The 1097209-nt window shown below is 47.4% G+C and overlaps 25 protein-coding genes and 5 long non-coding RNA genes across 61 annotated transcripts; 16 read left to right on the top strand and 14 right to left on the bottom strand.

Moving 5' to 3' along the window:
- Positions 1–3309: 3309 nt before the first annotated feature.
- Positions 3310–4368, bottom strand: GPX1 (glutathione peroxidase 1). Its single transcript, XM_080606559.1, has 2 exons — positions 4069–4368; positions 3310–3960 (listed from the first exon to the last, which is right to left on the bottom strand). Exons 1-2 carry the CDS (start codon positions 4288–4290, stop codon positions 3595–3597), a joined length of 588 nt encoding a protein of 195 aa, XP_080462685.1. The 5' UTR covers positions 4291–4368; the 3' UTR covers positions 3310–3594.
- A 3270-nt stretch (positions 4369–7638) lies between these two features.
- RHOA (ras homolog family member A) lies at positions 7639–34499 on the bottom strand. The gene is made up of 5 exons (XM_080606560.1): positions 34318–34499; positions 15832–15989; positions 12973–13093; positions 9873–10003; positions 7639–8890 (listed from the first exon to the last, which is right to left on the bottom strand). The coding sequence occupies exons 2-5, from the start codon at positions 15985–15987 to the stop codon at positions 8717–8719; spliced, it is 582 nt and encodes a 193-aa protein (XP_080462686.1). The 5' UTR covers positions 15988–15989; positions 34318–34499; the 3' UTR covers positions 7639–8716.
- A 158-nt stretch (positions 34500–34657) lies between these two features.
- On the top strand, positions 34658–43912 carry LOC308200587. Of its 2 annotated transcripts, XR_013955708.1 has the most exons (3): positions 34658–35282; positions 39445–40346; positions 43438–43912. It is a non-coding gene; the product is annotated as an uncharacterized lncRNA (long non-coding RNA). The 2 variants fall into 2 exon arrangements; XR_013955709.1 differs by having other exon boundaries at positions 39445–43912.
- A 3697-nt stretch (positions 43913–47609) lies between these two features.
- On the top strand, positions 47610–75831 carry TEX264 (testis expressed 264, ER-phagy receptor). Of its 6 annotated transcripts, none has more exons than XM_080606539.1 (6): positions 47610–47690; positions 48203–48274; positions 49247–49530; positions 52651–52872; positions 70534–70705; positions 75008–75831. In XM_080606539.1, exons 3-6 carry the CDS (start codon positions 49252–49254, stop codon positions 75319–75321), a joined length of 987 nt encoding a protein of 328 aa, XP_080462665.1. In that variant the 5' UTR covers positions 47610–47690; positions 48203–48274; positions 49247–49251; the 3' UTR covers positions 75322–75831. The 6 variants fall into 6 exon arrangements, with proteins under 6 accessions (XP_080462665.1, XP_080462667.1, XP_080462668.1 ...); XM_080606541.1 differs by having other exon boundaries at positions 47625–47690; positions 48203–48426; XM_080606542.1 differs by having other exon boundaries at positions 47644–47690; positions 48203–48378.
- A 624-nt stretch (positions 75832–76455) lies between these two features.
- GRM2 (glutamate metabotropic receptor 2) lies at positions 76456–87697 on the top strand. Its single transcript, XM_080606535.1, has 6 exons — positions 76456–77759; positions 80362–80974; positions 83363–84200; positions 84990–86053; positions 86376–86550; positions 86855–87697. The coding sequence occupies exons 2-6, from the start codon at positions 80477–80479 to the stop codon at positions 86926–86928; spliced, it is 2649 nt and encodes an 882-aa protein (XP_080462661.1). The 5' UTR covers positions 76456–77759; positions 80362–80476; the 3' UTR covers positions 86929–87697.
- Positions 81005–82382, bottom strand: LOC308200767 (uncharacterized protein; the record flags this gene model as incomplete). The annotated part of the gene is made up of 2 exons (XM_080607067.1): positions 81005–81856; positions 82167–82382. The coding sequence occupies 2 exons, from the start codon at positions 82380–82382 to the stop codon at positions 81404–81406; spliced, it is 669 nt and encodes a 222-aa protein (XP_080463193.1). The 3' UTR covers positions 81005–81403.
- Positions 87698–87843: 146 nt separating the features above from the next.
- RRP9 (ribosomal RNA processing 9, U3 small nucleolar RNA binding protein) lies at positions 87844–91310 on the bottom strand. Its single transcript, XM_080606536.1, has 15 exons — positions 91171–91310; positions 90951–91033; positions 90759–90886; positions 90597–90679; positions 90457–90498; positions 90251–90377; positions 89863–89987; positions 89492–89584; positions 89170–89270; positions 88929–89063; positions 88676–88738; positions 88454–88599; positions 88267–88346; positions 88108–88181; positions 87844–88003 (listed from the first exon to the last, which is right to left on the bottom strand). Exons 1-15 carry the CDS (start codon positions 91228–91230, stop codon positions 87868–87870), a joined length of 1476 nt encoding a protein of 491 aa, XP_080462662.1. The 5' UTR covers positions 91231–91310; the 3' UTR covers positions 87844–87867.
- A 118-nt stretch (positions 91311–91428) lies between these two features.
- On the top strand, positions 91429–101194 carry LOC308200588. The gene is made up of 3 exons (XR_013955710.1): positions 91429–93906; positions 94194–95726; positions 95878–101194. It is a non-coding gene; the product is annotated as an uncharacterized lncRNA (long non-coding RNA).
- A 37214-nt stretch (positions 101195–138408) lies between these two features.
- On the top strand, positions 138409–195656 carry POC1A (POC1 centriolar protein A). 3 transcript variants are annotated; one of them, XM_080606453.1, is made up of 11 exons: positions 138409–138566; positions 139223–139307; positions 141310–141481; positions 144081–144260; positions 145544–145651; positions 146759–146874; positions 153156–153289; positions 163037–163105; positions 165679–165777; positions 183030–183167; positions 195373–195656. In XM_080606453.1, the coding sequence occupies exons 1-11, from the start codon at positions 138549–138551 to the stop codon at positions 195469–195471; spliced, it is 1218 nt and encodes a 405-aa protein (XP_080462579.1). In that variant the 5' UTR covers positions 138409–138548; the 3' UTR covers positions 195472–195656. The 3 variants fall into 3 exon arrangements, with proteins under 3 accessions (XP_080462579.1, XP_080462580.1, XP_080462578.1); XM_080606452.1 differs by lacking the exon at positions 138409–138566 and adding an exon at positions 139015–139038; XM_080606454.1 differs by lacking the exons at positions 138409–138566; positions 183030–183167 and adding an exon at positions 138848–139038.
- Positions 195657–240885: 45229 nt separating this feature from the next.
- DUSP7 (dual specificity phosphatase 7) lies at positions 240886–248760 on the top strand. Its single transcript, XM_080606451.1, has 3 exons — positions 240886–241522; positions 243597–244025; positions 246412–248760. The coding sequence occupies exons 1-3, from the start codon at positions 241111–241113 to the stop codon at positions 246717–246719; spliced, it is 1149 nt and encodes a 382-aa protein (XP_080462577.1). The 5' UTR covers positions 240886–241110; the 3' UTR covers positions 246720–248760.
- A 3574-nt stretch (positions 248761–252334) lies between these two features.
- LOC308200551 (uncharacterized protein) lies at positions 252335–545373 on the top strand. Its single transcript, XM_080606455.1, has 25 exons — positions 252335–253089; positions 275606–275797; positions 276962–284604; positions 294358–294899; positions 295338–295481; positions 298704–298825; positions 300220–300347; positions 304171–304259; positions 310905–311065; positions 347737–347843; positions 349170–349302; positions 349423–354029; positions 354306–354558; positions 372746–372908; positions 422959–424911; positions 514864–515024; positions 517683–517945; positions 518797–519013; positions 520182–520368; positions 527065–527211; positions 530405–530795; positions 531329–531505; positions 535073–535147; positions 536284–539277; positions 540363–545373. The coding sequence occupies exons 8-11, from the start codon at positions 304214–304216 to the stop codon at positions 349273–349275; spliced, it is 420 nt and encodes a 139-aa protein (XP_080462581.1). The 5' UTR covers positions 252335–253089; positions 275606–275797; positions 276962–284604; positions 294358–294899; positions 295338–295481; positions 298704–298825; positions 300220–300347; positions 304171–304213; the 3' UTR covers positions 349276–349302; positions 349423–354029; positions 354306–354558; positions 372746–372908; positions 422959–424911; positions 514864–515024; positions 517683–517945; positions 518797–519013; positions 520182–520368; positions 527065–527211; positions 530405–530795; positions 531329–531505; positions 535073–535147; positions 536284–539277; positions 540363–545373.
- Positions 545374–552686: 7313 nt separating this feature from the next.
- Positions 552687–554771, top strand: RPL29 (ribosomal protein L29). Its single transcript, XM_080606457.1, has 4 exons — positions 552687–552795; positions 552922–552966; positions 553280–553344; positions 554578–554771. The coding sequence occupies exons 2-4, from the start codon at positions 552930–552932 to the stop codon at positions 554689–554691; spliced, it is 216 nt and encodes a 71-aa protein (XP_080462583.1). The 5' UTR covers positions 552687–552795; positions 552922–552929; the 3' UTR covers positions 554692–554771.
- A 6381-nt stretch (positions 554772–561152) lies between these two features.
- Positions 561153–568861, bottom strand: TNNC1 (troponin C1, slow skeletal and cardiac type). The gene is made up of 6 exons (XM_080606456.1): positions 566634–568861; positions 563464–563494; positions 563147–563293; positions 562137–562251; positions 561896–562032; positions 561153–561328 (listed from the first exon to the last, which is right to left on the bottom strand). Exons 1-6 carry the CDS (start codon positions 566655–566657, stop codon positions 561297–561299), a joined length of 486 nt encoding a protein of 161 aa, XP_080462582.1. The 5' UTR covers positions 566658–568861; the 3' UTR covers positions 561153–561296.
- Positions 568862–569647: 786 nt separating this feature from the next.
- NISCH (nischarin) lies at positions 569648–598920 on the top strand. Of its 4 annotated transcripts, XM_080606437.1 has the most exons (22): positions 569649–569849; positions 574662–574745; positions 575036–575218; positions 578539–578587; positions 580194–580357; positions 581347–581442; positions 583108–583203; positions 583767–583919; positions 584740–584808; positions 585197–585382; positions 585584–585712; positions 586158–586271; positions 587094–587202; positions 589857–589978; positions 590882–590937; positions 591426–592739; positions 593152–593326; positions 594543–594696; positions 595258–595386; positions 596274–596435; positions 596950–597057; positions 597527–598920. In XM_080606437.1, exons 1-22 carry the CDS (start codon positions 569766–569768, stop codon positions 598153–598155), a joined length of 4365 nt encoding a protein of 1454 aa, XP_080462563.1. In that variant the 5' UTR covers positions 569649–569765; the 3' UTR covers positions 598156–598920. The 4 variants fall into 4 exon arrangements, 2 of the variants coding, with proteins under 2 accessions (XP_080462563.1, XP_080462564.1); XR_013955679.1 differs by lacking the exon at positions 596950–597057 and having other exon boundaries at positions 587094–587210; XM_080606438.1 differs by lacking the exon at positions 596950–597057 and having other exon boundaries at positions 569651–569849.
- Positions 598921–606388: 7468 nt separating this feature from the next.
- Positions 606389–664032, top strand: STAB1 (stabilin 1). Its single transcript, XM_080606425.1, is given in 70 exon segments — positions 606389–606454; positions 606609–606744; positions 611764–611900; positions 613130–613245; positions 614482–614567; positions 615650–615719; positions 616630–616725; positions 617027–617143; positions 617943–618139; positions 618342–618472; positions 620049–620176; positions 620811–620902; positions 621982–622104; positions 624244–624390; positions 626652–626714; positions 627588–627701; positions 628106–628156; positions 629514–629594; positions 629894–630052; positions 630944–631006; positions 632415–632516; positions 633547–633633; positions 634069–634180; positions 634747–634930; positions 635195–635288; positions 636107–636265; positions 637147–637242; positions 637633–637728; positions 638363–638410; positions 639279–639409; positions 639746–639857; positions 640085–640162; positions 640521–640622; positions 641176–641283; positions 641816–641947; positions 642100–642228; positions 643035–643091; positions 643874–643960; positions 645042–645237; positions 645620–645715; positions 646791–646836; positions 648094–648173; positions 649133–649258; positions 649944–650017; positions 650364–650438; positions 651024–651143; positions 652055–652102; positions 652221–652304; positions 653213–653359; positions 653524–653560; positions 653563–653660; positions 654700–654759; positions 654865–655041; positions 655553–655639; positions 656083–656229; positions 656399–656464; positions 657035–657257; positions 657891–658040; positions 658766–658870; positions 659303–659410; positions 659611–659804; positions 660420–660564; positions 660880–661013; positions 661638–661803; positions 662009–662115; positions 662350–662469; positions 662569–662721; positions 662837–662956; positions 663127–663273; positions 663761–664032. Coding segments are annotated over 69 exon segments (7791 nt in total). The 5' UTR covers positions 606389–606454; positions 606609–606663; the 3' UTR covers positions 663950–664032.
- Positions 664033–664273: 241 nt separating this feature from the next.
- On the bottom strand, positions 664274–692251 carry NT5DC2 (5'-nucleotidase domain containing 2). Its single transcript, XM_080606447.1, has 14 exons — positions 691896–692251; positions 685549–685733; positions 684683–684757; positions 682692–682747; positions 680844–680937; positions 677472–677600; positions 672780–672840; positions 672029–672131; positions 671440–671541; positions 669633–669714; positions 665798–665884; positions 665236–665376; positions 664931–664995; positions 664274–664620 (listed from the first exon to the last, which is right to left on the bottom strand). Exons 1-14 carry the CDS (start codon positions 692152–692154, stop codon positions 664359–664361), a joined length of 1701 nt encoding a protein of 566 aa, XP_080462573.1. The 5' UTR covers positions 692155–692251; the 3' UTR covers positions 664274–664358.
- A 143-nt stretch (positions 692252–692394) lies between these two features.
- On the top strand, positions 692395–694244 carry UQCC5 (ubiquinol-cytochrome c reductase complex assembly factor 5). Its single transcript, XM_080606450.1, has 3 exons — positions 692395–692529; positions 692636–692788; positions 693890–694244. The coding sequence occupies exons 2-3, from the start codon at positions 692638–692640 to the stop codon at positions 693955–693957; spliced, it is 219 nt and encodes a 72-aa protein (XP_080462576.1). The 5' UTR covers positions 692395–692529; positions 692636–692637; the 3' UTR covers positions 693958–694244.
- A 5333-nt stretch (positions 694245–699577) lies between these two features.
- Positions 699578–763496, bottom strand: PBRM1 (polybromo 1). Of its 11 annotated transcripts, XM_080606435.1 has the most exons (31): positions 761412–761453; positions 760194–760349; positions 759276–759373; positions 758719–758866; positions 756088–756225; positions 755260–755376; positions 754646–754714; positions 753791–753889; positions 753076–753161; positions 750343–750441; positions 748876–748967; positions 743148–743364; positions 735323–735464; positions 734504–734601; positions 732454–732730; positions 730286–730391; positions 728435–729077; positions 725674–725885; positions 722344–722529; positions 721485–721642; positions 720638–720904; positions 719162–719307; positions 718693–718850; positions 717837–718020; positions 716406–716616; positions 712236–712437; positions 708184–708342; positions 704198–704353; positions 701866–701936; positions 700421–700637; positions 699578–700071 (listed from the first exon to the last, which is right to left on the bottom strand). In XM_080606435.1, the coding sequence occupies exons 1-31, from the start codon at positions 761448–761450 to the stop codon at positions 699899–699901; spliced, it is 5124 nt and encodes a 1707-aa protein (XP_080462561.1). In that variant the 5' UTR covers positions 761451–761453; the 3' UTR covers positions 699578–699898. The 11 variants fall into 11 exon arrangements, with proteins under 11 accessions (XP_080462561.1, XP_080462560.1, XP_080462557.1 ...); XM_080606434.1 differs by lacking the exons at positions 708184–708342; positions 761412–761453 and adding an exon at positions 763361–763496; XM_080606431.1 differs by lacking the exons at positions 708184–708342; positions 761412–761453 and adding an exon at positions 763361–763496 and having other exon boundaries at positions 760194–760346.
- A 14-nt stretch (positions 763497–763510) lies between these two features.
- On the top strand, positions 763511–772066 carry GNL3 (G protein nucleolar 3). Its single transcript, XM_080606446.1, has 15 exons — positions 763511–763625; positions 763867–763925; positions 764149–764286; positions 764959–765072; positions 765243–765326; positions 765837–765972; positions 766885–766988; positions 767315–767450; positions 767993–768080; positions 768470–768653; positions 769326–769468; positions 770096–770232; positions 770818–771017; positions 771274–771352; positions 771436–772066. Exons 1-15 carry the CDS (start codon positions 763613–763615, stop codon positions 771522–771524), a joined length of 1704 nt encoding a protein of 567 aa, XP_080462572.1. The 5' UTR covers positions 763511–763612; the 3' UTR covers positions 771525–772066.
- Positions 772067–773018: 952 nt separating this feature from the next.
- On the bottom strand, positions 773019–778875 carry GLT8D1 (glycosyltransferase 8 domain containing 1). Its single transcript, XM_080606448.1, has 9 exons — positions 778735–778875; positions 778539–778637; positions 777256–777472; positions 776475–776592; positions 775848–775932; positions 775504–775616; positions 774799–774965; positions 774502–774614; positions 773019–773845 (listed from the first exon to the last, which is right to left on the bottom strand). The coding sequence occupies exons 1-9, from the start codon at positions 778748–778750 to the stop codon at positions 773655–773657; spliced, it is 1119 nt and encodes a 372-aa protein (XP_080462574.1). The 5' UTR covers positions 778751–778875; the 3' UTR covers positions 773019–773654.
- SPCS1 (signal peptidase complex subunit 1) lies at positions 778862–781275 on the top strand. Its single transcript, XM_080606449.1, has 4 exons — positions 778862–779037; positions 779555–779614; positions 779883–779969; positions 781082–781275. The coding sequence occupies exons 1-4, from the start codon at positions 779002–779004 to the stop codon at positions 781193–781195; spliced, it is 297 nt and encodes a 98-aa protein (XP_080462575.1). The 5' UTR covers positions 778862–779001; the 3' UTR covers positions 781196–781275.
- NEK4 (NIMA related kinase 4) lies at positions 780521–798420 on the bottom strand. 4 transcript variants are annotated; one of them, XM_080606445.1, is made up of 16 exons: positions 798117–798420; positions 795536–795802; positions 794428–794625; positions 793685–793792; positions 792873–793027; positions 792042–792183; positions 790626–791045; positions 789357–789410; positions 789011–789154; positions 788083–788223; positions 787627–787693; positions 787133–787239; positions 785705–785793; positions 784836–785041; positions 783476–783609; positions 780521–782816 (listed from the first exon to the last, which is right to left on the bottom strand). In XM_080606445.1, exons 2-16 carry the CDS (start codon positions 795647–795649, stop codon positions 782724–782726), a joined length of 2172 nt encoding a protein of 723 aa, XP_080462571.1. In that variant the 5' UTR covers positions 795650–795802; positions 798117–798420; the 3' UTR covers positions 780521–782723. The 4 variants fall into 4 exon arrangements, with proteins under 4 accessions (XP_080462571.1, XP_080462568.1, XP_080462569.1 ...); XM_080606442.1 differs by having other exon boundaries at positions 798206–798411; XM_080606443.1 differs by having other exon boundaries at positions 798242–798411.
- A 2228-nt stretch (positions 798421–800648) lies between these two features.
- Positions 800649–824541, top strand: LOC308200538 (inter-alpha-trypsin inhibitor heavy chain H3-like). The gene is made up of 21 exons (XM_080606439.1): positions 800649–800780; positions 804505–804528; positions 805698–805864; positions 806917–807021; positions 807381–807543; positions 808475–808585; positions 809229–809354; positions 809803–809919; positions 810675–810843; positions 811158–811283; positions 811519–811700; positions 812627–812812; positions 813218–813357; positions 813710–813864; positions 816453–816479; positions 817409–817450; positions 818756–818869; positions 819445–819649; positions 821936–822108; positions 823851–823962; positions 824052–824541. Exons 1-21 carry the CDS (start codon positions 800691–800693, stop codon positions 824179–824181), a joined length of 2664 nt encoding a protein of 887 aa, XP_080462565.1. The 5' UTR covers positions 800649–800690; the 3' UTR covers positions 824182–824541.
- LOC308200547 lies at positions 818523–825428 on the bottom strand. Its single transcript, XR_013955681.1, has 3 exons — positions 825312–825428; positions 821312–821371; positions 818523–818599 (listed from the first exon to the last, which is right to left on the bottom strand). It is a non-coding gene; the product is annotated as an uncharacterized lncRNA (long non-coding RNA).
- A 2180-nt stretch (positions 825429–827608) lies between these two features.
- Positions 827609–846670, bottom strand: ITIH4 (inter-alpha-trypsin inhibitor heavy chain 4). Of its 2 annotated transcripts, XM_080606440.1 has the most exons (22): positions 846531–846670; positions 844453–844613; positions 843969–844073; positions 843191–843353; positions 842977–843087; positions 842764–842892; positions 841132–841248; positions 840381–840549; positions 839337–839453; positions 837708–837889; positions 836595–836777; positions 835819–835958; positions 835061–835215; positions 834517–834549; positions 833618–833647; positions 832936–832989; positions 832619–832657; positions 832041–832136; positions 831120–831294; positions 829632–829786; positions 828634–828736; positions 827609–828054 (listed from the first exon to the last, which is right to left on the bottom strand). In XM_080606440.1, the coding sequence occupies exons 1-22, from the start codon at positions 846603–846605 to the stop codon at positions 827979–827981; spliced, it is 2568 nt and encodes an 855-aa protein (XP_080462566.1). In that variant the 5' UTR covers positions 846606–846670; the 3' UTR covers positions 827609–827978. The 2 variants fall into 2 exon arrangements, with proteins under 2 accessions (XP_080462566.1, XP_080462567.1); XM_080606441.1 differs by lacking the exon at positions 832619–832657.
- A 3637-nt stretch (positions 846671–850307) lies between these two features.
- On the top strand, positions 850308–853496 carry LOC308200531 (uncharacterized protein). Its single transcript, XM_080606422.1, has 2 exons — positions 850308–852297; positions 852340–853496. The coding sequence occupies exons 1-2, from the start codon at positions 852208–852210 to the stop codon at positions 852937–852939; spliced, it is 690 nt and encodes a 229-aa protein (XP_080462548.1). The 5' UTR covers positions 850308–852207; the 3' UTR covers positions 852940–853496.
- Positions 853101–893259, bottom strand: LOC308200532 (musculoskeletal embryonic nuclear protein 1). Of its 2 annotated transcripts, XM_080606424.1 has the most exons (11): positions 892983–893259; positions 878847–878895; positions 876921–877016; positions 873289–873410; positions 867796–867908; positions 866768–866845; positions 865718–865867; positions 864685–864795; positions 855480–855495; positions 854323–854439; positions 853101–853554 (listed from the first exon to the last, which is right to left on the bottom strand). In XM_080606424.1, exons 1-11 carry the CDS (start codon positions 893155–893157, stop codon positions 853448–853450), a joined length of 1134 nt encoding a protein of 377 aa, XP_080462550.1. In that variant the 5' UTR covers positions 893158–893259; the 3' UTR covers positions 853101–853447. The 2 variants fall into 2 exon arrangements, with proteins under 2 accessions (XP_080462550.1, XP_080462549.1); XM_080606423.1 differs by lacking the exons at positions 855480–855495; positions 864685–864795; positions 865718–865867; ... (4 more) ...; positions 878847–878895; positions 892983–893259 and adding an exon at positions 857273–857563 and having other exon boundaries at positions 854323–854443.
- Positions 893260–893348: 89 nt separating this feature from the next.
- LOC308200534 lies at positions 893349–900940 on the top strand. Of its 2 annotated transcripts, none has more exons than XR_013955676.1 (2): positions 893349–894155; positions 900636–900940. It is a non-coding gene; the product is annotated as an uncharacterized lncRNA (long non-coding RNA). The 2 variants fall into 2 exon arrangements; XR_013955677.1 differs by having other exon boundaries at positions 893372–894155; positions 900633–900940.
- SFMBT1 (Scm like with four mbt domains 1) lies at positions 898781–981699 on the bottom strand. 5 transcript variants are annotated; one of them, XM_080606421.1, is made up of 22 exons: positions 933364–933500; positions 932259–932415; positions 926220–926314; positions 921476–921716; positions 921024–921112; positions 919844–920090; positions 918241–918338; positions 917031–917132; positions 915714–915864; positions 913939–914021; positions 912344–912470; positions 911522–911635; positions 910425–910467; positions 908984–909048; positions 907396–907535; positions 904556–904665; positions 902672–902847; positions 901750–901928; positions 901523–901558; positions 901313–901414; positions 900687–900815; positions 898781–899820 (listed from the first exon to the last, which is right to left on the bottom strand). In XM_080606421.1, the coding sequence occupies exons 2-22, from the start codon at positions 932284–932286 to the stop codon at positions 899680–899682; spliced, it is 2496 nt and encodes an 831-aa protein (XP_080462547.1). In that variant the 5' UTR covers positions 932287–932415; positions 933364–933500; the 3' UTR covers positions 898781–899679. The 5 variants fall into 5 exon arrangements, with proteins under 5 accessions (XP_080462547.1, XP_080462543.1, XP_080462544.1 ...); XM_080606417.1 differs by lacking the exon at positions 933364–933500 and adding an exon at positions 981617–981699 and having other exon boundaries at positions 901313–901558; XM_080606418.1 differs by lacking the exon at positions 933364–933500 and adding an exon at positions 972909–973062 and having other exon boundaries at positions 901313–901558.
- Positions 981700–988021: 6322 nt separating this feature from the next.
- On the bottom strand, positions 988022–1017892 carry LOC308200533. The gene is made up of 4 exons (XR_013955675.1): positions 1010979–1017892; positions 1008279–1009067; positions 1006842–1006902; positions 988022–1000373 (listed from the first exon to the last, which is right to left on the bottom strand). It is a non-coding gene; the product is annotated as an uncharacterized lncRNA (long non-coding RNA).
- Positions 1017893–1097209: the final 79317 nt, after the last annotated feature.

Raw genomic sequence — 1097209 nt, 5'->3', positions numbered from 1 at the left:
GAAGCTTTGTGTTTATGGAGCATGGGCTTGAGCAGTGGGAAAAGCGGGGAGGATTCAGGTGATGATTCAGAAACTTAAAAACCTGCCTTAAAATGAAATGCCAAGGAAATCCCTTCTCCTCGCAGAGAAGGCAGCAGGGCCGATGTGAATATCTGCACGGAGGAGTGTCTCCTGGCACGGTGCCTCCCGCAGCACAGTGGTGTGGGCAGCTCTGCAGGTGGGCTCTGCCTCTCCTCAGCCAGGTCTGGCTGTGCTGCACCCACCGGGGGGAAGCTGTTGGTTTTGTGACAGCTGTGAAAGCCTGTTCAGTTAATATTGAAGAAGATGAGAATTTCCTCCTTCCAGCAAGAGCAGATTTCTGTTACTTCTGTTTTTCTCAAAGGGCAGTGCCCCTTTGGTTTTTCAGGAACCCAATACACCCTGTTAGGACAAGGCTGGGTGTGTTTTTAGAATGAGTCAGCTATTCTGAGGTAATGCTTACATGGCTGACCTCACTCTGCTAATGAATTACCTACTCCTAATACAAAGCATGGTAAAGAAAACAGTCTCATTCATAGCTTTCTGATTCAGAACTGGAAATGACATTATTGCAGTTTCACAGTAGATATGGGGGCTATGTCTTCTTTTGTCTCTTTTGAGTGCTTTCTTTTCATCCATTTAGCTTCCTGTCCTTACTTGTCTCCAGCTGAAAGCTAAACGGCTGTTCAACTGCCAGAGAGGTACCAACAGGAACAAAAACTGTTCTTTTCAAGCACCACCCAGTTTGAGCTCAGCATTTCCTACCTGCCTTGCTATGGCAGTGATCACAATCAGTCTGTCTTAAAGTTCCTGTATGCTCATCCGGAGGAGAAAGGAATTATAAATAGCTGGGAACTTTTAACAGGCAGGGAAAGGTCTTATGCTCCACTTGATGGCATTTCTGTTGTATAAACACTTCAGACCACCACAGTTCCTCAATCATGGTTTCAGCACATGCCTTCGGGCTCCGTGTGCACAGCATTAGGAAACCCAGGAGAGGGAGATAGGAGCAGGAAGGGAAAATTTTCTTTGCAGCTAGTTAACACTTCTGACAGGTTCATAACCAAACTTGTTAAAAGGTTTAAAGAAGTTGATGGCAGCTATCAACAGCTTAGAAAGGGGGCGAGGGGGATCATGAGGTGTGTGGGGAGGAGGGCAAAACATTCTCTAGAAAGGTGGGAAGGATGGGACTGATAAGTAGAGGAATGAAAAACCTGGGTGAATGCTAACAGAGGAAGTAGCTGTTTGCAGATAAGTGTTGAAGTAGAAAGGTGTAGGAGTGTAGATATGAGACAGATATGGAAAGGGCAATGTCTTCAGGCCACGGGAAGTACGCTACAGTGGTATTTATTCTAAGGTGTCCTACTGAGTCAGTCTGTTTCTCTCTTAAATTACAGAAATAGAACTGGACTGAGAGCTCCCTTTTGGCAGGGCTGCCCTGGGACCAGCAGCAGGTGTTACAGTCTGCTCTGCTGTGAGGCTCAGCAAGGGCCGCAGGCTGGTACGGAGATGGCAGAGCACATGAGGTGTCCCTGCAAACGCTCCTGTTCAAACGTCTTCAATCTGGTGAGCCAAGATGAAGGAAATGCCACAGTTCATGTTGAATACGATTTTAAAATACAGCGCACTGAGTAGCAGTTCCTGCTGCCTGTGAGCTGCTGTACTCTCAGCGTATTTCAACATCCTGTGTTAATTAGGGAAGTAGATTTACTGCAAAATTAATACACCAAATCAAGCAGCTTCAGCCCCAAAGCTGAAATAGTTACTGAAAACATCCTGTTTTTCCACAAAGCTGTACTGGAAGTTAAGAAATAGCCCAGTGAGGATTGTGCAATCTGAGTTCAAATCTTGATTACTCACAGGCAGAAGTAAGCAGGGTGGAGCTGGCTGTAGGTTTTGCTGTAATGCGTCAAGCCCAGCACTAGTCAACCCAGCAAGGGCCTTGAATGTACTTGCACTAACAAAGCAGGCAGTAAATTAAGGAGGTAAGAAGCTATGGACAGGAGAATAATTAAAAAAAAAAGCCAAAGTTTAATTATTTAAACAGTGTGTAAATGATAAAGCTTAAAAGTGTTGTGCCTTCCCTTCAAAAGCTTGAGTTTCTAGCTCAAGAAGAGGTTTGTACCTCTCAGTTCAGCACCAGGTTTATACCCAGTGCTACAAGGCCTTGTGAGGAGTAACTTGTACTGAAAACGTGCTCACAGAGATGTTTAAGGAGTGAAAATTTACCTGCAGAAGGACCTGTGCGACTGCCCAATACGATGGCAGATAGAATTTGGCACAGGTTCATAGTTTCCAGGAGAAAACCAATGCTAATTTCAGCCATTCAGCAGCATGTTGTAAATCCTGCATCACTGCTCAGGAACAACACATCAGGATTGTCACAACTATGTGAAATATGTCAGCTTGGTGCCCGTCAGGAGTCAAAAACATGTCAGGAAAGGAATAAAAACAAGAAGAAAACATTGCCTGAACCCTGGCTCTCCCATACGTTGCATGTTGCATTCAATTCTTTGCCCAAAGGTCAGCAATGACAATCTGAGGTAAAACAGTTTCTACAGGAGAAGCAGTCTGATATTCTCCACTGGAAATGAAAGAACCAGTCCTCTGTGTAATTCCCAGCATTGCAACGTGATGTGGGCCGAATGCCGGACTGGGCAAATGTGCAGAAAACCCAACACGTGTTGGACTACCTCCAACACAAAATGTGACAGCCACAGGAGATAGCTGGGCTGAAAGGAGGCAGAGGTGCTGTGGATGCTGCTGTGGTTCTGACTGTCCCCAGGGCTTCTGCTGGTGCAGGACAAATAATAAGACAGGCCTTGGGCAAAGGCTGCTCCTCCCCGTGACCCTTGCCAGTGTGGACACAGCAAGCAGTACAAACCGCTCGGTTGCTCATCTGCCTTAACATTTATTAACCTGTCACGGACTGTTACTGGTATCTGTGCTGAGGGTCAGCCAATCTAAATTCATTCCTTGGCCGTCTGCCTCCACGCCTCTCCTAAGCAAGCCTCAAGGTCCACTAAGCTGTTTTGCAAGGTATCTGTTCTGTGCCAGGCTCCTGTTCTGCCACCCTTGTTTTGCACAGGGTGAGATACGACACTGATTCAGAGTTTGCAAAAATCGCAAACTGTTTCCCCATCCTGCTGGGCTGTGTTTTTGTTCAAATTGTGCCTGCATGGTTTGAGTCAGGCCTGCAAGCACCAACAGGACCTGACAAGTGTGTAACGCAGCAGCCATGTTTTGCCCAACTCACCCAGATTTACCAAGCAGTAGCCTTAAAGAAAGCACTTTTTTGTTTGTTTGTTTTGTTTTGTTTTTATTCAGAGAATCACAGTAAGCCACTGAGACTCACAGGCTGCTTTCCCTAGCATACTTTTCCAAACATTCACATGCAACTTTTAAAACATCAAGTACACTTCAAGGATTTGGAAGATGCACCATCACAAGCAAAACTTGCAAGGACATTGGAATTTCTGTCAGGGTAACAGCCCCTTCCTAGCAAAGCAGGCACGAGCTGAGGGAGCTGAACAGGCAGCAGGGCCGGCAGGGCAGCAGATCCTGAAGAGCTCCGCTTTATTCAAGAGCATCCTTCGGGACTTTCTGAAGCAGCAGCTCGATGTCATCCTGGATCTTGATGGTTTCGAAGTGCCGGCTGTAGCGCTTGAAGGGCACGCCGTCGGGAGCGATGAGGAACTTCTCGAAGTTCCAGGAGATGTCGTTGCGGCGCACGGGGGACCAGATGATGTACTGCGGGTTGGTCATCAGCGCGGAGGGGTCGTCGTGCGGGAAGGGCAGTGCCTCCTTCAGGAAGGTGAAGAGCGGGTGCGCGTCCTTCCCGTTCACCTCGCACTTCTCGAACATGGTGAAGTTGGGCTTGTACCCCTTGCCCGGACGCACGTGCTCCAGCGAGAGCAGGATCTCCTCGTTGGTGGCATTCTCCTAAGGAGACGGAGCCCCCCCCGCACCCGCAGCGTCAGGCTCCATCCAGGCCCCGCGGCCCCAGCTCCCCGCCCCCCGCCCCGCTCCCGGCCCCCCCCCCCCCGGTACCTGGTGCCCGAACTGGTTGCAGGGGAAGCCGAGGACGAGCAGCCCGCGGGGCCCGAAGCGCCGCTGCAGCTCGCTGAGCTGCAGGAAGTCGCGGGTGGTGGTGCCTCAGAGCGACGCCACGTTCACCACCAGCAGCACCTTGCCCCGCAGCGAGCCGAGCCACAGCGGCTCCGCCGCGCCCAGCGGCCGCGCCGAGATCCCCTCCAGCCCCTCGGCCGCCATGGCTCCTCACTGACCGACAGCCCGACCGCCGGCCCCCCGCCCCGACCGCCGGCCCCGCGGCCCGCCCCGCCCCGCCCCGCCCCGCCAGGCGGCCCCGGCCCTCCCGGAGCGCGGCGGGGCGCGGCCCGGGGCCTCGTGGCTGCCGGAGACCCGCGGGGCGCTGCGGAGCCCCCCCGGGCAGCCCTGCCGCGGAGCCGCCGCCTTCGGGGCACCGAGCTGCCGGGCGGAGGCCGAGAGGGCCCCCGGGTCCAGGCCTCGGGCCCCTTTTGCAATTTTTGTGCGTCTTTAAGGCGAGCGATTCCTCCGCTCGCTTCAGCGGTTGCTTTTTCTCATCCCTGTCTTTTCCATGTATTTTCTCGGCCTGGTTTAGGCAGATGTGAACCACGCGGCAGCAGCTGTGCTTTTCAAGGATTTGTGCTGGTCCTGGGTGGGCTCCGTGGCCGTGGCCTGTACCCCCTGCAAGCTGTGTGGCCCGACTGCTCCTCTGTGGGTGTTTGTGCTGAAATCTTGCCCTCACGCAGATTAATGTTTATGTTGTAGGTCCTTGTTCCACGTAACGGGTTCAAACGTGGTGTCAGGGAACAGAGAGGGTGGGCCCGGTGGCTCGGTCCCTGTGATGAGCTGCCCCTGGAGTCCCTGAGATGGATTACCAGGGACCACGGGGCAGCACAGCTTGGCAAGGACCAGAAGCAGGGATGTTGGCTTCCACAGCGCTCCCGAGGGAAAGATGGGAACCCCTGCCCAGGATGGGCATCTCCCTCCCATGGTCGGCTCCGGTCGGTGCTCCCATCCTGAGCTCTTCATTCACAGGAGCTTCAAGGGCAGACGGCTGCTTATCAGCATGGCCCTGAGCCAGGGCAGCCTGGGCCCTGAGCACCGGGGGAGCTTGCTATTTTCTCACTGCCTTTCATGCCAGGTTATTAGGGACTCATCCCAAAATGCCAGCTGTCACTAGCTGCCACCACATGACGTTGCATCTCTGATCCAGGTTCCCAGGTTCCTCAGGGTTTTGCTTTCGGTTACTCTTGGCATCTGCCCCAGTGGCTGGGAACTGAAGTAGTTCCCGGCTGCAGGGAATTTTCGGGACTTGCATGATTATCCTGCACCTTCAGGGACTTGTGGTCTTTGCAGTGTGCTGCAGCACTGATAGCAGAAGCCGTGACAACTGTTCTGAGATCAGGAAGTCCTGAGATCAGATCAGCCAGAAAACGTCTGATGGGGTGAGCAGAGACACATGACCCATGTTTTTGAGCAAATTGACAGTTACAGCCTACGCAAGATTCATTGTCCTCCTCTTGGACACAGCAAGCCACCGTGGCTTGAAGAAGAGGAATTTCTCTTCAGGGTTTGTTGCTTGCTCAGACTGGCACCTTCACTCCTTAGTCTGGACTTGGGGATTTCATCTGGAGTAGGGACATTATTTCTGGGGCCCTGCTTTTCTAAAGGGCTTTCCCTTCCTTCATGGGCATATTTTAAGGAAACTAACCAGGTAATTTGAACTTCCTTTTTGGCCCTGAGCTAAGCCCTGTGCCTAGGCACATGCTGTGGAGCCAGCTGAACTTGGATCCAGAGAAGTGACAGGAGCTCTTTGGGGACAGGATGGGCTCCAGGGACCCCTTTTGAGATGTCTGACACATTATAACTCTCCTACCAAGTCAGAAAGCAGATTAGTGCTGTTTAACAGCAACAACAGTGAGTAATCACATAGGCCACGAAAAACCTTCCTGCCTCCTACTTCTGCCTTCGCCTTGCTCTTGGTACGGGACTCCCTCCCCATGCCAGGAGCTCCTTGCTCAGGCAGGGGTTGGCACTTCACCCTCAGCTTTTCCCCCATGGCTACGCTGCCCCTTTCAGACCTCCTTGCCTGGCTCGGAGCAGCAAGCTTTCCTTCCCTAATTCTGTTTTGGCCATCCATGTCCTCGGTTCACCTGGAGCAAAGGCAGCTGACAGAGGTGACAGATTTGATTTGAACCCGAAGGCCAGGATGCCAGCCCTCAAAAGCAGGAAGGTTGAGGGCTGATAAATTCACACCCTGCAGCCGTGAGCACGTTTCTGCTCCAATGCCAGTGGTCCAGGGCACAAGGAAAGGAGCGAGAAGTGCAGGCCATGAATGGGAGGCACCGACTGACCAACACATCTCAACTCGGAGAAAGGCAGACAAGGCCTGGCAACCTAAGAGCAGCTGGCAGACAAGACAGAAGCGAGATGAGGGGACAGTTCTGGAGGCAGGAGCTTAGATTAAGATCAGGATAACAAATTAATCACTTCTGGGTGGAAGTGCATCAGCAGATGCATAACTCATGAGCTGAAGGGCATGCAGATCTTACTCAAAACCCCTGCAGCTAAAGAGCTGCTTCGTAACTGTGACCACTGTGTACTGCAACCCATCGACTCTGCAAGACTGGAAAAAAAAACATTTTTTTCTCAACTGACTTTAAAAACAAAACAAACAAAAAACAATTACAACAACAACAACAAATAAAAAGAAACACCCCCAAAAAAGGAACTGCACAGGAATGAGTAAGCTTAACAGCAGAGAATGAAATCCCCGCAGGCGACCCAGCGGCTGGGGACTTCCTGCTTTGTTCAGCTGCGCAACCCCAGAGCAGGCGAGGAAGGGGCACCACGGGAGGAAGAGGGGAAGGGTGGGGCAGGTGCCACCGCTGGGGTGTCCGTGCCTGCAGAGGGACAAGGACCGCAGACACAGGGCACTCCCAAGACCTCAGGTTAGGTCCACTTTTTTGCTGCAGGAAAACGAATCAGGAACATTGTCCAAAATAGTGTTATCATGGTTTCCCCCCCACCTTCCCCCAGCAGTCCCCGCACTGTTGCAGCGTATAAATGGCAGGTTACAGGGCACACGCAGTGCCACGCACATCACACGCCTGCCACAGCGCAGCACTTGGGCTCTGAGTGCAGATCAGCACTCGGCGTACCATCACCTGCCTCTACAGCAACAGCTGCCTTCGTGTCCCTTGTTCCTACATGACCCCCCCTCCCACCCCCCGCTAGTCTATTGCTGTGCTCAAGACCAAATTCAACTCAACTGATGGAGACCTTCATCTGGTTTGAACATCTCAAGAAGCTTCCAGGGAGCATTTGGCTAGACTCCTGGGGAAGCTCTGCCACACACCAAAGGAGCCAGGCAGGGTGAGGGTTTGCACCTCTGGTCTCCGCTGTGCTTGGAACCACTGTAGGCAGCACATGGGCATCACTTACCAAGAAAAAAACATTAAAGCACTTGCAACTGCTCAGTGAATCCTATCACAGCTGCATCAAAAATCATATTTCTGGTTCACGTTGTCAGACACTGGGCCAAAAACACAGTGAGGAATACAGACACCAGGATACAGGGAGCTTAGAAAACTGCCTTTATTCTATTAGTTGTTGGAAAAATGAAAATACAGAAAGAGTTTAGTTGGCTGCAGAACAGCAAGAAGTTCACAGGTTAGGAGTCTGATCACTACATGGTAACCAAACTTACACAAAAAGTTTCATTTTTTTAGTTTTGAAACTGGGTCCAGCAATGAACTTAAGGCAACTGAACAGTTCAGAAGCTTTGAGTGTGAGCAGGCTGTCTTTTCTCTATGGCATGTCACGGAAAAAACTCCTCCTGGGTATGCAGACCACTCAAATGGGTCAGACTCTTACAAATGAACAGGGGAAGAGGATCAGCTGCTTTCCATCTTACTTTATTTTTTCAAATACAGTTTCTTAAAAAACCCAGAACACCTTAATGCAGAGGTTACAAGTAACAGTATTAGGAAATCCAATTATACAAAAAATACTACATCTAAGCTGGGGTAAATAGATTTATTTTTGGTAACATACATTTAAACTGGCACTAATTACACAGTAACTAAAAGGTAACTAACATGAAACCACAGAACCCTCACTTGTCCTTAGCTGAATGGGACTTGGTCATTTCAGAGTGATCACATTTTTAAACTAATGTTTTAAATCACTGAGCCATGAAAATCAGATCTTCCTAAATGTGATAGCACTGAAGCTACACTTGATTCCACATACAGCCATGTAACTGTTGTACTCAATTAGAATAGGACGTTAGTTATAAAGTAGTTACAGACCAATCCTCTGTGTTGACAGCTTTTTCTCTTTCTAGAGAGAAGACAGAAGATAGAGAATTGTCTTCAGTTAGCGCCTGACATATCCTGTGAGTGCAGAAAAGGTTGGTTAGAGGAATGTTGAGGTTAACCTTGGGTGCACAGATGAATTTGATGCAGATTGTTATAAAAATCATGGTTGGCTTCTAAATACTGGTAGCAAGATGACTCGATTTTTAAATCTCTTAAGTAAATTATAGATAATGAAAAAGGCCAGTAATCATACACTAAGATTAATAAACAGCACTTCAAAATTACTCAAGTGCAGGGTGCTGCTTTGGCCATCTTCCTCTGGCCACACTTTATAAGAGAAGGCACCCAGACTTTTTCTTGCCACGCCGGGCTTGCAAAGCAGCTCTAGTGGCCATTTCAAAAACCTCCCTCACACCGTCTTTGGTCTTTGCCGAACACTCCATATACCCAAATGCACCAATGCGGTTTGCCATATCTCTTCCTTCTTCAGGTTTGACAGGCTCCTGCAACAACACAGAAGCAATTGGTGAAAAGTCCAAAGCCACACTGAACGTCCCCAGTCTATTCTTTCCCGCCCAGCTTCCCAACAAACACGAAGATATTTCTAGATTAAATACACACAATTAGTCAGTCGATTAATAGCTAGTCCCCCCTCTGAGATTAATACTTTAAAAATAATAAAGGCAGATTTAAAATAAGATTTGCTTATATTCTCAAGATGCTGCATATAATTCTCAGCCTGGATTACAGACTGCGTGCATACTAGCACATCACACCAGTGCTTGAGGACGTGATAAATTTTCTAATGCCTCTGAGCTTAAAAAGCACAAGTCTGCTTATTTAAAACTAAACATTTATGCATCTTTTTGCCATAATTGTAACAAAAGCCTATGAAGAAACCCTAAAATTGATGCCTCAGTCTGTCTAAAAAGAAATATGATGCAACAGGAGCAAAAATTCCAGGGCTGAGCAGAGTACCTACAGGCCTACACCCAACCTGGGAGCTTCAGACACTATCTGAAAATAAAACCACGTAATGTGCTCAGGAGTGAGCTACAGCATCTGTGATTAATTCCTTCAAAACAGGTACCAATTAAACTGTTTCTTTATACAACCTGAAAAATAAAGATTAACTGAAGCACACATGCATTGGTTGTACTGACTCTCTGAATCAAGTCATTTCTACCTCACAAATCCAGCTCTCCAGCATGGAGCAGCTGACTGTTAGTAACCCAACAGCTCCTAAGAAGGCAGTTTTCATTGCTTGGTATGAAAAAATAATCTTTTTTTTTTTTTTTTTAAATCACCAATTGAAAAACAAACACTCAGTTACAGGTAATGAATACTTTCTGGTTCCTGTCACAAATAAGCGTTCATTGTGCAGCCCATAGGAAGCTGGCAGCAAGCTGCTGATGCCCATTTACTGTTCTGGGTACAAACGACACACACTTCATTTATTGTTAAGACACTCAGAAAGGAACCTGCCTGCTTCATTTTGGCCAGCTCTCGTCTTGTGTGCTCGTCATTCCTCAGGTCCTTCTTGTTTCCTACCAAGATGATAGGCACGTTGGGGCAGAAATGCTTCACCTCTGGGGTCCACTTTTCTGGGATGTTTTCTGAAAAAATGAATACAAGTGTGACTGTAACTAAAACCCAGTTCTGGGGCTAGTTTTCCTTTAAAGCTTCTATCTGCTGATTGATTTTAACTTACTAAAACACAGCAATACAGTTTTCTATTTTTAATGTAGGGTGCAAACAGACTTGTTCTAGTATCACCAGAAAGTCAAGCCTATCTATGGTTCATTTTAAGGCTGAAGGATACCTAACATTTTGGTTTCTCTATCTCTCTCACTAACTACCTGACAAGGGTGAGCATAAGGTATTTCAAAGAACATACTGTAGAATTCTGAAGTAAGGAGTTATGGAATATTGTGCTTCAAGAGAAACATTTTATCTCCAGAAGCTAAAGATGGGCACAACCCCGAAGCATAATTTTTTACAGCAATTCTTCCTTTCAAAAAGCAAGATCAAACCATCGCTCCAAACTCTCCCATTTGCTGTACCAGAAACATCACTCTACAGACTAATTACAGATGCACAGAAACAAAGACTGTGCACAAGTCATTTGTAGATTTACCATTTCTCCTTACCTGCAGCAAATGAATTTATGCTCACATACAAACAACTTTTGTCTCCTACAACTTTCCTTCATGACTTTTATTTTAACAGACCTGCAAATAGAAGACTGGAGGGTGGTTTGCAAAGGAAAACCTTGACAAATTCTATAATAGCAAGAAGCGTTGAGCAGTCCAAAACATTAGGCTTTGCTTTTAGAAGCTCTCAGACACCTGAGATTCAGCAGGGGATATATTATACCTGCAGGTTACACAACTCCTTTTTAACTTCATGAAATGCCATTCAGCGTTTGAAGAGACTACACTATTACCGCATCGTTTTCTTGCCCGAAAAAACAACTTAGACAAGCATTTTGAAGCTAGTTTTTGCACTTCAGCCAAAACAGCAAGCAGTTGTGCACCTGGAGTGCTCCCCTCTAGGTGTTTCACAACTGAAGTGCTGCCTGGCAGTTCACTGCTCCCAGTGCACAGGCACTCCGCTACTGGTGAGCAGGGAGGACAGGAAAGGAAGAGTAGCTGAGATCAGACTTGGCTTAATGAAACCACTCGCTAGAGCTCAGCAAGCCACCCTGTTTTCAGGGCAGGCAGGCAGCCCTCCAGCTGCCGGGGGTAGCACACGCAGTGGGAGCGAACACGGACCAAACCCTGGCCTTAACAGCCACACCAAGCACGACTACAGCTCCACTGTCAACCCAGCCTTGAATTGTTTTAGAGAGAGACCAAGACCATGAAAGATGTCTTTAAACACGGAATCAGGTGGAAGCGATCAAGAGAGCAATCAGGACTTTCCAGATGTCAAGCTGGCACTGATTTTCCTAAGAAGGCATTCTTTCACACCTACCTGTTCAGTGGCTGCTACCTTTCAGAGGCAAGGCAACAAATCAGACTGAACAGCCATCAGGCATTATCCCAGTCAGACTGTAATGCCACTGGGACATCTTAAGAAATATTTTATTTGCTTATGTGCTCAAGCCTTCCGTAAATTGTGGCAGGAACGGTATTTTTCAGCCATAATATACTGAGGATGTTCAGGACTAATCCTTCCATTAACTGCACTGTGTTTCACGCCTCCTTTCTGTCTCATTCTTGCTTCTTCCCAAGACAACTCTGGGAGGAAGAGTTTATCCATAAGATAGATCAGAAATGTACGAAAGATGCACCTCTAAGGACAGCTTGCAGTGATCAGGATTGCCCTGGGATAGAAAACTCTGAAGGATTCAACAGTTTAATACATTTGGGAGAGAATCTGTATGCCATTTATGAGCGCCGTTTGAAATAATTTGCCACCTTTCATTAATACACAAAGCAGACAGGTTTCTCAGTTTTACTGGTTTGGAACTGCCTCCTCACCCAACGTACGGGCGTAATTTTGACCAGTGACAAACAAGTGAAAGTCAGTCGCTGTACAGAAGGGTCTTGCCAAAGCACATCTGGTCAGTCTTTCTCTGAAGATCAACCTTACCATTATCTGCATTCTAGCAAGACACCTCACAAACAGACACTAATGGACAAATCCCACTGGTGAGTGAATTTTTACAGAAATTCACTTATTTAAGAAAGTGCTACCACAAAGCACGTGGTTAGGAGACTACACTGGATGGAGTAATTACCATTTTAATGGGACAGAAATCAAAGTTCCAGAGTTTTTTTGTTGAACCTTAGAAATAGGAGCATCTCTACTTCCTTCTCCTTACCCTCTTCAAAAACATCTTTTTAAGATCAAACACATAGATTCCCATGCGTCAGTTTTATAAACCAATCAGTGAGCATTTTAGTCTTGGACTCCACACAGAAGTGCCCACCTACTAAACAAACAGAGGTCTGAAATGTGTTTCTGGAGCTCAGAAATCTTATATCAAGCAGCTCTTTTCTCCATCACAAGCAGATGCCAGCCAAGGGAAAGCAGACTAGAGTGTAAATCTACAGCCTCTGTGATCATTTCCACTAGTGAGACAGCCACTCCCTTAGGTGCCAACCCCTCTCCAGGATGGTTCTAGTCCACGTTTCTTCCCCACCAAGCCAAGAAAGAAAATCTAGTATATTTGGAACCTAACAATTTGCAGTGTTTGAAACCGATCTCTCTTTTGAATATAAATGAAAAAGAAAAAAAGAAAAGACGGGTAAGGAATGAAAACACAAGCTTTCTCATTTATGTACACAGTTACTCCATTTTCCTGGATATAGTGTGATCTCGAGTGTTTAAGAACCTGTAATTTTCAAGGAGAAATAAAAAAATATTTAAAAAATCAAAATGCCACTCAGTGTTGTTGATGAATACAGGTTCCTTTAAGGCCTTAATTTCTGAAAACCATACACTGAAACCAGTATGAATTTTGAAGTTAGCGATGTTCTCAATCATTACAGCATGTGAAAATATATTTTACAGAATGATTTCCCAGGGCAATACAGCAACAGAGCAGCAGTTCTCACTCAATTATTGATATACTTACCTAAACTATCAGGACTATCAATTGAAAAACACATAAGTATAACATCGGTATCTGGATAAGAAAGTGGTCTAAGTCGATCATAGTCTTCTTGTCCTGCTGTATCCCACAAAGCCAACTCAACCTGCAGAAGAAAGACAAAGGCAGTTAGCCAGATCATCAGGGAAGGTTTGATTTATAAGCTAGTAATCCAAGCAAAGTGGATAAAGTTTTTCAGTCAACACCACTCAAAAGGAGGGGAACATAAGACAAAATGCTTTGACAAGAGAACTATGAGAAACTTCCCATTTTGTAGCTCCAAAAATCAACTTATTGTAGCCTTTTTCCTTTATTTTTTTTTAAATATTCATGCCTACTGTCAGTTCTCTGAAAGGATGTAAAAGCTACCAACAGAACACCAAGACAGAGGAATTAAAGGGAATCAGCTGCAAAGGGCTGAGAATCTGTTTGATAAGCATTCCAGAAATAGCAGTTTTCAATGGAAGAGGACTAAGCATATGCTATTTAGGATTATTCATGTTTTCAATTGGTTTACAGCTGGAACCTGTAGTGACTAAGAAATGTCAAGGTAATACTTATTTGTGCACAAATTTGTTAAAACTCCATCACAGCAGAAATTTAAACATGTAATTTGCTTCAAAATAAAAGTGATTTCTATGTCAAGTTTCTTGTTACTAAGAACTGAAGTTGGCTAACATTCTCAATATTTATACTTGTGGTAGAACTAGAGGAGAACACCCCAACAGGATTGTTTAAAAGTTTAGAAGATATAGCCAATATTTAAACAAGGAAATTTACTCTTGCTTGAGATTCTCTGATCTGTCTGTAACAGAGTGGGTCCCTTCTTGTTTAAGCTCTTATGTTAGAAAAACTCCAGAAAAAAGTCCACAGCAGCTCAGGCAAAGGCAGACGGACAGAACTGGAACTGAAATGGGAACGTGAATGGGCAATGTACGTGTCTGGTTGTATTTTGAAGATACAAAGCCTTATTTGCATACTTGTAAGGAAATTTCTGAATGAAATATAGCAGATTACTCCTTAGAGTAATCTCTGCATTCACATCTGCCAATGTGAATTTTGTAGCAAATGTTCATACTTTTTACAGAGACATCTGCTGCGGGTTCCCTCACACGACATTTGTATCAGCCCCTTTGCACCAGCCAAAGAAACACATCCTGCAGCACCACTACGAGTCTTCACGTGGCTTCTGAATGTTTCTGGTAGTGCTTTTCTAAGAAGACAGTAGGCAAGCTACTCTCAAACAGGACAGTCCTAAGCAGTACGCTCTTACAAACTTTTGTAATCAAGTTTTCAGACGAAGTGCTTGGATAAAATATGTCTTCTAGTTATGAAAAATTCAGCTGACATTTCCACAACAGAAAATGCACTGCTCAAGCAGCTCATGCAATTTTTATCTAGGTACTGGCTGCATAGAGCCAACAGGGCATGGCTCTCTGTTCAAACCATTTAGAGATGCAGAGATTCAGGCAGAAAGGAATGAGGCAATTTAACTAGGTGATAAGAGATAGAAATGCATATCATACATATTTTAAACAATAGTCCTCAGAGTACAAGAAACTGTAGAAATTGTAATTCGGCAGGAAAACATGTTCTTACATTAGCTTAAAAGGATTTTTTTTAACCTGCTCTTTTCAGACTTGGATAGCATAAACTGTAATGCCATGATTAATTGGACTGTGACAGTAGGAAATCAATTTTAAAATAAAGCACAAAAATGGCTCAAAAAGTTTTTGCTCAAATCAGAATCGAAAATGAGCATATGAATCTGTCACTGCATCTGAACTAGAACTGACTGAAAGATTTTCTGACTGTGCCTGAACCTACAGCAAAAATACATGTCAGAGTGAGACGAGGAAGCTCGGCACCACCAGCACCACGACCTGCCACATGCTCAACATGAGGACCCGTGGCATGGAGGTGAGCTGCATGGTAACAAAACAAGACTAATGCCATGCCTGCCTAAGTGGTTTTGAAAATAGTTGGGCTTTCAAGGTACAAAGTTGCTGCTTCACATGCTTCCAGAGTACCCTTGAAAGTGACAGTTTTACACATCACACACTCCCCTTGTGTGACGCAAATGCAAAGGCAAGCTATTTGGCTTTCAGACAGCAACTTTCAGATGGCTGATTCTTGGATCAGGGATTTGGCACGTTTGTTTGTTTGGCAAACAGAAGGACTCAGAGGTCACATAGATTAAAAACCAATTTTCAAAATATTTAAAATGAGATGTTATAACATTTCATTTACAAAAGAACAAACTGAAAACGAAGCTCAGTGAGCTGCATGCTCAGTACACTTGGCTGCTAAGAACTGCATTCCTTCAGACAAGTGGAACAAATGATGAAGATGTACAACTACAAAAATGAAATCCCTTTGAAGCGTGCCAGTCATCTGTTCTAAAGAGGATTCTGCATGTTGCCAGGAGCAGGTATGAAAAAAGACTTACTCCAGGGACTTGTTTTTGTCATCACGATACCAGGTCCCAATCAAAACAGGGACTCTGCTATGCAATTCCAAAGGCCCAGCGTCCTCAGCATGTAGGCACATCTTTGGAATATCCACTCCCATATACTGCAATGTTTTCCTTGGTAGAACTGTATGGTTTTTAGAGTCTCTAATTGTAAAAGGTTAGAAATATGTTGTTAAACAGACATTGGATATGTGCAGGTTCTGGACAGGTCAGTATTTTTGTCCACAGGAACATGCTAAATATTTTAAAATAAATTTACATCTTGAGTACTAAGCATGCATACTGACCACTTACTAAAGAATTGTGGCGATCTCCATGCTATTCTGAATAAATGCAAGTTCATTTTGACTATTACAAGAGAGTACACATACCTGTTTTCCATCCACTTCAATATCTGCTACATAATTTTCAAAGACGGTGGGAACATACACTTCAGGGAACTGGTCTTTGCTAAATACAATCAGCAGACAGGTCTTTCCACAGGCACCATCACCCACTATAACCAGCTTTTTTCGAATGGCTGCCATGGCTGAAAAAGAAGACAACAACTTATTAATTCTTCCATTACAGCTTTTAACTGAGATGCTAATAATTAACAACCATTAAGTTTCTAATCAATAAGAGCTTTTAAATTGCATCTATCTGCCCAGTAGAGGGAAATATATCTGGAATCATGAGAGTTCAAATTCCCATCCTTTTAAGAAAAATATTCTCCAGGATGTGTCAACACACTGGTAAGCCACTAGGCTTAAAAGCAATAGAAGGGAGGGAGATCAGTATGTTTTAGCATTTCTTTGCCTATTCCGTTATTTAAGACAGGAACCTCCACTGAAAGTAAGTGAGCGAGCAATACTCCCCACGAACACATTCTGGAAAGTGTCTTTTAGATGATCCAGTAAGAGACGCTTCAGCTCAAGGGCAGTAACATTTTCTCATCACGCTGAGTTGTCCTAACTGTAAAGTGCCAGCAGCTTTCTGTGAGTCACTTGGACTGGGGAGCTCTCTGCTGCCACGTCAGAGCACTTGCGGAAGGACCTCAAGGTAACCAGCTTGTTCCTCAAATTACAACCACCACGCTGCAAAGCGTTCTGGAAGTACACAGCTCAGTCCTCAACCCGCTTTGCTGGGCATCGCCGTTACCGGGTCACTGGAGCCTGCCACCAGCAAGGGCTGCGGCGGCTAACGGCTCGGGGGACGCAGGGGGAGACGTGCCAGCAGTGCTCCTCGCAGCTCTCGGCGGCAGTACGAGACCGCGCTGGTGTTGGTGACACAGAAGGCAGCGCGAACAGTGAGCTGACAAAGTTTGTTAATGATACAACATCGCTCCAGGCAGTTCACTGTAAAGACACTTCTAATGATGTACACAGAGAAAAATTGTCCCAACTTTGAGAGCACAAAACAAGGGGCCCTGAGCTGCCTATGACGTTGCATAGGCAAAATCTTGGGTCAAGTATCAAGTTCCTGGAAACATCAGGAACTGCTCTGGTAGCACTCAAAAGAACTAAATGAAATTTAGTTGGGGCTGCCCCAACCCTGGCAGTGCCCGAGGCCAGGCTGGATGGGGCTTTGGATAGCCCAGGCTGGCAGGAGGGGTCCCTGCCTGTGGCAGGGGGCTAGAATTAGATGATCCTTAAAGGTCCCTTCCAACCCAAACTATTCTATTGCTCCGTGAAATGGCAGGAACCGCTAGGAAAGCAACAGAGCAACTCTGGTCTTCGGTCTCAAAAGCTGGAAAAGGTTCAAACAAAAGCTAGAGTCAGGGTGAGACTGAAAATGATGGCATTGGATTTGGCAAACATCTACAAAGTCACAGGTGGCCCAAGCAGCACGGAGAGGGATTCACTGTTCATCCCCACTTCCCATAAATGCAGAGGGGGACACAAAGACAGTAAAAAAGGGTTCAACCCACTGGAAGGCAGCAGTTGAGTGACCAGAGGAACTCCAGCAAGAAGATGCTGTGGACGTAAGAAATCTACGCAGACCTAAAGGAGACCAGGCAGGTATGTGGGAGAAACTTCCTGTACAGGTTAAAGAATGCAGAAACCACACCTGGCTAAGAAAATCCCCACAGCAGAAAGTATTTTGAGGCTGAGACAGTACTTCATAGCACTATACATGTACTTGCTTTTTTTTTTTTTTTTTTCTCTCTGGACACTCTCCAACAGTTTCACGTCCTTTTTGTACTGTGGTGCCCAGAACTGCACACAGTGCTCGAGGTGAGGCCGCACAGCGCAGAGCAGAGCGGGACAATCCCTTCCCTCGACCGACTGGCAGTGCTGTGCTTGGTGCACCCCAGGGTACGGCTGGCCCCCCTGGCTGCCAGGGCACGCTGCTGGCTCACGTTCAGCTTGCTGTCAACCACAACCCCCCAGATCCCTCTCTGCGGGGCTGCTCCCCAGCGTCTCATCGCCCAGTCTGTACGTGTAGCCAGGGTTGCCCCGTCCCAGGTGCAGGACCCAGCACTTGCTCTTGTTAAACTTCATGTGGTTGGTGATCGCCCAGCTCTCTCTGCAAGGCCTTTCCACCCTCAGCCGAGTCCACAACTCCTCCAAGTCTGGTGTTGTCGGCAAATTTGCTCAAAACACCTCCTAGTCCTACATCCAAATCGTTTATAAAAACATTGAAGAGGACTGGCCCTAAAATGGAGCCTTGGGGAATCCCACCGGTGATGGTCCACCAGCCTGATGTGGTCCCATTCACCACAACCCTTTGAGCCCTGCCTGTCAGCCAACTGCTCACCCATCGTGTGATGTTTTTGTTTCGCTGTATGCTGGACATTTTGTCCAGTAGGATCCTATGGGAAACCGTGTCAAAAGCTTCACTGAAGCTTCATGAGTGAATTCATTTAACGAAGCTTCACGACAATGGAGCAAACAGCAAAGCCATCGTAATATTGACCACCACCCCAGAGGGAACACCCTTGTGAGTTAACTTTTGCCATGACAATCCCAGTACGAAGCTCTGAAGGTGACTTGGTGCTGCTGGCGAGGGAGGAGGGCTTGAGGAAGCACATGAGAGAAGAGCACAGCAAAAATGTTTTCTCCTTTCCACCTCTTCTCTTGCCTTAAGAAATTAAGGCAGTGAAAAGGTAAAACTAACCACCTAAAAGCAACCTCTAGTACGATGTGGCTAAGAAGCAGTGGCTATTACAGAGATCTGTATTTCTCTGTGTGCAAGCTGAGAAGGACCATTTCAGCCATCAAGCAGCAAGGGCTCAAGGACTTCTAAAGCACAGCTTCATCGGACACAACTGCTCAAGTAATCCAAATCTATCTCTAAAATGGGCTTCATTCACCTTGTGAATACATACGTACACACATTTACCTTAGGGGCTTCGGGTTATTTTTTTACATTTGTGGAAGGTTTAAAATGATCCACACTTCAAAAAAAAATATCTTTCAGTGGTTTTAAATGTTTTTGAATACTTTTTAGCAATGGTAATATTTGATTTTACAGAACTGGAGATCACCTGTTCTCTCTACCAAGTCAACTGACTACTTAAAAGTCCTATCTGCTGTCAGCTGTGCAATATGCCCTTCAAAACTGCAAGGCTGAGTCCTACAAAACCTCTGAAGCTATCTGCTCCACTACATTCACTATGAGAAAACTTCCCCTAATGCCTATCCTCAGCCTTCGTAGTGTAATATAAGCCCATTACTGTTTATCCTATTTGACATGGGCATGGCCTTTATGAGGAAAGGCTGAGGGAGCTGGGTCTCTCTAGCTTGGAGAAGAGGAGGCTGAGGGGTGACCTTATTAATGTTTATAAATGCATAAAGGTGAGTGTCAGGAGGATGGAGCCAGGCTCTTCTCTGTGACACCCAACGATAGGACAAGGGGCAGTGGGTGCAAGCTGGAACATAGGAGGTTCCGCTTAAATGAAACAAAACTTTTTTACAGTGAGGTGACAGAGCACTGGAACAGGCTGCCCAGGGGGTTGTGGAGTCTCCTTCCTTGAAGACATTCAAAGCCTGCATGGATGCCATCCTGTGTGATGTGATTTACGTGTTCCCGCTCCGGCAGGGGGATTGGACTAGGTGATTTTTCAAGGTCCCTTCCAGTCCCTCACATTCTGTGATTCTGTGTGATAGCACAACAGCCCATTCCCTTTCCCTAGTATATTTGAGAATATGCAACTTTATTTAATCTTCTCTTCAGGCAAAATCATTTCAGTTTATTCAAGACTCCTTTGAAGTCATACTTTCTAAACTTTCGTGTGGATCCCTTCTGGACACAGTCCATTGACACACATTTACCAGAGCATGAAGGCCAAAAAACAGTACTTCACCTAGGGCTCTACCAACGTTAACTAGAGCTGAGGGATTACTTTGGTGATCTTCCAGGCTACACTGTTGTTTACACATCACAATGGATGTCTGTGTCTTTCCCCCCTTCCCAAAGACAACACCGCTGATACATGCAGCTTCCAACTCACGCTAAGTCCCAGATCTTTTCCATTAGCACTGCTACGTGGTAAGTCACCCTGCAGTCACAGCTCCGTAGTCTCAAGTCATGCTTTTATTTATCCTTCCTGATTAATGGTTTATTCCATCTCCAAGTTCTAGTCCCATCTTCCATCTGAACTACAGACTTCCTCAGATGCAAGTTTCATCATCACGATCCCCAGATAAGCATCTAGACCACTGAAGAAACCGTAATGAAGCCGAAGTTGGTGGGTGGCAGAACAGGATAACCTGCTCCTCTTCAGGGATTTCTGCTTCCCCCTTCTGTACTCATGGCTGGGGTCCTGCCCCCTTCTCACTGGCATTACCTGCCATAGGCAGCTGACCTTCTTGGCCTCGCCTATGGACAGCCTTCTTTTTCTGTGGGGTATCACGTCAGCTCTTAACTTCCTCTAAATACTTATGTCACTCCGGATTTTTTCTAAGCGTTCCTTGTCATTTGAATCTCACTTTATATTTTGGCCTTCTGGGTTTTTTCTTCACATACATATGCCTAAGGTCTACAAGAAAACTGCAATTCAGTAAAAAAAAAAAAAACAATGCAAAACCAAAGCAAACAAAAACCACTTTGAAATTTGCAGATTCTTAGGAGTATCTTTTTCATCAGAAAAGCTCATCATGAAAACTCTTCCTGCCAGAGCCTTTCCTGAGGTCTGCGGGCATTATTTGCACGCAGTGTGGAAGGCCACCCTCCCACACGAGCTGCCATTCAGCTACTTCCTTCCAGCTGCTCAGGATCCACCCCAGGAGGACCCCCCCTGCTCACAGACTCTCTGTGCAGGACTGTCACCAGCGTATCTCACACTCACTGAGCAGTCTCACTCATTTAATCCATTGGATATTTGGGTAATTACGACCCCCTTATCACCAACTTCTGTAGGGTCCAGCTACATGCTCAGAAGGAGCCTCAAGCACCTTAGCGTATCTTGGTGGCCTACGGTGCCCTCATCTTTTTTACTTTAGCTTCACCTTCCAGAGACTTACAGCAGAAGAATTTCCTCAGCGTAACGCCCTGGGAACAAAAGCGTTGTATAAAATTAAATTAAGGGATGTAAAGATCACCATTTATATCCTTGCCTCCAAAGCCCTAGGAGTTGCCTCTGGTTTGCTTAGTCCGCTCCTGGCATTATCTCTAGCGTTCCTGCACACGCCGCACAGGCTGAGGCGAGTTTGTGTACGGACCTCAACAAATTTTCAGAAGCACTGGGTAGATAAATACGCCCCAGGATGTCACATCTGATCACCAGACACCACCATCAGCCTCGGAAGGAAGTCACCAAACATCACAACCACTTGTTTCTTCCCAACGTTACAGCTTTGCGGTACTTGAAGTTTCTGCTCTACTGGGGAGGTTGAACTGCTGCTGCCAGAACAATATACTTCACTTTTGTTCAACACACGGACGTTCAAAGGCGGAAGGAACACTGTTGTTGAGCTTGCACCAACCTTCTTCCTACAAGAGCTTCATCATCGTGTCTGTATTACTGAAAGCCTCTACGTGTCTGACAGTTGTTCTAGGGATGCTGCTTGTCCAGAAAAAAACATTTTTGCTCTCCAGTGTCAGTAGATATCTGGCCGTAACAACAGTATACCACAATTCATGAAAAATTGAGACAGCTATTTTCTACTTCATCACTCCTCTATTTGCATTAGCATATTCACAGTAATAATTTCTTAATTTGGAAGAATAACTTGAGTTTATTATTTTAAGTTAAAATAAATACATTACTATTCGGCGGGTAGCTAAAAGGGACTGTCAGCTCTGGCAAATACTCAGAAGAACATCCTTATAGTATAACTGAGAAAAACCTGACTGCTTACAGTGCAGCTACATCTTAGTGGTACGCGTCACAAGGACAACACTAACAGCGTTCACTGCAGCTGGGTCTTTCTGCTACATTTTGACATTCTCTAGTTTTTGTAGTCAAGTATTCCGAAGCCTGAAAATACATCAGTTTGAACCAGCAGTATGGTTTGACAGAAATCAACAGGTATTTTTCTAGCCTGAAATGTTTTAAGATGTACTCAAGTTACATGCAAGTTAATTTTTGCTGCAGTACAGCCTGTGACCAGCACGCACTTACATTCAGAGGTAAAAAGCGGTGTCTAAAGTTCAGAAGAGGACGCTACACATAGACCAAGCCCAAGCCACCAGAATCTCACTATAACTGAACACAAGTGTTACACATTCATCCTTTTACACAATGCATAGAGCAGGGAGAGAGCAGTAAATCCAGAAAGCTGCAGGAACAACATTGCTGGAGATTCTCACAGAGCAATCAGCAAGAAATATTCAATCCCAAGTAGTGCAATAGAACAGCTGCAGTCATCTTCTAGGGGCATCCGTGCCATCTTCTGTAGCAAGACACCAGATCTGCAATTTTTCCACCTGGTAAATGAAGCAGCCCTCCCACCCCTGCATTTATAGGGTTCTTAAAACCAGCTGGTCTGCTAGACTCAAAGTGGAAACTCTCACAACATGACACAAGTGACTCATTTGAATGGAAGAGATGCAGTGATGACATTTCCTCAAACCTAGGCCAGTGCCTTCCACAGGTATTACAAGAGCTTCAGACGGTTTGCTCAATCCCCCTACCATCACAGGAGGTTACGACACAAGGAGCTCCTGTTTGTTGAGAGCTGCCACACTAATGCCCTTGTTGCATGAGGCTATTTCTAAGTGCAGCACCGCTCGGGGAGAGGCGCGCGGCATAAAGCCCTGCTTGTTAGGAGGATCCAGGGAGTGCTCCAGAAGGATGAGAAATGGGGAAAGTCATTTTTTTCAGGTTTTAAATGTGCTCCCCCCAAAGCATTATTGTTTACTGCAGTGGAATTTGCCTTTTTCTTCAGCACGCTACTTATTTCTCCAAGGGACAACGTTTCCAGAGCCTCCTCTCCTGCATACCCCAAGGCCACAAAAGGGCGTGTGAGGACCGTGCACGCTGTTGACATTCTGCGGATGGATAAGCTGGTAACAAACACGCTAGGTTTGCCTCTCTAGCTCTGGCCCTCAACCTTGCAGAAAGTAACACGGTGCAAGAAACAGCCCTTTAACACTGTGTACGTGTCCCGACTAGACAATTTCAATGATCAATCAACTGCTGCCAACTTTATATTGCCCACTACGTGCTATAGGCAGACCCACGGTGGTGTGCAGTTTTGTCCAGAAGCTGGTCTGTTACTGCTTATGTTACCAAGAGCCCAGCAGAAGCAGCTCAACAGTACCACTCACTATGTTTCTGATGCCAGGAGGGCAAACACCCTTTAAATTCTTTTATACCTAATCTTGCTGAAGTCCTCAAAACGAAGGTGTTGGAAAGCGTGGGTCTTAAAATCTTGTAACCAGCTTTTTTCTGCACTTAAGTTTTTTTTTTTTTTAAAGTGCTTTTGCAAGCACTTACTCAGTTCACTACCAAGAGAATTATAGGCCCCAACTCTTCCCACTGACTTCATTCCCCCTTCACTCGGTCAGCACTGACCTGGGCCAGGAGGAGGAACAGGCCCAAGGCTGAGGGACTGGGGTCCGACCCTACACAAGCTTCCCCACCCCGAGCAGCCAAGCCCTGCCCTCTACCTATCCCAGGGGAGGACTGCCTCTGGGCCAGAGTGTGGATTTACCTTTACAATACACTCACTTTTGCTCAAATACCAGGGGAGGGAGGAAGGAGCTTCTGCAAGGACTCCAGAGAGGAAGAGGACATGGATGAGCAAGCTTTTCCCACAGTTTTCTTCTGGCCATTTAGCAATGTCTGGCACCGAAACTGAGAACGACCTGCGTCTCAGAGCAGCTACAAACAGAAAGGAGGCCAGGCCAAAAGCAAACAGGCCTGCCTGTAGGGCAGCTGTACACTGACAGTTAAAGAACGAGAACTGAACATGGAGCATCTGGGTGGGGGAAACGGTATGAAGAGCATGATCAGAGAACGAGGAGGAAGAAGGGAAAAAGGCCAGGATGAGGATGGCAACCAAATTCACCCTCCTTTAGCAGAAGCCAGGATCCGCAAATCCCTGTGCTTTTAACCGCCACCAGAAGGCAAGCATCTCACCTTCCTCCTCCTTTCAAGTCCCAATGGAAAACGTCAGTGACTACATGCTCTGTAGTGTTCTTCCCCACTATGTTTTTCATCAATGCAAGCACATAAACACGTGTTAGAAACATTGTGGAGGTTACTACTGAAATGCTGTTCGTGCTAACTTAAATCAGGTCCTCTGGGCACACGTAAGCCTGTGTGTACTCCCTATGCTGTGTTTTCACACAGCCCAGACAGGACGGGCCATGTGTTTAACTGGTGATAGCCGCGAAGCAAAGGAAACAGTGACCTCAATTCACCTCTCCCAGAAGTTGCAAAATGGGTAGCAAATGGCCTTAGGACTGCATTAAGAGTATGGGAAAAAAAAAACAAAGCGATTCAATCGCAGAGAAGACTTAGATCCAACCCCTGCTTCTGCTGCAGGCTTCCTAAGAGATCCCAAAGAACTACATACACCAAAACGTGCTGCCAGCGACCACTGATTTATTGCCTTTATTTCCAAAGGCATTCAGAATAGAACTCATCTGTACTACACTGAAAGCAAAAATGAAAAAACTCCATGCTTAAATCGATAGCACTCGTTTGACACCACATACAACCTGAAATGAAGACTTGCTGGGGTACCAGTAGCTCTTCCGTTCCGTGACACTGGAATGCAATCACTAAATCCATGAATGCAGCTGCTGCTGTAAAGTGATAGGCAACACAGCTTACTTCTGTCATTAAAGTATGCTTAATTCTGTGCAAATTTGCCTGTGGACATCGACATTCATAAAATAAGCCACGCTATTTCCTGTATTGCTAACAAGGCTTTTGGGAAACAACCCTATTCTTTAGAGCACCTAGAACAAAGTGCTTTGTTTGACAGCACTGCGGAACAGACCTATTTCTAACTACCGTGCTACATGGGAACAGTTGGTAAGAAAAGATATCTACTGGTGGTGTTCTTCTTATGGGTTTTTTTGAGGGTTACATTTCAAATTTAACACTCAAAAAGGTCCCAAAGCTGGCAAAGCACACGGCAGGCTACTGACACTGCACGTTACAAATAATCCATGGTGGAAGAAAATTTTTCTATTATATGAATGAAGTACAATTGAAAAAGTCACACAGGTCAGCGTAGCACCCAACAGGGTGAAAATACTGGGCACAGGCCCTTGGACAGGCGGCGCAGAGCGCTCGGCTTTCTGCTAGCAGTTTATTCGGACTGGGTATTAACCATGCTCAAGCCTGGTAAGTTTTACTAGTTTGGGGAAAGTGCTTTGCAAACACAGCTGGACGCTTCTGCAGCCAGCTTTACACTGGGAGCCATACAGCTGTGCTACAAGCCCAGCTAGTAAACCTCACCAGCTCCCAGCTAACTGCAAACCACCAGCTCAAGCCTCCTCGCACCGCGGCACCAGAACTGGGAGCAGGGTCAGCTCAGCTGCAGGAGGTCTTAAATGTATTGGTTTTGTGCCAGCCCCAGGGAACCCCTAATGACCGGTGTGTTTTATACGGAGTAATGAAGAGCTATCCAGAAGTACAGAACTGGAATTTGATAGGCACGGGCGCACAACGCATTTCAGCTGAGCACAAGGCAGATTGTTTATGCTGCCTTTATGGCAGCTGTGACGGGACAGGAGGTGACTCGTCCAGCACCAAGCTGCCCGTACAAAGTTTTTGCGGAAGTCCAAATCGGCAGTCACTACTAGATCAGTGTCGTGTATCACATGGACATGGTACGCCTAACCTGAGGCATCACGTGAAGTCTCAAAGCTGGATTCATCATATCAAATGACAGTCTTTGCCCTTGCTTTCCTCTTCAGGATAAATCTTGTATGACAACATGCAGCTCATCTCACTCCTAGATGAGAAAATTGCTTTTGATTCTGGTAAGTTTTCTTGATTTCTGGCCACCACGGGAAAGAGCAAAACATTTTTTGCTTTGCTCTCCTTCCCTGAGCAGCCCACCCACCTGCTGGCGCTTTACAGGAGCAAAGCCTCAGCACGATCACACACACACACCTTTCACTAAGATGCCCAAGCCACGACCTGGGTGACCCTCTGTGCTCCAGCACTGCAGTTCCAGCACCAGCCAGGGACCAACCCACAGCAAAACTTACACTTCCCACACCTGGGGACTCGCGGGCCACCCTTTACTATAGGGCTTTGCACACAGAATTGAGCACATTAGCTTGGGCCTCGTCTGCCCAGCAAGGACAATAAATTAGCAGTGGATGTCTACAGAAAAGCAGCGGAGGAAAAGGAACAAGAAGCTTCCTCACACAGGCTCCCCAGACTCCAGACATTTTCAGCTCAGGAGCTTCCTAGGCCAGACGCAGTTCCCGCGGGTTTGGTAACCTCCAACTGATTTCTCTTCATCAGCTTGTCCAGACTGCCTTTGAACCTGTGTAAACTTTCAGTGCTCACAACATCCTGTCAGAGGGAGTTCCCGCAGCTTAATTACACATTGTGTGTAAAGCCACTTCCTTCGGAGTCAAAGCTGTCCCTATCAGTTTCTTTCACTGTCCCCTAGCTCCTAACCAGGAGAAGAGCCAACAGCTTACCTAACTCACCCTTTCCGCAGGTCATGCAGCAGGCCTTCCAGAACACAGCCTTGCAGCACAGGTTGTTTTAACCCCCCCCCCCACCGCCCCATGCCTTGGCCAGCAGCAACCAACCTTGCAGCTGCCCCTTGTGCAAGGAGCGCCGGCATGGCCGAGGCGTCACGGCTGAGCGCAGGGGCTGGGGGGGCTCCTGCACAGCTGGCACACAGCTGGCAGCCCGAGACGTACCTGAGGGCTGCAGCACACGGAGCACAGACAAACTGCAGCTTGGTCATTCCCCAGCACACGTTTCGCTCCTTGAATCAACTCGATTTTAGCTCAGGGGTAACAAATCCACCGCTGCGATTCTTGCTCCAGCAGTGAGCTGTTTTCTGCACTAGGGGTAAGGCTTTACTTGTGACTTCCTCATTTACCTGTCCTCTGCTGATTTCTTCATGCTGTTATTTTGCGTTTCTTCCAGGTGGCCGGCGAGAAATCCAGCCCACGAGCTCACTTCCTCACGAGCTCACTAGACACAGGTACGCTGCATTTTAAAGCTGCCCTCCTTCTCCTAAATTTAATACGAAGCACATTGATTTTGTAGCAGTTTCGTTTCTTACTGAAAGTGATGTGCAATTACTGTCAAGTGCTAACCAGAAGGCTGAGATGGACACTTAGGAACCAAACCGAAGCAATTAACACTAATTGTTTCTATTACCCTCAGCCTAGGCTGAGTGACATTGCCTTAATTCTTTCCTGAACGCTTTGTTACTTATTCCATCATTGTACCTGGGATTGATGTCTTAGTCTGATGGGATTACAATCATTAAGGCTGTCCTACTTCTCCTTATTATTATTACATACTAGCATTCTTCCAAGCTCCTTCCACTGCTGCAGCATTTAAAGAGTTTTCTGGAAAAAAAACACATCTAAATAAACCACACTGTTCTCAGGCCAAAGAGCTTCAGATTTGAGGGGTACACAAAACAGAGGCGTAGGTCACCAACTCCAGCCAGTTTCAGCGTGCAGTGATGTTCAAACTTTTCTTATTTACAGAGATTACGAAGACACCTGGCTACAGGGAATTTCCCTGTGTATTGATCAGTAACTGGTGAAGGACAGGACAAAGAAAAGCACCTCTCGCACCGCTGACCACCAGCGGAACCTGTACAGCTCAATGTTCCTAAATGACCTGAAAAAAGCAGGAAAAAGACAACATTTACTGATAATGCCAAGATGCTCAGGCAATAAGGCAAGGGCTTACAGTGATGAACTGCAGGACCTTAAAAGACTCCGCCTGAGCAATAAAACGCTGGATGAAACTTGAACACTGCAAAACCAGTTCCTACTTCCTATAGGATTTGAGGGACTCTGAGTCGACCACTGCTATTCCGGGTACATCAGTAATTCCTTTAAAATATAAGCCCAACACTCTGAAGAGTTAAAAATAATAATAATAAATAAAAAGCCAGTATCCAGAAATAGGAAAGAGTGAACAAAGCAGCAATAACTAAGCCAACATGTGAACCCAGGAGGGCACCTTCTGCCCGTGTGCAGCTCTGATCTGCCCCACACCACGGCTGCCCAGAACTGGGAACACTTCGGAGCACGGCAGCACGGGCAGTTACACCACTGAACAGCTTCCACGTGAACAAAGGAGACAGAACTGGAAAAGGGACAACCTGGAAGAGGCTCACGATGAGGAAGGAGGAAGAGAACGACTTGCAGGTGTTTCTCAAAGATAAGTGAGGACAGCCAGGGCCCAGGTCTTCGGTCTCCAGGAAGTGCAGAAGGTAATGCCGGGTAAGCCAGCTTCAAAGCGAAGGACAGCAGACCTTCCAGCAAGACTTTGCTATTTCTAACACTTTTTAGATCTGTAACTTTTCAGATCCGTAATTTCTTAGTCATAGGTTTCTCCTCGACCTCCAATTTCCCCCCAGCTAGGCATTTTCCATGTCTTTGAGCTTGTTTTTTATTTTTTACTTTCGGTTTCTACATTTCTCCTGTCCCAGCAGTATGGCTGTCCTGCATTGCTTTTTAAATGCAAACAAAACAAGATGCTTTCATTTCCTTTCCAAACCGGGATATTTATTTCTCTTTCAGCACGTGACTGGGGAAAAATATCACAAAAGGAGTTTCCCAAAACATATTTTTTAGCCTGCTTAAACCAAAAACATTAAAAGCTAGAAGTGCAATACGTGCAAGCAGAACTCTCCACTGGCACTGTGCATCCTGTTTTCCAAGCACCAAACCCAGCGAGGTCCTTCTGGACCTGTTCGCTCTGCTCTTGACTGTCTGCAAAGCTCTCCTCCCTTTTTCTACAGGGTTATGGGATTAACACCACTTCAGAACCCAGGGAAGAAAGCTAACTCCATCATTTCGTCTCTGCCACAACGAGTCGATGACATGACACCCTTCCACCCACACCCGAGGCAGGAGGTAAAGCAGAGACTACTGGGGCAGAAAGCAGAACTTTTTCTTCAAGATCTGTGCCTCCATTGCTGTCCTTCCAACTCTCGTTTAATATTCTTGTTACTTTGCCCCCATGGACTTGTTCTTCATTATATGCAAGCATGACAACTTACGAGAGCACTTCTCTTATGCAATACCAAGTCCCAAGATTACTTTGCACAAAATGAGATTAGGGCTTAATATTGAGGTAATTATAGCAGGTCCGTGGATTTCCAGTCATGTGTGAGATCTGCAAAACGCTTTGCATTTGTGCCAGCTTTTTTTCTTGGTGTCCCCCCTGCCCAGACACCTCCCTTGTGTCCAGCGGGAAGCAGGATGGCCCAAAAGCAGCCCAGCAGGTCCTGCTCAGGTCAGATCGCTGCCTTCAGGCACCAGCCGCTGCCCTGCACCACGGCAGAAGCACAAACAGACAAGGAAACCAACTCCCCCTCTCCCAGACAACCACCTTTTCGCACTCACGGTTGATGCTCTCACCTGTCCTCTTCTTCCTCCTCTGCTCCTACCACAAGCTGACTGCTGAGACTGCGCTGGTTCAGGCCAAACGCCCACCTCCTCCAGCACCCTGCCTGACACCCACCTGCCTCTGACATGACTGAGGGAGAAGAAGAACAAGCAAATGCATTGACACCTCCCTGAGTTTATTTTCCTAGTTTCCAGCTTGGGTATTCTTAGTCAGCTTGTTAATCTTTGTGCGCGGCAGCCCATTTGATCGCGTTTTCTCCTGTGATTTCATCTGTTTGATTTTGAAGTCACATAAATCATCGCCATTCAGAGCGCTTTGTAGCGCTGAGTTCTGTGGTCTCTATGCAGACTGCAAGAGGCACCGCGGGTTTTGATCTAGACCAGAACGCACTCAGTCACGTCTTTCCAAGCTGAAGAGTCCAAATCTCCTTAAGCATCCCCTGTATGGAATCCATGCATTATCCCTGCTCATCCTCGTCAGCCTCTTCTTTGCTTTTCCTGTTGTACTGAATCCCCAAGTCCATTTTCCTTCCCAGTAATCAGGGTATCTGTGGGCTATGACCCGAGAGCCATGATGCTATCCTGCTTTCTTCTTTACACCTTTTCCCAGGGCTCCTCACATGCACTCATCTGATCACTGCTGAACATTCAACCTGCAGCATTTCCAAAGCATTATGATAAGCTCTTCCTCCTAAATGGCAATAATTACCTCTCACCCCATGAAATCAAGATTTTTTTCTAAACTTTGCATCTATCTGGAATGAATTTAATTTGACATTTTACTACCTTTACTTCAGCATCAGAAGGACTACAAGCAGTTCTTCCTAGTCAGCTTTCGTCTTTCCTCCCCTTACTACCCAACACCCATCTCACCTTCAGATCTCACCAGGCCGTTTGAGAGCACACTGAACAAAACAGGCGTAACTCCACAGATCCCTGTTCTTCTCTTGCCCCACGCTTCCCTTCTCTGTGCTTGCCAAGTCATTCCAAAACTTTGGGAGGCTTAAGCAGCACCATTTCCTTTGCAAAAGCCACGCTGATTTTATCCACTCTTAAGTTGTTAGCCCAACTCTTTACTTTTTTTTTTATTTTAAAAATAGGCCTTGAACTCTACGATATCCTGCTGAACTATTTTTAAGAACTGATACCATGTAGGCCATCTCCTATTTCTCTGGCTTCGAGGTATGAAGTGAGAAGTCAAACACCGTAATTAATAATATAGACATTTCATCCCCAAGTTCCTTCGGAACCCCTTGGGCAAGCACCATCTGCTCTTGGCATTTTGTAACTACACTTATGATTTTTTCTGAAATACTCTTTGCTGACTGATCTTCCAGTGAGTCCTTATCCCCATAAAGAGAATTTCTGGCATAGGAACCTCTTTGGACTCCTCCACAGTAAACAGGAATGCACATAAATCATGTAACTTTCTTCTGATGGCTTCATCATCAAATACTTCTTTCACTTCATCATCATCTACTGACCCTCCAGACTCCAGCAACCTTCTTACATGCTTGGAAAATAATTTATCATTTAATTTTGGTAGCAGTTTGATGTTACTGAAAGTCTCTTATATTTTTCATTTGACTTGAATGTGACAGTTCATGTTCTTATTTACTTTCTGGGTCAACTTCAGAACTTGAACTTTCTGAGGGCTGTATTCTTTTTTCGAACAGTTTCTTTATCCCAAACTGCATTCTCATCTGTCGACATTCCACACTGTAATTTAAAATCTTCCCAGCAACATTTTCAATTTCAAGAGCAGAAGCCTAGTTCTGCTGTGGTTTACATGGAAGCCAGCCTTTCCAACAGCTTTTGGACTGAAGTTCAAAAAATGAACCGATTCTCTTTGTCAGTACCAAGCTATTGAGATCCTACCCCCCGACAGCCTTCTCATCTCACACAACTTCAGCAGTGCAGATGGAAGGTGGAGAACAAAGAGCCCTCATGTGTAAAATGTAAGAAAAATGAAACGTTAGCAAAGAATGCAAACAGAGATAACTGGTACTTGGGAGAGTTGCTGGTTCTTCCAAACCACTGACACATGCAAACGCAACCTTCCTTAAAAGCTGAGGAGGAGGAATCTCTCTGGTTGTACAGACCCACGCGAGGACCTGCTCCACAGTGTGACAGTTCCATCAGCCAGTACACTGTCAGGTAAAAGACTTATGGCCACAAAGCACTGCTATTTTACTGAGCAAGGAGGCTGAATTCGCTGTTTCTGATTAAAAACAACAAAAAATAATCAATCAAAAACCAACTGTTGGAGTTTGAGGGAAGAAAGGCCTCGCATTTGCTGTAGGTGCACAGCCCAATTTTATTAGAGGCACCAGGTACGCTAGTGACGCTATTCACTCACTCCTTCTTCACGAAGGCTGGTCAGAGGAAGAGAGCGAACCCCGCTCCGACTGGTTTAATTAGGAGATCCACTTAGGAAGGACTGGCTACTAGTAGTGCGCGTGCAAGAGTGGACAGCAAACACCTCCATCAAAAGTTGCTTTATGGATATTTTAGTTATTTCACTCTCTCAAATGCCCTTTTCAAGTGAAAATGTGGATAGGAAAAGGAGAGAAGAGCGGACGGATGGATCAGAGCTCCTCTACCAACTCCACTTACGCTTTTGGCATCTTTCACCCACAGCTCAGAACGAGGTGAGAACAGAGATCAAGGTCAGAAGGCACCTGGACACCTGGCAGTGGTGTACACGGCTCACACAGCAAAGCAACAGTAACTTGATCAGCGACTGGAAGCGGTTCTGGGATACTCGGGCTTCTCGAGACGATCACAGAGGTAACACACAGCTTACTGTGTTCGGCTACCTCGCGCTCTGTACTGTGCTCAGCGCTGCAGGAGGGCAGCCACGCCACCACCCCAGGATTTCCATTCCGCATTAAGGCGTGTGCATTTGCATAGCCACATCCCTGGAACCTAAGTCAAGCTGTCATTACGTGCATTTACTTCGCACAGCAATGCTCTCTGTTACGAGTTTTTACCAATATTACCTCTGTAGCAGCACAGACTCACCGCACGGAACAACTTAAGATTAGAAGGGCATGCTGACTAGCCTTTCCTGACAAGGTAACTTCCTCGAGCTCACTGGTTTAACTTTTCCTCCACATTAGTTAAACTTGAAGGCAAGTCCTGAGAGAACAGAGTGACACACAGCAGTTTAAGTGGATACGTAATAACACACAAACCAGTCCAGGCATTAGCGTAAAATGTAAGGGGTAGGGTCTGAGGGGAGACTTGGAAAGAACCTCGATAATATCACAGCAGCAGAGACTGAAATACTACAGATGCTACTCAGAGATCAACAAGACCAGGAAGGTACAACGGCCTGGTGAGAGCGTGGTGTTCGAGGCAGGAACTTGTAGAGCTGAGCAGACCACGCAAGCTGTGTAAAGAAGAGCCACGGGGCTTGGGGCAACGTAAATATGTTGAAAAGTAAAAAAAAATAAGAAGAGGATCAAGATAAGAGGTAAGTAAAAAGCAGTGAAAACAAGAGTTACCATGAAAAAGTGAAGGAAGAAGCTGGTAATTCCTAACACACCCCACAACACCCCCCCCAAAATCAAACTGTTTCTACTCGGAATTTGCTTATCTGAAGAACCATCTCTAGTCCTACATCCTGGTGGCAATTAAGACCATTTAGGATGTTTTTGCTGTCGATCCCTGGCTCGGAGAAGCGCCTGCCTCTGGCGCTCAGGCCCCGTGGCAGCCAGCCAGGGCGCGCGCCTGGAGAACCGTGAGGGCGGCGCGAGCGAGGGCTGCGCGGCTCCACGGCCGCTTCCTCTCGCACGCTGGTTACGTCTCCAGGAATCACGTCCCGAAAAGAGCGTTCCAGCAGCGAACGACGCAGATCACCTGTTAAAACTTAGTCACGTTGAGCGTTTATGCCGGACGCGCTTCGGGGCGTCCTGTTGAAGCACTTACAAGGAAACACGACTGATGGCAGATTTTTGCCTTTCGGAGCGCGCGGAACAGGAACGGCAGCGCCGTGGGGCCGGGGACCCCGGCGAGACCCCGACAGGGCGGGAGGAGGGGGGCGCTTTCACAGACGGCACTTTCAGGCAGGGATAAAGTTCAGCTTTCGCTCTTAAAAAACTCCCCCAGCAGAACAACAACAACAACAACAAAAAAAACAAAAAAGCGCGTGCGGCACCCGACCCTTTGCGCCGCGGATCGCTCCGCGGACAACTCAGCTAATTTGTCGGGCTTCTCAGATACAAAGGGGGGCGGAACTCGGCTCCCCGGGCGGCGGCCGCGCTGAGGAGAGGCCCCCGCGGCCCGGACGCTTCCGAGCGGCCGCCGCCCGCGCTCCCCTCCCCCCCTCCCCCCCCCCCCCCCGGCTCCTCCCGCGCTCCGCCGCCCGCCCCGCCCTCCGCGCGCTGCCGGTGACGTCACCACAACAGGCTGCCACTCAGCCGCGCCGCCCCACGCCCCGCCGCCCGCTCGCGTCGCGCCCCGGCCCCGCGGCTCCCCCGTTCCCCCCCCCCCCCCCCCCCAAAAACCGGCAGCCGCCCCGCGGAGAGGCCCCCCCCCGAGGCGCGGCCGGGCCCGGCAGGCTGCCCCGGGAAAGCCCGGCTCCGCTCCCACCCCGCCCTGCCCTGCCCTCCCCTCCCCCGCCGCCCGGACCGGCCCCGTTACCGACCCCGGAAACTTGGCGGCGCTCCGCCGGGCGGCCTCCCCCCCTCGGCGGGCGCGGCGACGGGAAACCCGGCCGGGCCGGGGCAGGGGGGGGGAGGGGAGCAGGGTGTGGGCCGGCTACCCCCCGCCCGCCGCCGGCCTCGCGGAGCTCCCGGCCGGGCCCCGCCCGGGAGCCGCGGCCGCGCCGCCGAAGGGGAGAACCGGCCGTGAGCCCCCCCCCCAGCCCCGCGCGGCCGTGAGCCCCGTGCCGGTACCTGCGGCCTTCCCCTGGGTCCGGCTCCCGCCGCTTCCTGCTCCACAGGCCCGAGCTCGAGCGGCGGCGAACGGAAACGGGCGGGGCGGGGGCGTGCGCGCTCACCGGCCCGGCGCGACGCGGCGCGGCGCTGCGCTCCTCGCTCGGCCCCGCCCGGCCCGGCCCGGCTCGCGCGCGCCCGTGCGCGCTCCCGCCTGCGCGGCAGCCAATGGCAGCGGCCGGCCGCGGGGGCCGCCGGGAAGGGGCGCTATAAAAGCCCGGGTGCTATTTACGCCGTGCAGGGCGGGCGGTGGTGGGTAGTGTGGGTGGTGGGTAGTGTGTGTGCTGGGTTATGCTGCGCTGGGTTATGCTGCGCTGCTGCTTCTCTGAGGGGGGCCCGGAGCCTAAGCCTTCGCCTTCTTCCTCCGCTGTTGTTGGGCCGCTGGAGGAGTTCGGCCCTGAGGGTGGTTCTGCGATAGCTGCTGCTGGGCCAGGCAGGGGCGCCGTGGCCTCTGTAGGAGGCTTGGGAGGGTAGGGGCGCTCTGCTCCCCTGGGGTCTCACCGTGTGATGTGAAGCAAGTGATGGATCCGTGCCCCCTTTGTGTTCGGGGGGAGGCTGCTCTGCTCTGCTCTCTGTCCTGCTGTGTCTGTCTGGGCTTCTTCAGCTGGGCCAGGTCCTGCTGAGGGGACCCGTGCCCCAGCTGGCAGGTGGGTGGGGGCAGCTCGGGGCAGCCATCAGCCCCTGACACCTCCGAGCTCTCTGTGGTGGTGGCAGGGTGGTCTGCTGGTCTCCTGCTGGTGTCTGGAGAGAGCTTCCTGCATCCAGGCTCCCTGGTCCTCTTAATTTGTGGTCCTCTTAATTTGTGCCTAATTCTCATTCCTTCTTCCTCTGGCTGAGTTTCCCTGTCAGCTAACTTTGACTGGCCTTTCTGTGGACCGCTGCCTGGTGTCTGTCGGTGAAGGAACTGCTTGAACCTCCTCCAGTAGGTGAGGCTCTGGGACTAGCGCTTTCAGGGAATTGAAAGCTGATTGTTTTTTTTTGTTTGTTTGTTTTTTTAACAAGTTGAGCAGTAGTTAACATTTGATACAGTGACAACTTGTTCTAAGGCATACGGCTTGTTGCTGGTGCTTGACTGACAGTGACTGCGTGGGGCCCCGGGATGGTTTGTTCACTAGGGTGCCTGGTACACAGCTACCTCTGGCAGCACAGGTATAGCGAGACTGAAATCCATTTGTCTGAAGTCTGTAGGGAAATTATGTATGTGGTTTGGACACCACCTTAGTGGGGCTCAAACAGCAACCCCTATGTCACGTCCTTTCTGTCACTTCTTTTATTCTTTCCCTCTGATCGAGGACCTTGTGGTGTACTGCTTTTTTCCTGGTCCAGCAGGAAGTTTGGCCTTTGTTCTGGGCCTGGTTTACAAAATGCTGCCAGGTGCTTTGACTGCAGTACATGTGTTCTCCTTTGCGTACAGCTGTATCACTTTGCCCAAGGCAGAGCTCTTTGGATTTGGTTGGGTCTGTGGCTCCAGGTCAGGTTTTCACTGTTAAAGTGGGCTTGTGCTAATCGAAGTGCTTCAGGAGCTTGATAAAGGCAGAGCTGCCTCCTCCCTCAGATTGGTGAATAGCTTTTAATGGATTGAGAGCTCTGCTTTTAATGGAGATGATAGCCAACAAGCCCTGCTACTGGCTATGAGGATCCTTAGCCTAACTCCCTCTCTGTAAACCATGCCTTTTCAATGCGTCCATAGTGCTGTCTTGCTATGTTCTCTTTTGTGTTTTGCGCATCCATGTCGTGACAGGCATGGTTTAAAACAAACGTCTGCGTTCTGACTTTTACATTATGGGCAGGATGCTGCTAGTTGTCAGCTTCAAGGACAAGAAGGTAGCAGAGAGCTGCAGCTCTTTCCACGTGACATGTGCAGACTTCCTGTGCAGACTTTGCTCATAAGTCCAAACTTTTTCCTTTTCCAATTTATTTTTGCCAATATAAGAGTTCATACGGGGGAAAAAGGTTTCTTAGCTGACATCCAGGAACAGCTGATACATCTCAGAATATCTTTTGCAGAACATTTTTGCAATCAATTCCACTTATTGTAGTCAGGCAATCTCACAAGTGTGTTTACAGCTACCAGAAACAACAGCAACAAAAATTGAGTGGAAGTAACAGAAAGCAGTAGCTGATCAGGGTTTTTCTTTGAGAACATAGTAGGGATTGTTTTCAATCAAGTTACAGTCACTTGGTTGGAGAGCAAACAATTTTTGTGCTGGGAAAGTGAGGACTTCTAAAATCACGTTTGTAGAAACACAGAATGGCTTGGGTTGGAAGGGACCTTAAAGATCAACCAGTTTTGACCCCCCAGCTATGGGCAGGGATGCCACCCACTAGATCAGGTTGCTCAGGGCCCTTTCCAGCCTGGCCTCAAACACCTCCAAGGATGGGACATCCACAGCTTCTCTGGGCAGCCTGTGCCAGTGCCTCATCACCCTCTGAGTGAAGAATTTCCTCCTAACCTCTAATCTAAATCTCCCCTCTTCTAGTTTAAAGCCATTCCCCCTCATCCTGTCATCTGAATGAGAAAAAAGTCTCTCTCCATCTCTTTTATAAGCCCCCTTGAAGTACTGAAAAGCTGCAATGAGGTCACCCCAGAGCCTTCTCTTCAGGCTGAACAAACCCAGCTCTTTCAGCCTTTCTTCACAGGAGAGCTGATCCAGCCTCTGATCAACTTTGTGGCCCTTCTCTGGACCCGCTCTAACAGCCCCACATCCTTCTTGTGCTGGGGGCCTCAGACCTGGATGCAGCACTCCCAAGTGGGGCCTCCCGAGGGCTGAGCAGAGGGGGACAATCACCTCCCTCCCCTGCTGGCCCCTCCTTTTGATGCAGCCCAGGCTGTAGCTGGCCTTCTGGGCTCCACTTGGGCACAGAGCCATTGACCAACGCTCGCTGGGTGCAGCCTTCAAGCCAATACCTCACCTACTGAATGGTCTGTCCGTTAAGTCCGTATCTCTCTGGTTTGGAGATCAGGATGCCGTGTGGGAGCATGTCAAAGGCCTTTACAGAAGTCCAAGTAGATATTGTTCAGCAAAAGTCCTTTCATAATGTACCCTGCTCAAATATTTTCTGTTAGCTAATTGTGTTGTAGTTTGCTTTTGTAGGTTGTTTTTAGATATCCTTCCCAGCTCCCAAACATGCTTACCAATATAACAACACTGTCATAGCATATTATTGCTTTAGAACTACTTAAACTTAGAAGTGTGAAGGTCGTGTGTGGTTTTATATATATATAAACATATAAATGCAACAACTTTTCCACACTGTTCTGGATGTTCAGCTCATCTGAAAGTCAAAAACCCATCTGAACCCAGGCTGCTCAGATTCATAAAGAATGAAAGTTAGCAGGTCAAGCCACTCCAAACATTTTAAGTGCCCTCCCAGTTTCCTCATACGTGGCCTAGTTAAGCAAATGGGAACTCTCCCAGTGGTGCCAGTATAAAAAAAAAAAAAAGGAAAAGAAGCTGAGTCAAACCAAGAGGTGATCTATTTCTTCCATGTAAGACCTTCTTCTTTCTCTCTCCCAATACGTGCAGCATTTAGGCCAAGTGCAGGCTTTAACAAATTTGGTTTGTGTACCTGTCCCACAGATACAGAAGCCAGAAGGCCAAGTCACTTGTCTGAAGTCCTAAAAGAAGCAGCCACTTCAAAGGCCAGTCCTTTAGCATCCTCCTTCCTGATGACTGACTGCAGCAATTAACCTGCTTGTGCCTCTCTGCAGGTGTGCAGCTTGCAATGGATCTGCAGCATGGTGTGGGGCAGTACTGCTGTCACAGCAGCCCTAGCGATAGGGAGAGCTCCAGTGCAGGGGATTTTCACAGAACAGGGAACTGCCCTTCCCTAGGGAGAGGAGCATCGAAACCCTCTGGTTTGCAGGGGAGAGGAGGTGGCAGAAGCTCCAAAAGGTTGCTAGCCCCTGGTCAAACATAGGGCTTTCAGACAGGTGTGGAGAAATGAAACCCGTGAGCTCAGTGCAGTTGGTGTGACATGGGCAGGTTTGTGTGGGGCATTGGTGCCTCACTATTTCCTGGCCCAGGGAGCAGCCAGCTCCATGGCAGGAGTGCAGGAGGAGGAAGCAGCTCTGTATTCCCACCGTGACAAGCCCTGGTGCAGAAGCCATCAAGGTGCTGAGGAATGCAGGCTGCCCAAGAACAGCAGACCCAGCAAGACTCCTGCATACCCAGATGCAGCAAGTCCTCTTGCAAATCCTACAGTGAAGCAACCAGAAAGAAATCTTGGTGTTCTGTATTCCCTGTTAGGTGGGATCCTCCTGGCTTCTTCACGTGAAGGTGATTTATCACTTGAACCTGAAGGTTTATCTTGCATCTGTACCAGGGAATGTTTATCCAGAAGTCCATACCTCCTGGAGACCCCTGACTGGTGCTAGGGCATGACAGTTTCTACCAGCAGTGAGTTTTACAAGCTTGATCCTTGTTCTTGGCATGAACCACCTTCCTTTCTCCGGCAAGCAGGGCACAAGCAGCTCCAGATGCAGCGCGGAAGCCCTTTCCTATATTTCCCTATCATATTCTTTTTGTTGCAAGTCATTTATTTTTCCACACAGTCCTTTTAGCTCATGCCTCACTTGAAAGCTGCTTTGAATTTCAATTCACAATTATTCAGCTTTTTTCACACCTACATAGCACCTTTGCTTTAAGCCCGTACATGATGTTCTGCTGTCTTTAAGTGCACAGTAGCTGCTAGGGCAAGAAAATGCAGTAGAAGTGGGCAAGTTTACCTTGTGGTATGTGTGAAGAGAATTAATTGAATTAAAAACTCTATCAGAAAAAATATACAGTTTGACTAGCAGGCAACAAGTAAGACCAGTGAAATTCAGTTTATGTTCAAAGACCAAATTTATACAGAACTTTGAGTTTTTAAGTGGAGCAGGACAGACAAAAAGCAGGTAGAGGTGTTTAGTGGGATCCAGCAATAATGCCGCTGTACAGAAATCTAGTGTTTTCAAAGCATCAGAATATAGGATATAAAGAGAATAGAAGATTTCCATGTTACAGAAAGGTATTTAAAATCAACTTTTTGTGCAATTTAGAAAAAGGTAATCTGACTGTTCTTTTCCTTTTTTTTTTTTTCTTTTAGAAACATATGAAAGAGCTCTAATGAGCTCTACTGTGAGAAAGTGCACCCTGCAAAAGCCACATCCCTGAAGGACCAGAGCAGGACGCCTGGCATGTGCTGGGACATCAGGAAGGGAAAGGGCATGCTGACCATGCCCTGCTGCTGGCTGCGAGGCTCGCACAAATTAAACGGGTGAGAATTGAAGCCTCAGCTGCACTCAGTGCACCAGGCTGGGGATTCCTGGGTGTCTGTGTACCCCAGGGAAACTGTCCTGGAGACCTTCCTGTGTGCAAAAATGAGAGAGAATGCATAATATTCTCTGCTCCAAGTGAAGCTGGGACAGATTCTAAGCTGCTTTTGGTGCTGTCTGACAGAGGAGGGAGCTGTTAGCTCACCAGTGACCTGGCTGAGCAAGCAGATGCCCTTCTGGCCACCGGCTTAGCTCCTGGGCAGCCCACAGAGGGAAGACGTCAAATCAGACCTGCAGGAGGTGGATGCTGTCCTGGATGCACCTAAATGTCTTGCTTCAAGTGCCTGTCCGGTGTGGTTTGTGCGTCTGTACAGGGAAAATCCCCAATAACTGGTCTGCAGGGTCAATGGGAGCAGGGGGCCCGTGAAGCTGGTTGGAAGAGGAACATTTGGCAGCAGGGTCTTGAACTCTGTTGTGAGAGAAAAGCTGAGCTAGACTGGCCTGAGGTTTACTCAGGCCAACACAGACTGGTTTGAAGTGGGATCCCGATCTGACTTGATCTGCCTTTTTTCCTAGTACAACTCATCGGCAGCCTTCCTGCGCCAGCCAGCAGCAGTGGTACAAAGCATGGCTTAATTATAACCCTGAAAGAAAAAGGATTTCTGTATGAGATGTTGCTCCATGGCTGCTGGTGGCAGAGCTCCGCACGAGCCGAGTCGTGCTGGTTTGGCAGGTAGGTGTGGTGGTGATGTGCACGCGTGGCTGGGCAGCGGGGCTCTGAGTCAGAAGCTCCTGGTGACGTTGCTAAATTCAGTTTACCACAGAGGTCTTTTTCTACTTTACACTGGAGCTGCTTTGATGCAGCCTTTCTACATTCAGAAATATGGCTCAGACCCAGTGCTTGTGAGTCACAGGTATTCACTTGTTAGGCCTTGGCAAAAGGCAAGTAAGAAAAAGTGCTGTCCATGTTACATGTCTGTGGTCTGGTTTCCACCATGCTCATCTTCTGGTAGCAGTTAGGTGACAACAATTAAACATCAAGGCAGCCTGTCTTCCTAGCCATGATATAGTGCTTTATTTCTCCCTCTGTGGGGATAGTCTGGATGTCAGATGACTTCTAGCTACGTAACCTGGGCCCCAGAAGGCAAAGGCAGGGACTGAGAGAATGAAGAACTGCCCACTGTAGGAGAAAATCAGGTCTGAGACCATCTAAGGAACCTGAAAGTGCACAGGTCCGTGGGACCTGATGAGACACATCTTCAAGTCCTGAGGGAACTGGCGGATGTAGTTGCTAAGCCTCTCTCCATCACATTTAAGAAGCTATGGCAGTCTGGTGAAGTTCCCAGTGACTGGAAGAAGGGGAACAATCCCCATTTTAAAAAGGGAGAAAAGGAAGGCCCAGGGAACTACAGGCCAGTCAGTCTCACCTCTGTGCCCGGCAAGGTCATGGAGCAGATCCTCCTGGAAACTCTGCTGAGGTCCATGGAAAATAAGGAGGCGACTGGTGACAGCCAACAGGGCTTCACTAAGGGCAGATCGTGCCTGAAAAATCCGGTGGCCTTCTACGATGGGGTTACGGCATTCACAGATAAGGGAAGAGCAGCTGATGTGGCCGACCTGGTCTTGTACAAAGCATTTGACACTGTCCCCCATGATATCCTTGTCTCTGAACTGGAGAGACGTGGATTGGATGGATGGACCAGTCAGCAGATAAGGAACCGTCCGGATGGTTGCACTCAGAGAGTTGCAGTCAACGGCTCAATGTCCAGGTGGAAACCAGTGACAGAATTCCTCAGGGGCTGGAATTGGGAGCGGCAGTACTTAACACCTTGGCTGGCAGTATGTACGGTGAAATTGAGTGCACCCTCAGCGAGTTTGCCAATGACACCCAGCTGTGTGGTGTGGTCAGCACACTGGAGGGAAGGGATGCCATCCAGAAGGATCGGGATAGGCTCAAGAGGTGGGCCTGGGTGAAACTCGTGAGGTTCAGCAAGGCCAAGTGCAAGGTCCTGCACCTGGGCTGGGGTAGTGCTGAGCACAAACACAGGCTGGGTGACAAGATAGAGAGCAGCATGGAGAGAAGGACCTGGGGGTGCTGGTTGATGAGAAGCTCAACATGAGCCAGCAAGGTACGCTTGCAGCCCAGAAAGCCAGCCCTGTCCTGGGCTGCACCAAAATCACCATGGCCAGCAGGGCGAGGGAGGGGATTCTCCCCCTTCTGCTCTTGTGAGACCCCACCTGGAGCCCTGCTGGGGCCCCCAGCATAAGAAGGACTGGGACGTATTAGAGCGAGTCCAGAGGAGGGCCACGAGGATAATCAGAGGGCTGGAGCACCTCTCCTACAAAGAAAGGCTGAGATAGCTGGGGATGTTCAGCCTGGAGAATGGAAAGCCCTGGGGAGACCTGACAGTGGCCTTCCAGTGCCTAAAGGAGGCTACAGGAAAGCTGGGGAGGCCCTCTTTGTCAGGGAGTGTAGTGACAGGATAAGGGGTAATGGCTTCCAACTAAAAGAGGAGAGATTTAGATGAGACATTAGAAATAAATTCTTTACTGTGAAGGTGGTGAGGCACTGGCATGGGCTGCCCAGAGAAGTTGCGGCTGCCCCATCCCTGGCAGTGCCCAAGGCCAGGCTGGATGGGGCTGGGGGCAGCCTGGGCTGGTGGGAGGGGTCCCTGCCCATGGTCCCTTCCAACCCAAGCCATTCTACGACTTCATCTGAAATTCTAGTGAGACCCTGAACAGAGAATCTGGGAGCACGCGCTTTGTTGTGGTTCTGATTCTGGTTTGTTGCTTTGCACCCAATGAGGACAGATTATTACTTGGCTAAGGCTAAGTGAGGAAGTAATACCAAATGCCATACGAACCGATCTCTTTTCTCAGCTCCTGTCAGTGTTCCAAATCCTGTTCAACTTTCCCCAGGGTACTGGTTCCAGAGATCAGCAGTCTTGCCTTCACCTTTGTAGGTGCACCAGCACCAGGTTCTGAGGTGGTTTGAGTTAATGATAAATTTTGTATGCCTTGTACAGCAGTGACTGATTCACATCAGCTCACTTGATGACTTATTCCAGGGAAATACCACTTCAATTTGCCAGCACTCTGTCCCTGACACAATAAAATGCTTGTGAATTCAAAGCTTTTGGAACTCAGAATGGAATTTTCCTCTAAAATTGTGCACATTGAAATATGGGAATCGTACAGAGAGAATTGCTAGACTATTCGATATGAGAAGAGTTTAAAACTAATCACTCAGACCAAACAGAAAACTTTACTTCAGGCAACTCAGTTCAGACTAATGTATAGTTGCATAAAAAGTTCCCTGAGAAAAATTAAGGCATAAATTTGGCATTTTATCACTCAATTCCATGCTGAGTTTCCTAGAAAAATGTTTCAGTAACTAAGCAGAGGACTGTATCTATCTAGAAAAATACCTTTTTCAGTTAAAGACTTAATGCAATCCTTTTATGTTCTGTTTTTAAAAAAAATACATTTTTATGGACAAGCAGCAGAAGATGCAAGAGCAAATACTGCAAAGACATAAGACTTCCTCTCTTGTATAGGGGGAGAAAAGGTTTTGTAGCTAAATGGGAAAAAGCCTTGCTTCTAGCTTTCTGAGTTTTGGAACAAGTCTCTGTGGGATGTGTGTCACTGGGCCTCCCCAGCCTCTGCACAGTGTTGCATTTCTTCACAAAAATAGGTCTGGTACTGGAGTAAATGGATAAAAATGTGGGAGAAGTACTTGGGGTGGGGGGGTGCAAACTGGATGCCACCCTTCTGGTGAATGGCTCTTGGTTAACTGCTGCCACCAGGCACCTCTGTCATTTCAGCATGTAGCAAGCCTATGTCCCAGGGTTGAAGACCCCGTGCAGTAATACTCAGCAGTGTCCTCAAGGCTCACATCGGTCGTTTGTAGGTACGGTGTCTCTAGAGTTGTCCCCAGAGGTGGAGAGCCATCCCTTCACAGCCACCGAGTAATCTGCCATCTCCCCTCCGAACTCCTGGATGTGAGCACCTCCCTGCAGCCCCTGCCCAGGAGCAGCTCTGACCTGAGCAAGGCAGAGCCCACCCAAATTTAACTCTGAGATTTTTCAGGAAAGCTTGAGAGAGTCCCTGGGGATTTTCAGTTTTCTGTTCTATGCCACAAATTCAGCTTTAGACTGACCCCTGAGGGGCAGGAAGGACCAGTGAAATCTCAGAATGGCGTCATAAAACTTCCAAAGTCTTGAGAAACTGTTTTACCTGCAAATGCCAAGGCAAAGCACTGTGCAACTTTGAGCCAAAATAAAACTATTTGGAAATTCACCTCGACTCAATTTCTGACTTTGCAGATGAGAGTGGCAGTTTCTGAATGATATCCTGGTCAGAAAATCTGACAACTGTCAGCAGAAAATGTGCATCAGCAGTTTACGTACTTTCTGCCAGATTGGTCCCTTATGCCTGGGCTTTTTGGCACTCAAGTGTCACAAAATACTCATGACAACATGTTACACATTCGTCCTCCACTGCTTCTCTTGTCTTTTCTCTGGGCTGGATCTCAGTCCTTGCCCTTTTCCAGCTTTCCCTATTGAGACTGCAGCAAACCCCAGCAATTCTGAGCAATCATTCACACCGCAGGTATTTTTTTTTTCTTCTAAGAGTCACCAAAATGGGTGGAATTCTTTCCATCTTCCTTAGATATTTGAGCCTGAGTTAGTTGTCCAGATTCCTAGTGTAGGAAAGACAGAGACAAAACTGAGGCATGGTTTACCTTAGCCTAAAAAATGTTTGTCTGGAGATGCCTCTGACTGAACAGGAATCAATACAGCTGCACCGTAACCTACACCCATGTTCTACCTAAAACTCTGATTCCAGTCCCAGCTCACGTAGACCACGTTCGGGAGGCTGCTGTCTGGCTCCAAGAAGAGGGACTCACGGCCTCTCTGGGCAACCTGGGCCGCTGCTCCGTCCCCCACACGGTACACCAGCACGTGCTGACGTTCAGAGAGAACCTCCTGTGGTCCGGTTTGTGCCCGCTGCCGCTCGCCCTGTCCCTGGGCATCACTGCCAAGAGCCTGGCTCCATCCTCCCCGCAGCCTCCCCTCGGGTGGTTCCAGACGTGCATGGAGTGTCCACAACAGCACAAACCCTGAGGTGGTAGGAAAAGAAAAGGAGATAAAAGGGTGTGAATAATCAGGAATTCTTAATGTCCACTTGGAAGAGTTCTCACTCCTCAGGTTCATAGCAGAACCCTGCGGATGTTCTTTAGCCAGAAGAGGCTCCTGAATTATTTTTTTCAGGAGAGTTTTTTGCCAGGAGGGAGATGAAAATCTTAAAACAAAAATGTCTGTCAGCCTTAAGTTTGGAATTGCTATTGTAGTGTAATTCTTCACACAGCTGATAGAGAGCTTTTTAAAAGCACTATTTACATGTTTGTAGTAAAAACAGGACCACAACCTGCTTGTAAGAGCTTCATTCTCAAGTTTTGAAGTTAGCAGTTAAGGTTGGGACAGATGTACCTGTTCGTTGTTCCTTCTTCAATCGCTCTTGTAAGGCTGGACAAGAAAAGCTGACAGAAAGGAGAAAGTTCGTGCTTTCCGTCTTCTGTCTAGATGGAAAATGGAGGAATACTCTGGGTAACATATCTCAGGTTTTCAGAAAGAAAAAAATCTAAACCTAAATTTCACGTACAAGAAAGTGGGTTAAAAAAAAAAGAGGCAGAAGAGCCTAGTTTGTATACTTGTATTCATTTGTAGCTCAAAGACAATATACGATTGTACTCCGGGTGAAGAAGGAAGTACACAATTGCTACTGAGATGTTGAAAGTTGAAGGCATGCCACAGGAGGAGAAATTTAGAGAATATTTCAATGCAAATGGCCCTACAAAATACATTTTCACAAGGAAAAGGTGCGCATAAACCCGTTCTTCATGTGCCTGTGCGATACAGGACACAGTAGGAGGCACAAACATTGAGAGTGCAGGCAAAGGGAGCTGCTGCTCTCTGGACTGAGCACAAACACCTGCTGGAAGCATCGTTCCCACCTGCAGGGGAGCAGGTAGTAGCCCCCAGTAGCCACCAGCCCCCAGTAGCCACCAGGGGAGATATAACATCTACAAGAAAGAGAAGAAAACTCTGTCATGATTTGTTAAGTAAAACATCTTAGTTTCTCAGCAAGTAGCTGGCAGTCAGAGGTGCGATATCCTAATCCAATGTTTAGTGCATCGACAGCAAAAGGAGGAGCTCATAGGCTAGAACCTGCAACAGGTTTTCTTCGATAACTTCCTGCAAGTTTGCTTCTAGCATCCATGGAAATTCCCTGTGATAGAAGTCACGATTAAGACCAAGGGCCTAGCAAAACACGTGGAGTAATCTGTCTAATTCTAGGCATTCCCATTCCAAAATATTTAGTCGAAATGGAGTGGGTGTAGAGAAAGGGAATGGGGACTGATTTGTATGAATTCTTTTTTCCTTTTATTTATCCCAGCAAAATGAAAGCCACAAGGAGGTGTTTCCCCTTAAAGTATTTTAAATAATTAAACTCACCAGAGAATGAAGTAAGTATAAACGTGAGAAAAGGTTTATTTTTGAACTAATACATTGGTTTGAAATAAAAGTGGGTTGGGAACATCCTACTGACCCCCATCTGACTGAAGGATTTGTAAAAGCTATTTTCAGGAGCGAGGAGCCTGGTTATGTGAAGGTTATCAAATGGTAAATTTATTGAGAAATCTTAGGGTGCCATGCATCGGACCAAAAAGGACTGGTCTCTGAACTGACGATTCCTCCTGGTCTTGCTGCTGAAAGTTTCTGCTGCTCCAGATGCTGTACAGGCCTTGCTTTGGTGAGTGGATCCTACCCTGTCCAGGTTCATGGGGATCTGAACACTGCAGCGGTTTGGTTGCAAATCTTGGAAGTCTGGGGGCAGCCGGGTCGTGTTAGGGACAGTGACACCGCGTCATTGGGTTGCGCAGCCTGCTCTGAGGAACATTGCTTTGGGGCTCAGGAAGAGCCTCGGGTTCAGCCTCTGCAGGCAGCCTCCCCCCTGCTGGGTGAGTGTTTTCCATGCTTCCACACTGCCTTCCTTGCAGCCATTCTCGTCTGAAGGGACCAAGTGCTGGTCTCTGTTTATCGGTGCTAATGTGGAGCTGCTGTGTTGCAGGAGGCCAGGAAGGAGTTCAGATGGAGTCCTGCTGGTTTTGTAGCGGTGGAAATTCCCTGGAGCTGCAACTTGTCCTGACCTCTTGCCTGCCCCTCCAGGGTGGGTTTTTCCATGCTGTTAGTCAGAGCTGTTTTTCACCACGTCCCCAAGGCAGTAAGCATCCTTTCCGTGTACGTTTGCTTACATTGCGTCCCAAGTGCACTCCACCAGGCTCAGCTCACCTTCCCCAGCAGAGAAAGAAACAACAGAGGGGCAGGACAGCTGCTCATCCATGCTTGAACTTGATCCAACCACACAAGGGCTTGATGATCCTGAAGGCCTTTTCCAGCCTAAACGATTCTGTGACCCCGATGGGATACAGATGGGAGGGTGGGGGCAGGGGATGGGGAGTCCTGCAGGGAGGGCAGGGTGGGAAAGCCAGGGTCTGGGCCACAGCTGGGCCTGGGGCAGGTGGGGCAGGAGTCCTCCAGCAGAGGCTGTAAGGGCCGCGCTAAGGCTGTGTGGGGTGTTTGGGGCACGGTGACTGCCCCGTAGGGCATCGTGGCTGGCTGCTGCTGCTGGGGTGGAGCCAGGGCCCCTCCATGCGACGGTGAAGGTGAATCACAGGTTCACAGAACGTCCTGCATTGGAAGGGAGCCACCAGGTCACCGAGGCCAGCTCCTGGCTCCACACAGGACCACCAAAACTCAGACCCGATGGCTGAGCGCGCTGTCTGAACGCTCCTCGAACTGGCAGCTCGGGGCCGCGCCCGCTGCCCTGGGGGGCCTGCCCCAGTGCCCGAGCACCCCCGGGAGCTCAGCCTTCCCCTCAGGCCCCAGCCCCACGCCACCCCCCGGCTCCCGTCCCCTGAGCGCGGCGCCCAGCGCCTGCCCCTTGCCGGAAGCCCCTCCCCGGGCGCGGGGCGGGGCCGGGCGGGCCGCAGCGGGGTGCTCGCCCGGCCGAGGTGGGTGCCGGGGGGGCGGCGGCCGCCCGGGGGCCGCCCGGGGCCGGCGGCGAGCTCCGCTGCGGCGCTTCCCGGTGCGGGGCGGGGGCCGGCTCGGGGAGGCCGGGCCCGTGGCGGCGGGCCGAGCCGAGCCGAGCCGAGCCGGGCCGGGCCGGGCCGGGCCGGGCCGAGCCGAGCGGAACCGGCCCCGCTCCGCTCCCTCCGGGGCGGCGGCGCGGAGCTGCCCGCGGGCGGCGGAGGCGCGGCGGCCTCGCGGCCGGGAGGGTCGCCGGGCGGCCCGGGCGATCGCGGAGCTGGGCCGGGCCCGGGCCGTGCCCCCTCGGAGCTGCCCCGTGCCCGGCCCCCGGCCCCCGGCCCCGGGGGATGAGGCGCTCGCCGGGGCTCCCTTCGCCCTGCCCGGGCCCGGAGCACCGTGGCCCCGGTGTGAGGGGACTTTGTGCCGGCAAAGATGGTTGCTGGGGCTCTCCCGAGCGTGGAGGAAGTGCTGACATTTATTTTTTCCTGTTTTGCAGAGGCGTGGGTCCTGCAGCCGCGGGGGGACGAGGCCGTGCGCTGCCGCTGGGCTCAGCACCCCCGTGCCCCAGGTGAGCGGGGTCGGGGCGCGAGCCCCATTTCCCCGGGGCCGTGCGTGCCCCTTACCAGGATGTGGCTTTTCGTGCCTGGTAAAGCTGAGCCCACGGTGACAGAGGTGAAAAACTTGTTTTGGACCGAGCGTGTTTATCGGGCAGAGCTCAAGGTGAATTGTTTGTTTGCGGTCTAGGTTTCAAGCGTAGCTCCTGTTAGCAGTCCCCGAGGACCGTCGCGCACGGCCCTTGTCACCAGCGCTGGGTTTCGAGGGAGAACAAAGTACAAACAGCTCCCGCTTGCTGGGCCCGATCGCAGCTCCCAGTTGTGCTGTGGGTCGGACCTAGCGGGAGCTGCCCCCCCGGCTGCTGTGCCACGCAGGCAGCGCGAGGAAAAAAAGATGCCAAACAAAATGGGAAGCCTTGGCTAGGGTTTTAAAAACTTTTAGATTGGAAAAAAGCCATCCCAAGTGTTGGGGATGCTTCTCTAGCTGGGTCTTGTTCTCCTCCTGAGCCTCCCTGTACACCTGGATCCCAGCACATGGGGCTGAGCCCTGAACCAGCTCCTTGCTCAGCCCCTCGAAGGCCTGGGCTCGAGGTTTTTTGTCAGTGGGGCTGCCTTGGCCAAGATGTAGGGTCCGGTGTGTGTAAGTAATAAATTACTTGATTAAGGACCCATAATCTTTAGCACAGCGTTGTATGTCTGCTTGTGGTCTGTGCAGTGACAGGGGCTCGCTGGATTGCTTGCGATCTCCCTTGGGTGCGAGGCTGGAGGCGAGCAGCTTCGCTGGTTCCTGGGCAATGGGGCCGGCGCCTCTCTGTCCCCACCCCTATAAACACAGAAATCCCAGGAGGCACCAAGGCAATATAATTGGTGTCTGGTGACCAAGCTGGAGCAGGTGAGCACGACGTGGGATCTTTCTGCTGAATGCTTTGTCCAAGCGCAAGCTTAACTCCTGCGCTCTTTCCTCTCTTCTCGCCGCTGTCGTGCAGGACCTATGAAGCACCAAGTGTCCATCATGTCCGACTGGGTGCTCCTCGGGCTGATCGGGGTGCTGGTCGTGCTGCTGCTGCTGACCGTCTTCGGCTTCGCTGTCTACTCGGGGCTCTTCACAGAGGTGGTGGTGAGCGCCGGCTCGCCGCCCATCGGCAGCATCACGCTGGCCTACAAGTTCAGAGTGGGTCCCTATGGCGAATCGGGGCAGCTCTTCACAGATGGCTGCAGCATCTCATCGAAGCTCTGCTCCATCGGCGTCTACTATGACAACCCGCACACGGTAAGGTCTGCCTGCACGGGTCTGCAGCTCGGGTACCTCCGTGGCGCCGCCTCGGGCACTTGCAGCTCACCCTCCTTCGGTGAGCACTGGGGCTCGTGAGGTCTCCAGGTCTGCGAGGGGCGATCTGTGCATAAACGCATCTGAAGGCGGGTGGTGTCTTGGATACCCCTCGCCGGAAGGCATTGGGCGAGCAAAACAAAGCTCTGGTGGCTCCTGCTGAACAAGTTGTACCCCTGCTTTGGTTACGGAGCAGAGCCCAGTGCCCACAGTCCCATGGCGATGTGTTCCCCGATGGACCTGCCAGCAGGCAGTGCAGCCAAGGCTCCTTCTTCTCCGTGGCTCCAGGCAGGTGGTCTCTTCGCCTTGCTGTGTCCCCATCCATGCTCCTCCTCCTGTTTCTGCCGTTCCCTGGTGTTTCCAAGCTCCCCGTAGTCGTTTCATCCCTCGACAGTTGTTACCGAAACCTCAGCAGGCGAGTGCTGAGGGCTCCTGGCTGATGAAACGGGGGCTCCACAGCCTGCCTCAGGTGGGGAGGCGAGCAGCAGGCGTGTGCCGACTGATGGCTACTGGCCAGAGCTCAGTGCTCTGGAGACACAGAGAGCGACAGTGGCAAATGCAAGCGCGTTGTAACTTGCTGGGGGACGAGTGGCCTGGCTGCCGGCTCTGGGTGGCACCGGGGCCTCCAGATAGCAGCGTGCAGGCACCTGCCTCTGTGGACAGCCCGGCTCTCCAGTAATTCTGCAGTAGATGGTGTGACCCTGGAAGAATGCTGCAAGGGAGGAGTGCCAGGAGGGGCCTGTGGCCCTGCACATGTGTTTGGGCGCGTGCGCTGGGGCTCGGAGGGGGCACAGTGGTTGGGCCAAGAGCTCTGGCTCCGTGCTGCTGCGCTACGGGGTGTTGGAGCGCCTGGCCCTGCTTTAGGAGCCCTCCTGGGCTGGGTAATGCCTGCCTCTGCTTTCTTGCAAAGTGGTGCTCCCAAAGGTTGGACCTGCTTAGAAGGAGCTTGTCCATGAAAATGTAGCTTGGAGGGGCCTTGTCTTGGCAGGCGGAGCAGCTGCAGCTGTTGGAAGGGTGCAGAGCTGTGCTCAGCACTGTCCCACTCCAGGGACATGGTGTAGATGCATCTGTTCCTGCCCTGCACATGGTGTCTCCTCCCAGGAGAGATGCTCTGGTGCCTTCAGCATCTTTGTGGCCCTTCCTTGGGCTCTCTCCCACCTGTCCGTGGTTCTCTCACCCTGGGGAGCCCAGAACTGGACCCAGCTCTCCAGGTGTGGCCTCACCAGTGCTGAGCAGAGAGGAGGGATCACCTTGATGTGCTGGCAACGCTCCTAACGCAGCCCAGGACACCGCTGGCCACCTTTGCCATCAGGGCACAAGGCTGGCTCATGCTCACATCGGTGTCCACCAGGCCCCCCCAGGTCCTTTCCTGCTGGGTCGCCTCCCAGCTGGCTGCTCCCCAGCACGTGCTGGGGCCTAGGGTTGCTCCTCCAGCCCCTGTCTCCAGCCTGCCCAGGTCCCCCTGGATGGCAGCAGCACCCTCCTGGCCTTGCTGGTGGTGACCTGGCACCAAAAGCAGCCCCGAGGGCAGGAGGCAGCAGAGGTGCCCTGTGAGTCCCACAGCATCCCTGGCTGTGCGCAGGCCAGTGCCCCCCTGGGTGTCCACGTGGTGGCTTCAAATGCTGCAGAACCCCTGCCAGCACTGATTTATGCGTCTTAATGGACGAGATTAATATTAATATCCCTATTTTTTTCCATTTTTATTCAATATTTAGCAGCCCAAAGGGCTTCTCCCACCTCTGGCAGGGACAAAAATAGCTCCTCAGCAGGGCCTGGATGTGGCGGGCAGGCAGGGCAGGCGGCTGCTCCGCTCCAGCCACGCACTTCTGAAGCTCGGGGTGCGTGCTGAGGCCTCTCGCCTGCCGGGGCTTGATGCCCTGCCCTGCCCAAATGCTTGATGGACAAGGCTGAGGGGCTCCCTGGTGCAGGAGGGGCTTTGCTCCCACCATTCAGTGTCTGCGGGTGAGGCAGCTGAACATTTGCCGTTGACCACGTTCCTATCTCCTCATGGGTACCACCCCTAGCCTCATCTCTTGTCCAGCTCAGCAGAGCAAAAGTTGCTGTTCTGTGGGGTTGACTCTCCTCGATTCAGCTGGGTCTTCCCCCGGGGATCCTTTTCCCTGGGCTTCCACTCCCTTTGGGGCAAATCGCACCCTCTCCTGCCCCAGCACCGCGGTGCTCAGCAGAGCCCGTCTGCAGCTCTCTCTTGCAGCACACGAGGGCAAGAGCGAGCTGTCTCGCCCGCAGACGGATGCTGCTGCTCCTGGCGGTCTGTTCTCTTCCTTCATCTTTGCTCACGTTTCCTCTCTGGACCTTCAGCGCGGGTGGAGTTGGAGGCACGGCTGGGGAGCCTCCTCTGGGAACTGAGACCCTTGTGGGGACGGAGCGGGGACATGGTGATGCTCTGCCCTCGCTGTTACCCTCCCTCTGCCTCTGTCGCCCCGCGAGAGCCTCGCGATGCAGGTTCCCACAGCGGGTCTGTCTGTCTCGCTGCTGCTTTCAGGCATCCTGGTGGGTCCCGGTGAGTTCTGCCACCTTCCACAGCGTGAGTTTGGAGGTGTTAGTCCTCCAGCCCTCCCTGGCCGAAGGCAGCCAGGCATCGGCCACTCCTGGTTGCTGGCCACCACGCCTGCTGTCCATCCAGCCGGCTGGAGAGCTTCAGGGGGCAATTGCCAGGCTCCCCCAGTTCCCAGCATGTTCCTGCAGCGTGCCACAGCTAAACGTGCACCTGAGCGATGGGGCTTTAAGAGCTAGAAATGGAAGCCCCTACCTGGGTGAGCTTTGCCGTGGAGGTGGCGGGAGCTCCCTGCCGTGGTTTCCCTGCCCCTAAAGCAGGGCACTGTACGGAGGGGGCACCGTGGGGGCGGTCAGGAGAGACTCGTTCTGCACGGAGCAGCCAGCACGTGGCCGTGCTCCTGTCCTGGAGAGCACAGACGGTGTGGGGCGGCATCGGTCGTGGTTAGGAGTGGGCACCTGCTTGCTGGGCAGCCTGGCCGCTGGGAGGCTTGGCCAGTGTTCAGCTGCTCTCTGCTCCTGATGCCCCCACCTGTCCCCCTTGACCAGGTCTCTCCGGAGAAGTGTCGCTTTGCTATCGGCCGAATCCTGAGCGAAGGAGATGCGAAGCCGACGGAGGAGCAGATCCGGCAGTTCCAGAAGTACGGCTTCAAGATCTTCTCTTTCCCCACTCCCAGCCACGTGGTCATGGCGAGCTTCCCGTTCACCACGCCGCTGTCCATTCATCTCGCCGTCAACCGCGTCCACCCAGCCCTCGACACCTACATCAAGGTAAGCAGCGGCGGCGTGAAGAGCCTCGCAGGCGTGCGGTGGATGCTCAGAAACTCCTCCTGCCAGCAGCTGATGGGGCTGCTCTGAACTGTCATCTGCTGCTGGCCTTCCCTCGGGCAATGCCGTTAAGATCTCCTTTTGCCACCTGGCAGGTTGTTCCCCGGTGGAGATGTCCTCCTTGTCTGTTCTGCCCTCGTGTGTTTAGGAGAAGCAAATTCTCCTCTGCTGATCTGCTGCTCTTCTTCGGAGCACGGAGATAAGCCTGGTTTTCCGTGTGAAGTTCTGGCTTGTTGCTAGGGCCTGGCAGTCCGTGCCCCTTCAGTGCCATGTGTTATGCCATGAAACTTCTCTCTTTAAGCTGCCAGCCTTGCCTGTATGGTGGCTGTCTTCTGGGGGGAGAAGTTAACAGCTCTCTGGCCCGTGGACTCACAAGGCGTGTTTCCGAGCAGACCGCTGAAATCGGAGGCCGTTGGCCCTGAGGGCAGGTGGCTGCCCTGGGTGCCACCACCTCTGGCACCTCGCCGTGCTGCAGAGCCCATCTCTGCGGGAACCCTCCCAGCTCCCGGAGCAGGCAGCTGGCCTCCTGCCTTGGGTCCTTCCGAAGCCACCTCTGCTGGCTTGCTCGTGCTGCCAGAGCAGCCGCAGCAATCTGGAGCCCATCGTCGGAGCGCGGGTCGGACGCCTGCGGGTCGAGGCTCCCTAGGGAGCGGGGAGGGTCCTGGCTGGCCAGCCGGGGGGGAGAGGGGCCCCATCCTTCCTCGCGGGGCAGGGTGCTGGGGAGGGGACGGTGTTCAGCCCGCGGCTTATCCGGCTGCCGAGTTCCGCCGCTTGCGTTGGTTCGTGTCGAAGCGCACTATTTATAAACTTGCTTTTCCTGGCGAAACTCCCAGCCCTGTGGGGGAACCGTGCGAATCTCCCAGCCTGTGCCGTGCTGCGGGAGCGCTGCCTGGGTGCCGGCCCCCGGGCTGCAGCGGACCGGGGTCTGCCCAGGAGGTGCCCGAACCCCAGCCGTGGGTGCAACCGCTGCCGGCCCTGCCCCAGAAGGTGCGTGCCATTGGAGGTGGGGTTGTTATGGCCGAAAAGGGTCCTTCTGGGAGCGCCTGGCAGCTTCTAAGGAGAACACCCGCTTTTGAAATAAAATAATCACTTGGAATCCTATGCAGCATCCAGAGCAGTGCTCAAAAAGGAGGGGATGCGTCCTGATCTCTGTCTTTCCCTCCGTACAGGGCAGGCAAAGTGCTCCGATCGTGGGCGAGCATACCTCTGTCACTGACGCTGACCCGTGCTGGGTTTGCAGGAGATGTTCAGCTGTGCAGGGAGCAGAGCTTTGGTCAGCCCTGGCGAGTTTTGGGGTGCGCCCAGAGGAACCCAAAACCCGGCACTGTGGTGCTGGCGTTGTACCGCGCTGCCTGGCCAGGACCTGTTTCTCCTGTAAAATCCTGCTCCCGCACCTCCCCGTCTGCGGACGGGGAAGGAGAAGAAGAGGAGGGGGGGGAAACTTTCATGGAAACGGGCGACCTGTGCCCAATTTGTGGTGGGAATGGGGGTTGCCACGGAGACGGCTGCTCCAAATAGCATCCTCCATCCCACCCCCGGCTGCCCGCTTCCCTCGAGCAACCCCAGACGGCAGCGAGACGGAGCTGCCTTTACTTATTTATTTATTTTGTGCCGTGCCTGCTTGCTTCTGTTGCTGAGAGATGGGGGTCGGGCATGTGGCGCGGGGTCCCCCCGTCCCTGGCAGGGGAGGGGGTGTGAAGGGGAACAGGGTGACAGGGCTGGGGCACGGCGGGAGTGGGAGCTGGTTCAAGGGGAGTCAGCGGGAGGAGGTGTGGGACGGCAGGGGAAGGGTGCAAAGAGGGCTCTGGGGTGGCTCAGAAAGGGGGAAGGGGTTGGAAAGGGATTTGTGGTGCTGTGCTGGGGTAAGGGTGCCGGGTTTTGCCAGGCCAGGGCCTGGGGATCTCGGGAGAGGGCCGGTGAGCGGCGTTGCTGCCCAGGGGGCTGGCTGGCAGCGCCTCGCTGCCAGGAGCTGCGTTCGGAGAAGCCCCAGAGACCTCGCTGGCTTGTTTTGCAAGTGCAGGTTATTTAAGGGATAGGCTGGGCTTGTTTAGCGGCCCTCCCGAGTGCTGTTTTCCAAACAGCTCCTGCCAAAGCCTCTCCCTGCTGCCAGCAGGTCTGCGCGGCGCTGTGCGGGGCGGTGTGCCCGCACCGCCTGGCTGGGGGGCAGAGCTGGCGCCTGGCTCCCTGCTTGGCTTCGCCACGTCGCTGCCTCCCCCCCTGCTTCCCAGCAGCCTGCAGCTGGCCCAGCCTGGCTGCCTGCATGTGCCCCGAGCCAGCCTCGGCCCCCCCAGCACAGCAGCAGCACGCCGGGGTCCCTGCCCTGTCCTGGGGCAGGTGGCTGTGGCTGCTCCCAGGTACCCCTGGCAGCTTGGGGACAGCGCTGGGGAGCCCCCGCGGAGTCGTTCCCCGGGGTGACCGTCCTTAGTGGCTCAGAGAGCTGGTTATTAAACTGTGACATCCTGCCATTTCCAGCAGCGGTTATTCTGGCTCGGGTTTAATTAGCTCTCTGCGGCAGGCTCCGGGCACGTGCGCCGCTCCGGCGAGCCCTGCGCGGCGGGCGGGCTGGCGTCGCCCGTCCCCAGAGCTCCGCAGGCAGCCGGAGAGGCAGTGCGTCGCATCCCCGGCTGTCCTCTGGGGCTTGCAGCCCGCAGGGCCGCCCCCCCCCCAGACAGCTGGGACCCCCTGCAGGGTGGGAGCTGGCCTCTTTTCACGGGATTTTTGGGTGGGAGACTTGGGCTCGTGGCTGGTGGAGGCTGTGCGCTCTCCAGCAGAGGAGGAGAGCGTGCGGGTGGGGAGCAGTGAAGGAGAAGTGCCGTCACCATCCCGGCTGTTCCCCTGGTGCTAGCAGCGCCGCAGCACAAGCTGGCAGAGACCCTGTAGGACCACAGAGCTCCTGCCCCATCCACAGGGCACCACAGGGTGCTCCCTAGTCCCCATGCCACATATTGCTCTTGCTGCTGGAAAGCCTCGGCTCTTCTTTGTGGTATAAATGTGCCTTGCTCCTGCTCCTGGTCAGGGAAAATCATCATTCCTTTACCTGCCAGCTTGAAGCGCCTATTAGCTGAGCTTTGTTCCCCTTGCCGGCTGTGATAGTTCAGGATGAAGTCACTTCTTGCCTTCCACTTTGATAAAGTGACTGCAGAGAGCTTGTAAAGTCCATCACTGACATATTTTCCAATCTCTTCGTAATTCTCAAGTCCCTTTTTTGACGTGTTTCCAGCTTAGGAACCTCTCTGAAATGTCGCTAGCAGAAGTGGATGCTTTGTTTCAGCCACGGTCTCGTTGCTGTAGGATGCTGCTCCGTGCTGGTGGCTTGCATGGCACATCCCCTGCTAGCTGCCCGCCTGCTGTCCCTCCGCAGCGAGCTGCATCACGTCCCAGCCAGAGCGGTGCCATTTCCGCACCTCCTGGGCACAGCGCTGTTTGCTGCTGGCTCTTGGTGGAAACCTCTCCTCCGTCACTCCTCGTTGGCCCCAGGCTCGCTCTGAGCCAGCTGATAGTATCGTAGAATATCCCGAGGGACCCGCAAGGGTCATCGAGTCCAACTCCAGGCTCCCCACAGGACCACCCAAAAATCAAACCCTATGTGTGAGAGCGTTGTCCAACGCTTCTTGAACTCCGGCAGGCTCGGGGCCGTGCCCGCTTCCCTAGGCAGCCTGCTCCGGTGCGCGCCCGTCCTCTTGGTGGTCCTTTTCCTAACAGGCAGCCTGACCCTCCCCTGGCACAGCTCCGTGCCGTTACCTTCAGAGGTGTGCCGTGGTCGTTCCGTGCCCCTGTAGCTGCTTGTTGAGAATGGGAAATGGCACCAAGTCTCCGAGTGCAAGCGACCAGCACCGGTGCTAGTTCATCCATCTGCCAGGTTCGTGGTCCCCACCAAAAATAGGTCGTGGTTGCCAACAGGGTCCGTCAGTAGTAGCCATATGTTGTCTGTGCCGCTCCCAGGGGCCTTCTGGTGGCCCGGTCCCTTCCTTCGCCCTGGCTGGATCCTTGCCTCTCAGGCTGCGGTTGCCCAGGCTGGCTCCTCTGCCCCGGGAGCGCTAGCACCACGCCGCCTTCTGTCCCCGCCCACCAGGGATCACCCTGCGTGTGCAGGGCGCTCGTCCACCAGGAATATTATCTGGGCTTATGCGGGCCCTACCTTTTATCTTCCCGTGGAGTAGAAGACACTTCATCGGCATTGTTGTGGTTTAACCCGGCTGGCAGCTAAACACCACACAGCCGTTCGCTCACCCTCCCCCCTCCCTCTCTGGGATGGGGGAGAGAAACAGGAAAGTGAAGCCGGTGAGTTGAGATAAAGACAGTTTATTAAGACAGGAATATAATAATAACAATAATAATAATAGTGATAATGATAATAGTATTAATAATAATAATGTGTAAGAAAACAAGTGATGCACAATGCAATTGCTCACCACCTGCTGACCGATGCCCAGCCTATCCCCGAGCAGCCGGCCCCCCACCCCGGCCAGCCACCCCTATATATTGTTTAGCATGACGCCAGATGGTATGGAATACCCCTTTGGCCAGTTTGGGTCAGCTGTCCTGGGTCGGTCCCCTCCCAGCTCCTGCTGCACCCCCAGCCTGCTCGCTGGCAGGACAGAGCGAGAAGCCGAAAAGTCCTTGGCCTGGTGTAAACACTGCTCTGCAACAATTAAAACATCAGCACGTTATCAGCGCTCTTCTCATCCTAATCCAAAACATAGCACCCTACCAGCTACTAGGAGGAAAAATTAACTCTGTCCTAACTGGAACCAGGACAGGCATCCTCTGGCTGCACCGCCCAGCTTTGTCCCTGCTCCATTGCAGAAATGCTCACCGAGCACCGCTGCTGGCTCAGCAGCGCCGCTGAGGGCTCCTCTCACGGGTGACTGCAGGGTCCCTCTCCCAGTACAACTGGCCCCAGCACCCCGAATGGTCCCTGAAGGCATCTCTGTCTGCAGGGGACCAGGAGCCTTCGTGGGGTCCTTTCTGCAGACAGGTCCTGGTGCTAGGAGGTCGCGTGGCTACGCGCGCACCTCGTGCTTCTCCTTTTGCTTCCCTTACCCCCATTGCTACAGCTTCTGTCGTTGTTCAGGTCTGTCAGAGTCACGTTTCTCCTGGCTGTTATTATAAATGATCGTCTTTAGAGATGCTTTCCCATCCCAGACCTCAGCCACAGCCTTGCTGCTTTTTGGCAGCGCCTTTGGTCTCCTTTGAGCTTGGGCAGCCCCAAGCTGGAGGCGAGGCCCTTTGCTGAGCCGAGACCACTCGGAGTTGCGTGTCTGTCTCTCCAGGGAGGATGAGGAGCAGGCCTGGCTTCACGAGAGAGTGGTTTCTTTTTTTATTTTTTTTTAATTCTGTGTTTTGACCTCGTCACTGTGATCCAGCCTTGGGTGGAGAATCGAAGGTGAGCTGTGTCCTTACATCCCGGTCTTCGCCCTGCTGGTGGCAGCCAGCAGCAGGGCTGGCAAAGGTGGGAAAGAGACAGGACCCTCTTCTCCTGCGTCCTGCCCACATTTCCTTCTTGGAAATAAAACCCATCTGAGATGCTGCTGTCGCAGAAAAGGCTGCGATGTAAGCGGATGAGATTTTGGCTTATTTTAGGGGAAGACAATTTAAGGACAGGTCGAGGGTAAGGGACAAGCTGCAGGTCTTCCCACCCATCCTCTCCCCCTCGGCCCGCTCTCAGCGGCAGGCACTGGGGGTGCCGTGTGTGGGTGTAGCTCATCCTGGGGTTTTGCTCCTGTGTGCTGCTGGCAGCCGGGGCTGGGCACGGCGCTGCTGCAGCCCCAAGCCCTGTGTGGGCTCCCGCTGCCCTGCCCACGGGTCCCAGTGCCCATTTCCTCGCCTGCTGACAGCTGGCTTCTTGTGGCCGCTCGCCGAGGCTCGCTGATAGCTGGCACCCCCCAGCTGCGTGTCAGATCACATCACTTCATGCGTTCGCAGCGGCTTCTATTTATTAAATATTTTTAGCAACACAGCCTCCCCGAGAAGTTTTCATCCTGCGAGCACGAGCGGTGCTGAGGTGGGCAGCAGGGAGAAGGAAGCCTGAGCTGCGGCGCACACTGGGAGCTAAGTTGAGTGAGAGGGCTCCTCTGGGGGGCGGCTTCTCTGGGGTGCTGCCTCCCTAATCCTTACCCTCCGTGTCCTCCCCTGGCACCCAAGAGCTCTGTGCTGGTGTGCCTGCAGCCTCCCATGCCTGAGCCGTGCTGCCCACCGCAGGAGAGCCTGAGGACCTGGCTCTGGTCTTTCTGCGGGTGGAGAACTGGGGGGCCGTGCTGTGTCAGCTCAGGTAGAGAGCCCTGGGCACCTCTCGACCCATCCCGGGGTCAGCTCCGCACACGGAGAGGTTCTGCATTTAACCTGTTTCTGCAGAGCGCTGTGCTCCTCCTGCGTGCCTAATGGAACATATGGGAAGCTGGGGCTCTGCGTCACGTCTCCTGCCATTCACAGCGGGCTTCCCAACTTTCTCGCTCGTCTGGGAGAAATTTGGCAGCCCCAGGCCACCATTCATCTGCTGGCAGTTTGCCTGTCGTCCTGACAGGCGGGTGGCTGACCCGTGGCCGAGCGCTGGATGCAGGCCTCCTCAGAGGCTGGGGCAGGCCTTGTGCAGGCACCTCCGCCTCGCCGGTGTCTGCTCGCCAGTCCTCTGCTTCACTCCTGCTGCCTGGGGGCAGATATAAAACCACAGCTCTGATGGCATCTCTGCTTTGAGCAGGAAAGAGGTTTTCTGGCCAGCTTCAAAGTCCCTGCCTCCGCGGTTTGTCTCGTGTGAAATCACCATTTTTTTTCCTGACTTCTTGTTGACTCAGAGCAAGCATCGACCCTAGATACAGCTTCATTCACATCCCGGCTGGGGAAGCAGCTTGTGTGGGGCATGTGCTGCCGGCAGCCAGGGCCATCCCTGTCCTGCCTCGTCCTGTGCTGTGGAAGAGCAGCCACCACCCCTGGGGCTGATGCCACAGCATTGGGATGAGGATGCTGATGGCCTGGGCTTGGCGCTCTTGTGGCCTTGACGGCATGAAATTCCCTTTCCTGGGAGGTGCCAGGCTGTTCCTGGCTGAGAAGGAGCTGGTCTCCCCAACCTTGGAGAGACCGTGGCCGGGGAGGAAGAAGGGAGCTTCGTGGCCACTGGTGCGTAGGAGCACCACGGGTGCTTTCCCGTGGCATCCACCCTTTTGATCCGATTGCCGTCCCTGTTCCTCTCCGAGGAGCCTTTCCAAAGGCAGCTCCTGGAAGGAGAGCAACCTGCAAGGGCCTGCCCTCCCATGCACACGAAGCACGTGGACGTCACCGATGCCCCACAGCCTGAAGTCTGCCGCGGTGCTGCTCGGCAGCTGGTGGTACTCTGGGTGGGCATTTTCATCCCCCAGCATCTTCCCCGAAGGGAGCAGAAGTTGCCTTGCTCTCCCAGCAGCTTCGCAAACCTCAGACCTGCAGCCTTGTAAAGGCTTACCCAGCCTTGCAAAACTGTCACAGAGATGTATCTGCTCAGGCACAAAGATCTGCTCCCCCATTGCCTTTGCAGCAAGGATTAATGATCATGGAGAAAGGCGGGGATGTCTCACACGGCTGTCCAAGGGAGAGAGAGAGCAGAAATGGCTTGCCTTGGGCAAAGAGGGAAAGTAAAATACTACAGTGCTTTTCTGTCAGATCTCTTTATCGACTCTATCCGTATGCATGTTCTCCCCTGAATGTATTTATAGAGCATCCCAGAGGATGCAGTCAGCTCAAAAGACTTCCTTGTCAGGCGTTTGAGGTGGCTCCAGCTCTCTTGGGCAGCAACACAGTCCCAAACCTTTGGGCCTTACCTCCTTGCCAGCTCGTCAATTAATTCAGAGCTGAGATGGCTCTGCCTCGCTGCAATTATTTTAGCAGAGGCCTAATGAGTTTTTCCTGGGCTGGTTCTTCTCCGTACCCCTCTGAGCCAGTCTTTGCCAGATGTGCTGGCCTCGAGAAACAGTGAAATGAACCTGAACAAACGTGAAACCGCTTCTTAGAAATCCTGCTCCTTCCCAGCAAGGCAGGCTGGCCCACTTTCCGTGGCTGTGAAGCTCCCGCTTTGAAACCTGCAGAGCCGCGAGATAACAGACTTGAAAGCAACGGCATTTTTATGGCCAGAAAAGGTACGGCTGCACTATGACTAACTTGTGCTTTTTGGATTCCGGTTAGGTATAAAACGGTAGGAGAAAGCCGGCAGCGTGCCTTTGCAGTGAGCTGGAGCGCAGGCGGCTCTCGAGGCTGCGGGGCTGCAGGGCTGGGGGGTGGCCGGGTCGGGAGGAAGCCGCAGCAGGGGGCCTTGCTCCTTGGGTCCTGCTGCCATGCCCCAGGTGATGCTGCCTCCGGGCTTGGGGCTGCATCGTCGCCCCCTCCTCGTGGTGGTGCCCGGCGGTGGGGTCACGGGTAGGCACCTGGAGGCTCGCTCCCTCGTGCGATGCAGGGTTGCTGGCAGCCGCTGCAGGTGCTTGCTCCTGCAGGGGGTCCCACCACCAAATGTCCCTCGGGGTTGCTTCTTTCGGCAGGGCTGTGTCCAGCCCTGGGGCAGGACGAGGGCTTCTCCACGGGCTTCCCGTGCCTGCTGCCGTGGGGCTGCAGTGCTGCTTGCAGCCTGCCTGAGAAGGAAGGTCAGGGATCACAGGCTTTTGGAGCGTGCTAGGCAGCCCCCAGTGCCAGGACTCCTTTTGTCCTGTTGCTTTTCCAGCACGTGGCAGCTTGTTGCAGCCCCTGCTGGAGCCCAACCAGGAGAGCCTGGGGTCTTTGACAGAATCGAGTGTCCGGCGTCTCTCCTCTTTGCCCATGCATGGGAACAGGATGGCTTTCTCCTGCTGCCAGGCCGCAGCGGGCAGAAGAGGTGGCAGCACCCCACAGACTGGCTCGGGGCACTGTCGCCCTCCCTGTGTTGTCCTCTCACCACCTCTTCTGACACATCCGACTTTGGTGAGCAGTGTGGGGAGCCTGTGAGCAGGCAAGCACCTTACAAGTGTCACCTTGGGCAGTGCCATGGCAGTGTCCTGCCTTTGCACCCCAACCCATCCAGCGTTTGCATTTCCTGGGCGCTTTGGTGCGTTGGTGAGCGTGGGGAGGTGGGGGTTCGTGCCAGCCTCGGTCAGGTGCATTTCTGCTGGGTTTGTTGGAGCTGTGCACTTCCTTAGGGGGGTGCCCTAGGTACAGCTTTTGGGACTGAGGAGACCATGGATTGGGCTCCTGTGGCCACTTTCTCCAAAACTTACCTCTGAGAAAGCAGCAAAAAACTGAGCTCGGTCTCTTGGGCTGTGAGCAGAGGGGGAGCAGAGAAGGGTCTCACAGGCTCCCAGGACTGATTTTTCGGCAGATCGTACGCTTGTTGTCAGGTACTCGCTCCGTCCTGTGTTACCAGCTTGTCTTCTGCTAGGGTGAGGAATGACAGTGACCACCGGGGGACAAAGGAGGGGACAGAGCCGAGTGCAGCAGGGGGAGCAGTCGGGCAACCGAGCTCGTCCCCGAGCTGGCTGCTCACTGCTGCGGTCGCTTGTGGACGGGGCACGTGCCTGCGTCACCGGCCTCCTGAAAACTGCTGCCCCCTCCTTCCTGTGCACCGTCAGCCAGAGGATCTCCTAGCGTACTCAGAGGTGGTACTGTCCATTCCCGCAGTCTCTGGAGTGGATCCCAAGGCAGAAGTGGTGCTTGGTGTTGCCAGAAGGCCAGGGGGAGGCATTTAAGGCGGCTGGGAGGGAGGTCAGACGTGGTGCACAGGCCATGGGCTTCCAGGTGAAACCCACCCATTGGGTGCCAAGGCTTCCAGGTGAAACCCAAACCGAGGTCCCCGTGCAGTTGGGGAGCACGTGAGAGTGGTCCTGCCCGCAGCCATGTGCAGGCTCGGCGTGTTTGCCCGTGGGCTCTGTTCCAGCTGTGCTGAGCAGGGAGGCACCGCAGGAGCTGCGGGCTCACTCCCGTGGCGGACGCTTGTCGCTTTCTCCCTGGCCGGGTACTCTCAGCTGAGATTTATTTCTGCCAGGAGCTGATGGCAGCTTCCTCACACGCTGAAAGGTGGATATCCATCATCTGCTCTGGCCAGCTGCTCTGCTGCTCGTGCCACGCAGATTCACAGTTTGGGGTGAGATCCGTCTGGTGGTATGATAGCCAGGCTGTGAGCTAGGAGAAGCTTAGCGAGAGGTCAGTGTTGGAGACGGATTTTTTTCTGGTATTTCTCTGCTGGCCAGCTCGGGAGGTGAGCCTGTGTGGCTGCAGGAACTGCCCGCTGCATCCCTGCTGCTTTGTATCGCGCCCATAGGAGCTCTGGAGAGCTGCAGGAAGGGAGCAGGCTCTTGGAAGGGCAAAGTCAGACTGGGCTCTGTCCTTGCCTCATCGCTCCCGTTTCATCTGATTGATCTGCACAGTCAAAGCCGTGATCCTGAGCTGGCAGAGGAGAAGCATCCAGACTGCAGGGGCCGCCAAAGCAGCTGCTGCCCTCCCTCCCTGCTGCCTGTGGCTGCTGAAAAACCTGGCTTTGGGGACGTGGGGCATGTGAGCCTGCTCCCCCCTGCCTGCTCACAGACCCCAGCTCCACAGCGCTCCAGACCACGGTTATGGACCCGGCTGGCCGAGGAGGAGGAGGTGGAGGAGGAAAAGCAGGGCCGCAGTGGGGAGGCAGGCACCCACCCTCCTCCCCTCCCCTCCAACTCCAGGCAGCGGGGTGGAAGGGCTGTCAGCTCACCCAGATGCCAAAATAGTGCTGTATCTGTGGTTATTTATTTCATTATCACCTCTGGGCGTGGCAGAGGCAAGAGACTGGAGTCACCATCCTGTCCCAGGTCGGAATTTCCCCCGGTGGCTGCCAGCTGAGCTGTCCAGGCTGGGGTGCCCGTGTTCCGCACCCACCCTAGGCTGCGCGGAGCAGACCCAGCCCATCAGCACGGCTGTTGCTGCGTTGCCTCCCCTGGTGTCTCCTGCACTCTGCCTCTGCCTGGGCTTCCAGCACCTGCCTCCCCTGTCTTTGTGCATTTTGCTCTCGGCCAGCGGCACTGCCTGCGTTGGGGATGTCCTGGGGGGAACCATGAACACGGTGGGCAGCTCTGGGGCTGTTAGCCAAGCTCTCCAGCACGAGTCCTTGCTGCACTGGAGCTTGTCAGGGTCACCAGCTCTTTGCTGTTGGCCTCTCTGGACTGTCAGCTTTTTGGGAAGAGGTGCAAGATCTTGGATGCAGCTCCTGGCTCTGAACGCAGCTCTCCTGGAGCCTGCAGGGAAATGTCTCTCTCTTTTGTTTACAGAGGCTGATAAAAATCCAGAAAGGAGCTTGTCCTGAGTGCTGGCTTGCTGTTAAAACACCAGTCCTAAAAAAGGAGACATCTGTTGCTGGGGCAAGGGCAGGAGCAGTTGGAGCAGTGGCCATGGGTGAACGTCCTGCTGCCGAGAGCCTGCGGGCGGTTCCTGGCACCCACGTGCAGCTCGTGCACGGAGCAGGAGCTGGAGCAGCCTTTCTCCACTGCTGTCTGCACCCGCCTGATAACACAGGGGAGCCTCCAGCCTGGGAGATGCACCTTCCACCATCCGATTTGCCACGACGCTGTGCTGGGGATGGGTTGGTGGACATCGTGATCACCTTCCTGCTCAGCAAGCCAGGCCAGAAACTGCTCGATCTTCTTCTTCGGTGGCATCCCTTGCCTTCTAAATGAGGCGGCTGGGAAGGCCCCATCAGGGGGGAGGGAAGGACTTGTTTCACTCACCATGGCATGTCTGGGAGGCAGGCAGCCTGCCTTCGGGCTCTGCTCTGCACTGCCAGTGTCTGGGCCTCTGCAGGTTCAGCAAGGTGAAGTCCCTAACCTCCTAAACTTTCTCTTTCTCGACGTTCTCCTCTGTGAAGGGGTGTCGTGAGGCTGACTTCAGCTCGTCGGGGAATATCTTCCATAAAGCCTTGGAGCGGGGGGTGTTGCAGAAGGTGAAGGTTGTTCCAGGAGGTGGGAGAGGACAGGAGGTTATTTATTCCATTGTGCCGCTTCCTTCACGGGGGCATGAACATGGCACGTGTCCTGAGTGTGACCAACAAGCTGTGGAAAAGCAGCTGGAGATACTCGCCTCTTCCAGAGAGCTTGTGGAGCTGAGGAGGAAGGGGCTGAGGTTCAGAGGGGACGGCGCAGGCCTCGGCTCCAGAGATGGAGCCCTCCCGTGGCTGTGGGCACCAGCCAGGCATGGCCAGGAGCTTGTGCTTCTGTAACATCTCTGGGGCCTTGGTTTTTTTCCCCACAAGGGTTTCACCAGAGGACCTGTCAGCATATGGACATGAGCAAGAGGGTTGGAAATGGCAGACTGGGGACTGTTCCTGCTGTGGAAGGAAGGGCAAACACGCAAGGGAGTGGCGGCCCAGGAGATGGAGTCAGGAATCCGCGGGGGTCGGGGCCACGACAGGAATATCCACGTGAGTTGGGAGCCCTCAAGGCTCTCAGCTGTGAGTTGGCTGGGGCCGATCTCTCACCACAAGAAACAAGCTGCTGTTAGGTGTCTCGCAGCCGGTGTGTCGCTGTGCCCTGGGGTCTCTTCTCCCCGGGAGCGGCCTAACGAAGACCCGTGGTTCAGAGGGGCTCTTTGCACCGCGTGGTGCCCCCCGTAGCGGACTCCCTGGCTGAGGGATGTGTGTGAGACATCTCAGGTGGTGAGTCCTTTCCTGACGAGGCAGTGGAACGCCCTGCCTTGACAAGAGGCAGATAAATTGCCACAGCTGCTGCTCCTGGCCGCCTCGCCAAGGCAACAGAGCAGGCAAAGCGATTTAGCACTGCTCCAGTCATCCGTGATGGCAGAGATCATCGCGTTGACCTCTCCTTCGGCTTTGTGATTAATGCTGAAAAAGCATCCTCTGAGGGCTGGGAGGCGAGCGCTGGCCCCTGGGGAGCCGCGCTCCGAAGCAGAGGCAGCCCTGCAGCTGTGGTCCTCGCCTCCCGTGGTCTCACCCCCCTCACACACGGCTGGCGGGCTGCACAGGGCGATGAAGGTAATGGGAAGAGGAATCCAGGGCGGGTTCGTCAAGTGAAGAGAGGTTATGTGGGCTTACACAGATTTCTTGTCATATAATGAAAACGCAGGATTTGATCTTTCAAGTGGTTAAAGCCAAAGTCCCACGTGAAAGTGATGGAGGAGAAGGGGCAGGTAGGAAGGGATGCGGGCCAGGCAGCTGGGGTTTGTGGTTAGAGGAGTGTGAGAGCAGGAGAGAGAGCTCCAAGGAGAGACGGTTCCAAGGGTTTCACTCACCCGTCACGAGTACAACAGCAAGACAGAATTTGGTGGCATTGAGTTTTAAGGAGTCGTTGAAAAAAAAAAATTTCTAATGCAAAGTTTGCTTCACTTCTGAAACTCTCTGCTCAGGGCTAATTGCTACCAAATAACCATGACACTAGGATGACCCAAACCTCATGAATTATGTGTGTCATAATCCTTCTCCTCCTTCTGTGGGTGAGGTTCCCATGGTTGGGGGCACAGAAATATGTCCCTGGAAGCACAGGGACGGGCACACGGAGCGTGCCAGGGTAGGCTGCAGCCGTGTCTCCGCAAGTGGAGGGTGCTGCTGGCTGTGCTGCGGGGTTTCTCCCGCAGGTGCTGCAGGAGCTGTGAGGAGGAGTCTGCAGATCTGGAGGAGAGAAGGGTCACGATCACTGCACCCATCCTGCAGAGGAGTGCTCGTGGATCCGTGGCAGCTTCCAGCGGTGACCGGCATCCCTGGGAGGCCCTGTGCGCTGGCTCCGTACCCACAAACCCACACGGGATCAATTCAGTGCCTCGCAGCTTGGCCACGCTGACAGCAGCCACTTCCCAGTTCCTCGGGCCAGGAGCCGCCAGTGTTTGGGCCCCAGGAGGCGCCGGGCGGGCGAGGTGTAAATTACATGGCGGGCTGCCTCTGCCGAGGTGAAAATGAAAAATTCTCCCATTGCTCGAGCCGGGAGTTTCGCAGCTCCCACGGTCCAAATGCTCTTCCCATCACCGCTGCGGAGAGGCGCGGGGGCTGGTTGTCGCCTGCCTGTCCCAGAACCGGGAGGGCATCGTTTTTCCTGCTGATGGAAATGGCTTTTCTTGGTCGCAATGTCACCTGTTTCTGCAGCACCTCACAGCCTGAAGAACTTGCAAGGGGAGAGAGGAAAGCAGAGCCGTACCCACACTGGGACGGGGCTGGCGATATCCCAGCAAGGAGCAATGTTCTGGTGAGGAGCAACGTCACAGGATCACAGAGTGGTTAAGGTTGGAAGGGACCCCCGGAGGCCACCTGGTGCCCTGCTCCAGCAGGGCCACCCAGCGCACGCTGCCCAGGACCACGTTCGGGAGGCTGCTGTCTGGCTCCAAGAAGAGGGACTCACGGCCTCTCTGGGCAACCTGGGCCGCTGCTCCGTCCCCCACACGGTACACCAGCACGTGCTGACGTTCAGAGAGAACCTCCTGTGGTCCGGTTTGTGCCCGCTGCCGCTCGCCCTGTCGCTGGGCATTACTGCCAAGAGCCTGGCTCCATCCTCCCGGCACCCTCCCCTGCGGTGATTTGGGACACGGACGAGATCCCCCAGGAGATGTCCTGTCGAGGAGCGCTGCCCACGGCCCCTGCGCTGCGGGCCGGGCCCCGTGGTGCTGGGAGCTGCGTGGTCCCGGTGGCAGAGCCCGCCGGCACTTTCTAGCACTCGCGGTCTAAGATAAGCCGGGATGACACACCGCGCGTGGAGCGTGTGAGGAGAGGAGGAGGATGTGGCACACAGCACGCCGTCCCTGCCGCGCTAGCTGGTGGCTCGGTTTCAGCGTGCTGAGCTCGAGGTCTAATTTTAGTGGCTGATTTTAGGGCCCTTCAGCTCCAGGCGGTTTTGCTGTTTCTGTACATCCCTGGGCCCCGGCCCGGCAGGGCAGGTACCCCAGGGGGCAGAGGCGAGCGGGATGGTGCTGGAGCAGCTCAGGCGAGCACTGCGGCTCCCCTACCAGCCTGGTGCCCAGCCTGGGGATTTGTTGTCCCTGTGCCCAGCCCGTGGCCTGTCTGTTGAGCTGACAGCCCTCTTGTCCGCTCTGCTTGTCTCACTGGCTGCCTTTTGCATCAGCTGCAAGAGGAATGTCAGCCGGCAGAGCCGATGCCTTCACGGCTGCTGGGGAGAGGCAGGTTTGTGCCACAAACAAACCCGCAGTGCCCAGCGTCCTCCCCTGGGGGTTGCTTGGCCCAGGGGCTGGTGAGCAGCTCCTCACCACGGCCCGGGATGGGACAGGAACCCGTCCCACCCTGGGCGCTGCGGTGGGAAGGGTGAGCTTACAGACAGCGCTGCGTGACCTTGAGGAGAGGCCAGTCCCCTGCTCTGCCCTACTTGCTCCGGTCCTGCTGTCCTCGCCAGAAGCCTGCCCCGATGCTGTGAGTGTCTCGCTGTTCGCATCTTGCTGAGCTCCTCCACCCATGCAAGAACGGATTTGATCTGGCTCGAGGGCTCTGCCGTGCAGATTCCACATCCACCTTGCTGCTCCATCTGTTGGCTTCGCCGCAGTCAGCTGAGGGGCTTCCTTCTCGCCTCCAAAGTGTGTTATTGCCTGTTGAGCTTCTGCGTTGTTTTGCCATGTAGTTGAGTCTTTACTAACCCGCTGCCTGCTCACGCCTTCACCTTTGGACTCGGAGTGCTGGCTGCCGCCTTGCTTCTCCTCTGGGACGTTTGTTGAGGGCGGCCATGCACCCCCAGGCCCTGCGAGGGGCTGGGATGCTCTGGGAAGCAGTGCAGCAGCAGGGGCTGGCAGCGCTACTCTGGATCACAACTTGATTTGCAAAGGCATAAATTAGGCAGCTGGGAAAGCAGTGAGCTCATCCCCACCCGCGCACGGTGGCGGGGGCAGAGTGCTGGCGATGTCCCCTGGCTGGTGGCTGGCCCCAGATCTCCGCAGCATGATGTAGGTGCCGGGGCCTGGCCCTAGGAGATGGGAAGCTGACTGTCCCCGTGGCACCCTCGTTCTCACTCCATCCTGCAAGCCCGGGCTGCCGCAGGTCACGCAGAGTGGATGGCTCTGTGGATGTCCCCGCAGGTCACGCAGCACGGATGGCTCTGTGGATGTCCCCGCTGCTCAGTGTGTTGCTCTCCTCATTTCCACCCCATGCGGTGCTGGTACAGGCATCGTGCAGCCCCCGTGCTGGTGCTGCCGTCCCTCCGAGGCACTGCACCGATGGCCTCCGGGTCCTGCTCCGCTGCCACCCAACACGGGCGGTGATCTCCGTTCGCTTCAGCATTGTCCCACTGATGTGGTTCCCTGCCATTGCTTTTGGCTGCAGGGCACCGGCGTCCTCCTCTCCTCAGGCAGCCTGGCAGCCCTGCCCTAGCACTGCAGAGCATCCTCACCTCTCTCCCGGACCTCTCACAAGCAGCTGTGCGCCAGGATTGCTGCGCTTCAAGTGCGTGGCAGGGACAGTGGTGCTTGAAGGGCATCCCTGCTCTTGCTGTGCAACTGGGAGGGCAGTGACAGCAGCCTAGGTGAACTGTAGGGAAAGGCTGTGCACCAGATCCCAAAGCGTGCTTTGGGAAGTCAGCTTGGGATGTCCTGATGCCTGCCCACTGCCCTGAGGCTTTAGGTCTGTTGGAAAATGAATTCAGGGAAAGTCTCCTTGCTCTGAGTTCTTTTGAATTGTTCCTGTCTGCATTAAGGGGGGCGGGGGGCAGCTGGATGCATCCAAAAAACCTGTGAATCTTGGAGATATCCGTCTCGGGTATGTGTTGCAGTTACCTAAAATAGCACAACAAGCTGAAGTTGGGCTTGTGGTTGGTGGAGCAAGGGGCAGAGAGGCAGGGAGGATTCTTGCCTGGCTTGTTGCTTAAAAAGCAGGAGTGAGATGAGCCGCCCCTGCTCCGCTGCTAAAAACAGCCTGGCTTGCTTTTATTTAACCCGGTGTTGGTCTGCCTGTGTTTGCGTTTCACCTGCCTGCAAGCGGGAGCTCTGGGCTCGGGGGGCGGGATGCCAGCCCACGCTGCTGGCGTCGGTAGCGCATCCTCCTCCTGGGGGCACAGTGAAATGGGGGTTCCGCGGCACTCCGCAGGGCCCCTGGCTCCCGAAATAAAGGTCCTGGGTGTCCTGAGGAGGGGAAAGGCAGAGAAAAAGAGCAAATATGAAAGGGATGCTCTCGCTTCTCACCCAGCGTGAGGCAGCCTGCCCTCTGCCACAGGGCAGCATGGAGCCTGGCAGGAGGCTGGGTTGCAGGGAGGGTGAGGCAGAGGAGGAGGGAGGCTGAAATGCCACGGCTTTGTCTCCAACTCCCCCTGCCCTCATGCTCCTGAAAGGAGCTGCTTGAGCTGACGGTTCTGGATTATATTAATTAGCAGAGAAGCGCTCCGCCTGCTGTAGGTCCGTGCCGAGAGGCGGGGATGGGATGTGGCAGGGGACGGGATGTGGCAGGGTCTGCCCGAGGCAGCTGCGGGCGCCCCAAAACCCCCCGATACGCTTGCCCCCTGGGCCTGTGCCCTAGCCCCACTTCAGCCTGCGGCGGTGGGTCTGGGGCAAGCCAGATTGCCGCCGCTGCCAAAACCACCTCGAAGCCCTGGGGGGGCCGTGGGGGGCAGCGAGAGCCCTGGCTCCTGCCCGTTGTGGAGGTCGGGCCCAAAGGGAGTTCGCTGAGACTGGGGTTGGGCTGGGTGAGCCGAGTCTGATGCCCGGGCTGCCTCTGTCTTTCAGGAGAGGAAGCTGTGCGCCCACCCCCGGCTCGAGATCTACAAGGAAGACCGCATCTATTTTGTGTGTCCCCTTGCCCGCCAAGGAGACTTCTACGTGCCCGAGATGAAGGAGCTGGAGAGGAAGAGCAGGGCAGTGGCAGCTGAGGCCGAAGACGCGCAGACGGACATCACAGGTACCGTGGCTCGTGTCTTCCTGCGGCTGGCAGCAGCCCGCCTGAGGCGGGGGTCCCAGCGCCCCGATGCTCTCGTGGAGCAGGAGGAAGCAGGGGCTGCGCCGCGTCCTCCCAGTGCCTGCCCAGGGCTCGGCAAACCTCTTCCCGTCACCTGGACCGACGTGGCAGAGCTTGACCTAACCCTGGGGGGGCACGCCGTGCCTTGGGGAGCACGCGGTCCCGCCCGTGGCAGGGGTCAGAGCTGCTCTCGGCGCGGCCGCAGGGCCGGCGCCAGTCCGCAGTTGTGAAAGCAGAGCTGGGTACCGAAGCTTTTGGTTGCAGCTGGGCTTGTTTTTCTCCTTGTCACATACATCTTTCTTGAGCTCATCTTCATCTGTTACATGTTGGGATTGTGAAGAACTTAAATACCAGGTTTCTGTAGCTGGTGGCGGAGTTGCCCGCTAGCATCTGCTTGGAGAGATCTGTTGGAGCCTGAGTGTATTTATACAGGAAGGGACCACAATCGCTGTAGGCGCGGAACAGCAGTGCTATAGTAACCCGAAATGCTAGCTGCCGCGGTCGGCCCACGTGCTCACATGGCTGCGAGATGCGGAGCCGTGCGATGGCTGCGGCAGGCGGGCGGGGAGGGCTCCTGCCCTCGGCGGGCTCCGCTGGGCCCCCACGCGTGCCTAACGGGCATGAAAAAAACATGACCGTGTGCGGCGGCCGGAGCACGCCTCGCTACCTCGGGGGCGGTTTGGTAATTTTTTTTACACGTCTTTGGTTTTGGATCACTTTAATTCTTAATCGCGTTCGCCGTAAAAGCAAGCCTGGGAATTGCTTTCCGAGAGCTCTGTCCATTTAGCACTGAAATTAAGAGCCTAATTGGAGCGGCTTCGCAGCGCTTCGAGTCCTGGTATTTTCAGGGCACTCGCCCTGCTCTCCGCCGTTCTATCCGCGGTGTGGCTGCGGTGACTGCTCTGCGTGACAGCCCAGCTTTGCCACGTCCCCAAACGTGCCACGTCTTCCCGGCACCTGCCCGCAGCCCTGTGCCAGGCTGGCTGTATGGTGGGGTCACGGCTGCACGTGTGACGACGCGTGTCCCGCTGCACAGCGCAGTGCTGAGCCCTTGGCTTGCTCCCTAGCCAGCACTGAGCCCACAGGTGCTCCTCGGGGTTTGCAGCCCCCTTGCCGCACACCCTCGGCAGAACTGATGCGTCCAAAAGCTCCTTGAGGTGTGCGGCTCCTGCGATCGCCCTTTCTTCACGTTTGGGCTCATCCTGCAAAGTGCTGGGTGCCTCTGGCTTGGGGCAAAAGCAGTGACTGTTAACGCACGTGGCGAATGAGCCAGGCAGCGTGGCCGCCTCTGCAGCAGCTCTGTCCCTTCTTTGCCATCATCAGGGTCATCGGAAAGACGGGGAGCATTTTTTGATGGCAGCTGATGGCTCTCCAGGGGCCAGTGTCAATCACGATTAGTTGTTTTCTACTTAATTATTTTCTGAGGCTTTAGCGCCAGGGTTGTGCTCAATGGCGTGCTCTCCAGCACGGCCCTGCCACGGCGTGTGGACGGGAAGGCAAACAAGAGCAGCCCCTTGCCAGGGGCCTCCTGGCACAGGCACCGGCAGTTTCGAAGCACGTGGCCTTGGCCGGGGTCTCAGGGCTGCTTCTCGTGGCCCGAGCCCGGCCAGCAGCCCGCTCTGGAGGGGAATTCCTCCAGCCTGGGCCGTGCGTGCTGGTCCCAAAGCGGAGGTAGCCTCACCTGCACGATGCCCCGCACCCCAGGGGATGCTGTCCCTGCTGGGGACCATGCTCAGCCCAGAGATCCGTCCGAGGAAGCCGTGGACTGAGGCCGCCTGCCCCTTCCCTACCAGTGACGGTTCCTGTTCTTGCCCCGCGCGCCGGGGCTGGCCCCATCCTGTGCAGAGGAGAACACGGCTGCTGAAACGGGCGGGTGTGCCAGCTGAGGCAACTCAAACATGATCAGAAGTGACAGAGCGGGGAAAAAAGTGCCTGGCTGAAGGGAAGCGTGGCTATTTATTGTAGCCCTCAGAGCGGGGCTGGGACGAGGCTGCTGGGGGCAAGGGCAGATGTCTTCTGTGGTGCCGGCTCGTAGCAGAGTGCCGGCAGCTGTAGGTCGCCTTTATCCATCTTCAGCATCCCGAGCCAGTGCCTGTCTCCTCTGGTACGGTGTGGTGTCTGCGTGTACACAACAGCTCCCGGCCAAAACTGCCCCCCTTGGTGCGGGATGGGCATTGTGCAGCCAGGGGAGGGCGTGGAAGGACTGGGTGCCCCCTGCTTTATGAGGGACGTGGGGTGGGCACAAACAATGCGGCTGGAGCCCTGGTGCCACGGTGCCACTGTGCCTTGCCATGGGCCATGGTGGGAGTGCGTCTGGGCGACCCCAGGTCACTGATGTTATGCCAGGTCTTTAGCCAGATTTGATTTTTTATTTTTTTTTTGAGGTAGAGACCTGCAGAAGCCTTGGTTGGCCCCAGGAGCTCTCAGGCTTCACACAGAAAGAGAAGGGAGCTGCTGCTGTGCCGTATCCTGTGAGGATGGGAGCCCAGCCACCGGGCTGCACGTCCCACCCGGCCCCGTGGCTTCACCCGTTTCCTTCACATCCAGTCCCTAGTCCCAAGAGCCTGTGGTGGGCCCTGCACGCCTTCCTCTTGGTCGACCCCAGTGTGCCCCAGCTGCCAGTGATGCCAACGGGAGCCCCTGCTGCAACGAGGTCCCTGGTCTCCCTCAAAGGCCACCCCTTGCTGTCGGTGCTCAGCGCCCCCCTCCCCAGCCGCCGCGGCTGCTCGTCGCATCCCAGAGCGTGGCAGGCTCTGGGGAGCAGGTTTGTCCCGTGGGAGCTGGGGCTGCCGCTGCCTTCTTTCTCCTGCACCCTTTTCCTTCCCAGAGGCTCCCCGCTGACCCCGTGCCTGGCCAGGGGTGTCCCGCTGAGCACCTCCCCAGGATCCTGCCGAACACCTCTTGTAACTCAAAGGAAATGCAGTTCTTGTGCTTAGACACTCCAGGAGGTGTTGGCATAGGCACTGCATGGGGACGACGCTCCTTCCGCCCCTCGGGCAGGCATCACCGCGCTGGGCTGTTAATAATCACCAGTAAATATTGCCTATAACTGATGTAAAACAGGAGGCCAGGCGTTCCACGTTTTAGGCCTCAGTTATCCCCAGTTTTCACCGAAAAGGATCGCTTCTCCGCATAAAGCGGGCACCCGCATGGCTCCTCTGCGGGGTGGCACCGCGCAATGTCCCTATGCAGTCCCCCCTGCTCCCCGTCCTGCTGCTGGCACCGGGCACCCTGGCGGCTCGGGAAGATGGGGACAGGTCCTGCCCTGGGCTGGGTGACCTCTGTGCCGAGTGGCGAGGTCCCCGTGCCCTCACTGGTGCCGTTCTGCTGCCCGCTGCTGAGAGGCAGGAGGGCGAAGATGGAGAGGGGAAGCAGGGGGCAGCGGAGGCAGCACCAGCCGCTGGAGGGATGGGCTGCTGCTGCTGGCCAGCGCTCGCCGCTGTTGTCATAATTAACAACGTGAATCCGTGATGTCATAATTAACAATGATTAATGTTTTACAGGACGGCTTTGTCTCCCAGCTGGTTGCTCTGGCAACAGCACTCAGCTGCCGGTCTCAATCTGACACCCTTGTCTCGTTGTCAACTCTTTAATTGTGTTGTTGGCCGAGCTAATGAGATGGTGACATGGGAAGAGCTGGTGGAACGGGGCGCGTGGGTGCCTGCTCCCAGTCCCCAGGCTCCCCCCAATCCTGCTCGTGGCCACCCCAGGCCACCCCCTGAGGTGAAGGCTCCGGGTGCCCAGGGCGCAGCACCTCCACCCCTCCGCTTCCATGGGGCACGCGGGGCAGGCTGGCTCACCCAGCGGCAAGAAGAACCCGGGGCAAGAAGGGCGGACGCGTACTACAGTGCCCAGGGCAGGCAGCAGGGAGGCACGTGGCCACCTCCTCCCAGCCCTGCCCCTGCTGCACTGTCCCCGTGCGACCAGGTGGCCTCCCTGGGTTTGCCAGCTCTGGGGATGCATGTGGGGCTGGCACACAGCTGGGCTTGTCTTCACAAGCTGGTTTGTGCTTTGCTGTCAGGGAGCTGCTTGAGTCCGGCCGTAAGGAAGCGGCCGCCACTGTCCCATCGCGGGGTGTGTGCGCTTGCCTGGGCCCTGTGGCTTTTTGGCAAACCACAAGACCACAAGCTGTGGCCTGGCACTGTGCTGGGGACTCCGAGTTCCTGGTGGCTTCAGAGGCTGTGGCACCCAACCGTCCTCTGCTCCCCGGAGCATTCACGCCCTCCCCTTCTCTCTCCGTTCCAGGGGCTGACACCATGAGCGAGGCCAGCTCCATCAGCATCGAGGCCACAACTGACAGCAGAGACACCTCGGTGGCCACCTCGGTCCTGCTGCCCTTCCCAGCTGGCCGGGGCCGGGAGGAGGCCGACAACCGCAGTGAGCACAGCTACAGCGAGTCCGGAGCCAGCGGCTCCTCCTTCGAGGAGCTGGACCTGGAGGGCGCTGGGGACGGGGAGGGTGCTCTGGGGCTGCTGCCCGTCACGGCCTACACAGAAAGCCAGGAGGTCTCAGACAAGTGGACCAAGGAGCCCATTGCTGCCGAGCGAGGAGAAGAGTAAAGCAGAGGCCTGGGCCCCCCCCGCCTTTGTGGGGGGACCCGAGCCAGCTGGCCACCTCTCCCGCCTCCTTCCTCTCCAGCCATGAGATTCCAGTCGCTGAGCCCTCCTGGGACCGTAGCCCTCGTGGGACGGGGGTGTGAGTGGGTCAGGGGCTGCTGGCTTGGTGGTTCCCCTGCGGCGCTTGGGTGCGCGGGGTAGGTGCGGGCCGGGGCAGCGAAATGTGTTTGCTGTTCGTGTGTCTCTAGGTGCATTGCAAGTTCTTCGCAGGCATCTCCAGGGGGGGACTGCGCAGGTCCCTCCCCTTCTCTGCTGGTGCCCCTCTCACCCACGGCTTCTCTCTGCCACGCAGATGTGTGTTCTCTAGCACGAAAGAGCAATGAGTAGGGTTGGTTGGTTTTGTTCCCCTCTTCTCTTTCCCTTGCTGAAAATGGAAATGTCCAGTATAAAACTGTCCTGGACCTGCCACGGGTGCTTCTGGGGCCTATAATAAAGTGGATGCTTTTCCTCTGTGCTGGCCAGTGGCTTTCCTGACTGCCTCGCACCGCCGTGCTGTCCCTGCCGGGCAGGGGGCTGCCCCCAGCTGTCCTACACCCCTGCGCCAGGCAGCATGGGGATGCTCCGAGCTCTGGCAATACCCCACGGCCCCACTGATCACCTGCACTCCCTGTCCTGGCTGCGGGGACCGTCCCTGTTGCTGCCAGCTGCGCCCCGAGCAGGGAAGCCCAGAGGCCACGTGGAGCTGGGCCGGGTCCATGGGGAGGGAAGTGGTGGCTGGGAGGGCTGGGGCATGGCCAAGCTGCGTCTCCTCCTGGCTCCGTCGTCCCTACACGCCGCTCTCTGTTAGCCACACGCTCTCACCTGCATCGTGCCCCTTCCTGTCCAGCAGGACCTGGGTGCACGCAGCACCCCCAGGCACGCCGCTGCCAGCCATGGGGTGCCCCTGGGCATGCAGCCCGGTGCCAGGGCTACAGGGCATGGGGCAGGGGGCCTGGCTGTCCCCCCGTGCAGAGACGTGTCCTCCCTGGCTTCAAAAGGTCACGATTAGTCCTCAGCCAGTGATTGACGTGAGATTGTTCATAAATATTTTGTGCTCTGAGTGATAAAATATTAAACTCCTCCAGCCCACATGGAAAAATATTGCTCTTCCCGGTGTTTATCTTTGTTGCCGGTTATTACAAAACAGCCAAGCCCCCTGAAATATTTATGCCTGGCTGAGTCTCCGTGGGGGCTGGAGCCAAACAGCAGAGCCTAACACCACTTGTCCCCTAACCCCAGCGAAGATGGGGGCCGGGGAGGCTGAGCCATCTCCCCCTGCTGCCAGAAATGCCAGAGCAGCAGCAGCTGGGAGGTGCCAGAGGGGATGTACCCCTGGCGGGGACGTGGCTGGTGCTGGGTGCTGGCACTGCATGAGCCTCGTGCCAGGCCCCGTGTGCCAAGGCTGGGTTGTGGAAGCTCTGCTGAGGGGCAGCACCCCTTGGCATATCTCCACCCCCCCCAGCTCTCTGCCCCGCCACGGCCGCTGGTGTCGGGGTCCTCCTGGCCGAGGCACTGTCCTGCCGCTGGTGCCCTGCTCCATCCGTGCATGCGGTGCTGGAAGGAGCCAGGTCTTGATGCCGCAGGAGACCTGAGGGACGGCCTTGCTGTGGAGGTGCCAGGTTGTGCCCTCTGTTCCTGGTTATCCTCCTGGATCAGGACTGCTGGGGCTGGGGGACGGCATGGGGCTGACCTTGCTGCAATGCAGCACAGCAGCGGGCAGTGGGGGAGCTGAGGCATGGGGCGGTGAGTGGGTGGCTTGGGGCAGTGCGGGGACTGTCAGCGCCCCAGCAGCCACCCCAAGCCTGTTCCTGTGTCACCCCCATCACCCTCATCCTGGCCCTGGGTCTCAGGGCTCTCCGGGACAGCGGGGTTCCCAGCGCGGGACTGATGGGGACGCGGCACAGCAGGACGCTGGGTGGCTGAACAGGTCCGGGAAGAATTTGGGCAAATGGTGGAGGCTGGCGGGGAGCTGAAACCCTACATGAAGACCCCGGAGCTCTCTGCACCCCGGCTCGGAGGAGGCCGCCCAGGGAGCGTCTCCCAGAGCTGAGGGCTGGGGAGCGTGGGGCCACAACGGGGCAACGGCGGGGCCTCCCCAGGGCACCCGGCGGTGGCTGCGGGGCCGAGGCGGGGGTCGGGACCCCCTGCTCGGGCCGGGGGCGGGCGGGGGGCGCAGGGGCCGAGCTGCGGCGCTGCCCGCTCTGCCCGCCTCTGTGCCCCGCGGGGCGCCGCTGCCCGGGGCCGGGCCGGGGCGGGGGCCGGGGGCGGAGCGGCTCCGCCGGGATGGGGCTGGCGGAGTGTCAGAGACGGCGGCGGGAGGCGGGCGGCAGCCGCAGCTCCGGAGACGGCCGCGGCACCGGCACCGGCTCCCGGCTCCTCCCGGCTCAGCCCGCCGGGCCCAGGTAAGAGCCGCGGACCCCGCGCCCGCTCCCGGCCCATCCCCGTGGCCTCGGGCAGCGCCGTGACCCGGCGGAGCCCCCCTGCCCTCTCCCCCCCGAAAAGCGATGCCCGGGCACCCCCCGGAGCCGTCGGGGCCGCGGCACCGCGGTCCGTGCCCGCAGCCGGCAGCGCCGTGCCGGTGCCGGGGCTCCCGGGGCGGCGGGAGGGGAGCAGAGCCGGGGCACCGGCACCGCGCCGGGGGGCTCCGGGAGCTTCGCTGAGAGCCCCGGGGAAAGCCCCGGGGAAAGCCCCGGGGGCTCCGTGCCCAGCCGGGGCATGCCCGCGGCCCCCAGCGGAGGGACAGCTGCGGCAGGTGCGGGGTCAGCCCCCGCTCGCCCCCCGCTCGCCCCACACCGCTGTGGGACCCTGCGCGCCCCTCGGGCCCTGCTCTGGCTCTGCCAGGTGGAGGCGGCCAGCCTCCGGCACGCTTTGGGACACCCGGCTGCATGGGGAAAGCTGGGGACGCCACGTCCTCGCCCGAGCACGGGGCATGGGGCAGGGGCGCCGTTACCTCCTGAAGCTGTGCCCTTCTTCTTGCAAGTCCTCCCCACGCTCCCAGCTCCCCACCGCTCCCCCCGGCTGGACAAGGGGAGCCAAGTGGCTGCGGTGGTGGGGAGTAAGCACCCGGGCCCCATGGGGCCAGCGGGGGACCCCGAGGGCGGCGGGGATGCAGGTGCTTCCAGGCCACATCAGCCAGCTCCCAGTGGGGCACACACACACGTGTGCACTCATACATACGCCTTCCGAAGCGGCCACACAGCACGCGTGTGCTGCAGCGTCTGACCTTTGCACGCGCACACACGGCGTGCTCACCCCTATGGACGTGCGCACTGCACGGGCCTGTTACCAGCACGATGCTGGCATGAGCACGCTCACAGCACTGTGAGGCAAATGCACGGCACCCCTGCACGGGTGTGCACGCATCGTGCCCCACACGGCTGTGCAAGCCTGTGTGCAGCGTGTGCCCGTGCAGCCGCGCGCGCCTTGCCGCAGCGTGTCCCCCGGCCTGCACACCCACAATTGCACACCTGCCCGCGGGACAGCCCCGTGCAGTGGCCGTGCCGCTGGGTGCAGGGCTGCAAAGCTGCGCGCACACGTGCACGCCATCTTGGGCCGGACACGCATCCTCTCCGGGGGGCGAGGCAGGGGCAGGGGTCCCCCCTCGCTGTCCCGAGGGGGCTGTGTGCCGGACCAGCCACCCCATGCCCCCGTTACCCCTGTCCCTGCGTGTGTGGGAGTCAGGGAGCTCTTGGGGAGGGGGGACAGGACAGACTGCACATCGTAAACACTGCTAATTGCTGATGATTTCGGGAGGGTAGGCTGCAAGCAGCTGGGAGCTGGCAGGAGCCTTCCCACTGCACTACGGCCGTCGGGATGGACGTGGCTCTGCCCTGCCAGGTGCTTCACAGCACCCAGATGTGAAGCATCCAGGTGTTCCCAAGGGGCTGTCCCTCCCCCAGCACAATGTCAGCCCAACGGAGCAGCTCCAGGGAGGGCCACGGACATCACCAGCTCCCTGACGGAGCTCACTGTGCTTGGGGAGCATCCTTTCAGGAGAGCTGAAGGTGCCCTTCCTCTGATGGCTCTCACCAGGTGCCCCAGAAGAGCCGGAGCCACCTGGGGTCCAGGGCTGCTGGGGTGGGGGTGTCCCTTCTTTCACAGCCCCCAAAAGCCCGGCCCTGCGGGATTCCAGCAGCCGACTTTAAATAGGAAACAAATCCCTTGCATGGTTTGGGAAGAGACAACTCATCTCTGAGGGGACCTCATTTACTGCCAAAAAAAGGCCTGTCTGTTGCAAAAGACTTTGATTCCCCAGCTCCTCCGTGGTTTATGCAGAAGGAGCCAGCAAACCTGCCTCTTACTTTTACTGAAATCTCTGAATTTAGTGTACGGGGAAGGAAGGGGCGGTGGTGAGAGAACAGCGTTGAGCTCTGCAGGCTGGAGCCAGCCCCGTGCCTCCGCCCTGCGCTTTGTGCTTGGTGCCCAGTGGGGATGGGGCTCAGGGGGGCTCGGGGGGGCTGGATGTCCCCCAGGCCCCTTGCATGTGGGACAGAGCAGCTGTCCCCAGCTGGGCAGCTGGCGCTGGGGTCTGGGGGCTCTGCTCAGAGCCAGCGTTGGGTCTGCCTCTGTCCCTGCCCTGGATGATGCCCCTGCCCCTGGGCAACGTCCCTGGATCCTTTCCCAAAGCTCTCCCCTGCCGGGCTGTGCTGCGTGGAGCTGCTGCAGGAGCTGGCTCCCTGCCTCCCTGCACGTGCCAACTCATCCTGGGGAGCTGGGCAGCCGGATCGGCCCCTGCGTGTCTGCCTGCATCTGTGTCACTCGCTGGTGTCCTGCAAGTCCTGGGTCACTGCTGGAGCTGTCACATCTGCTCAGCTCTCCCTTCCGTGGGCTGCGAGGGGCTCCCTCCTGGGGGGAACCTGGGCTGGTGGGGCATCTTGGGGCCAGGGACACGAGATGATACTGCCCAAGTGTCTGGCTCGGCTGCCTCGAGTGTCCCCTCTCAGCTTGGGCACTGCGTGGGGGGATGATCTCGGCTCACTCCATGGCACCCCTTTGCTTTTCCAGGCACCAAGGGCTCCGCCGGGGCAGCACAACCCCCTGCCATCACCACGCTGTGCCATCCCTGCACCCGATGGCTGGGGTCCGTCTGCCACCCCCTTGACGCCTGGCACCGGGTGACATGGGGCACATGGGTCCCCAGCTGGTGCCATCGCACCCCATGGCGGTCCCCTTTGCTGCCTGGTTCTGGCTGATGCGTCTGGCCTCCTGCCTGGCTGCCGTGCATGGCCCCACCAGCAAGAAGGAGATCAGCACCGAGGGGGACCTGGTCATAGGGGGGCTCTTCCCCATCCACGAGAAAGGAGTGGGCAGCGAAGACTGTGGCAAAATCAACGAGCACCGGGGCATCCAGCGCCTCGAGGCCATGCTCTTTGCACTGGACGAGATCAACAAGGACCCGAGCATCCTGCCAGGAGTGAGGCTGGGCGCCCACATCCTCGACACCTGCTCCAAGGACACCTACGCCCTCGAGCAGTCACTCGACTTTGTCCGTGCGTCCCTGACCAGGGTGGATGGCTCCGAGCACATCTGTCCTGACGGCTCCTACGCTGTGCATGATGATGTGCCCATGGCCATCACCGGCGTCATTGGGGGCTCCTACAGCGACGTTTCCATCCAGGTACCCCGTGAAAAATGGGTCTGGGCTGTGGGTAGGAGTGGCAGGAGGGCACGACCCGGCTGCAGAGCTGCCCAACCTCACCGGCCGGAGACCTCCTGGAGCCAGGGAGCCCAGAGCCCATCCCACCCCTGGGCTTGGCGCCTGTTTCCCTGCTGGGCTCTGCCAGGGGGGCCTATATCTGCTAAGGAAAGCCTCCATCTCCACCTGCATGGGGCTAGGGTGGGTGCAGGCACTCCCTCGTACGCCAGCCCTGTCACATCCCTGGCAGCGGCAGGGGAGCTTCAGCTCCTCAGGTGGGAGCCCCTTCTCTGTGGTGGTCCCAGCCCAGCCCGGCCGCCGTGCAGGGGTCTGCATCCATGCTGGTGGCTGTCCCTCCACGGGGACAGTGCTTTATTTGCCCCAGGCTCCGCAGCAGCATGCGGGGGCTTCTCAGCCCAGGATGACCTCAATGAGCAGGTCCACATCCTTGGCACAGCCGCTGGCCGCCATCCCCTGCGCCCGGCGGCGCGCGTGCTCCCGCCAGCGGGCCTGGATAGTGCGGGCAGCCTCCTGGCAGCGCTTGTACTTGGCCCGGGCTGCCCATGCCCGCACCTGAGCCTGCAGCAGGACGCTGGCCCGCTCCATCCTCATGTAGTCCACCAGCACCTGCAGGCGCTGCCGCTCCTGCTGCTGGCTGGCCACCTTCTGCCACCAGGCCTGGATGCGCCGGGCGCTGGTGTCTGCCACCAGCAGCGCCCGCCGCACCAGCTGCCCACGCCACCAGGCCTGGATGGCCACAGCTGCGGCGGTGCGAGGCTCCACCTGCAGGGACAGGGCACCGGCGGCCTCAGTGACGGCACCCGGGATGGGCGAGGATGTGGCTCTGTGGCCCAGGATGGGCAATCAGGATTGAATGGGACTTGGGGCATGTCTCTCCAGCTGACACTTGGGAGGGGAACGTGTGGGTAATTGGAAAAGGCCCCCAGAGCCATGGGGTTGGTCTTGGGAAAGCCGCAAGGTCCTGGGAGGGGGTGTCCCTGGGTCCCTGCTGCTGGGGATGGGGACCTGGACAGAGATGGGTCACTCCCGGGGGGGAGGGTGGCACAGGATCAGGCAATGTCTGGATGTCCCAGCCCCCCTTCACAAGCACAGCCTGGAGTGGGGGTGTTTGGGCACCCTGTCCCCGCACGGGGCTGCCCCGAAGCCAGCTCACCTGTAGTGCCATGGGTCCTGGCCCCAGCAGGGTGGGCACGCAGTTGGGTGCAGGATGCCTGCGGGGGGACCTTCTGATGTCAGAATGGCCACAGTGTCCCTGGGCAGGGGGCAGGGGGACTCCATTCCGGTGCACGGGGGTGCTGGACAGTGCCAGGCCCCCCGTGTCCCTGCGGCCATAGCACAGCGCTGCCACGCTCCGGGGTCTTCTTGCCATTAGGGCGATTTGCCACTAAAAACGTTTGTCCACGTTAATTAAGCAGCATCTCCTGCAAGGGAAGCAGAGCCGTGTGTGGCTCCCCCCCCCCACTGCTGCAGGAGAGCTGGGGCTTTTAACGGCCTCATTAGCAGGACTCTCGCTCCTTTGAAGATAACGAGGGGAAGGAAGCGGCTGCAGCAGGCGATTGTGGGTGCTGGTCCCTTGGGGCTTGGGGGCGATGGCACCCCCCCCCCCCCCCCAGCCCCCCTCCCACCCCCCGGCCCCCTCCCCTGTGGATGCCGTCCTTGTGCTGCAGGCGCCAACTTTGTCCTGCCGGACGAGCAGCACTCAGGTCGCCCGCGGTGGAGTTTCTGCTTTTGTCATGAATCCATTTCCTCCCTGCCCTGAATCTCAGAGGGGAGCACATGAAATATTAAAGTAATAATAATAAAAAATAATAATAAGTGAGCGGAGGCTGCAAGCAGTGGGAACACACAGGGATCGCTGAGGGAGAAACCTCTGCGAGAAAACGACCCCAGGTCCCTGTGCCAGGCACCAAGAGCTGGCCACAGCTAGGCTCATCCACCCCGCAACCCATGGAGACCCTGGCCATGCCTGGTACCTCCCTGCCACCTTCTCCATCCTGCCCTCAGCAGGGCCAGGCTGTGCTGGGCAGTGGGCACAAGTTGCTGCCCAGGGAATAGCAGAGGAGAAGGTGTGCATTACGCCCCAGCCCTGGGATGGCCACACAAGGCTGGGGGTCTGGGTGACCCGTGGTATGGGCACGTCTGTCCTGCCTGCTGCCAGCTGATTGCCTCCTTCCCACTCCTTCCCAGCCTCCAGGGATTGCCTGTCAACCGCTTGCTTTTGTCTAGGAGCTGTGGGTACAGCCGGCTGTGGCCACCCACCACCCACGGTGCCAGGTCAGGGGCTCCCAGGGGCAGTCCTTTTTGGGACCACGTCCCCACTTGCCATGCTCCCCTCTCTCCTCCATGCAGGTCGCCAACCTGCTGCGGCTCTTCCAGATCCCGCAGATCAGCTATGCCTCCACCAGTGCCAAGCTGAGCGACAAGTCCCGCTACGACTACTTTGCCCGCACCGTTCCACCTGACTTCTACCAAGCCAAAGCCATGTCAGAGATCCTCCGCTTTTTCAACTGGACCTATGTCTCCACCGTGGCCTCAGAGGGTGACTACGGTGAGACGGGCATTGAGGCCTTCGAGCAAGAAGCTCGCATGCGCAACATCTGCATCGCCACCTCGGAGAAGGTGGGACGCTCCATGAACAAGAAGACCTATGACGGTGTGGTCCGGGCACTGCTGCAGAAGCCCAACGCCAGAGTGGTTGTGCTCTTCACCCGGAGCGAGGACGCTCGGGAGCTGCTGGCAGCTGCCCACAGAGCCAACGTCTCCTTCATGTGGGTGGCCAGCGATGGGTGGGGAGCCCTGGAGAGTGTGGTGGCAGGGAGCGAAGCGGTGGCAGAGGGAGCGATCACCATCGAGCTGGCAGCATACCCCATCCAGGAGTTTGCTGCCTACTTCCTCAACCTCCACCCCTACAACAACAGCCGGAATCCCTGGTTTCGGGAGTTTTGGGAGCAAAAGTTCAAGTGCAGCTTCCACACTCCGGACTGTAGCCGGTACTCCCTAAAGACGGGCAAGTTTGAGCCGGAGTCCAAGATCACCTTTGTGGTCAACGCGGTCTATGCTATGGCTCACTCGCTTCACAACATGCACCAGGCGCTGTGCCCCAACACCACCAAGCTCTGCGACTCCATGAAGCCCGTCAACGGCAAGAGGTTCTACAAGGACTTTATGCTCAACGTTAACTTTGATGGTGAGTCCGGAGGTGGAAACGGGGCTTGGCTGCACAGCTGGATAGGTGGAGGGGCAGGGAAGAGCAAGCAGTCGCAATCGTACACTAACCCTCCAACTTCTGTGGCCTGCCTGCACCTGGGAGCCCCCGTGCCGTGGGCTGTGGTTGTCCAGGATGCTAACAGCTCCACTGCTGCCCTTTGTAGGCAACCCAGGCCTTCTGTCCCCATGTGCAGCAGAGCTGGCAACCAACTCCATTCTGCTAGGGCTGTGTGCGACCAGCTACAGCAGGGCCCTCCAAGTACATGTGTCCTCGGAGACCTCAGTTGAGCTCTGTGCTTTTTCACATTTCAGTGACTAAGCTGGAGGAAGGGAGGCCCTTGATCAGGAGCCCACAGATCTGGGGGTGAATCAGAAACATCTCCTCTGTGGCGGGCTGAGCCTGGCTACCCATGTACCAGTCAGAGCCATGGAGGTTTAGGAGGGCAGCAACCTTGCACTGCAGTGCAGAGCCCTCTCCCCTCCCTGCCCCTACCCTCACTTTGCCCTGCAGCACTGGCCAGAGGCTTCCAAGTGTGGAGAGATCATTCTCCACCATTGCTTTCAGGATCCCAAAGCTCCACAGGCAGCAGTTACTGCTGCATTATGGGCATGAAGGCATGGGGCGGGTTGGAAATTGGCTCTTGGCTGTGGTTGGGCTGTGCCTCTTCAATACACCCCTGCCTACATGCTGGGATTGAGCATGCTCCTGCCCCATGGAGTGACCAAGCAGTGGTCTCCAAGCACTGACCATCTCCCTTTCTCCTCCCAGCTCCGTTCAGGCCAACAGACACTGAGAGCGTTGTTCGATTTGACCGCTACGGCGATGGGATCGGACGCTACAATATCTTCAACTACCACCACAGAGACGGGCGGTATCGGTACCAGAAGGTGGGCTACTGGGCAGAGGGGCTCATCCTCAACACCAGCCTCATCCCCTGGGCAGAGACAGCCGTCCCCGTGTCCCAGTGCAGTGACCCCTGCAAGAAGAATGAGATAAAGAGCATGCAGCCCGGGGACATATGCTGCTGGATCTGCATCCCCTGCCAGCCCTATGAGTACCTGCTGGATGAGTTCACCTGCATGGACTGCGGTCTCGGTTACTGGCCCAACGAGACCCTGAACGGCTGCTATGAGTTGCCCCAAGAGTATATCCGCTGGGGAGATGTCTGGGCCATTGGTCCCGTCACTATCTCTTGCTTGGGTTTTATCTCCACTCTGTTTGTTTTTGGAGTCTTCATAAAGAACAACGACACCCCTATTGTGAAGGCCTCTGGGCGGGAACTTTGCTATATTCTCCTGACCGGCGTCCTCATGTGCTACAGCATGACTTTCATCTTCATCGCCAAGCCTTCCACCGAGGTGTGCACGCTGCGGCGCCTGGGGCTGGGCACATCCTTTGCCGTCTGTTATTCGGCCCTCTTGACCAAGACGAATCGCATTGCCAGGATCTTCAGCGGGGTGAAGGAAGGGGTCCAGCGCCCCCGGTTCATAAGCCCTACGTCACAGGTGGTCATCTGCATGGCCCTCATCTCCTGCCAGCTGATCATTGTCATCATCTGGCTGCTGGTGGAGACACCCGGCACAGGCAAGGAGACCGAGCCTGACAAGAGGTACATTGTCACCCTCAAGTGCAACAACCGTGACTCTAACATGCTCATTTCGCTCACCTACAACGTCCTCTTGATTGTTCTGTGCACGGTCTATGCTTTCAAGACCAGGAAATGCCCTGAAAACTTCAATGAGGCCAAGTTCATCGGGTTCACCATGTACACGACCTGCATCATCTGGCTGGCCTTCCTGCCCATCTTTTACGTGACCTCTAGTGATTATCGAGTAAGAGCCTGAGTTTTGGGGGCTCCAGCAGGGCCCATGTGGAGCAGTCCTCATGATTTGGGCCCCACAGGGCTGGGAGAGTCTGGAGAAGGGCTGATGAGGGCCCCCCGTGCGTGCTGCTTCCTGGGCCCAGAGGTCGCAGCGAGGTTGGCTGCACACAGGGTCTTCTGGAGAGGGTCAGCATCCCTGGGGGAGTGGGTGCTGTGGTGAGGGGTGCCCGAAGCAACTCGCTTTGCAGGGTGGCGTGTCCCCATGGGGGCAGGAGCCCCTCAGCAGGACACTGCTACACCCCTGACGCCCACCCCTCCGCTACCGCCTCCAGGTGCAGACCACAACCATGTGCGTCTCAGTGAGCCTCAGTGGCACCGTGGTCCTCGGCTGCCTCTTCACGCCCAAGCTCCACATCATCCTCTTCCAGCCGCAGAAGAACGTGGCCAGCCACCGCGTGGGCACCGCACGGTTCAGCGTCGTGGCTGCCGGCTCCAGCCAGTCCCACGGTGAGCACTGCCGGGCTGCAGGGGGGCAGGGGGGCACTCCGGGGAACCTGGGCCGGGGGAGGTAGGGGTGCTGCAGTGCCCACGGATCACCTGCCCTGTCACCAGCCCTCCTCTCCCTCACCACAAATGGCTGTGAGCCCCAGAGCTGCCCCCTGGGGGCACAGCACCATCCCATGGGAACACGGCCACCCCAGGGTGGGTGGGGGGCAGCTCCCAGGCACCCGTCATTGCCACGCTGGGATGCTCTTGGGTGGGTACCACCTCTGGACCCCACCACACGCCTGACTCCTGCCTTCCTGGCCAGGCTCGGCCTCGCAGTACGTGCCCACAGTGTGCAACGGCCGCGAGACGGCGGACTCCACGACATCGTCCTTGTGAAGGTGGGGGGAAGCCGAGTCCCCATCTGTCTGCACCTCGTCCTGGGGGAGCAGTAGCAGCCCCGGTGCTGAAGGCTGGCAGCAGCCAGGAGAGCAAAGCCCCTGCCCTGGCACAAGTCTGCACTGCGCCTCGCTACGCAGTGCCCGTCCCTCACGCCCGTCCCCTGCGCCGAGCCCTGCTGTGAGCCCCAGCTCCCTTGTGCCGAGCCCTGCCACAAGTCACGCTTTGTCTGCCTCCAGCTGTGCTGCACCTTACCCTTCCTCCACACACAGCCACATCCCAGAGCACGCTGCCCTCGCCCACCCTGCTTTCCCCTTTGCGCTCTCCCCTTTCATGCCCCCCTCACGCTGAGCCATGCCCCTTGCCACGCAGAACCCACCCTGAGCAGAGGGGACTGCGCGCTTGGCACAGTTTTACGTTTCCTCCTTGTTTTCACCCTGGGGTTTGCAGGGATCTGGCTGCTGGCACCCACCCTGGGTTACCCACCCAAGCAAAGCCAGAGCCCCCCTCCAAGCTCCAGTTGTGGGCAGGGGCTGGAGCCCCACAGCAGAGGGACAGGAGCACCCCACAGATGTCTGCTTCATGCCTCGGGGCTGCTGCAGAGCCCAGGAGCAAGTGGGGTGGGGCTCAGACCGAGGGTGGTGAAGGGGGCCCCGGTACTCAAGTCCAACCCCTTTTTAAGAGTAGATTCTTTTCTGTGACCAAGATTGTGCTTTTTTTTTTTTGATAATTTATGTAAATAAAGTGGGTTTTTGTTGTTTGTTTTAAACGCACTCTTACAGCGCCCAGGTCTGGCTGTGCCAGGCAGAGGGGCATGGGGGCACCTGCACGGGCAGGGCACAGCCTTGGGGGCTCCCACTGCAGCCCCAGCAGCCCAACCACCCCAGGGAGCAGCACTACAGACAAAGGCTTTAATGAGCAGCACTATCAACAAAGGCTTTAATGAGCAAGCTCCTGCAGCTCCCGGGGCCAGGCCCTGTCAGCTGCCACAGAGCTGGGGGCTCCAGCCCTACCCTTCAGGGGGATGATGCAGATGCTGTTCTTGGCTTCTTTGACTCTCCACCACCGGCCCAGCCTGCAGATGACACAGGTATCACCCTGCACCTCTCCTGCTCCAGCTGGGGGCTGGGAGGGGGGAGCAGGGTCCAAGTTTTGGAAGATGGTGCATGGTGATAGTACCGGTGCTCCTGCCCAACGCCAGCCACCAGGAAGTCTCCTGCTGCTGAAAACTTCAGGCTGTTGATGAAACCAACCTAGAGGTAACAGCATAGGCATCAGCACCATGGTACTGCAGTCAGCCCACGACTCCTACCACTGGGGGACTTATCCCCCCCATACCAGGGGAATGTCACAGAGAGGCTCCAGCTTCCGAAATCCCTCGCCGCACTTCCACAGCTTCACACTGCCACTGTGTGAACCTGGAACAGAGATGAAATGCATGCATCCTGACACCAGGAAGGGTGCAGGGACCCCCTCAGCCCCCCATCCCTCCTGAAGCAAGCCCGGGGCTCCCAGCACCAGGCACCTGTAGCCACAAGGTCACTGTTGCGAAGAGCAGCCACTGCCGACACCCAGTAGGGCTGCTCCAGGTCATGGTCGCCCTGTGTCCCATGCGACTGCCTCACCAGCGCCAGAGGCTTCTTCTTTGCCAGTCCCCACAGGGCGACAGAGCTGCAGGGAGCAGGAATGAGGCATGTGGGGGCACAGCCCTGCCCGCCCCTACACACACTCCCAGCCCTGTATTCACCCATCATCGGCGCCTGACACCATGTGCTCCTCATTGATGAGCTGGATGCAGTCAATAGAGCCCCTACAAAAAAACAAAAACAAACCAGTGATCATGAGCATGCTTTGAGGTTTTATGTATGAAAGAGAGACCCAGGCACACAGAGCCCAGCAATGCCCCCAGACCACTTGCAGGCTCCCAGTGATGCTGAGCACATCCAGAGGAATTGCTGAAGCCACCAGCACAAGCCCCCCGCCTCCTACCCCAGACCTACTGATGCCCATAGAAGATGAGTTGCGACTCCTCTGGGATCTTCCAGACCCGCACAGTGCCGTCCCGTCCCCCTGAGGTCACACAGCACTCCCGGCTGAGGCTGTCCAGCCCTGTGATGACGTCCTGGTGCCCAAAGCTGGTGGGGAACAGGATGAGCTGTAGGGGCCACAGCCCTACATCCCTACCCTTCCTCCCTCACACGGGGGCAACAGGGTGACATCCATGTCCCAGAGGGGCCTTACAGGGTCTCCACATAAGCATTCTCCGCCGCGTTCCAGACCTTGACAGAGCGGTCATGGGAGGCACTGTACAGCTGGTGCGTGCCCTTTTGGAAGGACAGGCCCTGCGGAGGGACAGATGGACACACAGACACACTGCTGGGTACCTACCACCTGCCCAGCTGTCCCCAAGGGTGCCGGCAGAACTGGCTGTGCCTCGCAAGGGACACCCCACGGGTTCCAGGCCCCCACATCCCTAGGCTCAGCATGAGGAAGCAGCACCCCTTGCCTGCCCAGTGGCAGGAGCCTTCCTCCCCATCCTACCGCAGCCAACAGCCCCACTCACCGACACGGCATCACGATGGCCAGTGAACGTATGAAGGCGCTTGCAGGTGGCTGCCTCCCAGACCAGGATCAGCTTGTTCCTGTCTCCTGTAGCCTGGCAGAAAGCAAGGGATGCCCCAAAACCTGCCCGACCATACCCACAGCTCCCACCCCGTGTATTTGGGTGGGCCCAGGGACCTGCTCTTGATACCGGTGGGGACAAAGGCTGATTCAACCCTGCAACATTCAGCTCAGTAGAAGGAACTGCCCTCCAGCACCCTGAGAAGGGATGTCCCCCAACCCAGAGGCTCAGTAGCACACAGGGACAGGGCCAAGCAGCACTGGGGACAGCATGTGGCCCCATGTGGCAGCACCATCCTCCCATCACTGTACCAGGTACTTGCCGTCTGACGAGATAGCCATGCAGAGGACATGGGCTGTGTGCCCCATGTGCTGCCCTTCTGTGCCTTTCTTCCCCCCGGGCATCACGTATAGCCTCTTCCCACTCTCCACCTCCCCTGTGGGAACAGGCAGTGCCATCCATCACCCCCAGGAGTGGGAACGAGACACAGAAAGCCCAGAGCAACACAACCAGCTCAGCAGCTGAGCCCTGAAACCAGCAGCCAAGCCCCGAAACCAGCAGCCCTGTGCTTTGCAGAGTTCCCTGTCCCCCAGGGAAGGCGCCTCCAGGCAGGGCAGAGCCGAACCACCTCTACCCGTGGCCCTGCTGCTGCAGGGTGGCAGCCAGCCACAGCCCCCGAGAACAAGCAGAACCACTTGCATTTGATGATGGAGCCATCCTTGGCAGCTGAAAAGATGAACTTGTCATCAGGAGAGATGACCAGGCAGGTGATGGGCTGCTGGTGCCCCCGCAACACTCGGATGCTCAGCGGGTCTGGAGGCTGCACCTGGTGGGAGCACAGCCGTGAGCGAGGCCAGCCCCAGCCGAGGCCCGGGGACACCCCCTGCCACCCACAGCACACTCACCTCCTTGGCCACCAGGCGCTGCAGCCGGCCCTTCTGCTCGAGCTAGGGGGGGACCGCAGGGGGCTCAGGGACCGCTCCCTGGCCGCCCCCTCGCCCCCCGGGGACGGGCCCGGAGCCGGGCCGGCGCCCCCCCGGCTCACCACGTCCTCCTTCAGGCGCTCGCCGACAGGGTCCCCGAGGAAGGCGGCGTCCTCCTCTTCCTCCTCCTCCGCCCGCTCCTCCTCTGCACCGGGTGCGCAGCGTCAGCCCCGGGCTGCGCCCGCCCGGCCCCGCCGCCTCCCGGCCCCGCCGCCCGCGCTCACCGTGCCGCCGGAGCTGCTCCAGGTACAGCTTGGCCAAGCGCAGCTTCTTCTCCTGCGGCGTCTCCTCCACCTCCTCTTCCTCCTCCTCCCGCCGCCGCCGCCGCTGCTGCTGCCGCCCCGCCGCCGGGCTGCGGGACACGCGTCAGCGCCGGCCCGGCCCGCCCGGCAGCCCCGGGAGCCCCGGGCCCTCACCTCTCCGCCTCCGAGTCGCTGGACACCTCCTCGTCGCGGGGACGGGCGGGCGCCGGACGCGGCTTCCCCCCGGTGCCTGGGCCCTGCGGGACGCAACGGCACCGGCACCGTCAGCGGCGCTAGGGACCGGGACCGGGACCGGGACCGGGACCGGGACCGGGACCCGGGACCCGGGACCCGGGACCCGGGACCCGGGACCGGGCTCCGGGACCGCACTCACCGCCGCCCGCCGCCGCCGCCCCGCCGCGGCCCCGCGCGCCTTCCTGCCCGCCGCCGCCATGCTGCCGCTGCACGTGCGCTGTGCGCCGCCCCGCCCCGCCCCGCCCCGCCCCGCCCGGCAGGGGGCGGTGCCGCCGGGCGAGGAAATGGCGGCGGGGCCGCCGTGGGGCCGTGCGGGGCGGCGCCCGGCCGGGGCGAGTTATGCCGTGGGGATTAAAGGGATAGCTGTACGCCAGCTGCCTCACGGGGAAGCGGCGGGTGGCGGCCGTCCTGGCCGCGGTGACCGCCAAGTGGCTGAGTTTAAAGCCCGTGGGGACGGGAGGAAGGCGGGCGGCAGGGCTGCAGCCCCGGGCCTGAGGGTGCTCAGGGAGCTGGGTGGCGAGCTGCCCTGGGAACCTCCTCCTGAAGACACAGCTCAGAGCTACCGGTGCCGGTCGCTTCCAAGCGCCACATCCTAAGAGCACAGAACAGGCAGTTCCCAAAGCCCGCGGCTCAAGCAAGCAGGGCAGGAGGGTGCCTTGGCTGAGCAGGTGAAGCCAGGGATAGAAGGATGGGGGCTTGCTTAACCGCATTAATGATTTCTAAATAAAACAATCGCTATTATTAAAGCCGGGAGTTGAAGAATGGAGGCTTGCGTAATCGCATTAAAAATAGATGTTGCTGAGTGTCTTTGCTTACTACTGTGCAAATTAACCGAAACAAGGAGTCTCGGGGCCCCTCACAGAGGATGTTTCCTGACAAAAATGGGGAACCTGTCTCAAAAACCAGCTGAGACCGACCTTGCGGTTTGGATAAGAGCCAAGGAGCAGCCAAGTCTGTACAAAGGCAGGGGGTCAGCTACTGGTGATGAAGAAGAGTTATCAGCCTTCATCTCCACGACCCCTCGATGACCACCACCAGAAGGCACTGTGCAGGCACAGATGGGAGGAGTTTATGGAAATGACTTTTGGAGCTAATTTTAATACAAAGTGGGGATAGGTTGTGCATATGTATGGCCGTATTGGGAAACATCACGCATATGTAACTCCTTACTGCATATAACCAAGGCAAGTTGCTGCGTTAGGGCGCGCATGCCTTTGGGAGTTATTCCACATGCGCCCGGCGCTGAAATAAACCACATACCTGCTTTATAACTCATTTGCTTTGAGTTGTAGAGTTCTGCCATGAGTCACAGGGATCTTCTTCTAGGGCCTAGGTGGGAAAAGAAATTGTATGGCCACAAAAAGTGAGGTTGGGTGACATGGGAGGACTACACTGGTGCTGCTTCCCTTTGTAGGGAAAAAGTCATGCAGAGAAAGCTCAGTTAGAGTTGAAGCTGGCCACTACTGTGGGGAACAATAGAAGAGGCTTCCTAAATATGTCAACAGCAAAAGGAGGAGCAGAAATAACATTGGTCCATCACTTGGTGAGGATGATCAGCTTTTGTAGATAAAGCAGAGACGTTTAGTGCCTTCTTTGCCACTGTCTTCAGCACCAATGAGCACCAATGGGCTTTGGGACCCCAGCTGCCCTGAGCTGGAGGACCATGGCTGCCTGTCCTCACCTCGACAGTTGTATGTGGTTTCGGGCACCACAACACAAGAAAGACATAAAACTCTTAGAGAACATCCAAAGGAGGACAGTGAAGATGGTGAAGGGTCTGGAGAGCAAAATGCACAAGGAATGATTGAGGTCCCTGGGTTTTGCTCAGCTCAGAGTAGAGCAGGCTGAGGGGAGGCCTCATGGCGGCCTGCAGCTCCCTCATGAGGGGAGCGGAGGGGCAGGCGCTGAGCTCTGCTCTCTGGGGACAGCGACAGGACCCGAGGGGACGGCATGGAGCTGGGACAGGGGAGGGTCAGGCTGGGGGTTAGGGAAAGGTTCTGCACCCAGAGGGTGGTTGACACTGGGACAGGCTCCCCAGGAAAGCGGACACAGCACCGAGCCTGTCAGAGCTCACAAAGTGTTTGGACAGTACTCTCAGCCACCGTGTCTGGTGTTCTAGGTGGTCCTGGCAGGAGACAGGAGCTGGAATCAACTCGACGCTGCTCTGACTCCACTCTGGCATGCCCCCTTCCTGACAGTGAAACTTCCACCCGAGCCTCCCGCTGCACCAGGGCTCAGCACGAGGGAGTTGGGACGTGCACCATGGCTTAGTGCAGGGCATGGGGACATGCACCATGGCTCGGTGCAGGGCATGGGGACGTGCACCACGACTCAGTGCAGGGGTCGAGGCCATGTCTCCCAGCCCCACCAAGGCAGCCCTGGGGCACGGCAGCGACCGGCTACTGCCCAGCCCTCTCCAGGCCTGTGGGGCTCTGACCTTGGCTGGCTGCTGGGTGCCCACCCACACGCTCCCTCGCTGCCCTCCTCAGCAGGACCGGGGCAGAAAATATGGTGAAACGCTCGTGGCTGAGAGAAGGCCGGGCAGATGGCGAGCTGCTTGCTGCCACGGGCAAAAGAGACTCGGCTCGGTGAAGAGCGATGGAATTTGTGGCCACGTGAGAACGGCACAGTGAGAACTACAAGCACAAACTGCAAGCACCTTGCTGCGTAAGCACACACCAGGGCCCAGGGAGCGTCTCCGGATCCGGGAGCAGGGCCTCTGGGGCGGGTCCCGTCCCAACGGACACAACGGACCTGGTTCCGTGCAGCTGCGACTGCTTGGAGTGCTTTCGGGTGCTCCAGGTGCGAAGCAAAGGCACAAACCGCGGGCACCTTGCCACAGAAACCCAGCGCAGGAGCCAGGGCTGAGGAGCAGGTGGGTCAGCGCTGCCAGGGCTGCGCAGCGGGGCCGGCCCCAAGGGGCCTGGTTCGGCAGTGGGGCTGGGGGCAGCCCCGGGCAGGGGGACCTCCCTCCAGTGCAGGGGATGGCGTCTGCAGGCCCCTGGGGACAGGACCCCCGCGGGGCTCTGGGGCCGCCCGCCCGAGGGCAAGAGGAGGGGGCCTGGGTGGGGGCCTGGGGCTGGCGGCAGCGGTGGCACTCTGTGGCATCCCTACCCCGCGACAGGAGCGGGAGCCACATTCACTCCTGAGCACTCCCTGCAGGATGTCGGGGATCCCCCCCTGCTCCCCGCGAGCGGCCTGGCTGGAGGAGGCTGGGGCCTCCCCGGCCTCCAGGCCCCGGCCGCAGCCCTATGAGGAGAGTGAGGTGCAGCCACTGCAGGCGCCCTCTGGCTCAGGCGTGGGCCCTTCTGCCTCGGCCGCGCCGCGGCAGGAGGAAGAGGACGCCCTGAGCTTCATCCGCGCTTGCTGCAGCCGCAGACCCAAGGTACCGCTCGCCCTTTGTGCTGCGGCTGCTGGCCTCCTCCGGGCAGCCCCTGCCCCGGCTGTGCCCGCAGGGAGACTGCTGGGCTCCCCTGACCCGCTCGCTTGTCTCTCCCCTCCGCGGCTCAGCGAGAGGCACAGAAGCTGAGGTTTCTGGCCTCCGTCTGCGACGCCTGCAAAGCCGCCGTCGCGGACCACACCACCTGGGACGCGGTGTATTTCTGCCAGCTGGAGGTGGCGCAGAGCATCAAGGTGAGGGGACGCCCTGCCCCGCGGGGAGCACCCTCTGGCTGGGTGCTGGGCACGGCCCTTCCCGCTGCAGGGCTGCGGGGGCCGCCGGGGAGCCCCAGGAGCCGGGAGGTGGCTCTGGTGGGGGCGCTGGGATGGGGCAGCCCTGCAGGCCAGCCCCTGTAGCCGCTCGCTGGCCGGGGGACACTGCCCTGTGCCCTCGCGCTGTGCCCTCCAGGCGCTGCTGCAGGAGGAGCCCACCGATCGCCTGGACACGGCAGTGCGGCAGAAAGCCATGCTCGCCATCGCCGCCATGAGGTACCTGGGCCAGCGCGGGCTTGGCCGCCACGGTGGCCCCGGTCCCGGCCAGGGGCCCCGAGTGGGGCACAGGGTGCCGCACAGGGGGCGTTCCACACCTCTCCCCTCCTCCCCTTGCAGCAGAGCGGGGCTGCTGCCGCAGGACAGGACGAACGGCCTCCTGCGCGCCTGCCTCTGCAGCGTCTTCCACCTCCCTGGCCACGAGGACACGAGAGACACGGACACGTCTCTCTACTTCAAGGTATGCACGGGCTGGGCGCTTGGGACACCACTGCTCCCTGTTCGGGTGCCCCAACCCCTGTCCTCCTTGCAGACCGTGGAAGCCCTGGACAGCCTGCTGCAGGTGCTGGTGGGCAGCGCCGGCGCCTCCGGCCTCCTGGAGCTGCAGAACATCTTGAAGGTCTGGCTTTGGCAAAGGCTGGGCTTCACGCACGCGGTCAGTTCTGTGCCGCAACGCCTGGTGCAGGCAGGGGTCCCCAAGGCGGGGGCTGGCCCACAGCTGGCCCTTGCGAGGCTGGAGGGATGTCTGGGGAGCAACGGGAAGGGAGCGGGGGCTTCAGCAGGACAGGGGCACGGCCACCCGCCTGGCCACCGCAGCAGGGGGACAGCTGGAAGGACCAGTGCCCCGTGCTGCGGGCACACCAGCAGCTTTTCTCTCCCCAGCTCCTGCTGCCCTTCACCCAGCGGCAGCTGGAGGCCGTGGAGGAGAGGGCCATGGCGCGGATCGCCAGGCTGGCCGCCTTCATCAACACCTGCTCCTTGCCCCAGGTAGGGAGCCCCTGGTGCAGGCAGCCCCGGCGCCCCCGTCCTCGCTCCGCGGCCGTGGCTCTCCCCATCTCCAGGCTTGCGCAGAGCCGGGGCTGGGGCTGGGGCCCCGCCGCCCCGCTCAGCCGCGGTCCCGCGCTGCCTCTCTCCCCAGGTCAGCTCCTGCTTTGCAGGAGCCACAGTGGTGAGGCATCACCACCCCGAGAAGCACCGCTTCTCCATGCTGGGGAGGCTGGTGGGGAGCCTCTTCCTGTGCTGCACTTCCAAGAACGAGGGGACCAGGCACGAGGCAGCGGAGGCTGTGCGCCACCTCTACATCTTCATCGGGCAGCAAAGAAGTGAGAGGAGCCGCGTCGGGCTGGGTCCCTCCAGACACGGGCACGCCGGCACAGCCAGGCCAGCACCAGGCCGCCTGCGCCCCTCTCCTCAGCAGGAGAGACCCGACCGAGCGAGCCCGGCTGCCTTTCCGCGGGCTGACGAGCCGTTCCCCCTGCCCTGAGCGCGAGAGCCCGGGCCCTCCCTGGAAGCGCTGCCCCCAGCTCTGCTCTGGCATGCCCCCTTCCTGCCAGGGAGGCTTGTGCCCGAGCCCCCGGCTGCCACTGCCAGGTCCCCAGGCCCCCCCGCTGACACTGTGTCCGCTTTTCTCCAGGAACAAGGCTCTGGGACCAGGATGCCGAGCCGCCGCAGCTCCGGGAGCGCTGGCGAGCTCGGCTGTCCTTACGGCTCTCAGAAGACGGCAACACCAGCAGAATCTTCATGGTGAGAAGCGCCAGCCCTGAGCCCCGGAGGAGACCCCGGCCCTGCGACGTCAGGAAGAGGACCGGCGCTGTCCCCGACAAAGCCCGGTCCCCACGGGGCCCGCACGCGGCCGCACCCCAGCCGTCGCCCGGCCCAGCCCCTGCTCCCAGCTCTCCTGGGGCGCTGGGAGCAGCAGGGCTGAGCGGGGCCATCGCAGCCCTCGGGGTGACTGACGTCTTGTCCTTCCTCCCACAGATGTTTATGAAGTACCTGCAGCCCTCTGAACGGTTGGGCGTCTTCCTCGCCGCCGTCGAGAGCATGAGAGCCCCGAGCCTCTACAGCACCAAGCTGGCTGCCCACATGGTGGACGTGCTGGCGGCAGAGACCGACTTCCATTCGGGACAGGTGGGTACCCGCCAGCGGCCCGGCCACGGCTCCAGCCCTCGGGGCTCTGTTCCTGCTCTGGTGCCGGCCCCGTCTCACCCGTGTCCCACCTCCAGGTGCTGAACATCGTGTGGGCCATCTACAGAACCCTGCCGTCCGTCAGAGCCGCGCTGGCCCTTCAGAGCCTGGACAGGGCCCTGCTGGCGCTGGCCAGCAAGCACCCCAGGGAGACGGTTGCCAGCCTGCTGCAGTGCTCGCCGACCTGCACCAGGTACGGGGCCCAGCGCGTCTCATCCACCCCCCCCCACCACCACCAGCGAGGACAGCAGCCGGGCCGGGGGAGGCCCTGCTGACAGCCCGGGGGTCCCGCAGCGTCGCCGTCACCATGTGGAGGGCGATGGTGTCTGAGCCCCCAGCCACAGAGAGGGTGCTGCGGGAGCTGCTCCGCGTCCTCATGAACCAGTCTGGGTGCAAGACATCCACCTCCATCAAGGACCACCCGCGCATCCTGGCCCTGGCCGTGAGTTCCTCGCTTGCCCATCTCCGATGGACAGGGGCCCCGCTCCCCTCCCCTGACCCCTCCCAGCCTTATCCGCACCCTGGGGCACCCGGGCGCGCCCACGGGGCCAGCCTGGGGGTCTCCACCCTCCTCTGTCCCTCCCTGCCCACGCCTCTGGGTGCTTTCTGCAGGCAGCAAGGCCCCTCCACGAGATCCTCCTGCTGCCCAGCTGCCTGGAGGAGGCGAAGGCCATCTTCCCCCAGCTCTTCCTGGCCCTCCTCGTCCAAGCGTCCTTCACCACGGAGCTGACGCTGCAGGAGGTGCAGGTCTTCCGCAAGAAGCACCGGCAGGACCTGCTCACTCCCATCAGGTGCCACATCCCCGTCCCCTGCTGCTCAGAGGAACCCAGGGCTGGGGCTCCCGGCGTGACCCGGGCCCTTCTCTGCCCGCAGGTCCACGGTGCAGTCCCTGAAAGCGCTGCTCCGCAGCGTGGGCCTGGGGAGCCAGGTGCTGGCCATCGAGGCGCAGGGCGGCTGGGCCGCGCTTCTCAGCGCCGAGAGCCACCTCTGGGGCGTGCAGGTGGTGGCCAGGTGAGAGCCCCTTGTCGGCACCATCCCCTTCCTGGGGCGGGGTCCCTGGGTCTTGGAGAAAGTGCTGCCACAGCATGGGTGCCCGTGGCCGCTGGGGTGGTGGCGAGAGCGGTGCAAAGCCAGGAGAGCTGTGCCCGCCCGGCTCGGGGCTGACGGCGCCTGCTTGCCGTTTTCCCTGCCAGGGAAATGAAGGAGTTGCCCGGAAGCCTGCGCGCCACCATCATCCGCCTGCTGGCCGAGCTGCTCAGCACGGAGGACTCCTCCTGGGAGCTGGTGGCCATGGTCTTCCTCAGCGAGGTGAGCAGGGGCAGCAGGAGCAGCGAGCGTGGGGCTGCGGGGGCTCGGCGCAAGCCCTGCTGCCCTGCCCTGGCATCCTTGCCCCAAGAGGAGGGGCGGATCCAGCACCACCCACCACGGCTTTTTCAGATGCTGGAGTGCACAGACCTCGGCAACGAGCTGGACTGCGTCGTGAGCCTCTTTGCCACCTACCTGCGGAGCCAGTGCCTGGGCATGCAGAGCCTGGTGCTCAGGGCGATCCTGGGGCTCACCCAGAGGCCGGACACGGTGAGCAGGGGCAGCCGGCAACACCACGAGTGCAGCGGCTTGGGCTGGGCTGGCCCCGGGCTGTCGTGGCTCGGCACCTTTCCAGGCAGCGGGGAAGGGGCGGCAGGGGGCCGGCGCTGTGCGTCCATCCCCGCGCCTCCGGCTCTCTTTCTTTGGGGCTGTGCCGGGCAGCCCTGCCTGCCAGCACCACGCTGTCCCATGGGGAGAAGCCAGCGGGACGGGACGGCTGGGATCAGAGAGTGTTTTCGCCCAGGGGGCAGTCCTTGCTTTACCCAAAGGAAGGTGTTTTTTTCACACAGGCAAGGCAAACACTCGTCCTGCTGCCGAGCATCACAGAGCAGCTGCAGGGTGCAGACAGCGACACCCGCACTGTCGCTCTGCCCGTGCTCAGCACCATGCTGCGGCTCCTGGAGGGGAGGACGCTCAGCCTCACGGCTCTGGAGCTGGCCGGCAAGCTCCCATCACTCTTTGACGACGTAAGGCTGCGTCCCCATGCCTGCGTCCCTGTGACACCCCACTGTGGGCTCTCCCTGCCCGGTTCCCAGCCCTGGGCGCTGCGTGCCCTTGGGCAGACTTTCGGCAGGCCACAGCTTGCTCACTTTTGGGGGCCGTCCTCAAGGTGTGCCCTCTGCCTCTTGGCTCGGAGACTTTGCCCCCGCTTTGTCGGTCGTGCTGGCCCTGCTTGCGGAGGGCTTGGAGCCACCGGGACTGATGTCCCCCTCTCCTCCTCCCCAGGAGTCAAGCGCAGTGCGGGTTCTCTCTATTCGCCTCCTCCTCGACACGCTGGGCTTTGTGGAGGGCAGCGAAAAGAAGAAGATGCAGAAGGAGGTGTGCAGGAGCCTTGTCCCGCTGTCCTTCCACCTGCACGACCAGGACGAGAGCGTGGCCGAGGTGGGCGTTTTGCTCCTCTGGGGAGGGCGACGCTGACTGCCTCGGGGGCCCCCGAGCACCAGGGGTGCTGCAGCTGCTGGCAGCGTCAGTCTCCACTGAGGCACCCTCCCTGCGGAGGGGCTGCGGGGGGGGGGCAGGGTCTTCTGCCCAGGCTCTGGTGCCATCTCAGCTGTTCTGCAGGCCTCCCGCGAAGCCCTCCTTGGTGTCGCGCGGTTCCTGCGCTGGAGGCAGCTGGCGCACCTGGCCGAGACGGTGCAGACGTGTAAGATCGGCGAGTGCCTGGTACGCGCAGTTCTGCACCCGGGGACGGGGACGGGGACGGGGCCAGGGACGGGGCCGCCCTGCGCTGACCCCGCGCCCTTCCCTCTCCAGCTGGCCAGGAGGAGGAGCGGAGCAGAGGAGTACCTGGGCCAGAGCCTGCCCTACCTGCAGAGCCTGCAGGAGCCCCTGCGGCGGGAGGCTGTGAGGTTCATTGGTGAGCCGCGAGCCTGGGGCCCCCCGTCCCTGTGCCTTCGTGCTGCGCCCCGGGGAGCAGCCGGGGGCGCTGACAGGCCGTGTGTCCCCAGGGCTCGTGGGGAGGCACCTGGTGGATCAGCGCGAGAACAAGAGCCAGTACATCTGCGAAGGTGAGCCAGGGAGGGGGATCGCAGGGCAGCCGCCAGGTGACGCGCCTGTCCCCTGCTCCCTCCTGGCTGGGCGGAGAGCTGGGGGCGACGTCTGCGGGGGGCCGGGCGCTCTGCGGGTACAGGGCCGTCAGCTCGCCTCTCCTTCTCTGTTCTCTCAGTCCTTCACGGCTTGAGGCAAGACCCCTGCGAGTCGGTCTCTTCGCTGGCACTTCAGACACTGCTGATCCTGCAAGCAGCAAGGCCACGCTCGCGGTTCAGCTTTCGGCAGCTGTGCTCCAGGCTGCAGAAGGCGTGGAGGAGGCGACGCTCTTCCCCAGCAGGCAGCTGAGCGTGCTGGAAAGCTCCCGGCATCTCCTCCTGCCTGCGGCGCAGCCCCGCTCCCCGGGCACACTCCCTCCACTTCTCCGTCCTTCTACGTGCTGGTGGCACGCCCGAACCAGCTCACGAACCCCATGAACAACAGGGCTTCAGCCGTCGCCTCTCCAGCAGCGAGCCTGGTCTAAGACCCCCGCTCAGACCTGAGACCCCCGCTTAGGCCTGGGACACTGCCAGGGATGGGACAGCCGCAGCTCCGCTGGGCCACCCGCCCCAGGGCCGCACCGCCCTCAGCGCGGAAAGTGTCCTCCTCCTTGCCATAAGAGCTGGCCATCAGCATCCTCATCTACACGACGGCTGTGCCTCCCCAGCCCCAGGGGCACTGTGCAGCCCTCCCTGGAGCGGAGCTCTCCGCACACGCCCCACGCCTGGTGGCCTCGCTGCTTTTCCCTCTCTCTGTCCTTTCGCACGGTCTTTCCCTTTTTTTCTTTTTTTTTCTTCTTTTTCTTCCTTTTTTTCTTTTTTAATTTTTTTTCTTTTTTTTTTCTTTGTTTTCTTCCTTTTTATTTTTTCCCCGCTCCCTTTTCCCTTTAATTAAATCATCCTTATCTCAAACCTCGAGCTCTTTGTGTCATATTTTCTCCCCCTTCCTCTTTGAGGAGGGGGAGTGAGAGAGCGGCCGTGGTGGAACTCGGCTGCCCGCCTGAGGAAAACCACCACAGTGTGACAGCAGGGGCGTGCTGGAGTGCTGCCTTTCTCCATTTCACCATGTTCCCGGAGGAAGGATCTGCCCCCTCTGACTCTGGCCAGCAGCGAGCGTCCTTTTGGGATGCTGCCAGGCTGCACGACGACAGCCAGGCGCTGTAGCACCTCTCACTTAAGGGAGATAGCACTTCAGGGCTAAGAGCACCTTTTGTGGATCCAAAACCTTTTTATCACCTTTTCTTTGCACCTGAAAAGCATACAGGTATGGCACCAAGGCTCCTCTTTACAGACCACAGCCTTGTCCTTAAGCACCCAGCTTTCAGGACATTTTCAGGGCAAGAGAGCCTATACTTGGGATCCAAAGCCAACTTTTTATCACCTACACCCTCTGTTTTTGGACCCAGGCTCTCATTTTTAGGGCCCAAAGCATTCTTTTTAGGCCTCAGCGTCACATACTAGGGCAGAAAGCCTCTTCCTTGGGCTCCAAAGCCTTGTTTGAAAGGATAAACCCTCCTTTTTACTGGCTTTTTCTTGCTTACAGCCACACTCATATGGACCAGGCTGCCATTTTTAGGGTACAATGCCCTAGTTTTAGGGTCCACACTTTCATTGGAAGGTGCAAAGCGGCCTTTTAGATGGCGAGGCCTTATCTGAGAGGAACAGCCCTTCTTTTCAAATTCCCAAATCCTCATGTTAGGAGCCGAGGCCTGAATTTTAGGGTCCAAAGCCTTCTTTGAAGGTCAGAACTCCTATTTGGAGGCAACAAATCATCACTTCAGGATCCAGACCCTGAGCTGCAGAGTCCAAAGGCCCAGGTTTCAGCTCCAAAGCCTGACTTGAAGACACAAGACACGCCCTCTCCTCCTCCTCACTGCCCCTTGCCTCCTCCCTTCCCAATATTTTAACAGTCCAAAACCTCATTATTAGGCCCCCATGCTTCCTTATTAGGCTCCAAGGCCTTATTTTCAGGGTCCAGAACCTGCACTTGGTATCCAAAGTCGTCTTCTGATTGCCTTAACCCTCTCTTTTCAGGACCAGGGGGCACCTTTTAAGTGACCAAGTTCTTTTGGTCAGGGCCTTGACACCTGCTTCTGGATATAATGCAAGACCCTAAAATTCAGGCCTCGTCTCCTAGCATGAGGATTTGGGAATTTGAAAGAAGGGATGATCTCAGATAAGGCCTTGCCATCTAAGAAGGCCGCTTTGCACCTTACAATGAAAGTGTGGACCCTAACAATAATTCATTGTACCCTAAAAATGGCATCCTGGTCTGTAAGAGGGTGTTTGTAAGGAAGAAAAAGCCAGTAAAAACGAGGAATTATCCTTTCTATCAAGGCTTTGGAGCCCAAAGAAGAGGCTTTCTGCCCTAATATGTGACACTGTGGCCTAAAAAGAATGCTTTGGACCCTAAATATGAGAGCCTGGGTCCAAAAACGGAGGGTGTAGGTGATAAAAAGATGTTGCAGAGGCTTTTCCACTCCCAAGTGTATGCTCAGATCCCAAGTGTATGCTTTTCAGGTGCAAAGAAAAGGCGATAAAAAGGTTTTGGATCCACAAAAGATGCTCTTAGCCCTGAAGTGAAGGGGTTAAAGGGGGAAAATGAGACATTTGGCCCTAAAAATGAGGCTTTGATTCCTCAGAAAGGGTCTTTTCTGTGTGCCCGGAGCATCCCAAAGGCCCTGCTGGCAGCTGGTCACAGGTTTGCTGGCTCAGATGGGGCCTCGTGGGGCTGAAGAGCTGCTGGGGGAAACTGCTCTCGGCCGCTCTGCTTCAGAAGAGCTGGCCTCTGGAGGGAACCCACTTCGAGACTCTGTCCCCAGTGCTACAGCGCCTGGCTGTCGTCGTGCAGCCTGGCAGCATCCCAAAAGGACGCTCGCTGCTGGCCAGAGTCAGAGGGGGCAGATCCTTCCTCCGGGCACATGGTGGGCATTTGCCAAACCCTGCTGGCAACCTCCAGCCCCAAATGCCCTCGGCACACAGAGCTGGGGCTGTGCTGGGAAGGCAGGCAGCGATGAGCCCGCCCAAGGACAGGGACACCCCAGCACTATTTGGGTCTGTAGGGGCCAGGCTCAGCCTGGTTTGGTGCTTCAGTCACAAGCTGGGTGCTGATGTCAGTCGGGAAGGGGCTGTGTCAGGGATGGTGCCCTGTCAGTGTCCCAGGCCGGGCTGGACGGAGTTGCAAGCCCCCTGGGGCCGGGGCAGCTGTCCCTGCCTGCGGCAGGGGGTGGCCAGGTGCCCTCTGAGGGTCCCTTCCAAGCCGGCAGTGCCGGGGGCAGCGACGGCACAGCAGCGCTCTCCCCAGCACCCCGTCTGCACACGCTTGCTCTGCTTGCCCTGCGCCCCGAGCGCTGATGCCACGCAGCCCCAGCCCCATGCATGCAGCCCCTGTGCCAGCAGGGCGCGGCCATGAGGTCACAGCGCCGCGCTGTGACGCTGTGCCAGGCCACGGGCACCTCTCTGCGCCGGCCCCAACGGGCGGCACTCACGCGGCGGTGGCAGCATGGGGCGGATGTGGGGGGCTGCGGCCCCCACCCGCCTCCTCCTCCTCCTCCTCGTGCTGGCAGGCCTGTGTGCCCGGGATGCCTGGGCTATGCCAAGGCGAGCGCTGGCAGCAGGTGGGTGCCAGCGCCGGGGGCAGCGGCAGGGCCGTAGCCGGGCGAGTCGCCGGAGGGGCTGGGGGCTGAAGCCTGGGCTGAGCTCCCCCGGGGCCCCTGTGAGCCGAGCCACGCGCCGCGCTGCCCCGGGTCCGGCCTTCCCCTACGTTTGTCCGCCTGGCCCTCGAGGGGTGCTGCGCGTGGCCTTCAGCCTGCGTCCTGAAAGCTGGCGGGGGCCGGCCGGGAGGTCCCTGAGCCCCGCCGCAGCCTCAGGAGTCTCGCCCCGTGCCTGGGTCCCGCACCATGCCCCGGCCCCTCCGTCACTGCAGGGTGCTCAGGGGCACAGCGGGCAACGGGAATGTGTCTTCTCTCTGGTTGCTTCCAGGTGACGATGCGCGCGGCAGCGCTTACCCAGCTCCTCAGCTGGATCCTGGAGTGGAGCTTCAGGGGCATCCCAGCGGTAAGTTGTCACCGTCCCTTGCCTCGAAAGAAGCAGCATTTGCTTTGTGATCACTGGTCCACGTGCGACTGGAGATCCCCTGAAGGCCTTCCGAGGGGTTGTCCGCTCACTGGGGGGGCTTCCCGAGGGCAGAACTGGTTGCAGCACGCAGTGGAAGCCCTCCTCACCTGTCCTGGACCCCGTTTGTGCCCGCAGGCCGTGCTGTTCCAGCTGCCCTGTGGAATCCTGCTCCTGAGACTGGGTGGCAACCCACAGGTACGTCGGTGTCGATCTTCATTTCCTTGGGGTTTGTTAGTGGCTTTCTGCGCTAGCTGAGCAGTGCTGCAGCCTCTCCCTGGCCAGTGGGCTCTTCTCCACAAGAAGCGGGGATGATTGTTTTTCCCCCATGCTTTAGCGTGGGCTTCCCGTGCGTCTGTTAGGAATGTCCTGGTAAGGAAGCACCGGCAGGCCTCTGTGCATTTGTCCGCCCGGCCCCGGAGGGGTGCCGCACGTGGCCTGCAGGCAGAGTTTTGAAAGCTGCCGGCACCAGCCAGGAGGTCCCCAGGCCCTGCTGCAGCCTCGGGAATCTTGCCCTGCTCCTGGGCCCTGCGCCGTGCCCCGGCCCCTCCGTCACTGCAGGGCACTGGGGAAGAAGGAGGTCACAGCGCGCAGTGGGAACGTTTTTGCTCTGTGCCCGTAGGTGATGGCTACGTGACGTCCGAGCATGGTCCTGTCCCCGTGCCCCAAGGCGATCCCACAAGTAAGTCACTGGGAGGAGTGAGCATTTACCGCTTTGGTTGCTGCCCGCGTGAAATGGACCTTCAGCCTTCCTTGGCCTCAGACATGCAGGAGAGCAGAGAGGGAAGGGGTCAGGCCCGGTGACACGCCTGGGGCGCTTTGCCTTGCCAGGCTGTCTTTGCCAGCCGCTCCGCCCCCGTGCTGCAGAGCCAGCGGGCACGTTGGGGTTGAGTTTAGAGCCTGGGGTGAGCTCTGGGGAGGCCCTTCTCTGGGCAGCTGCACGCATGGTTAGTTTTGTCCCAGCACGGTGGCACTGCAGGCCCCTGGTGACTGTTTGCAAGAGGCTCTGGGGCGGGAGGGAGAGCCGAGGGCCATGCAGCAGTCCCCTGTTGGAACTGCATTCACTGCTGTGCGATGGGAAGAAGCATCCTGCCCCGTTTGGTGGGAGCTGCTCTGCTCTGTGTTTGTTTGCAGGCGTGGCTGTAGGCGATGGCTATCCAGCTTCCCCGCTGGGTCCCGGCGCCGAGCTGCAGGGAGGTCACACGGGTAGGGCCTTTTAGTTGCGTTGAGAGCTGCCGGCTCCAAGCCCAAACGTCAGCCCGGTGTCTCTGGTGTGCTCACTCTGCACCTTCGGAGCCTGCTTTTCAGTGCTTTATTCACAGGGAATTTAATGTCCTCCTTTCTGCTTAGGCCCTCGAAGAGCGATGCGTCAAGCTAAAAGAGGCAAAAGTTCCCAGAGGACCTCGGAAATCCTGAAGGAAATCCTGAAGGAACTGGAGGGAGCACAGGGTGGGTGTGTTGCACGTGGAAGCCTGAGGGGCTGGGTACAGCCCCGGACACGCCGTAGCCTGCACGGCAGGAAGGCCCCAGTCGGAGCCTCGCGGTGATCTCCCAGGGTGATCGGTTGGTTGGACTAGCGACTAGGAGCACCCCCAAAAGCCTAGGCTTTGTTGCAAAGCCACCTGTGTGCATGTTGAGAAGCATCGCCTCCTGAAGATAGCCCGTTCCTGCTGAGGAACGGTCGCTCCCCATCCAACTGTGCCGCTTTCTTTCTAAAGGGGCGGACGGAGAGGCTGTGAAGCAGGAGGCGTTTCCGAGGGGAAACACGCTGCCAGGCTCTGAGGGAGCGACAGAGGCAGCGCAAGCGACCGTCCCGCCAGGTAACTGCCGTCCGCTGGCACGGTTAGCACAGAGCAGGTGCTGCCAAAGGAGCCTGGAACCGCTCTGGAGGAGGGCTGTGGTCTCTGGCGTGCGGAGCTCAGCGCCAGCAGTGTGCCAGACAGAGATGCTCGCGGGCCTCCGTGCCTGTGGTTAGGGATTGCCTGCCTCCCACCGCAGCCAGTTCCCAGGGGCTTCGGCACTTTTCCCTTGGGGGAAAGAGGCATCTGAAGCGTCTTCAGCAGGTGACTGACGGGGCCCGTGACCCTTAATGGAGCGTACCTCCCGCAGCACCTGAGTCCCGCAGCTTGCCAAAGTCCCCAGGGGCCCAAAGCAGCACCGCAGCACCGAGTGGGACCCCTCCTGCGACCTGCGGCCCAGGGGGCTGCACGGACTCGCAGATGGGGCACGGGCCCAGAGGGAGCCTCTCCGTCCTTCTGCATCCTCTGTGCCTAAGCCGCGCTGAGGCTTTCCCTTTCTCTGATTCTTGGCAGTGCTCTCGGAGCCCGGAGAAGCCCGCCACACCGGGGTGTTTCAGTTTTTTCGAGAGAATCCAGGTACTGAGCAGGCCGTAAGCGGGAGCCGCGTGCTGGGAGCTGGGAGCATGGCGGCGGTGCCTTCTGCTGAAAGCAAGGCAGCTTCTTCACTGAGAGGCTGGCAGCGGGAGAGCAGACATCTCGGCACTGCCAGAGCTCCCGCAGGCTGCCCAGCAGCGCAAGCACGCGCTAAGGCCCCGAGCTGTTCCTCCAGGTGCGGCTGGCGAGAGGACCGCGAGTGCCTCGGACGGTGCCGCCGTGCGCAAGCACTGCCTTGTGAGCACGGCGGCAATCTTGGGCTCCCTGCTCTTCGTCATGCTTCTGTGCTGCGGGGTCATCCGGCTGCGCAGGAGAAGACAGCAGTGAGTGGCCGTCTCTTGCCCCAGCTCCCCGTCGGCCGGCTGCCGCTGGCCTTGCAGCACCGCCGGTGAGGTGCTGCGGCGCGGCCGCCGGGTGCTGCCCAGCCTCCTCTCTCCGCAGGCGCCTCTCCGCAGCCTCGGAAGCCCGGGCACCGAGACGGGCCCAGCGCCAGCGGCCGCCACCCGTGCCCGGACGAGTACAGCGCACCCGCCCGCCCCCGGCCAGCTGGCTGCAGCGCGACCAGCCCAGCGCCCTCCAGCCCCCGCAGCCGCCATGGACACCACCCCCCCGTCCCCCACCACCCCCCCCGTCCCCCACCACCCCCCCGTCCCCCACCACCGTCCCGGCCCTCCTACGAGGGCTGGGGGCGGCCCCCCCGGCGTGCGGGGCAGCGGGGGGGTGAGGACTGGCAGCCGTCCGGCAGCTTTGCCGAGCGGCATGCCTTCTCAGAATAAAGCTCTGCACCCGAGTCGCCAGTGTCCGGGCCGTGCTTCGCCTCGCGCTAACTGCCCAGAGCAGCGAGAAGCTACAAGCAACCTGCGGACACCTTTCCGCCCGCTCCAGCCTCTTCTGCCGCCTGCCCCGAGCTCTGCGGGGGAACGGGCTCAGTCCCGAATGCTCCTTCCCGGCCGCTCTCTTGCCCTGCTCCAGCATGCGGTCCCTCCCATGCCATTGCAGGCCTTCCCAAAGTGGTCCTGCGTGGGCTGCCCACGGGCTGCAGGACTTGCAGAGCTGCTGCAGCATGGGTCCGTGCCATGGGGTCCATCCTTCAGGAGCACACTGCTGCAGCGGGGGTCCCGCACAGGTGGCAGCTCCTGCCCTCCTGCTACCAAACCCTTGCCATGAAAGATGAATACAAGGGCGGCCAGGGCGTCAAGGTGACATCAAAGACACCTCCTGCGTCGCCCTCGTTGATGGGCTGTAGGTGGAGAAGCTGCAGCAAAGCGGGACCCATGGCCTCACCGGCTCCAAGGCCGGACCCCATAGCTCTGCTCTTCAGACCGATGACATCTTCCCCATTCCCAGTCCAGAAAAAGTCCCGAGGTGCGGACTCTGCGAGACCAGGAAAGGGGAGGCACCGCGATAAACAGGCTTTTCCCAGTGCTGGCGGCCTTGGGGACACCAGAAAATTCCAGACAGGAGCTGGGGCTCTCTTCCGAGCAGCTGCGAACGAGGCTGTCCCTTTTCAGATCCGCTTCCTTACCCAGCGGCAGAACAGAGGCAGAACCTCTTCCGCGAGGTTTTCTGCTTCTTTCGCACTGTTTGGCTGGCTGTTCTTTGTCTCCTTGTCCTGGCCAGCCTGTTGTCCGGCGCCCCGTGGGCTGGTGACACAGCTCTCTGTCTCCTCAGGCTTTTCCTTAGAGCATCAACAAGTCCTGAGCCCTGCTGGTTGGATGGGTACGTTCAGCCCTGCAGCGAGGTCTGCCACACAGGGAAATTTCTGAGCAGCAGCCCCCAAACTAGGTGCTGGATCCCCAGTCACAGAAAAAGGGTATAGCTTTTCCTATCTTTCGAGCTTTGTCTCCCTTATGCGGGGGTCTTGGTCCAGGCTCGCTGCTGGAGAGGCGACGGCTGAAGCCCTGTTGTTCATGGGGTTCGTGAGCTGGTCCGGGCGTGCCACCAGCACGTAGAAGGACGGAGAAGAGCCCAGGGCCCTGCTGTGCCCCGCAGCGCTGCTTCAAAGGTGGTGTCCTTGCTGATGTTCCAGCTGTGCGGCTGCAGGATCTCCTCCAGCCCCAGCTCTCACTTCCCGCAGAGCTCCAGGGGCCTGAGCAGCGCTACGGGCAAGTCCCAGCTGGTGTTCTGGGGGCAGGTTCTGGCATGGCTGGGCAGCGTGATGTGGAAAGCCCTGTCTGCCATTCTTCTTCTGCCCTGCTCGGCAGCCAGGCCCTGGATGGCTGGCAGCTGGGAGGCTTCTGCCCAGCTGGGAAATTCCTTCCTATAGAGTGCCTGCAGCTTCGCACCTCACCCCCCTGAAAAAAAAAAAAAATAAAAAAATAAAATTTAATCCCAAAGCCCTGATACTTCACAACCTGGTTTGCCTGGAGCCATGCTTGGATAACAAGGCTAGCACCTTGGCGACGTACTCAGCGCCATCGTGTCTGGAAAACTTCCCTATCCACCAAGCCCGCCAAGCACTGCGCAGCCACCTCTGCCACAAGCACCTTGTTTCTCACACACACCTCTCCACGTATGTGGACGTCCATAAATAAAGGAGTGCGGAGCTACACTACATCTCTTGCATGTATTTTGGGGTAAAAGTCTCACGGCAACTGCCAGTTGTAGGAGGCTCACTTACCTGGGCCTGAAAGAGGTCAGTGCTCCAGCAGTGTTTCCAGGACCTGTGGTCTGTCCCCACCACCAGGCTCTCCTCCATCCGTTGCGTGTGGCCAGTACCAATGCGCCTCCGCTGGCTGCACTGCGCTGTGGAGGGTGCCTTCAGAATGAGCCTTTGTACCCCAAACTGAGGGTTTGGGTCCCAAAGAGGAGGCTCTGGGCACTAAAAAAGAGGCTTTGGGCTCTCAGGATGAGCCTTTGGACCCTGAAATTCAGGCCTCGTCTCCTAGCATGAGGATTTGGGAATTTGAAAGCAGGGGTGTTCCCCTCTAATAGGGCCTGACCGTCTGAGAAGGCCGCTTTGCACCTTCCAATGAAAGTGTGGACCCTAAAACTAGGGCATTGTGCCCTAAAAATGGCAGCCTGGTCTGTAAGAGTGTGGCTGTAAGCAAGAAAAAGCCAGTAAAAAGGAGGGTTTATCCTTTCAAACAAGGCTTTGGAGCCCAAGGAAGAGGCTTTCTGCTCTATTATGTATTATACTCCACATGAGTGTTGCTGTAAGCAAGAAAAAGCTAGCTTTGGATCCAGAAGCGGGTGTGAGGGCCCTGAGAAAAAGCACTTGGTGACTTAAAAGAAGCACCCTGGTCCTGAAAACCGAGGATTTAGGCAATCAGAAGAAGGGTTTGGATCCCAAGTGGAGGTTCTGGAGCCTGAAAATAGGGGATTGGAGCCTAAGAAGAACACAGTGGGTCCTAATAATGACGCTTGTACCGGTGAAAGACCCGAGGATGGTCAGGGGTAAAGGGTGAGGGCAGTGAAGGGGAGCTTGTACCTCCAAGTCAGGCTTTGGAGCTGAAACCTGGGCCTTTGGACTCTGCAGCTCAGGGTCTGGATCCTGAAGTGATGTTTTATTCCTTCCAGATGGGTGTTTGGACTCGAAAAAGAAGGCTTTGGACCCTAAAATTCAGGCCTCGTCTCCTAGCATGAGGATTTGGGAATTTGAAAGCAGGGGTGTTCCCCTCTAATAGGGCCTCACCGTCTGAGAAGGCCGCTTTGCACCTTCCAATGAAAGTGTGGACCCTAAAACTAGGGCATTGTGCCCTAAAAATGGCAGCCTGGTCCATATGAGTGTGGCTGTAAGCAAGAAAAAGCCAGTAAAAAGGAGGGTTTATCCTTTCAAACAAGGCTTTGGAGCCCAAGGAAGAGGCTTTCTGCCCTAATATGTGACGCTGAGGCCTAAAAAGAATGCTTTGGACCCTAAAAAGGAGAGCCTGGGTCCAAAAGCGGAGGGTGTAGGCGATAAAAAGACGGTTGCATCTCCGCTGGCTGCACTGCACTGTGGAGGGCGCCTTGTCAAAACCGAGGTGTCCTGTGTGGCCTGGTCACAGACAGGCGCTGCAGCAGGCTGTCGCTGTGACAGGGCAGCATGGCCCACCTTCCTCTGGATCCCAAAGTGATGATTTGTTGCCTCCAACTTGGGGTTTGGACCTGCAAAGAAGGCTTTGGACCCTAAAATTCAGGCCTCGGCTCCTAACATGAGGATTTGGGAATTTGCAAAGAAGGGCTGTTCCTCTCAGATAAGGCCTCGCCATCTAAAAGGCCGCTTTGCACCTTCCAATGAAAGTGTGGACCCTAAAACTAGGGCATTGTGCCCTAAAAATGGCAGCCTGGTCCATATGAGTGTGGCTGTAAGCAAGAAAAAGCCAGTAAAAAGGAGGGTTTATCCTTTCAAACAAGGCTTTGGAGCCCAAGGAAGAGGCTTTCTGCCCTAATATGTGACGCTGAGGCCTGAAAAGAATGCTTTGGACCCTAAAAAGGAGAGCCTGGGTCCAAAAGCGGAGGGTGTAGGCGATAAAAAGACGGTTGCATCTCCGCTGGCTGCACTGCACTGTGGAGGGCGCCTTGTCAAAACCGAGGTGTCCTGTGTGGCCTGGTCACAGACAGGCGCTGCAGCAGGCTGTCGCTGTGACAGGGCAGCATGGCCCACCTTCCTCTGGATCCCAAAGTGATGATTTGTTGCCTCCAACTTGGGGTTTGGACCTGCAAAGAAGGCTTTGGACCCTAAAATTCAGGCCTCGGCTCCTAACATGAGGATTTGGGAATTTGAAAAGAAGAGCTGTTCCTCTCAGATAAGGCCTCGCCATCTAAAAGGCCGCTTTGCACCTTCCAATGAAAGTGTGGACCCTAAAACTAGGGCATTGTGCCCTAAAAATGGCAGCCTGGTCCATATGAGTGTGGCTGTAAGCAAGAAAAAGCCAGTAAAAAGGAGGGTTTATCCTTTCAAACAAGGCTTTGGAGCCCAAGGAAGAGGCTTTCTGCCCTAATATGTGACGCTGAGGCCTGAAAAGAATGCTTTGGACCCTAAAAAGGAGAGCCTGGGTCCAAAAGCGGAGGGTGTAGGCGATAAAAAGACGGTTGCATCTCCGCTGGCTGCACTGCACTGTGGAGGGCGCCTTGTCAAAACCGAGGTGTCCTGTGTGGCCTGGTCACAGACAGGCGCTGCAGCAGGCTGTCGCTGTGACAGGGCAGCATGGCCCACCTTCCTCTGGATCCCAAAGTGATGATTTGTTGCCTCCAACTTGGGGTTTGGACCTGCAAAGAAGGCTTTGGACCCTAAAATTCAGGCCTCGGCTCCTAACATGAGGATTTGGGAATTTGAAAAGAAGGGCTGTTCCTCTCAGATAAGGCCTCGCCATCTAAAAGGCCGCTTTGCACCTTCCAATGAAAGTGTGGACCCTAAAACTAGGGCATTGTGCCCTAAAAATGGCAGCCTGGTCCATATGAGTGTGGCTGTAAGCAAGAAAAAGCCAGTAAAAAGGAGGGTTTATCCTTTCAAACAAGGCTTTGGAGCCCAAGGAAGAGGCTTTCTGCCCTAATATGTGACGCTGAGGCCTAAAAAGAATGCTTTGGACCCTAAAAAGGAGAGTCTGGGTCCAAAAGCGGAGGGTGTAGGCGATAAAAAGACGGTTGCATCTCCGCTGGCTGCACTGCACTGTGGAGGGCGCCTTGTCAAAACCGAGGTGTCCTGTGTGGCCTGGTCACAGACAGGCGCTGCAGCAGGCTGTCGCTGTGACAGGGCAGCATGGCCCACCTTCCTCTGGATCCCAAAGTGATGATTTGTTGCCTCCAACTTGGGGTTTGGACCTGCAAAGAAGGCTTTGGACCCTAAAATTCAGGCCTCGGCTCCTAACATGAGGATTTGGGAATTTGCAAAGAAGGGCTGTTCCTCTCAGATAAGGCCTCGCCATCTAAAAGGCCGCTTTGCACCTTCCAATGAAAGTGTGGACCCTAAAACTAGGGCATTGTGCCCTAAAAATGGCAGCCTGGTCCATATGAGTGTGGCTGTAAGCAAGAAAAAGCCAGTAAAAAGGAGGGTTTTTCCTTTCAAACAAGGCTTTGGAGCCCAAGGAAGAGGCTTTCTGCCCTAATATGTGACGCTGAGGCCTGAAAAGAATGCTTTGGACCCTAAAAAGGAGAGCCTGGGTCCAAAAGCGGAGGGTGTAGGCGATAAAAAGACGGTTGCATCTCCGCTGGCTGCACTGCACTGTGGAGGGCGCCTTGTCAAAACCGAGGTGTCCTGTGTGGCCTGGTCACAGACAGGCGCTGCAGCAGGCTGTCGCTGTGACAGGGCAGCATGGCCCACCTTCCTCTGGATCCCAAAGTGATGATTTGTTGCCTCCAACTTGGGGTTTGGACCTGCAAAGAAGGCTTTGGACCCTAAAATTCAGGCCTCGGCTCCTAACATGAGGATTTGGGAATTTGAAAAGAAGGGCTGTTCCTCTCAGATAAGGCCTCGCCATCTAAAAGGCCGCTTTGCACCTTCCAATGAAAGTGTGGACCCTAAAACTAGGGCATTGTGCCCTAAAAATGGCAGCCTGGTCCATATGAGTGTGGCTGTAAGCAAGAAAAAGCCAGTAAAAAGGAGGGTTTATCCTTTCAAACAAGGCTTTGGAGCCCAAGGAAGAGGCTTTCTGCCCTAGTATGTGACGCTGAGGCCTAAAAAGAATGCTTTGGACCCTAAAAAGGAGAGCCTGGGTCCAAAAGCGGAGGGTGTAGGCGATAAAAAGACGGTTGCATCTCCGCTGGCTGCACTGCACTGTGGAGGGCGCCTTGTCAAAACCGAGGTGTCCTGTGTGGCCTGGTCACAGACAGGCGCTGCAGCAGGCTGTCGCTGTGACAGGGCAGCATGGCCCACCTTCCTCTGGATCCCAAAGTGATGATTTGTTGCCTCCAAATTGGGGTTTGGACCTGCAAAGAAGGCTTTGGACCCTAAAATTCAGGCCTCGGCTCCTAACATGAGGATTTGGGAATTTGCAAAGAAGGGCTGTTCCTCTCAGATAAGGCCTCGCCATCTAAAAGGCCGCTTTGCACCTTCCAATGAAAGTGTGGACCCTAAAACTAGGGCATTGTGCCCTAAAAATGGCAGCCTGGTCCATATGAGTGTGGCTGTAAGCAAGAAAAAGCCAGTAAAAAGGAGGGTTTATCCTTTCAAACAAGGCTTTGGAGCCCAAGGAAGAGGCTTTCTGCCCTAATATGTGACGCTGAGGCCTAAAAAGAATGCTTTGGACTTTAAAATGAGAGCCTGGGTCCAAAAGCGGAGGGTGTAGGCGATAAAAAGACGGTTGCATCTCCGCTGGCTGCACTGCACTGTGGAGGGCGCCTTGTCAAAACCGAGGTGTCCTGTGTGGCCTGGTCACAGACAGGCGCTGCAGCAGGCTGTCGCTGTGACAGGGCAGCATGGCCCACCTTCCTCTGGATCCCAAAGTGATGATTTGTTGCCTCCAACTTGGGGTTTGGACCTGCAAAGAAGGCTTTGGACCCTAAAATTCAGGCCTCGGCTCCTAACATGAGGATTTGGGAATTTGAAAAGAAGGGCTGTTCCTCTCAGATAAGGCCTCGCCATCTAAAAGGCCGCTTTGCACCTTCCAATGAAAGTGTGGACCCTAAAACTAGGGCATTGTGCCCTAAAAATGGCAGCCTGGTCCATATGAGTGTGGCTGTAAGCAAGAAAAAGCCAGTAAAAAGGAGGGTTTATCCTTTCAAACAAGGCTTTGGAGCCCAAGGAAGAGGCTTTCTGCCCTAATATGTGACGCTGAGGCCTGAAAAGAATGCTTTGGACCCTAAAAATGAGAGCCTGGGTCCAAAAGCGGAGGGTGTAGGCGATAAAAAGACGGTTGCATCTCCGCTGGCTGCACTGCACTGTGGAGGGCGCCTTGTCAAAACCGAGGTGTCCTGTGTGGCCTGGTCACAGACAGGCGCTGCAGCAGGCTGTCGCTGTGACAGGGCAGCATGGCCCACCTTCCTCTGGATCCCAAAGTGATGATTTGTTGCCTCCAACTTGGGGTTTGGACCTGCAAAGAAGGCTTTGGACCCTAAAATTCAGGCCTCGGCTCCTAACATGAGGATTTGGGAATTTGAAAAGAAGGGCTGTTCCTCTCAGATAAGGCCTCGCCATCTAAAAGGCCGCTTTGCACCTTCCAATGAAAGTGTGGACCCTAAAACTAGGGCATTGTGCCCTAAAAATGGCAGCCTGGTCCATATGAGTGTGGCTGTAAGCAAGAAAAAGCCAGTAAAAAGGAGGGTTTATCCTTTCAAACAAGGCTTTGGAGCCCAAGGAAGAGGCTTTCTGCCCTAATATGTGACGCTGAGGCCTAAAAAGAATGCTTTGGACCCTAAAAAGGAGAGCCTGGGTCCAAAAGCGGAGGGTGTAGGCGATAAAAAGACGGTTGCATCTCCGCTGGCTGCACTGCACTGTGGAGGGCGCCTTGTCAAAACCGAGGTGTCCTGTGTGGCCTGGTCACAGACAGGCGCTGCAGCAGGCTGTCGCTGTGACAGGGCAGCATGGCCCACCTTCCTCTGGATCCCAAAGTGATGATTTGTTGCCTCCAACTTGGGGTTTGGACCTGCAAAGAAGGCTTTGGACCCTAAAATTCAGGCCTCGGCTCCTAACATGAGGATTTGGGAATTTGCAAAGAAGGGCTGTTCCTCTCAGATAAGGCCTCGCCATCTAAAAGGCCGCTTTGCACCTTCCAATGAAAGTGTGGACCCTAAAACTAGGGCATTGTGCCCTAAAAATGGCAGCCTGGTCCATATGAGTGTGGCTGTAAGCAAGAAAAAGCCAGTAAAAAGGAGGGTTTATCCTTTCAAACAAGGCTTTGGAGCCCAAGGAAGAGGCTTTCTGCCCTAATATGTGACGCTGAGGCCTAAAAAGAATGCTTTGGACCCTAAAAAGGAGAGCCTGGGTCCAAAAGCGGAGGGTGTAGGCGATAAAAAGACGGTTGCATCTCCGCTGGCTGCACTGCACTGTGGAGGGCGCCTTGTCAAAACCGAGGTGTCCTGTGTGGCCTGGTCACAGACAGGCGCTGCAGCAGGCTGTCGCTGTGACAGGGCAGCATGGCCCACCTTCCTCTGGATCCCAAAGTGATGATTTGTTGCCTCCAACTTGGGGTTTGGACCTGCAAAGAAGGCTTTGGACCCTAAAATTCAGGCCTCGGCTCCTAACATGAGGATTTGGGAATTTGAAAAGAAGGGCTGTTCCTCTCAGATAAGGCCTCGCCATCTAAAAGGCCGCTTTGCACCTTCCAATGAAAGTGTGGACCCTAAAACTAGGGCATTGTGCCCTAAAAATGGCAGCCTGGTCCATATGAGTGTGGCTGTAAGCAAGAAAAAGCCAGTAAAAAGGAGGGTTTATCCTTTCAAACAAGGCTTTGGAGCCCAAGGAAGAGGCTTTCTGCCCTAATATGTGACGCTGAGGCCTGAAAAGAATGCTTTGGACCCTAAAAAGGAGAGCCTGGGTCCAAAAGCGGAGGGTGTAGGCGATAAAAAGACGGTTGCATCTCCGCTGGCTGCACTGCACTGTGGAGGGCGCCTTGTCAAAACCGAGGTGTCCTGTGTGGCCTGGTCACAGACAGGCGCTGCAGCAGGCTGTCGCTGTGACAGGGCAGCATGGCCCACCTTCCTCTGGATCCCAAAGTGATGATTTGTTGCCTCCAAATTGGGGTTTGGACCTGCAAAGAAGGCTTTGGACCCTAAAATTCAGGCCTCGGCTCCTAACATGAGGATTTGGGAATTTGAAAAGAAGGGCTGTTCCTCTCAGATAAGGCCTCGCCATCTAAAAGGCCGCTTTGCACCTTCCAATGAAAGTGTGGACCCTAAAACTAGGGCATTGTGCCCTAAAAATGGCAGCCTGGTCCATATGAGTGTGGCTGTAAGCAAGAAAAAGCCAGTAAAAAGGAGGGTTTATCCTTTCAAACAAGGCTTTGGAGCCCAAGGAAGAGGCTTTCTGCCCTAATATGTGACGCTGAGGCCTAAAAAGAATGCTTTGGACCCTAAAAAGGAGAGCCTGGGTCCAAAAGCGGAGGGTGTAGGCGATAAAAAGACGGTTGCATCTCCGCTGGCTGCACTGCACTGTGGAGGGCGCCTTGTCAAAACCGAGGTGTCCTGTGTGGCCTGGTCACAGACAGGCGCTGCAGCAGGCTGTCGCTGTGACAGGGCAGCATGGCCCACCTTCCTCTGGATCCCAAAGTGATGATTTGTTGCCTCCAACTTGGGGTTTGGACCTGCAAAGAAGGCTTTGGACCCTAAAATTCAGGCCTCGGCTCCTAACATGAGGATTTGGGAATTTGAAAAGAAGGGCTGTTCCTCTCAGATAAGGCCTCGCCATCTAAAAGGCCGCTTTGCACCTTCCAATGAAAGTGTGGACCCTAAAACTAGGGCATTGTGCCCTAAAAATGGCAGCCTGGTCCATATGAGTGTGGCTGTAAGCAAGAAAAAGCCAGTAAAAAGGAGGGTTTATCCTTTCAAACAAGGCTTTGGAGCCCAAGGAAGAGGCTTTCTGCCCTAATATGTGACGCTGAGGCCTGAAAAGAATGCTTTGGACCCTAAAAAGGAGAGCCTGGGTCCAAAAGCGGAGGGTGTAGGCGATAAAAAGACGGTTGCATCTCCGCTGGCTGCACTGCACTGTGGAGGGCGCCTTGTCAAAACCGAGGTGTCCTGTGTGGCCTGGTCACAGACAGGCGCTGCAGCAGGCTGTCGCTGTGACAGGGCAGCATGGCCCACCTTCCTCTGGATCCCAAAGTGATGATTTGTTGCCTCCAACTTGGGGTTTGGACCTGCAAAGAAGGCTTTGGACCCTAAAATTCAGGCCTCGGCTCCTAACATGAGGATTTGGGAATTTGCAAAGAAGGGCTGTTCCTCTCAGATAAGGCCTCGCCATCTAAAAGGCCGCTTTGCACCTTCCAATGAAAGTGTGGACCCTAAAACTAGGGCATTGTGCCCTAAAAATGGCAGCCTGGTCCATATGAGTGTGGCTGTAAGCAAGAAAAAGCCAGTAAAAAGGAGGGTTTATCCTTTCAAACAAGGCTTTGGAGCCCAAGGAAGAGGCTTTCTGCCCTAGTATGTGACGCTGAGGCCTGAAAAGAATGCTTTGGACCCTAAAAATGAGAGCCTGGGTCCAAAAGCGGAGGGTGTAGGCAATAAAAAGACGGTTGCATCTCCGCTGGCTGCACTGCACTGTGGAGGGCGCCTTGTCAAAACCGAGGTGTCCTGTGTGGCCTGGTCACAGACAGGCGCTGCAGCAGGCTGTCGCTGTGACAGGGCAGCATGGCCCACCTTCCTCTGGATCCCAAAGTGATGATTTGTTGCCTCCAACTTGGGGTTTGGACCTGCAAAGAAGGCTTTGGACCCTAAAATTCAGGCCTCGGCTCCTAACATGAGGATTTGGGAATTTGAAAAGAAGGGCTGTTCCTCTCAGATAAGGCCTCGCCATCTAAAAGGCCGCTTTGCACCTTCCAATGAAAGTGTGGACCCTAAAACTAGGGCATTGTGCCCTAAAAATGGCAGCCTGGTCCATATGAGTGTGGCTGTAAGCAAGAAAAAGCCAGTAAAAAGGAGGGTTTATCCTTTCAAACAAGGCTTTGGAGCCCAAGGAAGAGGCTTTCTGCCCTAATATGTGACGCTGAGGCCTAAAAAGAATGCTTTGGACCCTAAAAAGGAGAGCCTGGGTCCAAAAGCGGAGGGTGTAGGCGATAAAAAGACGGTTGCATCTCCGCTGGCTGCACTGCACTGTGGAGGGCGCCTTGTCAAAACCGAGGTGTCCTGTGTGGCCTGGTCACAGACAGGCGCTGCAGCAGGCTGTCGCTGTGACAGGGCAGCATGGCCCACCTTCCTCTGGATCCCAAAGTGATGATTTGTTGCCTCCAACTTGGGGTTTGGACCTGCAAAGAAGGCTTTGGACCCTAAAATTCAGGCCTCGGCTCCTAACATGAGGATTTGGGAATTTGAAAAGAAGGGCTGTTCCTCTCAGATAAGGCCTCGCCATCTAAAAGGCCGCTTTGCACCTTCCAATGAAAGTGTGGACCCTAAAACTAGGGCATTGTGCCCTAAAAATGGCAGCCTGGTCCATATGAGTGTGGCTGTAAGCAAGAAAAAGCCAGTAAAAAGGAGGGTTTATCCTTTCAAACAAGGCTTTGGAGCCCAAGGAAGAGGCTTTCTGCCCTAGTATGTGACGCTGAGGCCTAAAAAGAATGCTTTGGACCCTAAAAAGGAGAGCCTGGGTCCAAAAGCGGAGGGTGTAGGCGATAAAAAGACGGTTGCATCTCCGCTGGCTGCACTGCACTGTGGAGGGCGCCTTGTCAAAACCGAGGTGTCCTGTGTGGCCTGGTCACAGACAGGCGCTGCAGCAGGCTGTCGCTGTGACAGGGCAGCATGGCCCACCTTCCTCTGGATCCCAAAGTGATGATTTGTTGCCTCCAACTTGGGGTTTGGACCTGCAAAGAAGGCTTTGGACCCTAAAATTCAGGCCTCGGCTCCTAACATGAGGATTTGGGAATTTGCAAAGAAGGGCTGTTCCTCTCAGATAAGGCCTCGCCATCTAAAAGGCCGCTTTGCACCTTCCAATGAAAGTGTGGACCCTAAAACTAGGGCATTGTGCCCTAAAAATGGCAGCCTGGTCCATATGAGTGTGGCTGTAAGCAAGAAAAAGCCAGTAAAAAGGAGGGTTTATCCTTTCAAACAAGGCTTTGGAGCCCAAGGAAGAGGCTTTCTGCCCTAATATGTGACGCTGAGGCCTAAAAAGAATGCTTTGGACTTTAAAATGAGAGCCTGGGTCCAAAAGCGGAGGGTGTAGGCGATAAAAAGACGGTTGCATCTCCGCTGGCTGCACTGCACTGTGGAGGGCGCCTTGTCAAAACCGAGGTGTCCTGTGTGGCCTGGTCACAGACAGGCGCTGCAGCAGGCTGTCGCTGTGACAGGGCAGCATGGCCCACCTTCCTCTGGATCCCAAAGTGATGATTTGTTGCCTCCAACTTGGGGTTTGGACCTGCAAAGAAGGCTTTGGACCCTAAAATTCAGGCCTCGGCTCCTAACATGAGGATTTGGGAATTTGAAAAGAAGGGCTGTTCCTCTCAGATAAGGCCTCGCCATCTAAAAGGCCGCTTTGCACCTTCCAATGAAAGTGTGGACCCTAAAACTAGGGCATTGTGCCCTAAAAATGGCAGCCTGGTCCATATGAGTGTGGCTGTAAGCAAGAAAAAGCCAGTAAAAAGGAGGGTTTATCCTTTCAAACAAGGCTTTGGAGCCCAAGGAAGAGGCTTTCTGCCCTAATATGTGACGCTGAGGCCTGAAAAGAATGCTTTGGACCCTAAAAATGAGAGCCTGGGTCCAAAAGCGGAGGGTGTAGGCGATAAAAAGACGGTTGCATCTCCGCTGGCTGCACTGCACTGTGGAGGGCGCCTTGTCAAAACCGAGGTGTCCTGTGTGGCCTGGTCACAGACAGGCGCTGCAGCAGGCTGTCGCTGTGACAGGGCAGCATGGCCCACCTTCCTCTGGATCCCAAAGTGATGATTTGTTGCCTCCAACTTGGGGTTTGGACCTGCAAAGAAGGCTTTGGACCCTAAAATTCAGGCCTCGGCTCCTAACATGAGGATTTGGGAATTTGAAAAGAAGGGCTGTTCCTCTCAGATAAGGCCTCGCCATCTAAAAGGCCGCTTTGCACCTTCCAATGAAAGTGTGGACCCTAAAACTAGGGCATTGTGCCCTAAAAATGGCAGCCTGGTCCATATGAGTGTGGCTGTAAGCAAGAAAAAGCCAGTAAAAAGGAGGGTTTATCCTTTCAAACAAGGCTTTGGAGCCCAAGGAAGAGGCTTTCTGCCCTAATATGTGACGCTGAGGCCTAAAAAGAATGCTTTGGACCCTAAAAAGGAGAGCCTGGGTCCAAAAGCGGAGGGTGTAGGCGATAAAAAGACGGTTGCATCTCCGCTGGCTGCACTGCACTGTGGAGGGCGCCTTGTCAAAACCGAGGTGTCCTGTGTGGCCTGGTCACAGACAGGCGCTGCAGCAGGCTGTCGCTGTGACAGGGCAGCATGGCCCACCTTCCTCTGGATCCCAAAGTGATGATTTGTTGCCTCCAACTTGGGGTTTGGACCTGCAAAGAAGGCTTTGGACCCTAAAATTCAGGCCTCGGCTCCTAACATGAGGATTTGGGAATTTGCAAAGAAGGGCTGTTCCTCTCAGATAAGGCCTCGCCATCTAAAAGGCCGCTTTGCACCTTCCAATGAAAGTGTGGACCCTAAAACTAGGGCATTGTGCCCTAAAAATGGCAGCCTGGTCCATATGAGTGTGGCTGTAAGCAAGAAAAAGCCAGTAAAAAGGAGGGTTTATCCTTTCAAACAAGGCTTTGGAGCCCAAGGAAGAGGCTTTCTGCCCTAATATGTGACGCTGAGGCCTAAAAAGAATGCTTTGGACCCTAAAAAGGAGAGCCTGGGTCCAAAAGCGGAGGGTGTAGGCGATAAAAAGACGGTTGCATCTCCGCTGGCTGCACTGCACTGTGGAGGGCGCCTTGTCAAAACCGAGGTGTCCTGTGTGGCCTGGTCACAGACAGGCGCTGCAGCAGGCTGTCGCTGTGACAGGGCAGCATGGCCCACCTTCCTCTGGATCCCAAAGTGATGATTTGTTGCCTCCAACTTGGGGTTTGGACCTGCAAAGAAGGCTTTGGACCCTAAAATTCAGGCCTCGGCTCCTAACATGAGGATTTGGGAATTTGAAAAGAAGGGCTGTTCCTCTCAGATAAGGCCTCGCCATCTAAAAGGCCGCTTTGCACCTTCCAATGAAAGTGTGGACCCTAAAACTAGGGCATTGTGCCCTAAAAATGGCAGCCTGGTCCATATGAGTGTGGCTGTAAGCAAGAAAAAGCCAGTAAAAAGGAGGGTTTATCCTTTCAAACAAGGCTTTGGAGCCCAAGGAAGAGGCTTTCTGCCCTAATATGTGACGCTGAGGCCTGAAAAGAATGCTTTGGACCCTAAAAAGGAGAGCCTGGGTCCAAAAGCGGAGGGTGTAGGCGATAAAAAGACGGTTGCATCTCCGCTGGCTGCACTGCACTGTGGAGGGCGCCTTGTCAAAACCGAGGTGTCCTGTGTGGCCTGGTCACAGACAGGCGCTGCAGCAGGCTGTCGCTGTGACAGGGCAGCATGGCCCACCTTCCTCTGGATCCCAAAGTGATGATTTGTTGCCTCCAAATTGGGGTTTGGACCTGCAAAGAAGGCTTTGGACCCTAAAATTCAGGCCTCGGCTCCTAACATGAGGATTTGGGAATTTGAAAAGAAGGGCTGTTCCTCTCAGATAAGGCCTCGCCATCTAAAAGGCCGCTTTGCACCTTCCAATGAAAGTGTGGACCCTAAAACTAGGGCATTGTGCCCTAAAAATGGCAGCCTGGTCCATATGAGTGTGGCTGTAAGCAAGAAAAAGCCAGTAAAAAGGAGGGTTTATCCTTTCAAACAAGGCTTTGGAGCCCAAGGAAGAGGCTTTCTGCCCTAATATGTGACGCTGAGGCCTAAAAAGAATGCTTTGGACCCTAAAAAGGAGAGCCTGGGTCCAAAAGCGGAGGGTGTAGGCGATAAAAAGACGGTTGCATCTCCGCTGGCTGCACTGCACTGTGGAGGGCGCCTTGTCAAAACCGAGGTGTCCTGTGTGGCCTGGTCACAGACAGGCGCTGCAGCAGGCTGTCGCTGTGACAGGGCAGCATGGCCCACCTTCCTCTGGATCCCAAAGTGATGATTTGTTGCCTCCAACTTGGGGTTTGGACCTGCAAAGAAGGCTTTGGACCCTAAAATTCAGGCCTCGGCTCCTAACATGAGGATTTGGGAATTTGAAAAGAAGGGCTGTTCCTCTCAGATAAGGCCTCGCCATCTAAAAGGCCGCTTTGCACCTTCCAATGAAAGTGTGGACCCTAAAACTAGGGCATTGTGCCCTAAAAATGGCAGCCTGGTCCATATGAGTGTGGCTGTAAGCAAGAAAAAGCCAGTAAAAAGGAGGGTTTATCCTTTCAAACAAGGCTTTGGAGCCCAAGGAAGAGGCTTTCTGCCCTAATATGTGACGCTGAGGCCTGAAAAGAATGCTTTGGACCCTAAAAAGGAGAGCCTGGGTCCAAAAGCGGAGGGTGTAGGCGATAAAAAGACGGTTGCATCTCCGCTGGCTGCACTGCACTGTGGAGGGCGCCTTGTCAAAACCGAGGTGTCCTGTGTGGCCTGGTCACAGACAGGCGCTGCAGCAGGCTGTCGCTGTGACAGGGCAGCATGGCCCACCTTCCTCTGGATCCCAAAGTGATGATTTGTTGCCTCCAACTTGGGGTTTGGACCTGCAAAGAAGGCTTTGGACCCTAAAATTCAGGCCTCGGCTCCTAACATGAGGATTTGGGAATTTGCAAAGAAGGGCTGTTCCTCTCAGATAAGGCCTCGCCATCTAAAAGGCCGCTTTGCACCTTCCAATGAAAGTGTGGACCCTAAAACTAGGGCATTGTGCCCTAAAAATGGCAGCCTGGTCCATATGAGTGTGGCTGTAAGCAAGAAAAAGCCAGTAAAAAGGAGGGTTTATCCTTTCAAACAAGGCTTTGGAGCCCAAGGAAGAGGCTTTCTGCCCTAGTATGTGACGCTGAGGCCTGAAAAGAATGCTTTGGACCCTAAAAATGAGAGCCTGGGTCCAAAAGCGGAGGGTGTAGGCAATAAAAAGACGGTTGCATCTCCGCTGGCTGCACTGCACTGTGGAGGGCGCCTTGTCAAAACCGAGGTGTCCTGTGTGGCCTGGTCACAGACAGGCGCTGCAGCAGGCTGTCGCTGTGACAGGGCAGCATGGCCCACCTTCCTCTGGATCCCAAAGTGATGATTTGTTGCCTCCAACTTGGGGTTTGGACCTGCAAAGAAGGCTTTGGACCCTAAAATTCAGGCCTCGGCTCCTAACATGAGGATTTGGGAATTTGAAAAGAAGGGCTGTTCCTCTCAGATAAGGCCTCGCCATCTAAAAGGCCGCTTTGCACCTTCCAATGAAAGTGTGGACCCTAAAACTAGGGCATTGTGCCCTAAAAATGGCAGCCTGGTCCATATGAGTGTGGCTGTAAGCAAGAAAAAGCCAGTAAAAAGGAGGGTTTATCCTTTCAAACAAGGCTTTGGAGCCCAAGGAAGAGGCTTTCTGCCCTAATATGTGACGCTGAGGCCTAAAAAGAATGCTTTGGACCCTAAAAAGGAGAGCCTGGGTCCAAAAGCGGAGGGTGTAGGCGATAAAAAGACGGTTGCATCTCCGCTGGCTGCACTGCACTGTGGAGGGCGCCTTGTCAAAACCGAGGTGTCCTGTGTGGCCTGGTCACAGACAGGCGCTGCAGCAGGCTGTCGCTGTGACAGGGCAGCATGGCCCACCTTCCTCTGGATCCCAAAGTGATGATTTGTTGCCTCCAACTTGGGGTTTGGACCTGCAAAGAAGGCTTTGGACCCTAAAATTCAGGCCTCGGCTCCTAACATGAGGATTTGGGAATTTGAAAAGAAGGGCTGTTCCTCTCAGATAAGGCCTCGCCATCTAAAAGGCCGCTTTGCACCTTCCAATGAAAGTGTGGACCCTAAAACTAGGGCATTGTGCCCTAAAAATGGCAGCCTGGTCCATATGAGTGTGGCTGTAAGCAAGAAAAAGCCAGTAAAAAGGAGGGTTTATCCTTTCAAACAAGGCTTTGGAGCCCAAGGAAGAGGCTTTCTGCCCTAATATGTGACGCTGAGGCCTAAAAAGAATGCTTTGGACCCTAAAAAGGAGAGCCTGGGTCCAAAAGCGGAGGGTGTAGGCGATAAAAAGACGGTTGCATCTCCGCTGGCTGCACTGCACTGTGGAGGGCGCCTTGTCAAAACCGAGGTGTCCTGTGTGGCCTGGTCACAGACAGGCGCTGCAGCAGGCTGTCGCTGTGACAGGGCAGCATGGCCCACCTTCCTCTGGATCCCAAAGTGATGATTTGTTGCCTCCAACTTGGGGTTTGGACCTGCAAAGAAGGCTTTGGACCCTAAAATTCAGGCCTCGGCTCCTAACATGAGGATTTGGGAATTTGAAAAGAAGGGCTGTTCCTCTCAGATAAGGCCTCGCCATCTAAAAGGCCGCTTTGCACCTTCCAATGAAAGTGTGGACCCTAAAACTAGGGCATTGTGCCCTAAAAATGGCAGCCTGGTCCATATGAGTGTGGCTGTAAGCAAGAAAAAGCCAGTAAAAAGGAGGGTTTATCCTTTCAAACAAGGCTTTGGAGCCCAAGGAAGAGGCTTTCTGCCCTAATATGTGACGCTGAGGCCTGAAAAGAATGCTTTGGACCCTAAAAAGGAGAGCCTGGGTCCAAAAGCGGAGGGTGTAGGCGATAAAAAGACGGTTGCATCTCCGCTGGCTGCACTGCACTGTGGAGGGCGCCTTGTCAAAACCGAGGTGTCCTGTGTGGCCTGGTCACAGACAGGCGCTGCAGCAGGCTGTCGCTGTGACAGGGCAGCATGGCCCACCTTCCTCTGGATCCCAAAGTGATGATTTGTTGCCTCCAACTTGGGGTTTGGACCTGCAAAGAAGGCTTTGGACCCTAAAATTCAGGCCTCGGCTCCTAACATGAGGATTTGGGAATTTGAAAAGAAGGGCTGTTCCTCTCAGATAAGGCCTCGCCATCTAAAAGGCCGCTTTGCACCTTCCAATGAAAGTGTGGACCCTAAAACTAGGGCATTGTGCCCTAAAAATGGCAGCCTGGTCCATATGAGTGTGGCTGTAAGCAAGAAAAAGCCAGTAAAAAGGAGGGTTTACCCTTTCAAACAAGGCTTTGGAGCCCAAGGAAGAGGCTTTCTGCCCTAATATGTGACGCTGAGGCCTAAAAAGAATGCTTTGGACCCTAAAAAGGAGAGCCTGGGTCCAAAAGCGGAGGGTGTAGGCGATAAAAAGACGGTTGCATCTCCGCTGGCTGCACTGCACTGTGGAGGGCGCCTTGTCAAAACCGAGGTGTCCTGTGTGGCCTGGTCACAGACAGGCGCTGCAGCAGGCTGTCGCTGTGACAGGGCAGCATGGCCCACCTTCCTCTGGATCCCAAAGTGATGATTTGTTGCCTCCAACTTGGGGTTTGGACCTGCAAAGAAGGCTTTGGACCCTAAAATTCAGGCCTCGGCTCCTAACATGAGGATTTGGGAATTTGCAAAGAAGGGCTGTTCCTCTCAGATAAGGCCTCGCCATCTAAAAGGCCGCTTTGCACCTTCCAATGAAAGTGTGGACCCTAAAACTAGGGCATTGTGCCCTAAAAATGGCAGCCTGGTCCATATGAGTGTGGCTGTAAGCAAGAAAAAGCCAGTAAAAAGGAGGGTTTATCCTTTCAAACAAGGCTTTGGAGCCCAAGGAAGAGGCTTTCTGCCCTAATATGTGACGCTGAGGCCTAAAAAGAATGCTTTGGACCCTAAAAAGGAGAGCCTGGGTCCAAAAGCGGAGGGTGTAGGCGATAAAAAGACGGTTGCATCTCCGCTGGCTGCACTGCACTGTGGAGGGCGCCTTGTCAAAACCGAGGTGTCCTGTGTGGCCTGGTCACAGACAGGCGCTGCAGCAGGCTGTCGCTGTGACAGGGCAGCATGGCCCACCTTCCTCTGGATCCCAAAGTGATGATTTGTTGCCTCCAACTTGGGGTTTGGACCTGCAAAGAAGGCTTTGGACCCTAAAATTCAGGCCTCGGCTCCTAACATGAGGATTTGGGAATTTGCAAAGAAGGGCTGTTCCTCTCAGATAAGGCCTCGCCATCTAAAAGGCCGCTTTGCACCTTCCAATGAAAGTGTGGACCCTAAAACTAGGGCATTGTGCCCTAAAAATGGCAGCCTGGTCCATATGAGTGTGGCTGTAAGCAAGAAAAAGCCAGTAAAAAGGAGGGTTTATCCTTTCAAACAAGGCTTTGGAGCCCAAGGAAGAGGCTTTCTGCCCTAATATGTGACGCTGAGGCCTGAAAAGAATGCTTTGGACCCTAAAAATGAGAGCCTGGGTCCAAAAGCGGAGGGTGTAGGCGATAAAAAGACGGTTGCATCTCCGCTGGCTGCACTGCACTGTGGAGGGCGCCTTGTCAAAACCGAGGTGTCCTGTGTGGCCTGGTCACAGACAGGCGCTGCAGCAGGCTGTCGCTGTGACAGGGCAGCATGGCCCACCTTCCTCTGGATCCCAAAGTGATGATTTGTTGCCTCCAACTTGGGGTTTGGACCTGCAAAGAAGGCTTTGGACCCTAAAATTCAGGCCTCGGCTCCTAACATGAGGATTTGGGAATTTGAAAAGAAGGGCTGTTCCTCTCAGATAAGGCCTCGCCATCTAAAAGGCCGCTTTGCACCTTCCAATGAAAGTGTGGACCCTAAAACTAGGGCATTGTGCCCTAAAAATGGCAGCCTGGTCCATATGAGTGTGGCTGTAAGCAAGAAAAAGCCAGTAAAAAGGAGGGTTTATCCTTTCAAACAAGGCTTTGGAGCCCAAGGAAGAGGCTTTCTGCCCTAATATGTGACGCTGAGGCCTAAAAAGAATGCTTTGGACCCTAAAAATGAGAGCCTGGGTCCAAAAGCGGAGGGTGTAGGCGATAAAAAGACGGTTGCATCTCCGCTGGCTGCACTGCACTGTGGAGGGCGCCTTGTCAAAACCGAGGTGTCCTGTGTGGCCTGGTCACAGACAGGCGCTGCAGCAGGCTGTCGCTGTGACAGGGCAGCATGGCCCACCTTCCTCTGGATCCCAAAGTGATGATTTGTTGCCTCCAACTTGGGGTTTGGACCTGCAAAGAAGGCTTTGGACCCTAAAATTCAGGCCTCGGCTCCTAACATGAGGATTTGGGAATTTGAAAAGAAGGGCTGTTCCTCTCAGATAAGGCCTCGCCATCTAAAAGGCCGCTTTGCACCTTCCAATGAAAGTGTGGACCCTAAAACTAGGGCATTGTGCCCTAAAAATGGCAGCCTGGTCCATATGAGTGTGGCTGTAAGTAAGAAAAAGCCAGTAAAAAGGAGGGTTTATCCTTTCAAACAAGGCTTTGGAGCCCAAGGAAGAGGCTTTCTGCCCTAATATGTGACGCTGAGGCCTGAAAAGAATGCTTTGGACCCTAAAAAGGAGAGCCTGGGTCCAAAAGCGGAGGGTGTAGGCGATAAAAAGACGGTTGCATCTCCGCTGGCTGCACTGCACTGTGGAGGGCGCCTTGTCAAAACCGAGGTGTCCTGTGTGGCCTGGTCACAGACAGGCGCTGCAGCAGGCTGTCGCTGTGACAGGGCAGCATGGCCCACCTTCCTCTGGATCCCAAAGTGATGATTTGTTGCCTCCAACTTGGGGTTTGGACCTGCAAAGAAGGCTTTGGACCCTAAAATTCAGGCCTCGGCTCCTAACATGAGGATTTGGGAATTTGAAAAGAAGGGCTGTTCCTCTCAGATAAGGCCTCGCCATCTAAAAGGCCGCTTTGCACCTTCCAATGAAAGTGTGGACCCTAAAACTAGGGCATTGTGCCCTAAAAATGGCAGCCTGGTCCATATGAGTGTGGCTGTAAGCAAGAAAAAGCCAGTAAAAAGGAGGGTTTATCCTTTCAAACAAGGCTTTGGAGCCCAAGGAAGAGGCTTTCTGCCCTAATATGTGACGCTGAGGCCTGAAAAGAATGCTTTGGACCCTAAAAAGGAGAGCCTGGGTCCAAAAGCGGAGGGTGTAGGCGATAAAAAGACGGTTGCATCTCCGCTGGCTGCACTGCACTGTGGAGGGCGCCTTGTCAAAACCGAGGTGTCCTGTGTGGCCTGGTCACAGACAGGCGCTGCAGCAGGCTGTCGCTGTGACAGGGCAGCATGGCCCACCTTCCTCTGGATCCCAAAGTGATGATTTGTTGCCTCCAACTTGGGGTTTGGACCTGCAAAGAAGGCTTTGGACCCTAAAATTCAGGCCTCGGCTCCTAACATGAGGATTTGGGAATTTGAAAAGAAGGGCTGTTCCTCTCAGATAAGGCCTCGCCATCTAAAAGGCCGCTTTGCACCTTCCAATGAAAGTGTGGACCCTAAAACTAGGGCATTGTGCCCTAAAAATGGCAGCCTGGTCCATATGAGTGTGGCTGTAAGCAAGAAAAAGCCAGTAAAAAGGAGGGTTTATCCTTTCAAACAAGGCTTTGGAGCCCAAGGAAGAGGCTTTCTGCCCTAATATGTGACGCTGAGGCCTAAAAAGAATGCTTTGGACCCTAAAAATGAGAGCCTGGGTCCAAAAGCGGAGGGTGTAGGCGATAAAAAGACGGTTGCATCTCCGCTGGCTGCACTGCACTGTGGAGGGCGCCTTGTCAAAACCGAGGTGTCCTGTGTGGCCTGGTCACAGACAGGCGCTGCAGCAGGCTGTCGCTGTGACAGGGCAGCATGGCCCACCTTCCTCTGGATCCCAAAGTGATGATTTGTTGCCTCCAACTTGGGGTTTGGACCTGCAAAGAAGGCTTTGGACCCTAAAATTCAGGCCTCGGCTCCTAACATGAGGATTTGGGAATTTGAAAAGAAGGGCTGTTCCTCTCAGATAAGGCCTCGCCATCTAAAAGGCCGCTTTGCACCTTCCAATGAAAGTGTGGACCCTAAAACTAGGGCATTGTGCCCTAAAAATGGCAGCCTGGTCCATATGAGTGTGGCTGTAAGCAAGAAAAAGCCAGTAAAAAGGAGGGTTTATCCTTTCAAACAAGGCTTTGGAGCCCAAGGAAGAGGCTTTCTGCCCTAATATGTGACGCTGAGGCCTAAAAAGAATGCTTTGGACCCTAAAAATGAGAGCCTGGGTCCAAAAACGGAGGGTGTAGGCGATAAAAAGACGGTTGCATCTCCGCTGGCTGCACTGCACTGTGGAGGGCGCCTTGTCAAAACCGAGGTGTCCTGTGTGGCCTGGTCACAGACAGGCGCTGCAGCAGGCTGTCGCTGTGACAGGGCAGCATGGCCCACCTTCCTCTGGATCCCAAAGTGATGATTTGTTGCCTCCAACTTGGGGTTTGGACCTGCAAAGAAGGCTTTGGACCCTAAAATTCAGGCCTCGGCTCCTAACATGAGGATTTGGGAATTTGAAAAGAAGGGCTGTTCCTCTCAGATAAGGCCTCGCCATCTAAAAGGCCGCTTTGCACCTTCCAATGAAAGTGTGGACCCTAAAACTAGGGCATTGTGCCCTAAAAATGGCAGCCTGGTCCATATGAGTGTGGCTGTAAGCAAGAAAAAGCCAGTAAAAAGGAGGGTTTATCCTTTCAAACAAGGCTTTGGAGCCCAAGGAAGAGGCTTTCTGCCCTAATATGTGACGCTGAGGCCTGAAAAGAATGCTTTGGACCCTAAAAAGGAGAGCCTGGGTCCAAAAGCGGAGGGTGTAGGCGATAAAAAGACGGTTGCATCTCCGCTGGCTGCACTGCACTGTGGAGGGCGCCTTGTCAAAACCGAGGTGTCCTGTGTGGCCTGGTCACAGACAGGCGCTGCAGCAGGCTGTCGCTGTGACAGGGCAGCATGGCCCACCTTCCTCTGGATCCCAAAGTGATGATTTGTTGCCTCCAACTTGGGGTTTGGACCTGCAAAGAAGGCTTTGGACCCTAAAATTCAGGCCTCGGCTCCTAACATGAGGATTTGGGAATTTGAAAAGAAGGGCTGTTCCTCTCAGATAAGGCCTCGCCATCTAAAAGGCCGCTTTGCACCTTCCAATGAAAGTGTGGACCCTAAAACTAGGGCATTGTGCCCTAAAAATGGCAGCCTGGTCCATATGAGTGTGGCTGTAAGCAAGAAAAAGCCAGTAAAAAGGAGGGTTTATCCTTTCAAACAAGGCTTTGGAGCCCAAGGAAGAGGCTTTCTGCCCTAATATGTGACGCTGAGGCCTGAAAAGAATGCTTTGGACCCTAAAAAGGAGAGCCTGGGTCCAAAAGCGGAGGGTGTAGGCGATAAAAAGACGGTTGCATCTCCGCTGGCTGCACTGCACTGTGGAGGGCGCATTGTCAAAACCGAGGTGTCCTGTGTGGCCTGGTCACAGACAGGCGCTGCAGCAGGCTGTCGCTGTGACAGGGCAGCATGGCCCACCTTCCTCTGGATCCCAAAGTGATGATTTGTTGCCTCCAAATTGGGGTTTGGACCTGCAAAGAAGGCTTTGGACCCTAAAATTCAGGCCTCGGCTCCTAACATGAGGATTTGGGAATTTGAAAAGAAGGGCTGTTCCTCTCAGATAAGGCCTCGCCATCTAAAAGGCCGCTTTGCACCTTCCAATGAAAGTGTGGACCCTAAAACTAGGGCATTGTGCCCTAAAAATGGCAGCCTGGTCCATATGAGTGTGGCTGTAAGCAAGAAAAAGCCAGTAAAAAGGAGGGTTTATCCTTTCAAACAAGGCTTTGGAGCCCAAGGAAGAGGCTTTCTGCCCTAATATGTGACGCTGAGGCCTGAAAAGAATGCTTTGGACCCTAAAAATGAGAGCCTGGGTCCAAAAGCGGAGGGTGTAGGCGATAAAAAGACGGTTGCATCTCCGCTGGCTGCACTGCACTGTGGAGGGCGCCTTGTCAAAACCGAGGTGTCCTGTGTGGCCTGGTCACAGACAGGCGCTGCAGCAGGCTGTCGCTGTGACAGGGCAGCATGGCCCACCTTCCTCTGGATCCCAAAGTGATGATTTGTTGCCTCCAACTTGGGGTTTGGACCTGCAAAGAAGGCTTTGGACCCTAAAATTCAGGCCTCGGCTCCTAACATGAGGATTTGGGAATTTGAAAAGAAGGGCTGTTCCTCTCAGATAAGGCCTCGCCATCTAAAAGGCCGCTTTGCACCTTCCAATGAAAGTGTGGACCCTAAAACTAGGGCATTGTGCCCTAAAAATGGCAGCCTGGTCCATATGAGTGTGGCTGTAAGCAAGAAAAAGCCAGTAAAAAGGAGGGTTTATCCTTTCAAACAAGGCTTTGGAGCCCAAGGAAGAGGCTTTCTGCCCTAATATGTGACGCTGAGGCCTAAAAAGAATGCTTTGGACCCTAAAAAGGAGAGCCTGGGTCCAAAAGCGGAGGGTGTAGGCGATAAAAAGACGGTTGCATCTCCGCTGGCTGCACTGCACTGTGGAGGGCGCCTTGTCAAAACCGAGGTGTCCTGTGTGGCCTGGTCACAGACAGGCGCTGCAGCAGGCTGTCGCTGTGACAGGGCAGCATGGCCCACCTTCCTCTGGATCCCAAAGTGATGATTTGTTGCCTCCAACTTGGGGTTTGGACCTGCAAAGAAGGCTTTGGACCCTAAAATTCAGGCCTCGGCTCCTAACATGAGGATTTGGGAATTTGAAAAGAAGGGCTGTTCCTCTCAGATAAGGCCTCGCCATCTAAAAGGCCGCTTTGCACCTTCCAATGAAAGTGTGGACCCTAAAACTAGGGCATTGTGCCCTAAAAATGGCAGCCTGGTCCATATGAGTGTGGCTGTAAGCAAGAAAAAGCCAGTAAAAAGGAGGGTTTATCCTTTCAAACAAGGCTTTGGAGCCCAAGGAAGAGGCTTTCTGCCCTAATATGTGACGCTGAGGCCTGAAAAGAATGCTTTGGACCCTAAAAAGGAGAGCCTGGGTCCAAAAGCGGAGGGTGTAGGCGATAAAAAGACGGTTGCATCTCCGCTGGCTGCACTGCACTGTGGAGGGCGCCTTGTCAAAACCGAGGTGTCCTGTGTGGCCTGGTCACAGACAGGCGCTGCAGCAGGCTGTCGCTGTGACAGGGCAGCATGGCCCACCTTCCTCTGGATCCCAAAGTGATGATTTGTTGCCTCCAACTTGGGGTTTGGACCTGCAAAGAAGGCTTTGGACCCTAAAATTCAGGCCTCGGCTCCTAACATGAGGATTTGGGAATTTGAAAAGAAGGGCTGTTCCTCTCAGATAAGGCCTCGCCATCTAAAAGGCCGCTTTGCACCTTCCAATGAAAGTGTGGACCCTAAAACTAGGGCATTGTGCCCTAAAAATGGCAGCCTGGTCCATATGAGTGTGGCTGTAAGCAAGAAAAAGCCAGTAAAAAGGAGGGTTTATCCTTTCAAACAAGGCTTTGGAGCCCAAGGAAGAGGCTTTCTGCCCTAATATGTGACGCTGAGGCCTGAAAAGAATGCTTTGGACCCTAAAAATGAGAGCCTGGGTCCAAAAGCGGAGGGTGTAGGCGATAAAAAGACGGTTGCATCTCCGCTGGCTGCACTGCACTGTGGAGGGCGCCTTGTCAAAACCGAGGTGTCCTGTGTGGCCTGGTCACAGACAGGCGCTGCAGCAGGCTGTCGCTGTGACAGGGCAGCATGGCCCACCTTCCTCTGGATCCCAAAGTGATGATTTGTTGCCTCCAACTTGGGGTTTGGACCTGCAAAGAAGGCTTTGGACCCTAAAATTCAGGCCTCGGCTCCTAACATGAGGATTTGGGAATTTGAAAAGAAGGGCTGTTCCTCTCAGATAAGGCCTCGCCATCTAAAAGGCCGCTTTGCACCTTCCAATGAAAGTGTGGACCCTAAAACTAGGGCATTGTGCCCTAAAAATGGCAGCCTGGTCCATATGAGTGTGGCTGTAAGCAAGAAAAAGCCAGTAAAAAGGAGGGTTTATCCTTTCAAACAAGGCTTTGGAGCCCAAGGAAGAGGCTTTCTGCCCTAATATGTGACGCTGAGGCCTGAAAAGAATGCTTTGGACCCTAAAAATGAGAGCCTGGGTCCAAAAGCGGAGGGTGTAGGCGATAAAAAGACGGTTGCATCTCCGCTGGCTGCACTGCACTGTGGAGGGCGCCTTGTCAAAACCGAGGTGTCCTGTGTGGCCTGGTCACAGACAGGCGCTGCAGCAGGCTGTCGCTGTGACAGGGCAGCATGGCCCACCTTCCTCTGGATCCCAAAGTGATGATTTGTTGCCTCCAACTTGGGGTTTGGACCTGCAAAGAAGGCTTTGGACCCTAAAATTCAGGCCTCGGCTCCTAACATGAGGATTTGGGAATTTGAAAAGAAGGGCTGTTCCTCTCAGATAAGGCCTCGCCATCTAAAAGGCCGCTTTGCACCTTCCAATGAAAGTGTGGACCCTAAAACTAGGGCATTGTGCCCTAAAAATGGCAGCCTGGTCCATATGAGTGTGGCTGTAAGCAAGAAAAAGCCAGTAAAAAGGAGGGTTTATCCTTTCAAACAAGGCTTTGGAGCCCAAGGAAGAGGCTTTCTGCCCTAATATGTGACGCTGAGGCCTGAAAAGAATGCTTTGGACCCTAAAAAGGAGAGCCTGGGTCCAAAAGCGGAGGGTGTAGGCGATAAAAAGACGGTTGCATCTCCGCTGGCTGCACTGCACTGTGGAGGGCGCCTTGTCAAAACCGAGGTGTCCTGTGTGGCCTGGTCACAGACAGGCGCTGCAGCAGGCTGTCGCTGTGACAGGGCAGCATGGCCCACCTTCCTCTGGATCCCAAAGTGATGATTTGTTGCCTCCAACTTGGGGTTTGGACCTGCAAAGAAGGCTTTGGACCCTAAAATTCAGGCCTCGGCTCCTAACATGAGGATTTGGGAATTTGCAAAGAAGGGCTGTTCCTCTCAGATAAGGCCTCGCCATCTAAAAGGCCGCTTTGCACCTTCCAATGAAAGTGTGGACCCTAAAACTAGGGCATTGTGCCCTAAAAATGGCAGCCTGGTCCATATGAGTGTGGCTGTAAGCAAGAAAAAGCCAGTAAAAAGGAGGGTTTATCCTTTCAAACAAGGCTTTGGAGCCCAAGGAAGAGGCTTTCTGCCCTAATATGTGACGCTGAGGCCTGAAAAGAATGCTTTGGACCCTAAAAAGGAGAGCCTGGGTCCAAAAGCGGAGGGTGTAGGCGATAAAAAGACGGTTGCATCTCCGCTGGCTGCACTGCACTGTGGAGGGCGCCTTGTCAAAACCGAGGTGTCCTGTGTGGCCTGGTCACAGACAGGCGCTGCAGCAGGCTGTCGCTGTGACAGGGCAGCATGGCCCACCTTCCTCTGGATCCCAAAGTGATGATTTGTTGCCTCCAACTTGGGGTTTGGACCTGCAAAGAAGGCTTTGGACCCTAAAATTCAGGCCTCGGCTCCTAACATGAGGATTTGGGAATTTGCAAAGAAGGGCTGTTCCTCTCAGATAAGGCCTCGCCATCTAAAAGGCCGCTTTGCACCTTCCAATGAAAGTGTGGACCCTAAAACTAGGGCATTGTGCCCTAAAAATGGCAGCCTGGTCCATATGAGTGTGGCTGTAAGCAAGAAAAAGCCAGTAAAAAGGAGGGTTTATCCTTTCAAACAAGGCTTTGGAGCCCAAGGAAGAGGCTTTCTGCCCTAATATGTGACGCTGAGGCCTGAAAAGAATGCTTTGGACCCTAAAAATGAGAGCCTGGGTCCAAAAGCGGAGGGTGTAGGCGATAAAAAGACGGTTGCATCTCCGCTGGCTGCACTGCACTGTGGAGGGCGCCTTGTCAAAACCGAGGTGTCCTGTGTGGCCTGGTCACAGACAGGCGCTGCAGCAGGCTGTCGCTGTGACAGGGCAGCATGGCCCACCTTCCTCTGGATCCCAAAGTGATGATTTGTTGCCTCCAACTTGGGGTTTGGACCTGCAAAGAAGGCTTTGGACCCTAAAATTCAGGCCTCGGCTCCTAACATGAGGATTTGGGAATTTGCAAAGAAGGGCTGTTCCTCTCAGATAAGGCCTCGCCATCTAAAAGGCCGCTTTGCACCTTCCAATGAAAGTGTGGACCCTAAAACTAGGGCATTGTGCCCTAAAAATGGCAGCCTGGTCCATATGAGTGTGGCTGTAAGCAAGAAAAAGCCAGTAAAAAGGAGGGTTTATCCTTTCAAACAAGGCTTTGGAGCCCAAGGAAGAGGCTTTCTGCCCTAATATGTGACGCTGAGGCCTAAAAAGAATGCTTTGGGCCCTAAAAATGAGAGCCTGGGTCCAAAAACGGAGGGTGTAGGCGATAAAAAGTTGGCTTTGGATCCCAAGTATAGGCTCTCTTGCCCTGAAATATCCTGAAAGCTTTGTGCTTAAGGACAAGGCTGTGGTCTATAAAGAGGAGCCTTGGTGCCATACCTGTATGCTTTTCAGGTGCAAAGAAAAGGTGATAAAAAGGTTTTGGATCCACAAAAGATGCTCTTAGCCCTGAAGTGAAGGGGTTACAGGCTGAAAATGAGACATTTGGCCCTAAAAATTAGACTTTGATTCCTCAGAAAGGGTCTTTTCTGTGTGCCCGGAGCATCCCAAAGGCCCTGCTGGCAGCTGGTCACAGGTTTGCTGGCTCAGATGGGGCCTCGTGGGGCTGAAGAGCTGCTGGGGGAAACTGCTCTCAGCCGCTCTGGTTCAGAAGAGCTGGCCTCTGGAGGGAACCCACTTCGAGACTCTGTCCCCAGTGCTACAGCGCCTGGCTGTCGTCGTGCAGCCTGGCAGCATCCCAAAAGGACGCTCGCTGCTGGCCAGAGTCAGAGGGGGCAGATCCTTCCTCCGGGCACATGGTGAAATGGAGAAAGGCAGCACTCCAGCATGCCCCTGCTGTCACACTGTGGTGGTTTTCCTCAGGCGGGCAGCCGAGTTCCACCACGGCCGCTTTCTCACTCCCCCTCCTCAAAGAGGAAGGGGGAGAAAATATGACACAAAGAGCTCGAGGTTTGAGATAAGGATGATTTAATTAAAGGGAAAAGGGAGAGGGGAAAAAAAAGAAGAAGGAAAAGGAAAAGGAAAAGGAAAAGGAAAAGGAAAAGGAAAAGGAAAAGGAAAAGGAAAAGGAAAAGGAAAAGGAAAAGGAAAAGAAAAAGAAAAAGAAAAAGAAAAAGAAAAAGAAAAAGAAAAAGAAAAAGAAAAAGAAAAGAAAAAGAAAAAGAAAAAGAAAAAGAAAAAGAAAAAGAAAAAGAAAAAGAAAAGAAAAAGAAAAAGAAAAAGAAAAAGAAAAAGAAAAAGAAAAAGAAAAAGAAGGAAAAGAAAAAGAAAAAGAAGAAAAAGGAAAAGGAAAAGGAAAAGGAAAAGGAAAAGGAAAAGGAAAAGGAAAAGGAAAAGGAAAAGGAAAAGGAAAAGGAAAAGGAAAAGGAAAAGGAAAAGGAAAAGGAAAAGGAAAAGGAAGAAATGAAAAGGAAAAGAAAAAAAGAAAAAGAAAAAGAAAAAGGAAAAGAAAAAGGAAAAGGGAAAGGAAAAGGAAAATGAAAAGGAAAAAGGAAAACACCCTCCTTTGTCTGAATCCAAAAGTGATGGTTTGCTCCCTCCAGATGGGTGTTTGGACCCACAAAGGAGGCTTTGGATCCTAAAATTCAGGCCTCGGCTCCTAACATGAGGATTTGGGTATTTGAAAAGAAGGGCTGTTCCTCTCAAATAAGGCCTCGCCATCTAAAAAGTCCGCTTTTCACCTTACAATAAAATTTTGGACCCTAACAATAATTCATTGTGCCCTAAAAATGGCAGTGTGTTACATAAGAGTGAAGGTGTAGGGAAGAAAAAGCCATCTTTGGATCCAGTAGCAGGTGTCAGGGCACTTACTAAAAGCACTTGGTCACTTAAAAGGTGCCCCGTGGCTTTGAAAATGGTGGCTTTAGGCAATCAGAAGAATACTTTGGATGCAAAGTGGAGGTTCTGGACTCTAAAAAGAACCCATCGGGTCCTAATAATGAGGCTTTGGACCATTAAAAACTCCTGTATGGAGGAGGCAAGGGGCAGGGAGGAGGAGGAGGGGGCGTATTGGTCAATTAAAAGTTGACCTGGCCTGAAAACTCAGGGTTTGTGCAATTAAAATTAGATTTTCAAGTGGAGGTTCAGGACTTTGGAAATAAGGCTTTAGATCCTAAAGAGGAAACATTGGGTCCTAATATAGAGGCTTTGGATCCATAACTTGGGGTGATGGAGTGTGGTTGAGAGGAAAAACCCTCTTTTTTAGTGCCCAAAATCTCATTTTAGGAGCCAAGGTGTGAGTTACAGTTCTGAATGTCTCTTTGAACAGCCCCAACCCAACTTCTGGAGGTCCCAAAGGCTCATTTTTCTGGCCCAGTTCTTTTTAGAGCTGAAAGGCACATTCTAGATGCCAATGCCTGAATTTTTGAGCCCAAAATGTCTTTTAACACCCAAATACCCATTTTGAGGAATCATAGCTTCATTTTAGAATGTAGCTCTTGAGCTGAAGTTCAAAGCCCGACTTGTAAGGTTTAATGCCTCATTTTAAAGTCCAGATCATAATTTCATGGGCACAATATCGTCTTTCAATAGGCCTTTTTTTCCATCTCTGAAGTATACCAGTAGTGCCCAAAGGCTCGTTTTTCATATCCCAAAGTATCATTTTATGGCAGCTCTGCTGGACCTGACAGGACAGGGACATGAGAACACTTAGCCTGACCCTCTTCTGTGAGCAGTAGTCTTATTCCCATACGCTGCTAGAAAGTGCCACCCTTTCCCCTGTCAGCACCAGCCATTCCTGCATCACCTAAGTTTCTTGCTTAGCCTGCAATTCATTCCTCTATTGATCTCCATCTTTTTTTTTTTCCTTTTTTTCTTTTTTCTTTTTTAATTGAAAAGTTAACCTATTCTGCTAAATCAATGCTTCTTTCGCCCAGTTGTGGGAGTCTTAATATGGGAGTCTCAGTAAAGAAGCCTTACCCCCCCCCCAATTAAACAAACAAAACAGAACAAAACAACAACAAAGAAACAGCTTTAAGTCATATGGCCCCTAAGCAAGAAGTGCTCCTCATTTATGAATGAAGCAGAAGTGATGAAGTGGAACAGGCACATTGTCAACACTGCCGGCCTGGATGGTCAGGAGGAAGGACTGTCACATTTGACAGGCTAAAAATGAGCCTGTAAAATACTTCAAAGAGAATTATGTGCAGTTTTGCCTCTCCTGGACTGCAGCACAACGTTAAGCAAACATCTCGTGGTGCCGTGCCGTGCTGGAGAGGTACCCGGAGCCCGTCCGGGGCTTGCAGCAGGCTCCTGTGGCTGGGTGCTTGTTTGCCAGTGCCACCGCCGGAGCTGCCGGGCGGCCTTTGGGGCTTTTTCTGTTGAAGCGTAGGGTGTAAGTGCGAGTGTGCAGCAGGACCAGGGGAGGGTGTACGTGAACTCAGAAACACGAAACTGGAGGAAACGCCGGGGCAGGATGGGGACTCGCCGCCCTCCCGGCCGCCCGGCGGCGCTCGTCCCGGAGCCTTTCCGCCGGCGGCGCCGTTGCTACGGGGCGCGGGAGGCGCCGAAAGCGAACGGCGAGGGGCGGACGGGCGGGCGGCATGGCGGCGGCCGGGCCGGTGAGGGGCCGGGGCCCCGCTGCTGCTCGGGGGGTCGGGGTCCGGCCGGAGGCGTCCTGCTGGCGGGCGGGGACAGTCCCGAGGGCCGCGCCGGGCTGGGGCTGCGAGTGCGGGAGGAGGCCCGGGGCTGGGTTCAGGGGGGATTTCTGGGCTTTGGGGGCGGGAGGGCTGAGCGCTGCGGCTTGGCGAGGCCTGGAGCGGGGGGCTGGGGCGGGGGGGGGCAGCGCTGGGTGCCGGGGGAGCCTAACGTTTGGCCTTCCTGTGCAAAGATGGGGCTCTTGCCTACAGCTGGACTGAGATGAGCAGCTGTTAGAGCAAAGCTGCGCTTGGTGACTTGCTCCGGTGTTACTTCAGTGTGACTGATGTTCCAGGGCCAGCTTTGGGGTGTCTGCGTGAGAAGCAGTGGGAAGCATGCTGCAGAAATGCACAGATGGTTTACACAAGTCAGCTAAGATCAGGAGGGGTTATCAGCGTGGGTAATTTTTCCTTTCAAAAACTTCTTGATGTGTGTGAAACGCATGTTTTGCATAATGTTCATACCTCTAGCAGGCTTTCATGGAGTGAATATGGAGCTTGGTTAGCTTGTCATGGAAATAAAATTATTTTGTTGTGTGAAGATGGTTCATCTATTGTGTCCGAACATTATTGTCTTCTAGGAAGATCCGTCCCTAGAGAGGCACTTCAAAGGCCACAGAGATGCTGTCACTAGCGTGGACTTCAGCCTCAATAAGAAACAACTGGGTAAATAAGCTCTGTATTTTGATGGCCCAGTAATGATAGAGTTTCTCTCCTTTAGCTGTGTGAGGAGAGCCCTGGAGGTCCTGAGCATTAAAATAACTTAGTTTTGTGATGAAAAGATTTGTGGGGGTTTTAGGATGAGTATTTACATGTGCCTTTAAAAATTCTGTTGTTGAACCATAGCGGTGACAAATTGTGTGCGTCCTACTAGAGCTTTAGGGTCATCTACTGTTGCCTACCGTTGTGCAGGTACTTTGTTTTACAATGCAGTGAACATAAAATAAAACCTTATTTTTTTTTCCCTGCACAAGTATCTTTCCTCCTCTTTTATTTCTCCTATTTAGACACTTGCCTGTGTTCATGCCAAGACTTGTGTCCTAGCTGCTATTCAGTAACTCACTGTGTATGCTTTCAGTAAGAACTGATAGGGGTTTTGGCTCTTGATGAAGCTGTTGGTCCATCTGTGAGAACAGTGCTTTGACTCACTGAGAAGGTATGTCAGAAATGATTACTTGAGACAATGTACCTGGTAGGCAGTGGGCACAGCGGACATGAATTAATAGAAATGCAGCAATCAGTTAGGTAGCCGTGGGCTGCTTGTAATAATTCTGTTCTGGACCTTGCAACCTACAGAGCACTTGGGAGGTTGCAAGAAAATGAAAATTACTCAAACCCATCTTGGACCATCCTTCTGCTGTTCTCCCTTCCCCTCTCTGATTCTATTTGCCTTTCCCTAAAACTTTATCTAGTCAGTGCAGATCTTTGTTTATTAAGGATGCTCTGAATGTAACTTAGTGTTGCTTTTCACCATCTTTCCAGAAGTAGTGCTTGAGCCTTTGCCTCCTCCAACTAGACTGTGAAAGAGTTACTCTTGATATTTTTTAGTAAATGAGATCAGGTAAGAAAGGGAAGAAATTCTAAGAATTTTTCTTTTTTAGATACTGTTGGGTCAGTCATGTATACTTGACTGTTGAGAGATTCTCCTACCTCCCTCCCTTTGCTGCCCCAAACCTAAAGGACTAGGTCTTTTTATTCCATTAGATTGTTTGCCCAATCTGGTTAGGATAGTTATTGCTAACAAGTCCCAAGGAGTATCCTACTAAAATGCTTTATTGAGATGTCAGAGCATTATTTGCCTTATATTTTTGATATCAGTCTTGGAAAAGATGTGTTATTTCAACTTAATATTTTTGCCAGACAATGACTTAGTAAAACCATGATTAAAGTTTTAATCTGTTGACACTACACCATATGCTCAATCTACTTTTACACAATTGTCCCTCCTTAAACCTTAGTATCCCTAAGAAAAGGTTTTGCCTGAATCTTTATGAGTTCAACTGTTGTTTTTGTAAGGTTTTTTGTTTCCCTTTAAGGGACATGATTCTGTATGAAATAGGCATGTATTAATCCTGAATCAATGGCAGGAAAAGGCTGTCTTGTTGTTGTTGTTGTTGGAATGACTGTGAAGTGAAAGGACATTTCCAGCAAAAGCTATTTGTTATTTGCCTTAATGCTAATGACCTGGAATCTTCTTGTAATTATGTTACATCCATATCAGAACCTGCCATCAAACTGATCTTTTTTTCTAGGAATATCTTGAGATCTCCCTGCAGATATGTCCTACTTGGGAAGAGAGATGCAGCTTGGGTTTGTTGGCAGGCTAAGACATATACTCTGTACTAGCCTGTGGAAAACCTACGAAGTTTTCTATTATTTAGGCATTAAACTGATTTGAAGGGCTATTTTTACTGTCATGGTATCTGAGATTTGCCATCTAATATTTTTTCTCTTTGCTAAGTCAATGCTGGCATGTGTTTGTAAGCCAATGCATGACTTTGTATGAATTGCTAATGAAATACAGAGTATGCAATACATCAGTGAAATTTAAAGGACAGCGTGCTTGAGACTGTTGGAAGCTGTGATGGTGAACTGTGTGTGAAAGGTGGTTTCATTGTAACTGGAGGAGAATTAATGCAAATCATTTTTTCTTTTCTTTTCAATTCAGCAAGTGGCTCGATGGACTCGTGTCTGATGATCTGGAGTATGAGACCTCAGATGAGAGCCTATCGCTTTGTGGGCCATAAAGATGCGGTGATGTGTGTTCAGTTTTCCCCTTCTGGCCACCTAGTAGCTTCAGGATCCAGAGACAAAACAGTGCGTTTATGGGTTCCTAGTGTGTAAGTATTTCTTACCACCATGTCTCTTTTTAAGTTTAACTATGGTTTAGGGTTTTTCCCTGCTTCTTGAGAGCAATTTTTCAGCTCTGGGCCTTAAGAAAGAACCATTTTATGGAGCAGCTTGGACAGAGGAGAGGTATTTCAGTCTTGAAATGGCATTGGAAATGAAACTGAAGTCCCTTACAAAGCTTAAAATCAGTATTACTTTCCTATGTTAATATAACAAGTCATTAATGTTACCCATCAGTGGTGAGCTGTTGGATTTTTTTTTCTTCCCCCCACCTGTCTGTCTCTTCTAGCAAATTGATCCTTTGCTTCTCTGCCAGTGTTAAGCAAGAAGCTTAGACACAAGCTGTGGTCTGGTGATGGAGATACCTGTTCTGTGAGGAGGGTGAAGGTTACTAGCTTGCTAACTAGCTCCCTGAGTAGCTTCAAGTTTGCGGTCTTAAATCCAGGGCAGTAATTCTGCTGATCTCTTTTCCTAATTACACCAAAATTTTTGAATTCAATTATTTCATGATCAGCGTGGCCAAGACAGCTACCTGCCACTTCATTTCCCACAAAGGCCTTCTCTGTTCTCAAACAACAGATCCATGAGGGCACCTTTCCCAGTTGGCTCAGTCAGGACTTGGACAGGAAATTATCTTCAGCATGCTTTAGGAAATTTCCCAGACTCGCTTGTTGCAGCACTATGATAGTCCCACTTCATGTCTGGGAAGTTGAAATCTCCCGTAAGGACAATTAGCGCAAACTTGTTAAATTTCTCAGAAACTAACATATAAATAGAAAGGACTGGGATGTAATGGGAAAAGTGAACTTCAGCGATGTTATCTCAGTTGTTTAAGGGATGTGATCTCTGTAGTCTAAACTTTATCTGTGGTTGTCGTGTCAGAAATGGGACAGCATGGAAAGGAAACTATTGTTACACCAGTTGTGAAATACCTTCGTACATGGTAGCTCTGATCTGTGCTTTTTTGGTGTTCTTTGTCAATTTACCTTCTTTAGACACAACTAAAACAAGAGGCATCCAGGTTGAGTCAGGTTTGTAACTGTGAGGGTCATTAAAGGGCAAGGAAAAGCTCTACCGTGGCCTATTTGTGGGTCAGGAGCTTCTTTCTAAAGAATTGGAAACCTTGTAGTCCCTTTCAAGGGTGATAAATTATTGAGTTAATGCTACCCTGCTGTATTGATTTCTGTTTGGGATTTGTTTTTTTGTTAAGTCATGTTGACAGAATTTTACAATTTCACGTTTTTGCTATGAGATTTTATCAGATCTGGGGATGTTTTGTGGTTTTAGACAAAACGAAAACTTTATTAAGAAGTAACCATTACTGTTCTTTGCCTCCTGGTAAATAAGGATCAAATAAAACTTGAGAGCTCTGACTTTTCTGAAGAGGGAGGGAATATTTCTGGAAGGCATATAGGATTTTTACTTTCTGCCTTTTTGGCTTCAGTAGTGCCATGGAACTCAGCATATAGCAACAGAATGCAGTTTTCCAGAAGCCACAGTACAAAGCTAGGCTATTAGATACCAAAGGAAAAGAGAATAAAATATGTCTTTCCATCCTCTTCTGTTTGTGAATATTGCACTCTTGGTAGCACAGTATACATTGTGCAGACACGGGACTCTTGGTCCAAAATATTCCTATTGGATCTCAAATATGTTGTACTCCGCCTTGCGTTTATTTGCCAGAAAAATACCTCTTTCATTTATTTGGAAACTGGAGGAAGACGAATTAGTGATACCTTGTCTTTTCTCCAGCCTGACTGCGTTAATAGTAGCATTACTCGGTGTTGTACAATGTCAGGCATTCTGCATTTACTCATATTGTTTCTCCTGTGATGCTACATCCGGAGCTGTCAGCTGGAGCATGGGCCACTGCAGAAACAGATGTGAGGTGGTTGCCTTCTTGGCACTGTCTGCGTGAACTGCGAAGGCACCTTTCTTTTCATCTGCATTGCAGTGAGGGAGTTAGTACAGAATCTCAGCCTCTTCTTCTATGTGATGTTTCTGTAAATGTTGTTTTAAATAGTTGCACAAATTAACAGCATTCTTGCCCCTTTCTAGGCCACCTAAGTTGTTTCAAGTTGGATTGGGTTCCAGTATTGAGGTAGAAAACTGGTTTTAGCTTTGTATTCTTTTCAACTCATGAATTTGTCTGGGGTTGGTCAATGATTTCTCCCTAATGTCAACCTATGCAGTTCCCATAGAAATCATAGAAAGGATTCTGTGATCCTAATGGATTGGAAGGGACCTTATAGACCACCTAATTCCATCCCCCCTGCCATGAGCAGGGATGCCACCCACTAGATCAGGTTGCCCAGGGCCTCGTCCAGCCTGGTCTTGAACACCTCCAGGGAAGGGGCATCCACAGCTTCTCTGGGCAGCCTGTGCCGGTGCCTCACCACCCTCTGAGTGAAGAATTTCCTCCTGACATCTAATCTAAATCTCCCCTCTTTTAGTTGAAAACCATTCCCCCTTGTCCTGAAATAATGGTTAATAGCGCTGCATAGCCATGCAGAAGCTTCATGTTCTCAGGTATGCAATGTCTTTGCTGTCATGTTGTGCCATTTTAAAGTGTCCTTTCCTTCTGTGTAGCAAAGGAGAATCTACCGTGTTCAGGGCTCATACAGCAACTGTGAGAAGTGTTCATTTCTCCAGCGATGGCCAGTCCTTGGTTACGGCTTCTGATGACAAAACAGTCAAAGTGTGGACAGTTCACAGGCAGAAGTTTCTATTCTCACTTAGTCAGCACATAAACTGGGTTCGCTGTGCCAGGTAAGTGGCTTTCTGGGAAATAGTGATGGCCATTTATCCTTCAGGGTAGAGATTGAGCATCGTGGTCTTGTGTAACTATTTAGGATGATTCAAATTTGTCCAGTGACTGAAATAAATTGGTAACATGCAGAGAAAAATTGGTAACGTGCAGAAAAATGCCTTAGATAGCAGTTGTGTACCCATTTTTTATTTCTGTAATAATCTTTGTCAAGCAGAGGCTTTATTGCTTAGTTCCATGTTTTACTTCTACCTGCCTTTTGCATCTTGAAGTTGCCAAAGAAGGCAAAATGAGAGATTATAATTGTTACTGCAGTTTAGTTACTTATAGGCTTGTCATGCCTCTATTCAGAAATGATCACGCATGCTCCTTCCATCATTTGGTTAAGGAGAACATTCCAAGTACATAAAGATAATCATCTACAAGCATTTTAATGTGTCAGGTTATTCATTGTAGATATTCACGAGGATCAGCTAATGGTATCTTCATATTTCCTGTAAATAGCAAGCAAGTACATAAAATGCTGAAAGGGTTGCCATTGTAAATACATTATTTCCTTATAACTGTCTCAAAAATTCAGTTTTCCACGATCCATCTCTTCAGAACAACAGAGTTTTTCTCTGGGATATATGTATTTAGGATAAAGCCAATGTCCCTAAAGGTGATTCTTGCATTAGAGTTCATGAAAGTGATAGTGACAGTGACTGACAGAATTAGAGATGCCCACAGTACAGTAGAAGGAATATTTTTCTGGTGTATGTGATGTTCTCCAGTTAGAAACTCAAGGCCTGATCCTGTAATATTTATGCCTCTGAAAGAGGTACATTGATCTTGGTTCTCTTGTAATGAAATTTTTAGATGAATGATGTACGTTCACCTGAGGCATTAGAATGATGAAGCTTCTCCTCTAAGAGCTGCTCCAATGGGAGTAATCACATTGCTGTTAATACTTGTGGCAAATATAGGAATTGTTTTGAATCAGGGTAAAGAAACAACTTCAGATACTCTTTAATTAAAACAGGTAGGACAGGAGATCTTAAGTCAGACTGAAGACTTTCCTAAGGATTATTTTATGCGCTTATGGAATTAGGGACGGCTTGAGGAATTATGGGTTGCCTTTTTCCTCAACCTGTCACAACTGTCTTTTTAGTCTCATTGATGTCTGTGTGACTTCTCAAAGAGTCAGGTGTGTTTATGGATGTGCCCTGACAGCTGGCCAAATCCAGTTGACCCTGTGTACCTTTTGCGTGGGGACACTTCTTAATTGCTGTTACTCTTTTCCTAGGTTCTCTCCAGATGGACGCTTGATTGTATCAGCCAGTGATGATAAAACTGTCAAACTGTGGGATAAAACCAGCAGAGAATGTATACATTCCTTCTGTGAGCATGGCGGGTAAGTAACTGCCAGGGCACGAGGACCAGCCCTGTAGTGATGGCTCAAGTGGGGTGTGTGGTGACTGTACACCTGTTTTTGTCACTGCGGTCAGAGATCCTTGTCCTGGCAATCATTTCCACCTCCTAAAAAATGATTAGCACCTGTTTCAAAAGCAGCAAGCAGCAGACGAGGTGCAAAAAGCTTCCAGAATTGCTTTGATCTTGTTATACATTGTCCAGGTTGGAACATGAAGGGTTATGTTTCAATAACTGTCCAGTATGTCAGGCCTTAAATAATAAGAACAGAGAAACTTATTTTTGAAGCTACTTAAATTATTGGTTTCTTCCAGACTTGTCAAGTGTTTTGTTGTTTGTTTTTTTTAATTGTATTCTGAGTTGAAGAAGTAAATTAAAGTAAAAGTATGCTGGCAAATTGGTACTTCTGTGCTTTGTTTCATCCTCAGAATGCCAAAGAGTTGCTCAAAAAAATCCTGTTCTATTCAGTTGTGGAATCAGGGATTTTTTTTTTCATATAAAACGTTGAGCTGCAGCAGAAGTTAATTTGTCCAGAAATACAAAATGAGTCTTTAGAGTACTGAGGTGGGACTATGCCTAGCTTCTTGCTGTATTGAAAATTCAAGTACAAAGTAATAAACAATTATATTAAGACAAATTCAGGCAGCATGATAAGTTAAGTAAGCAAAGTAGTAAATTCAGTAAGTTGTATCTCAAAATTAGTTAAGAATAATAAGGGGCTGGGGGGGGGGGGGCGGATCTGTGTTCCATTCTTGTATATGCCAATCTAGAAATCCTGTTAAGTTATACAGACCTTTACACTTTAAAATATTCCACAATTGAATCCATCAAATTTCCAGAGGCTTCTATCTACAGCTCCTACACACAGCTGTAATGCAAAACTTTGAAGACAGGTATGCTTAGATATGATCCTGCAGTCTGCTTGGGGTTATAAGCAAGGTCTTGAGAGAAGTTTGCCAGTATGAATTTTTACATTTTCTCCTTTCCTTAATGTTCAGTGCATCATGATATAGTTTCCCTTCTTGAAAATACCTTTCTGATCTTCAGCAAGAATTAAATATAAACAGCTGGATTTAACTGCAATTTACAGGTTTGTGAATCATGTGGATTTTCATCCCAGTGGTACATGCATTGCTGCAGCTGGTACAGATAACACAGTGAAGGTGTGGGATGTTAGGATGAATAGACTTCTTCAACATTATCAAGGCAAGTTAAGATCTTTGAAAAATCTGACCATTCCATGTTTTAATATGGATTGCTCTGAAGCCCCAGGACTCTCTCTCCATTACCTGCTGTTTTTCCAGAAGGGCATTGGCTTAGGCCTACCCAGGGAAGCCTTTCTTCACCAAACCTCATGCTTTGCTTTGTATTAGCTCCAAGACTGATTCTTGCAGATTGATGAGAGACGCTTCTGTTCTGATTTTTCCTTTTCTGCCCACCATCAAAAAAAAAAAAGGGCAAAAAAGCCCCAGCACTGAAATTGTATCATATTGCAGGTGTGCATAGGTGTTATTTGCAATTCCGCTTGGCTTTTATTTACTGTTCTTGAGGAAATAATGTGCAGTAGAAAGAATGTGGCCTTTGCCATCAAGTAGGTCTGTGAGAGAAATCCAATGCATTCCAGCAAAGCAAAAAGTTAAGTTTTTCATGAGAAAATTATGGAAATTTAACAGAGGAAGGAAAATGAAAATCAATAAATTGCAGTTCTAGACCATGATATATGCTTACAGTTCCTTCTCCAGTATCTCCTTTGGTTTTCATCTTCCAGAATTGTTTTGGACCTTGTTACACCTTTTCCAGGCTAGTTTGTCCTTGGACTAGCTTTATATTTAAGAGTCTAGTTTTTGTTGTTGTTTTTTAATCCTTACTTTCAAAATGGCATCTCCTCCTATTGCCTGTTGTTGTCAAACTGATTAGTGCTGCCATTTGGTACAATTGAGTAGGGAAAAAGGTCCTTTCCGATTCCTGCAAGCTCAGCAATCCATACATTTTGAAGCACTGTCTTCAGTACAAATAGTGCATCAAACTTAATTTTGTTAGCTTTTGTGAAGACCACTTCAGGCATGCTAGTCAAGCAGATCGAAAATATGGGACTGGAGCTCAGTATTCTGTTCTTTCTGCAATCCACGCCAGATAGCATCAGTTCCTGCTGCTACAGCCTCACAGGTGAATGCCAGGCAGAAAAGGCAAAATAGTAAAATATTTTTGCAGTTGATTTCTGCTAACTTCAGAAATTAAAAGGCAAAAATTGAACTTTAAATTAAAACAGTTGGACCTCCTGACTTTATTTAACTAATTGTTTTTCAAAGTGCTTTTGTGTATGTATCCCTTTACACACAGGTCAATGAAAGAATTTGCATAGTCTTTCAATGAAAGTTCCTTAGTTTCCATTAAAATCGAAAGGCAGAGAAAGTGTTACGGTGGTTTAAGGAGCAGGGCGCTCCTTCTTGTGTTCCTTCAGTGACCTGTACAAGACAGCCTCTTCTTGTACATAAGAGTAATGGGAGTTGCTCATCTCAGAGCAAACAGACTGTTTGCAGAGAAGTCATTAACGTTGTGAAAGTCCTCTGGATTCCATGAAAAAGTACCTAAAAGCTTTGCAAAAACAGGTTGGTGAGGATTAGGAACAGTCTGCAAATTTTGGAATCCTTTAGTAATTCTGCCCTGTATAGTGGGCTGTTCTTTGCACACGGATGGAAACACCATCACCATTATGATTGTCTAATCAAACCATTAAGCACTGATGGTGACACCACCATCATTGAAACAGTTCTCTTCTTGGGTTAAAAAAAAAAATGCAGGCACAGGAATAAGGAATATGATTGTATCCTGGCTTCTAAACTGAAGGTTGTCCTCTCAAGTGTGTTGTCCCTGTGGAGTCAGGTCAAATGGGTGTTGAAATCTTTCAACTTTAAATCTGCTTCAGTTTCTTGAACTCTCATATAACATTATTTTTATTTATTCAGTTATTCTGATGTACAATCGCTTCTGGTTCCGATAATTCACAAATGTAGCGGACGTAAAGCCTTTTGAGGACTGTTATTTCAAATCATTGTAATTGTACCTTGTACCGGCCACATACCAGCAATGAATCAGTGAGGTGGATTGATAATTGGCTGGATGGCAGAGCTCAGAGGGTTGTGCTCAGTGGTGCGGAGTCTGGTTGGAGGCCTGTAGCTAGCAGTGTCCCCCAGGGGTCAGCACTGGCTCCAGTGCTATTCAACTTATGCACCAATGACCTGGGCAATGGACAGAGTGCACCCTCAGCAAGTTTGCTGACGACACGAAGCTGGGAGGAGTGGCTGATACCCCAGAAAGCTGTGCTGCCATTCAGAGGGACTTCGACAGGCTGCAGGGTTGGGCCGAGAGGAACCTCATGAAGTTCAATAAGGGCAAGTGCAGGGTCCTGCGCCTAGGGAGGAATAACCCCAAGCACCAGTACAGGCTGGGGGCTGCCCTGCTGGAGAGCAGCTCTGCAGGGAGGGACCTGGGAGTCCTGGTGGACAGCAGGCTGACCGTGAGCCAGCAACGTGGCCTTGTGGCCAAGAAGACCAGCGGGATCCTAGCCTGCATCAGGAGGAGTGTGAACAGCAGGTCGAGGGAGGTGATCCTCCCCCTCTGCTCAGCCCTGGTGAGGCCCCACCTGGAGCATTGTGTGCAGTTCTGGGCTCCCCAGGACAAGAGGGACACAGAACTACTGGAGCGAGGCCAGAGGAGGGCTACGAAGATGATGAGAGGATTGGAGCAGGTGTCTTACCAGGACAGGCTGAGAGAGCTGGGCCTGTTTAGCATGGAGAAGAGGAGACTGAGGGGAGACCTCATCCGTGTGTATCAATATCTGAGGGGAGGGTGTCAAGACGTTGGAGCCAGTCTCTTTTCAGTTGTGCCCAGTGAAAGGACGAGAGGCAACAGGCACAAACTGAAGCACAGGAGGTTCCAGCTGAATATGAGAGGGCACTTCTTTACTGGGAGGGTGACAGTGCGCTGGAACAGGGTGCCCAGGCAGGCTGTGGAGTCTCCTTCTCTGGAGATCTTCAAAACCCGCCTGGATGCCATCCTGCGCAACGTGCTCAGGGTGACCCTGCTCGGCAGGGAGGTTGGACTAGATGATCTTTGGAGGTCCCTTCCAAACCTCGGCCATTCTGTGATTCTGTGAATGCTGAAGTGTGATTCTTCGTGTAGTAAGTATTGTTAACTTGTGACCTTTATCAATACTTGGAAGTGCCTTTCTGAAGTCTTGCTGCTAAAATAGGTGCCATGTTTAAATACTCGAATAGTGTCAGACTGTCCTTCAACCTACTTTATCAGCTTTTCAGCAGTGGCAAGATCTGCAGCGCATGTTTCCGGCCACAGTATAACTTGGCTCAGTAACGACCTCTTCTTGCTTTCCACTTACTGCTATTAAATTGTCCAAGTCTAATGTGGTTTAGGTTTGATTGCCAGGTTTATTTCTGTCTTGGAGTTGTATATTTCCCCTATATCCCACCCTTTCTGAATAGGATTTTAGTCTGACACTTGCTATTGAAGCGATCTTTTCCTGTTGTGTTATTTTTAACAGCTACTGTGTAAGTCCTAATCATGTACTAAATTTTGAGCTAGAAATAGTCATAGAAGCTGAAGAAATCTAAGACGGCAGTGGTAGTTGTATGCAGTTGCTTCATGCACTTGCGGCTTCAAACTGATGCATTTGTAACATAGAATGGAGATGTGTTTGTAGACTGCTCTGTAAGGGTTTATGCACATGCCTGTTGGCTGAATCTGATTTAGTTTTGTGGCTGAGTCCCACTAGAGGGCATCTCTTGCCTCTGTATGGGCTCGCGCTGCCTTATTTCAAGGGAATCCATTTTAAAGATTAAATTGCTTTGAGGAATTAGTAGATAAGTAGCCCTGCCACAGGCTCTTACCTGTTAAAGCTTGGTTGTTTTCTAAAACCGATGTGTCTTCTAGCTATGTTGCTCCTGTTGCCAGAGCTTGTTCCAACTGTAACATTTGTAAAGGAAAGTTGGAAGTAGAATGCAAACTGTAAAACTTCTTGTATGGTATGTCTTTTACCAAAGTAAAGAATCTCTGTTCCCATTTACTGTATAGGAGAGTAGGTGGATGCTTTATTTGCTCCTCTAGTTGGTGCTAACTATTTTTGTACAGCAAAAAAACCCCTAATTAAAATGGTCAGTATTTATTCCCTAAAGACTTTTCTTCCTGTGCAAGTGAGATGCCCTGCACACAACTTTGCAGGTCTGTGGAAGCAGCTTTAACCTGCTTTGTCATTGCTGTTTCAAAAGAGCAATTGACCTGTGTCTATACTTCAGACAGAGCTGGGCGATGGGCATCAGTCTCTGGGACCGTGGCTGTCTCAAGTACATGCTTTTTTTTTTTATTTTTTTTCTGCCTTCTGATTACTGAGGTGTCACTACTTCTGTGCAGTCAGTGTCTGTATTGCAAGGCTCAAGACAGTTATGTTCAGTCACTCAGTAGGTTGGCATGACTCAATTTTCAGTAGCTAACCTGTGAAGGTAACACCTGAGCCCAATAGCAGTCCCTTACCTGGCCATTGTTTTTCTAGGGTTTGGCTGGTGGAAGGGTAGGCTTGTGGCAGTGGGAGACGCTTCCCCGTACTGCACCTGGTCTATCGGTGAAATAAATGAAATAAAGTGAAGTTGTAGGATGTTTTGGCAAGTTTCTGGGGGAGGTGTTGTGAATGCTTTTGTGAGAGGTATGAGCTGGTTTGGCGGAAGGAAGATGAAATTTTCTCTGAGCTTATGGCAGCCAAGAACTGCTTGGGCATAGAAGCTGCGACTGCTGACATGGCCACAGCCTGTGTGAGTTCTTGCCATTGTGAAAAGCTTTCTTGGCAAAGCCAGAAATACTTAATTCACTGTCTGGAGCTTAGAGGATGTATCTTTATCTTAATCAGTTTCTGGTGTGATTCCTTTTAGGACTTGCTTTAGTTGACAAAATATGAACTTGCCTGCATCTGAATATAGACAGTAAAGGGCTGAGGAATATTATAAATTACTCAGAATAAAAATTTCAAAGGAGTGTGTTTAGTGCTCTTTAAGGATAAAAAACTCCACATGTACTTTTTCTCCTATAATATATAAGGGTGGGAGGGAGACCTACCTGTTTGATACAGGCAATATTCACCTACAGGAATAACTGTTTAGAAGTTACCTGCGTTGAGTTAAGGTTTTTTGTTTTGTTTTCTGTGGGGTGTTGTTGTTGTTTGTGTTTTTTTTTTTAATTGTCTGGGTCAAGAGGAGATACTTCCTAAGAACTTGAGCTGAAGTATCTAGTGTTTGAGAGCTTAAAAAGTAGATATGTTCTATGCGGGGGAAAAAGAATAGTTGGTGCTAATGTCTTTAAAACTGTATTTTGGTTGAGTATTTTTAGCAGGCAGTTTGGATATGAAAAGTATACCTGACTTAAGAGAATATAAGTTTAGTCTGGGGCTTGTCGAGGGAGGCTGTATTAGTAGTAGTAGATTCAAGATGGAACATTTGGAGGGCGTTCAGTATAATTAAGAACAAATGGATAGTTAAAATGCTCTTGAAGCATAGCTTTACTATTCTATAATGTCACGTAAGCTATGCGTATGTGAAGTACTGTGTGTTCTTACAGATAAATAAGCACAATAGCTTATTTTGTGAAAGGTGTGTTGTTTTTTTGGGGGGGGGGAAGTCCTACATTTGGTAGATGTTTAATGTTCTAGTGAATATAAAAGTGTAGTTTGACTTTTTTCCTAGAGCATTTTCTTTAGCTCCCTTCAAAATAACTCTTAGACTTTGTGCAAGAAGGATCACTTCATTGGAAGTTCATGCTTTAACAGTTTGTCTACTCATTTTTGTTATTTAATTATAATTTTTTTTTGGTAAGGGAATTGGATGGCTGAAGAAATAATGTTTCTAGTGGACCATTTTCAAGTTGCTGGTTCTTCTTTCCTAGTTCCTCTTAAACCGAGTCTTAGAGTCAGTTAGTAAACTTAAAAGAAAAAGAAGAAAAACGAAACAAAACCTATGCAATACCAATTTTGAGTTTTTCTTTCATAGTAATTTCAGTCTTCTCCTTAATGTACTAGCTTATAGATTTTATTTTATTTTTTATTAATTACTTGGGAGCAAGAACAGCAGCTCCCCTGTAGTAAAATATGCCAACATCCAGCTCTGTCCCAAAATCATATAGTTCACTTGTGCACGTAGTTACATTTTAGGGCTACACTTGAAGCTTTTGTAGTCTTAACTCTTTTAGAATAATTGGAAAGCTTCCTTTTTCATTTCGGTAAAGTTATACCTATCTTTACAAGAATTTGAATGCTGCCCTTGTTCTCCAGTGCTTTGAAGATTTTTGTGGAATGTTTCCCCCATGATAATTTTCCTGTTAAACTTTGTAACAGAAAATCGGAATGTGTCTGTACTTTATTTTATTCTTTTGCCTTGGGCTTATGTAAACTGGTCTCGGTGATTCTTTGTGTACATTTTTTCTATCCTTAGTGCACAGTGCTGTGGTAAACAGTCTTTCCTTTCACCCCTCTGGAAATTACCTGGTTACTGCTTCCAATGATTCAACTCTTAAAATTCTGGACTTGCTGGAAGGAAGACTTCTGTATACTCTCCATGGTCACCAGGTGAGGAAAAGCCTTTCATACAGTGACATACAAACCCACAGCGTACTGGGCAAATCTGTGCTCGAGCCTTAGATTTCACTCTTTGTATCCAAAAATCTTTTGAAAAATTCCTTGCTTATTAAAATAATAACAATGATAATAACGAAAACCTTTGAGGTCAGTGTTTTGGAGGGAGGGCATACAGGGAGGAAAGGAGATAAGGCAGGAGTGGAGAGGATAAGGAAACGAGGCAGACAGGGAGCTTCAACGCTGGGGATGCAAGCCTAAGACTGAAGGGACACATCAGTGCTGTGCTCCAGACTCTAACCCTGTCCTGCAGTCTCTGTACTGCAGCTCAGACTGTCTCCCTCTCTAAAGAGGTGCAAATAGCACTTGGCCTTCTGACCTGTTGTGAACGTCAATGCTGTTTGTCTGATAGGACACTTGCAAACAGTAGTGGTAAAATGGAGGAGATGCATTTTGGGATGTTATTTGGGCACACATTTCCATTTTGTTAGTTGACTGAATTAAATAATTGAAGGTGATAAATGCTGCTGTCTGGGTAAGTTTAACTGATTGGCCTATTAGTATTATGCTGCTGGATGTGTTGCTTGTAAGGTTTATTATATGAATGCTTGGAGCTCTCTTTTAAAATGTTAAATGGAAATAAATAAATTAATTTCATTGCCCACATTGAGTGGGGCTCAAAGTCATGAAAAAGCAAACCTGTTTTAAAGATTCCCTTTCTAAAGGGACAAAGAACAGACATTCCTAATCTACTTGTCCCCCAGTTATTATTGAGGCTGTTTTGAGCCATCAGTACTAGCTGGGGAAAATCACAGCCTGAAGCTGTTGGAGGCGTGGTTCTGGTCAATAATGGCATCTGTGTAAGCTGCAAAATTGATAATTCTGGCTTCTTGTGGCTTTATGTTTAGTGATTGCATTGTCTGATATCTAAAAAAAGGTTGAAGTTGTTCTGCAACTTCTCTCTTATAGTGTATTAGTAAACTTCTCTTATTTTTCATGATTTTAATGAGTAAATGTAACAGTCTCATGCTTAAAGCTCTGCTTCAAGACAGGATCTGATAAAACTGACCAAAGGGTTTAAATGCTGAAAAGAATGAGACAAAGATACGAAGAAAAGATAATAAATACTGAGTATCCCAACACATAAACCTCATCTGCATAAAACTTTCTTATTTTGAAAACTAGACTGGGTGGATCAGATAGGCAAGGCTTTTACCTGTTGTCCTAATCTCATTTTCATATTTGTCCCTTGCATTAATTGGTTATGCAAGTGCTTAGGAAGTAGCTTTCTGGAAAAGGGTAAGTCTGGAGGGACAGTGGATCTTGATACCTTTAATTCTTCTCTTAGAAAGTGATGTGGCTGGTTATTGTTTGGTTAGAGGCTGAACCTGCTTTCCATTCCTTCCTCCCTTCTAAACTTCTCACAGAGTGCAGTTACATAAAAAAATAGCTTTGAGTATCTGAAATCGATTTTGGTGATGGAAGTGTTCAGAATTAGGCAGTAGAAAGTCCCTTTAGACTGATGCTCTACTAAACTCAGCACTTCTGCAAAATAACTGTTTATTGAGTTGTCTGTTGAGATGTAGGGTCAAAGCTCCTTCGTTATTATTCCCCACCCCACACTGTTTCCTATCAGTGAGATAACCAGGAGAGAGTGACAGATGTTACCAAGCTGGCACTGGAAACGCTGTGACAGCAGCCCAGCTGAAGGGTTGTTGCCGTTTTAGGATTATATCTCTGTTAGTCTGGAAACGAGTAGAATTATAAAAGTGGCTGGCAGTGCTTTCTGGTCTTCTTTCAGGGTATTACATTAAGGTGAGATGGGTATAGAACCAGTCCTGGCATTGCCCTGGGCTGGCATTCACTCTGCTGATATGTGCTGTATTGTTGTGGGGTTTTTAGTGCCTGATTTGACAGATACATCTTTTCCACTTAAAGCTTTTGATAAACTTTGCTTTGTTCACAGTAACCAACCCGCAGGGACAACATGCAGTGCTTTCATCAGAAGCTACTGGGGTAGATTCCTGTGCTGGCTGCTTCTCTAGCCTGCTTCTCTGATGTATAAATGGGGGCTATGGGATACTCAGGGATTTTTCCTCCAGTCTCACTGTGATTTCTGCCAGTATCTGAAAGTGGCAAAAAATGAAGTGGGGGTGGATTTTTTTGGTCACTAAGTAGATTTGCCTTTTTAAGCGAGGGTTGTGGGTTAGTCACCAAATGAACAGCCTGTTCTGAAGACATTCTTGAGTTGTGACTTTGTGTGGGTGACTGTGTTGGTCCTTAGTTCTTATTCTGACAGCTGACTGCTGTTATGTTGTTCTGGGAAGGCTGCATGCAAGCGGACACTTGAAGAAAAAAGTCTTAAGGTTCTTTAGACATACTTTGACGCAACTGCTGGAGCGCCAGGATTTTGTTACCAGCTGATTAGCTGTAGTTTACATAGGGAGGATTGCCAAGTTTACATTGCTGTCTTTTAAAATTGTAATGGAGCTGGCCGTGTTGTAGCAGAAGGATCATTAGAGATGGGAGCTTGCAGCTTGGAGTTGACATCTTGCAGCTGTGGAATATCATTCTGTACTGTGCTGCATATTTGAATTCTGGAGTGCTTCGGGCTGTGAAGTACTGTTGCCTAAGCCCATACAGATGAGACATCAGGTTGGTATGTAAGTCCACCTCTGGTACTGAATCATCGTGGAGGAACAGAATGTTTTGGGGCTTGTAAGTCACCTCTGGATAGTTGCTGGAAAAGAGCAAGTATGTATACGGTGCTGTCTGCCTTTTGGGATGGTTTGATTGGAGCATTTCCAGACAACTTCTGTAGTGGAATGGATGGAAGTTCTTGGTAAATATTTAGAAAACATCTGTATGGTTATATTTATAAATAGGAAGCCAGAAAATGCAAAGTTACAGTTCTCCAAGCAACCTCAACTTGGACTATGAAGTAGCTGCATTCTACCTACCTGGGTGGCATAAGTGCTCTCTGCTTTGCTGGTTAACTTAAGGGCAAGATCTGAGCAGGTGTGCAGGAAACGAATGTGCTCCTTTAGCCTCTGCTGCCAGCTCTTCCAAGGTGGCATTAAGCATCCATGCAGGCCTAGCCATCTCTGGAGGGTGTGAGGACATCTCACGGCGGCCTAGAAGTGGATCAGCAAAGGGAGAGAAGGGCGTGTTAGAATATGCAGTTGGCTTTAGGTTAGCATTTCAGGTATTAAAAGGAAATGGGGGTTCTGTTCTTCTCTTGTGTGTGTTATTTGTTGTTTTTTGTTTTTGTGTTTTTTTTTTAACTGAAGCTTTCAGGAATAGAAAAGCTACTGGAGATGCAATTACAAGGTGCCAGTATGGTGGGGAAGTAGGACTGTTTTTCCCTGTGCTAAGCTGTAGCACGCCTAACTTGTGGTGGAGGAAGGCTCTTATTGCCATTACCACCTCCATCCTTTATGCTTTTCTCCTTAATTCTCTTTCCCTCTCCCTTTCTGTCCTTTGTGCTGTCACCATCATTGTGCAGTTTCCAGGAATCCACCTTTCTGTAGTTAAACTTTTTTTTTTCCCCTCTTGTTCTTAGCCTGTGGAATGCAGATTCTTTCCATGCCCCCTATCTTTTGCCACCCTGTACACACTTGGGGACAACACTCAGCTCTGCTCTGCACCTCCTGATTTGCCAGTATATAATACCATCTCCTCTCTCCATGTTGTCTTTGGGATATCCATGCTGTTTGTAAGGGACAACAAGCATCCCTGGCTTTTATAACTTTTTTCTCCATTTTTTTTCCCTAGCTTATCTCTTTAAGATTTGGATTTTCCTGTCTGATGCTTCTTCTGCAGGATATGTATTGCATCCTGTACCAGACTGTGAAACATCTGTGTTAGTTGTCACCTTTTATTACCTTCACTGCCCCTTATGCTTCCTCCTGGCTCTGCCTTCCTACCTGAATTCAGCTTTCTTCTCCAGACCCATCTTTCACCATTTCTGTGGAACTTCATAGCTGGGTGTTCCTTGCTGCAAGCAAGTTTATCACTGAACATGAGGTTTTTGCTCAGTGCTCTCTCCTTACTAGAAGGCCTGTTAATTTGAATCAGCCTTCAGTGAACTCCCTTCACTGATCTCTGCTGATGACACCAATAAGATGGTCAACATGTCATCTCAGACCATCTGTGCTGTTTGATGCTCAAATGCATTTGTCTGTTTTCTCACTCACTCTTGGTGTTTTCGTAGTTGTCCTGATCACTTTTTCCATCTCTTGCTCCTCTACCCATTGTCCTTTGCAGGTCCATCTGTTTGCCATCTTTCTCCTGTGCTATGGAGCTGTTGAAAGCAATGTGAGCAGTGGCAATGACTGCCCTGTTTATTTTTCATTCCTTGAACTGATTATCTCATGCCTGGGATTCCAGCATGCATGTTGCTGCCTCTGATCTGCTCCTCAGACCTCATCACCATTCACATCTCCTTTTTCTTCATTGCATTAGTTCATTTGTTCCAAGAGAGTTTGAATGAATGTATTGGATGGTATATTCCCTCTTTTCCCTGTGGGCAGCAGGAGAAGCAGCTCTCTTTGAATTAAATTACTCACTTCCCCCAGTTATGCCTTGTACCTGCTCTTGGCATCTCCCTTAATCTATCTGGCTCTTGTCTGGTATGTATTATTTTCTCCCAGATTAAAAAAAAAATAATAAGATTAAATAATTCTGCCAGCATTGTTGACCCCACTTGTCTCTCCAACTACCTCTCTGCTATTCCTTTCATCTTGAAGAACGTGCATCATTAAACTTCTTTCCTCTGGTTTAATCCTGGGCCAGTTCCAGCCTGGCTCTTTTTCCGTCTGTTACTCTAAAGCCAAAATCTTAGCTCTGTTCATAGCTGAAGCTCAGAAGTCTGTTCTCTCTTGACTTAAATTGGTAGCGTTGGCCCTGCTGTTCTTGAAGTCACGTGTCCCCTTTCCTTTACTGGTTCTACTGGGGAGGAAAAGCTTTCAAGAGGGCTTTCTCTGTGATTGTGTGCTAGCTTTGGATAGATGGTACCCATTTACCTGTGATCTGCATGTAGGTATGACTCTGCTCCAGGCTTATTTCCATTTCTCCAAACCAAACTCCTGGCCTCTTTCTTCAGTATTTCTTTAGAGTGATCTGTTTTTTAGCTTCACCTTTTGAAAGATTATGTTTTCAGGGATGCTCATCCTGGTGTGTCTTGTCATGCTTTCGTCAATGGTTGCAGATGCTACCATCATCCTGCCAGTCATTCAGTGCTGTAATCTGTGTCCTGCCTTCGGATACCATCCCTTTAGACAATGCAGGCAGACTACGTTAAAGCCATTCAGAATAATTCTGAGTATCTTTTCTTAAAGCTGCATTTTGTTTTGCATAAGCTGATCAAGATGGATTGCTAGAGCAATAAATGATGTGATCATTAGCCTCGATCTGTAGGAAATGGGAGAACACAAAGGTGGGGAAAGGGAAAGTAGTTGCTGTCTCTTGGGGGTAGCCTGCACATTAATTAGATTGTGTAAGACACTGTGCCTCCCCTTTCATACCGATGTAGGCAGCTAAACGTAGGATGGCACCTGGAGTTTCAGCTACCATGCTATGGCTGTGTCATCTTGCCCAAATCTTGTTCATTGGGATCTTGGCTGCAAAGGACTAGGTTTGATCCCGTTATCATTCCTTTTGTATGGCTTTCTCTTCTTTTCTCTTTCTTTTTTTTTTACCATGTAAGTATGTGTGTTTCCAGGTTTCTCTGCTGCATCCGTTGTGTGAGCTGTTTGTTCCTTTCAGGGCTCCCTGGGGTTTGTCTCTACCCTGCCTGGTGCTGCTCCCTTACCGGAGGAGATGAGTTGAATATTGATTAGTGGTGATGTTCTTCCCACTCAACAATTCCAGTGAATGACTTTTTGCTCTTTGTACTTTTCCTCAGGCTTCCTTCAGTTCTCTCCCAGTATCACCAAAACCTATTATTTCAAACTCTGAGGTGCACAAAAACCTGACAGTCTTCATGTTGTTGGTGTGCTGAGGACTAAATAGAAATGTTTTCTACTGCTGCCTTGGTATCTTGGTATCAGTAACGGGAGCTCCTGAACCCTTAGGGCATTATGAGAAGGTTGCACCTCACATGTTCCAGCTCCATGGGAAATAAGCCTCAAATTCTTCCTACAACTTGGCTAGAAGAATATGCAACTGCTGCTTTTTGCCACTTTTAATGCAGACAGTAAGTTTAAAGGAAAAAAACATCTGAAGGAGGCTTTAAATTCTTCAGTCTCCAACCACGTACCTGTTGTCCAGGACTACATCACAAATATGTTGTATCTCCACCATGCTTACCTGGAATGAATGCAAGCTAGGCTATGCCTAATCACTGGCTTTTTTTTTTTTTTTTTTTTTTACTATGCGTGACTTTTTCACGTTTGTTTAAAAGGTCAATTTAAAAGAGTATTTAACAGTTTAAATATTTGGCAAATTATTATTTGTATGTTGCTACAGCAAACCTGTTATATCTGGGGGGATTGCTGTAAGTACATGTATCAAAAAGACTTTTCACGTAATTTATGTCAGCAAATCTGGAGAGGGTGTTGTGTCTATCGACTTGTTTGTTCCTCTTATGTCAACTTATAAAGGCACATTCAGCCTTTGATATCAGTTTCTATTTTGGGAGGAATGTGTTCTGCTCTAGTTCCTTTTTTCTTTTTTTTTCCCCCCTTCAGAATGGCATGACTTTGGAGTCAGTTCAGTGCCTGTTTTGATGTGATTTTTGTTGTGTGAAATTTTGACTAAATACACTGAAATAGGTAGACTGATTAAAAAACAATTCACAAATACACTACTGTTCTCCAGTGTTCTACACTTTGTCCTGTTCCTGAATGTTTTGTCTTAAGCAAAGCCTTGAATGGTTTCTTGCCCTCCCAACCTTTACTGGATTATTAGTTAGAGCTCAACTTCTTTATTTCCAGGAGCCAATTCTTTAAAATACAGCATCTGATACCCTGACAGTGCACTAACAGCATAAATTGTTCCCTTCTGTTACATTTCCCACTTGATTCAAAAAACTTTATCTTTGAGCAGTATTCACCCCTGTGCAGTTCTCTGACTATGTACTTGTTCTGCTTACTTGTCTCTTGTTTTTTCAATTCCTTTAGAGAATCTGCATTCCTGGTGTTGTCAGAGAGCTGAATGGTTGGAGGAAGTGGGTGGGAGAAGGCACCATAAGCATGTTTTGTCTCGGCTGAGTGACGGCAGTCTCTCTGGTTGGAAATATCTGCAGTATTTAATGCTGTGTTGGTTGAACAAGCTTAGTTACACCAATGCTTGTGCGTGCACTTCGAAATCGCTGCTACAAGATCAATTCTGGCAAGATGTCTCCAGAACGAGATCTTCCTAATGGAAGGCTTCAGAAACCTTTTGAAATTACTTCAGGTGAAATGACAATATAGAATTACCTTAGTGGCTTTTTAAGGAGGCTAAAACTCTTCACACTAGGCATGAACACATTGAGACACAGTATTGCTGGCATAATCTTGTGCCAGCACATTTGAAAGCACAGTGGACTGTAGGATGGATGTTGCAATGACAGTTGTGCATTTGTCCTGAATGTAATCATTATGTATTTGTCAAGCTTCAGGATTTATAGTGATGCATTTGTTCTTCTTAGTATTTTTTTAAGTAAAGAATAAAGGGAAACCAAAAATAGCTGGATCTGGGATTCCTGTGCAATGCCCTTTGGGAAGACATGAACTCTTATTAGAACGGTCCATCCTTGTAACTTGATGTAGAGTGAGGAGAAGCTTAGAACAGTCTGCAAGACAGTGGGTTTAGCAGTTGACATAAAACCTCCTGTCTGGATCCTTGCCTGTTTATTCTAACCAGAATAGTTTGTCTGTGGTGCCTGTGCTCAAACAAACTTATCGATTTCCCAGCTCTGTTTAGCTGCGTGTCAGAAGATGCCTGCCTCATCCTTCCTGTGTGCTTCCTCCCTCATGCTTGCTTAAAGGTTGAAAATATATTAAAATGAATGCATGGTGTGAGATGCATGCTTTTGCTCAAGTAGTGCTTTAGCAGTCAGTACCACTTAAAGTCTCTCAGAAATGACTTTATTTTTTTTTAAGTGCAAGGCTTCTTCAAAATGCCAGTGCCTGTGCTGTATGACAGTGATCCTGGATGCATTCATTCTCGCATCTGTTCTCTAAAACTATTAGGAGAAAAGCTGTTTTAAGCCAGCCTTCTATATTTCACTTAACAACATGACAACTATCATAAGCCTGCATAGATCATAGCTTGTAGCTTAAAAATGGCAAACAACTGTGTGTAAGGAGTGCCCGCCTGCTTCTTGCATTCTCCAGTGGTGCTGCAGGTACCTGTTCGTGCTGCTGCGCTGCTCTGTCTGCCGCTCTTCTGCCACCTATTCTTCTTTCCAGTGCTCCTCAGAAAACTCTGCCTTTTTCTTCCTCCTGTGCTGAGAACCATGATCTTGTGCTTTGTGGATTCTTGACAACCAAGTCTCCAAGAAGAAGAATTGGATTCTGCTGTGAGTCTTGTGCATTCAGTTATTCTGCTTGAACGGATTCCTTGATTTGAAATGCTTCTAACCTTGGCCAAATTAATCACTGCAAATTGATTGGTTTGGTTGATTGCTGGTCAGGCATGTTGTGAAATTACATCGTAGTGGAATGACAAAAGCTTTAACTCTGTCTTCTGTAGTGAGTAGCTTGCATGGAATAGCCTATAAATACATAGGGAGAGCATGTGATGACTAAAAACAAAAAACTAACAAAGAAGAGGAAAACATCCCTTTCCTTCGTGATAGAACTGATTGTCTTTCATCTCTTGCATCTCATCCCACCTATTGATCAGTCGTGTTTTATGCTGTCCCTTAGTGGCAGCTGTATATGCTTCAAAGACAGGCTGTTGGGAAAGCGTGCAGAGAAAAGATGTGATTTTTCCAAGGCAATTCTATTGCACACAGTGGTCTGTGAAATATGTTGTCTTGTGCTGTCAGTGTCTTGAAGATTTTCGGTAGTTCTTGAAGTTCTAGTCCCTGGAGCTATATGATTATGCGGAAATCTTGGTTTGGTGGGTTTTTCATTCATGTTTCTAATATTCATGGTGTGAAGAGGGGCTTGGAAAACAAGCTCTGAAGGCTTGGCAATTTGAGGAGTGGTGACTCCATCTTCCAGGCTCCAACTTCTTCTAAAAAACCTTGTGTTTTTATGAGGAATGGCTTATGTTTTGTGAATGCTCAGAATTGTCAGTAGCTGGAGTATTTTTCTTCTCATAGTCTTATCAGTGCACCATTTGATGCAGAGCTGTGCGTGTCTTTGTGTATGTAAACCTCCTTTTCTACTTTGAACTTTTCCTTCAGGTGTCTGTGCTTAACAAAACTCAGTTTCACTAATTCTTAAAAGATGAACAGGAGCTTTAGGAGATGCTAATTCTAAAGGGAAGAGGATGACTGAGGGGGAACAAGGCAAAGGCTGAAGCTGTAAAACTTGGCTTGTTCCTCACTCTGTCTCAGTGCTATGGGTATTGAAGAGTGAGTATCTTAAACTACAGGCAAAAATGTGGGAAACAATAAGTGCCAGCAAGCTTAGCACATTAATTGTGGGCTGTTTACCTGACAGAGAAGAGTAGTTGAAACTTGGTCTTTAGACTGCTGATATTAAAAGAGAAATGCTTTGTAAAGGTATAGTAAATGGAGCTTGTAACACTTTGTTGTTGCTTTTTCCCACTTTTTTTAAACACTTCTTTTAAACTTATTCACAGGGTCCAGCCACCTGTGTAGCGTTTTCAAGAGCGGGAGACTTCTTTGCCTCTGGAGGTTCTGATGAACAGGTATGTAACTGTTTTTATTTGATAGTTTTGTGCCCTGTTACTGTTTTTTAGGCATCTTACTGCTTTCAAAGAGAGGAAAAATGATATTTAGAAGAGAAAAAGAAAGTGAAAAATATTGAGCACTGAGTTTTCTATCTGAGGAAATGAGGTGATGCTTCCCTGAATGCTCTCCCAGAGCCCATTGATCTACAGGGCAGGGGGTTGTATTTCACGTTCCTCAGGGTTCTCCTTCTCCCTTAAATCTGTCCTTTCAGTTTTATTTCAGAGGCTGTGGCTAAGCCATCTCCCCAGACGGCTTTGAGTCTGATTGGACATGAACATAGGCTGCAAGTCTTTCTGGTGGTGGGAGGAGCTGGTGCAAAGCTGCATGGCTTTCTGAGTCAGAGCTGGACTTTTCTCTGAGCTTCATTTGTACTCTAGGATTGTCTAGGTGTATCATGCTGCTGGTAAAGTGCTTTTGTGGACATAGCAGTTATCTCTTCCTTTTGCTTCTGCTTTTGAATTGTAATCCCGATTCACATTTGTTTAAAAGCTGCTGGATTTTCTGTTCCCTGGGAGAAAGCAAAAACGTATCCAATACATCCAGACCATGCTGAAATGAGTTGCATTTTTTTTACATATGTTTTCAGCATACTGTCAAGGAAGAAACAAAACCAGTCCTAGGCCTGTAGTTCATGACAGTTACATGATCTACTGCATTTTAACTCCATTTTATGCTAGGTTAGGTGGCATAGCTTACCATCCTGTCTCTTTAATAACACCTTTCTTTTTTTAAAAAAGATTTTAAACAGGCTATCTCAAGAGAGACATTTCTAGGTTTTTTTCTTTTCCCTATAAAATTACATGGGGTTTATTAAGGTTTGCTCTTGAAATGCTTATCTAACACAAGGAATAAGTATGCGTTTTCTGCTGTTGTTTCTTTCTCCCAAAAGAGCCCTAGTATGATGTTGGGAGTTGCAGTTACGTTGCAATTCATTGTTATTTATTTTCTGTAGAAAACTTCTTAGAAATCCTATTTTTGTTCTTGATTTCTGGGCATAGCCAAGAATCTTTTGTTTATTTTTATCTTGAGAGGATGTGTTAGCCTATACTTTTCTACTGTGTAAATTCCTTTAGACTTTTTTTTTCTTTTTTTAATCAAGTCCTGTTTATCTTTCATTTGGTTGGGATTTCTTTAAACAGAGTAATGGCCATTGCAAATTAGGTTCATTCTTTCTCCTCAAAGCATCTCCTTGTATTGTTAATTGAGAGACTAAATGGCAATGCTTCCCCAGAAGCTGTTTTGTAAAGGTATATTTATGGCATGTGTTCATATTACTGACATTTTTGGCAATCAGTACCATCATAGCTCAAGGTTGTGTATTGCTGAGTGCATGTATTGGGAATGTTGGCTTTCCTGGACCTAGCTTTCGTGAAGGAATTGCCTCTTTCCTCTCAGGTTTACATGTGAAAATGTAGGCAATGCTTCCTTTTGTGCATGGAGAAAGAACTTTCACGTATATATATGTATTAAAAACAGCATTAGTCTTTGTGTATAAGATTTTTCTCTGGAATAGATCTCATCAAACACTAGCTTTCTGGATCCAGGAGAAATATGAGAACTAATGACAATAATCAAGAATATCTCTAGAGGTCAGAGAGAAAATGTCTAAATTCCTTCATAAACAACATGTAGCCCATCTGAAAAGGCATGTTTACTGAATAGAGTAGAATAGTTCAGTTGGAAGGGACCTTCAAAGTTCATCTAGTCCAGCAAGCTGACCACTTCAGTTCACTGACCTGTGAAGCTGTCAAGAGATGGTTTGTCCAATAACAGCATCGTATCTTCCTTTTACGCAGTGGAATGGCCTTACTGGTTCACTGTGCAAGTACAAAAAAGTCTTTTTACACTTCACAGAAGGTGGGAATGAAACCTTGCAAGTGAAGCATAAACACTGATGTTTCTGTTAACCAAAATGACCTGATCAGATTCATAGATGTCTTTCAGACTTCTGAAATAGTTGATCAGTGCTCTTAAACTTTTTCGACTTACAGAGTGTCATTGTTAAGGATTTTACTCCATAGATTTGCTCTTGATATGTTGAAGTGTTTGGTTTTTTTTTTTGTGTTAGAAGCCCAGTTGTAACTCCTCATCTCTTCTGAAATAAATACTGTGTTATGAAGAAAAGGTGCCTTTAAGCCGGACTTAATTTTGGTATTTAGCTGACAAACCAGCTCAAGATCTCTAACGTTAATCTCAAAGTACTAATCTTTCCTTTTCATCAAGATGTTGCTTTGAAGTTATCTAGGTAGCTCTGGTTTCATGATGTTCCTGACTCAGGGAATGTTGGAAGGACTCAGGGAATGTTGGAAGAGATCACTTTCCCACTGAGAATTAAGTTATAGTACAGCTCTATTCAGTAGCATGTTTACAAATAGCAGCTCTTTAACGTGATTGATGGCAAAGCTGTCTTAGGTAAGCCTGGTGCGTAGCTGCCTTTTCTTCTCTGACAAGTTGACACAATTGACCTCTAAGCTAACGCGGGTGAAAAGTTTTAATAGACGCAACTTAGCCACTTGCCTTTCTTCTGCAGGTGATGGTATGGAAGACTAATTTTGATGCAGCAGACTATGGTGAAGTGCTGAAAACACAGAAGTCTGGCTCTAGTGTGGATGGGACCTACCACAGTCTGGTAGGTCAGCATGCAGAAATTCCATAAGGTTCCTTTCTGGAGCATTTCCTACAACTTGAAAACCATGTGACTTGATTTCGGGTGTTTGAACTACAGAGCTGTCTTTTTCCTTGATATTAATTTGAGTTGTAGGATATCTGTTATTTACCAGTTTGGTGTTGTTTCTGGTTTATTTAGCTATACTTACCTCGTAGGAATATTACGTATATAGAGAAATGAATTTAGTGCATACATACGCATTTTTATTAGCAGACTATATTTAGGAATGTGTGGTAGGCTTGGACAACGTTATACCCCTCCATCTCTCCTCGCCCCCCAACCCCCCAAAAAAATAAAAATAAAAAACACAGATGTAACAGGTGAAAGCAGAAAGAAAGAAAGCTGAAAATAGATGTTCAGAATATCTTTTCATTGACAGCTAACAAAGACGAAAGAAATCTCTGTGGAGAGACTTAATGCACAGGAGAAATAGGTGACACGTTGTATTAGAGCTTTGCTCCTGACTGTTTGGAGACATCAGTTCACATCCGTTCCCTGAACCACATGTGAAGAGACATTTGAGTTCTGACTGTACCTAATGGATGAATTAATCAGCTGAAAAATTCAGAATGATGCTCTGATCTAAGTGTAGCATTGATGTTAGACATCTTGTTAGATATCTATTACAAGATTAACCCTTTGAAGTTGCTGCCAGCACAAGTTCTGATTTTTGCACGTTGTGAAATGCATTCAAAACACACTTGAGTTTTTGTATTGTCTTAAAAATCTTTGGATTTTTTGGTATGTTCAAGTATTACCGCAGGATTCTGAAATATGTTATTACTGTGACAATTTTAGTACGTCTGGTTCAACATGGGCTGGAAGCTTAAAAGTGGGTTGTGAATCAGTAGGTTTATGCATATGTGGTATGCCTTAATTGAAAGGTAAGCTTCTAACAGTCATCTCTTGCTCTGTGGCAGTATCTGTAATCTTATCAATTTAGATACCCTTTACTGGGCTACTAAACTATGTTCTCTCTTAAATATGATAATGTTTTTACCGGATAAAACCTCAATCCGTTGCTGGAGGTGTTGGAATAGCCATAGTATTTTGACAAACAAGGTTTGTGTGTAACTTGCTATATAGCTCTAAACCTGATGCTTTATGATGTTGTGCTTTCTCAAGAGAAGCAATAAAAATTGGAGGATGCTGGTGCTAGGTGGGAAGGACAGAAAGATCAGGATCAGTCATGGAAGGAGATGGAAAGTCCACAGTAATCCTGTCTAGCTTTGGATAAGACTGATATCTATCTTTTTGTCTTCTCCTGTGTCCTAACTCTAAAGTTATGCAGGCTATGAAACTAACAGTCCAATGACCTCTTTGTTTATTAGCTCATTGAACTGGACTAACTTTGAACTCTGTCAGTTTTAATTTAAGATACTTTGTGTAATATAATTCTGTGTTAAAGTGTAGAAGAGAAAGCCCTTATGGAAGAAATGCTTTTTCAGTTCGTGATATTAAAAGTAGTCACATAAACAGTGTAGATGAGGTGTCCTCTAACATGAGGAGATGGTAAGTTTACCCCCATTTGTACTGCTGTTATTACCAGTGCATATTATCCAGTAGTAATTTAAGGCAGGGAGTAGGAAATGCCTGATCTCTTCTAAAGCTTAGTCATTGGTATAGAACCTCTCAGCAGATGATATGATATGTATTGAAAGTAGCTGTTGAACTAGACCATAGAGCAGTGACTCACCACCTTGAATGTTGGTCCCTCCAACAAAACCGTTTCCCTGTGAGAAGAGGGTTTACCTGCCAAAACCTCTGATGGATGCTGATGGGACCCCTTGTGTGCTACCGACAGGTGAGTCCATGCCACGTGGTGGTAGTTGACCAGGGTTTTCTCTACTTGCTCTCTGTGCCCATGGGAAGCAGGGCACTGCAAATTCTTTGAGGGTTTGGACCAGGTGCTGTGTTTTTACAGAGGGCAAAGTGAATCCATGCTGAATCACATGCAAGAGATGTACTTTGATCTGGGGACCTAAATTACTTCAGAGGAGTGAGCCACCCAAATGAGCCCTTTGGCTTGGGCATGCAGTGTGGGAGCAGCTGTTCCCAGTGGTAGTACTGGAATATAAAAGATGTGGGAAAGTTACCGTGTTATGGGCAACTTCTGTAAGTTCAAACTGAGAGTGGTAGTCAGTGGGATTCTTCCTTCCTATTTACTGCTTGGCCAAATGTGGTGTTACCTTTCAGTCTGGACAGCATAAATGAGGCTCCCAGTAGACCTGCTGGGTTAGCTATAAGCATCTATAGGGACTTTTAAATTAAACCTTTGACAGACTCCAGCGGTAAAACTGTCCTGGTTAAAAAGCAGGGTGGAGGTGGCAGCAGTGGAGAGCTCTGGTGACTGAAACCAATCGTCTGTTGATGCAGTTCAACAGCGTGGTCTCCTCTGTGCGGGTGTTTCTGCCTTGCATGAAGTGGTTGGGAGCGTTGTTCTGCTTTGAAAGTGTGGTGCTGCTTTGAGCTGCTATAAAGGAGTGAAGTTCCTATGCTCGTCTCATGTTGCACTGTGGTCCGTGATGCCAAAGTAGTGAAATTTTTGGTGGTGTTGGCTGTATTGTTACCAGAGCAATCGCAACGTGCAGAAGTAGAGCACCTGGTCTCTGCTAATGAATGGCTCACTGTGCTCGATGAGAATGGAAATGCAAAATATGACTTGTGCTCAGTGCTCTTGAATTTTGGGTTAAGAATGCAGTGCTCGAATGTTAACACAGTTGTGATTGCTAAAGTTAGAGGAAGAGTAAACAATGTAGTCTGAGAGCTTGTTTTGAATATCATAAGTTAAGTTTAAATTTCAGATTGATATAAATGTTCTTAGCTATTAAAAAAGAAGCTAATCTCTCTGAAAATAGCTTGGCTTATTATTTTGAGGAATGTAAGTGTAACCTGAACATGGAAATTTTGACTGTAAGAAATTGTCCACTCACGGCAGCCTAATTCTTTTCTTTCAAGTGAAGGTCTTTGAGTTTTCTTTTAGAAATATGTTATGCTGGGCTGTTTTTGAAGAGTACTGCTACAACTTAGTGCAAGACTTGTATTTCCCTATATATTCAGCTTTAAAAGTGCTTCCTTTCTATTTTGAGCCAAATGCTGCCTTTTTAAGTTATGAAGTAATTATTTTGATGCATTTTGTGTAGCTGAGGTCAGTATTATTTCTCCCACTTCTCTCCCATCAAAAAGACTTAAAACAGCAACCTGTAGTTTTTAATTTCATAGTGAGGTCATCCTTTCCTTCGATGGAAAGGGAAACTGCTTTATTCTCTACTGCTGTGTTAGTGTACTGACACTAGTATTCTAGTATCCTCCTTCTGGAATAAGCCTGAGATTTTGCAGATGTTCTTTTAAATGTGGTTACGTGCCAAAAGCATGTAGGTTGTTATTCATTTTCTGTACCCCTAAAATATATGAACATTGTTCTTGACACATCTGAGTCTGTTTTCACCTTTTACTTAAGGCAAAGAGAATATTTTTCAAAGGAGAGCTTATGCTTTCTTGTATGGTGTAACTTTTTTTTTCCTTAAGTATTGTGAAAGCATGAATACTAAGCAAAACAGCGGCTATGTAAAAACATAGTTTTGTATTCAGTTTCTTGCAGGGAGAGTCAGACTAACATGCAAGCACTAAGAAAGAATAACTGAATGCAGATACAAAAACTAGTCCATCATTGAGATGGATAGGGAGAAAAAAAGAATCCTAAACAACCTGTGGGATAAAAGAGGCATGAAAAATCCTGTCAGGGTGGGTGAGCTTGAAAACAAACTTGCTCTAAAACAATCTTCATTTCAATATGCAGGTGGAGACTGAAGCCTTTAGAAGATGCTAGTTTCTCAGGCAGTTGGTTAAGGTTCATTATGAATCAGGGTATTGGGCTTGTTCGTAGCAATAGGTGTGACTTCAAAGTTGCTCTGCCCACCTGCTTGTGTTTTCTGTAAATATATGAGGCTTGGGAGATGCAGCTTGCTTTGAAAGTAAAAATACTCTGTGCAAGGGCTATTGCAAATGAAAGAAGGCCATGATGGGCAGGAATTATAGTTATGGCTGTGGTGTAAAAGAATAAAAACTAGAATGTGATATAAAGAACACTAAAGCTGTCAGAGGTAAATTGTAAATATATGTTAGTTTAGATGTGAGAGATTCTGTGTGTTAGATCAGAGTTACGATATCTCTGGAATGCTTGCTTACAAGTTATAAACTAATAATTGCTGCTACAAAGTGTTGCCTAGCTGCCTTGAAAACCTACGTTAAGGGTAAGCACTCTTGATGAGCTCTGCATGAAGCTCATGGGAGGAAATGAAGTCTTACAGTCCCATGTCTTGATTTACGTGTTTGCTTTGAGCTGGAATCTGAGTACAAGTAAATTTATGTTTTAATCCAGAGTATTGAGCAGTGAGGACCTCAAGGAAAGTCAGAATAAGAGGCATAGATTTTTGCCTGTAGTTTCATATATGTGGGCTCTTGTGATTGTCCTGGGGTCACTAACTCTGAGCATAAGGGTCTGTCTGTATGAAGAATTGTGTAGGATCAGATCAAAGGAGTCTAAAATCGAAAAGATTTTATTATTTACTTAATCCTACTATTTGCTCTTTTTGGAGAGGGTAGATCATATGTTTTATTTCGGGTTTTTGGTGGTGGTGTTTTTTTTCCCCTCAGATACAAGGAAAGCTTCGTACAAAGCTTTGCACACGCAGTTACAGCCAACATGAGTATACATTAACACTTGTTTCATTATGTGACAGATTTGCTGCTATTGTTTGACTAATTCCAAGAAGACTATGTATGGTAAAGTGTTACGAACAAATGCTGAACAGTTGATGTCACATGGGCACTTAGAAAGTGCTTGGGTATTTATCTAAATTTGTACACTCACTGAAATTGATGGATAAAGAAATTGTATGAGCTAAGTTGGTAAACATTGTTTTTAATGTGATGTTGTGGAAAATAGGAAACAGTCGTCGATGGAGAGATTCTTTATTTGATCTTAAATATAATTATAAACATGCCTTCTATGATTCTGTGTTGTAAGTCCTTGTGCCAAGCACTACAAGGCAAAGAGGGACTGCTGAGGAGACTTTCCACCTCAGCCTCTGACCCTTTTGCCATTGCATCAAACTTTTTGAGGAAAAATACTCCAACAGTTGTTCAGGTTGTAGTACCTCAGAGGCAAAGCAGTCTTCAGTGGGGCACGGAGGACTTCCGACGTCCAGAAGGCAGTCTGCGGGTGCTGTGTGTGGCTGGGGAGAGGGGTAACTGGTGTGGCAGAACGTAGGCTTACAGGTGGTGGTGGGAGGTGTTTCTCTTGCCACCTCGATTGTGAGTTCTGCAGCCATAAAACCTAAATATATGCTGTACGTGGATGCAATGTTAGTTTTCCTGAGAAAAGTTGTACGTGTGAAAGCTTTCTGGTTTGGAGGTAAACTGTAGGATAAGGTCAAATGACAAAGCCAGCAAGTCTCTTAGCTACTCTTGCTGAGAAAACACAGCTTAGTTCTCAGCTCCCAGCATGATGCTGAGAACTGCCCACGGGAGTAGTCCTTTGTAGTCCTTTGCTAGGACAGTTTGGGAGACCAAAGCCATGTGGGCAGAGAGGCAAGGTTGTCCTCTGTCACTCTTCTGCCAGGAAATCTTTTTGTTTGTTTGTTTGTTTTGTTTTGTTTTGTTTTTTAAAAAAAAAAGCTCGTGCTCTAAATATACTTAGCTCATTAGAAGATAAATGGTGCTCTATTGCAGAGTTACCAAATTCAAAAATTCAAAGTCTAATGACATAGCAGACTTAGCAAAGATTGGGAAGAGCAGTGCTTCAGCAGAAAGGACTTCTAAACAAAAGATAAGTAGCCCATGGCTCTTCAAATATGCCTTTTGGTTAAGATGATAGACATTTAGCCCTTTTTCTACACTTCTGGGTTTAAACTTCTTTTTTTCCATGAGGCATTGGATTATGCTTACTTCCTCAATGTATATTTTTCCAAAACAGATAAGAGACTAATTCCTTGTTGTAGTCCATGAGACTTTGTACAGAGACGGTCATTTCAGTGTGCCTCTCCTGTCTTTTGACTGGAAAGTCTTTCCTGAACAAACTAGAGCCTGAATAATTATCAACTACAATTCACTTCAGCCTGAAGAAAGAGGAGATGTGCCCTTATTTTGCTAACTACACAGACTTTCATGTATCTTCAATATTGTTTATACTCTCTGGGAGGTAGTTTTTTGTTTGACAAGATATTGCTACAAAAGCCTGAGATCTGACAGTGGTGGTAAGTCATAAATCTTCTTAAAGAAAAATGTGTGAAAACAATGATCTGATCATTGATCATCAGTCAGCTCTCTGAGGCCTACAGCTGAACTTCCTAACCCATCTCCACCTCTCATTTGCTTGTTCCCTTCTGCATTTGGTGACCTTGGTTGCCTTTGGTGCTCAGCCCCTGGTCTCCATGCTGACTGCAGCAGTTCGGTCCGTCAGCCAGTCGTTCGTTGTGTAAATAAATTCCTCCTGAATTACTCAGGGGCCAGATGTGCTTTTTCTTTTTTTGACCTTTTGGCTTCCAAATCAGTAACTATCTCTAATTTTGGCATCCTTTAATACTTACAAATACTTCTGTACATTTATTTATTTATTTGCTGTGAAATTCCCTCCTGGGAAGGCACAGCTGGAGCTCTGTGCAATTGCATGTTTCTGTTTGCATCTCCTCCACCTCGTTCTATTTATTTCCTTATTCTTATGAATTGTAAGAGAGGAAACCTATCTTCAATAGCAGGGGATCATCCTTCAGATTAAATGTGGTCTGTAAATTGATTTTTTTTGTTTTATTTTTCCCGATCTGCTTGTCACCTTGTTTCTCCCTGGATGTTTTTCTACTCCAGGGAGCTTTAGCCTGGTATATTGTTGTCTTCCTCTTGGAATACGTAGATAGATTATTTACTTAAAAGAACAACAGTGATGAGTTCTCAAGATAAGTTTCCACTGCTTTCTACACTGCTCTGCTGTCCATGCAGAAGCTTGATAGGGAAGGGCAGGAGTCTTACTACAACTAATCCCAGGGTATTAAGGAGCTCTTCCCTGCATCCTTCACAAGTGGTGCAGTTGCAGATGATTGCTCATAGCTGACTAGTTTTCGCTCTTCCTTCACTTTTTGTTGAAGGGAGCCTGCTCATGGAAGCCTGTTGCAATCTGCGACTTTCTCACATTTTTGTGAGTAGACAGAGGCTCAATAGGAACAGAGGAAAAGGTTTCTCGTTTTCTCGTTTTTACACACCGTTCTTTCTGGTGTGGACAAAGATGGTCTCTACTGTGGCCTGTCCTGAAGAGGCTGTACTTGCCCTAGAGTTTTGTTAGCAGATATGAAGAGGCTTTCTGGAATTTAGGATGGAATAATTAAGCTTTTTTGAACGGGTGATGCTCAACTGGCTAGCCTAACATTGCTCCTGGATAATAATGTCAGCAAAAATCTCAATGCCAAAGTAATAGTTCTCGGTTGAATCAAGCCACTGTAGGAACTACTGGGAAGAACTTTAACCCCTCGGCTTCAGTTTTGAAAAGACTTGATCCAAATGAGCTATAGAGTCCAACTCTAATTCATCAAAGATTAACATCTAGCAGCAGTACCAGGTTTGTTCATAGGAGGAGGCCTGAATTTACCCGAGCAGAGCTGGATAGCTGCATTGGTTTACTGTGCTCTTTTTGGAGCCTCACTGCTTATCTCTGATTTTCTGCATATTAAGTTGACTGTGAAGTTGCATCAGAGTAAAATAAGTTCTCTCACTCGTCTATATCACTGTCTACTTCACGAGCAGGTAACAGCAGAGCTTCTTCACAGAAAGTATTCCAGGAAGCCTCTGTTAATTGTTAGCCCTCTCATACTCTGTTTCAGTTTGCTGCCGCTGTGTGAAGCTTTTTCTTCTCAAGCTGGAGGGTTTTGCCTTTATGTTGCTCTTTTCCCCTCGAAACACTTGTGTTTGCTTTTCCCTTCATCTGGTCAATGTAAACAGGGAATGGTGTGCAGGAAAACAAATCATGTTCTTCTCCATTTTTGTGTTTTAACATTGTTTATATGTTACTTCAAGGTGTTCATCAGAGTTCTTTCATCTTGTCTTGAGGAAGGTCTTGGTTAAGAAGAAAAAGCAAGGTATTAGCACCCTCAGATTGGTTTTCCAAGAGGATCTGAATGATGGCAACAACCTGCAACAGTTCTGCCCAACAGTGGATGGGAGCAGCCATGCTGCTACAGCTGTTACCCTTAGTGTTCTGGTTTAACAAGACTTTTCACAGAAATAAGATCAAATTATATTTTTTCTTGTCTTGCAGTGAATAGATTTGTTCTTTAAAACTCCTGAACAATAAGGCACGTCCTGACATGTCATTATTGGTCAGAATAAAAATTGCCTTTTTAGTTCAGCACCATCTCAGGTTAATTAATGTAAATTCACCCACTTAGGTTGCTGCAGTATGTGGCTTATTTTAATGTTTGAGTCATAATTCAAAGCAAAGAGACAGAGTCAAGATTTATGTATTTTTCCAAGCTGCTGTTCTGTGTCAGCTTAGAGAGATGGATGAAGATGGCTCAAGCTTTAAACGTTTATATGACCTCAGACTTCTCTGCTAAAATCCGAACTTCAAGCAACTGAAGTACCAAATGGACATGTTGGTTTTATATGTGTGTATATATATAATATATAGGGGAGGAGGTATGTTTCTGTATGTGTACACACACATATATATACACGTAACAGGCAAATTTATACATATGTGACATAGGCATGGTAATACGTTGTGCAACATATACATACATACCTCATTAGAAAGGAGAAACTACTGCAGAAGAGCATGAGCTGGAAGCTGTTGCTCACACTTCATGAGAACACTATGTGTGTTCTGCATTTGGCCTTGGAGCCTGTTGCCTTTGATGTAAAAATACCTGTAGCCAGATAACCTAAGGCAGGGGATAAACACTTTGCTTCAGTATTTAGCAGTGTTTTTTTTGGGGAGCTTTTCCCAAAACAATCTTAAAAAGAGCCAGAGAACAATAACTCAGTTTTGGGTGAAAGTTCTTCCCAATGTTTCTCCTGTTTATATTTGGGTCCTGTAGTTTCTTGAATGAAATGAAGAATACGTAGCTCAGAAAACACGAGCCTGATCTCAGATGGCACGTGGAGCAGCGGTGCTCAGCACAGACCTCCTGCAGTGCATGGACAGCGCATAGCTTCGATGCTTTTGGCAAATTGGCATGGATGCTTGTTACTGGAAGTTACCTCAAAGGACATAATACTGGTGTTTTGCTTGTTTTAAAAGCGATGCTTACAGAATTTAGAAGTAAGTGTAGTGGACCAACAGACAGTGAACTAGAAGAGTGAGGCGATGAAAACAGGGGAAGGGAGGGAACAGCTTTTCCCTTCAAGTGAGCCTTCTGGCAGGCTGGAGGAGGGAGAGAACCACCACTTGGACAGAGATTGACAAATACTATCGCTTCCAGAGGCAGAATGCAGGATTTGCAAACAAATGTAAATGTCAGTCCAAGGGCAGACTTCAATACAAGGATAGTCTAGGTTTGTGTATCTGACTACTGTAACTGGCCATTAGTTGTAACCCATGTTCTTTTTCCTTCTTGGCACCATAGTTAGCAGAGCTGGACGGTAAGAAGCTGCTTCACTTAAAATATACAAACCTTACACCATCTGTCTGTCTCTGCAAGAGGTCTGATTAGGCAGACGAGTACAAGAGTGCCTTGGGATCTAACGAGGTAAAGATGTTTCTTGGGGTTTGTCACAGGTTTAATATTTATTGGCCTATGGAAAAACGTGGTCGTTACAGTAGGTGTGCCAAGTTTTAATGTTTTCACTTGGTATTTTTACTAACACCAGTGGGGAGAAGGGTCCTGTCTACATCATTTTTGGCCTTAAAAATGCACCAAAAAATAAAAGGGAAGTAATGTACTTTTCACTTCCCTTCTTTTTATTCCCTCCCTTCCTCCTTCCCTCCCTCGTCCCCTTCTGTTCTCAAAACTGAGTGCTGAGACAAGAGGTGAGCAAGAGTGGCCTGTGATCCTATGAGTTGTTTGACAAAACTGATTTAATTTGTATCCTAGCTGTTATTCTATGCTGTTCTGGAGCATAGAGGTAGAGTAGTGCTAGTCTCCAAGAATGCAATTGCACCAGAAATTTCAGTGCTACATTGAAAAGGGATGCTTTTCCAGTCTAGAAAACGTCTGTGCTCAGAGAACTGTTTTCAATCAACGGTATTTTATACCTAGCAGGGAGAAATGAGATTGCCTCTCAGTTTTTAATGAGTTCTCCAATCTAGGGTAGCGTACTCCATCTGACCTTCCTGGAAACTTGAAGCTAATATGTTTCCACTGGATGTCACTGTTGCTCTGTGGGAATACATTTAAAATAACACTTCACCTGTGGGTGAAAATCAGTCCTTAAAATAGAAGACTTTAATGGTACTTCTTTCTCATTTGGATTAGCAGAATTGGAGTCCAGATAAACAGTATGCACCACTTTTTTTTTCCTGATTCTCTGCTGCTTCTTGGGGATTTTTTTCAGCCAAAACGTAAGAATTTAATTGCACTTAGTCAATAACAGATTGAATGGATGTATTGCTTAAAGGCAATGCCATCTTCCAAGATATTTAAAAATTAATTCTTGGTAACATCATACTCTGTTTAAAAACAAAACAGTAGATACACTGTAGAAGTTGATTTAAAGGACTAGAGGTAAAGCTGAACCCATTCCTTCCCTCCACTCAGTTACTCCCTTCCAGTGGAGAGAAGAGGGGGTATTTTCTAAATATCACCATTTAGAAAGCAAAGTGGCATTTTTAAAATCGTCTACTGCAGTTTTACTACTGATGCACATGGATTCTGTAGTTAGTACGTCCCCTACACCCCAATCAGCATTACAATAACTGGCTACAATGCTGTGTAGCCAGAACGATTTTCATGAAAGGTTCAGCAAGAGATGACTGGAATGAAGGCTGATTAATTTTCCCTTTCCCCCAAGTAGTTGCACTGTGCTGTCTTTAAGTGGTTGCTATAAATAAATCACTTCTGTTTTCCCTTTGTCACTGAGAGCTGTATTGTATTCTGAAACTGCTTATCCATTCTTCCTTAATGTTCAGCTGCTTCTTGCTATGCCCCCAGTGCTTAATAAGCAGATGTTGTAATAAGATATTTAATGGCAGATACATTTGTTCGGTTGCACTGAATAAAATGCACACTTGACCTCGGACTAAAATAGGTAAAACCTCTGTGGCAGTGTCACTGTTTCTGGGGCCTGTCTGCAGCACTCAGGTGGCACTTCACCTTGCATGTGAGGCGGATGGGAGCACAAGTGTCTGTGCAATGATGTGATGCTTGTCAGCACTGAGACTGTTGTGAAGACAGTGCATATTTCAGGGCTCTTTCTGTATTTTTTGCAACTCTTTTTCACAGAATGGTTAAGGTTGGAATGGACCTCCAGAGATCATCTAGTCGAATGCCCCTGCCAAGCAGGATCACCTAGAGCACGTTGCACAGGATGGCATCCAGGCGGGTTTTGAATATCTCCAGCAACGGAGACTCCACAGCCTCTCTGAGCAACCTGTTCGTGTTCTGTCACCCTTCCAGTGAAGAAGTTCTTCCTCATATGGCAATGAAACCTGTGGTTCAATTTATACCCCTTACCCTATCACTGGCCACCACTGAGAAGAGTTTGGCCCCATCCTCTTTACATTGTCCCCTCAGGTGTCTATAGAGGTTGATAAGATCCCCTCTCAGTCTCCTCTTCTCTAGGCTAAACAGGCCCAACTCACTTAGTCTTTCCCCATAAGGCAGATGCTCCAATCCCTTAATCATATTTGTGGCTCTGCACTGGATCCTCTCTAGAAGTTTTATGTTCCTCTTGTCCTGGGGAGCCCAGAACTGCACACAGTGCTCCAGGTGGGGCCTCACCAGGGCTGAGCAGAGGGGGAGGATCACCTCCCTCGACCTGCTGTTCACACTCCTCCTGATGCAGGCTAGGATCCCGCTGGTCTTCTTGGCCACAAGGCCACGTTGCTGGCTCACGGTCAGCCTGCTGTCCACCAGGACTCCCAGGTCCCTCTCTGCAGAGCTGCTCTCCAGCAGGGCAGCCCCCAGCCTGTACTGGTGCTTGGGGTTATTCCTCCCTAGGCGCAGGACCCTGCACTTGCCGTTGTTGAACCTCATGAGGTTCCTCTCCAGCCTGTTGACGTCCCTCCAAATGGCTGCGCAGGCCTCTTGCATGTCAGCCGCTCCACCAAGCTTTGTATTGTCCACAAACTTGCTGAGGGTGCACTCTGTCCCTTCATCCAGGTCATTGATGAATAAGCTGAATAGCACTGGAGCCAGTGCTGACCCCTGGGAGACAATGCTAGCTACAGGCCTCCAACTAGACGTGGCACTGTTGAGCACAATCCTCTGAGCTCTGCCATCCAGCCAGTTCTCAATCCACACCATTGTCCATGCATGGATCCCACACTTCCGGAGCTTGCCCAGGAGGATGTTATGGGAGACAGTGTTGAAAGCCTTGCTGAAGTCAAGGTAGACAACATCCACTGCTCTCCCCTCATCCGTCCAGCCAGTCATCTCATTGTAGAAAGCTATCAGGTTGGTTAAACACAACTTCCCCTTGATGAATCCATGTTGACTGCTCCTGATCGCCTTCTTTTCCTCCACATGCTTAGAGATGGCCTCAAGGATGAGCTGCTCCTTCATCTTTCCAGGAATGGAGGTGAGGCTGACTGGCCTGTAGTTTTATGGGTCTTCCTTCTTGCAGTTCTTGAAGACAATGACATGACATTGACTTTCTTCCAGTCCTCAGGCACCTCTCCTGTTCTCCAAGACCTTTTGAAGATGATGGAGAATGGCTTAGCAATAACTCACGCCAGCTCCCTCAGCACCCTTGGGTGCATCCTATCAGGGCCCATAGATCTGTGGGTGTCTGGCTTGCCTAAATAACCTCTAACCCAATCCTCTTCAACCAGGGGAAAGTCATCCTCTCTCCAGGCTTTCTGTCTTGTTTCCAGGTTCGGTAGTGCGTGGGGGCTAGCCTTAGCAGTGAAGACTGAAGCAAAGAAGGCATTCAGTGACTGCGCTGTCTCTCTATCTGCCGTCACCAAGGCACCCACCTCGTTTAACAGTGCACCCACATTTTCCTCAGTCTTCCTTTTGCTGCTGATGTATTTGAAGAAGCCCTTCTTGTTGTCCTTGATGTCTCTTGCTAAATTTAATTTTAACCGGGCCTTGGCCTTCCTCATTACATCCCTGCATTCTCTGACAGTGTTCCTATATTCCACCCAAGTGGTCTGTCCCTTCTTCCACATCATTTTTAAAGCTGGTTTGAATTTAAATCAATAGTGGCTGGCTCGCCGCAGGGTTTAGATCCCTATTAAGTTTAGGGGAGCTGTACTTTGTTATGCGAAGGGTTCTTTGTCCATTTTTGTGGTCAGTAATAGGGTTGATTTAATCCTTTTTTATCAAATTGAAAGTAGTTTTAGTCTGGAGGCACTTAAGTTTTTCCTCACCTGGGTGCAAAATTCCCTTTGAATATAAGTATTCCCTTCAAATTATATATATTACTTACACATCTATATATGTTGTTATTATATATTATCTATATATGTTGTTGTTATCTATATTTGTGGTTGTTATTAAAATGTGAGGGCAGGGTTTTGAAAGACCACACAATGATGCTCACCACTGTCAAATTTGGAGGCTGTACATGCAGTTCTACAGAGGCAGCGTCATTGTCTTACTGCAGCTCCAACCAGTGCTGCTGCTGTATTTGACCTATCACAGAAGTGAAGGTGGTGTTTATGGGAAATAACATGTTGCTCTAAGCATTGCACGGTCTCTTTAGTTTTTGTTGTTTTTTTTTTTATGAAGAAGAATTTGTTTTAGTTCTTATAAATGTTTGGCAACTTTCTGAAATTAATATCAAACTAAATTCTGGAGGTCCGCTTGGTTTTAGGATACGTAAACACCTCAGCATCTGCTCTGTGAAGTCCCAGTTGTGCTGCTTATGCAGGAAAAGCTTTTGTTCACTTAAAGGAAAAGGTAATTTAGCATGGAAATTTGGAAAGGATTAAAAAACAGCCTTTCTTCTCAAAGTCATGGTAGGAAGACTGCACAATATCGCTGTTCCCCCTGGTTCACAAGGTTTCTGTTACGCTTTGGGTAGTGTTGCTACAAGTACATATTTGTGTTTAGGCTCTTAAAAAGGTGAATTGAAATTAGTCTAGTGACTTGTATGGAGTCTGATCCAGATGGATGCAAATGCTCTGGTTTCACCCGTGAAAGGGAAAGTGCAGCGCCTTTGAGTTGAGAGGAGGCAGCGTGTGCAGCATCCACCTTGGCCTGGCTGGCCATCCGCCCATCCTGTGCTATTGTCCTTCTGCTGCTCTGTATGGTGTGGGCTGCATTTAAGGCTTGTGGTGTTTTCATATGTGGCTAGCTGAGGGTTTGCAGGCGTTTGTAATGAGATCACCTTGCCCTGGATGTGCCCGTGGTGGGCAGATTCTTAACCTTTGTTGAGTAGTGTATACAGGACCCTTCTTTGAGAGGCCTGCTTGGCCAGCTTCCAGATTTCGGTTGCAGCTTCGTGCCTTTCAAGCGGGTGGGATGAGTAAGAGGCTGGAGCAAGCTGCTTTCAGTTTCTCTGCCTGACTCCTTGTGGGCAGCAATTCAACGTGGTGTCTGTAGGTGTGGATGTTGGATACTTGATTCTTGCACCTGCTGTGGCAGGGTAGGATGTTAGAACTGAGTATTCAAAGACCTTCGTCAGTTAAAAGACTCCTTTTTGGGAGTCGCTGTCTATGACCCATTGACATAGCTTTGTTTTGTTTTTTTGTCATTGGCTGAATGCATCCCTAATTTAGGGGCATGCACAGGCTCGAAACTTCACTGCTGAAGATGCTACCTACAAGTTATCTTCTTGATCACGAAGGTCTGTAAGCTTTCAAGCAGCTGTAGTGTTTGAAATGGGGCAGTACGCCATACCGTCACACATTTTACATGTAGATTCTGTTTTGGAGGAGTGTTGCCGCCATTGAGTGCCTTCAGAAACCCATGCAAGCTTCATGGAGGTGGCTTGCTGGGCTTTTCCCAGTGGTGGTGCGTAGCCTGTGAGCTGATCTGCAGAACGTGGTGTATGTGACACAGAGCTGCTGCTGCTCCTGGCTTCACCTTGACCTGATGAGGACCACTTGTCCCTTACAGCCTAACGTGTGGGAACATCTGTGCAATACCACCCTTGCAAATATGCCATGCTCTTAAAGTCTCCGTACTGCATACTGTAGCAAAGAGAATATCAACTGAGTTCAACCCAGCAGATTTTTATGAAAAGCTGTCTGACATATGCTTTAAAGCTAGAGAAGAAAATATGTTGTTACAGTCATTTTTCTGCTTCTGTGAGTCAGCTTGTTCTAATGGGTTTTGAAGTGGATGGCTCATCATCATTTGGGCTTTTTAAGTGCGGGTTGCATGTAGTGTTAGCTTGCTGAAATTTCTGCTGTGCCATGATTGGCTGGCCTAAAGTTATACCATCAAAACATAATGGCCAGTCTTAGCATAACAAGAAAACATGCTATTTAGTGCTAATTCACTGTTGATCAACTGCATTTTCTTGTTTTGCTCTTAAATTTACACAGCAAATAGCAGCCTTGTGAAGCTGGCTTTATCTTGTATGTGCAAAAGCGTGTTTTAGTCAATCAAATTAGTTCATCGGTGACCAACACGTGGCTCTGGGGCAACCTGCAGCACACAAGTAGTTCGAGTGTGGCTCCTGTGCCAGGGCTGCGCAGTGTGACCTGTGCTGGCCAAGAGCTGTGGCTAATCCGAATTGCTGCAAGCAATCTGTGTCCTGTTGCACAGGGAGCATGTTCTGCCTGAACTTCCCTTCCCAACCAGTCTTAAGGGAAAAGACAGTGAGCTGCCTGCTTTTTCATGGAGAACCATGGTCCTGTAGACCCTCCATACATTTTTATCTAAGAATAATCTTACTGCATTAAGCAGTTTAAAGTTATGTGAGATGGTCTAAGGTCTTGTTGCATCAAATGTAGAGATAAATAGTTAAATAGAGTGCTAATCAGAAATGCCTTCATAGCAGAGAAGAGACGAAGGTACTCCTAGAGCCCGTTTTTCAGTCCGTCAGAATTCCTTGCTTTTTGTTGATTTGCAAGCTCCAGCCATTTACGTGAGCAGTAAGTTGGTAAGTTCCGTCCGTGGGATGCAACTGCACCAGGCACTGGGCCATGGTGAACTACGTTTTGAGTGCCGCAATCTTGGCTTTAGATTCAAGTCATGTCTGTTAGTGTAAATTAGGAAATATAAGTCTGCAATTGCTTAATCAGTTGGCTAACTTGTTTAGATAAACTCAACTTCTACTGGTGATAATGAAGTAAGTAATGCAAGTAGTATTTGTTCTAGAAGGAAGATAGCATTTTGAAAGGAAAGAAGAATAAGTTCTCTAGTAAAGATCTATATGTGTTTTAAAAATTTATTTGGAATTAAATATTCAGGCTTGCATAACTAAAACAATTGAAATTGAAACTTCAAAGTAACCTTGTTCTTAACCTCATTGAGGAGGGAGAACCAGTTCAAGATGTAAATAAAATTATAAGCATTAAATCAAAACTGTGTGTTGTAATGCATATTGGATCATTTTGGTGAAATTAATTACGGTATTGCATCCTTGCCTTCCTGCAGCTAACAAAGATGGAGAGAGCCTTTTACAGTGTGGTACACTAAACCTTTTTCTTCTTACACTGTTGGGGTGAAATAACTTTGACTCCTATCAGAGTAGCTTGCTTCATGCTGTAATTTGGAGGTAATACTTCACATGGCTCCAGTAAGTCTCCGTTTACCTGTACGGTCTATGTCTGTGGAGCACATGAACGTGCCAAAGCTCTTTGCATATACAAATCTCAAACCTAGCAGGATTGTTCCAAGATTGTTGTCTAAGCTTTGCCTTTCCTCATGAAGGCTTTAAAAAAAAATAACAACAACAACATACACACCCCTCCAGACTGTGGAGACGGATGATTCCGCAGCAGCTTTTCCTTTTTTAACTGTGTCAAGAACAAACAGTTGCATTTCTCTCTTGCCCTTTTAATAGCATAGACTGTCTCCCAACATAAATTGTTCTTTACCACTCATAAAACAGAAATCCTTCTCCAGCTGTTTGCATTGCAATAGCAGATTGTCTGTTTATTTTTCTAGCTATCAGAAATGGATTGTGGTGTTCACCTTAAGAAAACTAAAACTCAGGATTCTGGTAGCAACCACGAGCAGCAACAGGACAGCAGTCTTGCAACTACCTTGGAACATATCATGGGACAGCTGGATGTTCTGACTCAGGTATGGTTTGCTGTTTGGTTTTGTAATGAAAAGGGGAATATTTTGCAATAGCTTCATAGAATAAGTGTGGCTAGTCCAAAATCTCTGCTTTTTAGCAGTGTAATGATAAATCTATTTTTATCTGCTTATCAGTTTGACACTATCCGTTCCCTCCCATCAGCTTCCAACTCAGGCCCTGCTCTTCCCCTCATTCCTTTGTACTGCAGTGTAGCAGAGAGCTAATTGAGCTAGCTGTAGTACCTTATCCTATTAGCCAAGGTTTATCCAAGGTAATGCCTGAAGGCGTGGCTAAAATAGCAGGCAGTAGGACTCTGTCTTGGTGAGTAATCAGCCTCTTGTCCTTCCCCTGTTACATTGCAGTCTATAGGCAGACTGTTCAGATCCTTTTCCTTTCCCTCACCCAACATTCACCTACGCAGTCCAATTTCTACAGTGTTCTCCTCCCGTCTACGCATCTGGGCCCTTCTGTGCCCCTCTCACAAACATGCCTCTCACCCACAAGTAACAAACAACTAATCCCTTGCAGAAGCATTAACATACAGTTCTTCTACGGAGACCCTAAGTAATGCTTGAACAGCACCAACTGGTAATGGTGATCCATCACAGCATATGTTTGTTTAATAAGAATTTGAGAATAGAGCTGTATTTTTGGTTGTTTTTATTTGTTTGTTTGTTTAACCAAATCGTTCTTCATTGCTCGTGTTAGGAAATGTTTATTTCTGAGCTAGGACTGAATTTCATTGTGTATTTTTAAGGGATGTGAGAAGCAGGGAGAAGGCATGGGATAGTAAACACCGGTGATATGTAGATGACACCACGGTGGTTATAAGGAAAAAATCTGTGTGGGAGGGCTTTTCTGTGAGTTTGAGTGTTGTTTCTAGGGAAGAACAAGCAGATCTTGAACACTGTGTATTGAACACACTGATTACTGGTTTGAGTTAGCTCTCTTCTCTCGAGAGAAGTATGTTATCAAAAAAAAAAAGTGTAAGATGACGGACTGGAGAGCTCAACAGGGGTTTGAAGTAGGGTTGACTTAGGGATATAAAGCATTCCAGGACTCCAGACAGTCTAAAATAGTATAGAGTGAAAACCACAAGATATTTAAAATTCATCTGGCAGAAATGCAAGAAAGCACTTTTCTGTAGTCTTTAGAACTTTAGAATCCTAAGAACACTAGAGGGGAAAAAAAAAAAATCTTCTATGACGTTAGACCCGCATGTTTGTTATTAAAATGCAACCAAGTGTATACACAAAATATTTTATTATTGTTTTTGTCTCCTTAGTAAGTTTGGAATGTGATCTTTATCTTTCATTACATAAATCAGATTCACAGTTCTGATGATGGATGTGTAATGGCTCCTTTTCAACTTCATAGGTGTTTAGAGGAGGCAAATATTGCAGTAAACAGTATATGTGGGATTTAAACTAGATACAAGCAGTGCAAACATCTCTAGAAGGTATTGTGTAACCGTTAAAAAAAAAATCCAAACATTGTTTTAAACCTAGAAAAAAGAGAGAAACTGAGATCACTGGGGGAGGAATAAATTAGTAGGTTTTAGAATAAATTTGGAAATAGGCCTGAAACTATAGTTTAAAAAAAAACACACTGCCTTGAGTAACTGCTTTCAGCAACCTTTTACCTGTAGCTTTTCGCTGTCTGTACAGTACTTATTTTCGCATTGGTTCTAGTTTTTGTATGTTGTAGTTTATATTAATACCATGCATGTGTACAAGTAGATGTACCTGATGTGTTGTTGAAATGGTTTTGCAATGCTTCATTTTCATTTTAGTATTTAGAAGTGAAACAAGTTAACACAAAACTATCAAGCTTGTGCAAATGAACATGAAAGAATTCTTTATCCCTGTACTAGGAGATGAGATTCTTGAAAGGGGGGATGCAGGCAGTTAGCAGGGCAAAGAAATGGAAGGTAACTGGAGGGTACCTGCTGGTGTAGCTGAACTTCGTTTTTTCCCTTGTGGGCACACCATGCTGATGGGTTATAACACAGAAGGGAGCACAGGTCCAGCACGGCACCATTACTACCTCTTCCATGCCATCAGATGTTGACCAGGTGGACTAACAGCAATCTGATTGCTAGCTCTGGTCTGAGTGAGACGGAAACGGAAGCTGGTGATACCTGTCTGGTTATCTTTCCTAGCCATTTCTGCCAAAGCATAACTGGGTGCTGCTTCCTGCAGATCCAAGCTAATGTTGGGTGTTTCTTATACAAGAACTTGGGAATTGCAGACTTATTTCAATGAAAGAAGGACACCACTACTTCTTAAAAAAAATGCTTTCATAAATATGCGACTAAAAGCTTTCATGAATAAATAACATAATACAGGCATCAGCATTTTTCCCTTCTTCAAGAAGGGCTGAGACTATCAGTAGTCTCCTGGTGCTCTGTTAAAAATCATTGTTACGTAATTCCTGTGTATTGCTTGCTTAAAGAGAACTCTAATGGCATAAGCAGGACCATATTTTTTATGTTGTTTTCTTAGCTATGGAGAAGGGACAGACACACCATTTCCAGAAGCTGTCTACAGGTTTTCCAGGAATTTCTAATTTGTTAGCTCGGTGGGAGCTTGGGTATATTTCTAATGTACCACCTCGAGTTCTTGCACTCTCTGTGCTCACCGTAGTTTCCAACACTGTGTTAACATAATGTGGAGACATAATATGGAAGAAACTTAAGGTTCTGATAAACTACTCTGGGAAACAGATTAATTTTATATTTGCATTATCGTTTTTCTAACACTTCCTTAGCTATCATCTCAAGGTTTACCATGCTAACCTGGGTATAATGTAAAAAGTGGGAAGGAGAAAAAATGCTGTGTTTTTTTCAAAATTTTCTGCTGAAAGATGTGATAGGAAGAAATCAGCTGGACCCTGTCATCTCTACCCAGTGCACAGCTTTGTACTGAGCTGCGCGCTTGAAGCTGCATTGTCTGCTGCTCACCAACTACCAACACCTTCCCTCTGTTGACAATAGATTTCTAGATGAAGTGGAGTGTCGTGTACTTGGATACAGCAGAATCGTTTTTATTCTATTAAGAGGTCTCTTCCTGCCAGACACCAATTGAAAGTAGAAATGCTGAGGCTGTAGAGGCATTATGTCCTGTGCAGCGGGATGCACTTGAGCAGACTTGCTCCTTCAGTTGGCACTTCTGATACAACTTTCTCTAGTAAGAACTAAAGAAACTAGTGGCTGTTGCGTACCATGTCTAGCAGTAAATGTTATAGCTAATAGATATGTCCCCCTTAGATTTATGAAGCTTTCTTTTTACGTTGTGAACTTCATGCTGTGATTTTACTCTTAAGGGCTTTGACAGCCTTCTTTAAAAACAGGTCTTTGATTCGATGAAGCTTTCCTCTTCTCCTCACCACAACTCTGTCAGGTCTTTTTGTGGTTTAAGTAAGAAAGCAGTCTAATGTAACCTGACAGCATCTTCGTACTTTTTTCTAAACATGGTTTGTAGCCATATTTCACATGTAAATAAAGCAATCTTTGCCTTTTTCAGGTGAGTAGCACATGCTCAGTAATTTTGCTGGATTAAGGATAACTTATCCTTAATGTTCTGGAGTAGAAAAATGATTTTTGGCTGAAACTAAAATGGAGTAGGTATTATGAGCAGGTATTATTTGCTGTGCTATCTAAAATGTATTTCCTGCATTTGCAGCTGAACTGCTGTGATGAAAGATGATCATCTGTGAGTTAAGCATCTTAGCTGCAGTGGAAGATTTGTATTCTCAATTGTTATCATAAAGAGTTTGTATAGTCTTGCCCTCACTCCAGACACCTGCAGTTGCTCCATTCACCCTGATAATCCCTAGCACAGGTGTGCAGTGAGCACTGAGGAAAAAGCCACTGTTCTTAACATGGGAAGAAGGAAGGTGTCTGTTCCACGTGAAGTGTTTCAAGCTCTTCATCTGAGAGAGTTGTGGACATTGTGTTTGGGACATGGTGTACTGGTGGACTTAGTAGTAGTGTTAGGTTGATGGCTGGACTTGGTGATCTTAAGGGCCTTTTCCAACCTAAATGGTTCTATGTATGAGGTTACCATAAAAGTTCGTAAATAGCTGTGGTAATCCACCCACAGGAAACAGTTTCAAATCCATCCCCAAGCTAATCTGGTATTGAAGCTGGGAGAAAACAACGCAGTGAAATGTGAAGAGTTACTAAATCTGAAAGGTAATCCAAGCCAGAACCGAAGGACAGTTTAGCTCCAGTGAGATTAAAGGATTATCTCACGTCTTCCAGAAGAGATTGCAGAGGTGGGGAGAAAAATATTTTGTAAAAAATTTGTTTAGTACCAAAAAAAAGGACTTGGAGGAGAAATGGGATGCTTTTTAAATAAAACTCAAAATGTGTGTGCAGTGTTTGTAATGCAAATGAGTAAATCAAGTTTACTTCGTACATTTGGGGATATGGTCTTCAAAACGTGTTGGTAAGGAATAAACAGCCCCTTTCTTCTCTGAGATGTTGAATGTAGATGTCCTGGTTTTGGCTAGGATAGAGTTAATTTTCCTCCTAGTAGCTGGTAGGGTGCTGTGTTTGGGATTTGGGATGAGAATAATGTTGATATCACACTGATGTTTTAATTGTTGCAGAGTGGTGCTTACACTAAGCCAGGGACTTTTCAGCTTCTCGCTCTGTCCTGCCAGCGGGCAGGCTGGGGGTGCAGCGGGAGCTGGGAGGGGACCGACCCAGGACAGCTGACCCAAACTGGCCAAAGGGGTATTCCATACCATCTGACGTCATGCTAAACAATATATAGGGGTGGCTGGCCGGGGTGGGGGGCCGGCTGCTCGGGGATAGGCTGGGCATCGGTCAGCGGGTGGTGAGCAATTGCATTGTGCATCACTTGTTTTGTACACATTATTATTATTATTTATTTATTTATTTATTATTTTCTTTTCTGTCCTAATAAACTGTCTTTATCTCAACCCACAGGCTTTCATTTTTTTCTGATTCTCTGCCCCATCCCAGAGAGGGAGGGGGGAGGGTAAGCAAATGGCTGTGTGGTGCTTAGCTGCCGGCTGGGTTAAACCACAACAGTAGATTAAACAATGGGTTTAATAAAATAAATCCGTACATGACTTCAAGCAGTTATAAGTAAATTAATATTTTTTTTATTAATTTATTTGTGGATCACAAGGGCTGCTACCTGTGCCTTGCACAAATGTCTTGGTTTGTATGTTGCTTTCACTGCCTGAACACCCACTGGCTATGAGAAGTCCCAACAAATAGGGACAACAATCAGTTTTTATTCCAAAAGAAATTGTTTGAAATCCAAGTGATCTTTAAAAATAAAAAGCAAGCATTCCAATCCGAATAATCTGTGAAATGCCAGATGAGCTTGGTTTTTAAATCTTAATTTAAGGGGCATAGAGATTATTTCTTATGATGCAGAACCGTCTTTTGGAGACGCAGTAGCTTTGATGATCTCTTACTCAAAATAAATGAAGTACCCTGTTTCTTGCCAGTCCTTATATAGTATCATCCAAGTTCTGAAATTCACTTCCAAAATACGCTTGTTACAGAAATCTCTAAGGATTTTTCTGCTTTCTAAGACTGCCTAAATTAAACACACTCCCAGTGATACTGCTGTATTAGCATGACACTGCCCAGAGGCCAGGTTCTCAAAAATGCTGATTGTCTCCCTGGAGGTGCAGCAGACCTTTACCTTCTCTTAGCCTTCAACAGGCAGGAACACTCGACATCTCCAATGATTTGCATTTTTACAAGCAGACCTTGAAGAAGTATCCTTTGATATGCTTAATATAAGTTGCTGGTTATCTACTGGGTACCAGCAGTTGAGTTAATTCAGCTAAGTGATTAACATCCTTTCAGAGTTAAATTGGGTGGCAGGGAAAGTATATAGGATGTCTTTGAAGCACACCCTCATCCTTGTCGCTGGGGAGACCTCTAAGCCTTTTGGATTTGCTAAGCATGGTACAGCACTTTTGTAGTACCTACTTGGATATTTCATCATAGCTCATCTTAACTCGCTGTATTTTCATACTGTATGGGGAAACATGAAGTCTCCTGACTCCTTTGGCTGGTTGGCTCCCCGAGGTCTGGGAGCTGTGCACCAGGGAGGCTGCCCATAGCTGAGCAGGCGGTGCAGCCCTTCCCTCCCCAAAACTTGCAGCATCCAATGCAAGTGCCATCAGTTTAGCTTTGGCTGATCAGCCATTGAGCCTGAAGCAACAGTGCTGAAACATCTCAGTAAAAGGACTGTAAGTTGAAGGGCCCAGTTGCAGATGACACGCATGCCTTGAGTCCCTGCATTGCACAGAGGACATTGGCAGAGCTTGTGACTCCTCATCTTGGGAGTCTAGGCTTGATTTAATAAAAAGGATATCCATTTTTCTATATTCCAGGGGCCATTTGATCACTGTGGTATTTCAGTAGTGGTATCTTGTCTACTTTGCTGCTTGGTCTGGCCAAGTGGATGAGACTAGAATTTTCAGGTACTATGTATGTGGGTTTTTTTCTGAGAGAAAGGTTTGAATGAGCACTGTAAGCAGCAACACTCGTGTTGCTATACTGGGCCTGTTGCATGGCCGTCAAAGCCACTTCTGCAATCTAGTTAAAGGACTTCAGAAAATGGAGTGTACTGGGAGGTGGAAGGAGCACAGGTTTAGAAAACCCCATCTGGTTTGCTTCTGGGACTTTGTAACCCATGGTTGTACAGCAACTCTGACCAGTATGGCCCTGGCTAGCCGCGCTGGGGCGAAGTGTTTTGTAGTGCCAGATAGAAAAGTTTGTGGAATTGAAGCATGTTACAAAGTAAGTGTGAAAATTTATGAAGATGCATTAAGGAAATATTGATGGGGGGAAGACTAAATGACTGAATGAAACAGTTTCATTCTGAAATAATGTGCTATCCTTAAATCATGCTGCTGTGAAATACTTTATGCAAACAGACTTTGTGAGAATTTACTTCAGAGTTTGCATTCAAAACAAGGAAGGAGGTAAGAAGCTACAGAACTTACTTAAAATGTCCTTGGGGTAGGAGATCTTGTTTTAGTTTGAATGGAAAAAGTGCTGTCTTGTATTTATTTATTCATTTTTAATGTGAAATTATTTCTAAAGGAATGTTAATAGTGCACTTGATCTCTGAGATGAAGACTTTGACCAGTAGCGTAAGGCAAGTCCTGGCATTCAGAGAGCACTGTGTGTGTTTGCTATGTAAAGTGTTACTGTCAGTGAAGGCTTTGTGTTCTTGTACTTTCAGATATGAGATTTTCTCCCTTGGTTAGTTTAAACCACCACTTCTTGATGAAAATGATTCAGAGGTACTGAATGTTCTGATCCCATCTCAAAACTGTGTTAAGCTAAGATTTGTGCCTGAAGAGTGCTGCTGGCTAATAGCAGGGGTCTCCTTTGAGTTTCCCTAGGTGCAGTTGCTGAGGTGGAAGGGAGACTGACAGCAAGTCATGGCAAAGCTTTGTATGGCAGGAGGAAAGGGCGCTGCCCACTGGACGGGTCTGCACCTGAACCTCGGTGTGACTTCTGAACACGTTCTCCCATGAGCCTCAATTTTTACGTTAAAGTCTGGTATTTTAAGCTGTTGTTTGTGGAAGGAGACTTTTTTTTTTTTTCCTGTGGCTGCCTGAGTAGAAAGTGTTCACCTGGTAGTTAGTTTGCTCATTGGATTAATTTAGAGAAAGTATAGATAGGTACCTCTGAACCCACTCATCGGCACTTGCCAAGGAGGGACTTTGTTGGCCCCTTGGATGCCTGAGCAGCTTTTTTTTTATGACGGAATGTCCTGTTCTGAATGTCCTAGCTTTAGCTGCCAACATGGTGAATAAATGCAGCTCCTTACAGCATCCTGACGGGAGTGCTGGTATGGATAAGCAGCATAAAGCCTCTTCCACTTTGATTGACGCTTGCCATACACTTAGAAGTTCAGGGCACTGTATTATCCCTCTAACATCATTATAAGATGGTACACAGAAGAGAATTAAATAATGATGTAATCCTAATACAGAGATGTGGTCATTCCAATGTCTTTGTGCTTTGTGGATAGAAATCCCTATTTTTCCATTTGTTATTAGATTGATAGATTTTTTCCATTGTAACATTTTTGCATTTACTGACCTTTTGCAGGAAGATGTTTTTTTTTTTTAATAAACTGGAAAGAAAATGCTGTCTTTGTAGATTAACATGTCATATGGGAAGAAAAATCCGAAGAGGCAGAGCTAATGCTCTTTCTTGGGCTATTTGATACATTACACGTTAGTGCCCTGCAGAACAGTTTTTAGCACATGCTTTAGTGAAACCGTTAACATTAGGGATGGAGCAAATTTTAGCAACCTTTTTATTGAAGTAAGGCTAGGAAACTACCTCTCAGAGAAGGCAGATCAGTGGAGAAAGGGGTTTTATGTTATGAAATGGTTAATGATGACAGGACCAGAAGAAGCTCAACTGTAACATTTAGCCTCTACATCTGCAAGGCACACCTGCTTTGCAGTCCTTGTGTATGCCTGTGTTCCTTGTGTTGTTACCTATCTGAGTAACATTGTGCAAATCAATGTTTTTGGGGGTCCTGCGATTACCAGTAATGAACTGGAGCGGTGTTGTGTCCACTCTGCTGTTATTCAGTCAAAGCTGGTGAGAATCTGGCATACTTGAAAATCCTGTGTGCTGCTTGTGGACATCCCTTGGCTGGCTGGGCATGGGATTATCCATTCCCATGCTCTTGGCCACTTCACCCCCAGCTCCACACTAAGTACTTGGTTTTAGTTAATGGCCTGTTAAATTAATTAGTTAATCTGGCTAGCTTGATCTCTCTCCTGGTTACCCACATGGAGTTAGTTCTGTCATTGCTCTCCTAGTCTGACCCTGGGGGTCACCTGAGGAGTGTGAATGTCCTCAGCTCTGGACTCTGCTTTTCAGGTTTCCTCTGGCAGTTGTTGAGCTGGTTTCTGTTGGGATTCAATTAGCACCAGGCTCTGCTTATCAAAAAGAGTCCTCAAAAGATGCTGGGTGGATTACCCCAGGGCTCTGCAAAAACCTCCACCTTGGGGCTAACAGTGATTAAACTGTCCCTACTGCATGGTCAGGCAAGGAAACGTTTAACAGGACTTAAAGAAAAGATGCTGATGAAAACTGAAAGTGTATGTAGGTCTGGCATTTGGATTGGCATCACGGATCTCTAGTATTACTGGGTTGAGGGAGTAAAAATAACGTTGAGGGAATGGCATGGGGAGTTTGTCATGATGTAAGCAAATGTGACTGCTGGATCCCTCAGATTAGGGAGGATGGAGCTGAATATTCACCAGAACTTAAAAGTAAGTAGGATGCAATATATATATACATATATATTTTTATTGTTATTTTTTTTAACATAGTTTCTCATGAACATTTCCTGGTATGCAGTGAAGAAAAGTAATCGGCTTCTGACACCATGGGAAGCCGGGATCCTACCACAGGGAAACAGAATGAGCACAAACCTGCATAAGGTGAACCCTCACTGAGTCTGCCTGGTGGCATGTGCCTCCTTGGGGTAGTTGTTGGTTCATTACCTTCTTGAAAAGTAATAGCAAAATCACGTAGCAGTTTGATTTGTGTACCAACAAGGAGTTGCCTTATGAATGGCAACATGGAAGCTTTGTAAAACTCTGTCAGTTGGGAATAAAGTAGCTTTTTGTATGTGTGTAAACTACTATATAATAGTAATAACATTTTTGCACTTTCCCTTACCTTACTAGGACATCAGGTGCCCTGTGTATTTTGGGCATCATGTATTTCAAACCTGAATGGACTGTGCTCTGAAGTTCTTTGGACTTACTGGATTTCATTTCTGACTTCTCCTTTTCCACTTGTAGTTTCCAAAAAATGCTCACTACAAGTTTATTGAAATGGAAATTGCATACAAGTATAAGCAGAAAGCATATTTCTTGCAGCTTTTTCTCACATTCAACATTTTCTGAAATCCACTTTATCTGTGCTTTGTTTCACCGTCCTGCATGTAGCAGTGGCTGCAAGTAACCTGGGCCTTTGCTTCTTGCAGGGTTGTGTGACCAGGATCTGATTCACCTGATTACATCCCTTTTTAAAGGAAATTGAATGCAATGCTACCCCCCACATTTTGAATGAACACTGAGTCTTGAGTCACTTGTTCTTTTCTAAATGGAAAAGCCAGGATCCCTGCTGCTTTTCTTTCTCTGTCTGGTTGTTTGCAGGCTGAGATCTTTGCTGTAAACCCCTGCAGACATTCAGCCTGCTGTGTTCTTCCCTGAGCCGCTGTGCTCCTGACATCTGTAAGGCAGCCCCTAGGTAGTAGCCATGGCTAGGTTCAAATCAGATAAAATCCTCTCTCCTTTGAACAGACAGGAGAGCTCCTGCTAGCTGTGGGATGGTACCTGGTGCCTCCCCAAGTTTTCTTCGGGCTCTCTGTATACAGCAGCTCTTGCACCTCAAAGAGGTAGAAATAGAGGAGAATAAAACTAAATGATGCTAATGCCATAGGCCAGGGGAATATCTGAGCAATGCAGGGTTTGTTCCTTTGGGCAGAGCTTGTTATGGTTGTAGCAAGTCTGGGTTACACAGCAGGAGTTGACTCCTCCTGTTCTTGGGGCACACCTGTGGGGCGGCAGTGGTGAGAGGTGGCTGGGGACATGGGACACAGGGAGAGGGCTGCAAACACTTCAGAAGGGATAGACGGGAAAGGAAGGGAGGGGGTGTTGCCCTCTACATTAGGGAAGGAATTGATTTTGAAGATTTGCCTTTGAGAAACAGGCATGTAAAGGCTGAGAGCTTATGGGTGAGAGTTAAAGACTGCACCAATAAAGGACAGCTTGTCCTTTACTGGGGGGTCTACTGCAGGCCACCTGATCAAGGGGATGGAGAAGCACTCTTTACTGGTGTAGATAATGATAGGACAAGGGGGAATGGTTTTAAACTAAAAGAGGGGAGATTTAGATGAGAGGTTAGGAGGAAATTTTTCACTTGGAGGATGGTGAGGCACTGGCACAGGCTGCCCAGAGAAGCTGTGGATGCCCCATCTCTGGAGGTGTTCAAGACAAGGTTAGGTGAGGCCCTGGGCAACCTGATCTAGTGGGTGGCGTCCCTGCCCATGGCAGTGGGGTTGGAACTGGGTGATTTTTGAGGTTCCTTCCAACACAGGCCATTCTGTGATTCTGCCTCTTTACAGGTCAGTGGTGTGTGAGTAGAAAGAAGCTTTGAGCTGTGTTTGGGGGTCGGGGGGGAAGGCAGTGGGGAAATGTGTTCCGGCAAATCCTATGGTGCAGAACCCGTCCTGACTGTTAACACGTGGTGTTGTGATGTGTCTGAGGGAAACCGTTTTGCAGTAGTGCTTGACGTTGTGTTTTCACCATGACTGTGTTTTCTCCTTACTCTCCCCACCATTCTTCTCATTCCCCAAATCATTTTGCAGGAGATTTTTCGTGGTCACTCAAGTGACCTTAGCCAAGCTGCTTCCTTTCTTTGTGCTTTAGTTTCCCCAGCTGTAAAAATGAGGATAAAGAGACCTGCTTTCCTTTGTCAAGCACTTAGTGATGTGTTTATGAAATGTGCTATTAAAAGACTTTCTATGTATAACTTCTATACAAATAGCAGTTGTCCAAGTTTATTTGAATTACTTTATTAAAGTCTGAGGTTCTGGACATCCTTTTGTTTTTGAAAGAGGATGTTATTTATGCAGCAAAAATGCTCAGAATATGAATCTATTGATTGCTGATAAGTTTATGGGTATTAAAGCATTAAATATAATCACTGCCTGTTATCAGCCATTCTGGTGTCTTTGGAAGCTGCAAGTGGTTTGCATAGGTAGGTCCCCTGATTACCTCGGAGCGATCAATAAAAGGTTTTCAGCAGAGGCTTTTAATACCACGTGGTTAAAATGTTCTTCCTGTGTATCCTGTCCATGATGACTTCAGCTCTAGGAGAAAGCTATAACAATCCCTTTGTGAAGTAACTGGATTACACAAATACTCGGGCATCATGTTGAGGTAGATACTGCCATTTTGGTTTTTAACTCCTTTCTGTCACCTGACTGTGCTGCCTTACACTGGGAGGGTTTTCTTGCTTGATCCTGGAGTTACAGTCATGAAATCTCTCAAAATACTCCATTTGAATTTAGGATTTCATTACCCACCGACAGTACAGTGGCATACATAGCTTGTCTTTGTGAGTGGCTGAGCAGCAGCTTTCCTTTTGTTTTGCAGACAGTTTCCATCCTGGAGCAGAGACTGACACTTACAGAGGACAAGCTGAAGGAGTGCCTAGAGAACCAGCAGAAAATCATTCAGAACAAAGCGAACTGATTTTGTGAGAAAGGAGCAGAGATGGAGGCTCTTGGAGGTTTGCAGTGGTTTGTGTTCTTAACAGACTGTGTGTGACTTTAATGATTTTGAGAGCAGTCAATTTTTAATTGATATGTACAGTTATTGTATCTGTAAATACAAAACTTTGTTACTTTACTAGAATAAAAGGAGGAAAATATTTGTAAGAGTGGATGATGATTGTGATTTCTTGTGTTTTCCAGATACTGTAACAACCAGCTAGAAAGGCTGCATCTGTTCTGCCTTAGCTGCTGCTGAGTTAACCTTAAAATGTTTAAGCATCCTAGAGTTGTCAAATGTCTGGCCCAGGCCGTTCGGCTTGTTGCTGGCTATATGTCGCAAGAGCTCCCAGGATATCCTGGCCAGTGGGAGTTCACCTCTGTTCTCAAGTCAGAGCAAGCATGTGATATCCTAGTGCAACTCCCACCTGTCGAAGGGTCTGTCCGACCAAACCCCAAATGGTGCCTGGCAAATCTGACAAAGTGGATCAGATCCTGGATTTGTGCAGAGGCTTTTCCAGTGGAAGGATTTAACCTGCTCCCTCATGCAGTGTGTGAAAAATGGTTTGCTGAGCTGAGGCTGGAGGAAAGGTCCTAGCTCTACTAGATCAGATTGCAGAGTGGATTGCCAAGCAGCTTTTGCTTTTTATTTGTCCACTTCTTAAATTAAAGGCAGGGAGAGAAAAGGCAACCAAATAGCAGCATGCTTGCTGCGGTCATAAACCTTCCCTCTTCTCACACTGGACTCTCTTGAATTTTCAGTCATTTTGCAGATGTTTTCGCAGTCGAATAGCTCATCACTCACACCTATGCTGTCACCGTTCTCCTCGCATCACACCTCTAAGACTCTTTCAAGGCTTTAGCAGGTGTTCAATATGTAGCTGCACAAGAATTTGGACTTCTGGGAGATCCTGTTCTCCAACACCTCTTCTGCTAACATGTACTGGAGATCTCCTTTCTTGTAATAAACTATTACGTACATTCCTGAAGAAATGAGCTGTGGGAACTTGAGCATTTCAGGGTTAATGAAACCCTCCTCCTTTACCGTCTTTCTGACCTCTTAAAAGAGGGAATTTGCCTCAACGCCTGCCCTTGGCTGTCACAGCAGGCTCCAGTGCTTCCAAAGCCCCCATCTCCAGATGTGCCATGGGCATTTCAGATGCTTGCTGGAGGCCTGGCTGGCATTCTTGTTTCACACAGGGCTTAGCAGATCTTAAGGCCAGACCCTTTTGTTTTTTGTTGTTTTTTTTTTTGCACCTGTTCCTGTTGCAGGCTGTGTCTGCCTGTACTGCATCTGAACGGTGTTAATCTTCTTGTCCCATCTGGATGAAGCTGTTTGCATTCCCTTGTCATCGCTGGGAAGCTTCTGGTCTCCTTCCATTCTGGTACTTTCCACATCTCTAAGAACCCCTTGTTGGCATCATCACAATATTTCACTCTTTTTCATTTGCAGGAAGATGAGGGCTTTCTCATTTCCATGCTTATTGGGTGGATTATAAATCTGAGTTTCTCTCTGCTCCACCACAGACTGTTTGTTTTCTGTCTCTAAGCTCCCACTCTGATAAATTATTATTTTCTCTTAGATTACGCTAATGGAATCAATTCAGTGAAATTCTTCCATGCTCCTGCTATAAGCTTTCAGAGGCTTTCTGTTCAGAGACTGACATTTTCATTGAAATGAACTGATGTCGTGACAGGATGGGTGGGAAGGAGAGGATTCAAAAGTGCACAGGGCCAGTTTTCTGCTAGAAGAAGGCCGTTCTGCCACTGAAGCAGTGACAAAAATGAGTTGTAAGAGTCTACTTTATCAGCCTGATCCCCAGAGTTGTGGGCTGACTTGTGGGGGTGGGGAGGGGAGAAGAAAACTTAAGCTGTTCCAAGTCATCAGTTTTCAAGCTTCACTTCTTTTCCTTTTAATTTGTAATCTCTAATGTCTTAGAGACCACAGAAGCAATTTGCCATTCTCCCTAAAATACTATATACAATACAAATGACTTGGGCACATTTGATAAAGATGCTTTTTCCTTTCAGATGTTCTGAGTGAATCCATTTGAAAGATAATTGTGCTTGTAAAATAGAAGATGCTCAGGTGCTGAAGGGCAAGCTAATGAGATGCAGTGAAGGTTGCTTTTCTGTACTCAACTTCATAAAAGCACTCATTTGATCAATGCAATCTATTCTTGTGAAAGTAACCCACAGTGGGTGGCCATGGGGAGCTAGAAGAAGAGGGAATCTAACAAACCTAATGTGATTTAGGTAGCAAGAGCGGTAATACGGAGGGAATTTCTTCTGACAGTTCTCTCCATCTCAATCATTTTGTTTTCCCACATCTCAGCAATGTGCTCTCTTTCCCCTCATTATAGACTCTTACCTTGAGAGGGATTTCAGGACTTAAAATGTACCAGCACTTCTAAAGAGAGGGTACTGCTTGAGAAGCAAGCAAAGTGCAGAAAGCACAACACTTTAAATTATAATTCTCACCCTTTAACATTGAGCAATAACCTCAAAAATGTCTGAGGAGCCGTCATGTCCTTATCTTCCATGCTCAACTCCATCCATGTTTCTCATGCACTGAGGACAGGATAGCATCCAGAGTGGAGGCTTGAATCTACCTTTGGTTTTACACTCATGATTTTTGACTTGGGAACATCTACAGCAGCTGATTTGGGAAGCTGATCACGCGGGGAGCAGTGGATCAGCTGAGCAAGGAGGAGCACGTATGTATCTGGTCCAACATCACTTCTACACAATGCAGGGATATGACTTACCTTGAAAACTGCTTGTGGTGAGCTCTGCATGAGGAGGCTATAAAGAGTTAAAGATTTTGTTTTGGATCTCCAAGGCACACTGGAAGCCAAGTTCTTAAAAAAGTAGTTTAATTTGTTGCCATTATATTTGCCAGATGTATGACCTCACTCAACTTTTAGCAACGGTTCTTTGTGCCCAGAATGGCCCCCTGGGGAAGCAGGCTGTGCCTGAAGGCTGCTGCAAATGGCTTTTTGGCTGCTACGAGCATGGAGCATGTTAAACATAACCGTGATATGCGAAAAAGTAAGAATCCTCAAGCACTGCCCACTTTCCTTCCTGTCTGGGAGCTGGAATTGGACAGATACTGCAGTTTAGTTCATAACTGAATAAGCAAAAGCAGCAGAGCGCTGTGGTATTGGCTCTTCTGGCTAGGAAGTGAGATGGCCAGGAGAATCCTCTGCCTGCATAACAGTACACGTGTCTGCCAACTAACTAGAAAATAAAATCCATCTATGATCAAAGTAGCCAGGCTTAAACTAGCCAGCCTCTTGGTATGGATCACTTATCATCTAATGTCTTTAAAGATCTACTCTTGAGCAAAATGTTTCCTGAAACACAAGTGGCTAGGAGGGGAGGAAAACGAATCATTTGCAAAGGTTTGCTGCTTGTGACGTGAAAGTGGAGCTACTTCTCATCCCTTGCTTTTAGAAATGGTTCATCTCCCAGTACAGTGCAAGTTCTCAAATTGTGCAACCTGATCAGTGGTAGTTTCAGGAAGGAAATGTGATGGGAAAGAATGTTCACCTATTGATGCTCATCTGTGTACTTAACCTGGATTTAGCCAGCTTTTGGAAGTTTTACGTGTGTCTCTGGGAAATCTGGGATCTTTGTCCAGCTCTGCAAGAGAACCACCATTGCAGGCAAACATCATTCTTCAATCCCCTGTTCTTCTTGGTGGAGATAAACATAAATTACTTCCTCTTTTAAGATGCAGGTTCTGTGGATGAAGAGCTAAAGATTTGTTTGTAGTGTGTCAGGAAGAGAGAGGTCAGCTCGCTCCCAGAGCACATCTCTCTTGCATCCTTTACCTTCTCTCTCTTCTTGTAGCACAACAGCTGGCACTGCTGGGGGTGCATGCTGACCATCTTTCTGTTGTCTAGGGTGCGTGATGCTGTCACCGAGGGCTTCAGGGCAAGGCTGCAGCCCCCTTCTTACTGAACAAGAATGAGGTACTATCGCCCCAGTGCTTTTTTTCCATGTTCTCCCTCCTGGAAGCCAGCTACCTGCCAAAGGGCTTATCCCACACCAGCATCCATCAAAATGACCTGGTTTTAGGGGAAAAAAATCAAAACAAGTGCTTGAAGTTAAGTGGGGTCATTTCTGAGCAAAGACCAGGGGTGCATGCTGGAAGAGGAAGCTGTGGGATGATTTCAGGTGGGGTCTGAGCACCAAGAACAACTGGGGATGTTCTGGCAGAGGGTATTTCATTGCCTGTTTAGCAGCAGCTGAGACAGACTGGGTGACCACTATTTGAGACCATTAATTTGCCATCTGTGCGGAAGTCTTTCCCCACTGACGACCTTTAGGTTTTTATCCTCACTCCAGCCTTTCCCCCTCAATAACCCAATACAGCTGGAAACCCACTGCTGTGTTGTCACCAAACAGGCTAAATGGGCACGGTGACCCAGTGCCAAAAACCTGTCACATCTATTTTTCACCATTTCTGCTCTCTGCAGGCATCTTCTACGCAGCCAGTAACTTGCTGCTGTCCTCCGGACACCCGTCAAGCCGAGGATATGGTTATGTTCTGTGTGCTGTGACGCTTTTAGACAGCCATAGGGATGGTTTTGCAACAGATGCCCAAAAAGTAGTAGTACAAAAGCCAATACCACTTACTCTGAGAGCTTGCTGCTGTGCAGCGTGTGCGGTTGGTGGCAGCTGCTTTCAGCTGATGACTGAAAGGGTTAAGCTGAGCAGTTGCCTGGATGGAGCTCTTGAATTGCTTCACTTCCCTTTATCCACTCCCTCTGTGAGTATTTATGTAGCAGCTGTCTGGGAGCTGTTCCACCCAGACTTCCCCTCGTGTGGGCCTACAAAAACACACTGTTTTGGGCAAAGTTTCCATTGTCACCTTTACACAGCCCAGCTGAAAGTCAGAGCCAGCCTTTGGTGCTTGAAATACGCAAATCCTCTGAATGGAGGAGAAACTTCCCTGCTCAGCTGAAACAGGCAGATCTTACAGGCCCTCTCAGATTCTGAGGGTGCTGAGCACTATAAGGTCCTCCAAGGAGGAGAAACTCCTTGTGACGTGCTAAGGGCTGGGGGGTGGTCGTTGCTTCTCCTCTTCTGTGAATCCACTCTGCCATGTGTAGATGCTTGGTCCGTGCAATGAGAAGGCTGCCTCAGGGGTTAGCAGTCGGATGGTTTTCATCCTATGAAAGCCTAGAAATATCCTTTTTCCTTCCGTCTTCTCTGAAAGACTGTGGTTGCTTCAGAGGACATTGTTGCTTTTGTTCTGGGACAATAGATACATCTTTCTGTTTCAGTGTCCTCTGATGCAGGCCTGTGGCTGGGGAAGGCTCTTGCTGCACGTTGGGCTCACCAGGTAAGAGCTTTCTCCAGGAGTCAGGGACTAACGTTGCTCTGGTCTCTTGTGAGCAGACAGTGCAGCCAAGATAGGGGTGACAGTGCCATTGTGCAAGCTCTGAATGCTGTTTCCATATACTAATAGTGGCTCAGGCGGAAGCGTGTGACATCTCACCACCTAAGAATCGGTGGCCCAGGAGCAGCATCCAGTGCTCAGCTCCCCTGCAGCCAGCGGGAGGGGAGCTGTGGTGCAGTCCCCGGCCAAGGCTCGCGGTCTGATGCAGCAGGAGAAGCAGCGTGGCAGCCTCTTGGGCTTCCCGCAGAGGAAACTCTGCAGAGCCTGCGGGTCCACTGGCTCCTGCTGTGGTTGAAAGTTTCATCTGGCTTACTCACAGATCCTTGGATAGATGTGGGGAAAGAGAGGGCAGGCTTTGGTTTTGCAGCTGTACATCAGTTTCACTTCTGTGGCATTTCATCCCTCTTGCATCTGCCGGTGGTGGTGGTGACAGAGTTTAAGAAACCAATCCCCAAGGCAGCTTCAAATACATCTAATGCGGTAAGGTCAAGAGGGTGATTGGATTTGGATTCTGCTTTTGAGGTCTTAGGGAAAGGCTGCATTTAACTTGGAGAAGCTTTGCAGAGCTCCTCCTCCGTTTACTGTCTCTGTTTCTGGGGCTTTTCACATTGGCTGCAGACGAAATCCCTGTCAGGGTGATGTTTTCTAATACAGAGGTGGAGCAAGGCAAGGGGCTGGGGTGGAGATGGCAGCATCGTGCTCTCAAACTGTTCTCCCCAGGTATCTCCCTGGTTGTGGTGCACAGCAGTGGTGGCACAGCTGGAGAGCAGCTGGCTAAAATAAAACTATAGGGAGTGGGGGCTGTACGGGTACAAAAGCTCTTGAAATGGGCCCCAGCGGCAGACTAAGATCCCACGTGTGTGGTGGAGAGGCTGGATTTGGGAGAGCTCCAGCTGCACTTGTAATGGAGCCGATCTTTTCAGTCCCAAGCCCAGGGAGAGCAGTACAACACGGTGAGAAAACGCTGTGGGTGCTGCCACAGCTGGTTGTGCCTCTCCCTAGCAGAAACCCCACGGGGGACCTCTCAGCTCCATATTAAGCCTTGTTGTCCACACACATGGCCCCCTCCCCACCCCACTGACTTTCTGTGTTAAGAGACAAACGCGCTTAGGGTGTTTGAGTGTCTCAGTCTGGTTCCTGGGAAGCGTTTTCCTGTGAGAAATGTGGGCTACAAGCCTGCAGGCCTGTAGAACAAGACCCCTCAAGGTGACCTACTGGAATATGGCTACACCTGCGTGCTAAGTTGATTAAGAAATATCTTTAATGCTACTTCATCTTCTGCTTAAAGATCAATGCGTGCCTGCTGGTTTGGTTTTTTTTTTTTTTTTTTTTGTAGATCCTGTTGGTTTCCTAAGGGAGAGGTTATTTGACTTGTGTCTTTACATGATGTATTTCTTTCCTTTGCTCTATTATTTATGAAATCAATAGACCTTAAAAAGGAACATTTGCTGCAAAGTGTCTGGAGCAAGGTGTGCTTAATGAGAATGTGAAAACATGCCTGCTGGCCTGGCCTTTCCCATCAGTCAAGCATCTGTGCCAGAGAGGAGCTCACCTGAGCACAAAGGAGCGGTTTGTCCATGAGCTCAGTGCCTGGACAGCAACCCAGGTGATGGGGGCAGAAGCAGAAATTCCTGCCTGAGTGCCTGCAGGGCATGCAGGGAAGCAGCGGCAGGAATAGGCTGGGCCGTGGGATTGGTCTTCTGAATTTGGCAGCCCAGGTGGGAGAGGGGAGGCATGATCCAGACAAGGTGCTACTGAGGATGCTGGAAATTCTTGAGATGCCTTTCACCAGTGCTGTGCTGGCGGCATTGAGCACACTCGTTTTGCTCTGAAGAACTTGTGGTGGTCCATAGGGCTGCTTCATCTGATTTTTGGAGGTCCAACCTTGTACAGTACCCTGCACAAAATGGAACAAAGCTCATCTATGCCATGACTGTCCAGGCTGTAATTTCCTAATACACCTGCAACAGCCCATTTTTTTGCCTGGTGGGATGCCATAGGTCCCTTTAACTTTAGGGTCCCAAGCCCCAAGCTGGCCGTCAGCTTTCCCAGCCATGGCTTTACCTCAGCTGTTGCAGCTGCACTGCTGTGAGCTGGAGAAGGGGTCTGAAACTTCGGCTTGGCTTGGGCACGGTCACAAGCTGGTGTTGGCAAGAGCCAGGTGTTAACCATGCTCTGCTGACTCCAGGCATTAACAGCCCAGCACTGACACTTTTTTTTTTTTTTTAAAAAAAAGGAACCAAAACCACCAGAAGAAACAGCTTCTGAGCCAGGCAGTGTATCTAGCGTGTTCCTTCAATACCTGTTCAGGATGCAGATAGAGGCATCTTCTGCAGGACCAGGAGGAGCCTGGGGATGAACTTGCCCCATATTTCTACCAGGTAGTAAATTGAGGAATCTGGGCACCGAGTAATAAACCACTCCAACTTGAAATGTAGAAGAGAAGTAATGAGGGTGGAGTGGGGAGCAGCACCTGGGGGAAACCCCAGCTCTGTGCTACTCCCCACTGCGGGATTTCTCCCTGATAGCATCTCCAGACAGAGCTGCAGAGCTCTGTGCCAACAACCCCTCCAGCACCCACGTACCCAGGAACGATTGCCTGGTTGCAGTTATCTCCATCACCTCCGCAGCGCTGCAAAAGGCAGCAAAGGTCGATGCTGGCTAATTCAGAGATGACTTGATGTTCCCATGCTGCGGGTAAGGATTCGGCCACAGCAGCCAGCTCTGCAGGGCTCTGGTGTGTGGCCAGCTCTTTTGCCACCTCTGAAAATTTGTTGCCTCAGTTAACTGCCTGCTTTGCCTACGCTACTGCTAACCTTGCTGCCTGCTTGTTAACAAATGCAGCAATGTTTAAGGTAGTGAAATGCTTGATGGAAGGCTTGAGGTTGGTGCTGAATCAATCCCTGTGCTGGGAATGGATCCACTTGCTTTATTTCAAGAAATGAAGTGAGCAGGTCTCTGGCTCTGCTCCCTTTTTCTCACCCGTCAGGTGGCGATACTTGATTTCGCTGCGGCTGGTGGGTTTCCCTGTGCTCCCTGCCCTTTGCTCTGAGCAAACTTGTCTCAGAGGTTACATTCTTCACTACAATTACCCTGCCTCATTACTAGGCTTCCTTTGTTGCCAGGTCTCAGAGGAGAAGCAAAGATTAAAGAGAGCAGAGATGATTATATTTAATAGCGATGAAAATTGGCACAGTGGTTGGGGGCTGTTTCCCTTCCCTCGCTTCCACCTCTTGAAGTTTGGAGGCAGCTTGAAATCACATGCAACCATCTCACCCAGCTCCACCACTGGGAGGAGAGAGCCAGTGGCAAGTTTTCCCTGTGTTTGTGTTATCTGGACTTTCCATCCTGGCCCCAGTGCTCAGGAAAGTAGCTTCCCCCCCTGCTCTTTTTAAATAAAAAGCTCCTTTGCTCCTTTCTGCAAGCGAATGCTGCCCTGGCCATGGAGTGTTGAGCTGGCTGTAAGAGGCTTGCCTGCCTTTTAGGTGCAAACACCTCGCTAATTTGCAATGATGGGAAATTTGCAGCAGGAAGCTAAATGAACGTCAGCTAAAGCTGTCTTTCCTTAACTCACTGTGGCATTGCACAGGCTTGCTCAGAGCTGACCCTCACCCTGCCGCAAGCTGCTCTGGTCCCGTCCGAGGCTCTGGGGGAGGCATTGCAGCTCCAGTGCTGCTGCTGCTGCTCGGACTATGCTGGGAAAAGATTGCTGGAGGAGGAAAGCTGCTTCTCAGCCTGCCTTCATTTTGAAAGGTGCTGCTTACCCCCTGGACTTTGAGCAAGGGTGTCTGTATATCTAACAGCCTCCCTCTTTTTTTCCCTCCCAACCTATCTTGGGTTTAATAGGAAGTGTCACCTTATGTCTTTAGACCATCCCAGCCGTGACACCACCGTACCTTTGACTACCTGGCTGTCACCGAGGATCGACACCCAGTAGAGGACTGTGACTATGGTGCTACCGATGGAGCCAGCGCATCTGACTTCAGTGGGGTAAGTGGCAAGGCCACAGGTGTAGTGAGGCCATAAAGCCTGGGTAAGCCCATGCTGTGGCCTTGTCAGACATCTCTTTAAAAGTGTAAGTAAGATTCTTATCCCAGTATTTAATGTCCCATCCCATCCTTAAGCTAAGCTGTCATTTGCCCGTGGAGACAAATGCTAGGACTCAGTCCTCTCCTTTTCTTTCCAGCAAGGCTCCATCAAAAGGCATTGCTGACCTCCCTCACCATCTGTCACACCAGCGAGGAGAGGATGGAGTTGAAGGATCCCTGAACAAGCAGGTAAGAGTGAGACAGCCCTTGACAGAGGGGGCCGGTTGACCATCAGACTTTCATCACCGGACCGCAACAGTTGCATGCCCTGAGCATGTTCATCTCCTAACAGAAAAAAAAAAAAAAATCAGTGGGGTGGGGAAGCGTAGATGGGTGCAGAGAGAAAGACTTATTATGGAGCTAATAACCCCCAGGGGGATTCTGCAAGGGAGAGGCACAAACAGCAAGTGCTGTGTGTCCCCAGAGCTGATTACTGAGCAAAACATAAAAAGGGCACACTGCTGTAGCTTCCCCCATGGGAAAGCATCCCATGGCAGCTGAAAGCTATCCTGGCTTTCCACAAGGCATGAGGTGCCATGGGGTTTTCGTGAGCTGTGGTTTTAGCTGATGGAGAGCTGTAGCCTGCACAGCTCCAGGCTCCTCTGCTCAACTCTGGCTCTTGGGACCATGCAGGACCTGTACTGGGTTCCAGACCCACCAGACTGCAGCACTGGCCGAAGATGATGGACAAAGGGTGCTCCTGGTCCTTCCAGCTCCTTTACGCTGCAGGATGGAGTCTGAGAGTCGTGTACCCAAGAGAAAGGATCTTGCTGGTCTAAGTTTATATACAACCTAGAGCAGGAGAGTTTTCTGATTTGAAGGTGTGAGCTAGGGCTGTGACGTGCGCTGTAGGAGCACGTCACAGCTGTCTGTAGGAGTTGTTGTCTGAGCCAGCCTGCAGAGAAGCTTTTGGTGGCTTTGCAGTCTTTCATGACTCCCTGCACACGTGTTGAGGATGAGCAGCACGGGTGGGCACTCACGATGAGTGGTCTGGTCTTTAGTATTTACAAAATGAAATCATCTTCCTCTCTCTTTCACTCCTTTTTCAGGCACTGCATTAATATGTGCCCTGCATAGGCCACACCTTTTCCTAGGATCTCTTTCCCACCAACACTCCTTGTTTCATCCAGTGAGAAACTGTATGTGGTTTAACTATTTAACAAAGGTTACTTTTTATTTTATTTCTTGCTCTTGCTCATTTTCAGGCTGTATGGAAATTGGTCTTAAAAAAGTTTACATCGATTCTTCTGAAGTCGATTCCTTGGCACTCTGAGCATGAGTGCTATAATCCGTCTATGTCTATCTGCATTGGTTTAGCTAATAAATCAGCTGAAATCCCTGAGGTTCATTGAAACTAGCCCCTGTATCTAAATGAAACGGGTTTTTTTTGCAAGGGATTTAACTCATCCCTGTTGCACAGAGCCTGCAGTGAAGTTCTGGCTAGGGTCTCTCTAGCTGTTGAGCTAAAGGACTTCAATGCCTTTTTCCCTATGAGCCTTTTCTTTCCTTGAATTTGCATCTTGGCTGGACGTAAAGCTACTTCATGTCCCTGCAGGATAAATTGCACGTTGTCCCTGCAGTTGATAGTGTTCAGATGGGTCCTGGCACATTTTAAGCAACATGTGGTCTGGTGGTGGTGCTGAGCAAAGTGGGAGAGAAGTGTGCCGTTCCCAGGAGGCTCTGTATTTAATTTTGTGGTCTTTTTGCCTATCCTTAGCAGAGACGAATTCAATCAGCCAGCATAGCCCATTGATGAGCTACCATGTCACAGAGTGATGACGTGCTCAAAAGCTCACCACCCTTTCGTGCGACAACCAGGTTAAGTCAAAAAAACAATTTTGGGAAACAGTAGGGCTTGTCCACAGGGCTTGGTTTTGGTTTGCCTCTATGTACTGGGCTGTGGCCTCTGCTGAGAAGCAAGCCTGGCTAAATCATGTTTCTCATCACACCCTTTTGTGTGCGTTTGTGGACTTGCAGGCTCTGCGGCTGGACCTGACAAAGCATGGCTGGAGGGAAGACCACCTACTGCCTTTTTGTGCTGATGCGTGGGTCTCACCAGTGAGCCAGCCTACCCCAAAAAGTCTTCGATGGTGCTGAAACCAGTCCTTCAGCTGGGGATCCTTCACAGAGCTCCCCATGACCCTGCTGGTAGGTGTCTCAGCATCACATAGCATCACACAGGCGGTGTGCCATGTAATCGCGGCATTGTGCAAACGTCTTGGAGGTCTTTGCTGGGGCTCTGTGAGGTGGGAGTGGTAATACCCAAACCACTCCTCATGGACAGGGATCCTGACTTTCTGGAAGGTACAGTGACTTGCTTAAGACCATGTAACCCAGCTCTGTCTGCATGCAGTCACACTACAGCCTCCAGCTTGGATGCACAGACCCACAGTTTCTTTAAGTTGGCTGGCATCGGTGCTGCTGGCACTGGCAGTGCAGCATGACCAGACCATCTGGCTGTTCTGCCACAATCTCAGCTGACTTTTGCAGCCAGCGTTAAGCTCTGCTACAATATCTGAACTGGTGAAAGGCTGAGCCAAGATCGGCACCTGTGTTCTTATTCCATTTCGCCAGGCCATCCCATACTATCCTTATTATAATTGCCTTCTGGAAGACACCATGGCGTTTGGGCAATGGATGGAGACGTGGTGCTTCAGGGAGAGTTTGGTTTGGGTCTGGACTCCCTGTCTTGAGCTGGGGCTGGTGAGCTGAGTCCTGAAGATCCAGGTCATTTCCTCCTACGGGTAGGGATAATATTTCTATCAATGTGTTGGTGTAAAAGTCAAAACCGAGTGAGCAGGACCTGCTGAGCAAAGGTAATTCTGAAAGACCTGCGAGTGTCCGAAAGCTACAAAGTAGTCCATGCTGTGGATGTGGGTGATGTTCTCCTCTCTTCTGTCCAAGAGGTGGAAATGGTGGTCAAGATTGGGGTTGCTGAGAGTGAGCTGTTCTTGGAGGCTGTAGAACAACATCCTGTAGGCTCACAGTCTTGCTCACAAAATTGCTTAAGTTTTGGTACGGGTTGCTTGAATGCAGGCAAGCTCAGGTCCCAGCACTGAGGAGGTACCAGTGAGCAGGAGCAGGGCACTGTGTGAAGGCTGCTGGACACAGCCAAAGGCATTTTTGCCTTCCTCCACCCTTCCTTCCTTCAGAAAGGGAAAGTAGACAGGCTTTTGCTACATCAGACCAAAAAGGATCAAAGCCTTGTGGAAATGGTCCCGATCCTGATCTATTATAAACCCCAGTGGGGTTGTTTCTGCCTTTATATTGTGCATTAGCAGTGGCGGAAGGAGAAGAACCAAATGAGAAGCTGGTGTTTGGTAAACAATTGGTGTGGTTTCCCCTCGTGCTGCGCAGTGTTTTAAAGGAGAACCATTTGCTGTTGCTAAACAGTGCACAAACATGCATTTTTTTAGATCCGCTGGTGACTGGAGCTCTGCTGCATAGTGAGTTGCCTAACGCCCAGTGGGGAAATCACCTTTCAGACCCAACGCAGATAGCATACGCTGATGAGATAGCCACGTGCTTGTGACGGGATCTGCGCTGGTTAGTTGTGTTACGCCTCCAGCCCTGAGTTGCACAAAGGGGATTGCTCAGGCAGTTTTATTTCCTCCTCGAAGATGCTTGGGGTGACACCCTCTCTTTCGCCATGTCTTGGGGTAGCTCAGGGCATGAGGAGAGTCCCATGCAATAGGTGGGAGAAGGACCAAGAGGTCTGACTGGCCACTGGGGAGCAGGAGGATTTAGGAGGTGCACTGAATGGCGAGTCTACAAAAATCGTATGTGCTCAACACTTTCCATGATTTTGACTTGCTAACAGGTAAGTGTTTGCTCGCCCACCGTAGGGAAGAACTAGTTTGCTAAAACAGCCCCGGGACTATGAACTCCAAATCAAAGGCAGATGATGTTGGTCAAGCATTGTGCATATGTATCTGCCCTTCATTGTGCAGCACAGCTGTGGTTCCTGTCTTGAATGCAGTGCTCGGGGGTCAGTGGGGCTCTGCAAACACTGACTGCGTGGAGGGATGGCTCTTCCACGTGCTGTGGCTGTGGGGCGGCAGGAGCACCCAGCGCTGAGCAGGGACAGGGCTCTGGTACCTTCAGATCAGGCCACTGTGCTGATTGTGGAGGCAGATAGAGCTGCATGGGAGGCATCAGCGGGAGGTGGTTATACTTTCCCTTATCTAAATGCTCTCTCTTATCTAAATGTCCTCAATTGTGTCTTCTGCAACAAAAGGTTCAGGGTTTGAGTAGAAATGAGTTTACTGTTGAGGTATGAATGAGTTAGCAGCAGATGTCTGGCTGTGAAGAAGAGCTTGCAATTGCTGGTCTTTGGTGCATGATGATTGTGGAAAGCCTCTGGGCCTGACAGTTTCAACGATTCACTTCCCTGGACCCTGTGCTACCAGCCTCCATACTGCCCAGGAGTATGCGCGTTCACAGTGGGGAGCAGAACATGGCAGGAAGAATATGGTGAACAACGGGACAGGAGTGTGGCCCTTCAGCTTTGCCCTGGTTTTCTGGAAGTGATCTTCTGCAGTGTTAGGAGACGCTCAACTGGCCTAAGCTCTCAGTGACAGGAGCCTGGTTTCGCTGCAATGAGCCTGTCCTCTCCAGCTGCCTTGGTCCAGGACAGATGTCTGGTTTGCTGAAAGCCCATATAATATTTCTGTATAAACTCATTTTGAGTGGCGTGTTTCAGAGCCCTAAAGGTTTCTGTCATTGAATATTATGACACAGCTGGATAAAATCTTTTCTCAGCTCCCTGGGTGCAGGAGCACTGTGCATGGTCATGCAAGCTCCATCAGGAACCGAGGTGGTCAGAAAGAAATATTGCCTGATAGGTGCTTGAGGAACTTGGTTAAAGACAATGGTATCCTGAGAGACCAGGTTCAAGCTGCTGCTTTCATGCTGAGCATGTGAGATGAGAGCAGTGGACAGCAGGAGTTTCTCCTGACCACCTCAGCTGGGTCCATGAGGTTCAATCTTTCCATGCTCATATTGTGTTCTGGCAGTAAGATCCTCACACTTTGCTGTTATTGATCATCCAGTAGTGCCCAGGAGCACTGTTGGATCAATGAAAAAAATGACAGCTCTCAGAAATGTGTCATACCCATTGCAGGTGTTAAATGAAATACCCATCCATCAGGAAGGTGCCTGAGGAAGTGTTAAAAGTTCAGGTTATGCACAAAAATTTCCCTCTTCCTGGACCCAGATGGGTTGTGGGCAGTGCCAGGGCACGTAGCCCACTGGGCAAAGGAGAGCTAGTAATGTGGTGGAAATAGTTACACTATTGCTTGTCCTGATTAGTTTTCTTTCCTAATTTCCCCCACATTTTGACATGTGTGGACAGAAGAGCACTGTGAAACTTTGCTGTACAAAGTGCCTTCATTTTCCAGATGACTATAGATCTGATTGAAATGCGAGTAAGTGAGGTATAATATGCACAATCAGAAGTCAGAAAATTGACATTTGGGAATAAAAATCAAAGAATATTTTTAATGACAGAGAGAAAATGACTTGTCTTTTTTTGAAATTATGTCTTTCTTATTGGTTGTTCTTAGCCTTCCAAAAATCCCAAATGCTTTTGTTGTTGTTGAAGCCTAACAGAAGGCTTCCCATTGGAAAGCACTGGGGAAAATTTTTATTTGCAAAGGTGGAAATTGAGGATGCATTTTTTCAGTGGGAAGCTTCTCAGTTCGTATGTTGTTGAAGCCCATGAAGATAAGGGACAATAAATACTGAATGATAAAGCCATTGGACATCAGAACTCACTTCTAAATCGTCAGGAAGGAGAAGGATCTTTAAACCATGCACCCTGGCTTGGCGAAGCCGTTGCTGTGACGTTACCAGCTTCGGCAACACCATCTGCGCGCTTCCGCTCCAGCCTTGGGTGACGAAAGGGCACACTGCTTCAGTGGTGCTCCCTTCCAAGGGATGTGGCCCTACACCATGATCACTGCGGGCTGCTGTGACCCTGGGGTTGGCAAGGAAGCTGAAGAGGATTCAGCCAGGGGCTCTCTGCTAGCACATCAACAGGCTGTGAGGCCAGTCAAACGCGCTTGCTGCAGAGCAGCATTTTGGGTGCTGGGGCTTGTCTTCTCCCATGGGCTCCTCTGACACGTTCCCTTGTGTAGGAGGTGATCTTTGTTAGCTGTGGGCCCGGTACACGGGCTGCTGGCAGGAGGGAGGAGTTCTGAGGTCCTGTGGGACCCTGGCTTTAGCAGTTCGTCACCAGCTCCTTCCCATCAAAGGCATCTTGTGGATTTCTGGGAAGGATGCAGGAAGAACTTGATACCACTCGCAAGTCTGTGGCATCACTCCCAGCATCAGCAAGATAAAAGCAAGGCACGGACCCCAGTGATTACAGCCTGCCCGCCAGGATTTCTTTCTGCCCTGATATGAACTGATGGAGCTGTTAACCAGGGAGTGAGTTTCAGGTAGACAAGCAAATAGTTGCCTTCCTGTCACACGCAGGCTGTCTGTTTAGACTGTACAGGAACTGCAAAAATCGTCACTGGAATTTTTCTACATTAGTTATGGTTTGTCTGAAGTCTGGGGCCTCAGCTCCTTCAGGAGCCCAGTGAATAGCGGATCGCTAAAGGTTGCATAGAGCTGTTAGGATTAATACTTGCTGAGAGCTTTAGTAGACCCTGCAAAGGAAGGTGCCCTTTTGAAAGGACAGCGGGTGGCTGGGCCTCCCACTGGGTGCGTCTCCAGGAAGAGGGAAGGGCCCTGGCCTGGAGTCAGAGGTCTGGCGCTGGGGACAAGCGCAATGAAGAGGTTGTGTCCCCTGCTGGGATTTGAGATGTGACCATGCACCCCTGCACAGCTCTGAAATGTCAGCGGTGAATAATTCACGAGCTGTGTCAGACGTGACATGCCCACTTGTCACTTGGTCCCCCCCATTTCCACTGCTTGTCTCTTACCTTTCCTGGTGTCTCTCTCAGCCTGGTTCTTCTCTTTCCACACATGGTCCCCTCTGTGGTTGCTGCTCTCTCCCCCTCCCCAGTTTTCCACACCTGCTCTGTAGCCTTTTTCCTGCCAGCATGCTGGTCTCTTAGTTTTGGGTTTGTTTTTTTTTCCCAGTGGAACTGATCCCTGAATCAGTGCTCTTCTTGTGAACTTCCTTATCCTCATTCAATGTTCCTTTCATCCTCGTTGCTTTCTTCCCTTCCCTCTATGTGAAAGAAAGACGCTCAGGTTTTGCTTTATCACTTGCTTAAGCCCCAAGACAGGAGAGCTGGTCCTGATGTGATCCTGTGACACACGGAGCGTACGCAAACGGAGGGACAAAAGTATTCATTGCCAGAGTAACCAGGGAAATGGAGAACGCCTGCATGACTCAAGCCCTTTTGGTGGCGGTCCCAAAGGACTCTGTACAGGAAAAAAATCTCCTCTGGTTTAGTAGAGATTTTTCCTTCCTGTTTGAGGCTGGGCTGTGCTGTAGGAGCGTGCCCTCGTGTGCTGGGGGGAATTCTTGCCCCAGGGCATTGGGTCCTCAGTGCAGGGAGAAGGAACCTTGTGCCCATCACAGCCTCAAAGAGAGGGACTAAGCAGCTTGGCACGTGGCGTAGGGAAGGTATCGAGCAGGATGTAATCACGGTTGCTTTTGATGTTGGAAAGGAGGATAATCCATCGCTGTCTGACTTTTCAAGGACAGATGTTGTTTTCTGCTTTGGGGCCTTGGAGGAAGAGGGTGAAGATCCAGGAGGAGCTCTGCCAGCGAGAGCTGGTCCCCAGGCTCTGCCAGCAGCCCCCACTGGGGTTCATCTCTGCAGGGATGGCCCCAGCTCTCTGCTCAGCCCCAGCCACTGCTGCGGGGTTCGGGTGTCCCGAGGCATCCCACACCTCAGCACCTCTCTGCTGACCACAGCCGGTCCTTTACTTTGTGTCTTCTTCTCTCTGGGTGTGTGATTAGTGAATGAGATCGTTTCCCAGGAAATCTCTTTCAGGTAAGCCAGCCCTCTGCAGCGCAGTATTTGTTTTGCAGGATTGATGCATCGTGTGCTTTTCTTTCTTGCTAATTCAAGCAAACGCATACAAATAATGCTGCTTTTATATGCCCAGGCCCAGGCCACACTCAAAGCCTCTTCTTGCCATGACTCACTCATGGGCAAGCCCTGGAGAAAGTAGATGTGGTAATTCAGTTGCAGCTCCCATCTTTTTCTCACAGCCCTGTGGTCAACAGGCTTTGTCAGATGGGCTCTGGTGAGGAGCAAGTTCCTCTGAGCAGGAAGCTTGCATCAGCCGAGTGCCTGCTGCTACCCCTCCTGTCCTGCTCCAGCCCTGCCGGAGGGGTGCTGCCCTTCTGGGGAGGAGCTGAGGGGGCTCGTTCCCATTGCTGGGTCTCTGTGGAGGAGTCTGTTAAAAACAAGTGCCTTTGTGCATCATAGCTTTTTTCTTTTTTTTTTTCTTTTTTCTTTTTTTTTTCTTGATGTCTTGAAGCTTGGTACAGCTTTCTGTGAGGGTAAATTTTGTTGGCTGAAAATTTTTGTAGCTTAAAAAATGTTCATTTTTCTGTTACCCTCTTTCCTGTTTTGTCCCGTCTTTCCTTTCTGTATCCTCCTTTTTATAGTTAAAACCTCAAAATAAAGAAAAATCCATATTTTAGGAAAAAATACAGAAGACTGAAGAGTGGAATCCAATTTGATGAATAAATAATCCCAGGCTCAGAAAAGCCTCAGTTATTTTATTTTATTTTTTCAAAGCAGCTGGTGGACTACTAGCTTGATTTGCTGCTATAAATATCGGTCAGGTTCTTTCAACTCTTCTGAAGGCAAATGAGAAGCAGTTGCCAGGTTTGCTTGGTATTGCGTGTCTTGGATGATGAAAGGGCCAAAGCAACTGGAAGACCTGTAATTGCGAGCGGGGTGCTCAGCCGTGTGGTCTGGGAGCCCGAGCTGCTGGGTGCAGCAGCGAGGCATGTGCTTGATGTGGGATCTACCTTCACCACGCTTTCTACCTGCCAAACCCCAGCCTGGGAGATAAATAACTCTGGCTGGCTCCATCACGGGATGTTAAAAGCACTCCTGCCCAGACAGAGAAATCAACCTCAGTGAGGTGGCGCCGGGCGCACCTCCAGGCCAGCTCCTGCCAGGGCTGAGGGGCCTGGAGCCCCGGCGCTCGCAGTGCTGCCGTGCCTTTCTGTGCTTCCAGGGGCGGGCTGTGGGACCATGCCTGCTGCCTCTGGGGGCCAAAGCCTTGCCTTTGGGCTTCTCTCCAGCCCTGCCCGGCACAAGGTTTGAGCACAGGCCAGACAGAAGAGATAAGCACGGCCTTCATGGGTCCGACTGGAAGCATCTCAGCACATCGTCCTGCTTCCAATAGCGACTCTGAGGGATGCCATGGGGTTAGGAGAAGAACCCGGGCATGCGTAGACCTGTCCTTCCCCTGCATGCAGCCCTTAGCAAGCTGTGATTTAAGCCGCACTTCCCAAACTAGATGGTTCCTGATCCTTCACTGGCCGACTGGCTGGACAAAGCCTTGAAGGAACCAAGTGCTTGAGAATAGTTTTGTGAACAAGAAACATCCGGGGACATTTGTCACTTAACTTACCCTAGGGACGCTAATGACTTCCCGGTGGAGCCAATTAAGTAGGTGCATTGATAATGACACAGTTAGAGCTGCATTGCTACCGAGAGAAACACCAAGTGGTCACTGAACCTCCTGGGGTACGCGCCATTGGTACCGTGCCAGGGCTCAGACGGCTGTGAAATCTTCTCGTCCCCCATCTGAGAGGGTTTTGCTGTTGATTGTTTGTTTAATTTTTATTTTAGTGACTTGACCAAGGGGGTCCTCCTGCAGCACTGCCCAGGGTGCCCGGCACTGCTTCCCATGTGTGTCCAGCCGTGCCACAGCGGGCCCCCGGAGCATCGCGGCTCTCCCATGGCAGCAGCACGTGTGCAGTGCGATGCAGGCAGGTTGCAGCTGCTTCCCTGTGTGCGCAGCCAGGAAAGGAGTTTTCTGAGGTAAGAGCACAAACAACTAGCAGAGCAGCGTTTTGGCTCAGGAAAAGCAGATTTTCCAGTGGCTAGGGATGCGTTTTGTGCCGTGCTAGAAGTGCTAATGATGATGGTTTCAGTAAGATTGGACCTTGGGATCTTGTTTTGCTCTGCCAAGATGTCTTACAAACTTGTCTTAGGAGCTAAATTTAAAGGGTGATCGTCCAGAAAGGGCTACAGAGCAGGTCTCTGAAGTCTCTGCCTGTCCTATGGGCATTAACATTGTTGGTATGTTTTCTTAGTATTGGTTGTAAGGGTTACTGTGGGATCCAGTCTCAGCCTGGAGTCTGCTCCTGGGATGGCTGTTTTTCAAGGGCAGAACGCGAGCAGCCAGGCTGTAGGCAGAGCTCATGCACAGCCCTTGAATTTGAGCTCCTGAGAGCAAGAGCTGGGCAGGACTATGCTTTGCCTGGGCCAGTGATGAAGATGAAGCCATGCTCGTTCATTTGCTGTGGTCAGCCCAGAGCTGCTCTGTTAGCTCTCAGCAGGGTTATTAGCATCCTTCAAGCTGACTTTGAGGAAGAAGGAAAGGTTTATTTGCTCTGCAAATCCTGGTCCATGCAGCTCTCCCTCCATCACTCTTTCGCTGCGTCTTTGCTTGGGCAAGCAAGGTGCCACCTTCTTTTGTGGTAGACCTAAGGATCCTTGGACCAAAGGACCCTGTTCCCTCCGTGCAGGTACCAGGGGCTACATGGCTTGGCAAATGACACCCTTGCAACATCCTGATGTCTCCTGCTCTGGAGCATGTGTTGCAGTCCAAAGGCATCCATTTGGTATCTCTGGAAGCCTCTTCTAAGCGAGGCTGTGATGGGACTGCTGCTTGTAGTTGTAGTTGATGGCAGGTCCAACTTGATCGACCGATGTGGTCCAACTTGACTCTCCCTGGATAATTCAGGAAGGGATTTGGAAGCATACTTTCTACTTAATACCTAAATCATACAAAAGACTGGTGGGATTTAGGTGCTATGTGACTTTTGGAGGACTGAGCATCTGAGCTGTCCTGAAGTGGGAGGGGGGACACCGAGGGGACATTGCTGCTTTCTGAGGGCACCAAACGCATCTCAGCGAGGTTTCTTTGGTCTTTCCCCACTCAGTAACATCAAAGGAGGCTGCTGGTGGAAACAAGTAAAGACCTCATCGTGGGAGAGTGGCGGGAGCCCTGGCCAAGGGAAACTTGCCTGCTTGGCTCCTATCGGGCTGGCAGAGCCGGCTCGTCCCAGCGCGAAGTGTGCAGCTGTGCTAACCTGTACCTGGGCAGCATAATTACAGGAGGAGGATGGGACTGATGGCTTACAGAGAGAGCTAGAAATTAGGGCATGCAGTGGTGGGGTATCACTGCTCAAGGGAGGTTTCAGGGAAGGATTCGTGAGTGGGGGAAAAAAAAAAAAAGGGTCAAGGGTACTGGCTAATGCCACAGAGGTTTGTAGCCTGCATGTGCATTTTTGGGTCGTGCACCAACTTGCCCAGCCTGTGAAATGCCGGGGGCAGCTGCAGCATCTTCCTTGCTGCAGGTTCAGAGCATCCTCTTGGCTCAGCTGAGCCTGGCTGGCTCTCAGCAGTCTGCCACCCAAGCATGAAATTCCTTCTCTGGAAGTGTAATATTCATGCAGGAGACACATTTATTAGGAGGCCGTCTGCTCCCCGCTTTGGCATGAGAGTTGGTGCTGTTACCTCTGGAATTTGGTTGAAAATCATTTGGTATTTAGGCGTGTTTGGTTTGCAGGAGCTTGGAGGCTCCTTAAAGAACATCTCTAAAGCATGTTTTACTACACACAACCTTCATGGTACATGTTTTCTCTCCATAGGTCCAGGACATGTGAGGAGACCTTCTTCCAAAGCTGGCCTTCCCTGGCCAGCCGAATAAATACAGCCAGCCAGCCACAAATGGCCACGTTCACAAGTATCTCCTCCCTTGTTGGCAGAGCATCTGCAAACAGATCGCAATTATCTTGGACTTGGTCATGATGGAAAGTCGCTCAGTGGAAGTTTATTCACAAGTTGCACTTTCTCCTGTGTTTGGAAGTCAAATGACCAACTTGCAGCTTTGCTGCGGTCAGTGACGTGGCTTTGGTCCCCAGCCTGAAGGAATGCCACTTGTCTCTTTTAGCTGGAGATGGGGAGGAGAGAAGCTAAATCTAACACTGGAGAATCATATTCCCACGTGATGAGTTTCAGCTGCTACTGAAACCCAGTGGCATGAATGTGAACACAAAGAGGTACACTACTTATTTTTAAATCGCTTCTTGAATATTTCCACCACCAATACGGTTCCAGTGCTAATATACCATCTTCAAGTATCAATAAGTTTTGGCAACTTTTCTAGAGCACGAGGAGCCAGGACCTCTGCAATCCAGCTTTCTTTTTTTCCTGCATCTTTTCAATAAGTTTCCCCCTTCTGCTATGGAAATAAGAAAGTAGAGCATGAAGATGCTAAAAAGACTAAAATGTCTTGCTCATTCTGTCGTTTAGAAATGAAACACTTAGTTTCTTCCTTTTTTGTAAATGTTTTCCGATGATTTCAACTTTTTTTTTTTAATTTGTCACTGAAATAAAGAAAAGGAAAAAAGGGGGAGGAGTAATGAAAAGGCCAAATGTTTCGTTTTCCAGCTAATTTGTTAAGAGGTTTGTAAAGAATGAAGTGCCTTATGCTGATTTCTGGAATAAGGAAGAGAAATTCCACTTTTTTGTATGTGTTCCATTGTCCCTTTTGAAATAATTCATCCCACCTTAATTAAAACATTCAATCTGGAAACTAGGGAGGATGGTGAGTGCAGATGGGCACTTTTGCAGGAGGGATACTGAATGGATAAAACATTTCTGAAGGGCCCCATGCAGATGTAGGGCCGTAAGGTAAAGCAATGCGCGGACTTTCTTTGGGGGCAAAGAACTGCTTCTGCTCAGCAGCCAGTAAAACCACAGAAGGAGTTGCTGGGGTGGACGAGGAGGTCTGTAGCATCCTCTGTTCCCAGGGCTCGCACCCTGGGTCCCACCGTCCCCCAGGAGAGTCCTTCCCCTCTGCCTGGGTGTTTTGCTGGGTGCCAAAGGGACTGGAGAACCCCTCTGGAAGATGTTCATCACTAATGTCACCTCTCTCTCATTTAAAGGAAGGCTTCTGCATCCACATGCAGGTCTCTGGGCTGTGCAAGTCTCCACTGTGGGACCTTGACCCCGGATGGCAGCTTTGCTGAGCCCACCAGCTCCTGGGTATCTGTGGTGCAGGCACGAGGATGCTCCCAAGCCAAGCTCAACAAGAGAGCGTGCAGAACAGCAGAGGGGATGAGCCGGGTGAGTCCTTCCTGCCTTTCCCAGGTGTTGTCCCACCAGTGTCATCCAGCTCTGTGTTGCTTTACTGGGAGCAAAGGATGCTCAGGCATCCCTACGGAAACACCACTGCCCTTCGGGCTGCAGATATTCAGCCCCGTTTGGCTTCCAGCAGGGAACAAACTCTGCTCAGCTGCCTGTCGGTGCTCAGCCTCTCTGGTCCTTGCATCCCGCTGCATGCCCCGGTGTCAGGTGCTCCCCAGGAGGCCAGCTGAGCAGAGGCAGCATTTGCTGGTACCTTCAGAAGCCAGTTTTGTAGCAGAAGACTACTATTGTGTCTGCCTTCCTCAGCTGATGTCAGGGAGAAGGCACGTCGGGAGGGGATGACTTCACAGAGCTGCTCTGGGAATCGGCCACCCCCTCCCTGCAGCGAGGGCTGCTGGAAGGGAGCCCAGGCCAAGCGCTGCCAATTGTGTCTTCATCTTCGTACCCCGTTACAGGCAGTGTTTCCAAACACTGAGGCAATGCTGTTCAGGCAGCAGCCAGCCAGCTCTGTTGTTAACACAGCTTTTGGTTGCTGCTGAAGACCCAAGAGCCTCACGGTGCTGTTTGGATGGAAGGCTGCAGCGATGGCTTGGATGGTCCCATAGGAGTGGAAGAGGTGTCTGCCGGAACACCAAAAATGCTTTAAAATGTTCTGTTCACACTGGGAAGGAGGAGAAATGCAAAACAGATGGTTCTTGTAAGCTGTCTCGCATACACCAAAGGATGAAGGCAATTAATTAATTAATTTCACTAGCCCCATCAGATCAATGTGGCTGACAGGGCTGCAGAGGGCAGCTGCCTCCCTTGCTTTGATCCAAACTGTCCTGATCATCATGCCAGCCATCTGGAAACCCAGGGTCATGCTGGCATCCTGCAGTGCCTGAGATGAGAGATGGCTCCTCCTTGAAGTCAGGATCAGTAATCTGTGAAAATAAAATAATAATCATAGAATCATTAAGGTTGGAAAAGACCTCCAGGATCATCTGGTCCAGCCATCACCCTACTACCAATGTCACCCACTAAACCATGTCCCCAAGCACCACGTCCAACCTTTCCTTAAACACCCCCAGGGACGGTGACTCCACCACCTCCCTGGGCAACCCATCCCAATGCCTGACCGCTCTTTCTGAGAAGAAATGTCTCCTCATCTCCAACCTGAACCTCCCCTGGCACAACTTGAGGCCATTCCCTCTAGTCCTGTCACTAGTTACCTGTGAGAAGAGGCCGACCCCCAGCTCCCCACACCTTCCTTTCAGGTAGCGGTAGAGAGCAATGAGGTCTGCCCTGAGCCTCCTCTTCTCCAGACTAAACACTCCCAGTGCCCTCAGCCGCTCCCCATAGGACTTGTGTCCCAGGCCCTTCACCAGCTTCGTAGCCCTTCTCTGGACACGCTCCAGGGCCTCGATGTCCTTCTTGTAGCGAGGGGCCCAAAGCTGAACACAGCACTCGAGGTGTGGCCTCACCAGAGCAGAGCACGGGGACGATCACCTCCCTGGTGTGCTGACTGCACTATTCCTGACACAAACCAGGATGCCGTTGGCCTTCTTGGCCCCCTGGGCACACTGCCGCCTCATGTCCAGGTGAGCATCAGTCAGCACCCCCAGATCCTTTTCCTCTGCACAGCTTTCCAGCCACTCTGCCCCCAGCCTGTAGCACTGCTTGGGGTTGTTGTGGCCAAAGTGCAGGGCCCAGCACTCAGCTGTGTTGAACCTCATCCCATTGCCCTCTGCCCATCGACCCATCCTGTCCAGGTCCCTCTGCGGGGCCTTCCCACCCTCTGGCAGATCAACACTTCCCCCCAACCTGGTGTCATCTGCAAACTTACTGAGGGTGCACTCGATTCCCTCATCCAAGTCATCAATAAAGATATTAAAGAGGATGGGCCCCAACACCGACCCCTGGGGAACACCACTGGTGACCGGTCACCAGCTGGATTTCACTCTGTTCACCACCACTCTCTGGGCCCAGCTGTGCAGCCAGTTTTTAATGCCAGTAATTACTGCATGCTTTTCTATGCCCTGGTGACCACAGGATGTGAAGGACAGGACTAAGCCATTAGGAGAGGTGTCAGCTCCACTGCTTCTGCCCTGCCAAGGGACATGTCCCTGAGCTGGCTTCTCCACCCAGTGACGAGCGTTGGCAAATGCTCACCGGGTGTTAAGGCAGGAGACAGTGCAGTGGTAGCATCTGGGGGCCCCGGGGTGCTCCTGGGACCTGTTGCTTCTTGCTGTGTAATGCAACATTGACATACCTGCGTGCAAATTTCCCTGTAGCCTGGGACTTGGATGGAAATGGATTGGATCATTACATCGTGCTGCTGAAGAGTTATTCGAAGAAGGGAGATGGAAAATAATCAGGTGGGTGAAATGAAGTCTGGGCTATGCCCAGAGTATCTGCCTGCCTTGAAACTATGCTGCAGTTTGCTGAGACTCTTGGACTTTGGAAAGGCCTGGAAAAGAGAAAGTTCGCTTAAACCCTCTGGACTTGTACTTTCTCCTGGGCACCCTGGACTGAGATCCCAAGGAATCGGGAAGGAAGCTGCACAGGAGAAAATCCCTTTTAGTCCAAAAGGAGGCACAGGGTGAGGTTGCACGTGCAGGCAGCTGAGGAGGCTGCCCACAGCTGGGTTTCTGTGTTGCCTTCTGAGGACACAGGATAACTCCTGAGAGCTGGAACTGGTAATGCAGCAGCATCTCTTTTGGTGGTGAAGACTGCAGAGCAGCAGGCTAGTTGCAGGGGGGATTTCACACCAGAGCTTTATCCCACAGTTCCTCAAGAGCACAAACCTGCAGTGGCATGAGGGGAGGGATAAGATACAGGTCTTCAGTTTCCCTTTGGAGATGTTTGCACACCTGGAGCAACTCCAAGGCTTCGGTCCAGTGTCAGCCCCACACCACGCTGCGTTGGTGTAGGGGATGCTGGGGCACCCAGGTTTTGGCTGACGGAAACATCCAGCTGGCTGATGCTGTGAAGTTTCGGGAATGATTTCGACCAGCACAGGCTTTGGGGTAGCTGTGGGGGGACAAGCTGTGGTACCTCGATGGGTGAAGGACCCGAGCTCGTGAGCACATTTCCTTCAGTGCTGCCTGTTCGTTCTGTGCACCTTGTTAGTGAGTCTCAGCATCCTACCTAGGAGACGGACGGACAGACAAACTCGATGTTGGCGCACTGTTAGCCAGGCTTCAGCCTGATGCAGTTATGCTCATCCATGAGAAGCTCACCAGGACCAGGAGACCGAGAGACAGTCTCCCACGAAAGACACCGACAACAGCCAGTGTCTGGTTGCTTGGCGTTGCTGAAGTATCATTGATTTTTACCTTCTCCTCTCCGTAACCATGACACCAACACAGCAGCATGTCTGTGCTGGGGCAGAGGGAAGGGGAGCTGGCAGGGTGAGGCTGGATGGAGCAGCTTTCAGTGCAATGAAACGCTGTAAGCAACTTGTTTTCCTCCTGTTTCACTACAGATTGCCTTCCACAGCTGCGTAATGAGATGTCAGAGCAGCGTGTTCCCCTTGTCTCTGCGCTCCTGTTTGCGCAGGACCAGGCTGGGCTACAAATCCCCATCCCCTGTGTTCGGTTTGGTGGCCCTGTCCCTCTGTGCGAGAGCAGGCATTTGGAGGAGCAAATCGTCGCCTCCAAGCAAGGATTACCTCCTAGCCTCTCCAGGCGACATTTGGCAAAGCCTAGTAGCACCTCCTCAGGCCACAACATCTGCTGTCCTTAGCTTGTCAGCTCCAAAATGTGTGTTGGCTTCATCACATGCTTAACACCACTGACTGTGGGATGTGCCCAAATATTAAGTAACCTGCTGAGCTGGGGTCTAGCTCAGGCTGATGGGATTAGGACCATTTCTTTCCGTGTGGGTCACTGAGCATGTTGGGAGGGATAATTGTATGAGATGCTGCTTTCTGTGACCTGTGGGAGGGGGAGCCGATAACCAAGAGAGGATTTGTTTGAAGTAAGGCAAAATACAAGTCTACAGCGATGTCTCACTGGACCTGAAGACATCTGAAGTATTTTGGAGAGGACCAAAACTGATGCCAGGTGCTTGCCTATCACTGTCAGAAACGGAGGGAATATTTGGGAGTTGGAAGCCCGACTCCAGAGCTAGATCTCAGATGCCTCCCTCTCAGGCAGGGCTCAGCACTGGGGAAGGTGCTGGGCAGCCCTGTGGGGTGAGCGGCACGGTGGGTTTGGCAGCTCCCAGCAGATCACTTTAAATCCAGCCCTGCTTGCCCTTCGTGTCTGATTTTAACAGCATGACCGAATCCTTGCCAGCAGGGAAGCTGTGTTTGACTGGGGAGGTAATAAGCTGATTCGAACACAAGAGCTGATAGTTTCAAGTAACTAAAACTTAACCTCAGCATATAAAGAGTTATTGTCCTGCCACAGCAGTCCTCTGTCCGGGAGAGCACAGCTGCAGGGGAAATAAATGCTCCTCTTCTTTTTCTTTACCCTTTCTTTCTTTTCCTTTTTTTGTCTTCTTTCTCTCTTTCATTCTCTCTCTCTTCTCTGTTTGTTTAAAAAAGGGGACCTCATATAGGTTTGCTGGCGTTGGCCAGTGGTAGGACGTGGGTGCTGAGCTTTGAGGGAGCTGTGGTACGGGGCACTGCAGGGCAAACTCCCTTTAATCCTGGGAATTACATCCCAAGCAAATCCATTGATGGGTGTGGATTTATTTGAGATCCAGGTCAAATCCTGGCCCCATTGAAGTTAAATGAGAGCTTTAGCCGCTGGTTGCAGAGGGATCAGGGCTGGGAGTTGAGCACATCTGCCCTGCCAACCTCTGCATCCCCTTCCCCATGGGGTGACAGGTTTGTGCAGCAGTTAGGATGTCTGCACGTACCCCAGCTGAGCTTTCCCTCTCTGTCTCAAGATCAGCCACAGCTTCGCTCCTTTTCAAACCGCCATGAAACCTCACCGAGCAGCAACTCCTGCTGATCCTTCAGCTCCTTCTCGAGACCATCTCCTGACACAGAAATGGCTTGTTGCCACATGCAGCCAGCATGAATGCCAGCTTCCACCAGCAGCTGTTTGGGACATCGAAGCATCTGAGGACACCTTTCCATCTTGGAAAAGCACTGCCATCACCAGCATCACACCGGGGCTGCCATGGAGCTGGGAAAAGCGCTTCCAGGCAGGTTGTCCTTCCTCGGTGTGTTATCAATGGGGTATGGGTGTGTGTGTGTGTATATATATATATTATATATTATATATATTATATGTATTATATATATATAAACATATATATATGTATAAAAATCCAAAAGGAAAAACCCAAAGCCCAAACTGGTGTAACTAGGAGCAGACTCCATGCTTTCCCCAGTGATGCAATGTAATGATATAAAAAAGTAAGTGTTTGAAATCTTGTTTTAAAAGCTCTTGTTCCTGGCCAAAGCTGATGAAGAAGCACTACTGGCAGCGTTATGGTGAGGAACACATGATGATGCTCCAGCCCTGCAGGTTCTGCTGGTCCCCAGGTGCTGGGAGCTGCAGGCTCCTTCCCAGGCACTTCCAATGCACCCTGCAGGCTGCGTTGCTGTCATGTAGCTGTGTTGCTTTTCAGGCAGTTTAGACAGTTTTTATGAAGGTAAGAAGATTTTTCTTTTGATTTTTTTTTAAAAGAACTTACTATTTTCTTGAATTCCTCACCCATGCACGTCAGTGGGGTCTCAGACCAGCTGGTTTTGGACGCACTCGGAAATCCCCGCAGGGCTTGTTTTCTGGCAGGGCTGGGATGCTCTTCCTGCTGGTAGCTAGCCTACCATGAGAACGTTTCTTTTTATTTAGTCGCATTTATTTATTTGTCCAAACACACAGCAGCCCAAGCATGTATTTGTGTATGTGTGCTCAAATGTCTTCCAAAAGCCACTCCTACCACCCCTGCAAAATAGTTTGAGGATGATACAAGAACGATAAATATCTGGCCAAGGGGAATGTTTTGGAGTGAATGAACGGGAGTTGTGAATGGAGACGGCTGTGGCAGCACGGCACTGTGGTGGCACTGATTTCACCCAGCATGGGACTGGGGGAGCAGAAGCAATGCCCGGGCATTCCAGGGGAGAGGCAAAGTCCAGGAGTGCCCAGTGAGGAAAGTCCCTCGCTCAAGCAAGACACTTCATGCCCCATTCAAGCTTCTGTTCTGGCCTGGATTGAAGTCTGGGTTTGTGCTTAATTCTTCATCCTGAAATCCACGCTTAACTCAACATGGGCTTGGAAAGGGGAAGCAGGGATTTGAAATCCATGGCAGGAATTAGCTGTGCTGTTCATAAAGGCTTTCAGCTTAATCATGGAATATTTTTTCTAATTCATAAGAAATTCTAGTACATGGGACTAAAATAATGTCACTTTATCATTAATACCCAGGGAAAGCCTCAGGGACTGTGTCCCTGTTAAAAGATGGTTTACATTTTAGTAAAATACTGCCTGTATAGGTATGTTTCTGGACATGTTTCTTTTTTTTTTTTTTCCTTCGGTCTTGGGAGCTAGTAAAGGGTTTTTATTTATTTATTTATTTTAGTTTTTTCAAGTATCTTCGCTACAAGCTATTCAAACTTCTCCAAGGGAATGTTTTTGCCATTACTACTGAGTAGCTGCTTTTTACAAGGATTAGAAAAAATGAAAGTTGAAATTAAATCCAGGAATAATCAAATCCAGTTTTGAAATCAATTCAAAACCCACACTTTTTTGACAAAATGTCTCTTGGAAACAACATGATGAATGGTCATCAACTCTTCAGATTCCCAGCTCAGCTCCAAATTATTTGCTGTTTGGGCAAGATAACGCACGCAGCTGACCTGGGTGCTGAGTTCCCATCAGCCAAGGGGTCCTGGCAGTGGAAGGGTTGCGTTTCAGACCAATATTGGGTTCTCAGGCAGAGGTACTGCATGATGGGGTAACGTCCTGGGGGGTGTCAGTACGTCCCCTGGTGCCTCCTCCGTTGCTGTTAGCACACCCATCTCACCCATGCTACAGGAGGGGATGCCAGACTCCGAGTCCAGGGGTTTCTCCTCCTGACACTCCTCCCACAGGCACGGGACACCCAAAGCCACAAACTGCTCTGCATCCCCCGAGTCATTTTCTCTGCTTTATGGGCCTCCTCCTCCTTGGTCTGTCTTGGAATATTTGGGGTTTTGCTCAAAAATATTGCAGTGATGGGAAATGGTTTTGACAGACAGGAGATCCAGCCTTTTTTCACTGCATGCCCTCAGCGCTAAGGCAGCTAGAGTTAGAAGACCCGAATATTTTCCAGATGACGCGCTCCTCATCTGCTGCTGCCGTGGGTGCTGGAGAGATGCAGGAGAACTTGCCTAACAGCTGGTGGCAAACTGTTCTGCAGGCAGTGCCGTGAACCTGCTGCTTGTTCTTCTTGCCCAGGGCAGTGGAACAGTCTCCAGGCTTGGCGGAGGTTTTGTGTTTCAGATTCTCAGGCCCATGCATGACCCGCACTGCAAACAGCCCAGCTTGCTGGCTGACAGCATGGGGCTCCACGGACCACTCCATGGACTCTCTCCTGGCCCCCGTCTCTTTAGCACATCCGCATCTCCTCTCAGGACTGCTGATGTCCCAGGACCCCACCACTCTTTGACCTGAATCTCCAGCTCTCCTGGGCTCCTTTCTTCTCTCTGCTGCCCATAATTAGGGAAATCTCAGACAATGGACCCATGTAGGAGTGGGAATGGTAGTTATTGTGGCTCAGGCTGGCTGGCGAAGACTGCCACAAAGGCCTCCACAAGGACAAGGAATTTCTCTACATGCACCTTGATCCCAGGATGGAGTTTTTCCCACGTTGGATGGAAATAGCCTGATGTGGGAATGTGCTCTTTGCACTGAAGGGGTTAAAAGCCTGCTCCCTCCTCCTAGGCTGACCCTGGAAAATACCTCTCAGCCAGGGACTAAATGCAGGACAGAAAGTAAGGCTCCTAGGATACAAGGATACAAATAACACAACTTGTTCCACAAGCAGTGGAAACCAGCAAAGCCGGGTTTCCTATGGTTGGTGTCATGGGGCAGAGTTTCGGGGAGGGCTCTCACTGGCTGATAGAAGCTAAACATCGCAGGGCAGCAGTGGGGTTTCTTCCTTCTTGCCAGCCACCAAACTTCACAAAATGTAAGTTCCTGTAATAACTGGGAGCCCCTGCTCAGTGTGGGGACAAGGCTGGGTTCCAAATTAAACCCAGCAAGGACGTGCTTGTTGATTTGTTCCTCTTCAGGATCTGGTGGAGGCTCCTTTGCAACGCACTGGTGAAGAGGAGGATGACAAGGAGGAGGAGGAGGAGGGGGCTGCTGTGTCATCTCCCCGAGGGTGGCAGTGGGGCCACCAGTGTCCCTTTGCTCCCAGCAGCCAGCGATGGGGAGCAGCTCAGCCTGAATTCACTCTGCTACAAGTGATGGGGGGGTCCATTCCTGTCCCCCCTGCCTGGGAAGGACTCGGCATGGATCGGTCCCCCCCTGCTCTCCTGAGCCAAGACAGCTGGGATGCTTGTGGCTCTGGTGTTCTTCTTGACCACTTGCCCCGTGTTTTCAGGGGTGAGAGGAGTCACGGTGGCTAGGGGGCTATTTTGTGTGCCTGGCAGACGTGAGCTGGGCACTTTGTGGGAGGCCCGAAGGAGGATGGCCCAGGCTGAGATGACTGCTTACTGCGAATGCAACCAGATGTTACTGATGTGCTTTGCGAGATTAATGGGAAGGGAGGAGAGGGTCTTGGTGTAACGAGAACGAAGCTGGCAGATGACTGCGCCATCTATGCTCAACCTTGTCTAAGCCTATTTATATAAATCATGTGAAACTCAAATTAGAATTTTATCCATCTGCTCTGCTGCAAGTTGCTCTTCCACTGGTAAAGCAAGCCAAGAAAACGTTCTTAACTCTGTAAGATCTGCCTCTAGCGTGAGAAAGGTTCATATCCACGGCCCAGAGCCAGTGGAGAGGCTGCACCTTGCCATGGGCTTCGGGACATGAGCAGAAGAGCTCCAGGAAGAAGCAGGGGCTGCCCTCAGGGCTGCAGCATTACTTGGCTTCCAAGGCTCCCCACCATGTGCAAGAGGATATGGGTCACTCACCTGTCTCGTGTCTGACATAACCATGGGTGAAAGCGTTGGGCAAATCCCTCTTTGCCTGGCTGCCAGTCTGAAAGCCGGTGCCCAAACACCACGTGTTAACACAACGAAGGTAGGGAAGTGCCCCCTGTTGTCTCTTTGCATCTTCCCGTGTTTCCTGCTTGTAGCATCTGCCTCTCACTGGATTGTTCAGCCTTTCCTTCTCGGGGAGGCTCTTACACAGTCACTTGCTTTAGAGATGGCCAGCGCTGCGCTTGGGGTGACCGTGGGCCCAGGGGACGTGGCACCACCGGCAGCCGTGGCCGCAGCTCTGCCTCACGCACGGCCGCTAACCGTGCCGGTCAGCCGGGCACACGCTGCTTGTGCAAGCGTCCTGTTGGATCCTGGCCACGAGTCAAAGTTCTTGCGAAACATCAGCAGCTCGTGGCCTAAAACCCAGCTGTGGGCACAGGGAGCGGCGAGGGGAGGACACTGGGATGGAGGCCGTGCAAGGGCGCAGGAGAGCGATGCCTGAGCGGGGAGGAAGCCAAGTGAGTCAGCGAGACAGATGCCGGGCCTGCTCTCAGCCCGGTGATTTCTAGGAAGCACATCTGTCTGCACACACGGGTGGTCGCTGATGAAAAAGGTGACTCACCAAGCGATCTTCTGACCCCTCTGCCTGGCTTTCTTGACGTGTGCTGCTTTTCCCATAATTGAAAACAAAAAACATCTCCCCCACCCCAAATTGAGGATTTCAGCAAACAGTTTGGGGGTAAACTGGTGAAGATGACATGGCAGAGGAACAGTTGGTCAAGTCTGTGAGAGATGGAGCCAGATCTAAATGAGGCCCAGCCTCACTGGTACAGAGCAGAAGAAAGGCAGCACATGTGTCTGCGCAGTTGGATTTCTGCATGCTCTGTTAGATTGCCTTAACATCACGTGTATCTCTTTCCTTTTTCTTTTCTTTTTAGCAAAACAGGAGTGGAAGCTCACCAAAAGTGTCTTCAGGCAGAAGTGGAGAAGGTCTACGAGGTGATGAACCCTGTGGCCCCTTGGGCTTGGCTGGCAGGTGGAGGCAGACGCATCTGGACGAGATGCTCCGTTTGCAACCAAGAGGCAGTGGCCACCTCCAGCAGATCTCCCTGTAGCTGGACGTGGTGTCCACATCAAAATTCATCTCAGTGAAAGGCCTTTTCCCAGGCGTCCTCCATGCTGTGGCCAGGTGTTTGGTACCCACAGAAAGTCCAAGACCTTGAAGCCCAAGACCTGCAAGAGGGAGGATGCTGCTGGTGTCTGTCTGGAGATGCTGCACGCCTTCCAGACGGGCCTCTGTGTGTCATGAGCAGGATGCCTGAGTGCCTCCTCTGAAGGCCTAGACCACCTTGTTTGTGCAGAAAAGCCACTTGCTTCTAGTGGTTCCTCCTGGCCTCTTGCTGCAAGCACCAAGGGGCTTTGCAACCACCTTTTTTGGTGGTTGCCTTCACATCTTAATGAAAAAGTAAACAGGGCTGGGAAAGGCTGGGGAAGGATGTGATGCTCCCCTGCACTTGCAAAAATCCCATATGTACAGCAGCAAAAGTGATGCTGCAACACTGCAGCCATCAGCGCTCCTGGCAGGGCCACCCTCCGGTGCTGCCATCCGCACGGCTGCTGACATAACTCCCAGCACCTCTCCTCACTCAGCCCTGAGATTGCAGGCAAGGTCTGTTCTGGACCCTTCTGCAGCTGCTTCAGCTTTGGTTGGGCCTGGGTCCTGCTCGGGAGCTGAGGAGGTCTCCCTGGCCTGCTGCAGGCATCGAAGCCCCCTTGCTGCTCTCCCAGAGCAGCCACTGTGATGGCCGTGTGGCTGGATCAGAACTTTATGCTGGATGTGGCCCCCACTAAAAGTCAGCATTTGCCAGCAAATGACATATGTTTCTTCTTTCAGTTTTATTGCATCAGAGTCAGTCTCCCTAGTCTGCATTTTAGATCAGAGACTCCAGAATCTTTAGCACAGGGGAAAGAGCTACAGATAGTAAAAAAATTTAAAAAAAAAATAAAAGGGGGGAAAAAGGGTCCTGGAGATGCAGTTTTGTCCTCCTGCCTGTTACAGTGTTGCTGGCTGCCTTGGGCTAGCACCACAGTTTGCTTTCAGCTGCAGCTTCTGCCCTGTGAAGGCTGGAGTGGAAGTTTAGGAGAAGTGAAGTGGCCAGGCTGTGCTGGGACAGCAGCGGCTGTTGGTGGAGCCACCAGGGGAACGGCTCCGGAATGGAGAGGCTGAGGACTGTGCCTGAGCTTCCATGTCTGCATCCACGGAAAACAGGTAAGAAATGCTCCTGGCTTGGTCGCCCACTTCCAAGCCCATTCTCAAAGCCAAGAATGTGAGTAAAAAAAGGATTAAACTGTTTTTAAGAGCTTTAATCACGTAAAATGGAGATAGTCAAAGTGTTTGTGTGAGGAGATGTCTTAAATGCCCTTTGCAAGCCTGGCGTGGCCACGCACCAGTATGTGTTTCTCTCCAAAAGGGCCGAGATTAATTTTATTTAGAGGGGCAGAAACAGAGGATTATAAAACTGGAATGTTCTGTGATGCAAAACTGCTGCTAGATTCATTTTTTTTATTCATTTTTTATAAACAGGCTTTTAATTCAAGTTGTCTCAGTCTTGTTTCTCCCCCAGCCTCTCCTGTGCAATGCTAGCCCGTTTGTGTCTGGGCTACTGGCAGCATGTGTTTCAAGTTCTAGCCAAGCATGTATTAAAATAAAACTGCAATCTGCTGAAAAACAGGTTTTAAGATGGAAACAAATAATTAGAAACACGCAAATTAGTGTATGTCTGACAATAGGTTGAGCTCTGTACAAATTTAAACAAAGCTGGTAATCACAGGATGCAAGTGATTAAACCAGAGGCAGTGGCGAAATGTCGGCTCTAGCAGGTCAGGTGAAAAAGGTGTTGGGAAGGAGCAAACCTGGGCGGGTTTTTCAAGGGCTGTGCACCCAGAATTGAGATAAAACAGTAGCATTTTGGGGCCTTTGTGTAAGACAATGCATTTAAAGACCGGGTGCCACAGAGGTGCTTGGTCAAGGTGCTCGCTTGAACACTTCGAGTGATGGGACATCCACAACTTCTCTGGGCAGTGGTGGGGCACCACGAAGCTACGCTGGTGGGGACGATGTGGAAGTGCTCTCTGTGGTTTCCTTCCTTTGGCAGCAGCTGCTTTTACACCTCCAGCCTCAGGTGGTGCGGGCACCCCAGCCCTGCCAGCGACCCCTGGCTGGGTAGCGGCCAGTGGGTCCCCTGGGTGGCTTTCCAGCAGTGACTGGGAGCAAACCGGTTAAAAATTCTGTGATTGCTGAAATTACAGCGTGCCTGTTTCTCTTTGTGCGCGTGTGTGTAAGCAAGCAAGGCACAATAACAGCATAGATTGTTCTTCTGCACCCATTGTTATGGAAATTGCCTTAGAGACAGTTGCTCTGCCGTACATTTTTAGAAGTGCCAGCAGGAAAAGCACTCGGAGGGGAGGAAAAGCACCCAAGGCAGTGCCAGCACTGCCCCTTCTTCAGATGCTCGGTGGGGATTTGAGCTATGGGTGGTTTTTTGCCCATTTGGGCAGAGGGAAGGAGCCTCTGAAGGAAAATCCCCATCTGTGTCAGCCTCCAAAGGAGCCTTTTGGGCTGCGTGTCTCAGCCTCTGCTGCTCATCCGCAGTTTGGGCAAGGGATCGCGTGTCCCATGCTCGTGCCTGAAGTTTACAGGAGTCCTTCCCTCTGCCAGCAGTGCTTCACTACTGCAAATGGCCCCATTTTAGTCAAAATTAGGTTTTTCCTACTGCTAGATGCCACTTTATCTCAAAAAAAAAAAAATCTCAAGAAAAATTCACCATTGGATCGGTGTGCTGAAGTGCTGTCCCCCTGTGAGCTGATCCAATGCACCTTGTTCACCATCATGTCTGAAACAAGGCTTCTAATGCTCCCAAACCTCCCGGTTTCCAAAACACCACAGGTGCTGGTGAAGGCGCTTTGGAAGGGGTATGTGTCCGTGAAATCTTTGTGCTTCCCTCGCACTGGTGTTTTGCAAAAGGCAGAAAATGACGATGCACTGGAGCCGCCGAGTCGGCTGTGACCACTGAGCACCAGAACGCTGTAGGGGCTGGCAGGGCTTGCAGACACCCTCTCCTTCTTCCCAGCCAGCTCCAGTTTCCTGGTCTGAAACAAATGGTCCTTTGGGTTCTTCTGCCACACCAGCCTGTCCCTGCTTTGAGAATGAGCTTTCATCTGAAAGGATGGTGGTTGGGCCAGCGAGGAGTGTTGCATGGTGAGGGTTAGGGCTGTTCACCCCCTATTTGCATTAAAATGCCCAGGCCCACGTCAGTTTTGACCCAACAAATCATCTTTTGTCTCAGTTTCAATGTTTTTTTCTCTTTCAGGAGAAGAAAGGAGGCAGGAGGTCTGGGCCAGGGGAGAGCGGTTCTGGAGAGGGGCTCAGCTGTGTCCCCTCCCAAGCACCCCCAGCCTTATGGCTGTTCCTCCTGCTGCATCCCAGAGCGCTCAAGGGCTGGTGGTGATGGTGAGGTGGTGGCAGAGGCTGGGAAGGGACCTCGTCATCAGAACGTGGACCCTGGGAGCCACGAGCTGGTGGCAAGATGCCAGTGAGCAGCCTGGTCCACGTTGGCTCCATGGGTCCCTAGCTGCTCCTCTGCAGCCCCCAGGCACTGTCTGGGGCTGCACATGCCCACGGTGGGGTCAGGAGGACCTCGCCATCCTCCTGTGGCTCTTGCAAGTAGGCCGATTTGTAATACCTGCAGGCTCTTCACCGTGCTTCGTGAAGGACCGTGGTGTCATGTTCTGTGGATGTGCTCAGAGCTGCTGAGCATCTGACCTTTGTGCTAGCAAATTCTCTAGCTTTGTAGCCACTACAGCTGAAAAGATACTTCTCGGTGAACTTGGGAAACTCTTTATCCAAAGGGTCCCTCGTGTTGCTAACCCCAAAGGCTCCGCTCTCAGCAGTCAGAAGCATGAGGTTAACACAACCCTCCAACCGTTTCTTCTGAAACAGAAAATATTGGAGGGGTGGGGAAGGGTAACTCTTTGTATTTTAGACTCTGAGCCTTTAAGTTTCTTTTACTGTCTTTATCTGCTGCTATTGCAATGTTTGGAAGCCCTGGGGTGGTTTTTTTTGTTTGTTTGTTGTTGTTGTTGTTGCTTGGTTGGTTGGTTGGTTTTAATGTGAAAGCAGAGATTTTGGGGGCAGGTAGCTGAAGCTTGGCCACAGGGGCTGACAGCCCCGGGCTGTGCCTGTCTGCAGATGTCGGATGCCTTGTTTGGATGCCTGGCTGCTTTACAGACAGATAGCAGAGAAGGACACTTTAATCTTTATCCCGAGCTTAAAAATAAATAAATTTTTTTAAAAAAAAATGTAGAATGGAGAAAAATATACAAAGTAGGCCATGACAACAGAGTTTGCGATCATCTGAGATCTGCTCCTAATTAACAGCAGTTCCCATCCCAGAAATCATACCATTCAGCAAAAGTTAATCATCTTTGCTCATACATACAATGCGCTTCAAGAGGGAATGAGTCACCCTCATTGAAATGTCTGATGTTATGAAATCCAGTGTGACTGATGTAATAGACCCAGCTAAGCTCCCCGGATTGGCTGGGAGCACCAGCAGCAGCACTCAACCCGTGTGTAAGTTGACTTCATTGAGTTTTGCGTGTTTGTACCCGGGCTGGGTTTAGCCTTTAGATCCTAAACCAAACTCTCAGGGAACGGCCCAAGAAGCAGCTGGGTGGACTCGTGCCCAGCAAAGGGGTGCCAGAGGGCAGGCGGGGTGGCAGCACCGAGCCTGGTGGTCCTTGCCCCCTGGCATGGAGCTGCCCGTTGCCACCTCTGGGAACAGAAGCACTCAAATCCCATCACTCTACATGTCTAAGCATTCACAGGCCCAGGGATTTATTCTCCATTTCTTGGTTCAAAGAGGAATGTACGTTGAATTCAGAGCTACGATCCTGCCTTGATATCAGCTGTTCCTCCTTAAATTAAATATTATTACCTGCAAACATTTCCTTTACGCACTGGGAGCTGTTTGCTTGGTGTACTTTGTGTAAATGTCACCATATGAATTACTGAAAGTAATTTAAATATTTAAAGTCATATACTGCAAGTCTAATTTTATTCTGAAATACTGAGCCAGACTTGCAGCTGATGCAGCCGATAACAGCTCAGTCTGGCACCCTTGCTTCCTGTCCCAGTTCTTTAAATTAACGATTTGCATTTCCAACACCTTTCACCCAACAAGTCTGGGCTCTGAGATTTTTTTTTGTTTCAGTGCGATGTCACTTTGCCAATAGCTTTTACTTGACATGAATGCCCGTGATTTCCAATGAAATAACGTTTCCCCCTGAGAAATGCCACCACCCAGGCCAAAGCTTTCCCTAGCTTTCCCAAGAAAAGTTCTGGCCACTTGGAAGCCCCAGCTCCTGGCAGCAGCCCACCCTGAGGAGCTGCGCTCCCACCAGGGCTCATTTCCGCATCCTTGTGCCCACCCGGCCTGCGGGGCTTTCTGCTCACACCTGCAAATGCCATCTTGGATGGTCTCCTAACATGAGGCCCACGGTGCCTTCTAGTTGCGCTGCAGGCACCTCCTCGGAGCACTTGTCTTGCCTGGTGACCTCCCTGCCCCTCGCCGTCCAGAGATGTCTTGCTTCCACTGTAAAGCCGGTGACACATTCCCCAGGGTGTATTTGCTTAAAAGTTGCCTGGTCACCTCTTTCTCTGCCTGCTGTTGCCTCACTGTTCAAATCAGGAGTGAGGAAACGGTGACACGCAGGCACAACACGGCTGTGTGTCCCCAGGCCGTGCCCCCCCCCCCCCGGTCAGCACAGTGCGTGGGCAGGGTGGAGGCGAGACCTGGCATCTCCTCCAGAAGGAGGGCCCACTGTGCCGTCACGTCTGGTCACCTGCTCTGCAGGGCAAGGTGTGCCCCCTTTCAAAACTGGGTTGTGTCTCGGTGCACACTTCAGTTTACGATATTACTGGCTGTAAAAGCGAGTCAGGGGTAAGCTGGAGGTCCACTGTGTAATTCTCAGATGGGAACGTGTATCTTAAAGCCCATCTTTTCCTCCTGGGTCCATCCCTTGGTCTAATAAATGATGTGAGCTCTCACTTCCCGCAGGCTCTGTGCGTGTCCCTGGGATGTTCCAGATATAGCAGCTGCATGTGAAAACTGGGCCACAGGGGGCATTTCCCCCAAATCCCCTTTGGCCACCACAGCCGGCCTCCAAGCTGTGCCAGAGCAAGGCCCAGGCCCTCAATAACCCTCCAGAGATGCTGTCAGCGGGCACAATAATGCACACGGTCTCTTGGGCAAGATGCAACAAGTGCCTTCAACAATGACTGCTTATGCATTGTTTCCTCCTGCCAATGCCACCAAGTGCCTTGTCTGCTTTGCTTGCTGGAGGAATGGTCTGGACTGACGCTCCAGCAAAGCTTCCAGGCTGTCATGAAATAGAAAAATCGCTCAATGCTGCAACAAGGGGCTTGGAGAAAATATGGGGAAATAGTGGACACTTCTTTGCAGCAAGTGAGTGATGAGGCCAGGCAGAGGAGGAGCGGGAGCTGCAGCCAGAACACCTTTGCTGGGGCTCAGCAGCTGCGTAGGCGCAGCAAGGTGGGTCCTCAGCAGCCAGAGGACAGGTCTGCTCCAGAGCATGCTCGTGTGTCCTTCCTGGAGGTCTGGCTGTTGTCCTGGTCAAGAGAGGCTGTTACGTGCTTGACTTCCCCATAGGGGATGTTACCTCCATCCAGCTCCAGAATGCGGAGATGCAGGTTTAGGACCTACTAACGTCACCCCTCTGCTCCACTCTCGTGAGACCCCACCTGGAGCCCTGTGTTCTGCTCTGGCGCCCCCAGCATCAGAAGGACGTAGAGCTACTGGAGCAAGTCCAGAGGAGGCCACGAATATGAACAAGGGACTGGAGCACCTCTCCTGTGAAGACAGGCTGAGGGAAGTGGGGCTGTTCAGCCTGGAGAAGAGAAGGCTCCAGGGACACTTTACAGTCACCTTCCAGTGCCAAAAGGGGCCTACAGGAAAGCCCAGGAGGGACTCTTTGCCAGGGGTATAGTGATAGGACAAGGGTAATGGCTTTAAACTAAAAGAGGGTAGGTTCAGATTAGATATTACAAAATAAATTATTTACTCTGAGGGCCGTGAGGCCCTGGCCCAGGCTGCCCAGAGGAGCTGTGGCTGCCCCATCCCTGGCAGTGCCCAAGGCCAGGCTGGATGGGGCTGGGGGCAGCCTGGGCTGGTGGGAGGGGTCCCTGCCCATGGCAGGGGGTTGGAGTTAGATGGGCTTTAAGGTCCCTCCCGACCCAAACCATTTCATGATTCTATGGGCAGGGGTCGGGGAGCCAAGCTGGGGAAGCAGAGCTGAGACCCCAAGCCCATTTTAAGAAGTGCCCAGTGGGTGGTGGAGCTGCTTTCGCAATTGGTTCTGGTAAAAAGCCTGCACCAGGAAGCTCACACTTAGCCTCCTTGAAAAAGAAATATTTCTCTGCAGGAAATTGCTTCTTGTGACTAGCCTGGCTGACTGGGAGAAACAGCCAAGGAACTGACGTGTGTGGAGGGCGGGCCGCCGAGGATGCTGAGCCTGTGGAGCTGGGAGGCTCTGGATGTGCAGACGGGTGAGAGCGGAGGCACGTGGGGAACAAACACCAAAGGGCCCTGCTGTCACTGCCCTGCTTGCTCTTCTCTGCCTTCCTGTTCTCTAAGGATGAGCTTCTATTTTGGCATATAAATGAGAAATGATTAGAAATGGGGCATGTAGGTATATAGGTATACCTGCATAGGGATATGTAGCTATAGGTATATATCCTCCACAAGGGAGGTTGTCGTAAGGGTGGTGGTGTGTGGCTTTCGCACCTGTTCATTTAAAGCCTGCTGATAAAAAGGGTATATAATCGGAAATCTTCTCCAGTTTTCTCCCTGCCAGGAGCCTGGAGCCTGGGAAGCAGAGGGAGGGAAGCAGGCAAGCCGTCGTTGCTGTTATCCCAGTTTGGTTGGATCAGAGGTTGCCCTGATGGCTGGAGGAGCCTGTGGGGACTCATCTCCTGTTTGTCCCTTTCTGTCCTGGATTTTACAGAAAGTGTGGGGACCTCCCAAGCTGTCATCGAAGCAGCTCTCCCAGCCAAAGCAGTGTGAGAAGTACTGGGCTGATATTTCTGGATAAATTAGGTTTTGGCTCTGCAGATTGGATTTGTTTTTTTTGCACCCAGGTGGAAGCAAACCCTTTGCTGTAAAAATGCAGATGGTTCCTCAAACTCTGAAGATGGAGCCAGGCTATTCTTGGGTGCCCAGTGAAAGGGTGGGAGGCAATGGGCACAAACTGAAGCACGGCATGTAATGGTTAAACGTAAGGAAACACTTTTTCACTGTGAGGGTGGTCGACCACTGCATCAGGTTGCCCAGAGAGGGCGTGGAGTCTCCATTCTTGGAGATATTGGGAACCCAACTGGGATGGTCCTGCTCCAGCAGACCTCGCTGCGATGCTCTCCAGAGGGACCTCCAGCCTTAGCCCTTCTGGGCTTCTGCAACCACTAAGAGCTGATCACAGAAAACAGAAAAACAGAGTTCTTGGAGCCTTGATTTTTGCTGCAAAGAGAAGATAACGTCCACCACAGCCTGCAACACTCTGCAGACACAGCTTTGCTCCTCCATGGTTGCCACAGAGCTTCTGGATCTACCTGGAGACATCTGCGTGGTGGAAAGGTGGGAACCAGCCTCAGGGGAAGCCTCCTACCCTGAGCCTCCTTCAGAAGGCCGGAACCTGGACGTGGATTTTCGTTGCAGCTCTTGAGGGGTTTCCTCAACCTTGGCGGTGCTCTCCAGGTCTGACGAGAGGCAAAGATGATGTCAGAAGAGTCAGGTGGGAGGCAGGAACAGAGGCCCATGGAGATTGAGGCTAATCTGGAAGAAGGAGGAACACAAGTGGAGGCCGGGCACTGCGAAGGCGCTGTGAGGCCGCACATGCCTCCTTTTACATTTGGCTGTGTGGATTCTCCTGCAGGGACGTACCAGAGAACCATTGTGCAGTCTTTGGCCCAGAATCCACAGACACCGCGACATGAAAATCTCCAACTCTAGAGCAAAAGTGCCTTCCAGAGAGGGACAAGCGATGCTGTCCCATCTCGTAGAGCAAAAATGGCAGCACCCAGCAACTCATCAGCCTGAGCTCCCCGCATCCCGGCCCAGCGTCTCCACTGGTGACTACACACGAGCAACACCACCCTGACCCTGCTGGACACAAGGCAGCTTCCCGCCGGCAGAATGCACTTCCCAGGGCTCAGCATCCACGCAGGATGGAGCCCACCGGAGAAGCAGGGCGGTGTGAGGAAGGGGAAATCTGCTCCCACCCCCAGGAGCTGCCTGCAGGTTCACGGCCGTTGCTGCACAGGGAGGGCTCGCTGCAGAAAGCGTCGCAGCGCGTAGATCCTCCCACTGATCGCTTGTGGGTGAAGTGCTTCACCAGGCCAAAGTCATCTGACATTTTTCTTGCGGGCGGCTGAAGCTAATGAATCCAGATTAGGCAGTGCGGAGGCTGGGGAGCTAGATTTCTGCTGAATATATATGAAGACAAATGTAAATTCTAAATTTCTAGGGAGTATTTTTACCCTGGCTCAGCGTTAGTGTTGATAAAAATAGTCACAAATTAGTGCAGGAGTAGAAAGTAAATTTGGGTTTTTTATTTTATTTATTTATTTGTTTAATTTTACTGTTAAAGCCGTGCATCTATTTCTCTACCAGGAGTTAACCTCTTACATGCAATAATGAAATATTGTGTAAACAATGAACAACTGCCCTTCCCTGACAGATTTACTCCTACTTCAATTAAGTGATTAGTGAAGAGAACTGAAGTTAAATTATATATATAAGTATATATAAAGTGATTCAATCCCAGAAATTCAGCACTGCAAGGAGGATGCTAAGGATGGTAGCATCAAACCAGCCCTCCTGCTTGTTTCCCTAGCAGCTAAATGTGCTTGCAAAGGTGACAGGGAGGGAGGCACTAACTCTGCTGTACAGGTGGGAAAACCTACTAACTGTGCTGTTACCTCTTGTCCTGCCGTGACTCTTGGTCTTTGTTTCTGCAACATAAAACAAAGATCCAGGTGGAAAATAGACGCCAAAACACAGCCCTGGGTAGAAAAAAGACATCAAAACACAGTCCCCGGGCTCAGGAGGTGAGAGGCGGTGGCAAAGGGAGTGAGGAACCGGAGGTGGCGGCTGCCTCAGCATCGCAGGGGAGCAGAGAATGGATGAGGACAAAAGCACCCCGAACCCAAGATGTGGCTGTGGCCACGGTGGGCTGGAAGGAGGGGGGAGTCCTCCCAGACTGGGACAAGGAGCAGAAGGATGCGTGCACACCTTTGTGTCAGGCACCCGCAGCCAGCTGAGGTGCGGCACGGAGAAGGGAGCCATCCGCTTGCTACTGCACAGCGTTGTCCTTGTCCCCAAGCGCTTGGGACCCTTCAGAGCTGAGCCGAAAGCTGCTCGTTTCTGGGCACCGACCTTTGCTGGCACCAAAGCCACGTGCACGGCAAGACCAAACGCCACCGAAAGCCCCGAGGCGGCCCCCGGCCCCAGCTGCGTGCGTCCTCTCTGCCTCTTCTGCTCTCCGCAGGAAACCAGATGTGGGTGCCTGCTCCTTTGCAGGGCACCGAGGAGCGCAGAGCTCTCGGCAGAGCTTCCTCTGCAGGGGAGATGCGCCGGGAGGCGGCGGGGGGACGGCACGCAGGGACCCGCCGCCGGTGCACGGTGATGACTCGGTTTCATCTCGCTTTTGGCTTCGCTGCATTTTGGAGCAGCTGACTCAAGAGGGCAGCAAGCCGACAGGCTGGCACAGCCTCCAGCTGCCAGCCCTGCCCGCCCCTGACCCCGCCACGGGCCTGTCCCCCCGCGGGGCTGTGTTCACCATAACCCCACCGTAACCCACGCTCCTGCCACAGGAGGTGGGAGAAGCCGGGGGGGCTCTATTGCCCCCTCCCGATGTCCCCCGGCTCCTGGCTGGGCAGGCAGGGATGCCACGCTGCTGCTGGGCGACGTTCTCCGGCCCTCACCTTCACTGGCGAGAAATCTGGTCTTGCCTCTGCAGGTGATGCGCCTGGAACCTGTCCTGCTCGGAGGTTTACGTGTTCGCTAACGTGACCACAGGACGGAGGTGAAGCGCATCCCTGCTCACAGCGGTTACTGCTGCCTCCCAAAGGGGAGCCCAGGAGCCCCCCTAAAATTCCTGGCACTGAGCGTACCCCCAGCAGGCTGAGCATGCTCAGTACACCAAGGGCTTTAGACCCAGATGTGCCTTCTTTGCACAGCCCACTGCTGTTCCACTTAGGAATCGAAGGTACTTTGAGAAATGTTCTGAAAGGTCAGCTATTTTCACAGTGGCTTGCATAAGAACCTCAACATCCTTTGCTGCAAGAGTGGCATTAGTAACTTCCTACAGCAACGCTGAATCACAATAGCTTCCCACAGCAACCAGCAGTAAAAATAAACTGGGCAAGGGGAAGTGGACAGCTTCAGCTGTTCCGCTTTCTCAGGCACACACTTGAGTCACAGAGAAGCAATGTAGAAGCAGACGTTTATTTTGCTGATAGCAATGAAATCCACGAACGGCTCTGAGCATGGTCCTGCTGAAAGCACAGGGTTTTGTAACGGGATGCTCGACGTGCTCGAAGTTCAGCATGTTCCCAAGTGCTGCGCTGGTTCTGCATTCCCATTAGGGTCCCTGCTTAACAACCAGGCTAAAAGGAGACAGGCTGGGGCTGTGTGCTTTATACAATCCAGCATGTATTTTTTTGCCTAGGCACACAGCGTCATTCGAACAGCAGCTTTAAAGCCTGTTACAACTCAGACTGCGTACGTGTGTTTGTGTGCGCGTGTGCAGGGAAGGGGGGTGTTACAGAACGACATCTTTCCCGTTACACAAGACACATCCCGGGCCTTGACTTTCAGCCGGCTGGGAAAAACCCCGCAGACACCCAGCCGGGTCCCTGAGCCTGGGAGTCTGCTGCTGGGGCAGACCCAGGCCCTTCCCTCTGTGGCAGTATTTTCTGGGAGGGCGTAGAGCGAGGGGCTACAGTGAGAAGAAGCTGTTGCCACGAAGGAACGGCTCGTCCGTCTTGGGCTGGGAGCGGCTGATGCCCGCGGGGATTTGGGGAGCGCAGGCCTGCAGGATTCCGCGGGGGTGGGGTGGGGTGGGGTGGGGTGGGGGGGGGGGGGGGGGGGGGGGGGGGGGGGGGGGGGGGGGGGGGCCTGGACCCGCCGCCGCCTCCCCCGGGTCCCGCCGCCGAGGCCCGCGGGACCCCGCGCCCCTTCCCGCGCTCGGCGGCCCCGCCCCTGCCCATATATGGCCGCCCGCCTCCCTCCCGCCGCGCCCTCATTGGCTCCGGCGGACGGCGGGGGCGTGGCGGCGCGGGAGGGGGCGCGGCCTGTCGGGCGCGCCATGGCGGGGCGTGGCGCGCCGAGCTGTGCCGCGCCGCCCCCCGGCCCGCCCCCCGGCCCGCCCCCGCGGCACGACCCGGCGGGCCGGCGGAGAGCCCCGCTTTAAGGGAGGCCGCCGGGATGGGGCGCGCCGCCTAGGGCAGAGCGGGGCCGCCGTGCTCCGGGCCGCAGGCAGCGCGCAGCGCACGGCCGGGCCGAGCCCAGCCCAGCCCAGGGAGCCGCGGCGGGGGTGGCCGCTGGGGGCCGGGCCCTCGCTCGCTCGCTGGCCGCCCGCCCGCCCGCCGCCGCCGCCGAGCCCCATGAAAACGCAGGTCTGGGGGAGCTCCCCGCGGGCGCCCATGGCTGCGGCGATGCCGTGCAAGAGCGCGGAGTGGCTGCAGGAGGAGCTGGAGTCGGGAGGCGGCCGGTCGCTGCTGCTGCTCGACTGCCGCCCCCACGAGCTGTTCGAGAGCTCGCACATCGAGACCGCCATCAACCTGGCCATCCCCGGGCTGATGCTGCGCCGCCTGAAGAAGGGCAACCTGCCCATCCGCTCCATCATCCCCAACCACGAGGACAAGGAGCGCTTCGTCAAGCGCTGCAAGGCCGACACCGTGCTGCTCTACGACGAGGCCACCGCCGACTGGCAGGACGGCGGCGCCGCCACCTCCGTGCTGGGGCTGCTGCTCCAGAAGCTGCGCGACGACGGCTGCAAAGCCTATTACCTGAAAGGTGAGCTGCCCCCCGCCCCGGAGCCCCGGCCGGCCCTGCTCCCGCACCCCCCCCCCCCCGCGCCGCCGGGTGCAGCGATCCCCCCCGGCTTTAATCCCCGGAACAAAATGGTGGGAGGCTGCCAGCGCCCCGCTGCCTTCTCCCCCCCCGGCAGCGGCGGCAGCCTTCGTGCCCGGCGGGGGCAGCCCCCTGCGTTCCCCGCAGCCTCCCCTGCCCCGACCCCAGCAGCCCCCGGCTGGGTCGCTGCAGCCCCCGCGGCGCCCCACGCCTCTCCCCTTCAGAAAGGGCCTCCCTCCCTTGTGTTTCCCTTCCCAAAAAAAAAGCCGCCCGCACCCCCCATTCACTTTCCTTGGAAACAGCAGCCTGTCTGGGAGGGGGCTGCCCCCCCCCCTCCCGTAGGATGATGCAGGAGCTGGGTGGGGGGGACCCTGCGTACCCCCCCCCCCCCCCGCACATGCCCTTTCCTGCGGTTTTGGGGTATCTGGGGACCGTTTCGGAACATCCCGGCGGGCCTCCGTGTGGGGCTGAGCGGAGCCCGCAGCCCGGCTGCCGGCCCCTTCCCGGGCTGCCGGTGCGGTCGCTGGGTGGCGGCGTTGGGGCAGGAATAGCAGCGGAGGCGAGGCGGCCCTGCGGGGGAGGGGTGCGAAAGCTGCCACTTGCAGCCCTTTAAAAACGCTGCTGCTTCTTAATAGACCCTTTTATGGGAGCCGGGGGAGCCCCTGGTATGGGCCTGGGGAGGCAGGGAGATAGGCAGGTATGTGGGGACGAGCCCCCAGAGCGCACTGCCTGCACCAGCCTCCTCGGAAAGCGACGTGGAGGGGGGGACCCAGGCCCCGAGCACAGGGACTGGCCCTCTTCCCCGTGCCCCCCTTCCCTCTGCTCCCTGCCGGTGCTGGTGGGCGAAGCCCCCAGCCCATCCTGGCTTCGAGCTTCCCAACGAGCCCTGCTGCTCCTCCGCTTTGACTTCGTGTTTGTCTCCCCGTCGTCCTCCTCCTGGAGAGGAGGGAGCAGCTTTGAAGTTGCTCTGAGCTGTCCCTAACGGGCGGGGGGCTGGGGGTGAGCCCCTTTCTCTGCCTCTTTCCGGGAGCCTTGGTGGGAAATGTTTCCAATTAAAATTCCAAAATGGCTCCTCGGCGCTGTCTGGCTGCGCGGGAGGGAGGAGGAGGAGGAGGACAAGCCTTTTTTCATGAATGGATGTGGCAGGAGCTATCTGTCCTGCTCGGTGACCCCGCCACAACCACCGAACCCACTAACAAAGTTTCCAGGAGGCCTTTCTAATTAAACCATTTGTCAGTGTCAGATACTGATGGCTGGATGCTGGTTTAATGTTGCCTGGAAGGAGGCAGATTGGTGGGGTTTTTGCTGCTCTCTCTGCCTTCCTTCCCAAGATGTCGAGCTGAGGAGCTGGAGGGGAGTGAGTACTTAGGGTACATGAGGGGTCCCATCCCTCCTCAAGCCAGCTTTGGTCTGGGTGAAGAACGAGCCTGTGGAGCTGCCCTGTCACAAAGCACGTTCGCAGTGATAAATTAGGTGTGAGAATGGCTCTTTGGCAAAACTTATGGCCTTTTTCCCTGCTAGAAGGTGAATTATTTTATGGGGTTTTAGTGCCTGAGCTGGGCCTTTGCTTGTTGTTCTTGGTTTATCTCTTCAGACATGGATACTTTTGTGCTTTTCTGCCTAGGTGGCATAATAGCTCTTGCCTAAACTGCCCCAGCCCCGTGTGCCAAGAAGCTAAATGAGGCGAGATTGTCTCTTGCCATTTATTTTATTTTTGGATGTTTGTTTCTTTTGATGCAGTTGAGATTTGGCCTGTATTTATTAAACTTAGTAAGGAACTTTCTTTGCTTGGGACCCGTTTGCCCAGTAACAGGCTGCTGGGGAAGGCAAAGGAGCAGGGAGATGGCTTTCTCGGGTTGCTTTTCGGGTAGTTGGAGGCATAGCAGCCAATTGCTGGCAGAGACTAAGTAAATAACGTGTGTGTGTGTGTTCAGATAGGAGGATGTCCCATGTTGAAGGCTAAAACATCTTTCTCTCTCTGCCCCTCTCCTTCCCTTTCTCCGTTCCCCCTTCCCAGGTGGATTTAACAAGTTTCAGACTGAGTATTCGGAGCACTGTGAGACGAACCTTGACAGCTCCTCACCCAACAACTCTCCCCCAGCGTCTGTCCTTGGCCTGGGAGGGCTGCGGATAAGCTCTGACTGCTCAGATGGTGAATCCGACAGAGAACCCAGCAGTGCCACGGAGTCGGACGGGAGTCCCATCCCCAACAATCAGCCTGCCTTTCCAGTCCAGATCCTACCTTACCTGTACCTGGGCTGCGCCAAAGATTCAACCAACTTGGATGTCCTAGGCAAATATGGCATTAAGTACATCCTGAATGTGACTCCCAACCTGCCAAACATGTTTGAGCACGATGGAGAGTTCAAGTACAAGCAGATCCCCATCTCAGATCACTGGAGCCAGAACCTCTCGCAGTTCTTTCCCGAGGCCATTGCTTTTATTGGTAGGTAGTTGGCAGAATTTTTTTTTGTAGTCACTGTTCGGGAATGTGGCAAACAGCTTCCCAGGGCTGTCGCTGGTCTCTGGCCTCACCTCTTGGGGCTGTGGCATCGGTGTTAGCTGAGCAGCCAGGCAGTACGCTGCAGAGGCTGGGTTTGGGGAGTCCTCCCCTTCTGAAACTGGGCCCTCACACAGCACCTCAGCCACGTTACCTGCAAGTGGTGACAGAAACACCGGCCCTGCTGCCTCGTGCCCTTGTATGGGGATTTGCAGCGGTGTGAGATGGCTGAGCCAAGGTGGTGGGGAGCTCTGGGTGCCTGCTCTGACGGGAGGGGTGGGCGCCAGTGGGGGCCGCGTTAACGTGACTGGTGCCAGAGATTCCTTAGCCCTGAGCGTGGTTAAAACTCTGGGGGGTTGTTTTCCTCAGGGGATTTGCTAGTCTAGTTGTGATCCTGCTGTAAGTCTCCCTAGCATAACTAACTCCTTGTATGGGTACTTCTCCTAAGGTAAGTGTCAACACAATGAGTTAGTGATTATAATTACACTGCAGAGCTCAGCTGGAAAAACTGCTGTGCAGACAGCCCCCGAGACGGCTTGGGCTGGTCATGGAGGGGAGTGCAGGGGCAGATGCCCTCTCTGAGGCTAGCATTAACTTGGAAAATTGCTTCATTTTCTGGTGGAAGCATCTGTCGGGCTGAATAGAGATGTACGCTTCCCCTGTGAGCTGCATTGTCTGTTGGTGACAGTCAGCCTGATCCATTCTGATTTGCGGAGTGAATGGCACAGGTAGTCGTTAATACTGTAACTATTAAAAGCTCCATGGCTTTGTATCTGGTTGAAGATGCATTGATGTTGGCAAGGGTGACGGGGACCTTTGCCTTCAGTCTGAAGGCTCTGCTGACAGATTTGGTGTTACTTTGATGTCCCCGGTGTTGTATCCCGCTGCATGCGCTCACTGGCCATGCTGTAAGGGCTGAAGTGGGGCAGAGCAGTGCCTGATAACTTGATTCTGGTCAGGACGTGCTGCTGCGGTGAGGCAGCAGGGACCTGTCTGCACCTCCTGCACGGAGCGTGCTGCTAAACCTCATGAGTGAGATAGGGGGGTCCCTGCTGGGGCCTGTCCACTCTGGTCAGGAGGTGTCCCTGTGAATGCTGTGCTTGTGCTTTCCATTTAATGGCAGGAAATGGAGGATTACCTCACTCTAGAACCAAACACCAAGAAATGCAGTGCAGTACCCCGTCAGATGAAAGGCAGAAGTGTGAGGGGGAATGTTGAATGGGGAGAGACTGGGGGGAGGGCTGGGTGATCGCCCATTGCACTGGAAGCTCTTGCCTGGTTTTGGAGGCTGGGACAGAAAACCTGTTGTGGATCTGGTCTAGATTTTGCTTTGCCTGCATCTTCTTTGCCCATTGCCATGTTGGGGGTGTCGGTATGTCTCTCACTAGTGTGGCTTTATCCGAGGACCCTCTTTCTCCTGCCACCTTCTCCCTCCCCACCAAGCTCTCAGCCAAACGATGGCCCGCAAGTAGGGCTGCCCAGAAGTAAGCAGAGCCGTGTACTTGCGTGCGTTCAGCGCGCTCAGCAGCGTGTCCCTCTTTCAGCACCAAGATGTCAATTCATAAAGGGATCACGCTGTTCTGGCCGTGCGGGAGACGATGAGTGTGTGTGTGTGCTTCTCAATCAGTGGCCAGGAAGGGGAAATTTCATTGCTGTTCTCTCGCAATTTTTTGGTGCAGCCTGCATTCCTGCTCCCTGCTACCATTCATTCTGAGAGTCTCCTCCAACACAAGTGTTTGTTTGTAGTAAAGTGTACTTCTTTCGATCCTGAAGAACAATTTCACAATAGGGGAAGTTCGTGCACTTCAGACTCTGTTTAAATTGGCTTTGACTGCATTCGGATAACTTTCTAGTGGAAGGATTAGAACAGCAAAGGAGAATTGCTTGTGTGGCGTCGGGCTGTACCTTTGTGTCCTGGACAGCCTGGATCTAGCTGGTGTGGAGGTGGCTGTGCTGTGCCCAGCATCTCGCTGGAGCTGTTGTCTCCAGCCTGGCCTGCCTTCGGAGGGTACTGAAGGTCCTTGGGGAAGGGATGTGCTGCCTGCTGCCAGGATTGATTTGTGCTTCTCAAGCATCTGAGATACATGGCCTTGCCGAGCTGAATGGGGCTGTGCAGCATTGCTGCATGGTGGGAATCTCTTGGGAGCACGCTGGGGAGGGCCGTGGTGTCAAAGGGATGTGAGCTGGTGTCACTGGGAGCAGGGGATCCAGTTCTGGCAGTCGTCCTGGTCCTGTGAGCCTGCAGCTGCCACCTGGCCCTGCTCCAAAGCCGTGTGTTTTTGGTGCGGAATAATAGACCCCCCCCCCCCCCTTTCCCCTTGTCTTGTTTCAGATGAGGCCCGTTCCAAGAAGTGTGGGATCCTTGTTCACTGCCTCGCTGGCATCAGCCGGTCCGTAACGGTCACGGTCGCCTACTTGATGCAAAAACTCAACTTGTCCCTGAACGATGCCTATGACTTTGTGAAAAGGAAAAAATCCAACATCTCCCCAAACTTTAACTTCATGGGCCAGCTACTGGACTTTGAGAGAACTCTGGGACTCAACAGTCCGTGCGACAACCGCTCGCCCAGCGAACAGCTCTACTTCACCACCCCCACCAACCACAACCTGTTTCAGCTCAACACCCTGGAGTCCACATGAAGGGGACGCCGTCTGGTTGGGAACTCAAGCATCGAATCGCTTCTCTTGAGCATTTCAACTCTTACAAAAAATATCTGTCTTGCCAGGCAGCTCTGAAAGGACTAGCTTCTCTGGGCAGAGGTGCCCGATTGCTGCTTTAAGAAGGCTAATGCCATTCAGTAGTATCCTGATCAAAGTGGTTTGAAGAGGTAGCCTTTTTACAGGGGGTTATTTAATACGGGCGATGTTACAGTGTTTTGAACACAGCTGTTACCGGCAATAACCGCTTTCCTGGGTGCATTGGGACTGTCAGATCATGCACACGTGCGAAGAGCTACCAGGGGTTAGCTTGCTGTGGAAAGTGAGGAGATTATGCACTTGGAAACCTTGAACAAAAGGTGTTAGGCCAAGACTGTTTTAAAACCCAAGTTTACTTTTTTTGATTTTAAAAAAAAGGAAAGGTAGATCTTACTCGAGCTTTGGGTTCAAACTCTTTTTAAATATGTAAGTTCCTGACTGTTTGTACAGACAAGGTTGCAAAACCAGTATTTTATTCTGTTTCTTGTTTGATCATTTATTATTTTTTTAATCAAATGTTTATATTGACCAAATGCATTTTGCACACTATGTGAAGCCTTGGTATGTCCTGGCATATTACTGGGTACTCCAGAGAGAGATACATGCTGCTGCTGTTGTTGTTAGCATCTGGTAGGAAGCTTTGTTATGTGTGAAGGCCAGTTGGGCTTAAACGCAACCCCTTCACCACTCCTGCACTCACAATCACAAACTCTGCACTGATTCAGCCAAGGTGACTAAGCCGCAAGCTTTTTTTTAATGCCACCCCTGCCAAAAACAGTTTGCTGTTGCCAGTGGTAAAACTCTTGTAGCCTCTAGAGTTGGTAGAAGCATGTCTGAGCCCAGCTTCATTCTCTGCTGCCTGTTGACTGACTTAATGTCATCCAGCTGGCCTGAAATCATTCCAGCTTCCCAAGTAAAGAAAGGAGTCGTGATGTTGGCATTCCTCGTGCACACTCGAGTCTTTCCCACATGTGCGTGTGGGGGGTGGGGGAACGTGGCAAGAGCCTGGAGCAGAGTGAGGGTTGCATGGCAGGATGGGACTGAATCATCACGTGTGGAGCGTCCAGGGGAATGGAGAGATGTGGAAACGATGACAAGAGTGTTGTAACAGAGAATTTATATATATATATATATTAACTGGCAAATTCTGAGATGATTGGAGCTTTCAACAGAGGTTCTGATTTTTTTTTCTTCCTCTTTCGAATAACTTTATACCGTGCCTTCTATTCTGAGAAGACTTGTTTATATTTCTGGCTAGTGTTTGGCAAACACCTTATACTGGGCCGGGAGGGGGAGGAAGTGGTAATTTCTGGGAGGAGGGCAGAACGGATTTGGATTTTTTTTTTATTGGCTGCAATGTAGTCCCTCCTTTCTCCCCCCTCCCTGGCCACTTTAACTCATGTAACTGAAAAAAGCCACGGATTTTTCTAAATATCCAGTTTTTGTACTTTTTTCAAGAAAAAGAAAAAATAAAAAAAAAGTCTCCATCTGGAGGAATGTTTGACGCTGTCACATCCTGAAACTGTTCTTTTTGTTAAAGATGTTACCAGAATGTTGGAATGAGCTTTTCTTGTTTTCTGGATGTTTTTTGTTTGTTTGTTGGGTTTTGTTTGCAACAATGTTGGGATCATGGGTCATTGGAAGGGAGAATGGGTGTAAGTACGGTTGTGAGTGAGCAAATTGAGAATATCCTAATTGCATCTTACCTCATGGAGGAATTTACTTTTTCAGGGATTTTTTGACAGTGCATCTGTATTGCATTACAGCTAAACTGGTTTGTAAAGGCTTCCTGTGCTGTTAGCGGTCTTTCTTCTTTAAAGGAAAAAAAAGATGCATCTTCTGATTAGTACAAATGAGAGCTTGTTAGTGAGGAATGGTTCTGCTTTCTGAGTTATGAAGGAAAACTAGTGACCCTATATATACTGATCCAATATTGGGACTTTGTTTATATTGCAAATAAATATTATTTTTTCTTTAAAAATGATGTTTGTGTCAGATGCTTGTCTAGCCTCTGCCCATATAAGGGCATGCTGTTCTCTTATCCATTTTTTTATGGTCGATTAGTATTCTTCTGTGACCACGAAGAGCATTTGCTGGGCAGTGTTCAAGTGTGGTGTTTGGTTTCGTGCGCAATTTAATTTTTAAGACCTGTGGTAAAATGGAGAGGGGGAAGTATGAGGGCAAGGAGAGGGATGGGGTATTGGATAAACCAGGGAACAAAGAACAGCTTGAGAAAGGGACCGGCTTTGGCCCCAGCCATTCCTCTGTGCCAAAAATAAATAGATAAACTAAAGACACTTTTGTTTGCTGTTTAAGTGTGGCCTGTGAAGGCACAGCAAAGCCTTGCCCACAACTGTTGTGATAGCAGATTTTCTTTTGGTAGGAAAGCAAGAAGTTGTGGCCTTGTGGGCAGCTGCCTGGTGACTTCTGGGTCTCACAGCTCTGTTGGCAGCTGGGCAGGACTGAGCTGGCCCTGCCAGCGTTCAGGGCACTTGCTTTTTCCTGGGTGCTGGTGCAACCGTACTGTTATAAGGACAGCTAGGAAAGGTTATCAACACCTTGCAACTCACCTGGAAACGGGCAGGCAAGCTGTGCTCTGGCTGGTGCTGGATGTGAAGCTGGATGGTGTCACCTCTCCCACCTGGGGGAGGGGTGGGGGGACAACCATCTTTTTTTTCCCCTCCAGCTTTCCTTGTTCTTATCTAAGTGGCAAGAAATTAAATTACTATCTATTCAACTCCTCAGGTTTGCATCTTTTTGTTCTCCTAATCCTAGGGCCTGAGCCCAAAAAATTGCACAAGGAGTTCAGGCTGGCAGGTGCAGGGTCCGTTGCAGAGCAGGGCAGATGGTCAAAGGCTGAAGCAGAAGCCAAAGGTGTGTGTGGGGGGGTGAGTGAAAGTTTGGTTGTTTACTTCTCCACTGCATGATGAGAATCTATATATCGATTTTAGAGGCCTGTTTGTGGCTCAACAAATGAAAAAATCTCTGTGCTATGTGGGGAAAAGAAGACCTTTAGGTTTTCTTCTGTAATTACATGGTAGAGTAGCTCTTGAGGAGGGTGTGAAGGAACACTGGAAGCTGGTTGTGCGCTGAAGAGGTGTGGAACAGCTTGTCAGGTATATGGCTATATTTGTTTCCCTCTTAATTTCCTCTTATGATTTTCTGCTAAGGTGTGGAATAGGATATTAGCAGCTAGCACTAGCTCTGTGAGCATGTTTGAGCGGTAGCTGAGCTGTGGCTGGCTGGAACAGCACAGCTGCTCTTTGCAATGGCCTTGGTAGAAGAGCTGGTGTGCAGGCAGCTCTTGCATAGCACATCATCCTGGGAGATGCAAGTCTGTTGTATCCCATCACTGCTCCACTTAAAAGCCTTGTTGCCAAAGGAAGGAGAAGGCTTGTCTGAAAAGCATTTGCCATCTGCAAGTGCTCTTTCCTAGGGGGCCAAAAAGAGCATTTTCCAAGCCTTCTGGCCTCAACAGCAGGGAGCAGCTAGCCTGGCTGGTCCTCAGCCATTATTGTTTTACAAATGTCTTGCACTGAGCTTCTTGGCTTTTGGGGGGTGGGGGTGGGGATCCTTAGGATCCTTAGAGAGCCAAGTCCTCTACTGTCAGAGTAATTCAGTGAGGAGACAACTGACATCAGGAAAGGGTCAAAGCTGGAGAAATCTTTACAAGAGAAAAGAGTGTGGGGTCTGTCTACACTCCCTTGCAGAGGCGGGCACGAGCGTTAGCTGAGCGTAGGAGCGCAGGCTGAGTGAGAAAGCTGGTTATGTTCAGATTGGTGGAATTTGGCAAGGAGTTGATGCTTCCCACACACAGCAGGGAGAAGCTCCTTGGTTAACCCATTGATTCAGACAAGCCAATTTTGAGATGCTCTCTGGTACTCTGCTCTACAAAACCAGGTAATCTCCTTCTCTGGTTGCTAGATCTGCTGTCTCTGGGTTGTCATGTGTGATGCCGTGAGCCCTTAGGAAATGTGAGATTTTTTTTTCCTCATGCATCACTTTGTCTTACTCCTCTCTCTCGAACAGCTACAGGGACCACAGGTTGATGCTTACAAAATTTCTCCCTCCGCTTCAAGTCAGGGAAAAAGCCTAAAGCTCTGAACTTGTGTAGTTGCCTAAAGGTTGTGCATCATATTCTAGCCTGTCTCCCTCAGTGCTGCTTGGCAGAGCTGGCTGCTCACCCCAGCCAGAGAGAGAAGGGCAAGGAAAGCAGGTACATCCTGAGTGCAAGGGTAACTGTTTGGCATCTTCTGAAACAGGAGAGGGGTCGTCTTTTTGTTATTGTGTTTTTATATATATATATTTTTTTTTTAAAAGGCAGGTTCCCCAAGCAGTGTAGCTAGGATTATCTATGGTCATAGACACTGACAGAGCATAGGCAGGGGAAGATGTGCCCCAAACAACCACAGAAGGGCTGGTGACAGCACCAGGAGCTCGGCAAGCAGGACATGAGCTTGGAGAAAGGGGATTTGGGGTTAATTGTAGTTTTCTTCTTTGTGTCTACCCTTACCCCTCACTTAGGCACTTATTTCTTGGTGTGGCATCAAATGCACTTTGAGTATGATGCAAGTCTAACTCCACATTTCTGAACTTGCCTCCTGTTATGTCACCCAGAAACGCACATGGGAAAGCAGACTCTTCCTGCCATCATCTGAATGTGGGTGCTCACATTTTCAAGGTAGCCTGGTTACTTGTGGCTTTTTTTTTAATCCTTAGTGTGATCAAATCAGGCTATTTGCGGTGTTGCAAAAGCATTTAATTAGTTCAGCTAATCACCACATCCCTGTATTTACAGCTGACTGGCACAGGCTGTGATGGTCATGCTCTGGGCTGCTCAGAAAGTGTGTGAAAGTTTTTTTTTTTTTGTTTTCCCCTGATTTCAAGCCATTTGCTCCTGTGCTTCCTCAGATCTTTCTCTTAATCATGCTTGAAGTCTGAGTGCTGGGTTCGTTAAATATAATTTGGGATAAGAGGGCAAATAGTGAAATGCCCAGAAGTAGGGATGAGTTGGATCTGCCCTCCATGCCTGTTTGTCCTTTCCTTGAGTTCCTCTCTTCAAGCTGCAAAATTCCTCTCTTGTTGCCTGTCATTTGACTTTCTTGGTGTGTGCGATGATCTTCTTGTCACTTTGGTCCATCTGTTGCCGATGGCTTTCCCTTCCCAGCCTGTAGGAGCCATCCTGTTCTGGTGGGAGGTTCCTGCCTGCTCCTCCGTGCTGCTTCTGATGGGTTGACCCTTGTGGAGAGGACACAGCTTGCCTGGAGCAAGCTTGGCCTGCTGTGGGCAGTCTGAGGATACAAACAGCTGGAAATAGTTTGCAGCACCTCTGGAGAGGCAGCAGCAGCAGTGGTTGTGGGGGGACGCTGCCCAGAGGATTCCTCAGCAAAGATGAGGCCTCCTGTTGAGGACTTTGATGGAGGCTATGACCACTGCAGGGGAGGAAGGGAGGTTATGGACCAGAAGGTGGGATTTTGCTCAGAAAAGACATTGAAGCTGATGGTCTTCTACTGGCAGCTGCTGGAAAAGCAGCGAGTCACCCAGCAGCACAGGTGAGAGACATCTGTGCTGCGTGCTGGGGGTTGGGGCACAGCCAGGAGGCTTGGGCAGGCAGGAGCTGCTGGGGGCCGCCATGCTGGGGAGGCCCAAGCACATAGAGCTTGGCCAGTGCCGTGACAAAGCAGCAAATCTCTGAGGCTGTGGTTCCTGGCCTTATGCCCGCATGGCGCCGCGGCTGGGTGTGCGATGCGGCCTCGGACCCTGTGGTGGCGCTCTCTGGGCTCGGGAAGGGGCTTTTGTTTTTTTTGCTTTTGTTGCCTCTCCTTCCCGGCCCACCCCTCCTGTCATGGCTGCCACCCGCTGCAGCCCCGGGGTGGTGGGACAAGGGCCTCTTCCTGGACTGGGAGGCCTTGGAGCATGGAGGAATTGCCTCGGTAGCCACCGTCTCCTTCTAATAATCTGGCTTTGGCTCTGCTTTCACCCCTTCCCTCTCCAAAACACCTCAGGAGCTGCACTGATACCCTTGGTGGTTTCACTGCCTCAGGTAGCACATAGGGGAACCCTGGCTGGCTGGTGGCCTGCGAAAGCCTGACAGACTTGCTGGTGGCCACTGTGGTGGCTACAAAAATACAGCTGCATCTTGCGAAGGAGGTGTGGGAGAACATGGCCGTCCAGAAGTCGTTTCTCAGGGGCTGGTGGCAGCAGAATGCCTCTGCCTGCGGGGTTGGCGGCAGCCCTTGGCACAGCCATAATAAGCCCACGATGGTGCTGGCACGAGCGGTCGGAGACGAGGAGCTGCTTCCAGTGGATCCGGGTGAGTTTGCGGCACCTGTGGGCGCATTCCTGACACCTCCACGCTCCCCTGGTTGGCTGTGTCCCAGGAGTATTGCTGGGCTGGGAGCTGGGTCAGGACGGAAGCTGTGGTTGGGCTTTGATGGCACAGTGAAGGGTTGGGGATTAATTACGGGTTGGGAATTAATCATGTGGCAGGTGCAGACAGGCTGGCTGCATAGCTCCAGACTGCTGATGCTGCTGGGCAGTGCGGGCCCCCCCCGACCTGTGTGGTGTAGACCCCCTTCTGCACATGGTGCAAGACGGGATCACCAGTGCTCCCTGCCCTTTCTGTTCTGCTGTGGCTGTTGGTGCTCACAGCTGAAACTGCACTCGTTTCGCATTATCCTTATTTGCTTCCCTGGCTTCTCCACTGCTTTTTATTGCTTCAAATAGCTGGGACTTGAGGTGTTCTCACCTGGCAGCTGTTCCTGTGAAGCTGGGGTCCTCCAGCAGGAGGCTGGAGCCCTGGCTTTCTCTTAAACGTTGGGGCCTGCTGGAAGTGGAGACCAAATGTGCTACAGAGATCAGCAGAGATGGGCAGTGCTGCTCAGCGGCACAAGGAAGCCGATAGCATGTAGGGCGTTAAACATAGCTTGTAAGGGAACCAGCTGCGAGTGGAAGAAGGGGAATCCAGACAGATTTATTTATTTTCCTACTTTCTTTCACTGGAGAAATATCTGTCTTATGTAAAGTCATTTGCTGGGTTTCTCACTGCCTTTTGGTAGCAATGAAAATCTCTGCATTCAGGCACTCTGCTCTTCTCATCTTCTATCAATGCCTCAGGAGTAGATTCTTCATAATTTGGAGTTTTGCTTTTATTATTTTTTTCTTCCTCGTCTCTTCCTCTGCAGCTCAAGTTTGGCTGGTGGTTTTGCCATGTTTTTCTTCTGAGAGGTGAGTTGTGATAAACCTTGCACAAAGCGTGAGGGACCAGACGGGTGTGTTGGTGAGGCACTGGTCACTGATACGGCATTAGTGAAAGCCCTGTGCTAGCAAGGAGCTGAGCTCTGAGGTTTGGTTGTGGATGTGACATCCTAGCAACACAGCTTTTTTTTTTTTGTATGGGAGATTTTGAATTGACGTGTGTGTGTGTGGGGTGTGACTGGGTCTGGGGTAAGAACCCTCCCTCCACCCACCCCCCTTCCTTCCCCAAATGTGGTTCTAAATTGCATCCATCATTTTATTTCCCTGTTCCAGTGATGCAGTTTGGTTCTTGCTCTAAAATGGCCTGGAGGACTGACTCCAGACTGTTTGGAGCAGGCATCAGTCTGTGCAGGATTGGACCCCCTGAAAGCCAAGGCAGGATCCTCTTGAAGGTGTTCGAAGCAGGATACTGGATGTGAGTTTGAAGGGTTTCTGGGTGCTGAGCCCAGAGAAAGCTGCCCTCTCCTCCCACAGAGCAAGGATCAGCTCTGTCTGTATCCTCTCCGCCATTCATCACCTTCCTTCTGCCCCCATCCAGGCTGTTGTCTTCAAGTGATCCTGTGCTAGAGGTCCTGTGCAGGCTCCTGCATGTCTTGGCCCTGCATCCATTTGGCAGAAAGCTGAGAGATGTTTGGGAAGGTTTTTTTTGGTTTGTTTGTTTTTTGTTTTTTTTTTTTAAGCTTCAACAAGAAGCTTCACTATTCATTCATTCCCCAAATAGCTTTCCCTCTCATTGGACAACTTCTTCCTGCTAGGACAGTCCAAGCCTGTTCTGACAGGCAGCTTATCTGCCTCACAGCTCTGACTGCTGCTTCTGTCTCTCCTTTGTGTGGGAGGTGTTTTGTCTTTCCAAACTTCTGCTGACTTCAGTGGTCGCTAGCTTGTGCCCAAACATGCACTGATAGCGCAGTTCAGTGCTGAAATTTGCCACTGATTTTTATTTATGTCCCTGCAGCATGTTTTTCTTCACAAAGGGAAGGACTTATGTGTTTTGGGGAGGGGCCAGAGGGTTGCTATTGAAAGTTAGCAAAGCAGCAGTTCTCCATTGACCCTGCCTGCCTCTGACTAGTGAGTCCTGCAGCACAACACGGTGTTGAGGGATGCCAGGCTAACGAGGGTCCAAATAAGGGGCTGAACTGTTCTGAACTGCACAAAAACTGTCTGAAAAAGCACAAAGCAACCAGTTAGTTCCTTTCCTGTGTTGCCAGCTGCTGAGGCTGGTCTAGAGAAATTCCCAGTCTAGTTTTAAATCCTGTGAAAGCGGAGAGAAGTGCATGTGTGCCCATGTAGATTTACAAATCTCATTTTTTTTATAAAACAAATCTGGTCTTGTTAGAAGCTGCTGTCTGCCAGTGTGCAGTGCCCGATACAGAATCAGTGCTACAGCTTTCAGGCAATACGATGGGAAGCAGCGGCAGCCAGGAAAGCCCCATCTTTTTGGGAGGGGCACGCTTCTCCTACAGCAGCAGTATCAGCCCAGTGCCTGCAGCCTCATCCCCGAGACCAGCCTCGCTGCGCCCGTCTCAGACAAAGAGAGAGGACAGACCCTCCCAGCAGAGATGTGTCTGTGGAGAGCACTCCTTGGTCATACATGGCGCGTGAGGAAAGCTCTTGGTGCTGCTGCCAGCCTTCGGTTACCAAGGTCAGTCGCCACCCTGAGCCTGATTAAAAGTCTCAGTGATTTAAACCGGGAACACTGAGGCTTGGTGATGGGCTGGGGCGTGGCTGCCTTACCTCAAAAATGGTGGCTGGTACAGCTAGTGGTGGTGGGCCACCAGGAGATGAAGATGCAGACAGGAACATTCTCCCTACCTCAGTGCCAAAAATCAAGCTCTGAACTCTGGCAGTCTGGAGTAATTCCCAGATGTTGCCCTCCTGAAATAACTATGGACGAAACTAGGTGATGGTTAGTTGTCCCGAACGACCAAAGCTTCTTTGAGCCTTTTCCTTGTGGAGGTGCCTTTGGTTTTGTCTTGGGAGGTCTTTGCTTTTCTTCCTGAAAGCTGAGATACTTTCTGTTGGCCATGCAGTGCCATTAAACGTCCAATGCAACTGCATGTGCAGCGGAGGCCTGGGGATGTTTGTAGGTCAGGGATGACAGATACTCGCAGGACTCATAGGTGCTATTATTTAATTGCATTCCAACAGCAGCGAAAGCAGTAGCAAGAGTAATAAACAAATTATAATCTACATTATGAAGCTGACAAATACCACCCACTCATTACCTGTCTTTAACCACTCTCATTACTAGCCAGTCTTTGTGGGAACTGATCTTGCTTCTCAGTGTCCCACTTGTTCACCTAATATCATTATCTGAGGCAATCGGCCGCTCCTTGTGAAAGAAGAGGAAGGTACTTTTCCTGGGGCTTGTTCTCTGGGTGCTGAAATCTGGGTAGCTCTGAGGTGGAGGAGTGTGGAGGACACTTCACAGAAGTGTGGTGTGTCTGGGAAGCGACGACTGAACTCCACAGGGACAATGGGGTGGGTTGTGGGTGGCAGGATGGCAAATTGTCTCTGGGGGAAAAGGCTGCGCTCTGCTCGTCTTTGTTGTATTAAGGACTAAGGTCCAGCAAAAGGATGTTAGGGAGAGGAATGTTTTTTCTCTCCCGATATACTCTAGGGTTTGGGAGGGAGCTGGGTTGCTGGGTAATGACCGTTGACTCTTGGGCTGCTCCAAGCCCAGGTGTTGCTGGAGGAAGTCCTGGTAGGGCTTCTGTGGGAACCTGTTCGGGCTCTGGAAAAACCAAGTGAGCTCCAGTATTTTCTTGGAGTGGTCTGGCGTAGCTTGGCTTCAACAGAATCGAGGGTGCTGAGCCTGAGGAGAGCAGTCTTGGTGGTGCCTGGCTGCTGCCTTCACGTTGTGTCAGGCTAAATGCTACGACGGCGTGGTGCCTGGGGTGCAGCTGTGCTTCCCTCGGTGGCACAGGCGCCCACGGCTGGGACCCTTCTTGAGGGAGGTTGTTGAGGCCAGCAAGCCGAGGAGTTGAGCGAGAGAGCAGGTAGGAAAACTCTCCATGGGTGGCAGGACGCTGGGGAGCTGGAGGTCCTGTTGTGCTCTCAGGGTTTTGAGATATCTCATGGCGGTCTCTAATGGGTAAATAATAAGCTGAAAGATGGGAAATGAAGATCGAAAGGTGAAGGGCCAGCTTTCCCGATAGGGAATTGACATTAGTCAACTGTGACAAGGGGCTGCCAAAGGTCGGAGCTGCTGAATGGGTCTGTTAATGATAAATAGGAGTAAGTGGCAGATGAAGTCTGCTGCTCGCTATTCAGAGCAGCAAAAAACAAAAGCTCTGGTGAATAGCTGTAGAAAGTCCTTGTAATTGAGAGTAGTGGGGTTGTGCAATAAGACGCTGAGAAAAGCAAAGCAATCCAGGAGGGAGAGGGAGCCATTGTAATCGGTAATTCATCGTAATTCAGTGCAGGGGGCTCAAAACAGGGTAGTGTCATGTGGGTGACAGAGCTCAGAAGTTCAATGAACTGGGCTAGAGGAACAAGGCTTGGTGCTGAGTAGTGTTTGTTTTTGTTTAAAACAAAACAAAAAAAAACACAATCAGCTCCTAGGAAAAAAAATCACCAACAGTTTAAATGCACTGTGTAGATCTGCGGGGAACAAAGTTTATGCAGGTTTGGGGGAGACTGGAGAAACTAATGCAAGGAAAATCCTCTGAGGGCTGTTAAATGCCACTACACAGCCTCTGGTTGAGAAGGTCCTGGAGCTGCAAATAGCTGGATCCTGGGAAAGCATTTGTAATGAAACATGGCTACGCTCTCACCCTGTTCTTACGTTCTTCCTTAGATGCTGCTGTCAGCTGCTGCTGGAGATGAGGCACGATGTAGCTTGATCCAGCTAGGCTTAGTGGCTCTGGTTCCTCTGCTCTTCCAAGAAGATACTGTCCTGTAATAACCAATGCCTAGTCCGCTGTGACTGCGTGTGTGTGAGGAGGTTTTATGGAGGTTGGCGATGCTGTTCCTCCTCTTCTGTCTCTCTGTTTGGAGAAGAAAGATGCTGAAGTGCGTGGCTGGAGGAGAAAACTCCTGAGGTTATTGTACCTCTGTTCTCAAAGGGATACCGCAGTAGGTGGGCGATGACCTGTAGCACACCCAAAGCAGGGAGAGGGGCTGTTCTTTAGCAGACACACTGAGCGTCTTGTTCTTTATCAGCATCAGCTGCTGAAACGGACGGTTTAGGTGACGGAAAGCCATCACCGTGGTCACTAAACCTGCCTCTCGTCTCCTCTGAGTGATGCTGGGGCAAGGCACCAGTTCCAAAAGCACTTGCTTTGTTTGATCTGCCCTCTCCCGTCACGTAAGTGCCATGCTTCTGGCTGAGAGGTGGGTGCCGTGGAAGTAGCTGGAAGGGTCAGGGCAGCTTGTCGTGCCCTCGCAGCCCCGTGTGCTGCTTTAAGCCATGCCACAGGGGGCTGAGACGCCGTGTGGGAGCGCAGGAGTGAGACGGGTCCCTAATGTTCCTGTTGCTCAAATGGGCCCACTGAGGTTCCTGATCCGTGGAGATATGTCGTAATGAGGATTAGGAGAGAGCCCTCGTTGTAATCCTCTGTTGGTGCTTCCTGCCTACATACACGAGATGTTTCCTATCATCAGGGAGTAACCTCTGTGGAAGATAGGATCAAGTTCCCAGGAACCAGGCTGCAGTAAGAGTGAAGGAAGAATGAGGAAACTGTCCTAATTTGAGGCTAATCTCATAAATACAGGGCTGGATACAGACAATAGGAAGAGAAATGCCAGGAGAGCTTTAGCATTTGGCGAGGGAATCATCTTTTGCCAGGAGTAGCCTTAATTGTAACTTGTGATGTGGTAAAGCTGCCGTTTGATCTCAGCTTCTGCAGAGGGGATGAGACAGATTCTGCTTTGTGTCTCCAGAGGAGGAGTAGCCTGAGAAAGGACGGGGAAATGTGGCTTCAAAAGCCATGTTTCGTGCACTCTTGGACTGACTGAAGCGGCAGCGCATGGATGGAGCGCTTTATTTCTCAGTCTGGATTTTGGTAAAGCACTACATGAGGAGGAGAAAAGGGCTGTTGTGACTTTTCCTGAAGCACACATGCTAACGTACCCACCGGGTATTTAGTGTTGCAAAGACATTGCTGAAAACACAGAAGACCACAAGTCTTTTAGTGGGGGGAAGAGCATTGGTGGTGTTTCTTTCTCCTACACAAACCCAGAGCTGGAGCCTGTAGCAGTCAGATTCTTGGCCTGTCCCTCCCTCTCACCTTTCATGTGGGCTGGGTGGAGTGTGCTGAAGCTGTCTGTGGCAGGGAATTCTCTCAGGAGAGCTGCTTTTCTAACCCTCTTCAGACAGCCTGTTAAAATGAGGAGGTGCCTTCTGTCTTGTCCAAATCGTGGCGCCCGGCACAGAGCCTGCGGTGCCTCTGTGTGCTTCCTTTGCTAGCAGGGTGAGCTCGTGCATGCCTGTGGGAAGTGTAATGGCCTTTACAGGGTGCGTGAGGGTCCCTACCCCCACGTACACGTGGAGCTGATGCTCCAGCATGGGCCGGCAACCATGCGAGTGACTGCAGTGCAACGAGGCAGGGACACGGGTTGCTCATCCCCACCCTGAAGGCGGTGTTGCAAGTTCCTGGAAAATGCCGTCATGTCCTTGTGGGTTTGGACTCATCTGGCTTTTTACTACCTGTCCTGCTCACAGGTGCTTGGTTGTGGTGCTGTTTTATGTGTTGCCCAGCTCTGGGTTGATCACTTCTTCCTTCAGAAGCTTTACAGGCTTTGTCTTAGACCAAGGTTGGGAAGCAAAGGTGATGCACGAACCCCCTGCTGCTGCTTAGACTTCTGTCCCTTCTAGGTGGTCCAGCGTGGGCAGGAGATCTCACCAGCCTTGTCCTAAGAAGAACGATACAGTAGTTCCCCATTCTAGGCATGTATTACGACGAGACCTTTCAGCCCATCCATGTTTTAGTTTCCCACTTCTGTTTCTGGCCCTCCCAAGATGGTTGATTTTTTGCTGAAGGACAGCAGAAGAGTCATGCCATGTGGACTTCCACTGCTTACCTAAATGGTTTTCTTTGCTGTCTTCTTGACACTGTAGCAGGTTATGTCTACTTCATTATAAACAGTACACCTATGTTATTATAAATACTGCACAGTTTGGCTCTAGCTGCTTTTTTCTTTTTCTTTTTTTCTCTTTTCTTTTTTCTCTTTTCTTTTTCTCTTTTTTCTTTTTTTTCCTCTTTTCAACGGCTGTGTTTGAGATGAACTCTGGCAGCAAGCAAGGCTGTCTCAAAGGGCATGTGCCGTGGCGTGGATGCATCAGATCCTCCTTTGTGCTAAGCGTACACTGATAAAGGCTCGCTGAGTAGCGCCTACGGGTGGTTGATGCAGCTGGATGGTGCACAGAGTGCTTGTAATTGCTTCTGCTGTCTTCTGGGATGTGCTTCCAGCAAGTCAGGACACCTGGTAACGTGCTCGTAACATCTATTAGCCTTGTAATTTTATAAGTGGAGCTTTAATCCTGCCTGGTTGCCAGTCAGGTCTGGAAACACTGACACTGGTGCTCCAGGGTCTCTGCTGAAATGCTCTGCCTGGTCTCCGGGCTTGCTGGATTTTGCTGCTCTTTGTTGTTTCCTCCTCCTCGGCAGGTGTTCCACTCCCTCGCTCAGGTCAAATCCTGCCCTTGTCTGTCAGACTTCTCCCTGAGTCCTGCTGTAACGTGGATGTTTGAACGTTGATCCTTTGCTAGCCAGGTCCCAGCGCGTGCTGTTTCCCCCTTTACAGGCAGCAGACACCCTGCAGTTGAGGAGCTGTCAGGCTAAAGGGGACAGCATTCCTGTAAAGCCCCGGTGGCACTGGGCTTTGTGCCGCTGGAGCGAGAGGTAGGCTTCCTGCGGAGAGAAGGTGGCTTGGAGAACACCTGCTTCGTGTGAGCTGCTGAGAGCTGCTCCCCTGCGGGATGCGGAGTCCCCGTGCCGCCAGCCGGCTGTGCGAAGTCCGGAGCCCAGCCGGGCAGGAGAGGGAGGGAAGGGGACGTCCATCCTGTGTGGGCTGTGAGCAGCCCCAGGGCTGAGCCACCGCCAGGAAGCTGGAAAAGAACCGAGCAGAGCTTCTAACCAGCCAGCTTTCCCCAGAACCTGGTGGGCCCAGCCTTCTTCTCCAAGGCCTGCTCTAAGCAGAGGCGTGAGGCGTCGTGCCAGGCTGCCCAGCTGGTGAAGTCCTGGCCTGCAGCCACCCATCCCCACCTGGGAAGGTGTCCCCTGGAGAAGGGCTGGCAGCAGCGTCCTGCTCTGTGGGAAGACCCAAAGAAAGAAGCTGCTGGCAGTCATCACGGAGGGGATGCAGAGCACGCAGGAGGATCTCAGGGTGGAGTTTCAGGACACAGGGCAGCCCAGCTCCCAGCTCCAGCTCTGGGGCAGCCCTGGTGAATGTTCTTGGCAGCACTGGGAGGGACTGGTGTGCTGTGAGGAGGGTGGGGAGGACGCACCGCACCAAACTCGCGCTTGTCTCTGTTCTCCTTAGGGCATTCTTCATTCATCAAACTTGTTACCGGGGCAGCTTTGGGGAAGTAACCAGTTTCCTGAAAGCAGAAGCCTTTCCTGATCGAATGCCCTGAGTGCCCAGTGCTGGGCTTGGGGTGAACTCCTGTGTTGGGCAGAGCAGGGTGCGGAAGGCAGGGATTCTTGTCATGTGCTTGGCTACCACTGGCCGTGGACAGGAATCCAAAGCACCAAACACAACCAAAGAGGTGGTTTCAATCACCTGCAGTCAGATGCTCCCGGGGAGCAGAGCAAAGCTTTAAATGGAGAACACAGGCTACTTCTAGTTCACGTGTCTTTGTCTTGCCTGGCTCTAAATGGGATTTCAGGTGTGTTTCTCCAAAATAAGCAGCAAGAACCAATTTAGGGTGAGTGCAATCGTTCTCCTTCCCCGGTCTTCACCGCCACAGTTAGCGGGGACACGATTGCAGGCAGCACCCCTGTGGCAGGGCTGTCGTGAAATAATGAGCTGGCAAGTCCAGTATCCTTATTTATATTTGGTTTTAAAAAATATCAAAATTATCACGTTTCCTGCAGACGTGGACTGAGAGGAATGGGTGGTTCTGCTTCTGGCAGGTCTTTCTGATAAAGGCCCGCTGCTTTTAGCAAGCGTCGTGGCACTCGAGTCACTGCTGGGACTCAGCGTCTCCTCTTTCGCTGCTTCCGCTGCACCTACTAGGAGACAGGTATCTTCTGTGCGAGGGGTTTTAAGGAGTCACTTAAATCTGAAAAGGAAACAGGCTATAACCCATGTGCATCTTTTTGTTCTACCTCTGTCCCTGTAGGGAATATGTACAGGAATCTGTATTTCATTAATTGAAACTGTTTCTTGCTTTGCAGGAAAAAAAAAAAGATGCAAACCATGACTGCAGAAAATGGAAGTGTAAACAAGAAACCACAAACAGTGCTTCATTTTGGAGGCATTGTTCCTTAAGAACACGAAGCCTTGTAGGCCTGGAGGATCTGTGAATCAAGTATCAATTGGTGTGATGTACTAGAAAAGGAAATGTATAACTTCTGTGTTAATGTCCAGCGAAGCTCAATGAAGCCTTGGGGAGGTGAGGAGGGTCGAAAAGGTTTCAAAGGGACACAGCGCACAGAGCTGCTGGCTGTGCGTCCAGGACTTCTCAGGAGTCCCATGGGAACGTTAGTAGTTTATTCTCAGCAGTGTTTGTGGAATGTGAGTCGGTAATTTGGAAACTCTTTGCATGACTTTCAGATTTAAAATTAAAGAGAAATGTGGCCTAGATCTTAAGCGACTGAGGAAGTTCTCCTCAATGAATACTGAGGTATCCCATAAGCAGCGCCTAGAAAACCAAATCCTGTAAGGATGTCTCCACTTGGAATACAAATTCAGTAGGCAATTTAGGTGATCTTGGACTTGGAAGTCACCGTGCCATTTGGTGACAAGAAGAAATCACTTGTGAATTATCTGTTAGCTTAAATATGCTCACCTAGAGCACATACTGCATAACTGAGCATAACGAGTGCAGTCACCACAGATGGAGTCTGCTCACGGCTAATATGTGAACTGAGAAAGGAGCTAAATCCCGTGAGCACTTGGCCCAACTTCTCCCAGCTCTACTGTCCAGTTGTAAAGGAGCAAAATGTTTAGTTAATGTCAGTATCGATGGCTTAGGAAGATCTTATCTGTATTTATTATTACTGCTCAATTTGGAAAAGAGTTCGGAAGCTTTCGGAGTGCCTTTTTGCTTTCTCTTACCTGCTTCTGTAGGGTTGCCAGCAGGTCGGAGCCAGGCAGTTATCCCCTCAGGTCAGGCAGTTTGCAGGTGGGTTGGTTGGGCAGGGATTTCGGGAGGGTCCTTGTCTTCTGTGCTGAGATGCGGAGGGGTCCCTGCCTGGCGAGGCAGCACTTCTCACCTCTGCAGCTTGGATTAGGGCAAGGGAAGAACAAACTGTCACTGTGAGCTGTTCTGGCCAACTCTCTTCTTCTGTCAACTGCCAACCCTGATTTTATGTTCAATTATTTACATGAGATCATTAGCCCTGTGCTAGTTGCTGTAGGAGGCTAACGATGTAAAACCTGTGCCAGGTTTAGACACCGTACAGGCTCCCGTGACATCAGTGGAATGATGGCACTCACTTCAGGACATAACCCAAACCGTCTGAGAGGAGTGGATGGCTTCTCTTTTTCCCAGCTCACTGTCTCAGGAAAGCCCACAAGACTGGGGAAATGAACCCAAGTTCTGGCTGGAGTGAATCCCTTCCCTGTAGGACACGTGTGCTCAGGGAGGGGGAGCTGGCAAAATCTCCCCATCCTCTGCACTTGGAGCAGTAAGGTATTTAACACTTCCATTTCACCTGTATGTTAAAACCAAGGGTATGGCTTCAGAATCGCGTTCCTGCACTGGCCTGGATCTCCCTTCTGTCTTCTCTGCCATGCATTTGAACAGGGTTTCTGAGGAATACTCCGTCGGAGGTCCACCACATGCTTTCCACAGGACCAGGCTTGGGCAAGGCAGTACAGGGAGCATCAAATCAGTTATTTGGAGAGCCTGGGCAAAACAAAATGCATCAGCCTCCGCCCTCCGGAGAGCGAAAACTCCAGATATTTCTTCTGAAGGTGCCTGGTAGTTACAAGCAGATCTCCTCCCTTCCAGTGCCAGCGGTGATGGCAGGCTGCTTGTTACTGCCCTGATGTTATTTCCGTGTCCCCGCAGCCTGGGTGGACGTGTGTATTTCTAGTTGTTCTTTTCTCATGTTCTCCTTTCTGAACTTCCCTTTAGACTGTTGACAAACTGTCTGCCTTGGTTAACGTTGGTCGCCTGGTGGCCGCGAGGTCGGGGACCGGAGGTGCCACACTCCATTCCCAAGGCTGGACGAGCTCTGGGAGTTTGGGGTCGGTGGTGCTCCCCTGCTCCGTTAGCAGACGTTGCCCTTTTGCTGCCTGCAGCCGCCTTCCCGAGGGGAAGCGTGGGCTCTGCCTCGGTGAGGTGCTGCGGGGCGGCCAAACATCCTCAGCAGATAGAGATCGTGTAATTCAGGTGGACCACTAAACTTTTAGGCAGCGATTAGGACTTAGGCAGTAACTCTGAGTCAACTAATAAATACATCTGGGTGGTGCCTGGCTGTATTTTCCGATGGCAGATCCTTCCTAGGTAGGCCTGATGTTTCTGTGTTCTCTGCTGGCCTCCCAAATGCTCTGCTTGGAAACCTGATCAAAAGCCTGTGGTGACGGTAAAGGGAGATGCCCCACTGAATTCCACGGGTTGTCTTTGCTCCTCTAAGCTTGTAGACAATCCCAGGTGGTTTCTTTGATGCCCTTCTTCCCAAGTGGATGAAGTAATTATGACTCCTGTGCAGCAGGCTAATAGTTCTGAAGACTTTAGTCAGGCTGATTAACAACCGTGCTTTAATAAAAAAAATGTTCTGGTAAATCCTTCTGAATTGCAGCCCTAATTACTCTACAGCCTGATGTGAAGCAATTGCGAAGCTAATAGGATCACCTGAATCCAGTTAATGAATCCTCTGCCACGGCTTGCTGTGACTCACACCGTGTGTAGTGTCTCCCGGTCTCCCCTGTCCTGCTCCATTCCCTAGTGAATATTTATGATGTGCGTTGCCAAAGGTAAGGGGGTGCGCACCTGAACTTTGAATAAATTGCCTTAGATGTATGTGCATCCTTCCTCTTATTATTTTGGGGGATTGTAAGGATCAAGAGCCAGGGCTTTTTGCTTTGGTCTCAAGGCGAGTTCATTCAAGAAGTCGCTGGTTGCTGTTACTGCCCTTCCAGGGCTTTTCAGCTATTTCTGCTCTTCTCAGGCTGCCAGGCTTTGCGAGAGACCTGTACAGCCCCGCTCCCTGCTTCCCCAGAAGCGTTCAGCAGGTGTGAGAGAACGGAGTTAGGAGAAACAGCTCCTTGCTAGCGCTTTAAGATTGTTTGTCCTGTATCAGGACAGGAAAAAGCATTAATCTGGAAGTCATTTGTTTTTGCTGGAATGCTTTTTCTTTCGGTTTCAACCCTTTGTGTGTAAACTTGCTTATGGTGCCTGCTGCTTTCCCCCTCAGCACCCAGTGCGTTCAAAAGGAGAAAGCCAAGACCACGTTCTTCCACCTTGACAAGGCCGTAAGCTGCTGATATGGGTTTGGGAGGCTCAGGGCTGCTCAGGAGAGTGAGAGTCTGGGTGAGCAGCAGAAACCCGATGATGCTTTTGGTTTTAAGGTACTTTTTCCTCTGACAGGTGGAGGATGTAGGCGAGGTCTGGGGCTTGCGGCCGACTGCTGTGTTAAGGGCTTGGCCTCAGTCAGGAATAAGCAAAAGGTTGTAATGAAAGTGGCTGTTCAGAACTTCCCTCCTTGTTGACTTCTGGTCCTAAATGTTCTGTTTCTTTATGAGTCTTAACCTATATAGGCTGGAGATAGACATAGGTTTATAAGATTAACTGCCTGTTTAGGCACACCGTAAAATGTACCCCTAACCATGTACCTTATGACTACCGTAATGGCAAGGAAGCCTGGCTGACAAACTCAGTGGCAGGAAGCAAAGTAAACATCCGAGGGATGTAACAAAGATGTTCAGGAAGGTAGGACGTAGCCACGGGCCAGAGGCGAGACTTGACACCGGTTACATTTCTGGTCCAGTAGCCCCAGCGCAGCCCGTCGCTAAACATCATCCAACAAAAAACATTTATCTTAACTGCTCCTGAGTTTTTCACTTTGTGTGAAAAAGCAGGGCTGGGGCTGGGGCCTGGCAGTCCCCGAACCGAAGGGGTAATTCAGCAGCGGGGAGGATGTACGCGGCAAAGCTCTCCCTCTCACACTGCTTGCGCTACTGCTGATTGCAGATACTGCAAAACTCCAGCTCCCTGTGAGGGTGTTCGTAGGGGATATTGGGCTGGGGGTGTTCAGAGGCTTAATTAAATCTCTGTCCAGGAACTCAAAGGCCTTGGTTAAGAGGAGGAAAATGCCAAATGATTCAAATATTACAGTAGAGAAAGATGAATTAATGTCGCTAGAAAGGAACTGTAAAAATATATATTTGTTTGTATGCTGGCAACAGATTCCAGGCTAGTCCATTACAGCTGAGGGGAGAGAGGTGTTTTTTTTTGTTTTTTTTTTTTAAGCAGAGGTTAAAGAAAGAAATAAGAGGCTCGGTGGCATTTGGAAAAGAGGAAGAAAACCAAGCTCAGCAAATGTGCTTGGAAATGGTAAGACACGGAGGGGGAGAGCAGCAGAGATGGTGCCGGAGGGTTTGCGTTACAGGTGCAGCAGCATCTCCGTAGTGCTCCAGCCTAGCTGGGGCCTGAACAAGCCTCTCGTGAGCCACAGGCTGAATGTGGGAGGAAAGGAGCGCAGTTTCTTGGGTTTTTAAATATTGCAGTGTTGGGCTTCTGCACCTACGGCTTTCCCCTGGAAGCTCAGGGCCTGCTCTTTGGAGGCTCCCGTCTGGTGCTACCAGGCTGTCTGCTCCGGGCTTGGCTGCACTCAGTGGGTGAGGAACGTAGGACCCGTGGCATGGATAGACGCTGGGTTTGACTGCTTGGGCTGCTTTATTTTTTTAATTTCCTTATGGAAGAACTGGGTAATGTGTTCTGGGGCTGAGATGCTGGGTGCCTTTGTGGTGACGCTGCGAGCTGGGGGAGAAGGGGAGTGCATGCGTTGTTGGGAGGCAGCTTGGGGCTTAACTCAGGGCTTTCCTCGGGGTGGGTGGGTGGGAGGGAGGACGCCACTTCTCACCCCTTGCTCACACAGCAGAGGTCGGCCGTCCTGCTGACGTTACCCTTTGTCTTGCTGATAAATACTTGCATTTTTGATATTTTGAAGCCGAGTGCAGGGAGATCAAAACTCGACCTTGTCAGCTTTTTGGGACAGTGGGAACTGGCTGCTTCCCGCACGTCGCTGTGGGGTTGCTTCATGTGGCCGCCCCGTGTTTGGGCAGCGCCTTGCTCTTCTCCTGGAGATGCTGCAGGCCCTTGGGGGCTGTCCTGCAGGATCTGGCCCCGAAAAAGCACAGCAGGGCTGTCTGCTGGGCACAAGTGGGCCCTTCGGCCAGGAGGAAGGAGTTTCTTCCCGGCTCCGCCGCAGATTTACTCCCCGGAACTTCAGCCCCTCGGCATCGATGCCTTGGTGGGGCAAGGAGGGGGTGCTGGCGGAGCAGCTCCGTGCTGCTGCTCCCGTGTGTCCTCGCCGCGCGGGGCCCTGGCACGTAGCGCTCTGCCTGGCTGGCTTGGTGGAGCTCCCTGAAGCTGGTGGGAGTTCCTAGCGTGCCCCAGAGTGGGACAAAGATTTTAAACCTTCACCCTCAGCCATGGGGCAAGTATTCAGGAGGCTTTCATCTTTGGAAAATGCTCTGGGTGCTCTGGATGAAAGAGCTATTATTTACCTATCAACAACATAATCCCCCTCCCTCCTCCAGATTGTGGGCAAGCTCCTGGGGCAAACGGCACTGTAATTAAGAACAAATATTTACTATGAAGGACTAGCTGAGGCCTGGCTGGGCAAGCAGCCACGAGCCTTGTCTGAACTTGCCTTCTGTTTGTTCCCCTTTGAAAGCAAGGAGTCAAAGTCTTTTGTCAGAGGAGTGTTTGTGAGGCACAAGATGGTGGGTTGGGCCTCTGAAGCAGCCAGGAACCGTCAGGCTGTTTGTTCCAAGCCTAGGAAATCCCCCACAAGCAGCAGTTACTTGCTCTAGAGGCACTTGGCTGCTTTTGTCAGGGATTGCTGTTTAGCAGATCCGCAAGTGAGGGTGGGTGCAGAGGTACGCCCGCATGCAGGAACTGCAGCTGGCATCACGCTGCAAGCAAGCCTTGGGAAATATTTGTTTGGGTGCTTTAAAATCACAAATTAATTTAGGCTTCATTTGCATCTACTTTCCCTTTTGATTTCTCTTGCAATTCAGGAGTTTACTTCCCGGGGCTCAAGTCCTGGTGTTTTGATGCGAGGGAACTCGGCTGCCGGAGAAAGCAAGCGCTTGCAAAACTGCTGGGGCTGTTCCACAGCTCAACCTCGCGGCCTACTCACCTGCCCTCGGCCACTCTGATCAACAGCAAGGAGGGGTGACGGGGATCTTGCTCATCTTCTGGCAAGGCCCAGCAAGCTGAAATTTAATAAATAAGTCAATTGTGAGTAATAGAAGTAATTGCAAGGATGTGGTGTGTGGTTCAACCAGCTATCACTGGTGTGGTAATGCAACAAGGCATGTGATTAGACTGGGAAATTGCTGTAGCATACCAAGATAGGCAGCACGAACAAGTAAACGTGGGAGCCATGTACGCAGACGTGCGGAGCTCACAAAAGGACCGAGCAAAGTGTCCAAGCAGCACCAGCACCAGCTCCCGGGGTGCTGAGAAAGCCGTGGAAGTAACCAGAGAGCTGCCCCGCAGCTCCCTGATGTGCGTGCCACAAAGCTCAAGGTTACAACTTATCCGAGTCTTTTAGGAATATGTGACCAACTGGGCTGATTTAAGAGCCTTTTTTTTTGGTTTGTTCCTCCTTGAGGTAGGGGTGGTTATGTACTCTCTGCGGTGCGGTAACTAAAAACGGGGCTTGTGGCTTCCTGTGCTCGTGGGCTGAGCCTACCTGCCTGGAGCTTGTGTATTTGATGGCCGCTTCCGTTTTTTTTAAATAACCTCCTTTGCTACCAGAGAGCAGCCGTCCTCTGGGGCTGTAGTCTGACTGAGCTGTCGGCTCTGGTGTGGGAGCTTGGCCGCTGCGCTGGGGCGAAGGCAGGGGGGGTCCGGGAGGGCTGGGCAGGGGAAGGCCACGCAGCAGTGGGGCAGGGAGTCACAGGGGAGTCACAAAAGAGGAAACGTGAGCTAGAGGGGCCCTGGCAGGCTTGAGGTTAGTGCTCCTTACAAAGGCAGGAACAGGCTCAGCAGGCACTTGCTGGGGCTTTATCAGCACCAACCTCCTGGTTTGGCCCAGCAGATGCGCGCGAGGAGGAAGCGGCGGCGCAGCCGCTCCAGCTTGTGCCATGACCGGGATGTTAGCGCTGGCAACCCCCCGCTACAGACACTGCTCGAGTGGAATAAAACGTGCTCGCTGGTTTTCGTGTTAAACCCACACCATCCCGTTTCGTGGAAATACTCATTTTTGGCTTCTGTGGCCTAAAGAAATGCCAGAGAAGGGATTGGGTCTCTGGTTTGGTTTGAACTGAAGAAGTCATCCACTGTGGTGTGTGCCACGCAGGTGGGCTGTAGGAGGGGAGCCTGGCTTTCAGCTCCTGATCTTTGCCAGGGAAACAGACATCTGCACTCCCTTTGCTGAGCCTGCAAGGCTTTTGCTGGATTTTGAAGGGAAGGGTGTGAGTAAAACTGCGTGGAAGATAGGCCGTGCTTTCTGTAAGCACTGAAGTTCTGGTCAGAGAAAGCACAGCTTGTTTTTTTAGGGGAGAATGATTCCCGCTGTTTCCGTTGATTTTTCCCCTTCTGCTGCTGTTTCCTTGTCACATTTGCCCTGCGGTAGGTTAAGGGCCTCCCTCATGTATTTGGGTGCTGTGCCCTGAAAAAGTGAGTTTGGCTGAAGAGCAAGCCTGCAAGAAATGCTCAGAGCTCTTGTTTGTCTTGGCCGGCGTAAGATCCTGAAGCCTACTAGGCAGGGGTTGTGCACCTGAGCAGCGGCCTCGTGTTCGACAGTGGAAACACGAGCAAGGAGCCAGGCAGTGGACGAGGGGAGCAAAGCGATGCAGAGAGAAGTGACTTCCAGGGAGCCCAAGGGCACTCGAGGCAGAGCCAAGGCCTCCTAGCTCAGACCTCTGAGCCTGGTCCTTCCTCTCTGCTCAGCACAAGTTCGATTTCATCATTCCCAAGGAGTCAAAACATCCTGGAACCGAAGAAATGGCTACGTACAGCTTAAGGGGAAAAATTCAGTGACAGAAACAAACTCCATAGCCCTTCAGGCACGTGCCTTTTAAAAAAAGGTCCTTGCTGTGCTTGTGTGGACTCTTCGGGGCACCCTGGATCACGGGCAGTCCAAGTCAGACGTGTTTAAATGCATCCCTGCCATGCATTCCAGGTAGGTGGCTACAGCCAGGGGACTTCTTGGCCCTCCTGCCTTCCTCCTGCCTTTCTGAGGGAGGGAGCTGCTGGGCAGGGCGGCGATGGCCGGCTGCGACAGCTCCCTGCGTGACTGAGAACATTCACGGCTTGAGTTTTCCTTGTTACCCTACGCCTGTGAGTTCTTGCTGGTCCTTCTTGCTGCACAGGCAGTCTGGATGCGTGCCTTGGCTCCTCGTCTGAGGAGTTGACGGGGCTGCAGAGACGGGGACTGTCTCTTGCTGTCAAAATGTCACCAAGGAGAAACAAATCTTTGCCATCCCTGCCTATTATCGCTGTTTCCTGGAGTCCTTTCCGTGTGTTTCTGCTAGTTCTCTCACTAAAAACGCGCATCCCGGGGTACGAGAGCTGCCCTGGAGCCCGTGGGTGCTGGCTGTGGGCCGGAGGCGGTGCCGCACCCCCGGCTAGGGCTGTGCAGGCACAACAGCCCCCGTGCTTCAGCCGTTCGGTGTCTTTGTTCGGGCTGTTGGAGACCCAGCCTGGGCTGGCGGAGGTGACCCTGCCCGCGGTGGAAGGGGTGGGTTTTGGGGTCCCTGCCAACCCAAACCGTTCTGTGATCTGCATCTCCTGCTGGCATCAGCCGAACCCCTCGCAGCTCGTGTGGCTGCCGAGCCTCCTGTTCTGCTGTGCTGGAGGACTCGGAAGGCGGAGCTGTGCTGTCCAGGGGTGGTTTGTCAGGTGTGCTCTGTTATTCACAGCGGTTTGGTCCCAGAGACGTCCTAGCGAGCTCCATCCTGTGCAGCAAGCAGTCGCCAGCACTGGGGAGACCACCTTTTAAAAGGGTTTGGACTTTTGTGCCAAGGATAGGTCTGTCCTTGGAACGATACGCGAGGAAGAGTGAGCTGTTCCTGCCTGAGCGGAGCCTGGAAGCAGAGGCTGGATGGCTGCACGTTGGAAATCCTGTCCTCGTGCCAGGTGTAACAAGGATCATCTGGTCAAAATGTGTCTGCCTGAGACACGGCTCTGTTTTGGACATGCTCTGAGCACAAATGGAGTTTGCTGTCTGCTGGAGGAGCCAGGTCCCCAGTTGAGCAGAGCCTAACGGAAATTGGATCTGCTCCAAAATGTCTGGATGGCATATGATATTTACTGAAATATGGCATTGCTTGTGTAAGCAACACACCCTTCTCCCTCACTCTGAAAACCATCTGGGCTTCATGTGCAAGCAGTTAAAAAACCAAGAGCAAGAGAGCATCTGATGCTGTATGGCTCCTGTGATGAGAGTCCCCGCTGTGGGTGTCCCTGCTTTTGGAGGCCTGGAAGCCTCAGCCATGCCCTGACGTCCTCTTAGCGACTGCCGGAGGGCTTTCTTCCCTCCTCCAGTGGTGGCTGTAAGCAGGGTAGGGCTGCGCAAAGAGATTGCGTAGGGTTTTAATGCCAGGATAAGAGATGAGCTCTCTTGCCTGAGCCAGGGTAAGATCATTACGCTGACAAGGCCTTCCTCTGTTTCTAGCTGGATCCGTAGCTGATGGCGGCCTTATTGGCTCTGCTGATTTTTGTACCGCCTGGAGTCAAAGCTCCTAGGAGTGAGGAAGGGGTATCTGGCATGTCCGGGCACTTGCACAAGGAAGTATTTTACCCAAAGGGAGCTGAGCACCCTTGGGAGAGGGTTACCTGGGGCGGGGTTAGGGTGTCCTCTGCTGTTTTCGAGGCTTTCCTTGTATCTTCCTCTCTTATCTGTGTGTGTACGCTCTGTGGGTTTTGTTTCTTACAGGGAGCATCATATGACAGCCCCAGCATCTGTGATCTTTCTGGCAGACCGATCCCTCTTCCTTCCTGAACCTGATAAACAGTCCAAGAAACGGCGCGTGTGTGAGTGCATAGACACCTCTGAGACCCACAGCTCGCTTCTCCAGTTCTTGGTGTGGTTTTTCTATCCTTCCGGCACAGTTTCTGGTGCCACGCTGCTTCGCCTTCCCATCTCCCCTCCCGCTGCGGTTCACCTGCTGCCACGTGCTGCGAAGCTGCAGTCGGTGCCGAGCTGCCCGTTTCTGAGACCCTCGACCTGCGCTCCCTGACCTCGCACCCTGACGGCATGGGATTTCTGAGTGGTTCGGGTTTCAGGCACCCCCGACAGAGGCCCTGCAGTGCTTTCTGCAGTCAGCCGGCTCTCTGAGCGTTGGCAGCTCCTTGCCAGAGCACGGATGCCGTGGCTCGCGGTCACGCGAGTGCCTGGTGCAGGCAGCTGCCGTTAGGAGAGCGAGGCCTGTTCCCTGCCTGAGCGGGGCACCGGCGCACAGCGGAGCTCTGTCTGAAGCTGGGCTCTGACGTGGTAGCACAAGGAGAATTGTTCCCAGGCTCCAGCTGTCTTTGGCATAATGCAGGTAAAATACAGAGGCACTAAAACGGCCTCTCGTGCTTCCAGCCTCAACAGCCTGTGCTTTTGTGGCCAAGGGATCTGGCTCCGGCTGTGTTACTGCTGTTTCAAAGTGGAAACGTGTGGTGTGCAGGCACCCATCGAGGCCCAGGGGCTGGAGGCCTGATCTTTGCACCTCTGCTCTGAGAGAGAAATCCGGTCTCATGGGCTGGGACTTCCTAAAGTCCCTTTTGGGCTGAGAGGGGTGCATTTTCCTCAGTTCCTGAGACAGTACAGCTGCTTGAGCCTCGTTCTCCTCTCTAGATCATTGCCAGGGCCCAGCTCTCAGATCCAGGCTGGACTAGCCTTGTGCTGTCTGCAGCTCTTCCAGCCGACTGCCCCTTTCTTAGAGCACAGCTGGTGCTTGAGAAGTGACGGGTGTTTGTCCCCATCTTCCAAGGTAAGAGGAAGCTTCCCGTTTCTGTATTCCCTTCCTCCATCCCTCAGAGCCTGGGAGAGAGCCAGCAGCTCAGCATCTATGGGCAGTGCTTAAACAGGTCACTCCAGTACCCAGGTACCCTTCTCTTCCCTCCACGTCTCCTTTTTGCTGCTTTGGCAGATTGCCTTGCCTGATTGACTGCATTTCGATTCACCTCTGATATTTAATCTCATCCCTGGAGAAGGATGGGCTGGAATGATGCTGGGCTGCCCTGAGGTAGGAATCAAGAGCTTTAGAGTGTTATTTCATTCAGCCCCAAAAAGTCCTCTAATAACACAGAGGACGTTTTGTGCTGTAGTGAAAGGCAGCTTTGAGAGATCACGTAATCTGCCTTTGCCTGGCCTTGTGCTGTCTCATAGGACTGGGATCAAAATACCGTCTCGGATGCTGCAGCACAATTGATTGGAGCCAGTTCAACCAATTCCATCTTTGCATTCTGGAGGAAAGCATTTCTCTCTCCTTCCCTGTCATGGTCAGGTGACATCCAGGACACTTGGTGACAAAACTGGCTGCTCTTTTTTCCAAGCTACAGAGCCTGGAATAGGAGCAGGGCACCGTGACCTTTTTTTTGCTCAAAGCGCTCGCTCCCTTTTGCTGGGAGCTTCGGTTTCCTGGGGGCATGGTGGAAGGAGGTAGCGCCTTCACCTTGGCCGTGCCCGTGCTCCCTCCTGGAGCTGAACGCAGTCCTCACGGGCCTGGTGCTTTGAAGGAAGCTGCCTGCAGCTTTATTTACATGACATGGGTGGAGATAGAATAAAAGGAAACGAAGAAGCCTATGCTAACAGCGATGGCTTTTGTTTGTAACCAACAATACTGCGAGTCTGGCCTCGCTAAAAAGCAAATGCTGAAGGGCCAGCTGCTGCCCCGCGGGCTCTGGCCGATGCTCCATGCTCCTGCCTGGGCTGCAGCGCTGGCCCCCGGCACGCCGTGCTGCGCGGGGCGGTGCTAGCCGTGGTAGGTCGGGCTCTCCAGGCGTTCTCGGAGCAAGACCCCCTCCTCTCTCCAGATGCTGAACCGTCTCTGAAGAGCTCTCGCTCTGGATAGACGTTTTTTATGTAGCTGCTTGGCCCCTGCCCAGCGGAGTCTGTGTGGCTTTATGGGAAATGATTTCGAGTTGTGCAGGAATGGTGCTGCGCGCATCTGAACGCGTGCACCCGGCGGGTTGTTCAGCTGGGGATGGAGTTGCACTGCTGACCGCAAATGTTTGTGCATACGCATTGATTGCACTTATCTGCAAAGTTATAATCCTTACTCGGCCAAAGATTCTGGTGTTAAAGTCTGCTTGTTATTCCGTGTCTGGGCTCTGCAGGGCTCTGTTAAGCCCCTTTCCACCTCCTTCCCCGCGGCACGCTGCCCTTTGGCATCCTGTGCCTTGCGCCCGTTGGAAAGCGGCTGCGGCTCTGGGCCTGGCTGCCCAGCTGCCCCCGCAGGAGGGAGGTGATTTCCTCGGGGGCTGGTGCCTGGGGCGAGGAGGGCACAGACCCTGCCCGTGGGGGTACAGAACAGGTCGTGGCTTTAGTATCGCTCCCTGAAAGGAGACCTCTGTAGGTGTACTGAGGTATATGACTTGCAGGAGAGCAAATTTTTTTTAATCCCTTTTCTTCTGAATGGACAGGAGAGAGGAAGAGCTCTGAAAACTAAAAGGTGAAGGTGGCATAAGACCAGTGAGGATGGAGGTTTGAAATCAGGTGTTTCCCATCTGCTGTGGTGCTAGGACATGGAACAGCCTTCAGTAGGAGCAGAATGAGAGATTTGAGAAGCTGAGCTGCTTGGTGGAGAGAGTTTTATCATTTATGATGAGGATTGGTTATGAGGTGGTGCTGTCTGTGCTGTCGGCGCTTTGACCTGATGTCCTGGGAAGTCCTTCAGTGGCGTGTGCGCCTGCATGGGCACCGTGCACCAGGGCAGCATCCTCCATTGCTCCGTGTTGTTGCTGTGGCCCTTGAGCCTGAAGACTGACGGTTCTGAGGTGATCACAGCTCAAAGACAGTGGAAGCCAAGGCTTCCGAACGGTCTGAGCTGGATCTTATTTCTCCTGGGAGGCCCATCTGGGAGGTAAGGGGAAAACGTGAGGGATGGGTTTGGCTGCAAGGTGGAGCAGCATGTTTATTTTATTCAGAGCTTTGCTGGCCAAGTAAGGCCCTGAGTGCTGCTGTTGCTTCTCTGTCAGCTTCTTCCACTGGAAGCTCCAGCCTACTTCTCTCCTCTGCCTTCAGTACGTAGCTGCTGCCTCAAGGCCTTTCTTTTTCCCTTCCTTTCAGACCCGCTGGGTGCACAGGACTTGTTCGCAGCTTGCTGGCGTGTGCCGGTTACAGCGTTCAGAGAGCTGGCCCGGCGCTGCCTCCTTGACACGAGCAGAGGGAAGCTGGCCTCCAGGACACAGAAGAAGTAAAGGAGAAGAGGTTTGTGTGGCAGGTGAATGCAGCCGCCGTGCCAGTGCTGGCAGCGTCAAGGTGTGTGAACACGAGGGATGGGGCTGATGGCAAGCTTCGGGCAGACGGGTCTGCTCAGCCCTGCCGCTGTGCTGCTGGTGGCCGGGCTTCTCCAAGCGCTTGGCAGACGCCCCTGCCTCGCAGCAGGACCTCTGTGAGGAAAAGTTAACCCAGTTGGAGGTCACAAAGCAAATCAGTGACGTGGTTCATGATACCATTGCAAGGTGTCATTTCTCCATCTGTGCCTGGGCAGTGCTAATTACTTACAGGGGAAAGACATATTTCAGCAGCCTTTGGCAGAACTGATATTTAAGAAATGCTTTGGAGGAGAATTGACTCTCCCCCCCTTGGTGGGAGGAGGCAGCTTCTGGCCATCACAGGCTGCTGCCTGTAAGGTGCTGCTGCCTGTAAGGTTTTGCCAAGGCTGGCCTGTCCCAGGGTGGGCACACAAGGTAAATTCAGTGAAGATTTGGGACTCCTCAGTATTTAACTTGTCTTGTGGATGGTCATGCCCAGCTTTGCAGATGTTATGGGCTAGCTTCTGAGGTGCTAAAATTCCTGTTTTCCCTGGAAACACACAATTCAGCTCTTTGCTTATGCCAGTCCTGGCTAAAATGCAAACTGTGAAGAGAAGGTATGGACTGGAATAGGCAAGCACTGGCACGGGCTGCCCACAGAGGATGTGGAGACTCCCTCCTTGGAGCTCCTCAGAATCTGCTGCGAGCAAGGGGCTCTGAGTGAGAGCAGAGAAGTTGTCCCAGGTGTAGGCACTGAAACCCAGGGTGTTTTCTTGTTCCTTACTCTAAATCTGAGTTTTGGATACTTTCTTCTCCAGTGAAGGAAGAGATGGTCTAAAAGGAAGGTCGGGTGACTGTGTAAAGCCTGTGGACCAGCCAGAGGTCCAGCATGTGCACACCAGTGTTCTGTCTTCTTGCAGGCAGTGGGAAGGGAAAGCTTCCCCTCTGTGGCTGTTGTGCCAAGAAGCATCGTGTTCTCCCCACCAGCCGTGCTCTGAAAGGGTCTCTTCCGTTCAGAAGGGGACTTAGTGCAGGGCGGTCCTACTCCACAAACCTTGTGGAAGGAGCAGAAAGAGGTCTCGTTATGTTTTCTGAATCCTTTTCAGGGGGCAAACCTCCTAGGCAAATGTTTCTGGAAAAATGATGGGGTTTTATTCTTGCTCTGCAGGATCCCCTTGCTTTGATAGAAATGAGTGAAGTGCGACGTGTCACTGTGGTGAAAGCAGTCCAGGTGGGTGCTCAGACCCAGTTCTCGTTCGCCTTCCCTGCCCTCAGGTATTGTGGTGTGGGCTTGGGGAACATCTCCATGGGTCAGGGTGTGTAGCTTGGGTTCAGATGCGTTGGCTGCACCATTTCCACCTCTTTGCAGAGCCTTGCTCCTGCCGGTGGTGCTACGCTGTCCAGGCTCTTGCGTTCTGGTGCTGCTCCAAGGCCTCAGCCTTGAGGAGAGGATGGTTTTGTTTAGTTTGCTTATATACAGAAAAAAAAGTCTGTCAAAATAGGGATTTGGAAAGGAGGGGGGAGCAGGAAGTCTTCCTGTTGGCATTATTAGAAGGGAAATGAATGTTTTATGTTCAGGGGCCCTGCTGGATGCACAGCGCTCGGGGACAGTGGTGTGGTGAAAGCCTCCTGACTTCCCGAGTGTAGGGTGCGAATTTGATCTGGAATAAGCAAGAAAGGGCTAAATATAGAAGCCGCTGGCTCCCGTCCTGCAGTGGTGGCTCTGCCCTCGCTGCAGTCCTGGAGGCAGCAAGTTCTGCCTATTGTTCCGGTCACATTCTTGTGTCCCACAATGGGGCCTCCGTGATGGAATAAAATGAAGAGAAACAGATGGGAAAACAATAACCCAAGGAATAGGCCCTGAGCTTCGCTGGCAGCTTCCAAAAAACCCATAAATCCCCAAATGCATTTGTGCTGGATTAGGGAACTGGAGCAAAGCAAGGGCCAAGTACTTGCCTTCCCGTCCCGCCTGTGCTCTTGCTGTGCAGGGAAAGCTTTCTTTGGGGGCTCTACCTTGCAACAAATCATTGCAATGGCAGTGGGAGCGCACAGCGCGCCAGCCTGCTCTTCATCCTTCTCGGGTACGAGGGAGCTGGCTGCCAGCAAAACGTGGGGAGACCCTCACAACGTGGTGCTGCAGCCTTTCCGAGTTGCTGGTAAATGCTCCGTAGAAAGGAATAACCATTGGTAGCTGTGAGCCTGGGAGGAGAGGCTGCCTGGAGCACTGAGCAGGGAGTATGATGTGCCTGAAATGTCACGTTTGGTGAACATGAAGGCACTTAAGTAATGAGAAGTCCTGACCCAGCCAAAATTTGCTTTTTGTTCATGTTTGAAGCCAGTTTGTGATGCTTTCCTCAGCAGATTGTCGTTATCTTTTGTGTCCCTTCCTCAAGTGTGTGCACTAAACCCTCTGAGCAGCACAGAGATAGGTGACTCTGGAGGTGAGTGAGAGAAGTTTGGTCCTTTCTGCAAGAACTTGCCTTTAACTTGCAAAAAGCCAGGTGCTTAGGTACTCACCTACCTGGCTGTGAATTGGCTTCGCCAGAAACTGCAGCTATTTCTTTCCGTAGTGGGTTATTTGCTGCTGTCTTTTTTAGATGAATCGGTTCCTCAGGGTAGCGGGGCGGCATTGCAGCCAGCCCAAGGGAGGAGTGAGGCTACGCTGCAGGGAGGTGAAATGAAACGAGTTCTTTCTTTGAATCAATCGTCTTGTGAAACCTCGTCCTTAGGATGTAGGGCAGGAAGAACTGCACGCGCAGAAGCCGTGCTGCTGCAGCTGTGTTGTTACAGCACTGGGGCTAAGACGCTTAGAGCCAGATAGGGATCTGTATACCAGCATTCCTCACCCTCGTTAAAATTCCACTTTTCCTCCCATTCCATTCCCCGAGCATATATTCTTTCAGTCACGATCTTCCTCGATGTGTTTGCTCTTTCCAGCCACTGTTCCATGCGAAGCAGCTGTTGCTGCTCTGAATGGACAGATATATCCCTCTGCAAGCAAAGAAATGGCGAAACAATTCATGTGCTGCTGTGGCATGGCCCAAAGCTGCTGAGCCCAACAGCCAGGCTCACATTTTGTGTAATGGGCTTTGATTAGGCTTGATGTCGCTTAGGTGAAGTGGCGTTTGCAGGATACAGATTTTCCCTGTGGCTGGTCACAGTACTAGGGGATACTGTGTGCAGACAGATGGGTGCTGTGGGACTGTAACTGTGTAGCTTATTAACTTTATTGTTCCTTGCACAGCTCTGAGTGGGAGATTGTTTTCATCGAAATAAGAGTGCTTATGCCCTTGTGTACTTTGTGTACATGAAACCACATAGGAACCACAGAGTTACTGGTAAAAAGTGAACTTAAAATCAACACAGAACACTGCGCTGTGCACAGGAAAGTGCATTGCTTCCTTTGACCAAGTGTTATGCTGCCAAACTAGTTTCATATCCTGCATCCTCTGCTGTGTTACAATGCTGTGATGCAGCTGATGTCCTCTTGTGTCACCACTGCTTCGGCTGTGTACAAGTGTACCTAACAAAGGGTATTTCAAAGGCGAGGTCTGGAAGGTGCAACTGACCCCTGCTCCAGCTCATGTGCTTGCATTGTGCCACCTTGGCTGTCCTAGGAAAAGATGGGGAACTGCTCCTGCCAGCCCTGTGATGCTACAGGATATGAATCTTCCTGTTTTGTTCTTCGGTTCTGTTTAGGGCGAGCCCTGCTTCCTGCTGAGAGCCAAACAAGGGACCAACAGAGGTAGACTCCGTGAGGGAGGTGAAATATGTCCTTCTTTCCTTGGGCTTGGAGCCACTCAACCTTTTCATGCTGTCTGAATGGGATGTGGGAGGAAGCAGGGGAGGAGGAAAGACTCCAGGCTGATTTTCTCTTCTAGGATCTGACTCCCGTTTCTGTTGTCTTGGAGGAAGAGTGGTTTACACCACCTGTCAGTGACCTTTTCTCAAATGCAAAGTAAATATTTTCTCAGCAGCCCTAACCACTGTGAAAGAAACAGTGGAAGGCGGACAGATGGCAGACCTTCAGATATCGTAGGTCCAGTACCACAGAGCCAGGGTGAGTAACAGCAGTGAAAGCAGGAGGATCAGGCCTCCGGCTTTTAGAGAGGCACACGCACAAAGTTGTTTTCCAAGACTGTGGAGGGGCTGGGACATTGGACATGAATCCAGGCCACTCTTCAGCAGGAGTGAGCTAATCTGGCTCGGAGGTGGGGGAAGGAGACAATCCTTCTGTTTGCCTTGTCTCACTTCTGAGGTGCCAGCTGAAGTCTTTTATGTGTGTAGGTGAATCACCTTGGTCAAATGCAATTACTGTTGGGGGGGGGGGGGGTAGAAAAAAAAAACAACCCCAAACCAAGCACATAGTAAGGCGTAAACAGTTGAATCCTCAGTTAATCAGCTGAATACATTGAAGAAAAATGTTTGGGCTTGAATGAAGCATTGAATTCCATTTGGGTGGGATGGCGTTCAGTAATGACACACTGCATTATTTTGTTTTGGAAACAAACCGAGGTGGTTTACTCCTTTCTTAACATCGAAGCTAATCTGTAATTTGCAATTTGAAAGTGCAGCTTGGGGGAACTGATTGCATTGCCCAGTGCCTGTTCCTTGTGCTACACACAAGCCCGTTCAAGCTTTTTGTGTTCGTAGAGGAAGGGCTGGTTGGGAGGACTGCCTTTTGGAGGCAAGTGAGCTGACTGATTTCACCAAGCTGGATGTGAGCAGAGGCACCTCCATCAGTGCCCTCGGCCCCGAGGGATGAAGCAGGTGAAGGGAGCTGTTGGGTGCCACCTCTGTTACAGGGGTGGGCTCTGGGCTAACAGGCACTGGGAGCGATGGTGTGAAAGCAGGAACCCACTGACGTGGTGATGCTTGCCTTGTGCTGCATGGAGGGTCTGACTTGCAGATAGGAGTAAAATCTCTTTTTGTGATCTTTAGATACCATTAAAACTTGATGTAGCTCAGCCCCAAGATGCCCACCCTGTTTTGGAAATCACCGTGATATCAAGTCCTCTTTCATGCAGTTTTGAAGTAGATTCTCCAGGAATGCTTTTGCTCTTGGTAGTAGCTTGGTCTGTTTTATAGCTCTGCACCATCTCAAAACCAGTTTATCCGGAAGCAGGTATTTTTCTTGGTGCAGCCCCTTAAGTCCTCATCATGCTTGTCCCTGTACAATCATGGTGCTGAGCTGGAGGCCGTCGCTTTTTGGGCAGCATAGCGGAAGCAGTGCCTTTCCCGGGACACAGAGGTGCGTGGAGGCAGGTGAGAGCTGACCCAGCTCTGCTGTGGCTGGAGCTGGAGGCTCAGGCAGCAGCCAACACCCTCCCTGCTTCCTCGCAGAGCCCAGCACTCACGGTGGTGATGCTGCTGTAGTTTCTGCTTACAGCACGGGAACAACCAAGCAGGTTGTTCCTTCAGCAGTCTTCTAGCTTCTGAAATGGAGGACAGCTAAAAGCACGCCAGGGCTTGACTTGGTCTGTTTCTAATTCACAGTATCTAAAGTGCAGCTGGCTGTAATGCTGCAGCAGGTATACCATCGATTCAGCTTTGGGAGGCAGGAACGCCACCTCCCTGTTACCAAATCACACCGTGCATCAGCGTAGGACTGCTGGCAGATTCTCTGCTGGAGAATCCATTTGTTTTCTTTTGGCAACTGGGTGACAATGTTACCTTCAATAACATATTTATGCACGTGTAATTTTAAAAAGAAAAAACAGTGCCTAGAGTGGCCAGTCCATTCTGTCCCCTTCCGTGCAGCAAACTCATCTTTTGTATGTGTGGCTGGAAAAGCAGCTGTGAACGGCTTCACCAGATACAGAGCAATGGCAAATCCAGCTCACAACGTATGTTAGCAATATGAATTGCTTACTCCTTTCTCCTGGGCTGTGTTTCCCTCACAAGAGAAATGAAAAGTGAAAAGAATTATTTAAGATGTAATAGATATTTAAAGAAATATTTCTTCCTGTAAAGTGTACGCATGGTTATCGATATCCCAAGGAAGAGCATTTTGTCTTCAGCTCCTCAATGATGGAAACTCATAATGCAGCAAATTATACCAATGTAAAAGTTAACGTACTCGTATTTAACACGGATGTTTTGCTGTTGCTATCACTATCGAAAGTGACATCCATCACAATGACAGGTACCCAAGAGGTGTGTGTGGGGGAGCCTGGCATAGTTGTGTCCAATAACCTCGATTACAGAGCTCTTCTAATGCCTTTTTACAATGGTTTTGCAGTTCTGTATTCTCTTCTTCATGTGATTTCTCTATCTGTACACTTCTCAGGATTGCCTCTTCCCTTCCACTTTCCATAATCAGCATTTATTATCCACACACGTCCCATAAAACAAGGCTACAGGTGACACAGACACTGATGCTGACCCAGATCCAGGCTCACCCCCAGCTTTTGTCTTTCTTTCCTTACCTTAAGCAATAAAGTGCTCGTTAGAGTGTTGAGGAGGCTTTGTTGGAAGGTTCAGCTTCTCCTACTGCTTGGTGCTAAAAATAAAGTCTCATTAGCTGGAACTTTGCTTGATCAGCAACAGAGCTCTTGGGGGAGCGGTACTGGGATGAGCTCAAGTTGTAAATAAATTCGAGAAAACTCCGTCCTACTTCCCCGTCAGCTCCAGGTCTACCCAGAACCTGCAAGCCAACGCACCGGCAGCGCTTTGTCTGCGGCTCTCTGCAAAGGCAGCTTCTCCACCCTTGAAGGCGATGGCAACCGTGTACCTGGTGATGGTTCTGCTCTTGTAGTTTGGGGGGTTAAGTTGAATGTTCTTGCATTGAGAAGGGGAAACCACTTGCTTTCTCAGGAGTCAGCTGATTTTGTGTTCTGTTCTCTCACTGCCGCAAAAGTTTGGCTTTTTTGGCTGGTGCTGGGAAGGTGGCAGCTGGTTTCTGCAGCTCCATCGTGCAGGAGCCAGAGCATGCCTCTCCTCTGCTGGGAGGCTCTTCTGTGTGGCAAAGGATATCTCATCTCCCATCCAAAAGGGAAATGCAGCTCATAGAATAATTACCTCTGCCAATCTGCCCCTATTTCTTAAAGTTAACACACTCATAATTAACCACAAAGCCTTTTCTTTCCCTTCATCCTCATGGTTCTCGCAGTTGTACTGCGCTGAGCAACCCAGGCACGCTTGAAATGAAGCTCTGCCTGTTTCTGTCCACCTTGAACTGAGTCTCACAAGGGCAAGGTCTCGCTCCCCCAAGCAGGGGAAGGCATGGGAGGGAGCTGGGGGCAGGCTCTGTGCCTCTCTCCGCTCGTCCTCAGGGCCCCTGGGCTGGGGGAGCCCTTGGCGAGCTGCCTGCGTGATGCTGCCTTGAGTCACAGCGCTGCTTATCCCACGGGACTTCTGCAGAGCACCATTTGTGGTTCCTTCAGGGAACTTTCTTAATTTTCGTGTGTTGGGTCTCCTCACTTTGTTTTTGTCTTCATGAATGAATCCTTTTTTTTTTATTATTATTACTGAAAAACTACTTTGAGCTACTTAGGTAGCTGGGGTGTGCTTCAGTTACAGAGGAAAATGTTGAATGCAGTGTTAGTAATGGACCGATGGTGTGATCGTCTCAGTACTGCCCTGAAACGTAATGTATAGCACCGCTACAAAAAGCTGTTGTGTGTGGATATATCCAACAGCATAAAGGGTGCAAAGGCATTTCCGAAGGCCTCTTGGTGGCTGTGGGCCTCAACATCCTCCAGAGGTGGTTGTGATCAAACTGAGCTAGGGCTTTCCAAGGAAATAAGTCTGGTTGTGGGGTTGCAGCTTGTCTTGGTAGCATTACGTGGCTGGCCGTGCAGGGCAGAGCCAAGGGCTCATGACGGCCATCCCAGGGCTGTGAAGGCTGCAGATGCTTCTGTCAAACTGCAGCTCTGAAGAGCAGGAAGCTCCCTCTTCTCCTCGCCGGGAGGCCAGGAAGCCAGCCAAGGAAGAGATGTTGGTGATCACAGACAAGGAGCAGCACAAGCCAGGGGTTGGGAGGCCAAAGGGCTGTGCTAGAGAGGGTCTGCCTTGGCCTCCATGCCAGGGAGCCCCCGGTCTGGCTCGGAGCACCGTGGCTGCAAGGCCCCTTGCTGCATGTCTGGGTGAGGGAGGATCTCTCAATGCGGAGGAAGGAAACGTGTGCGCCGGGTGGCTCCTGGGCTTCCCATGCAGTCTGCTGGGCTGTGTGACAGCAGCAGTGACTGTGTAGTTGCCATGCTTGCTCATGTAATGTCAGTAAATTCCCCCTCATCTTTCCTTGCCTCAGATATTTTTCTGAGTATGGCACGCCAACATATGCATCTAGCCTGAAACTAATGAGCCCCTGCTTCCTCCCAGGCATGCCACATGGCTATTAAATGCAGATGGTACGAGTGTTTGGGGGAGCAAGGGGGTGATGTGCTATTCTGGAAGGTCCAGAAGGCAGCAGAGAGCCCAGCTTGCCCTGAAGGTTCCCCGAGGGACTGAGGTCAGCCATCTCATGCTCCTGTCACCTTGCAAACTCAGTGCTGCTTTTTCAGAACGGAAAGGAACTGAAGTGACCTAACCCAGCTGCAGTACTGACTCACTCAAAATCCATATACATTGGCTTTGCTGATGGCTGTGGGGAATTTGCATTTTTAGGCCTTGAAAGGACCCAGGCAATGACAGATAAATCAGACAGATTTTTGATATCCCCTCTCCAGGATCTGCTGTTTGGGCTTCTGAGTCCAGGCAGGAAGAGGAGTTACTGTGCAGCCAGATGGTTTCGTTTTTTCAGGAAGATTAATTACCTAGCATCAACCAGCCTGGCCCTGGTATCCGAGAAACAAGTACTTACGGCAACAGGTGAGCTATCAGTTGTCCCCTCCTGAGCCTGCCGAAGGAATTCGATGGTCTTTTCCTCAGGTCCTTGGTGCCTAGATTTGACGTGCTGGCATATGTTAATTGTCTTAGTTCTTGAGCTGTCAGTTGAAGCTCGTATAACAGGCATGTAGGTGTATTAGGGGCAGATTGACCAAAGTTTGAATATACTTGCAGGATCCCCTTCCTCAGTAAGGAACAGCTTTGCTGACGACTTCAAGATGCCCCTTTTCCTGCCATGGAGGAAAGACGTCTGAGCCTGACAAGCATCACCCAGTAGGATGAGACTGCGGCAGGGATGTGGCTACAACAGAGGAGTGCATGAGCTTGTCTCCTGCAAGCCTCCACAGCTCTGCAGAAGCTCCCTGAACAGCCACCAGTAGTCAGTCAGTCTTCACAGTAAGAAATGTTGGGGTCAGACATGGTACAGCTCCCTGCCACGTGCCTTGTTAGGCCTTAGCGAATGGGAAATGGCATCTGGAAGGGCAGGAAACTTGGCTGTACTGAACTGATGGCACTTAAGATGACAAATGGATTTAAGACCATTCTTTCAAGCCACAGCTTGACTTGAAGTTGTCATCATAAATTAGGTGCTCCTGCAAAACTGGAGATTCGACGGGAATTGCTGTATTGGGAAGAAAGACTAAATAATGCTCCTAAAGCTTCAGAAGCAAGAGGCTAAGTGATGCCACAGCTCCCCATGTGCTTGTGCTGAAATGTGTGCCCAGTGCTGAAGCGCATGGACCTGTCCGTTCAGTTCCTCACTCATGGGCAGAGGGTTTAGCTCCTTTCCTTTGTGCAAGTCTTCTCTTGTTTCCTGTACCCATTTGTGACCTTCTTGGGAGGGTTGGAAGCCCCGGGGTTTTCCCTTGAGGGACAATTGCTCATCCTTGAATAAGATGTTTACTCTTGCCTGTAATTGCATAGGGCTTGAGCAGTGCCAAACCCTAACTGTGCTTCCTTCCCATCTCATTGCTTTCATGTAGAGACATGGGTGTGTGAATTGCTCGGGGAGGTTCAAGTTGTGGCATGATAAGCCTCATCTCTGGGCACTTTCCCAATCTGTGTTGTCAGGAGCAGGTTCTGCTCCTTGTTGCCCGTTTATTGCAATCCCCAGAGTACGTTGGGGTCTCCTGGCTTTTTTTCACTGCACTATCCAGCCCTGGGTCACGATATTTTAAGGAGCCATAAACTGGTTTTAAAACTGGAGGACAGGCATCCTTGATTCCACTTTGAAAAACTGGGGGTTTGGAGCAATGGAAGGGAAAGGACTGTGGGTCTGTTCCAGTATTTATTTTGCTTATTGGAAAACAAAAATATTTACCAGGCTGCTTTCAGAAACCAGCAATCCGTAAGCTTGGTTTTCATTAAAAAGGCATTCATTGTTTTTCCCCTGAGGATTTAGTGACATTTTTCAAAATTTTCTGTGTACAATAATTGCATTTTTTATCAAATTTAGTTCTGACTTTGTGACCACAATAAAGTTTAGGAAACTATTATTTATTATGGGTTAAAAAATATTCTGTGATTCTGGCTGCTTGGCCTGATTACTGGACCATACTGTGATTTTTCTCCCAGTTGCAAACCAACGTTGTAAATGCTGCTTTCAGACGCTGGGGGCTGTTCCCAAAATGCCTGGGAGAGCTACTGTCGCTAGCATCCATTGCTCAGCTCTTCTGCTAGGATTCTGCCAGAGAAACTTATGGACAGATGCCATGGGGGGAGAGAGGAGGTGATATTGGAACCCCCTTCTCCTTCAGGGTCTGTCGCTTGTCTCTGTCTTCCCCAGGATCCAGAAAGGGATGTGTTTGTTTATGGTGCTTTAATTTTACCTTGGCCAGAGCTTGGTGTTGGCCAGGAGTTAGGGAGTAAACTTTCCTACAACCCTTCCTTTTTTTGTGATCTCTCCTCTTGTGACATTTCAGAACCAGAAGATAAGGTGTCTTGGTGAGGACGTTAAGTCCTCCTGCAAAGCAAGCCATCACACATCCCTGCTAGCAAGTTCCAAAGGCTGTTTAGCATTTTTTCAAGAACAGGGGGAGAAAAGAGGATTTCCCCTTGAAAAATGATTCTTGGAAAATCTGTACTGTCTTTGGAGAGAGGGAGGTGACCTTTGGAGGCACCAGAGAAGATCTGATGTTTGCTGTGGCTGGTCTCCAGCTCCCTAAAAGCATGTGAACAGAGGGTCAAGGAAGTACCTAGAGGTCAGGCATCCGAAGGGATGCGCCCCGAGCGCAGGCCCATCGAAGCCACCCACGCTATTGCATCAAGATAGATGTGTGTGCATGTTGAGGGGAGGTACCTCTCCCGTGGAGGGGGCTGCTTGGCTTTTAGGCGCAGCTTGCTGCTGATGTGGGGAAGGTATGGCTGTCCTCTGGGAGCTGAACCATGGCTGTCAGGTCCCTGGTCAGCCTTCGCTCAGGTAATGCTGATGCTAGGCCACTATTTACCTGCACTAAATCGAAGCTGAGGACGGTGAGTACACAGTTCCTACCTTGTTACTGGTCAGCTGAGCCCTGCAGCATGGCCTTGTCTTTTGCCAGAGGAGCCCTCAGGTTTACTCTAAGACTAGAGAGGTTAGGTTAGGTTAACAAAATAACCCCTGTGCGGTTTTCTTTCCTTAGTCCTTTCCCAGAGGGCTGTTGCCTTTCCATTCTCCTAGTACACATGTTGGCATTTCATTCCTCTGCAGAGGTCAACCGATTGCAGCCTTGCCTTAGCAAAAAACATGGATTCATTGCTTCTTTACAGTGAGACTAGAGGGTTTTTGAAGATCATGCCGTAATTCAGCCTCAGTTATAGATTACAAGGCAGAAGTGATCAAGTGAAATCTATGATGTGTCGTACAGAAGGGAACTGTGAGCTGCTCTTAATCCTAGCAGAGGTGCAAATGACTGTGTGGGATGGAAGAACATAGAGGAAAGAGCCTAAGTGTATTTATCAGTTTCCCGTTTGGCTCCGTAAAGAATGTTTTAAGGCATGAAATTATTATTTTTTTTTAAATCCAGCTTCCTTTATCCAGCTGCCTTTTCAGTTTATGGCCTGAACTTTCATAACTAAATATGTAGATGTGTAAAACTAAATGTGTAAATAATGCATGCAGCTACTATAATTGCTTGCAAATATTGTGTACAACAAGAAGGGAAAAGTTGGGTTTGCTCTGTATTTATTGCATTTCAGTAAGCTTAGCAACTGGAAGCAGCTTGAGTCAGCTTTGCTTCATCTCTCACACCCTTAACCGAAAGCTGCATTGTTTAGGTTCCTAGTGGAACTGGTTGGGAATCTTTTGATGAGATGAGTATTTGTTAGTAAATGCTGTGTTACGTAGAGGATGACTTTTAAGGGAGAAATGTAAATTTCAGTTAAAACTTTTGTGGCCGATACAGAATTCTAGTGCTACCTCTTGTGTCCACGGACACCTGCTGTAGTACAGCCTGGGATCGGGCACTCGAGCTAAGATATGAAAGCTCCTGTCTTCAGATCCAGCCCCACAGGTCTTCAAACCTCTTTCTCTCTCAGCATTGGACTGTTGGCTCTTCTTCGATAGACATCTGGGGCTGGGTATACTCTTGAGTAATGGGAGTCCTTATCTTTTTTCCTTCAGTTTTTAAAAAGCTTTGAGTTTATGCTACGTCAAACAGTTAAACAATCAGTCCTGGAAATATATTGCAAAAGGGCAAGTATTTTTCTCTGGATGACTTTCAATTCACAACCCAGAAAGAGGGAATCCTTCCAAGAGGTTAAGCAGGAAAAATGGCATCTGCCCTAGGATTGTGAAAGTTTCTGCCTTGGAGGGGCTCTTTGAGACTCCTCTCAAAACCTACCCACTGTTGCTACTTGGAGCGAGCCAAAATACTTCTTGCCATCATTGTGTAGCTGCTTGAGGGAGCCAGGCCTGGACGACTGCATGAGGCGGCAGATCTGATCCAGCGGCTGGTAGTTGGTACCCCAAATCCCAGCACAGTTTGAAACACCAGAGAAAACCGTGTTTCGGACAGGTAGAGCGCGGTTCTGCTGGGAAGTTTGCTAACCCGTGCACAACTAGAAGCAGTAGGTTGCCTCAGTGTCTGTATCTACATTTGGTCAAGGTTTCTGCTTGACAGGAGTGAGCCTGGCTGATCTCAACAGTGAAATTGTGTCTGTTCTATTTGTAGGAGGTAAGAGCTGTACCATTTCATTTATTTATTTATTTTTGTTGAGAAATAAGTCTTTCACCTCCAAAACAGACAAGATTTCTTTTTTTTTTTTTTCCTGTTCTTATATTAACACCCACAAACCAGAAAGGCCAAGTCTCCTGCTTTTCCTGTCCCCAGTGCAATTTGTAGGGGCTGACTTTGCTTGCCCATGTCTCCAGCTTCACTTAGAGCTGTGTTCACCTAGGGCTGTGTTTGCAGAGCTCTTCATGTCTGGCTAGCAGAGCTCTGCAATTTCGATTTATGTGCAGATGGGTTGAAGTTCAGGCATAAAACCTAGGAGGGTTGATTTTGTTTTGTTTTTCCCTCGTAAGGGACACTAGGACTCCAGGCTGCCAGAATTGATTGGACTGGCTTGTATATCTTTTCTCCTGAAGCTGGCTGACAGTTTTAAACCATCTTTAAATCAAACCTTTGTGGCTAAGATTTACTGAGAGCTTTTCCCAAATTAAATGCAAAATCTCGTCCTTTCTGTGTGGAAGGCAAACTCTTGAATCTGGCTGCCTGTGCATTGACAGGAATGTGGGGCTTTCAGGTGTATATTTACAGACACATGCTGCTGAGCCCTGCAGCGGTGATAGACGCTTCCAAATGGCCCTGCTCAGAAAGGAGAGGTGTGTCTTAGTGTTGGAAGACTGATCCCGTGAGCCTCATAGATTTATGAGAGTGAGGGACCTGAAGTGGGTAAATGGGACAGGTGCCTATAAATATAATGAGCTAGTCTTGTGCTCGGAACAGCTACAATCTAGCTTTATAAATAACAGCAGCCCTTTAGGTTTCCTAGGAGGTCTGGCACTCTTACAAATGAATGTGCTGCTAGTTGTCTGAGACCAGACATCGGAAAGCTGTCCATGAGTGCTGTTGGCCCACTGTCTTTTTTCCCTGCCCCCGTTCCCTTTCTCTTTTTTTTTTTCCTTTGCTGCCTTTTTGTTACTGAAACACAAACCCTCTGTGGCCTGCAATCTCTCTGTTGCTTGCTGAAGATGAGTGATTCATCGGGTCCAACCTGATAAAATTGTGCAAGCCAGGCACCAAAGTTAATCAGACCAAAAGGAAAGAGTAGAGGGAAGGGAGAAACAAAAACAAAGAGCCCCAGAGCTAGTTCTAATTTTTGAGCCTCCCCTGGGAACTTAAAAATGCATGTATAATGTTCTCAGCCTGGGTTCTCCGTCCTCCTCCCGCCTTCATTGGGAAATCTGAGAGCAACCCAGGCGATGGGTTTTAAAGTGCAACTTCCGATGTTGCAACGCCGAAGAGCGTGATTCAACAGGCCTCCGACTGCCCTGCCACGGCTCATTCATGGCGCCTTGTTTGTTAATAGCACTGGGGAGCAGGCGGCTGCGGTTGCAACCTGCTAATCACTTCCACTCGGATTTGTTGTGTCACACCAGCAAGGATTGAGGTGAGGGGGCCGGGGAGCTGCTGACATGAATCACGCGGTGCTCTGCTGTGTAATTAGGAAGGAGCTCTGCGGTTCTCGCTGCACTGGTGAGATTTCTCAGGCCTGAAACATTAATAAAGGCTTCCACCCACTTGAACAGTGAATTAGCATCGTCCTTGCTGATCCTGAAGGAGGCTGAGCACTTGCTGGGGGCCTGGCTGTCTGGGATCAGGAAGGACTGCGGCACGGCCAGACCAGGCAAGGCTGGTGGCCAAGTCGCTGCCGTAGCCGGGAGGACAGATCCTGCAGGAGGGAGAGCGGTGAAAGGGAGCAGAGCGCCTGGGGCTGCTCTTGTGAAGGCCGTTCGTTGCTCCCTGCTGCGTGCAAGCTGGCGATAGCCCTGCTCACGTCCGCCCTGTGACTAAACGGAGATGGAGTTGCACAAGCACTTGTAATGGGGCGTGCCTCTCCCCTGCCGGCACGCTGCGATGCGCCGCAGCTTCCCGGGGTGCTTTCTGCTTCCACGTCTGTCACTGCAGAATATCTTTTTGTCGCAGCGGTTTAGGTGGCAGAGGGGTGCTGTGCAGGGCCTGCTGGCTTCAAGCCTGGCATGGCCACAGGCCCGTCGGGCCACGCGTGCTGTTGGGGACGAGCGAGGGGTGAGCACGGTCACCTTGCACACCAGTTCATTCATCCTGGGTGCTTTGGCTCCAGGAATTACACTGAGCTCTTAGCGAGCGTGAGGAAATGTGTTAAACCCTGAAACCTTCACACCACCGATGGCCTTGGTCCAGAATGAAGAGACTAATTAGTGAGCGAGAATGCTTCAAGGGATTTCCTCAAATTATCTTGTGGTTCTTTCTAGCCTCTGAGTCCACATTACAATGGAAAGGCATTTCCTTTACGCTCTCTCATTTTAGATTAATTTTAGTTTAGTTCAGTTTTCTTGTATTTGGTATTTAACAATATTATATAAAAACATCTCCACATGATTTTAATTTAGAGTTAAATTACTATGATACCGTCAGGAGAAAACCACATACCAGACCCTCAGCTGCTGTGAATCAGCAACAGTCCGCTGATCTGAGCAGGGCAGCGCCGATTTCTTCCAGCCAAGGATCTGGCCCACCCTTGTTTAAAAGGAAAACCCATTTCCTCACCCTGGTTGCTGAAACGTTGTATGTCAAGGTGGGATGTGTCTAAACCACCTACTTTTACTTTTCACCACTTGTTTCCTTTTGTTTGTGCTTTACACTGCTCTCATTCTTTGTGGGGCGATGGAACTTTTCTGTGGGAGATCATTTCACTCCAAGCTCACGAGCCTTGGCACAGCTGAGTTTTGGGAGGATGGGCTGAATGTTGCACCGAATATGAAAGATGAGATTATCTGCTGCGAAATAAGGCTTCCGGCTGCTATGTTTTAGTTCTTGCATGTAACGTTCACGCTATACAAGGCAGGGGGAGGGACGTCTCCTACTGTTATTTGTTCTTTATTTGATGCTTCCAGAAGCCAAGAGTTGGTGTGTGATTGCACTCTTCAAGTCAGAGAGCACCTGAAGAGCTGGGTACCTCTTGAGACAAATAAGAGGATATCAGGCTGGCTCCTGTGCAATTTCTCTGAAAAAATACCTTCCACGGACTAAATGAGAGTCATTTTATTTTTGTGAAAAAGCATCTGCTTTCCACAGCACGGTTGTATTTTTGTGTTGGCGCTGTCAGACTGCTTTGTTTGAACACCACAGATGACAGCTTCATTATCCACTGCATCCCTTCCTTAGGATGGGAAACACGATGGCATGTGGAAGAGGGAGCCCAGCTCTCGTTTTGATCCAGACGGTCCTGGGAGCTCTCTGGCCTGGCTCAGGGCTGGGGGCCCCAGCTGTGCCTCCCAAGGGTCCCTGTGTTTGGCAGAAATCCTGTTAAGGTTACTGGCTTCTGCTGAGGTGGCACTGCAATATTTGGACCTCAGCCACCTTCCCACGGCGAGAGGAAGAAACCCCCTTTTTAACAGGTAACAGAGGAAAAACAGTATTAGAGGTTGGGTGTAGCAGCCACCCTTCATTTACTGCAGTTGCAAGAAATTATTAACGCTCCTTTGTGGAATCAGGGAGCTGGAACAATGGTGGCCTCCACCCCAAGCGCACGTCACTGCCCAAAACAAAGGCGCAGCCCCAGCGCGCATAGGTGTGGGCAGGTTTCCTTGGCTATCGGCTTGGGAGAGCCTGGCAGGAAAGGCAGGGAGGCAACAGGGGAGAGCCCCGGGCAGAGCAGCAGTCAGGGCTTTGTGAGCTGACTGATGGAGAAAAGGGAGCGGAAACAGGAGCAAATAAACTGTGTCCAGCTCTGGGAGAGATTTTGTACCCGCTTCCTACATGAGCAGTGTTTCTGCAAAGAAATAGCTGGCACCACCGCGAGACAGAATCCACGTGGAGTCAACACAAGGCTCTGGTTATCCACTTGTCTGCAGGAAAGTCACTAAAGAAAATGAAACGAGTTGGAAAACAGAAGGCATTGGCAGGAGAACAGCATGTTACTGGAATATATTTGTTGGATAGCAGTAAATGGAGGAGCCTGCTTTGCCTGGCCCTGTGCAAATCCCACTAAGAGTTTACAAAGCAAGAAGTGATGACTGACGCAGAGCAGAGGGGCAGCAGGGGGAGAGTGAAGTGCTTTAAATCTCTCGTTTTCATTTGACTCCGTTCCAGAATGACACAGTCCACCCTAGATTAAAAATAGCTGCAGAGTGGAGGAGAGCTCTTCTTTTTTTAAGCAAACTTTAGGATCTCTTTTGGGAACATCACAGGTTTGATTCAGCCTCCGTCCGTAGCTTTTATGCCAGTCTGTAAGTGGAGTTGTACCTTCATGGGCTGCAGTAACACTGTGATGACTCGCGGCTGTGACAGAGACCTCTGTCAGCCCTCCCCTTTCTGACATGACACTGTGAGGAGGACTTAGCAGCACCCTTGTTTTTACCCAGAAGTGCTTTTTATCCAGAGGCCCCGGACAGTGAGGCCAGGAGGATCAATACTGGTTTGGGAGCCAAGGGTCGTGACCTCAATCTCCCAACATACGTTTTTGGGATGACTGTTGGGATGACAGGGGGCTGTTGTTCGCTGTGGCTTTCCGTCACTTCCTTCAATTGCCTTTGCGTCAATAGAAACACCTACCCACTGTCCTTTTTAGTCTGGTTTGTGGAAAAAATACATCCTATGTCATTGCTGCCTACCTGCAGATTTCAGTCAGACTTGGCAAAGTGGAAGAGGACTCAAAGATACTCGCTTCCAGCTTTTTTTTTTTGCTTTTTTTTTTTCCTTTATGGAAATAAGCATTAGATGGGAAACGAGACTTGATTCTTCTTCACACCAAGTTGCAGCAAAAGTGCAGGTCTTGTTAGAAAATACCCCCCCAGAAGAGGCTAAGTCCTGGGTGACCAGCGTGGGGACACTGCTGTCAGGGTACAGAGCTGCTTTGGTGCTGTGGTAGCCTTGTACAGACGTCCCTGTGGTGCCCGGTTACTGTGCAGGAGGGCTGGATAGGTTTTCTGACTCCCTTATCTCCCATCTGCTTGGGACGGGACTGCAATGCTCTCCCTCGCTCTGCGCCCTGTCGATGCGATCTCTTGCAGCGTGATCAGCGCTGGCTGCCGTGAGCTGCTGTAACCACAGGATGAACAAACCTTCGGCTCTTTGTGCGGGGAGATCTGCCTGGTTCAGCAGGGAAAGTTGGCTTGGCCGCTTCCTCCGTAGGGCTGGAAGGCAGCTAATGACTCCTTTCCTAATTGGCAGAGAGCTGATAAAAACTCAGGCTGGCACAGCACGTTGAAAGCCGTGCTGCTCAGCCTCCTCGCTGAGACAGGAGGGACAGAAAACTGGGGGGAAAACTGGAAAACAAGGCCGCAAGGGCAGGAATCCCCCTTTATGGGCTTGCAAATGAGGAAGGAGAGATTTAGCCTCAAATTTTGCTTTTGTTCAGCTGGAAGTATATTATCTTCAAATAAAATCAACTAAAAAAATCAAGTTAGGTTCAAAAAACATTGGGCGATTCTAATCCACAGACATTTAATTACCAGAAATATTTGGTCGTTTGAATAGCTCCGTATATTTTTCTGTGAATTTACTGTTTTCTGTAAAACCAAACAAGTTACCTTAGCTCTCCTGGGGGCAGATGGGACCGGTGGCGCGGCAGCTAAGGGCGAGAGGTGCCTGGCAGAAGCAGGAGGCTGCGAGCAGACGGGAATCCCTCGGCCGCTTCTCTCCAAGCACCACGAACGGCGCCGCTGTTGTCTGGAGGATTTTTGATGCTGCTGCAGACCAGACCAAAAGGCCTTTTCTAGGAGCTCAAACCCGAATAACAAGACGAATACACGTTTTTCTTGGTCTTCTCCATTATGTTGCCTCCCAACGCTACCTCTCCCCCACCTTTCAGGGTGGCTGTGTTTTTTCCCAGTGCGTGAGCAGGGAGAGGTTGACAGTTCCTTGTAAGGGGCCTCACCTGCTGCTGCTTTGCCTTGCAGGATGCCTGACTCACGCAGATCCTGCTGCTTATCTCGGGTGGGAGGCAGAGAATGTCTTCAGCAGTGAGCTAGGAGCGACCGCTTCTGCCTAGTAATGGGGCTCTTCGGGGGACAGCAGGGCACGTCCTGATGTGCAAAGCCCTCCTGTCAGAGATGGGGTCCTCTTGTGCTGGACGTTCACGGATAGAAAGAGGTTGTCCTGCATCGCAGAACGTGTCAAAGTAGACAAGGGGTTGTGTGCAGAGAAACGCTGGCGTCCTTTTGGTGGGCCATTAGGAAGCAGCAAATGGGCCCAGCAAAGTCAGTTCCACGTGCACAAAATGAGTTTCTCAAGAGCATAAATGGCCTGTGCTCATTCAGCCCTACAGATCTGGTTTTGGCACATCATTGCAGTAGCATAGCGTGCACTTCGGGGATGCAGTTGGAGGAGGCAGCTGTGCTCATCCTTGCCACAGTGGGGTTTTTGTTTCTACTTTCTGCTGGTTCAGTGGCTTCAGTTGTCTCACTGAAGCATCTCTAGTGCCAGAAACATCAGCAACAGTGGAATCAAGACTGGCTTTTCTGACAACTATTGGGTTACGTCAGCCATTGTAGTTTACTCGCTCCTGGTGCCGTTTTTTTCTCTTCACAGGTGGGTCCCTGGGATCCCCGAGTTTCTGCAGTTTGCAACAGGCCTCTCTGGTAAGCAGAGTGGAGACCGTACTTCCCAGTGCAATCCGTGCAGCGCTGATTGCTGCTGCTGTGACCTTCTGCAAGAAAGTACCCAAGCAGCTGGGTGGGTAACAGCCGGGAAGCTCCTGAAGGGAAAGTCTGGGAAGGGGGGAGTGTCCGGTGCATGCTTGTGTTTATGGGGGCTGCTCATAGAATCTGGCCCTGCAGTGAGAGTTGATGAAGATTTAGCTTCACGGGTTTCTTTTTCTTCAGGGATTAGAGGTGGGCTTCAGTCTGGATTTTTAATCCAGCTTTTCTGCTCTCCATCCTGGGGTTGAGGTTGTAGCACCTCAGCGCAGTACCTGAGGCTGGTCTTAAACTGGATGCCAGACACTTGCTGTTCTCACCAGGGCTGGGTTTTCACCTCCTTTTCTTTGGGCTAACTGCATTAAGTGGATTGAAATTGCAAGGTTTACTTGCATACCTTTTTTTTTTTCTTCTTCTTTCTGATGTTTCATCACATTTCTCTACTCAGGCAGGTTATTATGGCTGATGCAACATTTGCTGCGTGAATCTTTGGAGTGGGGAGGCTTTGCAGAGTGCTTAAGGAGGAGGAAGTGATGGGTAGGTTGCCTGGGGAGGTTGTGGTGTCTGTCCCTAGAAGCTTTTTGGGAGAGACTGGCTATATGCCTCAGCCATGTTACACAACAGTGGGACCTGTTTTAAGGCAGAATGTGAACTGCTTGTCTTTGCACCATGCCTTCACCTCTGCTTTGCAAAGAGTATTTGCTGAGTTAATTGGTAGTGACAAATGCTCATGGAATATTGCAGGTGTGTGAATAACCATCTAAGAAGTATTTGGAAGTAGTTACTCTTGGTGTTCTGGGTTTGAGCTTCCAAACAAGAGCTCCAAATAAGTGAGCAAGAAGATGACGTGCTCTCAGCTGTGGGTACCCTTTGCTGAAGGGGTGTGGGCAGCAAAGCCATGCAGAAACCGTTAGTAATCCTTGCAGGCTCTGATGTGGTCACACCAAACGAGAGGCTTTGATTTATAAGTGAATGCAGTCGCTTTACTTTCTAATATTTGGCTGGCTTTAGATACCGTCTCCTTTTTCCCGCTTCTGTTTTCTTTCAAGAAGCTAACATTTCTCATTTGTTTGGAGTATTTTAGTCACTTGAGAGGCGTGTAGGGTTCTCAGAAGCTCAGGAGCTCTTTTACTCTTCAGCAGTGTCCTTCCTCTGCATACAGACAAATGGGAGACCTGGGCTAAGAGGCTAAGGAGAGCTACTGGCATGAAAGCGAGCCTCTGAAAAAGGGTGGAGTGGCAGAAAGGCTGCATGTCTTCAAGGGATCTTTGCATTGCATGGGAACAGCTGATCCTGCTGCCTTTTCTGCAGCAGGTAATTGAATGTTTTGTGTGTGCTTTGCTTTTTCTTTGCGGCCCAGAATGTGTTTCTCTTCCTAGCTCTTAGCTCCTTCTTTCCTGTGTCTTTTGATTTGTTTTTTCTCATCCTCCTCTACTCTTCGCACACGAAGCACAGGCCAGAGGTGCCTGCTACCCCCTTTGACATCTTCACAGCATGACTGATGCTAGCCAGGCTTTGAAACAGAAGCAGCTGCAACATAGGGCCACCCCAGCAGGTCTCCTGTCCTGCTTCCGTTCCATCTCTCTGCATGCATCCGGAGGAGCCAGCCTGCTCACGGTGCCGTGGCTGTGCCTTCAGCCAGCCAGAAGTCATCTGCAGTTTGCCTCCTGTGACACTGAGTCACAGGGGAGAGGAAGGTCTTGATTCACCGTCTCATGGGAAACGCTCTGGCTCCAGGCTTCCTTTAGCGTTTCCTCGCTTAGACAGCAGTTCAGCAAAGCATTTGAATAGAGTTCATTGAACTGCTGTCTACACCTCACTGTCCCCCCTCCCAGTATGATAGAGATTTTTCTTGTGGCACCGATGGTTGTTTCCTGAAGAAGCGTTGATTATATGAAGCAGGGCTGGGTACTTTGGTGTTCCCTATTCATGAAGAATACTAAAAATACTTTGTTAAAAACATGACTCTGGTGGCAGATTATTTTTTTTTTCCTTTTCAGCTTTTGCAAGCTCTGTCAGTTCAGTAGCGGGGAAATATGCATGCATGATAAAGAAGAGGCTTTTTTTTTCCCCTACTGCCAAAAGAAATGCAACATTCTGGGGAAAGAGGAAAAGTTCTCATTGCTTTCATCAGTAAATGAAACTTAAGAAAAAGTCTCCCCTTCTTCCTCTCTCTCTTAACCATTTTGGAGGAAATTTTCCACTTAGCCACCTTTTTGGGGGCACTGGACAGCTCTGCCTTGGCCTTGGTCCAAAAGTGTCTCTGATCTGCAAAACTACCCTGGAAACATCACTAGAATAGGCTTTCCTGTGAGATTTCGGCTTCCTGCTGGGCTGACAATGCAGCCAGACTCGGTGGGATTTCCCCTGCGCCAAGGGGGACGTGGTGCGGCTGCATAGTAGGTCAACTCTAAGGCTCCTCCTGAGCAGAGGAGGAATCTGTGAAGACCCAGGTCTACTAAAATACTCAAGGTGTTCACACTTGAAGTTTTTACTAGTGGGTAATTCTTTAAATCATTCATGGGTGAAAGCAGCCTTTAGATCTGCCAATCTTATGAAAGAAACTTAATGTTTGGAGTGTTACACTGGGACAACAGAGAACTATTTTGGGAAAACAAGGCGTATAACACCAGCCGTGGCTGGGCAGTATTGCTTCACTCTCTTACTGCTTCTTTAATCCCCTGTTGGCTCACCTCTGGCAGGCAGCACAATCAGCACAATCAGAGCTACATTGGTAGCCTCTCTCAGCTGTCGGGTGCTCCGATGGTGTTAGGGGCCACTGGGTGCCTGCCACAGGCACGCGGGAAGAGGACAGTTCTGACAGACTTCTTATTTCCTCCCTTCCCAACCAAGGTGCTCAAGCTCTGTAGCTCCAGCTGAGCAGAGCTGGGCTGGGATTCGGAGCACCCGTTCATTTTCCATTGATGCCTCAAAGCTCATTTGAAGGCAGTGGTCCTGGTGTCAGTCAAGGTGATGCTGAATCCCTAAAGCCTCTCTCTAAATTCCTGGTGCCTCCTGTCTCTCTCACTGAGATCTGCTGCTTTGCAGACTTTGCTCTAACAGAATCTGCTGGGCTGGAAGGTGCAGCCTGCTGTTCAGATCACATTTACAGAGGGCTCATGCTAGACTTAAGCCCATATTACGTTTGTTCCTTTGTGATTCTTATATTTGTCTTGTACTTTGTCCGGGAATTCAGATTGTGTGTCTTGGCCTGGCTCTGTCATATATGTTTAATCCCAGTTTCTTTGCTCTCCTTCAGGGACTTGCTAGGGAACAGGAAGCAAATGGAGTGTCTTGGTGAGACGACTTGTAGGGAGAGCTGACTGCCAGCCAAAAACCCCATCCAACTACAAAAGCAGCTGTTTCAGACCAAAAAAGTTTGTAAGCAGAATTATTTTCTTAGCACCTCATCATGCTTCCTGCAGAAGCTTGGGCAGTCAGACAGGTTTTCCATCCTGGTAGGCTAGGAAACAGGGGGGGATTATTTAGACAAGATGGTGAATATTATTTGGTGATTGCATTGCAGAAAGGGCTGGCTGCGTGTGGGTGAGAGGGGAGAAGTCTGGAGGCGTGAAAAGGGGAACACTTGAGCCAAATCAATACTAGGGGTTTGGAGTCAGGTTTCTGCCTTTTTCCTGTGCCTGCTAATTCCAGGCCCCAACTAGAGCAGGTTTGCTAACTTTTACAGCTGGATCTGGAAGCTTTGTGTGTGCATGCCTCAGGCACCGCAGAAAGAAGGATTTTTTTTCTAGGCTGTGACGCACAGTCTACCTGGAGGACTGGCTTTGTCTTGGCTCCAGTGGGTCCCAGCTCTCCGAGCTGTGGTCCTGCCTGGTACCTCTTCTACACTAAGAAGTACCTGGACTTAAAGAGAGAGATTTGTTTGGGAAGTAATTAGCACAGGAAAGGAGAGAGACCTGCTCCCTGTGTCTGACGTGCAGGTCTCACCATCAGTTCTCTTATGGAAAAAAACACCTCCACATGTTGCCAGTGGACCAAAGGAAAACAGATTTGTTGAAATTATCCTAGATGGGCTGTGAAACCACACAGAAGAAATATCCATCACTTGAAAATAGCCCTGTTTTATAGACAATATAAGAGTCAGCTTCGCAACATGTTTTGCAAGAAGGTGTCGTGCTGAGGCACTTTGTTAAGGAGCGCATAGAGATGGCTCTTCTTTCTTTGGGTCTGACTGTAATGAGACACTGCTTCTGGTTTCGGTGGTGCTTAGGCTGCAGGAACTGCTGCCCAGTGACATTGTACTGGTGGTGTGGGCTACATCCTGCATAGGCAGGCTTGCTGCTGGGCCATGACATTTCAGTTCAAGACGTCAAAGAGCCAGATGTGAATTTCCCTCTGTGAGGAAAGAGAGCAATACGGATTGGTGCTGTAAACCTGACGGTCCTAGGTTTGTTCTAACAACACAATTAAATGTAGTGGGGCTGTTTCCACTTTGCTGTTTGTTCTGCCTCATCCCAGCACACCAGCCTGGAGAAGGGAAATTCCTGATCTCAGCACCTAGACATGCCCTCTTTGTCAAGGCTTATCTTGTTGATGTGGCTTGTGTTGAGGCTTCCTCCATGGTGTTGTTGTATGTGGGGTGTCAGCCTATTGCTGCTGCTACAAATGTTTCCCACTGTGGTTGTGAATGGCATAGCTGTCCTGACACGGAGACAGACTGTGCAGTTCACAGGTAGACCAGGGATCTTCTTCTCTGCCTTTTTATGCCCTTGTAAGTCCCATGGGGTTCTAATTTATGTTCTCAAAATTCTCAGGTTGCAGTTTGCTCCCAGCTGACACTATTGTGCCGCGCAACAGCCTCCAAAATATCTGCCATGGGACGAGACCTTTTGGCTGCAGGAGTCTGTCGCTGTTCAAGCATGGCCCAGATCCTTAGATAAAGGTAAATCTACCTTTATTTCTCAAACACAGAGCAGTAAGCAGCAAGTTTAGGGTCACAGATGTCAGCACAACCACATAGTGCAGAGCTGCTGGGGGTCATGTGCCCTCATCCATGCCTGCCTATGGCTCCCCTTAGGGCACGGCTACAAAACGTTTCTCTGCATCTTTGGTGGCATGCACTATCTTTTATTGCACTCCTTTTTGTATTCATAACTTTGATGAGGGCAGTAATTCCAGAGCAATGTTACAAGCAATTAGCTGCTACAAGCCTTGCTGGCTGGCCGCTTCAGGCCACTATTTCAGAATGCTTCAGAAGCAGGATGTGGGGGGTGTGGGGTGGGGGATGTTGCTTGTCCTGAGCTAAGGCTTTATTGCCACGGGGAAGCCTTAATTACAAAGCAAAGCTCGTTCTCGACTTGGTTGTATGAACTCTGGGGCCCTGTTACGCATGCAGCAGGATGCAGCATCCTTTTCTTCCTGGCCCAAACTGTTGGCTAGCATTTGCTTCATCTGCCTGCAAATGCAGGGATGAATTTCATTGGATAGCGATGCCTGAGCACGGATGAAAAACAGATGAAAGCATAGTGTGAGTCAGCAGCTAGATATACGTTCAGATAAATTTAAGCTAGAAATAAGGTACCTGGTTTTAATGGTCACTATTTAACTGTTGATGCCAATTACCAAGGGATACAGTGGTGTTTTTTTTCTGTCACTTGAAATCTCTGAAGAAATTTTGTCTATCTCAGCAAAAAGACTTGGGTTTGGGACATCAGATGAAATTCAAGAATAGTTCTATGCAGGAGACCAATCTAAGTGATCATGAACAGTTTTGCTGCCCTCTTAAAATTTGGAAATCTAAAACCAGTCATTTTAAAGGCAGTTGACATTCTTTTGAAGAGATATTGCTATCTTGTGACAATCCGTCTTCCCCTCTCATCAGCCCTGTTTTCCTAACATGTTACTGTGGGCTGGTAGGCGTGTTTTACTGCAACCAAAAACCAGTCAAGAGCTGTGTTTATTAAAGGCTTCTGTATGTCTGTGTAATGTGGAGAGGTAGTTTACCTGAAACACACAGGTAGGTGTATGAAGAGGCTTTGTGCTGAGGTCATGGCTTGCTAAGAGTTTCTTTTGGTGGCAGTACTGTCAGAAGCATCTCCTGCCATTCACTCCTGCTCCATTGCTGCTTTTTCTCTTTCTTTTCTCTCTTTCTCTTGTTTGCTTTCTCTCTCGCTCTTCTCTCTCTCTCTTTCTTTTTTTTTTTTAAATAAGGCTCCTACCACCGTCATGTGTCAGCATGTGATTTCCTTCCATCTGCAATGGCTTTCACCTTGAGAACTTTCTCACTGACTTTCATGCCTGGTTCTCACTGTAGGGCTGTCAGAATTTGTGTCTTAAGACCAGTCTGAGAGCGTGGGAGCTGGGGGATAAGCTGGCTGCTGCTGAAAGAGACACCCGTTTGGAGGTGCTTTACCAGGTGGGAGAGAATGATCACGGCCAGAGATCAACTAGGAGCTCAGCCCAGGCCCTGGGCACTGGTAACCTTGCTGCATTCACTGCCGAGGCCAGGGATAACCACCGTGCAAAGGGCGCTGATGTCTCTGGAGGAGATAGGGCAGACAGTGATCTAGTGATTGGAAGGCCAATACAACTCTTTCTAGATTTGACCTGAGATTCAGGAAATCGGTGGTGGGGAGAACACTGTTTTGAATCCTTGTGATCTTTGAAGGGCTTCAGGCTATGAAAGGAAGTCTGGGCCTCCAGAGCCATCCTGTGCCACAAACACAGCCTTACTGTAGAAGACCGTATCAAAACTGGCTTTCTACTCAAGTATTGGTTTGGATACTTAGTGTAAGAAACCACAATTAATCTAAATAGTAATTGATTTTTTTGTTTTGTTTTGTTTTTGGTGTGTGGGGGTGTCGCTAATCCTATGACCTATCTTTGATTTAGTAAATAAAAAATACTTTGGCTTGCTGGAGTTAAGGGTGATGTCAGTGTTGTAATCTAATATCGCAGCATCACAATGCTTTGGGCTTGTTGATCTTCTTAAGACCCAGGAAACTGCTCCAGGATACCAACAGGGTGATAAAGTACATCGCCACTTAACTGCATGCATCTCTGTAGGAGAATTACCTTCCTATCAGTGACATTAATCAAGAAGACTCTCTGGCCTGCCCTGAGGTGGTGGGGTCCCTGAAGCATGTGGCTTGCTGGGCAGATTATGATATGCTTCTGTTAAGCTGTGTTCTGTAAATACAAAACCTTCTCCTCCAGCCAGCCACTGCCCTGCCATCTCCTCTCCACTTCCCAAAGTCTCTTCTGCTTTAAAAGAAAGCATGGATTTCAAGGTCAAACTTACGGCTTCCTAGGTGCTGCTCTGCATGCTGTTGACTTGACCAAACTGTATTTGAAAAGTGCTGAGGATCTCCGAGATCAATGTAACAGGTGGTGAGATCAGCTAGGGCTATGACACCCTTGCAGAAAAATGGAGAAATGTTGGAGGTCAAAGGTCTGAGTAATAGGCTGACGAAGTTAGCCCCACATCTGAGTCATGGTCTTTGGGTTTGCTTTTCTGAGAAAGGGATCGTTGTGTTTTTAGAAGAGCATTAGTTTTGGTTTCTGAATATTCCCTTCGGTTTCAAAGGGAGGAAAAGTGTAAAAGAAGAACGTTTGTCTGTGTTTTCTTTCTCTGCTTGTGAAAGCGTGAGTTAAATTCACTTGTGGAGAAGCAGCCCTAATTCAGAGGGGGATAGAGTGCTTTCCCACCCTAACAAGGGATTTTGGCCTGAGGTTGGCCAATGACCTTGTCCTGGTTTTGGGTGGGGTAGAGTTAAATTTTCTTCCTAGTAGCTAATAAGGTTCTGTGTTTTGGATTTAGGATGAGAATAGTGCTGATAACACACTGATGTTTTAGTTGCTGCAGAGCAGCACTTGCACAGTCAAGGGTTTTCTGCTTGCACTGCCCTGCCAGCGAGCAGGCTGGGGCTGTGTGAACCAGCTGGGAGGGGACAGCTGGCCCCGGGTAGCCAAAAGGATGTCCCATAGCATATGGCGTCATGCTGAAGAATAAAACTGGGGGGGAGTTGGCTGGGGGGCTTCTGGTGATCAGCTGGGCATCACTTGGTGGGTGGTGAGCAGTTGCTTTGTTCATTTCTGTTTTGTTGTTGTTGTTGTTGTTTTTCTTTTTCCCTATCTTATTAAACACCCTTTATCTCAGCCCACAAATTCTGGCCTTTTTACCTTTTTTGATTCTGTCCCCCGCCCCAGCGGGGCGTGTGAGCGAGCAGCTGTGTGGATCCGAGCTGCCTGCCAGGCGAAGCCACGACGGCCCTTTAGCTCCGTGCTGCTGGCGTGGCCTTCCAAGCCCAGGCCTGGGAGCTTCCGTACAAGGGCCAGTGGAACAGTGTGGAAAAGAGATGACTTCTGGAGGAATGTGACAGATGTGCCAAGTCTGGAGACGCCTAGAGAGCGCATTGGGACTGGCTGTTCCTCTTTTACCATGCAAGAACTGGAGGGCCATGAATGAGGGCAGTGGGAGTCAGGATTCAAATAAATGAAAAAGGGGGGTTCTTGATGTACCGAGCAGTAGAGCGGGGAGAGTTTCCCCTTAAGGATGCTGTGGGTGCAAGGTGTTTACTTGTCTTCAAAGGAAGACAGTACTGGGTGTCTGAAAGAAGGGCCTCTTGGGAATTACTGAACAGACAAGCCATCTAAAGCTAAATAAATAAATCTCTTCAGCTGAAAATGATTGCTCGCTGACTAAATAATTTGGGTCTGGGGAGGGAAATACAATATATTCGCAGCCTGCTCTATCTCTTACCTAGGTACCAGCTCAGTCTCTGTCGGAGACGGTTGTGGGCCACGCAGATGACTGCTGTGGAGCTGCCTGGCTGGTCTACGAGTCTGGGGAGAGGTAAGCCTGGAGAGAATTTCGTTAAGTTTCTTAGTGCACAAAAAGAAGCATCAGCACAACTAAGGCTTTCTAGACCATCCAGAAGGCAGCTGGTCTGCTTAGAAATGTTCTCTAGGCTATTTCTAAAGTGTCTGCAGTCTCAATGATTATTTCCTTAGCACCCTCCCTGAGCACATAAGGCGTGTGCTTGCACAGGAAAGTGTACCCTGGGGCACGAGGGCTGCTGGGGAGGAGCAAGGCTGCCGTGCCCAAGAGGGAACAGATGAGGAAGGGGAGGTCTGGGTGAAGGCACCTACAGCGGGACTTTGGAAACATGGCATTTGGCAGGCTGTATTTTCTTGGACAGTTTCACCTAGCTACAAACTGACACGTGGTTGGAAGGGCTGGGTAGGAGTACATGCGCACCGTGCTGGGCCTGGGTAGGAATCAGCGGTGAAAAGGAATCTCTGAACTGGAAGGTGTTGGTGTGTCTCATTGCTCAGTTTGCTCTTGAACAAAACCAACCCAAAGTAGTGGTGCTGACTGTTTTCTCTGAATGGAAAGCCAGGCTCTCTCCTTCCCTGGTATTCACAGAATCACAGGATCATCTAGGTTGGAAGAGACCTCCAAGATCACCGAGTCCAACCTCTGACCTAACACTAACAAGTCCTCCACTAAACCATATCACAAAGCTCTAAATCTGAACGTCTTTTAAAGACCTCCAGGGATGGTGACTCAACCAGTTCAGAGTTGTATTCCCAGAGTTGTGATTTCAGAAAAGCAGTTCTAGGAATACGCGTTGCCCTGACACCTCCAAACACCTCTTTTAGGAGTTAACAGGCGTGCTTATACCCACAACTCTGGGAATTCTTCCTTTATTTTCAACTTATAAAAGGCTAGCTACAGAAAAATTTGTGCCTGGCAGAGCCTGCCTCTCCCTCTGCAGTGGCTGGAGTGTGCTTTTGCGGCCAGTTCTGCATACACGGGGAATCACGGAGCAGGTGACTTCAGCTTAACCTTCCCTCTGAGCTTGAAGAGCAAGCCAAGGCAATACAAGTGGGACCTTCTAAGAGACTGCTGCAGCTGCACAGCACTGCCCTTACACTGGCCCCACGATCTGTTTATCTTTTGCCTTCAAGGAAGTGTCAGTTAGAGGAAGCTTCCCCAAATGGTATGGCTTAGAAAACTGTATCCTCTGCTGGGAAGTGCACATGCTTCTTTCTTTATAAGCCATTTGATATATTTTTCCTCTTTCTCTCTCTTCCCCTCCTCCCCTGGCAGCAGGATCTCTGACCATTGCATGCTTTTCATTAAATCTTTCTGAATGTAAGCTTGTATGTTCTGACACAGGGTCAAAGAGTACCATTGCAGGGATAAAACGAAGCAACGGAATGGAAATCTTTTTCTGGTTTTCATTACTGGACATTTCCAGTTATTGCAGAGTGCGTTCTTGGCTGGGGCCTGAAGACTGAGTTAAAAATCACCCGGAAAGGAGCATTCCACGATGCTCCAGAAATGCTGAACTTCTCCCAGAATGCGCAGGGAGTGTATGTGCGGGGGGGGGGTGTTGTGTTTTGGCCAGTTTCCAGCCCCTCTAACACTACTGTCACTCTTATCCCACACGTCCTGCTTTTACAGGATCCATTGGAGGAGGCTGTTTAACTTCCCTTGCCTATAAGAACAACTGACACTGTTGCATTGTTGAGTTTCGTTTGTTTGGTCTCTAATGAAAGCCCCGTGCCTAGTGATGAGTGCAAATAACCGGCTGCTTACTCAGCTCTGCAGCCCTGTTACCTGAAGGTGTAACCGCGTCCTGCATCTCTGCGCCTTTGTCTCCGTGCTGCAGTGCTGCTGGCCCAGGAGGTGCCCTGTGCCGCTCCCGCAGCTGCTCTTCTCTGCCCGAGGCACAGCAGCACGTGGCGAGGAAACGGCTTCTGGCTTTGGCTGCATCTTCTGTGCACTGACTTAGACACGGGCTGCTCCGTAAGATGGAACGGCGCCCCTCTTATTTCGGAGTGTTTTCATCTCTGGTGAATACCATCAAGTTTTGTGCCTGAGGGGGATGGTGGCAAAGTCCCCCCGTAACCCCTGCGGGTGCAGAGGGGCAGCGGAGGTGTGAGACAGAGGGCTGGTCCCCAGTCACCAGGCGTGAGCGTTTGCACAGAGGTGCTCTGGGGGCACTTCTTGCGGTGTGTGGCTGTGCTGCTGGGCCAGGCTGGGGGGAAGAGGCTGCTGTGACTGCAGAGGTGAAGTGTCAGGGCCCTGAGTGCGCCTTCATTGCCCTGACAGACATGACCTGGGGCCTCTACCCACACCCCTGCCCATCGGTTCGGGGGCTCCGTTTCAGCTCTGTCCCTGACCTTCAGTTGCTCGCTGGCCTATGCTGTAGGTGTACCTGTCTCCTGCTCTGCACAGCCCTGCCTGTGCCTGGCACCATGGAATGACTTCCCAGCCTGACCTCGGACCTGCCCAGTGATTTCTGGACCATGTCTGACCCTGGTTACTGCCACTGGGCTCAGACCTGCAGCTTGACTTCCTGGCTAGACCTTGGACCTGCCTCGTCACCAAGAATTCGCCTGATGGTCTGGACTCTAGGTTGCCCCTCTGGTCCTGCAGGATGGGGCCCTGCCCTGCTGGCTATTACCCCCTCGACCCCTCATCCCCTAGGAAGCAGGTTGCCCTTGATACTCCCTGGCGTGAAGCAGGGTCCTGTTGCTCTCTGACCCTTCGAAAGTCTCTAGGGAGGAGTGGTTCTTCTGAAAGGCTCGTCTCAGTCTGAAACGCTTCATCAACACGCACAGCGAAGCAAGAGTGTGTGGCTTTGGGGATGTCCTGTCTACCCCCTGGGGAAGGTGGCACAGTGCATTGAGGCTGTGCCTGCCTTCAGCAGTGTGGCAAGTGGGTTCCCACCAACTCATTAGTTACAAAGTTCATTAGCATTCCAGGCATGGCATGTGATGTAGTTCTTAACCCATCAGGTTGGCGAGACAAACACTTCGTTCCAGTCTAAGGGAAGGATGCTTGGGGATTTGGGGTTTCGTTTCTTGATTGTGTTTTAAGCTGCTAACACTTCCAGTGTTTTCTGCTGGGATCAGCAATCTGTCCCGTACTGTGGGGTTTGCGACCTCCCAGGACCAAAAGACAAACTGCTCTTTTGCAGAATCCTTGCTAAACGGGTTCCTTGAAAAACATGAGATGTGTGTGATTGCCTGCTAGTTGGAAGCAAAGATCATGACAAATGCAGTTACAGAGAAGAAACAATAACAATCAACAACAGACAGGAGGAAATGGCTCCTCAGAGAAAAGGAGCCAGACTAAGGGAAGAAAAATGCTTGGATTAGATATGTGAGTTTTATGGGAACAGGGGAGAGAGCAGAGGTTTCCTTGTGAGAGGCACTGCCTGGTCACCCTTCTCACCCACTGTTCTGCTAGCAGCTGCACATCTCCAGAGGGGCAGGTAAATACACAGAAGGAAACACGTGGCACCTTCTGCAGGCAGTTTCCGAGATATGGAGGCAGCTTTACAGTGGGAAGCGGCCCTCTCCTCTGCCACCCTTCTGCAACTCTTCTTGTTCCTCTTGCAGGCTGATGTTCCCTGCCTGCCACGGTCCGCTTCCCCCCTGTCCTCCTGTTACCTCTGTTCAGATAAACCCTGTTGGTACCTTCCCAGGTGGTGCCTGTTGGCCAGGATGCGCCTGTATCCTCCGATCCTGGAGTTTGCTGGGATGTGGCGGGTCAGGCTGTAGGGGATGCTGCTGACAGGGGAGCGGCTACAACGCACACATACCCAGGAACACACCTAGAGCAATATATCCCACCTGTTTAATGGATACACACTTAAAAACAATAATAATCCTTGCCAATGGAGAAGGAACTGTCACGGCCTCTTGAGCTTTCCTCAGCTCTTGCTGCGTGAACTGAGACCTCGGGTGTTTTCCTGCCTGGACTGTTTGAACTGTCATCTCCTTGGGTGGGGGCAGCACTGCCTATGTGGCCATGTGGCCCTTGGTAACCTGTGAGCACTGCTGAACCACCACCACACAAAGAGCAGCCGTGCGAAATGGTCTGCAAAATGGTCCGCACGGCAAGAAACCTGTGATGTGTGTGTGTAATTCCGCGCTGTTTTGCACTAAGTCCCTCCTGCTCCCCTCTTTCCTTGAGCTTGTGTCAAGCTGATGGCAAGCAAAACCTATTTTTCCTCCTTTCCATGAGGCTTCTGTGAGTGTAGATGGTGGAGGTTGCAAGCTCTTAACTATCCTTCGGAGCTATAGACAAGATCTTCCTGCATGCACTGTGCACCTCAGAGGGCAAGGTATAAGGGACATTGTGGGAATGGCTGGGGGACGTCTGCAACCTCTTGGAGATCCCCATTTGTTACTGAAGGGTAAGGTGGGCTGGCTGTGTTGTCACTGGGACCCTCTGCTATCTTGTTTCTTCCTGAGTTGAGGCGTTTGGGTGACCCAGCAGCCCCTGCTGTGTTTGCCTGCTGCTGCCCCAGAGGAGCTTTATTGGATGTGCTACGTGCAGCTCACAAGGAATGGATTCTCATCAAAGTGGTATTCACGCCGTGTTCCTCTGAATCTTGTCTGAGTATCGTGCAGACAAATCAAGGCTGAAAAATCTTACTGCTGCAGAAAATCGAGAGAATTTTGTTTCCCCACACGTAAGAATGCTTTGTGTTGCTGGAGATTTGGGACTGGATTAAGCTGGAAGTAGGAAGCTGGGGAGATGCGAACAACTTGAATCAAAGCTGAAGAAAGTTTTCTTGTCATCCCTTGTGAAACATAACTCACTTATACAGCGAACAGGTGTTGTGTGACTCTTCATTATCGCAAAAAAAGAACGTGTTCCTACTCCTAAACTTAGCTTGCTTTTCTCTTGGACTTTGTTAAGAAATTTCTTCCTTTGGAGATCTTAAATCTTCTCTATATTATTCCTGTCACCGTTCTGCCAAGTAAAATGTGAAGTAACACAGCTCTGCTGTGATTATCAATAAGATGTTAAAAATATCCCTAGCTTATCTAAGTTTGGGCTTCTAATGTGGTGACAGCGTTGGAGCTGACCTGGTGTTAGGAAAGTATTTCCAGCTGCTCCAGTACTGCTGAGATCCTCTGTCAAGGCTCATTCCTACAGCCTGCACTGTCCGCGCTGTCATCGCAGGGGGAAAAGGTGGGTTCTTAATACACATTTACTAACACACAAATACACTACCAGGTTAAGGTGGACCGTTAAGCTCCCTGCTCTAAATGGATGTGCTAATGCATATACAGAGCTTACAAGACTCAGTATTCACTGCTGGGAAGTGCATGTGCTGCTGCTTTTTTTTTTTTTTTATATATATATATATATGAGCCATTTGATGTATGGGAAATTCTGTGGGGAAAGAATGTCCCCTCTTGTAGACAAGATGCCTGAACTCTTTTGGAGACTCTTTCAATGAACTTTTGAGATACCATTTCCCAATGTCATTCTTAGTTGCCATGAAGTTCATAGGTTTGTTTTTTTTTTTTTAAGTACATTTGATTTTTTTCTCCCAAACTAGTTGAGCTAGTTCTCATCTACTGAGCTAGTTGAGCTAGTTCTCATCTATTCTGGAACCTACTGATTCCAGTGATAGCTGCAAATGTGTCTGAGAAGTGTAAGCAGTTGCTGAAGTTTTAGTGTGAAAAGGTTTGTGGGAAGGGCTCCTCAGGTACAAAATTACATGTTTACTAAGATGAAATTTCAGCTCTACCTTTTTTTTCTCCTGTCAAAGTTTCAAAATCAGGCCACTGGCAATGAGCTGTGAGTCAGAGGTCACTGTTGTTTTAGGATTAGTACTGTAGCTTTTAACAAGTGTGGGTGTTAGATGTCCTTATAACTTAGGGAAAGGTTGTGCACCTCCTGTTATATATTTTGTATTGACACAAGATGATGATGCAGTTCTTAGAAATTCAGACTTGCCTGTCTCTTATGTAAGGGACTCTGGAGCCAAAATACCTTTTGAGGATCTAGTTGTGCCATAGATTAGGCCATTCAATTTGCCTGGCACAGCAGGAAATACAAAGCAGATCTCTCCTTACTGCTGCCTGAGAATTTTCTGACTGTCGGGATAAAATGTGGAGACTTCATTCAGCAGAGCTGAGCACATGTAAAATCTGGGACATCCTCTCCAGGGCAAGGGTCTCCATCACAAAGGGATGAGGAACCTGGGGAGGAAGTTCACCGAGCAGGTAACAGATAACATTAACAGCAGCTTATATACATTATAGCAGCAGGTAACAGATAATATTAAAGACATGGATTTGAAATGTACTGAAGTCTTGTGTACAGTATCTAAGTTACGTTTATGATAACACCTGACAAATACAAAGCCATCACTGCGTGGTGACTTACCACTTGGTTATTTCTACCTCAGCAGTGAAGACAATTTCTTCCCTCAGGATTTATTGACTTGGTTTTAAAGTTATGTAGCAGACTTCGGACAGGGCAACGCTTAAAGTTTATTTTGGGCAAATGTTCTTTTAAAAAGACTTCAGAAGCCTTCAGATGGAATGTCTTAAGTTTTCCCATGGAGAAAAACCTTAACAAGATCAATTATGTCACAGTAATCTATGTATGTTGTCAGGAGTGGTTTTGTTTCTGTAGGGTGTGTGGAACTTCAACTATCAATTTCTAATTTTTCAGGAGTCAGAGAGGTCACCCATGCTCGTTATGTTCCTCTAAGTTCCCAGCCAAATGTGCTGACAGAAGAAAGTGTTCCCAACAGTTCAAACTCTGCCGAGATCCTCTGTCAAGGCTTGTTCCTGCAGCCTGCACTGTCCACGCTATCGTCAAAGGGGGAAAAGGCGAGTTCTTAGTATGCGTTTATTAACAGGCATGCGTACTACCAAGTTAAGGTGGGCCCTAAGCTCCCTGTCACCTCTAAATCAACGTGCTAATGTGTATACAGAGCTCTCATGTGCAAGGAGTCTCCTGTTAGTTGCTAACTGAACTCAAGAATATGCATTTCTTTTAAAATAGTTAACAGCCACTCAGATTTGATCTTCATTTTTCTAGGCTGTCCTGAACCAGTACAGCAGGCGTTGGCCTCTTGAGGAAGCTCTGCTGTGAAGTAGATGTTACTCTAGGTGAATCCGTTAGCCCTGTTCCTCTTGACCGTATGGATGGGGATGTAGTTCCCTTTGAAAATCGTGGAACAACTAAAGATACACTACACTTCTTCAGTGGGAGCTTACTGTAGTAACCATCTCTTGCTTTTAGTCACATTTTTTTAATCTGTTTTGAAGCAATCCACTATTGCCATCCAGGATTATCATGAGTCAAAAAAATGTCTTAAAAATGCCACTAGCTCCATCAAAGAGGTTTTGCACGTGTCATCTACAGTAATACTAACCTCAAGCTGTCTGTCACCTGCAGCAGCTAGGAGGGACTCCCACGTTGTCCTGCCTCTCTCAACACTGGAAGGTCGGTGGGATGAGAATGTTTTCCCTACAAGGCTGATTGTGGCTTGTGCAAGAGGCAGGATTCAGATCTGTAAAGCTTTTATTTTGCAAAGGCAAATCTTACATTCCCAGTGGGTCTGGTGTTGAAAGATTGCTACTCTTACACTACACATCCTTCGATCAGCGGTGTTTACTCTTCAATATATCCACCCATTTCCCAAGTTAAAAGTAGCTGCATGTGGAATAGCATTTTAATATCTATACCAGTTTAGATGCATGCAGGAGGTGCAACTGATTGTTTCTTTGATATACTTCGTGATGAATGCTTCCTTCTATGCATAATGGTTGCATGACAATAACATGTCTGTTGGGAGGGAAGCTGGGAATTAGGAGCTCCGCTGTGACCACCAGCAGTTGTTTTCTTCCTGACTTGAATTGGCATGACCCTGTTAGTCTGACACCTGTTCTGTTCCTGAGATAAACTGTACCTGTTCCTGGGATAAACTGTAATTAAATATAGGGAGTAGGAATCCTCTTTTCTCTTTCTCCTGTGTGACCCTCAGCAAACTGTTCTGTCTCCTCTCCTGTAGTTGTGAAGTAGGCAATGGGTAGAAATAACGTGCTCCTTGAGTCAGTGTGCATGGCTTGACCTTGAGACTTCTGCGTCTTGAACTTTAGAAAGCAGCCCTTAGCTGAAAGCCTGGATCTGCTACTGAAAATAGTAAAAGGTAGCTAGCCTCAACATGATCTGCAGAAAGAATTATAGCTGTCCTCTGCAAGTTTCTTTTTTTTTTTTTTTTTGTGGGGGCAGGGGAGGGGTGGAAGTTGCCACAACTTTTTAAAGTATTGCTCTGAATTGAGGGCTCTGCTTTAAGTTGGCAGCCAAGTTTCTGAATATGGTGAAATGTTGGAGGTGTGAGAGAAAGGTGGATAAGAAAAAGCAATTTATACCCCTAGGAAACCTGGGCACGCAAAAAGTGTACCAGATATTGCAAAATGGTGCAGCTAAGAAGTGACCATTAGGCTTTTCAAAGGTGTGCTCCAGGTTACGTTTGCTGCAGCTGCAAAGTGCAGCTGAGGTTCCAGTTTCATACCTGAACGGATAGAGTCTTTTTCTTTCCAGCATTGCTGACACTGGTGCTTCGCTGCTCTCCTGCTGTGCAGCAGTAGCAGAAGGATGGAGCTGGTGGCCTGACAGGAGGTAGGTCTGCCAGCAGTGCACAGTGGAATACGGACGTTAGCTCAGTGTGTGCCCAGTTGTTCTGTAGATCCCGGCAGTGCATAGGAGGGATCGCCACTCACGTGGGGGGGGAGTATATTTGGCTTCAGCCCAGAATTTATAAGGGTGGTGGCTCATTCAGGACATTGGTGCGAATAGGCTGTGGGGCAAGCACCTTGGAGTATGGAAGAAATTCATTAGGGATACCATTAAGATTATTAACGGGATTGAAACTTCGGTCTTTAATACAAGGCAGTGCGTTCTCTGAGTTGAAAATCTGCTTCTCCTCAGAAAATGAGTGGCTGGATGATCTCCTTTCTTATCTCCAGGATATGTTGTAAACTTTTCCATTGACCTCATGGCTTCCTCAGACAGCTGTCTCAGCTTGTCCTCTGCTGGAGTGACCTATTACTTATCAGCTCATTATCTAAGGATTTACTAAGAGCTTATGCCAGAGGCCAAAGGTGAATACCCAGAAATGTAGGCATTTCTTTCATTATCCCTACCAGGTGAATCATGTGTGGCATTTGGCCTTTGAAGTAACCTGAGCATGTGAGAGGCAAGCACAGCTCATCTGTGAACTTGAGAAACAAGTGAAGTGTGTAAATGACTGTCTGCCACCATTTGCCCTAAAAAAGGGCAAATATTGGCTAAGAGCTGCTGCTTTGAGATGCTCATCTTCAACCAGAGCAAGATGTGACCAGGAAATTACATTTGTTTCTGTCTTCCTCATCAATCACTTCATGAAAAATAATTAGAATGGATTGATCCTCTAGAACGTTATCCCAAAACTTATCCCAAAGCCAAAACCCATCAGGCGTGCTTCTGCTGCTTTTCTCTTGTAAAAAAAAGTCACATCTGAGCAGGCAGTCAGTCCTTCAGACCCGAGTGTTGGCAGAAAGAGTCACTGAGATCCCAGCCAGCGTGTCCTCCTGTTTGGGACAGTCTCATTAATGCTGGGAAGCTTCTTTGGTTTTGGACATCTGGAAGCTGAGTAGAATCTTCAGTTGGTATCACTGATTGATAAGAGATTGTGAAAAAATGGGTGACATAATATGAATTTGGCAATTTTGTTGGCCTAAAAAATTCCTTTTCCAAAATCTTTGAATTTTGCAGGAAAGAAATTGAACGTGCAAAATCCCATTTATTTTTTTTTTTCCTAAGAAAGTTGATTATTTATGAAACAGAAACTGTTCTGTAGAAGTTGATCTCTCTGGAACAACAGTATTCTGTGATTCAGACCGAGATTTGCTAATAGAGCTATTGATCCTTGATTTCCCTCAACCACAAGAAATGTGTACCTGTTGAAGGGCAGTGTAGACTATTGAACTGCTCCCTTTTGGCGCTGTGCAAGTCCACAGTAGCCATTGAAATGGAAATCAGGTTCCCAAGCCTTCACCCACAAGATGAAGAGAAAGATCTTGTTTATTTGTTTGTTCTACCGTAAAGAGGAGAAAATGGACTGAAATTTTGTGGACAGAGAAAATGGGCAAAATTTCTTGATGGTTACACTTGATGCTTTTGGTTACAGAGAGGCACAAGAGATGGTGCCTCTGTTCTTTAGCAGCTTGTGGAATATTTTCCCAGTGAAGTACAACTGCGGGGGTGTGGAAAACAGGGTCAAAAAACACAAGTAGGGATGAGGCTTACTGGCAAGAAACCATTTTTCTTAGGGCTTATGAGGAAAGAGCGTCATTTGGTTATCATGACAGAGCAAAGCAGTCCTGTCTGGGCACCAGCCTTTAAAAAAAATGACACCATGTCAAAATCCCCCTGCATTCTTTTTAGGTGCTTTTGTTTTTCTTTTTGTCACGAGTTTTGGGAAACATGATGTTGTGGTTTTCGTCTCCTAAAGCTGTACTGCTGGATGTCTGCCCAACATGAGACATACGTGAGCAGGGAGACTAATTTAGTTTTTCCTCCATCATTATGGGGGTAGCTTGTTGTGCAGAGCTTGCCTCTGAAGACAGGCAGAGAGGTCTTTGTCCCTTTCCAAACTCACAGAACCACAGAACGAGGCTGGCAGGGACCTCTGGAAGTCATCTGGTCCAAGCCCCTGCTCCAGCGGGGACACCCAGAGCCGCTTGCCCCAGATCATGTCCTCGAGATCTTTGAGCTTTCAGCTTCTCCTTTTGGAAGGGCAGCTTGGAGTACAAATTGTTTAGGTCAGGACTTTTTCCCCTGTAGCTTTTATCAGAATGGCATGACTTGTGAATATTACCCTTCATATTTACTTTTCCCTCTGTTCTGAGATGCTTGATTGCCATTGTGCACTCGGAAACACCCAGCGGTCCTATTTCTGTATCCAGTCCTGAGATAAACCAGACTAGGACTGTGTGTCCAGTGAAATCATCATTACCAGATCATGGCTGCAATGTAGATGTCTTTGCCAAAGAGATACTTGCTCTGAGAACCAAATATATTTTCACTTCTGAGGCCCAAGCAGCTCTGTCACATTCAATTAATTTGATACACACAAGTGCACATATTATGAAGTTGCTTTTTGCCGTTTCTTACTGTACGCCTATGCTAGCAACCCATTTTTATTGTGATGCTGACTGTTCAAACTGAAAACTACAATTTCCACCTTTTGCCAGAGCTGGCCTTCTAAGTGATGGGAGGTATTAAAGACACAAGGTGTTGCTGCAAGGTGTCACCCTACCTCTAGCTCCAGAAACTGTTGCAAGGCGTTTCTTGATCACAAAAAAAATGCCTAGCCCTAAAACTGTACAAGAGCTTGAAGTTTGCAGATACACCCCAAGCAACCCAAAAGCATTGCTGAGTGTATCACAGGTGATGATCCACCCATAGCTAACTGTACTATTGAATTCTGTTAACAGGTTTGTGGCACCCAAAACTCAGAGTTTCGGGGGAAATTTTGATTAAACTCTGACTTCTCTGAGCTGGGGGTGTTAGCTCTGGAAAACATCCACCAGTTGGATCCTGTGTATCTTCAGAGCTTCTTTTCTTGTCCCTGGGTCGTCAGTGAGTGAATGATTTTTCTGCCTAAAGTTTAAGTAGGGAAAACCGTCAGAATTTATCAGTTTCCAAAACCAGTTCTGCTGAGCAGGACGCTCATACCGTAGTCACGCAACGATGGACTTGTACTCTTAATGCAGCTAGTGGCTGTATATTGCAAGGGGGAGGTGAACTTGGAAGGGAAAGAAAACACTTCATTTCGAGCTGAACTTCCATACCTGCCACAATACAGTTCAGTTACCTGAAAACCTGCAAGACAAAAGAGGGCAGAAGTGCAGAGTGCTGATGGCTAGGAGTACTTCAGGGAAAATTCTTCCACTGTCCTGGGAGCAGAGCAGAGGAATGGATAAAGGGTGGCTGCCCTAGATGAGGTCTTCTAGGGAAAAGTCCTTCTTGGTCTGAAATTTGGCACCTGGAGACAGGTGAGAGCTCAGTCAGCTCTTTAAGGAGGAAATTGAAAGCAGAGATAGGAACAAGCTGTGGGCAGTTTAAGTTGCTTTAATTATTCATTTAGCTTTGCACCATTTTGCATTTTATAGACCTTCTTCTTCCTTTTGATCTTCTTTGGCCTTTTTATTTTGTGGCACTGGTTTGGATGCAGTGCCTCGACCAGCCCTGCTCCCCGTGCTTGGTACTTCCCTCAACGTTGACATGCTTCTCGGGGCCTGGATTCCAACTACTCTCCAGACCCTCATCATTTTCCTGCCCGAGAGCCTTGAATCTATTACCCAGGGACGCCGCAGGGGTGGGTAGCACCGTGGGTGTTGGGGGCAGATGCCTCCTTCTGCTTCGAGCAGAGATGAGGGTCCAGCTCCTTTCCTCTCGTGGGTGGTCAAGCCCCCTGTCCTGCAGGTGAGCAGCTGGATCGGCTGCTGCCCCTTGCGGGGACTTAGGAGGGGGCTGCTGGGCTTCAGTAGGGGCAGGTTGACACCTCCTATCTGCCTCCCTCAGAGACTCCCAGGAGCCCCTCAGGCTGCCGATTTCTCGCTGCAGCCCGGCCAGCTGCTCAAGCAGTTCCTTGAGCAGGGCACACCTGCACCCACGACAGCCCTCTCTTCCCTCAGGACCCAGGGGGGCCTCCAGCTTTCGGAGCTCCCCACAGTCACCAGCCTGGACTGCCGCTTCACCCTGCAGGGCATCCACCTGGGTGCCCCCATGAGCCCAGAGCGGCCGTGTCCCCTCAGTTCGGGTTGCCCCCTCGGCCAAATAGGCGGTAGGAAGATGGAGAGCTCCGATAATGCAGTGAACTATTGCTAGGGAGTCCTCAGGACTTCCATGACTTTTTGATGACTTGCCTGATAAAAAGACTGTATTGAAATGAAGACCAGAATCATTCCAGGAGCCTTTTGAGTGCTGGGTTCAAGAAAGATGGCAGCTAATGCTTGGGAAAGAAAAGTTTTTCTAGGTTAACCTCACCTGGGTTCTTCTGCTTCCAAGGCGCATTTCTCTCTTCTTCTAAAACGTTTTACTTCGCAGTTGAGTGGGAGCAAACGGGGGGTCCCTTGCCGGCTGCGCTTGCATTCTGGTTTTCAGAGCCTTGGCACGGAGTGCTGCTGTCCCCTCAGGACAGCGGTTTGGGGACAGTGACAGCGGGTGGCTGAGGAGGTGCTGCGAGCCCGCGCAATGGCTGTGCGTAGCTTTACCAGCCCAGGAGCCAGGAAGAAGCACAGGTGCGTGGGCTGCGCGCTGCTTTTCCAAAGCCTAGGCAGACATCTTCTCTTTTTGTACTGCCAGGCACAGCGTCCAGCTTGCGGACTCAGCTGTAGATGCCAGATGTCTGTGTACTTTTGGTAAGGGAGAGTCAGGCTTCCACTGCTCCCCAGGCCCAGATACATATAAACAGGGGGAAGTTCAGGGATGCCTAAAATGCACGGGATTAGGACAATGGAGCCCTTAGCTTTGTAAATAACTACCTTTAAAGCCTTTTGAAATGCAGTGTTCCTGTCACCATTGTGTGTTTAGACTCTCTACCCTCTTTGTTTCTGCTGTGTTGCAGAGGAACATGGAAGTAGCCGTAAAGCTGTGCCTGAAAGAAAGCCTGGCAGGCTGGCCAGGTAATTGTCTGGCCTCCGTCACCTGGTGTTAGGCAGGCTCGAGGTGGGCTGAGTGCTCATCAGCTGTATGCCAGCTGATGGACCCCTCATTGCAGTGGCAGGTGACCACCCTTCCCTCTGTGATTCGGTTAGGGAAGAGTTTGGATTCAAGTCAGATGGGAGAGAGCAGCTCTGAGATGAAGTTGGAGTTGTGCTGGTTGGACGGATTTGGAGTTTCTCTGCTTTGGGAAGCTCGGTCACTGTGAGTGGGGCAGAGGAGAGAGAGCACACCTGACTTCGCAGGTACTTGGCAGGTTTCCACTATTTTTATTTTGTCTTTCTTTCTTAGAGACTGATGGACCTATAAGCATGTGAACCTATGTTCAAAGGCTGTGGCCGGGCTGGGAAGGCAGCTTTCAAGGAGAGCATTTTTAGTGAGAACCCGGGGAGGAGGAAACTTGTTTTCAATACGTGTGCATAGGCTTGAGAAGAGCGGTGGTGGGTGCTGCTGGCAGAGAGGTGGGGCAGCAGCCCGTGAGTAACTCAGGTAGCTCTTTGCTTATGGGGTGTGTGGGCCTGGGGGCTGCCTGGCACTTGGAGACACTGGGGTCAGCTGCACGAGCTGCGAGGGAGATGGGGTTTTTGAAGTGCAGGAATTGACAGCCGAGAAGACTGGTGCCATGCGGAGAAGTTTTGAGGAAGGGAAGTGAGTTACTTCTTTCCGCAGGTGGTTTCTGGTCCTCATCCCTTGTAATAGGTTGCTGGCTACAAAGAAGCCAGGATGACAGGAGGTGATAAAAGGTGGCTGCCCAGGTCAGCAGGGGAATCGCAAGCTCAGGAGTCCCAGCCTTGCAATGCTAAAATTCCGGAGTGCTGGAGCAGGGCCATGAGGCAGAGAAACACAGGGTGCTAATGGGGGCTGTTTGCAGCAGCGAGATCTGTCACACCTGTGTGAAAACCCTGCAGACCTTGAAGGTGTCTGCCAGGAAGGCTCAGCAGCATGAGAACAGTCCCCTGTCCCTGTGTTTGCTTGTTTGTGTGGCATCTCCAGCAAAGGTCGGTTCAGCTGACAGGACGGGCTCTTTCTGCCCGTGGACAGGAGGTGGGATCGAACTGCTTTTAATTGAAGCTCCTGGCTCTGATAGACTTGCTCAGCTGGCTCATTTCAGTGCTAAATTACAGCGTGTTCTGATAATATTTTGTAGACTTGAGTGTTGGTGGGTCAGTTGTGATAAAACATCCCTGAAGTGCTGGTGAGATGATTAAACTGTAGCTTGTAATTAAACTAAGACGTGTTTTCTGTAAGTAATGGATCCGCACCAGAAAGAAACAGCAGGAAAAGGGCAGGACAGGAACAGAAATGTTTCTGGTGAAGAATATAAAATGGTATTTTATGTTTTGCAGAGCATGTGGAGAACGTGGGTGGTTCAACTGAAACGTATTTAGAGTTTTGTCCCTGTCGTGGCTGAGGGAGTGAGCGATCGCTGTACCATACTGCCAGGCAGCTTGTTCCTCACAGGCACTGCTGTGTAAGAGACACATGTACAAGCCATCCTTAACGTGTCCGTTGCTGTTAAAGTGATGCATTTTGCATATTGCACGGTGTTCCGGCGTGATGCAGTTTGCGCACAAAAAGCAGGAGAGAAAACAGACACAGGGACATATGCTCTAGGCAGACAAGGTCTCCCTGCTTGTCCAATCCTTCTGCACAGTGCAAAGGCCACCCCACCGGGCGCATCCCACTTCTCCTCCTTCCCTCTATGCTCCTCAGGGCCTTTGCTGGTATCTTAAAAGCTCCTGAAGAACAGCCGCGTAGACTCCAGCAGCCCAGCACGAGATGTTTCCATCCTCCTCTGTGATGCAGCAGACATCTCTGGTGTGACTCTGAGTCAGGCTGTGTCAGTCACCTCAGGAGCACATGCAGATCTCATTTAGGCTTTTACAGAAAAGATGTGCAATTCCCTTAGCGCTTATATAGATTTTCCACAGTGTGGTATTTGGCTGCTTAGTCAGAGTTATCTTTGTGTTTTAAGAATAGATTTGACTACAGTCTCCTTGGCTGTACTGCAGAAGAAAGACTTTATTTGTCTTAGCACAGACACCTTGGTATGAGTGTCAGATGTGCCAGTGAGTATATGCTTAATTAAACAGCCTCCTTAATAGGTTTTGTTATCGTTTTAGTGTTCTGTACTTCAATCGTGTCTCTTAAAGGGCTATTTAATGAATTTCTGAGGCCATGTGATGAGTAATGTTCTTTGCCTGCTTGTTATGTAAAATTCATTAATGTTTCCCTTTGCATACATTGTTGAATTACAAATGTTATGACTTAATTAGTTTATTGCGATTTATGGGACAGCGGAGGTAGGGTTTTCGTTTTTCCCTTATTGATCTCATGCAGCACTAACCTGTTTAAAAGGAGCAAACAAACAGAAACTTGAGTCGTTTTGGTTTCCCTGCTGAGAAACACCTCCCCTTGACCCGCAGCACCTGGGGACTTTTCCATAGCTTGCTAATGTTAGTGTTTCCCCAACGAAGGAAAAAAATCTGCTAGCACTAAGCAAAGCTTCCCTTTTAAGGGATTGGCAGGACTCAGGCACCAGTGCTGCTTTGAGCGTAGAACGTCAAATATGTATTTTCTTAAAAGCAGGTCCCCGTAGTATTTCTTTCCTTCTGAGTCTAACATAAATATTTGGGGGTAATTCCTTAGCTGGTATAAATTTAAGAACTTCCATCTGCAGGCCTGAAAAAGGGGCCAGAAAAGTACCCTAGCTGTTTTTCCTATACTTCCTTGGGAGTTCAAAGTATAACGCCAGTGGGGGTAGAAAAAAGTGCCTCATGGGTAGGCGCAAGCCTTCAAAGCTGTCGCTATCTGAAGTTCCTGCTGAGGCTCACAGGGGTTAGGAAGGCTCGATATATTGCAACTATGGGACAGAAAGGGCACAACATCCCTTGCAAGTCCTACTTACTGGAATTAGCACTAATTTCCAGCAGTCTGAAGTAGCACGTTCCTGCTGTACCTTCCAGCCCAGCTGTTGATGCTTCCCAGACTTATTTTCTCAAACAGAAATTTTATTGGGTGGGGAAAACGTGCAACAGAGCAGAAGTTGTCAGGTCGGTTCTGTAGGGCGACTCCAGTTGTGGTGTGTGCTGGATGTGGTGGGTGCCCTGGTACCCGATCCGTGCACTGCCACAGCCCCTCTGGTTTGCCATCACGGAGTCTCAGCCCAGCAAGAAAGGAGCATGGCTGGACTACTGCAGGAAGCAGAGCGGAAGTGGTAATAGCTTGCTCAGGGTGCATAGGGAATCTGAGGCAGACAAACAGAACTGTCCTAGATTTTAATGGCGGAAGCATCCCTTCTTCCACTTGATTTTATTCCCTCCTTGCTCCCTCCCCAGTTTATTCATGCTCCATTTCCAGGTTTTTTCCCTTGTTACAACTGGAGGTGCTTCAGTGGTCTCTCTTTCCCTTCCTAAGTCCTTCTCTTCCTACAGCTGCCTTTATTCCTCCTTGTTCTTATTTCCTGCTCTGGAGCGCACTGAACTCCCTTGGAAATGAGCTGCTGCTGATGAAGGCTGGACTCGTTTGGAATTGCAGCCACAGAAGCCAGTCTCTCTTCCAGTGTAACGAGGTCGTGAGACGTCTTGTGGTAGTCTTTAAAGCTGACTCTGTCTTCCCCAAAGAGAGAAATGCAGGGAGAGGCTGTTGCACCACAGTTCCTCCTGCTGATGATGCAGACTGGAATTGCTTTTCCTCAAATGCTACCTGTGCTGGGTTAAGGCTCAGCTTTGTGCTGTCGTAATCCCACAGTCAAGACCACAGCAACCACACTAAGCTAGAGCAGCCCGAAGCTGGTCTCGCTGCTGTTCCCTCACTGTAACGTGTGCCTTGTGTGAATTCTCTGAGAGCGCAGATCTTTGACTTGACTCTGACCCAGTGTCTCAGCTTCAACCCAAAGTGGAACCACTTGGTCTGGGAGCAGCCAAGTTAGACTTAAACTGCAGAAACAACTGCTGAGAAGATTAACAGACCGATTTCCTTACTTTGCTGCCCTTCTTCCTCTTTTCCGTGTGGGGGGGTCAGAAGTAAATGATCTTTAAAGTCCTTTCCAACCCAAACCATTCTATGTTTTGGGCCGTAACTGTAGGTACTTCTGGAACATCTGGTTTTGCTGAAGAGAGTCGGTCTTTCTGGGAATTAGGAATGTCCATGCTGTGTCATTTTCATTTTCAGATCAGAGGGATGGATATGAAAGGAAGAAGGAATTTTCTCATGCTATAAGAATTTTTCAAGGTTTTTTTTTTTTTCAGTGTTTTCCTCCCAGGCTGGAATGAGTTTTACTCTAGAAATTTTATTTCCTGGTAATTGGGGGGGTGGGGGTGGGAAGGGAGACAGGACTGCCTGGCACGAGAAGAAAACTTAAACCTCCAGTAAGTACCTGAACCTCCTAAAACAAGGTCATTTCTGGCTGTTTCCAAAATGCCTTCCCCCTCCCAGAGTGCTGACCTGGGGGTCTGCTGAAACCGATCCATTCCCGTAGCTGGTTGAGACTTCAGTGAATCAGCCCTGTGAGAAATCTCTTCAGGAAATTCCTGCCTGACTGTACCCTGGCATCACTCTGTGACTAAGTTGGGAGCTTCCTTGGTTTCCGTGGCTGAGCAGGACAATAGGTCAAACCCTTGGTGCTGCAATCCTGCAGCCCAGCTGCGGCTCACGGCTCGAAGGACGGGGGAGAGCTGTGTGCCATCCAAAACCTCTGTTAGCCTCTGAATTCCCCAGAACGGGTGAGCTCGCTCCTATGGTGCTGGGACATGTTCCTGCTCTGGGAGAGGTGATGTAAGCATGGCGTGGCAGCGGCTTACATTGGGATTGGGAGCTGCAGGGTTTCTTCCAGGAAATCTGTGTTCGGCTTTATAACCTCCAGGAGGTAGCTGTATATTAGAAAACTTCCTCCTACCCCATGGGAAGGAGCAGTCTCTTCTGTACACTGTAAAATATATCTAAAAGTTCTTTGTGAGCCGATGGCTTGGAGTTTTCAGGGGTCTCGCTTGCTGCAGGTGGGTGTGACGAGTTTGACACGGGCCCTGAGGTGAACCTGGCGATGGAGCGGAGCTGCCTGTGTCTGCCCCTCCTTGGCTCTGGGACCCAAGGAACAGAAACTGCCGGTGTGGTTTGGTACCAGAGCACCAAGTGACCCAGGCGGTCTGTTAGGTGCACCCTTGATGCCTGGAACCGGTAGGTGCTGCTTTTGTCGTGGGCCACCTTTGCGTGTCCCGAGGCTGCGGCTCGCCCTGCGCTGCTGCCTTCGCCCTTTCACTGCTTCCTGGTTCTCAAGGCCGGCTGTGCAATGCGTAAGGAGGGGATGGCCAAGATGATGAATCCTGCTGTTAACATTCATCTAATTGCCTCCCAGTCGCCCTCCACCCAAAGGTGACTGCCTTTCAGCCTGAGCACTCCTTGCCTCAGTTGTTGGGTGTCTTTTAAGTGCAGCGAAGCTAAACTTATCTCCGCTGGCCAGTACTGGAGGAGAAGCAAAAATTTAACAGGCTTTGCTTTTATTCAGCTTCCCAGCAGCAGCACCTCCTTGAACGGAGACTCTTACCTCCTCTGCAAGGCGTTTACGCTGGCATAGCTAGATGTGTGCATGGAATGAGACAGCCCCCCCGCCCCCGAGTCTGGATGGGCCTGGATTGCAGGTCCCAAGGGTAAACAGACTTGAGGAAAATGTCATCGGTGTCACAAAACGCCTGCCCCCTTCCGAGTCTCTGCTTGTTGTACAGAGCAGTTTGAATATTGGCCGTGCAGTGTTCTGATATCCCTGTGTGTGCAAGTTGAAGCGATTAAAAAAGATTTCGCTTCTCAAAACTGAAATCTCTCTGTCTTGTAGGAGACTCGAGGTGTAGGGCTTGGGGGGGGGGGGGGGGGGGGGCACCAAAACCAACCAAAGAATACCCCGCCCCCCAAAAACCAAAACCACACCAAACACCTTGACCAAAACTCTTCCCAGACAGGAGCAGGAGGGTTTAGTGAGGCAGAGAGAGGAATGCTGGATAATCCTTTTGTAGAACTAATAAAAATTCATTTTACCACAGACTTCTCTCTTTTCTTGCATTCAAGCATCACGGCCTTCAAGCCTCGAGTTAAAATCAAGCTGTCACTGCAGATACTTCTTTTTACCTTCCTTACCTGAGCAGCTGGGAGGGAAATGTGGCACAGGAGCGGCAGAAGGGCACAAGTCTATAGAGAAATGGGTCGCTCATGCTGGAGTTGCTGCTGGCTGGTGCCACCTACACAGCGCCGGCATCCGTCTGGCACGGGAGCAGCCAAGTGTGCTCGCCCGGCCTTGCAGGTCTCCAGGTGCCAGGGACTTCTGGGTGGCATCGCGTACTGAGTGTTTCCCAGAAAGAGCGTGTCTCTGTGCAAACACGCCGAATAAACATACTCGTTCTCTCTGTCCAGCCCTGTTCTGTCAAGCGTGAGGTACAGATGCAGGATCCAGGAGCTCTTCCACGTTAATTTTTTCCACTCTTGCTGCCTCTTCTTCCCACCTGCGGCTTGAGAGAGTGCCGAGAGCCTTGGTGAGAGCCCGGTGGGGTCCGGCTGGCTCTGCGCTGCCCGCCGTGCTTGAGGTGGGGAGGAGAGCAGCCGGGAGGCAGTGCTTCACCTCAGGGCCCGGGGGAGAAGTGGTGATGCTGAGCACCGGGAATGCCCTGCCTTTGTACCTTCTTGTGCCCTGGAAGAAATGTCAAGTGTCTGAGAGATACCAACGGGGGATGGGGAACTCTCAGCTGCTGAGGGCTGTTGTTACCTTTGCTGAGGCAGAGCGTGATCCAAAACAAGCAGGCTGGCCGTAGGGGTGTGGAGTGACCAATCCTGCTCGTACCCATGCTCCACGTATCTTGTGAAAATGGGTCAAAATTGGGTCAAAACACCAGCTTTGGGAGCAGAGCTCTGGCCATCCTTTGTGGTGAAAAGGTGTTTTCCCCCTAAATGTCACTTGCCATTTACATACGGAGCGTTATTCTGTATGTCATAAGAAACTTAGGCTGTTAGAAACGTTTCTAGAAACAATTTGTGAAATGTTTTCTTCCCTTGAAACTAAGGCTATAGTTGAAATAAACTTAAGCTGTTCCTGCTTCAGTCAGAAGTCAATGGGAACCCCACTAAGTTTGTTTGCTTCTGCTCTACATCTCTTAAGAGAAAGCCTTGACTTAGGGCTCAGGTAGAAAGACAGGAAATATTTCTGCAGGGAGAATGTGAGCAGAAAAGAAAAAGTATCTGAAGTGGGATTATGGACTGATGTCCTTGTTGGGGGCTCTTGTGCAGTTTGGACCCAGATTTGAGAAATGCATCTCTCTTGGGAAACCCTAGGGTTGGTTTCCCAGGTCATAGAAGAATTGGGACCTGCCTGCAGTGGTGTAACCTGCCCTGTCCACTGCCAGGCTCGGCAGTTGTGGGCGCAGTAATGTGACCCATCCAGCCGACGTGTGGACTGGTGGCAATACAACCTGTCAATTCAGCTCTGCGTCTGGTTCAGGGAGCATTGAGGGACTTGCTTGGGTTGAAGGAAACAGAGGCGACCTTAGAGTTGTACAGTTTTTGTAACCCCCGTCTGCTGCCCTGGCTCTCACCAGGCTTCCCACCACGATGGCTTTTATCAGCTTTCCAGGTTGAAAGAAAAATAGTATGCTCGACTGCCTCTCCGTCAGCGCCGAGGCCACCGTGGAAGTGCTCTGAGGGAGGGCATTGTGCCACAGCCCTTCTCAGCTCGTGGGCTGGAGTGCTATGAGGAGTCCAGCAGCATTTTGTTTGTGAGAGAAATCCCTCTGGCATTCTGTGTTAGAGCTGGATTTACTGGAAACAGGTCCTTGATGAAAACCTTCCCTGCACAACCTTTTCCCACCTACAGGCAATGGTGACTGGCAGAGTCCGAGAGCTTTCAACAGCCAGCTCTATTGTGGATGTCTGGCAAGAAAGCTCCAGAGCTGGAGAACAAGACTTAACTCAATGCTTCTTTAACTGGGGACAACTCTGTGGGTCTGGGTAGCAGCGAATAGGTGACGACCCTGCAAGTTCCCAGTCCTGCTCGCTCATAATGGCTCCCTGGGGTCGTGTTTGCCAAGAATGTGGTGGCTGATTTTTTTGTTTTGTTTCGTTAATTAAATTTTTTTTTTTTTAACACAGCTCTAACACAAGTTTCTTGAAGTGGTCAGTAGCAAGAGCCAGGTTTGCAGACCCAGATCCTGAGTTTCTGAGGTTGGAGTGGTGGTGTGTAGTTTCTATTCAAATATTGAGGTGCTCCTTCATTATTGCTCTGGTTTCAAAATTGTTAGGATTTAGAGAGACTGTGTGTATAGAAAAGAGAATGTGGGGTTTTGTGTTTTATTAAGTCCCGTCTACTTTTGGGGAAGCATGGGGCTGTTTGGTGATATTCCCGGTTCTCGTGCCAGCTAGCACCCTTAGCACGGGTGTACACCTGCCCTCCCATTGACTCAGCCCCCTCTAAGTCCCCGAAGAAGGCTCTAGTCTCCTTTCCTTTAACTGGTGCGGTTGGCTCAGCTCTGCTGGACACTGCTTACGGACCAGACTGTGACTTTGACCCCGTCACGTTGCTCCTGTCTATACAGTCGAGTGTAGACGAACCTGAGCTTGCTGCCTGTGCAGAGATGCAGCTGAACGTGAGCCAGACACCTCCGAGCATGGAGCGGGAGCGTGAGCAGCTGCGTGCCAGGCTCTGTGCAGCTCTGCTCGCTACCTTTGGAAATGCCTTCTGCAGCTGAGGAGATGGCTGAACGTCGTGCCAGCCGCCTGGGAACCTCTTGCAGGGCGGCTTCCCTGGACGCAGCCACTTCTCTTTAAATCCCACCCACGAGCAAGGAGATGGTTGGGATTTGCAGGTATCTGGCCTAATGGAGTGCATCTGGTTCATGGGCAACATGGACTGCTCTTCCAGACAGCTTTTCAGGTGCAGCATGAGCAGTAAAACATGGTATCTCGAGAGGGCTAACCTTGCATAGGTACATAGAAGATAGTCTTGGGGTTGAAAATCTTGAAGAGAGGTTGGAAGGTGAACATAGATTTGGATCTTCACAAAAGAAAAAGCAGTTTTGTAGTGTTGTAACAGTATCTCGAAGCTAAGGAGAGAGCTCTCTGTACCCTTCTGCTTGGTTTTTGGGCAAGGAAACGGAGGCGCACGATGCACAGATATCCCGTTGAAATGGAAGGTGTGTGGTGGGCCCTGTAAAAGTGTGTGCCCTGGCTTTGATCGACTTGGTGTGAGCTGGGGCCCAGGTGGCTTACCAACGTCCAAAGCCGTGTCACGAGCTGCTTACACAAGAGGCAAGCTGGTGACAAAAAGGAAGGACTGGCCCCTAGGGCTGGCAAGGAGATCACTCAAGAAGCATTGTGGCTCAGAAAATGCCAGCTGAGACAGAACAAATTCATGGGAAAATGTTGGTTTTGATGAATTTCAGTTGCTGAAAAATATTGGATGAAAATGTTTTGAAAGCCGTTTGACCTTTTCTAAATGGCAAAGTTTCAGTGTTTTTAGGTCCAAATGCTGCTTCATTCTGATAGTTAGCATTAATTGAAGGTTAAAAAAATGTTGGAACTGAAATGAAATTCCTGAAAATGAATAGAAACAGAATGTTCTCTTCCTCTTTTCCTCCCCCAGTGTTCTTATTTCTGGGGAAATTGGGAGATTTTTATTTTTTTTTTTTACTTTTTCGTTTCTCTAAACTGGGATATTTAAAACCTCACAAATTGTTGTGGGAGGGCATCCCATCCGGCTCACTACCCACCTTCTCCAATGCAGATGCAAGTGTAAAAGTGACTTTTAAATTTTCATTTGATTTTGTGATGGAGCTACAACCATTTTTCACACATCCCAGAGGGGTCTGGAACCCTCCAGAGGGACCGCGGTGCAGCCTGTCCTCGCAGCGCTCTGCCCAGGACCATCTGTTCAGTTCCTAGCAAGTCTTGAATCTCCCCATCGGAAGGGAAGGAGCGTGAGCAGTGTGCTGTGATTCGTGGTGCAGCTAAGTGACAAACACTGCGTTTGCTAAACTGAGACACTGGGAAAGCATGAAATGATCGCTTTCAGTGTGTCATGGCAAAAAGGAGCCAATTGTGTGCACGAGCCAGGAGCCAGGACTCACATCTAAATATACAGAAAATAAGGTAAATAGGACTACACAGCAGGGGATGTCTTAAGTCTCCCCAAGCAAATACTGCTGACTGGCTGAGATGCACAGACAGCAGGAACATTATCTGGCTGAAGTGGCTGGAGCAAAAGCCTGTGCATATGCGACATTTGCCCTTCACAGTTGAGGAAAGTATCTAGGGTGCAGAGAGCATGAGGACCCTAATCTGCAATCTTCATCCTCTTTAGCCCTGCACTGGAGCAGAAATACCTCTTCCCATCTACCTTCTTAAATGGAAGGGTTAATGTAAGATCCGTCATGTAGGCATGATGGTAAATGGGTTGTTGTGCTCTCTCTCACTGGTATCCCAAGTCTGTTGCTGTGTTTCTGGCTGACATGAAATGCATTTGTTGCTCCTCCTTAGACTTGCTGCCTATGCCTCGTCCATCAGGTGATGGGGTCGTGCTGCCAGAGTGGTAATTTCTTCCACCTGTTCCTGCCAGCGTGTTACTGTCCTGCATCCCTGGTTGGGCTCTGTTGCTTTTCCTTTTGAGTGTTATGGGACAGTTTTCTTGTACCCGTTGAAGTTTTCTTAACCTTGGCTTAGTGGGAACAAGAATTTACACTTCAACCGTCCTGTTATGAAGTTGCCAACACGAAATTTGCAGAGTTCAGCTTTGCCTTCGGGGGCTGTTGAGGAAGTGAAAAAGTGCATCCCTTCTGGGTTCATTTAAGCTTGCAGAAAGGCTGTTGTAAACTCACTGCACTTCCTGATTCCAGGTTCAAAGTCATCAGCTTGTATAGTAATAGTAAAGCAAGCTTCTTAGTGCCAGGGGTGCTCCTGGAGATCCCCACGGGGATCTGGATGGCCGGGGCAGGGTAGCTCAGTGTGGAAGAGAAGGCAGGAGAGACGCGGTCTGCAGGCGGAGTTTGGGGACTGACGAGGGTTAATGAAGTGAGGTGTAATGTTCCCATAAACAGCAAATAGTGATTTGGGGTTGCTTGCAGTGTTGGGTTTTGTCCTGGTGATTGACCCGTTTCTGAGATAGGGAACATTTTGAAAACCTCTGTCAATCTGATTTGCCCAAAAAAGGGCTCCTGTAGGATAGCCAGTGACTGGACCTGTATCCTTCTCCTGTTCTCTAATAACATAGCCCTTTTTCTTTGTTTCCGTGTTGGGGTTGGCAGAAATTACAGATGTGAAGAGTCTGCCCTGTAAGTAAATAACTGAAACAAAACTCCCTCCTCCCCTTCCCCCCCCAACAACAATGCAGGCAAAGCTGTAGGATTTTTAAATTGTTTTGCCTCACTCAGGTGCTGGGAGAATGAATGGATACAAACAAAGATGGGAAAAATGGAAATACAGAATTTCTAGGAGAGATACAGAGCTAAATTCATCTTGAATGTGCCTTGAATTCAAGGCAATTATTTGAATGATTACTAACTAGTAAAGCCATTTTCTTTTAATTTACCCATTACTCCTAACAGAACACATTGGTAAGATGCTGTTCTTGAGGTACTTCTTGCATCTTAATACATCTCACAGTATCTGGTCTGCTTTCTAAAGCCTGTTTTGCAAGTATTCTTCTTTCAGATTCACAGGTCACTTGCGCCTTGGCAGCCACTCACAGTCTGAGTGCTCCTCCTGCAGAACGGTTGCTCCTGAGGCAGGTTGTAGGCGATGCTGTGTTTCACCGGTACGTTTTTGTATGCTGCAAAATCACCTGGAGCTGGGAGGAGCCTTACTCGAGTAGCCTGTGTTCCTCTGAGCAGTCCTGGTGGATGAATAGGGCTTACTGCTTGTACCAAGAACCTAGACCCCTTTCCCCTCTTTGCTGGATTTCTCTAATAGCTGACATTGTTTCATTCTAAATGTGTAAAATGGACTTCTAAAAATAATTTTTGTGGACGCCTACTACCAGAACATGGAGCTGGGCTGTGTCTGAAGAGAAAGATGGAGTTCCTTCTTTCTTTAGCGTGGCATCGTCCCTTTTAGCCTTGCAAGCCCCATGTCCAGGCTCTATTTAAAAAAATAAATGTAGTGGTGCCTGTCTTCACCAGAAATCGGGTGCCTGGCCTCCAGCTTGCATCACTGGAGCCAGCAGGCCGCACGACTCCAACTGCTCTCTGCCGCAAGTGTTGCATGACCTACTCGTACTGGTCCCAGTAAGCAAGTGGTGGCTGCGAACAGGCAGCTCGGGCAGGGCCCTGGCGTGCCCCTGGAAGGTGAGCGGCGCTGGTGCTCTTGGGGCATGTTCAGAAAACGGCCTGAGCTGGGCTGGCTGGAGGTGGTGGTGTGGCTCTCAGTCATTCTGCTGTGGGCTTCTCCAGTGCTCCGGCATCCCTGTTGATTTGGGGCATGTTTTTTTGCTCTGAATACTGGCCTGAAGAACTGGAATTCACTTTTCCTCAATTATTGTGCACAGGACCTGACTGTTATCATCAGAAAGGGACAGCAGCCCAGCTTCTGAGAAATTCAAATCTTTTGGCTTGGAAAGGACCCTTCAAATCATTTTAAAATATCTTACAGGATTTTACAACGATAGCTTTTGTGCTTTCATTTTTGGATTCAAAGAAACTCTCAGACTGAAAGATAAAAAAAAAAATCTGCTAAACTGCTCTCCCATCTATTCTTGAAGCTGCTCATCAAGTTCCATCAAAAGCACTTATCCAGTGACATTCACGTTAGTTTTTAGCTGCTGTGCTGTCTGGTCAGTAGTAGTCGGAGGTGCAAGACTGAAAAGTAGCTTTCCAGACTTTGAAGCTCCACAGGTTTTTGTGAGGGTATAGCAGAATTTGGGCTGTAACTTTAAAGGGGGGAAGTGTAAGGCCAGGCTATCACAGATCTGTAACTTAACCTGATAGTTGGCATTTACATGGTCCCTAAATATAATCAGGAAAAATAGTAGTTTTTTCAGGAACACACAACTCTTGGAACTGTTCCTTGTCTTCCCTGTCATCAGTGCCCTCTATTATTTTCTGTGGCTGTAACACTGCATATGAGATTTCCACAGCGAAGTAATATCCTCTCTTTTCTGGGACTTTGGAAGGCACCAAGGAAAGCCAAACCCTGTCCCCCTGTCGAGGTTCTCTCATTGAAGAATGATTGCTTGTGGTTTCTTCACCGCACACCTTCAAGCTTGGAAGCAAATGCAGAGAGCGGATCCTGGCCAGCGATTTCACCTGCCAGCAGTGTGCATTTCTTAGGTTTTACTGCTCGGGTGCCCAGAGCTCTCCTTGCAAGGTAGTACTGATGCAATTAATGGAAAGGGCATGTAGGTGTCCCCATAGAGAATTGCTGATCTCCTTTGCATGTAAAACTCGGCAGCTACAGTTACCCTACGCAGCTGGCCTTCTAAGGTGGCTGCCTACAAGTCCCCAGCTACACAGGCTTTGGGCAGTTATCCTCTGCCTGTTGTGAGACGCATCAGAAGTGTGACCTGTCTAACAGCACTGCTAATCATCACTAGCTTAGTACTGGCAATGCTACAAGCAGTGCTTGCCAGCAATATGGTAGCAGTTTCTGCTAGAGCAGCAGTTCTCTTGTATTAAGGGCAGCTGCCTAGCTGGGTTGCTTTGAGCAACTTTCTTTGAAATAGTGTTTCCAAACTTCAAGAAGTAAGAGGAGAAGGCTGCCTCCTGCAGCCCTGCGCTGATTCTCCTGACCACCTCGTGTCGGGACACGCAGGCTTCCAGGAGCCTTTCGGAAAATTTGTGCTGGCAAGCAGTGAGAAGTAAGCAGTATCCAGGAGTGTACCAAGTCCTCCCCACGTCTGGTGGTTGTTCTCGGGTGCTCCCGTGTGTTTGCATGAAAGGAAGCGTGGTGGTGGTTTGTCTCCTTGACTGTTTCAGGACAGCGTGAGCCACAGGCTTGCTATGTGGCTACCTGAGCACTGAAGGCAGCTCATGAACAAGTGCCTGAGAGTCCAAAAAGCCTCTTGTTCTTCCCAAGTGTGAAGTGAATATTGTATTGTGGCTCCTTAAAGCTGCCAGAACAGCCCCTGTCTGTACCGTACCTACGCCAAGCCTGTCGACAGCTGTGACTTGGGTAGGAAATGGAAGGTCACAAATGACATGACCCCAGGAGGCATCAGAGCGCTGGCAGTCCCCGTAACAGGGTTTACTGAAGTAAATCAGTATCTGTAACACCTGCGAGGAAAGGAAGTCACAAACCACAGACAAGAACAGAGCCTGAGGTTGCTAAAGCGCAGTGCCAGCTGGGTGTCCTGGTGGGGCTGGGCTGGGCTGCCGTGCATCTGCCCGTGAACCCAACACCCAGAACTGCTGCCTGTGCTGTCTGCCGGCCCTGCCGGAGGGCTCTGTGACACCTCGGTGTGCCCGAGTGTGAAGTGCACCCTGGGGAGAGGGCAGTTAGGAAGGGATGACCTGGCACAGCCATCACACCATGCCTTCTCCATTATCTGCCTTGTGCTGGGGCAAGCTGAAGGTCAGAACCGGTCACCCCATGGTTTCGCTGATGTGTGTCCTCCGTAGCCTGGGCTTGTGTGCGTAGGACACAGGAGGGAAATCCTCCTCGGGGGCCAGGCTCTCTGTCTTCCCTCCAGTCTCTTCCTTCCACTCATCATTTCCTCACCAGGATTCCCGGTGCTTTTAAAGGGGAAGGTTATCTGAGGCGTGGGTTAAGGTGCTAGAAAACGTGGCAAGTATAATTGTGCAATGGGACGCTCAGGATGTTCTCTGCCAGGTGACTTACAGCAGCAGTAAGGGCAGCCTGCCTGCCCGAGTCCTCACCAGGTCTCTGGTGGGATCTGGTGCAGCTCTCTCCTTCCTGGCTGAATTTGCAAGATAGCTTCTGTATATTTTTTGCTGGCTTCTGCCTGAAGCTGGCCATCTGTCCTTGGGATGCCTCTGTATCCCTGTGAGCTCTGGTCCTTGGGTTTGCACGCCCTGGGTTAAACCAAGGCCCAGGCTGGAGCAGTGGAGTTTTCCGAAAGGCATCTGAGGCCTGGAAGCTGCCGGGCGTTGGTGCAGCCTCTGTGCCTGGGCACCGTAGTGGCAGTGGATGAGGAGAAGAAGAAATGAAGGACGTGGAGTGAGCAAAGTTACGTATTGGTGCAACAGGCAGGTGCTGGGAAGAGTGGCGGAAAAGGTTTTTCAAATGCATCTCTTTCTTCTGTGCTCTTATCTCCCAGCCCGGCAGCAGCCTCCGCTCTGAGACACTGCCTCTTGTGTCTTGGGAACAGGCCCAAACCCTTAATGACGGCAGGCATTCCTGGCTCTCGGGGCCCTTTGTCTCTCAAGGCTATCAGCTTTCCCTGAGGAGACACATCATCACCCAGACCTGCACTCGATAAGGGCTTTTGAAGTCTCCTGTTTGATATGCGTCACGGCCTGTGTCACGCAGCACAGGGCCTGCTGGCTTTTTTCCTTTCTGTGCTGCGGTTTCACCCACCTGGTATCACAACCAGATGAAACAGGAGAAGCACATCTCTGAATAACTCGAGTTTGGGGAATGCAGTGTCCTAGAGAGAGCAGTTAGCCCCTTCAGAAGGTCTTAGCAGGAGCAAAGATGAATCTTTCCCTCCTGTGGGAGAACTGGCCTTTATTTCATTTAATCCCCTCACTGCTGGTCTCTGCTGGGGTCTGGCTGCGCCCCTCCGGAGCCGAGCTGTGCTTTCTGCTTGCACCATGGCCTCTGCTTCTTGCCTGCAGCGAGGGGCTCTCCAGGGCAGGACACTGCGTCTCTGGAGGCCCCCACAGCCCCCACGATGACAACAGTGCCGACCGCACTAAGGTACTGGCTGTTTACATTCAGGCTTTTGCTACTAATGCCTAATAGAGATTCACAAACAGAAACCAATTTGGGCTTTCAGGTGCCTTGTTACAAGTTTGTTTTTTTTTTGGGGGGGGGTCTGGTTTCTATAGCAGCTAATAATTTATCTTTTTCTCCAAAAGGCACGTGGTTCCTGCTAACGGAGTTGCTGCGCGGTACGTGCATGTGCTAGGTGAGATGACCCAGCTCAGTGACTTGTGAGTAAGGGTGTCTGAGCAGCAGGCATCCTTTGGAAAGCCTGGCGAAGCCAGGGTGCTTGCAGAGTTAGTGTCTGGCAGTGCAGGAGTTAAGTCACGCGTGGTGTTAACCAAAAGAAGCCTCACGAAGGGGTGCAGTGAGGTACCTACCCAACAGGCAAAGCAAACAAATGATGAATGGGAGTTAAAACAACACTTCAGGATATAACTAGAAGGAAACTTTTCTGAGCAGCTCTCTCTGATCTCTGATTGTCTTACTATTTCTAGATGAGGGAATCGTGAACGCGGTGAACTGTGCAAGATCAATAATTCACCTTGGATCTTGCAATTTCTGCTGTGCAAGCAAGCAGGATTTCACATGACTGCTGGGAAGTAAAAGCTAATTGAAGAACTGTTATTTAATTGGCCTAGGTTCATCTTTATCTAATAGTCAACAATCAAAAAGCGAGTCTGGAAGGAAAGGCTCTGGAGGGATGAAGTGACTTGACCAAGATTAAAATAAATTCAGGCTTGAAATTAGCCCTTGTAAGTCCCAGCAGAGGACCTTGCCCAGCTGACCAAAAAAGTCTCTCGCTTGTGTTATTGGCAGATATCCTCAGCTCGGAGCACAACAGAAATGAGCCGACAAAAAAAATAGTTTTGTAAATCTTATCGTGGTGCTTCTGTACCTACATGAGCAGCGTTGGCTTGAAGCGGGGTGAGGCAAACCAGCTGAGAGGAGATACAAGTGGTGATGCGCAGGCAAGGAGGCAAGACAGGCACATTCCAGCCAGAGCATTATGTTGGGCAAAGGTGTTGAGAACAGTCTTCTGGAGTCTTTAGCAGAAATACCAACAGATCTAGATTTCTCCACTGTCTTCCCATTTTTGGGGGAGCTCACCCTCCGAAAGACACAGTCCCTGCATGCCATGGTCCTAGGTTTAGACTTCACAGCTGCGTAAGGCACAACAGGGATGCCATCCGTGAGCAGCGTCTGAACGCTGTCGGATAGAGGCAAGGCAAAATGGACCATAAATGTCCTAACTGCAGCTGTGTGAGTGAAGTGGGGACCTGACCCGTCCCCGTTACCCCTTTTTAAGGGGTGGTATGGGCAGGGTAGGGCAGGGCCAGGAGTGCTGCTGGCAGTTCCCTCTGCCCGCTGGAAGCTTCCCTCTGCTCGTAACCAGGAGGGCTCCAGAGGCGCAGCCTGGGGAGAAGCAAGGCTTCAGCTGCCGAGGAGGAGCAGCTCAGTGCCGTGTTTTGGATCTTCTGCTTTGCCTGGAAAGCCAAGTGGTGTCTCTAGGGTCTCCAGCATGTCGAGCAGCCTAGGGCTGGTTCTTGCCTTTTGTTCTCTCCAGTGGCTTTGCAGTTGTATCCGTGTCTCCTCAAGTCTTGCGTGGTGTAAATCCTAACAGCCAGGCACTGATCTGTGTCGCCTGTGGCTTAGCTAAAGGCGCCCATGCCGTTGCCTAGGCAGCCAGAGCATCATGTGTTAGCAAAGTGTTCTTTGGGCAGAAGCAGGGCTGGCTTTTTGTCCGTGTCATGCACGGGCATCTGTGACTGATGTCCAGCATAGCCTCCTGGGGTGCATCACCGAAACCTCCCTGCTAGTGCCTGTGGTGCCTCCAGAGCAGGCATCACTTCTCCCTGCTGTTACGCTCAGGAGACCTCACTGCAGCCATTCGGGGTGAGTGTTTGCTGCACACTTCTTGGGCCAGTGGTTCCTCTGACAGGCTTTTGCCCAAGAGACAAAAATGCAGTGCCTGTTACAAATGATTGCCTTTGTCCTCTTCAGTCCACATCACTCCCCAGTCTGACATGGCCCAGTTACCGACTTGGTGCTTTCAGAGGCTGCGTTAATTTTATTTGTGACCATACAGTCCTGGAGACGCAGGCTGCCAAGTATCTGTCAATAATCAACTAGAGGATATCTTATCTTTTTTTTTTTTTCCCCCTTGGCTAAACACATTGTAAGGGCTAACACACCATGAATAATATTGTCATAAAAAAAACACATCCTCTGTAAATCTGTCCCAGCTGTTGCTAGGCTGGATTTATGACAGCAATATATAACCAAACTGTTTTCGAGAGGAGGGTTACAAAAACACTGTGCTACAAGTTGTGGGTCCAGCGAGAGGTCTGTGCTTTCTGGCCTGCGGGAGGCCGGCTGGAGATGGAGAGGTGCGGGCTGGCAGCCTGGGGAGCGGGGCTGCGTTAGCAGCGTGACCTGGGATAGCCAGCGGGCGGTGGGGTTGCGATCTCCACGTTCTGTGCGATGGCTGTTGGGAAAAGCAGTGCTTGAAGCGCCTCACTGACCTCCATTAGCTCCTCTTCGTTTTTTTCCTCTGTACCATGAGATTTAGATAAGTCGTTTGATACGGTGGCTGAGATGTTAACTCTTCCTGATAAATCTCTTATCTGCCTCTGCATTAAGGAAAGCAGAATTTCAGCTTGAATTTGGACTTCAGTTCAGCTTCCTGGCCATCTTTGTGGTGTCAGGCCTCATTTTGTTGGCTGCTGGAGCTTTTGTTTTTTGACCATTTTCCCTGTTCTCCAGATTTTTCTCATGTTGTGCGTTTAAGGGATCTGGCAAATCATGTCGGTACTTTTCCACCCTCAGAATATGTCATGAAAATAATAGTTTAAATAAATGAATAGAAATTGTCTTTGATTTGCATTCTGGTGTTTGCAACTTGAGAATCAACTTCCTTTTTTGTTTTGCTTTTTTTAAGAGATCCTCTGTGTAGCAATGAGTTGCTGGTTTTGAAAGTTGAGATTTTTATGTACTGATGTGGCTCCATTAGCAATGGCTCTGAGAAAAAGTTAATGCTGAAGGGCTCTGGTGACAGGCTGAGCATCAGAAGTTATGTCATTCAAACCGAGTTTGCATGGAGAAGTGAACGTGTCACGGGATCAGCACCGTATGCTGGGACTTGGGCTGACAAATGTTTCTTCAGATGGCTGCTGAACCTGGAGCAAGTGTCTGCAATTTCTCTCCAGAATCTTGAGCTTAGTGGAATCCAGCGTTACGGGAAGTCATCGAGGTGACTTCTGCATCCAGGCAACTCTGTTGTTACAAATAATGAGCAAGTTCAGATAAGGGTTATCAAATTGTGTGCCTCAAGTTGTAAAAAGGTATCTGCAGGCATCAGGAGAGAGCGCTCCCCAGTGCTCGCCACAGGGGTTAGTGGGCAGCCAGGCTTCCCCATGGGTTCGCTGTGGAACTGTTAGGGAAGAAAACTTCCATTCAGCATTAATAACAGCAACAGATTCCATTGCTTTCTTAAAAGCATCGTGTGTTATGGAGGTGGCCAAGAGCAGCAGCCACCTCCTGCCTGCTGCTTTCTTCTGAGCTTTCTACTCTTTGTCCTTCACTGTCTTAAAGTCTCTTGAGATGGGCTGGGCATCCCAAAAGTGCAGTTTCCACAGGCACAGCAGCCTCTTGGGTCTTGGACTGAGGCTCGTGGTTTTATGGGATAGGATTTTGCCTGCCAGAGAGCTTAGGCTGGGGTGGTATTTGACTAACAATGAAGATATATTAATACCATGCCCTGGAGAAATGACTGCTGAAATAAACCGTCAGTCAAGTGTGTGCCTTCCTGTTGTCTGAAGGGATCTGGGCAAAATCTACAGCCACCAAATAGCAGATTTATTTGCTGTGCTGTTGCAGCTGCAGTAAATCTAATGTCAGATGTAACATGCCAAAGGCAAAGCTGTTCAGGCTTGTTGCAAGAAAGGCTTTCAGCGTGATAGGAGTGCCTTCGCCAGTCCCGGGCAGGCACTGAGAGCTGCACAAACACTCAGAAATGAAAAACAACTCGGTGAGGGCAAATGGCACCAAAACACTTCATTGGGCTGGGTTGAAGGAGGGAGGGGGATTTGTTACCAGCTTTGCTGATGGTTTGCTTGCTGCTCTTGTTCTATTTTTCCTTTCCTCCAAGTGTGTTGAGTATGATATGTATGCTTTCCAAAACACTATGTTTAGGTTTGCACAGAGGTAAAGGATTTAATTTTGTTTCTGTTTCAGAACATAGGTCAAAAATGGCCATTCGTCCCTTTTCCATCTCTAGCAGCTCATTTACAGCATAATTAGCTCGAATGTGTTGCAGTGCTATCGGCCTTCACGCTTGGGCCTTCTGGGTGTATTTTCCTTGTCAGCTTGAATATGTGGATCCCCCTCTCCTCCAGCATGGGCTGCTGGATGCAGTTTTGCCATTTCATTTAAAGAGGAGGGAAAGACTTGCATCTCTCCTCATGCAGGAAAGCTACAAGCGCCATGAGATTTGAGCCTCTCAATGTCAGCTTTGTGACTTCTCTTATTACTGGCTTCATGATTCATTGGTTCTGATCAAACCAATTTCCAGCAGGAGGAGGGAAAAATGTGTGTCATGGTGATAGCGCGATAAGAGCAATGACCCTCAACCGAGAGGAGGATGAGCCGATCCTGTTGCTAAATAGATGGCTCATCCTGTTATGCAGTGTCACGCCACCAGGAACCACATCTTCAGCATATTTCTGAGAGCCTTCAGCCCTGACTCAGGAGAGGAGAAGACTTAGGTCTGTGCTCAGGCACAAGGAATTTGGGGCAGCAGACAGGTGCCTGCCAGTTTCTCAGCGCCCATACCTTGCAATTCTAGGGTCAGGGTAGCTGTCGGTAGCAGCATAGCTGTCGCGTGCCCGTTTGCCTCATGAGCCCGAGTCTTCTGAAGGCAGCCAGTGAAAGTGAATCTGAAACTGGGCTTTGCATGGATTCAGCACACGGAACTGGGCTTCAGGTGTGGAACAGCAGCAGAGCAAACTTGGTGAGGAGGGACTGCTGCCTAGGTTTGGGCTTGTGGGTTGATGTTCATGTTATGGTTAGCAGCTGCCTCCCGTGACGTTTTGGTTGCCCCCTGTCCTTGTCTGTGGTGCCTTTTTGTCACAGTGGCTCACCTGAGCTGCTTTCCGCCAGGAAAATCCTTTGCCGGAAGCTCACGTGTCCACTCAGGGTTCCACGTAGTCACTTGCCTTTCTCATCCCTCTGCACAACGCGCTATCACCAGGCATCTTATCAACATTAGCACTGCCTTGAAGACAGCTAATTCATGCGATAAGGCCTTGCTGCTTGTTTCTCAAGCTGCACCAGTACGACTTGCTCAAAAATAAGATATGGTGATCAAAAACCTGCAGGACAGTCACCTTGGATAGCGTTGTACTCTTGTAAATGGTGTACGTGACATAAATCTCTATCAGGGTGTCGTTTAACAGGGAAATAAGCCATTAGACTTCTCCCAGCAAATACTGAGTGTTTTACGTTTTTATTGTGTGGTGTTTATTATTTTAATGAATCACCAAGATTATGCAGCTGTGCTGTTTAGCAATAAAGAGAGTGACATTGCCTGGCTAAGTCCATTGGCCCTGGGTGAAGTCTCAGCGGTGATTTCTGAGCTGGAAATGCAGTCCTGCTGTTGTTATCTGCTATATAAGGGATGGAGCCTGGTGGGAAAAGCTGGCAGGTTGTCCCAAAACTAGCAGTTCTCAGAACTTTAATTTTAACTGGTTTATTTTCATGAGCGAGCCAGATCTCTCTAGTTCCACTTTAAAAACAAACGGTTTAATTAAGCAGTCTATTTCTGGTGAGATTTGTATTTAAAATGAGAGGTGTTTCTTCATCATCTTCCACTTCGCTAATGAAAAGCACAGCTACAATAAATTGTCTTGCTTGGGAGAGGTGTTTTATCTCCATAGGTTTTTGATTTGTTACGGAGAATGCCCTTAAACTGGGCTGAATTGTCCTTGTGCTGTTGATTTTTGCCACCTGCAAAATGTCTTGGATAAGGCTCAGACAAGGAGAGAGGAAAAAGCATAAAGTAAGCTTCTGAGGTGCTGCTAACCAGCGTCACCGCTAACAGGACAGCGCCTCTAATGTCTGGTTGGTTCATAGTGGCGAGCAACTCATTTAGGGACGTATTAACCCTGCACACACGTGTTTGGCATCTGCTCTCCTCTTTGCTGTGGATTTGGGGTTTTCAGCAGTGGAGCAGGTGACCTGGGGGGCGGGAGGGATATAATGTCACTTGTCTGGAGGTTTTCAAGAAGCATTCAGGGAAGGGTAAGCAGTGATATGGCTGCTCAGAAAGTATCCTCAGCTGGCTTTGTGTGTGGGGCTACTGAAGGAAGACGGGGATGACGGCTGGGGCTGTGCTGGGGAGCTCAATTCCTTCCCCTCATCAGCCTGCGAGGCTTCTGAAAGTGCCTTCCACCCGCCGCTGGGTGCTGCGAGCAGGGCGGCATACTCCTGCAGGCTGTGTTGGCTCTTCTTGGCTCCAGTTCTCTCTTCTCCCCCCTTAAAAAGGGAAGCCTGGCTCTTGGCAGCCAGTTTAGGGGCTTGTCCAGTCCTGCGCTGGCAGTCGCAGTGGCCGCAGTGCGTAAAACAAGCACACGACAATGCTCCTTCTGGGCTGTGCTCTCCTGGCCCCGGTGGCGGTGTGGCGCATGGTGTCCTCTGCTTAGCAGCTTCTGGTGGTTTTTTTTACGTGAAATTGTCGACTTGTTTTCTGAACCCCTGTAAGCTCTTGATGTCATTGGCATCTGGTGGCAGTCAGTGGATTTATAGGTTGTGCTTGAAGCCATCTGTAATGCTTCCTTTTCCCGGGCTGAGAATTCCTGGTGTTGGGTCCTGGTCTGAAAGCTTCAGTCGGACTTGTTTTCTGGCGAAGCCCGTGCTCTTGAATCTCATCACAGCCAGGTCTCCTCCTTTTCTTTTTGTGTTAGAAAAGGGTGAACTCTGCAATGTCAGCTCAGAGCTCGCTGTGTTTGAACACAGGGTATGAATTAGCAGTTCAGGAACTTTCAGATAAGGTTTTTCCACGCACAGTTATATTGCAGGTGGTTTATAAGGCAGAGCTATATTTGAGCAACTCTGTTTACTTAAATACACAATTCCTCATAAGCACAATTAATTTCAAAGGCTGCCTTATCTCACCAGTGACTGAAAGAGAGGTGTCTAGGAGGGCATTAGCACAGAAACAGATGTGAGGTAAAAGTAATAGCATTCCCCTACCTGTATCACGATGGATATATCCGCATGGTTGTCCCTGCTCTGCCCTGACATCCAGACAAAATTCTATAAAGATGCTGCTTTGTGCTGGCTTTGGGTCGTTCTTTCCTCCTCCCTGTTATTACCCCAAATCTTCACCACCTTCTCCGCAGCTCAGCAGAGGCTGCGGCCAGAACTGAGCCCCGCCGGCCCTGCTGTTGGGCAGTGAGCGCCTTCATCCCAAAACAGCAGGGAAATGCATCCGTCCATTTCTAGCTAGGGCCACGGAGTTAAATAGCAAAGTCCAAACCACACTTTGGTCTGGGAGCCTCTGCCCTAGGCCCTGTGATGAGGGATCTTCAGCTTGGGGCCCATGGCAGGCATCTGCAAGCAGGTTGTTCCCCCTTTTGCTAGGAGGGGATGCCATCGTCTCTACCAGGGAAGATGCTGGTGGTCTGTTGCATGGTCCATTATTATTATCATTGGTATTATTATTAATCGTGCTCATGGGGGAATGATGTATTTAAGTGAATGGAGCTGGTCAAATATAGCACTGAATGGTCTATTATTATTATTTATTTCTAAATGAAAAAACAGCAGATTATTTAAAAGCCCCAGTTTGGAAGTATGCATAAAAAGTACGGGAAGATTTAAGTTATTTATATTCCCAAGTTCCCTTTTCAAAAAGGACTTGGGGCTCTTGTATGCCTAATTAGTTTGCCCTTAGGGAACTAATTTCCTTGGGAAAACATAGATTTCTTGCTTCACTCTGCTGCTTCTGGGAAAGCGCACCCAGAGCTCTGGCTGGGGCCGCTCGGAGCCGGTTGTGAGCCAGGAGGACCCAGGGCTCCCTGAGCTTGGTCAGACTCCGCCCGAGGTGTCTCTTGCTTCCCAAGCAAGGAATAGGTAGCCAAAGAGTGGCCCTTTACGGTAACCTAGAAAGCCATGACTTTGCCTACACAGTCCTTGCAGGCACAAAAGAACATTTTATAATTGTTTTTCCAGATAAACAAGTGTCAAGCCTGTACTGTGAATTAGTTCTGGTGGCTTAGGCTGGCCTTCACGATCAATAGAAGAGCAGTTGTTACTTGATCGCTCAGAAGAATGCCTGGGCTGCTCCGTTGCTCACCCAGTTAAATAACACGTGGTAAGGTTTATCCTGCGTCAGGTGTCACTTCACGCCAGCCAGAGGAATAGATCTTTTGGTTGAAAAAAAAAAAAAGAAAATAATCAAAATAGCTTCCTAAATTCTAGTGGATACTAGCTGTGGTCCTGGAGCTGGAAAATGACTGTGACTGCAGACAGGATTACCTTTTTTTTTTTTTTGTGGCCAAAGATGATAGGTGATGAGATTTTAAAGCTGAATAAGGCAAACTCATAGGTCAGAGGCTACCAGGCATAAGGAAAAGGGAATAAGGCAATTCAGCTATACCTCAAGATGCTGATCAACTACAGAAGAGCTTTCCCACTACATCCCACCCTCCCCCCCCCCAAAAAAAAGTCTGTGTCCTCAGTAATGGGCACAGTAATGCCACTTTGGAGTGTATCAAGATGCTGAGGCTGAATGGGTGGCTCCAAAAAACCAAACCACCCCACACACCAACACCAAGGTGCTTGCAGCCTTCCTCTTACTTTCAGTGAAGAACAAACTGCTTGTCCACGAGCTGTGCTGTGGGCGTTTGAAGGTGGTTTGCACAAAAGGGTGAGTGAGGAAAACAAGGGCATTTGAGTAGGTTTTGCACCATGAGGCTCCCTGTGGTGTCACCTCTGCGAGCAGATCCTGGCAGTGTGTGTATTGACGCTACTGCCTTTGCACGGTGTCCTGGCTCAAATGTGAATGCTAATGATGCTGTTCTGTTTTGGTTTGTTTTTTTGAAGAAATAGAGTGTAAAATTGCCACTCTTGCAGTCCTACAAGAGCAAACCATCTTCCTTGTGCCAGGGGGTCTGCCTAGCTGAGAAAATCCTTGATGGATTATTGATGCTGATGCAAACGCTTATGTTAGCTTCAGAAGATTTGGGATTAAGATTAAACTCCAGATTGTTCAGTGCTTGCAAGAAAAAGCCCATTATCTTTACAAGTATGTTTCATACTTTTGCCAAAGGTTTGTTTTAACTCACCTGTTGACAAATCTCAAAATCCAGAAGTGTAGTCAGTCTGAGTGTATTCTGTGTACCAGCTGGAGGTAATTCCATGGTGGCCCATGTAGCATTAACGTCACTTGCCTCTGATACAGCTGGTGAACGGCCAGTTATGCAGACCAGCGTGGGTCATGTTCTGCATAATAACCCCCGATTGTCATACAGCACTTCCTACTCATGGATCTCCAAGCACTTTGCAGAAGTACACTTCTCTCTGTTTTACAGAGGGCAGAAGAAGCATGTGGACAGAAGTTACACATCACAAGTTGGCCAGTGGCAGGCTGCAGACTAGAAAACAGCTCTCCCATTTCCAGTCTGATACTCCCCAGTGCATGGCTCTGCTTCTCACGGTATGGTAGTTCATCGGCAATTACTTAGAGTGTGTAGGATAGGGAAAATTCCTAGACCAATCTGATGAAAATCCTTGATGAAAGATAAATGAATGCAGACAAGGAGGAACTCCTAGTGTATGGCATTGGAAATCAACATAACTGATATTTGAGTGAATGCCTAGACTGATTCCGTCCTGCAGCTGGTAAATGCATACTGTTTGTTATGCCTCTCTCACCTCTGGTAAGAAAACCCTGTCACTGCTAGTGACTGCTAGACCTATCGTCCAGTTAGTGACTTTTGAGGTGAATTAAACTTCACTTTTTAATTTATTATTATTATTTTTTAATCCTTTGTGGAAAACATAGGGCCAGAGAGTTTCCTGAGACTTCCCCCTGCCTCCTGGCTTGAGTACTTTGGTCCTGGCCTGCCAGAAAACCGGAGCTGTGCAGCAGACTGAACCTCCTGAGGGATGTGCCCTGCTGCGCAGTGGCCAAGCCATTGACTTGACCGGAGGCCATGCAGTGGGAAAGTGTGAAATGCTGCCAGCCTCTCTGCTGAGAGGTAAGGCAGAGCTGGCACTTCTGTGCTAAATTTGATAGCAAAGGAGAAAACAAAACCAAACAATACAAAACATGGGATGCAAAAATTTTCCTTCCAGCATTGTGGATTGTCCTAAGTTTTGGTGTAGACAGGTGAAAGAAGACAGAGGGCTGGCACAGGAAACTGAGACCTTGATTTGTTTAATCTTTTCTTCCTTAAGGCCACGAACAAATACTGGAAGCTCAGGAGAAATGAGAATTCATTTATTAGGAGCAACATTATTGCCAGCTTCTGAATGACAGTAACACTTTCAGTCAGAAGTACTTACCTGTCCGGAAGAAACAACCCTTGAGAGAGATGGGGCACAAAGGGAGAACCATCAGTTTCAATTTATAATTGCAGAGTTGAGCACAGAGGGGATAAGTGACCTGCTCCAAACCACACAGGTGACATGTCAGAGGAGGCCTGGCCCTGTTCCAGTGCCTCTACTTGCAGACTTGATGCAGCTTTCCACCTCTTCCCCTCCAGCTATGCTACTACACTGTAGTAACACGCTCTTGGAGCTGGTCCATCAGCTAGGGAGAGGCTCACAGCTTGCTGTACCAGGGCCTCTGCCAAGTGGCTCCATTAAGAATTGCTTTCATGATTACAGTGCTTATGCAAGCAGGGAGCAGGCTTTTGGGAGGATGTTTATATTGCACAGATCCTTTATCTGGGTTGGCTATCTCCTCATTACCTGCATCGAAGAATTGCCTTCCTTAGTGGCCAATAAAACTAAATTGCTAAATCCAGCTTTGTGTAACCCTATTTACCTTCTGTACCAGATTAACCTTTATCATATTTGCAATTGCATTGGGAAAGTAACATAAACAGAGATGTAGGTGGTGGAGGCAAAGGCTAGCTGGAGAGAGCCAGCAGCACCCCGCTTGCCAAGGGCCCGCAGATAAGAGGCTTGTGCCAGGCAGGGAGTTGCAGAGAAGCAGTTGTGCTGATCAGCACAATAGTCGTATGAGTCTTCCACGCCTTCGCAGCACTGACAGAAATGGCTGGGGTTTAAGGTAAACAGTGAGGAGCCCAAACACTGTAGAAATTATTGGTGGGGAAATGAGTCCTCGGGGCTGGCTGCGGCAAGCAGTTGCCCTAGGTGACTCGGCAGCTGGGTCAGCGCCAGCTCCTCCCAAGACATGCCCAAAGCATTGTCACCGTGCTGCCGCGCTCAGCCTGCGTCTGGGGCACGGCCCAGGATTTGTTGTGCTGAGGTGCTTGAAGGATCTGCTTTCTGTGAGCTACCAAAGAACCTGGAGTGGGAGGGAGGCTGGCCGTCTGATGGGGACAACCTGTCAGGGACCCGGGGGATTGGTTCTGCTGGGACAACGGGGTTGCCTGTGTTCTTCGTCGTCTGTCCCCACTACTGAGCACAGGAGGGTTTCCAAAGGTCCAAAGGAGGGGGGCTTCCTGTTTTTCTGAGAACCCGCTCCACCCAAGGGGCTCACTTGCTCACTTTGGCAGGTCTGGACAGTTGGTCAGCTTGGTCGCTGCACCGGTCCCATTTGTCTCTCTGGGAGGAAAAAATGGTTTTGCCTTGAGTATTTATCAGTGAACAAAGCAAAAACTCCGTGGACAAGTGCTCCTCTTCCCCCTCTTTGCAGAGCCTGTTCCTGTGCCACACCTTTTGCCTGATAGTATATTTAAAACAAATGCATGTATATAAAACTCTGCAATAATACAGCCTTAGAAAAATCGTCTAGGCTAGATAAGTACAAATGGATCTTGCATGCAGTTTGGGTTGGGTTATGTTGAGGACTTCCTTCTCGAAGTTCAGATGAGTTTCCTAGAAAGTGTGGCTGTACACTTTAAACTAAACAGCTGAGAAATGCACTAGTGGTTTAATTGTTGGGTAGAGACCAAAAAAAGGGGGGGGGGGGGGGGGGATGTATAAAATTCAGAAAAAAGAACTGAAGGAATATTTGTGTGGATTGGTTCACCAACACTTAATTTCATTGCAGGATGTCCATGCCTGTGGAATATTCAGTGAATTTGAGAGCACTTTGCAGTATTGGGGCAAGTGCTCGTTGCTGAGAGCTATGTTATCGCTGGGTTCACAAAGCCGGGTACAATGAAGGGGGAGCTGGAGCTTGCCTGGGTTGTGTCAGTCCTGGTTAGCTGAATGGGAATAAGTGTTTCCTGAGACTTCCATCTCCTCAGGAGGCTGTGTTAAGCTGGATCTTGTAGTTGAAATACAGCGCTTCCCTCGTCCTTTGAAAAGTGGGTCCCAAACCCTTGTTTCCAATTAGATCTGACAGGGCAGGAGGGGCTTCCCCTGGTTTTGGAAGGAGGAACAAGGGTGGCACAAAGCACCGCTCACCTTTAGGCCAAGGCTTCGGGGCCCTGCTGTCCTGAAGCAGGAAGACAAGGGAGGAGACCCCAAGAGAAATCCTGGGGTGCCAGCGTGCGCCCAGTGGGCGGCGGGGCAGAAAGTTCATCCCCTTGACTTCTGGGGAGCCAAGGTTCCCTCTGCGAGAGGGGTGTCCCAGGAGCTTCCGTTAATGAAACGTCACGGTGGTATTTGCCTTTGGGAGAAGGAACTAAAAGCTAGACAAGCAGCAGTCCTGGGGCCGGTGCCACCCAAACTGGTGGTGCTTGAAACAGGCTTGTGTTGTATCTATTTGCCGAACAAAAGCTTCCAGCTCTTCATCGTGTTAGTGGGCTATAGCAGGCCTAGTCACAAGTGCCAGTGTGTATGGGAGTTTTCAGCAGCTGTTTTTTTTTGTTTTGTTTTGTGTTGTTTGTTTTTGTTTTAAATTCATTTAGGAGAGGTTACATCACAGAAAATGCAAGCTCAGATGGAAATTTTACCATCCTGGACTTTGCAACTCTTTCAGAGCAAGCAGCAGCCAAGCAGATAATCCCATCTTCTCCTGTTTGTGACTTTGTCCTTCCTGTCCTGGCGTGAGTTTAAGCATAAGGCATTCTGGCTCCTTGCAGTTGCTGGTGGGGACAAGACGCTGGGAGGGCAGTGAAGAGCAGAAGAACACCGAGACACCTGCAGCTGTTGATTAACTAGTCTCACTTGAAAAGAAGGCCCGGAGCAATAGGGAATGGTTAATAGCTGCAGAGATTGGGTATTGGCAAGACGAGGCTTGGCTTTTGGTTTGAGTGGTGAAATCATGTATAAGTGTCAAGGCTCAGTTCTGAACCTGTGGAGGTATGGTCCAGTACCACCCTCGGCCTTTTGCAATGAAGCTGTGAAATTCTTGCTGGCTGAACGCCAGCGTGAAATAGAGCGTTTCCAGAAACAGCCCGCTTGTTGGGTGAGAGAAAGGTCCTTAAGCAAAACTGACACTTAAGTGAAAAATGTGCCAGTTTCTCTGACAACTGCCATCTTGTTTCCAGGCCCATAAGGTGCATGTCCTAGGGAATAGAGTAAAATGCAAACTGGCCACAACGTTCTGATGATTTTTTTTATTATTATTATTAGAAAAGGTTGAAATTAGGACTCTTGTGGATAAGGATAAGATTTAAAGAATTTCTTACTCCCCTTTTTGTGAAGAGGGGCTTTGTTTTTCCTCTCCCCTTCTCCCATTTTGGCACAAAGAATCAATGTAAAATTTCATTTTACTTGTAGTTTTTGAAAGTTCCTGAAAAAACAGCAATCAATTGCGAGTAAAAGGTCAGGTTTCTGTGGTTCTGTCTCCTTCCAGTGCTCTGCTTTGGGATACCGAGCCATCGCCGAGGTCTGTCCCATGCAGCTGGTGGGCCCTGTGAATGCACAGCCCCGCGTCACCTCTTCCGTCCTGCCCCTGGAGAGCAAGGGGACGTGTCTGCCTTAAGTTACGTAGGTTAATGAACAGGAGATGGAAGGACACGTGTCCCTTGGAATAAGTATCGGGAATGAGTTGTATGGTAGTGCGTTTCCTCATGTCCTGGGTGCTGCAGGCAGCTTCCAAGGCTGTGCAGGGCACCTGCAAGCTATGGAGGAGTTGATTTCGTTACGTGATTTAATCCTCTATCGTTCATCACGACTGGCCTTTTCAACTCTCAGGAGTTCCTGTTTAAATTCTTCCTCTTGCCCTAAGGATTGCCACAGCTGCACCAATATGTAGCAACCCACAAACTATAACAACTCCTCACCTTTTTGTTTTTCATCTGTGTGGGGTTGCAGAAGTGCTCGCCTCTCCCACCCTGCCTTCTGCCCTTCTGCTTGCCCCAAGTTTTCTTCTAGCGCTGTGCTCCAGCTGGCCTGTGCATTATAGGTGTGCCAGGGAATAGCTTGGTGTGGCCACGGGCCAGCAAAATGGTGCTGTCCTTTGATTTTGCTTTGTCAGAGCCATTCTTACCTCCTACATTTTTTTAATGTATGTATATACATTGTATATATACAATATCTATACAATATATATACATTGTATGTATATACATGTACATATGTATATAATGTGCATATATGTATGTGTGTACATAATTTATTTATACTTTTGTACTTCTCAGCGTGTATGGACGCAACAATCCAGCAACCCAGCACTGCCATCCCAACCCGGCATTGTGCCCTGTTGTACAGTGTAGACATGCCCTGTGTTTCTTCCTCTCTTTATCCCCCTTATCTGCTTTATCCCCCTTATCTGCGTCATCCCCACACATGCACATGGGTCAGTTTGCTGCTTGTAGTCTGTATTGGAATAGGAGCTAGGAGATGTGTGCAGCTTCAGCTGGGAGAAGCAGTTCTATAACCATGTTGCACATTTGTGCAATCACAATTGTTTTTTCTAGGCAAAGCATCATTTTCTGTTTGACAAAGCTGGTGCTCAGCTTACAGCCTGCTTTTAGCGAGGCTGCTCATGCACACGAGTTTAGGCACACAGTTAAATGTTTTGGGTACATGATTAAAAATTCTTTGAGATTAAGCCTTAGTCTAGGTGTTCTGCTTGGACCTGAACGGAAAACTCGTGTCCTCCAAAGCAGGAGCATAAAGGGTTATGCTGTAAAGATGGGAATCTGAAGCATTCCTCAACTCCAGAGATCAGAGCTGCAGAAGAAAATTGATGATGAACTTGTTTGCCTGTGTGCGCACAGTTAACTTCAATGCGAACCCTTCCCCATCTGAAGGCAAGAGTTTTCATGTCTCTTCTCTGCTCAGACTGCCCGAGAAGATGCTGGCCTGGGCCGTGGAGTTAAAGTGGCTGTCTCTTCCACGGAAACCTTCACTGAGGGTGTCTGTCATTTCAGTGAAGAGCCGTCGATAGGAGCTAATTTTGTTTCCCTTTGGCCTGGTAAGCAGCATGCTGAACTAAGAGGAGAGGTTCCTGTTGAGTGTAACAGATCAGCTAGGCTGGGTTTGCACTAACATGTTTCAGCTTTGTTCTGTTTCTTTTTTTATTTTTTTTTGACAGTTTCTCAGGGTATAAGGGCTTGAGGAAACTCAGGATAGCACAGGCTGCATGTCTGTGAGTCACTCGGTGTGCGAAATGTTTGCGCAGTCATCCCAGGACTTTCCACCCAATCTTTGAGCTGGGTTATGGAACAGAAGCAGATGAGTAAGTTGCTTATGGAGGCTGCTGTGCCTGTCTGCTGTAGACTTGTCTCCTGTTTCTCCATGATGACTGACCTGTTCATGGGGGGTCTGGAAACCCGGCCAGGCCTCTGCAGCTTGGGACCTGCTCTGAGCAGGTGTTTGGGACAGGTGAAGTTAAATGATTGCTTATTTACTAATTGCAAACATGCTGACAGGCCAGAATATATGGATGGCTGGGGAGTTATGGCAGAATTCATACAGTCTCTCATCTCTTTCTTCCTTATGCCCCTCGCCTGCTTCCTTTAGCCACAGGCTCAGTGATTTCAGGTGCATCCGGAGAGATGCAGTTTCTGGCCAGAGACTGCCACGAGTCTGAACGTTCCCCATCTGCGTGGGCCTAACTCCCCACTGGCACCTCTGTCTTGCTGCCTGCCTGCCAATAATGCATGGCTTAAATGGCATGCCACCATGTGGGAGCTTTCCTTGAGCTCATTGCACAAGGTGGTAATAAATTAATAATTGGAGATTTTATCCTTGCTTGTGCTTAATTGGTACCTCGACCCACAAGCTTCAGCTGTTGCCTGGGGCATGAGGGTTCACGAGGGGAAAGGGCTGAGTGGATCCTGCCAATGCCCTGCTGTTCCTGCCGATGGTCCTCCCAGATGGCCCACGCTGGGTGCCCTCCCAGACGGAGGGGCTGGGAGGAACTGGTGATGGCCAGCGCGTCTGCCTCGCTGTTAGAGGACCAGCAGGCAGCTAAGAGGGGCTGTGTCCGCAACGTAACGCAGCAGGACGTGAAAAATCGAGTTTGTACCATCTCTTCTAGAGCCGAGAACAGGTTGCGACACTTATTTTTAAAATTTCTTGTTGTTTTATATTTTTTCTCCCTTGTTTTTCCTTGAATACCCTCCATGCTATTGGTATCTTGACTACAGCTGGTCTATGGAGGGAAATGGGATTTGTTCTGAGCCTTCACTTCTCTCTAGCTACACTTTGCCGCTCTTTCTTCTTCTGTCTCTGCACACAGAGATTAGAATTAGAATAGTTCAGTTTGCAGGGATGGGCAAAGATCAAGTCCAACTGCCTGGACACTTGAGAGCTAACCAAAAGTTAAAATATATTACAGAGGGCATTGAACACTGGCAGTCACGGGGCATCAGACACCTTGCTAGAAAGCTTGTTCCAATGTTTGGCGACCCTCATGGTAAAGAAGTTTTTCCTAATATTTAGTCTGAGTAAGATTAAAATATAAAATATGTAAAATAAAGGTATAAAAAATACTGATTTCAGAATTGGTGACAGAATTAGGCTCTCTAGTTTGTCTCAGTTTCATACAATTACTTTTGTACAGCTGAATTGCTAACGATCCCTTATCTCAACACGTGCTCTGTGACACATGTAGGAGAAGCAGCCATTCTGCCGGTGCTCCCCTCAGCCTTGGGAGCGTGCCCTTGAGCCAGAAATGCCCTGCCTTCTCCCATCAGAGTCCCCCCGGATGATTCTGCTGCTGAACCCCGCTGCAAACTAAACAGGAGTCTCACTAGCTTGGGACAGACAGCTTCTCTGACGTGCTTCTCCATGACTTGGTGCAAACGCAAGAAGATGCCATATGATAGGAAAGAGGACGGGTACTTAGAGGTTGTTAGGAGAAGTGCTTGAATTGCTAGTGGATCATTTGCTTCTGCTGTGGCAGGTGAAATCTAAAGCGGGTCTGGGATTGCACTGTACAAGGTGTAAAGCTGGGTGCCACGGGAGGTCGGCGGTGGCACGGTGAAGTTGTCGGAGCAGTGGCTGGGCTCTGGGTGCTGCGCGGTGGCAGCAGGGAGGGGAGCAGAGGCTGGCACTTGTCCCCGCCTGCTGCTGCCCGTCTGGTGCAAGGCTCAAGCAGAAGCTGCTTCAGCTCTGTTTCCGTTTGGCAAATCCCTTGTTGCTGCAGGGTCCCGGGCTACATGTGGGCAGCGCCGTCTGTCCCGCTCCCTACTCGTGACACTGTAGGTACCACCTGCTCTGTTACAGGCTCACTGCAGGGCCGGGGAACTGTCTGGGAAGGGTCCTGGGGCAGGGGCTCTGGGGGCACTTGCCGTAAGGCTCCTGGCAGCTTTAGGGGCAGTGATGGTGGTGGCTTCCCTGGCCGCTTCTCATCTTGTGCGCGCCAGCTTACGCTGTGTTGTGGCTCCTTGGGAGGAAGGCCAAGTTGTAGAGAAAGAGGGAGTGGGCACCTGACTCAGCTGCGTGTGTGGCCCTCACTAGCCACACGTGGCTGGTTGGAACAGCGTGGGGCTTCTGCCCAGCTCCTGATACTTGCTCATTTTGAAGGTGTCTGGGCTTGGCCCCCCAGATGTACAGCCTGATGGCCATACCATTGGTGGCCTGTGTTCCACAGCAGGTTGGAAACGTTGCCCGGCGATGAAGTTAATGAGCTTATTTGTTAGAGCATGCTTTGGAGAAATTAGTGCAACTCCTTTTCCCGTCAGGCTCCAGGGCAGTGCTGTGCAGCATATCTCCGTGGCACAGAAAGACATCTTCTCCTCTGCTGGGTGGTGGTGGTGGTACTGTTGCATTGTGTTTTTTGTACAAACACCAATTACTGCTATGTCTGAACGCCTGTGACAAGTTGCTATACCAGGGTGTGGTCAGGCTCAGAGGCACGTGGACTGGTTGGTAAGTGTCACGTTCTGAATCTTTGATTGCCCCCCCTCCCCCCCATATGTTTCTTTGGCAAATAAAGGAAGAAGAGGTTGTTGCATGATTCATTAAACATAATGTTCAGCAGAAGGAAGGCAGGCGTGGACAGATGGAGGCAGGACTTCCAGTTGTTGAGGGAGCAGCTCTCTACAGCAGCCTGTAAATGAGTGAAGCTTTCTTTGAGACTGCCCGTGGGTTTTCTGTCCCAAGCAGGATCTGGAGTAGCAAAGCCCAGTGTCTTGGGAGTAGGTCTCAATTCCACCACCTTACTCCCTACCCAAAGCCTGCCCATCTCTGGTCTCCTTGTCCTTCCTGCCCATCCCCACAGCTCCCCAGGTCCCTGCAGCTGCTGCTGTCTTATCTCCACCTCTGGCTTCTGCTTTCTTGCCCAGCCCTGCTGTTGGGTGCAGCCAAGCAAGCGAGGACCCTGCGCTGGTAGGCCTGGGGTATGCAACAGCTTGAACCCTGCTCCGTGTCATCCTCACTTCTGGTTTTGGCTCCTATGACATTGCAGACCTGCCTACTGAAAAGAGAGGGGCTTCTCCTGGCTCCCAGCTCGCTTCAGAGCTACCTGAAAATCACAAGGAGGACTTGTAAGATTGTAGGAATATTTGAATGGGAAATAGATCAAAATGGTTAACTTCATCACTTAAATAACTGCCTACAGACAGGAAACTTCTCTCTGCTGACACCAAGCTGTCCATACACGAACAATGAAAACCTCCCCGGGCCAACCTGTCGATTGAGTGCAGCTCCGTGGAGCACAGCGCTGCCTGTGGAGGTCCTGCCCTTCCCTCCTGTCCGCTGTTCACTGTCCTGTAACGTGGTGGTGATGGTGTCTAGCCCTGTTTGCACCAGTCACCAAAGACCTGGTGATGAACAGTAGCCAGAAGACACGTGTGAACTCACCTTTGTGACTCCTACTGCTTCGAGCTTGTTTTTCCCCAAAGTGTGTTTTCAGCCAGTCTTAAGCTCCTTGCAGTTGTTTGTGTTTGGCAAATAACTACAGCTAAACAAATACACTGAAAATGAGGTATTTCACATGGAAATATTCAGAAAGCCAGTGCGTGGTGGTGCTCTTCCCTGTCGCTAGCTAGCGAAGGCACTCATGGGAGAGGCACAAGACCCAGTTTCCAATCCCCTCTCTATATCAAGATGCAGAAGATGGATTTAAGTTTCTTGTCCCACAGAATGGCCTTGTCAATTGACTGCAGTCCATTTTGTGAAGGGTTTTGCTGCCTTTCCACTAAGCTTCTTGTAGAGACCACTGCAGTCACCAGGGGCCAGGAGGCCTTGCGGAGTCCTTCACCCGGGACGTTTTCTCTTGCTGGCCCAAAACACAGGACATTTTAATTAATGTAAACAACTTGAAATTGAGGTGATTTGCTTCCAGCCTCTTATTTCAGTGGGGCAAAGGGGAGGATTGACTCTTTCCAGGTAGCCTGTGTAATGGTCTCTTGTTTTATAAGGAGAAAGAGACAGCACAAAGAGCATCCTATGGATGTACCTGTTCGAAGTGTCCTCAGATGGAGCAGTTTATTTAGTGAGATGCTGTTGTTTCAACTTCTTGCAAACTTCTGAAACAATTTGCTTCCAGGCCAATTAAAAGAAAAACAATACATCAGTCCCTGATCTGAAGAAGGACCGGCACATCTCAGATGTGCTGGAACAGCTGTCACTGGGCAGACAACGCCATTGCAAAACGTCCTGTTCGGCCGCATGTATTTACGCATAGATAGATGTTCCTTCCCCTCCAGTTACCTCTGTGCTACTGTTATTCCCAAACGCCTTGGAGCACAGGTAAGTTGTAATAACTACTGATACATGTGGGAAAAATTAAGGTTAATAGGTAGCTTGTTAAGAGAGCTCTGAGAAGGGCACAGAAAGGGATTTTTGTATTATGCAATGCATAAAGCTTCCCATAGGTGTGCCTAAATGCAGCTTACCAGCAGCAGAGTTACAAGGTTAACAGCTTGGTTCCTGGGTATCAGACTCTGTCAAGTCATTGAGTGGAAGAACAATATTTACAAGTCTAGCCACTGTGACTTGTTTTGGTTTTGATTGCTTTTTCTCCAGAGGTCTTTAAGACCAAGTGGAAGATCCAAACTGGCTCCGACTGAACCCCTTGATCTGGCCGTGGGTGTGCAGAAATGATCTGGAGTGGCCAGGAAGAGCCCTGCCAAGGCACGCACATCTCCCCGGCACTGTGCAGAGGGCAGTGAAGTGACCAGCTGCGCGAGGCACCTCTGCACGGCTGCGGTGCTCGGGGTGTCCCCACGGCACCTCCAGTGAGCTGGGATGGAGTCTGCAGCGTGCTCTGCGTCACAGGGTGAGAGGCTGCTCTGGGCACTTGGATTCTTGTTGTAGTTTGTGCCCTCTCATGGTTTTGTTGCCCTCTAGCTACTAGTGTCTGCAGGTCGCTAAGGCCAGTGATTTAGCTGTAATTAATAAGGTCGGTAATTTAACCGTATGTAGGTCAGTGAATGCAGTGGCAGTCAGGGACAGGGTTTGGTGACGGGACCTGGTAGGTCATGTTGATGGTTGGATTTGGATGGTCGTGGAGGTCTTCTCCAACCTACATGGTTCTGTGATTCCAAGAGCAGGATAAAGATGCAGAAGCTGTTCAAGTTGTGGCGCTGGTACTGCACTGTGAAAGCCGGGCATCCAAAATCACCTGCAATTGCTGTTCTGCACCTCTGGCTATGCTGTGCAGCTGTTCGGAAAAGGGCCCAAAGGGAAGTTTTCTTCTAAGGACTTCTGGGGTTGCTTAGTGCATTCCAGTTACATTTGCGCCAGCGTTGTGGCTGATGGAAGAAATGAGTGGAACAACCTCAGAAAGCTTCTGCAGTTCTGTTTTAGTCCTGGCAGTACTGGAACCACCAGTTACTGCCCTGGTCTTCCCCTCCGTGCTTTCAGTGCCTCCTTTGTGAGGCGACCCACACCCCTTCTGTACTGCCCGGGCTGTCCCTGTCTCGAACTGTCTGGCTGGGGGGGACGTCCTGCTGCGGCGAGAGCCCTCTGCGGCTCTCTCAAGGGTCAGCAGCTCCATCCGAGACCAGACTCCTCCAAAGGGCACAAGCTTGAAAACGGTTTAAATGCACGTGCTTGGCTTTGCACTGAGCATGTAGGGGGGCCTATAGGAAGCCTAATTAGTGATTTACCGTGATAATGTGTTGCCTTCCTATTGTGTTCTTGTAACTAAGTCTACCAAAGGCAGCACAAGCAACATATACTTGGTAAGATGTAACTGAAGGGATCAGGGTGCAGGCCTGATCCTTCCCCTCTCCTTGCCCTGCTCTAGAGAAGAAAAGGCTCTGGTACTACCGTACATCCATGTGATGGTCTTGCTGGGGACCTCATTGCACTCCAGTCTGTGGCATTGAAAACCAGAAAGGACGTACCCTGCTATCACGGTGCTGTGGCAAGAACATAGTTGTATTCATGTAGAGCTATTGCAGTCTGTTTGTAAGACATGATATAATTGAAAAGTCTGGCGCATTTCCCATGGCAAACATTGTTAATCCCCACTAGCTAGGATTAGTCACCACTTCTTACAAGCCTTGACACAAAGCTAGCAAGTTATTCAGTTAATCCGCACTTACAGGATAAATATTGCATCCTATGGGAAATTAGGCAGCGTCTTCCTCCTCCTCTATTGTATAGTGATGCATTGTGTCTCTTCCACCTGAAGGTGGAAGGGAAAAATGCAATAACGTGTTATTGATGTTAGCAGACACCTGCTATCACGATGCAGCTGGATCAGCAGGGAAATTTAGTACAAAATAGCTTGCTGAAACCAGGCAACAAATGTAAATGGCATCTTCTTACTCGTCATGGTGCTGGAGAATTTTCCTGGTACCCAACAATAAATACTCCATGCATCACAGCTGCAGCATTCTTCCAGACGTCCTTTCTTCCTTTTTACAGTGTTGTTTTTTTTTCTTCACGTGATCTCAAGCTGTATTTGCAGGTAGTGTCACTGAAGTTGGTTGGAAGATTTCCCACGAAACCGAGGTCACTGAGATGATGGTGTTTTGGTCTCTGTGAGCTTCTGCGGAGTCTGAAGTGCAGCTCCAGGTTTCCTCATGGACAGTTCCCAAAACAGCAAGATCTCATTGAGTAGCTGACCTGAGATTCCCCTTTTTGGTGGGCAAAACAGCTGGGTGGATCTGGAACTGCCAGGCCTGCAGCTGCTGGGCGATCTACCTGGGGAAGCTGGCTTAAAGCGGAGTGCCAGGGAAGCTCGGAGACTTCAGCTCATCAGCAGCCCTGCCAGGGACTTTGTCTTCCAAGGCTGCATGTTGCAAATGTTCAGTGAAACCAAGACCACAAGCAGGATAAGAGTCTGTTGGCTGGGGAGCTCTTGGTTTGTGAGGATTTCGAAAATTTTGACATGATTTGAACAAACCCTTTTTTTTCTCTCTCTTTTTTTTTTTTTTTAATGGTTACTTAAGCGTTCCCTGAGATGCTGAACAACCACCATGGTTTTGACCAACTTAAGTTACATTTTATTTTAGATCTTGGGATACATAATTACATAAATGATGGATTTTTCTTTGTAGGTTTATCACCTGCTGGAGTGAGTTGTATTGTCAGATAAGCTTAGATTTTACTCACAGTCAATGAAGTGCCTTAAGTAAGGTGCTTTTTGAAAGAGAAAACAGATGATAACAGATTTTTCTGTTTTGGCAGTCCATCTAGTCACTTTTCTACATTGCTGCGTGACTGAGTTTCCGTAAAAAAAATCTGGTTGTACATTGTTTCCCCCCGACTCCACCCCTAGAAGTGGATGGTGACCCATGTGTGACCAGCCCTGGCTCCCTAGCATCTTGCCTGAGTAGACCTGGCTACCAGGTGAAGTCTGACTTGGATGTCATAGGAAGCAGAGATTTTCATGTCTAGTGATTTTCTTTTCTTTGTCTTTTGCTTGCTTCGTTGTCTGTTTGGAAGAAGTTCATTTCTGCCCCATCAGTAGCAGGCTAAAATAGTTCTACATGTGATGCTGGAGTTGCAGCAGGTTCCATGGTAAAATTGTGTTAACACTGTGAGTACAAGAGTGTTTTAACCTCTTAATTTTTTCCTGCTGATCCTGGATGCTGTGAGGGGGGTTGTCACACTTTGTATCTGTTTGGTCACTCTCTTTCATCTGTGCTTTGGATTTTTAAATACTTTTGTGATGTTTCCATCTCTTGTCCCTGCAACATCCCATGTGCTTGGGGTGGCTGTGCGGAAAGGCATCCATCCCTGCTGGCACAGTCAGGTCCAAATGCAGTGATGTTTCTGGGCCTTCCCCAGAGTGTTCCTATGTGCCTGATAAACCGTGTTGGTAGGCGTCTTCATGAAAATACAGTGCTCAGTTCACCCTTTTAAGTTGGCACGACCCTGCTGCCCCTGAAGGCAGGAGGTTGCCGGCAGGTTGAAGTCAATCGCGAGTCAGCTGGAATGTACCAGCAGTGGTTTTCTCCCCTCCTGTCCTCGTCCAGAATTTACATTGGAAGGTCGTGTTACTGTTGTTTCCCCTTCTCTCTTCCCTGTCAGACAAGGTCATTTCTGAAGCCAATGACCAGTTAAGTTTTAATTCTGCAACCATGGAAAATTATTATTAGAGGGGACAAGCTTCCATGTCGATGATTAACTGGTACATCCGATGACTGGTTACATTTTAACAGGCTCCTTTTGCACAACTCCTTTCACCTGCAGCAAACCTGAATTTCTATGAAAATGGATTTCCCATGTGCTGTAATAGATCCAATTCTTCATTATGACGTAGCTACAACATTCAGTCCTGGCAGGAAAAATTGATGCAAAGAGGAAGGAAATAGTCCTATGATAAGAAACTCGTGGGAGCTTTCCCTTGAAGTCTCAATGCTGTCCCTGCTCCCATTCCCTTGTTGCAGCTGGGAGAGCTTGCTTCATTTTCTGTTGCCAGGACTAGGAGAAGAATTGCCCTGAGATTGTTATAGCCTCTTATAACCCTTAACTAGTGAAAGTGTCAAGGTGTATTAAAGCCAGCCCTGCTACCGCGTTGGCTCAGGTTTTGGAGTAGCTAAGAGCAAGGCCAGGTTTCCATGAGATGTAATTCTTCAAGGAGGAAAGCAAGGAGAAGTACTGCTGTGCCAGGGGGAATGAAGTTAAGGCTGGGTTGTGGCAGCATGGCCTGAATTGATCCTCCTAGTACTACATTTTGGAGATGTTTTCCTAAAAGAAAATGTTTTGAGGCTGTATATTTTTTTTTGGTGTGGAGCATGCATGCAATATTTCAAGTCTTGCCATCTGAGTGAGCTGCAGGGCATGAATGTTTCCTTCCTAATAAAGGAGAAAGATGGCTGACAAACCAAAGGGGAATACAGCAATGCAGTGAAACCTCACTGAGGGAAAAACACTGGCACTAGGAGAGCCTTTCTAGTAAGCCCATTCATTGCTTTATGTAAATATTGCATTCATCTTTCCCTCCTGGCTTCTCTTCACCGTGGCTTGAAAGGTGCATTGAGAAAACCCAAACCATCTTGCTCCCACTTGAAATGTAGCAGGCGCCGATGTGGTTAAGGCGATTCAGAGCCAGTCCTCAGCTGTCAGCTACTGGCAGAGGCACCGGTATCTGTGGAGCTCTGCCTACCTGTGTCAGCAGAGCTTCTGGCACAGAGTTGTCCCCTCTTGTTCAGAAACCCGCCGAAGGAGAGGGTTCGTGGCTGGCTGTCTCAGTGCCAGCTCTGTGCGGCTGCACCTATCCCGCTGGCGGGTGCCTCGCTGGGCTCCCCTAGCTGGGGGTCTCGGATGTGTCCGGGCTGGCGGCCGTCATCCGCACTTGCCTGTGGTGTGGTCCAGAGTCCGTGTGGTTGCACAAGGAGCAGCAGACTTTGCCTTGCTGGCAGTGTCCGTGGGGTGAGAGGCAGGGGCAGCACGCAGCCCTGTCCTCGGCATGCTTCCTCAGACTCGATTATCTTGTCTGTCCTAGATGATCCCTTCCATCTCATGTACAGCTAAGGGCAGCAATTGGCCTTTGATTTATTTATGGCACTTTCACTTTTGTTCTCTTTCCCCTATTAGCAATAAGGAATAAGTTCTGTTCTTGGCTTAATGTGGGTATCTGTGAGCAGGCTCACGCCCGTGCACTCCAAGGCTGTTTCTAAGAGCTAGCTGATAGCACTGCTATGGTGTGAACCTGATAAATCTTTAAAGAGAAAGTCAGGGCTGCACACAGAGGCCTGGCATTAGCTTCTACTGACACTGATAGGAATTGGTGGTGACCATTTCAGTGCAGTATTAAAGAAGGATATCTAAAATTCAGCTCTGCCTGAAGGGCTAATCTTGTGAAGTCCCACTGAATGGCGTCTGAGACAGGCTTGACCAGGGGAGGCATTTACATTTGTCCCACAGGGTGTATCTGCCATCCCATAAATAGCTGTGAGTCAAAGCTTTGACAGTGCAGTATGCACACCTCGTGCAGAAGGCACAGCAGGCTGGTATCTCTGCTAATGGCTGGGTGGCTGCTAATTGAGACCTGCAGCGCTGAAAGCCTCCGGCAATCATGAATCTGGTGACGTGGAGTTTTTCCTTTTTCTTTCTAATCGCTTGAATGGAAACAAGGGTTCTTGTTTAATGACTTGATCCCCATTCCCAGGCCTTGTGATGAAATCTCAGCCGCTCTGACCCAGGACCAGGGGAGGAGCCAGCGCTGGCTGACACTTTGCTCCTGCTGGAGGTGATGTCCTTGTCCTGTTGGGGACGGGCTGGGGCATGGGACCAGAATTGTTCCCTTCCTGCTGGAGTGTCATTGCCCTCATTGGCTGCTGTTCCAGTTCCGTAACTGCTTCTGAGAAGCTGTACAGGATGATACACTGGCTTTTGTGCCTGGGAAAACTGGGTGGCAAAATGCAGGATGTTGGACACAGTGAGCCAGATGCCTGTCTCTGCTAGGGCCAGCAAGACGGGGGTTCTGAGAAGAATATCTCAGAATAAACCAGCTGCTACAACTGGGAATGAAATTGGGAAGAAATGGTCCTGAAGATCTTTTTCAAGTCTGAACTGGAGGCTACAAAAGTTCGGGGAGGTGTGAATTGGTTGAACCGTCTTTGGACCGCTGTGGCTGCAGCAGCGGTGCTGTAGCAGCAGCAGCATGTGGGCATTTTCACATTTTTCACATTTTCTAACCTTGTCCTCTGTTACTCCACTGGGACGTGCTCATTCCTCCTTTCCCTGCTCCTGTCTGCCTTCTGCCTTTTCAAATACAGAACATTCATATAAAGAAATTTAAAAAAAAAAACAAAAACTTCCAGAACTGATTTTATGTGACAGATGTTACTGTCAAAGTTAGGAAGACGGCCCAAAGGCTAACTGAACTGGAGAGAAATTGAGTGTAAGCATTTTTCAGCGCAAAGTGATCTTGCGTGACCTGGAGTGTCATTTTCACAGCAGCCTCCCCTATGTCTGCAAGAGAGACGGGATTTACTGGGGGGACAGGGGGACGCCAGTGGGAGCAGCTCTAATCTGACAGTCAGGCACTTGGGCAATTTGGACTGTGCTTTTCAGTTATGGTTACTGAAGTCCCTTGATCTGTTTGTCCTGCTTGGATGAAGGAACTGCTCCTGTTAGGATTTTCCTGTTTTAGGAATCCCGTTTGCATTCTAGCAAATGTCTCCCTAAGGGAGGACTGGATGTGGTGTATTCATACGCAGTACCTTTGAGACTTATCCAGCCAGCTTAATTCCAGTATTTTACCAAGGTTATATAGAAAGCTGGCAGCCTGCAGTTCCAACCAACAGACACCCAGGAGGCTATTTCCCATACAGAATTCCCAAAATTTGCTGAGCCTCAATTGCTCCTGTTTTCTACAAAACGGAGGCGCGTTTGGTGCCAGCTGGGGAGCTTTGTAACCCGCTGCATGGCTCTGCACCTGGTTGCACCAGGAGGGGCTCGCCCAGATCTCCTCCTTTTCCTGCTGGTTTGATTGCAAAGCTGAAGCAATGTTTGTTTTTGTAGTACTAGCCCAATCTCACGTGCTTAAGCTGAAGGCTATTGGTGGGAATACCTGGGCACTGAAATTTTATGGTGGATATTTCAGTGTATGTTTGCCTGCTTCATTCCGTTGTTTTGTTATGCCTGTGCAGTTTGTAAAGGGGCAGGGGATCCCCTAAGAAGGAACATAACGTGAATGTTTATATACCTTCTAGCTTCAGCCTCAGGGAAATCCCAATTGTGTTACTGTTATTTAAGGGCAACAGTGAAGAATCAGCCTTTAAGAAAACTCAGGGAGGCATTAAGCAAACCTTCTCCAGTTTTGATAATGAAACTGCAAAGAGATAATTCATAAGCGTGAGGGACACGCTGTGTAGCCTGTGCCAGCAGTCCCCCGCTAGCGACAATGCTGGGGGGCCACGCTGGTGCCTGCGGGACCTGTGTGTCTGTGGTCTGCCCCTGCCACGAGGGCTGGTGGGGACAGGGGGAGCTCAGGAGGCTGCGATGCTGGAGGCTGCAAGGGGGCCAAAAGCATTACAAGCAAGCAGGTAATGTTTGGGGGAGAAGAGCCGATTCCAGGGAACAGGGGGTAGGAGGTGAAGGCAAGAGCAGCGAGACCTGCTGAAGAAGCCTTGTGGAGGCAGTTTTGGCAGTGTTTCTAGGAGGTGACTGATCACAAAGCTCTGATGACGGCCTTTTTCCAAGGCTTTTATGGACAATGCAGTTTAGTGTTGCAACAAAATTGGGCTCTGAAATGCTCTGTGCAGCCTCTCTGTTGGCAGCCACATCATCCCAATCAATAACATCAGTCCATCAGCCTTCCAGAAGCACTTAATGGCTCAGGCACAATCAGCCAATTTCAAAAACAGAATGTTGCAAGTTTAATAGCAATCGGTCCTGTCCCTGCTGGTGTGAACTGAACAGCTGGCATCAGTGGGCTGTGCTGGTCCGAGGGAACTCAGAGACATGATGTGAAAGTTTTCTTGCAAACCCATTTCAGGAGATGCCTCTGCTGTTCCCAAGGGACTGTCTCCATCTTGAATATAAATGCAGAGTTGACCGCTATTTAAGTTTATGAGTGACTAAATCACACAACCCAGCTCAGACCTGAGACCTCTACAGGGCCAGGGCATTGCTCCTGCTCCACAAAGCCATGAGCTTTGTTGTGCTCCAGAGTCCGTCTCCTTGTCATCACCATTTGAACCCTATTTTGAAAAACACGGTATGCCTCCTGCCTTTGAAGGTGTTCCGTACGTGAAAGTCAACTTGTGGGCACCCAAAGGCAGTGGCTTCAGACCTGAGAATTTGTCTAGAAAACGGAAACCAAAACAGTGAGGCAGTTGGAAATGGTGTAAAGAGGCAGCTTTGAAGATAGGATTTTATCTTTAAAAAGTATGCGTGGGGAGGAGAAAGCATGTGACTATGACGAACAGATATAAGGAGAAGCCTCTAGCATTTGTATTTGCAGCCCTTCCTTTTTTTTTTTTTTTTACGTCAGTATCTGTCTGGAAGGAGACAGATTAAAACAGAAACCATGCAGTTATTTGTTTATAAAATATTTTAATTGTTAGCTCAAAGGTTGGGAGAGCCCTCTCTTGGCCTTAAGCCACGTGTTTTGGGTTGGTTTTCCATTGGGGGTGGCAGGGAAGCATAATTATTTTTTTTTTCCCTCACTGAGGTGAGATCTGTTGGAGAAATTCCTCCAATATGAAACCGCCATGGGCTTGGTTCAGCTACACTGGGAAGGAGCATCTGTGGCGTACAGGCACTGGGCAGAATTCGCAGCAGGCCCTTCGCAGCGATGTCTCTGTTATGTTCAGCTGCCACGTGGGGATTTCACAATTATTGCAGAACATAACTCAGGGCGCTGAAGTGAGCCGATAAAATTATTTTATAAATCTTTCCGAATGCAAGGGACAAAAAGAAGGGCAATGCACTTGGGAGACTGACTGCTGAGCACTGAGGGCACGTGGTTTATCTCCACCGAACAAAGTTCTGCGTCAAAACCTGCATGCGTCAGCACAAAAGGCATCAGAGGTACAAGAGCCCTCGATGACTTGGCCAGCAATCTCTGTAGTCTCGGCAGTGTTTTCTTTTAACTCTCTCGTGACGGGTCCTGCTGTTGGTTCTGCAGAAATGATGTGGAGCTGAGCACAACAGTTCTGCTCTTTCAAATGGCCACTGCTGGAACTGCAGCTGCTTGCCCCGGGCTCTCTGGAAGCCAGGCCTGGTGTCCCTGCCTGCCCCGCGGCAGGGTCAGGCTGTTCTGCTGAGGGTCAGTCTTGGCGCGTGCTGGAGGGACACCCCCTTTTCCACTGGGAAGGAGGGTGGTGTACTGATAATGAATTTGAGGACATCTCCCTGTCTTCCCATCGCTGCATTGGGCAAATGAAAATACTGGATGCGTCACGTTTCTTGTCTTCTGAGAGACGTGGTGCCCTGGCTTTGTTTCCATAATGTCAGACAAGTTCTTGATTATAGCTGGTACCATGCTGAAATTTGCTGGATAACAAAGTTGTTAAAATACTGAGTTCCCTTACAGATACCTTCAAATATCAACTTAACATCTAGTACTGTAAGAGGCAGAGGAGCAGCTCTCCCAAGGGAAGCAGAATGAGATTCCTGTGCCAGTGTATGAAATACCACATTGTGCAACCCAGACCAAAGACAGTGGTGTTACTAATGCAAATCCTAAATTTCAGCGTTCGACCAGACTTCAGCCATCTCAAAGCAGACCCAGCAGCACTATGAAGGGCTTTTTGTTTTTTCACCTCCCCTTGGCAAAGCACTTATCCTGGCATTGAGGATGAGGACGCAGAGCCCCCCTGGTCAGGCTGCTGCTAGGTCTAAGCTGGTGGGAAGCCTGACTTCCAGCCGGCTCCTTGCAACAGCCAAAGGAGGTGAGACCAAGGCTCATCTCGTAAATTCCAGATGTGCAGTGGCGAAGCGGTACTAGATCCAGGAGGTGGCTGGTGCAGAGCATTTCCTCCCTCAACACTCTTCTGTTTTCCCTCAGACAGTTGTTTAAAGGTTTCCAGAACCAGAGCCTATATCCAATGGACTTTTTGTCCATGCATTTATCTTAAGTCGGTGTAAAAACCAGTTCTGCCCTTTGCTACAGCTAGTGGCACGCAGTTGCACAATCCCCTGTAGGTGAAAACACACGCTGCTGGTGAAGCTGCAGCTGTTGCTCCTTGTAGAGCAAACCACACCCCGAGACCTTGTTTATAACCCAATGGGATGGACCTCATTTGAAGACTGTTTTATGGCAACTGAAATCATAATTAGCACAGCTATCTTCGTATGTTGCGAGATAATTTCTCTTTTGGAGGGGGTGGACATTAAGGTGTATGTAAATAATCAATTAAAATGAAGGTTTCGTTACTGGCTTGCTGTCTAGCTGCTGTTTTATGGGCAAACTTGGGTAATGTAAATTCTTGCTGGGCGTAAGCTGCTGGTGCAGTGCAGTGGAGGCAGCTGTGCGGTCCCTCGAGCAAGGGCGAGAGCAAAAGTGCATGACAGCACCGCAACCTTTACAGGATTAGCTGTAATTACAGGCTGCCGTTCTTTGTCAGAGCAGGAGGAAAAATCAAATATTTCCTGTTGGGGATAAACCGGGAAGCAAGAGCTGTGCGTGTGCGCAGAGGGTGGGCCTGGTGCTGCGCATCAGAGGCCTGAGCTGAAAGGTGGCAGCGCCTGCTGCTGCTGCTCGCTGTCAGCAGGTGAAGGAGACCTGGCAGCCGTGTGCATGAGCCCAGAGCTGACAGCACGCCGTGGCTGAATTTGGAGGTTTCTGTATTTTTAGCGTCGCTGATGACAGAGATACCAACAGCAGAATGATCCCAGCTACCTTCAAGTGAGAAATTATTCACACTCTGTAAAAATAAAGCTTGATGCAAGCAGCTCTGTCTGTTCTGAAATAACTGCAGCTTGTGAACTTCTAAGTGTCCCTGTTTTCCAGTTCTTTAGAGAAGGGAAAACTTGCAGGGTTTCGCTCTTAGCTTGGATTGCCTGTTCTTGGTCAGCTCTCCTGAAAAGCATTTGGTGGGTGCGCCCCTCTTTTGCTCAGGCCTGGCACCGAAGCTGGGCATTAGGAGAATTTAAAGGCAACTCGGATCCACGTTGGTATCCCCAATACTGAAATGAATTTCTCTCTTCTCCATTTCAGCTAAATGTTGGTCCCCTTGGTAAAGAAGCCTGAAGGAGGTAGTGCCAGGCATGTGCTCCCCTCTGACCATTCCCCTGATGTGTAATCAGAGAGACAGCATGAGCTTGTGATACCAGAGCATCTTGTCCCTGCCCATCTGCTCTGGATGCTTTTTGAGGCAGAGATATCTATTTCCAGACAAGTGGCACTTGGTTTCAGTGGGAGAATCTGGATCTTTTGCAAAAGGTTTTACACAGACTTGAAATGAAGAAGGGGGAGGGAGGGTGAGTGGGGGGAAAAAAATCTATTTTAGTAATGCTTGATGTTTATAAAGTCTTATAATATTTCAACAAATGGCATGCACATGCCATACAAAGGCAGCTGTGGAAACAACCTTCAGAGAGTTGGTACTTCTTTTAATTAATTATTTGGGCAGTGTAAAAGGACACTCACACAAAAAGCCAGAAGCGCATCATTTTAGCACAGAATACTGTCACTAGCTCTCTGCACTGTTGAAAGTTCTTGGACCTGTCTAAACCCTTCTCCTTGTGGCACCTCGCTTACGCCGGGCCGCTCCCCCAGGGCTCCATCAGCGCAGCAGGACAGAGCTGCCCTGCTGCCAAACCTCTCTTTTAGACCTCCTGAAAACTGGCATCAGCCCACGGCTACACTGTGGTCGTGGAGGGCCAGGGCTGAATGAGCACAGGGCGTTGGTGTGGATGAGCTGATGGCTGCTGGCCCACAAACGCCCTGGTGTTGCTGCTCTTACGCGCCCCTATTCCCTCTTCCTCCCCGGTCCCTAAGTACAAGAGCCAAGCTTTGCTCAGAGGCCAAAGTGGTCTTTTAACAGCGTGTGGATGTGGTGGTGCGAGATGTGGATTTTAATAATGACATGCCTCTAGTCCTCACCTCAAGTCCTGAAGATTGCATATCTTCATTAAAAACCTTTGGGTTTCTAGAGCTGAGAGTCTGTAGAAATAAAGGTATCAGCTGAAAATGAAATTGCATTTTCGTGCAGGGGGAAATAGACTCTCCCGCTCACCTGATTGCTCTCTTATCCCGTGCTTGCGCCGAGCGTGGAGCTGCTCTGTGTGTGTTCATGCACAAGGCAGATGAAATGACTCAGCTCCAGGAGCTGAAGTAATGACTCAACTAAAAGCTTAAACAGCAGTTGCAAGATGGTAGAAAGCCTTGTATGTGGACTTTCCACTCTTCCAACAACTACTTACGACCTTTCATACAGTCGTATACGTGGCTTTATCAGACAAAAGCCTGAAGCAGGAATGCAGCTTGTTAACAGAATCACTTGGGTTGCTAGTGATGTTTCTTTCCTTAATTTTACAAGCTTGATCACCACTTTTTAAATGACAACATTTATTCCTAGAAGAGCTGATGGAGATGTTAGCCACATTGCTGATTTATGCTTCAGATACCATCAAGTTGTATTTGTGTTAAGGAATGAGCTGTAAGCGGGGAAGTGGAAACTGTGGCTTAAAAGGTGAATATCCTCTGGATATGTAGGCACAGGTCTGAGGTCACAGCTTAAAATTAGTGTTAACAACTCCTAGAAGTCTACAGGGGTGTGTGGTTCCCTTCCCTCCCTTTTTTTTTTTTTTTTTTGTTTTGTTTTCCTAATTAATTCAGTTAATTAAACCACTGCACGGTTGGCACTCTGTTGAGGACAGCTTGGGGACTGGCTGAGTGAGACTACATCGGGTCAGACTTGAGATGCATCTGCAGCGTGCAACTGTTCGTCATTTATTTGTCATTTGATTGACTGGATTTATTTACTGGTCTTGTTGAGTCCTTCCTCTATTATATGCTGCTCCTCAAGAGGAAGGATAATGCAAATGTACATTGTGGACTTGTTCCAAGTCATACGGACACGAGCATTTCTCAGTGAAACGCTTGTCTCATTTGGGTGGCATAGCAGAGGGTTAGGCTGTGGAAAAAAAAAATTATTTTTTTAAGATATAATCTTATAATAGCTTATAGTCCAGCTTGAGAGAGCTACTTGTTTTGGAAAATCGCAACACAAGGAGCTAAAACTTAACTAAGTTGTGTGCAGTGGAAAACAGAGCTGGATGCTGAAAGGTCCTGGGCAGGCTGTACCAGGAGTGCAGTAACATAATCCGTAACGTAAAGTACATATTATGTAAACATAACATTTACTGTAATGTAAAGGATAGCTGAGAGTTTGCGATACGTATAGAGGGAGAACATTTAGCAGCCTCTAGTATGTTTACTTTGGAGAAATTGAAAATGGATGTTGGAGAACCCGCTTCATGACTGGTGTTTAGATTAGGAAGCCAGGCAGACAAATATCGCTGTAGAAAATGCTGAAATGCCAAGACCCTCAAACATTGAGGCAATGTTTTTCCAGGAACCTACAGGACAAGGAAAACCAAACAGATACCCAGACACCTTCTTTACCTAAGAATACAGCTTTTAAGGGTCTTAGGAAAATGAAATCCAGCTATGTTGTTACCTGGGCTGTTCTGTTCCACAAAGATTCCTTTGAAATGCAGTCACTTGGTTGAAATAATATGAGTATTTTCAACATCTTCATAGACAGAAATCCATGGCCTTTCTCCTTCACCAAATCACTTCTGTCTTCTGAGCTACTTATTTCTTCAACAGCGGGTATTTTAGCGCTACTTTAGCTTCTCCTCTGTCTTTTCCACCTGTTGGCTCAATGGTATTCCTGAGCAAGTTAGTTGCACATCTGCAAGGAATTTCAGGGCTGTGATCTTTCAGTAAGGCTCTGTTACCTCTCCTGGGGCATCTACGTGGTTGGGAGAGCTTGGAGTGGGAGAGGAAATCTGAGCGCGTAGCGGGGTAATTGAGTTTCTGAAGGGCTGCTTGGAACTAGAGTCAGGCTGATGAGGAAGCAGCAATGGATGCCTGGCTCCAGACAGTCCTGTCAGCTCAAAAATGATAGTTAGGATGGCTGTTACCGCAGGAAAGGTGAAATATGTTGTCTTTTCTTTCATTGCACTGCTCAGTGAAAGCTACTGAGTGAAGCTGGGAAAGCTTGTGTACGTCCATCGTGATAATGGAGCACGAACATTGCTTTGGGTAGAGCCCTGTAATCACCTGGGAGGAAAGAATTAATAAAACATCTTAGGTATGTTCTAAGAGCATTGTAGTCTTTAAACCTCCCTGTAAATGTAAAACAACAGAAGTGGGTTTCTTCACAAACATCTTTAAAAGCCAAATTCAAATATTGTGATCAATGATTGAATGGATTGTGAAGTTGACACCAGGCAAAATATTGACTTACCTTAGCAGTGTATTAGCCCTAACCAGCCCCAGTAATGCCTGTCTTCCCATTCTGCTGTCCTGAAGCAAGTCTGCATGTCGGGGAAGACACTCCTGGCCCCGTGGCATCCTCCTGAGTGATCAACTGGTGTTCTGAGAGTGTAAATATCACAAGATTTGGAATACAATCTGGAAAGTTAAGTTAGAGCTTGTTACGCGGTCGGTGCCAACCCTGCTCAGGCATCCTGCTGGGTGGCTTCTGCCTGGTCCCTGGCTGGGCAGAGACAGGATTTCACCCAGCTTTTGGCAGGATGCTGGTGCAGGCATGGCCGGGCGCTCTGAGGCTGCACAGACGGTAATCTAGACACAGATGGAATTCAAAGGAGCCTCCAGGCAGTAACGTCGCTGCTTCTCTGATGCGGGTTAGTTGGCTAGCGTGAAAGGCAGCTCTCTGATATGACAGCAGTTAAAGCCATAGCAATAGGGTGCTCATACAAGGGGCCAAAATAATGAACGCAGGGACTGCACAGCTCAGAGAGTAACTACATGGGCTGCTTTTGGTACCGCATCGATGCGGTGATGTCACCCTGGCCTGCCAACACCACAACGTGAAGACCAGTGGCGTGTTTTCTGGGAAGTCTCACGCTGCCTGCTCTTTGGCTTGGGCTCTGCGGTCATCCTTGCTGGCTTGAGCTCTTGCTTTATATTTTTTGGGGGACAGATGCACTGGTATTGGGAAGACCCGAGAATTTGCTTAATTTAGACTTGTTCAGTTTGCTTTTTGTCTGTGTGTGGAAACTGGTCTATTCTAACCCTGTCCTGGCTAGATCTCCTTTTGAACTGATGTTCAGACACACACGAGGCCAGCTAGGGAGTATTTGCCAAACAGAAGTTGGGCAAGCCACAACGGGCTGGATTTGAGTGAGCGAAGTAAAAATGAAAATTGCAGGAATGTAATTTTGAATGTCTCAGTGAGTCACAATCTGTTTGTTAGCAACAAAACGCTGTTTGGAGATCGGCTGGGAAGAGGAGTAAGAGACAGCTCACATGGCCTTTGCTCATGCTGAGCAGCCCATCGTCCTGCTGTGGGACTCCAAAAGGCATGTGTGTTGTCAGACAGGAGGCGTGATGGCAGAGCCGTGTTCAGAAACAGGGAAGGAATCGAGTATATTGCCTGGGGCTTGCAACACCTAAGTCAGGGCACGGTTCTGCTCCATTCTCTTTTCTAGATCAGTCTGGTGCTTAAAGAGGTGGGTACACTACTGTCTAATCTGGAACAAGTTTTACTTCAATATTAACCTGAAAGTAGATAGGAAGGCAAGCCCTGTCCACATGAAGGCAGCTTTGTTGTTTAGTCTTTAATAATCATCTTATTTTAACAGAGAGGCCTAATATCTGCGTGATGATTAATTTCTGACTGTTGGATTACTGAATGTTATTCATTAAAAAAAAAAAAGGCTCAAAGTATTGCCTGCATTGTCTTGGACAGATTCTCTGTGGGGACTGCTGCATTTGCAGACCCCATTTCCCTGGCACTTTTCAGTGATGACTGTGTCAGAAATAACATTTCTAAAATATTTGCCTAGCAGAAGTGACTTGGTACTTCTGCCTCCATACTGGCCTTCTGTTCAGGGACTGTGAGAAAACAGAAGCAGGGCACAGCCCTCTCCCCGTGCCATGCATAGCCGTGTCAGCTCCGAGCACGGGCCTTCTCCATGGCCACCCGGGAATGCGGTTGTTTAATGTGTGCACAGCACTCCCGCCCATCCAAAGCATTTGCTTGGAGCGATTTTGCAAATAGTGAGGCTTCAGGGAGCGCAGAGAGTTTTCAGTGACCTAATGAGGAAGGAAGATGCTAATGCCCTAGGTTGGATCCTGTCATTTTCGCTCATGCTCAGAGTTCTGTTGACTTGGAGAAACCAGGGGCTCAGGCATGACCGGGCCACGCTGCTAATGATCCTCGTGGATGTCACATTCCTTTTTGCAGTGTGAGAATTGCAGTGAATTGCAATTGAAGTGACTTCTAGTGAATTCTTTACAAGCTGGTTCGTAGTCTCGGTTAAGCAGCGCATCCATTATTCATTGAGTTTATGACAGTCCCTGGGGGGCCTAATAAAACTCGGGCTGAATTATGGTGGGCGTCAGAGCCCCTGCCCCAACCAGGCTGTGCGGAGAAGCAAGGCAGGCGGGATGGGGAAGGGGCTGCCAGCAGAGCGCTGCGTTACAGACTTAGCCCCGTTCTCGCTCAGCAGCGCACGGTCGCGGCGCTCTGCCTGCGTTGATGCGGGGGCTGTGTGTGAGAACATGACACAAATGGAGAGCAGAAGATTGCTCTGTTCCAAATTTCCCTTTTTGTTTTTTTCTTTCTTTTTTTTTTTCCCCCTGTCCTTTCATGCCTGTGACCTAGCTTCTTTTTCTGTCGTGATTTCCAAACACGCCAGGTTGCTTTCAGGGTGAGGCAATTTAGGAAGAGGTGAGCAGAGGGGCCAGCCATGGGTGTGAGATGGGCTGGGAGCTTCTAAAGGATGGGTGCACTGGGGGCGCTGAGGCTGTCACAGGGCTGTGGCGGTGCTTGTTGCTGTTGATTTGATTTCTGTAGAGGGAGCGCTAAAGCAGACCTGCCGTGCGACTGGGCCTTTTGTAGGGTAGGTGAAAGAAAGTGTGTTTTGGGGAGAGCTGACCTGATGGACCCGGATGCACATTTTTCACATGCAGGCAGAAATCTGCTCTCCAGCTGATGCAATTGTGGATGAGCAGTGAGGAAGAAACATACACCAGCTTTACAAGGGTGTCCCTGGATCTGCTCAGTCCCTTTTGAGTGAGGCTTGGGGTGCAAGCATGGTAGGTGCCCACCCAGCCAAGCTTTCTCCTTGCTTCTACTTTAGAAACATCTAAGTTCAGCTCCTTGCTGCTTTGAGCCCATGGCTTCAAAGGTACAAATGTTCAACTCCTCTAAACTCTGTCCCGTACTTCTGATTTGGGCACCCTTCCTTAAGGAGGGCTTTTGACATATTTAACCTAAGGATGTTCTGGCTAGTGTCACCGGTAGCCAGGTCTGTACTCTGCGGCTCCTCGGGTGTCTGTGTGACACCTTTGTGTTTTACAGAGCCCTCCTGCCTTCACATCTTTCTCACGTCACTAGCTGGGAATTGCTCTTCCTGCCCTAAAAGAGCAAATGTTTGGGACTGCGGATACACTGCAGTGCCAATAAGTCACTCCCTTGGGTACTCTGGCCACTGAGGTGGGCTCGTGGGTGACGGTACCTGGCTGTTGGCATCCCGTGGTCAGCACAGGTTGAGTCAAGTTGTATGCAGCAGCCAGTGCTCTTGTGCAGGTGTTAGGGTCGGGACTTGGGGGTGGGGAGTGTGTTAACTGTAGGCTGGTGTCCTATGAATTCTTCTAGATGAAGCTGAGACTAAGAGAAGGGGCTTAGCCCCTGCCTTTTTTTAATAGGCCCTTTTCTTCTTTCAGTCTGCTGCTAATAAACTTGTGAACTAAAGACAAAGGAAAGAATAAATGACAAATGACTCCTGTGGAGCCTGCGGAAATGGGCAGAGGCAAAGCTGAGTCAACACAAGTGTTGGACTTGGGGGCTCATCTCCTGGGTGGATGGGGCGAGGGGGGACACGGGCTTTGCCTCCATTCCTGCTGAACTCATACAGAAAAGATACCTGTTTTCTTCCGTTTTAATAGCATCATAACACTGATCTAAACTGGAGCAGTGCACACCTAGAAGTTGTCTTTTCATGGAGAACTTGTTAAAATGTTTTTTTATGGAAGTCCTCCCTGCAGCTAGAAACCCTTTCAGAGTTTTTCTTTTCGAGGAGCACCGTCAGTTCCTGTACGAGCCCCTCCACAGCCTGTGCCAGCGCCAGCCTGCCTGCCTGAACGTGGCAACCAGAGGGACTGGCCAGCAGATCCCAGGGAGCATGGTGCCACCCTGATGGCTGCTCACTGCCAACCCCTGTGGAAAGTGCCAGGGTGATACAACAGCATGACTCACTCTACAGGCTGCTCCCTTTCGTTATGGAAACTGTTGCCAAAGACTGAAAATTAGGCCCATAACAAAATAAATGGGTAATTTGTGTGTGTGTATGTGTGCAAACATCAGTTAGCACACCTTTTTAATTTTTTTCTCTGTCTTGTGTTTTAGGCCTTTCGTCTTGTGAACCTTTGGGAACAAAGAAAGGATCTGAAGGACATCTGATTCCATGCCATCCAAATCTGGTAGCTGCTCACCGTTGGTGCAGATATGAAGATGTGGTGCTTGTACATCTCGGGACATCACAGCTATGCTACATACTTCAGCTGCCCGGGTAAGCAGCTTCCTTTAATCCACAAAGCCATTACACTCCAGAGTAATAAGGCAAGACACCTGCACTAACAACTCATAGGTGGCGGTGCTTCAGCAGGAAATTCTCATCAAGAGCTGCATACACAGAAAATATTTGAGGGATTTGCAGTGAAAATAGAGGGTTGCAGACTCCAGTCGGGAAGGCCAGAGGGAAGGAGGTGAGCAGAGGTCAAGGCATATGGAGAGACGCGTGCTCTTGTACCTCAGAGCATAGCAAGTGTTGTGTCAGCTCCCTAACAGCAGAGCAGCCTTTCTCTTGAAGGTCAGCCTGTTAAGAGCTGACTTTCTCAAACAGACAAAGATCTTTGCCATGAAGTAAGCCAGACTTCTGCATAAGATGTTCAATCCGTTTCAGGAAAAGAAAATGCTATTTTGAAGTGCTCTTCTGATTGGCTCTGTGTAGTACAGCATCCTGCCTTGGCCATACAACTGTAGAATGGTTTGGGTTGGACTCTGGACCTGCTCTAACAGGTCTGTGTCTGTCTTGTGCTGGGGGCCCCAGAGCACTGGTCACCATTCACTGCTGAGAATTAGGTCTGGAAAGCCTTCACCACAGCTCCCCATGCTTTTGTGTGAGGAATTGTACTAGTCACTTGTATTATATGAAATGAAAAATCTTTAAATCTTTTTCCATTTAATGTTGTGACTATCCCTTGCTAAGTGTGTGTGCATGATTCTACAAAGTATCTCCTTGCTTACAATTTCCTTATCAAAACTAGAAGGAATCAGAATTGTCTCAGGTGCAATGTATTGGACTAGGTCAGCATTACTCTCTTGCCAGGAGTTTTTCCTGGGCAAATAAAGGATCTAGCTAGCATTCATGTAGATTTCTGTTTTGTTTTGTTTTTGCAAAGCATTAGATGATTTCATAGGTGCATCATGCTTATGGTTGTCATAAGGACTGTTTGGAAGTCTTAGCTCTAAATTGTCTCAGGTAGATGGCTGAAAAAACAGATGTCTCTGTTGTTGTAGCTTTAGGATTACATCTCCACAGTTCAAAAGTCCTGTAAGAGTCTTAGGTGGAAGATGCTGGATTAGACCTCGGTGTTGACACCTTTTCTGGAGTGGTTTTGAGATGCTAGTGATACAGGCTGGGATGGCACTGATGTGCTCCATTTATTTGCCATTTGCTACGCAGCAGGAGCAGCAGGGATTTTCTTCAGAAAGTATGTTCTCCTTTCAGGTCTCTGTGTTGCTGTAGAAAATACAGAGCATCTCGTTTCAGTTTTAGAGGGAAATGAACCTAAACACGGTCCTGACTGTGCCATGGCTGCTAAGCTGATGGCCATTGTTTTTATCCTTTAAGGACACGTTCATGGCAAGCTCCAGGTCAGAGGTATTGATTGTGTCTCTCTCCCACATGTTGCCAGAACAGGGGCAAGGCATGGATCCCTCTCGTGTTGCTTACTGCTGCTGGACCAGTCCATGTCAATGGGAAAAAGTTGGCCTGTCTCTGGGCAGGGATTTGGAGAGGACACAGTAAAGATGATACTGAAGGTAACTGCAAGCTGCCAGACAGAAGCAACTCTGAAACTGCAAGCTCGTCTGCAGCCTGATGAAGTTAATAGATCCCACTCTCCACTCCATGCCTTGGAGGAAGGCACAGTCTTCATAATAGGCCAAATTCATGGACTTGTATTTGTTCCATAATTATCTCTGGAAAGAAATTTCTCACTGATTAACATATGCTCAGAAGCACTCACAATGAATAGGCCTTATAGTTTTCAGCGTACCGCAGACATTTGGTCGTATCTTCAGCTGGTGAAAACTGGCATTGCTTTGTTGCCTTTCCAAGTCATTTTACAATGAGTGAAGATTGGTCCTTCTGTTCTCCTTCACATGAAGGTCATGTAACTTTTGTGGCTTTGTGCAATATGTTCTTTCTAAAGGAAAATGAATGTATAGTTGTCTTTTATTTTGCAATGATCTTCTAAAGTACGCAGTTCAAAGATTGGGCGTGCTTGACACACTTTCCACCCATTTCTTTCAAATTAATAATCCTCTGATGCCTCTCACATGATCTGCTGGTCCTAGGAGGGTTTGAGCTTTGATGGAGGAGGGGTCTTTGAACAAGGGAGAACTGGAAAATCTGGGGAACTTCTGTTTCACAGCCTTTGATACTGTGCTGATACTCTGTCCTACTGTTAGGCTGCTTCAGTACTTCGAGTCTCAGGGTCATTTCAAAAAAGATATGGGAGGGATTCTCAGTTGGCTTTTCTGCAGTTTTTGTAGCTGTCTGGGGGGGGAATACCATAATAACTTGCCCACTAAGACTCCCAGGACCTTGCTTTCAACGGCATCTGAGGCCAGGATGCTTCAAAAGAACAGAGCAGAGAACCAGCTCCTCCTGAGAAAAGGTCTCATCCTGAAGCCTTGGTAAGAGGGCTGGCAGGCGGGCATTTTTCCATCCCTCCCTTTCCTCTCCGTGATGATTAAGAGCATCGGCTGCTACTCACTCTGAGCAAGCGTTTAAGAATTTCTCTCACAGATAGCGGAGACATGAGTTGTTCTGAAGGCCGATTGAAACTGGGGATCAGCTTCCTGCACAGTCAGGCCTTGGATCAGATCCCCCTGTATGGCAGGGAAACGTGTCGTTAGCTGGGCATGCTCCAGGCCTGCCTCCAAAGGGCCCCCAAAATGACAGCTGTCCAGGAGTCTGAAAGAACTTACAGAAACAAACTGACTTGAGAGGGTTTCAGGCACTTTAGGAGATGAGGAGGAAAAGTCCCCTTTGAGTGCTAATAGATTTTGGGCTCCAAAGCCCAGCAGAATCGGTAACAGAGGAAGAAATGAGCAGTTTGACAAGCAGCAGCAGGAGTCAGATCTGCTTCTAACATCCTTCTCGGAGTTCTGCAGTGTCTAGGGAGAGCTCGCTTTGTCAGCCCTTCCCCTAGCAGGAGCACCAGCAGAGACTTTCTGCTCTGTTTGGCCGCTAGTTTTCTCACAATTCATACGAACTCAGTATCTTGGAGGCCTTTCCTTCCAGTTCCCAGAATGTTGAAATCAAACAACTCCCACAGGCACCTGGGCACGTAACAAGACCACACATGGAGCACAGCCCTTGTGAGCTGGGAGGAAATGGCTGCAGATCCCTTCTGAGGCAGGTGCCACTTTCCTCGGTCTGATCTCCAGGAAGGATCACCTCTGAAGGGAACAGGGTGACTGCCCTGTGACACACCACGCAGCTGCCAGTGCTGTTTCACTTCGAGGCAGGCACTACCTCATCGCAAAGCTCTTGTTTGCACTTGATGCTCCCTCAGACATCCTGAGTCACTCTTTACCCACATTCACCCTGGATACATCTGTTTTCTCTGTGGTTGTGTGGTGGTTGGGAAAGTCCTCAAGTACAAAGAAAGACAAAACTGGCTTCTTCCTCAAAACTTAGCCCTGCTGTTTTTATAATGAGAAAGCAGTTTGGATGTCACATTCCTTGATAAAACACAACTGCATGTCAGTCTCAGCATTTCTCAGGTCTTGAAACACAGTGTAGTTTCGCTGTATGCTTGTGCTCGGAGTTCTCCTGGGGTGTTGAACTCCAGGGTGTTTAGGACAAATTAGATTTTTATCCAAATGAGATGTCTAGAATCAGCCTCTCAGTCCCTGCCCTGGAAACGGCTGTAGGTCTGTGTCAGCATGAGAGAACGAAATGAACGATTTTATTCTGATTTTCAGCTTTGAAAGGTGTTTGGGTGTTCAGCTCAACCCTGGCAAAAGTTCGCTGCTTCCTGCTGTCTGTGCATGCGCATGGCTCTGAAACTTGGATCGCTCGATCTTTGCCATTGGTTAGGAGCATGTGCCCAGCTAGCTGTCTGCGTCAGCTGAAATGCATTTACATTTATTTGCAGTAATTTGGTCATGAATTTTGTTTGAGCATTCAATAAGCTTTAAATACTTAAACAGTGAAACCTCTACAAAAGCACCTCTGAAGACTGAGTAAGAAAAATGTAACTGCCCGTAACAAAACCTTCCTGCTGGTAAGCATAAATCAGCGTGTTTTTAGTAGCTTTTGATGAGCATCTTAATGGGGCCTATCAGTCTGACTTCATTTAAAGTTTCAGCCATTGTTTTATTGCCTCAGTGATCACAGATGCTCTTGTGATGGAGGTAACTTCGGAAAGGCTTAGCATAATATGAGTTTGGCTGGAATTGGTGTCTCTGGACACCTCAGAGAAGAGGTGTCTCTGGCATCTGACAAGTAAAGTCAATACTGTACATCTTGCCAGGATGCACAAAGTCTAGGTCAATGTTCTGTCTTGTTTGGCTGCTCACCTATTGATCCTCCCATGCCTCCTACCTTCATTTTCTACCAGTAGGCAACAGCATTCACTCCTGTTGCACCTGATCTAGGAGGCATGGAATAAAAATTCAGACCAAGAGGAGAAACTTAAAAAAAAAACAACAACAACAAAAAAGAAAAAACACACAAACAGAAACCCCACAGCGTATGAGCTGATGGCATCAGGATATTGGGATGGTAGAAAAATTGTGCAGCTACCACCACTTTCCTCCTGGTCACATAATTCACTTTCCTCTAGCAATGGATGTAACACAGTGACTTGAGAGTTTCACCCTCATTGTTTTGCTCCTGTTTCAAAGCTAACAGTAAAGGGAAAAGGCATCTATGAACATCCTATGGCTTAGGAACTTGAGGAGGCATAAATTGAGGGCTTTAGGCACTTATCTTCCACCAGCTGTCCCGAAGGCCATTCAAGCTGTAAAGCCCATCCATCACTGTGGCTGCTGACGCCAGTGCCACCGCCAGAGGAAGATCAGTCAGGCTGGATTATCAAAGTCAAAGCCAGAGACAGTTCTTGTGGGAAGCGGTTGGGAAAGTCTCATGTCTTTGCTCCTCACTGCGCAGGAAATAAAAGAGGGATTGTGCATGAGGGTTGGGAATGCCCTGTTTCTCATTATTGAAACGTGTGGTCTTGAAAGAGAGGGAGGAGCCCCTGTACAAAAGATAAATCATGTTAATGCTGTTTGTTTTTCTGTTTTTGCTTTTCAGTGCTCTGGTCTGGGAGCAGGAGGCAAGGGGCTTTGCGCATAAGCTCTTACACTTGGCTGATAGTAAGGGTGCTGCTGTTTATTTTGCAGTGAGGCAGAGATAGGCATGGGGAAATGAGACCTGAAAACCAGACCCAAAAATGTGCAGTTAAAGGCAGATACATACACCTCTATCTCATAATAGAGTTTGACTCTGCTCCCCAGTTGCCAGCTGAGCTGCTCGCTTCAAGAGCCGTCGGGAGGCAGAGCTGTCAGACTGACTGTGCCACAGGGAATGGATGCGACTGGTGGCATCTGTCTGTGCTGGCCATGGGGAGGGAGCGGACCCGCCGGCTTAGCTCAGGGCGCAGCGGGTGTGGGAGCACCTGGAAGGCATCTTGGGGCACGTGTGTGAGCAAAAGGCCGCGGTTTGCAGCGCCCCGTGGGATGCGCTGGGGTCTGGTTCAGTCACCAGCCCAGTCCCTGGGCTAAGTTCAGATCAGAAAGAAACTCAGAAGTTTTGTGTTGTTTTTTTTTTTTTTTCTAATGGAAGCTGGGGATTTTTGGCAGGTACGTGTGTCCCACAAGCAGCTATTTCTATCTGAACATTTCAGGGCTCTTTTCTTTTTTATTTTTCTTCTTTTTTTCTGAACGGGGAACCAAGCAAAATGGTCAGGTTTTGCTAACCAAAGCACCGCTTTTCCGACACCTCTACCCCATCGCCCGAGGTGAGATTTCTTGGGGAGTTGTATGTGTGTTTCACAGGGATTTTAGGAATGAAAGCGTACCTGGAAACCAAATTCCCCTTCAGAAAAATAACAATAAGCTTTTTTTCCAGTTTTGTGAAACATTTCTCGTAAGGCAGGAAACAGCCCCTTGCCTCCTTCCCTGTGGTTAAACGAGGCTGAGCGGATGGGCAAGATGAAGATTGATGGTGAAGGGCCCCCTGTGCCCCGGGGCTCGCAGGCACTGCTGCTAAGCTGGTGAAAGCCAGAAAGCTCCCACCTACGCCTGCAGTGAACCAGGACCTGCAGCATTAGGAACATGCCCCAGCAACGGATCACTAAGGCCTGAACAAGAAGATACAGGTTTGTGCCAGGGTCCTAAATCCATCTTCAGGAGGAGTTTCACACAGGAATTCAGTGAAAGACAAGGAAATAGCATCCTTTTTGGACCTGTGGGGAGAAAGTTCAACACCATCCACCAACATGTCAATCAGCCGGTGGGTGAACTTGAAAAAAGGAATGGTACAGCTCAAAATACTGCGGCTGCAGCTTGCCCTGCGTTGTCTGGTTGTGCCAGGTTTCCCTCTAAAAGGTTGTTCAAGCTACTCTGGTAGCAGACGTTTGGGAGCAGTGACACAAGGCACAGCTGCAGGGCAGGTGATACACTCCCTCCCTCCTGTGTAATTTCTTCACTGGCTACTTTGCCCACCATCAGATTTGATTAAAATCTCTCAAACAGCATTAAAAATGGAAAGAATGTTGCTAATAATTTTCATGGCTGCTGACTACAGTAGGCATCTTGTAGTTCAACTGTTAGGTCAAGCTGTGGGGTCATCCTAACAGAAGTGCGAGATGTGTTGCGCATGGACAAGCGAGCCTGGTTCTGCTCCACAGCCATTCCACCACCCTGGTGGGTCTGCAGGAGCAGTGGGACTTGAGTGTCCCGTGGGTGGGACATCACGACACAGTGAGAGACTTCTGTAATTGCCACTGCTGGCTGTCTTGGCAGGGGGGCTGAGCACTGAGCTCTGGAAGAGGCCTCTTTAGTTAAGGGCCAGGGCACACAGGCAGCAGCGAAGGCAGTGCGATTATTTGTGGACAGACAGCTGACAACATGCTACAAGGCTGTTATTTCAGCATATTTCACTGTCATTTAAAATCAGGGTGTATATTTAATGCTAAAAGAAACTGAAAGAAGGCAACAGGATGAGGGTCTGAAATGGAATGTTGCAAGAAATCAGAAGGGCAGTTTCCAAGAGCTACGTGACTGGGTGTTGCTCCGGGTGGGAGACTGCTTGTTTTCCCATATAAGCTCTCACCTTATTCCCCACTAGTGAGACCTGTACTGACTCTAGCCAAAGCCCTCCTTCACCTTCTCTTGACTGCGACCACTAACACGTACCTGGGGGAAGTATAAGAGAGAAACCGTAGGTAACATGGTCCTTCCCTTGGCATAACCTCCAGTGCATCCACCCAACAACTGGCATCAGCATCTTGGTGAATTTTAGTGGACCTGGTAAGTGCAGTGGTTCTGGCTCTTGTGCCATGAACACTTTAATCACCTTACCACTATTCGTGTCTCTACAGACCTCTGTCACCTCCCCCTGCCATCTCTTTTCTGAGCTGAGGCATCCTCCCACATGGAGACAGAAGCTGTGCAGTATGCGGAATCACTGGTTAATCTGTTCTCTGCATACTGCCTGTGCTTTCCAAGAGAGGGTGATGAGACCCCCCACAGGAAGCATGACGTAGGCGCATCTTCTTTTAGTGGTGGCAAAGCTTCACCATCTTTTCCTCTAGCCAGCCTTTCTGTAATATTTTCAGGGATCCTGTGTGCCTTCATCCCGAGCCTTGAGCTGGCATTTTAAAAGCACGTCCTGCAGTGGCTACAGGCGAAATGATAGATGACTGTGAGAGCAGAAAGAAGCATGGTATGCTCACAAAGCAGAGAAATGCACGTGTGGGTAGACACTTCTTTGAGTTCTTATTTTGTGCTTGCCAGTGTATTATCTGTACTTGCAGAGCACGCCCAGTGTCCCTGTGGTGCACATTCATTTGGTCTGCCTTGGAAGTGACCTGACTGCAGTGAGCAAGAAAAGATGAGCAGAGCAGAGCATTTCCAAATTCTTGGTTGTATCTGAGACCTCTCTGAATTACTGGCTGTTTTACATGAATACTTTGCTAGAAAGAAAGAGGAAGCATTGGTTTGAATTGTTGATTACAGGTATTTCACAATGACCTTGGTGTTGCCTGCAAGCAGAGTCAACCATGTATCAGACACCAAGGTTAAGCAATAGCAATGCAATCTGGCCTTGGGGTTATTCCATGTACATCCCCTGCTCACTTCGTGGTTTTGAATTTCCCTAAAACAGTATTTTCATAAGCCTAAGCAGTGAAAACAAAATCTCCCTTCACTGCATTTTTATTCCTTTTTGTAGATGTTGCTGTCTCTCTGAGAAGATGAATTTGATCGTGAAATGCCATGTTCCCAGTTCTTGACTCCTCTGCTCCCTGTCTGGAGACCTCTGTCCCCTTTGTGTACGTTTGAATAGAAAACTCTTGTTGGTAGCTCAAGCAGGTGTTGTACACTATGCGTGTACGTACATGTATAGGTTCATAGTACTTGTAGATGGGACAGCTTCTTCTGCTTCACAGAGAGCAGAATTTCTGCCAGTCGATCACAGCTGCCATGGGGGCTGGATCTCCAGTTCTTGTTTTTTTTTACTATGTTTTTCTTACTAATCCAAGTACTAGGCCTCTCCTGCTCTTGGAAATTTCCACTGGCTCCACTCATATAGGACCTCAGGATTTGACTTCATCTGTTCAACCTGCTGTGCTTGTCAGGCTTACTCTATCAATTTTTATTCAATAAAAGAGTTAAGTTGGTAACTCTGGACTGCACTCAGTAGGAAGCTGAGTCCCAGCTCCGCTGGCTCTGACATGAAAATAACATGCTGCAAGGGTGAGGTTTTAAGGTCTATCACTTGGATTTATGTCTCTGTCCTCTATGGAGGTGAGCTAGTCTTTGTCAGAAAACAAAAAAGAAAAAAGGAAAGGAGTGTAAATAGAAATGCATTAATATAGGTGTCTAGACAATATCTGTAGAATTAAAATGATTGAAAACTTAGAGTGAAATGGAATTAGGGGGAGGGCAGCAGAACTCTCCTGGGCTTTATGCAAGAGGGGCTGTCCTGCTTCCGTGGAGAAGATAAGAAAGAGTTGTGAGATATTTATCTTACTGCTCTGTTTTGCTTTGTCATGGGAAGAGGGATGGTATAAAGGGAAGGCAGGGGGCAGAACAGCTTTTATGTTTGGGCATGGGCTGGGAGAAATAACATGCTGTAAATATTGCAGCTGACACAGCAGAGGCCCATTTGGCCTGGAATATAGGGCAATAAATGCAGTCAGGTGATTCAAGGGTGTTGTGCATAAGTCTGCCAGGTAGTTAGGCGAAAGCAGATCAGGAAATAATTATGGCTGATAAGGGGAGCTTGTAAGGAAGCCAGCACCTTCTGTGACCATGAAAGGCTTTAATGATTAACTATGATGGAAAAGCTAGAAGCACATTCTCCCCTTTCATAGCAGTTACGCCCAGCTGCTCTTCTGCATCATTAACTTCCGAGTGGCCTGGACATCGCTGCTGAGCATGAACCAGCTTTAATTCAGGGCAGCCTCTGGGGTATGAATGGAGAAGCTGATTGCTTCTGAGAAGGGCACTGGTTTTGGCATGCCGTGCCTGCCCAGCTCTTGTGGGTTAATTTCTGGTGCAATCCAGACCTTGTGGAAACTGGCCGAGGTTGCTGTCCCATGGGTAGGGTCTGCAAATGGCAGCAGAATATGGCCCAGGTACTTCAGGGCCTGCACACCCACTGACACCGAGTGTGGCTTTCCGGGACCTGACCTGGATCCTGTTTTCGAACATCTCCTCTTTTCTGTTTCCTTATGAAGCGATGAAAACAGCAGATGTCAATAAAAACAGCTCTTGCCAATGCAACACTGAATCGACAGTCTGTGGGTATTCCCCTGCCGCAGCATTTACAGCACAATATGGCACTAATACTTTTCCTTACTTGCACTGCAGGCTCCAGCTTCCTCGGCTTGCGCAAGAGGAGTGAGCCACCACCATCAGAACTTCCATTCCCCAGAACAGGGAACTGATCTTCTAAGCCACTTTGGCTACGTTTTCAAGGTGCTGTGAGCACAAGCTTGCACCCTGGGAGACGAAGTAACCACAGACCCTGTTAGGAGCACCTGGTGGTGCTCAGGATAAATGAGATGGGATCTGAATATTCGGGCTGTCAGCACTTGCCGGGGTTGGGCAGGGATGTGGACCACACAGCGAAGTACCGTAGGGAAAAGTACCACGTCGTACGCTTGTAGCTGTGTCTTCTGTCGGCAGCTGAGCGTAACAGCAAGGGCTGAGCTGCCCCAGTGCTTGGCAGGCACTGAACCGGCTCTCCAGCTTTTCCCCGTGTAGGGAACTGGCCCTGAACATCAAGACGGGGCGTTGCTGAATACAGATACTGGGAATGACACTGGAGCACTAGTCTGGGTCTTGAATAGTCTATCCTTTGCAATCCTACCATACAGCTGTTATTATAGCATTTGCTAATTGATTTTACTTGATTAACACTTGCTAATTAATTTCTATTAATTACCTCTCATTTAGATACCTGTATGGTTAGGCACAGCTATAAACCTCTGCACAGCACACCTCCTGAATGACAGCCCATGTGCAATTAGCAGCAATTTTCACTGCTCAGAATTGCCTCTGGCAGGACAGGGTGCTGGCGAGCCCGTGGACTCATGCAGCACGTAAAGGTGTGCAAGCAGTCCTGGGGAGTGGGGGAAGTCATGTGCTGCTGGTGTGACCGTCCCCAGGCTGCTGGCAACTCCCGCGGCAGTCTGCATTGCTGTACTTGCTGGGTAAGCTTGGCCTACATGTAGGCTCAATCATCATTTCTGAGAAAATTGCATTGTTAATACCTTGTCTGTAATCAATAGGCCATGGCCTTGATTCAGCAAGACACTTAGGAACATGGCTAATATCCATTACGCAGTCTGGTGCCTTGGTTTGTTTTTTTTGTTTTGCTTTGTTTGTTTGTATGTTTGTTTTTTAGGGGCCTGCTTTTGCATTCAAAATCATTTGTGCTAAACTGTGGCTTTTGTGCCTAAAAGGGCATCAGCTGTGGCCTGGCCAGGAGGTGCTGTGTGCTCCCGGAATGAATAGGACTTCAAAGCTGGGAGATGGTAGCACGTGGAGAACAAAAAGCTAATGCAAGCCAACAAAGGGGAGAGAGCACTACCAACCAGTGCATTTGGCCTCTTGTGGCCTCTTTGCCCACACAAAAGGTTGGTGCACAGATCACAGATTATGGAGAGGAATGTGTAAATTTGGTTAAAAGCAATTGTTCATTAGGCTTGTAGCTGAGTTTCATTTATTTTTAATTCTGTTCTGCTTGAATAGCTTTTAATCAGTTTAATACTTGTCCTCCCAATTTGCTTATTGTTGCATATTCTATTCAGTTGTGCATCTTACAAACATTCATTTCCCCTCCCGGATCTGCTGTAATGACCACTAGAAAGCTGACGAAAGGGAGGCAGAGTTAAAACCACCTTGGGAGAATTTTCTAGTGACTGCCTTGGCCTGAGCTCTGGCGAGCGGCAGGAAGACCGGTATACTCCAGCCACTGAGAAGTTTTTGAGAAATTACCTCTAAACTGTATTCAACGCAGTGGAGCAGGTGCTTAAGCAGCAGCTTTACCTCGAAGCATACAACCGGTCTCCCCCTGCTTGGCAAACCTGACACTGGGAGCTCAGTTTGTGGCACCAGTTTGCCTGCCAGGAAGCTTTGCCCTGGGCTGCCGGCAGCAGGGAGGGAGAGTCCCAGCTTCGGTCTGCGGCTGGTGGCACCTGGGATCGCTCTCTTGGCACCTGGGATCGCTCTCTCGACGTGGAGAGAAGTGGTAGGATTTGTACATCCACCAGAGGAACGCAGCAGTGGCTGGGTTCTGTTACTGCAGCACCGAGCGGAGTACCGTGGGGACTCAGGGCATCTCCCCACAAGCAGGTTGTCACGTCTGGCTGTGAGCCGCGTCCCTGCGCGAGGTGGCAGGGAGACAGAAGTGGCCCTGCGCCGTGGGGCTTGGTGAGCATCGCGCCCGGCTGCCGGATGCGCCTTCGTCCCACCACGGCGCCGGTCTCCCTGGGTACGTGACAGCCAGCGAGGACAGGCGGCAGCGGCAACTTTGCCTTGGGTTCATTGATCCTGTCCTAGTGCTCGGTGTTTATCATGACAAAAGGCTGTTTGCAAAGTCACTGCAATTAAGCTCGCTAATTGTCCTGGTTTTAGAGGAGCTGAGTCTCTGTGTGTAAGTGGGTCACAGAAGCGGTCTAGTTAGCGCCTCCCCTTGTTTAAAGCAGAGGACTCGTTGCAGGGTGAGATTCACGAGATCCTTGGTGGGGTGGCCCCACAGACCCTCACTGAACAGGGTTGGCCTACACGGACGTGGCCAGGTTGCATTCCTCTTTGAAACGGCAGAGCGAACTGATGTTAAGGAATGGATCTGGGGGCACTGGCTCGAAGTCAGTCAGGAGGTGCTCCCATACGCCTACACCACCACTGCCTGCACCTGCTGCTGAAAACCGTACGTGTCTCCGACGGATCGTTCCACCCCGCCATGGCTCATCTTCAGTGCCCTTCCCGTGTCCTTGGCCACTTGAAATAATTTCCCTTCTGCTCACAGCCCTGACCGTCACTGCTTGCTGTGCTTGTAATGACTAGAGAAAACGGGAGATCAGTGGGAGGTGGAGGTGGAGCTGTCGTGGGGTAGCTTGCTCGTGCAGCACCCCGCTGCTCCCCGCCACGCCACGCAGTGCCCGGGGTGCTCTCGGTTCCTCTTTTGCGGGACGGCTGCAAGGTGGTTTTGCATTTCCCTGGGGGAACTACACACAGGGAGTTACGGTCATGCTGCTTTCAGCTGGAGCTGCTGGCTGAGCTGAAACCAACTGATTCAGATTCTGGAGAGTGATTCAGAGTCAGGCTCTGTGAGCAGCTTCCCTCACTCTGTGTTCAGCTAAATCAAGGGGCTTTTTGGCACTGCTCTGGCTTGAGAATTAAGTTAGTGGTTTTATCTCCGTTAGTTCATCTCTTGAAGTGGTCAGAAGTGATGTGATGTGTCCTGGGAGGGATGGTTTGGTTTAAAGGTAGCCTAATTTGCTAGTGTACCCGTACCTTGTATTCAGTACACTGTCCTCCTGTAATTTCAGCAGCCTTGGGGTCATGCACCTGCTGTTGACAAGTGAGAGGTCCTTCCTCTGCTTAACATGATTCCAGAAATAAGCCTTAGTTGATGATTGAATTTAGAAGGCTGAAATCAGTCCCTCGATGCTTTTTATTTAGTCGAGTGTCCCACTGGAAGGATGAAAATGTTGAAGAGAAGTAAACCTCCGTGGGCTATGGGAGGTTAGGCCCCTGGGGTGAAGTTTGGACAATCCTGGAGGGAATAGATGTGAAGGGCTCAGAGGCTTGTGCCATAGCTGGAGACGGCTCGTATTGTCCCTGCTGAGAGCAGCGTGGGGCTGCGTGCTGGGGGACAGTGTCTTTGTCATAGCTGGCGCCAGCTGCCGGGCAATTATAACGCAAAAGTCAGAACTAGAAAAGCACCGTGGAGCCAGGAGGGCGTTTTCAGCCCTCAGAGGGGCCACTCCTGCAAAGTGTGGAGGCACCAGCCAAGATCAGGCAGGAAGGGCTAATGCTGTAGTAGAGGAAAGGCTTTGTCTTTGAGCCTGACGGCCTTCAAAGCTCTCACAGTGATGGAATTTGACTTAAAAATGGGGGAAAAGATGGTTTCCCTGCATTAATTTTTCCCCAAACTTAAGCACACCTTAGGTCTGGTTGGTTTTATTTTGTCAAGAAGCTAGGAGGGCCTGGCACAGCTGGACATGAAGTCATGTATTCTTGGCAGTTTATGAATTCTCTTGTGAATGTATGGAAAACATGTATCATTATTTCAACTCCCAGTGCTGGAAATAGTGCAAATAAATGACTGTGAGTCAGAACAAGGTGAATCAGTGCAAGTTAGCTCTACTGCCAATCGTTTAAAAGCACAGACGTGACATGGGCAATTATTTGGCTAATTAGAGCAGACCTTTGAGTGTTGAAATTCAGGGCTTTCAAAGGAGCTTAGCAGAATTAGGTGCCTAAGTCCTTCTGCCGTCAGCAGGCGGTGGGTACATCCTACCTTCCTTTCAATGCTCGCCTTAGCAGAATACACAAGGGATTTTATTCGGATGCTGAGGGAGCAGCGTTTCCAGCGGGTGCCTGGGCAGCATGCTCCTTCAGGAGGGACAGAGCGCCTCCAGACCGAGACCTGCAGCCTGAAGCAGGTCCTGCTATTGCCCTCTTCACCAGGGGGTGTGAGTCGGAAGAGGTGGCAGCTCTGTTCCAGGGCCTTTGCCAACACCGCTTGGAGAGGACATCCACGTGTGTGAGAAGTGGCACTGCCCAGCTTAAAATGCTGGGCAGGCCATTAGTCCCATGCGAGGGTTCAGACAGAATTAGGACGGCTTCCCTTTGCTCGGCTGGCATGCCAAGTTTCTCTTGTTTAGCTCGCAGTAAAGTTGCCCGACATTTCTCAAAGGCGGGCTGCATATCGGAAGTGCTCACCCAGACACTGATGTTTCCAGCACCTCTCTGCAGAACGTGCTGCTGTGTCCCTGACTGCAGCAGCCACTGCACATTTTTGCAGCCCACTGAATTTTCCCCCCGCTCCTTTCTTCCTGGGGAGAATGCATGGACTGGTGCTGTGGATGTCAGCTGGGCAAGAGTTAAATGCTGCTGTGGAGCTGTTGGCTCACCTTTGAAAGCATGGTGGGAGACGTGTACGTCTGATCTCGTAAAGGATCCTGTTTTCTTGCTGGCAGCACAGCCTGCTCCAATTAGAAAACAAGATTTGAAACAAGGCCTGGAGTCAGTCTGTCCCCTGCTGCGGCAGTGGCACTGTCACTGCTTTTGTGGTAAGTAGGGCAATTGCAGTGCCAGTCACCTCTCTGAATACAGCCTTGCAAAGACATGTGCAAAGTCATTGATTTTCTTTAGACCCAGCATGTTTTCCTTCTGTGGGATCGTGGAGCTGGCAGGACTGTCCTGCCTGCAGAGGATTTGCTTCCATTTGGGTTCTGGCCAGGCAAGACAGGAATTCTAAGTGCTTACTGCTTTATGGCTCATCTACAGCAGTGAAACTTGGTGCTTTCTCCAGCACAGAGACAGCCCAGGGGAGTTATTTGCTGGTGGTTTTTTTTTTTTTTGTTTGTTTGTTTGTTTCCTATGGGTTTACCCAGGGGAGATGAAGGAAGAATGGAGGCATCCTCACCAAACCTGTGACAGTTGTTGCTGCAGTTGTGTCTTGAGGCACTGTGGACACACGAGCACCAAAGATGGTAGTGCCACCTGGGATGCCGTAGCCTCAGCTACCAGAGTGCCTTCATGTGTTGGGCAAGGACTCAAGGTGAGGGGACTGAAATGACGTAAGGCCACGGTGGAAGTCAGCAGCATGCTTGGGAGCTCTGAACTGTTCCCAAACAGCAAGGCTTTCTGGCGTTGCGTGGTCTTGTTGTGTTGCTTCTGCCTTGGGGAACTTTCCAGGCCAGCAGTAACATCAGTGCATGTAGCAGCCCTTGATGAAGACTCTCTCTGGCAGACTTGTTAGGGCCGTATGGATGATTCTAGCAACCACAGCATCCTTTGGCAAGAAATGATACAGTGGGAAGTTGTGTTGTGAGAAAACCAACTCCAGAGGCTGCTGGAGGGGGCCAGGAGCTTGTTGTGGAGAGAGGGGAAGAACCCCAGCCTGGCCTGAGGCACAGGAGTCACTCATCAGGGTCCTGCCTCATGCAGGTACATGCAGAAGCTCATCCAACCCCTCTTCTGAAGCACAGACTCAAAAGAGTTGCTGCCATAGTTGCAGCCCCAGTCTCTCTGGCACTGTTAGTTTCCCGTTGAGAGACTGCCCAGATGTGCCATCAGATTGGTACATGGCTTACAGGTCCTGGCTTGGGAATGCGGTGGCTAGAATGGAATAAGTGACTTATTTGAAATCCCTATGCACTGCTCCATAATTAAGAACAAAAGAGAGGTTTGCTATTAATTAGCTTTCATTGACCTAATTTTGACCCTCCAAATGTTGTTGCAGTGCACTAGGTCTCTGAGAAGGCATGTCATCCTCTCTGGGGAGAGATTAATCTTCATTACTGCTTCTGTATTAGCCTGGCACTCTTCGTTAGTTTCTCATTAATGCTCTGGCAGATTGGAGCTGCCAGCTGAGGAAGTAACGTTCACAGAGAACATTATTAGGAAAATAGAGCACTTTCATATGGTACAGCAGTGGCACACTGCAGATGGGCTGGCAGCGGTGATTGTTGGTCACGGATAGCACTGGGTACGCAGCAGGCCGTGGTAAACCATGCTGCGGTTTATTCCGTTCCTTCATTCATCCAGTCCGGCTTCTCCCTGCGTTCGTCTCACCCATGGGTTGTTTCAAACCACTGGAGTTCCTGGGTCCTGCTTTGGTGAGTTCCCTCCATCCTCCGTCGCAGAACAGCCCCTGCCTCGCTCCATGGAAGGATGCAGTTCTGTTGCTGGGGACTAATTAAGACACGAGCCCAGTTTTCCTAAGTACTGTTAATCAGGACACAGCCCAGTGGTTTTTAACCCAGGATGAGAGGGGAGGAATTCAGCAGAGGCTGCTGCACAGAAATTTTTCCAAAGAATGGAGAAGGTGGAGGCCTTAAAATCAATCCCAACTGGTCTTTGTCAAAAGGAAGATGAGCACCAAGAAACTGCAGTGTTTTGCTGCTTTGTGAGCTCCCCGGGACATCTAAACGAGGAGGGGGGCTTCAGCTGGCTTCCCCCAGCACTGTGGGAGTTTTCTTTGCTGGTGTCTGTGCCACGGCCCCGATGTGAGAACAGAGCTGCCCATCAGGAGTGCTGGCTTGGTGTTTGGTGCCAGTCTCAGCCATGGGTCGGAGAGCTTCTGCCCCGAGAGGGCAACCCTCAGAGCTGTTCTGCAGGGGGCAAAATAAATCATTTCTGGTGACTAATCAGGACCCAGTGAACGAGTCAGTGGAGGAGTCAAGCGGCCAGGTCTCCTGGCACTCAGGACTGGCAGATGTGCTCCGCTCCGGACTTCAGAGAGCGGAGCATGCTGCTGGAGCCACCTGAAGTGCTGTGACAGGCGTGGAAGCTCATTATGGAGAAGTGATTCATTTCTTCACAAGTGCTGCAAATGCACTGTGCATCAGGGTTCCAGCAGTCTGTTGCAATGTAACACTGAGTTTCATTGAAAAGTTCTGGATCAAGGGATTGTCTTTTTGTTCAAAGTACAATGCAGTTGCTGAAAGAACCTGCTAAATGTAGTCTTTGAAGGCTCCAAATTTCAAAGGGAAATAAAGAGAAACAAAAGCATATTTACAAAAATATATTTTTTTTTCAGGTCTCTTGCGTATGTATTTTGAATGTTTGGGACTATTAGTAATATTGCTGGTGGAGGCTGCAGTGAATTTGTAAATGGGTTGCATTTTCAGTGGCTGGCTAGATGAGGAAACACAGGGTAGGTCTGACTCACCGCATGGCCTTGGGCTGTGAGAACCCCATCCCCTAGAGTGGACCCCACGAGAGCAACCCCCTGCTTTCTGCAGGGCCAGGCACAGCTGTGCAAGGGTAGCTGAGGCGCAGTGGAGGTGGGAGTGGGATGTATTGCCTGTGAGGAAAAGTGGATGCAACTGAACCCAGTTTCAAGCTATTTCCTCCTTTCTGGAGTGCCCCAGGGTTTTGTGGTTGCTTTGTGAGATGCAGGTGCTTGGGACATTCAGGGTGTGTAAACGCAATCTTCAGCTCTGTTGCTTGGATTCAGAGTTTCGCTGTTTGGACACATCAGCTGCTTGGTATGTTTCTAATCTCCAAGTGGATGAGGGCAGTTCTGATGATCAGGCTGGAGAGGTAAATACTCACCACTACATACTTCAATGCTACTTTGTACAAAGGCCTAAAAATGTGATTTATTTTCTCAGCAAACATTCACGCCAGGGAACATATTTGCTAGGTGGCTGGCAAAAAGCTAAAGCTGAAGGGATGCGATCCCATTCCAAGGTAACTTTGTTTGCACTTTTCCAATACACGATGGCAAATAATTTTGCGTTCTGCTCTCTCTGCCCTTGTGCGTGAACTAGGGGAGAGGAGATTCCTGCTGGCTCAAGCAGTACTTATCCTCTGCCTCAGCATTAACTGAGCGACTGGACTCATTCAGACCTGGGTTGGGAAGACAGGGCTTTTTGCTGACAGACAACGGAGCTTTTCCAGCAGTAGGATGCTGTCCAGGCCTCTGATGGGACCTTGAAACACTGCTGCAGTGCTCAGTGGGAATTTTGGGGGAACCTTTGGTCAGACAGCATGGTGCTGTGTTGTCTCCACCCTTCCCATGGTGGGGAGGCTCTGGTTTACAGAGCTTCAGCTGTGCTGTATCAACAGGGGATGTAGGCTGGTGAGAGAGGCAACGGAAAGGCAAGGCAGACAAACCACAATTTCCGAGAAATATGACAGCCATCTTTCCATGTACAAAGAGTTTTTGGATGGAAACACTGTCATTTGTGCTTAAAATAGAAATAAAGGTGGCAGTCCTACTTTTCCTGTTAAATCCTACTGCAATGGAAAAATTCTGATCATACCTACCTATTACCAGCAATTACTGTAGCATTCAGAGCCACCGATTGTCAAACACGGCCCATTTTGGTCATTGTGGGTATTCTCCCATTAAGAGAGAGCCTTCACCCTAATGGGGTAACAGTCCCAATGTTAAACATGAGAAATTAAAATCCCTTTGTTGAGATGAAAGATGTGGCTGGAAGGGGGTAGGAGTATCTGTGGTCTCAGTGTGGCCAGTGCTGGCAGAGGAGACCCTGGAACGAGGACTTGGGTGCTGCTGAGATGCTGGACCTGGGTGTGGAAAGAGCAGAGCTGCTGCAGCTGCTGAAGATGAAGAAATGCATGTCAGAAATGTCTAGACAAGGTGGAAAACTTATTACAAGTATTGGGGGAAAAAAACGAAGAGAAGCAAAGAACCAGTAGATTGCATGATTATATGCTGCCTAAGGAAGGCAGGTTGAGATCATGTAATTCTCTGGGGAAACTTTACATGAAACAATTATATGTTCAGTTAGGTGCACTCTGTTAGTTTTTTTGTTATTATTATTTAAAAAAAAAAAAGGGATGAGTGCTCAAAAAGTGTGGAGGAGGGTAGTGAAGTGCCAAGCTGAAAACCTTTTTTTATATCTCTGTATGTACCGTGTAGTGGGGGAGAAAGAACAGAGAAAAGGATGCATTTGACATGTGTCAGAGATACCAACAGCTCCAGTAACAATTTTAAGGAAATTAAAGGGAAGCATTTTAGAGCACATTTTTAAGTCTCAAAAGCACTTAAAAATATAGAATATGAGAAAACCTCAGCATGTCAGCTCCTTTCATATCCAGCATGTTAGGCTCAGAGAGCCAAGCCTACATCAGTACGGAGACAACTTTTAATTGATGTAAAGTTCATCAGGAGCCTTACCAGAGCACGGGGGAACCTCTGTGCAAAACAGCTCCTTCCAACAGGCCGAAGCTCTGAAATCCCAGAGTAGTCTGGGGATAAAGGGACAGGACTGGGGCTCCTGGATCCTGATTTATCAGCTTACTGCAGGTACAACCCCTCACGTTGTGGCTTCCTTAATCCTTCAGCTTAGCTGGACAGAGGAGTTCCCATCGTTGCGTGGGGTTTGCCTCCCCACTGCCTGTCCCTTTTGGCATACTGCTGCAGTATGGCTCTGGCCCCAGCTATGCTCTTTACCCTCACCACAAGGCAACTCGGAGGAGGTCAGGCTTCTTGCAGCTCTTATCAGCTCTTGGTGCACGTTGAGCCACCTGGAAAGCGGGGCACCACGAGGAAGCGTGTTGAGAAGCGACTGGAGCCAAGGCTTTGCAAGCACAGCTCAACTTGCTCGGTTTGGTTTCTCGTGGTCTTGCAAGGCCACGTAATGCACAGCGTGGGGTGTGCCCAGTGCTCTTCCACTGCAAATCAAACAGCGCTTGGCTGTCATCGCTTCGCTGTAACAGCACAGGGGCGGTCTTTCATCAGGACCATGTTCTCTTTCATTTCTCTCCCTCTCCCTCATTTCAGTCTCTGCCCATCTCATGGGTATTTCCATCCTTCTCGGCTGTGACACACCAAAGGTGGAAGCGGGTGTGATAAGACAGCACTGTTAACTTTTGGAGTTCCTTTGCCTTGCCTGCATAATACTGAAGATCGGGCAGCACATGTAGCCTGATGCAGAGAGGAGCCACAGGGACGGACACCAGTGTCTAAGCAGGAGAACAGGAAGAGTTGTGTAAGAAAGCAAGAGAAAAGAAGACACTAGCATGTTTTCATTTCCTCAGGAACACATCCCCAAAAAAAAACCCACACAAGAGGATGAGTCATCCACAGAGGATATTGGCCTCTCTGAGTTGCAGCTGCTAGTTTTTAATTCTATAGCTTTAATTTGCCAGACAAATAAAATAAGGAAGGAACGACTGGATAGGATGCATATCACTGTCACTGTGTAGGATTCTCCCTTTTCAAGCATGGATGCATGAGCTTGGACGTTGGATATGAGACCTTTGAGCTGAGTTGGTCATGCACAGGTGAAGTTTGTGCACGCACATCTCTAGGCTTCAGGCACAGCTTTGTCAGAGCGTATAAGATCATATCATTGGCGAAAATGGCAAAAATAAATTTTAATATCTCTCCTTTTAGAGTGCTTTGACGTTAATCAGTATCCTTCAGATGAAGCCCTACATAAAAAAATGAAGCAATACAGATCTCGGAGGAATGGCTGATACTCCAGAGGGCCATGCTGCCATCCAGAGGGACGTCAACAGGCTGGCAAATAGGCTGACAGGAACCTCCTGCAGTTCAGCCGAAGGAAATGCTGAGTCCTGAACCTGGGGAGGAGCAACCCCAGGCACTACAACAGGCTGGAGAACAACCAGCTGGAAAGCAGCTGGGAGAGGAAAGACCTTGGGGTCCGGGTGGACACCACATTGAACAGGAGCCAGCATGAACTGGAGCCTCGTGGCAAAGGCCGGCAGGGGTGAGGGCAGCAGGTGGAGGGAGATGATCCTTCCCCTCCCCTCAGCACTGGTGAGATACAGCTGGGCTCCCAGTGAAAGGGAGACATGCACGTAGTGGAATGAGTCAAAAGAATGGTCAAAATGATTATTAAGAGCTTGGATCATCTAGCATATGCAGAGGGGCTGAGAGAGCTGGACTTGTTTTGTCTAGAGACACGAAGGCTCAGGGTAGTGGGGGACTCATCAATGGGAACAAACTGAAACACCGGAAATTCCATTTAAACATCAGAAAAAGCTCACTGGGAGGGTGGTGAGACACTGGAATTGGTTGCTCTGGGAGGTTGTGGAGTCTCTGCCCTTGGAGATACACAAAACCCTACCGGATGTGATCCTGAGCAACATTCTCAATGTGACCCTGCTCTGAGCAGAACGTTTGGACTGGGTGATCTGCAGAGCACCCTTCTGAGCTCAGTGGTTCTGTGATTTTCTTCCCAGTTGTTACCGCTATGTAAATCATTGAGCTGTCAGTGAGTTCAAATGATCTGGTGAAGAACTAAAGGGATTCTGTGTTTAGCATGAAGGTCCACTGGTCTGGAGTGGATTAGCTGAGTCAGACAGCCAGTCTGTCAGCTGGATAAACGGCCCTCTGCCGCTTCCTCCGAGGTCCTCCTTTGGCACACTGAGCAATTGAAAGTCACATGCCGTAGTGCAGAGCAAACCCAGAGAGAACTTATAATCTCTAGGTCTAGGAACTGTTTTTTTTATATTAATAACAAATAGAAGAGCAAGGCTGTAGCGAGATCTTTTCCATATGTCAAGTCAGAACCTCTTCAGTTATCAAGGAGGCTCCTGTTCTCTGCCTTTGGCTGGAGTGAGCACAGAAGGTGGTTTTTCAGGGTTCGTGCCACGAGGCATAGGGAGTTGGTCGCAGACACAACACGGGACATTTGGCAAAGGTATTAATCTGCAAGTTATTAATAGCTATTAAGATATTTCATTTTAGAAGAAAGACGCGTCGGAAGAAAGGCAAAGCCAGTATTGTGAATATTCAATTTGATTATAGCTTGTTTTATTGATCTAAGAGGAATCCTGCTCGTTTTTCCAGTGACTGTTACAGCTTGGATGCTGGGATTTCAAGGTGTTACTCTATTAGCAATAGTGGGAGAATGGAACTGAAATCCTGTCACTTTTTCAGGACTCTATCAGAAGTAGTTTCAAGATGGGACCACAGCCCAGGGTTCTGAGGAAGAAGGCACAGAAGTCTTGAAGGTCAGCTGTAATCATGAAAACAGAAGTCTGGGAGATTTCCCCAGGGTACAGCATGTCAAGGGCTCTGCAAAACTAACACAAATTCGGGCTGCTTGGGGATAAACTGATACCTTAGAAAATGGACAGGAATGGAAACCACCCAGCTTCTGCCTTGGAAGGTCTCGCACTTCTTGGGCTAAGCCAGCCTCGAATGAACTGAAAGTGGCTGAGAAAAAGTTCCTTGAGCATCCGTTGTTCTAGGCTTTTACACTGTTGTGTTTCCTTTAAGGCTGTCTCTGCTTGCTTTGCTCTGTGCTGGTGACACAGGGATACCAGTGACAGGGGGTGGGTTTGGCACTTTAGCTTCTAAAAACCTCCGGCAAAGATTTGTGAAAACATGGGGATTCTCAGTAAAATACTGTGTTGTTGTTGTTGTTGTTGTTTTTTAAAGTCAAGGAAGTCTTCAACCATAAGGTAACAGAAAAGAGCTCTGCAGCAATTTGTTTTATCTTAATGTGGCAAGCAGACATACCCTCCCTGGCCTCCTCTGCTCTCCCCATGGATAAGAGGATATGGCTCTCCAGAGACTATTTAAAGGCGGAATGCAATGTACCTGTTGCCCCAACTTACTAAAGACTTCTAACTGAGATACAATACAAACTACTCACACTAATGCTCGAGAGCCAAAAACTGCCTTGTGGTTAAGACAGATTTGGCCAAGGGTCTGTGTTTGAGTCCCAGCTCTGCCAGCAGCAGTCTGTGACATTGGCAAGTACGCTTCCCTGGTATGGGAAAGTACTTTTCTGTGAATTTCCCTGTATTATACTCTTCTTCCATTAAAGCTAATCCTGTCCTTTGAATATGTTATTGCTTCAGGTTCTGCTTTGTCTCTTGTTGACCATACATATCAAATGAGGCTAGGAGCCTCTCACCCCATCTGGCTTTTCTTTTTAGGTTCAGACTTTTAGTTTCCAGCTGAAGAGGCTAAATATTCCTGGAGCTGCAGCGCTAGGAAAAGCTGGTACACTCACACTTGTGGCAACCAGCGAGTGAAAAGACGCCGGCAGGACACTGCTGTCTCACCCACCTACTGCTGTTATTTCTGGTAGCGCTAACGGTGCTGTCAGAGAAAACCAGAGCAGAAGGAAAAGAGTATTTGGTCTAGGAAGAAAATTGTGATGGTCAGAGATGAAGGAAATTGAATGACTGAAATCTGTCCTGTCAAACATCTCTGAGTCTGCTCCGTGGTCTCATCTGCAGCCCCGATGGGGTGTCAGGGAGGACCTGGGTGTTAATGAACACAGGGAGACTCAAATGTGGCAACTGCTAACCGCAGGCAACTGTGGGAGTGATGATGCCAAGATTATCACTGTAATGCCAAAAGAATCTGACTGGAGTGCTTAAAATTCAGTCACGTAAGATTGTATTTAGAGCCTGTTCTCACCTCTCTCGGTGTCTACGCAAATCCTGCTTGACTTATCATCACTTCTCAAAAGTAGGCACATTTTTGAAGTTCGGAGAATTCAGGTAGAATTCTTCCACACCCAAACCGCTGGTTATACCTGGCTGGCCCTTCCTTGTGCTGGTTTCCCATCTCACATGTGAGGATGTTGAAGATCCTCTGCCAAATCGCCTTGCAGATTGCATTGTCCCTCTCTGGCCAGGGAAGTGTGGGGAGCTGGTGGCTGGAAGTTTCTGCCAGCAGGCATGGCTGGGAAAGGGCTGCCCTGTCTGGGTTTCGCTTTGAAATATGTGCTCAGGACACCACTGATGCCAGAAAATGCTGTTCCCTTGGATGGGAATAAATCAATACACAAAAATCCCTCTCTACCAAGTAATGCTTAATGTATCATATTTATGCATTTCTGTTGGCCTCAGTGTTCTATATACAATTCCTGCATAATTTCTGTATAGGGTAGAATTGCACCAATGGTTCTTCCCTCAAAATGTTATCATGCTTCTGCAGGCGCAGGACAGCGGAAGACAGTTGATAGACCAGGCTGAAATCTGATCTGGTGATTTCATCAGCCTCATGTCAAGTTAATCCTCTGGGAACTCGATAGAACCCGTGAAGTCATGCCAAGACTTAAAGTTGGCGTGAAGCTGGAGGGATGAGTCCAGCCGCCACCTGAATCGAGTCGTGGCGCATGCGACAAGCTGGCTGCTGCTCGTGTACAGACTCCGGCTCCTGCAGTCCACCCTCAGGTAATCTGAGCAAGAGAATGAGCCCTGATACTTTGAACATTGCACGAGGAGGGGCAGTGCCCCCAGAGGCACGTGCCCCGTACACACACGTATCCGGTGGGGTGGATGGAAATGCACACAGACCGCTTTGGTCTCCTCCTGCAGTAACCTGAGGCCATTGCAGGTGCCCTCGTCCTTGCTCAGCATGTGCATCGTCACCGTGGAAGGATTGCTACGTGTTTGCGACGGGTAAAAGCTGAGTGGAAATCAGGCCTGGACCCAATCTTCCCTTGGCCTAAAGCACTGTATTTGGGAATGTCAAACCTCCCTGTCAAGTATTTTATCAGGAACAAAATGGGTGTTTTTTTTCCTGTTGATTTAGCCAGCCTAGCCCCTGGCTTTCCATAAAGGTCATGTTACAAAGGAGGCTGCAAGTTTCTGCAGCCACAACCTGCACATACCACCTGCAGACAAGCCTTTGTTCTGTCCGGGGTCGGTGGGGAATTTCTCTGTAAAATATTCAGTTTTCTGGTGGTGCTCATTGATAGGAAGTGACGTGCAAGAGCCCTGTCCTGGCATCGCTCTGCCCTTCAGATGCTGAAGTTATCTTTTAAGGGGGGTTGAGCCACATTTCATGGGGAATTATGAGAGTTTGGATTAAAAAAAAAAAAAGTAAACAAATATAACTGAACAAAAATGCAAGCAGGAGTCCCTAGCAGGTGGTTTCAGCTTCGTTTTCCAGCTGAAAATGTAAAGATCATCCTTCCGCAAAACAGGTGTTTTGGATGACTCACTGTTGTCCTACCCAGCTGGAGATGAGAAGGTATCCCAAAACCCACAGCATGTGCCCCAGCTGGCTTGGGAACAACAGCTGTGCTCCACTAAGAGCTCCTCTTCCCCTCTGCTCGTGGCTCTGTTCCTGAGCAGAGCTGGGCTGTGCCCGGAGTTCTTGGTGTGGGCTGGGGACAGGAGGAAGAAATGACGCTTGCAGCCAGCTGGTGGTACGGGCATTCTGGAAGGGGATGAAGGAGGCGATAAGGTTGGTCTCAGTGCTGCAAGAGGTCTGGCTTGTTCGTTGGCAGGGGGAATGCTGCCTTTGCCCTAACTTTGGTCTCTGCTACAGAGCCATGGGTGGGGGAGAGCTGTTGACTTGATCATATTCAGTTTCTGATGGTGGTGTGCAAGCTACTTTGGTCTGGCAAAACTCTGAGCTTCTGTGTTTCCTCTAGCGCGTGTTCAGGGTGAGAACACAACTACAGGGAAGCAAAGGAACCCGGCACCGAGCGGTTTTGTCTCTTACCTACTTCAAGTGCTCTGTCAATGTTCACGCTGAAGGCATGAGGTGGTCTCCAAGATCCCATAAAGAGGGAAGGAGATCTAAGGTTAACTAGGGCTCTTGAATGCAGGTCCTCTGAACTGCAGCTGAGTTTCCTCTCAGAAGAGCTTAGGGTGATGATTGGTGTGAGGAACAAGCCTAGGTGATGCGTGTTTCTGCTGTGACTGTCTGCTCTGCGCATTTGGTGTGGCGTTTTGTTCCTTTAATGGCCTGGGTACAGGCAGGTCTGCTTCCAGGCTGCAGCCTGCTCCTAGCTGTGCATCCCACTGGTTTTAATGGTGCTTGCTTGGCTGCTGCATCTAAATAATCAGGTAAAAGGGATGGTTAAACATCTCCAGCCTTGCTGCAGGTGTATGTATGTTGGTAGCCAGCTTCCTACAGGAATCTCCTGAAGGTGTAGAAAAGGTGGGGACTAGCCTGCAGGTCAAGGAAACACTAAAAAAATTTCCAGCAACTGGTTCTTGGCTCACGTGTAGGCGTTCATTTGCTGGGCTGCCACATGTTGCATGGTCAGAGGGATGTTGAAACTTTAAAAAACCTGCAGTGCTTGTGGACTGAACTTGAGGAGAATATGTACGCACGTGCCAAGTCAAACCTCTCTGTGTGTCTAGGGGACCTGAACTGGAGAATTCATTGCATAATTTGAATTGTTTTACAAAAATAGACGTTTCTGGGTTTGGTGTTGGGAAAGATCTCCCGTGTGAATGCACGAGAGTCCAGTGTGGTTGATCTGGAAAGGAAATGGAGTGTATAAGGTTGCCTTGAGTAGCTCTAGTGCTCTGTTTGTACCCTCTGTATTTTGAGGCAAAAGTGGGATGATATTTTAATCTCTGGTGCAAATTTGATGCTTAAAGAGTTGAATTTTTAAGTAACTGGCTAAGCTGGAAGTATTGAGACAGCGGTATAGTACAGAGATGGCAGCTGAGGATGAAGGTCAGTTTGACCCGCCTCTCTTCCCCCAAGTGAATCTTTCTGAAAAAACAGAGACTCGTAGGTCTGCAGTTCTTTAAGCCTGGCGGTTGGCCTTGCATGTCACTAGAAGAAAAGTACACTAGCTCTGTATTGGGCTATCTGCTTCATGCTGGTTTCTCATGGAGAACGAATTCATTCTAAAATTTAAAATACCAGTCTTGGTGGCTGGCCAAGGAGCTGAAACTAAGTGTTAAGTGGGGCAAATTTTTGTTGTCTTGTGTTTTTACCTCAATACTGTGTTTGGGACAAAACTGTTCAAGTTTGGATTTGGGAACAGGTTTAGTCAAAAAAATACTGAAATATCAGCCAGAATAATCTGACTTCCTGAGTCTTTTTTTTCAAAGTGCCCATTTTGCTTCTAAATTTGTGGCTTAACTGAAGCCACTCTCCCTGCTTCCACTTTGGACTGCAGCAGGAGTCCTCGGTAGCTGGACGGCAGAAGCAGCAAATGCCCCTGGGGTGCTAAGGGGGCTGTAGAGAGAAAAGACCTAGAGTTATGTGAGCAAAACTTGAATAGCTTTCTCAGACTCTAATCCAAGCAGGGACAAATCAAACTGTTCACTGATTCTGATTAGGAGGAGCTTTGAGCTCAAAGGAAATGTGAATAGAAAATCTAATTTTCCAGCTTCTGGTATGTTTCTCCCTAAGACTTCTGAAATGAGGACTAGGCCACAGGAAAGCACTAAAGCTAGCTACTTCAGTGTGTAAATTATTTATTCTGCTTACAGAAAAGCTGATTCGCTCCAGCAAGTTGCTTGTCCTATTTTTAAGTCACAGGGGCAGTCTGAACCATGTGCTGCTCTGAGTCTGGTATCAGAGCTCCCTGAGGAGCAAATGCTGCATGGCGCATGGGCCTGGTGTGACCACGGTGCCTCAGATTACACCGTGCCGTGCCGGGGAGGTGCCAGTGGTGGCATCTGTCATGGAGCGTTTCTGTGCCGTCTGCTCTGGCACCTGCATTCATTACAATAAGTGCATGCTCAGCCCGCATAAATGTTGGCCTTTAACCTCAGAGATCTGACCCAAACTCACCAGAAGCTGCTCAGTTTCCCAGGGTTTTCTGTGGGTGATAGAGCTGGCTCTCATTAACCGCAGGCTGGGACAAATGTTGGCTGAAGCCACCCTGGTGGTGAAAGCTGGATGGCCCTGTGTATCTGGGCTTTGCAAGGGTCTCTTGCTGTGCAGAGCAGTCTCTTCTGCAGCTGGGGACGCCTTGCAGGCTGTGTTGGATAGCAAACTTTTCCCATCTGAACAATTTTGTCACCCTGTGCCAGCAGTTTTTGTCAGATGGCTCTTGTTCTTGGCGCCTCTGTTGAGGAGGTTTTGGTGCAAATTGAACAAAAAGATGAAAGTCCAAGGGGTATGAATTGTTCAGTCCCATCTCCTCTTCCAGGTACCTGGGCTCCTTCCCCTGCGTTCATCTGCCTGGACTTCTGGTGGGTCCTGGAGCCATAACCCGTTCCTGGCTGAGTGCTGAATAACCAACGGAGGCATGGGGGAAGGAGTTATTTATGCAGATGCCTTTCTTCCTGCTTTTTACTGCAGTCAGTCTTGGTCTCCCGTGGCAGCTTAGGTTTAAACATCTGGTGCTGAGAGTTATGGGGAAATGTGAGTCTCCCATCCAGACAGCCAGCTTTACTGTGTTTGCATAAACGTCCATATAATGTGTTCTGTTTAAGCCCAAAATAATACCTCGAATTACTCAACGTATTTTGTTCATACACAGCCTTTTAATTGAAAGCCTTATTAGTATTATCACCCAGGTCTTCGTATCTTGATGACTGTGCTCCATCCTCGTGAGCTGGTGGCTCTCCAAGAGCTGGAGCTGCACGATCAGCAGCCACCCTGATCCAAGTGCTTGCGTTTGGCAGAGGCGCAGCCTGTTTCTAAAATTGTCTCAGAGATCCTTTTGCATGGGTTTGCGTCTCCCAGGCGGACTAGCCGGGTGGTATTTTATATGGTGTGATTGTTTGTTTAGCTAATGAAGTAGGAAAAAACAGAGAGCTGAGATCCTTGGCTCTATGCACCAGCTGTCAACAGGCAGCCCTGGGAGCAGAGGAGCGAGGACCTAGCAGCCAGGGCACTGAACTGGGGCTCCAAGGGATGGTTTTGATTCCTGACTCAACAAAGTTGTGGATGAAATGCCGAAAAGGATGCCTCAGCACAAAAAGAGGAGGGAGATGCTGGGAGCTGCATGCTTTCCCTGGTTATCTCACAGGGAGGAAGCGCCGTGATGGTGCGCGTTGGAGCCCAGCTCTTGTCTGCTGCTGCCTGCCCAGAGCGAGCGTGACCTATTTCTGCAAACATTTCCAGTGACTTCCTTCTGGAAGACCTTGCCCAGAGAAGTGTGGTTTCCCTCCCTCGTGGCTTGTGCCCTACCACGTAATTCAAGGCTGTTCCTTTAGTTTCCTTTAGTTGTTTTTATCTGTTGCTGAGGGAGCTAGTGAGAAACTCCTGCCTGGAGGAGCTCTGCTGGAGAGCAGAAAGCACAAGGAAAACAATAAAATGTCTTCCTGCATCCCCCTCTTAGTTTGCTGGTTTGACTTCAAGTGCAAGCTGCCATCATTGCCACATGGAGCAGCCACATGAAAAGCACCACTAAACAGTTCTGAGTTTCTCAACAAGAAACACAGCAGCTAAATATATTTAATCTGTGGGTATTGTTCATCTTGGCTTTAATTTCCTGTTCTCAAAAGGTTTAGGAATTTAAACCCATGAGTCATTACTGAAGCTGTTAATGCTTGGAGCCTTTTTCAGAAATGGAGATAAAGGAACTGATATTAATACCCGTTTAGCATGAATTCAGCCAGAACAGCTCTGTGAGAAGTTCACTGCCATCCCAGTGACATCACTTGGTCCCTTACCATCTTGAAAGCTGCCAAGGAGCAGGTAGGTGGATGAGATCATTCTCCCTGAGGTGAATAGGATGCTTCCCACTTAAAACTTAAAAAAAAAAAAAAAAAAAAAAAAAGTCTCTGGCAAGTTACGGGCTGCATCATCCCCATCTGGAGACTTCTAGAGCACAGTACTGTTCCTTTGTTTCTAAAAATTGCAGCATCTATTCAAGCAGTGATTTCTCAGCATGTAGTCATGAGATTTCTCTGGGGCTGGAGGTCATGCACTCGATCACAGTGAATAAAAAAGATTGGAAGAAAACTTTCCTCGGTTCAGTCTAGTTGGACCTTCAGGTTTCTGCTTGTATATTTACAGGTCCTGATACATTCTCCTAAAGTCCTGGTGGTAACAGGCTCCCAAATACCTCAGAACCAAGGTCTGGCCATGAGATGTTTCAGTGGAGGATGTGGCTTCCATTGCTTTGGAAACTGAACAGGATTTAGGATAGATCAAGTCATTCATCCTGGTTTAGCTGCAAGAACACGAGAAGCTGCCTTTGACTCTTCTAGGATTGAACTAAAGGCCAAAACAAAGTCCGGGAAAACTTCAGAAAGATTCTAACTAATGACTCGTAATCAGAAGTGAAATAAAAACTGTGTAGGGACTGGTATTTGTTTTCCTGCCAATTTGGTTTTAATTCTAGAATGTCATAGAAACAGAAGCTTCCGGATTGGAAGTGGCTTCTGGAGGTCTTCTAGCCTAATCCTCACAACAAAGTCGACTGCCTTCTTGGGAATGTTGATAGACTTGACTACACAGGAGGAAGAAGCTGCCTCCTCTTTTCTTGTTTGGGTTGCGCCTTTGGGTAGCACAGAGGCAGAGACCTACAAAGCAGCTGCAGGACCTAGGAGCTCCAGAGAGATGGGAGACACTTGGAAAGAAAAAGCTTGGTCCTCTTAGCAGGCTTGATCGAATGACTTGTGCCCTCTTGTGTGAGACTACATCTGTCTGTGTAAGTTATTTTCATTAACTTCATTAGGCAAACACAAAGCAGCAGCAACCCAGTGAAATGAGAGCAAGGAAGGGGTTGTTGCAGTAGGACTAGATTCATCAGCTGCATCCCAAGCAGTGTTGAAAAGTTTAGCTGGTCGGGCCGTGGAGGCACCTCGTCTTCCACCCGAGGTGGGCAGCAGGAGTCAGAAGCAGACAAGAGGCTGAGGGAAGGACAGAGCTCAGTGCCCCTGGGCTGCAGTTCCTGTGATGCTGAGAACTGGGGATGAGGGGTTGCAGGGGGATGCCTTCCTGCGTGTGTTTGTGCTCGGAGTTCTTGCTGTCAAACAAGCGTATGGTGGAAGGAAGGGGGGCAGCAGTGTGTTGTGGCAGCTCGGGATGCGCTCCATCAGGAATGGCTGCAGCCATTTCCCATCAGATTTCATGTCAGGTGTTGGGGGGGGAGAGCTTGCAGCAAAGAGCTTCTACCTAAGGCCCTGCAAGCCCGTTGGGGCAGTTTGGCTTTGCTCTGAACCTGCAAAGCATTCAAGCGTGCTTGTTCCCTTCCTGCTTCTGTTTTCCATCATCAGCTCAAGTCTCTGAGGCTGCGGCCCATGACTGCATCTTTTCCTTCCACAGAGCGCTCCGGAGCCCCTCCTGCTCCTGGAACAAGCTTTCACAGAGCCAGCAAGTGTCAGGCTGTGTCTGAGCCTCTGGGGCTGTCTCTCCATTTGTTTAATGATGCGCAGCAGCCTCATCTCTGACTTTGCACCCTCAGGACAATAATCCACTCCGACGTTCAGGCCAGCCAGCTATTCTTCTGAGATGAGACTGCGGCTGGTGCACTGTAGGTTGGAAGTAGTTTTAAAATTATTCTTCTGTCTTGCATTATGGCTCAAAGTGCTGTCCTGAGATCTACAGGAGACAGAAAGCTTGCATGAGCGTCCTTGCTTGTTTTTCACTGAAGTAATAGGCAGGCCTCAAAATCTGGATACCTTGGTATGATCTGCTGGGGAAGGTACCAGCTTGAAGGTTGGGAGCAGAGGACCTTTACCAAGCTCTGCTGCTTGTTTCACGGGCAGCAGCCTCAGCCAAGCACCTTTGCTTTCCTGTTCTTTCCTCCCTGTTGGCATAGCAGGAACTGTTCAGATCCCTTGTGGTAAGAGGGCATGAACACTCACAGTGCTGCTGTTCTGTAAAGCTGAATGTAGGTTCACGATGATGGTGATGGCAGCAGCATTCGTTTCTGAAAGCTTGTTAGGCAGTTTTGTGAAGCAGTAAGTGGTGAATGGCTTGCTGTGTTTGCTAAGCAATCCAGAAGCACCAGTTTCAGTAAATACCTGTGGCAAAACAGGCCACCTGGAGCAGCTCTGGAGCTTTCATGCATCCTCTGAATGCAATGTGGATAATAGAGAAAGGAAAAAAATCCTGCTTTAGGGAAGACAGACCTCAGGAGCGTGCTGGCTTCAAAATCCTTCTTTGCTCCCTGCCTGGTTCCCTGCCTTTCCTGGGACACAGCTGCGTGGTGGCTGGGTACGCAGGCCAGGTTGCCCAAGGGATGAGCAGCAGGGACCATGTTGCTGATAAGTGAAACACCTCCCAGGAAAGGAGGGATGTCCCAAGGGTGTGCTTTGGTTTTAGTGCCCCATTGAATACAGGGAAACGTTCCCCTCCTGGGATGGTATGAGGAAAACTTGTGTTTTACCCCTAACTGATTACCAGCTCTTCCTTTCTCTTCTGGATGTGGAGGTCACAGGTAGCAATTCCAGCTCGTTGTGCCTCACCTTGCATTTTATATGTAGATGAAGAGGTTGCCCAGATAGTTTGGTTCTGTGCTCGAGTCCTTACCCAGAATGAGGTCCTGCTGTGCCGTGGGCGGTCCAGGCCCAGGGCGCTGGGAGCAGGACTTGGTGGAGCAGACGGCACGCGGCCCCGCGGCGTGCTGCCCTGGGTCTGCTGTCTTCAAGCCTCTGGGGAGAGGCTTCGGTGCAAAGCGTTCTACTGGTTTGCTCAAGCCTGCGTTCAGGCAAGGGGCTCAATTCCAATGAGACAAGGTTAAAACCTGCTAAAACCAGGTGAATTGTGAGAGTGATTTTTGCGTGGTTTAGTGGGTTCCACCAAGTGGGAGCTGATTTATTTTTTTAAATGGAGGTAGGTGGGTGTTCAATACAAATGTGACCATTTTTAAGATGCTTCCTGTTGGGCACCCTTTAAAAAATGGCAAGCTAACTGATGATAAAAGTCTGGGCTGTTGTGGTCTGTACCTGCTGTACCCTTGTGAAGGAGGAGAGCCCTGAGAGCTGCAGAAGGCAGGACCGCGTTTGCGGCAGTGCCTTGGAGGGGGAAGGGCTGCAGATGCGTGGGGGTCCTTCCACTTCCATCGCACAGCATCTTCTGGAGCTTATCCATAGGCAGACTGTGCAATAACCCTTTTCAAATTCCTCCATTTGCATCGCAGTGGTAGCAGAACAAGGCAATTATCCCCGTTATAAAAATCTCCCTCTGCTCTGCCTTATTCAGGGGTGTTCAGGAAATCTGGCTCTCCACCGCTCCCCCTTTCTCCTAAAGCAGCATGTCGCATCTTTCTCTTGCCCCAGCAGATGGATTTGGGTTATTGTTTGCCCAGGGTTATTGCTGCTACCTGCTCTTTCAGCAGGAACCCCCCCCACAGACAGAGGAGAGCAAAGCCCGCGGATTCCCGAGGTCTCCATTGATGCAGAAGGCACCGAGCGGAATGTGAAAGAGATGACAAGTGCAGAGCGATCCTCCTCCTTCCCTCCCCTTCCCTCACCCTCCGATTCAAGGAGCAGGGGCTGGTTTGTGAATGAGGAGCTGAAACTCATTCAGACAGAACGAAAAACCGATAAAGGCTGCTTGCAAGCCGAAGTCAGCCACGAAAAGGTAGCGGTTCTCAGGAGGGGGCTTAATTCCAAATGATTCATCGGTGCGTGACAGATGGAAGGGACTAATAAAATATTACGGACTTGCAGAGCTTTGATCTTCCTGCTCTTTCTTTCTTTCTTTCTTTTTCCCAAGGGTGCAGGCTGTGCTGTCGAAATGAATAGGGCGGAAATCTCATTTGGAAAAGGCTACTCTGGCAGCAGGGCTTGTGGAGAGGAGGTCAGGAGTCCCGGTCCAGCAGTGTTCTTTGGTGCTTGCTGGATTTTAGCCCTGGTGCATTTCTGTAGCCTTTGTAGCACCTGCTCCCCTTCCCATTGCACCGATGGCAACCTGCTTGTAGGTCATCCGGAGCAGGGCTGGGGTGAGAACGGCCATTTTACAGCATTGCATTTCTTTCTGGAGGCTTGGGACTATGTGCAAGAAAGAGTAAAATGTATTTCTAGGTCAAACGCGTGTCTTCCTAATTTCTGTTCCAACTGCAGCAGCTCTCAGGGACCTAGCAGCCTTGAGCTGGGGCTCTCAGCAGCCACCAGCTTTGAATTTATTTTTGTCTTACTGTGACTAATCTTTAGGATGAATACATTGAAGTTTTGTCTCTGCGGCTGTGATGAAGAGCAATTTGTTTTCTTTATAGAGAAGTTGCTACTGTAAAAGCCCCAGCCCCGGGGCTTTAATGGAAAGAGCACAAGCATTGGTAGCATGCTGAGTGGCCTCCCTGATTTCAGGTTGTCTGTCTGCTGTTGTCTGTCAGTCTGGCTGTCACTGAACAAACAGAGGAAAGTTAGCAATTCACATTATTTCTGCAAAGGATTGAACTGTGATTTATACGTATGTATATGTATTTCCTTAACAAGACACGTTTGTGAGTGCCCCTCTCTTGCAAGAGCATTTCTTTGCTAAATCGTAGGGTCTGGCATCTTTCCTCAGCCTCCTGCCATCCCCATGAGCCGTATCTAAGCAGCTGTCCCCTTCCCCACCTTACCCTGCTCACCTACTCATCTCCCAGGCTTTGCAGCACCAGCTTCTGCCTTGGCCACTCCTGCCAGCCTCTGCATGCATCCTGCTGTTTGCTGCTCGTTGCCTCCTTTTGCTAGTTACCGCCTGCAGAAGTGGGTGTTCTTCCCCGGCAGTGATGGAGCTGCGCTGCCCCATGTGCGTGGGGCATGGGGCTTGGCTCTGCAGGTCTCCCTCCTCCCCAGCTGCTGGTCATCGTCCTTGTCCCATCTCGTGTTCAGCTTTTGGTGTGTCTTCTGTAGTGCAGTGCAAGAGGGCTATTTCCCTTCTTTGAAGAAACACATAATGCTTCCATATGTATTTATTTAATGGAAATATAGGTGGCTCTTGTCTCCTCGCTGAGGTTTATTGATCTGGAGCTATAGAAGAAATAGCCTGAGTCTGGTAGTGGAAATGGGAGTCGTCTGGAAATGATGTGAGCACTGTTGCATTCATATAAAGATTGTCAGAAGCTTGCAGAAATGTGGCACAAGAAAGAGGTAAGGGTGAGGGATTTGTTTAATGTCAGCAGCTCAGGACCTCCCCTGGGCCTGTCTGCTCCACACACAGCGTTTCACTTGTTTGGCCATGAATTCATTAAGCTCCTCACCTGGTCCCGTAGGCATTCAGTCACCATAGCTGGGGGGCCTCTGGATTAGGGTGCAGCAGCAAAGCTGCAAATACGCAGCTATGGGGTAATTTTGGGCTGCATCACAGATCCTACGTGTCTGGCTTTGTTTTAGCAGAAAGCCCATGGTTCCTGCGTGTTTATCACGTGAGTGGTTTTTCAAGCTGGTTATTCCCTTGCTGAGCAGCAGGGAGGGGAAGACTGACTGCCAAAAGCTGGTACAGAAGTGATGGCTGTGACCCTCAATGGAAGCGGGTGGGGAGCTGGGTAGGGAGATGCCTGCGGGAGTCAGGACTGGTTGGCCTTCTGTCTTTGTGGTGCTTAATGCCTAGAAAAATGGAAAACTGCAATTAAAAAAAATGGCTCTTCTGTCCTTTAAATTTAAAAGCAAACTAGGGAGGGGAAGGAGGGCTGGCAGAGACATCAGTGCAGATTGAATGCTTAAACTAAGACTTTTTTTTTTTAGCTTGGTTTGCCAAAAACTCTTAAGACTTTTTTCACTGGTCTTGGACAGGAGAACATTGCAAAATACCACGTTCTCCTCAGATGATAACATTGTTTCCTGCCCTACTCTAACACCAGCTATGCAGTCCTTTTGCCTCAATTCCTGGGACTGCTTTACTCAGATGTTTGCCTTCTCCACTGGGCTGGACTCTGACACTTCCTACTGGTTTGGGGGATTGGCTGAAACCACTCCAAGCCTGGAGACAACACAGCCCAAATGCTTGCTTGCTGCTCTGGAGCTAAATCTGTATTCCCAGCTGATACTCCTCACAATATCCCACCCGTTCACCTCCAGAGAGCCAGCTGACAGATAATAATCCAGCCAACTGGATTTACAATCGCCACATGGAAGCAGCAAGATAAGCCATATCCTTCAGTTATTCCCCCGAAAGCATTACTGGGCGCTGGAGTTCAGCTTGTCACAGATAATGAGGTTACTTCTGCAGACAGATTGGCTTTGACTACCATAAATTGGTGTTGGTTTCTGTACGCCATTCAGAGACCACCAGCCTGAGAAAGGCAGTTGGCCGTGTTCAGAGCAGATGTACTTGCTCGGAGACCTGTGGTGCCCATCTGACGGGTGGGGTGAGCAGCTATCTGCTAGTGAGCAGCCATCTGAGCAGCCAACGTGCACCTGCTAGACCTACAGGATCCAAAATCCGTCAGGCAAGTTGGGCCTTGGTTTCGCATCAAAACAAAGCCCATGGCAGACCAAAGCACGGTGAGCCTCCCTGGGCTTGCAGTGGTGACCCTAGTGCCCAGCTGGCTATCTTCACCGGGTGGTGGTGTGGAGCCTGCGTGGGGTCTCCTAGTCCTGTCCACTTGGACAGCTTCTTGTCGGTGGTTTCAGGCTGAAGTGGCCTGTGAAGGGAAGAAGATGAAGGACAAGCGTCCTTCACAAGATGCCCTCACAGCAGGATGGGTGCATTCCCCTCTCCCAGCCCCACAACTCCTCTCACAAAGGAGAACTGAACTTCACAGGACCAAGCTGAGGGCCCATCCTGCCCACTCTGCTGTGTCCTGCAGCCTGCAGGCTGAGGCTGGGGGAGCGCTCTCCTTGCAGGTTTCTGTCATATGGTGCACATCAGCCTGGTATGCTGTTTACTGGCTCGTCTGCTCCAAAAATGTTACACAGGGGGAAAGCTCTTGGCCAGGCTGATGTTGAACTTTCCAGACTCTGTTCCATTGGGGTTTTGTTGCTTGTAACTGTTAGCATGTTGGGTTTTTTTGTGTGTGTGTGTTTTTTTCCTTAAATCCAGGCCTCTGCAGCCTTAATTTGCTGACTGGGAATGTAAGCTTGCTTGATACATGACAGTTTTGATGGGGAAATGTAAGCAATGGATGTGGTGACTAGGGATGCTCAGGAAAAGTATTTTCTGTCTGTGGAAAATTTTAAGAGTTGATATCTGTGTCTTGTTTTGAGATTGTATCCAGGTTCAGGAAAAACTTCCTCCAAAAACCACCCAACAACAACCAAACAAGAAATCTCAGCTCCTTTCCCCCGTCTTCACTTTAAATAAAAACCTAAACTCTATTTATACCCCTTCATTTAAACACAGATTTTATAAATACCCCAAAGTATTCCTGGTGACTCATTTCAGAAATGTCAAAACAAGCATTTTGGAACTTTTTTTTGTGAATGTTTAAGAAAAGTGTTTTGGTACATTTGTTGGATGATGGTTTTGTATAAAAATAGGAGGTTTCCTCACCTGTCTGTCTGGTAGATCTGCAGCAGGTTCTGGGGACAGCTGAGTGCAGGGGCCACAACAGCCCACATGGTGGCCGTGAGGCTTGTGGTGGCCACAGGGCTCCCAGGAGGTGGTGGAGAAGGGGACTGAAAGCCTTGTCTGTAGCCTAGACCTTGGTCTGGGCTCAGAGGAATGAACTTGCTCTGAAGTTACTGCTGCAGAAACACCTCCCATCCTTTCTGCACCTACCCAAACCTAGCAGCAACCATCCCCAGCGGTAGGTGTCTCACCAGCCTCGCGTGGGGCAGCGCTGGGTGCCACCCGGCCCTGTGCTGGTTGGGGCTCCTGCCTGTAATTTACCCAAGGAAATGGAGATAACGGCAGGCTTGTGAGAAACACGAGTCAGTTTGGGTCGAAAGGGAAGACTATTAGAGGTGACTTGTCTGGGCAGGTGTTCACCCTGGGCTGTGCAGTAGGCCTGCGGTGTAGCCACATTCACTGCCTCTAATTTTAGGCACCCAACCCAAGCTCAGTGGATCCTCCAGCCTGCGTTCATCAACTGCAGTCATACTCAGCTTGCAGCCCTACAGCTCAGGGGGCATACAGAAGGACTGCAGACCCCTGGCAGTCCCTGCCACGGTGAGAGCTGCCTTCTCGTGGTTCAGAGGGGGATCCCTCACCATAAATGTTGAGATTCGCTGGCAATGTGTGCGGTGAGCCACTGTGAAATAATGGCACTCAGGATGGTCTGGAGGTTGTTTTCCAAAAAGATGAAGTGGGACCTTTGTTTTAAGGGGACCCAGTCCCATGGGCTTGCATACCTGAGCTCAAATAAAACAGAAGGTGCAGTCCTTAGCCAGCCTATAGCTACTGAGGGCTTATTGCCTAACACCACCCTTCATATCTTATCTCTTTTTCTGCCACTTTTTCCTTTCTTGCCTTGAACAAGTGCTCTGGAGTAGGACTGCGGGGTTGGCCCCCCAGGAAGCGGGGGGCACTGTTGGTTGGTGTGTGTGGTGCCTGTCTCGGTATTCTCCTGGAGAAGCTGGCAGCCCCTGGCTTGGACAGATACACACTGCTGGGTTAAAAACTGGCTGGATGGCCAGGCCCAGAGAGTGGTGGTGAAATCCAGCTGGTGACCAGTCATGAGTGGTGCTCCCCAGGGGTCGGTGTTGGGGCCCATCCTCTTTAATATCTTTATTGATGACTTGGATGAGGGAATCGAGTGCATCCTCAGTAAGTTTACAGATGATACCAGGCTGGGGGAAGCGTTGATCTGCCAGAGGGTGGGAAGGCCCTGCAGAGGGACCTGGACAGGATGGGTCGATGAGCAGAGGGCAATGGGATGAGGTTCAACAAGGCCAAGTGCTGGGTCCCGCACTTTGGCCACAACAACCCCACACAGCGCTACAGGCTGGGGGCAGAGTGGCTGGAAAGCTGTGCAGAGGAAAAGGATCTGGGGGTGCTGTTTGATGCTCACCTGAACACAAGCCAGCAGCGTGCCCAGGTAGTCAAAAAGGCCAACGGCATCCTGGTTTGTGTCAGGAATAGTGCAGCCAGCAGGGCCAGGGAGGTGATCGTCCCCGTGCTCTGCTCTGGTGAGGCTGCACCTCGAGTGCTGTGTTCAGCTTTGGGCCCCTCACTACAAGGACATCGAGGCCCTGGAGCGTGTCCAGAGAAGGGCTACGAAGCTGGTGAAGGGCCTGGGACACAAGTCCTGTGAGAAGCAGTTGAGGGCACTGGGGGTGTTTAGTCTGGAGAAGAGGAGGCTCAGGGGAGACCTCATTGCACTCTGCAACTACCTAAAAGGAAGCTGTGGGGAGCTGGGGGTCGGCCTCTTCTCACAGGTAACTAGTGATAGGACTAGAGGGAATGGCCTCAAGTTGTGCCAGGGGAGGTTCAGGTTGGAGATGAGGAGACATTTCTTCTCAGAAAGAGCGGTCAGGCATTGGGACGGGTTGCCCAGGGAGGTGGTGGAGTCACCGTCCCTGGGGGTGTTCAAGGAAAGGTTGGACGTGGTGCTTGGGGACATGGTTTAGTGGGTGACATTGGTAGTAGGGTGATGGCTGGACCAGATGATCCTGGAGGTCTTTTCCAACATGAATCATTCTATGATTCTTCAAGAGTGGAGGCAGTCACCCTTGGGTAGCAGGATGCTCCAGAGGTGTGCAGTAGTCAGCTGAAGAGGGAGAAGCTGATGCCAGCTGGTGTACAGCATGTATGATGCTTTGTACTTCAATCCTTATGTGCTTACATACAAATATTCAGATATATACAATATTTGGTTGGGTGGAAAGGTTGTCACTCTTTTTCTATCTTTACACCTAGAGAATAGGCTGATCCCATACATAGTTACATACATAGTTGTAACTGAAAACCTAAAAATACACAAATGAAGATGCAACATGCTGACTTTTTTTTTTTTAACCACCTCTTTCATAGAAGATCATGAGAGTAATTACAGGATGGCTGAGCCATCCTGCTTGGTTTTTATCATGGACCAAAATAATTTTGAGAGCCAATGTGAGGTGTCCATAGAAAACTATTTCCTGCAATCAGCTACTGTATCCCATATTTTTGGCTGAGTTCAGGAGCCTGTTATGTGGTGTTGGTCTCTCTCACCTTTTAATCATGGCTGTAAAATGTGAAAGTGCAAAATTAGACTTGTTTCAGAATAATTGGCTGTGATTAAATAGCTGCTTCCTATCGGTAGAAGGTAACTGTGGTCATTACACTCTCTGGGGCTGCTTCTGCCTTGTGATGAGGGCCAGGTCCCCATCCCCTCCTTAAAAAGTATCAAATTGAGGGCTTTTGATTTTTATATCAGCCCTCATACTGGAATCTGGTCCATCCCCAGGGGTGGTCAGCAACGGCACTGACACTCTTCAGAGCCAGTATCAGGAGAAGCTGTAGCATGTATTAAAATCTCTGCTCTAACCCTACCACCACCACCACAGAAAGGACAAGCTTTATTTGCCACAGTGAGCTGCTGTCAGAGTGGATTAATTAAAGTTTCAACAGTGTTTGGAAATATTTATAGCATTAACCTGATCCCTATACCACTCTGTAAATAGCTGTTATTTCTTTATGTCAGGCTGCATATGGGCCATTGTGGTGACACAGCCAAAGGGGCTTTTGATGCTTTATTCCCATTAGAAATTGGGCGCACGCATTCCCTAGGTGCTTCTGAAAGCTTCTGCCATCAGATCATTAGCAGTACAGCAGTACGAGGGGAGACGGGGAGAAGTTGCCTTTCATGGTATCAGCCCCTCTGTTTCTCAGAGAAGCTGGATGAGAGGAAGCAAAGCGCCATGCCGTCTGGTCAGGAGGTGCTGAGCTTTCATCGCTGTTCGCTTTCTTCCAGCATCTTTAGGACCACTCACCTGTTCCCAAGAGAAAGCTCCTGGATGAGGCAAAAACCTTTTCCTTTGCATTTTGACCTTGCTCCACGTGAGGTGGAGGAAATTGAGTTATGTATGGAGCTCATGCTGAAAGCGAGTAGCAGAGAAGTTGTTTTGCTGAGACTAAAACCAAGGGAGAAGCTGGGACATGGGAGGGAGAGAAACAGTAGTGATGTGTGTTTGAGAGCTCTACCTGGGCAGCGTCAGCATGGAGCTGTGCCAAGGTCCTGGAGGAGCACAGCCCCATAGCTAGGTGTTTGTTGGCTGTATCTTTGCGAAAATGGTCCATTGGCCTTTCGTTTCTTTAGATGACAGCAATTTGCAGCTTGCGTACAGGGTGCTGGATGCTGGCAGGGTGGAATGTAACCCTGACGTTGTTGGAAGAGTAGAAAAAGGAAAGAGAAGCTTGGCAGCAGGGTCGGAGCTGTTTGCTTAACCCAGCCCTGTGGTGTAATGTGGGGGTCCACAGTTTGGTAAAAGGTCCCCAAGGTGATGAAAACTGAAAACTCCAAGAGTAACCGTTAGGTATGGAAGGTGCTATTGCATGCTTTTGTTTGTTTGCATTTGCAGTTTAAAATGCATGCAAAGACACAGCCGGGTGCTGTGTCTCCTGGATGGAGGACTGGAGAGGTTCCCATGCTGCTGAACAAACCCTGTGGCTGACTTGGAGCACCCACACCTTGTCCTGCCCACCCCTCTGCTGCAGGCTCCTGCTTCCCCTTTGGGACCAGGCCGAGGTGGGGGGCTCAGTGAGCTGGTGGGTTCTCTGCATGGGAGCAGCTGCTGCAGGGGCAGCGCTTGTAGGAACCTGGGTGAACACGGATGAGCTCTGACACACATGAGGTATCATAGGAGGACTAAAAGCTGCCAAAGGTCAATCACTTTGCTGTGTTCCACTTTGTTTGTCCCTATGCCTTGCTGGCAAAGAGGAGACCCATCCTGTTCACACAGTACTCTCCCAGTGCCTCCCAGTACTGCTTAGAGCACCCCTAGCACCCTCCCAGAGTGTCCAGTACTGCTGAGACCACCCCAGTACTGACCAGGGGTTCCCAGTACCCTCCCAGAATAGCCATGTAGGCAGTGACAAAGCACTTGGCTGAACTGAGATGGGAGAAAACCCTCTGGCACCCAGCTGAACTCAAGGAATTTGTCAATAAGCTCCCACCTGCCTTGGAGAGCAGATTAGGAGCATCTGCTGAGAACCCTGGTTATGCCTTTTCACTGCCAAATATTCTGTAGCTGTCAGTTTTGCACAGGTTTGTCATCGCAGACTCAGAGTCCGTGTGCTGATCCTGCTACAAATGAGTAGATGTGAAGGACACAGTCACATTCCTGTGCCTCATGATGGGCATCTCTATGAGTCCAGTTTAGCTTTAGCAACTGAGATTAAATCCAGTGGATTAAGTGGAAGGAGGCACTGGAACTTTGAAGTCCCATATTTCTGCCTGATGGCTGAGCAAGCTGTGATCTGGGCTGGGGTGATTTTGCTTGGGCATCTCTGTATAAGAGGAAACCACCACTGTGTTTGGGTTTAAAAAGCTCTTAACTTGTCCTGGTGGAAAGCAGGCAGGCAAGCTACCTGCTCGGGCTGCTCTCCTCAGATGAGCCAAGACGCAGCCTCAGGAGCTGTGGTTCTGAGTCTGCTGTTCTCTGCCCCCCCGAGAAAGAGGCTTTCAGCTTCAGTAAGATCAAATAATGCAAAACCACACATGACAATGCAGGGACTGTCTTGTTTTTTTCTCGGGTATGAACATTTCTTTCTGCATCTTTTTTCCTTCCCTACCTTCCTTCTTCTAACTCCAGTCTTCCTAAAATCTATCAAATAGCTCCTGGATGGCACATTTCTGAGCGTGATTCTTACCTTTCTTGTACAGGATTTTCTTCCAGGCTTTGTGAAGTACTCTTTGTTAGCATGAAATGCAGAAGAGCCAGATGGTTTGGATGGAGTCCAGTTACCTAAGAAACGTAGCGCCAGGACCCTATCAGAAGCTGTTTCCTCTAAAGATCACACTTGACCTGCCTTGTTCTAATAACCGGCTTAGAGTCAACATCCAGCTGTCAATACCTATTTTTCCCCCATAATTAATCTACAAGGTTCAGCCTGGAATCAATATAAATGACCTCATGGCTCTTTTATTTTTTCCCTTTCAAATAATGTTTCTCCACATGACTCTTCCTTCAGAGGGGTGTTGAATTGTGTAAGCTCTCCCCCCCCCCCCCCCAGTAAATCTGTAGTGGAAATTGTGGTGGTTTTTCTCTCTCCCTGGTGTGAAGTGTCTGGGTTGTCTGTGCACCTGGGAAAGCTGGAGATGCTCTGATATTTTCCCGGTGGCCTCAGAGCTCCTGTAGCTCCTACAGTTGTTCTGCCTGTTGGGGACAGGTGGGGATAAGGTGTGTGCAGCTGTGCACACGTACTCTGGTGTTCGCCTGAGCTGACTTGGTTGTGACATTTGTGCTTAGGTTCAAATGCTTTCCGTTTTCTCTGGCTTCCAGGTTGAAGCATTCTGCATTTTGAACTAGAATTTTTTATTTAGAAAATGATCCCTTAAAATCAAATATAAAGTGGGAAACAAACAAAGGAAAATTAGGACATCAGTCCCCATCGCAGAGAAGGACAGCAGAGGGACAAGGAAACACGTGCTGGTGACCCCAGGTGGCAGGTAGAAATGTATCCCAGAGAGGCAGTACCCGTCAGCATCCCTCAGATGTGGAGGATGTGATTTAGCAACTGCTTAGCATCATGCTCTGAGTGGCTGTTGATTTTTTGGTACTGAGATAAGAGCTGCCTTTTCTTTCTGAACAAGGCTCTGGTTGTGAGCTGCAAGGCTCAGTGAGAATCTGGCCCCCTTGACTTCTGCAGTGTGGCCTGATGGCCGGCAGGGCTGGATCTCACGGGTCTCTGTCGATGCCTTACCTCTAAGACATCCTTCTGTCTTCAGAGCTCTTCATTATTTTTTTGTCCGTGATTGCTCTTGCATAATCGTTCCACTAAAGTAGCGTATCAAAATAATGGAGTGAAATTGGACGCTCCCTCAGCAGATGTAAAATTTATTGTCTGCTCGTGCCTTTGTGCTGAAGTTAGGATCTTGGGTTTTAAAAGTCCTCCTTCTCCTGGCTATGTGGGAGTTTCCCCTAAAGATGTGGAATGTTTACTGCATACCAAAGGCAAGACATTATGCAGACACGAGGCTCCTAACACCTACAATTTCTAAACTGCATGTGGCCTGTGTGGATTTCCTTGTGCTGAATTCACATGGAAACACAAACACATGTGGCATTTTTGTTGCTTTTCTAGGAAATCACTGAGCACAGCCCTGCAAAATAATACTTCCTACTGTTAGCTCCACTATATGTGGGGGAAGGTGCTGCCTTTGTGTCCCAGGCTGCGGGAGCTGCATGCCAAGGCTCGTGAGTCACTCACCCTGAGTGTCTGGCTTTCCAGGAAGGCAAATCCCAATTTTAGAACCTATCAGAGACCGAAGAGCGCCGTGGGGAAATAATAAGGGAAAGGTCATCGAACGTTATCAGAACTGGAGGTTTCCAGTGGGGATAATGCCAGGAAATGTGTGATTAGAAATAGGAGAAGCTGTGTTGTGTCAAGACAGCTGGAATAAAGCCAGCAGGATATGAAATGGTTTCAGCCTGCTAAGGGTGAAGCAAGCTGGCAAGGCGTGAGTAGAGGAGATTGGGGAAAAAACGTGAGAAATTAGTAGCTGGTGTCTTGCTGCGTGTCTGATAGCACTGTACAGCTATCAGCTGCCCGGCCACCTCCTGGGAGATGCCAAGGGGAAGGGCATCTCTCTTGCCTCGGCGGCTGCCAGCTGAATCTTAGCAGGCGTTGACGTTCCTCAGAGCTCCCTGCTCCGCAGTCGCGGTCCCTTGCCACGCAGCCCATGGGGGAGAGGAGCACAAGTGAAGGGCAGGACGGGCACCACAGGTTGCTGAGGGAGAGCTTCCCTCTGCACTGGTGCCACCAGCCTGCTGCCTGTCCTCCTCCTTCCCGCTGACAGCCAGTGTGGCTGGAAAAATACCGCTTCTCGGGGAAAGCAGAAGTCACTTGGTGTATGTAGCAAGAACAAGAATGCTTCACCTCAGTGTCCTACCCTCCTGCTGATGTATCCTCAGCTGTTTTGTTTGATTACTTGCATGATTCTTTCTTTGGATATATTGAGCAAAATGTGTGCTACCAGCAGCTGCAGGGCTCCACCCCAGGGATGGCTCCATTTCAGCAGTGAAATCACACTGGAATGTGCATCTCATCCAACCGTTAACCCCACTTAACCTGAAAAAAGTTGCTCTCTAAGTTTGTCTTGTGTGAGAACAATTTATTAGCCTGGTTTTCGCTAACAGAGGGACCTGTGTGTTCTGTTCATGTCCCTGGTGATGCACCTCAGCTGTTAGAAGGAGAGCTAGAAGACTTAGCCATATTATGTTCATATTGGTTTGGGGGAGAAGACAGCAAAGTGGAAGAGAGAGCCAAGTTATTTAACAGAAAGTTCACTTCTGAAAAGCTAGTTGAAGATAAAACACTTTCTAAGATTGACCTCTTGGTCATGCAAGTAGTCCAGTGTCTTTCATGGCCTTTTCTGTGCCTTGCAAGTTTATCAGAGCTCTTCCATTTGGGCCTCTTTTCTCTTGCTGTGCCCTAAGCCTCCTTCATTTAAACATTCTATTTAACTCAACTATTGTGCCTCGTTTAGGTGGCCTCTGGTGTTGCATGCGTAGAAACACTTTCTTGCAAGAAACCTTAAAAAGTCTGGCTCCTACTCAAACCCCGAGCAAGTGTCTGCAGAGTTGTTATCTCCGACGGCATTGCAAGTGTCACCCAAAGTGACCTCAGTGTGTTGGCTACTCGTACTGCAAGACTGTGGTAATATTTCTTATTGTGAAATATTTCTTATTGTGGCGCTGGCTATGTGTGAGAAGTTGGTGTTTGGTTCGTGATAGCCCTAAAAAGCTCCTGGCAGGGAACTGCATCCTCCAAGTCCCGCTGGGAAGCAAATGCAATGTCACCAGACGTGTCCCAAGGCTTGGGCACAGCTGCATGTGATAACGCAGGGTATTTGGGCATGAGTATTCTGCCGGTAGTGAAGTGGTACGAGTTACCAGGTGTGCTTGCTCCACAGTGGTATTGCCAGGGCAGGACATGGGTGCTCCCAAGAGGCCCACTGGTTGTTTCAGTCCAGGTTATCACCTCTCTTGTGGTTCCGTTCTACACTTTGGTCTCCTTCTTTCTAAAAGGACTGAAAACTACATCGCTGGTTCAGCACATTACTGATTTTAAACAGTAAATGAAGAGTTTTTCAGCAGGTGGCTCTTTTCCTGCAGCTGGTTTGTCTTGAGCTGTCTTTTCTGTCACCCGCAGTAGTGGCGCTGCTGACAGCTCTGGGACGTATCAGGACAACTTTAAGTCCTTTCTAGTGAATGACTTCAGAAATTATCATTGTTCCTGAAAGGAGGTTTTGGTGAGGCGGGGGTCAGCCTCCCAGGTAATTAGTGACAGGACAAGAGGGAATGGCCTCAAGTTGCACCAGGGGAAGTTCGTGTTGGAAATTAGGAGAAATTTCTTCTCAGAATGGTCAGGCATTGGGACGGGTTGCCCAGGGGGGTGGTGGAGTCACCGTCCCTGGAGGTGTTCAAGGAAAGGTTGGACGTGGTGCTTGGGGACATGGTTTGGGTGATAGTGGTAGTAGGGTGATGGTTGGCCCAGATGATCTTTGAGGTCTTTTCCAACCTTAATGATTCTGTGATTCTTTTGCTCATTGTATTTGTTGTTTTCTTTTCCTGAAATAATTTTTCTGGAAACTCTTATTAGCTCTTAGTCAAGTTGCTGCAGCTTTCATTCAGTGGTTGTTTGATTTGGGAAGGGGCTTGAGACAAAGCCAAGGAACACCAAGCTTCTTGATATGTCCAAAAGCAGTTGATAGTCTCCAAAAAGACATAAGGAATGTTGGTGACATGCTAAATTTTCAGTTTTCTAAAAAGTAAGAAAATTGGGAAGATCCTAATGAAATATTAACTAATGATGGTTCTGCCTGACAAGCATTTGCACCGTGAGGCTGTTATTTGGTCTGTAATTACATCCTCAACACACCACAAATTCCCCTGCAGGCAGAGCAGGAACCTAGTAAGTTTTCAAGCAGTAGAAAGATTCCAGCCAATTCCATAACTCCCCTTGGTGATAGTGGAAAGCCTGGCTCTCAGAATTGGGGTTTCTGAGGATTTCTGGAAAGGAATATTAAATACCTGGCTTTCAGGGACCCATGGCTTTATCTGCTAGCAAAGATGAAATATCAGTAGCTGTTTTTAGTAGTTTAGTTGATACAAGCACCTGTGAAGGTTTATTGGACGTGGAATGTGGCTTGTACGTGGCTGGAGGTAAATGGTGTGTAATCAGGAGTGGGCTGTCACGGCCGGAGCCTGCAAGTCAGTAACAGCCCGCGCTGTGCTGTGCTGACCCAGCGAGCTCAGCAAGCCTGGGCTGCATCCGTGCTCTCACCGTGCACCCAGCTGCTGCCGATGGAGACAGCCACGGTGCCACTGCCTTGGTACCAGCTGCAGCGGAGCCTGCTCAAAGTCCGGGGTGCCAGTATGGGTGCTTGAGTGTTGGATGAGCACCTCTGCTGCCTCTCTGAGCTGTTCAGCTAAAGGCGTTCCCGGGAACATCAGCCACCGTGGATGCGTGCTTCAGGAAGAGAGACTTAGTGCTAGCGTCAGACTGGAGCAAAGGAGCAGCAAATCCTGGCTTGCAGCGTGGCCCAGCCCCAGGCAACGCAGCACCGTAAGGCTGCCTCTGAAGCTGTTTACCAAACCTGTGAAGTGTAATTTAAAGTCCTTCCAATGTTTCCAGGTGCACAATATGAAGTGTGAATTACATCGCCAGGTACTGTTGTCTCTCATACAGGTTTCTTGGGGCACATTGGCTTAGGTTTCTGAGAAACGCCTTGCTTTGTGCAGCATGGGAGGATAGGAGGGGAGCAGTGAAAAATCCTGAAACAGGGCCTTGAACTGGTGGCGTAAGTTTTTCCACTGAGCTGCTAACTTTTGTTAGCAGACTAGACTGATGGGTACTAAACAGGGTAAATAGTCTGACCAAAATGCTGTGGGAATCAGACACTTCAACACCAGAAAGCCAACATTTATTAAAATACGCCATCTGATGAGGTGACAGCTACAAGTTATTCCCAGGGAAATCCATTTAATTAGTTGGAAGGAGTTGGGATGTTTGATCTTCCAAAAGAGAGACTTCGAGGGCTGGTAAATATGAATTCAGGAGAGAAATTTTGCGAGGTATTCACAACGCCGCCTTCTCATTCAAACTGGTAAAAATCATCACAGCCTTCAACTCTCTTGCTCCTCCGTGAACATGATGAATGCTCATTCCAGCAAGTGCTTCAGGTTCATGTTTCATCTGCAGTCAGCCCATTTTTTCCTATGCAGCTTCTTTTGTTGCCAGAAAACTCAGGCAACCTGAAATCGGGTCAAGTCTATCACAGATCAGTGGAGAAGGTGCACATCAGATGTTCACAGTAAGCTGGTAAAACCATGACCGTGATCTCTGTGCTGTGTGGTTTCAGGAAAGGAGGGCTCCCTCTTCCACTAATGGTGCTGTTGGTTTTGGAGATTCATTATCCCAGCTGCAGCTGGTGTTTGGTTCCTTGTGGATGCAGTGCATTTGACACTTTTTTTCCAAATTCTTCTCTTTTCTGTGCACAATTCTTCTCTATGCGTATTGCCAGAGCAGCCAGCCGTAGTTCTGTGTTGCAGACAGTGTTCTGCATTTTGTGAAAGCAGGGGGTTGATCCGCAGGAGGATACTTCCAGCTCAAAGGATGTATGCAATTTCCACGTTCACGTAAATGTACAAATGTGTCACAAAAATTGTTCCCAAGAAGCCTGGGGCAAGGATTGTACTTGGAAAGGTTCTGCCATTCGTAAGCGACTGTCTTTTGGCCATTTCTCCTGCCTTCCTGCAGTGCCTTAATGAGCATGATACAGAAATGTCTACTCCTTTACCTTGCATAATTAGAATTTGGATTCAAATTCACTGTTTCTTTTGTTAATTCAACCTTTGAAGAGGGTAAACTCTCCCACTACCTGCTTCGTGGGTACAGGATAATGGATTTTATTGTGATTGGGTCATAACAAAAACAAAACAAAAACCATCACTGTAGTATATCTAGAACACTGTTATATGCAGAGGCTGTGGCATGAGTGGGCAGAGGTTTGAGACAATTTTGAGGTAGACAGTGCCTTCCCAGTCTGCCTGTCAGCAAGTGATGTGAAATGTCCCTGCTTTCCTCTTCCTTACAAAACTCCAGCCCTTCACCCACCTCTTCCTGATGTTAAATATTCCTCCTTTGGTTGGAAAGTATCTCTGTAAGGATTTCTAGGAGGAAGGAGTGGAACAGCTAATAACAGTGTTAAACCTGACCTTCTGTGTATGCTTTCCCTGAAGTGGTGCATAAATTAACATTCTGGCAATAATACTGAGCCTGTTTAATTTTCTGTTTGACTAGAAACATTGAGAAAATGTCATGGTATTTGATTTCATCTTTGTCTATTTTTGCTCCTGCTGAATGAAGCTTATTGGGCTCTTGAGACCCAAGCGCATGCAGCGCGGCTGGGAGCAGGCTGGGTATAAAGGGGCACTGTCCCTCAGGCATGCGCTCCGCAGCCACGCAGGAAGTAGTTGGTTTTATATTTGAAGGCTGGCTGAGGTTCCCTGATGGCTGTTAATCCACTGGTTTGACTTCGTCCTGAGCCAGACCCAGTGCAACCTCAGAAGTCTTGGGGTTTCTGTTTGCTTCGCATAAGCATTCAAAAATGTGTGGGAAGGGGAGCCTGTGCACCAGGCTGAGCGTGCAGGAGCAGGACAGGTTGAAGGAGGGGCTACAGCAGCTAGGTATTTCTTCCTTCAGTAATAAAAAGTGGAACGTCCTTTCCAACATTGGAAGGGGCAAGCCACCTTGAAGGAAAACGAGCCCAGCCCAAAGGGACTCTAGTGTAAGAGGCAGCAGAGGATGTTGAGACAAATGTGAGAGAAGCTCTGGTACTGTCAGCATCGTTCTGGTGCAGCACGGAACGAGCTGCGGGCCTGAAAGCAGTCTGTGTCCCAGGGAGTGGGAGCATCCATCCTTGTAAACCAGGAGACAAGAGAATGGCAATGTCTCCAAGAAGATGTGATGGTAACTGGGCCTCCTTTTGACATTTTATTAACAGATCTTCATCATATTGTTTCCTTCCTGAAGAGGGGGGGAAAAAAAAGAATGAAATGTGTCCCTTTCTGTGTCTCTGCCTACACACACATGCTACTCAGCAGCCACTGCTCATCAGCATTTGCGTTTGGAGCCCCTGGCTGACGGTGACCATCCAGGCTGCGCAGAGCACACAGGGGAAGATAGTCACGCTGCAAGGGGCTTACACTCTAACCAAGATGACCAGCAAAATGTGATTTTTCTTTTTTCCTTTTCTCTTCAACAGAAGCACTAATTGTGCAGCTGGCTGAGAGCGTGCAAGAATGGCAGCACTAGCGGTGGAAGGGAGACCCAGATCTCCCAAGTACCAGACCAGCAGCTCCTTCAAGGTGCACCCTTCTGCACAGTATTTGCTCTGGTTGCTGTGTGGTGCTCAGCTCTTCTGTCCCTGAAGTAGAGCCTGGGCTGGGGCCAATGCTGGCTGCAGCTGATGGAGAAAGCCCCAGTGTTCTGGAGGTGAGCAGACTTCTTTTCAATGTTTCCTTCTGGGTAGCTCTGGAAATTTGGGACTTTTGGTCTGCGAGATTGAATTTCAGCTTTAAAAGATTGTTTGAAATTACCTGTTTGTTCATACAAATTAACTGTGAAACTGCTTTTGCAATTAAGCACCAGATATCTCTGTTAAGAATCACCTGCTACTACAAGTAACGTCCAGAAAATGAGTGAAATTCTGGCATTTTCTATAACTCCTTGTGCAAAGTCAGTGGCAGAGTTAGGCTGTCAGTTGAGACATGTCAACCTAGGAAAAGAACCTTAGTTCAACTTGATAATTTTATTTCTGTTGGGGTTTCTTTTTTGTCTGAATTGAGCTTTGCTGGAATTCGCACTGTTGCTGTCCCTGGTGCAGCAGAACTGGTAGCAAGTGACCTCTGGATGCAGATAGGTCTTCTTGTTGGGTGTGACGGCAGGGAAGGTTTCAACCAGCTTGTGCAGCCAAGGGTGCTCTTTTCCCAGGGATGCTGCTAATCACCCTGGCACTGCTTCTCTTGCTTTCTCCATTTCGTGTGGTATTGGTTTAAAAAAATGAAACAAATTTTTTTTCCACTGCTGGCTCAAAGTACTTTTGCTCATGGCAATTTTCATATTGTTGGGAGTAAATATCTGTATGTTTGAGTCAAGATTGGAGCCTCTAGTAAGGAAAAAAGAGAGAAACCAGACCGCAATCAACACTGATCTTTGTGTTATTGGTGGTAACGGTCTTTATATGACATGGTATTGGGTAATTCTAAGCAGCTTTTGTTCTATAGGGGTGTCTCTGCCCCACATTAATGCCCCCCTTGCCACAAAAAATCAATGTCTTATAGTGAAAAACAGATGGGGATGCAGACGTATTTTTGAGCGTGATGTAAAAACCCACAAGCATGAAGTAAAGTTTTCCCCTCCAGCACACGCTACCAGCAGCTCCTAGAATGGGGAGCTCCTGAAGGTCGGCCCTGTTCTGCGTGCTGAGGAGCAGATGGCTCAGCTTCGTGGGCTTCAGGCACCGGGAGTGGTAGTGGCACAGTCCCTCTGTGAGGCTTGGTCACTTACGATGCTTAGTCCCTTGAGGTAGATTTTCAGTAGCATTACTAAGAATTTATTTCTGGAAGTTGTTGTGAAAATGCTAAACAAGCTCTTAGGTGTTGAACAAACCGAGGGCTCTGAAGCCACAAAACTCCAGGGCTCTGTTTTGCCATGGCCAAGCCCGAGATGATGTGCTCCTGCTAGCCCTCGCTGCAAGATGAGGGGACGTATCTGGGCCATGTACTGTAGACAACAGGTGTGTACGGTGAATCGTGAGGGTCTGGCAAGGTATCAAGGGGTGAGAACCACCGTGTTTGGCAGTGCAACGTTAAAGGCTTTCTATAGTTGGTGGGGGTTCAGTAACAGTGTAAAATGATCATCTTTATGTCAAGTACTCAGCCTGGTGACTAGGAACCGAGGCTCCCTCACCAGCCCCAGCACAAGCTCACCAATGCCTTCCATCACCTGCAGGTGAAGCAGGTGGCAGGGGAGTTGCAGAAGGAGATGCTGGTAGGAATTCCAACTCAGGGCCGTGTCCCAGGTCCATACTGACTACCACTGTCAGTGACGTGACTGATGACCTGCTATCCTGGTTTGGATAGCGCCTGGCATCACGGAGACATGAGCTGCATCCAGTCCTCGTACAGCAGTGCACATAAATAACAGCGATCTAATGGTGAGTTCCTGCGCCGGTGCTCCAGGGCCCCCTTATCGCTGCAGATCAGTGGAGTCTTATGGGTGACAGTTCATAAATCCTGAGTTATTTACTGTGCACCACCTGTTTCAAGTAGTAAATCTCACTTTCATTTACCCAAAGTTAACTTCTTTTTAGAGGGAATAGTGTTGCCCGTGAGCCTTTTGGAAGATGTATTGATTACAAGTTCACAAAACTCAAGGCTAATGGACAGTTTGGGTGGGTTCCAGGACGTCAGGAAATCAGTTGTGCCCCTTCTGGCTGATCTTGAAAGTGTCAGGTCTCAGTAACACTATCCAGAGGCAAGCAGAAAAATGAAGCAAGAAGAAAACACTCTCCTGCTGTACGTTACTTGTCTCTGATCTGGGCTACACGATCAGTCTGGAGCGGTGCTGTGCATGAAGTTGGAGGGGTAATTACACAGGGCAGGGCACCTCCCAGTGGGGTTTGGTGAATTAGGAAAGCAAGTCAGGCAAACCCGTTTAATGTTTTGATACCACACATCAGGAAGGGGGGAAAGACTTCAGTCTCAAGGATACGAAGTATATTTTGCAAGCGCGATGTATCTGTAGAAAAACATTTTTGTTGACTACCAGATCGCTTCACTCCTGTTAAAACTAAGGGCAGCATTCACGTGGGCTGCATTAGTAAGGGAGAAGGATTTTCGCAAGCAAATATTTTTATCTGGAAACCAGATCTACCAGGAGATGCGAAAATGTAAAGACCCAATTCTTAGATCTCTTGCACCAATAAATTTCTGTGAAAGAAAAAACAAGGCTGATGCCTATGCTTGTGCTGCCTACAGATTGCAGGCAAGTACTTTCTTTAAACTCTGTTTTCTGAAATAATACTTTGGAAGATCTGTTTCATTCAGAACGGGAAATGAAATTTGTTGCAGGCACAGCCACTTTGCTGTATGGAGCTAAATGGATTGAATGTAGTTATCTGCCTGATGTACTCCCTGGGCATAATGGAGTCTTCTGACCACGTCAAAAGGGGAAGAAAGGCAAGCCACTTGCATTTTGTGCCTCTGTGGATAAAGTGGAACAAGATGAACCCATTTAATTTGCTACATGAAAGCAGACTTGAAGCATATTGGTTGGTGTGTGTTGTGGGTTTTTTTTTCTAGAAGCCAGTGGCATGGGTATTCTTTCTGTGCTTGGCAAATGCATGTCACAGACAAGCGATCCCACCAGATAATGTTGTCACTAGCACTTAATGTCAAACGGGGCTCTTGTAAGTCATCCTTGCGGCTTTGACTAATGAAATGCCGAGTGAACTGATAAGTGTCCCTTTCACAGCCAGCCTGACAAAATGTGGGAAAAGCTACATCTGAGCAGAAGCCTGGCTTCTGTACCCTTCCATCACTCCAGGAGATGGGATGGGATTTGCTCTCTTAGCTCTAGCTGGAAACAATGGGCACATGATGGGTTGAAGGTGCACTTACTCGTTTATTTGGTATTTCAGCAAGGCCTCATTCAGAATATGAAATTGTAAGTCTTTTTTCCTTTTATTCCCAGAAAGGATTTAAGTTTGAACTTATTTTTGCTACGTATTTGTGGGGCTTTGGGGTATCAGACCCCAAGAACACTTTGTTCCATGAGATCTAGTGATCTCATCTCTCTGTACCCCTGCTCTCTTTCCCATTCTTTGCATGCCATGTCTACACAGGCTTCAGGTGTTTCAGACCTTCAGTGGTTTGCTGATCAAGTCTTTATAGCCTTATTTTCCATAATCATTTTAGTAGTTGCTTTGAAACCTCTGTTCCAAGCTTAACCAGATGTGAATTACAAGCCAGAAGCTCTTGAATAGAGCCTGTATCTAGAAAGAGGCAATTTTCCATACACCACAAACAGCAAAACAGACTTGCATCAGTGGAGTTTCTTGTAATACAAGTACTAGTGGTCCCTGTACAGAACTAAATGGATCAGACTGAATTAGGTAGTGACAAAGATCTTAACAGAGATATCAAGGGTACAGTAAACACAAAATATAAATGATCTCCTCCAACCCTACCTGGAAACCCTGCCAGCTTGGGCTGTTGTACCATGCCCCGTGTGGTGGAATTTCTTGTCTGGAGACACATCTCAAAAGAAGAACCTGATCACGTGTCACTATTTGAACTTACACAGCCTCAATCCTGCCTTGAGAAAAAGAGATTTTGTTCCAAAGGAAGTCATGAATGTTTGAGTCTGCGCCTGTGCATCCCAGTGAGTCCGACCAGCCCAGAGGCAGGTCCTGCCAGGGAGAGGGCCGCAGCAGGGCAGCCTTGTCCCAGTGGCTTCCCCGTGTCAAACAGTGGGATGAGTGCGTTTCCCCACAGCTGACAGCTTCTGAGAATTCATCAGCATGGGACTTTTACCCCTTCACGTGTGGTTCTTCAGTAATTGTTGTGAATGAGCTCAGCTCCGAGTCATTTAGGATCTTGTCAGAGTGTTTGTGCCTAAATGGCCTTGGTGGGGCAGGTGGATGTTTTTCCTGAAGATGGTGAAATGAAGCTCTCCAAATGCTGGGTGTGCCAAAGCTGTGCCCTCAGGCCAAAAACTTGGTCAAGAGCCACCACGTTACAGGCACTGACCAGGTGATTTTCCAGAAGTGATTATAGTAAGGAAACAGAAGACAAAGAGGAAAGTGTCACTTCAACATTATAGATGGTGTTGGGAGGAGAATACCCGTGTTAGTGGAAATAATCCATTTACTAACAGCATGGGTTATGCCAGTAGAAAAGGGTTTGTCCTGCTTTCACTTGGCTTCTTTCCAGTGTGAGTAAAGGTGTATTGCAGACACAGCCTGTATGCAATGCGGGCTGGCAGGGATGAGATAAACCTCTGTTAGAGGAGCAAACTCTTTCATCTGGAGAGAAGACCCGAAATGCCTTTTCCAACCCACTTAAGAAGGTGAGGGCTGAAGACTCCTTCCCTGCTGGCTGACAAATTTCATTAGGCTCAGCTTTCACACAAAAGTAAATTAAAGCTAAAGAAAGCACAACAGGGAAAAGTCCCATCATCTCACAGCACGGCTCACCTGCAGAGAAGTCTTTTTTTGACAATTCTTTTTTTTGGTGTTGTTTTTAATTTCCTAATTAGAAATAATGATGTGTTTCCTGGGTCAAGAAGACCTCCTTGCTGTGAAATATTAGACCACTTTTGACAGTGTAACTAAAAATAGGCAGACACGCACACGTGTATGTGCACACATTAGCAAGAATAAACATGCAATGCTTTTTGCTTAATTATGAACATACTTTCTTCAGAAGAAAAACGCCTTTGCCTCTAGTTAGTTGTTTCTCAAGTAAATAGTGAGAGGGAGTTTTCTGAAGAACAGATGGACTGGAATGAGGAATAGAAATATTTTCAGTCAAAGAGGGGCTGGATGATGTAATAAGCCACAGGAACAAAGTTCAGTTATTTTGTGCTCTCATCCAGACCTCAGAGCTGAAAATGCCTCTGTTGTTAATTTCAGATTCATCTGCTTTTGAAGGCTGGCTCTGTCTTTAAATGCTATTATAATACAGAGTTAAACTGAGCAAATAGTGATTGAGCAATGATGGAAGAATATATTTGTCAGTGCTGGAAGCGCGTGGGTGGTGTTTGCACTGCAGACGATAGGCCAGATATGTGTTTGATCGTGCTGGAGGCAAAAGGATGTACCTTGAGTAACCTTAATGAAGGTCCTCAAGACCTGCATCTGCCTGGCTGACGTGAAGCTGGCTTTTGAGGCCTGGCCTTTGAGGGCTCGATAGCTGCTCACGAATGCTTCTAGACACATGGCTAGCTCTTGTGCTGGTGACTGACCTCCTCCCTGCTCCGCTCACCCCCAGGGCTCTGCTGTGAGGGCTTGGAGGTGTGCACCTGTCCCACGGGGAGAGGGGAGCTCGTGCAAGGCCGAGGCAGAAGGAAGGGGATGAAGGAGTGATGGGGGCCTTGCTCAAGAGCTTGGTGCAATTTAGTACACGACTGTGGGGTGAGAGTTAAAATGACGGCAGTTGGAGCTGTTTGGTGAGCCTTTTGCAGTCAGGCCGGACGAGGCTGCAGCTTCTGAGGGAGCCCAAGCAGACTTCGCCTGTCTTAGCTCTAGCACTAGTGGTCATTTATCCTTACACTGTTCTGTTAGAAAAATGCCAAATGGTTACAAGGTGCTCCCAAAGGAGAATACAGCCATGATGGTTGTGTGACATTGCAGTAGGCCAATTTACTCAAGTGGAGAAATCTTTATTATTTTAAGAGCTCCTTGGTAAGTAAAGACATGTCTGCCAGTCCATCCTTTGGCTACAGACAGAGAAGGCTCTCATGTGCTAAGCACAAATTCCATGGAAGGAGACAGCACTGGCAGAAGCACTCCTCAACAGAAAATATGTGCAGGAGGAAGGGCAGGTATGTGGTATGGAGTCTTGAATACTTGCCAAGGAGCTGGTCTATGTATTTCATCTCTCTGAGGAATCCCAGAGTCTGTGTGGTACAGTGAAGGTCCTCTGAGATGGAGCGTTTCTGGCCATAAGTAACGTTCCTGTTTACTCCCACTGACGCTTTATGTAACAGTCCTGCTCTACTCCTGACTGCTTGTCAGATCAAAAATAGCTTTCCTTCTGACGGATGTCTTCATGCTGGAGGGGAACCGTGGGGATTTTCTTGTGTTATAATACCTGTTCTTGCTGTTGGTCATATCAGTGCTGTCTTCTGAAGGAGCGTGGAGGCTTGAAAATGGATGATGAAGGTCCAGGTGCTGAGTACCCATATTTTTTATTTTTCCTGGATGTTTCCTTATCAGAAATAAGGATTTATAAGAACAAGGTTGTTTCTGGGGGAAAGAGAGACTATGATCAGTTAGGTGCTTTGAGGAGTTTTCCCATTAAAACACAAAATAAAAATCCTGATATCATGATCTCGACTTTACATTGGGTTTCTGACTTTGCCATGTAGTGTTTTCATTTACATTGTGGAAGGCAAGGCTGTTTGTGCTAGGAAAATGATGCGAAGGCAAACATCCAAGCATGTCCGTGGTACTCAAAACTGATGATACATTCCAGCTGCCTACGACCTGATCCCAAATCAACTGCTCATATGGCAGCACCAACTGGAGGGATGTTTAAATTGCCTTGAAACATTTAAAAATAAATACGTTAATAACAATAATAATAATAAAACTTTTAGTCCCTATGTGCGGTTTCTTCTTCCCCTTCTGTGAGAAGTGGAAGGTACAGCACTGCTGGTGAAATACCATGGTTCAGTGCTCCAGGGGCCCCATCACAGCGTGAGGCAGGACCTGAAAATCGCAGCAGCATCTTAAAGCAATTCAAGGTGTCAACAACCACGTTTCTGTCGGGAAAGCTGCTTTGAGGATGCACCAAGCTAATCTTCCAGCACTCGCTGAGGTCATGCCTCAGCTCATGTTCAATGAACAGCAAAGCTTGTGGTGGTGAGTTGGGCTCTGATTCTTTCCGAATCTTCTACCTCACTTGGAGATTTACCAGGACAAAAGTTCCCACTGGATCGTTTTGAGCCATCTTCCTTCTCTGTTAAAGAGAGGAAGAGAGGCAGCAGCTAAAACTTGATCTTGTTCAGAAGAGCTCTAATTATTTATGTCCCTTTTATGGACTGCTGCTTCCAGCAGCTTTCTCTCATGTTGCGGTTGTGGGTTGCACTGACTGGTACTGCTGTGTGTTCAGCTGGGCAAATATCGCCTGCCATGCTCCATGAATGTCCTCCCTTGATCAAAAAACTAGAGTTTCTTTCAGCTGTGTTTATTTCTCTCTTTGTCTGCTTTCTTTCCATCTCCACCCATCCACCATACCCCTACCAGTAAGACCTGCTGCATGCTTTTTCTTGATGCTAACACAACCAGAAAATACAGTTGCTTTTAATTTTGTGTTATTTTTTGGACTAGACCTCCAAAAATTGTGCTTTCACCTCTCTTCCTCATATCTGCTCAGTAAGCTGTTTTGAGATATTTCAAGGGATAAATGTCATGTTCATGTATTCCAAAACTCCAAGGCCTTGGTTACGTGGGGGATGCCTGCCCAGAATAAGACAACAGAGGCCGTTACACCCACCAAATGCTTCCTCATCTGGACACAGCCCTGCTTTGTACTCTCAAAATGTATGGGAAAGAATACACCTGAGTACAGGCACAGACATGTGGCACAACATGTTATCTTTGTGTTTAAAAAAAAAAAACGTTTTGCTGGTAGAACCATATCTGCACATGGGATTGCTGCCAAGGCAGCTCCATTGGTGAGGATCACACCTCTTTGTGACCCTGACCAGCAGAGCTGTGCTGGGAGAAATGCTTGTGCACCCATCACCAGTCATTGCTTTTCTTTTTTTTTTTTTCTCTTTAAAAGGACTCTGCTGATGGGAAGCAGGGAAGAGCGAGAGACCTGGAGTGAATTCCTCTGCTTCACCCACAAAATAGCTCCCATGGGAGAGGAGGGGCTGATAAATGGGGTGTGAGTTTGAGATACTGATCCCCTGACAGAAATGCGTGTTGGCTGAAATGGTGTGAATCCAGGCTGCCGTTGTCTCTTTGGTATTATTCCAGGAACATTACTCTTGTTACAGCTGGAGAAGAGCCAGGCGAGTTTGGTCCTTGGTGGGAGAGGATAAGCATTGTGTGGTCCCAGCTTTCTGCAGCAATCCTGAAATTCAGCCATGCTTCAAGACTGCATTGGTTATTTCAAGCCTGCCAGTGGTCAGTTGACTTTCTTCCATTTAGCAGAATCAAAAGAATCATTTGCAAAATCACCCAGTGACACAGATTCCCACTGGAACGGCATCTGGGCTTAAACTTGCTTTGGATACAAGTTAATTTTGTGTATTCTATTTTAATATATTTATGGTCATGCAGTCCTACACCTGCCTGCTTCTGCCCCGCTCAGCTCATGATCAGGAACCACACTTGGCAGATCATTGATGTGGAATTGAAAGCACCAGCAGAAGCATCTGTTTTTCATATCCCTTCACCACACAGGCAAATCTTAAGTGTTACCAAAGTCTCTCTAATCCTCTTTGGCATTTTAGCTCTGATGTGAGCTTATTGCTGTGGAGTCTGTGTGCTGGGAGGTAGCTGTCTGTGCCATCTTCAAAGGAGACATTTCTGTGCTGGCACCTCCTGGGTTTAGCCCTGGAGCACCAGTATTCTGCACCCGTTGTTCCTAAGTGTATATTCCCATTATCCATACCCGTATCTAAGTTGGGTGTTTGAGTCTCTAATGCCTTGGTGCAGTGGTTTTTGTAGGTAGATAATGCAACCTGTGAAAAGGTCCTTGTCCCTGGTTTCTTTGATAAACCAAAGAGTTCCCCAAATCCTCCTATTCTAGTACTTGAGGCCTGGTCACCTGCTGTGTAAGGTCAGTGTGTTCAACTCGTGCTTCAGGTTTCATGATGTGAGCTTGAGCTTTGTATTCATTGAGCTCTGATTTGGATGCCTGTAAATATTTCCAATATGCAAATGTCCTAAATTTGGCAAAATTAAGCTAGAAATCTCATCAGAGCAGGCTTTCAGGTGCTGTGTCCCCAACTTCCCTTCTAAATAAGCTGTCTTCAAATACTTTATGGTAGTGCTCTTGGGATTTTGTCTTTTCTACTCTGGCCTCTCCCCAGAACAGGAAGAAGGAGAGAGAGATGCTGGAAAATGACAAATGCAAAAATAGCTTGTATATATGTACTTTTTTTCCAACCCTCTGAACAGGATTTCTTCAGATCAAAGTTCAGGTCATTGCCCAGTGCCTGAGGTTTGTTATTTTTCATCCTTGCAGCCCGGAGGATGATGGAACTAATACGAAGCGTTGCCAGCTTCTGTATGGACATTACTTGGATCTATGAAAATGTGCTCAGTGTTTTCCGAGTGTAAAGAGCCAAAAGAAACCACCTTGGGGTACCATGTGATGTTGTTTGCTTTGACCCAGGATAACTAAAATGAAAGGTCTCTCTGAACACAGGCTGTTCAAAACCATCCAAGTTTTTTTTGCATGTACATGTGAAGAAGGAAATGTGGTGTTTACAGGGGCACTCTGAGCTTTGGCTTGTGTATTCGTCTCTGTGTTTGTGTGTCCAGACAGAGTTTCCCAAATGAAATTGATTTTGGTTGTTTTAGCCCAGCTTTTAAAGGTGGGCAAACAGAGAGCTCATCTCACGAAGTACACAAATTGAGCCTTCTGGTGGAAATGTCAGGGCAGGAGGCTCCTTCCAGCCGGTCCTGGTTGTCAAGTGAAGTCTTCTGGGTTACATCTGGGGAAAGTTCTTGGAGCCCTGGGAGGTGCTGCTGTTCAGCCACAGCGTGCATCAGATGAACACAAAAATGCCGTGGAGCTGCTGCTGTTCCTGGCCTTCAGGTAGGACCCATGCCCGCAGGGCTCCCAAGGGCTGCTGCCGTTTGGGGCTGAGCAAGCCAGGATGGTTCGAGTCTGGGTCATGTGCACAGTCACTGAGAAGTGCTCAGTTGGATCAAAACTTCAGCGTCGCTTCTCTGGTTCTTTGTTTCCAGCCTCAGCTTTGTACTTTGTACTTACAGAGATGTGCTGTGTGGGGCTAAGGCAGCTGGAGCGCTGCCCGACTAGGATGGGTGCATCTCTGCTGTGCTGTTTCAAACTCTCTGACACCAGACCTGGTCCTGCAAAGGGCTGCACGCTGCCGGCATCCCTGGGGCCGAGCCTGAAGTACTGCCTAGCTGTCATGTTCAAGCAAAGCTGCAATAGAAACCCATTTCCCAGAGGGGCTGGGTCGAAACACTTCTGTTCCAGTCATTCCAGCTGTTCGATTTAATTTCTTTTCTTGCTACTGTTTCTTCTTTCCCTGGTCCATTGTGCCTCAAGGTAAAGACTGGCAAAAACCCCAGCAACTGCTGGCTAAGACCCCTACACCTCTTACCTGGAGGGAGTTGTGCTGGCTTCCCTGTGCTGCTGCCAGCTTGCTGGTGCTGCATTGCACCTGCAGCGCTGCGTCTCTCTGCAGTAAGAGAAGGTCTTTTTGCTCTGTATACTTGCACTTCATCCTACTAGGAATAACTATAATAGGAATAACTGTTTATTTTCCTTCATGCTTTCCTCGGGATGGTGCTGTGAGAGGGACTGGGGAGCTATTAGCTAGTCAACAGGCACCTCAGAAGGCAGCTGCCCAGTTTTCACAGCCTTGTGCGCAGGCTGATGGTGTCTGTCTGTCTTAGCACACAGTAGCTGTTGGTTTGAGGGTGATGAGAGAAGTTGGAGGGTGAAATGCTGAGAGTAGCACTGCCTATTAAGCACAGTCTCAGTGTCAGCTGCCTGGAGACCAACGTAGTGGTTAATGGGGCACAAAGGCACGAAGTGGCCTCGGTACCTGCCTCACCGCCGCTAGTTTTCCTAGTGGCGCTCAGCGTGGCCGTGTGTCGCTCCGGGTTGAGCTGGCAGAACAAAGGGACGTGGTGACAGTGCCTGAGTGCTCAAGGCAAGAGAATTGAGGGACGCAGAGCTGTGACATTACGGGAGGGGATGTCTCCAGGAGCAAAATGTGCGTGGGTCAGAGCAGTGTGGTTATATGTGGGAACATGTTGGCCATCTGTGAATCAGCTCCAAAGGTGATGTGCATTGAAACAAAAAAAAAACCAAAACAACAGAGCATGTTGCATGCACCAGGACTGCATAGCAAAGCGGGCATACTCCTCGGTTGGATGTTCTCTCTGTCGGCTCCTGGAGGACTTCTAAGTGGCAGTTCCTGGAAATGAGGTTGGTCTTGCTCACCTTGGTTCTGCATTAACACAGCAAGCATCTGCTAAAGCACGCTATGTGGTGGACACCTGAGCACAGGGAGGAGCATCCATGTCTGTCCAGGTTGTCCAAGTCCCAGTCTTCTTCTCACCACCCGTCCCTTGCCCAGCCATTTCTCCTCCTCGCTGCAATCGTTTACAGCATTGCTGACCCTCTCCCACCGTGCCCTGTGCGTGGCTCTGGGTTTCACCCAGCCGTGCCTGCCCAGCCTGTTTTTCTGTGCACGTAGGTGGCAGGGGGCTGTGGCTGGGGCACCGAACAGCACCAAACTCCTCCAGCCTTTTTCGGCATGAATGTGAACAGAAAAATCACTCTGTGGTGTGTGGTGCTCACGGTACCTGCAGCTGAAGCTTGAAATGATCCCAGCCGTGGCCTGACGCAGATCGAGGTGTCTAACCTAGCTGCCGCTGCCTGCTGCAGGGCTTCTTCCCTGCGGTGTGCCAGGGCTTGTGTCCGATGGCACTCGCCCTGCATGGCACAGGGGCGTTATCCCTGCCCCGGGAGGGGCTCTCCGGGCAGCCATCTGTGCTCTGCCCGCCCTGACATTGCCTCTCCCCTGCCTCCCCTCATGACAAAACGAAGCAGGGAGGATTGAAAGCAGAAGGAACATGGCTGCGGTGGGGAGGTCCAGTTAGATTTATTTGTTGGTGCAGAAGCCGTAATTAGTGATTAGCACTTCATTGACCTAAACTCAAGGGTTTGCCTTCCTGGTTTAGTACACCCTAAATAGCTCAGATGTCTTGGTATGCAGTGGAAGGATATACATGGGTGCCCCCCCACCCCCCCTTTTTTTTTTAATAATCTCAGGCTACAGGAGCTTTGGTTTTAGTCCTTGTATTTGCAATTACTGCTTGAGATGAAAAGACCAGTCCTCCAGCACACGCATGCAGCCTGTGGGGGTTAATGAAGCAGCTAAATCCAAACAGTATCCTCTCCTGTCTGTGCGCTATGGGGCACTCTCAACTGTTCGTAGCTTTATTTTACAACCACAATTTCTTCTAAACTTAGCAGAGCATACGCTTTGTCAGGAACTGTTCCTATGCCAAGTTTCAGGTTTCAAAGGTTTGCCATTTTTGAGCTATTCCCTGCTCCTTTCCTTCTGTGCATCTCTCTCTCACTCACACACAGAACTTTCTTTTTAATGTAGAAAATTGTATTTTTTCCACACATTTGTAACTTAAAACATCTGAAGAGGTTTTGCTCCAAGTTTATATTTAAAAGAAATAACGAAAGCCAACACTGGCAGAGAAAGTAGTGTGAAAACTTGCAGCTCAGAAAATTCAGGAACACCATGGGCATTTGCAGCAGGGGACTAAAATGGAAGTCCTTGCAGCCTACCTTCGCAGGAATCCGTTTGCAACATTCGGTAGGATTATAGCTGCTGTACAGAGTTGTAGTCCTGTTTGGGCAACTTAATGTGTTCTGCAAAGCAACGAGAATTACTTGCTGGCAGTCCAGTTAGTTGTTGGGATCCAGAATCTTCAAAACCGCTCACGAGGCTGAGAATTCATGTATTTGAAGATCTAGCTGGGAGGGCTGTGCTGGGATTTTCTGGCCCAAGAACACATGCAGACATCTGGGCTTTCTTCATAGCAGTATCGTCAAGCCGGCAGCCTTGTGGGGCACTCCATCCTGCCTGGCAGAATTTTCCACCATTCCCTGACGTCGTGGGGCTTCTCCACTGGCTGTGCCCCAAGGAACACCGGTGCAGTACAGTCAGGGTCCTCTCGAGCCTGGTGGGCACACTTTGAGTCTCTGTAACCTACTTCTCGATGGAGTGTAGGCGCTCCCTTGTCTTGGCTTTAGCTGAAGCGTGGTGTTGGGTTTTGGTGGTGCGGTGGCTGCTGGTGAAGGCAAAGAGCTGGAGTTTGGTTTTCATCAAAAACAGAAGTTTTTCTGGTTTAATAGCCCATGAGCCAGCTGCTGCCATCTCCTGCAGATTCCCTTCCCACCCGGCTCTCCAGAACACCCCAGCACTTGTTTTACAAGGTTTCACAATGCGTACATCTTCCTTCTGTGGACTCACTGGGCTCCAGCACGGAGTTGCTCTTTCATCCGCAGCACAGTCAGCTGTGTGGCCGAACGCATGAGCTCTGTAGGACAGGACTGGGAAATAGGTCATGGAAAAAGACATGCATACATCTTCTGCTTGCTTTTTATGTAGCAGTAAGTTTTTTTGGCTGTAGTCCATGATGCTGGGACCCAAATGGCAACTCGGCTCCACAGCAGGACGTGGAAGCTCACAGAGATACTGCTCCTGCATGTATCTAGTTTGTGTTTGGCTCAAGATGTCAGCCTTCCCAAATTACTTTCCATGGTGCTATTAGGACTTGTGCGTCCAGAGTTATGGATTCATTGGTGTGTACAAGGATTTGAGGTGTTATGCAGTTAATCCTGGCTATAATGCCAGCTACAATGAGATGTGGCTCTGAATCAAAGCTGCAAGTTGGCCAGCCCCCTCTTTGGCGAAGTTCTTGCTTGTTTCCAGATCCGGATGAGTTATGTCTGGCTTGAATCTTTGTAATCAGGTGAATTAAACTCTTGGGCTTGAACAGGGCAGGTATTTGTAAAACTGTGAAACTGGAGTAGGATCTAAACTGGCCTAGTTTAAGCTTAATTTTGTTGTCTAAACAAGTTTCTTCTGGGAGAGAGGTGGACCTTTGGGACCAAATTGTAGGTTTGCTGCCCTGAAAGGGATAATTCAATATTTCATCTTTAGGCCTGGCAAGTTTTGTTTGGGTGCAACCCACCTATTACACATGAGCATGAAAGATTCCATACGCTTTCCATAAAAATCTTCCAACCCGTCTGCTTGTGACACAGAGTCCCAGGGAACGTAAAAGCTGAAATTTACAGTTTTTTTGAGCCAGTGAGCTCAAATGTACCACTTCTCACCCTGTCTTAAAATGGGGGCAGTCTTTAAATGACAGGTCCCCTCCCTGGTAGGTCAAAGCCCAGGCTGGCTCTCAAGCAAGGGCTGTCTCAAACCTGAGGTTGTTTCAGGCTTTTGGCTGTTTAAGTATTTGTAATTTCAAAAACAATCTGCTGTTTTTCTTCAAACCAGCCTTGTTTGGTGTGTTTCTCAATTGCATTCCATTTGCTGTCATGTGTGGGCACTGCATACAGACAAATCCAGGGATGATATTGTTATCACTGGAGACAAACTCTTAGAAGCGGTGCCACGGTGTCGCAAAAGCCATGGAAACCCAGAGTAAGAAAATACTCTTTCATTTACCACCTACCACAACACAGAGATGCATTTCAGGGCCTAGGCACTGTTAGACACCGTGCACAGTGTGCAGCTCCTGTTGGAACCCGAGGAAACGCTGCACGTTTTTATTTTTGAGTTTTGCTGCTTTGGGACACGCCAGGTTGGACACAGGAGGCTCCTTTGTGCCTCGGTGTCCATAAGCAGCCTCATTTGATTCCTCTGCCGATGGACAGCTGCCTCTTGCGAATTGGGTGCTGATGAGTGGTCACCCAGCTGTGTGTCAGTGCCGTGCAGGTGGCAGGGCCAGGTGGAGCACGCATAACACACCGGGAGCCTCTCGTCCTGCACCGGCCACCCTCGGTCACAGTGCCCCCATGCAGCTCTATTCCTACTCATTAAATATGCTTAATAAATAAATAGCATGTTCTAAATGCGTAGGCGGGTTGTCTAGCACAGTGCCGGCCGTTCCAAGCACGCTCTGAAGTTGAAACTGTCTGTTCAGCTTGGCCAGGATTTATCATTAGAGCCGTATGGGCTAGAAAGCGTGTTTGTGGCTGGCGTGCCAGCTTGCCTGAATAGCCTGCAGTGTAATCTCCCTCTTTCCTTGGTGGGAGGAGCTGCCAAAAATAGCAAGCCAAGAATTTGTCCATGTTATTTCTGGGATTGCACCAGGAGTTGACATCAGAGGAGAGAAAAAGCAAGCAGTGTAAGAAGTGTAGGGTCCGTGGTGTTATTTTGGTTTGCAGGCTGCCTGGAAGGGTCCGGTTTCCACCTCAGGTGCGTGCATGATGGGGAGGCTCTCCCCAGGTCCTGGGTGTTTGGAATGAGGTGACTGAAGCCTCTGCTCTCTGGTGGGGTGCTTGCTTGGCCCTACACATCAGAGCGAGCCGGGGAGTCCGTCCCGTTGTCCCATGGAGCGGTAATGTCCCCTTAGCAGCCGCGGGGTGCGTGTGGAGCGCAGCCTCGGTGCCTGCGGCTAAGCAAATGCATGAATGAGCCCCGGCTGAATCGGCCTTCACAAGAGCCTGTGAATCAAGCTCTGACCTCTGGAAAGGGCTGTTTGTGCTCTAGGAGACGTCACCGCCTTAGACAGCTGGGTGGGACCCCAGGGATGGGGACGCTGAGCACGCCGCCACTGCTGCGTGAGACCGGCCCGAGTGCTCCTCGTGGCAGAACCCCCAGCTTGGTGCTGGCCGGCAGCAGCAGGAGGGTGCAAGGCCGCCCTGCATCGGTCCCGCTGGAGGGCTACCAAGGGGGAGAAGCGGGGTGTTCCTAGCGGAGGACAGAAGTGAAGTGAAGGACGGCTCGTGGCCGGGAGGGAGGGACTCAGGCGGTTCTGTTAAGGGCACAGGAGCACAGGCTGCAAACAAGCGGGAAATGGGGCTTCATTAGTGCTGCAGCTGAAACGCACGCTTTGTTAGCCGCGATGGATTCATGGGGGTATGTCATCTGCATCGCAGAGGAGATCAAAACCTCCTCTGTGCGCTGACGAAAGATCCGTCTCCCTCCACCACGGGCTGTGGGCCAGCTCTCCAGCCCGTGATGGAGCTAATTGGGCATCCGCGTCCTGGGCCCGGTGGCACTGGCCTCATAAGGGCCTATTTAGCAGCTGAGCGTAGCTCCAAATAGCCGTTTGTTTGCTGCCTGCAGTGGCATTCACCATTATCTGTACTTAATAGCGCATCGTGCTACAATGAAGAGGCTGCTGAGTGTAAGTCCTAGGGAATGAATAAAATGCTGTGTTGTCTGTTATGGGGCAGCGTCAAAGGAAGAGAAGGAGCTCGGTTGCAGCCCTGGTCCCCCCCGCCGTGCTTCTCCAAAATTCGTCGTGCTCTCACAGTTGGTCGATGGGCTGTGTCAGGTGGTCGCTTGAAAGTCTTGGGTGGCCACCAAGGTTTAACAATATAGGGAAAATAAGAAACACATGTTCACAGGCCACATGCAGAGCTCGACGCTGCCAACACCATGGTGGGAGACTCGTCCTGCTCTGCAAAGCCTAGTGCCTAATCTGAGGAGCCAGGTGTAGGACAGTGGTGATGGAGAAAGGGGAAAAGGGGGACAGGAAGCCTCCAAGAGGTAAAGCCACCTTCTCCAGGTTCTGCCTAAGCCAGCAAGCAGGTCTGAGAGTGGAATGTGTGTGTCCTTGTCCCGAGTCCTAGGTTTTCTAGGCAAGTAATATCCTCAAGGTTCAGGTTCTGGAAAATGCCAGCTCTTCCAGAATCCTGTCTTTCACCGGTTAGTCCTGCTAGAATCAGACAAAGCAGCTGCAGAGGGGAGCACTCCTCACTGTGATTATGGAGGTCAGCACCTGACAGTAATCCTGCCGAAGTTGGTCATGGCTGCAGCAGGAGCTGGGCACAGTGGTTCTCCTGCATCTTCTCCCCAAAATACTTGCTTTCACTCCCATCACTCCCTTTTTCTTCCCTCAGAGAATCAGAAATCAGCAAAGCATCTTGTTTTGGTACTTATAGAACAAAGCATCCAGTGTTTCTTACCTGAAGTAACATTACAGTTCAAAATGTACTCAATCTTTATTTCAAACTATCTAAAATGGCTCAAAAAAAGTAGTTCATCCGAAAGGGAATGTGTTCTGAAGAGGACAGTTCTGGGTACCGCTCGCCTGATTACTTGATCATCTTGTAGATCTCCTGGAAATTGCAGCTGGTTTTTTCCAGGTAAGAAATTGTTTTGAAGGCACCAACGTATTCCAGGGGAATACTGTTTGTTTTTAACTCCCTTAGCCTGGTATTTAAAGGATCATGTAGAGACATGCGGATCATTTCAGTGACTTGAAAACAATGCAGCAGGCTTTACGATTTCACATAATAGCTTATTGCGATGAAAAAAAAAAATCAAAATCATAAACCTGCAACTGGGCCATCTGCCAGTTACAGGGATAAAAGAGTTACAGGGCAGAATACGTCCTGCATATTAAGGTCCATAGAATTACTTGATTAACCTATTGCAGTCACTCCCATTTATGGCATGCAGTTGAAGCTTCCGTAGGTGACCCAACAAAATGTTTTCATAGTTTTTAGGGCTATGGGAACTTATTTCTAAATTACACAATGGAGCAGCTGCGCTGTGCAAAACACGGCATCATGGCTGGGCACGGCCTTGAAAAGCTGCCCTGTTCTTCTTTGGTGCAGCAAATACTAGACGGTATTTATTCTCCGTAGTTTGAGAGCTGGGATTGACAGTCTCATTGGTACACAGGATCCCAAACTATAAAGCTATGTGGAGAGGAGAGAAGAGAGGAGATTGCGGGCAAGGAAGGAATTTGGATGCATGGTTTTCTGGGATGCTTACATTCCTGATGAGACCTACCACCCAAATCAGAAAGATGCACTTTGAAACCACCTCTATCAGCAAAGGCATTTAAAGTCTGGGCTCAGTGGGATGGCAGGGTGGTTCTGAAAATGCTGATGGGGAACTTGTAACTAAGGATGAGAAGAGATTTACAAATAGTTAAAGCAGGAGAATACCTTGTGGAGCAAGCTGTAAGGTGACCAAGTTGAACTGTTGTGTTGGTCGTGATGACTCCATTTATCCCTTCAGTTCAGTTTTGTTATATTGCCTTTGTGTAAAATCTCCACACAAGTAAAATAGATAACAGCTCATAAAACTCCTAGTCTGCCTGCCATAAAGCTTTTCAACCATGGCCTAGAAAGGCAAATATTATTGTAGCTTATTTTTTCCAGTTCCAGATCCTTCTCCTAAAGGATGTCAGGGTGGTGACCAGCTGTAGCACTTGTGGAGTAGCAGACAGAGGTTTCTATTCAGGCCTTCATCAGAACTGGGATTCAGACCTCCTTTGCCGCTTGGTGCAATTGAGAGGTGAGCTTGAAACATCTTTCTGCTGAAATCATGCTGAACTCCCAAGAGATACGCTGGTGAGTGTTTCTGTACACTGTTAGTCTCCTGCAGTGCAAGCATGACAGCTCTTTCATGGCAGCTCACAAAGTGTTTGGCACTTCAGAGGAGTGTCTTGCAACAGAAATTTCTCACTAAGTGAACAGGAGTGGTTAGCGATAACCAAATAAATATCTTCAGTACCTGCATTTGGGCTTGAAAGTGATGCTTGGGGTAGTTTTTCTCATCAGAGCTCTGTTTTTCCAGCATGAGCCAGAATCTGCTTCTCTGTCCAGGCAGCCTGGCTGGTAGGGAGATGGGGGTATCCTTATTTTTCCATACTTGTAAGTCTAGACACCATGCAGGTAACTCTCATGTTTGGGACTTGAGGTGGGTTGTTTGATCCACAAGTAGAGAAGGAAAACCCAGTGTGTATTCTGTTCATCTGGGGCTGGTGAAGGCCCTTGTTTTAGGAGATGGCACATTCAGTTACCTGGTCGGGTAGCTGGTTGAGACAGCTTTTGTCCTGACAGGCCAGAGCTGATTTTGCTCTGCAGTGCTGAAATGGAGCCTCTGCAGAGGAAGATAAAACTCTGTGTGCTTAGGCAGGGAGCTGCCAGCAGATTTCCTGTATGAGGGCTCTCATCTTGCAACACACCCTCACCCAGGCAAGGCAGCCAGGAGCTCAAGGACCACACAAGCCGACAATATCTCTGCAACTGATCCGTTCCAGTTCTGGGTGAGGGTGGCCACTTTGCTGTGTTGCAACTGCTGTAGCAGGTCCTCTTTAAGGTCCCCAGATTTTGTCCTTTCCCTGTGGGGCCAAGCCTGTTCAGCTAAAAAAATAAAAATAAATTATCACTTCCCTGAACTTTCCCTCCTTTGCGTACACCCAAGTGATGCTGGGTGTTTGAAACCTCTCCTTTCCTCCTGTCCCAAACGCCTCACTCGAGGCAAAGTCTGATTCAGTGGGAGTTTCCCCAGAGTAAGAACCGATTCAGGATGTGAAGTAGTGACGATATAAGCCATAACCTGTTTATTTTAGCCAGTATTTAGATTATGACTGAAATGGGAAGCTGCTGTGTGCCAGCGCTCACGTTTCTCCCAGGGCACTGGAGATGGCGCCGTGTCGAGGTGGGGCCAGTGCTGGTGGAAGTGGCAGGAGCTGATGTTCAAGGAGAACGGACGCCTGGAGCATCACGTCAACCCGTCGTTGTGTGGGAAGGCAGAATGAGGGGTGGTGGATACTAACAATAATGACCTGTGCTCATAGGAAGCAATGGGCCTGGCACTCTTTCCTCTGTGCGGATAAAGGATGAGATAAAGACATTGTGCTAGACACGGCATCTGTTGGAAGAAGAGCTTTTAGGTAAAAAAAAAAAAAGATCTTTGCTGGTAAAGTCATTGAAATACATCAGACTGAAACGTTTGTCTCCTTCCTTATCCCATAGCCATTCAGAACAACCTTACTTTGTATGATTCCCACTACCGGAGTTACTGGGGACAGTTTATGCACGCATTGCTTGCACCGGTTTCCTTTTTGCTCCTACAGGAGGAGCACTGAAAGTCAAAAGCGTTTAGCAGCAGGAACAGGAATGAATAAGGCTTCTTAGGATAAGGAAACATTTGTTTCAATGAGATGATAAGTAATAAGCTTTTCCTCATTCCTCTATTTTAGTCTAAATTTAGCCTCTTCTTTATTTTGTTAGTTTTGTTTTTAAAAATACAGCAAATTGTAAGCCAGAAGGGAAACATATACCCCCTTTTTTTTCTCCATTCTGTGTTTTGGCAGTGAGACTCTTTACCTGTGCCCCTAAATATGGACCAGCTCTCGGGTTTGTGTTGCCCTGCCTACAGAGGCCCTTGTTCATCACTAACAGTGCAGTTGTGACATTGCAAACCATTCGTCTCTCATCACTTTGAGACCAAACTCGCTATGTTTTCCAGCAGAAGCAGCAAAGTGCTAAGAGAGATAACAGAGGGGACACACAATGTATTTGGTAGCAGTAAAGAGCATGCAGGAAGATGCCAGTCGTGCAGATCTCTTGCAATGTAAATGCTGCCTGCTCTCAGGTTAGCTTCAGTGTGAAAAGTGGCTCCAGAAGTAAAGCTTCAGATGTAAAGCAAGCACCTGGGAGCAATAAAGCGCCCAGGCCATGGCCCCTTTGGGTACTGCTCCTCCGGGTGCGGGCTCTATGGGAACAGGCATTTTAGGACTCCTCTCTCTGGCCTTCCCCAGAGTTATGTTTATCTACTTTCTAAACATTTCTGGTGTTAACAAGTGTATCTTTGATGAGTGTCCAAAGTTCATATCCGCTCTTGTGTTTAACCTTCGTATACAGCGACTGAGGTCGGACAGCTAATTACGTGTGCACCAGCCTCCGAGCACGTAGGCAGCTCCCTTTCTTTTTACTAGGTAACTGATTAGCAGCAGTGAGCCAGCCCATAAGGGCACGGGCAGCCGTTGATGCCAAGGAGTCAGCAGGAGTTTTGCTTGCACACTCAAAACACGCTGGACAATTGGTGGGCAAGTGAGAGGATTTCTGTAGGCCGACGCACAGAAACCGTATGGTGTAGCTGATGGAAAACGTTTTCAATGAATTGTTAAGAGGCATGGTCCCATGATTTACCCTGTGATCCGTCCCAACATTGCTACTCTTGTAGAAATAGGTTGGGAAGCTGTTGCTGGAGTTTCCTGCAGCACAGGGGTTCCTAGGAAATGCTGCAGCAGTGAGCTGGGACCCTCAGAGGTGTGATGTCTGAGTGTGTGAAGGAGGCACCGCGGCTTTCTGCCACTTGAGGTGTTTCAGCTGGAAAACAAGGCGAGCTGCCACGCTGGACAAGGTGGTTGTGGTGTCCCTGCTATCTTTGGTCTGTTTCTGCGCACACATTTCTTTTAAGGCACAAGAGACCTCAGCTTTGCAGCACTTTTAACTGGAAGGAGCTGGACTGTAAGGTGGAAGCTGTAGCCCTAAAATTGTCTTTGCCCTCCAATATGTGAAGCATGTGGATAGGATACACAATGGTCCACGTGTGGGGACATCCAGGCTGGCCAACGATGAAGGCTTCAGAGAAAGGAATGTCCAAAGTTTCCCCCTTCATTGGGGCTGAAGCATCTGATGCTTCGTAGCAGAGAAGTGTTGGTGTCAGGATGTAGATGTCTAGCACAAAATAAGGAGAGGGGAGGGCCTCCTCTTTTTAAAACTACCTGTAGTGGTTACAGCTCTTGCATTGGGATTGCTTGGGTGGATCTATTTTGGACACCAAAACCGGAAGGATTTTTCCCAGAGTTTCCAGACCTACGTGGCCTTATAGTCCATTGAAACTTTGGGAAATGGAGCTTTACACACACGTTTCAAACCCTCTGTCTGCACGTGGTTATTTTGCGTTGTGTTAATACCTCTCAGATGCTGTGTTTTGTGCTAATGAGCTCCAATGCTTAAGATAAGGAGCAGAACGGAACTGAATAAAGTGCCAAAGGAATAATTATTTTCACACTTGAGCAGCAGACTGACAAGGACAAGTTCTGTTCAACCTAGTAAGCCCCTGGAGCAGGAGGTATTTCTGTCCAGGAGAAGATGAGCTCTGAGAGGTTAGGTGTGGGTTTGGGAGCATCCCAGAGGCTGGCGCCTGCTCAAAGTGCAAACCGGGGGGGAGCAGGAAAGTGTCAGCAAATCCAAACGTGTTCTTTGCTTGGGGTTGCTTCTGTCTTTGGGGTAGTGGGCACCAGTTTGGCGTAATAAATTTTTTTTCTCTCCACAATTGGAAAAGAAAATAAAATCATACCACAGTTGAGTAGAGAACCCTTGCCTGGTCCAAACAGAAAAACACACCTTCTGCTGCTGGCACATCGCACTGTGAATATTTGCTTTGGCTAATAAACAGAGAGAGGTTGTTAAATGATTTACCTGCTCTGTGTACCCAGCATTTGTTGCTAAGCTCTTCAATATTTAAACACGCCCCCCTCCTGCGCAAAGCTCGGAGAGGGGGTTGGAGCTTCCCTTGCAGCGTCTCCCACCGACCTTTTGGTGAAAGGCAGGACCGGGTGCATGAAGCATCCCAGCAGCAAGGCTGAGCCCCTGGGCCCTCCGGGCTGCTCTGCAGGCGGCGGCGGGTGCTGCTCGGCGAGCTGCCCGGGGCACTGCTGCATTTGGCCACGGAGCCATGCAGAGGGACCGTGGTGGCACCCAGGCGGTGCTGGCTGCAGGATGCACAGGGTGCTCTTGGAAGGGCAATTTATTACGTTTGGAATCTATTTATTCGTTTTGTTGTTTGTTGTTGTTGTTTTACCAGATGGCATTAGGCTACCAGTAAATTGCAGGTTTTGCCCATGGATGTTAATAGCAACTTGTTGGCGAGAGAAAACTATTTTAACGTCTATTATTTGCCAGAAGGAAGAACAAACAAGTGAACAAAAATCCAGCTGGCCATCTTCTGTGGTCTTAAAGAGGGCTCAAAATGTGAGTCTTGTCCTAGGATTTCAGTGATTTATTAAGCAAAGCTTTGGGGTTTTGATGAACTTGGGGTTTTTCCATTGCCTTGACTCCAGTTTCTGAAGCCGTGGCCCAGTGGGTAGCCAGGGGCAGGACTTGTGAGACAAGCTTCTCTGAATTGCCCTCTGTACGGGGCGGTATATCGGAGTTGTTGCTGGTGTTTGACCCTCGTGCCATTCATACACCACCAGACACACCTCTTGATGCTCCGTAGCAGTGGGATTTTCCAAAATAATCCATTAACGGAGCTGTATACAGCCAGGAACAGATTGCTAGTGGCCTCCTGCCGCAGGTGATGCCCGTGCGTTACTTGGCTGCAATTCCCCACAACTTCAGGAAGGTGCTTTGTTGGGGTCAGGTTTATTCTGCCCTGAGCCCCGCCGGACACCCCAGCCCCAGCCTGGGGAGCAGGCCAGCTGCGTTAGCGTAGCAGGGTCCTGTTCTAGGGCAAAAGCTGCCCTCTTGCCGTGGACAGGTAAACAGAAATCTGTGTTAGCAGCAGTAATCTGTCAATGAAAACCTCTAAGCTGCCATTCTTTACTTACTACAGAAGGAAATGAAGGCTCCTGAGGTAGCTGATGCTGGCTGGAGCTTAAAGCGTTATTTTATGTTTGTCCACTTGTTTTAGCCGTGCAGTGGCTCAGTAACAGCCGTCCCAGCCAAATACCTGCTGTTTCCATGCCCCACGGCGCGTGAGCCCACCGCACCAGGTGCTGCACGGGATGGACTCACTGCCTGCGTGCAGAGCAGGTCACAGCGTCCCGAGAGTAAGCGACAGTGCACTGAAGGAAAAAAAAACTGAGAAGGATTTAAATACTCCTGATGTTCGGAAACATTACGAGAGGAAAGGGTTCAATTTGGTGGTAATGTTCTAAGCACCTTCAGGACGATTGCTGTTACCCCAGTAAGGCTGTCCTAGTGAGCCGAGGTTTACATTTGGCTTCCAAATCAAGCTGTTTGTTGATGTCATGAAAATTATTCTCTAAGCTGTGTCAAACCCTCAAGAATGTAGCTAATTTCCTCTATTCACTCAACACCCCTCACTCAGTAAACTGGGGCTGGAAACCAAAGAGCAAAGCGGCTTATGACTCTTTTCACTTCTTGTAGGAATCTTCTGCTTGAATTTAATTTTTTACCTTCTTTGTAGCCTTTTATATCTTTCCATGATCAGTCCAGCCGTGGTGGTACTGCTGTGTGATTTTCTCTGAGGAAGTGCAATGTGTGTGTTCAAATTGTCTCTGAACGTGAACTCCGCACTGGGTGTTTTATGTGATGCATTGAAAAACCGTGTCTAGCGTGCATTGAGAGCTGTCAGCCCATGGCTACCAAAATATGGAACGTGCAGTAACAGGACTTCTGTAATTGCTCAATATGGAATGAATTTCTGAAGTTGCCTGTGAACTACCTGAAATTCGCTATTTGCAAGGCATTCACTGAAATAGGCTCTTACTATGCAGAGGAATTTCAAGCAACAACTTTATTCAAAGATTTGTTGAGATGCTTTTGATCATTTCTTGACAGGTGGAAATACAACACCTCTGGTAGTTTTTAGGTAGTAAGTAATTCATGTTGTAGTTATTTTGGTGGCTGACTCCTCTGTATGTGAACATTGCATACCAACCTTAGTCCTCTGGCAGTATACAGAGGGCAATTTTAGAGTGCTTTGAGATAAGCAGGTTTGCATGCCTTCTTACAAGGGTTGGAAAGCGCTGTACAAATCCCGATAATATCTTACATTTTCCTTTCCACCAGAGAGGTGCACATAAGCAGTTGGGTTCACATTTATACCAAAAGGGTTGCAATCACAGAGGGCATCTGACTGACTCGATGTCGCATGCAGTATCTGAAGGTCAGCCCAGACTCCAGGTATCCTCACCTGGCGCGCTCTCCCCTAATGTCATCCCCTGCTTCAGGCTTGTTTCATGTGCGCTGGGAGAAGGAAATGTGTTGATGTAGCCCATAGTTGCCTAGTACGAGGGGCGTCCACCGCCTGTGGAAATGACTGATAGGAGTTATTTTGAGAGGGGTTTCAATGTGAGCTGTGTCTTTGATCTTACCGGTGTGTCAGCTGTTGGAACAGTTGAGAGCTCAGAGTGGTAAAGTCTGCAGACATCTGATTGTCTTGTTTGTCCCCGAATCGGACCCTGAGACATCGAAAATACCACGAGAACTCAAAATACAAGAGCAAGAGGAAGAAAGCGCAGATCGTGGGAGATAAGGTTGAAGTCCTTAAGCCCTGAAGTCTGATTCAGGGCTCTGAGGGATGCTGAGGCTAGCCGCTGCTCTGTGCACGCTGGTTCGCGTGCCCGTGGCTTCTCAGAGCAGTACCGGCTGCTGAGCCCCATCGAGCTGTGGTGGCATCGAGGGGACCGGGGCTGGCCCCACTGCCACCCCTCCGAGCTGCAGAGGTCTCGAGGGTGCTACAAATATCAGTACCGTGTTGCTGTTTCGCAAGTAATCAGAAGTGGCAGAGATGGGTCTGCAAACCATGTTGGCTCCTTGGAGGATAATTATTCAGGTTCTCTGCTCGCCATAAGCTTGGCCTAATGCAGTAATTCTCAGAAGAGCTAGAGAGGAATTTTAACATGCAAAAGCTGGAAAAGAAGTGACCATCTCATGGCAGGATTCACCTTTGCCCTTCAGCCTTTGGACGGCTCTCTGCTTCCCTTTGGGTTTTGAATGTGTTCCCAGAGCAACACGCTTCGCCCCCATCACACTTCAGTGTTTCCTTCTATGCATTATTAAGCTGCAAAAAGAGCTTTGCAGCTTTGAAATATGTTCTCATTAGCTGTAATTAAATCTTTAAATTCTCCTTCAGGCTCGGATAAGGCAAAAGCCCCGCTCACACCCAAAGCTTTTCTACTTTTTTTTTTATTATTTTTATTAGCCTCACACTTTGCTAATTACTGAATGCAGTGATGTTTCCAAAGCAGCCACAAATAGAAGTATTTACTATTCAGCAAGGCATGTGTTAATCTGGCAAACTATTATATTGGCTACACAGTCTCTTATTTAATATGAATCACTCCATAAAGCGCCTCAGCAGCACAGCTTCTTATTCATTATTGCTTAATTTCATGATATCCAAGATGTGGGATTTCAGTTAATGGATAATTGAGATCATAAATCAAAATATTTTCAGTGAGATTACATGAAACACAAGATGTTCAGGTTCAGAGCCCGAATTACCCTTGTCCTTCTTGGCAGCTCTCAGCAAGGATGGGTGAGGTCTGTAGGCATGTCCCTCCTTCTGTCTTGACTCCACCGTCAGGGCGGTGTGGAAGGGAAAGGTTTTTGGTGTTTTATTCCCCTTCTGTCCGTCGGATACACTTCCATGGCTACTGTCAGAGTAGGATTCACAAGTGATGTCTCCCTGCTCCCGACGTATCTGTTGAACGGGAAGCTTTGCTATGCCCAGGGCGGAAACTGCAGCCAGTCCCAGCACATGGGACCAATTTCTGGCAGCATCCCAGCATCCAGTGATGTACAGGGGACTTGGCTGGGTTTTCAGGTTCTAGCTTGCCAAAAGCTAGCTCCTCCAAGCATCCTCATAGTCACACAGGAAACCCGGGAAACAGTAGAGATATCCTAGGCAGGTGCTGTCAACCACTGACCCTCCTTTCCCTGACAGACACTGAAAACCAGCTTACTTGGGATGACTAATTCCTTCCAGATATCCTAATTAGTGCTTTCATTACTGAGAAGGACTCATAGATATCATAGCAGCCATTGACTGAGCAAATATTGTAGAAGTTACCAGATGTACCGACAGGCACATCTCTTCCCCATTTGGTCCTACTGATTTTGGCGAGCCTTGGATCAGTCATGTTAGCAATTTTCCAACAACAAATCAGCTGTTTGATTCCTTTTGAGAAAGTGGGTGAGCAAACTTACCGTAAAGATCAAGGAGGACATGAGTCCTATTCACATGAGAAAAAAGAGGGCTTGTCAAACAAGAACGTCAAGTTCCAAATTTTTATATTGGAGACCAAAATCTGCAGCATAGTTAACAGATTTTTTAAGGGGAAATATTTTGGGGGCCAGCTTCCATTTCTCTGGGGCAGTTTGTGTCTTTTCTTTCTTGGCTTGTTCATAGCAGCCTTGAAAACAGTGGTTTTGTATGGAAACGCTGATGCAGCTCTCAGTGCAGCAGCAACCCATAGTTTCTCCTGTGTATTTGGGGCTGCCAGCAGGGGCTGGGCTACCGCGGGCCACATCTTACGGGCAAAGTTACTGCTTTTTATAAGGTCAAATGTGTAGCTTATTCCTGCTGGAAAGCATGAGGAAGGACAATAAATGATTCATTGTAGGCACTCCAGAGACACAGACCCCTCATGTGCTTGGTGGTGGGAATACATTAGTACACAGATTTCCTGTTCGTACAGTCTAAATTATGCAGAAATTCCTTTGAGAGGACAGAATGGGCCGTTTGTCACTCGCTTTCTCTTTGTTTCCTATTCTTTTTGCTCTGCCCCTTCCAGGGTGTTGTTTGACATTGCTCCTCACCCGAGGGGTTGAGCTGGGAGGTTTACCCCAGTCGTGGGCCACGTGGATTTAGAGCAGCTGAATCATTTCACCTCTGGGGACAGCCCACTGGGGCTGTTATGGGACCCCTGAGCCTTTGTCCAAGTTTCTCCATCTGTCCAGATGCTCATACTTAGACTGGGCAAATTCACTCTCGTTGCTGATCCCATTTCCTAACCCCATGCCCTGTGCGCCCAGGGACCTGCACAAACAGCACGGGAAGGAAGGGAAGGCCATGGGGTGGGAGATAAGCCCTGGAGATAAGGTGGAGGATGTTCGGAGTGAGAACCTGGAGGGCAAATGCTTCCTCACGTTCCTTGCACACACCAGGCACCCGTGGTGAGACTGGCCCGTGGGGAGCAAGTTTTGGAGAGAAGCTGTGAGTTAAACCCTTCGGATTTGGCAGTGCTCACACCTTTGATGGGATGGGGATGCAATTCTTCTGTTTTATTCCGGGGCGCACAGTCACTTTTCCGAGTGCTTGAGAACGTTGCTTGAAGCCTTCGAACTGGTGGTGGTCAGATGCCAGAGTCGTTCTGGAGACCCAGCTGTGCGTGGTTCTCCCCACGCTGTGGCCACCTGGGTGCACAGCCTGCGATTTGATGCGGTGCTCATCAGTCCTTGGGGGCCTGGGGCTCTGCCCCAGCGTCCAAGCCCTCTCCATCTTCTGCCTGTCTTCAGAACCTAGAAGATGCCCTTCTTCATTCCCCCAAACCTTCCAGGCTGTCTCAAAGCTGCTTTACTTTTGGTCTGCCTCAGCCGAAGGCCTCGCTAAGCCATGTGTCCGTGCATTGGGGTGGATAAAGAGTTTGGGCACTGAGGTGTCAGCCGCTGTCACTGCCTGGCCTGGATCACCCGGATGAGGGAGTTCCCTCTCACTGCAGCTCTGCTTTGTCTTTCTAGGAGGGCCCTTCTTCCTTTCCTTCCTTCCCTCCTTTCCCCTCCCTTCTTTCTTATTAAAATAGCCCCTAATATCGTCATTTGCTCAAAGTATGGAAGCAGGCCAAAAACACATTCCCCAGCTGAACCAAAAACCATTCAGGTCTCGTCATTATTTTTTAACCAGGTCTGTATTAAAAGTTTTATGAGCTGCTCCAGTTTCGGAAGGTTTCCCGTAAATGAACTTTCCACCACTCTGTGACAGCAGTGCGTTGCCAACACACGGATAATATGGAAAAATGAAAGAAGAAAAAAAATAAAGGGCCCTTCCCTCCCCCCTTCCTCCATCTGTTACAACACTGAACTGCGGCAGGAAACGAAGTTTTTCAGTTTTTTATGAGCAGAAGTGATGTTTTTTTGTTGTTGTTGTTTTTTTTTTGTTTTGGTTTGGTTTTTTGAAGCTGTAGAGTGTGTCGTTTCAGAGCTCCCTCCAGAAATCTGGAAGCAACCAGCTCCAGCATGGAAAAGACATTATGTAATTGCAAAAGACAAAAACCCTCCCAATGCTGAGGCTCCGTGGCAGAAGCCAGTCTCTGACCTCACCCTTTTCAGGCTCTCTGGAGAACACTGTGTTCCTCTGGCCCCTCGCAAAAAATAGCCTGTTGCCAGATTTCAGCAAACAATTCCGGCATTTCCTTCCCCTGCCTCTGGTCTGTGGGTGTTTTGGAGGCTCTCGCGTGTGTGGGCAGGGATTCATTAGCTAAAATAAAAACCGTACTACAGAGCTGCGCTAGAAAAAAATATAAAATTTTATACATATAAAAAAAAAAAAGGCAGGCAAGTGTAATAAGCCTGCGGCATCAGCTAGTTCGGACTCAGTTCCAGTTTTGGAATTAATAAAGAATAACCCAGAAATAGTTGATCTGCCGTGATCCCCAGTGCCCATCATGCCAGCGCGCAGCGGCTGCGCCAGTCGGCTCTGCACCGTTGTGGACAAAGCTGAGCATGGCCAACTGTTCGAAAGATCAAGGTCTTTTCTTTTTTTGGCTTTTCCCAGTATAATCCCTATAGAAATGTAATCGTTTGGTGGTGTTTTTCCTCTGAATTCTCTTTAATTTCCTGACTGGGGGTTTGGGGGTTTTGTGAGGTTTTGTGGTAGTGAAGAAATTTTGCTGTTTACAGTGGCTGTACTACACGCTGTAAAAACAGCATCCCATTTCTTCTGAGAAAAGCCCTTGCATGTCCTAATTTAAATTGCCAGGTCATCCTTATTGCCACGGCGCTGCTCCCGGGGGAACCCAAATACGTACCCTGCTTTCGCTGTGGTCCTGGGCCTCCAGGGGCAGGAGGACCCCCTTCGTCTTCCAACTGCAGGTCGAAGCCCCCACATCTCACCGGTGGCGTGTCCAACGGTAGGGAAGGCCGCTCCGTTTCGCAACTGCAGAAGCCAGACGTGCTGCCCTCGACTTTCCCTGCAGACGTGTTTGTGTGGTTCGTTTCTGCCAGCTGGAGCTCAATACCTTCTTTACAAGCTTCTGCTTTCTGCAGGCAGGCTGCCAGCGCAGCCCGTGATAGGTTTTCAATGGCTGTGCTGTGCAGTTGGGAACGTCGAACCCCAAAATGCTGATGGAAGCAAACTGGAGCTTTCTCTGCCCTCATCAGGAACCCTCCACCTGTCTGCTTGGGCTCTGCCACCGGCGTTTTAGCACGAGGAAACACGTGTGTTGCGCTGCGACCCTGAAGGTTGGCTGTGGTCAGGACGGCACCTTGTATGCGTTAATGTTCCTCCGCTAGGCTTCAGAGCATGGCACCGCTCTGGTGTCCCCACCGCAACGAGTGGCACAGCTAGGAAGGGTTTCTGCTGAGGACTTCTGTCTCCAGCTGATGCAGTGTAATACGGGCAAGTGTATGGGTCCTGGCTCAGCATTACTTCAACAGCCGCTCAGCTGGGAACGTCTCTAGGGAGCCCATGGGCTCCTTCCTGCAGACGCTTCAGTGCTGCTTGGGAGGTCAGGAGGGTGACAAAGGGTGAGGAAAGGACTTTTTGCCTTTAAAGGGCTTTTTCAGTCGGCTGTGCCGCCAAGTGACTCCATATTCATCGGGCTACCGAGTGAGCAGAGTGTTGGTGCTGCTGTTTGCCTCGCCACAGGGAGAAGCTGCTGCTATTTTATAGCTTCTTCTTTTTTCCCTGTGGAAGAAGCTATAAATCATAGATGAGTCCTTTACCTAAATGACTCTGCAGCTCCCACCAAGGCAGCCAGACTGTAACAACTCCGAGTCTTTTGGGAAGAGCAATTCCCATTCCCTTGTCCTCTGCTGCCAGCGGCAGAGCATGCAGAAGCCCTGGGGGCTTGGTGGATCAAACACGAGACCCCAGGAGTCTGTTTTCCAAGCCCTACGGTGCCACTGGTTCGTGGCCTTGCTTCTGCAGAAATATTGGACTTGGTATTTTGCTTAAGCCAGCACTGGCATGGCGTGGGACTGAGTTCATATGGCAGCATCTGAGACAGGCGGAGGCCAACGCAGGAGGCAGTCGAGCTGCTTCTCAGCTGGAGCTGCACACCCTTCTCTGTGGTTTTTGCTTCTCGGGGAATCTACAAGCCCCTTGAGACCCTTCTGTTGGTGTGGGAGCCAAGGCTGGCCCCTGTGCTTCACCTCCTTGCTCCGGTGCCAGTTTCCTGGTGAGACGTTTATGAAGCTGCAGGCCTTCTGCTCGCCCCTAGAGCTGAGTTTGCTGGGGAATTTCAGTCACCGCTGGTGAGGAGCTCTGTGAGGTGTTCAGCATCTCCAAAGAGGGCAGAAAGCGGTGGCAGGAGAAGCAGCAGGGATGCAGCTGACAGCAGCAGCCCCTTTCCCTGGGGGTGCCCCATGGGCTCTGTAGCTCCTGCTGCCAGCAGAGCTGCCTGTTGTAGGCTGCTGCGGTGACTGCTGGGGGTGCAAGTCCAGAAGGATCACCCAGCCGCCCAGCAGCATTTACCAACCTGATCTAAAGGTGGCCATGCCTTGCCAGAGCTTCTCCTGGGAAGAAGCAGGCTCCGGGTACCTATCTCCTGCTCCGAGGAGCCCAGGCCATCAGTAAATGCCAGCCCATTTGCTGAGGTAATCTTCCATTTGCACAAAATAATTTCATTTTTGAGAGCGGATACGGAAAGCACTGCCAGTAGCATAGTGTGCCCTGACAAATCATGCCGTACGATCGGAGCCTTGAAATCCCAGCCTGCAGCCCTGGCTCCAAATGCGAGTGGCATTTAAGCTGTATCCCCAGGGAGACAACAGCACGAGCATCACATCTTCCTGTCCGGGAGGGCCTTTGCCTTGCTGTCTGATAATGTTCCTCATGCTAATTTGCCAGCAATTACTTCAGAGCTTTGTCTCCTCCTGAACAACCTCTTGACTTCAGCTTTATCATTCTGTTCCTGCGCCGAAATAGCACGTGTGTCTGCATCATCCCAACAGCACCTGGGTTAGGTGGAATAAAGCCCATGTCTGGGGTGTGTTTTCTGTTGGATCGATTCACTCGTGCAGCACCAACCCGTGATCATCCATAAAGGATGCAGATTAAGGCTAATTGCTGCAGGGATTGCACTGGGGTCTGGTGATTAAGGAGGGCTTGGAGCTGGTGGCTCCGAACTGCAGCTGCTTTAGCCCCCAGCCTGCACCCCGTTCCTTAAAGCCATGCTGGGATGGTTTTGGGGGGCCGGATGGTGCCGTTCCTTCCTAATGCAGCTAACTGGGTAGCTCTTCCACTTGTTCTGTCTCCGTTTCCTGTGCATGCCATCAGTAATTTAGCTTTTACTCAAGAAAGAGATTTGAAGTAGCTGGAGGATACCTTAGCACTACTAGGGAGGGAGAGGAGGAAAGATTGTCAAATTTTTCCTGCACTTTCCTTCCCAGTGCTTTCCTTCTCTCGCTCACCCAGCTGTAGCTCCGCCTGTGCTCTCCGTTGTTCCCCATGCCCACCCCATTGTTGTGCAAAGCCGTTTTGCTGTGGTATGATGGAGCACTTCATCCTCAGCTGTGTGTTTTTGAAATCTGGGGGCACAGCCACGACATGATTGTGAACATGAAGTGGCTACTGGGCAACTCCGAGGGCGGCCTCGAAATATTGGCCGGGCTGCGGCCAGGTCCTGGACCAGCAGGTAGGCTGCCAGTGCAAGTACTTACAGCCCCCTACTACTTTTTCACTGTATTTTAATAGCTTTGAAATCTGGTTCAAAGGTCTGAACCCTGATGTACTCCTTACCCTCTTCCCCATCTGTAACAAAAGCTTTTTAAAAGTGAGTTTGTCCTGACTCTTCTTCTGTATCTCCATCAGTGGAAAACAGGCACATGATGACTGAAGAAGAGAGCAAAGGATGTCCAGCTGGAACTGAATTGAATGCCATTGATTTTTTTAGAGGAAGCCATTAAAGAAATAATTTCTATCTTTCATTTATTGTTCTGCTGATAGAGAAACACAATTAAAGATGTTCCCTCAGCAGTGGGTAAGCTCTCTGCAAGGAGGAGCAACTGATGTTTGTCTCTCAGGTCTCTGAATATTGCTATGTAGCTACAGCACATCCAAATTTTCTCTCCAAAACATTTTGGAGCAAAACAGCTTTTGCCAAAAAGTAGATATTTTTGCTGGAAACAGATCTCTATTTGTAAAGAAAAAAAAAATCTCAGGTAACAAGAATTTAAAATATCAGTGGACAGTAAAAATCCTTTTGATTTTCTCTCCTTCCTTAGCATGTGTATCAGACTCACCCCCTCGGTACCTTCCATGTTGTAGCTATGGCAGATCTGGAGTTATTCAAGGGAATTTCTTGCTTCTGAATTGCCAGTAACACTGAACAGAAGATGGTCTGGCTGGGATGAAATGAGACTGAGACATTTTGGCTGGGGAAATAAAATGGACTATTGTTTTAAGTTGGATTACATGAAAGAGTTGAAGTTGCTCAAAATAATTTGCTTCTTTTGATAAGCAGTGTATTATGGTAGAAAGATCATAACTTATGTGTATTATCTTTTTATCACCAGTAAGTTTTTAATATATTGCACTTTATCTCCGGATTAGTTGAAAAGTTCATCGCTGTGCCCTTTTTCTCTCAATTAACATACATTAATTACTCTTCCTGGAAATGACTGCAGAGAGAATAAAAATGCCTTTTGGTAACCAATCAGTCTTGGACAAAACCCCAAAAGTGAGTGTAGCTTTAAACCCAGAAAGAAGAGACAAAGCAGCCACTGCTATTAGATGCCAAACAGTAAAGCCTTTAACGTGTCTTTGGGATTTTGAGGGGACTGTACGCTGACCTCTCATTCCTGCATATTTTTCACCAGCAGCGTGGCAGCCTTTTCCCTGTATCCGCTCTTACAAAGCCTGTCATAATAGTGCCAGGAAACGTCACCGGGAGGACAGCGTTTCCCAGCAAAGTACCAGGCACTGACATGATAGCCCTGCCTGGGGAGACCCATAGGCTCTGAGATGGCTTTAGGCAGACCTTCTCCATCTCAGAGGGACATCACTGAGTTGTGAAGCTGTTGGGGGCTCCAGGTGCAGCCCTGGCCCAAACAAGGGCAATGCTGCAGCAGGATGCTGGTCCCTGGGCTAAAGATGGCCCAAAATATCACTGCTGCTCACCAGGAGTGATTTCTACAGCTCTCCTGGCAGGGGGTCATGCAGTCCTCAGTGTGGCTGCGTCCCTCCCCGTAGGCTGGTTTGGCTGATAGATGCAGCAGCTTTGGCGTAGCTGTGGCAGCGAACGCTTTGGGGGTGACAATGGCTTCCTTTGGCCCCGGCTTGTAAACGAACCCCCTATTCACAGCCCAGATCCACCAGCAAGTCAAAAAATTGCTGCTGCGAGTAGCTCCTGGAGGTGCTGGGCTGTCTATAGGCTTGTGGGGAAGGTTTGGTGAGGTGACTCCCGAGTCCTGGCGGCACCTCGCAATGCGGATCCGTGCCCGGTGGCTCCTTGTCACTCCCCCCGGGGCAGTGGTTGTCGCACAGACACAGCTGCCACCGTGCTGTTACGGCATCACTGCCAAAGCATCACACACACACCTCTGGGGGACATCCCTGCTTCAGAGCCAAAAGAGCATCTGGCGGTCGCGTTGGTTTCCCGTGATCCTGACCACAGCGTGGACGTGTACCATGCACCCACGGGAGGAGGAGGAGGACGCCTCCAGAAGTGTGCCTCTGCTGGGGAAGGAGCATGTGGTGGAGCCAGGGCAGAGGACCCCCAGCATCCCAACTGCTGCCAGGGCACCCAGGCATCACCGATGGGTGATGGGAAGCTGACTTTGTGTATTAACAAAAAGGACACCTGACTGGTAAAACAGTAATTACTCTTGGCTCTAAGAAGTGTAATTATCAAGTAATCCACAAGGGTATATAATGAGGTGGGAGTATTTTTAGCCCTGGAGTGAGTTCTCTGCAGTCCCCCGGCACTGTACCCAGAGTAAAGGGCAGTTAAGCAGCACTGATGGCCTGTAGCTTTTAAGAAATTACTGTGATGCATCTTTAAAACTGTGAGCTTTATTAAAAAGGGAGGTGGGGGATGCTATTACCTTATCATAGCTGGGTTAAGACAGAATATGCATTTAAGAAGGCCCTGTTGCGTTGTGAGGCTTGCAAGCTTTATAATTCGAGGTACAACTAATAGCCGGAGACGGTCCAAAATGCGTATTGGCCATTTGGAGCTGAACACATTGCTGGTCCCAGGGCTGAGCACTTGCCAGACATCCAGTGTGCAGCAAGAGCATGACAAGGATGCTAAGCTGAATGCCTGGAGGATTCTGCAGCGCAGAGGCTTGAGCGAGCTGGAAGAATGCTTTAGCCCCATGCTTGCTGCTTGGCTGATGGGTGAGAAAAGGGAGAGGAAATTAGGATTTTCTTGTCAAATAGTTAAAAAAAAAAAAAAAAAGTCATGTTTGCTGTGTGGTTGGGAACGTGTTTTCACACATAGCCATTGAGGAGAAAGCAGCTCAGCATCGTGTTCAGGTGCGATTTCACAGCAGCTGCTCCCAGTGCATGCAGCACCGAGAGCTTGCCGAGGTCCAGGAACAGCAGAGCCTGTGGGCCTGTTCCAGCACCAGCACCCCATTACCAGCCGTCCTTTTTGTACCTCTGTGTAACAGGCACCAGGGCAATAAATGTTGTTTATGAGGGTGAATTAACTGGCACCTTGACTCGTGCTTGTGTGATTGCTGCTGCAGTTAGATGCTTATGTGACTAACATTGGTTTTGCACCTACAGATTTTTTTTCTCTGCTAGTTTTACGTTCTTCAGCCAAGGATTTGCACTCAGGAGACCGTTGTTCTAAGTTCAGGTGAGGATGTTCAGAGCCAAGTGGCTGCAGTTCACCTGGGCCAGCTCCGAGCCCTCCAATGCCATTGGTGACACAGAGGAGTGCTGGTGGGACGGGGGCATGCTCCCCACGCACCGGCAGAAAGCACATTGGGGAAAAAGGCTGTGAAAACTGCTTGCCAGGATTCACTGCCATATTTGCAGAAGTTTCCGTGGGAATGGCTTTTGCAGCACTCAGCCAGCTCATGCTCTGAATTAGCTGAGCCCTCCGCCTTCCCCCAGCCTGGAGAGCGATGCTGCACTGCCTCTTTCTTTCTTTTTAGCTGCAGTTTCGAAAGGTTGGATCTTATTCTAGCCTCTCCAGCCTGGAGAGGGAACACAGACCTTGAAACACCTGCTTCCCACACCGGCAGAGCTGAATGGCAGAGGAGCGCACAGCCGCTGAGCCTTTGTTTTGGGGTTTTCTTTTAATGATGAGGAGCAATCGGGGCTTGGCTGTTATATGAATGACTTTGGTTGGAAGATAAGCTCGGACACCTGAGGTCTCGCATTCCCGGCAGGGCTGGCAAGCACCAAAGGGCTTTTCACAGGCATCTCTGGAAAGTCGCTATTGTGTGTGAGCTTTACACTCAAACACCTTTGGACAATGACGGCACCAGAGGACACTGCTGTTCACAATTGTTGGCAGCAGAATAAATCCCCGCTTCCTGCGGCGTTTCCCTCTGTCGGGCGCAGGGCTGGTGCAGCGCAGAGCTTTGCGGAGGCACAAAAGGTCTCTCCATAGAGCAGGGGTCAAACCGCGGGTTCCTCCTTTCAAAGCTGCTCCTGATCCCTGATGCAGAGAGCCCCACAGACCCCATTTGGAAGCGGAGAAAGAGCGGCTTTGTGTTGCTGAAGCAAAGGAGAGAGGGAGGAGGAGGGAATCCCAAGCCCTGCTTATGAAATGAACCCGGGCTGATGTTTCCAGACCTCCCGGTGGCGGAGGGTCAGGTGCCCGAGGCCCAGTGGGACCGATGGGAGCTCTTTCTCGAAGTCCCTTTGCCAGTACCGGCTGTGCAGGGGGACAAAGTGTGGCAGCTCCTGGTCCCCAGGAGATGGGGTAGCAGGTCCTGCTGCATCCCACTTGGTGCCCTGCTTGTTGCGGGATTTTGCTGGCCCTGGAGCTGTGGGGAGGTGCTGAGATGGGCTCTGGTGCTGTGGGACACCTGCAATTGCAACGCCAGGGCAGCAGGGCTTGACGTGTCTGGGACTCAATTCCTAGGCCCACGTAGGACTCCGCAGGAATGGTGGCAGCAGTTAAGTAAAGCGAGGAGGTGCGGCTGGGGCTGGTTGTCCCCTCACCTCTCCTGGTGACGCAGTCCGTGAGGCCAGGACAGCCCTGCAGCACGAGCTGGTGAAAACCACGCAGCGAGCAGCTGTGGGTGCTACTGCAGTGCCAACGACTCAGTGACGTGGGTGTCCCCAGGGGGCTGTCACCGTGCCCTTTGCGGAGCTGTGGGCACACGGAGCAGACACCTTGCAGGTGAGGTGGCGTCTGCGTGAGCAGATACAGCAGTGCACATGAAAAGGATGATAGAATAGAAAGGGATGTGGAGAGTGAAGCGTTTGTGCTGAGGACTTGGTGTCTGTACTGTGTTTTTTGGGGGTTGGTTTGACTAGTTCTGAACAGATCTTGGAGCCGTTGACTGATGGGACGTGTTTTGTGCTTGTATCGGAGAGGAATCCCCTTCTCATGGCCGAAGTCCTCTTGGTGACAGGAGCCAAAGTGCGGGAAGTGGACGAGAGCAGGACTTGTGCCTCAAAACCACACTTCTGCTCCAGACTCAGACACACACACGAACACTTCTTGGACTCCACCAGCAGCATCGCTGAGGGCACAGTGGTGCTCTGGCACCTTGCTCCTTCCAGTGCGCAGTGGGTGGCCGGCCCGAAGGCCTCACGGGATGCACAGACCTCCTCTCCCTCGCAGAAAGGGCAGGCACCTGGGGTAGGCCTGCCAGCAGCAGCCAAAGTGCTCCCGGCATCCAGCCTCCGCTGAATTTGGGTGTTCACTGGGGGCTTTGTTCCCCATGCATGCTTTGGGCGTCCCAGCCCCGGGGAAATTCTCCGAGCCCCAGCAAGCCAAGAGCCAATGTTGGCTAATGTATAAATGGATATGGGCAGAGCATTTGCGTTTTGAGGCTGTTGCTGCCTTTCTTAAGGCAAACATTTTCCTTGGAGGTTTCTGAACACTTTGGATAGCATAGAAATAGGGCCGTGCACGCGGTGCCTGTCCTCTCCAAGCCCTGAGAAGCCCCTCGCTGCACCACCCAGGTCAGAGCAAGCCTCCCATCTGGGAAGTCCATTCACACAATGATATTTCAGTACGTGTCTTAAAATGACGATTTCCTATTCCCTTATTGCTTCAAGGTCTTTGGGTTCCTCATGTGGATGAAGGAGTGTCCCTGTGGAGCTGAAGCCCCCGCAGGCTTATTTTGCAGCCACCGTGTTTTCAGGGGTTGGAAGAAACAGAGGGGGGGACCCGACAGTAATGCACTGAAACTGGCCGTGCATCTGTGGCTTTTTTCCTGTGTGGTAAACTCTTCTGCTTTGTGGAAAACAGCATGTGGGGAATTCCTGTGCCAGCAATACTTCTTACTGGAAATTGGGATGTTTCTGTAATGAGGAAAGAAACATTCTTGAGCACCAAGTTATCAAATAAGTTGACAAATTCAGATGCGCTAAATCACCAGGCATAAACATCTGCCTGGCCTGCTTTCATGTGCCTGCAGCGAGGGCAGCGTTTCTGCTTCCTGACAAGATGTGACCTCTGTCCTCTGGAACTATTTTTAGCTTGTATTTGTTTGGAGGAGGCTCTTACACCAACCCAACCAGTGCTTCTCTTGCCTTTAATTCTTCCTAAGGTTTTTTTTGGTGAGCAGGCCAGTTAAAATGCTGCTGTGGCTTGGACGCTGGCAGTGCGCTGTGATGTGTATGGTTCACATTTAACTTCTGAGCCCCTGGATCCTGGCTCTTTGGTACTTGTCTTAATCACGTGCTTTAGGGTTTGGGGGCAACACCCCTGTGGTTTTTTTGGTTTGTTGTTTGTTTGTTTGTTTGTTGTCCTTACTAAGCTCTTCTGGGTCAAAATTGGCTGTTATTGAGCTTTCTGGTGCTGATGTGGGGCCCCTGTCTCGGGGTGTATGGGAGGGGAGGAATGGCTGGGAGTATTAGACAGCGACTGTAATTCAAGCGTAATCCCGTTCACCTCGCTGAGACTGCTCACATGTTTAAAATTAAGAGTGTCCTTAAAAATTTTCAGGAATCAGAGCTGGGTTAGTTTAGCCTGAATGCCTTAAGAAATGCATATCCATTTGGGACCAGAAAGAAGTCTGACTGTTTTAAATCCATTTAATGTAAAAGAACAAGACCGTGCTATGGCTAAGGAGCTGGGAAACCAGTTTTGAAGCTAGGATTGTGTCCTGCTGCAAGGAGCCTGGCGTGATGGCTGCACAGTAGCATGGGAAGGGAGAGGAGCTGCTGGGGAAAAGGCACCCACCTCCCTCCATCCACGCTTGGGGCAAAGCCGGGCACAGAGAGATGCTCCCTGCAAACACCTGCTGGCTTTGCATTTCCCCTCTCGGTGCAAGGGAGAACTGCTTGGGAAGGGCGTACCACCGGGGAACCGCTCTTCCGAGGGGCTCTGCCCTGGCTCATGTGCTCCCAGAATCCTGCAAATATATTTGTAGCTTAGGCTGAAGGAAAAGCTAAATACGATTTTTCAGGAAGTTGCCCAAACCAGGAGTTTTCTCCTGAACCTTTTCCCATTCAGGAATTTGTTTTGTGAAGTGCACTTCATCTGGGGAAAAACCTTGAGCTGTTTCTTTTGTTTGGCATCAAAGCCAGCTTAGAGGACTTAGAGGAGCCTTTTTTTTTTTTTTTTTTTTTTTAAAGCAGTCAGCTGCATTAGCAGTCTTGAACCATGTTCTTCCTTCTGCTTTGAATATAAAGCCTACAGCAAGGGAACATTCATTTTCCTTCTTGGCAATAAACAGTGTCTTAAGTTGCCAGTAGTGGAACTTGCCCATTTGCTTGGGAGAGAAAGTCGAAATAAGCACTAATGAAAAAAAGAAGCAAAGCCAGCATTTCAGGTCCATGCTCCCTGACTGTGCAATGCATAGGCACATACTGCTTGGAGCAGTTATGGTGATGGACTGAAAATCTGCTGGGTTTTGCTTGTGCAGGTGTAAACTGGAAATCTGCTGGGTTTTGCTTGTGCAGGTATAAATCCTGCTGGCTGTGAGCCGCTTCTCCCTTATCAGTTTCTCTGCTGCAGTGAAACAGCTCAAAATTCACTGCTCATTCCCAAGGCAATGCTCATGCCCTTGCTTTGGCTTTTTTATGCAACAACAGAGCATGCATTGTCTTAAAAAACAAAACAAACAAAAATCAGAAAAGAAGAATCACAGAATTGTAGGGGTTGGAAGGGACCTCAAGAGATCATCGGGTCCAACCCCCCTGGCAAAGCAGGTTCCCTAGAGCAGGTTGCCCAGGTAGGCATCCAGACGGGTCTTGAATATCTCCAGAGAAGGAGACTCCACAGCCTCCCTGGGCAGCCTGTCCCAGTGCTCCGTCACCCTCACTGTGAAGAAGCTCTTTCGCGTGTTGGTGCAGAACTTCCTGTGCTCCATTTTGTGGCCATTGCCCCCTTGTCCTGTCCCCACAAACCACTGAAAAGAGGTTGGCCAAATCCCTCTGTCTCCCACACTTAAGATATTTGTAAACATTGATAAGATCCCCTCTCAGTCTTCTCTTCTCCAGGCTGAACAGACCCAGGTCTCTCAGCCTTTCCTCATAGGGAAGATGCTCCAGGACCCGTACCATCTTTGTTGCCCTCCACTGGACTCTTTCCAGAAGATCCCAAAAGAAGAAAAGAAGAATAAAGAATATAAGGGCAGATGTGGAGAATAAATGCTCCGCAACCATGAGAGAGCCTGTTCCGTGGATGCAGCTGATGCCCAAACTCCTCATGGGCTGACAAATTCTGTACAAGCTCTTCGGTGCCCACGGCCACTGTCGCACAGCCCGGGCAGTCCCTTTCTCTCCAAGCCAGCAAATGCCGTGCAGTGGGTGGCTCCCCTGGGGTCTGCTCTGTCGCAGGACCTTGTCGTGGCCCTGGGCCACGCATCCTGGTACGTCTGGGTTTGGCTGCTGCTTAAAGGAGGTCCCAGTCAGGCTGTGAAAACCCAGAGTCTGTGGTTTTTCTCTCTTCCTGAGTTCAAGTCCTGTAAAGTGGGATCATGGGGAAGAAACAAGCCTTTGTAAACCTTTAGTTCACAGCTGCTGCTGGGGCTTGTATCTGTCCGCTCACCCCAGTGCCTGTCATCACACAGCTGCCGTAATCTCTGTTTATCTCGTTCCTCTTCTTTCTTCCTTAGTCCATTTTTTTCCTGTTCTCTGCCTTGCTGCTGCTTTCTACTCCTTTTTTCTCTCCCCCTTGCTCTCTCCTTATCTCTGTACTTGTTTTTGCTCTCCTGCACGTTTGGTTGCCACCAGGCTGGTGGCAGGAGCAGCTCCCTGGCGTGTCTTGGGGCAGTCAGTGAGAGCGGGATGGAACGAGCCACCCTGGGGGGCAAAACTGATCTTCACCCCTGTGATTCGAGTACGGCAAATTTACTGCTCAGAAAACAACCCTCCATCTCATCTTTCCGCTGAATTTCAGTTCAGCAAGGTGGGGTTCTGGCAGAGCTTGGGAGACGTCCACGGGGATCCCCAAGAAGCCGCTCCTGGTAGGTCACAGTCCAGAAGACGAGTGCTGGTGGCACCAGCATAGCCAAGCTGCTGAGCCAGGCGGCTGTTGTAGCTTCAGGGGGAGTTTTGGCACCTGGTCCAGCCTCCTTGGAACGTGGGGTTGGAGTAGCTGATCTCCTGTCCCTTCATTTCAGAGGATCCCAAGCTATCTTCCGGGCTGGGGTCAGCCCGCCAAGTGCCCTGCCCGACAGACAAGTGAACCCAAGCGGGGTTCGGCGTATCCGTCTCTGAAGGGGAGTGCATCTGCCTAGTGAGGACTTGCACAAGAGGAATCCCGTGTGTGTGCATGAAGGAATGAACACAAAACCACCTTCTCACCTGCTTTCTTGCATCCTCCCCTCTCTACTTCTCATTTAATGTGTCCAAAGTTATCTATGCGTCTGCTCGCAAATGATCTCGGGAGTCATTATTGGAGATGAGCAGGCTTTGCTGCTTCTCCCTCAGTGTTAGTTTTCCCTGTGGCACACTGAATTTGTTTAAACTTGAAGTTCCAACAGTGCAAACCCATGGCAGAAGGCTGTTGAAACATGTACAGATTGGCAAGCAAAATATGCTGGATCTTACAGAGAGGGCCAGAGGCATCTTCAAATTAAGCGTCACTTATTTAAGGGTTTGAGTGCAAACACAGACACCTAGCTTTAGTAACCCGTGTCTCTTAGCTCCTTTATTTATAAATAGTGAAAGGTCTTATGTGTCCTGATAAATAACTTTTTAACCGGAAAACTACGGTGTGAGGTGCATAATTGTGTCATAGTTACAGCAGTCCACTTGCGATTAAGATTTGAATTTTCCTAGATATCAGAGATCAAAGTGCTTTGTCATTTTGCCAAAAGCAGAAAAACATGTATTGTATCATTGGTCTCGGTCTCAGATTGATTTTGGCCAATGGCTAGTCAAGAATGAGACGGCACGGAGAAAACTAGCTCCTGAAGGCAAAGCCGTGGCCTTCCCAGCCCTGCTGGGATTTCCCTGGGGATTCTTCCCATCATGGCAGAGCAACATGCGATCCTGCGGCACTGCTGCTCTCAGGTAACAGAGGTTTATCCTTCAGGAAAAATCTCGATAGCTGATAGCTTTCAAGCTTCTCACAGAGCCCATGCCAAACCCTAGTTGGTTGTCTTAATCAAGTGCTCTTCTTTTTTGGCTTCATGCAGTTGCTTGTTGAATATAAGAAGCCACGAGTGATCTGACTTGGTCTTTGGAGATAAGAATATATATATATATCTGTAAACACACGCTTTGTGCTGTGCCTTTTTCTCAAAAGTCTTGCACTGAGATGAGTAGCATAAAGAATCACTGACAATACCCATGGGTGCTACCCTGGACCTGGACGCGGTGCCACGGAGCGTGGGCACAGCCGTGCTGCTCTCTGTCTTGTTCGGGTGGCTGGAAGGGAGCTACTGGAGTGCTCCTGTAGAAGAGATTCAGAAGATGTAACTGCAGGAAGAGTTAGTCCCAAACTGTTTTTGATGATGATGGCTAGGGCTCTCTACCTAGTTCACCTTTTGAAGGAAAAATCTAGTTTCCACAAAGAATCATTTTCTCTCCAAGTATTTAATTTTAATGAAAACTGTGGAGGGGACTTCTGGGGCTGGGGCAAACGCTAATCCCTGCCTCTCCTAGAGTGCTCTTTTGGAGCTGTATCACAAGTTGCACGTTTTTGTCCATGGGCTGGGTGCTCCTCCTCCTGTCTGGAACCCTCCTTCCCGTGATGCCCTGCACTTTCTGCCACAGGGCTTTGGTCTGTACAACCCTCCACTTGATTGATAATTGCCGTAATTTTCAAGCTAGATGAGTTCTTGATTACTTTAAAAGGGAGGCCTGTGCTCAACTGGCTGTTAGCTATTTTGCTTCCAAGGGTAATTAGTCATGGGTTTACACAGAAGGAAATAATTGATGTACACGTAGAGTGGAAGCACTTCTCTGCCATTATGATCTGAAAACATATTCATTTGTTCATTCTGTCTGAACTTGAAGTAGCTGTTCTGTTAGCACAGAAAAAGGAGTAGGCTTTTTTACATAAGACTGTTCTATGTCCTAGTAGAGACGATGTTCTCATTTTTGGAAGAGTGAGTAAAAACAAGGAAAGAAAGGAGGAAAAAAAAAAAAAGTAGTTTCCCAAAGACTTAGAATGTATCACTGACGTGGTTTTGACGTTGGTATAATGTGGCAAATTTATACTGAGATACATATGCACGTGTATGTATTTATCAGAAACCCATCAATGGAAAGATCCAGTGCAGGATTTCAGCGTGGGAGGCACAAGATGCTGATACGTTCAGCCATAACACAGGCAGGCTCTTTGCTTTGTCTTCATCAGGTACCTTCTGCTCCAACTGGCCTTCCAGTCCAGGTTCCCCATCTTTCCTTTTCTACTTCCAAGTGAGCAGCTGCGTGAGGACGTCTCAGGCGGAGCCGTCACTCCTTGGGCGCCTTGTGTCTCATCTCTTGTAGTGTGCTTCCTCCCTCAAGTTCCCCCATTCCCTTGTGACACCTGCTAGCTGCAGCCTCTGATGACTCGTGTCGACGTCTGTCCGCCGGGGAAGCCGTGGCTATCTTTCCAGTTCCACGTCCACCTCTTCACACAGGTTTCCTGGTGAGCTTCTGCAGGAAAGGAGCACCTCGCACACAGGGTGCAGACCGGTGTCCTGTTGGTTGTTGGAGGGTGCGGTGTCTTGGCTTAAAGAAAAAGTATCTGGAAAGCTGGGCTAGGATGCAGCTAACAAATCATTGCTTCTTGTCAATAGCAACCCCAAGGGGCCAGTGGTTTGGGATGCAGTTTCCTGGGACAAGCCCTGGCTGCATCCAGACATACAGTTATCGCTTGAGCCATTGGTTCTGTGATAACGGGATTTGGGGCACAGACTGCTTAAATGCCTGTTTAAAGCAGGGACATGCCCATAAATAACTTTTATTCTTTTTGTTTGTTTGTTTTTGTTTCATAGCCAAGCTGTGGGGAAAAAAAAAAGGACAGGGCAAGGGTGGACTGAGATGTCCGTATGTAATACTGAGATGTCCATATGTAATTCTGAGCTGTCTACAGGTGGCACTGAGCAGCTAAAGAGGCACTTTCCGGGCTGGCTGTTTCTTCACTCCCATCAAAGCAAGGAGTCCCGACTTCCTCTGTAATAAATATGTACGTTTTCCACCCCAAAAGGAGACGGAGAGCAGCTTCCCCTGCCCCTGATGTTTTAGGGGGTGTGGGCAAGGCACGCTCCCTGCAAAACTCCCTCGAGGAAGGACAGGATGTGACCCCAGGCTCCCACATTCTGTGCCAGAGCCTGAGCCACCAGCCACTGACGAACAGGAACCCCTTTTGTTTGCTGCTTCATGTCACCAAATTTTGACTCAGATCCACAGATTTCTGGCAGACTTATAAAACTAATGTGAAAATAAATTGTGAGCAAGCTGTTGGGCGAAACGGCTATTATCTTTCATGTAGCTAGAATCATAGCATCAGTTCCTACCATGCTCTCAGTCTGACAGAGTTGTGTCTTGCTACTGTACGTACAAATTCCTGTTGCTGCACATACAAATGTTTGTGTGCTACTTGAAAGCTCTCTTTCATGTCTGTTACTGGGCTAGAGAAATGCCTTGTTGGAAACCTGTACTGTCAGCTAAGCTGACAAAGGTTTTATTTAACACGAGGCAGAACTAATATCCTTTAAAGAAAGCTGCCATGCTGTTAATTGTCACTCTGGTTTGTGTCAGATGCTTGCAAGAAGCACGCTTGGTTCCTCCACAAACACAACGGCATCTTTCACTCTTAGCGAATAACGCGCTCCAGATGTTCCGCCCTGTGAGAATTTCTTGCGCATGCTGCAATGCCAAGAGAAAAATAAAGCAGTTCAACTTATTTAACCCAGATCTCAGACTGTCTGTCTGCATCATCTAACTCCATCAAGCTGATGGTGCACATGGAATGGATGGAAAACATGTGGTTCCTATAGCCTCCTGCATTTCACGTTGGTTAGCAAATGCAGCGTTAGTTTACCCAAGGCCGTAGCGGGCATGAGCTTAAACCCGGTGTCTCAGTGGCAGGTTCTCTTGTCTTCCCGGCACCACACTGCCAGTATTCACGTGTTGTTACTGGGGCCTGAAGCCCTCAGAGCTTCCCCTTTGTGTGCAAACGGCATTTGGGACTTCGCGTGTTCTTAATCGGAGCCCAAACACTAGTTGTAGTGCTCCCGGCCAAAGGCTGGGGGCTTACAGGGTTTTGTAGCCACACAGTGTGGGTTGCGAGCTGCTGTGCACCGCTGGGCCTGCTAAGTGGGGTGCCAGCACCAGAGTCCCACTGTGCTGCCACCTAAGAAGGAAGCTGCAGAAGATGCTACATAGGGTGGAGGTAGCTGCCTACCCCATTGCGTGCTTCTGTCAGGGCAGTATCGGTGATGGACTTCGTTTGGGTCTTGTGGCATATCCATCTCTGCACCAGGGCTTTCTGAGGTTCCTTGAGGCTGGAGGACACTGACATTCTCTAAGCCCTTTCAGAAAGGTCTTACTTCTTTTGAGCTGTGTGCAAGAGGCAGAACCAAAGCGGCATGCAAGAACAATTACTAAACCTAGTTAATTAGGTTGTGTGAAGATGGTCTCTCTCCCCTTTCGCTTTGAAGCATGAAAGCCCAGAGGGAGCCTTTATTAAAGTCAACAAAGAAATCTCAAAGGAGAAAATTCCCTTCTTTAATGTGGTCAGAGGCATCGTCTCCCTCCTGGTGTGACCTGACATGTGAATGTGATCACTGGCTGTGTCGCGCTGGGGCACAGGCGAGCTACAGTGGGCAGAGGAGAGGGTCGGTCTGACACCCAGCCACTTGAATCCTCCTGCTGCTGATGCCAAAAATGCAGCACCTGGAGATTGCTTGGGTGGATTGTGTGTTTTTTGTTGACTGCCTTTGATTTAACACATTCTCTCTGAAGCAACCTCTAAAGCAAGCTTCGGCACCCAGGGTAGCAGCTCGATTTCCATTCTGGATTTTCCTACTGGAGCAGTGGGCATAGCAACTTCTTTAGTCACCAGATGAGCTTTGTTTGGCTTTTAACAACAGACTGGAATCCCACAGCAGACTGATTATGGTGCTGCTGTCTGTTCAGGAAAGCTCACCATGCTGAAGATCCCACTTTACTTCTGCCAGGAGTGAGGCAGGAGACCTGGAGATGTTACGTGGCAAGCAGGCGCAATGTGTACCACTCAGAATCTCAAGCAGCATCTGCATGTAGGCATAAATACTTTTCCCTCTTTTATCCCAAACGGAAAAGACAAGATTCAAGAGGTGCTGCTTCAGGAGTTTTTGCATTCTTCCCAAAGCTTGCCTGTAGGGACAGGTGGGGCGTGGGGGAGCTCTGATCCATGTGATCAAAGACAGAGGGGTCTTGCACAGAAGGTGCGCTTTCTGTTGGTGCAGGTGCTGAGGAGGGGGCTCAATATGTTGCACTACCCTTTTATTGTATGAGACTAGGAGAAGGTGCCTGGCCTTCGGGCAGCGTGTGACTCCCTGTGCCCTTCTCTGAGCTGCTCTGTTGGCTGGTGAGAACAAACGCTTGATGTGGATCCCTGACTAAAGCTTGTCAAGGATCCTTGGGTAATCACAGAAATAAAACGGGGTAGACCCAGCGTAACATCTACAGAGTAGAGACGGCATCTGCATGAACTCCAGGAACATCATTGGTGGCTCTTACCAGAAATGTGAAATTTAAAAGGCTCTGTGCCGTCCCTTTGCTTTGTTCTGACCATGCTGTTTATAGAACATTTTCAAAAAATACTAGGATTTGTTTTTTTCCCCACTGTTTATTTAGAAATGGGGCAGCATCCTCACTGGGTGTTTCTATAGATGACACTACTGACCACATGCCACTAAATGTTGCAACGATTGGCCGTGTGTTTGGATTTTTCCAACCAAAATTCTCTGTCCCTTTCTTTTTTTTTTTTTTTCAAAACAAAAAGCATGAAAACAAAGCAGCTTCCAAAGAGCAACATCTTTTTCTTCCGGTACCCAGATAGCTTGGCACGTTCATCTAACCTTCTGCCTTTACTGCTGGGCTGGCTGGGATGGCCGTGTCTGAAAGGACAGGGAGAGGCCAGCAGCCGGACCTGTATCTGCAAGCAATGTTGGTGGCAAGGAGACTCTGGCAGCAGGGTCCTCTCCCACAGCCTCTTTTTCCCCGGCTGGAGGCTCCAACTGTTGGGTGATGGCACATGAGCCTCCCCTCTGCTTGTGCCAGAGCCCCGCAGGAGCCGGCTCGCATTGTGAGCAGACAATGCAATTAGCTGGCTTTCACAATGTGCTGCTTTGGGTGACCTTTCCAGTGAAAATAATTAGAGGGAGACCACGTCTGCTGTTGATAATTGGCTTCATTAGCTCTGAGGTTAATTTCAGGGATGTGCCCAGGAAGCAACAGAAGAGGCTCGGGGGAGGCTGCCCAGTTAATTACTTGTGAAATAATCAAGTCCATCGGCTTTGCTCTGTTGTCGACAAACTGGCAGTGGGGACGGTGCGTGTATTGTGTTGGGGCCAACTGGGCCGACGGATGGTCAGGTAGGACCCTTCTCCTCCTGTCGGAGCGACAGTGGGGTGAAACAGCCTCTCAGAGAGGGGTGTTGCCAGCCCCGTGGTGCAGACCTGCCCGCATTGCAGGGGATTTGCAGCCCAGGGTCTGGATCTGCCACGAGCCGCTCGCTCAGCCAGGCTGTGAGCTGGGGCACAGAGCCAATCTTGGCATAGGCTCCTCTTTCTGAGTGCTCAAGGGATGTCCCTTTTGGGGACTTTCTGGTGGCCCTCAGGGCCAGGAGGATGGGAGCAGGACAAGCAGGAGGAGGAGCACCCTGTGCAGCAGAATGAGAGCAGATCTAGTGGAAAAGACGAGGGATTTGGGCTGGGAGCAGTGACACGAGGGTGGCAGCTCTCGATGCACGTCGTGGCAGCCACAAGCTGGCACCATGCACACAAGTGCCACCTTCTGTCTGTCACTGGGGCTGTCCCCATGCTCCCACGGGGCTGTTCCCCTCTCTGCAGGGACAGTTGGAGACCTCATGCTGTCCACTATATTTCTGCCAGGAGTGAGGCAGGAGACCTGGAGATGCAGCTCAATTACGTGGCAAGCTGTCCAAGATCTCTGCCTTCTTGGAGTTTCATTACCTTGTCCGTCTGCTTTGATTTCGCCTACATAAATAGGCACTGGGCCCACTGACAGCTGCGGGGTTTGTAGCCATGCTTTCTTCAAGCTGGGAGGGTGAGGAATTAACACAAAAAGGGAGCTCTGAAAAATGGCTTGGGATCCTCCTAAGTGTCCTTCTAACTGAGCTGGTCTTGATGCGCATCCACCAGACTCAGAGAGACCTACTTTGGACCCTTCCTTGGAACAGACAGCTAAATAACCCCTCCTTCTCCACCGTGTCTGCTCGTCATGCCAATGAACAAACTTGTCTGTGGGCTCTTTTGGAGATTTGGGGGAACTTTCAAAGCCTTTCCTTCCAGCCTTGCCTTTTGTAACCAAATCTGCCCAAGCTTTGGCTCCCACTTAGCGGGGCTGAGCTCCTCCCAAACACCCACTGTTTGGTCACATCTTGGCACCTAAGGTGTCAGCCAGCACTGCTGCGCCTGGCTTGGCAGGGCTTGTGGAAACTGGAGACAAGGGAGGCATGGCCTTGGTCCCTTCCCTCATTTTTGCCTGCAGATCTCATGCTAAAAAATGTGTTATTGTCTTGTGCAGGGAGCAGGGAGGGCATAAACACAAACCCAAGCCCCAACTCCTCTCCTAACGCCCAAAGTGAAGCAAATGGAGGATGCCTTGGTTTGCACTTGAAGCGTCATATTTGTGGGGCACATCCTTCAGCTATGAAAAAAGAAGGAATGAGAGCATCACCCATGGGTGTTTCTAACCCTTTTTTTGTTGAGAGCAACATCAGAGGAGAGCAAGCAGTCTTGATTTTTTCAGCAGAGTCAAGCTAAAAGAAAATGAGAGAGGAGTGCTTGGGAGTGCATTCCCACGGGGAGCAGCTGAGCAGGAAAGAAGTGACCAGGTCAAAGGAAAAGCGTACGGACAGCCTGGAGGGAGAATCTTCTTGGCTGCCAGTTTGTTTATATCTTGCAGGAAAGAGCTTGGCGAGCCTCAGGCATCTCCAGCTAGCTAAGAGGCAGAGTTCCGTCCTTTCAGACGATAACACAGGGAGAGGGCCCGCGGAAGTCACGTCTGTTTTTCCTGTCCCCGTTTCGGCCTAAGGAAGCACTGTAGGTTGTACCCTAATAAAATGATCAAAGTGGTTTTGCTTGCTTGGTTTCCCAGTCCTTGAGTGCACATTCCCTGAGAAAGCTCTCCGCAGTGTCGTGTGGGCGACAGAAAGGTGGGAAGTGCCCGGAGCCTGGGATATGCATGAGGGAAGGATCCTTCCGCGTGCCCTGCATGAACAGAGCTTGCGTGTGGACTCAGAGAGGCTTTGCAGGTTAGGGTCCAGAAACACAGCATCTGACAAAGACTCGGGTTTCTGAGGGAGCCAACGGGATCTGGGCATACGTGCACCAGTCCGTCCCAGTGGGCACTGGGCATTTTATATTCTCAGGGTTGTTGGGAAAAATCCAACTCTCGTCTTCTGGCTTTAGGAGCTGTTGGTTTTGTCCCTTGATCCCAAGTGCTAAAATGGGCTCTTGGCACTTCTCGCCTCCCTAGCCTGTCCTCCTGTACCAGAAGGTGCATCCAGTAAGTGATGGAGAACCACGAGTTCCTGGATAGTACAAACATACTTCAAGAGTACCTTAGATCAGCTCTTCAAATTCCTCATTTGTGTTTGGAGTCCAATTCTGTGGCCTTTATTAGTGATTGCAATTAAGTGTAAGTGATGTATTTCTCTGGCCCCTTTGATGTACACATTTTATGTGAGTTCAGTTATGTTAGTTCAGTTTAATACTTATGTTAGTTCAGTTTAATATTCACTACGATGCTCTTCCCATTGTGAAAAGTTTTACTGAAATTCAGTATGCGTGTGAGCAGCAAAGAATTATTCTAAAAGCCTGTGCTTACTATCCAGTTAGAAATCCATTTAGCTCCATGGAATTGCAAGCAGCTACACTGATTTCCATAAGCTGGGTGTCGCACGACAATCTAGCATCTCTATAGATATTCATAAAAGGTCTCAAAGCTATAAAAAAGTGGTAGCCTTTTGTTCCATGCTATATCTTTTTTTTTTTTTTTTTTTTTTTTTTTTAGTGAGACACTTGTTTGTTCAAAACCTGGCCCTGGTTTTTGCAGCTGTGCTCCTAGTAAACATTTTCGCAGCAGTTGGGGCGATTTGCACCCAAAGTTTTGTTTAATTATGGTTATTTTCTGCAGTTGGAAGAGTGGGTGGCCAGGGAGATCACATGGCATTGTTTCTGCTCCATGAATCAAAGCCTTAAAGCTAGAGTTGAAGGACCAACAAAAAACGTTAATAAGTTACAGGCTTCTAGGAAAGATCATTAGAGAAAGAAGTGTTTGGTCAAAATTCAGGGGGTCTTGTGAAAATTCTGGACATTTTCACAAATGTCTGAACGCTTTTTAATGATCATCTAGATTGTGAAGAGGTAGAAAGCTACTTTTATTCCTTATACTCTTAGTGGATCTCGTGCTAGAATTGAATTCTAGAAATTCAGTACATTTCTGCTAGAATTAATGCAAGTATTGGTTCATTTACAATTAGTACTTAGCACACAGACTTTTTTCCTAAATCAGCCATGCATTTGCTCCCCCAGTATCACATCTTTAGCTTTAAAACCTCTCTGCAAGGATATGGCCTTGAATCAATACTTAGCTTCAGGCTAGTGATATTTCTGTACCTGGAAAATACCTGTCAGCTCCTTCCCAGTGGGTTTTAGAACTAGACTGTATTGAAAATAAGGTTACACTTGGTCATTTCTCCCTGTGCTGTCCTCATTGCGAGCACGCTGCTCCCCACTCCTTTATTCACCTCATTTATAGATTTCCATAGAGCCAAAGAAGGTGCAGGGCATATTGTAAAGGCAGATTATGCAGAGTAATCATATAGTAAGCATTGCAGGTTGGCAGGCAACTGGCTTTGGGGAGATTTGAACCTGAAATGAGGTTTGATGATGAAAGTGAACTGATCACTTGCTAAACGGCTGGGAATGCTCTCCAATTATCTCAAGAACTGAGGCTTGCCCAGCACAGAGGAGCTCTTTATTCCCAGCTCCTACTTTCTCACTTCCCTCCCTCCCTTTCACTTCTTTCCCATTGATGAAACCTGTGAAATCAGGGACATCACCACAGGGACGGATTTGAGGCAGAGCGGCTCTTTTCTGTGGTCCCTGGGACACCACCGAGGCAGGACTTTGGGATGAGTAGACATGGCCCTTGCCAGCCCCGGCGAAAGGTCCGGGCCGGCTGCTGAGCCGTGCATCCCGTCCCACCAAACTTGCCGTGCTTCTTATGTCGATTTTCACATTTGAGTAGAAGCAGGAGACGGTGCACAATACCAAGAGCTAACAAGACGGCCGTTTTAAGTCTGGAATCAAGATTTGATTTGAACTCACGTTTCAGGTCAGCCCACTGTTTTTTTTTTTTTCCAATTAACTGGGCAAACTGGCGTTGTGCGAAGCACAACTTGGGGTGTAAGACTGGTGAGCGGAGCTGTCGCACAGAGCAGAGCTGGCATGCGCTGAGGGTGAGCTCACCTCCAGAATGGGATTTGTTCTGGGCTTGGCCGCTGCACCCTGGTGCAAACACTCCAGCAGACAGCTGGAGGCCAGAGCTGTGGCTCGCTCTGTCTGCAGAGCATCGTGCACAGAGAGGCCCCAACCCGTTCAAGAAGTGTGCAGCAAATAATAACAAAATAAAGCAAAGTGATTTTGGCAAACACAGCTAATTAGCCTGTCATTCGTCAGTTCCCTGGAGAGGATCTAACAGAGCTGTCTTCAAAATCCAGTGATTAAACCCTTTATGTAAATATTATTTTAGTCTTCTTTAAAATTACTTGCTCAGATGTCAAGAATGACATTAGTGTGAGAGGGGCTCTTTCAATTGCATTTCCTCCTTTTTCTTCTTTTTTCTCTCTCATCATTTTTGTAGAGCCACCCCTGTAGATTTTTAGCACCTTTCTACTTTGTCACGAGATACTCTTGTCACCAGTGCTGTGGAGGTTTCTCTTTCTTTTTAATTGTCCTTAACGACACTTTCTTTTTCCAAGCTCCAAGCTGGAGGGTCGTGAAACCTTGCCATGACTCCAGAGCTCTGCACCTTCCTTGCCCAATCTGACAGGCACGGGTGAGTAGCTAGCACTCGGCCCTGAAGGTCAGGGCACCTCACCCTGTTTCTAGGTCTTACCTGTAGTTACCGCCTGACCCTGCGTGAGTCACGCTTTGAGAAATGTGACTGCCAACAACAGTAATGAGAATTTTTTAGTACTCGGGTTGACTTTGCAGAAGGCTGGGTTTCCAGCGCTGCTGCTCTCACTGAAACCTCGTGAGTCTCGCACCTCGGACCCACGCTGGTGCCGCTGTCCTGGGGTCAGCAGCTGCTTGCTGGGCAGGATGTGACACCAGAGCTGTCCACCTCCACCGCCTGCCAGCGGGTCCCACCAGCAGGTCTGGGGAGGCTTTGGAAGGACTCAGTGCTGCCTTTCATCTATTCCTGCTGAAGGCAGTTGGAACTATGCAGAGGTTGACCTCGTTTTTGCACAGACTTAGAGGCGAGCTAAATAGGAGCCTCACAAACAGCACAGGAACTGGAGATACCTTTTATTCCTCCTTTGTGTCCCCCTCCAGAGGGGGACATTACTTCCCAGAGCAAGAGAAGTCATTCATAGTCACACAAAGACAATCTTTGCTCCTAGGAGCTCCCCATGCAAGAATAATTTCGCTCCTGGAAGATTTTTTTTTCCAGAAAGTGTCCTCGCAGCTGGTGGAATTTCATTGAGGAAAGTGATGTTTAAGCAGAAATAGCTCTGGGCAGTACTGCCCTGGCCCCAGGGAAGGAAACCTGCCTCCTTCAGGTTTCCAGCACTGAAGAAACCTCCTAAACATGCCCAGATGTTGAGCAGGTAATGTTGGAGGTGACCTTTTTTGGCAGCAGCTGACGTGCGCAGCAAGTGGGTTTGGCCAGTGCTGTTGGCAAGGGAGGAATTGCAAGAGAGGAACATCGCTCTTCTGCCTGTGGCTTGGGATGGTGTTAATGGAGACCCAGGTTGGTGGCAGAGCTCTGTGAAGGAGCAGGGAGGGTTATATGAGGGAGAAATGACCACGCTGGGGAGCTTCGGCAGTGCGGGTGGCTTTTCTCCCACATGGCGTGGCAGCTACGTTGAATCCAGCGAGGGGAAAGGCAACGCAGGAGGCACAGCGGAAGCTGGGGAGGAGATAACTTTGTTTCTTCTGGCTGGATGGTCTGGAGTTGCGAGATAAAGCACAAGGACTGTTTTGTCTGTGCCTTCGTGCTGTTTCCTTATTGTGTCTCCCAGTGCCTCTCCCCTTGGGAACCTGAGTCCCTTCTCCTCACCTCCCGCAGCTCGCTGCGTTTCTGGAGGAGGAGTGCAGCACTGTGCCAGCGGGGCAGGGCAGGCGCTGTGCCAGAAGTACCCCTGCAGAACTTTGCTCTTTTCCTTTGGGCAGATGATCCTGGTGCCAGTGGTGAGGCCTCAGAACAGAGCTGGTCCAGGACGTGTCTGAATCTTTCCCCGGGCTCTCCAGTCCTTCCCCTCCATCTCACCCTTCCCCTTGCTCATCCTCAGTTCTTTTCTTTTCTTCCCTGATCCAGCCCAATTCTGTCACTTTTGAGGTCTTCAGAAGGCGTGTAGATGTGCTGCTTAGTGCCATGGCCTAATGGTCAGCTTGGCAGTGCTAGGTTAAAGGTTGGACCAGGTGATCTTAGAGGTCTTTTCCAACCTGAATGATTCTACGAGTCTGTGATCTCCTGTCTTCTGAAGTGCAGCCCCCACCTGCCGTGGGTGTGGGTGGGTGTCTGCACGTCAGGTGCAGGACGTGCAGCCCTGGTGTCCCAGGGTGGTGTTGGAAAACGACACAGTACTGTCCTCTCTGGTCCTCTCTCAGTGCCCTGAAAAGAGACAAGGTATTAAAGACAGGGCCGTTTAGCTGGTTGCATGATCTCAGCAGAAACACAGGTCCATACAAAACACCGGACAGGGTTGACGGGAGAGCTGGTGGAGAACGATGTGGGCATTCCTTCACGGGTCAGGCCAGGGCCTGCGGGAGCAGGACGAAGCTCTTCTGAAGATGCAGGGCTCAGGGCTTCTGCAGTCGTCAAGGAGGGTCTTTCCTGGCCTCAGCAATAGAGATGTGTCAGTATGTGGGTTAGACTCCCTTGGCCCATCAGAAAGTCACCTCTAAGACTCCAAACTTCTTGACAGCATAACATAACAAGAAATGTAAAAAATTTCCCCAGTGCTCCATGGCGTGATGCTTGTTGCTGGCTGTTGTTTTGGGGATGTTTTGCATCTGTGATTTCTTCTATCATGAACAGAAGGCAACATAACCTTGTGCAATGCCGGCTGTCCAGCTGGGATGTTGTCTGCTGGATTTTCTGCTCAAACATTGCTGTTTTCTGGAGGAAAGAGCTGGGAGATCAGACTGTGAGGCAGCCAAGGTAAAGCAATGCCTTGCTGAAGGATGCAGCTTTCCTCTGGAAATGAGAAAAAAGCTCTCCCTACATGCAAGCCAACTTTTAGGGCACAATAAGAGTAAATAGCACTTAGATGGATGGAGTGAGCTAGGGAAGCAAAGCCGGTGCGATTAGTTGGTATATGGTTGGAGGGAATTAGTTAATTTAGGCTTTGGTTCTGTCCTTTGAGAAGAAAACACGAGAAAATGTCTCATTAGAAGAGATGAGTTGTCTTAATCATTGGCTTGCCATTCCTGTTCTTTCTGTTGGATGCCTTCTATCAGAAATGGCTTGGGTAGAGCCGCATGTTACCAGACAGGCACTACATTAGACCCAGAGAAAAAAAATGGCACCATAGGCCATGTCTCAGAAATTTTCCAGCAAAATCACAATGGTGTAGTGAAACCTCCATATCTGGTGTAGTCCTGGCACGGGAGTGCATCGCTTACCCTGGGGTACGAGTGATGCTACGCAGTCACACTGCTGTAACCCGGCGGTATCGTTGTATCGGGACACTTGTGACTGTAAATTTACTGGGGTGGACATGCCAGTAGGTGTATTGTGACTTAAATCACAGGACCTGCTGAAGGCAGGGTGTGTTTTTTTTCCCTATGTATATCTATATTTAAGTAGGCAGCAATTCTGTGATGTTGCTCACATCAGCCCACCAGCTCTACCTCGTCGATACCCTGACGAGTTCAGTTTTGGGGGAGAAACTAGTCAGTCTCTCTGCCTGTTGTCCACCAGCGGTGTTAGAGGTGATCACGGAGAGCCCACCACAGAGATGGGTGGCATGGGGTGCTTCAGCCATCCCTTTGGCTCTGTGCTCAACAGGGTGGCTCTTCTCCAAATTACAAGCCGAGTCCTTTCTAATAACATGGCTTTCAATACTTGTTTTAGTTAAGCTCACAGCAGCACAAGTTTTTACCTGAGGAAAATCGCAGAGCGTAAAAGTCACAACTGCAGAAGCCGCGTCCAGATGGATGGGGGCCAACCTCAGGGCGTTCTTAATTGGTTTGTACCGAGGGAAGTCCCAGTGCGGGGATTTTCTTGGTCCCTTTCCACTCTCCGCATGTGCTCCAGGATGCCAGCTCAAAATAGAGGTGAGGAGCCCCAGTCCCAATTTTATTACGAAACGTGGTAGTTGGAGGGCTGGGAAGCAAGGTGTGAGAGGCAATTATAAACCCTGAGCTTGGAGGCCGGTCGTGACTTTTATGATCTCATTTCCTCATCCACATACAAACATTTGGCCAAAGCCCAGTCTCTGCAAACCGGCTTTGTTCACCGCTGGTTTTAATTAGCAGGAACAGTCCTGTGCAGTGTTCCCAATAAACGAATGACAAAGTATCAGTCTCGGTCTCTGGCAGTTTTCTCTTCTTCATCCTGCCAGAGGGCCTTTTCGGAGCCCCAAACCAGCCCCTTGATCTCCGCTTCCAGGAAACCTTCATAAAATTCAGACCAGATTCTTGAGCAAGAACCAAATGTTTCAGCCAGAAAGTTTTTTTCCTTTCCTTTCCTTTCCTTTCCTTTCCTTTCCTTTCCTTTCCTTTCCTTTCCTTTCCTTTCCTTTCCTTTCCTTTCCTTTCCTTTCCTTTCCTTTCCTTTCCTTTCCTTTCCTTTCCTTTCCTTTCCTTTCCTTTCCTTTCCTTTCCTTTCCTTCCCTTCCCTTCCCTTCCCTTCCCTTCCCTTCCCTTCCCTTCCCTTCCCTTCCCTTCCCTTCCCTTCCCTTCCCTTCCCTTCCCTTCCCTTCCCTTCCCTTCCCTTCCCTTCCCTTCCCTTCCCTTCCCTTCCCTTCCCTTCCCTTCCCTTCCCTTCCCTTCCCTTCCCTTCCCTTCCCTTCCCTTCCCTTCCCTTCCCTTCCCTTCCCTTCCCTTCCCTTCCCTTCCCTTCCCTTCCCTTCCCTTCCCTTCCCTTCCCTTCCCTTCCCTTCCCTTCCCTTCCCTTCCCTTCCCTTCCCTTCCCTTCCCTTCCCTTCCCTTCCCTTCCCTTCCCTTTCCTTTCCTTTCCTCCCCTGCCCCTTCAAAAGGGTGAATGGAGGATGATTAAATCTGAACAGATGATATTTTCAATGGCATGCCTTAGCATCTTAGCATCTGAGAAGGCTCCTATAGGCACAACCTTGCTGTTCCCATCTTAAAATCATCAATCGGGCCAATGTGTTTAAGTGGGTTTGGCTGTTACCTTCTTTCCTCATGTTTCACAAGTGCCATCAGTGAGTCATGTGTGATACTATTTATTTGTCTTACAGCACAGCAGCAAAGGCCCGTTCTAGGAGGTACTGGATAAAGCCAGAGAAAGGCTTCATTTTTAAAGAACATCTCCAGCAGCCCCCTCTTCATATAGCGGGGACAGAGGTGGTCATGGCCAGCAGCAGCACGCAGTGAAACATCGCAGCCCCGAGCTCTGCTGTCGTGCCCCAGGGGGTTACACACGTGGGGCTTTGGTTTTCAGGAGCCCCATCTCCCATCCCACACCCCCCTGGTTAGGTGAGTGAAGGAAGCTATTAAAAAAATCTCCCAAAGCGTGGTGCTGAGCAAGGGTACCACTTCAGCATGTCCTTATTCATGCCCTCTGGATGGTGCAGTGCATGCTGAGGTCGGCGTGCATCTCCCTGACCCCATGCCCTGCGTTAGTGCCCAAGGATGGAGGCTTTTCTGCATTAAAGATGGGCTCTCTCCAGGCCTTAGGTAACCTCCCGATTAATGCAGCAGCATTAATTGTTCATCAAACCACCAATGAGGCCATTAAGTTTCTCTTCCTTTGAAGAGAGCAGTACCTACTCCAGTAACGAGGGAAAATGAGGACGCTGCAGACCTAACTGCAGGCATGCAGAGCGAGGAGGACTCCTCATCTGCTGCTCTCTTACTGTGCCTGAAAAGCCTCTCTTTTGTGGAGGTGTCAATAGCAATTTCATTCCCTTTTTAGAGGAACAAGTGCCTTTAACCATTTAAACCCACTTGAACATACGGCTTTTGTGCTTTGATTAAAGACATAATGCAGAGAAAAAAGATCCTGGCTGCCTGCGGAGCCTCCTGCTGGGGAGGGTTCAGCCGACAGCTGAAGGGGTCATGGGTGCTGCACTGCCCTCCTGACCTCGAGCCCAGGACGAGCCTGTCCCTGTGGAAACCAGGCTGGAAACCGGCCTGCATGGGCAGGGCTCAGCCTTTGTGGCAGGATGCGGCAGGAGCAATGTCCCCCACCTGCGGGTGCCACCCTTCCCTGCCTCACCTGCCACATCCTAAAGCATCTCAGGAGGCATTTGCCCAGTGCTTGAAGCAGAACTCCTTGTGAAGGTGGCCTTGTGTAGCCTGCTGGGGTCACCTCGCTGCAGAGCTTGAGTGCCTGCCCAGGCGTGGTGCTTTTCTTTGCTGTCCAAAGTGCTCCGGGAGCCGCAGGCTAAGTGCACGACAGCAGCCTCATAATGTAAGGCATCAATAGTTCTGGGTGATTTTATAGCCCCTCCTATCTCAAGATCTCAAAGTGTTTCACAAAGGTTGATTTATTTACTTACAGATGCTCTTGCCAGACTGAGAGTGGAAAACAGTCTGGACAAGGAGCAGAGGGATGCAGGAGAGCAGGAAGCCCCCCAGCCCCCAGGTAACGCACCTTTTGGGTGCCAGCTCTAAGAAGCTGGGATTTCTGCAAAGAGCCAGGGATTGCTGCTTCTGCTCCACGGTTTTGATATCAGTAGCACCTTGTTGGTTAAGCAGAAAAAGAAAATTTCCCTTTTATTAAGAAAGCAGCGAGACTGCTGCCACAAGTTGAAAGTGCTTCCAGCCACCCTCAGTCTAAGTAGCCCAGGGGAGAGGTGGTGGCACCCACCCCTGAGCACTGGGCAGCTCACAGGCAGGCTGTGAGCCATGTCTCTAAGGGAACAAGGATCCCTTTATGTCATTGTCATAAAGGAGTATTATTTTGACATTAAAATGTGATAAGGTAAGGAGATTATCTGGTCCAGACAATCTCATCCTTCAGGTAGAGTTAAGCAGGCCTAATGGTTAAGTGAGGACTTGTAATGAGGTTTGAGGCTGGTTTGCTGTCAGAGAGCTGGTTTCCTTCTTTTGTTAGGGACTCTGTTAAACCTGGTCTCAATTAGCTCATGGCTGGAGAGAACCCGAGGAGGCTTTGCTGGGCAGGCTGAAGCTCCACAACAGAGCTGTACAAAAGCCCAGAGGAAGACACCCCATCTTCCTTTCTGCATGCTTTCAAGACATTTGCTGGTTTGCCAGACTTAAATGTGTTTCTTGTGCCATTGAATGGCCTCAGCTGGCTTGGAGCTCTGCTCCCTTTAGAGCGAATGGAAAAGCAAATGGCAGAAAACTAGAAAAACTAGAAAACTAGAGCAAGAAGAAGAAAATTGTCTTGCACCTGGGCAGGCCAGGGAAAAGAAGAATGGTGGCAGAAAAAAGCAATCGGTGATTTTTATTTTTACTTATTCCCTCTAAAGTGACCCTGTATTCTTGGCACAAGGCAGCAGGGCAGAACAGTGACAAGACAAAAGTGCATCTTTCTGGTCGAGCTACGCTCAGTTACCCTGCTCTGAGAGCTTGCCAGGACAAATTGTCCGTACTGGCGGTCTCCAGCGAGGACGATGGTGTCACCTAGGAGAGGCCTTTTTCGCTCACCGAAGCTATCGTTGTTCTCGGAGCAAAGGGCAAAATACACCCATGGAAACCCAGATGGAGGGGAGAAGTGGTTTCCACCACAGCAAGAGAGCACGTGGAACTGCAGGACGGCGGTCCTCACTGCTGCTGCGCCAGGGGATCACCCAGCACCAACGCACGCCCGTTAATGATCACGGAACGGTAAGGGGATTAAAGGGCATGTGAAATAGGCCATGTGCTGCTTAGCACCATGGCAGAAAGTGAAGCTGTTTCCCTAAGAAATACGGGAATGTGGTATCTGCACTTGTCCACCAAGCCACAAAGAAGCGAATCTGGTGCAGAAATAAAGTTGGAGGCAGCTTCCAAACCATGTTTCCCATCTAATACCAGCCCCACAGGGTGACAGCAAATGCTAAAGGATTATGTTTCCGTTGTGGAAAAGCTTCCCGGGTCCCTGTGTAACAGAAGGAAAAGAGAATCCAGTTGGTGTGTTTTTACTTGTTATCAGCCTCAGTTTTGGTTTAACCTACCTCATTTGGGAAAGGGGCTGCTGGTTAGAGCAGGACGTTCCCCCTTGGTGTACCTGGGGAGGCCAGGGTCTGCAGCATCCCAAGACCTCACACCACTGGCAGCCACGGGCACAGGGCTTTTTCCGGGGTTTAAAAAGGTTGTTTGGAAACAAGGAGAAGGTACTGCATAGAGCCGCAAAGAGAGAGAGAGAGAAAATACGTGTCAAGGGGTGAGAGGCCTGTTTAGCGAGATGAAGAGAGGGGAGAACCCACTTGATGTTTGTGCCCAAGTACTTTCCCAGAGAGAAAACCCCAGATACACCAAGGTTCCTCAGTCTGTGAGGTGATGCAGAGCGAGCAACCCTGGCTGCAGAGTGAAGCTGAGGAAATTCAGCAGGGCCCGTGGTTTTGACAGCGGGGTTGGTGAGCCCTGGGGACAAATCGCCCCCAGCAGAGGCTTCTTTGTCTCAGATGCTGTAATAGTCTCTCTTTCAGGATAGGCTTTAATCAACACAAGCCATTAATCTTAATACTGGGGTAATTAAGCTTAATACAGGGTAACTGCGTGAAAATGAGTAGGCTGGGATGTACGGGAAGTCAGACGGGATAATTCTTCCTGGCCGTGCAGCCTACAAACAAGCTTTGTAGTCCTGATGCGAGCCCCAGAGGCTTGCCGTGCTTTACTGCGAAAAGGTACGGCTTACGTGAACACCAAATTCCCCGTGACTGTTTTCACAGAAGCTGGAGCGCGTTGCTGGGCTAGAAACGGCACTGGATGCTTAAGAGGAAGTTTTAAAGCATTTGCAAATCTGCTCCTGATTTCCCTTCTGCAGGCAGCAGGCAGAGCGAGGCTGGCAGGGCGCGAGGCGGTCGGGCCGAGCTGCAGGAAGGGGCTGCCTCCCCCACCTGCAGCACCAGCAGCTCCCGGTGCACAGCGTGGGGACGGGGAGCTACGGGGCGTGCTGGCCGTGCGTTCGGCAACGGCCGCGTGAGGAAAGGTCAGCCAGCCTGCTGCCAGCTGATGCGTGAGCGCGCCGGAGCAATGCGTAAATGTTTCCTTGGCCGAGGCATAGCGCTCGCAGCGAGGCAGGCAGCGCTGGGGATGGAGGTGGCAGCGGCGATCTCCCAAGTGTGAATGTCACTGCCCATCACCTCCCTCCCCCACCCAGGCACGCCGAGCCCTCCCTGGCACCCTGCTGAAAACTAGGCATTTTGCAGAGAAATGGGCTTCTTTCTGTTCCCTGACGGGGTTGTTTCTGATTTTATAGCCACGTATATACTTCATTACATTTTTTTCAGACCCCTATTAGTTTCAGCTTTTGAAAGTCCTGTTGGGCTTCAGAAAGGAAAAATGCAAATGTCCCAAATCTGGAAGAAATACAGCCATGGACAGTTCAGGCTTGGCTTCTCATCTGAAGGATGGAGCTGTGTTTCTGACAACACAGCACCCACCCAGCATTAAATTGTAAGGCATTGCACATTGCCCTAGGTCCTTGGCTTATCCTTGGCTGACACCGAATTAAAGGATGTGATGTGTGGCACTCAGTAAGTCCCTAGACTGCTGTCCCAGGGACAAGTAATACCAACCGTACCTCTCTGGCATACGGGATTAGTGGAAGAGGTGCCCTTAATGCCACAGGCAGAAATGGGTCAGCCCCGATTTGGCAAACTCACGCTACTTGAAGCGAGTAGTGATGCAGCCTGTAGAAATAAAAGGCCAAAAATCCTGTATTTTGTTCCTTGGAGCCCCACTGAGCTCGCTGCCTATTTACATAGGTCCACAGGCAGCAAGTCAGAAGCTGCTGAACAAAACTAGCTGTGCCGTGGGTATTACCCTCGTGAATGGTTCTTTGTAAGGAATGTACAGATAAGGAAATTAGGAAACGAGTCCGGTGTAGGATCTGCACCTTTAGCAAGCATGAACCTCCTTGCTAACTCCAAAGTCTGAATTTAGATTTGTATTAACCTCTATTAGCCAAGAATTTGTTGGTTAAGGGCCTTATTGTGACCTTTTCCAATGCAGCTCAAGTGTCCCCACTGTTTCTGATAACTATGTGCGGTGGCAACACAAATCTCATCTGTATTCCCCTTTCCCTCTTCCCCTCACTCTGATCAAATCCTTCATTCAGACTTTTTCTAACATCCTAGGCTTCCTTGCATGGTTCAGCACTGAGTAAGTAGCTGTATGGTAACAAAACAGTGCTGTCTTTGTTCTGGAAAAGCGGAGAAATGAAGATGTATAATCTTGAAATGAGGAAGCTCGCAAGTGAGAAGAAAGCCGGGCACACGCACGGTTGTGCTCTGGCACCAGCTGGGTTGAATTTAGCAGCGCTGCTTAGAGAGAGAGCAAAGAAAACAAACTAATTCATTATTTTGTTTTACCTCCTCCTAAATGACCCAAAGCCCATTAGAGCTGATGGTGTTTCTGTGGACTTCAGGTGAAACTGATGATGCTCCTCTGCCTTTTGTGCCTTTGCCTTATTTTCTGCATTTTGCTCTCTTACTGTCTGTCCACTCCTGTGCTCTGCGCTCGTTCTTCCTGCCAGTCTGCATCATGAGTAAGTTCTTCCTCCCGGGGAACATCCGGTCTTCCATCGCTGTTCCAGACAGCAAATCATCCCCAAAGCCGTGTTTCGTTTAGGGTAACCTCCCGCGCTTCTTCCATCACGTGGACCTGTCCAGAGACAGCCCAGTTCAGCAGGAAGGAGACCGTCACTGCATCTCTTCCAGGGTGTTTTTCAGTAAACACTATCAACTCAGCACTCCAGGAGAAAGCAGAACGGAAATAGAAAATGTTCTCCCTCCTGTGTGAGTCCTCTGGGTAGCGTGGCACAGCCTGTGTGCTTTACACGGGGTTTTGGATGCCCCAGGTCTGCCTGTACGTCTGGGCTGCCACCGTGTCTCTGGGGCATTTGAGGAAGGAGAGGGCATCTGCTACAAAGGCGTCGCTTCTGCAGGGCACGAGGGAGCTGGGGACAAACCTCAGTCCCCTTGGAGCCAGCCAACAGGGAGCCAGGCACTGAGCTGGGGAGAAGGGGGAGTGCGGCTCTGTTTTATTTGCTGGGAGCCCTGCAAAGCTTGCACAGACGTTCAAGGCGTGCCATGGGCAGGAAAGGGGAATGCAGAACAGGTGGAAACCAGATGTGTGTGGTTAATTTGAAAGTCTGTGGACAGACCTGGGGAGAATTGCTTTCTCTGCTCTTTTGAGTCCGCCCTGCAGTGTACCCCACAGCACGTGCACTAGTGTTCGGATTAATTCCCTTGGGAAATTTGGCTTTTCTGACCATCTGAAAGTGTCTGTAGTCTGCAGTGCATCCAGTTGGGATTCTGTCCTGGCAGGATGTTGTTTATTGGCACCGTAGCAGCCTGGCTCAGAAGGGTGGAGAGGTTTGCCTTCCCAGGGAGCCTGGCAGAGAGCTGCTGGGGAGGGACTCTGAGCCTAGAGGGCAGGGGGGCAAGCGGGGAGCAGGGACAGGGCGAGCTCCCTGCTGAAGAGGGCCCCAACTGCTGCAGAAACCATCTGGGGACTCCCCAGAGGAGCTGAGAGTAGTTGCAGAGCCAGGTCACGGAGCTGGTGGGAAGAGGCACATGGAGGAGACTCTCTCTCTATATATATACATCGTACTTTTAGCCCTTTATTCTAGGTGTTCATTGCTTGGGTAAGAGCTGACTATGGAGGCTGCTGGTGGCACACTTAGCGGGACAGCATGGGTAGATCCACCTCAAAGCTCTTGAGCCTTTGAAAGCCCTTTGCTAGATTTCCCCTTCAGCTGATTCCTGTGGCTCTCTGTGGCTACCAGGACTGGTTGCATCAGCACCAAGCCCAGCACAAATTCGTGGTCCAGCCCTACCAGTGAGCCCAGTAGGAAGGTGGCTCTGGGGGACTGGCAGCATGCAGTGTCCCAGAGCAGGACAGATCTCCTCCCTGGTTCCCAGATTTTTTTTCACTGGTGGGAGCCTTGTGAAAGATGGGACCACCTTCTGCGCTTTCCCATGTCTTCAGTGTCCTTTGGGTACTGCAGGCCTCCTTTCTAGAGCAGGGTGGTTTCCCTGCACATTCCCCATGGGAAGAGACATCAGTGCGGTTGTGACGCTGGAATTCATTACAACTGTGACGACTGCAGGAAATAAACAGTGGGAGCAGATGGGCTTCCAGGGAACAGAAATCCCATCTCTTTCTGAACATCCTCAATAATTACAGACACACGCAAAAACACAGGAAGGAAGAAAAGTATGCCAGAGGCTCGGGGCAGCGTGTGGGCAGAATTGCCTTAACACACAGCGAGCCTTTTCAGGTAGCTCCAACGCGGTGGACCTGCTGGAGCTGGAGGTGCATCATCACCTGATGAGCTGTCGTGTGAAGATTTCCACGCTGCTGCCCCAAAGCATGGGTGTCTTTCAGGGTTTGTGTTCTCCTGCCCCATCCCACACCACCCGATCTGCAAGCCCTGTTGTTCTGCGCTGAAATGCCTTGGACACAACAAAAATTGCATGCTTAAATATGGTACTGATAAGATGGGAAAACTGGAGAGGGCTGTGTGGAATGCAACCTAAGGCAGCCGGTGTTGCTCACAGCTCCAAACCTTGGACTGTCCGGGTGTCTTGTGTCAGAGGGGCTGGGGATCTGTTGATTGTCCTCTAGTTAACGTCCTTATCTCTTTCTAATAGAGCTGCTGCTGTTCTCCAGTTAGTGCATCCCAGTTATGCTGGCCCTAGGGAGAAGCCCAGCATGGGCTGCTCTTGAAGAGGAGCAGCTTTGAATCAGCACCAGCATGATCAGGGCTCAGTCAGGAGGGGAACAGCAAAGCTGGTGCAGTTTGTGCTCTGTTACAATGAGCTGGTGACTTCTTCTAGGAGAAGAGAGAGCTCAGATGACCTGGAAGACCTCAAAGGGTATGTGAAGGCTCACACTGGTTGAGGGCAAAGATACTAGCTCTAGGAGTGGGATACTGACTGGGCAAGTGTCTGTAAATGATGAGACCCAGCTGCTTAGAGTGGAGTATTTAGGAGGCAGGTAATTATGGCTGGTAAGGAAGTTTTTTTTTTTTCCAGCCAGTTTTGATTTCTTCTTAGAAGGAGTAGCAGAATTTGATATGTAAACGATTTCCATGGTAAATTTTCTATTTTCCATAGCAATTTTGAGTTTTGCTGGAAAATGAAAAACCAAAAACCTAAAACCTATTTTATTATTTTCTATGAAGTGTTCCTTGATGGGGAGTCAGTTTTTGAACCACTTCCACTGAGACTTCTGGCAACTTACTGAATTGCAGAGGTGACACTTAGTGTTTCCCACAGGGGCTAAACCCCACAGTGACACCTTACCTTTATGTGAGTGTCCCATCTCATGTTTGCTCCCTGAGAGGTGGCAGATCTCGCTAAAAGCCCCTTGACATGTACTTCAGTCACCACTCAGCTACAAACTCGCGCGTGGTACTTTAAATTGCCAATGCAAATGAGAGTTGGTTGAAACAGTTCCTTGCCTGTAGTGATAAATAGAAACGGACAGCTCCAAAATATGCAAAGATGCACAATCATCCTGGCAGGGGGTAGTTAATCAGGCATTAAAAACCCAGGACAGAGTCCAGGCAGGGATTAGGCAGTTGCTCCTTCATCAAAGGAGCTGAGCTCATGTGTGAGCGCTGATAATACCGCCTTTTGACCTGGAACTGGAGTCAGAAAACCAAGGTTTTCCTGTTGTTTTTACTAGTATTTTGTGAGTATTGATATTATTTGTGTAATGATCTTGAAGCAGTGATCTGGGATATCAGGTGCTTCCAACCTCCCATGCCTGCTAGAGCACGAGTTAAATGGAAAGACGTCCTGGCTGGCTTGGTCCAGCTTGTTGCTCCGCAGGAGCAGAGGGCAGAAACCAGGACTGACTGTTGCTTCTGAAGGCTCCTGTCTTTTCAGAGCTTGCTACCGACCCCTGTGGTGGTTGTCAGTGCAAGGATGGCATTTTTGCTGCCCTGGCTTGAACGATTCTGGCAGCAACAAGGTGATGTGCTTGAAAACTGCAATGCTCAAGCAATCTGGTTGTGTTTGATACCCAAATTGTGCCATGTTCACACCCAGGTAGTGATCTGGTGCTTTGGCCTCAAGGCTGGGGGCTCCGTCCTGGAAAGCTTGCATGTCCACCCCAGGCTGTGCTTTATGTGGCCTGCAAGTCTCCCTCATGTAACACGGGTGTTGCTGTTGTGCAGCCTTCAGACACAGCCAAGGGCCAGACAGACCAAAAGGAACAAAAGCACCATGAAGGTGTAGATGCTGAATACATGGCAGTGACAGCAGCTGCTCCGCGCAGCGTAACGGAGCTGTGCAGATGTGAGAGCACGGGATTAGCAGGGCCCTGAACTCCTCGCTGCGGGGATTTAAAGACAGATTTAAGCTGCGATCGGTCAAGAGAGGCTCAGCCACGAGCTGGTTGCTGCCCTTGTGCCTGGTGCCCGGTTTCTGCTTGCTCTCCCTGCCCTGAATGCCAGCTGGTTTCTCTTTCCACCAGCCTCTCCGCACGAGTGCCTCTCATTTCAGCCCAGGCAAGGTGTCCACCTGCCAAGCCAAGCTGGTGCTCACTGGAGTTTGCCGGACCCTCATGGGCTGATTACTCAAGCAGAACTTTTAATAGCAACGGGAAGGTGGCCAGGCCTGCAAGGAGCATTGCCACGTTTGCACCTCCAGCTCCACATGGTCACCGAGAGAATCGCAGCCGGGACGAGTTGGTCCCTCCTAGCAGGGACAGGGTGGGTTTGTTACCCAGCTCTGCCAAGCAGAGGTGGTGGTAGGTGTGAAGGTCATTTTGTGGCAGCTTTCAAAAGTTTTGTGGCTTGGTTTTTGTTCTGCACTAGGGGCACAACATCAGGCCAGCCAGTCCCAGATTGACTTTGCCTTAGAAGCCTTCCTGTCAAACCCAGTTGCAATCTGTGCCTTTTGACTGTGAACCGTGATATTTCCATGACAATCCATTTGAGCACTGGTGTTTGGATGAGCTTTGCCAGTCGGTTGCTCCACGATGCTTCAAGGAATAGAGAAATACAGCAGCTGCGTTTGTTCTCTCTGAGGACTCTCAGATGGCAGTAACAGCTGGCCGGAGAGAGCAGGTACAGGCCCACCTGCTTCCTCATTTTGTAACTGACCTAAGCTCCAGTTATTTCTCTGCTCATTGAGCAGAGGAAGGAGATACATGAGGGTATTTCTCATTTTTCAGGATGACAGTCTTTTCTCTGTCCTAGCATTATGCTAAGTAAGAAGTGCTTGTTGGAGGCCACATCTGCAGATGGATAGACCAATAAATAAAGGAAGGCAAAGATACTTGCCAAGAAGCCACTTTGCTGCTTATACATGGTAAAAGCCTGTGAAATTAAAGAGTGGAGACGTGTGCAGACAGATGAAGGAGAGAGATGCTGCTGGGCAAAACCAGAGGGATAAAGAGATCTTCAGGTCGTCGTCTGACAGCTTGCCCCTCTCTGTGCTGATGGGCTCCAGTATCTGCTCCTTGTTAATCAATACTGCTTATTGCCATCAGAACTACTGGCCAGCCGGAAGGTGTACTGAAAACTGACCAGCCACGAAAATGGCCATTCTCCAAAAAGAAATCACTGCCTTCTACATTAAGAGTTAAACCTGGATAAGCACAAACCCTACTTTTAACAGTCTGATGTTCGCCAGCAGCCTGCTTTGACTGTCATTTTTTGCAGTAATTTTTCTGCCATCAGCAAAAAGAGGAATTCCTGTGTTGACCTGGGAGCTGCAGGACATTCCCAGCATGTCCAGCCTCACTCACTGCCTTTTCCAACATTTCTGTCTGGTTGAAATAGAGCCTGTTAGAGCCCTTCCAAAATTTCCAAACAATTAAAACCCCTTGGAAGCTTGGCCTGGTTAATCTTGGAAGAAAGAAGGCTGGCTACAGACAGAGTTAGTAATGCTGATCCTGAACGGCGCAGCAATGCTTGGAGCAGTTTGCCCTCCAATGGCCAGTTGGAGCTTGCAGCTCCTGCCCTCATGCCGAGGTTTCCTTTAACTCAGATGGCTCCAGACCCCCTAATTAGTGCGTTGTGCCCCTCACCTGTGTTATTACTCCATCCCAAGGATAATCTGTGAGAAAGGAAGAGCGGGGGCCTTGCCAGAGCAAAGCGCTCTCATGGAAGGTGCCCAGTGCCTTCTACTTCTGCTGCAACATGCCTCCTTGAAGGCACTTTTGGCTTCTTGGGGATAGTGTGGGCCTGCTCTGCATTTCATGGTTTGGTCACTTGTTCGTGGTTTGCTGAGGTTGTGGTCTAAGCTACAAAAGACCTGGAGCTGCTGTGCTTCACTGAGAGCATCTGACAAGCATCTGCAGGCTGAAGCACAGTTAGATACTAGAAATGTATCTGCAGGAATGTCTTCTGCAGGGCTCCTGTTAGGAGATGGCTCCTCCACTCTGGGGCCAGATCCTTCTCAGACCCCATGCTGCTGGTTTGGCCAGCCCCATGTCAGGCTGTGTTGGTAACTGGGGTGAAGAGAATGGGTTGACCTGGCATGGACCAGGGGCATTTCCACCACCCCGCTGAGCTACCCCTGCCCTAGAGAAGCCCGTAGGCCACTCCTGTTGTCTCCTGCAAACAACCCCATGTCGCAGAGGGAAGCAGAGAGATGGGGCCAAGCAACCAGCCTAGGAGAGGGCACTTATACTGGTCAGCTTTTGTCAGGGCAAGGAGAAATTGGTTTGGGGTGAAGACTGTCTTTATTTTCCTCTCTGGAAGGTGAAACAGGATTAACAGAACTACAAAGAGGAACACAGAAGAAAATTACTTTGCTTTTGCCCAGGTTTTTCATGGTGAAACAAAAGACAAAGTATGAACTCCTGATTTCCTCAGTCCTTTGTTTGAAGTAAATTTATTTTCTGAGGCTTATAGTTTAAGGCATTTAGGTAGAAGACAGAAAGACGTAGCTTGATTTTTTTTTTTTTCCCCATATTCAGTGCCATCCTGGCAACAACCAGTTGCAAAGCTCAGACTGCTCCTCTCCTTCTTCCACCTATTGGAAAACTGTTCTGCTACTTTTGGCCTTTGAATCTTGTGGGTTTTTTTTTCCTCTCTGGATATCTGCCTTGAGTTTTCAGGTATGATGTGCACCACAGCAATTCTCACTGTGCTCCCTGGTGACATACGGTGTCTCCAGCATTGCTCTCAGGAAGACAAACCTCAAAAATCTGGTCCCTGTTAACTAGCCGTTAGCACCAGCAACTCCCAGAGATGAATTCCTCCAGCTGTGAATGGCCAGTAGTTACTGTGCTGGGTTCGTTGCAGCAAGTGTGGAAAGCCAGATGATTTTAATGACAGTGTGTCCATTGAAGTCTCTGGTTTGTGGGAGATTTGATCATTTCTTCTCTCTCCAAGATAAAAGAAATGCTGAGTAAGAGAAGTTCCTTGACCATTGCTGGGTGGACACTTTGAATGTCTCATTTAATTTACTAGATAATGATCACATTTATGGAACAGCTTGTTTCAATTTTCTCATTATCACTAACTGAGATGATAGCTTATTTAATACCCTTTTGCACCACTTCACAGATGAGACATGTGAGAAGGAAAGTTATTCAGAGGAGCGGGCTGATACAAATGAACCTGCAGCAAAGAAGCCTCAGGTCTCTCAGGAAGGTTACTGGTAAGAAGCCACGTGAAAATGAATAATTTTTCAGGGCCTCCACTGTTGTACATTCAGTGAAAGCCATCACAGGTCATTATAACTGGATTGCTGGCATCCAGGAATTTTGTCCTCAACACCCCATGTTCCCACACTGCTGGAGCTGCAGTGGCTACACCAGATGCCAAAGCTTTTTCCTCCAAGACATTAAGAAGTCTGTGCTGACTGTCAAAAGACTGATATATTGGCTATTTTACCAGGAGGACTGAAGCAAATGATGAATGAGATCAGAGGTGTATTTGCCCTAATACCAATCCATTATTTGTAAGGGCACAGACTGCTTCCGCTGATTCTGAAAGAAATTTAATCCCCTGCAACTGAGAAGGAAATGGGTTTGTAAGTCTAAGGAAGGATTGCATCATAGTCCGAGAAGAAGTAGACATTGGAGATTTGGCAGAAATTCGGTGTTGAAATGGAACTGGGGAGCTTTAGCCAGTAGATTTTGGCAATGGCAAATGGGGTTGAGGACACTTGGGATCACTTGGCTGCTTCTAGGCTGTTGTATCAGGTTTTGTATACTTACCTACGTGACAGTAGCAAGATTCTTGCTAAAGATCTTGAGTCTTTACAGAGAACAGAGCAAGTCCCCATGCTGCTGAGCTCCACTTTCTCTGCATAAAATAGCATGGAAGACCCTCACGTGGGAGGGGATGGGGTCCAAATTTCAGGATCAACCACGGAGGAAAATCACCTGATGGCCCAATGTGACAGATGACGAACAAACCCACTTGCTGTCAAAGTCAGAATGGAAAGAATGTGACTGAAGGATTATATCCACAGGCACGCCTTCAAGAAGTAACACCTTTTCTGCAGTCTCATGCAGACCCCCTCGAGTAAAGTAAAATTATTCCTCTTCTTTTCAAATGTCTTCTAATGAAGGAGATGCACAGAAGGGGCCTGGAGTATGTAGTCAATCACTGTCTTTGTTGCTCTCTTCCTAGCACCTTCTAAAGAGCTCAGATGAAAAGGCAGGTGTGTATTGCAAGGAGATTTGTTTTTCCAAAGGTGAAGTAGTTGGTTATCATTAAGACAAAGAGAAAGACTGTCTTCTCAAGAGCAAGAAACTGTTTGGAATTGTAAATCATACTATCAGCCCTTCTTGTATCCATTATACAAAATAGCTGCTTGACCTCTAGCTGTTTATGAATCATTCTTTAAATACTGTGTTAAGTACCAGCATAAGAGCTGTGTCTCAAAAGTCCTTTATGATGGGTTGTCCTGCCTTTAAATCCTCGTCATTTTATGCTAATTACTGACAAGTTATAATTGTCCAATAAACCACTCAGAATAATCTTCATGCAGATAATAACTATTTGAGAAGTCACTGAGTGACATAAGGAAAGCAAAGGCATTTGGGTTTGACCTTTCTGAGTACCGCATTGCTTCTGGACAACTGGTACAAATTCTGTGTGTAAAAGATCGATTTTTAATCCCCAAATCACAGTGATAAGTTGAGAGTTACCTTTGGGGTTGGCTTGGTTATGGTGGGAATGGCTGGGTTGCGGGTTCTGACTTGACTTACAGCAATGAGTTGCCCAATTCCTGATGACTTTCAGTAGCGACCAGGTGCCGTATTCACTTAGGCTCCTTTGATGAATCCAAGCCTGTTACCACTCATACTACTCACTGCACTTCTACTCTCAGTGTTATGGAAGGTTGACTGGAAATTGCGTGGTGTGGATGGGTGGCCTGGGTTCACTGCTAATCTAGTGTGGTTGGTCATGCTTGGGGGTACCGCTGCTGCCTTTGGAGATTGCCCAGCTGTGCACACTTCCAGCAAGGGAAGCAGTGTGAGCAATCACTGGCCAGACCACCTAGTTAACAAATAAACCCTCAAATGTATTAGCCCTGCAGTCCCACATCTGCTGTGCAATGGCAAGTTAGGGAAATTCTATAGAATGAACTTGTTTCAGGCACCTTTAGTCTTATTAACTTTTGGAGGAAACCCAGGGAAAGTTATATTGGAAAGCTGAAAGCTATTATGGCAGGACGGCTGCTAAGTGACTTGGTATGTGCCCTTGGGGACCAGCTCTCCCAACTTTATGAAAAACAATATTAACTGATTCTCCAGTTTTGTGTCACAGCAGGCCCAATGTGGTGTTTTCTACAAAAGGATTGTGATGCTCGGAGTTGCTGTAGTATTTCCATTCATTTTTGTGGATTGGATGAAAAGGGAAATGAGCAAAAAAAATGGTGAAAATGCGAAGTATGCTATTCACTTGCTTCTCCTTGAAGTCCAGTAAGCTGCTGGACACTTTAGATTTTTCTGTCCTTTCACTTACTATTATTAGGCCACTCATGGATGTTTAAAGAGAAAAAAATGGGATTTGTCCTGTCTGCCAATTAAGTCAATCATGGTCAGCACATGATCTTCAGGGCAGCTAACTGGCATCACCAACACCCCTGGGTCTCTCCTCCATCCCCTGCATACCCCCCTCCCTGCCTGGTATCAGGCTCCTGATTGAGCTATAAACACAGGGCAAAGGCTCCCACGGGAGAGGACAAGCGCTGACATCTTCTCTCAAGTCTGGTATAAGCCACAGGTACATTTGGGAGGAGATGGTGAAGCATGAGGGAGCAACCAAGTTGGTATTTGAGCTGTGCTTCAAGAGGAAGAGGCAGGTAATTCATTCTTACAGATAGCTTGACCCGTAGGGAGGTTGTACGGTTCAGGAGCTGATGGATATCTTCCTCTTCTTTCTCCTTTTTTTTTTTTTTTTTAAGGAGCAGGCCATCGTGCTTTTGACGTGCTGTGAACACCTCTGTGTTTAAGGAAAGTATAGTTGTCTATTTAGTCCCAGGGTTGGTGCTGTTTGAGTGGCACAAAGTAGCTGGAACAGGATGAGAAGATCTGAGCTGCTGCGTTTTGTTACTCAAGGTGACTGTCGGCATGCCCTCTCCATGTGCCCGCATTGTAAGTGCTCTACGTCCCACCTAGTGAAGTCATTAGGAGGGACCTTCCAAAGCCTCCACATAGCTCTTAGGTCTGCCGCACACCACTAAGCTTGCACTGAATCATCTACCACTGCATGTCCTGACAAATATTCGTGATGCAAGAGATCCCAGGATGAAGGTGGCTGGGGAGAGCTGCTGGGCGAGGGAGCAAGCTGCTGCTCCTAGTCTGGTTGCCAGCAGGAAGAAAGAATATGGCCTAGGGCAAGGTGGACACCTCAGACATGCTCTCAGGCATAGGAAGGGGAAATGAATTAATGGAAACTGGGATAGGCGTGACAAGAGGGATGGAGGGAGAAGAGCCATTTTGGCCAGACGGGCTACCCAACTGCCTACACAAAGGCCTCCTCCTGTCATCCGTGTCACACAGAAGAGATCCAGTGCTCGCCAGGAAAGTGGTGAAAGGTGCACAGAGCATTAAGAAGAGGGTAGAAAGCTTTGTTAATCACGCGTATGGGTGGTGTCCAAACTAAACGTAGTCTATTCTGCTTTATAAGATAACATGGAGCATTGGGAAAGCAGTGCTACCCCAGCCTGTGCCTTGATGGAGCATCCTGGGGAGGACAGTGGCTGGGTTAGCTGCAGCAAGGAAGCATCTGAGCATGATAGGCACTGTGGGCATTTTAAAGGGTCGTGGTCATCACCAGGAGGCATCTGCCTCTGTTGCAATGAGAGATGTACTCCGTTTTATCTGGTCAATGGATGAGCCAAGATGAATCAATGGTGGCCTGAAATGTGTGGCAGCTGCTTTCTTTCCCCTGTGACATGAGTGGGTGAAGGGGAAAAAGAGGCTCTTAGCCAATCTGCACCTCCTAAATACAATTATTTTGTGTTTCTTTAGCAGAAAATTAGGCAACAAGAGTAACAATTAGTCCTTTGAAACTCCTAGCCCTGACCTGCTCTGGGGAAATGGTGAAAACCAGCCCTCCTCTGTGAAGATGTTCTGGGGATCAGACTCTTTTTCCTCCCTGAGAAAAAGAGAAGAAAATGAGCTATTTAGCAAAAACAAGGAGAGAAGCTCACGTGGTGAAGGGATGGGAGGCGAGCAGCAGCTGCACAGGTCGGTGAGGGGCTGCACAGCCTCTCCCCGCACTGGTGCCTGATGCCTGTGGCTGCCGGAGGCCAAACGCTGCCTCTTCTTGTGCCAGTCGGAACCGGCAGCTAATGCTTGATTTACTTGATAGCCCCGTTCTCCCCTCATGAACAGGCCTCTTCGTGCCCAGGCAGTGTCATTTCCATTCATTTCTAATCATTACATCTCTCCTTGGCCGGGCTCGCTTCCCCGCCTCCTGCCGAGTGCCGGCTGGGCCCGCGCTGTGCAGGCCTGCTGCGGCGTTGCTCGGCCCTCGCTCCTCTCTGTCACCAGCCTGCTCGCAGACGAAGAGGGAGCATTGAGTGGCACCAACCCAGCCATGGGGTAAAGCCAACGGCTTTCCGCTGCTCTCATCGTAGGTGTGGTGCGATTAACAACAAAGGTCTGAGAACAAATGAGTAATCTCCCTTTCAGTGCCAGCTCTTTCACCTGTCGTTATTAAAAAAATCCCTTTGTGTGCTCCGTGGCTCATCTCCCGAAGGCCACCAAACAGCCCTTTGTACTTGATTGCCACCATATATCCCTGTCATCAGCGTGGCTCCAGCCAAACCCTGCACTGCATCCTGCCTGAGGCAGCGGGACCGTCCTCAGAGGGAACCGGGCAGGGGTGCAGCAGGTGAAGCGCTGCCCTCCATCTTCCAGAGGGTAGATGAGGCTTGTCCGGAGATGGACAGGAAGTCTGAGGTAGAAGTTGGTGTTTAATTTGAATCCCTCAAACCCTAGTCAAGAGCTTTTGAATTTCTGACTCTCCTTTCTCACCCGATCTAGAAAAGCCACGAGACATGTAAGCTATTTTTCTTGATTTGCAAACCCTGCTGACTACCGGATGTCTGAAAATCACTCCTTTTAAGGTGTCTCAATTTGAGAATCCAAAAATAAAGAAACAGTCCATTCAAGTGGTTCGGCAAGCCATTAAAATCTTCCAGGAGCAAAGGGCAAGCTGTACAGCTCTTACTCAAGAAGTGATGTAAAATTGCAAGGATATACATCCTTCATGGGAAAAAAAAGATCAGATTGCCATGTTTGACAAGGTTTTATATATTTATCTTTCCCTTCCTCATTGATGTGTTGGAGATAACTAATAAGCTGGTAAGGCTGATTATAATAGATTCAAAAATAAGACTCAGAGAGATTCACCGCAGCCCATATCCGACAGGTCTTGTCACTTGGATGCATTTGCAAAAAGCTGGTTTGTCTCTCCCCTTGACAGATGCTTTGATGAGCTAATCATCTCATTTCCATGAACTGCACATCTGTAAAAACAAATGTGGATAAGACTTGAACAAGTGACTAAGCCCTGTTCTTGTTTGCAATGTTTCATGACAATTATCTGAGCAGAGCTGGTGTTCCTCAGTGACAGGTGACGTGCACACGTGCTGTGTCAAACAGATGGCTTCTCTGAAGTTTTCCTCTCCAGGAAGGCCGTGAGAGGCTTTTTCCTGTGCCACTGATGGTGTCAGGTACCCCAAGCAGCAGCAACCATCTTCAGTTCAGCAGGCCATGCACACATTGCTCTGGCTTTGGAATGGCGAAGCTTGGGAAGCGATGGTGTAGCAGAGGTTCCCAGGAGAGGCAGATGCTCTTCTCCATTTGCTGCCGCACTTGCTGCAGGAGGTGGTGGCTGTCTCATGCATGTTAGATTAGGCAGTAGCTGGATGCTTTATTGCTTGTTTCCTGGCTTTGTTATTGCTGAGGGATAGTTTCCTGTTATGTTTTCAGTGTTGTGCTCAGTGTCCAGTGAGGTACAAAGATTAACAGCCTCTTTGGGCTTTTCTGTACACTTTCTCTTCTTTTTCATTACATCGTGGAAGCCAGACTGCCTAGGATTCCCAGTTCCTGGCAAGTGAACTAAGGGCAACTTGGTGACTTAATCCTATTTCGAAAGTCCCAATATCCATCCCATACACCAAGCCCCCCAGCCAATGTATTTCATCTAGAGAAGGGCCCCAACAAAGCTGTATAGTGTGATTGACCTAATCTGCCTTCATTTTACACCATTAATTTGGAGGGAATTTGCTGTGTGTCCCTTGCTAGAGTTCCTTTTGGCTTTATTTTTCCCTTGCTTTCCTGGTTTTCATCTTTAACCTTGTGTTGTGGGGTTTCATTTCCTGTTTCAGTGTTACCTCGGTTAAGCTTGTACCAAACTAAAATGTAGCTATATCAACTAGGAACAAAGGAAAAACCCTACTACACAGTTATATACATCAGAAAGTTTGTTTCCATATTTTCTCTTCAGGTTTTTATGGAGTAGAGATGTGCTGGAGGAGGAGCAATTAAAATAGTCCCTGAGTGCAGGGGAAGAATTTGTCCAGCTCCTGAGAAGGGGAGGAGCATTACATACTGTTTGGGTTGTAAATCCACAGAAATTTGTTTCCTTTTTTTCAGCTCTAACTTTAATTAAGAGAATGGCACATCTCCCCTCCCCTCCCTGACCAGAGACATTTATTTCAAAGCAAGAGAGTTTTTGCTCTGAAGTGGAAGTTTAAAAGGGAATTATCAGGTACATTCTAAACCAGTTTTGCATCTTTGTTCCTGCTTTATCTGTAGCAATCAGGTAGCATTTTGAAATGCTAGGGGTGAAATGTTTTTTTGGTGCAATGCCAGCAAAAAAGTAAAGCCCAACTTCAACTCTTGGGCTTCTGTCGTCATTGTTTTGTCCCTTAGAACCATATTTGGTTAATAGCAAAACTTCTTGATGCTTCTCTGACAAGTGTGAAGGGAACTCAAAAGCATGCGTATATTTGCTGGGCGTGGACACAAAGCTCTGTTTTCAGACTCTACCTGTCCAGAAATGGGGGTGCACAAAAATGAGTCACATGGGAAGCATCCAGGCTTGGTGAGGCTCCTTCATCACAAAAGCCACTGTACCTCATTTGTGGGTCTCTCAGCAGAAGAGTCTTGGGCGCTGGCTGCTTCCCATGTTCACAGATTAGCAATGGGAAATAGTTCGGTGATTGCTTTTTCTGTGCGAAGAGTGCCTCCTCCTCTCCTGTCCTATCCTGTCCTGTCCTCTCCTGTCCTGTCCTGTCCTCTCCGCTCCTCCTCTCTGCTCCGCTCCTCTTTCTGTTATAGAAATGTATTAACACCAACGCGGGGACCCTGCACCATGTCCTAACATTGCTGCCAATCAAGGGTTAAAGCATAGCCATTCACCTCCTCCGTTTCCTTACTAACAGCTTTCAGATCTTGGCATATATCAAAATAGATGCTGAAGCCAAAAACTAACAAAGGTGGAAATGATCGCTGCGGGGCAGGCTGCCGTTTCCTGTAATCGGATCCTAGCCCAAACAGATCTGACTCCAGCTGCAGCCCCATGCTTGTGCTGGAGATGTTTGCAGGGAGCTGCCACGGTACACAAGGCGAGGGAAGCGTCTGTGCAACCTGAAAACAAAAGCAGGCTAGACAAGGGCAGATGTCACACCTAAAGAGTGGGTTTTGACAAAATATGCATAAAAGAGGTTATAGGTAGGAGTTATAAAGGCAGGAGCCTTTCCTTGGGAGCCAGCTTTAGCTCACAGAGGAGCATGTGGGGAAAACAAACTGGTTTAGATGAAACATCTGGGCCACCCCATGCGATGGATAATGAGTGAAGCAGCCTCTTTGCATTTCCAGTGCTCTAGCTGAACGCAGTCCTCTCAGTCCTATTTCATGATGCAAAGCCCACAGACGGGCACAATGGCCAAAGGTTCAGCAGGAGATAAGGGGGGACTTTGGCTGGAATGTACCTCTTTGTTCTTTTGTTGGTTAATGGTCATGGGGAAGCACAGTGGATCTAGATGCCAGTCTAGTGGTGCCTCTCACCAAGGTGTGGTGCTGTGGTGGGTGGGAAAGGTGGCAGAAGCTGAACTGTGATACTCACCGGCAGATCCAGCATGGCCAAACACTGACACAGAGTGACAGCAACTCTTATGGACATGGATGGGTGCCATGTGGCATCACCAGCGCCTCCTGAGTGCTGGTTCTCTGTCCTGTGTCACTCTTCTGTTGAGAGACAAAACACAGGAGGAACAGAAATTTGGTGGAGCTACATCAGAGCTGCAGAACTGCGGGAAAAATGGTTATTTGTGCTCCTTAAGGCATGTAATGGGGGAATGCTGAGCTCTGGAAGCCCAACTGAGAACAATGGAAGCAACACTGTACGCCCAGCATGTTGGGAAACAGGCCATAAATGAACAGGGTGTGTGATTTCATAAAACACATTGAGGCTTGTAGAGGAAGCTTACCTAAGTCAATTAGCAATATGAATGTACCTTGGTATGCACGAATCCAACCAGAGCGTTGGGGCTTTAAAAGCCAAATCTGATATAGTTTTGAGCACTCCTGGAAGTCGGAAGGAATGCAGTTCTCCTTTGAAAGTGCTTTGTGCTGGAATATTAACTCGGTTTTGAAAAGGTTGCCAACACACGTAGCTCCGCCAGTGTAAATGGAGGTGAGGTTACACCAGTCACATCGGTGCAGAATGGTGGATAGATGTCTATTAAATTTTAAATCAGGCTCATTTCAACTTATTTAAAGTTGATTAAGAAAAGGTTGGTGTTGAACCACAATAAATCATTCTCCAATAAAGGAAGCAATGCAAATTAATAAGGTGAGTAATAAGCTGGTCTAGAGCACCTGGGTTGCATCTCTGCCCAACCAGTCTTCATTAAGTGCTGCGTTAATACTCTATTAAGTTTCTTTTTGCATTTCAGGCTCTGTGTTAGTTTCTGTGTGCTTTTTAGTGCTTTTGGATACCTGTTCTTTAGTGTTGTTGTTTTGTTTTGTGTTTTCCCCTGTGGTCACTTACTGGAAATGCCATCTAACCTCTTATGTTCAAAATCTTCTCCAGGTAGAGTAGGAAACAAGTGCATTCTTCTTTGGTTTCTTCATGGAGCTGTGCCATGGTGCTCTCTCTGCTTACAAATCCTTGGGAAATACTGGCGGGTAGAAATTAAAGCACTGTGCGTACATGTTCTGCATTAAGAGAGATGTAAGATCCAGGCATTCTTGAATCTGTTGTGGGTTTCGTATTTGAGTTTTCTTCCTGCTCATGCCCTAATGCAGTTAAGACCGCCCTGAGTTTGAAAAGTACTTTGACATCTTGAGATGGTCAGATCTTTCTAGAAAAAGCACTGCGATATTCACCATCTCATTAATGCCTGTTATGATTACTGCCTTCTGTGAGCATCAAATTCACACAAAAAATGTATAAAGCATTGAAAAATCATTGCAGTCTGTCTCCTTTCCCTCACTGATTTCTGAAGTTTCACAATTTCCTTCTCAGTTTCCATTAGTTGGGAGACACATACATCATGCCAATAGGATTCATAAATATTCTTAATTCCACTTTGCTGTCAATTTTCTCTTGCTTTAATCAGAATGCAAATGGGATCCCATCCATATGAGAAGCCACTGTTCTGCCTGACTGCATCAGTAGTAATAGAGCAGTGTAGCTTTGCTCAGAAAAGGCCCCCCACGAAGTGAAGCACCCTTCAGCTGTATTTTTAATATAGAACCACATTTATTTTGTGTTTACACCTTGATTGTCCTCGAAATCCTTCAAAGATGTGCCCCCAGTTTCCACCAGTTACCTTGTACTGGAGCAACTACTAAAGGCTGTTCAGAAAAACATCCACAAGGGAGAGACCAGGATGTTCTGGAGAGCCATCTGGCAATGTCAAAAAAAAAGGCAAGCACCGCATTTTAGGAGGGTTTCTCCAGCACAGTAGGCGTGGGGTGGTGGGCTGTCATCATTGTGTTGGTTAAAGCAAGTGGGATCGGCCAGGCCTAAGCTGCAGCACACAGTTTCAGGAAGGCTGTTGCCTCACCGCGTTACCCAAAGGTGTGTTCAGTGCATGGCAGTACACGTCACCCTCAGTAAGCTTCATACTGTTAACGCAGATCCAAAGCTGGTGATTTGCTTCTGGGAGCAGGGCCATGCCTTGGGGGGCTTGACTGGAGGATTATATTTGTTCTTTTCAGAAAAGACTGTTTTCCAAATGGATCGTAAAAAGGAAAATATGCTCGTAGGTGTTGAAAGAGCAAATGGTTTTGTGTTTGCTTGTGCTTTCTTTTTTGAGTTTTTCTTGTCTTTGGAGGCAGTGGGGGATTTTATCCTGATTTCAAACTCTGGGTCGTTGCGGACTAGCTCAGTCCAAATAAAATCAGCAAAGACTGCAATTTCAGAGGGTGTGTGAGGGCAGTTGGATTGTTGTACTGTGATCCACACAACAGACCTTCTGAAATACCCTGTTCTCTCTTAGCCAGGTGTTTCCTTTTACATTTTCCTGGGCCTTCTCATTTTTGTGTCTGGTTCGTGAGCACTCACACTTTTAAACACCCACGGAGTGTTTCTGCAGCTCAGTTATGGCAGCATCTGAGCCTGATTTGAAGTCCATTTCATCCTTTCTCGTTGAGATCGTGGTAACCCACACTTCCATGGGGCAATCTGTCCAGCCCACTGCCCACTTGGTTTCTTTACTCTGTGTTACCAAGACCCCTCCTGGCCTCACCCATGCTTGTCCTGGATGTTATTTCTGGGCAGCCTCTGGTGCTTTTTTCCCCCCATGTCTCAAGCAATTAGCATGGGTTTCTCCAAGTCATAGAATCGTAGAATATTCTGTGTTGGAAGGGGCCCACAAGGATTGTTGGCTCCAACTCTTGGCTCCACACAGGAGCACCCAAAAAGCCCTTCCTGAGAAGCTCCTGATGCTTCCTCACACTGATTTTGGAGGATGGTGCCCTTGGCTTTTTGTGTGACAATGTTTGGATCCATTTGGAGGCATCTGAACAGTTAGCAGCTCACCAGGCCTGTGGCTGGCCCCGTGTCATACACCAACATGCTCCTCTCTGGATGCCATGTGCCTGGGCAGATCCGTTGTGAAATCCTTCCTCTGACTCATCCTTTTGATCATTTTAAATTGCCCACTCAAGAGCACGTTGCAGGCTGGTATGAGCAGCTCGCATGCTGCTGGCGCCTCTCATCTGAGCACCCGCAAAGCTTCTTCCAGCATGGCCCCATGTGGGGCAGGTCCCGGCTCGCCGGCTCCTGGGGTCGCTGGAAGGCAGGTCGGGGTGGGAGAGCACCTGGGGAAAGGCTGGGTCTGCTGGTTTTGTCAGGTACTCTGTTCCTTCTCTTTGGGATGCAGTGGTAGCTCAGTATTTTCAAAAAGCTCTTTCTTGTGAGTTTTTTGTTTCTTTAATCTAAAAAAAAAAAAGAAAGACTTGGTCTTTCAGTGAGGTCAACAAGAAATGTAATGAAAAGCAAGTAAACAAAACCAATTTTTTCATGGGCATTTTTCACAGAGTGGGGGAGAAGGAGTCGGTGGAGCTGCAAGTAAGAATGGCCTAGAAAGAGAGAAATCAGTAAGCTCAGCGAATAGCCCATTCCTCCGGTGGCACAGCCTCCATCGCTGGATGCACAGAGTTATCCAATCTCACCTGCTGTGAAACCACATTAAAATGTAAACAACAGCTTGGGAGAGTTTTCTCTCTCTGTCATGTCATGTGCCACCATCTGAGCTCTGGTTGCAAGGTCTGTCCCTCTTTGGAGCAACCTTCCTGGATGAACAGTGTCCTTTTGTCTCTTTTCCCCATGAATTCTTTATGGCACTGTTGATCTCCTGCCTTAATTTTTTCATACAATTAAGGATAGCATTATGATCAGATCTGTCTGCACAGGAAGGCAACGATCAGTGACAGCCTGCATGCCTCTACATCAGCAACTTCCTACAAGGCACTTGCTGCCTCCACAAAAGTTTTTGCAGGTAGTTTTAATCGCTCTTTGTCTTGCCCAAAGGAGAAAGAGTCGCTGCCTTCTCCAGACGTTGCTGAACGTGGAGATAGGACTGGATATTTGCATGAGAGAGAGGAGCATCTGCTGCCCTGTATTCCTTCGGTCATCCGGATTAATCATATTGAGTACCCCTGTCTCCTTACTGACTCTTTTCTGACCTGTTCTCCTTTGATGTGCACAGTCCTGTTGGGGCAGTTACCACCTGATGCCCACTAAGGACAAGAAAAAAGAAAATGAGTAAAAAAATGAATTATCCTCTTGCACCGTATCCTGGGGTGCATCAAGCACGGCGTCGCCAGTCGGGCGAGGGAAGGGATTGTCCCGCTCTGCTCTGCGCTGTGCGGCCTCACCTCGAGCACTGTGTGCAGTTCTGGGCACCACAGTACAAAAAGGACGTGAAACTGTTGGAGAGTGTCCAGAGGAGGGCTACAAAGATGGTGAAGGGCCTAGAGGGGAAGACGTATGAGGAGCGGCTGAGGGCACTGGGCCTGTTCAGCCTGGAGAAGAGGGGGCTGAGGGGAGACCTCATCGCGGCCTACAGCTTCCTCACGAGGGGAGTGGAGGGGCAGGCGCCGATCTATTCTCTTTAGTCACCAGTGATAGGACCCGAGGGAAAGGTGTTAAGCTGTGACAGGGGAGGTTTATGCTGGGCATCAGGAAGAGGTTCTTCACTAAGAGGGTGGTCACGCACTGGAACAGGCTCCCTGGGGGCGTAGTCATGACACCAAGCCTGTTGGAGTTTAAAAAGCGTTTGGACTGTGCTCTTAGTCATATGGTCTGAACTTTTGGGTAGACCTGTGTGGAGCCAGGAGTTGGACTCGATGATCCTTGTGGGTCCCTTCCGACTCAGGATATTCTGTGATTCTATGATTCTAATCAGGATAGAAGGCCGTGAATTTGCAGGAACTCCAGAAAAAAAGGGAAGCAGGCTCAGTGGAAGACGTTAGTGACAAAGCAGCCTTGCATGGAAATGTTATTGCCAGGGATTGTGTTTGTGCATTTATTTTAATTAACCTCCAAACAACAGATTTGGTTTTTTTTGTGTGTGTTTTTTTTTGTTTTTTTTTTTTGTTGTTTTTAATTTTAAGTACTGTTTCTGCCCAGCTTCAAAGTGACCTCCTGAGGTAGCAGTTTGGATAATTCCTAGCAGAGAACAACTTTTGAGTAAGAGCTAGAGCCTCATAATGAAGCTTGAAACATTAAAGCGATCACTTCATTTCCCTGGGTACCTGCGTGCCTGGAATACATCCTCCTTCTGTTCCTTTGCGTGAGCTGCAGAAGGGGATATAGAATTATTAATTAAAACAGTGGCATATTAATTAAAACAGTGACACAGGGTTTGGAAAATGCGAAAGTCCTGTGAGCTATTTCCTCCTCCTCTCCTTCCCCTGCAATTTATTCTATTCCTAGTTTTCCATGTGATATCTCTTCCTTGCAAAAAAAAAAAAAAAATGCCCACCTCCCCCATCCAGACTTATTCTGGGGAGATGCTTGGGAACACCTTTAGCTTTGCATTGAGTTGTTGCTTCATTTCCTAGGCACGGAGGCAGCAGAGGGGACGCCCCTGCATGCCTCCTGAATCATCTCTGCTGGGCACTGTGCAAACAGACCACAGGAAGCACAGGAAGATGTTGGCACTAAATCCATGCCCTGGCATGGGGCTCTGAGGGAGGTTCCCTGACCTCCATCTAGGTCAGGCTCTTGATGTGAAAAGACATGGAGCTTGTCAGAAGCAAAGACTAAAAGTCAGAAACGTGCATCTGGTGCTGTCATCTCTTCCAGACAACAGTTCAGGAGCTGTCATCCAGGCCTGGTGTACTCCAGAGCTCTGTGTCCCACAGAGAACCTCCTGCCACCACTCCCCATGGCCGAGGACTGGTGTCCTTACTGGTGCGTATGCTTCAAGAGTAAGTGCATTGTCTGCAGTGATGTCATTAAAAAAATTAATACATTAAAAATGTTTCCTTCCTCTACAATAATGATAATCTTAGGTTTTGAGCTTCCTGCAGTGGAACATTTTCTTAATTGAATTCCTCATTCATTGAGCGGCTCTAATAAGCATGAATGGCAATTTCATCTTGCTCTCTGTGTTCTTCTAAGGGATGTTCTTTGAAGGCTGGCTCAAGCCCCACAGCACCACCAGCCAAGAACCCCCTGTGCTCTGCTCAGTTCAGTGCTGAACAAAACACACCAATTACTATACACTGTGCAACCTTACTGCATCCTTTCTAGACCCTCTTTTTCCAGGATCCTTAGCTGATGGATCTGGAGCAAGCTGTCATGTTCTGTTGTGTCTTCTCTATCCTCTTATTTCCACCAGACATTTTGTTCTTTGTTCTCAGTATGCTCTTTGCTGGAGATAAGCTCCTATGTCTGTCCCAGGACGCAGGTACATCTCTGCCAGAGCTAAGCCACCATTGGGCTGCCTCCCCTGCAAGTTCAGCAGACCTTCCCCCGACTGTGTGAGCACGTATCCCACAAAAGGCTAGCTTAAACCTGGCCATTTTTGCACCGTTCCTTGTTATGTGTCTTGTAATGCTGGCTGGCCTCCCCCATGCTCTTCATCCTGAAATGTACCTGAAGACATCTCTGACTCCAAGTAGTTGCTGAGGTTGCACATAGCTGGTGAAAATACTTCTGGTGATGTTACAGTTGCCTTGTCTCATTGGGAAGAAAAAAAAAAAAAGAATAGTAAGAGAAAAAGTGGAAAGCAAAGGGCAGAAGATGGGAATCCTGCTGTCACAGCTAGCTTTAATGGAACTGGTAGCATACGAATATGACATCTTCTCCTTAGGGTTTTGTGAGCAAAGAGCCCCTCCAGCAGCCAGTTACTCTCTGCTGTACCCCAGTGCTGATTGCTGGTCAGCTCCAGCCTGAAGCAGCAGCATTATCGGTCCTTTGAGAACCAAGTGAGATCCAGCAACACTCCTGAGATGAGCACATCCCAACTGCTGCCTCAATAAAGCAAACTAAGCACACAAACCAGTGTCTTCTGATAGCTCATCTGTTAATGCAACGCTGTGCTCTTAAAGTTAAATGGTTTTTCCTAGCTAGAGGCTGGCATCCACTGAGCGAAGAGATGAGCTCCCTGTTCACTGCATGGAAAAGGCACATGAAATATGGGAAACAGTCTTCAGCAGCTCATTTAGATGTGACACACACAGTTCTCATCTCTAGGATGATTTATCTTCTGTCTTCAATATTACTGTACTTCAGTGCTTCCCCAAGGTCTAAAGTGTTTATTCAAGACTGATGTAGGGTGAATGGGCTCTAAAGGGATTTGGGTTCCTTTGGGAGGAAAATCCCAGTCTAGCATGCTCTGAGAAGCCAGCGCCATCCCTTTAAAGCCAGGGCAAACCCACGTATTGCTTTTGGTTGTGCAGGAGCATGTGTGTATCAAATAACTGCAGCTTTGCCAGCTTATTGCACCCAGGACAGCCACGCAGGGCATGCAGAACTCCCCAGGCACTCTTGTGCCATGCTGTGTCATTTCCTGTGGCTTTTTACAAAACTTCTTTCCGATTGTACTTTGTGCCAGGCTTTTTGTGACTTGCCAGGCAAGACTGCAGATGAAGCATGTGTGTCTGAAGCGTTATCCTTTAGATCTGGCAGAGAGATGACAAGTTTGCTGAAGAATAGTGGAAAATAATGCACTTGTCACAGGAGGTTTGAATTCTTCTCTGGAAGTCACTGTTGATCGTGAGCCCAGTTACATCGCAGCTCCTGCAGAACATCTCTCCCTTGCTATCCAGCTTCATTACAGTTCCTATTTTCCATAGCCTCTCGGGGCAACATTTTTCTGCACTTCCATTGCAGCTCATGAGGGAAGGGAGCCCTCATAAGCAAACTTCCAGTGCAAGGAATAGTCCTGATAAAAAGCTGCTCGTGTGCAATGAGAAGATGCCTGTCTTGAAACCACTCCGCAGTGTTCCTCTGCGGTGTGTTACAAACACAACAACAAAAGCACAAGGCTGCACATGCCAACTGCACAGGGCTGAAATGTGTGCAATAGCACGCCACGCTCCCAGGGCTCCGCACACCTGCTAATGCAAGGCTGTACCAGAGACCGCCTGCACCCTTTCAATAGTTAGCGGCGGTTTTGCAGAAAGCACACTGGGCTGAAGATGCTGCTCCGCTTGGGTTAACATAGGAATGTTTCCAAATGCACCAAACGTGCAATATTTTTAACTTAAAATGGCTGCTTAAAATGCAACAAAGAATGCAGCTAATTAAGGGTTTGATCATTTAAAATTAGTACAGGTGGCTCAGAAAATACAGCCCAGTCCAATCAGAGCAGAGTGCTTCGCTAACGACTTGTAAAAACAGGTACTCTGGAGGGGAAAAAGGTCTAGAGGCTTTTCAGCTCTTGTTTACAAAGCAAGACTGTGCCCTTTTATAGTGACTTTAATCTTCTTCCAGTGTCTTTGATTTGCAGTGGACAACAGATGTAACCCGTGGATCTTCTACAGCTGCAGCGTAACTTCTCCCAGCTCCCCACTTCTCGCCCTTACATTCTACCTGAGGCCTCAGAGAAGGTCAGAAGCACTCAGTACGCTATATGTGCTTTCAGTTAGGAACTTAAATCAGGTTGGAGCTCAGTACGGGGTGGGGCAGAGCATGGTCTGCTCCCAGCGCAGTCCAAGTGACAGTGCAATTGGTGAGGGCTCTGCGTGTCACCTCTTATTGTCATATGTATGTACCACATTGATGGCTCTGTGACACTCAGCAGTGACAGCCCGCAGTCTGTCTGGAGGATATTCCTCATTTCACTTCCCGAACTCCAACGTTCCCTATCAACTTTACGTCTTCTCTCTATTTTTGTTACTAACACTGATCTATATTAAAGATAGAAGCTTGTTGAATTGAGTGAGCATGCATCATGTAATTAAAGGGATGATGCAAATGTGTGTCTGAAATTTCCTGTAAACATTGATTTCTGGGAGGTTGTCCATATTTTGTTTGGCAAATTGACACCTGTGTAGTACTTCCTTGGAGGAAGCTGGTTTGTGTTGAAAGCAATTGCTTATTTAAGGCTGCTTAGAACATGCTCTGAAGCCAGGCTGCATCGGGCTGCTTGAACTGATTTCAGCTTTCATTAAGCAAACGGGCACATCCCCGTCTCTTTCCATCATGGGCCTCTCAGCATGCTGATGTTCTTCATGGCTTGGGCAGGGCAGTCTGTCCACTGAGGACCTGCCCAGAAAGGTGACCACTGCCCAAGGCCATGTTCATTCACATGGGTCTAGCTGTATTCTCAGACAGAGCTTGGGTCCACTGCATTAGAATGGGGAGCTGGGGTGTGAGCCCTTAGCTCAAGGGGAACCCCTGGTGATGCAGATTATATTGCCATCATTAAAAGAGGTGGAAGCTTAGAAATACTGCTAATGTCTACACGTATGCACCGAGATGGTTACTGCAGCCTAGCAGATGTGCAGCTGCTGAGTTGGGTCCAACTGTGGTCCATAGGAGAAGCTAAGCAGCCTGCTATGGCTGCTTAAAAATAACAGAGAAATTCCAGAGAAATAACTCTCTCCATCCATAAAAGATTGAAGGTCCAAGCTCTGCTCTCATCCAGGTCATTTCAGATACAGAATGTAAATGTAATACAAAAATCAGGACATCCTGTAGACTCACTGAGGGTGTAATGAGCCCTGGGTTATTAGCCTGAGCCTCTCCCAGTAAATAAAGCCCCAAAAGATTGTTCATAGTGTTAAATTCTGGGCTTCTTCATGAATATATATATATATATATAGTTTGTTTCTTTGTTTGTTTGTTTTGTTTCCCTATGTAAAACTGAGAGATTCAGGAGGGTGGTCCAACCAGCTGCAGTCAGAGAAAGAGATTGCCATGACTTTAAACTATGGTACTCTGGCTCAGACCCCACATAGTTGAGGCTAAATTATTAATAGAGAAGGTGAGTAGCAGATTCCAAATACTCAAGTTAGGCTTCCTCTTGACATTTTATTTCAGTAAAAATAAGTAGCTTTTCTTTACATCTTACAAAATCTCTTCCCTGGCTCTCCTTGACAGCTCCCCCTCCTGTCTCCACCTCCAGAGATGTCTGAACAGTATAATTTCCTTTTATTTTTAGCCATCTTTCATAATTTGAAGCTATCTATGTGTCAAAGAGAAAATGCTGCCATGAATTCCTCAACAGGCACTTACCAAAAGCAATTGATTAAAATGAAATATTAAATGGGATTTTATACCCGTGGGCTTGGCAACACTGGTGCCTCTCAAAAGAAAAATGTGTAATGACATCAGGATGGATGGGCGTGGGGCCATCATCTCCCCAGCTTTGCTGCTGCTTCCCTTTTGGGGTCAGTATTGGATCCAGGCTGAAGTGTGTGCATGGCTCAGTGAGCTTTGGAAAACAGTGGCCGTACCACCTTGTTTGGATTTCAGAGACTCAGGAACTGTTGTAGATGACTACCTCAGAGCTTAGTTTAAAAGGTTACACCATCGTCAGAGAAGGCAGTGAGGTTGGAGCTCTTCTTCCCCAAACTACCCTGGGTGGACATGCTGGGTCCTGTGCTTGGGACACAACAACCCCATGCAATGCTACAGGCTGGGGGCGGAGTGGCTGAAAAGCTGCCCAGCGTGACGGGACCTGGGGGTATTGATCAACAGCTGGCTGAATATGAGCCAGCAGCGTGCTCAGGTGGCCAACAAGGCCAACAGCATCCTGGCTTGTATCAGAAACAGCAGGACTAGGGAAGTGATTGTCCCTCTGTACCGAGCTCTGGTGAGGCCATACTTCGAATGCTGTGTTTGTTTTGGGGCCCCTCACTACCAGAAGGACGTTGAGGTGCTGGAGCGTGTCCAGAGAAGAGCAGTGAAGCTGGTGAAGGGTCTAGAGGACAAGACTTCCGAGGAGCAGCTGAGGGAGCTGGGGTTGTTTAGCTTAGAGGAGGCTCAGCGGAGACACTATCACGCTCTACAGTTGTCTTAGAGGAGGTTATAGTGAGGTGGGGATCGGGCTCTTCTCCCAAGCACCAAGTGATGAGGGGAAGTGGCCTCAAATTGCACCAGGGGCAGTTTAGGTTGGATGTTAGGAGAAATTTCTTCACTGAAAGGGTGGTGCAGCATTGGAATAGGCTGCCCAAGGGGAGTCACCATCCCTGGTAGTTTTCAAGAAACATGTAGATGTAGAACTCAGTAACGTGGTTTAGTGGTGGACTTCAGTACTAGTTGGTTAAAGTTGGACTAGATGGTCTTAGAGGTCTTTTCCAACCTGTATGCTTCTATGATTCTATGATTCCTGACCTCTGAGTTGCCTCCTCTTCATATTAGAGACTTGTCAGTCTCTCTTCGGGTGGCTGCAACACTCTCCAGAGATCCAGCCACATCCACAGGCAGCTATTTCTCTTGTCTAAGGTGAGACTGGCATGGCATCTGGTCTGGGGTCCAGCTCCCCTGTTCCCTCTCTTGCCAAGTGGCCGGAGCAGATACCTCTGGAAGAAGATGACACAGGAGCAACAGGTTGAGCTCCTTCTGTCTATGTGCTGCCTACCTGCATGAGCTTGCACTCGGGATCTTCATGAGCCAGCATTTTTGTCTCTGCAGGGCACAGTCTTTGAAGGATTTTCCTTCCCTGGATTGGCCCACCTGTTCTTTTCCCAGATTGGTTCTCTGCTCCCACTTAGATGCTCAGGGAGACGGATACTACTCCTGCTCATCCTCAGCAGCTCAGCTGGACTTTGCCCTGGCCTGAAGAGCTGCAACAAGAGAACTGTGAAGAAAGCAGAGGAATACAGGCTCTGGGCTCCCCACGGGTTGCAATGCTTCCACTGCCTTGCCAAGCCTGGCCTGGGAAGCAGCGAAATACGGCATTTCTGTGTTGGCTACCGCTTAAAATCAAATGTCATCATTGTGACTCACCTCCAGCCCAAAGCCAGCTGCTGTGGAGGTAGAGCAGTTTGTTGCTTCTCCTCTGCCATTTCTCCATCCCTCAACACTAATAACATCTCCTTCTTATGCACCCGCTTCCAGGCTTCCTGCCCTCACCACCCAGCGTGAGAACCTGCAGCATGGGGGGCACCTCTCCTGCTCGGGAGAAGGGTGCTGCACTCAAAACTTCTCCTCAGCTTATTGCCTCTCCATGGGGACTCTGCATGAGAGGCGAATGCAAGCAAACCCAAACCTGAGGTCTTTAAACCAAAATTGTGTGCAAGGATCTAAACACATGAGGATTCCTGTTGCAAAATCGAGGATTTCTGTTACGTTCCTTTGTGAATCCTAATACGCCTGGAAATTATGAATCATAACAAGTCATGCTGCCAAGTACAAGAAGGATTATACGATCTGTGATCCAGTAACTCCCAGCTGCTTAGTCATCTGTGGTAGGTTTTGAGCATGTCACACAACAGATAACATAACCGACTTTTTAACGTGAAACCACAAAAGAGGTTTATTTCAGAGGTGTTTCCTCACTCTGCTTGGCCAGAGCATCCTTGCCAGCAGCAGGACCTCCCGGCCTGGCCAAAGCAGGCAGGATTGTTGTCTCATGAGCGGTCACATCCCAGAAGAGTTTCCCATTGGGATTTCTGCAGTGGTTTCAACAGCAAGGGAGGGAACTGAGGATGAGTTGTGCAAGAGGCTGTTGTTGCACGGATGTCCATAGATGCACAGAAGCCCGTGTGGCCTCCAAAGGAGGCTGAGGAGGTTTCATTCTCCTGCTGTCCCAGACGAGACTCGGTGCGCATGTGACTGTAATCTAGCGCTGCGTTGCATGAGCTGCATAGGGTCAGAGCTAGCAAGCTCATGCCATTTGCACATCTTTCCTCCATCAACCCCAAAGAAACACTCTTCCCTCATGAAGAGCCTGGCTCCATAACGAAGATACGTGCTGTCCCCCCACTGGCAGTGACAGTCCCTTCCAGCTGCCACCGCATGCCCTGTGAGCGGCTGAAGGGTGTGCAACCAGCACAGCATCCTCAGTGACCTCTTGGGCTACGTGTAGATGAACGCAAATGCATCTGCTGTGTGAGTGAAGTTGCATTTAATTACTGAGATAAATTTGATGTAATTGCCCAGATGGCATTCTCACTTCAAGAGGAAATCTAGTAGGGGTTTCCCAGATAACCCCACTTGGTGCAAGTGTTGCTGCCTCGCTGGCATCAGCCGTGCTTTGCCCAGGCACTGAGGGTGACTTTGCAAGACAGCCAAAGAGCCCAACAGCAATTCATGCTCCTGTACATCCTCCCCGCCGCCCTTGGAGTGGTTTCAAATGAAAAACCAAACTGCAACAGTTTAAATGTTGCCTCCCACGCAATGTCTGGCTTCAGCCTCCATTACAACTTGCTGCAGGTTCAGAAGCCTCTGGCAGAACAGCCTGCCTGCCCCCCAAAAAATGTGGTTTTGCCAAAATAGAAACGTTTTCACAGAAGGTAATAATGTGACTGAATCATTTGCCAGCATTCTGCTCTAGGTTTTGCAGTTTGTTTCAGCATTTTGTGTTTTTGTTTAATTTTAGAATTCATTTTCTTGAAAGAGATAATGCTGAAACAAAATATTTTATGTTTACAAATAATTTTTAAGGGGGGTTGGTTTTCAAATGCATTTGGAAACGCCAGGATTCTCTACCGCTCAGAAGTCCCATTTTGCTATCAGCTCTGGTTACACAGAAGTTAATGCCGCTGTGAAAAGACCTCTTTCCCAGTAATATACTTTACTTTCAGGATGGTGAATTATTGAAATGTTTTCCATGGCTATAGTCCATCTGAAGTCACAATCTCATCTTTCATTAGTGTCGGTCTCATAATAAGTTATTTGCCCAGAGAAGCTGTGGGTGCCCCATCCCTGGAGGTGTCCAAGGCCAGGCTGGACGTGGCTTTGAGTGACCTGGTCTGGTGGGAAGTGTCCCTGCCCTTGGCAGGGGTTGGAACAAATGATCTTTAAGGTCCCTTCCAACCCAAACCATTCTGTGATTCTGTGATTTCTTTTCTGGTAGCAGCTGGGATCTCTCACCAAGGGTTGAGGTGTGCTTGTTCCCTGGGCGGAGATGGAGAGTGGGTCAGATGCTACCAGCCGTCAGGGTGCGGCATGATGCACTTGTTCAGCCAAAGCTAGTGGTGGCTGTGACCTCAGGCAAAGGAAGAAGAGCAAAACCAACAGGTGAGCAGGGAAGTTGCACCGTGCTTTGATCAGACCAGTTCCAAATGTGCATGGTTCATGGGCCTTGGACTGAAAGATGCACATGATAGTAGCATTGGGCACCTTGGTCTGCTTTTATCCTATGTCTGGGGATGAAAGAGCTGGCAATTGCATGGATAGGGACATATGGAAGGAGCAGGGATACAAGGCAAACAGGACACTAGGGTTGGTCGCCCATAGAGAATGAGTGTGGGGAAAAACAAGAAAAGGGCTTTCAGTGTATTTGTATCTGATGCACGTATGTAAATGCTCTTTTCTGGCACCTGGGAAAACTGTTCAGTAGCCATAGCAGGAAAAGAGAGTAAAGAATAAATGTGTCCAGAGGAAATTCCTGCAGCTCTTGGCTCAGCAGAACGTAATTGCTGACAACTGGAGCTTGGTCAGGACACTGGAGCTAACACCTCCGCGCTTGCAAGGAGTGGGATCTTGGGTGACCACAAGTGGTTGGCTTGGGATGTTATTAAAATGGCAACACCTGTGGCAGCGTGGGGCCCTGAACTCCCTGCAAGGACGTTCAGCACACTGCTGACTCGCAGGGAAGATGCCACCTACTAAATCACCCAAACCACTTCCTGCACCACCTGGTTTTTCCTCATGTCTCCTATCCAAACAGTCACTAGACCCTTGTAAAAAGTACTGTGTCTGCCAAACGGGCTGGCCTGACCAAACTAGCTGGGCTGGGCTTCACTGAATCCGCACCGTTTATCACCAGAAGGCAGCTAGGAGAGCTCTCCAAGTGTCCTCAGGGCAGAGCAGTGACAGCTTCAGTCCTGGTGGAGATGGGTGGCCCCTGTGAGCTGTCGTCCTTGCAGGAGTGCCGCAGAACCTGCTTTCCTTAGCTAGGTCCCAGCCTGGCACGTTGGTGGTCCCTCGCTAGCCTTGGAGAAATCCTCAAAGTCTGTAAAGTTCTTTCTGTTTCTGCATGGTTGCAGCTCACACGCCAAAGGCAGAAATCCCACAGCAATTCCCTCTGGGCATTGCTTTCTCAATATATTGATCCCGCCGGGTGGTCAGTAAGAGCAGGCACTGTTGGCAGAGCCAGGAGCCCTCTGTGGCGGAGGTTCCTCTGGCTTTCCACCCCAGAGAAGGTACCTGGGTGTCCCACTCACTCAACGTCCTGGAGAAGACCTGGCAGAGCGGCTCTATAAGCCACATCCATTTCGCAGTCCCACGCACTTCCCAGTGTCTGGTCAAGCTGATTTGACAACTGTTGTTCCTGGACACGGACTGGAAGATCGAGATATCTCCAGCTGGCTGGAGCCTTCAGCGATCCCAAGTTCCCTGCTTGCTCCTCAGCTCTCTGTTTCTCAAAGAGTTGAGGAAGCTGCAGAGATTCAGAGATGTTTTTTTTTTTTCCCTTCTTGAAAGCACAGCTAAAAATAAGAAGAAAATTGAAACTGAGCCCAGCCCACAACGCAGAGTGTGTAGGTGTGATGCTAACCAACACCTGGGGCTGTGAAGCACCCTGGGGGAGCTGACACCTGAACCCTCTCACACCATCTGGCAGACATTCTCTTTCTCTTCATTCTCTCTTTGGCACCTTTTCAGAAAGTACACAAGATGAGGGCTCCAAAGTTGTTTTGGAAATGTCCTATATGTTTGTTTGAAAATGTCCTATACATTGTAGGAGAAGGGACCAAGGAGAGGACAGTGGTTTTCCTTTGTAAATTCATATGGAGCCCAGCAGTTGACATGCTGGGACCCAAGAGCTGCTGCTGTCCCTGGCTGAAGGTTTCTTGAGGTGGCTGGCAGAAAACAGCGATGGCAGACAGGGCCTCATGGTGGCAATCAGGCTGTCTCTGAGTTTTTGACCTTGGCAGGTGTAAATGCTCATGCCATCATCACAGCTGCTGTAGTGACCAGCTGCCACAACAAGCATCAGCTGCCCTCTCCTCACCACCTTCCCATCTCCAAAGCTGTCGGTAGGATTGGGAACTGCTAGGAAAGGACATACCCTGCGAGCAAGCTGAGTTGAAGGGCAGCGAAGCTGGAAGGAGGGCTGAGAAAACCCGGGTGAAACCCAGCAGGGCTGTACTCTTAGTGGGGCCTGAACGATGGGCTTCCCGGTGACTGCCCCCTCCAAAACCCAGTCAGAGAACCAACCACAAATGTTGCCTAGACCCTGGTCAGCTTTTCATCCTGCCACCCCTGCTAATGCGAACACGTGGCTGGATGCTGTTCATCCCTCGCCAGCCTTTTCCTGCTTATCTGGAGGCTGAGAGGGACCCGGCATGCCCAGCAAATCTGCCTATGAATGCCCAGAGCCAGTCCTGTTTCCCAGGGGGATCAAGGTGGATTGGGTAATTAATCACAGCTTGTCTGGGGGAGGATGAGGAAGTTTAAAGGAAGGTGTTAACGGCTCTTAAAAGCTTTCCCGGTTTGCAGAGGGTGCTGCCTCGAACAGATTATCTGGAAATATTATTAGCTACAGTGGGAAAGGCTTTTTGTTTTTGTTGTTTTTTTTTTTTTTTGTTCGTTTTCCAGGCTCTTTACAGTCACCTTAAATCTGCTTGAGCCTTGGAGACAGGTTTTATTGTGCGGGGAACGATGGGGGAGAGGTGCTGGCTGTCAGTGGGTCAGCATTAATTGGTTTATTCCTTTCTCACGGTTATTTTCCAGCCAGCATCTGCTAAAATCCTGGTGCCCGCTTCGTCCCCGCTCGGCACGCAGGAGCTGCAGGGATTTGTGTGTATTATCCTTACGGGGGACCCTAGGCCACCAGGTCGGCTTCACGGAGGCTGCTGGGAAGTGCCTTGTCCCCAGCTAAGCTTCTTTCCCCGTTGGCATGTCGTAGGAGGAGGATGAGATTAGTGTTTTCTGCTGCACGATGTCAGCTGAGGGATGAGAACGGCGCACCGAGAGGAGGAGAGCTTCTGTGGGTGGTAAGTGAAAGCAGGGATGTGCCCCTTTGCCCCGAAGGAAACTTTTCTTCTATGTCTCAGTGGCCCATTGGTGCAGGCAAATGCTCTTCTTCAGCCCAACGTCACCTGCTTCCCTGGCAGAAGTGGCCATCAGCTGCCTTCTCCTGAGAAACCACTTCCCATAAATCCAGCTGCTGGTGTTATGTCCCCGCAGCTTTGTCGTGATTTTGGCATGTGTCCGACTGCCAGCAATCAGGGGTGCCTTCAGACTAGAAGCCCTGTGTCCTGCCAGCTCCTGCCTGCTACAAAAAATGAGCTGAAGTTGGTGGCGAGGCTGTGGCACGGCTGTGACAGACAGCGGGGTCTCGCTGGGACTATCGCAGATGCCTCTTAGAGTAATTGCTCTGATGGCGCATCTTGATGGGAAGTCACTTTTCAGGCTAGAGCAGGAACACAGCAGGAGCATGACTTTGGCCTGGAGGATTTTGATATTTTTATTTTGACCTTGTTTTGGCTTGGAGTGAAAGCCAAACATTTGAGTCCTGGAAAGGTGATGGAGTGGGGAGCAGAGCAGCCCTGGCTCTGCTGCCATTTCCCACCCCCCCCCCCCCTCAAAGCCTCCTAGGTGAGCAGGAAACCCCAGCCACAGAGAAATTCGTTTGAAGTCACATCATCTTCAGGGAACGTTTTCTGTTGCTATGCCACTGCTCCTCTCCCAGCAATTCCTAGATCTTTAATAGGAATCAGGCGTTCTGAATAGAGTCCCATGGGCTGCTTGTTTCACGGCTGCATTGATTTCCAGCAACTTAAATTAGCCCCAGGAAAGCATAATAGAATCAGCAGGTTTCCAGGTCTCTCTTTTCCCTTTGCAGAAGACCATCCCTTTCAAACGCGAAGCACAGCAAGTCCAAACCAGCACGTTTCCCCCCTCTCCTTGGGGATCAGGCTGCAGTAGTGAAGAGACAAATGGAGCCAGTCCCCGGTGCTAAACTACAAAACCACAGGCTTCAGCAAAGCCCTTCAAGCCAGTCCGTCCCCCAGCAGTGTCGCTGCCCCTCGCTTTTGACTGAGGTCTGGAAATATCAGCAGGTATGGAAAATCCATTCCAGATAAGTAAATAACACTCCCCGCATCGCTGCCAGCTCCGTAAGCGCTTCCCCAGCTGCTCAGAGCCCGTGGGGATGCTTGTGGAGTGGGCGGCCGCAGGTGCTGCTGGCGTGCATCTGGGAGCAGCCTGGTGGTGAGCGGGGGAGGCTGAAATTTGGTTTGTCTTCCCCTCTGTAGTGGGACCTCTCCCCACATCCTGCAGCTTTGCTGGGTTTTCCAGACGGCCAGGCTACAGCCTGATGGCTGCCCCTGGGGGTGAACGCACCCCAGGCCAGGGGGCTGGGCTCAGTGTTTTGAAGGCAGTAGTAGCAGAGCAGGGATAAACCCAGTTTTCTAACGAAAAAAAAGGTTATTTTGCATTAAAATTGCCTTTTCCTCCCAAAGGGTCCCTAAGCATTCACCAAGCTGTTAAGAGGCAGGGGTGGTTTACCCCTGGGAGAGGTGTTAAGGACTAAGGAACAGGGCTTAGCGATGGGACTTGGTAGGTCAGACTGGATGATCTTGGAGGTCTTCTCCAACCTTGATGGTCCTGTGGTTCGAAGAGGGCAGGGTAGGGAGGGGTGTCTGATGGCTCCAGGAAAACCCTGCCATCGAGTACAGCTTGCAGCGGTCTCTTTACTGGCTGTCCTCTGGACCTAAAGCAGCACGTATTGCCGGCAGCTCCTATGTGGTCATGATGAACCCACACCTGTGTCATGCAGTGCTGCTGTGACCATTGTGGCCATCTGACTGCCTGCCCTCCATCCCCAGCTGGCACCAAACCGCAGCTCAGGACCTCACAGCATGTTAACACATGCTTAACTTTGTGTCAAGGACAAGGCAAGCAAATGGGAAAATGCTTTGCCAGAGTCCCCACTGCCTGAGTGCAATTTACTCTATGCATTTCTTAGTTCAGCAAGACTTGGCTTTTAATGGCTAGAGACCCACCAACAACTGGGTGAAAAACACTGAGTGTGTTCGAATATGTGTAATGAATTTTATTGCAGACTTAACTGCTTCATTCATTCAGTAGCCAGGTTGGGAAAGGAGCATTTATCATTAGTCCCTGCAGATGTGCACATTAGTTGCCAGCTCTGCAGAGAAGAGCAGCTCTTTTTAATTCATTTTCAATTGCTGTTGTTTCCTGTTCTTTTATTTGTGATCACAACAGGGGCTGGCCGTTGCCTGTATCCCACGTGTTGCCACTGTCCTGCTGGGTGATATCAGACAAGGACTGTCAGGGCTCAGCATGGCAGATATAATCTTCCAAGCCCAGCATCCCCATTCAGTCTGAGGACACCCATGGCACCATGGTGGGCTTAACTCCACCATGGCACAGGCTCCAGCGATCCCAAAAGGTAACTTGCAAAGAGTGCCTGGTCTGCTGCAGCATTTGAGAAGCAGCAGGTTGCATCAGCAAAGTGTTGGTAATTTGTTAAATTGCCTCAATCTGTTTGATAGCAAAACTTGCTGGCATTTTCTGTGAGCTTTGCCTGTAGCTTTTGCATCAGCCCAAGCTCAGCCCCATACAGATGCTCAGAGCTGACGTGTGCTAAATTCTTACGTTGACCCTAATATGAGATGTCATTGTAATTCTCCTAGCAGGCATGGATTGGCAGGTGAAAAAGCAAGTGCATGGGCCTTTTTCATTTACAGCATGTTTCATCCTGGGATGAAATTTAGCTCATCAGTTGAAGCATTGTGACTAAAAAGAGTTGCAAAGAATGTGAGTACATACCTGAGTGTGTTAGGTTAAATATTGCTGTGTTAGATAATCTTTGAACAGAAGTAGCTTCATGCTTTCCTCAAGGTGTTATTCATGCTCTGCAGAAGGACAATATAAGGTTTTACAACACTGAAGTTCCATGTACAGAGCAGGTGACTTGTCTTCTCTAATGGCTACGTAGTTGTGGCTGCAGCATTTGCCAAGATCTTCTTGATGGAAGTCTAGATTCCTGCATGGATTTTTTACCAAGGGTTCCTGGAGAGTATGGAGCCAGCAGGAATGAGGAGAGGGACAGTCTGTTCTGTTGCTGGACTCTCTTTGCTGCATTAAAGAAGCCAGAATGCAAAGAGTCAGAGCTGCTGGTGTGAGCTTCTGGTGTACAGCTTTCAGATAAGCCAAGCTCTAGTGTGCTCCAGCACCAAGTTCCTTATGAAAGAAGTTTCTGTTAATACATTTCAAGGGAAGGAAATCAGCCCTGTGGTCAACAGGGTGGCACAAGGAGCTCTGAACTCTTGCTAGCTCTAGGTAAAGGTAGAGATGCTCCAGAAGGAGGAACTGGACAAAGGGCTTCTTGAAGGCATCTCCTTCCTTATCCTTCCACTGCTCCCCATTTCCCTGCAACCTCCAATCCTGCACAACATGTTGGATTGTAGCCATTGGGACTGCACAGATGAATCTGGTGGGTTGGTCTTTTGTTGCCCATATGTATGGGGAGAGATAGGAGTTGTCTTCCTGATGAAGAAGACACCACCTGCTTCTTCTTGGCCTGAAGGGCCTTCTGTTGGAAGTGAAGGGCCAGGGCTCACGCAGCAGCTTCCATTTCAACAGTGATTTCTCCTGCTGTTGAAATTGTGTTGTCTGTCTTAATCGTGCAAGGCTTATTTTCCCACACTGCAAAATGAGTTCAGCACCGCTGGTAAGGCTGGGGGCTGGGATGTTTTAATTACTGTTTTTGCAGTGCTTTGGGGCTCTGGAGAGAATGGTGCTGGAGCCCTGGGAAGGGTTTGTATTATGTTTTGGCAGATAGCATTCTGTACGTGAGCTCTGTGGTCCTGTCAACAGCTCCTTCCTGACCCTTGGGCTTCCTAATGCAAGCATTGTGCCCACCCCACCCCTAGAGCCACTTGCCACTGCTGACCATCACTGCATAGTAACAGGGGACCTGCTTACGTCCAGTGTCCACCTCCAGACCAAATAAACACATATTGCATGCCTGGAAATTCCCACCTGCTCAGCAGGGGAGAAGAGCCCCGAAAAACTCCTCTCACAGGACTTTTCCCATTAATGCACCCCTTATGCACCACAGCCACATGCTGCATTAACCTTCCTGCCCCACTCCTGCTCAGAACAACACCTCCTTAATCATAATCCACCAAATTCCTCTCTCCTCTACCTGGAAAGAATGGGATTTGGGCACAAGGAACAAATGTGAAGGCATAAGTCTCTTTTCATGGGAAAGGAAATCTATAGAGAGCCCTGCTGGGAACCCTGCTTTGCCTAAACCCTGGCACAGTGCAGTAGGAAGTTAAGGCTATTAGCGGGCAAACAGCGCAAGAGCACCGTTAAGCATGTCTCGGGGCTTTGTGGTCAAGTGCTGTGCGTTACAGCAAGCACACTGAGGTTTGCACAAGAGGACGATTGTGGCCTCAGCACCCTGCCCAGCGCGGGCTGTGCAGCATCAGCTCAAAGTCAGGGCCGGCCGCTCATGGCGCTGGGGGATAGGTGGGCTTCGAGATGAGCACTGTCCTGGAGAAGGGACTCATTAGCTGCCAGTTGGCATCTGTGCCCGTGTGTGCACACCTGTGGGTGTGCAAACTACTATGGTGTACAGACTTGTGGTAAAGGTAGGTGAGGGAGCAGGCTGACTTTGACCCAGAAGACGATTTCTATTTTTTTTTAAATCACAGTTGTGTTTTGGTGGCACACTTGGTTTTCTGATACAGGGGAAATATGCAGCTGATTGCTGCAGCTTGTGGTGCTTTGCCTCCTAGGAGTTGTGGTTTCAGGCCAGGGGAACTTCTTAAAGCAGCCTGGCACATATGTGGCCAGCGTGGATGGACAGCCTGGACAGCACAGGGACAGACGTGCTCAGGGCCAGCACATCTTCAGCAGCTTTCTTCCTTGAAGCCTGAGAGTGAACCTTATGTCTTGAGTGCGCTTGTGGCCCGCTGCTCGCATCTCACCTGGTGACACAGGCAGGGTGGCTGCAGGAAATCCCAGATGCTGAAGGGTTTGGTACAAGGAGACGCATGTGGGACTCTGGGCATCAAGCCGGAGTCCATTCTTCTTGCTGTGCCGAGGATCGGCTGTTCAGAGAGCAGACTGGTCTCCCCAAAGTCCCTCTTCTTGTTCTGAACACAAGGAGAAGGGCAGTGTAAGAGGCTGGTGAGCATGAGCAGCTGTGAGTCTGTAGGCAAGGCAGCTCTAGATCTGGCATCCACTATGCAGACCTGTATATTGCCTTCTGCTGGATGCTTGTGAGCAGTAAGGAGAGTGCTGGGACCGCAGATTTCACCATTAATTTAATTTCCATTGCTTCGGCACGGCTCCCCAAGCATCTCAGGGAGCTGAGCACTCTTCTTGAACAGGGTCCTGTTGAGGTGGGCTGGCGGTGATCCCAGCCCACCACTGGCACACAACCCCTTCCAAACCCCTGGGTAGGGGCTGGCCAGCCGCAAGGATACTGCCAGGATTCATCCAGGGCCCTGCAGGGCACAGAGCGTAAACACAACGGGGAAGCTGGGCCACATCCCAGCCCGGTTTGGCTGCCTGCCTCGAGGTCCCCATATCCCAGAGTATTCAGCTCGCCTCTTTTTCCATTACCTCCAAGCAGTCGCAGTGAATGTTTTCAGTAATGTTTCCTAAAAATACGGATGTCAACAGAAATAGCTGTTTAATAACAGAGTCTGTGCATCCCTGGGCCCTGAGCAATCTACAGGCTGGCAGGAGGAATGCCGAAATAGATAGATCCTGAGGCTGGAGATGCTCTGAGAAGCTACCAGGGTTTCTGCCTTGCTGTGCACAGACCAGCTCCCACCAGCATCCCCTGGGGGAGGAAGGCTGCTTGAGGGCTATTTTCCCTCCATCACTGGGTGAAAAGCCAACCCCTCTCCACAAGCAGCCCAGCTGTCTGATACCCCATTTGACAGAAAGGCCTGTATCTGGAAAAAAAGGAACTCAACTTGTGTGAATGTATTGAGAAGCCTACGGTGCGACAGTGACCGGTTTCTATTCCTTAATTACGGTATTAGTTTCCTTGTTACAGCTTTCATGGGGAAAGAAGTCAGAGGCTATAGAATCTGTGCTCGGCAAGGTTTTGCTATGTAGGAATGTATAAATCTGGTCCAGTTCATAATAGCCTTAAATAACAGGGAGCTGCTTTTGATGGAAAACTCTGCAGCCATCTCGACAGCATCTGCATAGGAGAGGAATTAGAGAGCATGTTCTGTGTCAGCCTTTTGGGGAATGAGTGGTTGAGCTGGGGTGTGTAAAGCTAACAAAATCGACTCCTGGTCGACTCACAGTTCAGGCAATGTGAAACCAGCAAAAGGGGCACAAGCTCCTTCTGTATGATGCTTTTCCTACCAGCTGAGAATAGGCGCTGGATGCTTTGGTGGCTAAGGCACTAATATCAGCTGCAAAAACACCATTTTCTATGCCCCAGCTGCCGTCTGTGAGCTGTCAGGTCTGACAAGTGAGCTGCAGGGTGAAGGAGATCGGTGCTGAGTGCGGGAACAGGGGCATGCGAGGACATTGGAGTACAGTAAAACCCTTGTCACACAGCCTGAAGTCTCCCAGCAAGTGTCTATTAATAAGCCGTGTATGTGCTTCCTCCATATATTTACAGTGTGCTCTCTCCCTGTTAGCTTTGAAAACCACAGCTCTGTTTTGACACAGTGAATCCTTTTCTTTCAGCAATACGTTTGGTACTGCTGGTGCATTAAGCCGGAGAAGCATTTTGGTAAAATCTACCTCATTTTGAAAAGTGAGCAGGATTTCCCTTTAAAAATTAACTCTGTCTCCAGATAAGCGGCTTCAGCCTGTCCTTCAGGAGCCTCTCTGAAGCCTCCCGAGATGGTGCCTGCGTGGCTTTAACACTGTCTGTTCAGGTACCACTGAATGGATGCAGAATACAGCAGCAAGAGCATCCCCCCCTGCTCTGGCTGGGGGTGTTTGGGGCAGTGCTGGGGGAATAGGGGCAGGTGGGCATTCCTGGGGGCTCTGGAGGCTGCCAGAGAGCAGCGACCTCCAAAAGTGTAAAGGAGATGCAGCACGAGGCGGCTGTTTTCTTACCCCCTTGTGCCATGCCGATGCTTTGGCAAATCAGCCAAAAACAGCACAGATGCAAAACTGGGCTAGTCAACTGGGATGAGCCCGACTTGTGAGTCAAGTTGGACTGGAAAAGTAAGGGGGAAAAAAACTTTTCAGCCCAGGAGAACAAGAGGGAAAAGGAATGGAAACTAGGACCTCTTGAGTTCAACTGTTCCTCCTATCTCCTTGGGGCAGGGAGAGCTGCAGGGTGCAGAGAGCAGGTCAGAAAGCCCAAGGGCTGTTGTAGCTCAGTTGTGCCCTCTGAGAAATATCTTTTTGCTATAATATATGCAGCTCTTGCCGGAACAACTTCCTTGTCTCCATCTGGAACCTGAGACAAAGGAAAGAATTGTTTGTAATGAGCTATTTATGGAGAAATTCGTCTTGATATTTGCATCACCACTACAAGAAAAGTCGGCGCCACAACTTTCCTACTGTGGTTAAGGACAGCTCTCAGCGGTCGGGAGCCTCCAGGTCCTGTGAGCAGTAAGAACATGTTTCAGCATTGTTTGTTTGCGGGAGAAGAGACCAATTTGCATTGCTGGAAACGGAATGATGTAGAGAACCACAAGAACCCGTCATTCTGGTCAGGCCCTTGGATTTTGTCAGGATTTTTTGAATACTCCTTCGCAGTTAAAACTCCCACTGGCTTGTCTTGCTGCTAGCAAAGCTGATTGGGACTGTGAAGGGGCAGGTAGGCTGGCAAGCAGGCTTTCCCCAAAGCATCAAACTAGATTCAATTAGCCCACTTCAGCTGCAGGAACATGGTTAGCTGGCAGCCAAGTCCCCATGGAGGGGTTAGATAACACACAGCGGCTTAGTCACACTGGAGAAGTAAATGTCTCACAACTTGCTGAGACAAATTCCTCCCTGTTTTAATTAAATGTGAGCTCCCAGAGTGCCTAAAGCTCTACTGGTCTCTGGCTGCCTCTGCCCATGCATCAATCCAGTTGTGCCATTCAAGTCTCCAAATCTTTGTCCTCACTTGCACCACAAGCAAGCTCTGTTTTCATTCACCATTGTTTCAGTGCCTCGTGGCTAGCTAGAGGGATGATAATAAAATAAGGATTTTGCTGCTTGGTACTCTGCAATTAACTGGAAAACACAGATACTTTTTTGATAAATATATATATTTTTATCCTAGACTTCTTGAAAGCAAAGTAATGGATGCTCAGGTCCCAGGACTTCACCAGTAGAGTCAGAGCTTTTCCTTGGATGGAACAGGGACCGCTTAGCAGGAGCTGCTAGTGTACTAGATGCTGAATGAAGGAGCCCTTGACACTTAAGGCAGTGTCCTGCTTTCGGTTTTTGCCCAGTTGTAAAATCAGGTGTGGAGTGCATGTGCCCAGATACAGCACTTGTTTTCTCAAGTCCATCTGGATGGTGGAGCTGGCTGAGTGGGAGGCTGGTGCTGGTTGGACTGCACTGTCATCCCTGGTGTCCCCGCACAAGCTGGGATGTCAGAGCCAGGCCAGGGTGCCCAAAACCAGTGCAGGCAGGGGCCAGTTAGGTCCAACACCCTCCCTTGACCCACTGGACAAACAGGGTAAGACCACACTTGCCAGCACCAGACTTAGCACTTTTTCTCTGATGGCAAATGCACTGAAAATCTTAAAAACAATCTGCTTTTTAACTTCAATTGTGCTAAGAAGCTTTCAGGATGTCATGATGTATTTTGCTGGTTGGAAAGAGCACCACTGACGGTTGTTAAACAATTATGCTTAATTTGCACCCAAAAAAAGTACACAAAATCTATGTCACATAAACCACGCTAAAGATAATCATTGCTTTTGTATAAAGATGTCCAGGGTTGCTTTAAAGATATGAGGTCTGATGACCCTCCTGCTCATTGCTCAATACATCTTACACGTGTGAAATGGATGCAAGGCGCAGTCTGGATGGGGTTACCTGTTCATACTGGCAGTGGAGAGCTGCGGTTGCTCTGCAGGCATGGATGGGTTTGAACATGCATGGTACTAAAAGCCTGAAACTCATAAATACTCATTCTCCATTCCAGAGGCACTGGTCTGAACCTGACTGCAGACAGCCAGCTGCCAGCTCTGGGCCATGATGCTGGCCTTGCTGCGTGTCTGTGCCGACTTCTGCCTACTTGACAGCAGAGTGAAGGCAAAGAGGGCCAGGAACAAGAGGAGGAGGCGAGGAGGTGAGCCTGCTAGCATGGTTCATCGTGGTGATCTGCTCTACCAGGTCCTCCACTCAGCGCTGCAGCCTGCAGGTTCTGCTCTGACTGTTGTGTTACACCTCAGTGTGCTTGTGCTGTGCTTGACATTGGTTGGGGCTCTCAGAAATTGAGAGGGTTTTCTCTTTTGCAATTGTTACCACGACAGAGAGGCATTCAGCATTTCTCTTCCGTCGATCTCAGGGTTATTAAGACTGATAAGCTTAAGTAGAGGATTGCATCTATCCCTTTTCCCAGCGTGGTTTAGGAGAAGCAGAAGGATAAATCGGGAAGCATTTCAGCACTTACCTCCTGTTTTAACAGAAATTGCTATATATTACAAGTGCCTTTGCATATTTTATAGCGCTTAAAAAAGCAAGTGTTGCTAATGTGGAAGTTGGCTTGTTCAGGGAAGCACAAAACCTGCAGCCATAAAAATCCCTCACTTGATGCCAAGCTATTGCATTTTCTAATGTCTGAAAGGCAAGCAATGCTAAAGGAGTCGCCCATGCTTTCTCCCAGCCTGCTTGCAATCACTATTACATATCCAAAGCATTCAGCTCAACTCCTTCCAGCTCCTAGTGGCTGGGGAGAACAAAAACACCAACACAGCATCTTGAAAAGTTTTGTTGTATTGTTGCCATGTGATACAGATGTTTCGGTAGCAGAAAAGGCCAAAGGCTGGCCTTTTGAATGCGAGTAGCAGAGTACTTCCACTTTCAGTAACAGTTCAAAAAAAAAAAAAAAAAAAACAAGCAGTGAGTATAAAGGAAAAGGATAACCAAGGCAGTGCCAAAATCCTGAAAGAATGATGATCCTGGAGCAATCTGCATCCCTCTGGAAACAAGGAAATGTGGTTTGTGGGGTTTGGCTTGTGAAAATGCTGTCCCAAGTCCCTGAGAGATAGCGGGGGTTGGGTAGTCACAGGGTTTCTCTCCTCTGTCTTCCTCTTATTATTATAAAACTTGTGGGAATTTGTTGTCTTTGAAAAAGCTGCTTCTCTGACCGGTTTGATGGAGTAGGTTCAGTAGGTTCAGCAGTTATCAGTGGGATCTATTAGACATGCATAAGTGCACACACAAATACTCAGTATGGTCAAGTAAACTCTTTTCCTGTAGGAAACCAGGCTTAAAAATTGGCATCTCCAAGTGCTTAACTAAACATTCGGTTTTTAAGAGCTCTTCGCATTTCCTCTTCCTCTCTTCACTTGGGTATTTGATGTGTTGGACTGTCAGAGAGACGTGGGAGGAAGACTAGCATTGGGTAAGGGATACTGGTTGTCTCTAAGGCTCTTGCCTTATCCCAGTTCATGTGATGGCTGGGAAGAGCAGCTTGGGCATGCCTAATGCGTATCATCCTCATCAAAATATCCTGGCCGTGGAAGGAAAACCATATTTAACCAAGGAAGGGGTTGGACATGCTGGGTTTGTGGGGTGACAGCAGTGATTTGGCAGCAGCAGTTGGTGCCTTTCCTGACTGTAACCTACTTAAGGAGAAAGCTGAAATCTGTTACAGGAGCAAGCAGCCAGGAGTTGTTGGATGCTGGTGGGAGAGAAGGAGTGTGATTCAGCCACCTGAAGGCATCTCCCTGCAGGAGAATTACCTTCCCTATAAAGCAGCTGGCTTTGCTCTTAAGTGTTATCAAGCTTAAATTGGGTTCCCTAGGTGACATCCTGGTAAGTGGATTTCCCAATTAAGCACATCCCGATTAAGTCGGATGTACTGTAATTACCAAGTGCTTAGCACTAGGAGCAAACCGGATCTGTTTGCGGCAGAAGGGCTGGATCGAAGCTCTTCCCCAGTCTGGAAGGGGTTGTAGCAAGGTGTTAAGTGTGAACGTGGGCAGTCTGCCGATGGGATTTTGCAGCCACCCCCTCCCTGCCATTCAGCACGTTCCCTGCAGAAGGAAGATAGTGGATGAAGCCCTGGTGCCACAGCTTCAAACCCTGTGATGTAAGAGCAAACTCCTTTTGAGGTTGCACTCCTGAGCATCCTGCTGGTGGGACCTGCTGGATGGAGACTTCTGCATGCTGTTTGCTTTCTCTGCCAGAGAAACTGCATGCTAGCAGTGATAACTGTGTGGAGAAATGGTGGCTCTGCCTGTGGAGCCTGTGGCTGTCGATGGCACTGCCACCCACCAGGCAGGCGTTACATCCCTCCAGAGCCGAATTCTCGTTGTGCACCAGCAGCCATGATTTTCCCCAGGATGACACGGGCAGGGGCAGAAGCCTGCCTGGATCCCTGAGGTGTGACCTTATGTTTTGGGGTGATGTAATACAAGGCATTGATTGATCCTGACCTCAGCAGCCAGTTCGCATTCCCACTTGTGTCCCCCGTGGAGGCCATGCTGCTCTTTGCCTGCACCACAGCAGCAGATCAAACCCCTGTCGATGCCTCCTCTCCTCCCGCTGTGCTGTCTGGCTGCGGCAGCCCCGCGATGCTCACAGCCCGTGCCTTGGGCTGCTGAGCCAGAGATGCTCAGCACACGTGTGTGCAGCCTCTGTGCTGCTCTTCCACCCTGCTCCTCCATTCCATACCGCTGGTTTTGCAGTGCCACCCACTGGCAGTGGCTCCCCAGAAATCCTCCTCCGCAGCTCTTCTCTTCCGCAGCTGATGCTCCAAACGTGAAATATTAGAAGGATGGCTCTGATGGGCGTACTCCATAGAGCAGGTCCCATGTGGGTTGGCCCAGGCCATCTGGAAATGCTTTGGCATCCTTTCTGGTGTATCTCAGTGTCTCCCGAGCCCAAGCAGCAAGGTCGCTGGGTTTGCAGAGTGCCAGATATTAGCTCAGGCTGTGCTTAAGGACAATCGTACTGTTTCGCCCCAACAGTCCAACAGCCCTGTGTCCTGTCTGCAGCATGGCAGGGCGGGCAGCAAGGTGGTTTCTCATCTCTGCTCTGCTGGGCATGCCAAGCACAGGACTCAGTTTGTGTAGGAGACTGCATTCATGTTCTACCGTGCAGGAGAAAATCCAAAGCCATGGCTTATACCAAATGCCCCACTGTATGTAAAGATCATGCATCCCCTTGGGGAGTGTGCTCCCAGCAATCAAGGGTTGGGGACTTCTGTGGGACAGGATGCTCTTGAGCCAGCGCGGGTAAGAGCAGTCAGGCAGGTCTCCCTTAATGTGCCTTGTCCCTTTCTGACCCCATTTATACTATTTTCTCTATTGCAGCTTTAATACATGATGTGAGTCCAGTCTACAAGCAGGAGGAGAGACAGCAAAGGGATGGAGAGATGCAGTTCTCGGCGTTTCTGTGCAGCACGCTGCTCCTCACAAGCCAGATTTTTAACTGATGATGCCTCCCAATAGGCAGTGAGTGCTGGTTTAAAATAAAGCTTGACAAATGGCATGTTGGGGGCGTCAGGTCCTAGAGCACTGTCTTCCGAAAACTATGAAAAAGGCACCAGAGGGGAGCCTGGTACAGCCTCCTAGATGACAGTAATTAAAGGCTTTTGCGCTCAGGCACTGGGAGCTGCTCCTCTTGCAAATTGGCATTGATTGGAGAGGAAGAGAATGATTAGATTGGAGGAGAGTGATGGGGGCGTCGGGAGAAAACACAGAGGTAAGTCTCAATTTGCCATCCTTTTTTTTTTTCCCCACCTCCTCTCTCCCAGCCAGTGGGTGGAGGGAGCAGAGCTCCCGGGCTGGCTCTGCCTGACATGCTGGGGGAGCTGGAAGCTAAAGAGGGGCCACTCCGCTCTGATCCTGCCCTAGGGCATCGCCCAGCATAGGGGGCAAACGTCCCTGTTCTGAAAAGTTGTGCAGGCTGGGTGGCACCACAGTCCCCCATCCAGTGTGGCTACTGCAGAGCCGGCTGTCAATGAGGTTAACCCCTAACCTGAGTTATCCCCATACAAGGCTTTTTCCCCTATATAAGCCCGGGAGTTACACCTCTCTCCCGTATTTTAATTTTAAAGGTGACCTTGGTAGCTTGTTCAATTCAGGTTTTACCTTGTTAGTTATTTTAAAACCCTGTTTTTGTTGAAGTTGCCTAGATGTATTGAAATGGAGCTCAATGCCGAGCCCTCCAACAATACAAGCATTTCTTCCAGGGTGGCAGAAGGAGTTACAGAAGTATGCTCCATTTTCCTACAGGTGTGTCTTTTCTACGACTGGTGAGCAGGAAAAATGTCCCCCCTGGGCTGCCCCAGCTGGGTCCTTGTTGCGGTCCCTGCAGATGGACCCCAGGTGGCTGGGGCCTCCAAGCCAAGGAGCTGAGCCAAAACCAAACTGAGAGCCCGTGGCTGCTGAGTCTGGAGCATTAATGCTCAGGTAGGATGGTGTATCCTGAGTCACAACAGGATGCTGCGTCTCTTTTGTCCCTTTGGGGAGTCTTTATTTCATGTCATGGGGTTAACTCAGGTTTTGAACATGCAGAGGGAGAATGCGAGCTGGGAAGGAAGGGGATAACCCTTCCAAGCTGTCCCCCGAGCTGTCCCTGCCATGTCCTGCCAGCCTGGTCTGTGCTGTGGGGTCACCACCAGTGAGGAATTTAAACATGTTAATTCAAACAGCTGTAAAAGCTACAGCACGGCCTCTCCTTATTCATCCATCCCAAAAGCAATGCCAGTCAGCCCGCACTCAGGGAAGCTGCTGGCCCAGTCTGCAACTGGATACCTTTGGGTCCAGTCCTGCAACCGCTGAGATCAGTGGCCAAACTCCCCACGGACGGACAGGGAAGCAGGCCCTGTGCCCTACATTTGGTGCTCATTAATGTTTGGATGAGATAAGCAGCATGCTGCATCCAGTGCAGCACTGGTGTTTGTTGTAAGGCCATAACCCTGCAGGGTTACCCTGAAATTTGAGGCAGCTTTTGAAAATGCTCTTGGGATGAGGCAGGGCTGCACACCTCTGGCAGCAAAGCCCTGTTGAGTCGTGCTAAAATCTGTGTTTGAATCGAAAGGGAAGAGCAGATGGACCAAGGCACGGTACCTGACAGAAGGGGGGAGATGCTCCAGCAGTTGCCACATCCCTAAATCCTCCTGGATCTTGCCCAGGGGAAGCTGCTTTCTGCAGGGATTGGGATAATTTGCTGGCAGCTCCTGCCAGCAGTGGAGGCGGTTACTGTGTGAGCAGGGCTCGCAGCGCCGCTCGCTCAGTGCGGCATTTGCCACGTACCCAGGGCAGTGTACTGCGAGCTGTCGAGGTCAGCCCAAAAAACTGCATGAAGCCTGCGGGTTGTCTCCTGGCTTTCACTGAGCTTTGCTTCAGGCCTCAGATGTCCTCCCAAAGTGAGCTGGCTCATGCAGCCATGCTCGGCAGCTTTGCAGCCAGGAGCAGTCAGAGGCACGGGCCAAAAGCACCTATAAGCTAAGTGACTCCCGTAGCACCCGGGTTCAGTCCTGGCCCTGCTCAGGAGCATCATGGGCTCCTGCAGGAGAGCATCGTGGGCTGACCCATTCCTCCCCAGAGAGAAATCCTCCCTGCTTCCTTCAGGCATCCCCATTTAAACTGCCCTGAGCCCATCCACATTAATGCCGGTCATTGGGTTTAGCCCATTGCACATTGCGTTTAGCACAGTAAAACCTCCAGCAAATGATATCTCAGTTCAGCATGCCCTGAATATCCTTAAAAATCCTCATGGCTGCCTGCAAGCCCTGTGCTGTCCCTTGGTTGTGAGCTGGGGGGGGGGGGGGGGGAGTCCTTTAACCCTCCCAGTGCCAACAGGCACCGTCATGTCCCTGCCGCTTGTCTCTCCTGGGTATGCACCAGTGTGACTCGACAGAAGATGATAGGGGTTGGGAAAAGGCCTGGAAGGGCTGGGATGTCGTTGCCATGGAAATCGCTCAGTGTCTCGAACAGCAAGAATGAAAGCAACTCCAAAAGTAATGATCTGTCACTTTGACGAAGAGGGTATTGGAGGAATTTGGTTAGGGGGAAGCCTCATGCTTCAAATAATACGCGTCCATATGCCACATCTTCCCCCAAAAGGGCTCTGTCGACAGCCCTGGGAAATAATCTGATGTGTTTTGGCCGGGGGTTTCCCCAGGGAGCACAGACACGGTTTCTGTGCAGCAGCTGAGCTGCACGGCTCCACGATCCCAGGATGAAAGGCACCAACTCGATGCAATATTCATTCACTCGTTCTTCCTCCCTTCATTCATTTATTCATCCATTCATCTGGTTCATTCACATTTCCCCAGCACTTTAATGAGCAGTGCTGAACCTCTGCAGTCCTGCAGAGCTGTCCCCTGGTGCGCTGCCTCTGTGCTGCAGACGGCCATCTCAAAGCCCGGTGTTCGTTCATTTACAGGGCAAATCCTGGTGTGGCTGGAGCGTGGTCTGCAGTGTGTCCAGCTGCGCACTGGGGTCTTTAAATCCCTCTAAAATCCTGCTAGGCTTTGCCATTCCCGTGATTTCTCTTCGCTCTGATTTATGTCTCATTCAGCTCGCATCTTCCTTGTGGCAGCCCGAGGAGAGGGATTACTTCCAAACAGCGAGCACGGGGTGATTTCTTTCTTTTCACTGTGGTCTTTTAGGAAGTGGAGAAGGATGCTTCAGGAGCATCCTCCCTCCTCAGCCATGTCTGAGCTCCCTGGGCAGCTGAGTTGGGATATAGTGACCACTGCAGAGGTCTCAGATGGCCGTCAAACCAGATTGAAGACCACAGTCCTAACCAGGACCTGGCTTTTTTCCGGATTTATTCTCCACCCAGAGGCAACAGGGACTGGAGGCAGCTATTGCAGGGCTCTCCAGGGCAGGTTTTTTTCCAACCATATGCAGACATTTCTCTTGAAGAAAATAAAACGGATGGCGTCTGGGTAGAAATCAGGAAAGATTAAAAGGAGAAAACTAATTTTCCTGCCTATGATCTCACTCGTGGAAAATGATGCTTTTTCTGTGTGTGCTGCTGATCTGTCCTCTGCCTCTCTCCAAAGAGCTAAATGCATTTCTGAACCAAAGGAAGCAAAGAGAAAACATCCGTTCTTTGTATAATGAAGAAAGCTTTTTCTTTTGTTCCCTGCCTTTTATCAAGTATCTGCTATCTAACATGATTGTTACTCACAGGGTTATTACCTCTAAGTGGCTACTTCCACCAGCATGAGCTGCTTTATTGTCTGCTCAGAGCAATTACAGATCGAGATAATTCCTGCCGCACTGTTGCGTTGCGGAAGGATTTGCTGTGCTCCATGGCCGAGGTAACTTGAGGTGACTTGTGCTGCTGAGTTATCCATCGCGTTAATTAGCAGTGGGTGGCTGGTGCCCTGCTGGATTCTGGGACAGAAGATCAGCAGAGGCTAAACCTAGACATCTTTCAGTGTGAGAGGTGCAAGTATTAAAAGGAAAATCTGGTTTTAGCAGAGCAGAGCTGGGCTTGCATGTCTTTCTATGACTACATCATCTTTATTATTCTGTTGCCTAAAATGTTGGCCAATGTGACCCCCTCCAAGTGTGCAGGACCCCTTGTGTATGTGTGTGCAGGGCAGGACCCGCCCTGCTTGGAGCACTTGCTCCGTTGCTGCCCGTTGCCAACTTTTAGGAGGTCCTTTGGCTCCTTGTCGTGGGTTGTAAAGAGGCAAGGGTACAAAAATGGTTCCCAGTCCATGATGGCTTTCCCCTTGGGAACTGCCTGACCTTGCTTGTTGGAAAGGGGAAATGAGATTAAAGTATTTGTGTGAAGTTTGAATCCCAGACCGTTCCCCCTCCTGGGCCACGTGCATCTGCAGAGATCCGAGCTGCGGGGCCGTCGGAGGGAGGCTCACCCCCGGCAGGACTCCGCACCTGGCGTTGCGTTGGAGGGCTCAGCCTGCGTGCCATGAACATACCCAGTTCTTTGTATTGCTTTGGTACTCGATCTGGTAGCAAAGTAATTTTTTTTTTTCCCCTTTAACCTCCTAGGAACCCAGCAGCGGTTACTGGGGAGTCCCTGTGCAGAAGAAACTGGGCAACACCAGGCAAGGCGTGGAGCTCCAGGTGGGGACGGCAAGGGGGTCCTGGGGGGGAGCTGCGTGGGTTTTGCAACCCAGCTACACAGCTTAGGAACAGCGTATTATGCATTCCCTTATTAATAAATAAATACAAAAGTGTGACACTTAAAAGTGCTTCTGAAGGCCTTGGCAAACACATTTTTCCCATAGTCAGTAACCTAGGGATTAGAAAGTGGTGGTTTTTATTTATTTTTCGTAGCGCACAACGAGGATGGATTAGCATGAAACTATAACGCTGTCACATGCTCTCAAAATCCTTCATACTGAGACCCCATCCAAGTTCAGCACACGTAGCAATGAGCTTTTCAAAAGAGTCATGATGATAATAAGTATTTTTCTCGCCGGCCCAGAAACCGTAGCTGGCAGGGTAGAATTTCTAGGGTTGTATGGATGCATAAAACATCACAAAAAACAACATTGTTCAGTTTACTTGTTACTAAACTTGGCTCTGCGTACCCACAGAAATGTGTAGGTGTCTGGACTGCACCTAACACATGAAGTCCTGCTGGTCCCATTGACCAGACCTCCCTTTGGGTTTGACACTAAGCCTGTACTTTGGGTTAGGTCAATATTTGCACAAGTTTTGTTGCACAGAGCATGGCTTTGTGCCTGCTTTGCTATTCATCTGAGCTCTTAGCTATCCTTTCTGCAAGAAATTGATGGCTAAGACTGATCTGAATGGACACAGAGACTTCACCCGTTTCTTACCACAGGTTGGACCCTGAGAAATGTTTTTTGGGGGGAAGGGAGTGGGAGACAGTAGAAAACTACCTATTCCCTGCTCTCCTCTGCTCCACTGTGTTGGCCTCTGGTTCAGCCGAGGATCTGAGCCACAGCAGCTTGCAGAAATGTTGGTGACAAGTCAGTTCTTTAAAACACCAGGCACTGAAGCGATTCCCTGATGGTACCTCTCTCTCTTTTAGTAGGCTGATGGTAAATATGATACTTGGGGCTTGGCCAAGAGCCTTTGACAGGACTCAACAAAGTTTTGCTGCCAGCTTGGTGGGGACCCCACTGAGCCATGAGACCTTTTCAGAGCAAACCCTTCTTTGTGCACTTTGTACAAGCAGCATGCTGTGTTTGTGACTAGAACTGGTCTTAAATTGTCTTGTCCCTTTACAGCCACAGCAAAAGTGGATGAAAAGCTCAGAAACTGGGACTGGAAATCCATCCTGACATTTCAAAGCAATCTTTCCTTGTTGGGCTGAGTTCCCAGAGCAAAGGGAAATGGTGGTCGTGAGTAGAACACATTTCCCTCAGCGTCGCGGTGACCGCGTTTGGCTCCCGGAGGACAACCCTCCCTTGCCTCCAGGGGAGCGCAGAGAGCAGCAGCACCAGGTCGTATCTGGAGTCGTGATGCTGTCCCTCCTGCCGCCCCTTCCCATCAGCTACATGAGACGAGCTCTCCTTTTATGCTCAAAAAATGGACTGGATCAAGGTTTTCACTGCTATTCCTGCCATTCCAGAGTGCATTAAGGTATGAGTCATCACTGCTAATTATCTCCATAAGCACCTCTGTGGCACAAATTACCTCCCAGCCAGCTGCAGTGGGAAGTCGCTTCTGCCTGGTGTTTCTCAGCGCGACTTTGTGGAGCAGAAGGCAGGAACCCCGCATTGCCTTCTGGCACTGACTGCCAGCAGTGGTGGCCTCGAAGGAGACGATGGGAAGAGCTGGGTGCTCACCACCCTCCTTTGACCAAGCCCACCCAAAAGGAACAGGGTATGGAGCCCTAATCCTGGTGCCTGGTTGGTCATTTGAGTTCAGGATGACTTGGGAAACATGGAAGCCAAAGTCCTCCGGCTCTCCTAGAGTCTTAAGCAAATTTTCCTCTCTCCTTTTGGTGCACTCTTGATTTGCTCTGCAGCACAAATGCTTCCACCCAGTCTGGTTACTGCCCTTCACTCCTTCATCCTCTTTGCCTACTGTGAATAACACGGCAGGGGTGACTGCTGCAGTTGTGCTCACACATCTCAAGCAGGTGGAGCCAGAAAAGCTCTTGCATGCTGTATCTGGGTGAAAACGTTAAAGATTTGATCAGTCAGCAAAAGTGTCCACCTGCCAGCTGTAACTGTGGGACCTGTGCTTCGAGGCAGTAACATAGGTCTGGACAGGCACCCTCACGGTGACATCCTGGTGATGGCAAGTGACTTGAGAGCACTCCATCGGATGGGAAGGTGGAGGAGGTCTCCAAGGACTTTTCCTACACAAGATTGGTGTCTTACATCCCTTTTCTCTCCCATATTTTCAGCCTTGGCCTGCCTCAGCTTACTTCCCTTGCCTACCAGGACCCAATGGTATATGTAGGGATTTGCATTTTGTGAGGAAATACCTATTGAAATGTAGGATACTAACTCCATCTTCCTTGTGTTCCCCCGTGTTCCCAAGCTCTGTTCACCATCCCCAGCCCCTGAAACAGCTCCTCTGAAAGCAGATATGTCAGTCTTCGCTGCACAGGGAATATTTTAAGGCTCTGAAAACAAAGTTTATTATAGCAGAGCTGCCAAAAGTGTAACCACTGCCATGCTAAAATATCCTCTGCCTCCTACATTTGTAACGTGGGAGTCTTTTATATCCTCTTTACTGCTGCTGAACCATGCATTTGTCTTGGCAGCAGATGTATGCAGACTGGGGTCTATTTCAGTGTCATGCAAAAGAGCTCTTAGGCTAAAAGATGTATTACAGCTTACTGGAAGGCTTGAAATTAACTGTACGATGATGCTGCATGAAGATAAAGAACCAGCAATTTCATTGAATTGTGATTTTATCCAGATGGGCTGAAAGATTGAACAGCGTTGCCATCTCCAAAGGTCTCCCTTTGCCAAATTAACTGTTGAGCTGAGTGAGAGCCATGAGGAAGAGACCTTGCTGAACCAATTTTGGGAAAAGATCTTTCTCCTTACCCAGTATGTCACAGGAGAAATACAGGTTTGGGGGATGGATTTGTATTTTTTTTTTTTCATGCTTCACATCTGAGCTCTTGGCACAGCATCCCCTGCTTCTAATCGCACCTTATAACTGCAGTTTAATTCAAAACCCGCCAGGCTGGCACAGCCGGAGCCAGTTTCTATTAAAGTGCCCGAGCAGACCGGTTGTCCCCAGTCCCGTCCCCTGCTGCAAGCTGCTGGATGCTGAAGTGTGACCCACAGTGGCACTGGGACACGGTAGCAGGAGAGGCAGCTTAAAAATGCTTCGGCCACTTACATGGTTGAAAAAGTTTAAAAAAAAATAAAATTGCAAGATAAGGCAGAATCCCCTTTTTATTCCTCACTATAATATATTGGATAGGAATAACAATTAGGAAGAAAACAGTGTCTGGGATGCAGTCTCGGCCACCACCATCCCATCCATCGCCACCCTCCGGCTGCCCCATCGCGTGTAGGGCAGGAGAGTACCTTGAGCAGAAATGCTGCTTCTGGCTCTGCTCTTTACTGCAGTCATTTTGAACACGGAATAAAGCAGGAAAATTGCACACAGTCAGGTGAATGCAGGGCAGGCTGGTGAGGCAGCTGTATTTGAAGGCAGAATTACAGCTGCAAAAGGGAATAAATACATTTGCTAGCATTTCCTGCATTTTTAAATTGATCTTTTTGTGGGGCTTTGTTTTGTTTTCAGGGAGAGTGTTGTTTGCTTGGATGAAGCTATTGAGGACTTTTTCCATTAGCAGGATTTTTTTTTTTCCTTTCATGTGTCAGTGAACCACATGCAAGCTCCAGTCTCTGCTTCGTGGATCCTGAACTCCTGAAGTTGATTTTGCCACTTCAGTAACAAGGTGAATTACATGATGTGGTGGCAGAAGAAAGTGGTATGAGGAGCAGAGAAAAATATAGTCTCTCTGTACCAAGAGAGCCCCCAGAGCAGGGTTACCCCCCTATCCTGAGTCCAGGCACCTGATGACCCAACAGAAACCCAGGAGATCCTGGTTAAAATAAATTGAGTTAATTAATTGAGCAGCTGTAGCATGGATGCCCTTCATCTTAAGTGCTTCCCTCCAAGAGGAGAAGGTGCTGTTGAGCTTGTTTATTGGTAATGTTATTTCTCTAAACTGATGGTTGTCACCTGTAGTGCCCTCTTGGCTCAGCACAGCTACTCTGGTGGCTCTGTGGCGGTTATTGCAGGTACCTGAGCTTCTGCTGGGATTTACTGGGGGCTTTTGGACGTTGTGGCAGCGTTTTCTACATGTTGAGACTGGAGAGAAGGAAATACTCTGGGCAGTTTGTATGTTATTGTCATTGGAAAGCTGGCATTGCCTCCAGTTCAGTGGGGATTTTATGCTGGCTGACAGTTGGGAGGGGAGGGTGGGCTCCATGCGCTTCAGATTCCACAAAAATGATGGAAACCTGAGATGGTGCTTTGCTTTTGTTATGTACAGCAGGTCAGGTTCTGGTCTGGAAGTCACTGGGCTGTGGATCAGGCACATAGCTGAGGGAAATGCTGCTGGTTCATGGAAGGGTTTTTTGGGGTGGGTTTTTTCAGCTAATCCGTTCAGGCAAGTATAAGCCTTTACTTTCTTCACCGTGACAGCATATGTTAAGCTAATAGTGGCTGGGTATTTCTCTGAGGCTGTAAAAATAAGCTCGTTCATCCTTTCTTTATATTTGTTGCGGGGAGAATGAAAAAAAACACAACAAAAAAGAAAGCCCTGCTGAACTTCTGCTGCCTCTCCCTCCCTCCCTCCCTCCCTCCCTCCCTCCCTCCCACTACCGCAGTGCTGTCGTCTCCAGCAGCATCATGCAAATTGCAGGAGCAGGGCTGGGGGTTGAGTCCATGGCCGCGTTCCCATTGAGCCAGGGCTGCATCAGTTGCATCACCTGATCCAATGACAGCCCAAAATTTCAGAGCTCGTGGGCAGCCGCTGTAATCTTGGTGGCCAGATTTAGCGAAAAGCAGACCTCACCAAAAAATAAATAACCTCAGAAGAACTAGAATGAGGGCTAGCATGTTAACGGTATCTCTGCTTGAGAAGCTGCAGAAATTCCCTGTGCTCTTGGAACCTGGCTCTGTGTTTGCAATCCAAGCCTTAGACCCGCAGCAATAAGGCCTAGGAGGTATTGCAGGGCTGATGCTGAGATGCTGCTGTGTAATACAGGCGTGATGCATCTCTGCTGCCCTTTGAAGTCGACCAAGGAGGGGTTGCAAAAGCATCCCAGTGCAGGCGCGCTGCTCAAGAAAGTGAAATTGGTGTTGTTTTTCGGCTTTGCAGAAGTCCCCTGTGATATCCATGTGTTCTCTGGACACCTCGGCCGTGAGCTCTGCCTGCGTTGCATTCTGCAGGAGATAGTGCTGGTGGGTTTGAACTTTGTAGAGGAGAGGGAGGTTGTGGTGCTTAAAATAAAGGCAAAAGCCTAGAAAATAAATTGTCTTGAGAGGGATTTGACTGGACTGGATCAGGATTAACCTTTTCCATACAGTGTATGTCCCCCTCTTCCTTCTGTGGATATTGCAAGATTTACCAAGAAAACACCAGTTCCCCCTGAGACTGTCTTGAAGGGCTTGAGATTTCAGACCTTGCCCCTACCCCACTTCTTTTCAGGTTTGAGGAGATGCTTTATTTTGGCTAATCCATGGGCATGTCGCAGTGGCTGTGCCGACAGTCAGGGCTGGCCACAGCAGCTTGGCCTGGACAGGGAGCCCAAAAGCAGGAATTGCACTGGAGGAGAACAAAGATCTGTGGGAATGGTTGAGGAAGGGGGTATGTGGAGTGAACATCCTTCCTCTCTCTCCAGCAGGTTTAGGACCTATTCTTTGTGTTTTACTGGTCAAAAAAGCAGAGCAACCATCCGTCCTGCTGAATTCCTCCCACATTCTTGTGCTGCAGCGTGACTGGTGCAAATGCCAGCAGCTGGAAGACTGAAATAGCAGCTACCATTGCTTAGGCCCCACTGATTTGTCCTGTGGCTTTTCTATGCCCTTTAATCTCCAGTAACTAATCCCTCACTTCCTTGCGGTCTTTCTAATTCTGTGCCCTGTGCTGGTGCTTCCTGTAAACAGCGGGTCTGGTGGCCCATAATTGAGGCTTTTGCTGGCTGCGCAAAGGGCATGTGGCAGGGCTGTTCTTTAGGCTGGCTGTGGCCATTTCAGAAGGCTGAATAATGGAAATGAGGAGCCTGGTTCTCCTCTTCATCCAGGCAGGAGAAGTCAGGACAAGCTGTGATGAGGCCAGTGAATAATTCAGGTGTGAAACCAGGACATAGAACACCAGGTTCCATCGCCCTGACCCAATACCTCACGCTTTCCAGTCTCCAGAAACCATGGATAGGTCAGTGTTTGAAAGCACAACTGGAGTGAAATGAGGTCCCTGTGGCACACGCTTGCACTGGTACTTGCTCTTCTCTGCAGGAGTCTCAACTTGAGCAGAAGCCATGAGCAGATCTTCCTCAACCCTTAATAGCCACATCTCTGGTCTAAAACTTTGAATGGAGTCCTAAAAGTAAGGGCAGAGCTGAAGGCCTGTGCTGACTGAAGGCTTCTCCTGGTGTTCTGCCCAGGGACCTGGTCCTTCGCACTCCTGTAGATATGAAGCCTCCAAATGCTCCGGTGTGTGCTCTGACAGCAAGGGAGGTGCAGAAGACATTTTCCGACCAAAACATCTTCAACTGTTTTTTGGCTTCAAGTTGTCGAAAGATTTGGAGTATTAGATACCAATCCTCAACCCTGAAAGTTAGTTTTCTCCAGGTGAGTTCATGTTAAAGTGGTGATGGATCAAACAGGTTTTCAGCTTTTCTTCTCATCTGAAATCTCCTCCGTCTGGGTTTCTGTTGCATGATTGCTTACGTGGATCCCTCCACAGATCTCTGAGCATCCACCAAACCACACCATTTCAAAGGTGTACATTGCAAAGCAAAGCCTGCTTTCAGTTCTGAAGGCACAGCGTCAAGTCCTGGTGCTTCACAAGGAGCCACGGCCAAGTGTGTACGGGGACAGTTGGCAGCAAATACGTGGTAGATCTGAGTTTTCCTGTGACGTGCCAACGCCCTGGTTGTATCTCTGCGTGGTGCCTGCCTCCCGGCTGGCTGATGGGCTGAGACGTGAGCGAGGGGTCTCCTTCCCTAGCACGGGGGTTGAACAGAAGCAGGCAGGAGGGCTGGTGTGAGGAAGCAGGTGAGGAGCTGGGTTTCTGGCTGCCCACGCAGCTCCAGCCTGACAAAACATTGGCAGGAGTGACCCCAGAGCATCCTGCGGTGATCAGATGGAGGAGGCGGTTCCCTTAATGCACGTTTTTCCAAACCACCTTTCCCTTGTGCTGCATTATCACAAGATTGAGCTGTTCCTGAAACATAGCCTGACACGAAGTCAGACTAAAGCAAAGCTCCTGCAAGCCATTAGGTGGTTGCCTGAGTCCTGCTGGAAGCATCACAAGTGTAGATGGAATTGCTCTGCATGTATTTACGCCCGCTCTCCCTGGCCTCAGGTTGACAGTGTGCCTCCACATCTCCATTCTTTCCAACAACAGGGATGCAAGCAAGCCTTGAGAGGGTCAGAAAAGCTTTGCCCAGCAGCAGCAGGAGTCTTTGAGACTCGACGCCAATAATCCTCGTCTGCAGTTGGTCCCTTTGGCTCCAGTCACTGCTGAGTTTGCTGGTGGATAAAACCACTGTGTTGGATCAAATCGATACTAAAGGAGACTTCACAAAAGTTAATAGCTAGTGGTCAAGAAGAGTTGCCAGACTCTTGCTTTCTCAGTAACTAATAAAAGTGCTTTTTAACACAATTAATGTCATGTCTTTCTAAAGACTGAAGGAAATTGGAATTGAGACATTTCTATTTTGACAGACTCAGTGGAAAACTTCTGTTCAGACTGGTAGGAATGAAACCAATAAATTTCTGTAGAAACTTTCTGAATTCAGCCTTCAAGATAATAGATAGGCTGTTCTGACTGTGGATAAATAAGCTCTGTTTTTATAAGTGTTTAAAGACCTCCAGGATGACGAAGTGGAACATACTTCAAGTCTCCAAAGATGGGAAGTGGCTTCTGAGTCAAATGCCCTCCTATGCCAGGGCTCATATTTTAGACTGAGATCACTCTTTTTTGATTTGTTGACAGCTTTTCTGTCGTGTTTTGAAGGAGGAAAAAAAAAAGGGGGGGGGGGAGGGGAGGAGAGAAACGTCCCAGGCTGAAAATAGCAGTGAAACATTCCCCAGCTGGCAAACCTGCTCTTAAAGAAGGCTTCCCAGGGGACATAAAGCTCCAGCTGCAGCCCAGAAAACTGGCTCATCAAGCGATGAGTGAGGTGGAAAACCCAGTCTTGGGTGCCAGCAGACCTCCCTGAGCATTGCTCATTTCTGGGCGGTGGTGAAGCAGACACAGGGCACCTGAAGAGGGAAGGAAGGCGCCGTTCCCACCAGCAATGCCTAGAAGGCGGCTTCTCGAGGTGGGAGGGGTGGAAGCATCTTGCTGCCTTTTTGCTTCCCCATCTTGTGAAGACCAACCCTACGTGCAGCCCCTGGCTGCCCTGGCCATCCCAAAAGCAGGCGGTGGAAAGGCCGGATCGGTGCCTTCTGGAAAAGGTGTCCCCATTTATGCAAGCCTGGGGCCTAATCCTGCAAATAAAACCAAAACAGTCATAACCCACAGCAATGGATAGAGGGATTACGAAGCGTTAGCATTGCAGCTCTGCTTGCTTCCTCCTCCTCCATCTCTGCCCGCTGATGTGGATCGTTAGGTGTGCTGGGCAGAGGCCAGCAGCGTGTGCTTTATTTGAGCTGGGTGTAAAGTCCCCTTCCTGGGGAAACTCACATAGATATTGTGGAGCACGGCTTGGTGGGCTCTGAAGGGATGCGGGTGCCTGTGGTGGCACGTGGCCAGAGAACCACCGTGACTGGGGGGACACAAGCGGGGTGGCTTTGGTGGGTGTCAGAGGTTGGTTGTGTGAGCATGGCCCTGGCCAAGTGTGCCTGGTTTTGGTGCCTTGATGTCGAACACCAGAGTGATTGGCAAGGTGTTGAGGAGCCAAGAAGAGGCACCAGAGTATTTCATGGGCTGGCCCAAGGAGCTCAGTCTCTGCTTTCCCAAAGAGAAAGGGAAGTAAGATTTGGCCGTGGCTTGTGACATACAAAAGTGATGGAAATGGGGGAGTAATGGGATTTTCAACTTAGTAGGCAAAGTCCTGCAAGATGCCTGGAAATGGATACCAAATTAATCCAGCCTGTGAACAAAAAGCTCTATTATTTGGAAGTCATTAATCAGGGAAGTAACTCAGCAAGGCTTGTGCAGATCCTCCACTGCTGAGAATGCTTTGATCAAGACTCATTGTTGTTTCCTTTCCCCCAAAGCACATGCTGTAAGGCAGGGTTGTGCTTGCCGCAGAGCCGAGAGGGAGCAGCAAAGGCTCTGGAGGAGGCTTTGACTCGTGTTCAAAAGATGGCCCAGGAGAGGAAAGGCACAGCAGCATCCCTCTCGCTCGGTGCGTGAGCTGCCCTGCACCTCCGCTGCTGCTTCAGAAGCACCTCCTGGTCTCTGGTCGCTACTGCTCAGGAGTGGGGGAGGCTCTTTTTGAGCAGGGGAAAAAATATCTGCAAGTAGCAGGATCGCACTGATGCTGGCTGTAGGAAGCACGTGTTCCTGCTGCCAGAGACACCACAGTTGCTACAGCAACTGCAAAGCACAGAGACGAGCATCCTCCCTCTGCCACCATCCATCCCCCAAAATAAGGCAGAGCAAGGAAGGTGCTGGGGTGTGAGAGGCAAGGGCCCACGGCTGCACTGCACCAGTGCTCTGCTCCCATCCCACCGCAGACGCTACCCGTGCACGCTCCATGCCCCTCGGTCCTGCGGAGCCCTCGGTTTCCAGGTCCATTCCCAGGTTTCCATTTCTTTCCCTACATCTGCAACCTACCCAGGCACCAGAGCAGCCCAGCCTGCCTTTTCCTCTCCCCACAGGGGTTCGCTGGGTCGGATGCTCAGCCCCCGGGGCTGTCGGGATGAGAATGTGATGCTGGGGATGCTGCAGGGAGCAGCGCAGCTGGTGGGGGAACGGGGGGCTCACACTGAGCTGTGTTTTGCAAGCGCCTGCCATCTCATCGCCGGTTAAATCGGGCTCTCCGTGGCTCCCAGCACTGCGCCATCCCGCTGCGGCAAAAGTGCCTGGCTTCCCCTTGCATAAGTATTTAATGTCAGGAGGAAGAACTGCTTTAAGAAATGCTTCGGTGCTTGTATCCAAACAGAAGGTTGTTTCAGGTGGCCAGAGCAGGCAGGCAGGCAGGCGCACACACACACACGCACAAAAAGGAAAAAAACTCTAGCTGTATTTTTTTCAGAATTGTTCCTCTGTTGAAAAGCTAGAGGCATCATGATGAAGCATGATGGGTAGGAGGAAAGTAAGGAGGTTTTGGGTGCCTGGAGAGAGGAGGGGCGGCTGGGGTCTGTCCCGTGTACTCTCCCCACCTCCATGCAACTGTCACCTGCTCTCTTACAGTAAAATGCTTTAAGGAGGTGCCAGGTTTGGAGCTGTAGTGGAAAATGCCTGAAGACTGCCTGTCCCCAGACCTCAGCTGGGCACTCTGTCCTCCCCCCAGCCCTGGATGCATCGGGTGTGTTCTGCAAATGGAAATTCAAAGGCATCCACCTGCCAGAGGCTTCCCGGAGATCTATTGCAGTTCCTCACAAAGCGCTTTGAAAAGCCTGGATAAAATTGCAGTGGGAGCAAATGTGTTAGTCACGGCCAAAGCATGCCTCAGGCCATCCTTGACACGGTTGGCAGCTTGAGATGGGGCTGACCCAGAAGGGGAGGGTTGGTCCCCCCCCCCAGGGCTCCCAGCTCAGGTGCTCTGGTGGTGGAGCGAGCCCACGTCCTCGCAGGTGTCCCACCGTCACTGTGGGGCAGCGGCTGTCCTGCTGAAACTGGGGGCTTTATGCACCCTTTCCAGAAGACGTTGGGCACAAGCGCTGTTTAGTCATTACTGATGCTGACACCAAGCACAGCACCACTGTGGTCCGCACAGGGCTGTGGGTACAAAGAAACAGATTCAAAACCATGCAGAGTGTCATGAAAATGTAGGTTTTTAGCAGTGGGAATGCTGAATTCTGCAACAATGTTTGCAAACCCCAGCCCCTTCCCATACAGCCGTAGTGCAATTAAGTTTTCAGATTAATTATGTGCAAAGGAGGGTGTCAGTCACTCCTCAGCGCTGACTTGGTACAAGGGCGGTGCTATTGGTCTGTTCAATAATTTGTGTGCTTAATATCAGAGGGCAGCAGTGGGGGAAGGTCCTGTTACTGCAGGCCAGGAGATAAAGCATCCTTCCAACAGAGACGGTCTGATTGCAGTGAGCCCTTTCGGCATTCACGAAGCACACCGAGATGCATTGGTTTTGGTGGGGATGTGATCTCTTAATTACCACACCCTGCTGAAGAGATCCCTGTACAAAACCTCTATTTACACTCAAGCAGCAGATGCTGCACCTGAAAATCAAGCAGCCAATGCATCTAAAGGCAGGAAAAGAAATGACACAAGGGATGCTTGGTGCTGCAGAGGGGAGGATTGCCTTGCTGCTGAACAAAACGTGCACGTATCTCTGCTCAGCATCCCAAAAAAGCCAAGATGGAACTGGAGCAATCCAGCCAAAGGACAGCAGGGAGGTGTAGGGAGCGCTGATTTGCAGAAATCAGGACCTGAGTTCCCATCCTATTGGTTTCTGTGCATCAGATAGCCAGGATATGGGCAGTATTGGCTGTTCCCTACAAAAAAAAAATACATTAAACTTGAGCAAGGAAATGCTTTTGCTGCTAGAAACTGGGAAAGTGCCCAAGGAGAGGCTTCTTTTGACTCTTTTCCTAAATACTTGCTCCCGGCAGGATCAAAGGTGGCATCCAAGGGCAGCCAGGTCATCACCTTGCCCAGGCAGCTGTTTTCAAAGAGCTTTTAAAGAGCTGTGCAGCTGTAAATCCTGCAAGGGATGGCCCATGGGGTGATCTGAAGCTGGCTGCAGGTCGCCTGCCTGCCTTCATATCATCTGTGTTTGCAGAGAAAGTGCTCAAAGCCACCAGCCAGGGATGACGGTCATCCCAACCCCTCCCTGTGGTGGTCGCCTTCTCGGACCACAAGAGAACAACCAAAACCTGGAACGAAATGAACGCCCCGTGTCATCTGCCTATCTCCGGTAGTGCTGGTGAAAGGGTTGAAAAAACAGCCTGGAAAAAGTCCAGGAAAGTGCCAAGCCCACATCCTAGAGCCCCTTTCGCCATCCCACTACATTCGTTCTGCAGAAAAGAAGGGATGTGCTGCACTCACTGTGTGTCAGCGTCACTTGACCTTTATTTTAATGGACATTTCATCTATTTCAGAGCTGTGCACAGCCCCAGTGAAGTCCAGGACAGAAGGCAGACACCTGTAGGGCTGTGCTTACCTGAGCATCTTAATTTTATGTATTTTTATGGCACGGAGTCACTGTCCTTGCCTGGCATGACCCTGGGAAAGTGCTCTGCGGTGGCTTCTCCCAGGGAAGCAGAGTAGCGGCTTTGGTAAAGCACTGGTGTTTTGGAGCAGCAGCCCCAGATGTGGTTGCGGTCCCTCTGCCTTTACATGCCTGCTGTGGGTAGGGAACAGCAGAGAAGGGCATGGGCCGTGCTCAGAGCCGGGTTTGCAGGATGATGCTGGACACAGCGCAGTACTGGAAGAGTTACAGGTGTGAATTAACCCTCTCGGCAGCTTTGCTTCCCTCGGTCTGCACACCGTACAGCCCTGTTGTACAGAATGCTAAGCCCTTCAGCTTGATTTTAGCAGCCCCAGCATTGTGTTTTTGCCTCAAGTGAAGGCTCCTCAAGTGATTTAAGTCCTCCCTGTCACTGGTGATATAAAGCTCTAGGGTTAAGAGATATCTTCCTCTTTTTTTTTTTTTTTTTAAATACTCCTGCTTAGTTTGCAGCTGGAAAAGAAGGGGTGTTTTCGAGCTACTAACAACTTGGTAAAATGGGCTAACAAAAAAATGGGCTGAGAATACAGCGTGCTTTATCGGAGCTGATGCCTGACCTCATGCTGCTACAGAAGTAGCTTAGCGGCACACACAAGCACCTCTTGCTGCATCGGCTTTTGTTTCCACATGCTCAGCTGCAGCAGTGAGCAGAAGTGCCAAAGTGAGCTGGGACAACTTAGATATTTAACATGTAAGCAGGAACAGCGATATCCCAGCCCAGACACATCCTTTGAACCTCCTGTGCTGCGGCCAGGCAGCCATCCCACAGGTGACGGGCTGTGCTGCCTGCAGTGAAACCCCCGGCACATGCACCAGCGGTGGGGTTGCAGCCTGGAGGAGATGTGACTGGTTATATTTCTATGTGAAAATACGTTTCCGTCCATGCAGGGCTCAGGACATGCAGCCCTCTTTATTTGCTTTATTGTTTGATGCCTCCTGTCTCAAAGAGGGGCAGCAGGGGGTAGAAGTGGGGCTGGGGGTCCCATCCTGCCCCTGCCTTCAAGCAGCACCCTGCCTGCCTGGCTTTGAAGGGTTTTCAAAAAAAAAAAAACAAAAAAAAAACAACTCCAATCCAGCAGTTAAATCAGTGTCTCAGCCCTGCTCAGAGGATGTGCAGGATCAGGCCTTGCTTATCTCCTTCCCCCTCCCCAGCCCTGCCTTCACGCTAACCTACTATCTTGCTTTGTGGAAAGAACATCTTGGATTATGGTGCTGCAAATGAAAGGATCCAGTCATTGCATCAGGCGAGTCGCAGGTAAGCGCAGGGTTTAATGTCAGCTTGTTGGCAGCTTCTTTATTCCCTTTTTTTTAATTATTTTTATTCCTCCTTTGCACAAACAAGCCGTCTTTGTGTGGAAGTTCATTTTCCTTTTTAGCCAGGGCATTTCTCAGCGTGGCTTTCCAATAATCCTTGTGGTGCAGATAAAGCAGAGCCAAAGCAGATCTCTTTCGCTGTTTCTGCAGAGTGCCCCAATCCCATCCAGAACTGGGGTGCAGCTCACAGGAGGGCTGTCCCCGCTGTCCCAGCGCTGCCTCCAGGCGGAAGGACAGAAGTTGAGCCCAGGTGGTGGAGCTGCAATCCTGAGACGAAACGCAATCTTGCTGTAACTCCTTCCAGTGTTGGGCTTTGTTTGCGTTAAGGTGCAGGCATCAACACCCTAGACCCCTAGGGTTAATAATAATTCAGGGGAGAAATGAATACAGACATGAGCTCAGCATCTCTCTATGTCAGCCCGTTCCTCCCAGCCACCTCCACCTGCCTCCCCGGAGCAGCCACCAACCTGCTTCCAGCGTGGCACAGCATCTTGGTGGCCCTGTTCATCTCCTGACAGCTTTCCAGCCCCAGCTTCCAGCCCCTGCAGCACCTGCACCCTCGCAGACCGCCCTCTCCACCTCGCAGGAACTGCAGGCTCCGTTTTCGCAATCACAGTGCTCGTCCGGTCATTGTGGGGTCATCCAGCCACATCTGCAGCGGGATGGGGCTGGCACAGAGGGAGATCTGCTTTTAAATCCCTAAGCTCCCCCCAAATCCAGCATCATCATTCAAATGCCAAAAAATATACAATGTAAAATAAAAAAAATAAGAGACTACCATACAGTCATCAGTCCTTTATTGCCATGTCGATACATTTCAGATGCAAGTCCTGCAAATGGGGAAGACCTAATTTATGCGCACCTTTGGGTTAACTGAAGTTCAGGGCGTTCTCCAGGCAGGTTGGTGAAGGTCCATGTAAAGTAACTTCCCTCCCCAGCTGGCCAACATGAACGTCCCCGTGCCTCCAACACCAGCACATGAGGATGCGCCATCCTGTGCATGGGCTGGTCTCGCTGCCAGGCGCTGAAGCAGGTCCTGCACCCACCGCGCTGGCTCCATCAGGCTCCCTGGGCTTCACAGCACCGTGCCAAAAATCCCTCCCCATCCCCACCATATTCAAGAGAAGAGGGGAAGTCTTCCTTCTTCCACCAAGAAGGAATTTGTCTGCACCAGGGGATGCTCCTTCTGTGACGAACACAAGGAACCAAGTTCTTCTCCAAGGAAACATGGTTCTCCCCAGCCCTGCGTGAGGTCTCCAGCAATGAGCCCAGCCAGAAGAAGCATCCAGGGTGTAGGCAAGAGCAAATGCAATGCTGCTCCTTCTGGCAGCTTGGCTGGCTCCTGGAGGGACTCAGGCTGAGTGACCATGACGTGGGCCACCAGCACGGACTGTCCTCCCGAGGAAGGTGCGGAGGTGGAAGGATGGAAAAGGGCTGTGAGCAGTGGCAGCTCTGGGGGGAGCAGAGGAGGTGGCAGGCCCGGTGGGAAGCTCGTTTTGGATCACACTCACCCATGACCGTCTTCCTCATCCAAAGCAAATGCAATGAAAATATTGCTGGGGAGGGGTAAAATAAATGCAGTTCCCAGCCTCTCCCAGTGCCCCTCTTCTAACTGAGCCAACCCCATGGAGCACACAAGCCTGGGCTGTTCCCATGTCCCTGCCATCAGCACTTGCAGGGCGGCACCACCAGCTCCCAACCCCCTTAGGGACACTTCTGCTCCAGAAACCCCCCTTCTCTTGAAACCCCAGCCTGATGATTGCCACCAGTTGTCACCGTTTTGTCTCATCTTTTTAGGAACAGCTCCCCCAGGCTCTGGGGATGCTGGGGACGTGGTGTTTGCTGGCCCAATGAGGGTCAGGTTTGAGGAGAGCCAGACTGCAGGCTGGCTGGCATTTTCAACAAGCAAAATATTTTTTTATGACCTCCTTCATGTCTTTAAGAAAATTATAATGGATGTCAGAGCAAAAAAGCCACAGTCGGGTAGGATTGGGAAGTTTCTGCATGTCCTGCTGTTATTTGCTGGAGATGTTCCTTCTCGCTGAGTGGGACCGGTGCTCCCTCTTCGAGCCCAGAGTGGCATCTGTTAGGCTCAGGCTCCCTCTAGTGCCTCTACGTCCTGGTGTCCCCGCTTCTCCAGGTGGCTTCTCCAGGGCCTTTTGTCCCTGGGGACCGTCCTTCATCCCTACTCCCCTCCAGCATTGCTGGTGGGCTTACACCACAGCCAAGCCCCATTTGCCTTCTCCCCCTTCCCAGTAGCTCAGCAGTTTTTAGGAAGGCTCCAAAGCCCATGTCAAGCAAAGTCCTCTGGGCTCCTTCCAGCCAGCACCTGACCCTCTCAGCACGTGGATGTGCTGGCACTAAGGGCACCCCATGTTCTGCCCGCCTTTCACCATGGGCTGGGGCAGAACCAGGAAACGCTGGGAGAAGTTTCTCCCACGTCCATCTTCCATAAATATCAGGACACCACCAAAATGCCATGTCAGACGTCAACAAAGTCCTGCCCACCTCTCTTTGCAGGTGGTTTCTCAGAAAGCAGCAATGCTTTTCTGATCTATACCCATGGGCATCAGCGCAAAAGCCACATCAAACCCAACAGGATGACTTGTGTAATGTGAGGGCATCAACGGAGAGGACACTGTTGTCAGAGACACTTAGAGATTTTTGTTTTAACTTATGATTATTTTTTTTTTTCAGAATAATTTTGCAGCAGTAATAATTACCACCCTTTTTAATGAGCGCAGCTCTTGTAATGGATGACACGCAGGATAACATGCACTAATTATGTCTGTAATCGCTAAAAGCATGGTTGAAGGTTTCAAACCAGCTGATCGGTCTTGGTGAGGCTGTAATTGGAGACACAGCAGCTCATTAGAGCTTGGGAGAGACTCGAGGGGTCACAACCACCCGACAGTGCATGATGGGCTTGATCCCGCCCTGGGTCATCCTTCCCTTTTTGGTATTCTGCCCTGGGTCATCCTTTCTTTTTTGGTATTCTGCCCTGGGTCATCTTTTCTTTTTTGGTATTCTGCATTTGCTTACAGTGTGTTATAAACAACCCTGAAGGTACCATGCTCAAACCCATAAAGGGACTGCAGCGCCACAGTTTTGTTTTACTTGAAAGAGGTTTGCTGAGACTGTAAAATAAAAACTTCTGTTTCTTCCTGGTAAGGAAAGCTCAGGAATGAGTGAAAAGGTCAAGAGTTTTCTTAATCCAGTGGCCAAGGTAAGGGCAGGGTGCCTGCTTCTGCCTTCCGCAACGCAGTGGGGGCAAATGTTTTTCTAGGATTTGCTTTCGTCAGCCGCCAAGCTCCTCTTGCTGGGCTGTGAGGGGGAGTTTGCACATGGAGAAGGGTTTGGGGAGCAGCTTGCCCCAGCTGTCCAGCTGCACCGTGCCTGCGGCAGTGCTACTTCCATCTATTTGTGCACCGTGTGCCCGCAGCAGCTGCCCGGAGGGAACTAACACAGCTAAAAAACGTGCAACTTAAGATTTCGCTGGAAATAAGTACTGAAATTAAATTGCGTTGGCTTTCTTTTTCCTGACTGGTTTCATTTCAGCCCGGCCGCTTTCCCCGTCTGTCACGGGTAACTTATTTTTCCCCCCGTTTTTATGACAGGACGAGGCGACGAGCTGGAGGGGTGGCGGGGCGGCCAGCGGCTGTTTTCTTCCTCCCACCCCGGCTAGCTGAAGCAATTCCAGCGGGGAACGGCCTGTCGGCGGCCATGCTGCGGGGGGGCACCGTGCTGGCCGCAGGGGCCGGGCCCGGGGCCGGCCGTAGGGCGGAACCATGCCGCGGGGGCGCGTGTTGCGCACCGGGCCGTGCCGGGCTTCCGGTGCGGGCGGCCGCCATTTCCCAGCAGCCCCGGCGCCGGGCCTTTCTCTTCCGGTGCGGCGGCAGCGGCTGCGTTTGGGTGAGTGTCGCGATCCGCCTCCATCCGCCTCCATCCGCGGCCCGCGATCGGCGCGGCGGGCTGGGAGGGGAGGCGGGGAGCCGTGCGAGCCGATCCGAGCCCCACGTCCGTGTCCGTGTCCCGCAGGTGCAGCCATGGCCAAGTCCAAGAACCACACCACGCACAACCAGTGTGAGTCGGGGCGGGGGGCGGGGGGGCGCGGGGCCGGGCGCGGCCCTGTCAGCGAGGCTGCTGCCGGGGCCGCCGGGGGGCCGAGGCGTGTGCGGGGGCAGCGCCCCTCGCGCTCTGGTAAGGAGCGGCCCCAGATCCGTGGGTCAGGGGCTGCAGTGCCGGGGGGGGAGAGGCGCTGCCCTCGTCTGAATCTCGCCAGGGCGCGAAGGGTTGGGTGGCTCGTAGTTTCGGCGGAGATTCAAAAGGAAGCTGGTGCAGCTGTTTAACTGTGGTTGAAGTTTTAATTTGAGTTGTTTCCTTGTCTTCCGCGTAGCCCGCAAGTGGCACAGGAATGGCATCAAGAAACCCAGGTCCCATAGATACGAGTCCCTCAAAGGGGTGAGTATGTCTGTTAATGTTCTTGGGCTGATCGTTTGCATGACAAAATCCAGCCTTGGTGTTTCTTTGACTGCCAGCTTTCTAGCAGATGGGGGCTTGTGTTTTGGAGGGTCAGAACCGCTGGGGGTCCCTCTCTCATCGTGTGCTCACCTTGCTGGCAGCAGTGATAGTTCTAACCCGTCTGAAATCCACATTGCACGTCTACAAAAACTAATTTTGAGTTACTGGCAAATTTTGTCTCTGTTGCACGTCAGTTGTTTCACCGCTCTTTTCTGCTTTGATTCCTGTTGTGTCTCCTCTGTACCCTCCAGCGTTGTTCCACTGGCTGTACTAATACACAGAAGCTCATCCAGAAAGTGAGAGGAGTTGACTTTTCTGGACGGTGCACGTGGAAATGGCAAAATCTTGCTTTTTCTGAGGTTATACACGTGGTACACCACTGTCTTTCTTCACGTTTGAAAGGGACAGAAAAAGCAGGATGTTCTGGCTACAGAGGGGGCTGTGGTTCCGTTTGCCTTGTAGATGTGATGATTGGCGTTTCAGAGGCGATGTAAAAGCTTGTCTTTTGCCTAGCTCAGTGAGGACTCAGCACCCTGAAAACAGCTGGGCTGTTTCTGAGTGTGTCCTCTCGCCAAGAGCGTGTGACTTGAGATGGCAAAAATCCTGTGTGGACCAGGTGAAATGCTGCTTTCAGCAAAGTAACGGATGTTTCTCAGTGGGATGCTGACATTTCTGAGAATTGCTCCTAGCCACGAAAGGATGTGTTGTGAGCCACTAGTGGACAAAAAAATAAGGAGCAGCTCTCTTCCATGGTGGTATATTTTTCCTTTAATATAAAACAGAAAGGCCCAAGGAAATGGTGTTGATCTTTGCCAAAGGATTGCATGTATGTGTGTATGTATGCTCACCTGGCAAGATTTGTTTGTGATTAAGAATGTATCATGGCACAGAAATGAAGTTTGTGTTGTTTACATTTTTACTAAACTTATCCTGTTCTTTCTATATATTTATTGCTGGGGCTTGGGATTCTTCTTTGTTTAGAAATGAAGGAAAATAGTTTAAAGGATGGCTATACCTGGTGAAAAGGATTCTGTTGAAATAAGAAAACCATATGAGAAAACTTACGTGAATTAATTGCAGCTAGCATTCGGAAATCACTGAAGCATAATGGAAACATGTTTTTACCTGCGTCTTTTCTACAGTGTGTCTTACCTTTTTCCTTTGTTTTTACAGGTTGATCCCAAGTTTCTGAGGAACATGAGATTCGCAAAGAAGCACAACAAGAAGGGGCTGAAGAAGATGCAGGCCAACAATGCCAAGCAGGCAGCTCTGCAGAAAAAGGACTGACGTGGTTTAAGACAAAAGAACCAGTTTTCCTGTTGTCATGTGTTAAAACATTTTGTACAAATAAAATTGGACATAACTAAGTCTTCACCTCCTGAATTTGAGGAGAACCCTCGAAAACGTCCTGAGCTGTATTTTAAATGCCAGTCGTGTCATCGCGTCCGCATGTAGCAGCCAGTGTGTGGCTTTGTTCTCTGGCAGGTCAGCAGGAGGGGCTGTGTGTCAGTATTCTCAGCCTCCAGATGTATGAGCTAGAACAGTTGCTGCCTCCTCAGTGCTGCAGTTGGTGGTACAGGTTATGAACACCTACGAGTTGGCAGCCTGTTTTCAGTTTGTGGAATGGTATAGAGTGAAGCTTTAAAATACAAACAGGAAGCAACGTGTTTTGTGTTGCTTGGGCTCTTAGATGATAGCATTCAGTGAAGGTAGAACTGATTTTGATAACTGGCGTGCACATTCGGAGCTCTCATACTGCAATTTTTGTGGTAGTTCTTAGTGCTGTCAGAGCAAGATCAGGCTTCCAAGGGCTATCCAAGCATCTGCTGCTTTTCTGTTCAGGTAGGGTAGCTACAGCAACAGCAATCCTGAGAAACGGGAGGGTTCTGAGCGCCAGCTACAGTGTTAGAGGTTGTAGCAATTAATAGAAGTGGTTTGTAGTGTTTTCTAAAATGCTTCAAGTAAAGTGTGATAAGGGATATAGGACAATATAAAATAGCCAGATTTTCATAGCTGCTGTAACAAAAAAAAGTCCCTACCTGATGAAGCTTGCTGGCTGGTGAGATCATGGGAGTAGCACAGGAGATGTGGTGCCAGGACAGGGTCGTTACTGTCACGTAGGTAGAGGTGGACTCAGCTTTCCAGGTCGCAGCAGTTAGCAAAGCTGGCTCAAGATGAGTGGTTTTGGTACTGAAGTGAACGGCCTGTTAAAATGCAATGGACCTTTCCTGAAATTGTAATTGCAAGGCTTGTCCGCCTGGTGGTGTAAATTCAGTAATCAGCTCAAGAGCTGGAAGTAAGCAAGTAACTTGTGACTTTCCGGTATAGCAGCAAAACACCTGCTGGATGGAAAAAAAATGCAGCAAAACATCCAGTTAGTATAAGTGACTTTTTAAAAATAGTTTAGCTAATTACTGGAATGAAATACTGTTTTGAAACAAGGTAAGTATTTTGAATTCTGTGTGGCCTGAAGTGATTCCACAAGACTTTTCCCAATTTCCGAACGCTTCTCAAATTTTTTTTACTGATAAAAATACCACTCAGCTGTAAACCAAGCAATATAAAGTGATTTACTAACTTAAATCTCGGGAGTTGAGGGTTCTTGTGGAGGGGTGATGTGCTGGGGGGAGTTGGAGAGTGAGTGGTCACCCCGTTTGTATCACTGCGTAGAAGAATCTGCTAAATAGCTGGGACAGAAAGGCTGCCTGGTCCCTGCTGCCATCAGGTGAGCCAAAAGCCTGTGCTTGCCTTGGAGAGGTTCCTGGTGATGGCAATCATCCCTGTAAAGTTTTTTGGCAACCCGTAACACCTAGGGACAGCTCCAGAGTGCTTAAATCTTGATAGCACCAGTGATACCCGAGTACCTCTCAGAATCAGTGGTCTTTGAGTTGTATGGCAGGTGCCTTCCTTCGAGTGAGATTGTCGACAAAAGCAAGATCCCATAGCTGCAGTTCCCGTTAACAGGCACCTCGCCTCAGGATGCTGCTGGTGTTGGAGGAGGTGAAGTGGCTGGTCCACCCACCTGAATGAAGGACAGTGTGCTGCTGGTCTGCCCTGTGACAGTAAGTAAAAGAAAACACAATTTCTAAAGCGGTGGCTTGCTGTTTTGCTGCACCTTCGCCCATGTGTCCACAGATATCCAACCTGCTTTCAGTTCTACCTTTTAAGTCTCCCACTAAGGCTTTCCTGTCTAAGAAGGCGGATTTCATCTCTGCGTCTTCCCCAGAGGGCTCATGCTGTGAGAATAATACACCCACAGGATGTGGTTTGAGGGAAGAGAGAGAGGCAGGGGTTGGACTGTGAAAAGGATCTTGGCACGTTAATGAGAAGCAGAGGGAGAAAACCAGGCTTCCAGTGGCTCCACAGAACTGGCCCAGGCCTGCCTCGATGCAGTCTTTTCATCTTGCTGCCCTTCATGCTGCCCTTCAGAGGGGACAGCTTCCCAAATATGGGCTTGCTGACTTTCTGACCAAAATAGCGGCTGCGTGACAAAATGCAGCACAGAGGAACGTAACCTTAATCCAGGCATCATTGTGAAGCGAGAGACAAGAATTTGTGAGCTTCCACGGCAGCTCGGTGTCAGGTTTGTTGTCGTCTGCACCCCACCGCCATCTCCCTGCACACGTGGTGGTCCTGCAGGGCGCTGCCTGGACATCGCTTATATCACCCATCACAATTTCTGACCCCGTGACAGCTCAGTTCGTGACTTCCCTCCTTCCCTTCCTTGTGGCAGGCATTGTGCCAGCCCAGAAGGGAAAGCTGCAAATGGGTGTCTGTGCTGACGTGGCTCCATGGTGGGTCTTAGGCGCTTTCACTCGCCTGTGAAATCATCTAAATTCTGTCTTGCTTTGTGTTGGTCGAGGCAGTCCAATGATTCTTTTTGGGAGGATTATATCTGCAGAGCACAGGAGAGGGAACTGGCAGCTGTGGCCCACTTGAAGCTATTCCCATTATGCACAGCTCTGTCATCTTTGACATTTAAAAACTTCAAAACTCATATGACTAAGTGCTTGGTATCCCACAGGAAGCCAATGTGTTTGAGAGAGTCTCTCTGCTTAGCTACTGCCGTACATCAGGTTACATGTTTTGTACTTGCTGCTGATGACTTCTTCCCTTTGCAATGAAGAGGACTCAGTAAGTTCTAATTCGGCTCCTTTTTTCCCTTCAGTGAAAATAAAAAATAGGGTGTGAAGGGCACGTAACCAAATAGTGAATAGCTCATTGTGCAAAGGTGAGCCATTGCACTGAAGGGGAAGAGTACAGAAATGCAGGGGAAAATACAAAGCAGTGGGAAAGGCTTTGATGGGGCAGGATAATCATCAGGGATGTGGATGTTCGTTGTGAAAATGAAAAGCAGGACTGGACGCGTATTGCTCTGCTCCCCTTCACCACCTTTCAGTATTGTGCTCAAGCAAAAAATAAGTGAACATAACATGAGTTCTGCTTTGCCCAAGTTTCAGAGCTGTTGCAGTCATTCCTGTATGACAGGGTATTTGATTTGGCACAGTGAGATGTTGTTTCTCTGCCGTGGCTCAGTTCACTGCTGCAGCCATGGTGGCAAATGCATAACTATTGGAGAGATGCCTATGTTTTATTAGGGGTATGCCTACAAAATGTTCTCTGTTATCATTTAGTCAGTCCATACAGCAAAGTTTTACTGAGAGATGCCGTGAGTATGCTGAAAAAGCTGCAAACCACGGTAGGAATTAAATCTACTATCAGCTAAATTGAGCAGAGCAAATGGCCTGAGAACTGCAGCCGTGTCCAGTGGCACGTACTGCTGTCACCTGGCAGCACAGCACCCTTTCTTAAGGGGGGGTCAGGTGGTTAAGATAACACAGATTTGTGGGCTGTTATGGAGCATTGAATGGCTTTTTGCCTAATTAAAAAAAAAAAAAAGTGTGGCTATTTTGATGACTATTTTTATTTTTTTTTCCAAGTAGTGCTTGTGTATGTGTCACATTCCTTGGATGTCTCTGGCACCAGAATTTAACAAAAACATGCAGGGAAAACTGCAAATTTGTTTGGAGTTACATAGATGGGTGGACTTCTGGGTGTTCTTCAGTCACCATTAGCACGGCTCCATGCACATCCCCTATGTGGAGGGTTTACCCGAGCTGGTCCTGTGCTAGTTACAGGTTTGTCAGCCATCTAAGTCGCTCGGCTGTCTGTCAAGTTGTGTTACATTCCTAATGCAGTTGCTCCTGTGTTTTAGCCAGCAGTGAAATCCACCCGCAGCACTCCACCCCATGGCATTTGCTGGCTTACTCTTGGAGAACAGTCAGTGTGCTGAGACAAATGGATCTTGCAGCAGTTTTTCTGACTTCATGTGCTGACCTGCTGGCGTGTCTGGTCTAAGGACTGAAAAAGCCCAAATATTCCCCAGCACAGCTGCTCTTCTACGGAGAAGTTTCAGCTGCTACAAGACCTTGGTCCTCTTCCTGTCCAGCCACCACCATCCCAGCTTTGCTCTCAGGGAAAAGAGTGGGGCAGTCAGTGAGGTTGTTGTGGGTCACTGCTGCCCGTGCCCTTACTCCTGGGGCTCTTGGACAATGGGTAGAGAGCTGAGACATGGCTGGGTGCTTCCCCCCAGCCTTTGCAGCCTCCTTTTCCCTGGGGTCACAACAGTCCAAACCTTCCCCCAGGCCACCAAGAAGTACAAAAGGAGGGGGTTAATCTGGAAAAATTCCTTATTTCTTCTCTTGTTCACCATTCAGTGAGGCAAAGCCTATTCTTAAGCGGTGGTAAATGTCTTGGAGATGTCCCTGTTGGGTATTGGGATTTGGTCAGGACAGAGAAAGACAATGGGGCTGTTGGTGGTACCTGCTGAGATGAAATGTGGGTATGGGTTGCCTGTAGGCTGGGTGGCTGTGGGGAGATTTGGTGTCCCTGACACCTTTCTGGGCTAGTCAGAAAGAAAAAGAAATCATTTACAGCTGCGGCATTGCAATAGTTATGAGCATGGCTGAGGCCCGGGTGTCTGCACTTCTGTGCAGGTTTCCAGGCCTATGTAAAATGTTTCAGGTGTTTCCTTAGAAATAGCTCTCAGTGGGATTTGTGAAATGACTTGTGCTGCTTGGGAGGTGGAAAATTATAATCATAGAACCATCTAGGTAGAAGGAAAATCTTCAAGACCATCAGAGCAACAGGTTCACTGGAGACAAAAGACAATAACAACAGTCTTTCCCACCACAACACTTCAACCCAACACCTTTCTTTATCTTCATTGGCTTCTGCTGCAGTTCTGCAGAATCATCAAAATCTTTGGGGTGAGCTCAGGGGGAAGGCAGGGAGCCATTGTCCCTTCTCAGAGCCTTTCTAAAGGAGACTCAAATGCAGGTGGGTCTGAGGTGGGTTCCAGCTGGGGTGGGAAGGTTGGCATGACTCTTGCCTTTGGGTAGTAGCACTGAACGCACATAGAGAGATGCAGCACAGGCCCCTTGCTGGCCCCAGCTCTGCTCTGGCCCAGGAGCCAAGGCACCAAGGGCTCAGGATGCTCAGGGAGGCCTTCTGCGTCTTCCAGATGTTTGCATTAGGAGTATTCCTAAAATATCCTGGATTTTAAGGAAAATCTCCTGCCCAAGCTCATTTCCTTAGTTTCTTTGACGTTACAAACCCTGCTTGGGTAAAACATTTGGCACTTGTCCAGAGGAAAAACAGAGCTATGTCTTTCCAACCAACCACTTTTGCACCCTCGCATCACCAGTTTTAACCTCAAGCCTGCTTAGTTTGAATTAACAGTATTTCAGTACTGCCTTGAATGAGTACGTGTGTCAGGTCAAAAACACAGCTGCTCAATGTGTTGTTTCCATGGAGAAGATGTGTTTTAAGAGGAAAGGAAGAAGCAAGGATGGTGGTGGCATCTCCCCTGGGGTCAAGGGCAGCACCTCCAGTGCTTGCACCAGAACAGCCTGGTGCTGTGTCCTGCCAATGTTTATTTTGCTTGGGTAAACCTTTGATTTTAGCAACATGAATGCAATGTGTGAGCCGTGCTGGGGTGTAATTCAATGGCAGGAGGCAGCTATGTGCAGGCAGAGCTGCTAATGCTGCAGGAATGCCACGCTTCCTTGGGAAGAGAGAAGACAGTGCCTGGGATGTCAGGGACAGTACCGCTCGTCTTCCTGAATCTGCTGCCACCCTGTGTGTGGCTCTTGAGGCTGTATCAGGGTCGTGCCCTGCTTAGAACCCCTGGGGCCCAAATAGATGTGATTTCTAAGGGCAAAATGGTGGGGTTCAGTTTCGGTGTGAGGTGCCATTGGGCCATGGTGCTGGTCTCTCACAGTGCCACCTCTTTTCCACAGGGCAGTGTGAGACTGGAAGAAGGCACCCAGTCTGGCTTAGGATTGGCTTTTATTAGTGTTTCCAGATAAAATAGAGGTATTACTTCTGTGTACACCACAGGGTAGACATCAGGATGGCGGGGAAGAGGGAGAGCCTCTGTCCCTTTGGGACAGCCGTGGTGACATTGGGGAGGAGAGGAGGTGTCTCTCACAAAGGGTTTTGTTGATGGCATAAGTGGTTGTTAATTCATGTTTCATCACTAAAATGCTACCAACACTCCAGTTAAAGCAGCAGGTACTAGTGCCGGCCCCTGCTGCACTCACCATGTGGGTTTGGTGAGTAGATGTGGCATGACGGTGACACAAAATGGCGGCTTCCCGCCAGGCACTTGCAATACTGAGGAGCGTTGCCCTCAGTTGTGAGGTGCGGCCCTCGCCTAACTGCCAAGGAATGACCATCAGAGGCACTCGGTATCAACGCGCTTTATTTTCCTGATGGCCACCCTTCTCAGCACTCAGTCTTCATGCCGGTAGCCAGGGGATCGAACCCAGGAGCTGAGCCACGGAGCTGGAGGGGTTTAGGAGGTCCAGGCTGTTGATCCGGCCTTGGATTTATTCAACTCCCTTCATGAACTCCAGGAACTCTGCCAAGGGGGAGACATTGGAGACGAGGGCTGTTAGGTGGGACTAGAGTGCTTTCACAGCTGCTGGAGCACACTCTTGGCAGCCCTCCATAGCCATTTCTCTTTTTCCATCCCACCGATGTGCGAGAGGCCAAGGGATGGCTACTCCTCCCCTGAACGTGGCGAGAGCTCCTCGTGACTGCTGATGGAAATGTTAGTGCCCGGGGTTGCCCTTGGCCACAGACTCAGCTCAGAAAGGGTCCAGGAGCCTTTTGGGCAGCACTGTATTCAAAAGAAGAGCCCTTCTGGGCTGGTGCTTGTGTTTAGGTGGCAGTAGAGGACGGGCAGGTCTCTGGTGAAAACCAGGTTTGCTTCACAGGGTCAGTGGAGAGAGTTAAGGGAGCCCCTGGTCCTTGCAAATGTTTTGCAAGTCTGAGAAACCCCCCAGCCCATAGAAAGCTGGACTGGGATCAATTGTATTGCCTAGCTCTGCCTGCACAACCTCACACCCGACCCTGGAGGCAAAACTGCAACCATGGGAGCTGCCAAGGGCTCACGAGCGAACTTCAGGCAAGAAAGACTCCTTACCATCGTAGTCAATCCTGCCATCGTTGTTTTTGTCCCCATCTTTCATCAGTTCTTCTATGTCGTCCTCAGTGATGGTCTCTCCGGTTGCCTGTAGCATGATCTTCAGCTCCTCGAGGTCGATGTAGCCATCAGCATTCCTGTGTGAGGACAGAAGAGCTCAGGAGGGGACCAACATGCTCGGGAGGGCAAGTTGGGGCCATTTCACCTCTCCCATCACCTATGTTGTGGTCATGGCTCTTACTTATCAAACATCCTGAAGAGATCTGAGAGTTCCTCTTCAGTTTTTCCTTTGCTGTCATCTTTCATACACCGGACCATCATAACAAGGAACTCATCAAAGTCCACAGTGCCACTGCCTGCGGGTGGAATAAACACCATTGGGCAGTGAGTGGATGGGCAAAGCCAAGCAAGAGGTCAGTCTTCCCATTAGTAACTGAGGAGCAAAACTCAGGAGAGCAGCCCTGCAGCTTGCAGGCTGCTGGAGTGAGTGAGTGAGGCCATGGACTGAATTTATCACATTTTTTACCTTTTCCAGTCATTTTTTTTGCCAAGGTAAAATGAACTGAATGTGCTGCTGGAAGCACTGAGAAATGGGAATTCCTGCTATGGAGGTACCTGTCAGTCTCATCTAGATATTAATAACAAAAGCTCCAGGAGGCAGATATTCATGCAGTGTATTTTTGCACCGGTAGTATAGTGCTGTTGTTTCCAACGACACTGAGACATTTCTCTCTTTGCCTGATTTTTAACTACTTCTTTATTTTCCGATTACTTAGTATGATATTTCTGCCCAACCTGCACACAGTGTTTTTTGCATGTGTTTATGCTGATTTAATCAATATTAACAGTTATTAATGTGTCCATGTGTATGTATGTACACATTCGAGCAGTGAAAGACCTCCCTGCTGATAGAAGTCGAATTGTGACATTTGTGAAATTCCAGTTGCTACATTCAGCCCCTTTATTAAACAGGTCCCAGCAATTTTGATGTAAGCAGTAATCTCCCCAAACTGATTCAAGCAGTCCAGTCATGATAGGGATAATCGTTTTTATCATGTTTATTAGCCTGGAAGTTTCATAAAGGAACCACACTGAGATGCTGGGGGTGCTCAGTGTCCATCAAAAGCCCTGCTCCGCAGGTTGCTCCCCACAGGCTGTGCGGTGCCCAGCACGGATCCTGCCCACAGGCAGCCGGCAGCACTGGGCAAGGGGACGGGGCTTGGGAGAGTTGAGGATATGACAATCTCTTACCATCCTCATCCACCTCATCAATCATCTCCTGCAGCTCCTCAGGGGTGGGGTTCTGCCCCAGCATCCTCATCACCTTCCCCAGCTCCTTGGTGCTGATGCAGCCATCCTCTGCCCCCAGCACGAAGATGTCAAAGGCAGCCTTGAACTCTGGGGAGAGAGGCGGAAGGAGATGTGTGGGTCTCACGCCACGACACAGCCCCAGGGTGGGGGGGCTCTCCCATGGGGGACACAGAAGCTGCCTGGAATGTGATCCTGGTGGATCAAAAGCCCTGGGAGCTTGTCTTTAGGCTGCCATGTCAGGTTAAAGATGCACCTACCATTTTTTTGTTCTTCTGTCAGCTGCTCAACCTGTAAGTAAAACACGGAGAGCAATTTATTTGTATTCTTTACCACCACTAATTGCTGATCCTAAAAGGGCTGCTCGCACGTGGACTGGAGGTTCAACATCCTTTTCCCCATGGGCAAGACCACCCCCGCTAACTGTTTTTCAGCCTAGATTCAAGAAACTATCCAAAGCATTAAGATCTTGTCTACTTCCATCAGAGTCTCTGTTTATAAAGGTCTCTGCCTCCAGCCCTTTCAGCCTGTTTTAAGTATCCCCCTGAAGCCCAGCATTTGTGGGAACTCTTTGGTCTGTGTATGCACCAAGCAACGTGGGCTCCCGGGGGTGAAATGGGGACGTGCCACAGATAGGTCGCTGCACAGGGCGTACGGTTATCGCTGGTCCCTGAGCTGGTGTGCTGGGATGCGAAGGTAAACTGAGGCAGGTGGAAGCAGCTGGAAGAACTAGCCCATGGAGCCACCCCGCGTAGCTGAGATGGGCTGGCAGGTTGTTTCCAAATCCTGCCCCGACTCGTCCCCTGCCAGCCATCAGTGGGAGCTTATTACTTAGCCTGAATTAATGAAAATAATCAATGAAGAGAGCAAAGAGGAATCCAACAGCCCCTCTTGAAGTCAGTTTCTCTCTTTGGCTTTGCTCCTGTCTGCAGAGGGTGCTCAGCTCTGTCTGCTGACCCCACCACCATACCCAACCGCCCCTTTGGGCGCATCCATTCAAACAAAGACGTTTCCCTCCCACACTGGGTGTCAGCCTTTAGTGTCCCTGCACCCATCCCCAGCTCACGTGGCTCTGCGAAGCAAGCATGATGCTTTTTGCCCCAAAGAGAAACAGTTTGGCAAAAACCAACAGGAAACCCTTCCTACTTGCAGCGAGAGGCAGGGAAAGTACTTTATCTTAGCAGAAAGCAGTCAGAGAGCCTTATCCAGCTCCCCTTGGAGCCCTTTTGGGGTGAGAGAGCCCTAACAACAGCAGCAGGACGAACCCCAAGCCCACTGCAGGTAACGTTTGGGTAGAGCGAGGGCAGCCACAGCTCGGCCGATGGCCGTGGCTGCGGCCGCTCGGGTAACCTGACCCTCTGGCTGTGCTCACTATTTATAAGCCCTGATGAGAGAGGTGCTGAAGATAAAGATGAGCTCTGTGATTGTTCCCAGGCTTTGGTATGCATCCTCGCAGCCTGTTATCCGGACACTTGTCCCTGGCACTGCTCTTAGCTCCGCTTAACAGAGCTGAAAAATGTTCCCGAAATAGCTTTGTGCTTGCACACCCTTATCTAGACATGAGTGGGTGAGACAAAAACCCATTGGGCTCTATGGTTGCACCAAGAAATCTGGCACAAATATAATGTTAATGTATGCCATCACAGGTTTGCTACCACTAATACATGCAGCAAATAACAAATCCTCACTTCCAAAGCATTTTTTGACTATCATATGCTGGATTTCTATAAAACTGAGGATGCAGAGCTGTGGAAATTAGATGTACTGTAACCATAGGGCGATGTGTTTATTGCAGAGCTTTCTCCCAAGCTGTTTATTGTGCCCTCTGGACATGGATGCTGTTCACGGCTTTATCCCTTTTTTTCCCACCACATCCTGTCTGGGGATGGCTTTCTCCTGTCATGGGGCAGGAAGGCAGGCACCAAGCTCACAGAATTTTGCTTTTTCAGGTCTGATCCCCACCCTGCATTTCCATTTGAACTTGGGCAGGAAAAAATTAAGTTCTTGACATTCCCCCACCCTCCCCACCCCCAGGGAAATGCTTTCCTACAGTTAAAAATCTTGGGAATTGATCCACGAAAAAGCTGTCGGTCTCAGCTGTGCCTGCCCCGTTTTGCCTATTTTTATTTATTCATTGCCTTTAAACCAGCAGCAAAATCCCTACTGGAGCCCACCAATCCTCAGAGCTCGTCTCCCTGACCAAGGATTCTGCCTGGGGTACGTCTGGGGTACCCAAGGTAGGAAGGAGGTTTGGGGTTGAAGTCCACATCTTTCAGCTAGGGCTGTCCTGCTTTTTCACCCGTTTGGGGATAGAAAGGCACCCCAGCCTTTCTTCCTGATCACATGCAAGGGGTCCCTAAACAATAAGGCAAGGATCTGTTCCTTGAGCCCCAGGGAACACGATTCGTTAAAAAGTTTAATTAGAGGGGGCTGGCTTGTTGATTTTACAGGGCACATTCTTCTCCCTCTTGTGTGCTTTTTGGGGCACTCTGCACATTTGCATGCAGCCTTTCCTCGTTCCTTTTGCACTGCCCAGGTCACGGAGGGGCAGCTTTACAGGCTCGAGGCTGGCCAGGGGACGGGACAGGTGGCAGCGTCTGGTTGTTTTCTCAGTTTTGTTTCACCAAGCAATACCTTTTTTCCCTCTAAAATGCTTGGAATTAAAATAGTGCTTGTAGGATGTATTCTTCAAGCTCTGAGTTAAAAGCAAACCTGACCATCTGTATATTAAAAAAAAAAAAAAAAAAAAAAAGCACCTCAAAGCTCTTCCACGGTATTTTAATTCCAGGCACCCAGTAGTGATTCACGCAATCCAGGATCTATTTTCATCCTTATCCCACCCGCACGCCGCTCTCTGTCTAAGTTACAGGATGATCCCTTGTTATGGACCAAAGCTGGGGTTTGCCTGGTGAGCGCCGCGGCAGCTGTTGGGATGCTCGGCATTCCCGGGGAGTGTCTCCCCCAGCCTGGATTTCTGCGGAGCAGGCAGCGGGGCGATAGGAGCGGCGAGGCAGAGGGGGGCAGCGGGAAATACTTGAGCAAAGCGGGGTTTTTTTTTTAAAATCTCATAGGCAAGCGTTCAGCTAAGGAAGGGGGAAATTGGGTAAAAGCGCTCTTGGACTGTAAAGCACCAGAAACAAGAGGGTGAGGTTGAACCCATGCAAATCCCATTTCCACCCATGCAAATCATCTTCGTGTTGTGGGAAGCACTGCTCTGCTTTGATTTGGCTGAAACCAGCAGCCACCCCGGACACCTCCAAGGTTTTGCCAAGACATTTAACTGCCCAGAGTTGGGAGGTTCGTGCTGATGAGGGCAGCGTGAAACCTCCCGAGCCATCCCCGTGTCCTCGGTCGCTAGAAGACGCCACCCAATAATTCTCCCTTCTTATTCCGTCCCCCCAGACGCGCAGCCCCGAGGGCAGACACTCACCGCTGCCTTGTAGATGTCATCCATGGCTGATGGGGAGGGTGGGCGAGGGGCTGGGGGACGTCACCGTCACCGTCACGCTCTGCTGCTGCTGCCCCGCCGGCCCGGCTGATATAGGGGGCCGTGGCCAGCCCCGGGGGTGTGACAGCCCACCGCGTCCCGGCCCCGCAGGAATGCCTCTCCTGCGTGCCTCGGGATGGGGACGCTGCCGAGCTGCCCCAGCTCCAGACTCTCCTCGTGACTTCGGTGGGGGAAGGATCTGGCCCCTTCAGCTGGCTCTCGCTGAGCTATTGCGGGGCTTGGCTGTCCTGGGACGCGTGCCACCATGTCACTGCCACCTATCGCTGCCTATTACCCCCCCAGCGAGCTGCGTTAGGAAGACAACCCGGTGCCTAACCGAAACGGGCAGTGTGGGAAAGGCAACATTTCCCTCCTGAAATATCTCCAGGGGCACTGGGGGCCTGTCCCCTATGCTGGCTGTCCCCAAGCCCTGGGGACAATGTCCTTGGACGACCCTCGGCACCATGGCCAGGAGAAATGTGTGGTCCTGACGCTGCACCAAAGAGCAGCGTGGAGGCAAACTGGGAGGGCTTCCTGGCTTTTCTGCATTTAGCTGAGACTGCACAAAATGGGAAAGGTGTAGGCTGCCCAGTGGTGCTTTCTGTCTGGGTTAATTCACCGTTCTTTGGGAAACTCTGACTCTTGGCACCCAAACGAGGCACTGCCCCATCCCCGTGGTGGACGGCCAAAGCCCACGTCCCTGGGGTCACCGAGGGTTTACGAAGGCTCCTGGGTGCTGACCTGTTTTCTCTGTGCAGGTAAAAGCCTTTTAGTCCACAATCACCCAAACAAAATCTCGCTTTTTGGTGATTCAGGACTCCCTCTTGTGTCCAAAGGCATCACAGATGGCTCCTGCATCTCCGGGTGACGAGGCCTGACCTCATGCTAGCTCGCGTCGGCATTAACAAAACTGCAAATAGGAATGCAGCTGTTGGGTCGCATCTCTTCCAAAAATAAAACCCACCTGCTTTTAACAGAAATAATGCTGCATGCAAAAAAAAAAAAAAATTAAAAAAAATCGTTGTCCCTGTTGAATGCCAAGCTGAAGTGGCTCTAACCAGTGCCCGGTGGTGTTGGCAGCAAGAAGCCAGGGCACAGCTGGGTGCGGAGGGCACAGGAGCCTCTGTGTCAGGGGCATGGCGAGGTTTTGCAGTCACAAAATAGCAATTCGCTGCAGAGCCTGCTACGGAGTGTGCCTCTGCAGGCACCCACTCTACAGCAAGGCTCAGCATTAAAAAGAAAAATAGTTGCATTTAAGGAATTAATTTTTAAAGCGTGCTACTCTTTGGAATTGGAATAGGTTAGTATCTTGCTTGTCTCGAATATGAGAAAATGCAGAAAAAGCTGGTTTTCATGGCAGGGCAGACGCTGTTGGCAGAGTCCCACTTTCCTGGCTGAGAACAGCCCCAGGATGCGGCAGGATGCATCCAAGGCCGATGTTTATCCCCACAATGTCCCTTTAGGTTTTCTTTTGCAGACAGCTGCAACCCCACTGCAAACCACACGTTCATTAGGGCACATACAAGGAAATCTAAAGCCCAGATAAATTGTGGCTTTAGTGGAGGCCAGAGGTGTTTGCAGGGCCACCAGCATCCCCCATCCTGCACTTGGGAAGCTGACATCCCATGGGGAAAAATAATCCAGGATTTTGTTGCTACCTGAACGTGTCTTGCTTTCAGGAACAATCAGAGGATGCTTAATTAAAGTTGCTCTCCAAAATTACTTATTAGCTCACCTCTCAGCAGCACCGTGGGGCAGCACTAGGAAATCCCTCCTGAACTGCCTTTTCTATTTGTGCCTTCTCCTTACACATATTGTCTGCCAGATGAGACCAAGGAAAAGCACACTGGGGTGAAAATAAAAACAGACCTGTTTGCAAGGTAGCACCAGGCAACTTTGTCACAGCGCTGCTGCAGTGCCTCCACCCCACGCAGAAGTGTCCCAACCTTCAGCAGCACGTGGTGGCCACAAATCACCAAATCCCACCAAAAGCTGCACTAAACAGCACCACATAGCACACAGCACAGTACCACGTTGCACCACATTGCACAGTGCTGCGTTGCATTGCACAGAGCTACGCTACACAGCACCATGCTGTATTGCACAGCGCCATGTTGCATTGCACAGCAGGGTTGCATTGTAAAGCACACACTGTGTTGCGCAGCGCCATGTTGCATTGCACAGCAGTGTTGCATTGTGAAGCACACACTGTGTTGCGCAGCGCCATGTTGCATTGCACAGCACACACGGTGCTGCATTGCACAGCACTGTGCACATGGCATTGCACAGCTCGCACCATGCTGCATTGCACAGCATGGCAGAGCACACGCCGTGCTGCATTGCACAGTACAGCACAGCACGCACGGTGCTGCATTGCACAGCACCGTGCACACAGCATTGCACAGCTCGCACCATGCTGCATTGCACAGCATGGCAGAGCACACGCCATGCTGCATTGCACAGTACAGCACAGCACGCACGGTGCTGCATTGCACAGCACCGTGCACACGGCATTGCACAGCTCGCACCATGCTGCATCGCACAGCACAGCAGAGCGCATACCGTGCTGCACTGCCCAGCACCGTGCACACAGCACTGCACAGCACACACCGTATTGCATTGCACAGCATTGCACAGCACACACCGTGTTGCATTGCACAGCATTGCACAGCTCACACCGTGTTGCATTGCACAGCTCACACCGAGCTGTACCCCTCACCCCGTTGCATTGCACAGCCGCAGCACGCCCCCACCCCCAGGGGCGCCCAGCACGCATGCGCACCCGCTTCCCCGAGCCCCGCCCCGCTGCCCGTAGCCCCGCCCCTCCCGGGCTCTGGCCTCGGGTCCCGCCCCCCCACCCCCCCCCGCGGCAGCCCCGCGCCTGCCAATAAGAGCCCGGGGGCGGGGCCCGCCGCCCTGTGGGGGCCGAGCCAAGATGGCGGCGGCGGCGCGGGGCGGGCCGGGGGCCGGGGCGGGCGGCGGCGGGCAGCGGGGGGCGGCGGCGTGAGGGCGGCGGGACCCGACCCGACCCGACCGACCCGGCCCGGCCCGTCTCTGCGGCCTTCTCCCGGAGCCATGCAGGCGGTGGCGGGCGAGGAAGGCGAGGAGCTGCCGCGGGAGGCCCGCGTCCTGGGCTCGGAGCTGGTGGAGAGCTACACGGTGCGCGGCGGGGGGGCGGCCGGGGCGGGGGGAGCGCGGCCCCGGGGCTGTGCGCGGGTCCGTCGGGGGGCTGGAGGAGCCCGGGGCCGGGCTGGGCGCAGCGCGCTGCCGTGCCTCGAAGCCAAGGCGCTGCGGAGCCCCTGGGCAAGCCGGGCACCGGGTAGGTCGGGGCTGCGCTGCTTCCTCCCGTCCTGAACAAAAGAGACGGCGAGCAGCGGTTTTGTCGGGGAAGCAGGTCGGTTTGCCGTGCGTAACTTTGATTTACTTGTTTCTTTTCTCACCCGGCTGCGTTGTGCCAGGAGTTAGTCGGCCTGTTTTTCAGGAAGAAGCTCGTCACCAAACAAACCTCAGCATAATCGCACGCAGAGCGTCTCAGGCACGCCGCCCTGATAGTTATGTAATTAACAGTGTTTACTGCTCCTGCCTTACTTAGCGTGACCTGGATGGTCCTTTTTTGTCAAACGCATGCAGTGACCTCTGGCTTCTTCCTGCCGAAGGAGCTGAAAGGGAGAAAAAGGAAAGGAGAGCAGTGGTGTAGGGGAGCAGTGCTTGTAAGCAGTTGCGTGTTATTGTTACAAGTCATGCTTCGGGTTACTGCCACCCAGAAGGGTCCCAGAGAAAACTTGACCAGCAGGAGAGCAACTCCTTAGTTCAATAGGACAGAATTTACACAGCTGAAGTACACAAAGAGTTTAACTCCAGACTGACAACCCCAAACTGTCTTTGTTTGGGCATGGCTGCCGGTGGCGAGTGGCCGTGTTTACAGACCTGTACAGAAATTCACTCAGCCTTCAGGGGACTAGGTTGTTAGAAGCTTGGAAAAGGCTCTTGGAAATTGTTTCACCTCTGTCTGGCAACTTAGCTGCATGATGTGCTTTCACAGGAACTGTGCCGCTGCTGCCGCCACCGCAGGACTCTGCTAGGATGTGGTTCACCCCCCAGCAAGTTTGTTTTCAAAGTCCCGTGTCGGCTGAGAGCGGTTAATGTTAGCGTTAAGGATTTTCATGAGTATTTTTTAATACCTGTGAATGGGAAATTCAGGTGAATTTGAGGAAATGTCCAAATGTTATCTGTTCCCCCTCTCTCTTGGAGGTTATGGACACGGGGTGAAATCTTAGCTACAGGTACTATTCAGCAAACCAGCTCACGGCTGGGGATAACAGCAGCTAGGCTGATGGCAGTGTATTTTTTCAAGGCCTGATTTCTTTTTTTTAGTGACTAGAGTTCTGGAAATACGCTGTTTTAGTTCCACTTTTCTTGGGGCCTGTAAAAAATAGTGTGTTTGGAGGGCAAGATTTGCCAGTAACTGGTCCTGATGTGATTCTCTCGCTGCAGGTTCAAGAGAGCCAAAGCATTAAGCTTGCCTGTGTGTACAGCTGTGGAAACTGTTAGCAGGACTCCAGACCTGCAGCCAGCCTGTATGAGAAGGCCCAAGCCATTAGAAATGCAGGAGTGTATTTTTAAATTAAAACAGAAATGATTTACACAAGGTGGGGTGGTTTGCAAACACTGGCATTTGGTGTTTAAAATTCAGTTTTGTGATATTGAGGACCTGACAGGCCTGTACTGGAGCAGAAGTGCATGTATTAGGTGGTGTAAAAGTTGGTTAAATCTAGTAAAGGTTAGAGAGACAACACTGGTAGCAAGGTGTACCTTTACCCATCAACATGTAGCAGTCGGGATAGCGGTGGTCTTATTTACACGCTTGTCTTTGAAAGAAGTCCCCTGCGTATGCTGGTCCAGCTAGATGCTGACCGAAGACTGGCTGTCTGCTGGAAGGCCTTGAGGTTGCCAGTGCTTCGTTTCCTGCTATGCATTTGTTTGGCCTAAAGTCACTTTCCTGCCTTTCCTGTCTCTTGCAGCTGTTTTTAATATAAATACTAGCTTTGATATTTAAGGAAAAGACTGTGGCTTCCTTGAATGGGTGTGAACTGTCTCCCTGCTTGAGGAGGCAGGGAGGAGGAGGTGTGGTTGTGTCACTGTTCTGTAATTTGGGACCTAGTAGCTGCGGTTGCACCTGTGCCCCAGGCTTTGTGTGGCTGTGGGCAGTTCTGTCACATACTTGTTCTCTTGACAGTACCGAAGTTCGGAGCTGGAAGTTGCCAAGTTGCAGAAATGCAAGTTCTCCATGTAAAACAAGAAGAGCAGTTGTTTGTCGCCTATACATAAAATAGACAAAAGGCAGTCTGGAATCAGAGATGTTCAGCAACATCTGGTTTAAAAGCTATATATCCTATTTTTTTAGTAAGCATTTCAGTTCTTAAAAATGTAGGGAGATGGAAGGCATGCTGTGTGGGGAGAGCATGCTTAACTGTGAACTCTTTGAAGTAACTAGCAAGAAAATAATGAAAAAATACAGCTCTAGGTATGGTAAACACTTTCCAAAGAGATAAATTTATAGAAAGGCATAGAAAATTTATTACACAGAATCATTTAGTAGAAACACTGGGAGGTGGGCTTCCAGGCTGCCAGCCTGGGGATGCAAATGCTCTCCCATCGATCCGGATGGAAACATGGTCTGTTGTAAATGCAGGTGGAGACTTCGCATGGCAAATCGCGCTGTCTGGGAGGTGGTGCAGCATTTCTTCGTCTCCCTGTGCATGCCTCCTAGCAGTCGGCTCGATGAGTAGGCAGGCATGCAGGAACCTTAACGTCAGCTCTTGGCCTTGTCATTGTTAGCGTGCCCAGTTGGGCAGGTACTTGGATAGCTATCTGGATTTTTTTAAACCTAAGGATGTTTGTTTGTTTGTTTTTGCTTTAAAGTGATTGATTTCTGAATTGAAGCATGTCTCAAACACACAAGCTTCGTGTGTATTCGTCAAGGTAATGGCAGCTGGTGGATTAATGTGAGATCTGTTCCTGTCACTCCGCGTACTGGTGCCGTACGAGGGGCGAAGACGTGCATCGGGCTGTGTTTTGTGTGGGGGACGCTGTGGCTTTTTAGAGACTTCATTTGAGGAATTGCATTGGTGCATCTAAAACATCTGCCTTGGATGTTTTCCTGACCAGACTGCCTGTTTGGCTCAATGCTCTGTTTCTGGAAGTGGTCAGGGCTTGTCACTTCAGCAAAAGGGAGCGAAGCCTTTGTTATGTTTGCTGTGTTATACACAGAGCAGAGGTGTATTGCTTCCTTGTCTGATGAGCTATCAGCTGGGAGCTGTGCAGTGTACTGGGTTTTCAGTGTCTGATCTGAGTTTCTATTCATTGTATATTCAGTCTGAATTGCATTTAGCTGTGCTGCTTGATCTGCTATAATTTAGCACAGTCAGTGTTTAAAATGAACTAGTGTTTTTATTATGGCTTCTGTGCATAGCACTCTTTTAGTTCTCAATTTTAACAAAAGGTTTCTTTGAGTCCCCCCTCTTTCATCAGGGTTACGAGGTACTTTAGAATACTCGGGTTATTCCTGTTCTAGTTTGTCATCAGCATAGTGAATAATCCTGGTCAGCAGTTTCCTAACACAACGTGATGGGAAATCAGTTGCAGGCCTTAATTGAGATTGTAATTCTGTGTAGGCATTTGTCTGTGTTTTCAGTACTCATCTGAGCACTGACGTGTCCCTTGCTGTGTGCACTAGTCAGACATCTTGTTTCGGTGCTCTGCAGGACTTGGGTTTTGTTCAGCAAGCCTGTGCATCAGATGCTTACAAAATATGAGATACAGTTCCACTTTTAAAATACAAGAGGTATGCTGTTTAATGTCTGGTACGCTGCTGGTCTGGACTATGAGTAAGTGAAAACTGGCTGCATTTTATGTAACAGGCTGAAAATCAACTCAGCTTTTTGTTTCCTCGAGTGGAATGACCAGCTAGGCGTGCATCATTCTTAGGGTAGCAACCAGTCAGATCTGTGTGATCTGCGATAGGAATCGAGTTCTGAGCGGTATTAAATGCTGCTGAGATTTGATTATGATTTTTTTTCCCACGTAATGAAGTTGGATTGGATACGTTGAATTTATTTTCAAGCTGTTGTAGAACTGGTTCTGCTGAGCCTCGTCTTTTTCTACTTTGTGTTTTATGTCCTATATTTCATGTTTCTTTGAGATGGTTTGTTTCTGGTTTGTCCAAAGGTGGATTGTAGGCTTCCTACAGAATCGCTAGTGTTCAACTGGGGAGGTCACCTGCAATGAAAATTTTGAGCTGAGTCTCTTTGGTACATGCGTAGTTAAAATATTTAACTATAGTTAAAATAGTTTTGTCTAAAGAAATATTAAGTTCCTTTAGAGAGTTGTAATGAATATTTGGGCACGATTGTAACAGGAAGCTGCATTATATGTGCTTTATCCCAAAATGAATTAATTAGTTAACATGGAGCCAGCTACAGGATTTGCCTAGCTTCCTGAAGAGCTGAGCACCAGATTCCGGCTTAACTGTGAAGTGATGGCAGGATGCCTGCCAGGTTGTTCTGCCTGCTGCACAACTTGGTAGATTGAGGAAGGGATGCTGCTATCTCAGGCTTCTCATGGGTAGCTATGGATACTGACTTGGCTAGCAGAAAAGTTGAGAAAAATAGTTTAGAGATTTTATTTGTTTTAATCTTTGGTTTGCAAAAATAACTGTTGCTTTAAAATAAAAAGCATCCACATGTTTTTGTTTGCAGAGCAGCCTTGTGAATGAGATTAGGCATCCGACATCAGCAAAGTCACCTTAGAGTTTGGATTAGCTTTTAGTTAACTAAAAGATTAGATGTAGATTAGATCTACATACTGTGTGAATGTAGGATTGCCTTGTAGTGCTACATTAGCCTCTACGTATCAGCTTTTCTTTGAGACAAATGCTTTTGCAGTTCCTTTACTTTACATGCTTTGTTTCAGGTATACATCATTCAGGTCAGTGTTGGCAGTCATCAGTGGACAGTCAAACATCGTTACAGTGATTTCCATGACCTGCATGAAAAGGTAAGGATATTAAAACCGTGGCCTTGGTCTCTTACAAAACTGTTTGTGGAGCTTTGTATGGAATATAAATTTTTTCCTCAGAGCAAGAATATCTGCTAGATGCCATCTGGACTGCACTAATGTTTTTTTTGGATGAGCAAAATCATATGCCTATGTTACATTCCCCTCTTCAACTGTGGTATATTGGCATGGACAGTCTTAGCCTCAGTCAGAAGCCTGTATCTTTGTTCAGCTGCATCTTTTGTGCAAGTTCAGACTGAACTGCAGTAACTCTGGTCTTTGTCTTTCAGCTTGTCTCAGAAAAGAAAATAGATAAAAATCTGTTACCTCCAAAGAAGATTATTGGAAAAAATTCCAAAAGCCTGGTGGAGAAAAGACAAAAGGAATTAGAAGTCTACCTGCAAACTCTTCTATCCAAGTTCCCTGTTACTGCCCCAAAAGTTCTGTCACACTTCCTACACTTTCATTTATATGTAAGTTATGTTTTTAGCATATAAAATGCAGTCCTGAGTGTTTTTCCTCAGTTCTGACTTGAACAGAACTCTGTGCAATCTTTACAAAATAACTGAAACTGCTCTTTTTCAGCATTTTGCATAATGTGATAGAAGCATTTTTAAGGTGTTTTCTGACACTAACTTTATGGCAGCAGATACTGTCCCTACCCACAGTACTTGCCAGCACAGTAAGATCAGAAAATAAATACTGGCAGAATAGTTGGAAGCTGCGAATAAATCTGCAGCTGAATTGGTTGTTAGGCTGAAGTCAACAGTGCTGGCTCTCAGAAGGAACATTACATAATTGATCTGCCGCCTCCCCCACTTGGCGGTTAATGGTTGGAGCTGTGGTTCCCACTGAAACAGTTTCCAGTAGACCAAATGAAGAAAAATAGCTCTTCTCCAGGAGAGCATGCTGATGGAGTAGCCTCTGGAGAAATGGCTCCAGCCAGCAGACAGTGTTACAGCGAGGAATGCTTGGAGTAAGAAGTCAAGGCTTGCTTTCATGTTCATACTGCAAATTGTTTATTCATCTCTTGTGTATAATTAGGCTTTTTTGTAGCATGGCATCATGTTGTAAGGGGGAGTGTGGACTTCTTATAAAGAGGAAAATGCACTGGAGAGCTCGATGGAAAGAGAGAACAGTAATTGCTTTGGGGTGGGATGTGCTGAGATGGCCCTTTATGGTTTCATATAAAGGCTTCAGAAATGAGTCACAAGTGATCCATTAGGTCTGTTGATTAAGCCTTAGCAACAAAAGAAAAAATTTATTTAAATTGTGTTTCATGCACATAAGTGTCCTGGTGAGAGTTTATAGTTCGAGTTCGATAAAACAGTAGAAGGTTTGCTCCATAGTGTTGCTATTGCCGTGCAGAGTTGATTGAGAAGCAATAGTTTGTATTGTGATTGAGTCCTCTGAAGTGGTTTAGAGGTTTTAAACTTACGAAAAATGTGCTTGGTGACATAGGGACAGTTCCGCACAGATGGAAGAAGCTTCCTGATTCCTGGGAAGTTGCATAATTTCTTTGCTCTGCGGCTGTTCTCTCTTGAATGTTCTGATGTTCCATTAATGTTTCAGTGCAGCAGCTTCAACAAAGGTTTTTTTGCAGACTGAACTTCTTATTTCCTCTCCTGTTTTTCAGCCAGACTATTTTTTTTTGTTCAGCTGTAATGTTCATCCTTTTATCTTTCTTTCCCAGAGATCTAGCATTATTTGGGTATGAATGCTTCACTGTTTCTATGCTGCACTTGTGTTTTAGAAAAGAGTGTTCCTTAATATAAATTTCTTTGCTATTATAGGGGAATCTGGGTTAAAGTATGAACTCCAACTCAGTTGTTTTTGCTTGTAACTTCAGAGTACTTTTAAATATTCACAAAAAGTTAGCTATTCAGCAGTAAAGCTAAATATTTACCATAGCAATTCTACTGGAAAGCTATCTTCCTGCAGAACTTTGATCTTTGAAAATATCGGACAGACCACATGCTCTCTTGAGGCAGTATGATCCTTGTTATTATAGCATTATTAGTTTATAAAGTAAGGCTGCGATGTTTCTTGTTTATTCTTATTTGTAGTATTTCCAGTGAAGATTGTTCAATTTTATTTCTAAGGTTAATAGAATTAAATGGAATAGAAACAGGTAGCTATCAGAAAGATATTTAAAACACTTGACATACAGCAAGGAAAAGCCAGGTACAGCTTGGCGAAGAGCAGCAGTAGCATGTGATGGTTAGCAATGTAGAACATCACTTTGGCATTGAATAGGACGTCTGCAGTGATGCAGGGATCCTCGTTTTGTTGCAATCTTACATTTTGTCTTACCTTAAAAGATTTGGTTTAACTTTCAGATAGCTTTTGCAAGAAAAGGATGGAGTGCTCAAACTGCTGTTCGGAGGCAACTGCAAACAGCGGACTTCTGTGGGGCTGAAGCATGTCAGTAGTTGGAGCTAAGACAGAGGTCTCTTGTGGGTCTGACAAAGGAATAGAGTAGCTTTCTTTTGCGTGCTAGTCACTGAACAGTCCAAGCCATAATCTTGTTTCAATTATAAACATAAAAAAAAAAGTCTGCTCTGTCCCCCAGATGGTGAGAGGGATACAGAGAGTATAGTTTTCAATTAAACGTGCGTGCTAGATGAGTGAAATTGGTTGTTTCAGAATAAGAGTCAGAATTGTTGACTTCTGTTTGGAATGCAGCTTCTTCTGGCTTGTTGTTACCAAAACCGTGATGTGGAGGCTTTGTTCGTTTTCAGTGAGTGGGGTTTCAGTTATATTAAGAATGTGCATTTCTAAAATGTTTGCCTAAGCGAATGAGCTGAAATGTTTCAGACGTTCTGTGGATTTATACTCTTACAAATCATAAGGGATTTGTCAGTGAAGTAAACTCATGAAATATTCATTTTGCAATGATCCGTAATATCTGTTTACATTTAGCAGCTACATTAAAATGAAATGTGTGTGTCTAGGGGAAGCTTCACTATCACAAATGGTTTTATTTTGTACCTTTTGTGTGCCTTTGAGAGAGAACTGTTGGAAATACTCGGAACTATTTCTGAACTTCCACAAAGCATTTGGCTTTTACGGGGAGAAGTATGCTCAGGTGGGAAATAACTGTTCTGATCTTTGTGCACCTTCAGATTTAGGAAGAACAAATTCCTGCATTGAGTTTTCACCATTTTCCTTTCATCCTGGAGTTGTCAGTGGCTGGAATGGAAGTTGACCTCCAGGGGAGGTTCAGGATGGCAGAGAAGATAGAGAATAAGGAAAAAGGCTTTTGAGCTGCTCTCTGCAGTGAGCTTAATAGAGAGCTGAAGTCCAGAAGCCTAATTACTTTTTATCTTTCCCCTGTAGGCTTGTTAAAGTAGAGCTCATGCAATATTGGCATTCTGAGGAAATGCTGAGTGCTTGATGCACTTAGGTTATTCTCCAGAATGTTAAAATACCTGTTCTTTGGAGAACACTATGCTGGTAATAGCTTCTTCAGAACTGAGCTTTCAAGCTGGGCCAATGACCACTAGCAATAGTTGCTCTTGCTGTTGTTGCCCTTTTAATATATGCAGAATCTGATTGTTTGAAAGAAATTAAGTATATTCAATCTTGGAAATATTAAATTAAATAATTTCAGGTAATTTTTATGAAATATTTTCAAGTGATAAAGAAATCAGTATGACAAGGTCAGTTTATTTCTGTTTCAAAGAAGTGCACCGTAGCAAAAATAGAGAAACCAGCAAAGCTGCACATTGGAAAAATTGCAACTAGAAGTGTGTGTATGACAGACCTGATTATAATGGTTTATTCTTTGCAGGAGATCAATGGGATCACTGCTGCGTTGGCTGAAGAGCTCTTTCACAAAGGTAAAGCACTTGCAAGAATTTAACTGGGAATGAAGAGAGAAGTTTCCTCTACCTCCATGCATCCGTATACCCGTGATATTTAATTTCCAGTCAATTACATATCTGAGTCTTTGATTTCAAAATCTGAGACTTCAGCTTTTTCTTGCTTTTTGCACTTTGATTCAAGCTGCAATTTGGGAGGAACTGTAACAGTAATGCAATTACTCTCGGAAATGAAACAAATTGGTGAATTCATGTTTTGAAAAGGGCCTACTAGTTTGTTGTTAAAGGGTAGGTTGTGGTACTGGTGAGCAGAAGTTTTCATTAAGCTTTTCATCTTGGTGTGTTGTATAACCTGTAGGGAAGTTTGTATTATCTCAATGAGTGCTGATACAATGTGTGTTAAAAGCAAGAAATCAATTTACATGTCTAAATTAATATTATTGTTCCAGATAAGGGAAAATAAATAAAGGACTTTTCTGATGCCAGCAGATGAAAATGTGATGCACTTCCTATAACTGCAGTAGCTCTGTTAGGCCATTTAATGGCGGGAGGTGTACAAAATGATTAAACATTGCTTATTTTGTTTTGAAAGACATTCTAGATGCTACTGTGTTGCAGATGGCTGAGGTGCTGGGTGAAACATGTTTCAGATTGTTCTGACAGTAAATTAACTTTAGGTACAGCCATTTCAGAGCGGCTACCCAGCAAATTTTGGAAGGTATTAAGGTAGTTCCTGAAGAAATCTGTCCTGACTTTGTAGCCCATGCAGTCTCACTGCTGTATATTGGTGTGTTCTTCCCCTACTGTGGACTACTGGACTATTCTTCCCTCACATGGCCTACTGGACTTGCTCCCATTGAAGCCAAAGGGAACTGTACTTCTTAGAGCATTTCCAAGAACTCTGCTTGCCATGAAAGCTGATGCTCTTGCCCATGAGTCAATGTGGTGTACCTAAAAGGAAGAGCAGAAAGATTGATTCCTTGTGTATGTTCTGACTGCTGTGCCCCGTGTTAAACCCCCCATGTTAAACCTCATGGTGCTGTTTTCTACTGCTCAAATATAGTTCTATAGTAAAATGAGGTTGTAAAAATATCAGATGATGCATTTTGTGTCCAGCGATTTTCCATTGTTTTTAGTATGGTAAAAGACCTTATACTCTCCAAGAAATCGTGTTTGCTATAATTGTGCGTTTAGGTAGCACAGCAAAAGCTGTAAGTGCTATTTGAATGGCAGGCACTGCTTTTCCTGAATTGGAGAACTCCTGACTGTTATAGAACTTGGGGATATCTTTGAATAAGTTTAGTATGATTGTAAGCTTTGATTCCTGTCCTGTGGAAAATGAGGGAAGCTTGCCATTAGTTGTTATTAGGAGCTTCATGCTTGTATGATGAGTGCCTATTTGAACAGCTAGATTATTCTGGTGTAAAAATGTTTAATTCAACTGTTCTAGTACCTCTTCAAAGTGGCAAAAAAAAGGCGTTATTTTGGTACTTCAGTCATGAGCTTAAAGTAAGAGACGGATGTTTCCTCTCTAACCTTAGATTTTCCATAATACCATTTATTATAACCACTGACGTACAACTCACTGCAGCAATGTGCTTTATATCATGCTCTTGTTTTTCAGGAGAGCAGTTATTAATGGCTGGAGAAGTCTTTACCATCAGACCCTTGCAGTTATATGCTGTTACTCAACAGTTGCTACAGGGGAAGCCTACTTGTGCTAATGGAGATGCCAAAACAGATCTGGGTCATATTCTAGATTTCACCTGTAGGCTCAAGTATTTAAAGGTGAGCTATACATGCACAAATACTTAAGACATTACTCCTACCAGACTTTGACATGACTCTTAGCAGACTTTTGGAGTCCAGTGTGAATATACAATAACTTTACTGATAATAACCCCATGCAGACATTTAGAAGTCCATGTTAAATATGCTTGTTCTACCAACTTTGAATATGTATCTCGTTCCTCGTTCTCTAACAAAGATGCTGTGTGGTGTGGTCTTCCCAGAAGTGCTCTCTGTAGATATGTAGTCACAGAATCTTAGTGGGTGCTGGACTTAGTGGTAGGTAGGACCAGCTAGATAGGAGTTACTCTCTCAACACTACATTTTTTGTAGACGCTTGTTAGGCCAGTGTATATTTTCAGAATTTTTGGCCCTTCTGTATGCTTCTGACTCTTTTCAGTGTTTGTAAGATGCAGATAGGACCAGGTAAAAAGCTTAGATTTCTCCCAAAATTATATTCACAGGATACCTTAGTGAAATGCCTGTCTTTTTTGATGCTGATGTTTTCTGAGGCCAGAATCCAATGATCACATGGAAGCTCTGGAAGTCATTTCATTAGATGTGTACCAATGGAGTGCTATATTTTCTCCAAACCCATCTTGTCTACTTCATCCCATATAGTGGAACTGAGGGCAGGTCTATCTTAGAAAAAAAATGGTGCTTCAGAGAAGTTGTTTTTAGGGAAGGTGGCTCTGCCATGTCAAGCTCAGAATGAAACCTTGGTCAGTTTTGCCTGTGGTATCTTCCATGTGTTACAAAATACAACCACAAGGTGGCAGTTCAAGTTCAATACTCTATTTCTGCAGTTAGCAGTTGCAAGTAAAATTTTTTTCTGAAGAGTGGAGTCTGCAAGTTCAGGAATCAATCCATACTTGAAAAATTGTTTGCATTCCAAGATACTTTTTGTTGATATTGCCTGTGTAAGACCTTCTGAAGCAAGACAAATTGGATTATGTGCACTAACTCTGTTCTTAATTGCTGATGACCAGGTCACTGGAGCAGGGGGATCTTTTGGAACCAGTAACATTCAGGAGCATCTCTTGCCTTTTGATCTGTCAATTTTTAAATCACTTCATCAAATAGAGGTATGACTGAGATACTGCTTGCATGATTTTATACTCTGTGAATGCAATTTCTCCTGCATATCTCCCGGTATCAGTAACTGTATACTTAGGCTTGGTGCTAGAACTGTTGAGTGCAATCTTTAGGTGGAATCTTTAATTTAAGATGACTTTTTTCACAAGTAATGGAAATAAGGGTGCCAAATATAAATGTTTAGACTAGCTTGCACTGTGTCTTCAAAAAGAATGGTTTCCAGCATATACACAAATATAAAATAGTGGCTTTCCATTGTCTTGACTATCTAATAATTGGGTTATAATGGAATCTCTTGTTGCACACTACCTTTTATTTGGAAAACACCAAGTATGTGTGAAAATATCCTGACAAGCAATTTGCCTGTGGAAGTACATTTTAGGATGTATTGCTTCTTGCTTGATAATTTGCAGCTTTTTTTTTAGCGGTCTGCTTCTAATGCAAATGATGGAGTTTTCAGTAGAAGTTGTTTAATAAGTATTTTATAAACACTTTCCAGAGTACTTCAAAATTTTCTAGAGAAAGAATATACGATTTTGTCCTGCTATGGCACGTGACCTGTACTGTGTCCCCACTCTTGGTGGGTATAGTACCTTTTCTAGTACATGAACACTCTTATGCCGCATTGATAGAAGAGACTTTCTTTGGTTAAGTACTGAAGTGGATTCTTGAAGTAAGTGACTTATTGATATTTTAAAGTGGGAAAAACTAGAGTAGGCTGAAGAGTGGGATAGGGTCTAAAATACTGCAGAGAGGCTACTGCACTATAGCACCTATCTTTCTCTTTCCTGTGGACGTGGATAATTTCTTGTGTAACTTTGCTTAATACGGAATTTTCCTTATTCTTGGAGACTTACAGCTCTAAGCTCGTGAAAAGTTTGGATTGATTGGCATCACACTGACATTTTCATCTAGTAGTAAACACCATCCAAAAATCAACAGTAGTACTCTGGAAATTATTTCTTTCAAGGCTGGCAAAGCTCTGTTTCTGTTCACTGTGTTTTCCTTGATACACCACCAAATTTGCCACTTCTGGTGGCAACTACATCGTGCAACCATCTACAAAGTAGTACCTGGTTGCTGGGCAGAAGCCACCAGGCCTTTGACGCTGTGCCAGCTTCAGCTACAGATAAAAAGACTTTGTAATCTTAGACTTAGTCTGTATAATTAGCTCACTAGTGTATTAAATACTTGGTGTAGTATCCTCGCTCCCTAGTAAGCCCCACTTCTCATATATACAGCAGAGAACATACGATACCTTAATTAGTGTCTACAGGAAGAGCCATAGTTTGAGGCACCTCTTTTGTAACAGTAAAATACTGTGCCCGTTAAAAGTGCCTGGGTAGCTTCACCTTGAAGGATACAGAGGGTATATAGAAGGTTGATGGACAAGAAGCCTAGCTCAAATAAATATTTGAATTTCACATTTCTGAAGTTGGCTCTAATTTCTTGCGTTAGTAAATGTTGGTGTTCCTGGCCTGATAATCTGCTTGTATTATCAGGAGGAGGTTTTAGTGGAGTGCCATATCTACTTTCAAAATTGGTAATAGTAGAGAATCTGATATTGAAGCTTTTAGGTACCTCTTCCATTACTCACATTTGTTTGTTCTAACATTTCTGATTTCGTAACAAACTAAAATTTTCTTCTAAAATAGATACATCATTGTGGGGGAAAGCTTATAAAAGGGCTGACTTCATCGAAACACACTCTAGCCACAATGAGTATTCGATTCTCAGCAACATCAATGAAGGTAAGCATGAGTTCCTAATTCTGGTGTATGCTTAAAGCCCATGCAGAAGTAGTGTGTGGGTTGTGGAAATAACCATTTGGAGTCCATGTGCTTTCTATGTTTGCTGCAGGTTCAGCTTTTAAAACCGTGGAACTTGAAAGAATTGTCTAACCTTTCAAAATCTCAACTTTTAACACATGGAGGGAGTGTTTACAGGTGTTTCTTCAGAGGGACTTTTGTGGTGGTTTTATGAGAGTGCACGTTTATTATTCATGCAGAACTGAAAGCTTGCCTCTTGTTCTTTTCTGTGCTTTGATTTGGCAAGGGATATCTAGTAGCATAATTTTCAGTCCTTATTGTTCCTCACATTCTCCAAGTTGGATCATCTACTAATGCTGGCATTCCCTCCCTGTAGATCCAAAATAATTCCTGACCTAATCAACTCATATTTTAAGACCTATAATTTTAATCTAGACGATTATAAAGCTTAGAAGCCTTCCTTACTTAAGGCTTTGCTGGACCATTTTCAAAATGGTTAGTTTTCTTTGCAGATGTAAACATTTTACTGTGCTCATCTTAAATAGGAAATCCTGGTGCCAGAGGCCTCAGAGTTTGATCAGTGGGAGCCAGAGGGTGCATCTTCAAGTTGTCCAGTGACTGCAGTTATTCCAACTTGGAGAACTTTAACAACTTTGGATATGAGTCACAATAACATCTCTCAAATTGATGATTCAGTGGTAAGAAATCTCTCATTTTTGAAAAAAAGTATGACTGGTCTTCTGTGGCACATTACAGAGCAAGGATTTTGCATTTGCTTTATGTAACTTCTTTCAGTTGCACCTACTGTTATTTAATGCTGATTTAGCTACCCTACTTAATGCTTAGGAAAATTTCATTTAATACTTTATTTTCTTTGCTAAAGAAAATCTTACCATTCTGAGGTCAGTAAGCAACACTTGAATGAGTACTGAGTTTCCGAAACATTTTTACTGTTTGCATTGGCCTTGGGCACTTAAAGTTTTAAAACAAAACACCTCTTGGGCTCAGCTTGTGTTATCAGGGCTGAAGCTTCCTCCATATTTAAACTTGTGGTTTGCTGGTAGCCTTCTTAACACCAAAACAGTATAAAGAGCATGGAAATGGTGTGAAGTATGTTTTGACGGTCCCTTAATTTTAAGTTTCATAAATCAGCTGTTAAGTTAAAAAAAAAAAAAAGCTTTCATCAGAAGAGTGTCAAATATGAGCATAGCTTTTTTTACTTGTACTACTCCTGTGAAGTAGGAAGTAGTTCTATCTGTAACTTAACTAGAGGTCATGGACCAGGAGTGCAGTTTACTTATTCAAGACTTTTGTGACTTTTATTTTTTAGATTTTTCATAAGAGCCAGTTTCAACTCTTGCACTGTGCCATAACCAGTGCTTTTGGAAAGCAAAAGCTGAGACACAGGCTGTCCATGTGATGATAGCGTTCTTTTTCCTTGTCAGCTGATAGTAAAGGAAGTCTTGCCTGATATATAAGCTAAAATGCATTTTTAGCAAAGCATTTTTTATCTTGTAGAAATTAATTCCGAAGATTGAATTCCTGGACTTGAGTCACAATGGAGTGTCACTAGTAGAAAACTTACAGGTAAATGATACTTCTGATGGTCAGTTTTTCTTTTCAGGCTGCTTGGGACTTAAGAGCACAGAATTGTTTAATTCAGAATTCTGTTGCTCATTTTGTTATGGAAAATCATTTAAGTCCAAATTGCTTATCCTTCATAACATCCAAGTGTGCTTTTAATGGTGCATTTTTAACTTGCTCTGGATACTTTCATTTCTTTACCAATATTGACACACAATATTAGTTCTTTACATTCACTGCCAGCTTTATCTCTGGGTCCAAAATGCAATGGAGGGGGGTTCCCTTTTTACAAGTCTAAGACTGTCCAGCATGAGCAAGCCATAACACGGTGTCTCTGATATTGTTTATTTTTAACGTATTGGTGTGACATGCATTTTCTGTGCTTTTATAGCATCTTTATAACCTGGTTCACCTGGACTTATCCTACAACAAGCTTACATCACTAGAAGGTGTTCACACAAAACTGGGAAACATCAAAACTCTGAATCTAGCAGGAAATCAGTTGGAAAGGCTGTGTGGTCTTAACAAACTCTACTCATTAGTCAACTTGGATCTCAGCAACAACACAATAGAACAGGTAACTGTTGATTTTTCAGCGTTATACTGGACTGTGCTTTGGAACACAAGAAGTGTCTTTTAGTGGGAGAAGCTGCAAATAAATGCAGCTGTAATGACTTTTTTCCTGTTACTGCATGTATGTAATTTATGCAAGAAATAGTCTGTATGCTGATTTTCATTTATCTGCTTTGTATTCATGCATCTATTCATAATCTTTCAGATTGATGAAGTAAAAAATATAGGAAGCCTACCATGCTTAGAAAAAGTGGTCTTATCCAGCAATCCACTGAGCATCATCCCCGATTACCGGACCAAAGTACTTGCTCAGTTTGGGGACAGGGCCTCAGAGGTAGGTGACAATGTACCTGTTCGTTTGAAGCTGACACCTGAACAAATCTTAAAGCCTGGTGTGGAAAGTGGTGTGAATGTTCCAAAAAGCTGATTTTTTTAGTGTGTGTTGGAAAAGGTCTTTGGAGGATCAAGCAATATTAATATTCTACTACACTTCTGGATCTAAGTGAAACTTTACCCTGTCTTCGTTGGATTCAAAAATAGTATGTTAATATTGAGCAGTTGCGCTAGGAGGGTGTAGAAGCAGCTTACTAGCTGTTTCTGAGTTTGTTAAATCCGTGTCACCTTAGAGCAAGGTCAAATGTGTTAAATGTTTTGCCTGTAAGGTTAGTAAGATGCACATAGTTTGCATTAAGCTAAGATTATTGTTGATTATTATAAGAAAACAAATTGTAGAGCTGCCACACTTTTCAATGTTTAGGTACTTTTTTCATTATTTTCAGGTGTGTTTGGATAACATTGTTACCACAGAAAAGGAACTAGACACTGTGGAGGTACTGAAAGCTATTCAAAAAGCAAAGGAAGTAAAGTACAAACTGAGCAACTCTGATAAAAAGGTGAGTTTGGTGCTGAGAGGAGTAGAATGTGCTGCTTTATGACACTGTAAGTTTATAAGAAGCCTTCTACAAATAAGGTCTAAGTGGAATTCATTAAACTTTCCTCCAGCTTTTGAGTTTTTATACTTTCTTTGCTCGTGCTTTTATGTGGTTATGGACTTCTAATGTTGTCTCTTTCCTATTTAGTTTTCAGTGCAATTTCAGTAATTATCAGATTTATCACTTATCACAGAAATACCACTTCTTGTGCTGGCTTGAGAGAGAGGAAGTGGGAGGAAAAGACAGGATTACTTAATGGTGTTCACAGTGAATATGCAGTTGACCATAAGTTGTATTATGTCTTATACAAGTAGAGATATTGCAGGGATATAATCTTACTGCTTGTGCTGATGAGTACTAAAATGACTTTCCCAAATGTTGTTCTTGTGGATATTTAACAGTGGTGAAGAATGAAGAATCTGAATCCTCCTTGAATTCTCACGTCTGCATGCTGTGTAGCTAGTCAATCTTGTTTTGGTATTAAAAATCATTAACAGAACCTGTTCTGTCCTTGCAGTGTAGAAATTGTTTTTGTTCTGCTATGGTTTATGAAAATCGATGTTGACTTTGTCAGAAAGTACAGTGATCAAAATGACTTTATGAATTCTTAGTGAAACTCTACTAAGAATGTGAAAACAAACTTCAATGGATGTGGAAAAAAAGCTGGCACTAACTTTCCTTTTACTAAAACTGAAAAAGCTTATGTAGACTTATTTTTAGTTCAGGATCTAATGTCCTGTATACTTAGTTTTTTCTTTAATCACTGCATACTTTCTTTATTAGATCAGTGAGGACTCCAGGCTCACTGCTGCCAGCTCCAAATCAAACTGTTCTTCTCTTACTGTTCGTCCTTCCTCTCCCTCTCTGCCTCGTCCTGTCAGCTCCAGCCAAGGTAATCATGTATGTATCGTGCTGCTGGGCTGAGCCTCTTGGTTCTGCTTTTTTAAGCTGCATTGATATACATGAATATTATGTGCATGGATATAGGTCTTAAAATAAAGCAGAAAGACTCGGATGTGTTGTCTTAAGTTGAAAGTTGTGTGCGAATCAGCAGAACTGGCCTGTTGTTCACAGGAGTGCTAGTTAGCTGTACAGGAAGTGTGGGCACAGGACTTCTAACTGCATCATCCTGCATAAACCAGCAGAGAGGATTACAGATCTTGTCTCAGTTTAGATGCATATCCTAGCTTCTTAATGGAAAACTGACATGTATAGACATGTTGTAAAATTGCTTACGAATCTGTTCTTGCTCTGCAAAATGTGAGCTGAAGTGGCATTGTTTATTTGCAAGATCTTCATTTCAGTCAAACTTGAGGGAAGATAGTAAAAGGAGATGGCAGGAAACAGAAAAAGGAAGACAGTTGTGGGATCAGTGTTCATGGTGAGCCTGTGGTTTCAGCACATCCATAGTGCTGCAGCACCTGCTAACTTTGCCTGAAAATTATTTTTGTTGTCTGTTTCAAAAAAAAAAAAGTGCCCGTTGCATTAGGACCTTAGAAGAATGGTCACGTGTCTTTTGCAGAAGCCTGTGACTTCTTACTGAGAAGACTTTGGGGGTCTTTTGCCTGGTTGACAACTTTAAAGTGCAGCAGGACATGAATAGTGGGAGAAGAGTTAATTAAAAGAGAAGGGAATATATTCTCAGTAAGTGTCTCAACGGACACTTGCTTTTTCCTGTAATTCTGTTGGATTGGTGAGTGGGAGAGAACCATGCCTGAAAAGCTTGGTCTTTGGAGGAAAAAAAATAATTGCTGTGATTTCTGCAGTCAGTTTTTTAGTTCATTCTACAAAAATGGAATTATTTTGGCAACATATGATTTAAGGACAAATAGCTTGTAACAGATACTGGTTTAGTTGCTACTTATGTACTTCATTTGCCTTTGTGACCATTCTAGGCAACTTCTTTCATCTGCAGATAAAATGCTGCCAGCTTTTCCAAAACGTGTGCAAATGTTCCTTTGCATATATTGAAGTCAATTGCTGTTGGACTAGATGATTATTGAAGGTCCCTTCCAACTGAACTATTCTATTCAATGCTTGCTTTAAAGTATTAAGTGTTTAAGTTAGAGGACTGAGAAAGTTCGACCTGCAGTTTTACACAGAGCTAGCTGTAAAAATGTCTGCTAGCAACAACTGTAACTTTCAAAATTATTGGTCCATAGTTCTTTTCTATTATGGTAAATGTTTAAGAGCAAATGAGTCTAGGGGGAGAAAAACGGGTCTTCCTTCCCAAAGTACTTGAATTTTTTTTTGAAAGAGTGGTGTAAGGTTTAATGTTTAGTTACTGCAGTATTTTTTCATGAGGTTCCTTTAGTAAAATCATAGAGAAGGCTGCCTAAGGGGTAGGAAAATAAAAGAGGACTAGAGCAGGCTGTTTTTCATCTTTAGTAACAGGAATTTTTATTATTTAGCTATCGAGGGTTGTTTTCAAAACTGACTTTGAAAAATCTGTTTAAGAATTTTGAAATATGCTGGGCAATTAGTTTTACTGTTAGACCTTAAATCATGAATAATGGAATTAATTTCCTGATATGCTATTTCTATGAATTGTTTTCTCTGCAGTTTTTCTACACACCATCTGTTTCCGTAACATATTATTCAAATTAAATGTCACTGGCAAATGGCTTATGGAAAAAGATGAAATATTTATATAGGAAACAGAAAACCAAAAATAATGTCATGTTCTGTTTTTCCTGTCAATCTGAATTTCCTTATTGCTAATGTAGTGTTTTGTTCAAGTAATAAATACCTTCTGTGTTTCCTCTCACTATGAGAAGGTTTGATGTAATCTGCCAAATTTGACTGTCAGTCCGGAAAGGTACATGCAGGAGTTTTCATGCTCAGGCTAGAAACATATCCAGTCTAATTCTATTAGTTTTATTTGCTCATTTATATACTTGAAGTGGCTAGCTCAGTAGTAATACTGAAAATGGATTCTCTGTGTTGCTTCAGTGCAACTATCACAGGCAAGATGTCCATGAGAGTGTTCCCTTATATCCGCTTATGATAAGTTTTATTGATACTCAGCTTTGAACCCTTCAGAAAGATTCTGAATAAGGTGGGCTAATTTTCTTGAGTGGCGTTTAAGGGACCAGGTTTGTCTGACTTTCTGAACAATTGACACAGATAACTACGCTTGTTTACGTGAAGCCTACGGAAACTTGAAAAAATGCTGAACGGTTGCTAAAGAGTGTTTTGCTGTTGTTTTTGCCAGCCAGGTGATAGTTTGTTAAAAATAAGGGTTACTTTTAGCAAAATTGACGGGTTCTGTTAAAACTAAGGGTGATTCTTACACCAGAAGTTGAGATCTAAATTGTTAGCTTGAAAAAGGAATTTCATCCGTTTTAATGCAACTTTCAATACAGATAAGGACATGTCTGCAATTCAACTAAGATTCTACCTGCTTTTCTTTCGTCTTGGCTCATTTAGCTTTAATGATTTATTATCAGACCTTGATTGTACAGTTTTAATTCCACTTGTTTGGCAGATAGACATCAATTTTGGTTTTATTGCAGTAGTTTTAAGAGCAGTTTCTATTTGTTCTAGAAATAATTTGTGAAGAAACAGTCCTAGCTAGCAGTTCTTTGCAATCCAGTGGATCGACTCCTACAGACCATACAGTTCCCCAGAGATGCTTTGAAATACCAGATTCCAGATGTAAAAATCAGGTAATTGCAGTTCTTATGTTTATTTTATGGTATTTTGAAAAGCTTTTTTGCAAGCTTTCCTGATCTTAAACTTTTGTTATCAAAGTAATCTGTAGCACAGCTATATTGATATTTTTTTTTCAGAGTTGCTATAATGGAAAAAGGAGGTGGGCCTAAACACTGTGAAGTTGCTGGTCCACCTTATAAATTAAATATATAATCACACACACAAGATTTGCAGAGAATTGGTGTCACTGTCATGACTTTGGCATACTGACCCAGTATTAGTATCATGTTAACATTTAGTATCCACTTGCTCTGTGCAAGACTTATCTTGTGCAAGACAATATCAACTTGCGGAAGGAGACTTTCTTGCTAGTCTTGTTAGTATTGCTGGGGAACCTTCTCCATAGGTAATGGCCTTAATTTGTCTCCTTCAAACTCCTGCTGTTGTTGATAGTTTTTGAATTATGATTTCATTTGTTATAAGTATTAGAAGTATTTGTTCATATGCATGGCTTCAGGGAATGAGACAGCAAGACTTTGGGGGGAGTGTTTTCCTTTGTCACCAATGTAGTTGGTCTTTAAGTTCCTTCACCTTTTTTCCTCCCTTCATAGTACTTGAATATATATTTGTAGTGTGCTAAAATAGTCTACGGGCCTAAGGTTGGATCTGTTCTCAAGTCAGTAACGGTCCATTCTTTTCTTACCTTAATTGAATATCTAACCTAAAGTAAACAAGGGAGTGTTTTAGGATCCTCAGAGGAGATCTGTTCAGCTGCCTGTGAGTACAACAATCAGGACTTCACAGCAAGTTGCTTTAAAAAGCTGGTGCTGGAATTAGTTTTGCTCTTCATGTGTGCTGAAGCCTGGCAGCAGCCATAAGTAGTTGGTAGCTTCCTGATGTTTCCTTCTCTTCCTTAGGCACCTGCCTCTCTATTGGACTCATGCGAAGAGCATGGAAGAGGTGGTCATAAGTGGTAAGCTAGATATAAAAGTTCTGGTTTATATCCTTGTTAGCTTTTGGATAACAGCAGTAGATACTGCCTTTTTAAAACTTGGCCTGTGGGGCAAAGCTATTTTTCATTGTGTGCTGTACCTGTTTTTGAACCAAAAGTGATTACATTATGTAAAGTGTTTTTAACCTTTGAACTCTGGAATGTATTTGGTAGTTTCAAAAATAGCAATAGCTGTATTGTAAAGTGCTTTAACTTGTAGGGATATGCTTATACAAGGTGGGAAATAAAGGATGAGTAAGCATTTTAGTCCTTTCTATAAAATTGTATGTTACCAGCCTTAGAAACTAATGGCTGTGTGTAGTGCAAGGATGTTCTACAAATTTCACTGACTTAACTGAAATAGCAAAGAGTAAGCCTCAAATTCTGACGAGCAGTGCCATGAAATGTAGATCATTGTAGCTGGTTTTAAACTTGCTTGTACTTACTGTGGCTTGTTGTCTCTTTTGAAGTTTGGATCATTCAGAGGAAGAACACTGTGCCGTGCCTGACCCCTGTAACACCATCATCTTGCCTTTCAATTGCATGTCATACACTGCCACAAACCAGGATTTTATCCAACACCTTTCTGCCTTGATAGTTCAGACTGTGCAGAGATCGCCCCACTCCTTTACAGAGAGTAAAGGAAGCCCTCTGTGTGATTCCAGAACCACAGACAAAGAAGATGGATATTTTGAAATGGGACTTCATGAAGGAGATCAGACTTTTGAGTTCAACACAACTTCAGATACTCAATCATCTGACAGCACAGCAGTGAAGAGCGTTGACATAGTCAAAATTCTCTGGAGTTTCTCTATTCACATTCATAAGGGACTCAGACAGTTTGCTTCCTGTTTGGTTTTGACTGATGATCTGCTAGCTGTGTTTGAGATTCTTCCTCAGGAACTGAGAGGAAATTGCCAGCATATCCCCTCTGCCTTGAAATTAATGTTATGTTTTCCATATACTGATATAGCAGAATTTGGATTTTTCATGCCAGAAATCTGTTTAACACTGAAGCTGAAAAACAGTGATAACTGCTTGCTTGTTGTTTCAGACTCCCAGAATCTTCAAGATTTTTATTCCTGTTTGCACACATGTTCTCAACATTGCACATCAGTGTTACTAAGCTCCACAATATACTGTGGAAATGCAAACCTCCAAGAGTTTCTTTGTCAGCTTATGGAATTGAATTGCATTTCATCAGAGGATGTGGAGATAAAAGGTTGTTTCCTAACATACCTTGTTTACGGGAGCAAAACCAATGTTCAGAAAACCTTGCATCATGCAGAGCCAGCTGGCAATAACAAAGCATGGTCAAAAAATGTTTTGTGTTCAGCACTTTATTCTTCAATGTACAAGTCTTCTGACCAGGGCCCCTGTGTGTTCCATCCCTGTTGGGTGTTTCTAACACCCCAGCATTTGTACATAGTCAAAGTGGATTTCAGTTTACTGCCAAGTAAATGGGTAGGCACAGAAGACTTGAGAAGTGTTCTTATGCTGAATAGGATTCCGTTAGCATCAGTTGTGCTACATCCAACTCACATGTCTATTCAACAGAAGGGTTCGTTTTTGGATGGGCATGTGCTGGAGTTGCTCATTGGATACAGATTTGTTACAGCGGTGTTTGTTCTACCTCACGAGAAATTCCACTTTCTAAGAATTTACAGTCTCTTAAGGACACTCCTGCAGGATGTTAAGACTATTGTTATTTTCAAAGCTTCAAACAAACCAGATGCTGCAAGAAATCACGCTTTGGAGTCAAACAGACATGGTCAGTCAGCAAGGTAACAATTCCCATAAAAGATTTATTGCATGGTATTGAAGGTAAGGCGGCTTTGCCACTGTTTGCAGTTGTTATTGTAGTTGGTTTTGACTTGTAGACTACTTTGATTCTGCTGTTCTTTGGTATGTGTGACTGGTTATCCTGGAATGTACCTGTCAACCCTTTTTTCTTTAAATGTTCTGTGGTTACAATTTAAAATGTATTTTCTTATGGAAGGAGTCTTTGTGTTTCAGGTGCTTGCAGGCTGATGCCATAACAGATAATGATGCTTAAGAGAAGTCATTTAGAGTAAACTAAGAATAGAAGTTGCCTGTTCCCAGTTGTTGAATGACTAAGTATGATTTTTTGTTGGGGGAGAGCTGTGTATTTCCTGAAATTTTGATGATGTTTTCTGGATCTCTTCTGTCTCCTAGCTTTTGCAAGCCTCATCTGACTCTGTCATCTTTATATCCATCTGAATTTCTTGTGCAGAAGATTACAGAAGATAACCAGGTTCCAGTTCACCTACGTGTTTCTGCGTCTCTGCAGTATGTGGCTGGGCTGAAAGGAAATGCCCTAGTTGAATTTTTCCATGGCAACATTGCAGAGGTATTACACCTAGCCTGGGTATATAAAAGTATGACTTGACCTTTCAGTATTAGATGATATTTAAAAAAAAAAAGTGAAAAACCGTTCCTCATCAAACTTGAAAAGCTAAGCTGAAGCAAACCTGGAAACATTTTGGTCAAAAACCTGTTTGTGCAACTGGCTTTTGAGGCCCCTGCTGCAGTGATTGTGGTCCTGGCAGGCATATTTTGCCTTCAGGATCCTTGATGCAGAGCCAGAAAGTACACTAGTGTGTCTTGAAAATGACTATTCCAAGAATGTTCCTATTTTTCTTTTAAAATAATAAAATGAGAGAATCAACAGAGTGGAATTACCTAGTGTGTTGGTACCTAGCTACACTGTGTCCTGACTTTTTGGGTAATATAGGTTCATGAATACAACACAGCACATCCATGGCTCTAGGGAATCCAAAAACATGAGCAGATAAACCTGTAATTCAGAAATTAGGTTTACTGGCTGTGGGGAACTTTAAGTTTAAAAGTACAGTTCTAACTTAAATTAATGAGGTGGCATTTGAAGTGATAAATCACTGCGTTTCTAGTAAAAATGTCAATTGAAAAGCTTAGTAAGAAATAGATGCTTTTATTATTACCATTTTTCTTTTTTAAGTATTCTAAAGTAAGCACAATTTGTAAGTTGTACTTTTCTTTGCACTGGGAGAAGTTGATTTAAAAAAAAAAAAGCAGGTGACTCATTTGAGAGCTCACAGCACTCATCAGGCTAGAAGCTGGAAAGATGCCTGGATGCCTGGCTGGAACAGCAGCTGTAGTGATGAGCTGTGCTTCCATCACTTCCATCCTTTCTTAAGGATCTTTAAATCCAAAGTCAGAGTTGCATTGTGAAGGCTTGATAGGCCTGAGGTGTGGGAGGCACTGCTCATCTGTTGATAAAATTGTCTTCTGTTTGTTTTAGAAAGCATCTTGTGCAGTAGTTGTTTCTTTTCTTTGTCAGGAAATGGGGAATAATTAGACCATGACAGAAAAACAATTTTCTCTTGCACAAAACCAAGGCATTTTCAGTAGACAGCTATTGCAGATGTTTTTAGCAGCTAGAGGTAAACTGCTCTCACTATAGCACATTCAGATGCTTCAAAAGTTTTGAAACTTTTACTAGTAATCTAAAGCTGCCTCTGAGATGATAAAGCTGTCTGAAAGGTCAAAATGTGCAAGTGATTTGTGAAATATAATTTACATCTTAGGTGGAAAATGAAGAGCTGAGGCATCTCATGTGGTCTTCAGTTCTGTTTTACAAAACTCCCAGTGTGGAAGTGATGGCTTGTGTGCTTCTCTCAACAAAAGCTATTTACTTTCTGTTGGACGATTCTTTTGTTCATGCGGATGAGCATCAGTTAGGTAAGAGAGCTATTAATTTTGATCCTCTGGTAAGGTTGAGCTTAATCCCCATCTGTTTGTCTTGAGTTTTATCTGCCAGTTTTGGCTGATCATCCTGGTTGAGGGAGAGTGGCACAATCTGCCCTGTGCAAAGTGCTTGCATGGGGATTTTATCTTCAAAGCTGCAGGTTTGGGTTCTTGAGTCATGGCTGCTTGTCAGATAAACCCTTTTATGTGCCATCGTGTCTATGCTTCCCTCTGATGTTATTTGATAATCCTCAGCATCACCTGGGTAGGTAAAGGCCATTTAAGAGAGCAGAATGGTAAGTGAAGAGAATGAAACTCAGTGTGCATTCAGTTCATATGAGTGATTCATAAATTTATCTGCTGGTCTAAATCTGCGATGCAGTTCTTCAAGAAATAATGTTAACAAGTAGATATGGTGCTTGAGAAATCAACCAGTATTCCTGCCTTCTTCCTGATTTCGTTCTTTGTGTGATACATTTTCTGGATATAGAAATTGCACTTATGGAAAGGAGTCTCATCATTCTTTTTCTTTTGACTTTATCATATCTTCAACAGATTTTTGGAACGAAGAACACTCAGATTGCGAAAATAACTCTTTCCACCTCTCTTGCTGCTTTGTGTTAAAACTTAATGATCTGCAGTCAGTAAATGTTGGCCTGTTTGACCAGTACTTCAGAATTACTGGTGAGTACATCTTATGCTTGAAGTTTTTCCAGGTCAATATCATCTCTTTAGTCTTACTTCAGATGGATTCTTCTCTTGATTAGGGAGCTGAAAATGTTTTTTTGCTGCTTTTTCTTAAGAGGAGTTAATGTAATGCTGATGGTGCTGTATGAGTAGGCTTGCAACATCTTGTAATTGAGGTATCTAGGAAGCTTTTAATGTCAATGAATTGGTCCCACAGGTGCTTTTAAAAATTCTTCTGTCTTGATGACAGATCAGAAAGGAATTCTAAAGACTTTCTTGTTGTTCTGAGGCTTTGGCTTGCAATGAAGAGTAAGATCAAGGTTCTGTCCACATTGCAAAATATGTAGTTAATTGATGGTTGACTTTTTGGGTGGAAAAGGAGACTTTAGTTTCCGTAAGATGAGAATGTCAACTTAAAATTTAGTTGAAGTAACATAGGTAAAGTTTCGAGGTTGTATTACATTGTCGTAGAGTACCACTACCTGTGAGCCATATGTTTCTATGTTCTGAAGCATCTTTCTAATTGTCTTGTGACCTTGATGGTGAAAAATTATTGAAAATAATTTAAAGTAAGCTTACATTTAGCTAGTATACGAAGAAAGCTGAGGGCAATTTTTTCTGTAAGATAAATTGTAAAATAGTCAAAGAGTTTAATTGTGTGCATCATTTTAAATCAGGAGAAATTATATTCTGTATTTTTGAGGGGTTTGTAAAAAAAAAAATTATACTTTCCCATGGATTTTAAGGTTTTCTGAATAATGATGCATATTTTTGGGAGAAGTAATGCTTGCAAGAAATTATTTTGGTGACAGTTGCATGTTGGTTAAGTTATGGTAATGCCATGTACAGATGTGTGAATGGTTTATTTTCTGTATTCTATTCAGGACACTCTGCAGATCATATTGTCACTTGCTTGACAAGAGACAGTTACAACACTCATGCTTTCATGCAGCAGCTTATGGCAGTTCTGTCATTGCTTGCACGCACACCTTCACCAGAGCCAATAGATAAAGACTTCTACTCCGAATTTGGGAGTAAAAACACTGGTAAGTGGTCTTTTCTACGTGGCTGGAGCTATTTAGGCTTGGTACTAAGAGCATCAGCTAAACTACTGCTTTGATACAGCAGAAACTGCGTTTCCTGTTTTTTGTTTAGCTCCCACTGCAAGTTTCAACCTAGAAAGACTTGTGAGTCTGTCACCAAAGGACAGTGAATATAATAAAGTCTAAAAGTTATGGATTTCCTTGCTTATTCAGATGAAGGAATCCTGTCATTCTGAGAGAACATAGTGAAGTGAAAACCAGACCTTTTTGAGGCACATTAAGTTCAGTTCCAATGTCAGGTTAAACATTTGTGCTTAGAATTCTGAATATTTTATTCACAAACTGAAAGCACATTTTCCTGAAGAATGATTATTAGTGTAACTGCTCTAAGGAGAAGGTGTGTAAGCCCAGAAAGTGCAAGGTCTGGTGAGAGTAGTCAGACCTTTTCTTAGACCTGTTGATTTATGTGGAAAAAAGCAGATAGGCTTCCTTCAAGTTTTGCTGTTTTCTATTTAAGTATTTACAGGGAGTAAGAGTCTGCAGTATTGCCTCCTGTCATTCCAGAACCTAACACTGAAGGAGAGGAATGTGCTCATCCATCAGGTGTATATAAGCAATGGAGGGGGTATAAAAGCAATTCATGTAGAGGTTTTATTTTTTGTTGTTTTTATTTTCTGTCTTTTGTCTGCTTGAAAGACGTAGGAAGCTTGTGTTCAGTGATCTGATGATGCTTTCAGTCAGTTCAGAACTAGGGAGTGGGAAGGAGGAAGCAGAGGAAATCAGCTGGTAAGAAGGTGGGTAGTCTGATACAAGAATTCAGCTGTTTCCTTCTGCCTCTTTTGCTATCAGCCTGAACTAGTTGTGAGAAAGTTGCAGAAATATAGGTAGGTTAATGCAAGAGACTTCCGTACATATCTGCAATCCAAATAAAAATTATTCCAGTATTGTGAAGTAAAACCATACATGCATAAATGTTAACTTTAATTTTTCCAGATACAGCCAACTATCCAATATTGTTGCTTATCCTCATGCATTTAAGAAAGTATTTTATAGTACTTAGGTGGAAGTATAACAGTGTATACTTGTTCTTGTAGGAAAAATGGAGAATTATGAACTGATTCACTCAAGCAGAGTAAAATTTATTTATCCCAATGAAGAGGAGATTGGGGACCTTGCTTTTCTAGTGGCAGAGAAGATGGATGATTTGACTAATCTTCAGTCCCTCAACATCCTTCTGTATGTGTTGGCATTTCAAGTAAATCACGTTGAAGGATCTGCCCAAAACACGAGTTCACTTCAACCTAAAACACTTATACTAACCAGCTCTGATTTGTTTCTCTTTGATGAAGATTACATCAGTTACCCACTACCTGAATTTGCTAAGGAACCACCAAAGAGAGATAAGTATCAGCTTGCAGATGGAAGACGAATCCGGGATTTAGATAGAGTCCTTATGGGTTATCAGACATATCCGCAGGCCCTTACTTTTGTGTTTGATGATGTTCAGAATCAGGATCTGATGCAGAACTTAACACTGGATCACTTTGGAGACACTGATAATGCCCCAAAGGGAAATGTTAAGCAAGAAGGCAGCAGGAGCAGAGAGATCCAGTGGTACATCTTTATCCCAAGTGCAGAAAGCCGAGAGAAGTTAATTTCATTGCTTGCAAGACAGTGGGAGATACTGTGTGGTAGGGAACTGCCTTTGGAACTCACTGGGTAATTACTGCACAGCTAAGTGATTTCAGTGTCTATTATAAAGTAAAGCACAGCATTTAAATAGAGCTTGTCAAATTCTGTATTTTTATTAAGGAGCTGAACTGGACTCCCTTGCTCCCTAGTGCAGTGAACGTTTAATAGTCCATACAAATATTCTGAAGTGTTAGCTAGGGATTGAACTTTTTGTAAAGTATTTTTTATGCAACAGTATATAGTGAAAAAAACTCATGAGACATCCTGGGAAACTGTATGGAAAAAATAAGGAGTCAACACTAGATATGCTGTCTTCTAGGGCTGTTAAGGTTTCTGCTGTTTTTCTGTATATATCAATCTTGATGTTCTATACAAATTCTAATGTGTAAATAATGGTAAATGCTTGTGTAAGTTCAAGTGCAATGTTCTTTGTACAAGATGTATTTTGGGTATGCTGCTAATGCTTATTATTTAATGACCTTAGTTTTACATATTTTTTTTCCTTTCTGAGGCCAAATGTAATTATTTGCTGCCAATTGTGAACTTAACAGTAAAATTTGAGTGACAAGCAGGTGACACTTTCACATGAGATTAGTTTGAGCATTCTTTTTTCTTAGCCTAGGGAAAAGAATTGCCTGTAAAAGTCTACTCAGAAAAGTCTGTTCAGTGTAGTCTTGAAAACGGAAGTACACAACATGGCTATACAACTGTTTTGTCAGCAAATAATTAATTTATCTCTGAACACCAAGTCTTTTGCCTATTTTGTCAATACAAATAAAGTGTAATTTGACAGTTTTCTCTTGGGCTTGTCTTTATTCAAGTATTCCTTTTGTGTTTGCAGAATACTATATGGTAGTTCAGTGGCACGCTTTGTTCCTAGAGTATATTGTAAAGTATGAAATACGCAGGAAGAATAAAGAAGAAAATTTAGTATAGCAAATACATGCAGGTCCAGAAATAAAGCTGAGTTGTGGAAACTGAGGGTCTGCAGCTTTTAAACACAGTTTAAAGAGGATTTACTTCAAGTCTTTTTGCTGCTCCATCAGACAGTAGGAATTTGCTTTCCAAATTGTCTTCTGTAACTTCAGATACTATTGTGCCCAGCAAGTTCTAGCGTCCTATGACAGGGAAAAAAAAAACCTCTAAACTACTCACTATTGTGAAGACTAATTCTGAGACTTTGAGTAACTGTTCTACTTCTGCAGGGGTTAAGAAGGGAAGGATGGTTTTGATATACATGGCCAGCTGATGCTGCTTAAAACTGATGCTCCTGTAAAAAAGGTAAAGAAACTTAGGTTGGGAGATACCTAACTGTCATGCTCAGAACAGGGCTGAGTTCAAACACATTGAGTTCGTGTTCCAAACAAGTCTTGAGTGTCTCCAGGAATGGCAAGTTTTTTCTGCCTCATGGCATTTAAGCTTAAAACAAAAATATTCTTGAGATTTCAGGTAACAAGACCTCCTTTAAGCTGTTAAAATATTTCCATTTGTGTCAGATATAATCCAGAAAATGGGTACAATTCCCCTTTAAGCATGGTAAGCACTAATCATATTAAGATGAATGAAATGTTCAGTAGTTTTTTAGTTACATGATACAGTATTTCCTGATTCTTATATTTAGTATCTCACCTATGGTGTGATGAGAATTGTTTATTTTCAGGGCATTTTTTTTCCATTATCTTTTATATTCTGACAAGTGAAGCGTGGTCTAGACAAAGTAGGTGCAAACTGGCTTCACTGACACTAGCTCCAGTTCATTTTGGTGTTTATATATATATTTAAAAAAAACAAACACTCTTCTATTGTAGTAATTCAGATGTTTGCTCCCCTGTTCTTTGGCCCATGTTAAAACCTGATGGAGTTATGGTGCTTTGTGCATGCACATTTCTGATCGTTAAAGTTCAATGTTCAGCTGAAAAACTGTTCACTGTTGTCCCTTGGCACCAGTCTCTCATTTTTCTCTGTTATATTTTAATTAAATCCCCCCTTTTAGAAACAAATGGCACTACTTGAGTTTTCCTTGAAAATGCAGTCCTTCATCTTGGATTCTATAAATTAGCTGATTGTGTCATTTTCTGTTTTCCACAATTAGCTCGTACAGAATGTTCTGCAGACTGAAGAAGCTTTGTAAGCGATTTTGGTCACATAGAACAGCTTTGATTTCTTCCTCTCTCTTTCCAAGAGTGCTATGAAGCCCTGCATACTCATTTCTCTTTAGGTTGCCCTCAAATCTGTTACAGCTTCAAACTGTTCAGTGTTAAGGCAGTATCGAAGTTGCTGAAGTTGGGACTGGATGCGTGCATAGGCAGGTGGGAAGATCTTTTTTCAAGAAAAAATGTCCTAAATGATCTTAGTCTTTCATAGTCTGGCTTTCCAACTGCTGTAGGTGTACATAACCCTAGGGAAGACCCATGCATTTGTGCTCGGTGTCATCTGCTGAGGATCCGGTCAAAGGTTTTAAAATTTCCATTGTATTACAATTGAAAAATTGTACGTGAATTTCACTAGGAAGGAGGGTGAATGAGGTGGTGACCTGAGCTCAGCCATGCTTTCTTTGTAAGGTGAAATGACAGCCTGACCTGCATCCTGTCTGCTCCGTGTCCATTCCCATGCTGTTTTTACAGCCCTGCCATCTGTTGGCTGCAGATGTGCTAAATGGTGATGTATTTACATCAGCCCATTTAATTTGTTTTCCTGGTCTTGACAACTTTGATAATTTTTAATTAAAAAAAAAGGAGTAACACAATGCCATTTCTAGCTTGCATACATCTGATTCAAAAGTTTACTTCTATGGTATTAATCTTCAAACATACGCAATCTTAGGAGAAGTGGCAACAGGAGGAAAATCATGAAGTTGTGGTTTAGAGCAGACAGACTACAAACTTCTGTTTCCTGCTGTCTACCTGATAATGGAGGGGCATTTAGTAACTTGGAGAGCTAAAACCAGCTGTGGAAAAAGGGAGGATATGAAACACCAGGAAGGTGCTGAGGAATGTCTGTGGCCCGCTCTGAAAAAGACCTCAACGGATGCCTAAAGAAATGCCTAGTGCCAGGTAAGTTGGGCACCAGGACCTCATGAGTCCAGACTTTAAAAGTCTCTCACAGGGGACAAGGAGAACTAGCTCAGAAGCTGAGCTGTTCAAACAGTGCCTGCTCACATCAGCATGACCCAAAAGGCAGCGTATTTTCCGTGGTGCTGCTGCTTAACCTTCATGTACTATTACGTATGAGGGATAAAAAGGGCCTATAACATGTTTGGTGAAAGTTTTAGCCAACTGTTTGCCAAGGTTTGTACTGAAAACCAAAGCTAAACCACTGCATAATGGTTTACCTCTGGTTCGTGACAAAACCAAAGCAGTACTTCCAACTGAAAAAAAGTAGCTTTTAGGGTGGGTGATACCAGTGTGATAAAACAGCAATTCGTTCTGGTTAACAGGAGGGTGCTGATACTACAGCGTGACTTTAATCCCTCAAGATTCCAAAAGCCAAGCTTACTTCTCTCTGCTGCTTGCCTTAAAGATCCTAGAGAGTGCTCAAGAAACTATTTACAAAGTTTTTAAAAAGCGTTAGTCACTTTAATGCCATCCAAATCAATGGAAGTTCAAGAGATTGGTTGTTTTTGACAGAATAAATCCTTCAGGACTTCTTCAAAATCTTGTTAATCCTAACCTGATATTTCTTGATTTTTCTTTCTCCTCGCTGCCCCTTGTCTCCCGAGATGACAGGTCGCAATTCAGTAGTCACTTGTCCCAAGGACAAATTTTCCTTATCCCCTCTCAGAGTTTTTTTAATGTCTGAAATAATACAACCTTATGGCTAGCTTACCATCTCTGGATATTATTGCTCCTTAGAGATCTATTGAGGTTGTTTTTCAGTGTTGGCCTCTGTACTTCCTCAGCACCTTCTTGGTGTGATGAGTTTCATACCCCCAGTTTTCCACAGCAATTTTAAGCACATTTGTTACTGAACTGCGGCATCTAATCCATATTGTAATATCTGTGGGGAGTTTAGAACCTGACTCTCCCAGCAAAATCCCAGGACACTGCTTAATAGATGGGAAAGGTATAAAAGTAAAACAGAGAGATGGGAACACTTAGCAGGCTTTCCCTGCAGGAGCATGTGTAAAAGAACTCGGAGTCAACAGCAGTGAGTAGGGCAGGACTTACAGCATTTATGTTCTGACATTTGTGCCACTACCCTTCCAGGCTTTGCACTAACAGGATGTGAGCAGCTGTGATAATTTCTTCCTGAACCACAAGGCAACGCTGTGCTCAGGCAGCTCTACCTGTCTGCTTGGAATGGGCCATCGCGTGAGTGTGTGTGTGAGAGGGGGAGGTAAACAGGCTCCTACTTGCTGTATGACCTTTCTGTTTTTTCGCTTTTATCAGCAAACTTTAGAATTCCTGTTCCTTCCAACTTGCCAAGAGAAAAAAAACAAAAATCGCAGGACTGTGTTCTAGTCTCTGCACCAGCAGCCTCAGGGGTGCGCCCAGTAAGTACGGCACAGCTGGCCCTGCTCTTACACACAGGCACTCGTGGCTTGGGCTGTTTAATCCCTTACCAGTACCTTTGAAGGCTCGCAGCTTCTCAGACGCTTGTGATTCAGAGTGAAGAGACTTTATGCTCCTTCCTAGCTTTCCCAGAAGACTGGAACGAGTTCATTTCTCTCTGCTGAAGTAACCAAATAGCTAGTCCACACAGAAGCTATGTGGTATGGTAGACTGGATGGTAAATCGTTTGTCTTGGTTCTGTAGTTTCAGTAAAGATTGCTTATACAGAAGATTTCAATAGCAGGAAATTGCCCAAGCTAGCCAGGGCTGCACATGCTTCACAGCAGAGGGCTGGTGACTGAGCGTTTTAAAATGCAGCGTGACTGTCATGGGAGGCTGGAAGTTCGTGTATGTATCCTTTGCCTTTAGCCAGCCACAGGATTTTTTTCCCCTGGAATAGATTGAGTAGCTTTGACCAGCAGAGTTTTTCAATTCTGATTGTTAACGTGGTCATGGAAGAAGCATGTGTCATGGTCTAGACAAGCTGGTTCAGAAGATTCAACCTTTCATAAACTCATAAAACAAAAAGGATGGGTGAGGAAAAAATCCTGAGCACCATTACTTGCCAACAAGCTGCTGCTGATCCGTGTGAGTCAGGCCAATGTAGATTGTTAGTAGTTTATAGGAGTCATCTGTGTCAGGGCCAGAAGTTGAACGTGATGCTTCTGAGCCCCAGGTCTGTGACTTCAACTGCTAGCCAGCCTTTTTGTGCAGCCTGAGCAGGAGACAGTTGGCTGGTAAGTCATCCTCCGTGCTTTCCAAAACAAACAAATGCTCGCATGCTAAACCTCACAGATAAATGCAATTGCAGGCAATTGACAGCTCCTACTGTACCTTTTAAATGCACAATCCTTTTCTCAATCAAACATTGAGCAGGCCATGAAAGAGGCTCTGCTACCCTGCCTGCAACAGGGCTGTTCTTTGTGTGCTGTGTCATCAGATCCTTACAAGTCTTGTACACAAATTTTCCCCCCTTTTTTTACACTTGGCTGTCTCACAAATTCCTTTAATTGTCAGTGACATAGCAAATCCTGTGGCTTCATTCTTAATGCCGTACTGGGTATTTCCACTGTAAATTCTGGACAGATTAGAAGCATCAGCTCTTGAGCTCTCTGACAGATCTCAGGATATTTTTCATGTTAGTTCTTCTTAACATCTAGTATTTTTCTGATGTATTTGCTTTTGATGTTGAAAAAAAAAAAAGGATCTCTGCTTGCTAGCTTTGCTTTGTGGGACTTTTTGTGAGCTGATTAAAATGCTTTGTGCAGATGCTTATGCATATCATTCCTCTAGTTGTTCTTGCATAGAAATTAATGAGTGAACAGCCTTTTATTTACTGACAATTGTAAATGGTGTTGGATAAAATAGTGAAATCAAAGAATTGATCCCATGCATTTTGCTTCTAAGGCATAAGCTTTTTATTGATACATCATTTGTGAGAAAATCCGTCCATCCATCTGCCCAGGACAAATCTATTTCCCAGAAGAGAAAAGGAACAGATTAATTGTATCACCATTACTCATTTCTTCTGCCTAACAATGTTCCCCTTCCTGTTTCTATGCCATTGTTGCCATCGCTGGTGATTCTGCCGACTGGACTGCCACCACAAGCATATTGGCATCATTCCACTGTGATTGGTAACAACTCTGGGCCACCCGTTCGTTTGGAGATGGTTGGTGCCTCACCTTCCTACACTAATTCCCAGAATCATGCAGTTGATGCAGGCTTTGGTGTTGCAGATCCAGCAGCAATGATCAGAGCAATTCATACACAGTGCCTGGAACACACTGGCTATGCCACTTGGTCAGGAAAGCATGATCACCTAGTCTGGTGACACATGAGCTTTTGATTTTTCATGTTATGCCCACCTACTGTATAATGGCACTACTCAGTGTTCACAACTGTAGCCTGTATATTTCTGTTGTCTTTAAATAAATGGCCATATAAAAATATGGTCAGATAAAGGAAGCTGATTGTGAGCCCTTTGATGTTATTGCGAATCTGACTTATTTAATTCAGACAGGAATTTCACCAAGCCTTTTCTTTCCCTTCCTTTCCTTTTTTTTTTTTTTTTCCCTTGCATTAGGCCAGATGCAGTGGTGACAAACAGCAGTGGAAAGCCTCAGAAGGCGGCTGTGTCCTTTCAGCCCTGTAACATTTTATTTGTGGAGCCCCTTGGAAAACACACGTTTAGAAAACAGGCTGAAGTTTCAGAAAAAGAAGCCCATACCTCTGCAGGTTCTTCAGGGTAAGCTATTTTCACCTTAAAATCTCATCTATCCATGGGTGCCCGGTACTTGCAACTTAACCCGTATGTCGTTGTCAGCTCTTGGAAGACCATCAATGAGCACTCAACTTCCTTCTAGGCTGCCTGTTTCAGCTGCATATACCTAACAGGTAGCATGGAGCAGCGGACCCGTCTCATTCTTAGTTTACGAGGCCACTCTAGTACCAGGACTGTAAATACATGAGTACTGTGCAGCTTCCACACTAACGTCCCCTCTGTGACAATGTCCTGACTGCCCATTTGTGACCTTCCTACCCCAGCAGAACTGGTGTGAGTTATGAGGCCTCTGCTTCCTTTCACAGATCTGTGGGGTACCAAATGGTTTCTGTGGCTGCACAAACCCGCTGGCCTTGACCAGAGTGGCTGTCTGTTGGTCCCCTAATGGGACAAGCGGGCTGAGCTGGCAGGTTGAGCTGTGGGCTGGTACTTCTCACATGGGTTGCACTGGATGGTTGTGTGCCTTATCTGCTTCCTGTTCATGCAGGATATATAATTGTGCTTGCTGTTCATCATGCTGGCTTCTCTGTAGGATGGAGGAAGAGGTAAAGCACAATTTACAGCACTAGTAAGTACAGCGGTTCTTACATATTTTATATGTTAACATGCGCATGTGTGTGTTTATGCAAGGGACAAAAAATACTTATGCTCTCAATTATTTATCTAAATGCAAGAGTAGCTTCCTATCCTAGTTTCATTATGCACCTTCCTGTACTATTAATGGCTCCAAAATGAAAAGATACCTTATTGCTCAGTAGGAATTGCTACAAATAGAAGCAATCCTTAGACTGCTCTGTTCAGTGGGTTCTGTTAGCAGCACAGGGAAACAAAGTCCATGTAAAAAATCTGTCAATAATCAATTCTTGGTTGTTTGTAATGTTCAAAAGGAGAAATGCAATCACAGACTGTAACTCAGGTAACTTTTTTTTTAATCACATTTTGGGACTTGCCTATTCTGAGTGCTACCGGAGAGCTCCATGGATTCATCAAACTGTCAGCAGAGCGTTTGGAAAATCATATATTTTGCTACTGCTGATATAGCACCTACAAAATGCAATGTAGGTTTTGATGAGTAACCTAAATATTTCAAATAAATGTCAAACGCTACCTGAAGGGTTTGACTGATCAATAGGATGTTCTTGTATTCCTGCTCCGATGTGCGGCACATGACTCATGTTGCTTTGTTCATGCATACATAGGGATAGGAATCATTGGACGAACCTTTGGTTAGAGGTGTTCTGGACATACTAAAATCAGCAGTAAAATGAAATTACGTATCTCTCATGAATTCATGGTATTTAAGTTTGCCGTTTGGATTTGCCTTCAGTTAAGCATACAGTTAACCTCTTTTTGTTCCAATTAGTTGAAAACTAAGGATTTCCTTCCTTCTGTTTTGAACTGATATGTAAGAGGAAATCCGTAGATGTTCCTGTTTTGAGTAAACCTTTTACAGAGAAGTTATGCTTGTGTATTTTAAAAAAAATAGAAAGAAAAAGGTAGTATTGATTCAGACGTAACAGTAGAATTAGTAGATCCCCTTATGAAGGCTTCGCATCCAAAGAACACAGTGCGAAAATGTTCTCTCGCTGTTTACTTTTAACCTCTGGTTTGTCTTGGATCTGATTCTTAGCAGGCGGTCTTATCTTACAGAAATTGCAGCTTCTATCACCTCCCTGTCTGTGGAAAGGGTTCTGCTTGTAAAAGAATGAAAATGCGTCCTCCTGGGTTGCTGTTTTTCTTCTTAGCAGCATGCTTCACTCCCACAGCTGACTGCCAGAGTCAGAAGGTAAGTCTATGAGTCTTTGTTTAAATGTTCATCGAACAGTTCTTCATATTTGGATGGTTGTATGTTATCCCAAAACCTCACCTTTTCATTTACATATAGTTAAGTGCAGAATAACATCCGTAGCTAAACTTTAAGACTGTCAAATATCTTCCCTGCTCGTGGAAGGACACGTGTGGCGTCTGAACTGGAAAGCTAAAATTAAGGTTGGAGCCAGCTGCTTGAATTTTAGATCAGGTTCAGTTTGCATTTCTGATCAGCACTGATTGCAAAGGCAGTGATAAGATAGGATTGGGGATCTTTGTCTTCCACTATTTTCAGTATCTCTGGCATCTGTCAGGACAGGTCCATATGTGCCCCAGGAGACTTTTCTAAAAAGAGTTTTTAAATCTTATCAAATTGTTGCTTTGCAACAGGGAGAATGCATTTCTTTCAAGTACATTTCCTAGCAGCTCCCCAGCAAGGAGTACAGATCGCTTTCCGTGGGAAGGTTTTGTTTTGATTCCAGCATCTCCGTTCTTGTGATTAGCATCTAGAAGAATGTAGGATGCATTTGTAGATCTGTGGTCTTGGCTCCATGGTTGTGTCGTCCTACTTTCTGTAGGCTATAATTCATAGAATATTAGGTAACGATTACCCACTCACAGAGACGTGAAATGTTTTGCATCACCTCTGGAGCAGCTTATTTAATCTAGGAAAAATAACCCTCTTTTAGATTTCTGTCCCCAAAAGGTTCCCTCTTTTTGGGGAATGAGAAGAAACATTTGAAAATGTATAGTGGGAGTTAAGGAAAAACAATGGTCTAATGAAGTCTTTGACGATTTTTAGGATGGCCACTTTATTTGGTTGTGATGGAAGTGCAGTGATTCCACAAGAAGACTCCATTACCTTGCAGGAGCCTTGCAGGGGGCATTAAGGGAGAAAGAGATTTTGTAGTAGCTGGTTTTTGTGATGTTATCTCCAGGTTGTGTATTGATCTGCATCTTGTATGGACTGGGGAAGATGCAGCAGATGTGAGAACCATGAGAGATTTTCTGCCGGGAGGAGGCCAGTCCCAGGTGGTATGGAGCAGGAATGGAAGTGGCTGGGGAAGGAGAGGAGTGCTTTTGTCTTATGTGATCTCTGAGCCAAACTGTTCATCCTCATGCTGAACAGTGTCTTCCTTGGCCAAATGCAAAGTGCTAGTATGTCCAGGAACGTTCAACTAAAGTGTCACTGAGAACTTCTTGAGGAGGTACATAGCTATAATGACCCGAGCATGTGTATACAGCTCTTGTTTTGTAAAGGGCAAAAGCTCTGGAAATGTGGTGATTCACTAGATAAAGACTATTTCCAGAACTGGCTCCCAGGATTGTTGGAGCCAAACACTGACGTCCACGCGTGTTTTTCTTTCATCCCTGAAGTCTTGCCTTACAAAAGAATTTGTGTTATGGTTTGGGAGGAAATGATAAAGGGAGAAAATGAGTAGAATGAAGCTAGTCCTTAAAAAAGGCCCCCCATCTTATTCTCTTGAAATGGAATAAGTTGAAATGGAATAAGAGAAACATGAGCACCTGAAAAGTAAGGGATGTTTACATCAAAGAGAGTGGAGGGAAGGAAACACTGCAGCATCCAGAAGCTCAGGAATGTCCCAGCTGAGTGCAGAAGGCAGCGGCTGCTGCACATGCATGCTAAAGAGTGCAGGGAGAAAGCACAGTCCAGCCCTGGCAAGACAGAGTTCAACGTGGGCAGAGGCACCCTGGTTCCTAACTGCCTTTGGCTACAGCTAGATGTCTCCTGCTTTAAAATCCTCCTTTATTTTTGGAGCTGTCTGAGAACACCAGGCTTCCTTTTCTGTGGCTTTGTACCCAAAGTGTGGCGCAGTCCAGGCTCACATCATCTGAGCAGAACAGTGGCTGTTTGCCCACTTTCCCTGGCATAGCCACGATGGACCTTGCCAGCTCTCAGCACACCGGGTGGTATTGCATATTGCTGCAACACAGGCTCAGATATTCTCTCTTGCTGCTTCCTCTCCAGCATCTCCAGACTTAGAAACAGCAGTCACAGATAAGCCCGAGGCAGCAGCGCATCATTGTTTTCTGCGAGGCTGTGCCCCAGGAGTCACCTCTGGCTCAAACTTCTGTCTTCCTTTCATCCACTCCAAAGTTGGAGAATCCAAACCATTGCATTTTTTATGTCCCTTGATTTTCTCTTCTGCTTTCATAAGAAGCAAAACACTCCAGAAAATGACTGCTTCATCAGTTCTGTCACTCAAATAAGAATGGACTTTTTTTTTTTTTTAATTTTCCACACAGCTGTTTTCTTCCTCTTTCCTCCTGCCTGTTGCTGCTGACACAAGCATATTTCCATATAAAAAGGGGAAGATCTTACTGGGAAGTTGCCTAAATTTTATGTTGTCCTAGGAAGGTAGGGTAGGGGGTATTCCACAATAGCTATCTTGCCTTAGAGGCCTCTGTTTTATCCTGAAAATGAACTGCAAATAATTAAAGATTCCAACAGCAAGGAATGACAGCCTTTCTTCTCTCCCAGTGTCCATCTCTGTTTAGAAATGGGGCCACATTAATGTAGGAAAGAGAAGAAAAAATGATTAATGTGTGAATAACAGTGTCTTCCTTCAGCACAGCGGCAGAGAACACATTTAGCGGCCCAGCTGTGTCTGACAGCCAACTCCCGATGCCTGGAAGTGAAGGTGAAATAGAATATTGGAGGGTTTTAATTTAATGTTTTGTGCTCTACTGTTTGTGTGGTCTTTTCTTATACAGATAGGGAGGCTCAGACACCTGATAAGGGTTTGTGGGGAAATTCTGACAGTTTTAATACCACAACCTGTGGGAAGACATCCACCTGTGTTTCTTCCTTGAACATCTTCCCGTTCTCTTTCTGAGGCATTGTCTCAGTGAAGGTTAAGGTTGGGATTTGATGGGACCAGCAAGGGACCAACAAGATGCGCCATTCTGTCAGAAACATGTGCCTGGATTCATCTGGCTCCTTTCAAAAGCCCAGTTTTCATCTGGAGTCCTCATTTGTGCTTAATTCCACTGGTTGGATCTGCTTCTCCCCTGTCCCGTGAATGGCACTGCCGGGCTTTTGAGGCAGGGTACTCCAGTTGTAGCTCCCCAGTTACCCATCCATATTGGCTGTCTTCTCAGTTTTGCTCTGTGAAAGAGGTGAAATCTCCTTTGACTTCACTGAGTGTAAGTAGGGTAAAAACATACGGAACAGCAATGCTGATCTCCGTCCTGCTGGATAAAATCAGTAAAGCTGGGGCGTGCAGGACATGGACAGCTGGGTCTGGTGGATCTCAGACTGTTTTTGAGCTTTTCATAATGCAAGGGAGTCCTTCCAAAGGGAGTGGATGCTAAAGTACAGTAAGGAAAGCCCCTGGTGCAGAACTAGGAATGAATATCCACATGAGGCACCACCACAGACACGAGTCACTTTGCTTGCGGGGCAGTGCCTTTGCGTGGATGGCTGCAGAAGGCAAATCCAGGAAGAGAGGAAAAGCTTGACAGCTCCAGGCAGAGGAAACTTGGGCGTGAGTCAGGAAACCGTTCCGGGGAGATGTCCGTGCAGAGCTGGGACCAGAGGGTTATCTCTCATGAGGTTTTCCTGACGGGGTCTGCTGGCTATCTTCTGGCAGGGCCTTCCTGAGCTGTTGATAAGATGGGAAGCTGTGGACTTCCTCCCTTGCCCTGAAGCAAACGTATGTGTTTGGGCTTACTTAGGTCCAGAGGAAGCAGAGCTGGGCTGAGATTACTGATGGGAATACAGAACGGGGAGTTCTGGGCACACGACAGCTGCTGCATTAACAGCATTTTTCAGGATTGGCTTTAAAAAAATCCCAGATCAGGGCTTCCTCCCAAAATTCGATCTGGTGTTTTTATTTTTAGAAAATACTGTGCCTGAAGAGGTATAGTTGAAGTGAGTTGAGTTTTCTTTTCCAGTTGGTGACCTTTTGGGACAAACGGAGCTCCTGCCTTCCAGCTTTTCTCTGTCATCATCAGTAGCAAACATTTTCTCTTTTTAAAATCAACAGTGGTCTTTCTGCACAGTTGCTTGACCTGAGGAGTTTAGGGATTCAAGGAAACCCATCTGTGGTAAAATCATGAGCTTTAATGACAAGCTGGCATACAGTGATGGTTATTCTCTCTCAGGCTGTAGTCCTCATCTGCTCTGGTTGCATTTCATTTGGAGAAGCAGGGTTGGTGGTACAGAGGCATTGAAAAGCACTTTGAGGTAGTCTGAACCCCTAAAGAGAAATTATTCTGGTTAGGTGGAAGTACTTGTGCTGAACTTATCACCGGCCATATGAATTATCCAAGTCTCCTACCTGATCTTCTTGCTGGCACTTATGGGGTCCTTCCCACCCTGGGCCAAAGCATCAAGGGCCACCTCTAGGTAGCTGGAGAAGTGCAGAGCACCCTTCTCTTAATCTCCTCCCTGCACCTTCTCAAAGGCAATTGCCATGAGAAGCACTTGTGTGAGCAGCTCTTGGTCTCTGGGAAATAGACTGAACCAACACATAAAATTTGTCAAACCCATGAAACAGCGAAGAAACAACCAGTACAACTGGATCGTATCATCAGCATGGAAAACAGAAATGCTGTGCTGCCTTTTAATTCAGTGTCTTCTGTCAAGGGTTATTGGTTTAGAGTTTGTCCTCACATACCACTACCACACATTTCCAAAAGATCAGTTTAAATTAGCAGTGTATGGTTATAATTGCTTTAGAAATGGTTAGAATTTTTGCTGTGAATAACAGAGGAAAGATGAGTTAGCTGTGATTTGCCCTATTGCCTTGTAGCTGAGATCGAGGCAGAGCAGCATGCATTAACGTAACATAGTGCTTTAGCATGTATGAGTGTGCGGTGTACATCCAAGCAGCCACACTGGTCACTGCCCTCCCCCGTGGAACCTAAAGAACAGTGCAGTGTGGATAAAGATATCAAAGGCTGGCAAGATGACTGCCTAAGGTAACAGTTTAGTTATGGACTTATTTTCGTTCTACTTTTTCTTTTTAAGCTAAAGTCAATGAGATGCAATGTCAAGATGATGTTTACAATGAGTACAGCATGTACTACTTGTGCTCTGACGCCTAAAGCACCGTGTCCAAGAGGTTGGTCAAAGAGCACGCAAGGCTTAGGAGTGAGGGACTGCAGGTAAGACCTCTTTCCTAACCATGTTGCAGATCTGGTTTAGCTCTGCTATGCAGGGAGTGATGTGTGTGCCTTAAGGAGAACACGTGTGGGTTTTGATCCCTAAAGATCCAAGGACTTTTGTTTTCAGATGCATAAAAATGAATGTATGGTCCTTATTATTGTTGATTTTGTCTCCTTGCAAATCCCCTGGACTTCTTGCTGCATATAAGGTTCTGTATACAAACAACCAGTTACCTGATAATTACCTCTGCCTTGCCCTGAACAAACTGAGTTTGCTTATCCTGCTGTAGCAACTAAGCAGAGCTCTGTCTTCCGTAGGAACCTGTTTCAGACCTGGAATTTGCTAGTGAATTATTAGAGAAAGAATATAATAATTCCCCTTGTATATCCTCTCAGCTTCCAACAATAATCCTCTGAACTTTTTACCTTCCTAGTTCTCTTTATGAAGGTTGCTTTTTCTTGTGTTCCTTGTTCTTATTCTGTTGAGCATTTCTATAGCTTGGCTCTAATAGGAAAATGGTGAAGGAAAACTGAATTTACCAGTAAGTTTTTTTAAAAAAAATGAAACACTATAGATTATTGTTTGCCTATCTATTCAGTAGTGAATGTTAACAGTTAATATATAGCTCCATTGTCTACTGTTTTCTGTAATTCACTATTCTGTATAAATACTTTAAAAATAGCTGTAGCAGTTTTACAGTAATTACAGACACACAGAGGAGTCAGACTGAATTCAAAGGGGCAGTGCTATTGAGGCGATTTCCAAGTTCCTTTTGGGAAGGATGTTGTGCCAAAAATAAAATGAAGTATAAGAGTAATGTGAGCGCGTGCAGCTTTTCTGCCTGTTATCTCTCTGTGGTAGTGGTAGTTGAACAGACCCAAGAATAGTTCTGTACAACGTACACACAGAGCAAGAGACGCTGCCACCAGGGGCCTAGCCTCTGCGTAAGGCGATGGATGAAGGGTTGAAAAGGAGAAAGATGCTTCTCCTCTGTCTCATATCCAGTCCCTGGCATCATTCTTGGAACCAGCCGTAGGAGCACAGATCAGTGGGCATCCTTGGGGAAGACATAATTAGAGTGCAAACTCTTGTGTGTACTTATGGGGGAGGGAATGAATGCCCTTCTGTTCGGAGTTCAGCGCGCTGCAGTGTGCTTGCTTAGAACCCCTCCAACAAGCATGTGGTATCTTTGTGGTGTGATCATGGATTTTGGATTGTTCTTTTTAAGGTACACTGTCAAGTTAGGAGAAAATACCCTTGTCCAGCCAGGGTGCTATCACATATGTACGAAGGAAATTGAGGAGAAAAAGTGCTGCCCAGGATTCTGGGGTACAGAGTGCTACGGTAAGTTTTTCATCTGTTTACAATGCCTTCTGTTCAGTAAATCAAACCTGTTTTAACATGAAGCATTAAATATGCATTAAGCTGATTGATTTTTGTTATTTCTGCTCCTGCTTTTTAAGCATTTACAAGGTCTCCATTATCTGCCCAGGATGTTTAGAAGATAATGAGGAAGGAATCTCTTTGCTTCATATGGGTTTAATCCTCTTATATTTAACACATAACATAACCCCCTTTGTTGGAACTTCCTTTAGTCTCTTCTTTAAAAAGAACCTTTTGGAAAGGGATGTTTTTGTTCCTCTTTGAGAAAGTTTCCAAAGGAAGAGGAAGATACTTCTTTCTGGTGTCCCTCTGGTCTGGAGTGCATGTGCCATGTGTGCTTTTATATAGTCTGGAGTTAGTCAGAGGTTCAGTCACAGAAAATACTTAGCAATTCCAACCCAACATGCAAATAACCCTCCCAAAGCTCCCATTTAGTTTTACGCCAAGTAATGAGAATTTGAAAACATTCAGTTTTTCTTGGTCTTCTCTCAAAAATCCAAAAGCCAAAAATCCAAAATCCAGAAAGTTTATCTTCTAAGATGGACACTTTTCATACAATTGACCAGTGACTGGAATATGGCCAAACATTATCCAGTCCAGCAGAAAATGGGAGGTTGTTTGAGCAATTGGGCCTGTTTTCACATAAAGTGCTTTGAATAATCAATTGGCAATTCTATGCCTAAAATTTTCAGATATAATCCCTTGAATTTGGAGGTACTTCTCTCCAAAGATGTGTGGACCATGCTTGTTTGAGCACATTCACAGCCCTTCAAGAAGTCACAAAAAGCCAAAATGCTCAGTGTCTTTGAAAAGCAGGCTCCTATCTGTCCCGAGCTTCAGAACCGTCCTCAGATGTTTGGTGCTGCCCCTTGCTGATGATTGCAAGAGTGGCTCCATCTCAAAACATGTTTCAGTGGCTTTGCTGAAGTGTGGTTAGTTATGGGCCAGTGGAATTTTCCTTAGACCTTTATTAAAAGGCTTTCCTTAGAAGGCAGCCATGTTTCTCCTTGGTCTTACTCATTGCCATCTTCACCAGCTCTGGGCCAGTTTTAGCTGTACTGGATAAGCAGGCAGGGACTTTGCTGGTTAAGAAGCCATTGCTTTCACACAGCTGGAATGCCAGTAGGAAGAGGTGATAAAAAGAGGGGTGCGGTGCTGTTTTTTCTGCCTAATCTTGCCTGGCCTCTTACCTGCTAGAATGTCCAGGAGGCTCCGAAAATCCCTGCAGTGGCCATGGGACATGCTTGGATGGTATACAGCGTAACGGAACCTGCATCTGCAAGGTCAGTGTGTGATTTGGTCTGAGGGTGCCATGCTTTTGTCAGAGGGTGATATGCTTTTGTACAGTGTCTGTGTAGAAGCTCTGGATGAAGACCAGCCTTCTGCCTGGAAGGTCCTTAGCAGGGTCTTTTATTCCAGTATCAGTGCCTGTGGTTTAACTAGAGTATTGGTGTGGTCTGCGGCAGCACTAAGACACTGTTGGTGGGGCTATGGGGTTGGGAAGGATCTCTAGGAAGAAATGAAGAAAGAATTGCATGGATTTAACCCTCTGATCAGTTGAAATAATCAGTGTCTGTCTGTGGCTGCAAGAAGCCCTGAGATACGTTTAATGAGCTGTACCTTTACCAGACCTGAAAGACATACTTCCCAGCTGCTGCTGCACCTTAGCGGTCAGACCCTCCCTCTCCCAGGAAAAGAAAGAAAGACTAAAACCAGAATTATTATTTTCGTTACAGCTCTAGACTTAATACAACAAAAGTACCAACAACTGCTGCATGTGACTCATATAAAGCAGTGTTTCTAAAATTATCTTAGCTTAACAGACCAGTGTCAGATTTGAAACTTCTTCTTATGAACGATATGTTTTTACAGTATCCTTAATTAATGGCATTGTTATCCTTAATTAATGGATAAGTTAAAGTCCTACCTCTTGGGCACATCTTTGAAAAAAGCTGATTTTGGACTTAACTCAAGACACTCCATATCAATTAAAATACGTGTTTAAGGTCCCCAAGCCTTATAAGATCAATGTCAAACACCCCATTGGTGCTAGTGAATTACAGCTTCCTTCTTCAGAGAGATCATAAGCCAGTTGTTACATTCCTGTCTGCAAACAGGACATGGTTTCCTCAGTGCCCACCTGGGTTTTGCTGGCATTTTGCACGCTCTCCGTGTGTCGGTGTACCCCTCTGCTGGGAGGGCTGGGTGATAGTACTAGAGCACTGAGCAGATCAATTTTCTTCAATGTATTGCTTCAGTTGTCAGAGAAAATCAGAGACGGGGAGATACTTTGAACTATGACAATGTTTAGAACAATGAAATGGTATAGAAAAATAACATCTGGGACATTTTGGGGCCCTTCTAGGAGCAATACAGTGGTTTTGCCTGCCAGAATTGTCGAGATGAAAATCGTTTTGGCCCAGACTGTCAGTCAGGTAAGGAAGAGTAATTTCAGGTGAAACCTGCACAAAAATACCTGAGAGCAAGGAAAGCGGAGGGGAAAGCTGAGTGAGGAAGGGTGCTGGAGAGGAGGAGGGGGTGGCATCTGACAGCGTTTAATAGCAAATATCTGGGCATTTTGTCTTTCTGCCCTTCTCCACTGTCCCATCAGACAAATGATTCTCAGTCTTTCACACAAATCAATCCATTTTTCCTTTTGTAAAGTCTCCCTCTCCCATTACCATGGCTTTCCCAGTTTCCTCTCTCTTTTCAGCCAGGCTGTTACCTACATCCCACCTGCCCTGAAGCAACCCAGCCTAATTTCCCAACTGTTTGCAAGACTCCTGTCACAGCTCCAGTAGTCTCTCAGCTTCCTCCTTATTGCCCTTCCTACACATTAATACACACAATACTGCTTCTCACATATGTCATATTTTGAAGCAATTTATGACCAGTGCGGCCCGGTCATAAAGAAGCCATTTCTTTCCAACTCCTGGTTCCCTTGTATCCACACAGGTGAGATGGGTGTGATCTCAGTGCTTGTGCTTACGGAATGACACCGATGCTGGCATCACAGATGTGGTAGAGCCTTATAATACCGCATCCTTCCACATTGGCTGCAATAGACTTGGAGGAGCGGGAAGTTAAGTCTGAAAAGCTGGTCCAGATGCTGCATTTGGGGCTAATCTTACAGGGCAGAACTTTGTCTTTCTTCAGCACAGGACTTGCAGAGCTCTCTGTGAGCTCTGACCAGGATGACCTTATTTTTAAAATGAGTCATACTTGCTGTGGATTATTAGTGGGCAATCGGGGTGCCAAATCCCAGGGCAGTTGGCCAGTGTATGTCTGGAGCTCTTCATGCTGCCTTGTCGCTGAAGGTCTTGTTTGTCTGGCCTTTCCTTTCAGTGTGTGACTGTGTGCACGGGAAATGCAACAGCGGCGTCAATGGGAATGGAAGCTGCACTTGCTATGGAGGTTACACTGGCATCAGGTGTGATCAAGGTAAATAAATTGGTAGCTGGAGAGGAGCTGTTAGAGCTAAACTATGATATGGATGCATGTGTCCCAAAACCAGCTGGGATTTCTCTGGAAACAGGGTAGATCCTCCCTTCCCTCTAAGTCTTGTGCGACCTGACTACCTAGCCTGCAAGTCTGTCATGCTTACTTTCCCTGGCTTTTGTGCTGGCTGGGGTCTCTGGAAACACCACTTGCCTTCATTTCCATGCCTTTTGTAAGGGAAGTTGTATCTTCTTGCACTGCCATTCTTGCTCAAAAGGAAACTCTCTTTGCTGTGTGATTCCAGAGCTTCCCCTTTGCAAAGGCGTGATGTGTGAGGCCAACAGTGAATGCACAGTAAAGGATGGGACAGCGGTGTGTGACTGCAAGCAGGGATACAGAAAAAGCGGCAGCCATTGCTTAGGTGAGAAATTTCTCTGTGGCCCTAAATAGTCCTCCGTTTAGGACCTTCCAAAGAGAAATCTTTCTCTGGCATCTCTGGACGAATTTGATCACCATGAATACGGTGTCTTCCTCACTGCGGAAGCATAAAAGCCTGTTTTTTTTGGGAATCCTTCTAAGATTAATACCTAAGGTGTTTGTTCTCCTCTCACTTGGTCCTGTAAGCAAGAAATGAGTTACAGTTGCAGATGCCATCCAGTATTTGCCTGTATGAATGTACAGAGTAACTGTGGCAGTGGGATATCAGTGAGTCTGTGCCGGTGTAAGTGATGAGTAAAGGTATGTAATTAGAGGGTTTGAGCAAAGGTATGTAATTAGAGGGTTTCTTCACTGATTTCAGATGTAAGGTTTTGAATTGCTTTTGTTAAAAGAAAGTCAATAAGATGCATGTGATTAGCTAGCAATGGATAGCTCTATTTTCGCTGGCTTTTTGCAGTTCTTGCTGCCCAAACACCACTTTCAGATATCCTCAGACATGATGGAAATTCAGAAGTAAAGACAAGCATCTTCTTTCTGTCCCTTATATTTGTGTTGCTGAAGTAATAGGAAGAATGTGTCATCTAAATTCCTTGGATCAAAGAAAAACAAACTGTCTGCTGTCTGAAATTATTTTATTTTCTGGGAAAATGTAGCAGTTTAATAGAATAAATTCCTTATTCTCCATTCTCTTCAGGCCTTTGGCATTCTGCTATGATACAGTAAGTGCTCTACTGAAAACAGAAATTTGGATACTCTTCGACCTCTCATCTCTTTATTTGCAGCTCAGAATCCTTGTGCGTCTTCTCCTTGCTCCCCCTTTGCTGTATGTAATGTTCTTAGACCAGAAAAGTATCAATGTACCTGCAAAGAAGGATTTCAAGGAGATGGGAAGATTTGTCAGCCCATAAACCCCTGTGTTGACAACAACGGAGGCTGTTCAGAAAACTCTACAATTTGCATGTACAAACGTCCAGGAGAGGTAAGGGTGACGGCAGCACATCAGCAACCTGTAAGGGTCTGAGAGCGGCCAGGTGGGAACTTCTTCAAATGAACCATTCATTGGATTGCTCACGTCTGCTCTCCTCACCTTAGATTTTGCAACCTGCCACCTCTTTTGTGGGATAACCTGTTGAGTAAAATATGACGAATGCAGCTATAATCACTGCTTTGTCTTCTGCTAGGCATCCTGTGTTTGCAAGCCTGGGATGAACAGGAGATCTGCATCAGAGTGTTACGTGATTCACAGTGACTGCCAGAGGTATTTTTGCGACGTGTCCTCCACATGTGAAATTAACTCCCATGGGAATCCTAGGTGAGCCACTTTAAGGATTGCTTTTAAAGCTTATTCTGCAGCTAGAATGGAAACTGATTTTGAATAAGGTAAACTTTGAAGAAACAGGGAACTAAATGAGAAGAATGGGCTAGAGTCCCCTTTTGATAAGAGCCTGTTTTTAACAAGTCCATTGAAAGTAAGGAGTTCTACATCAGCTAGTGTAAATCTCATCATGTGGGCCACAAGATGCTTTAAATCTGGAGCAGCAGGGTCTTCTGTGTTGTGAACTGGAGATGTAGCTCCCCAAGTTAGTGGATATTATTAGTTTATAATCAATCACCAAAACGGAGATGTCTGACTCTTGTTTGGTTATCTAAGGAATTCCTTTGGTTGGGAGGGCTAAGTCTTTGGCTCTCCTGCCTCTCAGGCCTGTAAGCCAGAGGTGAACTAGTGTTGCAGAATGACAGGGAAGGGGGGAGCTGAAGGAAAAAACACCAGACCTCATTTAGTTTTCCTGAGCAAAACATTTAGAAGTTGATGCCCTGCAGATGAGAAATATTGCCAGATCTAGGATAATTTTTGGTCTCCTAAACACCAGAGAAAGCTTCACTGAGCATTTTTTGATAGCAAAAAAAGCTGGAGTTTTTCTGAGAGACTGAAGAGGAAAAGAGCAGTCCCATCTCCTTGGCTGTTCCTTCTCCAGTGCTGCTAAAATTGTTAGCATCCACCTGCTCATTGTGTGCTCCAGGCCAGAACTGAAACACAGTGGCTTCCCCCTTTGAAGACATGCCAACAAATTGCAGGACTCAGTGTTCCACACAATCCCTGCCTTTAGCATATCTGTTCCCCAGCAGCTGGCACGCAGCCCTCTGTGGCTGGAGTAATGTCAGATACCTCCCCTGTGCCGTATGTCTTTGCATCCCTGAACCAGAAAGAGCAGAGCTGATACTTGGACAAAACCCAAACAGGAAAAAACGTGTTTATCAGCCAGTGACCTTAAGTAGTGTCTGAGTAATGACTATAGGTCCGTGTGAATCACGATGGAGATTTTCACATGTAGATAAGCTTTTCTGCAAAAGTCATTAGCATGTCTGGGGCCCTCATTAGTTCTAAGACAAACTGTAGCTAACTGATGTGCGGGAGCTGGTACTTCCCACTGAAGCTGAGGGCTCACATAGGAGCTGATTGCTATATTTTCACTGAGACCTGTGTTTTTTTATGCATTACCTCAAATTTTCAGATGCTTTAATGAGTGATACTGGCTGAATACTTATTTAGGCATCAGTACATGTATTGTGGTTTTCTGTACCCTGAACTCTAAAGCAGACAATCCTTTTGTTGACTGTATCTGAGAAAGTGTCTTCCTTCTTTTTGCTTAGGATCAAAGTTGCTTGCACTCCAGAAGTGTGCATGTTTTTCCTGCCATTTAGATTAGGCAGCAGCTACTAGGCTCTTAAATACACCTTAAAGTTGCAATTAATCTTTCATCTGTAGATACTGATGTTGTCCTACTCAAACATGTCAAAAGTGTGGAGGACTGCTTTATAATGATTTCTTACGTTTAGTGTTAATGTTTATAATGTTATGTTTATTATGTTATTATTGTTGTATCTAGCTGTGTGTGTAAAGAAGGGGAGATTGCAGATGAGAGAAATTGCTATAAAGATCTCTTGAGTGAGATTAATCAGCATAATTCACGAGGAACGTTTACTGGGAAATTGAACGTCGCCAAGAAGATGTTTGGTAACTCTCTTTTGAATTTGTTTGGGGAATGAAGCAGAGGTGGGGAGAAAAGTGTGTCATCAAAAGACTAAAAGCCTCTCATCATAATAGACATTTCACAATGTATGACTGTGGCCTTCAAAATCAAACACATCACATCTCTGAACTCATATTGCCAGTTCTGGCTCGTGAATTGAGGACATTGTTGCAGAGAACAGTGTGGATGAGCATTATGTATTTGACAGTCCCGGTGAAAGATGTGCCACATCCACAAAAAAAGGAAAGCATGTGTTGAGGGTGTGATTTAAACCTGTCTGTCTCAAAATACCAATGTTCCTCCACCTGCACGGTGTTGAAGGCTCAGTTGAGTTTTCTAGGAGTGGTGCTTGAGGCTGGTGTGCCATGGATCCTCCTACAGTCAGATTGGTCTGCTAAGCCAAAATACAGCCTCCTTGCCAGCTCACGCATGTGGGTGGCCATTATAGAGATGGAGGGGCTTTATCCCGTGCACTGTGGTCCAACATAAACAAGTACTAGTTACATGCATCAGGTTGAAGATGTGTATATGTAATTGTGCTGTTAACACAAAGAATAATTATTGCCGGAGTTAAGCCATATGGCAAATAGCTGCTTCATGTTGTCACTCTTTTTACAGCTTCTGGTTGTTCAGTGTTGCTGACGAAATACGGGCCTTTCACGATCTTTGTACCGTCCCTTCTTCCAATTAATGATAGAATGGAATTTAATGTAAGTTTGCTTGCTTTTAGCAAATCTTTTCTATCTCATGATTCATTCCTGCCTGAGTTCTGTGGTCTATAAAAACCGATTGACACATGAGAGAATATTTATAGAAGCAATCTCTTGCAAAGACTGCTCATTGTCTGGTTGTTGCAGTCTCACAGAGGTTGTTACGTCCCTTGTGTTATTTTTAAAACCTCTCTCTCTGCTATTGACAGAGTGCGTTTGTTGTTTTTAATGTCAGATTATGTAACTTCAAAAAGTTTAAGTTCTTCTGGCCGTTCTTATTTAAAGATCCAACCTCCGGTGTGTGACTATTCTCAAAACCTTAGGTGGTTTTCACTGCTTGAGCGTGGGGTTTTCAAAAGGGGATGAGATTTGCATTAAAGTACTGGATTTGGGCCTATTCCTTGGTATGGCCCTAGATGTGGGAATGGTGTCAACTTCTTAGGAAGGGCTCATTTTACTAATGGGGCAGCAAGGATGACAGGGCTGTAGAAAACTGATATGGGAGTTAGGTCAAGAGTTTGAGAGTTCTGGGCTTCAACAAGTATGTCCTACAGGTCATATTTTTATTTTATGTATTTTTTAATTAAGTTCTGTTCATTTGCTGTAGTTTTTCAATCAGTTGTATCAGTTCCACCTAAATCAGTATTGACAGATGACTGTCTTAAAGAATCACCAGTGATGGAAAACCCAGAAAACAAAGGAAGAAACTAAATGTAAATTCAGCAGCTTACACCACCTACATGGCCAAACATAAACAAAGATTGTCTATGGGGAGCTTAGGCAAGTTTTGTTACCTCAAGTATGCAGGGATAGTTTTAAAATTGTCCAGGTCCAATAGGTTTATCTTCAGGGGATTCTTCTAAAGTCACTTTCAAATGAATCAGTCTCCCTGTGTTTGTGTGTGTACACAGAAGCAAAAGATTTGCCACAGTGTTTCTGCAGTGAACCAAAATGAAGAGGGAAGCTCAATATTATATACCTAGAATTTCTGTTATGGTAATGTTGTGGATCTTTCATAAAATGAAGTTTTTGAAAGAGCATGTCATTTATCTTCTTTATTTGGCCTTTACTCCCCAAAGGATACCACTGCCGAGCATTTGTGCAGAATGCACATTGTTCCTGGTCTGCATTTGATAGAAGACATGGTAAAAGCCAAGACGATGTGGACCTTGTCAGGACATAAGCTGACATTCAGCAGCCAGGTAGATGATATCCTGAACTGAAGTTGTGGACTGCTGCTTTCATGTAGGACTGACCAGAGCTTGAGCATAGTTTCCTTCATGTGCTTTCTTAATGAGAAAACCGTTTTTCTTTTATCAGACTACCTGTGACCGGAACAGGATTTCATTTCCACTTCTCAAAAAGAATCATGAAGTTTTAAGAGACAGAGATGTAGCAGATTTCTTAGGTTATAATCTCCTTTCCAGTGCAAAACTGTTCTTTTGCTACATATTCTACAATGATTTATCTAGTTTTAAATAGTCACTTCTCTGCTCCTTGGTTCTTACCATCCACTTGAGATGTGTACACAGATAGGTGTATACAGATATGATATTAAACTGCTTTTTATTGCTCTTCCTTGCATTTCCTTAGCCTTGAGTTGCAAAGTATAATTTTTATATTAAGGTGGATGTGGCACTGTGGGGCACATCTGAGAGAAAGATTGGCTTCAACCATATTGCAGTAAATTCCTTGGTTGGTTGTGGACCGTGCTCTCAGACAGATTCTGTGATGTGTCCTAATGGTCCTGGGGTAAAAGAAAAAGGCAGATGGGAAGAAAAGGCTGTAAAGTCATAATTGTGCTCTCTGAGCAACAGAATATATTGAGCATTGATGTAGTTTCCAGTTGTTCCAGTTCTAGAGGTTGCTCTTTTATCAGCTCATTGCACAGACTAGAAAAGCTGCTGTCTCCTGGCAAGAGCCTTTGTGGGATCCAAAGCAAAGTGATTTAAGGACAGACAACCAAGCAACTGTTTCTCCTGCCCTGTAGACAACCAATTAGGCAGAATCTTATTCCTAAGCTTGGTAATAGTCTTTCCTTGGTCTGCATGTGTATGCCGGAGAAGATACCTTTTCCGTGCAGTTAGCAACCGCAGTATCCTTGCAGCTGATGTGGAAGAGGCAGCAAAGTCTCTCTTTAGACTGAATGCTTCTCCTTGGAGGTCACGTTCTCAGACACAGCTACGTGCTGAATATTTTCTCTTCCATTTGCCCTTTTCCCCTCTATCTATTTTATTTTTCTTATCCTAGCAAAGAGTTTTTCATCATTATTTTATGATATGGAAGGCTGTTTTTCCCTTTTCACTCTTTCAGTTGACACACGTTTTCCAGCATCCACTGTTCTCTCTCCATCCTGCACTTTTCCTGCTTGCATTCTCACAGCTGGCCCAGGGAGAGCTGTATGTTTCCTCTCTGCGGATCCAGCCTTGGCCTGGAGGTCTAGGTCATACTACATGCACCCTACATGCATCAAAAGGAAAAAGCACTATTTGGAGCCAGGGATTATGAACTGGGTTTATCGATGCTCTTGTAAAATTTATTTCCTGTTTGTTTACTCAGGAGTCTTTTGATCTGGGACGCCTGCCCTCCCCTTCCTTTGTTTCAGCCGGACTCCTCAGTGATGTGAGCTGAAGTTCAGGGCAGGGAGGAGCAGTTAAAAAAATGCGCATGGTAAACGAAAAGCACAGAGAAGCTGCGCTTGCCTGCACTTGGATTATGGCTGCAACACCAATACCTTGATGCTTAGTTTATAAGTTACACTTGGTACACCTCCATACACCCCGCTTCAGTGCATGGCTGTATTCAGTATGGAAGGACCAGATGCATGCCTTATAATTCAGTGAGCCTGACTATTTAGGCTTTGCTGTGATGAGTCCTAGTTGCATTAGGAGCTAATGAAATCTGCAGTCAAAGCTGAAGTTTCCAGATTGTCTCCAAATTCTGTATTCTGGTGCCCAGGAAGCAGCGTGTCTTTCTCGTAGTGCTTGACAGATTGATGCAGCAGCTTAACAGTCAGTGCAGCCTTCTGTGATCCACGCTGGGATCAAGCATTGTTCACATTCAGGCAAACTTAAACCTAGAGCTGACTGTCCCAGACTAGGTCTTTAAGCTGTAGTAAGACGTAAAAGTACCCCAGGATGGAAATATTGTCCAAATTCATTTAGAAGCGAGATGTTTATTCCACAGTGAGACCACCCCTTAAATTTACTTTTTCCAGAGTAGACCCGGTTGTGCATTCACCTTGCTGACCCATAGATGGAGAGCACTGAAGGAAACAAGGGTTTATAGATCTATTGTGATACCATGGATATACATTAAAATAACCTTGTGTTATTATCCAGGCATACACCAAATCATTTCAATATCAAGATGCGGTGGGAGAACTGTACAGTGTTTTGCGGTCAAACCTACCAGCAGCCAATGGCATTCTGCATATTGTTAACACTCTAAGGAAAAAAACCAGCACTGACAACCTTGGAAACCCACAGGTATGCAGGCATTCTTATTTCTTCTGTTTTATGAGACAGTAGAATAAATACTTTAAAGAAATCTTTTTCCATGATTATGCTTCTTAAAACAGCGAGGCTTTTTTAAAAAGGAAAAAAGCTATTTGTTCTGTTTTCAGCTCCTGATAAGCATGCCTTTAAAAGTAGCTAATAGCTCTGCACAAGTCAGATACAGACCTTGCAGTGATGCTTTTACAGTGTTTGGATAAGTAGAGAATTCTAATTTCATGACTAAGATCACTCCCTTCACAGAAAATGAGCTCTTTTTCAGTTGTATCTTACAGAAGAAGAATAAGATAAATATTGAAAAAACATTTTTCGTATAAAATTGAAATTAAGATTTGCTTTATTGAAAAAGCTTTTTTCATATAAAATTGAAACTAAGACTTGCTTTCATCTGTCTCTACTGCATTTTAAAATTATATTAAAAAGATTCTCTTTGCATTAAAAGTATATAAAATGAGGACAAATAATCACTATGGACCTTTGCAATTTGAACTTGTCATGTATTTAAGACACTGGGCAGAGATTTAAGAGTTCTTGCTTTAGTCTCTGCCTCTGCTAAACACTTTTTCCTGTTAACTGGGAAAAGTTTTTGCTATAGCTACTGCATTGTATGCATGAAAACTTTTATAATGTTTCCATATGCAGAAAGCAGACCCTGTTACCTACTACTTCCTTGCAAAAAAATTACACATAGAATGACACCAGCTGTTTGCTTTAGTTAGGTTTTGATAGTAGTCTGCACTTACTTTGCACCATTGTAATTAATCTATAAAAACAGTCATATTGTGTAATCTTACGGTTGGATTGTACTTTGTTTAAAAAGTAGCTGGAATATTGTGGTAGAGAATGGTGTGCCAATTGTACAAGTTCTGGGTGTCTATGTGGATTTGAATGTGCCCATCACTAATGTCACTTAAGATGCTCTCAGTCTTACGACTTGCATGAGGATGTTTTCCAAAAAGGAGTGTCTGAGACCCAGAGCAGAAGCTGGGCTGAGCTCTGAGTTTGCGTGCGTCAGTACCTGCAGGGAAGGGCTTGCAGCTCCTCTGGCCACGAGGCTGATTCAGCAGTCTTTCCTATACCATTTCCTGTAAACTTTTGATACTCAGCACAACAGTGGCTGTCACAGCACTGCTGGTGTGCATGTTCAAAATGTGCCAGTAGAAAAAAAATCTGTAAGAAAACTGCAAATTTTAATTTTGTACCACACTCAGGGATCTTTATCCACAGTCCCAGAAGAGTAGGAGGTGAGTGGGTATACCTGGAAGAGGGTACAGGAGGGATGATGGTGTTGGGGTGCATGGCACAAAAGTACAGCTGTTTTGATCCATATTGGAGCTGTGTTGGATCAGGATGTGATCTGGGTAGGAACCAACATGGCCCAACTGCAGTGAAGACTCCACCAAGACCTTAGCAAGCCTTATGCCGGTGAGGCAGAGAGGCAGCTTGCTCTGCAATGGCAGGACAGTAAGAGCGCTCCCTGCAGAGTTTGCCTTTCTCTGGACTTCTTCAGCCATTTCCTTCCCTTGTGGTGTTGGCTTTACACTGAAAGCTAGTGATCACATGAGCTATTTTTGGCAGCAAATCCCTTTATACCCTTGGAAGTAATGTTCTGTGTCTCTGCATGTTCTGCAGGAAGCAATTTAGAGGGAAAAAAAAAAAAAAGCAAGCACATTCCTGCAAATAAAGGTCAGATGAGTGCCTTCAGAAACTGTGGTGGCTGCGGGGACATTTCTCTTGTTACCTTTGTCCTCCTGGGAAGCATGGCAAAAAGGAAAGCTTCTACTTCCAACATGTTTTCAGATGTCTGCATATGGGTTGTATTTTTTCAGCATTGGAGCTCATTTGCAGGTGGCAGAGTGAACTCTTGTCCTCAAAGGCAGAGAGAGACTTGAGATGATAGAGCAGCTCCACTGTTTACCAGCCAAGTTCTGCATGGCTGCAAGATTAACCTGAAGATGGGAGTAGGAAAACAGAAGGGTGCTTAAGTGCATGGTAACCTAAAAAATTCTTGTTTGTCGTACATGAGAACAGGCTTGCGCCTAAGCTACTGTAGGCTCCCTCCTTGCTAGGTCAACTGGCCAAAATAAAGGGTTTGAGTCCTTTGGGGCTGATGGCTTTCAAAGACCTGGAGCATGCAATCCCCAAACATTGACTGATCAAAGGCATGCCAGTTTGTGCTCAGACTTTGCTTCAACCCCAGCCATTGTATTTTTCCTCTTTGTATCTTCTTGCAGAAAACCATTGGGGAGATCCTTGCTTCAAATGAGATCTTCAGTCGATTTGAAACTATACTGGAGGTAAGCATGCTTGTGTCTGCCCCAGAAGGTTTAGCATTGCTGCTTTTGCACAGCCTGTTGCTCTTTTTTGTGAGAATTTTGAATAATATTTAAATGCAGCTGTTTGTCTTTCTGGTTGCTTTTATCTGAGGCACTTCTTATTTTGTTTATTTTATAAGCAAACGTAATGAAAAGATCAGCACAAGCAGCAAGCATACAAATGTCTTTCCCACCTTCTTCCCCACCTGCCCTACCCATCTCCCTTGGCACAGTTTGTTCTCCAAAGCATTTTTAGTTCTTGAACACTTTTTCAAGAGTGAATGTTTCATGCCTTTCCATGCCAAGCTAGGCTTAAGCTACCTGTTGGGTTTTTTTGCTATAGGTATCTAAATAAAATAGTCCTCAGGTTATAAACCCTTAAAGGCTTCTGCCCAGGCTTCATTTAGTTAATTTTTTTACTAGGGACTGATTTTCCTTTTACCTCCACCAGAGTCATCTGGATCTGCTCTAGCATTGCACCCAACAGTCTTGACCTGCTTGTTTTCAGCTTTGTGGCTTAGTTGTTTACAAAATTCATTGTTTAATTGTGGTTATAGGCTTGATTCTCTTTTTCTTCTCTTGGGGCAAAAAGATATTGGTTTAGTCTCTATATGTACTTGTGTATTCCAGTGCTCTCTTGTTCACATTAGCTGCACTTACACCAGTGGCTTCATTGTCCAGCCTGTTTTTATGGCATTATATCCCTGTAATATTACAAGCCTCGCCTCTTGAATACAAAAGCTTTTCAGTAGCTGCACCTTTGGTGGGTTGCTTGGAGTTTCCTCTCCATTTCTAATAGACCCCCCTCATTAACTCATGCTAGATGCATGGTGAAATCTTTTATTGTTTTTGCAGAACTGTGGCCTGCCTGCAATTCTTGATGGACCCGGCCCCTTTACTGTATTTGTACCCAGCAATGATGGTGTGGATAAATTGAGAGATGGAAGGCTCATCTACCTTTTCACAGAGGTGAGAGCTCGTAATACTTTAAGAGGTCCTGAGATAGTGCAGCCTGTTGCACTAGGCTTTGCTGGAGTAGTTTGTGCAATGTATCTGATCATTGCTGAAAGATGTTCTTTCTGGAACTGGCTAAAACATCTCTCTTTCCATAAGGCTTTGGGAAAGAAGTGAATGCTGGTGGAACCTGCAATGAGAAATACATTTAGCTATATTGTTTAAGTCTGTTTTTTGGCTTTTTCCTCACGCTTTGTGTGGGGAAAATGAAGTAATTTATTTTCCAAGTGAAGTCCCTGCTGTAATACATTGGCATAGTCAGTCATTTGTTAAAAGAAAAAGTGGTTGCCTCTTCTTACTTCTGAGCAGTGAAGGGGTATCCAATTATTATGTTCTTTTTTTTTTTTTTTTTCCCTTAGGGCATAAATAAGCTTCAGGAACTTGTGAAACATCATATCTACACTTCAGCGGTAAGGCAGGCAGTTCTAATTCTGGATAATTGGAGTCCTTTAGGCCAGAATGTAATCAACTATGTTGTTTGGCACAGAGGTCGGAGTATCAGTGACTTCAGCTGCTGTTTCTTGGACTGCCCAGGAGAGGAGAGATGTGATTCAGGATGTGACGAGGCAAAACATTTACCATGAAAGTTGTTGCCAAAAGGGACTTCCATCACAAAGCTCTTAGTTTTCTGGGTGTGATGGTGCTCAGATGGTCAGATGGCCTTTACAAAGAAAACATTGTCCTGCAGAGTTTGCTGCAGGCAAATTCTTTCTTGGCATCACTTTAATTTGCTGAACTATTAATTAGGAGTGTACCCTAATTATGAATCCTCCAACCCATAGCTTCCCTAACACTGAAAGCAGCAACACAAAAGTTATAGCCAGGTGGAGAATTGGTCAAAACTCTCCTGCTCCTTCTCCTGTCTTCTTGGGCTCCATCAGTGGGGTACTGCCAACTCTTGCACCAACATTTATTTACCCTATGTGGCAGGGTAAATAAAATTAATACAGTACATTAACAAGATTTTTTCCCTTATAAAATCAACAAGAAAGATGTTTAAAATTATGCACAGAACCTGTGGGGAAGTGAATACTCAAGCATTATGGTACAATGTCATGTCTTTTGCTAAGAAATATCAATATTATTCCAGTCCTTCATTAAGGAGAAAATGTCAGTCCTTATGATTTTCATAACTCCAACAGAGAAAATAAGCAGCACGTTGATAAAACAGCAAAACATAGTTTTTCTTGCAACTGATGAATAGCACTATGGCAACAAGCCAAACTACTTACTTTAATAACTTGTTGAACACAAAAGAAAAAATTTTCTTAGTTCTCAGAACTTCTCTCCTGTCAAATCCTTATGTTTAAATTTCTCATACAGCAGCTGTGGTTTACATTTCTTCTGCCTTTAGAAATAAGCTTATTTAGTAGGTCAAAATGTATTATCTATTATGCTTCTTGCTCAGCATTACTTGTTTAATTAATATGTCCTGGAAGATTCCATGTATTGGCTGTATCAATAAGAGACACTATTAATGAGACTTAATTTCAGCTGTTCTAGACTGTTTCTTGCAGAAGGAATGAAAACGAAGGCCACCGCCACAGGCACTACTGTGTTTGTAGCATTGCAAATGATTCACACAAAGTCCTGGATTTCCCTCTGGGCTATTGTGTGCATTTAAAGTATTTCATGAGATGTAAATGTTAAGGTTAAAGTCCCCTTTAGAAGGTTTTTTAGGTGGGGGGAGTCATGAAAGGACTCTGTCAGCTGTACTGAAATGTCCCTGCTTTTTCATGACATTGTCCCCTCGTGTGTTTATTTCAGGTGACTGTAGACAAACTGATAATGATGCCACACATTGTTACTATGGCCAACCAGATACTGACCATCAACATCGGTGCAGACGTATGTATGGATCAAAACTCAGCTGGGCAAACGTCCTGTGCTAAGTGGAAGTCTGGATATAGTTCTGAACAACGTGGTTTCGGCCCATCTCTGCTTCCTCCTGTGCTTAAAAAATAGACTTAAATGGGGTCACTGAATTATTTTTGCTTCTTATCCAACTTGTGACTCTACTAAGAGGCTTGACTATTTGTGTGGTTGCACTTGATGTTGCATACCATCTGTTTCCTGTATTGCCTTTATGTTGTTGATACAGTCTAATGGGATAAAATACAGATAAATTATTTGTGTTTCTGCTTTAGGGAAGAATTCTGATGGATGAATCAGGGATCCCCTTAAACATGAGAAACATTGTGGCATCAAATGGTATTATTCATACCTTGGACGGCATCTTCCTCCCTCCTTCAATAATTCCCATTTTGCCTCACAGATGCAATGAAGAACAACATAAAATTGTGACAGTAAGTCACCTTCTCCCATTCTCTTGCTAGCCATTGTTGTAGACCCTAATTCACCTGGAGGAAAAAAAGGCAAGCTGTGTAAATTACATTTGGGAAATGTGTTCTGTCTGAGATATCCCCTAGTATGACCTTAGGCAGCATCAGCACTGTGGTTGTTGCTTCTGCTAGCACTTTGCACTGCTTTGCTGGCAATCAGCTGTTTTCTTGTGGGTCTTTATTCTTTCCTGCATCCATCCTACCTTTGCTTCAGAAAGATGTTTGCCTTTTAGTAAGGCTGTGTATGCCCTTCTTCACACCAGAGTTACTAACTCAGCTGAGAATGCTTTGTTCCCATCACTGTCAGCATCGTTTTCATGTTAGTATGGATGGGAAACAGTTATTCAGCAGCAGGAGCTGTAAATGCTGTATGATATTCTCACATAAAGAATTTTGTATACCTTATTTTAGGTGTGTGTTCCCCACTTTGATCACTGGTAGGTTACTGGAAAAGAGGATGAGGCTCTGAATAAGCAAAAGGCACCTGATTTGGAGCAACGCAAATAATATCAACTGGCCAGAGGGTCTGTTATAACTTATTGATTTAATGAGGCTGCCACATGGATGCCCAAAGTGTTTTCTAGCATAGCTGTGTCTCTAGTGGCTGATAGACTCACAGGGTGGAGGCAGACCCTGTCTTAAAGTGAGGTACAAACATCTCGTGACAAAGGATCCACTTTATTGAAGTGAGAAGCTTACCCCATTTCAGAGTGTGGAACTCCCTCCTAAAAATGTTTCTGATACATGCTGTGATGTTTTGGATATGTAGTGGAAACAGTAGCTCTGGAGCATTCTTGGCATGGGCTAGGGGTTCTTTTGAGAAGATGAAGTTTTCTGCTCTTCTTTTCTTAACAGGGCTCTTGTGTGGATTGTGAGGCTCTCAACAGCAGTGTTTGCCCACCTGGCAGCAGAGAAATGGTGATTATTTGTGATCATTTCCATATTTTCTTCTTTGCATGATGACACACAAGCACACTGTGACAGTTTCTAACCCAAGACACTTTCAAACAAATACAGGACAGGAAAGGCAAGCAGTAGAGAGGAATAGCATGGCTTGTTAGAGGATGCGTATCCACCATGCACTGTGGTCCCAGACTGTCACCCAGTAACTGCTCTGTGCTATTTCTTATTTTGAAGTCTGTTTGCTGAGTCAATGCAGATAGCTGTGAGACAGTCTGTGCTAAATAAAATTGTAGACTTGCAGTTTTTAGTACCTCTACTCTGCCTCAGGCAGGGCTTTCCTCCTTACACGCTGAGTCTCCCAGCTCCTCCAAATTGCTAGAATCAAACCCAATCCCACTCGTACCATCCAGTAACACCGCTGCTTATGTCATGGCCAGGGAATTGCAACTAGCTCTATGCGCTGCAGAGGGCTGAGAAACAATTTGTTCTTGGCCTGCGCTCGCTGTTGATTCAGAATGAGCAGAACTAGCTGAAGGCGGATTAAGAAGGAGGAGGCAGTATGCTGGTGTTTGAGTTAACCCATGCTGGGTTTAGCAGTACAGCAATTTCCAGGAAATCCCTGTGTGAAGGCCAGGCCCAAGACATTGTTTGGGAAAACCGGAGAGGTGTTCATGACTGTTAACTGTTGGGTGTCTTCTGAGGGATCTGAATTTCAGAAGAATTTGCTGATGCTGTCTCAGCATGAATGTCTGAAGTGGAGCTCTGCAAAATCACTAGTCAATTGTTTTCCTCTCTGACTGAGGCAGGTGCGGACAGAATCATCTTGGGCCCAATTCTGCCTGTGTATAACTACATGACAGGTCACTGGGTGTTGTTCCAGAAATTATCTGCAGTCCTTTCCCTTCCCACTCTCTGTCTCACCTCCACCCCTAGCTGTCTCCCTCCCTCTCCCTCTTTCTCCTTTCCTCCCTCCCTCTCTCATTCCCTCTTGTACTCCCCCTTTTCCCCACTCTCCTTCCCCCTGCCTTTCCTCTCCCTCCTTCCTTTCTCTTTTCCCCTACCCTCTTTCTTACCCTCTATTTCTCTCCCACTTCTCCCCTGTCTCTTCTCCCCTATCTCCCTCCTTTTATCCTCTCTCCCCAACCTCTCCCCCTTCTTCTACTGTCTCCCTTATCATAAATACTATTATAAGAACAAAAGGGCAGCACCTTGGCTCAGGCTTGCAGACTGCTGGGAGTGAGAGGAAGCTGCCACGTGCCTTCTTTCATGATAGGCATGCTGTAGCAGTATCTTGTTCACCTTGGCTCCTTTTTGAACTTCCTCAGCTCAGAGATAGGCATAAATTGCTCTCTGCAGCAGAAAGAGAGGAGGGGAGGGTTACTGCGCTGAAGTAACAAAACAGAGCTGACTTGTGTTTCTACAGGAATCAACACTGTTTCCAAAAGAATGTGTCTATATCCATGATCCACAAGGCCTGAATGTCCTGAAGAAGGGATGTGCCAAGTACTGCAATCAAACTGTCATGGTGAGTGTGACGGGAAACCACGTTCCTTTGAAAGGAGCTCAGCTTTGCTCTTCCCGATTCATCGAGAAGACCTCTGACTCCTTCAACTGAGATGGCAACAAAAGAAAAGCTGCCCCTTGCAAAGGGTGGCCCATCAGATGAGCTGGCTACCTGACCTCTCTTTGATTAACATAGAGAAGAATACACAGTACCAACCCGCTGCAAATGTTAGAAAGCAGCTCAATTAAACCCAAACGTGATACATAAATACAATAAAGCACAACAGTTGTGACTAGTCAAGTTGGAGGAAGCCGAGAGACGAATGGTGTAGCGTTCAGTCTGGCATGTTTTCTGAGAGTGCCCTGTTTTTATCACGTCTCCCAACGGAAGCAGAGTACAATGAAAGTGCCATAAGCTGTGAAGTGATTGCATCTTGTTTATGAAACATTGTCAGATGGTTTGGAAAAGTAGTTCTTACCCAGTTTACAGACCTCACATCAGGAGTCTGCAGCTCCTGAGCTGTCCCAGTGCCAACTATATAGAATTATTTGTGAGTGTCTTGTTAAATACCAGCTGGATGTCTGTCCTGTCATTGTTCTTCTGTTGGTCAATTGTGACAAGGCCTGTGATCCAGGACTGATACATCCCTCCAGAAAAACAGAAGTCCTCAGGAAGGATAAAAGAGGATCAAGTGAGCCAATATTATTAATGAATTCAAAACTCAGAGAAAGCATAGGCCCTATTTGCCTAAGTCACAGAAAGAACAGAAAATAGTGGTTTATGTTGACAAGAATTAGGTGCAAGCAGAAGGACAGGTATTGTTGGAAAATAATAATTTAAGTCCAATTTTATGTTTGGACTTCATCATCTTAAAGGTCCTTTCCAACCTAAATGAGTCTATGATTCTAAGCATGGGTGTCTAAGTGACTATTTCAGTGTAGTCCGTGGCCACAGGAAGGAGGACATAGATTTCAGAATTGTGAGAGCAGGACAACTCCAGGCAATTTATGTTGAGTCACTTGGTACTTTAATGATTTTGTTTTTGTTTCAGAAACCTGGGTGCTGCAAAGGATTCTTTGGTCCAGACTGCATACCGTGCCCAGGGGGATATTCCAATCCATGCTATGGCCGGGGAAATGTAAGTATGAAGGATCATACTGTGTTACAATGAGCACTTGAGTCAGGGTGGTTAGAGAGTGTAGTTAGCTTATTTATTTTTTAATGACAAGGTAGGACATTTTTTCTTTATGGTAACAGTTGCTCTAGATAAGCATAATTCAGCCTTTGTGCTCCAGGGTAAAGTGGAAAGTGGTGGCCACAGAATATCCAAGGAAAATGGAGTGTACTCATCAGTGTGTTTTCCATCTTGAGCTCTAATGTGAATCACGTCATAGCTTTTGCAGACAGCATTGACTGGGGGTTGGGGGGGGGATTTTGTATTACCACCACTGCTCTTCAAAGTCCTATTTTTTACTGCAGCTGTCAAAAGTGTTTTTGATAGATATCAAAGCCTTGGTTTTGCCTTGGATCGCTTAGTTTCAATGACTTTGGCTTTCTTTTTGTTTCCTTCCAGTGCAGCGATGGCATAGAAGGGAATGGCAACTGCCACTGCTTTGAAGGCTTCAAAGGAGTAGCCTGCCACATCTGTTCAAACCCAAACAAACATGGCGAGAACTGTGACGAAGGTTGGTAATTTGGAAGGAGAGACTAGAGAAAAATGTAGAGCAAAGCTATAGTGCATGTTCAGGTACCCTGGATTCCCTGCTGGCAAGACCTCATCGTGAAAGAAGTGATGGAAATGTTATCACAGGTCACAAAAAGCAGTAGAGAAAACATGGCTGATATGACAGTGGTAATGCAGGTCTTGGAAAAGTGGTAATGCAGGTCTTGGAAACATTGGCCAAATTTAAATGTGGGACTTCCAAGCAAATCTCTCCTCCTTAGAAAGAAAAAACATTTTCCTTTCCCAGTTGACAAGGACCTTGTGCTTGATGGCCTAAATTTGAGCCCATCTTTAGAGCTCTTAAAACTCTTGGACCTAGGCAGTCAGAGGATCGGTTCCCTGGCCAAGTTTTGAGGTGTGGTGGATGTCTCTCAGCAGACATCCCTCTGTCAAGAACAAACGGGATGATGATTTGATGTCACTAGAGATTGTGAAAGGAAGTTGGGAATCTGCAAAATGTGATTACTGTGGTGAGTTCTGGACTTTCGGCAGTGACTGTTCTTTCTCCATGTGAAAATTCTTTGACAGATTGTGGCTGCGTCCATGGTGTCTGTGACAACAGGCCTGGCAGCGGGGGTGTGTGTCAGTCCTGGTCCTGTAAGGAAGGTTTTACTGGGAAATTCTGTGACAAGACATCAAACAACTGTGGCCCGAGCGGGCTGTCCCAGTACTGCCACCAGAATGCTGTTTGCAGCCTCAATGACACAGCAAGGTCAGTCTTTCTGGCATACACATTCGGGTGGGCACATTGTCATCGTATAGTCACACAACGGCTGTGAGGCTGCCAACCCTGTAGTTGTGCATGTCTCCCTGTGTGCCTGTTGCACAAGGTTGTTCAAGCAACGCAGCCAGCCCACTGCACTAGAGATTAAGTCAAGTTCTTGTTTGCTTGAGAGCTCAAAATATCTTTTTGCTCTCTGCTGTATTTCAGAATAGGCTGTACTACCTGTATGCCTTTTGTGCTTATGTTTTTAAGGTGCATCTGCATGGATGGATATGAAGGGGACGGGTTTTCCTGCCAGCCCATTGACCTGTGCAGTCAGCCAGAACGAGGAGGCTGTTCTCAGAATGTAAGTGGGAATGGACTATCGAAGCATGGAGAAGCAACATCTATCGATCAAAGCAGGACTGTTACAGATTTGTTGGGCACTGGTCTCATGCCTATCTTTCCCAGTCTGTAAGGTGGGGTGGAATAACAGGTACCTAAACACAGTCATCATAAGGAGGTCAGTCATTTGGTTGGTACCAAAATGTGACAACCTGGGGAAGGTTTGGCTGGTTTGCCCAGATATTTTAGCAGCCACAGAGATTAGCTGCACAGACTTTTGTTTTGTATTCATTTTCCCCTCAAGATCTTCTTACGTGTTGTTGCTTGGCTGTGAGCTCCAACTCATAGTTCTAGTAGCCAACAACAAATGGTCAGACTCATCATGATTTAGATCCCTCAATGAGAGGAATGCACTGGGCTACGTAGGAGGGAATAGGATGGCACTAAGTACAAAGGTCTTTGCTGAGAGAGATCTGCCTTCATGATTGATTCCCAGCCTACATGTCCAGGCAGAAGAAGATTGTGCTTATTCTGTCCAGGGAATACTTCTTCTGTAATGGAAGAGCTTTACTGAATGGCAGGGAATGCCCTGGGAGTTCTGAGCCACCTTAGACACAAGTATCTACCTCTCTGAAAACACTGAATATTTCTAGAATCACTTTATTGTGATATTGTCTAGAATTTTTCTGGAGAAGATGCTTCCAGTCCCTGCACCCAGTGCTGGAATCAAAATTGGTCATTCAGAAACTCTTCTCGGACTGATGAAAGAGACTTGTCTCTGTATTTGCACTGCACTGTCTGCTCTCTGCTGAGTGTAATGCTTTTGTCTCCCTTCTGCAGGCCCTGTGCACCAGTACGGGCCCTGGCAATGCCACCTGCCAGTGTAACGTCGGCTGGACTGGGGATGGGAAGGCCTGTGTGTCTATAGACAACTGCATGCTGGAGAGCAGAGGGAACTGTCACATCAATGCTGACTGCATTTATATTGGCCCCGGTCAGGTATGGGCGATGCTAAGTAGTCTGATGGTAGACTTACTTTTCCTAAGCTGCTCTGAAAGGGACTGGGATTGCTGGAGGTAGAACCTGGGCTGGTCAGCAGCAAAACCTGTTTGTTGGCTGCCAGGTGCACTGGCTCCTGCTATAGCCACACAAGGTACTTGTGTCTGGTGAGAGGCATGGGTGTGTTTGAGGCTGCTACACTACTCTGAAACCTTTGTGTAGCAGAGTCCACACTCCATAACAAGGCACTGGTTGCTGTGCCCACCTTGTTCCCAGATCACAGCATTGTCTCTGGGCAGTGCTAAAATGTACAGAAAATCACATGAAGCTATTCAGATAGTCAATGAAGGAAGACAGGCCAAGACTGGGACATCCTGAGGTTGGAGGAAGGCATGCGGGAGGGGTGGCTTCTCAAGGTGCTGCTTCTCCCCACTGAGCAAGGGGAACTCTGGGCAATGGGCTGAGGAAAGGTGCCAGATTGTCAGCAGAATTTAGTGAGGTGGCATGTGCAAGTGCTCTTTTAGCTATCTCATAAGCAGGAAGCTTTGAAATCACCCTCTCTTCTCTTTCTGTTGTTCACAAAGTCTGTGTCGTTCTCAGAAAAGCTGGAAATAGAGATGGAAACTATTATTCTCAAGTTACCCTCACACAGGCAAGCACAGCAAGGGATCAGTGCTCTTCAGTAACCCAGCAGCATGTGTGTTGTGATAGAGAATGATGCCCTACTAAGGAAGTACCTCTGCATTTTCATGTCTTGAGGAACCAGTAGAAAACTTAGGAAAATCAATTAAGAATACATTTTAGATTTTTAGGCCTTTTTTTGGGTAGTAAATGAGGATACTCTGATAGCTCTTTAAAATTGAAATGATTCTTTCCTGCAGAGCAAATGTGTCTGCAAGAGGGGTTATGCTGGCGATGGCCACAATTGCGATGCAATCAACCCATGCCTCATGGACAACGGTGGTTGCCACGACGTGGTGAGTAGCTAAAGAGCTGTCCAAGGCTACTGTGGCAGTGAGGGTTCCTCTGCTCTCTGTCACAAGTTTTTCAGCCATGGCATCGAGAGAATTGCAAGGATTTGGTTTGCATTGGCCTACTGGTACACCACTGAGGTGTTATAAAGGCTTAGTCTCTGATCTATGGAGGCAGATCCTCTCATTTTCATGAATTCACACAACCCAAAGCCATCATCTAGGCCTTGGTGCACAAGGTGTGAATTCAATGGCACTGTAAATGCAACAGGAGGAAGGGGTTTGTGTGTGCATTGGTAGCCTGGGCCATAAGAGGTCAGAATTTGATTCCTACATAGGTGTAACACTGCATTACCTGTGTTCACTCTCTAATTTCTTCTTTCCTTGTGCTTGCAGGCTATGTGTGTACCTCTTGGAGGAGGGGAGAGGTCCTGCGCCTGCCCTCAAGGCTATGTGGGGGATGGCATGACATGCTATGGGGATGTTCTAAAAGTGAGTGAAAAGAAAGTGTCTGAGGTCTTTTGGAGATCAGGGAGAAACGGCTCTGTTCTCACTTCCCATTTCTCTGTTACTCGAGCTGACTCCTCTCTGCACCAGCTTGACAGCACAGCATGTGTTTGCCTAAGACCACAGAGACAGCACCGGTGCCAAGAACCAGTGTCTTCAATAGATCATTGACAGTCATTTCTAAGCTGCTCCACCCCTGTCTCCCCTGTGCAATAAGGCATCTTGTCTTTGTTGTTTGGAAAGTTTTTCAGGTCAGAGCTAGCTAGGCCCGTTTTCTGCCACTAGAAATATTAAAGAGCATTGTGGATTCAATCACTGTCTCTGGTAAACACAAGCAATTTCAGATGAGTTGAAAATTATTTATTTATTTAGGGATATGCATATATATATTTAATGGCTGGAATATGTATTTTTTAATGGATAGAGTTTGGTTTTAGGAGTGGCCATCCCTCCACACGACACAAGGTGCCTTTGAAGTTTGTGAAGGGAGAAAGGAATGCCTAAGTCATTATTGCTGGATCTGATATCGCAAAGGGCTCCTGTCCCCCACCCTGGGACTCCGAGTCCCACAGCTCCGGTGCTCATTGGAGGTTACCCTTCTGTTGTTTCTATTTTGAAGGAGCTGGCCGGGAGTTCCCACTTTGCAAGCTTCTATGACTGGGTTAAGGTAAGAATGGCTGTGGGATGTCCACATGAGTAAGTACTGTAGAACCAAAGTCACTGTGAACACTGCTGTTAAAGGAAGAGCAACAGCATTTATCTTTTTCGTTAGAGAAGAACAAAGCAACAGCTAAGGTGAAATCAGAAAAAGTAGCGTGTAGAAAAGCGCTGGAGTTTGTGATGGAGTAAGGGTCATTAACATGCTTTGAGGGACTAATTTATAGCACAGGAGGAAGCTGTGACTGTAATACACATGATTTTCACAGTTGTATCTTCTGTAACTCCTGGCTATAGGAAAGTAACACAGAAGGAAAAGAAAAAGGGGTAGCATAATAATAGCTATTTTGCAAAAGAACAAGCTGTGAAAAGTTAGACTATATGTTTGTTCCTTTTCTTGTTATGGGCTCCCTGTTCCTAGCTTGGCTGCAAGAGACACTGCAGGCCGCAGCAAGTCTGCGGAAACACACTATGAAGTATGGCATCTCACTGAGCCTTAGTTTACCCGTCCTGCTGTGTATATTGCTTTTGCTAGGAGTAATTTTGGTCCCTTCCCCAAAACTGATGTTGTGTGTTGTTTGTTTATGGATTTGACTGAGTGGATTTGAAGATTAATTGAAACATGAAAGCAGAGCTTAAAGCAGCAGATTTTTCCTTGGCAAGCAGGTGTCAGCTGTTTTGGCCAAATCACTTGTGGCATTTTTTGATTGCCAACAGCACTTATTTCACACGTGCAGGAAAGCCTGCTGTGTGCACACTATCATTCTGCACGTCCCTGACATGGGACTGCAAAAGCAGGATGACTCTCGGTTATATTTTACAGAATAGGTATGGCACTGGCATGTCTTATTTGTTCATCTTTGTGCTTTGGACAACAGAAATCTCTCTTCAGCATCCCAGCAGGAACCAATGTCACTGTCCTGGTGCCATCAGAGGAAGCTATCAACAGCTTGAACAAGAGCGAGAAAGATTTCTGGCTGACCCCCAGCATGCTGCCATTTTTAGTCAGGTATGAGGAGATTCCGCTCTTTGCTTTACCATGCCAGACAACAGTAACAAGGCTATGAGTTGGATTTCTGGTCGTACATGCCCAATAAAGAGGTATCTTTAAATAAATATAGAAGCAAGGTTAAATATGTAGCAGGCAAAGAATATAGTAGGCATTTGAAACATAACAGAGCTCAGGCAATTGTAAGTGTATTTATTTTTCATATATGTGCATTCTCTCCACATGCTTAACGACTTCAGTGAATGTGTGAATGTTAGGTGATATGATCTTATCTCATCTCCCTGTTATTACAAATAGTACCAGAATCTTTTCTTTACCTGCCTTTTTTCTTTTCAGGGCCCACTTTCTCGAAGGTGTCTTCACTGGTGAAAAGCTCAAAAAGTATGACAAGCCAGAATTACCCACCCTCAACCCACAGACCAGATGGCAGATAAACACCAAGAGTGGTGTAAGAATTTTTTATGTAATGCACATGTGTCAGTATCAAATTAAACTGCTCAAGAACTGCTATATTTAGTGGGGAATCTGGATGCGATGCTGGTGCCTTCAAGTTCAGGAATCTTTTAAAAATTGTACCCAGATTAATCGTGTGCAACCTTGAACAAACCATATGTCTGGTTTGCATATGCCTGGTGATTTCTGATGCTTCTGCTTCTCCCTCTTATGCTTTTGCAGGTATTAACCATTCAAAATGCAAGTATAGTCGTCAGTGACATCCCTGCCAGCAATGGCATTATTCATATCCTCAGTAAGGTATGTTGATTCTGGGAAATACAGTCATAGCAACAAGGTTGTGTTGCAGCATCTGTGATGGAGACAACAAGAAATGTATACCTGGGCAGTGAGAAAGAACTATAATGACAAAAATACACTTGATTATCACAAAGTCCTGACAGATGTTCCTGTGCACTAGTGTTTAATGCCTAAAGTATTCGTCTCTGGGACAAGGAAGAGGAGAGTTCCTCTTCTCTTGGCTGATAGAAGATTTAAGATTATTGCAGAATTGTGCTAAATGGTACCATTTCTACTTGCTTTTCTTGCAAGCAGGGCAGGAGTAATTTCCCCCAGTGTCTCTTGCCTGAGCTTGCTGATGAACTTGCTTTATCTGCAGGTTTTGTTGCCACCTTTAAGAGATATCCCACCGAGTCCTCCAGGTCTGCAGAAACAGCTCGATATAGTTTCCTCATTCAGTACATTCAAGGATTTGTTACACGTAAGCATCTGATGTGGGTTCTGTTGTGGCTGTCAGAACTTTCTTTTGTGCAAATGCCCAGCTTACCTGTTGTAGGTGGGCCTAAACATGGACCACCTGGTGAGAAAAGAGGAAACCATCTATTTCCTACCATTCCAGTGTGATCTTCTAGGAAAGGTCCTTTGAACAACCAAAGGATCGTATACTTGCAGTTAGATCCCTATATCATGTTATTACAGTGGAAGATGTTCTGTTTGTTGCAGGCACTCACGTGCTTGTACAGGGCAGAGAAACCTAGAGGAAAAGGAAGGCTTGTTCATAATCAAGGAACTGCACTTAGGTCAAGGCAGAGAAACCTAGAGGAAAAGGAAGGCTTGTTCATAATCAAGGAACTGCACTTAGGTCAACCCAGGGAGCAAGTGATTAGACACGTGTGACTGAGTGGAAATTGTATATTCAGTTTTCAAGCATTTCCCCTAGTGCTATTGCTATTTTAATTGATTTCATATGCAGTTTGGTTTTAGTGAGTACAAGTGTAATTGCTAATGTTAATGTTTGGACTTTTTTTTTTTAGCAATACCAGCTCATTGGAAAAATTGAATCCAGCGAAAAATATACAGTTTTTGTTCCTGGAAATAATTCCATTGAGGAGTACTGCCAGGCTGCCAATGTGACACAATTGGTAAGCTCACTGCTTGCTTACAGTCTGAATATGTATTGCAGTAATTGCAGGGACATGTATACTGTCAGATCAGAAACTTGAGCTGAGAAGATCTGAGTATGGAGAGGAAGAGCATATCTAATGCTGAAAGCTAGGAGAAGTGGCAGAGAGAAATGAGAGAGTTTCCTGGGATGTTGCAATAGGAACTGGAAAGACTACTTGGACTCCAAATGCAAATTTCTGAGTAGATTTGTGTGTGATGGATAGCACAAGATCATCTTCTTCCATGTCTAGCCATGGCATACATGTGGTATTTTTGACCCTTTTGAAAAGCTCCAAAAACCTTTATGGCTTCATCCGGTAATTGTAACTAGGTGTGATAAGTGCTTTTGTGATAGGGAGTTACTAGTCTCTGTGGGCTAAATTAGCTATTAGAGATTGTCTAGGAAATATTCTTGTGACATACAATTCTAGACTGAATTGTAGTCTAGGAAGTCAGACAAGTCCTAACATTTTATTTATTTGTTTTTTTGTTTATTTATTGTGAATTTAGGACAATGAGACAGTGCAGTACCATGTTATATTGGGAGAGAAGCTCTTGCCTACAGATTTGAGAAGTGGAATCCATAAGAACAGCATGCTAGGGCTCTCCTACTGGTTAATGTTTTATCAAAACAGCACCCAGGTAAGAACAGTAGATTGTTCTACCATTGATAAACCAATATTTGTTTTGTACACCTTTTCAGTTTACTGACTGTGGCTATCTAACAGCCATCAAGCAATCCATGCAAAAGGAGTTGAAGGTTATCATCTCAACCCTTTCTTTCTCCTTTGCAGAAGTTTGTTAATGATATTCCTTTGGATGGAAAATTCTTCGAGACAAAGAATGGCATGTTGATTGGGGTTTCACAGGTCCTCCAGATAAGGAAGAATCGTTGCACGGCCAATACCACGACCATACAAAAGGTAGTGATTACCAGTTTGCTGAACACCATTCCACAGGGTTTCTCCGCCTCCTGAACTGAACTGATGAATAGCAGAAGACCTACATCATCTCTTCCACACGGATGAGACTGTGGCCTGGGGTCTGACTCCAGCTAATCCTCACACGAAATGGAATTTGGCACCTCTTGGCCTCAGACTCTTTCCTTCTGAATGCAGGAGATCTGCAGCTCCCGTGCAGATCACGTTCAGTTCACTTGCTGGGGCTCTGCCGTAGCGCCAGTCACAGGGCAGGCTGGTGCAGGGACTGCCAAGATTCTCAGCTGTGGAAGGAGAATCCAACCCAAATCTTGCATAACACCACAAGCTCCCCTACAAACTGTGTGGGAGTCATGGCCAAAGTCCAGCCCCCACGCATCTTGTGGCTCTTGGCTATCTGAAGATTGTAGGGTCAGACTGAGGCAGGCCTACCCCGTTACAGATCAGAAAAAACATTTGTGCAGCCTTGCATGGAGGAACTCCAGGCCTGCAGAAAGCCCTTCCCCAGCTCAGGAGAGGTGTAATGATCTCCTCTGGTTGGTTTTGTGGTACAGTCTCATCACCAGCGTGGAGAAATAAGATCTTGTATCTAGCTTTCGGTAGCATCCAGGAGCTGAGGGACATGCATTGTGATTTTTATTCTTTGGTCTTCTGAGCCATGGAGATAAATGCATCTTTGTCTTTGTCCCAGCCAGCACCCTGTACAGCACCATTTGTAATTCAAGACTAGTGTCTTGGTGTGACGTGGGTAGAGGGCACACATGTGACTTGTCCTGTTCTCTGTGCCCTAGTCAAGATGCGGCAAGTGTGAGAAGGGGATCAAGTGTCCTCCTGGATCAGTTCTTGTGGTGAGTCTTTGATTCATGTGGCATCTCACAGACCTTACAGACTTTGCTTTGATGGTCCCATCACAGCTCTAGAGATGTCATCTCGTTACCTGAAAAAATATGCTGCTAAGTCCTCTGTGACTCGTTCATTAACGAGGTTTGTAAGAGAAAGCAGAAACCAAGGGAGGTTTATGTAGGCAAAACACAAATGTGAACTGTGAAGATCTTAACAGAGTTGGCTTGAGGCCTTTGCCTGCATTTCAGGAGCACTTTAGAGCATCTAATGTGAGGACTTTCCCCCATTAAGGGGGGAAACTGGATTTCTTTTTTGATCTCTCACTCCTTAGACATTATCATCAAGAAGAGGGGTGCCAATAGCAATTTTCTAGCCCAGACCATGGATACTTTCACAAAGGTGGGCTGGCGGAGCCTGCAGCTTGTTTGTGAGTGAGTGACAAATGTTTCCAGAGAGGAAAACAATGAAACTTTTCATCTCTGTGCTGGATATGAATTGCCTAGCAGCCACACCTGGTTTTGTAGGCTTCATTACTTTACTCTACGTCCAAAAAATGCCAATTACTTTTTCTTAGCTGACATGTATACCACAGATTTGACAGGTAACAAAATAGGCTGTGTGGGGTCACCTCACACCAGGCCTAGCGATGCCTCATTGCTCTCAGCTCTGGGACATCTGGATTTTTAGGGCAGTTCCTGTAGGACAAAAAGAATTATTCCTCTGTTAGGCAAGAACGCTGCCATATTGTAGTATCTTCTATCTGTATCTGTGTTAATCATATTTGCAGGAATTTCCAGGAAGCAAGAACCTCGCTCGCTGTGAATTGCGCTCTGGGGATACAGGCTGCCATTTCACCTGTGCAAAAGTTTCTCTGGTAAGAAAAACATTTGGCTTGGATTCATTTTGACAAAAGCAAGATGGGTGTTAGAAATACAGCCATGGAAATACAGCCGGTGCTGACATCCTGGCTGAATTTGTGCCATTGCATAGCTGAGAATGGGCTTGTCTGGGAGTTGCTCTCCATCCTGGAGACGGAGGGCACCGGAGAAAAATCAAACCTGCGGAAATGTGCACGGTGGTGGATTGTGGTCTGCAGCACTGGGATTGTTGCTTTGGGTTTTGTTGTACAGAGGAAGAGAAGGAGTTGAATGTTTGTGGTCAGGTTTCCTAAGGAAATGAGGCATGAATGATGGTATTTTGCTTGTGCATGTGCCTTTCCGAGTAACTGATGAACAACTGGAGCCAAACGAAAGGGAGGAACAGGTCTCACAGTCGCTATGCCCCCACCAGTTTTGTGAAAGCACGTGGCTGGGAGAAAACTCTTGAAGAGGAAATGGTAAAAGAAAGGCTTGTGTGAATCTGACCCCTTCTACATATTGAAACATCTCCCTGGAAAGTTTGGTGGGAATGGAAGATTGAGAAGGGAGAGAGGCAGTTGGACAAACTGTACCCACAGGCAGAGCTTCAGTCAGCCCAGCCCTCCCTGGGCACTCCTGCCTCTTCACTGCACGGTGTTCCTCTTCATCTGTTTTGTCCACCTTGGTCCCATCATGGTTGCCTCCCTCTGTGGGTGAACACAGAGAGAAAGGAGAGCAGTGAAATCAGGCTTCTGAACTGACCTGCTTCCTGGCAGAGCCTCTCTCTGCCCAACAGAGGATCTCACTGATGGGACACACTAGGAGATAAGGTGGATGGGCACAGGACTGAACGTTTGTTACCAAATGAAGAGCATTGCTCAAGAGGCTACGCAGACCTTTATGCAAGGCTCTGGCTCACTCCATCCCACCTGCAGACATCTAGTCCCTTCATGAGTTGTCAGAAATGAAGTCTGTCGCATAGTTAAAGGAGTAGAGCAGCTTCCACAACAAAGCCATGAGCCTGGAGGACATGTTTTTGCTATCCCCTCTGTGCTGCACAAGATGGCTCACCCCAGCCTGTTCTTGTTGGTTTCACAGAGGTCCGTCTGCTGCCCTGGCTACTACGGACACATGTGCGAGATGTGCCCAGGGAAGCCAGGCCAGTGGTGCTCCGGGAACGGGGAGTGCCAGGATGGCATCGAGGGCAGTGGAGAGTGCCGATGTCTGGAAGGTTTCCACGGAACTGCCTGTGAAATGTGTGAAGTGGGCCGATACGGAGCTGACTGCAAATCAGGTGACAGCGATGGCTATTGCAGCTTGTGCCTACCGTGCTGCTCACGAGGGAGAAAAGCGGCCCCAGGACCCCTGAGACAGGCTAACAGCTGGTGGGCCACCAAGGGAAGGGTGGTGGGAGGGAGTGCTTGTGGTCAGCCCCATTTTCATCCTCAGCATGACTGACTGCTGTGCTGCTCGTCCTGATGTCACCCAAACTACAGAAAGTTGGGATGGTCTGTTCCTGGGCTTTTGGGCCTGATAGGTAACAAGAGCTGATACTCCCGTAACATCTTCTTCATGGCAGCTAGGATTAGGAATAGAACAGAGTGAAATGGCAGTGAGACTCTGCTTGTGAGACCTGTTTGGTTTGCCAATGATGAGCATTTATTCTTCCCCCGCAGAATGTGCCTGTGACAACGGCATATGTAATGATGGACTGCAAGGGGATGGGAGCTGCGACTGTTTCCCTGGGTGGAGAGGCCCGACCTGCCAGGAAAGTACGCAAATGTGAAGGGGCTTGTGGTGTAATAGCAGTGGTTTTGGTGGAGGAATCTGAGTGATCCTCTTTAGCTGCTGGAGCAAATCTGCATTAGCTGAGCAAGGTGACCACAGTTGCATGTACTTGCATCCCTCAGAAAGCTTATCAGGCTGTCCTAACTCATTCTTGCACGTGAGCCACATTTGTGGTGTGACTTCCCCAACAGCACATGAGCCGTGGAGTTATTTGGGTGAAACTCATGTAGGAAAAAGCATATCATCTTGTTCCATCTCCACTGAGATTTGAGGCACCTCTAGAACAGCCCTTAACCTTGGGAGAGAGATGGAAGCTCCCAGACTGGGTTGACCACGACTCCTGTTACTTGCCTAAGAAGGTGGCAGGACTTGATTTGAAGCCTCCAAAGTGCTCCAGTGTGTCTGCTGGATTGCTTTTTCTGCTCCCAGATGCATTGATTTATGTGAACTCAGGCTACAGCTTGCAGTTCTCAATGAATCTGTCAATCTGTGTAGTAGTATGTCAAAGATGTTTGTTTCTGGGATTTGGGATCATGATTGCCATTGGGGTGGGAGGGAACATGAGTTCTAAATCCTTTGAGATTGTAAAAGTTTGCATCCAAAAACTGAGTTTGTAGTGACATTAAATGTTTTAGGGACATTTAGAAATGGAAATTGAATGGAGCTGTCCTATTGGTCTAAATGTAAAACATGACACAAGCTGAATGGGGCAAAGCCAAAGGCCCTGAATATCTGAAATAAGAAGGTTTCAGTCCTTGCTTCATTCCTAGCAGTGTGGAGGCCACATGGGTAGGTTCAAATTGAACCATTAGCTCAGAAAGAGAACATCAGAACATCAAATTCACTCCTTTGTACAACACCAGAACATAATACCATGAGGGTTTTCCTGCTGCCATGGAGGACACGAGGGTCAGCATAAGTGCTGGTGTGCCTGTCATCAGTCTGGGCACACGCATGGCAGTGAGGCTGTTTGGAGGGACCTTTACTCTAGATGGTAAAAGTGTCCGCAGTAAGTGCTGTACTGAAAATGCCAGGTCATGTTTGTGTTCTCTCTTGCAGGAACCAATACTGACTTATGCAATAACACTTGTCATCAAATGGCCAAGTAAGTACAGCTGAGGAGCTGGATCATTCCGAGAAAGCCACTTGTTTATGCTGTACATAGAGTGATTCTGTGTTTAGGGCTTCACAGAGAGCTGTTGGCTGTACCTGCTCATTAATGGTGCATAAAAATCAGTTTCATCTTGGAAACTTTTTTAGTCATAAACCCTATCTACTTTCCCTGTTTGTTTGTTCAAACATAAAATATTTCCAAACAACTTCCATACATGTGGATGGAAGAAAGTAGAGACTCCAAGCTGCTCCAAGTCTGGCCTTTGTCATGGAGCAAAGCAAATAGGCATCGATAAGCCCTCTCTGCTTTGCTTCCTCCCAGCAAGGAATTATGTGGGCTGATGCACTGTAAGGACTCCCTTTTGCTGCCCTCTCCACCCATTATCTACTCTCCCATTTTGTGGTACTGGCACAGTCCCTTATATTGTACCATGCAGAAGCATGAGGGCACGGTCAAGGAGCATCATGCAGGGTGTGAAGCCTGTGCCTGGGTGCCAGCTCCATGGCCAGCTTCGGTGGTGGTTTCAGGTGACTTATGGGAGACTTTGTCAAACCCACCTGGCCCACAATTTAGGCCACGCATGTCTGCGTGAGAACAGGTGGTTGTCATTCAGGCCCGGAGTGCACAAAGGAGCAAAGCATCATTTGGAGTTAGTGTGAGTGGAACCAAGTGATGCTGTCCGGGAGGTGTGTTCCAGCTGCGCGTGACTGTCCAAAGTCACAGGCTGATTTCTGGGCTGCTGATGGATGGTCGCCAGGTACCAAGTGCTATCAGCCACCACCTGCCAGAGCCCTCCAGTGCCCCTTCATGACCATGAGGAGCACTGGGTAGCAGAGAGGAGAAAAGTGCCAAGCTACAGACAACGGGCTCTATGTTCCACGAGTAGTACAGCAGCTACTCAGTCTCTCCTTGTTTTTGGCAGTAAGCCTCTGGCACACTGCCAAGATGATGGGCGTCCTCCTCAAATGCTCTTTCTGGAGTCTGTAGAGCCTTTTCATGTGGCAGGGCTCTTCCTCTGCTGAGCACCACACTCCTTTTCTAGGTGGGTTTTGCTGCTTACCTGTGATATTTTCGGGTTGATTATTTGGTGCAGTAAAGAAATGGTAACTTTAGGCATGTTTTTCCTTTGGTCATTATGGATGCTAGTGGATGCTAATTTGCATGTGCCAGGCTTGTGTAGTGTGTGTTTCCCACTGGCCAAGCAAATCTGGAGATGTTCTCAATGATTGTTTTTCTGTTTTGTTTCAGCTGCCTGAATGGCTCTGCAGATTCCCCACCCGTGTGCTCCTGCTCTGCAGGATATACAGGGAATGGAACCCATTGCACAGGTATGTTTGGCAAGTGTGGCCAAGATTCAAGGCTTGCAAACATCTGTTGAGACTACACAAATATGAGAGGTTTGTTTGTGAAATAAATGGCATGATGTTTCCAACCAAGGGCAAGGTCATTCAAATCCTTTTCCCCCAGTCATCCACCATGAACACTGCCGTGCTTTGGTAGAGAGGTTTTCCAGTTCGGAGGTTTACACAGTATGCTCTTGATGTTGCTAGAGCCTGCAAGAGAGGGACAAAAAGGCAGGCAGATGTGGCAGGGAGGTTCTTACTGCTTGTGGAGACAAGTGCACGTGAATGGATTGTATTAGTTCTGGTAGAACAGCAATGGCGGCAAAGATAAAGCTATTCTGTCCATGAATCCCAGGAATATAGATGCTTCAATTCCCTAGAATTTCATGCTTCTCCTACTGGTTGGCCATGCTGAAATCAGGTAGAAGCATTATAGCAGCTGTGCCAAAATGAGGTATGATTTCAGAATGCTGCTCTAAAGCAACATACAAACCGGGTCTGTGTCCGAAACAAGCAGACAAGAAAAAACACTCAGAGAAATAGTATTATAGCAGTCAAATCAAGATAGTGGTAGACATCACAGTTCCTTTCTAGTATTGCCTTTGTCTGAAAATGAATAGGGGAAAGGGAAAAAAACACAGTTACATTGTGCAGGAAAATTGTTTTTTCTGATCTAAGCATTGGTCATCAGTTAGCAAATGCTGTGATGGAAGGACTTATTAGTCCAATCTGGGGGTTGTTTAAGCTGAGCATGACTTTTGGACTGGCCTCTCACAGATCTGGATGAGGTCCCTGCCTTTAAAGGACCTACAGTTTCACTGAGGAAAAAAAAAGGGATTTTAATAAAATAATGTGATTTTTGTTAAGATGGATGATCGCTCTGGCACTGTTCATCTTCCCTAGATGCTCTGAGCTGATTCTACTTCTCTTGTTTGTGATCACAGAAATAGATCCATGCATTATTGATCACGGTGGCTGCTCCATAAATGCCGTGTGTACTAAAGTGTCCCCAGGAGAGAGAACCTGTGTTTGCAAGGACGGCTATGCTGGAGATGGGACGCTGTGCCTGGGTGAGTGCTCAGTGCATGTTTTGATGATGGTGGCAAGACACCATCCACGCAAAAGGGAGTTTCAGGCTAAAAGCATTACAATTTCAGGTTAAAGCACTGAATAATTTCATTCTTTTTCCAGTCTGTTTATGCAGTCATTGTTTCGGAGTCAGTGGTTGCTGGCTTACCTTCATTCAGCAGTGTTTCTGCTTGTTGTTGAGGTGTACACGCGTTCACGTACCCATGTACATACGTACCTGTAGGTATGTGCTCAGTGAGCTCCCAGATTCCGATCAGCCAAGAGGTCGCTGCTGTCTCAGCACAGTGCCACCTGAAACCGGGCAGGGAGCTCACGCTGCCCTTGGCACCTGTCTCTCTGGATGGCCTCAGACCAGCGTTTTGTGGTATTCTGAGATGGGACTGGAGTCATGGGGGAGTCCAGTCCTCTCATGCCCTTTAAAGCATGCTCAGACAGATGTGGCATCTCAGTGGGCAGATTTATCACAATTCAGAGACCCACACGTGGCACAAGTAAAACTTGCAGTTGTTCCCCGTTCCTTTGCCATCACAAGTTACTTTGCCATGAAGATGTTTCCCAAGCTGGGCAAGTCCTCCCTGTCGCTTTACCGATACCTCTTTGAGTTACCAGTTTCCAGCTGCCTTGGACAGTCCTCAGCAGTAATGTGGCCTTACTGTTTTACTGCAGAAATTGATCTCTGTCTTGAAAGCAACGGGGGGTGCCACACCAACGCAGAGTGTGTTAAAACGGGCCCACGGAAGGTGAGTAACTAAGTTTAATGTCAGGGCAACATTATTATGAAATTTGTCACAGGTGTCTAATTCTCTCAAAGGCAATCCTTTCCATGGCAGTGCCCTGCATCAGGCTTATTACCTTCCACAGAGAAAGTTGCCTGGGAAGGGCTTAAAAAGCTTGCTGCTCCCTTGAAAGCAGATGCTTTCTGTTGGCCAGAGGTTGGAGGCACCCTCAGCCTGTAGTTGTTGACACAAACGTGTTTTTTTCCATGAAGGAATGGAGTGTGTGACAGATGCTTTCCACCCAGCTCAGCCATTGTCTGTTTTCTTTGCTGGGCTCAAGTTTCAGACTGAGCATCTGTTTTCCCTCCAGGTTGCCTGCAACTGTCTTCCTGGTTACAGCGGGGATGGCGTGAGCCGGTGCAACCCCATCAACTTGTGTGAACAGGTTTGTCTGCATTTTGCTATTACTAGGGGTAAAGACCACAGCCTTGATCCCAACAGTTAACAGCAAGAACAGGGTTAGGCCGCGTGCTTAGAGCTGTCTGTCTGGCCTTTTTACATACCTAAGGGATTTCCTGGTGTGTTTGGCTTCCACTGCTTCTCACAGTGACCCACAAGTATGTCAGCTACATGGCACTAAGACAGGATGCCCCTCTTTTGGGAGAAGCAGCACAGCAACACAGGGTTGAAGGCACGTGGGCTTGTTTCTCTGTTTTGTGTGGAACATGCTCAAAAGCGTAAGCTGTGCTCACAGCATCTCTGCTAAGTCTATTTGCAATCTCTTTGCATCGCAGATTTTGTCATTGTTGTGGCTTTCAAAAATAGGGTACAAAAGTCTTGTTTCACACTAGGATTTGATGCTGAAAAGCCCTTGAGAATCTAAGTGAGGTTTATTCTAAGGCACTCGACAGGTGGACGAATGGTTTCCTTTCCACTGGGCTGGGTATAGTTAGCAGCTCCTGCAGGCAGGTGTGGCCATCCAAAGTGTTGATGATGCACTTCCATGCAAGCCTTTCGCTCTTCTTGCCAGAACAATGGAGGCTGTAGTCCCTTCGGGCTCTGCAAGTACACGGGTCCTGGCACTCGAAACTGCTCCTGCTCTTGGTACAGTGTCGGAGATGGCTTCACCTGCCATGGCAAAGTGTATCAGGTGAGAAACATGCACAGCATCTTTTGAATTCAGGCCTCCTGCCCCACAGCAAACCTCCCTTCAAGCATGAGCTGTGGATCTGTAGTGTCATATCAACGTGTGTGTGTGATATAGGAGCAGAGACAGCTGCTCCGAGGTATATTTGGAGTGCCAACTTAGAGAAGAGAATCACAGCAAAGCAACCTTGCTGCAAAGGGAGCTGCAGCATGAACACTGTGCTGCTCTGTTGGCAGCATTGGCTATGCTTCCAGGCATGTCACATTTTATTAAGGGCAAATTTCTCCCCTGGAAACTCACTTCTTCCAGTCTGTGGGTTCAGGGCATGCGTCACCTGTGGCCATGCCAGCATGTGGGATCTAGTCTGGAAGGAGGCAGTCTCTCTCCTGCTCTGTTGCCAGTTTGGTGGCTGTCCTTGGGCACACTGGTGACCTTTTGTGGTAATGGCAAATGAAAAGCAGTCATGCCCACAACAGAGCTTGGAGAAAAGAGAAACACTGTTTTGTGCTTCTGCTCCTGTGTGTTCAGGAGAGGAGCTTGCCCTGCCAAGGCTATGTCTGCCGCTCTGGTAGCAGCACAGTGGGGTTAAAGCAGGTGTTTTGTGAAGCACTCGAGGTGTCCCATGAACACCAAGGCAGTTCAACCTATGAGACAGCCACTGCAGAAGCAGCCCACTTTTGTGTCTCAGCAAATCCTGCCGTCTCCATCTCTGATGTGAATGGTCTGGGCAGAGATTGCTGCCTGCTTTATAACCTCCACGTCATCCATGCCCACAGTGCTGGCAAGGGAGGGAGGGCAAGGTGGCTATGGTGTGTCAGAAGAACTTGTTGGAGTGGAAGAGGAAGGAGCAGGTCACTGTGCTGGCTGCTGGTGGAGGAGACTCTGCTAACACCAGCTCTTTTTTTTTGTTTAAGGAGCTCGCAAGGATCAAAGGTGCATCCGTGTTCTTTAAGATGATACTGGTTAGTGACAAACAGCTTTTCCCGTTCTGCAATTCCCACTTGTATTTTTTGCAAAAGGGTCTTGCTAACTGGAACTGTGTTTTCTGTTTGCCATCCCACAAATGCTTCCCTGCCACAGGCAGAAAACACCAAGGAGCTCAGTGGAGCAGGGCCTTTCACTGTCTTCGTCCCACGGGCAGATTTCATAGCAAACACCACAACGGTAAGTGTCCTCCCACCCCAAACACTATCAGGTGTCTGGCAAGTTCCAGTTGTGCTAGGGTCTCCTGTGGGTATGCCCTGAACTGAAGTAAAGAGACTGCACTGAAAAGCATTAAATGCATCCCCCATTCCCCATCAGTGTAAAGTTTGGATGCAGGCTTGCTGCAGAGACAGTCTGGGCAGGGGTGGACATGGTTCCTGTTGTAAGGAAACCCTTACTGGAGATTCTTATGGTCCTCAAAGGCCATAAGACTCTGGAGTCTTATGGTTCTCAGAGACACCGTACCAAAAAAATGATGCATGGTGGCTTTCATTGCCCATGGCTATTTGAGGCTGCTAATAGCAAGGCTTCAGAGTATCCGTGATGAAGACCTCTTATTCCTGCCCTGTTTCCTGGGCACTGCCATCCCACTTCAAACTAGTGGAGACCTGAGGGAGGAGAGATCTTCATCCAGGACCTCATGAACCAGACAGGTCCTTGACCAGCAGCTTTTTGGTGTCATTGAAGTGGAAGATCCCAACACCATCACTGCCAAGTCCTGCTGGGCAGTTTCACGCCACCAGTCCCAGCCTTTTTTCCATGGGCCTCCCCTATGCTCCCAGTAAGGGAACAATTCCCAAGGACCATGTATCCCAGGCATCACTTGTTCAAGGCCAATGTAGCTGTTTGTCCTCTGTCAAGGGACCTGAATGCTGTTCTTTGTTGTGTTGATTGAAATTTCCCAAAATTCTTGAATGGATTTGTGCATTCGCTGTGTTTTGAGGGAACCAGCTTTCTACCAGGATGGATCAGCAGGGCAGCCCAAGCAGAAGAGCCTGGGGCAATCCAGGTCCCCCTCATCAGGTCTGGGCCTCTCCCGCAAGACAAAGAGCCCCCAGCGTGATCTCCTTCCTGTTTTCTCTCTGTAGTTTGAGGAGTGGAAGAGCAGAGGTCTCCTCCGGGAGCTGCTTCGCTACCACATGGTGGGTTGCCAGAAACTGCTGTTGAGTGACCTAGAAGACCAAGAGTCCCTTACATCTTTATCTGGCCACAAAATAAAGATCACAGAGAAAGAGGTAGTTCTCTAACATGATTCCCTTCCCTGCCTCACTTGACATGATGTCACTTCTGCTGTCATTTGAAGGCCACGGTGGTTGTGGTGGGTGATTCCCACAGCCTGCAGGTGGCTCATCGAGCCATGCTCTGGTGGGAGTACCTCACTGCATCCCTTCTCTCTCAGAATAGCATCTACCTCAATGGGGAAGCTGAAGTGGTGATGGTGACATCGTCGGCGTGAATGGGGTCATTCATTTTATCAACAAGATCCTCATTCCAAGTGACCTGGTGGACCGTAACATTTCCTTAAAGATCTCACAGGCAAGTCTGAAAGAACGTGCCCTAATATCTGCCACAGCGAAGACAGGGCTTCTCCCTGTCTTTCTCCCAACAGCTTTGACGTTGCTGTCCCTGATAAGCCATTTCCCTGCATCCTCAGCCCACGGCCATGCGTGGTTCTCCTCCTTCCTGCTCCTAGCCACGTAGGTGATGTCTGAGGGCATGGATCTGGCTTGTGAAGGTGGCAGCATTTGTGGCATAGCAATATTTGGGACAGAAGGAGCCATGACCCATCATCAGAGAACAGTGCTGGATGTAGGCAGGGGGGGTGTCCTGTGCAAACCATCACATTCCTTTTCCAGTGCAGAGCACATTGCAGTGTGGCAGTGAGAGTGTCTTTCAGATACTCCTGAAACAAGTCCTAGCAGCTTATAGCTCCTGGATTTTTCGGTAAATAACACTTTCTCTATACAGCACAACAGGGTACTGAAAGCCATCCCATCTCCTGCCATAGCAGCGCCTACCCAGCATGAGTCAGAGAAGTGGCAGCTGCTGAATGCCAGCCCTGGCCAGACCCAGTCCATTAGGTGTGACAACAGAGGTGAATTTGTCTTGTTTAGCTACTGTGGTTGTAAACCACCTGGTTTCTCCCCTGCACCGCCACTCCAGGTGCTGGGGGGGGGGGCTGGGGGTGTCTCTCTGCCACCAGGTAGAAACCAGCCCTGTGGCAGGGTCAGAAAAGCTGCTGTCAGAAGGCAACCTCCATGGGTTGGAAGGTTATCACACTCATTTCCACACGGAGATTGGAGCTGTTCTGACCAGTTCTTGCTTGTGCATGGAAAGGGAGCTTTTCACCCCGTAAGGAGTTAGTTTTGTCACTAACACAGCACTCAAAAGAGGCTGGCACCAACTACCAAGGCAGACACCAGAATGGATGCACTGGGCTTTGTGACAGGTCATCTCAATATCTGGGAGAACCACTGCAAGTTACCTATGGAAGGGACTGTGACCTGAGTCAAGCTGGCATGGTGGCTTTGTTCATGGCGCCTCTTAGTGACAGTTTGTTTTTTTCTTCCTGCAGCAAAATATCACAGAAGTGGCAGAGGCCTTTGGGTACACCATTTATAGCAAGCTGCTGAAGGTGAGCGACCTGACTCCTGCTGTTCCATGGGAAGCTGATGTGTACGTGTGCATGTTCACTTTTGGCTTGTGGCTTTTTCTTTGCATCCCCTCTTATCTTGGACAGGATGCGGAGCTGCTGCCGCTGATTAGTAACCCTCTGCATAGACCCTTCACCATGCTGTGGCCTACAGATGCTGCATTCAATGCCCTTTCGGAGAAAAGGCAGGAGTGGCTGTACCGCAGAGAGCATCGGGACATGCTGGCCTCCTACCTCAAAGCACACATGATCAGAGACACAAAGGTAAACGTGACAACAAACAGGCTGATGCCTCCCAAGGTCACACGTGGTGCTGCTGCCCGCACCAGAGCGATCTCGCGAAACAGTTTGCCACTGCAGTACGTGCAGCGTGTTAACTGTCTTGAGAAGACCCAGCACTGCTTGAGCAAATGAGGCAACTACCACTTCATCACAAACCTCTGAGGCAGTGTGGCTGAGCTGAAATCGTCTTGCCTCAGCTGCTCTGGGAGGCCACACCGCCCCCAGAGCATCAACAGGCTCAGTGCTACAGGGGTGCTGAACAGAGGGAGAGTCCGGCTCAGCACAACCAGGGTCTGCTGGTCTCTCAGTGCTCAGGAAACTGGGACTAACCCAGCACAGTGACACCATTCCGCCCACACCAGCTTTACATGCTGCCATGTCACACCCCCTCTCACTGTGGCTGCTGACCCTGTTCCTCACCAAGCAGCATCCCCTTTTTGAATACGAGCCGCCAGTTTTGCTTGTCTCTCCCATGTTCTTTTTCCCCTCTTAGATTGTTGCTGGTAACATGCCTCAATTCAAATTCATCCGGACCATGCACGGCTCCACCATCTCGTTCAGCTGCAGCAAAACCCACACGGTACGTGATGGTGATGCTAGGCTCTGCTTCCCACTGTCAGCTGCCAACTGATGCTCTGCGTTGATCACCAGCAGGAAGGGAACATAGAGTTGGGATGCTTGCAGCCCATTAGCCCTTTAGAGAGGCTCAAGACTCAGAGGCCAGCTGGCAGGAAAGGGCAGAGGCACACGTACCTACAGACACATGCAGCGCTGACCAGATTGCTAAGCCAGCCGTGTGGTGCCATGACCTTTACATGGCATGTGTCGCGTGGACAGAGACCATTTCTTAGGAGAGGCGGCTGTGAAAAATGACATTTGGGTGGTTAAGGACATGAGTGCAGAGAGTCTGAAGAGTTCTTGGGGCGACTGAGAAGTCATGGCAGCCAAATAGGGCCATCTTCAGGTGGTGCAGCCAGGGTGTGGGATGTGCCAGGATCACAAGTTGTTTTCTTCCTTTGGTAGGGGGAGCTTCTGGTGGGGAACGGTGATGCCATGATTGTTCAGAGGCACATGGAGTTCAGTGGGGGCATTGCTTATGGCATCGATAGACTGTTGGAGCCGCCAGATCTGGGATCTCGGTGTGATGAGTTCATCTTTGTTGAGCTGCAGGTGAGCACTTCAGATAAAGCTGGAGAGAATCCACACTGTCTGTTGAGCCCTTGCCAGGGAAGAGGGATGTTAGGAGGGCTTACTGCTCTTCCTTGGCAAAGCTCTATGCAGCTGAGAGAGGCAGGAATGCATATTGAGTTGTTTTGGGGTTTCTTTCTCCCCTCCACAGAGATCTACGGAGAGCTGCGGACTCTGTGGCTTCGAGCCGCCCTGCCCTGCTGGCTCAGTTCAACGGGTAAAGCTCCCATCTTTGCCACCAAGGTGGCCTGTTGCAGGGCTGATGACAATACCCACATGCCCCTCGTGTTTCAGCCACAAAATGAGGTCACACCTGCGTGTGGCAAGTCCCTTGGCTCAGTCACGTTTTTGGTCACGCAGTTTCGTAGAACAGGCGCTGGGCTGGGCAATGTGGGATCAGGGACCACTGTGGTCCTTACCTGGTCAATCCCAAAGGGGTGACAGGGCTGCGTGGCAGGCCAGCTTCATCCCTGAAGTAGCACGGGGGGCTTTTGGGAGGGAGTGTCACAGCAAAAGAGCTCAGGCTGGCCGCTGGAGCTTCCCCAGGGATCAGGTGGGGAGCAGCTTTGTGCCCTGCTCACTGCACTGCCCATTGTCCCTCACGTGCTGGGTTTCTGGCATGTCCCCGCAGTACTCCCATGGCTCACCAGCCCCACCACATGTTAGGAAGCCTCTGTTTCTTGGCATAAAACTGAATGGGTGGCACAGAAATGTCAAAGTGAGGTGTCAGGGACACAGTATCCAGCGACAATGTGGCAAACTCTGTGTTTTGCCTGTTTCCTCGCAGGGGGGAACCAGGGGCTGCTACTATTACGGAAACCAGCTGTTCAGAAACACTTTTCTGTTTCACCACTCCTTGTTGCGGCCATCCTGGCCGCCCTCCCCGTGGGACCCCTTCAGAAGACACTTCTCTTCCAGGGGGTCTAGGAAGCAAGGCTGTGAGAGGATCTGCATTTCCACCCAGTGGGTCCCCCAGTGCTGCAAGAACCACTATGGCCGTGACTGTCGGGGTAAGGAGTCCTGTGACCCTTCCTGGCCCTTTCGCTCACGGCAAGAAGGCAGTCTCATCCAGCATGGATTTCTGATGTCTACAAATGCACTTCCCTGGGGAAGGGGAAGGGTGGGCAACACCCCAGGCAAGGAGCCCCAGTTCATAAAGGGTGTAGGGAACAATCGATCCCCTGTGGATGGTGTTGTACCAGGGAATTCCCTTCCCTTGAAGAATCCCATGGGGAGCCCTGGGCACCAGGCAGCTGGCGGTAGTTGTCACACATACCACTCCTCCCTAGATGCATCCAGTGCACAGCCATTCCCAGGCACCTGCCCTCTGTGCTTCATGCGCAGGCAGCTTTCATGTTCCTGGATGAGTCTGCTGCCAGGTTAGCATGGGGCAGGCCAGCACAGACTCAGCATCCCTGGGAGCAACCAGGCTGGAAACCATGCCAAATTTGCTCTTCTTGCCCCCATTCCCAAGGCTTTTAGTCATGGGATGTCCCCAGTGCTCCCTCCCAGGACTGCCAAACACGCCGTAAGGCACGCTCACGTGGCACCTGGTGCACAGGCTCTGTGCAGGGCAGCGGGCACTCCTCTCCGGTGCAGGGCCACTTTGTCACCACTGCCTCACTAAGGTGCCCCATTTACAGCATGCCCGGGAGGCCTTGAGGCACCATGCGGTAACCGTGGGACCTGTGACGACAAAATCCGCGGCTCCGGGAGATGCAACTGCAGCCAGGCTTTTGTTGGGACCAGCTGTGAGCTGTGTGCTCCCGGCAGATACGGGCCGCACTGCCAAGGTAAGTGGGAAGCCCATGGGGTGTACTTATGGTTTGTATGCAGATGACTGCAGCACATGGTGCTATTTGGAGGGGGGGATAGATGCTGGGTGACCTTTTTGCAGCTTACAGCATGGGAATCAGCTCTGCCACATGTGCATCTGTTCCCTGCAACACTCGGGTGAGATCTCTGGGGCTGGGGACACCCCTCCCTGGGCTCTCTGCAGGACAGCTGTTGCTCCAGATGTAGTTTCAAGGAGGCTCTGGGTTCAAAGACCCCTTCTGGTCTGTCACACACAGCTGAGAGCCCCTGTTTGGCTGAAATACTGGGGTGTGCTCAGCAGGGAGCTGTGCCCATGTGAGGCAAGGGGAAGGAAAAGGCAGTTTCCCCTGTCCCAAGCTGTCTTGGGTCTCCAGGAACATTTTTAAGGGCTGAATATTGGCAGGGACTCAAAGGTACAAGGCATCTCCAGAAGTACCCAAGGGAGGGAAACGCTGGGGGTCTGTGGGAGCTTCCCCTCCTGCACGGAGGGTGCGTCTTGCAGAGATTGGGGGGTCTGGGCTGGCAGCAACAGGAAGGGGTGTGTGTGTGCATGCATGCGTGTGTGTGCGTGTGTGCACATACTGCCGTGGCTGCCTGCACGCACTGCCCACACAGGCAGTGCTTCTGTCACATTTCTGTCCCGTGGACTTTTGCTGCAGTGAAGGCAGGTGCCATTACAGTGTTCTTTGCCCATTCCTCGCAGAATGTAACTGTACTGAGAACGGTGTGTGCAATGGAGGACTGCACGGCGATGGCTTCTGCTTCTGTGCGGAGGGCTGGACCGGAGAACGCTGTGAAACCAGGCTAGGTGAGGGATGCCGGGCCCCACCGCTGCCTAAACCCTGACCTTGCGCTTCCCCCAGTGTGAGGGACAAGCCCTGTTCCCACAGCGCTGCTCATGGCCTTGCCTTGGGACAGTACAGTGCTCATGCAGCAGCCCTGGGGGTGTTTCTTTGGGGCTGATGAATGGCACCTCCCACACCCCCCAAAAATCTTGGTTCCATCACCTGCTGTTCCCTGGGACTCGGGACAAGCAGCCAGTCAGAACTATCTCCAAAAAGGAGCTATCAGCTGGGGGGACGGGGAGGGACACGGCTTATCCTGAGATCTGGTGTCAGTTACTGAAGTCCACAAGGGTTGGGGAGCCTCTGGGGCAGAGGCAGGTGATGGCAGCCATGCCCGTGTTGCAGCCTTTGGATCATGCATGTGGTTTTCTGACCCATGTGCACTTTGGTTTCAGACATGGCGCCCAAATGCTCGCCACCGTGCCATCCCCAAGCTGTCTGCCGCTCCGGCAACCTCTGTGAATGCAACCTACACTACGAGGGAGATGGTAGAATGTGCTCAGGTAAGGGGGAGCCACCAGGGGATGGGGTGGCAGGGCGGTGAGAGGGGGGGAAAATGGACAATGTGGCATGACAAGAGGTGACCTCCTCCTGAGCAGCTCCATGGAGGAAGGCTATATCCGTGGGATGATATGCAAGACAGACAGACCACCAGGGGACTGAGCAAAGTACATTAGTTAATGCAATGCTGTTATCCGTACAGTGATTGACATGTGCAGCCAGGACAATGGGGGGTGTGCTACACAGGCACAATGCACGCAGGCTGGTGTCAACATCTCCTGTGCCTGTGCTGCTGGGTACCGAGGAGACGGCTACGTCTGCGACCCCATAGACCGGTGTGCGGACGGAAGGAACGGGGACTGCAGCCAGCATGCCAAGTGCATCAGCACCGGGCCGGTGAGTACATCCTTTATGCCCAGGGACATCTGCATGCCTGAGAGCAGCTGGAGGACAGGGATGTGACAGTGTCCCCTGCTGCTGTAGGCCCCATGCCTGCCCAGCCTCTCAGGTCTCAGGTATTGCGCTCATCCTGCAGGCCCTTGCTGCTAGGCTGGGCAATGGTCCTGCTAATGTAATTCTGAGGCCATTTCCCCCCATCCCTCTGTCCAACAGGCATAAGTGGTGCGAGTCATGGCATTTCTGGACTGTTGTGGGGGCTCTGGGGGTGGGCCTTTGGGGACGATGCCAGCCGCTTTTGCAGAAGAACCAGAGCTGCTCACTGCAGGAGGGACACGGAATGTGATGCAGTGCAAGACTCGTGAGCCATGTACCCATGAGCTCTTACAAACAGCACATGGCAAGGAATCAGTGTGACATTTTGGGCAGGGTTATGTGCAATTGGATGTTGGGGTAGGACAGAAGCCATGTGGCCTAAGAAAGGCCACACGTTGTGCCACGGTCCCGGTGGGCTGCGGAGGCATTCTGAAGGCTCGTCCCCAGGTTCACAGGGATACACAATTTGCCAGCTGCTATTTGCATGTTTTCAAATGCCGGCCTTCCTTTGTGCTGCAGAACGAGCGGCGCTGTGAGTGCAAGCGGGGCTATGTCGGCGATGGGATCCAGTGCCTGGAGGAGGCTGTGCCCCCCACAGACCGGTGCCTGGACAGCAATGGGCAGTGCCATCGGGAGGCCATTTGCACCGACCTGCACTTCCACGGTGAGCGAGCCATGGAGAGACCACCCTCTGTCATCTTTCACCTTGTGCCTGGGGCATCCCTCAGGAGAGGGCGAGGGTGGGAGAATCGAGGGAGCAGGGACTCATCACCGCAGCTTGGCCTGGTTTTCACAATCCCCTTTTCCCCTACATGTTATACAGGGGAGGATGAGCCTGTGTGGCACCCATCCTCTGCACCCACCCTTGGCTGGCTGTGCCACCTGCACTCAGACAGGGGACCCACGCTGCAGGGAGCAGACTGGGAGACTGCTCACTTTCAGTGCTGTACTGATGCTCCTGGGACTTGTTATTTTGCAGATAAGACTATGGGTGTATTTCATCTGCAGTCACCCCGAAAAAAGTATGACTTCACTTACGAGCAGGCGCAGAAGGCCTGCGCAGCAGAAGGCGCCTCCTTGGCCACTTTCCGACAGCTCTCGGCAGCACAGCAGGTGAGCAGGGTGGGGGCACGCAGGGCTTCTCGCTGCAAGGTGACGAGTGGGCAAACCACCTCGCATTCCCTCGGCCAGGCCCTGGTGAGTGGCAGTGGCCTGCTCCCACTTCGTGTGGCAGCCCCAGCAACCTCCCAGACATCGAGGCAGCGGTCACTGGGTTTGCGTCACAGTGGCACGGTCAGTGGGAGGTTCCCCCATGCCGTCTGTTTGCATGTTGGTGCTTCCTCAGCTTCCAAAGGAAGAAGTCCTGGGGACAGCAGTGGGCAGCCTTACCAAAGGCGTTTGTGTCTGCTGCTCTCCCTGGTGTACGTAGCCGGTTTCAGCAGCCCAGAGGGTGATCAGGTCATGGTGGCCTTTATTCAGTGATGTCATCCCCAAAACAACCGACATGGGACAGCTGAGGCAGGATGGATGGACCTCAGCTGGTCCTTAGCTTTTGCTCCATGGTCCATGAAACCAGGAGGGCTGCTGGTTCCCACCAGCCACGCTGGGCCATGGCTTCAGGCAAAGCCCAGCCCTTTACGTACCAGGAGAACGCAGTCTCAGGCTGCACAACAGAAGGGCACAAAACCTGGCCTGGAGCTATTATTTTTAATCTAACGATCCATTTTCCTCTGCCAGATGGGATTCCATCTGTGCCTGGTGGGGTGGCTGGACAACGGCACAGCTGGATACCCCACGGCCTACCCCAACCCCAGCTGCGGGGCTAATCGGGTGGGCATTGTGGACTACGGCACCAGAAGCAACCTGAGTGAGACCTGGGATGCCTTCTGCTACCGGGAAAAGGGTGAGTGGCACGAGCACCTTTCCTGGAAAACATCCTGCCTGGCACAAGCGAAGGCTGCGGGGACAGAGCTGCCCCGAGGGCGCATCCCCTCTCCCCACACCCATGTCGGGAGGGACCATGCTGAGGGCCATCCAGAAGCCAAGGGAGCGGGGCTCTGTGCAGCCACCATGGGCAAGCCAAGGCACAGCTTGATGTTCCTTTGCAGATCTGGTTTGCACCTGCCGTGAAGGGTTTGTGGGAGATGGGTATTCATGCAACGGCAAACTCCCCGAGGTGCTCGCAGACCACGCTCGCTTCTCCACCTTCTATTCCGTAAGCGATGTGCTCCTGGGTCTTCGGTGTGCCAGCGGCCAGGCACAAGGCGAACGGGAGGGATCGAGGGCGAGCAGGAGGAACACGGGGGGGCTCAGCCTGTGTGCTGAGGCAGAGTGCAAACAGAAAGGCAGTTTTTTTCCAAGGTCGGGGGGATGTTCCTTGGGCTGGGCATGATAACTGCTTTGAGCTGACTCCAGCATCCTAATGCGGAAGATCTCCCATCTTTTCCAGATGTTGCTTGATTTTGCCAATGACACAGAAGAAGGATTGGATTTTTTCATCTATTTGTCTGATGACTCTGCTCCCAAAACTCTCTTTGTCCCTCTGAACTCTGGCTTTGCAAAAAATGAAGTAAGCGAACAGGGAATGAGTGGCCACTTGAGGGTGCACAGAATGAAGAGGGGAGCTGTCTCAGCCACTTCTCATCCCTGCTCCGCGTTGCTTTTTCAGACACTGACAGGAGAAGAACTGAAGCTCCACGTGTCATCCAGCAACGTTGTGCTCTTCAGCTTCAACCTCACAGCAGGCACCATCATCACATCCCAGTCAGGACATGATCTCCACGTGTCAGACCTTCCCGCGGGGAATGGCACAGAGCACATGGTAGGTTTGCCGTCCAAGGAGGACCGAAAACCCCACAAGCTTCCACCCCCCTTCTTTTTTGAAACAGGGGCGAGGCTTGCTGATCGAATGCCAGCACCTCTGTCCCGTGCTGTAGGGTGCCAGGGGGATCAACGACAGGATGATCGTGGAGTGGGACATCATGGCGTTCAATGGCATCATTCACGCAATTGCAGAGCCACTGAGGATCCCACCACCAGCCGTGCACATCGGTCAGGCGAGTGTCTGAGGGCACACGTGGGGACGGGCGGTGCCGAAGGAGCTGGAGAACGGGGCCAAGGAACCCCTGTTGGCTCCATGGGGGGGGCTGAGCCCTGAGGGGCAGCCCAGGGCTCGGGCAGAGGAGCGCCGTGACGGGGCCGCTCCTCTCACTGTTCTCCACCGCAGGTGAATGGCGGGGCCCAGCCTGGGGGCTCCGTGGCCACGGGGCTGGCATCGGCCCTGGGCCTCGCGCTGGCGCTGGCGGCCGGTGCTGGCATCGCCTACTGCTGGGTGAAGCGGCGCCGGCGGGACGGGCAGTTCGGGTACCTCCAGGTGCGGGCAGGGCTGCGGGAGGGCACGGCCAGGCCCCTGGGACGTCGTGGGGTTTTCATTTTTTATTTTTATTTTATTTTGTTGTTATTTTGTTATTTCCTGTTTTTTCGTTTTAATTATTTTTAACCTACATTTTTATTATATTTTATTTTTATTTTTTTTATTTCGTTTTTTTTCTTGTTTTAATTATTTTTAACCTACTTCTATTTTTATTACATTTTATTTTTATTTTTTATTTTAAAGTTTGTAATCCATTTTGATTTATTATTATTATTTCTTTTAACCTAAGGGCGGTCCCCGGGCGGGGCGCTGCAGGGGGCGGTCCCGGTGCGGGCGGGGGCTCACGGGGAGGGAGGGCGTGGCCCAAGGGGGCGGGGCTTGGCCCAAGGGGGCGGGGCTTGGCACAAGGGGGCGGGGCTTGGCCCAAGGGGGCGGGGCACGGCCCAAGGGGGCGTGTCCCACCCTAGACCTGCCCCGCCCCCCCCAGGCCGACCTGCTCGAGGAGGAGGAGGAGGAGGAGCCGCGGCCGGACCGCCCGCGCGGGGAGGGGGGGCCGCGCGCCGCCAGGCCCCGCCCCCAGCGGCCGCTGGTCGCCATCCCCAACCCGCTCTACGGCGGCCTCGCCCCCGACTACGAACCGCTGCACGTGAGCACGACCCCGCCCCCCTCCCCGTGACCACGCCCCCTCCCCGTGACCACGCCCCCTCCCCGTGACCACGCCCCCTCCCTCCCCCCCCCCCCCCCGGTGCCGCCCCAATAAAGCGCTGCACCCTGCGGACACCGCGGACTCCGTGTCTGAGCCCTCCTCCCGCCGCAGAGAGGGGGCAGCAGCCGCCAGCCCCCAGCGCTGCCTCCTCTCCTCCCCCCCTGCCCCTACAGGATTCCCCGCGGCTCACCCAGGACCCAAAGCAAACCCCCACCCCTCGCCCAACCCACAGAGCGCCACAGGGAGAGGGATGGAAGCGGGGAGGGGGGACATAAACACACCCGCACACGTACACAAGTGTCAAACAGCCTTTAGTGGCAGACGGAGAGGTGCTGCTGGCCCCACATACAGAAGGCCGTGGCCCGAAACACCCGGCCCTTCACCGAATGTGCACCATCTCCTCCAGAAAGGGGGTTTTCATGCAGCCCGTGCACAGCTGATCCATCCAGAGCGGCGCCTCGTGCTGCAGAGGGGTGCGCCGTGGGTAGAAGGTGAAATTCACGTCGTAGTTCAGCAGGCAGCTGATGGACGCCATGTAGATATCGGAGAACCGCACCAGTCGGCGGGAGAAGTACGTGGGGTTGTGGAAGGTGCGGAAGATGCTTCCGAACTGGGGGTTAAACAGGTTCTTTGTCAGTGACCTGAGAGAAAAGAGAGAGAGGTGTAGGCAGAAGGCACTCATCAGGCTCGCTCCCTGCCCAGTAGGGCCCGCTGGACCAACCCCTCCCAGCACAGGCTGACACCACCTCCCCTTTCCCACCCTGCATCTGACCCGTCCCCACCTCTCAGGCTGCGGGATGGCACCGCTGCACCCCACCCGACACAGGGCACCAGGGAGGTGGTGCAGACCACCAGCTGCAGCACCACTTTCCCCAAAATGGGTTACCAAACAGACCCAGTGCAGACCTGGGAGCCTCCGAGAGCTCATGGGCAAGCAGGGCAGTCACTCACCTGATCTCCTGTCGCTCCTTCATCCACTCCAGCAGTACCTGCTTCGACTCCGCGTCCTGATACATCTGCAAAGACAACAGCAGCAAGCACCAGGTTACCTCAGTCCTGCGAGCCACACCTCAGGTGCCCCCAGTTTCTACCATAACTCCTAAACCCACAAGGCCTCTGCACTACCTTTCTTTGAGCAGAACGAGATGCTTTTTGAGAACACAGGCAAAATAGCATATCCTCTGATTCCCACACTAAGCCCAAGTCTCAGACACAGAAAGGATGTTGCCCACCCTGCTCAGACAGGAGCTCTTTACCTGCATTCTCTCCAGCAGCCCTGTCAGAGCCTGCTGCCAGGTCAGGGAGTGCATGTACTGCTCCGTGTTTATGATCCGAATCTCTGTCTCCAGTTCAGGGACTATGGCTCCAGTCCTCCAGCCATGACGCAGCATGAGGTCCTAGAGGTCAGGGTGAAAAAACAACCACAAGTTCAACGTGAAGACTGAAAGCTAAATACAACCCTATTTCCTAGAAGAGTGGTCTGTTCCCATCGCAGATCCTCAGGGGACAGGCATTCTAACAGTCTGGTTTGGGTCCTGCCAGTAACACCCACCTCCCAGGCACCAGGATCAGCTGCATGAAGCACCCAGACATGAGGGATACACATAAACTGCTCTCAAGTTCACAGATCGGCAGTTGTTCTCTAACCATAAGTACTTCAAGAGCCCTTTCTCCACTGTTTGCTTCTGCATGACAGCAGAGTGAGGGTGCTTATGTCCTGTAAGGGTCCCAAAAGCCACAGCCTGTGGAACACCAAGCACTGCATGCCAGAGACACGAGCACTCAGAGCAGGGCACTGCCTTACTGCTTTTTACTCACCGCAAGGTCACTGTACAAATGGTCACCAAAGTAGAGCACCTTAGATCCACGCCAACCTGTGAGCCTCAGAAAGTCAAAGAGATTACCCTGCAAGTAAGAGGAGAACAGAAATGTGGGTACGGGCCAAACTCCTTCATCCTCACTGCCTGGTACCGGGCAGCCACCTCGGCAGCACTGTCCGTGCAACTGGATGTGCCACTGTACCACGGCACGCTGATGTGAGCACTCTCTTGAGATGTCAACCTGCTCACTCTCCCCCACCTTCCAAACCCACAGGTTTCTATCCTTCTCCATCTTATCTCACTTTTTTCCCCATGTAACAACCTCCCTGTGTATCCCTCAGCCTTCCTCAGGCTACAGAAAAAAGCCAGAAGTTCCTTATACCCCAATAGGCAAGGGGAAGTTGTGTGCACTAGGGCACAGCAAGTCAAGGGGACTGCACGGACCAGGAGGCAACAGAAGGAAGCAGCTTAGAGACCAAAAGGGAAAGACACCTAAATGAGAAAGGCCTGACTGCTGGCCAGAAGGAAGCCTGAGTGTTCTGGGGGTAGGAGTTGCTGGGCTCAGATAATGAGGATTTCACCTCTCAGGATACACAAAATCACAGAATGTGAGGGATTGGAAGAGACCCTGAAAGATCACCTAGTCCAATCCCATTGCCAGAGCAGGAACACCCAGATCAGGTCACACAGGGACGCATCCAGGCAGGTTTTGAACATCTGCAGAGGAGACTCCACAGCCCCCAGGCAGCCTGTTCCAGTGCTGTCACCCTCACCATAAAAAAGGTTTTCTCATATTTAAGCGGAACCTCCTATGTTCCAGCTTGCACCCACTGCCCCTTGTCCTATCATTGGGTGTCACCAAGAAGAGCCTGGCTCCATCCTCCTGACACTCACCTTTACACATTTATAAACATTAATAAGGTCACCCCTCAGCCTCCTCTTCTCCAAGCTAAAGAGACCCAGCTCCCTCAGCCTTTCCTCGTAAGGGAGATGCTCCACTCCCCTAATCATCCTCGTGGCTCTGCGCTGGACTCTCTCAAGCAGTTCCCTGTCCTTCTTCAGCTGAAGGGCCCAGAACTGGACGCAATATTCTAGATGTGGTCTCACCAGGGGGAGGAGAACCTCTCTCGACCTACTACCCACAGCCCTTCCGATACACCCCTGGATTCCATCGGCCTTCTTGGCCCCAAGGGCACAGTGCTGCCTCATGGCCATCCGGCTGCCCACCGGGACACCCCCAGGTCCCTCTCCCCTTCGCTACTTTCCAGCAGGGCAGACCCCAACTTACACTGGTGTCTGGGGTTGTTCTTGCCCAGATGCAGGACTCTACACTTGCCCTTGTTAGATTTCATTAAGTTCCTCCCCACCCAATTTCCCAGCCTGTGGAGGCCCCGTTGGATGGCAGCACAGCCTTCCGGCCTGTCAGCCACTCCTCCCAGTTGTGTGTCATCAGCAAACTTGCTGACGGCACACTCCATTCCCTCATCCAAGTCATCGATGAATATATTGAACAACACTGGTCCCAGGACCGACCCGTGAGGGACTCCACTGGATACAGGACTCTAACTTGACTCCGTCCCATTTAACCACAACCCTCTGGCTTCTTCCATTTAGCCAGTTTACAACTTCCAGAAAGGAGGGCGACAAGAGGCTGGATTAGAGGGCCATATCACTTGAACTTCCCTCTCTCGAGCATAAAATACAAGCCCCTGAGATCCCACTCATGCAGGACACCCACAACACAACTGCCACACAGCTGCACATCAGGGGACAGGAAGAGGTCAGCTTGGAGCCTGCAGCAACATCCTAGCACAGCAAGGTCCAGGGTCTCTAACGCTTGCCAGAAAGAATCAGAATATCACGAAAGAAGCCATAAATGCTGGAGACAGGATGGACTATGACCAGGATACACTCTGTCGCATCCTGAGAAACACACTTAGGCAACAACCTTGATGCCGTTGGGTGAGTGGGGTGGTGGGGGAGGACCACAGAGGACTCCAAAATCCCACCTCCCTCCCTCCCTTTTTCCATTCCCCAATGCAGCACTCAGCTGGCTGAGCAACCCCAGCTACAAGATGTAGGTGGTCAAGAGCAGAATTTGATTCAGCATGGATGAGGCGCACCTTCTCGTCTTCTGAGGGAGTTGCTGACCCAGTGAGAAAGTTTGCACATGGGAGAGAGACTTTCTATGAGCTCTGCTTGCATGTTCCCAGCTCCTGGCTCTTGGCAGAGGACGGGACCATAGCGGAGTGCTTTGACAGACCCGCTGGACAGGCCAGAGGCTTCTGAACAGCACTGCCCAAGGACATGACCTACTTTTCTACCGCAGGTCAGGTCCCAGCTACTTGACTGCAACCTCACTAATAGATTCTTCCCGTGGGATCCCACAGCTCACATAGCCAGGAACAAACTGTCCTAAAGCCAGAGGCCACTTTTTCTCAGGGGACAGACCAGCTGCTAGGAGAACACCCCAAGGCAGCAAGTTCACCAGAGCCCATTCCTTTGGACACGCCTGTCTTTCAGGAAGTGGAGAAAGGGGAGCATGACTTCGTACCCTTTTTGATCACCCTTTTTTCTTCATTCTCTACCCCAGAAGTCACCTCAATGTGAAACCTCTCCTCACTTACAAAGACCTTCCTAAAAGTGCTAGGCAGTCTTTTACAGCTTTGTTAGCTCCTGCCACCTTTTCCAATCTTATGCAAAACGATTTGAAGTGAGATGTGGAAGACCTCTGCATACACATCAGATTGCAGACAGCTCGGGACTAGCACACTCTTGGGACCCCCTCCAGGACAAAGGTTTCAGGACTGGGACATAAGAAAAGCCAAGGGAAAAAATGCAGCTATCGGCCACTCTGGGCGACGTCAGAACAGAGCTCCTAAGGTGATGTTCACAGGGCAGGGGGTGTCCACTGGGTCTGACCCCTGCTACACATGCAGGGATGTTCTCCTGCTTCCCCTTTTCACACAGACTGGGCAGCAGTGAGGAGAAACTCAGCCTGGCAGAGAGAACTCAGCACAGGTCATCCTGGGCAGAAAGCAAGCACTCAGCACCCTAGCATAGCTGCCCAGCTCTGCCCCTTTCCCCTGCCCTGGGAAACCCTCCATCTCCAAGTGTATCTCCAAGACCAGCTAGGCTGGGCGGAATACATCACTCCAGTTATACACCTTTCTGAAGCACCACCCACACACAGAGCTACACAGGAAACCGTTTCAGAGCTGCAGACAAAAAGTTTTCTTATCAGACAGCTCTGTCACACCTCATTTCAGCTCTGCCTCCTGCAACTGAAAAGCTTTCCCACACCTGGCACGATCCATCTCCCACCACGCTCCGAGGTCGGTTTATCATACACCGACAGGCATAACACACCTCGGCAGGGCTTTCTGATATACCCAAAGACACCTTATCTTAATGTGCACATCCCAGCAGGAGCTGAGGAGACTTGTCAGAAGCTTGCAAATCCCAAGGCTATTGCTCCACAACCTGCCAAGAGACATGCTGAAAGCAGTTGGGGAACAATACCACACAGACCAAGCAAAACCCCGCTGTACACGGCCAGAAGGCTTCTCTCACTGCCACCAGCCCGCACAGCACAAAGCCTAGAGCATGTCTCTTTGCAAGTGCTCTTTAACTTTTCAAGGATCTATTTTTCACTTTTCAAACATCTACAAGTGATCTACAGAAGTGGCCATCATTTCCCCCGCACCATGACTAAGCAGATTTTCCAGTTTTCTCACTATTTTCAGGCTTTTCCAGTGATTTCCCAAACTGCAGGTGTATTATGAGTCCCCAGACTCTTGCTTCATACCCCTTACACATCCAGGTCACCTTACCTCTTTGTAGATCTTTCCTTTCTCCAGCTGGTTTATTTTGTCCCACTGCAGTGAGCCGTTATCATCCAGTTTTCGAAAAGGTCTGGAAAAAAAGAGGGGAGATATCCACTTTTGATTTTTAATGGTTGTTACCCAGTGACTAAAACATTCAAATCAGAAAACTTGTTTATCTATATAACAACTCATAACAAAAACACTATATGAGACGTGACCTTTGGGGCCTTCTGCACTCTTCTCAGGAAGAAAGTGTGAGAAGGAAATATCTTTTCAGACTGCTTCCATTGACTGCAACCGTTTTATGCCAATGGTTAAACACCTAATACTAAAACAAGACTTCCTCTGAAGCTGTAAGGCCAAGGCTTTGTCCTGAAACGCTTTGTGTCCTGTTCCAGCCAGGCCACCCCCAGCACAGCAGAGATTGGAATGTCTTAATGGGATAAAGCAGTCTGCAGATGGGAAACAGTCCCCATGCTGATCTTGGCAGCTGACCTGAGGTGCCCACTGTTGCTCCTGAGGGCTTGCCTGGTTACCTTCCACTTGGACAGAAGAAACAAATCAAGGCTTAAGTTATTTGATCACCGTGAACTTCTATGCTTGAACAGAGTTCTACTTCCTCTTGGAACGTGAGGCCCGAACTGCGAGCTTTGGGACCAAAAGACTTCACATGAAGCTGCTCCTGCTGCGAGCATAGTGCAGCCTCATCCGGCAGTACCGTACAATCCTGAACTGCCACAGGGCAGAAGGAATCCAGCCTCCCACCACAAACTCTACAGCCTGGGCTAGAGGCCTCCCAGAGCACAAGTGATCTCCAGGGCATACCTGCATTTCCCCTCAGAGAAAGCACTCCACAGTTGACTACAGCTCACCACCAGGAGGCTTCCCCTCACCTTGGATGAATGTCCCTGTCATTCCACTGGCTTATTATGTGAGTGGACCTTAGGCACCATGCAGCCATATGCTTTAAGTCTTGGAGGAGCAGGTCATCGTCACTCCAGGCCACATCTCTACAACATTTCACCCACATCCCGTGGACAAAACCCTTACCGGTCAGCACAAGTTTTAAAAACAGTTCATAGATTTACTCCTGCTTATGGTAGTAGCCTGGGAGGTGGGCGAAGAAAATACAGAAAGAGAAAACAGCAGTCCTCTCCCTCAAGGGCCAAATACAGTAGTTCCTGGCCAGTCGTAAACTGAGGCAACAAAGCAGATACAAGTTCCCCAAACCAATAAACAAAAGAGCAAAGTGAGGATAGCAACCTGCCTATCAGCCGGCTCCTTGGCAGCTCCTAACTGACCATGAAACCCAGCTGCCACGTACAAAGACTTTCAGAGCTGCCAATTACAAAGCAGCATATATCCACTAACTAAAACCACAGATATTTGCTTTCAGGAACTGGAGAAGGAAAGATTTTGGCACACTCTCAAGACCTAGTGCCAAGAAACAGCCAGATGTCATACATACCATTCCACTTCTTTTCTTTCTAAAGATTTAAAAATCTAAGTTAAGCCCAGGCCACAAAAAACCTGTTGAAGCTTAGGATAGCTAGTTTTAAAAACATGCTTTCTGCTCGGCATTACCCATGTCATCTACTTATTCCCTGACTGGTCATTTTTTGTTGACTAAGATGAAAGCCTCAGAGAGTATCTGAAATGACAATGGAAGGCTGGATATGTACTGGATCCAAATTATACTTAGGAAACTATAAACCACTCTTCGGGGAGGTAAGAGGAGCCATTCACTCCAGGTACTGGGGCCCAAAACCTCAGGCCCACGTGCAGCACTGCAGTATTGCCTTAGGACACATACTTCCGCCGATCAGTGAAGAAATTGGGTTTGTCGGCTTGCACAATGACCATGTCAAATAAGTCCCGCCAGTTCTTGCCAACCATATGTTTCATTCCTTTGTCCCTAGGGGAAAAAAGGAACAGAAATGTTAACGGAACCCTTTTCAGCCAACAATGCATCTTCACAATAGTCTGTCCTAAAACTATTCTCATTTCAGCAACAAAGAAAAAAGCACAGCGATTTCTGAGTCCCACTAGGGTGTCTGATTGCATGGAGGACTGATGTAGCACTTCGACCATTTCCAGGTGTCCCACCCTTTCTCTCCCTACCAGAGGAAGTCCAGAGGAGTCTGTGATGCGGCACAGCTGCCAGAGTTTGGAAGTGGCAGTTCTGTAACATTGTGGCCAGTCACAGACTCATAGCTTCTCCAAGAAGTGAAAGTTGGTTGTGTAGAAAGCGGGGTGCAATGTTCACCACAACCGGTTCCTCCAGAGTGTTCTCACCACTATTGCCAGAAAACTCGCTAGTGTACAACTTTCAGAGGAGAGACCACACTGCAAAGGTTTTGCTGTGCTGTGGTGATGCATCAGTGGGCAATAATGGTACTCACACAAAGCTAAAAGGACTGTTTGTAATGAGGAAGAGTTTCTTCTTGTGGTTCACCAGTCGGTTTAGGACAGCATAGATTTCATCACCGTGAAGAATATACTGTTCTATATTGGAATAAAACAGACATCCATCAATCAAGAAATTTTGGCATAGATCATGACCACATTTCTTAAAATAAATAAATAAAACCAAAACTTGGCCCTATACCAATAGGGCTGCAAAAGAACTGAGCTAGATCCATCTCAGATAGGACAGGTAGTGAACCACTACGGTGATAAAATGGCCTTCCTCATCCTCATCAATCCCACCTAGAGAGATGAAAAAGACTGAGGAACTGAAAAGGCTGGCAATGAAGAGGGTTGATCCCAAACTGTCACAATGAACAGGCACAGCCATTCTAGGCCATGTTCCTACCAGAATCTTTCTTTCCTCTGAATGGAAGCCTTGCTAGTCTTCCTAGACAGTGCCTTTGCACATTCACACCATGACAAGGACTGTCACCCCTCACTTAAAGGCAGAAGGAAAACAGAAACACAAGCAGCGAGGTAGCTCTTAAAAACAGATCCTCCATCAGACCCTAAATATAACCTGGTCCTCAATGTCACTCTACCCATAATCAAGTATTTTATTCATTTCTATGTCCACCTCACTCCTGCGACTTACTGTAGGATCTATGCAGCAATCCTATGCAGAATGCCACATAGTATAAGACACAAAAATAGATCTGGCGCCAGAGCTCTGCTTAAACTCACCCATATCTTTTTCAATCCATTTGTACATCACTCCTTTCACATGCACATCTCTAATAGCATCCTAAAGAAAAGGATAGGGAAAAAGTTTCAGTTTTACAAATAGCATTCCTGCTTCCCAACATGCAAGTCTATTGCCACCGTTGAGGAGCAATACAGTAATGACATATCCCCTCTTCCTGTTGAATGCTACATCGACACGAAGCAGAGGACTTGTACAGCAAGGCTCACTGCCATGCTGAAAAGAGCACAGTGATTAGCCAAGCTGACACAGTATAAAGAGAAAAACCTCAAAACCTATCTATCTGGCTGGTCTTGGGAATCTGGAGAGGTCCCAGTCAACTGGAAGCTGGCAAGTGTTGTCTCAGTTGTCAAGAAAGGAAACAAAGACAACCTTGGTAATTACAGGCCTGTCAGCCTCACTTCGGTGCCTGGTACAGTTATGGAGAAGATCATTCTGGGAGTTATTGGAAACCACTTGAAAGCCAATGCAGTCACAGGTCACAGCCAATGGGTTCACAAGGGGAAAGCCCTATTTAACGAAATTAATTTTCTTTTATGACAAGGTTACCCACCTAACTGACCAAGGGAGGCACTCAACGCAATCTTTTTGTATTACAACAAAACTTTCAGTACTGTCTCTCACAGTATCTTTCTGGAAAAAACATTCACTTTTCAGCTAGTGAAGTATGTAATAGGGTGGATGAACAATTGGCTGGTGGGTCAGGCTCACAGGGTTGTAGTAAATGGGGTTACATCAGGCTGGCGGCCAGTCACTGGTGGGGTTCCCCAGGGCTCTATTTTGGGGTCAGTTTTCTTCAGTGCTTTCATAAGTGATCTGGATATAGGACTTGAATGCACACTAATTAAATTTGCATGTGATACTAAATTAGGAGGAGCTGCTGACTCCTTGAGGGTGGAGAGGCCTTGCAGAGACATCTTGACAGATCAGAAGGCTGGGCAATCACCAACTGCATGAAATTTAACAAGACCAAGTGCTGGATTCTGCACCTGGGACGTGGCACCCCTGGCTATACAGAGAGGGGGACAAGAGGCTGGAGAGTGGGGAAAGGGGACCTGGGGTTCTGCTCGTCGGCAGGTTGGACAGGAGCCGTCAGCATGGCCGGGCAGCCAGGCGGCCAGCCCTGCCCTGGGTGTCTGAGGCACACACGGCCGGCAGAGGGAAGGATTGGCCTGCTCTGCTCCACTGGTGTGGCTTCACCTGTGGGCGGGTTTGGGCACCACAGTATGGGAAGGACATCAAACTGTTAGAAAGCGTCCAACGGAGGGCTACAAAAATGGTGAAGGGTCTGGAGGGCAACACACATGGGGAGCGGCTGAGGGCCCTTGGTTTGTTCAGCCCAGAGCAGAGCAGGCTGAGGGGAGGCCTCATGGCGGCCTGCAGCTCCCTCACGAGGGGAGTGGAGGGGCAGGCGCTGAGCTCTGCTCTCTGGGGACAGGGACAGGGCCCGAGGGAACGGCATGGGGCTAGGACAGGGGAGGGTCAGGCTGGGGGTTAGGGAAAGGTTCTGCACCCAGAGGTGGTCGGGCCCTGGGACAGGCTCCCCAGGGCAGTGGGCATGGCACCGAGCTGCCAGAATTCAAGGGGTGTTTACACGGCGCTCTCAGCCATCGGGTCTGGTTTTTGGTGGTCCTGTGTGGAGCCAGGAGCTGGAGTGCACAATCCTTGTAGGTCCCTTTCAACTCAGGATATTCTATGATTCTATGAAAGCACTACTTCCTTTCTACTCCTGAAAACCAGCACACATTTATGCACTGTTACCAAGGCAATCAAAGACTGCATAACTCCAAAACTGTTTACTGCCCCCAAACCTCTGTGGCTCGGACCTTAGCTAGCTTTACTTCCTTCCTTATGCCTGTGGAAGCTCTGCCAAATGTGATCCAAAGGATGGGAGCATGGCCGAAGTGAACAACAGCAGAAGCAAGCACTTGTGATTCCTATGGGCTTCCATGAGCCAGGGAAGGCTACTAGTCCGAGCCCCAGGTAGCCAGAGGGCACAGAAGCGTATATGATGAGTGCGGGAGGGTATTTTTTTTGCCAAAACGGAGCTGCCCACTTTTCAAGATGGTTTTCAAGTGAAAACAGATGTTGTTAAGGGTATCCAAATATCCTCTATTTTCCAGGCCAGAGGCCAAGATGCAGCATATTTTTGGACACACCCAAGTGAGATTTTTCACAAGTCTCCATCCAATGAGATATGCCAGATACCAGATACCAGACCATTTCCAGAGCAGCAACACATTTTGCAGTGTTTGCACATGTTTTCAAGGTACCGTTTCAATCCATGACAATTTAGACAGGTAAGCACAAAGGCTGCCTTTCCCCAAGATGCTTAAATCACTGCTACACTTGAGTGCACTCCTTTAGGAGGTGCCATTCAGACTGCATTCACCACTGCCATTGCTACAGTAACACTTGCACACACCACCCACCACACAGCCACCTGGTCTCAATGCCATGCTGGTGAAACATGCGTGTCACCCCAAAATCATTTCCTTCAAGGCAGGGAGAGAACCTGAGTTTACAGTTTAGGTGAGGGACAATGAAGGAGGAAGAGGCACCTCTGTATGGTGGAGTTTTAGGAGTCTCTTTCCGCTGTTTGGATTTGAATGGTAAAAAAGGCAGAGGTCACATCTCATTCACCATGAGACTGCCCTATTGAGCTATGAGACAGAAAAAAAGAGCAAGAGCGCTAAAAGGAAAACAACTTCCTCTTGACCAGCACTGGCACTAAAAGCAAGCAACGCCTGGGATTTGAGTCAAAACTACATTTACAGAGCAGAAAGATTCCAGTGTGCTCTTCCCCCCCAGCAATAATAACAAGAAAAAGGAGAGGGGAAAACTGAGTTTTCTGCAGGTAAAATCTTGATAGCCTGAGGAGGTGTCAAACAGGGCACAAAGATTCCTTCAGAGGAAAGCAGCTTAAGCTTTCTCACTTTAAAGATGCAGTGGCCAAACTGGTGCAGCAGGACTACAGGTTTACATGCCAGCTTCAGCCTTAACCACTGCCTCGGGGACTGCCCTTTTGACTCAGTACAGTGTCTCTAGCACTCAATTTGCTCCCAAACACACAGCACTGCAATTAGGATTACCACCAAGAAGTACGGAAGAGCATCAGGTTCAGACATGTCTTCCTTAACCTACTGTGAGCCTGCATTGCGATAACAACTGGGGTTACGCAAAGACTGACACGTGCCTGTGTAGGCAAAGGATCTCTGTGCTCATGTCCACAAAGCTTTTCTTTGCACTTGCAATGCAAGAGAAAAGTTTTGCAAAAATGCTTTTCTATCCTCATTGTCCAGAAAAAAAAAATTGCTCTGATAAGAGCACAGGCCATTTCCCACCTTTTCAGTAAAGGTTTCAGGCATTGGCACAGATTTTCTGTTGCACCTCATTTCTCTACCTCAGTCACTCCTTCAGGAACCACCACATCCCTCAGCAAGGATGCAAAGACAATTGCCAGGATCAGCACTCAGGAGCTTGAGGGCTAGAGCACACTCCTTGCCCTGTATTGACTTTACATTAGGCTATGGCAACCATCTGCCTGCTCTCAAGACTTCAGCTAGCAACAAGTCCATTTTGACCTTAAAAGAAGGCTCAGAAGACACTCTTGACAGAAGACCTCTGGAATCAGCTGTGTCCCCTCTTCTCATTTTCCCCACCCCAAAAGGAAAAACAAAAAACAACTACAACCCTACAAACATGTTCAGGTCTTGTGGGAAACAGGCTAGCATGCCCTTATCAAGCACAAACAGCAGGCCAGAACGCAAGCTGTAATCCTTGACTGTAGTGAAGCTAACAGGGTGGATCCTTATCACAAAAGCAGCAGCATAGATGCAGCACTTCTCTAATAAGAAGCCTGAACAGTGTATGTACGGGCTGCTGCTGGAAGATGAGCATAACATTCCCATGAGGTACAATCCCAAAATCCCACTCCATGGAAAAAAGCATGCAATACGGCCTTGGCTACCAGGGCCTACACCTCATCTGTCAACAAACGTCACCTAGGACAGCAGTCTCAAGCTCTTACATCTTGCCTCTCGCATTAACTAAGAAGCCAAACAGTACTCCACTCCCTCAGTGGTGACAATCCAGTATAGGCCTTTCAAGTGCAGGGACTGAAGCTGTTGGACACCGCTCGCACCTTGGAGTAATGGGCTCTTGAAAGCCACAGTCATGCACAGAGGAACACCCCAAAAGGATCAGACTACTCTGTGGATGCAAAGGAAGTTGGGGTGGATTTTCAGAACAGGCAAGGGCAGGTTTTTCATGACAAACCCTTAAAAAAGGCAAACTGTTTGGTACATGGTCATAACGAGCCTCTTCGAAAAATGAGGTATTAACAGGAGAACAGAGCTTACCACTCTGCAGGACCAGAAAACATTTACGCAAGCTTTATAGCATATTTCCCATGGAACAACCTTCAACTTAACCGGCCTAGGCACTTCTGCAAGAGATATGTACAGCAACACTAAATCTGTAGCACAATCACATACCTAACATGTTCTGAAAACACAGCTTTGTTTTCCCTGGCAATGCTCTAATTTAAAGGGGCAATAACACAGTCATATTAGACTACTCACCAGCAACCCTTAGGTTTGGATACTGCAAAGCTCACAAGCAAAAGAGCTCGCAAATCTGATGTGGTATGAGGCAGTCGACATTTTACTTACAGATATATCCTTGTAAAGATGGACCTGGTCAAACTCAATGCCGTGAGTTATGAAGTAATCGATGACTGAAGAGAGCAGCGTCATTTCAGGAAGAGAAAAAATGTCCATAAATTGCTTAAGTGAAGGACCCTGGAAAGCAAAAAATGAAGGAGATGCGTTGAACAAAAAAATAGTTAAGGAAAAAAAAAGAAAAAGCAAACCCAGAAAGTAAACCCTCCTCATGCGGTACCATTTGGAAGATGTTCTGGGCTAAGAAAAACACTAAGGTGGAAATAGACAATTACATCCAGACCAAGTAATAACTCACCTTGCGTTAGGCAAGGCTGCATCTCTCCCATATATTTGCTATTTTCTTAGCCTAACAATAAACTTATCAGCAGATCAACAGCAAAGTTTCGCTCCAGAGAGGCCACCCAATACAATAAAGCTTGTTTATTCAGTATGTACCACCTATGCAGAGGAATCTGGCGAGTCTCACCAGTAAACTGAAGTCAGGTTTTTCATTTTTCATCATTGAAATGCCAGATCAGCCAAGGGAACAGTTATTAAGATCTTGTATGTGAAAAGCAGTTTGGAAAGTAGACCTCTCAATGAACTCAGTCACCAGAGGTGCCTGGCAATCCTGCCACATTATGCCCACGCATGTGAGCTTTGAGCAATCCATGACCAACAGTTGCAAGTCTCTAGGATAATACTGGTCCACATCAGAAGGTATTTATTATAGCTGTGTGAAAGACAGACATCAAAGCAGCATCCAAGAGATCACAGAGGGTACACACAGTGGAGCACACAGAGGACACACGCTGCCTAATACAAGGGTAGAACGAAAGACTAGCGCTAACTAAAGGCAATATTGGGGCAACACAAACTGGGATCAAGAAAGAAGATGCAAAAGGGCAAAGGAATAACAAACAGCATTTTGCCTGGGGTCTGTTACCAAAAAAAGCTGTGATCAAAAGTTATGTCACTATGCTGAGGGTTATACAGTTTCCAGCCAGCCAGCACAAGACAACCTGACCTACAGCAAAGAGGACACCCTTTGGTTTGGGCCACTTACCAGACAACCTTGTAAAATGCAGATAACAATCAGACTCCTTAGCGCAATTAAGCAAAAATCACTGCGTGTCAAGCCAAGTCAGATAAGAAAAGAAACATTATCACTTCACAGAGTAAAAAGTCACTAGACATTTGAAAAATAACAGGCTGGCAACTGAAAGCCATGTATTATCTGTAAAGCATTGGACAGATTGTGAACCTGGACCACCCAATCAGTGGGGAAACAGGGGAGGGTCCTGGTCAAGAAATAAAGTATATAAACTGTGTTATGCAACTGGTAGGTGCGCTTCCATTTGCGGGATGCCCGCCATTGCAATCGCGAATAAAAATGCTACTTCACTGAGATCCTCACCTGAGCCTATGTTATTGGCCACAGAGTGTTCCTCACAGCAGATGACCTGTTACCCATACCCAGTTGGCTCCACCAGCATGGCACCGAGGGGAACAAGGTCAAAGATCCCTACAAAAGCATCACTTCACACCAGTTGCACCGCACCTGCTGACACCAGCACTCATCTTAAACTGGATGCTTTCCCACTAATGTGTTAGTGGCACAGACTGAGCAGACATTGCTGGATCAAAACATCATTAGTGTATGTACCTCTGCTCTCTCTAGGATCCACCTATTTGCTTATAAGGCTCATTACTTTTTAGGAGAGGAGATTTGAGAAGAAAAAACTGCTATCCCTTGGCCATTTCTGCGGCCAAATGTTACACTGAATTTTTCAATACGCAAAGTCATTTTGAAGTGACTGAACAAATGCACCTCACTGAGGAAAGAAGTGAATAGAACTCAGCAGGTACTGCTTTGCTCTATATCATGATCTGTCTGTAACGTCATTCTCCGGAAAACAGAATCTGCATACAAAATGCTGTTCAAATACTTTCCCATTTTGCTTTTACAATGCATTTTTTATCCTGCAGCATCGAATGGGCTCCCTGCAGTGAGACAAAAGTCCCTTCCATCCTTTTACAGGGAAAAGCAACAAATGAGATCCTGCAGCAAGGATGCACGGGAATGATCAGTCTGGCAAGCTATGAAGAGAGCTAGGACAGGGTATCTTCCTGATGCTAATCTCCCACAGCTGCACATGTCCAACAGCTCTCGCACCGTCTGCCTCACTATAACGCAAAGTCCCTTTGGAATTATCACTTGAGGAAGCGCAGCGTGACTCTGTCAAGTACTAACTACAGGACAGAAGAAAACACCTAACTGCTTTCGTATTTACAAGGAAATACATCAAGGCACCTTGGCACAAGCACCTGGTCACAGCTTGAAGGAGATTTCATGTTTGTATTTATTAAAAAAGAAAGGTTAAATATTACTGAGTTTGCCAGGAGTGAGGAAAGCTGCAGAGCAGAAGGATAATCGAGTGTGGATTACAGACAGATATCAAATTCTAAACAGAAACGTTCTATTTGAAAACTGGAATCAGCACTGAGCTATAAACAGTGTATATACTTATCCAGAAGGCTACTGCTCAGATTAATTGTTCCCGAGAGAGAAAAATCAAGAAGTGACATTGCTGAAGACTTCACACAGCAGACTCAAAGGGGTATTTACCAGAGGAAGCCTGCCTTCTTCCAGCTTCCCCATAGGCAACTGAACTAACAAAGGTCAAGAAACAAAGCAAGTCTTGGGGGAAAAGGATGTGAATGGCCCCACTTGCCCATAGCACCACACTAGGCACTTGAGGAAAACAAATCTCTCCGAACTTCCTCTTGCTCAGGCAACCAAAAGATTTCCACAGCTCCTACCGACAGAATTTCAGTCTTTTACGGTGACAACTTTTCTGCCTCAAAAAGAAAACAACCATGGATGAGGTGCACTGAAGAATTCTGAAGACGTACGGCAGGGATCGCTTTCACAAAGGAAAAAACCCTACCCAAACCCAAAGACTTAAAGGCATTGCAAGCACCCTGCTGGTACACACACAACCCCCCTCCCCCACAACTCAGTGCAAACACATCCCTGCAGGCTGCCCTGGTAGCTTGGGAGCCGGATTTGGCAAAGGAACAAGCAGGGAACATCTCCCTATCAGTCTCCAGAGCCATTCAGCTCTAGGCCAATAGCACTGGTGTTCAGAAATGCTCTGCAGATGTCTTTCACATGCTAAACTGCTAAATAACCTCTGGGGCAAATTCCCACTAGTACAAAAACACACACTGCAGCTCAAAAAGTACACACTGCAGCTCACCAGATACCACGCTTCTCAGAGTGGAAGGGAGGCTGGAGTCCTTTACATGTTCATACAATTCACTCTTTTCCTATCTGATAAGAGTTGCTGCTTCACGGCAGTAAAGGGCTTACAATACCTTGCCGTAGAAATCGCTCATCTGGTACAGAGGGATGTGCTGGGTACCTCCGTAGAGCTCGATTACCTCCTCATCCGGCACTGGTTTGAGCCCCCTACACACAAAACAACAGGAACAGTACGTCAACAATCACCAGCCTGCAAAGAGCTACAAACTGCAGAGAAAGGCAAGACGGGGACAGACAAGCTCATTTCTAAAATTCACACATTTCTTTTGCATGGAAGAGACAGCCAGAGAGCCAGACAGCTCCGCAGTTCTAAAGATTCACATAAAACTTTCCCCAAGACATTTTCCAAATACCTTGTTCATTCCTTCAACTTAATTGAGGGGCTTTATCCACATTCCAGCAGAGTTCAGACAGGTTTTCCCTCTGTCTGCTGTCAGTCTGCCCCGCCAAATAGGCCCCCTGGCCTGACTTTGGCAGCACTGGGTAACTGTAGTTTTGGCAAGGTTGCTTCCATGACGTTTATCACCATTAAATAAACAGGTGTAGGAAAAAAAAAGCTTCCTGAAAAAGAGATTTCCTACCTATTCAGTTTTCCTGAGCAAAACAAGTCCTTCACTAACAGACCATTCAACAGGGATTGCTGTTTTCCCCCAGATCCACAGCTAGGGCTGGTTGTACAGTCCTTATCGTTCAGCCTTCTGACTTCTGCAGGTTTTGCCTCTTGCACAATTTGTGATAGCTGTTTAGTCAAGCAGTCAGCAACTTTCTCTCTCTCCTTACCTATTCTGTCAATGTAGAGCCTCTAAGAAGTTAAAAGTTGCCTAAGTTTTGCTCAAAAGCAAAGCACAGTTTAGGAAAAAGACACTTCAGGAAGAATGGTTACAAAAGGACACTAGGAAAAAAAAAAGTTTAAATGCATTTTTCACTAAAAATCTCTTTCTAATGCTGCAGTAAAATGTGTGGTAGTACCAACCCTCTCTCGCCTCAGATAAAAACCTAGCACTCAAAGAAGCCAATTCTCTCTGATTATGAAATTCCTTTCTTAATATTCTTAGAGTGTTTACTGCGACTGAAACTTAACAGCAAAAGGGCTAAGTTCAAAAAAAAAAAAAAAGCCATTGGCTTCCATGCTCAGGAAATACAGCACAGATTTACAGGAGCTTTGCTACAGATATCTATGATTTACTACTTCTAACACACCAACCCCACTTCGCACTGGGGCAGGATCTTCTCCCAGTCACCTCCAGCCTCAAAAGTTTTTGGAGGCACCATGTGGAAGCAGTCCCTTTGCTCTGTGCTCTTTTAGTCACTTATTCTAAACCACATCCAGTTCTCCTTGGAGAACAACAGAGGAGATGGGAAAATAGGACAAGCTAGGCCAAAAACTGAGCCCAGATTCTCAGGCATCATTGCTTTAGTGACATGCCTGCACTGCTTATTTGCACATCCACACCACTCTCCTCTTAGCTCCGTGACGAGGCAAGGCATACCACTGCTGGGATATGCTCCTGCTCAGAGAAGACAGGCACGTACGCGGACCGTGTATGGGTGAGTCCTTCCCTAGCTGCACTGTTTACTCATAGACAGTAACCCAGCCACGCTGCAGCTGCAACTCAGACGTTACACGCAGTACACGACCAGATGTGTCATTAACCATTACAAAAAGCTCCAGGTCTTCCCACCTACACTTGGCTTGAAATCCTTGAGAAAAATAACTCCCTGAAATTATATGCCAGGTAAGCACTTGAAGCAAGTAGAAACAGGATAAGCCAGACAAGACCATACTTTGCACAAAAAGAAAAAAAAAAAAGCCCATATACCATGAACTATGATTACTCAGATTTAGTAATCTACACCTGCATATACAGGCATGTAGAAAATGCTTTTGAGAACTGACAGACCTATATGCTGTCCCAAGCTGGACATAATGGAAAGCATCGATCTTCATCAGAAGACTCTGTGATAATGGATAGATATTTACAGTTAGAATCAGGTGGGTTTACACTGAACTTTTATTGAACTTTCAAGCTGTACACACGTTATATAGAAAATAAATTTAAACACAAATATCCCACATCTATGTATTTTACGCTATACTTATTTCCCAGCCACTTTTGCACAAACTGATCCAAACTGTGACTTTTTAGAAGCCTCTCTGGCAAAAGACCATCTTTCCATAAACTGAAACACCGCTGCCTGTTACGCTCTGACAGGTATGCAGTTTGTGGACACGGACGCAGTTGAAAAAATAAAGGGAGATGACAATGTTTCTGTGACTCAGACAGTCTCCTCTCATCTCCTTTCCAAAAGCACACACGTTCCAAAGGATATGCACAAGGGATCAATTTCTCATCCCATTTATGTTAAACAGAACTAAGGGGGCAAGTCTTGACTTAGAGTGCAGCTGTACCCAGTCATTTTCTTCACACAGGAACCCTTCCCTATGTTAATTCTTGCCCTCCCTAACAGACATTTAAGCTAAGATGCTCACAAGCACGCCAGGCTAGTAACAGTAGAACTTTCTTTGAGGTTTTCATACCAGGCTCCCCTATTCGTGAGAGATCTCTTGCCCATCCATCTTCCTGAAACCATAATACAAGTTCTCAATGCACAGAAAACAGCCTCACACCAATCCAGTATCACTCTGCAAATAAAAGCAGGACACAGCATCAAACTGTTTGTCCTGTTCCTACCATAGGGTGAGGTAATTGATTCCACAGAGCATTCACAACCTGCAGGCACATTCTTTTATCTCTACACCACATCAGTGCAGCCTGTTACACTGTAGGCAGACCTCCCACTAGTTTGCGAGGAGTGCAAGCAAATATGCTGAAAGATTGACTTGGACAGGCACTACCCAGGTTTTCATGTGTTTTAGAAGCTCTGATCCCAAGAAGAGAGAATTCTCACCTTCTACTCACTCAAAGAGTACTTTGCCTGGCTAGGCTCGTCACCTCTGTGTTCCTCTGATATACTGGCAACATATTTTAACAGAAAGAAACTTCATTTTCTCACAGATTAACTTCTTACGTTGTAAAGTCAGAGGCATGAGCTATCTGCTGCCATTCTGTCCCCTCGGTTAGGACAAAAGACGGGGGAAAATTCTACAAAGTATTTTCTTCATTCCCTCCTTTACCCTCCCCACGGGAGAGCAGCACGCACATTGCAGAGTGTACTGCCTGCTCCCCTGAACTTGCTCAAAGCTCGACAGAAAAAAAGCTACTGCAAAATGAAGCAACTTTCTCTGCTGCTCTCCCACCCGACTGCCTGGCTGCAGCAGCCAGCATGACATCACTGGGCATCAGGCTTTCATGGAATGGGTCCAACGCGCTGAAAAAGGGTTAAAGCTTGCGCTTTGCTCGCCTGTGCTCCTAAGAAGCATGCATCTCAAGTAGCTTGGATCTTTTTCCAGGCAGTCCTATTATTCGGGGTGGGGGGTGGGGAAGGCTTCCTAAAGCGCTCTCCTGACAAGTCATCTCTATTATTAGAGCAAGGCATAACGCCTCTGCTCCTGGCAAGTACTTGCTGGAGATGCAGGACTGAGGTTTGTTGTTTAAATTTCCTAAAAGACAGAAATGATCACGCAAATGTGCTAAATTTTCGATTAATTAGCTTGTGGAAATAACTGACTTAAATTGGCAAGGCTGTTTACCAGAGGTCTTTGCTAGCACGTCCCAGTCTGCTAGAGGCTACGCAAACATAAGACACTTTAGCCTTGGGATGTTTGTAAGCAAGAACCACCTACAGAGCAGAAGGCATAAGCACTCGGACTACATATTTCACTGATAGGCTGGTGATCAACGTTATTGTAAACAGTGACAGAAAGCATTTCCACTAAAACCAGAACACAATGGAAGACAAGGCCCAAGAGGCTGAACTTTGTACAGCTTACTTTTTGTACATCATAGTGAAGTCCACGTATGGCAAACCCTGGAATGTAGTCATACTTCCCAAGCCCTTCCGGATACTGGGAAAACAGAGAGCAACATCGTAAGAGACATAAGGATTGCTTATCAACAAAATTATTTCACCTATTGAGCTGGCTTAGGCCTACCAGTCCTCTCACCTCAGGCATAAACTGACTAAGGAACATATGGACTTCATTTTGCCCCTTCAACAAAGCAAGTGAGTGGAGAAAGACATAAAGGATCAGGAGCCTCCAGAATAGTTCCTCCCGTTTAACGGTCACTAACATAAAATTAACAGATTTGCTCTGGCAGTGAGGAGACTTCTAGTAAGCTTATTCAATGCATGTATTTGGCAAATCAGTGGCACCGCAGAGCCGCTCTAAAAGGAGATGGACACGACTAGAAGAAACACAGAGCAGACATCCTGTTTGCAAAGGTGGCTATTACTGGACACACTCTACAGTGTTACACACATTAACTTGCACAGGTCAAGTCCTGTACAGCTTCAGTGCTGGCCCACACCTCGTTTATCCACCCTGTGTACCACCGAACCAGAAATTCTGTGGGCACGATTTCCATAGTTAGGGAAAACAGAACAGATACTTTAGACTAAGGCTCCTGCTCCATACTTATAAAACCTCAGGAATGTAGAGCATGGTAAATTGTCCAACTGCAAAATCATTCCAGACACAGACAAAACCTTCTGCAATCGAAGACTGCGAAATGTGAAATTTACCTCGGTAAAACAAGTCATTGCCACATGTGCACAATGCTGCATTTTACAAGCATGGCTGGGGGGTCGAAAAGAGAAGTGAGATGAATTGAACGGAAATCCTTAGCACATCATTACCTTGAACTGTTCTATTAGGATGTCTCTGGCAGTGTTGAAAATCATAGAGTGCAGTAAGTTAGAATACTGTGCTAATGTGTAATCGTAGTCAAAGCCATATATCTCAACATCGCCCAGGCTGATCTCATTGTTAGCGTAGATGGCGGCTGGGTTCAGGAGACTGCAGACTCCTGGTGGAAGCAGATCTAAGAGGAGGGAAAATGGAAAGATTAGAGAAACTGAGAGGAAAACCAAAATTTAAACTTTCGATTCTGGGCCTGGCAGCAGCAGGAAGCATGACACTGCAGCAGCAAAGGAGCACAGTGCTGCAGGCAAAGCCTGCCCCAGTTAGCCCACACACATAACCCTCCCCGTGAGAAAGCACACTGTGAAACCTCTGGCTGTGTCTGGCGATTGTGCTAACCATTTTAACAGTCAGACTGACTGTCTGTGTCAGGAAGACACAAAACAACGTCCTTGGGCTCTGGCCTACCCAATTTTGACCAGCAATTTTCAAGCGTCAAATTTCTAGCTCACAGCAACAGCGTTTTCAGCAGGCTCACCGATATGAAAGGCAGCTGTAATGCATCAGCAGGAAACCATATGCCCCTCACTTCAAATGTGAGCAACACAAACAGGAGAACTCTCCTCCCTGAGGAACCTGGATTCCTTCAAATTGGGAATTCTGAGGTCTGCCTTTTGGGATTTGTTTCCCACAGAAGTAGCCAGACTTCACGAAACAATCCTTCAGGTACCGCCAGGGCATTTTTATTTTCATTATAATGGACAGGATAAAACGAAGTTTTGTACAAACACCAACAAAATGTAAAACTAACAAACAACAAAAACACACAAACAGGGAAAAAAAAAACATTAAGCTATGCTCTTGGAGCGTGTAACGCTGATAGCAGTAAGTTATCTGCTCTCCTCTGATAAGCAGCTGTGGAAACAGCTCAGCTGCACACTGTTCGTCACTCCAAAACAGGGGTTACTGCTTGTGAATAACACTTTGCTCCGCACACCACTGGCAAAATGGGGGTTTAGTGAGCCAGCAGCTGAACAGCCTCGATGTCCTTTTCAGAGCCACTCCGGAGAGCCGAGCACTTGAGCTACACCACAATAGGAGGGGCAGGAACAGACCCTCTCCAGGCTTCCCACTCCACAACAGTTGTCCATTGCAGGATGACAAAAAGCAATAAAAACAGTTCCCTGCAGTAGGTTCCCTACTCACATCCACATGGAGGGACAGAGAGGAGGAGGAGACATTTCCTCCCCCCTCAGAGACAGGTAATTTTTTTCTTTGAATGACAGGAAAAGCACAGACATTTTCCAGATCCTACACAGCATCAGCGGGTAGGATTTTTTTTTCCCCTTCCTACCTTAACTTTTGGCTTTTAGCAAGAATCCCTGGGTTGGTTCTTTAGTGCTTCCTTGCTATAAAACCAAGTCTCATCTGAATCTAGAACAAAAAAAATATTAGAAAATGATACCAACCATTCCCAATTAAGACTTTGCCTAAAACGATTACAGAATTTACAAAGGGTGCTTTAGGTAAAAGCCCAACGTACATTTGCAAGCACTAATCCAAAGAGGCGACCAACGAAACAGGATTCAGACATGATAACATTAGCTGTTTTCCAGGGGAGAGGTGCATTACAAAAACACACCCAACCCTCTCTCCTAGCTCCCTCGCCTACAGCCTTCAAATGCGCTCCACCAGAGGAGAATTACCGGGAGAGAAGGCAGCAGTCTGGGGCCGGAGGGCCGACCGAGTGGCTACACAGCAAGGAGAGCCCCGTTTCAGTCACTCTGCTGGCGGCAAAGTTCCTGGAAGAGGCCGAGGACAGTGGATGCAATCAGAGTACTTTCCACTGGGACTTTAAAAGATAGGGAATGTAAATAAGATTCAGATGATCACAACTTGCATCCTCTCATCATAAATGCTTTCTGCGCCATAAACAAACAGACCTCCATTTCCTGCCCTCACCTCCAGATAACTTGTGGGAAGATCTTTTTCTAAATCCACGCTGCCATTTGTAGGCTGTTATTATTTTTCTTCTTTGCAAGGAAAACAATAAAGTCCTAATCACACTGCCGTGCAACATGCAGCGCTCTCCTCTCCTAACAAAAGCACACTTTTTAATGACAAACGCACCCCACTTGCTACTACCATGCCCCTACAGAGAGATCAAGCTCCTCCAACATTTGCTGCTTGCTCGAAGATTTACAGCACATTTTGGTAGACCCACTGGATGAAGTCATGCTCCTCCCTGCCCGCCTCAAACGTACAGGGCCCCTGTTGCTTTCCAACAGCCTCCAGGCAGGCTAATTCTCCTCCACTCAGACATTTGGTCACTAACTTCACGGCATGTTCTCGCTGACCACATGAAGGCCAAAGAAAGGTGCATATGCTAGCCAAAACGCTTTAGCGCCACAGCTTCCCGTTACCACGTTCCCTCCATACGCCTCCTGGAGCACCACGCGGATATCTGTCTCCTTGCTGCCCTGGGGGCGATGCGAGGGGCAGCAAGCTGCCAGCTCTTCCTCCTCACCCTGCCAGAGACCCGGCAGGAGTCACCCTGTGCTCGGTCTTCTCCTCCACGGCCTGTCCTCGTTTCTGGAAATCCCCAGGTTCAAATAACTGCAGGGAAGAGCCTGTACAGGATCGCTTTCAATATGACAGCCCTCACGTGCCTGGCTTAACAAACCACGTTTCAAGGCGTTTGGGTTTCTGTTTGTGTATTTATTTTTATTATTATTTATTTTTTAAGATAATCAGCTGGGAGGTTACAAATTCTGGGCGCTTAATCAAGCCCTGAGCTGCTGACTTGGACGCGGCAGCTCGGTTCCCACGCGGCACGTAGTCAGCCCGGGATCTTTGCCTCTATTTGTGTGGCAATCGGCGACTCAAAGCAAGCAGACACCCACCAGAGCCCAGCGAGGGGGAATTGCCTTTTTTTTTTTTTTTCTTCCCACAACGGCTTTTGCTTTTCCTCTGTAAAGAGGGATCGCTGGGCAGTTACAATAAATGACGGCAAGAAGAAACAAAGCGCAGACCGGTTTGGGTTATTAAAGAAGGACGGCAATCTCAGCCGCTTCCTCCGCCCGGGTGGGACAGGCGCGGCAGGCGGCGTGGCAGCCCGTCACTGCCCGCTCAGCGCTTCGCCTGGGACGCACCGGCTCAGGGGGAGCCGGCGTGCGCACAGCTGAGCACGGAGGGGAAAACCAGCCCTTGCAGCAGACACAGCCCCCTGGAATCTGCGCACTTGCACAATTCGCTCCGATGTGCAACTCCGACGGTTTTAGGGAAGTGTCTGCATATCCCTGCGTACGCACGGCTCGGCACTGTCCAGCTCACTCCCAGCTACCGGGCACGAGGGAACCAGCAGCAAAGGCAGACCGCGAGGAAACGTGCTCGGACACGAGCCTCTTTTACAGCGGGGTGTAAGCGCAAGGCAAGCGCACAACTGCTGTGGGGCGCTGAGCAGCTGCTCCAGTTGGAGGACCTTTGTGGCAGCGTAAGTGCCTCTTCGCAGGCAGTAGCCCGCGATTGTTATAAAGCACTAACCCTCAATCCCAGCGTGACAGCAGAGAAGGAAACAAACGTGGGTAATTAACCGTGAGCGACGGTCAGAGACTTCAGGACTCCACATGGCCCCTTCTGATCTGAAAAACAACCCGGTCGGAGGTGCCAAACACGTCCTGCGTTCTCCTCAGCTCCCGGGGGCACCGCCAGCGCAGCAGGAAGCACTCGCTTTCCCTCAGCCTCAGATCCACAGCATTAGTGAAGAATAACACATAAAAAAGGCACCTTGTGCCTATCCCTCCCACCCTGCGCGCTCACAGAGCTCTAACCCCGCAGGTCTGCCTCATCCTGTAAGACTGACGAGGAAAAGAGCGACACCGACAAGTAGATGGCCACTATGCTCCACACCACGAATAAAAGTTCCCTTTGCTCACGTGGACTTGCTTTCTAGAGACAAACTGCCAGTTTTTCTCCTTTCCATGCACCTCTTTATCCTTTTGAAGTGTTGTTTTGTACCAAGTCACAGCAATTCCTGCAAAGCATTCCAAAAAGCCCAAGCAGATGCCTCAACCAAGAGGACAGGCTTTGCCTAGGCAGACACAAGTATTATTTGCAGAGCGCTAACTTACAGAAGAACTGCGCTAAAAGAGTGCTGAAAGTTACTCTGGAGCACTAACTCGAATTCACGCCATTATGCCCAAATATTTTGGGATTTCTCTCCAATAAAACCTATACAAATCAAATGCAATATTAAAAAAATACTGTTTTATTCCAAAATGACATTTAAAAATCTTCACAAAGGCACTAGATGAATGTTCTTTATGCAGTTCTTTACTAGAAAAAATACTTTACGTTAGGAAAAGCTGAACTTGGAAGTTCACTTCCAGTACCGGCTGCTATTTCTCATTTCTGTTCCCAGCTCAATCTAGTAGGTGCCACAACCTGCAGAACAGGCACGCTCCCCAAGCGATCTGCATGGCTCCCATTATCGCAGCACCAGGCTGTCTCCTGGCTTGGTAGAGATTGAGCCCCTTAAATCTTTGTGCCTGCTTGAGATTAGCAACACAAGCAGAATCAAAACGTGCTGGCCTGCAAAAGCCACCTCTCCTCTACGCCAGTCACCAGCGCAGTGACCACGCAGAGGTGCCATCCTCTCTCTGCTCACTGCTGAAGGCGATGGGCACACGCTGCTGAGCGTGGCTTGCAAAGGTATTTCTTGGTCTGTACAACGTGAAAACAGCAAGGACTACCTCTGACCTATGCCCTCAGCATTAGCAAAACCTAACCAAATTCTCACCATCTGCACTGCAAACTTCTCGCTGTGTTCAGCGGTTCTCTCATTTAACCACTCAACGCCATGCGGAGACAAGAAGTTAACAGTTCTTTCAAAAGCTCCTCAGGAAAGCTGATTTATTTTTAGCTACATTTAAAAGATCTAGGAAAAAACACACATTTCCTCACAGCCAAACCTTCACTTGCTTCCCAGATCCACTGGGTTTCAGGATGGGATGGGATGTTTCCTAGACGGCAGGACTTTGGACACTGCTTACTAACAGAGACTTATCGGCTTTCCTCGACACTTCAGGTATCATCAAAAATACCGCAAGTCCTGGTCAACCCCACCACTCTGACATACAGTCACCCTTGCCCTTCGGGCACACGAAGTGCAAGCAGCATTCTCAGATTCTCAGATGCAATGAAGTTTGGCCTCGAGGGTCAGTCTTGCAAAAGGCAAGGGGCGGGATGAGAACGGCGTCTCCTGGGCCGACCAAAGGGGAGGTTTTACCTCAGCAGCACCTTTTGCCCAGCTTTGGTTTCTGTGCCACCGCACCCGAGCCTGGCAGAACACAGAAGGTGGCATCACTGGGATCTTCCTGAACGCCGTACTGATGAATCAAAAGCATGACAACGTTTTCAAGCCCATAGCCCAACCACGCTCACTTTTACATCAAAGCTAGAAATCAAGAGCAAAGGAGAAGACTGATGATGCCACATTTGGCACATCTCGGCTGAGTCGTAAAAGCCGCAGTTAAAACCAACTTGGGCCAACTTTATTTATGCCCGTTCTTCGCAGGACTTGAATAACAGCACAGTCCTGAAATTTTGGTTTGGGGAGCTGTTATTTAGACAAAGGACGGCCTTCTTATTCAACATGAAGGTTTGTAAAGAGACTGCTCTGTAACACATGGGCACCTCCATCCAACTCCATTTTGCATTTAACCCTGGAGATTAATTCTGCATCTGGAGCGATAAGTGCATCATAACCACTTGCATCCCAAGGAGCGTAACGGTGTGAATACAACGGGCTTCACCATCTGCCTCGGTAAAGCGAGCACCTTCCCAAGAGCCAGCGACACAGCCTATTAATACATCCGCATTTATGGCATCAGCACGGCCATCAAACAGAAAAAAAAAACGTCTTTGAGGATTTTAGGGTACAGACAGCAACAGAAGCCTTGGAAGTCGGAATTTCTTTCCAGCAGTGGGGCTAAAAGTACGGCCTAACAGCATAACTTCTGCGAGCACCCCTCGCTGCCTGCCGCGGCTCGGGCGGCGGAGCGCGAGGGGCCGTGTGCCCAGCGGGTCAGAGGCCAACTTCTTTACGCTTCCATGCCATAAACAGAGCTTTCCGCTTTATGTCAGACCTCGGGCGCTGCAAGGCGGGGGAAGAAGCGGCGACAGAGGCTGCCAGCCCCAGAGCAGCAGGACGGTGCTCCCAGATGCCCGCGGCCGGCCGCCTTCCTCCTCCGAGCCCTCAGACCAACAGGAGCTAACAGCGAGCTACCGCACGGCACAGACACAGTCTTTGTCTGGCGCCTTCAGAGCCGCAGGCGGCGCTTACCGTACACCAGCTTCTTCATCTCGTGGTACCGGGCCCACAGGTAGCTCCTGGTGTCGGCCCCCTCGGCCGCCGCGGGCTGGCTGCCCGCCGCGGGGCCGGGCTCGGCTCCTCGCCGCGCTCTGCCGCCGGCCGCCGGCTCCCGGGGCTGCCCGCGGCCGCCGTCCCCGGAGCCGTGGCTGCTCCCGCGGCGGCAGGAGGCGGCGAGGAGCCGGGGGGCCGCGCCGCCGCCCCGCAGCGCTGCGGTGCCCAGCGCCGCCATGGCCCCGGCCGGGCAGAGGGACCTCGGGGCGACCGGGGACGGGACCGGGCACGGCTCCGCTCCGGGCTCCGCTCCCCCCACGCCCCGCTCCCCTCAGCGCCCGTCGAGCCCCGCTCCCCGCCCCGCCCCTCCCGGCCCCGCCGCGCGTGCCGGCCCGGCCCGGGCAGCCAATCCCCGCCGCGCCGCGCGAGGGGGCGGGGCCTCGCTCGCCCCTCCCCGCCCCGCCCCGCCCCACGCGAGGGGACCGGGGCGGGGAGCCCAGGAGCGCCCCGCCCGCTGCTGCGCGCGGCGCCAGCCAATCGAGGCGTGGCGGCGCGTCACGTGGGTGCCCGCGGCGTCCTGCCGCCCGGCGGCTCGGAGGGCCCGCGCTTGGAGGTGAGGGGGGGGCGCGAGGCGCCGCCCGCGCTGATTGGCTGCGGGCCGGGGCCGGGGGCTCCATGGCCGCCCCCCCCTCCCGCCCTGTCCCGTCATGTCCCCGCAGCCATGTTGGTGAGCGGCCGCGCGAGGCGCCTCCTGCGGCGGGTGCCCGGCAGGCAGCGCTTCGGCGCCTACCGCTTCCTGCCCTTCTTCTTCCTCCTCGGGGGAGCCATGGAGTGGGTCATGATCCACGTCCGCGTCGGCAAGGAGACGTTCTGTGAGTGCTGCTCCGCCCGCGGGGCTCCGGGGGCGCCCCAGCCCCACGGCAGCGCGAAGGCGGGCTCTGAGGTTGGGGCAGGCTCACCGGGGCCGTAGGAGTTTAAACGGGGAGCGGGTTCCTCCGAAATGTGTTTCCTAATGAGGTAATGGAGCATGGAGCACCTCTCTCAGCTGACAGCAGTTCAGGCTCGCTCCCCGCTAGGAAGCCCTAACAGAAACCTCCGTGTCCTTCAGAACACGGAATTGAGCGTTTAGCTCCGTGTTATGTGAGAATACTCCCATTTTCGTGGGAGGTCTGTGTGAGTTTCCTGTAGAACAGAACAGCTTGCCGCGATTCCCACAGCTGCCAAGCTCACTGCAACCAAAACTGCTCCCGAAGGCTTGGGCGTGCTCAGGTTTTTCCATCTAACCCTTCTGAGGCACACCTGTGTAGCAGTAAAGGCAGGTAAGAACCCAAAGCACATCATCCGTGTGGCAGCTGTTACACGTCAGCCCGAGCCCCGGTCTTTTTTCTCTGAAAAAAATGCTGTGCCTAAATGATTTCGTAATACAGTAATAATGCTGTTCCGTAATCCATGCAAGGTAACAACGTACAAGACTGGTAACCTTTTTATGTCAGTGAGAGTTTTTATTTGGTGAGGGATACTTAGGGGTGATCAGTGTGGGGAAGGCAGGCAGAACAGCTAGGAAGATCAACACGAGTAGATACCTCTGTTTTTAGAAATAGCTACAATACTGAGGCCATGCTGAGTCCTCAGGCATTGGAATTCGTCCCTGTAATTTAATTTCCTTTTAGCTTCAGCTAGTTTAGGCAGTTATGGTTTTAATTATCCTCATGAGAAAGTAGGAAAATGACTGTATCGCTCTGGAAACTTAGTTTTCCTATAAAAATATTTAATCAAGACTGAGGGGAAGAACTTTAGCCTGGATAGGAGGGAAATGAGCTATTTTTAAGTGGTAATAAGGATTCATGTTGTCTCCAGTTGCCTGTTGATGTCTGTAAGAGGAAATTGGTTTGAAAAGTTTGAGATGACAAGATTCATGCATTTAATACCATCGTGCTGTTGGATAATGCTAATAAAATCTCTTTTTGCCGCAGATGATGTTTACCGCAGGAAACGATCTGAAAGACAGTACAAGGCAAGGATGGACAAAAGTGAATTTTAGCTGGAAGGCTTCAAGGGGAACATCCTGACAGCTTCAGTCGTACCAAAGAAGCATTGCTGCCGTGGTGTTGGTAGGGGCAAAATTTTGTCTCTGCAACATGAACTGTAGTCTGCAGTTTGTGAGGTATGCTCTCAGATGGTTTTGGCAGATTATTCTACATCTGCTTCTTATCGTGAATGTTTTATGTCTAAACCGAATACAGCAGAGAGAAGTTCATTGTGTTTAGACCTTTGCCACCTATTTAATTTTTTTTTCAGTACTTTTAAATAAACTGAACTGAATAAACAGTCTGGCTACAGTTTTTCTTTGCTTGATGAAATGCTGTTGTTGTGACAGCACCACTGGGAGAGAACTGAGTTACATATTGCATGCATTCATTTTTAATTAGTTTGCTTTGTACTGATGGAAGCTGCTCTCATGTCTGATTTTTCTTTCCAGTGTAGTGAAATTTCAAAGTAGATAAAATAGGACAGACTTAGAGCTCAGTGCTTGCTTACTCTGCCCCCACTCTTTGGAAAGTCATTGTGTATTTAGGCTCTGCTGGGTACATGCACAGTAGCTGGGGTGATGACTAACAATAGAGAGAGGCAAGGGCTGAGGGGAAGAAAAACCTGAAGCTTTATCTGTTAACAGACACAGGTTTGGAGGAATGTGCCACAGCAACCATGGCACCTGAATTCTTGTTGCAGGAGGTGTGCCTCCCAAAGAAGGAGAGGAGAGCTAACAGCAGTCCTGGACTGCTTTTTCAGTTTTATTCCCTATCACAGCAATGCTAGACCTCATGAGTGTGGAGCATGTCAGTGACTAGGCATTAGTGTGACTCTGGTACAATAATTGCATTTATTAATGCAATTACTTTTATTTCTGATGATTTGTGTATATGCTGACAGTTCCCCAGGAGGCCAATTCTTAACATCAAAGCACCAGCCTAAAACCAAAACCCAAGGGAGCTGATATACTTAAACACATTCTTATGCTAACACCTGGTAGCCTTTTTCTGCAGGAGCAAGTTTTCAATTGACATAAGAGACAACCTCAGTTTACATGATCTTACAGTGCGGTTACTCAACTTGCAAGCAGAAGGTACCCACATAACTTTGTGCTGTGCCTTCCAGGGACTTGATCTGGAGAACTAGTGCTGTCTGAGTTTTCAAGCAAAAAAAGAACTGGCAGAGAACTGAAGATGTGGCTATGCCCTCCATGCTCTGAGTGGACAGCAAAGGAAGTACTGGGGGGGGGAGGGGAACGTCTATTTGAGAAGTAATAACCTCACTTCTGGCTTTGGTTCTGAGGTGGAGCCCAAGTCCACGCAGGCAGGCACAAGATTGTTTTTGCACTCATTGATCATTCCACTGCCACAAATCCTGACAGTAGCACCACATACAGTGAAACATTAGCAGAAAACCACATTTTGAAAATTGTTGCGCTTTAGCTCCATCTGCCTTTGCTCTTAGAGCCTTTTGGAACTCTCTCCTGCTGGTTCTTGGTTTCCATATCGTTGTTGTTTTAAGAAGCCTTGTGCCCTAGTTTCCTCTCAGCGCTCAGCCTGCTGCGAACACTTCTCCCTGTGGCTTCCCATAGCACTCCTATAATAGCAGGAGTGTTTCACCGACCTCAGCAAATCAAGGCCTGTTTTTTCATGTCAGAGCTCTTTCTTATTTTGTGGCACTGTTTCCCATTTGCAGCTGAGAGCACCAGGCACGTCTGGAAGTTAGCTTAAGGTGTCTCCAGTTAAGTTTAAAAAGCAAGGCAGGACTGCCAGTCACTTACGAGGAGTTTGGTGTCAGGGAGTTGGGTGTCGCTGATCTTTGCGACCACTGCAGGAGTAAAATCCTTCTCTGAGTTGGAATTACACCGTTTCAGCCATGAGGCAACAGATCTGGGATGACAGGAGATGAAGCTTGACATTTAGCACTCTGGAACTGCATTCCCAATTTCACAATGCTTGCTAGCGCTGATCCTTCTGCGCTCTCCAATTTTGCCCATCTCTATCACTGGAAACGGAGTAGCTGGAGCACCCTGGTCCCAGCCCATTCCCATAGTGGGCACACGTGGGGATTTAGGATCAGTTTTAATCTACACTCACTCTTCAACCCTCCATAGCTCAGACCAGCGCTGGAAACAGCGATGTTTCTGTTAGATGCTGCAGGAGTAGCCAGGAACACAGCTTTCAGTTTAAGTACTGCTGAGCCCCTGCCAGTTCTGGAGTTGAGCACGTCTCTTCAGCCTGCAGGGAGTTCACTTGGTGTCAGGTCAACATCTACAAACGGCAGCCTCGGGTGTTCCCTTCACAGCAGCCACAGAGAGAGATTCTGAGAACAAGGAAAGCATTTGTGCTGCAGGCTCTCCAGATTATGCAAGTCAGGCCGATTTAGATGTCAAGCATGGAAAAATTCAATGCGGTAAAGCAGCTGAAAGCAGTCACGTGCAAACAAACCCCGATACTTAGGACTAAGCAATGCTGCCCACCGCTCCAGCACTAGAGAAGAGACAGGCTCACGCTGACCGAGTGACCTGGGGGAAACCATGGAGCTGTTCATCAGCCCTCTCCCTCCTGGAACAGGCTGCCTGGGGGCTGGGGAGTCTCTTTGTCTGGTTCAAAACCCACCTGGACACATTCCTGTGGGACCTGATCTGGGTGTTCCTGCTCCAGCAGTGGGATTGGACCAGGTGATCTTTCAAGGTCCCTTCCAATCCCTACCATTCTGTGATTCTGTGACTTCCTGAGGAGTTTCCTTAAATCCTTATTGGGTGCTTGTGCTTGGCACAAAGCATGAGGATTATTTATAGTCCTCCCTAAATCATCTGATGAAAAATGAATTTGGGCACTCCCTGTGGAGACAGTTGCAGACCTCATGACCACCCATCACCATTTTTTGTCCCGGGCTGCAGAGCACCCTGAGCTTACCCAGAGCCAAGCCCAGCCACTCACTGGTGCTGCTGCATAACCCGGGGGTTTCGCCTCCAATTGTTTTCACATTTCTCCTGCTGTCTCCTTTACTGGAAGTTAAGCTGTGGGGCTAGACTTCTGCACTGGATTGCTGGAGGAGTTTCTCCAAGGAATGCCAAAGACTGGGAATCTCTTCGCCCAGGACCACCAGATCCTCGTGCACTGCAGTAGCTGGGTTTTTGGTTTGGTTTGTTTGTGTGACAAGTCAAATTAGACTTGCTGGTATAATGCAGCAAACAAAAAGAATACAAAGATTACTGATCAGAATATTTCACGTGCCATTGAAGCAGATCCCATTTCTTGATGTTAGAAGTACTCGAGCATTTTGAAATACTGCTCCCATTTAGTGCTCCTGCTGCCGATAGAGTGCTACGTATATCTACAGATGATCTTCAGCATCTCAAATTGAGCAAATAAAATGTGAACAATGATTAGAATTCTCAGTGGAACTGCACCATCAGGTTTCAGAAGGGTGGAAGTTCTGTAAAGCTGGCAGCCTGCATGAGAGGCTGTGTTTATCCCCTGGGTCCAAGACAGTAATGCATGTTAATTAAATATAACGGTATCTGTTCTGGTTGCTTAAATAGCTCTTTGTGAATCATATGTCAGAGGCACCTCAAGATATACGAGGTCACTATCACTTAATTTTTCTTGCCATTGGTGTTATTAAAGATTTCCATCTTGTTTTATAATTTTACTGGGTAAAAGACGCTTTTTCCACATTATTTTTTAAATTTCCTTCATTATCCAGCTACATAAAAGACAGTCCTGAACGAGGTTAGCTTCCAGCATGAAAATAAGGCTTGCTGTTTATTTTCAAAGCAACTACTGTGGAGGCAACTGGAACTGACTGAATCTTATCACCTCTGCTCAGCTTGTTCCCAGTCCACCATGTATTTTTTCAAAGCTTACTACAGTTCGTTCATCCTTCTTCTGGCTTTTTTTTTTCCTCCAACTTCACTGTTCTTGTCACCTACCAGACATGCCTTGCAGCACACAGGACAATATAAAAAGGATTCTTTACCCACATACATCCATGCACATACCAAGGACTCCATAAAATCTGGATCAGCAACTGCCAGAATTACTTGAAATAAAATCCTAACAAAAGTCTTGATGGGACACTCAAACCTGTTTAATCCAAAACACTTTGCAAACTATTTTTATTCAAATTAAAAAGACTCAGGTAAACAAAGTGATGGTACATACATGTTATACACCTGGCTATCAGCTTAACTTTCGGGAGTACAAGGTCTAATGAAAAGCCAAGCATGGATTAACCAGGTCTGAAAACATACGCTGAAAAAAAAAAAGTCACCAACATCAATTTTTTTTTTTTTTTTTTTTTTTTTTTTTTTACAGAAACAGTGAATTTTCTCATGGAAGGGGACTGAGGAAGAGAACAAATAATTATTAGTCATCTTCAACTGGTTTATGAAAATACCGGTCCTAGATTAATCTATTTTCCACTCTCTCAGAAGAAAAAAAGAAAAAAAGTTATTCTTTTGGACTGAGTTGCAGTAACCATGTTCCTGCCAACAATTTCTTTCAAATTAGTATCACCTTCCCACTTATTTAATGCAACCCAAAATTATTCTTTTTCTACAGTCAAGTATGTGAAAGCATTTACTTTCAAGCAAATAGCTTTGCAGTCCAAAAGGTTGGTTAGTTACAAGGACAGTTAAGTCTTCAGCAGAAGGCAGTCACAACCCTGAAATTTGGCAAGAGGAGTCTATACACACCTTACTTTGCTAAAAAACTAACCCAAAAACCCTCTGAAGGCTGCAATGCGGGTACTCTATTTCTCCGACGTACTAGGTATGTTGAAGTTACGCATACAGTACTATTATAAAGTTACGTTTGTGTGTCCAATTTCAAATTTTGCATTGCAAAACTTTCGTTAACGTGAATCAATACACTTAGAGCATAGAAAAACATCTTATAATGCCCAATCATAAACAGAATGTGTGTGAATTTAAAAGCATCAAGTTACTCCACTAACAAAAGAACTCAGCTTCTCCTCTAACTTACCTTCCAAGACCTGAACTGGTTCAAAGTTCTGGCCCCTCGCACCTGCAGACTGAATTGCAGCGGGAAGCAGCTTTGCCTTCTCTGCTCAACGTTAGGGCATCACAGAACCCCCAGAACAGGTCATGGCAGATGAAACGTTTCACCTCCCACGGGCGTGCCCAGCATAGGTATGCCGTTACCGATTTAGAATCATAATGGCCTTGGCTACACAATTAAATAACTAGACAGGATTGGACAACACTAGCAGTCAAGACAGCCTTGTCCTGTCCGCGCTAGCACTTCCATGATCGCCGTGGCCCATTCAGCTGCCTTGATATTGACTTGAAATGTGATTTTGCTCTAGTGTCAACGCACTCCTTACCTTTAGCTTCTTTCAAAGAGATCTTCCCTGTTCACATCCAACTGAGATTTCTGCCGGAAGCGGCTAGCACACACAAGCACATGTACACACTTTCCTCTAGGATGTAAACTATGACTAACTTCACATTCCATTGTACCAATCTGTAAATACTTTGTTTTCTATTTTTCTTCTTTTATATAAAAACAATGGCATCAGATTCTCAGCAATAAAGTATAAGAAAGATGAATCCTTGACTACAGTTAACCAATTATGAAATCGCCTTTCAAACAAAGGAAACATATGCAAAAATCCGTGTATTTGATCAACTTAATATAACAAACACAACTTAATATAACAAAATTAATCAATATATCAATATTGATATGTTGATATATATCAATATTGATATAATTATCAATATAACAAAATTAATCAACTTAATATAACAAAAAGTGAAATATGCTTATTAAAAGTGTCCTTATATAAAAATGGTCTTGCAATGTACAGTAAAATGCAATACAAATTATTGTTGGTTATCTCTCCCCACCCAGTAACTAAAACAGCTATTGTTCCACAAAACTCCTTATATGCCGGTATCAAAGAAAGAAGCAATAATGCAACTAAACATTTTCTATATTGTATGCCTGACGGATATTGAGGGTGTCTCGTAGCATCAGGTCTCGAAGACGCCATAACGCATCGGCCATGGTGGTGTGAGCCCCTTTACTTTTCAACCAGTGTGACGGGAGACGGCTCTCTTGTTCTTTTGATAAGTGGATATCTCGCCTTCGTGCTGAAAGGTTAAGAAACAGCCCAATTATCTACTGACTTTGATAAATTTGCCTCGCCTTTGATATTCACCACAATTTTTCAGGAAAGAAGGAGAATGTAACTCCACAGTATTTCTTTTACCCCCCAGTATTTGAACCCATACAACTCGTAATTAGATTTATACAGCATCAATGGAATTAGCCTACTAATAACATATAGTTAGTCTGTCAGTTTAACAATTACTTGCATGTGTACGTTTTATTAAGTAAGCAGCAGATTAATTTAGCATTTTCCATAAAAGCCAAAAATATTAACGGTTACAAAAAAGTGTTTCCGTATGGAAACATCCCGCTGTGTGTCAAAAGCCTTACCTGCAAGGGTCTGGTCCCACTTGCTGATGCTATTTGATTCAGCACTAAGTCCCTCGATGTATTTCAGATAGGCTTCAGAATGAAGAAGCCTTTGTGTCTTTGGTGGAGGGGAGACAAACATGGGAGTTGAGGGCTGCTGCATGACCGGCTGACTTGCTGGGCTCTGGCCCGGATACGGAGGGGGCGCCTGCTGTCCTGGCGGGCCAAGGATTCCTATCTGCAACAACAAAGCAACAGAGAGATCTAGGGGAACTGCAGGGAAGCCAGTTCACATCTGTGCATCAGATCATCCTCATACAATGGAGTTTTGGTTATAACTGAAGGCACAAAGAAAATTTCACTGGAAGACAACCCGCTTTGGCCACGGTTACCTGGGGAGGTCACTGAGATGCACAGAGAGAAGATGTATGAACGGACCATATTTAACAACAAACATGTTCTCATTACTACCACCATTTCTCCTCTCTCATATTACCCTTAACTGCTATTTTTCCTCCTTTTTATTTCATGTTCTCTCACACTTGACCACAAAACCTGTGATGTGCAAGGTGTAGGGTTTAATCTCGCTTTAGGTACCTCTAGAACATCTAATACTTATCCACCCGGATCCCTGGAAGATTAGGATGCTTCTACCAAAAAAAAACAACACTAATTGCAGTCAGGCTAACATCACAGTCACGCAGAAATCCCTGACACACAGAAGAACCCCAACTGTTGTGATTAACCAGCAGTTCTCAGAACTCTTAACAAAGACGACCTATGGTCTGGAATAACTCGGTGTCATGGCACACGTACTCTACTCCACTTCTGAGTTTCTTTATACCCCCTGGCCAAAATCATGTTTCTCTTTATAATGCAAATGTTTAGTCAATACAATTTCAAGTGTGCTGGACATTTCATCTGTATTCATCTATACCACATTGAGAAGGAACATCTGACCATCACTGGCATCCGAACCCCCAGGTTCTGAACTGCCAACCAGCATCTGCTTTGTTGGTTTGTGAAATCTGGGAGCAAGCAAAACGGCTTTTACCCACTTAGCTGAGAAATGGCTGAGGAAGCGCCAAAGCAGCCCCGCTGCATCAACAAAGCATGCAAAACCTAAATTATCACCAGTTTAACAGTTTGTATTTTACAAAATTACTTGTATTAGTTCAGAAGAAATTAAAAAAATAAAAAAAAAAAGAAAAACACAGTCTTGCTTATACTGCAGGGCTCATTCCACTAGGCAGAACCTAATTAGTGTAATAAAAATTCAACCAAGAAATACAAACATATATCCTGAGTGTAAGATATTAACTGGTTCTGAATACATCAGTGTACATTTGGAATTTATGTTCTCCCTGGGAAAGGCTATGTGCATTCATTACATGTCTTAACTGAGATCCCATTTAAATGCTAATTCAAAGCCTTAGAGCCTCATAAATAATGCAAAAATGACTCACCTGCTGCCCAAACGGACTTGCTCCGGGTGCTGGAGTGCCTACCATGGGGGACACATTTTGGCCTATAACACCTATATTCCAAAATATAAAACAATTAGTCTTATTTCAGAGCAGTGAGAAATACCTATTTGGTCTTCTATAATCAAATTTATACTTGGATATCATTGCTTAAAGCTATTTTAAAAACATTTAAATACCCCACTCTCCCCCAATAAAAAAAACAAAACACTTTAGAAATTTCTGAATGAAGGAAAAAAAAAAGACAAGACAACTACCCAACATTAATATGTGGCCCCTTGAATTCATTTAACTAAAGAAATGCAAAATTATTTTTTTTCCATGTTCCTTAGGGATTTCCTAACTACATCCTTTAGTTTATAATATGCACGTTTGGCTGAACAGAAACTTCCTGGAATCCTTAGAAATAAGCAAACAAAAAAGAACAATAAAAAAGGAAAAGCTGTTTTGCTTTAGTAACATTTCCTTGTGTTCAATTTTATAAAACACATTCATAGTAGGAAGAAAGCCAAGACATTACAAAAATTCTGTAATATCTCACTAATATAAAACACCACTTGCAGGTTAAGCTTAAATAGTCCTATATGTATGAAACAGATAACATTTGGAGGAAAAAATAATCCTGTTAGTTTTGTTTTTTTTTTTTCTTAACTACATGAAGTGGCACAGAATATAGCAGATACCACCCACATACAAATCTGAATGAGTCATGCAGTTCCTGCTATTTTCTATACAGATGCTTTGGTCAAAAAAAAAAAAGAAAAAAAAGAAAAACCCCAAAACAAAAATCACAACCAAACAAAAAATAAATCAAACCACAACAATAAAAAAGAAAAAAAAAAGAAAAAACAAACAAAAAAAACAGTTACATATGTTGCTGCTTTTCTTTCTCTTCATGCCATTTTACACAGTCATTCATTTGAAAAGCTGCACAATAATTATGGTCTTCGCAAGGGTTTAATTTGCATGCGGATTTCCGTACCAGTGATCAGAAGATGTGTCACTGCATTTTGCACACTAAAGCATATATCTAATCAGTTTTCCGTTTGATTACAGCCTCCATTTTAAATGCATCTGTACTAACAGCAAGTCAGAAGTTGGGAAAAACACTGATGAGGCAAGTTGTGGAATACAGTACAGATTTTTTTTTTTTGGTACAAAGCAGATAGGTTTGGAGGAGGGCACCCTCCCCTTTCCAGTGTTAGCGCTTCACTGACCCTTAGCCCACCCAGCCCGATTTAACACCACTTCACGTGTGGTCCTCCACTCCTGGGCATTATTTGTTTTTTGGTTTTTTTCCTCAGCCAAGTTCTCTCAGTTTTATACATCGTACACACAGCCCGTTTCTCCAGTTGGAAACATTCTTCAAAGAAATGCGTTGTCCTGGGTTCACCTCCCAAACATTTGTATGCTGCTGTTGTGTGCTTCAATGTCACTGTCCTGGTGAGTCGGAGGCAAGCTCACGCTGCTGTTTTCCTACTCCCTCTACATGACATTATGGTGAATCTTACACATCAGCAATGATGCAAACTGCACGCCTAACACTGATGGATTTAAAAAAAAAAAAAAAGGCAAGCAAGCAAACAACAACAAATCACCACAACAATTTACGTAAAGTCCCAACAGAGCTTCTGATAAACACAGTTGCAAATGGGGTAGGAGAGACAAATGAGACCACTTTTGTCCACAGCTTGTTCAAACAGCTGAACATATCGGATGCATGTCTTTTAAACAGCCACGAGTTAGCAGGGGTAAAAACTGAAAAAAATCCACAGCAAACAGGACAAGAGGGCAGATGAACATTTTTCCTCCTACACTGAAAAAGAGTTCAGTAAGGAACGAGACCAATAAATTCCATTTCAAACTTCATTTGAAAGTCATTGATTTCACTTGAATAAGGGAGGGAGTGGAAGGATGCTGTTCAAATGAAATAAGGATATGAACTGGCTGATTTCAATTTTTCAGACTTCTGATAAGCTCATGCACAGTTGTCATTTTTTTGTTGTTGGTTTTGTTGTTGTTGTTGTTTTTTTTTAACTGGAGCAGAACCACTGCTGGAGCAGCATCACATTTCGCCAGTAACCTTTTTGCTGCTGGTGTACTGGACGTGTGTTGCGCCAATGGAAACGCTCTGCATGCACCCCATACATTCAGCAGTACGCTGTGCACGCTGCGGCTACAAACCTGCCGTGTTCAGACACAATCAAACAATTACGCTATGACCAAAACAAGCTGCAGATAATTTCTGTAACAACTGGTTAAATTGCAAGTACATGAAAATGAAACAAGGAGCGAATGAGGATGACATTCTTACCGGGTGGTGGGATGCCTGGGATGCCTGGCATACCTGGCGGAAGTTGGTGGGGTGGGGGCACCCCTGGGTGAAGTGGCTGCATGCTGCCCATGCTAACAATGCCATCAACTGGGCCCTGCAAAGGTGGCAGCACCGGTGGATAGCCACTTATCATGCCTTGAAGGACACAACAAATTTCAAACATGCATCAATAACATGCAGTATGATCTACACAGTAAGACATGCACTATCCACAAAAAAAGCACCTTTAGTACAGCAAGACGATACTACAATTAGTATCTTGCAAAAATGAACAAAAATAAAAATAAAGTTATAAATATGAAATGCTACACTTTTGATGAATTAGTATTTAGCGTATCTGTATGTTTCTCATGGGGCAATAAATGCTGAATATTGAGACATGTTAACACAAGGAGTAAATTCAGCCGCAATTAAATGTTACTAACGCAAGCAATTTTAACACAGCTTAAAAGCTCTGCCATCTGCATACAGATTACGAGCACAACGCTAACTACACAAGCTTCACCAGCAGCCCTACTTCGTGGGCTACCCTGGAGACCAAACTTGACTGGAAAAAGTAAACATCTATACATGTTTATGCAGTGCATATGCAAAATTAACTTTTAGAAGTCCCAGAACATTCATATACTTAAAACTAAAGGTACTGACATGTGTGTTTTCTATAAAACCATCTTCAGTATGAATTTAAGAAATAACTAAAACTTTAAACCTGACAGCACTGGATATGCTTGCTGGGCTGCAGTGACTTACGCTCTCCACATCTGACTGCAGTAAAAGGGTCTACAAGGAGCATATATGGTCCCTCACTGAATTTCATTCTCAACGTTTTCAAAGTGTCTTAATAAGGAAAACAAAGATGCAACCAAGATGATATTGTGCTGCTCAAAATGTTAGTTTTCTGCACGTGGCGGAAGAGGACAGTTTGTTCTGGCTTGGGCTCACGTTTGTCACTGTCCGTTAAGTGAACCTACACAAAGTATCTGTGCCGTAGTAGGCCCTAGAACTTAACTTGCCTGTTTTCTTGCTTATTTTCTATGCTTTTAATGGATGTGTTGTCAGAGAACCAAGGAAGGGTGTTGGAAAGACAATGGAAAGATGATAGGGGACAGAAGCAGGTCGTGAGATAAAAGGTAAGTTTAGAAATGTAAAATTGCTGGAGTTTCTGTAACTTGTTCCAAGAAACCACTTACTGAATCTTTGCCACACTCCAAGTAACTCATAAAAGAAACTTTCAGAACAGAGATTTCTGGAATAAAACTGGCCAGAAACTCAACGTCAGCTCTGCCTGAACATCTTCTCATCAAAGCTGTTGTGAGCTCAGGATCGAAACACCTTAAGCAGCTCCAACACACAAGCTGAATTTGTCACCTGCTCAGGAGAGTTACTGAGGTGAGGAACCTGAAATTCCAAAGCTTTACATTGAGCAAAGAACTGAACTTCGTAAAACCTTCATTTTCTTCTGAATGCACAGGACACCTAGATCAGCACTTACTAAATAGCTCTTTGGTACCTATTTCAAATATCTAGAAATTATCTGTACCTCTTTATCAACACAGTGAAATCCGTATTCCTAATGGGAGAAGTAAAAGAGGAAAATAACAGAACTATCCCTAGAATAACAGGCTTTCACGGTAGCTACTGCCTGGTACTTCCACTGCACCCCAAGCAGCAATCACATCTTCAGTTCACTTACAAACAATTCTGAAGCTTTTAAAGAAAAAAAAAACAAAACACCAAAAAACACCACAAAGCAAAAACAAACCTCCAACAAAACAAGCCCACCCTTGTCAATCACAAAAGCTCATTTCTACATTTCCAAACAAAATACGTAACAGCTGACTGGAATAGTAACACTGTAGAGAGGTGTCCATGAGAAGCCAGTTCTTGTAGCTCATCCCAAGTTTCTAAGTGCAGCCACTTTCATATCCCATATGTGACTTACCATTTTGATTTTAAACTAGTAAACTTGGGCAAACTATTTTCAGCTCCTACAGCTGTTATTTACTCTTTCTCCCCCCTCCACTTTTTTTTTTTTTTTACTACAACAATAGAAGTTTAAATAAGCTTTTGTAATACCTGAATTTAAAAGCAACTAGAGCACTGTGCACTAAGAGAAATGTATCTCAAAAACGTATCCAGTTTTCTTGTACCTGTGGGCCATAAACAAGTGATGAAGAAGTTCTCTAAAACAGAGAAAAGCAACTGAATGCTTTCCATGGCTTAAAGATGGAGGAGGATGTAAAAAGTCTCAACGGAGTAAGGCACTTCCAAGTAAGACTTGTGGAAACCAAAAGAAGGAAGATGCATTTTTCAAAACAGGAAAAAAAACAGCAAGAGTTGATAAAGAACCACTTGATCATCCACTTAATGAAGTATTTCACAATGACAGAGTAAAGAGACCTAAGAGGGTGAACTGTAAGATGATGGTCTTGAACAGAGGTATGCTTTTGAGGAGGCTGCCACAGGAAGGAAGGTAACACGTGTGGTTTGCTGAAAGCCCAGCTGTTGGAAAGCTTTTAAGAAAGTGTTCATAAAAGTATTACTGCCTATCAATACCTACCTCCAAAAAAAAATGGAAAAGCAACACAATACCAAAAAACAAGAACCAAATCAAGAAAAAACAACCACGAGATGATGACATTTCTATGCATTCTGGATTGAAGTACATTACTCACAAAGAAGACTAGTGCTGGAGATTTATTTATTTTTTTTAAATATATGCACAAAGATGTGCACACACATACACCAACTGCAAACTGTTCAGAAAAATCATCCCTGCAAGACAAAAATCTACAAGGTGTTCAAAGAACAAAGCTTAAAAAATAAACAAAAGAACAACCAAAAGAAATATGCAATTCAGTGTAAACAAATGCTTTGTAATCTGGAGACCATGAACTAAACAAGAAATGCGCCTTCTGTCTAAACATCCATGCAATCTATTTTCTGAAAAATGTTTTAGAGACCATGACGAAAAACACTTCAGGCTGTCAGCTCTAAGTATGGCCACAGCCTGCAAGACATAGAAAAAGAAAAATGACAAAAGAGTAAACGGAATAATTGGAATGCCATAAGGGAAATTTAAAACAAACAAAACAAAGCCAAAACTAAACAAAAAAAAAAAAACAAACACACCAAACCTCCAAATATTCATTTTTACCTACTCAGCACTATTTTGACCTTGACTGAAACTACCCAGCTATTGCTAAACAGAAATGGGGGAAGGAGAACAAACTATCAGGTCAGACCTAATTTGTTCTCTCACAGATGTAAGGCTGATTCCCATAAAAGACTCTTCAGATCTGATCTGGAGATACTTCTGAGCACGCTGCCTGTGAACTCAAGTCAGACTATGACTGGCAATGAACACAGCACCCAGCAACAGGGACCACGTGGAAGAGTTCTCTAAACTGGTCTGAAAATCACCTGATAAAAAACAGTAACGTTGGGATTTTGTACTTGTATTTGCAATGACACCAGAACCTAGACTACAACACTTATATCCAACTAGCAATTCTTGTGCTTGGATTTAAAGCCTGGTTTGGATTTCTGTTTGCCTTTCACCTCCCTGACAATTAAAAAAAAAAGTCATTTGCTTCCTGCTTTACCACTTCCACTGGTGCCACATGCACTAGAAGAGTATTCAGCTCCCTCCCCTCCTGCCGCAGCAGGACTAAACGTGACCTCGGCAAAGCAGAGCGAATAAACACAACTGCACACAAACAGAACAGGCCTACCGCCCGAGGAGGAGCCTTTCTCTGCGCTTTCAACAGGCTACTTGCTAGTGGAGCACGTAACGTGGGACCGCCAGCCCACTGCTGAGGCTACGTATAGTCATCATGAAGAAAGACTGAAGAGGTCGAGCCTTTTCTTCCGCAAGAACAAAGTGACCCAAGAGAGTGTTCAGAGTTATGAAGGGGGTTGATATAGTGGATGAGGAAAAAATGGTCATAGCTCCTACGTTTTACCTGCAACGGGTGTCAACTGCTGATTGAGCATCCCCATTGGTGTTGGTGGCGGCACCACCCCCATAAGAGCCCCGACAGGAGTGCCTGCCCGGGGGGAGGGATTCTGCTGCTGTGCTGCTCGCTCTCTCTCCTGCTGCTCAGCAACTTTAGCTGCCCGCTCTGTAAAAGTATTTTAGATTTTCAGTTCTGTTTTGTAACCCAGAATTTCAAAATATTATCTGTTCATTAAAAAGGACTAGTCAAACACTGGCATAGTTTAGTCAAATATAAAGTAGAACAGATGAATCTTTGTATACAGCATATGATTTGATTTCATGTGGCTGCAGCTAAGACTTTTAGAGAACCTTGCATGAAAAATAGCCCACAAAGTTTTATCTTTTTCTAAAAAAATAAAATAATAATAAAAAATAATAATAAAATAAAAATTTAAAAAAGTCAAAGAACAAATTGGATAATAACACCAGTGTTACCAACATGAAGCAGCAGTCCAGCACTAGGCTCAGTCCGCACTAGGAGAACATGGCAAAACGTTCCCTCTTTGACACCACTGGCTCAGCTAAACCAGTCCCAGCCAAGGCCAGCAGCTCTCCCACAGACAGGAATTTTGAGCACCCTGTCTCAGACGTGCCCTAAAACAAGACGCAAATAGCAGGCAGCAGTGCCAGTGGTGGCCCGTTTCTTCCTGGGCTCCCCACTTCTTTTCTCGTTGTTGCATTTTTGGGGTTTAGTTGTTTATTTTTTTTTATTACTGATGCAGCTGAAAAGCGGTGGCAAAGTTGGGAAGCACTTGCAAAGTTTTTCCCTAGTGTAGATAGGCCCTTAGTGTTTGGAACATAACAAGCAGCAGTTTGGTGAAGCAAAAATATTTTTCTTTTGCCTCTTTCTGTTGTTTTCCCCATTTTGGTCCCCTCTGAGCTTTTTTTTTTTTTTTTTTTTGCTGAAGATGTCTAACTCACATTGTGCTGCTCACTGGAGGTCATGTGTGTCCTTTGTACGATGAATCTGGTCATTATCTCAATCAAGTTTCTCACTGTGACTGCAAGAACAAAAGATCTACTGCAAGGGAATCTGACCAGAGGACAATTTTATATTAAGAGAAGGACAAAGGGTCATGGGAAGAAGAAAGAAAAACAAACAAAAAAATCACCCCCACCTCCCCAAAAAAAAACAACAAAAAAAAACAAACAAGCAAACAAAAAAGAAGATATACCGAATGCCCACTGAAGATGCTTTTAGGGCATGCAAGTTGCTGATTTGTTCACTCTGAACATCGTCTCTTACTGACGCAATGAGGAACAACAAAGGATAAACGAATGCAGCATACATCTCCAGCAAATTTTAACAACAGTGAATGCAGGACTAGAAGTTTTCTTGCAGCTGGTGGAAGATGAAAACTGCCACTAAAACAGCAATCAAGGTCCTCTGTCAAACAAGGCTAAGAAGTTCATCAAGGAGATAAAGTTATGAATGCATCCTGCCAACGTTAGACACTTTTTCCAGTATATGACTGCAAACATATATCACGCATTAGTCTTCTGTAGGACTCGTTTGTGCAGCATCTAGCACAGCATCCATACACTGAAAGACCAGTTTTATTTCAAAGGCATTTCCCTCCTTTTCACTCCTGTCATTTCAGGAAGAGATGACGACACACAGAAACTCCTAAATTTACTATAGGCAACTCATATGCACAAAATACAGGAGACATTTAAAGATAGATCCTGAAGTAGAAAAAGGAGATAATCATCTTAAGACCAGAGCAAGCGTTTAGGGAAAAGATGAAGTAGTTGTTCTGACTCTCACCTACTGTTGGTCAGTTTAAAAAAAAAAAAAAAAAAAGGTCAGACAAAAGCCAAAAGCAAAAGTTCTGGAGATACCCTGGTGAATGAGAGGTTACTGTTAAGCATTCAGTTTTATCAGACTTCAGACTTGAAGAAGGACCTGATGTAGGACAACACTTGAGCGTTACCTTGTCTGTCCATGTTGTGGCTGCCGCTGAACTAACAGATGGAACAACACTGCCAGAGGGAACCGAAGGGGGTGTCCGAAAGTTCAGCCTCGAACATCCACCTTAATACTCATTGAACCTAACCCCAAATCATTTAGGCTAGGACTTGAGATCATTCAAAAGTCATTTCCAACACAACACAAGAGACAGGAAAGAGACATCCTGCTTTGAACAAAGCTTCACCCTTAGGACAGGCCTTTGCCTCAAACCCCACGTATTACTTTATTTTATTGTAAGGAGTTTCCACAGCACAGTTAGCCATGCGGGCATTTTCAACACAGCCTGTTCTTTGATTAATGCTGCTAAAACCCAGCTACTACCCTGCACGTATAACAAATGAAATTTTCAGTGGGTCAAAATGAATCAAAAATGCAGACTGCTCTATTGCCAAAGCACGGAAAGGCACTTTTCCGTTCAAGTGTCAAACCATGCCAGTTCCCTGCTCCCTGGTGCAGTGTCCACACTACAGAGCACATGAATTTTGACTTGTCACATGGGAAGGAGTGGAGTTTCTCTCCTTTCAAGCATGGTAATGAGTAAACAGTTTGGATGCTTTGTAACCCCATCCCGACCCATCCAAAACAAAAGTAAGCCTAGTCCTAGGCAGACACCAAGCTGGAAAAGCTGCAGTCCGAGACTCAAAAGCTTTGGAAAATTTTAAGGATAAGGAGGGTTAAAATGGAAGCACTCCGAATATCATTAACACAGGGTTGACATTGTTGCTACTGTTAGGTTACAGTGGAAGTGTGAGCACCACACTGCTCAAGGCCAGAAGGGATGACATGCCAGCCGTCCTACTGCTCGAGTTAGGCTGCAAGGAGGGGCCTGTCAATAAAAGATACCACATGCACCTACGCTGGTGTAATTGGAAACTACAACAGGAAAAAAATAAGGCCCTAGTACTTTCACAACATAAGAGCGTTACCATTTCCCTTCACAACATTTGCAAAGACAACTCACTCGTGATGGTGCTGAACTCTCCAGAACTGCAAAGATGTACTACTGCAAGTTCAGAAAGGACTGAGGAGGCTGAGGGTGTAAAGCACAAGGCAAACCTCCAGTTTGAGTATCAGAGTGGCCTCTAGGCTATGAGCATGCAAAAAAGCTATCATCCTCACTGTTAAAAAGTAACGTTATAACTTAACCGGACAATACCTTTCTAAGGGGTTGAAACTCTCCTATCCAATAAAATTGTAACAGTTGCTTAAAAACTGGGCTTTATATTGGAAATGTTGAGACATTAACTGAAACAGTAACTCTGGATGTCAAGCTACCCTGTTTGGCTTGGATAGGGCCTGCTGTTAAGGATCTTCTGCATTTTGATTTTTGGTCAAATAAAGCCGAAACACAACAAACAGTATCAGTAGGAAAACGAGAGAAAAAGAGAAGGAGAGAGAGAGAGACAGAGAGAGAGAGAGAAAGGTCTTTTGAAAGTACCTCATCCCTATGAAATGTTTCTTGGCTTAATTCAGGATATGAAATCTCTCAACAAAATCAGTTACAACAGTTAATACTGAGACTGAACAACAGGTCACATTTACAGTATAACAGAGTCTGTATCCCTGATTTTATTCTACCAAAGCTCTTTCAGACTCTCAGTACAGTTAACTGAGAAACTTTTTTTCTGCTCTATTATATGCTTTCTTACCTGGTAACACAGCTCTGAAGAGCTTCTTGTCCAAAAGTTCCCTTTCTTGCTGCCCCCTCCATGTCCTCCTATACAGAAACTTTTACAAGCCATTTTTCCAGCTGACTTCCAGCACTAGGGCTTCAAGCCCTTTTACTTCTAATTATTCCCCATTTCTTTTTTGTTCATTTGATTATTTGTGGCAAAGATATTTAAATTATCAGTTGTAGACTACATAACTTAAACATGCTCTTTGCTCCTCTTCAGTCATCTCTCAATATGAGCTCCTCTTTAAGGCACGTCCAGAACACAAACATAACTACTTCCTTTTATAAAACTGGTCATCTGAGTAGTAACAACGAACATGTTCAAAGAGAAAAAGTGTAAAAAGAGTTTAGCATTTTAGTTTTTATTTACCTTCATATTCTGCTTTCTTTGTTGCTTCCAAGTTTCTCCATTCAGTTCCTACAAGCCTGCTGAGCTCTCCAAAGGAATAGTCTGGGTGCTGAGCTTTAATCACAGCTCTCATCTCACTGCTAAATAAGATGTAACCACTCATGTTGATCTTCCTTTTTGATCCCTCCTTCTTGGTGCTGCCCTTAACAGACTTGGGAGTGGACTGTGAGAAAAAGCAGTTATGACCACAAGCATACGACAGAGAAGTTTCTTGACATTAAAAAAAAATAATCAAAGCTGTAAGAAATGTAAAAATATTCCCAAATTCCTCTTGTATATATCTGTACAAGGCCCATTCAACTTTACAGCCCCCAAAGAGAGATTGCATCTCCTACCAATGCACAACAAGCACACATTTACAGAATGTACACAGGTGGAAAAAAAAACACAACCACAACAAAAACAAAAAGCAAAACACAATGATCTGATGCTTTTTAACCCTTCCAGACATAAAGTCAACCTTATAACGGAGGCTTCAAAAAGTGTGCAGAAACACAGCACAGAACGATTACTCTTAGCTGAAGTCATTCCAAACTAACCGAGAGGACTCGGAAGGGCTGAGCAGCAAGCAAGCGACCATTTAGAACGCCAAAGGAATAACGGTAATTGTGCTGCTATCACAGATGTCATCCATTATGCTGCTCAGAAATATTGCCAACACAAGTTAAGTAGAAGATTTTAATTGCATCGCAGATTTTAGGGAATTGCTTTAACATTTATTCCCGGGCCTTTGCAATTCCCACCTCCTTGTCCTCTATCCTCCCGTCTTCTCATTCCTAAGTGCTCTCTATTTTGCCTGCCAGACTTTCCTTTCTCTCTAGAGTTCCTCTCCCATTCCATAAGTACCCATTTCTCCCTGAAAAAAAAGCAAAGCCCCATTTTGCTGATCACTATCACCTGCACAACAGGTTCACAACCCCACCTGTGTGCTGATGAGCAACAAATACTCTGTTATATCCAAGATCTGCTCCTTTGCTCTTCCCACCCTGGCTGCTCCTGTTGACAGCTCCTTGACATTTCCAGCCACCAATGTTTAAACTATTCTGACAACCACTGAGATGCCACCTGCATGTGATGTATGGGAGACCGTAATTCACCCATTCGCTGGCCAATAAGGCCTACAAACACAGCAGCATACCAATACCCTCAAAAGGACTTCCTCGTATCTTGAGCACTACAAATTTCTCACATCTTGAAGAGTATAACTGTTTCCAAATACTTGGGGGGAAGGGGCGGAGAGGAAAGAGAAACACATGCAGTTGTTCTCTTCCTATCCTGAAAGTCCTGGCCATATTACTTCGTTTATTTGCCGCTCTAAGCCCAGCTGTCTAAGCCCAACACTCATTTCCCAGCTAAATACAAAGCTTCAGCTACACCAAAACTTTCTAAATGTCTTACTCATTAACATAAGCCAGGCAGTGGATAAACTGAGGCATGCTGGTGTGTTATTCCAGGCTTCGTTGTACTCATTTTCAAATGGCAACCTACCCTCAATGTTTTCATCATGAGCCTAAGGACAATATTTGGCTTTTTGGAAGGAAGCCTTCTAGGTTTGTCTCTGTGATGGGGGGAAAAAACCCACACAGGTTCTGGTATGACAAACTGCATGTACAACACATCCTAGCTTCTCAGGGAAGCTCACACTGGCAGGTGAACGAGTTCTCAATTCAGAAACAGGTAAATCCAACTATACATGTGGTCACCTAACATAAAGGCCTACTCATTGGTTTGAAAGGGAAAGCAGGACTTTGAGAATTTTTATGAAAACTGAGCTCAGAACTCGTATTTTTCCATTATTTTACATCTCTTGTAAGACAAGACAATTTTTAACATAATCTTGTCCATTTGAGGCAGATAACTGCATAACAGATTAGATGTGTTTGAGAAGAAATAAACCAGGATCCTCTTCAATGCCTTTTCTCAGCCATATTGCTAAAGCAAAAAAAAAAAAAACCAAAGTTCCACATCTTTTTCTTTCTTAGGTTCTACTTCCCGCTTTACAGCCAACTGCAGCAGGAAAACAGCATTCACCTATTTGTCAAGCCCCACAACACCACGTGTTCAATCGTCTTGTCTCCTTTTATTCCTTTTATTCTCAGGTGCAGTAAATGCTTCTTTTGTTATCAGGAAAAAAGGGTAAAAAGAACTTAGGAGTTTTAATCATTTTTTAGATAAAATTGCATACATTTAAGAGAACACGAAGCAAACACATGCCTTTTACCTGGGAGCTCTGTTTAAAATGACACTTTTCAAAGGGGACATAAATAGAATAATTATGCTGGGCTGAAGAAGACAGTTTCTTTCTGTGCTATGTGTTAGTTATCTCTCTGTCAAAGTTAAATTGTGCTTTGAAGGCCAGCTCAGACACAACATGCCTCTTATTTCCAAATCAGCAGCATGATGAATCTGCAAGGGGATACTTGTGAATCATCCTTCATCTCTTAGAATACACTGCTATTGATTCTTTTCATTTTTTTCTTATTTTTTTTTTCCACTTCAATTTCTAGACTTCAGAGTTCACATCTGTCTGAAGGTATACACATGCACGCTGGATATTTCCACTGAGTCTGATTTCTCAGCAGTTACCCTGAAAGCCCTGAAAGACTGTCCCAATACAAACAAAAAAAATGTAACAATCAACACAGCTTTTTAAAGAGACATTATGCATTAGTATTTAAATTAAACTTCTCATGGGAATCTGAGCAACACACAGCTCTACAGGAAGACAGAAAGCAAAGGAGAGCAGAAGACAATGATCAACAGAAGGCAGTTTGAAGACTTGTTTAATGACCAATGATCCCTACTTAAATTGCTTTCAGAAGCTGCTATGCTTAGCAATAGTATTATTTTGATGTATAAGTTACCTTCCCCCTTCCTACAATGTTATATTAGTTGGTTAATTTAGATAACAACATACTTGCTTTTTGTAATACCTGGCAAGAGTTTTCATGCTACTTACAAACTCTAAAGCACTAAAAAGCAAGAGCAGCAAGTCAGCTTTGCATGGGAAAATGTCCTTGGTGGTCTGCTCGCATGGCAAAAATCATGATCAAACCAAACTAAAGCTTTGAATTTCATCAACTGTTTTCTTTTTTTTTTTTTTTTTTTTTTTTTTTGTGACACGTGGTCACATCCTTTCTCCAACTGCCAGTGAAGCTATCACTTCACAGTCAATATAACACAGCGGAAGTGCATACTGCTGGTTACAAACACATCCCAAACTCCCTCTTGTTCCCAGCAGGTCATTCCCATTGCCTCCTTGGTTTGCTGGCATTAACTTGGATGTGAGAATGTGATGAGACAGATAAAACAATTTAATCCAGTTGCCAACAAACATTTTTGATTAGGTGAACTTCCAGCTAAAGCAGTTCCCCACCCTGCTTCAATGCTCATACATTACAGCCAGGGCTTGTGTGAGAGACACAGCAAGAGAGGGAGGGGACAAAGCGCTCCATTTAAGCGGCAGCAACAACTTGTGCCATGTTCAAGCATCACGTATCCACATGATTTCTCATTTACTACTTGTCCATTTATCAGGAGTTTAATTTCAAAGTTTCCATGATGCAGAGCAAGACACACTAAAAGTTCTCACTTTTTTTTCCTCTCTCAAGTTCTGATTTCCAAGTGTGAACAGTAACGATAAAACTGAAAGTGATTTTCTTCCTTCAAGACTTTGTAGCATTTTCTAAAAAAAAAATTGTCAAAACCCTAGCACCCAAATCTAGCTTCTTTCAAAATTTAAGGAAAAGCTTAAACAAATGGATGCTAGGTAATTTCTAAATTACAGTTAAACCCTCACATCCTGACCTTATATTTAATATAAGGGCCTATTATTTCTTTAAAAGTGTCACAGAAAACCTACTAATGAGAAACAACATTGACATATACAAAAACATACCCTACAAGATTTTCCTAAGCTGAATGATACTCCCTTTAAAATATTTTAATGGACTTAAACATTACAACATGGATATCATATTGGATATGCTAAAACTGTTCTGTGTAATTACTCTACAGACCAGTAAACTGAAATATAAATCTGTTCTGTGCTAAAACATTACTGTTCTTTTTATTTGTGTTGAGGAAAGAATGAGGAATACAGAGTTTTAAAGGTCTCTCAAAGATTTTTACCTGTGGTGGAGTATAAGGCATTATATCCAATTCATTAGCTAATGGGGTCTGAAGCTGAGGCATAGAAGGTGTTTCAGTGATGTCACCTTCCTCTTCTCCCATCTCTTCTATGTCCTCATCACCTCCTTCCAACTCAGCAAATTTTGCTTCTAGCTGCTGGATCTTCTTCTCCAGAAGCGGAGATGGTTCCTTCTGAGGAACTATGGGTTTTCTGAAAGTTAGAGGACAAAGAAAAAAGCAGATGAGAACGTATTCATACTTCACAGGACACAGCAAATATTCTGAAGAGGAAACCAACTTTTCTTCTTATGTGACTGAACAACATGGAAACAATGGTGACTTAGGATATGCCTGTGCTTTCTTTCAGAACACTGAGCTGAAATCATTCATTATCCATAGCCAGTGTTTCATTTCAGTCACTTGTTGGAAGAAATTTTATTTTATGAGTTAGAACGCAATTTCAATGCAGCAAATAATTCATCTCTGCAATAGAAGGCAGTTAACAGCTCAACTTCCTTAGGTTTTACATTTTTCTTTAGTTAGAAATTAATATTTTGATTAATATTACATTCACCAACTGGAAAGCTAATTGTTACCCATACTGAGGACTCGGGTATTTTAACAATGTCCAAGACCTACTAACCTACTAATCCGAAAATGTGACAAGTTTTACTGAAGTCAGGAGAAGAAAAAAGTAAACATCTGCTGGTATTAAGACTGTGAAAAAAAATATCTGGACTTCTTCCTCAAACCTTTTAAAAAACATACAACCAAATTTCACCTTCTACAACAGTGATTTTTATGTATGTACTGGGTCTGCCTGGGATGGAGTCAATTTTTGTCATGACAGCCTGTATGGTGCTGCCTTTTGGATTGGTGACCAAAACAGTGTTAATAACACACACGTTTTAGCTCTTGCTGAACAGTGTCACATCATCACACTGTCAAGACCTTTTTTTCCCCCCACTCCACTCCCCCACATTGGCTGGGAGCGGGCAAAAAGCTGGGAGGGAACACAGCCAGGGTAGCTAACCCCAGCTGACCAAAGCAGCACTGCCATATCATGTAACATCATAAAAGCTGGGGGAAAGTTGGAGGGGGGGGGGGGGGGGGGTGCAGGAACATCATTTGGTGCTATGGTATTTGTCTTCCAAAGTAAACATAGCTTGTGTTGATGCCCTGCTTTCGGGAAGTAGCTAAACATCTGCCAGCCAGGAAGTAGTGAATTCTTTATTTTGCTTTGCTTCAAAAATTGTACCATCTTTATCTTAACCTGCAAGTTTCTCTTGCTTTTACCCTTCTGATTCTCTCCCCCATGCCTCTGAGGGGAGTGAGCAAGTGGCTGGATGGGGGCTTAGCTGCTAACTGGGTTAATTCACCACAATTCAGAAGAGTGCTCAGGTGACTCCCTTATTCCCATACCATTTTTACCTAAAATAGTATATTTCATCATCGACAACTTTTGCAGAAAGTGAAAACCTCTTGAGCCCCTTAAATTTCTTCATTTGTTTATCACTTTCATTGTAGCGGCTCTCACAAAGAAAAACATCATTTTCAGAAATTTCTGTTGGCCTGCAGGAGAGGAAGTCCTTGAACGACAGAACAGCACACTTTCCTGCAGGAATGAAATGAGCTGGTTAAGAAGGCAACCACATTTGCGGACATTTTACAAAAAGTCTGGAAACTCACATTTTTGCTGGTCACATAAGTATCAACCCCGTATTTAGATCAACTACAGAAAATACATCAATTGACATCTGTATTAAATAACGTCACTCATGAGAAACCCACAGCAACTGAATGCAGTTTGGATTTCATTTCTTAACTTCTGTTTTTTTGTTCTTTAACAAAAACAATGATCACAAGTCTGTTAATGATATTTAGCACAGCATCTTAGCTACAGAATATATGTAGTTAAGATGTACAGAAAGTATATAATAGCATCTTATTTAAAAAAAAAAATTCAGCTTCCTTCTCGATTGACTTTCCAGTTAACATACTAGAATAATGGATTTTTCTGTTCTCTGACTGCAGAAAATGTTTGCTTTGATTCATGTGTAATTCCCTTATTCTAAGAAAGCTTCCTCATCGTGAAAAACCTCACTGAAGGTCCTCGAAACAAGAACGCATAGTAGAAATAGATTGAATAATCTCTCCTCATTCACATTCACTCAGTATGAATTTGGAGTCAAGCCAACCAGTCACTAGAAATCACTTCAGTTTTTTTTTTTTTTTTAAATGTACCGAATGAGAATCTCCCATTGGATTTAAAGTTGTTAATAATTACCCAAAATGCAAGTCATAGGACAGGTCTCCTCCAAGTTACTTAAAAACACTTCCTTCTTGTAGAACATTTTAGTTGGTTCATGTTCAGTTTCTTCAGGATGGATAAAGATTGGACCAAAGAAATATGCAGCTCCATCTCGCACCCACATCTTTTCAATTCTAGAAAGAAAAACAAACCACTGATATAAATGAAAAGCCATCCCTCATAATGAGTCAGTTGGATGTGCTGACTTGTTCAGGAAGACTGTGGGTACGGAATGAGTAAAAAAGTACAGCCTATTCCAACTGTACTACTGTCACTTTTTTAAAACAAGGCTGATAAACTTCCACCACAGCCTATTAAGAACTTCTAACTTCTAGTTCCATTCAGGAGATTTTCTCCCATCCTCTTTCATACTTGTTGCAATAAGACAGTCTTTTGTCCAAGGTATTTTTATAGACACAATCTGCAAAAATGAAGTTGCACCTACCTTCCTACCCGAGGTCGCACTAGCCCATGCGATTTTATGAAGACACAGTCTCCGACCTTAAGCCACATATCATTATAACAGAGCTGTTCAAAGTAATGACAACCAGGTTCTCCATTGGACATTTCTACTGGAACATCTTCTTTGTCCTGCAGAAGAATACACACTTAGAAACTTGTGGAGGAAGGAAAACCAAACACATGAAGTGATGCCACGTGCAAGTAAAACAGACTTTTCTTTGTCACCAATAATAGGCAAATAGCAAAAAGACCTGTAAACGCAAAAAATGAGGGGCCTTAGAATTTAAAAATGAAATATACAAGCCACAGATATCCTCCAAGTATGGTGCAAGCCTTCCTATTTTGCAATCAAAGCCGTAATTTTGGCAGCAATTCCCGGATCCTTTTTTGTTCTATTGCTTCAAATTTATTGACTTTGAAGCCTCATCTGCCTATTTTGATGGCTTGTTATAAAGCACAGCTAAAACTTTAGAAGGCAAGAATAAGTATTTGGCCAAGTTAAGATACATAAAAATTTAAAAATTCATCTCTCATACACAATAATATGACTACTCCATATTGAGTACAAAAATCACACAATTTGTTATATTTCTTACTTCTTAGTTAAAACTCGTTGCCTCAATTGACCTTTTAGTTCAGATTACAGAAAGCCATTGAAAACGTAGGATATCCCCCTCAATGTGTGGCAGGAAAAGATCAAGTTTTCCTTCTCTTGGTAGAAAGAATTCCTTCCTTTGTCATGATGCAGTACCATATACTAAGCGTCTGATTAAAACTGACAATGAGTGTGCTCGGTTTTCTATTCTGAGGTTCTGTTAAAAGTACTCAGAATGTAAGTAGAGTTATGACTAAAATTATTTTATATAAATTTAATTACATCTATTGTAATTAAATGTATTTAAATAAATCAATTTATCTTATAACTATATAAACACAATAAAAAACATGTTGCCTAGTAGGTTGGCCGGAAATATTTTTACGCATTTTGAAAATAAACTGTTCAGTTATTAACCATAAGTAGGTCACAAAGAATATTATATTATGTATTGCTTGCTGCTGCCTAGCTACTGACAATTTTACTGAAACACTACATAATCAAGCGTCTCTGTGAGCTAAAATCAGACTTTTAGCCCCACTGATACTCTAGGATTACAACAAACTTTTCAGTTGAAATGTAATTTTTTTCTAAAGCAGTAAAGAAAAAAAACAAACAATCCTTAACATGATCACAAGAAAGCATTTGTAAAACTTAGCAAACAGGTACACATTTCATTTTTTGTTTACTCTATGAATGTTTTGTTTGTATCTATGTATTTTATGTATAATAATTTATAAAAAATATTGTATTCATCTATTTTTGTGTCTGGATGTGTCCATGAAACCTTGGTCCTGAGAGCTCACATTTCATCATTCTTTATCTGTCAAACACACCAAATGCTCATCTTATTATCTTGCATACCTTTTCAAGATGAAGGATACTTTCTCCCACCTTACTGTCCTCTAATGTTTCAGATTGTTTCTCCTCCTCTGCTTTGTCTGTATTAGCAAACACGGAAGCAACACGGACCACAGGGAGGGGCACATCTCGTGGGACAAATCTTACAGAGCTTACAGGCATAGTCCACAGTTTAATTTTTTTAAAAGATTTTGTCTTTGCAGAATAACGTGACTCACATACATAGACATCCTCATCTCTAAAGTTTTCAGGACATAATTTAAAATATTCCTGCAGAATGAAGAGAATTACATTTTTAGATGAAATATTTCAGCAATATATCCACCTCCCCAAACCCCCACCAAAGACATGGTGGGCTCCCTCTGACACGCCCCATTTTTTTCTGTGCATTTATCAGAAACATTTTTAGACTGATAAAGCCTCTCTGCTGAGTTTTTCTTTTAGAGTTTGACAAGAAAAACGTGGAATCAAACTTGGGACAGAGAGGAAAGACTTTATCCTCTTTCCAGTACTCCACACTACTTAAGTTTCCCTCAGCCCTAAGCCTACATAGTTTTATGGCAACCTTTAAGAAATTACCTGCAATTTTTCTACTATATGCTCTGAAAAACGCATTAGCTAAGTATTTAATAAATAAATGAATCTATAAAGCAGACAGCATTGGAAATCATCATCACTTGGATGAACTACGAAGCTCATGAAGCAAATGAAGACTACAAATAGTACATAAGAACAAGTCCTTTTTTATATGTTAGTAGAATGCATACAACTTATAATATCTACACCTCTTCAAAAAAAATAGCATAGAGAATATTAGTTGTTTAACAAATTAGTCTAAAGAGTTTCTCACCTTAACGAACATGACCACGCATTTGCCCAAAATTTTGCTAACTGGAACTTTATTATAATAGTCACTTTTAAAAACCTCTTTCTCCAAGAACTTCCGTGTTGCAAGATGAAATGTTTCATTTGGCCGATAAAACCAACAGCCATACAGCCATTTCTCTCCTTAAAAAAAAAAAAAAGACAAAAAAGGCGGGGGGGGGGGTGGGGAGGAAAAGATCTAAAAAGTTGTATTCTCTAGTGCACAAATAAGCAAAACCAACTACAGATTGTTTTATTTATCAAATAGCCACATAGTAATTTATACAGAGAGCAAACTTTACTTGTTTAAAACAGGAAAAGATTCCTTGACTGTTTCAGGTGAGGAAAACTAGATTACTCAGAAATCCTGCAAACTGCCTTTTTTCCAAGGAAACCAGTTCCTTCTCTATTTTGATGATTCAGGTTCTGCAGAACCAAATGTCTATGGGAAACACAGTCTGCAACTTACTTATAAATCTTGAAATGGCTTCCAACATTTGCAGTTAAATGCACCCAACTTTGGTTCAGAAATTTCTATTAGCATAGAAAAAGATGCTCATTCCACATTCCACTCATTCCACAGATGCTCATTCAAAGAGCCTATTCTTTGGGATGCTTACAATTTAGGGGTGGGTAGTGAAGAAGAACAAGAAAGCATGTGTTGATCCAAGAACTTTAGGTTAGTAAAGTTCTTTCAGGACAAAGCAACTCAGAAACAATGAACAATAGTCATCAGTCCACGTATAATTTTGCAAATGCAATAATTAACATCTACACAGACAGGGCTCAGATTGAAGATGTAAGAAGTTTCACTGTTTGTCTTTCTATACCAAATGCATCCTTACCAGCAGAATCTTCCCACAGTCTCTCAATACAGACTATGTGAGGTTGCAAGTTGGCTTCAGCAGGCTCCACATAGACATAATCTCCTACATGGTACATGCTGTTCTTGAAGCTGCAATCCTGGCTGTAGGTCCGATGCAAATTTGACAATCCAGCTGAGCCAGAGGAATCTTCACTCTTTTCAGCTTCTATTTTCAAGAACAAGGGAAATAGACCTGAGTAATGCCCTATTAACCACGATTTCTGATGTGTATGCCTTTACCCTGTGCTTAGTGCTGAATAACTCACTTGTCTGTGACGAACAATAAAAGACTTTGCATTGAATGCAGGCTTAAAGCATGTACTCAGGTAGTGTGTCAACCTGCTTTAAGTATACACTTTAACTTTCAGTAACTTGTGCCATAGCCATTGAGTCTCTCCTAGAGGAGCAAAAGGACTCTAGAAACAAACTATCAACTTTTTAATCATTCATGTAGCACTCTTCATGAATTGAGTCACAGAAGTTTTGTTTAGTCCGTTACTTTAAAACAGTAATGACTACTATTTGCACATAAAACAGTATTTTTGTTAGTAGTGCATAATGCATATGCAAGTGCAGTTAAAAACAAAGAAAAGGAAGACAGCTGCAAGCCAGTGCATTACCACATGTTCACAGAATCACAGAATCATTTAGGTTGGAAGAGACCTCCAAGATCATCTAGTTCAACCTCTGTCCTAACACTAACAAGTCCTACACTAAACCATATCGCTAAGCTCTACATCCAAACGTCTTTTAAAGACCTCCAGGGATGGTGACTCAACCACTTCCCTGGGCAGCCCATTCCATTGCCTAACAACCCTTTCAGTAAAGAAGTTCTTCCTAATATCCAACATAAACCTCCCCTGGTGCAACTTTCGCCCATTCCCCATCTTCATATCACTGGGCATATGGGAGAATAGACCAACCCCCACCTCACTACAGCCTCCTTTAAGGTAACTGTAGAGTGCGATAAGGTCGCCCCTGAGCCTCCTCTTCTCCAGGCTGAACAAGCCCAGCTCCCTCAGCCGCTCCTCGTAAGACTTGTTCTCCAGACCCCTCACCAGCTTCGTCGCCCTTCTCTGGACTCGCTCGAGCACCTCCATGTCCTTCTTGTAGCGAGGGGCCCAAAACTGAACACAGTACTCGAGGTGCGGCCTCACCAGAGCTGAGTACAGGGGGACAATCACTTCCCTAGCCCTGCTGGCCACACTGTTTCTGATACAAGCCAGGATGCTGTTGGCCTTCTTGGCCACCTGAGCACACTGCCGGCTCATATTCAGCCGACTATCAACCAATACTCCCAGGTCCTTCTCTGCCAGGCAACTTTCCAACCACTCATCTCCCGGTCCGTAGTGCTGCTTGGGGTTGTCGTGCCCCAGGTGCAGGACCCGGCACTTGGCCTTGTTGAACTTCATGCTGTTGACCTCAGCCCATCGGTCCAGCCTATCCAGAACCTCCTGCAGAGCCTTCCTACCCTCAAGCAGATTGACACACGCACCTAACTTGGTGTCGTCTGCAAACTTACTGCGGGTGCACTCGATCCCCTCATCCAGATCATCGATAAAGATATTAAAGAGAACTGGCCTTAGTACTGAGCCCTGGGGGACTCCACTAGTGACCGGCCTCCAACTGGATTTAACTCTATTTACAACGACTCTTTGGGCCCGGCTGCCCAGCCAGTTTCTAACCCAACAAAGCGTACACCAGTCCAAGCCGAGAGCAGCCAGATTCTTGAGGAGAATGCTGTGGGAAACGGTGTCAAAAGCCTTACTGAAGTCAAGGTAGACCACATCCACAGCCCTTCCCTCATCCACTGAGCGCATCACTTTGTCATAGAAGGAGATCAGGTTTGTCAAGCAGGACCTGCCTTTCATAAACCCATGCTGACTGGGCCTGATCGCCTGGTTGCCCTGCAAGTGCCGCGTGATGACACTCCCACCAGGATGCCTGCCTTGTTGGCCTTCCCACTGATCCTAACCCATAGGGACTTAACCTTAGCATTCCCAGCCTCGAGTTGTACATCATCAAAATACTCTCTAATATAGAGAGACACACCGCCGCCCCTTCCGTGCTGCCTGTCCCTTCTGAAGGGCCTATAGCCTATGTTAGCAATGCTTGTTGGCTATCAATGTAGTGTCAATGTTTAATGCACTGCATGCACTGTTCTTTATGGCAGTAACACCACAATCCTGCAGCTGTGAATTGGGAACCCAGTGTACTAGGTGCCAGGCACAGAACAAAAAGAAGAGATCCTCCTTCCTTTCTGTTTCTAAACAGCCAATGCAGAAGTGCCACATGATAGCCGATGCCTCCTCTGACACTTCCAGTGTGATGGAAAGGTTTAAGTGTGTTTTGTGCTGTGCCAGGCTCCTTTCTGCTGCCGAAGGTTGGGAACCACTTCTTCAGAGGAGTTTTACTGAACCCTTCAGGCAAGGGAAGAGGAACATGCTGACAGCACTGAGCTCAGAAGCCTACAGAAAGGCACTTTCTGCTTTCTTTGGGGTTTTTAGCTATCACAGGAAGACAGAAAAAGCACATTGCAGCTGTTGTCCCCTTACAGTACTGAACCTGGTTGGAGCAACCAGCTGACTGCTGCTGACCTTGGTGCCACATGTAAAGACAAACCATGTCAGAAAGAGGACAAAGAGCTAACAGCTTTGTTGCTATCTATGGAAAGGAACAATTAGAGAGCTTTATTCGTTCCCTTTGACATACTGTACAACCATTATATGCACAGTAACAGTCAGGAAATGTGAAACAAAAAGGGCCTTCATATTAGGTTTTTTACCCTACAAAATGTTGAAAGCCTGCTCCTCTTCACACTCACAGCAGCCAAGTAAGAAATGCAAAAGGCTTACTTTGATACCATTTCATTAGCAGTGTTAAAAGTGTGATCAGAGATAATACCTTCAGCACAGCAAGGAAAGTGGTATTTGCCAAAAAAGAAATGACTCAAAGGTCCATTGCAACAATTATTGCTAAGCTTATTATCAAAAGAAAGCCCTAACAAAACCTGTTCTTTTCCTTTGTAATATCTTTGGAATAAGACTACTGGTACCTCAGTATGTTCTAGTGACGAGTTTACACAAGGTTACTATCTACATGCATCTGTTTTAAAGCCATCTGGACTGGCTGATAAGGATCAATATAAAATACATCTCTCGTAACCTTAAAATACAAGGCTCTTTGTGGAGAACCAGAGACACTATTAAGGTCCCTTCAGTAAGTAAAGCTGCAGCAACAGCAGAGCATACACAATACACATCGGTATATTTCTCAATACCTTTAATATTAATGAACAGAAAATAATTACCTCTCTTCTCCTCCTCTCTTTTGAGCTTATCCTCCTCTATTTCTTTGGGCAGCTTTTCCTTCTTTTCTTTTTCTACATCATTGTGAAGGTGCTTGGTGGTATAGCTGAGAGCAGGTGACAGAAGAATCTCTCCATTTTTACAAAGTTCATCTCGAATTTTAATGAAGAACTGCTGAAGTTCAACCGCATCCTCGTAAATCTCTGAATCAGTCCTGTACAAACGTAGATACAACATGGCAGAAACATAATTTGTGCACAGTCAAACAGAATCCTAAACACACACCATCGTCCACCATACTTTGTGATAAAACTCCAATTTAAACAAATAATGCTTTTTTTTATATCATGCTTTTATACCATGCTACTCTATGGACTTCTTGTAAAATGATCTCTAACACAGATCCTTTCAGCATCTAACCTGGCTGCTAGCTCAAAACTGAAAGGGTACGCCTAGAAGGCTAAACCTTGCTTGTCACTGTCTGTCCTTCACTTTAAAAAAGGTATTTATAAAATGAAAGTTAAAAAACTAAGTGCAACTAGTGCTACTTTTCAAATTCATAGGATCAGAGAATGGCCTGGGTTGAAAAGGACCTTAAAGATCAACTGGTTTCAACCCCCCTGCTCTGGGCAGGGTTGCTAACCACTAGAACAGGCTGCCCAGAGCCTCATCCAGCCTGGCCTTGAATGCCTCCAGGGATGGGGCATCCACAACCTCCCTGGGCAACCTGTTTCAGTGCCTCACCACCCTCTGAGTAGAAAACTTCCTCCTAACATCTAACCTAAATCTCCTGTCTTAGTTTAAAACCATTCCCCCTTGTCCTAACACTAACAACACATGTAAACAGGCATTCCCCTTCCTGTTTATACGCTCCCTTCAAGTACTGGAAGGCCACAATGAGGTCTCCCTGGAGCCTTCTCTTCTCCATGCTAAACGAGCCCAGTTCCCTCAAGCTTTCTGCACAGGAGAGGTGCTCCAGCCCTCTGATCACATTAGTGGCCAAGTTCAAGTAGCAGTCTAACTTGTGTTTGAGTTAGAGTTCTCCATATGGCAAGAAAAACTATTTTTAGAGCGAAGGAGATTATGAGGCTGTTTACATGTCCTGGAAAATGAAACAGTGTCAATATCAATGATATTCTGCAACCCAAGAGAACAGTTTCCAATCAAATACCACTGCGCAGTCATGGGCTGTTTTTACCTGAAGAAGTGCTTCGCTAAAAATGGCCATGGCTTTCTTTGAAAGCTTTCCAGTTACAAAACTTAAAATCTCAGTGAAGGTGAGGCAAAAGGCACATTAGAGCAATCACCACTACCAGCCTGCTTGATGGCTACTCAGATATACCTCCTGATTTAGAGGATCATCTAATAATCCACCACTAGGTGGAACACTAACAGAGAGAGTTTGCAACAGAAAGTACTGCCAGTCTCTTTAACAAAATGTGAAAGAAAAAAGAACACAAAATTACTTGACATAACCCAGGTAAACAGGTTCTGTCAGCTCACAAGGAAATTGCCAGAAAACATCAGGGAAATTGCATGTTAGGTCAGTCACTCTCCTTCAGAGTCTGCCTCCATCCTTTTCCAGTACAGTAAAACAGAGGTAACTTGCTCCCATAATTCTTGCACTCATTCGCTCTAGAAAAGGCCTCCCACATTTCTACCCAAGACTTCCCTGATTAAAAAAAAAAAAAAAAACCAACAATGAAATCTTTCCTGGAAGCAGATTTATCATGCTAGTGTAGGATTTATCCTGCATGTGCAACATGTAAAACCATCTCATGTGGACCTACTAAGTAGTGTTAATGTAGCACAGATGCAAAAACACCGACTATGCCAACATCCACAAGCAGTTTTGATCTGGCTGCAGCACATCCAGGAACCCTTAGCAAATACCTAACCTTCTAAAACATAATTTCAAAAGCAAAAAAAAACAAAAAAAAAGACAACCATATAAGCAAGCAAAGCAAACCAGAACAAAACTCAAAAGAGAATGCTTCCAAGAAAATCATGATGTATTTTAGTCAAAACTAAATGAGGCACACTGCCTACTACAAATGGGATACGTGATTCCCACCAAAGCTTCACTTTACCAATAGATTTCTGTGCTTACTCATAACAAGCAGCACCACAGACAGCCACGCTCCAGCTGCTAGTCTGCTGTCAGTTTGTTTGATAGTTTACCTGAAAGCAGTATTTCTGCATATACCAGTCCTGAAATAGCAGAAAAATGAAAGCTAACTGCTTGAGACCAAAACTACTTGCCACTGGCCCTCCTCTACAGTCTGTTCACTTCCAATGATTACTTCTGAGAACTGAAGTAATAATAGTAATATTAACAAAACTGACTTTCCTAATTCAAGATAGACACTGCAAGAAGTTTTAAGTGCTCATAGCTTTCACACAATGTTACAACTCACGCAACTATGATTGCTCTAGAAGAGTGACCTGCTAGTCAAGCAATTGAAGAAGAGCTCTTCCTCTTTGTTTTTTCAATTTATAAGTTAGCACAAACCTGGTTTTCATGAGGTATGCCTTTGGAAGATAAACATCAAAACTATCCCATTTAAGAAGCCTAAGCCTTTCTTTGCCTATAAATGAAAGCTTACAATCTACTGAAGACATGATTGAGCAGATTGAGCAAAATTTTCTGAACAACCACACCAAGGAAAGCAAACACTTTAAAATACTTCAGTGTTTGTCTAAATTTAACATGCAGAACATGCTGTGAGACAACAGATATCTGAAAAACATGGCTTTGCTCACCTGTTCATCCTTCTTGCCCTCTCCAGTACCTCAAACATATTCTCCTGGAACAAGTCCAGTCTTCTGTAGCGATTACTTTCAACATTTTTTCGGATAATATCAAAAGTCAGAGGAGGTTTATTTGGGAAGTTGGGATCAACAGCAGGAATCTCAGCTAAGGAATCACTGTAGCATCTGCCCTCATCATCCTGGTGGCTCATAACAGACACAAAAAGGTTATGGATAAGTTCCTGAATTAACAAAGTGACATTGGGCACGTGAGAATCCTCATCTCCTTCTATCTCTCTCCGAGTTTCAAGCAAAACTTTATGTAAGACCAGGGCATCTTTATAAATCAAAGATTCTGGTTCATTGTAGGTGCAAGCGTTATTGAACATCATTACAAAGTCTTCTACCATGGAATCAATATCCTGGTACTTATTGGCCATCATATGACTTCTGATCTTTTCCATGTCAACTGGTTTTTTAATGGTTACGTAATAGTCAGGAAGCTCAGACCTAGATGGCAGCCTCAAGAAGATGGCGCTCAGTCGCCTGCCACGTTTATCTGTGTAATTCTTAACTGCTTCATAAACTTCATTCAATTTCTGCTGCATTGGAGTCATATATTTCGATTTTTTAGGAGAAATGCCACTTTTTCTACCTAAGCAGACAAAAGAAGAAAAAACATTACAAAAACAGACCTTGAGCACTTTCTTTGTCCATCCCATTCCATTGGAGAGTCACTTACTGAAGAAGCATTTTACGGTATGAGCATAAAACTCAAAAACACTGAGCCCAATCCAAGTTGCAGCTTCCCTTTTTATTTCTCATATTTGCATGACTTTTTTTTTTTTTAAATGTTATTTTTGGCAAGCACTGAATCACACACTCCTTTGTGGTCCAGCAGGCAAAGGTCTCTTCAGACTTCAGCATGGAAAACATTATCTTTTCCTAACAGTATTAGTAACTCCCTCTAAATTCAATCTGGTCTTAATACCTCTACTGCATTTTTCTGTGCATCTATTAAAAATCCAGTTTATGCCAAATCAGAGAGGATTACTAGAGGTAAAATGTAAAATAATCCCTCTCATAAGGTTATCAGTCAGATGAGTTTTTCTTTTTTTTTGATTTATTAAGGTCTCTGCTACAGCATAGTATCTGCCTCTGAATTCTCTACCGCCTGCACTGCACCAAAGAGCTGCGCATTTCTATTTTCAACAATGCCTCAAAAGGACTGTGTGCAGTTATTTGCTGTAACACTTTCTGTTCAGTTTTAATCTTTTCAGTTTACTACGTTCTGAACAGGTATTAAGAAAGCATAAGGTTTGAGTAGTAGCAAATGTAGTTTAAGGGCAACAGCTCTAAGAATGGAGATTGTTGCAAGCTTTGCTTCTGTGTTTTTCATGGCTTTCAATAGTATTCCAGTAAAACCTCCTATTTCCTTCATCATTCTGTGGAAATTCCAAGTATCTGAGCAGGGAAACTAAGAGCTTTACTCAGTTTGAGAAGCATCTTCCTTGTAAGCAATCCCACACTTTACTGAAGTGTTACTGAGTACCCAGTGCAGCACCTAACGTTTGGGTAACACCACACGCCTAAATGTCAGATCGTTCCAACAGTTCTGAAGTTTTCCTTCTTCATTCTAAGTTGCTTTTCTTAGACAATGCCATATGCATCACCTCAGTTTATAACATGCACATATAAACACCACTGGTGTCATTGTAATTTTGAACACAAAATTCTACTTCGCATGACAGTGTAAATACACAGGACATATCTTCCATTTTGAAAGGATGAGTCTCTTAAGTTTGTATTGTTGGATTTGGTAAGTGTTCAGCTGAAACATGGCAATTTACAAGGCTGCCTTACTTAGCTTTAGTTTAGGGGATGCAACATCATCATCTTCAGGCAGGGGTCCCAGTTCTTTCCTTTTTTCTTTAAGGATCTTTTCCAGCATATGGGCATCGTTGTATACCTATTAATTAGTCAAGTGATAAATAAATAAATAAAAACACACAAGGTTTACTACTGTGTTTTCCTCAGACAGTATGAAGTCCCTTCCCGACACACTCTTGTATAAGGTGGTTAACTTTATGGCAACAATTCCTATTGTCTCAGGGGGCTGAGATTTGGTCAAATACAGACCTTAATGACGAGTTTAGAACTAGTCCCCTCAAAACACCTAGATGTTATTTTGAAGATCTTGAAGGCAACACCAACTACTCAATTAAAAAGAACGTACTAATTCTCAAATATACACCTTCAACACACGCAGAGCTAAGCGGAACTGGTGAATACAAATCAGTGAAACATAAATCTTGGATAATTTATCAAACTACTTTTCTACAAAGACCAGAAAACAGGAAGACTCAGTTGTCTTATCAACTTCCACATCAAATCATTCTGCTCAGCAATGATCTCTCAAACCAGAGTAACTCCATCAAGGTAGAAAGGACTAGAATGATCCTACTAGGTCTTCAAATCCAAGTGCAGGAAACCAGACCACAAAGTCCTGTACATTAGCTGATCAAGTTCCTCATTAAAAGTAACTGGAGGTTTCTTACCACTCCTCTGTTCCACAACATCAAGCTTGCTGACCGAGAGACACAATTTTAATTTCCAAGCATGTCATGGCCATCTGTGCCCTTTCTGCTTATGAATACAGCACCTTTTAACCCTCTTTTTAGTGTTCCCTACAACAGAATCACAGAATCAGAGAATGGTTTGGGTTGGAAGGGACCTTAAAGCCCATCTGACTCCAACCCCCTGCCATGGGCAGGGACACCTCCCACCAGCCCAGGCTGCCAAAAACCCTATCCAACCTTGCCTTGGGCACTGCCAGGGATGGGGTAGCCACAGCTTCTCTGGGCAGCCTGGGCCAGGGCCTCACCGCCCTCTGAGTGAAGAACTCCTTCCTTATATCTAATCTAAATCTCCCCTCTTTCAGTTTAAAGCCATTACCCTTGTCCTGTCGCTACACCCCTGACAAAGAGTCCCTCCCCAGCTTTCCTGTAGCCCCCTTTAGGCACTGGAAGGTCACTGGAAGGTCTCCCTGGAGCCATCTCTTCTCCAGGCTGAACAGCCCCAGCTCCCTCAGCCTGTATCCACAGGAGAGGTGCTCCAGCCCCTTGTTCATCTTCATGGCCGCCTCTGGACTTGGTCTAGTATGCACATGTCCTTATGCTGGGGGCCCAGAGCTGAGCACAGGCTCCAGGTGGGGTCTCATGAGAGCAGCGCAGAGGGGCACAATCCCCACCCTCTCCCTGCTGCCCACGCTGCTTTTGGTGCAGCCCAGGACAGGGCTGGCTTTCTGGGCTGCAAGCGCACATTGCTGGCTCATGTTGAGCTTCTCATCAACCAGCACCCCCAGGTCCTTCTCCTCAGAGCTGCTCTCAATCCGTTCTCTGCTCAGCCTGTAGTTGTGCTTGGGATTGCCCTGCCCTAGGTGCAGGACCTTGCCCTTGGCCTTGTTGAACTTCATGAGGTTCACAAAATATTCTTAAGTGAAAAGCATATTCATTTCAGACTACTTATGCTACACTAAACAAGTCCATTCTTCTAGTCTGATCTTCCACATTCTCCACTTCCATGATAACAAAGTTGGTTTCCTTCCAATTAAGGAAGACATCCCTTCTCAGTGGTTCTGAGCTCCAGAACACGTCCTGGTGACCCTTCACAGTGCAAATACCTTCACGTGATAAATAATGAAAATTTAATAACCAGATTTTTTTTTTTTGAACATACTAGGAAAGAAATACCCAGCTGACATTTTTTGAAGTGAAGGAAGAAAGCTAGCTAACAGGAAATAAGTCTAACCTTCACAGTTAAATAATACACTATTACATGGGAATGTACTGCTTTTCATGTTTATACGACCATATTCTAACGCACCAGCAGAAAGAAGAAGTTACGTTTCTATTTAAATTCAATAAACAACTACCATAAATACTGGGAGTAACAGTTAAAAATCCAAATATAAATCATACTTCTGCAAAAAAACGGAGAGAGGTAAGTGTGACTGCAGAACAAAACAGTACCTGGGAGCCTTCCTCATTATAATGCCTTGCATTTCGGAACATGAGCTTCATATCTTCAATCATTGCTTCTTCCCCTACATACTTATCATTGCGGATGTTGTGTTCAATCATTTTCAAATCCATTGGCTCTAAGATAATTTTATAATAATCTGGATAGTCCTTTTTGGATGGCTTAACCATAAACAGATCACAGAGCCGTCTGCCTGTGCCTGATTCTCGAGCTTCCAGAACTGCATTGTATAAGATCTTCATTCGCTGCTTTCGCATATTCTTTTTGCTGTTAGGTTAAGTAGAGGAAGAAGAAAAAGGAAGAGAATAAAGGTTAGTGGCCCTTTGCCCCACTTGCAACACTAATATCAAAATGACATTATTCTCTGCCATTAAAAAAAAAAAAAAAAAACACAACAACTTTCTAAACGCACATAAGAAGTTAAGATACTCTAACTAGAAACGTACATAGTCCATACTGGCTTTCAGAACAAACTTGCAAATAATGACGGCATCACAAGCATTACTCTGCTAAGTAAACAGGAAACCAACTTTAAATGCCAAAAAAATGGTATCTTAAGTTTTCTACCAGACAAAACAAATGACTATTTTTAAAGGTACGAAAGTCAAAAGGAGCTCTAAGCACTTTCCAGCTGCAAGGAGAAGAGATTGGTCATGACTGAGCATCCGAATCCAGGAAGTCAAGAAGTAAGTCAAACATGGAAGTACCCTCAACCACTGCCTTCATGACCACCTCTGCTGAACACAGAGTATCAGAGACTTGAGAAACATTTGTTGTACCAGACATAAGAAAAACAAGGATATCAGGAATGTAGTAGGAAGGTGGTCTGAATTGCTTAAATATCTGTCAACCACACTCAAAGTTACAAGCTGATAAAGCTTACCAATACTGCAAAACCTAAATAGAAAATGGTCACGTATATGCTATCACCACAAACTTTACAGTGTAGCTATAAAGACTGTATCAAGAAATCTGACAGCATAACCGGGGAGCAGCTTGTCAGGAGGAAAAAAATGTGCACAGATCCCTGTACATACACTACATGATCTACAAGCAAACCTGATGAGGGAGAAGAAAGCTTAAGTTAATATTAAGCCCAGATATTGTGGCACATTAGAAATACAGTCTCAACAAAGCACTTCTGAGCCATCTCTCACATTGAGATCTCTACAAACCACTTATTGATAGAATTATAGAATGGCCTGGGTTGGGAGAGACCTCAAGCACCATCTAGTTTTAACCCCCTTGCCATAGGCTGGGACATCACCCACTAGATCTTGTTGTTCAGGGCCTCACCTAACACAGTCTTGAAGGCAGTTATAACTTATCATAGAATCATACAGTGGGTTGGGTTGGAAGGGACCTTAAGGATCACTCAGTTCCAATGCCCCCCCCCAGGACACAGGCCACTAGATCAGGCTACCCAGGGTCTCATCCACCCTGGCCTTGAACACCTCCACGGATGGGGCATCCGCAGCTTCTCTGGGCAACCTGTGCCAGTGCCTCACCACCCTTGCTTTGAGTGAAGAATTTCCTCCTAACATCTAATCTAAATCTCCCCTCTTTTAGTTTAACACCATTCTCCCTTGTCTTGTCATTATCTGCCCAATCAAAAAGTTGCTCCCCACCTTTTTAATAAGCACCCTTTAAGCACTGAAAGTCCGCAATGAGGTCACCCCAGAGCCTTCTCTTCTCCAGGCTGAACAGCCCCAGCTCTTTCAGCCTTTCTTCATAGGAGAGGTGCTCCAGCCCTCTGACCAACTTTGTGGCCCTCCTCTGGACCCACTCTAACTGCCCCACATCCTTCTTGTGCTGGGGGCTGCAGACCTGGATGCAGGACTCCAAGTAGGACCTTACATGGGCAGAGCAGAGCGGCGCAATCACCTCCCTCGCCCTTCTGGCTACTCCTCTTTTCATGTAGCCCAGGACACAGTTGACTGCCTGGGCTGCAAGCACACATTGCTGGCTCATGTCCAGGTTTTCGTCCACCAGAAGAAAGTAGTAATGTAAAGGTCTGCAGAAAACTACAGAGGTACATACCTTTTCCTTTTTGAACTTCCAGCATCAGATGTAGCAGAAGAAATCATACTGTCCCCATCCTCAATGTCATCTCTCCTAGCAAGCTCCTTCTTCTTTGCCTGAAGAAAGGACAAATCCCTGAAGCCGAACTCACTGCTGGACATTTTCAGAACAACATTAAACTCCAGAACAGATCAGATACACAAAATAAGATGCAGCTATGGGTTTTACATGTGTAAGGACACACGCAGATGCACCATCAAAATATTTCCAGTGATTTATTTAATGCAAGTTTGCCAATATAAAATAGTGGTATAATCCTTTTCATCTGCTAGAAAAACTGTTTGAGTGAACAATCTGAATTCAACACTTCATGAAATTTAAACTGTCTTAGCCACAGTATTTAACTACCAACTACCTGTATTTAACTGTAAACCCTTAATTGTATTTAACTGTAAACCCTTAACAAAAACAAAAAAACTCAGCATTTTTTCAATTTTCTCCCAACTTAAAATAGTCGTGGTAAGCAATTAGCGTGACCAAGAGAAAGCACACAAGGCAGCAGGTGTACTGGAGAAAAATCACCCAATGGTGGTCTTCATTCCCATACTTCACCTCTTAAGCATCTGATATCAACTACTTCTGGAAGCAATTTTCAGACTACTTCTTAACCATTGCACGACATGATAGAACACACAAGATACTACCAGCAAGCTAATCACAACCAAAAAATACTACTGCAAATATGAGTCTAGTTCAAAATTGTTTTGGAAAATTATTCATTAGGGAAATAAATTCACATAAGAAGTTACATCCTTTTGATTGTTCTATTCCAGATACCTGCATAACTTGCTGCATTTTCAGTACTCTCTTATAGATGGCAGAATTGGGGACATTGTAGCGCTTGGCATTTTCAAACATTAAGTTCAGATCAGCCTCCAGCTGATCTAAGGTTTCATACTCATGGTTCTTCAGTTTCATTCTGCAAAATAAACAAACAAATCAGTTACTCCACATGAGCTACACACCACAAAAGAGTTCTTTAACACCTTCATTTCTATGAGAAATCCAATATCCAGAGAGCTCTAGTTAGGTAGGGGAACCCATTATTTTCTTCTGATGTTACAATTGCAAGGTGTTACTGCAGCAATATTACACTGTTTTACTGTTACAAAAACTACTGAGAAGTGCATGTGTATTTCCAGATCTACAGAATTTTCTTGCAGGAAACATCCAACTAACTGCATGTTTCCTGGATGCCAACTGCACATGTGTGTAGTAATTGCCATTTCTCTCATATCTAAAGAACTTGAGTTCCCTCAATGTCTATGAGAAAAAACTTTGGACAAATATCCTAGACGTAAGACGTGGAGAAAATTATTTGTTGCTACACATTACAATCAGGACTGTTTTTCCCACAAGACCACTAGCTTGTGACGTATATGCTCCTAAATAGTCAGGATGTAAATAAAGAGTCCAATCCATGCTCTTGCCATCGTCTGGTAGCAAATATTAGAGGCCACACTACATTTTTTCCAGCTAATCTGAATGGTGGCTGGTACAGAAAGCAAAATCTATGGAGTGAAATGTACGAATGAGTTCTTGGAGTCCAACAAAATGTTGATAAGCCATTACAGGGCTTCAGCACACAAGCTCTTGTTGGTACTGCAAAAGATAAAGCATCATTAAGAACTTGAGAAAACATGGAATAGAAAGGCTTAAAAGAAAGTTTGCACCAGAAATCCTGATCAATAAAACCAAATTTGTTAAAAACTTTGGCTGTTTTTAGTTTTTCAAAACTGAATGATTTAAGAACATCCTAATCTGTCAAGGCACACAGGGTAAATAAGTGCGTAAACAACCAGCAATTTCCTTGTTTATAGATGCTATTATAGATATTCATAAAACAGATTCAAACTTTCAAAGGATTAATGGAAAACAAAAATAACGACTAAATGCATGCAATTCTACATCTTAGAAAAAAGTTTCCAAGTCATCTATACTACTTACGAAATGAAGAATATTAAAAAAAAAAAAAAAAAAGAAAAGAAAAAAAATCAAAAAAAGCAAGTCATGTGCAGAAATCAATTCATGAGAAGCACTGGAGAGAAATACTGACCAACAGATTCTCTCTGCCTTTGGATATAGATGGCACCCACATCATTTGTTTCCAGGTGATCTTTCTCAGACAAAGTGACCTCTCATACTGATAAATTTGCAGACTTAGGCTCTAATTAGGGATCTAATGACATGAAACCTACCACAACTGCCTTAGATTTGAATATTAAATACTGAAGACAAATCTCTAAAATGCCTCAACGCTTTTTACTGTTAACGACAACTATTAGAGGAGAAAGAATCATGCTTCAGCAATCATAATCAGAGCTATGATAAAGTCCTCTCAAGATCTGCTCTGCAGTTCATCCCCCTGAAAGCATACAAGTCTGCACGCAATGCTCCTACCTTTCAACTCTTTGCTCAAATTTTGCTTAAATATTAGCAGCATGCAGTTTGTATATATATTCATGTGCGATTCTGGCATGTTTGCCTTCTACCAGAGAACTAAAATACGTTTTAAGCAATTAGATGGCAGAAAGAATGAGAACTGTAAGAAAAAAACTACTAATCTCGCCATTAATTTAAGACATTAAAATTACAGAATTGCAAGTTTGCATTTTGATCACTGCTGCATGGGGTGTAAGTTCAGCTTTCTGAGAGAGACACCTAGAAGGCTGCATCTCAATTGAAGTACTGTTTTTCCAAATCAAATTGCACCTCCTCACAATCACTTTGTACTACTCCTCTTTATTTGGAGTTGTTCTGTATGCAACTTAAAACTGCGTTAATGTCAGCATTAAAAAAAAAAAAAAGAAGAAAGAAGAATCACCAAAGGTCTAGGATTACACTGATTAAGAACATGAACTACAATCCTCATGAGATATTAAAGCCAATATACAGCTCTATATCTTTATTGCATCCAAGTTCCAAATCTATGAAGGAACACTATTAGCATGACATGGTAAATCTGATTTACTTATTAGTAACATAACCCGGTCCTGCTCAATCAAATTCAGTATGTTTAGGTGCCAGTTTTATCAAACTGAGGAAAGGAGAAGTTTGCCACAACCTCTGAAGTGAAACACATTCAAAGCAAGCTGCGGGAAGAACAAATCAGTAATGTCTCCTACAGAATATATCCTGCCTACAACAACTTTCTTTTTATGCAAAGGGTATTCTAAATTGGTCCCGTGTGTTTTCATGATATGGTAAAAGAAATTGGTGATTCTTCCTATCAGCAGATCCCAAGTCATTTGACCCTACTAAATCTTGGATTGCTTATGCAGACTCCAGAACACCACTATTACATGGAGCATCTAAAATGTACCACTTATTCCGCATGCCTCAGTATCTTACACTAGCTTGATGTGTGCATTTAGGCAGTGACATATACATGTTGCGGTACTGCAGCCTAATCCTCAAGCACCACAATGCAGAGAAACATATGAAGTTGCCATTAGTCTTATACCATACTAAGAAAATTAATTCTTTTCCTCCTCATGACTCTATAGAAGCAGAATTTTTAAGCTGATGGAGAAGCGAAGACCCTGACAGCAGGTCACAAGTGAAGAAAAGCAGCTTAATTCTCACTCCATTAAATCTTAACCCAGAGTCAGAAGACAAGAGGAAGAAGAAAGACCGTCTTACAAAAGGCTGAGCTGTCATCCAAATTACCTTACCATCAAATAAAATCTTGCTTCTATTACTGTGTGCTTATCCACAACTAGATACACGAGGTGCAGTCCATCTGATTTTAAGCGAACAACCTACATTCACAGTTGAATTCATCAAAGGCCTGAGCACAGAAGTAAAATCAAGACTTAGCCCACATGGTTTTTGAAAGACAGACAACTTCCAACCACAAATATGAAGAGTGAAAAATCCAGAGGTGCAAAAGTAATCCTGCTACGGCCTGCAAATAACCTCCTACCTTGTGATCCTCTTCAATGCACTTGCTGTCAGTGAACAACGGGGTGATTAATTAAGGCTATTCAGAGAAGTTAATTATACTCAGACACAGCAGAACTCAAGTATCATGCCTCTTCTCAATTTAGAGTATTATCAGAGAATCATAGAATATCCTGCTTTGGAAGGGAGCCACTAGGTCATTGAGTCCAGCTCCTGGCTCCACACAGGACCACCAAAAACCAGACCCGATGGCTGAGAGCGCTGTGTAAACACCCCTTGAACTCTGGCAGCTCGGTGCCATGCCCACTGCCCTGGGGAGCCTGTCCCAGGGCCCGACCACCTCTGGGTGCAGAACCTTTCCCTAACCCCCAGTCTGACCCTCCCCTGTCCCAGCTCCATGCCGTCCCCTCAGGTCCTGTCGCTGTCCCCAGAGAGCAGAGCTCAGCGCCTGCCCCTCCGCTCCCCTCGTGAGGGAGCTGCAGGCCGCCATGAGGCCTCCCCTCGGCCTCCTCTGCTCTGGGCTGAACAAACTGAGGGACCTCAGCTGCTCCCCATGCGTGTTGCCCTCCACACCTTTCACCATCTTTGTGGTCCTCCTTTGGAGGCTCTCTAATAGTTGTCAATCTTATAACAGAAGAATTTTATAAACATCAGTTTATTTTGCAAAGCGAGGCCAAAACTGACATTTTCCCAGTTGGCACATTTATAAATTAAGCAAACCGTAACAGTTACATATTTTTCCAAAAGTCAATGTAATAATAAAATCTTTGGGGGAAAAAAAAAAAAGTAATGCTTAGGTTAAGATCTTAACTTGTAATAGGTTTAAGCTGTTTATATAAACATTCAGACTAACCCAGATAGCAGTCTCTACTCTTTCAAGTTAAGTTCTATTCACAAGATGATCATTTTTATTATGAATTCAACTCAAGTAATTAATCTTGAGGTAACAAAAGCCAACACTAATTCCAGTTTAAAGAGAATCTCAACCCACTCCAGTTCAGTGAAATGTAAAGTTTAAATTTCCACGTCACATACAACTGAATGAACGTTCATAAGAAAAGCACATTACAAAAACGCTCAAGAAGTGGATGTCACACAAAACCAAGTGTGCTTTATGCTAGATCCACACTTTTTTTTTTAAAAAAACCCAGCTAAGGTCCCCAGCTTCCTAGAGCAGAAGACACTGGGGCATGCCAATAAAGGCGATGCTTGCAGTGCCCCTGCACACAAACACACACCTCTCACGTGCAGATCAGGAGAGGACAGCTGCCAGGGAATTCCCTGGTGGAGAAAAGGCTGATTCACTTGCCTTCAGGATCATATTTGCTAACACTATAAAATTTAATGACTATCACAGTTCTTGTAAGCATGCCAGGATCCAGCACTTGTGTACAATCTAACAGCATGTCCTGTTCCTGAGTTGCTTCCTGACTATTCCTCCAGCTGTTGAATTAGAGACTTTTAGCCATGCTAAGTTTGCAAAATATCCTCCATACCATGCACTTCTACCACCCCTTAAAAATCACAGCCTTCATAGCATCATTTTTAAAGGGGATATCCTTGTTCTGCAGCTCTGTGGTTTGTTGTCCTTGAGTCGGTTTGGGGGGTGTCTTATCGGTGTGGATAAACACTCAATGGGAGGGAATGAAGAAGAAGGAGCCAAACTCGTCTCAGCAGTGCCCACTGACAGGACAAGAAGCACAGACTGAAACACAGGAAATTCTATCTGAACACAAGAAAAAAAAAAAACAAAACTTTTTAAAAACAAATAACAACAACAACAAAAAAACACCAACAAAACAACTGCGTGGGTGGTCAAACACTAGCACTGGTCACCCAGGTTGGTTGAGAAGTCTCCACCAGGGAAAATGCTCCAAAGCCAACCGGGAACAGTCCAGGGCAAGCTACTCTGGGTGATCCTGCTTGATGAGGTGGCTGGAGGGGATGGTCTCCCTTCCAATCCCAACTATTCTGTACTTCTGTGAAGAGCATGGCAGGAAGAAACTAGCAGGAAACTCAAGCCATCAACAGGATTACCTCCCGCATCCAGAAGCAGCCTGGGATCAGCACACAGCTCAAGTCACTGAGGCTCTTAGTGCTCAAAGCACTCAAGAGGTTGGGACAGTTATAATCTGCATCTCATTAAAACAAGCAAACAAAACACACCCACACCTGTGAAACTCTCCCTGTAATTATCATAAATCATCGAGTAAGGATTTTCCTGCATTTAACAAACACAGACTCCTGAAATACAGGAATTAGCTGCAAAATTTATAGTGACAGCAGACTGGGATAGGGGAAAGAGGGAAAAGGGAATACTTGGCCCCCTTTTCACAGTCCACTCTGACAGTATATAGCCCAAGTATCCAGATGCTAATGCAGAAAATGGTATGAGACTGGAATGCCAGGCTGTATGCTCTAACACCTTCAGTTTTTTGCTAAGACAACTAACTTCTCTGTCCCTTTCTATGAACAGATGTGCTCCTTGAACGTGCATCTCCAAACACACAAAGAACTGCCTCCCTCCACCCCAAGCCAAAAAATCCTACCTCTCCACCCCTATGGAGTGGTTATTTTGAATACCTAAAGACACAGTTGAAATATCAGTAAAACTATGATTGCTTCAGTTTTCCCTAAAGCATATTAATTAAGTACACATATGCATGACTTCAAGGCTTCTTAAGCACAGTAAGAGAAGATTATGTGGCAATTTAAACAATAATTGAATTTCAGAATTTGCTAAAACGATGTACACTATTATAAACACCATACTTTAACTTAGGAATTAAAAACACTATTTCTAAGAAGACTGTCTGTACTTTTTTGTTTTCTAAGCTCTCAGGCAATGAGAAATGCCATTTTTTAAAAAAGTTCTGTTATACATCTGAGCGTCATTTTTGCTCAAACAGCCAGGTGCACCCTGCCTACTCTGTAAGGAAAGTAGAGTAACAGCTGCCTCCCTATGGCAAATTATTTCTCCTGATACCAAGTACGTTTTCAAAACAAGGTTTCTCCCAATTAAATCCACATATACATAATTAGAACAAATACCCTTTGGTACATTCAGACAAAAAGCTCCCTGAAAACTGCCAGTGATGTTCTCAATTTCATCTTTTTTCCAACAAATGTGTTTTGTGCTTCATTCAAGAAAAGATAATTCCTTTGCCAAGCCAACAGTTGTACTAAGACATAAGCAAAAAAATGCTTTAAAGCCACTGATGGACAGCTAACCAATATTGTATCTCAGTACTTGCTCCCCAACACATGCATAACACTGTCAGACAGGTAAGAAAAGTTTTATTACTTTCCAGTTTAACAAAGACACTGCTTATTAAACAAGTATTCCAAATTCAGCACACTGTATTATGGTATAACTACAATTTACAGAACTATCTATTCTAAACACACTAGCAGTGTGAGGACCCACTGAAGAAGGACTATTGCTTTACCAAACACTGTCACACATCTCCTGCAGACCTGGTTTTCAACACCATTTCCTATGGCTGTAATGCAGTCTATTCTAAAGGAAGATGTTTTAGCGTAACTTTATACACGAGGATACAAGACGTGCTTTAAAGCACCAATGGCTGGCTCTTCCCTATGGGAAGGGGAGCCAAGCACATTAACATGGCCAGCAGGGCAGGGGCCTTGCCAGCTACGAGCACTCAGGTTTGACCCAGATCCAGACCACCCGGCCAACTTTTGGTGATGAGGCAGGTGCGAGGTGAGGCCAGGAAGCCAAGCTTGCAGGGCAGGATCAGACACAGTCAGCAGACATTGGGCAGGCAGTGCCTGAACACATCCACAGAGGCCTAAGGCAATGCTAGGAAGTCAGTCCACAGGTCAGGTCTGGGTCAGTGCAGGGGGTATCAGTGGGGGTCCACGGCCAGGCAGGGGCATGGCTGTGGTGGGCTGGAGACCAGCACTCCTACCATGTAGCTCAGGCAGGGCCTGAAATGGGGCTCCCAGCTCCCTGGGAAGGAAGCCAGGGCTACCTGAAGCTAGTCAGGGCCATGAGGACCTGTTAATGCACTTGGCACCTTGACATACGATGGAGCTAACATGGTGAATATATTGGTTTACCCCGGGCTTTAACGGCCTGAGATAAGCTCACTGTTCTTTTTACACAGGTTTTTATCCCACAGCTGTGCTCTGGCAGCTGAGGAATCTTTCATGGCTCACAGATTTATGAACAGTGTGCTGCATTAGCACTTTACTCCAGACTAGCTACATCATGAATGAAAATAATTATTCTCTACAATTAGACTGTGACCTAAACAAAAGGAATATAACTGCAAACACCTTTCCACAGTTCGCGTTGCTGAAGACTGTTCATTTAAGAAACATGGCAGTAAGAGGTAATCATGCCATCAGGGTAAAGGAAAGGGCATACCGGAGTGTTCTGCAGAAGCTTTCACATCTGCTGTGCACCTAGCCTTCAGAATTATTGATATTGCAACTACCTGGGCACATTCCTAATGAAACACTGTGGAAAATAAACCCATGGATGGCAGCCATTGATAAAAGACGATTAGAAGACTGATGCAGACTGACACAAAACAAGCAGCAACAAAGCATAGAGGAAAAATGGTATCGCTACATGAGAGGTCAGCAACTTGACCGCAATTAAGGACGCTGGAAATGAAAGGAGCCTTTGAACAGTATCACACCAGAGGTAGTCTGCGTTCTGTTTTCTTACCTGATTTGCTGCAATGAAATAGGTGTTTTAATTTGCTGGTAATAATCAGGATACTTTTTCTTAGAGGGCAACTGGAAAAAGGGTTCAGATATGAGCTGGCCCTGATTATTTCTGCAACTTCTAACTGTATCATAAAGCTGATAAAGAGGATTAGAAGTGTCCATGAAGGAAGTAATGCTCTCAGCTTCAGATTCTCCTTCTTCATAACGAGCAGCAGCTGCACAGAGAGAAAGGAAAAACGAGAAACTCTCAGCAGGACAAGTCAGAGTGGACTTTTTTAATGACTTTTCAAATAGAGAACTAAACCAGAACAAAATGCAGACCCTCAGTTGAGGGTGTTCAGCCGCTCTCCAGTAGTCAGATTCACAACCCAGAAAAGGACTTCACAAATGGCTACACCTCACAGCCCCAAGCTGATAGGAAAACCAAAAACAAACAAACAACACACTTTATCTAGATAGCAAGTTCTCTTATCAGATGAGCCTTCAGTTCAGTCACTGGTAATACACCCTACATATAGAAGCACGCGGAAGTGTTCATAGTTAACAGAACTATTCAACCACACTACCTACAAAAACAGCTACGCCCTTATTTACCAGGCAAACCATTACTACTAATATTTGTACCAAACATTTATACACTGAACTACTGTGATTCTGCTATCTGACTGGAGCATACTACAAGAATATGAACTGAAAAACCATGTCTAGAATTTTCAAAGGTCTTTAGTCTGTTAGGGAAAATGGCTGAAATAAAAACGGATTTTTGAATATATATCAAAAAAAGGTTACTTCAGAACTTCTGTAATCCTCTACATAATAATCCCATAATATAGTAATTGCATAATAATCCTGGCTCAAGTAAAAAAAATCTGAACTTTAACAGGCAAGTCTGACACTACAGCTCACCTTTAATATGCAGAAAGTGAAGGAGAAATAAACATTTTAGAATTATTATGTAACTAGCATAAAATCAATAAATACTTTATTATAAGATGTTCATAGCAGACTTTTCCTATTGTCTGTATGAAGCATGTATTATGCTTCAGGATTAGGATGAACAAAAAGAGCTACTATGATAAAGTAACATTTACTGCAGATGAAATTAGGAGAAACATTACTGAGCAACAGAAACAGACAGAATGAAAAAACACTGGCAACGGAAATATAGGATGGGAAGCAATAAACGGCCAACCCTTCTACTCCACTGTAATACAGTTGGCATAATTTGTACCTTGCAGACAGGCATAATAATAAAATCTGTGTGTTTTTGCATACACAGCTATTTATTCATCCTTGTTTGCTCTCTTACGAATCCCAATTTAGAGGAAAGCTTGGCAGGTGACATGCTGGATAATTCAGTTACACAAAAGACAGTTCTCTAACACTCAAGCCAAGTTTCCAGCTGGCATTTTCATTATTGCTCAATAAAGGCTGGCAATGTTTCAAATTTTCTACCCAATTTCAGTAAAGATGTATTGAAATGATGACAAAGCCAGAGGACATTCTGACTGCATATCAACATAGTACTACCATTTTTCCTCTGCAGTCTGACACTGCAGATCTACACGAGTGTACCAGACAAGTTAGATGCAAGCTAAAACACAAGCAGACCGCAGCAGATGCGCAAACACTACAGAGACGTTCATTACTAATTCAGAGGAGATGCTTAAAATTATCAGGCGCATGTACGCCAACAAGCATCGCATAATGGCATTGCAGCTACTGTGGCAGCCTGCAAAGCAGGAGCTGGACAGAATCACTCAGGTAGAAAAACAAAAGAGTGAAGGCAGCACTCTGTCTTCTTCCCCACACCTAACATACCAGTCTGAACGCAGAGATAAATCCTGATGGCTAAGAGACAGCTACCAAGTAAAATAAATTTCCAAAGTAGATTATGCAACAAAATACTGTCTTTGCTATTGTTTACTCAAACAGTTCAGTTCTGACTGCTCCATCAAAAAGGAACAGAATAGAAAAAGGAGAACTTGTTTTTATGTAAGAGAAAAACAAGAAACAAGCATGCTAACATTCTGTGACATGGCAGACAGAAAAAAAGGCAGTTCAATACCCTAAACAAGAAATGTACTTCCTTTGTGTAAGAAGTGGGACACAAGACATTCCCCAAAATGAAATCTAAGGAAATTTAAGAAGCACCAAAAGGAAAGTGTTTACATAACACCAGAATACAACTACAAACATTTTCATTATAACGTGTATGTTCTTTAAAAGATGTGTGTCAACCACTAGATATTCTTACATACTCAGAAAATGCTAACGTTCTACTAACAGGAAACACATTATCTTGAGAACTGAAGAAGTTAATATTTGGATCAGAAGACAAAAATCCACATTTGGCTGTACAACCAGCCACATAATGCAAGACCGTAGATTCTTCAGCATTCAGTAGCACCAGGTCCCATAGGAACATGCTGGCAGCACAGAGGAAGTCAGTTATTCCCTTTTCACGCAGCTGTTACCACAGCTACAGTTAGCAGGTACAGCAGAAATATGCAGTAAACCATACGTGTACTCTTACTCAATGCTGTGGCAGGGAAGGAACAGAGTTAGGAAAGCATATAAATGTATATGGAAGAAACTTTACTCAGCATGTAATTTGCTTTAATCAATGTCTCCCGAGGTCCCAAAGCACCTAGACAACAATGAATCCTCAAAATGTAACCAAAGCTAGATTCTAGTACAACCAAGAGCAGCATCCAGACTTGTAAAATGAAATACTTATAAACAAGTAATTTATAATGACCTTTTATGCCTGTCTTTACATATTTATACTTCAGGTAGCTGCAGAATCTGCTCATATTGAGTACATTTGAGTTGGAAATCTTCTACAATCTCCTTTACATCATGACAGCCTCTGAAACTGTGTGGATAAACTCCATGTTGGAAACTGATTGTTCACTGCTTAGGCAACTGCTACAATCGAAGAGGCTCACAGATTTAACTCTCTATATCAAGACGGAGAAAGTTCTCTCTTTGTTCATTCATGCAGCCTCGATCTCATTTGCTTTAATGAGTGTTGGAGGAAAGAAAAGAGACATGATACCGGAACAACTAATAAAAAAACTGCTTAGTTTAAATGAAAAACTTTTTAACCCAGAGACTGAAAACATAGGGATGTCCAAGTAGCATGTTGGAGGGGTGGAAAATCTTAAGTGTGACAGAGGTCTGCCAAAAAAATTCCTTCTTCAATGAACGTAATAAAGATAGGAGCGCTTCAACAGTGTCAAAGCAAAAACCTCAGACACATAGAAAAAGACCCCGTGAAAATGACATTAATGTCCATGGTAAAGGTGACACCTGAAAGTGGTTAAGTCACTTCAAGAATTTAAATCACAAAGACACAAAAAGCTACGTGTTTTTACAGAATTAAAGTCTGCAAGAACAGCAGCTAACAATCACACTCAGACAAGCAACTGCTCCCCACATCTGCCAAGAAAGGGAGCCAAAACTGAAGTCTAGGCTAACCAGGAATAAAAATGCTTTTGCTTGCAGCAAGATCTAAAGTGTTTGGAGAAAAAAAAAAAAAAAACAACACCACACCGAACCAAAACAACCCACCACTCAACATACGTTCTATCCAATGGAAAATGGTAGGGAATACAATTTTATTACTGGGTATGAAATAAATGGCCCAAAATGTATATCGAAAAGATGCTTCATTTCCCAGCATAACAGAAATAACATAAACAAAACAAAATATATACCGTATGTACAAAACCATTTCAGAAAGCTGCTCTGAGATGAAAGTTCTTCTGAAAGGAAGTTCTGCACAGTGGAATCAGTCCAGGAGGTTTCTAGAGTGTGTAGAAGACAGCTTCCTGACACAGCTGGTACAAGAGCCTACCAGGGGAGCTGCCCCACTACACCTGCTCTTCACTAACAGAGGACTGGTGGGAGATGTGAAGGTTGGGGACTGTCTCGGGCAGAGTGACCATGAAATTGTAGAGTTCTCTATCCTTGGTGATGTCAGAAGGGTAATGAGCAAAACTGCTATCTTGAACTTCTGGAGGGCGGACTTTGACCTGTTCAGGACACTTGTTGCAGGGGTCCCTTGGGAGTCACTCCTGAAGGGCAAAGGCATCCAGGAAGCCTGGGTGCTCCTCAGGAAGGAAGTCTCAAAGGCACAGAAGCAGGCTGCTCCTGAGTCCCGTAAGGCAAGCTGGAGGGGAAGAAAACCGGCGTGCGTGAACCAGGAACTTTTGTTGAGACTCTGGGAGAAGAAAAAGAGTCTACGTCCTCTGGAAGAAGGGACAGGCTACTTGGGGCGACTACAAAGAAGTTGCTAAGATATGCAGGGAGGAAGTTAGAAAGGCAGAAGCCTGGCTTGAACTCAGATTGGCCACTGGAGTAAAAGAGAACAAGAAATCCTTTTACAAATATATTAACAGCAAGAGAAGAACCAAGGAAAATTTTCATCCTTTACTTGATGCAACAGAGAATGTGATCACTGAGAATAAGGAAAAGGCTGAGGTTCTCAACACCTTTACATCTGTCTTTAATAGTCAGATCAGTTATCCTCAGGGTACTTTACACCCTGACCTGGACGTCCCCTGTGATTCAGGTACAGAATCACCCCATGATCCAGGAAGAGACAGTTAGAGACCTGCTCCTCCATCTGAAATGTCACAAGTCCATGGGACCAGACGGGCTCCACCCTAGGGTGCTGAGGGAGCTGGCAGAGGTGATTGGCAAGGTTTCCACCATCTATCAGTGTTCCTGGTCATCTGGAGAGGTCCCAGAGCATTGGAGGCTTGCTGATGTGACTCCCATCTACAAGAAGGGCCATAAGGAGGATTCAGGGAACTACAGGCCTGTCAGCCTTACCTCGGTGCCAGGGAAAGTTATGGAGTTACGGAAGTTATCTCATCTTGGGTGAGATCACATGGCGCATGCATGGCATTCAGGGGATCAGGCCCAGCCAGCACGGGCTCATGAAAGGCAGGTTGTGCTTGTCCAACCTCATCTCCTTCTTTGACCGTATGACCAGACTGGTAGATGAGGGAAGGGCTGTTGATGTACTCTACCTAGACTTCAGCAAAGCCTTTGACACGGTCTCCCACAGTATTCTCCTGGGGAAACTGTCTGCCCGTGGCCTGGACAAGCACACTCTTCTCTGGGTAAAGAACTGGCTGGAGGGCCGTGCCCAGCAGGTTGTGGTTAATGGAGTTAAGCCCAGCTGGTGTCCTGTCACAAGTGTTGTCCCCCAGGGGTCGGTACTGGGGCCTATCTTGTTTAATATCTTTATTGATGACCTAGATGAGGGGATAGAGTGTACCTTCAGTAAGTCTGCAGATGACACCAAGCTGGAAGGTAGTGCTGATCTGCCTGAGGGACAGGTACAGACAGACCCAATGGCACAAGACAGCAAGAGAATATAAGCCAGAATGAGCAAGCGTGAGATTTCTCTCAAACAACCACAGCACTGTGAATCTCTTATGGCAAGGAACACCCAAGTATACTCAGAAATATACACGCTAAATTCAAGACACACAAGCCAGTTTGGCCTACCCCATCTTAGCAGCTGCATGTGTATGAATTCATACTTCAGAGGAAACAGGGACTGGATTTCACAGAACTATAAACTGAGTTTTGAAACACTGCAAAATATTTTTGCAATAAAGATATCTGAAGAGATCAGGAGCTGTACAGTTTCGCTTATTCCAAACATTTTAATTAAATAAACAGATAAACAGTATTTCAGTTCCTACCAGCCAAAGCTGCATCCTCGTCACTTTCTGATCCATACTGCAATGCCATAGTAATTGCTGATAAACGATCCCCCTGGGCTGATCTTTTGTTACTACAAAAAAAGAAAAGAAAGAAAAAAAAAAAGATTTCAGAAATAAAAAATAGCAAAAGGTTCTCATTATCAAACCACCATTAACAGCCATCCTGAGTGTGTAAGTAAACCAATGGAACTTGTGATGGTTACCTACGTTATCAGGAAAACAGATGTGACTATGCCAAAAAAAAAAAAAAAATATGGAGAGCTTAGCAAGGGAAACTGTTAATGACCCATGAGTCTGCCTCCTTCTTTGGGGTGGTCCTTCAAACTGAAAAATTGGACATGCAATCAGAAAGCTAGAGCTCAAGCTGTATATATCCTGTCCTACTTTGAATGCTTGAGTATTTGAATTATTAATTGGGAAGGGTAACAAGTATAATTAATACTCCCAATTAATAACACTGTTATTTAACCCCATTTTATAGGGATTTGTCTACATGAAGAAATATAGCATGCTTTAAGCTGTATACACCTAATTCTCTCTCTCCCCCAGCACTATCTGAGCTTTTTCAGCACACAAAGTGCCTGCACATGAAGGATCTTCTCTCCTTTTTAAGTGACTATGGTCACACAATGACTTCTTCAGCATCATTCTCTTTCTCCCAAACCTGGGACACAGCATTTCACACCAGAAGCGGGCTCAGTCTTGCCCTGCAGGAGTAGTCAAGTCTGGGAAAAAATTGGATGTGCTGCTTAAAATGACACCAACTCCATACAAATGCTCAACACCTGAAAGAGCCTTACTGCTGCTGAGTGCTCAGCCATGGTTTCAAGAGTACGCATAAAGAATTTGCCAGGAGTAGTACTGCTTCCAGACAGTAACTCAGACTGCAGACACAATACTTCTGATATGTACCAAAATTCTCAACTGATGAATGAAAGAACAAACCAGAATGCCTCTAGTAAGCAAGCCTACCCAGTAAGTCTGCCAGAAGTCCATCCTAAATCCAATACTTTTGGTTTACAGACTTTATTGGTTTCCATCTTCCATCTCTTAATTATTTAGTCCTACTTATTCCTCTTCAGCCTCCAAATACTATTTTCCTAGATTTACAGTTTATTTACATGTGATTTTTCACCTGCTTTATTTTGTAATGAAGCTTAGCACATTGATCTTCATGACATTTCTAATGAAATAATTGTACACAGGAGTATTTAATGACAGGTGTTCTGAAACATTAAATCTAAAATCAAACATGGAAGAGCAATTACAGCAAAGTAACTTCTTAAACCACAATAAATATGACTAAAATATATTTGAAATAAAAAGTATTGAAGTCACTATTGATCATTGAAGAGCACTCCCAACTGAAATTAAAAAAAATAAAATAAATCAGTATTTTCATGTGATGATGACCCAGCTTTTCCTCCAAGTCCACAATTTACTTACCGATAATATTTGTTAGAAGAATTTCTCTCATCACCAACACTGCCTTTACCCTGTGAGGAAGGACCTGTCAGCTTGGAAGCAGTCAAATTTGATGGAGTCCTTAAGGTAGAAGAGACAAGCCAAGGAAAGGGGAACAAAAGAGGCCCACCTTAGCCAAGGAAAGATGCAGCAAGAATACAGCTGTTTACAGACTTACTTTGACAGTGCAGGCAAAAGGTCCAGAGATGGATTAAAAAAATAATATATGTTTTAAAGCTAAAAGTAAAGTAACACTACGACACATTTAGGGCCCCGGCATTTTAATACTGATTTTGTTTTTATAAAAAGTCAGGAGGAGGTAACATTTAGATTGAGGATTAATAGCTATACACACAGCTCAGCCTACAATAGCAGTGAAAGCAGCCAGCAAAACATTCCTTAGCATCCACATAAAGCTAATCGTAAAGATCCATCGTGTTTTGCCAATAGTCGACACTGCATATTTTCAAGCAACTTTATTGCGTGACTTTATTTAAGGGAGGACAGCTAAATGCACCGACAGAGAGCAATTTAGTATGACAAAGGATACAAAGAACTCTGCGCTGGAAGAGCGCGGTTACTTGTGACACTGAGACAACATAGCTGCAGGACTTTGGTTAGTAGCATTATGAGGAGTTGGAGCCTGATCCACCAAAGACAAACTGACATAAACCCAGAAGAAAAATATAATAAATTAAATGAACTTGTGGGGGTGTTTTACCAAAATCAACAATAAGTAAAAGAAACCCCCTGTTGAGACGATTAACAAGTTATAAATGATTCTGTGATGCGGATTCAGCAAAAAAAAACACACATGCAGAAAGAACAATGGTGCAATAAAAAGAGCAACCAGTGAAATGCTTCAGAACAGCAGGTGAAAGGTTTGGTTTTCACTACACTTTCCTCTCACCCATTTTTTTGGTGTAAAACAGAAAAAAAACAACAACAACAAAACACAACAAAAGAAACTGCACACACACACACAAAAGCAGTTCAGTATTATTATAGCCTGTTTCAGGCACTACAAGTAAGTATTTTTTGCTAAGTTACAGAAACAAAGAAGGGAGCTGTCAATTATTCTGACATTCAGATTACTTCAGGCCTCGTAGATCCACTCAGAATGTAAGAACATCTAGAATAAAGGAGCTGAGAAGTAGAAATGGGTTGGCAGTGTAAGAGAGGAATTCAGCTAACAAATATCAGTGTGATTTATCTGTCATCCCTTTTTGTGCAAATAGCTTTATTTTGAAGAAAAACAGTTAAGTCTCCAAATTAAATATCACTTGGGACATCCTGAGCTTCATCAATGCAGTAAGGAAAAAATAAAAGCCACAATCTATACAGAAAACCTCTGGGCCTATACGTACTCAATCAAATACATTACGTGTTTGTAGAATCAAGATCTTCTGGCACTACACATACTTTTAAGAGAAATTGTTAGAATATACATTGAGAATTACTCCTTAACAAAGTTTCTGTTTTTATATTGTCCTTTTTGGCAGCGACGGCTCTGACAATGATTCGCCTAAACATGGGAAGCACGCTAACACTGAGAATGAGCCAGGAAAACCATTATATATGTTGAGCATCTCAAAGCACCAAACAGTAATAATCAAGCAGATAACTTTCATTTCTTTCACACACAATCGTATTAAATGCATTGCTGAGGACTAACACTATCTAAACATTTTCCTGGAGAAAAATAAAACAAAAGAAAAACAACCACAAAAAAGCAACAGAATAAAACCTGCCTTTCAGTAAAAGAAGGGAGTGCTAGTGTTCTCAATTATACCACATAAACCTTCACAGGACATGAACAGGATTTATAGTTTAGTATCACATGCTACTAAAGAGCTCAAATACATACAGAGCCTACCCTAAAAAGAGTTTCCTGACTCCTTGGAGGACTTGCAAGACATTGATTTATTTCCTAGATAAATGATGCAGCTCATACTGGAAAATAATATTTAAACTTACTTTTGACTGGTACTCAGAAGTAAAAATCTATACAAGAATAAATCCAATTGCATTTCAGATAAGAAACATCTATAATGACTGCATCACTTCTCTGTACACCATGGATTTTCACAGGAAGCACCATTTCCCAAATAAAATCTTTCTGTGAAATAAATACAACTATCAACAGTGTTTTATACCTGCCTGTTCAAGACCCAAACTCTACTCCTCTGATTTGTAAGTCCAGATCTTCAGTGTCTTGTGCCTCTTTCATAGACAGAAACAGATTTTCAATTAAGAGTTTATATAATACGGACTTTGTTCTACGTATCTGTTGCCTGTGGCCTTGTTGCCCTGTTTCTGCCCCTACCTAATTGTGAGCTCTTGTGTTTCAAGACCTAACAAGGTTCAACAATACTCATCATTTTTTGTACATCAAAACAAAACAAAGAAATTGTTTCCTCACTGTTCCTTTTCCACTACTAACTTACAAACACATATGGTGGAAGTTGGTCATAGCTTAAAAGAGACGATTACACTTTTTTTTTTGACAATCAAGTATACCACAGAAATATTTCACCACAGAAGTATTTCCATAAAATGTTTCTATTTGAAAGCCATTCTGTGGTTTATATCTTTTAAAATAAAAATAAAATGAGTTTTCATGCAATTATTTCCCCGTATATTTGCCATAGCGAAATTAAGGGAATATCTACAGAGATTTTCATGAATTTATAAAGAGAACTCTATTTCCAGTACCTGATTCGGAGACTTGACTTGGCCAACTCACTGTGTTCAATTTCAGCTTTTTTCATATTAAATATTTTTTTAATTGCATTTGCATCCTGTCAAAAAGAATTTTTTTGTTTAAAGTTGAAAACAAAGAACGTTATTTTCAGCTAGAGTAATTCAAATCAAAACAAAAATGAGGTTGCTTTTTTTTTTATACATTTAGATACAAAACAATCTAACTAACTGAGACTGTAGGTGTAATTTGGTCATAAAAGTACAGATAAAGGAAAGAGGATCTTCAAGAACTATGCAAAGAAAGCATTACTCTGCTTTTTAACCTTGTGATGAAAAACACAAACAGTTCCTGAGATCCATGAAGAGATAATGCCTGACTACTGCTATCATTTTAACCTGTAGTTTCAGCCATTTCAACATCAATCACAAAAGTAACGGGATACTCCATTCCTCCAAAGAAGTCATTAACTCATGTCATGAGATAAAATTTAATTGGAAAAAACTCATATATGTCAAGAAAAAAAAAATATAGCTTATATTCCAATTATACTAAGGGGAATATAAATAAAGAAAAAACAGCAATAGATTTGTTTGTTTGATTGCTTGTTTTTTTAAATGGAAACAGTTTTCAGGGCCTTATACTAAAAATATGTTCAATGAACAATGAGCACAGAAAACAGTAAGGAAAATCTGAACTTTGATTTAACTATTAACAGCTGAAACTAACCTTGAACACTTGTGATCCAGGCTCATTGTAGGTTTTGGCATTCTTTGCGAGAAGATCTATATCCTTGGCCATTGCATGAATGCTTTTGTAAGTCCCATTCTACACAAGAAAAAGCAGCATTGCTTATTGACAATCTTCAGACAGCATGAGAATGAAGTCAAAAGCAAAGGGAATTCATAAGGAATAAAGAGAACATTTACAGAATAAAGAGAACATGTTTATAAAAAACAGGTAAGTACTTTGAAAAAAAAAACACAACTGAAGTGCTAAGTCCTTCTTGATCATACGAACGCTAAGTAAAAGATAGAAAAAAAATACTTAGTACGGTAGATTATCTTAACTTTGAAGGGTTCTGACAACATGTTATTTCACCTTTATCCTCTAGTTCAATTAGCCTTTGTGTTATTCTTTGCTATTACACAAAATGCTAGAATTACAGAACAGTATTTCAAATTGCTGGAAAAGCGAGACAAAAAATGCATCAGTACAAAACATCTATTTACAGCACTAGAACAGAACGAGGTGATGATAATGCATGACCACGCTTCAATACATCAATGTTTTATGTTAACAGTACTTGCCATGGAATTACTTTAGACCATTAAACATCAAGGAACCCAGGATATTCAAGCCCAGTGCCAGCACTCTATGGTTTACAATGCTAGACCTTCAGCACAGCTACTTCTGCAGCATTAAGCCAGGAGAGAACATTGAATCAGTAGAGCGTTCCTATTTTTCAGTAGCAGGGAAAAACACACTGCTTTTCCTATCCACTTTAACTCTAGCTTTTATCACTTTTAGTTCAGACTTTTTTAAAAAGAAACATTCTATGATATACTAATAAGCTTACTGTACCTGTATCCTTTGTGCGATAGTTTTAAGATCTATGGGCTCTTTTATTATTGCATAATAATCTGGATATTGCTGGAAAACAAAAAATATATATTATTACAAACAGTTGTGAGCCATTCTATGAGCTATTAGCAAAAATTAAATGCAGGTGAGAACGGTGTAAGCTTCATAAACATAGCAGCAGGCATCAATTTGGAGAGTCAGATCTAAGGCAGATATCTACAATTACTTTACATCAGTTTATTGATGAAATGAAACAGTTCTGACTGCAAGCAAAATACATGGTAATAGTCTTCAAATTATTTGTTTTGCTGGTTAAACCTGTTATGCCACACCCTGGATGAGAACAGTGAATTTAGATTTACAAAGATTAAAAACTCAACCAAAAAAGAACAGTTAACTAAACTGGCAGAACAGGACAAACCCCCACCTGCAATGACAGGGCTGGGAATGAGTGGGCAGGAGCAAAGCAGCTCTAAAAACAGCTGGAGTTTGCCACTAATGAGACAGTAATGAAGAACCGCATCCCCAGACTTTGCATAATGGCGCATGGGATCATTTATATAAATTTCCATGTTTCAAACTTAGAATGAAATCATTATTATTAAAATACCCACCACTTTAGAAGGAAGTTTCTGAAACAGTTCACTTATGAGGCGTCCTGATGGGTTTGTGGCAACAGCTACAGCTTCAAGAAGCTGTTCAAGAATCTCCTTCAGGTAACCTGGAGATGACTAATAGGAGAAATTAAATCACAAGCAGTTTCAATAACAGCCAAAGTACAGTGTTTCAATTTGCACTGAAATATAAGAATTTATTTTTCAAAGACAGGAAAAAAACCAGCTATAAAACATGTATGCAACTTTGAAAAACAATATTGTTTATGCATGTAGGTGAAACGAGAAAACTTTAATTTCATGTTTACACTATAGACTGCCAGATACACATTACATACTGTTAGAACAGACTTGATAGCCAACAGTAGTGAAAACATACATCCCAACAACAGAAAAAACAGACAAACCCAAACTTCCTATGGTCATATCTGGCTTATAAAACACTCCAGGAACAGCTGCACTAACTGAATGGGACCCACACTGGAAAACTGTATCATTAGACATAAAGCTTGCTTGCGTCAAACTTCAGTGTTGGTGTGATATCAAGCACACATCATGTTAACTTCACGTGAACCAGAACCGCATTTTATCCATATCAGAAAACATCATTTTTTTTTTTTTGCTAGACAAAAATGTAACATACACACGATGCTATGAAATAATTAACCAGTAACTACTAAACTTGTGTAAAAAATATCTTTTGGAGCGTAATTTAACTATGAAGAGATTGAACGCCTTGCCAAATATGGAGGCCAAGCTCCTTCTCAGGGTCAGCTGACATACAGAGCCATGACTTCCTTCAGCTGCAGCTGTCATGACCACACTTACTAGTTCTGTGCCTTGATGGTCGTGTCCTTCCTCATCTTCATCTTCCTCATCAGCATCCCCTTTTTGAACAAATTCATTTTTTGTGCGCAAATACAACTCCCATAATTTGCAGGCAGCTTTATATTCAGGAGAATCAGGCTGCAAAACAAACAAATTAACAATATAAACGTTCTTTAAATTCAAAATTTTCCTATCTGAAGGAAATCTATAAATTCTTAGTTGAAACGTATTGAATAATAGAAAAACCTCAGAAATACTTGCATGAGTGGTTCTTTAACAGAGGTATTAAGAATGGTAATAAGCACTAGAAAATGTAAGGTTTATCACCCCAAAGTATTTAAGCCTTTGGGAAAACTAAGCAGTAAAACTCCTTGAGTAGAGGCTTAGACAAGCACATTATATGAATCTTCAGAGATCACTGGGTTTTGTTGCAGCACATCAGTACTGATATTTAAAACATACTAACTAACACTATGGCCAGAAATGTTCAGGGGGTGGTGAGGCACTGGCACAAGCTGCGCAGAGAAGCTGTGGATGCCCCATCCTTGGAGGTGTTCAAGACCAGGTCTGACGAGGCCCTGGGCAACCTGATCTAGTGGGTGGTTTCCCTGCCTATGGCAGGGGGTTGAAACTAGATGATCTTTAAGTTCCCCTTCAACCCAAGCCATTCTAGGACATGATTCTATGAAACGTGATTTAAGACAATGCTGCTGCTATTATACGGCAATTGAAAATTCATTTCCACCAAAGAAGAACGCCAACAGATGTGCAAATACCTCTGTAAGCACTGCAATGACTTGCACTGTTCCATAATTTGGTATTAACTGTGAAATGCCAAAGAACTTGACAACAGGCTACCACCTGCTTACATGTCTAAGTATATTTTGGGGAAGAGCTAGATTAGTCAGCAAATTAAGTTTTGCAAATACCGAGTTGGCAGTGACAGACAAGCATGTGCCTATTAACACGACTAAGAAAATTACCCAGAAAAAAGGCTGCTTTCCCACTTTTATATTTTTCCTTCCCTTTCCTCTGCCACAGGCTGTTTCAAGTGTTGCTGCAGATATGTCCCCCTATTACTGTCGATTACACTCTACTTCACTCAGTCTCTGACAGCTTAGAATACAGATGAGAAAACAACAGGAAAACTATTCCTAAGCTTACCTTGCTAGATTTAAATATTCTCTAGACATCAGACTAAGTTATGAAGACCAGACTTAAAAGCTAGTCGGCTCCCTTCTTCATTACTGTAAGATGCTCAAAAGTATAACTTAAACAAAAATACTAAAAAAACTAAGGTTTCCACTGTAGTCTAACATTACCAATAAAGTACCTACTGCAATAAAGACCTTGCTAATGAATCAGATCTCCTTATTAAATGCGTCATTGGAACTGCTCAGGTAACGTATAAGACAAAAAAAAGATGAGGTTATGTTTGTGTGCCATACCTTCACCTCTCAACTCCGTGTTTCTCTAGCAGCGTCAACATTCCTACATCCTCGAAAGACGGCTACCTGCTTCCTATTCTACATGCAAGATTCGTACAATACAGGCAGAATTCTAAGCCCAATATTCGGTAGGCAAAGGCATCCTGCATTTTGTACAATTCTAGTCATCGTTTCCTGCCATCAATTCCTTATCCTCATGTAAAAAAACAGAAAAGATGACATTAAGAGGAAGCAACTGCCTTGCAAAACTTCAGGAGTACCCAATGAATTTGGAAGTCTTTGTGCTTCTTCCTGCTGTAACCAGAATGTATAAATGCATTAATCCATAAATCTGATTCTTTTTCAAAAAAGCTACAAATATGCACAAACACAAAATTAGCACTGCTTTTCTGAATGCCACCTGATTATACTGGCTGGGTTATTCAGAAAGCAATCATTTGGACCACCACCAAAGCCACAGATATGTTAAAGGCAATATCAGCAGCAAAGTTTTAGATTCGGTATATCATCTCAATCACTACATACAATTTCACTATTTTATGTAATTAACACAGCTTCCACTAAATGAGATTATTCCAGTTTTTCTCCCCTTCCTTCGGCAACTGCAATACAACCCATAAACAACATCCGAAATAAAATGCATACCAAGTTTGGAGGAGCTGACAAGGAGGGTGCAGCCTTGGTGAAACACATTACATATACTCACCATCTGTCACCACTGACCGCAGTAATCAATGTGCCTTTTTTCATTTTAGTAAGTGCCCGATGGAAGAGACAGATTCAATAACCTCTCTGTACACTCACTGTTATTTATAAACTCTTCCTTTTGGGAAAAAAAAAAATCTGTTTCAAAAGGTCACACAGAATATCTTGTAAAATGTGAAGGCTTTGATAGAACAGTATTTTTCTCTGTTTTTGCTTTTTGGTTTTGGAAAAGAACACAAAGACTCCAACCATGCTATTGTACAGTATCCCCACAGAAAAATTACTATAGCAAGATTATCTTCATGAAGATAGAGTCAATGTAATGGAAAAATATGCAAACAAAGACAGTAAGTGCATGTTGCTTTCTTACCAAAAATAAAGGCAAAACAAAGATTTTTGTAAAACCAAATGAGAAGCTGAATGTATCTCTATCACTTTTATAACCCATGAATTCGAGCCTTATATATGTTTTCCTCACCTTATAGTAAGCCTTTGCATTGTTAAAGAGGAGCTGAAAATCAGCAGTCAAAACATTCACATCATCATACTCCTCCATCTTCAGCTTTTGTTGGATTTTCATTAAATCAATTGGCTGAGAAACCACTTCATAATAATCTGGTTGATTTCTGTTGCAATGACAAAAATAGGCATTATATTCTAAGCAGGAAAATCAAAACCACAGCACTGAAGTTTATACATATCTGTGACTAAATGAAACAAAGACAGTTCCAATACATTTTTGTTACAGCTAAAAGATCCAGACAGTGTTCTATTAGCAAACTTATTTGTCACAAGAAATACCTAAAATGAATTCAATTAAAAACATTGAGCCCTTTTTTGACCAAAACCATGCACCAACATCAGGATGTCCCACTGAGTAATTGGACTCAAATATTCAGATCAAACATTGTTGTGACACTGTGACAAACGTAGCTTAAATTTCTTCACAGCCATTAATGGTGACGTATTCCTCAATACCCGTTTGCTCCCTGGTTAAATCTCAGGTTCAACGCTTAACAAGAACAAGGGTCTTACCTTCGCTTCGGTGCCCTAATGAAAAGCTCACAAAGGAGCCTGCCCTGTTCATCTTTGTAATCTCTGATGGTGTTGTAGAGTTCATGGCATACAGCAATCTAAAATGCAAGAACAATAAGATAATTTTAGAAAGAGGAAGACTTTAAAGAAGTAACTAATTGAGGCCTGCTTACAATGTGAAGGGAAGCTGCCCACGTACATCGCGCTCTAAAGCAGAAGAACTTGGCATATCTCATGCATTAGTATAATACCTGGCAAGCATGCCAGGTACTGCAGGAGCTTTTTAGGGAGTTTTCTTGTTTGGTTTTGTTTTTTTAATATGGGGATCTTTCTTTCCGTGACAGTTCTAGGTGAAACACCCAAAACGTAGATTAATTCAGCACAACTCTCTGCAAGTTACAGACATAGAACTACGACAGGGGTTCTTCTGCCCTGCAATTAATTAAAATTAGATTGCTAACTCAAATGCAGAACAAAGACACTGTATGTTTCAGCAATCTCTACCTGTGCCATTCCCTACCTCTCTCTCTCTACGCTTGCTATTCAGACACAGCTCTCAATTTCTGCACCTTATTACTTCAGCTCTCTCTCCAGTCTCTTTCCATCTACTAAAATCAACACCCAAAAAAAAGAAAAGCAGCAAAAGGAAAATGGGAAAGGAAAAAATGAAAACGGGCAGCTAAGAACAAGCCAAAGCTGAATGGATCCTAAACAAAGCTTAGCCATGGCAGCAAGCTTCAGGGCACAATGAATTCAGCTAAACATGACCATCAGATGTGCAAGCTTGAAATGCCCTGGCTGCACTCGCCCCTCTAAGCGTACGCTGTGAAGAGCACAGCCTACTTTACAATCCAGCACTTCCCTGACGGGAATACAGCATCCCCAGGAGAAAGAACTTGTGCAAAACAAAGTACTAACAGGATCTACAGTTGGGAGATTGGAGAGCCTCCTCCTCTTTCTGCTGGGGCCTGGTATGTTTGTGGAGTGGTGGCCATCATCAAAGTCTCCTCCGCTGACGCTGCTGGACGGCGAGGTTGCTCTTCGCCTCTTGGAACCCATGGAATCCAACTTCTTCTATAATGAAGAGAAATGTTCTTAAACTCATGACATTGCACCCAAACCCTCCAATGAGAGCTAGCTATTAAGCTAACTATGTCTTATGATGGGTCCTATGCGTTTCTCATATACCACAGCTCAATTAAGCCGTATCTAAACACCAGATTCCTCCTTGAAAATCGGCAGGAGTAAAGGGAGGTCAAAACGGCCCTGCAGTTTTAAGTCACTGACAGCAGCAGCCAGATAGCCCAGGGCTTGCAGTGATGAAGCTGTATTTAGCAGCTCTTACGAGGATATGAGGACACCAGGACACGTTCTGGAACCATTTACATTTCAATTCCTCATCCCATGCATGAATGCTGAACGAGAACAGCTGTTTTAAAGGAAAAAGCTGTACAGAGAGAAGTGCTCAGCTTGGGTGGAAAAGCACTTCATCCCACCTCAAATTATAAAAACAAAACAAAATAAAAAGACCACCATGAAGATGACAGATGACAAACTAAGATTCAAACTGCTACTGAACACCTTGTCTTAGATTCAAGCCAAAAAAAAGGTCTGGACTATCATATGACCTACCGCTCCCACTTCATGTGCAGGACAAATGGCTTGATCATCAAGGAGGAGAAAAATCCCCCTTCTTTTTGGGTCATATTTTCTAATTTATCAACATGAACAGTGGCAAACGAATAGACACTGTCCAACAACAATGGTTATTTACAGAACAAGTTGTTGTCTCCTTCCCAATTTCTAGTGACAGCATCATAAAAATATCTTTTTTTTTTGTAGCTGTCTGAGATGCTGAGGACAGAATAGATTCACCTGTCCCAGCGTATTCCCGTTTTCCAACCAGATCAAGGGATTTTATTCTAGCACGTACTCAGCTGATTTTACAAGGTATGGCAGCACAACATAACTGCGTCAGAGCATTTATGTTAGAGACAGAATTAATTTTGAGCACACAAATGAGATGAATACAAATGAGGTAGGAATAATTAACGGTTAGGATAAGGAAAAGCAAAAGCCGAATGCAGAGGAATGGAGAGAATGGTGCACATACAATCAATAATTTACCAGATTTACCAGAGTACAACCAGCACCTCGAAAAGCCAGCCTCCTCATAGTGTCTGATGGCCAAGTACAGATACTGGGAGAAGGTAACACGCTAAGAGTATCAAATCAGCAATGGTGTTAGTACAGTCAAAACTGAAAGACAAGAACAAGGAAAGAGAGAGAGAGAAGAAAGTTGAGAGTAGACAGATAATTAAAGTCAAAGAACAAATTGAGTAATTCAAAATACAGGGAAAAAGCAAGAAGCAGAAGGTAACTTCTTTTTTAGCTTAGCAGAGACTCTACAAAGTAATTTTGTAGACAGAATGCTAGGCATTTTTGTAACTTTTGCAGAAAAACACACATTTCTCTAACGTTTCTGAATACGTAATACTGAATTTACAGCCACTTGTAAGGGAATGATTCATCAGCAGAGCAGGGAGTAAACAGAAGTGATATCTGACCTGAGAGCAAAAACTAGAAAGCAGTAAAACTTGCACAACATGGAGTAGTACAGTGATAAAAACAATACAAGAATTTTTAGGGTCAAAACACACATATTAGCCTCTCTAGTGGTGAGGTACCTGTGCAAGTCTCCAAAGCGAAGACTTTGATCCTCATAGGCAAGAACCATTAAGTGACTAGCCATACAGTTTCATTAAAGATATATCTATTTCAACTTGCAAGCAGTCAAGTCTGACTTTTTCCCCATAAATTCCACATACAACATACAGAACCACTTTATGGCAAAATTATTGCTTTTATCTAGTTCACACAACTAAACAAAAATCAGCCCCCAGGGGGAATCGGTTCCTCGTTCAGAAATCCGGACGTTTTCAGACCACGCACACCCCGAGGAGCTCCGTGCTCCACGAGCGGGAGATTCAAGAACCGGACGCCGGCCCGCCGCGCCTGGCACCGCCTCTAGCTTTTATCCGAGAGGTGCAGCATCAAACGGCTCACGCCAGAAAACACAAGTCCCCACTGGTGAAAGAAAGCCAGGAGACACCGCGGGAATCAATAATTCAATTTTCTGCCACGTAACTGCTGGCTCCCAAGTCCCTCGGTGGTGGCACCAAGAACGCCCACCGCCACGCTACCCCTGTGCCACGGCGGCTCACGGTCCTCCTGCTCACACCACCCAAAAAATGGCCCACCACATAGACTCGGTCTCTTTTCTCAGGTAAAAAGCGGCAGGGCACGTAGAAAGGGTCTCCAATTGCACCAGAGGTCGTTTAGATTGGGTGGGAGGAAGAATTTATTCACAGAGAGGGCGGTCAAGGGCTGGAAGGGGCTGCCCCGGGCGGCTGGGAGTCCTGCCCCGGGGGCATTCAGGCGGCGCCAAGGGACGTGGCTCAGTGACAGGACCCGGTACGGCAGGCTGGTGGTTGGACCTGGCGATCTCGAAGGTCTTCTCCAACCTAGGTAGCCCTGAGATCTCTATAAGAAATTCTGAGGGCAGCACTAATACATATTTACACCGACACACGCACAACAGGTGGGAGGCTGCCTCTCTGGGAAGCCAGAGCCGTACCAGCCCGGCTGCCGCGGGGATTACCCGGGCTGACCTCGTTAAACGGGCAGTTTTCACGCACATTTGCGATAAGGCCCTCAAAACGAGCCCGCGGGGCGCTAGCCCACATTTCGCTCCCTACTTCCCAGTGGCACGGAGGGCGGCAGCGAGCGGGGTCCCTCGGGAGGGACCGGCCCGTTGCGGGCCCCGAGCTGCCGGGACGGGGCACAAAGGGGGGGGACCAGGGCTCGAGAGGGGCCCCGCCGCCCTCCCGAGGCGTCACCGACAACGACACACACCGGGACAGCGAGGCCCGTCGGCCCGGGGCACGACCCCCCGCGACAGGCTCTCGGTGCCCAGGGCCCGGCCGTGCGGCGGCCACACAAAGGGAGGCAGCGGCCTCCCGGCTTCCCTCCGCCGCCCCGCCCCGTCCCGCCCGGCGAGGCCTCGCAGCCCGCTCGCTCCTCACCCGCCGGTCTCCGCCCGCCGCGGCCGCGCTCCCGCTCCCCCTCCTCCTCCGCCGCCGCCGCCCCGTCCCCGCTCCGCCGCGCCCGCCGCTGCCGCAAAGCCCGGCCGGCCGCCAACCGCGCCGAGCCCGTGCGACAGCCGCGGCGAGGCGGAGCGGGGCGGGGCCGCGCTGCTTTGCGGCAGCGCCCGGCGGCGGCGGCAGGAAGGGGCCGGGGCGCGGGGCCCGCGTGCGCAGCCCGGCGGCGGCGGCGCCATGAAGCGGCCGCGTGAGAGGGGGGGCGCGGGGGGCCGGGAGGGGGCTGAGGGGGCGGCCGGGGAGGGGGGATGCGGGGATAGGGGGGTAGGGGGATACGGGAAGCGGCGGCTGGGGAGGGGGGATACGGGGGTAGGGGGGATACGGGGGTAGGGGGGATACGGGGGTAGGGGGGATACGGGGGTAGGGGGGATACGGGGGTAGGGGGGATACGGGAAGCGGCGGCTGGGGCTGACGGGCGCGGTGATTTGCAGGGCTGCGGAAGGCGAGCAAGCGGCTGAGCTGCCACAAGCGGTACAAGATCCAGAAGAAGGTAAGCGGGGGCACGGGGGCCGCACCTCACCCCATCCCACCTCACGTCACCCTACCCCACCTCACCTCAGGGGCCGGCGTCGCCTCGTGGTGCCCCTCGAGGTGGCCGGGACACCAGTCTGCAACCAGAGGCGCGCGGTTGTCTTTAAACTCCACGAACGCGAGGGATATTTTTTATTTTTTTTTCCCTTCATTTCCACTAACGTTCGTGTTTCCGCCCTCAGATCCGGGAGCACCACCGCAAAGTCAGGAGGGAGGCCAAGAAACGCGGGCGCAAAAAGCCCAAGAAGGACCCCGGCGTGCCCAACGCGGCGCCGTTCAAGGAGGCGCTCCTGCGGGAAGCAGAGCAGAGGAAGCAGAGGGTAAAATGGAGCTCGTGGGAGCGGGGGCGAGAGCTGGTGCCGTTCCCTTGCTTCTTGGAGGAAGCTTTGTGCCTTTCCTGTGTGTGCATGTGCGCACCCAGAGGTGCACGTAGGCTAGGCTCTAAATAGGCCTAGCAGACGTGCTTTGGAAAAGCACGTTTCTGTATTCACTGTTGCATACACCACATGGCAAATTGCCCTTTTAATTTTTAACCGCAATTTTCATCACTGTGTATAAGCATGCAGGAAGTGTCATTGCTAGTATAATCGGAATTGCCAGCGATGCTAAGATATGTGGAAGCCCCATCCGAATGCAGTGGGTGAAGTCTCAGTGTTGCATGATTATACAAGACTTCACAAAATAAAGATCTGCATCAAAATGGCACAGGAAAGCAGCATCCTTTGTCAGTTGAAATGTTGTTTCTGCATGGCTGTTACTTTGGGGGCTAGCAGGTGGATGTGTTGCCTCTGCTACTGAAGCACTTGGAGGCAGTATTGTCCTTTTCAGGATAGAATGCCAAAAAATTCCCAATGTCGCTAAAACAGATGTGGCTTCTAACCAGGCCATCTGAGGTATTTTTGTCAGAAATAAGTAAGTGGGAAGAAAAAACAGTCTTCTTACCACCTTCAAATATGTTTTACCTGGCTTGGGTTTTGCTTATTTGCCATCAGCTTGAAGAACTAAAACAAAAGCAGAAGCTTGACAGACAGAAAGAACATGAAAAGAAGAGGAAGCTTGATGCTAAAAAGAATGCAGCCGAAATCCAGGAACAGACAGAGGGAACGGTAGGTGTCTGGTATGATTCTGATTAACACACGTAGAAGCAATAAAGTCATACTGAAACTACATCTTCATAAGTCATATGTTACGTTATATTCTCAGGCTGTATATATGCACAAGTGTAATATGCCAGTTCTCAGTTAAATCATTCCCATTCTTTTTTACTTGTGTTCAGGAACTTTCTAGCAAATCTGAAGCAAATACTAAGAAAGTGCCACATAAAAAATCAAAGAAATCATTTCAAAGTGAGCTTGAGAAGGTAAGCTTCAATTATTCTTATATAATTTGATGGGAATCAGAAATGAAACAATCTGTTGTCTTCCTTTTCGCGTTACTGTGCAGCAGCTAGAGAGTGTAAAAGTTGCTTGTGATAAACTCCAACACTGAAGAGCGATTTATTTTTTTTTTTTTAACGGAAGGTGTGAGGGCTTCAATCTTGTCTGGTGCTAGCTGCTGAGACATCCAGCATTTTGAAGCATTAGACTTCTTGAGCCAACATCAGTACATAGTGACTGATCACAGAGCTTTTCTAGTAATGAAATTTTCCTGTCAAAGGATTTCTTGCCTTCAGATGAAAAAGGTGAAAACTGTTTCAGCTTCCTCATTTGCAGTTCAGAAGAGAGGAGCTCAAACAGTCTTATGAAACCTCACTTAGCAGCCATTTTGTGGTCACCATTGTAGGCTACAGCTAAGCTATTAGAGAGCTGTTATCTGTCAAATTGTCTGTCATCTTGTATTTGAGTCTTTTTTATTGTTGTTTCTGACCTAGGTGATAGAAGCCTCAGATGTGATTCTGGAGGTTTTGGACGCAAGAGATCCAATGGGCTGTCGCTGTCCCCAGCTGGAGCAAGCTATTACTTGCTCTGGAGGAGACAAAAAGCTATTGTTGGTTCTGAACAAAATTGGTAAGAAATGAAGGTTTTCTTGAAGTTTCACTCAGTCACTGGGTAGTTCTGTGTGGTAGGTGAGCTATGAGGAAGATTTTAAAGGAATCTGAGATTCTGCTGAAGTCATAAGATCCAACTCTGAGCTCACTGCCTTATGGAAGGGGTCATGTTTCTTCTGCCTTATAGTCTGGTTTGCTAAGAAAACACTGTAGACAGGTAATTGCTCATTAGTCCCTTCCTTTTGCAATAACTTCTGAAGCCATTGGCCAGTCTTAGCTAAACCCAAGAGAAGTTAGAGATCTAACTATTTTAAATATTTTTGTGAATGTAGGTAAGGAAGGTAGAGGTCGCAGTGCTAGTACCCACTGAGGCAGTGGTAGGTTAAGCATCAGCAAATCAGCTCAATAGTTGTGTTTAAGATTTGGCTTCTAGAAGTATTGTCTCCCTTTCGTTGCTGTATGAAAGATCCCACCTAAAAACAGATGCAGCTGAAAAGGCTGCAAATTACTGGGTTATCATCTGGGGGGGGAAAAGGAAATACCAAGCGTGACAGTAAGAGCAAAGGGAACTGTGTATTAGAATAGCCTTTGCAAGGATGAGGAGATAATCCTTCGCGTAACATCACTCTGTACCATAGAGAGTCTCCTAGCACGACTCCAACATTGAAAACCTGATAGAGGGGCTGAAAATATAGCTGTGGTATGTTCTGCTGTAGGCAGAAAATAAAGACCAGGACTTGGGGCCACTGGATGCCTTTGGGGAACTTACCTATTAGTTTACTAGAGCTATGCATATAAATAAATAAACTTTCAGCTAAACATTATTTGTCATAAAGAAGTGTACAAGATACAGCCTGGTTCCTGGTTCCATGTTCCATTTTCCTAATGCAGTGATATTTAGCAGTGAAAGGACTGTGCTCTTTTTTTCCAGATTTAGTGCCTAAGGAGAACTTGGTGAAATGGTTGAATTGTTTGAAGAAGGAATTTCCAACAGTTGCTTTTAAATCATCAACCTTGATGACAGACAGGACTATGGTAAGAGTGCTGCAGACTCTCGAAAGTGACACAGTCATACGTGTTTCCAGTAAGAAGAAAGAACAAACAAACCCTATAAGTCAGTTCACATTCTTTTTTCTTCAAGTATTTGATGGCTACCTTTTTACCATCACTTAACTGGTAGATTCATCTTAGCCAATTTCATATTAAACTAATTCCATCTGTTTAGAAGAGCATGGTAACATCAGCTAATGGAGTATAGGAGTTGAAAATGTTACAGTAGATGAATATATCTAAGAATACATACTTATCTTCCTAAATAGCCTGACCGTGTTGTTTGTTTTCTTTGTCTTTGAATCCTGTAGCAGGAGCATTTCTCAAGAAAAAGGGCACGTGTTGATTTATCAAGAAACACTGAATGTTTTGGAAGCGAATGCCTTTTGAAACTTCTTCAAGAGCACTGCAAGACCCAAAACAAAGCTATTCAGGTTGGGTTAGTAGGTAAGGATTTGGAGAGATGGCAGAAATTTTATTCTCCCATAAAGCTTTGGTATCTTGTATTATGAACTGGGTGAAACAACCAACACATGACTTCCTCTTGGGCCTTCTTACTCAAGACTCATTTCTTACTTCCAGTCGAGACTCACTGTTGTAGCATTTCAGCTGACAGTGATCTGTGTTGCGCTTTCACGCGCGTGGTATGTGTGATCTATGGAAGGCACATTGCGCGAGGCCTTAACTGATAAACCAGCTTAGGGAAAGGAGAAGCAGATTACATACCATGCAGCCTATGCTGCCTTCCTCCCATCTGATAAGATTTGCATATGATGTTCAATGATGTCTTTCATGTCCTTTTTATTGCCAAGTGTGAGAAATGAGGATACTGACCTTGTCTTACTTCTGTAATGAAGACTTCAGATCCAACTCTGATCTCACACTGAAGTTGTATGCTGCCAAAGACGCATGGAAGCAGCAGCTTTGATCAGTGTTACATAGGCTGAGTTTTTTATTTAACTTATAAGGACTTATGTGGTTTTCTTCAGGTTTCCCTAACGTGGGGAAGAGCAGCATAATCAACAGTATTAAGAGAGATCGTGTTTGCAATGCTGGGACAGCAAGAGGTCTTACCAAGTAAGCTGAGTCTGATAAAAGCTGTTCATTTTCCTGTTCCTGCTTGTGTTCTGATTACCTTAAGTTTTGTTTGGGCACAATTTACATGCATTTGGGGCAGTCAAAGCATGCCTGTGTACAGTTTTAAATGCACATTTCAGTTTGTAAGGACGAAAGATAACATTCTGTATGATGCAAGTTGTTACAAGAGAATACAGTACATAAACGTGCTCATCTTGTGCATTTTGATTTCTTCCGACACAAAGCATATGATGAGAAAACACTGAAACTGACTCTGTATGAAGTGCATTCAGTCCAACGCTGAGCTTTGTGGCTTGATTCCCTCACCTTTACCAGTCTTTTGCTAGTAGATTCATCTTCACATACAGCACGTTTCTCTCTCTGGATAGGTGCATGCAAGTTGTGCGTATTGATAAACAGATGAAGATGTTGGACAGTCCAAGTATAGTCGCAGATCCTGCCAACAGCACCCTAACTCTGGCCCTGAGAAGTATCATAGATGCTGGAGTATCGGGCTCCGTAGACATGGTTGAAGCAATGGATGCAGTTCTAAATCACTGCAGTAAACAGCAGGTGAGTTCCATCATCTCGCTCCGCATTTCTGACTGCATGCAACTCCTCTGTAGCTTTCTTAAAGTTCATTTAACTTCAGCTAGTTCTGGTAGCTTTTGCACTGCTTTCTCCTTACCATACAACGTGAAAAATTTTGGCTGATATATCCAATGTTAAGTGTGATCTTTCCGCAATACACGTGGAAGACAGATGCAGCGTGTCAGGATCCTGGCAGCCAGTCTGTTTTCCCAATGACTTTACTGATTTAAAAAAAAAAAAAAGCTTTTAAATATCATCTCATAATAACATCACAGAGTGAAAAATGAGGATATTCTGATTGCTTCTTATTATTACAGTGAAGACCTCAGATCCAACTCTGATTTCACTCTAGTTTCAAGTAGATTAACCAAAGCCTAATCCCCATCCAATTCTATGCTAACTGGTTCTCCACAAACCAGCATGCTGTCTCTCACCTATTGGTATGGGTGAATAGCAGATAAAGTTGTTGACAAAGTAGACATTTTGCTTGGTAATATTTATTCCCATACGCAATAAAAAAGCTGTTCTTTACATACTTGTTCTTCCTCATTGTAACCCAGTTTGATTTGCTTTCTTAATCCTAAAGCTAGGAGAAAACTGGGTGGTCTCCTTCTGATTGCACTATTTTTTATATATATTTTTTTTTTGCACTAGGTAATGATGTTCTATTGTATCCCGGATTTCAGGAACACTGAAGAGTTTTTAACTTTACTTGCTCAGAAAAGGGGTATGCTGAAAAAGGGAGGTGTTCCTGACATAGAGAATATAGCCAAATTACTACTTTGTGACTGGACAGGGTATGTATATTGTCAATTATGCTTTATGCCGCTGACCTTTTTGATTATCACTTTGTTAATTCAGCTGTGATTACACAGCAGAAGTACTGAGTCCTGAGAAGCAATTACAGAAAGGAGGGGCTGCTTTTGTTTTTTCTGCGTTTTACTTCAAGAAAGAAAGCTGGATTGGCTAACAGATTTAGAGAACACTAGCAGGGGATAATTTTCTGAAGTAATGAAGTATACATGGAGGGAGTCAAAGCAAATTACATGTAGTTCTATAGCCAGTTTGCTGACCTCTAAGTTTGGTAGGGGAATTTGCCTTCCTCTAAACTGTTGCAGTCTGCAGTGGTTCCTATATTCCCCTGAGCGTGGGATGAATGAATTTGGAATCAGTGACTAATTGCATGGGAATAGTTCCCTTGCTCAAGTGGTCCATCTGTTTAAGAGTAGGATGTCCATTTAATTGTTACTGACAACTTCAGAGTCAAATACAAACACCTATTTACCTGCTAAACAAATTATATTGAATTACTAGTTAGGTTGAGGAGTCCGAGAGGTTTGTGCTTTGGGTTTTATTTTTAAGCATAATGATTTAATCGTGTTGGCTTTGTTTTGTTTTTTAAAGTTGATATTTTATTTTCACAGAGCTAAAATAAGCTACCATTCACAACCTCCAGAATCTCAAACGCTGCCCCCCTACCTTACAGAAGACAAAATAGCTGAAATGCAGAAGGGTTTTAATTTAAAGAAGCTAGAAGAAGAAAACAATGCTACTGTTCAAGGTAGGACTTGTTACTGTAGTATACCAGTAAGAGCAGTGGTAGCAGTTTCAATGAGAGATCGTGAATGAAAGTCATCCTAGGGTTTGTATGACAGCTTTGTAAGTATGCAGCAGACATGAACCTTTAGAGAACAAAATGGATTCTGATGCAACAAACCAGTGGATTTGTGTGCCATCTTAACATTTGTGCCATCTTAACACAACAAACCAGTGGATTTGTGTGCCATCTTAACATTTGTGCCATCTTAACACAGTGGATTTGTGTGCCATCTTGTGCACCCCTGCTAGTGCTTAGTTTCTGCTCATCTGACTTAACTTCTAAATAGGTGGTACTTACATGTCCTTCAATGATCTTTTGGCCTATTTCCTAGTTAGGCCAACAAAGTGCATTTTTATTCAGCACAATCTACACTCAAATCCAAGTACTCTACCTCCTAGCAATTTTTTGCAGATGCCTCAGGGAAAGTTACTCTCTTGGATGATTTGCATTTGTTCTCCCTACTTATGTGGGATGGCTGTCCTTTTAATTGGTAGACATATCTGGTGCTAACAGTGACTTAACAGACAGTTTGTATGTCTTTCCCAGCTTTAAAATACCGTAGTCCAGCAAGCAGCATTGTCTTCCAGTCAGCTGGCATGACAAATGGGAAAATAGAGGAAAATAAAGTGGTAGAGGAAGCATCACAGCAGGAGACTTTGGAAACAAGCAGGGAAGAAGAGGAAGAGGATTTCATGGAAACTGATGATCAAGATAGCATGGAAGAAGAAGAAAAGGATGTGAAAGAGGTAAATCAGGGTTTCATTCAATTGCTACCTGCTTAGACCCTGACATCAAGTACCCTGTTAGTATCCTGCTGTAAACTGAGAACGTACAGGTGCTGCAGAGCCAGCAGCAGTAATCGTTAAGAAAACAGACTTGTTGTGAGTCAGCATGTTCCTGACAAGGGGACATCTACACTATCATCAATCTTATTTCATTTGCATAGGAGATTTCATTAGTGATGTCTGAGTAAACTCTTACGTGTGACCTCTCCAATCTTAGGAAAGCAAAATTCGGATGACCAGGAAAGCAGAGCTTGGAAAACAACAAAGACGTGTAACTTCAGAAAACAAGCTAGCAGGTCTGTGTAAAAACCTGTAGCATCATCTCTAGTACTCTACCACTTACATTTCAGTTCATTAACAAATCATTTTCTTTTCTCAGAAAGTGGATGTGACAGTTCACTATCATTCAGCTTGGACAAGACAGCAGATGAAGACGATGCCTATGATTTTAATACAGACTATGTGTAATGAGATGTGCGAAGATAGGGCTTGGAGACTATTACCTGCCTTCAGACCAGTCAAACACTTCTGTTACAGAAGTTGTAGGAATGCTTCATAGTAGAGTTGCAAACATTCACAATTACTGTGTCAAGTAATGTATATAATACTGTGTATCTCTAGATAATTCCAGATTTTGTATAGTTTTAGGAAGCTGACCTTTAAGCCCTATACTTTTAATTCCTGTTAAAAAGACTATTTGAAAAAAAAAATCACACTGTGTTAGTTCATTCTTTGTGCCTTGTAAAGAGATCTTTCCAAAGGATAAATCCCCCATTGCTTTCTTTGAAAAACTATGGTCACGTTTTAAGCAATTAAATTACTTCAGCTAGAGATAAGGTATTTTATCTAAGCACTTCTCTGTAAGCTCACTAGCTTCACAGGGAGAGGTGACTGGGATTATGGTAACGGTAATTTGTCTTCACTGGGGGGAAAAAAGCTCGTTCCTATGGTGCTCTTGAATAAAAGACATATTTCCTGATGGAAATATGGTAGCAACTTGTAACTGTAAAGCAAAGCATGTTCTTCTGTGTAATAAGGATGTTACTGTAGTCAGCCTGCAGCAAAACTGGGGCAACATTAACCAGCCGCACTGAAAGCGGCAGCTGATACATTTTCTTTAAATGTACCTAGAGGCATCCATGCCTCCTACGTATCTTAAACTGCATGTGTCTGTATCTGTGCTTGATATTTTTTTATCTAAGCCTGCTGAAAAAACCACGGACAGGAATGGTTCTTAAGAAGCCTGGAAAAGAAAGGATCAGTAACAAACCAGAGAGCAGCATAGAACTATACCAGAACTACAGACAGTGTATGTAATGAGATGAGAAGTTGGAAATCCTTTTAAATTATAAAGCAGTACTGAAACCATATTCATACACAGAAGCAAGCCCTTTAGCTTTCTGCTGCCCTGTACCTGGGATCAATGAACCACTGAGCCTTTCACTGCTTGTCTTTTATCCGTACATCTTATACCTGTTCACAAGTAGTAGTACTGAATAAACATGAGAACTTGAATTCAAACTTCATTACATCAAGTAATAGCCACAGCAGCTGCTGGGATATACTAGCTACTAATAACCAGTATTCACATGTAACACTATAGCAATAAAAAAAAAATACTTACCTACAGAAAAGTCGGATGGGCTGCCAAAGGTCACAGCAATCTCGCTCAATGAACTCAGAGGGTCAGACCAAGAAGGACACGGGGAGAAACTTCTATGGCACAGTCATGCTCACGAGAAAAAAACATGCAGAAATTCTTAACAGTAACAATTCTGATCTATTTCATACAGCCTGACCCCAGAAATAAATACTTTGCATGCCTTTACAATAAGTGCTTTCTCAAAGGTGAGATCAATTGGTTTTGACTTCATTCAGTTAATACTGTACTTAAGCAAAACAGAAACATTTCATGTATCAGACCACGACAAGAATCATATTGTCATTTACCTGAGGTTTGACTCACGTTAACAGTAGCTTTTATTTTTGAATATTTTCTCCACCACTTTACAGAGAATATTTTAGTGTTTACTGGCAGTTAAAACCACTTTGCATAGTGAAATAATACTTGAAATTATTAATCTTTCAAAAATCAAGATTCAATTTTCCAAAATTGTGCAAGACAGGCTTATGCAGAAATGGCTGGGAGCAGTTTTTCATGCAAGAAAGGACTGCTGATGAAACTATTTCACAGGATAACAACAAGACAGAACAAATACCAAGCTGCTCTTAATTACAGTATGTTCCTGCGCAATACTTGAATGGTGCAAGCTCCAGATGAAGTTCTATCTTGTTTCTGGAACTGTTTGTTTACATAGCTGACACAATGATCCCCCCAGAAGACTTGTAGTAAAGAGCAGAAGAATGTACAACACACAAATGACCTAACAGAAGCGCTAGTTTTGCCTTATACTGGAGTAGCGTCTTCAGTCACACAAGTGAGTCTCCTTTGGAACAGCACATGAGTAAGTGCATCTCCCTGTGCTCCAGAAGGCAAGGACTGCTCTATAATACAAAGTTGACTTTAAAAAAAAAATAAAAAATCTGCTTGGCTCCAGAAGTTTCCTGAGAAAATGCCATCAGTTATTAAAATTTTCTTTACTTTGCTTCATAGGCTTCCGAATGTCTCCGGATCAGGCTGAACTTGCCTGTAGGATCAGGGACATACCACTTCTCCCACACTTCAGCATATGAAGCTGTTCTTCCCCATGGTTTGAAATGTCCATTCCAATGGAGCAGCTTGGCAGCTTTCACAAACTGAGGAGAATACCTTTTTCCAGCGCTAGACCCTTTTATTGAAAAAGAAGGATTAGTGCCATAATAAAGGCAGCAGAAAAAAACAGCATGTGATATTTTAACTTCAAAACAAAGGATTTTAATAGGAAATCTTGTCATTTATGGAAAAAGGTGGTGATATGGGAGGCAGAAGTCATGGCAAACTAAAATACGATCAGATGCAACGGAAGGCTACTTTGATCTGTCTCTGCATATATCTTAATGTACTGCTTTAAATTCCAAGTTCTTTAAAACCCTTTTAATATCCAGTATATTCAGCAGCCTATATATTACTCATTTGAAATGCGACTTGAGAGCTCTCCCAGCTTTGGGATTTTACCAATAGCAGAACTGATACGAACGTCTGCTCCTCTTCATCTTGGAGGAGACACCTAGGCTCACTTCAGATACAATACATATGCAGAAACAATAAAAAGGAAACAAGAATTTGAGAGCTCAAAATGAAGAACAATCCCACTAGCAGTTCAAAGAGGGATGTGGAGGATCGGGCCCACAAAATGCAAGACGGTATTGGGAAGCAGCATTTCATAAAGCATAAGTTATAAAGCAGGGTAAGAAAAGATCCATTTGCTGTATCAACTCAGAGTTCAGCTACAGACCTGGAAAAACACACAGGGGGAGCAAAGCGTTGCAAATACTTCATACATACCAAGATGTCGGACATTCCACATGGGATCAATACTGGAATGTTGCTTATAAAATACAATTAGCAGTGGAGGTGTCGTGATGCTGCCAGCCAGAGTTCTGCTGTAAAGTTCCTCTCTGGAAGAGAAAATAGAAAGGAGTTGGGGAAGGTTGCTTGTGTGGCCCTAAATCGGTTGACTTTCACTTGCAGCTGCGTGACAAGAATCCACAGCTAGATATGCAGCCCTCCATTTAACAGTTAAATGCCATCACTTAGCCCAATCCCCAAACTATGGCCACACCCATCTCGGGGGGTACTCACGCTACATTAAGCGTCATCCACTTCTCCAATTGTTTAGTGATGTTCTGTAACTTCCATTCTGTCAAATTGGCAACAAAAACTCCTGGATTGAAAGAGCAAGTGTTGGCTTTCATGGCAAGCTTTCGGATGGTTTCTTTTTTGTAATCTAGAAACCCAATGTAATTATACTGAAAAAGAAAGAGTGTAGAAATTAGCTTAAAAATATAGTCAAATTCCTTTGTAAAGAAAAACTTTGCACAACTCCCAGCAGACAAGCATAACCTGAAGTTGTTAAACCAAATTCCCCTTCCTTCAACACAAGAGAAAGTAAGTCAAACATTTTAAAAATATGATTAAACTACACACTTTAAGGAAAGTTGCACGGTATTAATGTCTACAACCTGAAACTATAGCAGGCCCAGAACAAGTAGTTCTCATACATTCACAAATAAAAAAATCTTCCTCTGGTGTTCTAAGACCTTCTAACGTTCCACCACCATTGTAAAGAACAGCCAAAACTCAAAAGTGTTTTTTACTGTACCTAAATTACTGTACCAGGCATCAGTTGTAACACAAACATCAGAATTAACTGATTTTGGTAGGTATAGTCACACCTTTAGGTTCACTGTATTTTGAAATCAACCTTCAAGAATATCAAAACCAAGCACTTGGTTCCAAAGCCTGGGATCTACAACATTGTTACGACTGAGTCAGAATGAAACCAACCTGATTCCCTGCTCCACGGACAGCAACTTTGTTAGTGGTTGAGTCACAATCATCTGAAAACGCAGCTGCATGTCCAGGTTTCAATGGAGTGTTGTAAAGTTCAAGGATATCATCTGAAAAATGAAAATAAGCACAGAAAAATTAAAAGCAGTCCTGTTTAAGCTCTGAGTGACTTTTGGTCAGCCCATCGCTGCAGCAGATAAAAACACTCAGTTTAATCCAATTCATTCATATTTGAGAAGTTTTTATATCTTTTCTTGAAGTAGAAGTGTTTGGCTACTGCAGAGATGGCACACTGAACCCAACATATACCAATGGCAAAACATGAAGAAAAGGTCCTGTACCTTGCACTACTACGTCGTCGTCCACATAGATGGCCTTCTCTGCATGAGGTACCAAACTGGGCAAGTAGAATCTTGCAAAGGTTAACTGTGAAAGCAAAATAAATAAATAGATTGGAAAATTGTTCAAAAAAGGGAGAAATTTTGAAATTGGTACTCCTGACACTTATCTATAGCAGTAATGTCCAACTTCCACCCAGGAGGCAAGACAGCCAGCAGTATCTTATCAGTTATTTCAAATAAGCAAGTTCTATCAATTCCTAGTTTCCCATGAATTTGTGCATCAATAAACTAACTTTAAGACTGGTCTCTGATAGAATTTCTTATCTCTCCACACATATCTGTAGTACCTGAGAGGTTTTGGCATGCTTGACACACAACCTGCTGTGTTTCACTGGAGTTATCAGAACAGAAAGATACTAGACACGTATATGTAGATATTCAAAACCATCTTGTACTACCTGAAAAACTTAGCCTTACTGAAATTTAGGAACTTAATTATAAAAGACTCATTGTATGCCAACAAATCTAGGTTTGAACGCTAGTTGAGTTCAAAAACCATGGGAGGCTAATATCAAAATGTACTGTTAGTATCTAATAATTGTAAAAAGTAATCAACACCATCCTTACTGGTTTTAGGGGGTCTGCCTTTTGAGGATCCACTTGTACTTTCCCTTCTAAGACACGAGGGTCAAAATCCAAAATTCGGTATCTCAGATTTTTCAGAGCAGTGTTACTTAGCCACAGCCTGCAGACACAAAAGAAGCATTTTGTTAAATGAGACAAAAATCAAATGAAAAACAAGAGATCCAATCAAAAGATCTTGATCTGGACAGTAATTTCCCTACCCAGCAAACATAGGCATAGAATATTATTTGCATCTGATTTCAGTGGTGGTATCCTGCGTGCCTGTAGGGGCATGTCCACTATCAGCATACTAAACAGCTGTGACACATGAAAGGTAAGAGACTGCTGCTTATTTTACTAGAAATATACAGTCCTGTTGTCACAAATCCTTCACAAAAACTATCAGTGTGAACAGACCTGAGCAAAAATGAAAGGATCAAAGCCCAATCTAAAAAAAAAAATGGGGAAACTTCACTGCCAGTATTTACATTGCTCAGGCAAAATGAAGGAAGTAACTTTTACAACCCCTCCACCAACAAACTCCAACCCCGCTGGATGGACATCATCCCACGGGAAAAGTAGTCTCTTTTTTCATCCTTGAAACATTACCAGGAGGAATGACTGCAGCCTTGTCAGCAGCCTTGTCAAAAAGATGCAATAAGCAGCAGCAGATAGGACTGCAAACAATTTAGAGGAGTGCAGCATCAAGCAAATTCAGCTCTTCCTATTCTCAAAAATACTTAACTTTTACAGTGTCATGGGAAGCTAACCAAAAAATCATTACCTCAAGTGGTCCACAGTATCGTTCAATGTAACAATATAGAAAACCACATTGGATTTGGTGTTATGGTAAATACTGTTCATGGCTGCAATCGCACCCCCAAGCCTCTCATCTGATGCTGCAATGACCACAGAAATCTCCTTATCGTTCCTTTCATCTGTTAGTCTCTGGGGAACTGCAGGTATGAAGTCTATAGGCTGAAGTCCTAATGGATTTGAATCTGTGGAATAAAAATGGCATCACCTACATGTTTTATATAAAACAAACACAGAAATTATTACCATGCTAACATTCCCAATGCCTGCAATTATTTCTGTTATACAAGCGCTTGGATGTCTGGGTCAAGGAACGTGGACTACAACACCCCAGTATTAAATGCTTAAATGACAGCCCCTGCTCAGGAGAATCCAAGACGTTGTTAATGTATTTGAAAATGTCACACTTGCAGATAAACTACACGCATATAAACTGCTCTAAATACTCACGCGCTGCACAACAAGGTAGTAGAGCGGGGCTTAAGCTACAGTAGCCCGCGCTTACCTTTGGTCCTGTTTGCCACATCTATAATCACACTAATTTCTCCCTCCCGTTACCCTAACCACCTTCCAGTCACATCTCCCTTCCCTATTTTCCCTCTACTTTATTTTCCTCTTTGGTAGAAACCAATTTAGAATTAGTTTCTTCATTAACAATACTGTTGCGAATTTTTTTTTCCCCTGGAGGATTATCAAGGCATTACACACAGCCCACGTTTAGTCCAGGCATCACAGATCACTGTGTTATTTAAGCTGAAAGAGCAAGAATTTATATCCATACTGTGCAGACACGAGAATGGGAGATCAGCAGCTGAATATATGACCATACAGCATACATATCCCATTTAAAAGGTGGCTAATTCCTGGTTACTGCACTCATCTAACAACGCTAGTACCTTCCAGATGATTAGATTATTACATATCAGATATTTTCAGATAATTTGGGGAACGTGACAAACGGGTGGCGAACAGGGACTTGGCAGTTCATGGGGACATGGAGAAGCTCTGTGGGACCACGTCCAGTTCTTAAACGTGGACTCCTGAAAACCGAAAGGCTTTGCTAAGTAAACCTAAGCAGCATAAACGAAGACGAGCACCATTTCCCAGCGGCTGAGCACCATCGTCCCAGCGACACCTTCTGAGGTGAGCGACTGACAGCCACCGCGGGCGCTGCGTCAGCCCGGCCGCGGTCTGTGAGGCCGCGCACGCCGTTACCGCCCAAACAACGAAGCACAACGAAACCCTACAGACCCGTCAGCTCCCGCCTGAGGAAGTCGCTGAGGCCCAGGAAGTTGCGGTGCAGGACGAGCAGGAACACCACGGCGGCCGCCACGAGGATGGCGACGTTCGCTGGAAGTTTAAAACAGAAAGAAGTTCACCGCGGGGAGCAGCGGGGGGCTCGGACGCGCGGCGGGCAGCGCCGACTCCCCCCCCCCGCCCTCCATACCTTTCCTCAGCGACATTTTCCCCTCGCCGCCCGCGCTGACGCGGCCCCCGCCCCAGGGCAGCGGCAGTGACGCCGCGGCCCCCCCGGCCGAGCCGTGCGGGCTCCCCCCGCGGCTGGCGGCCAGCGGGGCGGGGCGGGGCGGGAGGCGCCGGTTTCCGGCCAGCTCAGCAGCCGCCTTCCGCCGGCAGCCGGGCCCCGCGCCGCAGCGAGGGGCCGCAGGAGGAGCGGCACCGGGAGCGGGCCGAGCCGCAGCCGCCCCCCGCCACCATGCTGGGCTTCTGCCGCGCCATCCCCACGGAGATGGTAGGGCCGGGCGCCGCGGGTTCCCGAAGCGCTGAGCGAGCGCTCGGGTGCTGCGGCGGGCAGGATGGCTAGCGCGGGGGCGGCTGTGCGCTGAGGGGCTGCGGGGGGGAGAGCGGGGAGGGAATCAGCGCTGTGCGCGTTCGCCGTGTGCTGAAACTCTCCAACTGATGAAACAGGGCCCAGGCAGCTTCCCTGGGGGGTTTTACAGTGATACTACGCTACATAGATGTGTCGTGAACTTGCCTTTCCTGCCCTGAACACGTAGGGCTTGCTTTTATTTCTAGATGATGTGGTCAACGCTGCAGGGGAGATGCTAAGCTGCGAATAAAGAGCTTAATCCCTTTACACTTGAAATAGAGGTAGAGGAAGAAAATAATTCCACTCTGGTTTGAAAGCTGAACAAAAGAGCCAAGAACCTGTGCTCAGGCCAAGTCCAGGATGTAAACTGAAGGAGTCTTAGCAGTTGCAGGCAGGCTTGTTTTTGGGGTAACTGACCAAAAAACATCTCTTTTCACAGGACTACAAGGGCCAAAAATTAGCAGAACAGATTTTTCAAGGAATCATTCTTGTCTCTGCAGTAAGTATACTAGAACTGTGGGTGATAACAAAGAACTTTTGTTTTCTGATCTTAGAAGCAATTTTTTACTTATTGTTTGGATGAAGACTTTTCTTCTTTTTTTACTTTCATTGTTGGCCTACAATTTTGCAACCAAGGATAGAAAGATATATGAAGTGCGCTTTCGAAAAACCCATCCTCTCTACCTACCTCTCCTTCCTACCTTACCCCCACTTAATCATGGCATCCAAAATGTTTTTGTTTATTTGAAATTTGATTTTTTTTTAAGGTAATTGGTTTCATCTATGGCTTCATCACTGAACAGTTTGGATGGACTGTCTACATATTTATGGCTGGAGTTGCTTTATCATGTCTGGTAGGTTTTGTTTCTAAACTTGAAAATATATGCTGTAGAAGGTGAAGTCCTGTGCTTAAACTTGCTTTACAACCCAATACTTGTCTTTTGTCAGATGCTAGTAAGATTTTAGAGAGTGCTGACGTTTTACACTGCTACCTAACACTGAATTGCTTTCCCAGTTGTGGTGGTTTTACCTTGCTAGGCAGCTGAACTCCACCACAACCACTCTCTCACTCCACTTCCTCAGAAGAGGAGGGGAAGAAGAAAAGGAAAGAAACAACTCAGGGGTTGAGATAAGGATAATTTAATTAAAGGAAAAAATAATTATTAAGGAAAAATTATTATTAATTAAATAATTTAACTAAAAGGAAAAAAGGGAAAGGGGAAAATGGGAAAAAAAAATGTTAACTCCATCCCAGTACACCAGTTCAGTGAAACGTTACTTCTAAGTCAAGCTGTGTTGTGGTTGAACCTGGCCGGCTGCTAAGCACCACACGGCTGTTCACTCACCCTCCCCTCTCCCTCTCTGGGATGGGGGAGAGAATCAGAAAGAGATGAAAGCCTGTGGGTTGAGATAGAGACAGTTTATTAGGACAGAAAAGAAAATAATAATAATGGTACTACTACTACTGTGTACAGAACAAGTGATGCACAGTGCAGTTGCTCACCACCCGCTGACCGATGCCCAGCCTATCCCTGAGCAGCCAGTCCCCCGACCCCGGCCAGCCACCCCCATATAATTGCTCAGCGTGACACCAGATGGTACGGAATACCCCTTTGGCCAGTTTGGGTCAGCTGTCCTGGGTCTGTCCCCTCCCAGCTCCCGCTGCACCCCCAGCCTGCCCGCTGGCAGGACAGAGCAAGAAGCTGAAAAGTCCCTGGCTTAGTGTAAGCACCGCTCTGCAACAATTAAATCATCAGTGTGATATCAACATTATTCTCATCCTAAATCCCAAACACAGCACCCTACCAGCTACTAGGAGGAAAACTAACTCTATCCTAGCCAAAACTAGGACAAGCTGATAGCATTTTTAACAGAAAGGATGATACAGTTTTCTGGGTAGCAGCTATACAAAACATTTCTCTAGCATCTTGATTTACACATTTTCATTTCATTCCTTTTCTCTAAGCTAACGCTCCCGCCGTGGCCTATGTACCGCCGCAATCCTCTGAAATGGTTACCTGTCCAAGAGTCGGGAACAGACGATAAGAAGCCAGCAGACAGAAAGCCAAAGAGACGCTAAAAGCTAAAGAATACAGTTCTTCATGATGTTACATTGCAGCAGTTAGCTTTCTTAAATTTTAATACATTTTCCCTAGGAGATGCTGCTTGGCTCAGTGTTTTCTTTTCTCTGTACTATTTTGTACATTGTCATGTGTACATAAGATCAGTTTAGAGTATGAAAGAGGGTGTGGGGTGATAAACTTGAGGCTCTGTGAGTTCTCAGCTCACTCAAGTATTTTACTGAAAAGGAAGACTGCCCTAGAATCAAAGTATAATTAAGCTATTGCCATAAGCTGGAAGACACTACACTTCTATAAAAGTATTTCTAACGATGCGTAAAAGAAGCTGTCAGTAGTGCCAGGTTGAAACAAGTCATGTAAACCAGTACCCACCACACAGTTTTGAAAAATCCTAAGAACTGGAAACTGTTGCAGGATAGGATAGGGCAGAGTGACATTTTTTGTGTAAAGTAAATTTATATGGGAAGAGAAAGTAACAGCTTTACATAATACAACCACTCTTGAAACCTCATAACTTCATCATCTAGTCAAGTGTTAGGCAGCAGGATCCATACCTATTGCACCTTTTGACCACTATAATTCCACGACCTGCCTCTTCTCCTTTCTCTAGCTTAAATATTGTAACTTCCACCACTCACAAGGGAGACTAAAGCTTTGTTTTACAAATTCAGTTCCCTTTATCATTTTTATCCTTTAAAAAGGACATGAGTTTTTTCAACAGTGATCTCACTTGACAATGCTTAGGTATTGTGTAGCAACACATTCCAGGTGCATGGAAAGAGAAAAGCTAAGATACCTATCTCTCTGAGTGGCCCTGGTCTTGGGCACTTTCATTCCTAAAAGGAATTAGTACTTGTAAGGCAAAGGGATTCCTCCAGCAGGGACCATGGTAACCATGGCTGTGTTCCTTTCAGACATACTTTATCCAGTTACCAAATGCTCTCCACCAGCTTTGGGACTGCCTTAGCAATACAGCTCAAAACCAAAGGCAGTGCTCACTGCTTAAAAGCAATACAACCATCCCGTCAGCACTTGGCAATTTACTTAAAGAATCCCCAGGGCTTTTTGGTGCCATGGAAATTAATAGTTGTTTCTCCCTGCTAACTCTCCACAACTGTTTGATGTAATAGCTTGCAGTCTATCAGTTTATGCCATAGCCCTGGCATAGATTCTATTACCATATTTAGCATATCACCATACAAAAAACTTTTGTTATGATAAATTCAAACTAAACCATCATGTTTTTTGACACTCCTTTTTATACAAAGCTTGGTATCCATCTCTCTTTGCATCTATTAAAAAATTAAAGTTTCATTAAGGGAATACAAATTAAACAGAGTTTCTCTTCTGAAAAAGTGAGAGTCTGGTTTTCACTTTAACATGAAAAATACTACTACAAACTATAAAGTTTTTTGAAAGTTCATCCAGCAGAGGAGGTCAATGGATAAACATGCTTTTAAAGCTGGTCCAATCTATCCAACAAGATAGAGAACTCCGTTCTCTTTACTACTAAGGAAAAGGTTCCAGTCAGAACTTCACATTTTCTTCAAGAAATTTCAGATGGCGTGCCTTCGCACTGTAACTTGCGTACTTGGCTCCCATATGCTCCCGCAACTGCAGCTATTTAGAACACAAGAAAAAAACAACACTAAAGTCACTGACATCAAAAAAAAGCAGGAACAACCAAAATATTAGCAGAACTAACTAAATATTAATCAAAGCATTCAGCTGAAAGCAGCAGGTGAAGGTTTACTACATAGAGGCAAGGCAAGAAAAAGGGAAAAAGAGTCTTGTCTGAAGGCAAAAGATGTTCTAAATTCCACCTAACAATTTTACATATAAATCACATGGCTGTATGGTTGTATTTACCCATGCAGTAAGTTTTGAATCAAATGAGGTAGAGGTATTGTTCACTCACCTCTATTCGAAACAGATATTAAATACTTTCTCACTTTGGACATAATGGAAATCGTGCAAGTAATATGAAGACAAAAATACAATTCAAAAGGAAATCATTAATGGAGAATCAGAGTAGAATGACTCACATCCCTTTCATCTTCCACAAACTCGGGGACCATGGTGCAATTCTAAAGCTCCTATGGTTCCTGAAGAATGCGTAATTGAAGGTGGTCTATATTCAGAATCAAATTTGTTTAAGATTGAAAATTACAGTATTCTTAGGTCTTTGTCTGCCAGTGAGTATATAAACACTTTTTGGAAAAAGAGTGATTAAAATTAATTTCTTATAAACCCAGATAAATAATATGCAAGGCATTCACCTCTCTTTTGACTTCATCTTCTTCTTCCATAATGCCGTACACCTTCTCAAGAAGTTTCACTCCCAATCCTTGCACCACATCGGATCTCAGAATTTCAACCAATCTCCTAATCTTTTCAGGACCTGATAAAACATCTACAAAAAATAATAATTACCAAAAATAAAATAAAAAAAAAATCGCTGCAGTAATAATTACTTTCACTACACTCAGTTTTCATACTCTGCCTAGAAGAATATGGGACAACACTAAGTATTACCACAGAATTCCAGTTGACAATTTGCATGAAATAACCATCTAGCTAGCTAGTCAGATCACAGAATGAATCACAGAATGGCCTGGGTTGAAAAGGACCTTAAAGATCAGCTGGTTTCAACCCCCCTGCTCTGGGCAGGGTTGCTAACCCCTAGAACAGGCTGCCCAGAGCCGCATCCAGTCTGGTCTTGAATGCCTTCAGGGATGGGGCATCCACAACCTCCCTGGGCAACCTGTTCCAGTGCCTCACCACCCTCTGAGTGAAAAACGTCCTCCTAATATCTAACCTAAATCTCCTGTCTTAGTTTAAAACCATTCCCCCTTGTCCTATCACTATCAACACATAAAAACAGGCATTCCCCCTCCTGTTTATACACTCTCTTCAAATACTGCAAGGCCACAATGAGGTCTCCCTGGAGCCTTCTCTTCTCCAAGCTAAAGAAGCCCAGTTTCCTCAAGCTTTCTGCATAGGAGAGGTGCTCCAGCCCTCTGATCATACTCTGATTGTGTAGATAAATAATGATCAACAACCATGGTGAATCAGAGCCACTCAGATGCTCTTAAGACACTGGACAGTACACAGTCACTGCAGACACAACTCATGCTATTAGGTCTCTGTAACTTCATTTCAGATGGCTCCTGTGCAAAACATTTTTCATTCAAAAAATTCTCTAATGGTAGAATACCATCCAAACATTTTAATAATAATTCAATGAGAATGAAATTCTACAGTTGTACAAACCTTCACTGTGTTTAATGCTGACTTGTGCTTTATGTGCAGTTCAGCTTTATCCACAATTCACAAAGCTGTTTTACTGCAGAATGTCTTAAAAATCTTATTTTAAAATACTGAACATCAGTACAAGTCACATCGAAAAACTGCGTCGCAGATCAATTTTCTCTCTTCATTAATAATTACACAGATCGATCACACTCCTTTCATTGGCAAGTAAATCGCAACTAGAGCAGTTCTGTACACAAGATTATTTAGAAAGCTGTTAATATCTGGAAGTAGTAAGAGTGTATTGATTGCCTTCTGTTGCCCACTAGCAGGTTTTCAATTAGCAGTTGACAACCATTCATTTGAAGTAGTAATAGACCAACAGACCTGAAGGAATCTCTTGAAATTTGAATTCCTCTGATTCATCAGGCGATTTTCCATGCAAATTCAAAGTGTCTCGGTATTTTCTATGAAGTTTAAATTCTGGGGCCGGAGTTGAGGCTACACAGTGTTCAGAATTCTCCTTAGAGTCCATTTTCAGTGTCCAAGTCATTAGCTGCACCAAGTCATTCACTTCATTCATACTGCTTTTTCTAGTAAAGGAGAAATTAGGTATAATTCAGTACTTGTATGATGCAGCTTCCAGCTTGCATTCAGTGGATTTTCAGTAAGTTTAGTGAGGTCCTGCTACGTATTCCATGTTAAATTACTTCTTGTGATGCGGTTTTATCATCATCAGCATCAGTAGCATTTCAGCTAATAATGGATCAGAATCCAACCACCTAGCAAAAATGTACAATCCTTTCAGCTACTGCTGCCGACATAGCTGCACTTGTGGTAATGCAACAAATAAGATTTCTTGAAAAACTTGCTCACATTGACAAAACCTGAAATAAACTATTTCAGCCTCATTCACAGTGGAAAGGAAACATATTGGCACCTTTGCACCATGCTTTTAAAGGATCCTGACAGTAACGTGCCCTTTGATGCTGGAAGATTGGTTTCCTGGGAAGCCTCAATTGCCAAAAAAACAGCTTCACACTCACATAACCCAGGATGTGCAGCACAAAAAGTTTATTGTCACAGAGGGACAACAGTCAAATGAAGTTTGTTTTCTTTATGTATCACATGCTTCTTCAAGCACTATGTAAAGATAAATTGTGAAAGTAATGCCTGCAATTTTTTTTTCCCCCACTCCAAGTCAAGGTCCAGTACAGCAGATAAAACTCTTGCATAGTATTACACAAAATACTTACTTTTCCTTGGAATCTCCATCAGACTTATCTGTAGAGCTTGTGGAAGAGCTTAACTCCTCATCAGAAAGGCAATGGGCTACTCTGTTTTTCTATGTGAAGAGAGAATAATAGACAAGAATTCTAATTTTCAGAAGTACTTTATCAATATGGCATGAACTACTTTTTTACATGGAAAAGAAGCCTTTCGATAGAATACTTTTACAGACTGATAATATTCAAAAGGTGTAACCTTTGTTTTTAAAAACAAGCTAATACACAGGACATCACAAACAAATGTTATGAAATGCTTATTTGGTCATAGAGTGCTTACTTGGTCATACAGTTTTAAATGCTTTACCAAGTGCCTCTATTAAAACTATTCAATCACATATGCTTGTCAGTTCTTAGCCAACTTCATTATATACTCATTATCCTTAGCCCATCTATTGGTCTTTAACACACACATTTAAAATACTTTTTTATTATTATTATTTATTAGTTAGGTTCCCAGCATTCCCAAAATACATACATATATATATATATCCCTTGCATATATAATATATATAAGGTGACTTTAACCACTTCTGTCTCTACAGTCTTGTGTTGAGCGCACAGCACCACACACAAAAGCATCACTAGCATACGCACATACAACTAGTGCATACTAAACTTACGTAATATCAATTTGTGAATGCAGATCAAGTTTTGCATTTCAGTATCAGTTAGAAGCATATATATGCAGATAAAACACGTAAAACACCTTCCATGCAGGTGCTGGGTTGAGAACAATAAAGCCTAGACTTTGAATTTAAGAATAAAATTTCTTTTACACCTACGAGTATTAATAACGTTCCCCAGATGTTTAAGAAGATTTTGCCCAATACATGTTCACGATGTTAAACAAGACATTTTAATTAGACAACGATGATAATAACATAAACTATTCAGTTTTCTTCTAGCAACAATTTCTTATTCTCAGCACATAAACATATCCACTTAACGTGACTGCATATTAAAATGCTATGTTCAAACACTACTACCTAAGCAAAATCAGATGTACGAGGCTAAAGGTAGTGTGTTCTCAAGATTAAACAAAAATAGGTGATTCATCTACAACCGAAACATAGTTCTCAATATATTTTTTCCCTACCAAAAAAAAAAAAAATAAAACACAATGCAATTCAGAGAGTACAGAACACTCAGCCCTGTCTGTGAGATCCCTCAGTCTTTGTCCCTTACAAGTAGAGTGAAAATGCACAGCAAGCCTGGAATTTTAAGCTGATCTAGCCAAACAAAAAGGCAGATTACAGATCAATACTCTACCCAAGGACATATAAAGCAATATATGCAGAGAACTGTGCACTCTTATCGACTGACATTTTTCTTCTATTTTTCTTCCCAAATTGTTCCTGCACTGACATATTTCAAAAGCAGATGACCCCAGTTTACCTGAGAAATACTGGGATCTGATGAGGACTGAGCAACTTTAACATGATTTTCCATTTTTGATTTTTCTTCAACTACTGCACTATTTGCTGTTCGTCTCGCTGGAATCACTGAAAGGACGACATTTTTACAGTATTTATAACTTAGCTGCTTGTATTTTGAATTAGTTTCATGCTCATGCAAGAAAAGGTCTATCACGTGGGAAAAGACAGGCAGGTAGTAGTCTGCTAACAGAAAACACTGAAGCTTCTATCTGAAAGGTGTATATTCTGCGCTTCACATACGTTTCAAATACAAGTTGTCACCACTAGGCACAACCGAACACAACTAAATAAGAAGAATACAGAGATGTTAACAGGATGTTTTATTTGACACAGAACTAACACCTGTAGTGCATCTTTCTCGAGATGTTAGTGAAGAACTGACAGCAAGTTAGAATTTCTTCTCAGAGAAGTTATCAGCCTCTATCTATGCTAACATGCAAACATTAAAATTACCAGAGGGAAACATCTCTTCCCGAGACTGTTTTAGCCGCCTTCGTTCTCTTGCTGACAAGGGCCGCTCCTTTAAAATAAGTTAATTTGACAGTAATTAGCAGTTGTCACAATGGCTTTGGTTATCTATCAGCTATAAAACAAAAAAAAAAAAACCTTCTTTCAACTGACGTGGAAGACCTATTAGAGTAGACCTTCTGATTATCTAACAAATGCTGTATTATTTGTTATAAAACAGTCTTAGTATACAAGACTAACGTACACTGCAGAAAAGAAGCCTCTGACCTCCCTTGTTCAACACAGAAGCTTCTCATCCAACATGGACTAGATGGTCATCTGAACTTCCATCAGGTAGGAAGTTACTATCCATTTCTTTACTCACTGTGCATGCACTCCAGGAACAATCTGCTCAAAAGCAATGAGAAACAAAAATATGGTGACACAGTATTTAGAACTAACCTTTGAAATGGCAACTTGACTGTTTTTGGTGCTGTTTACAGATTCAGAGACTTCAGCACAATACTCCTCTGCACATCTCTGTATTGTCTTTGCATTCACATTGGGAGGAAAAGGTGAAGGCTGATGAGCAGCTGCTCTGAACTTCAAAGAGAAGCAAGCAAGAATTTATAGTCTTTTTTTTTTTTTTTTTTAATTAAAAGTTAAAGTGTTCTGCAAACTAGGAGACATTCTTGCATGATAAGGCTGGATGACAGAGGTTTGGGATCCTACTGATACCTCTCTTCACATCTCCTAACTTCATCTCTCCCTCTCTACACTTCTGCTTCCATCCACTTCCCTTCTCTCCATCCCTAAATTTCATTCCCCTCCTCCCAGACTATTTTTCAGCCAATGATGATGCCATTCAGATGATGCCTTTCCACAAGAAGTTTCTCTGCTCCGTGTGGAAGCACTGACAGGAGACCTGTCTTAGGCACACATGTAAGGGCCAAGATTTACATTTTACAGTTTGCACTCATAAGCTTGGGGCAGCCATTACATGTGTCTGGACTAAAGTACTAGTAGTCTTCCGCTTGCTACAAGTGGCCTTATATGAACAGCCAAGAAATATACTGCTGGGTATTTTGTAGTCACAAACATCCTGGGAAGTCCCAGCAGAAATTGCTAGGAAAGACTGTAGCACAGCAAAGGCAAAGACAACACTTTACTGTTCCCTTGCACCCACCTGATGTGCCCGTTTGCTGAGGTTTTCAAAGGCTGCTCATAAAGGACATATTGAGTGTTCTGCATTTCATTATCAATGAAATTACACAGATGCACATAAAGCAAGAACAGCATAAAACTTTTTTTTTTAAGAGTACCATTTTTAAAGAGTAAAAATAGTCTTCAAGGAGAGAGAATTCAGATTTATTATCTTTATTATCTGCACCTTTTCTGAACAGACTTCAGCTAGCTCTCTTTTCTTCTGCCGTCGCTGCCGTGAGAGAGAGGGCTCATGGGCAGAACTATGAGGCTGTAACTGAGAGGTAATTTTTTCCAGAGCATCTCCTGAAGCTCCATGACAGACATCATCCTAATAAGGAAAAGTATTTTTTCAAAATGTAGGCACTTCTTTAAAAACAAAAAAAATCAGCACAGGCCATTTTACTATTTGGACTACATCCAGCTTAACATATCACAGGTGCAATTGCAATAAACCCTTGACAGACAGTTAAAAAAAATATCTGCGGTACCAGTATTTTTAAGGTACAAAACCTGCAAAGAAGGACACTTACTTGAATTACAACAGGAACAAATGGTGCTAGTAGTTTTTCAGTAGAATCCAAACTCTGCAATAGATAATGATTTCTCATTAGAAAAGTATGTATGAAAATCATTTTATAGATCAAAAGGTAAAGAAAAGACAATCATCATCTAAAGTAGAACAGCTTCAAGTGACTAGGCAGAAGTGACAGCTGTACAGCCAGAGGAACAGACATAAGACCTTTAAATCCAAAGTACAAGACGTGAGAGAAAGAGCTGCTTTTATAACTGACACTTTAGAGATTCAGTAGGATGAGATCAAGTCTTTTCCCAGTTGTCTCAGAAGACCCTTTTAACACTGGAAAAGAGCACAGGTTAAAAACAATTAACCAGTATTTCTGTGTCAGTTACTATCTAAAGAACAGCACTACAGAAGCCTAGAAAGAAGTTGACATTTCTTTAGACATACTGATTTTCCAAATCACCAACATTTTCATAAACAGTGAAAGAATAAATAAAATTAACAGCAGGAAACAGCCTGCCTTCAAGAGAAAGGTAAGAAAGCAGGCAAGCAAAATCTTCCAGATTTCCATATCACCATTCCTTTCTCCTTTCTTTTATGCCTCTTCCCATTTCTTCATCACCTGTCTGCCTTCAATCTTTCTCCCACTCCTCATCCTTCACTTTTTTTTTCCAGACTTCTTCAACATTTCGTTAAGTGTCTGACCATAAAAAAGTGAAAAGGGGAGAAAGAGTACGTGGAATAAATCAGGAAGCAACTCTAAGAGCTGTTTAATCCGTCCTCTGTTCTCTTAGCACGTTAGGCCTAAGTCTATCCATTTAACTATCCAAACCATTTAGTGAATGTACTAAAACAGTCATGAATGCAAAAGAAAAGCCTCTGGGAGTCCCACTTGTTTGGCTGTTTACACCAGTTGCCCATCCAAATCAGGACCAGCTCAAGAGATTAGCCAGGCCTACTTAGAACACAGAACAAAGATGTCCTAAAACTATTCTTGACACCTCTCTTCTCAGCTGGAAAAAAAAATTCTAGTTCCTTGTAAAAACAGCATCTCCATTATCTAGATGCAAGCCTAAAGCTCCTCCACCATGTTGCCTTTGCAAAGCTGAAGTCAAGGCTATTTAACTATTTAAACCATCCCAACTATTGCATCATCATCATCCTACTTGGACAGAAAACTATTTTGAGCAGCCACTCTCTACGTTTTAACAGCTGACGATTAGTTAAATCCAGTTCATGTAAGAATGTAATCCATTCTATGTAAGAATGAAGGCATTACCAGGTCAGTTTGCTTTTGGTCTTCTGATATAGGCTGCAGGAGTCTCAAAGTATCATCATCTTCTTCTACAGCAGCAAGAGACAACGGCTTAGGCTCAACACTTTCTGCTTTAAAAGCTTGCTTTGTTTTTTTCTGTAGTCCGTCAGCCTTAATTGGTGGACTACTAGATGTTATTTTAGAATTCCCTGGAGCATTTACATATTTTGCTTTATTATTCTCAGGAATATGCTCACTGCTGCACTTCTCATAGTTCCCCTTTTCAGATGTTAAGATATTAATATTCACTTCACTAATCGTAGCTAAAGACTCTCCCAGGCTGTTCGAATCATTACTGCTTGGTTTTGTTTTCAACTCAACAGGTGGTTTCTCTGAGGCACAAAATTTGGTGGCTTTATATTTGATGATGCAGTCTTCTTCATTCTAGAATTACAAGAAAAGCAAACAAAAAGAACAATTACCTTTTGGACATTATGCACATACGAAAGTATATTCCAAGCAATTGATGAAAGTTATTAACATACTAATTTATGTGAACTGTAATGAAATTATCATCAATTACAGATTAAGAGCTTCAAAAATGCTGCAACCCACATTTTTAAAGAGATATAGATTGTATTTTAGATTATATGTTTCAGGCATGGGTTTATACACATACACAGCTCACCCAGTTTTCACCAGGACCATGAAAGAAAAGTTATATTCATTTGGCTCCTCCGTAACGAAGGAGCCAACAAGTACCAATAATTCTCCAAGAGCTACTCCACCAAACATTCAGTTTTTCTGCACTGTAAGCTTAAACCCACAATAACAGACCCATTCCAAAATAACAAAACAAAATAAACAAAAACATGCACAAGATTAATCACAATGTAAGATTCATTCTAACCTCTGGAAAGAATTCCAACAATAAACAATTTTGTGGTCTAACTATAATTAGTTTTTGCCAGTCAAAACCATATAGATTTGAAAATGATTACCACTTGTCATCAAATATTTGAAAAAATATTTAACCTCAAATCCTTCATGAGAAATGTAGAAATATTTGTTGATAAACATGCTGCATACAAAAACTAAGTATATCAATTCAACTGCAAATTTACATAGAAATAATTCACATAATGGCCCACAAATGAAAACCTGCATGTTGTTTAGTTGATATCTTATAGATAAGATACTGCAATTAGTTTTACTGACCCACAGCTTTTTATTTACTTCCATTCTTGCCTGAACACTATTCCTTCATTAATGTGAATTTTACACACCACTAGGAATCATTTCCACATTCTCGTGAATGCCAAAGACATTCCATATTATTAAAAAAAAAAAAACACACCTCTCCATGGTATTTTTTCTAAAAAAAAAAAAAAGTGGATTCTTTTTTTTGGGGGGGATGGAATATGATGGAATATATCTTACAACTTTGTATTTCCTGGCTTGATCAAAGGAATGGTTTTCGGGTGTCACATTCCTCTTACAAGTTTCATTCTTTACAGAGACCACAGAACAAGGATCTTTAAGTTTAGAATCTGCTGTTTTCTTATGACTTTTGGTTGCTTTCCTGTAAAAACAAGCAAACAAACAAGAATAAAAGTTGCTCAGTCAACCACCACCACCAAGACCTTAAGGTATTTCTTTAGATTATAGTAATTTTTAAAAAAATCTAATCTACCAAACAGCTCACATACACAGAATACAACATACTAGACTTTTTCAACAGACCTTGTACAACGTGCTCACTTTCACCTCTATAAAAGGAGTTTATAAACACTATTCAGAACCTAACAGCAGTGTACGTTTGTTCTGTACAGCACCGAAACTACTCCTATATGGATGCAGTAAAATAACTGACCAAGCTTGAAAATGAAAAATAATTAAATCAGTGAATACCAAGAGGAGCTTGGTATAACAACTTCCAGATGATAAAGGGCCTCAAAGAACCATATAGAAGAATGGGTATTTCCCATCACTTCCTTGAAAATACTGGTGCTTTTTTTTTTTTTCTCTGAATAAGCTATGCAATCCAAACCATTGCACAGATTTAGTCTGTATTTGCCAGAATAACTAGTTTCCATTCCATCTCTCCCCTATTTCTCCAAGACTCTAAAGAAACTCATATGTTCATTGGCTTTGCATCTGCACACAATAGAACCAATGTTATCCTGCTATAAAAAATAGGAAAAGTTGTAAAACAAAGATGACAGTAACACGAATATTTTGTATAAAAACACTCAAATGAAAATATCTTACGCCTTCGTGGCTTCCAAAAACAAAGAAATCTGGTGCTTGATATATGGGTGTCTTAGTATGCTTTTCACACTAGGTCTTTCCTCAGGGTTTTTACTGAGCATGGTTCGTATTATTTCTACCAAATGTGGGCTGTAATCCTTTGGCATGGGTGGTAGCTGTAAAAGGAATGGGAAGTCTGCTATTATATAACTTATTTGTCATCAGGGGCTAATGCTAGGTTATTTATTTATGCAAAACAGTTATATCCAGCTAGGTACTCAGCGTAAGTAGTCCAATTACTCATTCAATGACAGATTCCAAAGTGTTTAACTACCCATCAAACAGAATATAGAAATTTTAAGTGTGTTCTCTACAAATTTTTGTATTTTTTTTTTAAATTTATATCAGCAGTTAGAGTTCTGTGAATAGACTCAAGAGATTTATATGTATTAAATCTGTTTTAACTTCATTATTTAAATGTCTTTCTTGCTTTGGTGTGTAAATCTTACCTAACAGGGAAATGGCATCATGTGAACAGTGACGTAAATCTTTGCACAGTGTTTAAGCCAGAAGCAAGTGAAGAAGTCAGTCATCTCAGAACTTGAAAATTCATCAGTACAGTAACTGCACAAAAGGGTAACAAACCCTAGCAATATCTAAAAATTAATAACTTCCTGAGTCTGGTATTACATCATATACCACCAGGAAATACCAGTCTTACACAATACATGACATTTCATGCAGCACACAAAATATTTATTTCCAATTGGAAACAGTTGTCTCAAGTTATTAGATAATCCAAGCACTGATAAAAATATTTCATACATTTTTACCTTTCCTTCAATAATTCGATAAACCAAAGAGTTCATGTCTTTAGCATTAAAGGCATGTTTCAGTGTAGCCATTTCATAAACGCAGCAGCCTAATGCCCAAACATCAGACTGAAAAAAAAAAGGGGGGGAAAAATGAGTTTAGGAGCTTTGTAATACAGGTAAGAAGTTTTATCTTCATACTTAATCACCTTCAAAAGTCTTCAAAGAGGCTTATTATATGACAATAAACTAATTAAGAACAAATTCCATTGTAAAATTTTGGCTTCAGTCCCACTTTTTTTATCTTGATTAATCTTGTGCTCTTTAGAGCACATTTACCTTATTTTGTTGTATTTTAAATTCACGGTGAGGCTGCTCATTTCTCTATTTTATTTTATTTTTTTAATGCTGCTGTTGAACGTAAAGCTTCTTGGCTGTTATATAATAAATTCAGAAAAAGATATCAGTCTCTGTTAGACAGCTGTGTTGTTTACATTGGCATGCTGCTATAGGTCCAGGCAGACTGCTGAACACCTTGGCTGTGATAACGTATCACATGCTAGTAATTGTCACCCACTGCAGCAAACACAGTTTCATAAATAAAGGTTCATGCCAATTTCTCTCCTATTTTTAATTTGAGGACATTAAAAAGAGTCAAAAGCAGTAATAAATTAAAAATAATACTTAAGATTGTTATATCCTCAGGCATTAGAAAATAAGTTGCTTAATGAATTAGAAACAGTATTTGCATCAACTTACTGTACCTTGCAATTGTAGGGCTTGTTAGAAAAGAGTTCAGGGCTCATGTAGTACGGTGTGCCTATGAGAGTGCTGGCCATGTCGTATTGGTTTTCCAACACTCTGGCTATTCCCAGGTCACCCACTTTGATTATATTTGTTCGTGTCAGAAAAACATTTTGAGTTTTAAGATCTCTGTGCAGAATGTGCTTTTCATGTAAATACTGGGAAGGGAAGAAGAAAGTAGAGATGGAGTTAAATAACACAATTGTTTCTCCACTGAAAATTAAAATCAAGTTATGAGAGTCAAAGAGGGAAAACACAAACACAGGAAAGACACAAATATCCCTATAAAAGCAAAATGACTGCTGAAGACAGTGTTAGTGATGCACCAGAAAAAAAGGAAATAAAAATGTAAGGCTAAGGCTCAAACTCTAACACACTTCTGCTGCCTCCATTTCTTGACAAACACCGCTTAGTCTTTAGTACAAAATTTTGGCAGAAAATACATTGTGACGTTGTCTAAATAAAGGAAAAGATTAGACTTTTATTAAGCAAGAAAAGGCAATCCTGTTGACGTGCATGTATCTGGCCACAGGAGGCAATTTTAACATAGAATTTTGTCACATTTCTTACCTCTCAGTGTTAATACTTCTATCTTGTCTTTTTTACTATAACTATTACAGTCTGATAACCTCCACTTATTAAATTTCAACAGACTGAGATAAGATTTAATAAAATGAATTTGCAGTCTATACCATTTAAAAACGCCAGCGAAATCACAGAGCACAACATGCTCCCTGAAAGCCTTTTTTAAAAAAACACAACCACCACAAGAATGAACAAAACCCACTAAATTTTGTAATTTTGATCCAAAATTTCAAACACTAAGGAGGTTACCACTGTCTACTGTGATAATGAGATGTACACATAACATGTGATAGCAAATTCTTACCTAAATTGCTAAGTTAATTTGATGGAAATGTCCTATGAAAGTGTTCAATGCACTAATAACCATTATACTTAGATGCTAACGCAGCCAGACTTGAACTCAAACTGTGTAGCCTAACTGTGGAATTTTTAAATGCAGAAAGAGACATTTTTCTTAAAATAACGAAGTTATTTGTATCTTACCTGCAATGCCATTGCAATCTGGACAAACCATTCCACCACCTGACTCTCTGGCAAAAGTTTGCCCTTCTGCTCCTTGAGTTTGTGGTACAGATCTCCTCCTTCACAGAAGCCCATAACAATATATAACAGACCATCTTCCCCCTGCCAGGACTCTCTGTAGGCGACTATGTTTGGGTGCTTCAACTGGGATAACAACTGTGCCTCTTGCTCTGCTGCTTTCCTCTCTCTGCTGGAAGCATTTTTAAGGTTTAACTTTTTGATGACATACTGTAAAAGAAATTGTAAGATAATATCATCAGAGATGAAAGTTACTATGTAGAAGCTCTAGGAAATTCCCAAATCTAAAGCAAAGTCTACAAAACAGTGAACTACAGGAGAAAAGCCTCCATTACAAACAGAAATGGAGCAAGCAGAGAGGCAGTCAGGAGGGCTGGTACCTTTAGGATTACTCTGGGAAAAAAAAAAAAAAAAAAAACATACACTTTCCCCCAGACTTGAAAGCATACGTAAGTTAGGTTAAACTTGCCCTAGGCATCAGATAACCATACTAACTATCTGTTGCATTTATGAGGTTCTGTATATGCAGATTTAAACTTATTCAAAAATAAATGAATCAGAAGGAAGCCCCTTGGTCACAATGAAAGAGCCAAAAGGTCTCATGAAAACTGCTATTTATTCTCCCTAGTATACACTACAACAAACATATTCGTAAAGAATTTCAGATTTCAGCAAAAGTATCTCTGAAGGCAAAGATGAGGCAGTAAAATCCATAGTGCATACGAATCATACAGTGCACCAATATTTAGGGCTGACCTAGTCCCCTTCCTGATGTAAATTTTGTGGTAATCACTTCTAGGGAATCAGTTTCTCATGGAAGAGCCATGACATGGTATATACTCCTGACCCCATTCTTACCTGAGAGTTTTCCATTTCAAAACATTTAAAATAATACTTTCTTACTCAATTTCTGTTCTGCTTAATTCAACTGCTGAGGCTATCTTCTTCCTAGGTGGGCCCTATTAGTTCAGTCCAGCACATTTAATCAGTGTTGAGGAGGACTGCCCCCTGTACAGCAAGGGAACCAATTATGCAGAAAGCAACAGTACCTCAGAATTTTGAGCATGGTTTTGCATTTCACAAGTCTGCTGGACAAGCTCCTCAATTCTTGTAACTTGTGACACACAGCTCCAAAGGGAAATATAACAAAACTAATTGTGTACAGCATCATCTAAGTTTCAAATAAAATAGAAATATTGCAACCACTGTGTTCTATGTGACAAGCCAACTAAAACTTATCTTTGGGGATGGAAAGCATGAGCTTTTAGCTTTATTTCAGCCTTCTGTCTCCACACTACATATGACAAAAATGCAAAAAGTATGCACAAAGCCTAACTTGAAATTTGGCATTGCTTATATTTGGTTTAATTAAGATATTACCCTAGCACGTTTCCCACAAAATCTATTGAAATGCTCTTCTGATTTACTTGACACCAAATTATTTGTAAATTGGATTTATTTTTTTTTTAAGTTTTAAACACTTGGAGCCAATTTATCCCCTCAACAAAAAACAACATTCATCTAACAGCAAATACAATTAAACAAAATGTAATTTCTTTCAGAGAACACACAGCATTCTGCAAAAGTGACAACTAAAAATCCTACTCATCCTGCTGGAGAAAAAACGTTTATAAAAGCACTGCTGGCACAAGATAAGACGCACGACAACGCATCAAATATTTAAGTTAAAATAACGATAAGGAAGCGAGGCTGTTGCCAATGTTAATGATCAGCATGACAAAGAGGTGAAATCCAAGGACCTGCATACAGCTGAAAGTCACCTCCAGGTACTGTTTACTTTTAGGACAGTGAGGTTAGCAGCCCTTTGAGGTCACCGGACTGGGCACGGTGGTGACTACACTGGTGGGAGCAAGCGTTGCCCTCACTGCCACCAGCCCCCTGGTGGTAGGGATGTGCCTTTGGGTGCCCGGCTCTTCCCTCCCTTCCTCCAAAAAGGAGGCCCCTTCTGATCTGCACAAATGCTTCTCCCATCACCTCTTGCCAGATCCTGGGCACAAGGCTCACGCCTGAGGCTTCTGTCGTACTGGTCTGTGGATGCTCACCATCCCCATTTCTTTAGCCTCTTGCAGTTTCTAGCGAACCTTTTAGGCCAGGCAAGCCAAATTTATTTCAAATACCGAACAAAAATGTGTGCAACAAAATGTTATGCTTCAACTGGGTCACAACTAAAACTTTGCCAGGTTCTGCTGCAGTCAATACAGCGAGCACAAGCCCTGTCTTCCTCCAGCAGAGGTGATTGTTAGGGAAAGCCAACGCCAGCTTTTTCCATCCTTGCTATCATTTTTATTTCTGTCACGCCCACAAGTCTCAAAGAGAAAAAGTTAACAGTAACAAGCCAACAGCAACCTTCTGTACTCTATGCTAAACAGACCCACATGTATTTAATTGACTACCAAATGAAGGTCTTCCTCCCCAAAATGAGACATTATGAATTTAAAAAAAAAAAAAAGTTTTAGATCATTATGCGTACATTAAACAAACCAGCCAACCATCTTCTCTGTACCTTTACTAAAATCCTCCGTGCACAAGGGAGCAAACCCAGCCAGGCCCAGCCCCCCGCTCCCCTCAGGGCGGGCCCAGGCCCCTCGCTACCTGCTTGCCGTCGTGCCGGTGCCGCACCAGGCTCACCTCCCCGTAGCTGCCCTTCCCCACGGCCCGGAGGAAGCAGTAGGCAGCCAGGGGCATCGTCCCGCCGCCAGCCCAGCACCCGGGCCCCCCTCAGCGCCCGGCGCCGCCCGGGCCCACCCGGCCGGCCGGCAGCGCGCCCGCCGCTGCCATAGCGACGCCCTGCCGTGCGAGCGCTCCGCAGCCATTTTGGAAGCGGGTGGGGCGGCCATCTTAAGAGCGGGCAGGGGGCCTGAGGGACGTGTGAGGCTTGCCTCGCCGCTTCTTAGAGGCGAGGAACAAAGCGGGTCCCTCAGTGGCAGTGCGCCGTGGTCAGCAGCGTGCTGCCTGGGTGCTGGGCTGCCTGCACCCCGGGTGCGGGGTGGGCTGGGGGGGCCTGGCTGGTCACAGCTGCCCCACAGAGCCACCACGTCACCTTCGGATGGGACGGAGGCTTGCTTGAAAAAGCTCCAGACTGGTTTGAAAGGAGCTCGGTGCCCTCTTGTATGGCGTTCCTCTCACACCTCAAAAAGCAAACTACAGGGAAAATAGAAAATACCCCAGGGCGAGGGGAAAGGCTGAATGCCATTGTTCAGCATAGGAAGGAAAATTAATTTTGCCATTAGCATACAGGCCAGCACACAACAAAACACCTCCCCTGTCATAGTAACCACCTGACCTAGCAAAATGCAAATTTATGGGTGTTGCTGGCAGTCAGTTCTGTAAATTTCAGTTGTTGGTTCATTCACATGTCTAGTTAATTTTAGATCTTGAAATTTGACAGAGCTTACTATTCTACCTCTGTTATTATTAGTGAGAATCTACCTCACACACCCTGAAGTTTGTTTCATGTAACACAAGAGATGAAAACAGAAGACGAAGAGAGAATTAACTCTGTCAACATAACAAAGAAAACGGACCTAGCATCCACAGGCTGAATGTTATCAGTTGTGTGAGATGCAAGAACTGTGAGCTTGGGCCTGAGTTTCAGCCAGGATGAATAAGAAAACATTAACTTTTAAGTTTCTGGGATAGTTAGGATGTGTGTCAAATAATGATACCAGAAGCGGGTGCCTGAGTGATATGCGGGATTACAAAAGGTAGTTTTTGAAGAGAAGCATAAATGGGTTCAAGAGACAGCCAGCTCTGTTACAGCTGTGATAAATTTGAGGCAGTGACAGCCTTTAGGAAGGTATACAGTTTTAGTCCAGAAAAGGGGTGAGTCTAGAGCAGAAAGATAAAAATCAGTTGTGAGAAAAATCTCAATAATTTTCTTCAGACAGGATCTTCTGTGAAGCTATTTTATTCGCAATTGCAATGGCGGGCGTCCTGCAAGCAGGAGCGCACAGTAAAAGTTTATCATAACCTTATATTCCCTATTACCCAACACCTGATTTCTCCCGTTTCCTCACTGGCTGAGTACGACAGGTACTACAGTACAAGTACTATGGAATTCCTGGTCCGGGTTATCAGCAGTTATCCCTGTGCCTGTACTGTGTCTGTCGTGTGTCTGTGGTGGTCTCCCTTCTCCCCAGTGCTTCGCAGAGCCTATCTCCAGATTAACGGTCTCGGTCCTTTGTCGGCCGTACCGAGACAACCCATCACCCCCGACGGGACCGCTAAAATCAGTGGAGCGTACCTTCCTGTCTGTGGTGGCAAGAACTCTCTGGTAGGTGACAAGACCCCGGACGAGCCCCCAGATTGTGAGAAAAATCTCAATAATTTTCTTCAGACGGGATCTTCTTTGAAGCTATTTTATTCATGATTGCAATGGCGGGCGTCCTGCAAGCAGAAGCGCACAGTAAGAGTTTATCATAACCTTATATTCCCTATTACCTGACACCTGATTTCTTCCGTTTCCTCACTGGCTGAGTACGACAGGTTCCCAACCTACTCGACGCACTTCTATACCATATATGTACAATTTTATTTGACCAACTGTTAATTCTTCCTCTTCCTTTTTTTCCTTTTTTTTTTTTTTCATTCTTGTGACTCGAAGGCCCATGATTTTTGTTTTTACTGATTTCGTACTACTCATCTTGTTTTTCTTAGCTATCCTCCTTATTTTGGGACAGTGGGACCTTCCCCTTATCTGCTTAAAATACTCCCCATTGCTATGCCACATAATCACTTTTGAATATGCAAGGTTGGTGGAATTTTCCACTGCAAAAACACCTTCTATTGCAAAAAAACAACTTTGCTTCTCACATCAGTCACCTGTACAGAAATGGCTATTGAATTTCTGTTTGCAGATGATATTACATAGAAGAGTCATATTCTCACATTGACCATCCCACAAGTGTTTTGTAGCAGTATTCTGTAGATCATGCAAATCAAAATTCAGTGTTTGATTTTTCCCATATGCCTAATGTTTAATCCCAATTTTCACACAGGGTTATCCATTAACACTCTGTAAACAAAGCATTATTTATTTAAGTGTATCATTCAGACTAGAATCTTACTTTTTTCCAAAATGGAAAGCCATCTATTGCTTTGTATTTTATTATCAATTCCTGCCTTTGCATCGTCAGACCTTTTGGTAACACATGTCAGAAACATTAAGGTAAGTAATCAACCATGTGTGCGACTCCCATTCTTCGGAGATTAACTTCCTGCCATTTATGAACATTTTCCAGAGAGCTCATACAGTGCTGGCACCAGGAGCTTTGTGTTCTCTGTTATCTGTGACCACAAGATCAGACTTGGGACTCAGAATGGTTTGCCTCTAATCAGCCTCAGTTTTGAATCAGCTCTAAAGAAGCTCTCCTGTCTTTTTTTAAAATATCACTTTCCTCTGTTTTCCTTGTCATCACTATGTAATGGTAAAATGTTTTAGAGCTTTTATATTTAGATGTGTGCAATTAGTGCTGCAATTGAACCTGCTATAGTACCTGTATAGAAATGCAAAATATCAGTGAAAAGATGCCTTTGAAAAGAAATGTAACAGAGGTGTAACAGGACATCCAGATAAACATCTCCATGGTCCAAGTGACATAGTATGATTTTGTGTAAGATTTATGTGTTAGCATAACATGGAATATATCTGTGTCCGACATTCTTTTTTTTTTGACAGATCACTGAGTAAGGCAGTGCTTCCTGATGTTCTGCCTAATTTTTTTCAGTTAAGTTGCAGGCCATTACTCCTCCTCTCAGTAAATTATTTATTTCCTCTTTCTCAGTAATTAAAGCTTTTGTAAGTTACAGAGGGCAGATCTCCTCAGGAAACATTGTTGGTTATTGGGCAGAACAGGACAAAGCAATTTATGGTCAGTTTCTGTTGATGAGGTTATGGTCTTTGCCAAAACTTCTTCTTTGAAAATCAGGATAATAATATGTCTATCTTTTTGAAGTCAGCTTGAGATCTATAGCTGGAAATTAGAAATGCCAAGAATTCTTATTATTTATCTCATATGTAGCCCAGATATAGGGTAGCTTGTTCCTCCTGATTACTATACTATCTGTCGTTCTCTGTATGTCTTGCAATGCTAAAGCTTTCCTAAACAGAAGATGGCCAAAGCCCTGTGCTATGTTCCATCTGTACATGCAGAACACTACAGGAAAAATGGTTGATTCTCCCAGTTCAATTCTATACTTCATGCAAATGTAATTTTGTTGAAATTGAGGAGATTGCTGTATATTGAGAAGGCCAATCTGCCAAACCCTGTCTTATCTCCTTTGAGCAGGTTGTATGCTAGTGATGAGTGACGAAGCATGGCTAGGAGTCTCTCTGGTACATGGCTGATGATCTTCAAGCTTTCAAAGCTGCTTTTAAAGCCATAGTCAGTTAAACACAATTGGGAGACCCAATCAGCTGAAAACTGAAAAAATTCCAAATCAAAAACCCCTAAGTACACTTGTACATCTTGTTCCTATACACAAATCTATTAAGGGTAGGATTTTTTTCTTTCTAGGAATAAAACTACCCCTAGAACTACATATTCATATTTACGCTTTGAATATGTAGTTCTAGGTGACAGCTTTCCCTCCATAACCCTCTCATCCTGGCAGCAGTGAGACTCCTAGGAAGGTCACAAGCAAGTTCTGTTTTCCTAGCTTAGTTGCATTGTTCTCTCTTCTATGTGATTTCCAATCAGCATCACTTGGAATGATGGAATCTTTAACGTTGCTGGTGATTTCAAAATCATTTTCATGCTTTATTTTTTCCTATGCAATGCATAGGGATTTACATAAATACTTCATTCAGTCTTGTGCATTGCTGGAGGTCATTTGCTGGAGGTCATTTCAAATTAACTATAGATTCTTTGCTCAATCTCTTAGGAATGCTGTGTTTTAGTTTCCCAGGCTGTTAAATCAGGGCTTCTTTCCGCAAGTACTGTAATGGGAGCCCTCTTTTCCCTCCCTGTATTCTTGGGTGTTCAAATTCCTGTTTTCCTCTACTTTTCCTCTCCAATTTCCATAGATACTTTACACCTATATTCTTTGCTGTTGCCACAGCAAAACAGTCTTAAACAAAAACTGAATTTATCACTGTTATATAAACAAAATAAAAACATTCCAATAGTTGTTGCAACTGGCAAATATGGGAAAATAGAAACATTTTATGAAGTAACTGTGATTACATGTCAGGGGATATTAAAATGACCTCGATGTTAGTGAGGTCTCTATCAACAACCGAGTGAATCATTAAGAATGAAAAAAATCACAGAATTGCAGAATCACCTAATGCAACCTTGTAATCAAATCAGGGTCAGCTGCAGTAGGTAGCCCAGGATGATACCCACTTGTGTTTGAGTATCTCTGCCCAAGATCAGCCCAAGTACAAAGCCACTAATACCTTTCACTAAAAGATTTTTCTGTATTTTCTTTTTCAATGAGAATGGCAGAGTAGCTCCAAAATTATTTAGAGAATCAGACCAGAACTTTTTCAAAACTAGTATAGAATACTATATAATATATATTACTATACATATATACATAATATAATACTATACATAACTTTGTTAAAGAACATGCACAGCAGCAATTCTGGAAAAGTTAAATGCAGTTAAAGTATTTTTAAGTTTAGGAAGTAATAGAATTACAGAATTTGCAACAAAACACTTTTTTTTCCCATTTTTTTTGTAGTCTGAAGCTGCTTGATAATTCCACTTTAACAAAAAGGTTGTGCAAAACAAATTGACATTTCAGATACTTGAGCTTTTCATTTCGAAGCATCCATTCCTCAGATTGCAGGGGGGGATTATTAGCTATAATGACAGTACAGATACTGAAAAGACAATTTCAGTTTTGGAAAGGGAGCATTTGAAATGGTGAGTGTACAACACAGACATTAAAAAAGCCCACATAAGTTTGTGAAGCAGGAGAGACATACACACAGAAATCACCTATGTGGCAATAACAGTTTGAATTATGAACTGGCCAGACTCTTCCAGTATTTGAGAAGCCTTCCCCAAATCTCTGTATTACCATTGATTTAATATAATGTCTTGGGGAAGAAAAAAAAAAAAAGAAGAAGAAAAAAAACAAATGCAAAATAAGCCAAAAAAAACAACCAAACGACAACAACAAAATCCTTCGTGTCTCCATTTCCAACCTGTAGAACTCCTAAATATGAAAGGTAACAAAAGCAAGGTAACAAGATATGTACCCAAGATATATATCTGATTTGTTATCTCTGCGTCTTTAACTCTCTATTTGGTAGAGCATGTAAACATGGAAAAAAAAAAAAAAAGAAAAAAAAAAAAAGCTTGCACAGAATGTGACCCTTTTGGAGCCAAAAGAGATAAGGCATTACAACCAAGCTTACAGGAATTGTGTTATGCAAGCTGCTATTTTCACATGATCCCGCAAGAATTTTTGAAGCCTGGTCTTTCTTTCAAATCATGAGACTACATGATATTTTTGTAGGGCTTCTGATATTTGCACTCATTCTGAGAGCAAACACATGGAAACAAAAAATTCTACCAGCTATTTTTTTTTTTCTCCCTGCAGCCTTTCATAGTGATCTTCTGTCTGTGAGCCTGCTGAATTGCCATCTTATGTATTTGTGTCTAAATCAGAGCATCAGAGGCTGGTGGAGTGAAGCAGTCTGAAAGAGTGTAAGGATGGGTCTGCCTGATAAGTAGGTTGTATGTGTGACTGGAAAAAATGTGCAAACCATTTTTAATGCTATGATAAAAGCCTCTTTTTTCTCCCAAAGGAGAATTAGTTTGAAAAGACAAAATATATACCACAGGTCTTGACAACAGGAATTCCCATGAGCAAGATGTCTAAATGCAGCTTTCATACCTTAGTCATGATTTTTTTCCCATTTTTTCTCTTTACAGAAGCGAAATGCTGAAAATGACTTGGTGAGTAGTCTTGTCTTTTATGAAGGCTTGGTTCTGTTCAGTCTATAGTGAAAGATTCATAGTGACAAGAATATTCTTACGGTGTTCACAGCATGTTTCTGTGAGCCCAGTCTGAGCAAACATATTTCTGAGTGTGTGCGATATGGGGGGGAGCCCTGAGTTGCTTGTTTTAGGCAGCAGGACTAACGAGGCTGTTCTTTTCCAAGCTCTGATGGAAACTCCTGTAGATGGAAAGAGAATGAACAAATTATTTGTAATCTCTTGTTGTATTTTAATAAATAGCAAAGTTGTTTCAAGTCATCTCTGTATCTCTAACAAACATTTTTATTTTATATTGTTATTTGTAAGGAGGGCAAGAGACCAGATTTCTGAGGCTGATTCCATTTGGCATCTGAATGCCACTTCAGCAGTGCTAAATGCTTTGATTTTGGGAAGACCTTTTAATCAACTAGCCAGAGATCAGGCCTAGCACAACAATCACAAGCTTCTTGCCATTGCTGCTTTTGTTGCAGGAAGCAGACCTTGTTACTGCCTCCTCACCTAAGGAGGCACATCTGCTGCTGCCTGTGTTTTCATATAGTCTCCAGCAACCTTACACCTGAGCATTTAAAGAAATTCAGTCTTGCCCTACTCATTTTCTTGCTTAAAGGCAAATAAGTCCCAGTTGTGAGAAAATTGAGGATAACAAAATGGAATCTGAAGCTCATCTGGAACTGGTTAGGTCTATTTTTACATGAGATGACTCTATGTCCGTGCTCTAGGAGTCAGCCACTCAATTCCTTATAACAGTCACGAAGGCAGTGAGGCAGCGGTACATTGGTTGTGCAGTCTCTGACTAACCACAAACAAAAATCACAGTCTCAGTAGAGCGGAAAAAAAAACCCACAACAACAACAAAAAACAATTCTTACACTGGTAGCATCTTTGCTGTGGTGGCAATATTTTGTTAAAGGGGCTATTGTTATGACTCCAGGAACACCACCACCATGGTGATGTTACAGGCCCAAGGAAACAGCTGTGTCCTGTTTTTTATCATTAGGTCTTTCCTATTTCACTTTGGAATGACAGAATCTCCTGCAATGATTTCTTTCTAAAAAATATTATTATGGCTGATTAACACAGACATCAGTATAACAGCTAGCTCTTTTTTTTCATTTTTCAATCTACAGGTTGTCAATGGGATAGAAATCTATAGCATGAAAATTGACAGTAAAGTAACTTCCCGATTTGCCCGCAATGTCATCACCAGTCGAGCTGTCAATCGTGGAAACGTGCACAAAGAAGTCTTCTTTGATGTTGAACTCCCTAAAACAGCCTTCATTACCAACTTCAGCATGTGTGTAGTTTTTAAAATATCGCTAGAGTAAACTCAAAATCTGTACAAATGCAACTGGAAAAAAAAAAAAAGAACCAAAAGCGTTCATTTTTAATTTGCTATTTGCTTGATTTCTAAATGTCTTCAGGGCAATTTTCTGATACTATTAACTTAACATGTAAGATACCTGGGGAAAGGCAAACATTGGTACATCTATTAAAAAGATGACTCATTTTTGATTATATTTATTCATCATCATGGACCTTAGGGAATGGAAGATCCTATCTGGAGATCCATTCACTTTTTCAGAAATACTATTTACTTCACTCTGATCTTATCAAACAAGAAAAGTTCTATTACTTAATTTCCATGATGGCATTATATTTTAATTTCTCTCTTCATTTTGAAATCAAATTTGAATTAAAAACAGGAAATAGATGAAATCGTTCGCTTACATTTTTATCTTAGTTGCAATACTATGCAATTTTAACACCATTTTGAAGTTTAATTCAGTTTAAACGCGTCCATCTCTGCTAATCACACTATGCCTATTTTATTTTCAGTGAAAAGAAACAGATGCTTTTAGAGGGCAACCACTCTAAGTTTTGCTAGACCTTTTATTTTAGGATGAGATTAATCCCCTGTGAAAAATGCTTTCTTAATGGTGTAAGGAGTCTAAGGATGAAATGTTCAGCTGTAGACAGCTGCATTTGGATAGATGAGCCTCATCCAGAGAGTCATCTTTCTGTTAGATGAGATGAGATGACCAAGCTTGCTGAAGTGTAGGAATACAGAAAGTGTAAGCAGTGTTGCTATTAGCCCACTTTTGATGTAATTATTTTCAAGGAAAATATTGCTTTAGTTTCTCTGAGGTACTGAGCACAGAGCTCTTCATTCAAGCTGAAGTCACTGAGAAGGCTAGTTCGTGCTTCACTGAAAATGCTCAAATCTTGGCAATACCATATTCCTGAAAATACTTTTTAGCAAACCAATCAATAAACAGAGAATTGCCTATAATAACTTTTCATGTATCAGTGCAAACCGTTCAGCTAAACTAGGCAATTTTTCTGCAGGACAATTGATGGCGTCACTTACCCTGGAAATATAAAAGAAAAAGAAGCTGCCAAACAGGAGTATGAGAAAGCTGTTTCAAAGGGACAGACTGCTGGTCTTGTCAAGTAAGAATAATGTCTGGTGTGGCTTCCACACCATCATCCTGTAGCAAATTGTGAGATTGGTAATACCTTGTTCCAGAATATTTCTGGTTTGCTTTTTACAGGACCAACGGAAAAGAACAAGTAATTTAGAGTTATTGTAATATAAATTAGGAAGAAAGAAATACAACTTCTGTCTACACAGGCCTTATCTGCAGTTAAGGATTAAGCTCATTGGCAAACTTGAATAAATTCTACACTGTTTGACTATGATTTTAGCAATACATCAAAATTCCCATCTTTGTTTTACTCCTGCACCAACCAAACCCAAGCAGTAAATACTGTGAAAAAAGATAATATTCTTCTTACCCACTTAAATACAGGGCTTCAGGAAGAAAAACAGAAAAGTTCACTGTTTCAGTCAACATTGCAGCAGCCAGTAAAGTCACTTTTGAACTCACATATGAGGAACTGCTGAAGCGACAGTTTGGAAAATATGAGATGTTCATCAAAGTAAAACCGAAGCAGCTTGTCAAAGATTTTGAGGTAGATGTCAAACTGTATCGAACTGGATACTGTAACTTAAAAGATGTTGAGATTCTGTTGAAAGTGGAGTACCATGGTCATTCCCATTGGCCCACAGATGAACTAAAGGCCCATGATAGTATTTCCAATGAACCATTTGGGGAGTCTCTGCCAACATGTTTTACCGCAGGTTTTTGTTTGTAAGACTGACAAGTTAGCCCAGCTACTAAGCCTTCAAAATAAATGATATACAGAAAACTGAAAAGCCATTAAAATGCCTTGGGGTAAAATAGCTCTTAAAAATACCTTCATTGCATAAACTATGCATTTCTCACACCACCGTGAAACTACATCATGCTAAATCACAGTGATACATGTATTGTATTCTTGAAGATTGTTGCTTTTGTGTGCTCGAACCTGTCTGATCATTTCTATCTACCTTGCTAAACCCCATTCTAAGGCAGATTCTTTCTCCTTTATTTGCCTAGAAAAATCTGTGTAAAAAGTCATTACAAAACTCAGCACCTGGAAATTCATAAAGCATTATTTTAAACACAATATGATAAAAGGTACACTGCAATGTGTGTCAAAGGTAGGCATGGCTCACAGCTAATGACAGGGTTATATTTTAGAAGGACTTAAGTATTTATTTGACATTTTACAAAATTCCACTAACTACTTTTCAAATGAGTTACATTTTCATAAAAGCATAAATGTTTATTTGTTTCTAATTTTGTTTTTAACCTCTATGTAGAAAAAGGTATGTTTGGCTGATAGTGTATCCACACAAGTGTGGTTTAGGACTTCTGGTATAACTTACAAAAGTAAATTTATTTTTCTTGTAAGAAAATCTCTCTTTCATATCCATAGTTGCCTTCTGACCTTCCTGTAAATGACTAAATTGATATATTGTGGGAGAGTCAATAAAAATAATCTTCAATTAATATTTCAGATTGATGTAAGTATCTTTGAGCCACAAGGCATCACTGAGCTGGAAGCAGAAGGAACATTCATCACCAATGATCTGCAAAATGTCATTAAAAAAACTTTTTCAGATAAAAAGGTACAATGCCTTCCTAATGCCTTCCATAATTTATTTATTATGGTTATAACTGAAATAATAGTATAAGTGCAAAAGTGCTGTAATGGCTAGCAATGGAAGTGAGAGGATAAAAAATAAAGTAAAGGCTTGTCTGTGCAAATTAACTGTGAATTCCAAGCTAGCAAGCTGAAGGCCATCTCCATGCAGTTCAGAAGCCAGTTAGTTCCAGCTATTAACATGGAACTATACCCAGAGCAGTAGGCCTTGTCCCACAGCAGTAGTTGTAAACCTGGGTACCAACTTCACTATTTCCTATGGAAGAACTAAGAACTAAGAAGCAAGTAGATTTCTCATGTATGGAGGTGGTTGGAGAAGTCCTAAGTCATAGACTGCCCAACAGCCTTATCAAAGCTATCATTCAGCATGGAGGGCTAAACCAAGGAAGGTGAGGAAGAAAACATATGAAGAGAGCTCAAGGTAGCAGCCCTGAGGTATCAGTTACCCATCAATAAATATGAATACAAACTAATACCTCAACAGATAAAACAGGTTATTCTCATGTCTGTGAATATAAATATACTAGTCTTAGAAAATTACAAACTTCTTTGTGTTTTGTAAAAGTTCTCAGCTAAGATTCAGATCTCCTGAAGGTTTTTCTTTTCAGGGGCATATTTCTTTCAAGCCAACTCTTGATCAGCAGCGAACCTGTGCAAATTGCTCGCAGTCTCTCTTGGATGGAGATTTTACTGTAAAATATGATGTGAAGAGAACAACTCCAGATAATTTGCAGGTAAATTTGACAGCTGACAGTTTTGCACTGTTGAATGGTCTTAACTTGCATGGTAAATGTCAAGGAGCAGTGAAAGCCAGTTGTTCCCTAAAGGGCAGGGAGCTGATTGTGACAACGCAGCTTCAGCACCTAAGAGCCCAGTCCCCACAGAACCTGAGCAAGGCAGACCCAGAAAAGGAATTCAAATTCAGACAAGAGTCCAGGTCATCAGGCATATTTGTGGTAATGAGGCAGTCCAAAGTGAAGGTGGGAAGTCAGTTATCAGGATGGGATACAGATCAATGGGGTCCATGGACAGATAGAGGTGAGACTGGTCAGGGCTATTAAAGCCTGTTAGTCCACACAAGAGCTACAGATCAAATCAAAGTAATTTATTCTTTATCCATTTTGTCTTTGTAATATATAAAAAGCTATTGGTTTGTTAACATTCTATCTTTTTTTTTTTTAGATTGTTAATGGTTACTTTGTACACTTCTTTGCACCAACAAATCTTCCACAGTTGCCCAAGAATATTATTTTTGTAATAGATATTAGTGGCTCAATGTCTGGAAGAGAAATAGAACAGGTAAGTTATTACATTACTATCGAGTCCCGATGGAAGAGCCTCTGTAGTGATGAAAGGAACATGATACCTTAGGGTGAAGAAGCTACACCAAGTGCTTTTATGCTGCGGCCTTGCTAAGGCTCTGTACTGTAAAAACTAGATCAATGTCTTACTATAGAACAAAATTCTATACATTAAGTATATATTTGACTTATAAATTTCATTATTTCAAAATTTTCAGATATTAACATTTTCAGAGAGGTATCTCATATGTGCTGTACAGTTCCGAAAGTAAAATGCTTCTATAGTATTATGTGCATTATCTGTGTTGCTCATCCTGTCTCCTCCAGGAAGTAGCAGCTCTTTTCATAGCTAGGACTCCTCATTCTAATCTAATGCTCAGAACTTTAAGTTTTGGTGCTGAATCAAAATATCTACACTTCTCACATATGGACTTGTCCATGAACCTGTAACTGCCCATTTCCCAACACCTTAAATTTGCCGTGCAAACTTGTCTCATTCAACAATCTGTGACACAGGACCTGATTTTCTTCTCAGCTACACAGATTTACCAGATGTAATTGCAACTGATTTCTCTAGAGTTACTCTGAAACAGACACAGGACTAGACAGGATAGAACAAGCTCAGAATATGTGCAAAACATTCTGTGTAAAAGGAACAAAAGAAAAAAGTACCTGAGAGATTAGGCATGTAAAACCTACAAGCACCAATTTCTTTACAGTTGAACAATATGTTAAAATCTCTTCTTCTTATAGACAAGAGAAGCACTTCTAAAAATCTTAGATGACATTAGAGATGATGATTTCCTCAATTTCATACTGTTTGGTAGTGATGTACACACTTGGAAAGAAAAATTAATCAGGGCCACTCCTGAAAATTTGGATGAAGCAAGAAAGTTCGTTCGGGGCATTGACACTGAAGGCAGTAAGTACTTTACCGGACTTGCTAATAGGTCATTGAGTAAGTTAATTTACCAATTCAGTCTGTGAACACAATGCTACAGCTTTTTTAAAAAATATTACTAATGGGACACTCCTGAGCTTAAAATTGGCTCGGTGCATATCTATTTTTCCTTATGTTTCCAAAGCTCAGTTATTTTTGTATCTAAACATCCTCCTGCTAGCAAACCTACACCTTTCATCTTTACAATGTAGTGACATCTTGTCAGATTCCTGTGAAAAATGGTCCTTTATTTTGACTGCCTCTGTTGAAGCCGAATTTCTCTGTCTACCTTGCAGTGACAAATTTATATGGTGGTATAATGAAAGGAATCGAGATGCTGAATGCTGCTCATGAAGAAAACGTTGTGCCCAAGAGAAGTGCTTCTATAATTATCATGTTAACAGATGGCCAACCAAATGTAGGTAAGTTTGTGTTGTTAACAGACTGAATTAACTAACAAAACCCACTCAATTAAATTTTCTGTCATCTTTGACTTTTGATGTGGTGGTTTTTTTTCATTATTTATTTTCTGCTACACCAGCTTCATGCCACTAAACAACTCTTTGGTAGTGCCTCTTAAGAAATCCAAACACCACTAATCACATTTCATTTTATCTATCTATGAAGAAACTCAACCTTTCTTATGGTTTAATGCAGGCATATCAGATACCCAGGACATTCGGGCACATGTGAAAAAAGCCACTGAAGGAAAATACCCTTTATACAATCTTGGTTTTGGCTATGGTGTTGACTACGGTTTCTTAGAGAAGATGGCACTAGAAAATAAAGGATTGGCCCGTCGGATTTATCCTGACTCTGATTCAGCTTTACAACTTCAGGTACAGTAATTCCAACTTAAATTAGATGAAAGATATATTAATTCAGGTAATTATACAGACATTTCTTATTTTGAAGTAATCAAAAAGCCCAAAGTGTACTCTGGTACTGACACACTCAAGAATATGCTGTAATCAGAATATTGGTTGCATTTGATTTTCCTTTATAAAAGCAGAAAGTGAAAGGACTGTAAAAGGGAGATACCCTAGGCTACAGAAGAGTGTTCAAACCTTGGCACAGGGTGGAAAAAGACATGGTTCTGAAGGACACATTGTTGTGTGCCAAACCATATGAGCAAAATTGCTGCAATCACTATCTCTATCTCCCATACCTCACAGATCATGTGGTTAATGTCATGGCAAGAGAAAAGAATGACAGAGCTTAAGAGTCTAGCAAGTGCGAGCAGGTATACCTTACCATACTTCTGAAGCATTTTATAGTAATACCACCCATTGGAAAGATTGCAATACCATCCCTTGCAATACATGCAATACCATCCATTGGAAGGATTGACCAAAGAATTTGTCTACTGGATTTCATTACAAGCTCAGTCAAAATCTAATACCTGGTGTCCTTTGGCTTATGTTATGATTTCAGTCTCTGCAGGGAATAGGTCTAGAAACACTTGTATATAACGGGAGGAGCTTGGGATTCCTCTTGATTAACACTGATTGAACTCATCATCTACAGCATGTTGTTCTTGAATATTTTTCCTCTGTCCTAGTGAGGCTTGAAGAGTCAATATATTCTTTCTCATTTGCCTTTTTTGCAGATGTTTAGGCCTTGTACTCTGAGATTTAACTGAACATTTACATATTTCTTCTAAAATACATTCTAAGTTTTTACTGCTGAAATAGTAGGACATCTATCTACCAGTGAATTAAAGAAAAAAAATATAGTTAAATGTTTTTCTCTTTTTATCCTGCAGGGTTTTTATGATGAGGTGTCCAATCCCATGCTCATGGATGTGGAGTTACACTACCCAGAAAATGAAATAGCAGGCTTAACTAAAAACAGTTTTAAGCATTTCTATGATGGGTCTGAGATTGTGGTGGCTGGTCGCTTTGTAGACATCAACCAAAACAGTTTGACTGTAGATGTAAAAGGTGAAGGTGTAAGTATGTATTTATTTAACTGAGTAAGGTTAAATAAATGCTATGCAAAATATCCAAGTGTTCAGAGCTGGCAAAACTTAAAATATTTACAGGTATGTCTTTATCTCAGTGGAAGGATGTATGACTACATATATGACAAGTAAATGCACCAAAGGCATCAATTTTGCAACTGCAGGTTACTTGCCTAAGAATCCTACCTGGTGGTAGGATATTTAGTGTTCACAGGCAATAGTCTTCACAGGGTGAGGAAAACTGATGGCCAAGACAGCTGAATATTTGGTATGTCTTCCTCTAAATATAGAGGTCTGCTTCTAATATGAACCAGGTGTGAAGGTCTTGATTTTGGAAGGTTCTGGAAGTCTCTGGCTACTTATGCTGCAGATAAGTTTCCTTATTTCCAATAGGCTAATGATGCCCTGTCATTTACTACACAACAAGATGCAGAGCAAACAGCTAAAGCTTTCCAAGAACAGGAATACATATTTGGGGATTACATTGAAAGGCTCTGGGCTTATCTCACGATTGAACAACTCCTGGAAAAACGGTAATTAAACCTAGAATTACATTTTCAATGAAACTATTAAGCCATGTGACTGGTGCAACTTCTAGGACGTAAAGCTGCAATTCACAACTATTTCCTCTTCTCCTCCCCAACCTCAGTATTCCTATTTCAAGTAGCAAGTTAAATAATTTTAAATTACTGCAAATATAAAGCAATTTTGCCCTTCTCCACTGGATAGCCAAAGGAATCAGAAGTGCTCTTAGACTGGAATGAATATACCTTCCTTATAAATTAGCTGCAGAGAGATGATTTCGCTTTAAAGAAAAGTACTTAAGTTAGAGTTCAGTCAGTAATTTAGCAATCACTGATGCCAGGAGTCTCTCCCTGTGTTCAGCACTGCAGCTACAGGAGAAGAAAAGGAGAATCTTACAGCTGAAGTCCTGGATCTCTCACTAAAGTACAAGTTTGTAACACCACTGACATCCATGGTGGTAACAAAGCCAGAAGACTATGACAATCAAGCTGGGATTGCTGATAAAATGACTGAAGGTATAGACATTTTCAGTTTTGCTTTATCAAAGAAGCCAAATGTTCCTTTGATGTATCCCAAAAGAAAGGCTTTGTGTGGGGCACAGTTTTAAACATGCATCTGAAAAATCTATTTTCGAAGCCTGTATCTGTATGGCTTATGCAAAATTACTTTTCATTTTAAAGCTCATTTCCATCAAACCATCCTTCACTACTAATTCATACAGGTAAAATATTATAAATTCAAATTCACTGTATTTAAAAATAAATGTATAAAACACATTAAAAAAGAAACATTTCTAATCTAATAATCCAGCTATATTCGATTTTGGTCACATCACTTTTGCCTTTATGTTTTTACATACTTCAGCTTAGAAGTAATTGTAGTAACATCTTTCTACATGAAAAGAGCCTATTGCCATGAGATCTTCCTTGTGCAGAGTATTTTAGGTTGTAAAATCATGACAATAATACCTGTAAAACATATATATTGCAGAAAGAAAAACAGTTATTGAAAGCACACAATTTATTCTCATCTCCTTTGATACTTTGGCCAATGATTAACTCCTTGTTCAGTAAATCATTATACTTTCATCCAATTCAGCCTCTCTGTTTCACCTGTGTGAAAGAGAATAACTCTATTCCTCTTTAGTTAGAGCAAAGTAAGACAAATACTAGCTACCTTCTCAGTGCACCCCAAAGCCATTCTATTATAATGTATATTTGTTGCTTGAGGCATCCTTATCTCCCTAATTCAACAGGTCTGTCAAACCTCCTGTGAGGCTTTCCAATCTCATCTGTTAACATGTATTATTTTTTCCTGAAACCCTTTCCTCCTGCCCCTAGTTTTGCCCTAGTTCCTCCCAGGCTCTGTCTAGACTCTGTGCTGGATTCTAAATGAAAAATGAAAAACATGCTTATCTCCTGAATTTGGTATTATAACCAAGACTTATTTTAAGGCTTTTTAACTTAACAAAAATGCTTAATGGAGGTTAGTGGGAGTTTCTTTCAAGTGGAATATAAGCCAGTTTATTGCTAGGTACCCTACAAAATGCAATAATTCTACAGGCATGATGCTAATATTTTTTTTGCATTATTTTTTGTAATTATCCTAATGGGATACTGATACAAAAACACTTGTTTAATTTGACATTAAACACAAATTTAACTTAACATTCAAGTCATTATACAGCATAATGACTTTGTAGTTTACAAGTGAACACTATGAGATGGAAAACTCACACAAACGTCTGACAGAAATGGCATGTACTTAGAGTGACCTTCAGTTCAGGCCTTTTTCTGAATCTCTTTTCAAGAAAATCCTCTATGTATGTTGAAAGTATACACGGTGATAATGGAAGAATGTACTCAAAGCACTCTCACTGTGTAAAGAATAACTTTCACACATACTGGAGTCTAGAATCACAAATAGGATTACTGAATCATCCAGTCAATATTTGTAGAATGAAGCAAATGCCTTGAAAATTGCAAAAGAGTAAAAACCAATATGGACCACTTTGCAATATGTAAATGACATGATGATAAAGCAATTACTAATAGTACTCTTGTTATATGCATAGTTAATTGTAGATTTGTTGCCCACATAACAGCTTTTTGCTTTCACTGTGTTTCTGTTTGCTCTGTATATATTGAATTTTATCATTGGGAAGAAATGGAATTTAAAAAAACTGCAGATGCATGGTAGAATTTGACAATTCAACAACAGAGTTTAATTTTTTGTTTGTTCAGAATATGTTTTAACAGGGTCAGAATCCTTCTTGTTTAGTCACACAACTGAAACTGTAAATTTCTCTTTTTCTTCCTTTTACTTCCTGTTCACCCATGATAACAGCTGAAGGTATGTACATTTCTTGTTAAATTTACCTAGCATTTGTTTTAAGTCTTGGAGGTGGGTTTATTCCCCTATGATTTTACAAAAATATTGTGTTATAGATTAAGACACTGTTATAATTAGATTAAAAACTTTACGGGTAGAAAATGTTGTGATTACTGTTTTCAATTTCCTAACTGCAGCATCCCACCATCACAAAATTCAGGCCCAGTACAATTAAGTTGCTTTCCAGAGCTAGCACTGTTGGCTCCCAGATACCTGCATGTAGGCGAGTATCAACACAAAGGTGTCTTCATTGTTGCTGTGTTGTTGCTTCTTCAGCACAACATCCCATCTACAGACACTGTTCCATAGATTCAGATGTAAAAAGAGAAGACTAGAAATACATGGGAACAGGTGGATAAATCTTACTGACTTTCCAGTAGTACAGTTTGGAACAAGGCACAAGGGAATTAGAAAAGGAGCCCCTAACAGATCCCCTACAGGACAAACTGCATACCTTTTGAGCAATAGCATATTTGCTGTAAACTGGTTTGCGCTTTCTACCTGTTCATGACACTGTGTTGAATTCATTCATGGTTTGCTTTGTTGCAGTAGAAAAATCTAAATGAACTGTTTTGGCTATTTTTTTTTATTATTATTAATTATTTGGAAAATTTATACATAACTACAAGATTTAGGAGTTGGTTTTCATGGAAGGAGGGAGATTGTCTTTTATTCTTCTCACCTCTAAAATAATGTTTTCTTTCATTCACAGCACAGGCTGCCCCAGTTGTTATGCAGTGTAAGTCATTAATTAGAGTTTCTGAATGAAGAAGCATCTGTCAAAGGAAATTGATTCATACAACTGAAACTGCTGGGGATATGGAAACTGCCTTGTCTGAGTTTATAACTGTATTTTAACAAATATTACCAATTGTTCCTCACTGCTAAAATCACACTTAAAGATGGAACAAAACCATATCTGAAAAATACTCAGAGAAAGAGTTGTTAAGGACTAAATGTCATTTCATCAAACCAACATTTTCCTGGAAAGCTGTTTCAGAGGATGGGCTTGAATTTGTATCTGCTTGGGAATTATATTAAGCATGGGACTATGATGTCAGCATCTCTGACTAAATTAATATACTCAGTTATTTATACAAAGAGAAATTGTTTTATTGAAGAGAGTGAGACAGCAACTGACCATTCAGATTGCTGGTTGAACAGTGCTGGAAATGGAAGAGTCATATTTAAGATTTAGTGCAGGAGATTTGTCTCAATCTCTCTCAATCTCTCCCCCATCTCTTTCTAGTTTTCTCAAGGTTTTTTTTTTTTTTTTTTTTTAAAGTCTCACATTCATCCTGTCAAAAGCAAATGTCAAAACATCAGAAATTTTAAATGGATAGTGCTGTTGCATTTCTACCCAGACTTGTTGATAGACAGCTTAATTCTTAAATCTGAGACATTCACCTCCCTACAGACACATTGCTTGGGCTTTGTGGGGACATTCAAACCAATTTAGATTACAAAATAATCTGTCTCTATCCTAAAGCTTTGTTTGATTCAAAAGGGACACAAACTGTCATTCCATTTTATTGAAAAAACAGGATGGAATTTGCAATTTACCTAGCATATTAACTTTCTGACATCTTACATGTACTGTGCAGATAGTATGTAAATATTCCATTTTGATGTGACCTTTTCTAACTTCTTTTTCTTTGCACCCTGCAGCTCCACCATTATATTTAGCAAGGCCCGCATGGTATACTAGTGGTGAGTTAGTTTTGACTAATTTGAATTGTGTCTGTTCAGAAGGAAAACACATGTGGATGTTTAAGACTAAATCACACAATTCTTGGAGTCTTTTAGACAATGCCTTTACGCAAAAGTAGACGGTTTTTCACAACAGACTAGTACTTCAATTCACTTTAAATATCTAAAATGTTTTAAAGCAATTGATTCACTGAGATCATATATGGTCATTTTGTTAGCCCCCTTCCCATTGTCTAGGCTTCCTGATTTAGCCCCAGTGAGAAGGGCCTGGGGGTGCTGGTTGACGAGAAACTAGACATGAGCCAGCAACGTGCACTTGCAGCCCAGAAAACTGTATCCTGGGCTGCACCAAAGGGAGCGTGGCCAGCAGGGCAAGGGAGAGGATTCTCCCCCTCTGCTGTGCTCTCGTGAGACCCCACCTGGAGCCTGCGTTCAGCTCTGGGGCCCCCAGCGCAAGGAGGACATGGATTTATTAGAGGAAGTCCAGAGGAGGGCCACAAGGATGATCAAGGAGCACCTGCCTATGATTCAGCCTGGAGAAAGCGTTGGGGAGACCTTATAGCAGCCTTCCAGGGAGACCTTATAGCAGCCTTCCAGTGCCTAAATGGGGCTACAGGAAAGCTGGGGAGGGACTCTTTGTCAGGGAGTGTGGTGATAGGACAAGGGGGAATGGCTTTAAACTAAAAAATGGTAGATTTAGATGAGATATAAAGAAGAAATTCTTTACTCAGAGGGTGGTGAGGCACTGGAACAGTCTGCCCAGAGAAGTTGTGGATGCCCCATCCCTGGAAGTGCTCAAGGCCAGGCTGGATGGGGCTTTGCACAACCTGATCTAGTGGGAGGTGTCCCTGCCCAGGGCAGGGGGGTTGGAACTAGATGATCTTTAAGGTCCCTTCCAACCCAAACCATTCTATGATTCTATGATCTGTGATGGTGACTATCTTCTCTAGCCATGTGGACTTCCTGTCCTCCCTAATACTTTCATCCTCAGAGATAACCACTTAGATGTGCCCAGCCTGAACCACGTACCAAATTTCACAGTGGTTAAGAGTCATAGGATATATGCCACATACCTGGAGAAGATGAGGGGAAGAAGGACATAGTTCACTTTTCGGAGTTGGTAGCAGCTTCCTTGGGACCCCACCACTCCTGTGGCAGATGGACCGGATTAGGCTGGGTACAGCTTGTGCAGGGACCAGTTCCTGCTGGTCCCCAGCATCAGCTACACTGCCACAACATTAAACGATCATGTAGAGCTTTGAACCTGTGTATCACTAAACAAATACCTGTGACTTGCCTTTACAGTTGATGGTGATCCACACTTCATTATATCAGTGCCACAAAAAGAGGATGCCATTTGTTTCAATATCAATGAAAAACCAGGTGATGTGTTAAGTTTAATAAATGACCCAGTTACAGGTGAGTTTATCATTTTTAAACAGTAAATCAGAATACTTATATCAAAATGTCTTATTTTTAAAGTCTATTTCTCTCTTTTTATACTACATATGCTATTTTTCCAGCAAAGTTAACAGGAGTTACTATAGCTGTGATAGGGTACCTTTACCATGATTGTGTCTTCATTTCTTGGAGCAACATGAACTTTTAATTGTCATTTGAAAGCCACCATGGGAGTTGAAAGATGTAATTTGTTTCAGTGAGTAGAAGTAGAAGCAATAAAATAATGTTCAGGTTTCCATTTCATGGATTATCTGGCAAATGGAGACTGACGGCACACAGGCTATTTGTGCCCATCACAAAATTTTGTAGTCTAGGATATATTCAACTTTTATCAATAAGGTGGTTGTCATCTTTGTGGATGTCTACAGAACAGCCTCCAGAGCTCTATTCCTTTACTATACTTTTGCACAAACATGCACAAGTAATTCTGGTCTACTTTTCAATTTGAATTTGTTTTGTCGAGCTGTAACTACTGCAACACTCTTTGACATCCTATCTATAAAATATTATTTGTTGTTTCCTTATTACATTAGGCATCACAGTCAATGGAGAACTCATTGGTGATAAGAGAGCAAATAGTGATACAAAGACACAAAATACATATTTTGGAAAACTTGGCATTGCAAACAAGCATCTGAATTTAAAAGTGACGGTAACTTCTGAGAAGATCACAATTCAGAATGGCAATGAAAAGACAGCTTTCACCTGGCTTGACTCAGTCACATTGCAACAAGAAGGGTAAGGCTTACGGAAAGAATATCATATTCCAGTGTTACATTTTTACACTCTTTTTGGGAGGATGATCAAAAATATACTTTTAAGATACAAAATGCAAAAAAAAAAAACAAAACTGATTCAAATCATGCTGGATTCAGTGCTCTACTTTGTTGTGTAATTGCTGAAGATTATTCATAAATTTCTGTGCTTGTAATAAGAATTTCCCCTGGTGTTCCATTAGTATGACTAAAGTAAAAGTGGATTTAGTATTGTGGTTAATGCAACAGTGACTTGCAAACACTGAGGGAGTAAATCACAGAATCATAGAATGGCTCAGTTGGAAGGGACCTCAAAGATCATCTAGTTCCAACCCCCCGCCATAGGCAGGGATGCCACTGTCCTGGTTCCAGTTAGGACAGAGTTAATTTTCCTCACAGTAGCACTAGATAGGTTGCCCAGGGCCTCATCTAACCTGGCATTGAACACCTCCAGGGATGGGGCATCCACAAATTTTCTGGGCAACCTGTTCAAGTGCCTCACCACCCTCTGAGTGAAGAATTTCTTCCTAACATCCAATCTAAATCTCCTCTCTTTTAGTTTAAAATCATTCCCCTTTGTCCTATCATTATCAACATGAGTAAAGAGTTCCTCTCCGTCCTTTTTATACGAACCCTTTAAGTATTGAAAGGCCACAATGAGGTCTCTACAGAGCATTCTCTTCTCCAGAATGAACATCCCCAGCTCTCTCAGCCTTTCTTCATAGGAGAGGTGCTCCAGCCCTCTGATCAACTTTGTGCCCTCCTCTGGACCCGCTCTAACAGCCCCACATCTTTCTTGTGCTGGGGGCTCCAGACGTGGACACAGCACTCCAAGTGGGGCCTCACAAGGGCAGAGCAGAGGGGCACAATCAACTCCCTTGACCTGCTGTCCACGCCTCTCTTGATGCAGCCCAGGATACGGTTGGCTTTCTGGGCTGCAAGCACACACTGCTGGCTCATGTTGAGCTTCTCATCCACCAGAACCCCCAAATCTTGCTCTGCAGGGCTGCTCTCAATGAGTTCTTCTCCCAGTCGGCACCACTCCCTATGTGCAGTACCTTGCACTTGGACTTGTTGAACTTCATTAGGTTTACATGGGCCCACTTCTCAAGCTTATCCCAGTCCCTTTGGATGGCATCCCTTCCTTCTGGTGTATCAGCTGCACCACTCAGCTTGATGTAATCTGCAAAGTTGCTGAGGGTGCGCTACAGCTATATCACTGATGAAGATAATGAAAAGCACCAGTCCCAAGACAGGCCCCTGAAGGACACTGCTCATCATTGGTCTCCACCTGGACATAGAACAATTGACCACTACTCTCTGGGTGCAGCCAACAAGCTAGGTCCTTATCCACTGAGTGGCTGGATATCAGGAAGAGGTTCTTCACTGAGAGGGTGGTCACGCACTGGAACAGGCTCCCCAGGGAAGTAGTCATGGCACCAAGCCTGTTGGAGTTTGAGAAGTGTTTGGACTCTGCACTTAGTCACATGGTCTGAATTTTTGTGTAGACCTGTGTGGTGCCAGGAGTTGGACTCGATGATCCTTGTGGGTCCGTTCCAACTTGGGACATTCTATGATTCCATGTATCTATTAGAGAATCATTTATACCTGTGCAAAAGAAAGCTTAGAAAAGAATCAGCAGTACCTTCTCCTCCTTTACATTTTCACTGTGTTTTCGGACCAACCATTCTCTCAAAGGACAACACTGCAACAGAAAGAGTTCCAGAGCAAAACTCTGATTCAGGATATTTATTTTTTTTTTTAAATGACAGCTATGTTGCTGATATCAGTGACACGATCAGAAGCAAATATTCTTTATCCTAACACCAATCTAGGCAGTTCAGGAGTTGTCTTTTCTGAAAAGCAAAGAGAAGAGGGGGCAGGTAACATCCAGGCAAGAAAGTGATGGTTTTATCAATAACATTTTTAATACTGAGCATGAGGTGCAATATGTAAATCTCACTAACATATCTGTGATTAATTGTGCTGTTATGGGAAGAGTTTTGGCAGAAACACCTTGCTGAAAAGTTTAAAGGCTAGGTAGCCTTTTATAGTGTAATTTAGTGTGAGTCTTGGACTGCCTGTGAACACACACAGATTCACATCAACCAAACTAAACTTCATTAAAACAACAACAACAACAACAAAACACTAAGTAAGTTATAAAGCCACACTTGTTTGACCTGTTTCATTTCTTGATTATCTTATCCCTGCTGTTAACTCTTAACCCAGTGCCCTAAGTCTTTTTTTTTTTTTTTTTTTTCTTCAGTTTAACTTTGATAATTAACAGGGAAAAAAATCTGGTGCTCTCAATGGGAGGCGGTGCATCATTTGTTATTGTTTTGCACCAAGTATGGAAGAAACATCCTCTCCAACAGGATTTCTTAGGACTGTATACATTGAAAAGTCATAAACTGTCTGAACAGACCCACGGATTATTAGGTATGACTTCATTTGGCATTTTAAATATTTTCTTTCCGTAAGGCTACCTAATTTGCAGACACAATCTTGTATTTGGCCTTTATGAACTGAGACAGAGGAGGAAATTGAGATAATGTTGATCAACCATATGAAGATTTCTGACAAAATATTCTGGGCTCTGGCTTTATGCATTATCTTTTCTTAAATTCTTCTTCTGCTGAAATCACTAGCACCCATGGTTCTCACTGGCATCTTTAAACTTCTTATCTTTCTAAATCCCACCTACAGATTCTTTTTCTTATAACACCATTCCTCCAGACTCTTGGATGGTTTGATCTCCCCTTTTACCTTCCTCCTAAGTACAAACACTCAGAAAATGCACATGCTTACTCATTGGTCAAAATTTGCCAAACCTCAATTAGTGCAGCCTTGTATGCAAAGAAGATGTTAAGGTATATCTTGATTGACTATCATCACAGAATCATCTAGGTTGAAAGAGACCTCCGAGATCACCTAGTCCAACCTCTGACCTAACACTAACAAGTCCTCCACTGAACCATATCACTAAGCTCTACATCTGAACGTCTTTTAAAGACCTCCAGGGATGGTGACTCAACCACTTAATCATACATTAAAATCACAGAAAGCCTTGTATTGTTTAGGATTATATTCATGTTAGAAAACATTATTCTAATAGAAGGCAAAGTTGGTACTTTAGGGATGAGAATTAAGGCCTCATTGAATCCCGTTTTCTGCCAGAGTAGTGGGTTTTGTGGTATGCATCCTCTGTTGGAAAATGTTATGCTACCACTGATAGCAGACGCTTTACTTGCTTTTTGATTTTCTCTTACAAAATCAGGTAAGCGCAGAAAATGGTTTTTTTTTGTGTGTCAGTAAGTTTAGTTATTGTGGTAAATAATGAACTTCTGTGAACTTTTCTGAATTTTGGTAATGCGCTTTGAGGTCTGAAGAGATTGGGACAAGATATCAGTGACAATATGTTAGGTTCATGAATCTCAGGAAATGCTGTAATGAAACAGAAGAAGAGCAGAAAAAGAATGTTTTTTATGCTTTTCTGCTCCTCAGAGTAAAGGACTTGTCCAGATACAAAAATTATTCTGCTGTGATATGAATTGCAAATAGAAAGGCGAGTCAAGAAAAGCCCACATGATGTGTGGGTACATGGTGTTACAGTTCACTGACTTACACATCTCATCGTTATGTTCGTCATCTTTGACTTTGCCTCTGTACTCATTACAGCACTCATTAAATCACCAACAGCATCCTACATCAGCCCAGGCAGGACAAAAGTGTCCAAAAGCTAATCCTGTCAGGAACATGAAAATTCCTTAGATATCAGACTTGTTCTGAGGATAATCCTATCAAGTAATTCCAGAGATCAACATGTATTATTTGCTATAAAAAAAAAAAAAAGTTAAAGACTTGGAGAGTATGTAATAAATACAACTGAATAGACAAAAAACAAAGTGAGGATATCTTAAAGACTATCTAGAAAAGACCAATTTTACTTTGCACTCTGAAGTTAGAACCTACATCCAGATGATATACCCAGAATTCTAGTTCATAAAAATTAAATAATACCATAGGTGTATGTTCAACCTTGCACCAAACTTGATGTTTGCTTATGCATTCAAAACCCTGAGAGAACTTGGAACGTAGAAATTCTGGGGTTTTGGTTTGTTTTGTTTCTGTTTTAATATGTGCAACATGCCTGAAATGGTAATTTTGGCTTCTATTTCTAGGACAATTTTTCCACCCCATTGACTTCACCATACTTGAAATCCATCCTGGGTCCGATCCCAAGAAACCAGATGCCACGATGATTATTAAAAACAAGGAACTGACAGTAACAAGGTAAAATATAATCAAGTCCTTAGAAAAGACTACCGTGTCAATTTGTCTTTTCTGTTTCACTACTTCCATGACTGTATTTTACCTTTCAGGGGCTGGCAGAAGGATTACAGAAAAGATCCTAAGCATGGCGTTGATATTCCTTGTTGGTTTGTTCATAACAATGGAGCTGGGCTAATAGATGGTGTTCATACAGACTATATTGTTTCCAGTCTGTTTTAAAAAACAACTACCTCCAAAGTCATGCGTACACAGAGTACTTTTCTGAAAGAATAGTACATTTCACTGTTGAAGAAGTGTTAATAATACATATGCTTGCCATGTTTGAAAATACCAAGATATGATACATTCTCACAGTTTTACTGTATGTGTGATCAAATTTTCAGCACTAAACAGCTATTCTGTGTGCACAGCTATTCCTCATATCCTCAAATACCCTTCTTTTACTGTATTAATTTACTAGTTTTAAAATTATAACTTATAATTTTACTTTGTAAGTCATAACAGAAATATTCTATACAATTTTAAATTAATTAATGAGGGTAAGGAGCGATTTAAATAAAAGCATCAACATTTAATGCCTTATTCTTTTATTCCAATGTTTTAATGCCTGTTTCACAAAGCCTGGGATGCAATGTGCAATTTGAAATTCAACACAAGAGGACAGCTGACAGACGAGAACATATTTCAGGATAATCCAGTAATACTTAAAGTCATCTAACCACTTGACTGTATAGTGGTGAGGGTTGGTACAGTGCCATTACTCAAGGTGACTGTTAGCAGTGTGGTTTAGATCCAGGACTTCTGTACTTTGGTATTTTAATTTGAACCTAACTTTTGAATGCTAATATCTCTATAAATTAAAGAAATGCCACAGTTCCAAGCAGCACTTAACATTTCAGTAATAGTAGCTGTATTTTACTTATTTATTTGTGTGTGTGTGTGTTTGTAAAATCCTTTATTCAAATGAATGAAAAAAGCAATTCTAGAAGTTGTCACAGTGGCTAGATGGTGCTGTCCATCTAAACTCAGACAAAAAATCTGAAAGAAAACAATAGTTTCTACAGAAGGTATTAAGTTATTGAAAAATAAGGAAGGCAGGAAGAGAAACGAAAGGGTTGAGGAAGACTGGAAAATTGAAACGGGTAAGCTTAAATTTGCTTGATTTTGAATATTTATTCTAAAATAATATATTAGACAGAGTTAGAGAGAGAGCAAGCGAGCAATGATCCATTTTGGATCCTGTGATAGTGGCGGGACTGTCCATCTAGGTTCATCCCATACTTGCTGACTCTATTAAAACAAACAAACAAACAAAAAAACATAGTGGTGGACAGTAAATCTTGACCTACCTTGGCAAAATTTAGCTGCAAGGCAACACTGGATGCAACCTCAGGCAGAGCTTTCCTGTTTAATTTACGGGGATGAGGCAAATCACTAGAGGTAGGAGGAGTCTCATCAGCTGTGACTGAATTGTCAGCCAGAAGTTGACCTCAGAGGCTCTGGTCTGTTTTTGAATGGCTTCTGTGACAGCTTGAGAAGCTCCCACTGGCACTAATGGAGAAAGAAAAATATGCTTTTTAGTTTGTAATTCTTCTAAAATTCCTGCAACATAGGTGATGGCTACAAACATAGTTAAAGGTAACAATAAGGAGAGAGAGAAATGGCAGACAGTTGCTTAGTGTTAGATAACAATTTTACTCCTACTATCAGCTGGTACAATGCTGCTCAAAGAAAAGCATATGAGACATAGTGTATATTTTGCATCAGAATTAGAAATTACAAAACTCCAAATACTCATTATTGCCTGTCTTCTTTCAGCTTCTAAGTAACAAGGCCTCTTGGGCAAGGGGAGGGAGTGTAAGAAATCAGAAGCCCATCAGAACTCGCTTTAGGACTCAGAAAGGATAGGAGGAGAGTGACTAAACAACAAATTAAGAATCAATTCAAGTGAGAAGAGAGAAATGGAACATGCTTAGAGAATGGAAAGCACACATACTGTGGGGACAAAACACAGCAGAAAGAATCTGTGAGTCTCAGTAACCAGGCACACCAGGGACATAAGGAGGCTGCAGAAAAGGCAAACCTCCCCATGGGTGCTGCGGGCAAGCATCTCTTGTAAGACCTAGGAAATTCCATCAGCTGTGGGGTACAGTCCCCATGCAGCTCTGGGCACAGCACTTCAACACAGCATAGACAAACTGGCTGCAGTCCAAAGAACAGGAACAGCTTTGCAAACACATTGAAAAACAAACAAACAAAAAAACCAAAACTATGCAAAAGTTCCTGTTTTGTAAGAAAGGCTAACCTCTTCTCTTCTCTCATTTATCAAGGTCAGCTGGATCTGCTTCTTTGAAGCAAGGGAGAACTAAAAGGGCAGCAGGTTGCCAGGGGCATTTGAGGAACCACCGTAATTACAGGTTTAGCAGGCAGGTTAGAAGAGCTCTCATGAATGGCCTGTGCACACTTGAACCTCACCAAGGGGAGCATGTGAAAGCTGCCCTTTAGCCATGCCTCATTGCTCCAGGATTTCATGCTCTTTGCTATTCTTGCTATTAGCAGACAGGTGGAGGATGGAACATATAATTGCCCTATAACTGAGAGCAGTGAATTTTTAATTTGCAGCAAGTTACCTGATAAAACCCAGCATGTAATTCAAATACCAAGTTCATTTATAATGCATATAATGTCTTACTTTTCAAATTGGCACGCCAGCTTATGAAGTGGCAAAGCCAGCAATTTGATGTCTGCAGCTCCCAAATTCCACATTTTTTGGTCTGTAATTTGTCCAGCCAAATCTGCAACTCGAAATCTGTGTCTTGAAAGTACAAGCAATTCACATAAACAAATCATAGCATGATATCTAAACTGTTTTTTTTTAAAAAAAAAAAAAAGAAAAAAAAGGCTTCGAGTTACATAGTTTATCTTCCTAACTTTGGCAAGAAATTGCTTCTCTTTTAGTACAGTGCTATAAAATAATAAGCTTTTTCCAGTTATCCATTATTGGCAGGATAGAAAGCAACTTTTGTAAAATCTGCAGTGCTGGCACATGTTCCTGTGTTCAAAGATACGCACTAACTGAAATTCTAAAATATAAATTAATTTTGTAATTAAAAGTTATGAAAAAAATAATTGGAAGCTAAACCTCCACATTTCCTTCCATGGACAAAGGTTTCTGCATACACACTTCCTCTGAAATGTTACCTCCATGTGCCACGTGTTGTTCTGAGTTCTTCATTATTTGTAAAACATCATCCAATGGTTGTAGAGTGTTACATGAAACCTTGCCAAAACCCAAGACGCTACATTTCAGGGATGAAATGCCATCTTTTGCAACAAGTCAGAGGTCTGTTTTGCAACAAGTCAATGTCTGTTTTGCAGACATTTTAAAGCAGACCCTCAGAAACTGCAAGAATTGCTGGAACTAGAACCAGCATAGGTTGCCATCATTAATCACATTACTGTTGCTAATTTTGTTAGTTTTGAACATTGGTACAGAACTATGCCCAAAGAACCTTAATACACCAAGACTTCTTTCTTTTTCCTCCCATCAAATAACCAATGAGAGAAATGGCAAGCTAATATTGCTTTAGACTTCACCCTTTTTGCAAAACACTCCGTTCAAGAACACCGTCATTTGCAACTGGATACCAAGTGCAAATTTTAGAAATTTATTACTGTCTGCATGACAAGTATGTTGGACTGGGTGGTGCCACTGCTTAATTTTATTCAGAAACTTAAGTCTGTCTGTCCATATCACACTGTGAGCTGATAGTGCCACTTTTATTTAGTTCATTCACATAAATCTCTAACATTATTATAGAGTATCTTACAATTATAGACAACCAGCAAGCACATTCTCATCTTGAAAGTATAATTATTTTGAGGTAAGATATATATGACAGTTATTTATATGAACAGGTAATGCTTTAACTGTATTGTTTTCTTGGTGAGAGAAAGTATCAAAAATATGTGAAAGAGCATCATTCGTATTGTTTTCTTTTCCAAAATAGTCTTCTCTAGGAAGTTCCAACTAGTGACCAGCAGGAAACAGGATCACTAGTTGACTCAAGCCTGTAATCTTTCTTGTATATCCTGAAACAAAATCAAGAAAAAAATTGTGATAAATTGCAGGCCCAGAATCAACCCTGATCATACCCATGTTTGCAGCTGGTACCAAAAGTGAGAGAGGCAGATCTGGCACATCTGTGCTTTAGCCACGGAGGCAGCACTGATAGGGATGCACAGAGACAATGAACAGAGATTATACTCTCACAGCATTTCTTCCCCATCGCAGAAACTTGATACAAGCAAGTCATTTTATTTATTTATTTTTTCCTCATGGTAAATCCAGCTGAGCAAACACCCTCCCCTAGCCATGAAAATGAGGCAGCAGAACCTAATTTTATTTGGCATTTTCATGCAAACCCAGGGTGTGCTTTTCCCTGCCCTGTGAAATAGGAGCCTTGAGCCCTGCAGTATCATTTGACAAGCAACAAATTCTGGCTGTTAGGAAAACATTCAAGAGTAAGTTCCTATTATTTATACCAAAGAGCTGTATTCTTACAGACAAACAATCCCTTAGTTTCATTTCTTTTGATCTCTGCTTTTTGTTCATAAAATAAATCGCAAAGCATGTGCATGACTCAACCTTATCCCACCTCTCTTACCTACCTGGTAAGTCTGTGCTCAGATCCTGGAATGTTTAGAAGTCTTTCATCAGCTCTCTGCTTTACTTTGGCATTATTCTCAAGCTGTGCTTTTAAATAAAATTGACCTGAGCAACAGACACACAAATTATTTTAAAATAATACCAAAACATCCGTTTATGGTTGTTAACCCAAATGGTAGCTATAACACCAGGAAAGCAGCCATCTGCCTCCAACCCCCCCCAAAGATACACATTTGGAGGCTCCCATAATAAATGAATAAAACTCACGTGTTTCAGCTGTGATCTGTTATCCCTAACACTCCTCCACAGATTCAGCCTTACTCTGATGTGTTTTCACATTTTGTGTGTGCATGTGGTTTTAGAATATGCAGCCTCTCCACTCGTAGTTTTTGACACAACTTCAGCTTTAGTCCCATCAGTATTTTGGGGGGATGAGTGTTCAGAACCAGCTTGTTTTCATTTTGTAGCCATTGCCGGGAACAGGCATATTTCCACTATTGTAACCCCAATTATTTACCACTTTATGTCCATTATTTATAATCCATTATTTAACATCAAATGATTTTTTTACATAACACAGCACTGTTAAAATTAAGCCCTCGTAGCTAACACACTGGCTGCTATTTTAGTCTTATTTTTAATGTTTTCTAAACACATAGGAGCCTATTTAGGCTTGTACCAGTGGTGAGTAGAAAAGCGTTATGTTATGCTTCAAGGGTAAGACCCTCTTTGGAGGCCTCCCCTCTTTGCAGAATAAAGTCTGGATTGCTCTGGAGTAAATGGGGACATTAGATGTCTGAAAAGAATAAATTAAATGCAAAGTTTCACTAGAACTCCCCTGAATTCCTGCTGCCTCACCTGTCCATTGATTTTCATGAGAGTTTGTAGGAACCCAAAAAAGTAAAATGAATGTGGCTCCAAAAAAGCACCATATTCTCATCTTAGGAGCTTATTTACAAGACCATCCTTCTTTGCTGTATAGATCCATAATGATACATACCCAGAATTCCAGTGACTTTGTCAGAAAAACGGTCGATATTCAAGAAACACAGCTGAAGGAAATCGTTTGGAACCTTTACAAGGGATATTTTTACTGTGACCGTATCAGACAGTGATACTGTTACACTACTTTCCTTTTCAGCTGAGACTCTCAGCCTAGGAAATAAATGATAATGTTATTTCCAAGAATATGAAGATAGAACATATATGTAAACAATTTACGTTAATAATTTTTTTTTTTGCTTTTTGTCTCCTTGCAATGGCATTTTTTATGGTCTGCGAGTGGTTATATTAAAATATTAAGCAGCATATATTAAAATATTAATATAACAAGTTAAAGTATTACAATATTAAGTTTTATTATCATATCTTAAAACATTCAGGTGTTAATATTTTAATATAACTGGTATTTCTTTCCTCTATATGCCACTGAACACCTTTCCCATGTCGGGATACATGCAAATACATCAACAGAGAAGAACTTCTTATTGATTAAACACCTTTTTTTCTATAATGAAAAAAAAATACTTAGAAAAAAAATTACTTAGAAAAAAAGGATATTTTTTCCATCATTTTAATGAGAAAAAGGATGGACCAGTTAAAATAATTGAATTGATTTTGAGAACAAGACAAATATGTTTTCCCTGGATATTTCACAAGATATTTCAGACCCTGCCTTTCCTCTAAGCCCCTATATTTTTTATTTTGATTCCTGCAGTTGCAAGAGCTCAGATGCTGGTTTGAAGCAGGAGGATCATTTTGCTTTGCAGAAGACAAGTTACATAGGGGCATAAATCCAGCACATTCTTGGCTCTGTTTGGATTGCAAAAATAATTGAAAGCAGTTGTTTTAGGCCTTCTGTTACTGTCCAGAGGTGCCTATATGGGGGGCAGTACTGTGTGTCCTGCCTGCCCCAGAGCAACAGCAGCTTGTCCTGGAGGTTTATTCTAGCAATACAAAAGAGCTAATGGAACTGGCTGAATTCAGCTCTTTCCTGTGGTTTTGAAGGCTCCTACACAAATTAGGCAGACAAACGCAGTACACATTTGAAGTACTCTTTCTCCAGTAGCAGGCATTTGTTAGCGTTACAGACAATTATTCAAACACTTTATGCCTTCCCATAAAAAATATCAGATGCCCAGATGTGTGTTATTTCTAAAAGTGGGAAAAAAGAAAACTCCAGCCTGCATGGAGCCAAATGATGTAGAAAAGATACAGTAAACACCGAAAACCTCACTTTGCGGTGCTCACCCCATGCCAGGATGAGCACAATGTGCCTAGTGGCAGCCAGCACAGCAGTGATACCAGGATTGTCATGCACCGCAGTGGGTGCTTCTCTTTGGAAGATAAGTGTTGAGTTATTCACCAAATAATGGCATTTGGGAGCATTTATCTGAAGCAAATGGCATATGTGAAAGTGGACAACTGGCTTATGAGAGATGTGATTCGAATTGCCAGGACTGGGAAAGGACGGAATGACATTTCTTACCCCTGGACAACAGAGGTTGCTGATTCTGTCCACGGCAGCCGAATGTTCTTGTTGTCATGGCTTAAGACGATCTCATCCACAGAGACATTGATTTGCACGGCAGGATTCACATAGGTAATTTCAAACTGCACAAACTGATTTATTTTGTCCCCATGTTTCCCAGTCACAGAAAGTCCTTTAAAAACATTGGCGCAGAGTTGTCAAGTGACCTCGCTTATAAGGTACAGGTGATCTTAACAAAACTGCTTCAGCTTTGTTGCACTTACGGTTCTCAGATCTGTTTTTGGGAGGCACAGCACCTCCAGATTTCAGACCACATGCCCCAAAGCTGCAGTAGAGTCTGCATCTAGCCCCACATTGCTCCTCCTCTCTTAGAGGTGCTCCTTAACCACAGCAGCTGGCGACCAGCACTCAGGGACACTTCTCCGAGTACAGGACCATGAAAATAATGCAGCACTTTAAGAGAGTGCATCTTTCTGTGAGCATGTAGGGGTGAGGGGTGTGAGCATGGGGTTTAAGGTCTCTGAATCCTCAGAAGCTCCCAGGGGCTGGGGACAAGCCTCATGGCATGTGACACCAGGAGGAGGCCTGCAACCACACTTAAAAGAAGTGCCTTCAGCCACCTCACAGTGAAGATTAATGTTGCCTGAGTGAAAGGAAAAATTAAGCACAGCCTCTCCAATCACTGCAAGGTGGCAGGATGCAGTATGGCCCTTCATGAAATACAGGTGTTCCTAAAGACACCAGCTGCTCTGAAGTGTTTCTCCTTTTTTTCTGGATATTAGGGGTTGATTCCCTTGATGCAAGAGAAAGTTGTCATGGGCATGGAGAAGACATGGCCACAGATGCAAATCCCACTAGTCATGTGTTTCTCCTGGATCGAGGTCAGTTCCCACCCCATGAGGGATCTGGCTCACTCACCTTGCTCTGGATCTGAGATCAGGAGGACAGAAGGCTCTGCTTGCCCATCAGTATTTTCTTTGGGTAATTGCGAGAGAAGTGGTGGATGTTCTTTGGCTGGAAAGGAGAGCAACGTTAGCACAAGAAGAAAAGTCTAGCCTATGCCTTTTGGGCATGTACAGCAAAATAATTCAATCTCGCTGTACCTAAAATACTAGTCACAGCTTTTACAGAATAGGAGAACTGAAATCAACACAGTAATTATTATTGAAAGTCACACCCAGACACAACAACTTGATATAGATGAAAACAGTAGATTTTCAGACTTAGAGTCTATTAAGGACAATGATCCCTCAAAAAAGCTGCGACTAAAGATCTTTTACACCACATTTCTGTTCTTGGTTGTATTCTCAAGCCAGAAAGACTTTCTTGTGGGATACAGGGATACTTTACGCTTCTGTGGAAAGAATCAGCCAAGGAAGAGTTAAAGAATTTTCTTATAGCAATTGATGCAGTCAGAAAAAAACATTAACTTATGAAAAACTGTATGTTACAGTTGTACTAATTATTAAAATGGGACTACTCTGTGTATTACTTACTATGAGTTTCCAGTTTCACGTGTTTGCTTAGCCTGCCAACTGAAATACTTAAAATTAGCAAGAAGAGTTTAAAGAAACAGTTTTTCTCTAGCTCAGCTAATTAACCAGGCAGAGTAGCAAGGCAGAAGCCTTTTTGGCAGAGACTGACTCCTACAGAGCACCTTGCTTAAACCAAGATGCCCCAACTGGGATAAAAAGCACAGCATTCATTGCTAATTGCTTTTGTGCTCTGCCTTGCTGCTGGGCCATGCCTGGTGAACCCCCGCTGCGCTCTCAGCGCACCCACCCCATTCCTCGCGCATACAACTGAAAACAACCTGATGGAAACAGCTTCTTATTACTGCCAGACTGGGGCTCAGAGCGCCGTCGACCTGAAAGAAAAGGTTTTCCAATGTCTCCTTGGTTTGGGGTTGTGCCCTTCATCTCCCTCCCTACTTCTAAAACAGTGAATTCTTCCTGCTCGCTACCCACTGACTTTTTTGCATACACATGCAGATGACACGGTGGGCATTGTCCTGTCCTCTCTGCATTACAGGGACCCTCAGTTCTGTCTCTGCAGTGCCCGGCATCTGCTCTTTGCAGGATGTGTATTGTTAGTATGTAGATGGCGGTGCCCATGTTAGCTTTGCCCAACAAACCCCATGTCTATGGATTTTTTTTATTTTTATTTTTTTTAAACCAAGCCGCACTTCCTTCAGCTTACTAAGATATGCTGTTCCAGAACTTTTGCCTGTATCTTCAAGAGGTTTAAATATTGTTTTCTGAAAAGGTACCAAGATTGTTTTCAAGATTTTATAGTTCATTGTGAAATATCTGTGGACTGAAATACATGTAAATATATACATATATATATATACACATATACACACTATATATATAGTATTCCAAGCAGACATCCACAATCAAAACACATTTGATAATGTAATGTTACATATGAAATGAAATTTATATTTTTTTTCTTAATTTAAAAACAAAAAACAAAAACAGAGGAGAACTTACTAGGAACTGGTACACTCATTCTATAAGCATCTGAAGAAAGAAAAAAAAAGAGAACCCATATTTCATTCATGACTGTATTACATATCTTACAAAGCATTTCAGAAATCGAACATGTAATTCTCCAGCTGCATCTGTCTCCCTTTCCCAAAGCAAATTATCTGTAGTAATGAAGTCCACAGAACATGGGCACTGATCCCTACAAAATTATCCCAGCCAAGCAATGGAAACAGACCAAAAACTCCTTTGAGGGAAGGGCAGCACAGAGCTCAGTGTGTCGGTCCCCTGTATGATGCAGGTCAGTGAGTTTGCTGTTCTTAAACTCCCTGGCACCACTTTGAAACATGCATCCTTCAGAGAATGGGGCAGCGTTTTAATTCCTTTAATGTATTTCCCTGAAAGAACTAGAGGAAAAGCAGGACTTTACCTATAAAAGCATTGCTATTATGATATGTTATCATAGTTGAGATTATGGGATTGATAATGCTAGAAGTTTTACATTATTATTCAAATAACTTTACTATTTCCGAAAAGAGAGAAAAGATACCTAAATTATTCTTGTGAGTCTTTCCAAAATATCTGGAGATTAATTTTTTGAGAGATGCTTCACATATGGTAGAAAGAAGCAGAAAACATCATTAGCATTGTTCACTTGAAGAAATGCTTTTCCTTATGAGTCAAGACAATTTTGGCCTTTGAGACATTCTGACTGGAAGATTTTCTCCCTTGGATCAGGTTATCCACCCAAGCCCTGGACAGAGCTTGCCAGTCATTGCTTACACGGTCTCCACATATTTTTCCAAATCTCAGATACTCCCCTTTATGGAACAAGTACTGTGACCTATTTTTGTCTTTAGAGACTATTACTGAAATATGCTATTGGAAAAGCAGAAAGCATTTACCTCCTACTGGAAAGCTGCTGGGCTTCTCGTTGTCTAACACAAGGAAGAGAGACAGATTAGTGTCATAAAGTCAACAGTGAATTATTCTGTCCATGTGCAAAACAGAAAACTGGGAGAAGTGGGTGTTGGAGCTGCAGGTGAAGAGATTTTATTTTTGTTGAAAGAAGGGTAGATATAGCACAGTCAATACTCCTAGAGTTAGCTTGCTTTCCTCCTGTGCATTCATTTTCCCACTTTATTGCCCCAGGGAAAAGCTTAGAATATCCTTTGCAATGGCAGGGAATGCTGTGTAACAACTGTTAAATTAATTTATATTTCAACAAATTATTTCCTATTTCAATAGTAGTGTCTGTTTCACCATGACACCTTTTTAGGAAAAGTCCTCCATGTCTGATTTCTAAAGGAGGCCAATCCTTAAACTCCCATCTTCATTGCGGCATATTACCCTGTCACACCCCTACAGAATGAAACTGTGCTGGGGGGTCCACAGTAAATCATCATCAACAGCCACACATTCCCAGGGGACTGTTTAATACCCATTTACCAGCTTCAGTGGGTTTATTTGCTAGCTCGGTTTGCTGCTGGCCAGTGGGTTTGGTGACCACCATGGAAGTGAGGGGTGTAACAAAGCCATACTGCAGAGACAGCTCCAAGGCTCGTGCCTCCAAGGCTTTCTGCTGCTCTTCTTGGGCTGAAATACTAAAGTCTGTGTTAATGATGAAGAAATAACATACAAAGTCTATGAGCAGGAGGTCCACAGATTTGTATTCATATTAACTGTGTCTTAAATATTTTATTATCAAATGGTGAGTAATCCTATTGAGATAACTCAGCTATTATGTGCTTGAGGTTATGGAGATGCTTAGTTGTTTATAACACTGGAGTCTATATATGTTTCAGATGGAGTAAAAATAGTAAATACATGATCTATGAAATGTCTTGAAGACACACTTACTGTTCTCTTTACCAGCTATTTTCATTCCTTTATCAATAGACGTGATTGCTGGTTGCAATACTCAATGCAATCCATATAATTAAAATACATTTCATAGTAATATAAACTATTCTTCATAACATTATATTTTCATATATACACACATTTGATGATACAATCCTATAATAAACTGAAAAGCACCTCACATTCCTCATGCACTAATGTGGTATTCTTCTGGTATACTATATTTTTTATTATTATATCCAGAAATATTTGTTTTGTTGTGCTTTCTCATCATATAATTTATGAATAAGGAATTTGCAGTTTGAAAGTTTGTCATACAATACAAAATATTGAAAATAGCTTACGATTTTTCTAGAAGTTGTTGAATGGTTAAGTAAGCCCACAGTCTCTCGATGAAATTTCCAAAGATGTAACTTTGATTTTGAAATACTTGCTCCTTCTCTTTGACATTTGCTTCTTCTTTAAGAGTCAAGTCACTACCATGCTGCAGTGGGAGAAAACTGACCATCAGAACAGCTCCAGACTTCTTTTACAGTCACCTTATTAGACTTAAAAGAGCATTATTCGGGACCCAAGTGCCCTTTTACCCCTCAGAAAGTTTTCAGCAAGCTGTTTTCCCTCTGGAAAATGCAACCCCAAGTCACCAAAGCAGCACGTATTTTGGATATACATTTTTGGACTCAAAGTTTGAAAGAAGGAGTTATGAAATGGCTCCATTGGAACATTTTTTCAAAATGAAAAATGTATGTTTCCGTCTCCATTCTAAAAACACAAGCAAGTTTCCTAAACAAAAAAAAAACAAACAAAAACAACAACAAAATGCTTGAAAGGCCAAAATATTATGGTTTTGAAAGGATTAAATTATTGTTTGCTTATTTGTGGATCTTCTCTTCCCCCCCCCTTTTCCTTTTTTTTTTTTTTTCCTTCTTCTTTTGTAGCAGATTCAGAAGAGGAAAAGTCTTTCAATTCTCAGATGTTTTCCTAGAATGGAAAAACAACTGTATGTCCAAATGTAAAGAACATATATTGGACACAAAAGACTTCTTGAAGTCTCCTACTGCACTATAAAAGACAGCATGGAGACAATACATTTTTCATGGTTACTAAGCTCAACACTTACTGACTGAGCTTTAATTTCCACTGGCAAAAGATCAAGCTCATTGCTAATTTTTCCAGACACTATGATTTCAGAGCCCTCAAAAAAGAGCTTGAAATTGTTCTTGGTTAACCCCTCAACTGCATTTTCTGGATACCGCATTTCAATTTTCATTAGTATTGGAGTAGCCACCTCTTGGTAAAAGCCCTAAAGAAAAACACAAAGAGAGAAAGAACAAATGAAGGCAAAATTAAGCAAAGCAATTTGTTGAATATCTAAAAACTCCTTAAAAAGAAGGGAGGAAAGCTTTTTCTTTCAGTAGAAGTGGGCAGCAGCTGCTTGTTTGAGACAGCTGTAAACCTTGAAAAATGAGTATTTTTCCCCATGTTCTGCACACTTTCTCCAGTCAGGCTGGTGATACCATATAAGCTGTATTTTCCATGGTTAATCAAGTACCCAAGCATCATCCCTGTTATCACTGTCCCACCCAGTTGAATGTCTTCTCTCTCTCCTTTTTTTTTTTTTTTTTTTTTTTTAAGTTTACTAATCCCGAGCTTTAACCTCTCCCTTTCTTCTTCACTGGATGGGGCAGGCATTTGGCAAACCCTTGTGCTCTGTTTATCCAGCAAAAATGGGCAGAAATGAGCTCCCAAAAAGAGAACAGCCCTCGAGTTAACATCCCATCTCCAAATGGGCAGGAACGTCCCAAGCAGGTGTTGCTGCAGGGATCAGTTTGCCAAGAGGTGCCTCAAGCTACGTGCTGCCTTCTAGGGAAACTGTAACAAACAGAACCCACTAGCACTTCTTTGAGTGGTTTGAAATTGGACCCAAGAACCAAAGTTTTGTCACAATCACTTCCACTGGACATTTTTGTCTATTTGTAGAGATGAAGAAAAATTGTGAATTTCCAGGTTCGTCCAAATGCTAGCTAATTTGGGAAAGACGTCAACGTTGAGTCATGATTAGAGTGCAAACCCTCAGATATCCCGAAATTGATATTGTCTTCCTCCTTCCCCAAGATTAGCAGATAAACTCAAAACCAACTTCTCATCTCAGAAGACCTGGGGTTTTGCTGTCAGGGCTAGACAGGAGCCATAGCTTACAGATGGCTTTTCTGGCATATTCCTTAGTCCTGACCTGGAGCTGCAAGGCTGCATCAGCATTTTCATATAGTCGACGTGCAATTCCCCCATTGCTTAGGGCCATTTTCTCCAGGAAATTATAGCTGACATCAAACCCAAAACCGAGGCAGAATAGGGCATATTTCCCATTGACAGCTTTCTGTATGTTTTCTTGAATGACTTCCACTTTACTCTCACCTGTGATTGAACAAAAGCATACCCGTGATTTTTATTTTTTAAGAGTACAAAAAGATAGCAGGGGATTTAAAGGAAATTTTGTCTCTTAACAAGAATTCAGAATAAAATATTAGGTATATGGACAATATTCAGTCAATTGAATTAGAGATGGAAGCACCACTCTGGATTTTGAGCGCCAGAACCTGATTCGCCCACTTAATGATTCTTATTACTTCAACTCACATTGTTACAGCTAAGTGCAAAATGTTTAACAAGATTACGAGGACCAAAGGAGGTGTTCAGACTGTAAGGGACAGACGTTATGAATTAACATCACAAAGGATGGAGACATTTGATCTTAAGTGGGAAGACAAGTACCATCCACAAAAATATTCTGCCTGAATTTAGAGGATAATAGATTGGTTAATGGTGTAATTCAGAAAAATTGCAAAGTAACACAGCCACGCTTCTCTCCCAGGCACTATGTGTGATACCATCATCTTATCCCATTCAAAGAGCCACTGGTGGCCCTGTATGGTGAGCATCTTTGCCCACCTTTTCAGGCAGGAACCATAACTGCATGTAGGAATGTTGTGGGAGCAGCTCAGGTATTCCCTTTCAGCCTGCTTTCCCAAGGAAAATTGAGGTGTATGCAATAACATTGCCTGTATCTGCACGGTACTCAACTGCTGTCTGATTTCTGGCAAACTTGTAGAATTACAAAGATATTTGGGACTCACCATGGCCCTGCTCAGCAGGCAGCACCTTGCACCAAGTTTATTTTGAAAACAAAAACTACAACAACAAAAAACCAGCAACACACAAAACAAACAAAAGACCAACAAATGAAGTACAAACAAACAAAAAAATCCAAAGCAGCATGGATCACTCAGTCTGGAAGACAGACTGATCTCATTAGAGAGCTTACAGTTGAGATGATATTACTGTCCTGGGAGGGAAGTTGGTGCCACACAGAAGCTAGACAAGCTCCTCCGATTCAGCACGAGTGATGTTTGTGCCATTGAAATGGGAGTTAGTGTTTAATTAACCAAATATTTCTCTCTTGTCCCCCCTGGCTTGTGATGTCACAGCTGACCAATAGTTAAGAGCTAGCCACAGAAGAGAACACCAAAAAATAGGCACCTTGAAAACATCTCAAGATTGAGGCAAGGAGGGTGAAGAACTATAACTGATACCTCTCAAAGGGGACTGTACATATTATAAACAAGATCTCCACCTTTCAGCTCTAAGTATTGTACTTCCATGTTTCAGCCATGCCTGGGTACCTCCAGAATTTCCCCCAAGTTTATAAACTGGGAAGCCAATCCTCTCCCCAGCGCAGACCTGGATCCAGCACAACCTGCTTATAGCAAGCCCTTCAAAAACACAAACTATGTCTAACAACAACTGGGATGCAAGTGTGAAAGTTAAAAAGTCATGGAGAGGACTGAGGCTAGGATTTCCTTACCGGATGTGGGCTGACCATCAGTCAGCAAAATAATCATGGAGACACTCTGCTCCGGCAGCCTCTCAGCTTTATCCAGCACTCTCACAGCAGTCAGCAGGGCATGATTGATATCCGTGCCTGCAATGAAAAAGCAGGCATCACTCACCTGGAAAGGATAATCAGTCGAAGAAATCAGTGTACTTCATCTGCAGAGGCCCTGCAAAGTTGATTAAAGTTTTCTGCAGGAAGCAATCCTTCAGAGAGGTGAGGATTTAGGGGTTTAGCCTTCTGGTTTAATTACAGTATATTACATTGCAATGGCAATGCTGGAGCAATCTTTTGGGAGCCTTCTCCACACATATGTCATGGGAAATACAAATGTGTCTAGAACCATTAAAAGTGCTTAAATAAGCAAACCATCATCTGTTAACCCATGTTGAAGAAATGTCTCCTAGGTTCATGCAAGAAGCTGAAGAAAAGAGCTCTAGGCACAGGTGACCTTTACCAGTGCTAGCTCCTGGGATGAGAAAACCTATATTAATACTTACAGTGTAACATTAATGAGAGAGAAAGCCTTTTAGATCTTCCAGAAAATGAATAGTGAAAATGAAGTACACTGTATGGTGTAGCAATTGAAATGCATCTTGCCTTTTTTGTCTAGTTTGTTTGTTTAGTATAACTTAATGTGTACAGAAAGAGCCATAGTAGCATGACTTTTGTTATTTTACAAGGGGATATTAAAAAATAAAATAAAAAATACAGTAAATTGCTGTGAAATGTTTGAGTAAATTTTCGTTTTCCTGCAGAGAAAAAAAAAAAAGTTCTGTTGGAAATCTCTGTCTTAAAAATTTTAAACAAAACTTCCTGGCTTATATAGTTCATAGATGTGACATAACCAACCCTCTCTATATACATATCATAAGGCAGCCAGCAATCAGTCTTCTGCCACAATCAGCTTTCCTATCCCACTCATCGTTCATAATTAATGCTTTTTTTTCTAAGTGTTATTTTGTACACTGTTGGGTGTGTGTTTATGGTCACAGGTGTCTAGGTGGTGCCTGGTACCTCCTCTGGCCATAATAGTTTGCACAAATCCTGCGGCGCTCGCCACGTTCTCCGCAGTGGCCTGCAGCAACGCACTCTTCCACTCTGACACTTTGTTGTTAAATGTGATGCAACTGAAATGATCTTCAGGGCGGAGGTCTTGCAAAATCTTCAAGAGAGCTTCCCTCGTCTGTTCCAAGGAGAAAAAAAACACTTTGAATATTTCTACTTTCATATCAGAATTGGGAGTGGATTTGCAACACAATAAGGAGATTTATTATTGGCAGTATACAAGGTGCAGCCTTGTGCCTTTGTTTTGACCTAACAGCATTTTGCAGTTGAGACCATCAGAAATGGCTAATTCCCCTGACTTACAAACACACAAAAAACATTCCCAAGATGGCCATAGAGGACTTTTCTGCTCTCTAGCAAATCTATGTACACAGTTTTCCGTAAAGGAAAAATGAATAAATTAATTCCTTAAACTTCATTAAAGAACAAAATTATCAGTGAAATATTCGGCAAAGATGGAAGCAGGCAAAGTGCTCTCTGTCTCAAGATATGATAGCCATGAAAATAGCCTTAACAGACATGAGTTGCACTTTAACAGCCTTCATCTGTGCATACGCATTTCCAAGTATTTATGTATTTATGAAAGTTTTGCTGTATATGAAACCACCATGTGTTTCAAAAGGGAAATTCAAAGTTACTTCCTTGAAAGGCTGGTGTCTGTCCCTGATACAAGCAGAGGTCAGTATCTGAAATAAGTTACCTGCTCAATTTTTCTGCCTGCCATAGAGCCACTTCGGTCTATAACAAAGATGACATTTTTGGGAAACACTGGCATTTCCTGGGGTGCAAAGTAATGCACAAAATACCCATTGACAATCTGAAATACCAAATGTAAAAACATGCATAAAATTATACATAAACAAATAAATATTGCAACTTAATAAGAAAACATTGCCTCTTAATGTTGTGGCATGGCAAGAAGAGAGGTCCATTGTCAGCATTTTATTCTTCTAAAAATAAAAAAGAAAAAAAGAAAAAAACATAAACATATCAAGGAACTACTAAAATATATATATATACAAATATATTTTATATTTTAATGATCTTATTTTGTGCCAATGGACAAAGTGTTTTTTAAAATTATCACATTAAACATAAGTGGTCTGTGTCACTCCAAATTTTAACCCAACTCACTTATCCCAAGACCACTACTTCAGGGCATACCCATAGCTATCATGTAGTTGAGGGAAAGTAATTTGTTATTAAGGAAAAGCAATTTGGTAATAGAAATAAGTGGAAATGAAAGGTGGCCCAGAGCAAAGCAGTGATGCATGTTTCAGGTTACTGTATGGTTTCAGCACTGGTGATGGATGCTGCTGGTAAGAGAGTTGGGGGAATATCTACTACTAATCCCTTTTTACCATGTTACCATCTACCTCAAAAGCATATGAACAGGTTAAAATGGAAGAGAGTCACTGAATCATATATATTTTTTTTCAGCTTAACATCAATTTAATCTTTTGAATGAGATGACAGACAGACCCTCTAATAGATGCATCGATTCTGGCAAATGTGCAAAGCGATTTTGACCAGAAGGGTTTGTGGTGGAGACTGCAAATGGAGCGAGACAGATTATCCACCTGACCACAGAAACCACTTGCCTAAAACAGCTGATATATAATCAAAATAATATTTAATTATTTTCTACACTTCAAGTTTTTTTCATGTTATATGAACTGTATGTCTTGATGCCATATGTATGATGCACCTGTGTGTATCATTGTATATTACGTTACCTCCGTATTCTCACCTACATGTACAGCTCTGCTCATCGACTGTGACTGCCAGCTTTTTGCACATTCACGTGAACTTCATCAGTGAAATAATATGAAAAGCAATGTACTGTATTTCTTAGTACGCATTGAACTATAAGTATTTTTAAGTTCCTGCTCTCTTTAGCTGTGCCTCAGTTGTCACAAAAAATAAAACTAAGCAGTCATTTTAATAGTTGTATAAATCACATTCCTCTAAACTTCATTTACAAGAAGCCGCAAATCACATGACCTTGTATCAATTGTAAATAAATACATAAAAGAGAAGGAGAAAGAGAGAAGGCAAAGAGACGTATATACAATGTGAATATGTATTTGGTATTGAAACAAAATTTGAGAGATGACTGCTTTTTCATGGCTGATCCATTCCTGCAACGTGGTCAGTGTCCCTAGGGGTTTGCTTAACATCACCATCAGTTCCTGCTGCCCCTGTATTAATAGAAATAGCTTTTCCTATTACTGTTGATGTTTCAAAGTATATGTTGCTGTTTTGCTGATTGCACCTCACATTCAGACCTATCTGTCATTGGAAAGGATTTTTATTTTTATTTCTTTTTTACCTGTATATCACCTGCAGTGGCAACTCGCTTAACATCGTAACGCACAAGGAAATCACCATTGAGGAGGGTTTCATCAAGTTCAGGATTTACCTTCTGTTGATCCACAGTTGGCTTAAATAAAATATGAGCCTGAAAAGCAATCAAAAGAAAAGATTTAAAGCAACATAACTTAAAGCTGCCCCCGGCATTAATGTTTAGCAGCTGCTACCCTACCTTGGTTTCATTCTGCACTTTTGTGAGTGCCTCAGTTAACTCGTTTGTCATGAAGGTGCTGTCCGTCTCCAAGAAGCGTATGCCCTGGGGCTCAAAGATGTGCACATCAATCTGAGAGTGGAGAACAAACCTTCGTCATTGCCATGGAGGAAACCCTGCCGAGCCCCAAAATCACAGGGATGCTCCTAGCCCAGCCCTCTCTGAGGCAGCTCACCTGGAAGTGCTTAACCAGCTGCTGGGGTCTGACCTTGATCAGCAGCTCGAACAGCCCCAGCTGCCGCTTCAGCAACTCCTCGTACACCAGCTCAAAAGTGACTTTGCTGGCAGCCGCAATGCTGACGGAAACGTGGAACTGCTCCAGTTTCCTGCCTGTGATTCTGGGGAGGAGAGCAAAGCTTTGCATGCAGTGGGCAAAGTTCATGAAGTGTGCTAAAAAATGGCCATATGGAATAAGTAAATTAAAAAGTATCAGTTTGTCTTAACTGGTCATAGAGAAGATGTCTTATATCTCAGGTATATACAATACTTTAATGTGCCACAGGGGCTGCACATGCAAGCTAAAAAATGGAGCAGAAATCTCTCTGTACGTCAGATTGGGTTTGAGCAGAACTGGGACTGCACGCATGGGAAGCACAGGTTAACTATACCCCTAACACATGACATCTGTTCAAGTGCCACGGCCATTGCGCTTGTGGGGAAGCAGACCCAATGGGCGAGCATCAGCTCAACCCAGCAAGGTGCTCCCGTGTGACAGCAAGCCCCAGGGCAACACAAAACAGTGACACCTCTCTCTCCCACACATTGCAGGTTCAGATATAAATCATATAATATGTGTGTTTATATAAACAGTCCCTCTCAATGAGAACCCAAAGCTGCTTTGCTTTATTTGTCCTCCCTGAGTGATGGCCGACTGCAGGACTTCACCTGCCCCTCAGCTAAACGAGAAGCCAGGGATGAGCGTTGAAGCATCCTTCCTCAGAACGGCAACGTACTTCACGAGGCCGGCGCTCTGCCCCTGTGAGACTGCTGCATCGTATTCCCTTTGCGCAGATGCTTTCTCCTTTATTATTCCTGGGTATACTTTGCCATCGATGGACCTGTAAGTTTTCAATAAAAATCATTAATATTAGAGGGAATATGCTGGGGAAGAAACAAGAGGACCACCATGCGTTGTGTCCCCCAGCTGTTAGCTCCCACATCCCTCCCTGTCCGTGAGGACACCAGGAGTCACCACCAAAACACAGCCCTCCTCCTCAGAGCCTCAGAGGGCTGGGGCAGCATAACCACTGCCATTGAGCACATTTGTCACCTTCTTTCTACTTGGCCACCTACTTTTTTTGCCCCACAACATTTATTCAGGACATTACGGAGCTTGGCTCTTTGTGCTTTGTGTTTAGCACCTCCTAACAAGATGGATGAACCCCACTAAGCCCCCAGAGCTGCCTCCTTAACACCACAGGTAAGAACTGGTCCTACATGGAGAAGTTGGTGATAAAGGCTGTCTTGGGTAGCTCCACTTCAAAGGTCGCCTCACGAGACTCATTAGCTCGGTTGATGATTTTGCTGGTGATGACGGTGTGAGCGAATCGTGATGTGACTCTGCAGTTCACACGGAGGCTGTAGATTTCAATAGCATGCTAGGAAAAAAAAAAAAAGAAAGAAAGAAACATGCTGAAACAGAAACAGCTCCAAAAGTCTTTTTTTTTTTCTTTTTTTTTTTTTTCCTCCCAGACAGCCCTTACTTGGGTGATGTTATTGGAAAAGTTCAATGAAATAATTAACTGTTGCTGTGTTACTCTGATATATCTCCTAAGATTAACCTCAAAAAAACCCCCACATGCCTCTTTAAGTGCTTGACCCATGGAAAGACACCCTCTAACTTTTTACGTGATGATTTGTTTGCTCTCTGAGCTGTTGACTTTGCTGCATGTTTTCCAGGCTGGTGCCTTGTGGTGGCACAAGCTATTGAGCGGGTCTGAAACCCACGGGGGCCCCTTCCCCGTGTTGTTTGCACAAGCAGAGACGCCCTTTGAGCGCTCATCTTTCTGCTGGTTTCGTGCTTCCAGGGGCTGGAGGGAGATGGGCACCACGCTGGAGTCACCTGGGAACACCTCATGGAGCAGCTGGATGGGGACGCGCCTGGAGCACCTCCTTGTGCCACTGCAAGCAACCTCCTGCATGTGGGATTTCTGTTTTAAAGGCAGTGAGGCCCTATCCCAAGCAGGTCCTGTGTTTTGGCAGCAACAGTAAAGAGTATTGGTCTGGATATCAACAGCCTGACAACAGCACAATAGCTTATTAAAACAAAAAAGCTCAGTATCAAAGCAGATTACCACACTTCTATTTTTACTGTCCCAGTGTCACAAATCTTTTGAATAGCTAATTGATCTTTAATTATTTTAACCATTCATCTCCTGTGCTCCCCAGCTAACAGCATCCACTTGAGGAGTGCTGACCTCTTCCTAATTATGGCACTGGCCTAAACTGAAAAGTTTAGTCACGTTAAACTCAATACAAGGGTGACCACAGACAGTGCCGCAGCCGGCCGTACAAGTAACAGAGAGCTGTTTCTTTTTTCATTGTACACTGGCAGAGCAGGCTCCATCTCTTGATGCCTACTGACGTTACAGAATAAAAAACAAAAATCTTCACCAAGAGACCAGTTTCCTGATCCTGGCAGTTCAGGTGCCTCTCCCTGCCTGCGCTGGGGTCTGTCCTTCCTGGGGACACCTCTTCCCAAAGGCTTTTCAGGTGTGCCCCAGCACCCCTGCTTCTGCTTGTTGCTCTGGGAGCAGCACGAAGGAGCACAGGGGTGCAGCACGGCAAGGGGCACCGCTCAGCGAAGGCAGCAGGCAAGGCCCAGCCCTACGTGTCCACCTGAGCACAGCGCGAAGCGGCTTGTTGCCTCTCCCTGTGGGCCCATGCACCACATCCACGGCTTCTTGCAGGGTCCTTGCAGTAGCCATGAGGTCTGACCCTGTCTGCATTTTGGTTGTATTTCACACTTCTCTGAATAGGCACTATGGAAATAAAAACCTTCAGATATAAGGCTTCCTCCATTTCTTTACTTTCTAAACTGAGACTGCAGCCACACTACCCTGAGGTGTTCCAAAACACAGTTTGCTGTTCCATAAGGTACTAATAACTGCCTCTGCTCTCTTCCATCCCATATTAAACACCTGTCAGAAACCACCTGGCACTGCAACAGTCCATGGCCAGTGGTCAGTCCTGCTGTAACTCCTCTGTGTCAAGATCCAAACCTCACTCGGTGTTCAAGGGAGACCCATAAACCCCTCAACTGGGTATTTTCCAGCACAGGGGAAGAGTGTGATCAGACACATCTGCAAATTTCTGCCTCCATACTTATAGAGTAGCAGCCCAGAGAAACACAGAGAGGCCTTAAAAGGACCCAAAGTTCTCAAATCACAGCATAACACACCCGATGCTATACAGGTGCATCTCTGCATCACCTAGTCACAGCGATACCACCAGATCACAAAATGAGCAAACAACAAATTGTTAAAGAGAGAAAGAGAGAGAAAAAGAGCAAATACCTTTTGAGCAGTAGTTTCTGCTAATACTACAAGTGAGGAGAAGACCATCAATGCGAGCAACATTCTCTCTTCCATTTTGGAAAGACCAGATTTTCAAATGAAAACTCAGTTTATCTTAATCAGTTAATGAGTAACTTGTATGTGAGGATATTGTGTAGACTTTGAAGAGACACAGAAACATAATATTTACACGTTAAACATACGTAAAACTTGGGCTCAGTTAAAGTTTATTTTTTCTAACAGCTCTTTGCTGTTAAATGTTAGAATTTTAATGTTTCATAAAGCATAAAGCAAAGAAATCCTTGTGCTTTCTGTTTAAACTGAGATTCTACTGGGGCACGTAAAATCCCACAGGCAGCTGAACAGGTCTGTGCCTTCTTGGATACATGGATCTCTATCATGCCCAGCAGTAACAACTTGGAAAAAGAAAAAGAAAAAAAAAAAAAAAAGGAACAATTGACATTATCTCAAGCACTTCAGAGATTTGGAGGTTGCCAAGACATGTGACATCCATGTGAGATTTTGTAGCTGGTGACTTCTTCAAACCTTGTACCATCTTGCCCAGCTGGCCCATGAGAGATACTGAGTAGTGCTCTTGAAACATCCTTTTTGCTGTCTCTTAACCAGCTTGACGAATAGCAATGCCAATTGTTTGTTTTTTCAGCTAAGCAGTGACAAAAGGTAATCAGACATTGCCTGGACTCCCCAGAGAGGTGCTAAGACCGTGCAACATATGTAAGTGTACAAAGAAGCCATGAACTTTTCAAAAATCTGTGCAACAACAGCTGTGCACAGGAGTGCATCTGGCCTCAGCCCTAACACAGCTGCAGTGCATCCACCACGGATTCTGCAAAGTTGTCTTGCACCTGTGCATCCAGCAGCGCTATTTAAACAAAAGTTTAGTGCTGGGAGAGCTCTGCATCTGAATTTACCTGTAAATTGAGTGGAATGACTGTTTTCACTTCTCATTTTATAATAAAGTTGCTATCTAAGAGGGCCATCAAACAGTTCTTGTGAAGTTTTTGTTGGTTCATGGTTGGTTTGTTGCCCTGGAAAAGTAAATTCTGTCCACATTTTTATATGTAAATACTCATGGATAACATTGTACTAACAAAATTCCTAAAATATCTGCTCACTCAATCAACATTTAGGTAGTTTCCTATCTAAAGACATCTTGCATGACTATTTCAAGGATATTTCTCCATCTGAGTAGTTGTGATGTCTGCCTCTTTCACAAAGCATTTCAAACACATTTTGGGAAAGTAATTGGGTTTTTAGGCAATATGGTAAACAGACAATGGAGAGAACCCATTTGAAAAGGTCATCTCCTCAGCTCTACATAAAGGGGAATCAAGATGAAACATGGGCACATGCAGGACAAGGAGCTGATCTGGGACAGCCAGCATGGCTTCACCAAGGGTAAATCATGCCTGAGCAATCTGGTGTCTTTCTATGGCGGAGTGATTGCATCAGTCGACAAGGTAAGACCAAATGATGTCACCTACTTGGACTTCTGTAAGGCCTTTGACAAAGTCCCACATGATATCCTAATCTCTAAATTTGAAAGATATGGATTTGAAAGGTGGACCATCTGGTGGATAAGGACTTGGCTTGATGGCTGCACCCAGAGAGTAGTGGTCAATGGTTCTATGTCCAGGTGGATGCTGCTGATGAGCAGTGTCCCTCAGGGGCCTGTCTTGGGACCGGTGTTTTTCTTCATCAGTGATATAGCTACAGTGCACCCTCAGCAACTTTGCAGGTGATACCAAGCTGAGTGGTGCAGTTGATACACCAGAAGGAAGGGATGACATCCAGAGGGACCTGGACAAGCTTGAGAATTGGGCCCACGTGAACCTAATGAGGTCCAAGTCCAAGTGCAAGGTGCTACACCTGGGTCGGGGCAATCCCAGACATGAGTACAGACTGTGAGAAGAACTCATTTGAGAGCAGCCCTGCAGAGAAGGGCTTGGGGGTTGTGGTGGATGAGAAGCTCGACATGAGCCAGCAGTGTGTGCTCGCAGCCCAGAAGGGCAAGTGTATCCTGGGCTGCATCACCAAAGGAGTGGCCAGCAGGTGGAGGGAGGTGATTTTCCCCCTCTGCTCTGTCCTCGTGAGGCCCCACCTGGAGTGCTGCATCCAGGTCTGGAGCCCCCAGCACAAGAAAGATGTGGGGCTGTTAGAGCGGGTCCAGAGGAGGGCCACAACGTTGATCAGAGGGCTGGAGCACCTCTCCTGTGAAGAAAGGCTGAGAGAGCTGGGGATGTTCATTCTGGAGAAGAGAAGGCTCTGTGGAGACCTCATTGTGGCCTTTCAATACCTAAAGGTGTCTAATAAAAAAGATGGAGATGGACTCTTTATTCGGGTAGGTAATGATAGGACAAGGGGGAATGGTTTTAAACTAAAAGTGGATAAATTCAGACCTGACATTAGGAGGAAATTCTTCACTGTAAGGGTAGTGAGTAACACTGGAACAGGTTGCCCAGAGAATCTGTGGATGCCCCATCCTTGGAGGTGTTCAGTGCCAGGCTGGATGGGGCCTTGGCCAACCTGATCTAGTGGGTGGCATCCCTGCCTATGACAGGGGGTTGGAACTAGATGATCTTTGAGGTCCCTTCCAACTGAGCCATTCTATGGGGAGCAGCAAGCAAATGGCCCCAAGCCATTTCTGTGCCATATTTCTAGGGATTCTCCCCTAGAAATCACTAATGTTCACTTGTCTAATTGGAAAGCTTTTAGAGGGCTTTATTTATTCATTCATAGCCCGGTGCAAGACAACAAAATATTCTGAAATCTTGAAATAACACCAGGAGAGGAAAAATAACACCCCCTTGGAGCTCAGATGAACTCTTAGGCATCCAGAGCCCTTGGTTCCAGTATGGATTTTATGAACATCCAAATACAGATATGTTAATATGCTATCGGCTGGCACTGTGGGGACATGTGCTCTGGAAACACATGGAAAAGACCACTCTGCCTGCAGCCACCAGCTGGTGAAGGCTGGATCCTGCCCACACCAACATGATTTCCCTGCCTATCTGCTCCATGCTGACAACTCCAGGATGGCCGATAACTCCTTCTCCACTGGACCTGCAGCGCCTCCACACATAAACAAACAAAGAAACAAACGCCTTTTTCATATTGCTTTTTGACAGCCTTTTTCCATTTACAACTTCATAGTAGGTGATGCCATTATTCTCCTACATGGAGAGTAGGCTTCCAGTGACCTTTTGGGAAGAAACTGCTAATGCAGGGCTCATTAATTTACTACTTCAGCAGTAGTTTACAAGTTCATCATAAAAGAGTCTGTTGAGCGCAGCCTGGTCTTAAAAGGCTCCTGCTTTAAATAAATTAAAACAAACAAACAAACAAACAACAACAACAACAAACTTTGCTACTTCCAGGCAAAGTATGCTACTTGTAAATACAGTATCATCTATAGCAAGGCATGTAAATGCGTATATTTTAAGACAGAAAAATTTCGTTTGACTTCTTTAACTCGTGTAGTGCTTTAAGCCCTTAAAATGCATAGAATTATATACTTAGTGGCCTAAGGTTCCCAAGAGCTAAAGGTTTAGCTGTAATTAAGTGGATCTGTCATTGGTTTTCTAATACCCCCATGTACTACCACACGGATGTTGAACAGCTGCTTGAGCTGCACAGATTTAGGCATCCTGAGATGTTTTCAATAGAGGCATCCCACTGTTTGTATATGAATCCTAATGGCAGCCATCCTTGCTGATGTTGGTGGTGTGCTGGGCACAGGTCTGATCCTGCAGCACTCGGTGTTCCTTACTCTGAGGAATGAACATTCTGTGAAATGACTTCAGATCCTTGGAGGAAAGATTTAAAGCCATCATGACAACAGGAGATACTTTTGAGTGCAAAAGGACACGAAAACTCACTTTCTGGAGGCAGTCAGACACTCCCCTGTCAGTATTCCTCTATGAAAATGAAGGAAAAAAGGAAGAAACCACATTTCCCATGGCTGGATGTATTACATACAAAGGGATGAAGAAAAAGATGACAGCATTTCTCCAGACAGCTGTTACAATTGTTCCTCTCACCTACAAATAGCTCCAATCCTGCAGCAGCCACCAGTAACTTCCAGCACAGGATTGCTTCAGTTCATAAGGGAGAGCACAAACCCCGCAGTCACAAGTGGGCAGCAGTTTTGTCCCAGGGATACGCATTTACCTCCAATGCATATATTTTTAGATGAGATCTCTCTTAAAAGGGAGAACATGAAACAGAGATTCCTGAACCTGAGCACTTAGTGTCACACAGTGAATCATCACAAATAATTGAACCTGAAGACATCATGGAAATAAAGCTCTTAGCAAAACCCCACTTTCCAGATAGATAACTTGTCTTGCTTCCCTGCCACATTTGTGCTGTGTGTCTGCAGGAGGCAAAGGTCTCCGTGCTGTGCTAAATCAGCACCAACATGCCCAAAGATGGGTCTGAAATACAGCACCCCTCCTCCTCCTTTCTGGTTTCGCCACTTCCAAGCAAATCTGCAACATTCAGTCACTTGCAGCATACAAAGAAAGTGTGAACACCATTTAGCCCCAGTTGTCCTTCTCCATTTTCTTTTCTAATCGATAAACAACCTCCTGCCAATTCTTCCTCACAGATTAATTAAGGAGGTGTAATTAAACCTGATGCGGGGACAGTTCTGGCAGTATTGGAGTGAGAGCTTTTTTCTTCAGTATTTTAGTTCTTGAAGCTCGGTCCTTCAGAGAGAAAGAGGCTGTGCTGCCACTCTTGAGGAAGAGCGGTGAACAGCAGAGAGGAAGCAGTGCCTCAGCTGCAGAGAATAATCCCTGAAATTGAAAAATAGGCAACATAAGGCTCCTTTAAAACTCTTTGGAGTTTTAAACTGTTGGCTGTGTTTGCCCCTGGAAAACATGAATAGGCTGTGAAGGAGCTGGGAAGAGGAGAAAAGAGTGATGCTTCTTTTACTAAATCCACAGCACAGCTGCTGCACACAGGTAAGTGGTTAATTCTGTGACACTTGCACTAACCTTGTCCATAACATTTGTAAACAAAACACATTATAAACACATTTATAAAATGCGTGTTTCTTAAAAGCAGCAACAGCATCTTTATTTTTCTTAAGGAAACCATCAATTAAAACCAAAGGATTTGCTATTGAGTGACAAGTGTCCCATGCCACAGCCTCTCCACGAGTTCTGTGGGCATCAGCACAGTTTATCCATTGTTTGTGACACAAAAAAGCAAAGATAATTTTCTTCACAGTGCTCACCCACACAGAGACCTTGAACACCACTTTCACTTCTTAAATGGCCTGCACAAAATTAAAACTGTTGTTAAATAAAGGTGGGACTTACCTCCCTGACCACCCTCAGACGAGCTGCCAGAGAATAGGCACCACCAAAAGAGGTGATTATCCATGTTTTAGACCACAGGTCCAAAATACTCCAATTTAAAACCTCAGGGAAAAAAAAATGCCTTGACGTTTAATGCCATAAATCAAGATGTAAACAAATAATAGAGTTGAAAACACACTTTGACTCAGAGAGGAGCTATTATAAAAAAGGAGACATTGAGTGGATCACTTGACTTTTCAGTCAGGTGGGACATGATGTATCTGTGGCCCAACTTTTGTCTCGATCTGACAAGACCCTGAGGATGTGAGAAAAAAATATGTCAGGGAATGGGCAGAAAGTCATCACTCCACACTGAAGCAGACCAACAGCCTGCCATTTGCTCTCCTGGCAGAGCTGTGTGTGAGGAAGCAGTTGTGGTGCTGCCTGCCATCTTCTCTCACCATGAGGGAATGATTGAGGTGCTGCCCGCCATCTTCTCTCACCATGAGGGAATGATTGAGGCGCTGCCCGCCATCTTCTCTCACCATGAGGGAATGATTGAGGCGCTGCCCGCCATCTTCTCTCACCATGAGGGAATGATTGAGGCGCTGCCCGCCATCTTCCCTCACCATGAAGGAATGATTGAGGTGCTGCCCGCCATCTTCTCTCACCATGAAGGAATGATTGAGGCGCTGCCCGCCATCTTCTCTGACCATGAGGGAATGATTGAGGTGCTGCCCGCCATCTTCTCTGACCATGAGGGAATGATTGAGGTGCTGCCCGCCATCTTCTCTCACCATGAGGGAATGATTGAGGCGCTGCCTGCCATCTTCTCTCACCATGAAGGAATGATTGAGGTGCTGCCCGCCATCTTCTCTCACCATGAAGGAATGATTGAGGTGCTGCCCGCCATCTTCTCTCACCATGAGGGAATGATTGAGGTGCTGCCCGCCATCTTCTCTCACCATGAAGGAATGATTGAGGTGCTGCCCGCCATCTTCTCTGACCATGAGGGAATGATTGAGGTGCTGCCCGCCATCTTCTCTCACCATGAGGGAATGATTAAGGTGCTGCCCTGAGGAGGCCATGAGGGAGCTGCCACCTCTCCCAGCACCAGGAGGCCTCCCTGGGGTGCTGCCGTGGCCAGAACAGATTTCAATGATTCTGCAATGCCCGTTCAGCCAGCTTCTTACTTCCCTCTCCGTGAAAGCAGTGTGAAGAAACTGCACAGACACTAAAATGGTGTCAACTGAATATTTATTCTTTGCTTTTGACATTTAGATCATAGCTAGTGATGGCAAAAAGCCCACAGAATTAATCTGAGTTAAAATTGGTCACTACAGTATGTCAAGCAGTGTCCAACAACCATTTTTTCAATTAAACCATTATAGCAAACACCATTCAACACAAAGAATGCACTTAATAAAAAATAAAATGGAAGTTATACCCTTTGACGTGAGTCCATTCACTTTTTAATGACTTAAGGTAGAAATCAGCTATTTAGGTCTACAGTGAGGTTAGTGTAAGCAGTAGAAAATTGGGAAAATGTTACAACAATCATCTCAACAATCACTTTCAGCTCAGCTGTCAACCGAAGACACTTTTGGCTGGTTCATCTTTAGGTTTCTCGAAGACTGTTTCACCTCCAGTCCGATCTCGGCTGAATATGGAAGGTGCTGCAGAGCCCATTTGTTCTTGGAAAAGAAAACCGGGAGAGGAGGCAATCAGTGAATCAGTTAGCATTGGTGTTACTGCAGCTAAAACATATAAACATTTGATAATTATTTCATCAGTCCATCAACTTCCCAAACAGTAAAACACAGCACTCTCATTCCAAGCACAGGGCAGCTTCCAGCATCTGTAGGTGGTCGTCAAGATTGACCACCCCAAGTCCCTGCAGGTGCTTAAAAACCTACTGTGAGGTTCAGGATATCACCCTGAAAAGGAGTTGAAATTCATCATTTTTCCTTGTACCCTCCCACTATTGATGGAAAAGCCAAAAAAAACCAGAGCACCAGGAGCATTCAGTGCGAGCACCCACTCTCTTCTCTCCCACCTTCTGTCCTTTATTCCCCCCAGCACGTGTTTCATCTCAAACACATCAAATTTGTATGCCTGAGAGGCCCTAGTCGATGACCAAACATCCAGGTCTTCAACTTTGGCAACCGCTCTGACTGTGGGACCAGGACTTGTTTTGAACTCTGGCTCAGAAGGCAAAGTCAGAGCTCTCCCTCCCACTTTGTCCAGACACGGAGAAAAAATCACTTGAAGCAGAGCCCTGTTGGCACCTATGGATGCCAACAAGATGATGGATTCAAGGATTCTGTGCAGCCAGGCCAGGGGATGTGAGAGCATTGCCTGCTGCTGTTTCTGGGGTGCACTCTTTCACTGAAGATAACAATTAAGTCCATGCTTTACTTTGTAAGGTTTCTTATTATTTCCATCAAGGAGAAGAGACTTACCACACTGCTTCATGACTTGGTAGGTTTTAGATTTAATTTCCTGGTTTTTGGAAAGATTTCCTCTAGCTCCTTTGAGATCTTCTTCCTTCACTGGAGGACGCTTCTTTTTCACAGGGGCTGGCTACGAAACAAAAGTATTGCCACTCATCAGTATTTCATGTTTAGAAACATAGGGAACAAAGAGGTCTGAACCTAACGGCTACAACATACAGAGTTGCTAATTCTGTATTCCACCTATTGCAACTCTGAGAATAAACACTCGGCTACTCCAGATCTCTACACAACCACAACTCCACATCAGGGCAGGATTTCATTACCTTTCCCAAAATCTGTTGCCACCATTCCGGTTCTAAATATGTCTTCTGATTGCCCAGCCTTTGAAAGAGACAGGGCAGATGCCTGCCTGGTCCTTTTGCAAATAAAGACCAAGATAGATTGGTAATTAAAGAATTTGTCCAATGTTCAGGGAAAACAAACAAGCAAACAAAAAAAAAAACATAAAAAAAAAACCACACCAAAACCAAACCTACTTCATTGCTAAGTTATGCTCAGCCACTGTCTACCACTACATCAGAATCTCTCTGACTGATTTCCTAAAGAAGTCCAGTTTGATCTAGTTGGAATAAACTTAAGACTTGGCCCATAGTTATTGATTTAAATTTAGGGAACAAAAGTATCTCAGCACTCAAAGGGGTTTTTGACAAGCACCTACTGAACACATTCTGGACTCAGAATCTGGAGAAGGAACAGGAAACCCAATACAGAAATAGAGGCATCATCAGGTGGTACACCAGAATGTCCAAGTATTATCCCGTTTACAGTTTGCTAGAAGAAAATCAGAAAAAGATGGAAGAACATCCCTACCTTTAAATCAGCACTTCAAAGTTGAACACTACATCAATCAGCACTATTAACATTCCCCTCTTCATTTTACTATTTTCAAGGACTGGGTGCCAAGGTCCCACCAGGAAGACCTCACGGTGGGGTGCAGGGGGATCGGATTCACCACCCTCAACAGGAGATGGGATTATAAAGAAGATGTTATGTGGGCATTCCAACGTTAATGTATTTATTTATCAGTGAGAAACTTCTCTGCCCATCGCTACATATGCTGGGCTCCTGATTTGGGTTTTGGCAGCGGTGGAGCCCGGTTGTACATTCCTGGGCTGCTGCCTGTAAAGCTAAAAATGGTTGTGGAGGGGAACAAATCCCCAAGGCCTGCAAAGGGCTTGATCAGTGAGTCCCAGGGGGTTTGCAGAGACGGCACATGCATGCCAGGCTGCATTGGAGACTTCGGCATAGTTCCGTCTGGCTATAAACTCCCAGGAACGCTCGGAATAGCTCGCTGTCAATCCCATCTACATGTGTTGTGGGAAACAAAACACTCATGAGATCTCTGGGAAAAACACTATACGAGTATCCAAAGAAAGCAAGAGCTGAGAGCAAACTCTCCAAAATTCACAGCAACTTTTGATGGGTTAGCTGGTGAACCAAATAGCTCCATAGCCAGCATTTCATTTGTCCATCTGTAACAAGAACTGGCTGGTGATGGGTCTTTGGCATAGTCCACAGGAAACAAATGTGTTGGTTCCAATGCAGAAAAGGGAAAAAATACCTCATTTTGTTAGCAGGAATATGAAATCTGCTGACGTCCTTCGCCTGTTGTTGGCAAGAGACAGTAACTGTGAGGCTTCTTTCCATCAGGACAAGGGAATTCTTGGGGACAGACGGTAGGAAAAGGAGGCACTCGATATGCACTGAGACACAGGCAGGCTGAGCAGAGCTGTTGAATTCCACTCAGCTTTAAAGTAAAACCTCTTATGCTTTGATTACAGCTGGATTTTCCAACAGGATTGTCTGTGGATTAGCTGTCTCCCAGCTAAAAAGCAACAGTGCCACACAGAAAGGTGACCACGAGCCACAGAGGCAAGTGCCAGTCTTGCCAGCAGCACCAGTAGCTGCTGGTGTTGGAGCCACACGACTGTTAATTACTACCGACACAAGCACATTTGTAAGCAGGGTTTGCCAGCAGCCATCCCCAGCCAGCACAGCAGTCCTGCCTGGCCTTTATCTCCTCCTGTCCCAACTCAGTGCTGGTTTATGAGACATGCAATGCTGTTTTTAAGTCTCTTTTTCTTTGGAGTAAAGAAAATAAGCAGAACCATGCTATTCTGTGTGGCTGAAGGATTATGCTCCACTGCCCATCCCACGTTCTCTATCTCACCCACCACATAAAACCCTTCCTATGGGGGGAACCCTGACAGGTACATGTAGCTTGGACTGAAAACATAGCACTTATGTGAAAAACTCAACATTTCTGAGCTAGTTTTAAGATCGCTTTGAAACATGGAATATTGGGGAACACAGTAAAGAAAAATTACTGATTGCACTACAAGATGAACACAAAAATGTGTAGTGCAAAATTTCCATCTCAAGTGGTGTATAACAGCTACAGTTTTCAGTCACACTTTCTTTTCTTGCATGTTAATAAATTAAGCTTTCCTTTACATAGCAGCACATTCAGTCTAGACACATCTTTTCAAACTACTGTCAAAATTTCAAATAATTGGCTGAGACAGTGTGTTGGAAAAGCAGAAAACCTTCAGTAAAACAGCCCAAAATGGAGCAGTGGAAACGCTTTTTTCCTTCCTACAGAAACAAAGTACTTAAGGTTAAAAAAAAAAAATATATTTAAAAACTCAGTTAACCATGTAGAGAGCAGCTGCTTTCCTTCTCCATATAATAATTGCTCTTAAAACCTTATTTGTTAAACTATATAAATAAAGTGGTTTAAAATATTTCAGTGTAATCAAACAATCCAAGTAGATGAGACAATTCACTGCTTAACAAGAATAACTTGCTAATATTTCGAGCAAATCATCTAAAACAAGTACAGATTTGTCAGGTAACCTGCTCGAACGAGAGCCAGCCCAGCACAATGCCCCCATACCTGTGACATAACTGCAGCGCTCACTCGCCTGAAAGCCTTTCCAAGGTAGTTTCCCGGCTTTGATTAAATCCAGCCTGTGCACTGTGTGTGTGCTTGTTTTTTTCCTCTCAGCTTATATAGAGCATTAACGTGAAGTCATTAGCTGGGTCACTTTCCCAAACCAGATCCCAGGATGATTCAGGTTGACACAGGCTGTTGTTGAAAGGTTTATTCTTAGCTATGACTAGGGCTGGCAGGATTTGCCGCGCTGTGTGCCTGGGGACAGATGAAGTTCAGGAGTGACGAGAGCAGACAGCTGTGGTAGTGAGACCGCGGGGAAGCCCAATCCACAGCAAAAACAACTTCCAGGGGAGTCCACTGGGGCTCTACTTATAACTTTAAAAGGCGAAAGTTTGCTACAGACACAAAATTGACTCTGAATTCTCTTGATAGGAAAAAAAAAAAAAAGTCTTGTTTGTTCATTCCCAGCATAAGAAAATACGCTTTCCGCAAAGTTTATATAAACCTAACATCAAAAGCATTACACTGCGCCTTAATTCTCTTTTGCACAGGAACCAGTGTTTTGGAGTTAATGAGATAGGATATAGTTTTACCCTTACAATCTTATTCCTGAGCTCTCTCTGATGCCAGCTGGCTCTTACACACTTCAGAGAGTAAAATCACTTTCTGTTTACAGCAGGATTAGTAAATTTAACCAGTTCATCTGTCGTACATATAGGAGTGGATTATTCACACATGAATAAATTCAGTTTTCCCTACTGTATGTGCTGGCAGTAGTAAAACCTTCTCCAAAACTTTTAAGATTTGTTCCCAAGCTAATTTTTAATTAAATAGAAAAAAGAAAGTCTTACGCATGAGTTGTAATTTTTATTACCAGGAGAGGGTTGGGTGGGGAGCTGTTTCCCCCCTTATATATATATATATAACATTAATTCTTTGCATCATGCATACTACTACTACTATTACTACTACTACGCTTCTGTGACTATGCTTGACACTTAGAAAGCACCAAGACTCCAGCCAGGTACTTCAGCATGGGAAAGGTGGACTTGGCATAACTCCTGACATCTTTTATCAGGAATAGTGACTGCTGTAGTGACAGAAATCTTCCCCAGCCTTTTCTCAGGCTCTGCCTTTGATTTGTTTAGGCTACAGAGAGACACAGGAAGTAAAATAAAATTGGCATTTTTTTCATTATGAAAACATTGCATCAGTGCCACAGCATAGGCAAACTGCAATCAAGACCGGGATTTGTCAGTTGTGAACTATCCCCCATATCTGTGGGTCCATTTTACCTGTAAATGAACTCTCTCCAGGCCCGAGATGATGCCTTCTTTTATGTGACTGCGGAGCAATCATTTGTAAGTTAAGCAGCATTTTGGATGCTATGTACTTAACCATTCCTAATGTTAAATTTCTATTTCAAATCCACAGCTTAGTAAAATGGAGGAAAAGTTTCCGTGAAATGACAGTACCTTTTGTAAGACTACCAGAGTGGAAAGAAAAACCATCAGGTTTGCTGAAAACATTTCTTCCATGGGGATTGGTGCTGAGGCATCCGGAGAGGGAGGCAGCACATCCTGAATTTTTGCTAAGGTGTTTAGCACAGCTTGGGCAAATCCTTTCTCTTTGCTTTAATTGTACATTTCTTAAACCAAAGATGAGGAACAATCATGATTGTTTCTTCTTATGAAGCATGGGCTAATTTTTCTTAACAAGAAAACCCAACCTAAATCTCCCATTACTACCTTTTCTAAGTAGGAATCCTGCTCACCTGGCTGAAGCCCTGTGATCTTTTGAGTAGGACAAGAGTGACAAAAAAAAGCTCATCCATTTCATGGTGGCTATTAAGCTAACTCTCTTTCATTTTCCTCTGCAGTTTGAAGTGTGTAAAACTCCTTTGGTGAAGAACGGTTAGGATGAAAATTTGGTGATGACAGTGGGGAATTTAGTAAATGTACACATCTGACCACTGCGATTTCCACAAGACAGGAGGGATCTTACAGCAGATGTGACTTCTCCAGGAACCTGCTTACTCAGTGGACTGCCAAGCTCAACAGGGTGAAGATTATTCTTTGACTTCCCTTTAAGGAGGTGGTGGGTATGGGGATAGCGCTGCCTGTGTGTAGTAAGTGATAAGTAATGAAAATAACGCACAAACAGAAGAGAGGAATAACTGAGGTAGTTGTGAATTGATACTGTGCAGGCCCAGCCCAGCCGACAAACCAATCTGCTTCTGCCCAGATAGAAGTGGTGAAACCAGCAGAAGCCCACTGATAACAGGATTTCTGCTCTATTTTGGCATGAAGGTGTGACCTACCTTTATGGTTCAGGTTACAGCTTCACGGCAAGGCAGTTCTCCTTCTTGATAGCCCTCCTAATTCCTTCAGCACTTTGGGAAATAGATGCTAGACACTTCAGCTAGGGAACAAGACACCTGAAGAGTAAGACAGCATCTTTATAGCCTCCAAAACCAGGCGGGATGGGAAGCAAGCTTGGGCTATGCTCATTTTGTTGGATATAACCAGAGAAGTGCAAGTGTTTGCTGCAGCACCCTTTGGTAAGCAGAGACAACTCTGCACTACACGGTGTGTAGGAGTGATGTCTTCTTCAGACAGCACTACTTCTCCTCTTCTCATTTTGCTTTGTGAAGTAGTGGTGATGGAAGTCAGCAGGGCGACGTTGCTCATCTCCAGCATGTTGCCCTCTGGAGATGGGGTACAGAGAGGCTACTTGGTCCTACAACCAGACAGCCCCACACAGCCCGTCTGTCTCACAAGGAGAGACTATGTGAGTTTTGTGATACACGGCGCTTCACCAGCTTCTCAACAGGACCCTCAGACACCTTCCTTCATTTCTACTACCTGCTGCAAACACAACAGAAGGGGGAGAGATGATAAGATAGGGTAACAAGTTATTGCATTAGGCTAAGACCCTGCCAAGGGGCAGGATACTGGAGGTAAATTCAGACATTTTCAAGTTCACACATTTTTGTGGCCAATGACCAAAAGGTCTGGCTTTGCTTCAAAAGCAGAAAGCAGGCTGTGATTATCAGCTGTATGGTACAGCACCTTAACAAAGTCCTACATTCCAGAGGGCTTCGGGTCTATGTTCTGCAACTTCAGCAGTTCTCAGGGTGCACATCCAGGGTTTTCTATTGCAAATACAGATGGTTATTCTCCATGTGTGCACACACTGAGGGCAAAAACTCTCCTCAGGGCACAGATTTGAACTTGCAATGGCTCTTATAGTTGTAAAAAATATTTGCTTTCTAAGAATAACAGTCCTTCCTAAGAAATGAGACTTAACTACTAAAGGACAAGAATATACGGAAATTAATACTGACATGGGAGTGCAAAAAATTGAATCCGCAGTTCCAAGGTTAAACTCCGCTAGCAAAACCAGATGCCTGCAACAGCACATTATAAACACTCGAACATGCTCACTTTTAAACAGAAGGAGCATAAAACAAGTGTACAAATCTGTAATAAGTCAAACTTTATTGTAAACCATTATACAATGTAATTACATCAGATACCCTTAGAAGTTTACAGTAACACTACTGATTAAACAATATGGTCCAAACAGAGGGCAGCAGAATACAGCTCGTTGGTTTTGCTCACACAGGCTCTACTCTGAATTTACTTACAAACAAACCCAACATTCAGTTTGAGACAGATACCCACACAAAGACAGAAACACCTACAAAAGAGTCCCTTTTTTAAAGATACTGCAGTTTTACTTTGTAAAACCATAGTAGTCATTTTCAGTAATTGAACTGGAAACTTTAAATACATAAAAAAAGTTTGCACGCCTATGCTGTAGATCTACTCTGACTTGATGTGGCTCTTTCATTACTGGTTTCTCCTGCAAAAAGCACAGCAAAGTTGCAAACATGGGTTAGTCAAGCACAGTGGCAGAAATTCCTTGTGATGCTCAGCTCTCAGCAGAGCTGCGAGCCCGCTCCTCCCTCCCCAGGCGCAGCTGGAATCTGTTGGAGGGGATCACTTTGCATTGCTCTAATTTGCAACTCAATTTCTGAGTTTTCCCTGAAGAAAAGCTATTGTACATTTTAGTTAGCAACATTAATATACAGCATTTACCTACTTAAAGTAAGACAAGGGGACCTGAACATATCAAAGCCAGAACTTGGAAACCACGTATTAGACGACACCAGTGTTTTAAATTTATGCAAATGTGTCACAGGTCAGATAATAGACACAGTTAATACATTTAGGTTGACCATTCGTGGTAAACTCCGTTTGCACCAATGCTTCTGCATTTCTTCGGTAAGTTACAATCCCTTTCTCTTACTTTGGCGTATACTACATAGCTTATTTTCATTAAACAATCACATTTTTTAAGCACAGCCTGAAGTAAACCTTTGCTATGAGTTGTCCTGAAGTCCCTTTACCAGGCATTAACTCAGAGCACCAATCTGAGCATAAATGCAAATGTTGTTGTGCCGCAATATTATTATTACTGGATCAACTCTTGATGAAAAATTTATTTCAGCCTGCAGTGCCACTACATTTCATTGAGCAGTAAGACATAGTGAAGCACTAGGCACATACTTCCTTCTCACACACACACAAGCTCTTCTGACAAGAGCATGTAATCTTGTACCTACTGCGAGAATTCCAATTCTTACCTTACAAAGAGGGAAATTGCCAATTTTACATTTTCCATTTCTCTTCCATATGATAACAGAAAATGAAAAAAAACAGTTTTGTTATTTGACTAAGGTTGGGAATAAATTTTGTATACTTTAGTAGAGAAAGTTAGAATTGTTTTTTCCCTCTGAAGATATACTCCTCCTTTTACTACTGTGGTATTTAAAATATTTGACTTCTGTCTCTTTGGCTCATAGTGCTTTACTATGTCATCTTGCTAGGCATACCAAAATCTCGAACCAAGTGACATTTAAGCACTTACGACAGAAAAAAAATAAGTATTTGTATACCTTTGCTATAACCACCTTCAAGAAACTGCTCCATAGTGCTTTATACTGTTTTGTACTTGGTCAGTAAGTTTGAGGTCTGCTCAAAACAAATATTTTACATGATTAAGGCCATAATTTTATACTGACATTTCACAGACTAAACATGAGACTAGAAATAGAAATCATTTCAATAATTTAAGTAATTATAGAAGAGGAGGGAAAAGGAAGATAAAATGAAAGCTTGTACAGTTAAATTTGTGTGCGCTGCTCAGTTGACGAGGATAGCAATGACTGTGCAGTGGTATGTAGCACATGTTAAATACTTTTATTTCACTATCTGAAATAGAACAAATCCTATGCTAAAAAATAAACACTGACATTTGCAACAAGAGCCAGCTCTAGCTCTTAAATCCCTTTGGAACAGTGAGCTGTATGAGAATGAATTCCTTTAAATGAAAATGAATTCCTTTAAATACTGTGCTTTTGGAGATATGAGCCTGCCCAACAGTCAACAATCAAGAGAAGATGCTAGTCACACAATCAATGAAAAAAAAACAAAGAAAACTAAAACAGAGGCAACACCGATTAGAGACATTTTCCCCAGCCCCCTACCCCCACTTCAGAATAACTCAATTAAGCTTCCATTGTCATTAGTTTCTAGATTTAGTCTAAAAGAAACACTAGTATTTAAACTTATTGCAGTTATTACATTTCAGTGCACAGTAACAGAGGTCAGTGGCTCAACTAAACTTGCAAACGTTAGGTTTGGTAAAATGTCCCTTTTAGTCAGCCGGATCCGCCGAGGTGTACCTGAAGTCTCAGAACATTGTGTTCACCTCAGCAGCCAAGCGGTGAAAAGGAATGCTGGAATAGTGAAAAGAAGTAAGGGAGCGCACAGTTCAGTATTTACTAAGGCCCAAGAACCCCATTTAAGTGGCCTGGATAATAAATCACATTAAGACCTAGTAAATCTATAAAAATGTAAAAAATCTTAAAAAGTTCTGAGCAGTTTTCTGATGAAACTGTTTGGTTTAAGGCTTGGAACATTTCTGATGTCTAGATTGTAAAACAGATCTGCAATTTATTTCTGTTGTCACCTCTTCGACACACCGCCTTGTCCTGCACAAGGTTTAGCTACGTAAGGAAAGCTGTCAGAAACAATCATTTAGAAAATTCGCAAAGCAAAAGGATGTAACTGAAAACATATCTGCAGGGTTTTAAAGCAGCACATGTTGACAATTATTAGAAGACAGACACTGAAAACTGCAGAAATTCTGTAGTGACTGTATTATACCTCTCTTTTTTAAAAATACTAAAGAATAATCAGACTTAAAGGAAATTAAACAGAAGAAACCCATTTTTAAGCACATTAAACAGAAGATTGCTTTTTCAACAAAATCAAGTATGGGACAGAATTATTCACTATACTGTAGCACAGCTCCTCCAATCAGATCAAGGTCCTGGATGGCAGGCCCTATACAAGGAAAAGTGAAAGAAACGTTCCATCTCTCTTGCATTATACGAGAGGTACACATAACAGACTTAGAGAAACAAAAATAATTACAGTCATCCATAGATATATTCATTTCACAAATAAGTAACCTATCACAACAGATTTTCATTATACACTAAAGTGCACATTTGTCAAATATGCAAACAACACCTATTAAAAAAAGGTACTTTCAAATTATGTGGTCAAAAGCACACTTAGGACTGCATTTTTAGTGATATTTGGTGACTTCAGCAGTGACAGAGAGCCTTTCCCTTTGCAACCTCTTTGTCTTAAACCAGGACACAAGGATAAAATGATTTTCACTACAAATCTTATGACCTTTTCTGCACAAAAAAGGGAACTGCACCCTTTTCTCTGACAAAGAGAATCTTTAAATACAACTGTATGAAAATATAACTTAAATATAAAATAGTCAAATAGATTTGAGGAGACTTGGAAAAAATCTTTGTTCCACCTATTAGTTCCATAGGTACCTGGTAGCAAGTAAACATTTGTACTTAAAAAAATAACATTAAGTTACAGCTTGTAACCATAAACTATTCTGCTCTAGGAATTATGCTGCAAAAGCCAGTTTTAGTAATAAAACACACTAACTTAGTTGATTCAGATGCCTTTTTGAGAACATCTCACAATGTATCATTCACTAACCATAAATGAAAGATCGCTGTATCTGTTTTCTATGATCTTCTCTGAAATGTCAGATACAAATCACCTCAGTGACTAGTCCTTAACAACGCTGTTTTCACATATGATGAAAAGACATTCTTGCATAATTGGTCAGTGTGTCTGTAGTGCAACTGAACTGCAAGTCTTCCAAATGCTTGCATTATGTTGGTAGACCTTGCTTTTAAGTCAGTTTGTATGAAAAGGGAGATGCAATTGCAACATTAAAACCCACTGACTGAGGAGTTTTTGCCATGAAACCTGCAAATACACAGGTCAGGGAATGTGTCATACAGGCAGACCGAAACGATGCTTCTTTTTCTTAATGGACTTTAAGTTGGTCAGTCTACGCAGGTCCTCTTCAGCATCTGATTCCTCCATCTCATCGTCTGCTGAAATGAGGATCTAAAAACAAATTACAGATTCTGAGTAACATGGATCAAAGTCACAGTCTTCCCTCATTCTACTTCTAACTTACTATTTTTTATCCTTGCAAAGGACCTTAGTATTTGCTCTAGAAAGAGCTTACAGAACATAATTTGGATTTACTGCCAGTTCTATCAAAGAACTGCATTCTGTCATGCACCCTACTGGAACCTCAAGTAAGCAAGCACCTCAAAGAAGGATGCATGCAAATTAATCTCTACTACAATCACAGACTCTTAACCTAAAGATTTGATTCCAGCACCTCCAGAACAGTGGGGGCAGCTTGCTGTTAAAGTGGAAGGGAATACATAAGCTCCCCACCAACATTTGCAATATGATAGTCATTTTATTAAAAAACAAAACATACAGGCAGCACTGCCTGGAATGCAGAAAATTGACTAAACGCATCAACTGACTAAAGCAAAAAACTTACTTTCAGAGATACTGCTCATCCTCCAGGCAAGCTATACTAAATAATATTAAGTGGGCACTTTTAAAAAGTTATTTGCAAGAGCAAAGACAAATACTTCTACAAAAATCAGGCCAATTGCCTCCTCCAACTTCCTCTCACTTTAAGCCATTAACCTGTCTTCAAATTAGAATGGTCTGTTAGCTTCGTACTCTATGTGGGATCTGTAGAAGTATTTGTAACACAGTTCGTCTGTGACATTTACATATATTATGTCTTCCCGCTCATTTGAAAGGAAAATAACTAACCTGTGAGTGGTGCAACAATAACTTTTCTTAACTGGTTTTCAATTGCAAACACTAGGAACCGCTGTTAAGAGGTACATGCAAAGAATATCAAAACCGAGTTGAAAATGTTACAGTCAAATCAATAGCATGAACTAGTATGAACTGGATTGACATTGCATTAATTGCAGTAATGAACTCTACATACTTCTGACTCTGACTCTTCATGTGATGCTGCTCTCCTATATCGGACTTTACTTCCATTTCTTGAATCTTGTCCTGCTTCCTTTTCTTCAAGTTTAGCTTTTGTCTTCCCTTTCTTCATAAGAAAATTATCTACTACCCAGAACATTAATGCCTGGTAAAGAGAAAGAGGAAGGTGACAGTTCAGTTTTCCTCAGATTAGCTTATGTTTGTTCGGTCAGCATTTGGACAGAGTTAGGAAAGCTTAAAAATAATTCTGAATTGGCCAAAAAGGTAAAGTTTTGTACAGGCATATACTCCCACGGCTTATTATACACTGCATAAATGCTCTAGAACACATCCACTTTATTCCTTTGCAGAAGAGGAGAGAATAAGGAAAACAGTTGCTGTTCAGAGTGATCATACATTAACTCTTTGTATAGAAATGTGAATGGCTTAGGCAGACATCTTATTGCAACAAACTTTCAGTTTGCAAAGATAAAATCCATGCTTGAACAAATTAATGAAAGCAAAAGCTGCCAGCAGGTATTACATGCGAAGATACCATCTCTGACTCTTGTTCCTAAATCTCAGATTGCTGGAAGGGTATTCTTTGGGAAGGCTGATTACACGCTTCCCTTTCCTTTCACTCCTGCATAGGCCAGCCACTATCAGCTGTCATCAGACACAGGATACTTCATAGTACAGCCATCCTTAGCCCAACTGTTTCCCAAAGCAAATTTCATTGTCATTTCATAATCTCTATGTCACTATTTCAGTATTACATTCAATCTACCGAAGTCATCAGCCCAAAAGGGTCAATGAAGCATTTCTACACCTCTTCTCAGCCTGGTTACTTAGCTCAGTATAGGTTTCAGCTGAGAATAATCTACATATCCAGGCATTTTCTCCATTCTTTAACACCCTTCCTTTTAAAAAATTAAAATAACTTAAACATCAAGGTACGTTGTGCTATATGTTTAAGGATTAACATTTAAGTATTAATGTTATTTAACTATCATATGGGAGAAAAATAAAAGTAAACGTCTCACAGAAGCATGCAAGTTGTACTAACATTAACAAAGAAGGGAACTATCAACATGACGATAGCCAACTCCAACTGGGGGTTCTCTATAGGATTCAATAAAGCTACCTGTGAAAAGAAAAGGATTAAATTCAGATCATGGCAGCACGTGCTCACAACTGGATTAGTAAGTGCAATTATTTTTGTACTAGCTAACACTATAGAAATAATTCATGTGAACCAAACAAGGACAGCTTTGTATAAAAAGGAAAATATTTAGGACAGCTTATAAATCACCACAGATAAGTAAGCGGGGGTGGCAAGAAACTTATCTCTGTCGTTTTTGTTTATAGAAGTCTGAAGAGATGCATTCAAACCATCTTGGCCATTTTAGAGCTGTATGCTCTCAAGGAACATGTTTTTAAGTTTTATCTTAAGAAAATTCAAAAAGACCAGAGCTTTACAAAATACACAGTAAGGAAAAGATTCAGAGTTCCCAAATTAGTCCAGACCGTATAATAGGAACTAACTGGTTTTAATGCGCTATAGTACTGCACCCCATCACTTTTGAGGATTAAGTTACACATATGCTAAAATAAATATTTATCCAGTCATTAGCAATTGGCTTCACTAATCCACTGCAACTTACTAAAAGCCTACTATTTAGGTTTATCAACAAAACCGCGCAAAGGAAATTTAAAATACTACAGAAAGCAAAACAAAATAGCTTTGAATAAGGGTTAAGAAACTGAGAAAAGGAGAAAACACTAGCTTCAAGAGCACTCAGACAAGTAGATAGAATAAAATTTTATTTGTTGTAATTATATATATATATATATATATATATATATATATATATATATATATATATATATATATTCCTGGCAATGAATGACAGAAAGCCTATTTAACAGTAGACTAATTAAGGTACAGGAACATACTGCTCCCAGAATTAAATGGCATTGACTGTAGTCTGTTATGATGGACAAGTTAACCAAATAAACACTGGAACATTAGAAATCTATGCTTTACGGCTTCCACCTGAAATTCATTTGTAAGATGCTGTAAAAAACACAAACCTCCTTCCATTGAGGTATCAGAAGCACTATAATGATGACGGTTTTCTCAAACGTCATAATCATGATGTACAGAGCACACTGCCCCACCCAGGCACTGCACTGCAGTGGGTCACCTGCAATAAGAAAGAAAGGTTCAGGAGATGCGTATGCTTCATTTTACTTCACAGCAAACATTTCAGAAACGCAGTATTTGAGGAAGGGCAACTATATCCCCTCACAGTGCCTTCCACTATTTCCTTAGTGCTGTTCCTTCCCCTCCCTCAGCCTCACCCCAATTTTCAAAAAGTATCAGTTAGAAACTGAAAATACCCGGACTTCGTCCGATTCAGTGGTGCCTGCTTATGTGCTGTTTTACCTAATCTGATGACAAGTTAGATATAGTTGCGTTATCTTTATTTCTCACAAAACTGTTCTTTTTTCTCCTCTATTACAAAGCATTGAATTTCCTAGAAGGGAAAAACTTAAAACAAGAGTGGCTGAGGAGAAGCATCTTTCCCTTCACTACTACTTTAGATAGAAACATGAGGATTTCTGCCATTCTCCCTAGGCTACCTTAAACATATCTTTTGTCTCTACAAATTTGGCTGCTGTAACTAACCAATCTTAACTGCGGCAACAGGTACAAGCACCGATATGAAAAAATTAATTGAATAAGAAGTTAATTAAGATCACATTTTCATTTCAGTCTTGAAAGGGTTTGAAACTCTGCTGCACCCCATTAGAACGTGGCAGAGTGAAAACCTGAGTGTGCTGTTATCTGCCAACAGAACGAAGACCATCTTAGACAAATATTTGAACAGGAAAACTCTGTAAACTATTAGATTCCATGAAAGCAAGGAGAGAGAAAAAAAAAAAAAGGAAAAGAGAGGAACGGTATGCCTAGCAGCTCTGCAGGGGAGCTTAGAGCAGCACTTCGCTGGAAACGAAAAGGAAGCTTTGGCAGGGGCTGTTAGCTCTTTAGACTTCCCAGCAGCCTTCTGCATCATCTTCAAACGCAGCTTAGAACTCTTCAGCCTGGGGATGAACAATGTGCAATGGAAATTCAGATGCCTTTATGTATTTGTAATGCATAATGGATAGTTGCTACTTCCTTTTCTGGAAGATTTCTGAAAGGCTTTCAGTACTAATACTTGGTAATAGTCTTGAGACTTACTGTTTGCTGCTTAAATGCTACAAAGAAAAACTGATAAATCAGATCGGAGTCCAAGACAAAGGACATTTTCCAAGTAAGTTTTACAATAAGAGCTAATGGATCGACACTCAGTAGTCCAAAAGAAAAACAGTTAAATACTCAAGTTTTATAGTTATGCACTGCAATTTAAGGCTTCTTTTGTGAAAAAAAAATAAATATATATAAGATTTGAAGGCAGAAACATCAGTAATTCATAAGTAAGCAACTGTGATTCTTCTGGGGATGCAAGGCCTGAGTTAAATTTGATAATGAAATTGTATACTCCACATTTTTATTTGCATTCTCTAGTTTTCTTCAGTAAGTAGCAAATATGGAAAAAATGAGATCTCTGGAGACGCTTTCAAACCAAGTTTTTTAAACAATTTTATAAATTATGCAATTGGAGTGAAAAATGTTAATAGCACTGTCACATCCAGGCTGTGTTCCCAAGAATATCTGGGACATTCGTACAATCAAAGATTCAGTGCATAAACTCAAATCAGAACTTTAAAGCTAATGTTGAAACCATTAAGCCCTAATTTCATTTCCAAAGTTTGGGACAGTCTTTTGAATTCTGATTTTATACCTTCCTTGTATAATCTGTGCACTTAGAACATCCTTGCAAATCAAAAGAAAATTTGTTACTGAAAAAAAAACAACACAAAAACAACCCACATTAAGACTGAAACTGAAAAATTTTGAAGCCTCAGCAGTGACAACTGTAGAAACATTTATTTTTTTTAAATGTTGGGCAATGGTAACTAGTCTTATATGAGGGCATCCTAGTTCACATCAGCTACTTCACAGAATCGTGGTTATAGACAGCACTTAAACAAAATATCTGTGATTCCTCTATCCTGTAGCTTGTTTCTGTTCAAATCCCGAGGAACTTTCTTACAAAAATGTCAACTCACAGAACTTCTCCAAGACCAATTTTCAAAGCTTTTATAGCAAGTGCCTATCTACCCTACAGGTAGGCTATAGGTAAACGAGTAAGTTGTTCTGCAAATCACAAGCAAAGAGCTAGAGGGAAAAGATTAATCAAATGCAACTCCTAAGCTTTGCCATCTGAAAAGCACAGCCCAATTTACCTGTCAATACAGTTCATTGTCAGTCAGCAGGGTTTAGTCACCTGTTTTCTTCTCACAGTAGCTAAAGCAGCTACCACACGAAGGGAAGAGGAATGCAGGGAACATTCTTTTTGGTACAGATCACAACTGCTTTTCTCCTATTTACATACTCTACTATATAAACTGATTCTGCACTTCCAGCTGCTGACATAATCAATCTGATAATACAAAACTGGAAATGTGAAGACAAATCTACTAAGTTTAAAAAATCTGACACACGAATGCCCTCAAGGGAGCATCTTGCTAGTTGGTTTGTAAATCAGCATGCAGTGCTGTTTTGCTGTACTAGCAGCGCCTATGTTGATATTTTGGTATCCTTTCTTTCGTTGAGGCATTTACACTTAAAAACTATCCTCCATATAAAGAGAGGCTTTTAAAACCAGCAGGACAACTGCTATTTTTATGACAGCTTCTCAAGTAATGAATCACCAGGGATCAAGTAATAGAGCTAAGACGGGAAATGAGCTCACAGTGAGAATTAACTTGAGACAAATGATTATTTAGGTTCTAGAAACACAAACATCACTCAATCAAAAGAAGAGACTTGCTGTTTTGTGGGCTTTGTTTTTCCACGCTTGCAAACAAACAAAAAACATACTGATCTGCAAGCAAAGGCCTTCCTTTATTACTTCAGATAAAATGGCACAGGTCTCCAAGACATTTCAGTGAGCAGCCACCTCGCCACTCATGTATGCTATACATCCATGTTTACCTCCAAATACGAATCTAAATGCCCTTGAGACCCCACAGAACTGCAGTTTAGTCCTCTCCTTTTACCCCACTTCATTTATTTATTTTTAAGGATCTTACAAAATATAAGATGAGCTTTCTTGTAGCCAAGGTGAAAAGTTTCAGATAAAATGGTAGTAAGTGGGCTTTCATTTCAGAAACAACAGTGGTGCTTAACTGAAGAGGGCAGCAAACAACCCAGTGTGACTTGCCCTTTTTAGACAGTTCCCGATTTCTTGCATGGGATCTAACCTTACTGCACAGCCGTCAGCAATAACTGTCCATTGGTACCTAGTTCTCTTCATGCCAGAAGTTTTTCCCACATAACTAATGAAAACAGATTTACAATACACTTTTTATTAGTCCTTTTGATAGTTTGTTTAAAAAAACCAACACACTAAGGTCAGAGGCAGCACATTAATGAAGATACAAAGAAAGTCACTAACAGAATGATCTGATATTGGAAAGAACAACTAATTAAAGAGGAGTTAGAGAATTTTATACACGACTTTTACACATTTTGGATCTCCTAACTCAAAATGAAAGTGAAGGATCAGTCCCAGCCCACCTCAACATAAGGAACAAATTCAGCTGTGGATCTTAAAAGCTTAGCTAGTGCAGTAACAAATGCCTAACTAAAATAAAAATGGGCTCATTTAGAAGTCAGTAAGAGATGAAAACAATTGCAGGAGAGTCCCCACATCCTCCCATCCACTGAGACTACTTATTTGTGAAAGGAAATTAAAATGGGACAAGAGAGATCTCACAAGAAAAAACAATGCTACGAGACGAAAAAAAAAACTCTAATATTTAACATGATTACGACTACCTACCTATAATGGTAATAGATATAGAATAAATTTTGCTCTGAGTAGAAAGCCAATTTTACATGGGATAAAAGCTATTAAAACATTTCAAATAGTTTCAAGCCAAGTCAAAAATCATAAAAGGGGATTTTGAGCAGCAGGTCTCAAAGCTAAGTCAGAAGGTAAGTTCAGCAATGTCTCGGCCCTTTAACCTTCCCTGAGCATTGGTGCTTAACTAACCCCTTAGAAACCCAAGTCTGGGGACCGATCTGGAGAAACTATTTACTTTTCTACATATGGCAAATTTTCTGACAGTTTAGCTCTCTGCATCAGTTCCCTGAAGAGTGAGATGAGCACCAGTCCAAGGAAAAGAGTGAAAGCATTTGGACAGTGGTACGTGGGAAAAAAGAATATAAACAGTGTTGTGGCAGCATTGATTTAAACAGCTTTAATGGTCATAAACCGTAGCCTAAGACATACATTCATTCAACATTAATTTAACATTAAAAAATGCACTAATGGTAGAGGAAGCTATTTCTCCCAATACATATGCCAGGCATTTATCTATTTTAAATCTGTGACATTAAAAACAAACAGCAATTAACACTATTTGATTTAATTGCAAAATTCCCAACCATTTAAAGTACTTGAATTTAACAAAGCCTTTATTAATTTTTAATTCTGTTAGCCACTTAGGTGTTTTGTTTGGTTGGCTGTTTTTTTTTTTTTTTGTCTTTCTTATACAAAACCAAACAATGGTAATTATGAAACTGCTACAAAAGCTTTTACTTTGTTAGGCAAACATTACTGTTATTATTTTTAAACTACAGTGTGTTTTTTTCTCTGGTAAAGAGCCATAGCTCTCTTGTAAGACAACCCCTCCCTGCATTCTTATTTCAAGGAGCTTCAAGTGCAATTTTTAGTATTTATACAGAACTTCGATTCCCAGCCCGCCAGACTAAATGATCTGAAAATATCAGGTTGAACAGAATTGAATGCTGTGTACATAATACATCAAGTTTTTTTGCATCTGCAAATCCACAGTTTCTGCAGGTCAGCAGACTGCAGTGGCTAACAGAAGACAAAACCCACAACTTCACATGAAAGTAACTTCACATCTGTATTTCTTAGCCTGTAAGAAAGACTTGTGCATTTTTCATCAGATACAAGCCCTGTGTGCAGGAGTTCAAGTGATCCCTACTTGAGGACAAGCACATTCTCTTCGCAAAGATATGTGCTTGTTTACTTTAAAGAGGGCTGGCAGAATGCTCAACCCGTATCTTCAGACAACGGCATGTGGTGCAGTAAAAGCTTTAATAGGAAATGATGTTCCAGCTACCATTTATTTAAAGTGTTTCAGAGTACAGTTATCCTGTTGTTTTTTAACCCCAGATTAGCCAGTACCGTAATTTGTTCAATCACTCCTAACAACAGCAAAATCAAGCAGTTGTTCCAAACCTCACTAAACGCTTAAAGACTTGTTAAACTTTGCAACACAGAATTTGCATGCCAAGATTCAGAGTGCTACTGACGAGTTGAATTCTACAATAGCCATTATAACAACTGTGTAATGACTTAAAGGTCAGTGAACTATTAGCTGAAATATTCCAAAATTCTGTCTTGGAAAGTATTTTAGTGCAACAATAGAAACATTTACCATATTCACCAAAGCGAAGGGACTCCCACTGCTGCCATTCCACAATGCTGCTGACTGCACGTATACCAATGTAGATTAACAGCATCCCTAATGTGGCATCTAACAAGAAGTTGATAAGGTACCTGAAAGGAAAATTGTAAAGAAAACAAGGAGCAAGGGTCCAATTTCCCGAAGTTCCATGTATTTTTACACCACAATTGATAGATCTTCATATATGTTGAAAAGCGACAACAATGAGATTAATCATTTACCCACTTCTGTACCTACACAGTGTAAAATTTAAATAGTTTTGAGAGTCTTAACATTCTGTTTCTGCCCTTAAACTTAACCTTCAACTTATACTTCCATGAACCGTGTGTGTGCATCCTCTGTAAAACTCCAATATTCATTTTATGTCTTTAAATTAAAAACAGATTTCCTTTTTCCCATCGTTCAGTTCATTCTGCATAGAAACACTCTATTTGAATAAAACCAGGGGAATAAAAGGAATAAGAACAAAAAAATAAGTTATCTTAACACCTCACAGAATTTGAAGGAAAAAAAAAAAACACAAAAAAACACAAAACACAATAACAATCTAACAACCCAAAACACTTTCATTCTAATGGGGAAGGCCCCACAAGCACTTTTCTCTTGCTTGAAGGAGCACTCTACTAGAGCTGACAAGGAACAACAGTCACTATCAAAGCCACTATCAAAAACACATTTCAAATTACTTAAGAGTTTAGCAGAAAGTGATTTGCTTTAGCACTTCATATCATATCTAATAAACATCTGAAATTGAATCTAGCATAAGCCTTCCAAAGAAAAAAATAAAGTGTAATGGACACACAACTGCTGCACTATTAATTGTTTCAGAAGGAACTTCTGGGATCTCACCTATACCTCAAGAAACCAGAGATCACCATGGGTTTCAAATTAATTCTTAGGTCCCTTAAACGGTGCAGCTGAACTTCAAAGCATCTTGCAAGTCAGTTTGGTTTGTTTACTACTGCTCCATTTTGGCTGAACAAAACAGCAGCTGAGAAAGAGCCAGCGATGGTTATCCCAGCTGCACGCCACACTGTAAATCCCTGTGACTGAGTGTTATTTGGCAATTCCAAATACTTACGGTAAACTCTAGAGTCCATAGGATCTAGAATCCTATTTTTAGAATCTGTTAAAATAACAAATCAGAGAGCTGGGGGCTCCTGCTAGCTGCAGAGGCAACTCCACGTGGACAAAATAACATCAGAAAGTGGAAAGTAAATACACAGTATGTGCAATCAAAGCAGTAAAGGAGGAGCTGCTTTGATCCTCAAAATCTCGTTTTGCAGCAGCCCAAGAATAAAAATGAATTGAACGTAACTCGCTTCAGCAAAGACGTATCCACAAACTTTCTAAAAATAGTTATTTTCTAACAGTTGTGTCAAATCATAGTTTTAATGAACTTTCAATTTGAGGAACACAGAAACGAAGGTTTAGCGCTCGGCAGAGGAAGCCCAGCACTCAGGAGCCTACAGGAGCCGCTTGAGGCCACCAGGGGCTGCTCTAGGCCCGCGGCAGGCAGGCTTCCAGCCGGCCCGGCAGAAGGGCTGTGCCCACACCCGGGCACCCGGCGCTGCGCCCGGCAGCGCTGCTGGCAGCAGGCGGGCGCCGTCGGTGGCTGAGAGCTCCTGGAGAAAGGCAGGCCCGAGCCAACACTCCCGGTGTGCGGCACGCAGCCACCTGGCACCCCGCACCACCAAACGCCGCTGGCTGCTCTGGCTATTACAAAGTCCTCAACACCAGCCCTGTCTGAGGTGTTTTAACAGACGCTTTATCAGCTTTCACCTTATCCCGTACCTGCCTGACGCAGAGCATTGCATTTCCAAAGTAACGAACGGCAACTTCCAGTCGTGGTTCTTTCCAACCACAATGTTCTCTAAAACTACATTTTCTGGCTTTATTCTGAAAATAACCCCCACGCTACAACACAGGAAAGCACGGAAAGCTATCCGTGTTTGGGTTTGCTGACTCAAATTACTATTATTTAAAGTCACATACAGAAACACTACTTTTACTCAGTAATTTTGACCCACTTGTAACTTTAAGATATATTTTTTCCCCCAAGAAAGGACAAGTGGCTTTGGTTGATATAGCATGCTATTTTTTTCTGCCAACAAGGAGGACCTGCAACCTTATCTGAGAAACTGCCCAACTCCACAGTTATCCTAAGAACAGCAAATGACAGTCGTGCCTTTGTTATGTGTCACATTACATTTGTGTTAAAAGGGGTATATGAAAAAAAAAAAGTTATGTAGACTATATGGAAACATGTAGAAGAGAACACGTTAGCAAACCTTTTATTTTAAAAACTCAGACAATATAAAAAGTTATTTTTAAAATATTTTAATGAAGCATTAAGCTTTGACTTTGAATGCTAACAATACTAAACATGCTTTGGTTAGCTTGCTTAAATATATATATGAAAATGAAATAAAAGCAATTTACACCTGTCAGTTTTTGTAAATTATCAGGAAATTCTTAAAAGAGTAACCAAAAAGATCTTACAATGATACCTGGTATTACTGAAACTCTCATATTTATATCTTAACTTCTACAGTTAGTGTGTTAAAATAAATGCATTTTCCCTACCAAAATGCTTTGTGGTGGGAGGAGAAAGTGTTTTTACTAGCACATTTATAGTATGTGGGAACACAGAGGAAACTAAAGAGAAATAAGGCAAATAAAACATTTAGTCTTATGAAGCAACAAACATTCCTTGAGCTATTTAACTCCTTTGTTCACCAAAGGACATCTGTGAGCAGCTGCCATGGAAGGAATTGCATTTGGTTTTCAGGGGCAAATTACTAGACTTTTAAAAGTAACTTCACAGTTTCTATTACAAGAAATGCGTAGGTTTCTTTGAGCACGAGCCCCATCAATAAGAAACCCAAACAATTGTCATTTGCTTCAGCAGCTCCTCTAAAAAGCCTGACAGGGTCTTAGTCACAGATTCTTCAGGTTTAATACACTACAGTGAAATGCTTACCTACTTAGTCACACTGCTCCAAGTGTAAGATCGCAAAATTAATTTTTGCACTAACTGCCTCGATACCAGGCAAGATTTCCTGCTTTTAACAGAGTGAAAATGATACTGCAGTAGCTGATGCAGTTTTCTGAAGAAAATACAAGCAGGGACAATTTTTGCTTAATATCCCTGAAAGCAACCTGACTTTATATTAAAGCCTTGCTGCAGTGAACAGTGAAGCTGGAGGTCAGCGTACACAACTTTACATTCACTTCCACTGGTTCCTAGTATCTCTTACCTCCTTCAGTAAACAGCCTCATATTACAATGTGCATCCTAAATCCTCATTCAGTAACTGGAGAGGGAGAAGCAACGGTTTACTCTCAGTCTAAAACACCCATACACAGATCAGAAAAAAAACCACAAACAAAACACAACTTTCCTCGGTCCTACCAGACATAAACTAAAAGAGCAGATTTCTGATCCTTGATTAACTAAGCTTAAAACATAGTATTTTGAAAGTGACTGACTTTTTGCATGCAAATTTGTTTCTCTGATATATCTTGCATTAGTGTCCAAGTACAGCAAACTCAACAGAAGAATGTCCATAAAGACCAACTATTCAAAAATTAAACACTCACAGTGAACAAGGGTCTTCTTCTGTAAGGTCTGATAAATAGACGTTTGCAAAGTGGATGAACAACATCCCTATGGCTTGCTTGGAAGTATCTAAAAACCTGTAGAGAGTAAAAAACAGCTTTTATGACGCTCAAAACTGTTCACAACACAGTAGGAACACTGCGAATTTATATTAAAATTCCATCCCAATTATTCATTTTTCTTCAAATGAGAACACCAGAAGGATACCATGCCATGGTATTTAACTTACTTAACCATGTTCCACTTTAAATTCAACCCTTTGCTATTTTTTTTTCTGGAATCATGCTAACAATAAATCAAATCATACCAACTCGAGGCCTTGGCACTGAAAATTTAGAGACAAGAGAGATCCTCCTGGTATCATATGCATTATCCATGAGCTAATCTTCACTAAACCTATCTAAGTCTTTAATAACCTTCTGTAAGCAATGAGTATCTCAGACTCACAAGATATTTCAGTCCTTTTATGTTTATGTATTTTTAGTAAGTTTATGGCAGGGACGGAGGTAAAATTGTCATCACATGCTTGTTGATGAAGCATTTAATAGCTGGTTAATGTTTCCTTTATCTATAGCATTTTTCTAAAACTCCATCATTGGTATTTTTCACCTAACAGCATGAAGTAGCCTCCCTGAATTTTAGATAAAGCACAACAGCTTCAAGACCTCACTGCAAAGGAGTTATCACCCTGAAACCACCATCTCCAAAGCAAAAAACAGATGGGAAGAAAACAGTTTCCTACTTACTGTGAAAATATTTAAAAAAATACCACTTAGGTACAGATTCAACGTTGATTCCAGCCCCTTCCAACTCTTTTATTATTATATACTTATTAACTTCCCATGATGCCTTATTAAATATGTTAAATATAGGAATTGTGTCAAAAGTATTATGTAGGCAAGAGTGTGTTCTTTATACAGACCGGCACTCATTTTGCCTGTTGTTTCCATGTCTAAAAAAAGCACCAAAATAGATCCAAACAATATTATATGCACAAATTCATCTGCGCTCCCTGACAATTTGGTATTAAACTTTATTCTCTCTCATTCATTGCCCAACACTGAGAGCACAATGTTGGAGATGAGGCAGGAAGCCAGAACGTTACTTATCTAATCACTACAACATACTATAAATAACAATACTCAAATCTCAGAACCAGATTCTTGGCTTAAAAATTAAAAGCTACTGCAGTGCTAGCCAGAATTTCAGGCTGAGGTAGACTGTAGTACACAAAGATTTTGTATTTATTTTTCCCCATAAAATAAAGGTCAAGATTAACTATGAAAAGCAGCACTGTATGATGAATTTAATCATCATGAATCAAAGATGAATATAAGCCACTGAAGAAAAAACAAAGCAGTACAGTCTACAACACCTGGAACAAACAACAGCTTAAATTTTACACCAGTCTCTACTTAAACCTAAGACAGGTTATGTTGGCATCACTACAATACAACAACATTTAAAAGATAATAAAAACAAATATACTTTTTATACCACATATTCTTTAATGGCTTATGAAATGATATCTGTTACCGTACCATTTTCTCTATTACAAAAAATAGGAGAGCTACAGAACAAGAACATCTGTTTAAGCTTAGCATCTTGGGGCAGTTTTAGTTTCCGTCCTCAGGAGGAAGTGCAACTTTAAGCTTTACGTCTAAACGCACATCTTCATGAAGGCTCCCGGCAATGTCTAGTAGGAATGAACTAGCGGGGAAATATTCGTAAGAACACAACATTTTGTTAAATCATGTATTTTTGTAACTGTTTTGTTCATCATTTATTCATCACTTTCTTGTCATCGATTTTTTTAAATCATCATCATCACATGCAGACAATCATTCTATCAGCTTCTAAAACACCCAAGAAGCTAAAATGAAGGAGTGAACCATGCAGAAACATACCATATTCTCCAAGGACGTCTTTCATGCTTTGGTTCTCTGAAGCGTTTTACTACAAAAGAAAGAAACAATTGGAGATAATCAGCAATTCGCAAAGCAACAGAAATATAGAGAAATAAAAGCAAATCCTCTTGCAGAAGTGTTACTCTCAATAAATTAGGCCTTATACACCTGTATTTCACTTTATGAAGCTCTAAAGATAGATTTTAAAAGCAACTGTCTCCCTTCTATCACCTACAAATAGTATGTTACCTGACCACCATTTCAATGGCCTTGGCTTTTATGATCACCCAACCAGAAAATTTAATTTCCGATAGTAAAGCAGGTTCAGAGTATTATTAGAAAAAGCAGTTTCTTTCACTTACTGGAGATCAACAGTCAAATAGGAAAGTATTACTTGCCATGTAGGGGCAATCTATAATATCAGAAATAAATCAAAAGAATTGGTAACAGGACAAACATTCTCTGACAAAGTCTATTTATTTTATGGATGACAAATTGGGCTTTTGTGTGCAAACTGAATTCCAAAAGGGAAATTGGACAGATTACTTAATCAGATACTCCCTTCACAGGAAGGTTGATAGTTGTTAGCCTACAAAAAAGACAACCTCAAGGAAAAAGCAGTATTAAAATAGAAGCCAACTACACACAAGGAGATCCCAACCCACATGGATACATTTGACCATCTCCATCTTCTTACCACTGACAACATGAGCGGTTACGTGCCAGGAAGCTCTCTGTGCCCCCACGAAGGAGCAGAAGTCTGGGGGGCTTGGAGGGACCGGGGGCACCACTGGAACAGGGCATCGCAGGATGCCTCATGGGATGTGGGGAAGAGCCCTGGGCCATTTATGGGACTTATTAAGGGTTCTTTAGGGGAGGAGCCAAAGGTGGGGAAAGGGAGTGGTCAAGGTGATTTGTAGAGGAAAAATAGAGGGGTAAGGGATAAAAGCAACCAGCCATACATACAGGGTGGCTGGTCCGTAGCATCGTACCACCTCATCTACACAGCTTGTCCCGTCTTCAGACACTGGCAGACCAACAGTAACGGGGTAATGGAAAACCCTTCCAGGAAGGATGGCTTTTACTGCCCAGAGTCTTTCCATACCACCTCAAGTTCAATGTCACCGATCAGCGCCTTTAACATCAATCTTGAACAATAACCATATATGCTATTATTTTAGAAGCCGTCTCTTAAAAAAAAAAAAAAGTTTTAAGCCTTGGTTCCCCTCCTCCCCTTCAACTTGCAGAGATTCTGCCTTGAAGGCACAAACCACAGCAGGTCAGGCAAAATATCAGTAGGTTTTTTAACAGGTTTCTCTGGGTGTTAGAGATGCATATAAGTTTCAAATGGGATGCTGTATATATTCTAGTTTCTGCGCTGTTACTGCCTCTGACAGCAGAGATAAACTGTGTTTTACCCCCATATAATACGTCCATTAGAAATTAAAAGTGACAAGAGGAAAAGACTGCACGCTACCCCAACAATAAAGTTGTAACAGCAATGTTCGCCAGCAGTTTTCCCTGTGAACAGCATGCCATAAATATAAAACCTCCGTTAAGAAACGAGCACTGCCCAGCTGAGTTCACCAGCTTACTGTTTATGACAAAACCTCCTGGGCCACAACATGGATTATTTTAATTAGTGTCACTTTTGCAAGTGACAAAGAAGCTCCAAAGCAAGACCAAATAAATGGAAGAACTACAAGTTGCAACTTACTGCAGGTTTTGTGCAAGGCACTTTCCTGCAGTCACAGTAGGAATTAAACCGATGAGATGTACAAACTTCGGGGGAAGAACTCCAAGTTCAGGTTTTGTCTATTAGCACTATGAAGAAGTTGTATGAGCTCATGAATTCCTTTCTTTAGATATATATTCACAAAAAGAGATTACTTAAAACCAATTCCACCAACACCTTTCTCTCAGTATTGATAAAATACGAAATGACTTTGGAACCTCTGGATTTCTCCGTCCAATTCTGAAAATATTTCATTTGAGTTAATACTGAACAGGAGAGTTAACTCTGAAAGGCTCCACCGACAACTTCAGGGATGCTTTATACAGCTGATCATACCACAAACTTCCACCCACTCCATTACAAAAATTAAATGAGATGCTGTGTTTAAGTGCTTTACAAGCTGCTACCTGATGAACGTGGGCCTATATATTTGCAAGCCCAGCCGATCTACACAAAACACGCTGTGTTCTCAGCGTGGTTTCTCGCAGCTCCATGCCAGCAAACATCCGGCACCTGGGACATACGAGGGCCCTGGAGGTATTTTTGCACGGCTGGGGGTTCGCTGCCACCCAGAGCATGCTATCGCTCCGGAGAGGCTCAAGGCTCAGGGGAGAGCAACCCGCCTTCCCTGCAGCGAGAGGCATGGCACGTCTTCTGCAGGGAGCTGGGAAAGCAGCTCTTGCCCACCCCGAACCTGTGGCTGCGGCACAGGATATATGCTTCAGTTTGCAGCGTGAGGCTCACGCTACCAAGAATTCACTGTATTTAACATCAATTACCTAATAATGTTCACAACGCCATGCTGAATTATGAAGGAAGAGAGAAGTGCTGCTAACTTATACTTTCAATGCCATAATTTTTCAGGGAAGGCAACAAAAGCACTTCTGCCAACAAGCACGGGGGCAGCCAGATAGGCAACCGACAACGGAGGCACACAAGGCAGAGCACGAGCTGTGCGAAATTCAAGTTCAGTGAATTGTCTTCATGTTTTATGTAGTTTCTAGGGATAACGGAAGGGTTTCTAACAGTTATTTCAACACAGTACATTTTACATTTAGTATTCCAGAAATCCGGAGACGCACAGGGAAGAGTAAAGGCCACATGTATGAACACAGACCAGAGGTGAAGTAAACCTCTCCGTGCTGTCCACAGGGAAAGCAACACTTAGGCCTGCACGTGGAAGTCAGCCTTCCCTTCTCTCCCTTCTTCACCCTAAAAAAAGAAAATCCCCCAAGAAAGACCTTCCTGATGCAAAACAACATCACTATGGAGGTAAGCACTCCAAGTTTCCAGATGGTTTTTCTCATATCAGCACCAAAACCGACCCGACTCAAGTGTTCAAAACGGGTCTGCATACCGCGTTTTACTGAATTTCTTAGACACACATTCTGGCAGCTCACAATAAGACTCTTTCTGATCCAAATAAAGATCTAAGAAGATTTCTGTAGCTCACCAATTTAAAATTCAAATGAATGAAAGCAAGCTAAAGAATATTTGATGTGTTTGACGTTCTCTGAAGCTGCACTGCGATAACCCTGCTCCTCCCACGACAGAGCTGGGAATTCCACCTGTATTCCAGTGCTTCTCAAAACTTCTTCGAGACGAGGTCAAAACCAAAGCACATCACAAAATGTTTCATAAACCTCCTCCTCGTCACTGTCACCAGACCTCAGCAAAGCAACAGCTGAGCCACCCAAAGGGAAGAAAATGGAAAGGGGGAAATTTAGCGAGGATAAGATCACATTTGCACGTCACACATGCAAATCTGCTAGTACGTGTGGGCAGCTACAGCACAGACAGAACCAGCCCTTATGACAGATGCAGCAGGACACCGACACGAGCTGCGACCAGGGAAATTCCAACACGACAGAAGCAGAAAATTTCCATCGAGAACAACTGAACTCTGCAACAAGGTGCCCAGAGGGGTGAAACCCAGGGTTCCCTTCCAGCAGAAGTCAGCCTGGGGGGGGTCTAAAAATCACCTTCCTGTGATATGATGCTTAAGAGCTCCAGGATCTGAGCCACGTACCCAAGGACCAAAGTTCAGCAAGCTAAAAGCCATACACACACGTTTACTGGAATGCACAGAACGTATGAATGAGGAACCTGCTGCAGCTGGATCATGTAAGAAGTCAACCACATATGCAGGCCAGATTTCAATGATTTCAAATTCTGTTTAGGAAGGCTGTCAGAAACCCTGTCCCACTTGTTACCATCAACACTTTGCCAAAGCAGTGGAAACCACGTCTGTTACAAACAAGAAGATGCACACTAATAATTCCTGAAAATCCTGTAAGGATAAATGATTTGCACCATCATGGAATGACAACTATTGCTGAATTTTACATTACCTGTGCTCTTTATCATATGTTTGAACTTACCTCCCTTTCACACAGCTTTTAAGAGGCTTGTAGTTGGAGTTTCACCTGATCCCCTCATTATTTCTTTGGTAGCAGCAAAGAAGGAATAAGAAATTACAGATTTTGCCAGACTAATTTTTTTTAAACTAACCTTGCAAGAAACTACATGTCTAACAAGAATGAGCTAAGCATGCCTTACAAAAGGATAATGAGTCTGTAGGCCACAAACCAGCTTTTGCAACGCTTTTGAGCTCAGCATCTCCCTCCATTCAGTTTAGAAAAAGGAACACAGGTATTTACTTACTTGTTTTAAACAGACGTAATAAATGTGTGACTTTGTTAACACAAAAGACTGAAAGAACAAGTGCTTTTGTCACGCTGCTGAACATTTTTCTAGACAAAAAAGAAACGGCTCCATGTGCTTGGTAATTCACTCTTTGCCCCACTGTAATTCTTCCTTTTCTCCCTGTGCCTCGTTAGCTACAGGTCTGGTGTTCAAACACTGGCCACCCTGCAAGCCTGCCGCTCACGTTTTTGCTCTTTGCCTGGAGCAGTCACTCCTGGACACAGCAGCACCAGCTGCAGCAACTGATTCGGAACCACATCCAGCACTACAGCTGCATCAGAGAAAGACACCAGGAGCTGCTGTTCAATTTCGCCCATGTTAAGGGCTCACATACCATGAAATGCATGAGCTCACCTGCTAAAAGGACTTCTCAGACGTCTGGAAGGCAGAAAGCAGTGTTAGCCACGCCAGCACCCACACCCCTTTTCTGAATTGCACCGAGTCCTTGGCCTCGGTGGCTCTGTAGAGATCCGTGGGCAATTAACACTTGTCTGTTAAAGATGGTGACCCAGGGAAAAATGTTACAGAGGACACAGTAAAGTTTAGCGCCCCAGACAGTCACTGGGGGGCATCGGGGGGCTAAAGACTCAGTGTCCAGGCAGGTGCCCGCACACCTTCTCCCAGTCCAATGGCAGCAGTTAGAGCAAGGTTGTGGCTACAGCTTTTAGGCAGCAAAGACTTTGCCCCGGATAAATGGGTCTGACTGTTAGAACAGAGAACAAGGGGCTTCATTTTATGGTGGAGTTACATGCGCTAGAGCTGAGCATCAGCCAAGCCCAGCTATCTCATGACCAGGGCTCTTTGTCTTGTCATGGATGAAAGAAGAAGAAGGAAAATGATTTGTCAACACTGGGCTTCACGTAACGTACCAAGCAGGCAGCAGTGCTTCCTGGACAAACACAGGAGAACCACAGCTACTGTTTGTTACAGGTACAGTGCTGTCCTTTGACCCCTGCAAAAATGTTTACTTCCCACCTGCTTCCGCACCCAGCGAGCAGCCTCTCTGCGAGTCTTGTCCCTGCATGGGCTTTGTGCCAGCACGACGCGAAGCTGCTCTTCGCAATGGAGTGGAAAAGGAAAGGACAAACCACTATCAGGAAAATAAATAGTACACAAATAAATAAGTGCCAACGGTGCAGCAGCACTAAACATTAAGTCTTGCAAGCTTTAAGAACGCTGAGGTAAGCAGCACCAATGGCTTGGGCAATATTTACCCAAACGTTAAATTGTGAGCCAGTGTTTGGTCTTAGAAAATCGGCAGTCGTTATCTCTGTGTGTAACATACGACTTCGGTCCAGGTGTCCCTGTCTGAAAGGCTCCCGTAAATCAGCTCCCCAGCACTGCCAGACAGAGGCACGTGCTGTTCTGCTTCCTCAGCAGATAGGAGATAGCTGAAGGGAAGCTAATCTAAGCCTCTGGCACTTGGAGTGGCTGTAAGATTGCCTTCAGAAGTTTAATTTTCATACACAGCTCTCTTGAAAACACTTCTGTGCTCTGCACGAGGTGCTAGGAAAACACTACAAGGAACAAGGGGTAGGGTGCTACAGAAAGCCCCGTCCCACCGTGCGATACGCACACCTCAGGAGAACTGGAAAGTACAGTCTGCCATCGCCAAGGGGACATTTTCCCCCATTACAAATAAGAACCATTTGGGAAACATGAATTATTTAATGCAAAACAAATAGAACCAATCCATATTAATGTGCACTAAGCAGCGATTTACGATTCACGGCACCATTTTCACCTACAACACTCACGGATCACTCAATAATAGATGAAGCTTTCCCGACATTATTCGTATGACAACAGATATCAATGAACTTTCAGTTATTCACAGCACTTATTTTAAATCAGCTCCTGGGAACCGACAGAGCCGCCAAAGCACAGCAACAAACTCACCCCGTCATTCATTAAAATATTAAGCTCTTATGCCAGCAGCTGGAACAGTCTTAAAAGTAGAAACCAAGCCCAAAACATAAATTCAGACATTTCCAAAAAGCACGTAGAACGGTTTCTCTTTGTAGAAAACGAAAAACACTGCAAAAATACTTAATCAAGGAGGCCAAAGGTGGATTTATACTTTATATTTAAAGTCCATTTAAATTCTAAGCAGCTTTGCTAACCAAATTTATTCTACTAGGCTGATGAAATAATCGAAGCATTGAATTGCAAAAGCAAGGCGCATTTCATATAGCACCAACCACTTAAAAATAATAATAAAAAACTTCAAAAAGATACACAGCCCACTTTCACGTGTTCTTTTCACGCAAACAAGTATCATGAAGGGAGCGTCAGTGGCCAATCATGTAGATTCCTTTGATATAATGTATCTACCAATTGGGTCTTTATTGAATCAAGATGAAAACATGCAATAGTTTCCACTTGCATGAGCATTATTCTTAATGACACAGCTTCATACCTCTTAACATTTGTGCAAATTTAATAAAAGCTTCACAGCACTAAAAGCTAATGCCAGCACTATGAAACCTATTGCTATAAGAAAACTCAAGTTTTTAACATCAAATTGAGGTTTCGTTTGTTTTCTTATTTGAAGGCTCTCTAGACTATTTCATCTTCTAGCATTACAATCACCTTCCAAAGAGAGCACTGAAATTCCATGCACATAAACTAAAATATGCTGGTAGTCTCACCGTCAGCCTCAAGATAAGAAACATTTCCTGAAATGATAATTTATGACAGTTGATAGCTGGTATTTTCCAGTATGAATAACTAAGGGTGATTACTCTAAAACAAATTAAAATTTCAGAGCACACCGTCTTCAAAAATGATTAGAGACAGAAGACACGTGTTGTAAACTGTGAATAGTTGTTTGTAATTTTAGAGTCGTTTTTGTTCCATGGAAAAATATCTATTTCTGACAAAGGGAGAAAACAACCAGACTAGAACAACAAAAAGCGAGCAAAGGCTGTTTTTGCACAGATGCAAGGTGAGTCGCTGGCCCGTCTGCCTTGTGTCTGCCAAAGGTTGATGGAATCAACCCTACAGAACAGCTTTTGGTCACATTTTGAGCATTCGAGCCCAGGACAGCGGTTTCTTAAGTTTTACCAGGAACCAGAGGACAGTTGGTTCTACAGAACCCACCGCTGCCTTTGAAACCCTTCACAACTCAGGAACTCCTCTCCGACGTTCACCTCTCTTTAGAGATCTGTTTAGCGCATCGCCATCCTCAACGTTCATCACGTATGGCAAAACAAGAACAGAAACACAAAGCACGAGGCTGTGTGATGTGTAACTCGGGACTGGTGGTGGAAGAACAGGCCATGGGTATCCTGAGCAACTTGAATTATTCCCGTTCAAAGCCTAATGCGTCATCCCTCTACCACCTGCAGAGCAGCCTCACGCAAGCTGCTGGCTGCAGGTAAGCACTGACACGCTGAGGTCTGCGGGGTACACGGCGTGCTGGGGTCAAGAAGTCTTGGAGTGGTAACAAGCTACATGTGGTGCCGTGAGAAAGCAGACTTGGTTTTTCATTTCATCAGCACCACCCACAAGATAAGTGTTAGATACCTGTTATGTCTGCAAACCTCATTAACCATGAAATTAACATCACAGCAGAGTGCAGAAATGCACACTGTATTTGTGCAAATCAGCTCCTTACAAATTCAATTATAAAACATTAGTCAAGAACAAAAATTCATTAGGCAGTTTACAGTTAAACAACAGGCTAGCTAAGTTCAGAAGTTACTTCTGATTAAACACAGCTTCTCAGTTTCTGGATAATTTATCATTTTAATAATTTCCAAATGTCAACATAATGTACCCTTTTTTCTAAACATTTCATGATGTGAATGACATGCATAATTATACTTAGAACAATCTTATTATCTGGAGTATAATTATATCCAGCAATCAGCTGAGTAATAAGAACAGCGTAATACATTCTGAGCCCACAGGATAAACGGGCAGCAGACAACTCTTAATGAAAAGTACAACTTACTTCACCATTACAGATTATTTGTTGACAAAAATAATTGTCCTTTTTCTTTACATATAAATATATATATATATATTGACATGGCATTTCCAGAAGACTCGCTGCATTTAGTGACACTAAATATATATGACCTGACACTATCACACTACCAGGACATTAAGCCACCCAATAAATTCCTCTTATAATCTATACCCCGCAAAGAATGAGACGTCCCGCAAAAAAAATACGTAAAACTCAAGGTAATGTGGTTTAAGCAGAACTAAACATTATGAAAAGGTTTCTGCTATGGTCAGTAAATGCAGAGATGCATACCTAACTATGCTACAAAGCAAGATTGTTGGTCTTCAGTTTCCAAAAATCAGAAACAATCCCAAAAGTGTTACTCCCAGATTCATTTCAGTGTTGTTTTTTTTTTTGCTTCCCTAAAAAAGAATCAACTGAACAGCTCCCAACCGTATTATTACTTGCTTTTGTACAATATGATGCTTCTCAGCAAGATTTTTTTTTCCTGCAGAGCTTGCAGTGGTCAGAACTACATCTTTTGTATGCTAAATACTACAATATTAGCACAGTAAAAAAAAGCAATTCACTTAACTAATTTTTACCTATGTGGCTGCCTTTTTTTTTCCTGTTTTGGATCCTAATGCACCCCCCATTTTTGTCTCAGACGTGGATGAGGATGCCCCAGAAAGGACTGGTGCTTTATTTAAAGCAAACAACCAAGCACCTAACACAGCAGAACCTTCGATCAGTTTAGGGAACCCCATACTTCACAGGACGTACAGGAGCAGCAGGACCTCACGGGGCTCTCCTGGGTCCTGCAGCCACAAGCAGCCAGCGCCCTGGGGGAGCTGCAGGGCTGCCCTGGTTCCACCCCGGGTCCTGCCCGCGGCTTTCCAGGCAAGAGCACCGCTCTGGCTCGCCAGGCTCTGCCTCCTTACCTGCCAAACCAGTCCACAATAACCAAATCGCTTTCCTTCGCTGCTGGGTGCCCAGCACAACTCTCATCTCTAAGTCACTTTTGCATCTCCTTTGCCGATAATATAACAGCGCCGAGGTGCTGCTCCGAGGCGTTCTTCCCTCCGCCACGGTCCTTCACACCCCTTTTGGGCCCCAACGCAGGCGATCCCCAAGCCCACGACCTGCATGCGTCTGGCGACTCGCCCAGCACCTGCACCTGTGCAGAGCTGTGCGGACGAGGACGATGTGCGTCCTGCAAAGCACGATCCAGCACGGCTCGTGCAACGCTGCTCACATCTTCATACAGATGAGGTGTGCTGTTTGTGATTTGAAACTCGTGTGTGGGATGAGCTCTACAACCAGTCGTGCCAGGAGCGTTTGCCCTGAAAATGATATGCTTTAGTTATTTCATAATTAACAGTTTTCTTCAGGCCAAATTTTTTTTGGAAGGTCACTGGAGTTACTTTGTCGTCCTTCTCAAGTCCCTGCTCCCTGGAACATTTACACCTGTAATAATACTCCCTTACCCTGATGAAAATATGAAATAATTCCTTTGAAAATTTTATTTTTGCTAGAGCATTTCAAATTCTACCATACTATCTAACAATGTAGCTTACAATATGAAGCAGCAGTCATTCTCCTGGCAGGCTTATCAGGTGGGAAAACCTTGCTGTAAAGTAAACGGACATAAGGATGCAGCTTTTAAAGGTGCTTCCTTTAGGGCACTGTAAACAAAGAGGGCAAGGAACAAAGTAGAGGAAAACCTTTATAGAAGATACCGTATGTAAGCCGTGGCCCTCAACAGCAAACCCAACCTCTCGCTTATTCCCAGCACCTATACTCAAGCACTTCACTTTGGAAGTGCTTTCAGCAGCTTTTACCTTCTCGGTGTGGGTACAGACACAAACTGTAAGAAAGCCATAAAAGATTAATAGCCCCACACGCTTTGGTCTCCTTCTCAGCATATTAATGCTTTCCTACAGGCAGACACAAACCTTTTACCTGCAGAGCACCACAGGTCTCCTCTATTTCAGTAATTTGTCAATACAACTTATATCTAATTTCTCAGCCATTCCTACACAGCCCGACACAAACTCATCCACGCTCCGGCGCGGTAAGGGTCTGCTGATAAACGCACACATTCAGGACGAAATACTAGACAAAGCTTGTGACAGACGGGATAAAGGGATTGGCAACACATTTTTCCCCACATCTTTTTGCAGCTTTGGCTAATAGTAACTGTATTCTTTACAATTATGTCACCGATGTGTGGGATGACTGTGCTCCCACCACGTTCATCACTAAAAGCTTGACCAGAGAATGCTCAGAAGGTACTTGGGATTACTGACAGAATACCCTGTGGTATAAAAAAGTATTTAAAACTAGCTTTGTGCCATCAGTAATAAAAACCCTAACTATAGCACCAAAAAAAATAAAAGCTAGGAACCAAACGTGACATTTTAAATCAATATCCCCATGAAATAAGAGATGAGCACGGTAATGGCAAACTTCGAAAAATGTCTCATCTTTGGCTGGCTGACGTGCAGCACAAACATCCATCTCCTACGGCAGCGGAAACCCATTACGACTTCCTGCTACCAAGTGGCTTGGCTTAAACAAACCAGGCTGGAAAACCAATGCATACTTAGGCATGAGAGCAAAATTAAGAAACAGGCTTCAAAAACCAGGCTAACAGACGTGAGAACTAGCAGACAGAATCCAAAAGGGCTACCATTCCAAGCAGATTTGGAGAAGAAAAAAAAAAGTTTTTAAATCAGCGTGTTCCCTTTTTTAGCAAGTTAGAGCCTGCAGCTAGGAGAGAAGCCGCAGAAGTCACCTAACCTGACTTCAGTGCGACTTTGGGCGAACCACAACATCTGCAGCGCCTGGGTGAAATCGTCCCAGGGTGCCTCCAGCTTCCCAGCAGAGAGCTGAACCCAGAGCAGGTAAAATTAATCCACACACCAGCGGGCTCTGACAGCACCAGGTATATCCCCTCATGACTTGGACATCAGAGGAGAAGCTTACTCCTCTGGTTTATGGATGATGAGAAAGGAAGGAAGGGAAGGAGAGGGGATGGAGAGGTGTGAAATTAGCGCGATTTTGATTAAGTTGTGTGTTTCTTAGGCCTCAAACAACTTAATGTGGTAAGAACAAATGCAAGTTATTCTTAGGCTGAAGGAGTTAGGGAATAAGCCCAGGACAGCTGATAACTAGCCAAGCTGTTTACTACAAGGCAAAACTCTGGGGATTACAAGTTGTATATTTGAACGTGGAGGAAATGGAGTAACAGCTCCCAAGTACTTAAGAGGCTACTGCAAAGTAAAAAGGTAAACTGTTTTTCACGCCCTGTGCGACAGAACAAGGAGGTGTGAGCTACAAAGGAAAGAAAACCTCGGATTTAGTTTCAAACGCTCGTTTCACCAGCTCAAAGCACAAGATTCTCTGTCCCTGCCACAACTTTCCTGCCTGTGCCCCTCCAGCAGCGAAGGGATGTACCAGGGAGGCTGCTGATGGGACTGCACGCCCCAGCTGTCAGAGGCACCGCACCTCCAGCACGCTGAACAACTTGACACAGAACGAACAGCGCGCTCAGCCCTTGGAAGACAAAGTTCAACTGATGCCACTGGAGGGGGAGGTGACAGCGTAACTTCATGGCAACCGGACAGGCAGACACACGGGAAGGTACCAAGCTGGAGCATCAGATCTTAAACAGCTTTGCTTTAAGGATAGTTCTTCACTTATTCGTAGACGAACACCTAGTAATGAGGCACAAAAAGGCCCTCCTCTTGCAGTTAGTTACTATGACCAGAAAAAACAATAATTCCTTATTCAACTGAATGCAAGCACAGTAGGAGCCATCAAGAAAAGGGCAAGCCTGGGTCACCCTCTGATTTACCCACTTAAGAAAAATTCTTACTGTTTACATGTCAAATCAAATATTTTTCAAAGGAAAACAGCCAGTGTGCATAAAAAACAGTTTTACAATACACCTGTGTTGATGTTACTCTCATTGCTTTCCCCAGCAGAGGATTCTGCACTAGTAATGGCATCCAAAGCGTCAGAACAGCTCCTTCTGATGCTTCCTTTCAAAATAAATAAATAAAGTGACTTGCCCCTTCCAGTTAAATTTAAGTACCAGGCAGTCCCATGTCTTCAGTTCCCTGGCGTTTTACAGAGGGAAGCTCCATACAGAGGCTTAACACTGAATGGGAGCTGATCTCCAACCTGACAGCTGTGCCGCGTCTCAGGCAGCCCCTGCCAACAGCCGCTCGCTTCTTCCTCAGTGCCCTTCACTCTGTTGTACCGAACAGCCAGAGGAAATACTTGAGCCTAAGAACAACCGCATCGCTCTGTTTGTTTTCCTCACTGTACCGGTTGCGTGATCCAGCTCCAGGGGCTGTGTCATCCCTTCTGCCACACCAGCCTGGGAGAGCAACAGCTACGGAGGTGCCGAGGTGACCGCAGAGGAGACGTCGCGGTCTCCCGCTCCTTCTCAGCCGTGAGTTCCTGCTTCTCTCTCACATGAGATCTAACATGTGGAGCACAAAGAAGCCCTACTCGGTTTGCTGATGCAACTTTGAAAGATTTTGGAAGAGCATGCCAGATGCTGCTTGCAGTATGACAAAAAGGATGGAAACAGGCAAAACTAGAAGACTGAACAGAACCAGCCCTTCCAGCGCAACACAGCACCTAACTGGGAGACCACTGCTCTCTTACCAGTGCAACTGGTCTGCGTGGCAGGGTCAACTTCTCCTTCTGCTACAGCACAGGCCCAATGTCAAGTGGAAAACAATGTGGCTGTCAACACTGGGACAAACAAACCTCTCCTTCTGCTTTCCTGTACACAGAACAATTTGCTACTTTTTTGCTGTAATCTCCTTCGGAAACAGATCACTTTTCTTACCAGTACCGGGTTGGGGACTGGCTACCTTCCTTCCACTCCCCTCTCCCACAATTACAAGCACTTCACTGATGATCTCCTTCTAATAGCTCATGGTTCAAAAATATTTAAGCAGAATGAAGTTAGGAAGTGCTGCTGACAACTAGGCTTTTATACTCCCTGCCTGTAGTGTGTATTCGCTTTTCCTTATATTCAGAGTCCGCAGGCATACTCGAAACGTATAAAGATTTAAGTGGAAACATCTCCAGAAAAAAAAAAATAGTCTCGATGCAGAGCATCAGTAGCGCATCACCTTTTGATACAAACAGCCAGTTCTCACGGATTCACATCCTGCTAACTCTAACACCAACAGCACACGCACGTGTTGAATGTGTCATCTTCCTAAGGTGCCTTTTTGGTGGGAAGCCGCTCGGACTCCCCGGTATGAGGACGCCCCGGCTGACCGAATGCTTTACCGGTGACTACGCTGCCGCTCAGCGCCGTGACGATGCCTGCTGTGTGCACAGCTCTTCAGGCACAACGCGATCGTTACCCGTCAACGAAACGCGAAGCGCGCCGCAAACTTCTGACTTAACCCCCAGAGCACGATGGCACGATGGTGGAAGGCAGCGGCACAACCCCAACGCAAACAGCACCCCGGCCTTTCCGCCGAGCTGCCGAACGCTCGCACCCGCCGTTCCCCTTCGCCTCCCGGTTCTGTCAGCAGCGTGGCGGCGGCCGCGCAGCGGCACCGGCCTTGTCCCCCCGCCCCGGGCTGACAGGAGGCCGGGCACGGCCCCCGGGCCTCTCCCCGCCGCTCCCCCTGTGAAGGCCCGGCCGGGGCCCCGCGGCCCGTCCCGCCCTGCCCCGTCCCGGCCCGTCCCGGCCGCCACTCACGCATGAGGGTGCTGAAGGCCACGACGCCCAGGAGCCCCTGCAGGAAGATGCCGAAGCTGTCCATGAGGGCCCCGTTCTCGCAGCCGCGCTCGCCCGACCCCGCCGCTGCCCCGCCGCCGGGCCGCGGGGTGCTCTCGGTGGGGCCGAGGCTGCCGTTGGGCGGCGGCGCCCCCATGGCGAGGCCCGGCCAGCGCCCGCCTCAGCGGCGCATGGCGGCGGCGGCAGTGTCGGTGTCGCGCCCGGCGACCGAGGCCGGGCCCCCGCCCCGCTTCCTGCGGCCCGCGGCCCGCCCCGGCGCGTCAGCGGCAGGCGGGGCCCGGCCGCCCGGGGGAGCGGAGGGACGCGAGAGCGGGGGGCCCTGCCCCTGGGCCGCGCTGCGGGGCCGGGCGCTCCCCGGGCCCCGCCGGCAGGCCCCGCAAGCCCCGCCGAAGGCCGCGGGGCTGCCGGGAGGCGGCCTCCTGCCGCCAGCTTCCTCACAGCGGACGGAGGGACGGTTACCTGGCACCGCGCGTATTTACACGCCGAAAGACAGCACTGAGCACATCAGCCTGAGCCCGTTCCTGCGCGTTGTTCTGAGCCCAGCACAAAAGCAGTTCCAGACGAGCCAGGTGTAGCCAAGAAAGCGGCGCCGAGGAGCAGGGTGCAGGCTGCGGGCAGGGTAGGGGCTGAACGAGGTGGGCTCTCAGGTCCCTTCCAACCCAAGCCCCTCGCTGGTTCTGTGAAGGCCCAGGGACACTGCTGCACGGCTGACCTGCTTCCAAATCCCCGGGGGAACTTTGTGTTATTCATGGAAAACAAAACCAGCTTATTTTAAAATTCTGACTTGACTGGATAGCGTATACCTTCAGAGAACCCTGCAGAAGGAGCAGCAGCGCCTGCAAGGTTTGGCTACATAGGTTTAAAGGCAACAATTAACGGAAACTTGTTTGTAGGCTCTGTCCTCAGCTCCTCTGTAGGACCTTCAGCATCCTGTGAAACAAAATCTGGTTCCTTAGAAGGCTTAGAGCAATAATGTACCAGCCTTTGAGGGAACCATATGTACCACCCAAACGAGCTGTTAACAAGGATGCTGGGCAAGTGGTATTTACGTAGTCAGCATTTCCTTTTAGACATAAAATGGAACACACGATCTGGTGTTCCCCATGCTTTTGTAAGATGGAAAACCACCCACAGGTAAGCAGCAGCATTCATCATTATATTAACAACCAAAACCATCAGGAACAGTTTAAGTATCTTTTTTAATTTTCTTACAACCACTTAAAACTGTCATATACCACAAACTTATGTACACTATTTACAGACAAAACAAGCAAAATATCCATCCAAAATATTTTTTAAAAAATCCTCTGATTAAATTGTTACACCTGCTCAAACAATGGTGGGACTTAATAGGCATATTTTCTTGTGCATGTTTCTCTTCCATTTAGTACTTCAGTCTCACTGCATATATATATATATATTTAAAAGTTAAAGAAAGATAAAACAACAAGCAGAAGGGACGCAACACAATATGCATTTAAATCTTTGTTTAAGAACAAGCAGCTAATTAAAAAAGGCAAAATACAGGAAAAGTGCATCAGTTCCAATGAGTTAGTATAAGAAAGAGGCCCACGTGTGGAGAGCAGGTACCCCCTTAGGGCAGAGCCTCCTAGAAGGCCTCTGATTGTCTACAAAGATTATTTTTTAATTTATTTTAAACAAAAAATAACAACAATAAAAACTTAAAAAATAAAAAAAAAAGAAGAGGAGAGGAGAAACATGACACCTCCAGAAAAAAATATTTTTTTTCTATGAGGTTTCGTGGAAACTGGTGCTCAACAACTTCTGGGGCGGGCAAGAACTCATTTTTGCCCGGACTTCATTGTTCATTGACTTGAGTGAGCCATGCCTGTGACTCGAGCAGAAGGCCTGTTCCTCTTGAATGGCACAACGTTGGAGGACTTCCACAGGCTCCTTGCCCATGGTTGTGCTGAGTCAGCCAGACCTACCACCTCTGAATTTTGTCAGCGCAAGACCTGCTCGCTTCCATGGCTTAAAGCTGAGCCAACCATTGCTGGCTTTGCACTTAACACAGGAACTTTGTCTTCTCATCAAAACGTCCATCCTTATTGCCTGGTGCACTTCAGGACAACAGATGCAACTATGAGAAAGCTAGAAATGACCAGACCATGGAGACAAAGTGGCACCAGCCATAAATTGTTTTTGCTAGATTTCATACAGATTATTATTATCATTTTAGAATAACATGTAACAATAGGCTTGCTGTACCTGCTGTTCCCAAGTCCCCTTCTAATCCTTCACCCATAAGGCTGCCTTTGAAAACAAGGCTACGTGCACATTTGGGGAAGTTTGGCAGCACTCTAAAATTTGGATTCAGCACACAATCCCTTTAAAATGGAGCCTTCAGCCAACACCTGAAGTCTCCTGACAGAGCCTATGTCTTTGTGCTTAGTTGTAGCAATTTGAGCTCACAGTAGGCAGTAACCAGTCTGCCACTTTGCAACAGGACCGGTTAAGGAGTAGCTTACTATCCATCATATTTTTGGCTTTCGGGTAGGGCTACTTCAATCAAAGAGCTTCTCCCCCAGCAATAGATTTGGTCCAAAGGTATCCAGTCTCCAATTTGAGTTTGACAGTTATGAAGCCTATTCAAGTACATTCAAAAATCTCTTTTCCTTTTGCCATGTCTTTGTACTTTATGCAGAAGATTGGAGTGCTCGGTCCAATCAGCTGTAAATACATTTACACTTCTGTGGACCTAGCAGCTAAATACTTCTTTCCTCACTTAAAGCATCACTGGAATCAAGAATAAACCCTAGCAAAGTCTAAAGCGACAACGAAATAGTGCTAAAAGTTGTGACAAGGGAAAATAATCCTAACCACCACTGCAAACTCTGTACTGTTTCCCTCAATCCCAGGAGAGACTGCAAACACCCCTGGTGTTCTACACAACATGTAAACGAATTTGCCTTTTCTTTCTTTCCTCAAAGAGCAACCTTCACAAGGGTTTAGCATTAGAAAAAAAGTAGTCTTCATTCACCAAGATCAGTGCTGTACCTCTCCTCTCCTGGAAAGGTCACTTTCAGTTGCTGCTCATGCCTTGGGGGATCAATTTACCACATTACCCTTCAGCAACATTTTTGTCAAATACTTCTCTACTATGGGCTCCTTGTGTTGATGCAGAGAGCAAACTGTAGTAACTCAACAATCTTTCTGCCCAGCAAGGCTAAGCTTTGCACAGTACAAGCGCCATGTGGAGGCACCACCAGGTTTCTAAAGCTATGATGTGCAAACCAAGACTACACAATGCATATAAAAATAAGACAAGAATATAAGCTCTCAAGAATATAAACTAAGCAGTATCTCCTTTTATCACCCACATAAACAGTACATGACGCCCAAAGGAGAGCTCATTTTCTTGTAATGAAAACATTTTCAAGTCCAGGAGGCTGGACTTCAGCTTTGTCATGTCTTAGGATGAATGGAAATGGTAGAGGACAGCACAACCCCCTGAAGCCTAAGTTCATTACAAAAGTCCCAGCAACTCCTGCTGGGGAAACACAGGTATCATCTAAAGCCAAGATTCAGGCATTGAGCTACCAGAAATCCAGTTCTGAAGAAAGAGAGCAACTAAAGCAGCATGTGAGCTGATTTCAAGTTATGTTGGTGTAAGATGAACAAAGTTAAGTGCAGTTGTCATCTGCCACACATAGAAGAAGAGGAACTTGAAACCGCCAAGTAGAAACATCATCCATCAAGATAAAGCCCCAATTATCCCTTTTAAAATCCAGCAATGAGTGCTTCCCCCCCCCCCCCCCCCCCCCCCCCAGGAAACAGAGTGTACAGTACCCATGTGCAGCATAAAAACATTTCACAAATAATGAAAACATCCCTTTTGAAAATCTCAACAAAAACGGATCCCATTGGGACCAGACTGTCAGTGCCTCCCAAAACAAGGCAGAAATATCTAGCCTATAAAACATGCCAAAGGTGACCAGTAAGTATCCCACTAACCTCTGAAACTGCTCACTGCTTTGTTTGCTGAGAAAAAGAAGTATGACTTTTGTATTTAAATCTTAGGCGCCATGTTAACAGGTTCACTACGTTACCCTTTAAGGTCTATTCTCTCCTAACAGCTACTCAGGAAGACACCAATCTGTCCGTCGGGAAAAGTGGAATTAACATCTCTTGGTTATGCAGATCAATTCTGCTGGGCATCAGCTTCTGTAACAGTGCAAAAGAATTCTGGAATCCCTGAAGAATGACAAATGTGATCCAAAAGCATCTTCCAGCCCAGAAGTTCTCTGCAGGTCAAATTTCTCAAGACTAGACGCTGACAACAAAGCAGCAATGTTTCTTTCAAAAAAAAATTTCAGGCCTAATGGATTACCACTGAGGTTGTAACTAAAGGAATGGAGTTCAGAAGGATGACCTTGGCATAACACAAAGAGACAAAACATCCATTTATTGGCCACATATATGGGGTGGGGAAGAAAAAGGGGCACTCTGATTTCAATTTAACTATGTTTTCAGACTCTTTTATAATCTGGGAAGAAAAACTGTTCTAGTCACACACTGCCTGCCCTCCCTCAATCAAAACTACTGAGCTAGTAAGCTGTCATATTAGACAACTGACTAGACAACTGACGTATTAGACATAAACTGTCATATTAGACATATGACAATTGTCCTATTAGAATCAATATTGACATTTTGATTCTAAAAAAAAAAACAAACCAACTTTTAATTTAGGACTTCCTTAAATAGTTCTGTCTCTACAAGGCAGTTATTCTAAGGGGATAATAGCAAAAAATCAACACCAACTATTTCGCTTTGCTTACTCTATAAACAGTTTCTATTGGAGGTAGCTCCTCTCAACACCCATGTGCTGGATACAGACACAGACTGTGCAAGCTCAGCTCTTGCTCTACACATGACCTCCTCACTGAATCCTACAGCACACAGCATCAAAATATCCTATCATTTTAGGGTGAAGAGAAGCTTGGATCACTCCATGTGACCAAGTACCCACTGCTGATCAGAAATCAGCGCTTGTGTCCTTCCTAAAACAAATTCATGTAGCGAGCACCTTCCTACCTCAGATACCAAGTTTGCCAGGGGCTTTCTGTAAAAATGCAATTGAATAGGGGAAAGGAGAAGGGCTGCACATTTGCTTTATAAAGCTCCAGCCCATGCTCCTCCAAATACTCATGAGAACAGGCAAAAGCAAATGAATGCAAACCACCTGAAACCTAATGCATATTTGAAGCAGATCTCAAGCCTGATACAAATTTCCCACATCTTTAATGGGAAGTAAGGTAAGGCCTGTTACTTAAAGTGTGACACACAAGTCCATGGCAAGTGGCTGAATGGGTTTAATTACCCTGAAAAATTAAAATCAGCAGTTCATCGTACAGTTGGTCTACTGATGGAACTAGATGTCATTATGCTCCTTTTCCCCAGAAAAAGCACAAAAAAACCTCTTCCCCCCCCACCGTTTTCATCAAGTCTGATCCTGAGCAGCTGTAAGTAGTTAAAAATACAAAGTCATACTTGTAAGATAATTTTCAGTAAGCAAACCCTAGTAGAGCAGTCCTCCATTGATTGCAGCTTTCTTAGTGTATTCTACGAAAAGATGTACAGGTAGCAAAGCGAAAAGCTGCTACAGGCTCTGTGTACGTGGCCCGATTGTTTGGTATAAGAAAAAGGAATCAACTTCACAGAATTCTAAAGGGGGAAAAAAGTAAAAGAAATGTTATCTGAAAACCAAAATATAGGAAATGCACAGGCACTTTCTCTTTCTTTTTTTCCTACAGCCCGTCTGTAAGAGAAGTGCAAAGTAATTAAGTTTTCTGACATCTGAGAAATAGGTAACACCCAAGCTAAGCCTCCAGAAGCTTCAGCTAAAGCTTGGGAACAGAAGCTCTGTATGCTGATATGGGTTTGTACTTATGACATGCCTACAGAAGAGAGACTGCTGTGCAGCGACCTACGATTTGTCCAGAAGAAATAGTTCCCTCCCTTTTAAATTCATCACTTCTACTGTTCAGGCTACAGAGGTAGTAAAAACAAAACAAAACAAAAACCCAACAATAATGAAACAACAAAACAAAACAAAAAAGAACCACACTCTTGCTATACTGTACATTCAGAACCCTGTGGCCACGTTGTTGTCCTAACAATGAACAAATTCATTAAAAAACTCAACATTAACACACGAATGTGCAAACAGCACATTCCAAAGCCAGTGCTGTGGTAAAGTAAATGTTCGTCCACAGGAGGGGATGGGGATTCTGTGAATCACCAGGAACAGAGAAAGTTATTTCTGGCAGCCTGCATGCGAACGTAAACAGGATTCGTTTCTCCTTTTAAAGTTCTGTGCCACCAGAACTATTGAAATGTCACTTCCCACCAGAGGAGACTTTTCTGTAATCATTAAAAAATACATTAAAAAAAGGGAACCATAGAGCAAGAGACTATCGTGTTCCCAAGCTGGCAGCTGGCAGAGTAGCCCAAGTTTGCATTGGCATTTTGCTCCAGATGTTGTCTTCTTTTTCTCAAAGTGAAAAACCGAGGCTGACAGATTCTCTTAGGTTGCCAGAGCCCCAGTTCAGCTTCATTTGGCTTTCCTCGCTGGAGGGAAAGGAGCATAGAGTTGTGGTTGTGCTTCAAAGGTCCACTTCATCTTGGCAGCTCCTTAGTTAGCAAACTGCTGGTAAAAAGCAAGTTTGACCCTCTCAATGTGATGGCAAAGTTTAATAGCTGGCCCAAGTTTCAAGTCCATGCACTCCTGAACGGTGGGCAGGGTCAGCAGCAGCAGTGCCTGGCCGTCAATTTCCTGTCAGAAGACAAAATCTCCATAGTGACTTTGCATTTTTGTTCTCCATCCCCCTGCAGCTTTGATTTGCTGTAATTTCAGATTCATGGGCATTTGTGAATTAGTAGTTTCTTCCATGCTACTCCAGGTAACTTAAGAACCTTTCTTTGTCACTAACAAATTAATTCCTTTCTTAAAATGCTAGCTCAAGTTCACTGCTTAAGGGACAGAACCTAACGAGAGGCTATTTTTAAATCAACCTAACAATAGAAACAAAGGAAATTTCACGCATAAAGTCATTTTACCTAACTTCTAATCATTCTATAGAAACAGATGTTCTACAAGGTAAAGTATATCTTCTGTAACATCTATCATAAACCATATTCAGCACCAGTTCCAGTACTAGTCTTGATAGATGATTTTTTTTTTTTGTGGCAAACTTTAAGATGCATCATTTGACTTATATTTTTACTTTAGTCATCATACTTTAACACAAAATTGTTCACTTGTTGCATACAACATTATGACACCTGCAGTTAGTCTGCAGAATGGAAAACATTTATCATTTGGAGTCCTCAAGTCAAGTTGCAAAACAGTATCACCTAAAAAATCAGCTGCTGCTTTTGTGGTGCTTAACTGTGGGCATTCTCTGTGGTTTTGGGATTCTGATGCCTCACAGACTAAAACCTCCTCCACTGAGTACTAAGAAACCCAAACACAATTGTGTCCATTCACTTAACTCTCCTCTCCCAAACTACAGCAAGTTGTGCATGTGTTTTTTTTTTCTCAGAACCCTACTATACAATTTAAACTAGCTTCTTTTTGTGATTCAGTAGAGGCTGAGAAGCAAAGTGACAGAGCTTCAACACTTTAACAGAAAATCATACCTGGTCGAGGAATATTCTTGCCAGCGGTGCACAGTCGGTGGATTTGAGGAATCGCACGACGTCAGCCACGCTCCATTCCAGAGGGTTACTGTCCAGCTGCAGCTTTTCAGCAACTTCAATCTTTATGTCCTAGACAAGCCACCCAGCACAAAAAGAACTCCTAAAATATTACAGAAGGCATGGACCAACAGTCCCCTCTGCTCCCCCACACTCCCAATGTTCAGCTGCCAAATAAAGCTGTAATGAGAGCTCCAAACTGTACTTGCTCTGTGGTTAAGAGATGTGCAGACCATCACTATGCTGCAGGTGGAGGTCACATCCTCATAGCCAGTAAGCAGTGATCTAAAACCAGGATTTGGTACTGCTGAAGTTGAACAAAGGATGGTTAACAGCTGGGAAGTGGAAAGCTCCCCATTTTGCCTACAGCTTTCTGTTTAGTCTTTATTACAGTCTTGTAACATGACTGTAATAGCAATTATGATTTTTAATTATTCTGCAGTGTCTTCACAATGCCCTTATGGGATAATGGAGTATTTTATAAAAATACACATGTGATGGTTAATAGTCCCAAGATATTTGTGCTTACCCAACACTCAGAAAGGGCACTAATGTATTTCCAGAATTACCTTCGGTGAAGGAGGCTTATTTTCGTCATCAGAAAAAGAAAAGGTCCTAAGCTTCCTCTTCCGCTTGTCTCGGTCCTGAGCCAGAGAATGAGACAGCTCACTCTGTGTAGGAGAGGATGACAGTGATTTCTTCTCTGATACCTCTGATTCCTCAAGTAATTCGTCTTGCTGCTCTGAGGTGCTATCCTCAGTCAAAGATTCTTCATCTACCTCATCCTGGTCATCTTCCTCTTCTCCCCCGCTGCCCTGGAAGGTAGGGAAAAAAATAAAATAAAAAAGGAACAAAATCAGAAATAGGAAGTTTAGGACAAAAACTACAATTGCCATCCATGTATCTGCAGTAACCTGAGGTTACAAGGAACTAAGTTTGTTGTTTCAAATGAAGCTGGTCCATGATCACATACCGTTATCTGTTAAAGTTGGTGTCAGTCTCATACCTGGGGAGATCCAGCTGGAGTGTTATCCACTGAAGTAGAAGAACGTTTTTTCTTATGAACAAAAAAATGTTTTCGTCTCTTCCTTCTTTTATTTGGTTTCTTCATGGCTACTTCCAGGTTACTGTGGCCACCCGGAGGCCTACCTATCCGCTTGTTTTTCCGCTTTCCATAATAGTGTGCTACCAGGACAGAAGAAAGGAGCATCATGTTGAAATGCACCTTCAATGCCACTAGTTATGTTTGTCCATCATCAGGACTGGAAAACCAGTAGCAGGACATTTCCCAGTAGAAATCCCAATTCTGCAAAACTTCAGAATGAGTATGTCTATGTTTTCCTCTTCAATTTGGTTTAAGGAAGAAGAGTTACTAATAAATTTTATTTTCCCTGTAACAGGAGATTTACTTATCTTTGAGAAGCCCCATATGATCAGATTTTATATAAAAATCTTCAACTACAGACTTCGTCCAATTTAATGGTGTCTTTTGTGATGTCCTGCAGCTTTTAAACATGGCCTCCATGCACTGTTTGTTCTCAGTGTCAAATGGTTAAGATAGTTTCAAAAAGCTAAAAGCCTATAAAGCCTAAAAGCTAAGAGAAGAGCTTTAAAGTATTTTATTTTGTTCCACAACAAAATGATAAAAGCAATTACAATGTCACTTAAATTACAGTATTAGTCAATTCTTGTCCCAAAATGTGTCTTACAGAGATAAATACAACAAAATCTATGGTTTTACCATTTAATTAGAAACTATTTTAGTCTGCCCTACACATTGGTACACAGATATTTTGTAGGCCAGCGCACGTAGTGTTTGAGCTTCTCCTTCTGTAAGCAAACCAATGTACTTTGGATTGCTTCTGGAGCAAAAGCAAAATACAACACTCCCAAGTCCCACCTCAGTTTGACAGCCACTGCCTACTCACTGTATTTAGTCTTCGTCAGGACGGAGCAGTTCTCTGAACACTTGTCCAGCACCATCTGAGGGCCGAAGAGGTTTGGACAACACTCCAGCTTGATGCATGTTTTTCTGCAGAAGTCCGCCACCCGATCTGCTGTCCGTACCACTTCCACAGTTGCACGGTAGCTCTTCCCTTTGTACCTGCAATTGAAAATGTGGTCATAATTCAGGAATCCTCTAATAAAGGACAGAAGTACTTAATTAAAAATGTATAAGGATACTGCTTTAAGAACAGACTCTCTAGAGAGAGTCCAGGAAACAGGTAGTCCTGGCTCTTATGACAGATCCTCGAGCAAAGTAAAAAAGCTGACAGTACCAAACATAACAAACACTGCCCTGCCAGTAACTATAAAATACCCTCTGAGAGGACTACCCTGGTGTTTAGATGGCGTGATTTCTTTGTTCACAGGGTTCTTTTCAAGGGACTGCAGAAGTGTCCACTGTGATGCAGACAGCTGGTCCCTAAATCTCGAGACTGAGTGCACCAATTCACACTAGAGGCCAAACAACTACTAATAAAAGATAGCATCAAACAGCTTCTCGTGAGCCATTGTATGCACATGTGATGGCGAACAAATGATCTACTGTTGCATTTCCATTCAGTTTTCATCTAATTGCGGAACAATTTGTCAGGACAGTCGTTTGTCATGACTCCACATACTGCTCTTATTTGACTCAAAGTAAGAAATAGCCATTTCTTTTTGTTCATCAGCCTTGTGATGGCATGGACAGAGTAGCATGGTGAAATACCCGCCCATCTCGTGCCTCATTTCTGCTTTGTTCTCCCAGCACAGCTACTGACGTGCTGATATCTATTAGGGATGTCTCAAGCCCACAACTATCTAATTAATGCACTGAAAAGCAACAACAACAACAAAAAAAAACCACGAAAAAAAGGAAATATCCTCATACTGAAGACATCCCTGTTCTCACTGCTGTGACAAAAGCAAGCAACTTCCGTGAAACGGATCAAAAGATTTTTTTCTATTTCAACCACATCTTTTATTTGCATTAACTTTTCTTATGATCTTCCTGTTGTCCAAATCCAAATACAGAACAATCCTTCAATACATGGAAAAGTGTTCTTTTACACACAAAACTGATCCAACAGAAGAATTACTGACATATTCAAAACCAGGTAGTAAAGTCTGTGCTATGGCACACTGGGAAAATCTAATCTCTAGTACGCAAAACATGGTGACCTAATTACAAGGCCATCATTAGACTATAAGGTAATATCTGGATTTATCAAATATATGCAAATATGATCATGTTTTTTCTTCCTAGCCACAGAATAATCTTGCAAAGAAGCTCCAACCCAAAAGGCTCAGCAGGAAAACTAGGGAGCACTTTAGGGTAGGTTGCTGTAGAAAGACTTCCATGCCAGTCCATCTCAGAGCACTGCTACAACTGAATTTCAGAGGAATCTTCTTCCCCTGAGAAACTGGCATGGAAATGCCATAGAAGCCTGAGAAGTTTCCTAAGCAGTATGTGCTTCTGCTTTCAAATACTGACAATTATTTTCAGGCAAATTAAATATCTTAAGCCTCACGTGCTGGTCTGCCCATGGATGCACTGTCGTACCGGTACCACACCACTGGTACTTCACCAATAGCTGCTAACAAGCCAGCAGCAGAGCGCACATGGCATATTAAGGAACATTAAATTCAGATGCACTTCACCAGACATTCAGAAAATACTTTATATAAAGATTTGGAAATTTAGTCAGTCAGCATCTTTACATGCTATAAGCAATTTTTCCATCTCTGAAATGTGAGAAGTTAAAGCCCAGACCCCAGAGAACACTGTCACTGGGATCAGCTGAGTGGGGAACAGGACGAGAATTTACTTGGCTTTTAGGATCTCTCCATGCCCATGCCATGCAGCCTCTTCATCCAACTGCAGCTCTCGCAGGACACGGCTGGGTTTGTAAGCTGCATTGATCAATAAAGTGAGAACCTATCGTTGGGTGAAGAGGAGAAAATGTTTAGGTTATTTGTACAATGAATCTTTTTTTAAAGTGCTAGGTTAGAATAGGAAATTAATTCTATTCATCTGAATTATCCAGCATCAAAGCACTCATTCACAGCACGATTACAGATACTGCCAAAATGAAAACAGAGAGCAGTCAACACTTTGGGCCATGCCAAACCTTCAAAATTTGTCTGCAGAGTCACAAGTGTATCACAAGTGTATCAAGCAATTTCCCAGTCACTGCCTTCGAATTACATGTCACTAAATTGAGGCGCTGAAGCGCGGGGCTGGATACCACATTTGCATAACCTTGGGTAAATCTGAGTTATCACCTTAGAGCCTGTTTGACGCATGAAGATATGCCTACAAATGCTGCAGGGTTTTACTGCCTGCCAACCCACTGCTTGCTACAAAATCACACTCCAGAATCTTAAGCTCCTTTTTGCTTTTGTGAACCACAATAAGGCCTGTACTGTAACAAAATGAGAATTTCTCTGGTGCTGTGCAGCAAGTAACTCAAAGTTGTGAACAGCTTCAAATTAGTGTGGGATAGTACAAAATTTACATTCAAATCGTATTTCTTATTTTCAGCATTTGCTTATCCCAAATTGGTTGCACCAATGTATCAAGGTTGCAGCTTCAGTCCTACTACCACAGCAATCCAGAGGTCTACAGCTCCAGTGAACGGTATTCAATTATCACACTATGCAAGTACTGAACTCACTTCAGGATTTATACAAAGAGTCAGAATCATAATTAAAATGCATATAACTAAGCAGATTGGTTGAACTTTTAGCAACACTCAGCATCTGTACATTAGCAGGATTTGTGCATATTTCATGCTTTCAGGTGGTGAAGAAGGTTAAACCTTCTTCAAGGTGAAATGAAGATGCCACAGAATTTCACACTTGCTCTTCTGGAGTGCTGAAGAATTTACATCAGAGAACTGAAACTTGCAGAAAGGATGGGGAGAAATACAGTGTGGTGTTCGCTCAGTTTGACAAGGTGCAGCAGCCTGCATGGGAAGGGACATTCAGCCTTTGCAAATGAACATGCCGTAGGACCAAAGAAGAGCAGCCACTCCAATGAGAGACTGCAAGGGCATCTTCTGATGCCAGATCACATCTAAAGACTGAAGATGCTTTTTTGCTAAAGAATCTGTTTTAGTTTTGTCAAGAAGTGCAAAAACTGCTGCTTTAAAAATAATAAGTGACATTTAAGCTGTCATTTGGGGGCTGGACCCGATGATCTCTTGAGGTCCCTTCCAACCCCTACAATTCTGTGAATCCTGTGATAAGGGTTCTCAGAGAGAGCTTCTGTGAGCTGCAGTTTCCTCCCATAATATAGATTCACCATGGTAGATCAAGCCTGTGTTTCATGAAATCCAGGTCTTTATCTGAGCAGCCACTAGGGCCATTCACTTCTGAAAAAGGTAGGTAACTCCTCCATCTTCCATGCCATCTGGCCATTTCTATAGCAGTAATTGCTTTTGTACCCTAATGCCATCAGTCTCAAATATACAATCTTCATCCCATATAGCTGCGAGTTTCAGACTAGTCTTAATCTACCTATCTGAAATCCCAGTTAAGTTATTTAACAAGAAAATGCTCTTTCCATTAAGCAAGGTAAATTAGCAGATTTGCTCAAATACAGGCTACGTCTTAAAACCAGATTTCCCCCCACAACCTGGGGACACAACACCATTTTTTTCCACAGTTCTGGGACCCCATCTGCCCACTATCTATTTTACTAGGTATGAGTAAGCTTTATCCAGTGATAAAGTACTTGAACTTGATTAATAAGTTGAGATGAGGGTATAGGTCTGCTTAAAAATTCACAACTACATTCCCCCATCTCCAAATGCTGAAGGATCAGATATATGTTTTTGAGCAGAGGTGTAGATAAATGATTTAAACAACTTTATGGGCATGCCAAAACACAAGTTTTAATTTTTAAGTCAAATATTTGAGATCAAAACAAGAGTATGCATCTCACTCAAATGTCCACCATGTTGTGTACTGGTATGATGCACACATACCCTTTTATACCCTTTTATATATTTATGTCTGAAGACCAAAAAAATTAATATGCACCCCCACTGCTGTTAAAACATTATGACTAAGGTCTTTTTACTGTTTCATTCCCCCTGACGTTTGCTGGGGACAGCTACACGTATGCATGCGGAAATAGAACTTCTTCAATAATGAGCTTATCCATTATTTCATCAGATCATTGCAAATTATATCAAACTTAAATATTAAGAATTCTTTTCATTTCCCAATTACTGAAAACAGTTTTCCATTTCTGCTAAGAAAATCTGTATTTCCTCTGTTCATCAATGGTGCAAACTGTGAAGGAAAGCTTTTGGGATTATCTGAAACTAAATTCTGTTAATTAAAATTGAAGCATTTATTACAGCTATAAAAAGATACTAACTCCTTTGGTCATGGCAATTACAGGTTACTCTGTTTTAACCTAAAAAAAAAAGTTAGCAGTTGAAGGTTGACTTAACTCCGATAAATGGGACGCTTTTACTCTTTCCAGCTATTCATAAAACAGTCCATGATATATCCTTCATTTTATACAAAAAACCCGTTCGCTCATCATCAGTTTATGAATGCCTTAAAAGTATTAATTACCCATCTATAATTAGAGAGGCACTCTAGAGTTTATGATGCACTGCTAATAGAGGTCCACTGAGTAGAACCACCTCACCTCTTTCAGAACAAGAACACAGTTCCCAGGTCCCACAGACTGAGGAAGCTCAGCAATCCTGCCTTTGTTAAGGTAAGGCCCTGAGAAGCACCGGTGGTTGAAGTAGATCTTTGGGCAGCAGTACTTTCCATTAATTATCACTGAGAAATAAGAAAACAAATATTTAAATCACATGGTACAACTTCCCCAGCAATTACTTCTTGCAATGATTAATATTTTGCCTACTGTAAAAAAGGAAGGAAAAGAACACCTGAATGAGTTTAGTTTGGGTGAGTACAGGTGTCAAATTTGCCATCTCAGGACTGGTTACAGATGTTGCTAAAAATATTTCCCATACTTAATAAGCATGCTTGCAAATTGACAAACTATAGAAAATAAAGCCAGTTATATATCAGAAAAGAAGCATTTCTTCTGGCTAGTCTGATGTTTTATGGTACCTCAGTGAGAACAGGCAAGATGATGACAATCCCAACTATTTGGTAGCAGAGCACATTCTAACACAGTAATTACAGACAAATTTTCCAGTCGAATAACTCTCTCTCACCTAAACTTTTGCCACCAGAGAAGCTGGCAAAGTTCTTCTCCAGTATTCATCCTAAACTGCAATATTGGTTGCTTTGCATTTTCACTCTTTTCAGTCAATCAGAAGATACAACTGATGAAGTGACCTTTGATGAAATCACATCAAGTTTGTTAAGCCTTCAAAGTGGTCCAACGCTGCTCAAAATTAAAGTTCTGTATAATATGTATTGTAAGATGTATTTTATTATGTATTAAAAAAAGAAGTTTAACCCTAACAGTGTTGCAGTATTTTTGATTGAGCAACACTATCACTTAAGATCTTAAATTCAGTAGGTGATAACTGCTAAATAAATGAAGTAAAAATTACATTATGACTCTATTAAAAAACAATTAAAATGCTAAGCAAGCACAAATCGTTTTTATAAAGCTTGCATTTGGTGCAGCTTCAGATATGCATTTCACTATACAGTAAACAGCAGAAGAGGCATTTTGTTGCCAAACAGATCTGTATGACTCTTTAACCAGCAGATGTACTTATTCATCATATTCATTCTTGCAACAGTTTAGAAAATTATTAGATTTCACCATCTGGCACACAATACAGCTTACTGTTTGAAATGCCTTTGTTTATCATGATTACAAAGTTATAAAAAGCAGATAACCTGCTTCTCAAAGCTAGAATCTAACAACTCAAGAGTACAGATGCAGCGTGCTTGTTATGATGCTTCTCCCAATGTTATTAAACACAGCAGGTGACATTAACAAATCATCTGCATGGGTCACAGCATACATTTGGCTCCACATATTCTCTGTAGGTGGAAGAAAGTTTGGTGTAAAAATTTACTTTCCAGGTTTAATGCACATTTCAATTACAGGACACAAAAGTAATTAATTGTATGGTTTTGTTCATTTCATTTTCTGATGTTCAGATCAATCAAGGATGAAAATCTTCAAGCTCTTTCCTCATCTTCTTTCCTGTATCCTGACAGAAGACTATTGAGCAGCACAATGAGATGGGACTGTTGAAGGATTTTGGTTTTGTTCCCCTGCCCCTCCTGATCAATACCTGAGTCAGAAGAGTTTAGTTCCTGGTTCTTTAGTCCATCATGAACTGTCCTTGAAGACAAAACTCTGAAAGGCAAAGAAGGAGGTTGGGGAAAGGGACAGATGGTAAGGACAGCCACCCCTCAGCTGCTAAAACCCAATTATTAAAAGCCAAAACCGTTCTTGCTCCAGCTTTATTAATTTGCTTTTTATACATTCTGTATTTCATAACATTGCTCACATCAACTTTTTTTTCTTAAATATACAAAGACTATTGATTTCAATTTGGAAAGAACTACTGTACTGCTAACAGCTAGCAGCGATCATACTTTGCTTGAAGCATATGGGCTGGCATGCCGATCATAGAATCATAGTTACAATAACATATAATCTGATAATCACTTTACACAAAGCAACTGAAAATAGTTTACTTTTTCTACCTCCTTTATCTTCATTTCACAGTACAAGGCAATGTACCGTCTTACCTTATGCACTTTGAAAAAGATGGATTTTAAACAGAACTCAATCAAAATGAATCAAGCACTCTGGTAAGAATCCCAATTACAAAAACATGGAAGAACAGTCTGCTCGTTATTTTAAGAACAATGAAAACATTGGCAGAACTACCAACAGATCTGGCGTTTGTAAAGCTATAAGTCAATAAAACCAACTGTCAGGCATTCTACTGAGCATTTTTGAGCAGGCTCAAATGAAGGAGTTTCATATGCACGACAGTTTGTAGATGAACTGTAGATATTAGTAGGACTTGTCTTTCATTTGTGGCTAGTTTGGCCTTGTAATTAATTAAATTCAGGAAAGAAGTATTAGATGTACATCTACTGAGTAACAGTATTCACGCTAGAAATGAACTTTCTAATCAACTGTGCAAAATCACAGCTACGTGTTAAAGCAGACACATTTTCTAAGCATGTTTACCTTACAGCAATTGTATTATTTCAAAAGGGAATACAACAAAAGGGGAATTGAAAAGAATTTTTGTAATCTTCCCTATTAATCACCATTAAAAAGGCTACAGCACATGTGATTATAAATTCACATTCTTAAGATCAGGCTAGTTCTTCTTAAATGTATCTCAATACTCACAGATAATGCAATCTTAGAAATGACAGATTAAAAATTTCAAGTCTAGACCTTCAATGACTTGACCTATTCAACAGGTCAACTCAGTTGAGCCACACTAGCATTGCTAAAAACAAATTTCAAGCTTTCTATATCACTACCTACCACAAGCTTTCTATACCACAGTGGCGCAAGAGGTCTTTTTCAATATCAACAGGAACTATCAACATTACAGTAAACAGACTAAGGAATCTCTCAACCCTCAGTAGAGGGCTTCTCTAAAGTTGTGTCCCCTAAGACAACAGATTTACCAATTAGGGAAACAAACAAACAAACAAACACACACACACAAAAAAAAGACCCAGCAAAACACTGTTACTTACTGTTTCTCGGGTTGAACTACTGCAATCTTTTTCTGCTTGTTTACTGAAAGGAAGGAGAAGAAAATAAAAACCACAAAGTACAGGAAGCAAGCAAATGAAGCTTCTACTACTGTATTTACTAGACAACTTTCCTTTAAGTTATATGCCAAAGAGAATCTATACTCAAAGTCACTGTAACTGTTAAATAGCTGACCCACTAGAGTCAATTCTTACCTTACAATCAGATATTAATATTATAATAATGGTAGTAAATAAAAAGATAAGGCAACATGTGCCTCCACAGCAATTTCAGGCTTTGTCCTCATCAAACATCTGGCTTTTTTTTAAGCTTCTTTTTTCTGATTAGGCTCCTCCTTCCTCCTCTGCTCTTGGCATTGCAGACATTTCCCAGACGAGTTTCTCTTGCTTTGACTTGCAGTAAATGACAGCTCATTCCAATCTTACCATTTTACTGTCTTACCTAATAGACATTCTTCAGTTTTTCCATCTCCCATTAAGCTTTAATAAACAGAGCTCACTAACCAGTTGGGAGAAGGCACTCTCTTACGTTACTTACAGTGTAATTAGAACAGATAGGATTTACTTTTCAACATTTTGCCATTGAGGGATCATGACAACCTGGCACATTTACAAAGCCATTTCTCCTCACTTTAACTCCCAAATGCATACATACTCAACAGTGTTTTACTAAGGCATTAATTTTGCTTGCACAACCCAAGTATAAAATCAATCAGTCAGACACATTGCAAGAACAGCTCAGACAAAAGTATATGCACAGCACGCACGTGTGTGCATGCATGCATACATATCATTTCTTTACTGTGGCTAATGCATTGTTTCCATGCTCTCTTACAGGCTGTGAGGGTCTCAAACCAACAGTGCCTGTTTTGGAGTTGTTGTATGGATTCCAACTCCACTGAAGTATTTCTCACAGCTGGACCAAGAAGGCAAGGAAACAGTTGCCAAAGGGATAGACTGTCCATACACAGTGGAAATTTCCACATTCAGTGATGCCGGAACTAACTGTGCAGTAACCTACTCTCAGAGGTCTCACCATCTCTATCAAACCAGCTAACCACTGCAAACACAACTGATACCTATTGCTTTGCGAGGAGGTCTGAGCTGATATCCATTCGTCTCACACCAACCCACTGGAAATATATCCATTGATTCCACACTCACTATACAGTCAGGGATGGGCTTCTTGGAACCTGTTCAGTTAAAAGAAGTAAAAATTGAAACAACTCATAACAATCGAAAAAACTCATTTGGTTAATGCTTGCTATATGTTGCCAGAGAAGCTCCCTTTTTTTATTTACCGTTGTATATGGTACACAATATCAATTGTATATTCATCCTCCTTTATTACCCAGATTCCTTCCTGACCTCATTTCTTTCCTCCTAAAACTGGAGATGGGAATTTCCATCCACAGGTTAGCAGAGACGCACAGTGCAGAGTAAATGCATGCTGATGTACTTTCAATGAAGAAGTAGGATTAATATGGAGGGTGTCTCATATAGCCTATTCAGTCCTAATGAAGAACCTCTCCAAAAGTTTTCTTCCTATGTCTGGTCAAAGCTTGGCTCAGGATGGAAGTCACTCATTTATTAAAAAAAATGTTACAAGGCCCTTGCTTTCTAAAAGATACTGATCAGCCTTTCACACAGTACACTAACCTCGCACCGACACACTGCAGTGCACAAATGCAATTCTTGCCTGGCTTAAATAAACACTGCCATACAAAGCTAGCTGGGAAACAGGCAATGCAAATGGTTTGCTGTGTTTTTATTGATGAAACAGTGATTTGCTGCCACTATTCAGCAGGCAGTGAGCTTGTTCCAGATACTTTTCAGGTTAGACGATGGTACCACAGAATAATCAGTGTAACTGCTACACTTCTCTTCCTGGTTAGGCTTACCCTCCAGCTGAAGCCAGAGGTAAGAATCTTTCAACTTGGTGACTGTAGCAATGCAAACTTCTTCAGGATCAACAGGGTTCACAGCCTCAAGTTTCATATTCTCTTTAAATCCGTGGTCAGAAGTTAACTAGGAAAAAGACAGAATACTTCAATAGAATACCATTTGTATATCCAATGTATGATATGAAAAGCCATGAACAGGAATAACACACAAAAACCGCAATGTCTGAGAATCACAGAAGGACACTCACAAATAGAAGACTTCAGATAATTAGCATGTTAAACACAAATAATATATATTACAAACTATAAAGAGTTTAAGTTAGGAAAAAAAAAAATATTCTATAGACAGACCTAGAAGAGAACATATTTGTACTCAAAAATAAGGAGGCTGAGACTCTCTGAAAGGATTCATTCCACTCCATGCAATCAGGGATTCTCCGCTGCCTGCTACAGAAGTGATGAGTCCAACATATAGTCTGACAAGGCTTTCTATTCTATTACGTTAGCTTGGAAATTTATTTCAGGTATGCAAATAATATTTGCATCTGCCTCATCCAAATGAGTCCTGGCAGACAGCAATGGAAGCTTTCTTTCTGTTTTATATTTTTGGATAAGTAGGTTTTTGGATTTATTCAAAAATTCCTAAAAAGTAAGAATGTGTATTTATCTAGATCCGAAGCACCTGAATTAAAAATAACAAGTAGCAGCCAGACGGAGGGCTCTTCCTCCAAGAGCTACTCTGCAACATAATTACAGGATCAATATATTACAAATTCTGAAACTAGCCCACAGCAATCAACTCTTCTCAGAAAAGGGATAATAAATTCAATGACCTGTTCTGAAATGCCACAGCTTACAAGACAGAACAAGGGCAACAAAAATTCATAGATAGCAACACCCTATTCAAAAAATGGTAATTATTCATTTTAATTTCTTTCCTTAAGCATTGCAATAGCCCGAGTATTGTAAATGGAATTGGAAGGTAGGTGTTAATGGCACCCTTTTCTGCTTGACAAGGTATTCTGCTCTGGGAGACAGCAATTCTGCTCTGGGAGACAGCAATACTATCATTATACCAACAAAAGCCCAAAATCTAGCAAGTGCTTCAGGCATTGATTAATGTAAAATGATTACTTGGTACTAATTTAAGATGGCTGGTTATTGATTAACACAACGGGATGAATTTTTCATGCTGAAAGGAAGGAAGACTGAAATAATGTACTAAGTAAATGAAAACAAGGTCTATTAAAAGGCCCTGTTTCCACAACCACAGGAGTGCCTAAGATTGATGTTATTCTATGGCAATTCTGTGGACTCTTACACACTTCCATTTCACAAAACAGTCATTTCTTTTGATCTGCTTTATCACTGAACTTGTCTGCTTTATAACTGAAGCGTTTGGTCCAATACTTACTTAGATAAGAAGTTCATATGCACCTACTTCATTCTACCCTCATTTGCACTCTCTTAACTCTTCCATTTCAACAGTTATCACAGGCAATTTAAGTCAAGTCCATGGAAAATGTTTCTTGCTGGAATCAAGTGTATCATTCACATAACAGAAGAAACATTTTTCTGCAAGAGAACCTTACCAAAGGGAAGCAGCTCTGGGGAGCTGCCTCAGCACCGCATTGTTTGAGGTAGTCTGCCCAATCGAAGTCCTGCCCTGGATAACCTAGGCAAAGAACAAGCACAGGGGTCAGTTTAACAGCGTGAGAACAAAGGACTCATTTCAAGCTGACATGACATTCGTTTGGACCACTTCAGTTTGTCAGCTGACTATGGCTTCACTGAGCCCATAGCACGGTTCTCATATATTTGAGATACTCTCTTTATTACCAGTGTAGATGAGCTTTGGGCACTGCCTCACTTTGATTCCTGTTTTGGCTTGAAATGGCATCAAACTGAAAGCAACTTCACAGAGAGCATGCTGAGGTTTGAACAGAATATATCTAGCAGACAAGGGAAGTTGTTTTTGTTTTTGTTTTTTGTTAAATAGAGCATCTAAAAGCTGCTCAATAGCAACATATTACTCTCTTCAACACTTATTAAATATCAAGCCTTTAAAGAGAGCAGTTAGTCTTTCCTAAAAGTGTCAAGTTTGCTAATAGCTGTAGATCTGCGTATGCTTGAAGGGAAGAGTCTTAACATGGAGTCCTTCAGGGACAGAGCAACTCTCGAAAAAAAGGACAAATTAAATTTTTCTTGGAGGAAATACTTTGCTTCCCCATGATCTCATAATCAACAAGTAACTGAAGGGAACTGGGTGCAAAATAAATGTGCTGCCATAACAGTTTGAGACTGGCAGTATAATAGCAAGTGGACAACAGCAGCAGTTGATTCCAGAAGTGTCTTTGAAGTGCACCACTCCAAGGGACATCTGTGACAGGGTTTAAGAAATCAAACAAAATTTTAAAACTAGTCTGAGAATATAGCATTACCATAACTGTCTACAAACATCAAGTGAGGGCCTAGCCACAGACAGACCTATTTATTTTTCTCAGTTTTATCAGTGCCAGTGGGACTTGAGACCCAACGTTAATTTAGAATGCCCACCATTTCCTGCAGGGTTAAAAGAAGAGAAGCTTAAAATCTCCATCATCTCCAGACACATGCCTATAAAGCAAGGTGTCTTCTTTTACATGCAAAATTCTAGGTAATGCTGGGTGGTCAAGCAAAGCCACTTTTTGTACCTTACCCAAGGAAAGGCAAGAGACAAACATCCTACACTCTTTGCTCCTCTGATGTCAAGAACAGATAAACCAAAACATTCCCACTTCTGTGGTGGTGAATAAGGGTACCAAGTCCCTAGTTTTACAATACCATTGTCACTTCCCTTTTGCAAAAAGGTCTTAATAATTCAGTAGCTGAGGATCACTCCTCAGTTCTGTTCTATCTTGAAGGAACATTTTAGTAATCCGCTACCTTGCCTGATAGGTCCTTGGAAAAAATACTTCATTAACATTTAAAGTGATAAGACGCTCTGAAAATATTTTAAGACTTTGAATAACAATGTTCTGATCTGACCAGAAGCAAAAATCCAATGCGTGGACCACAGACTTCTGATATTATGTTAATTAACGCTGAAATCAGCATCGCCTTTAGCCCTGAAACACGTCCTCCAAGCTTTCAGGTTTTTATGCAAGGCCAGTCCCCCTAGCCACTGCTACCTTCTCCAATCCAAGCACATACACAAGAAACCTCAGACTCACTAACTCAAAACTCCTATTTCTCAGAATCTTTCATTTTCTTCACTTTTCCTACTAAAAGTAATTCTTTTGCAAAAGTGTTGTCCTAAACATAGCACTCTGGGGACTGGCAATCTACTTCAAAGAGGAGGGAGCATGACAAACCTACACAAACGTACCTGGTGGAGGACTAAGATGCAAGCCATTCTTCAGACTCCATTGCACAGGGAAAATTCCAGCACTGTTGACATGGCAAATATAAGACTGGCTGGTTGTACGCTCTGGTCTCAAGTCATCAATTTCTATCATGAAATATTTTTCATTGTATACCTGTAGTTAGCCAAAAGAATACCATGTGGTCTTGTAAACAGCAGATAATGATCTACTTCTCCTTCATTTTGATAACTTTATAAAACAGCATAAAAATAGAAACATTTAAAAAAGAATCTGTGGGAATCGTAAGCAAGTAGACTCCTCTATATTATCTGGAAACTTAAGAAAAATAAATCATAATATAAGGCAATGTATAAGCCCTTAAAAAGTAAGGTGATCAAGTGCTATATGACATTCTCTTACAAAACAAACAAACAAAAAACCACCAGAGAAAATAGAACTTGCAGTCTTATATTATTTCACCAAAATTGAACTGTGTCATAGAATGGACTGTCAAAAGTAGAACACAAAGCTCCTGAACTGAGGAACTTAACTTCATCAGCATCACATAAAGCAAATGATTTTGCTTCACTTGGAACATGTTGCACCTTTTTAGTAATAAAGTGAGTGTCTTATTAGAAGAAACTGCATGTTAAAGAGAGCTGTCACCGAAACATAAGCTATCTTACTGAGAGAGTATCTGTCCTAAAGAAAAAGCTGTAGTTCTTTATTTTCGCACCAAAAACATTTTAAAATATGCTCTTGTTTTACATTGTACAGGAACATTTTGTTTACTACATGAAAACAAGTCTCTTCCAGAACCTTTCACCTGTTTATCAACACAGGAAGATAGAAGCTGCTCACAACCTGAGTATGCTGGGGAGTTTCCATTTCAACTTCTAAATCCACGTGTGGGCCCTTTTTTGAAAGTTCATAGCTTGTACATAAAAATGATATTAACTTTTGCAAATCCAAAAACCAAACATCTATCTTCAGCTGGATACTCAGATCATGAAGGATTGTATCTCATCTTAAAAACCCAGGTTTGACAGCTTCAGCCATTTGATCTTTTGATGTTCTATCCTTATGGAACTTTTCTTCTACTTTCAAATCCAGTGTTTTCACCATCAGCAGTTAGGATTGTTCTCCCCCCCCCGCCCCTTCTTTCTTTTTTCTCCTTCCCCCACAGTAACCTGTTCCTGAAGGGAGACATACAAAATACCTAATTTGAAAACTAGTACAATATTTTAAGATAATTGGTTAACGAGATTTTCCTGAGCATTTGAACACAAAAGTAGCAATTTAATTGAATCTTAGCAAGACACGTTAAAGAATCCCAGTACCTTGAGAACCGTAGCAGGAGATATCACAAAAGGAGCCATTGGGTCCACAGCTTCTAACTTCATGCCTTCAGAGAACGAATGTACTCCAATCACAGGTTTATCCTGAAAAATCAAGTATCAGTGATCACCTGCCTGTCTCCATCAGAAAAAACCAACCTTATGTAGGTTCAACTGGAGAGGATAACTTGAGTTTTAGTAGTTCATTCTAAGAAAATAACATGTTCGAGTACTAGCAACCTCGCTATCATAGAGTCTCAGCCCTCTAAGACTGCTGTTTCTATGAGTTTTTAATAAGACTGAGTCCCAAAGATATACTTCTCTGACATTCTCCACACAGAAGCAAGATTTCACAGTGCAGAGTGGTCTGCTAAGTCAATAGAAAAGTTCTTTTTTCCCCTAACATTTAGGGCTCATCATGATCTAACCTAAAAGAGGACATTAGATGTCTTCAGTTTCAGCTTACCAAAACCCTACAAAACAGTGTTCCTGCTCCAGACTTAGGTATATGATATTGGTTAAGATCCAAATGATTCAAGAGCAACACCACTTCCTCTTCTCTTCTGTTTATGGGCCCAAATGTAGCTGAGAAAACTGAACTAAGAACTTAAAGGACTAAATTTACATTTCTACTTCTCAAAACGTGATTGCTTTTCAAAAGATTCAAAAGATTTCTTTTTTTTTTTTTCAATTCATAAAAATTTAAATTCAGACTCATTAGCAATATTTGTTAACACTCGGGATCTAACAGGGCCCATTAAATAACATATGTAACTATATCAGGTTACATATTAGATGTTACATGTTAAACTTTTCAATATGCTCAAAAAATTAGGAGTGCAGTTAATACCTCACTCCTCTAGAAGGACAGTAATCAGCAAGGCCAGCTGGTAAACAACTAGAGATGCCATTACAGAGATCAGAATCAGGGCTTTTTCCCAGCACGACAAGTAATGGCTCACATAGTTGTGATAGGTATTTTGTCTAATTTCACAAGAACTGTATTGTAGTATGATCTTTAATTATTTTTTTTTTAACTAGAATGAGCAGCAAAAAAGAAGTTAAAAAACAAAACAAAAAAAAACAGAAAAACAAAACAAAACATGGAAAGAAGTTTGAGCAATAATGTTTGACTTCCCTGAATAATTTCTTATAAATGCAGCATTTTTCTGGTATCACACACAGCATTAAAATACACAAATTCTGTCTTTACCTTAAAAAGATCTGTAGGAACTGATGACTCCTCTTCCTCCTCCTTCGCTTTCTTCAAGATTTCTTGCCAATCTGCTTCACTTTTCAAGGACCTAATGGCTTGAGCAAACAGAACAGGAAATAGTGAATGAAGTCATCTTTCTTCTTTTCCCTCATAAAACATATGCAAGTTTGATTTGTGCTCCTGTAAGTGCTACATTCACATCTGTTCAGAATCTGTGCAGGTATCTTCAATCTTAAAAACTTACTTCTTGTTAAGATTTTGCATGTTACAAAATGGGACTGAAGTCAAGCACTATTTTATCACTTATGTACTGTCCAGTCCAGTCTTTCTGAGAAGATGGCGGTCACATCAACCCTGAGGAAAACGTTTGGAGGAATGTATGACCACAAAACAGTCCTAGCTGGACAACGTTAGTTTGTTTTAGGCTTAAGCAAGCAGAAGGCTGAAGAAATGTTCCACATGTCTGTCTCAGTTGTATACGTTACTCTTTCAGTATCTGCAATTGCAGATCACACACCTCTCTGATAGCAGGGGAATTACTTTTACTAGGACCATGCACAAAGGATGTCAAGTTTGTGAATATATCAAATGCTCTTACATAGACATAAAAAGTAAACAAGTCTAATAATTAAAGTCAGAGCCTAATATTTTTAATAGACATTATTCACTCAAATGGTGCTGTGGAATCCACTCATCTGGTTTCTGCCAGTGACTTGGTGTGTACCTGCTCGCTGTCCTAATTTCAGCAGAGGCTGGTCAAGCACGAGCAAAGGCACCGTGCTCAGTCATTTCAATGGAAATAGTTCGGGTTTCCTCAGCATGATTTCTTCTTATCAGTAAAGGGAAAACCACACAAAAAATACAACAAAAACAATCGTTCTCAAAGACCTGGACTTCCACAACTAACGGCGCAGATCATACCAGCACCTTGCATGTAAGTCTGCCTTTACAGAAAGGCTTTAGGGTAAGCACTCACCATTTTCCAGTTTTATCCCAAGGTTTCATCTCATCAGGAAACATTACATCACTGCTCAGCTTATCAGCAATCCATTTGTGTTTCAGCCATTTTAGGCCCCACTTCTCTGATGACCAAGAAAAGCTGCCACCCACCCTGACATGCACATGCCTGGGAAACACGGAAATCTGTCCTGCTCTCTGCCCCCCTCCCGTGAACTCATTCTCTGGGAACCTGTTTACAAGAACATTTCCATATCCACTTAACACCTCTTTAGATAGAACCTTAAGGAGCCTACTGGATTTCGAGTCTCAACAGCAAAAGCTGCCATTGAGCAGTACCTCTCCACATACAGGAACACAAACCTACCAAAAATAATTGTAAAGGCCCCTTCCTCAGCTCCCCCCCTTCCACAAATAGGTGGAACGTTCTGACAGGCAAAACCATTTAGCAACATTTGCATGAGTGGGTGAAAAGTCTCGTAGGACTATTTACTGGTGTTTTCACTTACATTTCACTAGATACAACGGCAGATCACTGATTATGTGACCATGTATACATCCAGAATGCAGATTCAGAGCACCCAAGTAGCAGGAGTATTCTCAAGCATTGCTCATCGTATAAAAGATATAAGTTTTGAAGTACCTAAAGGTGGTTGCAGGTTATATCCATTCTGAGTTGCCCACCCTACTTGATGAAGGAAAGGGTCCAAGTAGAATATCCACCGGTCAAATTTGTCAGAATCCTCCAGCCCCTCATATCGCAATTTAAGTCTCCCACCAACATTTTCTACCACATTGACAATCCAGGCTTCCAGGGAATCCCGGAAGTTTTGCAGTTCTAGTCGGGAGCCTGGTGCAATTAGATCCAATGGATTTTTCCCTCTGTGAAGCTGCAGAAAGGGAACAACAAGAACATGAAAGAAATTATTCTGTACAACAACAACAACCCCCAAATCCTGTACTTCCACTTTTGTTTTGTCCTTTATACACATTTATTTTGAATAAATCAAAGTATCAACACAAAATAAAGAAAAACATGTCCCTTACTAACACAGGACAACAGAAACCAGCATTTAGAATCACCAGTGCTTCTATCAGAACTTCTGTACTGCCTGTAGATACAGTCACACATTTCACTTAAATGCTGTTTATCGCTTTCAGAAGTATTATTCCTTATATAGCAAACATGAGCAAACATGAATAATTCCTTTTAAAAACTGACTCATCTAGCAAACAAAGATAGAAATTTTAGTTGTGAGGATGATGTCAACGGTATTCTACAAAAAAAAATTATGTTCTGCACTTTACAACCAGACATTGGTAATTAAGTGATCAAGTATCGTTCTAATTGCAGAGAACGATTTAACTAGCAATGTTACAAGATTAAGTGAAACTATAATCTGCCCACTAGTAAAAATAAAAAATTAGTGAAAGGAGTCAGCTCAGAAATGGAACAACCCAAATGCCAGATAAATAAAGGATGATTTCCCTAGAGCTGTATGAAGGAGAACCAGAATAGGAGGAAGACTGAAACCTAAGGAAATTTGAGAAAGGTCTTTCTTCTGATAGAATTAATAAATAGCACAGACAGTCTAAGCCTGCAGTGAAAGATATGTTTAAACACAACACTATCAAAATAAAATACTGTAAACAGGAAATACTAAGGAGTGGAATTCTAAGTTCAGCAGCATACTACAATGCCTCCTAAATTAAAAAAAAAAAAAAAAAAGAGGCATTGAACTGACAATCTTAATAGGAGTTCCTTTAATAACAAAAGGGAAAAGCAAGACAAAAACCAAGATGCAGCACATTCAAACACTTACCCCCTCCAGCAGATTAGCAGGAGCACTGCAGGCTCCTTTCAGCACTCGCTGAAGGAATTCCTCCTGGTCAGGTATCTTGTCCTTGATACCTAGTGAAAAATGAGGAAGAAAAACTGTGATACTTCCTGCCAGTTAAATATCATTCAGGCAACAAGACATTACCACACTACTGTGCTGTGTAAGCTGCCACATGCTCATCAGTAACACCTCAAAAGAAGAAATAAAACAAAAAACCTTCTCTAAAGGAAATGACAAAGCAGTAGGATTTGGAGGGTGATGATTAAGATAACCACAAGTCTCTGTGTAAATTTAAGTCCAATTCTGAAATTAAGCTAACAACTCTCTCTGGTGAATGAGCAAAATCCAGAGAGAGTAAGCCATGGGATTTCAGGAAAAAACAGCAGATAACACCACCTTGTCACACTCCCCTCTTCTGCACCTGGGGGCATTACCTTCAGGCACTTTGAGAATCTTCTTATTTTGCTCACACCAGCCGATGGGGTGTAAATCAGCTGTCATGATATCGCACCAGAAGTCAGCCTTGCGATCTTCTCCGTAACCATCGTAGCGCAACAGGAGCAGCTGCCCACAGGTAGTAATGATGGTGGCTACCCAGTAGGTATTCTGGTCAGACTTGACAGCTACTTCTAGCTTCATACCAGGGGCAAAACCATTCTGCAAACTTGTATCCACCTGAAGAGAAAGATCATCACATCTGAGCACCTCCAAGAAAACTTCATGGAACAACACGGGGAACAATTTAGACATAATCATTAGCAAAAACCCTCAAGCCAAATGCCATCCAGCCTCTTCAGATAAACAACTTCATCATGTTATGGGACCCAAATTAGACTGCACATTGAATCAGAATTAATGAAATCTCCTCCACACTTCAGGGTACTTTTCAACCTTCAATTAATACCTTGCAATGCATCTTCCTGTTCCAGAAAATACCTCCCCCATCACAGAAAGGCTTTCCAACTCACAGCTGGGCTGTCCAGCTAGACAGAGCTAAAAGTCAAACTCAGCAGCACAACCGTGACTTTTTGTGTTAAACTATTTCTTTCGACCTCTTCGGACAAAGAGCCTACTTAAAATATATACACCTGCTTTTTAATGATGCCGCTGTCTCTGCTACTGTGCTCATTTAAGAAGGCACAAACCTGCACAAATTGCAGAACAAGGACTTTTAATGTCTCTGTTCAAGAATCTAAATAATTCTGTGTGTGACACTGTTACATAAATTGCACAGATTAACAAAAACAGCATGCAGTTTTTCAGCGAACTTATGTCTTGCCAATAGCTGAGTGCCAAATAGTGTATACGCTGTGCATGTGTGCTGTGTGAAGGAGAGGAATCCAACTGCACGGTACTCAGATATTGAGACGTGAACTTCAGAAGGGAAGGCAAAACATGAAGTTCCTTGCATTCCTCGTTTTTGCCAGCTCAAAGACTCCCGCAAGGACAGAAGGATCCTGCCCTGCTCCCACTACGAAGTACTTCCAAGCTACACTTAATGCCGTAGCCTCAGTCTTTATTAAACATCTAACATGTCAATTCCCTGCTCTCGGCCAAATGTAACTGGTATTTTCTTTCTTCAGTGGTCCCAAGTTCCATTTCCTCTTTGAATTAACTGCAAGAAAGGCTTTCAGTACGATGCAGATGTGGTAGATGTTTTCTGGGTTATTTATTACCAGTTCTGTGCTGACGGTTCAGTAACTGCCACAGCTATTACAGTCTCATCAGCCAGCACATACTGGTTTGCTAAAAATAAAACTAAGAGAACAACATCAGAACGAAAAGCATATGCCTCTGTTGTTAACTGTTCACATCCTTTAGGCTGATATCCCTCACTTGGAGAATCCCCTTCACAAAAACAAATCAGGAGGACCCAATACCTGCAGTCTTTCTGAAGTAGCATTACAGGGGTAATCTCTTTGAAAAGAGAATTGCTTTGCTGAAGAGATATTATTAAAGACTTCGGATTTCAATTCCCATGAGAGGTCACTAGCAACACAAGGCCCGAGGAACTGGGAAACCTGCACAGCTCTCTCTACCTGAACTTTCAGCAAAGCCTCGTGGCATAGAGAACTGTATTCAAGGAAACCAACAGCAACAGATGGAGCTTTCCCTGAAGTCAGGTACATTTTCCAAATGCTGTCATGTATGCTCCCGGTGGATACAGCAGAGACCAAGAAGTTAGCACCCTCTTCTGGCAGCTGGGCAAGATGACACCGCTGAGAGGTTTAAAGCACAAAACTTCCTTCCTTCAGGCTGGATCACTGGGAAGGCTGGCTAGCAGGAGATGCTGTGCAGGAGCTCTGCGAACATTTTCTTCAGAGCAGTGAGTTCGAGAGCAGCAGCTTCCTGCTGCACATCTGGCAAGCTGAGAGCGCCACCGAGCACCTGGTGACAGTTCAGCTTAGGCACCCTGATCCCCAACCCCTCCTTCCCATCAAGTACCACCCCCTATTTTGTGGCCCTTTGTGCTTGGACCAGGGAAATCTGATTCGTCTCAGGAAGAGAATGCTAAAGAACAAAGAAAATGTTATTAAAAGCATGCAAGAACACACAGCAAGCACATATCCTCAGACAATGCTGAGCACTAACTTATTTTGTAATACTTATTTGCACACACATACAAGCTGCAGAAGGGAATTCAAGAAGAGCATTAAACCGTTCCAAAGAAAGTGTACTTAGACTTAGGGTGGGATAACAGCACTGACATCTGCTGCAACTCTGGGTTCCTAAACGCTGCTTCCTACTAGATTGTAAGCAAAACAATCCCTTGGATCTCAGTATTGTTTAATTTGTAAAACGCTAAGGAATTAAACATTAGAACATGTTTAACTTGAGAAAGCAGCATACATTTTCCAATGTGTCTTGCTCATAGTAACAGCAAAACATTCAAAATTAATATAAGCTCTCATTTGCAAGACTAGTTCTTTGCTAACATGGGCTGTGTTATTATGGGTTGTTTTCCTGACTTGCGTGTGTACTCTCCCTATGATGTGGGTGAGGTATTTCTCATCCACTGCTCATAATGGAAGGCTGGTCGCAGTCTCACTATTCCAGCATTTCAAAAGAACCAAACAAAAACCTTAAGCTTCCATTTAAAATTTATTTATAGTTGATGCAACACCTTTTTCTCTTGTGCCAGCACTATTCTTCAGCTTAGTTTTTTCCCACTCTGCTTTTCTGAGAGTACAAAAGCTCCCTCTCAGCTCTCCTGAATCTAGATTATAGAAATCTGACCTTCTTCATGTGAAGCAACAAGCACTGCACAGACCTAGCTGCAAGGACCACCAGTCTCTAGCACAGAGACATCAGTGCCTGTATGCCCTCTGCTGAAAATCTCTCACCTGATGTATCCTGGAACCACACTAACACTTTTAGGGCTCCCGCTACCCACCGGGAGACACTGAGGTTATCCCCCTCTACCTTTCCCAACCGTTACCTTCTAATGGACAGCAGAAATGCTGAACACATGACCTCACACCGTTGAATTTCTATTAACAGCAAGATCTAAGGGATGTGACTCTGCTGTAAATATCCTCCCTTCTCTGCTTGTCAGTTCTGTGTCAGCATTAACTTAAAACAATTTTCTTTTTGCCAATCATATTATGGAGAACATCGAAATTGGCCTCTGGACAAATTCTAGGGGAACTCTGCTCGTCAACGCCTGACAGTTCCCCTTCTGATTTCACCCGCAGCCATCTATTTCCCCGCTCCTCCACGTGCCCCCTGCAGCTCTCCTGCCTGCATCCCTGTGCGGGCACGGAGCCGGGCCAGCTCTGCGGGCTCTGCTCCTCCTTGGTTTTGCCCACAAGAGGGCACCCAAGGCAGCAGAAAGGACTGGGCGACACTGCTTTGTCCACACGCTCCCTAAAGCACTCTCCCCAGCGGTTATTGCTTAAACAAGCAAAGTCCTGCAGTGTTCTACACATGTAAGGGATAATGACAGTTAAAAACGTGGATTTTTTTTTTTAACCTAATTGTATTGACCACGGCCACAGTGGTCAGACCTCTTGTTTGGCCTGGCTGAGAGGGCAAAGGGTGGCGTGCAGGGGTAACAAAGTCACCCAAGGTGGTCTTCTGCTGAAAACAGAACAAAACAGAGCTGTCATGTTAATTCAGCTGGCCACTACTATAAGGCGGGCATTACAATTTGTTTGTATGCCTGAGCTCTGAGCAGGCTTCTTTTAATGGAGATCAAACAGGGCAAAGCACACCAAAGGAGCAGGCAGACAGCACCTCTCACTGCTCCTACAAAAGGCCACTGCTCCAACTCGATGCCACTCCTCAACCTGGGCTGTGCAAGCACCACTGCTGAGCAAGCTTGCTCCTGCTAGAACCTTTGTAAACTAAGAAATAAAAACAAATGTAAGGTCTCTCCTCTTCAGAAACGCGATACCTGAAAGCTTATACGGAGCAAAGAACTTACGATTGTAGTGTACGGAAGAGTCTCTGCAAAGCCTACATTTACTGCGGATCTTTACTAATAACACAAGTGCTGTATTTTAATAGATTCTTTAATATTTTGCAGCTCACTTTCACTGATGTCCTAGTACAGCAAGTCACACTTCAGTTGTCATCCAATGGGACAGTGCAGTTCTGAAGTTTACCGACAAAGGACTTAAAACATCCAAAGGCAAAGCCAAGGGCTTATCTAGACTTCATCCCATCCACTAAGCCTTGTGATCCTAATCAGTTTTCTAACTATTGAAGTCAAGTGTTCAACAGAGCTATTGTTTTCTCCTTGGCCTCTTCGAGAACCATCATTAAAACTGTCTTGGAGAGCACATCTGAATTCTGCTATTCAAGAACTATACGGCACCATTCTCTGAAGCGCAGCTACTCCATAGCAGTTGACTAGTAGAAATCCCCAAAGAAAAGAGACTGGCCCGTTCAGTCTTCAGGAGAAAAATCAAGCTTATCCTCTGGTGCAGAAAAGACAAGGGACCCCTTAACTTTCAGCACATGGGGATGGGATTACCCTGTGCTATGTACAAACAAGATGATGACAAACAATAATAAAAAAAAAGAAATTCCACATTTCTCATTACTCTAGGAAATGTGATTTTAGTTAGTCTTCCAGATTTTAGTGCATCGACTCATTCAAAGAAACCCTAAACATTCAGCATATTAAAAAAATGTTGTAGGAAATGGTAAGTAATGACACAATCCCTTACTCACATGTTTAAAAGATCCATGAGGGGCTGCGATTGCTCCTGTGTCTTCTAGATACTCATCCCAATTGAATTCCATTTCTTCCACGCCGGAACCAGCATCTAGAAGAGAAGCCAAACATCTTCTATCCAGCAACCTGTTGGCTTAAGTTTTGGCCTACTAAGAACTACAACAAAGATCACCTCTAAATGACTGACTATGCAAGTGTGCAGTGAACTTCAGTTACGCATTTCGACACACAAACAATACTATTTCACCTCTTTTTGTATGAGAAAGGCACTGTAAGTTGGATTTGGTCTGGCAAATAGTGAGATCCTGAGTATTCTGGTTAAGCATAAATTGTTTATAAATCTAAGAGAGGGGAGTACAGACATAAGCCCTGTGTTTGTATCAATAAATATTTAGGAAGAGACTAAAAGTTCTGGGCACACCAGACCTTCAGTATATTCAATTAAAAAACATCCAGGAAACAGCAATACTGTAAGTGATTTGAAAAGAAAGACTTTAAAAAGTTCGAAATAAGACTCCCCTCTTTTTTTTTTTTAAAAAAAAAAAAGCTTTTTTAAGCAAGTATTTATTTCAGTGTGACAAAAGCACAGAGAAGGATTCAGGGTAGTTCTAAGAAAAGCAGCTCCAGACACAACTGAAATCAAGAGCCTTCAAATTAGTCACTTAAAATACCAGCTCTTAAGGTGCACCAGGTTCTTCAGAGCAAGGAAACCTCATTTCTGGATGCATTTAAAGCCAGAATGGGCTAAAACCACTCAAGCCACAGTTGTACACTCACTCATGCTGTCAGGGTAGAGAGCAGCTGTAGTGCGAGCCACACTCTACAATTTAGTCATCTTTTCTATCATTATTATCACGTCTGTCCCTCCACCCATGGTCTCCCCTTCAGTGCTTGGCTCACTTCCCTGCTCTCTTTCCCAGTCCCCTTTTTCTCTAACGTGTAACCCACGTTCCTGGGAAGACACTGCAACCAGAACAGTTTGGATTTTACTCCCCAGTTTCGTTCACCACACAGCCCCAGTGTTTTTATTATTTTTTTCCTGCAGGCAGAGGGCGGGATGACAAGGGAGGCTTGCTCCCACCCTACGGAAGTGGCAGTTTTAACCTAGACACACGAACTACAGCTTCAGTAGTGAAAAGGCATGGCAGGGACATGAAACAAAAGTAAAGCTTTCAATTTTCACTTTTAGACTGGTTCTACACTCTACACCACAGCTGTCTTTGTGAATGAAGACGAGAGATGCTCACCTCTCTGTACCAGGAAACCTGGGGCCATGTTTACATGGGAACAGAGAAATCAGAGCATGTCCGAAGTGTGGGGAGAGCTCAGCGAAGGTTACACGATGCTAACATCCCCTGTGCTCTCAGTCCTTCTTAGGACAGGCGGCAACTCTTCTTCCGAGAAGCAGTAATGTGAGTAGGAAACATTAAGTGTCCAAAAAAAAAAAAAAAAAAGGACGAAATGCTATCACATTCCCTTATCAGAGCCATGGCCATGGACGTGCTGAAAATCTGCTACGAATGCTTCACGGCACTTCTTATTCCTTGAATTGAGAGAGGCAAATATTTGCCCAGAAGTCTGAGGTACTTTAAATCATCTAAAAAACCTCTAAATTCTCAGGGTATGGTGTGTTCATTTTCTCTTCAAATGAACGTTAAGCTCATCTTTGACTTTTCATTGGAATTCTAGGAATGTTTCCCCAAATTTAAAAATACATCTTCAGATAGCTTTTGTTTGATGATAGTATCTGTTTTAAAAGCAGCTCATATTGCTCCCCAATCCAATTTCATTTTGCTATTTTCAAACAGAGTTGCTTATAGTGGCCTTTCACAAGCCTGAGAGCTCAAAAAATTTGGAGCTTGAGTATCATCACTCATTTTAGAGGATAATTTTTAACTTACTGCAGAAACAGACCTGGAAAAGGACAAAAGCAAGTAACTCAAAAGCAAGTACCTTGATTTAACAAATTTTGAGGGAGTAGAAAGGATAAGTCACAGAACACAGCTGTTTGCAAACTAGGGTGCAGCTGAGCCAAGTTTTGGCTGCAGGTCATTCTAAGAAAAATATAATCTCATTGAAAAAACAAAGTAAGACTTCTTAACTCATTAAAACAACATTTTACTTTAATATAGCCATCAAAATGGTTAAGTTTACAGCTGGTGAACCAAAGCGGGAAGAAACATCAGCTCGAACAGAACATTTATGGTCAGGCAAACCTCAGAATGAACTTGCTTGGACTTTGTGCTGCTCACCCTCTTCCTCCTTAGCACAAGGCTGCTAAACAACAGCAACAACCCGGCTTTCATCCAGCCCCCAAAGCCCTGCGCTGCGATGTCTAAGCATACTGGTCTGCTTGGAGAGAAACAAAGCAAAGCGACCGCTCTGTGCGGTTTAGCATGCTGGAGAGCCAGGCAGATTCAGCTGGGAGTACTGCCGGGACGGCTCCGAGCCTTCAGTAACGCGGGATCATCAGATGGCTGTCTGAGGGGCAGTTAAGCTCCTTAAATGAGGCACAGGTCACTTAACACACTGAAAGGGTCAATTAGTAACTTATGTTGCCACTTAATTGCCACAAGGAGCTCCCAGAAAGCCTGCTTGAATGAAGTTCCTGCTACCCTTTTGCCTCTAAGTAGGGTCAAAACCAGTTCCCAAACTGATCAGAGCTATCCCAGGTCCTTTTCACGCCGCTAATCCCCGGGTCCTGTAGCCTGTGTGTTTTCCTACCTCAAAGAGCCATTTCCTTCCAGGTCTGCGACGCGGGGAGAAGGGCTCGGATCGCTTTGTACCCCTCGATGGCCAAATCCGACCAGCACGCCTAGAGCTTCTCTTGAAACTAGCTTTAGGAGGCAGGCCCGGGTGATGGCCTTGTCAAGCTATGCAATACTGACTGCCCCGCTGCAGCATCCCAGGTCGTTCAGTGCTGCGCTTGCTGAATCAACGTGGAACACGACAAGCTCGTTGGATACAGCTCCCAGCAAAAACACTCCACCGTGTTTCACAGAGCCAGAAATAAATTATGTTTTAATTATGGAATGGCCACATGGTAGGACAATAGAAAATAAGAAAAATGTCAGAAATCCACTACCTATTTTTCTACATGTGACTGCAGAAACACTTCAAGAGTGGGGTGAAGCACCTGCTCTCCAGCAAGACTCACATGTGCTGGAAAGCTGAGTCGGATTCCAGTTGCTTTTCTGCTTTTACTGGTAGGATACTTGCAGCGGAGCCGGGCCCTCTTTAAACCATGTCTTTGATCCGGTCCACTGATAGATTTTGGCAGGCCCTACTGCACAGCTCCGTTCTGGTGGGTTAGCAGATGCTGGGATACGCAGAGGACCAGTTTAATGAAGCTGCATTCCTGAGGGGCCATACATCTGTATTAAACATCCAAATCAATCCCAGTTCAAACTGCCCAGGCAAACCTCTTCTATTTACACCAGCAATTCAATTCTACTGTGAGAAAACTTGTAGATTAGGATGACGGATGACAACAAGTAAAAATGTGTTTTATCCATTTAATCTTAAAGCACAATTTGTTAAGTAGTGCTGTATTTGAGTACATGTACGTACGTTCTCTCTTCCTCTCCATATCCTTAATTGCTTGTGAGTCCTAAACAAGTTCTGCTTTCCACTATGTAACAGGACATATTCTTCTATATTAGACAGGAGATTGAAGCACACATTAGTTCAGTGGCAAAGCACAACCTCGACACAGGCAGCGAGAGAAACCAGGTGTGATTCTCATCCCTGTGGCCTCGCCATACAACTAGTTTTTGCCAGGAAGACTTTCAAATCAAGCTAACATATTTTGTAAGTAAAATCTGAGAATTGTCCTACAGAGCTTCTGTGGAGAACGCACATTCACTCTGAAGGTCAGAAAATGGTAAGAATAGTCAAAGTTTCCTGGATATGTATACCCCTTCCTATTTATCACTATTTCTACTAGCATTATTTTCAACATCTACTCTTCCTTTCTGGATTTAACTATGAATTACGTCCTGTTGCTCTTTGACACATACAGGTAGAGGAAGAATACCGAATGTATCATTTGGATACAAGATGGTAGTGGAATATTAAGGACATGAGCACTTAAATATACCTACAATGGAAGCAGTCTACACCAGACTGTTTTGATCTTTGGACTGGAGTTAAATTCTCAGTGCAAATAACTTTCATGTATCTTTAATGTGATTGAGTTGAAAACAGTCACATTGGACATTTAAGTACATCAAATCGAAGTCTGCAAGACCTTCAGTTAAAGCTAATCTAAAGGTTTCTCATGCTGAAACTTAGATATATTTAAATCTGATTTTAGTAACAGTTAATCTTTTCCTTCTATACCAGCTGCAAGGCCATGAATAAATAGACAGGTTAGAATTTCGGCAGCTGAGGAAGACTGTGACAAAAATGAAAGTTGTCTTTCCTACAGAAAGACAGTGGAATCTCCAAACCTGCTAAAATTCATCAGCTGGAAGCATAACACCAGTCAAAGGAGGGAGTGAACATTCCAGTGGTGGCTGGGACTGGTCTAAGTCAAAGCACTGCAGAAAACACTAGCCAAGGGTGCAACACCAAAACCACTGTGCTTATGTGTACATGGCGAGCATTTGCTGGAAACTGCCTTCGCACTGAGCAAGTAAAGCTCTCTTCGGTTATCATCTGCTTTTCACAGCCACCTGTACGCAAACCAGACACTGAAAGGATGCTCAGGAAAATACCTGTTCAGCAATTACAAGAAACGGGGAGCCCTTCACGGCTATTCTGTAAGCAGGCAGAAAGGACTGGGTGACCTCTGTAACTTTTAGAGGAAAATGGAAACATTTCAATAAAGGTATTAGTACAGATCGGTGTGCCATCAGCCTGTGAACACCCTGCTGCTGACTGCATATACATCTGCTTACTGTTCTTCTCAGCTGCAAAATCTCTTTCTTATACAACCTGACAGAAGTTAGCACTTCCCAGTAGCAGAGGAAACTGCATTTGCATGTGCCTGGAGACATTCTGCATACTTGTGCATGCTGCTTTTTCTTGCTTATTTGAGGATATAATGTTGACAACAACCTGAGTGATTGGCTATAATTAATAATCAAAAAGCCCGTTTCAGGATCAGATAGCAGGTGTTAACATTCTGCTAAAAGCACTGTAGATTAAAATCATGTTTAACATTTCTTCAGTAACACAGCAATCAGACTTCCATAAAGTAGAGGTACAAAAATTACCAACGGTGAATTGTCCTATGAGAAGGGCTGCTTGTTGGACAAGTATCAAAGGAAAACAATACTCTGCAAAATCCTAACCAAATGGTTTATACTGGTAACTACAAATAAAAATTTACTTCTCATTAACTGTCCCAACACTGCACTGTGGGTAGGGACCTTCTCAAGGAGAAGGAACAAACTGTAGCAGCGAAGTCAGGAAAACAGATGGTCCCCGTGCGAGCATAAAACCTAAGAACTCTGTTTCAGAAAGCTGTTAGTATCCCCAGCCGTCCCAGACAGACATTTTCCTCAGCCTGGTGCTTCAAGATGAATCAAAACCTGAGCTGATGTATCATAATATACCATTCTGCAGCAGGTTAGGAGCTGATGTCCAAAGCCCATCAAAGGGAGCAGCAAGGAACATCAGAAAACCAGGACAGATTACAACAGCACCACACAGCTTCGATTATCTGACTTCTTAAACCAGCAACACAACCCTGTGAGAATATTAAGAGCAACATGAAGGCACACGAAGACAGAACAAGATGATATTAACCACTTTGACAGGCAAATGCCTTAAAATAGTAGCGATAAGCTCATCTCATGCTGGCATCATGAAGGGGAAAGACACAGCATCTTAGAAACATAATTACTAGGGTGGGTTGGATTTTGCTCTCCTTTAAGCCAATGATACACCTTGCTTTTGAAACAGAGCAATACCAAACTTAAGCTCAGTAGTCAGAATGTAACCCACAGTAACTAAAATTTGAGCTTGCCCCACCTTGCTTGCCAAATATTTTGAGAACCTTTAGCCCCAGAGCTCCACCACTCTGTTACCTGCATCATACTGCTGTTCTCCATTCATCTCCACAGTAGCCCAGTGGTTATTCCAAGCAGCCAGAAGCAGGGGGATCCAAGGCTGTCACAGTTTGGTGGTCATGAGTTGCCTCCCACTTTCAATCCTGCTGGCAGCCAGGACATTCAAGAAGAGATCCTGAAAAAAAAAAAAAAAAAAAGTTAGGGGTGAGTGAATTAGAAAAAGCTATTGTAAATATCTTGGCTATAATTGAAGAACTAGAAAATAACACTCTGGATGCAGTCCAGGCACTACAAAAGGAGGTAACAAGTTTGCAAAAATAGTACTCCAGAATTGAATGGTATTAGATTTAGTGCTAACCTCAAAAGGAGGAGCGTGTGCTGTAATTAGTGTTAGTTGCTGTATGTATATAGATCAAATGGGATGAATTTAACTGATCTCAAAAATATTTGGGAAAAAAAAAGATCTTATATAGAGTGGCTCAAGATGACACTTGCTGGGGATTTAGAAACATTTGGGAGAAATGAACTTCGTGGTTACCTGAATGGAATTGGCTCAAACAACTATTTGTTGGTGTTGTAATAATAATGGCATCGTGTATCTGTCACTCCCTGTGACATCCGAAGAAGGATATTGCACCCTAATGTTGGAAAAACTCAAGAGCAGGGTATATGAAAAGGTGCAAAAGCAACAATAGGAGTAAGAAAAGAAGAGGGGGGAGTTGTGAGAAACAAAGTTGTGTTTTTGCAATAGAAGGTGTTTTTGCAGTGGAAAATTCCACTAACCTTGCATATTCAAAAGTGATTGCACGGCACAGCAGTAGGGAGTATGTTAAGCAAATGAGGGGAAGGTCCCACTGTCCCAAAATAAAGAGGATAGCTAAGAAAAACAGGATGAGCAGTACGAAATCAGTAAAAACAAAAATCACAGGCCCTCTAGTCACGAGTAAAGAAGGAAAAAAAAAAAAGGAAGAGGAGGAATTAACGGTTGGTCAAATAAAATTGTACATATATGGTACAGAAGTGCGTCGAGTAGGTTGGGAACCTGTCGTACTCAGCCAGTGAGGAAACAGGGAGAAATCAGGTGTTGGGTAATAGGGAATACACGGTTATGATAAACTCTTACTGTGCGCTCCTGCTTGCAGGACGGCCGCCATTACAATAGCAAATAAAATAGCTTCGCAGAAGATCTTGTCTGAGAAAATTTGTGAGAAAAATCTCAGTGTCTCCAGGGAACACAGCCCCTCTCCAATCTCTAATACTCCTCTCTGCCAACAGAACCCCAAATTGTTTGGTGACAGCAGGACAAAAAGAAATGCACAGTCTGTTTTGACAAACCCACCCTACAAACGGAGAAGCCATACAATCATAGATGCTTGAAGCATTTAACATTTTACCATGTTAGCCCTAATCCAGAAGCTATCGCTCCGTAGAACATGCCAGAATGGCACATGCAAAAAACTAAAAACACCCCAAACGTGGTTGTTTTTTGCACCGTGGATTCACTACACACATGCATGTGCACACACACACTGGGTCTCACAGGCTGAAGCTATTCCTGCCCTTGATGCACACCAGGCAAAAATAACCTGTTTTTAAGCTATCAGGTTAAAGCAAACAAACTACAGATGGCAGAAATACGCTCCTAAACATTTTATGATTAGAAGCCATGGCTTTCAAGCCATTACTGCAATTCCTATGAGCAATTAAATCATTATTTCATTATTACTTGTAGAAACTGAAAAAGGACAGGTCTAAAGCAAGCCCAATACATGCGGTTTTTACACCTGGGCCTCCAGCCCTGGAAACAAATTATTAGCTTAAAAATCATAAAAAAAAAAAAAAAACTTCAGATTTCCTTTGCATTTCTGTTGAACTCCTGGGAAGCACCTTGTTTTCCTTTTTAAACAATGTACTAGAAATGATGGAAATTTTTTAAAAACAAAGGCTGCATTTCTCACCCAAACACATTTTGAGTAACTACGGTTTACAAGAGGGAAGCCTTAAACATTTGCAAGTCTTAAATTGTCCTGAGTTTTGTACACTTGGAGTGTCTATGAAGACTACTTGATAATCCTTAGAGAGGTTGTTTGTTTTTTCCAAGGTTTAAAAAGAAAGAAAACAGCAACAATTTTTCCCCCTACTATAGCATGGACAAATCCCTAAAAAACACAAGTTGCCTAGCAGATGGAAACAAAATCTTACTTCAAAATGAGCACCATAAATAGGTGAAAGATTCTGCAAGGTGAAAGATTCACCTTTTAGAGGTGCCACTGTGATTTCCCTTCTGAAACTGTAACTGGACTGGTCACAAGATAGCTATCAATGACTAAAGATCATTTTCCATCCAACTACAACTGCCTGCAGACTTTAAGCAGTTTTACGCAGGCTGCAGTTTCATTTGTATTGTCATTCAAATAAGCAGACTGTGAATTACAGCTGGTCTGAAAAAAAATCTAACAGCATGTTTTTTCCTTTGAAAATCTGTCTACTTGTTAAAAACTGAAGTGTTTTGAAGAAGCAGCTCTGTTAAAGGGAAGTTGAGGTGGCCAGCTTGCCCGCCCCATTGCTCAGCAGTCTATCAGGGTGACCAGAGAAGGCAGCTCCCGTAACGCCAGGCTCGGGGACGGAAGGGGCAGCGTCATTGTCACTTGTGATAGCAGTATCTTCAGGCTCTCAGGGTTTGCGTGGAAAGCAAGTTCTTAAGGATGTGTCTCCCCCGTTTTGAGGCAGAGAACTTGGAAAGAAAACCAAAGGGGAAGAAAAAACCTCTCCCAAAGTAGAATCATAGAATATCCCAAGTTGGAAGGGACCCATAAGGATCATCAAGTATAGCTCCTGGCTCCACACAGGTCTATCCAAAAATTCAGACCATATGACTAAGAGCACAGTCCAAATGCTTCTTAAACTCCAACAGGCTTGGTGCAGTGACTACGTCCCTGGGGAGCCTGTTCCAGTGCGCGACAACCCTCTCAGTGAAGAACCTCTTCCTGATACCAAGCCTGAACCTCCCCTGTCACAGCTTGACACCATTCCTGCGGGTCCTATCGCTGGTCATCAGAGAGAATAGATCGGCGCCTGCCCCTCCACTCCCCTCGCGAGGAAGCTGTAGGCCGCGATGAGGTCTCCCCTCAGCCTCCTCTTCTCCAGGCTGAACAGGCCCAGTGACCTCAGCCGCTCCTCATACGTCTTCCCCTCTAGGCCCTTCACCATATTCGTAGCCCTCCTCCGGACACTCTCCAACAGTTTCACGTCCTTTTTGTACTGTGGTGCCCAGAACTGCACACAGTGCTCGAGGTGAGGCTGCACAGCGCAGAGTAGAGCAGGACAATCACTTGCCTGTAAGTGGAGGATTTCCATGGTGTAACTGTAAAATACTGAGTGTAGCAGGCTGCAAATGCTGGTGTGCTGAGCATGATGGTGGAGCATCCAGGTTGCTAAATGGCTGCAGGTCCAACCAAACTCAAGTCATGTGCTAACTCAAAGGGAGATGCCAAAGTTGCTCTGTAGACTGAGCTTGTTTTTGGCATAAATTTTAGGGAACTGCAATGCAAAATACTGAGAGGCCCAGCTGGGCTTTCCTGCATGCAATACTGTGAGCTTCACACACACAAAAATAAAACAAAAACTGGAACAGAATAAAGAAATATCCACCGACACTGCTCAGTGGTGTAGGAAGTTCTCTGGAACTAACAACTTGAAAATGTCCATTACCAAGTGAGGAACAAAAATCTGTCCATGTGCAAGACTGATTATCTCATTAAGAGCTCCTTTCAAATGGGGGTATAATGCAACAAAATCCTACCATGTAGAAGATATTTATACGGCTTTATTCTTTACAGTTTCGGGAATGCTACTGGATGGAACTCAGCTGCCAGTTTTTGCAGTACTGCTCCCAACCTGCTCTTCTCCAGCTCAGAAAGTCTGGTTTGGTGGATACCCACAAAGCCATCAGTTAACTCCCAATTCAGCTTTGTCCCTATGAGCAATTTACTGAGAAATTTAGCAGAGCTTAAGAGAAACAAAGCAATTTCCAACAACCACCACCTGTTTCTTACGTACCTGCCTTCCATGCTCTCAGGACAGCGCTGTGCAGGAAAGCCAAAGCCACGGTGTTCCCTGACCACCCTTGCTGAAGGTGGTTTCCCTCTGCAGACAGATTCGATCTAAACTTCTAGCACTACAAGATTAGGTTGCTGGTAACCTGCACGATGCTTGGCACACAGTGAAGACCTAACCAACGACGTACTTTTTATCATTAATCAAAGTATTTCTTGGTAATGACCTATAGGAATTCTATCAGATACCACTCTGCTAAGCCGAAACAAAGGCAATGCTGTGAAAAAAACTAGTGAAGCACACAGCCCAGCAAATTTAGGGATATATCACTAGTTTCCATCGGTATAACCCTGGCAAAGTACCCTTGAAATTTAACTGAAATTAAGGTATTGTTCATTTATGGTATCCAGCTCCCAGTTAACTACTAGAACTAAACTACATGACGTAAAACTATGTTTTTGTTGTTGTTGTTTACAATGAGGAAATATTTAAACACCCCCCAAAATTAAGAGGCTGTTTATTTAGAAGATGCCAAATCCTGGCAGCTCCTGTTGAAGTTGATTGATATTCTGCCCAAGTTGGGTGGTTATTCAGGATTTCATAAGCAGCACTGGTATTTTACGTACACAACATTGAGAGTACTTGCAATTAGCACCCACCATGGCTGGATGCTTGCAGTTTGGCACCCCAAAGATTACCTTTTGATAAACCTCGAGGGGAGGGGAGCTCAAGTGCTGCTGGAACAGAGCTGATTTGGAAATACTTTGGACTCTTCAGTCTCACTTCTGCATTTCAAACCTCCTTTCAGCACATGAAATATTCAGATGTTAGCAACTGGAGGCAGCATTAAAAACAGTTACAGTTCATTAAAGCCAGATGGCTCACTTGAATATGAAAAGAAATCAAACATAAGTTGGATGTTGAATTAAAGTAAATCAGCTGGTGTCTGAGGCTTAATATTATTTTAAAACAAAGGCGCATGAGACAACGGGGACATGCGATACTCCTAGGGACCGGGGAAGAAGCTACAGAAGGGATCGGGTTTCAGCACATTCCTTCATGCAAAGGCATCCAGCAAAATCTCCTTCAAAACCCAGCGTCTGCACAGGGGGAGCCTCACTCCACAGCGGCAGGCAGGAAACCTGTTGCAGAGGTCTGTCGGAGCAGGGGAAGAAGTTCTTCACCATCTGAAACCTTCAGCTCGGCCACTGAGAAAAATCTACTGCCAAAGCAGGACCAAAAGAAAAGGTCCTTTTAATTATCCTTGGAGCATACCCTGGAGTGGGAAGGATAGGATTCACACATATATACCTATGCTTTCTTACTTCAAAGATATACTAATTACATATTCCTTATGAGGAGAGAAAGCACATGCACTTCATCTAAGGTTTTCTATAACAAATTCTTTGTTGTGAGACTCATGCTTGTGGTTTAACCATGCCCCGCTCAGCACAACTTCTGATTAGGCCCAGTGTTCACAGCAGAGATTCTTGCTGGCATTTCAGCAGAGAAAACACTCGGGACAAAAGCAGCCCTCTGCTACACTCTCCTGTCCAACAAACATTCAGAAGGAACAAGATTTAGCACAAAGGAGGGGCAGGCGAGTGCCCAGCAGCAGCAGCCTTTCTCGGCGTGCGGTTATAAATAGGAAACAACCATGAGTGCTTACGCTTCCTTGTGCACAGTGACCCCTTCAGTGATTATTCCCAATTCATCTTACTAATGCACGAGTTCATCGTAAAAGCTCTTCTGCAGTTAAGATCTGTATCTCCTATGACACAATTAGCTGGGTGGAGAGACTCTTCCTTCACTGGCAGGAAGGTGTGCACCAACACGCACACCAGTGAGCCCAGTCTCACTGCTGGGGGGGTCTGGCACGTGATCTGAGGCTGGGAAAGGCAGCTTCATGCCTTGTTTTAAAAAACAAAACAAAACAAAAAACACCTTTTCCCTAATCCAACATTATTGCAGTCAGTCATGATGAGGCACTAGCTGCCTCACTGGCTGCACGATGAGGCTGGGGTGCCACGGGAGAAGGGGGACACGCCGGGATCAGGGACCTGCACACAACGGGTGCTCCCACACCACACGCCTTATCGACATGGCCGCAGATCTAAGCTGGCTGAAATGCAGCTGCGTGGGGTCTCTCACCGAGGAGATAAGCTCTGTGGAGAACATCAGCCCTTCCGAAGACACGTTCACACTCTCTGCAAGGACAAAGGGACTCCAATCTGACAGAGCCCCTGCCAACTGTCACTGATAAAGAGCGCGCCAAAAATCGGATAGGATCCTCTAGGATGACAGCTTCTTTTGAAATGTTTCTTCTGAAACAAGCTTTCTCCTGTCAGCCTTGTTTTTAAGCAGGAGAATTTGTTCAACAGAACTGTACAGCACAACCAGAACCCAACATAACAAACCACTTCGGGTAGGGGCCAACTTTATTTTCGGTCCACTTGCAATGTGCAGTACTTGATTTCCCATGACCATTTTTATGCAATCCATTACAGGTACACCGGTGAGATTCGCATCACAGTAGCTGCGAACTCCTTTTGTTAATATTTTCAGCACAAGACAAAAGAAAGATACCCAGAAAGCAAATCTGTCAATCAAAACCAAGATCTCCAGCACTGAAGAAAACTTTCAAGCTATCAGCTACAAGGCTGCTCAGTGCAGGCTTCATTCCCTCTCTTGTAACAACACACTAATAGCACAGAAACACCAAAATCCCCTGAATTAGAGGTCAATGTGTTGCCTGAAAACAGCCACATTCTTTTGGGGGAAAATGTCAAGGCCAGGTAGCCCGTTGCTCTTTCAGCAGGACACTGCCAGTTACAGGCACAGCACATCAGTGGGAGGCATTTGCCCTCTTTGAAAAATCTCATCCTCAAAACCAGGACTGAAAGAGGCCAAAGCAAGCAAATATTTAGAACAGCCTTCAGTAGAAGAAATCTTTTGACAGTAGAAGAAGATCTGTGACGGTTAAGGAACCATTTAAAGTTCACAGATCAGCAAAACGTCTGCACGACCACCTTGGTGACATCCGGACAAACAACTCGCCTGAACCCCACAGAGCTGCTGCCGAGGCGTTGCTCGCTCTCCTTTCCCCCGTGCAGGATTGTTTCACTCCATCCATGCCGTGCACAGCAGGCACAAAACCAGCCCCCCCGGCTAACCGGCCACGTGGAGTATGATTCTTGCTCCTCATGTGTTTTGTGATTCAGCAACCACAATTGCACTTCTCTAAGCTCCTGTTCTACTGTGCATACTTCTTCTTCTGTTTTACTGTTTTTCTGTGCATACAGCACCAGAGGGCCCATATGCAGCTTTCAACGAGGACGACCATGCTCTCAAGTTCTTTGCTTGGGAAGCACAGCATTCTGCATACCTGCTTTCATGCCTTCTTTTTCTTCTTGTGCCCCATCCTCCTGTCATTCTCCCTGCTGGGAGCCGTAGCAGGGATCCTGCTGTTCCAATAAGGGGTCTCCAGGACGCTAGGTTTGGGGCAAGCTCCGGGTTCTCTAAGCCTTGTAGAGTCAGGACAGGATTTAAGACCTTTCTTGTCCTTTAGTCTTTAGTCACCATCAGTTGAAAGCCCAGCATTCACAGATTTTCCAACTGTCAGCTCTATAAGCAAAGTACTTTACAAGCATATGCTCCCCTAGTGTCTGACCATCCGCAAACAGAAGACAAAGTGTGAGACATCTCGCTAGCTCCAATTTATGGTGGAATGTCGATTTTCTCAAGCCATTTTAAGTGCTGTCCCGTGACTAGGAAAACACAATTATAGTTTTCTTTCCTGTAAAAGCCACTATCTGCCACAGATCCCTTAGCTCAGCACTCTTAGCACACTCTAAATCTTTCCAAGACAGCCCTGCAAAGCCCAGAATGTCAACTACAGATAGGCAAAATAAAGTTTGATGCTTCTATGACAAAGAAATAAAAATGCTACCAATGTCACTAAAGTCACAGCTGTTGAAGAAATTTTCCTGTCCAATACAGACAGAAACTTTGGGTGGACTTCCAGTTGTTTGAAGTATTTTTTTTACACATACATATGGCACAGTGGCTCTGTAAACAGGAGCGTATTTGTCTGCTTCTGTGAGGATTTATCAGTGACAAACAGATCGCTAATTCATCCTTTACTGGAGGTGTGACCACCAACATTTTCTTTAGGCCATCTTGATAGCATGTTGGTGGCCCCACTACAAAAGCAAAACATTCCAGTATTATTCTGCTATTTAAAAAATAAGTAACAGTGGTAGCTCTGCTTCCATGGTTTTTGGAGTTGCTAGACCAACTGTGACCAAATCTAGTCCGAGTCCACCACCCTCGGTTATCGCATCCCTGAGCGGTCTCTTACCATCGAGTCATGCAGCTGTGCTCCTCCCTCCGAGGCCCGGGGACAGCGTCCTGCTCGCCAGCCCCTGCCCAGCAGCTCCGCCTGGTGACTCAGCCATAAGCACTTATGTTCTGGCCAACAACGCCAGCAGCAGCAACCTACAGCCATCCTTCCGGAGAATTTATTTCTTTAAAAGCATTCAGAATTTCTCACATAAAGACTGTTCTGATCTCTTTAGGAAGCCTCTACTCTTGACAACCTATCTGGTTTTTGTACTTGTGAGGACAAGATCTGTGTTTGTCTCAACACTCAGCTCCTGCTCTTCTCAAGGAAAGCTTTCCTGAAGACATGGCACAGGATCCCTTTTATCTTCATGGCTGCCAAGAGTGCATGCAAGTGTTCTTATCTGAACAGCTTCTGCATGGCCTTTGTGAACAAAACGCATTGAATGTGAGGATTATAAATATATATGTATACATATATATATATATATGCAAATAGAACCTACTATCACCAGAGTTAGATTGATTAACTATTAAAACTTAGCATATCCCTCCACCACACCTACACTGCGACCTCCTGTGGCTGACCCGCAGCCCTCGCAGCTGCACCCTTACATTTCTGTGCTTTTCTCCAGTAAACCCATTTCCCTAAAAGCCAGCCCCAAACTGTTTGTTCCCCCCACTGCAACAGCAAGAACAAGACTCCTCTAGAGAACTGCATTTGAAGAACACAAACCTTACTTTCTTGTATTTCCAAAGAAATTCTCAGGAAAATATAAATGGCGCAAAGGATGTGCTAGGAAGAATACCAAATGCAGCCATCAGCAGCAATTTGGGCTCACAGTAATTCGCCTGGCTCTGGAGCACGCTGCATGCTGTCCACACAAAGGCAACAACAGCGCTGCAAGCACCCGCGAAGGGGAGTCGGGTCAGCCCGCGCAGAGCGCACTGCACAGCGCCGCTACGCTCCTTTGCAATAATGCACGTGTTTTCCTGTCCCAAGGGCTTAGGGAAAGCCCCACTCTTTCTGCCAACTTCCCGGGGTTCACCCCAGGCCCGTGGGCAGAACACCGAACCCTGGGATTTGCTGGAAGCAGAGCAGTAGGTTACCAACACACATTTAAAGCATCGCTTCTTCAGGCGCAGATGCCCTCAGGTCCTGGAGAGGCACCCCTACGAGGTGCTGACAGAGCAACGCCCCAGCGGCACGTCGCGACCCTTGAGCAGAGGCTTCGCACTGGCTGTTGCAAAGGAAAGGGATCTGGCCTCAGCTAGGCAGGCAGCAGCACGGCCTGTGCAGCCTCCCTGCCTGTGTAACCTCCCCACGAGGCTGGCGCCAGCAGCACGAGGCACGGTGCTGCCACCGCCTCCCCGCGTGCAGTTGGGGCAGGCAGCTTGCTGCACTGGCCAACTTCTGCAGGAGCCCCTCGCATCAGGATAATAGAGCAAATTGCTGGGTTTGCACATACCAAGAAACAAAAACCTGGCAGCAGATGGAAAGGTTGCAACCCTGGTAATCCTTTCTGCCTCAAAGACGTGGAAATGTATGTGCATGTGCATTTTTATTAGGATAAAAATGTTTAACGGGGAGAAAAGGAGAGTCCTTTTGTCACAAAATAGGATCAAGGCTTGTACACTTAACCTTCTAACAGGGCTACTAGTCCACCATAGAAAAAAACAACGATCTATTTAACCCAGGTCCACTGATGCAACATTTGGCACTTATCTTCTTTCATTGAGGCTATATGAATTTATGTGATTTTTCCAATCCCAGCACCTGCCCGAGGTCCAGTTGCTTCTGACCCTCAACAGAGCACCACCAGCTGTGCAACACACTTAAAAATGGGAAGGCTGGTTAATAAATGTTGAAATGCTCAGCTCCAGCTAAACAAAGAACGGGATCTGTCTTTCCAACCCGTGCTGCACTACCCAGCTGGTAAGGCCACCTCCACAGGGCTACACGTCAAGTCCAGGTGAAAATGTGGAAGTCACTGCTCCGGTCCCAGCGAACTCAGTGCCGAGCATTCAACTTGATCAGGGAACAACACGTTGACAGGGTGTCCCAAAAAGTTCTCTTGTATTTATAACTGCTTGCAAACAGAAGCTATTAGGAATTGCTTGGTTCGATTCAGCAACATTTAAGATAGCAACTGTTTTTGTCGAGGTTCTGTTTTTTACAAATGCAGGAAGTCTCTAGCATTATTCTGCCTTCTCCAGCTACTTTTTCCAGCAGACAGGCTAGAAGAAGACTGGGGGTTATCAGCAAATACATTGATTGCACATACTTTTTAGGCAATTAATAAAGATAAAAAAATCATCTTTAAATGCCTGAAACATTAAAATTACCAGTGACTCTGCAAAAATTTATCTGTTAGAACAACAGATTTGGAAACTAATTTCAATGCATGAAGGATATCAGTCCTGCAGATAAAGTATGAAGGTCAATGCAGTCTTAACTAAGTTGTAATAAATACCTCCATAATACTGCTAGGAGGCTTGATTTATTCAAACAAGTCCTCTTTGCCGACTCCTATAGTCTGTGCATATGTTATAAGAAAGTCTTTGGATTAAATCTTAGCAGGACACTCAACTTGCCTCAGTGTTCAAGTCATGCAAAGGGGAAAAAAAAACCCTGCAGCATCTTCCAAATCCTTTTTTGAAACTGAACTCCTCATTCCAGGGAAACTGAACTTGAACCATCTAATGGATGCCACCACTACAGACAACACATCAATAAAAGGAGGAGGAAGTGGAGAGGGAAGGAAGGTACTCTGCAAACATGACATTAAAAAAGTCAATCATGTAAAATGCTTTTGATATATTAAAGAATACTCCTACTTGCTTACTTCCTTTGTTGTGTCATTGAAATAGTATACAATATAGAAAGAAAATAATGTATTACACCCATTCCTCAGAAGAGCTTCTACACCACAGGCTACACATGGAAAGGGGAACTCTCCCTTGAATGCCAACAGAACCGCAGGATAAACTCGGGTCCCATCAGCCAGTGAGGACTCACACCAGCTCCAGCCATTTGAGATCCACAGCCAAGCCCAGCTTAACACCAAGGACATTTCCTTTCACCCCACCAATATACAAGTTTAAAGGTTAGGAGCTAAACCTGTTTGTCAACACATGTACACCCGGTTACAGATCCCATTAACTCCATCACCATCCTAACCAGCGCTCACCATTTGTGAAATTACAGCCGTTCTCCTGGATTTGCGTTTAAAAACAGACTCCACAGTCTAACCTTAGGTTTGTATTTATAAAATATTGTCACTGATACTTGGGGGCAACAAGGAGAGTAGCATCTCATTCCTACTTCTTGCAGACACAGAGTCTTGGTCATCTCTGAGCAAGCAACTAGTCCCAGGCAGCCAAATCTGCAAGGGTGGACTAGAGTGAAAATTAAAATAGAAAAGAGCTGGTTTCAAAGTTTGTAGGTTTTGTACTATATTCAGTTTAAATCATTTCAATTAAACAACAACAACAAAAAGAACTAAGAATCTGTCATTTGTTTTTAAGCACACTAATGCACACTAATTTGCTTTTAAGCACACATACACTCTACATAGACAGATGCAACTGCAAATCAAACTGCTGTCCAACAGACAGAAAGCCTATTTTAACAAGCAGTGGCTCTAATAAAAACATAATTACAAATAAAAGCTGCAGAAGCAAGTAAGACACTGCACTGTTTTATCAAAAACACTCATCGCATCGTATGGAGTTGGACCAAAACAAAGTCGTAAGTCACCATTTTCCTTATGCAGAAGTTAACATACACCTGGGCAGCGAGTGCGGGGAAACAAAGCAAACGCAACCTGTGGCTGCAGAAGGTGTGAAACCAAGGCTCATTTTCCCCAGAAAGGACTGAGTATTACCTACTGCCAAGAAATAAGCCTCAGCCTACCAACTAAACCCAAGTGCTGGAGCCCAGCTGCTGCTGCATGTGGGACGTGAGAGGTGGAGGGACTGCAAAAGTGTCAGCCGCGCTCGGCACACGCTGAATACATGCTACAAAGGCACCTCAGCACCGAGACCTCCAGAGCTCAGGCCCTGCTTTCAGAAATGCTAATAAGCACTTTCTCAGTACAGATGAGACCCAGGAGTAAATGAGACTACAAACCTTTAAGGGTCAGGATTCCAGGCCTGTTGTGTCATTTTCTTCACAAAAACAGGCTTCAGAGTTCAGCAGCATTTTAGGACTTCCATGCCACAGGTTCTTATTTTTACAGTTTAATCTTGCTGTGCTTCATTACTGTGACAGGCAATGCCTTATTACCACAGCAGCACTGGGACATGAGCAAACAAGCCTGCAAACAGCAGGTGCCGGCACCATCACAGCGTCCGCATCCCCCCGCTCTCCCCGCAGGCTCCCTGGGGCCAGCAGCGCACAGGACAGGAGCCGCGCAGGGGCTGCATCTGCCCTCCTCCTCCTCCTGGCCGCTGTTGCTCCCGCGCACGGCCCAGCACGGCACGTGCACCTCAGCTGGCTTCGAGATGGCACGACAGGAGGAGAAAGAGGACCGCCACCGCAGTATGGAGCAGATGTCCGTAGTAGTTGAAAACGGAGGGCTTGTATTCTCCTGCAAGGAGATGTTCCCCTGCCAGATGATGTTCATAAGAAGGAGAGCTCTCAGTAGCAGAAAATCAGAATAGCAGCATGTTTCACTTCCACAAATACAGGTTCTCTGTTCTTTCCCCTGGTAGGAGCACCAAAGGGAAGCATCGGAAGCACACTGCCATCCAAGCATTAGGCCTTGACAGGACTATAACGATTTCCTACTCAGAGAAATTCCCTGATACAAAAGCAAAAGCATGACTGAATTACCAACTTAAAATGAGGGAAACTGAAAAACTAAACCACAGTTCTGTTATGTATGGGGGCCGACAGGGAGTACATCTAAATGAGCAGGACATCTTAAAGGCTTTGGAGACCTTTACTCGGGTCTCCAAATGTGAATACCAGAACTTCTAATTCCTTTCTTTATTAAACATATAATCCTTCTAACTCAACTATTTGAGTAAAGATTGTTACATCAAGTCAGAAATCCTAGATGAGACAAAATTCAGCTTCCTTCGATGCGTATTTAAACATACCTTAACAAAAGAGTGTTGGAGGCAGCTTATTCTACATCCTAACCTCTAACAGTTCAGACAAAGCCCTCTGCAGTTCAAGTGTGGTAGTCCTACCTTTACTTTGATCCCCGTCCTGTTTCACAGGCTTACTGCGGTTACTTAGCGTACTGCACTCCAGCTACAGGTTTGTTACCAGGAGATGCATTCTGACCTGAGCTGCTCCACAGCTGCCAAGGACAACGTTGCTGACAAAAATTTCACTGTTCCTGTAAAGCTGGAAGTCTCGTGTGTAAACACCTCAAACTAACCTAATCTAGGTTACTTTAAAAATGATTCAGAACGATTCACCAACCCAGCGCAGGATCTATCACTCCACACAAAAGAGGACAAACTGCAGAGGAGGCCAACCGATTTCCCCGCAGTGGCAGGAGCGCCCATGGAGGAACCACAGGCATGCGGTTCATGTGTGGCTGTATGACCTGAAGAAGTGGTGTTTATCTGACACTACTGCTGCTTCAGATCCTAACAGCAAAAGTAAGTGCATTTTTCCCATGTAGTGACAACTTTGACTTTACTGACACCGTTCAAACAGTAACAGCAAAGACAGAAATATCTCCTGGCCGACAATTCTGAATTATTTAGTACACAATACAGAAAGGAAAAAGAACTAAAAAAGCCCAAGTATGACCTGGCCAAGAAAACAAAAAGAATTGGAAAAAAAAGAGAGCAATTAGTTTTTCTGCTGAAGAGAAGCAGCAGCTGACAGCAGGATTAAGACAGCAGGATTAAGACGGCAACCATGGCAGAGAGCAGGGATGGCGACAAGAGGCTCTGCTCCTTTCTGGAGCTAACCACTGCAGTGACTGAGCTGAAACACGCCACTGCAGCCACAGACCTTTCCTTCTTTTAGGACAACCGCTGTGAAACACTACCAAAGTACACAACCCCAAAGTACTCCTTGGCCACTATCAGGGAAGAAAGGGAATGGAAAACACACATTTCAGCCACCCCTTTTAATAATCCTGTAGAGAAAATCCTGACCAACTGATGATGGCTAATGATTCTTCAAAGGGAATCTTTCTTCCTCATTTAACTTACAAAACTGTCTCCTGCAAATGACATTTTATTTATAGCAGTGGTATTTGCTGTATAACTGATTGGGGAAGGCTGTAAATGAGCATCATTGCATATATATGGAAAACAATGATAAAGCAGTCATCAAAAAGCTAAAGAAGATTTAAATATTCAAATAAGGCAATCTGCATAACCCCCACCTGAATTTTAATTTTGCAGAACTTATTTCAGAGCTTTGTGCTGTAGATTATCTGTGCAAGCTATTTCTTTTCCACCGAAGAATGGCATCCTGCACTTTAAGGAGCGTCCACCAACTCCCAGAGTCACACTAATTTTAATCCTTGGACTTAAGCTAGAGGAGGCGCTACGCCAGAGGAGGACGGGTTGTTTTTTCAAACTCTCATGGGCTCAAGGCAAATACGAAGACACCGATGAACCGCAGTAAGGTTACAGTGGCAGTGGGCTGTGTCAAGGCTGTCCAGCTGCCAAGCAGAACAACGCTGTGACTTGCAGCTCTCTGCAATGCAAACCGTCCACATGGGAAGGAGAGGAAGGCAGTGCTATGGAGGCAGAGGCAAGCAGACATCACTGAGAACCAGCCTTCAGGACGGCACAAGCATTTGCTAAGCAGAACGAGGACCAAAGTGGGGAGGACTCCCTGAAGAATGGGCTTGTGCCAAGCAGGTCAAAAAGGTATATTTGCAAATTAAATTAACACCTCTAAGCCTGCTGGCACTGCAGCTTTGGATTTATTATTACTAAGAAAGCGCTTTAGTTGCAAAGGCCAACAGCCCTGCAGCCTCGCGCAGCAATGCAGCAGTGACAGCTCCAACATACAAAGACATCAGCTTGTACTTCACATGCTGCAAACGCAACCGGGAAGGGAGATTAGGAGCTTTTCTTCTTTGAACCTTACTCTGTAATCTTGAGCTAGGCAGATCCTGAGCAGTCTTTCTTTCCAGACCATGGGATTTTGAACAGGTTTCAGAACACATTATCTGCTGCATGGGCTCACTCAGTGGTACTAGCAACTTCTTCAGCATTTTTGGTTGTGGAGATAGAATATTGCTTTGTAAATAGCACCATTTCATCCTTTGTGTTGCTTGGATTTGAGAGCCGAACACCAGAATATTCCTCAGACAACAAGGAAAAGATCATTTTTGAGCACCACTCAATTCCCTGACCATAGAAGCATTATATCCTGCCTGAAAACCTTAAATTTGATAAGAAAAGCTCCAAGAAGGGAAGGGTGTTAGACTCTTTCCCATGGCACACACAAAATTGGGTGTATGGGGGGAAACAGGAGGAGAGGGAGGAAACAGGGGAGTCAGTAAAGCAGTTGTTGCAATGTCCAAACCTAAGGATTGGAGAAACAAAAAGTGAAAGAAAGAATAAGCACCAGGAAATACTCAGTTGTTTCAGAAACAAAATTTTCCATTACAAGCATTAAATAGTTGATCTAGAGATTTCCCTGAAGGAGTTGGTGATGAAGGAAATGAAATGCTTTAGGCAAAAGACGTGGTAATTTATTTCACTGACCTACAACACACTGTAGTTGCAAATACTTACACCTGAAATTTGTGCCCTGTAAAGCCCACTTACTGGCACCCCAAGGTGAAAGTGAGCACTTGTGGACGTAAAGAATATAGGGGGAAAAAATTCAAATCAGGCTGCCTACGCAAGTGTCATTTTGACAAACTCTTCACAGAAGCAAAGAGCAAACAAAACCTCTCGTGCTTCATCACACAACAGCAATCCCAGCACCACACACCCGGCTTTTTTCAGGTCTTAAAGCTTCTCTTTTCTTCAAACAAGCAAATTTATCACTCTGTACCTCTGTGATGTGAGGAAAGGCTCAGAGACCAATGTCCCGAAGAACTTACCCATCTCCTGCCGCTATGAACTCTGCAGCTTTCATGACTACAGTAAACACTGTAAATATTTGTATACTGCCTCCCAAGTTGTTAGTTTTGTTTTTTTCCCATTCTATCTTCAACTTCCCACACTCGGCCTTCACTGCACAATGGCACAAAACCCTGCACACACTGCTATCGAAATTATTGCATCGTTTGAATAACAAGTGAATTAAATTTTCATTGACGTTAATTATGAGTTTGTTCATTAATTTGTCAGTTACTGTGATAAATTCAGTGACTGAGCAGAAAAAAAAAGTCTACTGGCTGCTCCTGGCCCAACCTGGCTGTGCACATCACGACTTGTGCTTTCTCAGGGCAACCTGCACAGCCTGGGGACGTGTTCGGTGCCATTTGGCTCTCAGTGCTCCAGCCCCAGCACGTGAGCAGGGCAGCTGCCTCAGAGGAGAAAAGGGGAGCAGAGCAGAAGTTGTTTGCCTGTTAGTAATCAGCATGAGGGAAAAAACTGGAACAAAAGACATTTTTTAGAGCTTTTTCCCCTCCTGATTTTTATTTCAGCCCCGCAATCACTTTTGGATGATGATGAAATGTAGAGTTTACATTTTTGGTTTGTGAACAGACATGAAAAGATGGAGCAGTCTCGTACTCCCAAGGCAAAGCGCCCTGACCCGGACAGGGCTGCTCGCGTAACTGGGATGCAGCCGCATGCTGAGCCGGGGCTGCACCACCAGAAACCCCCTGCCTGCACCCTGCCTCCACAAACAAGCAACTAGGAGGAGAGCAGAAAGCAAAGCGCTAACAGTTAATGTCCAAGTACGATCCTGCCCCAACATGTGCTATGGGAACCTTTGATGTTGCAGAAGGAGGAGGAACCTGAAAGAAAAGGTCAGGCTTTCCTTGAGGATTACAGCTCCTCAGGGCTCAGCCTCAACATGAAACAAGGAAACGCATCTTAAAAGGATGCTTACTTCTAGACTATACCACTACCTGTTTTTGAAAGCCTTGGGAGCATTAGTTATACCTTGGCTATAGCTTCCACATGTAATTAAACCAGAGTAAGGTTTGCACTACCCCCAAAAAGGCATTTCCACACCCACTTGCTCATTCCTGCTCCACACTAAACTTTCCACTGGAGCAAACACATACAGCAAAAACAAAGAGAAGACTTGGGCCAGGCTAAAATTCCCCTAACTTGCCAGGCGCAGCTGAACCAGAGGGTTCACAATCTATTGGTGACCTCAACGAGAAAGCCACCAGGGTCACCCAAGTCCAGCAGGTCCTGCTGCAAAGCACCAGCGTGACAGAGAACTTATCCACCCTGCATACTCATCTGAATCTTGTTTTAAAAATGCTTGTGCCAGTGCACATTATGATATCCAAAGGATTTCTCAAGTAATGATAAAGACTCTGGGTAACTCCAAAGCCTCACTTAAAAAAATACAGAAAATGAACTAATGCTAACAAATAAGACTAAGTGAAGTGGTTCTCACTTTCTTCTGTGCCAACAAAACACACGTGTGCTTCAGTATTTGTTGCAGTCATCCACTGCACAGGAAAAGGTGCACTTCAGATGCAAAGCTTTACAGACGCTTACCTGCGTGGCAAAAGATGCAAACGCTTGGTGAACTTAACCATTCTACACTCAGGCATTATGTCACATCAAATGGCACGCTTTCTAAGCAGGTTAATCTAAAAATACACTTTAAACACAACCAAGACACATATTTATTAGTCAGAAGACTAAGTCTGATGGGCAGAACCAGAAAAAAAGGAAAGTTGTGGCTGAACACCAGCAACAAAGCTAGCTCTACAATCTTCTTTCTCAGATGGAGAAGAGACTTACTATCTTAATCTGTATTCTCACATAGGTTTCAGCACGCAACATCTCCAAATTTTCTGCAATTTCCTTCATTTGCCCAATGTCAGAGGCAAATGACTTTGCCTAAGACTCACCATTTGTATAACTACGCTATTTCCAGCCTGCTTCAAACAGGTAAGAATAAGTAAGCATTGCTTGATAGCTCATATTTGACAGAACTCGACTTGAAAACTCTCAGGAGTAGAAATAACTGTATTTCACTCCTGTGCAATCCGCACACTGTACCCTGCATAAATTAGTCAAGTATTCCTTAATCCCCCCTTGCATTCTCCCCTTTGAAGCCACCTGCTCCAAGAGGCTGCAACTGTAGAAGCAGTGAAATGCTGAGTGTGGCACATTCCAGGCAAGAGACAAACCACTCACTTTGCAATAGAGTCTGAACCATCGAAGAATAAAAAGCAGGAAAAAGCATTTAGAAATAACTGTATGAACAGCAACATTCGTACCACATTGGACATTGTGTTCCCGCAGCCCCAGATGAAAATCTGGGGAAGAAATTCCATCATAACACAAAAATGGCCAATTCAAAACCTTTATTTTTGCAATAAAGTCAAGTCACAACATGCTCATGCAGAAAGAGACCTATAAAGACTGTTGATTTAGGCAGAAAACATTACATTTATGGGATGGTGCTCACCACAGCTTATTTACAAAAAACAATGTTTTCTTACTGAAAGGAATTTACCTCACTCTTTTAAACACAACGCACCTGATTATTCCAGTGGTTACACACCATATACATTATGCGACAGAAGGGAAACAGCTGCTTCATTTTCTTAAAGATATAAAAGCCTGCTAAAAACATGACAAGCTTCAGCTCCACCTTTTACTGCTTTACATGCACTGAAGTCCAGCTGTTTCTAAGGACTGAGGCCCCGAGCTGCCATACAGCCCCAACCACGCAGCTGTGCCGAGTATCCAAGTGAGGAGAGTTTTCCGCTGCAGGATTACCAAGCACTGGGAGCGCACAGAGAACATCCTTATTCCAGCGTGACTTCCATCCGATTCACAGCAGTTTTGCAATGGTAGTGACATGTGGTCTGATTTGCGTAAATATACTTTAAAGTTCTATGTATTTGTTTCTGCGTTTCATCTCGATTTGCTCCCACCAGCCCTAGCCCCATTAAAGCCCAGGCTTGTGCCAGAACAGCAGCATCAATTGAGATCTAATGCCAGCTGATTTCATAACTTCTTCAGTGCTAACAGGAAACTACTACACACCTCATGCTCCCCACGGGTACGGCCTTCTATTCTAGCAGCACAGATGAATGAGATTTTGTAACTTCGGTTATTTATAAACCTCTTAGAGCCGCACCATCCCGGCCGTCACGTAAGGCACCCTGCCTCCCGGGTCTGTTGGGGCAGTAACGCCTGTTCTCCCCGGCACAGCACGGGGGGCACCAGCTCCACCCTGACGGCACCCTGTGGGACGCCTGGGCTTTGTCGGACTGTCACTGAACTGACCCCTGCGATCTGACTTGAGAGCTACGCAAGCTGGTTTTACGAAGTGTCAAAGTGCAAACAACGACTTGAATCATGTTTTCAGGTTAACTGCCCTTTCGGTGACAACAGATTTCCCAAATAACGCTCAGGAAGCCTTGCAGTCCCCCTGCTAGATGCTTTCTCTCAGCAGCCATGCCTCCCACCCGCCCGGAGCGCTGAGCAGCGTCCCACTGCCCTCTAGCAGCCGTCCGCCCCCTTCCTTTCAGTGCACAGGCTCCAGACTCACACAGGACCCGCTGTGAGTGCGCATAAAGCACGCTGGGGAGCGACACCACTGCTGCTGCTACAGGGAACACCGGTCGTTTGCCATGCCACAGCCTCCCAGCTCAAAGACCAACGCACAACAAGCCCAACAGAACTCAGCCTGTTACATGTTGGTATCTGACAAACTCTACGTGTTCACTCGGTGCATCGTCAGGCAAAGCTGAGATGTTTTAGGTGAATTATATTTAAATTATTATGAGGATGTACTTCCACTGCGTCATTTTATTTTTTTAATCCAAAACCACGTGGAACTGAGAGACAGCAGCTTACGGAAGGAGCCTATGAGAAGCTGCTTCTTGAGTTCTGTGAAATACACATGGCCACGTCGGATTTGGCATTCATCACCTCACCTGCACCACTATGCAGTTAAACTTACCTATTACGTATTTACCACTATTTTAACCACTATAAGTAGTTTGCACACCATTACGGATACTCTGTCCCTCTTACAACATGAGAGGAACCCCCTGTTCCTTCCTCTGGATGACCAGCATACAGGTTTGTTTTCTCAGCGAGGCTCTGGCAGTGCTCTCCACTCCCAGCCTGTATCGCTGAATGGACGGCTGGGCATATGGTGCACTTCATCCTTTTAGCTTGCGAAGGAAGCCAACAGGCAGACTAAAAGTTAATAAAATAAGCATCTATTATTGCACTAACAGTGAACTTGTGTACTTTAGAGAATACTGAAGCCTATTTCACTCGATACCAGCTGTGTTTACACTATAGCACAGTCTGGTACCTCTGAAACTCAAGTGAACTTAAATCTGACTGTAACTACGCTGGTTCCAAGGGAAAAATTGCTAAGAGGAGAAACATAGTTTAGCTTCTTGTGTTAAATGAAAATCTTTACGTCAGCTGCTTTTAAAGGTACCACAATTTCATTTACCATGCACCAGGTATACAAATGGCAATCAAAAAGTACTGAAAACAGCTGTTTCATTCATATGGTAGCATAATATGAAAATATATCTGTACTCACCAAATCAAACTTTTCTCTTCTCCCCCAGCAAGGTACACAAATACTTTTTAATCAATGCAATAACCACTTTGCCATGCAGATTTTGAGCCACAACCATCAGTCACTGTCAGGAACAGAGTGCCGGTCCTCCAAATTTTTCCTCAGATGAAGAAAAAAGTCCATTGTCAAGATAACTCAGTGTTATCTTTTATTGGTTGAGGCTCAGTTGTATCTTGCTTTCTCCCCTTAGCACTCACCAAACAGAATTGGAAATAACATGTTATCTAGAACTATCTGCAGCTTTGGACAACTATTCTGCACAATGCAGTCAGCTGGACCAGATCTGTGAAGCTGATTATTCAGAAAAGGAAAATTCAGAAAACTTGATTTTACCTGGAAAATACAGTATATGCTATGCTGAAGATGCCAGCTCTACACAGCAGTGAGCCCCCAGCTGCAGAATGCCATCAGCCTTGAAGCACCAATGTGCAGAGCAACACTCACTTCTAAGCCTTCTGCTCTGGCTAAGCAGGAAAACCATTTGCTAAACCCCAGCAGTGGCAAGGATGCCACGATCAATGCTCAGGGGTTGTGAGCTGAGGCAACAGCCACAGCCAGGCGGCCTCACGGCTCCTGGCACAGACAGTGCCAGCTGTTCCACCTGAGCAAGTCAATGGTTCTTCAGCCTGGCCATTTCACTTGGTGCTCAGGATACAAGATAAAGTCATTTTGTGGGTTTCACTTAAGATTTCTTCTTGGCCACCTCTCTTTTCGTTTAATTGATGCTTACTCCATTTGCCTTTCTCTTACCATGCAAGGTCTGGTTTGGACAGGTGAACACAGACGATTTCTCCTGGGCTTCCAGTGGCACATGTAAAACAGGACTAAAGAGCAGCAAATTAAGAGGTCAAAGGCCTCCCATTGCCTAGCATACCAAGACAGCTTGGAGAGCAGCAGGCTGATGGCTGCCTGTGAGCCGCAGCCAAGCTCTAGAGACGGGAGCATGAAAGGCCATTTCCCCTCCAGCATGCTGCTCTCCCCCAGAAGAAAGGAAACCAAACCACTCAACTACCACCCCACTGGTCTACTTCTGCCTGGCTTCCCACTTGCCCAGGAGGAAAGATGAAAATAATTCAAGTTAGAAATGTTCAAAACAGAGAGCTGCATCTAAACATGAAGTGAGGGATGTAATCCTTACTACAGAGAGGGAAACAACACAGTGGGAAAGACCTGGAAATTTGCAGTTTAGCACTGTTTTTCCGCTCAGGCCAGCTGTTTCCATGATCCCTGCAGGCAGACAGGAGGTAAGGCTGATCAGAAAAGCTTTACCAAAAAGACTTCCAGGGAGACAGCCGTGGATTGAAGGACACAGAGCCAAGCGCTTCCTCAGAGTTGGAGGCCCAACCCAGAGCTGCTCATAAGCTGCCGGACCTCCCTGCTTCAGTCATGTTCACTGCCGTTACCACATGTGCAAATACAGCTGAGCAAGTAGTGGCAATGCCATGCTGCTAACGCCGACAGCAGTGATGAGCAGTGTGGATATGACCAGTTTTCATTTATCCGAGCCACAAACCAGAGCACAAGAGCACAGTTAGATGCTCTAGATATTACATCCAGAGCTGCCACAGAACTGCTCAGTAGAAATGAAATCGCCACTTTTTTTCTTTTTTTTTTTTAATCCAAATTACTCAAAACGTAATGAGTTCTGATTTTAGCTGTCACTGAACACAGCCACCTAAGAGTAGCTTAGCAATATTGTGCAATATTGCACATGTTCTCCATTTGAGTAAACCACACACTGGCTGGCTGCCTCTGCTCTCGGAATGTTTTCTGATAATGTAAAGCCCCAAGTTAGTTTACCCATGGCTACAGCATTTGCAGTCAGTAATGACAGAGATCACATCGGAAATACCTATCACCAAGAATTCAGAACTACACAAATGATGCTTAAATGACATTATCCTTTTCTTCTTAAATAGATGCCTAATAAAAAAAAAATAACCCACCAACATATATATATATATACATATATATATAAATATCACAATTCTGTTATAATGATTTTTAGTCACCATTATAGCACAGCCTGTAATACTCTGCTATCTGGAGATCATGGGCACAGGATGCTCAAAATTGTTCCCATAACTTATACTGGCACTGATATTAAAGACAATAAATGCAACAGGATTAAGTAAAGAAGGAGTTAAATTGAATGCAATCAGGACTTACTCATTTATAATATAACCAAATTAATCCAATACCAGTACCTAAAGGAAACTACCAAAATCAAACACTGCTGGGGAGTTGTTAAGAGGAAATGAGAATCAAGTTTACTCTTCACCGCCACTTCACTGTTTCAGCAATGCAGGATTCCAGGCTCCCACGCCGTATCTTCTGTTTTAAACCGTAAAATAAGCTCTTTCTTTAACAGCACGCACTTTTTCTTTGCTGATGCACCACGGAAGACTTAACACGGGCATGGTGTCTGCAGGCAGCAAGCAACAGCTGGCAGCTTCCCAAGCATCCCGTTTAAGAGGCTCTTTATGCTGCACACAGCGAGAGAAGTCAAATGATCTGGTGGAAGAGCTGGGTAATGCCCCAGGTACTATCGGAGTCTTTGCATCACATTTACAAGATTCAGAGTATTATTTTAAATTGCTGAACAACTGTATCGTATGTCCCAAGAGAGGCCAGCTGCCTACCACTGGTATGTACTTGTACTTCACAACCGCCTTCCCTTCCTAACACAGAGTGGGGAATTCAGCCAAGGTGTTCACAGCCCCGGGGGACTTCAGTGGCAATACCCCAGCCTAAAGCACTGTTACTGGAACACTAGTGTAACTTGCAGCCACAAAAAAGGGAGTTCTTGGACAGAGCCAACTAAGACCATCTATTTTTAAAAGGTAATTTTTCAAAAGGTAAAGCTCGATAAGATTAAATTCATTTTAAAAGCATCTGCATCTACAACGCAGACCTTCATGACAACGGCTAACCCAGCCATGCCACTCCTGCACGGCGTGAACGAGACCCCGCAAGAGAAGCCCAGCAGCACGACACCATCACGCTGTTATGTCATCCAGGAAATCGAAATTCAAGCAAAACTTGGAGGAATCGCAGATCTCAGCTTGGTCAAAACAATCACATTTCAGCACAGCCTAAAGCATGTGGAATGTCAGCACTTCTAAGAAAGCTCAGTACAGTAACTCACACCACACCTTCCTTATTCAAAACTTCTACCTTGTTTTTCTACGTGGCCTCCAGAGAGCCCTTTTTCCAACAGCAAGTTCTGATTGCCATCCCAGTTATTAAAATGTATTAAGTGATAAACCTTAAAATGTTTACTGAAGTAATGAAACATATTTATCAATGTCTTTGTCTTAGATATCAGATTAAGCAAGAGCCAAAATCTAGCTTCTCACCTGTTTGGTAACATATGTTTCAGCTTTGCACACGCATACAGAAAATACAGATACTTTGAAGACATTGGAGAAATAGATTACATTAAATACAGGAGATCCTCTTCTGCACGAGGACAGGAAACCTCACGGTTAGGGAGAAATTGCCATCAAGTAAAGAGAAGATGGAAGTTTTGCACAGCACATAAATTTCTGCAAACTAATAATTGGTCATAGTCAAGTAGCTGACGATGAGACACGGGATTGTTGAGAAAGATGGAGGGAGGACTCAAGGGATTTGCAAGACATGAAAGCTCACCTATCAACTGGTCCACAGCTTGACCCGTGTAAATATCTAGCATGCACACTTACTGCAGATTAAGGATACCCCATGTGGTTTCAGCTTGCACCATAAGGAAGGCTGAGCAGAGGTATGTAAGGAGGATACCTGCTATTAACCCAGGTTTAACAGAGAAATCCTCACATGGGAAGAAGCTGCAGGCTGCCAGCGTGAAGACAGCTCAAGCTGGAAGGTCAAAAGCCATCAACATGATGCCTGTCAAACAGCCGAGTGTGAACTCAGGTATCATGAGGCAATAACCATGGCCCTTCCCTTGTGGCCCTTACAGTCTTCATATTGGCCAGAAACCAGGCTTAACTGGCATGAATAAAAATGAGATACGGTCCCTTTCTACGTTAACTAAAAGAGGAAAATCATTGCAATTACATACATTGAACAATGTTTGAAAAGCTTCAACAGCAGAAGGCAACAATTCGTCTTCTTTTTTCCCCCTCAGAAGGTAAAAACTGTTCAGAAAGGTCTCCAAGCAAGAGCTTGCAGGGATGTCGAGTGGATCGTTACACTTAGTGCCTTACCTGGGGATGGAAGCACTGCCGCTCCCTTCCAGCTGGTCTTGTTCTGGCCAATGGCCATTCTGTCTGTCTTTTGGTTTTTATTTATTTACATAAAATCTGCCAAGACTTTGTCTTTTGTTGTTTTTTGTTTTTTTTTGGTGGGGGGTGGGGGGCGTGGAGACAGCGGGATAAGAAGAGAGGTAAACCACCAGTGGTTAGGTTTTCCAATGTTACTTGCTACCTAGCTAGAATACAGAGTCTACATCCACATGAATAGTTTCAGCCTGACTAAGCTCCCTGTACTTCTTAAATAAAAGTTCAACATCTGTAGAAAAATTATCAGAAAATTTTAGTTATCCCTGCAATTTCCTGCAGACAACTGTGAAAATGGTATTTTTAAACTTAAAACATTTGATAAAACTGGGTTATTTTGATAAAATCAGGTTAAGGAACAGCTACACATGAAACCATATTGAGTGGTGTAAGGAAGTAAAAATATAGAGAAGTTTAAATAAAGTAGGCAAAATAATTCACCGGTTACTAAATAACTAATAACTAATAGCGATTGGTTTACAGTTGATTGGTTATTGAAAGTAACAGGAAAACAAATGCTAAGGATAAAGTCCATATTGTGTATTTGCAGGAGAGTTAAGGCATTGGCTTTCCAGATTGCTGTTACTTCTAAACTTTTCCAAACCATAGACCACTTTTATTTCCCATTTCAGACCAGACCAGGAAGAAATGAGCAGACTTATTTCCTGCAGGAAAGGGTTTCTCAGTGACTTTTGCTGAAAGGATTGTGGATTCCTTTTTTTTTGCATTCAAAATGCAAATGCACTGCTCCGACCATCCTGATGCTTCCAGGATGTTCGTAGGGGCAGGGTGATTATATGCTTGCTTTCTCCAGCTGAAAAGCATAGGTGCTGTTAGTTTCTAATTGCGTATTTGTTTAATTATTAGTTTTATCACAGGAACTGAACTGACAGCTCAAGCTATTGTTACAAAAGCAGACATCAGGAAGACCAAGCAAAAGATTAAACAAGGGAAGAATGCTTTTTTCACTCATCGAACTCATTACAATACTTGCAGTACTTTTTTTGGTTAATACTAAGTTTTCTGATGCTAAGCAATAATTTTTCTATAAACATGCTTATAGTATTTGTGCAGAGAACAAGATACATGCCTCTGCTACCACAAGAAGCTGGCGCTCTTTCTTACAGTGATTCAAAATATTTCCTTTCCAATTTTTTTGCACAAAACTCATGAACTAATGGAACCAATATTTTACCAACCAGTTTAAGTACTAAAAATAATAATAATATTAAATTTTAATGCTTAACTCCTGAGTACTGGGAAGGAGATGTGTTTTTGAATGCTACTAATGTAAGAGAACAGCATTCAGAAACCATTCTGAAACATTTTGACAGTGAAGTTCATGCCCAGTGCCAATCTTTTTACTCATCCTCATTTTTCTTTTGCCAGCTCCCACCCACCTTTTCTTCCATACAGCTTCATCCCCTCCATCAAATCAGACACCGTCCATGTTTGTGAAGTCAAACCAGCTGTTGTTCTTGAAGGTCTGAAATCCAGAAGAAGGAACGCATGCCAGCGTCAATCACTCACGCACATCGTACGCGCTCATTTCCGACAGAGCTGCAGCAGGCAGGTCAGTGTGTGTGTACGAGTTCACCCCGCTACACAGCGTCGGAGTATTTTGACCCTAAAAGACAGCAGTGATAACGAAGCGCTTTACCTCAAGCCAGGGGATGCTTCACCAGCAGGGAACCAGGTGCTCTAACCCAGCACCTGCCATTCGTGTGAGAGCAAGCAGCGAATTAGTAGCAAAACAGCGCCACGGAGCAGGTGTGTATTTGCTACTACACGGCGTTAGCCTTTATCACGGAACTGAAGAGAGGTTCCCAGTCTAGTGTGGACCTCAGGCCACACATCTTATCTAAGGTCTTAGGCACCAGCGTTGATGGGAGTTGGACTCCAAACGCTTTGCGAATCAGGGTCCAAGCTACTAAACGCTGGGAAGCAAGCGCTGCCGTAGATGAACCGAGAGAGAACAAGCTGCCCCTGTGCTGCCTTTGGTTTCTCCCGCTGCCTGAAGCACTCACCCTCTGCCTGGTAGGACAACTGCTGCTAGCGTGAGACAAAAGCAGAAGGAGCACTTCATTTTCTGCTTTCATTTTTTTCAAAGAAAAACTAGCAAGCTGAAGAGGCAAACTCTCCACAGAGCTGCCCATCAGAGCAATGTTTGTGTCGCATCCCACTGCCACTTACACCAACAGACATCACTCTTTTAGCATCTTCTTAAAAAGTGTTTCCCCTAGGAAACAAAATCAATAGTCTTAAGCAACAGCAACTGCACACAGAAAGCAGCCTGCTTTAAGTGTAACACGAAAAAGCACTGTTCGTTTTGTTTTTAGCATTATGTGTTTTAATTACACCCCTTCACCCTCCTTCATGCTTTTTAATTGAATTTTCCTTTATCTTTAGAAGGCTAACTGTATTCATAAGAGGTTGTGGATGGCAGAGTTCAATCCTCTCGCCGCAGAGTCCTGAGACCTCCCACTGCTTTCCAATTTGCTTTTTGTTTTAAAGGAGTTCCAGTTCAGATTGGCAAATACATAATACATTTCCAGTGGAAATAAATGTGAATCTAAACGAGGAATATTATAATGATAACCCCAAAAATTCCTCTCTGCATCTGAAGGGATCCCAAAACCATCAATGAGCTCAAGGCTTAGAAAACTTCTGTTCAAGTGGTGTGTATTGACAGGACGCACTTATTTATAGTCTATTTGAAATTCCAGATTAGGTCACCGTACCTTGCTCTTTGCTCTATGTGTAAGATCCAACAAACCTCACTAAGACAAGCTGGCTTCAAGGCAAGGCACAACCGTTGCATCACCAACACGCTCGCCTCCCTGACTGATGCCCTGACACTTAACTTTCCAAATGCGAACAGAAAGCCCTTTTCCTGCCATCATTACCTACACTGCAGATCTCAGCTACTACTTCAGTTCCACTGCCAGAACATCTCTTATCATCATGTCCAAACAGCAGTAACAAGAGGCTAAAAGCACAGAAATACGGTTATTTCTCATCCTGTACAGACCGGATTACTTAATACACTTGGTGTTAAAGCAGCAGCTGAGCCTTTTCTGTAAAGTGAGTAAGTTAAGTTTCGTAACAGGCTGAGAAAACATTTCAGAGCAACAAAGCTTTAAATGTGGTATTTTACATCTAGAAAACTGAGAAAAAACACACACACTTGACTGTGAAGCCAGCATAGGTGTTGCTGGACTTACTAATTCTGCGAAACTTCAAGCATCAACACAAACAATCCTCACAAAGTCCCCACATTTGATCCTGGAACATCTTTAACCAACCATCATCTTCAAACCTTCTGACTGGTCCCCAGAAAGCCACCTGTTTCCACTGCAGCTCGTGAACTGTTTCTGCTTTATGCAGTGAAATGCTCTTTTAACTGGCTAAAGCTCCCTTTAGGTCACTACGAAGACCGTACCACCCTTTGGACTTCCAAACTGTGATGGCAGAACACAGCTCTCCCCCTTCTCCTTTGCTGCTACATAGGAATTAGGGCATTACGAGCTGTGCTCAGTGATGGAATTCTCCCTCTCCAGGCAACGTCACAAAAACATGGCCTTGTCTTTTGTTACTGCACATTAACCTATATGCTTCCTTCCCGCTCCTCCCTTTAAAAAGAACTGAAAGCTTAAGAAAATACAAGACAACAGCTTTCGACAATATACATTTCAAATCACAACAGGCCTAAAGGCCTAAGAACAGTGACAGCACAGGGTCTTAGTGGATATCTCGTAGGAACTGATGATGTTGTTATTACTCCAGCATCAGGAGTGATGCAATTACATGAAAATCTGTTCTCATTTTAAGACTTCTTTTGCACTTCTGTTCATACACAGAGATAAACAAGACCGAAGCCTAAGGGCTCAAAAGACAGAGAGCAACTAAAAAAGATTCCTCTATTTTTAGGAGTATGATTTTGAAGCTTGATCCTGATGACACTGGAATGTTTACAGTCGTAAAATGTGTTTTAAAATCCAAACAAATTTTTTCATTTTATTATTTTTGCAGCCTCCTCCTCCTAAACTTCAATGGATTCTTTTCATGCATCACTCTGCTGGCACATGCAATGTTACTTCTGTTATTAAATTTAAATACCAAAGAGATATAAGATTTTCATTCAAATTCAATTTCTACTTTGGAATCATTAGATGTGATTATTAAATCAGAAAATCTTCATTTCACAGTAGGATGTAATAAAAAGTGTCTCAGAAAAATCAAACGATACCCTCTTCCTGAAAATGCCACCTTAAAATGTCCTTTCCTGAAGTCTCCTGGATTTTCTTTCCCCAGGTCAATACTCTGTATCTAACTGTAGGCTCCCACAAGTTCTGAAGAGCTAGGACCACTAGAAATACTGGTATGTGTTGTCATCATGCGCTTCCACTGGGAGATTCCTTTTTAAATATGCTCTTGATCATATGTGGGAAAAAATTGCTTGCTGCCTGTTTTTAAAAACTATCTTTGGTTAACAGCCGAAGTCTGTTTTGATTTGCCCCGTACAGGTATTTAGCTGCTAGTAAAGCACAAAGCAGAAGTGCAGCGCTGGATGTAAATCACAGCACCTCACACCTAAGTGCTTCCCTCAGCTCCAGCTGGAAATTGCAGACAAGCACTGCCACGAACACTTTTAAGAGTAACGAGAATTTAAAAAATGACTTAGGTCCAGCTCTGTCGAATCTCTACGCAAAGCAGGCGCATAGACTGAGTGAAGAACCGGCCTAGAAAGAAATGCCGCCTTAAAGCTTTCCCAGGCTCAGCACCTCTGCAGTACGACAAGCTGAACGCTTGGGAGGTACTTCATTAGCTCTGGTGGTTGTGCAAACAGTCTTCTACATGTGCAAGATGAAAAGCATGCTCTTCTTCACCAGCGATGGGCAAGGCCAGAAGCAGCGAAGCAGAGAGGCACAAAATGAACAGAAAACTGCCGAGGTACAAAGAGGGAACAAACGGACCTGTCAAAGGGCCACAGAAAACCCGCACAGCTCAGCCACTGGTCATGCTGCTGGATTCAACTTTCCAGCGTGCTTCCTGCCTTTTACAGCAGAAATTCATGTGGGATACGAACATTTCGGATCGCAATATATTCCCATGTGATATGGATTAATTGCAAAATCCATGTTCTCCTGTGCAAGCCACGGAGGTGCCAGACGCAATGAGCTCCCCAAGGCACGGCCAAAGCGGCCGATCTCGTCTCCCACACCAGGGACGTCGGTCTGCTCTCTGCCAAACCTCAGCAGTTACTGCAGACGTACTCACACCACCATGCGCAGCTCGGTGGCTGGGTGGCAGCCTGGCGTACATAGCTGAATTAACAGCGTTTAAAAACACTTTACAACCCTGAGAAATTCAGAATGAGATTTTCTTAATGACGAGAGGCTCAGTGTTGAATTCAATACTACATGCTGTACTGCAGATCTAGGCAAAGATACCTCCTTTCACAACTGCAAGAAGTAACAGTTTCATTACGGACATGCCACAACCCAGGCATTAAGGCCAAAACCGAGTTTAATGGTCACCTCAGGTGAGAAAGTGATCTGAACCAGAACAGGAACACTGAAGAAGTGGTATCAGCATTTCTGCTTTGTACATCCTCCGCTATCAAAATGAAAACTTTCTGAAATTAAAAAAAAAAAGAGTTGTACACTGCAATTGCTAGAACTTGGAACCTTAAGAGCTTTCTGCATACAGAAACATTTTTTTTCAGTATTAACGCTGCTATAAGCACAGAATTTAGTTTTATAAGATTTTATTTCTTCTCCTCCCCTGCAAAATACATGCGTGAATGGCCAGAGATTAACAGGGAAAGAATCTGTGGCCAAATAAACCCCAAGGCCAGCTCCTCACACCCATCTTCCCACAGCTCCTGACATCTGCTTCCCATGCCAGCGTACAGAAATACCTACCCAAGCAGAGAATAGAAAATCCATCAGAACTGTGGCACCTTGAGCTCCCATTCCTTGTCTTCAACACAAGTTAAGGAAAGCAAATGTCTCGCCCCAAGCCTGCAGCCCACAGATACAGCACGGTATTTCCAGAACCTGCTGCTGTCTACAGAGACTTCTATCATTCTGAAGCATTTTCTGGAAGATCGCCCTATATTTTAATTTCAATAATGAAGATGGGAGGTAATGACAGAAATCCAAGACATTTTTCACAATACAGGGAGGACTAACGAGTTTATCCTGAGTTCTCTTCCTGTGATGCGGAGAAGTGCAGAAATACAAAGTAAGTGAGGCGCTTTAAGACAACAGAGAACTGTTTAAGCGATGAAAAATAAATGTTGATTGCTAAGAACTGCAGAAGTATAGTTGAAGATGAAATTAAAGCTAGAATAATAATGCATGGAGAAAGAAATAACCTTGCCTATAGACTGAGATCTACATTAGCAACCGCAACTCGAGATTTTGAATTGTTACGAGTAATTCCCTCAGAACATCAATTCCATGGTCATTAAGAACTCCAAGGAATGGAGAAGAAAACAGAAAACCTTGTGTTGCAATTCTGGAAACCCCCAGCACACCTGTACCCTGACAGAGCACGTAGTCCTGGTGCCAAACAGCCACCGCACAACTAGAAGATGCACAAAGGGAAGGATCAGAGGCTTGCAGCACGTCGGTATTAACCGAGATCCATGTGCAGTTTAGTTTTACAGCTACGCCAAACAATACCCACAGCCTGAAGGAGAGGTCCTGCCCAGTCCAGCACTACACACGCACAAGACGTGAATAGGCTTCGGTGCCTTCTGCACAATAAAACCGTTTCCTTCTTTGGGCTCTACAAAGTGACTAAGGAAGGGTACAATAGAGCCGTGTAAAATCATAACTAGTACAAAAAAGAATAAGGAAAGGTTATTCACTATTTCTCCTACCACAAGAACCAGAAAACAAACTGCAGCACCTTGTCACGCTGTACATAATCAAACTGCAGACTCATAATCACAGGAAGCTGTGGATTCGGAAAGGATTAGACCAACTGACAGCGAGCAGGTCAAACCGCTGGTTCCTACACAGCTACACGCCCGCGTCACCAACTGCAAGAAGGACCCTTCACTGCTTCTTATCCTCATTTCAAAAGGTTTCTGAGGTGAGACACGGGGCTTGGTGTCCTACTGATCTGACACGCTGTGGCAATTGAACGTAAAAGTTCATCGCAACTTCAGCTAGACTTGAAGGCACTCGTCCTCCCACAGCACAGAGAGCCTTCTCAGCCCCCTCCGACAGCTATCAAGCTGCTGTTTTTCTTTCAAGCCCCACTACTCAGGCAGGACCTTGGAAGGCTTAGTAATTTTAACACATTGAAGTGGATTTTGCTGAGCAGTTTGTCAGAAAAAAAGTTTTTGCATTGTGGTAAGACAAATCTCTCCCTTTTGAGCAGAAAATAAAGAATTCATACACCACTAGTCTCTGAAACCCAAAAATACACTGCTAGTTTCCCAGAATCTCCCAGGCTGGCCACTGCAACCAGCGTAACGCAGCTGTATGAAAAGACACCTAGTTAGAAACATCAGTGCTGCTCTTTTTCCATGAAGATGCCTCCAGCAGTTGAGAGGCAGTTGTTACATTAATTGCTTTGTTATATTATGTATCATTCACGTTCCTGTCTAAGAATGATCAAGACTGACAAAGCATGTTTTGATGCCACCATCTACGTAACAGCACAAAAGAAAGGCATTTCTGAAGCATGAATTGCTTTAAATAAAAGCCTATTAAACTATGCAATGCTGCAATTTCTCAAGAACCTAAAAATTGTTCCCAGTAAGATTCAACCACTGTTCAGAAACAAAGTCAAAATGCAAAAGATTAAGCCTGAATACTTGAACAAAATTCTCCCTTTCCTATAAAAAAGGTAATTTCTGTATTTCTTACTGGATAATTCTAAGAGTTATAATTTATGTCAAGATGCATTTAGATGGAAATTGGACTACAATTAGTAACAAAAACTGCACATTCATTTTACTTAGCTAAGTAACATTCGCACCTTAGAAACATATACAAAGAACACAGATACAAAGAAAACAGTATTTTGGTTTTCCATTTAAGACAGATAAAGATTTAAAACAAGAAATAGCAATTGCAATTTAAAAAGTTGATTTTTTTTTCTTGTCACCTTGTCCTTTCAGATATTATTTTCCCGTCTCCATTCTGTACCCAGGCTGGAAGAATTAAAGGCCATCTTCCCAGTTTTTTCCGTTTACAATCATTGTCTCTTACTTAAAGAACTGGTTGAGAAAACAAAGCCAAATGAACCAACTGTTGGCCATAATCCCTCTACACTTGCAGCTAGGCTGGAATTATCTAGAATTGGCTTATTTTCACAGTAAATGTTGGATTCAAGTACTTAGCCAAACCACTTCCCCAAAAACACTGCTTTTCATTAAGAGGAGTGAGAAATACATGCTTCAGTTTGCACAAGAGTAAGTTCAAAGAGTAACAGTTGGCCACAACAGCAGTGGGAATTCAAAGTTAAGTTCCTCCCCACTCCCTCAAACCTCTGCAAGAAGTTTGACAAATAACTGAAGACATAACATGGTCACCCCAGAACCTCTCAGCCGCTGGACTGAGAAGCCTAGCTGCTAACTTGATCAAGTCTTGTTTTGCAAATTCAATGGAGAAAACTTCCCCTGAAAGCAGGGAAGATTTTCATATGCCTGTGCCCATGGTCACATTCATTTACAAGAGCTGATTAGTTCTGTTCAATTGGCCAATTAGTGCCATATATGTAACACTTCTGACTGATCCTGCACTTTCATTATTTCTTAGGGCCATTAGTTTAACTCTCACGGTAATACTTAAAACAGCAATGAGCAGAATTAATCCTAGAATAAACCACTGCTTTCTTCAATAATTTCTCTTTTAGGATGTGCGTTATGCGAGTGACGTGAGCGAGCTCCGCTGACCCAACTGCCGGAGAGCACCCCATGCCTTCACCCTGCCCGCCTGCCAGGCGCTTTCTACCCGGCCATTTCTTTACGAATTGTGTTGGACAGATCTCATCATTTCTATTAGAACACCACTAGATTGGTTTACTACTTAACACGCGATCTGGGGAGTATTTGGAACTAGATGCTGGGAAAAAAAATAAATACTAATCCACATGAGAGAGAAAGCCTGTCTGTGTGTATCATTGAGCTCCAATAGCATTTTTCGGTCCTGCCTAGAACCTCCGCAGCTTTTGCAGCACCACCTCCTCACTCTCAGGGCGATGTCAATGGGCACAGGGGCCAGCGGCGGCCTCCCTTCACGAAAATATGCCTTGACAAGAGAGAAAGATACTTAGAAATAAACCACCCTAGTTTCAGACAAGACTTTACAGTATTCTGTAACTTGAATTTCCTTAGACTTAAGATACATTTTATGATTTCAAGATGATTTTTTTTCTTTTTACACCAGAGGCCACAGCTCCCCATGCATTGAGCAGACAGCACATACAAGCAGCACGTGTGTGCACGTTATCACAATTCCCAAGAAGCCAGGGATTCCTAGAAGTATTTCATTCAGTCCAGCTACAGATAGGAAAAAAAAAATCCCAAATAAAAGGTAAAATCTTACATTTAGACACATTCTCACCATTCAAGAGACCAAAAAAGAGGCAGCAAATGCCAGGGCATCACCTACTGCAGTACGGAGAGGCGAGACACCCACAGGACTCACAGAGCCATTTGTAATAAATGCGCACAACAGCATTAGAGGGGAAGTGCATTCACTTCCTGACTTGATCGGCTTCTTCTGGAAACAATGACAAATCTGAAGGTGCTATTTATGGCTTTCTCTCACCCATCCCCAGAAGAAATAGAGACTACAGCCTCTAAATACATCAAGACGGAGTTCATCTTCTCCAATTCACTTGATATCTACTTCAATATCACAGCTCCAGTCCTTTACATCCTTGAAAAAGATTAAGTGACAAACAGTGAAACCCTGCAGGGTTCCCCCCCACCACCATTACTTTCATCCAGTGACCCAATTCCACAAGACAGAGAACCTCTCGAGGTATGCTGAGGGCCCTCGAGTTCAATCAGCCAAAATGGGAGAGGAGGTCACTCAGCCCTGCACAGAATTTATTCTTTAAAAAAAATAATAAAAAAAAAATCCAAGACACATCTCCTCTACCTCTCCTCAGTACTCGCAGAGAATCTCAAAGCTGGTTGAATAGCCACATCATTTTTAAATAGCATCAAATTCCACTAGTCTCCTTCCCAACTCATCTATTTGAAGAAAGAGATCATTTCTGTAGCGAGGAGTGTCCTCGAGTGTAACAGCAAATAAACCACTGTAAATGAAGTGCCACAGCAGTGTAAATATTGACCTTGAAAACCAGCAAGCTGCTCCTCACGGTGACTCTAGGGACAATAATCCCATTTTAAGTGTCCACATAATCTCAAGAAATTGTTCAGATTAACTCCATAACTAGCAACTCACCTGACCTGTAAGCGCCTGCAACTGGGTCCAGTTGCCAACTGTGAACGGGTGAAAAATGCCCAAGCGAACCATGCAGGGCTCCCACCCCCATTAAGTGAGGGAAAACCTAGTCGTCAAGAGCTGTTTACCAGAAGTCATCTGTGCAGCAAGATGTTAGTGTCATTTAAGACTGTCCTGTATTATAAAAAAGAGAACCTGGAAGAGCAGAAATCCTAGTACTGGAGCCAGGCACCTCCAGAAGAGACAACAGTTTTACTGCAAACACGAAGTCCTCTTACTCCGGGTTTTAACACTATTGTTTACCTGGTTTCCCCAGGAAACAAGGCTTGTCATTTGAAGTGCCTGCATGTACGATTTTCTACCTAGCCTCTCATGGCTCTTCATCAGAATCAGTAAACTAAATATGACAGAGGGGCAGGGGTCTCAGTGAGATTAAAGTCCTGCAAGTGTTGTACCAGAATGCTTATTTTCAGAAGAAAAAAACAAAACACTATACATCACGCTCTCCAGTGAAAGAAAGATGAATACAGACACTGCTGAGAATCCCGAGGAATTAAGAAAGGATAAAGAGGGGGAGACAGAAGAAGAAAGAGTCCTTGGGAGCAGAGCTTCGTCAGCCCTGTGGCTCACGAGCCACATTTGTTTGTACAGTTCCCAGTAAAATGCTCCTCACCAGTGTGCGGGGTGATAACGCAGTACTGTCCCAGCACACCAAGCGGAGAGCTCCCCCAACTCTCAGCGCTTTCCATCTTCAGCATGGTTTTAAAGCATTCACCTAGGGCTCTGTAACTACTAAGCAGCTTTGTGCTAGTTAAAATACACTAACTGCCCAGAGAAGTGGAAAGTTATCCGGAGAGTCCCAACTCATACACAGCATATCTTGTTCCAGCCTAAACTGATGCCCTCACTTCTCATAGAAGAACGCTGAAAATACTCAGGCAACTGACTGCCCTAAGATATGCCCTATTAGTAATGCGGCGTAGAATTCATGTTGCAGTACTTCAATTCTACAGCCGAGTTCTCACTATGTATACTTCAGAAATACAATCTCACCCTAAGGTATGAGGTTATTAAAAATATATATAACAATAATAATAATAATAATAATAAAGACCTCTCCCATCGTCACCACCAAACCATAATGGTAGTCAGCAAGCCCAAGAAAAAGGAGGAAAAATCAGAATGGATACAGAGTTAACATGAAACGTGTATGTGTCTTAACGTGCACTGAGTCTTTTTTTTTTTTCCCCAAAAAAGTATTCTGTTCTCTAGGAAGCAAGACCATTTTAAAATCAAATGAGCAATAAGTAACATCTTAATGCTTCTTTCATAGGCTTTATCCATATAAAGAAAATTGAGCAGTGGAAAGAATTATTGATTAAAGTTCATCAAAATATATAATTACATGAAAAACACCATTACACTAATGAGTTTTTTTAATGTAAAAAGTTATTAATATATAATTAGAATAAAATTTTACTTTCATTTTCAATTTTTGCTACATTTAGAGAATGCAAACTGTTACATTTCCCTTTCAGGATCTTGCATATTAACACAACATTCCCCTTCAGCACAATTTCAGCGAGCATTTGTATAAAAACAACAACAAAAAAAATGAACCCCCCCCCCCCACACTCCATCTTCTGACATTTCAAACACGACAATGATCTTGGGAGAGGAAAAAAAACAAACGAAAAAAACTTTAGAAGTAAACAACACCCACCTCAAATCTAAAGCTATGAGACCCCAAAACTGAACACCATGTCCCAAAGGCAGCAGGAAATGGGCACAAAGCCAACTCCACTACCAGCGGCAACGCATCGCTGCGCGAAGCTGCCAAAGCAGAGGCGAGGCATGCTGTCTGCTGAACATCGAGCAGGACGCGTCTGATGGACACCGCCAAAGAGAGGTGCTGTAGTTCCAGAGAGCATTTGTAACTTACGTAGGCTACGTGGTTTTCAGTCGCTGATCAATCCACAAGAAACAGAACTGCATATTTAAAAGGTCAAGAAACCGAATCCCAAGACTATTCTGTAATGCTAAGACTACCACGTTAACGCAGGGACAAGGTACGTAGTGCAAAACCTGTGTTTTTAGGTATTGAAAGCTCTCTCCCCAGAACTCATCCCTTACTAAATGCCTCCCAGATTTCAATTTCTCCTGCACTTACAAGACGCAGTAGTGAATTTAACAGGAGTCAGTTCACTGTCAATGTGTTCGTGTAATTAAGCTGCCAGGTGTCTGAAGTGCACCACTCGAACACAATTACTGAAGTCCGGCCAGCATAAGTGACTGCGCTGATGTCTGCAGCACCGTGCCATGGCCAAACTTCGCAAACGGAAGCACGGTAATGATCTTCAAGTGACTTGCTAAAATAAATAGAGTGGATTCAAAAAGTACACACGACAAAGGGTTAGCTCTGGAGTTGTCACAGGTCTGCGGTGGAACAACACACACAGAAAAACCCTTACATAAGGTAGAACCTGGTACAGAAACATGCTATGGCAAAGATGTTTTTGCAGTATTCCTTAACATCTTTGCCACAAGACAGTGGAAGAGGTTCAGAATTTAAAGATCCCAGCACGCAAACCGTGTGAGTCTTACACTTGACACACCTTTCTCTCCCCCACAGCAATCGCTCAGGAGATTTGCCAGGTAAAAGAATCGGGTAAGTTAATTCGATACTAGCAAATTAATAGTAGAGGGGAAAAAAACTGCAAAGGAAAAGCCAAGCAGATCAATAATCGCTACGGTCTGACACTGTGTCTCAGCTATCTATCTCACGCTGCCGCCTCCCGTGGAGAATGTGCATGCCAGCTTTAACCCCAGGGGTTGCCCAAGTCTCCCAAAGCAAGCGCCCAGCCGAAAAGGGAGCCAAACACAAGCCAAGCCATTCTCCCAACTCTTCCACCTTCAGCCTTAAGTACGACTGACAAAAAGGGTAAAGTGAGGTCTCTTGGTTTTATTCAGCTGTCTGGCTTGCCCAGGTACCGTTTTCCCACTAATAATGGTTCTGGGAAGAACCAGATTTCATTCTCTTCAGCCTTCAATCACAGCAACAATTTGCAAAGCAAAAGTAAAAGAGGAAATGGCTGAACCGAAGGCAGGAAGCCCACTAAGTCTTCTTCCTACAGATGATCCTTTAGATAGATAGATGCCTTCTTACTCTTTTTTTAATTGTAAAATCCATGCTTGTAACAACCACCACACAGGAAACCCACATTTTTCCACAGTTAGCTGATATATTTTCATTATTATATCATTGATTTACTCGGCCCTGAAAGCTGGCTGTTCTGAAGCAGTAATCACAGACCTTACCCAGAGCAGGACTCTGTCCTGCTGGGTGCTGCAAGTTACAGCCCCCGCTCCAGCAACACCATGATCATTCCCCACTGACAACTTTTTCCTCTTACAAATCAGATCTTTCTGACCAGTCCACATCTGCTGTGACCCCTGAGTTGCAAAACCCAGGTATTTCTGAAGTTACAAGAGAGGTGCTCAGCTTCTTCAGCATGACTTTTGCCCGGCGCACCTTCCCTTCTACCCACTGGGAAGGTTTTCTCTGGTAACCTCCCGGGCTGCTGACAGCGGCCAGCTCATGAGCAGGAGGGAGCAGCGAGGAGCCAGCCAGGTAGGTAGGTAGGTAGGTAGGTGGGTAGGCCTTCTTGCTTCGAAACCTCTCCCGCCCCGATTCTACCGTGGGAGCGGGTAAAACTGTCAGGCGTAAAGGTTACTGTACAAAGCCATTTTATAACGGCAACAAGTTTCTGCAAGGAGCTCTAATTGCTCTGCTAACGCACACGTGCGTGCCTGTGAACCAGGCGGCGCTGGCCTATTTCCGACCAAGCGAGGGCCTTGCAGAACCGTAACGGTGAGCGGAGTTGGGAATTCACCATCCGCTGCCCGCGTTGTTTTCCTTCTCCTTTCATTATTTCCACTGCGGCCGGGGGGCAGAAGCCTCAGTGACAAGTTTGCAGGAGCCGCGGACGGAAACTTGCCGGGTGCTGCCGGGCGGGCATCCCGCCGCCGCCCGCCGGGCGCCCAGCACCGCTCCCGCCCGCGAGCCCCCGGCCGGCCCCGGGACCTCGGCGGCCGCCCCGGCGGCGTCGCCGGCGGCCGCCCTCAGGTGCGGCGGCGGCGGGCAGCGGCTCCGCGGGAGACAAAGGCTGCGGGGCCGGCCGAGGAGCCGCCGGGCGCGGCGCGCACACAATGCCGGCCCCGCGGCAGCGCAGGCGCTGCGGGAGAGCCGCGGGTGCGGTGCGGGGGCGGCGCCCGCCCCCCTCCGCCCGCCCGGCCCGGCCCGGCCCGAGCGAGCGCTGCGCGGCCGCCGGACGGGGAGCGGGGAGCGCGGAGCGGAGCCGCGGGCGGGACGCGCCGAGCGGGGCAGGGCAGGGCAGGGTGCGGGGCGGTGCGGGCGGTGCGGGGTTTGAAGGTCCCCTCCCACCGCCATTTTGGGGGGGGGGGAGCTCGCCCCCCCCCCCCCAAGCCGGGGCCGCCAAGTTCCCGCGGGGCCGCCCGGGAGGGCAACTTCGGGCCGGGCGCGCCGCGGGGCCCCGCGGGAGCGCGCAGAGTTGCGCGCGGGCACTTGCGCGGCGGGGAGGCGGCGGCGGCCCCGCGCATCGCGCCCCGGCGCGCCCCCGCCTGCCTCTTCTCCCCTCCTCCCCTCCTCCTCCTCCTCCTCCTCCTCCTTCGCCGCCTTTTTTTTTTTTTTTTTTTTTTTTTCCCCGCATCCAAACTTCGGGAGCCCGGAAAAACCCCGGGGGCCCCGCGCCCCGCCGGCAAAACGCCGCCAGCAGCTGCGCCCGGGGCCGCTCCGCCCGCGCCTGCCCGCCGCCGCCCCCCGCCTCACCTGCGGGGAGTTTTTCCAGCCCCCGCCGCTCCCCGGGCTCGGGCTCCCGGCGCTCCGCTCACCGCCTCATTCCAATATGGCACGGCCGGCACGGCGCATGCGCCCGCCGCTGCTCCCCCCGTTCCCCCCCCCCCCCCGCCGCCCCTCCGCCCTCCCCTCCCCTCCCGGCTTTTCGGGCGCTCCGGTCCCTGCCGGCCCCTCCCGCCCCCCCCCGGCCCGCCGAGCCCCGCTCCCCGCCCGGCCCCGCGGGGCTCGCCGCCGGCTCCGCCCCCGCCGCGCCGCCCCGGGCTCCTGCCCCCGGCCACCTGCTCCCGCCGCGCCGGGGCCGGGCGAGGGCTCGGCCGCCGGTACCGGGCCCCGCCTGGGGCAGGGGCGCAGCCCGGCGGCGGCCCGGGGCGCTCCGGGGATGCGCGGCGCCGGCCCCAGCCCCAGCCCGCCCCCGCCGGGGCCCCCCGCGGGGCCGAGCGGGCCTCGGCTCTCCCTGCCGGCGGAGCCCCGCGCCCCCGCCGCCCGGCCGGGCGAAGCGAAGCGAAAGAAAAAGGAAGCGCCCTGCGTGTGCAGCGCCGCTCCGCCGGCCGGGCGCCGCGCACCGGGCTGGCAACGGCGGGGGAAGGAGCGGCGGGGCCGAGCCCGGCGGCGGGAGCGGAGCGGAGCGGAGCGGCGGCAGGGACGCGCCGCCGAGTCGGGCTGGGTGCCGCCCGCTGCGGGTGCCGTGCCCGCCCGCCGCGCCCCCGCGGGGTTCTGCCCCGCGCGGTGCCGGCCACCAGTTGCTGGCACCCCGGCCGGAGCGGAGCGGAGCGGAGCGCGCAGGAGCCGGCGGCAGGAGCCCGGCGCGGCCCCGCCGCCACCCGGCCCCAACGCGCCGCTCCCCGCCCGGCAGCGGAGCGGCGGAGCCCCGGGCCCGGGCCGTCCGCTAGAGGGGGGCCTCGCCGTGCCGCCGGAGGGAGCCCCGCTCCCGGCCCCGCCGAGCCGCGCCGGGCAGGTGTGGCCCGCGCCGCGCCCGGGGACCGGGGCAGCGGGACGGGCGGCGGGGAAGCGCCGCGAAGTTCCCGCACCGGCGGCGGACCCCGAAGCGCTCCGGTTATCCCGGAAAGGAGGCTTCGGTGCGCGCCCCGGGGGAGGCGCAGGGCCGCCGAGAGGAGCGCGCTGCCGGCAGCGCGGGCAGGGGACAGCCGCGGGGCTCAGCCGCCGCCCGCCGCCGCTCCGTGCCGTCAGCTGGTGCCAGCCCCAGGAGCGCTCACAGCCTCCTCCGGCTGGCCAGCTTCGGGTTGGTTCGGCTCTGCGTCCTCCGTGGCGACCGGGAGGAGGTAGAAAGGCACGGCAGGAGGTTAAAGCAGCCCTGCCGGCCCCGCTGGGCGGTGAGCGGAGCCCTGAGACGCGGGGCAGCGCACGGCAGCTCGCAGCCCGCGGTGCGCTCAGCGGGAGCCCTTCGGGGCAGGGCCAGCGCTCGGCGCCCAGCGCCGTGTCCCTGCCCTGCCGGAGGACGTGGCCAGGCTGCCCGCACGCAGCCCAGCTGCCCTGCCTTCATCTTCAAGGCTTTTCTGGCATCCGCTCTTGTGACAAACTAGCAACTTTCTAATTTCCACCCTAAATGTATTCGTTACCGATTTATAGCCGTTTGATCTTTACCGGTATTACCCTTCACATTAAATGATAATTCTGTGCCTCTGATATTTACCTAAAATGTCCCTATAAATAGCAATTAGATCATCATCCCTCAACCTTTCGGCTGTGTTTTTAATCTTCTCTCTAAATACATTTTCCATTCTTCCAGTGTCCTCTACACCTTCTGCCCTGTGCGCACTGCTCTAAACAAGGTCTTAACAACTGCCTCGCACACTGATATTAATACCTCGCCGTCTACTGAAAACACCTCACTCGATGCATCCCGGAATACATTAGCATTTTTAAGACCGCATTACAGTGGCATCTTAGTTATCCTACAACCAATAACATACCCGCACTCCTCTCCTCGTAATCTCACAGTTGATGAACCTCCAAGCTTACTCGCAGTTATTCTAATTAATCTTTAAGTGCATGACTTCTTGCTATTATATTCCATCCCATTTCTGGTACTCCAGGCAATAGATCATCTTCAGCAATTGTGCTAGCACTATTTAAGGTGATGCCATGCCTTAAAAATTGGCATCCTTAAAAATTGTTTTAAGCTCGTTTAGCATCAGCCTCCTCAGAGGTCTCCCCTCTTACACGGAAGCTCGCTCACTCTCTGTGCAACCCATCCACACCTTTTGCCATGTCAGAAATGCAGAAAAAGTGCCCCCAGCAGTCTGGTCCAAGCCTGCACCAGACTTCCCAGCACACGTTACCCACATTCCTGAGTACGCCCCATTCTTGAACCAACACTACCTCTTTGGCAACAGGCGGATCTCCAAGAACCACCGTGGTTCAGCTGTTTTCCCACAGCCTTTTCCTTTGCTTGGCACTTGTTTTGGTTTTGCTGCAGACTGTGATACACCATTTCTACAACAAAGGTAAACCTGAACACTTCATGCGCTTCACACATCTTCAAAGATCATCAGCTTCCTAATCACCAAACTTATTTTTCTTGTTTGTATTAAGTGGTTAAAGAGGGATTCTAAATTTTCTCTAAACCCTCAGTACCCGAGCCAGTAAAGTCACATACCTTGTTAGCAGCACACTGCCTTTTCCTGCTGTTGTTCCCTAACATTAAGGGAAACCCTTTTTGACACTAAGTTTTCAATCTGTGTGAACAGCATTAGACTATCAGTATCAGGAGTAAGTGTCAGCCAGCTGCTGCCTAAGCAGGGGTTTCTGTTTCTGCTCCATTCAGAGAAACATTCAGTTGGGCTTTGTTTTGATACATGAATTAGGACCACACTCCTAGAGACTGCAAGGGCCAAGAAGATCCTCCGACTACCATGAACTTTCTGAGTGCGCAGACAGCAGGCTCAAGCCGTACCTCTCTGCGCTAAGAACAGGACCGCTGGGTTTTTGCAGTCCTGTGTTTGTACCCAAATGTATCCCAAATGTAGCTGAGCATTCCCATCCACTGAATGGGAATAATTCAGTTACAGGAACATCGCGAGTGTCTGCGAGAGCAAAACCCAGAGATGATAGTTTAAGTTATAGATACGTAAATTCAAATTAGCTACAAGTTGATTACCACTTTTTGTCTCTACCTGTAGTTTAATGGAAGATTTGTTCGGGTAAAGATTGTGAGATGGAGCCTACATGAGTACGCACAGAGTATGCACGTGAGTGCCCTATGCTGGTCTTAGTGGAATTACTATTTGTATCTTAAAGGCGAAGGCAAAAGTGCTTCTGAAATCCTGGGTCCCCTCATGATCCTTGCCTGCATCGCAAGCCCTTAATGGGGTAAAAGTAGGTGTTTGGGAAGGAAACCAAATGCAGGGGCATAACATAAGAGCAGCATGGCCCAGGATGCCCAAAGGGGAGCTGAGACAAAGCCCTGTTAACTGAGCTTTCTACTCCACACAGAGCTCGACACAGTGGCTTGCACTCATTAAGTTTTCCCTAAGTGTAGGGACTTTTTCTGCAAATGCTGCTGAAGGTGTTTAGCTGTTAACTTAGAGCTGCATGTCTTATTCCAAAATATACAGAACTTTACTACCGTGCTACAGAACAAAAATTGCCAAAGACTTATTAATATTCATTGCTCTCCACTGCTCCCGTGGGCATCAACATACAGAGTGTACTTTTGGGGTAATAACCAGAGACATACGTTTCTGGAAATGAAGTATTTGCAGTTGCTGTTTCTGTGGTCAATGAACCAGACGAATTCTAACCCAGAAGATAACCTTCTGTGGGTCACTGAGCGACATCCCTGGACTTCTGCTTTGCTCTTCCTGTTTTCAGACTTTATAGAGTCTGAAAACTATGTCGGTGTTAAAATTGGTGAGAGGCTCAGCTGACAGCCCTGTGACAGACAATCTGTTCATCCCCAGAGGAACCGTAGCACAGACGCAAGGGAAAAGCCACTGGGACTCCTCCGTTTGCTGTTGCAGAAGCATGCCGATGGCACACAGGGCTAAGTGCAACTCAGACTGTCCTCCTCCTTCAGTGGCCTTTCAAAAGATGCTCCCCCAGTTAGCAGCAGGTGCCAGATGCTCACAGCTTATGCTGTGGGCACTGGGGATGTTAATGGTTTTTGAGGCAGCATTTTCCTTTGCTTCAGATATTCAAGACAGCTCTCTTTTAAAGGCATTTCATTGGCATGTAGATATGTCTGATCAGGTTCAATTGCAGGAAGGAAGAAGAAGCTGAGATCCAAGGGCTTTGGTCTGTTCCTTTGCTTCCCCATCTGACTGCCTTCTGGTGTCACAACTCCAGACTCAGGACAACAAGGTTTCAGGGCACATGCAGCTCCCTTATCAGACATTTTACATCAGCGGTAAAAAAGGCTACATGGTCTTTGGTTAGATGCCCAGCTGGCAGCAGAAGAAAGCATCTGTAACCTGGTCCCTGTAGCACGGGACCCCACCTTCTACCTTTTCTCCAGTTCAGCTTCTGGGCGTGCTCTTTTATGCTTGGCTGCTTTTTCCATCTATGTTTTTGCTTCCTTCTCATTTCATCTGACCTCTACACTCCCAATTTTTATTACTTCATATTAATATCCATTCCACCTCACTTGGGTTGTTTGGTTTTTTTTGTTTGTTTGTTTTGTTTTAACACTACAGATCCATTTTCACTATGTTAAGGAAAACAAGTTCATGAAAGAAACCTGGCTTTTACCTGCCATGATGCTGTTCACTTTTCACATACATAATTTTCCCTTCCCCTTTGTTTAGTCTATTTAGACTAGCTTGAATAATGGTAGAAAGTGTAACCCTTTACCCATAAAGGAAACAAGTAACTTACAAAGTGATGCAAGCCTCAAGCTGAGCCTTAAGAGAGTCCAGTGTGTCCGAACTGGAATCCTGCTCCTTTTTGAAGCCCCCCCCTGCACACAGCTGGAGATAAAAGCACGTAAGCTTTCACGTAGCTTAACGGCTGTTCTGCAAAGCGGAATGCAAAAATATTCTCTCCCTCCAGTCTACCAGCATAAGCTATCTTCGGAAGTTTTATTATAATGCCAAAATGTTGCCCCTATTATGAGATACTACCCATACGAAAGCAGTGCCATGCCATCTTGCACCTTCCCCATGGTAAGGTCTCGCATACTTCCTCTGTTGGGTATGAGGATAGTTGCAATCTTTTCACATTTTTTTCATAACTGAAGACTTTTCAGGTGTAGGACACGCTGTACAGGTCACAAAGAAGAAGGAAAAAGATCTCGGGCTAAAGCCTGGGAGGTTTAGGGAGAAGAGATTTTAAGTAACCTTGCAGATTTCCCTAAGCTACTTGCAGGCAGATGTGGCTGATAACCTTTCCCCAGGAAATTATTTCTAACTCCACAGGTCTGTGATACCTAATAAAATACAAGAAGCTACAGCAAGCCCTGTTCCTCCACTCTAGTTCCTTGCAGTCCCTTCTAGTCAATCTCCAGAATGCTAGCTGGCCTCCTCTCATCACCTGCTGCCTCTGGAAGCTCTCCGAGATGGCATAAGTGAAACATGTCATCAGGTAAAAAAACAAAGCAGTCCGAAAGAGATCCTAACAAGGACCTAAAGAAAAGTCATCTCCAGCTCTGAAGGTAACCCCAGACCGAGAGCACTTCCCCTGGCACTCAGGGGAATCCTGCTACTGTAGGTTGTTCCAATCCCCAAGTCTTTGTAATGCTTACTGCACATTACCGGTGCAGTACTGCTGCGCAGCTCCTGTGCAGGAGGAACCTCTTCCAGTCGCTTGCTTCGTACACTGACTGCATGCCGACAAGCAGTCAGATTTGTTTCTGGTCAAAGGCAAAATATTCTTCTGCAATTTCAGCTGACGCTTTTGAAGTTGTACAAGTAAGGAGCTGGATGTATCACCCAAGTGCTGCACATGTACTGCTGTGCCAGTGCTGTTGCTGTATTAAGCTCTATGACAGTGCTGCCAATTATCTGATAGAAGTGTGAATTCCTACAAAACACTTAGTGACTGCAGTAAGAGACGTAAAGATGTTCTTGGACACCACAGCACAAACTGTGTATGTGCAGATTAGGGTTGGTGGCGGTGCCATAAAGTAAGCTAGTGTGAAGCATTAAAAACTGATGAAGAATAGCCACTAGCATCAGGCAGCTTCGTTTGACCACTCCATCAGTCATGCATAAGGTATGGTTAAGGCTGCACTGCTCTCACACTAGAAGAAATGTACTCACATGAAACTAAAGTTCACAAGTGCTTAAGAAAATATTGGCTTTTTGCTGGAAGAATATTAAGTTGTGGAAAAGATTTGTTTCATTTTATCTCTGAAAGGGTAAAACAGTTTAAATAACCAGGTCAGGCTTTCTGGAGTGGCTGGATAGATTTAGATTCTAATATTACAATCGGATTGCATTTCTCTTTAAGTCCTTGAGTTTGCTTTCTTGATTTATTTTTAATTACAGACTGATTACACAGGGTAAGATTTCACCGTGTGGTGTTCACTTTGGACTTCTACAAGGTTTATAACTCCTCCAGTTTCTGTGAGGTGTTCAGTTATCATGTAATACTAGCACAACAGGCAAACAAATGGAAGGACTGTTTTCTCTGTCAGTGTTTACATTTCTTTTTTACAAGCATCAAGAGGATGAGAACATTCCAGAGGAGAAAGAGGAATTTCCTAACTCCCAGTACAATTTTTTAGGTACCTGGCAAGCAGCATGCATCAATATTCAGATGCCATGTGCTTCTTTGTGTCCCTCATGTTTCTGCAGTGTGGGCCATCTCTGTACATACACCACCACAGCGGAAACAACATTGACTTCAAAGCAAGTAAAATCCAGGCCATATAAACTCAGACTAAAAAATTAAATAGAAGCAAAGCAAGTATAGTCACAACATACAGAAAAGTTGAGTATATAAGTACTCAACATACAAGACACTGTAACAACTGGAATATGCATCTCTGTAGAAAAGCAGAGCCCTTCCATGTGACACTAACTTTGCTGGTTTATGGTTCTCCTAACATTTTTGAACACTTTCCAGCTTCAATTTCAAGTCAACTCATCTGCAAGATAGTTACCACTGATGCTGAATACTGAAGAACCCTTTCCTTCAGTTGGTGCATACACTTGCTAAGATTAACTACAGGATACTGACTGCATTGTCAGTATTTTGCTGAATTTGACTATAATCTTGCCAATGCTAATTAGCATTTGCAAGGAGACAGTGGAAACGTGTTTTTTTAAGAGATGTGAATGGAAAAGAGGGGCAGGCAACATGCTCTTTGTAAGTACAGTTTAGATACCACAACAAGATTATGCAAAAGCAATATTGTCATTTACCTAAGAACAAATACCCAGTTTATTTGTTTCAATACAAGGGCAAAGCGATTTTTCCCTCAAATTAGACATGTTTATGTAGTTTTAGAAAATCCTGATCAGCCCTGCCCGAGCACAGAAGACCAGATTAAGAAGACAGATTATAAACAACAGTAAAGCAGCACATCTAGTTTCATTATACAAGCCAAATGAAACAGAGAAATTAAACCAAGAGCGGGAAAACAACTAAGACTTAAAACTGTGCTGGGAATACTCCAAAGACTCATTACCAGATGAAAAAGTATGATTATCTTATTAAGCGTACTACCACCCATACAGAAGCTCTGATCAAAACAATAATTAAACCACCAATAACAATCTCTCTGCATCATTAAATACTTTTGTACAAATAAATTAACTCTGCCAGCCAGAAACATCAAATGGAGATAATTTACCTCAACCAACTAATAAGTCCAAATACTCAGAAAGCCTCTCACATTCTTACTGGGAATCCACTATCATCATTCTTCCAAAAAAAAAGCTTTTAAATAAATGATCATGACAGCATCCCTATAAATTTCTGTATTTACACCGCCACTGATAAATCAATGAACCATGTGGCTTGAGATAACAACCTGTCCCTTTGCCAGTGGTGAAAACTGATTCTCTTCCAACTAGCACACGCAGCTGAGCAGGAATATTTATTTCTGAGCAAAGTAAATGGTCACTCAAGTGCAATTGTTGATATGCAGAATCTGGCAACAAATCAATATTGACTTTAAATAACCAATTTATGCCATTACTTTTTAATACCTATGAATCTTGTTAAAATCCCATAGCATGCCGACATGAAGCAGCAAAGGCTGCTTAATTTCTTTTGGTTTGTGGGTTTATCGAATTTGAGGTTTTAAGAATCCTGTTATTGGTGAGTGTCAGTTTCTAGCTTTTCTCTTTTATTGTCTTCCTTTGAAATATCTCCTGAGCTCTTTTATCTTCACTTCAATTTGATTTTTTGTCCTCAGTCTGAGAAAGGTGCAGGTCCAAAGTTGGTATTTGTGTATTTACCACCTTGACTCTCCACAGGCAATCAGTACCAGTTTTATTTGGGGTTTCAGGGGCATAGATTAAAGCAGATATATGGAGCCTTTATTTATGTTCCTTTAAGCAATCTAAACAAGTATATTAGATAATTTGCCAGACCACACCAAACTGCATTCTTGAGCTACATAAACAGCAGTGCTTACGTATATATCATCTTGCAGCCTCATCAGCAAAAACTCTAAGATCTAAGCAATATGACTCTGAGGTCAGAGTCAAAATTTAGGCACAGAAATAAAAAAGCAGAAACCAGGGGGTTGAAATTCCTACCAAGCATAAACTAACCTTTTCGGATGCACCTCTGAGAATGGGTCAGGGCTGAGATACAACAGCAGAGCAGCACTTGTAGGGAACTTCACCAGCTGCAGCACATGCTGTACCTGGTTAGGAGAAAACAGAATAATACAGTTGCAGGTGCGTGTTACTCTGGCTGATTTTATTACTAGAAAGCCCAAAAGAGTCTAAAATTACTGTCTTGAAGTAGATGAGAACTGAGGAACCTTATGTTAGCACAAGGGCTTCATACACACTTTTAGGAGCACCTCACAAGACAAGTTTGGCCCGTTTATGTAAGTGAGGAGCTGGCAAAACCCATTGGAAGTACTGTGGAGAAAGATAACTTGGTTTCCTAGTGGGCTAGACTCTACACCTTCTTTGACTAGCTACTGTTTTAGCCATGGCTTGCAAATATATAAAGCAATTGAACAGGTTTACACGTTTATTTTCTCTCTTAATTTAACAGGAAATTGTACAACAAATATAATTGTGCTGCCATAGGGAAAAAATCTAAGACCTACAGGGAGCATCCCACAGTAGATGCAGTGATCAGCACAGCCTTATATCTGTGTTCTTTAAGAAATGCCACCTAATTTCTGGAGTGTTTGTCAGGTGTGTAGTACAGTGAGAATCAGATCTCACGCTTCTGGTGTAATTCAACTAGTGCTACAGAGTCAGTGAGCAGGCCCTTCCCTTCAAGTGTCACTGAACGATTTGGGGGCTTATTTTGTCATCTTGCATGCCATCCATTAGGAACCATCTCTGGAGAGGATAGTGAACCACTACCAGCCTGATTCATTCTAACAAACCCAGTATTCCTAAATCATGCTCTTTAGTTTCCCAAATTAACTTACCTCATGGTTTCCTCTTTGTTCCTAGAAAGATATATTGTTTGTATTCAACCTGAAAATCTGCTGGCATTAGATATATCAGGATACCCACAGGTGGTTCCTTTGTCATCCTATCACTGCAGTGGGAAGTTAGCAAAATAAATCAATAAAAACAATGTCTTGGTTGATGCCTGGGGAAAACAATCTGTGGTTGAATATATAGCTCAGCAAAAGACTGCCCCGTGAGCAGACAACACTGGGTAATATGGCTTCCACTCACTGGAGATCTCAAATAAGGATTCTGGTTTTTATTCAGCTTTTTTCCACCACTCAGGTTTCTATCTTATTTTGCATCATTTAAAAAAATCAACAAAAACAAAAACCAAACAAACAAAAGAGCAACAGCAACAACAAAAAAAACCCACAGTTTCTTATCCTTTTTCAGATATGCACTCGACTGAGGGTTGTTTTTCCACAAGGTCATGTTTTTGTTCTCTGATTTGCACACAACATTTGCAGCAAGAGCCTAATATAAAGCTGGTTTTCAGTTAGCACTATCTGATGCACTGTTTTCAAAGACTACATGCAAATAGAGTCAGTGCTGCCTTCTGCACTACCTCCATTTTATTTTCTATTGAGACTGAACGTGAAGAGCTGCAGTCTGTTTAGATGATCATGGTTGTTGTAACAGAAAACCAAAGCTATTTCCAAAAGTGGAATTTATTAGAATCAGTGTATTTTCTTCTGCTTACAATACAAAAAAGTCTGAGCATGTTGCATCCTTAGTTATTCTCCCAGGTCTGGGAAGACATGAGAAGCAGAGTGGGTATGGAGAAGACAAACTGTTGACTAGTAAATCCATTTAGAGTAAAGACTGCTGGAGCGAAGTGATATGTAATAGAAACAAGTGACAATTTACCCTATAGCTGCATTTCTCAAGTTATTTTTCCCTAAGAATATGGTGGAATTACCGGGCTGAGGCAGAGGCAGCCAGCTCCTGCAGAGAGCAGCCTCTCTCAAGCCACAGTTGAATCCGGTACCCTGAGAAACACACAGCTCCAGGACACTCAGGGGAAGTTGTTGCTACCCCAGCATGCATGAAGGTGCTGTGCAACGTGCCCTGCGTAGACATACATCTACACCGCATAGACACAGGTCTACGTTTTTATCTTTGTACTCTAGACTTAGTGCCAGAGGAATGATACTCAGAGCTTGAGCTGACCCAAGAAGGCACGAAGCAGTGTCTGTCACGACCTAACTATTTCAGTACCCTCGGAAGAAGGGTACTTTGTCCTACTCTCATCAAGTCAACGTTGATTTCATAATTGAAGCCATTGATAAATGAAAACTGATAAAACATAACTGAAGCCATTTCATAACTGAAGCCACTGAAGAACATCTACTGGAAAGCACAGCCTTGCTTTCCTGTTCAGGGAAGGAAGACTAGCACTCTGCGTGCTGAAGATTTACTTGATAAATTCATGTTTATCTTTAATGTAGCATACAAGTGCATATGCAAAAAGTGAAATACATAAACAATAAACAAAGGCTGTTTCCTGTGGGCTGCAATACCTACTCTATGGAATATTTTTCATCTTGTCAATCAAATATAGGAGCTATTCAATAGAGGTAGTTGCATAATAGCACAGGGCTTCCTGCTTTTCCAGGATTCTCAGGTTTAAATTCCCCTCAATGCAGAGCCAGGTTCCCCATCGTGTTCCTGCTACAGAAGTGAAGCTGTGTGTCTCACTGTCAGGGAAAGCATTTGTTAATTGTTTCAAAAAAACAAAACAAAATAAAACAAAACAAAACAGAGTGAATAAACATTTAGCTAAATAGCTAAAACATGCATAAGGTGCCCTACACAACTTTCAGTGCTATCAGCTGCAGCACAAGATGCTCGTACAGCAAGAACAGTCATGCCAGATGTTAGGCATGAACCCACTTGTTTCCACTGTACATCCACTGTGGTTGTGTTGTTTTAGCTCTGTGATGATTGCAGGGAGACCCTGCTGAGGCACTAAAAACCCCTCTATGCCCTAGCCTTACCAGAGACCACTCCTGGACCAGAGCCTTCATGCTTTGTTTGCATGCAACACAAACGGTTGGGAAGCCTTACGGTGGGACTAGGAGGCAAGACTTGGTCACCTTATTTATGAGAAAGAGCCAATGGAATCAGTATTGTAAAACAAGGAAAAGATACACACACACACATACACATTTAAAACATTCACAGTTTGCTGCAGCAAGAAAGAGCGTGCAGGGTTTATTACAAAATAGCTGATTTTACAAATTGCTGTTTTATGTCGCTTGTATTGATTTGATTTTATTTTGGTTCAAAAACCAGACAGCAGAGGGTGCCAAACCCCCAAGAGGGAGAGCACCCAGACCCACTGAGCTCTCATGCATCACCTCAATTCCCCCGTGTTGATAACTGTACTCCAGCACGAGTGGTCAGGCCACATCGAGACACTTCAGCGCTGCATGTTCCCATCTGCGCTGATAGCTGTACTGGAGTGTATTATCTCATTTGGTTGTGTCAGCACTTCCATTACAGTTTATAACCTCTTACTTTGTGGATCAATCTAGGCTATTGCAAGCCAAGTTATTTTCCCTCTGATGTGCAATTGGCACTCAATGTTATCTCAGGAATCTGAAGCCATGTTTTGTTATCAGGATGTTCCAGAGACGACTCACTAAATTAAAAGCAAGCTCTTGATCATAAAGAGCTGGGCATAAACCCTCCCCCACCTTTAGCATGTGGTACAAATATGACAGAGACACTGATGAACTAAATCTGTTTAACTTACATTGTTTGTATGTACAACACTGTTATGTATGTTGTTTGTACTTGGGACAAAGAAACATGAGATTAAAACATCAACAGCTCTGAAATCCCATTCTCATCCTACAGCAAATTATGAACTGAAGCAGTATTATATTGTCAGACATTTCTTCCTGTTCTAATAAAAAGATACACATTCTACATTTTCTGCAAACACTACTTATGGGAATGAAATGGAAATGGTTCCTCGAGTAGTAACTAGTTACAACAGCTTCTAAAAAAGCCCACAAATTATTCTGATTGTATTTAGGAGCCAAATCCTGAAGACTTTGCTGTATTCAGATTCTTGTTCTTTGAGTCAAAATTACTGCACTTGGTCCAAAGAGCATTTTTTTCTCTTCTGTTTCTTGACAATTCCTGTCCTGAAGATGAGCACACTCAGGTGGCCAATTTTACTGTTCACATACCTGATATACATAATCACTGGCCTATTATTTCTACACAGGAATGGGATCCATCATTCCTAATTGAAAATTTTGCAGATAGCAATCGATAATTTGTAAACAGTTACTCACTTTGAATGAGTTATATAGGCTCTGTTTACTTAATCTAGCTACTTGTCAGCTTTATCGGTCACTTATCAACAGAAGCAGAAAGCTGGCCACATATTACCCATTCATCATCCTTTTCTGTCTCTGGAACATACACAACATATATTGGTATATGCCACAGAACTGGCAAAATAGTTCATAATATAACGAAGTTGCCAGCAGAACTATGTATAATAGTTACTTTCTCAATGCCAAAAACATATAGGATGCTTCATAACAGTGGCAACATTTTAACGCAGTCTCAACCATAAGGTCTAAAGAATTATTGCAAATATGACAGTGTTAGCTCACACAGGAGGTGTTGTGATAGATGTCAGGTTGGACTGGGAATGCCCGAGACCCCTGTGCAGTAATCTGGGGAGAACATTTCCTGAACTGAGGAACATTCAGGGCAGGAGATGCTGCAGGAGAGGCCCTGCAGTCCCTCAGACTACAGAGAGGTACCATTTTAATATCTTCATGTAGTATCACATGATACCAAACTCAGTTTGTGCAGAAATAAATCATTCCTAAGGCACGTCGTCACAGAAATTATCTGTAATTGTTCACTGCACAGGTAGTGTGCGACCCTCGGTTTGCAGCCAGCAGTATTCAGGGTTGTACACCCCTGAAGGGAGGAAAAACCTGGTAATTTCATCTCTCTATTATAGTAATAAAATCCAAAAAACAATACGGTCTCACCTTTCCATGCCTCACTAAACCCGTCGGTGCTCCAAGCTGAAGGGAAATGTTTTGACTGAAGTGTGAAGTTTATCCCAGCCACAGGGCCTCGGCTGGGGTTTCTCCCAGCAGATCTCTGCCCCGGGTGCCCAGCTGCCTCTCAGGGCACTCTCCACAACCCTGTCTCTGCCGAGCTGGGGACAGCCGCCAGGGCCAGGTAAGCAGCCTTGAGGGAGGACCCAGCCTGAGCTGCCCTGCTCTGGACTGGACTGAAGAGAAGGTTCCAGAATGTGTGGGGCGCCACCCCAGCCACTCAACATGACTGCCCCAACATGGCAGCCTCACAGATTCTACCGCCTCAGATGGCACCCTGCACACCCATTTTTCCCGATACTTGTTTTACTGTGTGTACAGGCATCCCTTACCCCCTCCTCTGTGCCTCGTACTTAACCTTATATATTTATTTTTCCCTCACAAATGCTCTCCCATGTCCCAGCCCAGCTGGGCTTCATCCAGCTCAGAAAGTGAGCACGGGCACTTCAGTCACGGTTTCAAACAAAACAAAATTAATGCATGCCCTCACAAAACAGACATGTTGGAAAGGCAAGGTTAGACAAATCACCAACTCTGCCCTCGTCCAGCAATAAATAGTTCACTGTTAAAAAAAGGACACACACACCCTGCCTTACTCAAACGAAGGCGATTGGGCTCAGTACAAAAACTTGACTAAAAACACCAGGAGAGAAGTATGGATACCCTATAACTTTTTAACCAAAACTGATGGGAAGATGAAGACTTTGAATGGCTTTAAAAATACAGCCCTTTCTATTAGCTCTTTACAGAGAAAGTGGAAAGCTGATGTAAGGATTTGGGATATACTATGGCATGTAAAGATTTTTGATTGAAAAAAAAAACATGCTGAAATGCATAAAAGGTTATTGAGTTCCCACAAATCTTTCATTACCTACAAATTAAATATTTGCTCCCATTCCCCCCAGTCCCCCAAGATGTCTCTGTTACTACCTTCAACTCAGGGAGGATAGTTTTGTGGATTACTGTCGTGGTCAGCAAATTTCTTCTCAAGGGGAAACTTGTCCTATTTTTAAATTCAATAATTTAATTGAGAACTGGAAAAATAAAAACTTACAAATAAGAAAATTGTGTCTTCAAATTTAGGTAAATTGCTCAAAAATGAGCTAGTGGTAGAACAGAAGCTGACAATCTGTGTTTCACTCATAGCCCAACAGTGAATTGGGAAAGGGGGGAATTGCAAATCTTGCTTGGCTATTTGTCTCCTGTGAACACTATTTTGGGTAACCAGAACCTCCTAAAACTGATACCCTTCAGGACATCGTCAAAAGGAATTTGGAATGATGTTAAAAATCACTGTTAATGTCACTGATCCTTAGCTCAGCTCTCATCTCAGTCACCAGTAAATTCTGCAGCATAGATGAGCCCTTTGGAGAGCTTAATATGTTAAGAGAATCCATTACTTTTTGCTGATTTATTTTATAATGGCTCATTTACATGCACTAGGAAAGTGTATTTTTATACTAGTAGAAAGGCACAGATTGCCTCTTTACATTCATACAGGTTTTCAATTTTAGACAAGATCTTTAAAAAATTGACAGTATTATGAAGTTCCAAGAAGCTTTTCAAAGTCACTTAGGTTTCTAAAATCTATTACAGTTATTTTTTTTCTTCCTATTCCAAAGGTTGTATTGTTGGACTGGTGGCACTAATGAATCCTGTTGGATATGTTGAGCAATATGAAAAATAGGGCACTAATGTTTTAAAGTCTCTAAAACATTTCTCAAATTGACTGTAAAACATGGCATTTCTACAATACACGATTGTTTGGCAGGATATAAAAGCTTACTGGTTCTCATTTGGATGATTTGCATAACTTGTTCATGGCATCATTTGTAAATATTATGCCCATCCCAAGCTGCTGCTGATAAAAGAATAAAATTGCTTTTGCCAAAGCATATCACGCTAGAGATGAGAAAAAAACTTCCTGTGCAAAAAAGAGTAGAGCTATACAAAATGAGTTAAAATTATATACTGCACTAATCTCGGGAAACCAATTTTGATGTCTGCTAGAGAACATAAAAGTGAAAAAAAAAAATTGTTCACTTTCACTGCACAAAGTGGTTCTGCACATGTTGGGCAAACCAAGGAGCACTGGCTCTTCCCCAAGGGCTGTTTGCTGTGAGCATCCTGTGTGCCAGCACCCAGAAAGTTCCTTGGCGCATGCCGCCAAGACAGACTGGGCTGAGAAGGGTTTTTCTGGCTCCCCAGGCTCGCTGCTGATTAAGACGTAACCAGCAATTCTGTTTCACGCAGACAGATGACAATTCAGTTTGCTCACTGACCTGTGTTGACTCTTCGGTACTAACAAAACCAAAACACCACTACAAATCTATGTCACCCAAAAGACTGAATACAGAGGAAAAGCTCATTTACTCAGCAAGGCGGGGCAACCTCCATATAATCATTTTAGAGTGCGCTTTAATATTCATGACTGTCCTAGATGGTGGCAATTTTGAATCACGCTACAGAGTTCACCAGCCTGTGCTTGGTTAGGAGAAGTCCTTCGAGGGATGCTGGACTTCCTGGGAAACAAGGCCATGGTGAACATGATGCTGCCCATCCTTGGTGGCTCTGTCACAGTTCCCAAACAGACGGACTTAGATCTGGAAAGCACATCTGTTTGTTCCCTGTCAGAGTCAGAAATATGTCATTGTGTCTACCTTCATGAACTCCCTGATTAAAAAGCACAAATGAAGATTTTCATCTCTATAGCTAGAGTATTTGGAGGGAAGGAAGAAGAACGTAACTAGGACATAGAATGCAACTATGCCTGACTGCTTCTCAGAGTTTCAAACTCACTATATTAGCAACCATGCTAACGTCCTTGAGCTAATTTTTATGCAAGCAGTCGAACTGGCAGTTGTAAACTTTTAGGAAATATGCCAGGCACTGAGAGATGCTGATATCTCTAGATGTGAGGCTAACACTTTAACAAGGCACCATTTATACATTATCTGCGGCAGAGCTCTGAAGTTACTAGTGTGCCGCTGGGCAGGGAGGGTAATATACTGCTCAGCCCCACTAAACCTGACAGCTGGCTTAACTGAGGCGTTTGTCTCCTCCATGAGGAATATAACAGAGCAAATATCTCAGAAAAGATACCATGACTTCTTGAATAGGTGGAATTTAATGACTTGATTTGGATAGTGCTTTTCCTCCTCACCTTGCATTTTTCTGCTTCTTAAACTTAGCAGACTACAAATGAGTGGCATTTTTCAATTGAACCTTAAACTAGGAAAAAATTTACAAGTCAGCAGCCAAGGCAAAGGAATCCCCAGAGAAAGTGCTTGGCATTATTTCCTGTGGTGATTCTTTGTGTGCCAAGTTGAATCTGGGAGAAGAGGCAGAAAAGAAAATGAGAATTTGCTTTCATTAAAAAAGATGGGGAAAAAAAGAGTAGGTGACTAATTACATCTTTAAGGTATATGTATTCTGTTCATATTGTATATAGATGATAGTAATAACCTCATGTATAGGAATATTTTTAAAGTACAGAGTTAGCAATTTAGTAGACACAGCAAAATAAAAGTATTATAGATTGCATTTCTTATATCTCAGTTGTAACAAGATTAAAACAAGATTTCAAGCCATTAAAATCAGCGTATTGCCAAAGTAAGATTGGAACATAATGCTGGATATACATGTGTTATTCACTAGAAACCAAGATCATCTCAGTTAATGAATTTGTACTGATGAGCGGAGTTCAGAGCTACTGATTCTTGAAAGCAGACCCAACTAGCTGGGCTGCAGCATTGCCTTTGGCAATATATGGGCAGTAAAGCTTAGAAGTATGGAAAAATCTTGTTTTTAAAGAAGTATTCCTAATCAATAATCCTACATTTGAGCATAGAAGGTACAATTAACCTTTCAACTTGGTTCTTAGAGCTTGGTATGGATATTTTTAGACCATAGCACAAGATTTGGCTGTTCCTGCTGCAGTGACAAGCAAAGCTTTTCTTTAAAAGCTGTAGAAAATATGAGTTTTGTGCAGTGAAAGTATGAAATGATAAGGAAAGCTACAGATTTGTATTTTAGAGTTGCAAACACCATTGCTATATCTGTGCTATCCGCTGTAAAGTCTGTACTATAGCACAGCAGTAAAATGCTTTCCTTTGCACAAATTTTTGAGTTTTGGGAATACTTTGCCCCCAGACTCCTTTAGAAAAAAAAAATCACAAGTTCTTCCAAAATAGACTATGCAAAATAAGGTTATAAAAGGCTGGTGTCTCTCCAACAGCTACACCATTATTAGAACACAAGTTGCATGTGCAAAGAATCTGGATTCAAGTTCCTGGTCTGCTTTGCAGAAAGAGGAAATTGAACCTGAGACTTTCACCTTAAATACCAGAAGCCAGATACTCAGGAGATTGATCCTACTTTCCATGTTTAATAAGAATGGGATCCAAGAAATTATTTTTCTAAACCTCTATCTTCCCACAAACACTTTATTTCACAGAGTCCACATTCTTCATGAAAAAGCAGGGTATAAAGTCCCATCTGAATCTTTTTCTCTGTATTATCCAAATAGCTTTATTTCATGATCCCTACTTAATTAGTGCTAAACATGTATGCCAGCACTGGGTCCAGAAAACTCACCAAGCAGAATTTTAAAGAGTGAGTATGTAGCATTTGTCAAATCCAGAATCTAAACTAGCTGAGGGAATAAGAAAGCCAGAGAATCACATTTCTTTTAAGCAATTTCGAGTAAAACCAAGCCATAGAACCAATATTGTTATGGCATCATGACAATTATTCACGGGGCTTGGCTGGAAAGATGACAAGATAAATGAATAAAGCTGACTGAAGCTGTTGGTGACCTGGTCTGGCTGATAGCACATAGCATCTACCTAGCAAACAGCATGATGCAACAAAAATGGAGGGTCATCTATTCAAGAAAAAATAGAAAAAGCAGAAAAAAATTTGGAGCTGGAGATCACAGTGCTTACCAAGTGTGGCAGTGACACATGGCCGTGTCCTGGAAATTGAATACCTTACCATGCTCCCAGGGCCTCCCCAGCAAAACGTAGAAGAGGCAGCTCAGAAGAGATCCAACCCCAAAAACAAAGCACCTAACTTGCTTGACTGCTGGCCTCGTTAAGTGCCCGTGACAGGAAGAACAAGGCTGACCATGTGGGAGTCAGCAAGATGATCTTGGCTCCATCACAGAGCCCCAGTCCTCTCTCTGAAACAGATGTAAATAACCTTGAGCCCTTTGGGAGGAGCAGGTATGGACCTTTTATTTGACTGAAGCTTCCCTCTGCAGCGAGACTTAGGTAAGAAATCAGCAGCTGGAAATCAATAGATGGGACTAGCAGCAGGAGAAAGATAACCATAAACTGCACCTTCTGAAAGATAGTGTTGTGCATGTGTTAATCCCCTTCCAGTCTATAAATCCAGGAGCTGTTGCGATTATCATGCTGAGCAAGGAAAACCAAAAAACGTGATGGCGGAAGAGGCCCAAGAATGTATTAGACACTTCAGTGAGATTTTTATTTAAGGAGTCCCTCGGTTTAATTTCATTCTCTCTGAACATAGAACGGGATCTGGTCATTTAAACACAACTGCCCCGAGTGGGGCCCTAAATTAAAGGAGGAGAAGGCAGCAGCAGAGCTGATGCTTTCCCCTGTTAAAGCAGCTGCAGACATTGCATTTCTGCAGTGTGCTTTGGTGCTCACTAACCTTTGGGTTGACTGAGGGGCCAAATAAGCTGGGGAGCTGTGCTGTGGATGAAAGAAGAGGGATTAAACCTTTGTACACACCTTGAATCCCCTGCAGGCCCGTCGTAACAGAGCGACTCAAAGCCCTGCGCATAATGCTCTGTTGAAGAACAATACAAGATAAAAATTCTCAAAAAAAAATCCTTCTTTTCCTCAAAACAGCTCAAAACAACAACAAAAAGAAACTATAAGCATGTGAAAACTAGGCTGAAAGGTCTCGCTTCAGTAAAGCATTATTTGCTACCCTGACAGCGCTACCACTACAGGTCATATTTTTATTACATTTGATGTATCTGTTTTCAAAGGGCTGACCACAAAATAAACCTTGACATAGCCAAAACTGGATGGCACTAATGAAGTACCAAGACGACCACATGCTGTTCCTCTATGCTAGCAGCAAACGATTGGTAATTAAACAGCTGCCAGTGGGGGGTGCTTGATGTATTTTTACTAACATTTTGTGTATATTGCCTACATGCTCCAGAGTGACCAGCTAAGGTGGTTTACACGGCATTTGAAGCTGAACTTCCTGAGGTGAAAACGCAATAACCTGACAGAGCACAATATTACAAGTGCTTCAACCTGCTAGCTTCCTCATGGTGGGTGCACAATTAATTTTTGATCTGGAGAGGACTGACTGACATTTACAGGCTTTGCAGACACTGCTTTAGAACCAGGCTTTCTTTCTGTTTCTGTAAAGTACAATGCACAATTCAGCTAACACCAGAGAAATAAGGTCTATAGAAAACTTTGCAGCTGCTTAGTGGTCTGAAACCACTTTTTTCTTTGGTAGAAGAAAATGACTGTATCACGTATGAAAAGTTTTTGGGTTGGGGATTTTTTTCAAGTGAGAGTGTTGTGTAGTACAAAATGAGTTTTACAGATAAATACCATAACGTTTGATGCTGAAACCCAGAGATTAGCTGAACCCAGCCTGAGGGATGCACAGTTAAGGAGCAAACATTAAAAAAAAAACAAAAAACTTTTCTTTTGTTTTTTTTTATTACTGCTTAGTAGAAAGCATCAGATGGTCCAAGAGAACAAATTAGACCCACAGTTTTAAAGACTTTAAGCTGTTAAGCAGCGTGATTTCACGGGAAGATTGCAGAAGACACACTGTCTTTTGAAGGAAAATCGCAAATATTAACACAATAACAAGTAAGCAGAGATTTTGAAGATTTGCCAAGCATCTTCAACATGAAAAAGCAAATCATGTTGCATTTAAAATAACATTTGATGAGTAAGGACTTGTAATCCCTACAGGAACATGACTGGATCTCTAGGTAAAGGCGACATGTATAAGCAATCTCTGGAATGCTGTGCAAGGCCTCTGGGCTTTATGAGAAATGCTGAAGGGAGCATACAGCGTGTAGTCCTAGAAACAATGCTCTACACGCATACTGCTCTTTCAACAAGAAGAGAAAAAAACAAGGAACACGTTCAATTCAGGTTGTGTCAGTATTTCTCAAAGGACTGCCAAACTTTGTGTTTAACCTGAAACAGGACACAGTTGCCATTGGCATGACTGTGTTTACGGATCAAAGCAGTGGCTTTTGCCAGGTCCTCCTGCTGCTGCAGCATCACTGGATGGTGAACGGTGCCTGCTGGGGAGGAAGGGTTGCTCTCATGGAGCACAAGGAGCGGACAGCTCTTCAGGAATTTCTTTGTGTGTTGCAGACCATACATCAACACTGCACTGTGCAATTTAAAAATCTAATATTCAACTACCAAGCTGCCACATTTTCAAGAAATCCTTGGAGAAACGTAGGAATCCTATCAAAGCTGCAGTCTTATCACTCCTTGGAAATTTTCTGGCGTGCAGCAGAGCAGAGGGCATGTCTTATATTGAAAATAAGATCAGGCATTTCCTTTGTCTGACAGCCAACTGTGGCTAATGGGATTCTAAATTAATCAGAGTACAGAATGGGGCAGATGTAACAATGATAAATTATAACAGGGATCAACATGCAAGAGTAAGGCAGGCAGGAGTTGCCAGAGGAGAGTGGCAACTGCTGGAGAAACTACCAGCATGCAAAAATGATTTAACATACAGCAGCAGTTCAGTCCCCGCAGCATAACAAGTTGAAGCAAACCTGGATTTTAAAGATGCTCTAAATTTTCTTATGTGTTGTTCTCTGTCCAGCCCTACTCCAGCATTCACATCATTTTTCAAATGATGGAGGATGAGTTGTTTCAAACACCACCACCACAAGAGCACTTATTTTTTAAGCAAGCTAAGCTGCAAATACACAGAGGAGATAAAATACAGTTGAGGAGACTTAAGCTCATCCAAAACCTTCATTTTTTGCTTTCCAGCTGCATTTTGCCCACTGAACGTGAGTTATGACTGCATTCAAAGCTTGCCTTGTGGAAATCTCCTTTGCGTACCTCTGAGAGCAGCCCAAAGAGAAGCTCTGAGGCAGAGGTTTGACAAGAGCTGTTCTACACATTCCACCTCATAATCCCTCCCCTAGAACTACTACTTCAGGCAGACAAGCAGTGTGAGATGGATGACGATCCTTCCCTCATCAAGGGACCTCCTTGCCACAGAAGGCTGTAAATGCAAGCGTTCATAGGGATTCAAAACTTATTGGAGTGATAAAAGGAAGAAAACTCAGTCAAGGCTGTGCGAAACAGGCACCATCACCGGCTTAGGAAACATTTATGCTGCAGATCACTGAAGACTGCAAGAGTATTTTAAGTAGCACTACTGTACGCATGCCCTGTCTTTATGCTGTTTCCCTGACATTTGCTACAGGCCACTGGTGGAGACAGATATTGTGGTAGACGGGCCTTTTGCCTGACTCGATGCTTCATTATTTTCTATAGTGATGGTAAATGTCCCTGTCCAAAGAACTCAGTGCATTACAGTAAGCATCTGGATCTATTTTGTTTGCAGTGATTATCAGCTGACTCAGCTGCATAAATTAACCCAGCCAACCAGCAGAGATGGGCAGAGTGCTGTGTGGGCATCTGAGAGGTTCAGTGCTGCTGGGATGTTCAGGGACGTCTAGTCGTTAGACTTTAGCAAGGCATATTTAATATATGTAAATAGGCATTTTATAATGAGTAACGTTGCCAGTTTTTCCAGATTGCTAGCACTGTCCTCCATTAAACTTGGAGGACAAACTCACAAAACACATTATTAGGGCAGGGAGCAGTATTGCTAGCACATAAATCTGGTGATGCTCTTAATCTTGGGAAACAGAAAGCTGATACGCTCGCTTCTCAAAATTTATGTCAATATTGTTATTATAAAACCATTAGAAATATTCCACATTATTGTTCTGTTTCAACACATTTAGTCAGAATACACAAAATTAAGCAGAAACACAAAGAACAATATCATAAAGGCTATGAGAAAATGTTCTAGAAAACTGAAACTGAAATCATGTTACTTACAGGGTAAATGTAAGTGATGCAAGTTAGAATTAACATATCACTTAAAATAAAAATATAAAATAAATGTATTAATTATTGCAAAGATACTTGCACTTAGATCCACCATAAGAATAAGAGAACATTAAAACTCCCACATCTCTAGCATGGATTTATTTTGATCTGGCAACAAAATCTTCAACTATCTTAAACACATGCTGTGTGACTTCTCAGGGCAGAGTTAAATTGGTTTAGATGCTAGAATGCTATATGGCATCCTTCATGGTCACTCCCCTCCAATTTCAAGTCGGTAAAAGATGAAAATGTAGAAGAAACTTTTCTACAGCAGTGTAGGTATTTGAATGGATGCAGCAGTTTCAGTTAGCAGTGTGTGAAGAAGGCAGTTCTGGAGAATTAATGTTACAAGCATTAGCCAAAACAGATTTTGGATCTTCTTCTAACACTCTATTCATCTTGCTTCATCTATTTCATGTTTTATTCATGATTTTTTGAGTTCATTTACAAAATTACAATGCTTAACTAAAGTGGTGCACTGCTAACAGACCTTTTAAAAATCCTCACTAACTCTTTTTCATGGTGGTATGGTGCAAAATGCTACTTAAAAATGGCTTTTTTATGAACCTTAGAAAAGCTATTTAATAACTGCAATAACACACACACACACGTAATAACACACACTGTTGATTTGATTATCACCAAATAAACACACTTTTTGGTTGGCTGAATGTACCAGGCATAATGCACGCACTGTAAGCAGCATGGTGATTTCAGGGCATGGTGTCTGTGTTTTCTGACCACGTTCCATCAGTACCATAGGCCGTAACAGGAGCAGATAACTTCTGGAATTACCATCCCATGCAATTTTCTATAACTAGCTACACCAGGACAATTTTAAAAGAACAGCAGAACTGCCTGCTTCAGTAAATCTTCTGCTTCAGATGAATGATGGTCAACAGATTACCTAAAATTTAAGCCGGGCTCAATCAGGGACAGCGTTTCTGGTCTGAGGATCTCCCATCACTTTCAGATTAATGTTCTGTGCTGTCCTAGCTGCATCCTACCCCACCACTTCTGTAGGCACAGCATCTATAAAGGTTTTGCGATATTTCACTCTCAGAGCCTCCTGTGAGCTCTCTCCTTGGTCTGTCAAATGAACATCTTGTATTGCCACTACTCAGGTGCAGAACACCACTTTCTGCAAACATCCTGATCCCTGGCTGCAGCTTTTGAGTGGGAAGGTAGGAGTAAGGCATTGCACCTCCAGAAAAGCAGATGATATGCAGATGAATGGGCCAGGCAAAGTATTGTGTGATGGCAGAGCAGGAGGACCACCAAAGTAGTCCACAGTGCAGAACTGCCACTTAAATGTATCTGGACCGGCAGTTAAATCATCACTGTTACACAAGAGGAACCCAGAATCTCCCCCTGCCCCCCCAGATGGTTGGGGAAGGACAAGCAAGATCACAATACAAGTCACTTCAGGGAAGGCACCTCAAACAACGAATTAAAACGTCTGCTGAGGACAAAGGATGGAGGTCCGAAGGATGGCCTAATCTCATGACTGAGGAGGCCACCTCAGCTCCAAAAGCAGCTGTCTTCTTAATCACATTGAACAAGACGTGTCAGTAGACAGGCTGCACCCAAGGAAGGAGTTTGTCAGACTCCTCAAAGCAGACAGCTGTCAGCACAAAGAGTGATGGGCTTTGCCTTTCTGACTACCACTGAGGAAATTTTGGTATTCTCACAGTTAGTACCAGCTCAGTGCTCAGGAACAATCCAGACATTGGGATTTAATAGGAAAGCAGTGGGACATCCACAAAGTGCCTGTACCAACCATGAGCCATTCTGGTCCCCATCCCTTTCAGAAAGCATTTACTCGAGCTGCAAAGGACATGAAGATGGGCAATAATCAAAGTTATAAAATGGCTTCTGGTTGATGAATGACTACATGGACTAGGATTGCTAATGCTGAGAAAGAGATGACTGAGGGGGATGATTTAGTAGAGGGCTGCACAACTGTATGTGTCAGGGAAAAGGTAAATGAACAATAATTGCTGCTAATACCAGTCATCAGGGGCATCAGATAAAATCAGCAGCTTCGACTCAAACAAGAGGAAGGTTTTCTTCAACCAGTGCATAGTTAAGCTGTGGAGCCTATTTCTGGGCTGTTGCAGAGGTTAAATTTGATATGAATTCAAAAACAACTAGGAAAATTAATAGAAAAAAATCACTAAGCAAATAAACACACAGATACCATCTTTGGCTCAGGAAAGCAGAGCTGTAGGTACTTGGACACAACAGGAATATTTCTGATGCTTCTGCATTGCTGTAATCTTCCCGGTGGACCCTTATGTCAGTCTCCAGTCCTAACAGGTACTAGCCCGGATGGGCTTTGTTTTACCCATTCAGACCGGCTTTATGTTCTACCTGCAGTCTTTCTGCATAAAGCTCCATGATCACATGCTAAAATATGCCTTCACTCACTTGCTTGACACCCAGGGAGCGGCAGAATAACAAACCACAAGGGACAAAACATCCCCCCAGGCACTTCGGCTGTACATCAAGATACAGATCATCTTCCCTGACAACTGAGTAGCACAAGGGGGCAAGCTGGTCTGAGTGCTGATCTCCCCCACAAGCAGCCCAGCAGTGGCAAAGACTTGCTGCACCTGGTGGAGACCAACGCTGCAGCCCCTGACAGAGGGAAGCATGTCTGAGCCCAGGAGAGGAGAATGAGGTTCAGGAGGCTGCAGCGTATGGGCTGGTGTTCTGAATCTCTCCTACCAATTTGTATAGCAAACCTGCAATTTCTGTGGTAGCCATGGAAACTAAGGTACTGGAGTACAATGAAACACATGTATGAATGCTGTTGCCACCACTGAGCGTACATCACTCAGCATTTCTCGACAGTGAGGGCAAAGACAAAGGTATCTTTGTAATTAGTTTGGTTGTGGCCCCTGGAGTCTAGACTGGGCTGAATAGATAGATGTCTGCAGCAGCTCTTCTTCCCTGATCAGGTGCAGGTTGGGGTGCAAGGCTGATGTCGAGGAAGGCAACCATGTCCACTCCAGAAGAAAAAGAGAAAGAATGGATGGTGTGGTGGTTTTACTCTGGTGGGCAGCCTAGTTCCACCATGGCTGCTCTCTCACTCCCCCTCCTCAATGGGAAAGGGGGAGAAAATATGACACAAAGGGCTCAAGGGTTGAGATAAGGACGGGGAGATGGCTCAGCAATTATTGGGACGGGCAAAACAGACTCAGAGTAGGGAGATAGTAAGATTTATTTTCTATTACTAACAAGCTAGAGAAGTGAGAAACAAAGGAAACAAACCAAAAACGCCTTCCCCCCATCCACCCTCTTCCATCTCCTCCCCCTGAGAGGTGCAGAGGAACAGAGGAATGGGGGTTTTGGTCAGTCTATAGCACTTTGTCTCTGCTGCTTCTGTCACTCTCTTCCCCTGCTCCCCATGGGGTCCCTCCCACAGGATGCCGTCCTTCCCGAACTAATCCTGCGTGGGCTTCCCACAGGCAGCAGCTCTTCAAGAACTGCTCCAGATATGGGTCCATACCACGGGGTCCATCCCTCACGAACAAACAGCTCCAACCTGGGTCCCCCACGGGCAGCAACTCCTGCCAGGTCACCTGCTCCTGCGTGGGCTCCTCTCCGCGGGCTGCGGCTCCGGCCCGTGGCCAGCTCCTGCGGGGGTCCTCCACAGGCCGCTGCCTCTGTCAGTGCAGGTCTACCTGCTCCACTGTGGTCTCCTCCACGGGCTGCAGCATGGAACCCTGCTCCACCGTGGTACTCCGTGGGCTGCAGGGGGACAACCTGCTTCACCATGGTCCTCACCACAGGCCGCAGGGGACTTCTGCTGTGGCGCCTGGAGCACCCTCCTTCTTCACCAACCTTGGCGTCTGCAAGGCTGTTTCTCACTCCTCTCTCTCTCCCAGCTGCTGTCTCCAACATTTTTTTTCTCCTGTCTTAAATATGCTCTCACAGAGGTGCAAACAACATTGCTTTTTGGCCCAGCTCTGGCCAGCGGCAGGGCCCTTACCTAACATGGGGCAGCTTCTGGATTCTCCTCGCAGAAGCCACCCCTATGGTCCCTGCTACCAAAACCTTGCCATGTAAACCCACTGCAGATGGGAAGAAATATTCCCAGGTGAGATGTACAAAAAGGATAAAATCTATCTCCTTTTGTCTCTCTTCACATTGCTAGTAATCTTGATGTCCATAAAGATTTGCTTTCTGATGGTTTTTCAGCCAGTGAGCCACAGAAGTCAACAATCATCTCACCTGGAGCAACAGGCAAAAAAAATGCTCCCAGCAGTCAATTTTCTTGTGAAGGAAATAGCTGGAGGCTGATGAAGGACTTTAGTTCAGTGTACAGCATAAACCTGTGCAGAACTGCAAACCAGGAGACTCTGCCTTTAAAATATTCAAAAAAGACGTGTTATTTCCCTCAGACGAGTTCTCCACAGATCACTAGCTTTTGTTTAGCCACTGCTACGCAGGCTGGTGTCAAGCTATCTGCCCAGATACATTGAGAGGACTGTGCTGTGTAAGATTTTAAGCTAGCATAAATCAGGTCAGGCTCTGGCACAAGGATGTCCTCCCTTAGGATGTGAGGCAGACCTGAAAATGGAGATGTAAGCCTCTCAGGATGGTTTACACCTGTAAAAACAGGAAAATAATTTCAATGTAGAACAAAAACTGCTAACGTTTCAAACAGGTTGTATTAAAGTAGAAAAGCCCCCAAACTGCATTGCTTAAATACTGAAAGAGACCGCATGCAGTTAAGTGACAAAGGGGCTTTGAAACAGGGCAAAGCTCTAAGGTTTCCTTATAATCTGCAGCTGTCACTTGTCACCTGTAGAAAGGCTGACATAAAAAGTTGTCTAACAGCGAGATGATGCCGAAGATGATGCTGAGAATGGGCTGTTTGGGCAGGGAGGTGAGGGGGCACCAGCAGCGGGCCAGCTCGAGGGGCGGACCGGCCAAGAGCAGACAGCTGTGCTCAGCTCCCAGCCCATGGACTAGTGGCACCTTCTATGAAATGAAACGATACGGATTTCAAGTGTCAAGAGGTTCTTATCCTCTATCAGGCAGACGTTAGAGTTGAATGCTGTGGCAGGAGTGCCGGGTCCTTGGCTGGGGAACCTGTGCATCATAACTCTCTCTCCTAATTAGGGACCTCTGAGTTCACGTTTTTAATGGCCAAAAGCCCACTTAGCCTACCAAACTACTTCAATCCTAAAGATCAAAACTCAGCAGTAAGCAGTTTGTTTCTGCAGGCCTATGTGCTTACTTTCCATTCTTTTGAAAGGAAAGATCACTGCCACCAATGTCCTCCTGTAAAATCTAACCCTTGCAGTCTGGATGTGACAGTTTTTCAAGCAGTAAGTGTCACTGGACCCAGCAGCTGTTCTCTGGTCAATATATACCTGTGTAGTGTCTATACCTATACCCAGGCGTGAAGTGAAGACCTGTCAGAACTGGTTCTGTTTCATGCTTTTTTTGTACTTTGGTCTCACTAGCTAGTTCACAGTTGCCTTTTGGGATATCATTCTCTCCAGGTGCTTGATATCTGCAGCTTAAAATTAACGACATTATCTAATTTAGAGTGCCAAATTTGCAAACATGACAGCTCTATCACTGGACCGCTTCTCCAACCCAGCTGGCTTAGTAAACATAGCCAGAGGTACCTGGCCTGTTGGCTGGTGAAGGGCCGCTGACTGATGTGCCATTAATTCAACGGGCTTGGAAGGTGGTAAATCTGGGCACCGAGAGAAGGCTAGATTACATGCACGACAATGAAGTATTTCACGTGGGATCTGTACGTCATGACCGACTCCTCCAAAAGACTTTATTTACTCCAGTGGTAATTTTCATACACAATATGCAGATTTTAGAATGAAATCAAGGTATAAGTTTAAAAACAGGACTGAAATGTCACTTACCTTCTAAATTCTGTTCACTTCACTTTTGCCTTTCTTCCTATTGACACTCATTTAGCTATTTTTCTACATTCTTGAATGCAATACTCACAATATCTGGGGGGTTGTAGATTGTCTTATTTGTCCAGAAGTACTTCCCCCCCCTCCCTGAATCCTGATTCCTGCCTGTCATTTCCAGAGACTCGTAACATTAAACAACCACAGAGAAGAGCAAGGCTTTGCAACAGGTTACAGAAAATGACACTGAAATTGGATGAGCCAAACTCCCAGCTCTGCCAAAGGGACAAGGCTCTAAAGGAAAAACTACAGCAAATATTCACTGGCAGTTGAGCAAGAAAAATTGGCATTTAGTTCACTGGTCTAAGCAGAAAAAGAGAGGCAAGAATCACAGGTTAATTCTGCTCTGTACTTGAAAGTCACAGAGGCAAAAGAGATCACGGATCCCTTGTTAATCTTCTCCTTTACAGAAAAAACAACACGTGGCTGTAGCAAGAGGTATGGGCTTATTGATATCCAGGTCAGACATTTTAAAAACTACTTGGAAGAGTAATGGTGGGAGGGAATTACATGAAAGCAGGTTCCTAATTGCTGCTCTTTTTCCAGTTGAACATCATGTACTGTTAGTGAGTAAATTAAGTTAAGATTTTAGCAAACGCACAGCCCCATTGCAAATGTTCTGTAATTTCTAAAGTGGAATAAATAATTTCCAGTGAATTACCCCATTGCACTCTGCATATGAATCACAGAGAGATCACTATGTCCTCAAATTATTACTGGTCAATTAAACTTCACAAGTTTGACTTTACAAGCTGTGAATATCTGAAATCTGAGCTGCTGCTCAGGGCTGACATTGATTCTCTTCTCTCACTGGTTGAGTGCACAAGCTTGTCTGTGAACATTTATGGTTAACAAGTGAAAATTCATCATCTACAAACACACAGGTGTAACTGAAATTTGTTTCCTTCATAAATTTTAGGTGGTATAATTCAATTACTTAACTTAGGTCTTAATTTGATGTTATCTTTGTATTATACAAGCAGTTATAGTCAAGTGCTGCCAATGTTAAGGTACTCCGGGTGCTATGGAAGCAGCCTGTATCTTGCAAATAAATGTTCTAGAGCTGCATAAACATTTTGCAAATGGAAATATGTTTATACCCAAAAGAAGTTGCTGGACTTTGGGGTAGTCACATTTCTTCATAGATTTTTATGGCTATTGAATAGTCACAGAACACTTTGTTATCTCTCAGGAGGCTAACAAATTACAAGATGCAATGCAAACTCTTCACAAAAGTTTGTTATTTTTGCAGTGAGTACTTCAGTAGTACAGCTACGAAGGTGAGAATCAGACTAATGAAAATGGGAAAACCTCACACTTGCTGTTAGCAGTACTCAGCTGCAGCATTAGGAGATCTCCCAGGCAGGCAGCCTGCGGGTTGGACCAGCAGCATCTCCAAGCAGCAGGGAGCTGGTAGGAGTTCAGGTGAGCAGCTCAGCAGCGATTAATTGCTGGCAGGGACTAAGACACAGCTCTTGTTACCCCTCTCAGACATGCTAAAGTGGCTGAAGACACAAGGCCTGCAGTGTCCCCTCCAGGGACACTACTTCAGGGTACAGACACAAGAGAGAAACTGTGTTTAAATTATGGGAGATCCCTGTACCACTTGACTCCAACTCCCAACCGATCCATCTCAGCTGGCTGACATGGTAAAGGCAGTGCTTAACTTGAGCTCTAGTAAGCCTTGGCTAACCTTTTCTTCAACCTTAACCTCTTAATTTTGAAACCTTTTCTCTAAACAGAAAACTTCAGTCTTTGTAAACCTCACCTCATTTATTCAGAATTGAGTTTTTGAGTTACTGAAAGCAGCTGTTTCTATCTTCCTTGTCTTTCTAGTGACCTCAGAGGTTTGCCACACAGAAATGCTGCTTAATTCTGATTGTTTATAAGCCTAGAAACTGGGTTATGAGCAGGACAAACACTGAGCTACAGACAAAGAAAAGGAGATGGCAGGGAGCAAAGTGCTCATGTTGTCATTCTTTCCTTAGATTCCTTCACTGAAGATGCAGAAGATGCAAACAGGTACAAAGATATATTAGGAAAAAGAAAAAAAAAAAAAAGAGACCTCTTTAAGCAACAGGTTTTTTTGCCTGTTCAAGTGGCAGTTCAGCCATCATGCACTTGGTTTTGACTGATGAAAGCACTGGTCCAAGAGGATAGTCTATGGAACAGTGGAATTTAAGAGCAGTGAGACATGATTTACCAAGAAGACAAAGCAAGAAGGAATCCCAGTAATGCACATGACGTATATGATATGGCTGCACTAACTGAACTCTACAGTTAGCTGGCTTAAACCATGATAACCAAAATAGCTAATGCACTAGTAAACTCTTCCTATCCCACAGTGCAAAACACAGAGGCTAGTGTAAAGAGTTGTGAAAGAAATAAACAAACAGAAATCCATGACACTATTTCTCTAATCCACATGAGCTCAGAACCAATAACCTCAGATATGAGCTGCAAACATCACAGCAACTTGATTTGCACTGCAATGAGACCACACATAGCCCTAGCACAGCAAGTTCTTTCTGCTTTACTTAGAAATGCATTTGATTTTACTTTCCTTCTCTTCTCCAGAGATTCTTTAAGTTTAATAAAGGCAACAGACTTGAAAGCACAACAAAAAGATGCAGCCCCTCGTTATGCATCATGCAGGAGCTAACCCAGACATGCTGCAACATAACCTCTTAGGTGGGACCACCTCAGTAATCTCAGCAACACCCCTGCCAGGAGAATACAACAGAAGAGCTGGGAAGTACCTCCTGGGAGCAAACCTGGAGCCACCCCACTGCAAGCTGAGTCCTTGCTGCTTTTCTTAAGCTTAGGAAAACCTCAGGTTCTGCCAGACTCTGAGCTCTGCCTTTAAAACACTTTTAAGGAGTTAATGTACAGCAGAAGTCTTACAGTCTTCTTGCAGTCTCTCGGAAGAAAACCTGTCTCTACAGAGAGGTAATGAGGAAAAAATAAAATCCTCTTTTACTTTATTTCTCATTTTCAACTTATATTTTATTTCCTCTCAATGTTCATGTTCTTTAGCCTGCCAAAAAAATCTTTTGGCCGCATCTTTCAGTCAGATGTATATCACAGCATCCCTATCATGTTTTTCTGGCCTCATGTAGGTAGTGCATGTGTCCGAGCCCAAGCCGGTCCCCACACAAGGGGAATCTGGATTTAACTCTGACATGTTGCTCTCCTCCTGCTTCCCAGCATGGAGCTGATGTTGGCTTCTTGCAGCACCCTCCCCCCCCCCTTCAACTCACATTTGTTTTGATTAAATTCCCCTGATAACCAAAACTCTTCTGCCCTTTGAAAGTTATTGCCTCCCAATAACCTAATAAAAGAAACATCTGGAAACCTTTAAAGGTTTAGATATGTCCTATTTGATTTACTCTATAAAGGGAAGAGGAGCAAGACTGAAAGAGTACAGGAGATTGAAAACAAATATATGGTTCAAAGCTGAGAACTTCAAAACCCTGCTATTAATGCCGTGAAGGAGCAGTATAATCCTGGGGTCAGGCTCTGTGATAAATGAGATTAATGCAAATTTTGTATTCCGTTACCATCTACCTTCTCTTTTTTTTTCCAAAATACATAGGACATCACTGCATTACAAGCAAACATGAAGCAGTTTCTATACCATGCAAAATCAAACACGTGCATATCTAATACTACATCTGAATTGCTGAATCCTGGCCTCTGGAGTGGTTAAATAAAACAAGTTTGTGGGACTGGCTGCTGTCTTACAAATGAACACCGACTCAGAAGAGCTCCCTACACTTGACCTGGAGAGTAAGGATGTGCAACTGCTGACAGCAAACAGAGGATATTTCTGTAGAAAAACATGTTCTAATCTACTTCTCCAGCAGTGCCAGGAAACATTAGAGGGTACAGTCCCACATTTGTGCACACACACATCCATGCTCTAAATACAGGTTGAATTTCAAATAAAAGGTTCTAGCCTTAGTGAAATCTTCTGTACTAACCTCTGCCCTTGCCTCCTGATTTATTGTAATTATATTTCTAATAGTTCTCAGTGAGGGAAACTTTAGCAACAGTTTTGGCTTTTGTTTTTTTATCCATTCTCCCCAAATCCACTTGTTTTTCAGATTCACTCAGGCCTTCTGTCACTGTCCAAAAAATCTTCTGCCCATCCTACAGCTTCCCATGAGTGGGGTCTTTGTGGCAATTTCTCTTGTCCATCCTCGTATTAGGTTAGGAGGCTCAACTTTTAAACATTTTCCCTTTGGTTGGGAACTGCCAGGTTAACCTGCTGACTGCTTCATTCTTACTCATTCATCTTCTAGTTTCCCACTTGAATGAGAAGCTTTTGCACATACCAATGCAAGGTATAAAAATAGGAAAAGTAGTTAAACTTGAATTGTAAAAAATATTACAGTACATTGCCAGCACTGGAGCTACTATTCAAAGATAGCTAGGTTTGGAAAGCTGTGTGGCAAGATGCCAGCAGCGTGCTCCAGCTTCACAGGAGAAAAGGAGAATGCTTTACTCAGAGATTCCCAGTTAACTTCACAGCTTGAAGGACTCTTTTCCCGCTTGAATTCAAGTACAGCTGCAACCTTCTAATCTATATTGTAGCAGGTTGTGGTACTTGCAGCCATCAGGAATAAAACATTTCTGAGCTTTTTTTCCTAATTCATAAGCAAACAAATTTTTGCAAATGTGCAAAACAAACAAGCTGATAATGTATATTTTCTGAACACCAACAACAGAGCTTTGGAAAAAAAATCATCCAGTAATGAGGTTCACAAGAATAGTGTCTTTGCTGTATTAATACCTGAACTATTCTGAAGCTTGGTAGAGACTCAGTTAAAACAAAGCATGACGTGGTATGAGCTAAGTAGGACTAATATATCTCCAAAATTGAAACCATATCAGATTTTTATACAAAAAGTAATTAACTTCTGGCACTTTCATTTCAGAATGCTGAGTTTGAAATCCCAGTGGGTTCGATTTTGAAGTGCAGAGCAACTGCCCCCGCAGCAAAATCACTTCAATATGTCACAGGTTGGGAACCTAAAGCCAACAGATGTTTTGGAGAAGCTAATCAATAAAGCTATACCAACAGTTAGATCAAGAAGAAATTATTCCAGCTGAGAGATTGACTTACATCTTTTTTCCTATGAACAGTCAGCAATTTTATCTACGTGCAATACGAAGAGACAGATTTCCTGCAAATAAAGGAAAAGTGGTTAGATTTTGTTACATTGGGATAAATCTAAGAGGATCTACTATCAAATTCACCAAAAAAAAATCTGACCAGGAATTAATGAAAGAGGAGATGTGGCAGATGGTTGTGCTCACGGAGCAACATGGTCCTATCTACATTTTCTTCCACTGAAAGGAAGCATTCAACAATAAAAAAGGAGGCTCCTGGAAATGAATTTGGAAACTTCTCAGAATAATCTACTTAACACAAGGAATACAGAAGAATTATTTCCAAATGGGGATTTGACATTTACACTAGCAGGAATAATATCTCTGGTAAGACTAGGGAGTTCAAACATACAAGAGCTGTTAATATTTCCATTTCAGTACCTAAACTTGTCATCAACTGGGGGTAAAGAAAGCTCCATGGCATTGCATCACACTTAATTAAAAAAATTACGGGAGGTCTAAAAGGGAAAAGAGTAGTGGGGAAGGGGCAAGGGATGGGTTATTCTTTTTTTTTTCTTTTTTTTTTTTCCCTGAATTCATCCATCACTGGTTACAATTATAAACAAAAAATCAAATTAGTTGCACCAGTGGTCTGTTCAAACCTGACAATTTCTGTATTTCTAGTTTAGATAGGAGGAGAATCAATGAAAGTTTTACAAAGGTAAGTTAAAGACAAAGCTTACAATGCAGAGTGCTCAATCTGTCTGCCAAGGCAAGGTTCAGCCTTACAGGAGTCATTAAGGTTAATGCAATCTATACTGATGTGACAGTAAGATGCTCTATTTTCATTACACCAGAAAGCAGCTCTGATTCACTGTGGTTAGGGCTAATTGACAGTTTCCAAATCACACAGTGGTAATTGTTTACAGTTGTAGAAAGAGAGTATATCGTTTTCACTGCTGGTATACTTGATACATTTATCCACTTAACCCCTCTCACTTAATTCCCTTTGATATGTGGAAATAAGAAATAATTGAATCCTAGTATCTTTTGACATTTACCTTTCAGTTAAGAAACTGCTTTGCCTTGTAACCAGGAATTCAGGTCAGGGAAAGCTTGAACACGACTGCCTCTTCCTTCTGAGAATGACCACCTGTGCCCAGGGAGGTTGTGGAGTCTCCTCTGGAGATATTCAAGGCCCATCTGGACACCTACCTGTGCAACCTGCTCTAGGGAACCTGCTTTGGCAGGGGGGTTGGACCCAATAATCTCTTGAGGTCCCTTCCAACCCCTACAATTCTGTGATTCTATACCAGCTCATCCAGCTCCTTGATTCAGTTTGGACAAATCAAAAGTATAGACACTGACTCCAGAAAGTTAGAAGACACATTAAGAATGGCACAAGTTCCCAAGAACAAAGTGTGTGCTCAGTCTGACTCATCTGTCCTACCTCCTCATCCTGTTCTTAAGTTACTTGCTTGTAGCAGCCTCTATTGTATGTGCTCTCAACATCCGTTGCTGTCCTGGGAAGAAGTCTGGTACTCTGTTGTCATTGCTGAGCATCAGAAGGTCCCACACATAAGGAGAAAGACCTACTTCAGGACAGCTCTTCTTGTGAGGACAGACTGATGCAGGACTTGGAAGAGGCAGTGGGTAAGTTGGGGAAAGAACCAGAGCAGAGGGAAGCCCTGGATGCTGCATGGTTGAGGTGTGGCAAGAGAAGCCCCTGTGAATGAGCTCAGCTTCCATGCAGGGTACGGACCACAGGTGTCCAGCAGCTTCAGGGGCTTTATCCAGTCATTCCTTGTATTTGCAATTTAGTAGCTCCAGAAAGGTACTGGTGCAATACAGCTAGAGTAGGTCTCTGTAATCTTCAAAAGCAGCAGTTTAGAAGCCACTCTCCTCAAAACAACCCTCCGCCAGGCTCATGCAGGACATTGTATAACATGGTCCCAGTTTGTGCAGCTTTCCATGCAGAATGGAGAATGCTTTCGAAGGACTGTGCCATTTGGAAGCTTTCACAGACAAGCACATACTGAGGGACCAACAGAGCTGGTTATTTAAATGCCCTCCTCCATGGAGGTTTTCTAATTTGATTTGGAGATCCTGCTGACAGCACTTCCCTGTAAGAGATTTGCCTCAGAAGAGCGATCCATTCCAGGGGCTTCCACAGATACAGACAGCCAATGCTTGATGAAGCCCATTTTCTGCACAGCAAGAGGGGGCATGCTTTCACCTCCTGGACAAATGATCAAATGGTTAAAAATAAAAGAATGAAGTAAAGTATCCATTTATGCATTAATAGCCAACAACTACTAGGTAACAAGGAAATAAGATGGAGACAGTTTAATAAGGCAGGGCTAGATGTGAACATTGCTAATGCAGAAAGGTACTTTTAAAAAAAGACTTAGAGATAGCAGTTGTCATCAGTAGAGTCAAATATATTTAACTAGTATAGAATCTAATCCTCATATGAAATATAATGAATTCTGCACGAAGTAAATGAAAAGCAAACGTCTTACAGGCTCCCTGAGTGAGCCTGGACATTTCATGGTTTGTAAAACTGACTGTCTTGGTATTTGATGCGATGGCGGTCACAGGTTCTGACGCACTTTTTGACAGTGAGCAGTGCTGTGATGCGTCAGGACAGAAAAGCTTGTAGTCAACTGGATCTCTTCATTTGTTTCACACATTTTATAAACTTTAAAATGAATTTAGGAAATGCATCAGCTATTAAGGAAGGTACCATGTGATGCTGCACCTGCTGAACTAGGTATTTCATGTTATAATAAATGCCATCGAGACTCAGATATTCATAAAATAAAAAAGGAAGGGGTAAAATCAAGTGCATGCAGACAGGTCCATTAAGTACTACCTGGTACATAATAGGGTGCAATACTGAGAAAAAAATAAACCGTCAGATTTTGGAAGTTACAAGATAGAACCCAGCCACAGGGCCAGCCACTAAATCCAGTGAGACGCTGAAAGAGATTATTAGTTTGGGGGAAGGTCCTAAAAGGTACTAGGCTCAATTCTACAAAAGGAAAAAGAAAGAAAAAAAAAAGTAATTTCAGAGGGTGTTTCAGTGGCATTTGTGATGACAGTGAAAAAGTTAAGTAAGCCATTGCTGAAGGACAAAGTTAATTTGCTAAGTCTATGAGTTAAGGTGTTGTCTGTTTGCACAAGAGGTCTCTGAAGCATCCATACACACTTCCTCCAGCTACTGCTTAATGAATCCTGCAATTTTCTTTCCACGTGAGGCTGCAAACATCTGTAATTCACCGTCTTTCTCAATACATGTGAGTTTAGCAATTTCTGGTGTCTTAGAGCCGGTTATAGTGTTTGCCAGAAAAATGCAGCTCTCTTACAACACAGAGCTGCTTCTTCCAAACACGGGTGTTTTCAGAAAGTCTGTTTTAAAGCAGTAATGGGGATGGCAGTGGGTCCAAATCACCTAGGACCCTCACCATCTTGTGGCTGTGTTCCCACATCTGCAGGGTCTCAGACTGTACCTGTTCCTCACCAAGGCTGTGCTTTATTCCTCCGTTATTTTAGGAACCCTGAATCAATGAATTGTTCAGGAGGTTGTAATATCTGAAACTTCAAAATGTGTAAATCTACTTAGTTTCAGTACCTAGGTCTGACAATAACTTCCTTCCTCTGACCAGAGTTACGATCTCTTGTTTTACACACTTAGCAAAAAATAGGATGACTACTGCATCCTTTGAAACTTCCACCACATCCCATCCCTGAGTCCTAACTTTGGACTTCCAAAGCTTAAGGCAGCAACCAGTGGAAAATATTATGAGAACACCAGTTCTTTAATGGCCAAGAGACCAAGTACTTAAGGACTCCTGTCTATTGCTAGCTGCAGTTAAAGCTCTTGTTCTGGTCTAAGATGAGGATCTTGCCAGGGACAAGGTGCCAGCTCCCTTCTCACTCAAGCTGAGGGCACTACTGATGTCTTTATTCAACAGTCTGATTTGACACACCAAGCCAGTTGCAGCCTATACAAACATGACAGAATGGGCTATACTTGGAAGTGCTACCCCAGAAATGCATCCGTTTTTTCATTTGCTTTTACTGTTAGCAAATTGAAAGAAGCAAAAAAAAAATAAAATCCTTCAATTAGCACTTTGCCTTTACTTGCCTGAAGAAGAGGAGTGATGCCTACGGCATCCTACGCGACTCAGCCCAAGTGATACAGGACAGCAACACAGACAGGATGCAATGGTTTGTCTGCTCATCCTTCCTTGGCTATATGGCACTTTCTGCCATCCTTTCTTTTGTCATCTTCAGCCTGGGAGTCTCTTGAGTCTGTGCAGTTGCTTACTGACATGAAGGAGCTGCCAGAGCCATTCAAGGACTGTTGGTGCTACTGGAAAACGAAATAAGTCTCATCAGTGATTAACAAAGAAGGCACTGAACAGACACACCTGCAGAATTACTGTCAGGCCCCAGGTTATAGCTCTGGACTCAAAACTAGGTTGGACTTTCTGTTTAACTGAAACGGTGTAGGAGGTTTGCATGTTTGTGCAACAGCTTTCTCCCGCTATTACAGGGCCTTGCATTATATTGCTGTCCTAAGTAGGCAGAATGGAAAGTTATTTGAAAGAATATTGTTGTTTGTGGTGGTTTTTAATATGTAATTGAATTTCTATGCAAAGGAAGCATTTGTTTTCTCTTCCCTAACACATCTTCCTTCCTGCTCCAACTTGGTTAATTGAACATTAACAAATTTTTGTTTGGTTGTTTTTAGGAATGTCAACAAATATCTGATACGTGTCAGCAAATCTCACAACTCACTATTTCTGTGAGATACTATCAGTGACATCTTCCACTTCTCTGCCTTGCTAAAGTTCCAGGCAAAATCTACGTGGCTCTGGGGGTCTTTGATATTGTCCCATGCTAAAATAGTGGTGGTAATTAGACCTGGTGGTAATTAGACCTGTCAATAAGTACTGGAGCTCACTGAACTGAAATGATGTAAACAGAGGCTTGTCAATGCCACCTCTCTATGGCTCAGGCAGAGCTCTCCTGTCATGAGCCAGCAGCGTGGTGGGGTTCGGGCCTAGCAGGGTTTGGGCCTGGCTGACCCCCAGGCTCTGCCCACACACTCTGTGGTGCCCAGGACCCCCAGCCCTCTAACCAGAATCCTACTGATACTACAGTGGTTTATAAAAGCCTGGAAGGCTGCTCTGGCACACTAAGGAGATGCGGTTGTAGCTTCACCGCTCTGGAGGACTCCCTGGCGTGACGGGCCCTCAGGGGAGCAGCAGCACCAGCTGTAGCACAGCTGTCTGCACGCACCAGAGCCATGCAACCACCCGCACACAGGTGGGAGCCTGGGGAACGGCGCCCCTGTGCAGCTGGGGGGCACAGGGTGGCTGAGCGTAACACACGGCACTGCTCTGCGCCTCTGATGCCAGCTGGGCCCAGAGCCACCGTCCCAAACCCAACGGGAGAACGGAGGTGGGGGTGATGCGTACAGAGGTTGTGCGTAGCCCCTGGAAGCAGTGTAGCCAAAGTGCTTCGCCTGAGCTTCAGAAGAACAGCAAACAGCACAAAACCTGACAGCTGGATTTTGTGGGCATGTCTGGATGCAGAGCCAAACGACAGAAAATGGAAAAGCAGAGTTCAGACCCTTCTCAGGTGTTTTCCTGCCACGGGGAGGGAGGTTCCCAGCAGGTCAACCTGAACGCCCCAGTCACAGACAGAGGGGTGAAAACACAGGTCCAAATTGTCATGTACTGAGGTCTGAAACAGAACCTTGTGTTGAATACTCAAAATTTGAAGAAAATCTAAAAACTGACACCTTGGTCAAACCCTGCACCTTGAAGTCACCTTTAATGGAGCGATTCTGTTAGTGGACAAATGGGCTGGCAAAGCAAATCAGCTGCAGATTTTCATACAGTTTTGCCAGTTACTTAGGGGTTCATTGGAGCAGTCCAATGCTCAGACACAAACAAGACAGAAGCAGTTCAGGCTTTGCAGGGTTCATCATATTCTCCCCCAACACCTTTTCTCTCTCAGGCCTGGGATTTGTTAAACTTGCATTGCGCTACACATTCCTGAGATCCGCAGTGGCTGCTAGAGCTAAGCTGAGCATTTCAGCAGCTCATCCTCTTCCCAAACCGTATAAAACTTCCCAAGCTTGAGCAGTTTTCACAATTCGTCTCAGGTCTAGCTAAACACAAAGTGTCACATTTTCATTTTGACACCACCAGATGCCTGGCCCTGATACACTATGAGATGGAAACTGCTTTTCTGAGTAGAGTTTCACTCTGAATTTTTGCAGGTGCAGACCCAAGTATATTTTTAACACAGTGGAAACTAAATAAGTTAAGTCTCAAGGGTGAGTCTGCTGGGTTAGCACAGCTTCAGTATGTCTTGATGTTTAACACTTTTGGTGTTTTTATTCAAGGTAGCTCGAAGCAAATTCTGGCAAATCCATAGCAAATGCAGAGTTTGCCCATGGAGCACCTCCATTCTTTACAATCAAAACACAGACTGCAAGAACTTTCATAATCTTGGGCAAAAATCGTGTATGAAAGCTGAAGCTAAGAGCACCTGTCACTGCAGTGGCCTCATTGGCAATGTCTATGCTCTGATCTGCCTCAAATACAAACCAGTAATCTAAGCTGGGCATTGCAAGCACTGTCTACATGTGAGAAAGAGCAAAGCTCTTTCTTGTGTGAACTCCTTTGATGAATCCTGTTTTGATTCAGTCTTCTAGGAAGTGAGTGCCTCTAAGACAATTTGCTTACACTGCTTTGTCAGCAAGGCTCTCAGGGTGGTTATGGAAATTCCAACTTTCAATAAATAAAATAATTATATTTGAAAAAGGAACCCAAAAGTAAATTATACTGTATTTAACTAAATAAAGGTATTTGTGTTGGATCTCATGTAATCCCACCAGCAACAACAAATGGGTAAAGAAACATGATAGGTGAGATTTTCATAATTTCTTAAGCTATTTCCAATGCATTGATATTTTTCTTTGCGATTTCTTTAACAGGTGGAGAAAAAAAAAGAAGAAAAGTCAACAGTGACAGCTGAGACACCATGATTAGTGCAATTTGGCTGATGGAAGTTTGCAAGGATACAGCGTGCTTTTATCCTATGGTCTATGTTCCTCTGTGTACATACAAGGTAAGGCTTTTGGGCTTTTCTCGCAGTTCATTTGTACAGACACAAGTACAGTGAGCAACCACCCAAACTGGTAACACATTTACAGAAAAATGCATATACTGAAAAGAAAATCAGATAATCAATGTGAAAACAACCTCTGTAAGCCTTCCAATCAATGATCTTTACATTACTCTTTCCTCTAATCACATTGGACTTTAATAAAGACTCTCTCTCCCCAGAACACACAGTGTCCATGTAAGCTAAATACTTATCTTTGCCTGTATCCCCCTTTCCCTTCCAAACTACAGCACACTGATCAATAATTGCCATCGAGCCCCCTATATATACAATAGCTTTAGATCTAAAATAAAGCTTTTGGAAAACCTAGCATCTTCACATGAAATTCTGTGAAAAAACTTCCATATATAGTGTCACTACCTGAAATAATGAGCCAAACCTGAAAATAGAGATAACTGGAGACCCTTTGAAGCTTGGAAAGCAGCTAGCAACCACGTGCACGGAAGGCTCAGCTTCCCAGATGGTGACGCTTGCAACATCTTTGCTTGGCTTCGCTGATGAGCTCCAGCCACACATCTCTGACACTTCGTGCAATTCCCACTACCAATGGTTTTTGTTTTATTCCTGCTTCAACGTTCACTGAGGTTTTTAAAACAAGAAAATAATGAAGAGAAAATATTTATATGCAAATATTTGCATTCATACATACACTTAGCTGTTTGTACGTGAGGAGTTGTTTCCTGTGTGAATAAAAACCTTGCAAACAGACATATCAGTGAATATTATCATAATGGAGAAATCCTTCAAAACAAGGATTACAAATAGAGTTGAGTTCAATATAAGTTTATATTCAATAGCCAAAAGTCACTATTCTTTAGGAGGTCACAAAAAGAAATGCTAACTAACTCCTTTAAGTATTGAAACCATTCCTCATCAGGAAACCTGAACTAAAAGCATTCAACCTAGCACTTCCATTTTTGACCTTTCCTAACTGATAAATAATGCCTGCAGCACAGATTAATATCCACCATATATGCGAGAATACCATATACGTCTGCTAGTTACTTCATATGTGCTGTTTTTCCTCTCCTCTGGTGCCCTCTCTGCTTTGAATGTGGTTTTCATTATTGCTCTGTAAGTGTTTTGTACTAAAGCATTGGTGTACACTTGTTCTCTGAGCTTGGCTTTGCTGCACTGATTATATTAAAACCTTTACAATTTACAAAGTGTTTGGATTCATTTGGCCTATCCATTTTTGCCACCCAACAAAAGGGCTGAAATGAATGAATCAATTTTTAAAACAAATAGGACTTGACAGCAGAGACATAGATTTGTGTGAATGGCAAAAGGTGCCTAATTAAGAGCTCTGGGGATGATGAGGCTTTTATTTCTCTAATGAAAAGGAGCTTTGTGAGTTTGCAAGTATTCTCCAGCTCCAGCAGGATGGATCTCTCCTCTGGGGAGAAAAAGACAATTCATTTTTCATGCCTCCACTGAGCTACTGGCATCCATTCTGCCTTCTGGGTCAAAGCTTTCAGGTGACCACCGGTTTCTAAATGCTGGAACAAATACCTAGAAGGGATGTTCTCACTTTCCAGACAGCATAGAGCAACCGTTTCTAAAAATCAAAGTTTCTCACTGATGTCCCCTAATGTACCTGGTATTTTCTCTCTAAAAAACGGAAAGATCCCAGTTCCATGTTGTGTATGTTCTCCAGACATAATGGCAACACTGTGGTGTTGGATATAAATTAAACTGATTAGCCAAGCACACTGGTCTCCCCATTGTCTTCTGTAATAAAAATATACAGAACATAAAATAAAATGTTAATGGGCAGTATTGTGCTAACTATTGTACTGCTATTAGGAAACCAAGGAGGAGGTGGCTGTGACCAGTAATGCAGCTTGCTGTGAGCACTGCCGCTCATTTGAAGCCCCCCCAGTGGGAAAAGGCGGGGTGTTTCTACATCTGATTACTCCTTGTACAACTAATCTGGGTTTGCTTTATCCTCACCCACAGAGCGCTACATGCATCTGCTTTAGAAGTCTGTTGGAGTATTTTAGTGGGTGCTAAAACCAAAGAAAGAGCCCTTAAAGCAGCAGCTTTACTTTTATTTTATATATTTATATATATTAATAAAGAAACAGGACCATATGAAAACTGGGGAGGACTTGTGGCTGCTTCAGCCTTCAGTTGTTCTATTGTGCCACAGCAATTACTGCGCTAGCGTGGGGCAGGCACCAGGAAGAAACCAAGCTGCTGGGTTTCCATCATCTTCACAGAACTTTTAAAGACCTTCTGGAAAGTGTTATAATACCAGCATCCAAACTGAGCCTGTGCTTTGCAGAACGTTTAGTTGTACTGTTCCATGAGCAACGTAACAGTCTTATTTACAGACCCTGGATGAGGCTGGACTTCTTAGCCCAGGAGAGTGCTTTAAAGCACTCTCAGGTTCCTCATAGTCTTTCAGCTGGTGTTGTTCTTTAGTCCTCCATCATTTCTCACGAAACGTTGTCGTCTCAATTATTTTGTTTTAAAATGAGATAAGCCCAAAATCCCAATACCCCTTTGTGTGCCAAATGTTCCTTGGCGCACACGTGGCAAAGTGCATCCAACACTTTTTTGCCCTCGAGCAGCACTGCAGGGACCCACAGCCTTCAGTGTGGCAGTGCACGCACAAAATCAGAGACAGATGAGGAAAGCAGGAGCAAAGTTAAACATGCTCATTTTCCTCAGAAAAATCACGAGTTAGTGAGGATTTGACACAAGTTACAGATCTTTAGTAATGCCTGAGCTCGACCTGCGTACAGCAAAGCACTGTGTTGCTGTGTGAAAGAAGTCCTTACTGAAGAGCATCCCAAAGCATACGCCTATGCCCTGGCACTGAGCAGCTGGCAAGTTTCAGGCAGGAGACAAACAGGGCAGAGCCTGATGCAGAATATTTGTGTGCTGTGGACATACTTAAAGGCATACTTGTGTGGACAATTCAGTCCATGCAAGTGAGCAACGCTGGCCATTTTGGCCATTGTACCCATTAGGACAGGTTGGTCACATCTAATGCCACCTTTTAAGTCTCCATAGGCATTAGGGAATCTGGACCAGAAATCACAGACACAATGTCTGTGCTTTAGTCTGCCCTTATTCAGAGAAAAATCATAGTTATGCCTAACAATGAGAAGCAAAGAATAAAGGCAAGCGGAAAAAAAAGCATTTCCCCCATATTCAAGAAGCAGTGCAGCTGCTGAAGCTGCAAAACCAAGCAAAGATCTCAACGAGAACATACAAATGCAATCTCTGCAAGAGTCTGCACACAACAGTGGATGCTCTGCATCCAAATAGGAGCAAAATGGCAACGTCCCAGGCAAGGATGCTTTCATCTAGGAGTGTAGTACATAGAAAAAAGAGCAGAGCTTGTTACCCACCCACTTATAAAATATTAGAGGTAATGAACCTAAACAAAGCATCTCATTTTTCCTGGCAAACAAAAAAGAAAATCATTTTAACTAAACTGGCTTAAGTGAAACACGAGGAGTTGCTGCCAGCAATCCAATTTAGGACTTTACTTTTTTTTTTTTTCTTTTTTTAGTTCATAACCTTTCAAATGTGCCTGCTCAGGCTAACTCTCTGGTGAGCAGGACTGTTTATTTCACTGGACGTCTTTAAAGCTCAGTGGGGAAAGTTTGTATTTCTTCCGATTTTCTCCATGATAAAAACATCCAGATAGGTAGAAGGTTTGTAGGACGGAAGAGGACAGACAGAGCTGCTGTTTCAGCTTATAAAAAAAGGGCAATCCTTTGATTTTATATATTTGTATACCCCACACAAGCATCATTAGTACTGGAAAATAAAGAGAAAGAACCTGTCTACAATTTCGATCTTCATATGCAAGTTTGCCCTTAACTGGGTGGGGATAACCGTAGGTTAACTATATGCTCCAAAAGCCTCAGAAAGGTTAAGATTTGCTGTATTGTGAGCTCAAAACACAGCAGCCATTTTGGCTGAGGGTAAATGTAGTTTAGAACTGCCCTATTTCTAAAATACAACAACTGATGTTCAAAACCTTCAAAAATATGTATATTTTAAATTTCAGTAAATACATAGCTAGAAATTTATCAGGAAGAAATACTTCCACATACCTCCAAAAACCAGGAGTAAGTCTCTTATAGAAGTTACCAACCCACTGTGGTTCTGAAATGCAGACTGCAAAATTAAAATTACAGCCAGATTTTCATATATATATGTAAATACTTGCACTTTTAAGTAGTGACTTGGAATTTGCATAAAAGCCTCCAAAGCAAAAACGTTGGAGATCATATTAAATAGTAGTATTAACGATCTTCATGATGTGCTCTGAATACCAAAAATGAGTTTAATTTGAAATACGACCTGAAAAATTCAAAGTGGATCCAACGTTAAAAATGAAATCTTGAAAAACAATTCATACAACGCTGAAAAGTAACATGCTTAAGAGCAGGTAAGACAAGGGTCTGTTGGGAAAAACCTTTCAGGTTTCATTATAACTATGAATCTCCCCTTGTGCTGTCTGGAAGGCCTGATGAGACCTGCAAGTCTTTCAAAACTAATATTGGTTAATTTATGGTTTCACATACAACAGACATTTTTGCATGCATTGGCAAATAAGTCAGTCACATTTCAGTAGTGATGACTGAATTCATGATTTTTCAGGTTGACTGAAATTGAAATCCTTAAGTTATGTTTTGATTTTCAGAAGATTTTTTTTTCAGGATTAAGTCTAAAAGCTGTAAATCAAGACCATTTTTTATACCATGCAAAACAGTCAGACCTGCTTCTCCTGCATATCCTACCATCACAGAGACCTCGTCTAAAGAGGTTTACAGCATCCCGTTCTGGTGTTGCTTAAGTTACAGCAAACATGAAAATAACAGCGGCAAATGGAGGAAGAAAAGTGGGCTGGGTTGAATTAGGATGGTTGATGCGATAAAAGAAATTGCCAAAAGAAATTGATGTGCTAGAAGAAAGTGGAAGTTGGTGCCAAAATTATTTGAATCAGTTTTGGAATTTTCATCTGTGTTTGCACAGGCTGCTTCTCACCCAGGGAGGAGTGGTGCAAGCAGTGCTTGCTTGCTTGAGCTGTAACATCGGGAAGAAACAAGTGCTCTGTGTAGGTTCACCAGACAAAAAATCCCAACCGATTATTGCAGCTTACAGGGTCAGGCTCAGCACAGCCATGCAAGTGAGGCCAGAGAGTGCAGTGGCACCACTGGGGATGCACTGCAGTGAGTCCAGAGAGTGCTTTGGCACCAGTGGGGATGCACTGCAGTTACTCCAGAGACTGCACTGGCACCACTGGGGATGCACTGCAGTGAGTCCAGAGAGTGCACTGGCACCAGTGGGGATGCACTGCAGTGAGTCCAGAGAGTGCACTGGCACCACTGGGGATGCAGTGCAGTCAGTCCAGTGAGTGCTCTGGCACCACTGGGGATGCAGTGCAGTGAGTCCAGAGAGTGCACTGGTACCACTTGGGATGCAGTGCAGTGAGTCCAGTGAGTGCACTGGCACCACTGGGGATGCAGTGCAGTGAGTCCAGAGAGTGCATTGGCACCACTGGGGATGCAGTGCAGTGAGTCCAGAGAGTGCACTGGCACCACTGGGGATGCACTGCAGTCACTCCAGAGAGTGCACTGGCACCACTGGTGATGCAGTACAGTGAGTCCAGTGAGCGCACTGGCACCACTGGGGATGTAGTGCAGAGACTCGAGAGAGTGCACTGGCACCACTGGGGATGCAGTGCAGTGAGTCCAGAGAGTGCACTGGCACCACTTGGGATGCAGTGCAGTGAGTCCAGAGAGTGCACTGGCACCACTGGGGATGCAGTGCAGTGAGTCCAGAGAGTGCATTGGCACCACTGGGGATGCAGTGCAGTGAGTCCAGAGAGTGCACTGGCACCACTGGGGATGCACTGCTGTGAGTCCAGAGAGTGCACTGGCAGCAGTGGGGATGCAGTGCAGTGAGTCCAGAGAGTGCACTGGCACCACTGGGGATGCACTGCAGTGAGTCCAGAGAGTGCAGTGGCACCACTGGGGATGCAGTGCAGTGAGTCCAGAGAGTGCACTGGCAACACTGGGGATGCACTGCAGTGAGTCCAGAGAGTGCACTGGCACCACTGGGGATGCAGTGCAGTGAGTCCAGAGAGTGCACTGGCACCACTGGGGATGCAGTGCAGTGAGTCCAGAGAGTGCACTGGCACCACTGGGGATGCACTGCAGTGAGTCCAGAGAGCGCACTGGCACCACTGGGGATGCACTGCTGTGAGTCCAGAGAGTGCACTGGAACCACTGAGAATGCACTTCAGTGAGTCCAGAGAGTGCACTGGCACCACTGGGGATGCAGTGCAGTGAGTCCAGAGAGTGCACTAGCACCACTGGGGAATGCAGTGCAGTGAGTCCAGTGAGTACACTGGCACCACTGGGGATGCAGTGCAGTGAGTCAAGAGAGTGCACTGGCACCACTGGGGATGCACTGCAGTGAGCCCAGAGAGTGCACTGGCACCACTGGGGATGCAGTGAAGTGAGTCCAGAGAGTGCACTGGCACCACCGATGATGCAGTACAGTGAGTCCAGTGAGTGCACTGGCACTACTGGGGATGTAGTGCAGTGACTCGAGAGAGTGCACTGGCACCACTGGGGATGCAGTGCAGTGAGTCCAGTGAGTGCACTGGCACCACTGGGGATGCACTGCAGTGAGTCCAGAGAGTGCACTGGCACCACTGGGGATGCAGTGCAGTGAGTCCAGAGAGTGCACTGGCACCACTGGTGATGCAGTTTAGTGAGTCCAGAGAGTGCACTGGCACCACTGGGGAATGCAGTGCAGTGAGTCCAGTGAGTACACTGGCACCACTGGGGATGCAGTGCAGTGAGTCAAGAGAGTGCACTGGCACCACTGGGGATGCACTGCAGTGAGCCCAGAGAGTGCACTGGCACCACTGGGGATGCAGTGAAGTGAGTCCAGAGAGTGCACTGGCACCACCGATGATGCAGTACAGTGAGTCCAGTGAGTGCACTGGCACTACTGGGGATGTAGTGCAGTGACTCGAGAGAGTGCACTGGCACCACTGGGGATGCAGTGCAGTGAGTCCAGTGAGTGCACTGGCACCACTGGGGATGCAGTGCAGTGAGTCCAGAGAGTGCACTGGCACCACTGGGGATGCAGTCCAGTGAGTCCAGAGAGTGCACTGGCACCACTGGGGATGCAGTGCAGTGAGTCCAGAGACTTCACTGGCACCACTGGGAATGCAGTGCAGTGAGTGCAGAGAGTGCACTGGCACCACTGGGGATGCAGTGCAGTGAGTCCAGAGAGTGCACTGGCACCACTGGGGATGCAGTGCAGTGAGTCCAGAGAGTGCACTGGCACCACTGGGGATGCACTGCAGTGAGTCCAGAGAGTGCACAAGCACCACTGGGGATGCAGTGCAGTGAGTCCAGAGAGTGCACTGGCACCACTGGTGATGCAGTTTAGTGAGTCCAGAGAGTGCACTGGCACCACTGGGGATGCACTTCAGTGAGTCCAGAGAGTGTACTGACACCACTGGGGATGCGGTGCAGTGAGTCCAGAGAGTGCACTGGCACCACTGGGGATGCAGTGCAGTGAGTCCAGAGAGTGCTCTGGCACCACTGGGGATGCAGTGCAGTGAGTCCAGAGACTGCACTGGCACCACTGGGGATGCAGTGCAGTGAGTCCAGAGAGTGCACTGGCACCACTGGGGATGCAGTGCAGTGAGTCCAGAGAGTGCACTGGCACCACTGGTGATGCAGTCCAGTGAGTCCAGTGAATGCACTGGCACCACTGGGGATGCTGTGCAGTGAGTGCAGAGAGTGCACTGGCACCACCTGTGATGCAGTACAGTGTGTCCAGTGAGTGCACTGGCACCACTGGGGATGCAGTGCTGTGACTCCGGAGAGCGCACTGGCACCACTGGGGATGCAGTGCAGTCAGTCCAGTGAGTGCACTGGCACCACTGGGGATGCAGTGCAGTGAGTCCAGAGAGTGCACTGGTACCACTTGGGATGCAGTGCAGTGAGTCCAGTGAGTGCACTGGCACCACTGGGGATGCAGTGCAGTGAGTCCAGAGAGTGCATTGGCACCACTGGGGATGCAGTGCAGTGAGTCCAGAGAGTGCACTGGCACCACTGGGGATGCACTGCAGTCACTCCAGAGAGTGCACTGGCACCACTGGTGATGCAGTACAGTGAGTCCAGTGAGCGCACTGGAACCACTGGGGATGTAGTGCAGTGACTCGAGAGAGTGCACTGGCACCACTGGGGATGCAGTGCAGTGAGTCCAGAGAGTGCACTGGCACCACTTGGGATGCAGTGCAGTGAGTCCAGAGAGTGCACTGGCACCACTGGGGATGCAGTGCAGTGAGTCCAGAGAGTGCATTGGCACCACTGGGGATGCAGTGCAGTGAGTCCAGAGAGTGCACTGGCACCACTGGGGATGCACTGCTGTGAGTCCAGAGAGTGCACTGGCAGCAGTGGGGATGCAGTGCAGTGAGTCCAGAGAGTGCACTGGCACCACTGGGGATGCACTGCAGTGAGTCCAGAGAGTGCAGTGGCACCACTGGGGATGCAGTGCAGTGAGTCCAGAGAGTGCACTGGCAACACTGGGGATGCACTGCAGTGAGTCCAGAGAGTGCACTGGCACCACTGGGGATGCAGTGCAGTGAGTCCAGAGAGTGCACTGGCACCACTGGGGATGCAGTGCAGTGAGTCCAGAGAGTGCACTGGCACCACTGGGGATGCACTGCAGTGAGTCCAGAGAGCGCACTGGCACCACTGGGGATGCACTGCAGTGAGTCCACAGAGTGCACTGGAACCACTGAGAATGCACTTCAGTGAGTCCAGAGAGTGCACTGGCACCACTGGGGATGCAGTGCAGTGAGTCCAGAGAGTGCACTAGCACCACTGGGGAATGCAGTGCAGTGAGTCCAGTGAGTACACTGGCACCACTGGGGATGCAGTGCAGTGAGTCAAGAGAGTGCACTGGCACCACTGGGGATGCACTGCAGTGAGCCCAGAGAGTGCACTGGCACCACTGGGGATGCAGTGAAGTGAGTCCAGAGAGTGCACTGGCACCACCGATGATGCAGTACAGTGAGTCCAGTGAGTGCACTGGCACTACTGGGGATGTAGTGCAGTGACTCGAGAGAGTGCACTGGCACCACTGGGGATGCAGTGCAGTGAGTCCAGTGAGTGCACTGGCACCACTGGGGATGCAGTGCAGTGAGTCCAGAGAGTGCACTGGCACCACTGGGGATGCAGTGCAGTGAGTCCAGAGAGTGCACTGGCACCACTGGGGATGCAGTGCAGTGAGTCCAGAGACTTCACTGGCACCACTGGGAATGCAGTGCAGTGAGTGCAGAGAGTGCACTGGCACCACTGGGGATGCAGTGCAGTGAGTCCAGAGAGTGCACTGGCACCACTGGGGATGCACTGCAGTGAGTCCAGAGAGTGCACTGGCACCACTGGGGATGCAGTGCAGTGAGTCCAGAGAGTGCACTGGCACCACTGGGGATGCAGTGCAGTGAGTCCAGAGAGTGCACTGGCACCACTGGTGATGCAGTTTAGTGAGTCCAGAGAGTGCACTGGCACCACTGGGGATGCACTTCAGTGAGTCCAGAGAGTGTACTGACACCACTGGGGATGCGGTGCAGTGAGTCCAGAGAGTGCACTGGCACCACTGGGGATGCAGTGCAGTGAGTCCAGAGAGTGCTCTGGCACCACTGGGGATGCAGTGCAGTGAGTCCAGAGACTGCACTGGCACCACTGGGGATGCAGTGCAGTGAGTCCAGAGAGTGCACTGGCACCACTGGGGATGCAGTGCAGTGAGTCCAGAGAGTGCACTGGCACCACTGGTGATGCAGTCCAGTGAGTCCAGTGAATGCACTGGCACCACTGGGGATGCTGTGCAGTGAGTGCAGAGAGTGCACTGGCACCACCTGTGATGCAGTACAGTGTGTCCAGTGAGTGCACTGGCACCACTAGGGATGCAGTGCTGTGACTCTGGAGAGCGCACTGGCACCACTGGGGATGCAGTGCAGTCAGTCCAGTGAGTGCACTGGCACCACTGGGGATGCAGTGCAGTGAGTGCAGAGAGTGCAATGGCACCAATGGGTATGCACTTCAGTGAGTCCAGAGAGTGCACTGGCACCACTGGGGATGCAGTGCAGTGAGTCCAGAGAGTGCACTGGCACCACTGGGGATGCAGTGCAGTGAGTCCAGAGATTGCACTGGCACCACTGGGGATGCAGTGCTGTGACTCCAGAGAGTGCACTGGCACCACTGGGGATGCAGCGCAGTGACTCTAGAGAGTGCACTGGCACCACTGGGGATGCGGTGCAGTGAGTCCAGAGAGTGCACTGGCACCACTCAGGGTGCAGTGCGGTGAGTCCAGAGAGTGCACTGGCACCACTGGGGATGCAGTACAGTGAGTCCAGAGAGTGCACTGGCACCACTGGGGATGCAGTGCAGTGAGTCCAGAGAGTGCACTGGCACCACTGGGGATGCAGTGCAGTGAGTCCAGAGAGTGCACTGGCACCACTGGGGATGCAGTGCAGTGAGTCCAGAGAGTGCACTGGTACCACTTGGGATGCAGTGCAGTGAGTCCAGTGAGTGCACTGGCACCACTGGGGATGCAGTGCAGTGAGTCCAGAGAGTGCATTGGCACCACTGGGGATGCAGTGCAGTGAGTCCAGAGAGTGCACTGGCACCACTGGGGATGCACTGCAGTCACTCCAGAGAGTGCACTGGCACCACTGGTGATGCAGTACAGTGAGTCCAGTGAGCGCACTGGCACCACTGGGGATGTAGTGCAGTGACTCGAGAGAGTGCACTGGCACCACTGGGGATGCAGTGCAGTGAGTCCAGAGAGTGCACTGGCACCACTTGGGATGCAGTGCAGTGAGTCCAGAGAGTGCACTGGCACCACTGGGGATGCAGTGCAGTGAGTCCAGAGAGTGCATTGGCACCACTGGGGATGCAGTGCAGTGAGTCCAGAGAGTGCACTGGCACCACTGGGGATGCACTGCTGTGAGTCCAGAGAGTGCACTGGCAGCAGTGGGGATGCAGTGCAGTGAGTCCAGAGAGTGCACTGGCACCACTGGGGATGCACTGCAGTGAGTCCAGAGAGTGCACTGGCACCACTGGGGATGCAGTGCAGTGAGTCCAGAGAGTGCACTGGCACCACTGGGGATGCAGTGCAGTGAGTCCAGAGATTGCACTGGCACCACTGGGGATGCAGTGCTGTGACTCCAGAGAGTGCACTGGCACCACTGGGGATGCAGCGCAGTGACTCTAGAGAGTGCACTGGCACCACTGGGGATGCGGTGCAGTGAGTCCAGAGAGTGCACTGGCACCACTCAGGGTGCAGTGCGGTGAGTCCAGAGAGTGCACTGGCACCACTGGGGATGCAGTACAGTGAGTCCAGAGAGTGCACTGGCACCACTGGGGATGCAGTGCAGTGAGTCCAGAGAGTGCACTGGCACCACTGGGGATGCAGTGCAGTGAGTCCAGAGAGTGCACTGGCACCACTGGGGATGCAGTGCAGTGAGTCCAGAGAGTGCACTGGTACCACTTGGGATGCAGTGCAGTGAGTCCAGTGAGTGCACTGGCACCACTGGGGATGCAGTGCAGTGAGTCCAGAGAGTGCATTGGCACCACTGGGGATGCAGTGCAGTGAGTCCAGAGAGTGCACTGGCACCACTGGGGATGCACTGCAGTCACTCCAGAGAGTGCACTGGCACCACTGGTGATGCAGTACAGTGAGTCCAGTGAGCGCACTGGCACCACTGGGGATGTAGTGCAGTGACTCGAGAGAGTGCACTGGCACCACTGGGGATGCAGTGCAGTGAGTCCAGAGAGTGCACTGGCACCACTTGGGATGCAGTGCAGTGAGTCCAGAGAGTGCACTGGCACCACTGGGGATGCAGTGCAGTGAGTCCAGAGAGTGCATTGGCACCACTGGGGATGCAGTGCAGTGAGTCCAGAGAGTGCACTGGCACCACTGGGGATGCACTGCTGTGAGTCCAGAGAGTGCACTGGCAGCAGTGGGGATGCAGTGCAGTGAGTCCAGAGAGTGCACTGGCACCACTGGGGATGCACTGCAGTGAGTCCAGAGAGTGCAGTGGCACCACTGGGGATGCAGTGCAGTGAGTCCAGAGAGTGCACTGGCAACACTGGGGATGCACTGCAGTGAGTCCAGAGAGTGCACTGGCACCACTGGGGATGCAGTGCAGTGAGTCCAGAGAGTGCACTGGCACCACTGGGGATGCAGTGCAGTGAGTCCAGAGAGTGCACTGGCACCACTGGGGATGCACTGCAGTGAGTCCAGAGAGCGCACTGGCACCACTGGGGATGCAGTGCAGTGAGTCCAGAGAGTGCACTAGCACCACTGGGGAATGCAGTGCAGTGAGTCCAGTGAGTACACTGGCACCACTGGGGATGCAGTGCAGTGAGTCAAGAGAGTGCACTGGCACCACTGGGGATGCACTGCAGTGAGCCCAGAGAGTGCACTGGCACCACTGGGGATGCAGTGAAGTGAGTCCAGAGAGTGCACTGGCACCACCGATGATGCAGTACAGTGAGTCCAGTGAGTGCACTGGCACTACTGGGGATGTAGTGCAGTGACTCGAGAGAGTGCACTGGCACCACTGGGGATGCAGTGCAGTGAGTCCAGTGAGTGCACTGGCACCACTGGGGATGCAGTGCAGTGAGTCCAGAGAGTGCACTGGCACCACTGGGGATGCAGTGCAGTGAGTCCAGAGACTTCACTGGCACCACTGGGAATGCAGTGCAGTGAGTGCAGAGAGTGCACTGGCACCACTGGGGATGCAGTGCAGTGAGTCCAGAGAGTGCACTGGCACCACTGGGGATGCACTGCAGTGAGTCCAGAGAGTGCACTGGCACCACTGGGGATGCAGTGCAGTGAGTCCAGAGAGTGCACTGGCACCACTGGGGATGCAGTGCAGTGAGTCCAGAGAGTGCACTGGCACCACTGGTGATGCAGTTTAGTGAGTCCAGAGAGTGCACTGGCACCACTGGGGATGCACTTCAGTGAGTCCAGAGAGTGTACTGACACCACTGGGGATGCGGTGCAGTGAGTCCAGAGAGTGCACTGGCACCACTGGGGATGCAGTGCAGTGAGTCCAGAGAGTGCTCTGGCACCACTGGGGATGCAGTGCAGTGAGTCCAGAGACTGCACTGGCACCACTGGGGATGCAGTGCAGTGAGTCCAGAGAGTGCACTGGCACCACTGGGGATGCAGTGCAGTGAGTCCAGAGAGTGCACTGGCACCACTGGTGATGCAGTCCAGTGAGTCCAGTGAATGCACTGGCACCACTGGGGATGCTGTGCAGTGAGTGCAGAGAGTGCACTGGCACCACCTGTGATGCAGTACAGTGTGTCCAGTGAGTGCACTGGCACCACTGGGGATGCAGTGCTGTGACTCCGGAGAGCGCACTGGCACCACTGGGGATGCAGTGCAGTCAGTCCAGTGAGTGCACTGGCACCACTGGGGATGCAGTGCAGTGAGTGCAGAGAGTGCAATGGCACCAATGGGTATGCACTTCAGTGAGTCCAGAGAGTGCACTGGCACCACTGGGGATGCAGTGCAGTGAGTCCAGAGAGTGCACTGGCACCACTGGGGATGCAGTGCAGTGAGTCCAGAGGTTGCACTGGCACCACTGGGGATGCAGTGCTGTGACTCCAGAGAGTGCACTGGCACCACTGGGGATGCAGCGCAGTGACTCTAGAGAGTGCACTGGCACCACTGGGGATGCGGTGCAGTGAGTCCAGAGAGTGCACTGGCACCACTCAGGGTGCAGTGCGGTGAGTCCAGAGAGTGCACTGGCACCACTGGGGATGCAGTACAGTGAGTCCAGAGAGTGCACTGGCACCACTGGGGATGCAGTGCAGTGAGTCCAGAGAGTGCACTGGCACCACTTGGGATGCACTGCAGTGAGTCCAGAGTGCACAATCACCACTGGGGATGCAGTGCAGTGAGTCCAGAGAGTGCACTGGCACCACTGGGGATGCAGTGACGCGAGTCCAGAGAGTGCACTGGCACCACTGGGGATGCAGTGACGCGAGTCCAGAGAGTGCACTGGCACCACTGGGGATGCACTGCAGTCACTCCAGAGAGTGCACTGGCACCACTGGGGATGCAGTGCAGTGAGTCCAGAGAGTGCACTGGCACCACTGGGGATGCAGCGCAGTGAGTCCAGAGAGTGCACTGGCACCACTGGGGATGCCCTGCAGTGAGTCCAGAGAGTGCACTGGCACCACTGGGGATGCACTACAGTGAGTCCAGGGATAGCACTGGCACCACTGGGGATGCAGTGCAGTGAGTCCAGAGAGTGCTCTGGCACCACTGGGGATGCCCTGCAGTGAGCCCAGAGAGTGCACTGGCACCACTGGGGATGCAGTGCAGTGAGTCCAGTGAGTGCACTGGCACCACTGGGGATGCAGTGCAGTGAGTCCAGAGAGTGCACTGGCACCACAGAGAATGCACTTCAGTGAGTCCAGAGAGTGCACTGGCTCCACTGGGGATGCACTGCAGTGAGTCCAGAGAGTGCAGTGGCACCACTGGGGATGCAGTGCAGTGAGTCCAGAGAGTGCACTGGCACCACTGATGATACAGTACAGTGAGTCCAGTGAGTGCACTGGCACAACAGGGGATGTAGTGCAGTGACTCGAGAGAGTGCACTGGAACCACAGGGGATGCAGTGCCGCGAGTCCAGAGAGTGCACTGGCTCCACTGGGGATGCGGTGCCGGAGGTCCAGAGAGTGCATTGGCACCACTGGGGATGCAGTGCACTGACTCCAGAGAGTGCACTGGCACCACTGGGGATGCACTGCAGTGAGCCCAGAGTGTGCACTGTGAACACTGGGGATGCACTGCAGTGAGTCCAGAGAGTGCACTGGCACCACTGGGGATGCAGTGCAGTGAGTCCAGAGTGTGCACTGGCACCACTGGGGATGCACTGCAGTGAGTCCAGAGATTGCACTGGCACCACTGGGGATGCACTGCAGTGAGTCCAGAGAATGCACTGGCACCACTGGGGATGCAGTGCAGTGAGTCCAGAGAGTGCACTGGCACCACTGGGGATGCAGTGCAGTGAGTCCAGAGAGTGCACTGGCACCAGAGGGAATGCACTGCAGTGAGTCCAGTGAGTGCACTGGCACCACTGTGGATGCACTGCAGTGAGTCCAGAGAGTGCACTGGCACCACTGGGGATGCAGTGCAGTGAGTCCAGAGAGTGCACTGGCACCACTGGAGATGCAGTGCAGTGAGTCCAGAGAGTGCACTGGCACCACTGGGGATGCAGTACAGTGAGTCCAGAGAGTGCACTGACACCACTGGGGATGCACAGCAGTGAGTCCAGAGAGTGCATTGGCACCACTGGGGATGCAGCGCAGTGAGTCCAGAGAGTGCACTGGCACCATTGGAGATGCAGTGCAGTGAGTCCAGAGAGTGCACTGGCACCACTGGGGATGCAGTGCAGTGAGTCCAGAGAGTGCACTGGCACCACTGGGGATGCACTGCAGTGACTCCAGAGAGTGCACTGGCACCACTGGGGATGCACTGCAGTGAGTCCAGAGAGTTCACTGGCACCACTGGAGATGCACTTCAGTGAGTGCAGAGAGTGCACTGGCACCACTGGGGATGCAGTGCAGTGAGTCCAGTGAGTGTACTGGCACCAGTGGGGATGCACAGCAGTGAGTCCAGAGATTGCATTGGCACCACTTGGGATGCACTGCAGTGAGTCCAGAGAGTGCACTTGCACCACTGGGGATGCAGTGCAGTGAGTCCAGAGAGTGCACTGACACCACTGGGGATGCAGTGCAGTGAGTCCAGAGAGTGCTGTGGCACCACTGGGGATGCAGTACAGTGAGTCCAGAGAGTGCACTGGCACCACTGGGGATGCACAGCAGTGAGTCCAGAGAGTGCATTGGCACCACTGGGGATGCAGTGCAGTGAGTCCAGAGAGTGCACTGGCACCACTGGGGATGCACAGCAGTGAGTCCACAGAGTGCACAGGCACCACTGGGGATGCAGTGCAGTGAGTCCAGAGAGTGCACTGGCACCACTGGGGATGCAGTACAGTGAGTCCAGAGAGTGCACTGGCACCACTGGGGATGCACAGCAGTGAGTCCAGAGAGTGCATTGGCACCACTGGGGATGCAGTGCAGTGAGTCCAGAGAGTGCACTGGCACCATTGGAGATGCAGTGCAGTGAGTCCAGAGAGTGCACTGGCACCACTGGGGATGCAGTGCAGTGAGTCCAGAGAGTGCACTGGCACCACTGGGGATGCAGTGCAGTGAGTCCAGAGAGTGCACTGGCACCACTGGGGATGCAGTGCAGTGAGTCCAGAGAGTTCACTGGCACCACTGGAGATGCACAGCAGTGAGTCCAGAGAGTGCATTGGCACCACTGGGGATGCAGTGCAGTGAGTCCAGAGAGTGCACTGGCAACACTGGGGATGCACTGCAGTGAGTCCAGAGAGTGCACTGGCACCACTTGGGATGCACTGCAGTGAGTCCAGAGTGTGCACTGGCACCACTGGGAATGCAGTACAGTGAGTCCAGAGAGTGCACTGGCACCACTGGGGATGCAGTGCAGTGAGTCCAGAGAGTGCACTGGCACCGCTGGGGATGCAGTGCAGTGAGTCCAGAGAGTGCACTGGCACCACTGGGGATGCACTGCAGGGAGTCCAGAGAGTTCACTGGCACCACTGGAGATGCACTTCAGTGAGTGCAGAGACTGCACTGGCACCACTGGGGATGCAGTGCAGTGAGTCCAGAGAGTGTACTGGCACCACTGGGGATGCACTGCAGTGAGTCCAGAGAGTGCATTGGCACCACTGTGGATGCACTGCAGTGAGTCCAGAGAGTGCACTTGCACCACTGGGGATGCAGTGCAGTGAGTCCAGAGAGTGCAGTGGCACCACTGGGGATGCAGTGCAGTGAGTCCAGAGAGTGCACTGGCACCAATGGGGATGCACTTCAGTGAGTCCACAGAGTGCACTGGCACCACTGGGGATGCAGTGCAGTGAGTCCAGAGAGTGCACTGGCACCATTGGAGATGCAGTGCAGTGAGTCCAGAGAGTGCACTGGCACCACTGGGGATGCACTGCAGTGAGTCCAGAGAGTGCACTGGCACCACTGGGGATGCACTGCAGTGAGTCCAGAGAGTTCACTGGCACCACTGGGGATGCACTTCAGTGAGTGCAGAGAGTGCACTGGCACCACTGGGGATGCAGTGCAGTGAGTCCAGTGAGTGTACTGGCACCACTGGGGATGCACTGCAGTGAGTCCAGAGAGTGCATTGGCACCACTTGGGATGCACTGCAGTGAGTCCAGAGAGTGCACTTGCACCACTGGGGATGCAGTGCAGTGAGTCCAGAGAGTGCACTGGCACCACTGGGGATGCGGTGCAGTGAGTCCAGAGAGTGCACTGGCACCAATGGGGATGCACAGCAGTGAGTCCACAGAGTGCACTGGCACCACTGGGGATGCAGTACAGTGAGTCCAGAGAGTGCACTGGCACCACTGGGGATGCACTGCAGTGAGTCCAGAGAGTGCTCTTGCACCACTGGCGATGCAGTGCAGTGAGTCCAGAGAGTGCACTAGCACCACTGGGGATGCAGTGCAGTCAGTCCAGTGAGTGTACTGGCACCACTGGGGATGCACTGCAGTGAGTCCAGAGAGTGCACTGGCACCACTGAGAATGCACTTCAGTGAGTCCAGAGAGTGCACTGGCACCACTGGGGATGCAGTGCAGTGAGTCCAGAGAGTGCACTGGCACCACTGGGGATGCACTTCAGTGAGTCCAGAGAGTGCACGGGCTCCACTGGGAATGCACTGCAGTGAGTCCACAGAGTGCACTGGCACCACTGGGGATGCAGTGCAGTGAGTCCAGAGAGTGCACTGGCTCCACTGGGGATGCAGTGCAGTGAGTCCAGAGAGTGGACTGGCACCACTGGAGATGCAGTGCAGTGAGTCCACAGAGTGCACTAGCACCACTGGGGATGCAGTGCAGTGAGTCCAGAGAGTGCACTGGCAACACTGGGGATGCACTGCAGTGAGTCCAGAGAGTGCACTGGCACCACTGGGGATGCAGTGCAGTGAGTCCAGAGTGTGCACTGGCACCACTGGGAATGTAGTGCAGTGAGTCCAGAGATCGCACTGGCACCACATGGGGATGCAGTGCAGTGAGTCCAGAGAGTGCACTGGCACCACTGGGGATGCACTGCAGTGAGTCCAGAGAGTGCACTGGCACCACTGGGGATGCAGTGCAGTGAGTCCAGAGAGTGCACTGGCACCAGAGGGAATGCACTGCAGTGAGTCCAGTGAGTGCACTGGCACCACTGGGGATGCAGTGCAGTGAGTGCAGGGAGTGCACTGGCACCACTGGGGATGCAGTGCAGTGAGTCCAGAGAGTGCAGTGGCACCACTGGGGATGCAGTGCAGTGAGTTCAGAGAGTGCACAGGCAGCACTGGGGATGCAGTGCAGTGAGTCCAGAGAGTGCTCTGGCACCACTGGGGATGCAGTGCAGTGAGTCCAGAGAGTGCACTGGCACCACTGGGGATGCAGTGCAGTGAGTCCAGAGAGTGCACTGGCACCACTGGTGATGCACTGCAGTGAGTCCAGAGAGTGCACTGGCACCACTGGGGATGCACTGCAGTGCGTCCAGAGAGTGCACTGGCACCACTGAGAATGCCCTTCAGTGAGTCCAGAGAGTGCACTGGCACCACTGGGGATGCAGTGCAGTGAGTCCACAGAGTGCACTAGCACCACTGGGGATGCAGTGCAGTGAGTCCAGAGAGTGCACTGGCACCACTGGGGATGCACTTCAGTGAGTCCAGAGAGTGCAGGCGCTCCACTGGGGATGCAGTGCAGTGAGTCCAGAGAGTGCACTGGCACCACTGGGGATGCAGTGCAGTGAGTCCAGAGAGTGCACTGGCAGCACAGAGGATGCAGTGCAGTGAGTCCAGAGAGTGCTCTGGCACCACTGGGGATGCAGTGCAGTGAGTCCAGAGAGTGCACTGGCACCACTGGGGATGCAGTGCAGTGAGTCCAGAGAGTGCACTGGCACCACCTGTGATGCAGTGCAGTGAGTCCAGAGAGTGCACTGGCACCACTGGTGATGCACTGCAGTGAGTCCAGAGAGTGCACTGGCACCACTGGGGATGCACTGCAGTGAGTCCAGAGAGTGCACTGGCACCACTGGGGATGCAGTGCAGTGAGTCCAGAGAGTGCACTGGCTCCAGAGGGAATGCACTGCAGTGAGTCCAGTGAGTGCACTGGCACCACTGGGGATGCAGTGCAGTGAGTGCAGAGAGTGCACTGGCACCACTGGACATGCAGTGCAGTGAGTCCAGAGAGTGCAGTGGCACCACTGGGGATGCAGTGCAGTGAGTCCAGAGAGTGCACTGGCAGCACTGGGGATGCACTGCAGTGAGTCCACAGAGTGCACTGGCAATACTGGGGATGCAGTGCAGTGAGTCCAGAGAGTGCACTGGCACCACTGGGGCTGCAGTGCAGTCAGTCCAGAGAGTGCACTGGCACCACTGGGGATGCAGTGCAGTGAGTCCAGAGAGTGCTCTGGCACCACTGGGGATGCACTGAAGTGAGTCCAGAGAGTGCACTGGCACCACTGGGGATGCAGTGCAGTGAGTCCAGAGAGTGCACTGGCAACACTGGGGTTGCACTGCAGTGAGTCCAGAGAGTGCTCTGGCACCACTGGGGATGCAGTGCAGTGAGTCCAGAGAGTGCTCTGGCACCACTGGGGATGCAGTGCAGTGAGTACAGAGAGTGCACTGGCACCACTGGTGATGCACTGCAGTTACTCCAGAGAGTGCACTGGCACCACTGGGGATGCACTGCAGTGAGTCCAGAGAGTGCACTGGCACCACTGGGGATGCAGTGCAGTCAGTCCAGTGAGTGTACTGGCACCACTGGGGAAACACTGCAGTGAGTCCAGAGAGTGCACTGGCACCACTGGGGATGCACTGCAGTGAGTCCACAGAGTGCACTAGCACCACTGGGGATGCAGTGCAGTGAGTCCAGAGAGTGCACTGGCACCACTGGGGATGCAGTGCAGTGAGTCCAGAGAGTGCACTGGCACCACTGGGGATGCAGTGCAGTGAGTCCAGAGAGTGCACTGTCACCACTGGGGATGCAGTACAGTGAGTCCACAGAGTGCACTGGTACCAGTGGGGATGCAGTACAGTGAGTCCAGAGAGTGCAGTGGCACCACTGGGCATGCAGTGCAGTGACAGTGCACTCTCTGGACTCACTGCAGTGCATCCCCAGTGGTGCCAGTGCACTCTCTGGACTCACTGCAGTGCATCCCCACTGGTGCCAGTGCACTCTCTGGAGTAACTGCAGTGCATCCCCACTGGTGCCAAAGCACTCTCTGGACTCACTGCAGTGCATCCCCAGTGGTGCCACTGCACTCTCTGGCCTCAGTGGTGCCAGTGCACTCTCTGGACTCACTCCAGTGCATCCCCAGTGGTGCCAGTGCACTCTCTGGACTCACTGCAGTGCATCCCCAGTGGTGCCAGTGCACTCTCTGGACTCACTGCAGTGCATCCCCAGTGACCCAGTGCACTCTCTGGGCTCACTGAACTGCATCCCCAGTGGTGCTAGTGCACTCTCTGGACTCACTGCAGTGCATCCCCAGTGGTACCAGTGCACTCTCTGGACTCACTGAAGTGCATTCTCAGTGGTGCCAGTGCACTCTGTGGACTCACTGCAGTGCATCCCCAGTGGTGCCAGTGCGCTCTCTGGACTCACTGCAGTGCATCCCCAGTGGTGCCAGTGCACTCTCTGGACTCACTGCACTGCATCCCCAGTGCTGCCAGTGCACTCTCTGGACTCACTGCACTGCATCCCCAGTGGTGCCAGTGCACTCTCTGGACTCACTGCACTGCATCCCCAGTGGTGCCAGTGCACTCTCTGGACTCACTGCAGTGCATCCCCAGTGGTGCCAGTGCACTCTCTGGACTCACTGCACTGCATCCCCAGTGGTACCAGTGCACTCTGTGGACTCACTGCAGTGCATCCCCAGTGGTGCCAGTGCACTCTCTGGACTCACTGCAGTGCATCCCCAGTGGTGCCAGTGCACTCTCTGGACTCACTGCACTGCATCCCCAGTGGTGCCAGTGCACTCTCTGGACTCACTGCACTGCATCCCAAGTGGTGCCAGTGCACTCTCTGGAGTCACTGCACTGCATCCCCAGTGGTGCCAGTGCACTCTCTCGAGTCACTGCACTACATCCCCAGTGGTGCCAGTGCACTCACTGGACTCACTGTACTGCATCATCAGTGGTGCCAGTGCACTCTCTGGACTCACTGCAGTGCATCCCCAGTGGTGGCAGTGCACTCTCTGGACTCACTGCACTGCATCCCCAGTGGTGCCAGTGCACTCACTGGACTCACTATACTGCATCACCAGTGGTGCCAGTGCACTCTCTGGACTCACTGCACTGCATCCCCAGTGTTGCCAGTGCATTCACTGGACTCACTGTACTGCATCTCCAGTGGTGCCAGTGCACTCTCTGGGCTCACTGCAGTGCATCCCCAGGGGTGCCAGTGCACTCTCTGGACTCACTGCAGTGCATCCCCACTGGTGCCAGTGCACTCACTGGATTCACTGCACTACATTCCCAGTGGTGCCAGTGCACTCTCTGGACTCACTGCACTGCATCCCCAGTGGTGCCAGTGCGCTCTCTGGACTCACTGAAGTGCATTCTCAGTGGTGCCAGTGCACTCTCTGGACTCACTGCATTGCATCCCCAGTGGTGCCAGTACACTCTCTGGACTCACTGCACTGCATCCCCAGTGGTGCTAGTGCACTCTGTGGACTCACTCCAGTGCATCCCCAGTGGTGCCAGTGCACTCTCTGGACTCACTGAAGGGCATTCTCAGTGGTGCCATTGCACTCTCTGGACTCACTGCAGTGCATCACCAGTGGTGCCAGTGCACTCTCTGGACTCACCGCACCGCATCCCCAGTGGTGCCAGTGCACTCTCTGGAGTCACTAAACTGCATCACCAGTGGTGCCTCTGCACTCTCTGGACTCACTGCACTGCTTCCCCAGTGGTGCCAGTGCACTCACTGGACTCACTGCAGTGCATCCCCACTGGTGCCAGTCCACTCTCTGGGCTCACTGCAGTGCATCCCCAGTGGTGCCAGTGCACTCTCTGGACTCACTGCACTGCATCCCCAGTGGTGCCTGTGCGCTCTCTGGAGTCACAGCACTGCATCCCCAGTGGTGCCAGTGCAATCTCTGGACTCACTGCACTGCATTCCCAGTGGTGCCAGTGCACTCTCTGGACTCACTGAAGTGCATTCTCACTGGTGCCAGTGCACTCTCTGGACTCACTGCACTGCATCCCCAGTGGTGCCAGTGCACTCTCTGGACTCACTGAACTGCATCCCCAGTGGTGCCAGTGCACTCTCTGGACTCACTGCACTGCATCCCCAATGCTGCCAGTGCACTCTCTGGACTCACTGCACTGCATCCCTACTGGTGCCACTGCACTCTCTGGACACACTGCACTGCTTCCCCAGTGGTGCCAGTGCACTCTCTGGACTCACTGCACTGCATCCCCAGTGGTGCCAGTGCACTCACTGGACTCACTGCAGTGCATCCCCAGTGGTGCCAGTGCACTCTCTTGACTCACTGCAGTGCATCCCCAGTGGTGCCAGTGCACACTCTGGACTCACTGCACTGCATCCCCAGTGGTTCCAGCGCACTCTCTGGACTCACTGCACTGCATCCCCTGTGGTGCTAGTGCACCCTCTGGACTCACTGCAGTGCATCCCCAGTGGTGCCAGTGCACTCTCTGGACTCACTGAAGTGCATTCTCAGTGGTGCCAGTGCACTCTCTGGACTCACTTCAGTGCATCCCCAGTGGTGCCAGTACACTCTCTGGACTCAATGCAGTGCATCCCCAGTGGTGCCAGTGCACTCTCTGGACTCACTGCAGTGCATCCCCAGTGGAGCCAGTGCACTCTCTGGACTCACTGCAGTGCATCCGCAGTGGTGCCATTGCACTCTCTGGACTCACTGCACTGTATCTCCAGTGGTGCCAGTGCACTCTCTGGACTCACTGCACTGCATCCCCAGTGCTGCCAGTGCACTCTCTGGAGTCACTGCACTGCATCCCCTGTGGTGCAAGAGCACTCTCTGGACTCACAGCAGTGCATCACCAGTGGTGCCAGTGCACTCTCTGGACTCACTGCACTGCATCCCCAGTGGTGCCAGTGCACTCTCTGGACTCACTGCACTGCATCCCCAGTGGTACTAGTGCACTCTGTGGACTCACTGTACTGCATCCCCAGTGGTGCCAGTGCAATCTCTGGACTCACTGCAGTGCATCCCCAGTGGTGCCAGTGCACTCTCAGGACTCACTGCACTGCATCCCCAGTGGTGCCAGTGCACTCTCTGGACTCACTGCACTGCATCCCCAGTAGTGACAGTGCACTCTCTGGACTCACTGCAGTGCATCCCCAGTGGTGCCAGTGCACTCTCTGGACTCACTGCAGTGCATCCCCAGTAGTGCCAGTGCACTCTCTGGACTCACTGCACTGCATCCCCAGTGGTGCCAGTGCACTCACTGGATTCACTGCATTGCATCCCCAGTGGTGCCAGTGCACTCTCTGGACTCACTGCACTGCATCCCCAGTGGTGCCAGTGCACTCTGTGGACTCACTGTACTGCATCCCCAGTGGTGACAGTGCACTCTCTGGACTCACTGCAGTGCATCCCCAGTGGTGCCAGTGCACTCTCTGGACTCACTGCAGTGCATCCCCACTGGTGCCAGTGCACTCTCTGGACTCACTGCAGTGCATCCCCAGTGGTGCCAGTGCAGTCTCTGGAGTAACTGCAGTGCATCCCCACTGGTGCCAAAGCACTCTCTGGACTCACTGCAGTGCATCCCCAGTGGTGCCACTGCACTCTCTGGCCTCACTGCAGTGCATCCCCAGTGGTGCCAGTGCACTCTGTGGACTCACTGTACTGCATCCCCAGTGGTGACAGTGCACTCTCTGGACTCACTGCACTGCATCCCCAGTGGTGCCAGTGCACTCTCTGGACTCACTCCAGTGCATCCCCAGTGGTGCCAGTGCACTCTCTGGACTCACTGCAGTGCATCCCCAGTGGTGCCAGTGCACTCTCTGGACTCACTGCAGTGCATCCCCAGTGACCCAGTGCACTCTCTGGGCTCACTGAACTGCATCCCCAGTGGTGCTAGTGCACTCTCTGGACTCACTGCAGTGCATCCCCAGTGGTACCAGTGCACTCTCTGGACTCACTGAAGTGCATTCTCAGTGGTGCCAGTGCACTCTGTGGACTCACTGCAGTGCATCCCCAGTGGTGCCAGTGCGCTCTCTGGACTCACTGCAGTGCATCCCCAGTGGTGCCAGTGCACTCTCTGGACTCACTGCACTGCATCCCCAGTGCTGCCAGTGCACTCTCTGGACTCACTGCACTGCATCCCCAGTGGTGCCAGTGCACTCTCTGGACTCACTGCACTGCATCCCCAGTGGTGCCAGTGCACTCTCTGGACTCACTGCAGTGCATCCCCAGTGGTGCCAGTGCACTCTCTGGACTCACTGCACTGCATCCCCAGTGGTACGAGTGCACTCTGTGGACTCACTGCAGTGCATCCCCAGTGGTGCCAGTGCACTCTCTGGACTCACTGCAGTGCATCCCCAGTGGTGCCAGTGCACTCTCTGGACTCACTGCACTGCATCCCCAGTGGTGCCAGTGCACTCTCTGGACTCACTGCACTGCATCCCAAGTGGTGCCAGTGCACTCTCTGGAGTCACTGCACTGCATCCCCAGTGGTGCCAGTGCACTCTCTCGAGTCACTGCACTACATCCCCAGTGGTGCCAGTGCACTCACTGGACTCACTGTACTGCATCATCAGTGGTGCCAGTGCACTCTCTGGACTCACTGCAGTGCATCCCCAGTGGTGGCAGTGCACTCTCTGGACTCACTGCACTGCATCCCCAGTGGTGCCAGTGCACTCACTGGACTCACTATACTGCATCACCAGTGGTGCCAGTGCACTCTCTGGACTCACTGCACTGCATCCCCAGTGTTGCCAGTGCATTCACTGGACTCACTGTACTGCATCTCCAGTGGTGCCAGTGCACTCTCTGGGCTCACTGCAGTGCATCCCCAGGGGTGCCAGTGCACTCTCTGGACTCACTGCAGTGCATCCCCACTGGTGCCAGTGCACTCACTGGATTCACTGCACTACATTCCCAGTGGTGCTAGTGCACTCTCTGGACTCACTGCAGTGCATCCCCAGTGGTGCCAGTGCACTCTTTGGACTCACTGAAGTGCATTCTCAGTGGTGCCAGTGCACTCTCTGGACTCACTGCACTGCATCCCCAGTGGTGCCAGTGCGCTCTCTGGACTCACTGAAGTGCATTCTCAGTGGTGCCAGTGCACTCTCTGGACTCACTGCATTGCATCCCCAGTGGTGCCAGTACACTCTCTGGACTCACTGCACTGCATCCCCAGTGGTGCCAGTGCACTCTCTGGACTCACTGCAGTGCATCCCCAGTGGTGCCAGTGCACTCTCTGGACTCACTGAAGGGCATTCTCAGTGGTGCCATTGCACTCTCTGGACTCACTGCAGTGCATCCCCAGTGGTGCCAGTGCACTCTCTGGACTCACCGCACCGCATCCCCAGTGGTGCCAGTGCACTCTCTGGAGTAACTGCAGTGCATCACCAGTGGTGCCAGTGCACTCTCTGGAGTCACAGCACTGCATCCCCACTGGTGCCAGTGCACTCTCTGGACTCACTGCACTGCATCCCCAGTGCTGCCTGTGCACTCTCTGGACTCACTGCACTGCATCCCCAGTGGTGCCACTGCACTCTCTGGACTCGCTGCACTGCATCCCCAGTGGTGCCAGTGCACTCCCTGCACTCACTGCACTGCATCCCCAGTGGTGCCAGTGCACTCACTGGACTCACTGCAGTGCATTCCCTCTGGTGCCAGTGCACTCTCTGGACTCACTGCACTGCATCCCCAGTGGTGCCAGTGCACTCTCTGGACTCACTGCAGTGCATCCCCAGTGGTGCCAGTGCACTCTCTGGACTCACTGCAGTGCATCCCCAGTGGTGCCAGTGCACTCTCTGGACTCACTGCACTGCATCCCCAGTGGTGCCAGTGCGATCTCTGGACTCACTGCACTACATTCCCAGTGGTGCCAGTGCACACTCTGGACTCACTGCACTGCATCCCCAGTGGTGCCAGTGCACTCTCTGGACTCACTGCAGTGCATCCCCAGTGTTGCCAGTGCACTCTCTGGACTCACTGCACTGCATCCCCAGTGGTGCTAGTGCACTCTCTGGACTCACTGCACTGCATCGCCAATGGTGCAAGAGCACTCTCTGGACTCACTGCAGTGCATCCCCAGTGGTGCCAGTGCACTCTCTGGACTCACTGTACTGCATCCCCAGTGGTGCCAGTGCACTCTGTGGACTCACTGCTGTGCATCCCCATTGGTGCCAGTGCACTCTCTGGACTCACTGCACCGCATCCCCAGTGGTGCCAGTGCACTCTCTGGACTCACTGCACTGCATCCCCAGTGGTGCAAGTGCACTCTCTGGACTCACTGCAGTGCATCCCAAGTGGTGCCAATGCACTCTCTGGACTCACTGCAGTGCATCCCCAGTGGTGCCAGTACACTCACTGTACTCACTGCACTGCATCCCCAGTGGTGCCAGTGAAGTCTCTGCACTCACTGAAGTGGATCCCCAGTGGTGCCAGTGAACTCTCTGGACTCACTGCAGTGCATCCCCAGTGGTGCCAGTGCACTCTCTGGACTCACTGCACTGCATCCCCAGTGGTGCCAGTGCACTCTCTGGACTCACTGCACTGCATCTCCAATGGTGCCAGTGCACTCTCTGGACTCACTGCACTGCATCCCCAGTGGTGCCAGTGCACTCTGTGGACTCACTGAAGTGCATCCCCATTGGTGCCAGTGCACTCTCTGGACTCACTGCACTGCATCCCCAGTGGTGCCAGTGCACTCTCTGGACTCACTGCACTGCATCCCCAGTGGTGCAAGTGCACTCTCTGGACTCACTGCAGTGCATCCCAAGTGGTGCCAATGCACTCTCTGGACTCACTGAAGTGCATCCCCAGTGGTGCCAGTGCACTCTCTGGACTCACTGAAGTGCATCTCCAGTGGTGCCAGTGAACTCTCTGGACTCACTGCAGTGCATCCCCAGTGGTGCCACTGCACTCTCTGGACTCACTGCACTGCATCCCCAGTGGTGCCAGTGCACTCCCTGCACTCACTGCACTGCATCCCCAGTGGTGCCAGTGCACTCACTGGACTCACTGCAGTGCATTCCCTCTGGTGCCAGTGCACTCTCTGGACTCACTGCACTGCATCCCCAGTGGTGCCAGTGCACTCTCTGGACTCACTGCAGTGCATCCCCAGTGGTGCCAGTGCACTCTCTGGACTCACTGCAGTGCATCCCCAGTGGTGCCAGTGCACTCTCTGGACTCACTGCAGTGCATCCCCAGTGGTGCCAGAGCACTCTCTGGACTCACTGCAGTGCATCCCCAGTGGTGCCAGTGCACTCTCTGGACTCACTGCAGTGCATCCCCAGTGGTGCCAGTGCACTCTCTGGACTCCCGGCACCGCATCCCCAGTGGTGCCAGTGCACTCTCTGGGCTCACTGCAGTGCATCCCCAGTGGTGCCAGTGCACTCTCTTGACTCACTGCACTGCATCCCCAGTGGTGCCAGTGCACTCACTGGATTCACTGAACTGCATCCCCAGTGGTGCTAGTGCACTCTCTGGACTCACTGCAGTGCATCCCCAGTGGTACCAGTGCACTCTCTGGACTCACTGAAGTGCATTCTCAGTGGTGCCAGTGCACTCTGTGGACTCACTGCAGTGCATCCCCAGTGGTGCCAGTGCGCTCTCTGGACTCACTGCAGTGCATCCCCAGTGGTGCCAGTGCACTCTCTGGACTCACTGCACTGCATCCCCAGTGCTGCCAGTGCACTCTCTGGACTCACTGCACTGCATCCCCAGTGGTGCCAGTGCACTCTCTGGACTCACTGCACTGCATCCCCAGTGGTGCCAGTGCACTCTCTGGACTCACTGCAGTGCATCCCCAGTGGTGCCAGTGCACTCTCTGGACTCACTGCACTGCATCCCCAGTGGTACCAGTGCACTCTGTGGACTCACTGCAGTGCATCCCCAGTGGTGCCAGTGCACTCTCTGGACTCACTGCACTGCATCCCCAGTGGTGCCAATGCACTCTCTTGACTCACTGCACTGCATCCCCAGTGGTGCCAGTGCACTCACTGGATTCACTGCACTGCATCCCCAGTGGTGCTAGTGCACTCTCTGGACTCACTGCAGTGCATCCCCAGTGGTACCAGTGCACTCTCTGGACTCACTGAAGTGCATTCTCAGTGGTGCCAGTGCACTCTGTGGACTCACTGCAGTGCATCCCCAGTGGTGCCAGTGCACTCTCTGGACTCACTGCAGTGCATCCCCAGTGGTGCCAGTGCACTCTCTGGACTCACTGCACTGCATCCCCAGTGGTGCCAGTGCACTCTCTGGACTCACTGCACTGCATCCCAAGTGGTGCCAGTGCACTCTCTGGAGTCACTGCACTGCATCCCCAGTGGTGCCAGTGCACTCTCTCGAGTCACTGCACTACATCCCCAGTGGTGCCAGTGCACTCACTGGACTCACTGTACTGCATCATCAGTGGTGCCAGTGCACTCTCTGGACTCACTGCAGTGCATCCCCAGTGGTGGCAGTGCACTCTCTGGACTCACTGCACTGCATCCCCAGTGGTGCCAGTGCACTCACTGGACTCACTATACTGCATCACCAGTGGTGCCAGTGCACTCTCTGGACTCACTGCACTGCATCCCCAGTGTTGCCAGTGCATTCACTGGACTCACTGTACTGCATCTCCAGTGGTGCCAGTGCACTCTCTGGGCTCACTGCAGTGCATCCCCAGGGGTGCCAGTGCACTCTCTGGACTCACTGCAGTGCATCCCCACTGGTGCCAGTGCACTCACTGGATTCACTGCACTACATTCCCAGTGGTGCTAGTGCACTCTCTGGACTCACTGCAGTGCATCCCCAGTGGTGCCAGTGCACTCTTTGGACTCACTGAAGTGCATTCTCAGTGGTGCCAGTGCACTCTCTGGACTCACTGCACTGCATCCCCAGTGGTGCCAGTGCGCTCTCTGGACTCACTGAAGTGCATTCTCAGTGGTGCCAGTGCACTCTCTGGACTCACTGCATTGCATCCCCAGTGGTGCCAGTACACTCTCTGGACTCACTGCACTGCATCCCCAGTGGTGCTAGTGCACTCTGTGGACTCACTCCAGTGCATCCCCAGTGGTGCCAGTGCACTCTCTGGACTCACTGAAGGGCATTCTCAGTGGTGCCAATGCACTCTCTGGACTCACTGCAGTGCATCACCAGTGGTGCCAGTGCACTCTCTGGACTCACCGCACCGCATCCCCAGTGGTGCCAGTGCACTCTCTGGAGTAACTGCAGTGCATCACCAGTGGTGCCAGTGCACTCTCTGGAGTCACAGCACTGCATCCCCAGTGGTGCCAGTGCACTCTCTGGACTCACTGCACTGCATCCCCAGTGCTGCCTGTGCACTCTCTGGACTCACTGCACTGCATCCCCAGTGGTGCCACTGCACTCTCTGGGCTCGCTGCACTGCATCCCCAGTGGTGCCAGTGCACTCCCTGCACTCACTGCACTGCATCCCCAGTGGTGCCAGTGCACTCACTGGACTCACTGCAGTGCATTCCCTCTGGTGCCAGTGCACTCTCTGGACTCACTGCACTGCATCCCCAGTGGTGCCAGTGCACTCTCTGGACTCACTGCAGTGCATCCCCAGTGGTGCCAGTGCACTCTCTGGACTCACTGCAGTGCATCCCCAGTGGTGCCAGTGCACTCTCTGGACTCACTGCACTGCATCCCCAGTGGTGCCAGTGCGATCTCTGGACTCACTGCACTACATTCCCAGTGGTGCCAGTGCACACTCTGGACTCACTGCACTGCATCCCCAGTGGTGCCAGTGCACTCTCTGGACTCACTGCACTGCATCCCCAGTGTTGCCAGTGCACTCTCTGGACTCACTGCACTGCATCCCCAGTGGTGCTAGTGCACTCTCTGGACTCACTGCACTGCATCGCCAATGGTGCAAGAGCACTCTCTGGACTCACTGCAGTGCATCCCCAGTGGTGCCAGTGCACTCTCTGGACTCACTGTACTGCATCCCCAGTGGTGCCAGTGCACTCTGTGGACTCACTGCTGTGCATCCCCATTGGTGCCAGTGCACTCTCTGGACTCACTGCACCGCATCCCCAGTGGTGCCAGTGCACTCTCTGGACTCACTGCACTGCATCCCCAGTGGTGCAAGTGCACTCTCTGGACTCACTGCAGTGCATCCCAAGTGGTGCCAATGCACTCTCTGGACTCACTGCAGTGCATCCCCAGTGGTGCCAGTACACTCACTGTACTCACTGCACTGCATCCCCAGTGGTGCCAGTGAAGTCTCTGCACTCACTGAAGTGCATCCCCAGTGGTGCCAGTGAACTCTCTGGACTCACTGCAGTGCATCCCCAGTGGTGCCAGTGCACTCTCTGGACTCACTGCACTGCATCCCCAGTGGTGCCAGTGCACTCTCTGGACTCACTGCACTGCATCTCCAATGGTGCCAGTGCACTCTCTGGACTCACTGCACTGCATCCCCAGTGGTGCCAGTGCACTCTGTGGACTCACTGAAGTGCATCCCCATTGGTGCCAGTGCACTCTCTGGACTCACTGCACTGCATCCCCAGTGGTGCCAGTGCACTCTCTGGACTCACTGCACTGCATCCCCAGTGGTGCAAGTGCACTCTCTGGACTCACTGCAGTGCATCCCAAGTGGTGCCAATGCACTCTCTGGACTCACTGAAGTGCATCCCCAGTGGTGCCAGTGCACTCTCTGGACTCACTGAAGTGCATCCCCAGTGGTGCCAGTGAACTCTCTGGACTCACTGCAGTGCATCCCCAGTGGTGCCACTGCACTCTCTGGACTCACTGCACTGCATCCCCAGTGGTGCCAGTGCACTCCCTGCACTCACTGCACTGCATCCCCAGTGGTGCCAGTGCACTCACTGGACTCACTGCAGTGCATTCCCTCTGGTGCCAGTGCACTCTCTGGACTCACTGCACTGCATCCCCAGTGGTGCCAGTGCACTCTCTGGACTCACTGCAGTGCATCCCCAGTGGTGCCAGTGCACTCTCTGGACTCACTGCAGTGCATCCCCAGTGGTGCCAGTGCACTCTCTGGACTCACTGCACTGCATCCCCAGTGGTGCCAGAGCGATCTCTGGACTCACTGCACTACATTCCCAGTGGTGCCAGTGCACACTCTGGACTCACTGCACTGCATCCCCAGTGGTGCCAGTGCACTCTCTGGACTCACTGCAGTGCATCCCCAGTGGTGCCAGTGCACTCTCTGGACTCACTGCAGTGCATCCCCAGTGGTGCCAGTGCACTCTCTGGACTCACTGCACTGCATCCCCATGTGGTGCCAGTGCGATCTCTGGACTCACTGCACTACATTCCCAGTGGTGCCAGTGCACACTCTGGACTCACTGCACTGCATCCCCAGTGGTGCCAGTGCACTCTCTGGACTCACTGCACTGCATCCCCAGTGGTGCCAGTGCACTCTCTGGACTCACTGCACTGCATCCCCAGTGGTGCTAGTGCACTCTGTGGACTCACTGCACTGCATCTCCAGTGGTGCCAGTCCACTCTCTGGACTCACTGCACTGCATCCCCAGTGGAGCCAGTGCACTCTCTGGACTCACTGCACTGCATCCCCAGTGGTGCCAGTGCACTCTGTGGACTCACTGCAGTGCATTCCCAGTGGAGCCCGTGCACTCTCTGGACTCACTGAAGTGCATCCCCAGTGGTGCCAGTGCACTCTCTGGACTCACTGTACTGCACCCCCAGTGGTGCCAGTGCACTCTCTGGACTCACTGAAGTGCATTCTCAGTGGTGCCAGTGCACTCTCTGGACTCACTGCAGTGCATCCCCAGTGGTGCCAGTACACTCACTGGACTGACTGCACTGCATCCCCAGTGGTGCTAGTGCACTCTCTGGACTCACTGCACTGCATCCCCAGCGGTGCCAGTGCACTCTCTGGACTCACTGCACTGCATCCCCAGTGGTGCCAGTGCACTCTCTGGACTCACTGTACTGCATTCCCAGTGGTGCCAGTGCACACTCTGGACTCATGCAGTGCATCCCCAGTGGTGCCAGTGCACTCTCTGGACTCACTGCAGTGCATCCCCAGTGTTGCCAGTGCACTCTCTGGACTCACTGCACTGCATCCCCAGTGGTGCCAATGCACTCTCTGGACTCACTGCTGTGCATCTCCAGTGGTGCCAGTGAACTCTCTGGACTCACTGCACTGCATCCTCAGTGGTGCCAGTGCACTCTCTGGACTCACTGCACTGCATCCCCAGTGGTGCCAGTGCACTCTCTGGACTCACTGCACTGCATCCCCAGTGGTGCCAGTGCACTCTCTGGACTCACTGCACTGCATCTCCAATGATGCCAGTGCACTCTCTGGACTCACTGCACTGCATCCCCAGTGGTGCCAATGCACTCTCTGGACTCACTGCTGTGCATCCCCAGTGGTGCCAGTGCACTCTCTGGACTCACTGTACTGCATCCCCAGTGGTGCCAGTGCACTCTCTGGACTCACTGCACTGCATCCCCAGTGGTGCCTGTGCACTCTGTGGACTCACTGCTGTGCATCCCCAGTGGTGCCAGTGCACTCTCTGGACTCACTGCACTGCATCCCCAGTGGTGCCAGTGCACTCTCTGGACTCACTGTACTGCATCCCCAGTGGTGCCACAGCACTCTCTGGACTCACTGCACTGCATCCCCAGTGGTGTCAGTGCACTCTCTGGACTCACTGCACTGCATCCCCAGTGGTGCAAGTGCACTCTCTGGACTCACTGCAGTGCATCCCACGTGGTGCCAATGCAATCTCTGGACTCAATGCAGTGCATCCCCAGTGGTGCCAGTACACTCACTGGACTCACTGCACTGCATCCCCAGTGGTGCCAGTGCAGTCTCTGCACTCACTGAAGTGCATCTCCAGTGGTGCCAGTGAACTCTCTGGACTCACTGCAGTGCATCCCCAGTGGTGCCAGTGCACTCTCTGGAGTCACTGCAGTGCATCCCCAGTGCTGCCAGTGCACTCTCTGGACTCACTGCACTGCATCCCCAGTGGTGCCAGTGCACTCTCTGGACTCACTGCACTGCATCTCCAATGGTGCCAGTGCACTCTCTGGACTCACTGCACTGCATCCCCAGTGGTGCCAATGCACTCTCTGGACTCACTGCTGTGCATCCCCAGTGGTGCCAGTGCACTCTCTGGACTCACTGTACTGCATCCCCAGTGGTGCCAGTGCACTCTCTGGACTCACTGCACTGCATCTCCAGTGGTGCCAGTGCACTCTCTGGACTCACTGCACTGCATCCCCAGTGGTGCCAGTGCACTCTCTGGACTCACTGCAGTGCATCCACAGTGGTGCCAGTGCACTCACTGGACTCACTGCAGTGCATTCCCTCTGGTGCCAGTGCACTCTCTGGACTCACTGCACTGCATCCCCAGTGGTGCCAGTGCACTCTCTGGACTCACTGCACTGCATCCCCAGTGGTGCCAGTGCATTCTCTGGACTCACTGCAGTGCATCCCCAGTGGTGCCAGTGCAATCTCTGGACTCACTGCAGTGCATCCCCAGTGGTGCCAGTGCACTCTCTGGACTCACTGCACTGCATCCCCAGTGGTACCAGTGCACTCTGTGGACTCACTGCAGTGCATCCCCAGTGGTGCCAGTGCACCCTCTGGACTCACTGAAGGGCATTCTCAGTGGTGCCAGTGCACTCTCTGGACTCACTGCACTGCATCCCCAGTGGTGCCAGTGCACTCTCTGGACTCACTGCACTGCATCCCCAGTGGTGCCAGTGCACTCTCTGGACTCCCGGCACCGCTTCCCCAGTGGTGCCAGTGCACTCTCTGGGCTCACTGCAGTGCATCCCCAGTGGTGCCAGTGCACTCTCTGGACTCACTGCAGTGCATCCCCAGTGGTGCCAGTGCACTCACTGGATTCACTGCACTGCATCCCCAGTGGTGCTAGTGCACTCTCTGGACTCACTGCAGTGCATCCCCAGTGGTACCAGTGCACTCTCTGGACTCACTGAAGTGCATTCTCAGTGGTGCCAGTGCACTCTGTGGACTCACTGCAGTGCATCCCCAGTGGAGCGCGTGCACTCTCTGGACTCACTGCAGTGCATCCCCAGTGGTGCCAGTGCACTCTCTGGACTCACTGCACTGCATCCCCTGTGCTGCCAGTGCACTCTCTGGACTCACTGCACTGCATCCCCAGTGGTGCCAGTGCACTCTCTGGACTCACTGCACTGCATCCCCAGTGGTGCCAGTGCACTCTCTGGACTCACTGCACTGCATCCCCAGTGGTGCCAGTGCACTCTCTGGACTCACTGCACTGCATCCCCAGTGGTGCCAGTGCACTCTGTGGACTCACTGCAGTGCATCCCCAGTGGTGCCAGTGCACTCTCTGGACTCACTGCACTGCATCCCCAGTGGTGCCAATGCACTCTCTGGACTCACTGCACTGCATCCCCAGTGGTGCCAGTGCACTCTCTGGACTCACTGAAGTGCATCCCCAGTGGTGCCAGTGCACTCTCTGGAGTCACTGCACTGCATCCCCAGTGGTGCCTGTGCACTCTGTGGACTCACTGCAGTGCATCCCCAGTGGTGCCAGTGCACTCTCTGGACTCACTGAAGGGCATTCTCAGTGGTGCCAGTGCACTCTCTGGACTCACTGCACTGCATCCCCAGTGGTGCCAGTACACTCACTGGACTGACTGCACTGCATCCCCAGTGGTGCCAGTGCACTCTCTGGACTCACCGCACCGCATCCCCAGTGGTGCCAGTGCACTCTCTGGAGTAACTGCAGTGCATCCCCAGTGGTGCCAGAGCACTCTCTGGACTCACTGCAGTGCATCCCCAGTGGTGCCAGTGCACTCTCTGGACTCACTGCACTGCATCCCCAGTGGTGCCAGTGCACTCTCTGGACTCCCGGCACCGCATCCCCAGTGGTGCCAGTGCACTCTCTGGGCTCACTGCAGTGCATCCCCAGTGGTGCCAGTGCACTCTCTTGACTCACTGCACTGCATCCCCAGTGGTGCCAGTGCACTCACTGGATTCACTGCACTGCATTCCCAGTGGTGCCAGTGCACTCTCTGGACTCACTGCAGTGCATCCCCAGTGGTACCAGTGCACTCTCTGGACTCACTGAAGTGCATTCTCAGTGGTGCCAGTGCACTCTGTGGACTCACTGCAGTGCATCCCCAGTGGTGCCAGTGCGCTCTCTGGACTCACTGCAGTGCATCCCCAGTGGTGCCAGTGCACTCTCTGGACTCACTGCACTGCATCCCAAGTGGTGCCAGTGCACTCTCTGGACTCACTGCACTGCATCCCCAGTGGTGCCAGTGCACTCTCTGGACTCACTGCACTGCATCCCAAGTGGTGCCAGTGCACTCTCTGGACTCACTGCACTGCATCCCCAGTGGTGCCAGTGCACTCACTGGACTCACTGTACTGCATCATCAGTGGTGCCAGTGCACTCTCTGGACTCACTGCAGTGCATCCCCAGTGGTGGCAGTACACTCACTGGACTCACTGCAGTGCATCCCCAGTGGTGCCAGTGCACTCTCTGGACTCACTATACTGCATCACCAGTGGTGCCAGTGCACTCTCTGGACTCACTGCACTGCATCCCCAGTGTTGCCAGTGCATTCACTGGACTCACTGCACTGCATCTCCAGTGGTGCCAGTGCACTCTCTGGGCTCACTGCAGTGCATCCCCAGTGCTGCCAGTGCACTCTCTGGACTCACTGCAGTGCATCCCCACTGGTGCCAGTGCACTCACTGGATTCACTGCACTACATTCCCAGTGGTGCTAGTGCACTCTCTGGACTCACTGCAGTTCATCCCCAGTGGTGCCAGTGCACTCACTGGACTGACTGCACTGCATCCCCAGTGGTGCCAGTGCACTCTCTGGACTCACCGCACCGCATCCCCAGTGGTGCCAGTGCACTCTCTGGAGTAACTGCAGTGCATCACCAGTGGTGAAAGTGCCCTCTCTGGACTCACTGCACTGCATCCCCAGTGGTGCCAGTGCACTCTCTGGACTCACTGCAGTGCATCCCCAGTGGTGCCAGAGCACTCTCTGGACTCACCGCAGTGCATCCCCAGTGGTGCCAGTGCACTCTCTGGACTCACTGCAGTGCATCCCCAGTGGTGCCAGTGCACTCTCTGGACTCACTGCAGTGCATCCCCAGTGGTGCCAGTGCACTCTCTGGGCTCACTGCAGTGCATCCCCAGTGGTGCCAGTGCACTCTCTTGACTCACTGCACTGCATCCCCAGTGGTGCCAGTGCACTCACTGGATTCACTGAACTGCATCCCCAGTGGTGCTAGTGCACTCTCTGGACTCACTGCAGTGCATCCCCAGTGGTACCAGTGCACTCTCTGGACTCACTGAAGTGCATTCTCAGTGGTGCCAGTGCACTCTGTGGACTCACTGCAGTGCATCCCCAGTGGTGCCAGTGCGCTCTCTGGACTCACTGCAGTGCATCCCCAGTGGTGCCAGTGCACTCTCTGGACTCACTGCACTGCATCCCCAGTGGTGCCAGTGCACTCTCTGGACTCACTGCACTGCATCCCCAGTATTGCCAGTGCACTCTGTGGACTCACTGCAGTGCATCACCAGTGCTGCCAGTGCACTCTCTGGACTCACTGCACTGCATCCCCAGTGGTGCCACTGCACTCTCTGGACTCACTGCACTGCATGTCCAGTGGTGCCAGTGCACTCTCTGAACTCACTGCACTGCATCCCCAGTGGTGCCAGTGCACTCACTGGACTCACTGCAGTGCATTCCCTCTGGAGCCAGTGCACTCTCTGGACTCACTGCACTGCATCCCCAGTGGTGCCAGTGCACTCTCTGGACTCACTGCAGTGCATCCCCAGTGGTGCCAGTGCACTCTCTGGACTCACTGCAGTGCATCACCAGTGGTGCCAGTGCACTCTCTGGACTCATTGAAGTGCATCCCCAGTGGTGCCAGTGCACTCTCTGGACTCACTGCACTGCATCCCCAGTGGTGCCAGTGCACTCTCTGGACTCACTGCACTGCATCCCCAGTGGTGCCAGAGCACTCTCTGGACTCACTGCACTGCATCCTCTGTGCTGCCAGTGCACTCTCTGGACTCACTGCACTGCATCCCCAGTGCTGCCAGTGCACTCTCTGGACTCACTGTACTGCATCCCCAGTGGAGCGCGTGCACTCTCTGGACTCAATGAAGTGCATCCCCAGTGGTGCCAGTGCACTCTCTGGACTCACTGCACTGCATCCCCAGTGGTGCTAGTGCACTCTGTGGACTCACTGCACTGCATCCCCAGTGGTGCCAGTGCACTCTCTGGACTCACTGCACTGCATCCCCAGTGGTGCCAGTGCACTCTCTGGACTCCCGGCACCGCATCCCCAGTGGTGCCAGTGCACTCTCTGGGCTCACTGCAGTGCATCCCCAGTGGTGCCAGTGCACTCTCTGGACTCACTGCAGTGCATCCCCAGTGGTGCCAGTGCACTCACTGGATTCACTGCACTGCATCCCCAGTGGTGCTAGTGCACTCTCTGGACTCACTGCAGTGCATCCCCAGTGGTACCAGTGCACTCTCTGGACTCACTGAAGTGCATTCTCAGTGGTGCCAGTGCACTCTGTGGACTCACTGCAGTGCATCTCCAGTGGTGCCAGTGCGCTCTCTGGACTCACTGCAGTGCATCCCCAGTGGTGCCAGTGCACTCTCTGGACTCACTGCACTGCATCCCCAGTGCTGCCAGTGCACTCTCTGGACTCACTGCACTGCATCCCCAGTGGTGCCAGTGCACTCTCTGGACTCACTGCACTGCATCCCCAGTGGTGCCAGTGCACTCTCTGGACTCACTGCAGTGCATCCCCAGTGGTGCCAGTGCACTCTCTGGACTCACTGCACTGCATCCCCAGTGGTACCAGTGCACTCTGTGGACTCACTGCAGTGCATCCCCAGTGGTGCCAGTGCACTCTCTGGACTCACTGAAGGGCATTCTCAGTGGTGCCAGTGCACTCTCTGGACTCACTGCACTGCATCCCCAGTGGTGCCAGTGCACTCTCTGGACTCACTGCACTGCATCCCCAGTGGTGCCAGTGCACTCTCTGGACTCCCGGCACCGCATCCCCAGTGGTGCCAGTGCACTCTCTGGGCTCACTGCAGTGCATCCCCAGTGGTGCCAGTGCACTCTCTGGACTCACTGCAGTGCATCCCCAGTGGTGCCAGTGCACTCACTGGATTCACTGCACTGCATCCCCAGTGGTGCTAGTGCACTCTCTGGACTCACTGCAGTGCATCCCCAGTGGTACCAGTGCACTCTCTGGACTCACTGAAGTGCATTCTCAGTGGTGCCAGTGCACTCTGTGGACTCACTGCAGTGCATCCCCAGTGGTGCCAGTGCGCTCTCTGGACTCACTGCAGTGCATCCCCAGTGGTGCCAGTGCACTCTCTGGACTCACTGCACTGCATCCCCAGTGCTGCCAGTGCACTCTCTGGACTCACTGCACTGCATCCCCAGTGGTGCTAGTGCACTCTCTGGACTCACTGCACTGCATCCCCAGTGGTGCCAGTGCACTCTCTGGACTCACTGCAGTGCATCCCCAGTGGTGCCAGTGCACTCTCTGGACTCACTGCACTGCATCCCCAGTGGTACCAGTGCACTCTGTGGACTCACTGCAGTGCATCCCCAGTGGTGCCAGTGCACTCTCTGGACTCACTGCACTGCATCCCCAGAGGTGCCAATGCACTCTCTGGACTCACTGCACTGCATCCCCAGTGGTGCCAGTGCACTCTCTGGACTCACTGAAGTGCATCCCCAGTGGTGCCAGTGCACTCTCTGGAGTCACTGCACTGCATCCCCAGTGGTGCCTGTGCACTCTGTGGACTCACTGCAGTGCATCCCCAGTGGTGCCAGTGCACTCTCTGGATTCACTGAAGGGCATTCTCAGTGGTGCCAGTGCACTCTCTGGACTCACTGCAGTGCATCCCCAGTGGTGCCAGTACACTCACTGGACTGACTGCACTGCATCCCCAGTGGTGCCAGTGCACTCTCTGGACTCACCGCACCGCATCCCCAGTGGTGCCAGTGCACTCTCTGGAGTAACTGCAGTGCATCCCCAGTGGTGCCAGAGCACTCTCTGGACTCACTGCAGTGCATCCCCAGTGGTGCCAGTGCACTCTCTGGACTCACTGCACTGCATCCCCAGTGGTGCCAGTGCACTCTCTGGACTCCCGGCACCGCAACCCCAGTGGTGCCAGTGCACTCTCTGGGCTCACTGCAGTGCATCCCCAGTGGTGCCAGTGCACTCTCTTGACTCACTGCACTGCATCCCCAGTGGTGCCAGTGCACTCACTGGATTCACTGCACTGCATTCCCAGTGGTGCCAGTGCACTCTCTGGACTCACTGCAGTGCATCCCCAGTGGTACCAGTGCACTCTCTGGACTCACTGAAGTGCATTCTCAGTGGTGCCAGTGCACTCTGTGGACTCACTGCAGTGCATCCCCAGTGGTGCCAGTGCGCTCTCTGGACTCACTGCAGTGCATCCCCAGTGGTGCCAGTGCACTCTCTGGACTCACTGCACTGCATCCCCACTGCTGCCAGTGCACTCTCTGGACTCACTGCAGTGCATCCCCAGTGGTGCCAGTGCACTCTCTGGACTCACTGCACTGCATCCCCAGTGGTACCAGTGCACTCTGTGGACTCACTGCAGTGCATCCCCAGTGGTGCCAGTGCACTCTCTGGACTCACTGCACTGCATCCCCAGTGGTGCCAATGCACTCTCTGGATTCACTGCACTGCATCCCCAGTGGTGCCAGTGCACTCTCTGGACTCACTGCACTGCATCCCAAGTGGTGCCAGTGCACTCTCTGGACTCACTGCACTGCATCCCCAGTGGTGCCAGTGCACTCACTGGACTCACTGTACTGCATCATCAGTGGTGCCAGTGCACTCTCTGGACTCACTGCAGTGCATCCCCAGTGGTGGCAGTGCACTCACTGGACTCACTGCAGTGCATCCCCAGTGGTGCCAGTGCACTCTCTGGACTCACTATACTGCATCACCAGTGGTGCCAGTGCACTCTCTGGACTCACTGCACTGCATCCCCAGTGTTGCCAGTGCATTCACTGGACTCACTGCACTGCATCTCCAGTGGTGCCAGTGCACTCTCTGGGCTCACTGCAGTGCATCCCCAGTGCTGCCAGTGCACTCTCTGGACTCACTGCACTGCATCCCCACTGGTGCCAGTGCACTCACTGGATTCACTGCACTACATTCCCAGTGGTGCTAGTGCACTCTCTGGACTCACTGCAGTTCATCCCCAGTGGTGCCAGTGCACTCACTGGACTGACTGCACTGCATCCCCAGTGGTGCCAGTGCACTCTCTGGACTCACCGCACCGCATCCCCAGTGGTGCCAGTGCACTCTCTGGACTAACTGCAGTGCATCACCAGTGGTGCCAGTGCCCTCTCTGGACTCACTGCACTGCATCCCCAGTGGTGCCAGTGCACTCTCTGGACTCACTGCAGTGCATCCCCAGTGGTGCCAGAGCACTCTCTGGACTCACCGCAGTGCATCCCCAGTGGTGCCAGTGCACTCTCTGGACTCACTGCAGTGCATCCCCAGTGGTGCCAGTGCACTCTCTGGACTCACTGCAGTGCATCCCCAGTGACCCAGTGCACTCTCTGGGCTCACTGAAGTGCATTCTCAGTGGTGCCAGTGCACTCTCTTGACTCACTGCACTGCATCCCCAGTGGTGCCAGTGCACTCACTGGATTCACTGAACTGCATCCCCAGTGGTGCTAGTGCACTCTCTGGACTCACTGCAGTGCATCCCCAGTGGTACCAGTGCACTCTCTGGACTCACTGAAGTGCATTCTCAGTGGTGCCAGTGCACTCTGTGGACTCACTGCAGTGCATCCCCAGTGGTGCCAGTGCGCTCTCTGGACTCACTGCAGTGCATCCCCAGTGGTGCCAGTGCACTCTCTGGACTCACTGCACTGCATCCCCAGTGCTGCCAGTGCACTCTCTGGACTCACTGCACTGCATCCCCAGTGGTGCCAGTGCACTCTCTGGACTCACTGCACTGCATCCCCAGTGGTGCCAGTGCACTCTCTGGACTCACTGCAGTGCATCCCCAGTGGTGCTAGTGCACTCTCTGGACTCACTGCACTGCATCCCCAGTGGTACCAGTGCACTCTGTGGACTCACTGCAGTGCATCCCCAGTGGTGCCAGTGCACTCTCTGGACTCACTGCAGTGCATCCCCAGTGGTGCCAGTGCACTCTCTGGACTCACTGCACTGCATCCCCAGTGGTGCCAGTGCACTCTCTGGACTCACTGCACTGCATCCCAAGTGGTGCCAGTGCACTCTCTGGAGTCACTGCACTGCATCCCCAGTGGTGCCAGTGCACTCTCTCGAGTCACTGCACTACATCCCCAGTGGTGCCAGTGCACTCACTGGACTCACTGTACTGCATCATCAGTGGTGCCAGTGCACTCTCTGGACTCACTGCAGTGCATCCCCAGTGGTGGCAGTGCACTCTCTGGACTCACTGCACTGCATCCCCAGTGGTGCCAGTGCACTCACTGGACTCACTATACTGCATCACCAGTGGTGCCAGTGCACTCTCTGGACTCACTGCACTGCATCCCCAGTGTTGCCAGTGCATTCACTGGACTCACTGTACTGCATCTCCAGTGGTGCCAGTGCACTCTCTGGGCTCACTGCAGTGCATCCCCAGGGGTGCCAGTGCACTCTCTGGACTCACTGCAGTGCATCCCCACTGGTGCCAGTGCACTCACTGGATTCACTGCACTACATCCCCAGTGGTGCTAGTGCACTCTCTGGACTCACTGCAGTGCATCCCCAGTGGTGCCAGTGCACTCTTTGGACTCACTGAAGTGCATTCTCAGTGGTGCCAGTGCACTCTCTGGACTCACTGCACTGCATCCCCAGTGGTGCCAGTGCGCTCTCTGGACTCACTGAAGTGCATTCTCAGTGGTGCCAGTGCACTCTCTGGACTCACTGCATTGCATCCCCAGTGGTGCCAGTACACTCTCTGGACTCACTGCACTGCATCCCCAGTGGTGCTAGTGCACTCTGTGGACTCACTCCAGTGCATCCCCAGTGGTGCCAGTGCACTCTCTGGACTCACTGAAGGGCATTCTCAGTGGTGCCATTGCACTCTCTGGACTCACTGCAGTGCATCACCAGTGGTGCCAGTGCACTCTCTGGACTCACCGCACCGCATCCCCAGTGGTGCCAGTGCACTCTCTGGAGTAACTGCAGTGCATCACCAGTGGTGCCAGTGCACTCTCTGGAGTCACAGCACTGCATCCCCAGTGGTGCCAGTGCACTCTCTGGACTCACTGCACTGCATCCCCAGTGCTGCCTGTGCACTCTCTGGACTCACTGCACTGCATCCCCAGTGGTGCCACTGCACTCTCTGGACTCGCTGCACTGCATCCCCAGTGGTGCCAGTGCACTCCCTGCACTCACTGCACTGCATCCCCAGTGGTGCCAGTGCACTCACTGGACTCACTGCAGTGCATTCCCTCTGGTGCCAGTGCACTCTCTGGACTCACTGCACTGCATCCCCAGTGGTGCCAGTGCACTCTCTGGACTCACTGCAGTGCATCCCCAGTGGTGCCAGTGCACTCTCTGGACTCACTGCAGTGCATCCCCAGTGGTGCCAGTGCACTCTCTGGACTCACTGCACTGCATCCCCAGTGGTGCCAGTGCGATCTCTGGACTCACTGCACTACATTCCCAGTGGTGCCAGTGCACACTCTGGACTCACTGCACTGCATCCCCAGTGGTGCCAGTGCACTCTCTGGACTCACTGCAGTGCATCCCCAGTGTTGCCAGTGCACTCTCTGGACTCACTGCACTGCATCCCCAGTGGTGCCAGTGCACTCTCTGGACTCACTGCAGTGCATCCCCAGTGGTGCCAGTGCACTCTCTGGACTCACTGCACTGCATCCCCAGTGGTGCCAGTGCACTCTCTGGACTCACTCCAGTGCATCCCCAGTGGTGCCAGTGCACTCTCTGGACTCACTGCAGTGCATCCCCAGTGGTGCCAGTGCACTCTCTGGACTCACTGCAGTGCATCCCCAGTGACCCAGTGCACTCTCTGGGCTCACTGAAGTGCATTCTCAGTGGTGCCAGTGCACTCTCTTGACTCACTGCACTGCATCCCCAGTGGTGCCAGTGCACTCACTGGATTCACTGAACTGCATCCCCAGTGGTGCTAGTGCACTCTCTGGACTCACTGCAGTGCATCCCCAGTGGTACCAGTGCACTCTCTGGACTCACTGAAGTGCATTCTCAGTGGTGCCAGTGCACTCTGTGGACTCACTGCAGTGCATCCCCAGTGGTGCCAGTGCGCTCTCTGGACTCACTGCAGTGCATCCCCAGTGGTGCCAGTGCACTCTCTGGACTCACTGCACTGCATCCCCAGTGCTGCCAGTGCACTCTCTGGACTCACTGCACTGCATCCCCAGTGGTGCCAGTGCACTCTCTGGACTCACTGCACTGCATCCCCAGTGGTGCCAGTGCACTCTCTGGACTCACTGCAGTGCATCCCCAGTGGTGCCAGTGCACTCTCTGGACTCACTGCACTGCATCCCCAGTGGTACCAGTGCACTCTGTGGACTCACTGCAGTGCATCCCCAGTGGTGCCAGTGCACTCTCTGGACTCACTGCAGTGCATCCCCAGTGGTGCCAGTGCACTCTCTGGACTCACTGCACTGCATCCCCAGTGGTGCCAGTGCACTCTCTGGACTCACTGCACTGCATCCCAAGTGGTGCCAGTGCACTCTCTGGAGTCACTGCACTGCATCCCCAGTGGTGCCAGTGCACTCTCTCGAGTCACTGCACTACATCCCCAGTGGTGCCAGTGCACTCACTGGACTCACTGTACTGCATCATCAGTGGTGCCAGTGCACTCTCTGGACTCACTGCAGTGCATCCCCAGTGGTGGCAGTGCACTCTCTGGACTCACTGCACTGCATCCCCAGTGGTGCCAGTGCACTCACTGGACTCACTATACTGCATCACCAGTGGTGCCAGTGCACTCTCTGGACTCACTGCACTGCATCCCCAGTGTTGCCAGTGCATTCACTGGACTCACTGTACTGCATCTCCAGTGGTGCCAGTGCACTCTCTGGGCTCACTGCAGTGCATCCCCAGGGGTGCCAGTGCACTCTCTGGACTCACTGCAGTGCATCCCCACTGGTGCCAGTGCACTCACTGGATTCACTGCACTACATTCCCAGTGGTGCTAGTGCACTCTCTGGACTCACTGCAGTGCATCCCCAGTGGTGCCAGTGCACTCTTTGGACTCACTGAAGTGCATTCTCAGTGGTGCCAGTGCACTCTCTGGACTCACTGCACTGCATCCCCAGTGGTGCCAGTGCGCTCTCTGGACTCACTGAAGTGCATTCTCAGTGGTGCCAGTGCACTCTCTGGACTCACTGCATTGCATCCCCAGTGGTGCCAGTACACTCTCTGGACTCACTGCACTGCATCCCCAGTGGTGCTAGTGCACTCTGTGGACTCACTCCAGTGCATCCCCAGTGGTGCCAGTGCACTCTCTGGACTCACTGAAGGGCATTCTCAGTGGTGCCATTGCACTCTCTGGACTCACTGCAGTGCATCACCAGTGGTGCCAGTGCACTCTGTGGACTCACCGCACCGCATCCCCTGTGGTGCCAGTGCACTCTCTGGAGTAACTGCAGTGCATCACCAGTGGTGCCAGTGCACTCTCTGGAGTCACAGCACTGCATCCCCAGTGGTGCCAGTGCACTCTCTGGACTCACTGCACTGCATCCCCAGTGCTGCCTGTGCACTCTCTGGACTCACTGCACTGCATCCCCAGTGGTGCCACTGCACTCTCTGGACTCGCTGCACTGCATCCCCAGTGGTGCCAGTGCACTCCCTGCACTCACTGCACTGCATCCCCAGTGGTGCCAGTGCACTCACTGGACTCACTGCAGTGCATTCCCTCTGGTGCCAGTGCACTCTCTGGACTCACTGCACTGCATCCCCAGTGGTGCCAGTGCACTCTCTGGACTCACTGCAGTGCATCCCCAGTGGTGCCAGTGCACTCTCTGGACTCACTGCAGTGCATCCCCAGTGGTGCCAGTGCACTCTCTGGACTCACTGCACTGCATCCCCAGTGGTGCCAGTGCGATCTCTGGACTCACTGCACTACATTCCCAGTGGTGCCAGTGCACACTCTGGACTCATTGCACTGCATCCCCAGTGGTGCCAGTGCACTCTCTGGACTCACTGCAGTGCATCCCCAATGTTGCCAGTGCACTCTCTGGACTCACTGCACTGCATCCCCAGTGGTGCTAGTGCACTCTCTGGACTCACTGCACTGCATCGCCAATGGTGCAAGAGCACTCTCTGGACTCACTGCACTGCATCCCCAGTGGTGCCAGTGCACTCTCTGGACTCACTGTACTGCATCCCCAGTGGTGCCAGTGCACTCTGTGGACTCACTGCTGTGCATCCCCATTGGTGCCAGTGCACTCTCTGGACTCACTGCACCGCATCCCCAGTGGTGCCAGTGCACTCTCTGGACTCACTGCAGTGCATCCCCAGAGGTGCAAGTGCACTCTCTGGACTCACTGCAGTGCATCCCAAGTGGTGCCAATGCACTCTCTGGACTCACTGCAGTGCATCCCCAGTGGTGCCAGTACACTCACTGTACTCACTGCACTGCATCCCCAGTGGTGCCAGTGAAGTCTCTGCACTCACTGAAGTGCATCCCCAGTGGTGCCAGTGAACTCTCTGGACTCACTGCAGTGCATCCCCAGTGGTGCCAGTGCACTCTCTGGACTCACTGCACTGCATCCCCAGTGGTGCCAGTGCACTCTCTGGACTCACTGCACTGCATCTCCAATGGTGCCAGTGCACTCTCTGGACTCACTGCACTGCATCCCCAGTGGTGCCAGTGCACTCTGTGGACTCACTGAAGTGCATCCCCATTGGTGCCAGTGCACTCTCTGGACTCACTGCACTGCATCCCCAGTGGTGCCAGTGCACTCTCTGGACTCACTGCACTGCATCCCCAGTGGTGCAAGTGCACTCTCTGGACTCACTGCAGTGCATCCCAAGTGGTGCCAATGCACTCTCTGGACTCACTGAAGTGCATCCCCAGTGGTGCCAGTGCACTCTCTGGACTCACTGAAGTGCATCTCCAGTGGTGCCAGTGAACTCTCTGGACTCACTGCAGTGCATCCCCAGTGGTGCCACTGCACTCTCTGGACTCACTGCACTGCATCCCCAGTGGTGCCAGTGCACTCCCTGCACTCACTGCACTGCATCCCCAGTGGTGTCAGTGCACTCACTGGACTCACTGCAGTGCATTCCCTCTGGTGCCAGTGCACTCTCTGGACTCACTGCACTGCATCCCCAGTGGTGCCAGTGCACTCTCTGGACTCACTGCAGTGCATCCCCAGTGGTGCCAGTGCACTCTCTGGACTCACTGCAGTGCATCCCCAGTGGTGCCAGTGCACTCTCTGGACTCACTGCAGTGCATCCCCAGTGGTGCCAGAGCACTCTCTGGACTCACTGCAGTGCATCCCCAGTGGTGCCAGTGCACTCTCTGGACTCACTGCACTGCATCCCCAGTGGTGCCAGTGCACTCTCTGGACTCCCGGCACCGCATCCCCAGTGGTGCCAGTGCACTCTCTGGGCTCACTGCAGTGCATCCCCAGTGGTGCCAGTGCACTCTCTTGACTCACTGCACTGCATCCCCAGTGGTGCCAGTGCACTCACTGGATTCACTGAACTGCATCCCCAGTGGTGCTAGTGCACTCTCTGGACTCACTGCAGTGCATCCCCAGTGGTACCAGTGCACTCTCTGGACTCACTGAAGTGCATTCTCAGTGGTGCCAGTGCACTCTGTGGACTCACTGCAGTGCATCCCCAGTGGTGCCAGTGCGCTCTCTGGACTCACTGCAGTGCATCCCCAGTGGTGCCAGTGCACTCTCTGGACTCACTGCACTGCATCCCCAGTGCTGCCAGTGCACTCTCTGGACTCACTGCACTGCATCCCCAGTGGTGCCAGTGCACTCTCTGGACTCACTGCACTGCATCCCCAGTGGTGCCAGTGCACTCTCTGGACTCACTGCAGTGCATCCCCAGTGGTGCCAGTGCACTCTCTGGACTCACTGCACTGCATCCCCAGTGGTACCAGTGCACTCTGTGGACTCACTGCAGTGCATCCCCAGTGGTGCCAGTGCACTCTCTGGACTCACTGCACTGCATCCCCAGTGGTGCCAATGCACTCTCTTGACTCACTGCACTGCATCCCCAGTGGTGCCAGTGCACTCACTGGATTCACTGCACTGCATCCCCAGTGGTGCTAGTGCACTCTCTGGACTCACTGCAGTGCATCCCCAGTGGTACCAGTGCACTCTCTGGACTCACTGAAGTGCATTCTCAGTGGTGCCAGTGCACTCTGTGGACTCACTGCAGTGCATCCCCAGTGGTGCCAGTGCACTCTCTGGACTCACTGCAGTGCATCCCCAGTGGTGCCAGTGCACTCTCTGGACTCACTGCACTGCATCCCCAGTGGTGCCAGTGCACTCTCTGGACTCACTGCACTGCATCCCAAGTGGTGCCAGTGCACTCTCTGGAGTCACTGCACTGCATCCCCAGTGGTGCCAGTGCACTCTCTCGAGTCACTGCACTACATCCCCAGTGGTGCCAGTGCACTCACTGGACTCACTGTACTGCATCATCAGTGGTGCCAGTGCACTCTCTGGACTCACTGCAGTGCATCCCCAGTGGTGGCAGTGCACTCTCTGGACTCACTGCACTGCATCCCCAGTGGTGCCAGTGCACTCACTGGACTCACTATACTGCATCACCAGTGGTGCCAGTGCACTCTCTGGACTCACTGCACTGCATCCCCAGTGTTGCCAGTGCATTCACTGGACTCACTGTACTGCATCTCCAGTGGTGCCAGTGCACTCTCTGGGCTCACTGCAGTGCATCCCCAGGGGTGCCAGTGCACTCTCTGGACTCACTGCAGTGCATCCCCACTGGTGCCAGTGCACTCACTGGATTCACTGCACTACATTCCCAGTGGTGCTAGTGCACTCTCTGGACTCACTGCAGTGCATCCCCAGTGGTGCCAGTGCACTCTTTGGACTCACTGAAGTGCATTCTCAGTGGTGCCAGTGCACTCTCTGGACTCACTGCACTGCATCCCCAGTGGTGCCAGTGCGCTCTCTGGACTCACTGAAGTGCATTCTCAGTGGTGCCAGTGCACTCTCTGGACTCACTGCATTGCATCCCCAGTGGTGCCAGTACACTCTCTGGACTCACTGCACTGCATCCCCAGTGGTGCTAGTGCACTCTGTGGACTCACTCCAGTGCATCCCCAGTGGTGCCAGTGCACTCTCTGGACTCACTGAAGGGCATTCTCAGTGGTGCCAATGCACTCTCTGGACTCACTGCAGTGCATCACCAGTGGTGCCAGTGCACTCTCTGGACTCACCGCACCGCATCCCCAGTGGTGCCAGTGCACTCTCTGGAGTAAATGCAGTGCATCACCAGTGGTGCCAGTGCACTCTCTGGAGTCACAGCACTGCATCCCCAGTGGTGCCAGTGCACTCTCTGGACTCACTGCACTGCATCCCCAGTGCTGCCTGTGCACTCTCTGGACTCACTGCACTGCATCCCCAGTGGTGCCACTGCACTCTCTGGGCTCGCTGCACTGCATCCCCAGTGGTGCCAGTGCACTCCCTGCACTCACTGCACTGCATCCCCAGTGGTGCCAGTGCACTCTCTGGACTCACTGCAGTGCATCCCCAGTGGTGCCAGTGCACTCTCTGGACTCACTGCAGTGCATCCCCAGTGGTGCCAGTGCACTCTCTGGACTCACTGCACTGCATCCCCAGTGGTGCCAGTGCGATCTCTGGACTCACTGCACTACATTCCCAGTGGTGCCAGTGCACACTCTGGACTCACTGCACTGCATCCCCAGTGGTGCCAGTGCACTCTCTGGACTCACTGCAGTGCATCCCCAGTGTTGCCAGTGCACTCTCTGGACTCACTGCACTGCATCCCCAGTGGTGCTAGTGCACTCTCTGGACTCACTGCACTGCATCGCCAATGGTGCAAGAGCACTCTCTGGACTCACTGCAGTGCATCCCCAGTGGTGCCAGTGCACTCTCTGGACTCACTGTACTGCATCCCCAGTGGTGCCAGTGCACTCTGTGGACTCACTGCTGTGCATCCCCATTGGTGCCAGTGCACTCTCTGGACTCACTGCACCGCATCCCCAGTGGTGCCAGTGCACTCTCTGGACTCACTGCACTGCATCCCCAGTGGTGCAAGTGCACTCTCTGGACTCACTGCAGTGCATCCCAAGTGGTGCCAATGCACTCTCTGGACTCACTGCAGTGCATCCCCAGTGGTGCCAGTACACTCACTGTACTCACTGCACTGCATCCCCAGTGGTGCCAGTGAAGTCTCTGCACTCACTGAAGTGCATCCCCAGTGGTGCCAGTGAACTCTCTGGACTCACTGCAGTGCATCCCCAGTGGTGCCAGTGCACTCTCTGGACTCACTGCACTGCATCCCCAGTGGTGCCAGTGCACTCTCTGGACTCACTGCACTGCATCTCCAATGGTGCCAGTGCACTCTCTGGACTCACTGCACTGCATCCCCAGTGGTGCCAGTGCACTCTGTGGACTCACTGAAGTGCATCCCCATTGGTGCCAGTGCACTCTCTGGACTCACTGCACTGCATCCCCAGTGGTGCCAGTGCACTCTCTGGACTCACTGCACTGCATCCCCAGTGGTGCAAGTGCACTCTCTGGACTCACTGCAGTGCATCCCAAGTGGTGCCAATGCACTCTCTGGACTCACTGAAGTGCATCCCCAGTGGTGCCAGTGCACTCTCTGGACTCACTGAAGTGCATCTCCAGTGGTGCCAGTGAACTCTCTGGACTCACTGCAGTGCATCCCCAGTGGTGCCACTGCACTCTCTGGACTCACTGCACTGCATCCCCAGTGGTGCCAGTGCACTCCCTGCACTCACTGCACTGCATCCCCAGTGGTGCCAGTGCACTCACTGGACTCACTGCAGTGCATTCCCTCTGGTGCCAGTGCACTCTCTGGACTCACTGCACTGCATCCCCAGTGGTGCCAGTGCACTCTCTGGACTCACTGCAGTGCATCCCCAGTGGTGCCAGTGCACTCTCTGGACTCACTGCAGTGCATCCCCAGTGGTGCCAGTGCACTCTCTGGACTCACTGCACTGCATCCCCAGTGGTGCCAGAGCGATCTCTGGACTCACTGCACTACATTCCCAGTGGTGCCAGTGCACACTCTGGACTCACTGCACTGCATCCCCAGTGGTGCCAGTGCACTCTCTGGACTCACTGCAGTGCATCCCCAGTGGTGCCAGTGCACTCTCTGGACTCACTGCAGTGCATCCCCAGTGGTGCCAGTGCACTCTCTGGACTCACTGCACTGCATCCCCATGTGGTGCCAGTGCGATCTCTGGACTCACTACACTACATTCCCAGTGGTGCCAGTGCACACTCTGGACTCACTGCACTGCATCCCCAGTGGTGCCAGTGCACTCTCTGGACTCACTGCAGTGCATCCCCAGTGTTGCCAGTGCACTCTCTGGACTCACTGCACTGCATCCCCAGTGGTGCTAGTGCACTCTGTGGACTCACTGCACTGCATCTCCAGTGGTGCCAGTCCACTCTCTGGACTCACTGCACTGCATCCCCAGTGGAGCCAGTGCACTCTCTGGACTCACTGCACTGCATCCCCAGTGGTGCCAGTGCACTCTGTGGACTCACTGCAGTGCATTCCCAGTGGAGCCCGTGCACTCTCTGGACTCACTGAAGTGCATCCCCAGTGGTGCCAGTGCACTCTCTGGACTCACTGTACTGCACCCCCAGTGGTGCCAGTGCACTCTCTGGACTCACTGAAGTGCATTCTCAGTGGTGCCAGTGCACTCTCTGGACTCACTGCAGTGCATCCCCAGTGGTGCCAGTACACTCACTGGACTGACTGCACTGCATCCCCAGTGGTGCTAGTGCACTCTCTGGACTCACTGCACTGCATCCCCAGCGGTGCCAGTGCACTCTCTGGACTCACTGCACTGCATCCCCAGTGGTGCCAGTGCACTCTCTGGACTCACTGTACTGCATTCCCAGTGGTGCCAGTGCACACTCTGGACTCATGCAGTGCATCCCCAGTGGTGCCAGTGCACTCTCTGGACTCACTGCAGTGCATCCCCAGTGTTGCCAGTGCACTCTCTGGACTCACTGCACTGCATCCCCAGTGGTGCCAATGCACTCTCTGGACTCACTGCTGTGCATCTCCAGTGGTGCCAGTGAACTCTCTGGACTCACTGCACTGCATCCCCAGTGGTGCCAGTGCACTCTCTGGACTCACTGCACTGCATCCCCAGTGGTGCCAGTGCACTCTCTGGACTCACTGCACAGCATCCCCAGTGGTGCCAGTGCACTCTCTGGACTCACTGCACTGCATCTCCAATGGTGCCAGTGCACTCTCTGGACTCACTGCACTGCATCCCCAGTGGTGCCAATGCACTCTCTGGACTCACTGCTGTGCATCCCCAGTGGTGCCAGTGCACTCTCTGGACTCACTGTACTGCATCCCCAGTGGTGCCAGTGCACTCTCTGGACTCACTGCACTGCATCCCCAGTGGTGCCTGTGCACTCTGTGGACTCACTGCTGTGCATCCCCAGTGGTGCCAGTGCACTCTCTGGACTCACTGCACTGCATCCCCAGTGGTGCCAGTGCACTCTCTGGACTCACTGTACTGCATCCCCAGTGGTGCCACAGCACTCTCTGGACTCACTGCACTGCATCCCCAGTGGTGTCAGTGCACTCTCTGGACTCACTGCACTGCATCCCCAGTGGTGCAAGTGCACTCTCTGGACTCACTGCAGTGCATCCCAAGTGGTGCCAATGCAATCTCTGGACTCAATGCAGTGCATCCCCAGTGGTGCCAGTACACTCACTGGACTCACTGCACTGCATCCCCAGTGGTGCCAGTGCAGTCTCTGCACTCACTGAAGTGCATCTCCAGTGGTGCCAGTGAACTCTCTGGACTCACTGCAGTGCATCCCCAGTGGTGCCAGTGCACTCTCTGGAGTCACTGCAGTGCATCCCCAGTGCTGCCAGTGCACTCTCTGGACTCACTGCACTGCATCCCCAGTGGTGCCAGTGCACTCTCTGGACTCACTGCACTGCATTTCCAATGGTGCCAGTGCACTCTCTGGACTCACTGCACTGCATCCCCAGTGGTGCCAATGCACTCTCTGGACTCACTGCTGTGCATCCCCAGTGGTGCCAGTGCACTCTCTGGACTCACTGTACTGCATCCCCAGTGGTGCCAGTGCACTCTCTGGACTCACTGCACTGCATCTCCAGTGGTGCCAGTGCACTCTCTGGACTCACTGCACTGCATCCCCAGTGGTGCCAGTGCACCCTCTCGACTCACTGCAGTGCATCCACAGTGGTGCCAGTGCACTCACTGGACTCACTGCAGTGCATTCCCTCTGGTGCCAGTGCACTCTCTGGACTCACTGCACTGCATCCCCAGTGGTGCCAGTGCACTCTCTGGACTCACTGCACTGCATCCCCAGTGGTGCCAGTGCATTCTCTGGACTCACTGCAGTGCATCCCCAGTGGTGCCAGTGCAATCTCTGGACTCACTGCAGTGCATCCCCAGTGGTGCCAGTGCACACTCTGGACTCACTGCACTGCATCCCCAGTGGTGCCAGTGCACTCTCTGGACTCACTGCACTGCATCCCCAGTGTTCACAGTGCACTCTCTGGGCTCACTGCAGTGCATCCCCAGTGGTGCCAGTGCACTCTCTGGAGTCACTGCACTGGATCCCCAGTGGTGCCAATGCACTCTCTGGACCTCCGGCACCGCATCCCCAGTGGAGCCAGTGCACTCTCTGGACTCGCGGCACTGCATCCCCTGTGGTTCCAGTGCACTCTCTCGAGTCACTGCACTACATCCCCTGTTGTGCCAGTGCACTCACTGGACTCACTGTACTGCATCATCAGTGGTGCCAGTGCACTCTCTGGACTCACTGCACTGCATCCCCAGTGGTGCCAGTGCACTCTCTGGACTCACTGCAGTGCATCCCCAGTGGAGCCAGTGCACTCTCTGGACTCACTGAAGTGCATTCTCTGTGGTGCCAGTGCACTCTCTGGACTCACTGCACTGCGTCCCCAGTGGTGCCAGTGCACTCACTGGACTCACTGCACTGCATCCCCAGTGGTGCCAGTGCACTCTCTGGGCTCACTGCAGGGCATCCCCAGTGGTGCCAGAGCACTCTCTGGACTCACTGCACTGCATCCCCAGTGGTGCTAGTGCACTCTCTGGACTAACTGCAGTGCATCCCCAGTGGTGCCAGTGCACTCTCTGGACTCACTGCACTGCATCCCCAGTGGTGCCAATGCACTCTCTGGACTCACTGCTGTGCATCCCCAGTGGTGCCAGTGCACTCTCTGGACTCACTGTACTGCATCCCCAGTGGTGCCAGTGCACTCTCTGGACTCACTGCACTGCATCCCCAGTGGTGCCTGTGCACTCTGTGGACTCACTGCTGTGCATCCCCAGTGGTGCCAGTGCACTCTCTGGACTCACTGCACTGCATCCCCAGTGGTGCCAGTGCACTCTCTGGACTCACTGTACTGCATCCCCAGTGGTGCCACAGCACTCTCTGGACTCACTGCACTGCATCCCCAGTGGTGTCAGTGCACTCTCTGGACTCACTGCACTGCATCCCCAGTGGTGCAAGTGCACTCTCTGGACTCACTGCAGTGCATCCCAAGTGGTGCCAATGCAATCTCTGGACTCAATGCAGTGCATCCCCAGTGGTGCCAGTACACTCACTGGACTCACTGCACTGCATCCCCAGTGGTGCCAGTGCACTCTCTGGACTCACTGCACTGCATCCCCAGTGGTGCCAGTGCACTCTCTGGACTCACTGCACTGCATCTCCAATGGTGCCAGTGCACTCTCTGGACTCACTGCACTGCATCCCCAGTGGTGCCAATGCACTCTCTGGACTCACTGCTGTGCATCCCCAGTGGTGCCAGTGCACTCTCTGGACTCACTGTACTGCATCCCCAGTGGTGCCAGTGCACTCTCTGGACTCACTGCACTGCATCCCCAGTGGTGCCAGTGCACTCTCTGGACTCACTGCAGTGCATCCCCAGTGGAGCCAGTGCACTCTCTGGACTCACTGAAGTGCATTCTCTGTGGTGCCAGTGCACTCTCTGGACTCACTGCACTGCATCCCCAGTGGTGCCAGTGCACTCACTGGACTCACTGCACTGCATCCCCAGTGGTGCCAGTGCACTCTCTGGGCTCACTGCAGGGCATCCCCAGTGGTGCCAGAGCACTCTCTGGACTCACTGCACTGCATCCCCAGTGGTGCTAGTGCACTCTCTGGACTCACTGCAGTGCATCCCCAGTGGTGCCAGTGCACTCTTTGGACTCACTGAAGTGCATTCTCAGTGGTGCGAGTGCACTCTCTGGACTCACTGCACTGCATCCCCAGTGGTGCCAGTGCACTCTCTGGACTCACTGCACTGCATCCCCAGTGGTGCCAGTGCACTCTCTGGAGTGACTGCAGTGCATCCCCAGTGGTGCCAGTGCACTCTCTGGACTCGCGTCACTGCATCCCCAGTGGTGCCAGTGCACTCTCTGGACTCGCGTCACTGCATCCCCAGTGGTGCCAGTGCACTCTCTGGACTCACTGCACTGCATCCCCAGTGGTGATTGTGCACTCTGGACTCACTGCAGTGCATCCCCAGTGGTGTCAGTGCACTCTCTGCACTCACTGCACTGCATCCCCAGTGGTGCCAGTGCACTCTCTGGACTCACTGTACTGCATCCCCAGTGGTGCCAGTGCACTCTCTGCACTCACTGCACTGCATCCCCAGTGGTGCCAGTGCACTCTCTGGACTCACTGCACTGCATCCCCAGTGGTGCCAGTGCACTCTCTGGACTCACTGCACCGCATCCCCAGTGGTGCCAGTGCACTCTCTAGAGTCACTGCGCTGCATCCCCAGTGGTGCCAGTGCACTCTCTGGACTCACTGTACTGCATCCCCAGTGGTGCCAAAGCACTCTCTGGACTCCCGCCACCGCATCCCCAGTGGTTCCAGTGCACTCTCTGGACTCACTGCACTGCATCCCCAGTGGTGCCAGTCCACTCTCTGGACTCACTGCACCGCATCCCCAGTGGTGCCAGTGCACTTTCTGGAGTGACTGCAGTGCATCCCCAGTGGTGCCAGTGCACTCTCTGGACTCGCGTCAATGCATCCCCAGTGGTGCTAATGCACTCTCTGGACTCACTGCACTGCATCCCCAGTGGTGCCAGTGCACTCTCTGGACTCACTGCAGTGCATCCCCAGTGGTGCCAGTGCACTCTCTGGACTCACTGCAGTGCATCCCTAGTGGTGCCAGTGCACTCTCTTTACTCACTGCACTGCATCCCCAGTGGTTCCAGCGCACTCTCTGGACTCACTGCACTGCATCCACAGTGGTGCCAGTGCACTCTCTGGACTCACTGCAGTGCATCACCAGTGGTGCCAGTGCACTCTCTGGACACACTGAAGTGCATTCTCAGTGGTGCCAGTGCACTCTCTGGACTCACGGCGCTGCATCCCCAGTGGTGCCAGTACACTCTCTGGACTCACTGCACTGCATTCCCAGTGGTGACAGTGAAGTCTTTGGACTCACTGCACTCCATCCCCACTAGTGCCTTTGCACTCCCTGGACTCACTGCACTGCTCCAGCCGCGGCAGCCGCTCCAGCAGCGGTAGCCCTCCAGCCGTGGCAGCCGCTCCACTCGGTAGCGGCTGGATCGGCTGACTCGGCTGGAGCGGCTGGAGCGGCTGCCGCGGCTGGAGCGGCTGGCGCGGTTGGAGCGGCTGGCGCGGCTGGAGCGGCTGGAGCGGCTGCCGCGGCTGGAGCGACAGGAGCGGCTGCCGCGGCTAGAGCGGCTGCCGCGGCTGGAGCGGCTGGCGCGGCTGGAGGAGCTACCGCGGCTGGAGCGGTTAACGCGGCTGGAGCGGATGCCGAGGCTGGAGCGGATGCCGCGGCTGGTGCGGCTGGAGAGGCTGCCGCGGCTGGAGCAGTGCAGTGAGTCCAGAGAGTGCACTGGCACCTTGGGGATGCAGTGCAGTGAGTAAAGAGAGTGCACTGGCACCATTGGGGATGCAGTGCAGTGAGTCCAGAGAGTGCACTGGCACCACTGGGGATGCAGTGCAGTGAGTCCAGAGAGTGCACTGGCACCACTGGGGATGCAATGCAGTGAGTCCAGAGAGTGCACTGGCACCACTGGGCATGCAGTGCTGTGAGTCCAGAGAGTGCCCCGGCCACACTGGGAATTCACTGCAGTTAGTCCAGAGAGTGCACTGGCACCACTGGGGATGCAGTGCCGTGAGTCCAGAGAATGCACTGGCACCACTGGGGATACGGTGCCGGGAGTCCAGAGAGTGCACTGACACCACTGGGGATGCGGTGCCTGGAGTCCAGAGAGTGCTTTGGCACCACTGGGGATGCAGTGCAGTGAGTCCACAGACTGCACTGACACCAGTGGGAATGCGGTGCAGTGAGTCCAGAGAGTGCAATGGCACCACTGGGGATGCACTGCAGTGAGTCCAGAGTTCACTAGCACCACTGGGGATGCAGAGCCGTGAGTCCAGAGAGTCCACTGGCACCACTGAGAATGCATTTCAGTGAGTCCAGAGAGTGCCTCTCCAGCCTCGGCATCCGCTCCAGCCGAGTCAACCCCGCGGTAGCCCCTCCAACCGCGGCAGACGCTCCAGCCGCGGCAGCCGCTCCAGTCGCTCCAGCCGCGGCAGCCGCTCCAGCACCTCCAGCCGCGCCAGCCTCTCCATCCGCGGCAGCCGCTCCAGCCGCGGCAGCCGCTCCAGCCGCTCCAGCCGCGGCAGCCGCTCCAGCCGCTTACGAGTGGAGCGGCTGCCACGGCTGGAGGGCTACCGCGGCTGGAGCGGCTGCCGCGGCTGTAGCAGTGCAGTGAGTCCAGGGAGTGCACTGGCACCCCTGGGGATGCACTGCTGTGAGTCCAGAGAGTGCACTGACACCACTGGGGATGCACTTCAGTCAGTCCAGTGAGTGTACTGGCACCACTGGGGATGCACTGCAGTGAGTCCAGAGAGTGCAGTGGCACCACTGAGAATGCACTTCAGTGAGTCCAGAGAGTGCACTGGCAGGACTGGGGATGCAGTGCAGTGAGTCCAGAGAGTGCACTGGCACCACTGGGGATGCCCTGCAGTGAGTCCAGAGAGCGCACTGGCACCACTGGGGATGCCCTGCAGTGAGTCCAGAGAGTGCAGTGGCACCACTGGGGATGCAGTGCAGTGAGTCCAGAGAGTGCACTGGCGATGCAGTGCAGTGAGTCCAGAGAGTGCACTGGCACCACAGGTGATGCACTCCAGTGAGTCCAGAGAGTGCACTTGCACCACTGGGGATGCACTGCAGTGAGTCCAGAGAGCGCACTGGCACCACTGGGGATGCAGTGCAGTGAGTCCAGAGAGTGCACTGGCACCACTGGGGATGCAGTGCAGTGAGTCCAGAGAGTGCACTGGCACCACTGGGGATGCACTGCAGTGAGTCCAGAGAGTGCACTGGCACCACTGGGGATGCAGTGCAGTGAGTCCAGAGAGTGCACTGGCACCACTGGGGATGCAGTGCAGTGAGCCCAGAGAGTGCACTGGCACCACTGAAAATGCACTTCAGTGTGTCCAGAGAGTGCACTGGCACCACTGGGGATGCAATGCAGTGAGTCCACAGACTGCACTGACACCAGTGGGAATGCGGTGCAGTGAGTCCAGAGAGTGCAATGGCACCACTGGGGATGCACTGCAGTGAGTCCAGAGTTCACTAGCACCACTGGGGATGCAGAGCAGTGAGTCCAGAGAGTCCACTGGCACCACTGAGAATGCATTTCAGTGAGTCCAGAGAGTGCCGCTCCAGCCTCGGCATCCGTTCCAGCCGAGTCAACCCCGCGGTAGCCCCTCCAGCCGCGGCAGACGCTCCAGCCGCGGCAGCCGCTCCAGCCGCTCCAGCCGCGGCAGCCGCTCCAGCCCCTCCAGCCGCGCCAGCCTCTCCATCCGCGGCAGCCGCTCCAGCCGCGGCAGCCGCTCCAGCCGCTCCAGCCGCGGCAGCCGCTCCAGCCGCTTACGAGTGGAGCGGCTGCCACGGCTGGAGGGCTACCGCGGCTGGAGCGGCTGCCGCGGCTGTAGCAGTGCAGTGAGTCCAGGGAGTGCAGTGGCACCACTGGGGATGCAGTGCAGTGAGTCCAGAGAGTGCACTGGCACCACTGGGGATGCAGTGCAGTGAGTCCAGAGAGTGCACTGGCACCACTGTGGATGCAGTGCAGTGAGCCCAGAGAGTGCACTGGTACCACTGGTGATGCACTGCAGTGAGTCCAGTGAGTGCACTGGCACCACTGGTGATGCAGTGCAGTGAGTCCAGAGAGTGGCGCTCCAGCCTCGGTTTCCGCTCCAGCCGCGTCAACCGCTCCAGCCGCGGTAGCCCCTCCAGCCGCGGCAGACGCTCTAGACGCTTCAACCGCGTCAGACTCTCCAGCCGCGTTAGCCCCTCCAGCCGCGGCAGCCGCTCCAGCCGCGGAAGCCGCTCCAGCCGCTCCAGACGCGGTAACCGCTGCAAACGCGGCAGGAGCTCCAGCCGCGGCAGCCGCTCCAGCCGCTCCAGCCGCGGCAGCCGCTCCAGCCGCTCCAGCCGCTCCAGCCGCGGTAACCGCTCCAAACGCGGCAGGAGCTCCAGCCGCGGCAGCCGCTCCAGCCGCTCTAGCCGCGGCAGCCGCTCCAGCCGCTACCGAGTGGAGCGGCTGCCACGGCTGGAGCGGTTGCCGCGGTTGGAGCGCCTGCCGCGTTTGGAGCGGCTGCCGCGGCTTCCGCGGCTGGTGCGGCTGCCGCGGTTGGAGAGTCTGCCGCGTATGCCGCGGACGGAGCGGCTGCCGCGGCTGGAGCGGCCACCGCGGCTGCCGCGGCTGCCGAGGCTGGAGGGCTACCGCGGCTGGAGCGACTGCCGCGGCTGGAGTAGTGCAGTGAGTCCAGAGAGTGCACTGGCACCACTGGGGATGCAGTACAGTGAGTCCAGAGAGTGCACTGTCACCTTTGGGGATGCACTGCAGTGTCTGCAGAGAGTGCCCTGGCACCACGAGGGATGCAGTGCAGTGAGTCCAGTGAGTGTACAGGCACCACTGGGGATGCAGCGCAGTGAGTCCAGAGAGTGCACTGGCACCACTGGGGATGCACTTCAGTGTGTCCAGAGAGTGTACTGGCACCAAAGGTGATGCACTGCAGTGAGTCCAGAGAGTGCACTGGCACCAATGTGGATGCAGTGCAGTGAGTCCAGAGAGAGCACTGGCACCAATAGGGATGCACTGCAGTGAGTCCAGAGAGTGCACTGGCACCACTGGGGATGCAGTGCAGTGAGTCCAGAGAGTGCACTGGCACCACTCGGGATGCAGTGCAGTGAGTCCAGAGTGCATTAGCACCACTGGGGATGCATTGACGCGAGTCCAGAGAGTGCACTGGCACCACTGGGGATGCACTGCAGTCACTCCAGAGAGTGCACTGACACCACTGGGGATGCACTGCAGTGAGTCCAGAGAGTGCACTGGCACCAGTGGGGATGCAGTGCAGTGAGTCCAGAGAGTGCACTGGAACCACTGGGGATGCGGTGGCGGGAGTCCAGAGAGTGCTTTGGCACCACTGGGGATGCAGTACAGTGAGTCCAGAGAGTGCACTGGCACCACTGGGGATGCAGCGCAGTGACTCTAGAGAGTGCACTGGCACCACTGGGGATGCACTTCAGTGAGTCCAGAGAGTGCACTGGCACCACTCAGGGTGCAGTGCATGAGTCCACAGAGTGCACTGGCACCACTGGGGATGCAGTACAGTGACTCTAGAGAGTGCACTGGCACCACTGGGTATGCAGTGCAGTGAGTCCAGAGAGTGCACTGTCACCACTGGGGATGCACTGCAGTGAGTCCAGAGTGCACTAGCACCACTGGGGATGCACTGCAGTGAGTCCAGAGAGTGCACTGGCACCACTGGGGATGCACTGCAGTGAGTCCAGAGAGTGCACTGGCACCACTGGGGATGCACTTCAGTGACTCCAGAGAGTGCACTGGCACCACTGGGGATGCAGTGACGCGAGTCCAGAGAGTGCACTGGCACCACTGGGGATGCAGTGACGCGAGTCCAGAGAGTGCACTGGCACCACTGGGGATGCACTGCAGTGAGTCCAGAGAGTGCACTGGCACCACTGCGGATGCGGTGCAGTGAGTCCAGAGAGTGCACTGGCACCACAGGTGATGCAGTGCAGTGAGTCCAGAGAGTGCACTGGCAGCACTGGGGATGCAGTGCAGTGAGTCCAGAGAGTGCACTGGCACCACAGGTGATGCACTCCAGTGAGTCCAGAGAGTGCACTTGCACCACGGGGGATGCAGTGCAGTGACGCCAGAGAGTGCACTGGCAGCATTGGGGTGCAGTGCAGTGAGTCCAGAGAGTGCACTGGCACCACTGGGGATGCAGTGCAGTGAGTCCAGAGAGTGCACTGGCACCACTGGGGATGCACTGCAGTGAGTCCTGAGAGTACACTGGCTCCACTGGGGATGCAGTGCAGTGAGTCCAGAGAGTGCACTGGCACCACTGATAATGCACTTCAGTGAGTCCAGAGAGTGCACTGGCACCACTGGGGATGCACTGCAGTGAGTCCAGAGATTGCACTGGCACCACTGGGGATGCAGTTCAGTGAGTCCAGAGAGTGCACTGGCACCACTGGGGATGCAGTGCAGTGAGTCCAGAGAGTGCACTGGCACCACTGAGAATGCACTTCAGTGAGTCCAGAGTGTGCACTGGCACCACTGGGGATGCAGTGCAGTGAGTCCTGAGATTGCACTGGCACCACTGGGGATGCAGTGCTGTGACTCCAGAGAGCGCACTGTCACCACTGGGGATGCACTGCAGTGAGTCCAGAGAGTGCACTGTCACTACTGGGGATGCAGTGCAGTGAGTCCAGAGAGTGCACTGGCACCACTGAGAATGCACTTCAGTGAGTCCAGAGAGTGCACTGGCACCACTGGGGATGCACTGCAGTGAGTCCAGAGATTGCACTGGCACCACTGGGGATGCACTGCTGTGAGTCCAGAGAGTGCTCTTGCACCACAGGGGATGCAGTGCAGTGACTCAAGAGAGTGCACTGGCAGCACTGGGGATGCACTGCAGTGACTCGAAAGAGTGCACTGGCACCACTGGGGAAGCAGTGCAGTGAGTCCAGAGAGTGCACTGGCACCACTGGGGATGCACTGCAGTGAGTCCAGAGAGTGCACTGGCACTACTGGGGATGCAGTGCAGTGAGTCCAGAGAGTACACTGGCACCACAGAGAATGCACTTCAGTGAGTCCAGAGAGTGCACTGGCACCACTGGGGATGCACTGCAGTGAGTCCACAGAGTGCACTAGCACTACTGGGGATGCAGTGCAGTGAGTCCAGAGAGTGCGCTGGAACCACTGGTAGTGCAGTGCAGTGAGTCCAGAGAGTGCACTGGCACCACTGGGGATGCAGTGCAGTTACTCCAGAGAGTGCACTGGCACCACTGGGGATGCACTGCAGTGAGTCCAGTGAGTGCACTGGCACCACTGGGGATGCAGTGCAGTGAGTCCAGAGAGTGCACTGGCACCACTGGGGAAGCAGTGCAGTGAGTCCAGAGAGTGCAGTGGCACCACTGGGTATGCAGTGCAGTGAGTCCAGAGAGTGCACTGGCACCACTGGGGATGCAGTTCAGTGAGTCCAGAGAGTGCACTGGCACCACTGGGGATGCAGTGCAATGAGTCCAGTGAGTGTACTGGCAACACTGGGGATGCACTGCAGTGAGTCCAGAGAGTGCACTGGCACCTCTGAGAATGCACTTCAGTGAGTCCAGAGAGTGCACTGGCACCACTGGGGATGCACTGCAGTGAGTCCAGAGAGTGCACCGGCACCACTGGGGATGCACTGCAGTGAGTCCAGAGAGTGCACTGGCACCACTGGGGATGCAGTGCAGTGAGTCCAGAGAGTGCACTGGCACCACTGGGGATGCGGTGCTGGGAGTCCAGAGAGTGCTTTGGCACCAGTGGGGATGCAGTGCAGTTACTCCAGAGACTGCACTGGCACCACCGGGGATGCAGTGCAGTGAGTCCAGAGATTTCACTGGCACCACTGGGGATGCAGTGCTGTGACTCCAGAGAGCGCACTGGCACCACTGGGGATGCAGTGCAGTGAGTCCAGAGAGTGCACTGGCACCACTGGGGATGCACTGCAGTGAGCCCAGAGAGTGCACTGGCACCAGTGGGGATGCACTGCAGTGAGTCCAGAGAGTGCACTGTCACCACTGGGGAAGCAGTGCAGTGAGTCCAGAGAGTGCACTGGCACCACTGGGGATGCAGTTTAGTGAGTCCAGAGAGTGCACTGGCACCACTGGGGATGCACTGCAGTGAGTCCAGAGAGTGCACTGGCACCACTGAGAATGCACTTCAATGAGTTCAGAGAGTGCACTGGCACCACTGGGGATGCACTGCAGTGAGTCCAGAGAGTGCACTGGCACCACTGAGAATGCACTTCAATGAGTTCAGAGAGTGCACTGGCACCACTGGGGATGCACTGCAGTGAGTCCAGAGAGTGCAGTGGCACCACTGGGGATGCACTGCAGTGAGTCCAGAGAGTGCTTTGGCACCAGTGGGGATGCACTGCAGTTACTCCAGAGAGTGCACTGGCACCACTGGGGATGCACTGCAGTGAGTCCAGAGAGTGCACTGGCACCAGTGGGGATGCACTGCAGTGAGTCCAGAGAGTGCACTGGCACCACTGGGGATGCAGTGCAGTGAGTCCAGAGAGTGCACTGGCACCACTGGGGATGCAGTACAGTGAGTCCACAGAGTGCACTGGCACCACTGGGGATGCAGTGCAGTGAGTCCAGAGAGTGCACTGGCACCACTGGGGATGTAATGCAGTGAATCCAGTGAGTGCACTGGCACTACTGGGGATGCAGTGCAGTGAGTCCAGAGAGTGCACTGGCACCACTCGGGATGCACTGCAGTGAGTCCAGAGAGTGCACTGTCACTACTGGGGATGCAGTGCAGTGAGTCCAGAGAGTGCACTGGCACCACTGGGGATGCAGTGCAGTGAGTCCTGAGAGTGCAGTGGCACCACTGGGGATGCACTGCAGTGAGTCCAGAGATTGCACTGGCACCACTGGGGATGGAGAACAGTGAGTACACAAGGTGCACTAGCACCACTGGGGATGCAGTGCAGTCAGTCCAGAGAGTGCACTGGCACCACTGGGGATGCAGTGCAGTGAGTCCAGAGAGTGCACTGGCACCACTGGTGATGCACTGCTGTGAGTCCAGAGAGTGCTCTTGCACCACAGGGGATGCAGTTCAGTGACTCAAGAGAGTGCACTGGCAGCACTGGGGATGCAGTGCAGTGAGTCCAGAGAGTGCACTGGCACCACTGGAGATGCAGTTCAGTGAGTCCAGAGAGTGCAATGGCACCACTGCGGATGCACTGCAGTGAGTCCAGAGAGTGCACTGGCTCCACTGGGGATGCACTGCAGTGAGTCCAGAGAGTGCACTGGCACCACTGGGGATGCACTGCAGTGAGTCCAGAGAGTGCACTGGCACCACTGGGGATGCAGTGCAGTGAGTCCAGAGAGTGCACTGGCACCACTGGGGATGCAGTGCAGTGAGTCCAGAGAGTGCACTGGCACCACTGGGGATGCGGTGCTGGGAGTCCAGAGAGTGCTTTGGCACCAGTGGGGATGCAGTGCAGTTACTCCAGAGACTGCACTGGCACCACCGGGGATGCAGTGCAGTGAGTCCAGAGATTTCACTGGCACCACTGGGGATGCAGTGCTGTGACTCCAGAGAGCGCACTGGCACCACTGGGGATGCAGTGCAGTGAGTCCAGAGAGTGCACTGGCACCACTGGGGATGCACTGCAGTGAGTCCAGAGAGTGCACTGGCACCAGTGGGGATGCACTGCAGTGAGTCCAGTGAGTGCACTGTCACCACTGGGGAAGCAGTGCAGTGAGTCCAGAGAGTGCACTGGCACCACTGGGGATGCAGTTTAGTGAGTCCAGAGAGTGCACTGGCACCACTGGGGATGCACTGCAGTGAGTCCAGAGAGTGCACTGGCACCACTGAGAATGCACTTCAATGAGTTCAGAGAGTGCACTGGCACCACTGGGGATGCACTGCAGTGAGTCCAGAGAGTGCACTGGCACCACTGAGAATGCACTTCAATGAGTTCAGAGAGTGCACTGGCACCACTGGGGATGCACTGCAGTGAGTCCAGAGAGTGCAGTGGCACCACTGGGGATGCACTGCAGTGAGTCCAGAGAGTGCTTTGGCACCAGTGGGGATGCACTGCAGTTACTCCAGAGAGTGCACTGGCACCACTGGGGATGCACTGCAGTGAGTCCAGAGAGTGCACTGGCACCAGTGGGGATGCACTGCAGTGAGTCCAGAGAGTGCACTGGCACCACTGGGGATGCAGTGCAGTGAGTCCAGAGAGTGCACTGGCACCACTGGGGATGCAGTACAGTGAGTCCACAGAGTGCACTGGCACCACTGGGGATGCAGTGCAGTGAGTCCAGAGAGTGCACTGGCACCATTGGGGATGTAATGCAGTGAATCCAGTGAGTGCACTGGCACTACTGGGGATGCAGTGCAGTGAGTCCAGAGAGTGCACTGGCACCACTCGGGATGCACTGCAGTGAGTCCAGAGAGTGCACTGTCACTACTGGGGATGCAGTGCAGTGAGTCCAGAGAGTGCACTGGCACCACTGGGCATGCAGTGCAGTGAGTCCAGAGAGTGCACTGGCACCACTGGGGATGCACTGCAGTGAGTCCAGAGATTGCACTGGCACCACTGGGGATGGAGAACAGTGAGTCCACAAGGTGCACTAGCACCACTGGGGATGCAGTGCAGTCAGTCCAGCGAGTGCACTGGTACCACTGGGGATGCAGTGCAGTGAGTCCAGAGAGTGCACTGGCACCACTGGTGATGCACTGCTGTGAGTCCAGAGAGTGCTCTTGCACCACAGGGGATGCAGTTCAGTGACTCAAGAGAGTGCACTGGCAGCACTGGGGATGCAGTGCAGTGAGTCCAGAGAGTGCACTGGCACCACTGGAGATGCAGTTCAGTGAGTCCAGAGAGTGCAATGGCACCACTGCGGAAGCACTGCAGTGAGTCCAGAGAGTGCACTGGCTCCACTGGGGATGCACTGCAGTGAGTCCAGAGAGTGCACTGGCACCACTGGGGATGCAGTGCAGTGAGTCCAGAGAGTGCACTGGCACCACTGGGGATGCAGTGCAGTGAGTCCAGTGAGTGTACTGGCAACACTGGGGATGCACTGCAGTGAGTCCAGAGAGTGCACTGGCACCACTGGGGATGCAGTGCAGTGAGTCCAGAGAGTGCACTGGCACTACTGGGGATGCAGTGCAGTGAGTCCAGAGAGTGCACTGGCACCAGAGGGAATGCACTGCAGTGAGTCCAGAGAGTGCACTGGCACCACTGGGGATGCACTGCAGTGAGTCCAGAGAGTGCACTGGCACCACTGGGGATGCAGTACAGTGAGTCCACACAGTGCACTAGCACCACTGGGGATGCAGTGCAGTGAGTCCAGAGAGTGCACTGGCACCACTGGGGATGCAGTGCAGTGAGTCCAGAGAGTGCACTGGCACCACTGGGGATGCACTGCTGTGAGTCCAGAGAGTGCTCTTGCACCACAGGGGATGCAGTGCAGTGACTCAAGAGAATGCACTGGCAGCACTGGGGATGCAGTGCAGTGAGTCCAGAGAGTGCACTGGCACCACTGGGGATGCAGTGCAGTGAGTCCAGAGAGTGCAATGGCACCACTGCGGATGCACTGCAGTGAGTCCAGAGAGTGCACTGGCTCCACTGGGGATGCAGTGCAGTGAGTCCAGAGAGTGCACTGGCACCACTGGGGATGCACTGCAGTGAGTCCAGAGAGTGTACTAGCACCACTGGGGATGCACTTCAGTGAGTCCAGAGAGTGCACTGGCACCACTGAGAATGCACTTCAGTGAGTCCAGAGAGTGCACTGGCACCACTGGGGATGCACTGCAGTGAGTCCACAGAGTGCACTAGCTCTACTGGGGATGCAGTGCAGTGAATCCAGAGAGTGCGCTGGAACCACTGGGGATGCAGTGCAGTGAGTCCAGAGAGTGCACTGGCACAACTGGGGATGCAGTGCAGTGACTCCAGAGAGTGCACTGGCACCACTGGGGATGCACTGCAGTGAGTCCAGAGAGTACACTGGCACCACTGGGGATGCAGTGCAGTGAGTCCAGAGAGTGCACTGGCACTACTGGGGAAGCAGTGCAGTGAGTCCAGAGAGTGCAGTGGCACCACTGGGGATGCAGTGCAGTGAGTCCAGAGAGTGCACTGCCAGCACTGGGGATGCAGTGCAGTGAGTCCAGAGAGTGCACTGGCACCAGTGGGGATGCACTGCAGTGAGTCCAGAGAGTGCACTGGCACCACTGGGGATGCGGTGCTGGGAGTCCAGAGAGTGCTTTGGCACCAGTGGGGATGCAGTGCAGTTACTCCAGAGACTGCACTGGCACCACCGGGGATGCAGTGCAGTGAGTCCAGAGAGTGCACTGGCTCCACTGGGGATGCAGTGCAGTGAGTCCAGAGATTGCACTGGCACCACTGGGGATGCAGTGCTGTGACTACAGAGAGCGCGCTGGCACCACTGGGGATGCAGTGCAGTGAGTCCAGAGAGTGCACTGGCACCACTGGGGATGCACTGCAGTGAGCCCAGAGAGTGCACTGGCACCAGTGGGGATGCACTGCAGTGAGTCCAGTGAGTGCACTGGCACCACTGGGGAAGCAGTGCAGTGAGTCCAGAGAGTGCAGTGGCACCACTGGGGATGCAGTTTAGTGAGTCCAGAGAGTGCACTGGCACCACTGGGGATGCAGTGCAGTGAGTCCAGTGAGTGTACTGGCACCACTGGGGATGCACTGCAGTGAGTCCAGAGAGTGCACTGGCACCACTGAGAATGCACTTCAATGAGTCCAGAGAGTGCACTGGCACCACTGGGGATGCACTGCAGTGAGTCCAGAGAGTGCAGTGGCACCACTGGGGATGCACTGCAGTGAGTCCAGAGAGTGCTTTGGCACCAGTGGGGATGCACTGCAGTTACTCCAGAGACTGCACTGGCACCACTGGGGATGCAGTGCAGTGAGTCCAGAGAGTGCACTGGCACCAGTGGGGATGCACTGCAGTGAGTCCAGAGAGTGCACTGGCACCACTGGAGATGCACTGCAGTGAGTCCAGAGAGTGCACTGTCACCACTGGGGATGCAGTACAGTGAGTCCACAGAGTGCACTGGCACCACTGGGGATGCAGTGCAGTGAGTCCAGAGAGCGCACTGGCACCACTGGGGATGCAATGCAGTGAATCCAGTGAGTGCACTGGCACCACTGGGGATGCAGTGCAGTGAGTCCAGAGAGTGCACTGGCACTACTGGGGATGCAGTGCAGTGAGTCCAGAGAGTGCACTGGCACCACTGGGGATGCACTGCAGTGAGTCCAGAGAGTGCACTGTCACTACTGGGGATGCAGTGCAGTGAGTCCAGAGAGTGCACTGGCACCACTGGGGATGCAGTGCAGTGAGTCCTGAGAGTGCACTGGCACCACTGGGGATGCAGTGCAGTGAGTCCAGAGATTGCACGGGCACCACTGGGGATGCAGTACAGTGAGTCCAGTGAGTGCACTGGCACCACTGGGGATGCAGTGCAGTGAGTCCAGAGAGTGCACTGGCACCACTGGGGATGCAGTGCTGTGAGTCCAGAGAGTGCTCTTGCACCACAGGGGATGCAGTGCAGTGACTCAAGAGAGTGCAATGGCAGCACTGGGGATGCAGTGCAGTGAGTCCAGAGAGTGCACTGGCACCACTGGGGATGCAGTTCAGTGAGTCCAGAGAGTGCACTGGCACCACTGGGGATGCAGTGCAGTGAGTCCAGAGAGTGCACTGGCACCACTGAGAATGCACTTCAGTGAGTCCAGAGTGTGCACTGGCACCACTGGGGATGCAGTGCAGTGAGTCCTGAGATTGCACTGGCACCACTGGGGATGCAGTGCTGTGACTCCAGAGAGCGCACTGGCACCACTGGGGATGCACTGCAGTGAGTCCAGAGAGTGCACTGGCACCACTGGGGATGCAGTACAGTGAGTCCAGAGAGTGCACTGGCACCACTGGGGATGCACTGCAGTGACTCGAAAGAGTGCACTGGCACCACTGGGGAAGCAGTGCAGTGAGTCCAGAGAGTGCACTGGCACCACTGGGGATGCACTGCAGTGAGTCCAGAGAGTGCACTGTCACTACTGGGGATGCAGTGCAGTGAGTCCAGAGAGTGCACTGGCACCACTGAGAATGCACTTCAGTGAGTCCAGAGAGTGCACTGGCACCACTGGGGATGCACTGCAGTGAGTCCAGAGATTGCACTGGCACCACTGGGGATGCAGTGCAGTGAGTCCAGAGAGTACACTGGCACCACTGGGGATGCACGGCTGTGAGTCCAGAGAGTGCTCTTGTACCACTGGGCATGCACTGCTGTGAGTCCAGAGAGTGCTCTTGCACCACAGGGGATGCAGTGCAGTGACTCAAGAGAGTGCACTGGCAGCACTGGGGATGCACTGCAGTGACTCGAAAGAGTGCACTGGCACCACTGGGGAAGCAGTGCAGTGAGTCCAGAGAGTGCACTGGCACCACTGGGGATGCACTGCAGTGAGTCCAGAGAGTGCACTGTCACTACTGGGGATGCAGTGCAGTGAGTCCAGAGAGTGCACTGGCACCACAGAGAATGCACTTCAGTGAGTCCAGAGAGTGCACTGGCACCACTGGGGATGCACTGCAGTGAGTCCACAGAGTGCATTAGCACTACTGGGGATGCAGTGCAGTGAGTCCAGAGACTGCGCTGGAACCACTGGGGATGCAGTGCAGTGAGTCCAGAGAGTGCACTGGCACCACTGGGGATGCAGTGCAGTGACTCCAGAGAGTGCACTGGCACCACTGGGGATGCACTGCAGTGAGTCCAGTGAGTGCACTGGCACCACTGGGGATGCAGTGCAGTGAGTCCAGAGAGTGCACTGGCACCACTGGGGAAGCAGTGCAGTGAGTCCAGAGAGTGCAGTGGCACCACTGGGTATGCAGTGCAGTGAGTCCAGAGAGTGCACTGGCAGCACTGGGGATGCAGTGCAGTGAGTCCAGAGAGTGCACTGGCACCACTGGGGATGCAGTTCAGTGAGTCCAGAGAGTGCACTGGCACCACTGGGGATGCAGTGCAGTGAGTCCAGAGAGTGCACTGGCACCACTGAGAATGCAGTGCTGTGACTCCAGAGAGCGCACAGGCACCACTGGGGATGCAGTGCAGTGAGTCCAGAGAGTGCACTGGCACCACTGGGGATGCACTGCAGTGAGCCCAGAGAGTGCACTGGCACCAGTGGGGATGCACTGCAGTGAGTCCAGTGAGTGCACTGGCACCACTGGGGAAGCAGTGCAGTGAGTCCAGAGAGTGCAGTGGCACCACTGGTGATGCAGTTTAGTGAGTCCAGAGAGTGCACTGGCACCACTGGGGATGCAGTGCAATGAGTCCAGAGAGTGTACTGGCAACACTGGGGATGCACTGCAGTGAGTCCAGAGAGTGCACTGGCACCTCTGAGAATGCACTTCAGTGAGTCCAGAGAGTGCACTGGCACCACTGGGGATGCACTGCAGTGAGTCCAGAGAGTGCTTTGGCACCAGTGGGGATGCACTGCAGTTACTCCAGAGAGTGCACTGGCACCACTGGGGATGCACTGCAGTGAGTCCAGAGAGTGCACTGGCACCAGTGGGGATGCACTGCAGTGAGTCCAGAGAGTGCACTGGCACCACTGGGGATGCAGTGCAGTGAGTCCAGAGAGTGCACTGGCACCACTGGGGATGCAGTACAGTGAGTCCACAGAGTGCACTGGCACCACTGGGGATGCAGTGCAGTGAGTCCAGAGAGTGCACTGGCACCACTGGGGATGTAATGCAGTGAATCCAGTGAGTGCACTGGCACTACTGGGGATGCAGTGCAGTGAGTCCAGAGAGTGCACTGGCACCACTCGGGATGCACTGCAGTGAGTCCAGAGAGTGCACTGTCACTACTGGGGATGCAGTGCAGTGAGTCCAGAGAGTGCACTGGCACCACTGGGGATGCAGTGCAGTGAGTCCTGAGAGTGCAGTGGCACCACTGGGGATGCACTGCAGTGAGTCCAGAGATTGCACTGGCACCACTGGGGATGGAGAACAGTGAGTACACAAGGTGCACTAGCACCACTGGGGATGCAGTGCAGTCAGTCCAGAGAGTGCACTGGCACCACTGGGGATGCAGTGCAGTGAGTCCAGAGAGTGCACTGGCACCACTGGTGATGCACTGCTGTGAGTCCAGAGAGTGCTCTTGCACCACAGGGGATGCAGTTCAGTGACTCAAGAGAGTGCACTGGCAGCACTGGGGATGCAGTGCAGTGAGTCCAGAGAGTGCACTGGCACCACTGGAGATGCAGTTCAGTGAGTCCAGAGAGTGCAATGGCACCACTGCGGATGCACTGCAGTGAGTCCAGAGAGTGCACTGGCTCCACTGGGGATGCACTGCAGTGAGTCCAGAGAGTGCACTGGCACCACTGGGGATGCACTGCAGTGAGTCCAGAGAGTGCACTGGCACCACTGGGGATGCAGTGCAGTGAGTCCAGAGAGTGCACTGGCACCACTGGGGATGCAGTGCAGTGAGTCCAGAGAGTGCACTGGCACCACTGGGGATGCGGTGCTGGGAGTCCAGAGAGTGCTTTGGCACCAGTGGGGATGCAGTGCAGTTACTCCAGAGACTGCACTGGCACCACCGGGGATGCAGTGCAGTGAGTCCAGAGATTTCACTGGCACCACTGGGGATGCAGTGCTGTGACTCCAGAGAGCGCACTGGCACCACTGGGGATGCAGTGCAGTGAGTCCAGAGAGTGCACTGGCACCACTGGGGATGCACTGCAGTGAGTCCAGAGAGTGCACTGGCACCAGTGGGGATGCACTGCAGTGAGTCCAGTGAGTGCACTGTCACCACTGGGGAAGCAGTGCAGTGAGTCCAGAGAGTGCACTGGCACCACTGGGGATGCAGTTTAGTGAGTCCAGAGAGTGCACTGGCACCACTGGGGATGCACTGCAGTGAGTCCAGAGAGTGCACTGGCACCACTGAGAATGCACTTCAATGAGTTCAGAGAGTGCACTGGCACCACTGGGGATGCACTGCAGTGAGTCCAGAGAGTGCACTGGCACCACTGAGAATGCACTTCAATGAGTTCAGAGAGTGCACTGGCACCACTGGGGATGCACTGCAGTGAGTCCAGAGAGTGCAGTGGCACCACTGGGGATGCACTGCAGTGAGTCCAGAGAGTGCTTTGGCACCAGTGGGGATGCACTGCAGTTACTCCAGAGAGTGCACTGGCACCACTGGGGATGCACTGCAGTGAGTCCAGAGAGTGCACTGGCACCAGTGGGGATGCACTGCAGTGAGTCCAGAGAGTGCACTGGCACCACTGGGGATGCAGTGCAGTGAGTCCAGAGAGTGCACTGGCACCACTGGGGATGCAGTACAGTGAGTCCACAGAGTGCACTGGCACCACTGGGGATGCAGTGCAGTGAGTCCAGAGAGTGCACTGGCACCACTGGGGATGTAATGCAGTGAATCCAGTGAGTGCACTGGCACTACTGGGGATGCAGTGCAGTGAGTCCAGAGAGTGCACTGGCACCACTCGGGATGCACTGCAGTGAGTCCAGAGAGTGCACTGTCACTACTGGGGATGCAGTGCAGTGAGTCCAGAGAGTGCACTGGCACCACTGGGCATGCAGTGCAGTGAGTCCAGAGAGTGCACTGGCACCACTGGGGATGCACTGCAGTGAGTCCAGAGATTGCACTGGCACCACTGGGGATGGAGAACAGTGAGTCCACAAGGTGCACTAGCACCACTGGGGATGCAGTGCAGTCAGTCCAGCGAGTGCACTGGTACCACTGGGGATGCAGTGCAGTGAGTCCAGAGAGTGCACTGGCACCACTGGTGATGCACTGCTGTGAGTCCAGAGAGTGCTCTTGCACCACAGGGGATGCAGTTCAGTGACTCAAGAGAGTGCACTGGCAGCACTGGGGATGCAGTGCAGTGAGTCCAGAGAGTGCACTGGCACCACTGGAGATGCAGTTCAGTGAGTCCAGAGAGTGCAATGGCACCACTGCGGAAGCACTGCAGTGAGTCCACAGAGTGCACTGGCTCCACTGGGGATGCACTGCAGTGAGTCCAGAGAGTGCACTGGCACCACTGGGGATGCAGTGCAGTGAGTCCAGAGAGTGCACTGGCACCACTGGGGATGCAGTGCAGTGAGTCCAGTGAGTGTACTGGCAACACTGGGGATGCACTGCAGTGAGTCCAGAGAGTGCACTGGCACCACTGGGGATGCAGTGCAGTGAGTCCAGAGAGTGCACTGGCACTACTGGGGATGCAGTGCAGTGAGTCCAGAGAGTGCACTGGCACCAGAGGGAATGCACTGCAGTGAGTCCAGAGAGTGCACTGGCACCACTGGGGATGCACTGCAGTGAGTCCAGAGAGTGCACTGGCACCACTGGGGATGCAGTACAGTGAGTCCACACAGTGCACTAGCACCACTGGGGATGCAGTGCAGTGAGTCCAGAGAGTGCACTGGCACCACTGGGGATGCAGTGCAGTGAGTCCAGAGAGTGCACTGGCACCACTGGGGATGCACTGCTGTGAGTCCAGAGAGTGCTCTTGCACCACAGGGGATGCAGTGCAGTGACTCAAGAGAATGCACTGGCAGCACTGGGGATGCAGTGCAGTGAGTCCAGAGAGTGCACTGGCACCACTGGGGATGCAGTGCAGTGAGTCCAGAGAGTGCAATGGCACCACTGCGGATGCACTGCAGTGAGTCCAGAGAGTGCACTGGCTCCACTGGGGATGCAGTGCAGTGAGTCCAGAGAGTGCACTGGCACCACTGGGGATGCACTGCAGTGAGTCCAGAGAGTGTACTAGCACCACTGGGGATGCACTGAAGTCAGTCCAGAGAGTGCACTGGCACCACTGAGAATGCACTTCAGTGAGTCCAGAGAGTGCACTGGCACCACTGGGGATGCACTGCAGTGAGTCCACAGAGTGCACTAGCTCTACTGGGGATGCAGTGCAGTGAATCCAGAGAGTGCGCTGGAACCACTGGGGATGCAGTGCAGTGAGTCCAGAGAGTGCACTGGCACAACTGGGGATGCAGTGCAGTGACTCCAGAGAGTGCACTGGCACCACTGGGGATGCACTGCAGTGAGTCCAGAGAGTACACTGGCACCACTGGGGATGCAGTGCAGTGAGTCCAGAGAGTGCACTGGCACTACTGGGGAAGCAGTGCAGTGAGTCCAGAGAGTGCAGTGGCACCACTGGGGATGCAGTGCAGTGAGTCCAGAGAGTGCACTGCCAGCACTGGGGATGCAGTGCAGTGAGTCCAGAGAGTGCACTGGCACCACTGGGGATGCAGTGCAGTGAGTCCAGAGAGTGCACTGGCACCACTGGGGATGCGGTGCTGGGAGTCCAGAGAGTGCTTTGGCACCAGTGGGGATGCAGTGCAGTTACTCCAGAGACTGCACTGGCACCACCGGGGATGCAGTGCAGTGAGTCCAGAGAGTGCACTGGCTCCACTGGGGATGCAGTGCAGTGAGTCCAGAGATTGCACTGGCACCACTGGGGATGCAGTGCTGTGACTACAGAGAGCGCGCTGGCACCACTGGGGATGCAGTGCAGTGAGTCCAGAGAGTGCACTGGCACCACTGGGGATGCACTGCAGTGAGCCCAGAGAGTGCACTGGCACCAGTGGGGATGCACTGCAGTGAGTCCAGTGAGTGCACTGGCACCACTGGGGAAGCAGTGCAGTGAGTCCAGAGAGTGCAGTGGCACCACTGGGGATGCAGTTTAGTGAGTCCAGAGAGTGCACTGGCACCACTGGGGATGCAGTGCAGTGAGTCCAGTGAGTGTACTGGCACCACTGGGGATGCACTGCAGTGAGTCCAGAGAGTGCACTGGCACCACTGAGAATGCACTTCAATGAGTCCAGAGAGTGCACTGGCACCACTGGGGATGCACTGCAGTGAGTCCAGAGAGTGCAGTGGCACCACTGGGGATGCACTGCAGTGAGTCCAGAGAGTGCTTTGGCACCAGTGGGGATGCACTGCAGTTACTCCAGAGACTGCACTGGCACCACTGGTGATGCAGTGCAGTGAGTCCAGAGAGTGCACTGGCACCAGTGGGGATGCACTGCAGTGAGTCCAGAGAGTGCACTGGCACCACTGGAGATGCACTGCAGTGAGTCCAGAGAGTGCACTGTCACCACTGGGGATGCAGTACAGTGAGTCCACAGAGTGCACTGGCACCACTGGGGATGCAGTGCAGTGAGTCCAGAGAGCGCACTGGCACCACTGGGGATGCAATGCAGTGAATCCAGTGAGTGCACTGGCACCACTGGGGATGCAGTGCAGTGAGTCCAGAGAGTGCACTGGCACTACTGGGGATGCAGTGCAGTGAGTCCAGAGAGTGCACTGGCACCACTGGGGATGCACTGCAGTGAGTCCAGAGAGTGCACTGTCACTACTGGGGATGCAGTGCAGTGAGTCCAGAGAGTGCACTGGCACCACTGGGGATGCAGTGCAGTGAGTCCTGAGAGTGCACTGGCACCACTGGGGATGCAGTGCAGTGAGTCCAGAGATTGCACGGGCACCACTGGGGATGCAGTACAGTGAGTCCAGTGAGTGCACTGGCACCACTGGGGATGCAGTGCAGTGAGTCCAGAGAGTGCACTGGCACCACTGGGGATGCAGTGCTGTGAGTCCAGAGAGTGCTCTTGCACCACAGGGGATGCAGTGCAGTGACTCAAGAGAGTGCAATGGCAGCACTGGGGATGCAGTGCAGTGAGTCCAGAGAGTGCACTGGCACCACTGGGGATGCAGTTCAGTGAGTCCAGAGAGTGCACTGGCACCACTGGGGATGCAGTGCAGTGAGTCCAGAGAGTGCACTGGCACCACTGAGAATGCACTTCAGTGAGTCCAGAGTGTGCACTGGCACCACTGGGGATGCAGTGCAGTGAGTCCTGAGATTGCACTGGCACCACTGGGGATGCAGTGCTGTGACTCCAGAGAGCGCACTGGCACCACTGGGGATGCACTGCAGTGAGTCCAGAGAGTGCACTGGCACCACTGGGGATGCACTGCAGTGAGTCCAGAGAGTGCACTGGCACCACTGGGGATGCACTGCAGTGACTCGAAAGAGTGCACTGGCACCACTGGGGAAGCAGTGCAGTGAGTCCAGAGAGTGCACTGGCACCACTGGGGATGCACTGCAGTGAGTCCAGAGAGTGCACTGTCACTACTGGGGATGCAGTGCAGTGAGTCCAGAGAGTGCACTGGCACCACTGAGAATGCACTTCAGTGAGTCCAGAGAGTGCACTGGCACCACTGGGGATGCACTGCAGTGAGTCCAGAGATTGCACTGGCACCACTGGGGATGCAGTGCAGTGAGTCCAGAGAGTACACTGGCACCACTGGGGATGCACGGCTGTGAGTCCAGAGAGTGCTCTTGTACCACTGGGCATGCACTGCTGTGAGTCCAGAGAGTGCTCTTGCACCACAGGGGATGCAGTGCAGTGACTCAAGAGAGTGCACTGGCAGCACTGGGGATGCACTGCAGTGACTCGAAAGAGTGCACTGGCACCACTGGGGAAGCAGTGCAGTGAGTCCAGAGAGTGCACTGGCACCACTGGGGATGCACTGCAGTGAGTCCAGAGAGTGCACTGTCACTACTGGGGATGCAGTGCAGTGAGTCCAGAGAGTGCACTGGCACCACAGAGAATGCACTTCAGTGAGTCCAGAGAGTGCACTGGCACCACTGGGGATGCACTGCAGTGAGTCCACAGAGTGCATTAGCACTACTGGGGATGCAGTGCAGTGAGTCCAGAGACTGCGCTGGAACCACTGGGGATGCAGTGCAGTGAGTCCAGAGAGTGCACTGGCACCACTGGGGATGCAGTGCAGTGACTCCAGAGAGTGCACTGGCACCACTGGGGATGCACTGCAGTGAGTCCAGTGAGTGCACTGGCACCACTGGGGATGCAGTGCAGTGAGTCCAGAGAGTGCACTGGCACCACTGGGGAAGCAGTGCAGTGAGTCCAGAGAGTGCAGTGGCACCACTGGGTATGCAGTGCAGTGAGTCCAGAGAGTGCACTGGCAGCACTGGGGATGCAGTGCAGTGAGTCCAGAGAGTGCACTGGCACCACTGGGGATGCAGTTCAGTGAGTCCAGAGAGTGCACTGGCACCACTGGGGATGCAGTGCAGTGAGTCCAGAGAGTGCACTGGCACCACTGAGAATGCAGTGCTGTGACTCCAGAGAGCGCACAGGCACCACTGGGGATGCAGTGCAGTGAGTCCAGAGAGTGCACTGGCACCACTGGGGATGCACTGCAGTGAGCCCAGAGAGTGCACTGGCACCAGTGGGGATGCACTGCAGTGAGTCCAGTGAGTGCACTGGCACCACTGGGGAAGCAGTGCAGTGAGTCCAGAGAGTGCAGTGGCACCACTGGTGATGCAGTTTAGTGAGTCCAGAGAGTGCACTGGCACCACTGGGGATGCAGTGCAATGAGTCCAGAGAGTGTACTGGCAACACTGGGGATGCACTGCAGTGAGTCCAGAGAGTGCACTGGCACCTCTGAGAATGCACTTCAGTGAGTCCAGAGAGTGCACTGGCACCACTGGGGATGCACTGCAGTGAGTCCAGAGAGTGCACTGGCACCACTGGGGATGCAGTGCAGTGAGTCCAGAGAGTGCACTGGCACCAGTGGGGATGCGGTGCTGGGAGTCCAGAGAGTGCTTTGGCACCAGTGGGGATGCAGTGCAGTTACTACAGAGACTGCACTGGCACCACCGGGGATGCAGTGCAGTGAGTCCAGAGATTGCACTGGCACCACTGGGGATGCAGTGCTGTGACTCCAGGGAGCGCACTGGCACCACTGGGGATGCAGTGCAGTGAGTCCAGAGAGTGCACTGGCACCACTGGGGATGCACTGCAGTGAGCCCAGAGAGTGCACTGGCACCAGTGGGGATGCACTGCAGTGAGTCCAGTGAGTGCACTGTCACCACTGGGGAAGCAGTGCAGTGAGTCCAGAGAGTGCACTGGCACCACTGGGGATGCAGTTTAGTGAGTCCAGAGAGTGCACTGGCACCACTGGGGATGCACTGCAGTGAGTCCAGAGAGTGCACTGGCACCACTGAGAATGCACTTCAATGAGTTCAGAGAGTGCACTGGCACCACTGGGGATGCACTGCAGTGAGTCCAGAGAGTGCACTGGCACCACTGAGAATGCACTTCAATGAATTCAGAGAGTGCACTGGCACCACTGGGGATGCACTGCAGTGAGTCCAGAGAGTGCAGTGGCACCACTGGGGATGCACTGCAGTGAGTCCAGAGAGTGCTTTGGCACCAGTGGGGATGCACTGCAGTTACTCCAGAGAGTGCACTGGCACCACTGGGGATGCAGTTCAGTGAGTCCAGAGAGTGCACTGGCACCAGTGGGGATGCACTGCAGTGAGTCCAGAGAGTGCACTGGCACCACTGGGGATGCAGTGCAGTGAGTCCAGAGAGTGCACTGGCACCACTGGGGATGCAGTACAGTGAGTCCACAGAGTGCACTGGCACCACTGGGGATGCAGTGCAGTGAGTCCAGAGAGTGCACTGGCACCACTGGGGATGTAATGCAGTGAATCCAGTGAGTGCACTGGCACTACTGGGGATGCAGTGCAGTGAGTCCAGAGAGTGCACTGGCACCACTCGGAATGCACTGCAGTGAGTCCAGAGAGTGCACTGGCACCACTGGGGATGCACTGCAGTGAGTCCAGAGAGTGCACTGGCACCACTGGGGATGCAGTGCAGTGAGTCCTGAGAGTGCACTGGCACCACTGGGGATGCAGTGCAGTGAGTCCAGAGAGTGCACTGGCACCACTGAGAATGCACTTCAGTGAGTCCAGAGTGTGCACTGGCACCACTGGGGATGCAGTGCAGTGAGTCCTGAGATTGCACTGGCACCACTGGGGATGCAGTGCTGTGACTCCAGAGAGCGCACTGGCACCACTGGGGATGCACTGCAGTGAGTCCAGAGAGTGCACTGGCACCACTGGGGATGCACTGCAGTGAGTCCAGAGAGTGCACTGGCACCACTGGGGATGCACTGCAGTGACTCGAAAGAGTGCACTGGCACCACTGGGGAAGCAGTGCAGTGAGTCCAGAGAGTGCACTGGCACCACTGGGGATGCACTGCAGTGAGTCCAGAGAGTGCACTGTCACTACTGGGGATGCAGTGCAGTGAGTCCAGAGAGTGCACTGGCACCACTGAGAATGCACTTCAGTGAGTCCAGAGAGTGCACTGGCACCACTGGGGATGCACTGCAGTGAGTCCAGAGATTGCACTGGCACCACTGGGGATGCAGTGCAGTGAGTCCAGAGAGTACACTGGCACCACTGGGGATGCACGGCTGTGAGTCCAGAGAGTGCTCTTGTACCACTGGGCATGCACTGCTGTGAGTCCAGAGAGTGCTCTTGCACCACAGGGGATGCAGTGCAGTGACTCAAGAGAGTGCACTGGCAGCACTGGGGATGCACTGCAGTGACTCGAAAGAGTGCACTGGCACCACTGGGGAAGCAGTGCAGTGAGTCCAGAGAGTGCACTGGCACCACTGGGGATGCACTGCAGTGAGTCCAGAGAGTGCACTGTCACTACTGGGGATGCAGTGCAGTGAGTCCAGAGAGTGCACTGGCACCACAGAGAATGCACTTCAGTGAGTCCAGAGAGTGCACTGGCACCACTGGGGATGCACTGCAGTGAGTCCACAGAGTGCATTAGCACTACTGGGGATGCAGTGCAGTGAGTCCAGAGACTGCGCTGGAACCACTGGGGATGCAGTGCAGTGAGTCCAGAGAGTGCACTGGCACCACTGGGGATGCAGTGCAGTGACTCCAGAGAGTGCACTGGCACCACTGGGGATGCACTGCAGTGAGTCCAGTGAGTGCACTGGCACCACTGGGGATGCAGTGCAGTGAGTCCAGAGAGTGCACTGGCACCACTGGGGAAGCAGTGCAGTGAGTCCAGAGAGTGCAGTGGCACCACTGGGTATGCAGTGCAGTGAGTCCAGAGAGTGCACTGGCAGCACTGGGGATGCAGTGCAGTGAGTCCAGAGAGTGCACTGGCACCACTGGGGATGCAGTTCAGTGAGTCCAGAGAGTGCACTGGCACCACTGGGGATGCAGTGCAGTGAGTCCAGAGAGTGCACTGGCACCACTGAGAATGCAGTGCTGTGACTCCAGAGAGCGCACAGGCACCACTGGGGATGCAGTGCAGTGAGTCCAGAGAGTGCACTGGCACCACTGGGGATGCACTGCAGTGAGCCCAGAGAGTGCACTGGCACCAGTGGGGATGCACTGCAGTGAGTCCAGTGAGTGCACTGGCACCACTGGGGAAGCAGTGCAGTGAGTCCAGAGAGTGCAGTGGCACCACTGGTGATGCAGTTTAGTGAGTCCAGAGAGTGCACTGGCACCACTGGGGATGCAGTGCAATGAGTCCAGAGAGTGTACTGGCAACACTGGGGATGCACTGCAGTGAGTCCAGAGAGTGCACTGGCACCTCTGAGAATGCACTTCAGTGAGTCCAGAGAGTGCACTGGCACCACTGGGGATGCACTGCAGTGAGTCCAGAGAGTGCACTGGCACCACTGGGGATGCAGTGCAGTGAGTCCAGAGAGTGCACTGGCACCAGTGGGGATGCGGTGCTGGGAGTCCAGAGAGTGCTTTGGCACCAGTGGGGATGCAGTGCAGTTACTACAGAGACTGCACTGGCACCACCGGGGATGCAGTGCAGTGAGTCCAGAGATTGCACTGGCACCACTGGGGATGCAGTGCTGTGACTCCAGGGAGCGCACTGGCACCACTGGGGATGCAGTGCAGTGAGTCCAGAGAGTGCACTGGCACCACTGGGGATGCACTGCAGTGAGCCCAGAGAGTGCACTGGCACCAGTGGGGATGCACTGCAGTGAGTCCAGTGAGTGCACTGTCACCACTGGGGAAGCAGTGCAGTGAGTCCAGAGAGTGCACTGGCACCACTGGGGATGCAGTTTAGTGAGTCCAGAGAGTGCACTGGCACCACTGGGGATGCACTGCAGTGAGTCCAGAGAGTGCACTGGCACCACTGAGAATGCACTTCAATGAGTTCAGAGAGTGCACTGGCACCACTGGGGATGCACTGCAGTGAGTCCAGAGAGTGCACTGGCACCACTGAGAATGCACTTCAATGAATTCAGAGAGTGCACTGGCACCACTGGGGATGCACTGCAGTGAGTCCAGAGAGTGCAGTGGCACCACTGGGGATGCACTGCAGTGAGTCCAGAGAGTGCTTTGGCACCAGTGGGGATGCACTGCAGTTACTCCAGAGAGTGCACTGGCACCACTGGGGATGCAGTTCAGTGAGTCCAGAGAGTGCACTGGCACCAGTGGGGATGCACTGCAGTGAGTCCAGAGAGTGCACTGGCACCACTGGGGATGCAGTGCAGTGAGTCCAGAGAGTGCACTGGCACCACTGGGGATGCAGTACAGTGAGTCCACAGAGTGCACTGGCACCACTGGGGATGCAGTGCAGTGAGTCCAGAGAGTGCACTGGCACCACTGGGGATGTAATGCAGTGAATCCAGTGAGTGCACTGGCACTACTGGGGATGCAGTGCAGTGAGTCCAGAGAGTGCACTGGCACCACTCGGAATGCACTGCAGTGAGTCCAGAGAGTGCACTGGCACCACTGGGGATGCACTGCAGTGAGTCCAGAGAGTGCACTGGCACCACTGGGGATGCAGTGCAGTGAGTCCTGAGAGTGCACTGGCACCACTGGGGATGCACTGCAGTGAGTCCAGAGATTGCACTGGCACCACTGGGGATGGAGAACAGTGAGTACACAAGGTGCACTAGCACCACTGGGGATGCAGTGCAGTCAGTCCAGAGAGTGCACTGGCACCACTGGGGATGCAGTGCAGTGAGTCCAGAGAGTGCACTGGCACCACTGGTGATGCACTGCTGTGAGTCCAGAGAGTGCTCTTGCACCACAGGGGATGCAGTTCAGTGACTCAAGAGAGTGCACTGGCAGCACTGGGGATGCAGTGCAGTGAGTCCAGAGAGTTCACTGGCACTACTGGGGATGCAGTGCAGTGAGTCCAGAGAGTGCACTGGCACCAGAGGGAATGCACTGCAGTGAGTCCAGAGAGTGCACTGGCACCACTGGGGATACACTGCAGTGAGTCCAGAGAGTGCACTGGCACCACTGGGGATGCAGTACAGTGAGTCCACACAGTGCACTGGCACCACTGGGGATGCAGTGCAGTGAGTCCAGAGAGCGCACTGGCACCACTGGGGATGCAATGCAGTGAATCCAGTGAGTGCACTGGCACCACTGGGGATGCAGTGCAGTGAGTCCAGAGAGTGCACTGGCACTACTGGGGATGCAGTGCAGTGAGTCCAGAGAGTGCACTGGCACCACTGGGGATGCACTGCAGTGAGTCCAGAGAGTGCACTGTCACTACTGGGGATGCAGTGCAGTGAGTCCAGAGAGTGCACTGGCACCACTGGGGATCCAGTGCAGTGAGTCCTGAGAGTGCACTGGCACCACTGGGGATGCAGTGCAGTGAGTCCAGAGATTGCACGGGCACCACTGGGGATGCAGTACAGTGAGTCCAGTGAGTGCACTGGCACCACTGGGGATGCAGTGCAGTGAGTCCAGAGAGTGCACTGGCACCACTGGGGATGCAGTGCAGTGAGTCCAGAGAGTGCACTGGCACCACTGGTGATGCACTGCTGTGAGTCCAGAGAGTGCTCTTGCACCACAGGGGATGCAGTGCAGTGACTCAAGAGAGTGCAATGGCAGCACTGGGGATGCAGTGCAGTGAGTCCAGAGAGTGCACTGGCACCACTGGGGATGCAGTTCAGTGAGTCCAGAGAGTGCACTGGCACCACTGGGGATGCAGTGCAGTGAGTCCAGAGAGTGCACTGGCACCACTGAGAATGCACTTCAGTGAGTCCAGAGTGTGCACTGGCACCACTGGGGATGCAGTGCAGTGAGTCCTGAGATTGCACTGGCACCACTGGGGATGCAGTGCTGTGACTCCAGAGAGCGCACTGGCACCACTGGGGATGCACTGCAGTGAGTCCAGAGAGTGCACTGGCACCACTGGGGATGCACTGCAGTGAGTCCAGAGAGTGCACTGGCACCACTGGGGATGCACTGCAGTGACTCGAAAGAGTGCACTGGCACCACTGGGGAAGCAGTGCAGTGAGTCCAGAGAGTGCACTGGCACCACTGGGGATGCACTGCAGTGAGTCCAGAGAGTGCACTGTCACTACTGGGGATGCAGTGCAGTGAGTCCAGAGAGTGCACTGGCACCACTGAGAATGCACTTCAGTGAGTCCAGAGAGTGCACTGGCACCACTGGGGATGCACTGCAGTGAGTCCAGAGATTGCAGTGGCACCACTGGGGATGCAGTGCAGTGAGTCCAGAGAGTGCACTGGCACCACTGGGGATGCACGGCTGTGAGTCCAGAGAGTGCTCTTGTACCACTGGGGATGCACTGCTGTGAGTCCAGAGAGTGCTCTTGCACCACAGGGGATGCAGTGCAGTGACTCAAGA

Source organism: Anser brachyrhynchus (assembly GCF_964034855.1).
Source record: "Anser brachyrhynchus genome assembly, chromosome: 10".
NCBI lineage: Eukaryota > Metazoa > Chordata > Aves > Anseriformes > Anatidae > Anser > Anser brachyrhynchus.
The sequence above is the reverse complement of the archived record's forward strand: the minus strand, read 5'-3'. Positions and strand labels throughout refer to the sequence as shown.

What these genes read in the sequence shown, in the direction of transcription:
- RHOA (XM_080606560.1), bottom strand. Translation starts at nt 15,987, where the DNA reads ATGGCAGCCATTCGAAAAAAGCTGGTTATAGTGGGTGATGGTGCCTGT. An exon ending in TTGAAGTGGATGGAAAACAG is followed by an intron (nt 13,094 to 15,831) that starts GTATGTGTACTC and finishes TTTCTTCTGCAG; the next exon opens with GTTGAGTTGGCTTTGTGGGA. An exon ending in TGATAGTCCTGATAGTTTAG is followed by an intron (nt 10,004 to 12,972) that starts GTAAGTATATCA and finishes TCATTTTTTCAG; the next exon opens with AAAACATCCCAGAAAAGTGG.
- TEX264 (XM_080606537.1), top strand. Translation starts at nt 48,139, where the DNA reads ATGGTTGCTGGGGCTCTCCCGAGCGTGGAGGAAGTGCTGACATTTATT. An exon ending in TCAGCACCCCCGTGCCCCAG is followed by an intron (nt 48,275 to 49,246) that starts GTGAGCGGGGTC and finishes GCTGTCGTGCAG; the next exon opens with GACCTATGAAGCACCAAGTG. An exon ending in CCCTCGACACCTACATCAAG is followed by an intron (nt 52,873 to 70,533) that starts GTAAGCAGCGGC and finishes TCTGTCTTTCAG; the next exon opens with GAGAGGAAGCTGTGCGCCCA.
- GRM2 (XM_080606535.1), top strand. Translation starts at nt 80,477, where the DNA reads ATGGGGCACATGGGTCCCCAGCTGGTGCCATCGCACCCCATGGCGGTC. An exon ending in ACAGCGACGTTTCCATCCAG is followed by an intron (nt 80,975 to 83,362) that starts GTACCCCGTGAA and finishes TCCTCCATGCAG; the next exon opens with GTCGCCAACCTGCTGCGGCT. An exon ending in GCTCAACGTTAACTTTGATG is followed by an intron (nt 84,201 to 84,989) that starts GTGAGTCCGGAG and finishes TTCTCCTCCCAG; the next exon opens with CTCCGTTCAGGCCAACAGAC.
- RRP9 (XM_080606536.1), bottom strand. Translation starts at nt 91,230, where the DNA reads ATGGCGGCGGCGGGCAGGAAGGCGCGCGGGGCCGCGGCGGGGCGGCGG. An exon ending in AGCGCCTGAAGGAGGACGTG is followed by an intron (nt 90,499 to 90,596) that starts GTGAGCCGGGGG and finishes GTCCCCCCCTAG; the next exon opens with CTCGAGCAGAAGGGCCGGCT. An exon ending in CTCATCTTCTATGGGCATCA is followed by an intron (nt 88,739 to 88,928) that starts GTAGGTCTGGGG and finishes GTTTTTTTGTAG; the next exon opens with GGGCTCTATTGACTGCATCC.
- POC1A (XM_080606453.1), top strand. An exon ending in AACTGGGTTCGCTGTGCCAG is followed by an intron (nt 144,261 to 145,543) that starts GTAAGTGGCTTT and finishes CTCTTTTCCTAG; the next exon opens with GTTCTCTCCAGATGGACGCT. An exon ending in ACTTCTTCAACATTATCAAG is followed by an intron (nt 146,875 to 153,155) that starts GCAAGTTAAGAT and finishes TTCTATCCTTAG; the next exon opens with TGCACAGTGCTGTGGTAAAC.
- DUSP7 (XM_080606451.1), top strand. Translation starts at nt 241,111, where the DNA reads ATGAAAACGCAGGTCTGGGGGAGCTCCCCGCGGGCGCCCATGGCTGCG. An exon ending in CAAAGCCTATTACCTGAAAG is followed by an intron (nt 241,523 to 243,596) that starts GTGAGCTGCCCC and finishes CCCCCTTCCCAG; the next exon opens with GTGGATTTAACAAGTTTCAG. An exon ending in CGAGGCCATTGCTTTTATTG is followed by an intron (nt 244,026 to 246,411) that starts GTAGGTAGTTGG and finishes GTCTTGTTTCAG; the next exon opens with ATGAGGCCCGTTCCAAGAAG.
- LOC308200551 (XM_080606455.1), top strand. Translation starts at nt 304,214, where the DNA reads ATGACTGCTGTGGAGCTGCCTGGCTGGTCTACGAGTCTGGGGAGAG. An exon ending in GTCTACGAGTCTGGGGAGAG is followed by an intron (nt 304,260 to 310,904) that starts GTAAGCCTGGAG and finishes CTAATTTTTCAG; the next exon opens with GAGTCAGAGAGGTCACCCAT. An exon ending in TATCGTCAAAGGGGGAAAAG is followed by an intron (nt 311,066 to 347,736) that starts GCGAGTTCTTAG and finishes GTCTCCTTCCAG; the next exon opens with TGCTCTGCTTTGGGATACCG.
- RPL29 (XM_080606457.1), top strand. Translation starts at nt 552,930, where the DNA reads ATGGCCAAGTCCAAGAACCACACCACGCACAACCAGT. An exon ending in CCACACCACGCACAACCAGT is followed by an intron (nt 552,967 to 553,279) that starts GTGAGTCGGGGC and finishes TCTTCCGCGTAG; the next exon opens with CCCGCAAGTGGCACAGGAAT. An exon ending in GATACGAGTCCCTCAAAGGG is followed by an intron (nt 553,345 to 554,577) that starts GTGAGTATGTCT and finishes TTGTTTTTACAG; the next exon opens with GTTGATCCCAAGTTTCTGAG.
- TNNC1 (XM_080606456.1), bottom strand. Translation starts at nt 566,657, where the DNA reads ATGGATGACATCTACAAGGCAGCG. An exon ending in ATGACATCTACAAGGCAGCG is followed by an intron (nt 563,495 to 566,633) that starts GTGAGTGTCTGC and finishes TTTTACTTACAG; the next exon opens with GTTGAGCAGCTGACAGAAGA. An exon ending in TGGCAGGATTGACTACGATG is followed by an intron (nt 561,329 to 561,895) that starts GTAAGGAGTCTT and finishes CCCCCTTGGCAG; the next exon opens with AGTTCCTGGAGTTCATGAAG.
- NISCH (XM_080606437.1), top strand. Translation starts at nt 569,766, where the DNA reads ATGCAGGCGGTGGCGGGCGAGGAAGGCGAGGAGCTGCCGCGGGAGGCC. An exon ending in TCTCAGCAACATCAATGAAG is followed by an intron (nt 583,204 to 583,766) that starts GTAAGCATGAGT and finishes CATCTTAAATAG; the next exon opens with GAAATCCTGGTGCCAGAGGC. An exon ending in ATTCCAGATGTAAAAATCAG is followed by an intron (nt 589,979 to 590,881) that starts GTAATTGCAGTT and finishes TCTCTTCCTTAG; the next exon opens with GCACCTGCCTCTCTATTGGA.
- NT5DC2 (XM_080606447.1), bottom strand. Translation starts at nt 692,154, where the DNA reads ATGGCGGCGCTGGGCACCGCAGCGCTGCGGGGCGGCGGCGCGGCCCCC. An exon ending in TTCACTATGATGTACAAAAA is followed by an intron (nt 682,748 to 684,682) that starts GTAAGCTGTACA and finishes CCATTATCACAG; the next exon opens with AGTCTTCTGATGAAGATCGA. An exon ending in AAGGAGCGACAGGAGATCAG is followed by an intron (nt 664,621 to 664,930) that starts GTGAGTGACTGC and finishes CTTTTCTCTCAG; the next exon opens with GTCACTGACAAAGAACCTGT.
- UQCC5 (XM_080606450.1), top strand. Translation starts at nt 692,638, where the DNA reads ATGTTGGTGAGCGGCCGCGCGAGGCGCCTCCTGCGGCGGGTGCCCGGC. An exon ending in CGTCGGCAAGGAGACGTTCT is followed by an intron (nt 692,789 to 693,889) that starts GTGAGTGCTGCT and finishes TTTTTGCCGCAG; the next exon opens with ATGATGTTTACCGCAGGAAA.
- PBRM1 (XM_080606435.1), bottom strand. Translation starts at nt 761,450, where the DNA reads ATGAGGAGGCTGGCTTTTCGAGGTGCTGGTTGTACTCTG. An exon ending in ACCATCAAGGCACAGAACTA is followed by an intron (nt 755,377 to 756,087) that starts GTAAGTGTGGTC and finishes TTCTCCTATTAG; the next exon opens with TCATCTCCAGGTTACCTGAA. An exon ending in GTGCGACCTCGGGTAGGAAG is followed by an intron (nt 718,851 to 719,161) that starts GTAGGTGCAACT and finishes TTTTCTTTCTAG; the next exon opens with AATTGAAAAGATGTGGGTGC.
- GNL3 (XM_080606446.1), top strand. An exon ending in CAGAGCAGAGGAAGCAGAGG is followed by an intron (nt 764,287 to 764,958) that starts GTAAAATGGAGC and finishes ATTTGCCATCAG; the next exon opens with CTTGAAGAACTAAAACAAAA. An exon ending in TTCAAAGTGAGCTTGAGAAG is followed by an intron (nt 765,327 to 765,836) that starts GTAAGCTTCAAT and finishes TTTCTGACCTAG; the next exon opens with GTGATAGAAGCCTCAGATGT.
- GLT8D1 (XM_080606448.1), bottom strand. An exon ending in GATACTGTGGACCACTTGAG is followed by an intron (nt 776,593 to 777,255) that starts GTAATGATTTTT and finishes TTGTGTCTGCAG; the next exon opens with GCTGTGGCTAAGTAACACTG. An exon ending in TGGATGACGCTTAATGTAGC is followed by an intron (nt 774,615 to 774,798) that starts GTGAGTACCCCC and finishes TTTCTCTTCCAG; the next exon opens with AGAGGAACTTTACAGCAGAA.
- SPCS1 (XM_080606449.1), top strand. Translation starts at nt 779,002, where the DNA reads ATGCTGGGCTTCTGCCGCGCCATCCCCACGGAGATG. An exon ending in GCGCCATCCCCACGGAGATG is followed by an intron (nt 779,038 to 779,554) that starts GTAGGGCCGGGC and finishes CTCTTTTCACAG; the next exon opens with GACTACAAGGGCCAAAAATT. An exon ending in GAGTTGCTTTATCATGTCTG is followed by an intron (nt 779,970 to 781,081) that starts GTAGGTTTTGTT and finishes CTTTTCTCTAAG; the next exon opens with CTAACGCTCCCGCCGTGGCC.
- NEK4 (XM_080606442.1), bottom strand. Translation starts at nt 798,298, where the DNA reads ATGCCCCTGGCTGCCTACTGCTTCCTCCGGGCCGTGGGGAAGGGCAGC. An exon ending in TTTTTGGAAGCCACGAAGGC is followed by an intron (nt 792,184 to 792,872) that starts GTAAGATATTTT and finishes TTGTTTTTACAG; the next exon opens with GAAAGCAACCAAAAGTCATA. An exon ending in GTCAAGTTGCCATTTCAAAG is followed by an intron (nt 787,694 to 788,082) that starts GTTAGTTCTAAA and finishes CTTATTTTAAAG; the next exon opens with GAGCGGCCCTTGTCAGCAAG.
- LOC308200538 (XM_080606439.1), top strand. Translation starts at nt 800,691, where the DNA reads ATGGAAAGCCATCTATTGCTTTGTATTTTATTATCAATTCCTGCCTTT. An exon ending in GGGCATTGACACTGAAGGCA is followed by an intron (nt 810,844 to 811,157) that starts GTAAGTACTTTA and finishes TCTACCTTGCAG; the next exon opens with TGACAAATTTATATGGTGGT. An exon ending in AAGGAACTGACAGTAACAAG is followed by an intron (nt 823,963 to 824,051) that starts GTAAAATATAAT and finishes TTTACCTTTCAG; the next exon opens with GGGCTGGCAGAAGGATTACA.
- ITIH4 (XM_080606440.1), bottom strand. Translation starts at nt 846,605, where the DNA reads ATGGAAGAGAGAATGTTGCTCGCATTGATGGTCTTCTCCTCACTTGTA. An exon ending in TGATGGTCAGCCCACATCCG is followed by an intron (nt 837,890 to 839,336) that starts GTAAGGAAATCC and finishes GTTCAATCACAG; the next exon opens with GTGAGAGTAAAGTGGAAGTC. An exon ending in TGGAAATTAAAGCTCAGTCA is followed by an intron (nt 835,959 to 836,594) that starts GTAAGTGTTGAG and finishes CTCCCACTGCAG; the next exon opens with CATGGTAGTGACTTGACTCT.
- LOC308200531 (XM_080606422.1), top strand. Translation starts at nt 852,208, where the DNA reads ATGGGCAGAAAGTCATCACTCCACACTGAAGCAGACCAACAGCCTGCC. An exon ending in TGTGTGAGGAAGCAGTTGTG is followed by an intron (nt 852,298 to 852,339) that starts GTGCTGCCTGCC and finishes GGAATGATTGAG; the next exon opens with GTGCTGCCCGCCATCTTCTC.
- LOC308200532 (XM_080606424.1), bottom strand. Translation starts at nt 893,157, where the DNA reads ATGGGGGCGCCGCCGCCCAACGGCAGCCTCGGCCCCACCGAGAGCACC. An exon ending in GGCCTTCAGCACCCTCATGC is followed by an intron (nt 878,896 to 892,982) that starts GTGAGTGGCGGC and finishes TTTCTTTTGTAG; the next exon opens with TAAAACGCTTCAGAGAACCA. An exon ending in CCTTCGCTTTGGTGAATATG is followed by an intron (nt 867,909 to 873,288) that starts GTAAATGTTTCT and finishes TTCTTATTGCAG; the next exon opens with GTGACCCACTGCAGTGCAGT.
- SFMBT1 (XM_080606417.1), bottom strand. Translation starts at nt 932,286, where the DNA reads ATGAATGGAGAACAGCAGTATGATGCAG. An exon ending in CTCATGGATCTTTTAAACAT is followed by an intron (nt 921,717 to 926,219) that starts GTGAGTAAGGGA and finishes CTTTCTCTTCAG; the next exon opens with GTGGATACAAGTTTGCAGAA. An exon ending in ACTAAACTCTTCTGACTCAG is followed by an intron (nt 907,536 to 908,983) that starts GTATTGATCAGG and finishes CTTATTTCTCAG; the next exon opens with TGATAATTAATGGAAAGTAC.